At 53.2% G+C, this 971782-nt stretch overlaps 20 protein-coding genes, 6 long non-coding RNA genes, 3 other non-coding genes and 1 pseudogene across 151 annotated transcripts, besides 174 other annotated features; 13 read left to right on the plus strand and 17 right to left on the minus strand.

Moving 5' to 3' along the window:
- Window positions 7241–7950: an enhancer, noted in NCBI's record as "H3K27ac-H3K4me1 hESC enhancer chr1:5857583-5858292 (GRCh37/hg19 assembly coordinates)". NCBI's record gives its function as "activates a minimal SCP1, AML or CMV promoter by ChIP-STARR-seq in naive H9 embryonic stem cells {active_cell/tissue: H9 hESC(naive)}" and the evidence as "EXISTENCE:reporter gene assay evidence [ECO:0000049][PMID:30033119]".
- Window positions 33190–33774: an enhancer, noted in NCBI's record as "NANOG hESC enhancer chr1:5883532-5884116 (GRCh37/hg19 assembly coordinates)". NCBI's record gives its function as "activates a minimal SCP1, AML or CMV promoter by ChIP-STARR-seq in naive and primed H9 embryonic stem cells {active_cell/tissue: H9 hESC(naive and primed)}" and the evidence as "EXISTENCE:reporter gene assay evidence [ECO:0000049][PMID:30033119]".
- Window positions 35972–36472: an enhancer, noted in NCBI's record as "H3K4me1 hESC enhancer chr1:5886314-5886814 (GRCh37/hg19 assembly coordinates)". NCBI's record gives its function as "activates a minimal SCP1, AML or CMV promoter by ChIP-STARR-seq in naive H9 embryonic stem cells {active_cell/tissue: H9 hESC(naive)}" and the evidence as "EXISTENCE:reporter gene assay evidence [ECO:0000049][PMID:30033119]".
- Window positions 40467–40761: an enhancer, noted in NCBI's record as "tiled region #9093; HepG2 Activating non-DNase unmatched - State 13:Ctcf". NCBI's record gives its function as "activates a minimal TATA promoter and a strong SV40 promoter by Sharpr-MPRA in HepG2 cells {active_cell/tissue: HepG2}" and the evidence as "EXISTENCE:reporter gene assay evidence [ECO:0000049][PMID:27701403]".
- Window positions 41409–41919: an enhancer, noted in NCBI's record as "H3K27ac-H3K4me1 hESC enhancer chr1:5891751-5892261 (GRCh37/hg19 assembly coordinates)". NCBI's record gives its function as "activates a minimal SCP1, AML or CMV promoter by ChIP-STARR-seq in naive H9 embryonic stem cells {active_cell/tissue: H9 hESC(naive)}" and the evidence as "EXISTENCE:reporter gene assay evidence [ECO:0000049][PMID:30033119]".
- Window positions 46599–46751: a silencer, noted in NCBI's record as "fragment chr1:5896941-5897093 (GRCh37/hg19 assembly coordinates)". NCBI's record gives its function as "represses an EF-1alpha promoter that drives an FKBP-Casp9 reporter gene in an ReSE screen in phorbol 12-myristate 13-acetate-treated (for megakaryocytic differentiation) K562 erythroleukemia cells {active_cell/tissue: K562(+PMA)}" and the evidence as "EXISTENCE:reporter gene assay evidence [ECO:0000049][PMID:32094911]".
- Window positions 57104–57304: a silencer, noted in NCBI's record as "peak24 fragment used in MPRA reporter construct". NCBI's record gives its function as "represses an SCP1 promoter by STARR-seq MPRAs in K562 erythroleukemia cells {active_cell/tissue: K562}" and the evidence as "EXISTENCE:reporter gene assay evidence [ECO:0000049][PMID:32103011]".
- Window positions 59973–60173: a silencer, noted in NCBI's record as "peak25 fragment used in MPRA reporter construct". NCBI's record gives its function as "represses an SCP1 promoter by STARR-seq MPRAs in K562 erythroleukemia cells {active_cell/tissue: K562}" and the evidence as "EXISTENCE:reporter gene assay evidence [ECO:0000049][PMID:32103011]".
- Window positions 59973–60552: a biological region, named in NCBI's record as "H3K4me1 hESC enhancer GRCh37_chr1:5910393-5910894".
- Window positions 60051–60552: an enhancer, noted in NCBI's record as "H3K4me1 hESC enhancer chr1:5910393-5910894 (GRCh37/hg19 assembly coordinates)". NCBI's record gives its function as "activates a minimal SCP1, AML or CMV promoter by ChIP-STARR-seq in primed H9 embryonic stem cells {active_cell/tissue: H9 hESC(primed)}" and the evidence as "EXISTENCE:reporter gene assay evidence [ECO:0000049][PMID:30033119]".
- Window positions 60553–61052: an enhancer, noted in NCBI's record as "H3K4me1 hESC enhancer chr1:5910895-5911394 (GRCh37/hg19 assembly coordinates)". NCBI's record gives its function as "activates a minimal SCP1, AML or CMV promoter by ChIP-STARR-seq in primed H9 embryonic stem cells {active_cell/tissue: H9 hESC(primed)}" and the evidence as "EXISTENCE:reporter gene assay evidence [ECO:0000049][PMID:30033119]".
- Window positions 62765–63609: an enhancer, noted in NCBI's record as "H3K4me1 hESC enhancer chr1:5913107-5913951 (GRCh37/hg19 assembly coordinates)". NCBI's record gives its function as "activates a minimal SCP1, AML or CMV promoter by ChIP-STARR-seq in naive H9 embryonic stem cells {active_cell/tissue: H9 hESC(naive)}" and the evidence as "EXISTENCE:reporter gene assay evidence [ECO:0000049][PMID:30033119]".
- Window positions 67233–67985: an enhancer, noted in NCBI's record as "H3K4me1 hESC enhancer chr1:5917575-5918327 (GRCh37/hg19 assembly coordinates)". NCBI's record gives its function as "activates a minimal SCP1, AML or CMV promoter by ChIP-STARR-seq in primed H9 embryonic stem cells {active_cell/tissue: H9 hESC(primed)}" and the evidence as "EXISTENCE:reporter gene assay evidence [ECO:0000049][PMID:30033119]".
- Window positions 67986–68738: an enhancer, noted in NCBI's record as "H3K4me1 hESC enhancer chr1:5918328-5919080 (GRCh37/hg19 assembly coordinates)". NCBI's record gives its function as "activates a minimal SCP1, AML or CMV promoter by ChIP-STARR-seq in primed H9 embryonic stem cells {active_cell/tissue: H9 hESC(primed)}" and the evidence as "EXISTENCE:reporter gene assay evidence [ECO:0000049][PMID:30033119]".
- MIR4689 (microRNA 4689) lies at window positions 72390–72459 on the minus strand. The gene has a single exon (NR_039838.1). It is a non-coding gene; the product is annotated as a microRNA 4689 (primary transcript).
- On the minus strand, window positions 72529–202143 carry NPHP4 (nephrocystin 4). Of its 32 annotated transcripts, NR_111987.2 has the most exons (33): window positions 201962–202143; window positions 195873–196045; window positions 187988–188131; window positions 178805–178977; window positions 177017–177081; window positions 171512–171667; window positions 162418–162554; window positions 157788–157969; window positions 156822–156948; window positions 142865–143047; window positions 137367–137505; window positions 118870–118931; window positions 116833–116940; window positions 115350–115498; window positions 115010–115201; window positions 114335–114522; window positions 100586–100746; window positions 97004–97184; window positions 89832–89957; window positions 89064–89350; window positions 86811–87016; window positions 86104–86241; window positions 85672–85796; window positions 84592–84818; window positions 84189–84375; window positions 82970–83053; window positions 77458–77614; window positions 76748–76833; window positions 76091–76176; window positions 74820–74991; window positions 74056–74235; window positions 73608–73751; window positions 72529–73123 (listed from the first exon to the last, which is right to left on the minus strand). NR_111987.2 is itself a non-coding variant. In XM_047417585.1 (32 exons), exons 8-32 carry the CDS (start codon window positions 171654–171656, stop codon window positions 72983–72985), a joined length of 3753 nt encoding a protein of 1250 aa, XP_047273541.1. In that variant the 5' UTR covers window positions 171657–171667; window positions 177017–177081; window positions 178805–178977; window positions 187988–188131; window positions 195873–195950; window positions 196343–196409; window positions 200554–200689; window positions 201059–201642; the 3' UTR covers window positions 72529–72982. The 32 variants fall into 32 exon arrangements, 30 of the variants coding, with proteins under 30 accessions (XP_047273541.1, XP_047273493.1, XP_047273494.1 ...); XM_047417585.1 differs by lacking the exons at window positions 85672–85796; window positions 86104–86241; window positions 89064–89350; window positions 201962–202143 and adding exons at window positions 196343–196409; window positions 200554–200689; window positions 201059–201642 and having other exon boundaries at window positions 115350–115501; window positions 195873–195950; XM_047417537.1 differs by lacking the exons at window positions 85672–85796; window positions 86104–86241; window positions 89064–89350 and adding an exon at window positions 200554–200689 and having other exon boundaries at window positions 115350–115501.
- Window positions 89526–90030: an enhancer, noted in NCBI's record as "H3K4me1 hESC enhancer chr1:5939868-5940372 (GRCh37/hg19 assembly coordinates)". NCBI's record gives its function as "activates a minimal SCP1, AML or CMV promoter by ChIP-STARR-seq in naive H9 embryonic stem cells {active_cell/tissue: H9 hESC(naive)}" and the evidence as "EXISTENCE:reporter gene assay evidence [ECO:0000049][PMID:30033119]".
- Window positions 106113–106914: an enhancer, noted in NCBI's record as "OCT4-NANOG-H3K27ac-H3K4me1 hESC enhancer chr1:5956455-5957256 (GRCh37/hg19 assembly coordinates)". NCBI's record gives its function as "activates a minimal SCP1, AML or CMV promoter by ChIP-STARR-seq in naive H9 embryonic stem cells {active_cell/tissue: H9 hESC(naive)}" and the evidence as "EXISTENCE:reporter gene assay evidence [ECO:0000049][PMID:30033119]".
- Window positions 106915–107714: an enhancer, noted in NCBI's record as "OCT4-NANOG-H3K27ac-H3K4me1 hESC enhancer chr1:5957257-5958056 (GRCh37/hg19 assembly coordinates)". NCBI's record gives its function as "activates a minimal SCP1, AML or CMV promoter by ChIP-STARR-seq in naive and primed H9 embryonic stem cells {active_cell/tissue: H9 hESC(naive and primed)}" and the evidence as "EXISTENCE:reporter gene assay evidence [ECO:0000049][PMID:30033119]".
- Window positions 118431–118956: an enhancer, noted in NCBI's record as "H3K4me1 hESC enhancer chr1:5968773-5969298 (GRCh37/hg19 assembly coordinates)". NCBI's record gives its function as "activates a minimal SCP1, AML or CMV promoter by ChIP-STARR-seq in primed H9 embryonic stem cells {active_cell/tissue: H9 hESC(primed)}" and the evidence as "EXISTENCE:reporter gene assay evidence [ECO:0000049][PMID:30033119]".
- Window positions 129612–130112: an enhancer, noted in NCBI's record as "H3K4me1 hESC enhancer chr1:5979954-5980454 (GRCh37/hg19 assembly coordinates)". NCBI's record gives its function as "activates a minimal SCP1, AML or CMV promoter by ChIP-STARR-seq in naive H9 embryonic stem cells {active_cell/tissue: H9 hESC(naive)}" and the evidence as "EXISTENCE:reporter gene assay evidence [ECO:0000049][PMID:30033119]".
- Window positions 149309–149809: an enhancer, noted in NCBI's record as "H3K4me1 hESC enhancer chr1:5999651-6000151 (GRCh37/hg19 assembly coordinates)". NCBI's record gives its function as "activates a minimal SCP1, AML or CMV promoter by ChIP-STARR-seq in primed H9 embryonic stem cells {active_cell/tissue: H9 hESC(primed)}" and the evidence as "EXISTENCE:reporter gene assay evidence [ECO:0000049][PMID:30033119]".
- Window positions 153684–154184: an enhancer, noted in NCBI's record as "H3K4me1 hESC enhancer chr1:6004026-6004526 (GRCh37/hg19 assembly coordinates)". NCBI's record gives its function as "activates a minimal SCP1, AML or CMV promoter by ChIP-STARR-seq in naive H9 embryonic stem cells {active_cell/tissue: H9 hESC(naive)}" and the evidence as "EXISTENCE:reporter gene assay evidence [ECO:0000049][PMID:30033119]".
- Window positions 159162–159459: a silencer, noted in NCBI's record as "fragment chr1:6009504-6009801 (GRCh37/hg19 assembly coordinates)". NCBI's record gives its function as "represses an EF-1alpha promoter that drives an FKBP-Casp9 reporter gene in an ReSE screen in HepG2 liver carcinoma cells {active_cell/tissue: HepG2}" and the evidence as "EXISTENCE:reporter gene assay evidence [ECO:0000049][PMID:32094911]".
- Window positions 176761–177260: an enhancer, noted in NCBI's record as "H3K4me1 hESC enhancer chr1:6027103-6027602 (GRCh37/hg19 assembly coordinates)". NCBI's record gives its function as "activates a minimal SCP1, AML or CMV promoter by ChIP-STARR-seq in naive H9 embryonic stem cells {active_cell/tissue: H9 hESC(naive)}" and the evidence as "EXISTENCE:reporter gene assay evidence [ECO:0000049][PMID:30033119]".
- Window positions 181335–181834: an enhancer, noted in NCBI's record as "H3K4me1 hESC enhancer chr1:6031677-6032176 (GRCh37/hg19 assembly coordinates)". NCBI's record gives its function as "activates a minimal SCP1, AML or CMV promoter by ChIP-STARR-seq in naive H9 embryonic stem cells {active_cell/tissue: H9 hESC(naive)}" and the evidence as "EXISTENCE:reporter gene assay evidence [ECO:0000049][PMID:30033119]".
- Window positions 200712–201566: an enhancer, noted in NCBI's record as "H3K27ac-H3K4me1 hESC enhancer chr1:6051054-6051908 (GRCh37/hg19 assembly coordinates)". NCBI's record gives its function as "activates a minimal SCP1, AML or CMV promoter by ChIP-STARR-seq in naive H9 embryonic stem cells {active_cell/tissue: H9 hESC(naive)}" and the evidence as "EXISTENCE:reporter gene assay evidence [ECO:0000049][PMID:30033119]".
- Window positions 201643–201822: a silencer, noted in NCBI's record as "silent region_133". NCBI's record gives its function as "represses an Ori minimal core promoter by ATAC-STARR-seq in GM12878 lymphoblastoid cells {active_cell/tissue: GM12878}" and the evidence as "EXISTENCE:reporter gene assay evidence [ECO:0000049][PMID:35858748]".
- Window positions 201973–202142: a silencer, noted in NCBI's record as "silent region_134". NCBI's record gives its function as "represses an Ori minimal core promoter by ATAC-STARR-seq in GM12878 lymphoblastoid cells {active_cell/tissue: GM12878}" and the evidence as "EXISTENCE:reporter gene assay evidence [ECO:0000049][PMID:35858748]".
- Window positions 202183–202362: a silencer, noted in NCBI's record as "silent region_135". NCBI's record gives its function as "represses an Ori minimal core promoter by ATAC-STARR-seq in GM12878 lymphoblastoid cells {active_cell/tissue: GM12878}" and the evidence as "EXISTENCE:reporter gene assay evidence [ECO:0000049][PMID:35858748]".
- KCNAB2 (potassium voltage-gated channel subfamily A regulatory beta subunit 2) lies at window positions 202394–310898 on the plus strand. Of its 15 annotated transcripts, none has more exons than XM_047432866.1 (17): window positions 202394–202506; window positions 228353–228553; window positions 250235–250363; window positions 251549–251590; window positions 282473–282516; window positions 283451–283488; window positions 291913–291992; window positions 294922–294966; window positions 297185–297229; window positions 298726–298769; window positions 300107–300193; window positions 304118–304203; window positions 305041–305161; window positions 305248–305342; window positions 306354–306474; window positions 306987–307273; window positions 308203–310898. In XM_047432866.1, exons 3-16 carry the CDS (start codon window positions 250287–250289, stop codon window positions 307247–307249), a joined length of 1188 nt encoding a protein of 395 aa, XP_047288822.1. In that variant the 5' UTR covers window positions 202394–202506; window positions 228353–228553; window positions 250235–250286; the 3' UTR covers window positions 307250–307273; window positions 308203–310898. The 15 variants fall into 15 exon arrangements, with proteins under 15 accessions (XP_047288822.1, XP_047288826.1, XP_047288828.1 ...); XM_047432870.1 differs by having other exon boundaries at window positions 306987–307075; XM_047432872.1 differs by lacking the exon at window positions 251549–251590 and having other exon boundaries at window positions 306987–307075.
- Window positions 202443–202692: a silencer, noted in NCBI's record as "silent region_136". NCBI's record gives its function as "represses an Ori minimal core promoter by ATAC-STARR-seq in GM12878 lymphoblastoid cells {active_cell/tissue: GM12878}" and the evidence as "EXISTENCE:reporter gene assay evidence [ECO:0000049][PMID:35858748]".
- Window positions 203443–203492: an enhancer, noted in NCBI's record as "active region_70". NCBI's record gives its function as "activates an Ori minimal core promoter by ATAC-STARR-seq in GM12878 lymphoblastoid cells {active_cell/tissue: GM12878}" and the evidence as "EXISTENCE:reporter gene assay evidence [ECO:0000049][PMID:35858748]".
- Window positions 208989–209703: an enhancer, noted in NCBI's record as "H3K4me1 hESC enhancer chr1:6059331-6060045 (GRCh37/hg19 assembly coordinates)". NCBI's record gives its function as "activates a minimal SCP1, AML or CMV promoter by ChIP-STARR-seq in primed H9 embryonic stem cells {active_cell/tissue: H9 hESC(primed)}" and the evidence as "EXISTENCE:reporter gene assay evidence [ECO:0000049][PMID:30033119]".
- Window positions 209704–210418: an enhancer, noted in NCBI's record as "H3K4me1 hESC enhancer chr1:6060046-6060760 (GRCh37/hg19 assembly coordinates)". NCBI's record gives its function as "activates a minimal SCP1, AML or CMV promoter by ChIP-STARR-seq in primed H9 embryonic stem cells {active_cell/tissue: H9 hESC(primed)}" and the evidence as "EXISTENCE:reporter gene assay evidence [ECO:0000049][PMID:30033119]".
- Window positions 212562–213276: an enhancer, noted in NCBI's record as "H3K4me1 hESC enhancer chr1:6062904-6063618 (GRCh37/hg19 assembly coordinates)". NCBI's record gives its function as "activates a minimal SCP1, AML or CMV promoter by ChIP-STARR-seq in naive H9 embryonic stem cells {active_cell/tissue: H9 hESC(naive)}" and the evidence as "EXISTENCE:reporter gene assay evidence [ECO:0000049][PMID:30033119]".
- Window positions 218328–218920: an enhancer, noted in NCBI's record as "H3K4me1 hESC enhancer chr1:6068670-6069262 (GRCh37/hg19 assembly coordinates)". NCBI's record gives its function as "activates a minimal SCP1, AML or CMV promoter by ChIP-STARR-seq in naive H9 embryonic stem cells {active_cell/tissue: H9 hESC(naive)}" and the evidence as "EXISTENCE:reporter gene assay evidence [ECO:0000049][PMID:30033119]".
- Window positions 220631–221132: an enhancer, noted in NCBI's record as "H3K4me1 hESC enhancer chr1:6070973-6071474 (GRCh37/hg19 assembly coordinates)". NCBI's record gives its function as "activates a minimal SCP1, AML or CMV promoter by ChIP-STARR-seq in primed H9 embryonic stem cells {active_cell/tissue: H9 hESC(primed)}" and the evidence as "EXISTENCE:reporter gene assay evidence [ECO:0000049][PMID:30033119]".
- Window positions 222399–222900: an enhancer, noted in NCBI's record as "H3K4me1 hESC enhancer chr1:6072741-6073242 (GRCh37/hg19 assembly coordinates)". NCBI's record gives its function as "activates a minimal SCP1, AML or CMV promoter by ChIP-STARR-seq in naive H9 embryonic stem cells {active_cell/tissue: H9 hESC(naive)}" and the evidence as "EXISTENCE:reporter gene assay evidence [ECO:0000049][PMID:30033119]".
- Window positions 234512–235276: an enhancer, noted in NCBI's record as "H3K27ac-H3K4me1 hESC enhancer chr1:6084854-6085618 (GRCh37/hg19 assembly coordinates)". NCBI's record gives its function as "activates a minimal SCP1, AML or CMV promoter by ChIP-STARR-seq in naive H9 embryonic stem cells {active_cell/tissue: H9 hESC(naive)}" and the evidence as "EXISTENCE:reporter gene assay evidence [ECO:0000049][PMID:30033119]".
- Window positions 235557–235866: an enhancer, noted in NCBI's record as "active region_71". NCBI's record gives its function as "activates an Ori minimal core promoter by ATAC-STARR-seq in GM12878 lymphoblastoid cells {active_cell/tissue: GM12878}" and the evidence as "EXISTENCE:reporter gene assay evidence [ECO:0000049][PMID:35858748]".
- Window positions 236040–236803: an enhancer, noted in NCBI's record as "H3K27ac-H3K4me1 hESC enhancer chr1:6086382-6087145 (GRCh37/hg19 assembly coordinates)". NCBI's record gives its function as "activates a minimal SCP1, AML or CMV promoter by ChIP-STARR-seq in naive H9 embryonic stem cells {active_cell/tissue: H9 hESC(naive)}" and the evidence as "EXISTENCE:reporter gene assay evidence [ECO:0000049][PMID:30033119]".
- Window positions 236307–236476: an enhancer, noted in NCBI's record as "active region_72". NCBI's record gives its function as "activates an Ori minimal core promoter by ATAC-STARR-seq in GM12878 lymphoblastoid cells {active_cell/tissue: GM12878}" and the evidence as "EXISTENCE:reporter gene assay evidence [ECO:0000049][PMID:35858748]".
- Window positions 238057–238106: an enhancer, noted in NCBI's record as "active region_73". NCBI's record gives its function as "activates an Ori minimal core promoter by ATAC-STARR-seq in GM12878 lymphoblastoid cells {active_cell/tissue: GM12878}" and the evidence as "EXISTENCE:reporter gene assay evidence [ECO:0000049][PMID:35858748]".
- Window positions 238157–238226: an enhancer, noted in NCBI's record as "active region_74". NCBI's record gives its function as "activates an Ori minimal core promoter by ATAC-STARR-seq in GM12878 lymphoblastoid cells {active_cell/tissue: GM12878}" and the evidence as "EXISTENCE:reporter gene assay evidence [ECO:0000049][PMID:35858748]".
- Window positions 263153–263653: an enhancer, noted in NCBI's record as "H3K4me1 hESC enhancer chr1:6113495-6113995 (GRCh37/hg19 assembly coordinates)". NCBI's record gives its function as "activates a minimal SCP1, AML or CMV promoter by ChIP-STARR-seq in naive H9 embryonic stem cells {active_cell/tissue: H9 hESC(naive)}" and the evidence as "EXISTENCE:reporter gene assay evidence [ECO:0000049][PMID:30033119]".
- Window positions 269785–270285: an enhancer, noted in NCBI's record as "H3K4me1 hESC enhancer chr1:6120127-6120627 (GRCh37/hg19 assembly coordinates)". NCBI's record gives its function as "activates a minimal SCP1, AML or CMV promoter by ChIP-STARR-seq in primed H9 embryonic stem cells {active_cell/tissue: H9 hESC(primed)}" and the evidence as "EXISTENCE:reporter gene assay evidence [ECO:0000049][PMID:30033119]".
- Window positions 283184–284383: an enhancer, noted in NCBI's record as "CDK7 strongly-dependent group 2 enhancer chr1:6133526-6134725 (GRCh37/hg19 assembly coordinates)". NCBI's record gives its function as "activates an origin of replication core promoter dependent on BRD2, BRD4, P300/CBP, MED14 and CDK7 cofactors, with strong dependence on CDK7, by STARR-seq in HCT116 cells {active_cell/tissue: HCT116}" and the evidence as "EXISTENCE:reporter gene assay evidence [ECO:0000049][PMID:35650434]".
- Window positions 292739–293219: a silencer, noted in NCBI's record as "fragment chr1:6143081-6143561 (GRCh37/hg19 assembly coordinates)". NCBI's record gives its function as "represses an EF-1alpha promoter that drives an FKBP-Casp9 reporter gene in an ReSE screen in K562 erythroleukemia cells {active_cell/tissue: K562}" and the evidence as "EXISTENCE:reporter gene assay evidence [ECO:0000049][PMID:32094911]".
- On the plus strand, window positions 294973–296089 carry LOC124903831 (uncharacterized). The gene is made up of 2 exons (XR_007065442.1): window positions 294973–295548; window positions 295876–296089. It is a non-coding gene; the product is annotated as an uncharacterized LOC124903831 (long non-coding RNA).
- CHD5 (chromodomain helicase DNA binding protein 5) lies at window positions 311505–390039 on the minus strand. The gene is made up of 42 exons (NM_015557.3): window positions 389663–390039; window positions 377868–377995; window positions 369054–369233; window positions 365317–365435; window positions 364378–364616; window positions 362130–362254; window positions 360750–360873; window positions 358964–359130; window positions 358572–358793; window positions 356383–356589; window positions 355930–356141; window positions 353742–353873; window positions 353541–353649; window positions 352132–352323; window positions 351846–352046; window positions 346446–346583; window positions 346235–346356; window positions 344948–345121; window positions 344436–344577; window positions 343846–343977; window positions 341349–341466; window positions 339922–340046; window positions 338556–338787; window positions 338217–338327; window positions 337764–337936; window positions 336290–336464; window positions 335484–335576; window positions 335242–335330; window positions 334818–334951; window positions 334235–334379; window positions 333666–333825; window positions 331212–331291; window positions 330823–330955; window positions 322627–322716; window positions 321858–321995; window positions 321493–321601; window positions 320112–320244; window positions 319513–319708; window positions 316334–316497; window positions 316113–316227; window positions 315952–316005; window positions 311505–315145 (listed from the first exon to the last, which is right to left on the minus strand). Exons 1-41 carry the CDS (start codon window positions 389739–389741, stop codon window positions 315998–316000), a joined length of 5865 nt encoding a protein of 1954 aa, NP_056372.1. The 5' UTR covers window positions 389742–390039; the 3' UTR covers window positions 311505–315145; window positions 315952–315997.
- Window positions 311847–312348: an enhancer, noted in NCBI's record as "H3K4me1 hESC enhancer chr1:6162189-6162690 (GRCh37/hg19 assembly coordinates)". NCBI's record gives its function as "activates a minimal SCP1, AML or CMV promoter by ChIP-STARR-seq in naive H9 embryonic stem cells {active_cell/tissue: H9 hESC(naive)}" and the evidence as "EXISTENCE:reporter gene assay evidence [ECO:0000049][PMID:30033119]".
- Window positions 311847–312387: a biological region, named in NCBI's record as "H3K4me1 hESC enhancer GRCh37_chr1:6162189-6162690".
- Window positions 312218–312387: an enhancer, noted in NCBI's record as "experimental_8871 CRE fragment used in MPRA reporter constructs". NCBI's record gives its function as "activates a minimal promoter by MPRAs in K562 erythroleukemia cells, with activity observed for both the introgressed and non-introgressed 1:6162645 variant alleles {active_cell/tissue: K562}" and the evidence as "EXISTENCE:reporter gene assay evidence [ECO:0000049][PMID:34662402]".
- Window positions 312349–312848: an enhancer, noted in NCBI's record as "H3K4me1 hESC enhancer chr1:6162691-6163190 (GRCh37/hg19 assembly coordinates)". NCBI's record gives its function as "activates a minimal SCP1, AML or CMV promoter by ChIP-STARR-seq in naive H9 embryonic stem cells {active_cell/tissue: H9 hESC(naive)}" and the evidence as "EXISTENCE:reporter gene assay evidence [ECO:0000049][PMID:30033119]".
- Window positions 318674–318773: a silencer, noted in NCBI's record as "silent region_137". NCBI's record gives its function as "represses an Ori minimal core promoter by ATAC-STARR-seq in GM12878 lymphoblastoid cells {active_cell/tissue: GM12878}" and the evidence as "EXISTENCE:reporter gene assay evidence [ECO:0000049][PMID:35858748]".
- Window positions 335887–336774: an enhancer, noted in NCBI's record as "H3K4me1 hESC enhancer chr1:6186229-6187116 (GRCh37/hg19 assembly coordinates)". NCBI's record gives its function as "activates a minimal SCP1, AML or CMV promoter by ChIP-STARR-seq in primed H9 embryonic stem cells {active_cell/tissue: H9 hESC(primed)}" and the evidence as "EXISTENCE:reporter gene assay evidence [ECO:0000049][PMID:30033119]".
- Window positions 336775–337664: an enhancer, noted in NCBI's record as "H3K4me1 hESC enhancer chr1:6187117-6188006 (GRCh37/hg19 assembly coordinates)". NCBI's record gives its function as "activates a minimal SCP1, AML or CMV promoter by ChIP-STARR-seq in primed H9 embryonic stem cells {active_cell/tissue: H9 hESC(primed)}" and the evidence as "EXISTENCE:reporter gene assay evidence [ECO:0000049][PMID:30033119]".
- Window positions 336775–337721: a biological region, named in NCBI's record as "Sharpr-MPRA regulatory region 11871".
- Window positions 337427–337721: an enhancer, noted in NCBI's record as "tiled region #11871; K562 Activating DNase matched - State 1:Tss". NCBI's record gives its function as "activates a minimal TATA promoter and a strong SV40 promoter by Sharpr-MPRA in K562 cells {active_cell/tissue: K562}" and the evidence as "EXISTENCE:reporter gene assay evidence [ECO:0000049][PMID:27701403]".
- Window positions 337427–337721: a silencer, noted in NCBI's record as "tiled region #11871; HepG2 Repressive DNase unmatched - State 10:DNaseD". NCBI's record gives its function as "represses a minimal TATA promoter and a strong SV40 promoter by Sharpr-MPRA in HepG2 cells {active_cell/tissue: HepG2}" and the evidence as "EXISTENCE:reporter gene assay evidence [ECO:0000049][PMID:27701403]".
- Window positions 371424–371624: a silencer, noted in NCBI's record as "peak27 fragment used in MPRA reporter construct". NCBI's record gives its function as "represses an SCP1 promoter by STARR-seq MPRAs in K562 erythroleukemia cells {active_cell/tissue: K562}" and the evidence as "EXISTENCE:reporter gene assay evidence [ECO:0000049][PMID:32103011]".
- Window positions 375385–375885: an enhancer, noted in NCBI's record as "H3K4me1 hESC enhancer chr1:6225727-6226227 (GRCh37/hg19 assembly coordinates)". NCBI's record gives its function as "activates a minimal SCP1, AML or CMV promoter by ChIP-STARR-seq in naive H9 embryonic stem cells {active_cell/tissue: H9 hESC(naive)}" and the evidence as "EXISTENCE:reporter gene assay evidence [ECO:0000049][PMID:30033119]".
- Window positions 388295–388796: an enhancer, noted in NCBI's record as "H3K4me1 hESC enhancer chr1:6238637-6239138 (GRCh37/hg19 assembly coordinates)". NCBI's record gives its function as "activates a minimal SCP1, AML or CMV promoter by ChIP-STARR-seq in primed H9 embryonic stem cells {active_cell/tissue: H9 hESC(primed)}" and the evidence as "EXISTENCE:reporter gene assay evidence [ECO:0000049][PMID:30033119]".
- Window positions 388797–389296: an enhancer, noted in NCBI's record as "H3K4me1 hESC enhancer chr1:6239139-6239638 (GRCh37/hg19 assembly coordinates)". NCBI's record gives its function as "activates a minimal SCP1, AML or CMV promoter by ChIP-STARR-seq in naive H9 embryonic stem cells {active_cell/tissue: H9 hESC(naive)}" and the evidence as "EXISTENCE:reporter gene assay evidence [ECO:0000049][PMID:30033119]".
- Window positions 390040–394737: 4698 nt separating the features above from the next.
- Window positions 394738–409313, minus strand: RPL22 (ribosomal protein L22). Its single transcript, NM_000983.4, has 4 exons — window positions 409280–409313; window positions 407370–407474; window positions 402648–402772; window positions 394738–396534 (listed from the first exon to the last, which is right to left on the minus strand). Exons 1-4 carry the CDS (start codon window positions 409289–409291, stop codon window positions 396390–396392), a joined length of 387 nt encoding a protein of 128 aa, NP_000974.1. The 5' UTR covers window positions 409292–409313; the 3' UTR covers window positions 394738–396389.
- Window positions 409065–409204: a silencer, noted in NCBI's record as "silent region_138". NCBI's record gives its function as "represses an Ori minimal core promoter by ATAC-STARR-seq in GM12878 lymphoblastoid cells {active_cell/tissue: GM12878}" and the evidence as "EXISTENCE:reporter gene assay evidence [ECO:0000049][PMID:35858748]".
- Window positions 409314–414557: 5244 nt separating the features above from the next.
- Window positions 414558–415498, minus strand: RNF207-AS1 (RNF207 antisense RNA 1). The gene is made up of 3 exons (NR_125997.1): window positions 415472–415498; window positions 414924–415131; window positions 414558–414700 (listed from the first exon to the last, which is right to left on the minus strand). It is a non-coding gene; the product is annotated as an RNF207 antisense RNA 1 (long non-coding RNA).
- Window positions 414867–415161: a silencer, noted in NCBI's record as "tiled region #5942; K562 Repressive DNase unmatched - State 1:Tss". NCBI's record gives its function as "represses a minimal TATA promoter and a strong SV40 promoter by Sharpr-MPRA in K562 cells {active_cell/tissue: K562}" and the evidence as "EXISTENCE:reporter gene assay evidence [ECO:0000049][PMID:27701403]".
- Window positions 415213–416032: an enhancer, noted in NCBI's record as "H3K27ac-H3K4me1 hESC enhancer chr1:6265555-6266374 (GRCh37/hg19 assembly coordinates)". NCBI's record gives its function as "activates a minimal SCP1, AML or CMV promoter by ChIP-STARR-seq in naive H9 embryonic stem cells {active_cell/tissue: H9 hESC(naive)}" and the evidence as "EXISTENCE:reporter gene assay evidence [ECO:0000049][PMID:30033119]".
- Window positions 415680–415909: an enhancer, noted in NCBI's record as "active region_75". NCBI's record gives its function as "activates an Ori minimal core promoter by ATAC-STARR-seq in GM12878 lymphoblastoid cells {active_cell/tissue: GM12878}" and the evidence as "EXISTENCE:reporter gene assay evidence [ECO:0000049][PMID:35858748]".
- Window positions 415837–431017, plus strand: RNF207 (ring finger protein 207). Of its 10 annotated transcripts, NM_207396.3 has the most exons (18): window positions 415837–416020; window positions 416254–416444; window positions 417097–417229; window positions 418599–418743; window positions 418833–418914; window positions 418986–419061; window positions 419132–419257; window positions 419642–419688; window positions 419941–420013; window positions 420088–420156; window positions 420588–420656; window positions 420739–420836; window positions 421585–421771; window positions 421949–422134; window positions 422400–422451; window positions 422784–422901; window positions 428007–428087; window positions 428954–431017. In NM_207396.3, exons 2-18 carry the CDS (start codon window positions 416254–416256, stop codon window positions 429123–429125), a joined length of 1905 nt encoding a protein of 634 aa, NP_997279.2. In that variant the 5' UTR covers window positions 415837–416020; the 3' UTR covers window positions 429126–431017. The 10 variants fall into 10 exon arrangements, 6 of the variants coding, with proteins under 6 accessions (NP_997279.2, XP_047275966.1, XP_011539741.2 ...); XM_047420010.1 differs by lacking the exon at window positions 417097–417229 and having other exon boundaries at window positions 421949–422200; XM_011541439.4 differs by lacking the exon at window positions 417097–417229.
- Window positions 416110–416279: a silencer, noted in NCBI's record as "silent region_139". NCBI's record gives its function as "represses an Ori minimal core promoter by ATAC-STARR-seq in GM12878 lymphoblastoid cells {active_cell/tissue: GM12878}" and the evidence as "EXISTENCE:reporter gene assay evidence [ECO:0000049][PMID:35858748]".
- Window positions 418427–418721: a silencer, noted in NCBI's record as "tiled region #13921; HepG2 Repressive non-DNase unmatched - State 23:Low". NCBI's record gives its function as "represses a minimal TATA promoter and a strong SV40 promoter by Sharpr-MPRA in HepG2 cells {active_cell/tissue: HepG2}" and the evidence as "EXISTENCE:reporter gene assay evidence [ECO:0000049][PMID:27701403]".
- Window positions 418766–418835: a silencer, noted in NCBI's record as "silent region_140". NCBI's record gives its function as "represses an Ori minimal core promoter by ATAC-STARR-seq in GM12878 lymphoblastoid cells {active_cell/tissue: GM12878}" and the evidence as "EXISTENCE:reporter gene assay evidence [ECO:0000049][PMID:35858748]".
- Window positions 428553–428753: a silencer, noted in NCBI's record as "peak28 fragment used in MPRA reporter construct". NCBI's record gives its function as "represses an SCP1 promoter by STARR-seq MPRAs in K562 erythroleukemia cells {active_cell/tissue: K562}" and the evidence as "EXISTENCE:reporter gene assay evidence [ECO:0000049][PMID:32103011]".
- Window positions 429184–429369: a silencer, noted in NCBI's record as "fragment chr1:6279526-6279711 (GRCh37/hg19 assembly coordinates)". NCBI's record gives its function as "represses an EF-1alpha promoter that drives an FKBP-Casp9 reporter gene in an ReSE screen in K562 erythroleukemia cells {active_cell/tissue: K562}" and the evidence as "EXISTENCE:reporter gene assay evidence [ECO:0000049][PMID:32094911]".
- On the minus strand, window positions 430911–445682 carry ICMT (isoprenylcysteine carboxyl methyltransferase). 3 transcript variants are annotated; one of them, NM_012405.4, is made up of 5 exons: window positions 445435–445682; window positions 444604–444692; window positions 443192–443361; window positions 441620–441837; window positions 430911–434980 (listed from the first exon to the last, which is right to left on the minus strand). In NM_012405.4, exons 1-5 carry the CDS (start codon window positions 445627–445629, stop codon window positions 434798–434800), a joined length of 855 nt encoding a protein of 284 aa, NP_036537.1. In that variant the 5' UTR covers window positions 445630–445682; the 3' UTR covers window positions 430911–434797. The 3 variants fall into 3 exon arrangements, with proteins under 3 accessions (NP_036537.1, XP_011539442.1, XP_047272548.1); XM_011541140.3 differs by lacking the exons at window positions 444604–444692; window positions 445435–445682 and adding an exon at window positions 444123–444228; XM_047416592.1 differs by lacking the exons at window positions 430911–434980; window positions 441620–441837 and adding an exon at window positions 444123–444229 and having other exon boundaries at window positions 443260–443361.
- Window positions 445351–445410: a silencer, noted in NCBI's record as "silent region_141". NCBI's record gives its function as "represses an Ori minimal core promoter by ATAC-STARR-seq in GM12878 lymphoblastoid cells {active_cell/tissue: GM12878}" and the evidence as "EXISTENCE:reporter gene assay evidence [ECO:0000049][PMID:35858748]".
- Window positions 445621–445950: a silencer, noted in NCBI's record as "silent region_142". NCBI's record gives its function as "represses an Ori minimal core promoter by ATAC-STARR-seq in GM12878 lymphoblastoid cells {active_cell/tissue: GM12878}" and the evidence as "EXISTENCE:reporter gene assay evidence [ECO:0000049][PMID:35858748]".
- Window positions 445915–446887: an enhancer, noted in NCBI's record as "H3K27ac-H3K4me1 hESC enhancer chr1:6296257-6297229 (GRCh37/hg19 assembly coordinates)". NCBI's record gives its function as "activates a minimal SCP1, AML or CMV promoter by ChIP-STARR-seq in naive H9 embryonic stem cells {active_cell/tissue: H9 hESC(naive)}" and the evidence as "EXISTENCE:reporter gene assay evidence [ECO:0000049][PMID:30033119]".
- Window positions 445958–449162, plus strand: ICMT-DT (ICMT divergent transcript). Its single transcript, NR_103534.1, has 5 exons — window positions 445958–446054; window positions 446684–446868; window positions 446963–447063; window positions 447532–447566; window positions 447939–449162. It is a non-coding gene; the product is annotated as an ICMT divergent transcript (long non-coding RNA).
- Window positions 449531–450277: an enhancer, noted in NCBI's record as "OCT4-H3K27ac-H3K4me1 hESC enhancer chr1:6299873-6300619 (GRCh37/hg19 assembly coordinates)". NCBI's record gives its function as "activates a minimal SCP1, AML or CMV promoter by ChIP-STARR-seq in naive and primed H9 embryonic stem cells {active_cell/tissue: H9 hESC(naive and primed)}" and the evidence as "EXISTENCE:reporter gene assay evidence [ECO:0000049][PMID:30033119]".
- On the plus strand, window positions 453897–455296 carry HES3 (hes family bHLH transcription factor 3). The gene is made up of 4 exons (NM_001024598.4): window positions 453897–453959; window positions 454069–454164; window positions 454266–454347; window positions 454828–455296. The coding sequence occupies exons 2-4, from the start codon at window positions 454084–454086 to the stop codon at window positions 455223–455225; spliced, it is 561 nt and encodes a 186-aa protein (NP_001019769.1). The 5' UTR covers window positions 453897–453959; window positions 454069–454083; the 3' UTR covers window positions 455226–455296.
- Window positions 454035–454592: an enhancer, noted in NCBI's record as "H3K4me1 hESC enhancer chr1:6304377-6304934 (GRCh37/hg19 assembly coordinates)". NCBI's record gives its function as "activates a minimal SCP1, AML or CMV promoter by ChIP-STARR-seq in naive H9 embryonic stem cells {active_cell/tissue: H9 hESC(naive)}" and the evidence as "EXISTENCE:reporter gene assay evidence [ECO:0000049][PMID:30033119]".
- Window positions 454829–455180: a silencer, noted in NCBI's record as "fragment chr1:6305171-6305522 (GRCh37/hg19 assembly coordinates)". NCBI's record gives its function as "represses an EF-1alpha promoter that drives an FKBP-Casp9 reporter gene in an ReSE screen in K562 erythroleukemia cells {active_cell/tissue: K562}" and the evidence as "EXISTENCE:reporter gene assay evidence [ECO:0000049][PMID:32094911]".
- Window positions 454829–455183: a biological region, named in NCBI's record as "ReSE screen-validated silencer GRCh37_chr1:6305171-6305522".
- Window positions 455024–455183: a silencer, noted in NCBI's record as "silent region_143". NCBI's record gives its function as "represses an Ori minimal core promoter by ATAC-STARR-seq in GM12878 lymphoblastoid cells {active_cell/tissue: GM12878}" and the evidence as "EXISTENCE:reporter gene assay evidence [ECO:0000049][PMID:35858748]".
- Window positions 455334–455473: a silencer, noted in NCBI's record as "silent region_144". NCBI's record gives its function as "represses an Ori minimal core promoter by ATAC-STARR-seq in GM12878 lymphoblastoid cells {active_cell/tissue: GM12878}" and the evidence as "EXISTENCE:reporter gene assay evidence [ECO:0000049][PMID:35858748]".
- Window positions 455594–455893: a silencer, noted in NCBI's record as "silent region_145". NCBI's record gives its function as "represses an Ori minimal core promoter by ATAC-STARR-seq in GM12878 lymphoblastoid cells {active_cell/tissue: GM12878}" and the evidence as "EXISTENCE:reporter gene assay evidence [ECO:0000049][PMID:35858748]".
- On the minus strand, window positions 457071–470816 carry GPR153 (G protein-coupled receptor 153). Of its 3 annotated transcripts, none has more exons than NM_207370.4 (6): window positions 470543–470816; window positions 464268–464732; window positions 463436–463865; window positions 461056–461248; window positions 460158–460342; window positions 457071–459721 (listed from the first exon to the last, which is right to left on the minus strand). In NM_207370.4, exons 2-6 carry the CDS (start codon window positions 464621–464623, stop codon window positions 459056–459058), a joined length of 1830 nt encoding a protein of 609 aa, NP_997253.2. In that variant the 5' UTR covers window positions 464624–464732; window positions 470543–470816; the 3' UTR covers window positions 457071–459055. The 3 variants fall into 3 exon arrangements, with proteins under 3 accessions (NP_997253.2, XP_011539736.1, XP_016856739.1); XM_011541434.4 differs by having other exon boundaries at window positions 464268–464840; XM_017001250.2 differs by lacking the exon at window positions 470543–470816 and having other exon boundaries at window positions 464268–464970.
- Window positions 458990–459059: a silencer, noted in NCBI's record as "silent region_146". NCBI's record gives its function as "represses an Ori minimal core promoter by ATAC-STARR-seq in GM12878 lymphoblastoid cells {active_cell/tissue: GM12878}" and the evidence as "EXISTENCE:reporter gene assay evidence [ECO:0000049][PMID:35858748]".
- Window positions 459401–459942: an enhancer, noted in NCBI's record as "H3K27ac-H3K4me1 hESC enhancer chr1:6309743-6310284 (GRCh37/hg19 assembly coordinates)". NCBI's record gives its function as "activates a minimal SCP1, AML or CMV promoter by ChIP-STARR-seq in primed H9 embryonic stem cells {active_cell/tissue: H9 hESC(primed)}" and the evidence as "EXISTENCE:reporter gene assay evidence [ECO:0000049][PMID:30033119]".
- Window positions 469846–470035: a silencer, noted in NCBI's record as "silent region_147". NCBI's record gives its function as "represses an Ori minimal core promoter by ATAC-STARR-seq in GM12878 lymphoblastoid cells {active_cell/tissue: GM12878}" and the evidence as "EXISTENCE:reporter gene assay evidence [ECO:0000049][PMID:35858748]".
- Window positions 470206–470365: a silencer, noted in NCBI's record as "silent region_148". NCBI's record gives its function as "represses an Ori minimal core promoter by ATAC-STARR-seq in GM12878 lymphoblastoid cells {active_cell/tissue: GM12878}" and the evidence as "EXISTENCE:reporter gene assay evidence [ECO:0000049][PMID:35858748]".
- Window positions 470386–470555: a silencer, noted in NCBI's record as "silent region_149". NCBI's record gives its function as "represses an Ori minimal core promoter by ATAC-STARR-seq in GM12878 lymphoblastoid cells {active_cell/tissue: GM12878}" and the evidence as "EXISTENCE:reporter gene assay evidence [ECO:0000049][PMID:35858748]".
- Window positions 470736–471055: a silencer, noted in NCBI's record as "silent region_150". NCBI's record gives its function as "represses an Ori minimal core promoter by ATAC-STARR-seq in GM12878 lymphoblastoid cells {active_cell/tissue: GM12878}" and the evidence as "EXISTENCE:reporter gene assay evidence [ECO:0000049][PMID:35858748]".
- On the minus strand, window positions 473990–603485 carry ACOT7 (acyl-CoA thioesterase 7). 5 transcript variants are annotated; one of them, NM_007274.4, is made up of 9 exons: window positions 602975–603485; window positions 559467–559584; window positions 549151–549307; window positions 543195–543286; window positions 537017–537131; window positions 528210–528296; window positions 504582–504698; window positions 490820–491004; window positions 473990–474413 (listed from the first exon to the last, which is right to left on the minus strand). In NM_007274.4, the coding sequence occupies exons 1-9, from the start codon at window positions 603115–603117 to the stop codon at window positions 474315–474317; spliced, it is 1113 nt and encodes a 370-aa protein (NP_009205.3). In that variant the 5' UTR covers window positions 603118–603485; the 3' UTR covers window positions 473990–474314. The 5 variants fall into 5 exon arrangements, with proteins under 5 accessions (NP_009205.3, NP_863654.1, XP_047299355.1 ...); NM_181864.3 differs by lacking the exon at window positions 602975–603485 and adding an exon at window positions 595212–595486; XM_047443399.1 differs by lacking the exon at window positions 602975–603485 and adding an exon at window positions 570576–570595.
- Window positions 479397–479988: an enhancer, noted in NCBI's record as "H3K4me1 hESC enhancer chr1:6329739-6330330 (GRCh37/hg19 assembly coordinates)". NCBI's record gives its function as "activates a minimal SCP1, AML or CMV promoter by ChIP-STARR-seq in naive H9 embryonic stem cells {active_cell/tissue: H9 hESC(naive)}" and the evidence as "EXISTENCE:reporter gene assay evidence [ECO:0000049][PMID:30033119]".
- Window positions 479989–480579: an enhancer, noted in NCBI's record as "H3K4me1 hESC enhancer chr1:6330331-6330921 (GRCh37/hg19 assembly coordinates)". NCBI's record gives its function as "activates a minimal SCP1, AML or CMV promoter by ChIP-STARR-seq in naive H9 embryonic stem cells {active_cell/tissue: H9 hESC(naive)}" and the evidence as "EXISTENCE:reporter gene assay evidence [ECO:0000049][PMID:30033119]".
- Window positions 483341–483507: a silencer, noted in NCBI's record as "fragment chr1:6333683-6333849 (GRCh37/hg19 assembly coordinates)". NCBI's record gives its function as "represses an EF-1alpha promoter that drives an FKBP-Casp9 reporter gene in an ReSE screen in phorbol 12-myristate 13-acetate-treated (for megakaryocytic differentiation) K562 erythroleukemia cells {active_cell/tissue: K562(+PMA)}" and the evidence as "EXISTENCE:reporter gene assay evidence [ECO:0000049][PMID:32094911]".
- Window positions 484722–485312: an enhancer, noted in NCBI's record as "H3K27ac-H3K4me1 hESC enhancer chr1:6335064-6335654 (GRCh37/hg19 assembly coordinates)". NCBI's record gives its function as "activates a minimal SCP1, AML or CMV promoter by ChIP-STARR-seq in primed H9 embryonic stem cells {active_cell/tissue: H9 hESC(primed)}" and the evidence as "EXISTENCE:reporter gene assay evidence [ECO:0000049][PMID:30033119]".
- Window positions 489235–490100: an enhancer, noted in NCBI's record as "H3K27ac-H3K4me1 hESC enhancer chr1:6339577-6340442 (GRCh37/hg19 assembly coordinates)". NCBI's record gives its function as "activates a minimal SCP1, AML or CMV promoter by ChIP-STARR-seq in naive H9 embryonic stem cells {active_cell/tissue: H9 hESC(naive)}" and the evidence as "EXISTENCE:reporter gene assay evidence [ECO:0000049][PMID:30033119]".
- Window positions 490344–490893: an enhancer, noted in NCBI's record as "H3K27ac-H3K4me1 hESC enhancer chr1:6340686-6341235 (GRCh37/hg19 assembly coordinates)". NCBI's record gives its function as "activates a minimal SCP1, AML or CMV promoter by ChIP-STARR-seq in naive and primed H9 embryonic stem cells {active_cell/tissue: H9 hESC(naive and primed)}" and the evidence as "EXISTENCE:reporter gene assay evidence [ECO:0000049][PMID:30033119]".
- Window positions 500978–501037: an enhancer, noted in NCBI's record as "active region_76". NCBI's record gives its function as "activates an Ori minimal core promoter by ATAC-STARR-seq in GM12878 lymphoblastoid cells {active_cell/tissue: GM12878}" and the evidence as "EXISTENCE:reporter gene assay evidence [ECO:0000049][PMID:35858748]".
- Window positions 510930–512129: an enhancer, noted in NCBI's record as "P300/CBP strongly-dependent group 1 enhancer chr1:6361272-6362471 (GRCh37/hg19 assembly coordinates)". NCBI's record gives its function as "activates an origin of replication core promoter dependent on BRD2, BRD4, P300/CBP, MED14 and CDK7 cofactors, with strong dependence on P300/CBP, by STARR-seq in HCT116 cells {active_cell/tissue: HCT116}" and the evidence as "EXISTENCE:reporter gene assay evidence [ECO:0000049][PMID:35650434]".
- Window positions 545816–546550: an enhancer, noted in NCBI's record as "H3K27ac-H3K4me1 hESC enhancer chr1:6396158-6396892 (GRCh37/hg19 assembly coordinates)". NCBI's record gives its function as "activates a minimal SCP1, AML or CMV promoter by ChIP-STARR-seq in primed H9 embryonic stem cells {active_cell/tissue: H9 hESC(primed)}" and the evidence as "EXISTENCE:reporter gene assay evidence [ECO:0000049][PMID:30033119]".
- Window positions 547638–548300: an enhancer, noted in NCBI's record as "H3K4me1 hESC enhancer chr1:6397980-6398642 (GRCh37/hg19 assembly coordinates)". NCBI's record gives its function as "activates a minimal SCP1, AML or CMV promoter by ChIP-STARR-seq in naive and primed H9 embryonic stem cells {active_cell/tissue: H9 hESC(naive and primed)}" and the evidence as "EXISTENCE:reporter gene assay evidence [ECO:0000049][PMID:30033119]".
- Window positions 548301–548961: an enhancer, noted in NCBI's record as "H3K4me1 hESC enhancer chr1:6398643-6399303 (GRCh37/hg19 assembly coordinates)". NCBI's record gives its function as "activates a minimal SCP1, AML or CMV promoter by ChIP-STARR-seq in primed H9 embryonic stem cells {active_cell/tissue: H9 hESC(primed)}" and the evidence as "EXISTENCE:reporter gene assay evidence [ECO:0000049][PMID:30033119]".
- Window positions 549624–550284: an enhancer, noted in NCBI's record as "H3K4me1 hESC enhancer chr1:6399966-6400626 (GRCh37/hg19 assembly coordinates)". NCBI's record gives its function as "activates a minimal SCP1, AML or CMV promoter by ChIP-STARR-seq in primed H9 embryonic stem cells {active_cell/tissue: H9 hESC(primed)}" and the evidence as "EXISTENCE:reporter gene assay evidence [ECO:0000049][PMID:30033119]".
- Window positions 553207–553501: a silencer, noted in NCBI's record as "tiled region #5603; K562 Repressive DNase matched - State 12:CtcfO". NCBI's record gives its function as "represses a minimal TATA promoter and a strong SV40 promoter by Sharpr-MPRA in K562 cells {active_cell/tissue: K562}" and the evidence as "EXISTENCE:reporter gene assay evidence [ECO:0000049][PMID:27701403]".
- Window positions 566818–567785: an enhancer, noted in NCBI's record as "H3K4me1 hESC enhancer chr1:6417160-6418127 (GRCh37/hg19 assembly coordinates)". NCBI's record gives its function as "activates a minimal SCP1, AML or CMV promoter by ChIP-STARR-seq in primed H9 embryonic stem cells {active_cell/tissue: H9 hESC(primed)}" and the evidence as "EXISTENCE:reporter gene assay evidence [ECO:0000049][PMID:30033119]".
- Window positions 568486–568665: an enhancer, noted in NCBI's record as "active region_77". NCBI's record gives its function as "activates an Ori minimal core promoter by ATAC-STARR-seq in GM12878 lymphoblastoid cells {active_cell/tissue: GM12878}" and the evidence as "EXISTENCE:reporter gene assay evidence [ECO:0000049][PMID:35858748]".
- Window positions 568776–568825: an enhancer, noted in NCBI's record as "active region_78". NCBI's record gives its function as "activates an Ori minimal core promoter by ATAC-STARR-seq in GM12878 lymphoblastoid cells {active_cell/tissue: GM12878}" and the evidence as "EXISTENCE:reporter gene assay evidence [ECO:0000049][PMID:35858748]".
- Window positions 568846–569075: an enhancer, noted in NCBI's record as "active region_79". NCBI's record gives its function as "activates an Ori minimal core promoter by ATAC-STARR-seq in GM12878 lymphoblastoid cells {active_cell/tissue: GM12878}" and the evidence as "EXISTENCE:reporter gene assay evidence [ECO:0000049][PMID:35858748]".
- Window positions 569776–569825: an enhancer, noted in NCBI's record as "active region_80". NCBI's record gives its function as "activates an Ori minimal core promoter by ATAC-STARR-seq in GM12878 lymphoblastoid cells {active_cell/tissue: GM12878}" and the evidence as "EXISTENCE:reporter gene assay evidence [ECO:0000049][PMID:35858748]".
- Window positions 574265–574764: an enhancer, noted in NCBI's record as "H3K4me1 hESC enhancer chr1:6424607-6425106 (GRCh37/hg19 assembly coordinates)". NCBI's record gives its function as "activates a minimal SCP1, AML or CMV promoter by ChIP-STARR-seq in primed H9 embryonic stem cells {active_cell/tissue: H9 hESC(primed)}" and the evidence as "EXISTENCE:reporter gene assay evidence [ECO:0000049][PMID:30033119]".
- Window positions 577437–578217: an enhancer, noted in NCBI's record as "H3K27ac-H3K4me1 hESC enhancer chr1:6427779-6428559 (GRCh37/hg19 assembly coordinates)". NCBI's record gives its function as "activates a minimal SCP1, AML or CMV promoter by ChIP-STARR-seq in naive H9 embryonic stem cells {active_cell/tissue: H9 hESC(naive)}" and the evidence as "EXISTENCE:reporter gene assay evidence [ECO:0000049][PMID:30033119]".
- Window positions 584137–584636: an enhancer, noted in NCBI's record as "H3K4me1 hESC enhancer chr1:6434479-6434978 (GRCh37/hg19 assembly coordinates)". NCBI's record gives its function as "activates a minimal SCP1, AML or CMV promoter by ChIP-STARR-seq in naive H9 embryonic stem cells {active_cell/tissue: H9 hESC(naive)}" and the evidence as "EXISTENCE:reporter gene assay evidence [ECO:0000049][PMID:30033119]".
- Window positions 595483–596468: an enhancer, noted in NCBI's record as "H3K27ac-H3K4me1 hESC enhancer chr1:6445825-6446810 (GRCh37/hg19 assembly coordinates)". NCBI's record gives its function as "activates a minimal SCP1, AML or CMV promoter by ChIP-STARR-seq in primed H9 embryonic stem cells {active_cell/tissue: H9 hESC(primed)}" and the evidence as "EXISTENCE:reporter gene assay evidence [ECO:0000049][PMID:30033119]".
- Window positions 602796–602885: a silencer, noted in NCBI's record as "silent region_151". NCBI's record gives its function as "represses an Ori minimal core promoter by ATAC-STARR-seq in GM12878 lymphoblastoid cells {active_cell/tissue: GM12878}" and the evidence as "EXISTENCE:reporter gene assay evidence [ECO:0000049][PMID:35858748]".
- Window positions 602796–603858: a biological region, named in NCBI's record as "H3K27ac hESC enhancers GRCh37_chr1:6453176-6453687 and GRCh37_chr1:6453688-6454200".
- Window positions 602834–603345: an enhancer, noted in NCBI's record as "H3K27ac hESC enhancer chr1:6453176-6453687 (GRCh37/hg19 assembly coordinates)". NCBI's record gives its function as "activates a minimal SCP1, AML or CMV promoter by ChIP-STARR-seq in primed H9 embryonic stem cells {active_cell/tissue: H9 hESC(primed)}" and the evidence as "EXISTENCE:reporter gene assay evidence [ECO:0000049][PMID:30033119]".
- Window positions 603156–603605: a silencer, noted in NCBI's record as "silent region_152". NCBI's record gives its function as "represses an Ori minimal core promoter by ATAC-STARR-seq in GM12878 lymphoblastoid cells {active_cell/tissue: GM12878}" and the evidence as "EXISTENCE:reporter gene assay evidence [ECO:0000049][PMID:35858748]".
- Window positions 603346–603858: an enhancer, noted in NCBI's record as "H3K27ac hESC enhancer chr1:6453688-6454200 (GRCh37/hg19 assembly coordinates)". NCBI's record gives its function as "activates a minimal SCP1, AML or CMV promoter by ChIP-STARR-seq in primed H9 embryonic stem cells {active_cell/tissue: H9 hESC(primed)}" and the evidence as "EXISTENCE:reporter gene assay evidence [ECO:0000049][PMID:30033119]".
- Window positions 603859–604369: an enhancer, noted in NCBI's record as "H3K27ac hESC enhancer chr1:6454201-6454711 (GRCh37/hg19 assembly coordinates)". NCBI's record gives its function as "activates a minimal SCP1, AML or CMV promoter by ChIP-STARR-seq in primed H9 embryonic stem cells {active_cell/tissue: H9 hESC(primed)}" and the evidence as "EXISTENCE:reporter gene assay evidence [ECO:0000049][PMID:30033119]".
- Window positions 605122–605646: an enhancer, noted in NCBI's record as "H3K27ac-H3K4me1 hESC enhancer chr1:6455464-6455988 (GRCh37/hg19 assembly coordinates)". NCBI's record gives its function as "activates a minimal SCP1, AML or CMV promoter by ChIP-STARR-seq in primed H9 embryonic stem cells {active_cell/tissue: H9 hESC(primed)}" and the evidence as "EXISTENCE:reporter gene assay evidence [ECO:0000049][PMID:30033119]".
- Window positions 623811–624312: an enhancer, noted in NCBI's record as "NANOG-H3K4me1 hESC enhancer chr1:6474153-6474654 (GRCh37/hg19 assembly coordinates)". NCBI's record gives its function as "activates a minimal SCP1, AML or CMV promoter by ChIP-STARR-seq in naive and primed H9 embryonic stem cells {active_cell/tissue: H9 hESC(naive and primed)}" and the evidence as "EXISTENCE:reporter gene assay evidence [ECO:0000049][PMID:30033119]".
- Window positions 624313–624812: an enhancer, noted in NCBI's record as "NANOG-H3K4me1 hESC enhancer chr1:6474655-6475154 (GRCh37/hg19 assembly coordinates)". NCBI's record gives its function as "activates a minimal SCP1, AML or CMV promoter by ChIP-STARR-seq in naive and primed H9 embryonic stem cells {active_cell/tissue: H9 hESC(naive and primed)}" and the evidence as "EXISTENCE:reporter gene assay evidence [ECO:0000049][PMID:30033119]".
- Window positions 624337–624576: an enhancer, noted in NCBI's record as "active region_81". NCBI's record gives its function as "activates an Ori minimal core promoter by ATAC-STARR-seq in GM12878 lymphoblastoid cells {active_cell/tissue: GM12878}" and the evidence as "EXISTENCE:reporter gene assay evidence [ECO:0000049][PMID:35858748]".
- HES2 (hes family bHLH transcription factor 2) lies at window positions 624950–629637 on the minus strand. Its single transcript, NM_019089.5, has 4 exons — window positions 629494–629637; window positions 629325–629420; window positions 628959–629058; window positions 624950–628871 (listed from the first exon to the last, which is right to left on the minus strand). Exons 1-4 carry the CDS (start codon window positions 629536–629538, stop codon window positions 628591–628593), a joined length of 522 nt encoding a protein of 173 aa, NP_061962.2. The 5' UTR covers window positions 629539–629637; the 3' UTR covers window positions 624950–628590.
- Window positions 633209–633823: an enhancer, noted in NCBI's record as "H3K4me1 hESC enhancer chr1:6483551-6484165 (GRCh37/hg19 assembly coordinates)". NCBI's record gives its function as "activates a minimal SCP1, AML or CMV promoter by ChIP-STARR-seq in naive H9 embryonic stem cells {active_cell/tissue: H9 hESC(naive)}" and the evidence as "EXISTENCE:reporter gene assay evidence [ECO:0000049][PMID:30033119]".
- Window positions 633824–634437: an enhancer, noted in NCBI's record as "H3K4me1 hESC enhancer chr1:6484166-6484779 (GRCh37/hg19 assembly coordinates)". NCBI's record gives its function as "activates a minimal SCP1, AML or CMV promoter by ChIP-STARR-seq in naive H9 embryonic stem cells {active_cell/tissue: H9 hESC(naive)}" and the evidence as "EXISTENCE:reporter gene assay evidence [ECO:0000049][PMID:30033119]".
- Window positions 634434–634593: a silencer, noted in NCBI's record as "silent region_153". NCBI's record gives its function as "represses an Ori minimal core promoter by ATAC-STARR-seq in GM12878 lymphoblastoid cells {active_cell/tissue: GM12878}" and the evidence as "EXISTENCE:reporter gene assay evidence [ECO:0000049][PMID:35858748]".
- ESPN (espin) lies at window positions 634494–671088 on the plus strand. Of its 13 annotated transcripts, XM_017002433.2 has the most exons (16): window positions 634494–634967; window positions 637944–638137; window positions 649972–650158; window positions 650344–650526; window positions 650652–650783; window positions 654199–654400; window positions 655382–655653; window positions 658359–658520; window positions 658611–658809; window positions 660162–660188; window positions 661321–661466; window positions 661551–661814; window positions 666902–666981; window positions 667079–667090; window positions 669717–669828; window positions 670898–671088. In XM_017002433.2, the coding sequence occupies exons 1-16, from the start codon at window positions 634674–634676 to the stop codon at window positions 670901–670903; spliced, it is 2472 nt and encodes an 823-aa protein (XP_016857922.1). In that variant the 5' UTR covers window positions 634494–634673; the 3' UTR covers window positions 670904–671088. The 13 variants fall into 13 exon arrangements, with proteins under 13 accessions (XP_016857922.1, NP_001354403.1, NP_001354402.1 ...); NM_001367474.1 differs by lacking the exon at window positions 670898–671088 and having other exon boundaries at window positions 669717–670662; NM_001367473.1 differs by lacking the exons at window positions 660162–660188; window positions 670898–671088 and having other exon boundaries at window positions 669717–670662.
- Window positions 634624–634673: a silencer, noted in NCBI's record as "silent region_154". NCBI's record gives its function as "represses an Ori minimal core promoter by ATAC-STARR-seq in GM12878 lymphoblastoid cells {active_cell/tissue: GM12878}" and the evidence as "EXISTENCE:reporter gene assay evidence [ECO:0000049][PMID:35858748]".
- Window positions 638276–638395: an enhancer, noted in NCBI's record as "active region_82". NCBI's record gives its function as "activates an Ori minimal core promoter by ATAC-STARR-seq in GM12878 lymphoblastoid cells {active_cell/tissue: GM12878}" and the evidence as "EXISTENCE:reporter gene assay evidence [ECO:0000049][PMID:35858748]".
- MIR4252 (microRNA 4252) lies at window positions 639552–639614 on the minus strand. The gene has a single exon (NR_036218.1). It is a non-coding gene; the product is annotated as a microRNA 4252 (primary transcript).
- Window positions 649395–649908: an enhancer, noted in NCBI's record as "H3K27ac-H3K4me1 hESC enhancer chr1:6499737-6500250 (GRCh37/hg19 assembly coordinates)". NCBI's record gives its function as "activates a minimal SCP1, AML or CMV promoter by ChIP-STARR-seq in naive H9 embryonic stem cells {active_cell/tissue: H9 hESC(naive)}" and the evidence as "EXISTENCE:reporter gene assay evidence [ECO:0000049][PMID:30033119]".
- Window positions 650147–650256: a silencer, noted in NCBI's record as "silent region_155". NCBI's record gives its function as "represses an Ori minimal core promoter by ATAC-STARR-seq in GM12878 lymphoblastoid cells {active_cell/tissue: GM12878}" and the evidence as "EXISTENCE:reporter gene assay evidence [ECO:0000049][PMID:35858748]".
- Window positions 651137–651638: an enhancer, noted in NCBI's record as "H3K4me1 hESC enhancer chr1:6501479-6501980 (GRCh37/hg19 assembly coordinates)". NCBI's record gives its function as "activates a minimal SCP1, AML or CMV promoter by ChIP-STARR-seq in naive H9 embryonic stem cells {active_cell/tissue: H9 hESC(naive)}" and the evidence as "EXISTENCE:reporter gene assay evidence [ECO:0000049][PMID:30033119]".
- Window positions 651639–652138: an enhancer, noted in NCBI's record as "H3K4me1 hESC enhancer chr1:6501981-6502480 (GRCh37/hg19 assembly coordinates)". NCBI's record gives its function as "activates a minimal SCP1, AML or CMV promoter by ChIP-STARR-seq in naive H9 embryonic stem cells {active_cell/tissue: H9 hESC(naive)}" and the evidence as "EXISTENCE:reporter gene assay evidence [ECO:0000049][PMID:30033119]".
- Window positions 652999–653541: an enhancer, noted in NCBI's record as "H3K27ac-H3K4me1 hESC enhancer chr1:6503341-6503883 (GRCh37/hg19 assembly coordinates)". NCBI's record gives its function as "activates a minimal SCP1, AML or CMV promoter by ChIP-STARR-seq in naive and primed H9 embryonic stem cells {active_cell/tissue: H9 hESC(naive and primed)}" and the evidence as "EXISTENCE:reporter gene assay evidence [ECO:0000049][PMID:30033119]".
- Window positions 654922–655061: a silencer, noted in NCBI's record as "silent region_156". NCBI's record gives its function as "represses an Ori minimal core promoter by ATAC-STARR-seq in GM12878 lymphoblastoid cells {active_cell/tissue: GM12878}" and the evidence as "EXISTENCE:reporter gene assay evidence [ECO:0000049][PMID:35858748]".
- Window positions 656603–657261: an enhancer, noted in NCBI's record as "H3K4me1 hESC enhancer chr1:6506945-6507603 (GRCh37/hg19 assembly coordinates)". NCBI's record gives its function as "activates a minimal SCP1, AML or CMV promoter by ChIP-STARR-seq in naive H9 embryonic stem cells {active_cell/tissue: H9 hESC(naive)}" and the evidence as "EXISTENCE:reporter gene assay evidence [ECO:0000049][PMID:30033119]".
- Window positions 657286–658160: an enhancer, noted in NCBI's record as "H3K4me1 hESC enhancer chr1:6507628-6508502 (GRCh37/hg19 assembly coordinates)". NCBI's record gives its function as "activates a minimal SCP1, AML or CMV promoter by ChIP-STARR-seq in naive and primed H9 embryonic stem cells {active_cell/tissue: H9 hESC(naive and primed)}" and the evidence as "EXISTENCE:reporter gene assay evidence [ECO:0000049][PMID:30033119]".
- Window positions 659035–659908: an enhancer, noted in NCBI's record as "H3K4me1 hESC enhancer chr1:6509377-6510250 (GRCh37/hg19 assembly coordinates)". NCBI's record gives its function as "activates a minimal SCP1, AML or CMV promoter by ChIP-STARR-seq in naive H9 embryonic stem cells {active_cell/tissue: H9 hESC(naive)}" and the evidence as "EXISTENCE:reporter gene assay evidence [ECO:0000049][PMID:30033119]".
- Window positions 662630–663587: an enhancer, noted in NCBI's record as "H3K27ac-H3K4me1 hESC enhancer chr1:6512972-6513929 (GRCh37/hg19 assembly coordinates)". NCBI's record gives its function as "activates a minimal SCP1, AML or CMV promoter by ChIP-STARR-seq in primed H9 embryonic stem cells {active_cell/tissue: H9 hESC(primed)}" and the evidence as "EXISTENCE:reporter gene assay evidence [ECO:0000049][PMID:30033119]".
- Window positions 668558–668764: a silencer, noted in NCBI's record as "fragment chr1:6518900-6519106 (GRCh37/hg19 assembly coordinates)". NCBI's record gives its function as "represses an EF-1alpha promoter that drives an FKBP-Casp9 reporter gene in an ReSE screen in K562 erythroleukemia cells {active_cell/tissue: K562}" and the evidence as "EXISTENCE:reporter gene assay evidence [ECO:0000049][PMID:32094911]".
- Window positions 670086–670145: a silencer, noted in NCBI's record as "silent region_157". NCBI's record gives its function as "represses an Ori minimal core promoter by ATAC-STARR-seq in GM12878 lymphoblastoid cells {active_cell/tissue: GM12878}" and the evidence as "EXISTENCE:reporter gene assay evidence [ECO:0000049][PMID:35858748]".
- Window positions 670504–675891, minus strand: TNFRSF25 (TNF receptor superfamily member 25). Of its 6 annotated transcripts, none has more exons than NM_003790.3 (10): window positions 675787–675891; window positions 675158–675278; window positions 674806–674940; window positions 674270–674437; window positions 674093–674171; window positions 672790–672845; window positions 672581–672688; window positions 672347–672384; window positions 671712–671892; window positions 670504–671480 (listed from the first exon to the last, which is right to left on the minus strand). In NM_003790.3, the coding sequence occupies exons 1-10, from the start codon at window positions 675823–675825 to the stop codon at window positions 671152–671154; spliced, it is 1254 nt and encodes a 417-aa protein (NP_003781.1). In that variant the 5' UTR covers window positions 675826–675891; the 3' UTR covers window positions 670504–671151. The 6 variants fall into 6 exon arrangements, with proteins under 6 accessions (NP_003781.1, NP_683866.1, NP_683868.1 ...); NM_148965.2 differs by having other exon boundaries at window positions 672783–672865; NM_148967.2 differs by lacking the exon at window positions 674806–674940.
- Window positions 675712–676660: an enhancer, noted in NCBI's record as "H3K4me1 hESC enhancer chr1:6526054-6527002 (GRCh37/hg19 assembly coordinates)". NCBI's record gives its function as "activates a minimal SCP1, AML or CMV promoter by ChIP-STARR-seq in naive and primed H9 embryonic stem cells {active_cell/tissue: H9 hESC(naive and primed)}" and the evidence as "EXISTENCE:reporter gene assay evidence [ECO:0000049][PMID:30033119]".
- PLEKHG5 (pleckstrin homology and RhoGEF domain containing G5) lies at window positions 676840–729810 on the minus strand. Of its 8 annotated transcripts, none has more exons than NM_198681.4 (22): window positions 729163–729810; window positions 706211–706287; window positions 687247–687376; window positions 685649–685754; window positions 685180–685240; window positions 684765–684856; window positions 684169–684305; window positions 683731–683882; window positions 682969–683172; window positions 682704–682892; window positions 682245–682340; window positions 681476–681526; window positions 681206–681355; window positions 680708–680818; window positions 680453–680602; window positions 680224–680361; window positions 679954–680073; window positions 679262–679394; window positions 679053–679168; window positions 678760–678959; window positions 677543–678304; window positions 676840–677290 (listed from the first exon to the last, which is right to left on the minus strand). In NM_198681.4, the coding sequence occupies exons 3-22, from the start codon at window positions 687287–687289 to the stop codon at window positions 677281–677283; spliced, it is 3021 nt and encodes a 1006-aa protein (NP_941374.3). In that variant the 5' UTR covers window positions 687290–687376; window positions 706211–706287; window positions 729163–729810; the 3' UTR covers window positions 676840–677280. The 8 variants fall into 8 exon arrangements, with proteins under 8 accessions (NP_941374.3, NP_001036128.2, NP_001252521.2 ...); NM_001042663.3 differs by lacking the exon at window positions 729163–729810 and adding an exon at window positions 707038–707130; NM_001265592.2 differs by lacking the exon at window positions 729163–729810 and adding an exon at window positions 706677–706949.
- Window positions 684082–684603: an enhancer, noted in NCBI's record as "H3K27ac-H3K4me1 hESC enhancer chr1:6534424-6534945 (GRCh37/hg19 assembly coordinates)". NCBI's record gives its function as "activates a minimal SCP1, AML or CMV promoter by ChIP-STARR-seq in primed H9 embryonic stem cells {active_cell/tissue: H9 hESC(primed)}" and the evidence as "EXISTENCE:reporter gene assay evidence [ECO:0000049][PMID:30033119]".
- Window positions 684604–685124: an enhancer, noted in NCBI's record as "H3K27ac-H3K4me1 hESC enhancer chr1:6534946-6535466 (GRCh37/hg19 assembly coordinates)". NCBI's record gives its function as "activates a minimal SCP1, AML or CMV promoter by ChIP-STARR-seq in primed H9 embryonic stem cells {active_cell/tissue: H9 hESC(primed)}" and the evidence as "EXISTENCE:reporter gene assay evidence [ECO:0000049][PMID:30033119]".
- Window positions 686481–687680: an enhancer, noted in NCBI's record as "MED14-independent group 3 enhancer chr1:6536823-6538022 (GRCh37/hg19 assembly coordinates)". NCBI's record gives its function as "activates an origin of replication core promoter dependent on BRD2, BRD4, P300/CBP and CDK7 cofactors, and independent of MED14, by STARR-seq in HCT116 cells {active_cell/tissue: HCT116}" and the evidence as "EXISTENCE:reporter gene assay evidence [ECO:0000049][PMID:35650434]".
- Window positions 699676–700035: a silencer, noted in NCBI's record as "silent region_158". NCBI's record gives its function as "represses an Ori minimal core promoter by ATAC-STARR-seq in GM12878 lymphoblastoid cells {active_cell/tissue: GM12878}" and the evidence as "EXISTENCE:reporter gene assay evidence [ECO:0000049][PMID:35858748]".
- Window positions 700446–700535: a silencer, noted in NCBI's record as "silent region_159". NCBI's record gives its function as "represses an Ori minimal core promoter by ATAC-STARR-seq in GM12878 lymphoblastoid cells {active_cell/tissue: GM12878}" and the evidence as "EXISTENCE:reporter gene assay evidence [ECO:0000049][PMID:35858748]".
- Window positions 700596–700675: a silencer, noted in NCBI's record as "silent region_160". NCBI's record gives its function as "represses an Ori minimal core promoter by ATAC-STARR-seq in GM12878 lymphoblastoid cells {active_cell/tissue: GM12878}" and the evidence as "EXISTENCE:reporter gene assay evidence [ECO:0000049][PMID:35858748]".
- Window positions 705039–705794: an enhancer, noted in NCBI's record as "OCT4-H3K4me1 hESC enhancer chr1:6555381-6556136 (GRCh37/hg19 assembly coordinates)". NCBI's record gives its function as "activates a minimal SCP1, AML or CMV promoter by ChIP-STARR-seq in naive H9 embryonic stem cells {active_cell/tissue: H9 hESC(naive)}" and the evidence as "EXISTENCE:reporter gene assay evidence [ECO:0000049][PMID:30033119]".
- Window positions 707498–707587: a silencer, noted in NCBI's record as "silent region_161". NCBI's record gives its function as "represses an Ori minimal core promoter by ATAC-STARR-seq in GM12878 lymphoblastoid cells {active_cell/tissue: GM12878}" and the evidence as "EXISTENCE:reporter gene assay evidence [ECO:0000049][PMID:35858748]".
- Window positions 712223–712952: an enhancer, noted in NCBI's record as "H3K4me1 hESC enhancer chr1:6562565-6563294 (GRCh37/hg19 assembly coordinates)". NCBI's record gives its function as "activates a minimal SCP1, AML or CMV promoter by ChIP-STARR-seq in naive H9 embryonic stem cells {active_cell/tissue: H9 hESC(naive)}" and the evidence as "EXISTENCE:reporter gene assay evidence [ECO:0000049][PMID:30033119]".
- Window positions 716515–717015: an enhancer, noted in NCBI's record as "H3K4me1 hESC enhancer chr1:6566857-6567357 (GRCh37/hg19 assembly coordinates)". NCBI's record gives its function as "activates a minimal SCP1, AML or CMV promoter by ChIP-STARR-seq in naive H9 embryonic stem cells {active_cell/tissue: H9 hESC(naive)}" and the evidence as "EXISTENCE:reporter gene assay evidence [ECO:0000049][PMID:30033119]".
- Window positions 721278–722092: an enhancer, noted in NCBI's record as "H3K4me1 hESC enhancer chr1:6571620-6572434 (GRCh37/hg19 assembly coordinates)". NCBI's record gives its function as "activates a minimal SCP1, AML or CMV promoter by ChIP-STARR-seq in primed H9 embryonic stem cells {active_cell/tissue: H9 hESC(primed)}" and the evidence as "EXISTENCE:reporter gene assay evidence [ECO:0000049][PMID:30033119]".
- Window positions 728993–729193: a silencer, noted in NCBI's record as "peak31 fragment used in MPRA reporter construct". NCBI's record gives its function as "represses an SCP1 promoter by STARR-seq MPRAs in K562 erythroleukemia cells {active_cell/tissue: K562}" and the evidence as "EXISTENCE:reporter gene assay evidence [ECO:0000049][PMID:32103011]".
- Window positions 729647–729941: a silencer, noted in NCBI's record as "tiled region #8211; K562 Repressive non-DNase unmatched - State 8:EnhW". NCBI's record gives its function as "represses a minimal TATA promoter and a strong SV40 promoter by Sharpr-MPRA in K562 cells {active_cell/tissue: K562}" and the evidence as "EXISTENCE:reporter gene assay evidence [ECO:0000049][PMID:27701403]".
- Window positions 730007–730301: an enhancer, noted in NCBI's record as "tiled region #5048; K562 Activating DNase matched - State 8:EnhW, and HepG2 Activating non-DNase unmatched - State 23:Low". NCBI's record gives its function as "activates a minimal TATA promoter and a strong SV40 promoter by Sharpr-MPRA in K562 cells, with weaker activity in HepG2 cells {active_cell/tissue: K562 | HepG2}" and the evidence as "EXISTENCE:reporter gene assay evidence [ECO:0000049][PMID:27701403]".
- On the minus strand, window positions 731065–764231 carry NOL9 (nucleolar protein 9). 5 transcript variants are annotated; one of them, NM_024654.5, is made up of 12 exons: window positions 763825–764231; window positions 760114–760333; window positions 759289–759416; window positions 754763–754898; window positions 754544–754640; window positions 751548–751645; window positions 742998–743159; window positions 742181–742478; window positions 741686–741797; window positions 738712–738889; window positions 736414–736547; window positions 731065–735721 (listed from the first exon to the last, which is right to left on the minus strand). In NM_024654.5, the coding sequence occupies exons 1-12, from the start codon at window positions 764218–764220 to the stop codon at window positions 735572–735574; spliced, it is 2109 nt and encodes a 702-aa protein (NP_078930.4). In that variant the 5' UTR covers window positions 764221–764231; the 3' UTR covers window positions 731065–735571. The 5 variants fall into 5 exon arrangements, with proteins under 5 accessions (NP_078930.4, XP_005263550.1, XP_047286512.1 ...); XM_005263493.5 differs by lacking the exons at window positions 754763–754898; window positions 760114–760333; window positions 763825–764231 and having other exon boundaries at window positions 754544–754720; window positions 759289–759377; XM_047430556.1 differs by lacking the exons at window positions 754544–754640; window positions 754763–754898; window positions 760114–760333; window positions 763825–764231 and having other exon boundaries at window positions 759289–759309.
- Window positions 750572–750682, plus strand: RNU6-731P (RNA, U6 small nuclear 731, pseudogene; annotated as a pseudogene).
- Window positions 762042–762542: an enhancer, noted in NCBI's record as "H3K4me1 hESC enhancer chr1:6612384-6612884 (GRCh37/hg19 assembly coordinates)". NCBI's record gives its function as "activates a minimal SCP1, AML or CMV promoter by ChIP-STARR-seq in naive H9 embryonic stem cells {active_cell/tissue: H9 hESC(naive)}" and the evidence as "EXISTENCE:reporter gene assay evidence [ECO:0000049][PMID:30033119]".
- Window positions 763937–764196: a silencer, noted in NCBI's record as "silent region_162". NCBI's record gives its function as "represses an Ori minimal core promoter by ATAC-STARR-seq in GM12878 lymphoblastoid cells {active_cell/tissue: GM12878}" and the evidence as "EXISTENCE:reporter gene assay evidence [ECO:0000049][PMID:35858748]".
- TAS1R1 (taste 1 receptor member 1) lies at window positions 765025–789473 on the plus strand. Of its 4 annotated transcripts, none has more exons than NM_138697.4 (6): window positions 765025–765282; window positions 780627–780933; window positions 784349–785110; window positions 786133–786345; window positions 786668–786788; window positions 788371–789473. In NM_138697.4, the coding sequence occupies exons 1-6, from the start codon at window positions 765092–765094 to the stop codon at window positions 789300–789302; spliced, it is 2526 nt and encodes an 841-aa protein (NP_619642.2). In that variant the 5' UTR covers window positions 765025–765091; the 3' UTR covers window positions 789303–789473. The 4 variants fall into 4 exon arrangements, with proteins under 4 accessions (NP_619642.2, XP_011540508.2, NP_803884.1 ...); XM_011542206.3 differs by having other exon boundaries at window positions 789014–789473; XM_011542203.2 differs by lacking the exon at window positions 765025–765282 and adding an exon at window positions 778892–779544.
- Window positions 777266–789151, minus strand: LOC107984912 (uncharacterized). 2 transcript variants are annotated; one of them, XR_002958250.1, is made up of 3 exons: window positions 789065–789151; window positions 779573–779701; window positions 777266–777416 (listed from the first exon to the last, which is right to left on the minus strand). It is a non-coding gene; the product is annotated as an uncharacterized LOC107984912 (long non-coding RNA). The 2 variants fall into 2 exon arrangements; XR_001737881.1 differs by having other exon boundaries at window positions 777266–777495.
- Window positions 789096–789795: an enhancer, noted in NCBI's record as "H3K27ac-H3K4me1 hESC enhancer chr1:6639438-6640137 (GRCh37/hg19 assembly coordinates)". NCBI's record gives its function as "activates a minimal SCP1, AML or CMV promoter by ChIP-STARR-seq in naive and primed H9 embryonic stem cells {active_cell/tissue: H9 hESC(naive and primed)}" and the evidence as "EXISTENCE:reporter gene assay evidence [ECO:0000049][PMID:30033119]".
- Window positions 789712–798998, plus strand: ZBTB48 (zinc finger and BTB domain containing 48). 15 transcript variants are annotated; one of them, NM_005341.4, is made up of 11 exons: window positions 789712–789854; window positions 790259–791017; window positions 791776–792017; window positions 795637–795748; window positions 796413–796505; window positions 796923–797009; window positions 797196–797350; window positions 797778–797914; window positions 797996–798160; window positions 798474–798562; window positions 798634–798998. In NM_005341.4, exons 2-11 carry the CDS (start codon window positions 790328–790330, stop codon window positions 798928–798930), a joined length of 2067 nt encoding a protein of 688 aa, NP_005332.1. In that variant the 5' UTR covers window positions 789712–789854; window positions 790259–790327; the 3' UTR covers window positions 798931–798998. The 15 variants fall into 15 exon arrangements, with proteins under 15 accessions (NP_005332.1, NP_001265577.1, NP_001265576.1 ...); NM_001278648.2 differs by having other exon boundaries at window positions 789712–789788; NM_001278647.2 differs by having other exon boundaries at window positions 789712–789767.
- Window positions 789847–789976: a silencer, noted in NCBI's record as "silent region_163". NCBI's record gives its function as "represses an Ori minimal core promoter by ATAC-STARR-seq in GM12878 lymphoblastoid cells {active_cell/tissue: GM12878}" and the evidence as "EXISTENCE:reporter gene assay evidence [ECO:0000049][PMID:35858748]".
- Window positions 792256–792305: an enhancer, noted in NCBI's record as "active region_83". NCBI's record gives its function as "activates an Ori minimal core promoter by ATAC-STARR-seq in GM12878 lymphoblastoid cells {active_cell/tissue: GM12878}" and the evidence as "EXISTENCE:reporter gene assay evidence [ECO:0000049][PMID:35858748]".
- A 1443-nt stretch (window positions 798999–800441) lies between the features above and the next one.
- Window positions 800442–812587, minus strand: KLHL21 (kelch like family member 21). Of its 2 annotated transcripts, none has more exons than NM_014851.4 (4): window positions 811515–812587; window positions 808765–809170; window positions 805203–805275; window positions 800442–803376 (listed from the first exon to the last, which is right to left on the minus strand). In NM_014851.4, the coding sequence occupies exons 1-4, from the start codon at window positions 812533–812535 to the stop codon at window positions 803083–803085; spliced, it is 1794 nt and encodes a 597-aa protein (NP_055666.2). In that variant the 5' UTR covers window positions 812536–812587; the 3' UTR covers window positions 800442–803082. The 2 variants fall into 2 exon arrangements, with proteins under 2 accessions (NP_055666.2, NP_001311238.1); NM_001324309.2 differs by having other exon boundaries at window positions 800442–803828.
- Window positions 808648–809847: an enhancer, noted in NCBI's record as "CDK7 strongly-dependent group 2 enhancer chr1:6658990-6660189 (GRCh37/hg19 assembly coordinates)". NCBI's record gives its function as "activates an origin of replication core promoter dependent on BRD2, BRD4, P300/CBP, MED14 and CDK7 cofactors, with strong dependence on CDK7, by STARR-seq in HCT116 cells {active_cell/tissue: HCT116}" and the evidence as "EXISTENCE:reporter gene assay evidence [ECO:0000049][PMID:35650434]".
- Window positions 811103–811242: an enhancer, noted in NCBI's record as "active region_84". NCBI's record gives its function as "activates an Ori minimal core promoter by ATAC-STARR-seq in GM12878 lymphoblastoid cells {active_cell/tissue: GM12878}" and the evidence as "EXISTENCE:reporter gene assay evidence [ECO:0000049][PMID:35858748]".
- Window positions 811273–811322: an enhancer, noted in NCBI's record as "active region_85". NCBI's record gives its function as "activates an Ori minimal core promoter by ATAC-STARR-seq in GM12878 lymphoblastoid cells {active_cell/tissue: GM12878}" and the evidence as "EXISTENCE:reporter gene assay evidence [ECO:0000049][PMID:35858748]".
- Window positions 811583–811662: a silencer, noted in NCBI's record as "silent region_164". NCBI's record gives its function as "represses an Ori minimal core promoter by ATAC-STARR-seq in GM12878 lymphoblastoid cells {active_cell/tissue: GM12878}" and the evidence as "EXISTENCE:reporter gene assay evidence [ECO:0000049][PMID:35858748]".
- Window positions 811843–812002: a silencer, noted in NCBI's record as "silent region_165". NCBI's record gives its function as "represses an Ori minimal core promoter by ATAC-STARR-seq in GM12878 lymphoblastoid cells {active_cell/tissue: GM12878}" and the evidence as "EXISTENCE:reporter gene assay evidence [ECO:0000049][PMID:35858748]".
- Window positions 812603–812992: a silencer, noted in NCBI's record as "silent region_166". NCBI's record gives its function as "represses an Ori minimal core promoter by ATAC-STARR-seq in GM12878 lymphoblastoid cells {active_cell/tissue: GM12878}" and the evidence as "EXISTENCE:reporter gene assay evidence [ECO:0000049][PMID:35858748]".
- Window positions 813083–813172: an enhancer, noted in NCBI's record as "active region_86". NCBI's record gives its function as "activates an Ori minimal core promoter by ATAC-STARR-seq in GM12878 lymphoblastoid cells {active_cell/tissue: GM12878}" and the evidence as "EXISTENCE:reporter gene assay evidence [ECO:0000049][PMID:35858748]".
- On the minus strand, window positions 813165–823105 carry LOC107984913 (uncharacterized). Its single transcript, XR_001737882.3, has 2 exons — window positions 822410–823105; window positions 813165–814365 (listed from the first exon to the last, which is right to left on the minus strand). It is a non-coding gene; the product is annotated as an uncharacterized LOC107984913 (long non-coding RNA).
- Window positions 813193–813352: an enhancer, noted in NCBI's record as "active region_87". NCBI's record gives its function as "activates an Ori minimal core promoter by ATAC-STARR-seq in GM12878 lymphoblastoid cells {active_cell/tissue: GM12878}" and the evidence as "EXISTENCE:reporter gene assay evidence [ECO:0000049][PMID:35858748]".
- Window positions 813393–813542: an enhancer, noted in NCBI's record as "active region_88". NCBI's record gives its function as "activates an Ori minimal core promoter by ATAC-STARR-seq in GM12878 lymphoblastoid cells {active_cell/tissue: GM12878}" and the evidence as "EXISTENCE:reporter gene assay evidence [ECO:0000049][PMID:35858748]".
- Window positions 813957–814305: a silencer, noted in NCBI's record as "fragment chr1:6664299-6664647 (GRCh37/hg19 assembly coordinates)". NCBI's record gives its function as "represses an EF-1alpha promoter that drives an FKBP-Casp9 reporter gene in an ReSE screen in phorbol 12-myristate 13-acetate-treated (for megakaryocytic differentiation) K562 erythroleukemia cells {active_cell/tissue: K562(+PMA)}" and the evidence as "EXISTENCE:reporter gene assay evidence [ECO:0000049][PMID:32094911]".
- Window positions 822898–822947: a silencer, noted in NCBI's record as "silent region_167". NCBI's record gives its function as "represses an Ori minimal core promoter by ATAC-STARR-seq in GM12878 lymphoblastoid cells {active_cell/tissue: GM12878}" and the evidence as "EXISTENCE:reporter gene assay evidence [ECO:0000049][PMID:35858748]".
- Window positions 822998–823777: a silencer, noted in NCBI's record as "silent region_168". NCBI's record gives its function as "represses an Ori minimal core promoter by ATAC-STARR-seq in GM12878 lymphoblastoid cells {active_cell/tissue: GM12878}" and the evidence as "EXISTENCE:reporter gene assay evidence [ECO:0000049][PMID:35858748]".
- PHF13 (PHD finger protein 13) lies at window positions 823449–833748 on the plus strand. 2 transcript variants are annotated; one of them, NM_153812.3, is made up of 4 exons: window positions 823449–823823; window positions 826475–826576; window positions 829521–830055; window positions 831129–833748. In NM_153812.3, the coding sequence occupies exons 1-4, from the start codon at window positions 823785–823787 to the stop codon at window positions 831353–831355; spliced, it is 903 nt and encodes a 300-aa protein (NP_722519.2). In that variant the 5' UTR covers window positions 823449–823784; the 3' UTR covers window positions 831356–833748. The 2 variants fall into 2 exon arrangements, with proteins under 2 accessions (NP_722519.2, XP_011539064.1); XM_011540762.2 differs by lacking the exon at window positions 823449–823823 and adding an exon at window positions 825048–825541.
- Window positions 823948–824037: a silencer, noted in NCBI's record as "silent region_169". NCBI's record gives its function as "represses an Ori minimal core promoter by ATAC-STARR-seq in GM12878 lymphoblastoid cells {active_cell/tissue: GM12878}" and the evidence as "EXISTENCE:reporter gene assay evidence [ECO:0000049][PMID:35858748]".
- Window positions 824178–824637: a silencer, noted in NCBI's record as "silent region_170". NCBI's record gives its function as "represses an Ori minimal core promoter by ATAC-STARR-seq in GM12878 lymphoblastoid cells {active_cell/tissue: GM12878}" and the evidence as "EXISTENCE:reporter gene assay evidence [ECO:0000049][PMID:35858748]".
- An 837-nt stretch (window positions 833749–834585) lies between the features above and the next one.
- THAP3 (THAP domain containing 3) lies at window positions 834586–845313 on the plus strand. Of its 11 annotated transcripts, none has more exons than NM_001195753.2 (6): window positions 834586–834672; window positions 834868–835010; window positions 838217–838409; window positions 840006–840071; window positions 842109–842213; window positions 842514–843280. In NM_001195753.2, exons 2-6 carry the CDS (start codon window positions 834937–834939, stop codon window positions 842793–842795), a joined length of 720 nt encoding a protein of 239 aa, NP_001182682.1. In that variant the 5' UTR covers window positions 834586–834672; window positions 834868–834936; the 3' UTR covers window positions 842796–843280. The 11 variants fall into 11 exon arrangements, with proteins under 11 accessions (NP_001182682.1, XP_047289584.1, NP_001182681.1 ...); XM_047433628.1 differs by having other exon boundaries at window positions 842632–843280; NM_001195752.2 differs by having other exon boundaries at window positions 840009–840071.
- Window positions 834977–835386: a silencer, noted in NCBI's record as "silent region_171". NCBI's record gives its function as "represses an Ori minimal core promoter by ATAC-STARR-seq in GM12878 lymphoblastoid cells {active_cell/tissue: GM12878}" and the evidence as "EXISTENCE:reporter gene assay evidence [ECO:0000049][PMID:35858748]".
- On the minus strand, window positions 843888–911534 carry DNAJC11 (DnaJ heat shock protein family (Hsp40) member C11). 2 transcript variants are annotated; one of them, NM_018198.4, is made up of 16 exons: window positions 911447–911534; window positions 890626–890755; window positions 888112–888185; window positions 877427–877528; window positions 863629–863757; window positions 862547–862669; window positions 861247–861320; window positions 855507–855696; window positions 854759–854844; window positions 854276–854392; window positions 849620–849775; window positions 848013–848082; window positions 847165–847222; window positions 846916–847058; window positions 845835–845964; window positions 843888–845418 (listed from the first exon to the last, which is right to left on the minus strand). In NM_018198.4, exons 1-16 carry the CDS (start codon window positions 911516–911518, stop codon window positions 845393–845395), a joined length of 1680 nt encoding a protein of 559 aa, NP_060668.2. In that variant the 5' UTR covers window positions 911519–911534; the 3' UTR covers window positions 843888–845392. The 2 variants fall into 2 exon arrangements, with proteins under 2 accessions (NP_060668.2, XP_047280798.1); XM_047424842.1 differs by lacking the exons at window positions 888112–888185; window positions 911447–911534.
- Window positions 844441–844580: a silencer, noted in NCBI's record as "silent region_172". NCBI's record gives its function as "represses an Ori minimal core promoter by ATAC-STARR-seq in GM12878 lymphoblastoid cells {active_cell/tissue: GM12878}" and the evidence as "EXISTENCE:reporter gene assay evidence [ECO:0000049][PMID:35858748]".
- Window positions 855831–856330: an enhancer, noted in NCBI's record as "H3K27ac hESC enhancer chr1:6706173-6706672 (GRCh37/hg19 assembly coordinates)". NCBI's record gives its function as "activates a minimal SCP1, AML or CMV promoter by ChIP-STARR-seq in primed H9 embryonic stem cells {active_cell/tissue: H9 hESC(primed)}" and the evidence as "EXISTENCE:reporter gene assay evidence [ECO:0000049][PMID:30033119]".
- Window positions 904167–904461: a silencer, noted in NCBI's record as "tiled region #8512; K562 Repressive non-DNase unmatched - State 17:Gen3'". NCBI's record gives its function as "represses a minimal TATA promoter and a strong SV40 promoter by Sharpr-MPRA in K562 cells {active_cell/tissue: K562}" and the evidence as "EXISTENCE:reporter gene assay evidence [ECO:0000049][PMID:27701403]".
- Window positions 911321–911770: a silencer, noted in NCBI's record as "silent region_173". NCBI's record gives its function as "represses an Ori minimal core promoter by ATAC-STARR-seq in GM12878 lymphoblastoid cells {active_cell/tissue: GM12878}" and the evidence as "EXISTENCE:reporter gene assay evidence [ECO:0000049][PMID:35858748]".
- Window positions 924007–924828: an enhancer, noted in NCBI's record as "NANOG-H3K27ac-H3K4me1 hESC enhancer chr1:6774349-6775170 (GRCh37/hg19 assembly coordinates)". NCBI's record gives its function as "activates a minimal SCP1, AML or CMV promoter by ChIP-STARR-seq in primed H9 embryonic stem cells {active_cell/tissue: H9 hESC(primed)}" and the evidence as "EXISTENCE:reporter gene assay evidence [ECO:0000049][PMID:30033119]".
- On the plus strand, window positions 934463–939730 carry LINC01672 (long intergenic non-protein coding RNA 1672). Of its 2 annotated transcripts, none has more exons than NR_104620.1 (2): window positions 934463–934568; window positions 939438–939730. It is a non-coding gene; the product is annotated as a long intergenic non-protein coding RNA 1672 (long non-coding RNA). The 2 variants fall into 2 exon arrangements; NR_104621.1 differs by lacking the exon at window positions 934463–934568 and adding an exon at window positions 937245–937330.
- Window positions 939731–962440: 22710 nt separating this feature from the next.
- On the plus strand, window positions 962441–962539 carry LOC124904847 (small nucleolar RNA U13). The gene has a single exon (XR_007067439.1). It is a non-coding gene; the product is annotated as a small nucleolar RNA U13 (small nucleolar RNA).
- Window positions 962540–971782: the final 9243 nt, after the last annotated feature.

A 971782-nucleotide genomic window follows, 5' to 3' on the forward strand; every position in this document is an offset into this window, starting at 1 on the left:
TAAATATGATTTAATTGGTGGAATAAGCAAAAGTAATAAATACTAATATGATAAGTTTAATAAAGGAAAGTCCTTCCTTGGGATGGAATGCCTGCTAACTAATGCAGAAAGAATGCCAGAATCAGGAAACCAGATGTCCAGGCACAAGTTTGCTGCAGGGGTAGAGCCCTCACAGAAAACCTCTGCTAGGGCAGTGCAGAAGGGGAGCCCCTGCACAGAGTCCCCACTGGGGCACTGCCTAGTGGAGCTGTGAGAAGAGGGCCACCATCCTCCAGACCCCAGAATGGTAGATCCACTGACAGCTTGCACCATGTGCCTGGAAAAGCCACAGACACCCATCACCAGCCATGAAAACGGATGGAAAGGGGGCTGTACCCAGCAAAGCCACAGGAGTGGAGCTGCCCAAGGCTGTGGGAGCCCACCTCTTGCATCAGCATGACCTGGATGTGAGACATGAAGTCAAAGGAGATCATTTTGGAACTTTAAGTTTTAATGATTGTCTTATTGGATTTCAGACTTACATGAGGCCTGTAGTCCCTTTGTTTTAGTCAATTTCTCCCGTTTGGAACAGGTGTATTTGCCCAATGCCTGCACCCGCATTGTATCAAGGAAGTAACTAACTTGCTTTTGATTTTTACAGGCTCATAGGTGGAAGGGACTTGCCTTGTCTCGTTGAGACTTTGAACTTGGACTTTTGGGTTAATGCTAGAATGAGTTAAGACTCTGGGGAACCATTGGAAGGGCATGATTGTGTTTTGAAATGTGAGGACATGAGATTTGGGAGGGGTCAGGAGTGGAATGATATGGTTTGGCTGTATCCCCTCACAAATCTCATCTTGAATTGTAGCTCCCATAATCTCCACATGTCATGGGAGGGACCTGGTGGGAAATAATTTAATCACGGAGCAGTTACCCTCATGTTGTTCTCATGATAGTGAGTGAGTTCTCATGAGATCTAACGGTTTTATATGGGGCTTTTCCCCTACTTCGCTCGGCACTTCTCCTTCCTGCCACCATGTGAAGATAAATGGGCAAGACGTGTTCGCTTCCCCTTCCTCCATGATTATAAGTTTCCTGAGGCCTCCCCAGTCCTGCAGAACTGTGAGTCAGTTAAGTCTCTTTCCTTCATAAATTACTGAGTCTCAAGCACTTCTTTATAGCAGCATGAGAATGGACTAATACAGGCAGGGAGCCGGAAGGGGTATGCACAGGGCACTTTGGCCCGGCCTGGCAAGGGGCAATGGGATCACTGAGAATGCCCAGGAGTGGTGAGATCAGCAAACCTCAAAAGAGGGGGGTCTCTGACTTTTCCTCAAAATCTAAGCATGTCCTCCCATCCAACCTTCCAGTCAATAGTTACTGAGCCTTGGGATGCACTGAGTCTAGGCACAGTGGAGCTTATGGTCTAAGGGAGAGGCAGGCAATCCATGTGGAATCAAACCAGACAAAATAACTGCACCTGGCTGTATTCTGGCTTTTCCATGTGGAAGGAGCCACTCTCCACATCTTGCAGCCTCCCCCAACCAGTTCTCAGACGGAGGAAGATTCAGGAGGGCTCCATGCCCTCCCTGCTTCACACCATCACTGTGTCTTCCAGACAATACCACAAGAATTGAGTCCACTTGTCGATTCAAAACCAAGCTTTGATAGCCAGACATGAGCTAACTGCAGGGTTGGGAGGGGCTGGAGGAGGAGAGCTCTGTGCCCCCATTGGTCCACCTGACTTTGCCATCCTCTGGGGTTCACTAGTTCATCCCATCTGTGGTCTTTGTTTCCCCCGCAGGACCCTATGAACACCAGTAGAATTCCCTTCCTGTGGTGGGATTAGAAAGCACCAAGCTGGGGGTTCAGGGGACTGTCAAACTGTTCCAGAATGTTCCATCTGTAGGACGCCCACTACAGCCGCTACCCCTCCTGAGCAGCTTTAATAAACAGATGCCACCATAGGGTCTTCCTGCTCATCCTAACCTCCATGGGGTAGAAAGAAGATACCTATTTAGCCAGGGCATCTCTAATCTTTGTACCTAATACTTGGAAACCACATATTTGTGGTATCAGCTACTGCAAATACCATGGAATGGTTTCAAAGAATCACAGCAGTCTCTGTCACCTACTGAAAATCCCCATGGATTAATTACCCAATTATTAGGATCCCCATTTTAGTGGAAGCCAACTGAAGCCCAATGATGGTGAACAGGGTGGGGTCAATGACCATGTCACCTCTTCCCCTCACAGCCGCCTTCATGCAGCTCTTTTGGAGCAGGTGTGCAACTCCTGTGAGCGCTGTTTGCAGGCCTGTCCCCTCCCCTGGACTATGAGCTTCCTGGCGGCTTGGACACCCACCAAGTGCTGCACCTGCAAGGTGCTACAGGCACTGAGGGGTAAAAGAGAGGCACTGTCCTGTCCTGTCCTGTCCTTGTTTTCAGAGGGCATTATGGTCCAGTCAGGGAGATGGTTGTCCAACAAAACACGCGAATATGTTTATCATTTCAAGTTGCAATTGCAGTTCAAGCAGCCTTGGTGTTGAGAAGGAAATAAGGCAGGCTCTAGAATTCAGACTGTGGCCAGGGAGGGTTGTGCCTGGAGAAGTATCTGAGCAGGGAAGCCACACACACTGAGGACTCTGTTGGGGCTCAAGAGGGGACCAAGACATGGTATTTCCTCTCCTTGGCCAAGTCTGGACCAACTGAAAACAAGACGAAGGAGCAGGCAGGAAGGCAGAACTCTCATTGGCATTCCTAGAAAGCCTGGGCCAAAGGAAATGGCCTCAGAGTGGAGGGTTCCCAAAGCAGACACTGGTGACCTCCCCATCAAAGGCGAAGGTGGTCCCTGGGAGAACATGAGCAGGGTCTTCCCACAGGAGGCAGGGAGAAGGAAGGCTGCTCCCTCTCTGCTTCCAAACCCCAGGGTAAGTGTCACCCCACTCTTGGGCAGGGGCCCTGTGTGAACTGCCTCCCTCCCCTGGAAAGGCCACATCCAAGCAAAAGCCGTATGCCCCAACTTCCATCTCCAACAGCCTGAGGCTGGCATCCAGGGCAGAAGGGTGAGCATAGCATCCAGGGCAGAAGGAAGGAACACCACCTCCCTCCAGGTAGCGCATGGAAGGGGTGAGGGTAGGCTGGCAAGGAACAGAGGCCAGACCCAGCGGGACCAGGCAGCCCTGGGAAGGAGCTGGACTGTCATCTCCAGAGCAATGGGAGCCCCCTGCCCCCTTTAAGGCAGAGCTGTCAGGGTCCCAGGTACATCTCGCTGATGTGTAGGGAATGGGTTGGGGGAGGGGGGTGCAAACAGAAGCAGAGAGAGCATTTGGAGACCGTTCTGTGGCCCAGGACAGTGGTGGTGGTGGCCAGATGGCAGGAGGGAAGCAGGCTGGGCGTGGACCAGCCTGGCCACTTCATTCCAAGGAGGGCAGCTGTGCATCTTCCCACTGCTATCAGCAGCAGCCCAACACAGTATTTAGAGTGGGGATTAAAGGCAAGAAAGGAAATCTTCTTAATGATGTGGAGAGCATGAGCACCCCACACCCCAGGCTGGCAGGTGCACAGTGGAAGATTCCAGCAGCTCATCTCACAGGGCTTTATGCCGCTGGCCACCTTGGGAACAGACCACAAGATTTCTGTCTCACACACAGAGGCCAGAGCCCCATGCAAATCCGAACTGACACTGGAGAGAGAAATAAAAGGAAAACTGGTCTTTCTCAGTAAGTATGGCAACACCTCTCAGAGTTGCTTTGGGGAAGACTAAGGAATCTGGAGGGCATTTAGCCCTTACAGTGTAAAATATCTATTAAATTACTAAAAGGAAAGATTCAGGTTTCTTTGAACCTGAAAGATATAGTAATTACTGAACCAGAACTCACAGCAGGAGATGTTTTATGGAACCTAATTAGAGCTAAATGGAAGGAGCAAGTCATCACAACTGTGGAGAAGGATACATCACCAAGAACCAAGTGGGCAGAGCAGAAGGGGACAAGAGGTGGCCATCCAGATGCCCAACACATCCCACACAAGAGGGGCTCTGAGCAGGGCAAGACGAGGGGACAGTGCTGTTCTGGAGCCCCACGTGAGGCCAAGGCTCCCAAAAGATGCAGGGCTTATGAGTACTCTCCCCTTTGCAGCGTGTCCTCTGAGGGCAGGTCATATGCACCTGCACACGTGCACACACACACACACCTGCACATGTGGGTCACAAACACACATGCCTACATATATGCATATGCATGTGTGTGCATGCACACATGTACATACATGGGTGCAAATATGCATGCAAATACATATGCATATATGCACCTGCGCCCATACATGCATGCACGTGTATGCATGCATACACATGCACATGTACCTATACATGTGTATACACAATATACATGCCATACACGCATGCATGCTCACCTGCAAGGGCATGCACACACACAAATAGCTCCTCTCTTTTTCAAGTGGTTACAGGGAACACAGCTCTCTGTCTTTCTGAGGCAGCAACCAGAACTCTTGGGGTCCTGCTCACCACCAGCAGAAACACAGAAATGAACAGATGGTTGCCTCTGTTCCGTGGTGCCTTGAGCCCTCTGCTGTGAGCTAGACTAGGGTTTTGTATCAGCAGATCCCAGAAGAAACCAGAACAAAGCAAAACCCCCTTCACCCCAAGCCAGACAAAAATAATAGGCCTTCACCTGCATTTTCTAGCAAACCAAGCCTGAGGCAAGGATTCAAGGGCTGAGATTTTATTCATAAGGTACAAACCACAAACCCAGGCTAGCCAGGGTGAGGGAGGGAGAGGAGGGGCAAAGGTGTGTGCTGCCCCACAGGGTGCTGCACCACAACCTGCCGCCAGCCCTGCAGGTGCCCAGCACATAGCACTGCTCTGACCAAGCTACAAGGAGAAACTCAGCTCCCAGGGATTCAGTGCTAAGGAGCGAGGAGGAGGAACTTGTCAGCCCTCAGGGCTCTGAACCCCAACATCTTGTAAAGAATGTCACATCCCACGCCCTGAGGTGGTGGGTTTTGTCTCAGGTCAGAGCGGTGGAAGGATCCAGAACTCTCCCGCAAATATCTGGTCAGCCTGGTTGGTGACAGCAGCCAAAGGGGAGCCCCACTTCCAAGGCCAGTGACCAGCTGTCCCCAAAGATGGCAGCACCATCCAGAGCTGGTAAATATCACTGAGGGAATCCAAGATTTGTGTGCAATACAAATAGTCAACCCAAAACATGTATGAGCCCTCTCTGCACAGCATATCACCAGGGCTCAGTCACTACCAGGGTTTAATCACCATCAGGGCTCAGTCACCACCAGGGCTCAGTCACTACCAGGGTTCAGCCAGCACCAGGGCTCAGTCACTACCAGGGCTCAGTCAGCACCAAGGCTCAGTCACTACCAGGGCTCAGTCACCATGAGGGCTCAGTCACCACGAGGGCTCAGATGCCACCAGGGCTCAGTCACCATGAAAGCTCAGTTGCCACAAGGGCTCAGTCACCATGAGGCCTCAGTTACCACTAGGATTCAGTCAGCATCAGGTTTCAGTCAGCACCAGGGCTCAGTCACCACTAGGGTTCAGTCAGCACCAGGGCTCAGTCAACATGAAGGCTCAGTCACCACAATGGCTCAGTCACCACCAGGGCTCAGTCACCACCAGTACTCAGTCACCGCTAGGGTTCAGTCAGCACCAGGGCTCAGTCACCATGAGGGCTCAGTCACCACTAGGGATCAGTCAGCACCAGGGCCCAGTAACCACCAGGGCTCAGTTCCACAAAGGCTCAGTCACCACAAGAGCTCAGCTGCCACCAGGGCTTAGTCACAACCAGGACTCAGCCACCACCAGGGCTCAGTCATTATTAGGGCTCAGTCACCATCAGGGCTCAGTCACCACCAGGGCTTAATCACTACCAGGACCCAGTCATCAGCAGGGCTGAATCACTATGACAGCTCAGTTACCACCAGAGTTCAGTCACCACCAGGCCTCAGTTGCTACCAGGGCTCAGTCACCACGAGGGCTCAGTCACCACCAGGGCTCAGTCACCACCAGGGGTTAATCACTACCAGGACCCAATCATCACCAGGGCTGAATCACTATGACAGCTCAGTTACCACAAGAGTTCAGTCACCACCAGGCCTCAGTTGCTACCAGGGCTCAGTCACCACGAGGGCTCAGTCACCACCAGGGCTCAGTCACCACTAGGGCTCAGTCACCACCAGGGCTCAGTTATTACCAGGGCTTAGTCACTATCAGAACTCAGTCACAACGAGGACTTAGTCACCAACAGGGCTCAGTTACCACCAGAGCTCAGTCGCCACCAGGGCTCAGTTGCCACCAGGGCTCCCAATCCACACTCAGGCACTCAGGAAGGTGGTCCATGCTCTCAGGGAGCCATTGCCACGCTGGAAGCTCCCGACTCCATGCAGAGACAACAAGGTACACTCAGCCACATGTCACCACTATGGGACCTTTTCTGATGCCCCTCCTCTGTGGCCCCTCTGCAAGTCTCACTTAGGCCACCTGGCCCCTATCCTGGCTGCCCCTCCCCGACAGAGTCTGTCTTCAAGCATCTGACTATTCCTGGAGACCAGCACTTTGTAGACGCTCAGGAAAATAAGTGAGAGGAAGCGAGCAGAGGAATGACAGGTGGAGGAAGGAAGATTATTGGAGTGTAAATGATCACAGGTTTTCTAGGAGACACAAGGCAGGGAGCGGGAGACATAGCACAATGGCAGCCCTGTTCCTGGCTGAGCCTCGGAGGTTTGCCTTGTGCTGAGGTTTCAGCTAAACTGAAGCCTTTCCTCCACTAGGGCCCCGTGAACCAAAAAAATCACTTGCATTAGAAACTGCTGGGTCAATTTGCTAAATATGCAGATTCCCAGGCCCTGCAGATTCTAAATTTACTGGAGTGGCCCAGGAAGCCGTCTCTCCCAGGGGATCTTGAACTCGAAATTCTGAAAGCTCAGCCCCAGCCCCTTGCTCCCTACTCAGAGACCACAGAAAAAGAATCTAGAGTCCCGTTTCTTCCTTCAAGAGAAAAGGTTCATTAAGAGTCACAAAAGTGAAATCCATAAAGACTGGGATTGTTTTCAATAGAGAAATTAAATTAAACAAGAAAAGTCATAAGCTTGAAGTTCAGCCAGGGGTGAGGAGGAAATTGCCAGAACTTGCCTGTGGTTCATGGGGTCAGCTCGTTTGGTGAACTTGCCCCTGCTGACCGAGGCGTGGACAGGGAGGACGCTTGCCTTGCACGCAGAACACTGTGCAGGTGTGCAGGGCCGACCCTCAGACTTCACACCCGGCACCAGGCAAGGTGGGCTCCATCCAGCGAAGTCTAGAAAGTGAGGTGCTGGGGACAGCATCTATTATTTCCATAAAATAGAAACTGCCGCCTGGAAATGCAGGGAGGGGACCTGGGGACTAACCCAGGTGAGATCTGCAACACGGCGCCAGGACCAGGACAGCAAAGGAGAGCAGCCATGAGAACCAGGAATATGGCCTGCTTGAACCACATTTCAAGCCCAGGAAGGTGCAACTACAGCTGGCTTCAAGAGTCGGCTTGATGTGCTTCCCTTTCCTAACAGCTGCCTCTAATGGGTATCTGACTTGGAGAGAGAGTTTCCTCCAGGCTTTCCTGCTGAACACACGTCCTCCTAGCCCACCTGAGCTGCCAGCATCAGGCAGGGGCTTCACTTTTATTGAAAAGCTCAGTTTCCACCAGCGGTGGATTTTCAAGCCACAATTAGCAGGAAATAATCCAGTGAATGCAGAAAGGTTCCTCTCTCTGTCAGAAAATGGTAAAACTCAAACGAAAGGTTTAGGAGGTCCACTGGGAGCACAGCTGATGGGGAGAGAGGAGGTGGAGGGCTGGAGATCCTGCTGAGTCTTGGACAGGCCTCCCAGGGCTCACTTTCCCCTGCAGGGCCAGCAGTGGCCTAGGAGAGCCCGATGAGGTCAGAAGGGGCCTGATCCCTTTGCAGCTGCAGAAAAAACAGTGCCTGTGTTGGGTGGCTGCCAGTGAACCAAGGGCACGGGCATCCCGAGGGGCTCCGCCAAGTCCAGCTCTACACTCCTTTCCCAGCTGCCCAGAGCCAGGACTGACCTTCACATATAGAGGCCACGCCAGGCTCCCTTCCCAGGGAACTATGCGTAAGCCCTTTGTTCTCTGGGGCTTGAGGAATGCAGCCCTCTGCAGACACTGAGTGTCAGGCAGGGCCCTGCCAGGCAACATGGTAGGGAGGCCTCTTCTCTCCCTGCAGCCAACCGTGGCCCTGGGTGGCCGTGGCCAGTTGTCCACGGACCAGGCAGCAGTTGGAAGTCCATGGAAACAAGCACCTTCGGGCCGTGTCACCTCATAGTATATTCAAATCCTGTGTCTCCAGAGCCCAGAACCACAGATCCCCAACCTCCAGCAGGTCCCAACAATCCTCAGGCCGGCTCCCCCGGAGCCTCAGAATTCAGGGAGAAGAGCCAGGCAGCGGATGCGGGCGCCTGCCACAGGGTGGGCAGTCTCTCTGCACTTGCTACCACCGCTGATGGCAACATCCCAGGGTCTGGGTTTGCCCCACACAGCTTCTCAACAAAAAGACACAACTCGGCAAGCATGGGAAAATGGGAGTCCAGGGCTTAGGGAGGCCCCCTAAGGGTAGGGTGACCACACAATGTATCACCCAAACAGGGACCATTAAAAATCAAAGGGAAGGAAAACAGGTATTCAAATAAAACCTTGTACATGGATGCTTATAGTAGCATAAGTCACAGTAGCCAAAAGAAGGAAACGACCCGACTATCCGTCAGCGGATAAGTGGATAAGGACATGTGGCAGAGCTGTGCAAGGGAATATTACTCAGCCATGAAAAGGGAAGGGAGTTCTGACATGTGCTACCACATGGTCAACCTCGAAAACCTTATGTAAGTGAAAGCAGCCAGATGCAAAAGACCGCATATTTATATTATATATTCAGAATAGGTAAATCCAGCTGGGCGCAGTGGCTGACACCTGTAATCCCAACACTTTGGGAGGCCAAGGTGGGTGGATTATGAGGTCAGGAGATCGAGACCATCTTGGCCAACACAGTGAAACCCCGTCTCTACTAAAAATACAAAAAATTAGCCAGGCGTGGTGGCGGGCGCCTGTAGTCCCAGCTACTCGGGAGGCTGAGGCAGGAGAAGGGCATGAACCCCAGAGGCAGAGCTGGCAGTGAGCCGAGATCGTGCCACTGCACTCCAGCCTGGGCGACAGAGCAAGGCTCTGTCTCAAAAAAATAAAAAATAAAAAAGAATAGGTAAATCCATAGGGTCAGAAAGCAGACGAGTGGTTCCCAGGAGCTGGGGGTGGGAGGGCATGACAAGGAGAGACTGCCTCATAGGTCCAGGGTTTCCTTTGGAGAGGATGAAAATGTTCTGGAACTAAAGAGAATCAATGGCTGCATGGCATAGTGAATGTACTCAATACCACTGAATTGTACACTAAAATGGTTAATTGTACATTAAAATGGTTAATTTTATGTTATGTGGATTCACTTCAATTAAAGAAAAAAAAGGAATCAAAGTGGATATGCCAAAGTATGGCAGATGCTGACTAGGAGAGAACAGCAGGACAGCAGGTGTAACCCAGACCGTCCCAGCAGACACGGTGCGTGGTGACCTGACTATGAGGAGGGGTGGCCCAGGGACCCAAGTTTGTCTAGAAGCTGCATGCATCCTTGTCACAGCCCCAGGCCCCAGCCCAGCAGGTGAGGTGGGGAATGCACCCGGGGCTGCCCAGAGGCTCCACCAGACAGAGAGCAACGGACCCAGACCCCCAAGATGCTGGGAGCAGCCATTTCCAGGTGGATCCACACAGCCCCCAGGAAGAAGGGGGTGGGCCCAGTGGGATCACTAGCAGGCCTGAGGCACAAGAGCCTTTGGGAGGAAGCACAGCTGGATGGAAACTTTTTTTCACGCCTATGAAATAACAAGTAGGAGAAGAATGGAAGGCTGCTGGCCAAGGTGCCTCTTCTTGGAGCTGGTGAGAACACCCAGCCGCCAGCCCTCAGCCTTCCACGTTCAGCCAAAGCCAGCTGGGCTGACAGTGGTCAACTCTGACTTAGCAAATGAGGCTTTTTAAATGCACCTGTGTGAGAAGCCCCACTATCCCCAGCATCCCCAGGTTAGGTGAAAGGAGGTCTTGCCTGTGAGAACAAAGCCCAACTCTCCTTCCTGCCCCTCTCCTACCAGGAATCCTATCTTTGGAAAGACCCTTCTCTCCACAAAAAAAAAAAAAAAAAAAAAAGAAAGCAGCAATGTATCTGAGGGTACTTGGAATCTCCATTCACTCCCCCTCCCAGGGCTGCAACTCAAAAACATTTCCAAGAGACGCCAGGGCAGGAGGGACACTCTCTCCCTCTTAGGCCATCTGAGGCATGCTAATTGATGCTGAAATCAAGTTCCTAGAAGTAATTACAGCATGTGCTGGACAGAGACAACATGGGAACATTTTTAAATAGGAGACGTTCAATGCATCAATGTACAAGTCAGCACAGAGACGGGCCAGGGAGAGACTTCAAAGGAATGATCCCGAGAGGCCACAGGAGTGGCATGGACTAGATGGGCAAGGTCCATGTGCCAGCAACACCCATTACTTAAAAAGCAAATGTCCCCCCCACCCCCCACCACAAGGGAAGAGGAAAAAAAATCCAACACTTCTCTCTTCTGTTCTGTATCTGCTTTCCTTGTACATTCAAGAAAACCCTAGGGGAAAAAAAATTGTATTCCTTGTATTCGCCCCATGGGAGTCAATGGGAGGCTGAACAATGACACAAAAAGATATGTTCATGTCGTAACCCCAGAACCTGTGAATGTTTAGGAAACATTCACACGTTGTTTGGGGAAACCTTATTTGGGAAAAGGTCTTTGCAGATGAAGTTCGAAATGAAGGATCTTGAGGTAAGATCATCCTGGACTCTCCGAATGAACCCTAAATCCAATGACAAGTGTCTGTGTAAGAGACACACACATAGAGACATGGGGAGAAGAGGAAATGCCACATGAAGATGGAGGCAGAGATCGGATGATGTGGCCACAAGCCAAGAACACCTGGGGCCATCAGAAGCCAAAAGAGACAAGGAGGAGTCCTCCCCAGAGCCTCTGGAGGGAGCACAGCCCTGGTGGTTTCTTAATTTCCTACTTCTACTCTCCAGAAGCGTGAGAGAATAAGCTTCTGTTGCTTTAAGTCATGCAGATTGTAGTCATTTGTGATGACAGCCCTGGGGAACTAGTGCCCAGGGAGCCTGACTTTTCCAGATCCGACCCCGGCCCTCACCTGCTCGGGCACCTACAGACCAGATTCCTCAGGAGGTCTCCAGGGCTTCTGTGGCCTGGCCCCTGTGTGGCTGCAGTGAAGTTAGCTCTCCCCAGCCTCACTGCCCTCACCACTCTCCACAAGCCGGGGTGCCCGTAGAGGGGGCAGAGTCTGGGCCCCTTCAGGGAGGCTCCTGGATCTTGAGACTGTGAGGCAGGTCTCTCGTGCAAAAGGTGGATGCTGAGTTTGCAGGTGACTCTGTACTGGATGAGCTGTGGTTTTGGCCCCCCACCCTCAAGGCCTGGTCTGGCCCCATGTCTGAATAATCTGGGGTTAGGGGAGGGAGGTGGTAGCTGACAACAGCTCTGTGGCCAGTCTCAGTGGATCACAGAGTCATCCCCCTGGAATAAAGCCACCAGGGCTACAGCGACACTACCTACCCTTGGCTGACCCCATGGGCTGCACTACTGAGCCTGTGAGAGTTGGGTCTAGCCAGCAGCTTCCTGCCCACAGCAGCTTCCTGATGAGCCCAGCTCCCCACGAGCTCAGCCCATGACGCTTTTCTGCAGAATGGCAGAGGCCCAGCCACAGTGCTGATGCATATGAGGGGCAGCCCCTCCTGAGACCCTCTCTGCCCACAGCTAGCCTCCAAGTACCAGTGGCCAGAAGATTTGGGCCTCAGCTAGGTGAGGCCATGGCCATGGGCTGCCCCTTGTGTGCTGCCCTGGGGAACTCTCTTGTCTTGCCCAAGAAGTGGGCAGAGGGGAGAACATGGGAGGCAGCAGTCAGCAGTTGCTACTCATATGACTCTGAGCCCCCACACAGCCCCAAAATGCAGCCTGCCCCCATCACTGCAGCAGAACAGCGTGACGTAGTTGTGAGCAGCTCACACACCAGGTCTGAATCCTGGCTCAGCCACTTACCAGCTGTGTGACCTTGGGTAAGTTACCTGCCCTCTTTGTGCCCCAGTTTCCTCATCTATAAGTTGAGAATGAAAGTGATAATAATACGTATCTCACAGGGTTGTTGTGGCAGTGAGTTAATATTTATAAAGTACATGAGTCAGTGCCAAGCACCTAGTAAGCCACATAAATGTTTGTGAAGTTAGAAATAAATAAATAAGCTCGCTGTGAGCTCAGCTTCTCCATCTACAAAATCAGAGAATTATCCTGAGGAGCACATGAAATGAGGTATGTCAGCTATTAAGCACAATCCCTAGAACACAACCCTCAGTAAAGAGTAGCTACAATCCATCATCATCACCATCATCAACACTGTCATCATCACCATCATCATCACTGTCATCATCACCATAATCATCACCATCACCATCATCACCATTATCATCATCAGCATCATCACCATCATAGTCATCTCATTATTTATATGCAATGGGGACAGGATGTCTTTCCTTCACTGGACTGGAGGAAGGCAACTGAAATTAAAGATGCCTCAAAAATGCATTATTATTATTGTTTCTAATCCCAAAGAAAACTGAGTTAGGCTTCTTTCAACCCAAACACATTCTACTAAAAACAGATTCCAAGTTTCTGAATCATAGTTATTAGGGTATTTGCTCTTCAGATATCACTTTAAATCCGGAAATATCATACTTCCTCAATCCAACGGTTACTAATCTCTTAAGGCTTGGGGCCTATCTTTTCCCCAGGAGCCATGCAGTCCTTAGACTTCCTTAGCCTCCAACCAACCACTGTGAATACACAAACACACAAACACACACACACACACACACACACACCATTTCTTTGCCAAGGAACCCAGGAATGATCCCATGAATAATTAGGGAAATGACCTAAAACCTGCTCTTTCCCAAAACATCTTAATATCTTACCCTTTCTCTTGCCTGCCTCAACCAAATGCCACTCAGGTCTCTGGCCTCTCCCTGGCAAACCTCTCATGGGTGACATGCATTTAGACATCAACTGACTTCACATAATACTCCTAAAAATGCCAAGCCCACTGGGTCAGACATGAACAATTTAAGAGAAGCCCAGTGAGTCTCATTCAGAAGTCTCCATTCTCTGCTGGAGCCTCCAATAAGCAGAGAGAAAAAGATGTCCCTCCTGGGACAAAGGCCAGCGCTTATCAAGGTACCAGTTGTACCTCCCCCACTCCAGCAAGCTCTTGCCATGAGCAAAAGAGAAACGAAGAATGGGGCAAAATGCAGGGGCCTACAGTTCTTTGCCAGAGCCTGGGGATGTAATATTGTTACTATAGTCTACCAAAAAATTCATTTCTTCTTTCCATCCACCAACCTACCAACCTACCCACCTACTCACCCATCCACCCATCCATCCATGCATCCTTTCTCTTCTATCCACCCTTCCTTCCATCCATTCATTAATCCATCCAACCATTCATCTACCCATGCATCCTCTCCCTTCTCTCCACCATCCTTCCATTCATACACTCATCCATTCATCCATCCATCCACCCATCTATCCATGCATCATTTCCCTTCTATCCACCCATCCTTTCATTCAACCAACCATTCATCCAACCATCTACCCATTTGTTCATCCTTCCATCCATCTATCCATGCATCCTTTCTCTTCTATCCACCTTTCCTTCCTTCCATTCATTTATCCATCCAACCATCCATCATTATCTTTCATTCATCCAACCACCCACCCAACCATTCACTCATCCATTCATGCATTCTTTCCCTTCTATCCACCTATCCTTTCATTCATTCATCCATCCATCAATCCACCCATCTACATCCATCTATCCAGTCATTCACCCACCTATTCATCCATGTATCCATCGACCCATACATCATTTCTCTTCTATTCACCCATCCTTCCATCCATTCATCCATTCATCCATCCAACCATCCATGCATTCATTCATCTATCGATGCATTCTTTCCCTTCTATCCACTCAATATTCCATCCACCTACCCATCCACCCATCCATCCAACCATCCATCCACGCATTCATTCACCCATCCATCCATCCATGTATTCTTTCCCTTCTATCCACCTATCCTTCCATCCATTCATTCATCTATTCACCTATCAATCCAACCATTCACTCATGCATCCCTTCCCTTCTATCCGTCTATCCATTCAGTTCTTTGGTTCACTCAGAAGTGATTCCTTCCCAAACGGTTTTGACAGCAGACTGGAAGCTCCCACAGCACCCCAGTCCTTGTAAGAGAATCACCCCAAATGTAGACATATCAACCTGCTCTACGTACTTGGGAGGTCAAGCTACAAATGATTCCAGAGGGCATTTTTAAACAATGATAAAAATGTAAGACTAGGCCCTGTGGCCTAGTCTTTTTTTTTTTTTCTTTATTTCAGAAAATCACGGAGTGTTTTTACATATCTCAGCAATAAAATGGTTGTTTGGAGTCTATGAATTTTGTTTCTATTCAGCCCAGCTCTTAGAAGGTTATCACAGTATCTGGAAAAGCCAGGTCTTCCTGGGGGCAGATTATTAGGAAAATGCTAAGATCTGCTCACAAACCTCATCTTCTTTGACCTCATCTTCACTGGGATCCCACCAATGCCTGAACTTCAGAGGGTAACATTCCATTCCTTCAAATGGAGCCACCTCACCAGCATCCACGTGGCCTCCTCACCACTCCCAGCATAGCAGCAGACTGAATAATTCTAGGGAGTGAAGATGTTAGTCACAATTTTCCCCCAGGAATACAACAATAATTCAAGCAAATTAGGGAGGCAGGCATCAGATGTTGCTGTGTATAGACTTTTTTTTTATTATTCTGAGGTCAGGTAACCAAACTTTGCACATCTTTTAACAAAACATCAGCATAAGTATCTGTCAGGTTGCCTCTTTAGTTTGGCCAGGCTAGACTTTGCAAGAGAATATTAAAATAAGGTGGCCTCTGTGACACCCCGTTCCTGACATCACCCCAGAGAAAAGAGTAGTCCATTTTGAGAGACGATAATTAGTCAAACAAACCCACAACAAACCTCATTTTTCATGAGTACACTCTCTCCCAAATGTAGCAAAATCGACGGGCCCAAATATTTTGACTATCTTCATCTCTCTTTCTGCAACTTGGATTGACTTCAAGAGTCTTTCAGAATTGATTTGATATAATGCTGCTATTTCATCATCGATTTCAGTTCCAGTGTAAAACAAGAAGTTTATGTCCACATTTAGAACATAAATGCTACCAAGCTGTCTAAATATTGTGCCTCACTGTCATGGTGAGACAATGAAGCATAAACACAGTTTGAATTGACCTCCAGTCACTTACAGTAAATGAAATTCACAGTTAGGTGAGGACTGGGCCCTCCTTTCATTACTAATACCATGTCCTCCGGCCAGGCAAACACCGGCAAACAACCTCTCTGTATTAAAAACCAAAGATGCCACACCAGGCATGGTGGTGCTAGCCTGTAATCCCAGCACTTTGGGAGGCTGAAGCAAGGGGATTGCTTGGGCCCAGAAGTTCAAGGCTGCAGTGAACTATGATCGCAACACTGCACTCCAGCCTGGGAGACAGAGTGAGACTCCATCTCTTAAATAAATGAACATATATATACACATATGTGTGTATACACTAAAAAAGTATATATATGTGTGTGTATTTATGTGTGTATAATGCTATTATACACATACGTGTATATGTGTACCCATACACACACACACACACACACACACACACACACATACTTTTTTTAAGCAAAGACATATGGGATCCTCCTTCAACAGGAGCCACCTGTGCCACTTCACTCTGAGGACAGTGGAGGGACAGAGAACACAGTAGTGTCCCCTCCCACACTAAGGCCCTGCAGGTTGGTCTTCCTACACCTTGGAATCTGGGATATTTCTCTCTGGTAACAAACATGCTTTCAACGAGAGCCAGTCAAGGTTGTCCAGGCCCATGAAGAGCCCTGGCCTCACCATCCATCAAGTTTCCTACAGGGAGAAAAGTTTTAACTGTGTATCCATCCATTTTCTTCCAGAAAAAGAAAATTATAAGGAGTAAGTTAAGTCTGAATAAGACACTTTGTTCACATTCAATGTGAAACCATTCAGCTCCACCATGGTAACACAAAAGCAGCCACAGACAGTACGTAAGGAAGTGGGTGTGGCTGCGTCACAATAAAACTTAATTTTGAAAAGCAGGCAGATTTGGTCTGTGGGCTGTAGTTTGCTAACCCCTGTGTTCAGGTAGTAGCAAAAGTGCTGAGAAATGGGCATTGTCAAAGAGACTCGAGTTCTAGAATATCCCTGATTTTAGAAAGACAGCGATTGGACATCCAGGCCGTGACTCGACAGAGAACTTCTCTTCTTGCTTAAAAAGGGATAAGTTCATGTCCTTTTCAGGGACATGGATGAAGCTGGAAACCATCATCCTCAGCAAACTAACACCGGAACAGAAAACCAAACCCCGCTTGTTCTCACTCATCAGTGGGAGTTGAACGATGAGAATACATGGACACAGGGAGGGGAACATCACACACCGGGGCCTGTCAGTGGGTGGGGGAAAAGCGGAGGGAGAGCATTAGGACAAATACCTAATGCACGTGGCTCCTAAAACCTAGATGACAGGTTGACAGGTGCAGCAAACCGCCATGGCACATGTATACCTATGTGACAAACCCGCATGTTCAGCACATGTATCCCAGAACTTAAAGTAAAATTAAAATTTAAAAAAGAGAGAGAGATCGGCCTTGCATCTCCTGATACACAATCAGGACATATCAACAAACATTTTTTAGTTTCTCCTGCAATTTGACCTCCTAACATTTTGCTTCACAATCTCGACAGTTAGAATCAAGCACTGAAACAAGGAAGATTCCACGAAAGGTCATTCCAGGAGGCCTTCTTGGGGCCGGAGATATTTTATAAATATTTATAAATATTAACTCATCGCCGTTTCCAAGGTGAGTGGGGCAGGTTGGTGCTGCACCATCACCAGGGACACTAGTAAAGGAATCAGGGGGCTGAGTATCAACTCACCTTCTTCCCAGTGGGGAAGGAATCACTTCTGAGTGAAGCAAAGAAATAGATGGGTAGGAGGAAAAGGATGCATGGATGGATGGTTGGATGGGTAGATGAATGGACTAATGAATGGATGGAAGGATAGGTGGCCATTCTCTGAAATGGCACAGATCTAAACCCAGGCGTGAGGGAGGCAGGCTCTTTGGAGAAGACAACTGGGATAACTAAGGGAAGAGCAGACACCTGGGCTGAGACGCTTCCCCAGGAAGTCTCTCCTTGCTGGTAGATCTGAGTTTTTCTCCCATAATTAAACACCTCAGCAGCTAATTGACTTCAGCAATTTTTAAGAAAAGCCTGGATTCAATTTCCACTCCCTTAAAATGCAATCTAGACAATTTATGAAAAGAAACCGAATATACTGCAGCAGTGAATAGATTTCCTCTTGCCATCACCTTCCTTAAAAGCACTTGGAGTAGTAAAAATATTCCTAAATCAAAGGGAATGCCATACTTAATAAAATGGAAGTTGGCATAATTAATTTAGCGGCTCCTTTAGTTATCATAAAGGACAGATAAAGAGACCTGTTCTAGCTGTCAGGGCTCTTGCTAGATGAATCCACAGCCAATGCTCCCTTCAAAAACGAGGAGGGTCAAGTGTCCAGAGAGACCTTCAGCCCCTGTGCAGAGCCTCCTGCTAGGGAGAAAATGTACAGGGCCCGAGCAGAGAGCACAGATATCGAAAACAGGGAGGCTCAGAGCGACGGCCCCTGCCAGGACTGAGAGACAGCAAGAATGACCAGCGTTTATGGAATCAAGTGTGAGGCTGGGGCGGAAGTTTCTAGAAGAGAAATAAAGAGTGTGAGAGAAGATCTGTAAACTGAAGAAGCTGAAGGCACTGGGGGGAGGCAGTTTGGGGTGAGGGTCCCTCCTTGGGAATCCCCACATATATGAAGGCTTTCTTATGAATGCAAATGAGCATGCACACACACAGCACACATGCAGATACACAGACACGCATACACAGAGACACAAATACGGACACACACCCCACACAAACATACAACTACATACATATGTACACACACAGAGGCACAAACACACAGGCAAGAAAAGACAGGCACAAGACATACAAACACACACACAGACGCACAGGCAGAGACACAGACACAAATAGACACACCTCAAAAACCACATGTACACACAGAAGCACACACAGACATGGAACAGGCAGAAATACATGCATTCAAAATACACACGTGTACACACCCTTTCATGCCAACATAACACATACATGCCACTCACATGCCATCAACACACACACCACTCACTTGCCACTCACACTCATACCACTCAACACACACATGCCACTCACATGCCACTAAACACACACGCCACTTACATGCTATCAACACACATGCCACTCACTTGCCACTCAACACACCTATGCCACTCACACACACGCCACTCAAACACACATGCCACTTACATACACATATGCCACTCACTTGCCACTCCACATGTGCCACTCACACATACACGCCACTCAAACACACACACGCCATGCAAACACACACGCCACTCAAACACACACACGCCATGCAAACACACACATGCCACTCACTTGCCACTCAACACACATGTGCCACTCACACCACATGCCACTCACATGCCATCAACACACACATGCCACTCACTTGCCACTCAACACACATACGCCACTCAACACACACATGCCATTCACATGCCACTCAACACACATATGCCACTCACATGGCAATCAACACACACGCCACTCAACACACACATGCCACTCAACACACACATGCCACTCACATGGCACTCAACACACACATGCCACTCACATGGCAATCAACACACACATGCCACTCACACACATGCCACTCAACACATACACACACTCAACATACACATGCCACTCAACACACACGTGCCACTCACACACATACTCAACACAGACATGCCACTCAACACACACATGCCACTTACATGGCAATCAACACACACGCCACTCAATACACACATTCCAGTCAACACACATGCCACGCAACACACGTCATTCACATGCCACTCAACACACACATGCCACTCACGTTATTCAACACACACATGCCACTCAACACACACATTCCAGTCAACACACACATGCCACTCAACACACATATGCCACTCACATGCCACTTAACACACACATGCCACTCGCACACATGCCACTAACATGTCACTCAACACGCACATGCCAGTCAACATACACATCACTCGGCTGAAGACAAATACATATTTGCTTCCAGGCCCACATCCCTTTCATGCACTGGCTCAAAGATCTCACAGAGTCTAGCATCACCATCCTATTTTTTATAACCACTTGCCACTAATATCCCAGACTCAGCTTTTTTCCCATAGTAATAACACCTTCTGATCTATTATGTAATTCACTAATGTATTGTAAAAATCTTTGTCTTTAATGTTCACGAATGGATTCCAAGGCCTGAGAACAATGCCTGACAGATGGGAAGCAATGAGGAGCACTTGAACAGATGAATGAAGAGCAGGTGGATCGGATGCCCACTGTGTGCTGAGTGCTGTCCCAGGCCTGGGAGATCAAAAGAGCCAGAACGGCAGGGTCAGGTGCCCACCACCTCCCTTCAACCCCTCTTTCTCTGTTTCCACAACAACCTTGTGTGATAAGAGACTCAGATACTTGATTCACCCATTCTACTGGCTGGCCCAAGACTACTCAGCTCAGTAACTGGCCGAACGAGGAGTCATAGCCAGGACTCTGACTTCGGGGCGGGGGGCTTCACACTTTAAGCCACTTTAGAAATATCGAGGAGAGGCGATCCCGCCCTGGAAACGCCCGGGCGCCGCACACACATTGCTGCAGTACTGAACACTTGTGATTCTCCATCTCCGCACGGTGGGCCTGACAAGCAGGAGCTGTTTCGGACGGAAGCAAAATCAAAGGCGAGGAGCCAAAATGAGTTTAAAAGCCTAAGTAGAAACATTTAGATGAATTATTCACCTGCTCATTCTCCTCTATTTTTCATATTCACCAGAGCAAGGTACATTGTTTAAAAATTTATTATGAGCGCAGAGAAGAATAAAATCCTAAATCTAGGAAACAGAAGACACTTGTGTTTTAGTCTAAGTATGGAGAGAGTCCTAGCCTCCAAGGGGCCACTGGGAGCCTGGGAGCGTGGGAACCCCCTCCCTGCAGCACAAGGTGGGCGCTAGGAGGTGGGCTGGTGGCTCCTCCCTCCACCAAGATGGGCTGAGCTTCCCCTCTTCTTAAAGCTCTGGAGGAAATCCGCTCTATGCCCAGGAGTCTTTTACTGGAGTCTCTCCTACTTTAATGTAACCTGATGTTACCTGCATTGCTTTTGGCCCACAGAGAAGCTACCCATCCCCCATCATAACATCCCTTTCCACTGTCACCTCCATTTAAAAGCCCTGTGGCTCTGGGCAGGTCACCTAACTTCTCTGAGCCCCAGTGTATTTCCCCAGCTTTGTCCTGGGCTTCTGAAACAATCAAATGGGAACAGGTCCAGGGGGCCCTCCTCAGTCATTGCTCAACTTTCCCGACAGGCAACCGACGCCTGTGCCCTTGGCCTCTCCGTGGAGAGCCCTGGTCCAGACCTTAGGCTGCTTTTCTGGGATGGCTACTTGCTGTGGTTTCCCCTGCTGTGCACACACACGCATGCACACACTCACACTCCCATGCACACCTATGCCCACATCCAAAACTATACACGCTCACACAGGCTCACACGTTTACACACACCGTATGCACAATCTCTCTGACAGTATCTTGTGTGCTCTAAGGTTCAGGAGTTGCTGCAGACTACCCCTCCAGAATTTGTAGCATCTGCCGGCACAGCCAGCTGTGAAGGTTTGCTGCATACCCCCCACCCCCCGCCCATCAGCACCAGCACGCCTACCAGACGTTTCTGCCTAACAGGTCTTAAAACCACGACATCTGCTTTCTGATTGTACCACATTTGCAAAGGCTTTCCTCCCTCTGGAGGGTAGACTGACCCTAAGACTAATCAGCTGGATTCTTGCCCAGCAGGGACAGGGGCTGGCTAGCAATCCAGAGAATCGCAGCTGCTTCATGGCCAGGCACAGGAAGGAAGGAGGAACCCAACTCCCTCTCGGCCACTGACTCCAGAAGTACTCCTAACAGGTGTTGGGGAGCAGGTGGCCAGCCCGCGTCACAGCCTCCAGCAGGATCGGTGGACAGCGGCACAGCTGGCCCGGAGGCTCCGGACCTGTGCCATTGGCCACTTCAGAACTATTGCACTTCCCAAAATGCAAGCCCTCCTTCCGTGGGAGGCAAGTACACTCTGGAATCCTCCCTGAGTTGGAAATCTCTCATAAGCAGCAGACGGGAGGCATCTGCTACAGCAGTGATGCTCCTAGACATTTTCCACATGTATTTGCCTTCGCCCAGCCGTGCAGAACTACTCAACACCCACCTCAATAAAGAAGGATCCCCAGGGCTAGGCATGGTGGCTCACGCCTGTAATCCCAGCACTTTGGGAGGCTGAAGTAGGCAGATCATGAGGTCAGGAAATGGAGACCATCCTGGCTAACACAGTGAAACCCCATCTCTACTAAAAATACAAAAAAATTAGTGGGGTGTCATGACACACACCTGTAGTCCCAGCTACTAGGGAGGCTGAGGTGGGAGAATCACCTGAACCCGGGAGGCAGAGCTTGCAGTGAGCCGAGATTGCACCACTTTTCTCCAGCCTGGGCGACAGAGCGAGACTCCATCTCAAAAAAAAAAAAAAGAAAGAAAAAAGAAGGAGCCCCAGGAGTCCTGGCAGGATCACCAGGACCAGAACCAGCCCCCATGAGGGAATTCCAATTCCACTAGCCTCCACTGGGTCAAAGAGGGTGGGGACACCTTTTCGTAGGTTTGAGTTGGGGAAGTTATAGTCTTTAAGTGAAAGCAGCCCAAAAAGAGGTCAATCATTGCACAACTCTAAGCAGACACATCACACAACTGTGAGTCTAGCCTGCCTCCCCAATACACAACCCCCATGCCATAAAATGAGCTCATTCAGCTGGACATGCCCTCCGGAGCCATTTTCAGATTGAGGTGGTATGGGGCATCAATCAGATCCACTAAAGACCTGAAACTCTGCTTCATCAACTCTGAATGTGAAATAAGATGAAAAGGAAGCAAGGAAAGAAACCAGCTCTAAAAATGAGCTAAAATCTTCCCTGGGAAAAATTACATGTGAGATTGGCCGAGAGCAAACTCAGACTTCAGAATGGTGTTGCCCACAGGGGATTGTACGTTCTTCGTCAGTTGGGATAATCTGGTAATACTTCAGATCACCAGAGCAGATGCCAAATTGAGGAACAGTTTACCCTGAATTCTGCAGAGCCCTCTGCTCTGATGCTTTTCTCACGCCCTGGCGTAGGCACCTAGAGGATCGACCAATAGTACACATTTACTCTTTCCATCAAAATTCCTCCCTGACATGCCCATATTAAAAGGATCAATATATCTAGCGTGGTGAAGAGAAGATACGCCGTGTGGTCAGACGGAGCTGGGTTCAAAGTCCAGCCCAGCTCTCCCTACCTGTGTAAATCTTATTGAGCCCTAGTTTCCTCATCTGTAAAACAGATACTAATGCCCACACCTAGTCCGGTTGTGATGGAAATTGAACAAAGCAATGTGAGAAAGCATGTATCACAGTGCCTGACCACCTAAGTGCCAAATAAATATTAATTACTTGAATGAAGACAGCACCCCCCACAGTTCCTCCATCTTCATTAACAATGATTATTGGAGAGGGGTGTTTTCTGGCTAATGGGACCCTCTGGCTAAGTGGACATACGTGGGTAATGAACACTGGCTGCCACAAGAAACAATGCCAGGATCTCAGTGGCTGAGCATGATCACAGTTTACACTCCTCTCATGCTATAGTCAATGTGGGCCAGGGGACCTTGTGGTTCTCCTCCAGTCGGTGACTCAGAACTCCAGGCTAGTACTATTCAGCCATAAGAAAGTATGAAATCCTGTCATTTGCAACAACATGGATGGAACTGGAGGTTATTGTGTTAAGTGAAATACACCAGGCACAGAAAGAGACGGAGGAGGAGGAGGAGGAGGAAGAGGAGGAGGAGGAGGACGAGGAGGATGAGGACGAGGACGAGGAGGAGGAGGAGGAGGATGAGGAGGAGGAGGAGGAGGACAAGGACGAGGAGGAGGACGAGGAGGAGGGAGGAAGGAGGAAGGAGAACAGAGAAGGAAGGAGGAGGAAGAGAAAAGGAAAAACAAACCAAAACAAAGACTGCTCTCAGGTAAGAGCCAGCATTTGCTACAGTTAAAAAAAGTCTGTTTTATCGTCATTAAGTTTTGTTGTTTTTTTTTTTACAAGTTACCTTCTATATTTGGAAAAGAAATATTTCTGGTATCTCATTTAGGACAATAATACATGTTCCTTTTGAAATAAATGTACTTAGCTAAAAAGCTGGGTCCCTTTAAATAATGATAAGAATCACATGATACAAGCAGTAAGAGGGTGAGGCTGAAACCACGGGAGGATGAGGAAGGACTAGGGTTTGGGCACAGCTGCCCTGAGGCGGGGGCTCCCTCTCCCCTCCCCTTCACCCTCAGGTGGGGGGCGGGACCCCGGGGAGCCTCGTTCATTCACACACTTTATGCCTCTGGCCACAAACATCCCTCCGAGGAAGCCCCCGCGCTCACTCCCACTCCCAGCGACACTGGCCGGCGTGGCTTTTGTCACACTCAAGTGCTAGGATCTGAGACTCAGGGTTGGGGTTTGGGGCGAAGAGGGAGCTGTCAGCCTGCTGACCACAGCAGTGGCTTTCAATGAAGCCTGGTTCCGCTTGTCTCTGCCTCCTCCAAGCCTCTCCCCGATGGCTTTGCAGGGGGCGGGTGGCAGGCTGGGCCAAGGCAGAAGGCAGGGCCTCCGGGCTCCCTGAGCAACACGGAGTCCTAAGAGCTCCCCATCCCCTGAACTTTCACACTGCGTGACCCGCCAGGTGTTAGACGCCTTCGTGCACATCTCCATTAAACATGGCCAGATTCTCCAGAATGCGTTCAGGCGGCCTAGGCGTGCTGGGAAAGGGGCCGGTTTGGTTGGCAAGTTGACCAGGAAAGAAGAAAGTTGAACCACATACCTCCTTCCTCTGCCAAGACCTTCTCTCCCCCGAGAGGTAGCCAGCACCAGCCACTCTAACCTATCAGAACCAGGGGAGTTGTTAACTCTGCCCAGGGGTGACCGATGCAGGGTGCCCACCTACACAGAAGCCACCCTTTATATTCAGTTGATGCAAAAGTCATTGCAGTTGTTGCCATTACTTCTAATGGGAAAAAAACACAATTACTTTTTTTTTTTTTTTTTTTGAGACGGAGTCTCGCTCTGTCGCCCAGGCTGGAGTGCAGTGGTGCGATCTCAGCTCACTGCAAACTCCACCTCCTGGGTTCCCGCCATTCTCCTGCCTCAGCCTCCTAAGTAGATGGGACTACAGGCGCCGGCCACCACGCCCAGCTAATTTTTTGTATTTTTAGTAGAGACAGGGTTTCACTGTGTTAGCCAGGATGGTCTCAATCTCCTGACCTCGTGATCCGCCTGCCTTGGCCTCCCAAAGTACAGGGATTATAGACGTGAGCCACCGCGCCCGGCCACACAATTACTTCTGCACTAACCTAATAGTACCTTCTCCCTTCTCTCCTGGGTAAGAGCAAATCCAGAAGCCCCAGGGCATGGGTTCCATGTGAAGGCAGCAAAATCAGCCGTCATCTCATAGGGTGTTTCCCCTATATCTTTAAGAGGAGTAGGAACTTCCTATATACACATCAGTAATAACAAATGTATCCCAAGCCTGGGAAAGGGGAACAAGCTGATCTCTTGCTTCCCTGATGCCCTTGCTGCTGGAGCATTTCCTAATAAGCCTGCCTCAGCAGCTGACCATCGTGGGGAGTGTAGTTTGTTTCCCTTGCCAGGGAAATGCCCAGTGGCTGAGAGCCTGGCTGTGCTGCTGCCTGGAAGGTTGAGGGTTTTAACCCACAGAAACTGGTAATGGCTAATGTTTTCATAGCCCAGTGGAAAAGATGTCCCCAAAGGTTACAGTCATATTGCCCTCTGAGCCATTAACCAGTTTTGAATCTAACTTAGCAAGTTCGATTCCAGCATGCCTTTCCCAACTGACTTATAAACCCATGGACTTGCTCATCAAACCAGCTATTTTTAACTTCCTGCTGGTTCATTAATTCACTGGTTAGTGAATTAAACTTTAACGTGCTCTCGCTATTTATTTGCAGGAGACTTTTGTTTTAAGCAACATATTGATGTAAACCATTACTCCCAGGACAGTTCCCTTAACATTAGCTATAGGTTGGTGCAAAAGTAATTGCGGTTTTTGCCATTGAAAGTAATGGCAAAAACCGCAATTACTTTTGCACCAATCTAATACAAATGATAATTAATAAACAAAAATCAACATTTATTAAATGCTTATTCTGCACCAGATAATGTGCTAGAGGCTTTATAAGCATTACCTACTTTAATCCTCATAATAGTCCTGTAAAGTGTGTAATATAATTACAACCATTTTACAGAAGAAAAATTAGGCATAGAAAGGAAGTATCTTGCCCAATGCCATACGTTCAGGAGTGACAGACTAGGACTGAAAATCAGGCAACATGCTATCCTCTGCCCCTGAAGAGACTCAGATGTACTCAACCCAATGCAAGTAGCAGAATCTCATATCCCGTTGTCAAACCACAGAAGGATGCAACAGATCAGAGAAACTCCAAGAAGCAGAGGACAAATCGAGCTCCAAGCAGTAGCCACAGAGGTTGACGCCAGCCACCACTTAACCAACTCTCTCAGGATCAGCTGCAAGATATAGAGGCCAGCACTCCCCTTCTCCAACAAGGGGGAGACTAGGGGAACATGTGGGGAGTTCATGCTGCCCTTAGGACAGTGGCAGTGTCCAGAGAATTACTGGGTGTGTGGACATGGGGGATTCCTGGTGTGTGGACACAGGGCATTACTGGTGCGTGGACAGAGGGGATTACTGGTACGTGGACATGGGATTCCTGGTGTGTGGATACGGGGGATTACTGGTGTGTGGACAGAGGGGATTACTGGTGTGTGGACACAGGGGTTTACTGGCGCGTGGACAGAGGGGATTACTGGTGTGTGGACAGAGGGGATTACTGGTGTGTGGATACAGGGAATTACTGGTGCATGGACATGGGATTCCTGGTGTGTGGATACGGGGGATTACTGGTGTGTGGACACGGGATTACTGGTGCGTGGACACAGGGGATTACTGGTGTGTGGATACGGGGGATTACTGGTGTGTGGACATGGGGGATTACCGGTGTGTGGACATGGGGGATTACCAGTGTGTGGATACGGGGGATTCCTGGTGTGTGAATACGGGGGATTACTGGTGTGTGGATACGGGAGATTCCTGGTGTGTGGATACAGGGGATTACTGGTGTGTGGATACAGGGGATTACTGGTGTGTGGACACAGGGGATTACTGGTGTGTGGATACGGGGGATTCCTGGTGTGTGGATACGGGGGATTCCTGGTGTGTGGATACGGGGGATTCCTGGTGTGTGGATACGGGAGATTCCTGGTGTGTGGATACGGGGGATTCCTGGTGTGTGGATACGGGAGATTCCTGGTGTGTGGATACGGGGGATTACTGGTGTGTGGATACGGGAGATTCCTGGTGTGTGGATACAGGGGATTACTGGTGTGTGGATACAGGGGATTGCTGGTGTGTGGACAGAGGGGATTACTGGTGTGTGGACAGAGGGGATCACTGGTGTGTGGATACAGGGGATTACTGGTATGTGGATACAGGGGATTACTGGTGTGTGGACAGAGGGGATTACTGGTGTGTGGACAAAGGGGATTAGTGGGTGTGTGGATACAGGTGATTACTGGGTATGTGAATACAGGGGATTACTGGGTATCTGAATACAGAGGATTCCTGGTGTGTGGACACGGGGGATTACTGGTGTGTGGATACAGGGGATTCCTGGTGTGTGGACACAGGGGATTACTGGTGTGTGGACACAGGGGATTCCTGGGTATGTGGACACAGGGGATTACTGGTGTGTGGATACAGGGGATTACTGGCCCTCTCCATCTGCTCCACCGTCTTCATTCGAGTGTCTTCCTGGACCAGGTAAGCTGGAAATCCTAAAAGCTTCATTTCCCAGAATGTCTTGCACTGCAGTTCCACATGGGATGGGGTGTCTGTCCTCCAGCCAAGTGAACCTGTGTGGGAACTAGGCTGGGTGGCAGGTGGCGGCACTTCTGGCTCCGGGCAGCTTCCTGACCTTCACAGGTAGCAGCTCCCTCATCTGTCCAGCTCCACAGAACTGCTTTGAAAATCTTTCCTGGAAACCCAGCCTCAAGTTTGTTTCTTTGGGCCTCCCAATGACTCCTTAGGCCATGCAATACCCTACAATGAGTCCCTGTGGACTTCACTGAGAATAAATTCATTTCTAGTCCACTGAAATGTGCAGTTTCACAGAAACTGGCACCAGGGCTGCTCATGGGCAACACACTGAGGCGGTGGAGGCTGGGACTGGTTATCTGCTTGACCAGACCTGAAGGGACTACAGGCATCCAAGGATGGAACTGGGGGTTTACTCATATAGAGAGGTGAAGCAGTCACCTGGGCTTTTGTTACAGTAGGTAGCTAGCCAGACATGAGCAGGGCAGGAGATGGCTCCCCTCACCCCCCAACACCCCAGGAATATCAGGTGACCATCAGGTGATGGTCAGGCAGTTGTTAACTGTCCCTTCGAAAATAATCACTGGTCTCAGCCAACATCAGGGAAACACAATCTCCCAGTAGACAGGAAAAACCTGAAACAGGTAGCTTCCTGATAAGATCTCAGGAGTTGGGCAAGTGGGGGCTCAAGCATAAGCACTGATATGGTTTGGTTGTGTCCTCACTCAAATCTCATCTTGAATTATAACTCCCACAAGTCCCATGTGTGGTGGGAGGGACCCAGTGGGAGTTAATTGAATCATGGGGACAGGTCTTTCTCATGCTGTTCTCTGAATAGTGAATAAGTCTCATGATATCTGATGGTTTAAAAAAAAAGGAGTTCCCCTGCACAAACTCACAAACTCTCTCTCTGCCTGCTGCCAGCCATGTAAGAGGTGACTTGCTCCTCCTTGCCTTCCGCCATGATCGTGAGGCCTCCCCAGCCATGTGGAACTGTAAGTCCAAAACTCTTTCTTTTGTACATTGCCCAGTCTCAGGTATGTCTTTTTCAACAGCGTGAAAACAGACTAATACATGCACTAAGGGGCAAAATGGTGGCGTTTAACTGGTATATGACCTTCCTCTAGGAACACTCGACTGTAAGGAAAGAACGCCTCAAGCGAGCATGCGCACAACTCCAGTAAACACACTGTGCGTGCTCCCCTCCCGAGCACTGGCAGCCACTGCGCATGTGCACGGCCCACTCCAAGGAAATAGTCAGGGGAGAAGGGACACAAGACCCTGAACACCTGCTGACATAAAAAACCCCAAGTCAAAACGTCAGACCACGCACTTGATCTTTCAAGTCACCCGCTTGGCCTTCTTCCAAGTGTACGTTCCTTCCTTTCATTCCTGCTCTAAAGCTTTTTAATGAACTCTCACTCCTGCTCTAAAACTTCCTCATTCTCTCCTTCTGCCTTATCCCCCTTCAGTTGAATTCTTTCTGCTGAGGAGGCCAGAATTGTGGTTGCTGCAGACCTATACGGATTCACCACCAGGAACAATTTCAGAGCAGCAGCACCTGCCAGAGGCCAGGGGGACGGTGGCCTGGTGAGCAGCCCAGTCCAAACGCTCATCAGAATGACCAAGCTCAGGGAACTTTAGCAGCCATCAATCAGTCATGGAGCCCCTGGGCCTGAAATAGGTGGGCAGCCCTTTATGGTCCTGCTCAATGTGTACAACTTAAAAAAAAAAAAATCCTCCAGGCCTGGAGAGCAGACGCCTGGCGTGAGACACCACAGTGAAGTCCCAACTCCTCACCCAATTCCGAGATGCGAGTCAGTGTGTGAAGCCTGGGCCCTCAGAATAAACAGGTGCCGGGTTCCCTGGGTTCCCTTGGGATCCACCCTAGGATGCCACCTGTATCTGCTTGCTACTGCATGCACGCCCACATTTAGCAGCTGGAAACAACAGTCATTTATTATTGCTCACACATCTGTAGGTCAGCAGGTAGTTCTGCTCACCGGGCCAGCTCAGCCAATCCTGGCTGGCCTCTCTCACATGCTCTGGAGCCACCGCCAGGCTGTGTCTGCCCCACATGGTCCCGTCCTCCAGCAGGGCTGGCCTGGCTTGTTCTTATGGAGCAAGTGGGGATCCAGGAGAAAGAACAGGTGCAGGCAAGGCTCTTGAGGCTCAGGCTCAGAACTGGCATGATGTCACTTACACTGCATTCCTTGGATCAGATGAGTCCCCAGGCAGCCCCAGATTCAAGGGAAAACAGACTCCACCTCTTGAGGGCAGAAGCTACAAGGTCACCTTACACAAGGTGTGTGGAGACAGGGAGAAGCAGTGGCCCTTTTTGCAAACAGCCTCCTGCAGCACCGCAGGTGTGGCAGTCAGCCTTGCTCCTCGCTGTCCTCCGAGGGACCCATGGCCCCTGCTAGTGAGCTGCCCCCTGCTAGTGAGCTGCCCCCAGGGGAGGGAATGCCCAGACCTTTGGAGATTGTTAGACCCTGGCTGTGCGCTGACGCTGATCCCTGAGACTCCGGATCCACCATGGGCTTGTCAGATGGAGACTGTAGAGGCCAGATGATGTTGGAACGTGAGCCTGAGTTTCTCACAGCAAAGCCAGTGGGCTCCCGAACTCACATGGGGTCATCGCTGCAGTTCCTAAGCGCCTGGTTGTAAGACACAGGCTCCAAGACTGACAGAATCCTACACCAGCCTAACCCATGCAAGCGTCATTATGATGGAAAGGAGCAAGTAGAAGTCTCTGGAACTACCCATTCCTACCACATTGGTAAATAAAAGCAACCCAGCCTCCCCCGGGGAGATCAAGGTCTCAGTGTCACTTCAGATTTGGGAGACTAGAACTTTTCTGCCACACGAATGCAAGAGGCAGATGGGTCTTGGGGAGTGTCTGGGATCATTACAAATGGACTCAGGTGGTGGCTCCAATGGGAGCCCCTGCTGCATGTGCGGGTCTCTTGCTGGAGCACCCGGCACTCGGCGATGGAGCTGGCAGGTGCTTTTCCCCTGTCACATTTAGAGACACTTTGCTTAACCCTGACAAAGGCAGCCAGGCAATCCCATACTCGCACTCTATAGCTGTGTCAGCTCTATCTAGGAGTCCTAATTCCACCTATAGGGACCTTCATCACCCCAGCAAACCATGTGGCAGTGTGCTGCTCCACCACATGGAAGACCCCAAAGTGAGAGGATCTCAGAGCACGAAGTCTCGGGCAGACATACGGAAACCTTGGCAAGACCCAAGTGCGCCAGAGGGTGGGAAGCAAACTTGAAAATTCAGGGGCCTGCCAGGACACGCCTGTAATCCCAGCACTTTAGGAGGCCAAGGCGGGCGGATCACTTGAGGCCAGCCTGGCCAACATGGTGAAACCCCATCTCTACTAAAAATACAAAAATTAGCTGAGCATGGTGGCATGCGCCTGTAGTCCCAGCTCCTCCGGAGGCTGAGGCAGGAGAATCGCTAGGACCTGGGAAGCAGAGGCTGCAGTGAGCCGAGATGGTGCCACTGCACTCTAGCCTGGGTGACGGAGTGAAACCGTGAGAAAGAAAGAAAGGAAAGAAAGGAAAGAAAGAGAGAGAGAGAGAGAGGGAGGGAGGGAGGGAGGGAGGGAGGGAGGGAAGGAGGGAAGGAAGGAAGGAAGGAAGGAAGGAAGGAAGGAAGGAAGGAGAGAGAGAAAGAAAAGAAAGAAAGAAAGGGAGAGGGAAGGAAGGAAGGAAGGAAAGCAGGAAAGAAAATTCAGCAGCCTGATCTGGGGTATGGTAGGATGTAGGATTTACTCTCCAGAAAACAAAAATAAAAGTTGCTACATCTTGCAACTCGTCACTAAAAGAGAGGCACAGGCTCCCACCCCTTCATCAAGGAACCCCTAAGCCTGCCTACTCTGTGGGCACCCGAGCAGGAGGCTCACTGGCCAACCTGGGCTGCAGCAGATGCCGCTTGGCTTCTGGGCACTTATCCCTGACACCCCGCAGGGCTCACAGCATCTGGACAGATGGGGAAACTGCAGACAGCCTGTGACAAGTTGCAATGGAAGAATCACCGTGCAGTTCCCTTGGGTTTTGAAGCAAAGCCACAGTCTCTTCAGCAAACAACTATTTCCTTTAAAGACACAGTTCAGGAGTTGCTTCTGGACCTGATGGAGAATGTGCTACTAGTCATAGATCCCTAAGGGATACCAAGGGGCCAGGCATAAGTGGACAGGAGATGCTCTGCCAGGCCAAGCCCGGAGCTACGCCAAGCAGCAGCGCTTCCCTCCCCCAACTCCCATCTAAGATGCACGCAAGAAACCGGGTCCAAGCAGGCCCTGAAAACATAGGTAATCGCACCAGCAGGGGACTTGCACCCCAGGCACCTACTGCAGTGGCCCAGCCACCCCTCTGTCCACCCCCCGATCATCCATCTCTTGGGGTTCCCTCTGACCCACTCACTGGGGAAGAAGGAAGTTGAGCCTGGTTTGTGGGCTGTGTACAATATGCTGGCCCCAGCCATAAGCAGCTGCTGCTGTATCACAGCCCCCACCCTGGGGAGGCCTTGATTTAGACTGGAAAAGGCAAATTCTCCCAGTAGGCAGAACTTCAAATGGCACAGCTGATTTTCCACTGGGGTCTGGAAGGAGAGATGGGGACACATATGCAAACGGGAGGCTTGTCTAAAGGTCTGGCCCAGCGGTACCGCTCGGGAAGAACAGGACTGGAGGCTGGGGATGGGCCTCCCAGGACGGGCCAAGCATGTGAGGACATCTGGCCCCCCCAACAGAGGAGGCTCTTGGTAGCTGGTGGACAAGCTGACCCACTCTGAGGAGGCTGAGGAGCCTCTTTCCTTAGCCACTCCACTGAGTGCTCAGTGAGTTCATGGACACAGTGGCATGAGGCTGAGACAGAGATCATGGTGTGAGCTCAGCAACCACTCTCCCCTCCCCAGAGCAGGTCTGGCCACCACCCTGGCCACACACAGGAGAAACAGAAGCAGATCCCCCACAAGGGTGCCTGCCTGCCCTGAGAGCCGGCCTCTTTCGATCCAGGGGAGTGAGCCGACTGGCCTCATTGGAACGCACGTTGACTTTGAGTGCGGCTCTGCCCTCCGTCCTCACCATGCTTCTGCCCGTCTGCGGAACTGCAGACTGTTTTCTTCCATGGCACCTCAAACAACATTGCTCCCGGCAAAGAAATTCACTTTCCAGACAAAGAAGGGTGGCCGCGGGGTGAGGCATGGAATTCACTGGTCTTGCCATGCACTCATCACCCGGAATGGCAGAAGGACCATGAAGACTCCACTGTGGTACTGGATGGGAGCCAGTCGCACATGGAGTGGAGAACTGTGTTATTCACATGGTAGACCCTCTGAGCCACACACGCCACGCCATGCTCTTTCTCCCACAGGCAGAAACGCGGGTCAGGGGAACAAGTGATGCTGTCCCTAAGGACTGATTGCAAAATTTCTAATTCTTGCTTCCCATCCCCACAACTTTAGAGAGAAGACACAACCATGGTACTGTAAATCAAAAATAAAATTCTAGGCTGGGCGTGGTGGCTCACACCTGTAATCCCAGCACTTTGGGAGGCCGAGGTGGGTGAGTCACCTGAGGTCAGGAGTTCGAGACCAGCCTGGCCAACATGGTGAAACCCCGTCTCTACTAAAAATACAAAAATTAGCCAGGTGTTGTGGCGGGCGCCTGTGGTCCCAGCTACTTGGGAGGCTGAGACAGCAGAATCACTTGAACCCAGGAGGCAGAGGTTGCAGTGAGCCAAGATTGTGTCATTACACTCCAATCTTGGCAACAAGAGCAAAACTCCATCTCAAAAATTAACATAAAATAAAATAATTCTAAGGCCCCCAACCATCTGAATGGACCCCTCCTCTCGGCCAAGGGCACTCCAAAGTCAACTGAAAAACCAGTTTCAGGCCACGATGGGAAGGGGAGCTGGACACGCCTCATTATCACCTTCTCACTCTTGGAATTACTGAGAGAACAGACTCTTTAAGTCTGATAAGAAACACTTACAGTCTATTCTCTGTGAAGCCTGCTACCCGGAGCTTTCATCTGCATGATAAAACCTTGGCATTGGCCGGACGCAGTGGCTCACATCTGTAATCCTAGCACTTTGGGAGGCCGAGGTGGGTGGATCACCTAAGATCAGGAGTTCAAGACCAGCCTGGCCAACATGGTAAAACCGTCTCACTAAAATACAAAAATTAGCCGGGCATGATGGTGGGTGCCTATAATCCCAGCTACTCGGGAGGCTGAGATGTGAGAACCACTTGAACCCAGGAGACAGTGGCTGCAGTGAGCCAAGATCACGCCACTGCACTCCAGCCTGGGCAGCTGAGCAAGACTCTGTCTCAAAAAAAAAAAAAAAAAAAAAATCGTTGGTGTCCAAAACCCCTTATTGTAACCCAGGACATTCATTTCTATTGATAATATAATAACTCTGTCAACCAATTGCCAATCAGAAAATCTTTGAATCTGCCTACTTGGAAGGTCCCACCCCATTCCAGTTGCCCCGTCTTTCTGGACTGAACCGATGTACATCTTACATGTATTGATTGATGTCTCATGTCTCCCGAAAATGTATAAAAGCAAGCAATGACTTTCTTCACAGAATTGGAAAAAAACTACTTTAAAGTTCATATGGAACCAAAAAAGAGCCCACATCGCCAAGTCAATCCTAAGCCAAAAGAACAAAGCTGGAGGCATCACGCTACCTGACTTCAAACTATACTACAAGGCTACAGTAACCAAAACAGCATGGTACTGGTACCAAAACAGAGATATAGATCAATGGAACAGAACAGAGCCCTCAGAAATAATGCCGCTTATCTACAACTATCTGATCTTTGACAAACCTGACAAAAACAAGCAATGGGGAAAGGATTCCCTGTTTAATAAATGGTACTGGGAAAACTGGCTAGCCATATGTAGAAAGCTGAAACTGGATCCCTTCCTTACACTTTATAAAAAATTAATTCAAGATGGATTAAAGACTTAAACTTTAGACCCAAAACCATAAAAACCCTAGAAGAAAACCTAGGCATTACCATTCAGGACATAGGCATGGGCAAGGACTTCATGTCTAAAACATGAAAAGCAATGGCAACAAAAGCCAAAATTGACAAATGGGATCTAATTAAACTAAAGAGCTTCTGCACAGCAAAAGAAACTACCATCAGAGTGAACAGGCAACCTACAAAATGTGAGAAAATTTTCACAACCTACTCATCTGACAAAGGGCTAATATCCAGAATCTACAATGAACTCAAACAAATTTACAAGAAAAAAACAACCCCATCAAAAAGTGGGTGAAGGACATGAACAGACACTTCTCAAAAGAAAGCATTTATGCAGCCAAAAAACACACGAAAAAATGCTCACCATCACTGGCCATCAGAAACATGCAAATCAAAACCACAATGAGATACCATCTCACACCAGTGAGAATGGCAATCATTAAAAAGTCAGGAAACAACAGGTGCTGGAGAGGATGTGGAGAAATAGGAACACTTTTACACTGTTGGTGGGACTGTAAACTAGTTCAACCATTGTGGAAGTCAGTGTGGCGATTCCTCAGGGATCTAGAACTAGAAATACCATTTGATCCAGCCATCCCATTACTGGGTATATACCCAAAGGACTATAAATCATGCTGCTATAAAGACACATACACACGTATGTTTATTGTGGCACTATTCACAATAGCAAAGACTTGGAACCAACCCAAATGTCCAACAATGATAGACTGGATTAAGAAAATGTGGCATATATACACCATGGAATACTATGCAGCCATAAAAAATGATGAGTTCATGTCCTTTGTAGGGACATGGATGAAATTGGAAATCATCATTCTCAGTAAACTATCGCAAGAGCAAAAAACCAAACACCGCATGTTCTCACTCATAGGTGGGAATTGAACAATGAGAACACATGGACACAGGAAGGGGAACATCACACTCTGGGGACTGTTGTGGGGTGGGCGGAGGGGGAAGGGACAGCATTAGGAGATATACCTAATGCTAAATGACGAGTTAATGGGTGCAGCACACCAGCATGGCACATGTATACATATGTAACTAACCTGCACATTGTGCACATGTACCCTAAAACTTAAAGTATAATAATAATAAAATAAAATAAAATAAAAATAAATAAAAGCAAGCAATCCATGCCCCGAACACCTTGGGCACATGTCAGGCCTTCCTGAGGATGTGTCATGGGCGTGTCCTTAGCCTTGGCAAAATAAACTTTCTAAATTGATCGAGACCTGTCTCAGATACTTCTGGGTTCACAGTACCATGCTGGCTGGGTAATAGATGGTGAATATCAAGGGGAAATGGGGCTGCTGCCACTCAATGGACATGGAGGGGGTGTTCTGGGGCCCACGCAATTTTGGAGGCTGCTTCTTTTCATTGTAGTATTTTGTGTCAGTTTTGATGAAAGTCTACAGTAACCCCCCACAAGCAGGATCATGAAGAGCTCATACCCAGCAGGGGTAAAAGTGTGAGTCAATCATCTGCCAGGTTACAAACTCGGACCAGCTGAAGTGTTAACTTGAGGACAAAGATGACGGAATAATCAGTGGAAGAGAGAAAGTTCCAAACACCAGTGGATGGCCCGCTGCCAGGTAAATACATAAGGAATCTATATTGGATTTCCTTCCCGCCCCCACCTTTCCCTACTACTTTAAATCGGGTGTGCAGTAGGTGGTTGGTTTTAGAATCTGGGTCATAGTGATTGATGATATTTCGGGCCCTTCCTTTCAGGGAAGGATGAGGACAATTGTGCCTCTCTGAGGGATGGTTGTACTATATTAGGCAGGAGAGCTTGTTGCTAATGTGATTGTTTACAAGTTGAAGTCTGGGGAGGAGGGGGTGTGGGGGAAATTGACCGGCAAAGGGTGGCCTGTGAAGGGCACCCTGCCTCGGTGGGCCTGGTAACGACTCCAGCCTCCTGGGACACCATCTTACTCTGTCGAGGCTGGTGGTAAAACCGCATCTCCCAGGCGCCCCTGCAGCTCAGGCTCCAGCTGTGCTTGAGGCTTCACCGTCAACAGAATGCACCCCTGCGAGGCCCGAGGAAAGCGGGAGGAGAAGAGGGAAATCCACTTTGCTCAGAGCAGAGGCATCTGTGGTTCCAGAGCCTGCGGCTGTAGCGGGGCCTTCCCCTGTTTAACAGAAACGACTTTCTGACCATTCCTAGAAGCTCAGACTGGAGTTTGTTTCACCCTCCCAATAGTTTACAAGCCATTTAATGTCCTATCATAAACTCCTTTCTGCAAAATGTCTAGAATGAAATCTGTTCTCTGCAAGCGACCCCGACCAATCTACCGAGAACTTTCTGCAGGAACTTACAGCTTGAAAATCTAAGGGTTGAGTTCCATTCAGTGATCATAGATTTAGGGATCGTGAAAGAGGAAGCAATAAAAACAGATTTAGATAATTTAACTCCCATTTCCCTACTTAGGATTCCTTTCTTTGGGTTCTCTACGTATATTTCAATCGTAATTCATGAGTTTAAACGAAAAAAGTAATCTTCAGACTAAAAAAACTTAAAAACAAATTTAAGCTTGAGCTCTTGAGCTACAAGGTTCCTGGATATGGGATTCACAAGCCAAACCAACTTGAAATTGGGAACAACAGGCTTTCCCTGCCCTCCTCCCAACCACCCAAACTCCCCAGCACCAACTGCAGGTGCCATGGAACCTACCTGCCCTGAACCAGGCCTCACCGACACCCTGATCTCTAGGCTCCCCCTCTAACCCTGCCTAGACGGTCACCAGGCTGGGCAGGAACACCAGCCCCAGAGCAAGAACAGAAGCTGTGGAGGCCGCTTTGGAACACGAAGGGTAATTCTCTCAACATCCCAAGGCTCTTTCCTCCAAATGACAGTGATTTTATACAGGCTGGCTTAAGGACTCTTCTTAGTTGGCTGGAAACACAACCCAAACTTGCTCGAGCGTGCCAGGGGACATTTTTGGCTCGTGTAACTGACAATTCCAGGACAGGCCTAAGACAGCTGGTCCCTGGCACTCAAACGATGTCACTGGGACTCAGTTTCTCCATTGTTCCACTCTGCCCTCCCCCCACTGCTGGCTTTCTTCCCAGTCAGGCTCACCGCTCTAGACCGCCCCTGATGCTGGAGGTTGTGTTCTCACAGCTTTAGGGCCAGAACAAAGAGATTTTCTCTTCCACACAGTTCTAAGCAAAACTCCCAGGACAAGACACTCCTTAGATCAACCTGGGTCACACATTTACCTCTGATTGGCCAGGCCCAGGTGCTGGAGCGGTCACGAGGCAGGGAGGGGCTGTCCAGGCCATAAGACCCACGTGAACTGAGAGTGGAGGGGGGGTTCTCCCCACCTAAAGGAGATGAGAAAACAGAGTCGTTATTACCAGAAGGGGTATCAGACACCTGATAAAAAAACAGAGGAGCCCTCACTGGCTGTGGCGAGCAAGCCCTGCTTCCGAAGGGGCTGCCAGAAACCAGAGCTCCGCGAAGTCCAGGCAGAGCGACAAGGGGACGGCAGGAACCCTAAAAAACAAACAGGGCTGGGAGGCTGCTGGGAGCGGGGCTGCGCCGTTCACAGCCAAGCACTCCTTGGTTCGTAGTCCCAGCTCTTTAAGCAGCTGTAGAGAAATCACTCCACCATTTACAAGACCAAAGAACTCTACAGCGTTCAGCTGCTCAAAATCAGCACCACAGAGCCCACTCAGCTGTTAAAAATCTACAGATGGGCACCATGGTCCCCCAGCAGGGAGAAGAAGAAATTGCGTCATCCTTCTCAGGCAGAGATGATCTTCCTGACCTGCGGGGAGGAGGGCCGCCTTTTCGGCTTCTTTTGCCAGGAGTGGGGATGGCTGAGTGCTCAGTCATCCACATACACCCATCTATTCCATCCTGGTCATGCAGCTTAAGTGTGAGAGCCCAGAAGAAGCACCCAGCACAGGGCAGCCCACACCTCTGGGGGTCTTCTCCATGCTTGGTGTTGGAAGGTGGTGTCACCCGCTTCTCAGGAGTCCCTTGAGGGGTATCTCAGAAGTTCCCACAAGTCAGTCCCTGGGGTAAGAGAAATTGCAACGGAAATGCCTAGGTCAGGCTGCTTGCAGAAATCCTTTAGCAAGTTATCTTGTCCTGTGAGAAATCATCTTTTTGTTTTGTTTTGTTTTGAGATGGAGTCTCACTCTGTCACCCAGGCTAGAGTGCAGTGGCATGATCCTGGCTCACTGCAACCTCCACCTCCCAGGTTCAAGCAATTCTCCTACTTCAGCCTCCTGAGGAGCTGGGATTACAAGCACGCGCTACCACGCCCAGCTAATTTTGTATTTTTGGTAGAGACGGGGTTTCACCATGTTGGCCAGGCTGGTCACGAACTCCTGACCTCAGGTGATCTGCCCACTTCGGCTCCCCCAAAGTATTGGGATTACAGGCATGAGCGACCGTGCCCAGCCACACCTTATTTGTCTTTGTGGTTAGCATTTATTTTCCCAAGTGGAACCTCAGTTTATTATAAAAACCGCCATTACCAAAAAACATTGCCTTTTGTCTACTACAAAAGACTTTTATGCCATTTGAAGCTCAGAAATCCTATCAGATAGAAGGTGGCAGTGGTAGTCGTGGTGACTGATGTGTAATAGGTAGGGTTGGGAGACCAGGTAGTGACTGTGCCGAGGGTGTGGTGGTGGTAATGACTGGGGAGGTAGTGATGAGGAATGGGAATTATGGTGGTGGCAACATGGTGTCAGTGGTGGATAGTCATGGCAGTGGGAGGTGATGATGGTGCTGGTAGTGATGGGTGATGATGATGGTGGTGGCTGATGTCAGAAGTGTGGTGATGGTGGTAATTATGGTGATGGTGGTGACGGTGATAGTGGTGATGATGGTGATAGTGATGACGGTGGTGGTGGTGATGGTAGTGGTGATGATGATAGTGATGGTGGTGGTGATGATGATAGTGATGGTGGTGGTGATGGTGATAGTGATGATGGTGGTCATGATGGTGATGATTATGTTGGTGGTGGTGATGGTGGTGATGGTGATGGTGGTGATGGTGATGGTGATGGTGGTAGTGATGATGGTGATGGTGATGGTGGTAATGATGGTGATAGCGGTGATGATGGTGATGATGGTGACAGGGATGGGCTCTTAGGCCAGGAGGAGTTAGAGGGATGTAAGCCATGTAGCCCGTGAGACAAAATCAGGGAATTCAACATGGAAAACATAAAGCCAAACCCAAGGCTGAAAGGAACATCTCCCAATACCAGGATGGAAAGGAATCAAAGCTTGCTCAACTACCCCATTTCCCAGATGACAAGACCAGGTCTGAAAAGAAAAGGCCACTGTTCCAAGGTCACCAGCCTGCAGCAGAGCACAGGCCCAAAGCCTCCCAGATCCTAGTGAGGAGTAAATCACCAGTCTCAGAATCCAGGGCTGGGAGAGAACTCTCCATGAGGAGCCTGGTACCAGTCCCATGCCAGGCCAGAGGAGGGCTTCCATTCCTGTGTGCCAATGCCTGTCGACTCACAGAAAACCTTCTGTGGGCATCCTAGCAGAGATCAGAAGTCTGGGAGGACAGCAAGCGTGCAGCCAGCAGAGCACCTGGCTCAGCTCTTCCTCCAGGGAAGGCTGAAGGGTCCCCAAGGCCCCGGGAAAGTTACCCTGCAGGAGGCAAGGCAACTGGAGGATTGAGCCTTCCCAGCCAACTGCAGGTACCATTTCAGGGTAGAGCAACGGAGAGGGTCGGACTCAGACTACCCAGGTCTGGGCCAGGCCAACAGCTGGACCACAGCTATGAACCCCATGCGCCGGCCTGCCCACCCATCATGACTCCCACCCCAGCCACAGAAAGGTCCTGGGCTCTCCCACAGTGTCCGCAAAAGCAGGGCTCCAAGTGAGAAGAGAAGCCGGAGGCTGGAAGAAAAGCCAAAGCTGCTGGGTCCCCAGCCAGGCCTGCCCACTCCCTCCCTGTCCCCCAGACCTCTCCCCTGAGGGTCTCCAGGCCTCTCTAGTCCTCTTGTCATTGAGGAAGGCCAAGACCAGGGACCTCTAGGAGACTCTGCGGCAGACTTGCCTGGCCAGTGGAGCATCTGGACAAGAGAGGTCTGCTCCCCCTCCCCTCCCTCCACCCCTCCCTCGCTGGCCCAGGAGGCGGCAGAGCCTGTGCTTGCCTGGGCCCTGGCGTGAGCCAACAGCGCCACCATCAGCTGCCAGCCGGGAAGTCCTCCCACTCCACCAAGAGCCATGCGCTGAACAGAGACTGAGACGGGACAGGTGGCCCCTGCCTCTGGGAACCACAGGCCTAACAAAGGGCACCTTCTGGAGCATGCCACAGGGCTCGGCAGGAGCCTAGAAGCTTCCATCAGTCTTCTTCCTCCACAGGAGCGCTCAGGCTGAAAAGGGGGTCTGAGGCTGATGGTGCCCAGAGCAATAATTCATTCATCTAAAATCACCAGGAACCTTCAACGTGCCAGGACGCGTCCAAGCCCTGCGGATGCGCTGATGGTGAAAATAAGAAGCAGTGTCGCCAGGACTCAATGGGCTCAAAGCAGGCTCGTATGCAGTCCTCTCTGCCAGCGTCTGAGGTGGCCACTCTCTCTGTCCTTGGGTCACAGAGGAGGAAGCCAAGGCTCAGAGGTGTTCAGCATACCTGGCTCCTGGAGCTGGTGAGGCCAGACCCGGGCAGAGGGGGAGCCTGTGGGCAGCCACTGAGGGCGTCACTCCCCACCGTCACTGCCACCGTCACTGCCACATCTGGTGGCCACCGAGAGTGTCACTCCCCACCATCACTGCCACATCTGGGTGGTCACCGAGGGCGCCTGGGTTGACACCATCCCTCGGAGAGAGGGAAGATTCTGACATCTTCCCTAGCCTTGGCCTTTGGATTGCCCCCTTGCCATCCTCAAAGCTGATCAGGGCTCTGCACACCTGTCATGACTGAACTGATCTGCCGGCCCTTTTGGGTGATAACAGCGAATGAGTCAGCTTCCAGATGGCACAGCTCTCAGCTCTACCCATGCTGGCAAGAGCCCCAGGCCCTTGCAGAGGTGCTGGTACCAGGAGAATGGCACCTGGCACAGAGCCTAACACATAGAGACACCCAACACAACACAGAGAACACGGGGCCTCTCCACCCCAAGGAGGGCTGCCTGGGAGACCCTGGGAGCCACATCCAGGTCTGCCCACTGGAAGCCCAGACGGGGATGTGAATGGAAGCTCACAAGGCCACGCAGGGACGAATGCCCCAAAGTAAGCACCACAAGGATTTCACAGCCCGGGTCCAGACCTTGGGCCTGGGGGACCTGGCCACTGAAGAACAGAGGGGCCACCCTAACACGTGCTATAATGAAAACTGCACCTGGTCTTGTGTCTGGTTCCAGGCACAGAGCTCCTAAAACCGTGGGCACGTCCAAGCTCAGGAGTGGCTTTTGTCATTCACAAGCAGCCCCTTTCCCCCTTACCTGAGCTTATGCTAATGAGGCAATTCAGTAGCTCCCTAGATAGCTGTGGGCTGGGGGCTGGAGGCTGGGGGCTGGGGGCTGGGGGCTGGGAACTGAGGGCTATGGGCTGGGAGCTGGGGGCTGGAAACTGGGGGCTGGGAGCTGGGGGCTGGCTGCCAGAAGCCCAACCATGTGGTTACAGGGTGGGAACTTTCAGTCCTCTCCAAACCCCTCTGCCCCCAACCCCCTTCTCCAGGGAAGGGAGAAGGACTGGAGATTGAGTCAATCACAATAGTCAATGACATAATCAATCAGGCCAACGTAATGGGACCTCCATAAAAACCCCTAAATGACAGGGCTCAAAGAGTTTCTCTCTGGTGAACTCATGGAGGTGTGGGAGGGGGCGCGTCTGGAGGAGGCATGGGCACTCCCAGACAGCCCCGTGCCTCACCCTGTGCGTCTCTTCCAATCAGCCGAGTTGCTGCCTTTATAAGAGACTGCTTGCTGTGAGTAAAGCACTTGCCCGGTTCTGTGAGTTGTTCTAGCGAATTATCAAGCCCAGACAGGGCGTTATGGGAACCCCAGATTTATATCTGGTTGGACAGAAGAGGGAATGGCCCAGGACTTGCAACTGACATCCAAAGTGGGGACTCTCCTATGGGACTGAGCCCCAGGCCTCATCGGATCTGACACTACCCCCAGGTAGATCAGTTCAGAATTGAATTGCATTGCTGGACACCCAGCGGTGTCAGCAAATCCCACAGGTAATAACGAGTGCTTGATGCCAGGGTAGAGAAAGCTGTGCATGCCCCGACCTTCATTCCTGACCTGCAGATGGCTCCCTCTGGGTGGCCGGCCGAGAGCTCCTGAATTGGGGTGCATCTCCATGAAAGAAGAGGGGCTGGGGAGCAGCCAGCCGCCCACCTGCAGCCTCGTTTTGGGTGACACTCTCGCCACGGCCCGTGGGCTGCTCCAGGAGCCTGCCGAAGTGGAGCAAGGTCCACCCGGGTCCAATCCCCACCTTTCCACCCGGGTTCAATCCCTACCTCTCCACCCGGGTCCAATCCCCACCTCTCCACCCAGGAGCCCAAAACAGGCTTCAGGGCCCCCCAGGCTCAACTGCACACAGCAAATCAGCGAGGCACACAGGAGGCGCGACTCGAATTGGGGATGGGGGATGTCTGGGCTCCCTTCCCCTACACCCTTGCTTCTCACGTTGACCATCCCCGTGACTCTGAGTTTTCAGTTGGAACCCCAGGGGCACAGTCTGAACACAGACCCCGGACCGGCTGCTCCTGCAGGACATCTGCTGAGTCCAGAAGGAATCAGTGCACGACGCCCGCAGAGCCCCAAATGCCCTGGGAGATCAGCAGGACTTCAAAGACAAGCAGGGGCCTCGGTGGCCACCTGACTTCTCCCTAGGCGGCCTCCACTGACCTTCATCCCAGCTGCCAGCACACGCTTTCCCATGACGAGGAGGAACCACGGTGCCTGCAGCCCAGCTGGGTAAAGGCCCCAACCTGGCTAGCCTGGACACCACACTCGGGAGGTGGCAGAGCCTACTGCCACCCGCGGAGAACATCGCTCAGTCCCCTAAATTTCAGGTAATGGCGTCCCGGGCAGGCACTCCTGTCACTGCAGATTCAGAGTCGGGATGACAGCGCTCAAAATTTAGTTTCAAATGCCTTCTGCCAACGTCACTCAGGAGCGTTCCCATGGGAGTGGGACTCGAGGTTTGAGAATTTTCCTCCTGGGCCTTCCCAACATGTCCCTGCTCCGCCACTGACCACAGCAGAGGGGACACTGGGCAGAAGGAGGACCACATTCCTGAGCAAGAGGAGGCTGGCATCACACTCTGGGTCCACTCCGTGCAGCTCAACACAGGGCCTCGTCCAGCCTTACGGCCCAGTGCCCCCACCTAGTGCCCCCAACATCCGGCCCGTCCATGCCGAGGGAGTGAAGGCAGAGCCCGTGGGCGCCGCCCTCCAGCTTTGTGGCTCTGGAATAGAGGCACGGGGGGAGAAGCGCCTCCCGCACAGGGCAGTCAGGAGAGGCAGGCCACACACCCCAGCCTGGGCCCCCTGCCCCTCCCCAGTTCTACCCTGGGTATCATAAGTTCTGGGGTCACGTCAGAGTGAGCCCACAAACCTGCCCTTTGTCCCAAGTCTCACATTCTACCCAGAATCCCAGCAGACCCCTTAGAAACAAATGGGAGGGGTGGAGAGAGGAGGGGTCCCCCAAGTCCACATCCAGTCAGCAACAGGGGAGCAGCTCCAGCCACCTCCAGGTACAAAGGACAGCAAGGTTTGAACACCCCTGGGTGCAGCCTGCAGGGAGGAGGACTCTCAGAAGGCCCACAGCCTCAACTCCTGCCTGCAAAGCCGGAGTGCAGAGCCCGGCCTGCTCCTGCCCCCGCCCCTGCCGACCAGCCGGGCCACCGTCTCAGCCCCCGAGCCCTCTGTGGGCACCATCAAAGCTGCACGGCCGGCCGTGATCCACCTCGAGGGGTGGGTGCTGAGGAGGGGGTCGCAGGCGCCCACCTGGTGGGGTGGCATGGAACCCCCCAGTGACCACCCATTCTCAAACTCCCTGGGGACAGCAACCTGCCTGGTGTGTTCCTCATTAGCAGCGCCAAGGAAGCCTTCGGCCGTTCACTTGGTCAATGAACGCAGGGCACAGGCAATCACTCTGGGGAATGCGGCTTCCAAAACATTGAGGAGTGAAGTGGTCCAAGAAAAAACAGGACCCGGGCCCAGATGATGAGTGCACGTGGGTGCGATGCTGCTGCGGGAGCAGCGAGGGTCTGGAGCCGCCCAGGGTGACTCACCGCTAGGACAGGGCAGCTCGGCTTCACATCTTCCCAGAGGCCAAAAAGCCGCTCCATGCAGGGCCGCGATGGGACGGGTGGCCGTGTGAGGGAAGGAGAAGGTAGAGGGAGAGGCCCAGGGGAGTCTCATCCAGCCAGGAACCACCAGAACTTCTAGAAAACGCCACTCCAAGAGACAGATGCAGGAACCTTCCTAAAGAGAAACCCAGGGGTTTCTGCAGGTGACAGGATTCCCCAGAGAGGGAGGCAGGATCTTAGGCATTAGAGGGCTGCTGGCACTTGCTCTGCCCTAGGACTGCTCCCATGCCGTGCCTGACAGGCAGATCCCAGCCTGATGCCCTGACCCTGACTCCAGGCTGCCGGGGAGGGAGACGCTAAGGATGTCAGCCTCTCTTCCATCGGCATCCTGAGCACGACGTCTGTCAGGCTCTCTGGATAGTCACCGTCAGACTTAGGCGCCAGAGCCTCAGGAACCTCTGGGACCTGACCCAGGCCTGTGCCCAGCCTGGGGTCAAATTCTACCCTAGGCATAGTCACTCACTCCTGTTTTTTTGTGGGGCTTTTTTGTTTTCATTTTTGTTTTAGAGTCTCACTCTGTCCCCAGGCTGGAGTGCAGTGGCGCAATCACAGCTCACTGCAGCCTTGACTTCCTAGGCTCAAGCCATCCTCCTGCCTCAACCACTGGAATAGCTGGGACCACAGGCGAGTGCCACCACGTCCAGTTAAATTGTTTTCTTGTCTTATGGAGAGACAGGGTCTCATTATGTTGCCCACTCCCATTCTGTTTTTTCTTTCAGGGTCTCACTCTGGAGATACACAGTGAGCTATGATTGCAACATTGTAATACTAGAGTGCAGTATTGCAGTCATAGCTCACTGTAACTTCAAACTCCTGAGTCCAAGCTATCCTCCCACCTCAGCTGGGACCACAGGTGCACACCACCATGCCCAGATATTTTTTTTCATTTTCGGTAGAGACGGGGGTCTCACCATGTTGCCCAGGCTAGTCTTGAAATTCTGGGCTCAAGCAATCCTCCCACTTCGGCCTCCCAAAAGGCTGGGATTATAGACATGAGCCACCGCACCCGGCCCACTCCTGTTTTTTCACAACACAGTTCATCTCCTCTACTCCCAAGAGTTTGATCAAGGCTTTGGCTGAGACTGGAGAAATGAGACATGGAACAAGGGAATGGAGTCATGTGGCTGACACTGCACTGAGCTCGGGGTCCCTGTGTCTCAATCACTGTAAACACCCAGCCCACTCCTGTTTTTTCACAACACAGTTCATCTCCTCTACTCCCAAGAGTTTGATCAAGGCTTTGGCTGAGACTGGAGGAATGAGACATGGAACGAGGGAATGGAGTCATGTGGCTGACACTGCACTGAGCTCGGGGTCCCTGTGTCTCAATCACTGTAAACACCGGCTCCAGTTGGCTTCAGTATCCCCAAGTGCCTGCTTGTTCCAGCTCCCACACCTCTGACTCTTCCCGAGTGTTTTTAAGCAAAGTCTCTGCAGACTTTTTGAGACCAAGGAATCTTCCCACATGTAGCCCCAAATCCCTTTTCTGGGTTTGTACAAAGCGTCTAAGGTGTTGAAGCCCCCATGGCAGCTGCAAGGCGTGTTTTGAAGTCTCCTCCCAGGAAGCCCCTGTCCTGAAGGACGGGTTCAATTCCCTGCCTCCACCTGCTTAAGAGAGAATCTCTAAGCACCCTCTTCTCCTTCCTCCTAGGCAGCGAGAGCCCAGGAGAGTTCCTGAGACGATGCAATATTGATAAAGCCCATTGTGCTGTGAAGTTCAGACTGAGACCCCCAGCCGGCACATTTGGGGTGCTGTTCTTAGTGAAAACAGAGCTTTCAGCGCCCCACACACCCTGGCTGAGAGCGTGGCCCAGGGGTGGCGAGACTCCTCTTTGAGCTGGGCTTGATCTGACTGGCTTTTTTCCAGGGGTTGCAGCCTGCCCGGGGCCCGGAAAGCTAAGTCTAGCCCCACACCTTCCCAGCTCCAGGGCAGAAAGCCAGCTCAAACCACACGGGAAATCAATTTGCTTTCTGAACTAGAGGTGGGCGGCTCTCTGATCTTACTCCCTCCTGCAGAAGTCCTGGAAGAAACAGGGCCTCGCAGCCCCTCCCCCTCCTCCTGCCCACCGGCAGCGGAACCGGGGCTCATCCAGGTTTTGTCTACATAGGTGCCAACCGGGCAAGGGTGTGAAGGGCTGAGGGCAGTGCCAGGGCAGTGGCAGTCTCAGAGGCCAGTGCGCCTGAGGCTTTGCCACACCAGGAGCAGGAAGAGGAACCCTGATCCAGCCTCACCTCGGCCTCCATGGCTCCTAGTTCTTTCCAGAGCCTTCCAGGAACAGCGTGCCCAAACCACCAGGCTGAGGCTTAGCCCAGGGGTCCCCCTACCTGGGGGGAGCACGGGGGGCCATCATGAGCGAGGTCTCCACCAGACCCCTAGAAACAGGGTAGGAACGCTATAGAGAGCCGTTTTTCATTCAAGCAAATGTATTCGGTGAAAGCACTGTCTCGCATCCTTCCTAGGCTGGAGGGCTCAAATGTTCCTTCTATTATGAAATGATGATGCAGATGGAGTAGTTTGGGTTTGGAAGGAATTCTTTTAATGCCCTTACTTGGCCAATAAAAAGCTGGCAATTCAGGCCGGGAGCGGTGGCTCACGCCTGTAATCCCAACACTTTGGGAGGCCGAGGCGGGGGGATCACGAGGTCAGGAGATCAAGACCATCCTGGCTAACACAGTGAAACCCCGTCTCTACTAAAAAAAATACAAAAAAATTAGCCGGGCATGGTGGCGGGCACCTGTAGTCCCAGCTATTCGGGAGGCTGAGGCAGGAGAATGGCGTGAACCCAGGAGGTGGAGCTTGTAGTGAGCCGAGATCACGCCACTGCACTCCAGCCTGGGCGACAGAGCGAGACTCTGTCTCAAAAAAAAAAAAACCGCTGGCAATTCCACATTATCTGATTTTTTTTCTTTCTTTTTTTTTTAAAAATTGACCCATGAAATCCAAAAGTTACCAATGACGGTGAAATGCATCACCCCGAGAATCATCCACCAAGGAGCCCCTGAGTCGCTGAGCCCGGGTTTGCCTTGCTAACATGCTTAATCATTGGCTAACAAAATGCAAATTAGGCAAACAGCAACCAGGATCATGCAAGTCCCAAGTGGTGACACAAGAAGGTGGCTGGGAAGCCGAGGGGGACACTGATTTCCAGGAGCCGAGCCCCTCTCAGATCAATAAAACTAAACTTAGAAGAATTATCTTCAGATGCAAACAAGAGTCAAACACACGGTTATATTGTACTTTATTAGGTCTGGGCAGCTAAAGTGCCCCGTCCATGCTCCAGCTCTCCAAGGGAGGCCAGGTCCTGCCAGGGGACATTTATCAGGGGCTCCGAGCGCTACTCCCTGGCGAGGCACCGGAGGAAATTCAGCCCCCGGCCCAAGCGCTCGGCTCCATGCTTGCGTGAGCCCCGCAGACGCTCCCCTCCCACCTGTCCTGGGAGGAGGGGGCTGGATATCCCATCTGTGAATTCATTTGATCATTACCAAAACATCCTTTTCCTAGTGATATGGAGAAAATGTTAGGAGAATAAAGAGACAGGCAAGCGGGAGGCTGGGGGCAATATGAGGGTGGTGTCTTACTGGGGACAAGCTCACCAGCCCACCTGAGCAGAATAGAGATCTTGCAGCCTCCTTCCAGGACTAGGGGGAGACTGGGTCTTTCCCAGGGAGCTGCTGACCCCTGGATTCCATAGCTGGTGCATCTCCATTATCCAGCATTAACACCAGGGACGTGGAATGCTCCAAGACCCCAGAGCCACTGCCCTGGAGTCTCCCTTGCAGTTTACTCTGAGGCCACAGCCAGAGGGGGCCCAGTCAGGACCCTGTTTGGCATCTTAGACCCCGAAGCTCCGAGGGTAGATGTTACAGGGCATCTACCCACACAGCTGCCCCTCGACTGAGAGCCAGAGATGGCCTCACTCCAAGCCTCCAGTAACAGATCAGAAGACACAGCCTGCAGAGTGGAGGTGAGGCAGGAGAACAGGGAATGAGGGTAACCCAGGGTTAAGGCAGAAGCAGAAGAACAGCAGGTGCAGCCAGTTCCAGGCAGGATTGGGCAGCACACAGGCCACATCCTCACCCCTGCAATCACAAGACACAAGTCTCCACTCCAGCCTCTGATTGACCTCAGGCCGAGTCTCCACACTCCAGCCTCTGATTGGCCATGGGTCAAGTCTCCACTCCAGCCTCTGATTGACCTTGGGCCAATCCTTCATAGGGAGTAACCAACTGGAGGCCTCTAAAGGGCACCTAGGGTGCCACCAAATTCTTTTGGCTTAATAAAAACCCTAAAGAACAATGGGGCTCCTGAGCCACTTGCTTGAGCCTGCTCCCCCTCTGTGAAGTATACTTTTGCATCAATAAATCTAAGCTTTCACTGCTCTGTTCTTTTGTTGCTTTTTTATTGCTTCATCCTTTTGTTGCTTTGTTTGTGCATTTTGTTCAATTCTTTGTTCAGCGCACCAAGAACATGGACAACTTGCCATCAAGACCTTCCACGTGGTAACAGAGGGTCTCCCAGATATCCTAGGAGCCCCCTGAAGCGAAGGACTGACTTAGCACTGGATTCCCTCCTTCCTGATACATGCCCTCATTCCACACCCACCTGACTTGAATTCTGCCATTCAAGGTCACAGTGGAAATCCAGGAGAGGGCCCAGCTGAGCCTGAGCCGTCTCAGTGCATCCATCTTCCCAGCACAGCACTCCTGCCCTGCCTGATGCGAAGCTTTAATGATTGTTACAATATTGCAAAACCAACTTCCTCAGCTTCCAGCATTCTAAGATTAAAGTATTTGATATAAAGCATGCATGCACACACACATTCACACAGGCACACACGCACACACATGCACATACATGCATACAGGCACATGCCGGCCAGACACCTCCCGGCTGCCTCACAGTCCATGCAATTATATACATAGAGAATGAGAGAGAGAGAGAGACCCTGCTGGTTGGTTCTGTTTCTCTGGAGAACACTGACTAACGCACTAGTTAACCACCACTCTATTTTCTGTCCCTGTGGATTTGCCTATTCTGGACATTTCATATGGCTGAAATCACACAATATGCAGTCTTTTGGTCTGGTCAGACACAGAGCTGTGCTGGGCCTGGCAGGGGGCAGAGCTGCCCAGGAGGGAGGGAGACTTGCTGGCTGGACAGTGTTCTCCTGGCCCCAGCATCAGTGAATTCCACCAGACCAGATTTGACAGCCCACCAGCTGGGGCAGGACTGTGAGGACCTCAGAGGCAAGGCTGCCCCCACTCCCCGGCTCCCCCCGGCTGCTGTGGTGTAGGCAGCCCCCGATGCCTACCTGGGAAGGGGACTGCACAGGGCAGATGAGGTGAAGCTGGTGCTTCCCGATACGCACACGTTAATACACTTTGTATATTCAGTCAGGGCCTGTTGGGTCTCAGGCACGGGTCCCTGTCCTGGAGGAACCCAGGACTGACAGCAGACACTGATGGTGAGCATGCAGAATCAACCTTGGGGGAACTGACCCCAAGGCCAGGGCGCCATGCATCATTGACAGAATTTCCGCAGTGGTTCCAGCCCCTCCATCCCCTCCTGCATGAGGGACAGCCGAGGGGAGAGCCGCCGCCTCTCCTGTACACAGGGACTCACGGCCGGCGGCGGCTGTGAATCCAGCCTCCATCCTTTCTGTTCATAGCTGCCATGTGTGTTGATGAGAACAGATCTCTCTAATTAAAGCTGTCACATCGTTGCCTTAGGATCTCGCCCAAGCTCTGCACAACAGCAAGGGCCTTAACTGCCTGTTACGCCGGCCTAGACTTTCCCGGAAAGCCAGAGCACCCAGCCGCACCCAGCCCCCTTGGGTAACAACCCCTGCACCACCAGGATTCAGGGGACCCAGTCCCCGGGGCAACTGCCCTCCCTGCTCAAGGACAGCCCCCTGCCCATGGGCCCTGGGTCTCCAACCCCTTCTCTGGGCCTGGACATGGCTGGCTTGGCTGTGCTGGGCAGTGGGCACCCTGTGGGTGACAGGGCCTGCCGTTTCCTTCCCATGGGACCCCTGGAGCCCCACACGGTGTCCCCAGGAAGCTTGGCTGAATGAATTTGCTGGCCTGGGCTGGCTCCTTGCCTGGAATGCACTTTCCCACCCCCAACCCATTCTCACTCCGTAAAGCTCAGCACCAGCTTCTCCTCCAGGGAGACCCCAAGAGGCCAGGCCAGCAGCCCCTGCCCCCACGGTCCCCACAGCCCTCATGTTCATCCTGGGCACCTTGGTCTGATGCCAAGGGTGCGTGTCTGTGTGTGCATATCTCCCACCTGCTAGTCAAAAGCAAGTTGGAGGCTGGGCACGGTGGCTCACGACTGTGATCCCAGCACTTTGGGAGGCCAAGGTAGGCAGTTCACCTGAGGTCAGGAGGTCGAGACCAGCCTGGCCAACATGGTGAAACCCCATCTCTATTAAAAATACAAAAATTAACCAGGCATGGTGGCAGGTGCCTGTAATCCCAGCTACTCAGGAGGCTGAGGCAGGAGAATCGCTTGAGCCCGGGAGGTGGAGGTTGCAGTGAGCTGAGATCGCACCACTGCACTCCAGCCTGGGCAACAGAGCGAGAATCTGTCTGAAAAAAAAAAAAAAAAAAAAAAAGCAAGTTGGAGCAGGGGCCTGTCTCAGTCTGTCCCCTATGCCCCAAGCACAGAGCATCCCTCAAGGACATCAGAAGATTTCCGGGAATGGCCCTGGCCAAAACCAATGTTGACCAAACCAAAGACCCGGTGGTGGAGTCCTCAGCAGCCGGCAGCGGCAGCACCACACAGCCCAGAGTGCGTTCACTCACTCCCTGACCTCAGGTGCCGAGACCTTTCTAAAACATTCCAGAAACCCAAGCTTGACTCTCGTGTCGGGCTTGAAGGGGTCCACACCAAAGACCCCCTGTGACAGCTGCCCTGTCACTCCCACTCCTTCCTCCGTCTTTGTGACAGGGCTCTGCCTGCATGCCCTGTGCCCTGGGGCCTTGTAGAGCCTGCATGAGGGTCCATCTACCCCAGCAACTTCCGGCTTGGCCCGAGGAGTGTGAGTGGGTGTGGTGTGAGCTGAAGGGTTCCTGTGCCTGGCAGTTTGACTTGCCTCTTGGCGCTCCGGCCATCCTTAGGAAGAGGCCCTGGGAGGCTGTGGGTCCAGGGTGAGACTCTCGCAGAGCCAGATGGACCCTGACCTGCAGCTGGAAGCCGAGCCTCCATAGCCACACTCAGGATCGTGGGCAAAACCCAAATGCCTGTTGTAAGCCACTGAGTTTGGGGGAATGCATATTTTGGAACATGACTGCAGCACGGAGCTGCCTAATCTGCCCCTCTTTTACCCAGCAAGCTCTGAACCAATTGAGACAAAGTGATTCTAATCCCATCCCATCTCCACACACCCTTGGAGCCATCAGTCCCACCCCGACCCGGATTTAAGGTCTGTGTTCTCACTGGAAACGTCATTTGCTCTGCAGCCTAAACGAGAAAGCGGACCCACCTTTGGACATTTTTGGCTAACAGTAGCTAAGGAAAGACCAGGGCCCATCCATAATCCTTAAGAAACATTATTATTCTATGGAAATTATTCAGTTAATCTACTTTAATAACCCTGCGCAGGACCGTTAATAGACTGTGGCCTTCACAGCATCAATTTCAGAAATATGAGCTGTGACTTCCATCGGTGGCAGCAGCACCTAGCATGTGCCCTGATGGATGCTCATTCGTCAGCTTAATGTGCCGTAAGGAGCAGTGGCACTGCCCCCCTTGGGGCGTAAATCTCTCCACTCCCAGCGCAGGCTTTGGGGGTGCGGGAGGAGCCGTGCGCAGCTTCTACCCACTCCCAGGGTAGGAAGAGACACGTGCCACCCTGTCCATGATCATGGCCTCATCAGGCCCCTCCACCTGATTCGCAGGGAAGCTGGGGCTCTCCTCCGTCAGCACACTCACCCCAGGGACTGCAACTGAGGGGTGGCACAGCTGTGCTCAAGGGCCACAGAGATGGTAGCGTGTGTCTGGGACAGACAGACATTGCCCCGCACATCAGAGATGCTGCTGATGAGTGGACGATTGAACAAAGAAATAAATGAACCAACCGACACAGCCTCCTAGTAGGGCCACAGATCCCCATGTGCTGGTCTGCAGGGCCAAATGCCAGGGGTGACTTGTTGAGTGCTGGGAGAGTTGCCCCCTCCCAAAAGTCCCTTTCACCATCCCCAGGGGCTCCCAACCTTGGGCGGCCCTCACTGTAGCACCTACTGCCATGGCCACCCAGCCGAGGACCTGGTCCTATGGAGCAGGAGGGGTCAGGGAGAGGTCCTGGGGAGGCAACTCCCCCTATAGCCTCAGGGCACCTCCCTTCAGTCTGGCCTGGCTCTTGCTCAGGGCCTCGGCTCCAGATCTTGTTCAGGCCACGCTGCTTTTAGAAATAAATTGTTTCCAGCAGCCTGTTTCCAAATGTTCATTGATTTTTGTCTCTGTTTTCCCAGCTTCCTGTGACAAGGGATTATTGTGGGTGACGGATTGCACTCGCCCTGTACTAACCCACTTCTTGAAAGCTGTCCACGGCAGAACTGTGGCTCGGTGGGCCACTGAGGGCGTTGGGAGGGCCAGGGGGTGCAGGGGGCCTCTCCCTTTGTTCCTCGAGGCAAAGTGAAGGTGCCGTGCGTGGAGCTCCATGGGTTGAGAAGTGGGTCTGCCTGGCTCAGGTCCCACCACCTCCTCCCACTTGCTCTGTGACTATGAGTAAGTCACCCAAACCTCTGGCCTCAGTCACCTCCCCTGCCCAGCTCCAGGGCACTGGAGGACTAATCAGGCTCGAAGTGTAGTCTAGGGTGGCCGGGCAGCCCCTGGTGTCAGGACAGCTTCCCTGCGCCACCCTCCCCAGGGTGGCCCTCAACCTCGGGCTCCCAGATATCCTCTGCATTCATTCCAGGCTTCCAGAGGAGGAAATGGAGCATCTGGGAAACGGAGCTTATATTCTGGGTGACTAGTGACTGGCAGACCCCTCTCTCCTGCCCCCGTTCCCCCAGCAACCTGTAGCAGGGACATGCGCCCCTCACCTCCTGCCTGGCAGCCCAAGCACCTGCCATCTGCTGGCCTGAGCCCCACACCAGCACCTGCCAGGGTGCCTCAGCCCATCCCAACGGCCCCAGTGTGATGCTAACGAAATGCCAACCTCTCAGCTCTCAGCCTTCCTAGAGGTTCCCCTGTGTGCAGTGCAGTTCTCCGTAGGAGGCAGAGGGAGGGGGCCCTTCTCTTCCAAACGCCTCCAGCCTCCAACTCATCAAGGGCTGCCTCCCCTCCATCCCATGACACTGCAGTGCTGTGGTAGTCAGGGGTCTCTGGAGAAACAGAACCCGAGGATGAGGCGAGGGAGAGAGGGGTGGGGGGCAGAGAGAGAGAGAGGCGGAGCTGGTGCGTCTGAATTCTGCAGCCCAGGCGAGCAGGCTGGGACCCACAGGACTGATGCTGCAGTCTCAAGCCTGGAGGCAGAATCCTCTCCTCCTCTGGGACCTCAGCCGTTCTGCTTCAGCCCATCAACTGATTGGGTGAGGCCCACCCACACCGCAGAGACCACCCGCTTCATTCCAAGTCTCTGATTCACCCGTTAACCATGTTAAAGAACACACCTTCACAGCAACATCCAGACATGCTTGACCAAATACCTGAGCATCACGGCCCAGCTAAGGTGATACCTGAGATCAGCCGCCGAAGTGGTGGGGCTGGAGTTCCGCCTCCCCCGGGTCTCGCCTTGGGTTAAGCGTGCCCTCCTCTTGGGTCTCTTTAAAAGCCACTATCCCACGGGTCACAGAGTGAGGGCACCCTGCCCCTTGCCATGGGCACTGCTCAGAGGCTAGGCCTCCACAAGCAGAGAGCTGGCAAGATATGGAGTTGGGACCTGCGGCAAGGTCACCAAACTCGAGAAAGGGGACCTGGGTCAGATGTGGCTTTCTGTGCCTGGTTCCAACCCAGGGGCCCAGATCCCAGGGGCCACTAGAGGGATGTGTTAAGGGGAAGCTGAGCTCAGGACCCCAGGAAGGAGAGACCCCACGGTCTCAGGAACTGTGGAAAATTCCCATCTCCACCCCCGTGTTCCCAGCGGGCAGCCGGATCTCAAGATGAACCTGGTGGCCAGGCCGCCAATGGTTGAGCTGTGTGCCTGCAGGAGCGGGGAGGTAACTGGTGGCCACCTTTCACCGGGCACTTCCCCGTGTCCACTCGGCAGCAAACACTTGGCAGGCAACCTCATGAATCCTCCCAGCGCCCCATGATGTGCAGTGCTCTTATACCCATCATGCAGATGAAAAAGTCAAGGCTTCAAGAGGAGCAGAACATGCAGAGGTCACCCAGCGGCTGGGCAGCGGACCTTGAGGCAGTTGAGGCCACTTGGTGTGATGATGATGCTGTCTGGGGAGGCACCAGCATCATGTGAGCTTCCTCCCATGGCCTGTGATGTTGCTGAGCTCACCCGTGGTTACTGATGAGAAAACTAAGGCTTGGAGAGGTTGGTGAGTCACTTGGGTGGGACGTCAGTCCATTTGACAACAGCACCCAGGGCCTCCCTCCCTGCACCATGCTGGAGATGCCTGTCTCCACAGAACCTGCTGCATACAGCAGCTCTGTGGCCAGCAGGGGCAGTGGGGCCAGGTGCCCGCTGAGCTGTCACTTGCTGCCACCCAAACCATGAGCTTATGTCACCAGGCCAAAGAAGAACGGGAGATGTGCCTCTGGGAAGAGCCCAGGGGAGCCCCTCTCCTGAGATCTGATTCACAGATCCATGTTGACTAGAGAGGTCAGAGCCCTCCCCTGGCCATCAAGGGGCTCCTGGGCCACAGGTCCCAGGAAGTGGCAGTTACATTGCTCGGAGCCATCGAGCAGGGCAGAAGGGGGCTTCAAGCTGCCCCCAGCTAGAGCCTGACCACCTGCATCCGGGCCCCCAGTGAGTGTCAAATAAGGTCCTGGACCGCACGGCACCTGCCTCATGCTCGGGAAGTGACCAAACGTGATGGTAGGAGATAAAGCCAGAGACATGGGGTGACAGGTTTGAACAGGCCTGAGCTGGCGGCTGGGGGGCTGTGCTCATCTGCTGGTGAAAGAGGGGGACACACCTGCCCTCCTCATTCAGCGCCCCACTCTTCCCAGGTCCCTGGCACCACACTCTCCAGCACACCCCGCTGACAGGGAAGGGCCTAGGATATGCAGATGACCTGTCTAGGCTTCCAGCTGTGTGGCTAGGAGCCAGTCACTGAGGCTCTTTGGCCTCAGTTTCCCAACTCATTGAGCAGGGTATTAGCGGGGCTTGCCTAGTCCCAGGCTGGGTGGGAGTCCCAAAGAGAGGGTGCGGCCGGAAGCAGGGCACTGGAACCCCACCAGCTGTTCTGAGTAGAGGAGGCCTGGAGCTTGAAGAAGTGTGCTTTTGCCTACTCAGAAGGTGGCCACGAGTGGAAAGGGGATTTCTAGCCAAGCCAGATGCGGGTGGAATTCGCATGCAGGCCTTGCAGTGTCAACAGGAGGCCCACCTGCAGAACAGCCCATCATGACCATGTCATCATGGCTGGCCTAAAGGGGTCCAAGGCCAGGCAGACCTTGGCTTACCCCTTCAAATGCTGAATTCCTGAGACTTTCCCTTAACTTGGGCAAAGAAAAGACACTTCCTGCATCTGCATAGATTCCTGGGACTAGAGGCTAGGAAGTCAGGACTGCCAGGTACAGTTGTCCAGGTTGCGCACCTGCTGTAAACAGCGCCCCTGGAGTAGTGTGGGTGGGGAAGGTGCTAAGACCAAACTAATCCCGAGGTGGCCTGACATCATGGAGAGCTCCTGGGCTCCCAGCTCAGCACCTCTTAGCTGTGCCACCCCAATGCTACTTAACCTTAACAAGCTTCTGTCCTTCGCCTGAAAAATGAGCACCGAGGCACCTCCCCTGCACAGCCGCTGAAGAAAGTAGATCCACTAATATCTGAAAAGTGCCTGGGACCACGCCTAGCACAGAGCAGGAGCTTAGCAAACAACAGATCTCATCGCTGTGGTCCCGGAATCTCCAGGCCTCATTTACACACAGAGCTGCCTCAGCCCCTGCCAGAGCCCTGCAGCACGCTGGGCTTCTCTGCCAGCCTCACCCTCCACTGCTAAGCCCCAGAGTCTGGTCGAGCCGCTCCACGCCCAGCGCTGCCCACAGCACAGCCGCCACTGCCTGCATCGCCCCCTTTCCTCGTGACCCAGAATCAGCCTTGTTTAATCCAGAAACCATCTCTCCAACTCTCCGAGAACCCAGACTAGGGACAGACATCAGGACAAAGGCGACTCTCGCCTCTCACCCCCGAGCTGGTTTGCGGAGAAAGTCCTTGAGAAACAGTGCTGGGCAAGGAGCGGAGCTTCGGTGAACCGCAGAGCTCCTGATCAGCACCATGGAGAGCGTCGTCGCCTGCAGCCCGGCAGCCTCAGCGCGCACAGGAGGGTGGGTGTTTGTGTCGCCTGATGCTGCTTCTTGGGGGTCATTGGGAAATGAACTCCAAGGCCTCTCAGCCAGGTGGGGATTGCAGGGCAGAAGGGGCCTGAGGAGGCACTGGGGAGGAAACGGGTCCTCCTGTTTGGGTCCCCCCAAGATTCCTATGCTGAGACCTCATCTCCGGGGTGATGGTAGAAGGGGGAGCCTTCAGAGGTGAACAGGTCACAAGGGCTCTGCTCTCGCGAATGGGATGAGTGCCCTCATAAAAGAGGCCCCAGGCCAGGCGCGGTGGCTCAGGCCTATAATCCCAGCACCTGGGGAGGCCGAGGCAGACAGCTCGCTTGAGCTCAGGAGTTCGAGATCAGCCTGGGCAACATGGTGAAACCCCGTTTTGCAAATTTTTTTTTTTTTTAGATGGAGGCTCGCTCTGTCACCCAGGCTGGAGTGCAGTGGCGTGATCTCCGCTCACTGAAAGCTCCACCTCCCAGGTTCACGCCATTCTCCTGCCTCAGCCTCCTGAGTAGCTGGGACTACAGACACCTGCCACCACGCCCGGCTAATTTTTTGTATTTTTAGTAGAGACAGGGTTTCACCGTGTTAGCCAGGATGGTCTCGATCTCCTGACCTCATGATCCGCCTGCCTGGGCCTCCCAAAGTGCTGGGATTACAGGCGTGAGCCACCACACCCAGCCTGTAAATCTTGTATCTCTAAAAAATACAAAAATTAGCCAGGCATGGTGGTACATGCCTGTGGTCCCAGCTACTCAGGAGGCTGAGACAGAAGGATTGCTTGAGTCCAGGAGGCAGAAGCTGCAGTGACTTATGATTGCACCCACTGCACTCCAGCCTGGGCAACAGAGCAAGACTCTGTCTCTAAAGAAAAACAACAATTAAAAAATAAAGAGGCCCCAGAGAGTGCCTTGCCTATTCTGCCACATGAGAACATGGCGAGAAGCCACCAGCTGTGAGCCCTCCACTGACACCGAGTCTGCTGGCACCTTGGTTTTTGACTTCCCAGCTTCCAAACTGCGAGCAATAAATGGATGTTGTTTATAAATTACCCAGTCTAAGATATTCTGTCACAGCAGCCCAACAGACTAAGACATTGAATGAAACAACAGCCATAGAAGATGGAAGGATTTGTTCCGGCAAGAGTCCTTTGACAAATATCAATTGAGCATCTACCATGATCCAGGCCCTGGGTGCTCGGCCAGTAGCACTTTTGAGATTGCTGAGAATTGCAGAGCTGCGTGGAGTTCTGATTCACCAACCTCGTCCAAAGGCTCAGTCTCTGCTTTAATTACTCAATGTGTTTGGGAAGGAATTGGCGTGTCTGGGAAACAGCCAAGCTCAATGACGGGGGCCCCGGACTTGCCCATCAAGCCTGCCTGGCACTGCTTCCAGTCGCACACTGCATGTCAGTGGCTTGGAGGAGCTTTTGTCACTGTCACTTGTGTGAGAGAGCCGTAGCTGAGGGTGGTCTGAGTGCTGCCTCTGCAGCCCCAGAGATGGAGCCCACTAGCACGGTGGCTTGCAGGCCATGAGACGCACTGGAAGCTTCCTCCCTGGCATGGCTATCCAGGCCCCTGGCTCTCCTGCTGTAGTTGTAAGTTAAAAGGAAACAGAAAGATCACAGCACACTCCATCAGTCCCCTTTCCAAACCCCCGTGGCACCCACTGTTTCGGTCCAGGCCAGCATCCCGCCAGGGAAGCCTCCCCTCACCATCCAGGGTTCTCCAGCCTGCACGAAGGCCAGCAGCATCCAGGGAGCAGGAAGGCAGAGGACACCTCCAGGAGCAGCCAGTTATGGAGCGAGCTGGAGGATAAGACCCAGCCTCCCCGTACTCAGGGGCCCACTGCAGTGTCCACATTGCCCAGAGCTCCCATGGATGAGACAGACCCACTGCCCAGAGCAGAAGCAGCCTGAAGACGTGCCCTCCATGCACTCCCTTCCCTCCACCCCTGGTCTCTACTTATGCTTCCAACCCATCTTCCAAATAATCTGCTTCTGGGAAACCCAACCTGAAACAGATGGTTTCCTAACAGGGCAATCTTGCTTACAGGAAACTTCTAGAAGAGGCTGAGCTGCAGACACACAGGAATGGATCCAAGGAGAACTAGGGGAACTGAAACCCACCGAGAAAAGTGTGATGTCAACACACACACTCACACACATAAATGCACACTCATGCATTCTCGCACACACACTGACACACACAATACACTCACACACTCTGACACTGACACACTAACACATACACACACGTACACATTGACACACTAACACTGTCACAAGCTCACACACTGACACACATTCACACACACACACAGGCATCACATGGCAAGGGCTGAATGACCCTGAGGACAATCGTGCATGCTCACTTTCTTCACTATTTAAAAACAATCATTCTTTAAAAATAATCTCATTTCTTCCTTTTAAAAACAAAGTTGATCTAAAATAACTGATCCTCAGGCTAACTGGTGTGATGATCACTGACAGGTGACTAACTAACTGAATTCATCAGCCAGGGTAGAGGCAAGCCTAAATATTTGTTTAAATTGTTGACCTGAACTAATCCCTGCTTGGCGTGTCTGAATAAAGCAGCAACATGCTCAGAGAGGAGGGTGTGCAGTGGCGTCCCCAGTGGGTCACGCTGCCGTCGCCAACAGTGGATAACGAGGCCGGGGTGGGGGCGCAGCGCTGTCGACTCCGTGGCTCTCTCAGATCATCCACTGGTTAAAAGTAAAAGACAGCTGAACCCTCATGGGGCCATTCATACAAGTCCCTATTTAAGGAACAAGTGATTATGCTACCTTTGCACAGTCAGGGTACCGTGGACGTTAAACACATGTCACTGGGCAGGCAGGGCCTCTAATACTGACAGTGCTAGAGGTGATGTTTTCGGTAAACAGGCGGGGTAAAAATTTGCCAAGTTCCTTTTTCCATGTCTGTGGATGGCCTCGCCTCAGGAGATGAGCACCCAGGAAAGAAGTGAGCTCTGTCCCCAGCCCTGCCACAGAAGCCTGGGCTGCACAGGTCCCACCCCTTCCCGTGCATTTACTTCTGGGCCTCCCTCTTCCCAAGGCCCCCAGGTCTCTGGGCCACCAGAGGCAGGAAGCCTAGGGCCTGGAGCCAGTCATGGGCTCTGGAATCCAGCCGTGGGTGTCTGGCCCTGTGTTGACCTGCACCGATGCCACACGCCCCTCCAGAAGCCGCAAAAAAAGCACCAGCATTCCACTTCAGAGTCAGAGCCATGTACTGACTGGGGGATGATGAAAAGATCAAAACAAACACTTAGTTTAGCAAGGAACGAACATGTAAGAATCCATATTTCTAAAATTACACGTGAGCACAACGTGTCCAGCAGGAGATGACGCTCTATGGCTGGCTTGAATGAATCTCCCTGAGGGACGCCCTTGTCGCAGGAGCAGAGCTGGCCCGGCCTGGAGCGAGGCCCTGCAGGGTTGGACTCTACCTGGCCTCAGCACCTCAGGATGACGGCAGCAGCTTCCCGGGGCTCAGCAACCCCAGGCCATCCCCACGGTCACTGCTAATTACGTTTTTATCTCCATAAAAAAAAATCTGATGACCTCAGAACAGAAACATTCTAATTGTGAAAACACTTTGTATTCCACATCTAATTAGGAGAACTGCAGGAGTGCCCCCCAACCAAGGTTACTGGAAGATTCTGGGATAGAACTGAGAGTAATTTTGAATGACCCCTGCTCCTGGCCCCCTTCCGCCCTACAGGGAACTTCTGTGGGCTTCCTTGCTAGGGAGACAGTGAACATTTCTGCTCGGCTTAGAGGTTCAGGCCAGACGCCTCTGCGGGAGTCCCCGATTTCAGTTCTCCTGGCCAATGTCAAATGGCTCGAGCTGTTCGCTAGTTGAAGTTGCTGAAAGTCCAGTTTTGCTGTGGGAAGAGCACCCTAGAGAAAAGACCAAGTGTAAGCCTCAGGCCCTTCTGCTCCAGATGGCCTGAAGATGGGAGCCTGGGGACAGAGCCCCTGCCACTCCCAAAGGGCAGCGGAACCTTCAGGAAGGCATCAGTCTGGCCAGGGAGAGGCACATTCATTCATTCATGCATGCATGCATCCATTCAACTTCACACCTAGTAAGTGCTGATATGGTTTGGATCTGTGTCCCCGCCTAACTCTCGTGTGAAATTGTAATCCCCAGTGTTGGAGGAGGGACCTGGTGGGAGGTGATGGCATCATGGGGCGGATTTTCCCCCTTGCTGTCTTTGTGATAGTGAGTTCTCAGGAGATCCGGCTGTTTCAAAGTGTGTAGCACCTCTCCCTTCACCCTCTTCCTCCTGCTGCAGCCATGTAAGACGTGCCAGCGGCTTCCCCCCATCTTCCAGCATGATTGTAAGTTTCCTGAGGCCTTCCAGCCATGCTTCCTGTACAGCCTGTGGAACCGTGAGGCAATTAAACCTTTTCTTTATAAGTTACCAGTCTCCGGTAGTTCTTAATAGCAATGTGAGAACAAATGAATACAAGTACCTACTTAATAAACAGGTTGACCCATTTATTGCCACTAGAGATTAAAATATTAAATCACAAACAGAGCAAAGCCTGGTGTATTGTAAATCTTTAATAAATGTGAACTCTTATTATTTGTTTAGACGCTAGTATTGTTGAGATGCAGTGGTGACAAAGATCAAGTCCTCTTGAATCTGATATTCTAACGGGGAAGACAGATAGTAAGCAGGTAAGTGAATCAATGTAAATTGAGTTTAGAGCAATGGAAGGCAGCGTGAGCCACCTGAGGCTGGGGCAGCAGTAGCTCTTGCTGTGTCATTAACTACCCCAAACCCCAGCGGCTCACAACACTGAGACATTCATTTAGCTCATGGCTCTGTGGGTTGGCATCTGGGCTGGGCTCAGCAGGGCAGTTCTTTTGGCCCAAGACAGGATGTGGCAATGATGGCTGGACCCCTCACACATGTGTAATCTGCAGGGGCTGATACAGGCTGAGGGGATGGCCGGGTCACCTGGGACTCCAATCACATGGTCTCTCATCCCCTGGTAGGTTCTTGTGGGCTTATCCCCATGGTGCCCTCAGGGTCCTGAGAGCTCAAGAGCAGAGCAGCAGGCAGAGTGGGCCGAGCCCAGGCAGGGCACCATGCCACCCCCGCCGCATCCTAGTCATCCTAGCCCCAGGGGTAACACAGACCCCACCATGATGGGAGACTCCATAGAACACCACACCTACATTCAGGACTTATCCCAGGAAATGTCTCCCCTAGCCAGGTGCCCGGCAGCCCTCTCTAGGAGGCACCACCACAGAAGGAAGAGCCAGCCACGTGGGCGATTCCAGGCAGAGTGCAGAGAAGGCCCTCGCTCTGGCTAGGAGTGGCCTGCATGGGCTGGTGGGGGAGGCTGGTGGCAGCCAAGGCCGACGGGAGGGGATTCGTGGACTGTCAGGCAGCAGAGGACTCCAGGCAGGGGGGCAGCTGAATTGGCAACATTCAATTCTTCCAGGAATATTCTTGGAGAGCCTCTGGCAGGGAACAAAGACAAACTCCATGTGTGGCAGGCGGACAGACATGAAGGAGCTGAGAGGTGCTGTGGAGAACGGGAGTCCCAGGGAGGGTGATTTGGGGAGTGGGATGCAGGGGAGGCCTCTCAGATGAATGGGCAATCAAAGCTCCTTCCCCACTGAGGCCGGGGAGTGAGCCACGTGGCTACCTAGGAGAAGAGCATTCCAGGCAGAGGGAAAGGCATGTGAATGCCCCGAGGTGCAGCCTGCTGGACACATTTGACAAGCAAGGAAATGTGTGGCCAGAGCCACAGACCAGGGGAGGAGTCAGCAGAGGGGAGGTGGGAGCAGTGGCTCGGGCTTGGGGCCATCCCATGGACTCCAGCTGAATGATGTGGGAGCCACTGGAGGTCCTGCCTGGACTGGTGTGTTCACAGGGTGCTGTGTCTGCCATGGGGTGGGGGGATGGCAGGAGACAGTCAGGAGCCATGGCAAAACCTCCAAAGACAGCAGCAGGTGCAGACCACCAGGAGGCTGATCACCAAGGTGTATTTTTGCTGAGCATGGTGTGCAAATCTCCAGCAGGATCAAGAATGACCCAGATGAGCCCACATGGCCAGCTCTCCAGCCTGTCCAGCAACCAGGAGCATCTTCCTGAAACTGCACTTGCTTAGGCTGCACGAGGGCCCAGCTCTGAGCAGAGATGTCTCCTCTCGAAATCTCACCCTTTTGCAGGCCCTACACCTTGAGAGTCTGGGGAAAGCTACGGATCCTCCCTCCATGAAAATTCCTCTGCACACAGAATTCTGCACGTGATTTCACGGGTTTCAGAGACTCCTGACTGAAAGGGGAAAGGATGGGAGATCCCCCTGTATTAGTCCATTTTCACGCTACTGATAAAGACATACCCAAGACTGGGCAATTTACAAAAGGAAGAAGAGATTTAATGGATTTACAGTTCCACGTGGCTGGGGAGGCCTCACAAGTAGGATGGAAGGCAAGGAGGAGCAAGTCACGTCTTACATGGATGGCAGCAGGCAAAGAGAGAAAGCTTGTGCAGGGAAACTCCCATTTTTAAACCATAAGATCTCGTGAGACTCATTCCTTATCACGAGAACAGTGCAGGGAAGACCCACCCCCATAATTCAATCACCTCCCACCAGGTTCCTCCCATGACATGCAGGAATTGTGGGAGTTACAATTCAAGATGAGATTTGGGTAGGGACACAGCCAGACCATATCACCCCCTTTCCCCACAGAGGAGAGCACAGGGGAGTCTGGTGCTTCCTCAGGGCCCGTGTGCACAGGGCCCCACATCACCCAGCTCCTGACATGGCCAGCAGCATCCGGCCAGTGTGCAGGCGATGGCTGTGTGGCGAGGCTGGGATCTCCGAGCCTGTAAGTGTCCACAGGCTGTCTTTGTTCTGCCTGCATCTCACTCCATGACAGCAGTGGCCCCTCAGGGGCAGGGATAGTAAAGGAACCAATGACAGACATGGCATCTGCTCTTCTTCTGGGGGTGGAGGCAGAGAGGTGAGTCCACGAGGAGACCTCAGCCACCCTGTAGCACACGCCACCCCTTCCAAGCTCACTTCAGACCTTGGTGGGTGTGGTCTGCCCAGCATTCCCCCATTCCCCCAACCCCCTTCTTCCCTAACAGCCCCCAGGGAGCAGCCTCCCCCAGGCTCTCTAACCACTCCAACCAACCCTCCTGCTCCGGGGCTGGAAAGCCAGAGCCACAGGTTCAGGGCTGGACATATAACTTAGCCAGAGAGAGGCACAGAGTAAAGCCTGGGCCCTTCACTCCAGAAAAACATAACTAGGAGTTTGAAGCTAGCACTGTCCTTGCACTGAGGGGAGAGCCTGTCTGAGAGCAGAGCTGACACCGAAAAGGCAGAGTAAAACCATGGAGGGGCATGGGCTCCTGGCAACAGAATCTGAGCAACTGGATCCAGCCATGCCTGAAGACGGAGTTTCCCCAGAAGGTATGAGAAACCATCACAGCTGCCTTCTGGCTTATGCTGGTTTGAGCTGGGTGTCTGTCCCTTGCAAACAAAAGGCGCCCAATAGCATTGGTCCAGTGAAAGTCCAACAAATCCAGTGTGCAAACAGAGGACCAGTTCATGTGAGCTCCCAGCAAGCAGAATTAAGGTGGACATTTTAAATGATGAATCATTTAGGGGACCACTGTGGGGGGTCAGCAATGTGAACAGAAGCCTGACAGCTACCCTCGAAAATCCCAAATTTCATAGCCCACTGCACAAGGCTGACCCCTCCCCTGTCCCGAACTCCCCACAGACACGGGCCAGGACTCGCTGCACGGGGAGCTGCCCACGCGGCACCCTGACCCTGGCACTTGCTCTTGTTCCAGAGGCAGAGGGAGAGCACTGAGAGAGGACGCCACCCACCCCGGAGCCCAGAGAATCGGGGCACCTCCATGCAGGGCCCAGCCACATGGAGCCTCCCGCAGGCTGATGGCCCAACAGAGGGAGGACAGGGTCCCCCCAGGAAGGAAGGCTGGCTTGGCTGGAGAAGAGAATGCTAATTAAAGATCCCCCATTCTCAGCTCCCTGCAGAGACAGGACCCTATGGGCAGAGGGAAAAGGCCTGCTGAGGCAAGGCCGGGTCACTTCTGTCCACATCCCATCGGCCACACCCGCAAGCCGCAGGTGGACACCCCTCCCATAGCGACACTGCCAGTCAGATGGCGTTGGGCAGGAGGGGCAGCAGATGATCAGGGACAGTCCTGCAGCGCACCACAGGGGACCTGCTGCACCCAGCTCTTACCTGGTCAGCTCAATGCACCTTCATGGAGGAGACCAAGGCACAGAGAGGCTTCAGAAGCAGGAAACAGCCCAGCCCTGCGCCCTGAGCAGGGCGAGTGGTTAGAGAGGGTGGGATGGAGCCAGGAGAGGATGGGCCTGCAGGCCCCAGAGAGGATCCTTGCCTGCGTCCTACCCTCTGAAAGGTTTACGCAAAAGAGGCGACAGGATCAGGTCTGTGTTTCCTGACAGTCGCAGCAGCTGCCATGAGCACTGGATGAGAGGGCGGCGTGAGGGCAAGTGAAGCCCGGGGTGGCCCAGGAGGGTAGTGTGGACAGCACTGACCCTGGTACCAGGGCCCCACATGCCTTGGAGACCACACTCCTTCCCTCAAGCCCCTACTAGCTGTCTCAGAACCTGGGTCCGTGTTGAGTCACACACACAGGGGCTGTTGCTTCTTTCCCTTAAATGTGGGTACAGCCCCCACCTAGAGGTTCTGCCTCCAGGAGAAACTCACACTGGCGCGTGGCTATTTCAAGGTTGAATTCTTGTGATAAAGTTTACCTTGAGAACCTGGAGTCCCTACTCAATTCAGGACGGCTGACCAGCCAGGATGACGCGGCTTCTTCGTGGCCAAGGACGGCCACCCAAGGGGCTTCTCTACACGCACCAAGGGCCACCCTGTCGATGGGGTCACTCCTTAGACTTACACCAGACCTTCTCTCCCCAGCACTAGGGACCTTCATTTGCTAATTATGTGACTATTTAGGACCTCCAGGGAGCTGCAGGTCCCACGACTCCTATGTTCGCTTCCTGAGGCTGCCGTAAACAACTGCTGCAAAGTTGGTGACTCACAGCAGCAGGAAGTTATTCTCCCACAGCCCTGGGAGCCAGAAGGCTGAGATCAAGGTGAGGGCAGGGCAGGTTCCCTCTGGAGGGTCGGAGGGAGAATCTGTCCCAGGTGTCTCCAGCTTCGGTGGCTCTGGTAATCCCTGGTTTGTGGCTCTCTCTAGCCTCTGCCTCTGTCGCCACGGAACCATCTCTACGTGTCCCTTTCTGTCCCATACGGACACTCTCCCTGGGCTTAGGGTCACCCCAATCAACATGACTTCATCTCAAGCCCTCGTTTCATCTGCAAAGACCCTCTTCCCAAACAGCCGGATTCTGAGGTTCTGAGTGTATGTGAGTTTTGCAGGGACAGTATTCAACCCCTGAAGTTGGGGTGACTGTTCCTCAGTCATCCATTCTCCCACCAGCAAGGGGTTTCCCAGGACCCCCTCGGAGAGGTGAGGGGTAGTGTTGAAACCCAGGGGCCTGGCCCGAGGTGGATCTGCCCAACCTGCAGAGAAGCTCCCGGGCGCTGCACAGCCTCCTGTGGACCCGCTCAGGCGTGGTTTTGGCTTGGGGTCAGGAGAGCCAGTGGGGCCCACGTGGCATCACCAGCGGAGTGCGGCAGGTGGAGCGCCAGCGTCCTCCAGGCAGGAAGGGTCTACATTCTTCATTTCCCGTCTGTAGGGTGGCATCCTGCACAGGGCCAGAGAGACCCACTGTGCTTGGGCCGTGCGAGACAGCGACCCACCTGAATACCTCCCGTGGGCACGCCACCAGCTGCTCCTGAGCCCTCTGTCTCTTTCTCTGTCAAGGCCTCAGCGCACCTCCCGGTAAGTGCTACCCGAGGTTGCTGGGGTGAGAGCGGCAGCGCCTCCGTCCACAGGAGAAAAAGCGGTCATCAGGGAAGCAATAATGGCTGTTTCCCCACCCTCTTAGAACCTGAGGCAACAATTTTAAAAAGTGTCTTATTTCTAAATACAGACAAACATAGCATTAAATCATTATCAAACATGAGAAATACAAAGCAGCTCATCTGGCTTGCATTTGACTCCATTTAGTGAAAAGTAGCTTTCAACAGGGGCAGGAGGAGGGAGGAGCAGGCGGGAGAAATGAAATCACAGCTGAGAAATGCCCGTGATGGGAATGATAACGGCCCCTTTGAAAGGCATGCGGCTTTGCACGGAGAGAGCAGCAGCTCAGCGTGGTGCCCTCATCGGGGGAGTCCCAGGTACCCCGTCCCCATAGGCAAGCGCTGCAGGGCCCAGCTTCCACGTGGGCATCCCGGCTCTGCCCAGCTGGACCTGCGACTGGCAAGAGGGGAGTGGGGAGTGAGTGAACACGCCAGCCCACGCCTCAGGTTTCGGCACAGGACATTGTGGGCTCATAAAGGAAGAGACAAGGCTGGTGTTTTGCAACCCAGAGCACACAGCAGGCTTGACCTGGGGTTTGTGCCCAGCAGAAGAGACCCCTCCCCGAGATGCCTCTTCTCGTGGAAGGCCAGGGTACACCCAGGAACACACCCAGCTGGAGGCCAGCAGCAGAAGGCATGGGGTCCTGACCGGCTGGCCGAAGCCCTCAGGCCACCCCACCCTGGGCGGAAGGAGCCCTTTGGGGTGGGCAGCTGTGGAGGGGTCCCAAGCCTCAACCCAGCCCCACAGAGCCAGCAAGAGGCACACGCGCCACAAGCACTGAGAGTGGGGTCTGCGGGATGGGGGTGAGGCAGCCACGGCATCGCCGCCCCCCACGAGGACTGGGCTCCATGCTGACGGAGGGCCGGGATCAGGGCCGGAGAACTCACGGGACATGGCACCTGTCCACTCCAGCCCACCAGCTCCTCCCCTGGCCCACTCGACCCCCTGCCCTGGCACAGCCCTGCAGGCCCCTCGCCAGCCTCCCCTGCCCCGCTGCCCCTTTGCAGGGCCCCTGCCACTCCATTCTCTCTCAGCTGCCTCCTACGCAGAGAGGCCCGATCTCCAAACTAAAGTCCCTCTTCACACCATCCCCCTGCTCCCCTCAGACCCTCAGCGCCGCCCGACAGACCGTGACGGGTCCCCATGTGATCATCTGGGCCCCCAAGAAAGCCAGGTACTGGGCGGGCAGCATCCATCTCCCCCGGCCAGGGGGACCTCTGTCTACACTCGGGTTGAATTGAGGGCGTGAGGAGCACGTGGCAAATAGAGCTTCGCTGGCTGATGGCGTCTCTCTTGCCAAAGGCCAGGCCGCTTTCTCCTCGTGGGCTTGAGGGATGCCCCTGTGTCCTCCAGCCCACAGGCTAGCCTGGTCCCGTCCAGAAGGGCACACGCTGCCTGCTCCTCGAGCCTGGGCGGCACCTCCTGCATCTGATGCTGTGGTTCCCTCCTGTGCCGTGGGGGTGACAACGCAGACGTGAGAGCCCGGTAGGCTGGGGTGGTGGCCACGTTACCAAAGCACCTCGAACAGGCGGGAGCCCTGGAGGCTTGGCCAGCTCTCTGCTGTCGCCTTGTGGGGCATCGGAGCAGCTGAAGGGCCTGAGTCCTTGCTTTACAGACCAGACACGGGCAGGGAGCGCCGCGGGCCCCTCTGCTGTGCAAGGACCGAATGGACTCGGGGGATCCACCTCTCCAGGAAAAGCAGCTGCTTCCTGGTCTTCCAGGGGGAAAACCCACGTGACGAAGAGCAGGCCCCTCAGAGCAGGCAGCATCTCTCTGCAGGGGCCGGGGAGGCAGCCAGCTCTTGGGCGCATCTGGAAATGGAGGGGGCGGAGATGAAAGTGTCCCACACCCCTCCCCAAGGCATCTGATGAGGCCTCCAGAGCCCCCGCACCATTAGGAGGCACCCAGGGCTGCGTGAGTGCCTTCTCAGAGCTCTGCCCGTCCAGCAGGATGTTCCTGTCTAGGGTTCGCCAGCACCTCAGGTGCGGGAGCTGGGGCAAAGTCCAGGAGGCATCCTCAGCTTGGCCACAGTGGAGGAGATGAAGGCAGCCTGGGAAAGCAGAGGCGACAGTGCCCTCCCTGACAGACTGAAAATCCCAAACTCCTCCTGCAGCTTCGCAGCAGAGACGCAGGAGCTGAGGGATGTGGCCCGCGCCGAAAATGGCAGACAACAAGGTGTTGCTACCTTTAGGGAGGGGCCTCCTTTATCCCACGCATGCCCACATCTGTGGGGTGTGGAGACCTTTTAGGAACACAGAAGGACCCGTTTCCTTATCCACGATCTCGAGAAGTCACCATGGACACCTACGGCATCGACTGTCCCCACGGAGGTCTCCCTTCACTCCCACCCTACTGTCTGCCCACAGATGTGGCCGTGGGACCAATGGCTCTAAGCATATCCCTGCCTGAGGCACGTGGGGTCCCGCAATCAGAGCGCTGGGGCGGCTTCTGTAGCATGACGGGGTGCCCGGCCCAGGCCCTCGCACTGACCTGCAGCCCAATAGCCCAGAGGCCTGGGAAAGGGACCCAGCCCCAGACCCTCCTGCCTCGCCCACCTAATTCTCCAGCACCGGAGTCCTCCCTGGCTCATCTCAGGCTTGGGCCTCATGTCTGAGCAGTTGAGACCCTGCCTCCCCTGCAGTACAATGCATCTGACCGAGACTTTCTGCAAGGGAAGGATAAAATGGTCCCGGTCACCCTCCCCAGCAAGACTGTAGGAACAAATGGGACATAATAGCTTCATAATCACATCCATCAACATTACTTTAAAGGCACCTATTAGGAGAAAGTCTGAGCCTCCTGCCCGCACGACTCAGCACCCATCACAGTGGCTCATTCCCCAGACCCTTAATGAGAGTGCAGCGGCGCTGCGGAAGCAGCAGGCTAACGGGGCAGGCCTTGCCCTCGCGTGGTACGACGGGGAACAGCAGGAGCAGGGCGAGAGCCAGACGGAGTGGACAGGGATGGGTGGGCTGCCCAGGTGGTGCCTGCAGTGACAAGACCCAGTAAATCACAGCTGCACCTTCTCCACACAGAGCTGCCAGGGAAGTGACCAGGCACCTGGGTTACTCGGAGGCTCTGGCCAGGTGACGCTGTGACCAGAGGCCTGGACATCCGACTCGAAGAGACGGCTCCGTATCATGACTGCACACGTTTGAGCCAGCATAGGGTGTGGACAAGCTGGGATCCCTGGCTGTTCAGCGTTTGCCCTGAGGCAGGCGTGCAAATTCAGAGGCCGCCTTCAAGAAAAAGCAACATGGAGAATCCCAACCCAGATGACAACAGGGACAAGCCAGAGAGATATCATTACTCCGCACAGGTACATGTTGAAAAGACACAGAAACACCTTAAGTGACTCCTTCCCCCCTGGAGTCCAGCCTCCACCTCACTCCTTCAGTCTTTCCAAGCCAGCTCTGGCGTGGACAGAGGCCAACCTAGGCAACCATAGGAAACGAACACAAGGATGCAAGCAGAGAAACGGGTCCAGCTTCCGGACAGTAACTTTTCAGAAGGAGCTATGTGCCTCACCCCAGCTTCCAGCTGACTGGAATGGAGCGGTGATGGCAGCGGCTGCAGCAGCCATCTCAGGATACAAGGTGGAAGCAACGTGGTAAGAACAGCACAATGGTAAGACAGAAAAAGACGGGAGCACAGTGATGGTGGAGCTCCACGCCAGCCCTACACCAGCTACCTGGATTTTTAAATGTGAGAGAAATTAATGGCCATCTTGTTTAAGACAGTGTTATTTTGGATTTTCAATCACTCACAGCTGAACAAAATATAGCCTCTTCTGTCCATTCTCCCATCATCTCCCTCCCAACTACTGCAGCAGCCTCTCATTTGCCTACATCTGGGCCCACTCCAATTAATTCTCCACATTACTGCCCCCATCTTACCCAAATACACCCATCCTTGCATAAAACCTTTCAAAGGCTTCCTGACGCTTTTTGATACAGATAAAAGTCCTCCTCATGGCCTGAAAGGACCTTGTTTTGCATCAGGGATGGCTTCTCAGCCTGGTGGCCTTCCTTAGGACTCTGGGCACACCATGCCGCTGGCCCCGGGCCTCAGCTCCCATGGCCCTCTGCCCAGGTCTCCCCTCCCCTATTCACCCACTCAGATCGACTCGTGGGAAGCCCCCGCCAACCTCCATCCTCCTGTGGGAGGCTGCACCTCTTCCTTCCCACTCCGGGCTGGCAACAGCTGAGTGTCCCAGGTACCATGGGCCTTCCCTATGTTCCTGAGCCTCTGAGAGGGTGGAGACCACAGCAGGCATGTGGTACCAGATGAAGGAGTGAGGGAGTAAACCAACGACCGCCATGGCCTCCAATGGATGTCTCCAGCAGCCCCTAGAAGGCAGACACTCTAAAGCAGGGAGAGTGCAGCTTTACAAACGCTGAAGGGACACGTCCACAGGAGGTTTTCTAGCCCATGGATGGATCTCCTTTGCTGCTGTGGTTTCCGCTTCTGCATGGACATCCTGCAAGCACAGGCCAGGCACTTTCTTGCAGTCTGTAGGCCCACCCAGCCTGCAGGGCCCACGAGGACTCTCCACCCCACAGGGCAGGGCTGGATGGAACCCACATGTGGCTTCCTGGACTCCCCGGAGCCTCTTCCATGAGGACTGAAGGACTGGACATCTTACAATTGTTCCCTTGCCTAGGACTCAGCCTTGGGGCCTGTGAGAAAATCCAGCTCCCTCAAAAGAAAACTGTGTCAGCCAGTCCTGTCCAGCTGGAGAGTCCGTGGGAAGGGAGGGCAGACTGTCTCGTGAGAAGCAGCACCAGGATACAAACACACTGCCCGAGGAGGCATCTCCACTCTCTCTCTGCCCCTGGCACAGACGCAGGAAAAAGCCACAGCTCTGACCTTCAGGGTCCAACTACAGTGCCAGTGAAATTTCTCTCTGAAGGATGGGGACTGCGTCAGGATCAGAGCATGCAGACGCAGCAGAGACCACCCACCGAGACTGATCTCTGCAAACGAGGACCGCACCTCACTGCAAGGACCAATGGGGCCACGTGCTCTCTGCAACCACCGCTGGGTGCAGCCCACCCTCCGCTCAGGGGCACAGGACCCTCCGCCCCTCGCACTTCTACCCGACTGCTGCCGTCTCAGAGCCGGGGTCTCAGCCCCCACCCAGGGCAGGCTTGAGCGGCCTCTCCATGAGGACACATGGCATGGGCTGCCTGACCGGCCCCCACCATGTCTCCTCAAGGAGAAACCGGGCTTGTGCTGTAGACAGGAAGCCTCTGACACTGCGCCAGCAGACACTCAAGAAAACTGCCAAGGGAAGACGTGTAAAAGTTTAGTATTTTGTTCAACAATTTAAAAAACAGATATAATACCAGCATAAAATATTGCATAGCAAATAATAGATTATGTTTGTACAAAATCCAGTAAGAAAAACATAATTTTCTCATTTAGGATGATTCATAAAATACATTTTGAGCAACAGCGATAACGAGGGTCCCACATGCGTAGATGGCAGCACCAGAGCCAGACCCACCACCACGGAGTTCGCGCTCACGGAACCCAGGCCTGCTGGGTGTCAGCAGCAGCTAAGCTGGATGCAGGTACTACAAAATGACCAGCGCTCGGTCTCTGCTTCCTCAGCCAAGTGCACAGGTCAGCCAGGTGGGCACTGAAGTGAAAGGCTGCAGAGAGGCGGGGAGGACAGCCTGCAGGGCAGGAGGGGCACAGACAGGCCCCAGCTGGGTGCCGCAGGAAGGACGTCACCCTCAAGCCCTCACTGGTAGATGACCTTCACGCAAAATGCCTCTTCGTTTTTGTCCTCATGGTCATTGATGTAGATCAGGATCTCCTCCTCACCCACTCTCTGACTAGGCGCAAACTGCAAGCCGATGGTGTAGGTCTCTCCACCCCCGACCTGGAAATAAGCATCCAAATCCCAGCATCCACCCCCGGGCTGTCCCACGCTCTCACCAGCAACCTCTCTGCATGGTCGTGTTTATTTCCAAGGGGAGCTGACAAGGCAGGGGAGCCCTGCGGGTGCATCCAAGGCCTGCCTTTGACTTCAGCGCCCGGTACAAGGATGGGAACCAGTGCTCAGCCAGTGTGACGCGTTACTTGGACTCGAAGGCACACTTATTTCCGAGACTGAGCTGTCTAACATTACCATGAAAAGCCCTGGGCACAACACCCTTTCCCACACTCAGGAGAAACTTTGCTAAATCTCCAGCTACTAAAGATACAACGGGCCCACCCAACTATGGGATGGTACCTGTCACCGCCCTGGGGCTTTTGGAAGACTGCTGGTGATTTGAGGAACTCGCTCCTAAATGCAGGCTAACTGCCCTCCATTCAGGTCCCCGGGTCTTCCCCTAGGAGTCCCAGGCACAGCCCCACCACACCTGGAAGGAGTCCTCTCTGAACCGCAGCAGCTCCGGGTGGTCGCTGTGCAGGTGGAATGTCCTCCGGGAGGGGTAGGGGTTGGTGTAGGTGATCCTCTTGTTGACACCCTTCCCTTCGCCCGCAGCCAACATGATCTCAAAGGCCTGTGGAGGGAGGGGACAGGGAGACGCTGCGGCCACTCACGGGAACAGCCACTGGCCCTTCCTCCAAGTATTCCCTGAGTCTCCTGTGCACCGTGCACGGGGACCCCCACAGAGATAAGACAGACGCTCTCTGGAGCTTCCATCCGGGAGAGACACAGCACAGGAGCAAACACTCATGCACCCGGCCCTGCTGGGTCAGAACACTGTATCCAGTGGTCCGAGTCACAGGGCCGAGGTGGGGGTCCTGCAGTGCCCTGGTATTGAGCCCCCATCCCCTCAGCCTGTGCCTGCCACACATACAGACCTTGGAGATGAGCGGCTGGCGGCAGCAGAGGCACACGAGCCAGGAGGCCACCAGCTGGTGGCAATCCACGTCCACCAGGTTGAGATGGACAAAGCGGCTGCCGGCCCTAAGGGGCCTCACGCCAACATGCAGGTCCTGCACCCCACGAGGCGGCAGCACGAAGACACCTTTGGGGTCTGTCTTCAAGAGCGAGAGAGGCGGGTCAGAGCACAGCCTCTCAGGATGTGCAAGCAAGGGGCTCCTGGGCGCCTGCAGCCCAATCAGCCAGGGGAGCCCAAGGTCATGGGTGGTTCCGGGGCGGCCAAATCTGAGGCCACAACCAACCCTGACATGACTGTGGCCGCGACTTGGGTCCACACCAGGCAAGTCCCTCCTCTCACACGGCGACTATTCCCTAAGCGCTGCCTCCGCAGACAGAACTGAAGCCATCTTGGGCTTAAAACCCCGGCCAGCTGGTGGCACCAGGGGCCGCCCTCCCACCCCGTCTAACTGTGGCTTCACTAACACCAGAGCTCCTGTCACTGTTCACCTTGCCAGGAATTCTGAACACCGGCCTTTGGGGTTGGTGTGTACGTCACTCACCCCACAATGGCACATCTAACGAAAGGCAACTGCCGAGAGGCCTCTGGTAACAGCGTCTGCGCGCTGGAGGCGCTGGAAAAGCTGCTGTCAGGGCCACCCACTGTGCTCCAGCTGAATGCCCACTGCCCGTCTCCAGGCTGGGGTTGGGGAGAGGCTCAGAACAGCCCCCAGAGAGGCCGTACCTTCAGCTCCTGGGGATGAGAGGTGAAAGCTCTCACTTTCCTCACTGTCTGTGTCCCCCGAAGGACAAGGGACAGGCGGGTCAGCTGGCCTGCGACGCAGGAGACATCCACGCGCTGCAGGGAGTGGAGGTAGACCTGCCACGTCTGTGTGGGTGTCGCCAGCCAGCGATCCCTGCAGTGGGATGGGAGCCATCTGCACTTGTCCCGGAGGACTCAGCACCGGCCCACGAGAGGCCAACAAGGGCTGCCAGGAGCGTGGGCAGACAGGAGGCTGTGCAGGGAAAGCCCCAGAGGACCAGGCCACAGGAGGCAGAGCTGGGGCCACGCAGGGAAAGCCCCGGAGGACCAGGCCCCAGGAGGCAGAGCTAGGGCCTGGTGGCTCCACCCCTGGCTGCCCATCTCCCACCCACAGCAGAGGCTCTCAGGGCGCAGCAGGGCTGCTTAGGAACCACATGTCAAACAAATGACAAGGCACGCTTTGGCCAAACACACATCCTGGACAAGTGTCCACCCCCAATAGGGGTTCTGAGGCTAAGCCAAGGGCAGCGCCACGCAGGAGACAGGGTGGGGCTGGAGGTCATGCCGGCCTGAGCACGGAAGCCCCTGTTAGCATTTTAGGGCCAAGAGCCTGCTGCTTCACAGTCAAATGGGGCTGGGTGAGGCATCTTCATGGGCTCACGAGGAAGCCACTCTGAGACGTGGTCACGTGGCCCCTCTGTGGTGGGCACTGAGTGCAGGTTAGCCCCTGCCCCATCCTCAGAAGCACTGCAGGAAATCTCCGAGCTCACACCAGTTTGAAAGGATTCTCACAGGGCTTGGGGATCCGACTTAGGAGGGGAGGGGAAAGGGGCCGGGTCATTTAGCCTGGAGGAGAGAGGGATGGGCATTTCCACCACAGTCCTGCCTCTCCGCAGGAGGGACCACAGCTTCATTCATGCTGTTCAGCCTAGGGACTCAGCAAGAAAAAGGTAATGAGGGGCTTCTGGGTGGCCCTTGCCACTATCTGGGGACAGAGGCTGACTGGTGTCTCTCCTTGGTGGCAGGAGCTGCATCCCAAGTCCCTCAGGCTGCACGTGCCCCTCCAAGGTGCCTTCCCTAGACCCCTGCGGGCCCTGAACTCGCAGCAGAATCCCGCCTCACAAAGCGAAGGCCCGAAAGCTCCCCCAATTTTAGGAAGGGGCCAAGCCCACTTTCAATCCACCAGCAGCCCCAGGCCTGCCTCCTCCTCTCCTCCGCCACCGCCTCCAGGTCCCCAAAGCCTGTGCACTTACGAGTAAATGATGACAAAGAAGTCTTTGATCTCCGGGCTTGGACCACTGGCCACCTTCAGAAATATGTCCCGTGGTTCCCCGGGGCCCTGCCAACCAGATGTGCAGCACATCAGGGCACACAGTGCTCTGCCGACCCCAGCCTGGCCCCTAAATCTGTGACTAATACACGCAGCGAGTGACGGCCAGTCCCTCCCAGAACGCATCTGTTCATGTTCTATACCAATCGGAATTCACTATTCTGTTCACTGCCAAAGAGAAGATCATTAGCTTCCTGATTTTACATGGATCTCAACAATTAGATTCTACAGGAGATTTTATCCGGTTTCCTAACTGGTCATAACACAATTATTGCCTTATCCTTTACATAATGGTAATTAATAAGTGCCTTAATTACCATCCACTTTATTAACTTTGCTTCGTGCCTTTTTAAAATTTAAATTCAGATGATCAAGGAGCTGATCTGCTAGTAGAAAAAATAAAAACACACTCATAAAGCTCTCATAAGGATGTCAAAATAGCCCTTTAGTACCTTGGGAAAGAAACCACTTAGCAGAAAACCTAAAATGAAGAGGATCCCAGGATACCCGTGGGGAAGCCGACAGGGGCGCAGACTCACTGGGAAGGATCTGCCTGAGCTGGGGCCACAACACAACCTACCACATTCTGGGTCTCACAGATGACGTTCGGGTCGCTGCAGCGAACATGGACTGGGGGGTCCTCACCAAGCATTCCCACCGGAGCACCTGGAGCAGGGGAAATGTCAAAAAGAGTCTTCTCCACAGCCCCAGCCTGTGTGGAGAAGGCCCCACACATTACACACTATAGGACAGGACAGGCTCGTCACAGGTGCTCAGCAAGACACCTGCTGGGGAAACGGACGCCGCCACCTTTCCCAGGACAGCATCCAAGCACTGTGTTCCCTGCATGGACACCGCCCATCCAGCCCACTGCGGCTCGGCTGCAGCCATCTCCACAGGGAATAATCGAGGGGGCCACAAAAAAGAAAACACAGCTCCCTGGAGCAGGGAAGCCTGCACTCTGCTGTAAGGGGCACCTACCAGAAACACGCGGGCCGTCAGGTGAGGAGGTAGGTGTTCCTCCAGGCACACCTGGACCTGGGCCGCGGGAGCTGGGATTTTTTAGAAGGGCAGACTCAGCCGGCAAATGCGCACCTAGTCATCTCAGAGGTGGCAAGAGGGACACCGTTTCAAACCATAAAGGCAGGAGAGAGAATTCCCCAGGCCCCACGTGCTGCTCTGACAGCACCAGGGCATGAAGCCATGAGGCCATCTGTCACCCTCAAGAGGTATCTACTTCCAACAGGTGAGCCTGCAACATGTGGGCTGCAGGGTCAGTGCAGGACCTGCCTGGAAATGTGTGCCAGGGCGGCAGGCGGATGGCCTTCTTCAGGAAGGAGAGCTCCGGGTGATAGAAGCGGAAGACCTGGTCCACCACGTGGGGCTGCAGCTCCACAGTCAGGCAGAGCACGGCGATGGGCTTGCCACCACTCGCTCGGAACAAGACCTGTGAGGAGGCCACGCTGAGTGTTGGGATGGGCACGAGGCTTGTGAGCAGCTTCTTGTCCCTCCTTAGACAGCACACGTATCTCCACTGTTGCCAAGACCCCCTCACCCTCCACTGCCATGAGCGGGGAAGGTCGGGCATCGTCAAAGGCAGGGACTGAGTCTGCAGCAGCAGGTCTCCACCAGGAGGGGACCGCTAAGCAAGGTCTGGGCCGGCACCCACACAGGGCACCCAAGCAGCCACACTGCCATTATTCCTCGCGAGTACAGCACACTTCTTAAATGCCAGTGGAGAAGGTCTGCAGTCCCAAGTCAAAACTACTCCTGCCATGATCCCACCTCCCGACACCCTGTGTGCATGTGCGCAAGTCAGGCCAGGAGGTCCTGGAGTGGGTGGTGGCAGGGCCAAGTTCGCGGTCAAGCACGTCAGCACAAGCTCTTTGATTCCAGATGGCAAAAAGAGGCTGTGCCTAAACCAAAGGGGTTAGAAATAGAAACTTTCCTGGTTTCAAAAGAGCTACTCATTAAAAACCATATTGTCTGAAGAGGTATTAATTGGGACAACTGATAAAAAGGCTATATTTGTTTCAAGATACACACAACCACAGAGACATGCATACTCACACACACGCACCCACACACACGCATGCACTCATGCACCCACACATGCACCCATACACATACACATACATGCACACCCACATGCATGCAGGCACACGTGCACACACATGCAAACATGCACCCATGCATGCACACACGCATCCAGCCACAAATGCACACACATGCATGTACACATATACATGCACGCATGCCCCACACACACACATGCACGCCCACATGCATGCACCCACACATGTACACATATGCATGCACCCACATGCACACACGCACACAATGCACACATACATGCACACACATCCACCCACACATGCACACACGCACCCACACACGCATGCACACACATACATGCACACATGCCCCCACACGCACACATATGCACGCCCACATGCATGCACCCACACATGTACACACATGCATGCACCCACATGCACACACACACAATGCACACACACATGCACACACATCCACCCACACATGCACACACACGCACCCATACACACACACATGCACACACATACATGCACACATGCCCCCACACGCACACACATGCATGCCCACATGCATGCACCCACACATGCACACATGCATGCACCCACATGCACACACGCACAATGCACACATATCCGCCCACACATGCACACACACGCACCCACATGCACACAATGCACACATACATGCACACATATCCACCCACATGCATACACATCCACCCACATGCACACACACACACACACACATGCACACCCACATGCATGCATGCATCCATACATGTACACAGATGCACAAATACAAACATGGATGCACATACACACACACCACCCACACATGCACGCACACACACACATGCATGCACACACACATGCACACACTTCACACCTGCACACACTGAGAAGGAGAGAGTGGGGCAGGGCAAGAATGGAAACAAGATCCTTCCAAATATATCTTGCTTTATAGTTTGATTTTTGACTTACTTGTTTTTAATTTTGAAAACTAAAATAAATAGAAGTGTTAATGTATTAAAAATAAACAAATCTAAGCTTCTATCAAGTTGGTGCTGTAATTATCCAGAGAAGAATTCTTTAAGTAAATGTAAATCACAGGACACAAAGGACCTAAAGACAAATGCACCTTCAGAAATCTTGCACTGACAGATAGTGTCTAGCCCTGGTTGGTACTGATGTTTTGAAATATACACGTACATAAAGATGGCCAGTGGTATTGTAGCCAAAGGGATTTGGCCAGTGTGGTCAGCAGATTGGTTATATACAGAGGAAATTAGGCAAATAAGTAAGCCAAATGCGAGCTAGGTTTCTCATGAGCAGAAATGAGAATTACAAACATGGAAAAAAACAGGAAGAAACCCGTGATGTTAAATTGGTGTTGGAAGAACTGCTGCAAATTCATGGTCTTCAGCACACTAGAAACAGTAGTCTGTGCACATACACGCACATATCTATACATCATATATGCATGATATGCACATATTGTGTATGTATGTATCTGCACCCACAGGCATACACCTCTTAGGTCTCTGCTGAGAGGGACTTAGCAGCAGTGACATCCCAGTAGTACTGAGTACATCTAACGCTCAAATCTTGGTTTCTAAATATCATTCTCCAACCAAAGGAACCCGAGCTAAATAGCTGACACTCCTGAAATGCAAGCTGAGCCTGGGGCGTCTTGCTGTGCTGGGCAGTAAGGAAAGACTCAAAGGAGGACAGGGGTGAATCAACAGGACGCAGGAGCTGGCCTGAAGAGGCTGCCCTGGTTAGTCAGGGCACGAATATGAGCAACAAAATAAATAATGATAGTAACAAAATGAATAAAATAGAAATTCATTGTTCATAAGGATATAAAAAGTAAATAGGTGAATGGGGTGAAGGCACAGCTCTACCTTACTTAAAATACCAGTAATCAACAGAGAAGGAATGATGGAATTGGAAAATCCATGGCAGGCAAGCATCCCACTACCAACCAACTCGGGCCAGGTCATCAGTGCACACTGACACCTAGTGCGTCAAAGTCTGATGAAGAATAGGGTATTTGAACGGCCTCAGTATCTCCCAACAAGATACTTACTCATGACTTTCTAATTACTAGACATTTCCTGATATTACAGGAAAAAAGCATGGCAGATGTCATCTTAACTGAATGAAAACAGTAACATCGCCAGTAACAGGACAAAGCAACACGGTGTCCCTCACAGTATGATGTTCGTAGAGGACACGGCAAATGTCTGTGGAGGTCCTGCCCCAAGTGCATAACCTGGGTCTAACTGAAACGAACACCAGACCAGCCCCACTGGGCACGCCCTGCAGGATAACCGCCTGTGCACTTCACAACAGCTGCAGCCACGCCAGAAGGACTCCATGGGCAGCAGGCTGGTGGGGGCCACTGGACGGGCCATCTATCAAGTGCTGGGACATTTGTGAATGTGAATGGGGCCTGTGATGACAGAAGAGGAGCGTCAGTTCCCTAATTTTCATGGCTCTCCTTTGACCACAGAGGACAGTGGCCTTATTTTCAAGATAACCCAGCTCGAAGTGTCATGGAGTAAAGGGCATTACCTGATAATTTATTCTCAAATTGTTCAAGAAAAATGCACAAACAGAGAGTGGCGAGGCAAACATGGCAAAGGTTAGTGACCGGGAAGTCTGGGAAAACCCTATGTGGGGACTCTGCACTCTTCCTGTAACTCTTCCCTAAGTTCTAAATTATTTCAAAATAACTACTTGTTATTTAAAAAAGGCACAGGAGTTAACTTGAAAAGGATGGCGGTGGCCTGAGAGAGGGCAGTTCCAGCGTCTAAGAGCGGTGCCTCCATGGGATGAGAAATACAAATATAACGCCTCGGTGTCCATCATGAGACGCCGCAAACATGGACTGTCTCTGGAGGCTGCTAGGACGCAGCTCATTTATTTGAAAATTGATAAAGGGAATGATTCTAACATTCATCCTCACTTTCAAGTACAAAGTATATTTTAGGGTAACCAAACTGCTGATCGGGAAAGTCCTTGTTTGTAGAAAGATCACAGGAAGAATGACAGGACTGCAATTTCACCATTTTCCACCCTGGATGGAACACGCAGTGGGCCAGGAGCCTCAGCTGGATGCGAGTGAGGGAGACACGGGTGATGGCATCAGGCCATCAGCACCTGAGCACGGTGACAGCCAGCATGGCCTCTGTGGGTGGCCTTCATGGACAACGTGGTCTGCCCACTGAGCAACTCCAGAGGCGGAGCACCCCAGGACAGCGGGTCCTGATCCAAACGCACCAGTGGTAGAAAGGCCCGTGGTTACAGCCCCAGCAGACGATGCCGAGGTCTGCGTTGACTGGGGGCAGCAACAACAGCATGCAGTCATGATAAAAAGAAAAGTCCTTATCAGTCAGAGATACACACTGCAGTAATTATGGGTAAACTAACACAGTGTCTAGGATTTCCCTTCAAACTCCAAATTCATGTGAAGAGATCATATTTCTGACGTAAAGATTATTTTAAGGTGAAAAGAAATCTTACCTGAACTTTCCTTATCTGACTAGTGCACAGCCACCTGAAAGTGCAGCTGCCATTAAACCCCTATGTGAAAGTGTAAGTGAAAGCATCCTGCAAATTCCAGGAAGGTCACAGACTGGCCATGCTCACAGCATAAAGAGACAACAGAATGTCCCCGTCTTCCCACGGAGGCCCTGGCCCTCGCCCCCTTTGTGCTACATTGGCACAGAAACCTCGACCTCTGGGCATTTGGCAAGCTACTCACTTCCCAATGCTGCCACGGGCTCACAACGGTAAGGCCCGTCTTTGCTGCTGTCCCTCTGTCTACGGTCATCCACCTGCAGCCCTTACCATTCAGACCTGAGCTAGCAGAGGAAAACCTTCCTCCCAACGGTTTTGGCAACAGGACGCGATGGCTGGGACTTCCCACTCATGTAAGGAAAAAGCGTTAACCTAGAGCACTCAATAAAGATCAGATACATTCCTTAGATCAAGGCAAAGCTGTGGCTGCACACTTAAATAAAATAAAGCAAGTTTTCACTGGTGATGGGGCCCGGTGGACACAGAGGGCCAGGCTGCAACCACAGTGAGACCCGGGCCACGGGAACGCCACAGCCTCACAGGACTGCGCTGAACTCTGAATTCTGTCCTCCAGGCAATGTGTAAGAAAGACCAAAGCTTTTTAATTTTGTTTTTCACTTCCCAACTACTACAAAAGGCATGTTTCTACCGAATAAAAAACAACCTTCAGAAACTGCCATAAAGCAGCAGTGTCTCAAGCTCCTCCTGAGAATGTCTCAGCCAGCTGTTGAGAAGCAGGTGCCTTACTATACGGCCTTCGCTTAGCAAGGGACGTAACCAAGGACTACGTCTTATTTCCAGGAAGAACCACACCACACACTCACACACCAGGGAATGCTCTGCGTGAGGCTCAAGGAGTGGCCGCAGGCTGTGGCAGCCACCACGGGAACTGCGGCTTCACACCCGGAGAGCCCTGGGCTGTGAGAAGGCGGCCACCAAGGAGGCATTTCCGACCAGATACCATGCAGGCTGTGCCAGCGCCCAGACGGAGCTGCCCTGCCCAGCGAGGACACGGAAAAGGCCATTCCCAGGCCCACGCCACCCCTGCCCTGACCTGGCCCCAGCCCTCCCCTCCAGGAGGGGAGAGAAGGACACAAGGGTCAGGCCCTGGGAATACCCAGGAAGCCCCGAGATCAGTTTGTCCTCCGTTGCCCCTTTACCTTGGCGTGTTTAGTGGGCACTGCGCTGGACTTCCAAGGTGACACGGCGTCCATGCCCTTCTCGTTGCTCAACCCAGGAGAGGCCTGCAGGAACCGAACAGCACAAGCAGGTCAGGAAGCAACACCATTAGGCGACCAGCACCTGTGCTTAGAGACACCACTGCCACCCAGCTGGGAGCCACCAGCCTCCTCTCACACTGACTCTCCAGGCAGCAACCATCACCAACCGGCCTCACTGTGCCAGAGAAGGCTGAGGCTGCCAGGAACAAAGGGAACAGCAGATCCCAGGTGGAAACCCGGCTCTGCCTGAAGCCAAAGGCCTGAGGTCCCACCTGCAGTCCTCACAGCCCATCCCAAGAGCCAGCATGGCATCCTGTGAGTGAGCCTCTAGGGACATCTCAAGTCCACCTTAAGCGATGACCACCACCCTAGAGAGCTGACCCCAAAAGGTCAAAAGCTGAAACACACACTCCACACCCCATGCCGGCCTCACGCACCCGGGCATGACACACCCCCTGCAGGCACACCTCACACACCACCCCCTGCACACAAGTGCACACCTGCACACACACCTCACATACTCCCTGCACACACACAACTGCATGTCTGCACACACCTCACACACTCCCTGCACATCTCACAGACCCCTACACGCACAACTCCTGCACGCGTGCCTCACACACACCCTGCATACATGCCTCCTGCACACACACCTCACATATCGCCCCTGCACACACACCTCACATACATCCTGCACACATACCTCTTGCACATATACCTGCTGCACGCACGCTCCCTGCACACATGCTCCCTGCACGCATGCTCCCCGCACACATGCCTGCAAAGCTGCATCTTGCATAGAGCAGACAGTGCTGCAGTCGGAAGGGACCAAACAACATTAACTGGAAAGAAGATGCTAGAAAACGTCAATCCATTAGATTCACTGGGCTTTAAGAAGCCCTTCCAACCAACTTAGTAAAGAAAATTAGGAGGAGATGGTCCAGCTCGACACCCATCAGGCTGGAAAAGAGAAGGGGCTGGTTGCCACTTGCAGTGTACATGCCAGGGCTCTTGTTGAGCACCAAGGGGAGTGGGCGGCAGCCCCAAGGCTAGTCTGTCTGCACAGGTAAGGGAGGGACACTGGTGGAGACTGGAAGCATTCTCAATTTCCCACCGTCATCAGCCAAATGCAACTTCCCTGTGTGCCTGACACCCGCACCTGCACCATGGCCAGCTGCCCTGCAGAGAAGCTCTGGAACTTGAAGGGGACGTGGGCGGTCTCGTGGGGGCGCAGGTAGAGCTGGGGGGCCAGGCTGCCACGCAGGTGGAACATGTCCTCCTCCACCGGTGTGTGCAGGCCAGCAGCACCCTTGAAGTCCCTCCACTCCTGACTGTCCACGATGACGCTGGGGGAGGCAGTGTCCAGGCGTCAGGGCAGTTCTTCCCAGGAGGACCCACAGGAGGCTGCGGTCCCACCCACCGAGAGCGGTGCTCAGAGGAGTGGGAGAGAGAAGTCAAATCGCCCCGGCTCTCGGGCAGAATTCGAGCCAGCTCAGCAGGGGTGCCGGCTGCACCCGACACAGATCTGGGCTGGGGCAGGACGGGCACCACTGAGACCTCACCTGAGCTCGGGGTTGTCGATCTCCACAGTCACCGTGTGCTGTGTGTTGTGGGGGTTCTTAAGCACAAACTCAAAGAACTCGGCGACCCCCAGCGTGGCGTGGAGCGTGTGCTCCGTGGTGATGGCCAGGCTCAGCAGGCTGGCGATGCTCTCGGCCTTCGTGCGTTCCCGGTAGGCGGCGATGACCTGTAGGTCCCGCAAGTGCTGTGTGCGGACGCTCTGCTGCGCCTGCAGACAAGAGGACATGGGTGGACAGGGTCCCAGGCACACTCTCCTCCACAAGGGGCTATTGCTGGCTGCCCACCACCCGCGATCTCAGAAGAGGACATTTCTCCACAAGCATCGCCACCACCACCCCCTTCCTTGACCATGTGGTCTGGGTGGAACTGGCCGGCCCCGCCCAGGCATGGATCTCAGGCAGTGCTGGACAGAGATCTGCTGGCTGTGTCCCTGACACGGAGGTCCACACAGCATCCCTGCCTATTCCTGAGAGACTCTTCACAGACACGAGTCTGGCCCCCCGCACGGTGGAGAATCAGAAGTTTCAAACAAGAGAAAAGAATGGCCTCAAAACTATGGTGACAGGCCTCACCAGCCAGGTCCCCAACACAACTTTGGGAGCCCTGCCTGGGCCCAGCGTCCACAGGAGAGGACATGCCCCCGGCCTGCTGAGTCTCGGTCACACCGGGTCAGAGTCCAGGCAAGCAGCACGCTGCCTCAGCAAGGCTCAGCCACCCCCTTGCTCTGATGCCGCAGGGACTCAAGGGGCTTGGCCAGCACACATGGGTTCTACAGGTTGGAGACTGGCCTGTTTTTCCTGTGGGACTTACAAGAAAAAGTAAGGCCCACTAGAGGCTGCCTTGCAAGATCTCAGGCCTGGAAGGGGCCACCCCCATGCCGGGGAGTCAGCCAGCCTGCAGCTACTCCAAGAAGCCGCTGCGGCCGGGCGCTGGGAACCTTCTGTCTAACACAGAGGAGGCTGAGGCGTCAGAGAGATGGGCTGACTTCAGTGCTTTCAGGATTTAACTCAAAAGGTGAGGACAAAATTTGATTTCTGGCTTAAATGACTTTGGACATTCACTTTCCAACATCCAAGGCTCTGGCTGTTCCTTTGCAGGGGGATTGGAGCTGGCCTTTCACACTTGGGGCCTCCATCAGAATTTCATCCTCAGAGCTTTTCAGGAGTGGAACCTCTGACAGGCTGTGCTGGACGATGGGGCCAGACATGAGTTAGGATGAGAAACAGGGATAGGGCTGAGAGTGGCTCCTCAATTCCAAGCTTATGCTGACAGAGCTAAGGTTATCCAGGCTAGGGGCCTCCAGAGGCCACAGCTTCAAGCCCTGCCAGCTGGGAGGGAGGGAGGAAGGGAGGGAGGGAGGTGGGGTGGGTGTCCTGAGGCCTGGGAGGAGGCCCCAGTCATGCCCTGGCCCTGCCCTGGCCTCCCTCTAGTCCCTCCCTCCTCCCTGACCACTGAGCCCACCAGTCCTGTGGGATCAGGCCAGGCCTCCTCACCCCGTGTCTTCTCACCATGCCTCTTCCTCGCCCCATCAGACTGAACTGAGCCTAGGGAGGGACCGAGGCGTCTGCATCCACCTTTGAGCACCAACGCCTTGCTGGCAGGGAGGCTGAGTGGCAGCCCTGCTGAGTTTACTGTCAGGAAAAGGGCCACCTCTGTTCAGACCCCGGCCTACCTACATGCAAGGGGGAATCTCAGGAGATCTTTCTCAAGGCCCCTGTGGTTCCCGACTTCTATGAACCCAGGAGGTACAACCATTCTCACCTCCCATTTCTTAGTAGCAAAATATTAAAAGTTCTATTTAGATTTTCAGCCAAAAAGGGGAATTTTTCTAGCCAGAATGATTACATTGACAACCCAGGATATGTCAGTTGTTCACAGCTCTGGTCCCCAGACCTGGGAGAGCCTCAGAATCACCTGCAAAGCTTTCTTCAAACCCAGGCTCCAGGGGTCCTGCCCACACCAATCAGTATCAGAATCTCCAGGGGTGACGCCCAAGAACTGGCTTTTATTAAAAGCTCTCCAGATAATTCTCACTTAAAGATTTCCCCCGGTGGCTGAAAAAGTCCGATTTTCTTATATTCTGTCCCCAGGATTTGGGAGGAAGGTAAGAGAGAATCATGTGGGAGGCAGGGAAAGGATGTGCACAGTGACTCAGTCTGCATGGAGATCCCAGGACAGTGACAGCTGAACAAACCCTTACCAACACGCTCGTCCCGCGCCGGCCCAAGTCTCCCCCGGCCTCCTGCAGGCGCACAGACCTCATCCGCTCCAGCTTACGCCTGCGGGTGGCATCCGACTCGCGGCTGACGTCCTGGGGCCCCTTGCCCTGCCGGGCATGGGTCAGTAGCATGGCAGCCAGCTCACTGTCCACGTCCGCCAGCTTCTGTGCTTGCACCACGTGTTTTCCTGCGAAAGGGTCAGAGCGCGAGTCAGGTAGACGTGCAGTGTCTGCCTTCCAGGAGCAGACACCAGGGCAGGCCTCCCAGGACCACCTATATAGGGAGGGAGCTCAAGAGTGCGGCTCATGCTTTTTGCAGCTCCAATCTGCAGAGTTCTGAGATCCAGATAAAGATGATAACTTTATACCCTGGTTTCCACAGCATCCCCTCCTTTCCTCAGCCTTCAAATTAAAAGCAATTCTGACTCTGGCCCTTAGATCCAACGCTGTCAACACACCACCAGGGGGTTTTCTAGGGAAGAAGGCCACGTTCTAGAAGCCCATGCTCTCGGGATCTTAAAGGGCCCACTAATGCCTTCACCCAGGGCTGCTGGCCTCAGCCCCTCGGATCAGGAATGGGGGTAAGGGGTTGTCCCCTTGGCAGGAGGCCTTCAGTGAGTGGGGGGCAGGCGATGAAGCTCAGAGCAGGCCTGGCCCCCAAGCTCCTGCTCTCAACTCCATCCCAGCTGACCCTGGACTGCCTGGCCCCCAGGACAGCCCGCCTCCTCTGGGGTGGCCCTACTCAAACCAGGGACACACAATGACTCATTTAGCAAACCAACAGAAGCTGAACAGGGTCAAGCACTGGCAGGCAAAGGCTCAGCCACTACTGGATGGGCCAGGCCCTTCCTTCCGACACAGAGCAGGGGCTTGGGGTGTCGGGCGGGGCTGTGCTGGGTGACCAGGCCACGCCAAAGGCTGACACATGAGGCTCCCAGAAAATCGCTCAGCCCGGCACAGGCAGGGCAGCTGAGAGGCGCCCCAGCTTACCAGCTTAGGGCCTGGGTCCTTCCTCACTCTCTGGCACCAGCAGAAACTTCCCACAGGAAACCAATGCCAGCCCGAGCTCTCCCAGCCTGGTTCCACTTGTATGGGGCATGGGCACCCCCTGCAGAAGCCTCCACACAGTGGACAGCAACGTGACCCCCGCCTCCTTCTCACAAGGAAACAGTGCCACTGTCAGGTCCCTCACCACCATCCAATTTTAACGCCGGCAAACTGCTCTGCAGATGCCCCGCGTGGCTCTTACAAGTCTCCGGCACAGGCCTGGTCTGAGCTACCTGCAGCCACGGCTGTGAGTGGAGGGACCTGGGGCCTGCGCAAGTTGGGGTTTATCATGAGCTCAAGTTTTCAGATTGCATCACCCCAACAAATACCTCTCGTGGTCCCAATGAAACCAGAAAGAAAGTTACAGAGTGACCGTGAAACTGCACTTGGGGTAAGGCACGAAGCACTGAGAACCTTCTTAAAATTTCGTGCAACTTGCTAATTGCAGAGCCTTGCCTCATGGGTGAGACATGTGCTTTTAAGGGACACCTCCTGTCCTGGTCCTGAGCAAAACAGGGTCTGGAGGATCACTGACCTCAGGGCCTCTGATTGTCTCAGCAAGGCCTTCTGGGTTCCTGCTCCCTGACAGCTGAGCTCCTGACCTGCTGCGCCTGGAGGCAGGGTTTTATCAATAACCTCAGCCTGGCTCCTGGAGCTCAGGGACTTCTCTCTAAGGAGCTGGCTCTCCACCGTACTCTAGGTGGTCTGTGGGACCAGCTGAGGATGAAGGGCACTGACCCCAGGGCAGGGAATCCAGATTCTAAGCCAAGTTCACCCCTTAGCCACGGCACTGGCCAAGTCACCTGACCTCTCTTCGTCTCAGTTTCTTCAAAATTACAATGAGGAAGCTGGCCCAGAACAACAGACTCTATCTGCCTGGATCATGAATCCCTTTGAGCCCCTCATGTCTGCTCCCAGGGAGAACATACAAGTTTACCCAGAGTTTCAGGGGCCTTGTGGGATCCTGGAAGCCTTGCAGGAGGGAACCCAACGGCCCCTCCCACCTCTAACTGCCCCTCCCACCTCTAACAAGCCACAGCTCCAAGGCCCAGCAACACACAAAAGCGCACGGCAGCTGTGAATTCACACAGATGATCTGCAACCTCTGGGGAAAATGCTCCTTAAAGAGCACTTCCCACTTGTAATTCAAATGACAAGTACTTTATACTCAGGTCTGTGAGGCCTTACATTTTAAGGGGATAGAAAAACTTCAGAGCCTCCCTGCTGTGAAACACATTTTCACCAAACCCAGGTCTTCCTCTCCAAACCAGGTCTTTCTTTCCCAAGCTCCATAATTGGCTTCTTTCTTCTGTTCACAACATAGGGTACTTCAACTTGTTTTGAAAATCAGTCTATGTTCCTCCTGACCTTCTCTCCATTTCTCCTTCCCTTGCAGATGAGCAGCCAACCAGACACAAATGCCACTGGCAGGGTTCCCACTTCTCCAAACAGCACAGTCGCCTGCAGAGCCCAGCCTAGAGCACCAGGGTGTGATCAATGTGGTGGCTCGGTGGGGCCTGTGGGTCCACAGGGGCATCTAGCCAGGGCACCGAGCTGCATATGGACAGCACAGTCCTGCCCTAGATGCAGATGGGCATTAACAGCACCACGAATGGTGCGCACACACACACACACACGCAAACACACACACACACGCAAACACACACACACACGCAAACACACACAGACACGCACACAGACACGCACACACACATGCACACACAGACACGCACACGTGCACACATGCAGCCTTCCACCTCTCACACGCCATTCATGACCCACCTGCACATGGACAGCACAGTCCCGTCCTAGACGCAGAGGGGCACTGACAGCACCACGAATGGTGCACACACACACACATGCACACACGCATGCACACACACACACACGCAGTCTTCCACCTCTCACCCACCACTCACGACCCACCCACACATGGGCCCAACAGTGTAAACTCACGCCTTGAGCTTCCAGTCGTGAGGAGGCTGCCTCCAGAGAAGCGGCTGGCTCCATCGTTTGAGATGACCCGAGATCTGGACGGTGGCAATGTGCTACAACCTCTCACTTTCTGTTCACACGGGTGACCTACATGAAAAACATCCCAACATAAGACATGAACCCCAAATGAGAATCTGATGAAACAGATCAACCCACCACATAAGCGGCTGTGGCTTTCAAATGGCCTATCTACACCCTGACACGCTAAGGCCCCACCGCCTCTGTTTTGAATGTTTTGCAATTGAGAGACAGGTGGGAGCTCGTTCTGCTGCGAACTTTCAGCTAGGTCTTCATTCTCCTGCCGTGTCAGTGGCAGCCTCCGTTTCCTGGTGACGAATGAAAGCGTGTGGCACTCACAGTTCGCTGCACATGGATTCTTACTTCTGGATCTCTGGGTCGCAAGGCGGGCTGCCTCACAAACTCTAACCTCGGCCTCTCGATGGCCACATTGATCAAGGATAGGCCTGTGTGCATTTACACGTGCAAATGTCTGGCTCCACACACACCCAGGGTGAAAGAGCCCCCATAAACTGGAGCCTTCACCAGAGTTGTGTTCATAACAGAAGGCTTTGGCAAGCAAGTGGTGTGGCCTCGGGACAAGCGTGTCTCACGGCCGGTGGGTGTGGCACCCTACAAACTTGCAACTTGCAAACCTGAGTGTCCTGGGGGAAGCCGTGCTTGCCCACGGCACACTCTCCTGCAAGGATGGGACCCACAACCTCGGTGTGGCCTTTACTTCCCCAAGGGGCGAGGCAGAGCACCGCCAACGAAGCTGTGTCCCAAAATGAACCACCCAGGGTACGCACAAAATGCTTGTGCCATCAATTTCCTTAATTCCGACGAGGCAGTGTTGAGTGCCCTCGGGCCTGGGATGTCCTCACCATTTTCCCGGGAGCTGTTAAAAACGGGAACCCCTTCCCCTGGGCTTCCTGCCTCTCTGCATCCCTTCACTCCTGCCTACCCTCAGCCCTAGGGGAGGGAGGGACTTCCACACTGGCCAGGTCCCTCCTTGGCTGCAGCAGATCCACCTGCTGCGCCAGGTTCCTTCCCCTCTTGCCCGTCAGAAGCTGCTGTTTTCAAGGACGAGCCCAGTGCTGGGAGCACGCCCACGTGCAGGCACCTGTGGAGGTGAGCCATATCCTCCGTCCAACCCAGGTTCTCCTGGTGACAAAACCAGAGCTGGCTGACGGAGGTGTCTCTCTAGAATGGGTCTGAGCTGAGGCTGGAAAGGGAGTGCCCGTCCTACCAAGGGAGCCAGGCAGGTCTCCGAGCTGCTCTACCTGAGTTCAGCCCCTCTACATCCCAGGGAACAGCGCCTGGATTTTGGAAAGGACCTGAAAGCCAGATACTGAATCGCAGCTGGCGACACCAAAGACATTGGCGGGACAGCAGACCAGCCCCCAAAAAGGGCTGTTGAGGGCAAAGGCCCCGATGTGGTGGTAGAGAGAGGCTAGATTTAGAAATCACAGACTGCCTGGAATCAATCTCTAGAAAACTTCTAGAAGAGCTTCACTTCACAGACAGATGGAAAGCTGGTGACGCAGCAGCGAACAATCCCTGCTGCCCTCAAAGAACTCACATTCTCCTAATTCTTAAGTTCCTTTGGTCATCTTGAGTGCTCTCTCCGGATCTCAGTCCAAGCCAGGCTGGCCTTCCTGCCACCTCCTGCAGACGAGCTGTTCTTGGTCATCTGTCCCTGCTTCAGTCTTTGTAAGCTCTTTCAAAACTGAAGCTCCAAAAGCAACTATGGCAAAGGCACTGGCACGTTGGCCGCCTCCTACTGTCTGCGCACGAGCACAAATGCAGAATTCCCTGGCTCAGCGCCATCCCTGGAGGCAGCTTGAAAGCTCACTCTGGGCAGCTGTAGGGTCAAGCCGCCTGCTCACCTGTGCTGAGAATTCGGCCCTCAAGGCCAGGTTCTGACGGCCACGCTCACAGCCGTCACTGCGAAGGATGGGAAGGCTGGCTGCCTCCTCCCACGCCCTAGGTGGCAACCAGAAAGGCCAGTGGTGCACTTACCCAGCCATCTCTCAGTGGCGCGCTTACCCAGCCATCTCTCAGTGGCGCGCTTACCCAGCCATCTCTCAGTGGCGCGCTTACCCAGCCATCTCTCAGTGGCGCGCTTACCCAGCCATCTCTCAGTGGCGCGCTTACCCAGCCATCTCTCAGTGGCGCGCTTACCCAGCCATCTCTCAGTGACGCGCTTACCCAGCCATCTCTCAGTGGTGCGCTTACCCAGCCATCTCTTTCCAGGGGAATTAATTTCGTTCTTGCCAATGTCCCAGTAGCTGACACCCCCCGCCTCTTGTTCTTTCTCCTTGACCTCGACGTCAGCACCATGCTGTGCAGCAGGACAGCCGTGCTGACTTCCCCCTCGGCCCAGGTCCCTGCTACATCCCCATAAAGACGCAGCCTCCATGTCGCCCACATGCCCTACACTGTGCTTCTGCCTTCGGGCTACCAACCGCCTCCTGGCACCTGCAGCGTCCACTCAGTCCTCACTCCAAGCCAGCTTCCTGGGAACGAGCACCTAGAACAAGGGCTATTTCGGTCCTCTCCCTGTTGCTCTCAGACCCTCCCTCCTGTCCTGCCCGCCATGGCCACCTCTGCTCCCACATGCTTCGCAGGGGTCTCCAGCTTCCCCTCAAGTTAAAGCCTGCACCCTCCCAGTGGAGGCTGCAGAGCCTCTGCCCAAACACCCTCCTCTCGCCTGCCAGGAATCCGTTTTTGGCCCTGACAACTCGTGGTCACAGGATCAAGATCCTCGTCCCTAAGAAAGGAACCCAGATCAGCGCTCCTTCACACGAACAGATGTTCATGCCCCATGATGGGCTGTATCTTCTGAAGCCCAGGAAGAACAGGGCTCCCGGTGAGAAGGGCACTCAGGCTTCTTATCAACGCTTTCATCACTCTCTCCACCACGGCGCCAGGTTCAAGGGCAAACACCACTACAAAGAAGCCACGATCAGGGTCCTCAAAGACTTCCCAGATTCATGTGGGAAAATGGCAGACAAACAAGCAGGCTGGGGCGAGGAAGGGACGGCAGCCTGAACCAGCCCAGCCTGCCTGTGCCAGGGCCAGAGCTGCGGGCACCAGCACTGATGTTCACACTCCGGGCCACGCTGCCCTCCACATGACGAGGAGAAAATGCCACCGATGTTCACGCTCCGGGCCACGCTGCCCTCCACATGACGAGGAGAAAGTGCCACCGATGTTCACGCTCCGGGCCACGCTGCCCTCCACATGATGGGGAGAAAGTGCCACCAGCCCCAAAGCCTCAGTTTCCCACTCACAAGCTCAGAGTTGTCCCAGCTTCTTGCTGTGTGTTTCTTCCCACGGGAATTCACAGCAGGGGCAGCAGCTCACGGGCTGGCAGTCCTGGCAAGCTCTCTGTCACGTCCCGAGGACCTGCTCCAAGAAGGAGGGGCCTCCCAGGCACCCAGCACCTCCATTCACTGTGGGCTGCAGTGGGTTCATCCTCCACCCGGCACCTCCCTTCACTGTGGGCTGCAGTGGGTTCATCCTATACCCGGGGCAGCCCAGAATGCTCCATAGCTTTCTCGACCACCTTCATCTGATAGCGAATGGTTCCCTGAATCGCAGACGAGGCCTCTGGTCCACCCACATCTGACTGAAGTGGGCACTGGTCTATTTTAAGCCTGTACTATGCACCACCCTGAGAAGTACTAAGAGACCAAGGAGAGTGTGGCAAGGCCAACTGGGCCTGGGGCAGGCGACCAGCATTCTTGGAGCTCAGACTCGAAGGACACCTAATGATGACAATGGCTGCAGCGGGTGTGACCAGCAGGACACGGAACCCTGCTGGGCTTCATGACCGTTTCCTCTTACTATATTTCTACTTAGGGCACATGGGAAAATAAACCAGGTAAGCTGAATTTACACTTGCATGCTCACTCAAGAAGGGAACAAGCGGCAAAGGCACTGCATTTCATCAGGGCACAACTTGGATGTTAAATTAGTGCAGGCTTTCTTCACCTTCCATGAAACAGGTTACACCCGCACCAACACGTTTGCTGCAGGGGCAGGAATTCCCTCCAAACACACAGGGCTCCCGATGCAGCCCTGCAGCTGGACCAAAGCCCGCCACCGCCAACCGTGTGACCCCACAGCCTGGCCATCTGTCAGAACCCATCACCACCCAGTTCTCCTAGGATGTCCTGTGAGAACACAGACGCTTAGCCTGTGGGGCCATCTGTCCTGACGCCTGCCTCCCCCAGGAAAGGTCACAGAACACAAGTAACACACAAGCTCCCAGCCGAACCCCCGTCCTACTCGACAACCAAGATCACTGCCCAAGCTCCCAGCCGAGCCCCCGTCCTACTCCACAACCAAGATCACTGCCCAAGCTCCCAGCCGAGCCCCCGTCCTACTCCACAACCAAGATCACTGCCCAAGCTCCCAGCCGAGCCCCCGTCCTACTCCACAACCAAGATCACTGCCCAAGCTCCCAGCCGAGCCCCCGTCCTACTCCACAACCAAGATCACTGCCCAAGCTCCCAGCCGAGCCCCCGTCCTACTCCACAACCAAGATCACTGCCCAAGCTCCCAGCCGTCCTACTCCACAACCAAGATCACTGCCCAAGCTCCCTGCCAAACCCCCATCCTACTCCACAACCAAGATCACTGCCCAAGCTCCCAGCCAAACCCCCATCCTACTCCACAACCAAGATCACTGCCCAAGCTCCCAGCCGAGCCCCTGTCCTACTCCACGACCAAGATAACTGCCCAAGCTCCCAGCCAAACCCGTCCTACTCGACAACCAAGATCACTGCCCAAGCTCCCAGCCGAACCCGTCCTACTCCACAACCAAGATCACTGCCCAAGCTCCCAGCCGAGCCCATCCTACGCCGCAACCAAGATCACTGCCCAAGCTCCCAGCCGAGCCCCCGTCCTACTCCACAACCAAGATCAGTGCCCAAGCTCCCAGCCGAGCCCCTGTCCTACTCCACAACCAAGATCACTGCCCAAGCTCCCAGCCGAACCCCCATCCTACTCGACAACCAAGATCACTGTCCAAGCTCCCAGCTGAACCCCCGTCCTACTCGACAACCAAGATCACTGCCCAAGCTCCCAGCCAAACCCGTCCTACTCCGCAACCAAGATAAGTGCCCAAGCTCCCAGAAAAACCCCCGTCCTACTCTACAACCAAGATCACTGCCCAAGCTCCCAGCCGAGCCCATCCTACGCCGCAACCAAGATCACTGCCCAAGCTCCCAGCCGAACCCATCCTACTCCACAACCAAGATCACTGGGATCAAAGAAAGCAATCTGGTGCTTGCTGTCCCTGGACGACAAAAGCTGACCGAAAGACAGTGCAAAAGAGGCTGCCAAGGAAATCAGCTGTGTGAAGCAGCCACCAAGCATGAGGGCAGTCCTCTCCCCATCATCAGAGTCCCAGGGCCCTGGGCCCAGCTGGCAGACACCCATGTCCCCAGCCATGGCACAGGTTTCCTTGCGTGGCCTCAGACAGGAACATGCACTGTGAATGCAGCTGGCCCAGAGCAGAATCCAGGCCGAGGCCGAGGCTCAGGTTCTGTCCCGTGCGGTAACCCTGCAGGCTTCCATGGCCAGCACCCACGCTGCTAGCAGAGAGACGCCTACTGTACCACAGAATAGCCAGTTTTATGAAGAAAGAAAAGCCATAACACCTTTTTTTCCAAAAAACGCAGAACTGACGGAGGAGAGCCAGGCTCGCTGCACTGATGCGCAGAGTGCTGCGGGTGGATTCGACCTTTGTGAAAACCTCTCCCTCTCCCGTCAGCGCCGGAGTCTCCCAGGCTGGCTATCTCAGCCTCCCCTTCCTATGAGCTTATCTCTCTCTTGCAGGCAAAGTATGAAAATGACAATTGGAGATAACATATAATGGAGGCAATCTTTCTTCTGAAGATAAGATTTTAAAACCTGGAGTCACTGCACATTTGGTGGCTGGAGAATTAAATATAAAAACAACCAACTCGGTCTCAGAGCAGAACGCTTCTTGCAACTCCCTTAGTTGCATGAGCCTTTGAATAATGCCTGCTCCTCACATGTGGCTCATTTATTTCTCCAGAACCTAATTGAGTTTTGCTGTGTCCATATTGTCTATTTACCAGGCCGCCTCGGATGTACATTCGTAAACAGGCAGGCAGAGCCTCCAAGTCGACTTAACGAGCTGTGCACTTGAGCCCCTCCGCCAGGCCCCCCACCAACCTCTGCGCTGCCAGCGTCGGGTGGATGTGGCCCATGGGGCTCTGGGGTTTACAATCAGGCTGGGTTCTAAGGAGTGGAAAATTCCCTAATAAAATAGCAGACAAGTCTGAATCTCATGCAGACAGACACAGCTTCAGAAACATCACACGGCTTAGTTTTATTGTGTTTTCAATTCTGCCCTGAAAAATCCCAAACGTTCCAGAGGACCCTCGGGAGGTTCAGTGAGCTTGTCACTGGCCCTACAGGGTCCCATGTCGGTCCTCTGCCCTGAGGTGCGCACAGGCAGGCACCCAGCCTTGTGTCCCTTGACACCCCATCAGCAGCCCCTATCCCAGCATAGGCCTCAGTCGAAGCCCCTGGAACGTCCCAGGTGGGACCCTCCTGAGCCACCCAACCCACCTGTCCCACCCACCACAGTCCTGGACGTGGAGTGAAGTCCAGGGCTTTGCTCAGGCCCTCTAACGAGCAATCCCGGGGCACCATTTTCTACAAAGTCATGGTGCTGGGCCGAGAAGAAATGCGCCTCTTCACTCTCCTCCTCCCGGGCTGCAGGGAAGTTAGGAACACTTCCCTTGTCTGTCCTCCATCATGAGGCACAGGGAAGTCTCTCCTGGAACCCAGTCACTGTATTTGAGGACTGTCCCGGAGATCCTCCAGGGATAGCAACAAACAACAACATGCAGGAGAGCCCGAGATGACTGATGACCTCTAACCCCAATCAGAAATTCAGAATGCAAACAACTGGGTCCAGGACAGACTCAGCGGCCAAGGACACAGGCTCCATGGCCAAGCTGGTGAGAATTCTCCCGGTTTCCTCCTGGGCCCGTGAAGCCCATGATGTGGCCCCTGCCCGAGGGAGCCCACACTCTACCAGAGGGGTTGGGCGGCCGCTGGAGAAATGGCACAAGGCTGGGGACTCTTACCCACGTTGGCCAAAGTCAGGTGCAGCCGGCCCTTCACCACCGAGTGGACGCCGATGGGCTTGACGCGGCCAAACCCCAGCATGTCTCCACTCACCACCATGTTGTCCTGCTCGTATTCAGTTGCCACGACCTCAAGCTCGTGGGAGGCCTGCACAGCCGGCCGGCCTTGGCGGAGGAGATGCTGCAGAAGAGAAAAGCGCGTTCAGAGGCTGGAGCCGGCCCTGGGCTGCTTCCACCAGCCCTGCAGGTGGAGGCTGCTCCCCAGCCCAGCAGGAAAGCCACTGTGGGCGGGAGGGGGTGTGCGCAGGATAAGACCCTGCACCACGCTGGGGGGTGAGGGGGCGGCGAGCCAGGCGCCAACGTCTTAAAGCAGGACTCCTTATTACTGGGGTCTTTTTCACAAAGTCTTAAGTAAAGTATGACTGGATTTACCCACTGAATAAATACCACTGGGCCCTGGGAAGGCATAAGTGGGTCTGGCAGCTGCCCTGGAGGATCCTCCCCTCCACAGGAAGCAAGAGCAGGAAAGAGGGCAGCCAAGCAACGCAAAGGACTCTTAGCCAAGCGTGTCTGGGACAGCGAGGAATCCAGGACGGAAACCCCAATGGGACTCCAGGAGGAAGACAGGCCATGCACAGAGAGGGCAGGGGAGGCAGAGAAGGCCGGGGAGGCAGGCCAGGCCAAGGGCACAGGGCACAGGGTACAGGGTACAATGCCTCCCCCGTTTCCCTGGGCCAGGAAGCATGGCTGGGGTAGAGGCCCGTGGGGCCCAGGGAGGGGCCATGGGGCACGAGAGGCCCGCCGGGAGCCCTGGGCTGGGGTTTGGCCCAGTTCTGCATGCCAGGCCGAGGCTGCTCGGGGCAGGGTGGGAGCAGGAAGCCTCAGACCCAGCAGGGCCTCAGCAGGACTTTCCTGACCACGGGCTCTTCTGCTGATCAGATTCCACGGCTCAGCACTCTGCCCGAACGCCAACACTGTGAGGCATGTGGGGGATGACAACGGCCTCACGGCTGTGCCCCAGGCGTGGCTGGGACACTCTTCCCCCGTGCCCTCTCTGCTCTGGTGCTTCCTCTCACATAAGAAGCAGTGTGGGAGCAGATGAGGTTCCGGATTTTGTAATTCTCCAGTTTCTACAGCAACAAAAGTGCCTGTCTCTGGGAGTGAGACGCCAGACCTGACCCTTCCCTTGTGGGTCTGGGGGCTTCCGGTCGCCGCAGACCCTGGTCGCTTTGCCACACTCGTCTACACTGCATACGATCACTGCATAGACATCGATGATTCCGGAACCTCAGTCACTGGGAGACTGAGAAGATATGAGAAGTCTCCTTTAGGGAACAGCCAACAAATACAAGAAACCATGTCAGCTTCTCCAAGAGGCAAGGAAATGCGAATGAAAACAAGGCACCATTTTCCTCCCAAATCATTATCAAAATGGCCACTGGCGACTGGTTTAAAGGCTGACACACTGTGAAGCCAAGGACATGGGACACAGTGCCCTCTGTCTTCAGGAAGTGCAGGCCTGGCTGAGCCTTCGGGCCAAACCCCCATCTGGCTCTGCATGCCTGCGGCCCTCACGGTGGCACCATCAGAATTCTACTTCCGGGAACATGTCATTAGGGAGAAGAGGATGGTAAATAGCACAAGCCCCGGAGACAGAATTAGGCTAAGACTCTGCCCTGATGATCATCAGTGTGACCCTGGGCCTCTGTTTTCTCCACCAGAAACAAGGATAAAAACAGAACTGCCCCAGGGCTGGGCTAGGGGTCACACTGAAGGCAGCACAGGAGCCGTCCGTCCCTAGAGGAAACTCTTCTCATCGTCGTAGCAACGTGTTACGGCCAGCACCCCCAGGAAATCAACTAGAAGATGGGGGTAAAATTGAACTTCAAGAAGTCCACAGCAGTGATTAGCAGAAGGAAAAGCCACTGTAGTGACCCGCAACAGCAAGAGCTCAAACAAGATGAAAGCTGGCCCCGCCTGCAGAAAGTAAGTCCACCAAAGGCTAACCGGAGCAACCTAACTCTCCCAGGATCTGGAGTCCAGAGGATTCTCTCTGATCATCTCAGTTTTTCACGTTTTCTACCTAAGTTTTAAAGTTACAAGATTTTATTTTAGAAAAGTGAAGCTTTAAATTTAATTTATTCAAGTCTATGTCAACAAGCGTAACGGCACTTGTTTAAGGGGCTCTTCGTGTAGGGGGAGATCAAATGGCTTCCGTCTCCAGGTGGCACAGCAAAGAGGGGGCACAAGGCTCGGCTGGGCACGACAGGGGAGCCACTGCCACCCCACACATGCCCAGCGGGACCCGGCTCTGCCTCCCACACCGCCTGCCTCCTTTACGCCTCCCCACCATGCAGAGCCTGCTGGGGCTGAGGCCTGTGCTAGAGATGCTGTGGTGTCGACACACAGTCCTGCCCTGGGGACATCAAAGCCAGCATGGGAGACGGACAAGCAAGGGCCACGATGACCCTGTGGGGCCCTTGCCATGACCCCAACAGGAACAGAGGCCCAGGGTGAGGCATGAGAAGAGCAGCCAAGCCCTGCGGAGTCCCTGCCACCTGCAGACCCCACCCTGAACGTTCTGTGCACAGCCCACCACCCTGGGGGGCATCCCCCTCCTCTAGAAGTCACAGGGAGCAGGGATGGAGCCTGGATCAGTCGGTCACACGGGGAGCCAAGAGCAGACCATGCCTCAGAGGAAGAGCAGCTGGAAAAACTCCCATACCCCATCCCCCCACCCCGAGAGCACAGCGCAGCTGAAGGAGCAGAGGAGCCGTGCTTCTCAGGGGTCAGCAGCTGCTGGAGAGGACAGGAAGCCCCGGGGGTTCAGCCGTGTCAGGAATCCAGGAGGAAAGCAGCTATGCGGCACTCAAGAAAAGTGGGGAAATCTCAGAGACTCAGGGGCTGCAATAATGACGCCACATCCTCTCCCAGCTCCGTCCCGTGGCCTGAGAGAAGTCTCAGGACACCATGGTAGCGTGTGAAACTGGCCCCAGTCCTTGGCCCAAGAGTTGTCATGGGGTCCCCTTCATACAATGGAGAAGGCTTGGGAAGAATTCCAGGGAAGACGAGTGAAAGAATCCATGGATTTAGGTTTTAGTATACAAGGAGAATGGAAAAGGACAATTAGTAAAAGAGATTCTAATTTTCACCAGAATGAGAAAAGAACAACACGTCACTGACCTTAGGAATCAGGTCACACTGCACACCCCAGTCATTCGCGTATCCATTCATTCATCCTCAACCCACCTCGGATGCACCTGCCCTCACCACATTCACCACATGGGAGGAGATGAAGTGACACTGCCTGGTAGGTCAGTTTGCAGGAGAAATAGATAACTGAGTTTGATCTTAAGAGTTTCTTGAGCAAACAACTAGCATTATAGAATTCAGACAGTGAAAAATCTTTTCCTTTCAAGAAACAGAGAATGCAGCACTATTTTTAACGAGTGAACAAAGAAGGTCAAACAAGTCCTGTGCGGGATAGCGCCCGCTCCTTCCAAGCAGACAGACGCTGGAAGCGTGACTCGTCCCATGAGGGACGCAGCACCCACTGTGCCTGTCCTTCCAGAGAGCCGCTACCTTCATCTGGACGGCAGCAGATCCGATGAGCAGCAGGGAGTCTCCGTCCCAGACGTCAATCTGCAGGGTCTGCACGGCCAGGTAGCGGGCAAAGCAGCGCCGCTCACCTGGCTTCAGGAACCCAGGGCCCACCATGTACCTCAGCTGGAAGCCAGGAGACCCTGTCAAAGAGGCACCAAAGGAGGCCAAAAGTAATTGGAGTCATTCATCATCTTTACACTTGGAAGAGATTTCAGCTCTGGTCATGATTACTAATTTCTGCTTCTGTCATAGCTACAGTTAATAAACACATTAATCAAAAACATCATAAAATATTCAAATTAACAGAATGAAGAGTCATGTTCAGAAGACTACATTTCTTTCGCATAGAAACAATAAACTCCTCCCAAAATAAGATTTATGGTTTCACCAAGTCCTTGTAACAGCCTAAGATGGATGGGAACAAATGTCCTTATGAGGCTGGCTAGGGAGTTTATTATTCTGGGCGTGTAGAATTTAAGAAAAAATGTAGTCTACATCTGCTGTCAAAACTGGCATGTTCACACACACAGGCAGAGCTCAAACCGAGATCAGGCTTAGAATGATGTGTGGGACACCCAGCAGCCCCTCTCCTGGCCCTAAAGCAGGACGGCACCTGCCCCGTGGGTATCCCGGGCTCCTCCCGTGCGGTCTGCCCTGGTCATCAGGCTAAGAGATGGGAACTGGACTGCGGCCCCTGCCTTCATCTTCTTGAAGTGACATTATCATTAATTCTAAATTGACAAAAATGCCATTCAAACCATCCTTAGTTAAAATTCGAGGAACAGCAATGGTGAGAAGCATTTCAAAACAACATTATTTCTCTTTCTATCAATAATGGTGACAACATTCCCACAGCCCCCAACGAGCAGAGGAAGGAGCGAAGGTTTACTCAGCACCTCCAGTGCCAGGCCCCAAGCCAGGCTGAAATTTGGCCACAGGTCCTCTCCACCCAGGCTCCAGCCCCACAGGATGACCACAGACCACATTCCATCTGCGTTTCTCAAGACCAGAGGACAAGGAGTAAGCACAATGTGTCCGGACAGGGGACCTAGGGGGAGCGAAGAGTGCAGGGCCCAGGGTGGGCCCCAAGGGGGTGGAGCAAGGACCCACTGCTCAGGCCCGGCGCTGGCCACAGCAGGAGCTCACGGGGGCATCTTGGGGCAGAAAGGCAAATAAGGAATCTGGAGGAAGACCAAGGAGGAGCTGGTGATTAACATCACGCAAGGGCAGGCATGTCCCCAGTGTGGCACCTCAGAGGTGACCAGCCACACAGCCCCCACCCCTGCCTGGACTGTGGCATCTAGTGAGAGCTCCCAGCATGAGCGACGCAGAAGATGGGTGATTTCTGCATTTCCAACTGAGGTACCGGGATCATCCCACTGGGGCTTGTCGGACAGTGGGTGAGAGTTGGGAGGCTGGTCAGAGGAGCCTAGACCAGGATGGCCCCGTGCCTAGCATGCTCCTGCCCCCCACTCCAGGAGCTCTCAGCATGCTGTCAGCTCTGGGATCAGTGTCTCCCTGTTTTGAAACCCAGAGCTCCTTAAGGGTGGGGCCCTGCTTGTCCAGTTCTCCCAGCACTACCCTGTGCAGGGCCTCCCACATGGTGGGGGCGCAGTTATTTGTTTGCTGAGTAAGTGAATTAATGGTAGCATTGAAAGGCCCTGGCAGTGCTGGGGTATAGTGGTGACAGAATGGGGGCCGGTCCAGCGGGGCACTGGAAGGAGCTCCCCAGGAGACAAGACAGAGGGTCCCACTGGGTCGAGCTGTGTTTGGGACGCGCGTACTCTCCCCACTGCAGCCTCAGACCTCTCCCCTCCCTGTCCAGCTGAGACAAGTGGCTCCTCCGTGGCCACCCCTGAGGTCCAAGCTCCCCACAGTCCACCCTGTGTCATTTCCATCCCACTCAGAAGTCCAGGAAGCTGGCCTCCAACTGAACTAAGAAGACTCCCAGGGGCAGTGGCCCTGTCCTCCCCAAGCCCACCTCCTGCACCCCCTTCACAAACACCACGCCCCAGCCCGGCTGGAATCCTCACTGCTTCTGGGGTTGAGGAAACAGAAAACACAGTAATGGTAGAAACTAACCACTCTCCATTCAAAGGCAGATCCAGGCAACGATGAATGAGTGACAATCTAGAAGAGCAGAGTGGCCAACTCCCACGGTGGCAGGGGTGTGGGGTGCAGGGATCGACCTTAACGCAGCACCCCAGTGACAGAAAAAACAACTTTTCAAGTGTATTTGGAACATTAATAAAAACGAACCATGTATTAGGCCACTGTGGGGACCAGCCTCACAGGGTCGGTGGGTCTCTCCCCGTGTGCGGCAACGAGAGAGTGTAGAAATAAAGACACAAGACAAAGAGATAAAAGAAAAGACAGCTGGGCCCAGGGGACCACTACCACCAATGCGCAGAGACCGGTAGTGGCCCCGAATGTCTGGTTGCGCTGTTATTTATTGGATACAAAGCAAAAGGGGCAGGGTAAAGTGTGTGAGTCATCTCCAATGATAGGTAAGGTCACGCGGGTCACGTGTCCACTGGACAGGGGGACCTTTCCTGCCTGGCAGCCCAGGCAGAGAGAGAGAGGAGACAAAGAGAAAGACAGCTTACACCATTATTTCTGCATATCAGAGACTTTTAGTACTTTCACTAATTTTGCTCCTGCTATCTAGAAGGCAGAGCCAGGTGGACAGGATGGAACATGAAGGCGGACTAGGAGCGTGACCACTGAAGCACAGCATCACAGGGAGACGGTTAGGCCTCCGGATAACTGCAGGCGAGCATGACTGATGTCAGGCCCTCCACAAGAGATGGAGGAGCAGAGTCTTCTCTAAACTCCCCCGGGGAAAGAGAGACTCCCTTTCCCGGTCTGCTAAGTAGCGGGTGTTGTTCCTTGACACTTTTCGCTACCGCTAGACCATGGTCCGCCTGGCAACGGGCGTCTTCCCAGACGCTGGCATTACCTCTAGATCAAGGAGCCCTCTGGTGGCCCTGTCTGGGCATAACAGAAGGCTCACACTCTTGTCTTCTGGTCACTTCTCACTGTGTCCCCTCAGCTCCTATCTCTGTATGGCCTGGTTTTTCCTAGGTTATGACCGTAGAGCGAGGATTATTATAATATTGGAATACAGAGTAATTGCTACAAACTAATGATTAATGATACTCATATATAAACACATCTAAGATCTATATCTGGTATAACTATTCTTGTTTTATATTTTATTATACTGGAACAGCTCATGTCCTCGTTCTCTTGCCTCAGCACCTGGTTGGCTTGCCACCCACAGGCCACAAAAAACTGCACTCCATAAAGTAGAAATACTACAAATAATATTCTCTTAACATAATGCAATAAACTAGAAATTAATATGCCAGCCTGAGCAACATGGTGAAACCCTATCTCTACAAAAAACACAAAAACTGCCCAGGCATAGTGGTGCATGCCTGTAGCCCCAGCTACTCATGAGACTGAGGCCCATCACTTGAACCCAGGAGGTGCAGGTTGAAGTAAGCTGAGATCACGCCACTGCATTCCAGCCTGGGCTACAGAGCAAGACCCAGTCTCAAAAAAAAAAAAAAAGGTAAAATTTTTTAAGAAACAAATTTGCAACTTACTCATAAATAACTTTCTGTCAAAGGGAAAACACAATCAAAAAAGATTTTCTGGAAACAATAATAATAATGAAAATACTACTTATCAGTATCAACAATCTTAAGGCAGTAATCACAGGAAAATTCATAGCCTTGAATCCTGGTATATCCACACAAACAAAAGAATTAAGATAAATGAATTAAGCAGCTCAAAAAAAAAATAGGAAGATAGTAAAGAATACCAAAAATCAAGGAGAAATGAGGGGACGGTAAAGATAAACACAAAATTTAATCAATTAGAAAACAAAACAATAGCAAAACCCATATGACATAAACTTTAAAATTCTTCAGAAAGACACACAGTAGAAATGAACAGATGGAAAGGCAGCCTTGTCTTGGACCGTCATCTCCTCGCTCTTGTGGCACTGTTCACAATAGAAAAGACGTGGAACCAACCCAAATGTCCATCAATGATAGACTGGATTAAGAAGATGTGGCACATACACCCCATGGATTACTATGCAGCCATAAAAAAGGATGAGTTCATGTCCTTTGTAGGGACATGGATGAAGCTGGAAACCATCATTCTCAGCAAACTACCGCAAGGACAGAAACCAAACACCGCATGTTCTCACTCATAGGTGGGAACTGAACAAAGAGAACACATGGACACAGGAAGGGGAACATCACACACCGGGGCCTGTCGTGGGGTGGGGGAAGGGGGGAGGGATAGCATTAGGAGATATACCTAATGTTAAATGATGAGTTAATGGGTGCAGCACACCAACATGGCACATGTATACAAATGTAACAAACCTGCACGTTGGGCACGTGTACCCTAGAATTTAAAGTATAATTAAAAAAAAATACAAAAATTAGCTGGGCATGGTGGCAGGTGCCTGTAGTCCCAGCTACTCAGGAGGCTGAGGCAGGAGAATCACTTGAACCCGGGAGGTGGAGGCTGCAGTTTGCCAAGATCGCGCCACTGCACTCCAGCTTGGGCAACAGAGTAAGACTTCGTTTCAAACAGAAACAAAACAAAACACAACAAAAAAACTGCATTAAGATGGACTTCACATCTATGGGACTGTAAAAATACCACCCGTTAACGCCCCATTTTGACGGTGAGCAGGAGGAAACCAGCAGCCCCACGGATTGCCAGTGGCCCCGGGCAGCGGCACCCGAGAGAGGGTGTGGGGCAGTGTCTGTCAACACCACTGAAGCCTGTGATTCCATTATCCCCTTTCCAGAACCAGAAAGAACCAAGGTTACTAATTGCTGAGATAGCGAAATACTAGAAATGACACAAACGTCTATTAGGAGACCGGCTGAATAAAGAGCAGCATAACCACCCCACAGAGCATGATGCGGCTACCGTAGAAACGGGCACAGGCGACATCTATGCAGCCCACAGAGCATGACGCAGCTACCGTAGAGACGGGCACAGGTGACGTCTGTGCAGCCCACAGAGCATGACGCAGCTACCGTAGAGACGGGCACAGGCGACGTCTGCGCAGCCAAACTTGGGCTATGACATTAACTGAAAAAAGCAGGGAGCAGAAGAGTGTATTTGGTATGTTACCACTGAATTAGAAAACAGGGAAAATAAAATGTAAATGTTTGCTTATTTTTGAAAAAACAAATCAGTAAAAACACTGGAAGGGTCAGCCAGAAACGAAAAGTCTGGTTACTGTTGTTAGGAGGCTGGGCAGGGGGAGGAGCCCACAGGGATGAGGGGAGCAGGGAGGCCCGAGCACACACTGGGCTACGGTGTTCAACTTTCAACCATGTAAATAGTCCAAAAAAATTAAAAAGGAAAGCAAACATAAAAGTGAAAACAAATTAAAATAAATGAATCATACTGAATATCAAACTGGAGCTAAGAATTATTTTGAGGGCTTTTGGTCACACTAAACCAATTCTGAACCCTCGGTGGGACAGAGGCCAAAAGGAGCTGCGAAGAATCTGACTTCAGCAGGACACGCACTGTTGACATTAAGTCAACAATTAACATCAGCAGTGTCATTGTGAAAATGCATTCTATACGTTGTTAGGCAAGATAAATAAGTAAATACATGATGAGAAACCATGATTTTCTGTGTAAGACACATACAAATAATAGAAGGAAATTTATGAGAAAAATTCTAAATCTGACTTAGGAAGATCAACATGAACTCACATTTTACATTTTCCCAGCTCTTCCTGGTGAAAGGTTTTGAAGCAAGAAGACCCAGAATCAAAGCACCCCATATCCTGATCTCTGAAATGTCATCCCCATTCAGGCAGACCAGGCTCCTCAGAGAAACGGGCCCTGGCTGGCGGCAGGGAGAGCACAAGATGAGCCTGGAACCGGCACTGCTCCAGAAAGCAGGACGCGCTCAAAGTCCAATCAGAGCCGGTGAAAGGCCGGAAGGGCTCCCGGAATAATAATGAGTGCAACCCCATGCATCGATGAAGATGCAGGAGACCGCAGCCACGCTCCAAAGACAAAGCAAAACAGCCGGACACCTAACACTGGGATCCCACTGCTGGGCTAACTATTCCACCGACTTCTCACTCTGAAAACTGGCAATTAAAGGGAAAGAATTAAACCTTTGTCCTGTCTTTGTGGAGCATGTATATGTAGTTCATCGCTTATCGGTAGGGAAAGTTCTTTTTTAACAAAGAATGTGAGCTAATAAAGGCAGAGCAGACCAAATGATAGAATTAGACAAATTACCATTTCAAAAACACCAATTAAATAACTGACGCAAGCAAAGCTCAGCCCAGGGTGTTAAAACAAGAGGTGGAAGGTTGCTGGGGACCAGATATTTGCATGAAGCCAAAAAATGTCGCCAAGAATTCTTCAGTCAGTTCAAAGGGAAAAAACTCTCTTTCTACAGGAGAAACCTGGGGGTGGGCACCTTAACCAAGCAACCGAATCAGCGTCGTAACAATGAGATAGTCTGACATTCGCGCCTCCTGAGGTGGTGGGCTGTGAAGCACACAGCACTGACAATGAAGTGTTCATGCTGAGATCCAGAATCAAACAGCTTTCAGCCGTCGCTCCCGGCATTCAAGAACTACGGGGGATAAAGCAACAAGTTCAACAACATGAAGAAGCAACCAGGTAAGCCCGGAACACGGGACGTTCTGCAAGACAGCTCACTTGGTCTCTCCTGAAAGCCAGTGTCACTGGAAAAGAATGCAGGCGACTACGAGATTAAAGTGATAATTACAAATACAATACAGGAAACCGGGCTGGATCCCAGATCAAAAAAATACACATGGGGGACAAATGGGGAAATGGTACTATGAAATTTGTGTTATCTTAAATGTGATACTAGAATTGCACATATATAAAAGGGTACCTTATTTTTAAGAGATGCACGTTGCTTATTTAGAGGTAGAGTGTTACCATGCATGTCAACAACTTACTTTCAAATAATTCAAGATAAACAGTTAAGCAATGTTCCAAAACATGGCACGGTTTCTGCAGGTGGGGACATATGGGATTAGGGCTCTCGCAGAAGGCCCGGGAAAGAGGAGATCCACTAAGGAAGAGACGGCAAGGCTGTGCTAGGTGGCCCGGAGCAGGACTGGAGGCTGGTCTGATGGAGATGCCTCTCGGCTGGGACAGCCCAGGGAGAGGAAATGGACCGCGTTCTTTGGAAGAACAGATGCTCTTGGCTGATCCAAAATTCAATTACTTCAGCTCTCACACTGAGGAGGGCCCCCACAAGACAAAAACACCAGGAGGAACATGTTAGGAAGCAAAAGGCCAGGACAGGAGCGAAGAAAACAAAAAGGGTTGAAGGCACCAAGCCCAGGGCCAAGGAGGGAACCAACACACGCAGGGGAGACCACGCCCTCGGCAGAGCCCCCCAAAAAGTGTAGGAAGAAGAGGTGATGAGAAGAAAGGCCACTCACAGCTCCAAACACCCAAACACGGAGAAAACCACTCTCGGGAGCCCTGGGCTCCTTGGCTCCTCCAGGCTCACGGGCGTGGCTGCCGGAAGCTTCAGTTCAGTAGGACCAGCGTGCAGGGCCTTGGCACGAGCCCCCCAGCGGCTCTGCCGGGCAGACAGCCACGCCTCAGATGCCGCTCTCTGAGTGGATCTTCCTCCTGATCGGGACATGGCAAAGGCCTGGGAAGCTGGAACCAAGGCATTCTCCCATCTACGCGCATTCACTCAGACACCTGAGTCTCTGGCAATGTCAAATTTTGGATTCTGAGAACATAATTTTCCTTAGGACAACTATTCAGGGCTGGGAATTGGCTTGTCTAAATTTGGTGGGTATGGGGCCAGTGCTTTAAAATCTTACATGTCCTATTAACTCTGGTGACGGGATACGGAAAGAATGCCTATCAATTCAAACCCACACATGCACACACACACACACACAGACAACACACTAGAAAATGGGCAGGGGACCTGAACACATGCCTCATGAACGACGATACCCCTAAGGCCAGCAGGCCTGTGAAAGGCACTCGGTATCATCAAGGAAGCTCCAACCACGAGATGCCTCTACATCAGGATGGTTCAAAGAAACAAAGAAAACCAGCGATCACCACGTGACTGGCGAGGACATGGCGCTGTCTGGGCTGCCTGTCTCCTGCTGATGGATGTGGAAGCTGGCGCAGCACGAGGGAAACCTGCTTGGCAGATCCACTAAACCTAACAACAGGTGCTGCTCCACAACCCAGCCGTTCACTACCAGGCATATCTCTAACACAACGGCCGTGCGCACCAAAAGCACACTCGCAGCAGCACTATGCAGAAGAGCCAAAAACTAGAACCCATTCCAACGCCTGTTTGAATGGAGAAGCATCACAGAATCACCCGACACTGGGCTTCTCTACAGCCAGGAAAACAGAAACGCTACTGCTATAGACAGAACAGGGACCCCACAGACAAGAGGCCAGCAAAAGAAGTGGGATTCAAAACAGAACATAAAACATGATCCCACCGAAGTCCAAAAAGGGGCAAAACTGATGTACAGTGGCAGAATTCAGAAGGGTGGTTCCCTTGGGGGAGGTGAAGGACTGCGGTGAGGGAGGCCTCTGCATCCTGTTCCAGAGCCCCTTCCGGGCTGGGAGGTGGTTACGCAGGTGTGTTCACTTGGTAAAATTTATACCTTTTATAAAAATTAGCTCAAAATGGATCACAGACCTAAATGTAAACCACAAAACTATACAACTCCTAGGAGACGACACAGAACAAAATCTAGGTGACCTCAGAGATGGCTTTTCAGATACAACCCATGCACAATCCATGAGAGAAATAACTAATGACCTGGACTTCACTAAAATGAAAAACTTCACTCTGCCAAACATACTGGTAAGAGAATAAAAAGACAAGCCATAGATAGGGAAAAAACATTTGCAAAATACGTATCTGATAAAGGACTTGCATCCAAAATATAAAAAGACATCTGTTCAGGTATCTGAGCAGAAATCTCAGGGAAGAAGATACACAGACAGCAAATAAGCACATGAGAAGATGCTCCACATCATAGGTCACTAGAGAACTGCAAATTACAACAACAAGACACCACTGCACTGCCTGCTAGAGCGGCTAAAATCCAAACCACTGACAACACCAAATGCTGGTGAGGATATGGAGCAACCAGAATCCTCATTCACTGCTGGTGGGAATGCAAAATGCCCAGCCACTTTGGAAGACAGTATGGTGACTCCTAACAAAACTAAACATACTCTTACCACGTGATCCAGCAATCACACTCCTTGGTATTTACCTGTGAGTTGAAAGATTATGTACACACAACACCCTGTACACAAATGTTTCTGACAGCTTCATTCAAAATTGCCAAAAACTGTAAACAACCAAGATGCCCTTCAAGAGGTGAATGGAAAAACAGGCTGTGGCACATACGTGCAATGAAGTATCATTCAGCAATCCAATACGTGAGTGAGCGAGACACAAAAAGCCATGGAGGAACTAAATGCACAGTGCTGGGGGGAAGAAACCAGTTTTGAAAAGCTACATACTACATAATTCCAGCTGTATGACATTCTGGAAGAGGCAACATGGAAACAGTCAAAAGAACAGTAGTGCCAGGGGAGGAGGGGAGGGCTAAATAGGTGGAGCGCAGGGGAGGTGTAGGGCCATGAAGCTATTCTGTATGATCCATCATGGTGGATCCATGATGTCATGTATTTGTCAAAAATCACAGACTGTATAATGCAGAATGAACTTTAGTGTAAACTATGAGTTTAGTTCATAATAATTTTTTAATACTGGTTCATCAATTGTAACAAATGTTACATTTGTTACATGGTGGCTCACGCCTGTCATCTCAGCACTTTGGGAGGCTGAGGCAGGAGGATCACTTGAGCCAAGGAGTTCAACACCAGCCTGGGCAACAAGGCAAAACCCCATCTCTACAAAAACTACAAAAAAAATATTAGTTGGGCATGGTGGTGCATGCCTGTGGTCCCAGCTATGTGGGGGCTAAGGTGGGAGGATTGTTTGGGCCCAGGAGGTCGAGGCTGCCATGAGCCATAATTGTGCCACTGCACTCCAGCCTGGGTGACAGAGTAAGATCCTGTCTCAAATAAAACCCAAAAAAAAACAAAAAAGAATATGTCACACCAACGCAAAATGTTAGTAATAGGGGAAACTGTTGGGGTGGGGGGAGGTCCTACGGGAACTCTCTGTACCAGCTACTCAATTTTTCTGTAAACCTAAAACTGATCTAAAAAAATAAAATTACTAATTTTTAAAAATAATGGAACCATGCACTGGCAATCTGTCTTTACCGTACGCATGTTACAGTTCAACAACAACAACAAATATCTTTTAAGTGAGGCTTATGAGAGGCTCAGTCCTGAACTGATGCAACTACCAAGGCCCTAGGGAACCATGCCCGTCCAGGGAGAACCCTCCCACAAGCTGCGGCTGCTGAAGGAAGCCCAGACCTGCCCAGGCAGAGACTCAGATATGTAAGAAATTGAAATCAGTCGGGTGGGGTTTTTTTGGACTTCAACTTAAGAATTTTGGACTGTGAATTTTAATTCATAATGACAAGAAAAATTTGATTTTGGAGTTTCATTTCTTTGGACTTCAACTTGCAAGGAAATTTAATTTGGGGACTTTAATTCCTCTCTGGGAAATTCATCATGGAAAGGGGTTTATATTCAAGTCAGGAGCATCTCTAAGTGGTTGGCCTTTTTTATTGAATGGTCTCAACGCTATCATTTAACTTCGTTGCAGAGCCTCTGATGAGCTGTGCTGGATAAAATGACTGGATGGAATTTGGAATGGGAAACAGAGTGGGGAATGAGTCTTCAGCAGTGGGTACAGAGGAGCCTTGAGACAAATGCATTAGTCTGATCCATTTTACAGCCTTCTGGGGACATCAGTTGGACTGTCTACCAAAGGCCTCAGGAGGACTGAAAAAGGAAAGGTGGTTGGCTTAGTTGAAGTGATTCAGGAAGGTTGGAACCGCCCTGGTGGTGACCAGCCCCCTCCCCCAAAGACAAAGGCCACACCCCTGGTTGGCCATAAACGTAATGATGAAGGCCAGTGAGTTGAGAAAACCAAACCCTGGAAATGCTGTAGGAGCACAGCCTTCCCTGGCTTCACACCTCTATGCAAAGGAACTTCCTGTGGCCTCTCTCTGCCCAGCCCCCATGCCTCTCAGGGCAAGAGCAGCTCAACTGACTGGGGATGGGGAATAGCCTAACTGAGCTAACTAACTAACTAGGCTGCTCACTCCTCCTCCCCACTCTCTTCTTTTCAGATCTGCCCACAGGAGAGAATGCAACAGTCCGAGATGTGCTTCCAGGCATGCAGAGAGGCGAGGGCTCACCCCAGGTGCAAAGCCTGCTGCTGTCTGGCCAACCTCCACCTGCATCAAAGGCCATCCACATCAGGGGCTGGCGCCAGTGGGCACAGCTGGCTCTCAGACCAACCAAGTCCTACACCCTCTTTATCATGAATAAATGCATGATAAAGAAAGTGATATTTTCATCTCCGCCATCTGCCTCTCTTGACCGACTGTGCCCATGGACAAGAAACAAGAAGCATGCCCTGTTGTACCTGGTGACCCTGGTGCCCAACTGTTTGGTTGACCCGTTCTATTGTTTTGTCTTCTAAGCATTTACACTTATCAAATTTTTTTCCTTCTACTTTTACTGGGTTTGTTCTGTCTTTCTCCCCAAAACTTCTTAAGTTGAACAATTAAAACAATATCTTAAAGAGTACCTTTCTTCTTCACCAACATAGGCATTTAAAACTGTAAATTCCCCTGTAATTACAATTTTACTTGCATCTCCTAAGTTTTGATATGCAATATTATTTTGTCATTCAGTTTTAAATAATTACGCATTTCTATTTTGAGGTCTTCATTGACTCATGGAATAATTAGAAGCACATTTTAAAATTAAAAAAATAAAAGCAGTTCAGAGTGGTTGTAGGGGAGGGAGTGACTGACTTCTGATCTTGTGGCATTATGGCCAGAGAAAGTTATAAAATTAGATTTGATACCGATTCTCTCAGTATAGGGTGATGCCTGCTTGGTGAGCTAAAAAATATATATGAATGATGATCAGTTTTTCTAAGTTTCAAAGTATGCTTTAAAATAATGCATATTCTCTAAACGGGATGTACAGGTTTTCTCAGATCACCTTTTTAAACTGTATTTTATAATATCCTTATTAACTTGTTTCTGTTTGATCAATCTACTGAGAAGTATGTCTAGAACTCCCATGATTGTGGAGGTTTGCCAATTTCTCCTTATAAGTCCATCAAGTTCTCCTCTCTATCTTGAGGCTACGTATGTTAGAAGATCGCGGATTCAGAACTGTTTCTTTTCCTAGTGAATTACTTTCTTGGTTATTGTTTACCAGCCTCCTTGATCCCTAGCGCTGCATTTGCTTTGTGTCTCTGCTGTCAGGTGCCACTGTTAGGCTACTTCATTTGAGGTCAGCATTTTAACATCACTTTTCCCATCTGCCACTTTCTACCTCGAGAGGCGGCAGTGTTTCAGACCCCAGCTGGGTCCCTTATGAGCTGAGTCACTGACCAAGATGGGGAAACTGACCATCAATAAAAATATCAACATGTCAGGTGTGTTTCTATTCAATGTAGCTTCAATCTATTCGTTTACAATGATACCCGAAGAAAAAAAAAGTCATTAGTCCCCATCCTTGAAGGATGCCAGGGAATCATGTAATTACTTCAGAAATTGGCAAATAAAGGGAAGAATCAAGTATTATCCAGCCTTTCCTATACAAACTGCACCTCAAGGTAAGCAAAAAGTTGATGCCAGGAAGTTTCTGGTTTTGGAAGCATCCCAGCTAACAAACAAGGGAGGTGTTCTAGAAGCAGAACGTCACCTCTGCACAAATGACACAGCGGTGGGCACAATGGCTGCTGACGCAACACAAAGAGAAGCAAGCAGACGCCAAGGGCGCAGCGGAGGTGCAGGAGGTGGCGCAAACGTCACCTGCTACAAAGAACTCTTGCCAAAAACAAAAAAAAGCATCTAATCATGCATCTAGATCTAACTCCCAATTTACAGCTAAAGAGGGGACAGAACAACACCTTTATGTTACCACCAGGATACAAAAACAGAATCCAGACTGTGGGGTGGACGCTCTACAGTACAATGTGGCTTCTTCAATAAATACATAAAAAAGAAACAACAGAGACAGGTACGGTGGCAGCAACTGCAGACAGAGACTGAAGAGTCACACTGCTCCATGACCAGTATGGACCTTATTTCTGGACAAACTTAAAAAAATGTTATGAGGTTACTAGCAAAATTTTAACATTGGCTAGATATTTGATGATATTAGGAGTTATTATTTTAGATGGGCTATACCCCTTAAGTTTATGTTTTTCAAATGAGAATTCCTAATTTTTTAGATATACATAAGGAAATATTCATACATGAAATTATATAATGTCTGGGATTTGCTTCAAAATAACCCTGGCTTGGGGGAGGACGCTGGGTTGGGAGGCAGCTGAGAGCTGCTGGGGCTAAGTGTTTGCTGCACTGGTCACCGTATGATTCTAATGTTGCATATGTTTTAAACTTTTCATAGTACCACTTATTTAATAACACTGACAATTTACACACACAACTCAGTACAGAATGTCTTGCCTTTGCCATGCACATGAGTACTCACCAGCATCAAAGGTGCCATCTCTGCTCACAGGCACGAGGATGTGGGTCAGGGCGCCAGAGCTGGGCTGGCCGGCCTCATCCAGCTGGACCAGCTGCAGTCGTGGCGTCGTTGCGGGTGGGAAGCGGTAGAACTGGAAGGTGAAATACACAGTCTTTGGCCATGATGTTCCTCGGCAGTCCTGGGCCACTCTGAATCCAACAACAGCTCTGGGTTAACTGAGTATCCATGGCACAGAACCTGAGGGGTCTAATGTGTGTTTGCATAGGGGATGGTCCAGGCACCTTAGTCGCTGGGGAACAGTAAAGAGGCTGCCGTGGTCACCAATGCAACCGCTTTGCTGTGCTCTCAGCAAGCCGGCCAGACAGCAGCATTCTCGAGTGTAAGGACACTCCCGGCTAGAGAAGCTGCCTTTGGAGCTACACTAAGATCTAAGACCTGGACAACCCACCGTCCACATTTTAATGAAGGACCACAAAAGATGGGGTAAAGCAGCTTTCACAGCATTTAGCATGCTGTGGGTGGGTCCTAGCCAAGAGAAGATAAAAACAGATGGCACTCCCGAATCTACTAAGACCTCAGCACAGACAGTTCTGCCAGGTCAGAACCTCAGCGAAGTTTCTCTTCAACACAGGAAATGTGAAAGCCAGATGAGTAACAGAATATTCAAGGATTTACCTGCTAAAGGCAAGAAACTGTAGCACCATCTCGTTGCTTTGTAGACAATCTGATTCTTCCTTCTGAGGGTTAAACGTCACAGGTTCTGTAGCGCTGACAGCCTCGGCTGGCTGTTTATTGGCATCCAGAATCTCGGGAAAGCCGGAGGACTGCAGGAGCACCATGGAGGCTCTCGAGGGCTGCCCTGCAGAGCTGAGACACAGAGACTCCTCAGGTAGCCTCCCGGGAAAGGGGGGACCCATTGATGCACCTCCCTGTGGAAACCCTGGGGTTCACAAGGTCCAACAGTCTGACGGCACAGCACGTGACTGGTTCCATCCCACCCAGACCCACACCTCACCTCCTGGTCTGGGTTCCCACAACAATAGGGGCATGCAAAGGCGTGAACGGCAGCTCCTGTAACTGTTCGGCAATGGATGTTTCCAGGACCAGGGAGGTCTGGCTCAGGTCGGCTTCCAGGTGGGAGATACCGGCCTCCAACGGGAACTCCTGCTGAACAAAACGAGGGCTTCCAAGTGAGGCCACCAAGGACCCCAACCCGTAACAACCAACGGTGCTCAGATCTAAGGGGATTCATCGATTAATTGCCTCTGGAGGGTTGCCAGCTCTAGCAAATACAAAAGGTTCAATTACACTTGAATTTCAGGTAAACAACAAATGATTTTAGTATAAGTATGGTCCCTACGATATTTGGGATATACTTACACTAAAAAATTATTTGTTGTGTACCTGAGGTTCAAATTTAACTGGGCATCCTATATTTCACGTGGCAATCCAATGTGTGAGTTGAGAAGCGGTGAGGAGGGAATCCTAATTTTATGAGCAGGTCAGGACCGTGGGAGATACCTGACACCTGAGATGGTAAATTCATATCAAAGCATGTTTATAGAACAGAAAGATGAAGCTTCCTCAATACTCCAAGATAAACTGTGGCACCGAGCCCCTGGCTGGCGTGTTTGGACAGTCTCTTGTCCCCACAGCCCCTGAAACTTCTTGTCATTCACTCGTATTCCACCTCCACTCCCCTCCAAGGCCGAGGCAGGCCTCTCAGAGAGGAGCTGGCTTGGGAGTTGGGAATGTGCTCTCTCAAGCTTCATTCCCAAGCTTTCTGTTTCAGCCCAGAGGAAACCAGGTCACCCTCACACCATGTCTCATGCGCCAATAATAAAAAGCTAGGCAAGCTCTTCACAAACACATGAGCCCCAGAGATGCTTTAGATAAAGCAGCAGAGACTCATGGTGCTAGGAGTGTTTTCAAACAAGGAATTAAAAGAAACTATTTTTCCTCAACATAATTCCAGTTAAGACCAAAGATGCAGTTTGCAGGTGAACCAGCCGACTTTGGAAACCAAACTCCATAGGAATTCCCCAAGGCCAGTGGCAATGCCAGTCTTAGCCAGGAGCACACCCTGAAGCCAGGATGGCGGGCTCCACTCACCTCCTTTAGCTGCTGATAGCAAGGAGGGTCCTGGGGTGCTGGGTGCCTGTCTCAGCCTGTCTATAGATATAGCCACACCTTCCTTTTACTTTCACGTAGAGACCTAGGGGTAGCTTAACTTTGTTTTCATGGGTAGAGCACAATCTGAGTCAAGCGCTGTGGTATGAAGAACTCATGGGCCACATTCTTCTTTGGTCTCCAAGACAGAATGGTGACAACTGTCTGAGGCCTCAGAGTAAGCAATGCCCCACTCCCACCCACATCCCAGGTAACCCGCCAAGGTCTCTGCCACCTAACTAAGGACAGGCACAGTGCAAAAACCCAAAATGAGGAGCTGTGGAGCCATTCCTTGGTGGAAGGCAAGGCGGCAGGTGGGCGGCACTTACTGCCTGGGCCGGGGAGGCCTGAGAGCCATGGGGTAGCTGTGAAGTAGGCCTGGCCAAGCAGTGCTGAGTCGGGGACCGCGGGGAGGCCGCCAGCTGGGAAATTGACAACTGGAAGGAAAGAGAGCACAGGTGAGGGGCTCAGAAGCTTGCCAGTCCGTCCACAAAGCTCCCAACATGCACTGGCCACACCGGGGAACGGGGTAGCCCTGGATCCAGCCACGGAAGGGAGTGATGCCTGCAGCCTCCTGGCCAGGGCAGCTCTGGAACCTGGGACCGCTTCTCAAGTTCCTTTATTTAATGACAGAGAGGTGATTCCATGATCTCCCCCAGATCATAATATCTGAATAAGAATATTATTAACAAGGAAAACAAGCAAGAAAGGAGAAAGCATCTCAAGCTACAGGGGCGGCCTGGCCTCTGCCTCTCTGTCCCTTGCCAGCACTGGACTGAGCACCTCCAAGGCCCTGCCAGTTCTAGCCGCCTGCGTTCCTATCGAACAAACCTCCCTGTTAAGGCAATGACCATCTTGATGGCCAGCGCGGGCTCTGGAGACAGCTGTGGATAGAGTGCCCGTGCCAACGTGGCATTACCGTGGAGTGCCCGCACCAATGTGGCATTACTGTGTAGCCTCAGGCAAGTCAGCTAACCTCTTTTTGCCTCAGTCTCCTCACCTGTAAAATGGGGGTAATAATAGTACCTAAACTGCAGGACTGTTAGGAGAATTAAATGACAATCCTGGCTAGGGTTTGGCATAGTACCTGGCACACGGTGAGCCTTCTATAAATACTGCAGATATTTGGAAATGAGTGCGGCTTAAAACACTGATGCGGAGGGCTGGGGGCCCACGCACTACTGAAGACACAGATCTCAAACCCGGACTCTAACTCCAGTACACACAGCCAGCACCTGAGACATTCACTGTCAGCAATGATGGCTGGCCCACACCAGGTGCTGGCAGAGAGGCCCCAATGTATGAAGAGGCACTGAGGAATGAATGGGGGGCGGGGTGCATGAAGCATCCCCAGGGGACCCTGGCAGCATCTTCAGGGAGCAGAGGAGATCTTTGGGGCCTACCCAGCTTCCCTCAGACCCTATACGGTATCGTGACCACTCGGGGTCACGTGGAAACTGCTCCAGGGAAAATGCCAGGTTGGGCCAGCAGGGAAGCCTGGGAGGCCGTCCACAGACTTGCGCCTTTAGGTGAATCCAGTATTCTTCACTCCTGATCCAGTTTCCCACTGCAGATGACACACTAAAGCTGCTTCCTTGGAGACAGCCATGGATACTGAATTAGTCAACTTTTCTAGAAAGTCAATTTCCAGGATGATGCTGGCAGACAAAGTCATCAGCAGGAACAAGCCACATCTGACCTCACTGCAAATCACATAGCTAAGGCCAGCCTTGGAGCCACAGGTGAGCGCCACGGGTGTCTCGGGACTCCAGAACGGCAGCCAAGCAGGAGCTCAGCTCAGACCGCTGGCGGGCAACGGCCCAGCGGGAAGGCGCCTCTCCTCCCACTCAGGAAGTTCCAGCGCCACGGGGATCTGTGCGGTCGGACGTGCAACTGCCAGCAGCTTGTGGTTCTCAGCAGTGCCACTGTCTCCACCAGCATCGGCTGCTTGGCCGACAGGGCCAGGGGACACCAATAGCTGCCAGGCACCGCTACTGGTGGAGTTAGTCTGGGAGAGCAAAGAGGGTGAGGACCACACCTCGATGTCTCTCAGAAAAAGCAAAGGCCGTCCAGTCCTGAGAGTTGCCACCATGAGATGCAGCTGCCAGGGAGATGTGGAGACGCCCCATACAGCAGCATAGGGGTTGCAAGCAGCAGCCCCACTAAAAGCCCGCACTGGGAGTCAGAACATCAGGGACAGGCTGCACAGACAGGGTAGGAGGGGACAGCCCCGCCGCCGCCAGCAGGCCCTCCCCAGCCACGCAGAAGCACGCAGGGATCCACTGTGCTTAAGGGGGGACAGAGGGTTTTCTTGCAAGTAATTGACTCTGGAATTCTGAAGGAGGCCGTGGGGGGCCTGGACTTACCCCTGGTCCCACAGGTGAGTTCTGCGGGGCAGCGAGAACTCGAGGTACTGGCGCTGGCGGGCCTGGGAGGAAGCACAGTGGGGTAGGAGAGGGAATGTGTCAGCCTGTGTTGGGGGCAGTGGGCCCCTGAACCCCCACGCAGTCAGGTCTCCACAGGCCTCACCACCTTGTCTGTAACAGGGGCAGCCGCTGGTTACCGTTCAGGGGCAACAGCAGCAAGGGTGCCACCCAAAAGTGTCGCTGTCTATCTAGAGCCCTGGCATGCACCAGCAGCCAGGAGAGGGGGTACAGCTGGCCTCGTCCTCACTGTTCTTCCTGGGCCAGCAGGTCTCACAGCTTGGGGTGCTTGGAGCTCCCTAACACGCTTCTCCTCACTAGTCATCTTTGCATCTTCCCTGCCCGGAAGAGCTGGGGTCTGAGGTTGCCCCAGTCTTGCAGCTCCCTGACTCCGGCTGTTTTGTTAACCGAGAAGCTCCTGAGCAGACACTGCCAACCTGGCTTGCGGCCTCACGAACACCCACTAAGCACAAGCTGTCCGCCAGGTCCTGCTGAGGATTCTCCATGCAGGCCCGGTAACACTGGGAGGCGCACCTGGGGGAGGCAAGGCCAGCCCTTCATGGGGTCCCCCTGGAGCCAGGGACTGAGAACTGCCTTGGCCCTTTATAAGGCCACAGCTGCCTCCCAAGCATCCAGGGGCTGCCTAAAGAGCCAGCAGCCTCCTCCCAGGGCCACCTGTACCTGCCCAGCCCCGCCTCAGCCCAGCTGGCATTTGTGCTGCTTCTGCAACCCCTCCCCAGGCCACATGGACACCTCATGGCCCAGCAGACCCAGGGCTCTCAGCCCCTGCACCTCAGCAGGAGGAAGCCCCAGCATCGCTGGAGTCTCTGAAACCCACCAGGCTCCTGCCACAGCGGTGCTGGAGCGTCCATAGCCACTCGTCTCTTACGGTCATTTCACATACACTGCCATTTGCCTTTGCCCACCATGAAACCACCAAGCCAGACCCCAAGCCCATCCTGACGGGGCCACCTCTGCCCACTCAGAGGCCAGGGTGGGAGCCCTGCACACTGAGTCATCTGCCTGGCTTCCCTGAGGCCCACAGCCCAGTCTCCAGCCCATGTCCTGTCCCCACCTGGCTCATGACAGCCTCCTTCACGGTGACAGGACTCTCCACTGCAGCAGACACTACCACTCCCCATCGGACTTCCAGGATAACCCAGACCTCCGGAGAAATCAGGCTTCCCCCATGGCCCTGTCCCACCTCCCGTCACCCCCATGTGGCCCACATCTTGGGCCCAGCAGCTCGCCTTCCCTCCCTCTCCTGTGGCCTCTGCTGCCATGAAGGTTGGGCAAACGAATCTCCTATATGTCCTGGTATCCTGAATTCCTATGGCACAGAGCACAGGCCGGCACTTACGGGACCTACGGACCAAGCACACAGCACAGAGGCCTGTGACGTCAAACGCTGGGCACTCTGGATAGAGACTGCTCAGCCACTTCGTGTTCCGCTCTGAATCCCAAAAAAACAAAAACAACAAGGAAAATGCTGTCGACCAAGGAGAAACCAAATCCAGAAAGTGCCGCCCTAACACCAGAGCTGCACGACCATCGGAGCCAATCCCCGCCGTGCCTCTCCCAGCAGCTTCCAGAACCCATCCAAGGAGGTGCTTCCCCAGCTGCAGGATCTGGTGGAAACCCTGCTAAGGGCCTGTGGATGGGTGGAAGGCATTGGGGCAAGGCCAGAGGGAGCCCCCAACCCTCAGAGGATCCAACTGCCCAGCCTGGCGGGCACAGCTCCCAGTCCAACTACCTCCTGGGCAGCGCCCATTTGGCCCGCGCAGCTCCTCTGTAACCAGCCACAGTAACGTGGCTCCAAGGAGCACAAAGACTCTGGTCAGAGGAACCTGCCCTTCTATAAATGAGCTCACGTGCTCGGAGGGAGTTAGCAAATGATCTAGCAAGCTCTGCTTCCCCAGGAAAATATCATCTCACTAAAAGCAAAATGCAGATGAGGATTCTGCAGGGGCCCAGCTGTCCTCAAAGCCGATGCCTCTCCCCAGATTCCCTGAGTGCCTCTTACAGTCCATTTCAGAGCTCCGTACGGCAAACCCCTGCCCACCTCCTCCCAGAAAAAGCCTGAAAGATGACACAGCAGAGTGGTAAGTGAAGCTCCACGCCGTTCCTCCGTAAATGGGAACTCGGAAAACTCCGCAGGCTGATTTTGATAATGAGGACAAATTGCCAGAAATGGCTCCATTATCTTCAGCAGAGACAGCGGGCACTCGGGGGCCAGCCCTCCGTGCCTGTGTGCGTCCTCTTGGGGAGGAAAAGCTGGATGAAAAGTTAAACCTTCCAAGCACATCTGAACTTCTCGCATGCATTTTATTTCCCCATCGTCTCAAATTTGCATACAGTGTGGAAAGTTTTTTCAAGTAACTCTTTATATCATGACTTATGCAATTTTTTCTTCCAAGAGAGTAAACCTACCTACAAGGCCATTTAAAAAGGCCATTAAAGGTGGCCATTTAAAAAGATACCTGGTGGGAAGCCCAGACCCCCAGGGCCCAAAACTCAGATCCAACCGGTGAAGCAGAGCAGGAAGAGACACACCAAGGCCACGAAATAACTCAGTTTCGAATCTCTTTGTTTTAATGTTCGATGTGGTTATGGGTTAAGGTGCTTCCCAAACTATACTCATAGTCCTGCCCAGAGGACAGCGCGGCCGCCAGGGAGCACCCGCTGTACTCCAGGCCCCAGGAGTCTTCCAAAAACCACGGTGGAGTCTGGGAAGCCTGACTTCCGCCACATAACAGGACTTGGCTGACAAGCACCTGGGCCAGCAACTGAACCGGGAGCAGCATGCGTGTGCACAGGACACAGGTAGGAGCAGCTGCGGTGAGCAGACAGACGAGCACAAGGCTGTCTGGGGCAGCGCTGCGACAACAGCAAAACATTAGACACAATCCTGGTGCTCCTGCAAATGGAAGCTACCTCAGCAGAACCCGGCAGATCCTGCGTGGGGCAGGGGAGCAATGGGATGGGAGGAGACCAGCCGGTGTGTGCAGAACTGGGAAGGCAGCCGCGGCAAGTTAAAAAGTGACGATAGGCCGGGCACGGTGGCTCACGCCTGTAATCCCAGCACTTTGGGAGGCCGAGGCGGGTGGATCACAAGGTCAGGAGATCGAGACCATCCTGGCTAACACGGTGAAACCCCATCTCTACTAAAAATACAAAAAATTAGCCGGGTATGGTGGTGGGCACCTGTAGTCCCAGCTACTCAGGAGGCTGAGGCAGGAGAATGGCGTGAACCCGGGAGGCGGAGCTTTCGGTGAGCCGAGATCGCGCCACTGCACTCCAGCCTGGGCAACACAGTGAGACTCCGTCTCAAAAAAAAAAAAAAAAAAGAAAAAAGAAAAAAGAAAAATGAAAGAAACCCACAGTGTATACGGGTGTGCTGGCAAACTCGTGGTAACCACACCCATGAGACATGCTAGGAAACGCGTATTCCTACATTGCCCATAAAACTTAAAGTAAATTAAATGTTAGTTTAACAGTCATTATAAGACACACCTGTAGGTCCCTGATGGAGCCTGAAGTAGTAACACAGTCAGCACAGAATGGAAAGCTGAGACCTCCACGGCAAGCAGCATGACCAGGTGCCTCTCCCAACACGGAGCCCCTCCGTTCTCACCCCTGCGGCAGAGGCCTGGGCTCCCTCACTGGGAGGGGAATCAGCGTCTGGCTGAGCCACCACAGGACCCTGGTTTCAGGGAAATAACCTGGCGTTAAGAAGAAGAGCACAGAGCCTGGCCAACGTGGTGAAGCCCCGTCTCTACTAAAAATACAAAAATTAGCCAGACATGGTGGCACGCGCCTGTAATCCTAGCTACTCGGGAGGCTGAGGCAGAAGAATTGCTTGAACCCAGGAGGCGGAGGTTGCAATGAGCAGAGATCGCGCCACTGCACTCCAACCTGGGCAAAAAGAGTGAGACTCCATCTCAAAAAAAAAAAAAAAAAAAAGCACAGAGACTCAGCTCTTCCACGGCTGCTCCAAGAAGCTCGTGGCCAGCGGGGCCCTGAGATGGGGTTGCCAGCACACACCTCTGGCCCAGAGCCAGATCTGAGAAGAGCAGGAAGAGACTAAGTCACTGGTTTCCCAGGACACCAGAACCAACTGTGATCCAGAAATGGTCCACATGGATTGCTAGAGACAAAGAAAAACTTAGACTTCCCACCACGGCAGGTTTCTCCACCTCTCTGAAGATTCCTTTTCCCTGACGCTCTATCACTCTCCAATCAGTCTCCACTTGCTGAAAACCACAGTCAACAAAATCTCAAATGTCTACTTTTCTGTCAATTTAGCTTCAAGAAACTCAAAAGCCCTGCACTCAACTACAGCACAGGCCTCAGGAGGCAAGGCAGGGCCTGCACTCTGATCCCAACCCCGGGAGGCCACGCATCCCACCTGGTCACTGCCAACGTCTTCACACTGCCTCTGCACTCGCCTGGAGGGGGCCCTGCAAGAGGATGCAACCCACACACATTCCACACGCAAGAGAGACAGGCATGCCCTCAAGCCCATGGCTCTCAGCACTGTGGGTGAGTTGAACTGCAGAAGTTGTACAGTGAACAAATAATGCTCAAATATACTCACAGGGACAATATTCCCCAGAATTCCTCCTTCCTCCACCCCGAAGGAGATCATTCTATACATAACGCAGAGAACAGAAAAGAACATTGTTACCCAGAGTAATAATACCACTAACATCACAGCCCAGAACAGAGGAAGGAGCTCTCCAGCCAACCCCATGGCCGCCAGGCACGCAGCTCCCCGCAAAGTAAGTACACTGGGCTTCGCTTCTTCATCACGCACGCGGGCCAGGACATGAACAGGGATAGGGCTGGGGCAGGAGGCGGCCTCCCCACCAACAACCCTCTCTCACTTCCAGCGTCACCTCACCAGACAGATTAAAAGTACTGACTACCAGCTGGACATGGTAGCTCATGCCTATAATCCCAGCACTTTGGGAGGCCAAGGCAGGAGGACTGTTTTGAGTCCAGAAGTTCGAGATTAGCCTGGGCAACATGGCAAAATCTTATCTATACAAAAAAAAAAAAAAAAAAAAAAAAAAAAAGGCCTGGTGTGGTGGCATGCACCTGTGGTCCCAGCTACATGGGAGGCAGAAGTGGGAAGATCACTTGGGCCTGGAAGGTGGAAGCCACAGTGAGCCGTGACTACGCCATTGCACTCCAGCCTGGACAACAGAGTGAGATCTTCTCTCAAAAAAATAAAAAGTACTGACTACACAAGGGAGTCCCGGCACTGCCAGGCTGCGGTGTCCATGTCCTGACCTAGGGTTTCACTGAGCAGCTATCTGTCGCCTCAAGCCACATAACTTTTCAATATGCATGCGCATTGCCAATTAAAAAGTGAAAATAGAAGCAAGGGGAAAGGAAGGACATGTTTTCACCACCTTTACTTTCCCACGTCCATAGATTCATTTTCCAACAAACATTTTATCAGATGCCTGCGCTATGACAGGACCACAGAAAGAAATGAAGATAAGGAAACAGCTCAGTGGAGGACGGGGCTGTGGTCTTCATTGAGATGTCTTCCTAGGCTGAAGGGAGCAGGGGCCTCTCAACATCAGGACACATGCATGGAGGCCAACGTGTCCTTTCTGGAAATGTGAACGGGGTCGTGAATGCGGTCCCCACAGCACCAGTCCCCTGTGGCCCGACTGCCCCAGCAGGTGCCAGGTAGACCTCCCCCCCGCACCCTGAAACGCACCTGTCCTCCTGGGCCTAGCTGTGCTGCCAGCCTGCCACTGAGCAAACAGGGGTCAGCAGAGGGCTGGATGAGGGGTCCTAACAGAGGAAAATGCTCATTTCGCTGAGCAACTGCCCAGCTGAGCAAAGCTGCCTGCATTTACCTATGGGGTCAGCAATTCCGTGGGAGAGAGAAGTCCTGAGGGAGGAGGGAGAGGGGGCAGCACGCAGAGGCTGTTGCTTAGCAACTCATGGCAGCTGGTGGAAGGCAGGGACGGGCCAGGCCTTGGGCCTTGGGCCTTGGGCCTTGGGGGTAGACTGTGGCCCTGTTACAAACAGGGGTAAACAGATGGCCCCAAAAGGCAGGGGAAAGGAAGGACCATCGCTAGTAAAGATGCAGTCTCTGGGGTTTGAAGAAGGGTTGCAAAAAGTAGCTTCCTTTCATCAGGCCGTGAAAATAAAGGATGAGTCAGTATCTAGTGGTACTCTAGACACTAAGAATTCACATGGCAAACCCACTTGAAAGGCCTTTATTCCTAACTATTTGTAGGTAAAAAGTCATTGTTCCTAAGAGTTTGAAAACAGGAATGGGAAAATGAACAAAACCTAAGCAGAGATCAAGGGGCAACTGGATGATGAGTGAGCACAGGACTCTGTGCTGCAGGAGTCCAGATCCCAGGCAGCCCAGGACTGCAGGAGTCCAGATCGCAGGCAGCCCAGAACAGGAGCTGGTTCAGCAGGCCCAAGCCGAGTGGGGAGTTCCGTGACTTGCCAGAGCCCTGAGCTGGGGTCACCTCCAGGGTCAGTTTCAGAAGTGTCACCTCCCTTGTCAAAGCCTTGCTCTGACCCACTGTCCCACTAATTCTCCAGCAAAATGCACCCTTACCACCTGCACACGAACTTCCATTCCGTGGTTGGAGGGTGGCCAAAAAGCTGCTCCATGGCCTTAGACTCTCCCCCACCACCATGTGATTGACTGAACCACCCTCACCCAGGACAAGGGAGCTGCTGTCTGTCGGAGAGGATGTTCCAGACCAGCTAGCAGCACAGCAGGCACCACGGGGCAGGAATCTAACTCCACGTGTCCTGGGAAACACCACAATTACATGTTTGCAATGACCCCTTCTACATGGCTGTTTTCAAATCTATTAAGCAAACAAACCAAAATTCTGACACCACCAGAGGAACATTCAAAAGCAAAATATAGGTCAGGGAAATTCCAAGTTACAAAAAAATAAAGACTGAGTGCCCTCTAGCGGCTCAATGCACACTCTTCTGTGGTAAGTGATGAATGAAACTTTGCTCCCTTGCAATGTTACAGAGAAAATAAAAAGGATTATTCATAACCGAGAGCCAAAGTACCTCACTTAAAGTGACAGCCGCATATCATTAAGATCTCCAAAGGAACCATATAAGTTGGTGAAATACTGAAGTATGAAAAGTTTCCATCATAAGTTAAACACTAGTGGGTATTTAAAAGTCTCTTACATTGGGTTTTGAGAGGCAATGTCTTCCAATGCTTGGAACCTGGGCTGAAGGTAATCATTTAATGTGACATGAATGCAGCCATAAATCCAAATTAAATAAACTCAGTGAAATCAGGGTCCATCCATGTAGATTTGCTGGTCCCCAAACAGTGACTGAGAAGTAGATTATGCTGCTACAGCTCATTTGCACCACCGTTCAACTCCTGGTCCTTCCAGTAACCAAGGCACACTCCTCTCTGCCAAGGATATGACAGTAAATCTTCTGGTGAGGAACTCAAAGCATGGTTCCCCACAGCTCTGCATCTTAAGAAGTCAAGCTAGGCCGGGTGCAGTGGCTCATGCCTGTAATCCCAGCATTCTGGGGCCAAGGTGGGCGGATCACCTGAGGTCAGGAGTTCAAGAGCAGCCTGGCCAACATGGCGAAACCCCATCTCTACTAAAAGCACAGCAGGCTTCTAGAAGGAGGACAGGCTGCTTCTTACCTGTCTTCGTCCTTCTCAAACAAAAGAAAGAGTCACAGGAACTACTCAAGTCTATGCATTCACTGACGGCAAAATGCAAGAATAGCTGGGCAAAGCTGGAATGCAAGAGTGCAGCCAAAGCGGCAGTGGCAGGGAAAGACCCTGGACTGGGATCGGGAGACCAGGAGCCCCAACCCAGAGGCAGCCACTATCTGTCAACTTCACCGACCCTGAATCCGTACTCTCTTCTGGTGGTTTTCCTTTAGGGAATCACCCTCCCAGCCCTTAACCATACAGTCAGGGGTGGCCCCAACCCCCACACCAAGAAGGGTGTGTGACCAAGGCCAACTGTCCCCACCCCCATCCCCATCAGGTGTTACACAGTAAAGACAGGAGGACTCCCACTGGAACAACTGAGTCAATCAGGGCCTTTCTGTTGGGATTCCTAAGCCCAGGATTACCTGGGAGCTCCTGGGCTCACCATGTGGAGAAACTCTACCCGGAAAGAAGCCAACACTGAAGAAAGGAGAGCTTAAAGGGGAGGGGAGGGGGTAGGGGCATGAGGGAGAGAGACGAACAGATGGAGTCTTAATGGCATCCTTTGAGTGCCGGGATCCAGCCATGCCTAACATCAGCTCTACCTCTAGGCTTTTCTGACACATGAGCCAATACATTCTCTCTTGTTGAAGCTATTTTGAGTCAGGTTTCTATCCCTTGTATACAAAAGGGTTTTGATTAATTCATTCACTCTACAAATATGTACTGAATGTTTTACTGTGGGCCAGGACTCATCAGGCAATGTACAGATGAATGAAACAGTCCCCACCGTGAGCTGCTTCAATGATAAGACTCTTCAGTGTGGAGCAAATAAATGCACCAACTATCTGCACCTCTTTACCTTCCAGGCATACGATGAGTCAGTCCCCAGTCCCCTTGTGACTTGGGAGGCCACGTGGCTACTTCTAACCCGGGAGGGGGAGAAGTGACGTGTGCCATTTCTGGGCCAGAGCCGTAACTGATGGTACAAGATCCTCCCCAAGGCCTCCCCTTCCTACTGGCGCAACCCAGCAATATTCAAGATGGCGAACACCCTCTGGGACCAGGACGAGCAGAGCCACCACCAACTGCAATGCGCACGCAGCGAGAGTGAGAAATAAACCTTTTTATTTTAAGCTACCGAGATCTGGAGATTATTTGTTACCATAGCAAATTCGACTAATACCCTCTAAGAACAGTAGCAGGGAAGGAAGGAATCAGACAACACACAAGGATATAAAATAAAAGGTGGTGTCTGCAAAGGGCTGTGGGATGCTGAAAACAAAGCTCTGCCATGGACAAGACCCTTAGGCAGGGCTTTACAGATAAGTACAGGTTTCCATAAGAGAGGGCAAGGAAAGTTTAATATATGCCTTTTTAAATGTGGGAATATTTAAAGACATTTTCAAGTTGTAGGTAAAAAGGAAATAAAAATGGAACTCAACAATGTAGGAAATAACATTCCAAATCAAAACCTATGAAATGGGGTAAAAGATGTACTTGGAAGAAAATTGCAGAATCTTAAATGATTTTATTATTAAACACGATGAGCAAATAAGCTAAGAATTCTGCTTTTCAAAGAGGATGAATAAAGATAAAATATAGAATTAAATTAAGATTAAAGAAAAAATTAATAACTTAAAAACAAGAGAACCAGTAAGTAAAAGTAACAGCTGATTCTTTGAAGAGACTAATGAAATATACAAACCTCTCATAAGCCTGACCGAAAAAGGAAGAGTCCTCCCAAGATAGAAAGCGAAGGAAGGAATCTAATCACAGGCGCATACTGAATGTTTAAATTAGTTACAAACTTTATCACAGCATCCTTGTAAACTAGAGGAAATTGGCCATTTTTTTTAGAGGATGTGTATCCCAAAAGTTAACACAAGATGAAGTGGAAAACATAAATAGACCAATAACCATGAAAAGAAATGTAATTGGTTGTCAAAAATCCCTTCAGTGGTTTCACAGAGAAGTTTTATCAGACCTTCAAGAAACAGGTCTTGCCTTTTGTTTAAACTATTTTAAAGCCCAGAAAAAAATGGGCAGCTTCCTCTGGATTATGACATAAGAGAAAGCTGCAGATCAGGGGTCTGCAAACTATGGTCCACAGGTCGATTCAGCTAACAATCTGTGCGTATCAACAAAGTCTCATTAGAACACAGCCACGTCCATTCATTAACGTATCGCCTATATATACCAGCGGAGATGAGTAGCTGTGACAGAGACCATCTTGCCCACAAATCCTAAAATACTTACTATTTGGCCTTTACAGAAAAAGTTTGCTGACCTCTTCTATAATTGGGCCTCAATTGTAGAAACAGAAATCCCAAATACAAGTTAATCACATCAAGATGGACATAACTGTAAAACTCCCCACAAGTCATTCTCTCTTTTTTAATACTTTTTTTGAACAGTTTTTTAGGTTCTCAGCAGTACTGAGCAGAAGGTACAGGGTGTTCCCACAGTGCCCTGTCCCCACATGCAGCTACCCTCACTAACATCCCAGAGCAGATGGCACGTGATTCTTCTTGCTACCTCACGTATTTGGTAGTTTGTTTATTGTCTGTTTTTAAAGCTCCACTGGGACAGGAGCCTAACCAAGTGCCTGGCACATCACAGACTCTCCGCAAGTCTTTGCTGAATGGAGAGTGGGTAGGAGAAAAGGAGGACCACCTGAACAAGCCCCATCTGAGTCAGCATGCCCTAAAGTGTTTGCAGAATGGCTAAGATAAAATGGTAGAGGCATAGCCAACACTGAGCTTTCTGGGCCCACCCGGAACCTACTTTCGTGGATGCAGTCAGGGCCAGCTGTGTTTGTTTGTTTGTGGGTTTTTTTTGTTTTTTTTTTTAGAGGCAAAGTCTGGCTCTGATGCCCAGGCTAGAGTACAGTGACGTGATCATAGTTCACTGCAGCCTCGAATTCCTGGGTTCAAGCAATTCTCCTGCCTCAGCCTCCCAAGTAGCTGAGACTACAGGCACATGCTACCACACCCAGCTACTGCATGCATTTATTTACTTATCTATCTATCTACCTATCTATCTAGAGACAGAGTCTCACTCTATCGTCCAGGCTGGAGTGCAGTGGTGCAATCTCGGCTCACTGCAACCTCTGACTCCCAGGTTCAAGAGATCTCTTGCCCCAGCCTCCCGAGTAGCTGGGACTACAGGCGCGTGCCACCACGCCAGCTGATTTTTTGTATTTTTAGTAGAGATAGGGTTTCACCATGTTAGCCAGGATGGTCTCAATCTCCTGAACCTCATGATATGCCCGCCTGAACCTCCCAAAGTGCTGGGATTACAGGCATGAGCCACCGCGCCCGGCCTTAAGTTTTTTGTAGAGTCAGGGCCTTGCTATGTTACCCAGGCTGATCTCGAACTCTTGGCTTCAAGCCATCCTCCCACCTCAGCCTCCCAACATGCTGGGATTATAGGCATGAGCCACTGCGCCCAGCCGGGGTTAGCTGTTTTCACCCATCAAAGACTCTGGGGTCCAGAGGAGCTCCGTAGAGATGTGCTCCAGCTGCTCCTGCCCTGGCGGCCCCGTGTTAATTGAACCAGTAGTTGAAGGGGTACGTACATGTGGTCGCTTCCCTCAACGCTGCCAACCAGAAGAACCACAATGGCAGTGGCATGGGGACAACGTTAATGATCGCCCGACAATCGCTGGGCATCTGCTCCACGCCAGGCAGCCCCGAGCACCTGGACATATCTTTACTCATTTCATCCTCCCCCCAATCCTTGGCTATCCTTTGCCCATTTTTCTTTTCTGTTGTTTATCTGCTTCTTATTGATTTGGAGGAGGTCTTTCTGTAATCCTTCTTTCTAATCTTCTCATCTTACTTCCTTCATTAATTTTTAATGGTCATATGTATTGCAAATATCTTTCAGCCTGAGGTCTGTCTTCTAACTTTGTTTACAGAGTCTTTTCTCACACAGAAGTTTTATATTTTAATATAATCTTATTTCTCAATCGTCTCTTTGGTTTATGCTTTGTCTATCTTGCTTAAGAAGGCCTTCCTAACCCAAAGGCCATAAAAATATTCTCCAATGTCTTTTTCTAAGATTTCTCAAGTTTGTTTTTCATACTTTAAGTATTTAATCCATCCCATTTTACAGCTGAGGAAACAGGGACACAGACATTAAGTAACTGCTCTAATATTCAATAAGTATGCATTCATAAGCAATACATGCAATTGTTTTGAAAGTTACTTAAATGCTACCACATTGTTCATTTCCTTTCAGAACTTGTGTTCATTCAACATGCCTTTGTGAAGGTTTATCCACCTGATACGCATAGATCTATTTCATTCATTTAACCGACACACAGCATTTCACTGTCCAAGTAAGTCAGTTTATCCATTCCCTGACTGGGAAACCAGCAGCTGCTGTGATGCTGAGCCCGCCCATGTCTCCTTATACACATGAACCGGTTGTTCTCTCTAACAGTCGTCTGGAAATGGCACTTCTGAGTTGTAGGATATTAACTAAATATTACAAAATCACTCTTCAAAGCGGCTGCACACATCCCATTCTTCCCACGGTGGTAAGAGTTCTGCTTTATCCACATCCTCAGGAACTTTTGCACTATTAGACATCTGGATTCCTCCAATATGAGGGGAATAAAACGGTTTGTCATTTTATTTTCATTTCTCTGATTACCAGTAATACTGAGCATGTTTTCATTTGTTTATGGTTATTGGTTATTCTGGTTTCTTCTCTATAAATTCCCTCTTCATATGACGACAGCGTTAGCGATCGCCCAGCAACTGCTGAGCACTGTCCATTTTTCTTTCCTGCTGTCTATTTCTTATTGATTTGGAGGACTTCTTTCTATAATCTTTCCTCTTTCTGATCTTCTAATTCTAACATTTCTGAAGTTTTGGTTTTTAGGCCATCTGGAATTTATTATTGTACATGACATGAAGCTAGGACTGAATTTTATATTTTCCATGTGGGCAAGGGATCACGCCACACCATTTACTGACTGCTACTCCTTGCGGTAAGCGGAGTAACTGCTGCCACCCCAGAGATACCCACGTCCTAACCCCAGAACCTATACATATGTTCAATGCCAAGGGACTAAGGTGCTCATCAGCTGACCCTGAGATGGGGGGATGACCCTGGATTATCCAGGTGGGCCCAATGTACTCACAATAGTCTTTGTAAGTGAAAGGCAGGGAGGCAGGAGGGTCAGAGTTCAGTGACAACTGGAAAGTGCTACATGGCTGCCTTTGAAGATGGAAGAAGGAGCCAAGGGACGCAGGTGGCCTCTAGCAGCTGGAAAAGGAGAGGAAATGGATTTTCCCCTGGAGCCTCCAGAAGGAGCACAGCCCCGCTGAGCCCTCGATTTAAGACTATAGGACCCACTTTGGACTTCTGACCTCCAGAATTTTAGGATAATAAGCTCCTGTTGCAACGTCACTAATTTGTTGTAACAGCAACCAGAAACTAATATATTCCTTCTCTTCAAGTTGTCACATATCACACTTTATATTTTGTCCCATTATCTATTTATCTCTCTCTGTATCAATGCTATACTTGTTCTAGAAATTAGAACATTACAGTAAGTCTGAAAACTAAGAAAGGTGAAGCCTCCCTCCTTCTTCAAAATTGCCTTGGCTATTCTTGACTATGGTTTTTTTTTTTAATTAAAAAATAACCCCAGCATTTTGGGAGGCCAAGGTGGGAGGACCACTTGAGGCCAGGAGTTCAAGAGCAGCCTGTACAACACAGCAAGACCATATCTCTACAAAACAAAAAACTTAGCCAGGCACGGTGGCACTGTCTGCAGTCCTGGCTTAGCCGGGCACGGTGGCACTGCCTGCAGTCCTGGCTTAGCCGGGCACGGTGGCACTGCCTGCAGTCCTGGCTTAGCCGGGCACGGTGGCACTGCCTGCAGTCCTGGCTTAGCCGGGCACGGTGGCACTGCCTGCAGTCCTGGCTTAGCCGGGCACGGTGGCACTCCCTGTAGTCCTGGCTACTCAGGAGGCTGAGGCGGGTGGATTGCTTGAGCTCAGGAGTTCAAGGCTACAGTGAGCTGTGATTATGGCACGCACTCCAGCCAGAGCAACGAAGTGAGAATTTATCTCTAAAAGCAAAACAAAACAAAAACCCTGGAATATATCCTAAAAGAAAATAAATGCAGCGTATGGGAGAAAGACACACCAGGCGGAGAGCATGAGCCAAGACTCAAAAGTCCGGAAAACACGCAGCATGGTGAGTGAATCACAAGTAGCACACACAGCTAGAAGACGCTTTCAAACCCCGGGATGATCGGCCCCGGTGGGGATGATTTCAGCAGCCAAGAGACTATTAACAGGACTTCTACTTCTGGCCAAGAAGAGTAACAGTGATCAGATTGACCCTCCCATCTAAAATACATTTTCTTTTAAACACAAAATATGTAGAACAGTGGTTTTCAAGACAGTGGACTTCAGGCAACAAAGGAGAGTGATCCCAAGGGCTGGGAAACAGAAGAGGGAAGGCCTACCCTGACCCCAGCTTACTGTGTTCAGTGAGTTTGCACCAGACAGGATGAGCAGCACAGAGAGAGAATGCCAGCCATTTACAGAGGGTCCCACCCTAGCATTCAGTAGAGCGCGGATCAGGAAACTTCCTAAGGCCAAAAGAGAAAGAACCACCAGAGAGGATTACAGGGAATAGGGCCTGGTCTTCACAGGGCAGGCAGACATAGCGCTGTTCCCTCCAGCCACCTGGTAATCCTCATTCTTCATGGGACACCGGGCAGAGCCCTCTGGGGGCACCTGTCATCTCAGTGAGGAATAATCAGCCCTAGATGAAATGCTGATCTGATCTCACCTAACCAATCTTAAGAGCAAGACCCAAAAGGATCTAACAATTTTCAAAGCTTAAGAATATTTATCAGATACAAAAACATTCAGTATCCAGTAAGAGAAAATTCTCAGTATCTGGAGCCCATCAAAAGTTATCAGACATCCAAAGAGGCAGGAAAACAGAACCCAATCAGGACAAAAATCTATCAATCAAAACTGATCCTGAACTGACAAAGATATTAGAATTAGCAAGCCAGGATATTAAAGTAGTTATAACTGTATTTCTTAAGTTCAAAAAGCCAGAGGAAACACTGAACATGTTAAGTCAAGACACGGAAGAATAAAACAAGCCCAGACGAACTTCTAGAGATGAAAACTATAATATCTGAGATGAAAAGTATACTGAAAAGGATAAATGGCAGATCAGACACTCCAGAAGAAAAGAACTTGAAGTGAACTTGAAGACAGAAACTATCTAAAATGAAACACACAGCAAAAGGAGGTTATGAATAAAAGTGAACAGAGTATCAGCGAGCTGTGAGGCAATTTCTGGCAGCCTGATAAACACGTAACTGGGGCCTCTGAATGAGAGGATGAGAGAGAAAGACAGAAGAAATATGTGAAGAAATAATGACCACAATTTTTCCAAATGTGATGAAAACTATAAATCTAGAGATCTAAGAAGCTCAAGGAACCCTGGCAAAAAAATCAGTTAAAGAATCATTCTGGGCAAGCAGAGGCAGTGGCAGACTGGTTTTAAAATCTCCTCCAAACGCCTCATGAAAACAGGGCAGCCAGGGAAGTAAAACCAAAGCCCACAGATGGCATCCACAAATTGATCCAGCCCAAAAGCCCGACAGCAGGATCAGCCCATCAGAGTTTATAGTTAATTTGATTAGAAGGTCTTCAAAACATAACTAGCTGCTCTTTTCCAGTGCCATAACTATATCTTTATTTACTTATTTATTTTTGAGACAAGGTCTCACTCTTTTGCCCAGGCTGGAGTGCACTGGCGTAATCACGGCTCACTGCAGCCTCCATCTCCCGGGCTCAACCAATCCTCTTGCCTTGGCCTCCTGAGTAGCGGGGACTAAAGGTGCACACCACCGCGCATAGCTAATTTGTTTTATTTTTAGTAGAAATGGGGTCTTGCTATGTTGCCCAGGCTGGTCTTGAACTCCTGAGCTCAAGTGATCCTCCTGCCTCAGCCTTCTAAAGTGCTAGGATTACATGCATGAGCCACCATGCCTGGCCTGTATCATAATTTAAACACATGAAAATTTCTTTCCAGAGAAGGTAGTCATATTTTTCCTGAAAGCTAGCTATACAGGTTCATTCTCTGTTCAGGCATTTCTACAGACATGGGCAAACTATGTTTATTATGTATTACTACTGTACTTCTAAGTAACTTAATCAAAAATCAGAGTACAGAGTGGATCCATGGGTTCTGCATCCATGAATTCAACCAGCCTTGGATTGAAAATATTTTTTAAAAAATGGATGGTTGTATCTGCACTGAACACGTACAGACTCTTTTTTTCTTGTCATTATTCCCTAAACAGTACAATGATTTACATAGCATTTGCACTGTATTAGGTATTGTAAGTAGCCTAAAGATGATTTAAAGTACAGAGGAGGATGTGCGTAGATTACAGGCAAATACCACACCATTTTATATAAGGGACTTGAGCATGTGGAACCAGTCCCCCACGGATACCGAGGGATAACTCTAATCATGTTTGTATTTAATTACAAAATATACCCAATTTATAATCTAAGGTCCTCCGTTTTTCATAATTATGTTTCTCAAAGGTTGATAGGTATTTTATTTTTAAAATATAACTATATGTCAAAGAGTGTATGTCAAAGAAGGAAAGATATCAGATGTAAGCAGGGAATGGGTTTTTTTTTGTTTGTTTTGTTTTGTTTTTTGAGACAGAGTCTTGCTCTGTCGCCCAGGCTGGAGTGCAGTGGCACAATCTCGGCTCACTGCAAGCTCTGCCTCCTGGGTTCACGCCGTTCTCCTGCCTCAGCCTCCCAAGTAACTGGGACTACAGGCGCCCGCCACCACATCCAGCTAATTTTTTGTATTTTTAGTAGAGACGGGGTTTCACCGTGTTAGCCAGAACGGTCTCGATCTCCTGACCTTGTGATCCACCTGCCTCGGCCTCCCAAAGTGCTGGGATTACAGGCGTGAGCCACCGTGCCTGGCCAGGAATGGGTTGTTTTAAATGATCCTTTATTATGACCCTTTGTTTAGTTTTTTGAAATTATGTGTCCTATGCCTTGAATGCATTCAATTTTATCAAATGAAATTGGAAATTCATTCTAAACCGACTCTGACAGGAAATGCATGCATGCCTACCACCCACCACCACAAGGGATTCTAGTACAAGGGGGACTGTACATTTCAGTGCCGTTTATAAAGATGGGATTATTAATGTACACACTGGTGGTAAACAGAAATCTTGAGAACAAGCTGTTAGGCACAAAATTCAAACACTGAAAAAACAAAACAATTAAAACCATCAAATGCATCACCTCTATGAAAAGAAGGAAAATACTTAATGATGTAGTTTGTCCCAAAGAAATCAACTATTAAGTTTTGGTACCGGAATATTCTTAGATAGCTCAGAGAATCCTGAAAGACCATGTTTATTATGTATTACTATTGTACTTTTAAGTAACTTAATCAAAAATCAGAGTACAGAGTAGGTCCATGGTTTCTGCATCCATGAATTCAACCAGACTTGGGCTGAAAATATTTTTTTTTAAATGTGTCTGCACTGAACACGTACAGACTCTTTTTTTCTTGTCATTACTCCCTAAACAGTACAATTTACATAGCATTTGCACTGTATTAGGTATCTCAGAAAATCATCAACTTCATCAAATTCATCAACTTAGAAATGCATGTGCTGCTTCCACCAACTGTAAAATCAAATTCAACAAGACCAGTTCCCATAAATTAGAATCTCAATCCATGAAGAAAACCCCTCCTGAGTGATGGAAGCACCAGCAGCTTTGTAGCAGGACTTGGGGCCATAGCCGAGCACAGAAAGCAACTCCTCCCTCGACACCCGGGCATCACCAGCTGGAGCCCAGAGGAACACAAAGCTCCCTCCCGGGCTTGCACGTTTGCTCATTCCCTATCTTGCCATCTGGAACAGGCAGAAAGAAGGAAGTCATCACCTGCGACTAGGGATCCTAGAACCTTCAGTGGTGAGAGCTCCAGACGCCTAGAGCCAAGGCCCCATACTCATTCAGGTGGACTACTCCAACACTCCCTCGTACCTTCCGCCCCTCACTTCAGTATAGGTGGAATTCTCAACCAGGACATGGGTCTAAACCAAGAGGCTCTGAGCACAGGGTACTGCCTCAGCAGAAGCAGCTAGGCTGACGGCCAATAAGAACTCTTTAACCTCCTAACCATGTGGACTTGCTGCCACCCACAGGGCCAGGACTCTACCTCTGCTGGCAGCCCTTGCTGCTTGTAGCCAATTGTGACTCCTTTTCTTAAAGCCACAGACTCAGATCACACACTCCTAACTTTCGGGCAGGGCTTCAAGGTGAGTAGACAGACGGCTACTTCAACAGTGCAAACGCAAGGTGGCGGTCCTCGGCTCTCGACCACCCTCTAACTCTCGGGTCCCACATTTGCAGGGCATCCATGTGACGTGTCCTTTTAAATGCTTAGTTGGGGAGCTGTCAAGTAACTGAGCTGACTCTGGGCTGAAGCACAAGCTTCTGGGCCACACTTCATCACTGTCCAATTCTACACCTTGGTATTAAGCAAAAACCCAACTAACAGATTCCATTAATGCAATCTACGACGATTATCTTACAAATGTGGTGATTACCGTACTAGACTAAGTACCTTTCCCCGGGAAGAGATGGAAGTGCTGCCTGCCATGTGCCTGGCCAGTCAGCTCTCTGGAAACACTTACTCGAAGGGGACGTGGGTGGTTTCCTGGAAGGCCGCCGCTCCACTTTGGGGCCACTGACAGGCTCCGTGGGTGCATCCAGGTGTTCTTCTGAGCCCAGCGAGAACTGGAACCGGAGTGTACCCGACTCCACCTGCTTCACCTGCAATGGACCAGAAGAGCAGTGATGGCCACTCCCTTCATCAGCACGCCTATCAGAACGATCCAACCAGGAACAGCAGGCTCTGCCCTAAAACAAAGTCTACGTGAAATCAGAGGCTTCTTGATGCCACATGTTCTCAGATTATAATCAAGTAGTTTGAGCAAAAAGCAATTGGTGTGGCATTAAAAGCCCTGCAGACCATATGATCATGGAATGACCCTTACCCAAGCAGAAATCGCAATCTCTCTCGAGTTGTGAATGTTGTCATTGACCTATGTGAAACTGACATCTTTATTCTGGGTATGGCTCTGTGGGTTTTGGCACATGCACAGATTCACATAACCAGCACCACACCCAGGGTGCAGGCCAGCCCCATCCCCCCAGGGTGCTCCCTTGCCCTGCCCTGCCCCTCTGCAGCCACACCCAGCCCATGCCTAACCCGGGCAATCTATGACTGCTTCCCCAGCACTGTCATTTCGTCTTTTTGAGAATGTCAAAAAAATGTCCAACACATGGAATCACATAATGTATAACTTTTGAGACCAGCTTCTTTCATTTAGCATAAGACTGAGGAGATTCATCCAAGTTGTTACATACACATCAAACTGTTTCTTTTTTTATTACTGAGTGATATTCTATTGTACGGATGTACCAGTTTATTTATCCATTCACTCACAAACATTTGGGTAGTTTCTGGTTTGGGTGATTATAAACAGACCTGCTACAAACACATATGTTTGTGTGAATACAGGTTTCATTTCTCCAAGAGTAGGACTGCTGGGTCATATGGCATATTTAATTTCATAAGGCACTTCCAAACTTTATTTCTGGACTCTCTAGTCTGTTCCATTAACTGAATTCCTTGATACTAATTATATTAATCAGTGTAGCTGTACAGTAAGTGTTTAAACTGTGTAGTATGATTCCTCCAACTTTACTGTTCTTTTTTCAAAACTATTTTGACTCTTCTAATTCCTTTAGCTTTCCATATAAATTTCAGAATCAGCTTGTCTATATCGCCAAAAAAATCCTGCTGAGATTTTGACTGAAACTGCATAAAATCTCTAGATCAATCTTGGGCAGAACTGACAGCTTTACTATGTTGAGTTTCCCAAGACATAAACATGTTACGTCTCTCCAATTATTTAGGTCTTCTTTGATTTCACCTAAGAATAACCACAATGACAACTAGCAAAAGGACAGTTTTATTGTTTTCAGCATACAGATCCCCTAACTATTTTGTTAGATTTAGTTCATGGAGGGCAGGCTTTGTAAACAATACTGTTTCTGTATTTTGCTTTCAATTTTTCAGTGCTAGTATACAGAAATAGGATTGATTTTTCATGTTGACTTCCTGTGTTATCCTGCAACCTCACTAAACCCACTTACTCATTCTAAAAGGACTTTTTTGTAGACTCCTCAGAATCTTTGGCATAGACAATCACGTTTTCTGCAAATAAGGACAGTTTTGTTTCTTCCTTCTAATGTGTAGGTCTTTTGTTTTCTTGACTTACAGCACTGACTACAACTTCCAGTGCAATACTGAACATGACGTTGAATGCTAACAGTGGACATCCTTTACTTGTTCCTAATCTTAGGGGGAAAGCAATCAGTCTTTCACCATTAAGTATGATGTTAACTAAAGAGTTTTTGTAAACATCACTGATTATGCTAAGGAAGTTTTCTTTTATTGCTAGTTTGCTCAGTTTTTAATCATAAACTGATGCTGAATATCGTCAAATGTTTTTTCAGTATCAATTGCCAGGATCATATGGTTTTCCTTCTTTAGGCTGTTACTATAATGAATTACATTTATTGATTTCCAAATAGAAAACAGACTTGCATTCTCTGGATAAAGCTCCACTTGGCTATAGTGTATTATTCTTTTTGCGTATTGCTGGACTCAATCTGCTAATATTTTGTTGAGTATTTTGCACCTATGTTTATGAAGGATACGGGTCCACAGTTCTGTTTTCTTGTTATTATTAATATTATTTTTCTGGTTTTGATATCAGGGTAATGCTGGCTTCATTTCATGAGTTGGGAATTGCTCCCATCTTTTCTGTTTTCTGAAATAGATTATATAAAAGTGGCATTATTTCTTCTTCACATGTCTAATAGAATTCATAGTGAATAGGCCTGAATATTTCTTTTTCAAAAGTTTTTAAACTATGAATTCAACTTACATATTAGTTATAGGACTACTCAGGTCATCTACTTCATCTTGGCTGAGTTTTGGCAATGTGGAGTTTCATATTCATTCATCCATTTCACCTAAATTGTCAAATTTATGTGCAGAGAATTGTTTGTAGTATTCCCTTATTATCCTTTTAATACCCGTGAGGTCTGTACTGATATTCCTTCTTTCATTCCTAATATTAGTCATTTGTGTCCTCCCTTCTTTTTCAGTCTTGCTAGAAGTTCATCAGTTTTACTGATATTTTCAAACAGGTTCTTGTTTCACTGGGTTTTTGCTATTTTTTAATTTTTAATCTATTGTTTTTGTTTTCAATTTCATTGGTTTCTGCTGTTATTGACTTCTGAATAGCTTTGGGTTTATTTTACTCTTCTTTTTCTAGTTTCTGAAGACAAAGATCAGATCACTGAATTAAGATCTTTTTTCTGTTCTAATATAAGCACCTAACGCTAAGCATATTTGAGCTGCATCCTACGAACTTTGACATGTTGTATTTCCATATCTGTTAAGTTCACAATATCTTCTATTTTCCCTTGAGATTTACTCTTTACTTTATGGATTTTTACATATTGTTTAATTTCCAAGTGGTTGAAAATTTTTATTATCTTTGTTATTGATTTCTAGTTCAATTCCATTATAATCTGAGAATACATCCTGTATAATCTCAACTCTCTTAAAACTGAAGTTTGTTTTATGACCAAGGATATTGTCTATCTTGATGAATGTTCCATGTGCACTTGTAAACAACGTGTATCCTGCTGTTGTTGGGGAGAGTGCTCTATAAATATCATTCCGATCCAGTTGGTCGATGGCGATGTTCAGTCCTTCTGTATCATTGCTGATGGAATAGCTAGTTGTTCTTTGTTTACTTAGAGAGGATGCTGAAGTCTCCAACTCTAATTGTGGATTTGTCCATTTCTCCTTTCAGTTCAATCAGTTTTTGCTTCATGTATTTTGAAGCTCTATGTTAGATGCAAGCAATTTTAGGATTGTTATGTCTTGGCAACTGACCCTTTTATCATGTGTACTATCTCTCTTAATTCCTGGAAATTTCCTGTATTCTGAAGTCTAGTTTGTCTGATAGTGTCAATAGTAATATACCCACTCCAGTTTTCTTTTAGTGTTTGAAAAGAATATTTTCCATTCTTTTAATTTACGTTATATTTATTTAAAGTATACTTCTTATAGACAGTATATAGTTGGGCTTTGTCTTTCATTAAGCCTGACAATATCTTTTAAACTGGTGTGTTTACACTATTTACACGTAATGTAATTATAGGCATACCTCAAAGATACTACAGGTTCAGTTCCAAACCACTACAATAAAGCAAGTCACTGAATTTTTTGGTTTCCCAGTGCATTTAAAAGTTGTATTTATACTATACTGTAGTCAATAGGTGTGTAATAGCATATGTCTAAAAAAAAAAAAAAAAAAGTACTGTACCTACCTTAATTTAAAAATACTTTATTGCTGGCCGGGTGCAGTGACTCACATCTGCAATCCCAGCACTTTGAGAGGCACACAGATCACCTAAGGTCAGGAGTTCAAGACCAGCCTGGCCAACATGATGAAACCCCATCTCTACTAAAAATATAAAAATTAGCCAGGCATGGTGGTGGGCACCTATAATCCCAGCTACTTGGGAGGCTGAGCCAGAAGAATCGCGTGAACCTGGGAGATGGAGGTTGCAGTGAGCTGAGACTGCGCCACTGCACTCCAGCCTGGGTTACAGAGCAGGACTTCATCTCAAAAAAAAAAAAAAAAAAAAAAAAACTTTCTTGCTAAAAAAATGCTAACCATTGTGCCATTATAGGTATGGTGACTCACGCCTATAATCCCAACACTCTGGGAGGCCAAGGTAGGAGGATCCCTTGAACCCAGGAGCTCAAGATGATCCCAGGAAACACAGCAAGACCTCAACTCTACAAAAATTAAAAAATTACCCAGGCATGGTGGCACATGCCTGTAGTCCTAGCTACTCAGGACACTGAGGTGTGAGGATTGCTGGAGCATAGGAGTTCAAGGCTGCAGTGAACTATGATCGTGCCACGCACTCCAGCCAGGGCAACAGAGTAAGACCCTGTCTCAAAAAAAAAAAAATGCTAAGGATCATCTAAGCCTTCCAGAACATTGTAATCTTTTTGCTAGTGGAGGGTTGTGCCTTGATATTGATGGCTGCTGCCTAATCAGAGTAGTGGTTGCTGAAGGTTGGGATGCCTGCAGAGCTTTCATAAAACAAGACCACAATGCAAGTTTGCTCCATCAATTGACTTTTCATGTCATAAAAGAGTACCATGCAATGCTATTTGACAGTATTTTACCATAGGCAGAACTTTCAAAATCATAGTCAATCTTCTCAAACCTTGCCATTGCTTTATCAACTAAGTTTAGGTAATATTCTAAATATTACATCTATATACCTTTAAAATCTCACCAAACACTGCAGCCGAGCAGAAACTCTGCCACACCTCGGAGAGCCCAACGGACTCTAGCCATCTGCCAGAGCAGGGTTTCGCACTGTCTGTGGTGCCCTGGGTCACCGCTAACCATCCTCCAACACCGCCAATGGGGCCAAGGAGGCTGGGGATGAGACCCTCATACACACTTCAACCCACTTCGCTCTACTTGTTTTTGCCGTCTTAATTGGGGTGCAGAGAACATTTCATTTCAGAATTAAAAAAAAAAAAAAAACCTGAGAATCTCTGCTGTGGTCCTACCCCTTGGTACACACCCAAGGTCCAACAAGCATTAGTGATAAGTCACAAAGATAAGCCAGGGCTAGAAACCAGAACCGGCTCCCACCTCAGCACTCATCCACCAAAAAACCTACTGGTAAAGGCCACATGAGGCCCAAGCTCCAATGCTCCAAACGTGCACGCCACACAGGTGAATCTTGCTGCAAAGTGTGTACACATCAGCTGGAGGTTCACCAAGTCATCCCAGGAAATCAGTATGTGAACAGCAATAAAACCCATGATAAAACTGGTCTTATCAGGTTTACATAAAAACATCATACTAATCTTTCTAAAGGCATACCCATGACATGAAAAAAATTCTGTAAATGAAACATCTGCAAACATATTTGTGAACTTTTGCTTTTGAAAATGAATGAACTTGCTAGAAGCTCACCGGAGATGCATAAGAAATACCTAATAATTTACCTCTTCAGAGCTCATGCTGGCTGAGGGTACCTTGTAGACCAGACAGTGCGAGGGGTTGGGCTGGATCCCACCCTGCAGAGGCAGGGTCACCCTTCCAGAATCAGCTTCCAGCAAGGGGTTCCAAACAGCCCAGCGGACCATGTGCATGCATGCCAGGTTGGACAGAGAGGTGACCGAAGCTGCCTAGAATTAAAACAAAGCACATCGGTGTATGAGTTATCACAGAAGTCACCTGGAGAGGGGAAATCAACAGTGCTTTCATGTGTAAAATTCAACGAGAGCTCAGTGTAGCAAGGGGCAGGGATCATCAGTTGCATTTTATAAAAGGAACTAGGGCAGGAGGAGGACATGGCATCCACAGTGCAGACAGTAGGGCACAGATAGTCTTCAGTTACATGACCCCACCGACCCAGTCAGGACCCCTGCCCACCCATGAGTCTCCTTTTCTGGCCCAAGGTAGTGATGGCTTCCCCCTTAGAGACCAGCACTGTTTTATGAACCCCTGTTCCCATAAGGATCTTTCCATAGGTTTGTAAACACTCTGCACCTTGCCAACACCAACTCAAATCCGTCAGGAAAATACTAGGAACAGCACTTTGAATTCCTAATCAGAAATTTGGTAAAATAACGAAGAATGCACATGTATATTCAACTCAGCATTATTAGCACACATTTTCTCCACAAAGCTCCAGCTTACAATAGCACATTTCGTATCTGTAGCTTTCAGGAAATTGGGAAATCGATCGGGTCAAATTCCAGGCATTGTTCCTTCTTTCTGCTTCTCTCTGGCTGGCCAAATGGAAGGAATGAGGACACTGTGAAAACCAATCCCTTGGGTTACAACCACATTAAAGTCATTGTCACAAACACGGTTTCACGGCTTGACTGAGTAAAGAGTTTTAAAATTACCAACTTTCATCCATTTACTTAAAAAGAAGTAGGACTAAAGCTAAACCCCGGTCTTTTTTGGACCCCAAAGTCCAGCAGAGCCACCTTGTTGAAGAGGACTCCAGAGGTGATCAGCTCTGAACCAAGGCCCTGCCTGCAGATCCTGCAGGCTCCCCTGGTGGGTGGAGCACACTTAAGTCACCAGGAAGCCGATTAGCCAGAGGCCCATGGGGTACAGGCAACAGCGGGTCCGACCAGGAGCCCCAGTTAGAGCTCTTTCCACTCCTAAGATCACAGCTGCACTGATCAGTAAGTGCTGCGGAGCGCTGCCTAGACCAGAGCCACCGGAACAGCCCAGAGGAAGGAGGAGCAGCTGTCCACTTCCACCTGGGACTTCCAGCCTCTGTGTCCCATGCGCAGGAGAAACAACCCCCAAGCAGGAGGTGGTGACTGGACCATGAGCACAGTGCTCCACTTCCTACAGTGCTCCACTTGCTACGGCTTCCCCCCAGCCCTGGCTAACAGAGACAGCTGCACCCTTCAGGGGTGACAAAAGTAAAATGGGGTGGCTCCCCACTGCTCCCAGTCCCGGGCTTGGCTAAGGCAGCCAAGGGCATCCCTCTTAACACTGCTGCCTGAGGGCATGAACCCAGGCAGCATCGCAAGCGCAGCCATGGTCACAGCGAGGAGGTGGCCCGGAAGGAGGACGCGTCCCACTCTTGGTGACGAATGGACGCCCATGCCCTGCCTAGGATGGGTGGAGCACAGCATCCACCAGGAACAGAGACACCCAGAGGATCCAGGAATTTGCGCTGCCCTGGGAGCGAAGGAGGAGGCAAGACTCCAGTGGTGGTGGCCAGGGGTCCTAAGGGACTTTGCTTATTTGGCTGGACATGCCAGTGGGGAACAGCCACACCAGTGTCACTGCCCAGACTGCACTCAGGTCCCACACAGATCCCCGCATGCATGCGTGCTCTCAAGGCCTCTAAAATCCGGACACAGATGGCCCCATGGTCTCTACTGGGCTAAACCACAGCCAACTTCATATACAAGCAGATGTGAATACAGAAAAGAAAACAGTTCTTGTTTCTTCCAAGTTAGCCTCTTCCAGACTGTTCCTGCCAGATGATATCCCATCCTGTTATATCCTAATAAAAATTTAGAATCGGCATCTTGTTTCACATTAATCTCTTTTCCCATCACAATCGGACTTCAAACCATCCACTTCTGCAGAGCCCTTTGCTGCAGCTAAATTCCAGATCATGGGCCAGGTTACTGCCACATTCACGCCCCCGTCACAGGGTGAGCGGGGATTTGGGTGGTCCCTGGCAATTCAATGAGAAAACACCCACACCATGGAAGGACATAGAATCAGAAAAGTAAGAAATGGAAGCATATGACTCTAAGCCACACTTTCAACATTTGCCAAATACAAAAACAATGTCTTCCTGTTCCCCATCCAGTTAGCTGACAACAGATTATAAAACAGTGCTGAGCAACTATAGCATACCAACGACATGGTGATTATAACTCCACTGCTTTTTAAAAATCAAATTACAGCCAGGCACGGTGGCTCACGCCTGTAATCCCAGCACTTTGGGAGGTCGAGGCGGGTGGATCACCTGAGGTCAGGAGTTCAAGACCACCCTGGCTGACATGGTGAAACCCCATCTTTAGTAAAAATACAAAAATCAGCTGGGCATGGTTGTAGGCACCTGTAATCCCAGCTACTCGGGAGGCTGAGGCAGGAGAATCGCTTGAACCTAGAAGGTGGAGGTTGCAGGGAGCCAAGATCACACCACTGCACTCCAGCCTGGGCGACAGAGTGAGACTCCATCTCAACAACAAAAAAATCAAATTACTATAAATGTATTAGGAAAACTTGTCACTATAAGGATTCAACAATGTCTAGACTACTTTTGTAAACAGTTATCATTATAAAATACAGAAGTGTATTATTACAGGATCAAAAACAAAATAAAGTAAAATATGTATCTACGTTTTCATGCTATCTATACAACTTCTAATTTTCCACTTAGGGGATTCCAATATCTAATTTTCCAATTTCACAGTTCTTTTTGGTTCTCCATCAGTAGATGATCTCCTCTGTGCAAAGTATCTGTCAGTTACATAAACATGCATTTTTCCTCACTTTTCTGTTTAACAGCTTTAATAACAACAACAAAAAATCTGTGTAGCCAATTATTGATCATTCTTTCTGAGACCTCAACAGGCGAATGGGGGCCTGGTGGGAAGCCAGTCGCCATGTATTTGCCCACACTTGCTCACTGCCAGCCCACAGAGGGACCGGCAGACAGGAACTGCCCGAAAACCACCTGGCTCTGCAGAGAAGGCCAAGCACAAGCAGAGTCACAGTGAGTCTAACACGCTCCTACAGCCAGTGGATCCTAGTGCTTGAGATGACATCCACTACTTCATCATTCCTTTTCCTGCCCAACTTGGGTTTGAATTCACACAAACTGAAAAGAAAAAAAAAGCCCCAAATACACCGAATTGCTCCCATTTAGACTTTTTAAGTATAACAGCACCAAATACACAAGTACAAATACACAAAAGACAAAATACACAATACACAAAAGACAAATGAGGAATACACTTGGATTATGAGTCAGGTTTTGTTGTGGAACAGAAGTGCCACACTTGCATTTACCACGCAAAGCCGCTCACAGAAAACAGGCCCTTGGCCTCTGGAAATGCTACAAACCAGAGTCCCTGTGGCGGGCTCAATGTGTCCTCCAAAAAGATGCTCTCAGCCTAATCCCCGGAACCTGTGGCTGTGGCTTTGTTGGAAACAAGGGTCTCTGTGGATGTGATTAGTTACAGTGTTGTGGGATGAGATAATCCTTCATTATCTAGACTGGCCCTAACTCCAATGGCAAGCATCCCTGTAGGAGCAGGGGAGAGAGAGACAGACACAGAGGGAGACACAGAGAAGAGGCCACATGACGAGGGGGCGGAGAACGGAGTGATATGGCCACAGGCCAAGGACAGCTAGGAGCCCCAAAACCCACAAGAGGCAGGGAGGCCCCATCCCACAGAACCTCCGGAGGAACTCAGTCCTGCCACACCTGGGGTTTCCTCGGAAGGAGCTCGGCCCGCCACACCTGAGCTTTGCCTGAGGAGGATCTCGGCTCTGTCACACCAGGGGTTTCCTGGGGAGGAGCTGGGCCCCACCACACCTGGGGTTTCCTGGGGAGAAACTTAGCCCTACCACACCTGGGGTTTGCCAGCAGAGCAGATTGTGGACCTGTGGCCTCAGAGCTGTGAGAGCACACATTTCCGCTGCTTTGAGCTGTGGAGGGTGTGACACTTTGTTACAGAAGCCACTGGAAAGTCATACAGGCCCTTGATGGCTTCTGTCCTCAGATCAACCTGAACTTACTTAGACGAAGGTGAAAACATCACATTACTTCACGAGCTTCATTTTGTTTAGATTTTCAGTGAGACCTTTTCACTCTTGCCTAGGCACCCAGCCTCTGGCCCTGGGCCCAGTTCTGCTGGGACCTCCAGCCCCAGGAACTGGGAATGCACAGTGAAGGGGATGGCGGCCGTTCTCTGGGTAATGACAGGGTGGGGTCCCCGCCAAGCAGCGCACTCACGCTCCACTGTCTCAAGGCCTTATCCAGATAGAGAGCTGGGCCCAGGGGAACTGCCACCTCGATGGAGGTGACATGTGGCACTTGGCTGAGGACAAATTTTAAAAAGACAAACTACTGCGTCAAAACATCTCTGAATGTTCCTAGTATCACACAAATCACAGAGGACATAAAGAAAAAAGAGAGAGAAATGTAGGTCTATAATTATGCAGACGAAGGAGACAGGGAGGCCTAAGATAAGTGTGAGGAAAGCAGCTCAGGCCCTGGGCTGGGAACACGCGCAGTCACACTCACGTGGTGTGAGAGCCACAGCAGGGACAGGGCTGACCCCTCGCAGGCACCATCCACCCTGTGCACCAGCTCCCACCCTGTGAAATGACCACCATACAGGCGCAGGAAACAGAGCAACCAGCCGCACACGGCGGGTGGCACAGACCCAGGAGCATCCTTGGAGGTGGAGCCTGGTGTCCCCCAGCAGCATGACAGGTGGGGCACACAAGCGGCGGGTGGCTCCGGAACTCAGAGCTCAGGGCACGGGCTGAGGGCAAGTCCTTCCCGATGGCTCGCTCGCTGGCCGGCATTCTCCCTGAAGGACACGGAGCTCTTGGCCCTTGAGGCGAACTTCACAAGGCCAGAGAGACTGAGCCCCACCAGGTGAAGAGCTGGGGGTGGCAGGCAGCCAGGCTGGCGTTGGTGCCTCTACCTCCTGGCTGAGCAGCAGGAAGAACCAGGAGCCCAGAGGTCACAACAGCAGCACAGCCACTGCCAGCAACAGCGGAGGTTCACAAGCCAGATGCCATCAACCAGAAGCTACTCAGTCCTCAAATCGGATCCAGTACATGCAGAACTGAGTCCAAACGAGACGGACAGCAAACCCGGCAGTGGCTCCCAGACATTCCTGGGGGAAAGGAATCCTAACCACAGGCAGTTAAAGTCATCTCCTCCAACCCTCTATGACACAGGCTGTGCGCTGTCATTTAAAAGCTGAGTGAAATTTAACCCTTTTCCCATTTAGAAAAACAAAGCGCAGCTGGCTGCCAGCACTCATTTAATTTTACATAAACGTGCTCTTTGAGGCTGAAGCAAATCTGACTGATTTTCAATGTGAAAATAAAATGTAAAAACTGTTCTTGGAATTATTTCTAAACAGAACATCAGAATCGTCTGAATCATCAGAATCGGCTATTTTGGAAAAATCGGATTCATCAAACGAATCTTCGGCCAACAACTGTTAGAGAACGATGTTAACACCACGCATAGGAATGTTACATTTTCTAGAATTTGACATTTTCATTGACGGAAAATTACTGTATCTTGTATATGGAAATACCACTACTAAAAACATAATGCTATAAATAGAATGATGTCTTTTGTTTCCAAAGTCAATATACTCGAGCAATGCAAAAATAATAATAAAAGTGAGATACTTCATGGCAAAGCTGCCGCAGGATAAACATTGCAGCCACAAGTGCCCCCAGTATTCTCGGGGCAAACTGGAAAAGGGCTAACAGGCAACATTTTCATGTTATTCTACTGAGTGCAGTAATTATTTTTAAAAATATACATGAATAATGAAAAAACTGTGGTATGGTTTTAAAGAAATTTCCATAACCTGGTGAAACTCTTCACACAGGGTAATAGGTTCATAAAGCCTTGGTCCTCTGCAAAACAAGCATCAACTTGACAATGACTAAAAGAAGCAACAGCAAAACTGTCACGCATTTGGAGCCATGGCCTGGGTTGGGCCGGTGTAAAGCTCTCCGCCCTCTGGAGCAAGTCTGGGCCCCAGCGGCTGGCATGTGGGCACTGCAGGGCCTGGGTTGGGCAGGTGTGCAGCTCTCCGTCATCTGAGCCTAGTCTGAGGCCTGGTGGCTGGCACGTGGGCCCTGCAGGGCCTCTACTTCTCACCCCAGCTCCACTTCCCTCCCTGCCCTCACTGGGTCTCACAGAGCCAATGAACACTGGGGTCAGATTCAGGGCCCAGCATCCACTGCAGTGGGCACTGCCCTTCCACAAGGCCTGGCTCCAGGAAGCAACCCCCACCTCAGCCACACAGTAGGGCAACAGGAAATCCCATTCCCCCATGCCAGTGACTACACCAGGGAAGGGGCTCACGTGAGGCTGGCCCCAGGCCTGCTGTGAGACCGCGTTGTCTATGAGCTTGGATTTAAGGAACTTGGGAGCAAGAAGCTTTCTTTCATTACGGGCCACCAGCAGGGAAAAAAGTTAGCCCAACGCAGTTGACAGTCACACCCCCACCAGGACCCCAGGGCACAGAAGGAGGGAAGAGGACAACAGAGGATGAGGTGGGGCCAGCAGAGGGACAGAGAAGAGCTGCCTGCCCTGGAACAGGCAGAAAGCATCCCACGTGCAAGAAAAAGTAGGCCAGCTAGACTTAAAATCAGAACTACCGCTCATCAAAAGATAGTGTAACATTTGGGGTGCTATAATTTTAACATGTCCCCCAAAAGGCATGTGTTGGAAATTTAATCCCCAACAAACCAGGGCTGGGAGGTGGAGCCTCATGAGAGGTGGTGAGGCCATGAGGGTGGAGTGAATGGATGAATGCCATTGTCTCGGGAATGGGCCTCTTCTACAAGGACGAGTTCAGCCCCCCTTTCTCTTGCTCACCCTCTCTTTGCCCTTTCGCTAGGGAGTGACGTAACAAGAAGGCCCTCACAAGATGCTGGCACCTTGATCTTGGACTCCCCATCCTCCAGAACCATGCATGAGCCAATAAATTCTATTCACTATAAATGACCCAGTCTGTGGTATTCAGTTACAGCAGCAGAAAACAGACTCAGACAGGAGCAACCAGGGAAAGGGGACACAAATCTCCCCGCTTTACTCTTCATAACTGCAATATGAATCTACAATTACCTCAAAATACAAAGCTTAATTTTAAAGACAGCATGCGGTATATAATAAGAGCTACATAAAATGCTAGTAAAATTGCTTAAATAATAATGACTGTCTACAAAAACAAAATAAAAACACAGTGCTAATTCAGACAATATAATGAAAGAAAACATCCCATTTACAACAGCAGCACAAAAAATTAAATACCCATGAAAAAATTTAATAAGAATTGTTAAAAATCTACATTTTAAAACCATTTTTAAAATCATTCCTGAAAGACACAAAAATAGACTTGAACAAATGGAAAGACATCCTGTTCTTGGTTAGGGCAACTAAACATCCTTGAGATGTAAAATTCTCTCTAAATTCAATCATAAATTTACTGCAATCCCAATTTTTAAAATGCCAATCAGCATTTTTTGGAGCTAGACCTCTTGATACAAAAGTTAATCCAGAAAATAAACATGCAAGAAAAGCTAGAAAAGCAAGGAAAAGAAGAACCATAAAGCTGAACTTGCCTTACCAAATGCTAAAACACACAACAGAGCCTCCAAAATTAAAACAGTATGGCCATGGTACATTAACAGACAGGGCAGCCCATGAGAGTAAAAGTCCAAAAACAGATGCACTATCCATAAAGACAGAGTATGTGATAAAGACAGCACATTAAGTCACCATGGCAAAGGGGGACTTCTGAGTAAGTGGTAGTGGGACCAGATGGCCACTGGGAAAAGATAAAATCAGATCCATCCCTCACACCACAAACAAGAGATCTAGACAAAAAAAAAAAAAAAAAAAAAAAAAGGGCAGGAGAAACATTGCACGAGGAGAAAATATGGGTGAATTCCTCTATGACTGGGGAACGAAGAAAGGCTTTTTCCCTGACTCAAAATCCAGATACAATAAAAGAAAGAACTTATATATCTGACTACATTAAAAGATGTTTTAATGTTTACACAGCCAGGAAAAAAAATAAAAAGATAAATGACAAAATGAGGAGAAAATATCTGCACTATTTATCACAGATAAAGAGCAAATATCCTTAACATACAAAGAACTTTTAATATTTGATGAAAAATGCAAAAACTACAGAAAAATGGGCAAAATAAGTAGAGATGAAGATGAGCCTGAAGCATCTTCTGAAGCCAGAAAGTACTCAAACACAAAACAGGACGAAGGATGCCATAGGACACAGGGGCCAGCCTCAAGGACTCCATCCGGCCAAATCTGGGACAATTTGTACCAAAATAATCAGAAGCAGTGACTTTGAAAACAGGGATCCCTGAGTCCAGACCCATGTGCGCTTGATGGACAAGTCAACCATCTACCCACCAGTGAGGAGACAGGGGGCCCTGGGGACAGGAGGTGCCATGCCAGCTGCAGGTCTGTGGGAAAGCTGGGCTGGGGCTCCTCCTCCTGCAGGAAGCATAAACGACGCCAACCCAAGGGGGACAATCGGATGAGGAGCAGATACCCACGTGGTCTCAGAGTCTCCCCACAGATCACTTATTAGCTGCATGGAGGAAAAAAGGTAACTCTACAGTGGAGATATCAGCAAAGATCACCACAACCAACCTCGCCCAGGATGAACACATGCACGTCTGGATGTGGGACCCAAGGACTGCCCCTTGCTCACACGGACCACTACCAGGAAGGCACAACCTGACTCCAACTATGAGGAAGCATCAGATGAACCCAAGCAACATACGCATTAAAAATTTTTTAAAGAAGGGAGACTAGGCCATGCACAGTGGCTCATGCCTGTAATCCCAGCACTTTGGAAGGCCAAGGCGGGTGGATCACAAGGTCAGGATATCGAGACCATCCTGGCTAACATGGTAAAACCCCATCTCTACTAAAAATACAAAAAATTAGCCGGGCGTGGTGGCAGGCACCTGTAGTCCCAGCTACTCAGGAGGCTGAGGCAGGAGAATCGCTTGAACTCAGGAGGCGGAGGTTGCAGTGAGCCGAGGTCGCGCCACTGCACTCCAGCCTGGGCAACAGAGCGAGACTCCATCTCAAAAAAAAAAAAAAAAAAAAAGGAGACTAAAATATTAAAAATAAAATCATAAATGACAAAAAAAAAAAAAAAAAGCTGAGGAACTGTTCCAGAATTAAGGAGGTCAAAGAGACACAGAAACCAGACACAAGACATGATCCTGAACTGGACACGGTACTGGAGGAAAGGCCATCAGGGACACACATGGATCAGTTCAACAGACCCTGGAACATGGGCCATTGATTTTGTTCCAAGAATATGAGTTAATACATAAACAATAAATCAGGCAAATCTTCACCCCTTAGAGATTTGGGGAGAGGGTTATTTTGTCATGTGACCCACAGAAAAGGACTGTATTCACCCCCAGAGGCTCAGGAGGATGCCCGCTTATTCAGACATGAAACGCAGCCAAGACACCGGATCTGGTGATTTTTGCAGGTTTGCCCCTGTTGCATTTCATGCTCATGTTACAGGGAGTTTGCTCCATCACTCATTCAGTCAGCAAACATTTCTGGAGCCCACACTTGCATGCATAAGACATTTCAAAAGAGGCAGTGCTGTGGCAGTCAAATGAGGTTGCACTGTCCCCAGGATCCTGGGAAGAAAGTGGTCTGGACAGGAGGGACTACTTCTTTGGTAGTTTCTTTAGCTTCTTCACAGCTAACCCAAACATAAATTACAGGAAAAAGGTTTTAGATGCTTTGGTTAACTAAAAAATGCAAAAAAATTAACAGCAGATTAAAGTCAGTGAGTGTGTCTTGGCAAAACTTTTGTTCCTAGTTTGTTTCCAATGACTACAAAATACTCAGGACCCAAAGAATACATGCAGACTCCAGTGCCTGGGTGTGCCCTGAACACAGTATTTGTTCCATGTTCTCATCAGCCCAGGTAGCCTCCTCGTCTGTGCATACCATTTACAGATGAATCCTTCCACAAAGGGCCCCTAGACACCATAGCTTTTGCCTCCTGATCTGATGCATGAGGCCAAGTGAAGCAGCTGCCAAAAGCCTGGTGCATTTTGGCTCTCCCAGCATTACGAATGTGTGATGAAGGCAGCAGGGCCACAGGGAGAGCAGATCCTCCAGTCAAAGGCAACATGAGGAAGCCACTGCCAGGGAACAACAGACAGGCCGCCCAGCTCATGCAGGAAGACGGCTGTCACAAGTCACTTTCCAGGGAAAAGCACATTGCTGGGGTTTGTCCGTTTCTTATTAAGTAAAATACTTAAAAAATGTACACCCAGGCTGACTGGATGTTTGATGATACTAAGAAATGCAGTCAAGGTTAGGTGTGATGATGGTGTTCACAGTGACACTCCAGAGCCCTGTCTTTTGGAGAGACATGGTGAGCCATCTGTAGATGAAAGGATGCAATGTCTAGGATGCGGTCTCCAATAGCCCAGGTGGAACGGGACGGGAGAAAGAGATGAGACATGAGCGATAAATTGGGGGTTGGAGGTGGGTGCAGGGAGCGCACCACATGCTTCTCCACTGTTAGCTTTGAAATTTCCCAAAATAAAAAAGTTTTTAAAAAAAAAAGAAATGTTCATGCCAAAAGGTTTACAGATGAAATAAAATGATGCCTGGAATTTGTTTCAGAATAATTCAAAACGGGTTGTGGGAGAGGACATAGAAGAAGCAGATTGTCCAGGAAGCTGGCAGCCGGGGAAGCTCCGTGGGGCCCATCGCACCAGCCAGCCTGTTTTCAGCTGTGCTTACAGCTTCCACCACGCAGGGTCCTCACCAAAGACAAGGAGGAGGACGCTGCAGCCGGAAGGCACAACCACACCCAGCTGAAAAAATCCCCACCCAGCTGAAGAAGGCTGCTCTGGGAGACACTGCTGCAGACGGGGTGGCTGAGGTGGGAGGGCCCTGCCACAGCCCGCCCTGGGCCTTCCAAGGAGCGCGCTGGGCTCCTCTACCACAGCCACCGTCACAGACGGCCCCGCCATTGTGCCTTTCTCCTCTCACGTCCCGCTCAATTCCAGTTTCACCCGGTGGATGCTTAACCCACTTCCAATGGTTCCGCACAGGAAGCAATTTTTGTGTGGAAGGTCATTTCACACACTGCAACATTTCCATTCCAGATTTCACCCAGGAAAGCGCACTTGATGACAGTAAAGTGGAATCCAGTATTCCCAGTTACAATCGACCAGCACATCGGAAAGTACCAATGACTGGCCGGGCGCGGTGGTTCACGTCTGGAACCTGAGCACTTTGGGAGGCCAAGGAGGGCAGATCACTTGAGGTCAGAAGTCTGAGACCTGCCTGGCCAACGTGGGAAAACCCCGTCTCTATTAAAAATACAAAAATTAGCTGGGCATGGTGGCCCGTGCCTATAGTCCCAGCTACTCAGGAGACTGAGGCAGGAGAGTCACTTGAACCCAGGAGGCGGAGGTTGCAGTGAGCCGAGATCGCGCCACTGAGGGGCGACAGAGTGAGACTCTGTCTCGAAAAGAGAAGAGAAGAGAAATCAGTGACTCCATAGCCTCACCCGCACCCGCACCCCAGACGCCCATGAAGCGGCCACCATCGAAACCACCTGTTGTCAGGAATTTCAGATGAGGGTTAAAAAAGAATAAAGTATCGCTAAGACATCTTGGTTTCAGCATACAGATGTCATAATCACAAGTAAATTACAATTAATATTCTCTAGAAGACACTGAGAGTGAGGCGCCAGCCCTCCTGCTCCTCCCCACCTCCCCCCACAGCCCCTGGGAACCACACATCAGCCATCAGGCGCTGCCAGGACACCCTGAGGCCATTTCTCCTCCGCTCACTCCCCAGCCTGGGCAGCCCCATCCCTCCCCATGAGCCACACCCACCCCAGAAGACCCCTCCCACCCAAGGGTATTCACAAACAGCTGTATTTTAGCTGAAATTTCTGGTCATAAGTAAAGAAAAGCAGAACTGGAACAGTTTCATTAAATGACTGTGACTGTGTCAGTCCACAGAACGCTTGGCACTTCTGGATTTCTGCACCTAATTAGGACTCGGAATCATAGGGACCGGAGGCATGGACACTGGCAAGGTCAACTCGCCGCTACCAGAAGAGATTAGAAACACCAAATGGCAGCTACACCCCGACACCCTGCTCTCCGGCCTGAGGCACACCCTAAGACCGTCCTCAGCACCTCATGCTCCTTCACAGGCTGTTCCTGAGAGAGCGGCCCAGTCGCGATGGCAGGCCAGATCGCCATGGAAGATGTCTTGTCAACCGTTTTTTGGTTTCTGATTTACTTGTTAAAATGATACAGAAGTACCCCGATCTGCAGTTTCAGTGACCCTCAGTCAACCTTGGTCTGAAAATATTAAACAGAAAACTCCAGAAGAAAACAATCCCTAAGTCCTAAATTGCGTGCCACTCTGAGCAGTGTGATTAGATCTGGCATTGTCCCCCCCCAGGGCGTGAATCATCCCTCCGTCCCGCATATCCACACTGTAGACACCACCCACCCATTGCAGTTGAGAGGTAGAGAGAGAGAGACTACGTTCACTTTTATTACTGTATATTATAATTGTTCTATTTTATTGTTATTGTTGTTAAATATCTTACCGTACCTAATTTATAAACTGTGTCATAGGTATGTATATGCAGGACAAAACCTAGTATGTACCGTGTAGGGGTCAGTACTACAGAGGTTTCAGGCCCCCACTGGGGTCTTGGAACAAACGCCCCATGGAAAAGGCGGAACTGCATTATTGACTTTTTCAAACAGAAAACTAAATCTTAAGAACAGCAGGATTTGGGTTTCTCAAAGAATCTACATTAATATAAATGATGTCCACATATTTTATTTCTTTCAACTGAACCTATAAATTCTTACTCTTAGTGTTCTATAGGTATATATAAAGTTCCCTATGAGAAACCATCTCTCATTTGTGCAAACTCAAGCTTTACCACACTACTGTCATATAAAAATACATTAAAATGGCCTCATTTTTCAAAATAATTAGCGATTCAATAATCATGAATTAACGCTATTATGATACATGAAACTTACTGACCTATGCATTACTCCCAGCCAGCAGAATGCACCTGTGATTTGTGAAATATGTATTTGATCTTCGTCCAGTTTCCTGGTATACAACTCCTGAAACCCCCGGAATCTCCGAAGTGCTATCTTTTGTGTGCTAATGAGATGACTGTGGCTGGTAGCCCCTAGGTGGCTTCAGGATGGGGCTGCTCACAGAAAGACCAAGGCAGGGGGAGGAGAGTGACTGAAGGTTACATTGATCATCAATGGCCAATGTTTAATCAATTATGCCTACGTAATAAAGTTTTCATCAAAACCCAAAAGGACTGACTTCAGAGAGCTCTGGACAGCTGAACCCATGGAAGTGCCCAGAGGGCGGTGCCCAGGAGGGCATGGGAGCTCCAAGTCCTTCCCACATTCTTTGCCCTCTCCATCTCATCTGTATCCTTTGTAACATTCCTTACAATCAGCTGATAAATGTCAGTAAAGTGATTTTTACTTATTATTTATAATAATCATGCCTGTTTTTAATGGAAAAAGCATTCATGCCCACTACATTTATCCTCACACACAGAGTTCACCACCAGAGGAAACCGAGTGCAAAAGGGCTGTTCTTACATTGCCGTCCACTCCTGCAGGGCTGCTGAACACGTACTCCAGCTGGAAGATGACCGCAAATGCAGGGTGGCCGACCATCTCTGGGAGGCGGAGGCGGCTTCTCAAAACCAGAGCTTGGCTCCCGGAGCTGGGTCAGAAACACAAACCAGGGACACATTAGAGCTCGAGCTCCCATCCTTCCCGCATCCACGTCGACCACTGTCAGAACAGTCAAGGGGACACCCTGGGGGACACAGGGGTGCTGCTGCAACAGCAAGTCCACCATGTAACACTGCACGCTCTCCCAAATGATTCAGAAATTCCCCAAAACGCTGCTTTTTAAGAGATGGGGGTCTCACTAGGCTGCCATGACTGGTCTCAAACTCCTGAGCTCAAGCAATCCTCCCGCCTCAGCCTCTCATTGCTCTTTCAACGCATTTCCAAATTACCAAAGCTTGCCTGCAGGCCTGATACGGCCAAGTTACCAGGAAATGCCACAGAGGATGGAGGCTCCTTCCTCAAGGCTGGCCTACGGCAGAGGACACCTGGCCTCTGCCTGGCACCATGAGAGAGGAAAGGCATGACGCCCTGCAGTGATGTCTGTGACACCTGATTTGGGAAGCACTGGATTAAACAGAGCAGCAGGTCTTGCTGCCCCCTGACTCTCCGTCCTATGAGAAACTAATCACAGGGCACGCCTAGAAGGCAGCATGCAAGGCCTCCGTAGACCCTCAGCAGCCGCAGCTGGAAGCATCCATAATGCTAACCCCCAAATTGTCAGAGCACAAAAGGAAAAAAAAAGGGGGGGGCTTTTTCCAAACTTCCAACTCCAAAGTTTGTTCCTAATGGGCACAACTTCCAAGAGGAAAGAAACACAAGGAAGAACTCCCACGTGGGTGAGTCAACACCTGACATGCACAAATGACCTCATTTCATCGTGATCCCTTGCACATCCCCACCCATCCCTGGGGACCCAAGAGACAATACCTGGTCTTGGAAGAGGAGACCACTTTCCTGCTGAAGCTAGCTGAGCGCGTCAAGGCCACATCCATCTCAGGCACCAGTACAACGACCTGCGGCCTCTGCACGAAGCCCAGACCATTGTGCACGCCCACACGCAGGCGCCGCTCCAGGATCTCCAGGGCACCACCGTCCAGTGGGCCACATCCCTGGAAGAGGCACAGAAGGAATGAGCCCCGGCACAGACGGAAAGAGGGAGCTCGCCAGAAGTCCCTGGGGGAGGCGAGCAGAGAGAAGAAACTGGAGCAGAAGTTGCAGATAACTGCAGATCAGATGATGCTTAGTCAAGATGAGTGCAAGCAAATGACAGATACAGCACCCAATCCCAGCCACTGGCCTTGGGGCACTGCCCGGGCAGTTTTGGCATTTCCAACACAGCATGATCCTCTCAGCAACGCACACCCTCAGATGCCTCGATCCCCAAAACCCGACACTAGCTTTCCAAGGCTGGGCTGACCATTCTCAAGATGCAGCAAACTCGTACTTGGCTCCTTCAAGACTCCTCCAAGGTCCCACAGCCCACTCCCCCAGAGCCCCCCTTTCCCAGAGGCTGCTTCCCCAGAGCCCCCTTCCCTGGGGCCCAATTCCCTGGACGACGATGGAGAGGTGCTCAGAGGCAGAGCTCATCACATTTCAACTCTGTCTACCCAGAGACCTGAGACTGGGTGTACAAAGGGAAACATGTTTAGGCACTAAGTCATAAACCAATAAAAACAGAACCAGCCCCAAAGTGGTCACTCGATATTAAAGTGTTTCATCTTAACAAAAATGTACAGGCGCTATAACAAATGAACAAGGATATTCCCCTGGCTATTAGTGTTTATTAAATTATGTGATCTTTGCAAAATGATCCTCAAATTTTCAAGTTTTCTTTACTGTCCATTAATCAAGCTGAACAGACCTAAATTCAGCCTATTAGTCTTTGGATAACGAAAATAAAACTATGCAGATAACTGAGTATCTGCCAGTTGGATTGGAACAAAAATACAAAGATAGTAAAAATACACAATAAAGTGATTTTTATGGGACTGTATAAAATTCAACAATGATATTCCTAAAACAACTCTACCCTCACACAATCCGCCCTGACAAACAAGAAAACAGCAGGAACTACACCAAGGAAACGGATGTTGGTGTTTCAATCCTATTCTCTGCTTTGTGTTTACATAAGACCATATTATGTAGAACTGCATTTTCAAGAACGGGTAGGGAGCAAACAAGTCCAGCTCATTCACATACATACACACACACACACACACACACACACAACTTGCTAACTTCATAGACTACTAGGATGAGCACCTGAATCATTCATTCTCACAACTAAATAGTACAGCCCTCCTATGTGCCAAACACCGTTCATGCACATCACGTGTCATTGTAAACAAAACAAAGTCCCTGTCCTGGTGACACTCACCACAGGAGACCGACAATAACAGATAAGAAGGCCAGCTGCTCCCAGGAAGGGCTGAGCACCCGGGAGGAACGCGGGGTGACAGCTGGAGACACGGTGGCAAGGGCGGGGAACAGCACCCCCGCAGGACAGTCAGAGGACCCCGTCCAGACCTGAAGCCTGAGGGGAAACAAGCAGAGATGTGCAGGAAGAACATTCAGGAAAGTCAGCTACATGCTCCAGGACCCATGCAGGGACAAGCATGAGTCCGAGGCCACCTAGGCAGAGGCATGCCTGAATCCGGGACCACAAAACAGGCCCAGGAAGCAGCACACAGTGAAGTAGGGAAACCAGCAAAGACCAAACCATGACCAGGAGGCAGCACATAGTGAGGCAGGGGAAACCGGCAAAGACCAAACCACGTGCATCTTGGAGGACCAGGAGCCTAGGTGTCAGTCCAAGGGCAATGAGAAGCCAGCAGCAGGTTTTAAACACAGAAGAAAAATGGCTGAATTTATGTGGCCTCTCCTGTGGCAGCCAGTCTGGGCTTGCTCTCATGGAGGCAGATGTTTAAGAGAGGAGTTTAAGAGAGGGTCCCTAAAAGTCCAATTACACTTCATCTTACCCAAAAGGCCGAGAAGCAATGAATTTATGTTTTTAAAAGACCTCTTTGACTACTGAGTGAAAAAAATGTTCTCTGGGACTTTCAAGTGAACATGAGGGACACTTCCTCAGAGAATTTCCTTCCCCCAATACCTAAGGAGCAAAATATGCCACCAATCAAGGATGGCAGCATAACAGACCGCACCAGCCTTCAGGACCTGGCACCAAGGCAGGACCCAAGCCTTGAAGCTCAAAGGGAGGAGGGCAGGCACCATGCCCAACTCCGCCTCCACCCCCAGGAGCTATGGCCGAGTTGGCAAAATCCTGGGAATTCCACCAAACCCTCATGGTAAAGGATTCATCTGCAGCTCCAGGTAAGGGATCTTTAAAGCCATACCCTTTGTCCTGTAACCTGGAGTCCCCTACCTCTCTGACTCTGGACTTGGCCAGTGACCTGCTTTGGCCAGTGGGAGAGTAACAAATTTAATCCAAAAAGAGGTTTGAAAATGTCTGCACATTTCCAACTCCTCTCTTAAACATCTGCCTCCACGAGAGCAAGCCCAGACTGGCTGCCACAGGAGAGGCCACAGGAGCCACGCCACCCCAACCAAAGTCATCCTAGACCAGCAGCCCCCAGCGGACCAGCCAACTCATTGCAGGCCCATGAAGATTTTCCAAAAAAGTCCCTTTTACTTCCTGCTCGAGATTCTACTAAAAGTCAGGATACACATGGAAGAATGCTCAGCCCCAACCTGAAAATAGCCCAAAAGTCCATCAACAGTAGAATGGATTTATAAATCCTGGTGCCCTCACACGGACGACCATCCAGCAAAAAAAGTGAGCAAATGGAGCCACAGCCACTGCAGACAGCCTCCCACGGGAGCATGGTCTTGAGCAAAAGCAGCAAAACAAAACAGAAGAAAAAAGTACGACTTCATTTAAAGATAGGTCAAAAGCAGGCAAGCCTATACTGTTTAGAGATGCATCGATAGGCGGTAGAACCAGAACAGAAAGCCAAGATGTGATTAGCACAAAGGCCCGAGGGAATGGGCGGGGAGGAAGGTGCAGCCGGAGGAGACCCGCGAGGCTCTGAGGGTGCCTCTGTGGGTGCCGGGCCCAAGGCCTCCCTCTGCCGTCCTTCCTCGTGTCGCGCAGTCACACAATTGCATTCTGTGCGCTTCTGCGGGACTCATCACGAAAAGGGTGTGACGTGAAGAGGACTCGACGCAACAGCAAGATGTTACCCACACCAGTCTCTTGGCTCTCTGCAATTAAAGTTTCTTTCTCTTTGTTTCTGAAGTTGAAAGTGAAGACTCTCTCATTCTAGGAGGGGGAACAAGGAGTGGTTTGCCCACAACCCAGGTCTGAGGGCCCCTCCTTCCAGAGTTGAGAGCAGCCAGGGCTGACCCCTCTTCTCCCTACTCCATCTGGTGATCATCAGCAAAGGCGCAGGCAAGGGGGCTGAGCCCAGGGCTCCAGCAGAACCAGGCAATCTCCGTCCCACATGCCTGTTCCCCCTGCTGCTGGCGACAGAAGAGCCAGGGCGGACAGACCTCATTCCAACACTATTTGTGACAGTTCATCAGGCCCAATTTTTCTAGACCAAGGACAGATTATCGCCTAGAAAACATAAGCAGTCCCCAAACCTGCAAAGGCTTTTCCAAGTCTTGTCTGGCATACAAACAAGCTTCTACACAGAAAATCCAAGACAACTTTTGCTGTCAGAGGTGACAGGAGCTCTAGAAACAACCTCCCTGGCCCTGGTGTTTTACAGCTCGCAAGCCAGAGCATCGCTGGGACGGAGCCGGAGAGGAAACCCCAGCGCATGCTGCGTACTAGGCAGGCTGAGCTCCACGCACCTGCACGACGCAGACATCCCTCCCAGGGGCCACAGGCAAACAGGCTCAAAAGCCTCTGCCTAACAGATGGACAAGCCCTCCAGACGCCCTGCCTGGGCACCTGGACAAACCCATACACTGAAAAGCAACAGACAGGAACAGCAGGGAGTGTGAACAGGCTCTCAGTGACCAGAACACAATGACCTGTGACACGGGCAGGCCGAGGGGACAGTGAGTCTGGGGGCGCCTTCCCAGGGGCCCAAGGTGGGTGAGATGACCGAGGCTTCCAGCCACCTCCGGAAACGAGCCCCATGTCCCCGCCGACGTCCTCTGAACATGGGAAGGGTTCTATGGGTTTCCCTATGCTCATCTGGTGATTTAGTTTACTTTAAATGAGGACTATTTCATGATCTACCAGAATTAACTTTAGTTAACATCTCAGGCCAACAGCACCTTCATCACTGTTGAAGTTAAAACAACTGGAGGCTCTGTGGGGGCCTTGGCTGTGGAGGAAAGGGGTCCCTAAAGATCCAATTCACCTCCAGAAAGAGGGGAAAAGACAGAACTACATCCTTAGGGCCACAGGGCCCTCCTCAGCAGCATCAGATGCGGGGTCTCCCCTGCCCCACCCACCCCTACCCTGCCCCACCCACCCCTACCCTGCCCCACCCACCCCTACCCTGCCCCACCTCCTCCCTGCCCTACCCGGGTCCCACCCCTGCCTGGCCCCACCCTGCCCCCCATCACGCTTCTGACTCCACACCTCCTGGAAGTGGTCCTGGACGTGGAGCTCCAGCAGCTCTTCCTCAAACTTCTCCAGGGAGGGGTACAGGGTGAAGAATAAGTCATCCAAGTGCCCCGTGATGGGCTTCTGGAGGCGAGGCTTTCGGAGAGCGTCGCCTGAAACAGTGAGGGTGCGAAAAGGGTCATCCTTGGGAATAAAACACCCACTGGCAGCCACCGAGGGTCCCTACCCACCCCAGCCTCAGCCGGGGCCTGCAGCAACGAAGGGTGCTCGGGACTCCCAGACAGAGCACAAGGCCCAAGCCAAGCCTCCACAACAATTAAGCAAATACAGATTTCATTGGCAGTCCAAAATCTACCCCAAACCTCCTCCAGGAACAGTTTTTCTGTTGTTTTGTTTTTCATTTTTTTGTTTTTCTGCTTGTTTGTTTGTTTGTTTGCTTTGAGACGGAGTCTCGTTCTGTCGCCCAGGCTGGAGTGCAGTGGTGTGATCTCAGCTCACTGCAACCTCCGCCTCCAGGTTCAAGCCATTCTTCTGCCTCAGCCTCCCAAGTAGCTGCGATTACAGGTGACTACCATGACGCCCAGCTAATTTTTGTATTTTTAGTAGAGGCGGGGTTTCACCATATTGGCCGGGCTGGTCTCGAACTCCTAACCTTGTGATCCGCCTACCTCGGCCTCCCAAAGTGCTGAGATTACAGGCGTGAGCCACCACACCTGGCCCAGGAACAGTTTTTATAATTCGACAACTCAAAGAACACAGATTGGAGAAGGCAAAGTGACACGTGCGGCCCTGCAGCCTGCTGCCCGGCATGGCTTCCTTCCTCTCTCCAGCAGGAACACGGCCAGCCACGCCGCTCCTTACTTTACTGTGTTACCTTGAACCATCTGCAAACACACTGAGCAGGCATGAGCCTGTCAAGGCAACCAGCAAAATACAGCCTGAACGGCACCACGAGAAAAGGGTCCCATCCAGAGGACAGTGGCCCCAGGGACCCAGCTCACGGTCTCGTGCAAAGCAGGCCCATGAAAAACCTTGGCTGAGAGAGGGAAGGACCCTGGGCTGCCTGGGGAGCCTTCTCCACTTGCTCTAGAGCAAAGGCTCATCCAGGAGGAGGAAGGATGAGCCAACCGTTTCCCAACCTACACACACCTGTGGACTCTGCCCCTTCTTTCTCCACCATCGTCATCTTCTTCTGGTCCTAGCTCCATCTCTTCCTATATTTTAATGATCTTTTACTTATGTAGATATGTAGATTTTTAAAAGCTAATTTCAAAGTTGAAAAAAAAGAAAACACTGAGGTAACACTCCATGCTGATGAAACTGCCGTCAAAAGAGCACTCTACTATCCTGCTGAAGATTATGAGTCAGTATCGCCTTTGCCTTTGAGTATGTCAAAAGCTTTAAAATATCACTTTCTGCCCCAGTAATTCCACTTTTTGAACCTATTCAGTGAAAATAATCAAAGACAGAAGCAAAGATTTATGTGCAAGAATATTCATTGAAACTTTATTATAATAGAGAAAAATCGAAGCAACCAAATGTTCAATAGGGGAATGTTCACTAAACTATTATTCATCCTGCTGAATAAGAACAAAAAAAATCATACTGTCAAAGATTTAATAAATTGAGAAATAATCGTAATATTGTAAGTGAAAAGAATAGTAACATATGAAACTATTACGATTCCATCTGATAGCGATGGTATTTAAAAGCATGTGCACTTACATGTATACATGTGGATCTGCAGGCAGGAACTGTAGATTATTTTCTTCTTTATAGTTTTCTATATTGTCCCCATCACAAACTCACATTAGGTTTGCCCAATGGAACAGAATAGAGATTCCAGAAATAAATTCATGCCACCTACAGCTGACTGATTTTTAAAGAGGTGCCAAGAACACGCACTGGGGAAAAGGCAGTCTCTTCAATAAATGGTGCTGGACAAACTGGACACCCACATGCAGAAGAATGAGATGAGACGCCCTACCTCTCTCCATATATAAAAGTCAACTCAAAATAGATTGAAGACTTAAATGTAAAACCTGAAACTATGAAACTACTAGAAGAAAACGGAAGAAGTGCTTCGTAACACTGGGCTGAGTAAGGATTTTTTTAAGTAACATTGGGCTGTGAAAGGATTTTTTTAAATAAAACCGTAAAAGCACAGGCAACAAAAGCAAAAAGAAACAAATGGATTATATCAAAATAAAAAGGTCTTACACAATAAAGTAAACAATTAACCGAGTGAAGAGATAACCTGCACAATGGGAGAAAATATTTGTAAACTATATATCTAACAAGGGGTTAATATCCAGAATACATAAGGAATTTAAGCAACTCAACAGAAAAAAAAAAAAACTAGTAGCTTGATTTTAAAATGGGCAAAAGGCCTTAACAGACATTTCTCAAAAGAAGACGTTCGAATACCTGTAGGCACAGGAAACGATGCTCAGCCTCACTAGTCATCAGGGAAGTGAAAATTAAAACCACAATGAGATACCACCTCACTTCAGTGAGAATGGCCACCATCAAAAAGATAAAAGAAAATAAGCATTGGTGAGGACGTGGAGAAAAGGGAACACCTATACAATACGGGTGGGACTGCAAATTACAACAGCCACTATGGAAAACTAGACAGAGGTTCCTCAAAAAGTTGAAAATAGAATTCCCATATAATTCAGCAATCCTACTACTGAGTATATAATATCCAAAGGAAATGAAATCAGTATGTCAAAGAGATATCGCCACTCCCATGTTTATTGCAGCACTATTCACAACAGTGGAGACACAGAATCAACCTAGGTGTTCATCAATGGATGAATGCATAAAGAAAAGTAGTGTATCTACACAATGGAGTACTTACGCAACCACGATCAAAGAATGAAGTCCTGTCGCTTGCGACAACACAACATGAATGGACCTAGCAGACATCAAGGTTAAGTGGAATAAGCCAAGCACAGAAAGACAAATACCACATGATCTTACTCATATGTGGGATCTCAAAAAGAAGAGTTGGTACCATAGAAGCGGAGCACAGAACAGTGGTTATCAGAGACTGAGGAGGGGAGGGAGAGGTTGTCAAGGGGTCATGGTACAAGTTACAGTCTAAATTCTGCTGTTCCTGCACAGCAGGGTAATGACGGTTACCAGTAAGTTCCCGTAAAATACAAAAGAGCTAGAAGAGCAGCTAGAAGAGCGGCTTCTGAATGTCCTGACCACACAGAAATGATGAGTGTGGGAGATTACAGTCACGCTAGTACTCTCATTTGATCTACTCTACAACACATACGTGTACTGAAACATCACACTGTTCCCCATAAATATATACAATTACAGTAAGCCAAGAAACATTTTAACAGAATGTTTCAAAAAGCTGGGGGGGGGGGGTGCAGGGAGGGATGACATAAACTAAAATAACGGAGGACAAAGGCCATTTCCCAGACCGACTTCCTTTAGGAAAGATCACTTGTGTGCCATGGGTGCCCCATCTCAAGAGGCAGCAACTCAGTGGAGGGATCAGGGTCACCAGGCATCTGGGAGGGGGCAGAAGTCAGTGCTCCTGGAAGTGGCCCAGGCTGGGAAGGAAAGAGGTTCTGTGTGGCCACCTCATGACCAGGGTGCACACGCACCCCCAGGAGCAAAAGCCATTCCAATAGTTGTGACCCTGGTCTGCACAGAGAGCTGAAGATGCAAGTCCCACGCACAGGAAGTCATCAAGGGAGGAAAGATGGGTTCCCACCAGGACAGCCAGACTGAGGAGCTACATCTGCAGTGAGTAGAAACTTCCAGATCCTGGAGGGCCCAGGGAAGCCAGAGAAGCCTGGGTATCCTCATTCAGCCGGCTTGGCAGGCCACATCTTGCAAGCATCATGGGCTCTGGAGTAAAGCACCTGAGCCCAAGCCTGGCTCAGCCACCAAGTTACTCTGTGACCTTCGAGAGGCCAGGCCTGGACAAAAACACAGCTGGGCCCGGTGCTGAGTGTTGCCTTCGCACATCTGAAGGGCTAGCTAGCAAAGGGCAAACAGATCAGACCTCCCAGGACGCTCTACTGTAGGAGGCTTGGATCTGGGCTGAATTTAAGACACAACTTTCATGATGAAGACGCTAGTGCTTTACCAATCCATCTCATTTTCTCCCCAAATACATCTTTATGAGCAGGCCCTATTATTGTCCCCAATTTATAAAGGAAAAACAAAAGCAAAGACTTGGAGAGGCTGGGAAACCTGCCCCCAGCTCACATCGTGGCTAGACGTGGAGCAGACAACCGCCACAGGTCTGTCAGCCTCCAGCATAACCCAACAAGCATCCTTTTACTACCTGAAATCATTCACTCTTTCACTCACTCATTCAACTAACCAACCAACAGCAGCAACCACGGCAGACATGAACCCCACCGTGGCAGAAGTGACCCCCACTGCAGCAGAGGCGTTCTGCCCTTCATGCTCTGTAGCTTGGCCTACCTTTAATTTATCTGTTGCCAAGTCTCTGGCTAGGAAAGGAATTCCCAATAACAGCATTGCTCCTATGGAAAAACACACCCCACTCTACAACAATCCATTTTATTCTGGGACCCCCATAAGCACACTACAGAGAAAACAGGGATTGCCAGCAAACCCTTCACAAGCAAGAACCCCCTTCCCACTGACATACAGTGGAGAGCCCCTGAGATTCCCCTAGGCCCTAACGGGCTCCCACAGCCCACAGCCTCTTGGGGACACAGCTCTTCTGCTAGGGATATTTAATTCAGCAGAATGCACCTCAGAAACAAGACCACTGCAACAGTGGGATATTTAATTCAGCAAAATGCACCTCAAAAACAAGACCGCTGCAACAGTGGGATATTTAATTCAGCAGAATGCACCTCAAAAACAAGACCGCTGCAACAGTGGGATATTTAATTCAGCAGAATGCACCTCAAAAACAAGACCGCTGCAACAGTGGGATATTTAATTCAGCAGAATGCACCTCAAAAACAAGACTGCTGCAACAGTGGGATATTTAATTCAGCAGAATGCACCTCAAAAACAAGACCGCTGCAACAGTGGGATATTTAATTCACCAGAATGCACCTCAAAAACAAGAACGCTGCAACAGCGACAGCAGAATGAAAACTACATTTAGGAATGATTTAAGCAGGAATGAAAATGACTTTGAGCTAGTCCAGGTTTATTCTAAAACACCTATTGCCTTTGGTGACTGTGGTTAGATTTGAGGTCTGCCCTTACCAAAATCCATTCAAGAGAGACCTATGACCTCCCTCCTAAGAGTGCAATGTGACATCCTCAGCACCCAGCCCAGGGCCTGCTTCACAGTGTCTACTCAATAAATATTTGTTGAATAAATCAGTGAATAAATGAATGAATTAGTGAATACGTAAAAAGTATACACCAAACTATGATCAGTGGTTTTCTCCACGGAGTTAGACTAGAAGGGAAGACTTTCAGTTTTCACTAAATGTACTGAACACACATGAACTTCGTGGTTTTAAAACGCTCTTTAGCATATTGTATAAAAGGGGCAAACAACTGACAAGCTGCATTGGCACTGGCCAGGAACAGCCGTCAGAAAGCAGCCTCAAGGCCAGGCACAGTGGCGCATGTCTGTAATCCCAGCACTTTGGGAGGCCAAGGCAGGTGCATTCCTTGATGCTGGAGCTCAGGAGTTTGAGACCAGCCTGGGCAACACGGAGAAACCCTGTCTCTACAAAACATACAAAAATTAGCTGGAGGCCAGGCGCCATGGCTCACACCTGTAATCCCAGCATTTTGGGAGGCCGAGGTAGGTGGATCACCTGAGGTCAGGAGTTCGAGACCTGCCTGGCCAACGTGGTGAAACCCCGTCTCAACTGAAAATACAAAAATTAGCTGGGCATGGTCGTGAACACTTGTAATCCCAGCTACTCGGGAGGCTGAGGGAGGAGGATCACTTGAACCCGGAAGGCGGAGGTTGTAGTGAGCCGAGATTGTGCCACTTCACTCTTGCCTGGGCGACAGAGCAAGACTGTCTCAAAAAAAAAAAAAAAAATTAGCCAGGCATGGTGGCACATGCCTATAGTCCTTACTACTCAGGAGGCTGAGGTGGGAGATTGACTTGAGCATGGGAGGCAGAGTTTGCAGTGAGCCAAGATTGTGCCACTACACTCCAGCCTGAAGAAGAGCCAGACCCTGTCTCAAAAAAAAAAAAAAAAAGAATTAGAGAAGAATCTGGCTGTCATTACATACATAATTTAAAAAGTTTAAAAAGTAAAATAAAAAGAAAGTAACCTCAGGGCCCACACGGCACTGGCACCCCAAACACAACAGAAAGGCTGGGCAAATTGTGTTTCTCTCCCAAAACAACTCTGAGAGTGGGGGCGGGGGGCGGGGGGGCGGCAGGTGTTGCTGAGATACCTATCCTTTCTCTCCGAAAGGCGCATACGACCCTTACCTGGTGGAGTCAGTCAGTCCCCCTCCCTCCCTCCGGACACCATGGCGTGTGCTCACCCTGCCCTCAGATCCCCTGCTCACTCGATTTTCAACACCAGCAGCATAAAACGTCATTAATTTTGCAATGTTCTAGGCACTGCCAGCATTCGTTTGGCACCTTGGTGACGGGCCGGCTGCTCCACACCTGGAAGGCCGACTTGAGGCCAACGGGCCAGACCTCTTCCGAAGCATGGCTTTTAAGAATGAGGAGCAGGAATCATGCACCCCAGGCTCAAGCTCTTTAATCCAAAACTCTGTCTCCCATCTTGTGGTCCCCTTGGCCCCAGCTTGACACAAGACACTAGGAACAAAACCAGGCCTGTCCTCTTGGGGCACCACGGCTTCTCATTTGCAGTCCTAGTCATGAGGCTGAGCCAGTCCAGTGACCTGCAGGTAATTCTGTTGGTCTGCAGTTCTACTGACACCCACGGGCAAGTCACAAAGTGATGACTACCCCTCCGGCTCCAAGACTCCCAGGTAGTAAGACTGACACAGCTGACTTGAAAGCAGCACACAGCTAGTCCCAAGATCAGTATCCACCAGGCGACATCTCACAGCTAGTCCCAAGATCAGTATCCACCAGGTGACATCTCACAGCTAGTCCCAAGATCAGTATCCACCAGGTGACATCTCACAGCTAGTCCTGAAGATCAGTATCTAACAGGCAACATCTCACAGCTAGTCCCAAGATTAGTATCAACCGGGTGACATCTGAAAGCTAGTTCTGAAGATCAGTATCAACTAGGCAGCAGCACACAGCTAGTTCCAAGATCAATATCAACCAGGCGGCAACTCACAGTTAGTCCTGATGATCAGTATCAAGCAGGCGACATCTCACAGCGGCGCCTACAGGGCCCTCCCTGGCCAGCAGAACAGGGGCCAGAAGGACAAGCCACGGACCAGGTCTCAGAGCCAGACACAGGTTTTCATGTTCTCTTTGCTCAACTCAACAGCAGTGACAATGAGGCCTTCCCTCTGTCTCCTTCTTCCTTTCAGAGGATTGCAGGCAGATTACAGGGTAAGACACCCCGAAGTGGGCGTGGAGAGCACTTATAGCTCAGTGAGCAGGACAGACCCAGACTGCGACCCCACGCTTGCTCTTGTTCAGAGTTCATTCCTCCCTTCTCATTTCTCACCCTCTCCTCCCTGGAATGCTGGAAAAACAGTGACTTCACAATGATGATGTCCACCATAGACCTATCCAAGAAATTAATTAACTCAGATAATAACATCTACACCCCAGCACCAACCAGAATGCCTGTACGATGCACAGGGCTGTCATTGCCAACAACCAGGGACCTGCGCCGGAGCCGAGCTGCATCCTTTTCTTCAGGGTCCAGAATGAGCCAAACTCTCAGCACAGCACTGCTCTCGGTCCCCGCCCCTCACACACAAGGTCAAATCCTGCTCTTCCTGGAACCCAGCAGGGAGTCAGTCACCCAAGACACCCGAGGTTCTGGTGGTGCCAGGACATCTCCATCACATGACAGGTAGAAGGAGGCTGGTGTGTCCCTTCTCCTGGAGTCCTCAAGAAAGCCACACAAAAGTCTCCAGAAGTGCCTGGAAGAAGCATGCAGCCCAGGCCATGAGGACCACCCAGAAGATTCCTACAGCAGAGCACACCCCCAACACTCCCATGGCTGCTGGGGTCGACCCAATTCCACCACCAGAGAATCAACTTCTGAAAACCACACCAAGACAGAGCCCTTGTCCTTTAACACGAATTTCAGTTTCCAAAAATCCTCAGGTCACTGCACACCCATGTTCACAGCAGCCAGAAGGCGGAAGGCTCAAGTGTTAACTGATGAAACAATCAGCAGAACATGGTCCATCCATAGACTGGAATATCATCCAGCCTTAAGATGAAAAGGAAGGAAACTGGGACACACACTATAACATGGATGAACCTCGAAAACACTCCACTCAGAACTTTGAAGACATTTCACTCTTAGGATGAACTAACAGAGCAATTCCCCTCTCTTCCTAAAGAATGCCGGCCACTGAAGGACAAGGACTGCATGATCCCAGTCCTATGAGGTCCCTAGAGTCACTGAAACCATGAAGACAGAAAGCGGAAGGGTGGCTGCCAGGGGCTGGGGGAGTAGGGAATAGGGAGTCAGTGTGGAAGGGGACGGAGCTTCAGCCGGGGAAGAGGAAAGAGCTCAGGGATGGATGGTGCTGCTGGCTGCACTACAATGTGAATGTACTTATTGCCACTGAACTGTACATTTTAAAAGGGCTAAGACGGTCAATTTTATGTTATCCTTATTTTACCTTAATTTAAAAATCATCATCATGATCATCAGGTCACTGATATGATGCCACATGGCTGAGATCCAGCCAGTGGTCTTCCTAGCTATGGTCACAGAGACTTGAACTCTGTCTCTCACGAAAGCATTTTCCCAACCAAAGCAGCCAGAAATGACTCGAAGGATGTGAGACACTATTTAGGAGGGAAACGGAAACTAGACTGCCATTCCATCCTCCTCCACTGTCCCCCACAACCCCCGCCAGGCCGTGCTGCTGAGCTGCAGAGGGGCGCTCGGCCCACGCTGCCCCCAGAAGAGCCCAGTGCCTTCAAGGTTTCACTGTGAACTAGGACAGACTCACCTCACCAAGTGGAGAGAATCAAAGACGCCCTTACCGGATTCTCCATGAGCTGGAAGCAGGCCAGGTATCTGCTGCAGACCAGACACCAGAAGGTTCTCAGGAAGAAGGTGGAACGCAGGCTCCAGGGCCGGGTGTGGCTTCAGCGTGTACTGCAGGCTGCAGTTCTCAATGAGGGTCATGTGTCTGTTTTCTGGTGAAGAAAACACAATGTGATCAACTGATAGCTGAAAGCAAAGGTGCTTCCAGTCAAACCAGCCAATTAACAGAGAATGTTAGAAACACCACAAACAGGAAAAGGACTTTTCTAGGGAGAGTGAAGTGGTGCTCTGTTCCGCCTCAAGTGAAAGGCATTGATCTTTAATAACCTTCTCTGGTAAAGTTACAATTTAAAAAATGTTTTAATTTTTCTTTTTTGTTTGTTTGTTTGTTTGTTTTTAGAGACAGGGTGCCACTCTGTTTGCCCAGGCTGGAGAGCAGTGGTGTAATCATAGCTTCCTGAAGCCTCAAACTCCAGGGCTCAAGTGATCCTCCCACCTTGGCCTCCCAAAGTGCTGGGATTACAGGCATGAGACACCATGCCCGGCCTGGAGGTGCAGTTTTTAATCCAACATAAAATCTCTCCCACCCACTAATTCCCTCAGTCTCCTGAGAGCACAGACAGGCACAGACTGTGCAGTTTCCCCAGGTCTCGCTGGTCCCTGCCATCAGAGGGGCCTGGAGGACACCCTGGCCCGAGGCCTGCCTGCCTGCCTTTGTGTGTCAGCACTTGTATCCACCAAGCCCCAAACGGAGGAGGGCAGCACTGGAGGGAGGCCAGCAGCATCAGAGACAGAGCCCTGTCCTCAGGGAGGAGCCACTTTCCTGGAGTGATGGCTAAGACCAAACACGTGGATACCCATAACGCACGGGAGAACTGGATCCGAACCACGGGACAGATGTGGGTAAAGCACGAGGGGGAACGTGAGGAGGAAAAAGGGCATGAAGGAAAGACTCTGGAGAAATGACACCCGGGAGGAGTGCGGCTACACCGCAGGGCGGGCAGGCCCTGAAGGTAGAAGGAACAGCATTCCCAGAAACGGGAGTGCGGGGAGAGGCACACCCCCGAAACACAGGGCCTGGGCTGCCCTCTTCACATTCCCACCAAACGGCCAATCTTGCTCGGGCCTGATTTTCTCCAGTGACAGGAAGTCCACCACATCCCGAGGCACAGGGCATGCACGTGGTCTCAGGCGGCTCAAGTCCCAGCTGTGGCCGGGCCAGGGACAGCTGCTGAGAGTCACAAGTTCAGCTCATTCATGTTCTGATTTCATAAAGAAAGAGCTAAATATGAACTACTGTATTATCAGAAAAAGAAATTTGTGAAAAACTAGGTCCGCCATGGGGGCTCACGCCCATAATTCCAGCACAGGTGGATCACCTGAGGCCAGGAGTTTGAGACCAGCCTGATCAACATGGTGAGACCCCATCTCTACTAAAAATACAAAAATTACCCAGGCGTGGTGGTGCATGCCTGTAATCCCAGTGACTTGGGACGCTGAGGCAGGAGAATCGCTTGAACCCGGGAGGCAGAGGTTGCAGTGAGCCGAGATTGCACCACTGCAATCCAGCCTGGGTGACGGAGATTCCATCTCAAAATAAAAAAAAAAAGAAATTGGTGAAACACTGTATTTTTTTTAGTACCTAACCACTTCAAACATGGAATCTGCTTACTTTAAAATTTAAAATACTGCTAAAGGTATTTGACCTGAGTGGCTAGTCAGGAGTCACAACCTCTCTGGGGGCGGGGCACACAGGAGAAATAGGAAAAGACTCCAAATGCTCAGACCTCAGACCCAGCCACCAGCTTCAGGATTTTGCCCTAAGAATTCACGCACATGCTCAGGGGAAGGGCGGACGCCCACTGCAACGGGGTTTCCAACCTTTTCTTTTCTTTTTTTTTTTTTTTTTTGAGACAGAATCTTGCTGTCACCCAGGCTGCAGTGCAGTGGCATGATCTCGGCTCACTGCAACCTCCGCCTCCCGAGTTCAAGCAATTCTCCTGCCTCAGCCTCCCCAGTTGCTAGGATTACAGGCACCTGCCCTCACACCTGGCTAATTTTTGTGTTTTTAGTAGAGACAGGGTTTCACCATGTTGACCAGGCTGGTCTCGAACTCCTGATCTCAGGTGATCTGCCTGCCTTGGCCTCCCAAAGTGCTGGGATTACAGGCGTGAACCACCGCTCCTGGCCCAACCTCTTCTTACAGAAACCCCTAAGGGTCGGTATGCAGGTCTATTCAATCAATCATGAAACATCAATTCCACGAAACACCACAGAGCTGTAAAAAGAGTGAGTGCTTTCTGTGTACTGATAGGAAACATTCTTCTAGACAAATTGTAAGGGAAGAAAGCAAGGTGTGGAACAGTGAGTAAGAAGAGGTCAAGAATCAGATGCAATACTGGACAAGCGCATTAGCTTCTGTGTCCGTAAAACGACCCCGGAAGGGTCTGTTACCAGGGCAGCCCTGATGAAATAACAGCAAAAGTTCCTTTTTCTCACTGTTTTCCTTCAGTCCCTTTATCTATGGGTACAGCTGCTTTAAAGGAACCAGATGGCAGGGATGCCACCAGAGCTTCTTGACCCCTGACCAAATACCAGAGAGAGATGGAGCCCCACGAAACTGCTGCAAACTAGAACAGGTGAGCCCCAGTTGCCTTTAGACCATTAGCATATCATTATAATGCTAAAGACCATTCTCCAAGAGAAGACCACCGCGTGTTCTGTACAAGCCATGCCTGGAGAAGCATGTTATGATCTGCGTCAATGTGCCTGGAGTCCCACCCTCCCGGCCTGTACCCAGTCCTTCATCTCCATGCCTCCCACTGTCCAGGGAGAAGGTGCCTTTAAAGTGAGGGCTCCCTTCTCCACTCCCTGGCCAGTGAGTAAAACCTGACTACCTTTTCCAATTGGATATTCTTTCTTTGCAGCCGACACAAAGTGGGAAAAGAACTCGGTTCTCCAGTGACAGATCCACAAGAACCCAAAGAGAGAGGTTACCTGGTAGCAGGTGAGGGGATGGGGAAAGGAGACCTCACTCTCAACTTTTTATATGTATATATTTTATATATATATAACACACATATAAATATACTATATATAAAATATATAATACATATATATTATATATATATATATATATATATATTTTTTTTTTTTGAGGCAGGGTCTCACCGTCGCCCAGGCTGGAGTGCAGTGGTGCAATCATGGCTCACTGCAGCCTAAAACTCCTGGGCTCAGCAATCCTCCCACCTCAGCCTCCCAAGTAGCTATGACCACAGGGGCGCACCGCCATACCCAGTTAATGTTTGTATTTTTTGTAGAGATGGGGTCTCACTATGTTGCCCACGATGGTCTCAAACTCCTGGCCTTAAGCAATCTGCCCACCTCAGCCTCTCAAAGTGTTGGGATTACAGGTGTGAGCCACTGCACCCGGCACTTTTTTATACTTTTGGATTCTGAATCATGTGAGTGTATTGCCATTACCAGCAAATTTTGGGAAAAGCCCACTGCAAGGATGAGTGAAGGGCCCCGCAGCAGGTTCCTCCTCACAGCCTCCACTCAGGGCCAACAGCTTCCACACAGACGCATGGACATGTGGACTGTGGACGTGGAGCGAATGTGGTGGCTGTCTACTTTGTTCTCAGGATACTTCTGGACAGAAAATCCCAGCATATGACTAATTAGATTCAGTTGAAAAATAACCTAAAAGCCAATCTTCAGCAACGAAATGAAGTTCCTGACTGGTTGTTCTCAGTAAACTAAAAATAAAATCCTGAGCCCCCAGTGGACTGAAGGGACCTCCTCTTGGCCTAGAGGACTCCAGAGCAGCCTTGAAAACTGAGTTCCAGGAGTGACAGGAGGGGACCAGACAGGCCTCCACATGCCCCGGCCCATGCTAACCACCGTTAGCCTTTCTTCCCTCAGGACTGGAACCAGCCCTTCTAGAGACTCCATCGCTGCTGCTGCCCAGCGATCACCCACCGCTCTCCCTCTTCTGGATAGTCTACGGAGGGCATGCAGGGAGGGCTTTCGTGTCCCCTGCTTCACCTTTTGACATCAGAGGCCGAGAACTTCCCCTCGGGTCCTGCCAGTGCCACCACGTTTTGAACACTGTGTCCCATGAAGCGGCATGGGACTCAGCTGCGCACGTGCACGCTTCTCTCATAAACACGCAGGACTCCTCCTGGGCTTATTAAAATAAGCAGGCTCAGCCCCCACTCAGCAGAAATTCCTCTTCCCTCTGCCCCTCTCTCGAAGGGTCTGTTTCTGGCTTCTGGCTGGAGGCTACACTTCCCAGCCTGTCAGAAAGGCCACCTGCAGGCTGCAGCCCTTTATGAGAAATGAATCTCTCCTTTCCAGTCTCAGGAACCTCATCACTCTTCAGCTGACATCTCCTATCACGAGATTGTCACCAAGACCAGTGAGGGGCAAAGGGAGTGGGTTTGACGTTTTGTTTTGTTTTGTTTGAGACAGGGTCTCACTGTGTCACCCAGGCTGGAGTGCAGTGGTGCAATCTCACCACACTGTAATCTCTGCCTCCTGGGGTGAAGTGATTCTCCCACCTCAGCCTCCTGAGTAGCTGGAACTACAGGCACACACCACTACACCTGGCTAAATTTTTGTATTTTTTATAGAGACAGGTCTTACTATGTTGCCCAGGCTGGTTTCGAACTCCTGAGAGCTCAAGTGATCCACCTGCCTCAGCCACCAAAGTGCTGAGATTACAAGCCTGAGCCACCGTGTCTGGCCAGGTTTGACTTTTAACACAAGCCACGAGGCACACATGACATCCCCTTCGAGGAATCTGGGCAGCATCTCACCTCGAAGAGACAGAAAAGTCACCCTCCCCAACAGATCCACCTCCGGCCACTCTTCCCCACCCACACTCCCCCAACTGCTAGGCAAGCACAGCCTCTGTGCTCTGAGCCTCCCTGATGTCCTTCTAGCCCACTCCCACCCCTCCCACCACACGCCCTTCCTGTCATCCTCCAGGCAGGCAGCAGCAGAGCAGACCGTCATCCCCATCCTTCCCAAATGGCTCCCTCTGGCTGCCTGGGAACGGCTGGTCACTGAGGAACAGCAGGAAGCTCCCCGCCGACCCCTGCTCTGCTCTAAGGCGGCCTCTCAGCCATGGGGCCTTGCCATGCTGGAGATAACCGACGGCTGTGCGGTCAGAGGTTTGAGACAGCCGGTGGCTGGTGACAGAGAGCTACTACTTCATCTGGTGAGCAGAGCTGTTCCCCTCCCTCCAGGTGGCTCTCACAGGCGCTCCCGTGCTCATCCCCACAAACCAATGCCCTCCCTCAGGGCTGGTGTGTTTCAGTTCTTTACTTTCTGCCAAAAGTCCAAGGCCACGAAACATCTGCCAAAACCTCTTAGATAAATTAGCTAAGCAGATAGCAGTTTACACTGAGAAAGATCCCATTCAGAGCTAAAGGTGGGGAACACTCAGGGAAGGCACGAGAGCAGTGAGTGCTGCCAAGGCCAGGTCTGGCTCTTACGCTCTGCGGGGTCCTGGAGAAGCGGGTGCAGGAGGGCTCTGGGGGTGCCATGGTACAGCCGCAACCTGGAAGACAGGACCCAGAGAACAGTCGTCAGCCACGTGCGCACTTCTCAGAAGGAAAGCACATGGAGGCCTCAGCCACCACCACGCCCACTAGAGCTTTCTAAACTCCACCAGTCCCATCCTCTGCGGAAGGCAGAGGCAGCTGAGGCCAGCAGCAGCTCCCCAAGCCGTTGGTGCTTGTGGCCAAGCATGTCTGGCACACACGCAGCCCCAACCAAGGCAGCCTGAGAATTGAGGAGCTTTCCTGGAAAACACCATGGAAATTTACAAAACTCTGAAATGTCTCAAGACAACATCTGAGGAATTTCCACAGCTGTATATCTGGAGCAGTGGTTCTCAACCAGCGATGATTCTGCTCCCTAAGGCACATTTGGCAATGTCTGGAGACATTTTTTTTCGTTTGTCACAACAGGGCCAGGGAGCAGGGAGGCAGTGCCCTGGCATCTAGTGCGTTGCCAGGGATGCTGATAAACATCCTACAGCACAGACGACAGCCCCGCGACAGCAAACAATTATCCATTCGCAAGTCAGTGGTGTCAAGCTTGAGAAACCCTGACTTGGAGTAAACATGTAGGCTTTAACCCTAGCTGAAAGGATGATGCGCCAGCCTATCCACCCGTATGCCCGGCTCCTACACAGAGCCTGGCACGCGACAGACACTCAGCCAGCGTGTGCTGAATGAACACCTACTGCCTGCCAGGCACCTGTGAAAAACACATCGCTCAATATTCAAGCAGAACTTACGAGATATGCATTATCATTACTCCTCATATACAGATGAATAAATTCAGGGTCCAAGAGCTCAAATCACTTACCTGAAGTCCCACAGAGAATCAGTGCTAGAGTACAACTTTGGCCCATATCCATACTACCTCAAATCCATCACTGGTGGTCAAAGCCAGCCCTTACTCCGGCCTAAAGAACAATTCCTTAAGTCACTTAGAAATGGCAAACCCAGCCGGACACAGCGGCTCACGTCTGTAATCCCAACACTTTGGGTGGCTGAGGCGAGCAGATCTCTTGAGCCCAGGAGTTCAAGACCAGCCTGGGCAACATAGGGAGATCCCGTCTCTACTAAAAACACAAAAATTAGCCAGGCATGGTGGCACAGACCTGTAATCCCAGCTACGTGGGAGGATGACACACAGGAATCGCTTGAGGCTGGAGGCGGAGGTGGCAGTGAGCCAATGTTGCACCACTGCACTACAGCCTGGGTGACAGAGCAAGACCCTGTCTCGAAGAAAAAAAAAAAGGCAAACCCCCAAGCAAGACACATCCCACACTATGCTATTATGGACACACAACTTTAGATGACAAATGTACAGCCTTCTACTGCCACCATAAGACGAGCAGTTAAACCACCATAGAAAGATGCTGGAATCTGGCCAGGCGCAAAACCCCATCTCTACTAAAAATACAAAAATTAGCCAGACATGGTAGCAGGTGCATCACTTGAGGTCAGGAGTTCGAGACTAGCCTGGCCAACATGGCAAAACCCCGTCTCTACTAAAAATACAAAAATCAGCTGGGCGTGGCACCTGTAATCCCACCTACTTGGGAGGCTGAGGCACGAGAATCGCTCGAACCCAGGAAGCGGAGGTTGCAGTGAGCCGACATTACACCACTGCACTCTAGCCTGGTTGACAGAGTGAGAATCTGTCTCAAAAAAAAAAAAAAAGACAGACGCTGGAAAACCCCAGGGTTGTAGAAACAAGGCAGGTACCTTTTGTCCTGGGAAGCAGAGATAGGAGAGTCCGGCTGGTTGCTGAAGATCCGAAGAATTCCAAACCCACAGGACAATGTCTGGAGGCTCCCATCCCGTTTCTTGCCCTCAGCGACCACTTCCACCACAGCCACGATATGAGGGTGGTTTAGGGATGTGTGAAAATACAAGGGCTGCAGAACAGAAGCCAGAGGATGGTCTGAGTGTTCAGGACACACACAAAGAGGACATGGGCGCTGTCCCCACCCCCGAGACCGCCTTCCTACACGTGCCACAGCATCCGGAACCCTCTACCATGCCCTCATGTGGTGTACCACATCTCTGCAGGATGCCAGGGAAGCAGGCACACTGAGGTAACTCCCTCAGACTGAAATGTTGGTGTCGGAGCTCTTTATTCCAGAGCACCCAACAACCAGGGCATCAGATGTCTGCTTCCGCTCCAGGAACTTTCCATTCCCTAGGAATTCCACCACAAGAAACACCAACAGATCCCAGGCCCACTAGAGCAGAATGGGGCTAGAGCAGCTATGCACCCAACCCTGCAGGGGGACACACCAGGTAGGACCATGGTTAGATCAGCCCAAGACGTAACACATCCACCACTAAAAAGACACGCACGTGCTGATCAATTCATGCTCCTAGTATCGCCTGACACTCAACACAGACAACTTCGATCACACCTTCCCAGTGCTGCTTCGTGCGTAACCATTTTGAGTTCCATCTGAACTGTATTTAAACTATTAACAAGAAGAATCCTTGAATTTCTTTAGGTGCTAAGTAATTATCCCCGGTTCAGAGCCCAAAAGACTAAAGTCTTTTTATGCCGAAAATCACCTTGAGATCATTTTATTAAAAGATTTCTCAAGATGTAAGCCAAGTAGATGATATTCAAATTGATCTTAAAAGGTTTTCCACTCACACCTTCCCATTCCCAACATGCAAATGGCCAGCCTCTGCCTCCGCCTTCCTGCCAGGCCCAGGGAGAGGAGGCCTGGGAAGACAGCACAGGAGACTCAAACCCCTCTCTGCATCTCATACGGGCGCTCCCACTTGGGAATGAAAGCACCTTCACTCTGCTGCTGCTTTTCTATTGCGTTAAATTCAATGCAGTTGTTTTTATTTAAAATAATTAAGGGGCCTGGGGTGGTGGCTCGCACCTGTAATCCCAGCACTTTTGGGAGGTCAAGGCAGGAGGATCACTTGAGCTCAGGAGTTCAAGATCACCTGGCAACATAGCCAAACACCATCCCTATGAAAAATACAAAAATTAGCCAGGCATGGTGGTGCACACCTGTGGTCCCAGCTACTTAGGAGGCTGAGACAGGAGGATCACTTGAGCCTGGGAAGCAGAGGTTGCAGTAAGCCGAGATCACGCCACCGCACTCCAGCCTGGGCAGCAGAGTGCAACTTTGTCTAATAAAAAGAAAGAAAGAAGGAATGCCGTAGCACAGTAGACAGAGATGAAGACACTGACTGAGTTTGCTAATCAACAGGGAATGCGCATCCCCAGGCATCAGGAGTGGTGCTGAGCCCATACCCCAACACCCCAGCTGGGGGGCAAAGCACAGGTCACCAGCTGAGCACAGAGACCGCCCCCATAAGGCACAAAGAGGTAAGGAGAGCCGAGGCTGGTCTTCCGCTCTATGACTTAAACTTGGAATAATCCTCCTATTAACGAGTCATTACCATGGTGTCACCGAGAAAACGTTTACTGTAATCACAGACTGTCAGCCCAGGATAACAGAGAGATGCATTAAAACATCAGCCATGAGATATAAATCGTTATTCTATTATCTTTTATTGCAATATGATGAAATAATGACCACTTACAGCTGACAGGTGGTTGGACTAAGAGAGAATTATGTTTGTTTCCAAGACTCCAGAACCGCTTTTAAAAAGCCCCACTGCAAAGTCGAGTTGGTCATTAACTCACCTTTTCTATTTATACCTGTGCTTATCAGTCTTACGAACACTACTCACTTTTTCTATTGGCAATAAACATTTTCAACTCTGATACCCAGCAACAACAATCTGCCAGCCTAGAGGTCACCCTGAAATTACTCTACCTGAACCGGGTGGAACCTGCCGCTACGGGCATGTCCCAAATACAAGTTTATGGCTATGCCTCTCCCTTCTGTTTACCACTAAAAATAATCACTCTGAGGCCAAAAACAACAACAACAGCAACAGAGCCCCAGAGCTGCTTGTCTCAGCTGATCCAACCTTAGAATCTAAAGAATCCATCTTTAATCAGAAGAGTCAGCCGCTCCAAGTGCAGCATGTTTGAAAAGTTCAGATGGTTGTACCAGTACAATTACTGATTGATAAGGACATATGTTCTTTTCCAAAAATCATTTATTGACCCTCCAGTGTGGGAACAGCCCCAAGCTAAAGAATTTATAACGAACCTGGAAAACACAAGTCAGCTTTCAAGAAGCTCGAGCCTCGAAGGCTTCATAAACGACAGATGAGGCAGGCACAAAACTGCGAGCAACAGAGCCACATGGCTGCACCCCTCGGGTCACCCCAGCAAAGTCATATTCGACCAGGTCACCGGTGCCTGACCACCCAATTCCCGCCTCACTCAGCCAGGCAGCACCCAGCTGAGGAATACCTGTACACACATCCTTCAGTCTAGGGAAACTTAACGAGCGCCACTGCCATACATTTGGAAAGGAACATTCTCTACATCAACTGAAACTGCACTATTAAAAGGTTAAGTCAAGCCCATCAAATCGCCTGCAGGGCAAGGTCACTGGAGACAGAGGGAGACGGGCTCTCTGTCACCCCTGCCTCGCAGCTCACTTATCTGCACTGGTCAAGTTTCCTCCTTGACAGCATAAACAGATTAATAAATCATTTAAATGCTCCTGTCTTAATGCCTTCATCTTCAAAAACACGGACACCATTTTGCCTCGGGGCCCAGTTTCCATTTTTCACCCGCAGTGATGGAAGTGGAATTGGGCCTCTGCCGATGTGCCTGGATGAAGAGGCCGCAGCCGGGCACCCCCCATGGCACGGCCACATGACCTGGCACCTGCATGACATGGGCTCCTCAGACAACGCTGGGCAGCAAGGCCAGAGAGGAGCTGAGCAGGAACAGAATGAGTCCCTTCCAAAGAACTGTTTTAATAAGCCTTTAACAGGATATCTTCAGCCAGGCAAACAATGCAGAGACTTCATGCAGTTCCTACCCTCTGGCTCAGACTCACACTGCGGGTTCGGAGGGCTTCCCAGACACTACCCCTCAAAGACAGCAGGGATCGGGGGAGCCCAGATTTCCACAGCAAAGCATCATGACAGGGACAGGGACAGCCCCCTGCCCCACGAATTATCCAGCCCACAATGTCAGCAGTGCCAAGGTTGAGAAACTCTCATTTGGAGTAAAAATGTAAACTTTAATCCTGGCTGAAAGGATAATACAACATCTTATCCATCTCTGCACTTCCAGCTCCTAAACACAGCCTGGCACACAGAAGACCCTTAACCAACATTTCTTGAATAAAAACTACTGCCCACTGGGTCCCTGCTTATGGAAAAGCACATGACTAAATACTCCAGCAGCACTTAGGGGATGCACACTCTTTATCTCTCATGAGCAAATGAATCAAGTCAGGAGGAGCTTATTTTTTTCTTGCAAATTAATTTAATTTCTTTCTTTCTTTTTTTTCATAGGTTTTTGGGGAACAGGTGGTATTTGGTTACATGAGGAAGCTCTTTAGTGGTGATCTGTGAGATTACGGTGCACCCATCACCCGAGCAGTATCCACTGAACCTAATTTGTAGGGTTTTTTTTTGTTTGGTTTTTCTTTTTTTTGACAGAGTCTTGCTCTATCACCCAGGCTGGAGTGCAGTGGCGTGAATCTCAGCTCACTGCAACCTCCACCCGCCGAGCTCAGGTGATTCTCTAGCCTCAGCCTCCCAAGTAGCTGGGATTACGCGTGTGTGCCACCACGCCCAGCTAATCTTTAAATTTTTAGTAGAGACAGGGTTTCACCATGTTGGCCAGGCTGGTCTCAAATTCCTGATCTCAAGTGATCCATCCACCTGGGCCTCCCAAAGTGCTGGGATTACAGGCATGAGCCACTGCACCCGGCCTCAATTTGTAGTCTTTTATCCCTCACCCTCTAGGATCAAGGAGTTTAAAGCACTTGTCTGAAGTCCCACTGGGATCAGTGATGGAGTAGGACACTAGCCCATCCTACCTCAACTCCGACGCCCATGGCGAAAGCCAGTTCTCCCTCTGGCCTAAAGAGCAACTCCTTGGCTTACTTAGAAAAGTAAGTGAGCAGACATGATTATAACCCAAAGCAAGAAATATCTAACCCCAGCTCTACCAAAATAAAAACATTTAGCTGGGTCTGGTGATGCATGCCTGTAGTCCCAGCTACTTGGGAGGCTGAGGAGGGAGGATCACTTGAGCCCAGGAGTCCAAGGCTGCAATGAGCTATGATCGCACCATTGCACTCCAGCCTGGGCAACATAGTGAGACCCCATCTCTTAGAAAAGAAAGATCCCACACTATGCTGCTGTGAACACACAACAACAAAATTGACAAACTTACAGCTTTCCATTGTCCCCAGATGACTGACAGTTCAATCACTGTACAATTAAACACTGGAAACGTCACAGAGACCAATCATTTCTCCTTCTGAAAACCATTTTCTTTCATCCTCTCATTTCAGGTTCCAAGACTACGGCAGTGGTTTCCATTGTGCCAGAGAGGAAATCAGCCCTCCCCAGCTGCAAACAGACAGGCACACAGGGCCCGAGTTGGCCTCCTAGAGCCATAGAGCCTCCCTCTGTGGAAGCAGCTCGCTGGGACACGAAGCCAGCTTCTTGCTTTTGTTGTGATGATGTTCAGGACATGCCTGCCCTCTGCCGAGCAACAGCAAGAGCACAGGAGCAGCCATCGGGCTCTGCAGCCAGGGCTTCCTGCAAGCTCCAGAGCCAGGCCCAAGAATCCAGGCCCTGGAAGGGCTCGCAGGAGTTTCACGTGGGTTATGCTGATACTCCTTGACAGCATCCACTTTTCAATGGGAAATTATAGCACGCTCATTGCTCTGACGAGTAAGAGCCGCTCAAGAGGGGCTTTCTCATGGCTGTGATGACGGGAAGAGACACAACCCAATCACCTGCATCCCTCTACCAGGGCAGGTGACTGCCCCGCTGCTTTGGCGACACTGGGGCTGGTGCGCTCTGGGAGGAAAGATTCCCTTGATGGGGGTTTAAGCTGTTGCTGGAGAATCACGAGGATTCCTGCCCAGTAACTCCCCCCAAATAAATAAAGGAGGGAAAAGAAGCCAGTCACACTACACCGGCCACACACAGTCATTAAGGAAAGAATCCAAGGGAAAAGTATGTCCACCTCAAAAAGAAAACTGAGAAACTGCACAGGACCGTGGCCTCCAGCATTATTTTTTAAAAGACACTTTTTTAGAAGTTGAATGAATGATTCGCTGGCTCAGAGGAAGTGGAGGCAATTCCTCCCCACCAGGAAAGGTCTCAGAGAACACAGAATTCTGAGCTCAGAGCTGAGACGTGTCTGGGGACTGCTCTCCTGCATATGGGCCCAGTGCAAATAATTCATCATTTGCAGAAAAAAAAAAAAAAAACCACCCAGCTCTGGATCAAGACAAGCCTTCTGTGTTCCAAGTCTCTTTCAGGACATCGTTGTTTGCAAAATCATGCCACAGCCCCCTCTCTCGGGGTCATGTGTGACATGGGCACTCCACAAAACCTGAGCATGCAGGGTCCATGCGCTACCACGTGGGGGCTGGACAGCCACGGGCGCTCCAAATGCGGTCCCCTGCTACCGGCAGCTCACCAACCCCAAAGCAGATCCCCCCAAACCAATGCTGATAGGCAAAGACCAGAAAAACACAGGCAATTAGTAAAGCCAGAGAAAGATCTCTGCCAAGTCTCAGAATCACCCCTAAAAAGGGCAAAGGGTGTTTTACGAACCTCTATTTCCACAGGGGTGTAGACAGAGCAATTAGCAGACAGGGTGCGAACATGCTGCCACACCCTCATGCCTAAGAATGCCCACTCCTGGGAGCACTCGGTGCTTCATCCACACTTGGGAGCACATACATGTGTACATGGATGTGCACACATGTTTGCACACACAGTTAAATAACTAGTTAACTAAGCTGGAACAAAACCTTTGCTCTGTATGAGAATGCCAAGCACATGGAGGAAACTGCCTGGTACAGAACACGCTGCTCAACAGCTTGGCAGGAGGGATTCATTCCTGGGGCACCACTGGCCTCTGCTGCCCACACGGGGCATAGCAGCTGCAGACAGCAGGCTCCATGAATAGCACGGGGGCTTCAGCATCACCCTCACAGCTGAAAGTGCCCTGGCCACACCACACTGTCCTTGCTGCATTCCCTTCTTCAGCGATTCCAAGTCCAAGGGTGCAGATTTTTCCAGAGGTTTTAAGGACTATGTTCCACTAGTCCCCCGGGCCCATCCCCAGCCTCAACAGGAGACGCACCCAGATGACAGGCCAAGGCTGAGCCACGTGGCTCCCACAGTCGGCTGCCCTTGGAGCCACCAGCACAGGTATTCCAGACTCCGAAAAGCCACCAGCTCCTAGTCTCCCTAACACATCTGAATTGTGAACTGCACAGGCAGCATGACACGCAGCTGCCAGGATGTGGTGAAATGCAAGTGCTGCCCAACTTCCGCCGCAACGGAAGCCCTCGGAGTGCATGAACATAATCCCGAGAAGGGCAGAGAGAGGCATCCATTCCAAAGATCGTCCTACCATGTGACTGGAATTCTACAGGGATCAGGATTCTACAGCCCAGAGAGTAGGGAGATGGAAGCCCCCGCTTCTGGCCTGCGCAGCACGGATCCTTAGGAAGGTCCGAAGCCTCTCTAAAGGGAGAGCTGAAGTCAGAGGGGTTGAGGGAGGAGGAGGGAACTGGCCCCAGCACCTCGGTGACTGCAAGGCATCCCTGGTTTCAGAGCATACTCCATCCCTCAGCATTCTACAGAACACTTCAGAACAAAATGCAGGGCTCCTCAGAAGCAGGAGGTCACGGAGGCCACAGCAGGTGGAGCCGTCAGATGCACAGGGCCGTCGCTCCCACCCCCACCCGCCACATGGGAATAAGCTGGTGGAGTTATTCCATCTCCATGCACCTCAGTGTCCTCCTCTTTAAAATGGGTACACAGGATACTGACCTCCACAGGAGGATGACAGGCATGAAATGACGGCATGCTTCTGAGCCGATGCCTGGCCACGGGAAGCGCCTCCCGGTGAAGGATGGCTAACTTCACCACCCGCCGCATGGCTGTCACAACACCAGGTTTCGGGGGGCTCACTGTGCACATCTGAGAAAGCTAAAGCTAAACAGCTCTATCCCCAGCAGTTGGTCTGGCATTGCCAGCACCGGGAACTCATGGCGAGCCTCCTGCCACAGCGCAGGCCCGAGGGGACCCCCTGCCCGCGCTGAAACAGCACTCTAAGGGTTCATCCGCAGTCACACTCATGAAACCTTTCCTGACACGGCTGGCCAGAGAGACCTCTGAGAGGTATTTGCATTAGCTGTTTGACAACCTTAATGTCAGACACATCCTTAGCTGTCCAGACATACACTCTAGCAAGGCTTTTTATTGAAGCTTCGTGACCTCTGGGGTCATTCTCTCCCTCTACTACCCATGGGAGGAAGGGCAAGAGTCAGGACCCATCCATGTCAAGACACACATAATCCAAGCGCTGGGTGATGGTGGGGTACGGAGAGCAACGAGCTCGTGGCCCTAGGTGGGGGTGCTGACTGGCCAGAGCAGGCCCCCATGGGAAAGGCACACCTGGGCAGTGGTTACCTAGAGTAACGTCTCAAAGGACGGCCACTGTCACCGCCACTGTTACTCATCATACAAACTGTCCCAATACCAGGCCTCTTGGGGCCTCCTTCTATATACCTAAGATCAAACCAAGACAGCTGAGACCCTCTCATCACCTCTGTTGCCTCCACACTGTCCCTGCTGCACACCCGTCGTGCTCAGACACCATCCCTCTCAAACTCCCCCCACTCGAGTTCAGCTGTGAAGCAGCAGCCAGGCATGGGAAAGGCCTCCATGACATCGCCGGCTGTTAAGAGTCAAACGTCAGCGTCCCTAAGAAGACCCTGTAGGACCCAGCCAGAAGGCACGACGGGGCCACCCTGCCAACCCCACCCGTCAGCAAACCTGGGCTCTCCTCTCGTCCTAACACCCCTGGGTCTCCCTGCTCTGCTTGAAGCAGCCTCGTCCCTGCTTGTCACGGAGTCAGTTTCTTTCTCATCCTGTAAGTCCCAGCTTAATCAGCAGCTTCGCAGAGAGGCCTCCCTCGTCACCCACCTAAAGCAGGTCTCCACGTTCTCCTATTGGTCTCCACGTTCTCCTATCGGTCTCCTCCTGAGAATTTAACACAACTTGCAATTACTCTGTTACCTGCTCAGTGCGTCTCCGAAACAGTCTGCAGTTCTGTTAGGTGAGCGCCATCATCACCCTGAGCCTAGCATGATGCCCTGCAGAGAGCAGGTGCTGAATGGAATGTATGCTGTGCAGTGAACCACAGAGACAGAGCATGCCGGCCCGCAGGGTGGCCAGCCGCAAGACCACCTGAGTGAAAACACGCTGCTCAACCAGTGCCCATCCACCTGCCGGTCTCAAGACAGAAGGCACAGGTGTGAGTCCAGGCTCTGATACCTGCTACCTGGGCAAGTCACTTTACTAAATCTTAGTTTGTCTATACAGGAGGGAGGGAAGAAAGGAAGGAAGGGGACGGTGAAAGGGAAAGGGAGGGGGAGGGGAGGGGGAAGGAGAGGGGAGGGGAGAGGAGGAGAGGGAGCAGTAGTGGCAGCAGCCATAGATGAGGTCAATCATTTCCCAACTTATTCCCAAGAACTCCAAGATTCCTTGAAGGTGACAAGACCCCCATTCCCCTGACCCTTCAACCAGAGCAGAGCAGAGCTCTCTCATCTGTTTAAGACAACTGGCTTCCACATAAGATTTTGTTTGGTAACAAAGCGCTTGCCGCTAGACTAAGCTCTGTGCTGCCTGGACCCACAAGTCTGAGACGCGCTGTGAGGTCTCGGCAAGGCCCCAGTCTCTGGGCTGCCACCCAGGACCACCCGCACACACACCCTCCGCCTTGGAGCAGCCCCTGCCACCATCACCAGGGCCCACCTCATTAAAGACGATCCTGGACGGCGGTCTCTTCGTCGGCTTCACTGTGGTTTTCCACGTCCTCCCAAAGAAGTGCCGGTAGGTGACATCAAAGAAAGACACTCGCAGATGGCATTCAACCTCTGACAGTACCTCCAGCACGCCCTAGGAGACAACGGGGAATTGACCCTCAAGAGTCTGAGCACCATGAGCCAGGAGGTCACTGGCAGGCCATGTGGGTGCATATGGGGCCACCTCGCTCAGATATCAGCACGCTGGTTTCCTTATTGGGAGGCTACCTCTCTCCCACAGCTACTGGTCTTGGTGGGGTTATAAACCAAAGCATTTGGCCCTCCCCTGGCCAACGAAAGACTGCAGTCCCTTGGAACAGACACAGGCTTCTGACTCAGCCAGAGCCCAGGACGCACAAGAGGACATGACCACAGGAGACACATGCGCCTGCCAGGATGAGGCCCAGGGCTCCCAGCAGCCAACAGGTGAGAGAGAACAAGTCCAGGGGACATCACCTGAGACCTCGCTCAAGCCACACCTGAAGCTTATGCTGGCTGTGGATTTGCTGTGAGTCAACAAATCGCCTCTCACGTAAATCATTTTGGATGGGTTTGTTAATCATTTCCAACCAAATGAGCCCTTCCTGATATAACCAGAAACTAAATCCTCAACTTCCCAGATTTTGGGGTGACATTGGCAAAGCAAAAAGCAGATCTTTGAGAATTGAGAAATCATGGCTACAAATACAGAACAAAGCAGCCAGAGTGTAGACAGGCAGGACCCTGCCCAGAGCGGCAGCCAGAGTGTAGACAGGCAGGACCCTGCCCCGGAGCTTTACCACTTACAGCAAGTATTGCTTTAGCCTTTTCTCTTCTGTGACAGGTTCTTACCTGAGACAAGAGTCCTCCACCTTTCTTTCACCTATTCACTTAGTAAACGTTACTTACACATCTATTCTGCGCATTGACTCTCTGCCAGGCACATTTCCAGGCACTAGGGAAACAACAAGGAACAGACAAAATCTCTGCCCTTACAGGGCTTACATGGTGAAGAACGGGGAGAGAGGTGGGTGGGGCGGGGCAGGGCAGGGCAGGGCAGGCTCTCTGAGATGATCCTTGAGCTGAGAACAAGGGGGGCATGAGAAGAACCACAGGGAGTTTGGGGAGAGGGAGCCAGGCAGGAGGAGCAGCAAACTCAAAGGTCCTGAGAGGAAGAGAGCACACGTGCTCCAGGAGCCAGCGAGAAGTGCAGGAACTATATTTAGCTATAGTACCTGTGTTTTGTTTTTGTTTTTAAGAAAAGGGTCTCGTCTGTCACCCAGGCTGGAGGTCTGGCCACTGCAGCCTCCACCTCCCAGGCTCAAGCAATCCTCCTGCCTCATCCTGTCAAGTAGCTGGGACCACAGGTGCACTCCACCACACCCGGCTAATTTTTGTACTTTTTGTAGAGAGTGGGTTTTGCCAGGCTGGTCTTGATCTCCTGTCCTCAAGTGACCCGCCCGTCTCGGCCTCCCAAAGTGCTGGGGTTACAGGGGTAAGCCACCATGCCCGGCCTGTATTTTCTAATTTTCTGTATTACTGATGCTCTGGCATCTGGGGCCTCAGTGACGAGATAAGACTGTCCCCCAGAGCCGGTTAATTCCTAGGGTGGCAAATGGCAGGCCTATCAGAATGTGTCTGACATGAAAACCAACCCGTCCAGAGACCACATGCCCCACTACCTCTGTCTGGCTCACACACCCCAGGAGTCCCACCCTCTGCCATGGTCTCTCAGGGTCAGTGACCAGACACCTCGGGCCATCCCTGCACCTCAGAGACCACGACATGACTCTCCTTGGCCAACGCAAGCCCGTCCAGCTGCCCACCCTCCCTGGCCCAGTCCTCCCACAAAACCATAATCAAGTCTCTGCCCATGCCTCCCTTCCACCCTCCTGCCTCCTGACCAACCCTGCGCTTCCCCAGGTGGCCTGTGGGACATGGCCTACCCCTCGTCTTGGGAGCCCTGAGTAACAGACAGGGTCTCAGCTGAGTTGTCTCCTGATCCGCTGGCCTCACCACCCCTAAATGGAAACCAGTCCCAGGTACATTCTAAGCAGAAAGCCCACCGGACTGCAGCAGGCTGGGCCAGGGAGGAGAGAAGGAATGAGCGCCAGGCGCAAGAGCGTTCAGGCAGGCCTCACGGCGCGAGGAGAAGCTGGGTTCTCACTCCAATCATGCAGGGAGGCCAGGGAGAGATTCTAAGCAGAAATGACACAATCTGGTTCGGGATTTAAGAAAATTCCCGCAGCTGCCATGTGGGGGCGGGAGTGGAAGCAGGGGCCAATTAGGAGGAGGCGAGACAGGGAGGGGCAGGGAGGGTGACAGGAAGCAGGCACCGCTGGGCTCTGCTGCTTTGCAGGAGTGGCTGCGTGGTCATGAAGGGAGAAAAGTGGGAAGGGCCAGCTGCCTAGGTCGGCCCAGCCCTCCCAGGCCCAGTACTGAATCTCGCATCTCAAGTGAAGCAACGTGGAGGGAGGTGGTGTTATCCATGAGGACAGGGAAGGTGGGCAGAGCAGGTCTGAAGACTCCAAGCCCAGCTCCCATCACCACGCACCGGGGCCTGGCCCCCAGCTCCCATTACCACGCTACCTCCCTGTCCTCCTCCCTCTTCCCCTCAGTCTCTCTTCCTCCTCAGCTCCTCCCGCATCCAGACCTGCCCTCTGAGCCTGCCTCATCTCTCCCCAGAGCAACCCCCTGGCTTTTCCATGTTGACTGTCTGCTGCCCCCATCTACAACGTGAGCTCTCTGAGGACACAAGCCTGAAATAGTCTGTTCCCTGCTCTGTCCCTGGGGCCTAGGCAAAGCTTCTGCACGTGCCCCTCCTCACCCGGGACTGCCTGGGTTCCCCCAGCACCGCCACCTCCTCCTCCTCCTCTCCTGCACTCTCAGGAGGCCATTCTCAGGCAGGATCCCGTGGCTCCCAGAACCGTCGCTGGCTTGGGCTTCTTTCCAGAATGCCAGATCCTAACCACCCTCCCACCACCTCTATGCTACTTCACATCCAGTCTATTCAAATAAGAATCCACTGAGAGCTTCCTGAAGACACAGTATAGGGCAGAGTCAACTCTGTGTCATCTGCACGGTTCCTAACATATCGTGGTGCCCAATACATATCAAGCTGAACTGAAATACTCATCCCAAAATAAAGAAATATAAGCAATGATCATGGTAAAATTAAACAAAAAAAGTAAATGGGACAGTAAAAGAAATATACTAAAATCATTAATAAAGTGCCCTGAATTCAAAACAAGCATGTAATATTCTTCAGCCAACACCTTTCACAGGGAAGCAAGCTTTGGCCATTATCTAAAGCTATCAATTCTCAAAACAACTAAAATTATACAAACTTATAAGACTATCTATACCAAACCATCATCTATTTCCAAACTCTATTTATAGAATTTATATGAATTCTATTTATCTTCTTTTAAATACTGTATTTTGATTGATCTTTGTAAATAAAACAACGTTGCATTCCTGCAGTAAGCCCCACTTGATCCTAATACCCCATCTTTTATACATATTGCTGGCTTTGCTGTCTTAATATTTTCAGGGCTGCTGTGTTAATATTCATGAGGGATACAAGTCTGTACTTTTTTTTGTAGTGCCCTTGACTGGGTATCAGAATTATGGTGGCCTCAAAAAATGAGCTGGGAAGTGTTCCCTCCTCCTCTATTTTCTGAGTTTGTCTAGAATTCGTCTTATTTCTTCCTTTAGTATCTGATAAAATTCAACATTGTATTTTTAACCTCTGTAGCGTACGTTATCATGATGCTTCTTTCATTTTAATACTGGTAGTCTGTGTTTTCTTTTTTTTTTGTCTTGATCAATTTTATCAATCTTTTCAGAGAATCAACTTCTGGCTTTGCTGATTTTCTCTATTATTTGTCCTTTATTGATTTCTGCTCATATACAGTCATGTGTAACATAATGACATTTCGATCAGCAACAGACTGTATATATGACTGGCCCCTTAAGATTGTAATATTATATTTTTACTGTTTTTTCTATGTTTGATATACCGTTGTGTTACAATTGCCAATGGTATTCAGTACAGTAATGTGCCATACAGGTTTGTAGCCTAGAAGCAACAGGCTATACCATGGAGCCTAGGTGTGAGGCAGGCTCTACCCTCTAGGTTTACGTAAGTACATCCTATGATGTTTGCACAATGACAAAATCACCTAACACCATTTCTCAGAATGTGTCGGCACTGTCAAGGAACCATGCATAACTGTATTTACCATTTCCTTCCTTCTAGTTACTTTGTATCTAATTTGTTCCTTTATTTAGGTTTGTATCTAATTTGTTCCTTTATTTAGGTTGTTAAGGAGGAAACAGACGTCACTGATTTTATACCTTCTTCTTTTCTAATATAGTCATGTAAAGCTATACATTTCCCTCAAAGAACTGTATTAGTTATATCCTATAAATCTGTATATTTTCTTCCATTACTCAGTTCAAATTATTTTCTAATTTCCCTATTAATTCTTCTTTGATCCAGTATGTTAATTTCCTATTTGAGGATTTTCTAGATCTCATATTATTTATTTCTAACTTAAAAGCACAGTAGTCGATAAACATACTCTATAATTTGGGTCCTTTGAAGCTTATTGGGACATTTTAATGGCCCAGCATACGGTCTATCTTGGTGACTGTTCCATATGAACTTGGGAAGAACGTGTTCTCTAGCTTTGTTGGGAGTGGTGTTTAAGAGATGACAGGGTGATTGATGGTACACTTGGGAAGAATGTGTACTCTAGCTTTCTTGGGAGTAGCGTTAAGAGATGACAAGGTGATTGACGGTATTCTTCAGAGCTTCCAAATCCCTATGAGTGTTCTGATCTATCTGTTTTTTCAATAATTGAGAGAAGAAGAGTTAAAAGTCTCCAACCATGATTATGAATCTGAATATAGTTCCCTTTAGTTCTGTCCAATTTTGCTCTTTTGTACAAAAGAGTTATCAGAACAGACCTTACTGTTATGCTTTGAAAGACCAGCTTAGAAGTCTGCCCTTTTGCTGGAGTCTGGGAACTTAGATTTCAAGAGAGTTCCTACCACCTAACTGGTAAGAGGAGCTCACTGTGCCTAAACTGTTTATGTACTGTGGCTTATGCTAAACACGTGTTTCCCTTCTGAGAGTCTGGAATTTTGGACATGCTACACAACATTTCACGTGTGTTGTTACAATTCATTGCTGGAGGAATCAAACGCATCCTGTGTGACTCAACTGAGAGAGGACTCTTGGAAGCTTGTACCCTCTTCCCTCAGACATCCCCCATATGCCTCCTCCCTTTGCTGATCTTGCTCTGTATCCTTCTGCTGGATCAACCTTAGCTGAGAGTATGACTACATGCTGAGTCATGTGAGTCCTCTTAGAGACTCTTCAAACCTGGGAGGTGGTCTTGGAGGCCCCTAACACAAGTGCATACACATTTAGAGATTGTTACGTTTCCTTGATGATCACTGTCTTTATGAGGTGCCCCTTTATTTCTGGGAATACTCTTCACCTTGAAATCTACTTTTTCTGATACTAGTATAGATGCAAAGCTTTCTTTGCTTAGTATGTACATGGTTTATATTTTTCCACCCTTCTACCTGCAACCTGTTTACGTCTTTATGCTTAGAGTGCACTTTTTTGTAAACAACATGTAATTGGGTTTTAAATAACTTTTAACATACGACTTTGGATCAGGAATTCCACTTCTAGGAATTATTCTACAGACATATCTGTACATGAAAAAAATGAGGTTATTCACTGTAGCAGTGCCTATAATAGCAAATGACTGGGAAAAGTCTAAATGTTCATCAATCACGGCCTCACTCAATAAATGATGGCTCATTCATATAAAGAAACACCTTGCGGTCTTAAGAACAATAAAATTTTCTTCATGTAATAACATGAATGATCGATAAGACATACTGCCTGAATTTTTTTGAAAAGCAAGGTACAGTGCCGGGCATGTGGCTACACCTGTAATCCCAGCACTTTGGGAGGTAGAGGCGGGCAGATCACCTGAGCTCAGGAGTTTGAAACCAGCCTGGCCAACATGGTGAAACCCCGACTCTACCAAAAATACAAAAACTTAGCCGGGCATGGTGGCGCACATCTGTGGTCCCAGCTACTTGGGAGGCTGAGGAAGGAGGATCACTTGAGCTCAGGGGGAGGAGGTTTACAGTGAGCTGAGATCACACCACTGCACTACAGCCTGGGTGACAGAGTGAGACTTCATCTCAAAAAAAAAGAAAGAATGGTACAGAACGGAATACAGGAAGTACCATTTGCATTTTAAAAAGGAAAAATAAATGTAGGTATATTTACTTGTATTTGCTTAGAATTTAAGAAAGTTGTACGAAAACACACTGTATCTAGGGTGATACACCAGGTGCCTGGGGATGCCATGGGATGATTCACTTTTCCTCTGCATCCTTGTCAACTTTGAACTACGTGCATTACCTTTTCACAAATAAAAATAAAATGAAATGGGGAAATAAAATTTCCTTTGCAAAACTCCTAGGAAAGAGGGAAGGGCTATCAACTATCCTGTGAGCTTCTGGAAGGCGGCTGAGCCAGACCAGGAGGGTGGCATCCCAGCTAAAGCCGTCGCCCTGGGCAGCTGGCTTCACTCTTAATTAGCAGGTGCTGCTGCTCGTCTATAAAACGGGAGTAAGGTGGTGGCAGCCTCATAGAGCTGCTCTGAGGATTAAGTGAATGAACACAGTGAAGTGCTAGAAGTAAAGCTACAAAAGCAGCAGCCACCACAGTACCTACCACAGTGGCAAAGACACAGCAGGTGCTCAATCCAAGGGCTTGGAATTGAACGATATAGAACATCAGTGATTTAATAATAGTAAATTAGTCACAGACCCGGGGCTCCAACAACTGAATATATGTGAATATCACTCTCCCAGCTGCAGAGGAAAACGGCCTTGCCAAGCCAAATCCTGTAAAAAGGGTTGACAATGGCAAGACTGATCCTTCTCACGCATTCCCACCGGCCACTGGGCCTCACGAGGACAATCCAATCGTGTGGGTGTCCCGTGGGCAGCAGCACAGAAGCACCAGCTTGTCCAGCAGGTTCCCCGCCAGCTGAAGGGCACAGATGGATGTGCCGCCATCAGGGCCTGGGCCTGAGTGTGCCCAAGGCCGTGGTACATCCAGCCACGCACAGAGCTGCCAGAATGCCCGTAGCTCAGCCCCTGCAGTCCTCACTGCCAGGCTGAAAGCGGGCCATGCTGAGCCATGCACAAGGCCACCTGGCTCACAAATAACCCAGGAAATCAGAGTACTTGGGTTTTTAAATTGCTCCACTGTGGGCAGAAAGAAACCCTACCCAGAGTCAAAAGTGCTGACCATGTCATTGAATCATAGATTCTCTTTGCTGATGGGCCACTTTGCATCCGAATACTGCCAAGGCCCAAGGTAATGGGTATGGTGGTATAAGACTCAAACGAGTAAGTGAAAATCAATACAGATGCTCTTTGACCTATGATGGGACTCTATCCTGTTTAAGTTGAAAATGTCATAAGTTCAAATGCATTTAATACCCTTAACCTACTGTACATCAGAGCTTAGCGTGGCCCAGCTTCAACATGGTCAGAACACTTGCATGTTCCTACAACTGGGCAAAGTCATCTAACACAAATCCTATTTTTAAATAAAATGTTGGGTATCTCCTGTAATATATTGAAAACAGCACTGAAAGTGAAAAACAGAATGGCTATATGGGTACCACCATAAAGTAGCAAAATCAAAAATCAAAGCATCGTAAGCCAGGGACCATCCATCTGTTAACTGGAAGCCTCATGTCAGCTAAGAGCAATAACACGCATTTGCTAACAGCACATTTTGTTACCTGCCTAATTACCGGTCCGTCCAGCCACTTGAGGACACACTGGAATGCCGTGGATTCCTTCCAAGGCTGGCGCGCTCTCTGTGGGTGGGGAGGGACAAGCACGTTTTGGGTGAAGATCCTGTGCCAGTCGTTCATCCTGCCCGCCTGAGGGTCCCGTGGGCTTCCCGGATGATCTGTGCCAGTCGTATTCAAATAAAGAGAAGAGCTGTGAGGGCTACAGTGGTCACAGCAATCCTGAAGGCTTCTGCCTCCCACTAAATCCCAGAGGAACCTCCATCCCCCAAACCCACACTCTGCAAACCCCAGAAGAGTGGACTTTGTTGCTGGCTGGCACCCATGCTGCCTCCTCTAGGAAGTACCATTTGCATTTCAAAAAGGAAAAATAAACGTAGATATATTTATTTGTATTTGCTTAGAATTTATGAAAGCTGTACAATAACACACTGTATCTAGGGTGATACACCAGGTACCTGGGGTCAACATGGGATGATTCACTTTTCCTGTGTATCCTTGTCAACTTTGAACTATGCGAATTACCTTTTCAGAAATAAAAATAAAATGGAGAAATAAAATCTACCTCCAGAGAACCCTCCGCCCCACCCCTACCCCCGTGGGCCAGACTCAGGGCACGACTCTCCTGACCTCTGTGGCTGGTTCCGGATGGGGACATGAAGGGATGTTTTATTCAGCTGTGTAAGTTGGATACCACACAAGGACACCAGGGGTGGGTGGCTGCTGAAATACAGTCCTAGCGTTAAGACTGTCTTGTAGGGGACCCAGGGAGCATGAGAGAGGGAATACAGCCCTTGGGCCAAGAGGTGGTCAGCCTGAAACTGCCCGGGGCCACCTTAGGACACACATAAAAACAAGCAGAGAGGAAAAGGTAGGAGTGAGGGCCACTGGGTCCCCATGTCATTATTAGAGACCTCAGTTGGTCACCCCACGACACTTCAGCTACATGAACAAAGTCTCTTGTTGCTAAAGCCATTTGGGGACAGGTTTCAGGTGTTACCAGCTTCTTGGTGGGTCTTGGCCCGTTTTGAGTGTTATCTGATCCTGTCCAGCCAGACCGGGATCTAAATCTTCTCTAGCCAACACAGAATCCAAAGATCTGAACCTCAAGAAGAGGTTGAATTCCGTAAACTAAAATGGCGAGTAAGGAGAAAAAGAAGTGGGTTTGGCCTTCTAAGACAGCAGCTCTCTAAGTACATTCCCCAAACCCAAGGTTCAACAGGATCCTGTCAGGGGCTCTACAAGGTCAAAACTATTTTCATGACACCCAGGTGTTATCTCTTTCACCATGGTGGCATGGTGGGGCAGAGGCAGCAGCAGGGAAAGCCACTGGGGCCTCACTCAACCCAAGGCTGGTTGGGTTGAGTGAGGTCCTCCCAACCTCTCACAGAAAAGAACAAGGCAGCTTCAAGTAAGAACATCCTTGGTGAAGCCGGAAAAACTATTAATCTTATTACTTCTTGACCTTTGAGTACACACGTTCTTAATTTTGTGAGACGAAATGGAAAATACACAACAAGCATTTCTGCTGCAAACTGAAAGGCAACAGTCATCCCCGGGGAAGCCTGGCTGTGACTGGGCTGCATGCTGAACACACCGCTTTTATTATTCAACACCATTTTCACTAAGAAGAATGACTGAGAGACAAACATGGGTACTTGGCAGACATCTTCTCAAACGTGAACAAAGTTAGCATGTCACTTCCGGGAAAACAACTGCAACAAAAATGGAGTTTCCAAGCAAAAATGAGAATTAAGAACATTTGTATCCTCTACCATGAGCCTACTAGCTTCACACTTCTTCAAGACTTTCCTGATGAGAGGGGCAGTGATATAACGTGATCTTCTAAGGTTACACCATTAAATGTGTCAATAGTTGGAAGGTCTGCATGACTCCGTGAACCAATATTTTCTGAACAATGCGTAATGGTACAAAATCCTGCAAGAAGAAAACATCCACCCAAAGTGCAAGACAGACCAAAGGAGTTTAATGTCAGAGCACGAAGAGTTCATTCACATGGTGGAGACTCTGCTTTAGAACAAATCCTTAAGAAACTTCTGCTCGTAGGGTTTCAATGCAGCAGCAAAGAATATCCACAATGACCCAAGAGACTCCTCCCTAACTAGATCGGGATGGATTTCCTTCACATACTTCAACCAAGGCAACACAAGGCAACAGACTGAGTACAGAAGCAAACAGGAGCCTTCAGCTGTCCTCTCTTAAGGAGACTGTAAAGATATTTGCAAGAATGCAAAAGAATCCCACTCTTCTAAATTTTTTTTTGTTTTGGATAATATAGTTGGTTTTTGTAAAAAATGTTTTTATGTTAACATGTCACAGCCTTATTTTTAAATAAATTAATATTTTTAACATTTCTCAGTTTTAACTTCTATGGCAGTAAACATTGGTAGATATAACTCACATAAACAAAAGTTCTTTGGGGTCCTCAATAATCTTTTAAAGGGTAAAGGGATCTGAGACCAAAAAGTTTGAGAAGGGTTGTGCTAATGGTTCACCCCCTGCATGCTCCCGGCATGTGTGGGAACCGAGAGGACATGACCAGGCAGCCTGAGAGGGGCCTTGGCCCAGGGTCCCGCCTCCACCCACAGTGCACCCAGACGCTGCATCCTTGGCCCAGGGTCCCGCCTCCACCCACAGTGCACCCAGACGCTGCATCCTTGGCCCAGCGTCCCGCCTCCACCCACAGTGCACGCAGATGCTGCATGTGGGCCAGGTATTCCTGAGGACCAGACTCAGTCTGGTCCTGTGTGAATCCAGCAGGCACACATGCTGGTTTGTTCCTTTTTGTTCTCTGTGGGCTATTTTTGTCGCTCAACTTCCCTTGTTTTGTGGAGGACCCTGACCCAATTCCATGTATGGGGAGAGCTGCTCCCCGATTCCAGCCAGAGACTGCAGTGATTGCTTCAAGGAGGAACACATGGCCCACACTGAGCCATCAGTCTTCCCCGGGAGACTTGAGCCCAGGATGTCTCTCCTCCAATGCCCACAACTGCCCACACCATGCCAGCCCAGAGCCCCAGGAGCCACCACAGGGAGAGCCGACTTTGGACTTCTGACCGGCCTAACTGGAAAAGAACAAATTTGTGCTACTTTTAAGCAACCAAGTCTGTGGGACTTTCTTACAGGAGCCACAGGAAATCATACAGCTGTCCACGACTTATAAGCAGAAGACACCTGACCAATACCAGCTCAAGGGCCATCTCCCCCAGGAGGGCTTCCCAGGTGCTCCCAGGGTCCAGGCCCCAGGCTCACATGGCCCCTGTGCTTCCCTTGGTCACATCATTCGTCACCTATCTTGTGTTGAATTGCTCGCTGGCCAAGTTCTTGAAGAAAGAAGCCTCATTCCTCCTGTGTTCTTGGTACCGTCACAACTCAGTAAATGGTCACGGAACCAAACAGAAGCTTTAGCAAAGCTACCCTCAAGCTTTTCTTTCCCACTGATGTTTTATAACATTCAGAAATGTATTCACACACAATGCAGGCCGTGATGGCCCCAGGTGGGGATTTCAGAGAGGAAGTCTCTCCTGACGCAGATGCCCATGCTCCTCACCTGCCCCAGATTTCTGACCCGGTGCCTCCTGCCCTCTCCCTGGGTGTCTGCAGGACTCAGTGCCACACTTGGCCCAAGGACACTGCTGAAGGACGTGCATACGCCAGTCGACCCTCACAGGGAGCATGAAGCATGCCGGCCCCCTGCTGTACTAGGAGGGCAGACACTAGGCGGAAGGGCATCCATTCCGAAAGCACCTGCCACCCACACGGAAGTCCTGAGGCTCGGGATGTGGAGGCAGGGCAGTCCTAGTCTGAGGGGCCACGGAGGCCGAGGTGACACCTGAGACTCTGCAGGTGGGAGCCCAAGCGCCCGCAGCAGCTCTCACTGCCATCCCAGCACCTCACAAACCTCTCCGGGTGCCCTTCCACCTGCTCCTTGCTCCTTTCCACCTCTGCTCTGGCCTCTAGGAGTCAAACCAAATGCTCCCTCCTCAGAGCGAGAGCCCCATCCCCCACCTCCGGCTGCTCCCACACAGGGCAGGTGACAGAAGAGCCACCACGCTTCACCAGGGCTGTGCTGTAGTCCTGCGAGACTGTGAGCTCCATGACACCAGGCTGGGTCTTCAGCAAAAGTCTTTTAAGGATGAAATACAAATGCCCTGGAGGAAGTGCAGAGGGGCCTTTGGGGCCAAATCAACAATAAAAGAGAAAATCGAGAAGGCTCCAGGTCTTGAACCCAAGAAAAGGGTACAGTGGGCTCTCCAGGGGAAAAAAAAAAAGAAGAAGAAGAAAATACACCCACTTTTAATGAGCCCCTGATGCAAGACAGGAACTCACATTCTATGGTTACTATTCCAACAACTCTGCCAAATGAGAATCATCATTATCGCCATCTTACAGATGAGAACACTGAGACTCAGAAAGGATAAACAGCCAATCCAAGGTCACACAGCTAGCTATTATAACTAGCTATTATAATAGTATTATAGATATAATACTGTAAGCTATTATAACTACCTCCCACTACCTCAATCAAGGAGGCCAGGAGAGGCCAAGGGAGAAGAGAGGCCCAGAGGGAAAAAGTAAGAGCACCAAAGGAACCCAGGGCTAATGCTGTCTCCTCTTTAACTTCAGGACAGATTCGCAGCCTCCCCACCTGTTTCCAACCTCCAAAATGAGAGCTGTGAAATCTCCTTGAGATCTCTGCTTCTGCTGATCTATTCAGCAACTATTTCCCGAGCACTTGTGTTCCAGTGCATAAGAAGGCTGTCAAATGTGCTGTCTTCAAGCATCTAGAAAGCCAGTGGGGGAGAAAGACAAGAAAGTGACTGTGAGCAGCAACAGGCCCCCGGGAGGGTGCAGAGGTGAGCAGGGCTGAAGGAAGATGCAGGGGGTGGGAGGCGCTGTCAGGGTCCGGGAAGCCTCCTTCCCGGAATGGAAAATGTGTAATGCCTGAGACCCAGATGCCTTGGGGAGCTTTTGGGGAAGCAGAGGTCTGATTAAGCACTGCCTGGAATTCCCTCATTCATGAGCATTCTTTCAGCACCTACCCTGCGCCCGGGAGAAACGGTCTTGAACACAGCAGACAAGCTCGCTACCCCCATAGAATGTAAAGAAACGGGGCACAAATTAGCATACAAAAAGACACAAGTGTGACCTACGGAAACTGCACAGAGGAGGTGCAACGAACGGAGCCCTGGGTTAGGACCGGGAGGCGCTGCCCACCATCAACAGAAATACTCCTCCTTTTGCCAACTACACACGCGAGAGGCTGGATTTCCTTCACAGACGTCCACCAAAGCCACACATCGCGACACACGGAGGCAGAAAGCAGCGGTCTCCTAAGAAGTTAGACACGAGGAATCTCGGGCAGCGAGGTGCCTGCAAGCCCGGGGGCGGGCGGGAGCAGCCTGCACGCGTGGGGAAGGGCACGCGGGAGCGGGTGGCGCCTTCCGGGCCGGGTCGGCCGGGAGGTTCCAAGGCAGGAAAGGGGCGCAGAAGGCCGGGACGGCGCCGGGTACAAAGCCTCGCAGGGACGCCCGAAGGCCGCAGAGCCACCGCGGGGAACTGACAGCCGGAGCCGGAGCTGGAGCCGGGGGGCGGGGAGGAGGGGCGGAGGGGCGCGGCCAGGCGGGGTCCGCGGACTCCGGCCTGGGAAGGATGCGCGCGGACTAGGGCGCGGGGAGCCAAGGCCCAGAACATCGGTACCGCGCTCCCTTCAGCCGAGGGGCTGCAGAGAGGCCAGGGGGCAGGGGGCAGGGGGCAGGGGGCAGGGGGCAAAGGGCAAGGGCAGAAAGGAACCCACGTAGCCAAACGGCACCCAGCGGCCCCGACCCCAAGTGTCCCGACGAGGGGGGACGCCTGCGACTAACGCGGGGACAGCCCCCGCCGCGCGCCACCGCCGCACCCCAGGCACCGGGCCCCCACGCAGGGACGGCGTGGACCACCCTACCCCCGAACCCCGAGGCTCTGGCCAACACTGAGGCCCCCTGTGCCTCGAGGCCGCGTCCAACCTCCCCCGCGGCGCCGGCCCACATGGTTCCGCCCGCCGCGGGCCGCGTTACCTAGGAGACCGACCCGCCGCGGCCGCGCCGGAGGCCACGGAGCCCACGCTTTTCAGAGAGTCTCCACTCGACGGACCCAGAGGCCCGGCGGCCGGTGCTCAACGGAGCCACAAGCCTGAGGACCGAGGACTGGCCGAGGGGCGCGCCCCGTCCGCTGCCACCCGCGGGAGGAGCCTCGGAAGGCGGCGCACCGCGCCGCACACTCAGTCCAAGAACCCGCCTCGCGTCACTGTCGCCGTCAGGGCCGCGGAGCCAATCAGAGCCCAAGTCGAGGGCTGCGCTTTGCGAGCGCCAGCCAATCGGTGCGGCGGCGGGCCCATCCTGATTTGCATGTCCGACGACCCCTCAACCAATGGTAATGTGACTGGCGTGAACAATAGCCAATCAGAAGCTGGAAGAGGCGTGGCCCCGGGCGTCCCACGAGGTGAAGATGCTGCTGGCGGAACCTGCAGGAGCTAGCGGGATTCGGGGGCGCTAAAGTCGCAGGGGCAGGGCGGGAAGGAAGATCCGGCGCGGGGCACAGGATCCGGAGCTGGAGCCCCCAGGTGAGTACCGGGGAGACCCCGGCGGGGCGCGCTTTCCACCAAGCTGCTCCGGGACGGCGGCGGCGGGTATCCGCGAGGCCCGCGCTGCGGCAGGCGCCGCGGTCCCGTCTCCATCTCTTCTTCCCCGGCCCTGCGTCCCTGCCTCCGCCGCTGTCTCACCTCCTCTCCAGCCTCCTCACCTCCTTCTCCATCGTCTCCCTTCCCCCATCCCTTTCTGTCTTTCCTTCCCTGTCCTCCCGCCCGCCCGACCCTTCAGCTCGCATCCCTGACCCCTGCCCCTGCCGCCGTCCCTCTTCCCGGTGCACCTCTTCCCCATCTCTGCCCGCTCCGGTCCTAGCAGCCTCGCCCTCCCCTTTCCTCCATCCTCCTCTCATCCCCTCTCCCGGCCTCTGCGCAGCCCCACCGGGGCGCTGCTGTTCCCGGTCCTCCCCATCTCTCCTCCTGATCGCTTCTCAAGGCTCATCCGTCGTTCTCGCTGCCTGTCCCTGTGTCGCTCCGGTCCCTTTCCCCACCCTCCCATTCTGCCCCCAGCCCCTCCGACCTCTCCCCGCGGGCACGCTCTCACCACCTTACCCTGCTCCCCAAGACTGTGACCCTGCTTCCTGCACCAGTTCCTCGGGCTGTTTACAGCACACACACCGCCACTTCTGACCCTGAGCCCCTACTCCTATCTTAAGCTTCTCCCTCCTGCCAGGCCTTGGCACAAAGCACTTCCGCACCTCCCTACCTGCTGCTGCTCCCAGGATGCAAAGACCCCACTGCTGCACCGCGTCCTGCGGCATTAGCAGCAGCCGGGGTACCTGCCCACCTTCCCACCCCGCCAACCAGCCGCATCCTGGTGTCCCTCCTCCTGGCATTTGTCCTGGGGGCTCTTACAGGGACTGTGCTTTGCCCGCAGCATCCCGGGGTGCTCCAGGTGGAAAGCCCCTTAGCACCTTTCCTCCCTGGCCACCGTCTCCTTCCCTCCCCACCCCCACTTTCCTGCTCAGCCTCACTTTGTGATTCAGCATTTTTGGGGTTGGTAACTTTCTTGCTTCCTGTCGTGATAGGGACCTGGCTACGGAGCTGAAGGCAGGGGTCTTGACCCTGCGGTTAGCAGGGCCACCTTAGGAACCAGACCTGAGCTGCCTGGTTGGGAGGGGGCTGAGGAGCTGGGGACCGCCACTGGGGGTTGTCTTTTCCTCCCTTTCATTTGTCTGCCCTGTGTTGAACTGTGTCCAAGGGGAGATGACATAAGTAATAGCTCTTGGGGAAGTGGGCTATTAGCATTTATGGAAATTAATACATCCACATCCGAGGAGCAAGAACACCAAGTTCAGGCCACAGCTGTCCCACTGTCTGTCGTTTCAGGATTTTTTCTTTCTCTGCAACTTCTCCTCCCCGACAAAAACCCCAGCCTCACCCCTCCCCTTTCCCCCAGTGCCAAGAGTAAGCTCCTGCTCTGCTAAGGAAGCCGCATTCAGGCCCCGCGTTGCAGGTTGCAGGGTTTGGGGACCTACGTGTGGAGAGTCACATCTGCCCACCTGATTCTCGCCTGGCGGCCGTGTCTGCTGCAGAGCCCTGTGCAGCTCCTGGCCCTGTGCTCTCGCAGTGTGGGGCCCTAAGAGTGCACTTGGTCCTCCAGGTCCTGTCATTGTCTCCACGGCCACACTCGGCCTCAGTGGCACTGACAGTGTTCGGGCCGCAGCACATCCCTCGAGAGCAGCATGGTAGGGGCTTCCCTGTTGACACCCAGGGCCATTTTTTTTTTCCCTGCGCCAGTCAGCAAATGCTTTGTAGGTGCTAGTCAACACCTGGGGGCTGAGCCAGGCACTGGAGTTGGGGGGTGTCGTGAAAAAGTGTGAAACCCTTTTCGTGTGTTTCTTGGTTGAGAACCGTCTTGGGTCTGGATTTGGAGCCTGGATGGGAAGCAGTGTGCACAGAAGCCATTGCACCCGGGAGGTGGGACGTGGGCCATGGCGCTAGAGAGCTGGAAAGGCCGAGGGTGCCATGGGCTGGCCAGCTAGAGAAGGCTTCCTCGCTTTCATTTTTCAGTCATCTTCTAAGACCCAAATGGTTCAGGAGGAAGCGAGTGCCACACAGTTTTGATTTGGCAGTTTCCGGCCTGGGCTTGGAGGGAGGGGCCTCCCCTAGACCTTCCTGTGTGTTGGTGCTCTGCCGTGGTAACTGGGAACACATCATCTGTGTGGAAGGAGAGCCTGCTCCCTCGCGAGAACCAGGGGACCGTGCTTCTGTTTCCAGGGACTCTGGCCAGGTGCGGTATGTGTCTGGTCCTCGGCTAAGTTCTCAGTGATATTCACGCCGCCAGAGGTCCCAGAGTGAATGTTTTCCTGGCGTCCCTGAATAAGGAGGCAGGACAGTGGGCAGCTCGGGGCGGCAATTCGAGAAGGATTGATGCCAGAGGTGTCTAGGGCCATAGACCCCATGTTCCCGCCAGTCCCCCTCCCACCACCAGGAGGACTTGGGTCTTGGCACCCAGCAGCCGGTCATCCTTGCTCTCAGAGGACTAAACGGAAGGACAGGCTTCTCCAGGGTCAACAGAGGCAGTGACGGAGCTGGGTTGGACCCCCTACTTCCTACTTATTTGAGCCCAGTTCATGCCTTGGCTGTCCGAGCTGGGGGAAGCCAGCACCCCGAGGACATGACCGGCTGTCCCTTCAGAAGGCCACTTGGAGGCATTGCTGACATTCATGGGCGCAGCCAGTGCCCTTGGGTGTGTCCAGGTCACTGGAGGGGCTTTTGGGACTGGGAGGTGCCACTACCATGGAGATTTCTCAGCGACTCAGTCCTGCCTGGCATGCAGGCCCTGGTGCAAGGGTACTGTTGTTCGTGGCCTTCAAAGAGATGGCCCCATAGTTAGAGAAGAGTGAGGGCACCAGGTCCGTGGTGGGATGAAGGAAAGGAGGGACCCTCCCCACACTGGAACTACACTCATGACCTCAGTTCGCCTCCGGCACTTGTAAACAACCCTGTGAGGGAGGCTGGATAGGGAAACTGAGGCACAGAGCAGCAGTGAAACTGATCCTGGCCTCCCAGCTAGTGAGGAAACCTTGATTCTGTTCCTGCCCTGCCAGAACTCTGTGAGAGGTGCCCCCTCCGCCATCACCTGAGCTCCATCGAATGCCTGAAATCCTCACCTCTGCAGGAGTGAGTCTCCCAAGAGGCCCTGGAGGCCCAGGCCCAGACCCTGGGGGATATGGAAGCACTCCTTTGTCGTGGCGTGGGAAGCCCCACACTGCTCTTTCCTTGGTGACGGGTGACCCGCCATGTTCAGGCCCCTCCTGGTCTATCTTCGGGTGAGTCTATTAAGGGATACACCATCTCCGCTCAGCCAGTCCCGAGGAGGCAAAGGGAACAGGACCCTCTTCCCCAGGAGAGAGCACACTGGGGGAGATGGGGTGGCACACCTGGGCTTCGTCCTGTCACTGCCCACTGGCTCGAGGCTTTCCTGCCTGCCTGGGCTTGGCAGATGCGTGAGACTCCCTGTCTCATGGGCCTGAGCAGATGCTGGGCCCTCTTGTCCTCTGCCACATCCTGGGGAACTCAGATGAAGGCCAGCCTCCCTCTTCCTGCACACCCACCATGGGATGAGCCCTGGGCTCAGGCCCCTCCCTGCCTGAGGGTGCCCTGCCACTGCCACACCCAGGTTTCCACTCAGACCCCTGCTGGCCAGCGTCTCAGGAGGCTACTCCCTGCTCTGCGCAGTGACCACATGGTTAGCCCCAGAGACCCAGGTTCTGCGTGTCTTCAGTGACAGAGCAACCCCATGCCCACCCTGCCGGCTTCCCCGGCACCTGTCTCCTTGCAGGCAGCCTCCTCCACTTCTCCAGCACACAGGTACCCACAGAGCTAACTGCTTTGACGCCATGCTGGTTGTAGACAAAACAGGATTGGGAAAAGGGGAAAAGTGGAGAAATGGTGGGGACCACCTTCCTGGCCGTCCGCCTTTACCTGGACCCAGTGAGAAGGCTTTCCTGGCTGTGATCTTGAGCCCTGACTGCCGAGCAGCCGAGATCTATCATCCAACTCCATGGCTGGGAGCTGGGCACAGGTTTCTTCTCAGACCCCGCACCAGATTCAACCCATTCCACGTGGGCCAGTTTTCTGGAGCAACTTCCTGGGTCCTGTAGACCCCTGAGGTCTGGTCCGCAGGGGTCCTGAGTCACCAGCCTGGGCTGTTTCCCTGCCAGAGACTTAGCTCTCTGAGTCTCTGGCTCTCTGGCCTGCTAAGCCACACGGATCATTCGTGTCTCCCTCTATCTGAATGGGTGAACTGGTGCCTCAATGGTAGGAGCCTGGGGCTTCCCTGGCACACAGTGGGTGCTGGATAACTGTCAGTTCCCCCTCTTCCAGTCGGACGAGGCGCCCCAGCCACCATCCTGCCTGGAGCTCAGGTGGTTCCTGGGCAGCCCAACGGAGCCCCCAGGAAAACCGGAGCAGAGGAACCTGGCTTTCCTTCTGCGTGGTTTCCTGGGACCTCTTGGCAGTCTCTCAGCTGGAGAGCCCTGCTGAGTGATTTCACAGTGGAGAAGGATGGAGGGAAGGAAGGGGAAGAGAGGGCAGGAGGGGAGAGCCCGTTGCCCTGGTCTGCAGGGAATAGCCTCCCTCTGAGGGAGGGACACTCCTTGCCCTATTCTCCCTGACCTTGGGCCTCGTGGAGGGCCTGCAAGCCTGCCAGACCCCCACTGCACACCTGCCCACCTGTCTGTCTGATTCCAGCAGCCCCTGGGCACCGAGTGGGTTGCAGAGCCATGCTCTGAGCATGCTCCCCCTCCTTCACCATGAATGTGTTTTCATTTTCCACCCCCGGGCAGCTTCATGATCTTTCATTGCAATCTCAGGCCCTGGTATCCACAGGCTCTCAATGCAGCCTAGGACAGAAGACTCTAGAATTCTGCCTCGGAGCCCTGTGATCCCAAACACTCAGCCGTGGCAGGGGCTCTCTGAAAGTGATATTCTTGCCACCCCTCCCAGATGCAGGAGGGTAAGGAATAACTAGAATGCATGGGCAAGGAGATTCAGCTCGATCTATTCATTATAAAACAAATTTAAATTTAAAACATTGCTTAAAACCTATACATGCCAGTGAAGGGCGAAGGTCTTAGCAGCAGACATTTGAAGGACCAAGAATGAGCAAGACCCACCTCCCTCCTCTAGGGCTGAGACCCAGGAAAGGGATGCAGTGACCACATGCCTGGAATGGTCAGAGAAAACCCTGCTGATAGGGAAGGAGAGACGGGGGCAGTGGGGACATTTGACCTGGACCTTGAAAGACAGGCAGGTTGTGATAGGCAGAGCTAGGAAAGGATGGTCTGGAAAAGGGCTCTGCATGGGCAAGGTCACAGAGGGAGGACCAGGCAGGCTGGATGATGGCCAGAGGCCCAGTGCGGTCACAGGCTAGGGCATGAATATGGGTGAATAGGATAACTAGGGGAGGGCATCAGGGCCAAGGCCACCATGGGCTGGACAGTGATGGGGAGGGAGGGAAGAGGAGAGCCCTGGAGCCCCCCAAGCTTTTCTGGCTGGGTCCACCTGGGCTGCACAGACTGAAAGAGGCAGAGCCAGAATCGGGGCCTCTGGATGGGGAGGACTGGGCTCGGTTGACCTTGGGTTTCGAGGTCTGTGTCTTGGACAGCAGTGCCCACTGACATTGAGAAGGTAGGGCTGGGGTTCACAGGAGAGGTGGGACCTGGAGGTGACTGCCACCTACCTACTGGTCACAGCCCTGACAGTGTCACCTGGGGGTAGTGCCAAGGGTCGCCAAGGGTACGGGTTTGAGAGGGAAGATGAAGGTCAAGACAGACAGTAGGGAACCCTGGATTCTTCCAGAGCCCGGGGAGGAGAGGAAAATAGAGGATGAGGCAGGTATCTGCTGCATCCGGTGGGCCAGCTGCTGCCAAGGAGGCAGCCTCTGTTGAGAGGGGAAGCAGAGCTGGGCTCCCAGGAGCAGCGAGGGGGCGCAGGACCCCAGATTCAGCACCACCAGCTTCCAAGCACTCGCCAACCAACTTATACCCATCTGACTGAGGCAGAAACACTGAAAGTCAAAGTGGCTTCCCTAAGGCCTCCAAGCTACTAGGCGCAGGAGCCAGGACCCCAAGCCAGAGTCCCACCCTGGTGACCTTTGGACTTTGCCGCCAATGGCTCTGGAGAGATTTGACCGTGAAAGGAGGAAAAGGAAGGTGAGGGCACAGGGTGGCTCCGGGGCTGGCGGGCGTAGACGAAGCCGCTTTGCTGCTTAACCGCAACTGCCAGCAGCACCCTCTTTCGTCCGCCCCTTTAGAGACGATTTCAACGGCGCATTCTTCCATTTCCTGCCTTAATGGGGGGCATTTCTGGGGACACCCGTGAACTGCGGGCTGGGGCTTAGCCTTGTTGGTTGCCCTGCATAGGTTGGCTGCGTAGTGCTTTACGTTCTGTGTAAGAATTGTGGAGTCTTGGGGCCTGGGTGGGCCGAGGGTCCTGAGATATCGGTGTGCCCAGCAGGCTTGTAGGGTGTGGCACCTGCCCAGCCCTCAGGGGTCCTGGTGCAGCTTAGCAAGCTCCTTGGCCACCAGTCCCTGGTGACTCAGATCAGGGGTTCCAAGAACATGCTTTGAGAAACACTCCCTAGCCCTAGCCGTTTCAGTCTGTCAGTGAACCTGCCCACCTCTACTTCTTAAGGAAGCACACGAGGAAGCTGTTTGTGATGGTTGAAAGCTCCGGCGAGAAGGGCTTTGCGGGGGTTTCTGTAATTCTTGGGAACATGTGAAGCCCACATTCTACTGGAATGACCTGCTGCACTTTTGTGAGCTTCAAATCTGAGATGTGCTTTCATCCTCCCGTGTGTGGCAGGGCGCCTTGTTAGTGTCCAGGCCTCTTGGAATGTGGTTTGGTTCAGGGGTACTGATGGCCCGAGTGCTTGCCCACGGCAGAGGAGGCCAGGGGTCAGTACAGGAGCCAGTCCTCGCCACCCTGTTCCTGACCATACAGAGTCTGTCACCTGCCTGTGCCCTGATTGTACCCCATCTGCACCGTGTCTGCACCCTGCCTGCGCCCTGTCTGTACCCCATGTGCGCCCCATCCGTACCCTGCCTGCGCCATCTGCGCCCTCTCCGCACCCTGTCTGTGTCGTCTGTGCCCTGTCTGTGCCCCGTCCGCATCCCGCCTGCGCCCTGTCTGTGCCCCGTCCGCACCCTGCCTGCACCCCATCCATATCCTGCTCTGCTGTCTGCACCCTCTCTGCACCCTGTCTGCGCCGTCCGTGCCCCGTCTGCACCTTGTCTGTGCCCCGTCCACACCCTGCCTGCACTCTGTCTGTGCCCCATCTGGGCCCTCTGCACGCCCTACCTGTGCCCTGTCTGTCTAGATAGATCCTGCAGCGCCTCCCGCCTCTGCTCAGCCAGCCCCCCGCACCCCCTAGAGGGTATTGCCTTTCCATGGAAATGAGTAGCAGGTATTTTTAGTCACCCAGACCAGGAGGTATTCAGGTGTCACAGACACAAGGCCCGGAGCCATGTTGTCCCTTTGCTCCTACAAAGGAAACAGGATGCCCAAAACAGGACTTGTAAATCCCAACTCAAAACCTCCCCGTTCCGCAGGGACACAGGGTGCTTTGCTCCTTGAAGGAGTAGTGGATGCCTCCTTATTTACATCCTTCGTGCTTACAAGGCAGTGGGGGTGTCCAGGGGACATCAGCCACCCTGTGCTGGGGCACTTCAGAGGCTCCGGGGAGCTGCCATGCTCTCTCTCCATCCCAAAAGATGGGTCTGGGGAGGCCACTGGGGCAGGCGAGCCCGCTCCTGTGAGGAGTGAACCCCACCCCCCGCCGCTCTGCTGGTGTGAGTGACAGTTATCAACAGACCCTGAATGGGGGCTTCCCAGAAAAGAAAAAAAAAAAAAAGAAAACAGTGATATCCCTGGGAGAAAGGGGCCTGTTTACATGAAGCCTATAGGCCGTTGGAATCTGAAGTAGCACCTGGGGGTCCTGGTGACGCCAGCACAGACAGCCCTCTCCAGGGCAGTGCTACAGTGAGACCAGGGTCTGGGGAATGTCACTTGCTCCTCATTAACTCATGAATCGGGAGCCAGGATAAGGTCGCTGCCCTCAGGGCCAACATCAGAGCGGGAGGAGGTGTATGGTCCAGGGCACCAAGGCGTCACTCAGGCCACCACCAAAGCATCACACCAAAGCATTGACAGCGTCCATCTCACATCGTCAGGAAAGGGGGAAGCACTGGATGGCTGTGGCCTCACAGGCAGGGAGAGTGGGGTCCAAAGGCGCAGAGACAGCATGGGGTGTCAGGGCACTGCAGGGAGAGGGACAAGGGCAGGTAAGGAGGGACCTTGGAGGCCGGAACATCTTTCACGGAGGCCTCCTGCTTCCTCTGTGCTGCTGAGCTGGGCCATTCATCTGGCCTGGGTGGAGGGAAGCTGAACAGGGTCCCTCTGCGACCTGGAGGCCCCAGGCCCTACCCTGAGCCCTTGGTGCTCTTGGAGCCCTGAGCTGCTCCAGCTGCATGTGATCACCACACACACACACACACACACACACACACACACACTCTCCCAACACACACACAGACACACAGAGCCTGTGCCACCAGCCCTCATTCTCTGCCTCACCCAGGGCCGGAAGGTTCTGGCTAAGCCTCCGGGGGTGCCACTGGGAGGGATGCCTAGGAGAGGGTCTCCCCAACCCTCTAGCAACCTGATAATCATGATCACCGGTTGTTGGAGTGGCCTGGCCACCTGCTGGGCTGTATGGGTGCTGAGGGCCTGGCTGAGCCCCGTGATACACCCATGGGGGTGGGTCTCTGAAGAGCAGTCTGTGTGAGCAGCAGGAGAGGTGGCACCTCAGGTCAGGGGACGCTTCCCCCCAGGCTCTGGAGGGGACAGGATAACACCTGTCCCCAGGCTTGGCGGAATTCCTGGTCTCTAACGCAGCCCGGAACACACAGAGAAATGATCCAGTGTGGGGCAGTGTTGCTCACATGGTGGTAGGACTGGGTCCTAGGCTCCTGGAGCCAGCGGCCTCAGAAAGCCCCTCTAGGTTCTCTGAGTCTTTGACACTGTGCAGCCCAGACTCCTCATTTTATAGACAGGGAAACTGAGGCCAGATGACTCATCCTTGACAGAGCCGGGATCATGGTGCAGCTCTCTGACTGAGCCCCCTCGATGTCCTGTAGTCTCTCCAAGCATGCCCTGCAGTGGTCATGACTGCTGACATCTGTCCCTGCCTAGACTGTGGGCCTCGTGAGGACAGAACATGCCTGCTGTCCCCATCACCTCTGTCCCCCAGCTCAGCCTGACTGGTAATGCCCCGGCCATGTCATGAGGCCTTGGAACCAAGCCTAAGCTTCCTACAGGCCAGCAAACATCGTCCCCAGCACTGGCTCCCTGATTTCATCTCCCCTGGCCGTGGCAGGCAGAGAGAAGCCTTCAGAACCAGGGAGGACCAGAGGGCTCCTGGCCCAACGGAGGCCAACTGTGACACCAAGGGATCCTCCCCAAGGGGTCTTCCCCGCCAGATACAATCCTGCTCTGAGCACCCTGAACAACAGGCAGTGCCCAAGGGAGGCCAGAGACAGCCGTGGCCTCTGGGGCCTGGCACTCAGCCAGAGCTGGCAGGAGGCGGGGATGCACCTCCTGCAGCTGAGGTTGAGACAAAGCCAGGTGCCTGCCACGGCAGCTGTGGCCTGAGCTGGCATCGGTGGCTGATGGCCACAGACTCCCTGATGCCTGTCATCTGTACTGAGGGCTCTGTCCCAGCCCCTGAACCGTACGTGATGCCCACACCACCGATGAGGACACAGCTTGTGTTTTTACAAACGAGGCACTTAATTATGTGGAGGTAAATCCTTTGAACTGCAGAAACCATCCCAGCACGTCCCCATCAGGTGTTCCCAGGTGGCAGGCAGAGAAGGCCAAGGTCCCTTGAGTGGATTTCCAGGGGAGCTGAAGGGCTACGGCCCTGCCAGGACTGGGAGGTACTGGGAGGGGCTGGACAGCTGAGAGCGGCTGCCCCCCTGCAGGAAGAGGAGGCAGGCGCTTCACCCGACTCTGGACGACGCTGACAGCAGTGTCAAGGACTCTGCCGTCACTGTTGTCCTTTGAGTTGGCAGCTGCCCTGTGTTGCAGATTTGCTCTGGCTCTGGCCCCCTGCTTCGTCCCCTCCACACATTTGTTCTTAGTCCTCAGCTCCTCCCGTCTCTGTGTCCCGGGTGAGAACAGGTCCTAGACCTTGTCTCAGGTCACACAGCTACCAGAGGACAGAGCTAGAACATGACCGCAGCAGACGCCTGATCCTGCGCCCCAGGCGACCCGTTCACGGGGCGGGCGCTCGCCCTTGGCCTCGCTCCTGAGCCACAGTCACCAGGGTGCCAGGTAAAGGGAAACCACATGGGGGCGAGGCCAGCGCACAGCCCCAGCAGCCTGGCCCCTGCTGGCTGCAGGGGCTCCAGAGCCTGTGCTACAAGCCCGGGTGGCCGGAGCCTCCTGCGGGATTCCCCATCCCACCCCTGGAACTTGCTTTCCCTGCTTCCCACACACAGATCCTCCCCACCAGAGCAGGGTCATGGGGTCAGAGGCAGGGTCCGTGTGGTGTGGAGCAGGGGTTCCTCCCCACTCGCTCGCTCGGCTGCCTTCAGCCCCTGCAGACACGCAGGCACCGTCCACCTTCTCCACTCTTAGCGCGAGCCCTGCCCCAGCCAGGAGCACTCACTGAGTGGCCACATTATACCCTCCCGTTTGTCTATAGTTCACTTAAACATTATTTCCTGGGAGATCCGGCAGCTCTTCACTCTTCCGAATCAGGCTGTGGGAAACGTTTGTGTGCATCTCGCTTTATTTCCTCTCTTGAACTATTAGGATAAAGTCACAGAGGTAGGATTCCTGGACCCCAAGCTCTGGACCTCTACTACCCAATTTCAAAAAGGTCGTAGTATATAGCTCATGTCCCAGAACCAGCCACGTCTCCTCGTCGTCGTTTCACCGCAACCTCGCCAGCAATGAGTATTTTCATTTAAAAATGTTTTTGTCTGCTGGCTATGTGATTGCAGAGGCATGGCTGGCCCCAGCTTGCAGCGGTCGCTTCTGCATCTCTTTTTATTCAGCGGGGCCTTTAATGGATGTGGTGGAGTAAAGCTGCCTTTCAAATTGCTGCCGCAGCGCTGCCTGGCAAGATGTTAATCGTTCATGCCCTGTCACGTGGTCATGGGACGGTAATCCTCTTTGAAGCCATTTGTTATTTATTCTTACAGTCCCCCGGAGAGCAGGGAGGAGCCCCCAGTGCCTGGATCACAAACGCAAATACAGAGAGGGCTGCAGACATTTCAGCCTCGAGGTTGGAGCAGAAGCAGGGCTGGGGCCCACCAGGGTCCAGACCCCTAGTAAAGAGGTCACTTCCCACAAAAGAAGGTTGTTTGTCTGCTTCTCATAGAACCTGCTCTGGTTAGAGGGTTTTTTTTTTTTTTTAAGAGACACGATCTTGCTGTGTTACCGAGTCTGGTCTGAAACTCCTGGGCTCAAGTGATCCTCCCGCCTTGGCCTCCCAAGTAGCTGGGACTGCAGATGGGCATTGCTGCACCCAGCTTGGTTAGAGGGTTTTTAAGCCTAGGGGGTGCATTTGTTTCCTAGTACCACAAGCAGGGTGGCTTGAAACAGCATTATTTATTCTCTCATGGATCAGGAAGCCAGAAGGCAAGGTGTGGGCAGGGTTGGTTCCCTCTGGAGACCGAGGTAGCATGTGTTCCAGGCCTCGCTCCTGGTTCCTGGTGGCTGCCCGTAGTGTTCCTTGGCTTGTAGAAACACCCCCCCGAGATTCTGCCCCCATCGCCACATGGCCTTTTCTGTGTCTGTCTCCTCTTTTTATATGGACACTTGTCATTGGATTTAGGGCCCATCCTAATCCAGGATGGCCTCATCGCAGGATTTCCACCTTAATTACATCTGCAAAAACCCTTTTGCCAAATAATTCCACATCGACAGGTAACTGGGATTATGACTTGGGTGGATCTTTCAGGGAACACAGTCCACCCCACACAATAGGTTTCTACCCCCGAGTCCCACCTCCAGCCCCGTCTCCCTCCAGAGTCTGGCTGCTTCTTCCTCATCAGACAGTTCCTTCCCTCTGTAGGGATTGCATACAAGTGTTGCTGGCTGAGGGGTGAGGGTGGAGTGGGGGGATGTGGGAGCTGAGCTGAGGGATGAGGGTGCAGGCAGAGATCTGGGAGCTGAGCTAAGGGGTGAGGGTGGAGTAGGGGGACGCGGGGGCTGAGCTGAGGGGTGAGGGTAGAGTGGGGGACATGGAAGCTGAGCTGAGGGGTGAGGGTAGAGTGGGGGGATGTGGGAGCTGAGCTGAGGGGTGAGGGTGCAGTGGGGGGACGTGGGAGCTGAGCTGAGGGGTGAGGGTAGAGTGGGGGGATGTGGGAGCTGAGCTGAGGGGTGAGGGTGGAGTAGGGGGACGTGTGAGCTGAGCTGAGGGGTGGGGGTGGAGTTGGGGGATGTGGGATCTGAGCTGAGGGGTGAGGGTAGAGTGGGGGACATGGAAGCTGAGCTGAGGGGTGAGGGTAGAGTGGGGGGATGTGGGAGCTGAGCTGAGGAGTGAGGGTGAACTGGGGGATGTGGGAGCTGAGCTGAGGGGTGGGGGTGGAGTTGTGGGTTGTGTGAGCTGAGCTGAGGGGTGAGGGTGGAGGCGGGGACGTGGCAGCCCAGCTGAGGGCCTTGGAGCACACCTGGTAGGAAGCCAGCCTGTGGACCTGGAGCCGACTGAGGGTCCCCCCTACCCCCCATGAGTAGGAGTGGGATCCAACCTGGGTCCCCTCTCTCCCCTCCTGCTGGTGTATTTGTAGTTGGAAGGCAGCACACCCTCCTGGCTCAGAGAGATGGGTTTAGTGGCCCGGGGAGGCACGGAAGCCCAGGTCTGTCTTTTCCCAGCGGTCACTGTGAGGATGCAGGGCCCCCACGTGGGGAGACAGGGCACAGCCTCCCATTGGGGCAGATGGGGGTCTCCCTGCCCAGGATGCCGGCCGGAGTTTCCCCTGGCAGGGACCACGGGTGCTGTGACTGGAGGGAGGTCCCAGGGCTGGCACCCTGGGGCTCTGTTCTGATGTTCTGATCCATTCCACCCTCACCCCTCAGCTCAGCTCCCACATCCCCCCACTCCACCCTCACCCCTCAGCTCAGCTCCTACATTTCCCACTCCACCCTCACCCCTCAGCTCAGCTCCTACATTTCCCACTCCACCCTCACCCCTCAGCTCAGCTCCCACATCCCCCCACTCCACCCTCACCCCTCAGCTCAGCTCCTACATTTCCCACTCCACCCTCACCCCTCAGCTCAGCTCCCACGTCCCCCCACTCCACCCTCACCCCTCAGCTCAGCTCCCACATCCCCCCACTCCACCCTCACCCCTCAGCTCAGCTCCTACATTTCCCACTCCACCCTCACCCCTCAGCTCAGCTCCTACATTTCCCACTCCACCCTCACCCCTCAGCTCAGCTCCCACATCCCCCCACTCCACCCTCACCCCTCAGCTCAGCTCCTACATTTCCCACTCCACCCTCACCCCTCAGCTCAGCTCCCACGTCCCCCCACTCCACCCCCACCCCTCAGCTCAGCTCCCACATCCCCCCACTCCACCCTCACCCCTCAATTCAGCTCCTACATTTCCCACTCCACCCTCACCCCTCAGCTCAGCTCCCACGTCCCCCCACTGCACCCTCACCCCTCAGCCCCACTCCACTCCCACCCCTCAGCTCAGCTCCCACATCACCCACTCCTCCCCTACCCCTCAGCTCAGCTCCCACATCCCCCCACTTCACCCTCACCCCTCAGCTCAGCTCCCACATCCCCCCACTCCACCCTCACCCCTCAGCTCAGGTCCCACATCCCCCACTTCACCCTCCACCCCTCAGCTCAGCTCCCACATCCCCCACTTCACCCTCACTCCTCAGCTCAGCTCCCACATTCCCCTACTCCACCCTCACCCCTCAGTGCTCTGTCAGAAGCGCTACCTGACCACATCCCTCCTCTGGGCTCTGAGTTCCCCTGTGCAAGTGGAACCAATCTTTCCCCTCAACTTCTTCCAAGGGCCGTGATTGAAACCCACCTAAAATACAATGATAAGAGCTGTTGTCGAGGGATCAGACAGCAGCCTGTGTAAGATGAGCACTGGGTTCTGGGGAAGGACGGTAAACAGTTCGCCTTATTCTGTGCTGGGCACTGTGCTTAAGCCCAGCAGCGGGCCCTGGCTGGACTCAGTGTCCAGAGTGTCTCTGCTCAGGGCTGGCCGAGAGTCAGCGCTTTCTGTCCCTGTGGCGGACAGTCCGACCTCTCCGAGGCTGCCATAGAGACTCATATCAGCCAGGCGAGCTGGGAGCGCCACCACTCCCCAGATAGTTACTGCCCGGGCCTCCCTGCCCAGTCACTGCATGGGGGGGGCTCAGCTCCTGGGTGTGAGTTTGTGCCAGGCTCCAGAGAGGTGGGGACCCCAGCCACACCCAGGGACAGGGCCAAGTGGCCAAGAGACCACTTAAATGCCAGCGTGGCCACCCCATGTAAAGCAATGATCTCTCTGAAATTGCTCATCTGGTATACACCAGGACACTGGCCTCTTCTTCCTTCTCCCATCCTGGGATTTAAGAAGTTAAAACCCACCCCCTCTGCCCAGGAAGCCGAGGCAGCAGCTTGGAGCCAGAGCCGGAGGCAGAGCGGCTCCATCCGTGGGGAGCCGCGCCACCTCTGCGCCTCCTCCGCGCCTCCTCTGCGCCCCGCGCCGTGCTGAGTCAGGCTCTGAAACGCAGTCATCATCCGGAAGTGGTTCTTGCTGTGGCCCCATCCCCCTGTGTGATTTTCCTACCTTGGCTCACTTAAAATTTCAATCTGGCTCTGAGAGGAGACTCAGCATTTCCTTTATCTCCTTTTACTGTGGATGCTTGGAAAGGAGTGGGAGAAGCTGGGCGCCGCAGTGTGTGCGCGTCACTGTTGCCCTTACCCCCGAAGGAGGGGATGGCCAAGAGAACCTGGAACCTCCCCTCCCGTCCCTGTGCCCGCCGCTTCCCTTGGCCCTCACTGATGAGCCCAACAGATGCAGAGGCTCCTTCTCTCCCTGGCACTGCAGCCAGGTAGAGGCAGCTGCAGCCGCAGCCCTGAGAGGGGCTGGAGACGCTGAGGCAGGGGCAGTGGTGGGGTCTGGCTCCCCTCAGTTCAAAGTGGCCTGCAGATGCTGCCTGGAGCTGTCTGGTTTGACATGGCTCCCTCTGAGGGAGCTGATGAGTGAGGGCCAGGAGCACTACTTCATCAGGCATCCCCTCACCTGCACCAATGGGGAGGCGAACCTGGAGCTGGGCCATTAAGACCCACAGATTGTTTTCTCCATGTTGCGAAGGGCAGGGCTTGGATTTCACGAGGCAGATGGTGAGCCAAGTCCGGTTCCGCTGCGCTGGGTCCCCCATGGCAGAAAGGACCCGCCCCCCCATCACCCTGACAGTGGCTTGCATGCCCAAGAGCAGCCAGCATCCAGGACAGGCTTCCCTCGTTCCTCTGTTCATCCTCTTTAAGAATCACTCAGAGCCAGGCACGGTGGTTCACGCCTGTAATCCCAGCACTTTGGTAGGCCAAGGTGGGCGGATCACCTGAGGTCAGGAGTTCGAGACCAGCCTGGCCAACACGGTGAAACCCCGTCTCTACTAAAAATACAAAAATTACCCAGGCATGATGGCGTGCACCTGTAATCCCAGCTACTCGGGAGGCTGAAGCAAGAGAATTGCTTGAACCCGGGTGGCGTGGTGGAAGTTGCAATGAACCAAGATTGCACCGCTGCACTCCAGCCTGGAGACGGAGCGAGACTGTCTCAAAAAAAAAAAAAAAGGATCACTCAGGACACCAACATGGGCTGAGAAATGCTCCTGGTATCAACAGAACTGCAGCAGATGATGAAAACAAGGCTGTGATCAGGGAAGTGGCTGAGGGAGTGAGGCCCCCGAACCACCACCCCAGAGCTCTGTCCCAGGCCCCTGGGGTCTCATGCTGTGACCTCCTGCGCCACATGGGGAGAGGTCACCTGGGGGACTTGTTTCCGTGGGAACCTCAGGCCTTGGGCCTGAGTGAGGAGATGTCTGAAGCCTCTGGCCTGGGCGGAGAGTGAGACCCCAGAGCAGCCCTGCCCATTCCTCTGGGAGCAGCCTCAGTGAAAGCTGTAAAGCAGGGAAATTGGACACGTCCAGGCCAGAAAGAGCAAAGCAAAAGTGCCCCTGGGTGCACTGCACCCCACAGTCCAACCCTTCTCCCCCAGGAGCTGCAGGCCACGCTCTGAGCCTCTGTTTGAAGTGGTCCCTGACTGGACATTCTCATCTCGGGACATGAGCTAGGGTCACCCAGCACCACTATGCAGCTCTCCAAGTCCCCCTGGCCACCCCGCCCTCTGTAGGGGTGCTGGGCCTTGCTCTGCACCTATCCCTTGGAGTATCTGCTTTCCAGAGCGGCAGGAGGCCCGCCTGGTATGCCCATGGGGGCATCCACCTGTGCAGAGTGTGGCCTCTCCCCAGCAGATCGCTGGGTACATGAGCAGGCAGCAGACCATAAGCAGGCTGGCTAACGGGTGGAGGGGGCCCGGTGGTGTCCGTGTGCGTGTATGTGTGCACACGTGTGCATATGTGTATGCACACACCTGCACACACACCTTCAGATGCACGTCCCCTGTCTAGACCCCATCAAAGCCTCTTGCCAGGACTGGCCTGGAACACACTGTCCAGCCTGATTCTGTTCTCTCCCTGGCTTCTCTTGATCAACTTCCTGTAATGGGAGGAACTCTGACACACTTCACAAAAGGGTGTCAAATTAGTTTTAAAGGGAAAAAGAACTGCAGCATGATCTGGAATTCGCTTTCTGCCCTGCGGTTCCACTGTGAAGGCAACACGCCTTCGAGGAGTTGGGGGATGAGGCAGTGGGGCCCTGTGAGGCCCTGCGGTTTCTATCGGAGTGCTCTCTGACCCCCGGTGTTCCCTCTCTGTCTCTCTATGTCTTTAGCAGGTGTTTCCCACACTTTAGTCATTGGCCTTTCATCTCATGATTTGGGTCATCTGTGCTATTTCTTTTCTTTTTTTCTTTTTTTTTTTTTTTCCGACAGGGTCTCACTCTGCCGCCCAGGCTGGAATGCAGTGGCGCAATCTTATCTCACTGCAACCTCCAACTCCCAGGCTCAGGCGATTCTCCTGCCTCGGCCTCTGGTGTAGCTGGGATTACAGGCACACATCACCACACCCAGCTAATTTTTGTATTTTTAGTAGAGAAGGGGTTTCGGTTTCACCACGTTGGCCAGGCTGGTCTCAAACTCCTGGCCCCAAGTGATCCACCCGCCTCAGCCTCCCAAAGTGCTGGCATTACAGGTGTGAGCCACCGTGTCCAGTCATATGTGCCATTTCTTAGCTTGCATTTCCTTTTTAGTTAGTTAAACTTATTTCTTAAATAAGCTTATTTTAAACTGAAACTTGATGTCCCTGCAATAAAGAACCAGCATTACTTGTCATCAATAAAAGGTAACTGGAGGCAGGCATGGTGGCTCACACCTGTAGTCCCATCTGCTTTCGAGGCTGAGGCAGGAGGATCTCTTGAACCCGAGAGTTCAAGTTCAACCTGGGCAACATAGCAAGACCTCCGGCCCTTAAAAAAATAAAAAGTAACTGGAAAAATAAGTGGATCAATATTAACTTCAAGGCCTGTCTCAAGTGTGGCCAAGGCTGTCTCAAGGCAGCACAGGCCTTGCTCTGAACAGCCCTGGATGAGCCACAGCTGTGTCTGGGGATTGAAGAGAGTGCCCCTGGCCCCTCCCTGCTCCGGTCACCCCCAGTTCCTTTAGTTCACAGCCCTCCATGTTGTCAAGGGCTGAGGAGTCCCTCCTCGTCCCTGCTCAGGTGAACACAGGAAATGGGGAAGCCCAGGGTGGGGTGGGCCGCCCCATCTTCCCCTTAGCTGATGGGCAGGCTGGATGGGCAGGGAGGGTCTTTCCTGGGAAGGTAGTGGCCCGGGAGCTGGGCTGGCCCTCGAGTGTTGAAGATTTAACTTGAAAGCCATGAGGGCGCTCTTCCCCAGAAATCATCGTGGAAGCGGCGAATGAGTGGCAGGAGGTGCATGGACAGTCCTGGCTCTGCAGGCGAGCAGCCTGCCCCAGCTCTTTCCTCCTTAGAATTGTGTGACTTTAGCCACATCATTTAGAAGACACAGATGATAGAGGTGGTAGAAATGGAAAGTGCAACTCTCTACCTGCTGTTGCCCACCACCAGGACGACCACTGCAAATAGTGTGGGTGACCCGTTCAGACCTGGGACTCAGCCACACATTGGCCCCTGAGGCAGATGAAGTCCCCAGCAGATGGGGAGATGCAGCATTGCTCTGAGGGAGCAGCAGGAGTGAGGACAGGAGCTGCCACGTGCACAGGAGCAGGAGGGAAACAGGCAGGCAGCTGTGCCCAGGGCCAAGTGTGCAGGAGGCGAGGCAGGCAGCTGTGCCCAGGGCCAGGTGTGCGGGAGACAGGCAGGCGGCTGTGCCCAGGGCCAAGTGTGCGGGAGACAGGCAGGCGGCTGTGCCCAGGGCCAGGTGTGCGGGAGGCGAGGCAGGCAGCTGTGCCCAGGGCCAGGTGTGCGGGAGGCGAGGCAGGCAGCTGTGCCCAGGGCCAGGTGTGTGGGAGAGAGGCAGGCACGTGTGCCCAGGGCCAGGTGTGCAGGAGGAGAGGCAGGCAGATGTGCAGGGGCAGAGGGGGTTGAAGGATGGAAAGGTAGACAGGAGAGGCTGTGAATGGCTCTGGATGCCGAGCTGAGGCACTTGGACGTCATGCTGACAGCCCTGGACCTCCACGAAGGGCTTTTGAGAAAAGCATGGCATGAAAAGATCTGCTGTTGAGAAATAGAAACGGGGCTCTGGTGGCAGGTTGACAACCATGGTCCAGGCAGGAGCTTCCAAGGCAAGTGGTGGAGGTGGGCGAGAGGGAGAGTTCCAGGGATATCCGCGTGGATGGAGCCAACACCTGGAGCCCAGGGCAGGGGGGTGGGCTGAAGGGGCACCTGTGGGGCCCTTGCCTGTGGAGGTGAGAACTGCAGCTTGGAGAGCAGCAGAATTGCCCCCCGGAAGGTTGCTAGGGGAAGATTCCCAGAGAAGCTGAAAGCAGTAGTGCTCAGAGGACAATGAGCTGGCCTAGGATGGTGGAGGTGGAGGTGATGAAGGCAGAGGGGGCAGAGGCCATGGTGGTGGTAGAGGTGGAGGTGATGGAGGTGAAAGTGGAGGTGGTGGGTGGAGGTGATGAAGGTGGAGGTGATGAAGGTGGAGGTGATGAAAGTAGAGATGATGGGTGGAGGTGATGAAGGTGGAGGTGACGGGTGGAAGTGGAGGTGATGAAGGTGGAGGTGGTGGGTGGAGGTGGAGATGGAGGTAATGGTGGAGGTGATGAAGGCGGAGGTGATGGGTGGAGGTGGAGGTGATGAAGGCGGAGGTGGTGGGTGGAGGTGGAGATGGAGGCAGTGGTGGAGGTGATGAAGGCAGAGGTGGTGGGTGGAGGTGGAGATGGAGGTAGTGGTGGAGGTGATGAAGGCGGAGGTGGGTGGAGGTGGAGATGGAGGTAGTGGTGGAGGTGATGAAGGCGGAGGTGGAGGTGATGAAGGCGGAGGTGGTGGGTGGAGGTGGAGATGGAGGTAGTGGTGGAGGTGATGAAGGCGGAGGTGGAGGTGATGAAGGCGGAGGTGGGTGGAGGTGGAGATGGAGGTAGTGGTGGAGGTGATGAAGGCGGAGGTGGTGGGTGGAGGTGGAGATGGAGGCAGTGGTGGAGGTGATGAAGGCGGAGGTGGAGGTGATGAAGGCGGAGGTGGTGGGTGGAGGTGGAGATGGAGGTTGTGGTGGAGGTGATGAAGGTGGAGGTGGAGATGGAGGTAGTGGTGGAGGTGATGAAGGTGGAGAGGGTAGAGGTCATGGTGGAGGTGATGGGGGAGGAGGAGGTGATGGTGACAGAGATAGAGATGATTGAGATGGAGGGGCAGAGATCATGGTAGAGGTGGAGGTGACAGCAGTGGTGGTCGTGAGCTGTGTGTGTGTTTCTGTGCAGGTGCTCACCCATGCACGCATGCCCATGAGATGCCTGGCTCTCCACACACGCCCTGTGAGCCAGGCATCCTCTCGGTCAGGGATATAAGCCTGGGCCTGTGCAGGCTGCCCTCTCCCACTGTGGATCCCCTTGGAGGAGACTGCTGCAGCTGCAGGGCACCCTCTGTCGCCCTAAGAGGAGCAGCAGAACATGACCTCCCATCGCTCCACTTCCCACTGCTCTGCTTGGCTTCAGCCTCATGCTGGCATCTGTGTTATCTATAAGCAGAAAGCTGCTTGTTCAGAGCGGGCTGAGACACCTTCGTGCGTTCATCAAAAGCGTGCTGGGCACCAATGAGGTGTCAGTTCCTGTTCCGGGCATGAGGGATTCAGCAGGAAACGAGACAGACCCACCCCCTGCCCTCAGTGTCCCGCTGGGGCCAGTCAGGTGAACAGTCACACAGGCTGGGGTAGGCGCTTGGCAGAAGACACACTTGTGACGCTCAGAGCTCTCTGGAGCAGCCTCTCCGAAGAGATGAAATTTGAGCAGGAACCCCAAGGAACAGCATCCCAGGTAGAGGGATCTGAGTCTGCAAAGGCCCTGGGCACAAAAGAAACAACCACGCAATCCAGGGCTGGGGAGGAGCCCTGTCAGAGGACAGCACCAGCCTCCCCACGTGGATGCCCGACCAGCATCTGAGGTCAGACACAGCCGCCACTGGCTCCAGGGCTCCCCCACACCACTGCACCCACAACTCCCCTGTTTCAGAAACTGACCACTCACCTCTGGAAACCCAGGAGCCACCTGCACCCCTGTCTTCCCCCTACACCCCGCATCTGTCCGAAGACCCTGCGGTCTCAGCCTCTTGGATTGCCAGCCACTGGTCACCTCTGTCTCCCCGCCCTTGCCCAGGTGGCCCCAGCTCACACCTGCATTGCCTCGGAGACTCCTGACGACACCCACCCCCTGCTGCTGCCCGGGCCCCCCCAGCAGTCGGTTCTCAGTGATCTTGAGAAGCACCACTCAGCTCACCCTACGAGGAGGCCTTTGGCTGTTCCCGTATTTGTCTCTGGACTTCTCTGCTGGCCATAGAACAAGACTGTGCTTTAGAGGGTGGACTCCCAGAACTGCCACTCACCAGGTGACCAAGGCAGGCCAGCTTTACCTCTCCAAGCCTCAGTTTTCTCAGCTGTCATTTGTGCCTAAAACATAGTACTAACCTCATAGGATTATGGGGCAAAAATTACGCTGAATGAACGCACGGGAAAGCCCTTATCCCGAGGCCTCATTCAGACTGCACTGGGTCGCCAGCAGCTCTGACATCGCTGCCCACACATTAATACAGCCCAGGGCTGCTGCTCAGATGGGTGTCCTTCTCCTGCACCCACTGTACTGGGAGGGCACTTCCTGGATGTCCCTGGACCCCCGCCATCCAATGTCCAGCTTCAGCGTAGGACTTGGTGTCCGCAAGAATGAGGCCCACATCCAGGAGCAGGCCAGTTTCACGTGAAGCCCAGGGCTGAAGCCAGAGGCCACGCAGCACCACGTCGGACAGTGTTTATCTGTGCTAATCATGAAGTAACACAAGTGAGGTTTAAAAATACTACGCTTATTTCATTTCAGTGCAGGAGGGAGAAAGAACACACAGTCTGTATGAGCAACTCAAATCAAAAATAAATGAGGCAAAAGAGTCACCAAAAATAGTGTGGCATTAGAGACAGCAGCCTGCGTGGCTCGGCCAGCTGTCCTCGGCTCTCTGCCGGCAAGCAGCACCACAGAGAGGGCTGCGAGGATGCCTTGATGGTGTTTACTCCAGAGAAGATGAACCTGATGCCTGCGATCTGATGAGAAGTCACAGTTACCAGCAGGGAAGGTAGCACTGAGGGGACACACAGGGCACCCAAAGGTCTCTGGCATCCTCTCCTCCTCCCGTCACCCTCGCCAGGCAGTGAGGTCAGAGGCTAGGCTCGCAGGCAGCATGGGAACCACTTGGCCAGAAGTTTCCTCTTTGACCTGAAGGAGTTCCCCCTTCCAGACTCAGAGTGTCCCCACAGAAGGGCAGGGCTGTGGCTTGGACCCATGTGGGGCTCCAGCCCCCAGAGGAGCAGGACAGCATGTGCTGTACACAGCAAGAGGATTTGCACTTTTGCCTTAATTTTATTACAGACGGGGTCACCTTCCTTTTTTTTTTTTTTTTTTTTTTTTTTGTTTTTTGAGATGGAGTCTCACTCTGTCACCCAGGCTGGAGTGCAGTGGCGGGATCTCAGCTCACCACAACTTCCACCTCCCAGGTTCAAGTGATTCTCCTGCCTCAGCCTACCAAGTAGCCAGGACTACAGGTGCCCGCCACCATGCCCAGCTACTTTTTGTATTTTTAGTAGAGACGGTTTCATCATGTTGGCCAGGCTGATTTCGAACTCTTGACCTCCGGTGATCCACCCACCTCGGCCTCCCAAAGTGCTCAGATTACAGGCGTGAGCCCCTGTGCCTGGCCTCACCTTCCTTTTTTAATGTGTCAGAGGTCTGCAAATTATGGCCCAGGGGCCAGATCAGGCCCACCGTTTGTTTTTGTAAATAAGGTTTTATTGGAACACAGCCACGCCCTTCATTTACATATTTGCTGCTTTTGCACCCAGAGTTGAGTAATCGTAATCGAGATGGACTGGCCCGAAATGCCTAAAATATTTACTGTCTGTCCCATTGCTGCAAAAGTTTGCCCTTCCCTGCCATAGCTGCGTAAGCACCCTGGGGAAGCGTCCTGTCCGCTGAAGACAGCTCCAGTGTCGATGGGGCTTGGGTCAGTGTTGGGTTTGCTATGCTAATATTGATTTGGAGCTTTAGAGATTTTTGGTTGATTGGTTGGTTGGTTGGTTTTTGGGGGTTTTTTGAGACAGGATCTCGATCTGTCACCCAGGTTGGAGTGCAGTGTCGCAGTCATGGCCCAGTGCAGCCTCCACCTCCCCGGGCTCAAGTGATCCTCCCACTCAGCCTCCCAAGTAGCTGGGACCACAGGCATGCGCCACCACGCCTGGCTAATTTTTGTATTTTTTTGTAGAGACGGGGTTTTACCATGTTGCCCAGACTGGTCTGGAACTCCTGGGCTCAATCTGCCCACCTCGGCCTCCCAAAGTGTTAGGATTACAGGTGTGAGCCATCACACCCAGCCCCTAGAGATGTTTTTATTTAAAAAAGAAAGGAGATTCTGCAATAATGAGGTTTCTCTGATGCAAGGAACATCTTTTGTCCAGAGACATTTAGTCACTCGATGGGCCTCAAACCCCACCGTAAAGGAAGCACTACATTCCAGCCACCAGCACCCACCTGCTGCCTGCTGCCTGCTGACAGCTTCAGCTTTCAGAGCGAAGGAGGCTTCCCACGGACTCCCAGGGGCCAAGCAGGGTCCCCCAGACCACCCTGCTGGGCCACCCTCCAACATCTCCGAGTGAGGGGTGGGTGGGACTCCACAGGCCAGGGCTCAGGGAGGACCTCGCTCCTGGCGGGTCCTTTCCTGGGATGCACTGACGTCCCTTGGCTCTTCCCCAGCTTCCATGAGTCACAATGGAGCTATTTAAACCTGGGGCTGTGAGAACATGTCAATGTGTCCACCCCCTTGAGACCACAGGGCTTTCAAGACAGAGCATCCTTTCAATAGACCGTGGAGCCAAGTACTGAATTTGATGAGGCGTTTTCACGAGGCCTGTGTGAAACACTTAAAAATTGTGCATAACATGTGACTGGACAGGCGTCTACCAGAAAACAGTGCAAGGAGCTTTTAAGCCATGAGGTTTGCATCTGTAGGAAGGCTTTGGGGTGCTGCTCACACGCGGTGTGACTCGGGCGGGGCAGGCAGTAGACGGCAGCGGTGACACTGCAGTGACGCTATGGAGCATGGACACTAATACGTCCCACTGGACTTCTGCGTGGGCCCCAGACAGGAGCTTGACCAGCGTCAACTGGACCTGCTGCATCTGATCCTCTCCCAGAGTGAGGTTTTGAACAGAGATGGGCAGAACACCACTAATCACACCGCTGCTGAAATAGGTCTGCCTTCTGGGTACCGGTTATGAAAGCGGATTTGTGTGTCACATCCCCAGGAGAGGAGGTTATGGTCTCACAAGAGGAAAACCCAGCAGAATCCCAGAGTTGGCTGGAAAGTCAACAAACCACCTAAAACTCACCCACAAAATACCGTGACCAGGAGTATGCATGGAGACAGTGCCGAGCTCCGTACAGGCCGTCTGACTTCAGTGAGACCCCCTCCCCACCAAGACAGAGGAAAAGTCCTAGACTCAGGCCCACAAGGATGGGCAAATAGGGCTGGGGACGCAGGGTGCGTAGAGCAGAGGTGTAGATTCTGCAAGGGTGTGTGCAAAGCAGATAGGGGAGCACAGGTGTCTGCAGGGGAAGCATGGCCTTCTTATTGAGCTTTTTTTGAGATGAGGTCTCACACTGTCACCCAGGATGGAGTGCAGTGGCACGATCTTAGCTCACTGCAACCTGAGGCTCAGGCCATCCTCCCATCTCGGCCTCCCAGGTTGCTGGGACCACAGGTGCACATCACCATACCTGGCTGTGTGTGTGTGTGTGTGTGTGTGTGTGTGTGTATTTTTAGTAGAGATGGGTTTTCAGTATGTTGCTGGGCTGGTCTAGAATTCCAGGGCTCAAGAGATTTACCCACCAGGCATGGGTGGCTCACATCTGTAATCCCAGCACTTTGGGAGGCCGAGGCAGGCAGATCACTTGAGGTCAGGAGTTCGAGACCATCTTGGCCAACATAGTGAAACCCCATTGTAAAAAATACAAAAATTAGCCGGGCATGGTGGCAGGTGCCTGCAATCCCAGCTACTCGAGAGGCTGAGGCAGGAGAATTGCTTGAACCTGGGAGGCGGAGGTTGCAGTGAGCCAAGATAGCGCCTCTGCACTGCAGCCTGGGCGTCAGAGCAAGACTGTCTCAAAAAAAAAAAAAAACTTGGCCTCCCAAAGTGCTGGGATTACAGGCATAAGCCACCACACCCAGCCAGGCGTGGCCTAAAAGGCTGTGTTCCTGGAGGAGATGTTGTCCTGGAACAGGGTTCAGCAAAAAAAAATTTTTTTTTAGACAAGATCTCACTCAGTTGCCTAGGCGGGAATGCAATAGTGTGATCATAGGCGACTGCAGCCTTGACCTGCCAGGCTCAAGCAGTCTTCCCACCTGAGCCTTGCAAGTAGTTGGTACTACAGGCACACACCTGTAATCCCATAGCTGTAAACCACACCCAACTAATTTTTTTTGTAATTTTGTAGAAAAGGTGTCTCACTGTGTTGCCCAGGCTGGTTTTGAACTCAGCTCAAGCAATCCTCCCACCACAGCCTCCCAATCCCAAAGTGCTGGGATTACAAGCATGAGCCACTGCGCCCAGCCAGGCAAATGTTTTCATAGAGGACCAGATAGTCGATGTTTTCAGCTTGCAGGAAATTCAGTCTCTATTGCAACTACTCAGGTCTGCCATAGTAGCGTGAAAGCAGCCCCGGGCAATATGTAAATAGGTGCTGTGTACTGAATGTTTCTGTCCCCCAAGATTGATAGCCCTAATCCTCAATGTGATGGTATTAAGAGGTGGGGCTCTGGGGGTGATAAGGTTTAGATAAGCTCAGGTCTTGCTCTGTTGCCCAGGCTGGAGTGCAGTGGAGTGATCATGGCTCACTGCAGCCTGGGCCTCCTGGGATCGCTCAAGCGATCCTCCAACCTCAGCATCCCAAGTAGCTGGGACCACAGGTATGCACCACGACGCCCAGCTAATTTTTTTTATTTTGGGATAGAGGCCTCACGACAGGACTAGTGCCTTGGTAAGAAGAGGAAAAGGCCAGAGCTCCCTCCCTACCCTGTGTGGACCCAGCAGGAAGGAATTCTGTCTGCAAGAGAGAGCCCTCACCTGGAACCAAATCAGCCAGGACCCTGATGTTGGATTTACCAGCCTCCAGCACCGTGAGACAGAAACGTCTGCTGTTTCAGCCACCCAGGTTGTGGTATTTCATTATGGCATTCCCAAGCTCACTAAGATAACAAGATAGCTTGGCTACCTGGCAATAAAACTTTATTTATGGATGCTGAGATTGGGAACTTTATATAAATTTTGTGTGTTATGAAATGTTATTCTTCTTTTGGTTTTCTTTCGTTTAAAACTGTAAAAATTGGACTGGGCACAGTGGTTCACACCTGTAAGCCCAGCACTATGGGAGGCTGAGGCAAGAGGACAGTGTAAGGCCAAGAGTCTGAGACCAGCCTGGGCAACATAACAAGATTCTGTCTCTATAAAAAATTATAAAATTAGCCGGGGGTGGTGGCACACACATGTAGTTCCAGCTACTTGGGAGGCTGAGGCAGACGGATCACTTGAGCCCAGGAGTTCAAGGCTGCAGTGAGCTGTGATCATGCCACTGTACTCCAGCCTGGGCAACAGAGTAAGTTCCCTTCTCCTAAAAAAAATTAAATGAAATAAATAAAACTGTAAAAACTGTTCTTAGCTCGAGGGCTGCACAAACACAGGTGACAGGCTGGCGCAGCAGTTTTCCAACCCCTGTCCTACAGCAAGGAGGGAAGCCGTCACACTGCACTCTCTGCTGGCCAGCCGGTGTGCAGTGTTGCTCAGGTTCTGGGTGCCTCTGTCATTTAGGAAGGAATCAGCACCATTAAAAGAGAGTGGCAGGGTGCTGATGTTCCAGAGAGAAACTGTGCCGAATGATGGCTAATTAAGGCTCTGGAGTTGGGCACTGGAGCACCGGACTCCCTGCTCTCCAAAGCCCAGCTTGCCAGCCTCGACCTGAGCGTCTTCACTGATACAGCACCAACCCGAGGCTGGCCTGTAAGGTTTGGCGAGGGTCCAGTGTCACAGCCCACGTGCAGCACGTGCTGCACAGTGTCGGCCAAAATTATATTCATGGCTTAAGTCAGAAACCTTGTGTGGAAGGAGGGAAAGAAGCAAGGTTTGCTCTCAAGAACAAAGGGCCCGGTTGTAGATGGGGTGAGCTATGGCAGGTGTCCTCAGATGCTCCAGGGATTGTCCTAGACAGAGGGACTCACTTCGTTGTCAATCTCCGGAGGGCGGAGCAGGCCCAGCAGGTGAAAGTTATGAGGAAGCTGGTTTCCAATCAGCATGCAAAGGACCATGTTGTCATTTCAGTTGTCCCCAGTGGGATGATCTGCCTAGAGTTTCCCACAGGTGGAGGTCTTGCGGAGGGGGGTCATGCATCCCCCGGAGCCCTGTACCTGGGGTCCCGTCTCTGCATGCTCGGAGGCTTCACGACATGTAAACCTAGTTATCTTGGTAACACTTGGGGGATGTGCCCCCTCCCCACAGTCCTGGCCCAGAGGAATGAAGTTACATCAAAGCAAATTGATTCGGTCGTTGATCCTTATGTTGTAGAAATAGCTAGAAGCTATAAGGAGAACCACTGTGAGGTCCCCATTAAAGGAGAAGAATTTTGGTGGTCCCCAGACAGGGCTGGCTCGGGATCTCGTTCTGTGGTCAGGACCACCTGCTGCAGTACAGCCTCCCACCTCAGCCTCTCAGACTGCCACCTTCTGCCCCCAATCCAGCCTGAGATGCCCCCAGCACCACCCCTGCTGAAAACAGAAGCAGAACCTGATACTCAGCCTCTTCCATGACAAGAACACACCAGGATCGCGTCCCTTTCCAAGCAGAATTTTCCCGAAGCCCCACCCTCCTGGACTCGGGTTATGGACCGCCACAGGCCACCCCAGCTGGAAGAAAATTCAGGAAATATAGGGGTCATGGGTGACAGGTGGGCCAGCCAGCAACCGTATCTACCACATTTTTAAAATTTCTATTTTTATTATTTATTTATTTTTGAGACGGAGTCTCGCTCTGTCACCCAGGCTGGAGTGCAATAGTGCGATCTCGGCTCGCTGCAACCTCTGCCTCCTGGATTCAAGTGATTCTCTTGCTTCAGCCTCCTGAGTAGCTGGGATTACAAGTGCCCACCACCATGCCTGGCTAATTTTTGTGTAGAGATGGGGTTTCACCATGTTGGCCAGGCTGGTCTCGAACTCCTGACCTCAGGTGATCTGCCCGCCTCGGCCTCCCAAAGTGTTGGGATTACAGGCATGTAATCCCACCTGTAAACCTGTAAGGCCACCACACCCAGCCTAAAATTTTTATTTTCATATATATTTTTTGAGACAAAGTTTTGTTCTGTCACCCAGCTGAAGTACAGTGGCACAATCACAGCTCACTGCAGCCTCGACCTTCCAGGCTCAAGCCATCCTCCTGCCTCAGCCTCCCAAGTAGCCTGGACTGCAGGTGCACATCACCATGCCCAGCTAATTTTTTTATTTTATTTTTTGTAGAGACAGGGTTTCTCCATGTTGCCCAGGCTGGTCTTAAGTTCCTGGGCTCAAGCGATCCACCCACCACGGGCTCCCAAAGTGCTGAGATTACAGAGATTTCAGGCACGAGCCACCATGTGCCATGTTTATTGAGCCAGCTTAAATATTTGGCTTAAACACATACACCCAAATGTGGAGCTGCTGTTGACTCCATGATGCAGAAGTTTCTTTTTCTTTTTCTTTTTTCCCAGTTTTTTCTATTGTGGTAAAGGTACATATAAAATGTGCCATCTTAACCACTTTTAAGTGTACAGTTTAGTGGTATTAAGTATAAAATTCAATAGTATTAAGTGTATAGTTCAGTGGTATTAAGTGTACAGTTCAGTGGTATTGAGTATACAGTTCAGTGGTATTGAGGGTAAAGTGCAGTGGTATTGAGGGTATGGTTCAGTGGTATTGAGTATACAGTTCAGTGGTATTGAGTATACAGTTCAGTGGTATTGAGGGTAAAGTGCAGTGGTATTGAGGGTATGGTTCAGTGGTACTGAGTGTGTAGTTCAGTGGTATGAGTGTGTAGTTCGGTGGTATTGAGTGTACAGTTCAATGGTATTGAGTGTACAGTTCAGTGGTATTGAGTGTACAGTTCAGTGGTATTGAGGGTAAAGTGCAGTGGTATTGAGGGTAAAGTGCAGTGGTATTGAGGGTATGGTTCAGTGGTATTGAGTGTACAGTTCAGTGGTATTGAGGGTAAAGTGCAGTGGTATTGAGGGTAAAGTGCAGTAGCATTGAGGGTATGGTTCAGTGGTACTGAGTGTGTAGTTCAGTGGTACGAGTGTATAGTTCGGTGGTATTGAGTGTACAGTTCAGTGGTATTGAGGGCACAGTTCAGTGGTATTGAGTGTGTCATTCAGTGGCATTGAGTGTACAGTTCAGTGGTATTAGGTGTATAGTTCAGTGGTATCGAGTGTGTAGTTCAGTGGTATTGAGTGTACAGTTCAGTGGTATTGAGTGTCTAGTTCAGTGGTATTGAGTGCGTAAATTCAGTGGTATTGAGTGTACAGTTCAGTGGTATCCAGTGGGTAGTTCAGTGGTATTGAGTGTATAGTTCAGTGGTATTGAGTGTACAGTTCAGTGGTACTGAGTGTATGGCTCAGTGGTATTGAGTGTACAGTTCATTGGTATTGAGTGTACAGTTCGGTGGTATTAAGGATACAGCTAGTTGGTATTGAGGGTACAGCTCAGTGGTATTGAGTGTATAATTCAGTGGTATCGAGTGTGTAATTCAGTGGCATTGAGTGTACAGTTCAGTGGTATTGAGTGTGTAGTTCAGTGGTATTGAGTGTACAGTTCAGTGGTATTGAGTGTACAGTTCAGCGGTATTAAGTACATTCATAATATATGCACTACCATCACCACCATCCATCTCCAGAACCTTTTTATTCTCCCAAACTGAAATTCTGTCCCCATTAAACTGGAACTTCCCATTCCCCCTCCCCTGCCCCTGAGGGCCACCATTCTGCTTTCTGTCTCTAGGCACGTGACTACTCTAGGGACCTCAGATCATTGGAATTGTACAGTATTTGTCATTTTGTGACTGGCTTATTTCACCTAGCAGAATGTTCTCGAGACTCATCCGTGTTGTACCATATGTCAGCATTTCCTTCCTTTGTATGACTGAGGGATGTTCCCTTGCATGTGTGTGCCACATTTTGCTTATCTTTTTTTTTTTTTTTTTTTTTTTGAGACAGGGTCTCGCTGTCACCCAGGCTGGAGGGCAGTGGCGCGATCTTGGCTCACTGCAACCCCTGCCTCCTGGGTTCAAGTGATTCTCATGCCTCAGCCTCCTGAGCAGCTGGGATTACAGGTGCCTGCCATGACACCCAGCTAATTTTGTATTTTTAGTAGAGACGGGGTTTCGCCATGTTGGCCAGGCTGGTCTTGAACTCCTGACCTCAAGTGATCTGCCTGCCTTGGCCTCCCAAAGTGCTGGGATTACAGACATGAGCCACCATGTTCAGCCTTTGCGTATCTTTTTATCCATCAGTGAACCTGGGTTGTTTCCATGTTTTAGCTATTGCAAATCATGCTACTGTGAACACACGGGTACAAATATCCCTTTGAGACCCTGTTTGCAATTATTTAGGGTATATCCCCAGAAGTGGAATTGCTAGATCATATAGTAATTCGACTTTTAGTTTTCAAAGAACCACCATACTGTTTTCCATAGTGGCTGTACCATTTTACATTCCCACCAACAGTGCACAGGGTCCCCATTTCTCCACATCTTGCCAACCCTTATTATTCTGGGCTTTTTTATAGCGGCCATCCTAATGGCTGCGAGGTAGTATCTCACTGTGGTTTTGATTTGCATTTCCCTAATGGTTACTGACGTTGAGCACCTTTTAATGTGTTTATTAGCCATTTGTGTCTTGTCTTTGGAGAAGTATCTATTCAAGTCCTTTGCCGTTTTTGTAATTGGGCTGTTTGGTTTTCTGTTGAATTTTAGTTCTCTATGTATTCTGGATATTAATTCCTTATCAGATATGGGATTTGCAAGTATTTTCACTCACTCTGGGTTGCCTTATTACTGTTGATAGTGCCTTCTATTTTTCTTTACCTATTTATTTATAGAGGTGGGTCTTCTTATGTTGCCCAGGCTGGAGTCCAGTGGCATGATCATAACTCACTGTAGCCTCAAACTCCTGGGTTCAAGGGATCCTCCCACCTCAGCCTCCTAAATAGCTGGGACCACTGGCATGCACCACCATGAATGACTAATTTTTTTTTTTTTTTTCGAGATGGAAAGTTTCACTCTTGTCTCCCAGGCTGGAGTGCAATGGCACAATCTAGGCTCACTGCGACCTCCGCCTCCTGGGTTCAAGCAATTCTCCTGCCTCAGCCTTCCGAGTAGCTGGGATTACAGGCGCCCACCACCATGTCCAGCTAATTTTTGTATTTTTAGTAGAGACGGGGTTTCACCATGTTGGTCAGGCTGGTCTCGAACTCCTGACCTCAGGTGATCCACCCATCTCGGCCTCCCAAAGTTCTGGGATTACAGGCGTGAGACACCATGCCCAGCTGCCAGGCTAATTTTTAAATTTTTTGTTAGAGATTGGGTCTCACTATGTTGCCCAGACTGGTCTCGAACTCCTGGCCTCAAGCAATCCTCCCACCCTGGCCTCCAAAGTGCTGGGTTACAGGTGTGAGCCACCGCACCCAGCCAGTAGTGTCTTTTAAATGAAGTATCTCTAATTTTGCCACTCAGCATTTACCAGTCACCTGCCTTCCTGGTCCAAAGAAACTTTTTAAAAAAAGAGTTGGCAAATATCTGAAAATACAATTTATTTTTAAGAGCCAGGAATGAAGCTGAGGTTTGAGGGCTGGTTCAGTGTGTCTGAAACTGCGAAGCAGCCAGTGAGGTTACTTTCGCATCCCCTAGCTTTTACCTCTGCTCGTGAGATTCAGCATCTGCAGCTGTGGTCTGTGATAGCCGTGAATACAGTCTGTGTTTGGAGACCCACAGAGTCAGGGCAACATCTCCGTGCTGGGGGCCAAGAGGATAACGGCTGTTCTCTGGCTCTGGGAGGCAGCAGAGGTCACCTGTCCAGAGCCAGAGTTCCATGGGGGGCTCCAGGGCAGGAGGTCAAGGTATGTGTGAGGAAAGAACCCCAATTTCGAGCTGGACACACCTAGGCTCTGGTTCCAGCTTTGCCACTAATTTCACCAAGCGACCTTGGATGTTATTTAATATTCTTGGGCCTCAATTTCCCCATCTGTAAAAAGCATGTCATAGTCAGGGTTGGGAGCAAGGCCCAGAGCTGGCTCAACATGGGTTGCTGTCCCCCAGCTCTCCGTCATGGCGCCTCGCTCTTTCTTTTTCATTTTCCCATTCGTTCGCCTTCCTCCTTCTCCCTTCTCCCTCCTGTTTGTCTCTCGACACCTCTACTTTCCTAGTGAGCACCCAGACTATTTTATTTTCCCTTCCTTTTCCTCTTTCTACCTCCCCTAACCACTGTCTTTATCTTTATCCTGCCGGGAACACACAGCAGCACCCCTGGTGTAGGCTTCAGAGCTGTGTACCTATGCCAGGAGAGGGGGTGCCAGCCTCCCTCCTGGAATCACACACACGGGTGTGGCCTGGGACCAGGGACTCAACACGGTGCAGGTGGCTGGCACCATGGGAGATGGAATGTTCCACCCGAGTCCTCCCTTTGCCTGGTACCCCAAAGAGCTTGGGCTGTGCCCAGAGTGAGTCACCAGAGAGCCTGGCCCCAGGCTCAGCAGCTGGCGTAGGAGGGAGGAGGGGCCTCCCCAAGAAGGAATGAGGGGCCTCCCCAAGAAGGAATGGCAGAGCAGGGAGAGGCCGCGGGGAGGGAGAAAAACCCCGCAGAGGGTGCTCTTACCTCTGGCCCGTCCTCCCCAGGGCCACCTGTCCCCTCAAGGCGGCTGCCCCCTCTGTGTCCTGGCACAAAGTTGGGAGATGGAGTGGCAGAGCCTGCCCTGGGCTTCTCAGCAGTGCACAGCTCAGAGCACACTTTAGAGTCAGCCAGCCCTGAGTCCAGGGCTCTCTGACCCTTCGTGTTGTCACCTGTAGCATGGGGGGGCAGCAGTACCCCTTCCCAGGGCAGCAGGGAAGATAAGATGAGGGAGCGCAGGTAAAAGGTGGGCAGCCCACCCCAGCACACAGCCGATCCCGGCACACAGCCGATCCCGGCACACAGCCGATCCCGGCACACAGCCGATCCCGGCACACAGCCGATCCCGGCACACAGCCGATCCCGGCACACAGCCGATCCCGGCACACAGCCGATCCCGGCACACTGCTGGCAGCAGTGAGGGGAGCTCTTCAACATCACCAGAACCCTCTGCCCTGAGAAAGGGGCTCCTGGGCCGACAGGGAAGGTCTGCCTCCTACTCTGGAGGGGCCGCTTGGGGACAGGCCCGGGCTGTCTCCTCACAGCCACCTGCTTCCTGTCCTCTGCCTGTCTCCTGCCCCATCTGGCCGCTGCTCATCCAGGAAGGTCGGAGATGTCGGGCCCTCCCACCTGGGTCACGCGCTAGGCATGCCTGAGAGCAAAGGCCACGCCCCGACACCCCACGGGGCCCTGGCGCGCCAGGCTTCTCAGCCCTGCGGCGGCAGTGCATAGCTCTGGCACGCGCTGCACCAACTTCCTGTTGGGTGCTGTGGTCCCAAGGCGCGTGCTTTGCAGCAGATGTGTGACCTGGCGTTCCCCTGAGTGCTCGGAAAATGGCCTTGTCTCCGGTCGTTCCCGTTCAGGAGCAGGTACCTGGGGTGCTCCGGGGATCCCGTTGTCTAGGATGGGTTTTCTGTCTGACGGGTGGGCAGCCTCAGCTCCCTGAGCAGGGCTTAGGTCCCCCGTAATGTCCAGGGTTAATTGTGCCAGCCTGAACCCCTGAGCCCCGCATGCCCGCCTAGGGATTGGCCTCAGCCTGGGGTGAGCTGACCCCAAAGACACCCTGCCCAACGCAGCCCGGCCCTTCACTGCTTCCTGTTGCTGCTGCTGGACAGAGTGGGCCTGGCACCCAGCAGAGATGTCTGACGGCCGCACATTCTCCCCTGGCTTCTGCCTTCATCCCTGGGATGATGTTGAGGGAGACGCCGGAAGATGGAGAGCCATGTGGGGCCACCTCTGTCCCTCTGCAGGGGGCAGGGCTGGCAGCTCCTGGGGAGAGCCCTGCCCATCTTGTCTGCTGTCTCTCGGGAGGCCCTGGCCTGGGGATTCCCATCTCTGAGTGGAAGGCGCGAAGGCCCCTGCCTTGAACATGGATGGCGTGGGTCCCCAGTCCCTCCTCTCTCCCCTCCCCCTTGGGGCTGAGCACAGGGCAGTGGTGGGGGATAAAGACCCCTCAGAACACTTCCCCACCCTGCAACCCCTTGCACAGCCCTGAGTCACTGTCCCAGAGGGGAGGGCAAGGGGCTCCCTGGTGATGGCTTCCTGCGTCCCCTCTCACTTGCCTCCTCCATTTCCCCTGGGCAGGATATGGGTGCAGGGTGTGGTCTTGGAGGGAGGAGGCTGTAAGCCTCCTGGGGGACACAGTGTGTGTGTGTGTGTGTGTGTGTGTGTGTGTGTGTGTGTGTGTGTGTGTGTGTGGACGGCTGAAGGGAGGAGGCCGGGGGCCTGGGTGTGCGGCTATGGGGACTGAACTGTCGAGGGCTCCTGCTGCCTCTGCAGGGGACAGGCCCTGCCAGCTACTGAGTGAGCAGCCTGCGGCAGCCCTGACTCACTGCGGGTCGTGCCGTCTGTGCAGCACTGGGGTACCCACCACCCAGTGCCAGGTGAGCGGCCCTGCACGGCACCGTAGTTTCCACCTGTGGTCACTGAGAGGCAGGATGGAGCTAGGGCAGGCATGGGAATTTTTTGGCTGTGGTCTATTTTTTGTTCATTGCAGCATTGATTACATGTGAATGTGGACTGTTCTTGCAAAAGTCTAGACCTGTCGTATTTGTAATCAGGGAACAGGCATTGAACGTTGCTTTGAAGAGATTGAAATTTCTAGCTTGTGATCTTCTTGAAAATTGTTAATGAGGCGTTGATGTGATGTACCATCAAATGCTCCGTTCGGCAGTCATGACCTTGGGCACCGTGGTTAGGTCCCAATGCTTCTGCTGTTGACTGAACCATGTGACATCTGTCGCCGTGCCACTGGTCCCCTCGGCTCAGGCCTCAGGAGATTGGAGGAGAGACTGAGGTTTCTCTGTGACAAACACAGGGAATCCTGACTGGGATCTCCAATCTCTAGTAAGGTTTGCACAGTTCTTCTCCTCGCATTTCTTTGGCTGCATCTGAGCCAAAGTCTGGATGGAGCTGTCGGGGAACTGGGTTATGTTGACCTCCCAACCCCTGCCCACCCTCTGGGGTGTCCTTCTGACAAATGGGCCTTTCTTCCAGATCCCCATCATGACCCACCAGGCCAACGGCCCCCTAGGGTCTTGACCCCAGTGCACTCAGAGTCAGCACCTGCCTTCGTTGCAGCATTGACCCTCTGCCATCAGATCCCACCCAGGGAAGGAATGGGCTCCTGTGTGGGCTCCTGGCTTCTGGGTGAGAGGGGAAGTGTGTGTTGTGTAAGTGCCCTTCTGTGTCATGCGGTTTTGAGCAGTTATACCTCTTCCTGTCTCCGCTGGAAGCACAGTCACTGCCATGGCTCCTCTAGGCTCTGGCACGCAGAACAAGCAGACCATGGTTTTGTGTTATACAGTAGTCACGGCAGATACTTCGGGGGCTTGGCAGGGGGGACCTCCGGGGTTCCAGAAGCAACATGCAAAATAACATCAGTTCAACAAGCAGGTGCTGGAGTCCTCGCCCCGAGGCCTTCCGGAAGACACCCAGGACGTCACACCTAGCCCAGAACAGCCCCCCTCTCTCCATCCCTTCTGCGATGTTCACTAGGCATTACCACATGCTGGTGGCCGCTCTGGGTGCGGGGGTACATCCGTGAAGGAAAGAGATGAAGCTCCCTGCCCAGAGGAGCTGACCTCCCAGCAGTCTTACAGGATATGGTTACAGAGGTGAATCTGGGGGAGAGTCCATCGTTGGTGTTGCTCCACTGACCTCCAGGATGGCCTCCAGGGACCCCGCCTCCTGGTGGCCACTGTCCCCATCGTATTAGAGTTGGCCTTTTGAAAGCTGTGAGTCCAAGTTGCCTGGCAAATAGATAAGGAATACAAGGTGATCATTCTTAAGACCTCGGGGATCTGCAAACCAGCCTTCTGGAACCTTTGAGCTTCCAGGATGATTCGGAATTTGGATGCAGCCACAGAAAGCCTAAGCGCCACAAGTCCCGCCATGACGCCCTGAGGCGTGGGTTCACACTTGGGTGTGGCTGGTCACGTCTATAAAAATGAGCCTTCACTTTGGGAGGCCCAGGCGAGTGGATCACAAGGTCAGGAGATCAAGACCATCCTGGCCAACATGGTGAAACCCTGTCTCTACTAAAAAATACAAAAAAATTAGCCAGGCATGGCAGCGTGTGCCTGTAGTCCCAGCTACTCAGAAGGCTGAGGCAGGAGACTTGCTTGAACCCAGGAGGCAGAGGCTGCAGTGAGCCGAGATCGCGCCATTGCACTCCAGCCCGGGCGACTGAAGAGACTCCATCTCAAAAAAAAAAAAAAAAAAAAGATGAGCCTTTTCTGGGAAAGTGGAAAAGACAGAGAAGCCTCCTGACAGCCAAGGAGACCAGCAGCCAGTAGAGCAGGTGTTGTAACAAGGCCGAGGACCCTCAGACACCAATTTTGCTGGTAAGACCGCTGCCCAGGATGCACCGTACAAGAGCAGCTTCACCTGCCTTCATGCAGATGGCACAGATGTCCAGGAAGCAGCTGTGGTCAGTGACTCCCCAGGAGTCACACCCAGACCTGGGGCCAGAGCCATCCCTGCACCTCTGCCTGATGTGACACCAGGGCGGGGCACAGGCTAGTCCCAGCTCCTGCAGCCCCCGCTGCACACCCCTACCTGTTAGCACACTGAGTCCTCCCTCATTATCATCCCATTTTACAGATGGAGAAACTGACACAGGGAAGGCTGAGAGAATTGCCCAAGGTCATAGACCAGCACATGGCAGAGCCAGTGCCAACTCCAAAGCCCAGATCCGAACCACTGAGTGGGCCTAACCTCCTTCCCAGGAACCCAGACTGATCGCCTCAGGTCACCCAAAGGGGATGGAATAGTGTCATCAACCAGCTCCCAAAGAAGATCAGAGCATGTGCAGTCAGCACTGGCAAGATTTCAGCTTAGAGAGAGATCCTCTCCAGCCTCAAAGTACCGACTTTGGATCAAGACTTCTCACTAAAGGAAGGTTCCGGCCAGCTCAAATTTTTTGTACTCCAGAATCTGCAATAAAGAGACAGATAATGTCTTTTGCAGAAACTGGAAGTAGGTTTCCAGGTACCCACTGGACTTATAATTCAATGTTTATAAGTATGACCCTGGAGATTAAATCAAAGCAGAACTTGCTCCCTGGAGCCCTGGGGTTAAGCGCTAAGATGAATTCTGTATAATGATGCTGCTGGTAGCTACAGCGAGCATTTATTTATCATGCACTCATGGAGCAGCTGGTTCCATGTCACAGAGAAGCTGGGGTTGCCTGGTCCAGGTGGGGTGGCTCTTGCATATGTAGCAGGGTGGACTGGGGCGTGCCTGTCCCATGATCATGGCAGAGGTTCAGGGGCAAGTCTCCTGTGACTGAGACATCTGATCACCTTCCGGTGGCCAAAGCAAGTCACATGGTTGCACAGGAGCGCAAGGCTAGGAATTCACCCCTCCAACGTGTGTGTGTGTGTGTGTGTATGTGCATATGTACGTGTGTCTGTGCATTGTGTATATGTGTTATGTATGTATGTGTGTATGTGTGTGTACATATGTGTGTATGTGTGTATGTCTATGTGTGTATGTGTGTAGGTATGTTTGTATGTGTATGTATCTGTATGTGTGTAGGTATGTGTGTATGTGTGTGTAGGTATGTGTATATGTATGTACGTGTATGGGGTGTGTGTATGTGTGTTTGTGTGTATGTGTGTGTGTATGTGTGTAGGTATGTGTATGTTTATGTGTGTTTATGTGTGTATATGTGTGTATGTGTACGTGTGTGTAGATATGTGTGTGTATGTGTGTAGGTGTGTAGGTGTGTGTGTATATGTGTGTATGTGTAAGTATATGTGTGTAGGTATGTGTGTGTATGTATGTGTAGGTGTGTGTATGTATGTGTAGGTGTGTGTATGTGAATAGGTATGTTTGTATGTGTAGGGGTGTGTGTGTGTGTGTGTGTTGGGAGAGGCAGCAAAGTCACACAGCAAAGGACATGGATGCTGGGAGAAGTGAGGCATTGGGTGTCAGTAACTCCACCTCCCATACCCTTATGCCCTCCCTATGCAAATCAGGTGCCAGCTCCATCAACCAGAACATGTGGGTAACCATAACAGGTTGTCCCCACACCAGGTCAAATCAGAAAGTGTCTTCTATTATTTTGTGTCTCTGTCCTTGACTCCTGGGCTCAGTCCTGACCTTTCCTTGTGGTTTCTTGGCTTAAGCCATTCATTTATTTCCTTCTCTCACCTGGGTGCACTGACTTCTTCCCATCTCATGCAAGCAGCTCAGGTGGCTCCGACAGGGTACAGATTCCCTTTGATGCTGAGGTTGAAGGAATCAGAGACAGTGCCCCCAAAGCTCCTACTCAGACCTCCCAGGGCACATTTGCGCCCAATATAATAGTCATTTACCATTAACTCCAACAGAGAAATTGTGGTCCCAGGCCCCCCATTCTGCAGATGAGAAAACTGAGGCTCCAAGAGAGGCCCTCGCCTTGGTTGGCTGTGCCCCCGGGAGTTTTGCTCCATTTATCCATTTAGTCTGGGGCTGCTCTTCCTTGTGTGTCCTTGCCTAGAATTATGTATGGGTCCACCTTTTCCAAAAATCTGCCAGCCCTGGCCGGGTGCAGTGGCTCACGCCTGTAATCCCAACCCTTTGGGAGACTGAGGCAGGAGGATGGCTTGAGCCCAGGAGTTTGAGACCAGCCTGGGCTGCAGAGTAAGGCCTCATCTCTATTAAAAAAAAAAAAAAAATAGCCAGGCTGGGTGGCACACATCTCTGATCCCAGCTAATTGGGAGGCTGAGGTGGAAGGATCCCTTGAGCCCCATAGGTCAGGGCTGCAGTGAGCCGTGATCATGCCACTGCACTCCAGCCTGGGGAACAAAGCAAGACCCTGTCTCAAAAAAAGAAAGAAAGAGAGAGGGGCATGGGGCAGCGTGGAGAGGAAACTGCCAGCCCTAAATCTCATGACTTAGGCTTGCCCCAGGAGCCAGAGTCCCATAAAGGGGCACTATGGGCCTTCCATCAGTCCCTGAAAGAGTCTCACCAGCAATGCCTTCCTGGGGCTATGGCTTTGATGACAGTTCAAGACCCCCAGGATCCCTTTCTGTGTTTAAACAAACTTGGCTTCCTGTCCTCTCACCAACTCTTGCATTCAGAGCTCAAACTGGCAACATACTTGGCCTTTCTAGAAAAACTGCAGTTGAGAAAACACCTCCACTGAGGGGTCATAGGGGAACCGAATATTCACACAGCCTTCAAGAACCTCCCCTGTGATTCCTGGTTAATCATGAAAAAAAGAAAGAGCAGTGGCCGGTTGCGGTGGCTCACACCTGTAATCCCAGCACTTTGGGAGGCCAAGGCAGGCAGATCACAAGGTCAAGAGATTGAGACCATCCTGGCCAACATGGTGAAACCATGTCTACTAAAAATACAAGAATTAGCTGGGCATGGTGGCACGCGCCTGTAGTCCCAGCTACTTGGGAGGCTGAGGCAGGAGAATCACTTGAACCCAGGAGGCAGAGGTTGCAGTGAGCCAAGATCATGCCACTGCAGTCCAGCCTGGCAACAGACTGAGACTCTGTTAAAAAAAAAAAAGAGAGAGAGAGAGAAAGCAAGCAAGAAAGAAAGAGAAAGAAAGAAAAGGAAGGAAAGAAGGAAGGAAAAAGAAAAGAAAAGAAAGAGCTATGCCCTGGCAGACACCACCTTAACCAAATGGCCAGACCTGGTCTTGCCCTCGATGGGCAAACTTGCTTGTTCGCCCCTGCCTGGACGCATGAAAAGGAAAAGACCTCCCCAAAAAGGTTCAGCTAAATTGAATCCTGAAGCTACAATCAGACAAATCCAAAGCAAGGGACTGTCAGCAGGACAGATGACCTAAACGTTTCAAAAAAGGTCAATGTCATAAAAAACAAAAATGAAAAATATGGGGGGTTGCTTCTAGATTGAGAGAGATGAGAGAGAAATAACCAATGCCATTTGTGAGCCTTGAATGGATCCCAGATTTTTGTAAAGCTGTAGGAGTTATTTTTGGAATAATTGGGAACACCTAATAGAGGATCAGGCGATATTGAACTAAGTATCTTAGGTACAATGCTGGTGCTGTGGTTAAGACAAAATTCTCAGATGAGTGCTGAGGTATTGAGGGGTGGAGCTCAGGGGATTGCTACGCACTTTCAAACAGTTCAGAGAAAAGTGTGTGTGTGCATGTGCGTGTGTGTGCATGTGGGTGTGTGCGCATGTGTGCATGTGGGTGTGCGTGTATGTGTGTGTGTGCCTGTGTGCATGTGCGTGTGTGGGCATGTGGGTGTGCATATGTGTGTGTGCATTGCATGTGTGCCTGTATTGTGCATGTGTGTGTGTGCGTGTGGGTGTGTGTGCATATGTGTGCGTGTATGTGTGCATTGCATGTGTGCCTGTATGTGTGCATGTCTGTGCATGTGGATGTGGTGTGCGTGTGTGTGCCTGTGCATATGTAGGTGTGTGCCTGTGCATGTATGCATGTGTATGTGTGTACATATGTGTGTGGAGAGAGGAAAAGGGGAAGAGAGGAGCGGGAATGCATACAAGTGAGACAAGAGGTAAACAATTGGTGTATGATTGCGATCAAGAGTATATGGGTATTTATTGCTATTCTAATTATTTCCACTTTTATGAGGTTTGAAAGTTTTCAAAGTAGTGAGTTGGTAGGAAGAAAGAAAATGCCCAAAGAGGGAGCCTACCGACCTTCCTGGGTCCCCTGTCCTTGTCAGCCAACCACGTAAAGGGAAAGAGCTAGGATTTAATGACCGGATTCCTTCCTGGGCTCCAAGCATTTTCACATCTTGCTTCTCATTGCTCCGTGAGAAGTTGGGCAGGCCTTTCTAAATGCTCCATGCTTCAGTTTCTCCAAATCTAAATCCGGAAGATTTGCTCCAGGTCACACGCAGACCAAGTGGAAGTGGAGCTGATGGGAGGGACCTAGCCTGTGGGCTCCCTGCTTGGACCCTGGGCCCTGCACCCCGTCAGCTGCTAGGCTCCCCTCTTGGGTCTGGTGTGTTGGTTTCTGAAGCCTGTTCTCCCAAGTCCCGGAGGTGTCAGGGATCCCAGGGCCACCCAGCTTAGCTGTGCCTGCCTCCCTCTGCGCTAAAGGAGCCACTGTGCCAGCCTGGAACTCACGGCATCCCCTTTAGGATGTTGGCTCCACAGGGATTGGCTCCTTGGCAGATGCAGTCGCTCCTGATTGGACAGTGGTGTCTGCAGCTCGACAAGGTGGACTCTGGGCCAGTCGGCTCTGCCTGTGTGTCTTGCGTCCTGAAATGCAAAGCAGGGGCTGTGGGGAAATCTCACCAACCCCTCCTCCCCTGGGAGGTGGCAAAGGTGGTGGACTGGGCTGCTGGGACCCTGGGGAGGAATGAAACAGAGGCTGTGTTGATGGCCTGCAGTTCCTTGTAATGTGGTCATCAAACGGTGTACAGTTCCCGTCTGTGGCTGCAGGCTGGAGAGCTGACTGCTGGCACAGATACAGCCTGACCTCGGGTCAACACTTCTCGGAGTCCAGAGGGGTTGGGAGTGGGACAGGTGGCCTCCCAGGGACGCCTCCCTGAGTGGCCAGTGGTGCCGCTTGTCCCTGCACCTGTAGCTGCCCTGAGCACCCCCACTGGACACAGTGGGCATTGCACCCTCCGGAGAAAGCTGCCCTTGTTCCACGTGCGAGCCCTGTCCCCAGCGCCATGGGCTGTGCTACCTGCAGTAACGCAGACTGCGAGCCCCGGCTGCCTCTCCAGTGCTCTCTCTCCTCTGGCCTTCAGCAGGCTGGGTCACAGAGGTATCCATCCACTCATTCATTCACTCAACAAATATCTGTTCCATGTCTACTAGGTGCCAGGCACAGCTGGGAACCAGCAGACAAAACTCCCTGCTTTCCCGGAGCCGGCATCTTGGTGGGCAGACAGCATAAGCGAGACGAGTAGGTGGAGGAGAAGGCGTGTGAGCAGGTGACAGGCGCTGGGGAGAAACAGCCCAGGGGAGGGACCAGGGAGTGTGGGGGAGACGGGGACTGCGATGAAAGGGAGGCGTCCAGGGAAGACCTCCATGAGAAGGTGACCTTGGCATAAAGAGGCAAACGTGGGAGCATGCTCAGGCAGACCACGGTGGTCAGAAGTTGAATTCGGGCCGGAGGAGGAGGAGTGCATGAAGCCCTGAGGTGGGAGTGAGTCTGTCTGCTGGGTTCACAGACCCCCAGGGAGCCAGTGTGGCAGGGGCCAGTGTGTGAGGGGCTCAGCGGGGGATGTGGCTAGAAAGGTTGTGGACCCACTGTTGAGATTGGACTTTGGCTCTGAATGGAATGGAAGCCATTGGAAGGTTTGGAGTGAAGCAGTGACATAATCTGACTTATGTTCTGGGAGGATCACCCTGGCCGCGTAGAGTCTGCCGGCGGGGGTGGAGGTGGGCGCAGGGAATGCTGTGAGGAGCAGCATGAGAGCCGGTGGCAGCTGGGCAGGAGAGGAGACAGGGAGAGGCACGGGGCCCCTGGCCCAGGGATGGATTGGATGTGGGAGGCGGGACGTGGGAGGAAGGGAGGAGTCGGGGTGACTCCCGGGAGTGGGACTGACACCTGGGAGGGTGGGGAGCTCGTTACTCATCTGGGGCCACCCTGGGAAGAACTGGGCTGGGGGTGAGGGCAGTCGGGAGCTCAGTGTCTGACCCAGGAATCCGAGGCACACGTTCCCCACCCTCATAGCTGAGCCACACAGGCAGGAAATAAACAGCTCTGGGGTTCAGGGGAGTGGTAGAGGGGGTGGGGTCTGCAGCATGGGGACGGGGTTCAGAGCCACGAGATGGGTGGAAATCTGAGGGGCTTTGTGGGGATGGAAAAGAATATATTCAAGAGCTGAGCAAGGGCAGCCACTGGAGGACAGCGATGAGCAGGAAGAAGCCCAGGAGACTGAGAAGGAGTGGCTGGAGGGATGAGAGGGGAGCGTGGAGTCCTGGGAGCTGGGGAAGCCGCAGGCAGCACCTCTGTCACCCCGATACGATGGGCACCGCTGGACCTAGCAACGAAGAGGTCACCGCAACCTTGGCAAGTGCAGTTTCCACGGAGTGGTGAGGGCAGAGGCTGATTGGAGTTGGTTTATAAGCCGGAAGAAGAAGAGGAATCGCAGATAAGTGAAGGAAAACTTTTTGAGGAATTTTCTCAAATGGAAGGCAAGAAACAGTGGAGAAGAAAGTGGGTCTAAGAAACTGCTTTTTTAGGCCGAGTGAGGTGGCTCACATCTGTAATCCCAGCATTTAGGGAGGCCGAGGCGGGCGGATCACTTGAGGCCGGGAGTTGGAGACCAGCCTGGCCAACATGGTGAAACTCCGTCTCTACTAAAAATACAAAACTTAGCCAGGCATGGTGGTGCACGTCTGTAATCCCAGCTATTTGGGAGGCTGGGGCATGAGAATCGCTTGAACCCAGGAGGCGGAGGTTGCAGTGAGCTGAGATTGTGCCACTGTACTCCAGCCTGGGTGACAGAGTGAGACTCTGTCTCAAAAAAAGAAAAAAGAAACTGTGTTTTTTGTTTTCTTTGGAGATGAGAGAAATAATAACTTATTGGGTGCAGCTGGCAGTGCGTCCTGAAGAAGGAGGAATGGGCTTGGGATGCCCTTGAGTGGGTGTGGGGCTGGGGACAGCCATGTGACCATGGACACTGTGGGGCCGGTTCACTGGGTAGCCACAGGAGGGAAGGCAGGTGGCTTTGAGCACAGATCGTGTCGCTGTGTGTGGAAGGTGGCTTCTGATTGCTTGTGTTTTCTCAGGGGTCTGGGAAGCAGCAGTGGCAGCTGAGGGTGGGGTGGGAAGGGAGGAGCAGCGAGGTGTCCCCTGAACCTGGGAGAGAGGATGCCGTAGAGCAGGTGCCCATAGACTCTTTCTGTAAAGGACCAGATAGTAAATAATTTAGGCTTTGCCAGCCAGCCAGTCTCTGTTGCAGCTCCTCAGCCCTGCCCTTGGAGCCCAGAAGCAGCCTGAGAGGATTCGTAAACAGGCATGGAGGTGTTCTAATGAAACTTTATTTACAAAAATAGGCAGCAGGCTGGCTCTGGCCTGCTTAGACTCCTGGCCCTCAACCTCGCCTCTAGGCCAGGGGTCTTCAAAGCATGGTCCCTGGGCCTGCAGCATCAGCGTTACCTGGAACTTGTGGGAAATGCAGATTCTTGGACCCCCACCCTATGTTCATGGAGCCAGTGACTCAGTCCCTGCACTGTTTTCCAACCCAAGTTGAGTTTGTGATTCCGGAATTCTGGAAGTTAGCTCAGCACCTAGACCCAAGAGAGAGTGAAGTGTGGGGTGGGCTACATGCCCTGTTAAAGGCACAGGCATCCCAGCCCCCATCCCCTTCTGCAAGGCTGTGTGAGGACATCCTGCCTCCCGTGGGCCGTGTTTGCTTATGCAGCATCCATGGGAGGGCTCCCTGGGGACGGGCTGTGGTGATGACTCTGCTCTCAGCAGAACCCTCCACTCTGAAGCCCTGGTTTCCTGTCCACGTCCCTCAGCTACTCAGGGGAGCCTGGGGGCAGGAACTCCATTGCTTGTAGGGGAGCCTCCCACAGCAGCAGGGCTCAGCCAGTGTTCCATGCAAGAAGAAATGCACTGTCCTCCGATCGAAAGCACAGCATCTTTAGGAGTTTAACGACAGTTTTTTAACGACTTTAGTGAGATGATTTGATTTCCTGCCTCTGAGTCATCTAAGAGCAAAATGCGTGAGCTGCTAATGGGCTCAAAGAGAGGCTGCCTTTGAGGCCCCTCCAGCCCCCCAGTGCTGCAGGGATTCAATCACCCCAAAGCCAGGTAACCAGCCTTGGCCTCCCAAAGTTCTGGGATTACAGGCATGATCCATCGTGCCTGGCCTGAATGAGGGTCTTTTTTTTTTTTTTTTTTTTGAGGCGGGGTCTCGCTCTGTCACCCAGGCTGGAGTGCAGTGGCGCGAACTCGGCTCACTGCAAGCTCCGTCTCCCGGGTTCACGCCATTCTCCTGCCTCACCCTCCCAAGTAGCTGGGACTACAGGCGCCCGCCATCACACCCAGCTAATTTTTTTTGTATTTTTTAGTAGAGACGGGGTTTCACTGTGTTAGCCAGGATGGTCTCGATCTCCTGACCTCGTGATCCACCCACCTCAGCCTCCCAAAGTTCTGGGATTACAGGTGTGATCCACCATGCCTGGCCCAAATGAGGGTCTTTAAGAATAAAACTCCAGGGGATCGTCACCAAGCCCCACCACTTCCTCTGAGGTTAGCATAGTGCTGGATCTTCTCTGCATCTTCTGTCCTTGTTTTTGGTTTTCATTTTGGTTTACTTGAAACAGGATCTTGCTCCATCACCCAGGCTGGAGTGCAGTGACACGATCATAGCACTCTGCAGCCTCAATCTCCCAGGCTCAAGCAATCCTCCCACCTCAGCCTCCCGAGTAGCTGGGATTACAGACATGCATCACCACGCCCAGCTAATTTTTTTATTTTTTAATTTTTTTGTAGAGACTGGGTCTCTACAAAACAAATGTCTCTGTGTTGCCCAGGCTGGTCTCAAACTCCTGTGCTCAAGCAATCCTCCTGCCTCGGCCTCCCGAAGTGCTGGTATTCCAGGCTGGTCCCATTTTACCAGCAGGTCTACACATGTGCTCACATCGCTCACTCAGAGGAGACCTCCGTTATTAGGGGGACCTAGACCTGTGCTGCCTTGACCCCAGGGACAGAGGTTGTTTGGGAATCCCCTCCCTTACTTTGATTTCTTCCGAGGAAGCCGGCTTCCTGGTGACGGGAGGTCACTGTTCTGGGGAAAAAGAGTGGGAAAAACAAAGCCAATCAGCCACTTGGCTAAGTGTCAGGTTTCCCAACAACTTCATGGGTTGCTGTGGATGGGCGGGGCTGTTTTGAGCCCAGACCATCCCTTTGCCTGTGGGTGTGGGACCACGTGATTTTGGATCAGGGGTCATTTGTCCTTCCAGAAGCCAAGCCCTGTTCCAGGCATGGGGGTGCAGCAGTGAGTGAGACCCACAGAACCACTGCCCTCCTGGAACACACCCCCCCCAGAGAGGGAACTGGGGCACCACAGACCCGTGTGCAGGCAGCAAGGGCGTGGTGTCGGCCGGGGAGCAGCAGGGACCCCTGAGCCCCACAGTCGGGGCTCATGGCGCTGAGAAGCACTGCAGCAAGGGCGCAGCCAGTAGGAGAGGAGCCGCAAGCGCAAGCATCCGCAGACAGTGTGAGCTCAGCGTGCTGGGAAGGCGGGGGCCTGGGTCAAGGGCCAGGCGGCAGAGCATAGGGGCCTGAGGGGGCAGTGCCTAGGAGTGGGAGGAAAGAGCATGGGACCAGATTCACTTTGGAAATAGAAGCCCCCAACCAGCAGCCAGCCAGGTGGAGGAAGGCGTGCAGAGCTGAGAGGGTTCAGGAGGCGGTGGGGGGAGCCACTGGGAGGGGACCCAGGGGTTCAGGTGAAAGACAGCAGTGGCTCAGCCCAAGGGTGGCAGCCAGAGATGTGGGTGGACGGCTGGATATTGGCAGCCATACTCATTATCAATGCTGCTGTAACAGCTCATCACAAACCCTGCAGCTTCCAACTGCCCAGAGTGAGATCTCCTGGTTCTTGTGGGTCAGGCATTGGGGCAGAGCAGGGCTGGGTCTGCTGTTTTGGGACCCCTGAGCTGCAGTCGAGGTTCTTGCCGGGACTGGGCTCACCTTGGAAACCTCTGGTAGGAAAGGATCCACTTCCAGGCTCCCTCGTTCGTTTGAAGGACTCCTTTCTTTGGGCTGTTGGGCTGAGGGCTCAGCTTCTCGCCAGCTGTCGGCCCGAGGCTGCCCTCAGTTCCTGCCCCAAGGGCCTCTCCAACACCACAGCTTGCTTCATCAGAGCCAGGAGGGACAGTCTCTAGCAAGACAGAAGTGACAGTCTTGCCATTACCTTTGCCGTGTTCTGCTGGTTAGAAGCGACTTGCTAGGTGCAGCCCACACTCCAGGACAGGGGCTGCCCAAGGGCAGGAATCCCAGGAGCTGCGGACATCAGTGGCATCTGAGAAGCTGCCTGACTTAGGAGCTCAATGGCAGCACCAGGAAGCTGCACTGGGCTGGAGTCAGGGCAAGGGACAGTGTCAGCGATGACCCTGGGGGACAGCAGTGCAGTCAGGAGCTCAGAAAGTACACAGATGCCCCCTGGGCGGTCTCTTCTGCACCATGTGGGCAGCAGAAACTACACCTACGGTTTCAGAACAACAGTTGGGGTGGTGTGGAAGGACCTCCACGACATATAAGGTGGGAGTGTGGAGTGATGGAGTGTGGAAACCCTTCTCACAGTTGTCACCTGCTCTCCAGCCCCTCCTGAGCCCGTGGACCTGCCTGCCTGCCGTGTGTCTGTCTGTCGTCTGTCTGTCTGTCTCTCTGCTGAGGGGCTCCCCGATGCCCTGAACCCAGACAGCCTCCTCAGCCTTTGTGATCCCAGAGTCTCCCGGCCAAACCTGGTTGATCTTTTTTAACCACCACCCTCTTCCCCTCCCTTATTTTGCTTTTCTTCCAGAATTTTCCCACTGTAAAAAACCGAGCAAGTCTGGATAAGTGAGGCTGGCTCCATGTATCCAGAATCAACGACGGGCTCCCCGGCTCGGCTCTCGCTGCGGCAGACGGGCTCCCCCGGGATGATCTACAGGTGACCCCCTGCCCCCTCACCCAGGCCCCCTCCCAGGGTCAGTCCTGCTTCGAGGACGGGTTCCCAAGGCCACTGTCCTCCCCTCTGGAGGTGGAAGGGCCCAAGCAGGGCCCACAGGCTTCTGCCTTCCACGGGGTTTTGAGGTGCACGCTGGTGAGCGTTTTCTCCAAGAAAGGAGCAGGGGCTTTAAAAACCCAAGTGGGAAAGAAAAACCAAAACTTTTCCAGGGCGTTTGAGCCAGAGTAGACTCCTTTCTTGTCCCTGACCCTTCCGAAATATCTCGTTTGAGGTTAACAGAGCGGCCGGACAGTGAGTGCACGGCCAACCCCGGCATCCTGTTCCTCCCACTTTATACATCGCAGCCCCTGTGGCCCTGCCAGTTTCTCCTGAGCGAGGATGACGACCTTGCAGGCCTTTGGGGAACCACGTCTGCCGGTTTCCCAACACTGGAGGGAGTGGGGGCGGCCAAATGCTCCTGGGGCATCCTGACCCCCTCCTTGTGGAACTCACTTCCGCTTGCAGCCCTGGGTGTTTCTGTCTGCACCATAAACAGCGCTGAACATCAGCGACAGCTGCGGAGGGCGTTCAGTGAGAGCTGAGCCTCTGGGGACAGAGCATAGAACCCACGAAAGACGCAGGCACAGGCAGTACCCCAGCAGCCCATCAGTCTTGGGAAGCCAGACCTTTCCGGATAATCACTGGGGCCTGAGCCAGAGCCCGTGTCTGTGACAGCCACAGGGAAAGGCAGTGTCTGTCCTAAGAAGAGCCAGGCGGGCAGGTGCGGGTTTGCCAGCACGCGGGTGCTCTGCACGTCTGGGTTGGAGGGTTTTCAGCCATTGCCCACAAGCATATTGCAAAGCAAGTCCTGAAGCACATTCAATCCAAACCAACCCTCACTCGGAGGTTCACCACGGAAAACAGGGCCTGGCATGGAAGGAGCCCTTGGTGTCCAGGAAACTGGCTCCGGGTCTCTGCCCCGTGGCCACCGGGTGGCGCTGCTGCAGAGCACTTGGCACCGGCTGCGCTTCCTCAGAGACTGCCCTGAGCAGGCGACTGGTGGGGGCCCGGGGGCATGGGACATTGGTGGTTCTTTCTGACCTGCACCTGCTGGGGTTGATGCCAACTGTGGACTCTCTCTCTTCTCTCCCTTTCTCCTTTTTCTCTTTTCTCCATTGCTGTCCGAAGTACTCGGTATGGGAGTCCCAAAAGACAGCTCCAGTTTTACAGGTAATGAGTCTTCATTCTCCCTAAAACCCAGCGAGCCGAAGGCCAGGGAGCGGGTGGGAGGACTGCACCCTTGCCGAGCAGGGTGTGCTGGTGTATTCTCTGAAGCCAAAGCCCCCGAGACCCCCAGGCTCTGCTCATCACCCTCTGTGCCTACCCACAGGATGCTGTGCAATGTCCTGATGGAAAATGTGAAGTCAGGTTAATTGTATGTGTTGGTCTGCCAGAAGTTTGCTTTGATTTGAGCAAATGGGCTTTTGATGACTGCCAAGCTCTCAGCCAAATCTACCGTTAAAGCTTCACTCATCAGGCAGTGAGGGAGATGTCTTCCTGTGGTCACCAGCTTGCCCTGCTTCCATTATCAGAGTACAGGACGTGGCGAGCCCATCCGTTCCCCCTTTGCCTGTGGGTTTGACCTGATCTGGAACTCACAGAGCTCCTCAGGCTCATTGAAGGTTAATGCCTGCTTGGGGGTGTGCAGTACTGATACGACGTGGATCAGTGACATCTTTCTGATATGTTTTTCTGTTGGTGAATTAACAAACCGGGCACCTGGCGAGAGACTGTGCCCCAGCAGGATGTGACATCAAGATGCCAGGCTTAGGGCCCTGCAGGGTGCTCTTGGGGAGACCCGTTCCTCTCTCTGGGCTGCCTCTCCCTCACCTGTAAGGCAGGGGATGCATGTTCTTGGTGCAGCCTCCAACCCTAGGAAGTAAAATGTCAGGGCTGCCTGGAGCCCATGGGCAGCAGCCTCCCCATGCCTTGGGACTGTTTGGGGAATTGGCACGGCTTCTGGCAGCAGGTCCCTGGTATGCATTGCTGCATCTTGGCGGTCAGGCCGGGAGGTCTCTCTATTCGGACCCGGACATCTGGTAACAGTGCTTTGGGGATCGTTGCCAATGTGCCAGGCAGTGGTCATGGAGGTGGCAATGTATTTCCATGTAGCTTTTCTCTCCCCGCGCCCCCACTCCCCACCCCCCCCCCCGTTTGCCAGCCATAGCACCTCTGATGGGGACCGTGGACCTAGATGCTCAGAGTGATCTGTGCCACGCCTTCAGTGCCTCCTCGGAGGTCCTGCTCCTTACAGGGAGCTCTGAAGACATGGCCAACTCTTAGATCCTACTGAAATTTTGGTAGATAAGATTTTGCTTAAGATAGTTAAATCTGAACTCCGGCTTGCAAATGCTTTCCCTGGATGAAATGTTTGTATTGTGATGTATGTACACATGGTATAACAGATCCTAACAAACATATGCCGCTCATCCCAGGGGATTTCATCAGTGAAACAAAACATGTACCTGAACTGCATCCTCAGAGAGCCGGGAGCAGCCTCAGTCCTCAGAAGGGAAGGGGTGAGGTCTGATGAGCAGGCAGGAAAATCCCAGGTGCAGACCTGCCAGCTCAAAAGGGCTGCCCACAGGTACAGACCATCCAGCTCCAAGGGCCTGCCCCTAGGAGGGGCCAAGTAAATTATCCAGTGACCAAGTGAGAGCCTTCCAGCCCACTCAAGGCCCTCAAAACCCCACAGGCTCAACATGTTGTCCCCCCCGCCGGGATCCCTGTGCTTAAGAACCTTCATTTCCAGGTGGCCTTCCTGGCCCCAAGGGAAGCTCTGAAGCTTACCCTCTAGGCTCTCAGCCCCAATTCTGGTGCCCACAGGCTCTGGCCATCCTACCCGTTGGATCTCCAGGGGGTCACTTGGGTGTCTCTTGTGGGGGCTCTGGAGATGACCTCTAAGGGCTAGGGTCTTTGTTTGTTAACAGGCTGGGGGCCACTCCTAGTAGGGCACCCTCATCACACCAAGCATACCACTAAACATGGCTATTGGATGGTTCTTTCAGTTACTTAGGCCTGGCCCTCTCACAGGGCAGAGGCGTTCAAGGCATGTGCCCTGCCCCCATGCAGCTCCCAGGCAAGGAATTGGCATAGGACACTGTGCCAATCAGCTGTCCACCAAGTGCTGCATAACAAACAACTCCAAAACTCAGTGCCACGCAGCAATCAGCATCTCTTCCTTGCTCCCGTGTCTGCGGGTTGACCAGGCAGCTCGTCTAAGCTGGCTTGGCTGGGTTTGTCTCCAAGCTGCAAGTTGGATCCCCATGTCCTCCATCTTCCCATGCTTAACTGGGGCCTACCCCAGGCATGTCCTTCCCATGGCAAAAGTACCAGAGGAAAAGCAGAAACATGCAGGGTCTCTTACGGCCTATGGTTGGGGTCAGAGCGCTGTCACCTCTGCTCACGTGCTTTTGGCCAAAGTAAGTCTCAGGAACCAGCCCACAGTCAAGGGGCTGGAAATATATTGCCCCCACCAGTGGGAGGAGCTATAAAGTCACATGGCAAAGGGCATGGGTACAGAGAGGGGTGAAGGATTGGGAGCAATACTTCCATGTACCCCAGGTCTCAAATAGCCCTGATGATCTCCAGAAGGCAGAGCACGTCACAGGAGAAGCCCAAAGAGCATTTGGGGTCCAAGGAAGGAGGGGCCACAGCCAGCTGAGAGCCAAGAAGACTTCACGGAGAAGGCAGCAGGGGCTTGGATCTGGTCCTTGAAGGCTGGGCAGGATTCAACGCAGAGGCTGGGAAGCATATTCCAGTAGATACAACAGCCTGAGCCACAGCTCAGAGGTGTGCACAGAGAACAGGAAGTGACAGTTACCCAGCCTGGGCCATCAGGGACATGATGGAGAATAAAGAGAGGCTGGCTGTAGAGGTGGATGTTGGTGGGGGGCCTCGAATGCCTAGCGATGGGGCACAGATGCACTCAGAGGGCACTGGGGAGCCATCTATGGTGTTTGAGCAGGGCAGGGGTCAGAGATCTGCTCTAGGAAGGAAGCCTGGTAGCAGGGAGTAAGACAGGGAAGAGAGAGGCTAATGCAAGGAGACCAGACAGTGCCCAGGAAAGGTGCAGGACGGCTGAGCTCCAGGAACTGCACAGAGAGAGAATGAAGGGGTGCAGGGCCTGAAAAAAGGACGTCAGAAGCCACGTCCACAGGGCTTGGCCACTGATGGGCAGGTGCTGAGACAGAAAGGGACAGAGAGGAGCAGTGGACCCAGGGAAGGAGAGGGCCTCATTCGGAGCATGTTAGGCTGCAGCTACCACCCAGTAGTGAGGCGCAGGCCCCCCGACCAGGGCGACATGTGGGGATCTGACAGAGTGGGCTTGGGCCTTTGGGGACAAACCATTTCAATTGCCAAGGCCTTCGCAGCTAGTCACCCGCAGCCAGGCACCTCCAGACTCTACGTGCTCTCCCAGCCTCCCACTTCATTTACCTTCCACACTGCGACTGGGGCACTGATTTCCTGTCCCCCACCTTCCCCCATGGCAGCTACCACTGTTTGCTCATTCATCATGGGGGGACGGTTCTGCCTCCATTCAAAATCCCACATTCACTGGCGCGCTTTCTCAGCCGGAAGATGATGTCACGCTGGGACTTTGCTGGCATCCTGTGACACGCAGTGACCCTGGGGGTCATGACCCTGGGGTTGGGGCTCAGCACTTAGCCTCATCCCAGAGCTCAGCCTTGTTTGGCCTAGTCTCAAAGCATTTCCCAAACCCCAGGTCAGGACATGTGCCGTGGAGAAGGGCTCCTGTGTCCCTGCCTGGAGTGAGTGGCAGTGTGGAGTCCAAATAGCAGGTTCTGGGGCCTTCCTGCCATTTATAGCTACCGGTAGTATCAGATATACCCATCTCGGGTGTATCCCCAGAGGACAGGAGGAGCATGCGCGTGTGCTGAGCAGAGGCCTCTCCAGACCCCCTTGGCTGTGGGTGGTGGCCCCATACGACGGGGCCCCCAGCTCCCCTGCTGCAGACACAGTTCAGAGTTGAGTGGTATGCGGAAGCCACAGGCTCTGTGTCCCGCACTCAGATACCAAAGAGCAAGGCCTGCCCCTTTCGACCTGTGGGTCCAAAGGTTTGTGTTTCTGGCACGCGGGGATGGTGGAGGCAGCAAGGGTAGGCCTGAGGGACGGGCAGGACCTCCCCCTCACCTTGGGCTGCACCCCAACCCCACGCACCGGGAGTCAGCCTTGCCAGGTTGCAGCACGGAACTGCACTTCCCGAGCTTTTAGGGGAAGAGGCACTCGTGAATAATTCAGCCTCTTTCACTGAGATGAAAACGCCCTAATAGAACTAATGGACTCGCTGCCTCAAAACTCGACTCTGGTGGGACTCATCTCATTCACCAATTGCTTCTGACGTCCTGCAGTGACACTCCCTAATGAAAAAGCCGCTGTGCCAGATCCTTAGAGTGTCTGGTGATCCCTAATAAACCAGACTGTGGCCTTTTTAACGAGCAGACGCCCCCACGAAGGCAGGTGAGTCCTCCCTTCAGCCGCTACCTTCCTAGTGGAGATGCCGCTTGGGGGCACGCATCCGCGGGAATGAAAAATAACAGAGGAGACCATATTTTGGGGTGGTTTTGTCTGATCCGGAATTAGACCCTCCGTGTTTTTGCAAAGCAGAAGACCTTAAAAAAGAGCCAGCCTGAGGTAAACTTGGAATGACCGTGATGGATGGGGTGGTGGGCGGCAGGTTTCAGCCGGGCAGCACCTCTCGCTTGAGTCTGCTCACAGCCCAGACCTGCCCAAGGCTGACTGTTTTCCCATCTGCCGGAGACACGGGCGTCTAGCTCGTACCTCGCTGTGTTCACCATTGATTAAGATTCAGCATTTTCCAGTTTTGCCCAGAGCGCTGTCAGGGAGGTTTGGTCTTGTCTGAAATGTCTGTGCAGGAAGCACGTGCTGAGGGAGCCAGGGGCTGCTTGTTTGGGCCTCAGTTTGCTGATTGTCCTTGAGCGAAAATCATTCTGTGTTTGCACTGAAGCAATGCCGTGTCTTGTAGAGCCGCACCCCGGAATGGTAGCAGCTCCCCTTCCATTTCCGCTTTGGAGAACTCTGGCTGGGCTCTCTGCTCTCTGGACAGGTGTCACCATTCAGAAGAGATGCTCAGGGTTCCTTCTCAATCTCAGGTTGTATGCTTTGTTGGCTTTCAGTAAACAGAACAATTCAGAAATTCCAGGTAGAGGAGTCTGGGGTGAGGTAGTGATTCCTACTGACTTAATGAGGTTAACATCTTCCTTGCATTTTTCCATGTCACGGTGTTAATTCACGTGAATTCCCCTGGGCCCCTGATCTACAGGAATAGATTTGCACCAGGCAGGCCCAGCCCAGGAAAGAACTTGTGGGTTCCACGTAATTAGCAATGGCTATTGAGGAGGGGCTCGTTTTTCTTGGTACCAGGGTGGTGAGGGAGTGTCAGGGCTCAGAGACCCTCACTCTGGAAAGCGGCCGGGATTTGGGATATTTTGAATTGGAAGTCAGGGGTCACTGTGCTCTTGAGCACAGGAGAAGTGGGGACCCTGAGGCAGGAGCCCGGCAGTGGGGCCACTCTCTCCTCCCTGCAGTGTCTTACCGGGGGGCCCTTCGTCCAAGGACCTGACGCTGCTAGAGTCTCGGCAAAAGCCCAGAATAGAGCCCCAGTGTGAGGGAGTCCAGAGGTGTCCTCTGTCCCCAGGCACCGCTGGTAACGGGCAGAGCCTCTTTGCCTTCTGCCTGTACCTATCCTTCTTCCCCTGGGGCAGCCCTCCCAGAGTCATGAGCCTTCAGGACCACAGGGAGCCCCCGCTGTACAGAGTCCTGGCATGGGAGTCCCCCCCACACAAGAGAGGGTGACCTGCAAAGAGCTGCTGGGTCTGAGGTAGGAAGCCAGCCCCGCCCCCACCAACAGCTGCCTGGCACTGCCAGGAAATGCCCAGGTATAGCCCTGGTTGGCCTTTTGGAGCCTGGGCCTTGGTTACTGTTCTACAAATATCTGAGCCCCTCCTCTGTGCACGGGACACTCCCGTGGGCACTGGTCAGGGGGCAGTGGCAGCAGGCAGAAGAGTCCTTGCCCTCCTGGACCCAACCTTCAGGGGAGTCCAGCGGCCATGGGCTCCTCATGGCACCAGCCCTGCTCCTCACCCCACCACCCCATGCCAAAGGCTGCCATTTCTGTGCCCGCAAGTTCCCTGGCCCAAGCCCTGCCCTGGCACCATGGGGACAAGCTCGTAGCAAGAGGCTCTGGGCTCCCTCCGTGCCGCAGGGCTCCCACCTGCAGGTCTGCTCCCAGGGCTGCAACATGAGCTCTAAGGAAAGATTGCAAGCGGGCCCCCACAGGGAGGGACGCCCTCTAAATCCTGGCCACAAAACCCATTCTGTCCTGCCCTCTCTCCCCTCTCCCACTCACATCCCCAAACTCAGCCTTCCACCATCTTGTTGTGAAGGGGGCGATTATTCACATCTGTGTTCTCTTCCCTTAAGCATTTTCTAGGGAGATTTGGTGTCTGTGTGGCTCACTCCTCTCACTCAAACCTGTGGTCACAAGTTCCTTCCCGCCCTGCCTGCTGGCCCCTGGTGGTGGATTTTTCTTTCCACAGCATTTATCATAATTGGTGTCTTATCCCACGCCCCCCAACAGACTGTCTTCTGGCTGCGTCACCAACTCCCACCCAGTTGTCCAAAGCCTCATCTCATGCAGCCCACAGCAGCCTGGTACAACAGGCCTCTGCCCAGCCTACCTCACAGATGTGGAGGCTGAGGCCGGGAGCGGTCAAGGTGCCTGCCTGGGCCACACCATGAGCAGGTGACAAGCAGAGCTGCCCCTGTCCAGAAGCTGGGCACTCAGCCACCCCGTCCTCCAGCCCCGGGGCCTTGGCTATATTTCTAGAGCCAAACCAGACCCGGATTGCTTTTTGTGAGTAATGTCTTGAAAGCTAATGGCTATTGATCTCAGCCTGGTCGGGCCAGGCAGGGAACTTGCGTGTCTGAGGCTGGTCCTGCCTTTCAGAAAGAGCCCTGGGGCTACAGCCTGCCCAGCTGGCCTTCTTTCTAAACACAGACCTCAGGGAAGTGAGGGTTGGCCCCCATTTGCCCCACACCGGACTGGCAGCTAGCCACATGGCCACCTCAGAAGCAGCTGCCTGCCACGCGCATGGAGGGAAGGGAGTGGCCGGCCAGTAGGCAGGGAAGGGAAGCTGGTGCTGCTGTCTGTGGGTGCCAAGGGCCTCATTTCCTAAGGTGAACCTCTCCTGGAGTCCGGGCCTCTCTGCCCTCCAGAGCGATTCTCCTGGAAGGCAGACGGCTTTCCATGCCAGGGTACCCGCCTGCTTTAGCGTCCAGAGGTCCAGCAGCCACCACCCCTCCCAGCATAGAAATGAGCAGTGGTGAATGCAACTCCTGGCATGGGAACCCCCCAGCAAGAGAGGACGACCTGCAAAGAGCCACTGGGCCTGAGGCAGGAAGCCAGCCCCGCCCCCACCAACAGCTGCCTGGCACTGCCAGGAAATGCCCAGGTATAGCCCTGGTTGGCCTTTTGGAGCCTGGGCCTTGGTTGCTGTTCTACAAGTATCTGAGTCCCTCCTCTGTACACGAGGGGCACTCCCATGGGCACTGAGCAGGGGGCAGTGGCAGTGGCAGGAGGCAGAAGGGTCCCTGCCCTCCTGGACTCAACCTTCAGGGGAGTGAATTCAGCACACAGGACAGCTAGAAAGGAATCAGCAAGGTGGATGATGGCGAGCGCCATGGAGACAGATCACAGCAGGAAAGAGGCACATGGTGTGGTTTGTGTGGGACAGAGGGTAGGATGGGAAACGCAGCCCCCCCACCCCCGGGAGCCATGCCCATCAGACAGAGGTGCAGAGGTGCAGACAGCACAGCAGGCTCCCCAAGGACGACTGGTTGCTCGCCTTTAGGGAGGGGGCCATCCAGCCCTGACCAGGGTGGTGGGGCCAAGGCCTGTGTGGACACTGCTACCCAGCTCCCTGTAGGGGCTCCTCGGGGGCTCCTTGCCTGCTGGTCTCTCTTTAGCTCTTCTCTGAGCCCACCTTCCCTACCTCAATTGCATGTTCATGCAACAGGCATTTGTAGGCTCTGCTCTGAGCTAGGCCTCATGCTGGGCACAACAGGGCAGACATGAATGAAGGTCCCTGCAAATAAGATACAGACGAATACTTGCAGGGAAACCCCCATGAAAGAGGCAGCTGTGGGGCTCCTGGAGGTGGCCCCCCTCTCTGGGTGCACATATAGGCAGAGCAGTGAAAGGTCAGCAGGCTGGTCACCCATTCTGGAAGGACCCCAGCACATGGGGCTCATCACAAACTCCTGCCCCTTGTGGGTCTTTCCTTTGGCCCCTGGAGCTCACCCCAGGAAAGGCCCAGCCTGGGGCAACTCCAGGACATCTCAACCCCCTTCAAGGACCGTGCTAAAGCCTCTGTAGCTGCCTCAGCTCCCAGGATAGCCCTCCCAGCTCCTTCCCAGGGATAATCGAACTTTTCCTCTCTTGGGGCAGAAGGTGGGGACAGTGCTGGTTCCTTTCCAGCTCCCAGGCCAGGTTCCAGGATCCCACTGTGCAGCTGACCCAGCTGAAATGGTGACTTCCCCTCTGCACCTTCTCTCTCTGGTGATGATGCAGAGCTGCAGTGCAGGCCACCTGGGCCATGGCCGAGGCTGCAGTCAGGTGGGGTGAGGGTCACTGGACTGGGGACCTCCTTTGTGTTGAGCCTGCCTCCATGTCCTCATTGCGCTGTCACAGACTCTGCAGGGTGAGGACTCAGCCCCGAGGCTGCCCTCACTGGTCCACTCACTGTTGTGCACATGAATTAACACCAGTGGTTGCGTTCTGGACACACGCTTTCTCCCTTGGCCTTTTAATTGTCCACTATCTCTCAGGGCTCACTCACTCACTATGTTGAGATGCCTCATTCTTGACAGCAGCACAAATTCCCACTATGTGGATGGACTGTCACTTAGGTAACCAGTTTCCCTACTGATGGACATTTACATTGCTTTTAGTTTCCAAGAATGTGCATTCATCATTTCAGCTATATTTCAGTGGTTCTTCACATAGAAACTTTGAAACTCCCCTGTCCCAACTAAGCCTATTTCCCCAGGCCACTCTCCTCCGCAACCTGCTTAAATGCATTCTGCTCAGTTTTTCTTTTGCAAAAAGCATGAAGCCCAAAGATCTCTGCGGTGCAATGATGCGTTCAACAAGCAGGGAATGTGTTGTATAGATAGCATTTCCCTTTACAAGGCTAAGAGCAAATAGGACCTTCCCATGTTGGGGCCACCTGGCATGCGGGGGTGAGGTGCCTCCCTGGCATAATTACAGGAGAGTTTACTTCAGCAACAGGTGTGCCCTGCGCTGCTTTCCCAGGGACAGCTTTTGACCCAGTTTTACCCTGGGAACCACCTCAAGAGACCACCATGACATGGTACCGCAGTCACCACGGAACAGCAACCCTGGTCTTCAGCATTTGGGGGGCTCAGGCTCTGCATGCTCTCTGTGCTCCCGTTTTCATTTGGACACTTGGGGTGCAGCTGTCCTGCCTGGAATGCAGCTTTGCCTGTGCTTGTCTCACAGATGCAGGGGACAGAAAAGGGCAGCTTAGCCAGAGTTCCTGGCAAGCACTGCTTTGCGGACTGAGAATCTCATGCCAAGAGGTGTTTACATCCAGGGGCCGGGTCCCACTCCTAGACACCAAGACCTGGTGGTGGCACTAGTTAAAGGATGTTTCGCTGCAGCTGCCCCCTGCCCCAGGGCCAGCCATCCAGCCTGGGGCACGTGGGGCATTGGCACACTGTCTAACTCATCACCGTCTGGACAGTGGCAGCTCCCAAGCCAGGCGGCACCATGCTGTCCATGACGTACAGCGAGAGTCTGCGGAGCGTGAGCAGCAGGTGCCACTCTGAATGGGCCCTGCACCCCGTCCGCCAGACGGACACGCTGGAACTGCAGCGGCTGCGGGAGGTGCGGGCGGCTGCCCAGGCCAGGAACATGGAGAGCTTCCTCCGCATGCACGGCCTTTCCCTGGACGGCTGCACCGCCCAGCGCACAGGCATGAAGTATCGGTAAGGGCCGGGCAGGGGGGCGGTGGGGTGGGAAGTCTGATTTCAGCCATATAAATATGTATAAAAGGGCTGGGCACGGTGGTTCACACCTGTAATCCCAGCACTTGGGGAGGCAGAGGCGGGTGGATCACCTGAGATCAGGAGCTCGAGACCAGCCTGGCCAACCTGGTGAAACACCACCTACTAAAAATACAAAAAATAGCCAGGCATAGTGGGGCGCACCTGTAGTCCCAACTACTCAGGAGGCTGAGGCAGAAGAATTGCTTGAACTCAGGAGGCAGAGATTGCAGTGATCCAAGATCATACCACTGCACTCCAGCCTGGGCGACAAGAGTGAGACACTGTCTCAACAACAACAACAAAAATGTATAAAGGAAGAAAATGAGGCCAGGCACGGTGGCTCATGCCTGTAATACCAGCACTTTGGGAGGCCGAGGTGGGTGGATTGCTTGAGCCCAGAAGTCTGAGACCAGCCTAGGCAACATGGCAAAACCCCATCTCTACCCCAAAATACAAAGAAATTAGGTAGGCATGGTGCCATGCACCTGTAGTCCCAGCTACTTGGGAGGCTGAGGTGGGAGGATTACCTGAGCCCAAAGAATCTGATGCTGCAGTGAGCCGTGATCGCACCACTGCACTCCAGGCTGGGTGACAGAGCGAGACTCCATTGCGCAAAAAAAAAAAAAAAGTTTAGTAAATTCTCCATGGGGTAAAAATGTGTGGGTGTGTTTCTCCATGGGGAAAAATGTGTTTCTGGGTGTTGGAGACCCCTGCTCTTAATGATAGGCACGTAGGTCTGAATTTTCTTGGAACCTCCAAAGGACATTCTTTTTAGTGCGCTTGTCTTTGAATTCAGCACCTCGGACAGCGCTCTGCTAGCCACCGTTCTCTGGCTGGTGTAAATCCCTCTCAATTGCAAATTGACAGCTTTATCTTCTGTGCCTCTCAGGAACATGCCCTTGTGAGAGCCATTCAGCCAAAGAGGACCCTCCCCACCCAGTCCTTGTAGAGTTGCCAGTTAAATTTGAAGTTCAGATAAACGCGTAACTTTTTAGCATAAATACGTTCCATGCAATATTTGGGTCATACTTATACTAAAAAGTTCCTCATTGTTTATCTGAACTTCAAATTTAACTGGGCGTCCTGTGTTTTATCTGGCAACACTAAATATCTGGCTTCCGTCTGAGACAGACCCTAGGGATCATCTGCGTGCTCTGTGCAGAGTGGAGTGCAGGCCAGGACCGCTCCTTTAACGTTTTCTCCTGTGGACGGCGTGTTTGGTCCTTCAGCCCATTGTTTGAATATGTGGTTGTAATTTAGAAACAAAACACTTCTCCTGTGAGTCCATTAGATGGCAGTGTTTTTCAGGCTTTGTATCCTAAATCCAGCTGTAAAGGAAGGACAAAGGGTCCGCTAGTTTGGCCACAGCTGACCTCCTTGTTCTGCTGGAAATTTCTCAAGAAGGAGACGCTGGGCATTCATGAGGGGCTGGTCATTGATTCCTTTTGTTTATTCAGTAAATGTTTATTGAGAGTCTGCTTGGCACCAGGCGCTGAGCCAGATCCTGGAGCTGCTGCATGAACAAGAGCAACCAGGTCCCCAACCTCACGGCAGCCATGGCCTGGGGGTGTGGGGGGCAGAGAAGCAGCGAGCTTGCACGGAGACAAGTTCCAACAGCGACCACTGGCCGAGGCAGCAAAGCAGGACAATGCAATGAAGAAAGACCAGGGAGGCCGAGGGGGAACCCTCTGAGAGAGGGATCATCTGAAGATGTGGAGAACATTCCAGCCCAAGAGGAGAGGGGTCTGGAATGGATGCCTCTCTCAGCTGGAGGAGCGAAGAGAAGGCCCAGGCGGCTAGGCTGGAGGGAGGAAGGTGGAGGACACAAGGCGATGATGCAGGAGGGGCCAGACCCCATCCTCCAAACTCAGGGAAACCTCAGCTCTCTCCTATGTGGACAGGATTTGTGATGGAGGATAGTTTAGTGGGTTAAATCAAGACCCCCCAAAATTCACATTCATCCTAAACCTCAGAATATGACGTTAGGCTGGGTGTGGTGGCTCACGCCCGTAGTCTCAGCACTTTAGGAGGCAGCCTGGGTAACATGGCGAAACCCCATCTCTAAATACAATCAAAAAATTAGCCAGGCATGGTGACACATGCCTGTGGTCCCAGCTACACAGGCGGCTGATGCAGGAGGATCACTTGAACCCAGGATTTCAACGCTGCAGTGAGCCCTATTTGTGCCACTGCACTCCAGCCTGGGCGGCAGAGTGAGACCCTGTCTTAAAAAAAAAAAAAAAAGAAGAAGAAGAAGAATGTGACATTATTTGGAAATAGGGTCATTGCAGATATCATTAAGATGGGGCAATGGGGCCATACAAGACTAGAATGGACCCTAATTCCTACGACTGGTGTCCTTATAAGAAGGCCATGTGGTGATAGAGAGTGGAGTGACGGGTCCACAACCCAAGGGACTCTGAGGAGTCTCGGTGTTACCGGTGGAGGGTGTGCAGCCAGGTTCCTGGCATCTTGAACAAAGAATTGGACAAAACGCACATACAAAGCAAGGAAAGAATGAAGCAACAAAAGCAGCCGGGTGAGGTGGCTCACGCCTGTAATCCCAACAGTTTGGGAGGCCAAGACGGGTGGGTTACATGAGGCCAGGAGTTCGAGAGCAGCCTGGGCAACATGGCAAAAGCCTGTCTCTACTAAAAATACAAAAATTAACCAGTCGTGGTGGCGGGCACCTGTAGTCCCAGCTATTCGGGAGGCTGAGGCAGGAGAATCACTTGAACCTGGGAGGCGGAGGTTGCAGTGAGCCAAGATGGAACAAAAGTACACTCCACAGGATGGGAGTGGGCAAGCGGCTCAAGAACCTGGATACAGAATTTTCTGGGGTTTAAATACCTTCTAGAGGTTTCCCATTGGTTACCTGGTGTACATCTTATGTAAATGAAGTAGTGGCCTGTGATCATTCTGATTGGTTGCAGAAAGTGACCAATTAGAGGCTGAAATGAAGTTACAAAGTTACACTTCTATGCAAATGAAGACTTGGCCCACAGCCAGCCTGATTGGTTGCGGGAGGGGACAAATCAGAGGTATTTTCCATTTTTCGTCTGCCACACAGAAAAGGGGGCGCCATGCAAAGAGAGTAGCCTCTGGTTCTTTTGTTACTTGGGCGTGGAAAGTTGGGGTTTTCCTTTTGACTTAGTTATAGGAAATCAGCGGGAATTGGCCTTCAGTTCCCTGCCTCCAGACCCTGGTCTCCTGCCCCAACAGGAGCCACGAGATGCTGGAAGGGACAGGAAAGGACACCTCATGAGGGTGTTTGGAGGGAACACTGCCCACACCTGGACTTCAGACTCCAGAAGTGGGAGAGAAGACATTCCTGTTGTTGTAAGTCCTCTAATTTGGGGATCTTTGTAATGGCAGCCGCAGGGAACTAACACAGGTGGAGAGAACATATCTTTTATTTGCCTGAAGCCCCGAGGAAAATGCCTGAGCAGCCTCGGAGACACTGCAGGTCCCACTGTGGGGCTGAAACGCCCTTGGGGATCTCGCTTCTCAGGGAGTGGAGGAGACCAGAAGACAAACGCTTTTTTTTTTTTTTTTTTTTGAGTTGGAGTTTCGCTGTATCGCCCAGGCTACAGTGCAGTGGCACAGTCTCGGCTCACTACAACCTCTGCCTCCCAGGTTCAAGCGATTCTCCTGCCTCAGCCTCCCAAGTAGCTGGGACTGCAGGGATGCACCACCATGCCTGACTAATTTTTGTATTTTTGGTAGAGACAGAGTTTTGTCATGTTGACCACGCTGGTCTCAAACTCCTGACCTCAGGTGATCTGCCCACCTTGGCATCCCAAAGTGCTGGGATTACAGGCATGAGCCATCTCACCCCACCAACAAAGTCCCTTTAGCAGTTGATGGGCCAGAGGTTGTTGTTACACCCAGGTCAGGGTGAAGGTGGGGCGGGGAGGGTGGTGGCCTCACTCTATCTGGTGAATTTCATTTTGCTGCACCAGGGTTGACGGGGTGGGTGGGATGCTCCGTGACTCAGACCACCAGTTATTAAAGATCCCAGATAAATTTATTCTGTGCTTACCTCTTCTCCGTCAGCGACTGGGCTGGGTCACCATTAAACTTGGTCTTAAATATGAATATAGAAAAGATGATACCTGGGGATAGGCACTGCCCGGTGCCGCAAGAAACCAGCTGTGCCCCTGGCCTGGGCATTTCATCAGCTGAACTGAGCTGTAGCTGATGGAGGTGGACGGCAGCATGCCTGTTACACTTCCCCAGTTTTTTTTTGAGACAGAGTCTCACTCTGTCACCCAGGCTGGAGTGCAGTGGTGCAATCTCAGCTCACTGCAACCTCTGCCTCCTGGGTTCAAGCGATTCTCCTGCCTCAGCCTCCCGAGTAGCTGGGACTACAGGCGCGAGCCACCATGCCCGGCTATTTTTTGTATTTTTAGTAGAAACGGGGTTTCACCACGTTGGCCAGGCTGATCTCAAACTCCTGACCTCAAGTGACCCACTCGCCTCGGCCTCCCAAAGTGCTGGGATTACAGGCGTGAGCCACCGCGCCCGGCCTACACTTCCCCATTGTTTAAACTGTCCTCAATTATTGCTGTTAAAAAGAATTTTAAGATGAATTTTTAAATCCACACAGCCCCTGTGTAAGCATGAGGGAGCAGGGTGAGGGCAGCTGGCCTAGCACACACTTCCCCTCCCCTGTGGACGTTAGGGTTCAGAGATGTGGCCTCAGAATGGCAGGCCAGAAGCTGTGGCCGGGCCCACACTGTGCTGACTGGACACCAGCCCTCAGTTCAGCTGTGTTTTCCTCTGCTCCCCATGGTGCTGGGAGTGAACCCAAACTCCCCGCAAGGCTCTACGTGGCCCTAGCCTGCCTCCTTGGTTTCAACTCGGACCCCTCTCCCTCCCGCTCAGGAGGCTCTGGACGCCGCCCCTTCCTTCTGTATCCCCAAAGGGGAACTCATTCCATCCACAGGGTCATCGCACTTTCTGTTCCCTCTTCCTGGAGGCTGCCTCCCCAGACGTGGCCTGGTTCCTTCCCATTGTCACATCTAAGCTTGGTCCCCAAAGAGACTGTCCCAAGCACCCACTCTAAACAAGCACCTATGAAGTCATCAGAAGCCCCTCTCCTGAGTGAGTGTCTTCCTCACCCCTCCTCCATCTCGGTTGCCTTGCTCTTTGCCCATCTGCACTGCTTTGAGATCAGAGCTTTGTCTGTCCCTGGCACCCGGAACACCCCCAGCCTCTGTGAGTTTAGGTCGGAAGGCGCTGCGTGGTCTTGGTCTTAATCTACTTTCCAAAGCACATGTCTCGTTCGGGCTGCATCCTAGATGGTGGGAAGACAGGACTGACTGGAAGCTGGTCTGAGGCTCTCTCTGCAGTCCAGATGTGGATGGCAGGGAGCCTCTGCGGTCCTTGGGCACTGACCCTTGGTCATGAACTCCTGGCAGGGCAGGAGTCCTGATTTCCTGTGCTTTCTGACTCTAGATCCCAGGCTCTTACCACAAGCTCAGGTTCACCAGGAAGTACTTGGTTGGTTGCCAGGTTCATTGAGCAGACTGTAGTTGCTCAGTTAACCATAGGCCATCACTTCCAGCTGGGAAGAGCTGGGAATCCAGGTGTGTCTTAAAGGACAGGCGGGAAGGAGGGCACTGAGGGCAGGAGGAGGGGAAGGAGAAAAACAGCAGAGACCAGGGGGGATGGCAAGTTAACCTGTCTACAAGGCCAAGTGCATCCTGGGAAAGAGGGGTCCCCAAGGAACGGGGTCCATCTTGGGAAAGATCCTGTTTTACTTTCCTGAGGCTGCTGTAACAAGCTGGGTGGTTTACAACAGAAGCTTTTTCTTTCCCAGTTCTGGGAGGTGAAAGTCCAACGGCCAGGTGCAGCCGGGCCATACTTCCTCCGAAGGCCCCAGGGAGGGTCCTTTTTGCCTCCCCCAGTTTCTGGTGGTGCCGGCAGGCCTGGGCATTCCTCAGCTTGTGGCCACATCGCTCCAACCTCTGCCTCTGCCGTCCCATGGCCATTTTCTCTCTGTGGGCCTCTGTCTCCAAATCTCTCTCTCCTTATAAGAACACCAGTCATGGCCAGGCACAGTGGCTCATGCTTATAATCCCAGCATCTTGGGAGGCTGAGGCAAGTGGATCACTTGAGTCCAGGGGTTCAAGACCAGCCTGAGCAATGTGGCAAAACTCTGTCTCTACAAAAAATGCAAAAAATGGCCAGGCATGGTGGCAAGTGCCTATGATCCCAGCTATTCCTGAGGCTGAAGTGAGGATCACTGAGCCCAGGAGGCAGAGTCTGCAGTGAGCCGAGATCGAACCACTGGCACTCCAGCCTGGGTGACAGAACAAGACCCTGCCTCAAAAACAAAAAGCAAAAAACAAAAACCCAGTCATTGGATTGAAGGCTGACCCTAATCCAGGACCATCGCATCTTAACTTGATTACATTTGCAAAGACCTTGTTTCCAAATAAAGTCACACTCACAGGTATCAGGAATTAGGATCTCAACTGTCTTTTGGGGACACATTTCGACCTGCCACAGGCCCCAAGGATTGACTCAACACCTTGAGCCTGCGGGGACATCCCTGAGTGTCCTGGGAGGAACCCGGGCTCCCACCGGCTACCTGTGTGACCTCAGACAAGTCCCCTGGCCTCTCCATGACTCGATTTCCTTACCCGGAAAGTGGAGACCGGGGTCACTACAGCAGAATTGTCCTGAGGACTAAATAAGCTCCAGGTGACATAACTCAAAGCTCCAGGCTTGGCTCATTGTGGGAGAGAAATGCAGGCCCTTCCCGTCCCTGGAAAAGGGACCTTCCCACACAGCAGTCGCTGTCCAGGCACCTGGACTGTCCCCTGTCTATCCATCTTGGGGTCTCACTCGTGCACCTAGTCTCACTTAGAGATGTAGTTCAGTGCCGCGCAGACAAGGGGCGGAGGCATCAGGAAGGAACAGGAGGAGGGAGGGAGGCGAGCAGCCAGTCATTCCGGAAGAGCTGCCGGGCCAGACGCAGGGGCTGGGAGAAAGCCAGCTGGCAGGCCCAGTGCTCTCCTTGAGGGCCTGCCCAGGACCACGGCTGGCAGCTGTGTGGGGCTTGGGTCGGGGCTGGGAGGGCTTCTGCTGGCAGCGGGCACCACATTGGAGCCTCGGTGGTCATGGTCATCCCAGGCCTGGAAACAGCATCCGTCTGCAGCCCCAGCCTCTCCAGCCCCAGCTTCCCTAAAGGGACAGAACAGCCCTTCCCTCCCCCACAGGGCTGCTGCAGGAGAGGTGGGAGGAAAGGCAGAGAGACCCAGACTCCTGCACTGGGTGGTTGCCTTGTAACCGACTGATGATGTGCTAGGTGTTTCTGGAGCTGACCTGGCCACAGGAATCACGGGCCATACCTGTTTTTCCTGTTTTTTGTTGTTTTTTGTGTTGAGACAGCGCCTTGCTCTGTCGCCCAGGCTGGAGTGCAGTGGTGCAATCATAGCTCACTGCAGCCTCAGCCTCCTGGGCTCAAGTAATCCTCCAGCCTCAGCCTCCCTAGTAGCTGGGACCACAGGTGCGCACCACCACACCTGGCTAATTTTTGTGCTTTTTGTAGAGATGAGTCTCACTAGGTTCCCCAGGCTAGCTGGGAACCCCTGGGCTCAAGCGATCCACCCACCTTGGCCTCCCAAAGTGCTGAGATTATAGGCATGAGCCACTGTGCCCAGCCACACCTGTTACACTACCGATCCCCAGGCCCCTTCCTGGAGGTTTGGGGCATCTTCCCCTGGAGGCTCTTCGGACAAGCAAGGAGAGGGAGCACCACCCATGTGCTGGCGCCGTGGTCATTGTTGTTGGTCTTGTTACGTCTCAAAGGGTGCTTCTGAGGACAGAAGGAGGAAGAGAAAGAGAGGTGCTCGCTTGGGGCTGGAGAGTTGCATGGGAAACAGCAGCAACTCAGAGCAGAGCCGGCCATCTCACAGCCGCGGGCCTCTCTCCCCTTTCTGGGCTCCTAGAGTTGGAAGTGAGTGGGGCCATGAGGTCCTGGTGAGCAAGAGGAAGGAGGAGGAACTGGCTTTGCAGACCGTGCAAAGCCGGTTCCCGGGAAGCACACACATGGCCTGCAGGAGGCCTTGTCCTAGCATCACCTGCAGCTTCAAGCACAGTCCACTCAGCCCAACCACAGAATGGGCCCCGCCAGTGGGATGTGCGCTCTGGGCAAGGCTCACATGTCCTGTCATCGGTCCTGTGGCCTCCTCCTTCCCTCGGCCTCCCACTGTCCCTCCGTGTCAAGTCTCCCACCATCTGATGCGCCCTCTGGCAAGGCCAGTGAGTCACCCTACTCCAGACACAGAACCTGCTGCTGCCTCACAGGCTCCCGCCATCTGCCCTCCTGCCTCTGCTCTCAGGAGAAGGACACTCCTGGAATTCCACATGGATCCCACCTTCTCCCTGGAGCCCTGCCATACTCCTGGGCACCGCTGATGCGCTCTCCTGCTGGCTGACTTGGCCTTGAACACGGGTGGCTCAGGCCTTTCCCAGGGACCCTTGCTTCATGCCCCAGCTGGAGGAAGCCACACTCACAGCACTTAGCCCCTATGGGGTCTTCAGCTCTTACTCTCCTGGTGGACTCCTCCTCCAGGAAGGCCACCGGCCCTGCCTCCCTTTGTTCTTAGAAACTGCTCCTTTGGGGCAGCCCCTCAACTGTTCAACATCCTCTGCCCTTCCTTGGGCAAGAAGCCACCTTTGGGTGTAAACCACACTCCGTTCAGCACGGACAAGGCGGTCTCTGCAGGATGCAGACCCTCAGTCTCACTCTCGGAGGAGCTGCTGGAGGCTGTGCTTTTAAAAGCCATGTCAGGCCAAGCGTGGTGGCTCACGCCTGCAATCCCATTACTTTGGGAGGCCCAGGCAGGTGGCGGATCACAAGGTCAAGAGATCGAGACCATCCTAGCCAACATGCTGAAACCCCGTCTCTACTAAAAATACAAAAATTAGCTGGGCATGGTGGCACGTGCCTGTAGTCTCAGCTACTCAGGTGGCTGAGGCAGGAGAATTGCTTGAACCCAGGAGGTGGAGGTTGCAGTGAGCCAAGGTCGCACCACTGCACTCCAGCCTGGCAACAGAGCAAGACTCCGTCTCAAAAAAAAAAAAAAAAAAAAAGCCATATCTAAAACCTTCTCCAGACCTTGAGCCCTCCACAGGCCTCGTTCTGTGCATGAGAGGGCATCCGCCCCCTTCCACTGCGAGCCTGTTGCCATTGTAGGGGAGGAGCTGGCCGGCCCCAGCTTTCCAGCCTCTCCAGGCCCAAGGGGGAGGAGTGGACCCCAGGCACTGAGCCGGAAGCCTCCGCTACAGCAGGGATGCTGTCTGTGGTGCACTCCAGGGACACAGAGCAGAGCTTTTAATGGGGGTGGCTGCTCTCCAGTGAATCACAGCAAGAGCTAGCTGCTTCATCTTATCAACAGCAGGTACCGGAGAGACAGAAAAAGAACCAGAAATGGGTTGTAGGTTGAAGTCAACCAGCCACGCTCCATGCCTCTGACCAAAGCCTACCAGCACTGGGCCGGGCGGTGGCTCACGCCTGTAACCCCAGCACCGGGCCGGGCGGGGGCTCACGCCTGTCATCCCAGCACCGGGCCGGGCGTGTCCCCACACATGAATGTTCCAGGCTTCCCTTGTCTGGACGATGTGATCAGGGAGACACCATCCCAGATTCTGGCTGGTAACAGAGCAGGCCTCCTCAACCCTGGCACCATTGACACTTGGGCTGGACAATTCTCTGTCATGGGGCAGCATCCGTGGCCTCTGCCTACTGCCAGTAGCACCTCCTGCCCAGTTGGGACAACCAAAAATGCCTCCCTATGCTGCCCAGTGTTCCCTGGGGAACAAAACCCCTCCCAGGTAACATGCACTGATACAGAGTAATCATCTCTGCCACCAATTTTCACAGATTATAACGGAATATAATGTGCATAATGCAAAAATTATATTGAATTCTTTTTAAAATTACCCTCCACCCCACCTTATTCCAAAAAGGATTGTAGGTGACGTTGTTAAATTAATCTGCTACCATGAAATTTTTAAAATAAATAATAGCAAATATGGGGAAAATGGAAAATAAGGGTAGGTCAGTAAAATAAGTCGGTGGTAAAAATAAAATACCAAATTCACCCACTAGATGACCAGGCAGTGACTGGTGAGGGCTGTGTGTTTTATACAGACTTTCCGGCAAAGAATAAACCCACTGATTGCTTAGAAGTCCAGTGTCAGCCAAGCGCGGTGGCTCACGCCTGTAATCCCAGCATTTTAGAAGCCCAAGGCAGGCGGATCGCCTGAGGTCGGGAGTTCAAGACCAGCCTGACCAACATGGAGAAACTCTGTCTCTACTAAAAATACAAAAAATTAGCCGAGCGCGGTGGCACATGCCTGTAATCCCAGCTACTCGGGAGGCTGAGGTAGGAGAATCACTTGAACCCGGGAGGTGGAGGTTGCAGTGAGCCAAGATTGCACCATTGCTCTCCAGCCTGGGCAACAAGAAAAAAAAAAAGAAGTCCAAAAAAAAAAAGTCCAGTGTCTCTAAAATTTCTACCTTGGGTTCTCAAAAAAGAACACAATGTGAGCTAGGAAACGCCATTCCCCCAGTAAGTGGGCATTTGTCTAGCAGCTGTTTGTGTCCCTTAGTATCATATCATAAGGAACATAAATTAGTCTTTCCTGGGTCCATTGATCCAATATTTATTGAAGGCTTTTGGGCACGTGACATGGTGCTGGACGGTGGAGACACCAAGATGACCACATGCAAACTGCTCCCCACCCCCTGGTGTCCCTGGGAAGAACATGGTCAGTGGCGCTCGGAGAAGGGAGGGGTTACTTGTGCTGGGGGCCTAGCTTCATAGCGCACACACACTGTCTGAGCTGATGTCACAAGTGACTCCGAGTTCAAAGGCAGAGAAACAGGAAAGGCACTTCCACAGGGAACAGCAGGAATAGAAGCCCAGAGGGTTTTCAGGCAGGTGACTTTTTTGGGGGAGATGGGAACAGCTTTATTGAAATATAATTCACGTGCCATACAATTCATTTAATGCAATTATATGGAATTAAGTGCAATTCAGCAGTTTTCATGTATTCAGAGCTGTGCAAACATTGCCACAATTTTAGGATATGTTCATCAACCCCAGAAAGAAGCCCCATACCCTTCAACTCTCACTCCCCATTCCCACCCCCTGCAACCACCAAGCTTTCTGTCTCTACGGATTCGCCTATTTGGATTTTTTTTTTTTTTTTGAGACGGAATCTCACTGTCGCCCAGGCTAGAGTGCAGTAGCGCAACCTCGGCTTACTGCAGCCTCCAGGTGCAAGCGATTCTCCTGCCTCAGCCTCCCGAGTAGCTGGGATTACAGGCGCCCACCACCACACCTGGCTAATTTTTTATTTTTATTTTTAATAGAGACGGGGTTTCGCCATGTTGGCCAGGCTGGTCTCAAACTCCTGACCTCACGATCCACCTGCCTCAGCCTCCCAAAGTTCTGGGATTACAAGTGTGAGCCACCGTGGATATTTCATATGAATGGAATCATACGTGTTCTTTCATGACCGTCTTTAACTTAGCATCATGTTTTCAAGGTTCATCTGTGCCTGTGCCAGTAATTTTTTTTTTTTTTTTTTGAGACAGAGTCTTGCCCTGTCACCCAGGCTGGAGTGCAGTGGCATGATCTCAGCTCACTGCAACCTCCACCTCCCGAGTTCAAGCAATTCTCCTGCCTCAGCCTCCCGAGTAGCTGGCATTACAGGTGTGTGCCACCACAGCCAGCTAATTTTTTGTATTTTTAGTAGAAATGGGGTTTCACCATGTTAGCCAGGCTGGTCTCAAATTCCTGACCTCAGGTGATCCACCCACCTCAGCCTCCCACAGTGCTGGGATTACAGGCATGAGCCACCACACTGGACACTTCCTTCTTTTTATGGCTGAATAACACTTCATTTTCTGGAGAGGGCTACATCCTGTTTCTCCATTTGTCGGTTGATGGGTGTTTGGGTTGTTTCCAGTTTGGGGCTATTGTGAATAAGGCTGCTGTGGACATTTGTGTTGAAGTTTTTGTGTGGGCGTATGTTTTCAGTTATTTGAGGACATAGCTAGCGGGGGGATTGCCTGGTCATGTGGTGAGGCCGATGACATTTTACACTTGGTGACTGAAAGTCTCGTGAGTCTCCCTGAACTCTGTGCTGCTTAACGTGCACCACTGGGGTAAGAACACCCCTGGGGAAGAGTAAGATGCCAGCCATTGTGGGATCCGATGTTGCCAGCCTTTGTGGGATCCGACGGTTTACCAGAGTGCAGAGAATGCGTAAGGAAGAGGTAGAGGATTTCTGCGTCTCACTAGGCCAGCATGCGTAGCACCACTTGAAGCTCTTGGTAGAAACGCCGCCTTCCGGGCTGAACACCGCCTTCTGGGCTGGGCCTCAGAGCCACTGATTCCGTAGGTCAGGGGGATGCCCAGGACCCTGCCTTTGTAATAAGTTCCCCTGACATGATCAGATGTTGAACAGCCCTGTCCTAGACGGTGAGCGCCATGAGAGCAGGTGCCTTGTGATACACAGTAGGCACCCAGAGGCTCTTTGAACAAATCAATGTGATCCTTTTTATAAATAGGGAAGGGGGCTGTTGAAAAATTCTGTTAGATAGTCTGAGCAAATTCCATCTTGGCCCTGGCTTTGCACATTTAGGGGAAGTAGGGATGCTAAGATTTGCTGCTGGTCACACCCTATAAAGAGCCTCCAAGTAGGGAGAAGGGTAGGGGGCAAAAGACTTAACCTGAGCCCTAGGTAGGGGCCAAAGGTGGAATGGTTGCCATCTGTGCCTCTTCAGCAGCCCATGAGCTCCCGGGAGGCCAGGGCTGTGGCCTTTGAATCCTGGGGTCCAGCCTCAAGGAGGGGTGGGCTGTGCATAGGGTTGCCTATCCCCCGTCACCCCACCACCTTCCAGTGCCCTTAGTACCTCCTGGCAGGACAAGAGGGGGCCCAGAAGGCAGCTCTGACCAGGGTCCACCTGCAGGGTGTGAGGGGGACACTTGGGATCAGAGGGCAGAGCCAGCCCCTCCGGATGCTGAAGAGGATGAAGTAAAGTAGGGCAGGGGCTTCATTCAGCCATTCACTCACTGATTGCAGAGTATGTATTGAGCGTCTGCTGTAACCTAAGTTTTACTGGGAGTGTTGGAATCTCTCTGTCCCTTTGACCCCCGCGTTTCCTTCCTTGGGCCATCTGTGTCATAACCATCAAGACGCAGTGGCTTCTTCACATTTCTGGTGATGTTGCTTCTCCATGTGCCAATCCCCCAGCGGATACCCCACTCTCCGGAGGGAGAACCCCAAGCAGGTGCCGCTGGGCATGCGCCAGGGAGGCTGTGACCGGAGCAAGCACTGCCTTGCTTGGAGCTGGCTGCCTACAAGCTCAGACATCCAGCCCGCAGAGTCCACCCTGGCTGCAGCGCCTGCCCAGGCCTCAGGCCAGTCCTGGCTCAGCAGCTGTCAGCCCGGAGCAGCCAGCGATGGCCTCAGGGGACCAGCCAAGGCAGGCGGCTTGTGCATCCTGCTTCATTAATAATGAATGGCCAGACGCTGCCCGCGCCTCTCCCTGGTCGCCTCATTGACATGGTGGGAGCCTCAGCCGCCCACAGCGCGCAGAGCCAGGAGCTGGATCCCAGGCCCCCTCAGAAAGACTCAAGAAGCCCCGAGAAGCAGCTGCTCCCCAAGACCCCCTGAGCTGCTGCCCCAGAAGAGCAGTCACAGCGGCCCTGCGCAGCCCCCCAGGCCATCACCTCCGGCTCCACAAGTGACACCAGAGAGAGCCCTCCCTTCTCCAGTCCAAGGAAGGCGGGTGTGCTCATCACCCGTCACTCATCATCAGGAGTAACTCACAGCCCAGCCCTGCCCAACACTTTTGGAGACTGTTGGGCTGAGGACTTGGGCAGCCAGGGCTGGTTGAGGGTGGGGACAGAGGAAGGACCTGCAGAGACGAGAGATGTGAGGGGAGGAGAAAATGCGCACCCCCCAACCTCCAGCCGCGCTTCCAGCAGGTCTTCTGTACCTCGGGCCTGGAAATGTGACTCCCTCCCTCAGAGCTGTGCAGCCTTCTTCCCCACCGTTGCCTTCGGAAATCCTCACTCCTCAAGGAATGCCTGCAGCTTCCTTGGCTTCTGGATAAAGTCTCGTCCTGGTCGGGGGAGAAGAGTTTCTTGGGGACAGATGGCTCCTGAGCCCAAGGGGACAGGGGACGCAGCCAGGATCTGAGCACCCGGCCTCAGCATGCAGGTGTCCTTCGTTTGCTCGGAGCACAGCCTCAAGGGCCGGGGCCCTGAGGATCGGCTGGGCCGACCGGCGGCCAGCAGTCCCAGCCTGGGCTCCCGAGGCCGCTTCCGCGCCGTGGCCATGGTGGCCCGGAGCCTGGGACAGCTGTCGGTGCAGAGCCTCCCGTGTGCCGGTGACACCAGCGTGAAGCAGCAAAGGATGAAATATAGGTACGGGGGCACACAGCTTTGCAGGGTGGGGGCTGACCTCCCGGCCTCCCCAACTCCCCACCTCCTCACTTTCGAGAGCGCATAAAATCTGCAAATCCCCATTTGTCAGACTTGGGCAGTTTGTGCTGAGGGCCGGGAGGGGCTGTGCTTAGTGCTTGGTAGATGATGAGAAACAGCGTGGAGAATCCGGTCAGTGCTAAGTTTCTTTCTTCCCAGTTTCAGGGGGAGATGGTGAGGGCGCCGTCTTCCTTCCTTCTGCCTCTGTTTTCTTTCTGAGGGTCGTTTACAATAGCCAAGCCACCAATGCTCCCTTTTCCTGGGGAACCCTGAGGCATGGGCCACAGGGCCCCCCCAACATCCTCCTGCCCTCCCCTGGGCACACAGGCTCCACAAGATGCCCTGGGGGTGGTCTGATATCTTTCCAGCCAGGCCACCATGACAAACATCCGTTTGATAGTGAGGGACTGTGGGGTGAACCCTGTGATGGAATGAATCTTCCCTCCTCCACCTGAGCCAGGCCCAGGGCCCAATTCCTCTAGCAGGCGGGACTCTTGCTCCAGCAGGCACAGGCAGCCAGGCCGCATCTGGAGTTTCCCGATGGTCAGCCCAGGCACCTTGCTTCCCTCCACCCGGGCTCAGCCCCCATCTGGCTCCCGGTGCTGTGACTTGTATGTGGGGAGGATGCCGACCACTCATGTCAGGAGCAGGGCCTCCCTCCTCTTCCCTGCCGGGGCCTTTCTCCAAGGCTGGGTGAATGTGCCCAGGATGGAAAAGGGAGGGTCCCAGCTTTGTACAAAGGGTCCCGGGAGCAGGGTTCTGGGGCACCCTTCTGGGGGCCGGCCTTCCTCACTCCCCATGTAAGTCTCTGAGTCCAGAGCCTTGATTGCGTCCAGAACCATCCTCCAGGCATAAAGGAAGTCTCCACAACACGTGGTCTACAGAAGCTGGAAAAGCTAAATTAGGTCTCTGGTTCCCAGGTTTCCTGGGAAAGTTTTCCCAAAACAGGAACCGAACTGGGGACAACTCTGCTTTTCAGTGACCTGAAACTGGAGTGCAGGCCACCAGCCTCAGAAACAGCCACAAACTGTTCTCATTGCATTTGGGAATCTTCTGGGTTTATAGCTGGTATGGGTGCCAACCTGAAAAGCATTGTGAGTCCATCCTGATGCCTGAGCTGTGTGGCTTAAACCTCTACAAAACCAATGCCTGAGAGTTGGGCCTCGTGTGAAAACCGTGTCATCTAAGCCAACCCTTGCTGGAGGTGAATTCTGGGATGACTCTGGGGGTCCTGCATCCACATTCGTGTCTCTTCCTTCCCTGCGTCCTGGGAGGGTGAGACATGCTTTAATGAACCTCTGGGCTGAAAGTGTCCAATCCTCTAAGCTTAATGACAGTCCAGAATGGAATTCTCTGTTCTAGAAGCTCTGGGGTTTACATCTTTTGTTAAGTAGGGATCAAAAGCTAAAATTAGAGCCAGGAGAGGTGGCTCATGCCTGTGATCCCAGCACTTTGGGAGACTGAGGAGGGTGGATCACTTGAGCTCAGGAGATCAAGACCAGCCTGGCCAACATAATGAAACCCTGTCTCTACCAAAAAATACAAAAATTAGCTGGGCATGGTGGTGTGCACCTGTAGTCCCAACTACTTGGGAGGCTGAGGTGGGAGAATTACTTGAACTCAGGAGGCAGAGGTTGCAGTGAACCAAGATCACGCCACAGCACTCCAGCCTGGGTGACAGAATGAGAGCCTGTCTCAAAAAAAATAAAGCTAGGAGTAAACCGAACATGTATATGTATATTTTTTGGTTCAGATACCTATTGCCTTCTGCAACTTTTATGTCAGTCCTAGGATCTCAAAGGAGTTAAAAGCGGGACTATTTCTAAACATAAGGCACTATGTAATTGGAAAGTGTGGCTGTTAACACTGTTTCCCTCCTAAAACTCATTGAGGAGTGGCTCTCAGAGGGTGAATGCTCACCACGCCCATGTGTGTGCTTATGTGTGCATGCACACACGTGCGTGCTGGAGGCAGGGAGGGCAAGACAGGGCAGTGAAGGGGGGTGTTCATCAGGCTGGCAGGTTTGCAGTCTGTGGACCAGAGTTCAAATCCCAGCCCTGGCACTCTCTGACTGAGGGCGGGTTTGCAGTCTGCAGACCAGAGTTCAAATCCCAGCCCTAGCACTCTCTGACTGAGGGACCCCCATCTCTCCAGTGGAGTTGCAAACACCGCCTTATACCTGGCCAGGCCTGGGAGCTTTCCTTGCTGCTGTCACGGCGGGAGGGTAGGTTCATAGCCCTGTAGGATGAGGTGCAGTTTCACAGGGGCTGAGATGGGCCTTAGAATCCAAAGCCTGTGCCATCGGGCACCCCCGCCCCGGGCCTCTCCCATCCCACTCATGCGGTACCTGCGTCATGAGTTGCTGCACAGGGACTGTCCCAGGGCCACAGCCAGGGTGCAAGAGGGGGGCAGCAGGGACTGAGGGGGAGCCTGATCCCAGCCTCCCTGTGACTCTGGCCTCCTCCCTGGGAAGCTGGCCCTTCCCAGTGGTGTGCTCCAGGCACAGCTGTCCAGTGACACGCACAGTCCACAGGTACTAGGAAACTAAAGGTGCATGGCCAGTACCAGGCGCCACATTCTTGCCCAAGGGCCTAAGGCGTGCTCAGTGTAGGATGGCGGGAGGCCAAGCCTGATAAGTAAGGGAGGGGCCAGCACTTGGTCCCGAGAGTCTGACCCCAGGGCCTGGGCTTCTCACCCCTGAATTACTACCCAACATCGTCCCAAACAAGCACTCCCTGGGACCCTGCCACTGCCAGCTCCAATTAGAAGACAAAGACTGGAAGCCCAGCCTGTCCTTAGGGAGCCTGGAATCTCGGAGCAGGGCAGGCGTGCAAACATCATCACTGCACGGAGCAGACAGGCGAGCAGGGCACTAACAGGAGCCACCCCATGTGCCTTCCTCCGCAACCAGCTAGCCAAGGCCACGGTGCTTGCCCTTCACCTGATCACAGTTTTGTCCTCTGCCCAGGTGGCTCCAATGAAAGGCCCCAAACTCCTCTTTGTAAAATGACCTGTCATTTCCCGGAGCCTTCCAGCTCCGGCCCTTCCCAAGTCTGAAGTGCAGTTTTTAGGGGTGTGCAGCAGCCGGGGGCTCCACGATGGGCATCAGTGCTCCCCTCCGGCAGAGGTTATGTCTGTGAGTCCTCACTCCAGGAGTCCAGACCCCAGGAGAGACATGAGGCAAATTAATGAAGACCGACAGTATTTGGGTTTCGAGATGTTGACCACCTGCTTCATTAGGATGTCAGGTTTCAACGATGGGGAAGAAATCGGTAGAAAATGATCTCTGTGTCTGGGAAGTTTCAAGTACAGCAGGGAGCAGCCCCATCCAGACCCGGCTGAGACGTGTGCTCCCCACCCCACACGCAGCAGCCATGCTTACAAAGCGTTCAGCCTGGAGGCGCCCTGTCCCTTCGCATCCCTTCTCCCGAGGCCTGGCAGCGGATGGCAGAACCAATACCATCATTTTCACAGGGAAACAAGTTGAGCAGGGTAATTGCGGCATCACGTGGTGCCCTAGTTTTGTTAAATTAGTCCTGTGGGTGGTGGGTGGAAGAGCGGCTGAACCCAGAGCCCACTCGGGGAAGTGGGCCCATTTCCCAACACTCAGACCAGGAACAGATATGGAATCAGGGGCAGGGGCACCTTTTGCCAGCCCTCCCCAAACTGGTGACCAAGGGGTGCCTCTTCTCTTCAGCCCTGACCTGGCCTTCAGCAGAGCCTTTTCAAGCAACTGTTCCCCACAGTCACTCGTGGAGGTGGTTTTGCAGAGGTGGGGGCCAGGCCTCCCTTCTCGATGCCCAGACATATCTAGACCAGTGGGGTCCAGGGCTCTGTGAACACCCAGACATTGCAAGCAAGGTTCGTTCTGAGGGCATTCGTATCTAGGCATATTTCCAGGCTTTATCTGTTTTTGCAAAGGGGTTATGACCCCAAAGCAGCTGAGAGGCACTGATCAGAACCTCCAGCCCTTTGCTTCATTATTGGACTCCTACTAAGCATTTATAATTTCTTACCACAGTTACTTTCTAGCCAGCATGGGGGAAATTACCTAAACTTCTAAACTGACCAGGCTTATGTGGAATGTATTAGTGGTACAGTTGGGCTGTTCTCCCCAGCAGCCACAGACACGAGTTATTCTGGGTTGGAACATGCCAGCAATTCAGAGGGTACTATCAAGAGTATTTCACTGATGTATAAGGAGGAAAAAGGAAACTTCAGTTCCTTTTTAACATGGTAATAGTTAAAGCTTATTTGATTTGTCCATTGTTTTTGAATAAAGAAAAGGTTACCCTCCTGCTCTCTTTGGGAAATGAGACACATGTGAGTCAGTGTCCTGTGGCCTTCTATCCTCATGGATCTTCTTCTGTCCTCGTGGCAGCCACCGTGAGAAAGGCAGCCTCGTGAGCCCATTCTGCAGATGAGAACACTGAGGCATCGGGCCACTCCATAAAATGCCCGGTGTCCTCCAGCCAGGAAAGTTGTACCAGGATTTGGGCTCTGGCTTCAGAGCCTCAGCCCATAGCCGCCACCCGGTGCGCCCCTTTCCTGAAAGAAAACTCAGCTTTTCTTATGTTCTCCTTTAGGGAAAATCCCAGCTCTGCCTACAGGAGCAATATTGCTGGCAGCTGGAGTGGTTTTAATAGGAAATTGAAAAATAAACCTAGGCAATTTTAAAGTACCTTCAGTTTGGTGACACGTTCAACTGTTTTCAAGCTGCTTACAAATATTATATCCACTCATGAGTTAGGAGTCCAGGAGCCTTATAACCAGGGAAACCGAGGCTGAGAGGGACAGAGTGGGCTCGTGTCAGAAGTCGGGGGTTCAGAATGAGGCTTGAGCCCCATGCCGCCTTCCCAGGGGCCAGGCTTGGACAGGAAAGAGGATAAACTGAGGACATCGCATCCTCCGAAGTTGGAAGTGTCATGGCCCCAGGGAAATGCAGGGCCCTTGGGCCAGGAGGCTGGGCCTCACCCGCTGGTAACTCATGGCTCTCACTCCCCACCGCCTAGAACCAGCTGCCCCTTGACCAGATGCTGGCAGCTGGATTCCACAAGGGAAGTGGAATCTGACCCCAGATGGGTCAAGGCCTGGCTGCAGCTGTGAGATCCACCCGGCCACTTGTCAACCTCACCATCTGGGCAGATCACGCCCTGCTTAACAGGCTGGGGTGTGGGATGCATGCCACCATGGTGGGGAACGTGAGCTGGCAGCCAACTGCCTGGGTGGGATCCAGCTCCTCCGCGTGCTGGGCAGGTATCGTAACGTGGGAATCGATGTCACGACAAGCAAGGCGCCTGCTGCGTAGGGCACCTGCCGCTTAGGACTCCTGCCACCGCGTAGGGCTCTGCTGCGTAGGACTCCTGCCGCCGCATAGGGCTCTGCTGCGTAGGACTCCTGCGGCGAGGGCTCCCTCCTGCCGCGTGGGCTCCTCCTGCCGCGTGGGCTCCTCCTGCCACATAGGGCACCTCCTGCCGCGAGGGCACCTCCTGCCGCATAGGGCACCTCCTGCCGCGAGGGCACCTCCTGCCGCGTGGGCTCCTCCTGCCGCGTAGGGCTCCTCCTGCCGCGTAGGGCTCCCGGGAGGATCCGGGGACAGGATGCCTGGGGACTGCCTGGCCTGCTGCAACCCTGCAGGCTCCTAGGCAACCTGTGCCAGGACATACGGGCATGCCGGTCCTCAGCAGAGGGCTGCCACCCTCCTTCACCTCCTAAGGACAGTCATGATGGCCCAAGGCCTGTTCCTGTGGACCCTGGGATGCACCACAGTGGGCAGGTGCCTCAGTGGCCCCGGGAAGGAGCCCGGGCAGCTGTGCTTGGTTAGGAGGCCTACGCTGCCAGGCTCTGCCGCTGCTGTTGGGCCTGGCTGTGGCTGTAACAAAGGAAGGGCTGGCCTTGCTTGAGAACTGGCAGCCCTACCATGGAGCTCCCCGCACCCCGAGGGACAGATGCACAGGCCATGTGGTCCAGTGAAGTGGGACGATCTCCTGCCCCAGTCGCTGGAGACAGGAAGAAGAGACACAAAATCACAAATGCAGCCTTAGAGAGGAAGGAAGAAGGGGCTTCTCTGCAAGGGGCGCCGCATGGATGGTGCCATGGGGGTGAGACCAGTCCAGTTTCGCCATAAAACAGACAGCGTCCCTGTGCATTTCCATCTGTCCTTGAGACCACTCTGCAGACCCCCACTGGGCACCAGCAGGGCCCGTGCCAGCAGCATGGTGTGGGCCGGGGGCAGTTGGCACTTTACCCCCGGGGTGGGTGAGCAGAGGCACCTCTCTGAAGGTCCCCGGTGCCTTTCGGAGCCTCCAAACACACATTGACTGTTGGGGGAGTGGGTGGGGGGCTGGCCCTGGCGGGAACTGAGCCTGGCTGGCAGGGTCCTGCCTGGGTGCTGAGAACTCACGTGGCGTTTGTTTTTCAGGAACCTGGGCAAGTCTGGCCTGCGGGTCTCCTGCCTGGGACTTGGTGAGTGTGGGGGTCCCCTCCGTCCCACCAGGGAAACAGGCTGTGGGGAGGCCGGGCATGGACTGAACTGGACACCCCTTGGGAGGCAGGGTGGCCCAAACCTTGGCACTCCCCAGGGAGTAGCTGCACCCAGAGCCCAGGATTCAGGGGGGCTCGGTTGCCATGGCAACAAAGAGGCAGGTGGGAGGGGGGCTGGGATAGAGGGAGAGAGACACAGTCTCAGCAGAGGAGGTGAGGCGGATACTAGGGGCCCCTCCACACATGGTCCCCACCCCACACCACAAAATCAGAGGCCCTTAGGGCCCCGGGAGTGCAACGAAGACACCTTACCTTCCAAGGCAGGCTCAGCTCGTGAGTCCCTCCTGGAGCGCCATTGGATTTGGCCCTTTTTCCTCTCCTGTCAGATACAAGGCCTGTTTCCAGAATGTGCAGTCCCCACCTCCCCTCTGCATGCAGTACACACACCCCCACACACACACCGCCCACTGCAGTACACACACCCCGCCCCCCACCAGCACCCACTGCCCTGACACCGCCCTCCCCGCTCTGTCCCAGCAGGAGCACGCAGACGCGGCTGTCAGACCTGGTGTGTTTTCAGAGAGGCATCCCTTGTGCCATTTCTTGCGGCATGTCCTTGGAACTAGAGCTGCCTCAGTACAGCTCTGACCAGCATTTCAAAAGCCCCAGACCTCCTGGACCCATAGCCAGCAGCCCGCTCTAGAGACTTTTGTCCCCTCAGTTTATTGACCCCAGGAGAGCAGGACTTTCTCTGAAGGCCAGCTGTCCACACACACTAAGGACACCCTGGCCACAGAGCAGCACAGAGGGACACCTGTGGCTGCCCCCTGTGCCCTACAGCCTGAGGTCTGAGCACCGACGGGATAATCTGGCTTCCTGCCAGGTTCCTAACTTGAGCCCCTGTGTCTCCTTCCAGGAACATGGGTGACCTTCGGAGGCCAGATCACCGATGAGGTAAGATGGGGCTCTCCCAGCACCCCAGAACCCAGCACGGGCTCGCCAGAGCACATGGTTAAGTCTGCCGCGTGGACCAGTGAGCACGTGCTCCCGGGAGCCAGCGCAGCAGCCTCCCTCCCTCTTTCTGTTTTGTGAGGGCGCCCTGCCCCAGGGGAGAGTAGAAAGGTGAGCCAGGTGGCCATGGCCAGAGGGGATGCCGAGTCTGGTGCCATCACCCAGCAGTGGATGCCTCGGGCCTCAGCATGTCCCTTAAGCTCCCCAGGACTCAGATTTCCCACACGCGTGACCCCCATTCCACAGTTAACGAGGAGAATTCAGGGTGCACACGCTTCCCAAATTCTGAAGCCGGATGCAGGTCCTAGCTGCCCCCATGGAGGCTCCAGTAACTGTCTGTCTTGGTCATTGGGAATGCAGCCCCTGCAGTGTCACAAGCTGAAGAACCTGAGATCTGCATTTCACCCAACATCCACTGTCCATTTCCCAGCTGCCGCGAACCGTGCGGATCGCAGTCAGATGTATTTGCTGGGGCTCATGTCCCCACAATTGGAACAAGAAAGTGAACACTAACAAAAAGCCAGCTTGTATGCCGCCAGCGCCTCTGGGTCTCTCGGAAGGACAGGGACGGCACACGCCCAGACATGTGTGCTTCTGGACAGTGAGGCAGCATCTCAGAAATGAGAGCAGTGGCATTTGCTCAGACAGCTCTGGGCATCTGCACAAGAAGCAGTTTTCACATTTATCCTACTTAGCACTAGAAAGGTTGCGTTTAAAAATTGATCAGCGAATTGATGTGAGACCTTGTTAGCTGCGATTGCTCAGTTTCCAAGGGAAAGCTTTGCTTCTATCAAAATTTAAATGCGTACAGTTTGTGTTTGAGGTCACTTTTATCTTTAAGACACTAGCTGGCCGGGCGCGGTGACTCACACCTGTAACCCCAGCACTTTGGAAGGCTGGGGCGGGCGGATCACCTGAGGTCAGGAGTTCCAGCCTGGCCAACATGGTGAAACCCCATGTCTACTAAAAATACAAAAATTAGCTGGGCGTGGTAGGGGCGCCTGTAATCCCAGCTACTCAGGAGGCTGAGGCAGGAGAATTGCTTGAACCCAGAAGGGGGAGGTTGCAGTGAGCCGAGATCATATCACTGCACTCCAGCCTAGGCCGTAGAGTAAGACTCTGTCTCGAAAAAAAAAAAAAAAGACAATAGCTGGTTATAGAATGATTTGCCCCTTGCTTTGAAGTTGCTGGATAGGCGCTATCTCAGGGTGAAGTCTGGAGTTATTAAGGCAAAAGGAATTGCCTTACCTCAGCCCACCAGATTGGTTCAGTTGGAGCCCTGGGGCCCATATGGTTCAATCTGAATCAGCCTTGCCTGACTTGGCCTCGTTTCCCTTTCGATGTGGTTTCTAAACCAGGATGGGAGAATTCTGTAGAACGGCATAACTTCATTTCCAAACAATATTAGCTGGGTGGCCTGTATGTCCTTGTGGGAAAGATAAAAACAAGCAGACAGACTAGACCCATCCAATGAGATGACGTTTTCACCAGCAAACCAGGCATACCCTTAGAGCATTAATGAATGGCCCAGTGGCAGCCCCGCTGGCCCAGGCCTCTGCAGTGTCTCCATCAGGAACACAGTGATGGACATGTGTGAAGATATTGGAGGTCATTTCTAGATGACACCAAGCTGGAAGGACAGAGAATAAAATAGATGGCAGTGTCAGGGTTCTGAATGGTTGTGGCAGGTGAAAATGGCTTAGCAAAGGAGCAAGACAAATTTTTGTATTAATCCTATAGTTAGTGTCAAAAAAGAAATCAATACATCTAGAAGGGGGGGCCCGCCTGGCTGCGGTTCAGATGAAAAGGGTTTGTGCACTTCAGGTGCTGCGGCTCAGTCCGAGCCAGCAGGGAAGCAAGGACCGTCCTGGACTGCTTTTTTTGTTTTTCAGTTTTTTATTACATATATGAAACATAAAATTTGCCATTTTAACCATTTTTAAGTCTACAGTTCAGTGGCATTAAGTACATTCACATACTGTGCCACCCTTACCAATATCTGTTTCCAAAATATTTCATCACCCCAAACAGGAGCTCTGCACCCTTAAACAACAACTCCCCATCCCCTGGTCACCTCTAGTCTACTTCCTGTCTCTATGAACTCTGCACACTGTTTGTATAAATAAAGTTTTATTAGGACATAGCCACGCCCATCATTTACACATAGTGGCTGCTTTCACTCCACAAGGGCAGAGCTGAGTAATTGCAACAGAGACTCTCTGGCCCACAGTGCCTGAAGCATTTACTATGTGGCCCTTTACAGAAAAGACTTGACGTCTCCTGTTCTTTGGGCCGCAGCAGCTGTACCCTGCACTATCTGCAGGGCTGCTGTGTGAACTGCTCAGCCCAGTTCTATGCCATGCCAGGGACAAAATGAAAGCTTGCCCAGGGGTGGAACAAACCACCTGGTGAGGCAGGAATGACAGCCACCCTCACATGGCACAGGGCAGAGTCCACAGTTTGTAGGACACCATCACACTCTCAGCCAGTGCTCACAGGAGCCCATGAAGGGATCAAACTATGCTAGGAACCCTAAAATGACGTAATGCCTGTCGGAGCCACCACGGTGGTTTCAGGTCTCCAGCCCTCCCATTGTTAGGTGCCCTTTCTGTGGCCTCACACTCCCCATTAGAAGCATGTGTTCAAGACAAGCTGGACAATAAAAATTTAATAGATGTAATGGTTGAGAACCTAACACTTATTATCTCACCTAATCCTCTATCAACCCAGGGAGGCAGGTGCTATTCCCAGTTCAGGGAAGCTGAGCCTCTGGCTATAAACAGGTGCAGGGGCCTCACCTGGCCTCTGGCCACAGGGGGTTCCACCTGGTGCTCTTTGCCTCAACGCTTGCGGCCAGTGCTCAGCTGTGGGGTAACCGTACTGGGGTAGGGACAGATTCCTTGTCCCCCCAGATGAGGGTGACAGGGAGGTGGCCTGTATGTCTCCTGAGCTTCCTTCTGACTTCAGTGTCTGGGACCCAGATACTGGAAGGAACCAAAAAGTCACAACATAAAGGCTGCGTAAACTGAACCAGGATGCAGCCACAGAGCGGAGGGCTTTAGAAGTCATGTTTTAGGTCTAGGGGCGGTGGCTCATGCCCGTAATCCCAGCACTTTGGGAGATTGAGGCGGGTGGATCACAAGGATAGGAGTTCGAGACCAGCCTGGCCAATATGGTGAAACCCCATCTCTACTAAAAATACAAAAAAATTAGCGGGGCGTGGTGGCAGGCACCTGTAATCCCAGCTACTCAGGAGGCTGAGGCAGGAGAATTGCTTGAATCTGGGAGGCGGAGGTTGCAGTGAGCCATGATCGCACCACTGCACTCCAGCCTGGATGACAGAGCGACACTCCATCTCAAAAAAAAAAGAAAAGCATGTTTTGAAGAACAGCATGGGAAAGGCCCGTGACAGCCAATGGAAAATGCAGCCAGCATAGACAGCAGTCTGTGGAGTAGAGCTGCAGTTTTCTAGGGAAAGGGCAGAAAAACCTGGAAGAGAAAGTACAGCAAAATCAGAGCCGTCAAAACATAAATAAATAAAATAGTGAGAAAGCAGAGCCCCACAGTGCCGTGAGTCGCTCCCTCTCTTTCCTGCCTCTGGTCCTGCCAATCCCAGGCGCCACCCTGGATGTAGCTGGAATTGTATGGTGGCTTCGTTTTTGCTGAGGGACAGGTGAGGTTAGGGTTGGTGTCTGCAGTGCCGGACCCTGCTGATCCGGCTGTCTGCACGCCTTCGGGGGTCTGTGATGACCACAGGTTTCTGTGATTGGCCGGGCTTTCCTCCCAGGAGGGAGCCAGGTGTGTTCAGGGCCACCGTGCTCCGGAGCGGAGAGCGCCGAGCCCTTTGTTCTTAGTCTATGAGCAGGAGTGGGAGGCCTCCCGGTGGGCAGAGCAGAGCCAGGAGCATCCGGGGCCCCGCCTCAGGCTTGCGGAGCCCCTGCCTAGCGCCAGCTCCCTGCCTGCTTCCAGCCTCTTCCCAGTCACTGTCTTTCTAGAGAGGGCGACAGGGTAAAGAGGCAGGCAAGACACCGTCTCCAGTGGTCGAACAGCATGCTGTGGAGAGGGTGCGAGCTGCCTGTGGCTGCTGTAACAAATAGCCACCAATGCGCGGCTGAAAACAGCAGCAACGTATTCTCTCACAGCTCTGGGGTCCAGAGATCCAAACTCGGTACCCCTGAGCCTAAGTCCAGGAGTCAGCCGGGCCGGGCTTCCTTCTCCCGGCCAGGACCTTTCCCGGCCTAAGTCCAGGAGTCAGCCGGGCCGGGCTCCCTTCTCCAGGCCAGGACCCTTCCCAGCCTCTTCAGCGTCTGGCGCTGCTGGCCTTCCTTGGCCTGTGCCCGCATCCCCCAGTCTCTGCCCCTGTGGATACTCTCCGTCCTCCTCTTCTGTCAGTCAAGTCTCCGTCTGTCTCGTCCTCATAAGGTCACCTGTGATGGCACTGAGGGCCCACTTAGCTAAGCCAGGACATTCTCCCCACTGCAGAGTACTCACGTTAATCCCATCTGCAAAGTCCCTCTTTCTACCTAAGGTCACATTCCCAGGTTCCAGGGACGTGATACCTTTGGAGAACCATTATTTAGTTGACTGCAGAGAAGAAAGTAGAAAAAGGAGGGCAGGGGGGCGGGGGTCCTGACGACAGGGTGGTCAGGAAGCAGAAGCGAGCAAGGACGCCACGTGGTGGTCCAGAGAAAGAGCCTTCGGGGGCCAAGGGGACAACCAAGGCACAGCCCTAAGGCCGAGTGTTGGGGAGAAGGGGATGCAGGGGATAGAGCTGGGGGTCAGGGTGCAGATCTGGTGGAGACTTTGGCTTTGACCCTCTGCGAGATGGAAGCCCCTGGAGGGCTTTTGCATGGAGGAAATTTGACCTGATTTAAAAGGTCTGCCAAGGCTCGCCCTGGCTGCTGCACTGGGAATGGCGAGTCATGAGGATGTCCCAGAGTTCAGCGTGTGCACGATCCCATGTACTCGGAAGGCACATCCTGATGTGGCAGGGCTGTCGTGGAGCCTGGGAGGCCGCATTTCTGATCTCATGCTGATGCTGGCCCATGGACCACGCTTTGCCTGGGGAAGGTGCAGGGAGAGAGGATGGAAGCAGAGAGCTAGGAGGCTATTGTGAGAAACCACCCAAGAGCCGCTGGAGGCTCAGAGCAGGGTGGGCACCGTGGAGGTGGGGAGACGGGTCAGATTCTGGACTAATTTGCAGGGGAAGCCGCGGCAGGGGCTGAACTTCAGGCTCCAGTGATGGGAGGATTAGTCAAGGAGGGCTCCCCAGGGTTTGACCGGAGCACAGGTGAGCGAGACCTCCCGGGAGCTGATGCTGCCGCAGGCTGCCCTCCCTGGCCCACACCAGCCCCAGGGCCTAGAGTGCCCCTCCCCCACCCACTCTCTCCTTGCCTGCCTGACAAACTCCTAAACACCCTTCAAAACCCAGTCTTTGTCGGCCGCACTTTGGGAGGCTGAGGCGGGCAGATCACTTGAGGTCAGGAGTTCGAGACCAGCCTGGCCAACATGGTGAAACCTCATCTCTACTAAAAATAGAAAAATCAGCTGGGCTTGGTGGCATGCACCTGTAGTCCAGCTACTCAGGAGACTGAAGCAGGAGAATCTCCTGAAGCCAGGAGGCAAAGGTTGCAGCGAGCCAAGATTGTGCCACTGCACTCCCGCCTGGGCAACAGAATGAGACTCCATCTCCCAAAAAAAAAAAATAACCCCAGTCTTGGATATTCTGGACATGTGATACCCCTTGGATGAACCTTGAACCTTGAGGACATTACACTCACTGAAACAAGCCACAAAAAGGACACACGGTGTGACTGCATTTGTCTAAGGTGCCTAGAGTAGTTAAATTCATAAATACCAGAGAATGATGGGTGCTGGGGCTGGAGGCAGGGAGCGGGGAAGGGGAGTTACTGTTCAATGGGTACAGTTTCAGTTTAGGAATATGACAGGGAGATGGATGGTGGTGATGGTTACACAACTATGCGAATGTACTTACTGCCATTGAACTATGCTTGAAAAAGGTTAAAATAGTAAATTTCATCATATATATTTTACCACAACTTAAAGTCTCTTTGATAAATGCAGTAATGTTTTAATTAAACAAAAAGAATGAAAGGGATCTTCATGAGCAGGTGTGGATTGGTTTTTAGGATGTATTGTGAGTGAAAAAATCAAAGTGCAGAAACATATGGGTAGTGTGCCACCCCTCCTGGAAGAAAGATGGGGGATAAGAAAATACATGTGTCTGAAATATAAAAACAGAAAACGGAGCCCTGGGTCCCCTCCTCTGAGAAGCCCTGCCAGGAGCGTGAGTGCCCTAACCACAGACTTAGCCCCTTCGGGGCCCAGCGCACCGTGCCCTCCTGGGCTCTCTCCTCCTGGGCCTGGATGTGGGAGGCATCTGGGAAAAGTCAGGAGGAAGACGAGGAGGAAGCAGTGAGCAGGTGAACAAGCCACCCGTCTGTCCGTGCTGGAGCCCTGGTGCTGGGAAGGAAAGTGCTAGAGGTGGGGAGAGATTCCTGGGCTCTCCCTGGGTGGGCACATCCGGGAGGAGGAGGCTGGGGGGGCAGCAGCAGGTCCCTCGGGCGGCGGATGCATTTGATGCATGGATGCATTTGATACCTCAGGGCAGTTGAGCTGCAGCAGGAAGACAACAACAGAGCCCCGGCAGGTGGATCCTGAAAACCGACGGCCTCCACCCCCGGGCTTCCTGACTCAAATCACAGCCGCTCACTAACCGGGGCTCAGCTTCAGCTGTGCTGTATTTCAGTGTCTGAGATGTTTGGGGATGAGTGCCAGTGTCGCCAGGCTGCCGGCCAGATTTCCATACACCCCCCACCCACAAACATGCTGCCTTTCTGGCTTCTCTTGAGAGGTTGGCAGATCTCTAGCACCAGGTCCGCCTTCCCACGTGCAGCATTTGGGCATGGGCCTTCTCCCATGGGTGCCCCCCAGTGGTGGCTACTCCGTCCTCACTCTCCATACCTCCTGGCCACAAGGGCTTCTGAGTTCAGAAAGGAGAGACGCAGCCCTGTGAAGCCACCCCTGGCTGGTTTTCTGTCCTATGGTTTTTGAGGGTTATTAAGAATTATTCACCCCACGCTGGGCTTGTTGCTGGTGAGGCCCAGTGCTCTGAGCCGCACCTGGGGAAGCGTGACACTCAGAGGGAAGCAGCCCTGTCCGAGAGCCAGAAGCTCAGGGGCACCTTTCTCTCCGGCCTCTTGGAGGGAGCTGTCACTTGCAGAGGGGCTCCCCTCGCTCCATGAGTCCCACCCCACGACCAGTTCTTTGCTCATGGAGCACAATCGCGTCCTGACAGCAGCCATGGAGCAAAGTCTGATGCACAGCGCATTTAGCTCGGGCAGTCATTCATCCATCTTGCCCATGAGGCAGCCACCACCACAGCAGTGCCGCTCAGGGCCGGGAGTATGTGCCGTTGGAGAAACACTGGACAAGAGGCCAGAATGGATGTCACCCACCATGCACCAGCTGTGGGATGTCAGTTGCTCCATCTACAAAAATAACAATTCAGTCCTCATGTGCAGGTGCTGGGAAAGATTCAATGAGGTACAACTGAATACACCGCCCTGGCTTTAAGGACATAGACTCATCCCAGCAACATCCACAGAGCCCCTGCTGGGGACTGCCTTGGTTTCCTAGGACTGCTGTAACAAAGTAACATAACCTGGGGGCCTGAAACAACAGACACCGTTCTGTCACCTTCTGGAGGCCAGAGGTCTGATACCAAGGTGTTGGCAGGGCAAGGTTCCCTGTAAAGGCTCGGGGGAGGGTCCGCCCCATGCCTCTTTCAGCTCCTGGGGGTTGCCAACAGTCCTTGGCTTGTAGACGTGTCACTCTGGTCTCTGCCTTCGTAGTCTCATGGACTTCTGTGTCTGCATTTTCTCTCCTTGTAAATCACCAGTCACATAGGGTGTAGGACCCACCCTAACACAGTACGACCTCATCTTCGCTAATTACATTGAAGAAGGCCCTATTCCCAAATGAGGTCACCTCTAAGCTTCTAAGTAGACATGAATTCTGTGGGGATACTGTTCGACCCAGTACAGGTGCTAAGCCCTGTGATGACCCCAACTGATGGGGTCCCTGCTCTCAAGAAATTCACAGTCCTTGGCAGTTTCTTCATTCCTTTTGCCTTCTTTATTCTTCTCAATGGGTTTGTTACTGAGAGCTGCCTCCATCCCTGTCCTGTGGCAGGAGAGGGCAAGGAGACAGCCCACAGGGGAGCCTGTCGGGCCCGGGAGGGCAGGGCCTGGACACGGGGAGGCCTCCCAGGCCGAGAGGGTGGTGCTCCAGAGCCTCTGGGCCCCACCCCCGGCTGGCAGGACAGTGTCGGTTTTCTCGTTTCAGATGGCAGAGCAGCTCATGACCTTGGCCTATGATAATGGCATCAACCTCTTCGATACAGCAGAAGTCTACGCAGCCGGCAAGTACGTGTCTTTTCACACGGGAAAAAGTGGTTCAGAATGCCTGGGCAGAGCCGGAGCTACAGGGATTCCTGCCGCTCGCGTTCCCAAGAGTGCTCACAAATGCACCTTGCACCCTGCTTTCATTTTTAAACTCTGAATGGCTTTAGGAGGTGCTATTTTCATGGGGCTGGAATTGCAGAACACTTGGACACTGATCACTTGCTGAACTCCCCGTGGAGCCACCAGGGGGACCACAGTCCCTCTGGTGCCAAAGATGCTGTGCTGGGTGAGAGGCGCGATGGAGCTGCTGTCCTGGGCTCTCCTGATGTGCCTGACATTTTGACATTTCATGTCTCACTTGTGCAACTAGGGCTGCAGGGCCTCAGAGCTGGGGAGGGCAGGCTCCGGCCAAGTGCTGTGGGGAGCACTTCCCATCTTGGCGGTGAACTTTCCTGCTCAATTATGTAAAAGCTCAGCCTTCTTCAGCCAGGCTGTTGGCTTCAATTTTAAAGACTGGCTGTAATCAAATCATCCACTCTCCTGCATCGGGTTTCCAGAAGTCAGCTTTTGTTTGTGAAATCATTTGTTGGCCCTCTCTTCATCCTCCTTCTGCCCCCCTCCTGCCTGGGGCCAGCCAAGTTCCCGTCAGCCGGGCAGGCTGCAGGCCTGGGCTGCTGTGCACCATAGCTGCTTGGCCCGCAGCTGCTTCGTGGGCCCTGGGTGGTTACCTGCAACTGCAGCGGGGCCCAGAGCACCCGGCGGCAGGGAACCCAACTGGGCCCTGCTCAAGTTCCCACCCAGAGCCTGGGGAGCGCACAGCCCTGGGGGCTGCCGCTGGGACCCTCAAACCGCCTCCAGCCCCCATCTGCAGCCCTTTTGGCCCTCCGGATGGCACAGCCCCCTCCCACTCCCTCCATACTGGCAGCAGCTTCCCATCAAAGTGAACTGCTTTCCAGACAGATGAGCCCAGCGGAGGGGTCTGAGGTCAAAAAGCCCAGTGCAGATGCCAAGCCGAGAGGCACCTCCCGTCCCGAGCCCCCCACCTCTTCGCTGCCTGCTTTGGCCTGGGTTATGCTGCCCTGAAGAATGTGTGGGAGGCAGCTCCGTGCAGCCTCCGTGGATGAGGCCGGGCACACCCCATGTCACAGCAGCCACACTCCGTCCTCTGTCACTCGCAGTTTCCATGTTCCCCTGTTTAACTGGACACCCAGAGCTGGTGAGCTGGGCAAGTTCCCTGGGTCTCCGGCAGCCTCGGGCCTCTCGGAAGCCGCTTGCCAGAAGACCGGGGAGTCAGGGAGCAGCTTCCCCTCAGGTCGCCGTTTCTGTGGAATCCCCTGCCCTCTGCTCCTGGGCCGGCCACTGCGGTCCCTCTGTCCAGCTCAGAGCTGAGCCCCCGGTGGACGCCCATCAGTGCCCTCACAGGGGAGCTGGGCGCTGCGTGCCGGGGATAGGCAGGGAGAAACTGCTTTGGGGAGTTTGGGGGAGGCTGAGAGGCAGCTTGCAGGGGGCCAAACCCGTATCTTCCCGAGGCCCCTTGCTTCTCCTGCTGACACTAATTTGCACGCTTCTCAGAGAGCTGCAGGATTTCTGTGTCCCGCGAACAGATGTGAGTCCTACCAAATCACAGCCAGAGCCACAAGCCACAGGCTTAGATAACTCACTGTCTGCTGCTCCTCTGCCCCAGAGATCGCTGCTAGCTTTTCTCTCTTCCTCCTCCTTTCCTGATCCCCAAATCAGGGACCAAGGAATAAAAGGAAGAGGCCTAGGGCTGAGTGAATTTTCTGTGTGTCTTGACCATAAATGAGGAGCATTCAGAGCGCATGCTAAACAGCTTGCAAATCAGAGCCCATTATTTCTGAGTGGATGACTCAGGCGCTTTTATAATTGGAATGTAGCACAGAGTATGGATCATTCTCCGTCTGTTGTTTTGCTCAGAAACATTTTGCTACAAGCAGAAAGTTCTTCAAAGTTAATCCAGTGCTGCAGTGCCAGGCAAGGCTGGGACGGCCGCCCATGCCCCCAGCTGGCCTGGGTTTGGTGCAGGACCCAGTGATGCCAAACAGGACAGACAGTGGTCCGCCTAGCATCTGACTCTGCCGTTCAGTGCAGGAAATGAGAGGGACACGTGCACCCACACACATGCACACATGTATACACACACATATACACAAGCATGCACAGATCTGCTGGAAATCCAGCCCTTGACCCTGAGTACATGTTGATTGTCTCTCAAAACAGAGCGTGACTTGATGAATAATTTACCTTTGAAAAAAGATACTTGTCCCGGCGCGGTGGCTCACGCCTGGAATCCCAGCACTTTGGGAGGCCACAGTGGGCGGATCACTCGAGATGAGGAGTTCGAGACCAGCCTGGCCAACATAGTGAAACCCCGTCTCTACTAAAAATACAAAAATTAGCCGGGCGTGGTGGCAGGTGCCTGTAGTCCCAGCTACTTGGGAGGCTGAGGCAGGAGAACTGCTTGAACCCAGGAGGCAGAGGTTGCAGAGAGCCGAGATCTCGCCACTACATTCCATTGATAGAGCGAGACTCCATTTCAAAAAAAAAAAAACAAGATACTTCTCTGGAAATTTTGCCCACCTAATGTTGCCAGGCATTTTCCCTGGTGAATTTTCAGCTGACTAGGAAATGGGATGCTCGACAGCAGCTCCTTCCTTCTGTGTGAGAGCTGGGGCCGCCACTGCTTAGACACGTGTCTGCAGGGGAACATGCCACAGCCATCCTAGTGGGGGGCAATAACACAGCTGCTCCCACTCCCTCGGGCCAACCCTGTCTGTGGAATGAGCTACTGAGCCAAGGCGGGTGTTAACAGCCTGGCTCTCTGGCCCCAGTGACATTTTCACAGAGGGAACCAAGTGGCCAGTGGCCACAGTGGGTCTGGGTTTGATTTTTCTGTTTGGCTGTGATGAGAGCTCGGTGTCTTGTTTTGCAGGGCTGAAGTGGTACTGGGAAACATCATTAAGAAGAAAGGATGGAGGTAACGGCCCTGCTCTCTGCGGCCTGTCCCTGGGGTGGGTGCGGGCGAACTATCCCAGGGTCAGCCTCGTCGGCCTGTCGTGCAGTGTCGTAAGGCCCGCAAGTCCCCACATCTTTCTTGCTGGGAAGTGGAGAGGAAAATTCAGTTCTCCAAGAGTAGGAGGTGACTCTGCTTGAGAAAGAAGTTGAAGGGAGGCCGAATACACTGTCCACCCCCACCCTAGCCTGCCCACTCCGCCTCTGTCCCAACTCATCCACAGAGACCCAGAGCACCAGGGTCCCTGCTTGCAAAGTGTCAGGCCAAAAAGAGCTTGGCGTGAGAACGGGCCTGGGTACAGCAAAGGCGTGCTGCTACAGAAGATGTGGGTGCAAAGCACTTCCACTTCTTTGGCTGGAGCACTTAGGGTCAGGGGAGCCAGGGGGCCAGAGAAGGGAGTGGCTCAGAGAGCTTGGGGGCCTGGGGTTGGATCCCACCCTGCACCTTGTCCACAGGATCTTCGCGGCGTCTCAGCCTCTCCGGAGCTCACTGTTCCCATCTGTAAGAGGGTGTGTGTGGGACCGTTCCGGCAGGGCTATCCTGAGGGTCAGTGGCCCCAAGTCTGTAAATCACCCACCCAGCTCAGGGCGGGACGTGTCACACTCCTCTGGGAAGTGGTCCCCTCCAGCACAGACCGGGGAGCGGTCCCCGGGTGTGATGGAGCCCAAAGGTCGCAGATCGGGGGCCATCCACCCTTCTCTCCCAGGAGCCTATGGGCCCTTCCCAGGCCAAGGTCCTCACCCACCTTGGGACCAACTGGGCTGAGCACTTGCCTACATTTTGAGGCTCCCCAGACCCCTGGACACAGCTTTATCTCAAGGTGCTGACAAGCCCCGGGGCCCTGTTCCTTAATAAATGCGTCTTTATTTTCAGAAACATCAGAAGCAGTTATAAAGTTGGGCCTCCCTCCTCCCTCCCCTCGAAATGCCACTCAGAATCCCAGTGCCAAGGGGAGCCCCCGCCCCCTCCCCCATGGATTCCTGACACCCCTTCCTCTTGTCCCATCAAATTTGTTTTTTGGCAACTCTGATCCCAAAACAAATTCCTCCTCACCCTGTAATTAAACGAAATTGCACGTATTAGCAAATCCCCTGATCACGTCTTTGGCGAATGTGCATGGAGGTGGTGTGGGGTGATCCCCCTTCCTGGAGGTGACGCTGCCTCTGCCAGAGCTCTGTGGCCGATGCTTCGGGGCAGAGGAGGCCTCCTACTCCAGCCTCGTGAGCTGCTTCCCTGAGCAGCCCGGGACCCGGGTGGGAAAGAAGCTCAGCCATGGGGCACCAGGAGGTCATTGTCACCCCCTGGGTGGGAAGTACTCCCTCCTCTGGGAGGGGTCAAGGTCAAACGTGGCTGGGAGGGGCCATCATTATCCCCCATCCCACCAGGACAAAGCCACTGGTATGGGCATTTGTCTCGTGTGGACTTAGAGCAGAAGAACGAATTACTTCCCTTTGCGCTGCTCAAGCCCAAATCCTCAGAATTCTCTGCCTCAGCTACTCAAACCCAGAACCCCACTGGCCTGGCCACACTTGGGCTCCCTATGCCTCCCCTCCCTCCTTTGGTGCCCCCCAAGTTACCCCGACCAGGCCGTCCTTATGCCTCCCCTCCCTCCCTTGGTGCCCCTCAAGTTACCCCGACCAGGCCGTCCCACACAGATTTTCTGCAACACGTGTCACATTCTGTAGGGAACGTTGCAGAGAGCTTCCCTGCCTGCCTCCCACCTACATCTTTCCATCCTCAACTCCTGCCAGATCCCCCCAGAGCCCGCCCCTGCCCCCTGGCCCACACCCGGCCTCCTCCAGCCTTGGCTCTTGCCACTTCCTCTACCTGGATCAAATCCATGCACCCCTCATAGTCCCTGAGCCAGGCCCCCCTCCCACATCCTGGGCGGAAGGCATCTCCTCCGGACTCCGGTCACACTAGGCCCCCCACTGTCCAACTCCCACTGCCTGACTCACAGTTACTGCCTCGGTGGCTGCCTCCTGGCTCCATGAGGAGCCCACGCACCCCGGCTGGGCACGTGGTACACATCATATGATGGAGAAGTGCCCATTTCATGCCCCAGGCTCCTGGGTGGGAGGGCTTTCAGGACCTCTGTGTGAGAGATGAGGACGTCGGGGATGAAGGAGGACCCCCCAGGGGCCGGGCTTATCACACCCCTTCTTTCTCTTCTGTTCCACAGGCGGTCCAGCCTCGTCATCACCACCAAGATCTTCTGGGGCGGAAAGTAGGTGCAACAGCTGGCGATGCTTCCAGCCCCGGCCCAGCAGCCACGGCCCCGTGCTCCCCAGAGACCCCTGACCTAGAAGGCTCCTGGGGTGGCGGGAGGACAGTCCTCCTTGAGAAGGGAGAGTGGTCGGGGTCTGTCCTGGACAGGCCCCGGCCCAGTGCCATTTCCTGTCCCCAGCAGGGGCAGAGCTGGTGTTTCTGCAGCCATCAGCTATGCCTGGTGCCTGTCCCTGTTAAGGGACGTCAAATCCAGAAAAGAAGCTGTGGCCGAGTTTGCCTTTTACAAAAACCTCGCTTAACTTTCCTTTTTACTCACATGGATTATTTTTTCCTGGTCACTATGGTAACATCATAAAAATTATAGAGAAAACAGAAAATTTGTGAACTGCCCAAACCCCCAAAGCACTCCAAATTCCCTGGGCCGCCTGTCACCCCTGCAGGTCTCCAAGTGTCTAGCTCCATAGTTTCTGGGCTGGACACACTTGGGCTCATAGGAATTATAACTACGATTCATTCATTCATTCTTTTTTTTATTTTTATTTTGTTTTTATTTTTTATTTTTTTGAGACAGGGTCTCGCTTTGTAATCCAGGTTGGAGCGCAGTGCCACAATCACAGCTCACTGTAGCTTCAAACTCCTGGGCTCGAGCGAGCCTCCCACCTCAGCCTACAGGGATGAGCCACCATGCCTGACTAATTTGTCCTTTTTCTCTCTCTCTCTTTTTTTTTTTTTTTTTGAGACAGGGTCTCACTTTGTCACCCAGGCTGGAGTACAGTGGCGTAGTCCCAGCTCACTGCAGCCTCAACCTCCTGGGTTCAAGTGACCTTCCTGCCTCAAGTAGCTGGTTCTACAGGCACATGCCACCATGCCCAGCTAATTTTTTTATTTTTATTTATATTTTTATTTTTGTATTTTGTAGAGATGGGGTTTCATCATGTTGTCCAGCCTGGTCTCAAACTCCTGAGTTCAAGTAATCTGCCCACCTCAGCTTCCCAAAGCACTAGGATTGCAGGCGTGAGCCACCACGCCTGGCATTAATTTGTCCTTTTTTAAGATATGGGGTCTCACTATGTTGCCCAGGCTGGTCTTGAACTCCTGGGCTCAAGTGATCCTCCTGCCTTAGCCTCCCAAAGTGCTGGGATTACAGGCGTGAGCCACTGTGCCCAGCCTGATGTGTTCTTAATTTAAAAAATAATAATAATAATAATAATAATAATAAGTCCAAATCAAACAGACGGGTTAGGTTGAAAATCAAAGCCCCCCACCCCCTGCTGCTGCCCCCCTCCCCTCTGAGCCCTGTGACCAGGCCTCTCCCTGGGCCTCTGGGAGTTCAGCCCTGTAGCCTCGGGTCCCTACCCCCAAAGTGGAATCCGACTCCACACGGCATTTGCTGACCCTGTTTTTGCGTCTAACATTGCATCGTAAACGTTTTTTGGGAGGGGCCAGGGTGCCAAAACCGCTGGTGACATCACACGCGGTCGGCCTGTTTTCCAGGGCGGAGACGGAGCGGGGCCTGTCCAGGAAGCACATAATCGAAGGTGAGGACGCGCTCGGGCACCTCAGGGCCCCCATACCTGTGGGATCATCCTCGGAGGCCAAAGTGATGGCAGCACAGGGCCCGACCCCCCCAGTTAACCCACTGAGGGCCCAATCCCGGGGCACCCGGTGCTCTGGCCTGACCTTCTCCTTCCACCCAGGTAGCACAGCGGGACGCTGCAGAGAACGAGGGCAGCCCGGTGGCTGAGCACAGACCACAGACCAGCCTGGGTTTCAATCCAGGTTTGGCCCCACACTGGCTGAGTGGGTCTTCAGCAGGGGCACCCTGCCCCATGCCTCTGCCACAGTATCTGTGCAATAGGGACAGTAAGAGCGCACCCGGCGAGGGTGGCTGGGATGCCTGCAGCGCCCAGGAGAAGGTGCCACACAGCCCGGGGCTCAGCACTCGCAGGCACCGGAGCAAGGCACCGGGGTGTCTGGCTCTTGCTGTATCTTTATTGTCTTCATGCCTTTCCTGTCCGTGTTCATTTTCTTCGAGGTAATAGATCATTCCATTGAAAATCACCTGGCGGGGCAAGCCACCCACTCCCATCCTCCCCACCCCAACCCAGCGTTTCACTCTGCCGGCTGTGTGTCCTGAGCTGCTCTAAGCACCAGCGGGTGGCTTGGGCGTTTTAGACACTATTGCCATTGTTTTTGTTTTTGAGATGGAGTTTTGCTCTTGTTGCCCAGGCTGGAGTGCAGCGGCACGATCTTGGCTCACTGCAACCCCCACCTCCTGGGTTCAAGCAATTCTCCTGCCTCAGCCTCCTGAGTAGCTGGGATTACAGGTGCCCACCACCACATCTGGTTAATTTTTTTTGTATTTTTAGTAGACACAGGGTTTCACTATGTTGGCCAGGCTGGTCTCAAACTCCTGGCCCTCAAGTGATGCGCCCGCCTTGGCCCCCCAGAGTGCTGGGATTACAGGCATGGGCCACCACGCCCGACCATAGACACTATTGCCTTTGATGGGACGGGCAGCAGGTGTAGCCCTCCCTCCACATGTGATAGATAAAGTCATCTCCCTGTTGTAATACACAGTGGCCTCAGAGGAGGGTATATTGTCTGAGGGAGGAGGGGCTTCCCCTTCATTTAGTCAAGGACACGTGGCCTGTGGTCCCCCGATGTCCTCCTGAAGGGAAGATCCCCCCACTCCCTGTGGGATGTGCCCCCACCTCTGCCGTGGCATTTCACGACCTCCATCAGCTTCTGGAAGCTTCCAGATGCCAGAGGCCTCTTCTCCATCTCTTGTTCCCTGAGCCGGGCATGGATGGGCCCAGGTGCCTGTGGAGATGGAGCCACAGCAGTGACGCCCCCCCACCTGGTCCTCCCCCAGGTCTGAAAGCTTCCCTGGAGCGACTGCAGCTGGAGTACGTGGATGTGGTGTTTGCCAACCGCCCGGACCCCAACACCCCGATGGAAGGTAGGTGGTCTGCGGCGGCGCCACCGGTTAGGCCTGGGCGGGGTCTGAAGGGTCTGAACCTGGGGTTGTAGAGGCCGCCAGCATGGGCCCTGCTGGGCACCCGGGTGAGCCGTGAGAGGAGGCCGGGTCCAGGGTGGGGGGCGAGGGGGCAGGCCTCCCCTCAGTAGGGGGTGAACTCAGCCTCTGGCTGCAGACCCCTCGCCAGGTGCACCTGGCACCTCCAGGCTGAGTCCCTGTCCTGGCTTTGGACCCAGGCCGATCCGCCCTCCGAGTCAGAGCCGCAGTGGAACTGTCCCCTCCCCTCTGCGGCTGCTATTTTGCAGCTAAGTGAAGTCGCAGTGTGGGGACTCCAACTGCGGTGTTCTCTCCAATCACCATCCATTGGGAAGCTTGGGGGGACTTTTTTGCTCTGGGGGATAAATTACTACATAGAGGAGAAGAAGCGTTCAGCGCTTTGAAAATCGGTTTTGGTTACTTTGGCGTTTTTTATTCTTTCTACTCCTGCGATCTCAGCCCCCTCCGCTCCCCCATCCTCCTGCTACAGGCGTCTTTCCATGTGTGCTTTGCTGCTGCAGGGACTTGAAAGTTAAATTGTGTTCCAGTTATTGTTTTTTATTTGTTCATATACAGCACGCACGTGCGTGTGTTGATATATTTTTTTCCTTTTTAACTAAACGCGTGTTCTGCACGGTGATTTGTGCCTCCCCGCTGTGCCTTCGTCGTGCCACGCCTCTCAGTGCTCCCAGCTATCAACTCTGGTCTCTTTAAATCTTTCTTCTATCACCAGGGGACCCATTTAGTTCCTCCAAGTCAAGGACATTCATCATAGAAGGTACACAGTGCCCCCAGCCTGACTATTGACTTCTGTGTCCAAGCTGCATTTTATGAGACAGTATTTTTATTTACATGATTCTTTTACCCCATGAGAAACTTCTCCATAAAATGCATAAAGAGGGGAAAGAGCACCCTATGAGAACACCTTGCAAGTGAAGGAAAAGCAAAGTGGTGTTGGAGCCCCTCGCCCCCAGCCCCCCATCCCCTCGTTCCTCCTTCCTCCCGTGCATGGCCCCCACCCCTGGGCTTGCACTGCTGAGCTCCGCGGCGGCCGGGGGTCCTCTTGATCTGAGGATGCTGTGATCCCCACCTGGAGCCTTGACCCTGGATGGTGCCATGGGAAGGGTTGGGGAAGACCAGGTTTCCACAAGGAGCAAAGCCATCAGGGACCCCAAAACACGCGGCCCCCCACCGAGTCTTAGCTCCTCCATGGTTTATGTTTGCTAAGCTCCTGTCTCTCCTGGAGGCAGAGATCACCTGGCTTGTCACGCTGCCCCGTCCACAGCACGCTGCTCCTCGGACGGCATGCTGGCTGCGTGTCCCCTCTCACCAGGTTGCCAAAGCGCTCCATCAACGTGGAATCATTTTCCTCCTGAAAGAATAACCACAGGAGCCGGCAGCCTTCTGAAACCAGGGGGTGGCCTCTGGCCACGCACAGTCTCTCTGCCCTCCCCACAGCTAACGGCCCCAGGACCCCACCCCAAGGGCAGGTGTCGATCTCCCTGGGCCTGGGCCCCTGTCTGCCAACTGGTGCTGCCACCTGAACCCCCATGTATTATTTGTGATGCGGCAGGAGATGCTGTGAGTTTTGGCAGCAGCTAGAAGGATTCAGTCTTCCTACTTCCGTTCAACCCCATTAAATATTGAGGTGAAGGACAGTTGTCCCTAATTGTCCCTGGGTCTGGGGCCACTGATATCACACTTGGGCACAAGTGCAGGGTGCTCCCTCATGTGGGCTCCCTGTCCAGCCTGCTTCTGCCCAGATCCTCCAGGGAGCCCAGGGGCCTTTGCCTAGGACTCCCCACCTCAGGACAGCCAGAGGCTCCTGCCCCGTCAGCCCCGTCTCTCCATCACTGCATGGAAGGGGCGCCGCAGGGCAGCATGCGGTTTCACTGGCTGGGACCTTGGAGACCTGAGACAGCTGCCGGGGAGGGAGAGTGAGGGAACGGGGCTGGCCTTGGGGGCCTTGGCTTCCCTCTGTCTGGCATGTGGACCTAAGCCTTGGCTGAGAAGAATCGGGAACTGATGCTGCATGCTCACAGGTGCCCCGAGAGTGTTTCTAAAAAACCACAAGGCCGGGCAGGCCAGGAGCCCGGACCTGGGCAGGATGTAGTCAGAGATTCTCCTGGGACCCTCTAGGTTCTCCTCAAACTTTCCCAACCAGGCACTTCCTGAGGGTCTATCGGAGTTGGCAGTTAAAGCAGGTGGCCCAGGGAGGTGGCCCAGAGAGTTCAGACTCCCTCCCAGATCTCCACCCCCAGGAGGGGACAGAGAGGATTCCCAGGAGCTACAACCTCTGACCTTGGAAGTAAGCAGAGAGCAGGGCTGGGCCTGCAAGCGTGGAAGCCAAGGGTGGTTTGCCAGGGGTCCTGGGTGAGTCTGCCGAGACCACCACTCCAGAAACCCCAGTGGCCTCAGCTCTAGCCTTTAGGAGGCCCCAGGTTCTGCTCAGGGTGGACCTCAGTAAAGGGGCACTCAGGGAGCGACCCCCAAAACAGAAGTGGACGGGAAGCCAGCACTGCCACTTTGTGGCCTCGTTGCCATTCCAGGGGGGAGCCTGCAGAACAAACCCAGCATCTTCCATCCTTCCTTCCTTCCCATCAGCCCCACTCCCAGCATTTTCAGGACCTCAGCTTCCACGCAGCATGGGCAAAGGACAAGCAGGCACTGAGGGAGAGCCAGGGCTTTTCCAGGGTCAACGTTGTTGCTGTCTTTAGAAACACTTGCACTCCCACTCACTCCCACACTGCCTTTGGCGGTCGAACTTGCAAGCACTGTATCCGACCCGTGAGAAGCCTAGCGCCATAGTCCCTCGCCCTGCAAAGCTCAGAGGCTTCTGAAATTTGAAATTTCGACGCCAAGTTCTGTTTTTAAAATCACAATATCCCCATGAGGCTGAGAGGGAGCTATAACCAGCAGATTGCTGTGTCTCAAAGCCATGTTTGAATATTGGGAAGAATCCACTGTGTCGCTGGGGCGAGGGTCCCTCCTCTCTTCTTTAAAAGGCCAGCGTGAAGTCTCCGCGATTTCATCCTCAGGGCCTTAGGAGTCTCCGCCGTCCACGATTCAGGTTGTTCCCAGGGCTCATGGAGCCTCAAAACTGTCCTACTCCAGGCCCTGGCCCCTCACAGGAGGAGCACCCAGACCCCTGTGGCCCTGGGACCACCCCTTGCCAGGGGACAGGCGGGTTGGGACTCTGGCCTGGTGCTGGGCTGGTTTGAGAACCTGGGCCATGGTCTTACAAGGCTTTCCACGCCCACTTCTCAGTCTCCTGGACATGACAGGAAACATGAGCTCAGCCCCGAAGCCCTATTCTCCGGGACCATATGGCGCCCCAGGTCCTGCCACATCTCCTTATCCAGCCCACTCTCTGTTCCAATTAGACTTTGGAATAGCCCGAAGTAGGAGACCAGAAACGCAAAAACACATGTCCCTCCTGCCGCCAATCTGACTGTAACGTTCATGCATTCACCTGGTCCTTCCTGAGTGATCGGGGCCCTCGAATCTTCCCCAGACCAGAGAACCTCCAGTTCTAGAGTCCAGAGCCACATTCTTTGATTGTCCCCTCTAATCTACCATAGAAACATCACGGTCCATCCATAACCCATTTTTCAACATTTCCATAGGCCTGTAACCAGTCGGGGAAATTGTTTTCACGACCAACTTCTAGGATTGTGGTTCACTTTTCTCTTTCATCCCAAAAAACCCCTCCCACACCCAACTTCAGAGCCAGGAAGTACACTGCTTGCAAGACATCTTCGCAGCCCCTGTCCCTCCTCCCAGCGTCCTGCCTGTATTTGCAGAATGTCCCGAGGCTGGCCCTGAGCCCTGGCTGCCCCCCACCTGCGGTTTCCCTTTCTCTCACGACAGAGACCGTCCGCGCCATGACCCACGTCATCAACCAGGGGATGGCCATGTACTGGGGCACGTCACGCTGGAGCTCCATGGAGATCATGGTACGGTGGCCGCGCAGCATGTGTGTGTCCAGGCACAGACTCCCGGCACCGGCTGCGTATGGAGACCCCAAAGCTCTGGCGGGGTCTGTGCCTTTGGTCCCAACTGCACCGATGCCTGGGTGCTAAGGGAGGGACAGGATGGTGGAGTGTGGTGGTTATGTCTGTAGGCCTTGCAGACGGGGATTCTGCATGGATCCCAGCGCTGTGTGGCCCTGGACAAATGGCTTAACGTCTCTGAGCTTGTTTCCCCACCTGTAGAACACATCTGCTAGGTGAGCCCCCATGGGGCCATTCTAAGGAGTCCCTGAGAGAGCCAGTGTGAAGCTCTTAGCAGATGCCCTGGAGCTCAGCAAGCACTCTGGGGTGACAACACCGTCAGCTGTTTCCACTGGGCTCCTGAGACGTGCCCGGTGCTGTTAGGGTCAAGGGTTCCACAGGGACCCTCTCACATGCAATCCTCACCGGTGCCTTTACCAGGTGAGTGCCGCAGGCAGCCCATTTTTCAGATGTGGACACTGTGGCACAGAGAGGTTCAGTAACATGCCAAGGTCACACAGCTTGGGCCAAGATTAACATCCAGGCTGTGTGGTTCAGAGCCTGGGCTGCTCATAACTGGACCCTCCGGCCTGGGGGTCCCACCACCCACCTCCTTTTCCCAGCTCACCAGGGCCTGCCTGGCTCCCAGGGAAGCTATGAGTGTGAGCAGTGGGGAGCCCGGGCTGCAGCTGCTGGGCCAGCCTGCTCCGGGGACACCTTGGTGCCCTCTCCATGGCTGCCCCGGCAGCCTCCCGCCTGCTCACAGGCAAGGGCCCTCGGGGTCCCTTTCTGCCTTCACAGGAGGCCTACTCCGTGGCCCGGCAGTTCAACCTGACCCCGCCCATCTGCGAGCAGGCTGAGTACCACATGTTCCAGCGTGAGAAAGTGGAGGTGCAGCTGCCGGAGCTGTTCCACAAGATAGGTGGGCACCCTCGGGCCCCTCGCCCCGCCCCACCCCACCCCTGCTCTCGGGCCCAGGGCTTGACTCCACCTGCTTTTCCTCTTCAGGAGTGGGCGCCATGACCTGGTCCCCTCTGGCCTGTGGCATTGTTTCTGGCAAGTACGACAGTGGCATCCCACCCTACTCAAGAGCCTCCTTGAAGGTGAAGGAACAGCCTGGTGGGGAGGGACGGGCAGGGGATAGGCATTTTGGACGGGTGGGACCTTTGGGCCGACTGCTTTGGTGCTGGGCAGGGGTTCCGGGAGCTGCAGCTGTTCCCACCTCGGTCTGCTGGGGGCGGGCTCCTTGGCGTGAGAACATGGAGCCCCTCCTGGCCTGATCCCATGTGTAGAGGGGCTGCCCAGCCTGTGGCACAGGCCCAAGTGGAGAGGCCCTTTCACATCCCCCCCCCTGCCCCCACCACATCCCCCCATCTCTACCCCCTACCACATCCCCCACCTCTGCCCCCCACCACAGCCCAGCATTCAGAACTCTGAGACCCCTGGGCCTGGGCTCCGAGATGGGGGCTGCAAAGCCACATGGAGGTGACCCTGGGAGAGGCGCCCCTCCCCACCACACAACCTCTGAGTGGGGACTCAGGAGGGTCCCCAGACTGCAGGATCTGGAGAACAAGGAGCAGGCCAAGAAAGTCTGCCCAGCCAGCAGTCTCAGCACTGGGGCCCACAGCCCTGGGTTCCAGGGCAACGTGGCCTGGCCCCCGACTCCTCCCATCCCATGGCAAGGTCAGGGCCCCCCTCCAGGAGGCCCTGCAATCCTCTGGGGGGGATGGCCAGGGGAGAGAGCACTCCCCTAGGGCCAGGAGGTTCTTCTGGGCCACGGGTGGCAGCCGAGACCCCAGGCTGCCAAGTTTCCTAAGAGAAGGAAGGCCAGCACCTCGCCTCCTTGTCCTGACTTGGGGTTGGGCCAGCACCACAGTCTTTGCACTTCAGAGCCTGGACAGGCCCCGCTCATCCACCAGCCCGTGCCCGGCCCACTGCCCACTCTCCCCTACTTGAGAGGCCTGGGGCAGGGGCACTGCCCTGGCTTCAAGATGAGAAGAGCCCCTATGAGGGAGAAGGGTCCAGAAGGAATGAGCCCATCGGCCCCCTGCACGTGGGGGTCCAGGTGACCTGCTCTCATCTGTAGCTGTGCTGCTCCCCTCCCCCGCAACCAGGGCTACCAGTGGCTGAAGGACAAGATCCTCAGTGAGGAGGGCCGGCGCCAGCAAGCCAAGCTGAAGGAGCTGCAGGCCATCGCCGAGCGCCTGGGCTGCACCCTGCCCCAGCTGGCCATAGGTAACGGTGGGGTCGCCATGGGGCCAGTGCCCCTGGGGAGAACCTGCCCCAGCTGGCCGTAGGTAACAGGGTGGGGTTGCCATGGGGCCAGTGTCTCCGGGGAGAGAGGGAAGGGATCCCTGGACATCATCCCCCAGCCAGCCTCGGGTAATCGGGCTCTAAGGGGCATGGTTGGGACCCCATGCCTCTAGGGGGATGTCAGGAGTCCCTGAGGACCTGGGCCACCCCCTCCATCTGCCAGCCATAGGTAATGGGGCTCCCGCTTTCATGGGAAGAGGATGGGGAGCGCTAAGCACTTGGGCCACCTCTCCATCAGGGAGCAGCGGGCTCCCCCATGCCTCCTCCAGCCACCTCTTAGACAAAGCCCGTGCCCAGCACTGCAGGGCTTCCTAGACCCCCTCAGACCCCCAGACCAAGATGCTGGGTCTCTCGGCCCAGTCAGAGGCAAGGCAGACCCATCAGGGGCCCCTGTGGTGGGTGTTTCTCCCTCACCTTGGGTCTCGCCGCCACAGCCTGGTGCCTGAGGAATGAGGGAGTCAGCTCCGTGCTCCTGGGGGCCTCCAATGCGGACCAGCTCATGGAGAACATTGGGGCAATACAGGTAAGAGTGAGAGGCCCTGCTGGGCAGAGGGCCCATCCCAGCCCGAGCCCCGTCCAGTGCATCCTCCCAGGCTCGTCCTGCGTGCCAGGCTCTGTTCTAGGCACTCAGGATGCGCCCGTGAACCATCAGAGTTGTGCTCCTGGAGAGCTTGCTTTCCAGCAGGAACAGACATGAACACTAACTGCACGAAACAAGGAGGTTAGAATGTGTGTCAGGGTGGACGAGCGCTGTAGGAGAGAAGCCAGAGATAAAGGGAGGGAGCTGGGGCCAGGGACGGTGGCGCTGCAGACTCAGGTTCAAGGGGGCCTGTCAGGTGGGCTTGTTGAGAAGGTGGTGCTTGAGCAGTCTTGAGAGATGCGGAGTAAGTCACGCAAATGCCTGCGGGAAGAACCTTCCACCAGCAGGAAGAGTTGATGCAAAGGCCCAAAAAGGCCTGGAGCAGAGGGGCAGATCCTGAGAGGCACGAAACACCTCCAGGGACTTCTGAGTGAGACGGGAGCCGTGGCAAAATTGTGGGCAGAGGAGGGCGAGCTGCAGCTCAGCCTGGAAAGGGAGGCTGCTCTCCGGCTGCTCCATCGGGGAGGCTTTGGGAAGCAAAAGTCGAAGCAGAGAGCCCTGGTGGGAAGTGGCAGCTGCGGGTCCGAGACGGGAGTGGTGGTTGGATCCTGGATGTTTGGGAAGGTGGGGCCCCCGGGACTGGCTGACAAACTGGATGTGGGGGTGAGAAGGCGAGGTGGAAGTCGGTCCCCGGGTGTGTCACCCGGAAGGGTGGCGGTGCTGTATGCTGAGGCAGGCGCAGCTGGAAAAAGCAGTCACGGACATGGAAGTCCAGCATTTGGCCTGGAGTTTCCATTTTATGTCACTGCTGCCACCACCCTTCAGGAAGGTTCTAGGGCACCTTGACATTTGAGAGGGAGTGCACAGACCCAGGCATGCTTCCTCTCTGCCCCAAACCTTCTGAAACACAAAAGCAGCGTGGCCTCCATCTGCCTCAGATGGAGCCCAGATGTGATGGGGCAACCCGGGCCTGGCCAGCCGACCATCTGGAAGAGCCTGGCCCCACCTCCTCCCCAGGCCAGGCCCGTCTTGTTGGTGGGATTCTGATTTGTTGTTGTTCTTGCACGCAGGTCCTTCCGAAACTGTCATCTTCCATTATCCACGAGATTGATAGTATTTTGGGCAATAAACCCTACAGCAAAAAGGACTACAGATCCTAAGCCGCCCCCGCCCGCCTGCTCGGACAGTTTCCGTTCCCTCCTAGTCTCTGTTCGCTCGCTTAAGCTGTTTTGAAGCCAAGTGAAGAGTGTGGTTTGCATCCAAGAGAAAACACCACACTGTGATGTCATCGGGAAATGATCTCCCAAGTCGCTGCCAGACACCACCCACTGCTTCGCCGGACAATGTCGAAGTCCAGTCTGTGCCGGGGAAGGCACTGGTTAGGAAGGATGTTCAAACGGTCCCACCCAAGCCTGTCACCTCTGCTCATCCTCCAAGACCACCCAGCTTTCTCCCAGCCACAGCCAAGATTCCCAAAGTCAAGGCCCAAAGATTTCCAAGGTTCCCAAAGTCAAGGCCAGGCCAAGGCCTGGTTGGGTCCTTGGGGCGGGCAGGGCCAGCCTCTCCTCTGCTGAGAATCCCCACTTGGTGTAGGGGGAGAGGGGAAAGGGGTCTGGCCCATCGAGGGGCCCCTTCTGCCAGGGCCTTGGTTGCTGGGGCAGGGCCTCCCCACTGGGGGTCTTCCTCCACCTCCCACTTTCCAAGGGCTCCAGGAATCTGGGGCCTGACCACAGATTCCTCTCCCATCCTTTTCTGCTCCAACCTGCCCCACTGGGTCCCGGCAGGGGCCATGCCTACCAAGCTCGAGCTGGCCCTTGACCCCCACCCACCCCCACCCTTGCTGGCAGGGGCAGGGACCCCAGGGGGATTGACTCTGCAGTTTGGGAGCCACAAAAAGCGTAGCGGTGTGATTTCTAGCTCAGCCTCCCACCGTCTTCCTCCTACACACCAATGATGAGCCTCATGCCAGTGAGGCCCGGAGCGCTTGGGAGGGGTCCCAGTGGGGCAGGCCCCTCTGTCTGGCCACCCCTCTGTCCTGGCCCCGGAAGGCCCTGTGGTCATGTGCTCCTAGCTGCACGGTGGCTGCTGGCCACACCACGGCAAGTGGCAGCAGGGGCCGGCCCTGTGCACAAGGATGCACTCCTCTCGGCCCCTGTAGACTTTCTCTAAAGCCGCCCGCCAGCCCAGGCCGCTGCTCTGCACCGAGCTGGTGGGCTTGGGTTTTGTGGAGCGCATGCTTGGACCCTTTCAGTAAGGAAGGGTCTTTGGGGTTTTCTGTGCCCATGACTTGGGGGCTGCACCCCCACAGCACCCCCACAATGTAGGAAAAGACCTCAGGGAACCTCTCCCTGGAAAGACGGGCAGGGCTGGTTAGCCCCTCCCACTGCCTGACACCTGGGACAGGCTGGGCAGAGGGGAGAGAGGGCAGGACAGGCCAGAGTGACGCCCCCGTGCAGCTTGGGCCGGAGGGCAAGGGATGCCAGTAAGTCTGCAGGTGCGGGGTGCCACCTACAGGCCCAGGCCTGTGTCCCAAGCAGTACCCAGGCTTTGCAGACCACGCGGGGCAGGGCTCCACTGAAGCCACCCCCACCCCTCGCCAGCTAGCTCCATAGGGAAGCCTGTGTCTCCTGCCCCCAGGGCGCACCCTCAGTGCAGGCACCTCTGTTCCCGCTTTGCCCCTGGAGGAGCCACTATTCCAGAAGGCTCCACCCTGCCGTCCTGCGGGAGCCTGCTGTCCAGTCCTGGCCGGGCCAAGGCCTGGGAAACTGTGAAAGTCAGAAAGGCCAGCGGGGAGAGGCTGGGGCGAGGGGAGGAGGGGGATCAGCTTCTGCTATTACCGACCCCCCTTCATGCTGCCCCTGGCGCCTAGAACCCTTGCCCCTCCTCATAGACCAAGTCCCGGGGGTCTCCACTCAGTCCTGCTGCCTGCTTCACCAGAAGCAGCCCTGTGAGTGTGGGGTGGGGAAGTCCCTTCCCAACGGAGGTCCCAGCCTATGGCCCTGGGCCCAGGTGGGGGTCGCCTGCTTCCTTCCCGGACAGGGTCCTGCAGTGGCCAATGGTGCCAGAGGGCAGGTGGCCCACCCTCGCCATCAGGGAGGGTGGCTGGCCCCATCCCCACTGCCACCCAGCCCCACCCACTGTTGGAAGAGGGACCAGCGCGAGGTGGTGCCCAGGGTGGGCACTGCTGCTTAATGCGAGGCACACCTGGGGCAGCTGAGCCCCCAAAGGCTGCGGGTTTGCCAAACACAGAGAGGCCAGGCCCCAGTGTCAGGATGCAGTCAGCCTCTGGCGCAGCTCTTTCCACGACCTGGTTCCTGGATGTCCTGCTTGCTCCACACCCATCTACAGGGAGGATGTGAGGGGGCTCTGCCTCCTAGGGCCAGGTCCCCCCTCTCGGGAGGAGGTATTGGGTAGGACCATCCAAGAAAGGGCAGAAGACCAAGGGCAGTCGGGGTCTAGAAAGGAGGGCGCTGGCCCTGCTGGACGCTTCGGAGCCCCCACTGTTTCCCACTCAGCTTTGTGCTCAGATCCCAGGTCCCAAGGAGTGACAGGGGCTTCCTCCCACCTTCTGTCCTTGTCCAGTCATGTAAATAATGTGCTTTTTCTCTCCCCGAGTCTTTTTTTTTAAACCTACCGTGGTTCCTCAGCTAACTGCATTCCCTACCCAGGCAGAGACTGTCCTATGCCTCGAGCTTCCAAACGAGACTCAGACCGCGACACAGCCACCGTATTTATGGAATGACAAAATAAATAAAGCCCAAACCCATCGGTCTCTGTGACTTTTTGCTCCTCTCATTTCCTCAGGGTCAGGGCTGGGCCAGGGTGACACGGGAGGGGAGGAAAAGGCTGCCAGCAGCAGGGCCTGGGGCATCCCCCAAACCGGAGCCTGCAGCCAAGGGCAGGTGGGTTGGAAAGGGCCCGTGGAGAGAGAGCGGGGACAGAGAATGGGGACAGGGTGGTCAGAAGACCTGTCCCCCATCTCTCCCAAGCGATTCAGCCAAGGGAGGGTGCGTGCCTCCCCTGCCGCCCCCAACACACACATTCTCTTTCACCAACTCTGAGGGCCCAAAGCTGCTTGCTGGGAGGCTGCTGTCCCTCTGGGGACCTGGCTGGCTGCTGTTCTCATAAGGACAGAGGTCCAGGCCTGGGGAAGCTCTCATGGTATGTGTTTGGGGTACAGGTGAGAGGGGCCTCACCCCAGCACACCCCTGTTTCGGGCTCCCCTCCTTCCCAGTGAGCCCCTGCACCCGTGAAATGACCATCCCAGGCAAGAGAAGGCTTCCGGACACGCCCCCACCCCCCACCACTCCTCCCTGGCCCCAGCCCCCACCCCCATTCTAAATCTTGAATCTTAAAAAGAAAAAGCCTCTGATTAAATCCTTTCCCAAAGGATTTATTAAAACACAGAAAACCAAAACATACACACAGAGTACAAAGTAAAGGTGATTGTGTTGGCTACAGCCTCTGTCCAGCCTCCCGTGGGCGAAGACCAGACAAGCCACGGCTCACAGGGGAGCCTGGCTTCCAAAGCTGGACCCGCCCCCGCCGGGGCCACCCTGGCTGGGACTCCTGGCGCGCCTTGCACCCAGCCCAGGGCCCTCCCTTTGCCAGCCTGGGGCTGTGCCTGGGGAAAGGGGTCGGCCCCCTCTTAGCTGGGCCTGGGCCGGTGGAGTCTGCTCCCTCCACACCCCTGAACTCAGACCCCACGGGCCAGTGGGGACCCTCCCTTCCTCTCCAGGGGTGCTTGGGCTCCAATCGCTGCTTGAGGAGTTCAGGACACACACACACACCCAACGGGCCCTTTCTGGGTTATCGCACCTAAAAAAATACTTTGTTTAAAAAAAAAATCTGAAAATTAAAGAAAAAAAAAACACAACGCCAGTGAGTTTGGGCTGATGCACCACAACCTGTAAACTTTCAGACACAGAAAACAGGACAGGAACCAGCTGCCGAGGCCGAGGCGGGCCTTGCACAGAAGAGACTTGGGGGAGGGGCCGAGGCCAGGTCACCAAGACGGTGAGGGCAGAGGGGCGTGCCAGCCTCGGCCCCCACCCACGCCCTGTCCCCTGCCCACAGACCCTGACGCACACTGGAGGCTCCAAGTGACCGACACTTGACCAAGTCCATCTGGCTTCTGGCTCCCATGTACCCGAGCCCACTCTCCACTCCACCTCCTTGGGCCTCAAGTGTCCTGGGATGACAGGAGTGAGGGCTGCAGGTGTCACCGGGCCAAGGCTTGGTCAGCTCCTGACCTCGGCAGGGGAGCACCCGGGGGACTCTGGGAAGGCAGCCCCCAAAAGCAGGAGGACTTCAATCATAGGGGGCAGGGAAAGTCCAGCCTGCCCCTGGGGGAAGCCAAGTTTGCAAAAAACGCAGGAGCTTCGGAAGGTGGCTTTCACGGGGGACGCTGCTTCTGCCTCAGGCGTGTATGAGAGGGCCCTGCAGACGTGCTCACTCCACCCCGAGTCACCTGAGCCCATGGGGCAATGCCTTCCAAGACCTTGGCTCAAACATGGCTCTGCAGAAGCCCTACTCAGCACTGGCTTAAAGTGGCTGGAAATTTCCAATCGCAGACTGGCACTTTGGGCTCGCGTTCATGCCCGAGGACCCTGATTCTACCAGCAGCAAAAACCAAACCCAGCCCAAAGACGCCAAACATACGGACACCACCATCACCACTTTTGGCAGAGATGACTGACAAACCAAGAAGGACATTCTCAGATCTTTTCTCCTCTCCCAAACTGGTCAGCCCCAAACCCGCTCTGACTCTAGTAGCCCACCCCTCCCGGGCCCCGGGGTGCTGGCCACGGACAGCACCACCCCTTCTGGACCAGGCAGTGCAGGGGGCCCAGGCCCAAAGGAGCCCTGGCCAGGCTTTCCTGGGTGCCCGAGTCTAACCAGGCAGAGGAGAAGGGAGCCCTGGCGAGGCCTGGGAGGGAAGCAGAGAGGAAGGGACAGAGCAAGCCTGCCTGAGAGGAAGGCGCACAGGGGAGGGACCATCAGCCCTTGGGGTGGAGACACAGACCCCTGCCCTGACCGCCACAGGCCTCCAGTCCTGCTGCTCGGGACCTATCTGCTGTGGGCCAAGGAAGGTGGGCACTGCTCCCAACGAGGGCCAACCCCAGTGCTTGCCACTGCTTGTTTGGGGACGAGGGCACGGGAGTGAGCTTCTGACCCGAGCCAGGACCCTTTGCCAGGAGGCACCGCAGAGCACACAACACGCATGTGGATGAACCATAACATGTGAGCCCGCTGACAATCATCTCCACTCCAGGGTGCTCCCCACTACGCCCACGTGCAGTGTCAGGGTCGGGCTGGCCTTGCAGACCTGGATCCAGACTGGAGTGTGGGAATGCGCCAAGAGGAAGGACTTGTAGGTCCCGCCCTCCGGGGTTCAGAGACAGCCTCATTATGAGTGAGGCATATAGGGCTTAGGGAGGGCCAGGCAATCGCTCCAGTGTCTGCAACACAAGCTGGTGAATCCTGACCCAGCCCTGGCCCCCTCAGTCCCAGGCAGGCCCTCTCCAAGGAGCTGAGCCCCAGCCCGTGTGCACCTCCACCCCAGGCCCAGCTGGGTTTTTCACGCAGCCCTTTCCTAACATTCCCAGGATTCTGCACCCCAAGGCACCTTCCCTGGGAAGGTCCCAGTACAAGACTCAGAAACGCCTTCCAGGTCGACCTGGGGCCAGGAGAAGGATCACACACAAACAGGCCTAGGGAGGGCCTGACCTGCTCCCCATCTCCGTCCCCAACTTGGAGGGGCAGGGTCCGGGGGAGTGGGTGGGATTCCAACAACCCACATGTGGGAAGATGGTTTTGGGATGTCAGGGCGCTCCTGGCAGGAAACAAGGCAGCAAGCCCTTGGTGCTGCGGCTGGGAGGGGTCTGCAGAGGGCACTGGGTCCAGTCCCCCTCCAGGCAGAACTCTCCCCACGCCTTCCAAGAGTGCAGCCTCAGGCAAAAAGCCCCCGGGAAGGCCTTTCCAGGGACAGGGGAATGGGACAAGTCCAGGCCCCCAGGGGCAGCCCGGTTCCACCTCCGGAGGTGGGCAGGGTAGGCATCCCAGGGCACAGGGCAGGGCCAGGGTCTCCTGGGCCAGCTCAGGGCCCATGACCCTCCTTGCTGGGGCGCAGCTATCACTGCCCTTAACCACACCTCTGGCAGAAGGCAAACCCAACGCAGCAGTGGCTCCGAGGCAAGTGCTGCCCCCCCCCCAGCCCACCCTCCCTGGGATCATACGCTTCTGCCTGCTGTGAAGAGCCGGGGCCACAGGCCCCCCACTGGTAACAGAGTCCAGGGCCTTCAAGATGCGCTGGGCCGGGGACAGACACCTGCTGGCAGAGGATCCACCTCCCCACAAGGAGAGAGCAAACACCTGGCGGCCTCCAGCCTTGGCAGGAAGGAGGGGAAATGTCAGCCAGGGTCTCACCATAGGGCTGGACAGCGGCTCCCCAAACCTGCCCTGTCTGGTGCTGGGAGGCTCCAAGCGGGCAGGGGGCCAAATCAGAAGGGGCTGTCACACAGGTGCAGACAGGTCAGGTAGGGGACACTGAGGGCTCCTAGGGCACCGGGCGCCATGTCCTCCCCAGCTGGGCTGAGTCCACAGGGCAGTGCCAGGACTACCTTGGGTCTGGAACCCATCGGTAAAGAGACATCAGTGCTGCAGGTTCGAATCTTCCATACGTCATCCAACTTTTATCAAGACAAACGTGTTCAAGTCTTCAATAGGAAAGTGCAAAAGATGTACAAATAAATGAAATCTCTTCTAAGAAGTCGTCTGGAAAAGGTGGCGAGGGGGCACGTCCGGCGTGGTTGTGGGGGCAACGCTGTGTGGAAGAACACTTGAATTATGATGAGGTGGCACTTCTGGGCTCTGGCCCAGCTGAGCTGGGCCTCGTCCTCCATGTGATGGCATTACTAGGTTTCCCTTTTTGTCCCAAGGTGGCGCTGGCTCCTAAAAAGGTGGCAGCTTTTCTCTCCCATGTGGGTCGGGCAGGTGGCCCGGCAGGCGTGGCTGCAAAACGCAAATCAGTGGGTTAAGCAGGTGGGCAGTTATAGGGGGCATCAGGGTGGCACCCAACAGCCTGTAGCTGCTTCTCCACCTATCACAACCAACTATGATCGGGGTGCCCCCCAGCCATGACCTCCCAGCCACAGGCTGCCGGGCCAGGCCATGAGCTACACCCAGAGTGCCGAGAGCACCCAGGAAGCAGCAGTGGGCAGGGGCAGCCAGCCAGGAAGCCCCTCTGGAGCCTCCTCCAGCAAGACACGGTTCCCACAGGGACAGACACAGCGTAGTGGAGGCTGGTGGCCCCAGAGAAGACCAGAATGAACTGGCAGTTTCTCTGAAATAAGCCCCCTCTCCTGGCCAATAGCCCCCACAAAACCCTCAGCCACCCTCCTGGTCCTGGGCAGGAAGTGAGGGTGTAAGACAAGATGTGATGTCTGCCACCAGCAGGACAGCAGGGGCAGGACAGGGCTCCAGGCGGGGGCAGCAGTCTCTGACTTCCGCTGGGAACATGTGTGCAAATGAGAACACATGTGCACACACAGGAGCTCACCCAAGTCCACCGACCCCTTCATGTCCTGCCACCCCAGCCTCCCAGTGGACAGACACGCTGGCCACAAGGTGGTCCCAGGGCCAAGGGGGCAAGGTAGAGGGGCTCCAGGCAGGTGGGTGGCTCTCAAAGCCGCCGGAGGCAGTAAAAGCTCCAGGACTTAGGGACGGGAGTCAAGTGCAGGGGCAGGGCTGACTGTGGCCAGGCCTGGTTTGCCAGCAATGGGGTGGCGGGGAGGAACACAGCACCCAGCAGCCCTCACCTCAGCTGGAAATGAGCGCTGCAACACAGGGAAGTCTCGAGGACGGCTAGATATCTGTCAAAAAAAGAGGAGAGCCGGGCTTGCCTGACGTTGGCAGCAGCAGGCAGGCCGGGCCCGGCGGGCACCCGTGTGCATGCTGCCCGGAGCGGACGGGCACCTACCGGTCACATAGGGCCCCAGGGGCATCTGGTTGTAGTTGACAATCCCTCCCGGTCCAGGGCCCCGGAAGTTGGGCCCAAAGTTGTTGCTGTACATCTGGGAGGAGCCGAAAGCGCCCTGGAGGCAAGGACTCAGCTTCACAGGTGGTCTCAGGCCCCCCACCCAGCCTCCACCCAGGGGCACGCCAGGGGGCTCGGGCCGGGGCACACAGGCCGAGCCTGACCTGCTGGATGGTGGGGTCCCCGGCGCGGTTGGTCAGGCGGCTCAGGATGCTGCGCTCCGACATCTGCAGCCGGGCGGCCACCGGGGGGATGCGGGACAGCATGGATGGCAGCCGGGTCACGTCGGCCTTCATGTCGCTCAGCAGCTCCTCCAGCTGGTTCAGGACTGTGGTGGGAGGCGGAGGGATGGTAGGATGCAGGGATGGAGGGGTGGAGGGATGGAGGAGTGGAAGGATGGAGGGATGGAGGGGTGGAGGGGTGGAGGGGTGGAGCAGTGGAAGGATGGAGGGATGGAAGGATGGAGGGATGGAGGGGTGGAGGGGTGGAGGGATGGAGGAGAGGAGGGGTGGAGGGGTGGAAGGATGGAGGGGTGGAAGGATGGAGGGATGATGGAGGGATGATGGAGGGATAATGGAGGGAAGATGGAGGGATGGAGGAATGATGGAGCGATGGAAGGATGATGGAGGGGTGGAAGGACGGACGAATGGAGGGGTGGAAGGACGGAGGGATGGAGGGATAATGTAGGGATAATGGAGCGAAGATGGAGGGATGGAGGGAAGGTGGAGGGATGGGGGAAGATGGAGGGATGGAGGGATGATGGAGGGATGGAGGGATGATGGAGGGATGGAGGGATAATGAAGGGATGATGGAGAGATGGAGGGATGATGGTGGGATGGCGGAGTGGAGAGATGGAGGGATGATGAAAGGATGATGGTTGGATGTTGGAGGGATGGAGGGATAATGAAGGAATGATGGAGAGATGGAGGGATGATGGAGGAATGGAGGGGTGGAGAAATGGAGGGATGGAGGGATGATGGAGGAATGAAGGGATGAGGGAGGGATAATGGAGGGATGGAGGGATGATGAAGGGATGATGGATAGATGGAGGGACGATGGAGGGATGGAGCGGTGGAGAGATGGAGGGATGGAGGGATAATGAAGGGATGATGGAGAGATAAAGGGATGTAGGGATGATGAAGGGATGATGGATAGATAAAGGGATATAGGGATGAAGCGATGATGGAGGGATGAAGGGATGATGGAAAAATGAAGGGATGATGGAGGGATAATATAGGGATGGAGGGATGATGGAGAGATGGAGGGATGATGGAGGGATGAGGGATGATGGATGATGGAGAGATGGAGGGATGATGGAGGGATGGAGGGATGATGGAAGAATGAAGGGATGATGGAGGAATAATGGAGGGATGGAGGGATGATGAAGGATAATGGAGAGATGGAGGGATGGAGGGATGATGGAGGGATGGAGGGGTGGAAGGATGGAGAGATGGAGGGATAATGGAAGATGGAAGGATGGAAGGAAGGTGGAGGGACGGGATGATGGAGGGATGGAAGGATGGAGGGATGATGGAGAGATGGGGGATGGAGGGATGAAGGGACGGTGGAGGGATGGGTGATGGAGGGGTGAAGGGATGGAGGGATGGAGGGATGGAGGGATGATGGAGAGATGGAGGGATGATGGAGGGATGGTGGAGACATGGAGGCATAGAGGGATGATGGAGGGATGGAGGAATGATGGAGGGGTGGAAAGATGGAGGGATGATGGAGGGTTGGAGGGGTGGAGAGATGGAGGGATGATGGAGAGATGGACGGGTGGAAGGATGGAGGGATGGAGAGATGACGGAAGGATGATAGAGGGATGGAGTGATGATGGAGAGATGATAGAGGGAAGATGGAGAGACGGAGGGATGAAGGGATGAAGGTATGATGAAGGGATAATGGAGGGATGGAGGAATGGAAGGACGAAGGGATGATGGAGGGATGGACGGGTAGAGAGATGGAGAGATGGAAGGATGGAGAGATGATGGAGAGATGGGGGATGGGGGTGGAAGGATGGAGGGAGAATGGAAGGATGATGGAGGGATGAAGCAATGATGGAGATGATGAAGGGATGACGGAGAGATGGAAGGATGAAGGGATGGAGGTATGATGAAGGGATAATGGAGGGATGGAGGGGTGGAAGGATGGAGGGATGAAGGATGACAGAGGGATGAGGGATGGAGTGGAAGGACAGAGGCATGGAGGGATAATGGAAGGATGGAAGGATGGAGGGGTGGAAGGATGGAGGAATGGAGGGATGATGAAGGGAAGGAGGGATGATGGAGAGACAGAGGGATGGAGGGTTGGAGGCATGGAAGAATTATGGAGGGATGGAAGGATGGAGGTGTGGAAGGATGGAGGGATAAGGGATGAGGGATTGAGGGGTGAAAGAATAGAGGGATGGAGGGGTGGAAGGACGGAGGCATGGAGGGATGATGGAGGGGTGGAAGGATGGAGGCATGGAGGGATGGAGGGATGAAGGGCTGTGCCAGGGGAGGTAGCCCGAGAGCTGGGGCTTATTTGCAAGGGTGTATGACTGCACTTGCCCAGAACCGGGCACCAGGGGGTGCCCTGCACCAGGCCCTCCCAAGCTGCAGGCAGCACTGCCAAGTGGGGACACAGCAGGAGCTTCCAAAGAACTCCTCCCAGGAGCCCCTCTGGGCTGGGCAAGGGCCCACGGGCTGCAGACGAGCCAGCCAGAAGCGCTGCCTGACGCTGGGCTTCCCTCCTAAGAGTTCTCAGGGAGACCTGCAGCCCCAGGCCCTACTGGGCACAGGATCAGAGTACACCAGGGAGGGCTGCAGGGCACAGGGAGGGGTCCAGCAACTCTCACCACAGGGCCACCCCTCCCCCAACCAGCCGGGAGCCCCGAGGGCAGAAGTGTGCCCTGTGACCACAGGCAGAGATGTGCAGCCAGCACCAAAGCTCTGAATCCTGGGAGATCTTGGGCAAACTACTTCCCTTCCCACACGGGGCCAAGGAGAAGGCTCCAGGCTGATGGGTATTGCCCGGGCTAAAGACACAGTGCATTTAAGTCACGCTGTCAGGACTCAGAAGCCTTTACAGTTTCGTGGTTTTCTGTGTCACTAGCCCGGGCCGGGGCCCGCACAGAGCAGGCTTGAGAAACAGGCTGGAGAAGCAAGCAGCCTCAGTTTCCCTGCAGGGGAGATAAGGGGTCTGATGACAGGACTGTTCCATCTTGGCCCAGAAGTCCACCGCCCTCTGGGCTGACATCTGTCCCCAGCCCCTACCCCATCAGTGCCCTCATCTACAGCCAAGAGCGCTCGCTGGGCAGGAGGAAGGGCGGGGGGCTGCACCGTGGGGGGCAGGACTTGCTCACCCTTGTGCAGGACGGCATTGGCAGGCTTGTTCCCAGCAAGGGACTCCTTGGACAGGTGCTGGTGGCTCTCGGCGAGGCACTCCACTTCAGCCAGGCGGGCGTTGAGGGCCATGGCGGGGTGGTTGGGGTCCTGCGTCATGTTCAGGTACGCGGCCCTCCGGAGCTGCTCCTCAATGACCAACGCCTGCTCCAGCAGCTGGGGGCGGGGCGCAGCGTCGGCCCGGCCCCTCCCGCTGAATGGCTACCCTCCGTGCTCCACCAGCGCCCACCCCAGGCCAAGGCTCCCGGCAGAAAGGAGGGAAAGAGGACGTACTGCCATCTGCTGCCCACCCTGGCCTGGTGGTGGCCAACCCTTGGAGCTGTCACCAAGCTGGGTTCTCTGTACCCCAACACCCCAAGGCGGCAGATACTTCCCAGTGGGGCCAGGGCCAGAGCAAGGATCCACCACTGTTAGTTGATGGACATACTGCTGCTTCGTGGCAGCGTGACCCAGGTACACGGGGAGGGGTTGCTGCTCTCTAATTCCTTTGCCTTTGCGAGGGTCCTCCTGACACCGTCCCTCCCTGCCCCGTGCAGCCCTGGCCCTTCAGAAGACAGACCTTAAACCTGCGGGCCAGGAACTTGTTCTTCATCTCCAGGTAGTTGCCCTTGTGGACCTCAGACTTGAAGGGCTCGTTGAGGATCATGTACCGTGGGTCATTCTGGATGTCCTGCCAGCGGGCGTAGCCGTGCCTGGGTGGGGCACCATTAAGGGCAAACCTGGCCGTTAGAAGTGGTGGGGCCGTAGGGGGAGGCAGCTCAGGGAGGGGGAGGGGCCAGCCCGGGGGTCGGCATTCTGGCTGTACGCTCTCAGGCAAGTCCTTAAGCCCAGCTGCACGAGGAACATATTGATGACACAACAGTGACAGTATCAGCAGACACTGACAGGTGCCCTGGGTGCACCAGACACAGCCCCGGGGCTTCAGAGGGTTAACTCTTCACCCCAACAACCTGGGGTGCATACGTTTAAGTCTTGCCCCCAGTGCCTGTGAATGGGAACCTTTTTCGGAAATAGAGTATTTGCAGATGTAATGAAGTTAAGAAAGGGTCATGCTGGACTAGGGTGGGCCCTAAACTCAATGACTGGGATGCTTGTAAGAAGAGGAAAATTTGGGGCCAGGCATGGTGGCTCGCGCCTGTAATCCCAGCATTTTGGGAGGCCAAGGTGGGCAGATCACTTGAGGCCAGGAGCTCGAGACCAGCCTGGCCAACAAGGCGAAACCCCGTCTCTACTAAAATTACAAAAACTAGCTGGGAGTGGTGGTGCATGCCTGTAGTCCCAGCTACTCAGGAGGCTGAGGCAGAAGAATCACTTGAACCCAGGAGGCAGAGGTTGCAGTGAGCTGAGATCGCACCACTGCACTTCAGCCTAGGCCACAGAGCGAGACTCCATCTCAAAAAAAAAAGAAAAAGAAAAAGGCCGGGTGTGGTGGCTGACGCCTGTAATCTCAGCACTTTGGGAGGCCAAGGTGGGTGGATCACTTGAGGTCAGGAGTTCGAGACCAGCCTAGCCAACATGGTGAAACCCCGTCTCTACTAAAAATACAAAAATTAGCCAGGTGTGGTGGGGCACACCTGTAATCCCAGCTACTCAGGAGGCTGAGGCAGGAGAATCGCTTGAACCCGGGAGGCAGCAGTTGCAGTGAGCCGAGATCAAGCTGCTACACTCCAGCCTGGGTGACAGAGTGAAACTCTATCTCAAAAAAAAAAAAAAAAAGAGAGAGCAATGTGGACCCAGACAGAGACACATAAGGAAGAAGCCGGGATGACAGCGGCGGGGAGCGGGCGACACAGCAATGCCGAGGATTTCTAGCCACCGCCAGAAGTGAGGAAGATTGAGGAAGAACGAGGAAGGCTTCCCCCGGAGCTCTCAGAGGGCTCTCCCCGAGGTCCACGGAGGAACGGGCAAGTCCCTGCCCAGCCCGGCCTGGCCAAGGATACGTCACGATGCCCGCCAGCAGCCAGTAGTCATGGCGCCGGTGCCAGATGTCGTAGATTTTCCCAGAGGATACAGCAGCCCGCTCCTCGTTCTGCCACAGCGTGTGCAACTCTGGGAAACAAGCCAAGGTGAGCAGGGTGAGAAGTGCCCCAGCTCTCACGCACAGGCAGGCTTGGAGAGCCGCTCCCTCCCTACTTGCCACTGCCTCCACCCCCAGAGGTCCAGTGTTCCAGGGTGGCTAAGAAAGGTTATACGATGGACTTCCATCAACCAGTCACACTCTAGTATAAAGTTAACCACTGGTCTAGACTCCTGGGACCCACAGTCAGGAAGCCTCAGCTCTCTGCCCAACCCCCAACCCCAATACCCGTGAAGCCCCCGTCCGCGATGTTGAACATGAACTTGAATTTCCCCTTCTTGTCCTCCTTCTTCCCCTCGTCATCTTCCTCTTTGTCACCATTTTGCTGTGTTTCAATGGGCTCCTTCTCCTCAGCCTTGGTGTCATCTGCCGGGGACAGATCACATTCATTCATCCATCCATCCAAAAAGCAGTGCCCAGCGGCCTCTCTCTGCCAAGCACGGGGGACCCAGGAGGCAAGTAGAAAACATCCTCTTGTCCTCAGGGGACTCGCTGCCCAGAAGGGTCTTAAACAAGCCAACGGCCTCTCTCTCTGTCCTGGGCAGGGAGGCTTAGCTCCAGGTCCTAGTGCTCCTCCCCGACCACATCAGGACCACCCAGGAGTAGGACAGGAGAGCGCTGTGAAAAGTACAGTTCAAGTTCAAAGACAGAGCTGCCTGAGGGGGCTGATCTGAGGACAACTGTTCCAGAACATTCCAGGGCCTAGAGGTATGCAAAGCTTCCAGCTGAGCCCCAAATCCCCCAGGCCAGGCTCTATGACCAGCTCTCCTCTCTCTTAGCGGCAAGGGCACAGCAGGGCTCAGGAGAGAGTAGGGGAGAGGCTGTCCCCGGCATTGGCTGTGAGGGGCTGGTGAATCCAGGCTCCCACCTGCCAGCTCCAATCAGGCCTGGGGCCAAGGGGACGGCGCCTGGGAGACTGTGGGAGGCTGAACAGGGTCCAGAGGGCACCCTCAAGGGACCATGGGGCACAGGTAGAGAACACAGAAGAGCCCCAGACCTGGCCTGAGTTCGGAACTGTCCCCTCTGCTGTGGATCAAGCTCAGCTCCAGCTTGTCCAGGATCTTCTCCTTCTCAGGAAGCACCTCCTCTGCAAGAAAAAGAGGGTTCGCGGCATGGGGTGGGGTCCCAGAAAACACAGAGGACTCTGGGCTCGTGGCTTTCCACCCATGGAACCCTATCCATCAATATGTTCCGCAGAGTCCAACAGGTGCCACCAAAAAGAGCTCTCCTCGGCCAGGTGCAGTGGCCCATGCTGTAATCCCAGTATTTTGGGAGGCCGAGGCAGGAGGATCACTTCAGACCAGGAGTTCAAGACCAGCCTGGCAACATAGTGAAATCTCATCTCTACAAAAAATACAACAACTTAGCTGGGCTTGGCGCCATGCGCCTGTGGTCCCACCTGTTCAGGAAGCTGAGGTGGGAGGGTCGCTTGAGCCGAGGAGATAAAGGCTCCCATGAGCCGAGATGGCGCCACTGCACTCCAGCCTGAGTGACAGAGCAAGACGCTGTTTCAAAAAAAAACAGCACACAGAAGATGAGTTCCCAAGAAGAGAAGGAAATCACCGGGTGCCAGGAAGGAAGGGGAAACTGAAGGTGAGGAAGCAGGAGCTGGTGTCCAGGGGCCCCAGGTTGGGGTGATGAGACACCAGGAAGAAGCCTGGAGAGCTTGGAACTTGGAGCTGTGTCTCAGCACCCAGGCAGGACAGGGGAGGCCTCAAGCCCAAAAGATGCAGAGAACTGGAATGATGCCAACACGGTCCAACACCGTGGTCTCTGAAGGAAAGTTCTCACCACTGGCCACGGGAGTGAGATGGCCTGTCTCCACCACAGGATCAAGGAAAAGAAGGTCTCCAGTGAGGAACCCACACCCAACGCCTTGTCCTCGTGGGTGTGGGATATGAACTGGACCACCCAAGGCAGAGACAGCATCATAAAGCTGCTCCCAGAGGGACACCGCCCATGAAACCTCCCGGCCTGAGCCTCCAGAAACAAAAGGGGAGGGATGCTCCCACTCCCCAGAGGACACGGAGCTCCTGCAGATAAAAACCACAATCCAGGCCGGGCGCGGTGGCTCACGCCTGTAATCCTAGCACTTTGGGAGGCCGAGGCCGGAGGATCACAAGGTCAGGAGTTCGAGACCAGCCTGACCAATATGGTGAAACCCCGTCTCTACCAAAAATATTTTTTAAAAATTAGCCAGGTGTGGTGGCACGTGCCTGTAATCCTAGCTACTCGGGAGGTTGAGGCAGGAGAATCGCTTGAACCCGGGAGGCAGAGGTTGCAGTGAGCCGAGATCACGCCACTGCACTCCAGCCTGGGTGACAGAGTGAGACTCCGTCTCAAAAAAAAAAAAAATCACAATTCCTGATGAGGATGCACCCAATCTAAACCCAGAAAACAATGATCCCCCACCAGCCGACGCACAGGAAGCAGACAAGCGCCTGGGGCTAACAGGACAATGTCAGAGACTCTCAAACAGAGGTGTCCAATCTTTCGGCTTCCCTGGGCCACACTGGAAGAAGAACCGTCTTGGGCCACACATAAAATACACTAAACACTGATGACAGCTGATGAGCTTATATATATATACACATAAACACACACACACACATTTTTTTGTGATATATATATATATCACAAAAAAAATCTCATAATGTTTTAAGAAAGTTTATGAATTCGTGTTGGGCCACATTCAAAGCCATCCTGGGCCACATTTGTCCCACGGACCACACAGGTTGAAAAAGCTTGCTCTAAAATAAATATGTCTAGGGTGACCAAAGACAGAGAAAAAAGAAAAAGAAGGAAGAGAATCCACAGGGAAAGAATAAGACTCCCTCAAAACTAGAAAAAAAACATAAAATTTCTAGAAATGTGGGTGGATCACTTGAGGTCAGGAGTTTGAGACCAGCCTGACCAACATGGTGAAATCCTGTCTCTACTAAAAATACAAAAATTAGGCAGGTGTGGTGGCAGGCACCTGTAATCCCAGCTACTCAGGAGGCTGAGGCAGGAGAATCACTTGAACCCGGGAAGCAGAGGCTACAGTGAGCCGAGATTGCACCACTGCACTCCAGCCTGGGCGACAGAGCGAGACTCCATCTCAAAAAAAAAAAAGGGGGGGGCAGGCGCGGTGGCTCACGCCTGTAATCCCAGCACTTTGGGAGGCCGAGGCGGGCAGATCACGAGATCAGGAGATCGAGACCATCCTGGCTAACACAGTGAAACCCTGTCTCTACTAAAAATACAAAAAATTAGCCAGACTTCGTTAGCCGGGCGTGGTGGCGGGTGCCTGTAGTCCCAGCTACTTGGGAGGCTGAGGTGGGAGAGAGACTCTGTCTCAAAAAAAAAAAAAAGAAAGGAAACACACAATCATTAACATTTTAATTGCAGAATTTAATTGCAGAATTCCAACATGGGCTCCAAGACTTCCGGCCCTTGGTGTCCACGCCCTGCAAGATCCCCTGGAAGGTGAAGAGGACAAACTCGACTCCCCAGAGCAGGTTCCGTTTTGCGGCACGGGTGACCTTAAAACAGGGAGATGACCTGAGTAGGCCTAACCTGACCACACGAGCCCTTTTCTCTGGCTGGTCACAGAAAAGGAAGTCAAGGATGCGAAGCACGGGAGGGTTTCTGTTCACCACTGCTGGCTTGAAGACACACGAGGCTACATGGCAGGAATGTGGTGGCTTCCAGGTGCTGAAAACGGACCCAGCTGACAGCCAGCAAGGAAATGGGACCTCAGTCCTCCAGCCTCAAGGAACTGAATTCTGCCAACAACAAGGAGTGAGCATGGATGTGGACTTTTCCCCAGGGCCTCCAGATGAGAACTCAACCCACTCGATACTTTGATGTCCTGAACCTTGTGATATCCTGAGCAGAACACCCAGCTACACCACGCCAGGCATCAGACCCACACAACTGTGAGCTCATGGTGAGTGCTGTTTTAAGCCACTAAGTTTGCAGTAATTTGTGACACAGCCATGCAAAATAATACAACTGGGAAGGTTTTAAAAAACAGCTGTGCAAAGAAAATATACATGGAAGCTGGATCTGAAGATTACTCAAAAAGCCTGGCAGAGAAATAGATAACAAAAAAGAAGCAAAAGATATGAAAACTTATCAGCCCCCATCTTTTGCTAACCTTGTACTCTGCTTTCTTCTTTAGAGCATTTGGAGTCTGTGGTTGAACAACACGTATTTCTGTTTATTGTGGATTGCCTGTGTTCCCCAGTGGAATACAAACTCCACGGAATGAAGCTTTCAGCTGTTTTGGTTCATTGCTTGTGTCCTCAGTGCCTGGGACAGCATCTGACACTCAGCAGGCTCAAAATATATATATATATGCATGTGTGTATATATATGTTTGTTGGATGAATGAACCAATCAATGAGTAATAGGAATTCCAGAAGGACAAAATAAACATAATGAGGGCAAAGAAAATATTCAAAGAGAGAATGACTGAGAATTTTCCCACAATTGATGCAGGACATAAATATTCAGCTTTAAGAATCACAGTGAGTCACACACAAGATAAACAAAAACTTCACTCTAAAAACAAAACAAAAAATACCCTCCATTGTAGTGAAGCTACATATCACCAAAGACAAAGAGAATGTCTTCAAAGCAGTCTTTCAATGTGAGAAAAGATAGAAATGACAAACTTCCTAGACAGGAGCAGCAATTACACCAACAGCAGCCTTCTCAGCTTCTCAGCAGCCTTCTCAGCATAATGAATGCCAAATAAAAAAAGGAAGAATATCTGCAAAGTGCTGAGGGAAGATCCCTATCCCATCTTCAATTGTACTAACTATTCAAGAGTAAAAGAAAAATAACAATGAGAGAATTTACCATTCCCAAAAAAATTGCTGAAAGCACCATTAAAGGTGTACTTTAGGAAGGACTTTGAATGAAGCAATGATGAACAAATAGGCAAACACAAACTGGTAAGAATGTGAGAAGATCTAAAAAAGGATTAAAAATTTAGAAATAAGCATAACAACAAATTTGGGAAAGTAAAAACAAACTGAAACTAAAATACTGGGCAACAGCATCGTGGCAGATGAAAGGGAAGTGAGTTAGAGCTAAAGCTATCTAAAGTCCTCATATTACTCAGGGGTATACATGTTAAAAATGTTAAGAGTACAGAATGAAATTGACTATAAACCTTCCAAATGAGTTGAGGGGGAAAAGAGGAGATATAAAGAAAATTTGATCAATCCAAGAGATGGCAGGAAAAGAGAAAAAAGGAGAAAAGAGAAGGGTAATATATAAAGTACAAAATAAGATAACAGAATTCCATCCACATATCTAGTTATTACAACAAATGTAAAGAGATTAAACTTGCCAGCTAAAAGATAGGGACCCTATAATTAGATTTTAAATGATGAATCCCCTATACACCGTCTACAAAAGATAGACCTAAAACATTACAAAGAGATTAAAAGTGAAGAAATGAAAGAAAATATTTGTAAATCATATATCTGATGAGGAACATGCATCTATATAAAGAACTCATACAAGCCAGGCACAGTGGTACACGCCTGTGATCCTAGCTACTCAAAAGTCTAATACTAGAGAATTACTTGGGCCCAGGACTTCAAAGCCCTCCTGGACAACATAGTAAGGCCCTGTCTCTAAAAGTATTGATTAATTAATTTAAAAAGAACTCTTACAATTCAATAATTTAAAAAAATCCAATTTTAAAGTAGACAAAGGATCTGAAAGGACATTTCTTCAACAAATTATACACAAATAAGCCATAATCACATGAAAAAATATTCAACATCTTTATGCACAAAGTAAACTCAAATCAAAATGACAATGAGATACCACTTCTCACCCACTAGGGTGACTATAATCAAAAAGACAGATAATAACAGGTATTGGCAAGTATGTGAAGAAACTGGAACCCTCACACATGCTGGTAAGAATGTGAACTGATGCAATACACATGGAAAACAATTCAGCAGTTTCTCAAAATGGTACAGAGAATTACCATATGATCCAGCAGTTCTACTCCTAGATATATACCCAAAAGAACTGAAAACCTAGACTCACACAAAAAAATGTGTACACAAATGTGTACAGTAGCCAAAAAGTGGAAACAACTCAAATGTGTATCACTATGAATGGATAAACAAAACAAAACATAGTAGATCCATACAATGGAATATTATTTGGGCATAAAAAGAAATGAAGTACTGCCTGTAATCCCAGCACTTTGGGAGGTCAAGGTGGGAGGATTGCTTGAGTCCAGGGGTTCAAGACCAGCCTGGGCAACATGGCAAAACCCCGTCTCTACAAAGAATACAAAAATTAGCCGGGCGTGTTAGCATGTGCACCTGTAGTCCCAGCTACTTGGGAGGCTGAGGTGGAAAGATCGCTTGCACCCAGGGGGTCAAGGCTGTAGTTAAGCCAAGATCATGCCACTGCACTCCAGCCTGGGTGATAGAGCAAGACCCTGTCTCAAAAAAAAAAAAAAAAAAAAAGGAATGAAGTACTAATATATTCCACAACATAGATGAACTTTAAAAACACTATGCTAAGTGAAAGAAGACACACAAAGGGCCAAAGTACTGCATTATTCCATTGGTATGAAATGTTCAGAATAGGCCAGTCCATAGGACAGAAGTGATTGCCAGGGGCTGGGAGGAAGAGGAAGAAATGGGGAGTGATTACCAATGGGTAAGAAGAATTTATTTTTGAAGTGATTAAATGTTCTGGAATTAGATAATGGTGATGGTTGCACAACTCTGGATGTACTAAAAATAACAAATGGTATACTTCATTACTTTTTTTTTTTTGAGACAGAATTTCGATCTTGTTGCCCAGGCTGGAGTGCAGTGGTGCCATCTCGGCTCACTGCGACCTCTGCCTCCTAGGTTCAAGTGATTCTCCTGCCTCAGCCTCCTGAGTAGCTGGGATTACAGGTGCCCACCACCACGCCCAGCTGATTTTTGTATTTTTAGTAGAGACAGGGTTTCACCATGTCGGCCAGGCTGGTCTCAAACTCCTGACCTCAGGTGATCCACCCACCTCAGCCTCCCAGAGTTCTGGGATTACAGGTGTGAGCTACCATGCCCGACCTGAATGGTATACTTTAAATGGCTCAACTGTATGATATGTTAACTATATCACCATAAAGCTGTTATCTTAAAAAAAAAAAAAGGAATAGAAAAAGGCGTAACAAATATATACTAAACAAAAGAAAGAGCAACCCAAATCAGCAAAAATAAACTTTTTTTTTCTTTTTTGAGACGGAATCTCGCTCTGTCACCCAGGCTGGAGTGCAGTGGTGCGACCTCAGCCTCCCAAGTAGCTGGGACTACTGGCGCTCGCCACCATGCCCGGCTAACTTTTTTGTATTTTTAGTAGAGACGGGTTTCACCATGTTCGACAGGATAGTCTTGAACTCCTGACCTTGTGATCTGCCCACCTCGGCCTCCCAAAGTGCTGGGATTACTGGCATGAGCCACCGCACCTGGCCCAAAAATAAACTTTTAAGCAAAAACTTTAAAGAGGGATAAGAGGGTTATTACACAATAATTAGAAGCACACTTCACAAGAAAAATATTAAAAACCTGAACAAATATGCACCTGACAACCCAGTCTCAAATGATATGAAGCAAAATCTGGCATTATAAGAAAGAGATTAATCCATAATCATAATGAGAGATTTTAACACAAGTCTCTCAGAAACTGACTGATCAAAGCAAACCAAATACTAGTAAAGATATTAAAAACTTGAACAATATAATTAGCATGCATTATCTACTGACCTAATGCGCATATATATATACGTGTGTGTATATATACGTACATATATAGGTACATATGTACGTACATACGTGCGTACATACGTACATATGTGCGTATATACGTACGTATGTACGTACATATATACGTATATATATACGTGTATATGTATATATGTGTGTATTATATATATATATATTTTTTTTTTTTCTGAGATTGAGTCCCTCTCTGTTGCCCAGGCTGGAGTGCAGTGACACGATCTCCACTCACTGCAACCTCTGCCTCCCAGGTTCAAGCAATTCTCCTGCCTCAGTCTCCTGAGTAGCTGGGACTACAGGTGCATGCCACCACACCCAACTAATTTTTGTATTTTTAATAGAGACTGGGTTTCGCCATGTTGGCCAGGCTGGCCTTGAACTCCTGACCTCAGGTAATTCACCTGCCTCAGCCTCCCAAAGTGCTGGGATTACAGGTGTGAGCCACCATGCCCAGCCCTAATGCATATAGTTAGAACCTTAAACCCAGCAATTAGGGAACAGACATTTTCTTCAAGCACACATACATCATTTACAAAATCTGACCGTATCAGGCCAGAGAGCAGGTTTCAACAACCTCATATAGACTCATGTTTTCAGACCACAATGCAATTGAGTCAGAAATCACTAATAAAAAAGTAGCCCAATCACCCCCAATCTCTGTATGGTAAGAAAAGTTAAAGACCAACGGGCAAGGTGGCTCATGCCTGCAATCCCAACACTGTGGGAGGCCGAGGTGGGTGGATCACTTGAGGTCAGGAGGTCGAGACCAGCCCAGCCAACAGTCTCTACTAAAAATTAAAAAAAAAAAAAAAAAAATGGCCGGGCGCAGTGGCTCACACCTGTAATCCCAGCACTTTGGGAGGCCGAGGCAGGCGGATCACGAGGTCAAGAGATCGAGACCAGCCTGGCCAACATGGCAAAACCCAGTCTCTATTAAAAATACAAAAATTAGTTGGGTGTGGTGGTATGCACCTATAGTCCCAGCTACAAGAGATCGAGACCATCCTGACCAACATGATGAAATCTCGTCTCTACTAAAAATACAAAAATTAGCTGGGTGTGGTGGTACACGCCTGTAGTCCCAGCTACTAGGGAGACTGAGGCACAAGAATCACTTGAACCCGGGAGGCGGATGTTGCAGTGATCCGAGATGGTACCACTGCATTCCAGCCTGGGTGACAGAGCGAAACCCTTTCTCCAAAAAAAAAAAAAGTCCATTAAGTCCATGTATAGAGGCCTGAGCTCCTGGCCTCCCCTCACCAGGGGGCCTGCAGAGGGTTGGAGTCTACCTCTCTGCCAGGGAGAAATGAGCGGAAGTACAGCCACCTGCCCTTCTCTGAACCCAGGCCTGCTGAGGCCAGACATGGCACTGGGGTGGGTGGCCTGCAAGAAGCCCCAACCTCTCGGCAGCTGCTCCGGGGAGGGCGGGGCCTTCTCCGTCTCCTCTGGCCGCTCCTCTCGGGCTCTCTCCTTGCTGGCTGGGCTCTCGTGCTTGTCCTCACTCTCCACTCTATCCAAGGCGGCTGGAAGGGCCTGCAGAGGAAAAGCCAGGAGAACTACAAGGCCTGGGGCCTCACCAGGAACGGAGGGCGGGGAACGTGCGCTGGGCTGGGAACCCAGTCTCCTGGCTCCCGTCGCTTGCTCCTAGCCTGCTCCCCGCCGATTCAGAGCCCCGAAAAGGGAGCCAGGAGGCCTGGGTTCCACCTCGCTGTACAGGGCCTGAGAAGGTCCCCAGACCCAACCTCCACCCCACACACACCACAGGCCCAGACGCCAGCAAGTTCCACACCTGGACTTCCAGGGGCTGCCTTGGCTTCTGTGCCCCGGGGTCTTTCTCATCCATGTAGCCCAGCTGGGCTTCCATTTTGTCTGAAAGATCAAGGGAAAGAGCTGAGACAGGTGGGCTCAGACGGGAAGGAGTAGGGCAGGGAGTGGGGTGGCAGAGAGGAGAGATGGGGGCTTGGCCTTCGGGAGGCTCCACTGCAGCCAAGCACCTCCAGGAGAGACAAGCAGGATCCCCGGCTAAGTCAGAGAGGCCAGGCCAGGCCTTTGACTCAGGAGTGCTTGGAGGACCTTGAACCCAGTAAGACCAAAGTGAGGGGCTGTCAGGACGGGGCCGCACACAGCCGTGGCTGCTCATCTGGAGGCAGGGAAGTGAGGCAGATGGAGGCCCAGATTGGGAGCCACGACACCCGCTCTGGTCCCAGCTTTCGGGCGGGCTGGCTGGTGTGTGCCTCTGGACAGGGGGTGAATTTCCTCCCTGCCAAGCCAGCCGCCAACACACTGCAAAGTGCTGGTCACTTACACAGCTCTGAGAAGCCCCGGGAGGTGGGCACAGCCGGGAAAGCGGAGGCCCACAGAGGTTAGGTGACTTGCCCAAGGTTAGACAGAGTTCAGGCCAAAGCCAAGAAGCAAACCAAGATGTGTCCACCTCCAAGGGCTCCCTTGTGCTTGGAGGTGCAGCTTCTCAGGGCCTGGCCTCACCCATCACCATGGGATAGCTATGTCCGCCCCAGGCCTGTGAGGCCCAACCGACGGACCAAGTACTTAACAGGTATTTGCTTCACCCAAATAAATACCTAGATCACCAAAGTGACACGGGCACAAATGACCCAATTAAGTGTGCAAAGAATCTGAAAAGACATTTCTACAAGTCTACAAACAGCCAATACGCACACCGAACAACATTCAGCGTCCTTGGCATCAGGGAAATGCCAATCAGAACCACAGTGAGACACCACCTCATGCTCCCAGGACAGCTAGAACCATGAAGGCAGAGAACAATTACTGCTGAAGACGTGGAGAACCTGGGACTCCCGCACAATACTAGCAGGAATGTAAAATGGTACAGCTGCTTTGGAAAACAGTCTAGTAGTTTCTCAAAAGGGAAAACAGGGTTATCACACGGCCCAGCAATTCCATTCCTAGATATCTGCCCAAAAGAACTCAAAACGTATGTCCACGCAAAAACATAAAACACAGCAGCATTATTCACAGCAGCCAAAAAGTAGAAACAATCCAAAATCTATCGACAGCGCAATGGATAAGCAAAATGCAGTAAATTCATACAAGAAAACGTTATCGGCCAGGCGCGGTGGCTCACGCCTATAATCCCAGCACGTTGGGAGGCCGAGGAGGGTGGATCACCTGAGGTCAGGAATTCAAGACCAGCCTGGCCAACATGGCGAAACCCCGTCTCTACTAAAAATACAAAAATCAGCCAGGTGTGGTGGCGGGCACCTGTAATCCCAGCTACTCGGGAAGCTGAGGCAGGATCGCTTGAACCTGGGAGGCGGAGGTTGCAGTGAGCCGAGATCACTCCATCGCACTCCAGCCTGGGCAACAAGAGCGAAACTCCATCTCAAAAAAAAAAAAAGGAAGAAAGAAAGAAAAAGAAAACATTATCAGCCATAAGGCAGAATGACAGAATGACTGAAGCACTGATGCACGCTGCAATGTGGATGAACCTGGAACCCCCAGGCTGAGTGACAGAAGCCAGACAGAAAGGCCCACGCACTGTGCAGTGCCATATACACGAACCATCCAGCATTGCGAAATCCAGAAACAGGAAGCAGGTTAGTGGCTGCCCAGGCCTGGGGTGGGGGGATAAGGAGTGGCTGCTAATGGGTACAGGGTTTCTTTTTCAGGGGGAATGAAAATATTCCGGCCTTAGGCAGTGGCGATGGTTGTACACCCTACGAATATACTAGAAATCACTGAATAGTACTTTTTTTTTTTTGAGATGGAGTCTTGCTTTGTCCCCCCAGGCTGGAGTGCAGTGGTGTGATCTTGGCTCACTGCAACCTCCGCTTCCCAGGTTCAAGCGATTCTCCTGCCTCAGCCTCCCGAGCAGCCGGGATTACAGGCACGTGCCACCATGCCCGGCTAATCTTTTGTATTTTTAGTAGAGACGGGGTTTCACCATGTTGGCCAGGTTGGTCTCAAACTCCTGAGCTCAGGTGATCCTGCCGCCTCAGCCTCCTAAAGTGCTGTGATTAACAGGTGTGAGCCACCGCGCCCAGCCAGTTTTTTAAAAGAGTGAATTTTGCAGTATGTATATAAATTATATCTCGTAACTGTCATTAAAATGGAAAACTCTCTGTAGAGTGACATTTCAGCAAACAGAGGCTTTGGGGGAAGGAGAGGCCGTCTTCTGTGGGATTGTGGGTTAGACTAGGGGTTTCTGTGACCTTGCCACTTTCCATGACCCCAGTGCCCTCCCCGGCCCGCCCAGCCCACAGACCTGGCAGGCCCAGCGGGGCTGGCAGGAGGTGGGCAGGGCTGGCGGGCACTGGTGTGTTGGGGTCCGAGGAGATCACCTCGCCCGACTTCTTCCCCTCGGGCCCCTCAGGGATCAAGTCTGGGGTGCTGTACTTCCCGTTGACATGCTCAAACTCCTGAACCTGGGGTGGTGGGAGGGAAGGTGGAAGGGAAAGAGGGAGGGCAGTGGTGGCAACTCAGCCCTAAGGGCCTCAGGGCAGCCAGGGGGGCTGAAAGTGTCACAGGCTTGGGGTAGCTGCTACCTCCGCCCAAGGCTGGCCAAGCCAGGCCCCTCCTGACCACAAGCTCCCCTGCCCACCCTCCCACCCTCTGTGTGTCCTCCAACTGTATGTAACCCACCATCCTGGCCTCCACCCCACAGGCCCCTCACCCAGAAAGGCTTTCCAGGTCAGTCCCTCTGGAGTGACTCGGACCCTGGGCAGCTGTGTGGCCTGAACCAGGCACTTGTTCTCTGACCACTGACCCACAAGGGACAGCACCAGGAGCCCAGGCAGCCACCAGGAAGGGCCCTACAGAGAGTTACTCACCCACCTTCTTCCTAACTAGTGACATGACCCCGATGCGGGTCAGCACGTGCTGCCTGGAGAGGCCCTCCCGGGGCACGCCGTCTGCGAAGGTCTCTGCACCATCCGCCCCCGGCTCACACAGGTGCCGCATGAAGAGGGACACATAGGCTCTGGGGTGGGGGGGGGGGACTGGGGCTCAGGGAGTGGGGGGCCGGCAAGAACCCTCTGAGAGGGCTGGCAGGACCCCAGGGGAACTCCTGGCTGATCTTCAACCATCGCCCACCTCCTAGTCAGGCCTGGGCCAGGCCCGGGAAAGGACAGAGAGGGCCTCCCTGGCGAGGGGACCTCCTAGGACAGCCCTGGGTGACCGGGATCTTCCTCGCTGCCATAACACCAGCTGGTTTGGGCAGGGGCGGATGGTCAGTGTTTGCAAATCAGCCCTGCCCGGCACCAGGACTCTAGCCACCCAAAGTCCAAGTGGCAGTGAACTTTCCAGACGGCCTCATCCTGGCGGAAGCAAATGCTGCCCTCTGTGGGGCTCACCCGCAGGACCCTGCCCTACTCAGGGGCAGGTGGTCACACCCTGGGCCACCACCTAGCCCCTTTACCTAAACTCCTTCTCGCTCTTCCCTCGAAGGTCCCGCACCAGCCAGTGGGAGTTGAAGGCGTCCTGCGGGGGCATGCCCCAGCGCATGATGGCGTTCAGAAAGGCCTTCCGCTGTCGGGCATTGAAGCCCAGCACCTGGGCGAGTGGAGCGTGGGAGTATGAGCCCAGGACAGAGAGGGGTGGGGGTGGAGGATTCTGGGATGGGGGAAGAAAAGCATGGGAGGAGGAGAAGGTAGGAAGGGGGCACAGAGAAGGCAGGGGCCTCCACCTGGGGCAGGACCCTGACGGCGAAGACCAGACCAAGTTCTGTCCAAGCTCCGCCTCTACCTGGCATGAGACCCGGGGCAGTCCCCCAGCCCTCCTCCATACCCCAGGGGCAGCAGGAAGCAGGGGCAGAAAGAGATGCGGGAACAGACAGGCCCCACCTCGATGTTGCCACCAACTCGGGCGAGAAGCGGGGGCAGGGGCTTGTCCCTGTCACTCTTCAGCTGCCTCCGGGATTGTCGTCGTCCACCTGGGGAGCAGCCCGCCACAGTTCCTCAGGTGGGAGCCCAGAGATTCCTGATCCCCAAGGACAGCGGGACCCCAGACCAGCCCCGCTCCTGCTGCCATCAGCTCCCCTGACATGGCCTCAGCAGTAGCCCAGACCACTAACACTGAGACTCACTCTGCCCTTCCGGCCTCTCTTCAAAGTCCTCATCCTCATCCTCAGAGCCAATGGAATATTCTGACTGGTTATCAGAGAGCTCATCCTGCCACTCTGCAGGGGGCCAGACAGAGGGGCACGGAGTGAGCTGTACAAGCAAAGCCCACCCTCAAGTTCAAGCATGCCCAGGGCCACGCCGAGCCCCTGCACCCCAGCTCCATAAAAAAGCAGTGACAATGGCCCACATACTTCCTGTGGGCTCATTTAGTAATCCCAACACCACCACGTTATACACTAAGGGTACCATGTGTACCCACACATTACACATACTGTGTGCAAGGGACGTGCCCAAGGCCACGTCACGAGCAGTGGTGAAGTCACTGAACTGAGCCACACCTTGTTCCCCCAAACACCCAGCACCTCTGCACCTGCCCCCAGTCCCCTTTCCTCCAAAAAGCTGCCTCCCAGCTCCAACCAGCGCCGCCCAGCGTTCCTGGCCCCCACCTCCCGGGGGGGTCCTGCACAGGGATGCCCCAACAGAATCCTGCCCCACCCTCCACCTCTGGGTATGGGACACCCATCCCTCCTGGCACACTCGCCCAGCTCTCCCGGCCCGCACCTCCCGGGGGTTCTGCACAGGGATGCCCTGACAGAATCCTGCCCCACCCTCCGCCTCTGGGTATGGGACACCCATCCCTCCTGGCACACTCGCCCAGCTCTCCCGGCCCGCACCTCCCGGGGGTTCTGCACAGGGATGCCCTGACAGAATCCTGCCCCACCCTCCGCCTCTGGGTGAGGGGCACCAGTCCCTCCCTCCCGGCACGCACCCTGGTCCTCCTGGGAGGCATCGTTGTAGTTGACCTGCTTGCGGATGCGCTTGCCCTTGCCCAGGTTGCGGGCCAGGTCCTCCTGCTGCTGCTCATAGTGGTGCCGCAGCAGCTTCTCCCAGTAGTCGGGGTCCACGTTCTCCTCCTGCTTGATGATTTCCCGCTCCACCTCCTCCTGGGGACGCAGCACCACGGGTTCCATGGGTGGAGCCATCTCTGCCCTCCCGGAAGCCTCAGGCTGCCTCCACCTGACCTGCCCTTTGCCCCCTCAGGGCTCAAGGATTAATGGGATGGCCTGCCTACTCCAGGAAGCCTTCTCTGATCACCCCGGCCCTAGCTAGCTTTTCTCTCCCTGCCCCTATCCAGTCAATCATTTACTTATTCATCCATCCATTCACAAAGCAAGTATTTCCTCGCCTCCTGTCAAGCACTGAGGTACTGAGTTGAATAAGCTCCCCCTTGCCTGCCCTCAGGAGGCTCCTGGTTTCAAAGGAAAAGGTCATGGGCTCACCAGGTCTGCACGGAGGGTGGGGAGCAGAGGAGGAAACGGAAAGGCCTCCAGGAGAGACCCACAAGGAGCTCTTCGGGGACAGCTGGGGTTTGCCCGGTAGAGAAGGGAGAAAAGTGTGGGGTGGACCAGGCGTGGTGGCTCATTCCTTAACCCCAGAACTTTGGGAGGCCGAAGCAGGTAGATCACCTGAGGTCAGGAGTTCAAAACCAGCCTGGCCAACATGGCAAAGTCCCATCTCTACTAAAAATACAAAGATTAGACAGGCGTGGTGGTGCATGCCAGTAATCCCAGCTACTTGGGAGCTGAGGCACGAGAATCACTTAAACCTGGGAGGCGTTGGTTGCAGTGAGCTGATACTGCGCCACTGCACTCCAGCCGGGGCGACAGAGCGAGACTCCATTTCAAGAAAAAAAAAAAAAGAAAATTGTGGGCCGTCCTGGAACGTTGGCGGTCCAGGTGCAGGGCCGAGATGCAGGCCCTGAGGAAGGGGCGGGAGGGTGCAGCTGGGTAGGGACTGAAACCAGACCCCGGGGACAGGGCTCTGTGCAACGGGGTGGCAGATCAGCTTGCACTTCAGAGAGTGGGGAAGCTGGACTGGAGCCGGGATGACGCCACGGAGCAGGCGGCTGATGTGTGCAAGGGCAGTGGCCGGCCCATGTGGCTGTACTGCCCTCAGCGCTGCCTCCGTCCCTTCCCTCACTGTTGTGTCTCTAGTCCTGAGCCCGCGGGTGGAGCGACAGGGCCGCCCTGCAGAGGCCGGAGCACGTGGTTGGAGGGCGGAGCACACGCTGGAGTGCGGGGCACAGCAGGGAGGGCGGGGCTGCGGCTGGAGGGCGGGGTCACAGCTTGGAGGGCTGGCTGCGGCGGGAGGGCGGGGTCACAGTGGAAGGCGTGGACACAGTGGGGGGCGGGGCTGCGGATGGAGGGCGGGGCTGCGGATGGAGGGCGGGCCGGGGACCTTACCACGCCGTCCTCCTCGCGCACCACGTACTGCGCCACCTTGAAGGAGCTCAGGTACTCGTTCATGTTCTGTAGCTCCGTGTCATCTGTAGCGTCCTGGTTCCGGTCCAGCAGCTTGGAGATGGCCGCATCGTCATAGTGGATCACACTGCTGTCCTCCACGTCCTTGTTGTCACCTGGGGAGCAGGCAAATGCAGTGTGAGGACAAAGACTGCCCTGGTCCAGCCCCGGGGTCCCAGGAACAGACTCCCAACAATGGCCCTTCCCATCCCCAGCAGGGGCTGCAGCTGAGAGGCATGGTGACCAGACAGAGGAAACTGCGCTGTAACAGCCCCACTCGCCGCCCACCTGGCAGTCCCAGGACGCCCAAGTGAGGGCAGGTCAGGGAACCCCTCCTCTGCAGGAGCAGCCACCTGGTCGGAGGAGGAGCTGAGGCTGGGCTGGGTTGGCCCCTACCTGGCGGGGTGCTACCGTGCTTCTTCTTTGCACTGGCGGCCAAGTTCCCCCCTTTGGAGGACTGGACATCAGGGATGGGTGTGACCGGCCTCTGGCCCTGAGACATCATGCCTGTCAGACAGAGAAGGAAAGCACTGGTGCAGGACCACAGAGGGCTGCAGGGTTGGCGGGCAGTGCCCAGAGACACCACCCTGGGCTGTCCTAGCCAGGAGATACAGGTGGGGGGTGCAGAAGAGAGGCTGTGTGTTGGAGCGGGCAGGGACCCAAGCAAGCCCTGGATGGGTGTCTCAGCCGGGCCACCCCAGTCCCCTGCCACGCTCCCTCGGAACAGAGGCCCACCCTCCACGTCGTCCTTGAAGAGTTCCTCCGTGCCGAACTTGAGGATGTCGTCCAGCTCCTGCTTGGTCATGGACCCCGACTTGGAGCCGAGGCCGGGCCGCACCACCAGGTGGGTGAGCATCATCTTGCGCTTGGCCACCTGCGTGATGCGCTCCTCCACCGAGGCCCGAGTCACGAAGCGGTAGATCATCACCTTCTTGTTCTGGCCGATGCGGTGGGCGCGGCTGAAGGCCTGGGGAGACCTGCACCTCAGCACCCGTGGCTCACCCAGGGCTCCAGGCAATGGAGGAGATCACACCCATGAGCTCAAGAGCATGGAATGGGCTGCATGACTGTGTAGGGAAAGGCGTGTGGTGCGTCCAGGTGTGTGGAGCCCACCACTGCAGCTGGGCTCCCTCCCTGACTGCGGAGCCTCCCACAAGCCTGGGTGCCAGGCTGGGTTTGGAGTGGAAAAGCTTCTAGCCATTGGAAGCAGGCAGGACTGCAGGTGTGCAAGAGTGTGTGAGGGATGATACGGCCAGTGTGCTGGGTGTAACTGAAGCCACACAGAGCTTCGTGGGGGCCACGGGGAGGTAGGAGGCTGCATTTCCCTGTGAGCGAACCACTAATGGGACCACAAGACCATGTGCTGGAGACACGCAGCCACCTTCTGAGGGCAGCAAGGAGCTGAATCTGCCCAGTATAATACAAGGAAGTGCCTGAGACTCTGTGCAGCCCTACATGAGGTGACCTGGGTGTGGCCGTGTATATCTGTGTATGTGCATGGGCGCACACACATGTGAATGAGACATCAATTTGTATGTGTTCCCCTACATTTGTAAGCATTCAATGTGTGTGTCCCAGCGCCCGAGAGGGGTGGCCAGGTACACTAGGGTGGCTCTATTCCCATACCCCTCCCCCCACAGCCCTTCCATCCTTCCTTACAGCCCCATCTGCCCCTTGCACTATCTTATCCTCCCCTCCACCTCCAACAGGCCCCACTCTCTGCTCCCCACCCCCTTCAAAATGGGTGCCCCTCTGGGTCCCAGGGCTCCCTCTTCCTGCCTCCCTCCACGGCCTTGGTCCTGAGGATGATGGGAAAGACCAGATCAGTGGCCACTAGGAACTGCTGTGCGCCCTGGGACACTTCCCCTGCCCTCTCCAAGCCTGCTTCCTCCTCTGGACAAGGACAGAGCTGGAGGGATGGGGGCCAAGCTTCCACTCACTCCCAGAGCCCCTCTTGGGGCCGAGACTCCACGGGGGAGGGAGGCCCACAGCACCAGGATAGGTGAGGGGGTGATGGCAAGAAGGGCATGAAGGACAGAACCTGCCTGAGGCCCGGGATGAGAGGCCCCCTGGGAGGGTGGTGGGCGGCAGCAGCACAGACCTGGATGTCATTGTGCGGGTTCCAGTCCGAGTCGTAGATGATGACAGTGTCCGCCGTGGCCAGGTTGATGCCCAGACCACCTGCCCGGGTTGAGAGGAGGAAGCAGAACTGCTGGGCCCCGGGGGCTGAAAAAGAGAGGCCAGCAGATGGGAGTGTTTGGGGGGGTACACCTTGGGTGGGCAGAAAGGATGGGGGAGAGAACAGAGAGAAGGAACTGCAGCAACAGATCCCTGGCAGAGAAGGACAAAGCCGGAGACCCCATCAGAGACGGGTGGCCACAGCTGCACTCAGGGGAGCCAGAGGAGGCCTGCCCAAGCCCACTTAGCCCCCAGCGAGCTCTGAGCCCTAGTGCAGTGGGAGGGCACTGGAACGAGGAGGTCAATTTTCAAACCCCAGATGAGCAAAAAACAAAGTGCAAGCCGCCAGCAAGTACAAGCAGAGCCCTAGAGAGCTCAGAGTCCTTCATGTCCCCGCAGCTTCCCACCCCTGGCTTCCCTTAGCCCACCGATGCTGCCAGGGCAGCCCGGGAAAACTCAGGGGCGCAGCTCCGGGACCTGGGGTCCCACCCCACTGGGCAACCCTGTCACAGGATGGCTGGTTCTCAGCCTCTCAGGGCCCTTCAGTGACCTGGGACTGACCACAGCCCCCACTGGAGCTGCAAACAGGCCCCTGGCACACCCAGGGCTTCAGCCACTCCTGCTTCCACATGTGGCTGGGCCACGTCTAGACCCTGAAACTCTGAACTTGCTATTCCTCCTGGCTCTCTGGCACAAGTGTTTGAGAGGAATCACTGCTTTGGGCGTTTGGAGAGCGTGGCCCCAGCCCCTAAGGGCTGACGCCCCAGGGAAACAAAGCTTGTTACTATTTGCTGCAAACTTGCTACTGAAGCTTACAGCCGACTGCTTCCCACTCCAGAAGTTTCTTTTGCTACAGGAGGAACTCCACCGGCAAGACCCTCCTGACCTCCACCCTCGCCTCTCCTTCCCAGGCAGGGAAGACCAAGCATGGGTGACTCTGGGGAAAGAGCCTGATCATGTGTGGCCCAGCCCTTTCACTCTCTCCTGCCTCTGGAAGTGGCCCCAGGTAGCACGTGCATCTCTGTACCTTCTGCCACCATTCACCATACGGCAGGCTCTGTCCAACACCACTTGTAACTGGGGCTCACCTGGCGTCAATATTAGAGGCCCCGTCTGCGTTTCTCATTGTCTAACTCCATTCCCAACAGGTGTTATCTACTGGGCCCCTCAGAACTCCGATTCCATGGGAGGAATCCTTTTAACATTGGAAACTCGGACTGGCCTGCTGTCTTTAGCTGTTTGTGAGGCTGCTCAACACAACACCAGCTGGGTGACCTGGCTAAGAACCAGGCCTGGGAGAAGAGGCCAAAAAGGAGTCTCAATCAGAACCCTTGGGCAGGATGGGGGTACCATTGAATCTGTCGATTGCCTCCTGCCGGAGGCCCCCGGTGATGCCACCATCAATCCGCTCATACTTGTAGCCTTCGTACTCCAGGAAGTCCTCCAGGAGGTCCAGCATCTTGGTCATCTGCAGGGGAGACGGGCACGTGAGGAACTGCCAAGGAGCAAGGGGCCCCATGGGCCATGGGCGGGGACCCCGCCACAGGCAGGGGAGGAGAGAGCTGCCTGCTAGGTGGGGAGACAGCTGGGACCCAGGCAGGCCCAATGCAGGACTCTGGGGAAGAACAAAGCTTCCAACCTCACCCCTTGGAGCCAATCCATCCTCCTGCCTAGCCCCACAGCCACTTACCTAAATCAGGGCTCTGACATGAGCCTCCCCTGCTCCCACCACACAGAATTAAGTTCCATCTCACTGCCCTGTATTCAAGGCGCTGCAGGACGAGTGCTCCTTCACAGCCCCCAGCCATTCCAAACTACCTGACTCTCTTCCTGGAATGCCCACCCCCTTACTGCCTAGGGAACATAAACATCACCTCTGTGATGTCTTCCCTGATTTCACTCCTCCCCATAAGAAAAGAAAGGCAGTCCCTTCTGAGCTCCCATGACCCCGTATAATTCCCTTTATTCTCGAGAGAGAGTTTAGCTGGATATAAAACTATCAGCACACATTTTCCCTCAGTGCACCGGAGATTTTGCCATGGTCTCTGCCACCTGTTGTTGTTAAGAAGTCTGAGAACGATCTGGCTGCCCTTATTTTGTAGGTACTAGGTCTAAAGTACCTAGAGGTTCTAACGTGTCTACGGGTTCATTTATTTATATTTATCTTGCTTGCTATTCCAGAATGCACTCCAGATCTGAGACCTCACATTTCTCTCCAGGTCTGCAAACTCTCAACAAATCCAACTTCTTCACCATTTTTTCTGTTTCTTCTGCAACTCCAATTGGATGATTGTTGGAGCATCTCAAGGTGTCTTCCATGTTCTCCCTGTTTTATCTTTGTCTCTGTACATTGCATTCTGGGAAAATGCCTCAGCACCAGGTTCCAATTTATCAATGTTCTCTTCAACAGTGTTCAGAGTCTGTCCAGTCTGTTGAAATGTTTTATCTCAATTTCATGCATGTTTCTATCCAATTGTTCCTATTTCAGTTCTTCCTGCTTTTGCTTAATTTCTTCTTTATTTTAGGGTGTCAATTACTCCATCATTTTTGAGGATCCTAAACACATCTATGTAAAGTCTTTTCAGGCTATCCTATTCTTTTCTCTCTCTCTCTCTCTCTCTCTCTCTCTCAAGAGACAGGGTCTTGCTCTGTCACTCAGACTGGAGTGAAGTGACAAGATCACAGCTCACTGCAACCCTGAACTCCTGGGCTCAAGCAATCCTCCTGCCTCAACCTCCCAAGTCGCTGAGATTACAGGGTGAGCCACTGCGCCCAGCCCCTATTTTCTTATTTGGATTCTATTTATTGTTTTGGGGGATGTCTCAGCATTCACTTTTGTATGGGTTTGGAATTGGGGTTCATAGGCTCATTTTGGGCAGGAGGGCCCCGTCTCTGTCGCTTGCCCTGTGTGCACATTTCTGGAAGCTGTGTGGTTCCCATTACTTGGTATCTCAAGGCCTCTGATCAGACTTGCGTCTCGTGTTGGTACCGAGGTACTGGGGGGATGTGGGTCCATCTCCACTCCAGCCCACTCCTTGGCTCAGCCCCTGGTCTCAAACTTGCCCTGCTTTCCAGTATTCTTCGGGCTGAAGCAGCCCAGCAGGGTGACCTGGGGCTGCAGGCGGCGGACGCTGCTTTCAGTTGATGTTTGTGCACAAGGAGCCATAGCCCAGACTCTGGGTTTGAGCAAGGGGCCTGGCTCAGTGGGCCCACGAGAGGAGCATTTTTAGCCCCATGACCCTGTAGGATCATCACTGTGGCCTCCAACACAGAGCTGACCACAGGGTCGGGTACCTGTCCCTTGAGCTGTCTCCCACAGTAGACTGAGCAGCTTGAGGACAGGGACTAGATCACTGGTCCCTGCACCCATGTGCCAGCACAGAGCCTGACTATGACAGACGCAAACAAAGGGATGGAGGAAGAAATGAACACACCTGAGCCGGCGGCCCTGCCTCCAAGCCAAAAAGCCAGGTGCCAGTGGCCCCTCAGGGCCTATTGGAGAGAGGGGCTCCTCCCAACCACACCCCAGGGCCCTACCTTAATGAGAAGCCAGGCTGCGGGGGAGAGGGCCAGGGCAGGGGAGGAGGGGCTGTCCTACCAGCCTGGACATGCAGACCAGAAGGGCAGGTGTGGGGAGATGTTGCTCTTTATGGCAAATGTGTTCTGAGCTCCTCAGCCGCATTATGCCAGGGCACGGGGGAGTGACCCCTGACACACAGTCACATGACCCACATGGGAACGGCACTGGGCCCTGAGGGGTGCCAGCAAGTTTGCGCCCCCAAGCATCAGGGCAGGATGCTCTCTGTGGGGTGTGGAGCCGGGGCGGGGGTGGGCAGGGGCAGCGCACCTGGGAGAAGATGAGCACACGGTGCCCCTCATCCCGCAGTTTCTTCAGCATCTTCTGTAGCAGCATGAGCTTCCCTGAAGACTTGACCAGGGAGCTTCCATCGTAGGAGCCATTGGGCAAGACAGGGGCCTCCTGCAGACACAGCAGGAGGTGGGGCATTGGTGGGCTCCCCTCTCCTCTCTGACTCTGCACCAAAGGGGCCGCAGGGAACAGACAAGTGCTGAGCAATGGGGTGATGGCCTGTCTGCCCACTGAACATGAGACCCACACCCGAGCCAGGCCAGGCCCCACAGTGCGGGGTAGACCGTGGGTCCCACGGCCCTGGCTCCAGGCCCCCCGTTCCCAGGCAGGGCTCACAGCCGCACCAGCCCTACCACAGCAGCGGGTTCCACGGTAAGTTCCCCAGCACCTACCAGAGTGGCCACAGGCAACCTTCCATGATGGCCAGGGAAACCTACCATGACAGCCACAGAAATCGCCACAATGGCCAGGAGAACCTATCACAGCGGCCACAGGGACCTACCATGGCGGCCACAGGCACCTACCATGGCGGTCATGGAGAAGCTGCCATGATGGCCGGGGAAACCTACCACGGCAGCCACAGGGAAGAGGTAGGGGTGGTTGCAGCACTTTTTCAGGTCCATCATGATGTTGAGCAGCGATACTTGGTTCCCGCCCCCCTTGGAGTTCAGTGCCTCAAAGTTCCGTGTGAGGATGAACTTGTAGTACTTCCTGCAGCAGGGCACGAGGAAAGGCAGGCTGGGTCAGACCCGCCTCCATGAGGGCTCTCTCTGCTCTGCAGTGGGGCTGGAAGCTGGTGGCCAAGCACCCATTTACAGAGAGACCCAAGGGACCCCCAAGAGGTGAAGCCACCGGCCTGGAGTCCCCCTGCAAGTGACTGGGGGACACTGCCAGCACTCAAGCGACCCAAACTCTGGTCACTAAAACCTGAGAAGAGGCCCCACGAAGAAAGTGTATGCAAAGCATTAGCCGAGACCTCAGTGAGGCTGAAGAGCCCTCCGCCCACCTGGGAATCGACCCAGGAGACCAGCCCAGGGGAAAGGGCGAGCACAGGCTGCTCCGGGGTCAGCCCATCACTCACTTCTGCATCTGGCTCAGCTCCACCCGGACAATGAGCTCGGTCTTGGCCGGCATGTTCTTGAACACGTCAGCCTTGAGCCGCCTGAGCATGTGCGGCCCCAGCAGGTCATGCAGCTTCTTGATCTGGTCTTCCTTGGAGATGTCAGCAAACTCCTCCAGGAAGCCCTCCAGGTTGCTGCAACAAAAAGCTGGGATAACAGCCAGGAGCAGAGGACCGGGGCAGGGGAGGCAGGGTGCAGAGCGCCTAGCCCATGTAGGCCGGCTAGCTGGTGAACCAGGGAGCCCTGGCATTGCCCTGGATATCGTCTCAATTTCTGTCTAAGCCTGTGTCACCTCCACACATCACAGCCCTCTTTTCCTCAGCCACACTGGACACCTTTCCATCCTCAAAACCGTCCTGGACAGGAGCTCTCTATTACCCAGATAACAGATGAGGAAACTGACTCTGATGAGTGCCCGAGTTGATACAGTCCAGCTGTGCCAAAACCGGCCCTCAAATCTACATCTCCTGGTGGCTCATGCCTGTAATCCCAACACTTTGGGAGGCCGAGACGGGCAGATCACCCGTCGGGAGTTCAAGACCAGCCTGGCCAATATGATGAAACCCCAACTCTACTAAAGATATACAAAAATTAGCCGGGCGTGGTGACACATGCCTGTAATCCCAGCTACTCAGGAGGCTGAGGCAGGAGAATCACTTGAACCCAGGAGGCGGAGGTTGCAGTGAACTGAGATCAAGCCACTGCACTCTGGCCTGGGTGACAGAGTGAGACTCTTTCTTTTAATAAAAAAAAACAACAAAAAAAAAAAACACTGCATCTCCTGATTCCAAAATCGACACTGTGCACCCTGAACCCCCCATTCTGAGCAGGCAAGTGGAGGTAGGTGAAGATGAGGGGGATGGGGCGGTGGGCTCCGGCCACCGGGGAGCTTGCCTCTGCCTCCACCACGGTTGCCTATGTGAGTCACTTGGGTCTCAGTGGAGGGAAAGGAACCTGCCAGGGGAGGCAGTCCAGGAGGAACCCCGGGTGGTCTAGGGCAGAGCTAAGGAAAAGTCGTGGTATTAGCAGCAGTTGATATTTACCAAACATTCCCATGTGCCCACGCCACCCACCCCAACACCCTGCTCCTGCAGGAGGTCAAAGCGGGGACATTGCTAATGCTCCCATTTTACTGATGAGGAAGCAACGGCCGAGCAGGTCTCACAGCCAGGATGGGCTATTGATCCGTCTTCACTGGGGCCACCCAGCCCCACCACCACCTCCCTAGCCAGATCCAGGTGACTCACTTGAACCTCTCTGGAGTCAGGAAGTTGAGGAGATGGAACAGCTCCTCCAGGTTGTTCTGAAGGGGGGTCCCTGTCAGCAGCAGCTTGTAATCAATCTTGTAGCTGTTTAAGACCCTAAAAAACTGAGGGGAGGAGAGTGGGGCCTGTCAGGGGGCTCTGGGCGGCCCCTCGCCCCGGGAAGCTCTGGGGTCTGGCGGCCAGCGCCACCTACCTTGGACTGGTTGTTCTTGAGGCGGTGGGCCTCATCTACCACCAGGCAGGCCCACTCGATGGAGCCCAGGATGGCCTGGTCAATGGTGATGAGCTCATAGGAGGTGAGCAGCACGTGGAATTTGATCTGCACTTCTTTCTGGAGAAAAGAGGGGCATTGGGGATGAGACGGCTGGGAGCAGAGCGGATCACAGTCCCAGGAGACAAAGAGCCAAGAAGGAGGTGTGCACAGGAACCCACAAAGGCTCCACGGAGCCCTGGGCCGGCCAGCCTAGGACCAGAGGGGCAGATGCTGACCACCAAGCAGAGGGGCATCCACTGAGGCTCAGAACACAGCCCTGAGAGAGGGTGGTGTGGAGGAGGAGAAGAAACGGCCTCGGCTTGTAACAGCTCCAGTGAGACAGTGTCTTACTCCCACCCCCCAGCGTGGAGTACAGTGGCACGATCACCACTCACTTGCAGCCTCCACCTCCCAGGCTCAAGCAATCCTCCCATCTCAGCCTCCCGAGTAGCTGGGACTACAGGCATGCCTTACCACACCCAGCTAATTTTTGTATTTTTGTAGAGACAGGGTTTCACCATGTTGCTGAAGCTGGTCTCAAACTTCTGAACTCAAGTGAACCGCCCACCTCGACCTCCCATAGTGTTGGGATTACAGGCGTGAGCCACCACGACCAGCCCTGGCTCTGGGCTTATTACTTTGTTTCCACTCTCACCTCATCCTAACAAAACATACAAGCTCAATTGTGTCCTTTATCCCCCACTCCCCCCAGGGTTATGTTTGTCTTTTGGAGAGAGATCTCTCTATGTTAACTAGGCTGGCTTCAAACTCCCGGCCTCAAGCAATCCTCCTGCCTCAGTCTCCCAATGTACTGGGAATACAGGCGTGAGCTACCGCACCTGGCCTTTTATCCCCATTTAAAGCTCAGGGGGCCTCAGGCTGGAGCACTCTCCCAGGTACCCATAGCTAACAAATGGCATAGCCAGGATATGAACAGAGAAAGGGACCCTGCACTTGGGGTTTAATGCCCTGAGGTTGCTGATGTGAAATTATTAATCATTTTGTTGTTTATTGTTGAATTTGTGTTTTGTAACAAATATCCCAGGGGACAATGGAGTGTGTGCTGGGGGCGTGGAGCCTCCCTGGGACAGGTTCTCATTCCCTGCTCCCCTGCCCCTGCCTGGTGACCACTGTCCCCCTACTCCCCCTGGTGGGGGCCTGGACCTGGGTGCTGGTTGGGGAGGGGGAGCCAGGCACCCGGTCTATGCACCAAGTTCCAGGACAGGGCCTGGTGCCTGTGAGGGTCTGCACTCTCCCGGTGAGGATCCCCACACCTGAAGGAACACGACTTTAAAAAGCAAATTTAGGCCAGGCACAGTGGCTCCCGCCTATAATCCCTGCACTTTGGGAGGCTAAGGTGGAAGGATCACTTGAGGCTAGGAGTTGGAGACCAGCCTGGCCAACATAGCCAAACCCCATCTCTACTAAAAAATACAAAAATCAGCCAGGCGTGTTGGTGGACATCTGTAGTCCCAGCTACTCAGGAGGCTGAGGCGGGAGAATCACTTGAACCCAAAAGGCAGAGGTTGCAGTGAGCCGAGATCACACCATTGCACTCCAGCCTGGGTGACAGAGTGAGTCTCTGTCTCCAAAAAAAAAAAAGCAAGCAAATTTAAAACACCTTGGCATGTTGACAGAGACCACAGAAGAAAGGAAAAAGCTGTTTTCCTGCGAGCCCTGCATTTTCATTTTGCACCGGTCTCCCCCAGTGATGTAGGCCTGTCCTGTGCTGCACCAAGCCTGCCTCTCCCAGCAGCCCACATGCCTGTGAGAGAGCAGAGAGGGCCGAGGATGCCGTGCAGCATAGGCTTTGCCTGCACGTGGCACCTGGGTTTGCACACAATCTTTTAGCCGAGCATCGGTCTCCTCGCCTATCTAGGTGAAGAATGCTATGAGATCTCAAAGAGCTAAGTCTGTTTCTCAAAAAATCAGAAATAGAATTACCATATGATCCGGCAGTTCCACTTCTGGGTGTATACCCAAAAGACAGGAAAGCAGGGACACAAAGGGATATGTGCACACCCATAATCCTTCCCATCAGCGTTACTGACGACCACTAAAAGCCAGAAGCAGCCCAAGTGCTCAACAACAGATGAACAGATAAACAAAATGTGGTCTATCCCTGTGATGGGGGTTCTCCAGCCTTGGAAGGAAATTCTGACCCGTGCCACAACATGCATGAACCTCAAGGACATTCTGCTCAGTGAAATGAGCCAGTGACAAAAAGATAGATGTTTCCCGATTCTACTCATATGAAGTACCCAGAGTAGTCAACCTCGTGGAGACAGACAGTAGATGGGTGGCTGCCAGGGGCTCGAGGTGGTGGGGATGTTCATGTTTAATGGGGACAGTTTCCACTTTGCAAGATGAAAAGAGTTCTGCAGACTGGTTGCATACCAATGTGAATGTACTTAACACTACTAAACTGTTCTGTTGTTGTTTTGTTGTTGTTGTTGTTGTTGTTTTGGTTTTTCTGAGACAGAGTTTAGCTCTTGTTGCCCAGGCTGGAGTGCAATGGTGCTCACTGCAGCCTCCGCCTCCCAGGTTCAAGCGATTCTCCTGCCTCAGCCTCCTGAATAGCTGGGATTACAGGCACCCACCACCACGCCTGGCTAATTTTTGTATTTTTAGCAGAGATAGGGTTTCACCGTGTTGGCCAGGCTGGTCTCAAACTCCTGACTTCAGGTGACCCACCCGCCTCGGCCTCCCAAAGTGCTGGGATCACAGGGGTGAGCCACCGTGCCCGGCTGATTTTTTTTTTTTTTTTAAAGAGACAGAGTCTCATTATGTTGCCCAGGCAAGAGTACAACAGCTATTCACAGACACAATCATGGCGCACTACAGCCTCGAACTCCTGGGCTCAGGCAATCCTCCTGCCTCAGCCTCCCAAGTAGCTAGGACTACAGGTGCACACCACTGTGCCCAGCTGAACTGTACTTTTAAAAACGGTTAAGATGGTAAGTTTTACATTATGTGTATTTTACCACAACTCTTAACAATAAAATAGAAGAGCCAAATCAGCAAAGTGCTTGGCACACGGCAGGGTCCCAGTGTGGCTCAGGGGAGGTTCTTTTGCGTCTGATGATCCAGGGGCTCATCCATCTACAAAGTCACCTGTGGGATCATCGATTCATTCACTCATTCAACAGTTTCCGAGCATCTCTAAGAGCCACAGCTGCTAGGAGGCAGTGGAGGAGGCCGACCTGAGGGACTCGGAGGGCCTGTGCGAGGATCCACCAGCCCCCAAGGCTGTAGCACTGACATCTTCTAGGGGCCAATGGCTACAAGTCCTCATTCCTCAATGTGGAGAGGGTTTAGAAATGCAGAGGCTCAGGCCAGGTGCGGTGGCTCAAGCCTGTAATCCCAGCACCTTAAGAGGCCGAGGTGGGCGGATCATGAGGTCAAGAGATCGAGACCATCCTGGCCAACATGTGAAACCCAGTCTCTGCTAAACATACAAAAAGCGGCTGAGTGTGGTAGCACGCGCCTGTAGTCCCAGCTACTTGGGAGGCTGAGGCAGGAGAATCGCTTGAACCTGGGAGGCAGAGGTTGCAGTGAGCCCAGATCGCACCACTGCACTCCAGCCTGGCGACAGAGTGAGACTCCATCTCAAAAAAAAAAAAGAAAAGAAAAAGAAAAAGAAATGCAGAGGCTCGGGCCCCACCCCAGCACTGCTGGGTCAGAGACTGTGCTTTAACAAGACCTTGCAGGGTTCACAGCACCATGAGACCTCATGCTTATTAACTCACTTGACTCTGTGGGGTGTGTCTGTTAACTCCATTTTGCTGAGAAAACACTGAGACCCAGTGAGGCCACGTGACTTGCCAGAAGTCACACAGCTGGTGCACTGCATTGAATAGTGTCCCCCCAACATTCATGTCCACCCAGAAGCTCTTTTGGAAATAGGGTCTTTGCAGACATAATTAGTTGTCTGGGCATGGTGGCTCAATGCCTATAATCCCCATGCTTTGGGAGGCTGAGGCAGGAGGATCACTTGAGCCCAGAAGTACAAGACCAGCCTGAGCAACATACGGAGAATCCATCTCTACAAAAAATTTAGAACTTAGCTGAGTGTGGTGGTGTGTACCTGTAGTCCCAGCTCCCGGGAGGTCAAGGCTGCAGTGAGCTATGATCAATCACTGCACTCTAGCCTGGGTGACAGAGCGAGACCCTGTCTCAAAATAATAATAATAATAATAATAATAATAATAATAGGCTGAGCGTGGTGGCTCACACCTGGAATCCCAACACTTTGGGAGGCCAAGGCAGGCAGATCGCCTGAACTTAGGAGTTCGAGACCAGCCTGGGCAACATGGTAAAACCCTGTCTCTACCAAAATACAAAAAATTCGCTGGGCATTGCGGCATGTGCCTGTAATCCCGGCGACTCTGGAGGCTGAGGCATGGGAATTGCTTGAACCGGGAGGCAGAGGTTGCAGTGAGCTGAGATCGTGCCATACTGCACTCCAGCCTGGGCGACAGAGTGAGACTCCGTCTCAAAAAAATAATAATAATAATTAATAATAATAATAATAATAATTAGTTGGGGCCAGGCACAGTGGCTCACTCCTGCAATCCCAGCACTTTGGGAGGCTGAGAAGGGCAGATCACTTGAGGTCACAAGCTCAAGACCAGCCTGGCCAACATGGTGAAACCTGTCTCTACCAAAAAATACAAAATTAGCCGGCCATGATGGCGCACTCCTGGAGTCCCAGCTACTCACGAGGCTGAGGTGGGAGAACCACTTGAGCCCAGGACGGGGAGGTTGCAGTGAGTCGAGATCGCCCCACTGCACTCCAGCCTGGGCGATACAGTGTCTCAAAAAAATAAATAAATAAATAAATAAAATAAGTAGCTAAGATGAGATCATACTGGATTAGGGTAGGCCCTACATCCAGTATGAATGATGTGTTTATAGGATGAGAAACAGACACAAACGGGAAAACCCCATGTGCTAACAGAGGCAGAAACTGACGCGACAGCTGTAGGCCAGTGAACCCCTGCCGCCACCAGGAGGCTGGAAGGAGGAAGGAAGGGTTCTCCCCTAGGGCTTTCAGAGGCACGTGGCCCTGCCCTCACCTTGATTTCCAACCTCCAGCCTCCAGAACTGTGACCGAATACATTTCTGCTGTTTGAAGCCACTCCATTTGTGACACTTTGTTACAGGAGCCCCAGAAAACTGACATGGCTGTAACTCAGCCTCTAGGACAAGCCCCTCAGAGCCTGCCGGCCTCGGTAGCCCTCCCAGGCTGAGGGACCCCAAAGGAGTGCACGGCACCCGTGGTCCCTGAACTAGACCGGGGGCCTTCCTACCGTCCTTCCAAGGATAGCGAGCCCTCACCTTCATACGGAATACCTTCTTCCCACTCCGAATGGCGTTGTCCTCAAAGGAAAACTCGTTCTCCCGAATCACCGAGCGGCTCTCCTTGTCCCCCGTGTAGGTGACCACGTAGAAGTCGGGCGCCCACATCTCAAACTCGCGTTCCCAGTTGATGATGGTGGAGAGGGGCGCGCTAACCAGGTAGGGCCCTTTGGAGTGGCCCTGGAGAGAGAGGCCGATGCCGTGAGACCACCTGCCCTTGGCCAGGACCAGCCACCCCTCCTGGCCGCCTGCCCCGCCTGCCCACCTCCTTGTAGAGGGAGTAAAGGAACACGATGGTCTGCACCGTCTTGCCCAGACCCATCTCATCGGCCAGGATGGTGTCAGTGCCCTGGGCCCAAGAGAAGCGCAGCCAGTTGAGGCCCTCCAGCTGGTACGGGTGCAGTGTGCCGCCTGTGGAGTCGATGTACCATGGCTGCTTGTCGAACTTGACCGTGGGCTGCAGGGGAGGCAGCGGTTCAGACACGCCCCAGATCCTGGGCCACCAGAGTCCACACTACAGGCCTTTGCACATGCAATTCCTTCTGCCTGGAACACTCTTCCCACTCCTGTCTGTCTTCCTAACTCTTCTCCAGTTCTTGGATGGAACACCTCTTCCTCTAGGAAGCCCTCCCTGACTCCCAGCCTGGCTGAAGTGCTCCCACAGTGTCCTCCCATGGCAGCCCTGTACTTCTCCTATCAGGGAAATTTCCCGACTGTTGAATTCTCTGACTCTGAGCCCAGGTTGTCATCACCACCTTGGTCCTGTTCACTGCCTCCTCTTGAGTACCACACAGTGCCTGGGACATGTGGTCACTTACTCACCATTTTTTGGATGAACAACAAAACGAACATCCATCTGGGGCATTCGCAACGCCCCCAGTAACAGGCTCCTCCACTGGATCCAGACATTTACTTTTTTTTTTTTTGAGACAGAGTCTTTGTTGCCCAGGCTGGAGTGCAGTGGCACAATCATGGCTCACTGCAGCCTCAATTTCCTGGGCTCAAGGGATTCTCCTACCTCAGCCTCCCTAGTAGCTGGGACCACAGGCACACCACCGTGCCTGGCTAATTTTTTGTAGAGGTGGGATCTCACTACGTTGCCTCAAACTTCTGGGTTCAAGCGGTCCTCCCACCCCGGCCTCCCACAGTGCTGGGATTACAGGCATGAGCCACCATGCCCGGCCCATTTGTCTCTTGATCCTGCTCCAGGTCACTGGCCCCATGCAGTCCTCCCAATGGACCAGGCCCATCTGCCTTTCCCCAGCATCTGACAGGCGCCTGATAGTCCCAGGCCAGGCCCTCCGTGTTCTGTGGATACCCACCAAGGGCCCCTAGAAGACAGTGTGTCTTCTGAAACAGCTACCCAGGGCTCACTGGCCCTCGTCTCCTCAGGGCCAACCCAGGGCCAGGCGCTAGTGGACACCCAGGGAGCTCTGCTGAGTGAGTCATCCTGGGTCTCCTCCCAGGTGAGAGTGGTGTGTAAGTAGCATGTCAGCTGCAGTGTTATGAGGGGCCTTCCAGCTGTCCTAGCCTACATGGGCATGACACTGTCTGCATAAGCCATGAGGGCCCAAGGAAACATCCTTTTGAGAACACACACCCCCTGCACATTCAAGTCTGAGGTGGGCAGGCCCTGGCAACCCCACCCACTGCTGCCCCACCCTCCCCACTCACGTCCACAATGGGCGTGTCCGGCGGCTTCTCCTGCTTGTCGTCCCTCAGCTTCTTGCCCTTCTTGAGCAGCCTCTTGGGCAGCCTGGTGTCTTCTCCCAGCATCAGCTCCCTGGGAAACGGCATTGGAGGCAGGTGAGCAAGGCTCAGCCCAGGAGCAGGTCCCGGCAGCCTGTGCCTAGCAGCCGGATCCCTGCGACCCACCTGTGGCCCCAGTAGGCCTGCTTGAGGTTGTCGTAGTAGGGGATGTCGATGTCATCGATCTCCCAGGTGCACTGGTCGTAGGGCAGGTCTTTCCACTTGATCAGGTAGTGCACATCCCCCTTCTTGTCAAAGCTGCAACACGGTGAACAGATGTGGGTCGCTCAGAGCAGTGGCCACAGCACAGGTTTGATGAAGGGCACCTCCCAGGATGCAGAGCCATTCACACCCAGGGTCCCCTCGGATGCTGGGCCCAGCCAGGAGGAGGAGACGAGGGCAGAAGCTCCAGGGAGGTGCAGCGGCTTGCCTGGGGCCACACAGCGAATGAGAGGGGGATGTGGCAGAGCTGGAGAGGGACACGGAGGCCAGCTAACAGAGGAGCAATGAGCCAGCCTCCCACATCCTTTGCAGCCTCTGTGGCAGGGATGAATCCCATTTGTCACAGGGTCTGGATTTTCACAGGAGTTCTGGATTTCTAAGTTGGAAAGTTCTCCTTCCTGCCAATGGACTCAGTTTTCTAACTTAAAATACGCAAAGGACTTGTGCAGTGCCCACGTAGGGTGAGGAGTCATCTCTGCAAAGTAGATAAGGATGCAATTCCTGCGTGTGAGGTGGTCTCTTCTGGGGACACAAAGACCCAGTGACCAAGCCCAGCAGCACACAGCTTGATTCTGGCCACTGGGAGGGTCTTTAGGGCCTCCCACCCACCCAGGCTAAGGCAACCAGGCCAGAGGAGTGCTGGAGGGCCGGGCTGGGGCTTGACTACCCCACACAGCAGTGCCGAGGAGGCACACAGACCCGGTGAGCAGCGGCTGCTGCGGGCCTGGGAACATTAAGAGAAAAACCGATCCCGTTACCACGGCAACCGATGTTTGTTTGTTTTCCCATACATAATTGATTGTTTTGCAGATTGGGGGAACAAATCTGGGGGAGATTCACCTGCCCCACTTTGGGGCAGAGAGAAAAACTACCATGTATATTTTTAGCATGTAATTTAGTAAAGGTAGAAAACCATGGGCCAATTCATTGCCGGGCTCAGGTTCCCACAGGAACTGACCCTTGAAGGTCATTCTCAGGGAGGCCTGGGGAGGAAAAGGGGGGTGTCCCATAGTTGAAGGGGGGCAGTTTTTCAAATTCCGCGACCCTCGTACTGAAGACCACCCACAGCCAGCCTCTGGCAAGCTCCTGTCACCCGTGCAGCAGCCTGTTCCCTAAAAGGGCCTCAAAGCTCAGCAGATGGGAACCGGGATTGAAATCTGAACATCTGGCTCAGGCTTTTAACCTCTGCTCTACCCAACAGCTGCCTGAAGCCAGAAGCACTGAGTGTCAGAGGCCACCGATCCTAAGCCCCTCAAAAACAGAGGCCACAGGGTAGCTGGGATGGGGAGCACAAGCTCCAAGCTGCCACCAGGCAGCAGGTACTCTGGGCCCCACCCCAAGGCCCATCTGTCAGCCACCACCAGTTCTCAAGCACCTCAACTCAAGAATCAGCAGGCATTCCCACCACCCACCAAATCAAAACCAAAGCCCACGGGCCTCCTGCCTCTGGCTCTTTGTGCCAGCCTCCTGCAGCCTCTGATTGCTAAGGCATCCCAGGGAACTGCCAGACTGCTCCAGGAAGAGCTGCTGCTGGGGCACTGGGGGGTGCAACAGTAGCTAAGAAAGCAGGTCCTGCAGTCAGAAAGCATGGGGTTCAAATCCCAGCTCCACCCCGTGGCTGTGTGATTCTGGCGACTTAACCTTGCTGTGCCTATTCTCACATCAGTAAAACAGAGGTGAAAGTAAGACGCCTCCCTCCCAGGGTAGGCAGTGCTCAGTACAGCCAGCTGCTGTTACAAACGCGGGGGAAATGTGGACATACTCCCACACCTCGGGCGTCCCTCGTCCTCAGAACCCTCTTGCTGGTATCAAGCACTAACCCAGCATGAGGGTCCCGACGCCCCAGGGGTGTGAACACGTATGCATGAGTGTGCCGGCATGCATGGGACGGCCCCTCTAGCAGGTCAGGCAGATCTCCAGCACTGGGAACCCTGGGCCCTTCCTTGTGCCCCTGCTGTGCCCACATGTGGTTCTGCACGGCAGCCCCAAAGCAAGGGCCCTGGCACCCTGCGCTGCACCCATTTTACAGGGCAAAGAAGCTGACGTGGCCCGGCCCCAGCGATGGGCAGGGTGGCCGCCTGCAGGCACACACCTATGGTTCAGGATTCGGTGAATCATCATCCACTCTGGCTTGATGCCATAGCGGTAGAAGCGCTCCTCCATCTTGGCATAGAGGGGGTCCTTGTTCTTCCTCTTCTCGCTCTTGCCGTCTTCATCCCCAGAGCCGTAGTCAAAGGGGGGCGGCTCATCCATGTCGTTCTTTCTTTGGTAGTTGCGATACATCACCGTGTGGTACAGCTCCAGCTGCTCATGGAGCGGCACAAAGTCACAGAAGGGAGATGGGCCATGGTCCCCTGCATCTCCCTACCCAGCTCCTCTAGCCCCAGCCCAGGTCCCAGGCAGGACAATCCTCCCGCTCAGCACCACCCCAACTCCCAACAGCACCCCTCAGTCAGAGGCGCTTCAGCCCCTTCCCGCCAGCCCAGGAGGGTCCAGGGCTCACCAGGTCCCGGGCCTTAGCACAGCCACCCTCCCGGGCACTCACCTGTAGCTCCTTCACCCAGGAGCAATGCCAGTAGGACAGCCCTGCCCACTTGACAAAGAACTCTCTCTCAGGGATGCCCTCCAGGGGCTTAGGTGGAGGGAGGCTGGGCTCCACGTCAGGCCCCGGCAGCCCCACCATGAAGGGGGCAGGGGGCTCCGTCCACCTCCAGTGTAGAATCCGCTGGACTTTGCCCTTCAGTGGGGGGCACTGTGGACAGAGAAGGGTCCCCAAGGTGGGGCTCAGCTGCAGGGCCCCACCCTGAGGCTCCCATGACAGCAGGCTGCCATGCAGGCTCCCTCCCATCAGTGCCACTGCCCCCAAGTCAGAACAGTACCACGGTGACGCCATGACATCCACCCCGTCCCCAGGAGCCGCATGGGTCATGCACACAGGAGATGGGCAGTGGGGGTCTGTGAGACCACGTGGCCCTTTCACTCAATGGTGAACTTATCGGCACCCAGAATATCTGAGCCAGCGTAGGTGAGACTGCCATGTGCATAGGACAGAGGGGGAAACTGAGGCCCACTCGGCAAGGGACAGCAGAGCAGGGAGCAGAACATGAGATTCTGGACTTCCCCTACCTTAGGTCTTCCCATTGCCCCCTGAAAAGAGGTCACATCACTGTGTGATCCCCAAGCACTCAGGGAGCATGAGCCCTGTGCTGGAGCCCAGGGACACGGCAGCCCCATCCACCATCCCTCACCCGGGGCAGGGCTGCACCCAGGCACCGTGCGTCTAGGCTGGGACAATGAGGCCCCATCTCTGGCAGCCCACAGACACACTGCAGGGGCCCTGACAGATGCTAGGGTGACAGTGAGCTGCTGGCTGGCAAAGGCAAGAAATACAACAGCCACAAACCACACCACTCGGGCCCTGAGATGGGTGGGAGCAGCCTTGGCCCTCCAAGGAGGCGGTGCTGTCTGACTGGACAGGGTCGGGGGTGACTGATTCAGGGAGACAGCTCTGGTGGGGATAGCAGGTCCCAGCTTTGCTACTACCTGTCCTCGGAAACTCATCCAAGCCTCCAGAGCCTGCTTTCCCATCTGTAAAATGGCCCACCCCTTCCTCCACCTACCAGATCTGTGGTGCCACATCACACCTGAAGGCATTCTGGAGGTGCAAGGTACACCACACAGCCAGCCTTCCTTTGGCCTTGGTGACAGCAAAGGCCGAGAGGCAGAGGAGGAGGAGGAGGACATGGGAGGCAGGAAAGGCTCCTCCACTGGCTCTTGGGGGAGTGGAAGAGGGGACCCTTCCTACCCAGGCCATGGACCCTCCTACCCCCATCCCAGCCCCTCAGGGAAGAAGCTGAGAGGAACCCCACTCCTGCCCCCCTCCCATCCCCAGGGCCTTCCATCAATCCTAGGAAAGCACAGAAGGCTGCACCCCTCAAAAGGGTCCTCCCCTGGCCCCTACACAGACACAGACAAGTATGCGCACGGATGCACGCACACACATACACACGCACAATGCACACAGGACGGCCCAGGGCTAAAGGAGGCACAGCCCAGGACCTGAGGGGTGGAGGATCTGGCACCACAGGGGGCAGGACAGACAGCTCAGAGCAAGGGGCCTTCCGATGTCTACTGTGACTGGGGGGTGACGGATGGGGGGTGCCCCTCTTCCTGTAGAAACTGAGGCTCCCGCCCTAGGAGCCTCCTGCCCTAGAAGCCTCCTGCCCTCTCCCTATCCCCAGCCTTGGAACAGGAGCCAGGTCTGGGGTGGCTCCAGGAACCTGAATTTGAGTGGATAGTTCTGCCCTTGTGTGGCCTTAGGCAGGTCACTCTGCTTCCCTGAGCATCAGTTTTCTCATCTAAAAAGGGAGTAACATGCCTGGTGCCAGAATACTCAGTAATGTTAAAGGACACTATGATGGATGTGGAGCCCTTGCAGAGCACGTGGTCACTGAACAGTGGTCGCGGTGTTGGCATGATCACCACACCTGTCTGCCTTTCCCTAACACTCATGCCTCCCGTCTCTAGGGGAGTCAGACGCGGAGAAGGGCGCGAGGAAGCTATTGTGGACGGGGTCTCGAGCAGCGCGGGCGAAGCTTTGCGGGATCGGCTACCGAGGCGGGGCAGGAGCCGGCAGGGGCGGGGCCTTTTGAGGAGGGCAGGCCTTCCCCTGGGGGCGGGGCCTGTTCCTGGGGTGGGGCGGGGCGTCCGGCGCGGGGCGGGCGGAACACTCACAGTACAGCGCGGGCAGAGCCATTCACCGTTTGGGATCTCGGGCAGCGGCGGGTTGAGGCAATGCAGGTGGTAGGAGGAGGGGCAGGCGTCGCAGCAGAGCAGCTCGCCCCCGTCCTTGCACACGCGGCAGAACTCCATGTGGTCGTCCTCCTCCTCCTCGCAGCCGCCCTCCTCCTCTTCATCGTCGTCGTCCTTCGGCTCCCACTGGATCCCCTCCTTCTCCTGGGGGAGGAGGCCAGGTGGAGGCACCCTGGGCGGGGTCCCCGCTCCACCAGGCCCGACTCCCTCCCTCCCCTACAGCATCTCCCCGCATTCTGCCCCCAAATGAGGGCACAGGGGTGGGGGAGCCAGGCGTGGCCCCGCCCCCAGCCCGGGGCTCTGCCAAGGCTTACACAGTGGGGGCAGCTCCACTTGCCCTCGGGAGCCTTCTCCAGCTCTGGGTCCAGGCATACGAGATGGTAGGCCCTCGGGCAGGTGTCGCACAGGATGATCTCCCCACCCTGCTGGCACACCTCACAGTAATCCTGGTGGTCTGTCTCATAGCCGTCACCATCATCAACTAGGGTAGGGGAGAGGCAGTCATGGAAGTCCTCATCCACACTCCCAGCACACAACCAACTGCATCGCCCCAGGCCAGACAGGCACAGAGTAGATGTCTAATAGAGGGTGGATGGAAAGGTGGGTGGGTGAATAGACTGATGGTTGAGGTGGTAAAAGGGTGAGGAGATAGAAGATGGATAAAAGGAAAGAAGGAAGGAAGGAAGGGTAGGAGAGTGGGTGGATGGGTAGAAAGATGAATGGATAAATGGATGATGGATGGATAGACAAATGGATGGATAGATGAATGGATGGACAAATGGATGGATGGATGGATGATGAATGGACAAATGGATGGACAAATGGAAATGGGTGGACTGATGGATGGATGGATGGATGGACAAATGGATGGATGGATAGGTGGATGGAAGGATGGATGGATGATGAATGGACAAATGGACGGATGATGGATGGATGGATGGATGGACAAGTGGATGGATAGATGGATGTATAGATGGATGAATGGACAAAAGAATGGATGGATATATGGATAAACCAAATGGATGGATGAATGGATGGGCAAATGAATGGATGATGGATGGATGGACAAATGGATGGATGGATGGATGGATGGATGGATGGGCAAATGGATGAGTAATGGATGGACAAATGGAAGGATGGATGCATAGATGGACAAATGGATGGATAGATGGACAAAAGGATGGATAGATGAATGAACAAATGGATGGATGGGTGGACAAATGGATGATGGATGGACAAATGGATGATGGATGGACAGAGTGGTAGATGGATGGATGAACCAATGAATGGATAATGGATGGACAAATGAATGGATAACGGATGGACAATGGATGGATGGATGATGGATGGATGGACAAATGGATGATGGATGAATGGACAAGTGGATGGATGGATGGGATGGATGAATGGATGGACAGATGGATGGATGGACAAAAGGATGGATGGATGGATGGATGGATGGATGGATGGATGGATGGACAAGTGGATGGATGGATGATAGGATGGATGGATGGATGGATGGATGGATGGATGGACGGACGGACGGACGGACGGATGGACAAAAGGATGGATGAATGGATGGATGGATGGATGGTGGATGGATAGCTGACGGATGGATGGACAAATGGATTGATGATGGATGATGGATGAATGGCTGGATGGATGAAGGATGGATGGATAAAAAGAAGGGACTGAGGGAAGGAGGGAGAAGGAGGGATGGGAAGGAAGGTGAGGTAAAGATGGGTGTTAAGTGGGTGGGGGGTGACTGAAGGGAGGATGGCGATGAGATGAAGCACTTCCCTCTCCAGTCACCACACTGCTAATGCAAATGCCCTGGGGTAGCTCCCACCATAGGTTCCTTGTTCTTTCCTTACTGGGACAGGATGCCCCTCCCCAGACAGTAGAAACCAGGGCCGTGTGGGAAACACAGGGGCCCCACCTGGCTGAGACATGAGGATGCCCTCCCCCTGCTTCCCACGGGGAGGTTCCATGCCCCGCACATCCACCCGGCAGGCCGAGAACCGTCCAGATGGGGAGTCCTACTCGTGCCCCACTACATCCACCCAGCAGGCCAAGAACTCTCTGGAAGGGGAGTCATACTCCTCTTCTTCTTGCGCCTCCTCTTGCTCTTCTTGCCCAGGGCTGCAGAGCATTCGGAGCGCACGGAGGCACTGTGGATGCTGGCGCTGTCGAAGTCCGACTCCTCCCTCTCATCTTCTTCACTCTGCAGGGGAAGACAGGGTCCTGTGATCCCAGGGCTTCACCCAGAAGGCTTCGCTGGCCCAGGCAGTGTGGGGTGGGACAAAGCACGGAAGAGGCTCTGGAGACACAGTGCTCTCTGTGATTCATCTCAGCCCCCAACACAGCTGAAAACCTCACATTACAGCCTGCCTGTCCAGCCTGATGTCCCACCGCCTACCCAGAGCCCTGCTCTCCAGCCTCAGACACTTCCCACAATTTCCACCTCTGAACAGCTTCCCAGGCCTTGCCCTCCATCCTGCCAAACTCCTAAACATCCTTCAAGGGGCAGCCCTAGGGACACCTCCTCCAAGAAGTCTTCCCAGATCTCTCCTTTACTGGACCTACTGTGGCTGCGTGTGTGCCAGGTCTGGCCTGTCCTGTCTGACTGGTACATCACGGGCTCTCCACCAGCAAACATGCCTGCCAGGTGACGAGTGCTACAGGACCACGGCCCACTGTGGCTGAGCAGCGGGCCTGGTACACAGTATGTGCTCAACAAATATCTGCTAAGCTGAACTGGACCGTCAGCTCCAGGGCGGGCCACACCTTCTCTCCATGCTCCCCTCCAGACCTAACACTGGCTCCTGCCATGGTGCAGGGAAAGAGCTTCCAACTCCACCCACCGCAGGGCTGGGGTGAGGTGAGGGAGGCAGCTACCTGTGGGGGTGAGGAGGGCGAATGCCCCTCACACTCACAGAGAAAGGGGGGCCCCAAGGCTGAGTAAGACCTGGGCTTAGTGTCTGAGCCTGGGCCCAGAGCTGGCCCTGAGGACAGGAGGAGGTAACTGGGGCTCCAGCCAGCCTGATCCTACCCACATACCACTTCTCTAGGGTCCAGCCCCCACCCAACTACTCCCCCCGAGAGCAGACCTGGGTGCTGGGCGGCCAGGCCCCACCAGGACAGATCCCTCCACCTCCTGCCCAAATGGAGTTGCAGCTGTGGACAGCAGGAGCCAGGACTGAGCTCCCACTCAGGAGGGTGAGCCAGGGGAGCACTCCCTGCCCAGAGTCCAGGCTAGAAGGGCCCTTGGAAGGATTCAATCTAAACTCCTCATCACACAAATGGAGAAACTGAGGCCCAGCACACCTGCATGTAGGATGGAAGGAGAATAGTGGAGGGGTGCGACCTGCCCCAGCTAGTTTGTAATGAACTGAAGGCCCTCGCCTGGCCCTTGCGTGCTCATGTGCAGACACACATGCATGCAAATGCACACACACGCGCACACACGCACACACTCACCGAGGAGCCTTTCTTCCTCTTGTTGCTGATCCCCCCGAAGCGGAACTTGAGCCCGGCCGTCTTTTTCCCTTTGCCCTTTTTCTTCCCATCTTTGGAGCCTTTGATCTTCTTCCTCACTCCAGGCCCTGAAAAACAGCAGTGATGATAGCCAACCACTGCCACCACTGACGGCCTGCTTCCTGCCATCATCTCACTGAGCTCTCGGTTACCCAATAAGGAAAGGGTCATTTCTACCATCACCCCGTTTCAGATGAGATGCCTGAGGCTTGGAGAGGTAAACCCCTTGCTTAAAATCACACAGCAAGTGAGGCAAAAACCAGATGACGGCTCTGACTGGAGGCTGCCCTGACCGCCTTGCTGCCCCTTGTCCATGACCCACAGAAATGTGGCCCTTTTGGGAGGATCCCCTATACCGTCTCCAACCACTGAAAGGAGGCACTAGCCATCCCCCACAGCCAGCAGGGCCACTGAAGGCACAGCCGCCCACCTGTGGTCCATGCCTGAGCCCCCAAAGGATGTCTTGGAGCCAAAAGGCCTTTTCCCACCTGCCAGCCAGGCAATGCTGGTCCCACCCAAGACTGCCCCACCTCTGCCAGTCAACCCCAGCAAGGGCCAGCAGGGCTGAGGCTGTTTTTATGGAGCTGGCCACAGGGCAATTAGCTACCTGGGGAGTAATGACCCAAGAAGGAAGGGGGGCCTGGAGGCAGGGATGCACACCCCACAGAGGCAGCCTCTCCCCAGGCCGTCCTCTGGCCACACCACACACACGGACATGGAGCTAGGAGCCCAGCTGCACCCTCCATGGCGCCGCGGAAAATCTATTTCAATTTTCCAAGCTCTGAATAAGCAGCTCATGGAATCGATAGCTCAGCAGCTGGAGCGCGAGAGGAAATGAGAAAACAAGGCAGGCTGGGCAGACAGGGGCGGGCCAGGAGCCCCTCCCGAGATCCTGATGGCCCAGACAGATGGAGCAGGACAGGGAACAGACTCTGACCCTTGTCACTTCACCCACCAGGCTCCCTTCAGAGACTTGGCATGGTGATGCCAGACACAGAACCCCAGAAACTAAAGCTCCTTGGGGCTGAAAGAAGGGATCCCCGGAGCCCCCTCAGCCCCTTCCATCAAAACCCAAATCAGCCAGACGCGGTGGCTCACACCTGCAATCCCAGCACTTTGGGAGGCCGAGGTGGGCAGATCACCTGAGGTCAGGAGTTCTGAGACCAGCCTGGCCAACACGGTGAAACCCCGTCTCTACTAAAAATACAAAAAATTAGCCAGGTGTGGTGATGCACTCCTGTAATCCCAGCTACTCAGGAGGCTGAGGCAGGAGAATTGCTTGAACCCAGGAGGCGGAGGTTGCAGTGTGCAGAGATCGTGCCACTGCACTCCAGCCTGGGAGACAGAGTGAGAGTCTGTCAAAACAAAACAAAACAAAACAAAACAAATCAGGGCACCCAGGAAAGCTGAGCTGCAGGTGACTGACAGCCCTGGGGAGATCAACATCCCCAGCCTCCAAAAGGCCAGAAACCTGCACCCAGAAAGCTCCCTCCCCAGGGCCTTCAAGTCACAGGGGGCCTCTGCTGCCTGCATCCTCCCCACCCAGACGCCCTGCCACTGAGGCAGAATTTGGATCTCGATCTCCTTCCAGGCCTGTCCCAGAACAGCCTCCCTGGGAAGCGAGACCTGGCCGTGCCCAGTCCCTCCAACTCCTGCCTGCTTCCCGGATCCTAAAGCTGGAGGGGCAGGGCCTCCATGCTCCACATTGGCCGAGGGCCTGGAGAACAACCCTGCACACAGTGGGTATGCAGACAAGAAGAAGAGACGGGCTCGACTGGGGCCTCCTCCTCCTCCCCAGAAACGGCACAGGCTCAAACCCAAGAGCCTGCCAACTCCCAGAAACCCAGGCTGGAGCGGCTCCACTCTGCGTACCTCTGGTCCCGCCCTCCCTCCAGGCCCACGTCGGGGGCACCTCCTGGCTGGCCAGGCTCAAACCTCCCAGACCTCTGCCCACATCATCGCCTCTGCTTCTCCACCAACCCCAAAAGGGAGTCAGGCACAAAAGAGGCGACGATGCTGCCTCACTGCTGAGAAAGGACCGGGCAATCCAAGGTCACACAGGCACAGAGCCCTCCATTAGGAGCACCCCAGCTGCCCCTCCCTGCCCGCGTCTGCCCCGTGGCTTCTCCTATAGGGTCTGAAAGGGACCTCTTCCCAGCGGGACTAGGTGCCCACCCAACCCCAGCCTTACCTTTGCCCTCCTTGGTCTTGGCCTTGCGGATAGGCACAGGCTGGGGCACCTGCGGGGGGCTGACGGCTAGCGGAGGGGAGATGGTGACCGTCTCTACAGCCGCAGCCACCGCCGCCGCCGCTGCTGCCGCGGAGCTGCCCTTGAAGGGGTTGTTGGCGCTGAACTCCCGCCACTTGGCACCCAGGACGGTCATCATTTTGGACATGGGGATCTTCGGGTTCTTCTTGGCAATGAGTGGCCTGTAGGGGGAGAGGCAGGAGGGTGAGGGCAAGGCCAGGTGAGATGAGAGGCCCACCCGACCCCCGGCAGGGCCCACCCCTCTGCCACATGTGCGATCTATGGCAGCAGCCCCAGGTTCCTGATTAGAGAGATTAGGCGGGAAACCCACTGACCACAGCCCACCCCCAAAACGCCCCAGCTTCCTGTCCACACCCACAGCCCACCCCCAAAACACCCAGCTTCCTGTCCACACCCACAGCCCACCCCCAAAACACCCAGCTTCCTGTCCACACCCACAGCCCACCCCCAAAACACCCCAGCTTCCTGTCCACACAGTTGGTGATTTTCTCATTGGGTTTTCAGGCCCTGCAAGACTTGTGGGGCCACAGGTGGGCTACAGTGGGCCTTGGGGTCTCCGTCCCACCTCTACCAGAGCTGAGAGGCCATGGTGGTGAAAGACCCCCCAGGAAAGACTGGAACCACCTTCCCCAAGGGGAAGAGACTCAAGGGCTGAGGGGCAGGGCCCACAAGGGAAGGCCTGGTGGTCTGTTAACATGAAGGGGTCCTGCCCCCTCCCTCCAGCTCCCCCAGGTTGCTCAGTCGGTCTGACAGAGCCCACCCCTACCCCAGGTGCCGGGGCTTCACTCCTCTGCCTCCCTCCCGACTTGGTACCACCAGAGGATGTGCGGGCCTGGAGAACAGCCCTAGTGCCCCGCCCACCTGAGGAACTGGCTGAAGGCCTTGTAGTTGGTCAGCGTGTGGTAATCCTCCTCCGAGAACAGGTAGTCCACGTCGTCCAGGCCCCACTCGGCCATGAGCTGCCCCGAGGACTTGGGCTCCTACAGAGACCCAGGCCAGAGGTAGAGTTGTTGAGGGGCCTTCTGACCTGCACCCCCATCCCCAGGGTCTCTGCCTAGGAGGCTTTGGCACAGGGGAAAGAGGAGGGGTTGTGTCTGCAATGTAACCAGACCATTCTCACCCACCCTAGGAAACATTCAAGCCCTGCAGCCCCGCAGCCCCGCAGCCCCCAATCTGTGCCACGTCTCAGATGCCAGCCCACGAAGTGCAGGCCAAGTGTTCGACGTCAGGGTTTGGGGAGAGGCCATGTGTGTGCCCTGAACTTCCAGAAAGGGAAATCAGCCAGGTGTGGGCAAGGAGACTGGATGCCTGAGACCAGGCCCCCATCCTGAGATAGGGCTGCCCGACCAGCCTCGGGACACCAGGGCAGGACAACAGAACTTGCCCTCTGTGGGGACTGCATTCTGGGGATTTGGACAGCAGGACAGCACAGTGGCCTGAAGACGGGAAGATGTCCCTGATGAGGCCGCAGGGCTCCAGGGCTGCCTAAGCCACTTTAGAAAGACATGAGGCCTCCAGGCCAGGGGTGGTGGCTCACGCCCGTAATCCCAACACTTTGGGAGGCCAAGGCAGACAGATCATTTGAGGTCAGGAGTTAGAGACCAGCCGGGCCAACATGCTGAAACCCTGTCTCTACTAAAATACAAAAATTAGTTGGGTGTGTTGGTGTGTGCCTGTAATCTCAGCTATTTGTGAGCCTGAGGCAGGAGAATCACTTGAACTCGGGAGACGGAGGTTGCAGTGAGCCGAGATGGCGCCACTGCACTCCAGCCTGGGTGACAGAGCAAGATTCTGTCTCAAAAAAAAAAAAAAAAAAAAAGACATGAGGCCTCCCCAGGATGCCAGGTATAGCTACGTCAGCCCTTGTGAAGGACAGGCCACTGCCAGTTTCCAGTGAAAGGAAAGTGCACTCTGCTGGGGCAGGGGCATGGGACAATGGGCCAGCTGGGGGCACAGCCCAGAGAGGATCCAACTACTGCTGAGGCCTGGGGTGGAGGGACATCCTGGGGGCACAGCCCTGAGAGGATCCAACTACTGCTGAGGCCTGGGGTGGGGGGACATCCCAGGGGCACAGTGAGTTCTCAAGAGAGCTAGCCCAGGGGTCAGGTGACCAGATGACCAGGCCCGGGCTGGCGGGGCTCAGAAAGGGAGGTGCCGGATGTGGGCATGGGCTGGTTCTGATCCTGGCTCTGCCACATACCGGTGGTAAGAAGTGGATAAGTTACTTAACTTTCCTGCCTCGGTTTCCCCATCTGTAAAATGGAGATAATGGCACACTGCCTTGCAGAACAGAATGACTTAGTGCAGGTGCTTGGAACAGGGTGTGTCAAAATGCGTTAGCAATTGTTAGCACCCAACCCACCCTTCTTCTTCCTTCCCTGACACCCCACTTCTTCCAAGCAGCCCTGAGCTGCCCCCACCCAACCTGATACATTAAGCCAATCAGTACACACCACTCCTAGGCCAAAGTCTGGTCAGGCCAGTCATGTCTTAAGCCAGTCCAATCAGAGGGAATGCTGGTCTCCTGCCTGCATACCTGGACATGGGAGGCCTGCTCTCCCTCCTGCTGGAGGGGCCAAGAAGCCCCGAGCTGCTGCTGCCCTCATTCTCAGCCACAAGAATGCTCAGCCATGAGGGTGCCTGGCCTGAGCCCAACACTGCCACAGCAGAGGCAGAGTGAATGATGCAAAGAGACAGCCTCTGATAACACCACTGGGTCCCACAACCCCGAAGCCCCTTGCCTCTTAGTTCTCAGGGCCCTGATCCCACACATCCCTCTACTGCCTAGGCCCCGGAGCTGGGCTTCTGCTCCTGCAACAGGAGGCTGCCCTGAGCGTCTCCCAGCACTGAGAACCAGTCTGCCCATCCAGGCTGCGGGAGGCCTCCAGAGCCCATTCTTGCCTCCTGTTCTGTGACAGCTCAGAGAATTCCTCACATGGGGCCCCCTCTGTGGCTGACCTGCCCCCGTGGACACACATGGCCATTCCTGATGGCACACGGACCCCTTGGTCCCCACCCAGGACAGCAGAGCAGCAGGTGAGCGAGGGGATGATACTGTTACAGGGTGATCCTGAATCACTCTCTTAAGTGAAGCTTTCAGAACTGTCAGCCCCGCAGCGACGATCCGTCTCCGGTGACTCACAACACTCCACTGACTCATGAAATCACCCCAGGTGTCAGGACACCGCCAGGAAGAATCGCTCCTCCTCCCACACCTCCCAACTTCAGTTATTCACATTCATGATTTCTGCCTCACCCAACAGCAACTGTACTAATATTTACAGAGCGTTTATCTTTAAATCTGTGACCAGCCCAAACCGAGCCTTGGTGTCTCTTAAAAGAACAAAGGGAGCACAGTGTTCCTGAATGGCACTGTCACTCACCCACTGCCTGTCCACCAACCTCACCCCTGGCCTCTCCATCTCCCCAAGGAGCCCCAGGGTGCAGCCTCTGAGACTCCGGAGCACCTCAGCATGACCATAAAGGCCTGGCTTCCTTCACATCATTTCCCATGTTCCTGGGGACGCTGGGCCCAGGGGAGAGCTGGCCCATCTCTGTAGCCGCTCTGCCCCACGTGCAGTAGGAGACTCCGGGAATGCCTGCTTGGGCAGGATTTCAGAACACAAGTTCCCTTTCTACCATAAACAAAGCTGTCCAGCACTTCTTGTGGCAAAGACTCCATTTGTTGTTTTATTTTCCCGAATTGCTCCAAGCAAGAGGTTCCTGACACTAAACTTGAGCTCACACTATCTATCACTCTCCCCTAGAAATAGCTGCTCACTCAAAAATTAGCTGTGCGTGGTGATGCGTGCCTGTAGTACCAGCTACTCAGAAGGCTAAGGCAGGAGCCACTGCACTCCAGCCTGGACAACAGAGCAAAACTCCTTCTAAAAAAGAAAAAAAGAACAGGCTGGGCGCAGTGGCTCACGCCTGTAATCCCAGCACTTTGGGAGGCCAAGGCAGGCAGATCGCGAGGTCAAGAGATGGAGGCCGGGCGCGGTGGCTCACACCTGTAATCCCAGCACTTTGGGAGGCCGAGGCGGGCGGATCACGAGGTCAGGAGATCGAGACCATCCCGGCTAAAACGGTGAAACCCCATCTCTACTAAAAATACAAAAAATTAGCCGGGCGTAGTGGCGGGCGCCTGTAGTCCCAGCTACTTGGGAGGCTGAGGCAGGAGAATGGCGTGAACCCGGGAGGCGAAGCTTGCAGTGAGCCGAGATCCCGCCACTGCACTCCAGCCTGGGCGACAGAGCGAGACTCCGTCTCAAAAAAAAAAAAAAAAAAAAGAGATGGGGACCATCCTGGCCAACATGGTAAAATCCTGTCTCTACTAAAAATACAAAAATTAGCCAGGCGTGGTGGCACGCACCTGTAGTCCCAGCTACTCGGGAGGCTGAGGCAGGAGAATTGCTTGAACCTGGGAGGCGGTTGCAGTGAGCCGAGGTCACGCCACTGCACTCCAGCCTGGCAACAGAGTGAGACTCCATCACACACACACACACACACACACACACACACAGAACATACAGGCAAGAGGCTCAGCCCCCTTAAAGGGGGATGTCGCTCTGTCCCCCCAGCCAGGCCTCCACAGTTACCTTTAAGCATCCATCATCATTATCATCCTCATCCTCATCCTTCTTTTTTCGCTTGGCTTTTTTCTCCTTCTTGTCCTTGAGTTTCTTCTTCTTCTTTTTATTCGGGGAGTAGTCACTGCCTTCACTCTCCGACTTCTCTTCCAGATCCTCTTCATTCTCTGATAGCTCATCATTGCTCCCCTGGAAAAGAAGGGGGACAGTGAGGGCAACAGAGGCCCCAGGAACATCCAGAGTCCTGGGTGGCAGGACGGCCCTGAGAGCTACCTCCTGGCCCACGCTGGGGATCGACCGATCCCCATCACTCCACTCATCATCAGAGGCCACTGCTCACAGCTCAGCCCCAAAGCCCAGCCAAAGGGGCAACCCCAAGCCAGCCTGAGCCAAGTCTTGTCCCCAGGGTCTACGCCACAGGAAGCAGTAGAACCTGCAGGTGAGGCGAGGTGAGGCTCTCGTGAGAGCAGGCTTCTCCATCTGCAAGCTCGGCTCAGCCCACTCCAGCAGCCCTGCGGGTGAACTCAGGCTCCGCTTCAGTCATCATTGGGCTTCTATGGACTTTGGGGGCTGAATTAGTTTTACATGATGAGGCATGGACCCAGGAGCTGGCGGTGGAGGATGTGGTCCCAGAGTCAAAAAGCAAAGTGCACAGGAAGAGCCCCAGCCAGGGAAGGGCCCCAGCCAGAGAAGAAAAGCCCCAGCCAGGGAAGGGCCTCAGCCAGAGAAGAAGAGCCACAGCCAGGGAAGGGCCCCAGCCAGAGAAGAAGAACCCCAGCCAGGGAAGGGCCCCAGCCAGGGAAGGGCCCCAGCCAGGGAAGGGCCCCAGCAAGGGAAGAGCCCCAGCCAGGGAAGGGCCCCAGCCAGAGAAGAAGAGCCCTAGCCAGGGAAGGGCCCCAGCCAGAGAAGGGCCCCAGCCAGAGAAGGAGAGCCCCAGCCAGGGAAGGGCCCCAGCCAGAGAAGAAGAACCCCAGCCAGGGAAGGGCCCCAGCCAGGGAAGGGCCCCAGCAAGGGAAGAGCCCCAGCCAGGGAAGGGCCCCAGCCAGAGAAGAAGAGCCCTAGCCAGGGAAGGGCCCCAGCCAGAGAAGGGCCCCAGCCAGAGAAGGAGAGCCCCAGCCAGGGAAGGGCCCCAGCCAGAGAAGGAGAGCCCCAGCCAGGGAAGGGCCCCAGCCAGAGAAGGAGAGCCCCAGCCAGGGAAGGGCCGCTGCATCTCAGGCCCCAGCGCCACAGCTCTCTGCTTAAGTTCACATCCCATGGAACTGCGTTCGTCAGGTGAAACCTGTAATTAATGCAGCAGGCACATCACAGTTTTCTCCATGTGCGGACTCTGCAGACACTGCTATGGATGGCACAAGCCCACCTTCCCCCTCTCCCACCCCATCCTGGCCGCTTCCTCTCCATATGAGACAAGGTAATTTAGGCAGCTCTTAAGCTTGGCTTCCTTGATTTAGTTTCCTGTCTGTACAGGCAGAAAATGGCCCATTTATATGGAGATAAGGGCGTTTACAACCAGAGCACCCCACCAGAGAGGTGCTGCCCCTCGGAGAAAGTGGTTTACTTGTGGCCTTTAGAGACACAAGTCAACTGGCGAAGCCCTCCACAGCCCCTTCCCAGGGAGGGGCCGGGCAGCACTGCCATGATCCCCGGGGCATGCGGGGCTTGCCATGCGCAGGACTGCTGTTAACTGTTTTCGGGGTGAGCAAGGAGAGGCATGGGATGAGATTAAGACAGAACCGGAGAGATAAAAAATGAGCTCAGGAAACAGCAGTGGCCAGGAGGGAGGATGAAGGAAAGAGGGAGGGAGGGAGAAGGAAAGGAAAGGGTGGCAGAAGGAAAGAGAATGAGGAGGCAGCAAAGGCGGGGGGCCTCCCTGGATAGTCTTGGGAGGCCCCCAGCCCAACTCTGCCCTTTCAGGCCACACTGTCAAGAGGGGATGACCTGCCTTTTCCCAGGAGAGTGGCTCCAAACAGTCACATCCAACAGTTCGTGGAGGGGGAGACGGTCACTGACAGGGGAGGTGGGGGCCCCCTCTGACATCCAGCTGGGAAGCACCCCTTCCAACAGGCTGCCTGCACTTCCCTCCTCTCCTGGAAGCCCCGCTCCCTCTCCCCTGCCCACCAGCCTCCCTGCTCCCAAACCTCTTAGCCCATTAAGCCTCCAGAGTCAGCGGCGCTGCCAGCTGCCAGGCAGCAGGGCCTCTGTGCTCTTTGCTTTTCCGGAACCCGGGTGTTTCCGGGAATACTGACACAGCCACTGGCTGGGAGCCTGCTCTCAAGGCTGGAGGAGATGCTGGGCCCTGGAGCCACGGCTCCCAAGCTCGGCCTCGGTCCTTTGGGGAGGTGGAGATGAGACAGTGATGTCCACGTCCCGTTGAGGGTGTCAGAGTTTGGCCAGCTTCAAGAGACCGCCCTTCAGGAGATCTGAGAGACACGCTCTCCCTGAGCCCTCACCCCAGCAAAGGTAAGGACAAGAGAGGCCGCCATGAACTTCAGCACCACGGACAGAGGCTGGGGCTGGCCGGAGGAAGGGGCCCTGGGTGGCCTTCAGCTGCTAGAGAGCAAACCCCACAAACCTACCGAGGATGAAGTTGAGGGACCCACGGTTAATCCTACGTGGCCTGCCAGTGAGTCCCGGGCTCCCCAGGGAGGCTCTGCCCCTTGCAAGCCTGAGACTTGGCCAAGTCACTGTAGCGAGCTAAACCTCAGCTTCATCGTCTGTGAACTGGGAATGCCAGAAAGGATAGAACCAGGGAGACTGTAAGAAAATGCCTTGAGGCTGGGCGCGGTGACTCACGCTTGAAATCCCAGCACTTTGGGAGGCCGAGGCGGGCAGATCACCTAAGGTTGGGAGCTCAAGACTAGCCTGACCAACTTGGAGAAACACTTTCTCTACTGAAAAAAAAATACAAAATTAGCTGGGCATGGTGGTACATGCCTGCAATCCCAGCTACTCAGGAGGCTGAGGCAGGAGAATCGCTTGAACCTGGGAGGCGGAGGTTGCAGTGAGCCGAGATCGCACCATTGTACTCCAGCCTGGGTAATAAGAGCCAAACTCCATCTCAAAAAAAAAAAGAAAAGAAAAGAAAGAAAAGAAAATGCCTTGAACATCTGTGACCCGGGAGAAACCTAAGCACAGAGAAGCAGGGCTCTGAGCCAGGGTGGAGGGGAGGGATGGGACGTGCACCCAGGTCTCCAGGGCTGGGCCGCCTTGCTGTGTCCTGGGCAGGGGACTCGGCCAAGCCAGAGCAGGCTGCAGTCAGAATGACCCTTTCCCCCTGACACCACCACGACCACATGTAGACACCAGAGGCCGCTGGGATTCTGATAATGCCCAGAAAATGCCCAAACAACCCATGATGACCCCAGCTCTGCATGGAAGCCAAAGATACAGCCAGGACGACAAGCTGGAGGGGACACACCAAGCTCACCCCCACATTTTTGCTGTCGGGATTGGGCTCCAGCCAACTGCACAGAGGCTGCCAGCAGCTGGGGCGAGACGCGGTACAGAGGGAGCAGGACCTGGACAAGAAGGGGCTGCTGTGGCAACATCTACGGGGAGCCAACCCAGCATCTGATGGCAAGCAGTCCCCTCGGCGACCTGCAGGGGAGACCAGGAGTGGCGGCCCAGGGAGAGCCGGAAGGAGGGAGGGATAGGGAGGGGAAGGCACCTCCAGCAGCCTCCACTGTCTGGCAGGAGCAGCAGCGCATGCCACCTTGGGAGAGTAGGGCTGGCAGAAGGCCATGAGCCCAGCACTGACAGGGCTCGCCCAGCGTCCGCTCAGGGTTAAGTGGCAGAGCAGGAGGGCACAGACCCTCAGCACAGAATGGGCTCAGACAACGTCAGGCATGTCTGTTGCCCATCTGTGGCCCCTTCCCTGCTGTCACCCACTGGGGCTCAGGCAAGCCAGCAAAGCCCTCATTTCTTGGAAGCAGGTGCACTTCTCTCCCTCCTCCATCCACCTGCACTGGGGAAAGCCCAGTCGATGAGAAGGGTCTGACGCCCAAGTCCCCACCTGCCTCCCCTGCCCTGAGCCTCTGCCCTGCCTCCACCACATGGAGCCCGCACAGCTGGGCCTCCCACCTGCACCAGATATCACCTGAACCCTCCTCCCCTACCAGGGGCTGGCCGAGGGTGGGGGTGCAGGGCAGAACCCTGCATCCAGCTGTTTTGACATTCTAGAACTAGGCCTCCTTTTTGTGGTGTTTTTCCAAAATCTCTCCTTGCAGAGAAAGCTGCAAATAGTTCTGAAAACACCTAGCAGAGCAGTGGCCCATGAGCAGGACCTGGAGGGACGGAGCATCATCCAGCGGCAAGAAGGAAAGAAACGATCAAGAACCAGAGGCAGATTCACAGTTCAGTATCTCAAAACATACTGAGAGGCTCGTAGACCAAGCCACGTGCAGGGGAGGAGACAGAGACGCAGACCAATAAGTCCCTAACTAAGCCCCCGAACCAACCCAACCCTAAGGTTTGAGGGCCATCAAACCACACTGCAGGCATGAAGATACAGATGACAGTTGGCCTTCGACCTTGGCACTGACCTTTCGGCTGCAGCAGCCTTAGGCGTGACTACAGGGGACGCCCTACCAGCTAGCAGAAGAATCTTAGTGGATGTGGAGTCCCCACATGAACTCCACCTGCAAAGCTGCCTTGAATGTTATGCCCAGCCTATGTGTGCCAGGAGGCAGGGGCAGGCAGGAGGGGTCTCTGCTCTGAGCCCCCACCCTGCTGAGGGCACAGCATGTGGTCGCAGCCCTGGGGATCCCAATGGACAGTCCCGCCACCCTTCCTCCTTCCCAGCTCCGCAGATGTTTCTTGGCAGAGGCCTCCCACCTCCATCTCCCTTCCCTCTAGGCCCGATGCTCCGCACACGCACCGCATCTCCTAAAAACGGAGACATTTAAACTCATAAGGAAGGGTGCGGAGAGTGGGTCATTCTCCATTTGGGGTCCTTCAAGATTGAGAGGGAAAAGGGAAGAATGAAATAGGAGCCTTCCCATTCACGAGTGTTATAAACAGTTATAATTTAGCACTGAATAATTGGTTGCTATGGTAACCGCTGCAGTACAGGTTGAAATCATTTCTCCCTCCTGCGCTCGCTAGGGTCTGACAGGGAGCTTCATCTACATATGCTCAGGTTCCGGCTGCAGCCCGGTTATTTTATGTAAATCAGAATCCACGACTTGCTGCCGGCCTCCCCCCACTAACAAACTGCTGCTTGCGGCCCACCTGCCCTGGCCCCTTCACCCCGTCATCTTGGAGCCACCTGGTTGGAGGCAGAGAGGGGCAGAGGGGTGAAATTCCCTTGTCTTTATCCTGGGGCTCCTAGTCTGCCAGGCAGGTGGGCAAAGGGGCACCCGGCAGCTGGGCCACAGTGTGCTCCAGACCCCTTAAGATCTGACAGCTGGCCCGAGCCAGGCTCTCAAATGCAGGGGAGGGGGCACCTCTGGAGGCCTCTTGTCCATCCCAGCCCCCTTCCCCTTCCAAGAACCAGAGCTGCATCTCAGTAGAGAGAAGGAGAGAGGGTGAGGAAGGGGTGGAGCAAATCAAAGAGAGGGAGAGAAATGAGGGTACAGGGGGAAGAGAGAAAAGACGGCAAAGGAGAGAGAGGAGATGCCGAGAGGTTACCAAGGTGGACACCAAGCACAGGCCAGAGGGAATGACCAAGTCTGAGACCCAGAGAGAGACAGACAGACAAGAGCCAGAGAGAGATAAGGACCTGGACAAAAACAAAAACATATTGTCAGAGAAAGAAGCGGGAGGGAAGACCTGGGCCAGTTGGAAAAGGGAAGGCTCAGCGTGATCATGGCCCTGGGAATGAGAGCGTCGGAGAACCAGCCCTCCCAGGTCTCAAAGACCCCCTGGCCCCCAGCCCCCAGGCCTCGCCCCTGTCCAGGCGCTGCCCACCTCCCAAGCCTCCCTAGCCAGGGCTGGTGCTGTACCCTGAGCCCAGGAGACGGGAGGGGAGCCAGCCCTATCTGGGGAGGATGGGGGCTCCCACAGGGCTCCCACAGGTCTCTGCTGCACCCCACTGGGTCCTTCTTCTGCATTTGGAAGTCAGGCCCACCCAGCCCAGTGGCCTGAGACCCAGGCCCAGGTGACACTGCCCCTCTTGGCCTAGACTCCCACCCAGCTTCTAAGTCAGAGGAGGTGGGCAGTGGGTGCACAGGTAGGAGTCCCTGCCATGGACCACGAGGCCTCGGGGTCCTAAAATCCACATCACCCCGAGCCCATGGAGCCCAGGTCTGAGGAGTGAGGGCGGGGATGGCAGCAGAGCAAGATTTTACAGCCTCCACCAGACAGTCTCGGTGTCTTCATCCCAGGGCCTTGCAGCTCCAGAGCCATCTACCCCATGCCCAGCACAAAGACCGACCTCTGGGGCCAGGGGACAGCGGCCACAGCAGCAGAAGAGGAGGGCGGGGCTGCAGCAGGGAATTCAGGGAGCCCCTCCCAAAGGAGCTGGCTCACAGCCTCTCCTTCCCTGGGGGAGCCTCCAGGCACGCACTCCCCGCTTCCCCTGTCCTATCTCCACTTCCCCATCAAATAACAGGGACAGGGAGCTTCACCCTCTTTGAGACCCCGGGGAAGATGCAAGAGCCGCAGAGTGCAGGCCTGGGAGTCTCTGGGGCATGATGGGCCAGGCAGGAGCCTCCACACCCAGCTCCACAGACCCGGGTTCCCCCTTCACCTCACAAATCCTCCCCATGCAGCCCCCATGCTGGCCCAGTGGTAAGGGGGGGTTCCCGGGAAGGGACAGACACACATCCATCCCGGACACTGTGTCAGACGGGGCACAGAGCTGAGGGACAACAGAGAAGGCAAGCAGAATTGGGCAGAGGGGCCAGGGTCTCTCTAGGGGAAGACAGGGTGGTACACACACAGTCACATGCACACACGTGTGTGCACGGAGGACCAGAAGGGCCTGGATTGGCTGCAAAGCAGGTGGGGGTCGGGGGCAGGGGCTTGGAGTGGCAGCAGTGGGGGTGCTGCACAGGCTCTGGACCAGGGGGCCGTGGGGCACAGTCAGAGCACACTCAGGAAGCTCTCCCAGGAGAGCCCAGGGCTGCAGAAGCCCCACAAGGCAGGGGCTGGGAGAGAAGGGCCGGTAGGAGGTGGGTGAGAGGTGCTGACTGCCGCCCCCAGCAAAGAGCACCGGGGCGGTACACACCTGGGGCAACTCTGGCCAGAGGGTTGGGGCTAACACCTCCCAGCCCCATCCTTTCCCCAGCAGTCCCTGAACTCCGTGGGGACCAAGGACACAGTCCAGGGCGGGCTCTGCCCTCCCAACATCCCCAGGCTGACACCCAGACCAGAAAAGGAACCACAGGCTGCAGGTAGAGTTCAGAGCCCCCCAAAATGCCTCCAAGTACCCGAACAAGCCGGGGAAGTGGAAATGGGGCACAGACCCGAGGCCCAGAGGCGAAGGCAGGGACCCTCGCCCCCCACCACCACCATCTCTCCCACCCCAGGGCCGCCAGGGGAGCCTGCCAGGATGTCATGTCATAGCAGTCCCTCCTCTGCTCGAAGCCTTCCAGTGATCTCACCTTGTTCACGGGACAAGAGGCCCATGGTGCACCACCCGCAACAGGCCCTCCCGAAACCCTCACAGCACGGAGTGTCTCCAGCCTGGGACAAGCTCCCCAAACCCACCCCTAAGCTCTTCTGGCAGCCACCTCCCCACCTCACTCTGCAGGGAGGCCTAGATCCGGGCCCAGCGCTGCCAAGGGCACCCCCTTAGCATTAGCACCTCACCTCACCACCACTGCGCCTCACCAGCTACCTCCCTGGGCCTCTCACTTGCAAGGTGGGGCCAGGCCAGTCCCCTCTAGGCGGGGGAAAGAAAGGTGGAGAGCTGGCCTCAGGTCCCCCCGGGGCAGGTGGGAGGGGAGAAACACTCCTGGCAGCGGTGGCTGGTGGAGCTGACAGCCCTGGATTCAGATCTCAGCACCACCACTGTGTCACTGTGTGACCTTGGGCCAGGGCACCTCTGAGCCCCCGCTCTCATCTGTGAAGTGAGGTGCTTGCCATTGCTCTCAACATAGGGTCGCTTGGAGGATCAGAGGAGACGCCCAGAAGGAAGCAGACAGCATATGGTGAGGAAATGGCAGACCTCAGTGTCCTAGACCAAGTAGGAAGGACTTTAAGCTGCAAACCCACCTCAGTTTCCCCATCTGCCAACCAGCGATCATCCCTCCCATGCCACCAATTTCCAGGGCTGATCATGAGGATCAAGTGAGCCCGCGTGAAGCACAGAGAAGCACACTCGGAATGTGTCAGCAGCGTGGGAAGACAAGGGACGTGTTCACACCATCACACCCTGCCAACCCAAGGCAGCGGAGCATGCGGCAGCCTCGCCCATCCAGAACCAGCCGAGAACCAGGGACAAAGTGACGGGAATCCAGAGGTCACCTGCAGGTGACTGTCCCTAAATGGGGCCTTGCTTCTCTTCTCCAACTCACTTCATCAGGTTTCAGTTTAGAGGGACGGAGTCAGCTACAGAGCAGGGAGTGGGGCAGGGAGGTAGGGAGGCACCGTGGCGACGGAATCCAGCCCTGTCCCTCGCACAGGATAGGACAACGGGAGGAAGGAAAAATGACGCTCCGACATCCTGCTCCGGAAACAGGACAGCTCAGCAACGTCTTAAAAAGGCTTCCGTGCACAACGCTTCATACGAGAAACTGGTTATGGTGTTTTTCATCAAACTCAGCTCTCAGAAACCCTCAAACTCCAAGGTCCAGGGACCCCAGCCCTCCTCTGCGGCCGGGCAGATGCAGCCACAACCCCACCCGCCCCAAGCTCGCCGGCGCAGGTGCTGCCCCTCACCTCTTTCTTCTTCCGCTTCCCTTTACACTTGTTTTCCTTGAGCTTCTTGGGTTTCTTCTTCTTAGGAAGGCTCACGGGCTCCACAGGGAAAAAGTCATCGAAGGCTTCAAGACCACCATCTTCTTCTTCTGGAAAAATCAGAAGGTGGCAGCAGTTACTCCTGAGCTTCCTCCAGGAGAGCCCTGGAGACACAGAGCCAGCCCTGGGGAAGCTGGGACCCCCAGACACCCAACTGTGCCAGGTCACAGCTGCCCTGCCCTCCCCAAACCCAGTGAAGTGAGAGAACACAGGACAGGAGCCCCAGCTCTAGGGACTGTGTGACATCACCTCACCTCCAGGCCTTTCCTTCCCTCCTCTGTAAATGGGACAATAACCACCTGCCCCTGATAAGACAGTGTTCAGAAAACTGAACCTCCATGAACAACAAACAGAATTGCCTTGTTGCCATCACTGCCGGAGAAACGGAGCATCTCTACCAGGAAGGAGTTGGGGCTGATAGAGCAGAGTACAGACCTCAGTGAGGCCCATCTCTCCCTCCAGAGAGAGGACCACAGTGTGGCCAGGAGGTGGCTCGAGAATGCTGGACCTGCCAGGCACAGTGGCTCACGCCTGTAATCCCAACACTTTGGGAGGCTGAGGCGAGCAGATAACCAGAGGCCAGGAGTCTGAGACCAGCCTGGCCAACACGATGAAACCCCGTCTCTACTAAAAATACAAAAATTAGCTGGGCGTGGTGGTGGGCGCCTGTAATTCCAACTATTCGGGAGGCTGAGGCTGGAGAATCGCTCAAACCCAGGAGGTGGAGGTTGCAGTGAGCTGGGATCGCACAACTGCCCTCCAGCCTGGGCAACAGAGTGAGACTCCATCAAAAAAAAAAAAAAAAAAGAGAGAGAGAGAATTGTGGAGCACAGGGACACTCAAGCCCCAAACCTGAGGACCCCAGGGGTTTGCAGGACAAACTCAGCAAGGAAGATGCCAGGATACCCCATGGGTTTGAGAGGATGCCACCTTAATGGAGAATCCAAGACCATATCGTATCTCCTCGTGGATCCCGCACCTGTGCACACACAGGCACACAGGTCCGCACTCCCCCACCTCCAACACACTCACAACGGGAAGCCAAGCGCATTCCAGCTGGGCACTAGAAAGCTGTGACAGTCCACAGAGAGACGCCGTGCCCAGCACACGTGGGTGTTCAGGACTCACCTCACCTGCACTGACTCGAAAGGCCGAGGGGGCCCTGGCCGGGCAGGCTCGGGAAGGGAGTATGTTTGACGACACTGGCCACAGTCCCAGGTCTGCCTCCCTCAACCTCCAACCCAGAGGAAGGGCTGCCACATGTCCTGGGGGGTGTGACGTGAGACCCCTGCTGGGACGGCAGTAGCCTGGGGTCTGACGCTCATCTGGGAAATCAGGATAGAGAAAAGGAGTTCCCACGCACCAGATATGAGCTGTGGAGGGGCTGTGGGGAGGGTCCTCTTGGCAGGCACAGCAGCAAGAATCAAACCATCCAAAGTAGAGACACTTCTGCCCGTGGGGGCAAAGGAGGCTTCCAGAAGGGAAGAACCTCCAAGAGTCCTCTAGAAGGGCCCACGAGAGAGCCGGCCCTTCATGCCAGCCTGCGGCCCCAGCGCCCCAGCCAGCTTGTCCTACTCGCTCTCCACCATCCCCTGTGCACTCAGGAGCACTCAGGGGAAGCTGAGGGGCAAAGAGAGGCCCCTCAGCCTCAGACCCTCTGCCATGGACACCCCAGGCCTGACCTTCTGTGACAGTGGAGACACAACAGGGAGTGTCACTCAGAGCCTGAGGGTTGCCTCCAGTGGGACCCCGCGGAGGACGAGAGGTCCTGGGGCCACCAGGAGGCTTTCACCCAGGAAGGGGGCAGAGTGTCCCTGCTGGATCAAGTTTAGAGACAGAGAGCCCCTTCCCCCGAGGAAGTTTTTGATCATAACCACCTACAGCTGGCAGTGTTGGAGCCAGGTTCGAACCCAGGCAGTCTGGTGACCCTGGTGACCCCTGGGTCACCAAAAGGGCTTCGAGGCGACCCCCAGTGTGGCCCACACGCTCAGACACACTCGCCACATGCAGACGCACAGACATGCATGTGCACCCAACACTCACCTGTCACCCTCCACACAGGCCCCCACCGCCCGGCCTGGGACCCCCAGAGAGTCCTAAGCGGGGAAAGGGGGACAGGAGGGCTCCTACCCTGGGTCTCTGGGGCTCCCATGGCCCACACTATGGGTGCAGCTTTAGCCCCACTGTCCCCACTCCTCGGGGGCACCGGGGCTCTGGTGGCTGAGCGGACGCCCCTCCCACCCTTGCATCCCACGGGGCCAATGTGCACCAGTGGAAGGTGTTTGCACCAGTGGAAGGTGGGGGCTGCACCACTGTCTTGGTGCCTCTCTGCACCAGGGCCTCCCTCAAGGGTGGCCAGGTGCTTGGGGCTCCCACACAGGGAGGGCACCCTGTGGAGGGCTAGGGCACACAGGGGAGCCAGCAGCAAGGGCCGCCCCAGGTGGGTTTATGTGGGTGAGGCCCCAAGCAGCCAGGGGCAGGGGCTGGGCTGCTCCGGCTGACCCCACCCCATTCCTCTGATCACTAGTGTGGAAAGGCGGGGATTTTTCAAACCAGCTGAAAACGTGCACGGGGACCCCCTCGGAGTCGTCCTGCAGAGCAGGTGTCGGTGGGGCAGTGGCAGGGCTGGCGGGGAGCTGTCTGTGGTGGGGCAGCCGATGGGATGCCAGTCCACAACTGCCCGCTCTGCCACCGGGCCTCCGCCTCCCCCGCCACCGCAGGAGACCGCCTGGGCAGAGCCACCCCCACACCCTGGCGGTGCCCAGCACTGCTTATGTAACGGGCTCTGGCTGATGCAATCTCGAGGGGGGGCCTCTCCCTCCTGCTTCCTCCCAGCTGTCCCCTTCCGGCAGGGTGGTCCCAGACTTAGGAAACCCAGCCCAGCACATGGTCACTGACTGGTGGCCTGACCAACAGAACGGATGAGGGTATGCACAGGTGGCTGCCAGAAGTTCTGGAAGGAAGTCTGGGATCTGCCCGTGGGTAAGGGGAGGACAAAGGGGGACCCCTGCTCTGGCCCTAACCCACGCCCAGAACAGGCCTTCGAGGACAAGGCCCCAGACCCTCTGCCCATGGACAGACCCCAGCTCCGTTCCCAGAAGACCTCACAGCCCAGGGCCTCTGCCTGGTGAAACCCACCTCTGAGAAGGCTCTGGAACTGGCACACGGAGACGGGGACTCAGCCCTGCCTAACCCTGTCTCTGATGGGCCCTTCCTCTCCCCAGATGGCTTCTGGTGGGTGGCCCTGAGGTCACCACACGCCTGATTCTCTATGACACTGCCCCCCCCAACACCTCACACGCTCCCGTCTTCAGCCAAGCCCCAGCCCCTTTCTGCCCTTGGACACTCTCTGCTCCCGCAGCAGGTCCTGAGCTTTCTAAAACCAGATCTGGGGGTCACCATACAAGCAACTGCACGGTCAGCCTTTCCCCAAGCCCAGCCTGTGCCCTTGAGCCCACCAGTCCCTCCTCCCTATGGCTCCATCTGGTGGGGACAGAGCAGAGGCCCAGAGGGTTCCAAGACGCAGAGCATGCAGCCAGTGTTAAGGTGGCATCCTGCCCGTCCCGGGTGAGGGGCTCCAGGGAGGAGCAACCTCACCTCAGAACTCCTTGTCCTGCCAGCTCCTGGCCCCTCGTGGCTGCCCCACCACCCTCCTGGCCCACCTGGCAGTGCCCTCATGCACCAGCCCTAACCCTCCAGGGCCTGAGGCTCCACGGATCCAAGCCTGCTCTAATTAAGACCCATTACCCTGTGATCACCCACCTCCTGGGGGTGGAGGCGGGGTGGGGCTCAAGTCGACCAGAGGAAGGAGAGGCACCTTCTGCTGCTTTCTCCAGAGCTCCCTCAGCCCCTCTCTAGCTCCCAGTATGCGCCAGCTCAGCCCTGTGGGACCCCCAGGCTGGCCTAGGCTGAGCCACTGCAGGCTGCGGCCAGGCCGATGAGGTGGGCCCTTCTCAGGGTAGCGCATTGCAATAGCAGCAGTCGTGATAACTGCATACCACCTGCCAGGCTCGTGCCAGGCCCAAAGTACCTAGGACTGATTAATTTGTATCAGTTCAACACAGCAACTCAGAGAGGGGTACTATTCTTTCTGGTTTGGGGCTTTATTTATTTATTTATTTATTTTAGAGACAGAGTCGCTGGCTGGAGTGCAGTGTTATGATCATGGCTCACTGCAGGCCTCGACCTCCTGGGCTCGAGCGACCCTCCCACCTCAGCCTCCTGAGCAGCTGGGACAACACGCACAACCACCACACCTGGCTCAGGGTTCTATTCTTATCCCCATCTGCAGATTGGGAAACTGAGGCTCAAAGGACCTCATTATTTACCTACATCTCAGTCCTACAGCTGGCAGTGGTGAAGCTGCCACTGTTTGAACACAGGCAGTGGGCGCCCACCCCCTTGCGAAGTCTCTCCCCCAGCACCCTCCCACTGAAACAGCCCACGCTGTGTAAACCGGCTCGGTGGATGCCCTGGGGACACTGAGGTGACTCAGGCTGGTCTGTGGTCTGGCAGGTCACAGGTCCCTCAAGGGGGTCAAGGCTGGTTCACCACACTAGTCCCCCTGCACACAGCCCCACAGCTCTGCCAGACCCAGGCTCCAGCCCCTCACTCCTCTGGGGAGGGGCAGCAGCAGAGCAAGGACGCAGCCGCCAGGGCACTTGGCAAACACAAGGTGATCAAAACAAGGGGAAGGCGCGTGACTGTGGAGCGAAAGTTAGGTCATCTGATTCTGGGTGGTTGAAGGATTTGCAGGGGCCAAGCCAGGAGCTGGGACGAGAACACCATCACCAGGTTGCAAAGGCCGGCAAACCTGCCAAGGACAGGGACCCCACTCAATGTCCACCACTCTCTCCAGGACCTGGGGAGAGGCGTTATTTCTTTTTTTTTTTTTTTAGACGGACTCTCGCTCTGTCACCCAGGCTGGAGTGCAGTGGCGCGATCTCGGCTCACTGCAAGCTCCGCCTCCCAGGTTCACGCCATTCTCCTGCCTCAGCCTCCCAAGTAGCTGGGACTACAGGTGTCCGCCACCACACCCGGCTAATTTTTTGTATTTTTAGTAGAGCCAGGGTTTCACCATGTTAGCCAGGATGGTCTCGATCTCCTGACCTCGTGATCCACCCGCCTCGGCCTCCCAAAGTGCTGGGATTACAGGCATGAGCCACCGCGCCCGGCCGAGAGGGGCTATTTCTGTTCCCCACCTGGACTCCCCAACCAGCAACAAGCAGAGAACAAGGCCACCAGGAGGTCAGGAGGAGGGAGCAACAGGGGCAGCAGAGGCTTCAAGCTACCCCTCCTGGAGGTGATACCAGCAAGTCCCCTCCCCACTGAGCCTCTCTCTTCATCTGTGAAATGGGCCTAATGTGGCAGCCTTTCCCCCAGGGCTATGGGGAGAAGTAAAAACTGTGAATGCAAAGGACCCACACGATGCCTGCAGGGGCTCAGCAATGGCAGGCAGAGCCCAGCGAGACCCAGGAGGGTCAGGGCGGCAGTGGTGAAGGGCAGAGGGCAGCGGTCTCTAGTTTGGCCACTGCTGGGCCAGAGGTTCTCAGGGCCACCCTAGACGCTGGCCAAGGAGTTCTCAGGCTGCCGTTAGTCCTCGAACCTCCCCCCATGAGACAGGGCTTATGCTGGCAAAGGGGGGCAGTACACCGCCCAAGAGAGGATTCATAATTTATTTATGACATTTAACAAAACCCAGACATCACCTCATTGGTGTCACATCAAAAGAAAGCATCAGTCCTGAGTGGGGAGTGGAGGGAAGAGACGGGGATAGATGAGGCATTTACCCCAAGTGACTGGGGCCTGGGGGGAGTCACCCTGGGGGTGCAGGGAAAGCAGGGAGAGGCCCAGGGCATGGGTGGGGAGGAGGAGGACAGAATGGTGAGAGGGGAAGTCAACCTGGGGGGACAGGGAGGGACAAAAGAGAGAAAAACGGCCAGACAGAAAGGGAGAGGCAGGGGCATGACCTCAGGGGAGACGAAAACTGACAGATATGGGGACAGAGGGAGAGAGAGAGACAGGGAAGGAGAGTGAAATAAGGACAGAGCCACAGAGATAAGCAAAAGCCCAGAAAGTTAGACAACACACATTGTGTTCAGTACCCAGCTCAGAGAAGATATTCCAGAAGTCTCTGATGGGTGGACGGATAATTGTATAGTGAATGGATGGATGGTGGATAGGTGGATGGATGAATGCATGGTGGATGGATGGTGAATAGATTGATGGATGATGAATTGATGGATAGATGGTGGGTAGATGGATGGATAGATGGATGGATGGTGGGTGGATGGATGGATGGATGGATGGATGGCAGATGGATGGACACTGGACGGATGGTGGATGGGTGGATAGTGGATGGATGGTGGATGGGTGGATGGACGAATGGATGGTGGATAGATGGTGAATAGATGGATGGATGATGAATTGATGGATAGACGGTGGGTGGAAGGATGGATGGTGGATGGGTGGATGGATGAATGGATGGTGGATGGATGGTGAATAAGTGGATAGATGGTGAATTGATGGATGGATGATGAATTGATGGATAGATGGTGGGTGGATGGATGAATGGTGGATGGAAGATGGAGGATGGACGGATGGATAAATGGATGAATGGATGAATGACGGATGGATGGATGAAAGATGAATGGATAGATGGATGGATAGATGGTGGGTGGGTGGATGGATGGATGGTGGATGAAGGATGGATGGTGGGTGGGTGGATGGATGGATGGTGGATGAAGGATGGATGGATGGATGGATGGATGGCAGATGGATGGCTGAATGGATAATGGATGGATGATGGATGGATGGTGGGTGGATGAATGGTGGATGAATGGATGAGTGGATGGTGGATGGATGCATGGATGGATGGTGGATTGATGAATAGATGGACAATAGGTGGATGGATGGATGGCAGATGGATGGATGGTGGGCGGATGGTGGGTGGATGAATGAGTGGTGGATGAATGGATGAGTGGATGGTGGTTGGATGCGTGGTTGGATTGTGGATTGATGGATGGATGGTGGGTGGATGGATGGATGGATGCATGGATGGATGGTGGATGGATGAATGAATGGATGGTGGATGGATGAATGGATGGTGGATGAATGGATGAGTGGATGGTGGATGGATGCATGGATGGATGGTGGATGGATGCATGGATGGATGGTGGATAGATGAATGGATGGATGACGGGTGGATAGATGGATGAATGGTGGGTACAGGAATGGATGGATGGTGGGTGGTGGATGAATGGATGGAAGCATGAATGGTGGATGGGCAGATGGATGGATGGTGGATGGGCAGATGGATGGATGGTGGATGGGTGGATGGTGGATGGACAGATGAATGAATGGTGGATGGATGGATTGGAGGATGGATGAATGAATGGTGGGAAGCATGGACAGATAGTGCATGGATGAATAGTGGATAAGAAGAACAAGAACAAATGGATGGATGGATGGATGGATGGATGGACGGACGGACGGATGGATATACATATGGATAGATAGGTGGATGGTGAATGGTTACTTGGTTGGTTTTGTGGGTCGACGGGTAGATGTGGGAGAGCAGGTAGATACATGGATACATGGATGCATGGATGGATGGATGGATGGTGGGAAGCATGGACGAATAGTGCATGGATGAATAGTGGATAGGAAGAACAGATGGATGGATGGATATGGTATGGATATGGATTGATAGGCGGATGGTGAACGGTTACTTGGTTGGTTTTGTAGGTGGATGGGTAGATGTGGGTGGGTAGGTAGATGGATGGATGGATGATGGGTGAGCGACTGAATGAACTGATAAAATGATAGATGGATCCTATTACCTGATCAACTTGGAATGACAATGAATAACCCACTGGCCAAGCCACTGGGCAAAGTGTGCTGGTCATTTTGTCTCCCTCCTCCCAGAAAAGAATGTTAAATACAATCAGGCTCCCTGGGACCCCCCTACCAAACCATGCTTCCACAGGGGTAGGGGTGCAGGCTAAAATGTCATGGCCTTTTGGGAATCATGACTGTCACTCTCTCCTGGCCCCTGGACCTGAGGAAGCAAGCCTAAGATACTTACACATCTAGGGCCAATTGTCACTGGGGCCAGAGAGGTAACGGTGCCTAGTCCAGACATTGCCCATTCTGGGCTCACTAGCTTTGTCTGTGATTGAGGAAAAGCTGGGCCAATGAGGCAGGGAATTTGCCAGCCCAGCAGTGGCCCTAAGAGGGCTGAGAGCCACATTTTCTGAAGCCCTCTCCTGCTTCCTGCCACCCCTACCTTGGGCTTCACAGCCCTCCTCCCACCCAGGCTCCTACTCCCCTGAGCTTACTGGCTAAGGATGCAAGTATCAGAAGCATTTCCTTGGAGAAGGCAGGACAGCTGCCCTCCTTGGCTGGTGCTAACTACACCAGCCACAGTTTATTGAGCACCTATCATGTGCTGGGCACTGTGGCCTAATGTTCCACATGCACTGTCTCACTGTTCCTCATAATAACCCTCTATGAGGTAGCCAGTGCTATGTCCCCATACTACAAGTGGGCACACCGAGGAGAGGGCTGCCTGGCTTGTCCAAGACCACTCAGCTAATGCTCAGAGCTAGAAGCCAAGGCCTCATCCCACCAGCTCTTGACCCCTGGCTTCAACCAGCCACCCCAACTCCCAGGAGAATCTGGCAACTGCTGGTCCCCCAACCAGAAGAGGCACCCGCCCTGCCTTCCTCCTAGAAGCTGGCTCAGACACCTGCCTCAATGCCAGAGCTGGCCAGGGCAAACCTCCCCCTCCCCACCATCACTGCACGGGAAACAATAATTCACTGCTGAGAGTGAGCAACTCCCAGGGGGAGGTGGGAGATGAGCAGAGTCAAAGAAAAAAGATCGGACAAGTCATGAGTTTAATAGCCGTAGACTGAAAAATCATCATGACAGCTTCCAAAACACTAGCTCCTCCAGCCACAAACTTCCATCTTTTGGAACCAGCTGGTTCTGGTCTTTGGGGGTCACCGCCACTGAGCTTGGACTCAGGGCTGCATAGGGGCTATGAGGAAGAGCTCAGGGTGAGTGGGGGGCCAGCAGTGCGACTTGACAGGAGGCCTGGCTAGGGCTGTCTTCACAGCCAGAAGCTGGGGTGACCTAGAGAGTCCCAGCCCTCAGACACTGAAACCACAACCATCTCTCAGGAACGCATGGTTTCAGGTGCTGGGCATGGCAGGTTATCGAGAGTTACATTCGAAGGGGAACCCACAGATCCAGGAGGAAACTGATGACAACGTTTCGAGTATGTGAGGTGTGGTGACACAAGCATGTAGTCCCAGCTACTAGGGAGGTTGAGGCAGGAGGATCGCTTGAGCACAGGAGTTCAAATCCAGCTTGGGCAACACAGCAAGACCCCATCTCTTCCAAAGAAAGCATGACAATGTGTCTCAGAGTGACTGGAAGGCCCTTAGCAAGGGTGTCCCTCCCCATCATAACATTCGAGCTGGGACCTAAATGACCAGGAGGCAGCGGTGAGCAGAGGAAAGAGCAGGTCAGGCAGAGGTCACAGCCAGGGCCCCATGGCAGGATGGAGCGTGGAGCGTGGAGTGTTCCAGAAGCAGCAAGGAGGCCAGCGTGGCTGCTGTGAACAAAGGGGTACAGGAGTGGACCCGGGACAAGGGTTTCAGAGGCGACTGGAGCCATGCGGGTCGGGATCTGACTTGGGTTCACGAGGTGACCCCAGCTGCTGTGCAGTGGGTGGTCAGAAGGAGTGGGTAGAAGGCCCTGGAGGGGACCGGCAGGAGGGGACAGAGGCTTGGACCCAGAACATGGAGAGAAGCCAGGAGCCTGGAAAGGCTCTGGAGGTGGAGCAGCTGGCCTTGCTGATGGATGGGGACAGAATCCCCAGGCCAGAGGTGCCAGAGCAGGGCGTCTCTTCTGCAGGGCTCTGGGGGCACTCCTGGAGGCTCTGGGGCCAACCCACCGAGGGGGAGCACGGGTGGTGGGCAGGATGACCAGAGCCCCGCCTCTCTGGCCCAAGCAGTGAGTCGGGTGCCTACTAGACTGGGGGCACCTTCCCTGGCCTCTTCCCCTCCCCAACCTCTAAGTCCCCACATAGTCAGAGAGAGCCGGAGTGTAAGATGGGAAAGACAGCCAGGGGACTCCACCAGCGGGTCGGTGCAACCCCAGAAATGCCACTGATCCCACAAAAGGGCCACACCCCAAACACCATAACAAACAACTTGCTGAGAAAACCAGTAAACTGGCTTACTGGGGAGCCAGCCTCCTAGGTGGAAAATGGCCACTGATTTTTTTTTGTGCCTGTGCGGGGCCTCAGAGTTCCCCTCCGGAGAATGGGTCTAATTCCAAGGACCCAGGATATGACAGTCAACTATTGTCCAGGCAACTCCACCCCAAGAGAGGACTCCCCTATTCCCCGTCCCCAGCACGCTCGCTGCCAACTTGGCCTGTCTAACAGGCGAGGTGAGTGCCGGGCTCCTGTAGGAGCTCAGTGACAGCATTAAAGCCACCAACTAACCAAGCAAGCAAACAGAAGGGGGCAGGGGGTGTGGCCACCTGGTGGGAATACCCTCCCCAGAAGACGCTGGCTGCTTCCTCCAACAGGAGCTGGAGGTGTCCATTTGTGGAGTCTTCTCACCCCTGGAAGTCAGAAGGGGCCAGATGCACGTTCCTGGGCCCGGGAGGGCCTCCAGCCTCCCACAAGTCTCTCCGAAGTCCAGAGAGGCCACAGACTTGGCGCAGGGAAGCCGAGAAGTAAGAGTCTCCCAGAAAGGAGGGAGGGTGGCTGACAGGGTGGGGCCCTACCCAGCTGTGCCAGGAGGGAAAACGTCCCAAACAAATGGTGAGCAGTTAACTAAAGAACTGTCCCGCAAGGCAACCCCTGGCGCACAGCCCTGTGTATACTAAATTCTGAGAGAGATAAAAGGAGAGAGATGGTAGGGGCAGGGGCGGTGGCCCTGGGGCGTCAGGCCCGTAGCCAAGGCAGGGTGGGCTGGGAACGGCCACCACCCTGGGCGATGGTGAGGCTGGAGACAGCGGCGGGCGCTAGGTCGCGCCAGAAGGACGCCGGCGGCCCGGGTAAAGTGCTTGGGAGCGGCGGTCACAGCGCACAGAGGCCAGGAAAGAGGAGCAGGGGTCCGAGCCCGTGCGTCCCAGAGCGGAGTCCTCCTGGGCCGGGAGGGAAGCCGCCCCATCCTGGGCGCTCAACGCGTCCCCAAGCACCGCCGGTCCTCGCCCCTCTCTGGGCCCCACCCAGCCCGCCCCGCGGCCGACATGGGCCAGGGGCCGGGTCCCGCCTGCCCGCAGCGAGGCCAGAGGCGCACGGCGGCGGGACGCGAGCGCGGGGTGCGCCGCTCCGGGAGCTAGCGCGATTCCCGCCCCCTTCAAGGGCACGCGGGCTGACCCTGACAGCGCCGCGCCCCCCAGCGCAGGCCCCGGCCCGCGGTCCTCTGGCCCGCCTGGCCCGCGTCGCCGCCCGGGGGGCCCGGATCGCACCCCGCCCTTAGCCGCCCTCACGCCGGCCCGGGCGCTCACCCAGCCTTCGCCCTTGGCCGCGCGGCGCCAGCAGGGCGGGAGCGCAGCCCCGCAACCCGGGTGCCCCTCCTGCGAGGCGCCAGCCCGGCCGCGCCGCCCCCGCCGCCCGCGCTCCGCCCTGGGCCCGGCCCGTCTCGGCGCCCCCGCCGCTCTGGCCCCAGGCGCACCCGCGCCCCGCTCACCTGACATCTCGTCCTCATTCTCCATCTCCTCGGCGAACAGCCGCGGCAGCTCCTCCTCGGTGCCCACTGGGCCCCGCATGCCCGGCGCGGGGAGGAGGGGAGGTGGGCGCCCCCCCTCCCGCCGGGCGCGGTGCCAGCCTTAACCCGTGCGCTGCCGGACCGGCGCGCGCGGCGGGCGAGGCGGCCTCGGCGAGAAGATGGCGGCCGCCTGCCCCCCCACCCCCCCAAACCTCCACCCCCCCGTCTCGACCCCCCTTTCTCTCGGCCGCCTTAGCCTGCTCCCCGCAAAGCCCGGGCGCTCCTCCCACCGCGCCCCGCAGCCCGAGTCCCGCAGCCGGCCGAGGGTGGCGGCGGCAGCGCCAGAGGCACGGCGGCACGGCGGGGGGGCGGCACACATGCCCGGATTGTGACGTCCAGTCTGGTTGCTGTGGCAACCCCATCCCATCGTTCCGGCAGCGCGACTAGTTAACAGCAGAGAACAAGTTGGGGGACTAGTCCTGAGCCGCCGGGTGAGGGTGGGGACCGGGGGGCGCCCCGGCAGGGGGAGCCGTCGAGGCGTCCGCGCGCCCGCGGACCCGACGGCCGAGCGGGCAGTCGGGGCTTGGCGAGCCCGGGCGCAGGGGGAGGCGAGGAAACACCGCCCCCGCGCACCCCGGGCAGAGCCAGCCGCCGCCGCTCGCCTGCGAAGGCGCTGGGCCCCGAGCCCCCAAGGGCGCGGAGGCAGGGTCTTCAGGGCAGCGCGCGGCCCGCTCCCCCACTCGGTTCACAGGCGCCGGGACCCACCCCGCTCCCGGCTCCGGCCTCGGCACGTTCCTAACCCCCTCTCCAAAGAGGATTAGAAGAAAAATGTGTTCCACACTTGGGGAAAAGACGCTCTGGAGACTGTGGGTCTGATTTACAGCAGAAAAATCCGCGCAGGCGGGCTCCCCTCACCTGCTTCCCCGCTCCCACCGCCCACGTGCCCCCTTCCAAAAAGCCCCTCCAGGCTGGGTGCAGCTGAAACCCATGCAGACCCCTAGGGGTGGTGCGGATCTGCGATGTCTGTGCCCAAAACTCCCGCTCAGAAGCGACACCTGTCGCAGAGCAGGAAGGAGCCGCCGCCACCAGCCCTCGGTCGTTAAAGGTGAAGATGGAGGCCAAAGCCCTCGGGAGCAAGACTGGAATTTTAAATGAGCGCCTCCAGTCTCCGCGGCGGCAAGTCTTAAAGCTACCTTAAGAACGCAAAAGTTCCAGGGGCTGGCCGACCGCCAGCTCTCTAACCCCAGAAGGCCCGTGAAGGGAGGGCCCCCTCTCACTGCCTCGCAGGGGCACTGGGGGAACCCACCTGAGACACGCAGGATCGGCAGCAGTTTCCCTTCTTCCCGTTCAATTTTATTGCCAGCAAACCCCAAACAAAAGACCCTCTGCATTCATCCCTGGGCAAGGAGAGGTCGGTCCAGCCTTCTGGAACCAAAGACTGGGGTGTTGGGAACCCCTCCATCTCCCAGATCCGCTTTAACTACGCTGTAGATAGAGAAGCCGGGTCAGCCCAGTGCTGGCCGCCTGCAAGGGGAAAGGAACACTCTTCAGGGAAGCAGGCCAGGAAACCAAAGGGCCTCCCCTCCCAAGGCCGTGTTTCCCCACAGAGCAGCTAGCCAGGGGGAGCCCCAGATCACCGAGGCTTGAACCAAACCTGCCTCTTCCTCGTTCTTTCCAGACCAACTGCCTCCATGAATGGTGACCAACAAGGGAAGAAAGCCCTAAGCTGACACGCCCACCCCTCAGTTACCAGCCCCCCAACACCTCTCTAATCCCTTTCAAAGGTCCCCTGCCCTTCGGTAGAAAAACTCTGATTTACAATACTTCTCATCACCAGAAAGCCGCCCCCATCATTAACCCTGGCTCCAATTCCCAAGGCGAGGCTGAAAGTCAAGATATCGTTCAAGAAAGAACAGTTCTAACTGCTTAATCTGGCAACAAATTAGAGCCGAGATGCTCATCAGTCATAATCCTCTCCCCATCCTGTTCTTCCCGATGACTGCAACTAGGTAATATTATTTAATGTCCAAAAGCAAAATGAAACAAAAACTGGAATGCTAGAAACAAATGGATTTTTTTACTACAAATCTCCAGGTTTTTTGGGTTTTTTTTTTCAAGGGGGGGAGTTGAGATGGTGTCTGTCGTCAGGCTGGGGTGCAGTGGCGCAATCTCAGCTCACTGCAAATCTCCGCCTCCCGGGTTCAAGCGATTCCCCTGCCTCAGCCTCCCCAGTAGCAGCTGGGACTACAGGCGCGCACCACCACACCTGGCTAATTTTTTGTATTTTGGTAGAGACAGAGTTTCACCCTGTTGGCCAGGATGATCTCAATCTCCTGACCTCGTGATCCGCCTGCCTCGGCCTCCCAAAGTGCTGGGATTACAGGCGTGAGCCACCATGCCCGGCTCTCCAGTCATTTTTAAAGGTGAGCCCTTATTATTGTTAAACTATTAAATGGGTATTTTAATGACAACGGACCAAAAATGCATGACGTTAAAAGCAATCCCTGAAACTTGCAACTCTGCGTTGCAAGAACAAGCCTATCATTAAGGTTACTGTTTTAGGAGACAAGATTCTCATGTTTGCTGATCATAGAGCTCATAATTACACCTCAGTGACAATTCCAAAATCAAAATATTTTTTAATATACCGGTTACAAAAGCATCAAGGAAAAAACTTTTTTCGGCTGGGTGCAGTGGCTCACACTTGTAATCCCAGAACTTTGGGATGCCGAGGCGGGCAGTCATGGATCACCTGAGGTCAGGAGTTCGAGACCAGCCTGGCCAACATGGAGAAACCCCATCTCTACTAAAAATACAAAAATTAGCCGGGCATGGTGGCGGGCGCCTGTAATCCCAGCTGCTCGGGCGAGTGAGGCAGGAGATTCGCTTCAACCCAGGAGGCAGAGGTTGCAGTGAGCCAAGATTGCGCCACTGCACTCCAGCCTGGGTGACAGAGCGAGACTGTCTCAAAAATAGAAAAAAAAAAAACTTTTTCCAAGAACAGAGTGGAAAAAGCTCATCGTCTTCTGCACATACCATACTCAATTTCCATTCCAGGACTAAATGAACTCCTCATCCAGGAACCCCCAAGGCCTGCCTGAGGCCATTTCGTTCAACAATGCATATCCACGCTGTGGCCACCTGGCACCACCAGCTTCTCAAGGGCAATGAAGTGCTTGTACATACACCACCTCACAGCGAGTCACATAGATCAAAACTCTGCCCCACACCTCCTCCTCGGCAGGGGTGAAACGGCGTCACTCAGGACCGCAGTGTCCTCTGCAATGAAGGCTCAGTGCCCACCTGCTGCACCAAGACTTTCGTTGCACTTGAAGGCTTTTTCCGAAAGTGTGGACCCTGCACCACCTGAATTCAAATCAGTTGGGGTTGCAGGGGAGGAAGGAGCTTCTCAAAAAGGCAGCCCTGGGCCATGGCCCTGAACCTGAGAAAATCCTTGTGTAAGCCTGAGAACGTTTTATGGGTGTTCTCTGGGTTCTAGCTATGGTGGCAGCTAACTCACTCCGCTGGTCAGCACAGCCTTTACAGACTGTTTTAGCTGGGCCCAAAATAGCCTGGGGGAAAAAAAAGAATGTGTATTCTCAAATCCATCCCAAAGACAAGAAAATGGCTGGATGAGAAATTCAGTTTCCTGTTCCTAGAGATAAGCACTATGATTGCACCGTTTAACAGGCAGTCCTCACCTCCTTCCTGTAGGTGGAGGGCTACCTCCTTGCAGGGATGGCAAATCCCCACACCAAGCCTCTCTTCTACCCTCTTCTCCCTCAAAGAGAATCAACCCCACAGTTTATTCCACTAAATACAGGCCCATCACCACGACTCAGCGAACAACCTGGGCAGGTGCCAACCCAGGCTCTCCTTCAGGGACCTGGCCCATCTCTCACCGCCGTGGTGCCCCTACCCTGCAGCTTCTGACTCGTCACCCCAGTATTCTGTCCAAGGGTTACTGGGGAGATGGTCTGTCCCCTGGAACTGCCAGATCTGTAACTGTCCCACATCCTAGGTCCCCCTCTCCTGTGGGAGGTCTTGGTTTACAATACTTGACAAGTTTAAGGGTCTGAGTCCCATGTACAAATGGAAAGTGAAATCAGGTGTCAACACCAAATTCCAGGCTCCCCTGACATCAATGACTTCAACAGCCGGACCATTATTCCCCATCACCAGGGTCCTTATCACCCTCCAGGAAATCAAGTGTCCCCTAAAAAGGCTGAGCTCTAGATAGCCCCAGATATCAACTGTCTTAAGACACTTGGTATTATCCAACTTCCTCACTTTCCCCGTGTTTCTGACCACCTCTGTGCTACACACCATTCATGAGCAAAGTTAGGACCCACGTATTTCAACACCTGGCTGCTCCTGAAAATGTATGAGGACAACAGTCCTCAAAACCCAAACACTTCACCACTGGAAGTGCCATGGGAAAAGGGGGATCAGAGGCTTTTTGGAGGGAAAACATGAAGCCTTTAGAAGTGACTAGTTCGTAGCACTTAGTGACATCAACAAACCTCATTTCCTCAGCTGTACCAGCACACTCGAGGGAAGGGCGTGAAGGTGTTGTGTAACTGGCATTGGCTGAGACGAGACCAACCTCCTGTTTCCGGACTCTTATGAACTTAAATCACGGCTTGAAACTCTCCACGACCCCAGTCAGCCCCTGTGCCTCAACTATTTTCGATCAGGCAAGTGAGGTGTGAGTCAAAACAAAGGAAACTGGTCTACAGTGTGCTTTGGGCGCAGCTGGTGTCATGGTTGTGATGGAATTCAAGTTGACACTACCTATTCCCCATCAGAAAACGGCATTTGCTGGCAAAGTTGATCCCCAGACTCTGGATCTGGAGAAATTCTACACAGAGTTCAGTGACAGCCAACCCCTGAATCTCACTGCGGCAAAACAGCACAACTAAGGGAAGAAAAGTGGAAATAAAGGACATCTTTTCTTCTAAGCCTAATAAAGACCAACGTAACTGTTGGTACAGCAACTAATTCGTGAGGACAAAGCTTTTCTTCACATGCCAGTCCTTAAAAAAAACAAAGCCTCGTACAGTAAGAGTAGCCAGGTGTTAGCCACTTTAATAGAAAATATGATCAAAACTCGATTACAAGAGTTCAAAAAGACATAGAAAACCAGTGAGTTTCAATTTTATTACAAGTTTTCAAATCTGGGACTAGTTTCTTTTTTTCTTTTAACTGAAATGCCAACTTCAGCCCAGGGTTTTTTCACAACCAAACTAAAAATGACTTACTACATGGGAACATCAATGCAACAAGTAGAATTTGTAAACTCAAGCCACAAACTTAGTTAATAATCATGGTTAAGGGACATTGCCAAAGAGCAACTGATGCCTCAGTGAAGTTTGAAAGAAACTCTGCTTTCTGTGACGGCAGAGAAGAAATATGCAAGCAATTCTGCTTCAAAGAAATTTGCATAGAAATGGAAAAATGCCAGAGCCTTTAACACAAGTGAAATTGCAAAGCCTCAACACGTTCAACTCAATCCACAGAGCACCAAATGTTTAATGGGAGCCAAGGTAGGACTGAGCATTGAACTTCCAGCTATGCAACTCGCAGGGCACAATTTCAAGTGTGGAAACCATCTGTAGGCAAGCTCTTTTAAAAACATGAATTTTAGACACCGTAAATTCTAATGCAGACACTTTTGCATTACTGTTTGAATTTCAGAAGGGCACCACAAGGCACCAGAGTCTTTCAAAGTCACTCACAGCAACAATTGCATTTTTTTCCCAGCCTTGGTAGCCCCTTTCAGTTGTCTAGCCTCTGCACTGTGGCACACCACTGACATTAAATCCAGTCATGGCCTAAGTGGCATGAGGCAGCTATTTCCAGGGCACCTCCCACCTCCTTGGCATGGGAGGCTTCCCAGTCACTCCTCCTTCGTGTCCCCTCTTTCAAGAACCTCCAGAGCTCTTGGCATCAGGGGCCCCCATTGCTGGGCCCCACACGGGAGACCACATCTGGAAGCACTATTCCTACAGCTCCCTCTGCTGGAGACGAAAGTGACAGTTTGTTGCAAAGACCTGTAGAAACATTACTTACACGTTCATTTCTGTACACATTTAGTTAATTTAGAACCTGGGACTTTTACAATCGATTCCCCAAACCCCTTTATGGCAGCAACACTGAAGGAGCACAGTTTCTCTCTCTAGGAAGAAGAGGATTAGCAGACATAATTGTGTGCGTCAAGAGAAATTTGTAATCAAAAAATGAAAGTAAGACGAATGGCCCAGAAACCCGCATTTTATTGACAGTCATTTTCCCACAGAGAATCTTAGAAAGATGTCGCGTTTTCTTTTAATGAATGAGAGAAGCCCATTTGTATCCCTGAATCATTGAGAAAAGCAACAGATACAACTGACAGTCACACTTTTTAAAATCAAACAGTCACTACCTTCAGCCCACACCTCCACACCCGCATCTGCCTCCCCAATGGCTGTCAGTTCGGTAAAGTCACCCTCTCCTTCTACTCTGGTATTACCACGAGAATTGAAATTTTTAAGCAGAAAAAAAAAGAAGTCAAGTTACAAATAAATGAGTGGCGAACCAAGGGAAGCCCTTTGACTATGATTTCCAATTTTCTGTTCAATCCACACTGCAGAGATACAAGGATAAACCACCATTTTGGTTCCCAAGTTTTATTCAAGAACTCATACAAAATTTTCCAGATAAATGAAATTTAATCCTCGTCTTCCTCCTCTTCTTCGTCCTGGTTAATCTGGAAGTAACGTAATTCGTAACTCTCTTTGCTGTTAGCAACTACGCGCAACCAGTCACGTAGATTATTCTTCTTCAAATATTTTTTGGTGAGATATTTCAAATACCTGCAGAGAAAGGACACAAGAACTCCACTAGACAGTTGGTGCTTGCATTCTAAAACATTTTAACATTTATAAAACCCAGCACTCAAAATCATTACAATTCAAGGTGTTTTCCCAAGCCTCAAAAATGGCAAAGGTAAGGCAAATACACCCAGCCAAGGCTCTGAGTTATCAGCCACGTACCATCGACATCGGCAGTAACAATTAGAATAGCCTCAGCATGGTGGCTCAGGCCTGTAATCCCAGCGCTTTGGGAGGCCAAGGCAGGCAGATCACTTGAGGTCAGGAGTTCGAGACCAGCCTGAACAACATGGTGAAACCCCATCTCTACTAAAAATAAAAAAATTAGCTGGGCGTGGTGGTGCACGCCTGTAATCCCAGCTACTCGGGAGGCTGAGGCATGAGGATCCCTTGAATCCAGGAGGCGGAGGGTGTAGTGAGCTAAGATTGTACCACTGTATTCCAGCCTGGGTGACAGAGCAAGACTGCCTCCAAAAAAAGAAAAAAGAAAAAAAACTAGGCCAGGGGCACTGGCTCACACCTGTAATCCCAGCATTTTGGAGGGCTGAGGCAGGCGGATCATGAGGTCAGGAAACGGAGACCATCCTGGCTAACACGATGCAACCCTATCTCTACTAAAAATACAAAAAATTAGCCAGACGTCGTGCTGGGCGCCTGTAGTCCCAGCTAGTCAGGAGGCTGAGGTAAGAGAATCGCTTGAACCCGGGAGGCAGAGGCTGCAGTGAGCCGAGATGGCGCCATTGCACTCCAGCCTGGGCGACAGAGCAAGACTCCATCTCAAAAAAAAAAAAACAAAAAAAAAAAACAAGAGCAGATAAGTAGATAAGTAGATGTACCAGTTGTCCATGAAAATGCAGCAAACACCTATAACATGGTTTTTAGTGACCACTGGAGAAAGATAACATGATAGAAATTTACAGTTAAGTACGCAACCTCAATACCTTTTATGCAGAAAATAGTGGGTTTCCAAAGAGCTGTAAGCGCTGCGCACACATCACCTCACGGAGTCAAACCCCCTTTTGAGGTTGTCTGGATGATGAGGACTGCTTCTTAGGGGTGTGCACACACTCGCTCCTGCTCACCACCCAACACACAGGGACAGAATGCCACCCTGCCACTGCGCTCACGCCCAGAGAGCACAAAGCCTTTCAGTCAGCCTGCCCAATTGCTGCTTTAGCCAGGTGAGAGCTAAACACTCACCACAACAGGGATCATTTAAAAACTCTTTTATTTATTTTTTTAGACAGAATCTCCTTCTGTGGCCCAGGCTCACTGCAACCTCTGCCTCCAGGATTCAAGCAATTCTCATGCCTCAGTCTCCCATGTAGCTGGGATTACAGGTGTATAACACCATGTCCAGCTAATTTTTGTAATTTCAGTAGAGATGGGGGTTTTGCCATATTGGCCAGTCTGGTCTCGAACTCCTGGCCTCAAGTGTCTGCCCACCTCAGCCTCCCGAAGTGCTGGGATTATAGCTGTGAGCCACTGCGACCAGCCAAAACACTCATTCTTTATGGAAAGGCAAAAACTGGCTTTTGTGCCCAACACCCTAACTACATAAAGATGACCTAAGGGCTGGGCACAGTGGCTCACGCCTGTAATCCCAACACTTTGTGAGGCCAAGGTGAGAGGATCCCTTGAATCTAGGAGTTCGAGACCAGCCTAGGCAACATAGCAAGACCCTGTCTCTACACAACATTTTTTTTTTTAATTAAAAAAAAAAAAGATGAAGTGCACCACAGTCTTGGCAGCTCTCTCACCGGCTTGCTTCCGTGGCCCTGAGGCTATTCCGAATCTTCCCAAGCCATAAAGAGGGAATTTCACAACACACAAACCCACAGCAGAGCCAATTCATCTACCCAAGCTGTTTCTCCCACAGTGAAAGGGGATCCCTGCTACTAACCATCTCTTCAGACCATAGCAAGGATTACATGAGATGCTCAGAGAGATCCCTGGCATTTTTTTTTTTTTTGAGACGGAGTTTCGCTCTTGTTGCCCAGGCTGGAATGGCACGATCTCCGGCTCACCTCAACCTCCGTCTCCCGGGTTCAAGCAATTCTCCTGCCTCAGCCTCCCGAGTAGCTGGGATTACAGGCATGTGCCACCACGCCCAGCTAATTTTGTATTTTTAGTAAGAGACGGGGTTTCTCCATGTTGGTCAGGCTGGTCTGGAACTCCCGACCTCAGGTCATCCACCCGTCTGGGCCTCCCAAAGTGCTGGGATTACAGGCGTGAGCCACCGCGCTCAGCATGGATCCCTGGCATATTCACAGGACCCAAATGTCATGAACCAACAGACTCACCATCTCCAAAAAAGGAGCACTGTGACAGTGCTCCACACCAACAAAGCAATCTCCACACCAACAAAGCAATCTCCACACCAACAAAGCAATCTCCACACCAACAAAGCAATCGCCACAAAGTGTGAAGATCTCAATTCAACTGTCCACTTTTTGCTAAGCAAAGATAAATCAATTTGGTCATTCCATCTAAAAAGTATACTTTTGTCAATTATTTCCACCATATTGTATTCAGATGAGGTTAATTCAAAATTTCAGGTGGTTGAAATGTTCCCTGACATAGCCGGACATGGTGGGGCACTCGTGTAGTCCCAGCTATTTGGGAGGCTGAGGTAGGACTGTTTGAGCCAGGAGATGGAGGCTAGAGTGAGCTATGATCACCCCACTGCTCTCCAGCCTTGGTGACAGAGTAAGACCCTATCTAAAAAAAAGGAAAAAAAAAAATCCCTAATAGTACACTGGGGAAAAAAATCAGGTTAAAAAAAAAAAAAAAACCCTGTACAGGCCAGGCAGGGTGCCTCATGCCTGTAATCCCAGCACTTTGGGAGGCCGAGGCGGGTGGATCACCTGAGGTCAGGAGTTCCAGACCAGCCTGGCCAACATGATGAAACCCCCTCTCTACTAAAAATACAAAAAATTAACCGGGCGTGGTGGCAGGCGCCTGTAATCCCAGCTACTCAGGAGGCTGAGGCAGGAGAATTGCTTGAACCTGGGAGGCGGAGGTTTCAGTGAGCTGAAATCGCGCCATTGCACTCCAGCCTAGACAAGAAGATCAAAACTCGTTTTCAAAAATATAAATAAATAAAAACCCTGTACAAATTCAGAGACAGAAAAAGTTCTAGATTCGGGACACCTTGAACCTTTCAGGAAAATTAACTATTATCATCAAGAAAGGAAAGCTGTAATAGATGATTAAGGCACCTTCCCTACTCCACTGGATAAAGAACAGAAAGTTTGTGAAAACGCAAGTGACGCATGTCAGGAGATACCCTCACCCTGGTAAACAGGTCACAGAAAGGTAGCAGAATCTTCCCCAAGGGCTCTGCTACAGCCCAGCAGGCCGGACGCTTTGTACCCCCACCAGAAGCCCCATTCTCACTGCTTCCCAGGCAGACTGTGAGGACTTCACTTAAGCTTCAAAGTCTCTTCTTCACGGACATAGCTAAACATAAAAGCATTAACTACAACCAATTTGTACTAACATACCTTAAAATTTCCCACCACTTGATTTAGTATGTTGGTTTTCTTTTGTTTGTTTTTTTTGAGACAGAGTTTCGCTCTTGTTGCCCAGGCTGGAGTGCAATGGTGCTATCTTGGCTCACCGCAACCTCCGCCTCCCTGGTTCAAGCAATTCTCCTGCCTCAGCCTACCCAGTAGCTGGGATTACAGGCATGCACCACCACACCCAGCTAATTTTGTATTTTTAGTAGAAACGGAGTTTCTCCATGTTGGTCAGCTGGTCTAGAACTCCTGACCTCAGGTGATCCTCTGACCTCGGCCTCCCAAAGTGCTGGGATTTAGTATGATTAAAAGCTCCTAACAGGCCACAGCCCCAGGCTAGGAGCTGAGTATATGCATATCCAATTCTTCAGCAACTGGTAAAGTATTTTAACCTCATCCTCAAAAACCAACACATAACAGAGGAGGGAACTAGCAAATTAATGTCTCCATTTTGAAATGAAAGAAAATGGGCCCCCAGGAATTAACTAGAGTGGACTCTGTCTAAACTGAGGTCTTCAGATTCCTTGTTCAGTGCCAAAGTAGCACTTACAAGGGAAACAACTGGAATTCAAAAGGAAAGCTCTTGGTCAGACACAGTGGTTCATGCCTGTAATCCCAGCACTTTTGGGAGGCCAAGGCAGGTGGATCACCTGAGGTCAGGAGTTCAAGACCAGTCTGGCCAACACGGCGAAACCCCGTATCTACTAAAAATACAATAATTAGGCCGGGCGCGGTGGCTCACGCCTGTAATCCCAGCACTTTGGGAGGCCAAAGTGGGTGGATTACGAGGTCAGGAGATCGAGACCAGCCTGGCCAACATGGTGAAACCCTGTCTCTACTAAAAAACAAAAAAAATTAGCCACGAGTGGTGGCAGACACCTGTAATCCCAGCTACTCAGGAGGCTGAGGTAGGAGAATCGCTTGAACCCAGAAGCCGGAGGTTGCAGTGAGCCAAGATCACGCCACTGCACTCCAGCCTGGGTGACAGAGTGAGACTCCGTCTCAAAAAAAAAAAAAAAAAAAAAAAAGAGGCCGGGCGCAGTGGCTCACGCCTGTAATCCCAGCACTCTGGGAGGCCGAGGCGGGCGGATCACGAGGTCAGGAGATCGAGACCATCCTGGCTAACACGGTGAAACCCCGTCTCTACTAAAAATACAAAAAAAAAAAAAATTAGCCAGGCGCAGTGGCAGGCGCCTGTAGTCCCAGCTACTCGGGAGGCTGAGGCAGGAGAATGGCGTGAACCCGGGAGGCAGAGCTTGCAGTGAGCCGAGATCTCGCCACTGCACTCCAGCCTGGGCAACAAAGCGAGACTCTGTCTCCAAAAAAAAAAAAAAAGAAATACAAGAATTAGCTGGGTGTGGGCCAGGCGCAGTGGCTCATGCCTATAATCCTTGTACTTTGGGAGGCTGAGGCAGACGAATCACCTGAAGTTAAGAGTTCGAGACCAGCCTGGCCAACATGGCAAAACTCTGTCTCTACTAAAAATACGAAAAATTAGCCAGGCGTGGTGGCACATGCCTGCAATTCCAAAAACTCGGGAAGCTGAGGCAGGAGAATCGCTTGAACCTGGGAGGCAGAGGTTGCAGTGAGCCAAGATGGCGCCACTGCACTCCAGCCTGGGCAACAGAGCAAGACTCGGTTTCAAAAAAAAAAAAAAAAAGTAAGCTCTTACTGTGATCTAGAGACAGGAGGCAATTTTTTTTTTTTTAATTGAGATAGGGTCTCACTGTGTCACCCAGGCTGGCCTGCAGTGGCACAATCACAGCTCATTACAACCCTAACCTGCTGGGCTCAAGCCATCCTCCCACTTCAGCTCCCCAAGTGGCTGGACTACAGGCACATGTCACCATGCCCAGCTAATTTTAACTCTTGTAGAGATGGGGGTCTCACTATGTTGCCCAGGCTGGTCTCAAACTCCTGGGCTCAAGCAATACTCCTGTATCACCCTCCCAAAGTGCTGGGATTACAAGCATAAGCCACTGTGCCCAGCCAAGAATATTTTTGAGAAAACAGTCTTGAAAGCAAGTCTGAGTACCTTACTGTTTAAAATACTTTAGCCTGGCCGGGCATGGTGGCTCAGGCCTATAATCCCAGCACTTTGGGAAGCCAAGGCGGGTGGATCACTTGAGGGGAGGAATTTGAGAGCAGCCTGGCCAACATGGTGAAACCCCCGTTTCTACTAAAAATACAAAAATTATCCGGGCATGGTGGCAGGTGCCTGTAGTCTCAGCTACTCAGGAGGCTGAGGCAGGACAACTGCTTGAACCCAGGAGGCGGAGGCTGCAGTGAGCCGAGATCGCGCCATTGCACAACAGCCTGGGCGATGGAGTGAGACTCCAGCTCAAAAAAAAATAAAACACTTTAGCCTGTGAAAGACAAAATTTTAAAACCACCAAAAGTTGACTATTGTTAACAACCATAATAGCATTCATCCACTGCCTCCTGCACTGAGCATAGTTCCAGAAATTAACAGATGCAAACCAATCACTCTGCGGGTGCCCCCACTCCCATGCAGGGAAAAGGCGGGCTGGGCACTGGGTGCACGCAGGCCACACACACACTTCCCTCCTGTACCTTTTGGAGAAAGGCACCTCGGATGTCACGGTGATCTTGCTCTTGCTCCTTTCGATGGTCACCACCCCTCCACCAAGGTTCCCAGCTTTTCCGTTCACTTTGATCCTTTCTTGCAAAAACTGCTCCTGTAGAAATCATTAAATTGACCAATGAAGTGACAAGTTCATCTGTCTCAACAGAATATTTTATCTGTCTCCCAACACTGAACTAATATCATTTTTTGTTTTGGTTTTGGAGACAGAGTCTCACCAGCGCAATCACAGCTCACTGCAGTCTCAACCTCCCAAGCTCAAGTCTCGACCTCCCAGACTCAAGTGATCCTCCCACCTCAGCCTCTCAAAGTGCTAGGATTACGGGCATGAGCCATCCCACCTGGCCCCAGCTGACTTTACAATTTTTTTTTTTTTTTTTTGAGATGGAGTTTAGCTCTTGTTGCCCAGGCTGGAGTGCAATGGCGCGATCTCGGCTCACTGCAACCTCCGCCTCCCAGGTTCAAGTGATTCTCCTGCTCCGCCTCCCAAGTAGCTGGGATTACAGGCATTCGCCACCAGGCCCAGCTAATTTTGTATTTTTAGTAGAGACGGGGTTTCTCCACGTTGGTCATGCTGGTCTCCAACTCCCGACTTCAGGTGATTCGTCCACCTCTGCCTCCCAAAGTGCTGGGATTACAGGCGTGAGCCACTGCGCCTGGCTTAACATTTTTAAGAGAAGGGGTCTCTCTATGTTGGCTAGATTGGTCTCAAATTCCTGGGCTCAAGTGATCCTCCCACCTCAGCCTCCCAAAGCGTGGGGATTACAGGTGTGAGCCAGCATACCTGGCCCTAATATCGGTTTCTTAAATGTTCAGTCTTTTTTAAAAATGGTAACAAATCCCATTTACATACATACTATGAGACAACATCCCAGTGTAAACGTACTTGACTACTTCCACACAAGGCCGACTGGGCCTCGCCACGAAAGGCTTAGAAGGACAACACTAGACAGGAAACCCAAGGCCAGACTTTTACAAGATACGCCTGTAATCCCAGCACTTTGAGAGGCTGAGGTGGGTGGATCTCCTGAGCTCAGGAATTTGAGACCAGGCTAGGCAACATGGCGAAACCCTCTCTCTACAAAAAATACAAATATTAGCCGGGTGTGGTGGCATGTGCCTGTAGTCCCAGCTACTCAGGAGGCTGAGACAGGAGAATCCCTTGAGCCCAGGAGGCGGAGGTTGCAGTGAGCCGAGATCACACCACTGCACTCCAGCCTGGGGGACAGAGAGACCCTGTCTCAAAAAATAAATAAATAAAACAAACTTTTACAAGGTACATGCAACCAAAGCTAAAAGCAACTTCTGAATCTAAGGAGTATAAAACACTGTTCACAGCACTATCAGAAAATAAGCCTTCAACCTAGTAGAAAGAGCAAAGACATAGGGACTGAAACAATTCTAGACCTGGTCCAGGGCCATGTGTGGTACAGCAGAAGCAGCAGCCACTCAGGAGCCTGAGATATTCTCTGCAAACTACTGTGTGGGCCTCAGCAAGACATTCACCTCCTTGTGCTTCAGAAAGCTTTGCCCAAAAAGGACCTTTTTAGTTGTTTTCTTGCTATGGCAATGACATGAAGTCCCTTTCAGCTCAAAATTCCTATAATTTTCTGTTTAAAAACTCCAATACAAAATATGTTAACTGGCTGGGTGCAGTAGCTCACACCTGTAATCCCGGCACTTTGGGAAGCCAAGGCAGGAAGATTGCTCAAGCCCAGGAGTTCAAGACGAGCCTGGGCAACTTAGGAAGACCCTTCCTCTACAAAAAAATTTAAAAATTAGCTAGGTATGGTGGTGCATGCCTGTGGTGCCAGCTATTCCAGAGGCTGAGGTGGGAGGATCACTTGGGCCTATGAGGTTGAGGCTGCAGTGAGCCAGGATCATGCTACTGCCCTCCAGCCTGGACAACAGACCCTTTCTCAAAAAATAAAAATTTGGGAGACTGAGGTGGGCAGATCACGAGGTCAGGAGATCGAGACCATCCTGGCTAACATGGTGAAACCCTGTTTCTACTAAAAATACAGAAAATTAGCCAGGCGTGGTGGCGGGCGCCTGTTTCCCAGCTACTTGGGAGGCTGAGGCAGGAGAATGGCATGAACACGGTAGGCGGAGCTTACAGTGAGCCAAGATCGTGCCACTGCATTCCAGCCTGGGCAACAGAGCAAGACTCCGTCTCAAAATAAATAAATAAATAAAAATTTGGGGCCAGGCGCGGTGGCTCACGCCTGTAATCCCAACACTTTGGGAGCCCGAGGCAGGCGGATCACAAAGGCAGGAGATTGAGACCATCCTGGCTAACACGGTGAAACTCTGTCTCTACTAAAAATACAAAAAATTAGCCGGGCATAGTGACAGACACCTGTAGTCCCAGCTATTCGGGAGGCTGAGGCAGGAGAATGGCATGAACATGGGAGGCGGAGCTTGCAGTGAGCCGAGATCACACCACTGCACTCCAGCCTGGGTGACAAAGAGCAAGACTCCGTCTCAAAAAAAAAAAAAAAAAATTTGGCTGGGCACAGCGGTTCATGCTTGTAATCCCGATACTTTGGGAGGCCGAGGCTGGCAAATCACCTGAGGTCAGGAGTTCAAGACCAACCTGGCCAACATGGTGAAGCGCCGTCTCTACCACAAAAATACACAAATTAGGTGGGCATGGTGGCACACGCCTGTAATCTCAGCTACTCGGGAGGCTGAGAAAGAGAATCACTTAAACCTGGAAGGTGGAGGTTGCAGTGAGCCAAGATCACACCATTGCACTCCAGCCTGGGTGACAGAGTGAGATTCCACCTCAAAAATAAATAAATAAAAATAAAATAAAATGGCCAGGCGCAGTGGCTCATGCCTGTAATCCCAGCACTTTGGGAGGCCGAGGTGGGTGGATCACCTAAAGTCAGGGGTTCGAGACCAGCCTGACCAACATGGAGGAACCCCATCTCTACTAATAATACAAAAATTAGCCAGGCGTGGTGGCAGGCGCCTATAATCCCAGCTACTCGGGAGGCTGAGACACCAGAATGGCTTGAACCAGGGAAACGGAGATTGTGGTGAGCCGAGACTGCACCATTGCACTCCAGCCTGGGCAACAAGAGCAAAACTTGGTCTCAAAAAACAAAGTAAATAAAATAAAATAAACAAAAAGTATACATTAACCATAGATGGGGCACAGAGTGATTAGGTCAGAAATCTTGAATTCTGCATCTCAAGATTCATAAATGACTTAAGTTTTCTATCCTAAGGAGGCTTCCAGAAGGAAAGACAATCACACAAACAGATGAGTGGGCTGAGGGAATGGCTCAGAGGGAGGGAGGCAGGAATAATGCCAGAACAGGGCCACCATGTGAATACCAAACTGGAAGACACCAAAGTTGAAAAAGAGGAGGCCACAGAAAAGCCAGAAGTCACTGGATAGAGAAAGAACTAAGGAAATAGGGGATTTCTTGAAGGACACAGATGCAAACAGCATCTACATAAAGGCAATAAACTATAAGAGGTTACCTAAATTCCATTCTGGATAATTCGTGACCATAATTATTTTGTGTTTAAAAATTATTTTTGTTGTAATGATACTGATCCTGGCAATAGTTCAACCTTCTGGAGAATTTAGAGCAAATGCAAATTTAGGAGACTTCTACACACAAATACGAAGTCTGAATCCCCCAAACATGGCTATTAGAGGAAAAAGAATAAAATGTCAAAACCAAACTGCTGAGTCAAAATGTGGCGGAAGGATTATTTAATATTTCTAGATTGCAATAGGATAGAGGAATATTGGGGAATGGGCCAAATACAGGGGCAAAAAATCAGCACAGAGCAAGATCTGAAGAAAAAAAAAAAAGCTCCAATTACAATTCAGCAAGCAGGGTACTTTAAACACTGAAGCTCAGATGCTTCATAATATAGAAAAGCTTCGGGAACTGCTGCCACCTGTCCAAAGCTCCACATCAAAGCAGTGAGACCCAGGACAGAGGCAGCCCATAGTCAGGATCAGGGTCCCTCACTTATGCTTAAACACACCAAACAGCAAGGGGGATGCCATGGACCCAGTGAAATTTGTCTGTTTCTCAGTAACTTTTTTTGTTTTGTTTTTGAGACGGAGTCTCGCACTATCTCCCAGGATGGAGTGCAATGGTGCGATCTCTGCTCACTGCCACCTCCGCCTCCCGTGTTCACGCGATTCTTCTACTGCAGCCTCCCGAGTAGCTGGGATTACAGGTGCACACCACCACACCCAGCTAATTTTTTTGTATTTTTAGTGGAGACGGGGTTTCACTATGTTGGCCAGACTGGTCTCGAACTCCTGACCTCATGATCTGCCCGCCTCAGCCTCCTAAAGTGTTGGGATTACGGGCGTGAGCCACCGTGCCTGGCTTGTTTCTGGGTAACTTTTAAGTAAAATCATTTGTGGAAACTAAAGGAGAAAAACAAGATAGTCCTCTAACACCTCTGTGCTAGAGCCCTTCTTGCTTATTCTAAGCCCATCTCCTTTTACTCCTCACAACTGTTGCACACACAAGAAGAAACAAGACTTGGAAACAAACAAGTAATCTGCCCACATTCCCAGGGTGAGATGATACAGCCAGACCTGTGAAGCTGCCTATAAGCCTGAAAACAGAAATGTACCCCAGTAGGTTTTCTCAACAGTATCTCAAAATGTTCGTGACCACCCGAGTGGCAATAAGGATGTAACTTACAAAATTGGCAGCATCCATGATTCCATCTTCTACAGGGTGGGTGCAATCAAGAGTGAACTTCAGAACTTGCTTCTTTTTTTTGCCCCCCTTCACCACAAGCTTTTTCTAAGAAAATACACAAATGATAACAGAGATGAAGTTTCAGTCAGTCGGAAAAACAAGATTAACAGAACCAGAAACGTCATAGGTATAAAAGTCCATACAAATACAAAACTAACGGAAGTGTGCTCCCTTTGCCAGAGGGCCAAGAGGCATCACTGCCTGAGTGCCAGAGGTATAATGGGGCAGATGCTGCTGTACAAGCTTGGGGCCTGGGGTCATGCCCTTTTGATGGGGAAATCATTCTAGCACTCTTGACTCACTCAAACTTTCCAGTCTCCCCAATCTCTACAGGCATGAAGGTCTCTTAGTTTATGAACCACAATAAAATGAACACTTCCTTTTGTTTGCCCTAACATTCCCAATTTCAAAAAAATACTATTTTTCCAAAATTAGAGTGCAGGCATACAAAATGCCTTGCATACCCACAATTTTCATATGAAATCAATCCTTGTCCTACATGTTCAGAGTAGGGTCCTGATCCGTCTTAGCTCATCTCCCTTAATCCTGTCTCATCCACCTTCTCATGAAGGGAGTTGCAAAGTATTCTAGGTGCCTGTCCACTCCAGCTTGGACAAGGTTAAGGCTAAAACCTAGAATCTTATTACAACACTACCGTCAAGAACTTCTGACATTTTGATTCGCTTCATCTATGCATTAGTACTTCCAAACCACCCGGCAAAGCACATCCTACAAGGTTCCAGTTTCTTCACTCTTACGAAGAAGCTTGTGTTAATCTTATCTCTCTACAAACTTGACACCATTAATGCACTTGTGCATCGTACCAACCTGTACTTTCACGTTTAAAAGCTCTGCAGAACTAAATAGACTTTTCCAAAAACACATCTTACCTCCCTTCATGTTTAAAAGAACTTCATCTAAAACTTGTGTTAACTGGATCAACTTTTCAAACATTTGGCCACTACAAAAATCACTGATTTATTTTTTACAACGTCTCTTCGCAGTAATAATCTAAGAGGGGTACTTTAAGATCTATTCCGAACACACACAATCAATCAAGAGACCTACCCACAACGGGCTTGATACTTCTCCATCAAGGTTTTAAACCAAAAGGCATTCAAAAGCCCAACCAGACAGAAAGAGCAGAAGAACCGGAAATGTTAACCAGGGAGTCCCAACAAAAGAGGAAAAGTAGGATCTTGGGACGAAGAACACGGAAAAACAACTTTCTCAAATAACCTAGGAGGAGGGCGCCGCACAGCCCAGTCCCAGCATAGCTAAAGGAGAATGCAATGAGAGCCTTCTCCCTACACCACTGCAACACCCGTTTGGGTCTGTACAGTGCGCCCTGATAAACTAATTTCCTCTGGGGACGCTAAAAAGCTCCTCAAACCCAGGCCTCCTCTCCGAAAGCACGCCGACCAAGCCGCCCTTCCGCGGATTCGTCCCCGAGTCTTGGCCGTGGACTTCCGAATGCGCGGCTCCCCAGGGTAGCAGGTCCCGTTCTTCTTCCCCGCCCTCCACCCAGGTAATCAGGCCCCCGGCCGGGGTCCGAGGACCAGTGGCCGGCCCAGACCGCAGTCTCCAGGCTCCAGCTCCCCGCTAGCCCCTAGCTGGGGCCCCGGGCCTCCGAGACCTCCCGGATCTCCCTCACGAGCCTCGGGCCGCGGCCTCCTCCGCCTACAACGTGCTGGGATCGGCAGGGGCTCTGGCCCGCTCCGGCCGACCTGCCAGCCCACCCCAGCAGGACGCTGCAGGGCGCCGTCCCCAGCGAGCCTGGGTAGATGCCGGGCTCGGCGAGGCCCACGTGCCTCCCCTGGAGCCGAGGCCTCACGCGGAGCCATACTAACCACAGGAGCCATGGCGGCAGCGGAGTTAGAAAGGGAGGTGAGCGAACTACGCAGACGCAAAGAGCCCGCAGCGCGCAAGGCACGCAGGGTCCAGGCCGCACTAATCACTTTGCCACGCCCCTCGTCCGCCACCTTTTCTCTTGGTTATGTACGATAGGGGAGCGATTGGTTTTTCCTGAATGCAAAACGCGTCCTCTCCCAGGCCTGGAGGGTTTCTGGGGAAGGAAGGAGGCCCGGCGGGCTGTCCCACTGCGAACGATCGGAGGGGGGAAGCCAGACTGGACGAGCCCAAAGATAAATAAAGGGGTTGGCTTTACTTTTTGAAAGTCTTGGGAAGAAAAAAGAAATAAGGAAATTCACTATACTGTAAATTACCAGCTAGTGGGATGGAAATCGAATCTACTAATTTGGGGAAGTGGGAAAATTCCTTGTAGCCACCGGGAAATTTCGTTCAGAGGTCCCAATGCCAGACCACTATGGCTTCCTCAAAAAGCCCCAGCTTGGAAGCTCATGCCCAGGGGCTGTCTCCCAGTGCCTGTCCTTTTTGCTGTAGCCAGGCCGCCCCCTCGCTGATCACCACTCCCTAGTTTCCCAGCCCAAGCCTTCTAGTTTCCCATCCCAAACCAGTAAGTAGTTGAGGACCACCAGGAGATCTGGAAAATGCAGATTCCAATTCCAGCGGTCTCAGTGGCCTGAAATTCTGCATTTCTCACAAGCTCTCAGACGATGCTGATGCTGCGAGTCCATGGACCGCATGTGGAGAAGCAAAGGTCCTCATCCCCAGGCCCACAGGTCCCTTGAACTGGGCTACTTTGCACCCAGTCACCCGCTGCGTCCTCACGGAATTATATTCCAGGATCCTGAATTGTAAATCACTCAGTGGCACACACACTCTCCACTCCCTTTACCTGGCTTCAGTGTACTCACCTAGCAAAAGTCCAATCACCAGAAGAGACTGTGCTGATGGGTCTAGCTTTCAACTCAGGCCTCAAGCCGGTTGACCAAGCTCCAAAGCCAGCTGCTGTTCTTGGCTCTATAATGATCAGGCTGGGCCTCTGCAAACACTTCTGCTTTCCAGCTGATCCCGGTTTGGCTCTATCAATAGGGGGCTTTGCTTCCTGCTTGCTCCTGTCCTGTCTGGTGTCATCCACTCTTGCTTCTTTATCCTGGAGGTGGCAGTTGGAACATTCTGGAAGCAGCAGTGGAATCCAGTCTGCACTTATTCCAACATTTGCAGAACCAGCCTCGTTTTCTCCTCAGAGACACCAGCCCTAGCAGAGCAGCACCCTCTCCTCAGATGTCTGAGTTTCACCTCCCTGTGCCCCTCCTCAAGCATCTACATTTTAATAATACCACCTACCAGTGGTAGCTACTTCCTGCAGTTGCTACTGTTAGTATTATACCCCGACAGTTACCTAAACACATCTTTATACCTAGTTAACAATCCTTTATATTAAATTCTCTCAGTTAAAAACTATAATGTGTTGTCTTTTGACTGGACCCTGGCTGATAACGGACCCTAAGCGAGCCCTCAGGGCTACTGACAATCCTAAATCTCTCCCCCAAGGGACTATTTCCCTTTCTTGTTGTTTTTAATAGAGACAGGGTCTTGCTCTGTCACCAAGGCTGGAGTGCAGTGGTGTGATCATAGCTTACTGCAGCCTCAAACTCCTGGGCTCAAGTGATCCTCCCACCTTGGCCTCCCAAATTGCTGGGATTACAGGCATAAGGCACTGCACCTGGCCCAAAAGACTATTTCACACCTCAGTCATAATGCCAGCCCCTTCTTCCTAAACCTCCCTCTCAGCAGTTGACTTTTATTGTTCTTTCCTTTTTCTTTCTTTTTTTTTTTTTTTTTTCTGAGACAGGCTCTCGCTCTGTTGCCCAGGCTGGAGTGCAGTGGTGCGAATACGGCTCACTGAAGCCTTGACATCCTAGGCTCCAGCAATCCTCCCACCTCAGCCTCCTGAGTAGCTAGGACCACAGGTGTGCACCACCATGCCCAGCTGCATGTTTTTTTGTTTTGTTTTGTTTTGCTGTTGTAGAGAGTTGGTGTCTCACTATGGCTATGTTGCCCAGGCTGATCTAGAACTCCTGGGCTAAAGCAATCTTCCTGCCTCAGCCTCCCAAAGTGCTAGGATTACAGGCGGGAGCCATCACACCCAGCCTCCTCCCGTCCTTATCTACACTTGATCTTTAGACAAGACCCACATGCTCTTCCCTTTAAATATGACTCCCCAGGCCAATGTGTGCAGCCTCTACCCCTCCCTGGACTCCCCACAGGTACAGCCAGTGGCATCCTTGGCATCTCTAGACTAGTGTCCCGTAGATCACCCTGACCCTCATGAGCCCATTCTCACCTCTTCACCCTCACCCCCACCTCCCCACACTCAAACCCTCATCCCTCACCCCACACCCCCTGCCCCGCCCCCACCTCTCCAGCCTCACCCCCATCCTCCATCCTCACTCCCATGCCATGTTCAGCCCTACTCCCCACCCTGAGCTCCTTCATCTCCAGCCACATTGATCTGCTAGTCTCTAAATGTCTTCCCATTTCTGGGGCTTTGCACTTGCTCTTGCCTCTGCTTGGAACTTTTCCCAGCTTTTCTATTTTTGTTTTTCTTTCGAGACAGGGTCTTACTCTATCACCCAGGTGGGACTGCAGAGGTGCAGTCACAGCTCACTGCAGCCTCAACCTCCTGGCTCAAGCAATCCTTCCACCTCAGCCTCTCAAGTAGCTGGGACTACAAGCACGAGCCACCATGCCCAGCTAAGTTTTAGTATTTTTTATAGAGGGGGGAGTCTTGCTATGTTGCCCAAGCTGGTCTTGAACTCCTGGGCTCAAGAGATTCACCCACGCTGGCCTCCCAAAGTGCTGGGATTACGGGTGTGGGCCACTGCGCCCAGCCTTCCTGGCTTTTCTTAATTTCTTATCCTCTGGGGGTCTCAAGCTCAGTTCCCCCTCTCTGCTCATGGTTACCTAGTGTGGTCCTCAGCTCGAGCCCCTCCCAACTGCCCTCCATCTCATCATCCTTATTTATTTATTTAATTTTTTAGGCGGAATCTCACTCTGTCACCCAAGCCGGAGTGCAGTGGCGCCATCTCGATTCTCCTGCCTCAGCCTCGCAAGAGTAGCTGGGATTACAGGCATGCACCACTACACCCAGCTAATTTTTCCTTTTTTTCCTTTTTTTTTTTTTTTTTTTTTTTTTTTGAGACAGAGGTCTCACTCTGTCACTCAGGCTGGAGTGCAATGGCGCAATCTCGGCTCACTGCAACCTCCACCTGCCAGGTTCAAGCAATTTTCCTGCCTCAGCCTCCGAAGTAGCTGGGACTCCAGGTGCGTGCCACCATGCCTGGCTAATTTTTTGTACTTTTAGTAGAGACAGGGTTTCACCATGCTGGCCAGGCTGGTCTCGAACTCCTGACCTCGTGATCCACCCGCCTCGGCCTCCCAAAGTGCTGGGATAACAGGCATGATCCATCGTGCCCAGCTAATTTTTGTATTTTTAGTAGAGACGGGTTTTCACTATGTTGGCCAGGTTGGTCTCGAACTCCTGACTTCAGGTGATCCGCCCACCTCAGCCTCCCAAAGTGCTGAGATTACAGGTGTGAGCCACGGCACCCGGCCTATCATCCTTATGATTTTCTTCCAAGCAGTTAATGCAGCCTGTCATTATTTGTTAATCTGTGTACTTGACTAACCTTGGCTGGTGTGTTCCCTTCTATGTGCCCATGGTAGATGCTCTGTAAATACTAGTTGAACAGATGCAGACATGAATGAATGGATGAATGAAGCACTCACCTCCTACCGGGAAACTAATGCATCATTCCTTAACAAAGCACCTACGCGGTTTTGTATACCAGCTCCACCACTTTCTGGGGTAATATTTTCTACTTTTTAAGAGTGTTCTCCAGATTAAATGAGTTAATATAAGTTAAACAGCTTAGAATAAAATATTGGCCCATATCTCCCCACCCTCCCTCCCCTTGTACAAAAAAAAAAAAAAAAGGCCCGGTGTGGTGGCTCACGCCTGTAATCCCAGCACTTTGGGAGGCAGAGGCGGGCAGGTCACCTGAGGTCGGGAGTTCGAGACCAGCCTGACCAACATGGAGAAACCCCGTCTCTACTAAAAATACAAAATCAGCCAGGCGCGGTGGCACATGCCTATAATCCCAGCTACTCGGGAGGCTGAGGCAGGAGAATCGCTTGAACCCGGGAGGCGGAGGTTGTGGTGAGCTGAGATGGCGCCATTGCACTCCAGCCTGGGCAACAAGAGCAAAACTCCATCTCAAAAAAAAAAAAAAAAAAAGAATCTTGGCCCATAAAAGAATGTTGGCCTATAAACACATAAACATTAGCCATTGCTACTACTGTCATTATGATTTGGTCCACAAATAGAACCAGGGCTAGGGACCGGGCATGGTGGCTCACGCCTGTAATCCCAGCACTTTGGGAGGCCAAGGTGGGGCGGATCACGAGGTCAGGAGATCGAGACCATCCTGTGAATGGTGAAACCCTGTCTCTACTAAAAATACAAAAAATTAGCCGGCCGTGGTGGCGGGCACCTGTAGTCCCAGCTACTCGGGAGGCTGAGGCAGGAGAATGGCGTGAACCCAGGAGGCGGAGCTTGCAGTGAGCCGAGATTGCGCCACTGCACTCCAGCCTGGGTGACAGAATGAGACTCAGTCTCAAAAAAAAAAAAAAGAACCAGGGCTAGGGACAGTCCTCAAAAGAACAGCTAGTTTCTCTCTAGAATTCACTTCCTTCTCCTAGCAAACTCCTACTCCTACGCATCCTTCAAAACCCAGCTCAAGGCCAGGCAAGGCGGCTCACGTCTGTAATCCCAGCAACTTTGGAAGGCCAAGGCAGGCAGAATGCTTGAGCCCAGGAGTTGGAGACCAGCCTGGGTAACACAGCAAAACCCCCGATGTGTGCAGCACATTGTACTTTTTATTTTTCTACTAAAAATACAAAAAAAAAAAAAAAAAAAAGGCTGGGTTCAGTGGCTCACACCTGTAATCCCAGCACTTTGGGAGGCCAAGGTGGGTGGATCACCTGAGGTCAGGAGTTCGAGACCAGCCTGGTCAACATGGTGAAACCCCGTCTCTACTAAAAATACAAAAAATTAGCCGGGCATGGTGGTGCGTGGTTGTAGTCCCAGCTACTTGGGAGGCTGAGGTGGAAGGAAGCCAAGGCTGCAGTTAGATATGATCACGCGGCGACAGAGTGAGATCCTGTCTTAAACAAAACAAAACGAAAACAGCTCAAATATCTCCGAGCTTTTTCTAAGCCTTTATTGAGCACTACTGTGGGTCAGGCTCTGGGCTTGACTTTGTAATCGCAAGAGGGGCAGAAACGGGCTGCTCTCAGGACACTCAGGAGAACACGGGCGGAGAAAGCTCACTGATCACGTCGACCTAGCAAGCGAGCGCACGCTGGAGAAAACGCTGGGATCAACACGCATCTGCCAGGCCCAGACGGCAGAGGGGGCACTGCTGGAAAGGCCGGGAACCTCCCCTCTCAACCTCCCACCCAAACCCATCCCTCTTTTGGGAACTTGGCAGGCAATGAGGATAGGGCCTTAATTAAGTGGACGCCCAGTATGTGTATTTCACGTGCGTTATTCCACTGGGGCCTCACCCATTATCAGGACACCAGTTCTATTTTAACCCAGCGCTGAGGCTCTGAGAGGTCAGTAACATGGCCAAGAGCTCACAACCAGCGAAAGGCAGGGCTGGGATTACAGGGCGTCTCACTCCGCCTCCCAAGCGCTGGAAAGTCGGTGGAGGGGCGTCCGCTGCTCTCTGGCGCCCCCAATTGGCCGCCGAGGAAATGAGGCGGCGATGACCTGTTCAGACCCAAATGGGATGGAAGAGTGGGGATTAGCGGGGGTAGGGGGTGGGGTTTGGACTCTTTTTTTTTTTTAAGACAGTCTGGCTCTGTAGCCCAGGCTGGAGTGCAGTGGCGCGATCTCGGCTCACTGCAACCTCCGCCTCCCGGGTTCAAGCAGTTCTGCCTCAGCCTCCCGAAGGGCGCCACCATGCCTGGCTAATTTTTGCATTTTTAGTAGAGACAGGGTTTCGCCATGTTGGCCAGGCTGGTCTCGAACTCCTGACCTCAAGCTATCTGCCCGCCTCGGCCTCCCAGAGTGCCGAGATTACAGGCGTGAGCCACCGCGCCCGGCCTACCCTTGAAGACCCCGCAGCCAAGGTCCTCCGGCCCCGCTCTGCGCGGCGCTCTGGTCTTGGGGCTCCGGACTCTGTCATGCCGGGCAGGGGCCAGTCCGATCCTTGCACCCTTGCCTGGCACCGTCCCTGGAGCCTTGGCGTCCTGGCCTCTCCTCCCCGCGGGCTGGAGGTGGAGTGGCCGGGCCGGAACCAGTGCGCAAAGCAGATGGCGAGCGCGGAGGTCGGTTCGGCCCCGCCGCGCCTCAAGGCAGCAGCCACCCTGGGGAAGGTGGATGCCGGAAGAGGCGTCGCCTGCGGGTCACCCAGAGGACACCCGGCGGGGAATTCCGAGGGTGGGAGTGAGGAGAGGTAGGAGAGGCCACGGCAGAGGGAGGCCCCGCGCAGAGTGGGAACCATCGCCCGGTGCGGGCCTGAACTTCCAGGGCCGGCTACTCCTCGGCAGAGCGACCGCGCGGTGTCTCAGAGCGCGGCCCGGAGCCGCACTAAGAGCGCTGGACGGCGGGAGAGAGGCTCGGAGGACCGGTAGCTCCCAGCAAAGCGGCCCAGCGGGTAGGTACAAGGCCCCGCCCCTCGCCAGTCCTCACTGCCTGTTCTCCCTGCGCCGGGGAGCTCCAGGCCCCAGCCCTAACCTGGGCCCTAGCGGCTCCCCACTCCATGACCTCTGGACGCCCAGTCGGGTCCAGGCGCGATAGGGAGGGCGCGGGCGCCCGGGCAGAGGGGCCGCGGGAGCTCAAGCGGGGCTCCGTGCGTGCCCCAGCCGCCCGCTTGCGCTGTCGCTGCAGATGTCGGGAGCTATCTTCGGGCCCCTGGAGGGCCCGAGCTCCCTGGATGCCCCGAGCATCCACCCGCTGGTGTGCCCGCTGTGCCACGTGCAGTACGAGCGCCCGTGTCTTCTGGACTGTTTCCACGACTTCTGTGCCGGCTGCCTGCGTGGCCGCGCGACCGACGGCCGCCTCACCTGCCCGCTGTGCCAGTAAGTGTCCCAAAGTTCCCCAAAACCCCCCAGACCCCATCCCCCGGGCCCAAGGTTGGCTCTGCCCGAGCTGGGACCCAGGTGCCAGGAGAGTAAGGCTCCAACTTCAGGCAGAACGACTGGGAGATACTGCACCCGGTCCTTAGCTCTCCCCGCCAGAAGTTGCAGGCTTCGGTCCATTTTATAGATCAGCTTAACTGAAGCCTGGAGATTGCAGTTACTGGCCCAAGACCTCCCATCAAAAGTCAGAGGGTAAGGGCGGGGCTCCAGCACTGGTCAGGACGCTCCCGGTTACTCGCTTGGGGGTCCTAGAAGTCTTAGGTCCACAAAACCACAGTTTCAGTTATGTGGGCTCAAGGAACCCAGGAGTGGCTCTGATTTGCCCAATGCCGTGAGAAGATGTCGAGGAGCAGCTTCTGCTTTTGATACTAGGGGACCAACCCCACTGTCTGCAGGAGTGCCCAGGACTGGGCAAGGGTAGGGACCAGGGCAGGGTGAGTGCTGGCTGTGATATTTATAGCAGACCCCAGAGCTGTGGTGCACCCCACCTCCCAACACAGCTATTTTTAGCTCCAGCCTGGAATGTGAGGGGTGGGGGTGGGGAGCCCTGGGGAAGGGGTATCAGAATCTCGGGGCCTGGGCTTCTCTGCAGACACCAGACGGTGCTGAAGGGTCCCAGCGGGCTCCCGCCGGTGGACCGGCTGCTGCAGTTCCTGGTGGACAGCTCAGGGGATGGCGTGGAGGCGGTGCGCTGTGCCAACTGTGACCTGGAGTGCAGCGAGCAGGCAGGGGCGGCAGGGCGGGTGGGTGAGGAGCAGAGGGTACCCGGTTGCACAGTCCCCAATGCTTGCACATGCACTCAGCATGTCTTCAGAGGACGACCTGGCAGTGGATTCTCCAGCACCTCCCTAGGGCACCTTGGCCCCAAATGTGAACCCCATTATACCGGTGGGGAGACTGAGGTCCAGAACAAGGGACTTGAGCCAGTGTCCAGACAGTGGCAGAGGCTAAGGCCATTCGATCTGGGGAGAGCTCACTGGTCCCCAATTCAGGGTGGAGTTGTGGACCTGCACAGGAGGGGCAGTCCAGTTTGCAGGCCTGGGCCGACCCTGAAGGGCCTCTGCTACCCAAGTGGCATAGAAGCAGCTACAGCCCAGGGGAGGTGGGGACAGCATGCTGTTCCCTCTGGGCTGTAAAAGGCACAGGGGACTCTGGCCTGCGGAGGCCAGAAAATGTATCGGGAATCCCAGGAGGACGGCCCGACTGGGGCAAAAGCTCCAGCGTTCTGGACAAGTGCTGAGCAATGTGTGACCCAGACGTACAGAGAGGATTAGCAGGAGGTAGGGACTGCAGGTAGGGCCTGTTATGTCCATCATTGCATGCGTCCATACCAGGGCTGCAGGCCAAGCCCTGGAATCCCAGCCCTGGGTCTGGCTTGGGGAGGAGAACCTTAAAGCCCTCACTGCTCTTCCCCTCCCCCCGCCCCCAAGTGTGACTCCAGATGGCCAGGGTGTACACCACCTTTCGGCCACTATTGAGTGTGCCAAGGGGGCCGTGAGAGGCCCTCACACCCTTTTGTTGCAGGTAAAAAAAAAAAAATTTTTTTTTTTGAGACGGATTCTTGCTTTATCGCCCAGGCTGGAGTGCAGTGGCGCCAACTTGACTCACAGCAACCTCTGCCTCCCGAGTTCAAGTGATTCTTCTGCCTCGGCCTCCCGAGGAGCTGGGACTCCAGGCGCCCGCCACCATGCCCAGCTAATTTTTGTATTTTTATTAGAGACAGGGTTTCGCCATGTTGGCCAGCTCCTGACCTCAGGTGATCCGCCCGCCTCGGCCTCCCAAATTGTTGGGATTACAGGCGTGAGCCACCGCGCCCGGCCTCGGTAAAATGTTTTATAAAGGCAGTTTCTGCCCTCTCCCCGCGTCCCCCACCCCCCTCCACGGACCTACTTACCCAGCCTCTGAGCCGCAGTGCCCTCCTCTGTAAAGTGGGTATATCAGAGCGCCAAGTGCCTGGATTACAGGAAAGGGCTGCGTTTAGCTGCGCACCCGGCCACGGCTGGGACAAACACGCGCAGTGACACGCGGCGGCTGCGGTTCCCGCGCTGGCCGCGGTCGGGCTCTGGCGCTCCTGAGCCCGCGCTCGGCCCGCAGGACGTGGAGACCACGTACTTCTGCAACACGTGCGGACAGCCCCTATGCGCGCGCTGCCGCGACGAGACGCACCGAGCACGCATGTTCGCGCGCCACGACATCGTGGCCCTGGGTCAGCGAAGCCGCGACGTGCCCCAGAAGTGCAGTGAGTGAGGCTTGCGGGGCCGGGGACTTGGGGGTGGGGGCGGGGCGGGCACTGACCGGAGCCCTCACCACCGCCCGCCGCCCCCGCAGCGCTGCACGCAGAGCCCTACCTCTTGTTCTCCACCGACAAGAAGTTGCTGTTGTGCATCCGCTGCTTCCGCGACATGCAGAAGTGCGTACAGGGGACGCGAGGGGAGGGGGCTGGGGGCCGCTGGAGCGGGCCTCACCCGCCGCCTTCTGCAGGGAGAGCCGGGCACACTGCGTGGACCTGGAATCGGCTTACGTGCAGGGCTGCGAGCGGCTGGAGCAGGCGGTGCTGGTGAGCGCAGGGGCCTGGCGCGCGGGGCCGCGCGGCGGCGATCGCGAGCCTGACCACGCCCTGTCCCCAGGCCGTGAAGGCCCTGCAGACGGCCACGCGGGAGGCCATCGCGCTGCTGCAGGCCATGGTGGAGGAGGTGCGGCACAGCGCCGCCGAGGAGGAGGACGCTATCCACGCCCTCTTCGGCAGCATGCAGGTGAGGGGTGGGGGTTGGGGGATAAACGACCCAGCCGGGACCTGGTGACACAGGGCTGGTCCCTTGCCCTTGTGGATTTCCAGTGTAGTGGGGCAGCAGGCCTTGCACCAAGCACTTTCCTGGAGTTGCTAGGAGAGCTGGGAGGGGAAACCAGGGCCTGCCGCAGGCTGGTGGTGGGGGTGTGAGGTGGTCAGGAAAGACTTCCCTGGGGAGGTGACATTTAAGGTGACGGGACCCAAGCCCTCACCAGGCAGCAGATGCAGGGCTGGTAGGTTGGAGAGATACCTAGTGTAACCAGCAGGTGGCTGGGGTCCGGGGGGTAGGCATGGTGGGAGGTGGCAGGGCTGGGGCGCAAATCAAGAGCATGCTCGCCATCTCTCCCAGGACAGGCTGGCAGAGAGGAAAGCGCTGCTGCTGCAGGCTGTGCAGAGGTGAGTTGGGGGGAGCGGGGCTTGCTTCCCTTACCCCTTGGCCTCCATGGCCTCAGCTCAGAGCCTGGGCAGGCCCTGCCCCACCCTGAGGAGCAAGACATCCGAATGTCCTCCCAGCTAAGGAGGGCAGCATGGCTCAGGGTGCAGAGAAGGGGTTCAGGGACGGACATGCGAAGCTGGAGGCGGGTGGGGGATGGAACTGCCCGGCCCTGCTCCTGGCCCCCTGGAAACCAGGCAGCCCCCCTCCCCCAGCCAATACGAAGAGAAGGACAAGGCCTTCAAGGAGCAGCTCTCTCACTTGGCCACCTTGCTGCCCACCCTGCAGGTACAGGGAGCTCGGGGTGCGGGTGGGTCCCTCCTCCTCCCCGGCCAGGCACTGAGCAGCATCCCCTCCCCCAGGTCCACCTGGTCATCTGCTCCTCCTTCCTCAGCTTGGCCAACAAGGCTGAGTTCCTGGACCTGGGCTATGTGAGTCTCCTCTGCTCCTGCAGATGCCCCCTCCCCACCAGGAGCCCACCCTGCAGACCAAAGCCACCAACTCAGGGGTGGGCAGCCTGTCACCTGGAGCCTGGACCAGGGATCTCGGGGCTGACCCCCTCCCAACTCCATCATCTGCAAACCTGTTAGGGTCACTGTTACAAGGACAGTGAAGCCAGGAAGGGGGCATGAGCCTACAGTCCCCCGTGGGGCGGAGTGACCACTGGAGTCCAGCCGCCCCCTCTCCTGTGGATTTGGGGATGGGATGGGGGTTTGTCCGGGTGAGTCCCAGAAGAGGGCTGGCGCTGCTAAGGGACACCAAGTCAAGTGCCAAAGACAGACGTGCTCCGCCTCCATCTCCCCTCTTCCTGCCCCCTGGCTGCCACACCTCCACCGGCCTGAGGCCCTCCTCACTGCCACAGGAGCTGATGGAGAGGCTGCAGGGCATCGTCACGCGGCCGCACCACCTAAGGCCTATTCAGAGCAGCAAGGTGTGCAGTGGCCTGGGTGGGCCAGGGTCGGGGGCCCTGCAGGGCAGTGGAGGCCACCTCATGACCCCATCCCGCTGCCCAGATTGCCAGTGACCACCGAGCTGAATTCGCGCGCTGTCTGGAGCCACTGCTGCTGCTGGGGCCACGTCGGGTGGCAGCTGCTGCAAGTGGTGCTAACACGTGAGCAGCAACCGGGGAGGCCAGGCACAAGGTCCCCAACACTGGGGTGTGGGGGAGGGTGGGCGCTGAGGGGCCAGATCGCCAGCAAGAAGCCAGGTGCCACCATTCCTTCCTCCGTCCTTAGCTCGCCACCCTCCCAGCAGGGTGTCTGGGCACAGGGGATGGCCAGGGCGAGTCCACTAAGTAGGGGAACAGGAAGCCCTGGACCTGAAGTCCATGGCAGACCGGGCTCGGAGCTTGGCTAAAGGAGGAGGGGAGGACTCAGGCCCCCAACTACCACTGCAGCCTCCCCTGGGGTGGGGCGCCTGGGGCTGGGCTGACCGCCACCTAGGTGGCCTGAGGTCATAGGGGGCCTGATTCCTGGACTCATCTGGAGAGGAGTTAGAAGAGATGCTGAAATGGCATGTGTGTGTCCAGGGGCCCCAAGACCAAGAGAGACTGGGCCCACACTTCCTCTGTCCAGCATAGAAGTGAACACACCACTCACTCGGTCCTGGCCCCGGCAGCATTCCGACGGACTTGCTCTTGGCCCCACATCCTGGAACCCACTCCAGGGACTTTAAAAAATAGATGTGGATGTCCGGGTGAGGCCTTGCCTCAGCCTTTTCAAATCTCCTGGTGGCTCTGCTGTGCTCCAGGTGGTGGAGAGGGCTGTGAGATCCCGGAGCAGTCCAGGGGGCTGCCCTGGGAGGCTGGGGGAGGGGCAGACTTCCCCACCCCCCTGCATCCACACTGGCTCTCTCCCCAGGCTGGCAGGGGGCTTAGGCCCCAAGGCGCTGACGGGGCCCCACTGCCCCTCCCCAGTAGGAAAGATGTCGGGGTCACCCGTCCAAAAGCCCACGCTGCACCGGTCCATCAGCACCAAGGTGCTGCTGGCGGAGGGCGAGAACACGCCCTTCGCAGAGCACTGCCGCCACTATGAGGACTCCTACCGGGTGAGGGGGCAGGGATCTGCCGGAGGGGGGAGATGTCCTAACCCACTCCTCACCAAGGTACGCTCAGGGAAATCGAGTTCTCCCAGCTGCTGAAGCTGGGAGCCATTCCTCCACCAAGTCCATGGCAGTAAAAACAGCCTAGGGTGACCCACGCTCTCACACAGCCTCTCTGTGCAGCACCTGCAGGCAGAGATGCAGAGCCTAAAGGACCAGGTACAGGAGCTGCACCGAGACCTCACCAAGCACCACTCGCTCATCAAGGCGGAGATCATGGGAGACGTCCTGCACAAGTCCCTGCAACTGGACGTGCAGATCGCCTCGGAGCACGCCTCCTTAGAGGGCATGAGGGTCGTCTTCCAGGAGGTAGCCCTCCCAAGGACTCTAACTCCAGCCCCACCTGTCAGGGGATACCTGGGCTACCCTAAGACAGTAAGCGGGGAAAGAGGACCTGGCCTGTACCCCACGGGACCCTCATGTGGCAGGGTCTGGAAACTGGGAGTCTTTGCTGCTTGGAACCACGTGGACCTGGCTGGGGGGTGCTTTGTAGATCTGAGTAGCTAGAGATAGCAATGCCGCCACCGTAAATTCAGCTCACTGCCACATCCAATGTCCAGCTTTTCTCTTTCAGATTTGGGAGGAAGCCTATCAGCGAGTGGCTAATGAGCAGGAGATTTATGAAGGTTCCAGACAGTTGGCTGCCGAGTGAACCCTCTGTCCCTGAGCTAACCCACATACTAGCAGAGGAGGAAGTCAGAGTCGGCCACTAACCAGATGCAAATCCCCACACTCTTCCCCTTAGCGCTTGACCGTGCCTCCCAGCTGCTAACTGGCCTCAAATGATGCATGTGAGGTCAGGATTCATTGAGTAGAATGCCCCCACCAAGTGCCTCCCTCTTTAATTAGAGGTCATCATGGAAATGGTCGGGATATTTACGTGGTGCCTGGCTTGAGTAAAAATCTGAAGCCAGATGCTTCAGGATTAAGACCCCATGCTCTGGCCTTGGCCCCACAGCCCAGCTCCATGACCTTCTCCAGCTGAGGCAGGAGAATGCCTACCTGACCACCATCACCAAGCAGATCACGCCCTACGTCCGCTCCATTGCCAAGGTGAAGGAGCGGCTGGAGCCCAGGTGAGGCCAAGGGGGTGTTCCCAGGGCCACTGAGACTCTTCAGAATGTGCATGGGGGCTGGGTGCGGTGGCTCACGCCTGTAATCCTAACACTTCGGGAGGCTGAGGTGGGCGGATAACCTGAGGTCAGCAGTTCGAGACCAGCCTGGCCAACATGGTGGAACCCCATCTCTACTAAAAATACAAAAATCAGCCATGCATGGTGGCTCATGCCTGTAATCCCAGCTACTGGGGAGGCTGAGGCACGACAATCTACAGCCTGGGTGACACAGTGAGACCTTGTCTTAAAAAAAAAAAAAAAAAAAAACTGCATGGGAAAGGTGCCACACCCACAGGACCCTGTTCAGGGAAGTCAGCTGGCCAGGTCATTAGGGTTCCTTTGGGGTATCTGGGCGGACAAGGTGCCGGACATTTGCAAAAGCATGGTCACAGTGAGTGGGCTGCTCTGAGTTTCTGCTTTTAGGCTCAGAGTTGGTCCCTCCAACCCTCAGGAGTAGGTCAAAGCAGAAGGCACTTTCTAAGGGTGTCACGAGGGTCCTGCTGGGCTGATCCAGGCAGCAGGACATGGAGGAGAGGGCAGGAACTTCATCAATGTAAGACAAGCCAAGTCTGTGCAGAGTCCTGACCAGGCTGTCTCAGCACTGTGCTCAGGTTCCAGTGGCAGAGGGATCTTGGTGGCAAGTCTTCGCTGTTCCTGTCTCTGAGTCACTGGGCCCCAGGATAGACTGGTTGCCCTGTAGGTCTAGGGAATGGCTGGAGCCTGGGCTCTCCCTTCACCACCCTTGTGGTGAAGTGCCTGTCAGGTTTTAGGGGGGCCCACCTCCTGGTAACTTCTTGAGAAAGAGTGTGAAGGAGGTGCATGTTTGGGATGGCAGGGTCTGACAATGTCTCCATTCTAGCTTCATACTTGACAGTTTCACTGGGTATCAAATTCTAGATGGGAAATTCTAGATTGGGAAGGATTCTCCTTCAAAGGCATCGCTCTCTCGCTTTCTTATTTTCTAGCTTCCATGGTTGTTGTTCATGAAGTCTGAAGGCACTCAGACTCCTAACCCTTGTAATGCGACCTACTAATTCTCTGTGGAAGCTTGTAGAATCTTCTCTTTGCTCCCAGTGTTCTGAGATTTCACTTTGGTGAGAGTCTATTTCCATCCATTAGGTTGGATACTGGCAGGCTCTTTCAATCTGAAAATTCATGGTCTTCAGTTTTGGCATATTTCTTTTTTTTTTTTCTTTTTGAGATGGAGTCTTGCTCTGTTGCCGAGGCTGGAGTGCAGTGGCGCGATCTTGGCTCACTGCAGCCTCCGCCTCCTGGGTTCAACTGATTCTCCTGCCTCAGCCTCCCAAGTAGCTGGGATTACAGGTGCGTGCCAACACGCCTGGCTAATTTTTGTATTTTTAGTAGAGATGGAGTTTTGCCAAGTTGGCCAGGCTGGAATATTTCTTTCTTTTTTTTTTTTTTTTTTTTTTTGAGACAGAGTCTCACTCTGTTACCAGGCTGGAGTGCAGTGGCATGATCTCAGCTCACTGCAACTTCCGCCCCCTGGGTTCAAGCCATTCTCCTGCCTCAGCCTCCCAAGTAGCTGGGACTACAGATGTGCACCACCACGCCTGGCTAATTTTTTGTATTTTTAGTAGAGACGGGGGTTTCACCATGTTGGCCAGGATCGTCTTGATCACCTGACCTCGTCATCTACCCGCCTCGCCCTCCCAAAGTGCTGGGCATGAGCCACCACGCCCAGCCTCTTTTTCAATTTGTTGATTTCTTCACTTTTTCTTTTTGGAATTCCTATTGTTGGATATTGGCTCCCCTGGGCTGGCCCTCTAATGTACCTTTTCTGTCCTATTTCCCTTTTTTTTTTTTGGATGGAGTTTCACTCTTGTTGCCCAGGCTGGAGTGCAATGATGTGATCTTGGCTAACCACAACCTCCGCCTACTTGGTTCAAGCCATTCTCCAGCCTCAGCCTCCCGAGTAGCTGGGATTACAGGCATGCGCCACCACGCCCGGCTAATTTTGTATTTTTAGTAGAGACAGGGTTTCTCCATGTTGGTCAGGTTGGTCTTGAACTCCCGACCTCAGGTGATCTGCCTGCCTCAGCTTCCCAAAGTGCTGGGATTACAGGCGTGAGCCACTGCACCCGGCCCCCCTTTTTTTTTTTTTTTTTTGAGATGGGGTCTTGCCATGTTGCCCAAGCTGGTTTTGAAATTCCCGGGCTCAAGTGATCCTCCCGCCTCATCCTCCCAAAATGCTGGGATTACAGGTGTTAGCCACCGTGCCAAGCCTCTTTATCTTCCATTAAGTAGTTCATTTCTGCTATCTTGTTTTGCATGTCCAACAGCTCTTTCTGTACCCCGTTTCTTTTGATGGCATCCTGTTGTTTCAGGGACACAATATCTTACACCTCTGAGGCTAATAGTTTATTTTTTCCTTTTGGAATTTTCTCCCTGAAGTGTTTCCTCCCAATTGCTTTTTGCTTGTGAAGGTCTTTGTTTGTTTGAGACAGTCTCGCTCTGCCGCCCAGGCTGGAGTGCAATGGCGCCATCTCAGCTCTCACTGCAGCCTCCACCTCCCAGGTTCAATCGATTCTCCTGCCTCAGCCTCCAGAGTAGCTGGGATTACAGGTGTGTGCCACCACGCCCTCTAAGCTTGTGTAGGTTTCTATCTTCCAGGCTGAAGGTTTTTCTCAGATGTCAGGTCACCCTTGAGTATCTGCTCATATTAGGAGTGGGGCAGGGCTGGAGCCATGAGGCAGATCGGAAGCTCTGAGCACAAGGGTGGTACTTCCTTGGAGGAGATCAGGGTGGGTGGGCTCTTGCTTTTATGGAATGCCCCGAGGTCAGTTTTAGATCCCTTTCCAGTCCTTCCTGGGAAGCCTGTCTGTGGAGCATCTGTATGCACACTGGGTTTTCTGGTTTCAGTACATTTCTTGTCTGTGTGTGGTGACCTCTCAGAACCCCTCAGACTTCGGCTGCAGTGGGAGAGGACCAGTTGCTGAGTGGCAGGGATCTTGGCAGTCACCTGGAAGACTGGAAGGGGACATGAAGGGGGCTTCTGGGTGGGGACAACGTCCTGGGTGCTACCCACACAGACTTGTTCACACCATGAATGTATCAAGCCATACTCTACCTCTGCAGAAATAAATTGAGGCTGGAGCCTAGCTCCTGGAGGTTTCGGGCAAGGTGGGGCCGGCTCTGCTCCTCTTCAGAGCAGCCACTTTGTGGATGTCTGCAGTTGCTCCCTCAACCCACTTCACTCCAGGTCTGCGAGTCCACTCATCCACTGAGTCTGCTCTTGCTCCAGTCGCAGCGAGCCCTCCCGTAGGTCCAGGCCTCCTCCCTTGGCCTCTCAGCAGCACTCGTGAGCATCGCCATATTCATCTTTTTTTTTTTTTTTTGAGACCGAGTCTCGCTCTGTCGCCCAAACTGGAGTGCAGTGGCGTGATCTCGGCTCACTGCAACCTCCGCCTCCCGGGTTCAAGCGATTCTCCTGTCTCGCCCTCACGAGTAGCTGGGACTACAGGCGTGTGCCACCACACCCGGCTGATTTTTTTTTTTTTTTAATTTTTAGTAGAGACGGGGTTTCACCATGTTAGCCAGGATGGTCTCGATCTCCTGACCTCGTGATCCGCCAGCCTCGGCCTCCCAAAGTGCTGGGATTACAGGCGTGAGCCACTGCGCCGGGCTTTTTTTGTTCGTTTGTTTTAAAGACAGGGTCTTTCCCTGTTGTCCAGGCTGGAGTGCAGTGGCTCAATCACAGCTCACTGCAGCCGCGATCTCCCAGGCTCAATCAATCCTCCCACCTCAGCCTCCTGGGTAGCTGTGACTACAGGCATGTGCCACCATGCCCGGCTAATTTTTATAGTTTTGGTAGAGATGGGGTTGTGCTATGTTGCCAAAGATGGTCTCCAACTCCTGGGCTAAGTGATCCTCCCACCTCAGCCTTCCAAAATGCTGGGATTATAGACGTGACCGTGCCTAGCCATGTTAGTCTTCAGTACACCTTCTCTTTGCTGACAGCCCCGCGCTCCCATGCTCCTGCCAGCCTCTCCAGCCGTTCCTTCCTGGTCTCTGGCTGGCTCTGCCTCCTCAGCTCAGTGCCCAGATATGTTTTTCCCCAGGGCTCAGCCTTAGGCATTCTCCACAGCCTACGCTCACTCCTTGGGCGACCTCATTCAGTCCCTGGCTTTAAGACCCCATCATGACGCAGACCCCCAGCTCCCGCTCCAGCACAGTGCTTACCAGAGCTCCAGACTCATCTCCCACTGCCCCCTTCCTGGGCAGCCCTACCTGGATGTCTACAGGCACCGCGAGTTCAGCAGTGGCCAGAATGCTTGACGTCCTCCCGCAGACATGCTATTCCCATCTCCCCATCTCAGTGAATAGCACCACATTCACTCAGGTGAAAAGCCTGGGAGAAAGCCTGGATTCCTTTCACCCACTTCATTTCCAACCCACCCCCAAGTCCTGCTGGCTCTACTGTTCCTGCCTCAATCCACCCGCTTTGGTCTCTATTGCTCCCCTGAATCCAGATCATCATGGCCAACCCTCCTACCCCTCCAGCCGCCATGAAGCCAGGAGTCCTTTAGAAGTCTATGATTCCCATCACCGCGGGGCTGGACAGCTCTCTTGGGGACCTTCCCTGTGCACCTGTGACCGTGTCTGCCCCTCATAACACCCTAGTCACAATGCCCTTTCAGTTCCCCAAAAAAGCTAGACTGGTCCCACTTCTGGGCCTCTGCCTGGAGTATTCACAGACCCTCAGTCGGGCCCCAGCTTGGATGAGTGTCAGCAGAGGCCCTCCCCACTCCACCTGGATTAAAGCAGGTCTGCCTGGCGCCCTGCACCACACACCCTTCCCTCCCTCAGCGTGTCTGGCCCGACCAGCACGCAGCTTCCATGATGGCAGGGCCTGGCCTCTCCTGCACGCCATGCAGGCCTGGCCCTTGCCAACCACTGGACCTTAGTAAATATTTGAGGAGCAAAAGAATGAAACGCTAGGTGGGTGCATGAGTGGTGGCAGAGTCTGGTTCTGAGGTTTCTGAGCTTAAGGCCGTGCAGCAGCTGGCTCTGCTCCCTTGAGATTCTGGTGCCCACTCCCTTGCCAGGTTTCAGGCACCCGTGGATGAGCAGTCAGAGAGTCTACAGAACACGCACGACGACAGCAGGAACAACGCGGCCTCAGCCAGGTAAAGCAAGTCTCTCCACTGGAGAGTGTGCACGCGATGTGGCTTCTGAGGCCAACAGGACGACAAAGGAAACTCCAGGCTTTTCCCCTTTGGCGCCAGCTCTGGGGCCCTGGCTGGGCCTCTTTGTAAAACAAGGGGTCAGAGAGGCTCTCAGCCCAGATGAGTAACTTATAAGTGACCTCATAGATAAAACAGGTGTTCCTTTGATAGACAGAACCCCATTTTACCATTATAAACAGCCATGGCTGCTGCCTGCATCCACTTTCACCACTGGGAGCTGCACGTGCTTATGCTAGGGGACTCGGGTCACTGAAATGAGAAAGTGACCGAGGACTGTTCCCCAGAGCCAGCGCATGCGCCCCAGTACCTGCCAGAGGAAGACGGCTGTGCATTAACACCTACGACACAGTCACAGGCTGATCTTTGTGTATTTTGCTTTCAGGAAAACATAGTCACAGGGCAGAGGACAGCACTGTAGAATGAGAACCAGAAGAGCCTAGGGGTGTGCAGAGGGTTGCTGAAGTGGCCAGAGTCACAGCGCGGCTGGTGACAGAGCAGAGTCTGGCCCCAGCCTCCCCTGCACAGCCGCCATTTATTAGCTCAGATGCTTCCAAATTCAAAATGCAGTGTCACCAGAAACCGCTGACACAGGCTGATGGTTCAGCAACTCACAGCCATCCCCTGGGGATGGGCTCCTACTCAGAAGTAGACAAGGTCCTTTTGGAGACAGAGCCTTCCTGGTTCTCACTCACTGAGGCCTTCCAGGAAGACGTTCCATTCTGAGTGCTTTGGCCCAAGTGGATTTTAGTGCAGGGATATGGTGAAATGGGGGAGCGGGCTGGGCTTACATGAGGCTGTCCCTTTAGGAATAATCCAGGAAGTGTCCCGGAAAAGAGAGAGAAGACATCAGAGCCTAAAGGAAACAGCTGGGCTCCGAACGGCCTCTCAGAAGAGCCTCTACTGAAAAATATGGATCATCACAGATCCAAACAGAAAAATGGGGGCGATGTCCCCACATGGAGGGAACACCCGACTTAGCAAATGGGACCGGTCCCCAGGGTCAGGCTCTTAGAGCAGGCACAAGACTGGGACACTGGACAGAAGGTTGTTCCCATGATGGTTTTTTTTATTTTTTATTTTTGAGATGGAGTTTCGCTCTGTTGCCCAGGCTGGAGTGTAATGGTGCAATCTCGGCTCACTGCAACCTCTGCCTCCTGGGTTCAAGCGATTCTCCTGCCTCAGCCTCCCGAGTAGCTGGGATTACAGGCGCCTGACACCACGCCCCGCTAATTTTTTGTATTTTTAGTAGAGATGGGGTTTCACCATGTTGGCCAGGCTGGTCTCAAACGCCAGACCTCAGGTGATCCACCTGCCTCAGCCTCCCAAAGTGCTGAGATTACAGGGGTGAGTCACCGCGCCTGGCCAATGTTGTTGTTGTTTTTAAGACAGAATTTCACTCTTTGTTGCCCAGGCTGGAGTGCAATGGCGCAATCTCTGGCTCACCGCAACCTCCGCCTCCCAGGTTCAAGCGATTCTCCTACCTCAGCCCCCAGAGTAGCTGGGATTACAGGCATGTACCATCACACCCGGCTAATTTTTTGTATTTTAAGTAGAGAGGGGGTTTCTCCATGTTGGTCAGGCTGGCCTCGAACTCCCAACCTCAGGTGATCCGCCCACCTCGGCCTCCCAAAATGCTGGGATTACAGGGGTAAGCCACTGTGCCCGGCCGGTTATTTCTTTAAAAGGTAATCATTTGTCAAGAGTAAAACCCAGAAGCTCTGACAGGCCATAATTTCAGATCCTTTGGCTTGGGCAGTTTTGATTTTCCCCGTGTTTGCATGGCATGAAGTCTTCGTCCTTGTCACAGTAGCTTGGGATGACTCCCAGTCCACATGGAAAACATCAGGGAGTGACAATCCAGCAAGAAATCCCTCGCTAGTTCCACACCTACGCACCGAGCGTCGGTGTGCCAGGCCCTGTGCTGGGCAGAGTGTGGTATGTCAGGGTGTGCCGGTTTTAGGTAACAAGACTCCACCACTGAGTGGCACCTGCCCTATTGCAAAGGAATCCAGTTCCTCCGGAATAACAGTCCCACTGTTAACCTGGTGCTACTGGGAAGTTCCACACAGTAATCTGAGCAGTGACTCATGGAAGGATGAGGAACGTTTGCTCCAGCTTCTCTCCCTTTCCAGCAAGGGCAGAGCTCCTAAAGCCAGGGGTTAGCACCTGGCCAGCTTATGTGGCAGATGGTCTCAGTTACAACTTCGCTGCTTTCCCAAACTCCTGCAGCCCTCCTGAGTCCGACTTCCGTTGATAGCAAGGCACTGGGTGGCAGCAACCTTTTTTCTAGTAGTTTTTTCCCAGCAGTTTTCCATTTCTCCACAGTATCCTTTTCATTTAGAGGAGCTTAATAAATGCTTTTTAAAAAGTAACCCACGTGACGTAAAATTTTACAAGTTTTTGTGGCAAAATGATGCCCAGATAGTCACATTTAAGCAAATATTCAGCTTGATTCAGTGATTAACAGCAAATGGGTCTACGTGCTAACATGGCAGCACATTCAACACATAACACATCACTCACATTGACGTCCACTGTCCCTGCACCTGCTACTTCAGGGGCACTGAGGCTCCTGTTCCAAGGCCTTACAAACCTATGTGGTGGCCTGCAGGGCAAAAGGAATTATCATTACAACTGGTTAGAGGTAGGAATTCAGAAAGAAATTGAGGAGGCCAAACACACGTCGTTTGAGGCTAAAGGCTTAAGACGCTTCTTACCCAAGAGTGACCTCAGAGTTTCACATCCCAGACAATCACACTGTGGTTGAGTGAAATCAAGTGCAGTTTTATTTAAGAACTGGAAAGAATAATCAGTATCTGTGAAAGAAAATCCAATTTAGAATATTTAAATAAACATTTATGTAAAAAGAAGAGTAGAATAATTACTCCGTTCAGTTCCTCTCCTTGCAATGGGATAGGCTGCCTCTGCTGCAGATGGCTGGGTCTTCCAAACCCATGACAAGTGCCACGGCCTCTGCAGCAGTGGCCCAGAGAGTAGGCACTTCCCAGCATGACAGAGAGGCCGAGGCCTTCTAACCTTGCCAAACCACTACAAAAGCAAACTAGGGTGGGCAAGCCCAACTACCTAAGGCAGGAAGAAAGTGCAGTGAAGGGACAGTGGTGTGCTGTGCGTATCGTGGGGGTACTCCTAAGCAGCTAGCTGTTGGCGAGATCTTACAAAGCCTGATCGGCTAACGCAGCTTCCTGGTTTAGGAACATTTTCCCCGGTCGTATCAATCCCCCAGGTTGGTAAATGAACAGAAGGGATGAATAAAGCCTACTTTTTAGGCTCAAGGAGCAGCTCGTGAAGGGGTGGCAGGTGCGCTGCTGCCTTGTTTTCTGTCCTGCTAAGAGGCTCACCCCGCGACCTCTTCTGTAAACTGCCACTCAGCAGCGGCCTGCAAGCCCTCACGAAAGGCTTCACTCTATGCTGTTTCCAGGTAGCTTTGTTCTGACAGTACCTATTTTCCACTTCAGAATCTCCACTTTAAAACCTGCAATGGAAAAATAAATCTCTTGACAGTTTTTTAAATCGAGAAAATTGGTGATGTGGCCTTGGCAGCAAATACCCAGAAAGCCTTTACCTCATTAACCTGATTCTCCACGGGCCCTGCCACTGCTAAATTTATAAAGCTAAAAATAATCTCAAGATCATGGAACTAAAAAGAAGTCAATCACTTACCAAATCCTGTCCTTAAGGAGTTCATCTTGGCTGGGCGTGGTGGCTCACGCCTGTAATCCCAGCACTTTGGGAGGCCGAGGCGCGTGGATCACTTGAGGTCAGGAGTTCGAGACCAGCCTGGCCATCATGGTGAAACCCCGTCTCTACTAAAAATACAAAAAAATTAGCTGGGCATGGTGGCCCAAGCCTGTAATCCCAGCTACTCAGGAGGCTGAGGCAGGAGAATCGCTTGAACCCGGGAGGCAGAGGTTGCGGTGAGCCGAAATGGTGCCACTGCACTCCAGCCTCCAGCCTGGGCCACAGAGCAAGACTGTCTTAAGAAAATAAAAAAAATGGAGTTCATCTTTTATCCCTAAGTAATTGCTGACTTCTGCTCTGGGATTATAAACAGGGTGGGAATGTTCTCCCACCATCCCTACCCCTGGAATTCCTCTCCAAAGCAGAGTACGTCAAGTTTTCCCTGGTGTCAGACAGCATTTCACCATGAAACCCTAAGACCTGCCTCCTGGGCTCCTTCCAGCTGGTGGGCCTGGTGTGAAGGTGGGCTTCCTGGGCCTCTGGCAGATGGAGGATGGCATTAAATGCCAACACAGTCAGCTTACCATCCACAAGGCCAGCAGCTGCCAACAGCTGCCCTAGACCTATCAACAAGACAACTTCATGGCTCCCAATGGGAATGGAGGCTGGGCCCGCCCTACTTAGAGCAGGGGAAAGAACTTTTCCCTCAAAGAGCCGGGGCAGGATGCCAGAATCTAACTACATCCTCTCCCGGTTTGCAGTTCTAGGAAGTGGAATTTGCTGCCCTAGGCGTGGTCTAAAGGACAAGTTTAGAAATGATTCAACTCAAGTTCCTAAACAGAGTAAGTGCCAGTTGATGTCCCACCGTGGATCCTTTACTCCAGAAAAATTGTAATGATGGCTCGGCCACCGCCTTGGCTAGAGTCCCACTGCACGCGTGTCGTGAGGGCCGATGGGCAAGTCCGTCCGGTTTTTTTTGTTGTTGTTGTTGTTTTTTGAGATGGAGTCTCGCCCTGTTGCCCAGACTGAAGTGCAAAGGCCCGATCTCAACTCACTGCAACCTCCGCCTCCTGGGTTCAAAGGATTCTCCTGTCTCAGCCTCCTGAGTAGCTGGGATTACAGGCACCCGCCAGCACGCCCAGCTATTTTTTTGTATTTTTAGTAGAGACGGGGTTTTATCATGTTGGCCAGGCTGGTCTCGAACGCCTGACCTCATGATCCACCCGCCTTGGCCTCCCAAATTGCTGGGATTACAGGCGTGAGCCACCGCGCCCGGCCGTCTGTCTGGTTTTCAAACCAATCAATGAACCCGTAAGCCTCTTTGGTATATATAACAATGAAAAAATTCATTAAGCCATGAAATCTAGAAATAAGTCATATTTCTGAGTTGATAAAATGCTTTTCTGAACATACATTTTAGGTATCTGGCACAATTAACCAAATGTCTGCCCATTTTTGTGTAGCTTTCATACAGTACAGATTTCATTGATGTCGCTCCCACATCTGAGTATTAAAAACATTTGACATTGTTCTTCTCAGTCCTCACAACACCCCTGTGAGGTAGGTGGTATTGACCCCATTCCACAGATGGGGAGGTCTAGGCACGGAAAGGTTTAGTGGCTCCTCACAGGCCGCGTGGTGGGGCAGCAGAGTGGTGCTCTGGCCCCGCGCCGACGCCGCCTTCACATTCACACTTCTTCAGTGCCACCGCAACACTGCATGGCAGGATCTCACGCTGAGGCCAAGTTCCTGTCTAGTCCAGAATGAAGCCAGCGTCTCACCTCTTAAAGCTTCGATGTGTGACTCAAAGCCAACTTACTCTCCCAAACTTGCAAAACAAACATACTGACTGAATCTTAGTTGGGACTATTTGCAGTATTTAAGATTATTTTTGAGAGTCAATCTGCTTGGATTTGTAGTTGTATATGCTCAAATCCCTTTGGAAAACAGTTTGAAATGACATGAGGGACAATGTAATTTTGAGAACAGAACACAGAAAACAAGAGTTCTGAGACTGGCATTGAAATTGAGAATATAAGCTATGGTAAAATGAGAATCAAATCCCAAATAAACGGAGAGCAGCACTTCTCAATGTTTAAGGCCACGCACAGGGCAGGCATTCAGTAAGCACTTCTTGGATCAAAAGAAACTGATGCTCCTTTGAGCCGCCTATCACTGACAACAGGAGCTGAGACCCCCGGGAAAGCCAGCCAGGGCCATGATCCCCTTGGCCTGGGGCCACGGTCACACAAAGCCACTCAGCCAAATCGTGTAGAGTTATCTAGGCTTACTTGCTGCAGGATAAAAGTTGAACTAGAACACCAAGCATTGAGCTAGGAATACCCCTTTGAATGTGTACTGCTACTTATAAAAAATAGGTATGTAGCTATGATTAAATAGATGAAGGGCCAAAGCATCCTATGAGGAAGTATTTTTAAAATTGTATAGATGTTCATGCAGTGGGGGACAGAAATAAAGAGGTTAAAGCGGTCTGTGTTTTTCGGTTAAATGAAAGGTTGTAAATGCATTTTTACCGCTGATAAGAAGGGGTACCTGCTACCCCTTTCTGCTGTGGAGTGTTGCTGAGGACAGAGTCCATCTCTCCCAGCGAGTCCTGGTTATCCTTTACTTACACTCTGGCCTCGGGGGCAGTGGCGTGTGGCCTCGGTCCTCCCCAGGTAACTCTGGAGGGCGCTGTGGAATATTGCTGTGATTTGCCCCTTACTCGTCTTTCACCCATGTTCCGCCTTGATTCGGCATAAGGACAGACTGCTCCAGTGGGGCCTTGGGTCCTCAGGCCTTCTGACCGCTTGGTCTTGAGTGACATTCCAGAAGAGTGACTAATGACATAAAACGATTAAGAAAATCCATGTGGCAGCGGCCAACCGGAAACAGTTTTGTCCCAGGCTGCACAGGGTCGGAGGCCCCAAGGTCACCGGGGCCACTGCCCGTCACAGGTCCACCTTGACCCCCTTTATGAAAGGCAGGCCCGTGGGCACCCTCTTCTTATACTCCAGGTACTCCTCTCCAAAAAAGTGAATTAGTGAGATTTCTTCTTCTTCTGTTCGATCGCGGAAGAATCGCCACACTGTCAGGGCATAGCTGACGCCGCAGATGGGGTTACACAGCATCACCTAACAGAGGGAGACACCAGGCTCATCAGGGTGACCGTGGGATGACGCCCTGTGCTTTGGTAGGCGTCTGTCTCTAATACCCAGAGGATTTCTGTGCCCATGCCCTGCTGAGACCGTCAGGGTCTCTGGGAGCAGTACTGTCACCTTAGCCCTGAGCACTCAGTGCTGCAGGCCTTTCTCACGTGCTTTCCTGTTGCTCCTCTTACATGAGAGAGATCTGTAAATCACAAGATCAACCTCTTGGATTTCAACCCTCAGCTTGGGGTGACAGCAATGCCCCCCACCTCCAGGTGTGAGCTCCCCAACATGAGGTCCCATGCACGCTGCCTTCCTGCCCAGGACCCTCCCACCACAAATGCATTCGCTTACACCACAGCTGCCTGGGCCTCTGCCTCCTAAACCCACAGCCTCTGCTTCAGCACGAGATACAGTGCCACAAAACTCAGCTTCCGAAATGCCCCTTCCAGCAGATTACCTCCACGCTCAGAGAGCTCCAGAGACTGAACCCCACCCCCTGAGTCTGGGTTTCCAACCCCAGAAGAGCAGCACTTCGCCCACTTCCCCAGTCTCCTGCCCTCCCCACGCTGTGCCCACTTTGCCTCTTTTTTTTCCCCCGAGACAGATTGTCACTCTGTCACGTGGAGTGCAGTGGCGTGATCATGGCTCACTGCAGCCTTAACTGCTTGGGCTCAAGTGATTCTCCCACCTCAGCCTCCCAAGTAGCTGGGACTAAGGGCACATGCCACCACACCCAGCTAATTTTTGTATTTTTTGTAGAGATGGGGTTTCACAATGTTGCCCAAGCTGGTCTCGAACTCCTGGCCCTTTCTTCCACCTTTAAGAACATCCTGGCCAGGTACGGTGGCTCATGTCTGTTAATTGCAGTACTTTGGGAGGCCAAGGAGGGCAGATCACCTGAGGTCAGGAGCTTGAGACAAGCTTGGCCAACATGGCGAATCCCCGTCTCTACCAAAAATAGAAAAATTAGCTGGGCGTAGTGGTGGGAGCCTGTAATCCCAGCTACTTGGGAGGCTGAGGCAGGAGAATTGCTTGAACCCAGGAGGCAGAGGTTGCAGTGAGCTGAGATCGCCACTGCATACCAGCCTGGGCGACAGAGCGAAACTCCCTCTCAAAAAAAACAAAGAACATCCTTCCCACTGATCTCCAGCCAAACAGTCCTTCAAGGCCAAAAGCATTCCCCAGCTCCTCAGGGAACCACTCACCTACACCTGCCCACTGGTCCCCTGTGGATGTGCATCTTCCCCAACATACATTTTCTGTATGTTTTCTGAATATATATTTTAGGCTCCAATACAGCCACCCGGAGAGCCAGGCTCATGTCCTGACCTCTCACACCTTCTCTTATTGAGCACTTACTATGTTCCCAGCGCCATGCTAAGCCCTTTACAATCATTACCCTGTTCAACTCTCATGGCAAACCTTTGAGGGCACGCTACTATCCCCACTTTGTTTTTTTTAAAATTTTATTATTTTTTAAAGACAGGGTCTCACTATATTGCCCAGGCTGGACTTGAACTCTTGGCCTCAAGCCATCCTCCTGCCTCAGCTTCCAGAGTAGGGGGAACTACAGGCATGTGCCACTATGTCTAGCTGCCCCCACTTTAACATGAGAGGAGAAGGAGGCCAAGCAGTGAATGTCAGAATCAGGACTGGCCCAGTCAGTGACTCCGGGGCCTGTACCCTCACATCTGGCATAGCTTGCTGGGGATACCCTACAGTGGGAGTTCTCTATAGCAGGCTGCAGCCTGTTACTAAGCCATGAAATCATTTAGTACATTATGAACAGTATTGAAATAATAAGATAGAAAACAGGATTTTGTAAACAGTAAGTGTAAGTATTATATCAGGAAAGACATGTTCCTTTCATACACACACAAGTGCTGGAGCACAATGTAAAAAAAATCTATGGGCAAAAAGGTATGGAAAACCCTTTGGTTCTAGTGCACACACATATACAGGAAGCAAGCATTTATGGCAAATTACATTATTCAGTCATAACTAATTTGTTCCCAGGGAAGGTGATTGTTAATGTGGCGGTTTTACATGTTTCAGAAACAAAAATTGTAAATGCTATGTGATCATTTGCCCCACCTATACCGTTAGGGGTCACCAGAGTCACCAAGGACCATGCATTGCTGATGGGATGCCTGAGAGATCTCTGGATTTGCCCAAAGACTTGGAGACTTTTCCCAAACACTTCGTGAATTTTCCAAGATCTATTCACATTCTTTGGCCAAGTTTTTCTAGGACCAAGAGTAAAGAATCAAGAAACAGTTTCAAGAAATAAGGCGGCCAGGCGCGATGGCTCACGCCTGTAATCCCAGCACTTTGGGAGACTGAGGCAAGTGGATCATGAGGTCAGGAGATTGAGATCATCCTGGCTAACACAGTGAAACCCCGTCTCTACTAAAAATACAAAAAATTTAGCCAGGCATGGTGGCGGGCGCCTGTAGTCCCAGCTACTCAGGAGGCTGAGGCAGGAGAATGGCGTGAACCCAGGAGGCGGAGCTTGCAGTGAGCCGAGATTGCGCCACTGCACTCCAGCCTGGGCGACAGAGCGAGACTCTGTCTCAAAAAGAAAAAAAAAAGAAATAAGGCTTTGGGTTGGGCATGGTGGATCATGCCTGTAATCCCAGCATTTTGAGAGGCTGCAGTGAGAGGACTGCTTGAGCCCAGGAGTTCAAAATCTGCCTGGGCAACACTAAGACCCCATCTCTACAAAAAACAAAAAGTTAGCTGGGCATGGTGGTGCACACTTATAGTCCCAGCTACTCAGGAGACAAAAGCAGAAGGTCTGCTGGAACCCAGGAGTTTGAGACTAGCTTGGGCAACACAGCGAGATCTCATCTTTAATACACAAATAAATAATTTTGTTTTCTGTTTTTAAGACAGGGTCTCACTCTGTTGCCCAGACTGGAGTACAGCAGCAATCAAAGCGATCCTCCTGCCTCAGCCTCCTGAGTAGCTGGGACTACAGGTGCACACTACAACTTCCAGATATATTTTTAGTTTTTTCCTCTGGAGAGAAGGGTTCTCACTATGTTGGCCAAGCTGGTTTCTTTTTCTTTTTTTTTTTTGAGATGGAGTCTCGCTCTGTCGCCCAGGCTGGAGTACGGTGGCGCGATCTCGGCTCACTGCAAGCTCCGCCTCCCGGGTTCACGCCATTCTCCTGCCTCAGCCTCCCAAGTAGCTGGGACTACAGATGCGTGCCACCACACCAGGCTAATTGTTTGTATTTTTAGTAGAGATGAGGCTTCACTGTGTTAGCCAGGATGGTCTTGATCTCCTGACCTCATGATCTGCCTGCCTCAGCCTCCCAAAGTGCTGGGATTACAGGCATGAGCCACCATGCCCGGCCAGCCAAGCTGGTTTCTAATTCCTGGCCTCAAGCAATCCTCCTGCTCTGGTCTCCCAAAGCCACTGTGCCTAGCCAAATAGTAATTTTAAAAAAGAAATATGCGGGTTGGATGCAGTGGCTCACGCCTGTAATCCCAGCACTTTGGGAGGCTGAAGCGGGTGGATCATCTGAGGTCAGGAGTTTGAGAACCGCCTGGCCAACACAGTGAAACCCCTACTAAACCTACTAAAAATACAAAAAATTAGCTGGGCGAGGTAGTGCACAACTGTAATCCCAGCTACTCGCGGGGGCTGAGGCAGGAGACTCACTTGAACCCGGGAGGTGGAGGTTGCAGTGAGCCAAGATCGCACCACTGCACTCCAGCCTGGGCGACAAAGTGAGACTCTGTCTCAAAAAAAAAAAAGAAAGAAAAAGAAATACATGTGGTGGCTCACGCCTGTAATCCCAGCACTTTGAGAGGCCGAGGCGGGTAGATCACTCAACCGCAGGAGTTCGAGGCCAGCCTAGGCAACATGGAAAAACCCCGTCTCTACAAAAATACAAAAATTAGCCAGGGGCTGGGCATGGTGGCTCATGTCTGTAATCCCAACGCTTTGGGAGGCCAAGGCAGGCAGATCACCTGAGGTTGGGAGTTCGAGAACAGCCTGACCAACATGGAGAAACCCCGTCTCTACTAAAAATACAAAATTAGCCGGGTATGGTGGCGCATGCCTGTAATCCCAGCTACTCAGGAGGCTGAGGCAGGAGAATCGCTTGAACCCGGGAGGCAGAGGTTGCAGTGAGCTGAGATCACATGATTGCACTCCAGCCTGGGCAACAAGAGTGAAACTCCATCTCAAAAAAATAAATTAATTAAAAAATACAAAAATTAGCCAGGTGTGATGACACACATCTGTAGTTTCAGCTACTTAGAAGGCTGAGGCAGGAGAATCACTCAAACCCGGGAGGCGGAGGTTGCAATGAGCCGAGATTGTGACACCGCACTCCAGCCTGGGCAGATACTTAGGAGACTAAGGTGGGAGGATCACTTGAGCCCAAGAGGTAGAGGCTGCAGTAAACCATGATCATGCCAATGCACTATAGCCTGGGTGAGAGACCCTGCCTCAAAACAAAACAAAAAACCATACATAAATAAAAAAAATACACACACACACACACACACACACACACACACACACACACATAGAGCAGGTGCAGTGGCTCACACCTATAATCCTTACACTTCTTTTTCTTTTTTTCTTTTTGAGACAGATTCTTGCTGTGTCACCCTGGCTGGAGTGCAGTGGCGTGATCTCAGCTCACTGCAACCTCTGCCTCCCAGGTTCAAGCAAATATTGTGCCTCAGTCTCTCGACTAGCTGGAATTATAAGTAAGAACCACCATGCCTGGCCTAATCCCAGCACTTTAGAAGGCCAAGGTAGGAGGATGGCTTGAGCCCAGGAGTTCAAGACCAGCATGGGCAACAAAGGAGGAACCATCTCTTTTTTTTTTGAGACAGAGTCTCACTCCATCACCCAGGCTGGAGTGCAGTGGCACAATCTCAGCTCACTGCAACCTCCACCTCCCAGGTTCAAGCGGTTCTCAGGTCTCAGCCTCCCGAGTAGCTGAGACTATAGGCATGTGCCACCAGGCCCAACTAATTTTTGTATTTTTAATAGAGATGGGGTTTTGCCATGTTGGCTAGGCTTGTCTCAAACTCCTGATGTCAAGTGACCCACCCACTTCAGCCTCTCAAAGTGCTGGGATTACAGGCAACCGTCCAGGAGAACCACCTCTACAAAAAATTTAAAAATTAGCCGGACGTGGTGGCAACACCTGTAATGTATTCCAGCTACTTGGGAGGCTGAGGTAGGAGGATCACTTGAGCTCAGGAGGTCAAGGCTGCAGTGAGCCATGATCAGAACACTGCACTCCAGGCTGGGCAACACAGCAAGATCCTGTCTTTAAAAAAAAAAAAAAAAAAAAAAGCTGGGCACGGTGGCTCATGCCTATAATCCCAGCACTTTGGGAGGCCGAGGCGGGCAGATCATGAGGTCAGGAGATCAAGACCATCCTGGCTAACACAGTCAAACCTCATCTCTACTAAAAATACAAACAATTAGCCGGGTGTGGTGGCGGGCGCCTGTAGTCCCAGCTACTCAGGAGGCTGAAGCAAGAGAATCGCTTGAACCTGGGAGGCAGAGGTTGCAGTGACCTGAGATCATGCCACTGCACTCCAGCCTGGGCAACAGGGCAACAGAGTGAGACTCCATCTCAAAAAGGAAAAAAAAAAAAAAAAGGCCAGGCACTGTAGCTCAAGCCTGTAATCCCAGCACTTTGAGAGGCCCAGGAAGGCAGACTGCTTGAGCTCAGTAGTTCAAGATGGCTCTGGGCAACTCGAGAAACCCTGTCTCTACAAAAAAAATACGAAAAGTAGTCAGGCATGGTGGTTCGTGCCTACAGTTCCAGCTACTTGGGAGGCAGAGGTTGCAGTGAACCAAGATCGCACCACTGCACTCTGGCCTGGTCAACAGAGCAAGACTAGGTCTCAAAAAAAAAAAAGAAAGAAAGAAAAGAAAAGAAACGAAACAAGGCCTTTTCTTCAGCCTGAGACAGAACAAACCTCCATGGCTCACACAGCTCACTAACACATGGCCTCGGCCCCATTAATACCTATTTCTGATGAAAACTAGCCAAGCTGCCACATGAGTGACAGAGGGCACTCCCTTCCCTAAGCCCCATCTCTGTCCTCACCCCCTCTGGGGTGCTTCAGATCTATTAATAGGTTGAAGGGGCAGAGAAAGGGAGAGGCACAATGGCTCATGCCTATAATGCTAGCACTTTGCGAGGCTGAGGTGGGAGGATCACTTAAGGCCAAGAGTTTGAGACCTGCCCAGGCAACACAGTAAGACCCTGTCTCTACCAAAAAAAAAAAAAGAAAAAAGAAAACAAACAAACAGAGGCAGAAACAGGATGAAGGGATACAGCAGGTAGCTAACAGCACCAAGAATCACCAAGGACTTACGCACCCAGGTTCTGGGCACATAGTGAAAAGCATTAAGGACTACATTAGTTCTCTTGACTTTTATTAAATTATCACTTGAAACGCGCCAAGAAGAACATGTACCTATTATTTAAAGGAGACCAACAACCTCATGAATACACTGAAAACCACTAATTGTATATTTTGAAATGGTGACTTTTATGCTACGTGAATATCACGTTTAAAATGTTACTTAAAAAAAAAAAAAAGAAAAGCAGTGTCATATTTAATATTATACCTGAGTTCCAATACTCCAGTAAAACCACCCGACGTAAGAAGGATGCCGAAACCAAGCGTACACTCCACTGGTCACCAGAGTATGTGTATCTGATTTTTCATTCTGTACCACGTGGTTGAAATTGGAGCCAGCTGTAAACATGGCCGCCTTCCTCAGACATTCTCCGAAGACCACCATCAGCAGCCCTGTGACACTGAGCCAGGTAATCTGCTTCAGTTCTGTGGGAGAGAGACATCAACGACACACGGGGAGTGAAAACACTGGCCTGAGCTCCCCTTCGCACTGCTTAAAATTAACCTATTTTCCCGAAGACAGAAACAGAAAATGTGCTGCTGGGCAATCAGCATTTGTCATCACATTAAAATTTCATAAGAAAACACATTCCCCTAAGTTATGCTGTTCATCAATTTACTTTAAAACACCAATAAGCACAATGAAAGCATCATGGTAAAGAGATGCTCTCCTGCTACAGCTGATGGGCTCTCTGGTTCACGACCCCCGGCCACATGCTCAGTCCTTCATCTGGGGACAAGTATAGCTAAGAGAAGCAAAAAAGGGTCCAAGGTTTCCACCCTGAATCCCAGGAGCCACATGTATTTCATTTCATTGGCTGTGAGACATTCAATTTCAGAGTGCATTCCACATACGGAGGCTTTTATTTTTTGAGACGGAGTTTCACTCTCATTGCCCAGGCTGGAGTGCAATGGCACAATCTCAGCTCACTGCAACCTCCATCTCCTGGGTTCAAGCAATTCTCCTGCCTCAGCCTCCCAAGTAGCTAGAATTACAGGCATGCACTACCAGGCCCGGCTAATTTTGTATTTTTCGTAGAGACGGGGTTTTACCATGCTGGTCAGGCTGGTTTCAAACTCCTGACCTCATGTGATCCACCCACCTCGGCCTCCCAAAGTGCTGGGATTAAAGGCGTGAGCCACTGCACCCGACCTTGTTAGTAAACTCTTTTTTTTTTTTTGAGATGGGAGTCTCGCTCTGTCACCCAGGCTGGAGTGCAGTGGCGCGATCACGGCTCACTGCAACCTCCGCCTCCCGGATTCAAGCAGTTCTCCTGCCTCAGCCTCCCGAGTAGCTGGGATTACAGGCATGTGCCACTACGCCTGGCTTTTTTGTATTTTTAGTAGAGACGGGGTTTCACCATATTGGCCAGGCTGGTCTCGAACTCCTGACCTTGTGATCCACCCGCCTCGACCTCCCAAAGTGCTGGGATTACAGGCGTTCGCCACCGTGCCCGGCCAGTAAACTCTTACATGAAACGTCTAAATATCATCTGATTATAAAATTAGAATCACAACTACTCAAGGTTGGGGCTTCAAATTAGATGGTGCACTATGTGATGCAAACTTTAAAGCAAAAGGTCAGCACGTCCTCGAGTCAATATCCAGAGGCAGAATTCATGAGCGGAGCTCATCCTTTATAAATAGCTTAGTGAGGATAGAGGTCTGCGGAAAATCGCTTGGGGGAGATTAGACCTGAAAGGTGAATCAATGTCACTGTCCTCAGCCTGAATGGGAGCCACCCTTTTCCCCTCCAGAGGGGGACATAAGGCACACGAACCTGGCCAAAAGATATTTTCAAGTGTGAACTCTAACCAAGAAGAAAGAGCAGCTACTGTATACTCCAGGCTGTGATTCAGGAGAAAGGAATCCAAGGACAGACTTTTGGGATTATTGACTGCTGTCACCAAGTATTCAGAATAGTGGAACAATGACAGGGAGCACATGTACCTATTTAAAGACAAAAAGAGAGTTAAGTTGGGACAAGAGAACCAAGTTAACCATAAGTGCACATCTGGGTCTCCTGAGCTGTCCCTAAGTCTATGAGGCCCTGTTCTCACCTGTCTGAGAGTGGACACAGGTACCCATCTGCAGCATCTACTACCTCAGGTTTGCAAAAAGTGGAGTTTTTAAGGGGCTGTTTTTGTTTCTGGTGTTTTGTTTTGTTTTGTTTGAGACAGAGTCTCGCTGTGTCGCCCAGGCTGGAATGCAACTGCGTGATCTCAGCTCACTGCAACCTCCGCCTCCCAGGTTCAAGCGATTCTCCTGCCTCAGCCTCTCAAGTAGCTCAGACTACAGGTGCCCACCACCACGCCCAGTTCATTTTTGTATTTTTAGTAGAGACAGGGTTTCGCTATGTTGGCAAGGCTGGTCTCGAACTCCTGGCTTGGCCAGGCTGGTCTTGAACTCCTGACCTCGTGATCTGCCCACCTCGGCCTCCTAAAGTGCTGGGATTACAGGCGTGAGCCACCGCGCCCGGCAAGGGACTGTTTTTGAATGTCACAGGCAAAACAAACCCATAGGTCACAGAGGCATTATGGGCCCTTCTGTCCGTTAAAAATGACACTACACACAATAAAACATGAAAGAGGGAGATAACAACATAAAGGAGTGATGTATGTCGGATACAAAATTTAACAAAACTGAAATAATTCCGGCAAAGAAGGATTAGATGGCTCAAAATATTGATAAGAGGAGATAAAACTTTTTACCTTGAAGCCACTGGTTCATATCCAGGTCAGACTAGAAGGCTCAAGGGACTGAAATCATAGTGTAGGGAAAAATCCTACAGTGGCTGTGGGGATGCACTAGATGTGACCTAATAGAAATTAGAGATGAAAAAGGCCCATGAAGACAAGCCAGAGCCCTGCCCCTGCCCGCCACCGAGGACCTGCACCCCTTCCGGGAAGGGCTGCTCAAGTTACGGAATGCTGTCACCACAGCTGCGGATGACAGCACCTTTGGGGGTGCCAGGGAGATCTGTTTCTGCCTGATTCACAATCAACCCACAGGCACGAAATCACAAGGGCTGAAATGTGAGCAACTAGGGGGAAGCCAGGAGACTTCGTTTCCAGAGAACCCTGAACAGCCTTCTGCCGGTCACAGATGAGACAGGGATGAGGAAATGCCGCTACAGACCCTCTGATCTGTCCACCCTCGCCTGAAAACCAGTATTTCCGAAGGAATTCTTACCAGCCAAAGTGACTCCAAGAAGACTGGCTAAAACTTAGCAGCGTGCCGCAGCCGAACACAAACCCCAGGAAACAAGCTCGGATGGCTATCTGAAAGGAACCCAAGAGAAGCTCAGTCATTCACAGTCCTCAGAGTACAGATCTGGGCTGCTGACCTTCCCGGAATAGGCAACCCACAGGCAAGCAGATAGAGCCGATTTGCTGAGGTTGAAAGGGAGAAGTGGGCGACCTGGGTTCAAATTCTGCACCCACCGCTCTCTGGCTGTGTGGCCTCCCAAATTATTTAACCTCTCTGAGCTTGCTTCCCCATCTACAGCCAGGGGATAACAGTACCTACCTTTTAGGACTGCAGTAAGGATTACCCACGTAAAACACTTAAGACTAACTGCTACCTACATTTTAGCTGTCATTATTATTATTATTCGTGATTACTATTCAGGGCTGTAGGAAAACTGCTTAAGCCTAGTTTATGAGGTCAGGGCACCCGGGCCTGTGCGCCCAGCCCCACCCACGTCACTGCGGGGCCTTTGACCTGAGACAGGGCAGCAGGTAGGTCTCTGCACCTTAAGTTACATAAAAGCACTCGCGGGCTCGCTCACTCCACCCCACGCGCACCTGCTGAGCTGCACAAGCTGCAATTTAACAACCCACTCCTCGGGTGCAGGGCGCCCGAGCCCGGAGAGAGAGGGTCCCCTCCTGCGACCTGAACTCGCGGATGAAGAGCGCGCGCGTGGGAGGCCACTGCGGGCCCGGGGAGAAAGGTGCCCACGCGCCGCGCCAAGCGGACCGCCGCCCGCCCCGCCGGCCCCCGCCGGCCCCCGCCGGCCTGCACCTGGTAGCGAGGCGGCCGATAGAGCAGCAGCAGCAGCGCGTTGAGCCCGGCCACGTAGAGCGCCAGCCCGGTGCGGCCCTGCAGGCCGGCGCGCGTGAGCAGCGGCAGCGCGAGCACCGAGGCGCCCAGCAGGAAGGTGGCGAGGCTGAGACGCGCCTCAGAGCCCGGCGGAGCCCGCGCCGCGCAGCCCGCCATGGCGCCGGGCGGCGGACTAGCGGGCGGCGGCGCCGGCTGTAGCCCGGAGAAACGCGCCGGCTGCGCCTGCGCACTGTGCCGCCGATGCCGGCCCGGGAAGGGCAGCTGCCCGCAGCTGCGCGCCGCCTGCCAGTTCTCGCGAGAACTCCGGCCCGCCCTGTTGCTGTCCGGAATTTGGCGGGAGCGCCCCGCCCGCCCGCCCCTCCCCGCCCCTCGGGGACATCCGGGCTCTGAGCCAGACTCTGTGCCGGGCGGGGGCCGGGAAGTGGTGGGAGAAGTCGCCGCCCGCGTCTGTCCAAACTTAGTCCCAAACTCAGGAGGTTCCTGTCCCAAGAAGCAATGTAAAGTTTGAAACGAGCCGAGCGCGGTGGCTCACGCCTGTAATCCCAGCACTTTGGGAGGCCGAGGCTGGCGAATCATTTGAGGTCAGGAGTTCGAGACCAACCTGGGCAACATGGGGAAACGCCGTCTATACTAAAAATACAAAAATTAGCTGGGCGTGGTGGCGCACGCCTTTAACCCCAGCTACTTGGTGAGGCTGAGGCAGGAGAATCGCTTGATCCGGGGAGACGGAGGTTGCAGTGAGCCGAGATTGTGTCACTGCACTCCAGCCTGGGTGACAGAGTGACACTCCATCTCAAAAAAAAAAATTTTGAAACGGCCGCACCCTCGCCGGCCCTGCGTCGTCCCCGAAAACCAGACGCCCTGGGGCGCGGGGCCAAGTGCGGCGACCTCCTGCCCTCCCTCTGCGGCTCCCTGGAAACCGGCCTGGACAACGGCACCTGGGCATCCATGCAACGGGACCACCGCCCGCTTAAATTCCTGTTGTGGAACAAGGCTGGACGGTGATGGGAATGCTCAGGATATGTTAGGTTTTCTTTTTTTTTTGAGACGGAGTCTCGCTCTGTCGCCCAGGCTGGAGTGCAGTGGTGCGATCTCGGCTCACTGCAAGCTCCGCCTCCCGGGTTCACGCCATTCTCCTGTCTCAGCCTCCCGAGTAGCTGGGACTACAGGCGCCCGCCACTGCGCCCGTCTTATTTTTTTGTATTTTTAGTAGAGACGGGGTTTCACCGTGTTAGCCGGGATCCATCTCCTGACTTCGTGATCCGCCCGCTTCGGCCTCCCAAAGTGCTGAGATTACAGACGTGAGCCACCGCGCCCTGCCTATATTAGGTTTTTAAATAGCAGGAGGCAAAGCTTTTCGGTGTGATCCTGACTTCACTTGGGGAAAAAGGGCAGGTATCTGAGCCTGGGAAAATGATCAAGCTATCAGCCAAAATGGTATAACGCCGACTATATATGTACCTTTTTTTTTTCTTTTTTTCTTTTTTAGACACAGGGTCTCACTGTGTTGGCCAGGCTGGAGTGCGGCAGTCTGGAACTCCTGGGCCCAAGTGATCCTCCAATCAGCCTCACAAAGCACTGGAATTACAGGTATGAGCCACCACCCCTGGCCTATCTTTAGGTAGTGGCACTCTTGGTGATTTTTATTGTCTTTATCTGTTTTTGCAGTTTCCATACTGCCTACAATGAACACAGGATACTTTTTTTTTTTCAGATGGAGTTTTGCTCTTGTTGCCCAGGCTGGAGTACAATGGCGCAATCTCGGCTCACTGCAACCTCCGCCTCCGGGTTCAAGTGATTCTCCTGCCTCAGCCTCCTGAGTAGCTGGGATTACAGGAGCCTACTACCACGGCCAGCTAATTTTTTTGTATTTTTAGTAGAGACGGGGCTTTACCATGTTGGCCAGGCTGGTTTCAAACTCCTGACCTCAGGTGATCCACCCGCCTCGGCCTCCCAAACTGCTGGGATTATAGGCATGAGCCACCGTGCCCGGCCCATAGATTACTTTTATAATCAAGTTTTTCTTTACTTTTTAAAGAGTAAATTCTCTCACCTCAGGTAGCTCAGAGAGCTGCGCTGGAGGAGAAAAGCCAGTAAGTGAACAACTGGAATAAACTCTGCAGGGGTGGCAGTGGGGGCAGAAGGAGAGCAAGGATGGGGAGCAAAGAGGGACCCCAGGGGAGGCCCTCAGCTTGGAGGGCGGCAGGGCGAGGAGGCTGCGAGGAACAGACGCCAGAGCTAGGCCTTGGGGCCCTTGGGGATGGACAGCCTGCCCTCCATTGGAAATGAGATCAAGGAGGGAGTGAGGGCTTGGCGTTTGAAAGGCACAGAGGCGGGAGGGAGAAAGGCTGAGAAGGGATGGGGACAGGCCCTCGGGGAGGCTGGCATCAAGTGGTGGGTCAGCGAGAGAGGCAGGCGGTCTGTGAGCCCTGCATCTGAGCCCCTCTCCACTCTTGTCCCTGCAGGTCCTGGCAGGAGCTCTGGTACCTGGGAAGCTGGATGGAGAGCCTGGGCCAGAATCCCGGACCCCTCACCTCTGCGGCCTAGCTTTGTGACCTTGGCAAATCCATTCTATGCACCTCCATTTCCTGTACAGTGGGGATCCTTATTTCTCTGGCACAGATTGGTATTTGTTCTGTAAAGCCCAGTACCACTTTATTTTATTTTAGTTATTGATTTTTTTGAGACAGGGCCTCACTCTGTTGCCAAGGCTGGAATGCAGTGGCGAGATCATAGCTCACTGCAGCCTCAAACTCCTGGGCTCAGGCCATCCTCCTGCCTCGGCCTCCTGAGTAGCTGGGACGACAGGCGTGCACCACTGCGCCTAGCTCCAGTACCATGTTTAAACGGTGCTCAGAAAACGTGCTAAACTTGGTGGATGGGAATTGAAAAGAGATTTAATGTTTTAAAAATCAAAGTCACTCAGCTGCAGTGCCACATGGGAAGGAGGCCTGGATGTGAATGTTCCTGGGAGCTGAGAGCTCCTGTGACTGTCGCCAGTTTCCTGTGGTCTCCCACAGACTCAGGACATCTCCCTCTGCTCCAGGACACCTCAGGACCACCAGAGGGCACTCATCGCACCTTCACCCCTGGAAGGGAGCTGGTCCTGGGGCCAAAACCCACTGTGCCTGGGAAGCCCTTCCTGGCTTCTGCTCTCCTCAATGTATGACAGCCCTGATTTACCCCCAGGGACTGTTGCCACTCGGGGTTGTAGAGTAATATGTAACCAGACTGGAGAACCACAGCAATGCTCTCTCCTCTGCCCATCACCTCCCCTTGGCCCCTCCCTCTTCATCAGCCCCATTTTGGAGAAGGGAGAAAGAAGGGAGAGGCAGCAGTCTCCTCCCAGGTGGGGCCGGACTCCAGGGAAGGAGAATTTTCAGAAGTTGCTGGAGTTGCCGAATCTGTCAGGGCCCAGGGTTCACAGAGCAGTGATGGAGGAGAAAGGAGAGGAAGCAGATCTAAGCACACATGGGCATCAAACCAGAGGAACAAAGTCACATGCAGAGGGCTGCACATAGACACAGGGAAACACACACACGGAGATGCACAGAAACACGCAGACCCCATGCAGGGACCTGCTTTCCCGCCACAGAGGAAAGCAATCTGATCAAACAGACCCACTGTGCACCCAGCCCTCCATGCTTGGGGACAACACACCTACAAAAATATAAGAAAAAAAAGGAAAACTGCTCTGCCTGGGATGCCTTGCTTGACTTTTCTTGTAAATAAGCATTTGAATGTGTTTTGTTCTAGGAGCTTTCGAGGCAGGCACAAAGGGAGCCCTTTCTCATGCAGGAAGGTCCCTCTGCAACCTCCCCCTTCCCTCCCCTTCCTGCCATCCGCCTACAGGCTGAGGTGGCTTTATTTCTGGGACCCGAGTGTGGATACCTCCTGTTTTAGAGAACCCTGAGAACCACTGTGCTATTTCCAAGTTAAACTCCAGGCCGAGATGAAATTAGGCTTCTTTTTCTTTCTCTTTTTTTTTTTTTTTTTTGAGATGGAGTCTCACTCTGTTGCCCAGGCTGGAATGCAGTGGCACGATCCCAGCTCACTGCAACCTCTGCCTCCTGGGTTCAAGCGATTCTCCTGCCTCACCCTCCCGAGTAGTTGGGATTACAGGCACCTGCCACCACACCCAGCTAATTTTTGTATTTTTAGTAGAGACGGGGTTTCACCATGTTGGCCAGGCTGGTCTCGAACACCTGACCGCGTGATCCGCTGGCCTCGGCCTCCCAAAGTGCTGAGATTACAGGAGTGAGCCACCATGCCTGGCCAGATTGGTGATTTTTTTTAATCACCTGCAGCTCCCAGTCATTCACAGGCCTCTGCCCCATCCCCTGTCCATATGGAAGCTGAGAGGGCCGCAGGGAGGGGCCTGTCCAGTGTGGCCGCAGCTCTTCCCAGGAGGGAATCCCTGTCATCCAAAAGTTTTCTTTCCCCTCCTCTGGCCATTCCAGGCTAAAGGAATGAAAGCTCCCTCTCTCTAGGCTGGAAAACAGGTAAACGATATGTAATTTATGAGCACCATCAGCCCAAAGTGCACAAGTCATATATGCACAAAGGGGCCGGGTAAATATTTAAAGATTAGAGCCAGCTGGGGAGAAACACAAAAGGCCAGGGCAATGGGGGTCTTTCTGAATTCACTCTCCCCGAGCTGGGCCAGGTCAGCATTGATGCACTCGCTGGAGTCCCGGCCTTTGTCCTCTGAAGGGCCCTTGTCTGCTGGGCTATTGGGAGCCCCAACACAGCTAAAGAGAGTTAAACAATCGCAGCCTCTCCAACCGCATCTGGAGACAATTGGCTGAGTCATTTCAGAGCTTTTGCTGTGTGTCCCAATAGTTAATTACATGGAGCAATCACTTCATTTCACTTTGAAATGCATCTGCAGAGGGGGACAACAGATTTCTCCCTCGTCACCTGCATCCACAGTAGCCTGTGCGGCACTCACCAGTTAGCACTGGTTGAAACCTCTGGAAGTACAGAAGGGAAGGGGCTGCCACACGGAGCCACACGGCTGTCCTCTGGGATGGGCCGCAGGTAGGGCTCTTGTCCTGGGGCCCGAAAACCTCTCCCTACTCTTGGTTCCAGACCTGACATAATGTTCTTTTTTTTTTTTTTTTTTTTTTTTTTTTGTCAAACTCAAGAAAACCAAATGAGGGGGGAAGGGGTGGCACAGACACTTGTCACTTTCTGCATTAAATTCCCCAACATGAGACAGGAGGGGGCCCTGAGCAGCCTTGGAGGCTCTAAGAGCCCTCAGAAGTTAGAGAAGGAAGTTTTTTTCCTTGAATGAGCATAGGGGGGCCTGGGTCTCCCCACTTCTCCTCCTGGACCTGTGCTCCTTTCCAGGCCGCCTTGGGGACCCCAGATGCTAAAGATGGAAAGGGAATTGGTGGCCTACATCCCAGCTTGCGTAAGCCCCGCTTCTAAGTTGGTCCATGCCCTTCCTGGCAGCCCGAGAGCACTTTGTCCTGCTTGCCCTCAGAGGATAGGGTGAACCCACTGCCATTCCCCCTCCAGCTCTGAAAATACCTCCTGGTCTCTGTGAGCCCCTTTGGAGCCAGGCCTGCCTGAGGCTGTGCGAGGATGCCCAGACTCAGGGCTTGTAATCAGCGTGACAGGCTGGGGTGGAGGGTGGACCCCGAGTCTTCAGCCTGGGTTTCCGGGAAGGGTCCCTGTAGAGACTAGTCTGCTGTCTTTCCCAATGACCTTGTCAGATGCAAAGCACAATGACTTTAACTTAGTAGGGGAAGTGGCTGCCCAGAGATAGGAGCAAGAAGTGAGGGTAAAGTGGCGATGGTGGGGAGAAACTCGGCTCAGAGCTCGGGAAAGGGGAGGGTGGAAATCGCACCAAGATCTCTCCCCACCTTGATCCTGCGCGACCCTCGGCCAGTGTAAGGCGAGTAGCGGGCCAAGGAGGCTGTTTGTGATGGAGGAGCCACGGGTGGGGGCGTCAGAAAGTAGGGGGATCATTCCAGGTGGGGAGACCACTGACCGAAAACGGGCCACAGGACAGGGGGCGCGGCGGGCAGTGTCGGGGTTGGGGTCGGGGGGCAACGGAGGCGGAAGTCCATTCAGTGGACCAGGGCGGAGCGACGCCTGAGAATTCCGCCCAGGCCTTGAGGCGGGCCTCGCCTCCCGCAGCCAAAGCAGAACATTGCGAATTAGAGCATTTTGCGGTCAATTTTCCACTGCTTAAGAAACACTAAGCTATCCACGTGAGCGTCCCCCCGCCCCCGGCCCGATGCGCCTGGAATCCCAGGGGACGGGCTTGGGAGGGGTGGTGGCCCTGGGAACGGCGGGTGTCGGGGTTCGGGCGGGGGCAGCCTCGTGGCCCCTTTATGGCGGCCCGGACTCAGGAGAGGGGGCGGGCCCGGCACCCAGCGGCGGGCCGCGAGAGCTGCGCGGAGGGCCATTGGTTTGCTAATGCCCTCGAGTTGAAAGGCGCGGGCGGCGGTTTATAGGGAAGGATTGTAATTAGAGGACAAATTGCCCCGCTGCCCCGCAGCTCGAGAACGCGGGGAGGGGGAGGCCCGCCGGGGCGCGACGCGCGCCAGGCCTCTGTGCAGATGTGCAGCAGCTGGAAGTCCGCGCCTGGCGGGGCGCCCGGAGTTTGGCCCCGAGGGGGCGGGGGCGGGCGCGGGCGCCGCTTTGTGGGGCCCGCACAATGCCCTTAACACTCGGCTGCCCCTTTTGTGCCCGGCCGCGCCGCCCGCCCGCCCCGCGGTGCCTTTATACCGCGCCGCCACCGCCCCAAGCTCGGAGCGAGTCGCATGGAGGACGCCCCGGCCCGGCCGGTCCTGGCGCTTCAAAGCTGCCCGGCGCGTGCCAGCGCCCGCCGCCTGGTCTCGGCCCCCGCCGCCCTCCCAGGCCCGGGTCGGCCCGGATCTGGCCCGCGGGCCCTGCGGTCCGGGCTGGACAGAGCCCCAGAGCTGCTGTTGCCGCTGCCTCGGCCTGAAAGGGGGAGGGCGTGGCGCGATTCTCCACGCTGCTTGGCGCCTGGGAACGCCGCTATCCTGGGAAGGGTAGGCGGGGGCGGGCTGGGGGGAGATGCCCTGGCTTGATAGAGCTGGGGGGCGCACCCCACCCTGAGTCCCTACACAGAAGCCGGTTTGTTCATTCCTCTGCCACAGGGCTCAGCTGCAGAATTTTTGCGACTTCCCTGTCACCCTCAGAAGCAATGGGGGCTGCATTGTTCAGAATATAATTTTACAAGCCCCAAAAACTAAAGCCATGAGGGCCCATGGGAGGTGTCTAGGTTTGAACCCAGGGACTTCCTGGAGGTCAGCCTTCCTGTCCATCACAGCAGCTACAGTTCAGCCTCCTGGAGTCCAACCAGGGGGATGGCCCCAGAGCCTTGCTGTAGGCCTAGCCCATCCTGGGGCAAGTGCTCCAGGCGCCTCCTCCACTGGGTCCGCCGTAGTCTGAATCATAGATTGGGGTGCGGGCCCTGGATCTCTCGAAGTGTGGCCTGGAGCTCTTCCCAGAATGTCAGTGGTCTCCTGCCACCACCACCTGTGCGTGGAGCTGAGAGCAGGCTCATGGGAGTAGACTTCTAGTGCTTCTCCATGGGGACAGGGTCTACCACCAAAGCCACCCAGCCTGGAAGCCCAGGGCTGTAAGGAAGGGAGAGGCAGCCGTGTTCACCCCACCTGCCTCCTGTGGGAAGTCCGCGTTGGATCCTAGCAGTGTCAGAGAACACAGGACCCAGGCTGCACCCTCACCAGGACCCCTCCCAATCCCAAGGCCCCAGCAAGGATGAGGCTGGCTGTGGCCCCGCGGGTGGGCTGCATGCTTTAATGGGACACAGGCTGCTGCATGGCCCCCGCGGGCTCAGCTTGTGCCTGGCTTTGAGCAGCCACAGGCAGAAAATTGCTGCATTGTCCCGACATTAGGGCAACTAATGCGGCGTTGCGGGTATAACCAGAGCATGAAGTGCATAAAGAGGCGTCGCCTTGGCATCTTCATCAGTCCCGAGGGAGCCCAGAGCCCTGTCATAGTCAGTGAGGCAGCCTGTGGCCAGCTGGCCCATGTACCTCCCCAGTAGGTGACCCCTGGAATGCTTGCACTCCAGGGTATCAAGGACTTGGCAAGTGGGACTGGAGAACTTACGGGGATTGGGACAGGATGGGCATGGAGGGGGTGGGCATGGCAGGGGTCCTCAGACTGGGGAAGTGGTGGAGGCCAGAGAGATAAGGAAAAGACAGATAAAGGGGAGGGGGGGGTCCCTCGGGAGACAGGGGGGGTCCTGAAGGTGAGAGGAAGCCTAGGCTATGGGAGGGGGCTGAGGGAAGGAGGTGGGGAGCTTCCCAGTGCGTCCTCCCTCGGTCCCCTCCTCCTCAAGGTTTCTAGAGTCCAGAGGGCCTCATTGACATGTAAACGAGGGTCCCTATAAAGGCGGCGCTGCCTCGCACTGGTGCATGGACTGCAACATGGGCACGGAGCCTGCTGCCCGGGGCAGCCTCCCCGGCAACTTCCGAAAGGTCTGGGGTCTTGAGGGACTAGGGGCAGGCACCCTTCCCCGGGAGGTGTGGGGGGGTGCCGAGGGCAGGAGGGTGGCAGTCCTGCACTCTAAAGGCTGTTCATCTGCAGATTTCCAAGCCGCTGATGGAGAAAAAGCGCCGGGCACGCATCAATGTGTCACTGGAGCAGCTCAAGTCGCTGCTGGAGAAACACTACTCGCACCAGGTGAGACTCAGGCGGGGTGGGGGTGGGTGGGTGATACGATCCCAACCTCCCTCTCTCCACCTCGGGAGGCCGGTCTAATAGACCTTTCCATGGTCGGGTAGATCCGGAAGCGCAAATTGGAGAAGGCCGACATCCTGGAGTTGAGCGTGAAGTACATGAGAAGCCTTCAGAACTCCTTGCAAGGTATAGGGGAGGGCTGGAGGGAGGAGGGGGAGGCTTGTGGGATCAGAGCCAGGGATGCACAAGGCCAAATAAAGAGGGATACCTCAAGGACCGCTTGACCCCGGGCTTTTGAGACCAGCCTGGGCAACATGGCAAGACAGCAAATATAAAGAGGACAACTCGGAGGCAGGTGCAGTTGGTGAGGAGGGGGCCCCAGCTCGCTAGGGGGCGAGGGAGGAGCAGTAAAGCCCGGGCTGGCTGTGCGATTGCAATCTGGGTGGTAGGTCTGGACCCCGGGGGAGACGTTCGGGTCGTCTGACCTCCGCCCTCCTCTTCCCTTCCTCAACACGCTTCCTCCCTCCTTTCCCCTCCACCTCCACTCCCCTCTCCTCCCTCCCTTCCTCCCCTCCCCTCCCTCCCCCTTCCCCTCCTCTCCCTCCCCCTCCCCTTCCCCTTCCCTCTCTTCCCCTCCCTGTTTCTCGCGTCCGCTCTTCCCCACAGGGCTCTGGCCTGTGCCCAGGGGAGCCGAGCAACCGTCGGGCTTCCGCAGCTGCCTGCCCGGCGTGAGCCAGCTCCTTCGGCGCGGAGATGAGGTCGGCAGCGGCCTGCGCTGCCCCCTGGTGCCCGAGAGCGCCGCCGGCAGCACCATGGACAGCGCCGGGTTGGGCCAGGAGGCGCCCGCGCTGTTCCGCCCTTGCACCCCTGCCGTCTGGGCTCCTGCTCCGGCCGCCGGCGGCCCGCGGTCCCCACCACCCCTGCTCCTCCTCCCCGAAAGTCTCCCTGGCTCGTCCGCCAGCGTCCCCCCGCCGCAGCCAGCGTCGAGTCGCTGCGCCGAGAGTCCCGGGCTGGGCCTGCGCGTGTGGCGGCCCTGGGGAAGCCCCGGGGATGACCTGAACTGAAGGCGCTCCCTATTTGGTCTCGCGACACAGGGACTATTTTCAGCACGCCCACAGTGACTGCCAGGACCCCCCAGTCGTCCGTTCTGGTCGTGGGGCGGGGGTGGCTTGGAGAGGGCCGCGCACCCCGCAAGCGCAGGGAAATACCCCCAGCCCTGCCGGACTGGGTCTGCGCGTCTGGGCATAATCCACCCCCACTCTAGCTCCACCTACACACGCCGGACCGCTCGCTCTCCGCCCATCCTCCGGAGGGGCTGGGAGGGGGTGTCCTGGGCTGCGCCCCTTTCCCAGGGACCCCTGGCGGGCAACCCGCCCGCCCCCACCCCCGCCCGGTTGCCGCGCAGCGGTGGGAATGTCGCAGTTGGCAACAGCGCAGAGCTGACCCCTCGCAGCGAGGAGAATCGCTGCCCCGCCCCGGACCATTCAGCGGACCGCGGGCGCCCGGTTCCCACCGGCACAAAGCGCGCCTGGCCCCGCCCCGCCGGCAAGGGGCCCCCAGCCTCCCCCAACCCGGGATCCTCTTGACTTCCAAGGACCTCCTTCGCAAGCGGTGCTGCCCACCGGGCTGGCGCATTCCCCGAGGCCCACCCTTCTCAGAAGCCCCGCCCCTAAGATGCACCGCCCCAACCGGACGCCCCGCCCACGCGGTTCCTGGAAGGGACCCATTGCTTGGTGGCACCAGCTTGAAGGCTGCAAAAGTGAACCCGGTGCCTCTCGTGGGAGAGGGGAACGCCTTCCGCTCGACAAAGACCCTGGCCCACATTCCAAGCCCGGACCCCGTAGACCCCGCAGCTCCAGATCCCTAGGGCTGCCGGAGAATCCAATCCCTGGACGGCTCTCGGAGCGCGCTGCGCCACTTTATTGGTCCATAATGAGGTCACTGCTGCGCACGGACTTCGGTGGTGGGAGGCTCTCAAGTCAGATTTTCTTCCCCTGGGCTTCTGGCCCAGGAGTCCGGGCCAGCGAGGGGCAGCTTGGGTTGTGGGGTCAGAGATCCTGGCACCCTCTCCCGACACCTTGTAATTCAGAATAAAGCCAGCGCGAATCTGCGAAGTCGGTATCAAGAGGACACCAGAGGTCTAATGTCTCCCACCCCTGCGATGCCTAGTTAGGTGCATCTTTTGTAACCACAAATACCAACTTTCTACAGAAGCTCTTCTCTTTTTGGGCGGCCCTGACCTGCAGGGCACTAAACCCGTCCTGGTCCAAACGCGTGGAGAAGGACCCACGGTCCTTCAAAAACCCAGCTCCACTGTCGCACCTAATGGGCTCGCTGGAGCTGGGGCGAGGGTGGGAGTCCCGGCTGTCGCCGTCCAGGGTGGCCTCTCCGGTCTGCTTCCCGCGGTGTGGGGTGGGGTAGAGGCCAGGACAAATCCCTCTGCAGTCCACCAGGTGGCGGTGTTGCACTGCAGACCCAAAGGTCCTTCCTCCAAACTCCAGGGCGGGCGCGCGGGGGGACAGGGGCTCGACAAGTCCCAAGCAGCTTAGGCCCAGCTCCTATTGCCCTGCCCTGTTCTGTCTCTTCAGTCAAGCTCACGGTGACTAGCAGCCCCAGGTGCCAACCCTGGGGCAGGGGTTGCCACCTGGGCTAATAGGGCCTTTCCTCCACTGGTGGGCTGTGGAGCCCACCCCACTGCTTCATCCTGTTGCTACTCCAGGACCATCTCACTCCTCACTCGCTGGTGGGACCTGAGCATTTGTCTGAAGACAGAGAGCAAGTCCAACCCCCCAAAAATGTCACACTACCAGAAGAACTCAGGTTCCAGAGGAAGACATTAAGGGCAGCTGGCCAGCCCTGCTGTGGGGTTGTAGAAGGGTTTTCTACGAAACCAGCCTTGGAATGCCAGGTGCAAATCATAAGGAAGTTTTTATTGGGTCCTGTACAGAAGAGAAATGCTCCGTTGTCAAAAAACTACAAAGGGATCCCTGGCTCTGGGTGTGCTATGAAGACAACTCCCTCCCCAGTGAGCCCAGGGAACAGGCTGGATGCTGGACAAAGTTTGGGAGGGAGCTCCAGGCCCAGGGTCCTCCACTTGGGGTCTCCCCCTTTATGTTTGTAAAAACCGCAGGATTGGAGTATTTAGAGGACTCTGTCCCCCTGCAAGTATTGCCGTTGGATATGAAACACACAGAGCAAAACCCCAAGGTGACAAATGAGTGAAAACCTAAGGTGACAAGTGGACAGACGCCCCCCAGATGGAGGAGACACTGGCTAGCTGGCGACCTCTGCCCCTACGTAACTTGTCAGTCCTTGAAGGCACAGCAGCATTGGCCAGAGATGGCCCCTCCCGCGGCCAGGGCTGGATTGCAGTTCCCTGCCTTGCTCACCTGTGGCCACAGCTCATACCCCCAGTTACCCCACAGCCAGGGACTGGAGGGGCCTCTGAAGCACAGACAGGCTTAGGCAGCCTCCCACCCCCACCCCAGCAGCTTCTTCTGGGAGTGGGACCCTATCTGAAGGATGAAGAGATGGGCTTGGCCACCTGAGGGCCAGAAGGAACTGGGCACAGGCAGGCTCTATGCTCACCTTGGAATTACCCCAGGTCTTCATATTGTGGGGCCACTGTGTAGGGGTAGGGGTCTGGAGGAGACAGCCTTCTCATCTACCCTATTTCACTAGCTCAAGGTTATAGCTGTTCCTGGTTCTCCTTAGCCTGGGAAGACCCAGGGCCCATGGCAATGCCCAGGCCTGTAAGGGGTCTGCCCAGGATGGAAGGCAAAGAAATACATTGCTCCCAGGGGTTGGACGCCTGCCCGGGACCAGGCCTTGAGCTGAGAACCTGGAAGCCCCTGCCAGGATCCCTTCCTGGCCAGGCCTGCACGGGTGGGGAGTGAGGCTGGGGATGACGCAGGGACACGGAAGGCCAGGCCCTGCTGCCCTCGTGCTCTCCGCTTGCACCTGCCAGCGTCATGGTGGGAGCCATGGAGGGAGATGATGTGGTGGGGACAGGCAACGACGGCAGAGTAATGAGGGTGGGGACACTAATGGTGGTCAAGGTGGCTCAGGTGCCATTGGTGGTGGTCCACAGTGTTGTGCTTAGCTGGGGTGGAGTGTGGGTTCCCAAGGGGGCAGGGGGCACTGAGAGTGGGAGGCCTCAGGCCTAGGGAGCCACACCAGGCCACATGCTGAAAACGGACCTCCACAAAGGCCGCAGAGGGCTCTAGACTACCTCTCACACCTGGGCCACTCAGTGGCGAGGGCCTACAACCAAGAGACTTCAAACAGCCCTGAGAGTTAACGTGGTCACCTGCTCATCACAGATGGGGAAACTGAGGCAGGACAGGTCGGAAGCAGGGAAACCTGATCAAAGCTTGTTCGGGCTCTGAACACCCCTGTGCTTAGAGACCCTCTGTACCCTCCCCCCCCCCGAAGGGTGTGGCGGTTATGGTGCAGTGTGGGTGGAAAGCCCCTGGGGAGGCCAATGGCTCCAGCTCAGCCTCTCCAAAGCGGGGCTTTGTCCGATCCCGCAGTGGCCCTGTCTCAGGTTCCCTGCTCCCGACGTCCTGTTGCGCAGGGCTGGTGATGGCGCAGCTGGACGTGTGCACATGTCACTCACTACCCAAGCCCAAGCTTGGGATGTCACTCAGCTCCCCAGGCCCGACCTCACTCGGCCCGGGACATGCGGTGCCCAGCGCAGTCGTCCGGGGCAGCCGTCGCCCCTGGGACAAGGCCAGCTGGGAGGAGCCGGAAGACAAACGCTGAGGCCAACGCCCCCTCACCCCTGGGAGGGGTGGCGCATGTCTGCGCGCGGGGCGGAGGCGGGCGTCTTTGGTGCTGCGGCCCCGGAGAGCGGCCTGGCCTGCCTGGCGTCCGTGGGGAGGCGCCGGCGGTCCTAGGACGCGGAGCCCAGCGAGTCCGAGTGCAGCGTGGCGTAGCCCGAGGACTCGGAGGGGGAACTCAGGAAGCTGCTGGTGCTGCCGCCGCCGCCCGCCGCGCGCAGCCCCCCGGGCTCGCCCCACGACGCGCTCAGGCCGGGGCGCAGAGAGCCGGCGTGCGAGTGCGCAGAGGGGCGTGGCCCTGGGCTCCGCTGGGCGCTGCTTGGGGGCGTCGGGGCCTCTCCGGGATCTGCGCCGTCGGGGGCGGCGGGCGCAGCGGGGAAGGGCCCGGGCGGGCGGCGCAGGGCCTGTGGCTCGCACTCGAAGGCGGTCAGGGCGAAGGCGTCGGGCAGCAGCGAGGCCGAGGCGGAGCGGGGGCCGGGCCCGGGGCGGCGGCGCGGGCTGCCGGGGGGCGAGTCGCGGGCTCCCCGCGGGCCGCTATCCAGGGCCGAGGGCCGCAGCGACAGCAGGCTCTCGGCCGAGCGGCGGCGCGCGCGGGACGGTGGTGCGTCCTCCGCGAAGGCCAGGAGGCTGGCGCGGCGCCGCTCGGGCCCGGCAGGCAGCACCAGGTGCGCCAGGGCGGCCAGGTCCTCGCCGGAGCCCCAGCGCGGCAGGAAGGCGGGCAGCGGGACGGCGGCCCACACGTCCGCATCGTCGTGGGAGAAGCGCCGCGTGGGCGGGACCTGTCAGGACGCGGCTGGCTTTTACCCCGAGCTGCCCTCCTGGGAAACGGGGACAAACCCTTCTCCACCCTGGGGAAAGGCCTTCCGTGGGTCAGGGACCAGGCTGCGCGCTGGGGCAGTCTGGCTGGGAGCTGTGAGGTTTGGTGCAGTCTCTTCGAGCCGCAGGGCTGTGTCAGACAGCTGGGGTCGGTTGGGGAGGGCGCTCGTTGAGGATACTGAGCCGGCAGGAGATAACTCATGTGACAGGGACCATGGGGGTGGCGGTTGGGGCCCACCCACACAAGCTGTGTGACCTTTGGACAGCCCGTCCTCGGATGGTGACAGCCACCCCTGCGACTGCAGAAGGCGTGAGATGGGCTCCGAGTGGAGAGGCCTCGGGGAGCTCAGGACACCCTGTCACCCGCAGGTGCGGCCTCTCCCCCAGCCCTGCGCTCACCTGCAGGTATTGCATCTTGTCCTCCTGCAAGGGCCGCAGTGGGTAGAGCTGGGGCAGGCCCCCCTCCAGGGCGGAGATCTCATACTTGGCCATCCTATCTAGGGCCACAAAATCACCTCCATAGCCATAGTCCAGGGAGCGCTCCAACACCAGGTCCGGGGAGATGCCACCTTCCAGGCTGGTCTCTGTAGGGTGGGGGGTGGGTGGGGGGGCAGAGCCTTAGGGTCATGGAAACTTGGGGGCATCTGGGAGGGAATCCCAGGGATCCCCCTGAGATCCCCCAACAGACATATACAAGGTAGGGGGCTGGTTAGCTGAAAAGGGAATGGGAGGGGTTCTGGGTTCAAATCCCAAATATGCCACCCTTTAGCTGTGAGACTGGGCAGGGAGGTCACTCACTGAGACAATTTCCTTATCTAGGACATGGGGTGGGACCAGAGGTGACCTCGGGAGGACTAAATAACACACGCAAGGGGCTGGCAGTGCCTGGACAGAGCACGGGCTGGGCTGAGGGTAATGGGATTGCTGGTAACGGTATCCAGACAGGACCTCGGTCTGCAGGAGCCCCCAGGGCAGCTTGCTGGGGATCCCTGAGGTTGGGGGGTGAGCCCAGGAGCTCCGCTGGAGCACTTGCAGACATGTCTACCCTGCTCTCTGTTAACCAGAACATCCCATTACTTGGAACCTGGGGCAGCCAAGCCAGATAGGAGAGTGCCCTGTGGGAACCTGGCTTAGGTCCCTTGGACATTCAAGTACATTTGGGGGTGACACGGGGTGTCTGGTGGTTGAGAATGAAGTCACCTCCTTAGTGGCGTTGCCTGACAGCCGTTTTCCTGCCAACCCCAATGACCTAACCTAGACGCCACTCTCCCTGGGGCCACTCTCAGGCCATCCTCACCATCGTCTGACTCCTCGTCGTTGGCCATGAGGGCCATGCACTTCTCCCGGACAGCTTTGAGGTCAGCCCGGTAGCGGTCGCAGGCCCAGAGGAACACAGGCAGCAGCAGGGCCTGGGCCACGGAGCACCACAGCACGCAGAGTGCCATCCAGGGCGCTGAGGCGTCGGCCCGCAGGCTGCTGAAGCTCACCACCTGTGGGCACAGGGCTCGGCCTGGCACCTGCAGGACCCCCCACCATCACACAAGCTCCCCCTGAGTCTCGGTCTCCCCATGTGTACGGCAGGTCTGACAGGTGGGTATCTGCCAAGGAGAAGGGGCCCTTGGGGAGAAAAGAGCTGGAGCGTGGCAGTGGGAGGCCCCGCCTTCCGGGAGCTACCTGGCTACTGGGCAGCACTGGGTGGCCTTGCTCTGTCTTCCTCCTGGCTGCCCATGGAGAGAAGTGGGGCATGGATTACCACCTCCTCCCCGCTTTGTTTTGAGACAGTCTCATTCTGTCACCCAGGCTGGAGTGCAGTGGCTCAATCATGGCTCACTGCAGCCTCCATCTCCTGGGCTTAAGAGATCCTCCTGCCTCGGCCTCCCAAAGTGCTGGGATTACGGGTATGAATCACTGTGCCCGGCTGCCATCCCCTTTTTGAGATGAGGAAACTGAGGCTTAGAGAACCAGGTCTCAAGCCTGTTCAAGATTCTACCACCCCCTTCCCGGCCAGTGGCCTCCTCAGCCCTACCCCTGCTTTTGGGTCCCTGCATTCCTCCTCTCCCAGGATAGCCCTCGTTGCTCTGTCCCAAAGAGTGATGCTTAAGTGACTGCCACAAAAGAGTGAAAGTGTGGAGGATGTGGGTATGTTGATTCTGCCGTTTGTGGGCCACGTGACCCTCAGAAAGCTGCTAAACCCCTTTGGGGCTCAGTTTCTTCATCTGGAAAATGGGCTAAGAACAGGCCATGCTCTAGAGGGTGAAGACTCCGGACGCTTTATAACAGCAGCATGGAGTGGCCCCACAAGCTGTACCCTCTTCCCCGTCCGTAAGAGACGCAGGGGTGGTTCTGACTCCCTCCCAGCCCCGCCTCTCCCCACCACTGCCCCCACTCTGCTCCCGAGGTGCCTTGTGGGTCTCTGCTGTTTCATGAAGCCCCTGCCCTCCATCTGCACAGGGACCGGGCTGCCAGCCCCCACTGTACACATGAGGACCCTTAGCTGGGGAGAACCAGGCCTGCTGGGGGTGGGGCAGTGGGGGCTGCCTCCTGAGCAAGGCCCTGACTCTGAAGCTGCCACCCCCCGAGTCACCATTCTGGAGCTCATGTCCTCATGTCCTGCAATGGCTCAGGGAAGGCAGTCTTGCCTGCTGCTTGGATGAAACCCCTCAGGCTGGTCTTTGCCCCAGTCCTCTCCCTGTCTCACTGCAGACCTTTCGGGGATGGGCGTAGAGTCCTGCAGGGGGCAGGGGTTGGCTACTGAGTCCAGACTTCATTCTTGGGCCAAGCTGGTCCCAGCTTCACCAAGAGGACCCCAGGCAGCCCCTCTGGACCTCAGACCTTTGTCGGCAAGGCCTTTCTCACAGCAGCCCTCACCTTGGCCTTCCCCAGCCGTTAGTATCAAGTGCAACTCCCCAACAGACATTTGAGGCCCGCCCTGGCCTTGCTCTGTCTCCTGATCCTGCGCCCCTACCTACCTACCTACGGCACCAAAGCTCCCTCTGTCCATCCTGGGACCTGGACCCACCAGGAAACCCATGGGTATGCTATCCTACCTCTGCATCAAACGGCCCTTGAGGCCAGATGCAGTGGTTCACGCTTGTAATCCTAGCAGTTTGGGAGGCTGAGATGGGCAGATCACCTGAGGTCAGGAGTTCGAGACCAGCCTGACTAACATGGTGAAAACCTGTCTGTACTAAAAATACAAAAAAAAAATTAGCCAGGCGTGGCAGCGGGCACCTGTAATCCCAGCTACTTGGAGGCTGAGGCAGGAGACTCGCTTGAACCCAGGAGGCAGAGGTTGCAGTGAGCTGAGATTGTGCCATTGCACATCCAGCCTGGGCAACAAGAGCAAAACTCTGTCTCAAAAATAAATAAATAAATAAAGTAAAACAAAAACAAAAAAATGGGCCTTGGGCAAGGGGAGTAAACTCTTCTGCACTGTAGCAGCTAGGCCCTGGGCCCTGCAGTTGCCGGATGTGGGTTCAAGTCCCACCAGGCTGCCCTGACTCTAGGCAGGTCTTTACACCTCTCTGAACCTCGGTTTCCAAATCTGGAAAATGGGGACGATGATCAAGCCCATCTCAAAGGATTGGGTCTGAGGACTCAACCACCTGATGCCTGGAGTATGAGCAGCCCCAGGGCTGTCCCAGAGACAGGCCCCTCTACCCGACGCCGTCACCCACCAGCACAGGGAAGCCCATGAGGCAGTCGTAGATGAAGACTATGGTGGTCACGAGGCCCGTGGTCTGCAGAGAGGTTTTGGCGGGCTCCGAGCCATCGATGGAGGAGCGCCGCTTGCCCTGCGCGTCCTCCACCACGATGGTGGGCACGGTGAAGGCGCGGCGGTCGGCCTGGCGCCCCACCTGCACGGCCAGCGTCTGGAAGAGGGCGATGGCTGTGCAGATCACGCCCATGGCCACGCTGCCGCCCACCAGCAGCAGGAAGCAGACGCCAAAGCCCAGGCCGATCTCAGCCACGATGAAGCGGCAGCCATGGGTGTAGAAGCGCTCGCTGGTGTCGTGCCAGCCAACGGCAGGCAGGGCCGACAGGATGAAGGACACCATCCAGATACCCATGACTGTGTGCACCGCCTGCTTCTTGGCATTGCTCAGCCTGGCATGAGGCAGGGTGGAACAGAGGGATCTGGCGTCACCCACAGGGCCTCCCCAGGCCTCTGGGGACCTGTAGGGGATCCGCACCACCCAGGCACCCCACACCCCCAGTATATCATAGTCATGGCACAGCCAGTGTGGCAGGGCCTTGTTCCTTGCATAGGAGATACTGTGAACATTGTCACACGTCCCTCTTCCAAGCATTCTGTATTGGCTGCTTGTGTCTACCCATGCAAAGCTACGTGTATGCCCCCAGCAGCTTACAGCAGCCCCTCCTGAGCCTGCCTGCCCTCCCAGCATGCCACAGGTGTGGCCACTCCTGTGTGCGCATGGGCACACCAGATATGTCTTTGTTTTCACGCCTGCTTAGAACCCCAAGAACCCCAGAACTTCACATGCTCACCGGTAGTTGACAGGCCAGCAGACCATCCACATGCGGTGGTAGGAGAGGGAGGTGACAGAGAAACAGGTGGCCAGGGTGAGGGTGTAGAAGGTGGACACGAAGACCTTGCAGAGACCCTCATTCCACTCGAAGTCGGGGCGCTGCCGCCGCAGCTGCACCACGGAGTAGGTGGCGATGGGCACGGCCACATTTAGCATGTGGGTGGCCGCGAGTGTACACAGCAGGAACTCCAAGGGCTTCCACTTCTTCTGCTTGGCGCCAACGCTGAGGATGCCCCAGGCATTGGCCAGCAGGGAGAGGCCCCCACATACCAGCCAGCCCACTGCACTGCCAGGCAGCCGCCGCTCATCACTCATGGTGCAGACCGGAGCTGGCAGGCGGCTGTGGCATCCTCCTTGGAGCCAGGTCTCAGGGAGCAGCAGCCCTCACTCCTGGTGGCTCAAGGATGCTGGGGACCACGAGCATCTGTGGGGGGGTGGCAGTGGGCACTCAGTGACTTCCTCTCTGGCGACAGCGTTGTAGCCCTTAGGTACTTGGGATGGGAGATGGCGAGCGCTACACTTTGAATGTCCCCTGCAAAACTCATGTTGAAATTTAATTAAAACGTGTTGAGATTTAATTGCCATTCTAATACTATTAAGAGGTAAGACTATTTTTTTTTTTTTTGGAGACAGAGTCTCGCTCCGTAGCCCAGGCTGGAGTGCAGTGGCGCAATCTCAGCTCACTGCAAGCTCCGCTTCCCGGGTTCATGCCATTCTCCCACCTCAGCCTCCTGAGTAGCTGGGACTACAGGCGCCTGCCACCACACCCGGCTAATTTTTGTATTTTTAGTAGAGACGGGGTTTCACCATGTTGGCCAGGCTGGTCTCGATCTCCTGACCTCGTAATCTGCCCGCCTCGGCCTCCCAAAGTGCTGGGATTACAAGATAACACTATTTTTTTAGAAATGGGGTCTTGATCTATCACCCAGGCTGGAGTGCAGTGGTGAGATCATAGCTCACTGTGGCATGGAACTCCTGGGCTCAAGGGATCCTCCCCACTCAGCCTTCCAAGTAGCTGGGACTACAGGCCTGCACCACTATGCCTGGCTACGTTTTTTTTTTTTTTTTTTTTTTTTTTTTGAGATAGAATCTTGCTCTGTCACCCAGGCTGGAGTGCAATGGCATGATCTTGGCTCACTATAACCTTCACCTCCTGCGTTCAAGCAATTCTCCGGCCTCAGCCTCCTGAGTAGCTAGGATTACAGGCACGCACCACCACGCCTGGCTAATTTTTTGTGTTTTTAGTAGAGATGGGGTTTCACCATGTTGGTCAGGCTGGTCTTGAACTCCTGACCTTGTGATCCACCCGCCTCGGCCTCCCAAAGTGCTGGGATTATAGGTGTGAGCCCCATGCCCTGCCCTGCCTGGCTAATTTTAATTTTATTATAGAGAAGGGGTCTTGCAGTGTTGCCCAGGTTGGTCTCAAACTCCTGGCCTCAAGCAGTCTTCCCGCCTTGGTCTCCCAAAGTGTTGGGATTACAGGCGTGAGCCATAGTGCCTGGCCATGAAACATTTAAGAGGTGATTAGGCCATGGGTGGGTTTAATGTCTTTACAAAAGGGCTTCCAGGAGTGAGTTCTCTCTCAAGGAGCTTTCCCTCTTCTGCCATGTGAGCAACAGTGCTGTTCCCCTCCAGAGGACGCAGCATTCAAGGCACCATCTTTGAAGCACAGACCAGGCCTTGCCAGACACCAAACCTGCCAGCACCTTGATTTTGGATTTCTCAGCTTTTCTTTTTTGAAAAAAAAAATTTATATATGTGTGTATTTTTTAAATCTTTCTTTTCTTTTTTTTTTTTTTAGACAGAGTCTTGCTCTGTCGCCCAGGCTGGAGTGCAGTGGCACCACCTCAGCTCCTGCAACCTCCACCTCCCGGGTTCAAGCCATTCTTGTGCCTCAGCCCCGAGTGGCTGGGACTACATGCATACACCACCATGCTCGGCTAATTTTTTTGTATTTTTAGTAGTAACAGGGTTTAACCATGTTGGCCAGGCTGGTCCTAAACTCCTGACCTCAAGTGACCTGCCCACTTCAGCCTCCCAAAGTGCTGGGATTACAGGCATGAGCCGCCGTGCCTGGCCTTATTTTTATATTTTAGAGACAGAGTCTCACTATGTTGCCTGGGCTGGTCTCGAACTCCTGAGCTCAAGTGATCCTCCCATCTAAACCTCCTGAGTAGCTGGGATTACAGGGCAAGTGCTCCCACACCCGGCGAGACATAAATCTGTTCTTCATGAGTTACTGCGTCTTAAGTACTGTGTTACAACAGCACAAATGCCCTAAGGCGGGGAAGGCCCTGGCGCACCATGACCTATCTGGCCCTGGCTTACATCAGGCTGCACTCTCCTCTCCACGCCCCGGGAGGACCCTCCTGCCCATGTCCCTGACACCCAGGGGCTGTATACGGGGTGCCCAATAAGTGCGTATTCCCTCACTTCCGTCCACTCCTGGTCAAAGCTCAATATCTGGGCTCCCTTCCAGGTTACCTGCATCCTCAGGGAACCATCCAAGGTGGGCCCAGATGGGCACTCTTGCCCCGTGCATGACCTGGCACCATCCCAGAACAAGTCCTCTTGCCATCAAATGTTCCAGAATCCTCACACAGCCCATGCCAGAGCCCCCCACAGTGGACATCTCTGACGTACTTGCCTTAATTTATTTTACTTCATCAGGCCACGTAAGGACATGTCCCGGAAGACCACACCCCCTGAACCTCCATTTCCCTCTCCTGTTCCCCAAGTGACCTGTTGGGGAACGGAGATGGTCACCACCTTCCTGACCACCCTGAGAGGGGGCAGGCAGTCTGCTATGTCAGCCCCCAGCTGGTCTTCCAGAGCCAGGACCCCGCGCTGAGGTTAAAGCCCCCACACAGCAGCGGTGTGGCTGGGGCAAGGTCCCTGCACCTTCTCCTCTAAGAGACTGCCATGCTTCTTCCGCGGGGAGGCTGAGGTGGACAGGAGCCACATCTCTATAGCCCTGGGCCCAGGTCTGGCACACACTGGGTGCTCTGGGGTAGTGGCCAGTCTCATGCTCTGGTTGGCTTGGGCAGCAAGGGCCTGGAGACGGCCAGTAGACCAGACCAGAGCTTGACTCTGAAGTCAGAGGAAGTGCCGATGGCCTTTCCATGTGAGTCAGGGACATAGGATGCTGGGCAGCAGGCATGTGGCGGGGAGCGGGGAAGCACCCATCCTGCCAGAGGGCTGGGCAGCGAGTCCTTCCCTCACCCTTCCCAGCCTGGCAGCCCTCTGGCTGCAGCCCAGGCAGGCAGTGTGGGAGAAGCCCAGTACCAAGTGAAGGCCTACTTGTGCTCTGCTCACACTTAACTGGCCCTTCTTACCCAGGGGCCATTTAGCCTCATTTGCTCTCTTTCTCATGCCCCGGTCCTTATGGGCATCTATAGTACCAGATACGCCCCATGTCCCCCAGAGAGGAAGTATCTCCAGCTCAAGGTGGGGGGCCACTGCCGCCTTAGCCAAGGCCCCTGGCTCTCGGGCAGGGAAGGCAGCGATGCCCCAGCCAGCAGCTGGCAAGCCTCCTGCTTGTCTTGTCCAGAGTTCTTTCTTTTTTTTTGAGATGGAGTTTTACTCTTATTACCCAGGGTGGATCTCGGCTCACTGCAACCTCCGCCTCCTGGGTTCAAACAATTCTCCTGCCTCAGCCTCCCAAGTAGCTGGGATTACAGGTGCCCGCCACCACGCCCAGCTATTTTTTTGTATTTTTAGTAGAGACGAGGTTTCATCATGTTGGCCAGGCTGGTCTCGAACTCCTGACCTCAGGTGATCCACCCGCTTCGGCCTCCCGAAGTGCTGGGATTACAGGCATGAGCCACCGCGCCCAGCCTTGTGCTGTCTCTTATGGGCCAAGACACTGAGCTTGGAGGTGCCGGGGAGCCTCAGACCTGTGGGCAGATACATATTCACTGGGACCAGGACCTGGGGCAGAGTAGCCTCAGGAGTGAGGGGAGCACTGGGCCACCTCCAGCCTTTGGGGTGCCTGGCAGCCTTTTGGGGGTTCAGAGCAGACAGAGTGTGAGTAAGCGCTGTGAGCAAGAGGGCTGCAGACACCAGTGGTCTTTACGCTCTCAAATAGGAAAGTGGACTCAGCATGCACCTAGCAGGTCAGCATCTATTTCTACCTGCCCAAGGCAGCCTCGGCTGTGAGACTGGGAGGCCTTCCCTCAGATGCCCAACAAGCTCTGTCTAGCCCCGTGAACAAGCTCTGTCTAGCCCCGTGACCTTGGCCCCGCCCACCCTGTCCATGTGTTGATTACTGGTGCAGGGTGGTAAGGAAAGAGCCACAGGCTGCAACCAGCCCAGCCCTTCGCGGTGCCAGTTCTTCCTCTCGTCTAGCCTAATGCTGCATTACTGCTGGGAAAGGCTTTAGGTCTGAAGGCAGGGTGCAGTGGCTCATGCCTGTAATCCTAGCACTCGGGGAGGCCAAGGTGAGTGGATGGCTTGAGCCCGGGAGTTCGAGACCAGCTTGGGCAACATGGGGAAAACCCATCTGTACAACAAATAAAAAAATTGGCCAGGCGTAGTGGTGTGAGCCTATAGTCCCAGCTACTTGGAAGGCTGAGGTGTGAGGATCACCTGAGCCTGGGGAGGTCAAGGATACAGTGAGCCATGATTGTGCCACTGCACTCTAGCCTGAGCAACAGAGTGAGACCCTGTCTTAAAAAGAAAAAGGCTCTAGGTCTGTGGGCAGGGGCACGTGCATCCTCTTGCACACGGGCATGCTCCTCCAGTGAGTGCCCCCACAATTCATCCCCATTGTAAAGTTTGTCCAGCAGAAGCAGGGAGAGGTAAAGCTGTTTGCCCGGCCAGCACTTGCCTGAGCCAGGATCCAAACTCCACTTGCCTGACACCAAAGTCCTGGCCTCTCAAACCCTAAAATGTTGGGGAAAAGGGCATTTTTTTTTTTTTTGTCCCTAGAGCTGAGGTCTTTCTGAGCCTCAGGTCTGCAGGGCAGGTCTCACCGTCCCCACACTGCAGATGGGAACACTTCAGGCAGAAGCTCAGGGCAACACGGAGAGAATAGTGTCAGGGCTGGGTTTGGGGCCAGGCACTCCTGGGCACTGTAGTCTTGGCATGGGAGAGGAACGTCCTGGGGGACAGGGCGTGGACACCGGGTTCCAAGTGCAGAGTGACAGAGGACTGGTTGTGTGGGAACAAAGTGTCCCTCTGGCTCTGGGTCAGTGACCACAGATCCACGGATTGCACCCTTTCTGTTCATTCTTCATAGAATGGAGCGGCCACTAGGGCCAGACCCCAGGCTGGGCTCCCCACAGTGCCGACGGGACCCAGTCTCCTGCTGGGAAGTGTCTCCTGCAGGGCACTTAAAGCCCTGTCTTCTGCTGGGAAGTTTCTCCTGCAGGGCACTTAAAGCATTCCGCAGCATCTCAGGACCCGGCTTCCCACTTCCCCGCCCACTGCAGGGCCAACTGCAGGTGCAACTAGCCTGGGACCCACCCGGGCCATGAGGCCTCCCTCCGCAAGACATGCGGGCGGGGCCGGGGCGTGACGTCACAGCTCCGGGCCAATGAGGCCGCGCGGCCCCGAGGCCCCATTGCGCAACAAAGAGAACCCAGAACTTGAAAGGATTCCCCGGGCTCTGGCTGCGCCCCGGCTTCCGCCCCCACGCCGGTCTCCGCCCGCGCTGCAGCCGATGTGTTCCACGGGGCCCGGCCTGGCCGTCGCCCAGGGAGGGACGCGCAGCGCGAGGCCTGGACATCTCCGGCACGCCCCCCCCAGCCCCCGCCCCTACAGTCCCAACCCCCTGGGGCTCCGATCCCCCCCCCCCCCCGCAATCCCCGCTCCGACTCGCGTGCTCTCGCCTGCTGGTCCCCAGTGGGTGCCCCGAGTCCTGCCCCACCCCGAGGGCGCGTCCGAGCGACAGGCTGGGAAACCTGGCGGGACTGCGGCCCCCGGACCCCTCTGGGTTGCGCCGAGCAGGGGCGGGCTCAGGATCCCCAGACCGCGCCCCGCCCCCGTCCCCTGAGAAGCCCAGGGGGCGGCGCTGCTAGGCCCCGATGCAGGGGGACGGAGGGAGGGGCTGGCCCCAGGGAAGTTACCCCGAAGGTCCCCAAGTTGGGGGGGTGCCAGCGCTAAGCGCCGCTCGTGGGCCCTCGGACGGACCCCGCGACCGATAGGGCGCGGAAAGCCCCCTCCCTTCCCGCCGAGTCCTCCCGCCGGGGTCCTCCCGTCCGTCCGCCCTCGGGCCAGGGCGGCGACGCTCACCCTGCATTCGAGCGCCCGGGGCTCCGGCTCGCTGCTCCCGCCTCCGGCTCCGGCTGCGGTTCCCGCGCCCCCGGGCCGAGCGCAGGCCGCCGAGGGCCGCGGGGGTGGCTGGCGGCGGAGCGGCCCGCGGGCCGGGGCATGCTGGCGGCGGCCACCGGCGGCCGGCGCGCTCCGCTAGGTGGGCTCGGCCCCGCCGCCCCTCCCTCCCCTAGGCGCCGCCGCCGCCGCCGCGCTTCGCTCAGCTCCCGCCGCTCCGCTGCTGCGCCGGGCGGCCGGGGGCGGGGGGCGGAGCAGGGCGCATGTCTCCGCCGGGGCCTCCGCACCGCCCCTCGGCCCGCCCCGCCCCCGCCCGCTCAGAGGCGCGGCCGTCTGTCGGTCTGTCAGCCCGTCCGTCCTTCCGTCAGTCCGTCCGTACGCAGCCCACCCGTGTCCCCGCGTCCGCCCGCGGCCGGCCCGAGCCTCCCTGGGCTGGTGGCGCCTCCTGACAGCGCCGCGCCCCTGGCTCCCAGCTCGGCTCGGTGCACACTCCGGACGCCGCCTTCGGACGCCGGGGCAAGACCCAGGCCCGGAGCTCTGGGGGCCCGGGGGCCAGAGGGAGCTGGGGCAGGAATGGACACTGAGAACCTGGGGCCAGGGCTGGGGCTCAGGGAGACCTTCCTGGAGGAAGCCGCATCTAAGATGAACAATCGGGGCGGGGCGTGGAGAGGACAAGGGACGCATGGCCAGCGGCTTCTAGGAACCGGGAATCCAGTCTGAAGCAGGGGCAGCGAGGGGCAAGGTTGGGCCAGTTACGGATTCACGCTGCTCCCCGGGCCTGGGGGGTCCACTGAGGGAATAAAGTGCACGGGCCACCGGGCTGCCGAGTGGTCCCCGCCACCCCCACAGGCTCAGAAATTGTTCTCTCTGAAACTCTGAGCACCACCGCCCAGCCGGGAGAGGCCAGGGTCTGCAGCCCAGCGCCTGAAGCCTTCTCCTACTCCCCTCCTCCCCTCCTCCCATTCTTCCCGCCCCTCCGCCCCTCCCTCCCAAGCCCTCATGCTATCACCACTCCTCATAGAGCACAGGCTGTCACCCACAGACTGACAGCCTCAGCTGGCCCCATGCAGGCGGAAAGCCTCCTGCTTCTTGATGGGGGCCCTGGAGAGGACGCCTCCTGAGGATCGTGCCTGTCTTTTCTAGAAAGCACCTGACCACACACACAATGGGCACAAGGCCTCTGGGGCTGCCTGGCATAGTGTCCTTCCGTGCCTCTGGGACACATCCATGACTAGGCACCCCTGTGTCTGGAGGAAACTAGGCACCCGACCAGGAGGAGACCCAAACCAATTGCAGCCAAAACGGATGCTTGGAGCTTGCCCAGTCCGGGCAGGGCTGCTCCACAGCCTGCACCTGCCTAAACCGTCCCCACACCCCAGGTCCCTGAGCAGCTTTTAGGGGGCCCAGGATGGGTCTTAGGGTCCGTCCCATGAGACAAAAAGAGGAGTGTCTGTAGAGAAAGGCCCCGCAATAACGTGTGGGGCTGAGCAAGGGGGAATCTGGGGCCATGCACACCTATACTCCCTGTGGTTTCTCGGGCAGCCAGGGCCCTCAGTGTCCCCAGTGAGCCCTCTGTGGACAGGTTGGCTCCCCCTCCAGGTGGTCCTGGTTATAAATAGGCCACCAGCAGTGGGAGGCTGGCACAGGGCAGCTGTAATCAAGGGTGGTGTTTCTAAGTGTCTCGCCTGTGACTCGGGGTGAAACGGTAGAAACGCCACACTTAATTACATGGCCACCGAGAGCCATGCCGCTTAGAAACACCACGGTTAAGATTGCACACACAGCCATGGAGAGCCATGCCTCTGTCTGGGCCTGGCTCCCCTCTGCCAGCCCAGCTGACCCACTGCCTGGACCAGTGCCTCTGCCCGGCCTCAGCTGGCTCTAGGGCAGGTGGGAGATGGCCTCTGATGGCCGCCCCGGGGCCCTGGCTTATTTCGTGCTGTGCTGGGTTCTGCTGCAAAGTGCCCGGTGCCCCTGGGAGGCGGTTTTCAGGTGCCTGGTTTGCCCAAAGCCACACGGATGAGTGGCTGAGCCAGGACTGAACTAGGGAGTCTGATGCGGGGCCCAACTTCAAGTGAAGGGTGTGGGTGCTTTGGGGAACTGGTCCCCTCAGTGAGCCCCTGGGCTCAGGCACTGCTGTGGCCAGCCCTGGGCCTTCTGCTAGCTGGGAAGGGTGGCCTCCTCATTGCTCTGAACCCAGGGCACCATTCTGGCATGGGTCATGGGTGGAGCTGGGGGCCGAGGCTGGCTGAGGCCAGCCCCGGGGGGCCAAGGGGCATGGTGGCGTGGCAGAAGCTTCATGTGGCTGAGCTTGTCCCTCCCACCTCCAACCCCCTCCCAGACAGGAAATAACCCCGTCAGCCGTGACTGGGGCCCGGGACAGATTCCCAAGCTCTTGGCTGGTGTTTCTGCACATCTGGAGCCGAGTCCTCGCTCTCCAGGGGCCAGAGGGAGCCTTGTGCGAGGCCGCAGCTGTTGACGGGCCAGTCTTCTCCAGGCGGCAGGACAGATGTTGGGGCTTCAGGGACAGACTGAATTGGGAACATTCTCCCAGATGCCACTTCTGGGTGTGCTTGATTGGAGGGCCTCCTTTTCAGCCATGGATGCAGGTGGGGTCCTGGTCCCTGTAGTGGCCTTGGCTGGGCCAGATGCACAGATCAACCCTGCTACACCGATACCCTCACCACACACGTGCTCACAGATATGCAGACAGATGCACACGCACATGCACAGATATGTCAGTGACACGTATGCCCACAGCTTCACACCAACGGCACTGACACACATTCGTGCTGTCCCTCAGACCCCTGCCCTATAAGCCATCCCAGCAGACTCCTGCCTGAGTGGCTGGGGGAGTTTCCACGTCAGGCACAGAGTCCTGGCGCCAGCTGGGGGGCTCCTTCAGACAGGATTTTGGGGTGTCTAGGCAGTTTCTAGCAAGAGGCTGGGTCAGGGTGGGGCTCCCACACGCTGAGCCAGGCCACATTTGGCTCTTCCCACACCATCACCTCGCTGAGTCTTTCCCAGCAGCCCCACCCTGTTCATAGGAAAGCCACACAGGCTCAGAGCCGGCATCCTCTGCAAGCCAGACAGGGGGGTTGTGGGGTGCTGGCACTCCCACCAGGCAGCGTGGCCCTGAGCCCACATCCTCCCAGCATCTGGGCTGCCTATGAGGTCCAGGGAGCCAGGGTGTCTGGGGCCAGGACACCAAACCAGGGACCCACGGGAAATGGGCATTCATAGCCAGCAAGTCACCAGCCGGACACCAATCGGTGTGGCTGTGCCTGAGGTTCTAGGGTACATGCAGGTGCTGGTGCTGGGAGGGCTGAGACTGTCCACGGGAGCCCCAATGTCCCACACCCCCTGGGAAAGCAGCCCCCCCAAGACAAATGACCACCCAGGACACGTGGGTCCAGCCAAGCAGCAGCTTTATTAGTGGTGCTGGGTTCTTCCCATACCCTACAGCGTGCTCGGAAGCATTCCCGAGGGTTTCTGCCCAACGCCTCCCGGCGCTCGGGACAACACTGTGTAGCATTGATACTGGAATGATATAAATAAAGCTTTGGTGTGTAGGTTTGCAGGAGAGAGTACAGGTTAACACTGTGATACGAAAACTTCAGACAACACCAGCTCTCAATGTGAATTGGGTTTTTGGCCAAGGGGGGAACTTCTAAGTGACTGGACACTGGGCCCGTTGCCATGGCTACTCGAGGCACCAGTGGCAGGAGGAGGGAGTCTAGGGCTGAGGCTCCGCGTGGCCCTGTCGCTTCGCCTTCATCTGCAGGTACCGCCCTTTGCCTTCCTCAAAGCGCTTCTTCTCGTCCTCGGTCTCGGGCTGTGGACCACACACAGAGACAGGCAGGTTAGGGTCACTGCAGAACCAGTGCCGTGGCCTTGTGACCTGGCCTGGGGCCCTGCCCCCCACCCGTGGGATCTGCCCCACCCCTGGTGCATGCTGAGTACCACGCCTCGGCCCCGCTGGCCTCCTGGGACTGCCGGGTAGCCCAGGCATGGGGCTCATGTCCCACCTCGCTGATGGGCCTATTGACTGGGCTGGGTATGTTCAGCCAAGATGCTTTGAGGGGCCGCAGGAGCCACAGGTGGCAGAGCTCCATAGAGGAGACACTAAGGGCATGGCGGGTCAGAAGCAGTCAGTGAAGTGCCGAGCCCTGTGACATCCTCTCACCACCTTTCACAGCAGGTGACCTCCAAGCCCAGGGCCTGTTTGCTACTGGACTTCGGTGGAAAATGCACTTGATAATGAAACATGGGAGCTGAACGGAAGTGGAAAGGAAGAGGGACCCTGCATTCGCTGCACTCCCAGGAAAGCTGCACACAGTCACCACCCCGCAGAGAAGTGGGGAAAGCCAGCTGCACACGGTCACTGCCCCAGAGAGACGTGGGGAAAGCCAGCTGCACACGGTCACCGCCCCGGAGAGAAGTGGGGAAAGCCAGCTGCACACGGCCATTGCCCCAGCGAGAAGTGGGCAGATGCTGTGCTGCCTATGGCCTTGAGAAGGCCCCGCCCCGTACTGGGAGCAATAGGCCTGCTTTGTTGGGAGGGAGCCCTGTCACCACGCTCTGGACCGTACACTCAGGAGGCGGCACCTTGGACCCCAGGGACCCCATCTCATTGGTCTGGGGGCAGAGCCAACTGAACAGGTGGGATTTGGCCCAAGACGGGGTTCTGCCCAGGACGGTCCTGGTTCATGCCTGTCGACGGGCTGCGATTATGAACGGCACCCCCTTTCACTCTGTCTTGTGGCCCCTGGGCAGGTGCCACCCCTGGAGTATTAGGTGGTCACTTCTGATGTCCCATCTGTCCCAACGCCATGTTCTGACTGGCCCCACCCTGGCTGGGAATTCAGGTTTAATGAGCTGTGCTAATTCCTCTGGGACATTTCATCGCAACATTTTGAGGGTGTCTGAAAGCCAAAGAGATGGGGCAGTTGCCCTTCATTTCATCCACAATGACACCAAACTGTACAGCTATTTTTGGGCCTAAGTGTTTCATAGACAAATGGTATATTGGCAAGAGAGAGCGCAGTCAGCCAGAGGATGTAATGTCAAGTTATACCAAATGCCTCCTCCCCTCAGCTCTCTCCAAAATCAGTCTCTAAATGTCACCAGGTGTAAACTGTCAAAACCTCGCCGGCCTGGAGCCAATGGAATCTTCGGGTATTTAAAGAAATAGGTGGCGCTCCTTGCAGCGGTCCTGGTCCCCCTTTGAAGAGTCTTCGGTGTACACAGGAAAACTGCTTTTCCAAGACACTTTATTGAAGAAGTCCCTCCCGCTGCTACGGTTTGATCTCTGGCTGACTTTTAAAAATAAAATTTGAGGCTATGCAATTTGACCTGAAACAGTCCAGGGAAAATGAAATGTTCTTTCTCAGTTCCAGCAGCACTTCTCAGTGGGCAAGACCCCTGAGCTTCCTGGGCTTGGAGGGCACAGAGCGCAGCCCCTGCAGATGACAAGCTCCCCTGAAGACATACATGGCTACATCCTGCTGGGCACAGCTGAAGACCTCTGTGCACACTGAGGCAGAATGTGCTAGATCAGGGCTTCTTGAACTTTTAAGTGCATCTGAGTCATCTGCCAGTCTTGTAAATGCAGATTCTGATCCAGTGGGTCTGGGAGCTGAGACTCACTTCTAACAGGATCCCAGGTGACACAACGCTGTGGCCCGCGGACCACATCTGTGTAGCAGGGCCCTGCCCCCTTTCCATCTGCCGCTGCCCCAAATGGGGCACATCTGAAGTGGCCAAGAATGCAAGGTCAAAGCCACCAGGATGGGATATAGGGGCCTTGTCCTCCCCTTCCCCTGTGGAATTGCTTGGTGATGTGGAGGGAAGCTGCAGCTTCTTGTCTGCCTGCAGCGGCAAGGCCGAGGCTCAGCAGAGGAGCGGCCGCCCACAGCCTGGCTTCCTGCCTACCTTGAAGACCCTGTAGCAGGCAGAGCAAGAGCTGTAGGGTGGGCATGGGGTCCCAGAGCTGGGCGACAAGGCAACAGGACCTGGTGGGGTTGGTACTGGGTTCTGCTGGCTTTGGAGTGGCTGTGGCAGCCCTGGGAGACATCGGGTTGGGAGCAGGAGAGCTGGGGACGGGCAGGCTGGATCGCACTCAGGCGCCTCCCAGTCTGAAAGCCTGGCCCCTCGGCTCGGGTCCTCCCTCTAGCTGGTGGAGTATCTGCCCTCCACAGAGAGGAAAGACGGCAAGGAGCTTGGAAAGAAAAAGAATCCTTGAAAGCAGGAGAGAGCGAGCCTGGCCCAGGAAAGGCAGCTGGAGTGAGAAGGGACACAGCTGAAGCCCCCACCCAGCCCACAGGAGCCAGGTCCGGCCTGAGGAGAGGCAACTTCCTGGGAATGTGCAGATGTGGGAGACTGGCGAGAAACTTGGTCCCCAAGTGCCTGAGTCCCCAGCCACATGCTCTCAGGTACCAGAGGACCAGGAGGGGCCAAGAGAGGTGGCAAATGGCTCTGCGGAGCCAACGCCACCAGCTTAGGAGCTGTTACCATGGGTGTCCTGGGGGGCTGGTGGGAATGGCCCGTCCAAGGCCAGGGCCCTGGAGAGGGGCTGAGGAAGGGCTGCCAGGTCAGGAGATGCCTGCCTGCCTGCCTGCCTGCCTGTCTGTGTCTGCAGATCCTCTGGGCTCCCTCCCCAACTCCACTGGGAGATGATGCCTCTCTGATGGTCTGTACCAGGCAGGTTTGGGGATCTATGCACTAAATGGCCTCTTACAATAAACAATGCACACTGGGATGAAGGTTCTGAAACGTCTCAAATCTGTTTAACTTTCGCCTTTCTCAAACTGAGCTGGCCAGGGATCCCTTTCATAAGGAACCAAGCTCTGCCCCGCCTCTGGGATGGGCTGCTTCAGGCAGAGGCTTGCCCACCTTGGGACCCAACCATGCTGTGTGCCCTTCCTGGGATGGTCTCTTCATTCCGCCTGGAAACCAGCCCAGCATCTTCAACCCTGGAGCCGGGTGTGAATCCTGATTCACCACTGACTCACATCGACTCCTCTTTTGTAAAATGGGCCAATGTCCACCTCACAGCAGAGTTGCGGGGACCAAATTTCTCCCTGCAGCCCATGTTCAACCAGGCATTAAAAACAACACAGTGAAAGAAGCCGGTCACAGGGTCTGCCTATCACCCATTTACACGAGATGTCCAGGAGAGACATATACACAGAGGCAGAAAGTGGATTGGCGGTTGCCTGGGGCTGGGGGACCAGTGGTGGCTAAGGGGTGGTGCTTCTTTTTGGTGAGATAAAAGGTTTTGAAATAGACTGTGGCGGGGGATGTCCACCTCTGTGAATAGAAGAAAACCTGCTGAATCGTATCCTGGAAGTGGGTGAACAGAACGGCATGTAATTACATCTCAGTAAAGCTGTTAAAAGAGAAAACCTCCACAGTTGAGAGCTCTCTGTGGTGGGGGAGTAGTCAGGGCTGTCAACGCATAAGACTGGCCCTGAGCTAATAACTACACAGGAATTCTTTCTTCTCTTTACTTTTGCGTATATTTGACCTTTTCTATAATTAAAAAGCTAGAAAAGCAAAAAACTAACTAGACCTAGATCTAGGAAAACCAGCCCCTCCTTTCTTCCCTAGGCACCAATGATCTCCAGGCCCCAAAGAGACGGGGACTTGGCTTTACAAGCGGTGGGCTGCGGGCAGAGCTGAGGGAGCCGTCTGGGCTGTGCACAGGCGCGATTTTCCCCACTCCCCGCCAAGAGGCGCTAAGAGCTAACTCAGGACCATGCTCCTTCTGGTCCAGTTCATAGGTGTGTGATGGGCCCCAGGCCCCACGCACGCGGCACGGCCCGAACGGCAGGGAGATCTCCGCCCAAGAGCGAGAAAACCTCCAGGGCTTCATACAGCCCGGTCCTCACCTCTGCCAGCCACACGCAGCAGTGGAGCGGAGCCCTCGAGTCCCCTAACGATCTGGCCTCCATGACCACCTGGGAGTGGAATAGGAGTAACTTCCTACAGCTCTCGGCATCTTTACCAGAGATGTGACCACAGCCCTCCAGCCGCCGAGGGCGTGGGAGGACCACCCAACTCTGGGTCTGCAGAAGGCACTGCAGACGAGAGCCCTCCCACCCCTTTGCCCCCACATGGGCTGTGCACGTGGGGCAGGGACTACAGCGATAAGGGGATATTCCCTGCGCAACCCATGCTTAGGGCGCGGCAGGCTGTGCACATCAGGGTCTTCCCAACAACCCCACCAAGCAGCACAGAAATGATTGTCCACTTTTACCAATGAGGAAGTGAAGCACAGACAGGCTGAGTAACTTGCCCAAAGTGACACAGCGGGTAAGGGGAGAGCCTCCATTTAAACCTGGGCATGGGGGCTGCCCTCCAGGTCGTCCTATGCCGAGGGACTTTTAGGGGTGGGACTCGTCCATGGGAAGTGAGGAAGGCGATGGACCTGCAGCGTGTCCACGATGAACCAGGGTCAGGGGCTTCCCTGCCTCCCCTCACCTCACCCCGGCCCTCGGCACAGCCTAGGAGCACTTGCTGAGCTTGGCCTCCCCCAGGCGGGGGCCCTGCCCTGCCCTCAGCCATATTATCCCAAACCACTACAGCTGCTCCCACCCCAGCGGCCACCAGGCCATCGAGCATTCCCAATGCCACAGGCCGAGGGCTGTGACTGCTTCTCTCGAGGTCAGTTAATACACAGCCTGAGGCGGGCACGAGCCCAGGTGCAGGTCATTCTCAGGGTCGGCTCCAGGCTGAGGGAGAATCTGGTGCCCAGCAACGGGCCCCAAGGCGGCTCTGATGTGGCCCTGCTCTTTAATATTTGCAGCAAACTCATCAGCCAGGCTCTGCCCTCAGACAAAGCAAATGCTGTCTGATGATGGATGGATGTGTGGGAGCCTGAGAGCCTGTGAGGGCCCCACTGCTCTTCCCGTCTCCCGGGATGGTAGTATCTGCTGGATGTTCCAGGCTCTGAGACAGAGTCCAGACCAGCCCAGGAGCCTCAACGTCACTGCGTGGAGTGCCCGCCCATAAGCGCTGCCCTCCCAAGGTGCGGGCGGCCTTCCTCCCTGAGTGCCCAGGGGCGCCCTTCCAGGGTGAAGGTTTATGAAGATGGCAGTCAAGGGCAGGGATGTCCCAGGTGCCTGAGGACCCAGGCTCACCACCCAGGGGGAGGTGGAACAAAGGGCCGCGGGGCGGTGTCTGTCCCATGGTAGGTTACGGGCTCACTGCTGGTGGGCAGCCAGCCTCCCCAGGTCATGGCTTTGCTAAATAGTTCTCCTACCCAAGTGACAAAGGGGCCACCCTGTCCCGCTGGGTGAGAAGCTGACAGAGCAAGACAGATGTCTCCAGCACAAGGCCCCACCCACGGCCCGGCTGCTGCCTCCTCGCAGCCATCTCCCTCCACCCAGCAAAGTAAATAAATGCATACGCTGTTGGCTGTTGCTGTTTTTAATGGAGGGTTGGGGGTGGGTGGAGGACGAAAGAACGCTCTGCGGGAAGACAGATGTCTCTCTCAAGTCCCCGAGGCTGCTGGTGGGGGAAGGACTGGAGCCTCTGGGGCACTGGCCAGTGGTGCCAGCTGCCGGGCACCCACCTGTGGCCTCAGGCAGGCTCCTCCGAGCCTCTGGGGCTCCCCAAGAATATGCCAGAGAGAAAGGATGAGGTGGCAAAGGGCAGCTCAGGGCACATGACCCCCATGTATCCCGGGCACCTGCCTGATGGAAGGGATGGGGCAGCATGGCCAGGAGCAGGACTCTGAGTCCCACGGGCCCAGCTGTGTGGCCCAGGGCCAGGTTTGTTCACCTGGAAACAGGAACTCAACAAAGTGACATGGCAAAGTGCTTCCTATGGTGCCGGTGCACGTGAGCTCCTACGTGTGTGTGCACATGTGTCTGCGGTCCCTGGTGCATGTGTGTGTGTCTGTGTGGTGGTCCTGCTGTCCTCAGAAATACCTGAGGCCAAGTGCAGCCTGGGAACTGCTCCAAGGACTGTCCTGCTGGTGTGTGGCTGCCCCAAAGGAGGGCCAGATGGCCCGGGGTCACCTTAACGCAGCGGGCCCTTTAGGATGTCACACCCACACATGGGGACGCAGGGGTGGGGAGGGTCCCAAGGTAGCAGGTTGACAGTACGCTCCCTCCCTGGTGCTCAGGGAGCACCGCCTGGCACTCAGCACCAAGCCCCTGGCTCCCCTGCAGCCTAGTGGCTGCCTGGGCCTGGGGTCTGCATCTTTTTCCTCCCTCCACTTAGTGCTTCCTGCCACTGCTGTCTTCTGGGCTCTCTTCCACTGGAGGGGAAGCCTGTGGCTTTCAGAGCCAAGTGCTGCAAACCAAATGTTTTCCACTTTGCATTTTCTGTGCTTGGAGAACACACATTTGGAACATGGTATGGAGGACGAGTGACTAAGTTCCACCCTCGGTAAAATCAATAGCTTGTCCTTTTTGTAATTAATGAATGGCGTAAAAAGGGTTTCCAGTGGTGATATAACAACTTCCTGTAAGCCTGAGGGACACAGACCTTCTTAATTAGGAAGCCACGTAGCATGCCCTCTCCCTGTTATAACAGGAGACAAGAGGGGTCTTGGGATAATCACAAAAGCAATGAAAACATCTCATTATTGAGGACACTCAGCACGGCCGGGCGAGGGGCCTTGTGCATGGAGAAGCCAGCAATGATGAGCTTAGCACCAGGACCACCAGCCTCACAAGCACCTGTGCCCCCAGGGTCTTGCTCCACCTGAGGACCTTGCCTTAGCGGAGCCTGTCCGCCATCCGCTGTGGCCTCTCCGCCATCCGCTGTGGCCTCTCCCAGCAGCTGCAGGCCTGGGTTAATTACCTCCTCCTCCACACCCACCCAGGACTGCACCAGCCTCCAGCAGAAAGCAGCCGGAAGTCTCAAATAATGAGATCATTGTGGAGAGTCATAAACACCCTCACCAGGGGCTCCCCTCACCCAGCAGCACCGGCTCAGACTCCGAAAGAACTGCCCCCAAGTGGGGCCAAGAAAGGAGGCGTAAAGGCCAACGGGAGGCTGCTGGCGGAGGCAGGGAGATCGTCACCACAAAGGGGAGAAAAGGCATTGGGACTTGGGCCTGGGTGGTGGCCTCTCAGGAGCCCCTCCTGCAGGCACGGAGTGCCGTGGTCCCGGGACGCTCGGCTCACAGCTCTTGTGCCGGAGTGTGGACATGGCGGTCCCCACCCTACAACACCAATAATGATCATAGCTGTCACCTGCTGAGTGCCCACTGTGGGCTAGGCCTGGGCCAGAAGCCGCGTGCTCATGGCACACCTCTGCTGTGCGTGTGCCCACTCTGTGCTATGCCCTGTGGAGCCCTTCCTGTCCTGCTGGAGGCCAGCACCATGCCTGGACATAGCAGGGGCACAGGAGGTGTTTGCTGGATGGATGAATGAATGAATGAATGAATGATCAAACAAATGAAGATCAAAAAGGCTTAATTCTAAATAGGGATGGTCTTTATGTTAACAATTCAAAACCAGTACTTCTGCTCAATGAACACTGGCATCATCTGTCCCCAATCAATTCCAGGGGGCTCAGACCATGGAGGGTCTGAACAGGAGCCTGCAACAGTGACAAAGATGAGATGAGAGTGTCCAGCACACCTAGGCTTGGCCATCCCCCTGGAGATGGGCCAGCTCTGTGGCCATGCTGGGGACTTGCTTCTGATCCTGCACACACAGGTGGGGAGGGCTCTGCATCCTTTCTACCACCGTGTGGGGCACAGGGCCTGTTTCTTCCTGCACCTTTGCTTGCAGGGCTCAAGATGTGTGTCTGGCCGCAAAGAGCCTTTGCCAGGACACTCCACACCCCTTGCTGAGAGCGCCGAGCCAAGTGGGCGGCCTCCAGCCCCAGGATACTCCAGGCATGAACTCGCCCTGCTGAAAAACTCCAAGTCCCATGGCCAGGACCTCACATGGGCCCAACAACCTTTCCAGGCCTCCCTGACAGATCTCTCGCTCACCTTCCGCAGCACCCTGGGTCTAGCCGGGATGCTCCCTCGGTTCACTGAATCCTCTGGAAATCCCACCCACGGGCCTCTCCTGGTACAGCCCCCCTCCTGGCAGTGCTCACTCTGTCCGTGTCACAAATCTGACAGCAGTGGGGACAGAGAGGCCCCAAGGCTCCATCCCACACTCTGTTGTATGCCCCCCAGGCCTGGCTCTGAGCAGAGCCTTCTGTAAACCTCCAGGGGGAGAACATGAGCAGCTCACTGTGCCCAGGTGGGTTTTTAACCCCCCGCAGCCGGTTAGGCCACAGTGGCATCAGAAGAGCTACCTACCAGTGCCGCTCAGAAGGGCCAGTGTGTGGCTGTCTGGACACAGTGGATCTTTCAGAGATATATGCAGAGCAGAAACATGAAAGGTGGCTGGAGAAAGAGTCTGGGCTCAGGCAGAGGGAAGGCGAGAGCCAGGCTGGAGGGGAGGGCTACATGCTCTCATCTGCGCCAACCTCCTTCTCAGCACCCATGCTCGGGTTCTAGGCACATGGGACTCACTGGCCACCGGATGTTCCTAAGCGCTAACCAATGAGGCGACAGGGGCAGCTTCAGGATGCAGGTATTTTCCCATCACAAGACTGACTCCCGCTAAATGCAGGCAAAAGGAACAGAGAGCACGACACTGGATTCTGAGCCTCATGAATATTCCAGTCCATGACTCACGCCTGTGGGCTGGCAGCAAGGTGGGGGCAGGAGGGGGGCAGGGCTTCCCTCACTAATGGCCAAACGCGGCAGGCGGTTCACCAAGCCCTTCCAGGAACACACCGTCAACCTTCTGCACTCCAGTAACAGCTGAATTTCCTAAATTAGTCAACAATTAAAAAATTATTCCAAAAGTCCAATCTTGGCCAAACAAACAAAGGAAGCCAGTGTAAGAGCCCGCACACGGGCGCAGCGGTGCCCATCCCAGGGCGAGTGCAGAGGCTGCGCGCGGCCACCACACAGTGCTTCCGCCCACTCTTTTGCTAGTGAAATTCTCTGGGAGTAGGTGCGGCCCCTCCCTGCCAGCAGGAGCCTGTGGCAACGGGGTGTCTAGGATGTCGAGGCAGCAGAGACCCTAGGGCCCTGCCCCGTGACAAAGGCCCCACGTGGGGACCTCTTTCTCTGTCCTACATCCTGGGACCGGACCTCTCTTCTTGTCCTGGTCCGGCCTGGACACGGTCAGGAATGGCCACCTCTGCTCCTGAGGCTTCTTCGAGAGGAACGGGGCCCATGCGAGGACCCCAGGCCCCTCTGCACACCGTGCCTGGGGGTCAGGCAGGTCCTGGGGGTGGGGAGCAGCAGGCACCATCATGGAAAGCTTGCCCCATGCTTCCTCCTAAGTGCAAAGGGGCGAGGGACCTTCCAATTACAGCATCACTGAGAAGGCACGGAGAGGGAACTTGGGGTAACAGCCTGGCGACGGCTCAAGACAGCCACAGCCAAGAGGCATCTCCAGCCTGCTCTGTCTGCAGCCCCCACATCAGTGCGTCACAAAGCTGTGGCCCTCAGCACTGCATGGCAGACAACTTCCAGAAGGCTGCAGAGGGCCTTTCAGCTGACTTAAGCCCTGGGGCCCATCCCGCCCCTCCAGCTGAACAGCAGGTCAAACAGTGCCCTCCTTCCGGACGCTCCAGCCCATGCCACGCTGTCCTCTCGGCTGGCGCGGGGCTTACCCGGCCCCTGCACTCATGCAGGTGAACCAGCTGAGGCCAGGAGAAGGAGGTCATAGGGCAGCAGCAGAAGCGAGGTGGGCACCATGTTCCAGAGCCTTCTGAAAGTTGTGTGGGTCTGTGCTGAGGCCACGCCTCACATAAGGCCCCAGCAGAGGCAAAAGAATCAAACTGGAGTGGAAAACTTTCCACTAAAATGTGCCCCAACCCCCACACTCCACAGTGGCCTGTGGAGGTTCAGTCACCTGCCCAGCACTGGTCCTGAGATCATCTGGGGCTGAAGCAAAGGCCCTGGGCTGAGCGCGGTGTGGGTGGGCGGCGCAGTGCAGGTGGGCAGCGCGTTGGGACTCCCAGGGTTTAGGTTCTTGCACAGAAGGGTTCTCAGGCAGGGCTCCTCCCAGGACCCCACAGTAGGGCCTGGCTGGGAGAAAGCACAGTGGCATCGATGACAGCAGTGAGCGGCCCCCTTTCCCAGTCAGTGAAGTCACAGATGGGCCTGCTGGCCGTGCGACCCCTGGCGAGTGACTCCCTGCCTGGTGCCCGCCTCCTGTCTGGGGATGGGAAGCATCTGTGAGCAGACACACCAGCTCGCAGAGGGGTTGGCGTTCCCTGAAGCCTCCGGCTTCAATGACCTGTACCCAGGCACCACCCAAGAGGAAGCCTCCCCTGCCCCTCCAGTCCCTTGCCCACCCAGGAGACAGGCAGCAGCCTCTGCATCCAGCTGCCCTGGCTTCCTAACCAGAAAACAAACCTGCTGAGAATGGCCCCCGGCCTGGTAGGGCTCCCTCAACCTGAAGGAGCCCAAGGGTCTCAGGGCCTCTTCTAGGTCGGGGCACGTCAGAGCGGACAAAGCTCAACAGGGTGCGTTTTCCCTGAGTTCTTGGAACTCCCCTGGCTATGCATGAGGCAGCTCTGAAAGGCAAGGTAAAGATGGCCACAGCTAGGCCAGGCGCGGTAGCTCACGCCTGTAATCCTAGCACTTTGGGAGGCCGAGGCAGGTGGATCACGAGACCAGCCTGGCCAACATGGTGAAACCCCATTTCTACTAAAAATACAAAAATTAATAAGGAATGGTGGCATGCGCCTGTAATCCCAGCTACTCGGGAGGCTGAGGCAGGAGAATCGTTTGAACCCGGGAGGCAGCGGTTGCAGTGAGCCGAGATCCAGCCATTGCACTCCAGGTTGGGCGACAGAGTGAGGCTCCGTCTCAAAAAAAAAAAAAAAAAAAAAAAAAGATGGCCGCACCTGCCTTCATTACTGCCTCCCACTTCCATCCAGAAAACATTTCGGTGGCTAAAGACTGAAGCTCGGAGTCCTGGGCTGGCCACCTCGGGAGATGTGTGTTCATGAGCACCAGAGAGACCCTCTGGGATGGGCTCCCTCCAGTTTGGAAGCCTGCTTTGCAAAGACCCTGCCCTGCATAATGTGGTTGCACAGTTGGAGCCTCGGCTAATCTGGGGACACATCCCCTCCCCAGTGTGCCCAGGAAGCAGTGGGGTCACGGCGCTCACTCAGCCCTGACAGCCATGGAACAGGCTACAGGCTTCTCCCTGGTCAGGGGCCTCAGCGAGCCCCTCACCCCGCCCTGTCTACACCTCCTCCTCAGGCCCAGGCTGGGACCCACAAGTTCTCAGCCCCAACTCCCTGGGCCTGTAGAGGCTACAATGCCCACGCCTGCAAGAATCAGAGGCAAGTACAGCCCCCACCTGAGGTGCCAGGGACGTCCTCCGCTTCAGCAGACACACGGCTCTGACCCTCCTGCAGGCTGAAAAGCCTTCCCACATCTGTCTGCTGCCGCCTGCGTCCTGCTGTCCCTCCCCACAAGCCACTTCTCCAGCCCCCTTCGGCCCAAGGTCAGAGGGCACTGCCACGGGGAGGCCTGCCTCTACGCGCTGAGTTGGCCTCTTCTAATACGAGACCGAGACCGGGAAGTGCTGGCAGCTGCCCGGAGCGGGTGCGGCAGCCCCCAGCATAAAATATTCATGGAGACGCAACTCCAAGCAGAGAGGCTGCATCCGTGTCAGCCAGGCCCTGGGGAAGGGAGCTAAAAATAGACAGGAGGCTGAAGAAAGCTGACGTGGGGATGAGGGAGGCGACTGGGAGTAGGAGGAGGGGCCGCCAGGGCACATCTGGAGGGACGGAACGCACATGCAGGTTCACCGCACGGAGCACACACGTGCTCCCAGCCCAGAACTCGTGCTCATGTGGGCAGTCCCCAAGTGAGAGCTGAAAATCCCTCTCCGGGCAGCCTGCCCCGCCAGTGGCTATTTCTATCAACATCAACATTGACATCCATGGGCCCCAGGACACCTCAGTGAAGAATCAAAGACCATCTTTAATGAGTGAGAAATAACAGCGTAGATCAACATGACGCGGCCACACCCAGGGGATGGGCTGCCATTCCCTCCATTCAAGCTGGCGCCCTTCCCTGCCCCTCTGCAGCCCCTTCCCCCAGGGCTGGCCCTCCTCCTGCACTCTGACCACCCCCCCCCAGGGTATGGAGTTCTGGAAGGGGCGGCCCCAGGACTGCTCCCCAGCTGGCTCTGGGAAGGTCACAGGCGCGGCCCCAAAAGCCTCCGTGACCGCAGGCTGCTATCCACACAAGGGTGGACCCCCTCAGGTTGGACTCTATAGGGAGTGGGGAACGTGAGGCACAGAGGTCCCCTCCCTGAGAGCCCATGGATCGCTGGCCCCTCGTGGTCACTGCACTGGTCTCCCTGAACCAGCTGAGTGCTGGGGTAGGTGCAGTGGTCCTGACCCCACAACCAGTGTGCACAGCCCAGCTGGGGGCAGCCGGGAGAGGGAACCGTCATTGGTGGGCAAACACCAACCACGCCTGCAGCCGCTGCCAACCTGGGAGGATGCCCCCCACTATCAGCTTTGAAGGGCTGCTATTGGGAGATGCCCCAGGGCACCCCATCAACCTGCACTGAAGCCTGTTCAAAGCACAGGTCACCCAGATCCTCCTCTACTTTACGCCCATATGCGTGAGCCCCATAGACTCCCACCAGCCCTCTCTCCCCAGCCCTGCCCCGTCCTAGCCGGGTGGCCTCGGGTGTGTCACTGTCCCCAAGCTCCCCCGTTACAGACAGTGGCTCTGCGCCTTTGGCCCTCGCCGTTCCCTTCACCTGAATGGTCCCCACAAGACAGCTCCTGCCCTTCCTCCCTGACTCCAGGCCTCCGCTGAGGCTTTCCTTGGGAAGGAACATATTTAAAATTGTACCTGTCCCCCGGCACACTCCGATCCCCTCATTCCCTGCTGTCTTCTTCGTGACCCTGGACACCATTCAACTTCCTCTATCTTCACTGTTTGTTTACTCCTCCCTCTGAGAGGGTGTGAGGCCCCAGGGAGAGCAGGTGAACAGCAGCAGATGATGAAGGCCCCCCATCTTCACCCACCCCACATGGTGGGCACCGTGTCCATCACCACCGTACAGATGAGGAAACCGAGGCACATAGAAAGTGCGTGCCTAAGGCCACACAGCTAGTAAGTTTAGAGCTCTGGCTGACCCGGGCAGCCAGGCGCCTGCTCCTGGATATGTGAGCCTGACAGTCCACGCAGCGTCTGCAGTGGCGGGGGGTGGTTGGGAGGGGGTCTGGGGTGGCGGAGGCGACGCTTCTCTAGAGCGGTTGTGGGTGCCCTTCTAAGGAAAAAACGTCTGAGAAGTGCTGTAGCTCCAGGAGGCTCTGGGGAGGGTGGTCCAGATGGGAGCAGCAGGTGCACAGGCGCCGGGCAGGAGTGAGCTTGCTGCACCCACACCCAGGGCATGGAGGAGCCACCGTGCATTTCGGTGGGAGAGGGAGCAACTCGGATTTTGATGACCAGTTTCCTGGGCTGCAGGGAAGGGTCACATTGAGAGCACCAGGAACAGAGGAAGGAGCAGCTGAGGACTGAGCAGGGGCCCCATGGGGACGGGGCAGTAAGAGCTGTTCGGGAGAGGAGTGGAGCGGCACTGGGTGGGCGTGGGCATGGGGGGAGTAGGGAGGAGCCAGCTGGGTTCCCAGACTTCCAGAGCAGCACAGAGGCGGAGAGGGATTTTTTTGCGGGTGTGATAATGAGTTCCATTCAGGACAAACTGTATTTGTGATGCTTTTGGGAACCCTGTTGAGGGGCAGCACTGGCCAAGTCAATTTGGGAGTCAATACAACACACAGGCGATGCTCGAGGCACAGACCATGGATCTGACCACCCCAGGAGAGAAGGGCCACAGGTTAGGACATGTCAAAGCCAAGGGTTCGGGGACCGTGTGGTGGCCGGGGAGGCTGGAGTATCCCTACAGACACTACAGGGTCCCCCATCCAGGGAGCGCAGGCTTCACTGAGGGCCTGGTCAGCTGTGCTACAGACAGGGAGCGGACAGCAGACAGGGCGTGTCCTTGCGTCTGTCCATGCTGCCCGCAGAGGGAAGACAGAACTGGGAAAGTTTGTCCAGGAGGCAGGAAGAGGTAGGGGGCGGGGAAGGAGAGAGCTTCGGAAATGTGCCTGGGTCAGGTGGGGGATTCAGCATCAGGACAGACAGCAGCCACGCTGAAAAGCGTCATGGGAGGGGCGTCGGGTCCATGGGGAGAGACCAGAGCGGGCCCAGGTGGGAGTGGAGCCCATACTTCATGGCCGAGAAAAGCAGGCAAGTTTGGAGAAGGCGTGTCCAAGGTGAAAGGAGAACCAGACACAGGGCTGAAGGTCAAGGACAGAGGAGGCTGGAGCCTCATAGCAGGGTCAGGGGCTGAGGAACGACTGCGGACCAGCCCAGGCGACGTGGAGGGAGGACACCATCCTGCCAAGGGCCGATGGGTGGCACGGTGGGCCAGGGCAAGGCGGGTAGGCTTACAAGTAAATGGGGAGGGGTGGGGGCAGATGAGGGAGGAAGGAGCAGGCAGCAGAGCCAGCCCTGATGGGGCAGGAGGGTGGCAGCCTAGGGTACTTTGCCACAGAAGAGGCTGTGGGGCTGAAGGCATGGAGCAGTCCTCGCACCAGAAGGGGAGCATGCCTCGTAAGCCCCAAGTCAAAGAGGGGCCTGGTCACGAGAGTCATGCAAGGGTGGGTCACAGGCATTGTGTTAGTGCCGTGCTGGGGGCACCCACCACTCACTTTCCTTCCTTTCAGCCTGGCCGAGTCCTCCTCATCCATCAAGTCCAGGTTCACCATCAGCTCCTCTACTCAGCCCACCCGACCTGGGAGAGGCCGGCACCCAACTCCAGCGAAGAGCTGGCCTGGAGTTGGCAGCGGAGGGTACTCGCTGGGCCTGACAGCTCACACACCACACCTGGCGCTACCACCACGGGCCCTGGTGAGGCATGAGCTCCTCCACTCCAGGAAGGGGCAGGGCTGGGAGAGGGGCTTGGAGGGGCCTCAGCCTCGACTGGGAAACAAAGCAGCTGGGGCGACTCGGCGGCCCTCCTCAGCCATGTGGGGAAGCGACAGGCCGTGCTCCAGGCTCTGAGAGGAATGGGTTTTCAGTGCATGTTCGCCCCAGAGATTTCAGTGCACGCTCCTCTCCGGGAGGCTGAGCAGCAAATGCTTGCGGATCTGCGTGGGGAGCAGACGCCGCGGGGGCAGGGGCCTCGAGAACCTCTGGAATCAGGGGTCAGCCTCGCAGGGCCGTGGTGCCTGCCTGGCCACTTCCATGAGAACGCCAGCTCCCAAGAGGCCTGCGGGCACCCGCCTGCTCCCAGCTGCTCTGTTCCCGCATCCTCGCTCCCCGGAGGGGCAGGAAGCTCCTACAGCTCTGCTTTCCTCTTGCTCCCCTCAGTGACAGACACAAGAGCTGGTTCAAAGAGAAATCAGGACCACCCCAAAGGCTGCAGAGCCCCTGGGGTCAGCCAGGATGGGGAACCTCTGTTCTTATGACAGAGACAGGGAAGCTGCCTCTTTGGGCCGCGCGAACCCTGTCGATGTCTGTGACCCTACAGAGTCCATGCCAGGCGGAGAACCACCAGCTCTCAAACGTGGCAGAGCTCAGGGGATGTGGACACCTGGGGGCAGCAGCCCCTGTGAACGAGTGCGTGTGGCCTGCACACGCCCACCCCACCTGCCCTGCATGAGGAGGAGAAAGGCCAAGGGGCTGGGACCCTCAGCCCAGAGCCCACCAGCCTGGCTTGGTCTCATCAGGCAGGACCTGCAGGCCAGGACCACCTGGAGGGAGCCCACCCCTCCAGCTTCCCAGCAGGCCCTTCAGCAGAGGATGGGGGACCCAGGGCACGGTCCTCATCCCCCTCCAGCATTCTTACACAATGCCAGGGAACACCAAGGCGCCACACTCAGAGGCGACCTGGACGCCCAGGCAGCAGCCATGCTAAGGCGCTCTTAAAGGGGTCTGTCTCTCTTGTCCTGTCTGCCCAGCCCCACCCCACGGGCCCTGGGAGTACAGCCCAAAGGCCTACCCGCTGGTTATGAAGCGTTCCTTCTCAAGGCCTCACCGGATCAGCCCCGCAGCCCGAGGTCACCGGTCACGGCAGTGGCCAGGCCCAGCCCTACTCTGACCCCTACTGACAGGACAGGACTCATGCAGGCACAGATTCCCCCTGGAGGCCCAAACACAGGGACCCTAGGGCTGCCTGGCAGGGAGGGGCCGCCGTTCCAAGGATGCGCACTCACCACCAGCTGGGGCACAGGCAGCGACCTGCCTTCCTGGCTCAGCGACACGTAGGTGAAGAAGGCACTGGCGGCCCGGTAGCGCTTCTGAGAGCTGTCCACAACAGGGTCGGCGTCCACCAACACCTCGATCTCCATGGACTTATTGCTCGTGAAGGTCATGCGTCCCGAGATGGTGATGACGCAGCCTGTGGAGAAGGGAGGGCGGGGGTCAGGGCGGCCTCCACCCCACGGCTGGGCGGGGGACACTGGCGTTTCTGTGGTCAGCAGGCAGACACTTGGTTAGGGGAAGCAGTGGCTTGGCTGACTACCAGATGTTCAAATAACAGAATATTAGAATGTGTCGTTAGTTGCCCATGAATGTTTATCTTTCTAGTGAGCAGGTTTATCTACGCTAAAATTCAGCACTGAAGGATTTTGGTGGCCATGAGTTCAAGCCCCCGCCCAGGCGGGCTCTCTCCTGGCCGGGAGTGGCAGCACCTGCTGAAAGGCTTCAGAGCCACTGTGCCCCCACGGGGGAGGCCGCAGACTGCCTTCCAGGAGCTGTGGGTGTCGGCTGGCTCTGCCCTTCCTTAGGTCAGGGCCAAATCTGCAAACTGCACTGTCCATTCATTGGCCTTGCTGGTGCCCACCGGAGCCACAGCTGCCCCACTACACTGCTCCAAGCACCAAGACAGAACCTTGTATCACCTTCCACAGCCATTCCCACCCTCAGGGGCTCCAGTGACACAGGGCAGCTGCCCGTGCCCCTTGGTGGGATTGAATCTTATGTGACTGCATGCCAAGCCTCCCTTCTGGCCCCACTGGTCTCGCCCACGGGACCAAAGCTTCCTCCTCTGGGCTGCTGGATGCCACACCCCTTGGCCAGAGTCCTCCATGCTCAAAGCACCAGCCCCATTTCTCTGTGAATCATGACAAAGTCCAAAGTCACCAGTTCCCATACATTGTTCCCATGTCCCTCTCTCCCCCTCAACCCTAACCAACCTCTCTGTACGCCCCACGCTCCCCAGGGCACGACAGTCCATCCTGGCAGAAGCTTCCTGACCCAGAGCTGCTCTTCTGCCCCCACCACCCTCCCCGGCCTGGGCTCCATCCTCCTACCTGGCCTCAACATAATCCCTTAATCTCAGGGAGCTCAGCTCTTCCCTATAGGCAGGCATGAGACACCCTGCCTGGGGGATAGCTACGGGATGGAAGGACTCAAGCCAAGAGCTGACCTGGGGCCCCGGGAAGGTGTCACCATCGATGTCACTGGCCACCAGGCTGCAGAAACCCCCGGGGACTTCCGGGGCAAGTGCTGCCCTGCGGTCAGAATGCCCTCCCAGGCGGCCCAGCGTGGCCTCTATTCTGGGCCAGGCTCAAGGATATCCCTGCCCGACTCTGGCTGCTGGGACTTGCTCCCCAGGAAATATATCTGGCTTCGGGGACTTTTTAATGTGGCCTCTGGAACCCCCAGTGTCCTAGCTGCACCGAGACCAGCCTCACAAGGCAGGTTTAGAGACCCAGAGTGAGAAAGCGGCCAGGTGGTGGCTGTTGGAGGGCGGTTAGCAGGCCAGAGGCAAGAGCGGTTATTCCATGTTAAAAAGTATCAGAACGATCCATGCTACATTCAACTTCATACTTACAGGGAGCACTTCGTGCCAGTGCTGGGAGAGGAGGAAGGAGCTGTGTGGTCAGCGCCAGCAGGCATTACGTGAGCTGTAAGGTACAGAGTCCCATGCAAAGCGCCCGCAGTCACAAGACGCACCCCGGGAGGAGGGCAGGCCATGGGTCAGGCCCCAGCTAAGGAGCTAGAAGTTTCAACAGGTCAGACCTGAGGGTCTCCCAGCATCTCTGCCTCCTTCCTCACAATGCCCAGCCCACATCCCTCACCAACAATTGTGTATAACACTTGGGAGTCACAGGCCAAAAAGCAGGAACAAGCCCTTTCCATGAGCAGAAACCAACAAGAACTTCCCTGTGGCCACGGTGTCACACACGGGGGCCACCCATGAGCGTGGTGCCTGGAGGAGGGCAGGTTCCAGGGGTCTTTGAACACTGGCTCTTAGTTTTGAGGAGCAACAGAAAACGTGTTTTTGTTTTTGAGATGGAGTCTCGCTCTATTGCCCAGGCTGGAGGGCAGTGGTGCCATCATGGCTCACTGCAACCTCTGTCTCCCAGGTTTAAGCGACTGTCACACCTGTCACTTAAATAGCTGGGATTACAGGCGTGCACCACCATGCACGGCTGATTTTTGTATCTTTTGTAGAGATGAGGTTTTGTCTTGTTGACCAGGCTGGTCTAGAACTCCTGGCCTCAAGTGATCCAACTGCCTCGGCCTCCCAAATTGCTGGGATTATAATTAGGTGTGAGCCACTCCGCCCAGGCTCCAAAAACATGCTCTTGGTGTTGCCCATGAAGGCCCACCTTGGCCACTGCTGCCACGGCCAGATCCTGGCTGCTCATGGCTTAATTGCTGTGTTAGAAATCTGAAGAAACTCCTAACAGCAATCAACAATGACTTTAAACAACTAAGTAGGTTGATTATAAAAGCATTAGACGTAACAACAAAAAGAAGAGAATGCTGTCTGGGAGAGCCTCTTGTGGTCCATAATACAATTAACACTTCATAAATGTCAGGAAAATTTTCAATTACAACCAAAATCTGAGAATTTTCACCCTTCAGAGAGCAACATCATTATTCTAAACAAGACACAGGCTATAAGGTTGGCTAGCAGGACAAAGTGAAATACTTTAAAACTGGAAACCTAACTGGATATAGTGGCACACGCCTGTGGTCCCAGCTACTCGGGAGGCTCAGGCGGGAGCATCGTTTGAGCCCAGGAGGTCGAGGTTGCAGTCAGCTGAGATCGCACCACTGCACTCTAGCCTGGGTGACAGAGCAAGACCCTGTCTCAGAAAAAAAGAAAAAAACTGGAAATCTGATGTGGTCACTGGCTGGGACTTAATTTGAAACCTAGGGTTGACAGACGAATCACAAGTCCCAGTCACCAAGAGAGAGCCCAGTTTCCAGGGGCCCTGGTTTAGGGTATCCCATCTCCTAGACCCTGGGCTCAGAAGGCACATCCCACACATGACACCAAGGTCTCACAGGCAGCCTCTGGGAAGGGACTGTCCCAGGGGACCTCGGGGGGACCAGCTCCCACCCCCAGGGCTCTGTTCCTGCTCTAGCCCTTCCTGAAGAATTCCAGCTACAGACCGGGCGCAGTGGCTCATACCTGTAATCCCAGCACTCTGGGAGGCCGAGGCGGGCTCATCACTTGAGGTCAGGAATTTGAGACCAGCCTGACCAACATGGTGAAACCCTGTCTCTATTAAAAATACAAAATTAGCCGGGCATGGTGGCACATGCCTGTAATCCCAGCTACTTGGGAGGCTGAGGCAACAGAATCGCCTGAACCCGGGAGGCGCAGGTTGCAGTGAGCTGAGATCATGCCATTGCACTCCAGCCTGGGCAACAAGAGCGAAACTCCATCTCAAAAAAAAAAAAAAAAAAAAAAAGAATTCCAGCATTCCAGCTACAGGCACTTTGTCAACCCCAGGATGGCGGCTGAGGCGCACACCAAATCCTCTCCGCCTCCTCCAGGTCACATAGAGGCCCCCCTGCAGCATCGAGGCCTCCCTGGGGACGGAGGTCCATCCAGGTGGGGTTGGGGTGATGAGCGACTGGCCTCAGCCTCTACAAGGGCCCCTAGCCTGCCCCCTGCTTTCCACACCCCACCAGAGTGGCCTTCTGTGAGCTCCCTGAAGCTCCTGGCCCCCGTGGTCTCTCCCTAGAAAAGCCCTCCTCTTACAGCTATCTGGTTCATCTTCTGAACCTCGGCTCAAGCATCCCTTCTCCAGAGAGCTGCCCAGGGCGGCTCAGCCCCCTCCACCACACCCCCTCTAGAACTGTCCTCCACTCCTGCAGAGCCAACGACCCCATTTGCATTGGCACACTTGTTGGCTTGTCTATTTCACTGTTGTCTGTCTGTCCCCATCTAGCCTGGAAGTCCCACGAGGGCAGGGCTGGGCCCAGGGGGCCCAAAGCAGGTATCCAGTTGACAGGCTGGACCCCTCTGGGGACCCACGAGGGCTGGGGTGTGGGTCACATGTGGACACCAGGTCACCACAGACTCAAGCTGGCCAGAGCCCCATTAGAGCCCCAGGTTTGCATCCTCCTGAAGTGGATGCTGAGCAGCCCAGAATCAGGAGTGCCCAGGAGCATGGCCAGCAGCCCCTTCCAAGCCCTGCTGGCCGGTACTTCCTTCCAGTCTCAACTTCAGTGCCACTCCTGGAAGCAGCCTGCCCTGGAGCCCCACACCTGTCCACCTCCCTTCCTCCCTGCAAAAGGGTGGAGAGCCTGGGGGCAGTCACGTGCTGGCCGTCACCTGCCCACGGGGCAGCACAGACTGATTCCGCCCTTCCTGCTAATTCCTCCATGGCGCAGCCATGTGCTGTCATTCCTCCCACTGGGTCAGAGCCTGGACCATCCAGGCTGCCGGCCAAATCATGACCATGCCCACAGGTCCCTCCACCAAATGTGGAGGCGGGTGAGGCTGGTCATGCATCAGAGAGCTGAAGACAGCGTGTCCAGGTGGCTCTCGGGAGCCCTGAACCTGACAGGAAAGGCAGAGGCAGGGCCCGACAAGCACTGCCTGCAGACCTGGCGTGTCACACGGAGGTCAGGATGCTTCAGGGTCTCCCAGCAATGAGGGGAGCTCAGGCCTCCTTCCCACAAAGTCTGCCTTGATTCAGCCCTCCCGCCAGGCATGAGAAGGGCAGGAAGGGGGGTCCGCACCTGCCTTGTATACCAGTAGTGTCTGTCTGTATCCTGTGGCGAACCTGGCACTAGGCAAAGTTGGGACATTGCGGGGCCCATCCGAGGAAGGGGAGAGAGCCTCAAATCCACTTCCACGCACCTGTCTCAGAAACCAAAGCAAACACAACCCCAAGCAGTGCCAGTACCTGCCATAACAAGGCAGCCAAGACTCGGAGGGCTCTGTGGGGTCAAAAAGACCTCTTGGTCCTGACAATCAGCCCACGAGCGGAGGTGCTGCCTTGGGATGGCTCCACCACATCACCCGTCCAAATGCACCTGCAGTCAAGGTGGCTGGGGTTTATTTAAAAGATGGGTGGGACCAGCTTGAGGTGAAAAATGGATTAACCAAGAACAGCATCTCCCACTGAGCGGGCGGATCAGTGCCCACCTAGGAGAGGTGTGGATGCTTGTTTAGTTCTGGGGAAGGCGGCCAGAAGGGGAGCGCCTGGTCCTCTCTGAGCCTCTGTAGCAGGTACAGCAGCCAGGGCCCTGATGAAGCCAGATATTCATGACAAAGTGTCTCATCAGGAAAGGCAGGGCTCTTCGAGGCCCTGGAGCAAATACCTGTCAAGGCCAGTCTCCGGAGGCTACGAAGCCATGCGGGAGGAGCCCTGAGTTCCATGGCTTTGGAGTCAGATGGGCCTGGATTTAAATCCAGGCTTGGCCACTGAGCAGGGACAAGCCAGGAGACTGCACTGTGCCTCAGTTTCCTCATCTGCAAATGCTTTCCCCATGCACCCAGCTTCAGAGAATGCAGGGGAGCAGCAGACCCAGCCACGACCCACTCACAGTGGCTCTCCTTCATCAGGGGCTCCACAGGCCACCTGGGCATTTTGGGGGTAACTTCCTCCACATTTTTAAAGGAGACACAGTCAACCCATGTGGTTCTATCCTTGCTCTGAGGCTATACTGATGTCAACTGCCCGCATTCATTATGTCACATGACAGGCCCAGGACAGTAATTTGGGGTGGGGCCTGAGTGTGCCCCAGGGGCACCGCTGGAGAGGCTTGCAGGGGGTAAAAGGAATCATACCACAAAGTAACAAGAAGCTAATTTTTTGTATTTTTAGTAGAGATGGGGTTTCAGCATGTTAGCCAGGATGGTCTCGATCTCCTGACCTCGTGATCTGCCTGCCTCGGCCTCCCAAAGTGCTGGGATAACAGGCATGAGCCACCGCGCCCAGCTTAACGATGCATTTTCAAGCTGCCTGAGAGCCAGGAGTTCCGGCACAAGTGCACGGGGACCAGGTGCAGTCACTCCGCAGTCCAGGGCAGGCCTCAAAGGTGGCTGTAGCCGCATGTAATCAATGAGGGTCAAGCTTCATCACTCACACTCGAGGCCCTGACGGGGCGGATGCCAGGTGGGGTTTAGGCCAGGTCGCTGGGGACACCAAAGCATGGGCTCAGAGCTCTGGTCCCAGAGACCAGCTGCTGGGCCTGCCCTCCCAGTCCCACCTGGAACCAGCTCCATGGCTGTGAACAGCTTCCTTAACCCCTCGGAATTGCAGCTTCCAAATGGGAAAAACAAACAGAGATAGCGACAGTCCCTGTCTCACTGGGCTGTGTGAGAAGTAAATGGTATGAAGCAGGTGGCACAATGCCTGGCATCAAGTGTGTCATATTAGGTACAGTTAAACGTATCGGTGCCTGTAGTGGGCTGAATTGTGAATTACAGCCGCTTTCTGTTTTGAAGTAGTTGTTGAGCCTGCCTGGAGTGGCACAGCCCGTGAGCGCTGGCAGGTACCCCAGCCTGACTCCCCCAGCAGACGGGCGTCTCTCCAGGGGCGGCAGCAGCCAGATTTCAGCAGTATGCCAGGGATTTGGAAAAGAAAACAAAATAAAAAAAAAATAGCTGTTAGCAAGACTGAGAGGTTGCCAAGTGTTTCAGAGTTTAGGAAAAGCTCAGCATTTATGCTCCAAAAAGAGCTGTGGCTGTTAACTTTCGTAAGAAAAGCCTGGAAACAGTGAACTGACTTAGTATTTCTTACATAACACACCCCAAGGCCTTTTCTAGAAGACTCCTTATTTTTCACCCTAATAGTGGAGATCGTTTCTCCCCAAGAAAACGTCAACTTTAGGTTTTCTCACCAAGTGCTTCCAAAACTATTACACTGAAGGCAACGATATAACTTTTTCACACCAGCTACCTCTGGACATTTTAATGTCTCAACTGAAAAAAAAAAATCCACACAGCAAGTGACCCCACAGCTCCCATTAGGGGCTCCACTGCTTGCCTGGGGGGCGGAGGCTCTCCCACTCTGTGGGTGCTACCGGGCTCCACGTGCCTTCCCCTGTGCTGGTCCCCTGGGTGCGGGCTCCAGCCTGTCGTGGCCCTCGCGTCCCCAGCACCAACTCCGTTGCTGGCCTGGGAACTCCACGCGCCTTTGGTGGGTGGGCACTTCCCATTTCCCATGAGATCCAGTCGCACAGATGAAGCGGTCCTTCCTTCACCCCAACTGCCTGGTGAGAGTTTAACTTGCCACACACCTGCTAAGGACCCCGTAGGTGCTTGGCCGGGCTAGTTGGCGCAAAGGTGTAAGGGGACAGCTATGACAAGTGGCAGCCTGTCCTAGCAGACCTGAAGTGCCAGCTGGAGGGGCTCAAGCTGAATGTGGCATGTCACGGGGAGCCACGGAGGCTGTGAGCAGAGGAATAGCAGGTCCCTAGCGTCAAAAGGCTGTGACAATGGAGGTGGCACTGGGTTGGGCTGGTGAGGGGTGAGGGTAACAGAGGTGGCCCTCTGTGGTCTAGGCAAGTGTGGGGCATCCTGGAAGAGTCTGGTTCATAAATGCCAAATTTGCAGCCAACAGAGCTGGGCCCACGGCAGGGTGGCAGTGGCCTCCATGGCCGCGGGTGAGGCCTCTCCCAGCCACGACAAGTGCCCCAAGTTCGTAAGTTCCTCCTAGGCACACACCCTTCGTGGCTGAAACTCAAAGTTATCTTCTGAACCCCTGGGCCAATGTCTGGATGAAGCAAAGCTGTCCGTGTAACTTCCTGACAGACACCCCACCCAAGCGAGGGCAAGCCACAGCCACAGGGCCTGGCACTTGGTCAATATCGCATAAAAGGTCACTCTCCCAAGGAGGCAGTTTTACGGGAGGCTGAAGGAGAGAAAGCAAAGCACTTCCTGCCTTAAATCTGGAGAAGCCACCCCACAGGTCTGGCGTCTCCATTCCGCATTCCCACTGTTTTCTGGTTATTTTATTTTATTTTTTTTTGAGACGGAGTCTCGCTCTGTCGCCCCGGCTGGAGTGCAGTGACACGATCTCGGCTCACTGCAACATCTGCCTCTCAGGTTCAAGCGATTCTCCTACCTCAGCCCCCCGAGTAGCTGGGATTACAGGCGCCTGCCCCCACGCCCGGCTAATTTTTGTATTTTTAGTAGAGACGGGGTTTCACCATGTTGGCCAGGCTGGTCTCGAACTCCTGACCTCAGGTGATCAGACTGCCTCGGCCTCCCAAAGTGCTGGGATTACAGGAGTGAGCCACCACGCCCAGCCTGTTTTTGTTTTTTAAATTGAGACAAGGTCTCACTCTGTCACCCAGGCTGAGTGCGGCGGCACAATCACGGCTCACACTGCAGCCTCTGCCTCCTGGGCTCATGTGATCCTCCTCCCTTAGCTTCCTGAGTAGCCCAGATAATTTTTAAATTTTTGTAGAGATGGGGCCTCACCATGTTGCCCAGGCTGGTCTCAAACTCCAGGGCTCAAGTGATCTTCCTGCCTCAGCCTCACAAAGTGTTGGAATTACAAGCGTGAGCCACTGTGACCAGCCTGCTTTTTTTGTGTGTGTTTTGTTTTGTTTTGTTTTTAAAGAAACAGGGGTCTCACTGTGTTGCCCAGGCTGGTCTCGAACCCCTGGCTTAAGCAATCCTCCTACTTTAGCATCCTAAGTAGCCAAAACTACAGGCTTGAGCCATCGTGCCCAGGCCCAGCTATTTTTCTAATAAAATATGCTGAAATGGGCACATCAGAAAACCCCCTTCCACCTGCTAAGACAGAATAATGTGCTCCCAAAAGATGCCCACACCCAAATCCACTGAACCTGTGACCTCACGTGGCAAAGGGGACTCTGCAGACATTGACTAAGTGACAGCCCTGGAGATGGGAAGATTGTTCTGGGGTACCCGGGTGGGCCTGATAGAATCACAGGGGTCCTGTGAGAGGGAGGCAGGAGTGTCAGCACGAGGGGGGGAATGGGATGCTGTTAGGAGAGGCTGGAGGATGGCCGGGACCATGAGCCGAGGAATGTGGGTGGCCTCAGACGCTGGGAAAGGCGAGACATGGATTCTTCCCTCCAGCTCCTGGTAGGATGCAGCCTGCAGACCTGCCTTAGACTTCTGACCTCCAAAATTACAGGAGAGTGAGTGCAGGCTATTTTAAGCTACTGTGTATGGAAATGTTACAGCAGCCCCAGGAAACTCATGGAGGCCACATGACTGGCAACGGGTCTCAACTCCTGGGCTTTTCCCCACTGTGGCAGATCAGCCTGTGGGAGGTAGGGGGTTTCCTCCCAGGGGGACCAGTGGCCTCTCAGGGCTGCTCACATGAGGGGCACGGGCTGTGACCGGCTGCCATGGCCCTGCTGTGCCCTCAGGCTCCAACCGCCTGGATGTGCCCAGTCTACCTGCAGGCACCTTTTCCATAAACGTATGATTTTAAAAGTAATCCTTATGTGGATTAAATTTATACTTGACTTAAGGTTAATACTAATACAACACCCCAACACAAAGAACTGCAACCCTCGGTCTATGCGACTATTTCTTGTTATTACAAAACCGCTGCCTTCTGGGGCTTATGGAGGAGACGTCACATCCGTTCTCACTTCTGACACTGACCCTGACTCCCTGCCATTTAGAGGAAAGGCCCTGGTCCTTCATCAGTAGCCCCTAGGCCTGCTAACTGTAGAGACTCTCATTTGGCTCTAGTGAGGCTGCTCTCTGAAGTCAGGGTCCGGAGCTAGCCCCTTGCCAGCTGTATGACTGCTCTTCTCAAAAGTGGGGGGCCCCTGGGGGACTGCTGGGGTCACTCTCCCTGCATTCCTTAGAGTGGCCCCTTCTCCAGGCTGACGTCAATTTCACTGCTGGCTCTCACAAGGGCAGGTCCCACATCCACAGAGACAGAGGCAGCTTGGGGCTGGTGAATCCCAGAGGGGATTTTATCAAGTTCATGATTTTATAAAAGTGGAAGTGAGCTAGTATCTACATGAGTTGAGCTTTAAGGAGACAAAGCATTTCTAGTGGGTTCCCAAATGATACATCTACTCACAACTTCAGAGTGGGGCCTTATTGGAATAAAGGTCTTAGCAGGTATAATTAAGCAAAAGGTCTTGAGATGAGATCACCCCGGATTCTCCAGGTGTGTCCTAAATCCTATGACAAGTGTCCTTATAAGAGACAGAAGAGGAGAGACACACAGAGGAAGAGGCCTTGTGACCACAGAGACAGACCAGAGTGACGCAGCCACAAGCCAAGAAACGTCAAGGAACAGCTGCTGCTCCCAGAAGCTGGAAGGGGCAGGGACGGATCCTCCCCTGACTTCAGAGGGACCTTGGCCCTGCTGACGCCTTGATTTCAGAATTCTGGCCTCTAGAACTGGGGGCGAACAGATGTCTGTTGTTCTGAGCCCACCAGAAAGCAATGCCCATTCTCTACAGTACAAAGCTCTGCCAGGCACCACGTGCAACCCGAGGTGAGGTTTCTGTGCCTGCCAGTAGCTCCCTGGGCTCTTGACACCGACTGGGATAGTCCACAATAATGTGTGCCCCCACCCGGCAGGGCAGCAGGGTCTGGCCCTCGAGACCTCCTTCATGGTATGGTCGAAGTGAGAGGCAGGTGTGGGGCTCGAGGGTGTACAGCGGCCCCAGCAGAGTCCATGAGAAAGTCACGCTGGAACTGTGAGGCCAGCCCCCCGCGGTTTCTCACACACCCACCCAGTGTCACCCAGAACCCAGAGCCAGCAGGGGCCGTGCCTCCCCGCACAGCCTCGCTCTGTTTCCCTACCAAGGGGCAAGCGTGGGAGGCAGCGAGCTGATCTAAGGTGCAGTATCCTAGGAGCAAGCATGATGACCCTGCTCTGACAACCCTGGCCCCACTCGGCCAGCACAGCCCTCGCCTCCCTGCAAAGGACCTGGCAGGTGTGACAATCCTCTGGAAAACAACACACGAGTGTGACAGCATTCAACGGCCCCTGGATGTGACAGAGTCTAGTGGGCCCTGGAGGATACTGGCATAGAAACAGGCCAGACTCCATGGCTGCTATTTCAGTTTGGTCCAAATTCCTCTATACACAAAACAAGATGTCATCTAAGAAAACAACAGTCTTTCTGTTTCTGGTAAGGGGCCCAGTGTTTTACCCAGGAGGCCCCGGCCACAGCCGAGACGAGGTGGGGGCCTGGGCGGCCCACTGTCAGGCCCTGGGTGTGGCTTGGGACAGCGGGAATCAGGCGAGCCCACCCAACCTGCCCTCACTGCGTGAAGGAAGCCAATCCAAGTGAATGTCCTGCCAGAAATTGTGGCTTCTGAAAATTAAGTCCCCCCGTTAGCCTTGTGGAAAGCCTTTGGCAAAGCAGCTCCTCGTCCGAGTTGCCCCAGATGTCTTCTAGGTTGCTAAGTTAATTCCTGGAAAAAGCATTCGACCCAGACTGCAGTTCCTGGTTTTCCCTCAAAATTAATGATTCCTATTGACCAAGAACCACAACACACCTCCTAGCACTCTCCCTTAAAAGTTAATTCTGGTTGTACAAGGAGTTAAGGGTGGGGACTTTGTTTTTTTTTTGTTTTTTTGTGTTTTTTTTTTTTTGCGACAGATTCTTGCTCTGTTGCCCAGGCTGGAGTGTGGTGGTATAATCTTGGCTCGCTGCAACCTCCACCTCCTGGCTTCAAGCGATTCTCATGCCTCATCCTCCCAAGTAGCTGGGTTTACAGGTGCCTGCCACCAGCCTGGCTAATTTTTGTGTTTTGTGCTTCGCTGGAAAGTCTATTTCTTTTTCTTTTTTTTTTTTTTTTTTGAGACGGAGTCTCACTCTGTCGCCCAGCCTGGAGTGCAGTGGCGCGATCTCGGCTCACTGCAAGCTCCACCTCCCAGGTTCACGCCATTCTCCTACCTCAGCCTCCCGAGTAGCTGGGACTACAGGCACCCGCCACCACGCCTGGCTAATTTTTTGTATTTTTAGTAGAGACAGGTTTTCACCATGTTAACCAGGATGATCTCGCTCTCCTGACCTCATGATCCGCCCGCCTCGGCCTCCCAAAGTGCTGGCATTACAGGCGTGAGCCACAGCGCTCAGCCAGAAAGTCTATTTCTTTCCTGATGGTTCTCCAAGGACACTCAGGGACAACTGAGCACGGCAAGTCCTATGGAATGCACGTTTCCCACTATGGGCTGTGCATCCGTCTTTCACAAGGTCACCCTAATCGTGATTTACCCAGGCAGGAGTCCTAGAAAAAATAGCATGGAATATGATGCCACAGATTCTCCTGCAGAGTCACGCACCACACAGGCCTGTGGGGGACGAGCTAAAACACAGAGGACCCACTTGTTTTGGGCAGATTCTAAAATGACATTGTGGTCTATGTTTGTGGCAAACATCTATTGGTCAAGAAAAGATTCTGAGTGAGCCGCTGTCTCTACAAAAAATACAAAATACAAAAATTAGCTGGTTGTGGTGGTGCATGTCTGTAGTCCTGGCTACCTGGGAGGCTGAGGTGAGAGGATCACTTGAGCACGGAAGTGCAAGGCTACAGTGAGCAGGGATTGCACCACTGTACTCCGGCCTGGGTGACAGAATAAGATCGTGTTGTGGAAAAAAGAAAAGGATTCTGCAAAGTGGAAGAAAGCAACGCCAGAGACCTTCCTTCTCCTTACCACAAAGCATCCAAAATCCAGCATGTGTGAGCCTAGCCTTCTCTCAGTAATTCCAGGGAGGGAGGCAGCCCTCCACCATTCCAATCTTAGGTGCTTCTGCCCTAGTCCAGGGTCTCCCATTGCCAGGTGTGTTCTGCAGTAGCAGCTGCCGGAGACAGCACCAAGGCTGGGCTACCCGGGGCCTGGGAGTCTGCCCCTGCTCAGGCTCTGGTGGGCAGGAGCTGTGGCAAGGAGAGCCAAGCTTGCACTTCTTCCACTCTCGCTTCCCACGACAAGGGGCTGGTCTCAGCCAACAGCTCCTCCAACAAGCCGCTTTAATGAGGTGGTGTCCTCAGAATCAGCACCAGGCCCTGACGATGCTGACACCACCCTCGGTCTGTGAGGCAGTGCTGCTGCAGGGGGTGCACGGCCTCATCTCAGCAGACGTCACACTGACAAAAATCACCACGTGTCAGGTGCACTTCACTGTACTTCTGCAGAGAGCAGTCACATAAGACAAGCATGGTGACCTCTGCTCATACAAACTGCAGAGGCCTGGCCTGTCAAGCTGGCACACATACCCCAGGGACAGCTGACACCATTTCCAGGCAGGGGCCAGGTGGCTGGGGTTGGATTTTTGTGGTGGAGAAAAACCACCCAATGCCAGTGCTGCCCTGGGTGGCGTGGGCAGGGCTGGCCGAGGAGGGGCTCCTGCGGGCTTTTCTGTACTGACCCTGCCACTGCCTAAATCATGAATCATTAATTCCGCTCCCAAAATGAAATGTGCTGCCATGAGGTTTGGTGTCCAGGGTCGTGGCAGCTGCAGGCACAGGACCTTCCCAGAGCTCTGTCTGTGGAGCGTTTTCAGAGGGTGAGTTTAGGCAGGTCTTTAGGAGGATAATGGCCCCGTCATATCTGAGTCAAGGATTTTACCAGATTGAAACATCAAGTCAATAAACAGCAAGGACAAAGAAAGAAACCTCAGCTTCCTGTTCCCTGTGGCAGATGGGCACACACCAAGGCCCACATGACCCTGGGTGTGAACAGAAAACAAACTGGTGCAGGGACCCAAGCAGCCGAGGGCCACTGCCTCCCTCGTCTTTGCCAGAAGAGTGGTTACCTTTTCTGATCTTGTCATGAAAATTAATGGCGTCCACGGAAGCTGTGACGATGTTGGTCTTGCAGTGGCGTGCAGCCACGATCCCGGCGACCTCATCCATGAGCTTCATGGTCACACCTGCGGAGAAAGGGACATGCGGCAGATGAGACACGGAGGCAGAGGAGATTATTTCACACCCTGGAAACAAGTTACAACTCGAGCCCTCCCCTCCCACTAGCCACCAGCAAGGGCCGCAGCCAGCAGGGGTGCAGGGTGCTCGGCCGCACGTGCTGTGGCTCACGCGCTACATGGGGCTTCCTCAGGAGATTTTGAAAAAAACGACCATGGCTGATATGCCAAGCCACTAACAAAACAGCCCTTTTCCTGTCCTCTACAGATATCTCACCCTGCTGGGCAAGTTTTGTTACAATATCAACTGGGATGGCTGCAATCCTGAAGTCACAGAACAGCACGTGCTGGCGAGGATGTGGGGGAAACTGGAACCCTCCTCCACTGCCAGTGGGAGCCAAAGGTGCAGGTACTTTGGAAACAGTTTGAAGTTTCGCAAGAGGATAAACACAGAGGGACCGTATAACCTAGCAATTCCACTCCTAGGCAGATACCCAGAAGAAATACATGTTCAACAGAAACTTGTACAGAGCTTTCACAGCAGCATGTACGCATAGCAGCCAAAAAGTGGAAACAACTCAAAGGTCCATACATGATGAATGGAGAAAAAAAATGTGGCCTGTCCATACAACGGAACAATAGACGCTGCACTAGGAATGAAGCTTGAAAACGCTATGCAAGCAAAAGGAGCCAGACACCAAAGACCACACACTGTATGCTGCCATTGACAGGAAAAACCCAGAAGAGGCAAGTCCATGGGGACAGAGGGTAGATTAGGGGTTCCCTAGGGATAAGGGATTAGGGGGATATGGGAATGACCACTAATGGGTACAGGGTCTCTTTGTAGGAGTAATGACAATGGTCTCAAATTGACGGCAATAGTAGTTGCACAACTCTGTGCAAATACAAAAAAAAAAAATCAACAACTTGTACACTTTATTTTTGTTTTTGAGACAGGGTCTCACTTTGTCACCCAGGCTGGAGTACAGTGATGTGATCTCAGCTCATCGCAGCCTCAACCTCCCCAGGCTCAGGTGATCCTCCTACTTCAGCCTCCAAAGTAGCTGGGATGACAGGCACATGTTACCACACCTGGCTAATATTGTTGTAGATGGGGTCTTGCTATGTTGCCCAGGCTGGCCTCGAACTCCTGGACTGAAACGATCTGCCCACCTCACCTCCCAAAGTGCTGGGATTACAGTCGTGCTACTGAGCCAGGCCAGTACACTTTAAATAGGTGAAATGTGTGGTATGTGGATCATCGTCAGTACAGCTGTTATATCAAACAAACAAACAAAGACTCACTGAAAGAATACTGGAGAATACTCGGGCTGCAGATGTCCGCTTTTACTCAGTCTCTCTTATTTGATGGACCACCACTGTGCACATGCTGGTCCCCCACCCCCAGTTCTCATCCCTGGTACAACACATATATTACAATTATTTCAATTTTTAATTTTTTTTTTTTTTGAGACGGAGTCTCGCACTGTCGCCCAGGCTGGAGTGCACTGGCGCGATCTCCGCTCACCGCAACCTCTGCCTCCCAGGTTCAAGCAATTCTCCTGCCTCAGCCTCCCGAGTAGCTGGAACTACAGGCACGTGCCACTATGCCCAGCTAATTTTTTGTATTTTTAGTAGAGACGGGGTTTCACTATGTTGTCCAGACTGGTCTTGAACTCCTGACCTCATGATCCGCCCACTTCAGCCTCCCAAAATGCTGGGATTACAGGCATGAGCCACCGCACCTGGCCATAACTTTTTAATTTATTTTTTATTTTCTTGCAGAGATGGGGTCTTGCTATATTGCCCAGGCTGGTATCAAACTCCTGAGCTCAAGTGATCCTCCTGCTTCAGCCTCCCAAAGTGTGGGGATTACAGGAGTAAAGTAGGCCACCGCTCCTGACTCTTATTTCACTTAAAAATTTAAAATGTACCTTTACTTAGGTTGAACTACATGAAATTGCCAATAGTCAACAATATTTGACTTACAAAAGCAGCAAAGTGATATTAACCAACTTAATACCTATTAGAAATTTTAGAAAGTTATGTACATTCACCCTAGGACACAGAATGATTTTTTTTTTTGACGCGGAGTCTCGCTCTGTCACCAAGATTGGAGTGCAGTGGCACAATCTCAGCTCCCTGCAACCTCTGCCTCCCAGGTTCAAGCTATTCTCCTGCCTCCGCCTCCTAGTAGCTGGGATTACAGATGTGTACCACCACACCCAACTAATTTTTGTATTTTTAGTAGAGACAGGGTTTTGCCATGTTGTCCAGGCTGGTCCCAAACTCCTGACCTCAGGTTATCTGCCTGCCTCGGCCTCCCAAAGTGCTGGGATTACAGGTGTGAGCCACTGCACCCAGCCAAGGACACAGAATGATTCCTAATAAACCCAGAGAGAGGCAGAAAACCAGACTCCATCCCACAAGCGAAAACCAGACTTGTACAGTCACGTTTAGGGTGGGAATCAAATGCCCACAGCATCCAGCAGGTGAAGCTGGAAAGAGCAGAATTAGTGGGGGCCCCGAGCAGAGGCCAGCCAGGGCCCCCTGCTGCTCAGCTCCTACCTAGCGCCCCCCATGGGGACCCCATTCTTCAAGAAACACATCCACCTAATGAGAGGCACGCATCTTGTGGGCATCTGGACTCTACCAACTAGAGAAAAAGATGAGCACCTGGCGAGATGTGAACAGTGATTGGGTATTCGACGATACTAAGGACTTATAAGTGTGTTTGGGAGGATGTGATAGCGCTATTGTGGGTGTTCAAGGTAGGAAGTTATCTTTTAGATACAATATCTGGGATCTGCTTCGAAATACCGCAGTGGGAAAGAGGTGAGGCAGGAACGGGCAGGTGTTGCCCATTGCTGGTGCTGGGAGACGAATACCCAGGGGCTTGGGATGCTCTACACTCTGCTTTTGTGTATATCTGAGCATTCCCAGAATAAAAAGCTAAAACAGAGACATGGGTGTTATTGATTAAAGCATTATGTTTTTATTACCATGACTTTTCCCACAGAAGCTATAAGAAGATGCTGCTAAATGAGGTAGGACAGGTGAGGGGAGGAGGGGCCAGGTTCACGCTCGCTGCACTTTCGCCTGTCCTTTCAAACACCTGGGGCATCTGTTCGGCTCAACCTGTGCTGGGGGCATCAGCATCCCCGTCTTTCTTTTTCTTTTTGAGAAAGAGTCTCTCTCTGTCACCCAGGCTGGAGTGCAGTGGTGCAACCTTGGCTCACTGCAACCTCTGCCTCCCGGGTTCAAGCGATTCTCCTGTGTCAGCCTCCTAAGTAGCTGGGATTACAGGAGCCCGTCACCATGCCCAGCTAATTTTTGTATTGTTAGTGGAGTCGGGGTTTCACCATGTTGACCAGGCTGGTCTCAAACTCCTGACTTCAAGTGATCCACCTGCCTTGGTCTCCCAAAGTGCTGGGATTACAGGTGTGAGCTACTGCGCCCAGGTGCATCTCCATTTTTCAATCAGCATCCCCATTTTCAAATGAACAACGGAGGCCCTAAGTCACATGGAGGTCCGATTCTGAAGAAAGAGTGCAGGTGAAATACCGGGAAAATAGCTGTTTGGCAAGGGAAAGAATCCTAGGCAGCGGATTTTCTCCCCCAGGCAAATAAGATGCCGCTCCGGGTGCCAGGCAGGGCAGGGCACCTCTGGGCTTCAGGTGGCTTGGCTCTCACAGTTCTGCAAGGTGGTTTTATGTTGTTATTGGAAATAGAAGGTGCAGGTTGGCTAAGCCACCACCAGGCTCTCCTGGTCTCTCTCCCATGGCAAGGGGCCTCCATAAAGGCCCAGCAAGCCCAGCCCTCACAGGGTAGAGGACGGTTGGGCCAGGTCCCTAGCCCAGGACGGCAAGGAAGTGAAAACACAAAACAGAATAGGATCATCCGTGTGTCAATATCGAGGGCTTCCTTGGAGGGGGCAGCCTCAGCTTCTGAATTAACCACACCCACCTGTGAGTGGGCCCCTACCACAGTGTGGTTCAGGAGCAGAGTCTGGAATGAGGCCTGGTGCGAATCCCCCTGCCCCATCGCCCATGCCTGGAGGGGCTTGAGTCCCTCTGTCCCCGTCTAGAGTGTGAGAGTCACTGCCATAGCCTGGCTGGGAGTGAGTCCCCATCACCTCCGCCACTGCCGGCTGGGTGACCTTGGGCAGGCAGGTTGCCCTCCCTGAGCCGTGGGCTCAGTGTCTGTCAGGCAGAGGAGGTGACGGCGCCCACAGGCAAGGTGACTGAGGAGCAAATGGGATGACCATGTGGCTGCCAGCAATGGCAGCTGCTATCATGGGATGTGGGGATTTGGTGGACATCTGTTGAGCTGAACACTAATTTAATTTAGGGCTTTGGGGACAGATCTGAGGTTTGGAGGCTGAACAGAAAAGGAAAGAAAAATGAAATAACTCAGAACACCAGGTAACATGCTGGCTGAGAACCCCACACACTTGGCTCAGGTGGGCAAAGGAGGGATCCAGAGGACAGTTGGCCTCCCCTTACCAGGCACCACACACAGAGGGCATAGAGGACAGTCGGCCTCCCCTTACCAGGCACCACACACAGAGGGCACAGAGGACAGTCGGCCTCCCCTTACCGGACGCCACACACAGAGGGCAGAGAGGCCCACCCGGCCACCTCCTGACTAGGTACTAGGTCATGGCTTCAGAGAGAGAGAGAGAGAGAGCGCAAGTGTGTGTGTGTGTGTGTGTGTGTGTAGGGCACGTGTGTGCGTGTGTTTAAGGGGCTTAGTAGCGGCAGAGCTGCAGCCCACAGACTGAGTTCTTCTAGGTTGATCTGCCTCATAAAGAAACTGACTTGTGACCACAACAGCTGGACTAGTGGTCCCACTCACACACACAGCCAGCACAGGTGTGCCACGGAATTCCACGGCATTTCCCACAGACCAACTCTAAATACTGCCCTGGGCAGCCAACAGAAGCTCTGTCAGCCTCCAATGGGGGCCAGGACCAGCTGCATTTGCCATGAAACGCTGACCATTTATATTCAGAAAATGGCAACCTGGTGATGAAGTGACAACAGCTGAGCACAGGAATGACGATGAGCCAGCAGGATTCCAGCAGGACCGTGTGTGCTGGGGAGACACATTGTTAACTGGAGTATGTGAGAAGTTTATCACCAAATGTGCACTATATGTGGCCTTCCTCAGGGGGAGATACGTCGCCATCCAGCAGCTAGTCAGGGTCCTCCTAGGAACAAATGAGCCAGGGACAAGCAGGAGTTTTAAGGAAGGGACACCAAAGCCTAGCATCAGGAGCCAGGACAGCACATGGACACAGGGTCCTGATGCTGCTGGGGGCCGTGAGCTGGATGCTGAGGGCAGCGGCTGGCATTGCCGGGGAAGCTGGTGCCAGGCATGGCCCAGCATGTCACATAGAGGAACTCGGCTGCAAAGTCAGTGCCATGAGCCGTGAACTTTGTCTGTTCACTGAGGCAGCCTGAGTCCATGACTCACAGCTGGCCCCTCCCCTCTCCACAAACACGGAATCTCACCGGACCCCACCCGATCCTGTGATGCACAAGGCCGGCCCTCTCCACAAACACAGAATCTCACCGGACCCCACCCGATCCTGATGCGCGGCCGGCCCTCTCCACAAACACGGAATCTCACCGGACCCCACCCGATCCTGACGCGTGGCCGGCCTCTCTCCACAAACACAGAATCTCACCGGACCCCACCCGATCCTGATGCGCAGCCAGCCCCTCCCCTCTCCACAAACACGGAATCTCACCAGACAGCACCCTATCCTGATGTGTGGCCGGCCCCTCCCCTCTCCACAAACACGGAATCTCACCGGACAGCACCCTATCCTGATGCGCGGCCGGTCCCTCTCCACAAACACAGAATGACCAACACCGGGTCTCACTGGACAACACCCGATGAGGCAGCAGCCTCCCTGTCTCCATTCTACAAGTCAGGAACCAGACACATGGAGAGTCACGCTTCCAAAGTCACACCACTAGGGGTAGGATGGGACCGGACCTGACCTTGGGCCACCAGAGGCAATGCCATGTTGCCTCCCCATCCTGTCCTGTGACATCGAGTCCAGAGTGGAATTCTTCCCAAGATGATTGCAGGAAGGAGCGTTCAAAGTCACAGACCCAGAGTGTCCAGTGCTGGCCACCAGCTGGTGTCATCAACTCAGGGTGGTTTAGCTGTGGGGGAAGGAGGAGGGAAAGGAAGGGTTCGTGTTGGATTTAATGTTCAGAACTTAGGAAGTGCCTACAATTAACCCCTTGTTCTTCCATCCTGAAAAGCAGAATGAGAGAATAAATGGAAGGAGTTGTAATCAGCTCCTTCAAACCGGGGTTTGCCCCATTTATCCAAAAGGCTACCTTGTTGGTATGAGACTCCACAAGGGACCTCATGTTACTGAAAACCGCTCAGGATCCAAAGCACGTGACAGTCAACCCCGAGGGGAAGATGTGAGCGGCTATTGAGTGCCTGGTGTGCGAATACCCTCTTCACCACCCCCATGCTCCTGCAGGCTCCACACGGCACCCCCAGACCACACTGCATGATGTGACATGGACGCCTGCACTGGGTGAGGACCTGCCTCGTTGTCCCTGTGTCCCTGACCCAACACAGAGCTGGCATCTGGTGCTCAGGAAATGGTTGCTGAATGAATGAATTAATCAATGAATGAATGCAGGTTGACTAACAGGTCACAACCAGCCCAAGCAAGCTGCCCCAGCCACAAAGTATGTGGCTCCTTCAGGCAACAATTTGCGTCAAGAATTAGTCACAGATGAGGGCAGGAAAAGCTCATCCGGTCCCAGAAACCCCAAAGCCAGGTGAGCTTGATGACCGGCCAAAAAACCAAGCCCACACTCAAAATGATCTTGCTGTGTGAGCTGGACGGTGACATTTACAGGGACAGCCTCCTCCAGCCCCAGCAGCCAGCACACACGCACCGGCCTGGGAAACCACGCAGAGTTTAGATCAGCGGCAGACCTGCTATGAAACAACAACTTTATACTAACGATGGAAAAGGCCAAGACTGGTGGATGGAGTCAGTGCTATTCTGGGGCCCAGGCCAGGGGGGCTGTCGTAATCCCACCATGTGTGTCTATTATCAGATTATACCCCACACCTGGAGTTTTATTCTAAGGACCCGGAACAGTGACTCACGAGCGGTGGGAAATCAGGACGGTGTAGCATCCTGACTCTGGCAGACAAGGAGGTCTTTCAAGACCTGGGCTGGCCTCATGGACACTGGCCAGGGCAGCAGGCAGGAGGGCTCTGAGCTCCCAAAGGATCTCATCTGGAAGGATCTTTGTCCACTTCAGGTCATCTGCACCTCCCAGAGAAGTCATAGTAGGATCCTGGGCCAACTCAAGGCCAACTTTACGACTCAGGAGATAACCTTTCTCGGGGAAACACTTAGAACGGTCCAAAAACCAAGCGTTTGGCCTTGCGACAGCGAAGGCTCCCAGTCCCTGCAGGTGTTGAGGCAGCAGGATCAGAGGCGGGAGCAGAAACCCACCCGAGAAGACGGACCTGGCGAAAAACCAGTGCCTCAGCCTCCACCCACCCCAGTCTGTGTTTTCACAAATGCACTTTTTAGTGTCGATCCAGTGGGCTTGAGAAAAACATAGAAAAACCATGGTCTGTGTGTCAGCTGAACTCTGCTGGCTACTTAGAGGGAAGGAAAGTGATCTCATAAAAACTGAGATTTTAATCAACCACTGTTGATCACAAGCCCTCTCCTACCGGCGAGACACAACCCTGGGCATCCTGTTGTAGGGCCTCGTGCCAAGCCTGCTGGTTACCTGCCACCGAGAGAGAGCAATGAGGTCAGATGGTCCCTGCAGAAGTGAGATCATTAGAAAGCCACGTGCCCATCGTGTCCTGCGTGTAAAGACTGCTACCACACAATGCCTGTGTCTATGACAGCACACACAAGACACTACAATCAATGTGTTAACTGAGAAAACTAAATTTTAAGAAAACAACCCAGAAAAACATAGTGCCTTCCTCACAACTGCCTTTCTTGCCACCACTGTCCACCTGGGCCCCTGCCTTGCCAGAGGGAGCCACCCCGCTTCTGACGCTGGAAGCCACTGTCTCCCTTTCACTTTCTTCCGCTGTATTTAAAATATCGAGTGCCTAAGTTTTTTCCAAGATGCTTCTTTCCAGGTTCCTACTGAAAAGCCTCATCAATTTCCCCCACCGCAGGCACAACGGGTGCTGCCAACGTTGGAAAATAACTTTGGCACATTACAGTCCACCGCAGGCAGTCCTCATCTCCCAAGATCTGTAATTTAAAAGATGACAACAAAATTGTAGGACCCGCCGTCCTTGGAGCTGCATTTATTTCAAGAATTACGGGGAAAAAAAAAAGACTTTCTTGGCCACTAATGTATACACGTTAGGTACCAAAGGTATTTTTAATTGTAACATTTAACTGCTTATAGGTTTTTGTTTTGTGTTTTTTTGTTTTTAAGTATTGATCTGTCAACTGGCTTAAAAATAAGGCTTCATTTTCTTCTCCCAAGGCCTTGCTCGTGACTGGGTCAGGCTTGCCTGCAAACCCAAGGCGGCAGTTCACAGCTCGGAGCCCGTGTGCCGCTGTCTGTTCTGTGGGCGGCAATCTGAGATGCCCCCATTTCTATATTTAATCCCAACTGACGGAGCGTGGGCGCCGGCCTCCTATATTAAGAAAATGATAGTAACTTCATCTTGTTTTAAATACCCCACCCGTTAGTAATTACAAGAGTTCTGAAAAGATCCAGTTGAGTGAGAACCTGCGAGACAGCCCTGGCCTCTCCCTCCCAGGTTCTGTGGCTGGGACCATGGACAGAGGAATATTCACTAAGTGGTTCCCGGACGTCTGGGAGCATCATAGACCCAGGGAGAAGGGCCAAGAGCTGCCCACGCCCATTGATTCCTTACATTCTATAGAGTCTGAAGCAGGGAAGGGGGGAGGTCTTGACTGCTTCCTGATGTTTGAGTATCCATGCTTCACTTTCAAAATAAGGAAGCAGAGAAAGGGTAGATGGATTTTGCATCCCAACTGCCATGGAGGCCCCAGCAAGAGGAGGCTGCAGCTACACACGAGCCCCCAGGCCCACCCCTAAGAAGGACAGGCCAGTGAGAGGCTGCGGCCTCAGCCTGGAGGCTACCAAAGCAAGGTCGCTTCCTGGAAGGCCCAGAAATTTTGGTGGGGTGTCAGTTTCCTTCCAAGAGTCCAGGGGACGCTCCTTTTGAAGGGTTTGTGTTCATCACTTGGAACAGGGAAATGTTGTCAGTGGGTATCTGCCACGCATGCCCCTGGCGACCACAGCTAAAGAGAGAAGCACAGGCTGGACAATGTGGCACCAAAAAAAAAAAAAAAAGAAAGAAAAGAAAAGAAAAACACCCCCATCCGACCCGTACACAGGTAGAAAAGTACGTTCTTTTTTTTTTTTTTTTTTTAATTGATAATTCTTGGGTGTTTCTCGCAGAGGGGGATTTGGCAGGGTCACAGGACAATAGTGGAGGGAAGGTCAGCAGATAAACAAGTGAACAAAGGTCTCTGGTTTTCCTAGGCAGAGGACCCTGCGGCCTTCCGCAGTGTTTGTGTCCCTGGGTACTTGAGATTAGGGAGTGGTGATGACTCTTAACGAGCATGCTGCCTTCAAGCATCTGTTTAACAAAGCACATCTTGCACCGCCCTTAATCCATTTAACCCTGAGTGGACACAGCACATGTTTCAGAGAGCACAGGGTTGGGGGTAAGGTCACAGATCAACAGGATCCCAAGGCAGAAGAATTTTTCTTAGTACAGAACAAAATGAAAAGTCTCCCATGTCTACCTCTTTCTACACAGACACGGCAACCATCCGATTTCTCAATCTTTTCCCCACCTTTCCCCCCTTTCTATTCCACAAAACTGCCATTGTCATCATGGCCCGTTCTCAATGAGCTGTTGGGTACACCTCCCAGACAGGGTGGTGGCCGGGCAGAGGGGCTCCTCACTTCCCAGTAGGGGCGGCCGGGCAGAGGCGCCCCTCACCTCCCGGACGGGGCGGCTGGCCGGGCGGGGCGCTGACCCCCCCGCCTCCCTCCCAGATGGGGCGGCTGGCCGGGCGGGGGGCTGACCCCCCCACATCCCTCCCGGATGGGGCGGCTGGCCGGGCAGAGGGGCTCCTCTCTTCCCAGTAGGGGCGGCCGGGCAGAGGCGCCCCTCACCTCCCGGATGAGGCGGCTGGCCGGGCGGGGGGCTGTCCCCCCCACATCCTTCCCGGACGGGGCGGCGGGCCGGGCGGGGGGCTGACCCCCCCACCTCCCTCCCGGACGGGGCGGCTGTCCGGGCAGAGGGGCTCCTCACTTCCCAGTAGGGGCGGCCGGGCAGAGGCGCCCCTCACCTCCCGGAAGGGGCGGCTGGCCGGGCGGGGGGCTGACCCCCCCACCTCCCTCCCAGACGGGGCGGCTGACCCCCACCTCCCTCCCGGACGGGGTGGCTGCCGGGTGGAGACGCTCCTCACTTCCCAGACGGGGTGGCTGCCGGGCGGAGGGGCTTCTCACTTCTCAGACGGGGCGGTTGCCAGGCAGAGGGTCTCCTCACTTCTCAGACGGGGCGGCCGGGCAGAGACGCTCCTCACATCCCAGACGGGGCGGCAGGGCAGAGGCGCTCCCCACATCTCAGATGATGGGCGGCCGGGCAGAGACGCTCCTCACTTCCTAGATGGGATGGCGGCCGGGCAGAGACGCTCCTCACTTTCCAGACTGGGCAGCCAGGCAGAGAGGCTCCTCACATCCCAGACGACGGGCGGCCAGGCAGAGACGCTCCTCACTTCCCAGACGGGGTGGTGGCCGGGCAGAGGCTGCAATCTCGGCACTTTGGGGGGCCAAGGCAGGCAGCTGGGAGGTGGAGGTTGTAGCGAGCCGAGATCACGCCACTGCACTCCAGCCTGGGCACCATTGAGCACTGAGTGAACGAGACTCCGTCTGCAATCCCGGCACCTCGGGAGGCCGAGGCTGGCGGATCACTCGCGGTTAGGAGCTGGAGACCAGCCCGGCCAACACAGCGAAACCCCGTCTCCACCAAAAAAATACGAAAACCAGTCAGGCGTGGCGGCGCGCGCCTGCAATCGCAGGCACTCGGCAGGCTGAGGCAGGAGAATCAGGCAGGGAGGTTGCAGTGAGCCAAGATGGCAGCAGCACAGTCCAGCTTCGGCTCGGCATCAGAGGGAGACCGTGGCAAGAGAGGGAGAGGGAGACCGTGGGGAGAGGGGGAGGGGGAGGGGGAGAGGGAGAGGACGTTCTTACGGTTCATGGCAAGACCTCAACCAAATACTCCATATTTCTGGAAAGGGGTCAGTGCCCCATGATTTGAGAGGGATGACGTGCTGGCCACCAGGGACCCGGCTGAGAGGAGGACCCAGTGTGGGCAGGACAAAGTGAGTTCCTGGGACAGGTGCCTATAGGATGCTTGGACTGGAGTGATATGAACCCCACGCCCAGGCTTTCAGGGTTGACACCATCTCGGGGTTCAAGGTTCAAGTTCACCAGTCCCCACGTCCCGCTCCCCCGCTGAAGCATCAGGATGGACGTGAAGCTGTTCTTCAGAACAGAAGAACCTGGAGAACGATGTTTTCAAACACCAAGATCCTAGAAGGCGAGTACTAGAAGGAATTTAACTGCAGCCTGTGCCACTCAGCTTCACGAGGAAGAAAGCGGCGTCCCAAAGCATTTGTTTGTTCACCTCTTGATCCCCCTAGACCAGAAGTTCCTCAAGAGTAGGGAACAGCTCTTCGTCCACCTTTTTCCTTCCTTGCCCCAACACTGAGGGTCTGGTGTGTTGTGTCCCACGTAGCAGTGGGGGCTCCGGCCAAACAAGGTCACGGAATTGGAAAAGAGTAACTGTGCCCTCTTTTGCATTTTTCAGTGAAAGTCAACTCCTCCTGCAGGTGCAAAAGATTGTTTTTTCACAACTGCCCCAAGAAGACCAAGTGAACAAGAGCGTCTTGGTGGAGGCCTCACTTGCGTCCCCTCCCATGTTTTCTCTGCCTTCCCTTTCCTCTGCCTCCTCCTATAGTCTCAGGCTAAGCTGTGCTGTCCCCTGGCCTCAAGACCCCCAGCAGCGTTGTTTGGCTCCCCAGCAGCTAGACACCTGCATGGATGTTTGTCGCAGAAGGTTTGACTCCCAACCAGCCAGCAGGGCTGTGTCTTCTTCACAGTGTCCCTGGTGGAGCACGGCGGGGCTCGGCACACAGGAGGTGCCTGGTCACTGGTTCTCGAGTTAGAGAGCGGTCATTACGTGTTTCTCACGTGCAGCGCACGTGCAGCCTGGCACAATCCTCTGGGTGGGGCTGACTGCGCGGCACCAGCACAGTCCGCAGTCCTTCCCACGCAGGACCTTCATTTTTCCCAGTCCAGTCATTCAGCTACTGAGTGCTGACTCCATGCCAGGCCCTGCGCTAAGTGGGAATGCAGGAGTGAACAGACAGACAGAGGTCACAGGAAAGTGTGTCAGGAGTGATGGTGCCTTGGAATAAAAAGTAAGCTGAGGCAGTCTAATTTATACAGAGTGCTCATGAGAGGTCTCTTTCCTTTTCTTCAGAGACCTGGAGAAAAACACAGGCAGCCTTACAGTTGTCTGGGTAACCCAGGTAGAGAGAAAGAACCAAGACCCTGGCAGAGGGAACAGCAACAGGCGGAGGGAAGAGCAACCAGGCAGAGGGAACAGTAACAGGAGGAGGGGACAGCAACAGACAGAGGGAACCACAACAGGCGGAGGGAACCACGACCAGGCGGGGGAACTGCAACAGGCGGAGGGAACTGCAACCAGGCAGAGGGAACCGCAGCAGGCAGAAGGAACAGCCACAGGTGGAGGGAACTGTGACCGGGCAGAGGGAACTACAACTGGGCAGAGGGAACCACAAACAGGCAGAGGGAACCACAACCAGACAGAGGGAACTACAACTGGGCAGAGGGAACCACAAACAGGCAGAGGGAACCACAACAGGCAGAAGGAACAGCAACAGGTGGAGGAAACTGCAACCAGGCAGAGGGAACCACAACCAGGCAGAGGGAACTACAACCAGGCAGAGGGAACCGCAACAGGCAGAAGGAACAGCCACAGGCAGAGGGAACAGTGACCAAAGGGAACTACAACCAGGCAGAGGGAACCACAACAGGCAGAAGGAACAGCCACAGGCAGGGGGAACAGCGACCAGAGGGAACTACAACCGGGCAGAGGGAACCACAACAGGCAGAAGGAACAGCAACAGGCAGAGGGAACCACGACCAGGCAGAGGGAACTACAACCAGGCAGAGGGAACCGCAACAGGCAGAAGGAACAGCCACAGGCAGAGGGAACAGTGACCAGAGGGAACTACAACCGGGCAGAGGGAACCACAACAGGCAGAAGGAACAGCCACAGGCAGGGGGAACAGCGACCAGAGAGAACTACAACCGGGCAGAGGGAACCACAACAGGCAGAAGGAACAGCAACAGGCAGAGGGAACCACGACCAGGTGGAGAGAACTGCAACAGGCAGAGGGAACCACAACCAGGCAGAGGGAACTACAACCGGGCAGAGGGAACCACAACAGGCAGAAGGAACAGCCACAGGCGGAGGGAACAGCAACCAGAGGGAACTACAACTGGGCAGAGGGAACTACAACCGGGCAGAGGGAACCACAACAGGCAGAAGGAACAGCAACAGGCAGAAGGAACAGCAACAGGCAGAGGGAACCACGACCAGGCAGAGGGAACAGCCACAGGCAGAGGGAACCGCAACCAGGCAGAGAGAACCATGACCAGGTGGAGAGAACTGCAACCACGTGAAGGGAACAGTGACTGGATGGAAGGAAAAGCGACTGGGCGGAGGGAAAAGCGACTGGGCGGAGGGAACAGCGACCGGACAGAGGGCTCCCAGCACAGCCAGTACATCTCCCCAGACCCTCCTAGACTGTCATAGCTGGCGCAGTCAGTGGCTCTTTACTGATAAACTTATTTGTAGACTGAAGATAGCACAGAATAGAAAACCACTACGTCCTGGCCACTATTTTCTGCCATGACAGCACTCACCGCCAAGGCCGATCAACAGTCATGTTCGCCCTGTCGGCTTTCATTTACTCCCTTGACCCAGGTGTGCACACTGTGACTTGGGGCTGGCAGAGCAGGCAAAACAGACGTGGTCTCCAGCCTCGGCAGCAGAGGCCGAGTCATCCCAGTTAAGGGGCTCAGTCATGACCTCACACCCACATTCTGCAAACCAGGTGCCAGGGCAGTGCCCAGTAGGCTGCAACTAGAGGGTGCTTGGACTTGGACGGGACAGCGGAACAAGCTCTGATGGCCCAAACTTTACAGGTTCTGTGTTGGTAAAGACTTGGATTTGGGGGATTGCAGTAGGGGGCTGGGAGGACAGCTCCAAGATATGGGGAGAGGAGGGACCCAGAGACCCAGACAGAGACATAAAGTCGGCCTGCTCCTGCCCTGAGTCTTTCCGCCTCCTTCCTGTGGGTGGATTTTGTTATTTTTTTTTTCCAGTTCCAACACTTAGGTATTTTTTATTTTTCCTTTTAAGTAATAAGCTCAAAGTTTGTCACTTTTACTCCGAAAACATCTTTAGCTATCTCCCCGATTTTGATAGGAAGTATTCAGTTTTCATTATCTTCTACATAATCATAAGTCCAGACGTTACTTTTTCTTTGGCCGGCAGTTATTTGCAGGAGTGTTCCATTTCCAGGGGCTATGTTCTCGTTAAGGAGGCTTAGGCTTAATGGGTCTCACTTTAGGGAACTTATAATTAAAACGCTCTTTGTGGTCAAGTGCATGATCCTATTTTGTAAACGCTCCCCTGGATATGAGAAAAAAGCTTGAGTTCCCCATGGAGCAGAACATTCTCTATGTCTGTAATAATAAAACTAATAAAGTAAATGTAATAAAAGTTATGAAAGTAACTGATCTTTCTTAAATGCCTCCCATGTGCTGCCTTCCCTGTGTTATCTCGTCTGTTTGTAATCCCTGCATTATCTCACTGGTGGGGAGGAGAGAAAGGCCCAGAGAGTTTAGGTTAGGTGAGGGCTGCCACAGGTCACAGCCTCAGGGCACCGTTCACACGTCACCTTCAGAAGTTAGGACAAGGACAGCAAGTGGGGAATCCAGAGGAAGAGCAGGTCCAAGGTGAAGCTGCCACAGGCTGCCAGAGCTTGGGAGTAACAACTGAGCTGGATATTAGAAAATCTGTCAGTTGCCACTTGGAGGCGGGAGCTGAGGCCGTGGGGTCAGGTGAGCTCACGGGAGAAAAGGTGGGAAGAGGGTGAGGGCAGACCTCAGGGGCACACCCACACTCAGGGGCAGGTGAAAGAGGAGGAGGCAGAGCCTCCAGAGAGCCCCAGGGTCCTCCCCCTGATGTGCGCAGAACCACTCGGGGTGCGATCAACATTCAGACACCCAGGCCCATTCCCCAGCCACCCTGGCGCCCACCAGCGTGGGAGGATGAAGGCCTTGGAAAGCATAATGGCCTGAAATCCTGTGAGGGGACCTCAGGGTGGCCAGGTCAGTGGTGTCCAATGCTCTGGAGAGGTCCAGGGACATGGGTGGGAGATTGCTGGACATAGGGACACGGTTGCTGGATCCATTGAGACAAACCTACACTCTAGCTGTGGGTTTCTGAGGCCCCTGAATCATCAGAGCCACCCAGGGCACTTGTTGCTAAAAATACAGGTTTCTGGGCCCCAGCCCAGCCCTGCTGCAGCAAAACCTCCAGGAGAAGGGCTGGGGAATCTGTTTGTTTGTTTTGTTGTTGTTGTTGTTGCTTTTTGAGACAGAGTCTTGTTCTGTCACCCAGGCTGGATGGAGTGCAGTGGTATGATCTTGGCTCACTGTAACCTCCACCTCCCAGGTTCAAGTGATTATCCTGCCTCAGCCTCCCAAGTAGCTGGGATTACAGGTACCTGCCACTACACCTGGCTAATTTTTGTATTTTTAGTAGAGACGAGATTTCATCATGATGGCCAGGCTGGTCTTGAACTCCTGACCTCAAGTTATCCACCTGCCTTGGCCTCCCAAAGTGCTGGGATTACAGGTGTGAGCCACCACGTTCAGCCGGAATCTGCACTTTTAACAAGCACAAAGATGGTTTCTAAGGCTCAGATGAGTTTAGGAAACTCTATTGTGGCCCCTCTTCCCTGCCACATGCTCCATCCTGTGCTTCCCAGTACCATGGGAGCTGAGCAAGCTCTCCCGATGAGGATACCCACCTTGACTTCTGTTTCAGAGCAGAGTTAGTTTTTACTCAGAGCCGATGTGATCAGTAAACGTTGAGGTTCTTTTCTAAGCCAGAGAACAACCCATGCCCTCCCTCCATTCCCCTCACGCTCTAAAGACCCTGATACAGGAACCGGAGAAGCAACCAGAACAACCCGGATCATCCCATGGACGAGGGCCCCATGAGGGCCACATCTAGGCTGAAATGAGAGAGACAGGCTGATGTACCACAAAGGTGCGGTGTTGGGGGTGCCAGCCGGGTCAGTTCCCCCAACAAAACCGGTCCAGGGCAGGGCTGGAGCTGCCGCTGTCCGCAAGGTTCAATCTGCCCCTCAAGGTATCTCAACTCCCTCCGTCCCCAGCTATTGGGGTCTCTTGTGGTATAATTCAGGGAGGATCACAGTAACTAACTGTAGGAATGAGGTTCTTCTTCCGGCTTCTCAAAATAGCTCAAAATGGGTACTAGGCTGCTCACTTAAGGGTACCCAGGAAGATGACAAGAAGGATTTCAGAACTGGGAAACTTGCTGAGAAGAAGGGAAACACACTCATGGACACACGAGTCCAGGAGCGCCCCTTTCTCACAGCCGTTTCTCTTTCCCAGGGTAGGACGTTTACCGCGGCAGTGCTGCCCCAGCCTGTCCCCGAGAATTCCCTGGGGAGCTTGGGACACTACAGCTCCTGGACACCCCTCACCCCGACTCCCAGGGTCTGGGTCACCTGTCGGGTGGGGTCTGGGTGTCTGTGGTTTTAAGAGTTCCCCAAGTGACCTTAATAGGCAGCAGAGACGAGGTCACAGATCCAACCTCTCAGGGGAGGCGCCAACATCACCTCAAGTGGAGGAGACATACAGACCGGATCTGACGGAGAAGTGAGAAGAGGGCAGGATGGAGAGGAAGGGCTGGCTCTAAGCAAAAGGAGGCTGCGTCTCCCTCGGTAGAGCTGGTGGCCGGGGAAGGAGCCTGAGATAGAGGGAAAGGCTCCAAAGCTAACCACAGGATGGGCGGTTAGCAGGGGCCAGGGGAGATGGTTAAGGGGTATTACAAAATTGAAAGAATGAATAAGCCCTACTATTCGACAGCACAACAGGGTGACCACAGTCAATAATAACGTAATTGTACATTTCAAAATAACTAAAAGAGTGTAAGTGGATTGTTTGTAACACAAAAGATAAATGCTTGAGGAAATGGATACCTCATTCCCCATGATGTGCTTTCTTTCTTTCCCTCCCTCCCTCCCTCCCCCTCTCTCTATCTCTCCCTTTCTTTCTTTATTTCTTTATTTCGAGGCAGAGTCTCGCTCTGTCACCCAGGCTGGCTGGATTGGAGTGGCATGATCTTGGCTCACTGTAACCCCTCCCTCCTGGGCACAAGTGATTCTCCTGCCTCTGCCTCCCAAGCAGCTGGGATTACAGGCACCCGCCATCATACCCAACTAATTTTTGTATTTTTAGTAGAGACAGGGTTTTACCATGTTGGCCAGGCTGGTCTCAAACTCCTGACCTCAAGTGATCTGCCCACCTTGGCCTCCCAAAGTGCTGGGACTACAGGCGTGAGCCACCGCACCTGGCCGATGTACTAATTTCATATTGTGTGCCTGTATCAAACCATCTCATGTACCCCATAAATATATATACCTACTATGTACCCAAAAAATTTTTTAAAAAGCTGTCCACAGATGAAATTAAAACTTTTTAATTACATGAGGTGAGCCCACCTGCCAAAACTGCCTGGGAAGGGTGGCCTAGAGCGCAGAGATTGAGAGAGACATGACACGGCCCAGTGGGGACTCCAGACCAGTAGCCTCAGCATCGCAAGGAGCAAGGGGGCAGTGCAAGTTCTTGGGCCCCTTCCTACCTACCAAACACCTGGGGTGACCCCAGTGAGCCAGAACCATGGCTCTCAATGTGAGTGCACAGCATAATCGCCTGCGGCTGCTAAGCTGGTGGTGTCTGGGGGACAGGGGTGGAGAAGGATGTCACTTCACTTGGAAGAAACACCCAGAAACTGCAAACTACGTGATTTGCTATCCAGATAAATGGGTTAGTAATAAAAAGTCCCTGGAAGATCAAGGATAGGCCAAGGGCTGAAGGCTGGAATGGGGAGGGAAGATCAGGCCAGCAGACAGGCAGAGGTTGCGGCCAGAAAGTGGAGGGAAAATCTACAGTCCCTGAATTTCCCAGCAAAAACCTCAGAAGCCAGAAGACATGGAACAAACGCTTCCAAGCCCTGTAAGGAACACTTCCCCACACCCTGCTCAGCCACAAGTCTTTTCAGACGCGCAAAGCTTGGGAAGATGACCCTCTAGGCCCCATGACAGAGACTATCTCTTCCTTCATCAGTCACTCCAATGTCTAACAGACACGTCTGACCAGCGGCACTCACCCACCCACAGATGTGGCCACATGAGGACATTGTGGCCAAAAGGGGAGGCTGCAATTTTCAATATGCCCTCCACCCCTTTGGGGCTGGACGCTGATGAAGAGATAGGCAACATGTGGCTCACCAAGAGGGCACTCCCAGGCTGGCGGAGCCACAGGGCAGCAGAAGCCTGGGTCCCCAGCACCACGGGGCTGCCTATCGGCTGTGGATCGCTCACAGCTGCATTGTTAGTTCAAAAAAAAAAAAGAAAAAGTCCTCTCTCTTGTTGAAGCCAAGCTGTCTGGGTGGCAGCTGAGCCTTTATTCCAGTTAATATATTGCCTTTCTTGGGGAGCCACTGGAGGACATGTTCCACCAAAACCAGCAAAGAGAAAAATTGAAGATCCATGAATCCTGGCATCCAACCCAGGCGAGTGCAAAGGCCGTCCCAGGAGAGCAGTTTAGAGCAGGCACAGAATGAGCAACGTGGAGGAGGACTGAAGGCGGACCCCTCTAGGGAACATGGCAGGGAACAGTTCCGTGGCAGGCAGACTGTACTGAGAGCATCTTACAGAGCTGCTGGAGGGCACAGAACAACCATTGGCTTTCGTAGTAACACCGTTTCGAGGGAAAGTAATCACAGTACCCCACCTGATGAACAGTGATGGGGCTCATGCATCTGAAACTTACGCATCAAGGGACAGCAACAGAGCCTCATGCTTAGGAAGCAGAGTCCTGAATCAGAAACAGGAGCTACCCCTGCAGGAGCGATGGGAGGAAGAGAGACCCACAAGCCCTCTGGATTGTTTCCACATAATACTTAAGTATAAAATAATTAATTTAAAAATAAAAAATAAAGTACAAGGAAAAAACTAAGATGGCCAAAAGTTGAGAAGTGAAGAATGCATGCTCAAGACTCCTCTAAGGTCTGCCTTGAACAGGGCTACCGGCTGACCCCCAAGAACTTCCCTCTCCCAAGGTCTGGACCCCCACAGGTATCTGCTAGGTCACCCCTTCAGTCTGTACAAGCAAACGTGGGGGTAGTGGAGGGGAGAACAGGGGGTAACTGGTCTTTTCTGGGCCGATCCTGAGCACTCTATGCAGGAGGGTGGGGGACCATGGAGTGACTCACTCAGGACTCAAGGGAAGACAGAAACCAAAAGCCCAGTTTGCCCTCTTCACATGCCCTTCAACCCAGAACTGCACGCACACCACCAACCCTCCTCCCGCATGGGATGATGACGGTCCTCCACACCCTCCACGAGCCATTCAACCCAGAACGGCAGAGACCCCGCCAACCCTCCTCCCTCATGGGACGATGACGGTCCTCCACACCCTCCACGAGCCCTTCAACCCACAACTGCACACACACCATCATCAACCCTCCTCCCGCACGGGACAATGACCCTCCACACCCTCGGGCTCACTCCCCAGATCTCTACTATTCCCCTAACTAAAGACAGGAGGTTCTGTCCATGCAACCAGGAAAGCAGCAGTGAGCTAGTGTCTGGTGGGAGCACTGCGTTCTCCCTGTGATTCCAGGCAGAAGAGCTCCTCCCTTTCCAAGACACCCTTCATGAGTTTATCACCACCCAGACCTGTGTGGAAAGTCCTCAAGACCAAGGCTAGCCAGTGTGTGGAACTCACAGAAAACGGGACTCGGGCGCAGCTTTGCGCAGTCTAGAATTACAGAATAAAGGCTAAATTGGCATCCACTTCACCATTTTCTTCTGCAACTGGCATCTAGTGAATTACAGTTTAGTGAAGATTTTGATTCAAATGATTTTAGATGCCATTCTTGCCAACAGTACTTTACAGGAAAATACGATAAAATCACAGTTCGTGTTTTCAATGTGGTGTTTATTTTATTCATTCACTCGTGGTGAGTTACCAGGCCCTATAAGAGAAGGTTAAGGCTGGGCACGGTGGCTCATGCCTGTAATCCCAGCACTTTGGGAGGCCGAGGCGGGCAGATCACGGGGTCAGGAGATCGAGACCATCCTGGCTAACATGCTGAAAACCCGTCTCTACTAAAAATACAAAAAATTATCTGGGCGTGGTGGCGGGCACCTGTAGTCCCAGCTACTTGGGAGGCTGAGGCAGGAGAATGGTGTGAACCCGGGAGGCAGAGCTTGCAGTGAGCCGAGATCACGCCACTACACTCCAGCCTGGGTGGGCGACAGAGTGAGACTCTGTCTAAAAAAAAAAAAAAAAAAAAAAAAAAGAGAGAAGGTTAAGCTTGGTAAAATTATTAGATTTTTTTACAAATTGTGGGCAGAAAATCCCTACTAAAATAGGCATTATTGTAAAGCCATTATTCCTAATACACATCTTAACATGTGCCTGTATCAGTGAAGCAGCTTAGACACCGTAAATGAACATGACATGCTGCGGACTTCCAAGGGGCTTCTCCAGTGACTTCTCCCACTCCTGGCATCTCACTGATGCCTTTCAGCACATAAAGAAAGAAAGACTGGGCTTAAGGGTGTGGACTTTTCAGCACGTAGACAGCGACGACGGAAATGCCCCATTTAGTGAAGAACGTCTAACATGTCGACAAAGTAAGCAGAACTCATAGCCCAGAGTTTCACAAATTCCAGGCAGAATGGAGCTGTATGAGTCTCAAACACAATACTCGGAAGTGGCAGAAGCCTGGGCTTGGGATGGCCAGGCTCGGAAGAGGGAGCTGAGCCCACCCTGGAATTCGAGGGAGGACAGAGACATGGGGGCAGTAAGGAAGGGGAAACAGGGAATGCCTCTGAGGCAACAGCTGTTCTGCGGGCAGCAAGACACTCAGATTGTCATAGTGCTCGTGGGCCTGGAAGTGCTGTTATAAAGCACAGCTTCCCTTGGCAAGACCATAGTTAATCAGATTTACGAGCAGTGCAGCCACCACTGAGTGGGAAGACGAAAACAATCATGAAGTAGGAAAAAGAAAAAGAAACAAACTTTGGAAACATATCTCACATCAGGGCCGGGCGCGGTGGCTCACGCCTGTGATCCCAGCACTTTGGGAGGCCAAGGTGGGCAGATCACTTGAGGTCAGGAGTTTGAGACCAGCCTGGCCAACATAGTAAAACCCCATCTCTACTTAAAATGCAAAAATTAGCCGAGTGTGGTGGCACGTGCCTGTAATCCCAGCTACTTGGGAAGCTGAAGCGGGAGAATCTCTTGAACCCAGGAGGCGGAGGATACAGTGAGACAAGATCAGATCATGCCACTGCACTCTAGCCTGGGCAACAGAGTGAGACTCCATCTCATAGGCCCAGAGCCAATGTCCCAAACCTGAAAGTGATTGGTGCCTCTCACTCATGGAGTAAGTATCTGCAAGGTGCCCCTTTGACTCTCTGTGGGTGCTGGAGCCAACACAAAGAATATGATCCAATCCCTGCTCCTGAGGTGTCCCTGGTAGAAATATAAATGTAAGCCAGCACAGAGTGGTGTCGTTTGAGCTGGGTTTTGAAGGATAAATAGGAGTTTTCTGAGTGGAGAAGAAAACAGAACTTGGTGTTCCAGGCAGTTAGAAATGACAGCATTGTGCAAAAGTGCCTGTTATGCCTGGGACAGATGAATAGCTCAGTACACCAAGAACAGCTGCACCCAGCCTTCATTAACCACACAGCACCTTCACAACTTCTGCTCTCACTGATACCACTTCACTATGATCTTATCTCCTTGACGTTTTTCTTCAACCAACTTGTTTTTAAAAGCTTACTTTGGTCTTCTTCAAAATTACAGTAGCCATGAAATTACAGGTTTGATATGCTATCTACATTTTCTTTAAATCATGAAAAATAATTACACATTATTAAAGTAAAAAGTGTCCATCTGTGAACCTAGAGCTAAATCCTCTTGCGTTCCAGCTGTTTCCCAAACTCTGGGAAGCCAAGCTACGAACTTTAAGGCCTGTGTTGTTTGAGAAGAGATCTGTACTTACTGGGAAAAAATAAATGCAAACATTAGAGGAAAAACATTATTAACGAGTCACTGCCGGTGAGTCACGATGCTAGTCTTTGGGGCCATCGGTGCCCTGCAAGGCCCTGCCCTGACCCTCAGCAGGCATTAAACATCTCACAGCTATCAGATCCCGGGGCTGCATGTGAGCCTCCCCAGGGACGCAGTCATCCGTTTAATTTTTATCACCAATTTGAAAAATGGGTGCCAGAGTCTTTCTTTTTTTTTTTTTTTTTTCTTGAGACGGAGTCTCACTCTGTCGCCCAGGCTGGAGTGCAGTGGCACGATCTCAGCTCACTGCAACCTCCGCCTCCCAGGTTCAAGTGATTCTCTTGCCTCAGCCTCCCGAGTAGCTGGGACTACAGGCGCCTGCCACCACACCTGGCTAATTTTTGTATTTCTAGTAAAGATGGGGTTTTGCCATGTTGGCCAGGCCGGTCTTGAACTCCTGACCTCAGGTGATCCAGCCACCTCGGCCTCCCAAAGTGCTGGGATTACAGGCGTGACCTATGGCGCCCAGCCTGCCAGCATATTTCTGTGATTTATTGTTCAACCTTTTCTTTTGAGATAGGGTCTCGTTCTGTTGCCCAGGCTGAAGTGCAGTGGCACGATCATGGCTCACTGCAACTTCGACCTCCTGGGCTCAAGCGATCCTCCCACCTCAGCCTCCCAGTAGCTGGGATCACAGGTGCAGGCCACCATGCCCGGCTTATTATTTATTTTTTTGTAGAGACAGGGGTCTCCCTATGTCGCCCAGGCTGGTCTTGAACTCCTAAGCTCAGGCAATCCTCCCGCCTCCATCTCCCAAAGTGCTGGGATTACAGGCATGTGCCACTGCACCTGGCCTATTGTACAACTTCTTGGAAGTTTGTACTTCACCAAACACAAGAGCCTCAAGTGTGTCAGACAGCAGCACGGCTGCCAGAGAAGCAACAATGAGCCAAGGGACAGGAATGGAGTGGCCAGGGCGCTTCCTTCTTACCTCCGTGCACAAAGCCGTGCAGGGTGCAGTCTGAAGGCCCCACCAGGTGGATCAAGCTGGACTGGCTGTAGCTGACAGTGTTCGGCTCTGGAATTGCAAAAGAGAGAGATTAGTTATGGGGTAGGCTGATTCCCACAGCTGAATGGTCTGGCAATGCCGAAACCACCCTCAGGTCTACACAGTCAACGAAGGCGTCCAAAGCCGGGTTCAGCTATGATTTCTCTAAGGAAAACTATGGTCTCCAAACAGGCTACAGTTGGTGAAGGAGAGGTTTTCAAGGATTCATGACCCATTCTGTTAGTGGGCCATGACGAGACTCTCTGGGGCCATCAGTGCCCTGCAAGGCCCTGCCCAGGGGTAGCCATGAAACACCTCAAAGCTGTGAGTCCCGGGGCTGCGTGTGACCCTCCACCAGGCTCTAGTTAACCATCTGACTTGCATTTCCAATTTTACAAGAAGTGCCACAGTGTTTCTGTAATTTACTCCACAGCCTGAGAATGTACAGCTCCACAGGGAGCAAGCTGTTCCCTCTGGCCAGCCCCCAACCCCATTCACTGCTCTATCACCTCACTCTTGCAAGAGCCCCAAATATCTTGGAGGAGCTTCAGTCACCCAACACTGCACTGCTCCTGAAATATCTTTAAGAGGCCGCACTTAAGAAAAAAAGCCGATGACATATAACGTCCAGTCTCTAGAAGGTAGACCTTTCTTTTTTTCTTGAGACAAAGCCTCGCTCTATTGCCCAGGCTGAAGTGCAGTGGCACAATCTCAGCTCACTGTAGCCTCCGCCTCCTGGGTCCAAGCAATTCTTGTGCCTCAGCCTCCCAAGTAGCTGGGATTACAGGCATCTGCCAGCACACCTGGCTAATTTTTGTGTTTTTAGTAGAGACAGGGTTTCACCATATTGGCCAGGCTGGTCTTGAACTCCTGACCTCAAGTGATCCACCCGCCTCAGCCTCCCAAAGTGTTAGGATTACAGGCGTGAACCACCTTGCCCAGCCCAATATATAATTTTTGAAAAGTCAGTTATCCTTATTGTTTTCTCTGTCTGACAAAAGAAAATGGAATTACCATGAGCTCTTCGGATTCATAGCTGTCAGCTGTCCAGCTTTGACCATGTAGGGACTATGTGGCCACATGGCTGTCCATTTTTAGGGTTTATGACAAAATTAGCCCTGCCTCAGACAAGTTCAAGTGCCTGCCTCATCCCTGGCGCTTGCGTTGAAAACAGTGTTCACTTCCAAGCCTGGTCCAGCCCTTCCAGAGCAGATGGGGTCCTGGCAGGTCACCTAGCCCCGGCTCCTGGGTTGGGATCCGCCTTTCTGGGGTCAGGCAGTGCTCTGGCCAAGCCCCAGGAAGATCCGCCCTGAGCCATCCACGAGGGTGCGAGGGCTGGTGAACATGGTCAGGCCAGGGGCTTGGCCCTGGGTCTGAAACGCCTCCCACTTGATGTCTCTGGCCCTCTGGCCAGGCCCATAGTCCTGCTCCCGTAAGCAGTAGTTTGGAGGCTGAGGGCATGGGGGAAGCAAGAGAGGATAGGGGAGGAAGGGAGGTTCTGGAGTTGGACTGCCTGGGTTTGAATCCCAGCTCTGCTGCCTTCATGGGAACTTAACCTCCCTTTGCCTCAGTTTCCTCAGCTGGAACCAGAGATGGTGAAAGCAAAACTATCGGGTTATGAAGATGATGTAAACACCTAGCACACACGAAGCCCTGTAAATAGCTTGTCACATAGGACGGGATCCGAAAAGGAGAGTTTTGTGTTTATGGCTGTGTAAACCTCGCCCACTGCTATCCTGGGGGCCTGGTTCAGGCTCCTCACATCATTTTGAAACTGCAGGTTCACAGATTAGGCACTGTGTCAGTCAAGATCATAGTCACTGCTGCAGCAGATAAACCCTGAAACCCTAGTGGGTCACACAGTGAGGTTGATTTCCTGCTAGGTAAAGTCCAAATCAGGCTTTCCTAGTGGGGTAGATTTCCTCCAAATGTTGGAGATGCGGGGATTCAGGCCCCTTTGGTCCCGTAGCTCCATTACTTTTAATGGGTAGCTTTGAAGGTTACCTTGGAAAGGGACAGAGTCGGGGGAGGCTCACACACCTGAGGTTTTGATGGGTCAGGCCTGGAAGCAGCATTTCACTCTGCTCACACTCTAGACATGGTATTTTCACACCCGCTGCAGGGCAGGCAGGGCAGTGTGGCCCTGCTATGTGTGGAGACAGGCTTGGTCATCTCTGTCTGGTTCTACCCCTCCAGTCACCAGATCCCTGTTGTATTCTTTGCACACGTGGAGCACCTCACCCTCAAGGACGACCACCTGAAACCCTATCCGGCCTCTGCGCTGACCTCAGAGCGCAGCAGCTGGTCACATGCATGCAGTCTTCTCCATCGTGTTTACACGCAATTCTTCATGTTCCTGCAGCCAATGAACTAAGAAGATGAGTTACCTACACTTGCACCCTTTATACAGCAGCGGAAGAGGGAACAGAAGAGCACACTCATTCAGGAAAGGAAAGAACACAGGAGCTACCCAGGAGCCCCTGGCCCAAGCAGAGATGACTCCCGCCAGGGTCTGAGCTATGGCCATGGGGAAGGGTCTTTAGTTAGACTCTGATTCCACTCTTGGGGAGGAACTACATGGTCCTTTGCTCAGCCTCCTGGAAGGTTCTTCCCTGTTGGTTATCCACCATGGCCTCATCCAAGCGGGCACTGGGAAATAGGGGCCCACGGCCCACCTCCTGCTTGTCTAGGTTTGGGGAGGTTACTTTAAAGTTTGAACAGTCAAAAGCTTTTTTTCAGTCCAGGCAAATTCAGTTTCCTCGTAAACTTAGTAGGCATCTGATCTGTCTGCCTCCAGTCAGTTCCATGTGACAGGAACCACACCCAACGTTCTTTCCAAGTGTCACGCTCAAGCCTGGTGTATTTTTTTTACTTTTCCATCCCACTCCACTCCACTCCCTTTCTCACTCTCTCAAGACACATGTGGGTGTGTAAACCACACTTTAATCTGATTTTTGACACAAGGCTGAGTCTTTTTCTTTTTTGAGACGGAGTCTCGCTCTGTCACCCAGGATGGAGTGCAGTGATGTGATCTCGGCTCACTGCAAGCTCTGCGTCCCGGGTTCACGCCATTCTCCTGCCTCAGCCTCCTGAGTAGCTGTGACTACAGGCGCCCGCCACTGCGCCCGGCTAATTTTTTGTATTTTTAGTAGAGACGGGGTTTCACCGTGGTCTGAATCTCCTGACCTCGTGATCCACCCACCTCAGCCTCCCAAAGTGCTGGGATGACAGGCGTAAGCCACCGGGCCCAGCCAAGGCTGAGTCTTAATGGGCTTTTGATTTCAGTCTCCTTCCGTTCCCAGGTCAATAAACAATAGGCTTTTCCAATCTTTTCATGCCGCCAATTTCTGGCCTTCTCTCAGAGCCCCACTCCTCGTGGTATTGTGGGTTTCAGGGTGTACTAAATTCCCCTGAGGCCCAAGGTGCCCTCGGCAATTGCAGGCTGATTCTGGACACCCCTAGACCCTGGCAGGCCCACGCTGAAGCAGCAGGTGGGAGAGCAGGCATCCCCTCCCTTGGGCCAAGCCACAGGTCGTGCGAACTGGCTGCAATGCAGGATGTCGGGGCCCCCAGGGGCTCCTTCCCAAAAGCCTTGGCACTTGGAGGGGTCTGTTGGTTGGCTTTGAGATCGCGACCCTGCACGCCAGCTCCCAGAGGGGCCCAGATGCAAGGACCTCTTGACGCATATTCAGGAGGGTGGGCTGGGTGGGGAGGCCCCCAGAATGTGGCTTTTTGGGAGGAGCTCCTCTACTCTGCTTCTGACTCCATGACATGCTACTTCTCCCACACACCCTGGCATGAGGGCAAGCCCAGGGCAGGAATGAGGAAACTCACATGGCAGCTAACAGTGACCAGGAGAGAAGGGAGGGGAGGCGGTTTGAAATTCTGTGTGTGGAGTGTACCCGTGTGCTGGGGCCGCTGTAACAAGAGTGCCCACCAAAGGCTGGCGCCTTAAGCGGCAGAAATTCGTCTCACAGCCCTGGAGGCTGGAAGTCCCAGGTCAAGGTATCAGCAGCTGGCTCTTCCTGAGGCCTCTCTGCTGGGCTTGTAGATGCCGCCTTCCCCCGTGTCCTCACAGGGTTGTTCCTCTGTGTGTGTCTGTCCTAACCTCCTCTTCTTGTAAAGACACCAGCCCACCCTAATGACCTCATTTTAACTTAATTACCTCTTTAAAGACTCTTTCTTTACATTCAGTGACATTCTGAGGGACTCAGGGTCAGGACCTCAACATATGATTTGTGGTGACACAATTTAGCAACCATGACCCAGAGGCACATCAAAGCCTCGGAAATGACACTGGGGCCGGGCGCAGTGGCTCATGCCTGTAATCCTAGCACTTTGGGAGGCTGAGGCAGGTGGATCACCTGAGGTCAGGAGTTCGAGACCAACCTGGCCAACATGGTGAAACCCCTCTCTATTAAAAATACAAAAATTAGCCAGGCATGGTGGCGGGTGCCTGTAATCTCAGCTACTTGGGAGGCTAAGGCAGGAGAATCACTTGAACCAGGGAGGCGAAGTTTGCAGTGAGCTGAGATCATGCTGTTGCACTCCAACCTGGGCAACAAGAGCAAAACGCCGTCTCAAAAAAAAAAGAAAAACAAAGCAATGAAATCGGACACTTAGGAGACCTCAGGTATCAACTTCTGGGTCAGGACCACCCTTCATCCCACCAGCTTTTTCGGCTACTGAGAAACATTACTTGCCTAAGGCCAGACCTAGAAAGGACCTGTCTTCACCTGAAATGAGTCCCAGTCATTTCGTGGCCCAGTGGGCTGGCGTGTTCAACAGCTTGGGGCTTGTCAGTTAGGAATGAGCTACCCTTTCTGAGTGCCAGCTGTCCTGGGCAGGGAACAGATGAGGTCTAGTCCCTGACCAGGTCTGCCTTCTGGCCAGGTATGGTGGCTCACGCCTGTAATCCCAACACTTTGGGAGGCTGAGGCGGGCGGATCGCCTGAGGTCAGGAGTTCGAGACCAGCTTGGCCAACATGGCGAAACCCTGTCTCTACAAAAAATACAAAAATTAGCTGGGTGTGGTGGCACATGCCTGTAATCCCAGCTACTCAGGAGGCTGAGGCACCAGAATCGCTTGAACCCAGGAGGTGGAGGTTGCAGTGAGCCGAGATCGCACCATTGCACTCCAGCCTGGTCAACAGAGTGAGACTTGTCTCAAAAAAAAAAAAAAAAAAAAAATATATATATATATATATATATATATATATATAGACAAATTATAGCTGTATATATTGGACAAAGGACTTTTAAGGAACTCTCAGACTCTGAGGTACCTGAAAGACGAGGCCACCCCTGTGGAGGTTGCTAGGCAACAGTCTGAACTCTTGCTCTAGGATGAGGTCTGGGATGTGGGATGGACAGGGGCTGGGAGCAGGCAAGTCAAAGGCCAAGATGGCCTCTCCAGGGCAGAGACGGAGGGTCCTCCCACGGGATGGGATAGCACGTGTCACACCTGTTAGAAAGACCCCAGTGCCAAGCACATACGCACACTCTTCTCCCAGAGCTGCTGTTCCCCATTGACCCGGACGCCCCTGCCAAACCCAACTCAGGCTAAGCCACCATACAGGAGACCAGGCTGGTCTCAGATGAGCCCACCCCTGGGCTCCCGAGGGTACCGGGAAGCCATGCCACTGAGATACCGGCTCTACCAGGAAACTGGAGTCAAAGATGCAGATGTTCAGAAATGCTCAAGAAAGAATGGACATGGGACTTCCTAAGAAATATTTAAAAGCCGAGTCTCTAATCCAATCATCTGAGGAAGATACATTTTTATAAAACAAAAAAGTAAAAATAAAAGCACATACAATCAGGAAATCGAGATTCAGGAGGCCAACTCTGACTGACAGTGAATAACACATTCTGAAAAATATCACGTGTAGATTTACAGTCAATCGGAGGCTGGCAAACAGAAGAGAATCCCACGAGTAAAGGAATTTAAACTGATTGAAAACCTTGAGTAATTTTAGTGTCCCTGAGGATCAGTTAAAGGCAGAAGCTAGGATCTAATCCATGCTTCTCAAAGCCAGAGTCAGCCCAGCAGTGCTGCCCACACCCCCCGGGGTCTGGCACCTACCCCAAGCTCTCTCCAGAAACCGCTCACAAAAAGGTAGGTCCAGGCAGCCCCCATGTTCCATCCAACCCTCTCCTCCAGGACCCCTTTGTGTTAGGCTAGACATAGCCTCTTCTTGTCTCTTGCAAGGGCACTGATCACTGGATTTGGGGCCCACCTGCATAACCCAGATGATCTCAAGATCCTTAATTTAACCACATCTGCAAAGACCCATTTTCCATATAAGGTCCCATTCACAGGCTCTAGGGATTTGAATGTGGACATATTGTCTGGCCCTGAGCGCTGTGTTGGTGCCTTTCCTAAGACACCTCCCGTTGCTCCCATCCCATCCCATTCCTTACAGCCGGTGTCTGACCTGACTGCTGGGCTGCCCTCCCAAAAGCACGGCCTGGGCACTGCCTGCCCCAGCACGTGCCTCCAGGCCTGTCTGGTGTATTGCTGTGTTGATAAACTGGCTGTTTAAATTTTATTTTTAAAAGATATCTCAGCCGGGCGCAGTGGCTCACGTCTGTAATCCCAGCTCTTTGGGAGGCCGAGGTGGGCGGATCACGAGGTCAGGAGATCGAGACCATCCTGGCTAATACGGTGAAACCCCATCTCTACTAAAAATACAAAAAATAAGTGGGGCATGGTGGCGGGCGCCTGTAGTCCCAGCTACTGGGGAGGCTGAGGCAGGAGAATGGCGTGAACCCGGGAGGCAGAGCTTGCAGTGAGCTGAGATCGCGCCACTGCACTCCAGCCAGGAGGATAGAGCGAGATTCTGCCTCAAATTAAAAAAAAAAAAAGATATCTCTTTACTGGGGTTTCATCAAAGCAGCACCATTCTTTCTATTAATACTGACACATTAATTTTCTTTCTTTCTTTTTTTGGTGTTTGTTAAAAAGCAGACATGAAAAGAGAGGAAACCTACAGTGGTTTCCCCAACAGTAAAGAAACCGACCTACCCAGTCCCACTGGCCTAAGGTGACAACCAGTCCGCTTTTGGCAAGTTGAGGCTGGAGCACAGACTGAGTCAGAGACACACATGTGAGACCAAATACACACAAACTCCTGTTCAAGCCTCAAGTTGACCCGCCCAGAAAACAAGCACACTCCTGCTGCATGCCAGCAGCCAAGCCCAGAAAGCCATGCTCTCATCTGTGCGCCCACTGGGTTTTCACCAGTCCCCTTTGGTGCTTATGTGGACTAAGCAAGGGAGGTGAGCGGCCATAACAATGCCCCGAGTCCAGGTTAGCAGGGGCCAGGGCGCCTCTCGGCAGGGCTAGGAGCAGGTGGACCCCAGAGTGGAGCCCACATCACAGGCACATCCAAGGGGGAAAGGGATTACTTGAGGCAGGTCCTCCACCACTGCTGAGGGTGGAGGCAAAACAGAGAAAGCTGAGTAAGAAACTCAAACACCCACCATGACCAGGGTCTCCCAAGGCATGGTGGGGGGCAGCAAACCCTCCTCAGGCTGCCATCCCGCATGAGGTACCCTGTGGAACCCAGCACAGAGCACGAATGTGCCACGAGCCCAGGCCATCGCAGGGAGGCAGAGAAGCACACAGTGCGTCCTGGAGGGAGTTCTCCTGCCACTACGACAACATGACCACCATGTGTGCAGTAGGGAGAGGGGTAATGCTCGTTGCCTGCCCCCGAGGGCTCACCCTTTTCCTAGGGGGACAGATGCTCCCCAGGGCCCCCTGCCCTGAATTGTTTCTAGGAACGCGGGGAGTTCTCTGGGTAGAAAGTCCTTGCTTGAGGCAAAACATCTCATCGTGCCTTCGTTTAGATTTTGAGTGAACATTTTGTTAAAGCCAGAGCACCCTGACATGAGAGCAAGAGGATGGATGGCAGAAGGGACCAACACCACAGGGAAACTGGGCATGCCACAGAGCCCAGTGCCTACTGGCAGAGCCCCTCCTCCAATCAATGTCTGAACAGTGGGGCCGGGAAGAAGTGGCGCTTGAACAGCTGCTGCCGTTTTTTTCTTTTTTGGATGAGTTGGAAATCCCATCAAGAACAAGCCACTTGGCCAGGTGTGGTGGTTCACACATGTAATCTCAGCACTTTGGGAGGCCAAGGCAGGCTCATCACTTGAGGTCAGGAGTTAGAGACCAGCCTGGCCAATATGGTGAAACCCCATCTCTACTAAAAATACAAAAATTAGCCGGGCATGGTGGCACATGCCTGTAATTGTAATACCAGCTACTCGGGAGGCTGAGGCAGGAGAATCACTTGAACCCAGGAGGCAGAGGCTGCAGTGAGCCAAGATTGTGCCAGTGCACTCCAGCTTGTGTGACATAGCAAGACTCCAACTCAAAAAAAAAAAAAAAAGAAAAGAACAAGCCACTGAGCGAACACAAGGAAAAGATACAACAAAAACAAATTCCTTGTGAACAGGTGCACACCACCTGCCTGGCAATGGAGGCCCCACGCACAGTGCCCTCTGGGACTCCCTGAGTCACGCAGGTCGCCTTCCAGGTGTGTGACTGGAGGGGTCTACATGGCTCAGGGCGGGGCTGGGGGACAGCCCTCCCTGGGGACCCCAGAGAAACTGGTTCCCGGAGAGCATGCTCAGCACCTGGGGAACCTCAAGCATGAGGCTCACGTAGGCCCGGCCTGCTCCTGCCTCCTATGCGTCCCCGGTGAGGAGTGGCACCTGCTGCTGGTGTCCGCGGCTCTTACCTGGGTTGAGGACTGGCTGGACGATGTCCCCGTTCCTCCACTTGGTCTCCATGCGCTCCAGCTTCTGGGCTTCATACCGCTTCCGGCCCTCCTCCTCCTGCTCCTGCCGGGAATACTGCGAGAAACCAAAGACAGGTCAGGCCCAGGCAGGACACGGCCTCCTCCCCTCGCTGGGCGGCCATGATCCCAGGCCCTTATAGCCTTGTGTAACTGGGACTATTTTTTCTTCTGTTCATGTGTGTTTTAATATAAGTAATAAGAATACAGAAACAGTGAAATCCCATGTGGCTCCACTCCCCAGAGAGACAACCTGGGTCAAGTGTTTGGTTTAGATCCTTCCTGGAATTGCTTTAATGCCTACAAATATATAAAAAGCTCTATGGTGCTGTATGTGGAGCTTAAAAGCAACCGTGTATCTATTTAACGTAATTTTTGTAACTATGTGGGCACTTAGCTTGTTCCCAATTTTTCTTTACTTTTCTTTTCTTTGTTTTTGAGATGGAGTCTCGCTCTGTCCCAGGCTGAAGTGCAGTGGCGTGATCTCAGCTCACTGCAACCTCTGCCTCCCGGGTTCAAGTGATTCTCCTGCCTCAGCCTCCCCGGTACCTGGGACGACAGGTGCCCGCCACCATGCCCGGCTAATTTTTGTATTTTTAGTAGAGATGGGGTTTCACGATGTTGGCCAGGCTCATCTTGATCTCTTGACCTTGCGATCTGCCCGCCTCAGCCTCCCAAAGTGCTGGGATTACAGGCGTGAGCCACCGTGCCCGGCCCCCGCTTTTTCACTATTAAAACCATACTGATCCTAGGTTACTTAAAATCATTTTGCACTGTCCCATTGCTTCCTAGGATTCATTACAGAATAAAGGGATCCTCAAAAAGGCCCCACCCACTCTCCAAAGTCCATGACAGAGCAGGAACCCTGTGTGTCCCTGCTGACCCTTGGCCAATCAAACAGGTTATATATTGGTAGAGAATGGGCAGTAAAAGATGGAACTGTCCTCCCACGGCTCTCCAAATGAATCACAGGGGTTTTGACTCCAGAAGTTAAAAATAAATGTGACTATAAGACTCAGCACAGGCCGGGCATGGTGGCTCGTGCCTGTAATCCCAGCAATTTGGGAGGCTGAGGCGGGTGGATCACTTGAGGTCAGGAGTTCGAGACTAGCCTGGCCAACATGGTGAAACCCCTGGCCAACATGGTGAAACCCCGCCTCTACTAAAAATACCAAAATTAGCCAGGGGTGGTGGTGGGCACCTGTAGTCTTAGCCACTCGGGAGGCTGAGGCAAGGGAATCGCTTGAATCCGGGAGATGGAGGTTGCAGTGAGCCGAGATTGCGCCACTGCACTCCAGCCTGGGCGACAGAGCGAGACTCCGTCTAAAAAAATAAATAAATAAATAAAAAACACCAACAACTCAGCACAAAAGCCAAAGCTCCTGAGTCCCGGGACACAGCAGGGGGATACTGCATTTCTTGGACGTAACAGACGGTTCACTCACTGCCCTGCTGTGCACACTGGAGGGGATGCACCACACTCGGATGGGACCCTCGGAGGGGCCCTCGGGGCCTGTGTGCTGGCCGCAGGCTGGTTCCAGACCCTCTGCCTGCTCCATCCCCCACGACCTTCTCCCTCCCCCTTGGCCTGGCCAGGGGCCGACTACCACCTGGCTGTTCTGATTAGCCTCCACTTCTGCTCTCACATTCACTCAACCAACCATTCCAGCTGAGCTTGTGGGGAAGCCACGGAACTCAGGGCCCCTCTGGGCCCCTCGGCCGCCTGTTGAAGCCCCTCTGACCTAAGCAAGTTCACTTCAGACGGCTGTGTTAGGCCTTCTTTCAAAAGCCAGTTTTAAACATCTCGATAATTCCTGCTCATGGCTCAGCTCCAAAATTGTGCAGGGTCTCAGCACCATTCACCGTTCCTCGGCGTAACTACCCATCATCTTCAGTTGAGAACCCATCTTCAAAAGAGGCTGAGAAGGGAGCTGAAGCGTTTGTTCAAAAGAAGCAAACTGTGGGGAGTGTTTTAAGTTGCAGTGGATAATTCAACCTTTTCCTCCATAAATAAACCACGTCCTAATGTTCCACCGGCCAAGTAACGACTGTGAGAAGAGAGTCTGTGCTGTGTATCTACCTAGGAACATTGGTGGGTGAACTTCAGCATCCTCAAGAGATGCCTTTTAAAGGGATTTTTTTTTTTAAAGGAGCCAGCCCCCGGTCTAATAAATCCTCATGGTATCCAGTACATTTGTCTGGGCTTGGCAGGCGCACAGGGAAATGATGGGGCCCAGTCCTGGACACAAGCCATGAGGAGAAGCCCAGCCTCCTCCCCAATGCTGCCTTTCCATCTGGGAACAAAACCGCTGGAACATTTTAATGATGGCTGGCACCTAACTCTCACCCCCGAGAGCTCATCAAACCCAACTGATCTGAAGCAGCAGACAGCGTGGCCCAAATATCTGAGAGACAGGCTGTGAACCTCTTCGCTAGAGCACATATTCAGACATTTGAAAAAAACCAAAGCATCCACCCCCGACAGCCACTCAGCCTGTCCAGGGCTGCGGCTGCCCCTCTGGTCATCCTGGGGCCCCTCGGGCCCATCACAGGCCCACCGAGGTTCCCTGCTCACTGGGAAAGCTGCAGGCAGGCTGGGGAGGAAGGTGGAGCAAAGAAAAGACATCCTGCGCTAGACGACTGTGCGCATGGCCGGCAGCTGGGTTCCTCCAGGGAGACGCACACATCCAGGAAACCAGTGTGTGTGTGTGGTGTGTGTGTGTGTGTGCGTGTTCAAGATATCTACATGCATACGTATGTGACATCTCTATTTGTATGTGTATATATAATATATATCTGTATATCTATACATACAGGGACGTACATTTTCCTAAATCGGGGATGGCTGTCTGTAGAAAGGTCAGCGGGAGCATGCTCATGCAATATAAGACAGCCCTGTGGCCAGGCCACCAGCAGATGGGCATAAATGCCCATCGGAGCCAGGGAAGGAAGCTGTACTTTCTGGGATTCCTAAGCAGGCCTCTGGCCGGGCCCACCAGTGAAAAACAGGAGACCTAGATTCCAAATCAGTGGGAGGTTTATACTACGTGGGCCTAGCGTGTGTTGGGGGGAAGATGGTGCAAAGAGCTCTGAACAACAGCTGCAGCTGAGAACCGTGCAGCCTCTCCCATCTGCGGCTCCGGCTGCCTCGGAGCCATGGAATGGTTTCAACAACTCCTCGACAAGGCCAAGTTGGTATTTATGTCTCATCAAACCCACTCTACAAAGGAAATGAAAAAGCAACTGGGAGCTCCTCCAGGATGTGGGAGGGAGGGAGCTAATTACTGGGCAAGGAGAGGCGAGGCTAACAGGGGCCACGCTGAAAGCACCCTGTCCCTGCAGCGAGGGGATGGGAGCCAGGGGAGTCAGAAGCTACCCGTCCCCTCCACTGGCCAAAAACCCAACAGCTCTTGGCGCATCGATCCTAAGCGACAAGGCAGCAAAAGTGACTGTGTTCAGGTCCAGGCCCGCCCCTCGGTATCACCCGCCTGAGATGCACCATCAGATGCTGAAGCCAGGCATGGGGCCTGGGAGAGATTTCAGAACTGGGTAGCATCTGAAAATTAAATCCGTTAAATGCTATGTCTCAATATTTACATGTGATGTGGCTCACTGAACGCCAAGGGCTTAGAGAAAAGAATGAACGTGGGGTGGGTGTGCTTGCAATTCTGCGGAGAACAGCCAGGAGCCCCCATCTGACCCCTGCTCCTTAGGTCTTCAATCACCCCCAAGTTAGCACTGCTGAAAATGACCACAACTTCCATCTCAGCCAAGAAGCAGGGAGAGAACAGCCCCACAAGAACAAGAGACGGGAGAGGTTGTTGAACCGAGGGCTGGTGCAGTGGGTTGAACAGCATCCCTCAAAATGTATATCCACCTGAAACCTCAAAATGCAAATGCTCCAAAAACCAGGTCTTTGTAGTTGTAAACAGTTAGAATGAGGTCACAGCAGAATGGGACGGGCCCTGAGCCCAGTGACCCGTACTCCGGTAAGCAGGCCGTGCGAAGATGGAGGCAGAAGCTTCAGTGACGCAGCCTCAGCCAAGGGACGCCTGGAGCCACCCGGCGCTGGAGACGCCAGGAGGGATCCTCGCCTGGGGCCAATGGAGGGCGCAGGGCCTTGCCCATACCTTTGCACTTCTGGCCTCCAGAACTGTGACAGAATCAACTTCTATTGTTTGAGAGCTACCCAGTCAGTGGCACTTTGTCACAGCAGCCCCGGGACACTGTCAGGTGGGAATATGAGACCTCGGACTCCACACCCCGACCCTGAGCCCCCGCCCACTGGCCAGATTCTGGCATGCTGCCATCCTGCTCTCATAAAACCAAAGGTGCAGCCACCAGCCTGCCCTTCCCATTAAATATGGACAGGGCTCCCCTGTCACCAAGATTAAAAAAAAACAAAACCTAGGCCAAACAGCAGCTGGACCCGGCAGCCAGCCACACCCACCTGGGGAGACACCCCACCCAGACCTTCACTGCCCTCTGAGGAGACCCTGGCAGGGTGCCTGGTCAGACACGGAGCTGGGGACAGAAGAGACGGCAGGAAGCAGGTCTCAAGGAGCACCTCCCCAGTCTCACATGGGCAGTGGCAGCAGGGACCGAGGCCCCATCAGCCCTGGTGACCGGGGGGCCACGGGAAGATGGAGAGCCAGGCCTCCTACAGGCGGGAAGTGGCCTGCACCCGGCAAACGCTGGGGAGGGAACCAAGGCTGCCGGCAGCGGCAAGAGCACCCAGCGTCTCTATTGGGTCTGGAAGCAAAAAGAGCAGGCACCAATTCCTGACAATCTGGTTCTCAGTTTTATTATTTCTAAAAATGTATTCTATATATATATCTCAGCCGGAGGAAAAGCTCCCTGCCGGGGCCCACACTGCAGAGACTCAGAATCCTGGTTCCTTCCCTCTAAGAAGAGCTCTTCCTGGGGGCTGTGGCCTGTGGACCGCAGGGTCAGGCTGCGGGAGGAGCTGGTCACATCTGTCCTTGGACTTGCCAATGAACTTGGGGCACAGGAGAAGGAGGCGAGGGAGTACTTTTAGGCAACGAATTAAATTTCTTTATTCCCAACGTCTCCCCTCCAGGAGTCTGTATGTGTGGCTTCCACAGGCTTCGCCCACAGGCCCGCCCATGGCAGGACCCCTCTGACAACATAATGAACTGGTATTATGAAAGGTGCTTCTGCCGGGCGCAGTGGTTCACACCTGTAATCCCAGCACTTTGGGAGGCCGAGGTGGGTGGATCATGAGGTCAGGAGATCAAGACCATCCTGGCTAACATGGAGAAATCCCGTCTCTACTAAAAAATATATATAAAATAATTAGCTGGGTGTGGTGGCGGGCGCCTGTAGTCCCAGCTACTCAGGAGGCTGAGGCAGGAGAATGGCGTGAACGTGGGAGGCGGAGCTTGCAGTGAGCCGAGATCGCGCCACTGCACTCCAGCCTGGGCAACAGAGCAAGATTCCGTCTCAAAAAAACAAAAAAAAACAAAAAAAACAAAAAGAAAGAAAGAAAGAAAGATGCTTCCAACCACAGCGAAGCCAGAAATGAGAGAAACACAGAGAAGGAGACAGACCCCAGCAGGGGACAAGAAGGGAGAAAGACAAAAGCTCATATGACAACTGTTTCCACAGCCACTGCGTCAGAAGCAGAGATCAGAACCAGCTTGCAGGGGCCACGGGGGAACAGCTGGCCCGGCCCCCGCAGCCTGGTGGTCCTGGCTCCCGAAAGGACATGTCACTATCACGATCCTGTCACCGTCTTTTCTCTGGTTAGGGAGTGTGACAAAAAGGTCCCTAGGTTGGAGGGATGTTTATGTCCACGGGTTCTGGGCCAGCTTGCGCTCACATTCCCAGCATGAATTAAACATACATTAGAAGATCCCACACAGACATGTCTCCTCCCCACCCGTGTTTCCTCGGAGGCAGGACAGAAACTCCTGTGGAGCCAGGGATGCCCTGCCCAGCCCAGAGGGGACACTGCCTGCTGGCGGACCTGGCCCCCTGTGCCCTAGCTCTGGCCTGTTGCTCCCTTGAGACCCTTAGCTGAACGAGCCTCCCAACATCAGGTGAGGTGACCTGATCTCTGCCATCTGCCCCCAAGAGAGAAGTAGAAAGGGCACCTTACCACAACAGGAGGCACCTCGAGGACCTTGTCCACATTCTTCAGCGACAGGGGCACATACCACAGGGTGGCCTTATTGGTCAGCTTTTTGGCACCTTAAGAGAAGAAAATCACATTAAGTGACGCCCGGGAGACGGGGTGGGAATGTGAGCGTCCAGGCACGTGGCAGGTGCTGCTCCAGCGCCCGGTCCCAGTACCTGAAACACACCACAGTGTGCACCACCTCTCTGGCCCCCAACCCCCAAGCCCCCAAGCCCCCAAGGCCTTTTCAGCATCCTGGCTGGGGAGTGCTGCCATCATGTGAGTGTGGACAAACAGAACAAGAGACCCCAGAGCCCATGGAGAGAGGCTGCGTGGGGCCCACCCCCATCACAAGGCATGCCCCCCCAAAACTGGCTTGAGCTCAGGACCCCAGCCCCTCCCAACGCACCCACTCTGGGGCAGTTCTCCCTTTCCAGGGGCTGCTGAGAAGACTTCAGACCACGTGGTTTAAGCCTGGATGGTCCGGAGCTGGTCAGCCACAACACCCAACAGGGATCACCCTGGAGGGCACCAACTGCAGGCAACCTCCTCTTCCTGGTGTTTTGACAGAAAGGGAGCTTGATTATGAAAACACATCAGAGGCTCCCAACGAGCCTCCCAGACAGAGGGGAAGGACTGATTGGCTGCAGGCAGACGCCCTTCGTTCTGCCCGGGGACACGAGGCTGAGCCCGCTTCACCTGCTGGCTCAAGTCTCCAGCAACTGATCGCTGCTGACATCGAACGTCAAAATCAAAAGTGCCTTGCTGGGGAACTTGACGTCCTGATGCTCAGACACGCAACGTCTTCTGCAGATCCCATCCACCTGTCTAAGCACTGCCAAGAACTCCCGCCAAACGGGGAAGCCCAGAAAGACACTTGGCCCATACAGACGTGCAGGCTGCAGAGGCTCAGGAGGATGTGGAGGCTGTGCCCAGGCAGAGCAGCCCAGGGGAGGGGCAGGGGGGACGGCCAGGGCCCCCACAGCCCAAAGCACAGAGCAGCGGAGCCAGCTCATCAAGCTCCATTTTTGCCACCCCAGGAACTTCCTTTCCTTCACACCAGACACTCGGGTGTGCTGCCAGCCCATCCAAAGCTCCACCAGAAGCTTCCAGGTGCCAAGAGACGGGCTATAGGCTGCTGACTCCTTGGGGCACTGAGCCCACCCACAGAGCAAAGTGGGGCTGCAGGACAGGGAAGGCTGTCCGTGCTGAGAAACAGAGGCTCGTGGCCTGCTGGGGCTAAAGGAGCCTAGAGATCCCTGGTGTACACCCCTCACTTGTACAGAAGGAGTCTGAGGCCCAGAGACGTCTAGGGGTTTACCCAGGGTCACACAGCAACTTGGTGCCATACTCCCATGTCCCAGTCATTTCAGAGAAGTATCTGCAAGGATGCCTTTAAAAAGTGGCTTTGTCAGGCACGGTGGCTCACACCTGTAATCCCAGCACTCTGGGAGGCTGAGGTGGGTGGATCACTTGAGCTCAGGAGTTCCAGACCAGCCTGGGTAACATGGCGAAACCCCGTCTCTACCAAAAATACAAAAAATTAGCTGGGTTGGCTGGGCACGGTGGCTCACACCTGTAATCCCAGCACTTTGGGAGGCCGAGGCAGGCGGATCACCTGAGGTCAGGAGTTTGAGGCCAGCCTGACCAACATGGAGAAACCCCGTCTCTACTAAAAATACAAAAATTAGCCGGGCGTGGTGGTGCCTGTAATCCCAGCTACTCGGGAGGCTGAGGCAGGAGAACAGCTTGAACCCAGGAGGCAGAGGTTGCGGTGAGCCGAGATGGCGCCATTGCACTCTAGGCTGGGCAACGAGAGCAAAACTCTGCCTCAAAAAAAAAAAAAAAAAAAAAAAAATTAGCTGGGCATGGCGGTGCACACATGTGGTCCCAAAGGCTGAGATAGGAGGATCGCTTGAGCCCGGAAGGCAGAGATTACAGTGAGCCTAGATTGCACCACTGCACTCCAGCCTGGGCGACAGAGCGAGGCCCTGTCTTAAAAAAATAAATAAAAGTGGCTTCTTCAATGTGGAAGATCCTCACTATAAAGCAGAAGAGCAAACTGCAGGAAGTAATGGAGGAAAGGGAGACAGGAGCAGCCCCAGGGCCCTGCCCAAAACCCCCAGAGGAGCTCACTTCCCACCAGTTACCTGAACCTGCCTCCCCAAGGCAAAGCGCTTTTCCTCCTCAATAAACACAGCCCCAGGCTCCAAATCAAGCCCCAGGGGGCCCATTAAGAAAAGGCCTGTGCCTGCCCCTCCTCCCCGCACAGAACACACCTTGGGAACGTGGGGCTCCCAGTGCTTGGGAACCACAGGCAAATAATATGGGAAAATATTTCCACCGCACTTTGACTGAGAGTGAATCTGACAACCTGCTTTTGGGAATAAAGATTTCCTGTTGGATTCAGCTAGAGCCAGCCTGACAAGCCGGTTTCCATGACAACTCGAGTGGCCCTCTGGACCTAAATGAACACCATGGAGCAAATGAGGCAAACATGCTAATTGTATTTTCTCCATCATTTAATGAAAGCATCAAAAGACAACGGCAGTATTAGAAAATTATCTCTCGGCCAGCTGCGGTGGCTTACGCCTGTAATCCCAGCACTCTGGCAGGCCGAGGCAGGCGGATCACGAGCTCAGAATCGAGACCATGCTGGCTAACAGGTCTCTACTAAAAATACAAAAAAATTAGCCAGGCATGGTGACACGTGCCTGTAATCCCAGCTACTCGGGAGGCTGAGGCAGGAGAATCACTTGAACCTGAGAGGCGGAGGTTGTAGTGAGCCGAGATTGCGCCACTGCACTCTAGCCTGCACGACAGAGCAAGACTCGGTCTCAAAAAAAAAAAAAAAAAAAAAAAAATCTCTTAAAATCTTAAGAGCTCCCAGCTATTTTTCTGGAGCAATTCACAGCAATCACATCCCAGTTAGCTTAATATTTTGACAGTTGCTGGAGATAAATGAGCTGCCTCAAAGGCAAGGTTTGCGGGTCGTCTGCCTGGGCCTGTGCTCGCTCAGCGGCCTCGTGACAGGCAGCACAGCCCAGGTAAAGGGGACACACAGAACAGGGGACCCCTGTCTCCTGGGGTGGAGACAGCACACAGATGTCACGCACACAGCTTATGACTCAGCCTGCTCCGGGCCAGGGTCCCCGCGCGCATCCTCTGCCCCCACCTGCAATACCCCTATCTTTCAGAGGTCACCACCCATTCAGCCAGTGCTCCCCGTGTGCCCACAGTGTGCCAGGCACTGTTCTTGCTGTTGGGGCCTTCGAGTTCAATTTCCAGGGGACACATGGGCAGAGACAGAGAAGGGCCTCAAGAGAACAATAGAGACTGCAGAGAGAGATGGCAGAGAAGCAGAAGCACAGACGAGGAGATGAGCGAGACAGAGGGGGAGATGAGACTCGCAGTCACAGAGTGAGACAACAGCGGGCTCCGGGGCCTGACCAAGATATGGAGAAAAGCTACAGCCTTGGGGCTCCAAGGCCTCCCTGCCCAGCCCCTGCTACAGGGAAAAGGCTGAAGCTGGGAAGAAGAACCTGGGGCACCGCCCAGCCCCACTGGGAAAAGCCTTCATGTGCTGGCAAGCGTATCCTGCCTTCTCCAAGCCTCACGCGCACGACAGCGCAATGCCAGCCCTGATGTCCCCAGGGAGGAGGGGTGGGCATCTCTGTCCCTCTCTGAGCCCATCCTTCGGAGGAGGAGGAGAAGGCCGAGGGCTGTGGTGGCCAGGACACAGCTGGGAGGCCGAGAAGCTCCCAGCACCTTCTGGGTGAGCTGGTGGGGGCTGCTCTCTCATGCTCACGCCTGCCTTGGCTCTGCACAGGAGCCTCTCCCCCTCTCAGCCCCTAAAGAGCGAGGGATCCTCACGAATATGTCAGATTGTGTCGTCCTCATCAAAACCCCATCAGCCAGCATGTCTCAGCACTGATGCCCAGTTCTTCCTGGTCGCCTCTGCTCATTCACTTATTCATTCATTCATTTGCTCATCCACTATCGGTTCCATATCTATTATGGGCCAGCAGAAGCGGCCAGGAAAGGGAAGTTCAGGATCTAGGGAGTTCCTCAAGCTCAGTACCCCTGACCTTTGGCCTGCATCACTCTCTGCTGTGGGGACAGCGGGTCCCAGCCATGCTGAAAGCCTGAGAACGCCTTTCTGTCTCCCTGCCTCTCTCCCCATCATCCCAAACTGCTCGGCTGGGCTCGGTGGCTCATGCCTGTAATCCCAGCACTTTGGGAGGCCGAGGCAGCTGGATCACCTGAGGTCAGGAGTTTCAGACCACCCTGGCCATCATGGCGAAACCCTGTCTTTACTAAAAATACAAAAATTAGCCAGGTATGGTGGCTCATGCCTGTAATCCCAGCTACTCAGGAGGCTGAAGCAGGAGAATAGCTTGAACCTGGGAGGCAGGAGAATAGCTCGAACCTGGGAGGCAGAGGTTGCGATGAGCCAAGATCACACCACTGCACTCCAGACTGGGCAACAGAGTGAGACACCATCTCAAAAAAAAAAAAAAAAAAAAAAAGAAACCTGCTCTTCAGGGCTTCCTCTGAGGCTATGGCCTCTGATGGACCACAAAGGGGGCTTTCATGGCAGAAAATCTGCAAAGCAGATCCCTTCCTGGCATTTTTGAAGCCACCAACTCCTGCAATGACAAAGGGCACTGCTGACTGGGCCCTCACAAGCAGGAAGGTCCTAGGAAGCAGGAGAGCGCGGCAGGCCATCCCTCCTCTCCAGGAAGGGGCCAAGGCTCCACCCCCAGCACAGTCGGAGAAGAGCTGCGATCTCACAGGAGATGGCAGGGAACCCCCAAGGCCCCTAAAGTGGGGAACCCACCCAGCCCTGAGCCTCTCCCGAGTCGTGGGCGCTGCTCCTGTTGTGGGAGGTGCCCATACACCCCTTCCTGGGCCACATCCTGAGACCAGCATCCAGGGTCCCTCTGATGTCAGAGGTGCCTGCTGAGGGAGCAGCAGGCAATGGGAACGCAGACCACCTTCCACCCCAGGCCCTTGCTCAGCTCCATCTGCCCACCTGCCGGAGCTGGGCTGACACAGCCATTCTAATCAACCCTGCTGAGGTCCTCAGAATGTTCTAGATGCATAATCGTGCTTGCTACCGGCCCGTCATGAGGAAGAGGACTCAAGCCCCTCAAATGGCTGTGAGCTGGCACTCCACGGGGCAGCCACTGCTGAGGAACAGGCATGGGGAAGAGGAGGAAACCGGCCCAGCCTCTCTGCATGGGAGGACTGGTGACCTGGGAGGTGGCAGGGAGAGGACCAGGGGCAGGGGAAGAGGCCCGCCTTCCCCCTCACCTCCCGTCCCCAGCCTGGGTATAAAAAGAAGCGTGAGCTGGTGAACACTGGAGCCGCCCCCTCCTGCAGCGCCCAGTGGGAAGGGGAAGGGGGTTTCCATGGTTACCATGGCCAAGGAGGAGAATATTCAGATGAAAGCAGAGGCAAAGGTTCACCCAGTGAGCTTCCATCTGAGCCTGGTTTCTGGGGCTCCCAGGAGCAAGCACTGTCCTCTCTGGAGCCAACACCTCCCTACGCTTGAGGAGGGCAAGCAGGGCAGGGAGACCTGCAGAGGGGTGGATGGTGCGTACCGGCCTCACAGCCCGCGCCCAGCCCCTGCCATGGATGAGCTGGCCACGGGCAGCAGGACAGGCAGCATGATGTGCTCAGGCCGGACCCAGACAGCAGGGTTGAGTCCTGCTCTGGGTAACTGAACTCGTTTCCTAACCCCTCTGTGCCCCTTTCCTGTCTGCAAAATCAGGGCAATGGACATAGCTGCTCCCAGGGCCATGGTGGGAGGTGAGAGAGGTCTCATTGGTGGAAAAGGGGCCAGGCCCTGGAGCGTCCTCTGCCCTCAGGAGGGAAGCAGCTGTGTAGCCACGGCCCTTACTGCTCCAGTCAACACTGTCGCTCCCAGAAGTACCTGTGAGGATGTTTTCGGACATCACGTTGACCTGCACCTCCACAGAGTGCTTGGAGGTGTAGGTGATCTCCGCGCTGACATGCGCCACCTCACCGATGCACATGGGAGACAGGAAGTCGGTGCGCTCGACACGAGCCAGGGCGGCCACACAGCGCTCCTGTGGAGACAGAGGCAGTTGTCAGCCCAGGTCAGCCAGCCCAGCCCCGAGAGCCCCACCCAGGACATGCCCCCTGGAAACGGTCTTTGCCTTTGCTTTCATTCCCCACTGTGAAAGCAACCAATGTATCACCATTTATTGGCACCGCGGTTTTTTTTTTTTTTTTTTGAGATGGAGTCTCGCTCTGTCACCCAGGCTGGAGTGCAGTGGCAAGATCTCAGCTCACTGCAAGCTCAGCCTCCCGGGTTCACGACATTCTCCTGCCTCAGCCTCCCGAGTAGCTAGGACTACAGGCGCCCGCTGGGACTACAGCGGGCCTTCCGAGTAGCTGGGACTACAGCCACCACGCCCAGCTAATTTTTTGTTTTTTTGTTTTGTTTTGTTTTTTGTTTTTGAGATGGAGTCTCGCTCTGTCACCCAGGCTGGAGTGCAGTGGTGCGATCTCCCCTCACTGCAAGCGCCGCCTCCCAGATTCACGCCATTCTCCTGCCTCAGCCTCCCGAGTAGCTGGGACTACAGGCGCCCGCCACCATGCCCGGCTAATTTTTTTGTATTTTTAGTAGAGACGGGGTTTCTCCATGTTAGCCAGAATGGTCTCAATCTCCTGACCTCGTGATCCGCCCGCCTCGGCCTCCCAAAGTGCTGGGATTACAGGCATGAGCCACCGCGCCCGGCCTAGCACCGCGCATTCCTAAACACAAAAGCACAGGGATGTAGAGGAGCCCTGCAGAGTCCAGCCCAAAGCAACTGCTGCAGGCGATTCCCCAAGTGATGGGATCACCAGCTGCTTCTTCCTTTCTTCTGATTTTCTCACAATAGGCATGCATTATTTGCTTAATATAAAGTGAACAAATGCATACATACCCATTATGGAAAATTTGGGAAATACAGAAAAGTAGAAAGAAGGGGAACGTCACTCCTCCCATTCAAAGATAACCATGGTTACTATTTTGGGATCTGTCTTTCCAGGCTTTTTTCCCAAGAATCGGGGTGGGTTTTGTTGTCTCACTTGTTCGTCTGCCTGGCTCGTTTCACAGTTTTAGTCTAATATAGCTGTGCAAAAACTAAGTATACACCCTCACCTTCTGATTCTTTTTCATTCAACGTAGGAAAAATAATCTGCCTGTGTTGTGACACATTCTTTGCAATCACTATTCTTCTTTAGGCCGGGCGCGGTGGCTCATGACTATAATTCCAGAACTTTGGGAGGCCGAGGTGGGCGGATCACATGAGGCCAGGAGTTCGAGACCAGCCTGGCCAACATGGTGAAACTCCATCTCTACTAAAAATACAAAAGTTACCCGGGCGTGGCGGTGCACATCTGTAATCCCAGCTACTCAGGAGACTGAGGTATGAGAATCAGGTGAACTCGGGACGGGGAGGTTGCAGTGAGCTGAGATTGCGCCACTGCACTCCAGCCTGGGTGACAGAGCAAGACTCCATCTCAAAAACAACAACAACAACAAAACACTAAATACACTCTCACCTTGATTCTTTTTCATTCAGTATGGGAAAAATAATCTGCCCGTGTTGTGACATGGCTCTTTGCAATCACTATTCTTTTTTTTTTGAGATGGAGTCTCACTCTGTTGCCCAGACTGGAATGCAGTGGTGCAATCTCGGTTCACTGCAACCTCCGCCTCCAGGATTCAGGCAATTCTCCTGCCTCAGCCTCCTGAGTAGCTGGGATTACAGATGTGCACCACCACGCCTGGCTAATTTCTGTATTTTTAGTAAAGACGGGGTTTTACCATGTTGGCCTCAAACTCTTGACTTCAGATGATCCGCCTGCCTCATCCTCCCAAAGTGCTGGGATTACAGGCGTGAGCCACCGTGCCCGGCCCAACTATTCTTTTTAAAAATTTAAAAGTGGCCAGGTGTGGTGGCTCACGCCTGTAATCCCAGCACTTCGGGAGGCCAAGGCGGGTGGATCACACGGTCAGGAGATCGAGACCATCCTGGCTAACATGGTGAAACCCCGTCTCTACTAAAAATACAAAAAATTAGCCGGGTGTGGTGGTGGGTGCCTGTAGTCCCAGTTACTCGGGAGGCTGAGGCAGGAGAATGGCGTGAACCCGGGAGGCGGAGCTTGCAGTGAGCCAAGATCGCACCACTGCGCTCCAGCCTGGGCGACAGAGCGAGACTCCGTCTCAAAAAAAAAAATTTTTTTCAATGTTATTTATCCTTCAAATAGGCGACCCATTCTCATGATTCAAAATGTAAAAGGAACAAAAAAGCCTATGGTGCTGGGTCTACCTCTGGCCACCTCGTCTCCTGTCACACAGGACCCCTTGGCAGCTGGGTCCCATGTGTCAGATCGGACTCCGCATCTACAACCACATGGTGGGGCTCCCAGATGGTGGACATGGACAGGTGGTGCTGCACCCTGCTTTTCTCTCTTCATCTACCCTGGGGATCATCCTCTGTAGCTTTGGGTCTTAGTTCGTTGGGCTGCCAGAACAAAATGCCATAGCCTGGGCAGCTTAGACACAACAGAAATTTATTTCTCACAGTCCTGGAGGGGGGAAGTCTCCAGGGACTTGGGTCATTCCAAGATCAGGGACGGGCAGATTCCATGCCTGGTAAGGGCCGGCTTCCTGGTTCACAGACAGTGCTTCTCGTGTGTCCTCACGTGGTGGCCGGGGCAAATGAGCTCCCTCGGGACCCTTTCATGAAGACATTGATCTCATTCATGAAGCCCCACCCCCATACCCTCGTCACCTCCCAAAGGCCCCACCCCCTAATACCATCACCCTGGGGGTGAGAATTTCAACACATGAGAGACACGAACACTCAGACGGTGGCTGTGTCTGAAAGACTTCCTTATCCTTTCCAGTGACTTCCTTTTCATAGCACTCCAATGTAAAATTATTATCATTTATAGAGACAGGACCTTGCTGTGTTGCCCAGGCAGGAATGCAATGGCTATTCACAGGCACAATCATGCTCACTGCAGCCTCAAACTCCTCCTGGGCTCAAGCGATCCTCCAGCCTCAGCCTCCTGAGTAGCTGCGACTACAGGCACATGCAACCACACCTAACTTTTTTTTAGAAAATTACTTTCAATTGCTAGCCAGGTGGAATTGAACATTCTTCTTCTGTTAGAGATGTGGGGCACCCCCAGTTGATTCTCATTACAAACAATGCTGTGATGGGCACCCTTTCACTTAAACCGTTTTCTGCATTTGGGATTATTTTCTGGGCCCAAGGACAAATACTTTTATATATGGTCCTAAGTGTTTCTCGGAACAGCAGTGACTGGCCTGGCCTTTGCCACCTCACGGCATCCTGACCAACACTCAGAATTGACTTATTTCTCATCTTTGCTGAATAAATGACACAAAAGATGACCTTGTGTTTGAGCCATGGGGAATGTGAGTCTCCATTTCCCAGAGGACTGCCATGACTTTCTACTGCAACAATCACTTCCTTAGGACATTGACAGCATGACACTGAGGAGCCCTCAGGCTTCCCAGGGCGGGCAGGGAGCAGGTGAGGGAGGGGCCTGGGCCAGCTCCGACATCACTGGCCCAGGTGATCTTCACAGCACCCCGACAAGGGGTGCCACATTAGGCAAGCGTCCCAGAGCACACAGAGTATGTGGCAGTCACTTCAAGCCCTGGTGTGTGCGTCTGTGCTCTCCCACCTACCGCCTGCCGCCCCCAAAGCACCGACATGCAGCTCACCCACCTACATGAGGACTCACTGAGGTGGGGTTAACATGCAAGCTCCGGGGCCCACCCCAAACCCAGCACCTGCTTCTTTGGAGGTAGGCTGGGAGCCTCTGTCTGAGCCCTTTCCCAGGTGACTCTCCTGCACACAGGCGCAGGGACTCTGTGACTGCATCTGGGGCTGGGCAAGAAAAGTTCTAGAGCTGGCAAGGGTGGCCCGATGCTTCCCCATTCTGGTTTGCACGGGCTTGTCCCCCAGCAAACCCTGCCCTACTCACAACAGGTCACAGTAAAGCGATGCCTGGAACTGTCTCTTTCACCCCCAAGTCAATGTATGTGGCTATGGCGCCACCCATTGGCCAAAGGCTGTTAGGGCAGGGCTGCACAGAGCCAGGCAAGAATTAGGCACCGCCTCTGGGCAGGGCAATGCCCATCTTGGAAGGAGCCAAGCACTGTCTGCAAGACCTAAAAGTGGAATGAAGCCAAGTGTGTGTTGTTTGAGGGTGATTAAGTACATTACGGTATGCTATGCTGACACAGATCAAACAGACCTATGGGCGCATGCTTTTCCGGGGCAGAGGCCTTCCACCTCCCTGCTCTGCAGCTGGTTTCTGGCAGCATCTGTGGGGCCTCTCAGTGCTGGGTGTACAGAGGGGTGTGGGTCAGAGAAGCCTGGGTTCTAGCTGGGGGGACGGACGAGAAGTAAATGGGGCCACGCCACGATGGGGACAGCCCAACGATGTTAAGGCAGGGTGTGACTTCAGATGAGAGGCATCTGAGCTGAGGCCTAAAAGACCAGGTGTTAGGCAGGAGGAGGTAGGGGGAGCGTTGGTACCACAGGGAGAGGAAAGAGCAGCAGGAGTGGGGAGGTGGTGGGGAGCCACCAGAACACAGGGACGCAGTGGGAGACATGGACAAAGGTCCAAAGAGGCAGGCTGCCAGGCCTTGCAGGCCAGGATGTGAGGGGCAGGTCCAAGGGTCGCTCAGAGGAGGCACAAAAGCAGGTTCACTCAAAGAGTGACTTGAGGCAGGAGGAAGGCAGAGCGCACCTCTCTGTGCTGTCCCTCGGGACACCCCTCACACAGAACCATCCAGTAGCCTTCCCCACAGTGCCACGGGGACACCTGGTGATGGCTTCAAGCCTGTCCTTCATAGGGCAGAAGGCCACTGATGACCCTTGAGCTTGGTTCTCTCCCAGCTTAACATACTAAAGAAAAAAGTAGGGCCGGGCGCAGTGGCTCACGCCTGTAATCCCAGCACTTTAGGAGGCCGAGGCAGGTGGATCACAAGGTCAGGAGTTCGAGGCCAGCGTGGCCAACAGAGTGAAACCCTGTCTCTACTAAAAATACAAAAACTAGCCGGGTGTGGTGGCACATGCCTGTAGTCACAGCTACTCGGGAGGCTGAGGCAGGAGAATCACTTGAACCCAGGAGGCAGAGGTTGCAGTGAGCTGAGACCGCACCATTGCACCCCAGCCTGGGCGACAGAGCAAGACTCTGTCTCAAAAAAAAAAAAAAAAAAAAAAAAAAAGAAAAGAAGAAGAAAAGTAATGTCTCCCAGGCATCCACACAGGAGTCTTGCCACGGTCCCATTTCACTATCAGGAGACCCTGTGGGAGGATTTTGTTTTACTATCTGGCAGCCTGGGAGGCTGCAGAGGTGGCTCTGTGTGTCTGATGGGTACAGATGGCAGGAGCCGGGACCCAGGACGGCTCTGATTTGCTGGTGGGCGGCTGCTTCCCAGGAGCGGGCAGGGCTCTGGACCAGGCCCAGGGAGTCCCTGAAGGCCAGTGTGATCCAAAACTTCAATACATGGACTGACAAGTATTTGCGTTCCATGGGAAGATCTCCCAGCAGCCAGTGCCTCGGATGAGCCCCACACCTCCTGCTTCCAGGACTGCAGGAGCAGGAAAAGCCCCACCCTGCCCTGGGACAGAGACACGAGCTCCTGATCAGCACCTGCCCGGAAGTGCCCTCTGCCACGCTCTCAAAAGCAACTGGTATCACACGGCCCGTGAGGCACAGGCATCCCAGCAAACCACAGGCACTGGGTTCCTCATGGCCACAGGGCTTCCAGCCAGGACAGCAGCTGCAGAGGCAGAGCCTAAAAGAACAGCTCTGGGCCCTGGGTTCAAATCCTAGCTCTACTGCTTACTAGCTCTGTGACCTTGTGCAGCGACACAACCTCTCCACGTCTCAGTCTCTGTAAACACAGATAATAAATGGTCCCAACAGGCTGCTGCAGAGATTCGAGGGGATAACGAATGGGAAGAACTCGGTGCTTAGGAAACGCCCAGGAGAGGCAGGGATAGCTGTCTCTCTCTGACATGCGGGGATAAGGCAATTGACAAACGTCAAGTGCGTGGACCATGCCCGGCATCCAGTGAGGGCCCAGAGAGGGTGCGGTCTCATCACCATGCCCAGCCCCGGCCGTCTTCTGGCTGACGGCAGCTCTGAGGATGCAGCTGTCTGGAAAGCCACCTAACTGTTCTAGGCCTCAGTTTCCCCACTTGTAAAACAGGGTTAAGAACAGTGCCTGTCTCAGCAGGTGGCTGGGAAGACTACACAGGGAGAGGAAGGGTGAGCCCCAGCGTGGCCGCGGGCTCATCGTAAGCGCTTACTCGGTGGACGCTCTCCATGACGGTTGACGGTGCCAGGCCCGAGCTCCCAGCATTCATCAGATGATGCCTAAGCACGCTCTATGCTCAGTCTGGAGAAACCAAGGGCAGAAGTCCTGCCTGCCCTCGTGGGGCTACCACTCTGTACAAGCACAGCAGGTCAGGAGTGGAGCAGCAGCTGGAAGCAGAGAGGGAGCCAGGCCATCAGGGGCATGGCCGGACGCTGTGTTTTGTTTTTGTAGAAACAGGGTCTCACTCTGTCATCCAGGCTGGAGAGCAGTGATGTGATCTCAACTCACTGCAGCCTCAACCTTCCTGGGCTCAGGTGATCCTGCTGCCTCAGCCTCCCAAGAAGCTGAGACTACAGGCACAGGCCACCACACCTGGCTAATTTTTGTAGTTTTTGTAGAGACAAAGTTTCATCATGTTGCCCAGGCTGGCCTCAAACTCCTGAGCTCAAGTGACCTGTCCATCTTAGCTTCCCAAAGTGCTGGGATTCCAACATTTTTATGTAGAGCCTAGAAGAGGAGAGGGCAGGGCCCTGTGGATATCTGGGGAAAGCCAGTGCAAAGGCCCAAGGCAGGAATGCACCCAGCAAGTCCGAGAAGAAGCAGAAAAGCCAATGTGGCCAGAGGGAGAGTTGAGAAAGAGATGTAGGAGGTGAGGTCCCCGAGCCGCGCTAGGCAGAGACAGGGACTCGTGCGGACGTGCCTTTGGCTTTGGGCGAAACAGGAGATCTGGAGGGCTCTGAGCAGGCAGCACTGTGCCCTGACTCCACATCTCCCTGGCTACTGCTGGAGAACAAACCAGGCAGCAGGGACCAGCAGGGTGACCTGCCAGGAGGCTGCTGCAGTGATCAGGTGATCGGGTGATCGGAAGAGCAGCACCATTGGACCCAAAGTGGGGGTGGGCCTGGGGGTTGTGCTCAGATCTGGACTTCCTGGAAGGTAGAGCAGTGGGATCTGCTCCCAGAGCCTCATGAGTTTGGGAGGGAGAGAGGCTGACAGAGGCTCCAGGCTTTGAGCCTGAGCACCGGGGTGCTGCAGAGACCATTTACTGAGGGGAGGGAGGCTGGGAGAAGCAAGCCTGGGGCAAGGACAGGAGTGTCGTTTTTTTGCACATCAAGGCCAAGCAGGCCAAGTAGGCATCCAGATGGGCTGGCCAAGAGGCCCCAGCCAGAGACAGAACCTTGGGACTTCCAGCCACAGACTGGAAGGCACCACCAGGGGAGTGTGGATGCGGGGGTCCCCTGCCCCACCTAGGGCCCCAGCAAAGCCCTTCTAGGCACTGGGACTGTTCTCACCCCCACGCCCTGGGGCTGCCTGGAACTCAGAGACCCCCTCCTAAGCCTAGAATTTCTGGATCACCATCCTGGGGACCAGCCTCCCAGAGGCTTCTCCAAGCCAATGTGTCAAAACTGTCCCTCCAGCAGCCCCAGATCCGGAGAAGGAGCAAGGAGGGGCAAGTGTTCAAAGCACAGGTTCGAGGTATAGTCACAGCCCAGACCTACCATCTGCCTCCCCAGGTGGCCTCAAGCAAGTGTTCAATCTCTCTGTACCTCAGTTTCCTTATCTATGCAACTGGGATAATAAAAATAACAACAGCAGCTGGGCGCAGTGGCTCACGCCTGTAATCCCAGCACTTTGTGAGGCCGACGTGGGCAGATCACTTGAAGTCAGGAGTTCGAGATCAGCCTGGCCAACACGGTGAAACCCCATCTCTACTAAAAATACAAAAAAATTAGCCAGGTGTGGTTGTACACACCTGTAATCCCAGCTGCTCGGGAAGCTGAGGCAGGAGAATCGCTTGAACCTGGGAGGCAGACATTGCAGTGAGCCGGGATCGCACCATTGTACTCTAGCCTGGGTGACAGAGTGAGACTCTGTCTCAGAAAAAAAAAAACAAGACAAGAACAGCTGCCTCTCCGGGGTGTTGTGAGGATTCCATGAGCTAAACTTTAGCTCCTGAAGCATTCTGGAGCTTTGCAGAATGTCAAGTGCTGACCAAATGGCAGCAAAATAATTCCACGATTCTGAGTGACAGCATCACCCTCTGGCCTCCCAAGCCCCTCCTTCATCTTTCCTCCCCATCTTGGGGACTTTTCCTTCCCTGTGTCCATGCTCTCCTGCCAGGGACCCTCACTGTCTCTCTCTGGAAGGGTGCAACAGGAACTTGGGACTTGGCCCTCACCCCTGCCCCAGGCTCTCAGGCTCAGGCCCACCCTCCCCACAGCCACCAGAGGGTGCTCTCTGAACGTGACTGAGCTGCACCGGAGCCTCGGGTCCAAAGAATCAATCTACCCCCAGCCCAGCCAGCGAGCCCCTCCTAAACCAGGCACTGCCAGCAAACCCACTCCTGAACCTGTACCACACGACATCCCCCACATCCACGTCCAACCATCCGCACTTACTGTGGCTTGGTTCATTCTACATATGCACACACACATGCATACGCAGATACACACACACACACACGCACACACACACAGCTTCCACTCCTCCACTGAAACACACCCTACCCACTGTTCCAGGCTGAATGCATGTGCCATGCTCTGCATGGCTGTCCCCACCTCCCAAAATCCCTGTGTTGAAATCCTAACCCCCAAGGGAATGGTAGTAGAAGGCAGGGTCTTTGGGAGGTGATGAGAGAATGGGGACAGAGCCCTCACAAATGGGATTAGTGTCCTTATAAAAGGGCCTGAGAGAGCCACTCCTACCAAGCGAGGACACACAGGAAGTGATGTGACATCTATGAACCAGGAAACAAATGGGCCCTCAACAGACACGAAATCTGCCGGCGCCCTGATCCTGGACTTCCAGCCTCCAGGACTGTGAGAAATGCATTTCCATTGTTCACAAGCCAGCAGGCTGTGGTCTTAGTTCCGGCAGCCCAGGCTGACAGAGCCAGCAGCCACTTCCTGCATCTCAACAGTGTGGCTCAGAGCTCACAGTGCCTCCGCTGGTCCCTGGTCTCTGACGTGGCTTCCACTTGGCCTCTTGATAGAGTGGCATTATGCCCGTGCCCATGGTGGGGACCTGCACCTCACACTCCCACTCTCCAAGCTGGGGCTGAGTCTTCCTCTTCTCTGCCTCCCTGGAGGCCACAGAAGGTGTGCTGACCGAGCCCCATAGTGCAGAGGCTGCAGCTGCGGCACCAAGGCAGACGCCCTGTCCTCAGCACCCAAGGGCTGGCTTCCCCCCAACAGCCGCCCTTCAGAGAAAATGTCCCCTCCCCAGGGCTGGGGATGGCTGAATGTCCTACAGCAGCCCTGAGGTTGACACTAGACACCGTGCCCCTTGTCCCCAGCTTTAGGGTCACAGGGCCCTCCCGAGCTACACAATTTTGGGGCAGGTGGAGAGCTGCTCCCATTGTGGGCACAGTGGTACCAGGCCTGTGAGCTTCAAAGCCAGGAAGTGGCCAAGTCACAGAGAGCCACGGCACTTGCTATGGTGCCATGGCCACCAGGGTTGGTCAGGGCAGAGGTGGGACCTCTCCTACATCTGCTGTCTGGCCTCTTATGTCTCAGCTGTTGGCCATCACAATAAACTCCACCCCACGGAGGCGGGGCATGCTTCTGATCAGGGCCAGGTTGGCGGGGGACTCGGCATGGCGGGGAGTGGTGGAGGGAGGGCCTGTCAGCTTGCTTGACGCTTCATCTCTGGTGGGTTCCTACACCTCCTGGCTGAGGCCAAAACCAAGCATAGCTCTGAGGGTCCGGTGCAGAAATACTTGGGCCACTTCTCCCACAGTTCCCAAGGCCCAGTGCACAAGGGGAGGGAAGGCTGCAGGCCTGGCTCCCCGGGGAACTCCTGTCCTGAACTCACACTGGTGCGGCCTCCAGGGCCCAGAGGTATGGGGCCCAGACCCTTACCCCGTTCTGGCTGTTGCAATGCCGGGTGCTGATGATGGCGCCTGCCTCCTCGATCATCTTCAGGATGGTCCCCCCGTGGACATTGCCGGCCACGTTGGCATCATCTGGCCGCATGATCCTAGGGCAGAGGAGAAGCAGGATGAGGCCTCTGGAGAGGATGCCATTTGTGCAACAGTGACAATCCAAGGAGGGGAGAAGGTCCCCAAAGGGCTCAATGGCTCCCGGAGGAAAGAGAACCTTCCCAATGTTTGGGCTCTTCCTAGGTGGTGTGTTCGTCAGGGTGGGGTGCCACCTGCTAGGCCACGGAAGGGGCCCTGAGATGCTGTTTCCATGAGAGAGAAGGAGGGCAGAGGGGCACTTTCTCCCCCTGAAGCCACATGTCCCTGGACTGCCCTGGCAGGGAAGGGCTGATGGTGAAGACCTTTAAGCAAAGCCACAGGGCAGGGAGGTGGTGATCAGCCCTTGGGGTTCCCAGTGACCAACACACAGACTGTGACCCTAGGAGCAAATTCCCGGGACCACCACCACCCCCGTCAGGAGTCCCAGAGAAGCCAGGTAGCCACGGCTGTTCTGAGAACTAAACATGAGTCGCAGCTTCAAGACCCCAGGCCCTGTCAGCAGGTGAGCGCCTGCCCACTGCGCGCTAAGCTCCTCTGTGGGTCCCGGGGGCAGTGTGGAATCAGGCCCTGGATTGAAGGCAAGGAGCCTCCCAGGTCAGAAGGAATGGAAACGCCACCTCACTTCCCCAAAGAGGAACAACTTCATCCTTGCCGTGAGCAGCCGGTAGTGTGGGAGCTCCACGAAATCTCTGGAATCCCAACAAGCCAGCTTGGCAGTCCTGCCAGGGCAAGTTGCCTGGCACCTTCCCAGACAGCACCCAGCTGATGAAAGCCGCCTTCACAGGCCGAGGCCTGGAGACGAGTGACAGGCAGCGGGCACAGGTCCAGGGTCCAGCATCCACCTGCAGCTTGTGTAGCCTGCCCAGCCTTGCTGGACAGTGTGGGGGCCCCAGGAGCAGCGTCTCCCCAGGTCTGCATCTCCTCTCTGCTTCTCTAGCAGCTCCAAGGCTGAGCAAGTCACTCTCCAAGAGCGTTCCTGGCTCTGGCTCTTACTTGCTAGGTAACCTGGGCAAGCTGTCAGAACCCTCAATCCTCCATGTGCTCATCTGTACAATGGGTAGAATGACAACACTGCCTCGCCTAACTGGGAGATCACGCAGATCGCACACTCACTCCACAACAGCGCTGGCAGACACATGGTACACAGTAGATAGTCCACACGTTAACTAGGAGAATTTTTCCCTTTTTGGTAAGTATTTAGCCAACTTGGTTGGAAGCTCCAAGAAACCCACCATCTGGCCACAGGATGCCACTTCTAGAGCAAATGACCACAGATGTCCCCCAGCAACCCATAGCTGCCCATCCCCAGTGTCACCCCTCCACCCTGGGTGAGAGTCTATTATGCAAACCAGGGCCCACTTAGGCCAACTGGCTTCTGGCTCTGAGGTCAGGCAGGGCCCAAGGTTCCGTGGGAGGCTCAGGGACAGTTGCCTGTGGAGCGGCCGGCACGGCGTGACACAGTGGCCGGGGGATCCCCAGAGCACACAAGAAACCTCATTTGGCTTCTCAAGTGTTCATTTTAAAATACCTTTGTTTTTAAAAATTGAACTTACTCTATGAAAGGTTTTTGGGCTTTTTTTGTCTGAGTTATGAGGTAGCCAATTATAAGTCACAAAATGATTCTATCAGCCTCTTCCCTTTGTTTTCCACTTAGTAGGAAGGGCCTTCCCCGCACCAGCTGCAGCGGGCAGAGGGTCACTTTCCACACAGGCCTGTCCTGGGGGCACTAGCCAAGGCTGTGGGTGGGTGCGGAGAGCAGGGCCCAGCTCCTGGTTCTAGAGCAGTGAGGAAACATCAGCCCAGCATTTCCCAGGAGCAGCAGAGCCAGCCTCCAGAGCAGCCTGAATGACTGCTGCAGGCCTCACTTTGCCTGTCTGTGAAGTGGAGCCACACACAGCAGGCTGGCCCCCAGGAATGACACAAGGCCAGGGAGAGAAGACGCGGGCCAAGGGCTGCAGAGCAGCGGAGGAAGTGCTTTCATGCGGTGGGCACTGAAGACAGGACAGATATGTGGGTAGCCTTTAAGACAGAAGACCAGGGACAGTGCCTGAGGCCCCGAGGAAGAGCCTGGAGCCACCTGGCAACAAAGTGAGGACTCGGCACTTGGCGCTGTGCCATCAGGAGTACATGCCAGGAACTGCAGACCGCACGCCAGCTGGCTACCACGGGCCTGGCCGCCTTTCTTCGGCACCTTGGGTCCTGCACCAAGGACCATCCTAACTCCCCAACTGACCACCCAGGAAGCCAGCCCCTGCCCTCAAGGTCAGACACAACCCTCTCCCCTACAGGACCTGACTCCTGCCTGGGGACTGTGCTGTCACCTCCAATGCACAAGGCTCAAAGCCCAACTCACTTACCCCTTCTCCCTTTCCCCAAATCAGACACCTTCCCTCCAAGCCAGGGCAGCCAGTGAGTCCCAGCCTCAGCTGGGATTCCTTCCCATCCTGCATACCACCACCAGCTGCTCCACACCTGGCCCCTCCCTCTTCCCCTCCCCACCTCCCTCATTCCTTCCAAACAGCTCAGGAACCGCTGGATCCAGCCAGCCTCCAGGACCCATAAACAGCTCTGTCACTCTCTCAGGCCCCGCCCCATGGCCTGGCCAAGGCCAACCGTGTCCATCCCAGGACAGGGTCATGACTGCCTCTGTCTAAAGGCAGGCAGGGGTGAGAGCCAGGGAGCCAGGGAAGCTGCTGCGTCTCACTGGAGACTTCGTTTTCCCATTTCTTTTTTTTTTTTTTTGAGACGGCGTCTCGCTCTGTCTCCCAGGCTGGAGTGCAGTGGCACGATCTTGGCTCACCGCAAGCTCCGCCTCCTGGGTTCTCCTGCCTCAGCCTCCCGAGTAGCTGGCACTACAGGCGCCCGCCACCACGCCCGGCTAATTTTTTGCATTTTTTAGTAGAGAAGGGGTTTCACCGTATTAGCCAGGATGGTCTTGATCTCCTGACCTCGTTCGTGATCCCATTTCTAATAAAGACACGGGTACCGAAAGCACTTCATGTTCCTCTTTACTATTTTGTTTGTTTTTTGAGACAGCGTCTCATTCTGTCACCCAGGCTGGAGTACAGTGGCATGATCTTGGCTCACTGCAAACTCCGTCTCCTGGGTTCAAGCGATTCCCCTGCCTCAGCCTTCCGAGTAAGTGGGATTACAAGCATGCACCACCACGCCTGGCTAAATTTTGTATTTTTACTAGAGACAGGGTTTTGCCATGTTGCCCAGGCTGTCTCAAATTCCTGACCTCAGGTGATCCTAAAGTGCTGGGATTACAGGTGTGAGCCACCGCACCCGGCCCCTCTTTACTATTAAAAAACTGAAATACAGGCTGGGCGCAGTGGCTACTAGGGAGGCTGAGGTAGGAGGATCACTTGAGCCTGGGAAGAGTACGTTGCAGTGAGCCACAATTGCACCACTGCACTCAAGCCTGGGCAACAGAGTGAGATGCTGTCTCAAAAGAAAAAAAAAATTGAAATATATTTGGCTGCTGGGCGCGGTGGCTCACACCTGTAATCCCAGCACTTACAGAGGCCGAGGCGGGGGCGGATCACTTGAGGTCAGGAATTCAGGACTTGCCTGGCCAAAATGGCAAAACCCCATCTCTACTAAAAATACAAAAATTAGCGGGGCGTGGTGGTACACACCTGCAATCCTAGCTAGTCAGGAGGCTGAGGCAGGAGAATTGCTCGAACCTGAAAGGCAGAGGTTGCAGTGGGCTGAGATCATGCCACTGCACTCCAGCCTGGGTGACAGAGTGAGACTTCGTCTCAAAAGAAAAAAGAAAAGAAAGAAATACATTTGTCTATCTCTAGGATTCCTGGGGTTAAAAATTATCTAAAAATAAAGAAAGACACAGGCCAGCTCGGGCAACGGCACAGGCCTGGCCCAGTTCTGGAGGACTGTTTACTGCTGAGTCTGACATGTTATTCCTCCCCCAGCCCCCAACACGCTAATCCTGCACTTCTTCCCCCTCCTCTGACCCCAGAAACTTCAAGGAAAGAAAGCAAGCTGCCCAGGGTGGGGCCTTTCCTACGTGGCTGCCTTCTTTCTCTGGGCCTGGCCCCAAACATCCCCCGCTCTATCTTCTGCCTGCCGGGTCCTGGCAGCCAGTGACCCGGGCTGACTGCAGGTCTGGAATGTCACCCGGGCCCACAGCCCCACCCTTTTTCTGTTCCAGCTGCTCCTGTCCCAGATCAGAACCATGTCTGTCCAGTCCTTGTAGCATGAGTGGCAGGTGCTGGGGCCCAAGGCTAATGGACGCAGATGCTGCCAACCCACTCTCAGCCACCCCACTCCCGGCCGGTGTCCCCTCTGGAGGTGGCATCCAGCTGATGACAAGGGCTCTGAGGAAGCTGAGCACACATGGGTCAAGGAGCCACTCCCAGAAGGGCGCCACCCCACCTAATCTCTGGGAAAGCTTCCCAGAGGAAGTGACACCTTGGCCAAGTCCTGAAGGGTGAGCCAGGAGCAGAGGTCCGAGAAGGCTACGAGGAGAGGGAATGTTCGGGGCCCAAGGCCAGGAGTGCCCAGCGAGCTCCAGAAACAGAAAGCAACCCCACAAAGCTGGCGCATGGCCCAAAAGGGGGTGAAGAAGCGATGTCCTGAGACAGGGACGCAGCTGTCATGCAGGGCCTCAGGGCTGAGACAAAGTCTGGATCCATCCTGAAAGGAGGGGAGGCTGGGGAGGCTGAAGTCCAGGAACCACACAATCAGACACTGTTTGGGGAGGTCACCTCCCATGGCCTCTGCACTGGCCTCTCACTCCCCATGGCCTCTGCACTGGCCTCTCACCCCCCGTGGCCGCTGCACTGGCCTCTAGCCCCCCCATGGCCTCTACACTGGCCTCTAGCCCCCCCATGGCCTCTACACTGGCCTCTAGCCCCCCCATGGCCTCTACACTGGCCTCTAGCCCCCCCATGGCCTCTACACTGGCCTCTAGCCCTCCCATGGCCTCTACACTGGCCTCTTGTTCCCCCCATGGCCTCTGCACTGCCCCTCACCCCCCATGGCCTCTGCACTTGCCTCTTGCCTTGGCTGAGATCCTAACTGGCCCCGACTGCACAGCCCCAGGACCAAGTCACTCCCTTATCCATACCTTCCAGGGCCTTTCCCATCTACAGAATAAAGACTCAATCTCCTAGTAAGGCATCTGGAGCTCTCAGGGATTGGGAACTTTTCCGCCTCAACTCTCACTGCCCTGCGGGGCTCCGACCTGCACCTGCCAGAGCACTGCTGCTTAGCAGGCACGCCTGGCCCTTCCCACCGTTCTACCTGTCCCAGCAACGCCTGACCCACCCTTTGTGAAGGACAGGGAACCATTCACAAATAGGGGAGTGTAAGCGAATACCCACTCACAGAGGGCACCCGGCACCACCCACCCAAACCCCAGATGCACAGGGACACCCTGACCCAGGATTCCACTCGCAGAAATTTACCCCACAGCTGTTTCCACACACGGTTAAACGAAGCACTGCAAGGGTACTCACTGCACAGCCGTGTATAACGCAGGACATGGGCCAGCGCCGAGATGTCCACATAAGGACATAAAAGCAACAGCCACACATTGGAATATTGCTCAGCCTTGCACGAGGAGGAGGAACCTTCTCAGAGACCAGCTGTCAGGTGAAAAACAGCAAGGCACAGAGCCATGGGAGCAAGGTGACCACCTGGGGCGCAGGGACGACCATTCCAGGAAGGAGGTGTGACAAACCAGAGGCCTCCATGGCCCCCAGAGGAAGAAACTAGCTACTGGGCAGGGACCTCGGTGAGATGCCTGTGTCTTTTGGATGCCTTTAAACCATCTCAACCCTTTCAAATTAATAAGTGTTCTTTGAAAACGCTTCAAGGCACAGCTCAAAACTCAGATCTCATCACACCAGAGGCCGGCCAGCACTCATCCCAAGAGCGCCTACAGCAGCGGCCCTGGGGTCCAGCCCACATCCTCGCAGGACAGCCCGAGCCTGTTCCGCAGCGGGAGTGAGGCGCCTGGAACAATTGAGGGGAGCCTGGCAGGGAGGGGAGCCGCTCCTGCCCCCTGGCCTCACCTTGAGGGCTGGCCATGCCTCCTGTGCCCTGGGGTCCTCTCAAGGTGGAGTCCCACCTAAGCCACATGGAGCCTGAGTACTGGGTTGAATTGTGTCCCCCAAAAGATGTGTTTGAGAACGAACCCCCAGAAACTATGAATGTCACCTTACTTGAAAAGAGTTCTTTGCATCCAGATACAATCAAGATGAGGTCGCCGTGCCTTAGGAAGGGCCCTAACCCAATGACTGGTGTCCTTATAGGAACAGGGAAGTCTCGACATGAGACACAGGAGGTCCAGGTGAAGATGAAGGCAGAGACGGGAGCAGCCTCCCGTCAAACCTTCGGGAGCATGGCCCTGCCCACCGCTGGTCTCCAGCCTGAGGAAACTGCTTCCGGTTGTCACCTGCCACCTGGTTTGTGGCCATGCCCGGAGGTCTCTGATGCTCCCAAAGAAAGCAGCACTGAGTGGCACAGGGGAGCCCCGAGGCAGCAGCGGCAGCACCCTCAGCACCCTCAGCCCTGCCCAGCACCCTCAGCCCAGCTCAGCACCCTCAGCCCCGCTCAGCACCCTCAGCCCAGCTCAGCACCTGCCACCCACACCTGGCCAGCCCTGGACAGGCCCCTGTGCGGTGACCTTGGCAGCAGCCCTGCAGGGCACTGAACCCTGCCTGCCCCTTCCACAGCCCAGCACACGACCAGCTGGGAGTGTCACCAGTGTCTCTGACTCTGACACAAAAATGTCAGTGCTGGCCAAGCGCAGTGGCTCACACCTGTAATCCCAGCACTTTGGGAGGCCGAGGCGGGCGGATCATGAGGTCAGGAGTTTGAGACCAGGCTGGCCAACATGGTGAAACCCCGTCTCTATTAAAAATAGAAAAAAAATAGCTGGGCGTGGTGGCAGGCTCCTATAATCCCAGCTACTTGGGAGGCTGAGGCAGGAGAATTGTTTGAACCCAGGAGGCGGAGGTTGCAGTGAGCCAAGATCATGCCATTGCACTCCAGCCTGGGCCACAGGGTGAGACTGTGTCTCAAAAAAAAAAAAAAGGACGACGACGACTACACTTTTGTGGCTGGACGCAGTGGCTCACGCCTGTAATCCCAGCACTTTAGGAGCTGAGGCAGGTGGATCACCTGAGGTCAGGAGTTTGAGACCAACCTGACCAACATGGAGAAACCCTGTCTCTACTAAAAATACAAAATTAGCCAACCATGGTGGCACATGCCTGTAATCCCAGCTACCTGGGAGGCTGAGGCAGGAGAATCGCTTAAACCCAAGAAGCGAAGTTTGTGGTGAGCCAAGATCGCGCCATTGCACTCCAGCCTGGGCAACAAGAGCGAAACTCCGCCTCAAAAAAAAAAAAAGTCAGTGCTAAAATGAAAACATTACTACGTGAAACCCAGGGTAACCAGGGGTAGGTGAGCCTTGCTTCCTTTACTCCATGGTGGAAGCTAAAGTGCCCACCTGAAGGTGCACAGCCAGGTAAGGGTCTGGGGTATAGGCAGGTCAGGCCCACACGGGGCCTGCAGGGCAGGCGGCTCATTACTGCCCCCTTCTGACAAAGGCCTCAAACCAGAGGTCAAGCACCAGGTGCGTGTGCTCCACCCTCACCTCAGCTGGAAAGCTGGGTGGGACAGAGGTGTCTGGGCAGACTGTCCCCAGTCATAGGGCTGCAGATGCCACTCATGGCTGGGGGCCACCACCTGGGGCCTGCAGACACTCGGAGCTTCCTTCAGGAGCTCAGCAGAGGCTGCCTTGGCCAGGAGTAGACAAGGGACAGGGGTTGCCCTTCCCGGAAGGAAAGGAGAAGCGGGTCTCCTTATGGCATGGGGGGCGGGGGCCTCACACCAGGCAGCCTTGAGGGACAAAACAGGCACGTGGATGGGTGTGGGGCCTCAAAGTCCAGGCACAAGCACACATAAATGCCTCCTCTTTCCATGGGGGACTCTGCCAAACAGAAGCTCAAGCAGCCCTGCTTCTCCTCTTTTTTTTTTTTTTGAGAGGGAGTCTCGCTCTGTCACCCAGGCTGGAATGCAGTGGCGTGATCTTGGCTCTCTGCAACCTCCACCTCCCGGGTTCAAGTGATTCTCCTACCTCAGCCTCCCAAGTAGCTGGGATTACAGGTGCGTGCCACCATGCCTGGCTAATTTTTGTATTTTTTAGTAGAGACGGGGGTTTCACCATGTTGGCCAGGCTGGTCTCAAACTCCTGACCTCAGTTGATCCACCTGCCTCGGCCTCCCAAAGTGCTGAGATTACAGGCGTGAGTCACAGAGTCTGGCCCCTGCTTCTCCTCTTTGACTTGCTGCCTAAGGCAGTTCCGGCGAAGTCCCTTCAACCCACAGACACGCCACTGCATCTCCAGAAGAGGGAAGGGTGGGAGGAAGGGCTGTGCCAAGGAAAGTTCCAGCAGCACTTGCAGGCCCCCAAGCAGGACGGGGGAAGAGGCCAACAATGGCCCTGAGCTCCCAGCCTCCATTTTGGCCAGGGGCAGGGGACTGACCCAGGAGGCTCCTTGTGCAGCCCACAGACCCCCCCTCCACCGCAGGTAGGAAGCTCAGCAGCGCTGGGAAACCGCAGTGAACCCAGCCCAGCTGAAGGGAGCAGAGGGAAGCCACAGGAGCAAGGCTGGAAAGAAAACCAGGTGCCTTCCTCCCTGGGGACTAGAGCAGGCAGGGGAGTGCCCTGGTCCGTCAGGGGACCCCAGCTCACGCAGGCCTGCACTTCCTATCCCAGCTTCGGCTGACCACCTAATCTTGGGGGTCAGTAAGAGCCAGGCCAGGTGGGTGCCCTACTGCCCTTCCTGGCTGCATGACACCAGCCAGCCTGCTGGGCACAGGGGCCGAGTCCCCTCTACCCACCCTTCCCTTCCAAATGTCCCTAAACAATCCACCCACAGTGGCCCCTGCACGGCCTAGACATGCCCATGACTGGCAGTACCTGCTCAGCTGGAAAGCCATGGTGGCTAGGACATCCCAGGATCAGATGCAGAGAAAGGCGAGGGAGCAGGGAAGCATCACAGAGTCCTTGCCTGACCCAGGACTGTCCCAGCTCCCTGCCACACCGGGCTTGGTGGGGAGCACCCCCCACCCCCAGCTTCCTGAGCTGCCCAATCTGGCCAGGAAGAGGCTGCCTCGCCAATCCAGAGCGTCTACCAGAAACCGGTCGTCATGGAAACCTTGCTTTATAAATAATTACAGAAGAAGTAATTCTGTGAGCTCTTCTGGCTGCCATGCCAGGAGATCAGGAAGGCAGAGGGGCCGCTGCTGAGCGGCCTCAGGGAAGCGGCTATGAGGCTCTGCCTTCTCTGACAGGGCACAAGACCCCCTAGTCTTTCTCCAGGGTCTCAGCCAAAGCCAGGTCTGGCCCCACTGCCGCCTTCTAGAGCTCCCTGAAATGTAGACAGGGGAGGAAGGTCACAGGCCAGCAAGGACTCCAGCAGGTCCAAGCCTGCATCCTGCTGATGGAGCTGGCATCTAAAGCCTGTCCCAAGGGCCAGCTCCCTGGCTGAAGCAAAGTGGACAGGCGGTCCAGCCTCCCCTCTCCTCAGGCCACACCCCTGTCCTTCCCCACTCCCCCTCTTCCTTCCCCCAACCCCTGCTTCAGAGGATGCCATGCCTGTCTTGGGGCTCAGCAACTCCACTACCCTTCCTCCACTCCCGCGGGCTCTTAGGCTGCCGGCTGCCACCTGTGGGCCCTGTGCCCCCCAACCCGTACTCTCTTCACTCCGCCTCCCCTTCTACTGGGTGTCAGGAAGAAAGAAAGAGGCCAAACAATCACAGCGGCCAGGGTGCAGGCTACAGGAGGCCCAGTGCAGGAGGCGGGATGTGTTATCACCACAACCTCCCCCAATGCTGCCCCCACCAGGGCTGCTTTCCCAGGAATCCTGTGACCAGCAAGGGAAATGGAAAGTCCCCAGCCAGAGTGCAGGCCGCACAGCCTCAACCAGGCTGCACCCGCCGGCCTCTGGGCAAGTTTCACATGTTTAGTTGTGAAAGAGAAAGTTAGGGCAGAGAGGGCTGATTAGGCCACTCCCACTGGAACAGCCGGCCCTTATCAAGGCCCTTATCAAACTGCCAGAGCCTGGGCTTATTCTATCTAACCAGCTGGCAGGCACTGAGCCTGGGAAGTCACTCTGGTAAAAGTTAAATAGGTAAATTATTACTAAAAGGATGTCCTTTCACCTATGTGCAAAAATAACAAGTCCTAAAAGGACAAGTCCTCTCACCTATGTGCAAAAAGAAAGAAAAAGTCATTTTCAGCTTACAAACCCCACACGCACTGGGTCCCACAGGGAGGCTGGTGCTGCCCCCGCCCAGGGATGCTTAATGTCTAGAAGCCAGCAGAGGAGAGGATTCTAAAGGGATCCCACCGACCCAAAATGTCTGCCCGGAGGGGAGGTCAGAGGGCTGAGTCTGGCCCAAGCCTGGCAGCTAACCCTGGCTGAAAATGCCCCCTGAGCCCTCCCCACCCAGGCAGCCTGCCGGGGCCCAGGCCCGGGCCATCAGCCTCCTCAGCCCCCTGGCTGCCCATCTCGGCCCATCTTCCTGAGTAGCCGGCATCCCAGGGCCAGGGTCTTGAAGCCACAGCGTCTCCCACCCTGGCACACAGGACAGGTCCTCCCAAACACACTTCCCTCCCCTGACCCCAAATAGCCCATAGTTCCTCTCAGCTCCCAACTCACTGTTTGGCCTTCTCCCCAAAACAGGCCCTGTCGACTTCCTTTCTGAGGACGTTTAGTGACAAGCTTCTCCGAAGCAGGAGCATCGTCTCCCCACGTCTCCTGTCGGCTCCCTCCAGAAGCTGCAGCCAAATGGAACTCAAGGAATGAGCCTGGGCCCCAATACTGTGCCCTTTGGACTTGGCCTCATCCCTCCAGGCGGGCATTGCTGCCTCCCTAAGCAACCCTTCCAGCTGGTCCCAGTCCAGGTGTGCTAGGCCCACCACCCACCCCAAATCAGTGAGGACCTACCAGGCTTCCACAGCAACACAGATTCAAGCCACAACCAGATGGTCCCGCAAAGAGGAAGCACTTCTCAGATAGCTTAGCCTTATGAGTAAATAATCTCAAAGTTAAACAACTACAAGGTGCTATTTCCCATCTAGTAAATTAAAAATCATTTTAATTGACAAAACGAGATGTCTAGAAATGTTCATAGCAGCATTATTCACAACCACCCAAGGATGGAAACAACCCGGTGTCCACCACGGATGGGTAGGTAAACAAAATACGATAAATCCATACAATGAGATATTATCTGACCATAAAAAATGAAGACCTACAGATCCACAGTAATGCACGGACCAGCCTTGAAACCACCCTGGGTGAAAGAAGTCAATCACAAAAGGTCACACGCCATCTGATTCCATGTATATTAAATGTCCACAACAGGCAGATCTACAGAAACAGAAAGTCAGCTGGTGGGGGGCAGGGGCTGGAGGAGGGGAAATGGGAGTGACTGCTAATGCGTGCAGGTTAATTCCGGGGGTGATGAAAATGTTCTGGAATTAAATCGTGCTGGTGGCTGCACAGCCTTGTGAATCCATTAAGGTTCACGCAGAATTGTACAATCAAAAAGGGTAGACTCAATAGAGTTATAGCTCAGGAAAGCTGTTATAAACTACAAACAAGGCAGGGTGGAGTAGTTCACGCCTGTAATCCCAGCCCCTTGGGAGGCCGAGGCAGGCGGATCATCTGAGGTGAGGAGTTTTGACACCAGCCTGGCCAACACGGTGGAACCCCACCACTAGTGAAAAGAAAGTTAACCAGGCATGGTGGTGTGCTCCTGCAATCCCAGCTACCAGGGAAGGTGAGGCAGGAGAATCACCTGAACCCAGGAGGCGGAGGTTGCAGTGAGCCAAGATCACGTCACTGCGTTACTGCATTCCAGCCTGGGCAACAGAGCGGGACTCTGTAAAAATAAATAAATAAATAAACTACTAACAACTGGATGCCAGAAGCTGTGGCCCCTCCCTACATAAGCACTGGCCATGTGGGTGACACATGGCAGGAGCCCTCGAAACGCTCTTACCTTTGCCACAGAAAGGCACTCCCAAAATCTAAAGAAAAACACACACAGCTTGGCAGAGATCTGCAGATGTGGCATCCATCTCTAACCCAAAACAAAGTAGAACTGGCTCAGTAGGCTGTGAGCATCCCTAAAAACATGCTCGAGGTTGTGTCTGGTTTCTACTTTTCTGGGGAAAAGACCCAGTTTTCTGCAGCTTTCAAAGGCATCTGGAAGCTAAAAAGTCAAGAGGTGGGCTGGGCATGGTGGCTCACGCCTGTAATCCCAGCACTTTGGGAGGCCAAGGCGGGCGGATCACCTGAGGTCAGGAGTCTGAGACCAGCCTGGCCAACATGGCAAAACTCTGTCTCTACTAAAACTACAAAAATTAGCCGGGCATGGTGGTGGGCGCCTGTAATGCCAGCTACTTGGGAGGCTAAGGCAAGAGAATCGCTTGAACCCAGGAGGCAGAGGTTGCAGTGGGCCAAGATTGTGCCATTGCACTCCAGCCTGTGTGACAGAGTGAAACTCCGTCTCAAAAAAAAAAAAGAAAAAAAAAAGTCAAGAGATGGCAGCACCTCTTCCCCCATCCCTCCCATACCTACCCAGGCAGCCAAGCATATAGAAAGAAGGTAGGAAATGAGACAGGCACCTAGAACTCAAAAGCACACTGAGCCCAGCTCATCAGAGGGCACTCGGAAGAGAGAATTCAAGGAGAACTCCGCAACGACATGCCCTAGAATGGGAGGCCACATCCCTCTCCCCAACCGAAACTCACTGCCTCATGCTAGAGGAAGCTGGTAGGGTCAGAAACTTACATCCAGGCTCCAGAAAGATCTCTCAGAGCTCAATGTGAAAAAAACAAATGACCTTTGGCTAGGCGCGGTCGTGCACGCCTGTAATCCCAGCACTTTGGGAGGCTGAGGTGGGCAGATGGCTAGAGCTCAGGAGCTGGAGACTCTTCTAGGCAACATGGTGAGACCCCATCTCTACCAAAAATCCAAAAAAATTAGCCGAGCATGGTGGTGAGCACTGCGGGTGGCAAGCCATCCAGGTGCCGAGGCAAGAGACCAAGGGCATGAGCTTTTCCAGTATAATAAAATATATAAAACAGTAAGAATTATACTAGATCTAGATCATAGACGTGATTATATATGAATATCATTAATCATTAATTTGTAGCAATTACTCTTTATTCCAATATTATAATAATCCTCGCTCTATAATCATAACCTAGGAAAAACCAGGCTATACAGAGATGGGAGCTGAGGGGACATGGTGAGAAGTGACCAGAAGACAAGTGCGAGCCTTCTGTTATGCCCGGACAGGGCCACCAGAGGGCTCCTTGGTCTAGCGGTAACGCCAGCGTCTGGGAAGACGCCCGTTGCCAGGCAGACCGTGGTTCCAGCAGTAGCGTCAGTGCCAAAGAAAAACACCCGCCACTTAGCAGACCAGGAAAGGGAGTCTCCCTTTCCCCCGGGGAGTTTAGAGAAGACTACTCCTCCACCTCTTGTGGAGGGCCTGACATCAGTCAGGCCTGCCCGCAGTTATCCGGAGGCCTGTCTCCCTGTGATGCTGTGCTTCAGTGGTCACGCTCCTAGTCCACTTTCATGTTCCATCCTGCACACCTGGCTCTGCCTTTTAGATAACAGTAGCAAATTAGTGAAAGTACTAAAAGTCCCTGATATGCAGAAATAATGGCGTAAGCTGTCTCTCTCTCTCTCCCTCTCTCTCTGCCTTGGCTGCCAGGCAGGGAAGGGCCCCCTGTCCAGTGCACATGTGACCCACGTGACCTTACCTATCATTGGAGATGATTCACACTCTTTACCCCTCCCCTTTTGCCTTGTATCCAATAAATAACAGCACAGCCAGGCATTCGGGGACACTACCGGTCTCTGCATCTTGGTGGTAGTTGTCCCCCGGGCCCAGCTGTCTTTTATCTCTTTGTCTTGTGTCTTTATTTCTACAATCTCTCATCTCCCCACATGGGGAGAAAAGCCACCGACCCTGTGGGTTTTCTGTGGTCCCAGCTACTCAGGGGGTCCCAGCTGCACCTGTGGTCCCAGCTACTCAGGGGGCTGAGGTGGTAGGATCACTTGAGCTGGGAGGTCAAGGCTGCAGTGGGCCAAGATTGAATTCCAGCCTGGATGACAGAGCGAGACCTTGTCTCAAAAAAGGCTAGATGCAGTGACTCACACCTGTAATCCCACCACTTTGGGAGGCTGAGGCAGGAGGATCACTTGAGCCCAGGAATTCCAGGCCGGCCTGGGCAACAAGACGAGACTCCACCTCTAGAAAAAAAGAAAAGATATTCAACATCATTAGACATTAGGAAAATACAAAAGTAACATCTAAAAGCAATTATCGGCGAGGTGTGGTGGCTCACACCTGTAATCCCAGCACTTTGGGAGGCCAAGGCAGGTGGATCACCTGAGGTCGGGCGTTCAAGACCAGCCTGACCAACATGGAAAAACCCCATCTCTACTAAAAATACAAAATTAGCTGGGCGTGATGGTGCATGCATGTAATCCCAGCTACTCGGGAGGCTGAGGCAGGAGAATCCCTTGAAGCCGGGAGGCAGAAGTTGCAGTGAGCCAAGATCATGCCATTGCACTCCAGCCAGGGTGACAGAGCAAGAGACTCTGTCTCAAAAAAAAAAAAAAGCCCAGCATTTGGCCTGGCGCAGTGGCTCACGCCTGTAATCCCAGCACTTTGGGAGGCCGAGGTGGGCAGATCACGAGGTCAAGAAATCGAGACTATCCTGGCCAACATGGTGAAACCTCATCCCTACTAAAAATACAAAAATTAGTTGGGCGTGGTTGCGCTCACCTGTAGTCCCAGCTACTCGGGAGGCTGAGGCAGGAGAATCACTTGAACCCGGGAGGCGGAGGTTGCAGTGAGCCAAGATCACGCCACTGCACTCCGGCCTGGGGACAGAGCGAGACTCCATCTCAAAAAAAAAAAAAAAAAAAAAAAAAAATTAGCCAGGCATGGTGGTGGGAGCCTGTAATCCCAGGTACTCAGGAGGCTGAGGAAGCAGAATCGCTTAAACCCGGGAGGCAGAGGTTGCAGTGAGCTGAGATCGCCCCACTGCACTCCAGCCTGAGCAACAAGAGTGAGACTCCGTCTCAAAAAAAAAAAGGAAAGGAATGAATAACTGATACATGCAACCATGTGGATGAATCTCCAAGTAATCGTGCTGAGCAAGGGAGGCTGGACAAAAAGAGAACTGTGCAAGTCCATGTTTATAAACTTGGAGGAAACACAAACTATAGTGACAGAAAGCAGATCAGAGGTTGCCTGGGGGCAGGGAGGGACCAGAGAAGCAGAGGGCCTCAGCAGGGTGACAGGTCTGTTCACAGTCTCGGTCTTGATTGTGGTGAAGGCTTCACAGGCTCACACAGGCATACCTCAGAGATATTACGGGTTTGGTTCCAGATCACCGCAACAAAGCACACATTGCACTTTATAATAAGTCACATGATTTTTTTGGTTTCCCAGTGCACGTAAAAGTTACACTGTAGTCTATTAAGTGTATAATAGCATTATGCCTTAAAAAAAAGTATATACCTTCATTTAAAAACACTTTATTGCAATCGGGCATGGTGGCTCACACCTGTAATCCCAGCACTTTGGGAGGCCAAGGTGGGTGGATCACAAGGTCAGGAGATCGAGACCATCCTGGCTAACACGGTGAAACCCCATCTCTACTAAAAAACAAAAAATTAGCCCGGCATGGTAGTGGGCGCCTGTAGTCCCAGCTACTCGGGAGGCTGAGGCAGAAGAATGGCGTAAACCCGGGAGGCGGAGCTTGCAGTGAGCCGAGATCGCACCACTGCACTCCAGCCTGGGCAACAGAGCAAGACCCCATCTCAAAAAAAAAAAAAAAATTTATTGCTAAAAAATGCTAACAATCATCTGAGCCTTCAGTGAGTGGTATTCTTTTTGCTGGCAGAGTCTTGCCTCGATGTTGATGGCTGCAGACTGATTCATATTGTTTTGGGGTTTATTTTTTTTTTTTGAGACAGTCTCATTCTATAGCCCAGGCTGGAATGCAGTGGCACGATCTTGGCTCACTGCAACCTCTGCCTCCCGGGTTCAAGTGGTTCTCCTACCTCAGCCTCCCAAGTAGCTAGGATTACAGGCACGCGTCACCACGCCCAGCTAATTTTTTGTATTTTTAGTAGAGACAGGGTCTCACTATGTTGGCCATGCTGGTCTTGAACTCCTGACCTCAGGTGATCCGCCCACCTCAGCCTCCCAAAGTGCTGGGATTACCGCCCGGCCTGCAGACTGATTAGGATGGCGACTGCTGAAGGCTGGGATGGCTGTGGCAGTTCCTTAAAATAAGACAACAATGACATTGACCACATCAATTGACCCTTCTTTCCACAAAATATTTCTCTGGGCCAGGCACGGTGGCTCATGTCTGTAATCCCAGCACTTTGGGACCCCGAGGTGGGAGAATCGCTTGTGCCCAGGAGTTCCAGACCAGCCTGGGCAATATAAGGAGATGCTGTCTCTAAAAATAAAAATTAAAAAATTAGCTACTCATGGTGGCACTTGCCTGTGGTCCCAGTTACTTGAGAGGCTAAGGGTGGGAGGATCCCTTCAGCTCAAGAGGTCAAAGCTGCAGTGAGCTGTGATTGCACCACTGCACTCCAGCCCGGGTGACAGAGTGGGAGCCTATCTCAAATAAAAAAAAAAAAAAAGATTTCTCTGTAGCATGCAATGTTTGATAGCATTTTACCCACAGTAGAACTTACTTTTTTTTTTTTTTGAGACAGAGTCTCACTCTGTCAGCCAGGCTGGAGTACAGTGGCATGATCTCGGCTCACTGCAACCTCCGTCTCCCGAGTTCAAGTGATTCCCCTGGCTCAGCCTCCTGAGTAGCTGGGACTACAGGTGTGCACCACCACACCAGGCTAATTTTTTGTATTTTAGTAGAGATGGGGAGAACATGTCAGCCAAGATGGTCTCGATCTCCTAGACCAGCCCAGTAGAACTTTCAAAAGTGGAGTCAGGCCGGGCGCGGTGGCTCATGCCTGTAATCCCAGCACTTTGGGAGGCCGAGGCAGGCGGATCACGAGGTCAGGAGATGGAGACCATGATGGCTAACATGGTGAAACCCCTTCTCTACTAAAAATATAAAAAAATTAGCTGGGCATGGTGGCAGGCACCTGTAGTCCCAGCTACTCGGGAGGCTGAGGCAAGAGAATTGCGTGAACCCAGAAGGCAGAGCTTGCAGTGAGCTGAGATCGCACCACTGCACTCCAGCCTGGGCGACAGAGCGAGACTCCATTTCAAAAAAAAAAAAAAAAGTGGAGTCAGTCCTCTTAAAACCTATGTTGTTTTATCAACTAAGTTTATGGAATATTCTAAATCCTTTTGTTATGGGATCTTTGGGGTATCCCTTTTCTGGCCAGAAACCTCTGTGTCTTGTGGCACCTTTGCCTAAGTTTTGCTGGGGCCCACTGGGCTTATTCCACCCACTCAGCCTGGCAGGCTGCGCTTGGCTCATGCTACCAGCCTGGAGCTCCCATGCCTGCCAAGGACAAGCCTGGTGTGGAGCAGCGAGCAGTGTGTGAGTGAGCATGGAGTACGGCCACTGCACAGTCAGACATGCCAGCTGCTGCTGCAGGGCAGGCAGCTCCAGATGCTGGCACAGGTGCTGGTTCTCTGCAAGGCTGCACCTGGACCAAGCGCACCTCAAGCAGCTTGCCTGGTTGGCACACGGGAATGCTGTGGTGCCTGGAAGCTTGGTGACGCCAGGAACTGCAGGGCCCCAAAGAGGGAGTCACAACCCTGACTCAGGGAGCTCCCAGGTCTGGACTCCCCAAAGGGCCACAGCTCTTCTTTCCTTCCCTTCACTGGCAACGTGGCAAGAAGGGGCATGTTTCAGCCCTGTTTGTGTTACAGTTCTTTCAGCCTCACCATTTGGCAGGTCCCGAGTTCTTGCCCTGTGACCAGGAAGAATGAGGTACGCAGAAAAATGGAGAGTGAGCAAGACAAAGAGGAGCTTTATTGAGTCACAGCCAGGTCATCCCAGTGAGTGTTCAGCTCTCAGCAGAGAGGGTAGCTCTTCTTTGCAGCTGGTCATCCTGTCATCTTTCTGTCCTCTGCTCTAGTCTGGCTGAGTCCGGGGTTTTTATGGGCCTCAGAGTGGAGGAAGTGTGTGTTGACTGGTCCATGGGTGGGCCAGCAAAAAGCACCACAAGCTTCCCCTCTGGTCCTCGGGACTGGCCAGCCAACCCCCAGGCTTCAGGCCCTCCCCAGTTTGAAGGTGAGGCTTCACTGGGGACCAGACCCCTTCTACCCAGGAGCCTGTCTGTCTCTCGCCACTGTTCATGGCATCCAGGCTGTTTGTGCCAGCCTATCCTCAGCCCCCACTTGGCCTCCCTCCCATGCCTGTTGGTGCCCAAAGTCTGAAGGGCACCATCAGCAGGGTGGGTGCGGTGGCTGCACCGCAGTCCAGGTCCCCAAAGTGAATGCCGCTCCCACTTCCCGCCCCAGGGCCCTGAAGCATAACCCAAGCTCTGCATCCCAGGCCCAGCCCCCACACTCCATATGCAGGTGCAGCATCACCCCAGGCCCAGCTCCACCTTGGGGCCCCTCTCTGCCCGCACCTCCATGCCCAATCATGCTGCTTCCCCACCAGCAGGCAACTCAGCCTGGCCCCGTTGTGGTGGCTCCCAGGGCAGTGGGCTCTGGGAGACTCCCAGGGGTAGACTCCAGGGACTGACTATTTCCTCTGCACACCCCTCCCCACAGTGAGAGCGGGTAAGAGCTCTGACACTGAGCCAGGGTCTGGAGCGGCAAGGCTCCAGGCCTGGGAGCAGGTCCTGCCTGGCTGTGCAAGGATGGGGGCGGTGCAGTCAGCTGCCCGGGGAATGCAGGGCACAGGGGACCCACTGCTGCCACTGCTGCTGCCACTGCTGCTCCCACAGCTGCTCCTGCCACCACTGCTTGCACCACCCCACTGCACCTGGCGTGAGGGCAGGGGTTGCTCCAGATGGCCCACCATTGCCATTACTTTCTTGTCATTTCAGCAATGTTCATGGCATCTTCCCCAAGACTACATTCCATCTTAAGAAACCACTTTCTTTTTTTTTCTTTTTTGCTCTGTTGCCCAGGCTGGAGTGCAATGGCACAATCTTGGCTCACTGCAACCTCTCCACTTCCTAGGTTAAAGCAATTCTTGTGACTCAGCCTCCTGAGTAGCTGGGATTACACACACATGCCACCACATCTAGCTACGTTTTGTATTAGTAGAGACGAGGTTTCACCATGTTGGCCAGGCTGGTCTCGAACACCTGACCTCAGGTGATCCACCCACTTTGACCTCCCAAAGTGTTGGGATTACAGGCGTGAGCCACCTCGCCTGGTCTATAAATATTCTTAATGGCTTCTAGAATAGTGAATGCTTTCCAATGTAAATTTTTCAATTTACATTGCCCAGATCAGAAGAACCACTATGGCAGCCAGAGCCCCACAAAATGCATTTCTTTTTTTTTTTTTTTTTTTTTTTGTAGAGAAGGAGGCTCACTCTGTCGCCCAGGCTGGAGTGCAATGGCACAATCTCAGCTCACTGCAACCTCCACCTCCTGGGTTCAAGCAATTCTCCTGCCTCAGCCTCCTGAGTAGCTGGGACTACATGCACATGTTGCCATGTCCAGCTAATTTCTTTTTTTTCTTTTTTTTTGGAGATGGAGTCTCGCTGTATCGCCCAGGCTGGAGTGCAGTGGCACGATCTCAGCTCACTGCAAGCTCCGCCTTCCAGGTTCATGCCATTCTCCTGCCTCAGCCTCCCAAGTATCTTGGACTACAGGCGCCCACCACCACGCCCGGCTAATTTTTTGTATTTTTTGTAGAGACAGGATTTCAACATGTTGCCCAGGCTAGTCTCAAACTCCTGAACAAAGGCAATCCACCTGCCTCAGCCTCCCAAAGTGTTAGGATTACAGGCCCAAAATGCATTTCTTAAACAATACAACTTGAAAGTCAAGATTACTCCTTGATCCATAGGTTGCAGAATGGATGTTGAGTTAATAGGTGCTATTATCCACTATGGTTTGGATATGAGGATCCCTAACCTCATGTTGAAATTCAATCCCAATGTTGGAGGCAGGACCTAATAGGAAGTGTTTGGGTCACAGGATGGATCCCTCTGGAAGGGCATGGTGCCATCCTCGTGGTCATGAGTGAGTTCTCACTTTATTAGCCTCTGGGAGAACTAATAGTTAAAAGGAGCCTGGCACCTCCCTTCTCTCTCACTTCTCTGGCCATGTGACCTGCACACACCAGCTTCCCTTCCCCTTCTGCTGTAAGTAGAAGTGGCCTGAGTCCCTCGCCAGAAGAAGATGCTGGTGCCATGCTTCCTGTACAGCTTGCAGAACCATGAGCCAAATAAAGCTCTTTCCTTCATAAATTACCCAGCTTCGGGCATTCCTTTACAGCCACACAAATGGACTAAAGCCAGCAGGCACGAAAACAAAATTAATCTCCTTGTGCATCTCCATCAGAGCTCTTGGTTTATCAGGTCTATTGTCAATGAGCAGTGTTAGTATTATTATTATTATTATTATTATTATTATTATTATTATTATTATTATTTGAAATGGAGTCTCGTTCTGTCACCTGGCCTGGAGTGCAGTGGTGCGATCTCAGCTCACTGCAGCCTCCGCCTCCCTGGTTCAAGTGATTCTCCTGCCTCAGCCTCCCAAGTAGCTGGGATTACAGGCATGCACCACCATGCCCAACTAATTTTTGTATATTTTTTAGTAGAGATGGGGTTTCACCATGTTGGCCAGGCTGGTCTCGAGCTCCTGACCTCAGGTAATCCAACCACCTTGGCCTCCCACAGTGCTGGGATTACAGGCATGAGTCACCACGCACAGCCAATGATTAGTATTATTTTGATTTTTTTTTTTCTTTTGAGACAGAGTCTCACTCTATTGCCCAGGCTGGAGTGCAGTGGTGCGATCTCGGCTCACTGCAACCTCTGCCACCTGAGTTCAAGTGATTCTCCTACCTCAGCCTCCTGAGTAGCTGGGATTATAGGCGCCTGCCACTGCGCCTGGCTAATTTTTATATTTTTAGTAGAGACAGGGTTTCGCCATCTTGGCCAGGCTGGTCTTGAACTCCTGACCTCGTGATCCACTTGCCTCAGCCTCCCAAAGTGCTGGGATTACAGGCGTGAGCCACCGCACCCGGCCTGATCAGTATTATTTTGAAAGAAATCTTTTTTCTGAGCAGTAGGTCTCAACGGCAGGCTTAAAAATATTCAGAAAACTATGCTATAAACAGATGTGCTGACATCCAGGATTTGTTGTTCCATTTATAGAACACAGGCAGAGTAAATTTAGCATAATTCATAAGGGCCCTAGGATTTTCAGAATAGTAAATGAGCATTGGCTTCAACTTAAAGTCACCAGCTGTATAAGCCCCTAACAAGAGAGTCAGCCTGTCCTTTTTTTTTTTTTTGAGACAGAATCTCACTCTGTCACCCAGGCTGGAGTGCTGTGGCAGGTGCAATCTTGGCTCACTGCAACCTCTACTTCCTGGGCTCAAGCGATTCTCCTGCCTCAGCCTCCTGAGTAGCTGGGACTACAGGCAAGTGCCACCACACTCAGCTAATTTTTGTATTTTTAGTAGAGACAGGGTTTTGCCATGTTGGCCAGGCTGGTCTCAAACTCCTGACCTCAAGTGATCCACCCGCCTCAGCCTCCCAAAGTGCTGGGATTACAGCGTGAGTCACCAGACCTAGCCTGTCCTTGGAAGCCAGGCATTGACTTTTCCTCCCTAGCTATGAAAGTCCTAGATGTTATCTTCTTTCAACAGAAAGCTGTTTCACCCACACTGAAAACCTAGGCAGGGCATAGGGGCTCACGCCTGTAATCTCAGCATTTTGGGAGGCTGAGACAGGCAGATCATTTGAGGTCAGGAGTTCGAGACCAGCCTGGCCAACATAGTGAAATCCTGTCTCTTCTAAAAATAAAAAAATTAGCCAGGTGTGGTAACGTGCACCTGTAGACCCAGCTACTCGGGAGGCTGTGGCAGAAGAATCTCTTGAACCTGAGAGGTGGAGGTTGCAGTGAGCCGAGATTGCACCACTGCACTCCACCCTGGGCGACAGAGCAAAACTCTGTGTCAAAAAAAAAAAAAAGAAAAAACCTATTGTGTAGCCACCCTCACCGGTGATCTCAGCCAGATTCGGATAACCTGCTGCAGCTTCTCCAGCAGCACCTGCTGCTCTACCTTGTACTTTCATGTTATGGAGGTGGCTTCTTTCCTTCAACCTCATGAACCAACCTCTGTTAGCTTCACGCTTTTCCTCTGCAGCTTCCTCACCTCTCTCAGCCTTCATAGAATTGAAGAGAGTTACGGCCTTGCTCTGGATTAGGCTTTGGCTTAAGGGAATGTTGTGGCTGATTTCATCTTCTCTCCAAATCACTAAAATTCTTCTTCTCCGTTATCAGCAAGAAGGCTGTTTTGCTTTCTTATCATTCATGTGTTCACTGGAGCAGCACTTGTAATTTCCTTCGAAGGACTTTTCCTTTGCATTCACAACTTGGCTAACTGTTTGGCACACGAGGCCTAGCTTTCAGCCTATCTCAGCTTTCAACATGCCTTCCTAAGTTTAATCATGTCTAACTTTTGGCTTTTTTTTTTTTTTTTTTGAGAGTCTCGCTCTGTCGCCCAGGTTGGAGTGCAGTGGCACGATCTTGACTCACTGCAACCTCCACCTCTGGGTTCAAGAGGTTCTTCTGCCTCATCCTCTGAGTAGCTGAGACTACAGGCGTATGTCAACACACCTGGCTAGTTTTTTGTATTTTTAGTAGAGATGGCGTTTCACTATGTTGGCCAGGCTGGTCTCGAACTCCTGGCCTCAAGTGATCCAACCGCCTCAGCCTCCCAAAGTGCTGGAATTATAGGCATGTGCCACCGTGCCTGGCCTCCGGCTTTTGGCTTAAAGTGAGAGATGTGTGACTCTCTCCTTCACTGGAACACTAGAGGTAGGGTATTAATTGGTCTAATTTCAAAATTGTTGTGTCTCAGGGAATGAGGGAGCTCACGAAAAGGGAGAGAGATGGGGAAATAGCCGGTCAGTGGGGCAGTCAGAACACATACAACATTTATCAATTTCATTTGCTGTCTTACATGGACGTGGTTCGTGATGTCTCAAAACAATTACACTAGTAACACCAAAAATTACTGGTCATAGATCACCATAACAAAAATGATAACGAAAAAGTTTGAAATATTGCAAGAATTACCAAAATATGATATAGACACACTACATGAGCACAGGCTGGCCGAAAAATGGTGCCAATAGACTTGCTCAATGCAGGGTTGCCACAAACTTTTTTTTTTTTGAGAAGGAGTCTCGCTCTGTTGCCCAGGCTAGAGTGTAGTGGCATGATCCCAGCTCACTGCAACCTCTGCCTCCCAGGTTCAAGTGATTCTCCTGCCTCAGCTTCCCATGTAGCTGTGACTACGGCACATGCCACCACACCCAGCTAATTTTTTATATTTTTAGTAGAGATGGGGTTTCGCCATGTTGGCCAGGCTGGTCTCGAACTCCTGACCTCAGGTGATCCGCCTGCCTCGGCCTCCCAAAGTGCTGAGATTACAGGCCTGAGCCACCACGCCTGCCCCAAACTTTCAATTTGTAAAGAAGGCAGGACCTGGCTGGGAGCAGTGGCTCACGCCTATAATCCCAGCACTTTGAGAGGCCAAGGTGGGTGGATCACCTGAGGCCAGGAGTTTGAGACCAGCCTGACCAACATGGTGAAACCCCGTCTCTACTAAAAATACAAAAATTAGCTGGGCACAGTGGCAGGCGCCTGTAATCCCAGCCCTTCAGGAGGCTGAGGCAGGAGAATCGCTTGAATCCAGGAGGGAGAGGTTGCAGTGAGCCGAGATCGTGCCATTGCACTCCAGCCTGGGCAACAAAAGCTAAACTCCATCTTAAAAAAAAAAAAAAAAATGCAGGACCTGCAAAGTGCAATGAAAGGAAGTCTGTCTGTACCTAGGTCAAAACTGATCAAACTGAATACTTTCCATATGTGCAGTTATAGAAATTATTCCTGTATAACTCTGTTTAAATAAGTATCTCTTTCACCTCCCACCTCTGCCTTTTAGAGAATTAAATATCCATGGCAAATGCATTGGGCTTGTTTCTACTTGAGGCACTTACTCTGGGCAAGTTTCCTGGAATTCTGCCAATTTCTGCAAGGGAAGGTGGCAGCAGGTGCGATGAAGTCACCTGAGGACAGAGGCCTGGTCCCCATGCTGGCAGCTGCGCCCACGTCCCTCAGCCCAAACAGAGGCGGGAGGGAGGTGGCCAAATGGCCCTGGGAGCTCCAGTTAGGGAGTCACTAAGACTAAGAGCCCTGCCCAGCCAGGCACTGGTTAAAGCCCTCCCACAGGCCCATGGGGACTGAAGGCATGTCCCTCAGTGGGCAGACCAGCAGGCCCTAAGTACTTCCAGAGTATGGGGCCAGTGGGTCAGTACGGCCACCCTGAGTCTCACTCTCCAAATGTCAAGGAGGATGCCCTGAACACACAGGCTTGGGGCCTGTGGGGAGAAGCTGAGCTCCACAGCGTGGGGGCCAAGGACTCTGCCTTGCCCAACATCCTGGAGATCAAGCACCACAACCTGCCACGCACCACCTGCAGGCCACATGGTGGATGAGGGGCAGGTGGAAATGGCCAAGGAGGTGAGGTCTGCACTCTACTGGGGTCCCTGCCCCACCTGCCACACACCCCTAGGTCACTGCGCCTGGAGGGCCTCAGTGTCTTCACCTGTAAATGGAGGGTAAACTGCCAAGCTGAGAGTTCTCCGTGGCTGGGACACCCTACACTATTCCACAGACTCCCCGTCTAACCTAGGACAAACCCCGGCATCAGTGAGCCCCTAGGTCTCGGCCAGTTGAAGGGAACAACCACGTCAAGAGTCAGAGGAGAAAAACCAAGTTTGGCATCTGCTGAAAACGATGGCTTCCCCTGTTCATCCTGATCAGTTACATGGCTGAAGTTCCCACTTTATTGATTTAAAGATTTCAGCTCTGAGAAAGACACTGTTAAGATAATGGAGACAGGCCGGGCGCGGTGGCTCACACCTGTAATCCCAGCACTTTGGGAGGCCGAGGCGGGCGGATCACAAGATCAGGAGATAGAGACCATCCTGGCTAACACTGTGAAGCCCCGTCTCTACTAAAAATACAAAAAATTAGCCGGGCGTGGTGGCGGGCGCCTGTAGGAGGCTGAGGCAGGAGAATGGCGGGAACCCAGGAGGCGGAGCTTGCAGTGAGCCAAGATCGCGCCACTGCACTCCAGCCTGGGCGACAGAGCGAGACTCCTCTCAAAAAAAAAAAAAAAAAGATAATGGAGACAAGCCACAGACTGAGGAAAATGTTTACAAAACATATATCCGATAAACAACTTGTATCTAAAATATACAAAGAAATCTTAAAACTCAACAATAAGAGGCCAGGCGCGGTGACTCATGCCTATAATCCCAGCACTTTGGGAGGTAGACGCGGGCGGATCACTTGAGGCCAGGAGTTAGAGACCAGTCTGGCCAACGTAGAGAAACCCCAAAAATTAGCTGGGTGTGGTGGCACATGCCTGCAATCCCTGCTTGGAGATTAATTCCAGCCCTTTGGGAGGCTAAGCCAGAAGGATCGCTTGAACCCAGGAGTTCAAGATCAGCTTGGGCAACATAGGGAGACCCTGTCTCTACAAAAAAACTTTTTAGGCCGGGCGCAGTGGCTCACGCCTGTAATCCCAGCACTTTGGGAGGCCAAGGCGGGTGGATCACGAGGTCAGGAGATCAAGACCATCCTGGTTAACACGGTGAAACCCCGTCTCTACTAAAAATACAAAAAAAATTAGCCGGGCGTGGTGGCGGGCACCTGTAGTCCCAGCTGCTCGGGAGGCCGAGACAGAAGAATGGCATGAACCCGGGAGGTGGAGCTTGCAGTGAGCCGAGATTGTGCCACTGCACTCCAGCATGGGCAACAGAGCGAGACTCCACCTCAAAAAAAAAAAAAAAATTTTTTTAAATTAGCCAGGTGCTGGGCGCAGTGGCTCACGCCTGTAATCCCAGCATTTTGGGAGGCCAAGGCAGGCGGATCACTTGAGTTCAGAAGTTCGAGACCAGCCTGGCCAACATGGTGAAACCCTGTCTCTATTAAAAGTACAAAAATTAGCCATGCGTGGTGGCAGGCGCCTTTAATCCCAGGTACTCAGGAGGCTGAGGCAGGAGAATCACTTGAACCTGGGAGTCAGGAGGTTGCAGTGAGCTGAGATGGCGCCAGTGCACTCCAGCCTGAGGAAAAACAGCAAGAAACTTGGTCTAAAACAAAAACAAACCAACAAAAAAATTAGCCAGGCACAGTAGGGTGCACCTGTAGTCAAGGCTACTAGGGAGGCTGAGGTAGGAAGATCACCTGAGCCCAGGAGGTTGAAGCTACAGTGAGCCGTGATTGTACCACCGCTTTCCAGCCTCGGTGACAGAGCAAGACTCTTTAAAAATAAGGTGGGAGGGGCCAGGCGCGGTGGCTCATGCATGTAATCCCAGCACTTTGGGAGGCTGAGGCGGGTGGATCACGAGGTCAGGAGATCGAGACCAGCCTAGCCAACATGGCAAAATCCCATCTCTACAAAAAATACAAAAATTAGCATGGCGTGGTGCCATGTGCCTATAATCCCAGCTACTTGGGAGGCTGAGGCAGGAGAATAGCTTGAACCTGGGAGGCGGAGGTTGCAGTGAGCCGAGATGGCACTATTGCACTCCAGCCTGGGCAACAAGAGTAAAACTCCATCCCAAAAAAAAAAAAAAAAAAATTAGCTGGGCGTGGTGGTGGGCACCTGTAGTCCCAGCTACTCGGGAGGCTGAGGCAGGAGAATGGCGTGAACCTGGGAGGCAGAGCGAACATGGCGACAGAGTGAGACTCTGTCTAAAAAATAAAAAATAAAAATAAATAATAATAAGGTGGGAGGGTGGCGGCAGAGGGCCAAAGACCCGAACAGATGCCTGATATAAGAGGATATACAGACAGCAAATACGCACATGAAAAGATGCTCAACACCTTATGTCATTTGGAAACTGCAAATTAAAACAACACTGAGACACCACTACATGCCTGTCAGAATGGCCTAAACCCAAAGTACTGACAACATCAAATGCTGGTGAGGATGTGGAGCACAGGAGCCCTCATTCACTGTTGGTGAGAATGCAAAATGGCACAGCCACTTTGGAAGACAGTTTGGCAGTTTTGTACAAAGCTAAATGTACTCTTCAATTAAATCAATCCTATATTCCATTAAAGACATTAAAAAAATACATGTAAAGGCCAAGTGTGGTAGCTCACGCTTATAATCCTAGCACTTTGGGAGGCTGAGGCGGGAAGATCACTTGAGCCCAAGAGTTCGAGACCAGCCTGGACAACATAGCGAGACTCCATCTCTATTTAAATAATAAAAAAATACATTATGTAAAAACTTAGTAGGTACATGGAAGCAATTAAATGCAAAATCAAGTAAAAATTCAAGCTGGATATGGGTGAATTAAGAATCTTAGTAGAATCTTAATAGGTGTCAGATAACATGGGTCAATTCAGCAACTTCAGGCTGGTTTATGAGTGTCACCACTTCTAAGAGCCTGGCTTTTATAAGGTACAAGACAAGGTGAGATTTGCCTGTCATTAAAGGAAGCACAGAGTATCAATCATGCAGGATGTAGTTTCCTGAGACACCAAAGTGTAGTATCAAAAGCAATTCCATTGTAAAAGCTGAGTTCTAAATACAAGCGACACCTGAGTGAACACAGCAACAAAACAGCAAAGAAACACACAAACATCAAAGTTTGGCACTTACTGTAAACAATGGCCAGGTGCGGTGGCTCACGCCTGTAATCCCAGCACTTTGGTAAGCCTAGGCGGACGGATCACAAGGTCAGGAGATCAAGACAATCCTGGCTAAAATGGTGAAACCCCGTCTCTACTAAAAATACAAAAAATTAGCCAGGTGTGGTGGCAGGCGCCTGTAGTCCCAGCTACTCGGGAGGCTGAGGCAGGTGAATGGCGTGAACCTGGGAGGTGGAGCTTGCAGTGAGCCCAGATCGCACCACTGCACTCCAGCCTGGGCGACAGAGCAAGACTCGTCAAAACAAACAAACAAACAAACAAACAAACAACGGCACCAGTTACAAGGCCAAAGCATCCACTCGCTACAATGCCACCACTGTTCAAATTAATTCCACCAGAGCAGCCCTGGGTGCCCGAGAGGTAGTGGCTCAAGGTAAGACTGGAACTGGTGGCCTGGAGATTGTCGGGAGGGGAGGGAGGGAGGGGCAGTGTCTATGATCAGCATGCCCTCTGCTGGTGGCCGGGGTGCTCCTCGATAGCGCCAGACTGCGGCAGATGGTCCAGTCCCCCAGTGATACATTTTACAGCAAAGCACACAGACCACGGGCCTTCCCAGGTCCCAGCCAACAAGTCCCATGGGGGCAGGTACCGTTGGGCCTTCTCCCAGTCCCGGGCTCATGGGCACACAGCCAGCAAGAGGAATGCTCTGGCCCTCCTGAATCAGGGACTTGGTTTCCTTTACTCTCCCAAGGCTCAGAGAAGCTCCCAGCCTCACACAGCTCAGCTGCCAGCCCCTGACCTGCCATAGCTGAACCTCCAGCCCTGAGGCCAAAGGATTCAAGGCAGGGCACAGAGACATCTGAGCTGTCTGGCATGGCCCTGGTAAGGTCTCCTGTGGGGACCTACCCCCAGGGAGGCCCAGACAGCGAGAGCCTATCATGTGCCATGGGACAGGCAAAAGCCACAGATGAACATTTAGGGGGAGGAGGAGGGAAGGAGGACAGAAAGGCTGGCGAGGGCAGGGGCTGGTGTTCAGCAAGGGGAGGGAAACAGATGTGGACAGGTGCACGGCGTGGCCTGCCCCTGAGAAGTAATGTCCCTAGAGTCCTAGTTTTATTATTGCTCAAGGACTTTTTTTTTTCTTTGAGACGGAGTCTTGCTCTGTTGCCCAGGCTGGAGTGCAGTGGCGCAATCTCGGCTCACTGCAAGCTCCGCCTCCCGGGTTCACACCATTCTCCTGCCTCAGCCTCCCAAGTAGCTGGGACTACAGGCGCCCGCCATCACGCCTGGCTAATATTTTGTATTTTTAGTAGAGAGGGGTTTCACCGTGTTAGCCAGGATGGTCCCGATCTCCTGACTTCATGATCCGCCCACCTCGGTCTCCCAAAGAGCTGGGATTACAGGCGTGAGCCACTGCGCTCAGCCTGCTCAAGGGCTTTCTGTTTCTGTCCTCCAGGTCAGAGATAAATGACCCTCAGGTATAAGAGTTCAAAGAAAGGATGCAGCGGCTGTCTTTGGCCTCCACTTGCCAGCTGTGACGGCAAGCAAGTAGCTCCACCTCTAATGCCTGCTCCCCAGCCTATAAAGAGGTGTGTCCACACGTGCAAATGGAGCTGGACCCCTACCGCACATCACACATAACAATTAACTCAAGATAGGTCAAACACCTAAATGGTAAGAGCTAAAGCTATGTAACTTTTTTTTTTTGAGACAGGGTCTCACTCCGTCACCCAGGCCCCAGTGCAGTGCTGTGGTCTCTAACTCACTTCACTGCAGCCTTGACTTCCCAGGCTCAAGCAATCCTCTCACCTCAGCCTCCCAAGTAGCTGGTACTACAGGCATGCACCACCACACCTGGCTAACTTTTTTAATTTGTAGAGATGGGGTCTTCCTATGTTGCTCAGGCTGGTCTTGAACTCCTGAGCTCAAGCAGTCTTCCCACTTCGACCTCCCAAAGTGCTGGGATTACAGATGTGAGCCACAGCATCTATCCTATAAAACTCTTTAAAGAAAATAGGCCAGGTGTGGTGGCCTATAATCCCAGCAATTTGAGAGACTGAGGTGGGCATATCACTTGAGGTCAGGAGTTCAAGACTAGCCTGGCCAACGTGTTGAAACTCTGTCTCTGCTGGAAAAAAAATACAAAAATTAGCCAGGTGTGGTGGTGCACACCTGTAGTCCTAGCTCCTTGGGAAGTTGAGGCAGGGGAATCACTTGAACCCAGGAGGCGGAGGTTGCAGTGAACTGAGATCATGCCACTGCACTCTAGCCTGGGCATCACAGCAAAGAAAAAGTAAAAAGACAACCCAGTGAGTGGAAAAAAATATTTGCAAATCACATCGGAAATAGCCAAACAATCATGAAAAAGAACAAAGCTGGAAGATTCACACTTTCTGATTTCAAAACTTACCACAAAGCTACAATAATCAAAACAGTATGGCATTAGCATAAAGACAGATATAAGAATCAATAGAACAGAGAGCCCAGAAATAAACTCAAATGATATATATGGTCAAATGATCTATGTGACAAGGGTATAAACACCTTTCGGCCGGGTGTGGTGGCTCGCCCCTGTAATCCCAGCATGTTGGGAGGCTGAGGTGGGAGGATCACGAGGTCAGGAGTTCAAGACCAGCCTGACCGACATGGTGAAACCCCCCGTCTCTACTAAAAATACAAAAATTAGCCAGGCATGGTGGCATGTGCCTGTAATCCCAGCTACTCAGGAGGCTGAGGCTTGAACCCAGGAGGCGAAGGTTGTAATGAGCTGAGATCACGCCACTGCACTCCAGCCTGGGCAACAGAGCAAGACCGTCTCAAAAAAAAAAAAAAAACAAGAAGACGACCTCTCAATGGGGAAAGACAATCTTTTCAACAAATGGTGCTAAGGAACTGGATATTTACACACAAAAGAATGAGTTGCACCTTTACCTAATAGCATATACAAAAAAAAAAAAAAACTCAAAATGGATCATAAGCCGAAAAGTAAAACCTAAAACTATAAAACTCTTAGAAGAAAACATAAGGCTAAAGCTTTACAACATTGGATTTGGTGATGATTTCTTGGCTATGACATCAAAGGCACAAGGAACAAAAGAAAACAGACAAATTGTATGTCATAAGAACTTTAAAATGTGTGCATCAACAGACAATATCAACAGAGTATAAACACATCCCACAGAATGGGAGAAATTATTTGCAAATCATATATCTGATGAGGGATTAGTGTCCAGAATATATAGAGAACTCCTAAAACGCAACAATAAAAAAACCAACCATACACATTGCATTCATGTATCAAAATACCACACTATACCCATAAATATGTACAATTATTATGTGTCAAAAACAATAGAAGCAAAAATGGACACGGACTTTCTCAAACACCAAAAGCTATAGTCTTCAGTTTCAGAATACTGATGAAAATTTGAAAAATATATACATGGATACTTATATAGATACACAAGGATATGTATATAACATGCACATAATATATACACCTATACATGTCTATGTTCAAGTATATGAATAAATATACAAACAGTTTAGCAATATATTTAATTTTCAGTTTTAAAAAAAACCTGATTCAAAAATCAGCAAACAACTTGAGTAGACATTTCTACAAAGAAAAAATACAGTTGACAAATAAACACATGAAAAGACATTCAACATCACTAAACATTAGGGAAATGCAAAGCAAAACCACAATGAAACACCACTTCACACCCATTAGGATGGCAACTATCAAAAAAAAACAGAAAATAACAAGTATTGACAAGGATGCCCAGAAACCAGAACCCATGTACACTGTCGGTGGAAATGTAAAATGGCATAGCCGCTGTGGAAAACAGTATGGTCGTTTCTTTAAAGATTTAAAATAGAATTGCCATATGATCCAGCAATTCCACTTCTGGGAATATATCCTAAAGAACTAAAAACGGGGTCTCTGCTGTGTTCATAGCAGCATTATTCACAAGCTAAAATGTGGGATTAACCCAAGTGTCCATCCACAGATGATGGAATAAGCAAAATGTGGTCCATCCATGAAATGGAACATGATTCAGTCTTTAAAAGGAAGGGAATGAGCCGGGCGCGGTGGCTCACGCCTGTAATCCCAGCACTTTGGGAGGCCGAGGCAGGTGGATCATGAGGTCAGGAGATCGAGACCATCCTGGCTAACACGGTGAAACCCCATCTCTACTAAAAATACAAAAAAAAAATTAGCTGGGCGTGATGGTGGGCGCCTGTAGTCCCAGCTACTCAGGAGGCTGAGGCAGGAGAATGGCATGAACCCGGGAGGCGGAGCTTGCAGTGAGCCAAGATTGCGCCACTGCACTCCAGCCTGGGCGAAAGTGCAAGACTTGGCCGGGCGCGGTGGCTCACGCGTGTAATCCCAACACTTTGGGAGGCCGAGGCAGGCGGATCACGAGGTCAAGACCATTCTAGCCAACATGGGGAAACCCCGTCTCTACTAAAAATACAAAAATTAGCTGGGCGTGGTGGCGGGCACCTGTAGTCCCAGCTACGCGGGGGGCTGAGGCAGAAGAATCGCTTGAATCCGGGAGGCGGAGCTTGCAGTGAGCCGAGATTGTGCCACCGCACTCCAGCCTGGGCGACAGAGCGAGACTCTGTCTCAAAAACAAAAAACAAAACAAAAAAACTGAGCTGGACATTTAAAAATGATTAAAATGAGCCTGGGAAACATAGTGAGACGTAGTGGGTGACAGAGCAAGAAAATATGGCTACAAATACGTATATGGTAGCCAGGCGCTGTGACTCACACCTGTAATCCCAGCACTTTAGGAGGCAGACGGAGATGGGCAGATCCCTTGAGCTCAGGAGTTTGGGACCAGCCTGGCCAACATGGCGAAATCCTGTCTCTACAAAAACTACAAAAATTACCCAGGTATGGTAGCACATGCCTGTGGTCCCAGCTACTCGGGTGGCTGAGGCAGGAGGATCACTTGAGGTAGAGGCTCAGTGACCGAGACTGCACCACCACATGCGCCCCAGAAGACAGAGTAACACCCTGTCTCAATTTAAAAAACAAAACAAAACCTGCCATCTTAACCATATACATATACACATATCATTAAGATGGCAGTTTTTTTGTTTTTTTTTTGTTTTTGGACAGAGTTTCGCTCTTGTCACCCAGGTTGGAGTGCAATGTCACGATCTTGGATCACTGCAACCTCCGCCTCCCAGGTTCAAGTGATTCTCCTGCCTCAGTTTCCCAAGTAGCTGGGACTACAGGCGTGGGCTACCACGCCCAGCTATTTTTCGTATTTGTAGTAGAGACGGGGTTTCACCATGTTGGCCAGGCTGGTCTCCAACTCCTGACCTCAGGTGATCCACCCAGCTTGGCCTCCCAAAGTGGTGGGAATACAGGTGTGAGCCACCATGCCCGGCTAAGATGGCAGATTTTTTTTTTTTTTTTGAGACGGAGTCTTGCTCTGTTGCCCAGGCTGGAGTGTAGTGGCGCAATCTCAGCTCACTGCAAGCTCCGCCTCCCGGGTTCATGCCATTCTCCTGCCTCAGCCTCCCAAGTAGCTGAGACTACAGGCGCCCACCATGACGCCTGGCTAATTTTTTGTATTTTTAGTAGAGACGGGGTTTCACCTTGTTAGCCAGGATGGTCTCGATCTCCTGACCTCGTGATCCATCCGCCTCAGCCTCCCAAAGTTCTGGGATTACAGGCGTGAGTCACCGCGCCCGGCCTGATGGCAGATTTTTTTAACGGTAAATTATATATTATGTGTATTTTAACACAGTTTTTTTTTTTTTGAGAGACAAGAGTCTTGATCTGTTGTCCAGGCTGGATTGCAGTGGTGCAATAAGCTCACTACAGCCTCAACTTCCTGGGTTCAAGCAATCTTCCTGCCTCAATCTCCTGAGTGGTTGAGACTACAGGCACACCCCACCTACCCTGCATCTGGCTAATTTTTTTTTCTTTTGAGACGGAGTCTTGCTCCGTGGCCCAGGCTGGAGTGCAGTGGCACGATCTTGGCTCACTGTAAGCTCCGCCTCCCGGGTTCAAGCCATTCTCCTGCCTCAGCATCCCAAGTAGCTGGGACTACAGGCGCCCGCCACCACACTCGGCTAATTTTTTGTATTTTTGGTAAAGATGGGGTTTCCCTGTGTTAGCTAGAATGGTCTCGATCCCCTGACCTCGTGATCCGCCCGCCTCGGCCTCCCAAAGTGCTGGGATTACAGGTGTGAGCCACCACGCCCAGCCAACATCTGGCTAATTTTTTAATCTTTAATAGAGATCAGATCTTGCTATGTTGCCCAGGCTGACAACTTTTTTGAATTGGAAAATTTTCTTAATTAAAAAATTTTATCTGAGAAGGGACTTGCATCTAGAATATATAAAGAGCTCTCATCACTCAACAACAAAAAGACAATTACACCAATTGGAAAATACAGGAAAGACCTGACTAGACAGCTCTCTAAAAATACACAGTGGTCAATAAGCACATGAGAAGATGCTCAGTATCATCTTCTCTCATTAGGGAAATGTAGATCAAAGCCACAGTGAGATACCACTGCACATCTACTAGCATGGCTAGAATTCAAAAGATGGATAATAACAAGTGCTGACAAGGATATGGGGAAATTGAATCCTTTTTACACTGCTGGTGGGAATGTGAAATGGTGCAGCCACTTTGGAAACAGTCTGGTAATTCCTCAAGAGAATAACCACAAAATTACCATATGACCCAAAAATTATATTCCTAGGCGAGCTGTTTTTACTCATGCTTTTAATAACAAACATGGGTGTCTCTTTCAACCCCACTTCTCCAACTCTCCGACACTAGGTGGGTGTCCTACAATTCAAGTAAAGTCTGGCACTACCTTCTGCGGTATAGGAAGGTAAGGTTGAAAGCGCTAACCCGCTAATCCTCCCTTGGCCTTTCTGGAGACCAGCTCCCATCCTGAAGCTATATCTAGGGCCCCCAGCCACCAGTTCTCTCATTAGCATACTAGACACTCTTAGGACTACAAAGGTCCCAAGGGCTTGGGGAGCTCCATGTCAGGAGAACAAAAAATCCTCCTACCACCCCTTTCAAAATTGATGGAGGTCATGATCCCACAGCTCTGTGAACATAAAACTGAAATCTACTAGCTTGTACACATTAGTGAATGAATTGTATGGCATGTGAACTATAACCCAATAAAGCTGGCACAAAGGGGGAGGTATGTATGCCCACTCAACAGAGTTTCTGTAAAGTTTAGGAGAAATAAAGTATGCAAAAGCCATCTGTAAGCAGCTCAACACTGCACTGTTAGGATCAGCCAATCGTGCAGGAACAGCTCCCTCTGGCCCTGCACCAACCTTCTGGTCTAAAATCACAGCTCAACATCCAGCCTAGGGACAAAGCAGGGCACGGATGCCAGCTGCCAGCTGTGAGCCAGCACAGCTGCTGGCTTGCAGGAGCCTTGATCTGCAGAGGCCCAGATTCCCACAGCCCAGGGTTGCCAGGTCACCTCCTCCAACAAAGCCCGGGTGTTCCGCTCGTCCCTAGGGGAAGAACATGCCAGGTCTCCACTGAGGGTGGCCACTTAAGTGGGCACTTTCAATCCAGCAAAACACACAGCTCATCCAACACCCGACCCTACTACCCTCCCCAAAACTCCTCCAAGTTATGCGGCCCAAGGCCCTGGCTGCCCAGTCGGCGTCGCAAGTGAGACACCATGGGCACAAAATATTCCCAGTCATCCTACCTTCCAGTAATGCAGGCTCCACAGGGTGGGAGATCAGCCCTGGGCCCAACCACCTGGACGGGAGCGCAGCACCCTCGCCGGGGCCCCACACATCCCTGGCCAGCCACCAGCCTCCTGGAAGATGCCTGCCTCCCAAACTCACAGAGCCGGAGAGCCCTGGCAAGCAGCTTCATCCTGCGGTAAGTGGGCAAACTGTTTACCCAGTGACAAGTATGATGCCCAGCAGAGCCCAAGCCTGTGTCTGCCTGGCCGGCTCAGCAGTGAGCCGGTGTGATCCCTCCCTGATAGAAAGCACCAGGCTCCTGCTCCTCCTAGGACCGCCCCTCCCCCACCAGCCCCCGGCAAGCCGCCTCCTCGGCTTCCGGAACTGGATCACAGGATGTTCTCTACAAAAGACCAGTGATGCAAGGAATCCATGACTCGGCCTGAACTCACAGACAGGGAAACAGGACAGGGCCACCACCCCTCTGCGGGAGAGGATGAACTGGGTGGGGCCACAAGCAACACTCATAAGGGTTCCCACCTCCAGGACCTTAAACCTCGCACCACTCAGGCTGGCCCTCAGGCAAGTAGAAGAATGAGTTCCACCTGGGCGGAGTTCCACCTGGGCAGAGAGGTCTTGGCTCACAGGCACCGGGAGAGCTGGAAGGCTGCGGGGAAGCCGAGGAAGGCCAACACACCGCACAACACGGCAGGTGCCTGGCCCTCCTCTGACAGTGGCCCTCAAGCTCCAGGAGGGCCGAGGAAAATGCAGATTCCTGGGCCTACCCCTCCCTGACCTTCCCCGCCCCTGGAGTTAGAGGCAGTAGCTCTGGGGTGGAGGCTCAGGAGCCTGGTTTTCTTTTTATTCTTCATTGTGGTAAACATCAAATGCTTACAAGAGTAGAGGGAGGAGGGAGTGAACCCCTATGTCCCCATCAAGCAGCCCCAAAACAGTCAGCTCAGGGCACCTCTGGTCTCTGCTCCCACCTGCTCCCCATGCCAGGTTATTCTGCAGCAAATCCCGGATTTCCCAGTACGACATCGTAAATATGTCTGCATTTCCTCTCAAAGATAAAAGCTCCTTGTGAAAAACCTAAAGGAGGGGTATGGTGACTCATGCCCACAATTCCAGCACTTTGGGAGGCCGAGGTGGGAAGATCACTTGAGCCCAGGAGTTCAAGACCTGCCTCGGCAACAAAGTGAGATCATGTCTCTACAAAAAATCTTTTTAACATTAGCCAGGCACAGAGGCGTGCACTCGTAGTCCCAGCTACTCGAGAGGCTGAGGTGGGAGAATCCCTTGAGCCCAGAAGGTTGGGGCTGCAGAGAACCATGATTGCACCACTGCACCACTTAGTTGCCTGGCCAACTAAGCGAGACCCTGTCTCAAATAAAAATAAAAACCACAAAACAAAGATCTCATCTAAAATATCATCCAAATTCCTAATATCATTAAATAGCAAGTGACTTCACGTTTCTGTCCTAAATGAATTGAAATCTGCATTTGTGAACTTCATTCACAAGATCCCAAGTCTCTGTGGCCTGGTGAAGAGAAACTGCAGTGTGCAGGGAACAGGGTAATACAGGGCTACGGGGACACAGGAGCGAGGCCCAGCACTGAGCTCGATCCGGTTCCATCGACACGAAATTCTAGAAGAGGCACAGCGAGTGAGTGAAAGCAGATCTTTTTGCCAGGGGCCAACAGTAGGGGAATTTTGGGAGTTTGGAAATATTCGACATCACAACTGGGCCCGCCACTACTCAGTGTGCACACTCATCAAAACTCAGCAAACTGTACGTTTCAAATATTCTTGTGTATGCATTCTAAATCTATCTCAATAAAGCTGGTTTAAAAAAGCAAACTACAAAACAATTATCCTACCTTAAAAAAAAAAGCAGTGATTCCTTAAAATCATTATCAAGGGACTATTCAAGTTTCCCCATTATCTCCTCAATCTTCATCTTGTTGACTCTCTGCTGAAGTACTGTTCACATGCAGAAAACCCATATTTGTAACAGACTTCCCCAGTTATTCCCATGCAGGGGTCCAAGGATGGGGAGGCACATCCTTGATCCCCCTCCCCAGGAGGGCTCTGAGAGTGAGAGGCCAAGGGGTGGGATGGCAAGACAGCCTATGGGGTCACCCCCTGGTGCAGGCTACACAGGCCAGGTGGGTCACACAGGAGAAAGCCACTTCTGGTCTGACCAGAACTGGGGAGCCAGCTAGCTGCAGGTGCCAATTCCAGGGCAATGCCAGGCTAAGTGGCCCACTTACAGCGTGAGGTTGGACAGTGGGTAGACAAAGGCCTCCCCACGCACAGGCTCTCTGGGTTACAAAGACTGCATCTTCACCCAGGGTCCACACATCCCAGCAGCAAGAGAGCCAGCACTGTAAATCATTTTGCGGAATGCTCCAGAATACAAGCTCTGAGTGTGGCTTCTGTAAATCAGGTTCTTTGTTTTTTTTTTTTTCTTTTTTTTTGAGACGGAGTTTTGCTCTTGTTGCTCAGGCTGGAGTGCAATGGCACAATCTCGGCTCACTGCAACCTCCGCCTCCCAGGTTCAAGCGATTCTCCTGCCTCAGCTTCCCAAGTAACTGGGATTACAGGCACCCGCCACTACGCCCAGCTAACTTTTTTTTCTTTTTTTTTGAGACCAAGTCTCACTCTGTCGCCCAGGCTGGAGTGCAGTGGCGGGATCTCAGCTCACTGCAAGCTCCGCCTCCCGGGTTCATGCCACTCTCCTGCCTGCAGCCTCCCCAGCAGCTGGGACTACAGGCGCACACCGCCACGCCCGCCTAATTTTTTGTATTTTTAGTAGAGATGGGGTTTCACTGTGTTAGCCAGAATGGTCTCCATCTCCTGACCTCGTGATCCGCCCACCTGGGCCTCCCAAAGTGCTGGGATTACAGGCGTGAGCCACAGCGCCTGGCCAGGTTCTTTCTTTTCATTAATTCCATTATAAAACCAAAGACAGAGCCCGGCCTGGTGCAGTGGCTCACACCTGTAATTCCAGCACTTTGGGAGGCCGAGGCGGGCAGATCACTTAAGGTCAGGAGTTCGAGACCAGCCTGGCAAACACAGTGAAACCCCGTCTCTACTAAAAATACAAAAATTAGCCGAGTGTGGTGGTGGGTGCCTGTAGTCCCAGCTACTCGGGAAGCTGAGGAGAGGAGAATTGCTTGAACTGGGGAGGCAGAGGCTGCAGTGAGCCAAGATCCTGTCACTGCACTCCAGCCTGGGTGACAGAGTGAGACTCTCTTAAAAAAAAAAAAAAAAAAAGGCCGGGTGCGGTGGCTCACGCCCGTAATCCCAGCACTTTGGGAGGCCAAGGTGGGAGGACCACAGGGTCAGGAGATCGAGACCATCCTGGCTAACACAGTGAAACCCCATCTCTAATAAAAATACAAAAAAAAATTAGCCGGGTGTGGTGGCGGATGCCTGTAGTCCCAGCTACTCAGGAGGCTGAGGCAGGAGAATGGCGTGAACCCGGGAGGCGGAGCTTGCAGTGAGCCGAGATCGCGCCACTGCACTCCAGCCTGGGCAACAGAGTGAGACTCCGTCTCAAGAAAAAAAAAAAAAAAAGACAAAGGTAGAGCCCCTCTTTGTCTTTTCCCTTGGGGGAAATAATTCTAACCCCATAACATACTGAAACTCATAGCCACTCAGCTGCTGTTTATTGACCTGTCAACTAGACCTCAGACACTATTCTAGGCATTCATGGTACCACATGGTACAACACAATTCCTGATCTCAGGAAACTTCCTGGTAGATCTGCATCTAAGAGCATGGCAAGCAAAGAAAACACAAAAAAACCTTGTAGATTTCACACATCTACCTATAAATAAAGCATGCCAAGTTATCTGCCTGCTGGGTGGTGTCCATGCCAAGGTCCCCCTCCATCAGCATGGTTATTCCAGAGCTGGCTACAGTCCCCAGAAAGCCTTGGAGCTTCCTTTAGGAACACCCTGCCCCCCACAGACCTACTAGTAAATTGATGTTTAAATTTCTCTACATATTGCACTCCCCAAAAGATAGCCACCAGCCACAGGTGGCTACCCACCTGAATTTAAATTGATGCAATTAAAAATTCTGTTCCCTTCGTGACCAGCCTGACCAACATGGTGAAACTCCATCTCTACTAAAAAAATACAAAAAAATTAGCTGGGCGTGGTGGCGGGCGTGTGTAATCCCAACTACTCAGGAGGCTGAGGCAGGAGAATCAGTAGAACCTCGAAGGCAGAGGTTGCAGTGAGCCGAGATGGCATCTAGCCTGGGGGACAGGGCAAGACTCCCTCTCAAAAAAAAAAAAAAAAGAAAGAAAAAAAAGCCCCTATCCCTTCAACAATGTCTGAACTGAGAACATGTGACCATTGTGTCTAAGATGGTGGGAATTTGGACGTTCTCACCCCTGCTAGACTGTGACCCCTTAAGGCAGGGGCCACATTTTCCACACGTTTCCCTCCTGGTGCTATGCTTCTTGGCAGTGTCCAGTAAAGCATTGTTAAATTCATGGGCTTGGCTGTGCTAGGCCAGGAGGCTCCTCTTTCAACTTGGGGTGTCAGCTCAGATGTCCTTAAAGGGCTCCCCATCCTAGTACAGTCACTCTCCAGTGTCCTGCGGTTTCTCTGAGTCAAGCCGATGGAACCACAGCCTTCTCTTCACAGGCCTACCCCTACCACCACTCCCGCCTACTCCTTTGGCAGTCACGCTCTGCACCTGAGGCTCACCTGCTCACTCATGAGCAGGGGCAGCCAAGCATCCTCCTCACCAGTCGTCTGGCCAAGGCAGCCACTTAGAAACAATATGCAATTGGCCAGGCACGGTGGCTCATGCCTGTAATTCTCAGCACTTTGGGAGGCCGAGGCGGGCAGATCATCTAAGGTCAGGAGTTCGAGACTAGCCTGGCCAACATGGTGAAACCCCATCTCTACTAAAAATACAAAAATTAGCTGGGCACGGTGGTGCACGCCTGTAGTCCCAGCTACTCGGGAGGCTGAGACAGGAGAATCACTTGAACAAAGGAGGCAGAGGTTGCAGTTAGCCGAGAGTGTGTCACCGCACTCCAGCCTGGGTGACAGAGTGAGACTCCATCTCCAAAAAATAAAGAAACAATATGCAATTGTGAACCTGAGATAGCAGACTTGGTTTACAGTGGGTAAGAAAAAGCACACACACGGGCCAGGCGCAGTGGCTCACGCCTGTAATCCCAGCACTTTGGGAGGCCGAGGCGGGCAGATCACCTGAGGTCAGGAGTTCAAGACCAGCCTGGCCAACATGGTGAAACCCCGTCTCTACTAAAAATACAAAAATTAGCCAGACATGATGGCGGGTACCTATAATCCCAGCAACTCAGGAGGCTGAGGTGGAAGAATCGCTTGAACCCAGGAGGCAGAGGTTGCAGTGAGCTGAGATCGTGCCATTGCATTCCAGTCTGGGTGACAGAGCGAGACTGTCTCAAAAACAAACAAACAAACAAACAAAAAGCACACACTTACTGTATGGAAGTGTCTAAAGCTATACAAAAATCTAGTAACTAGGCTAGGAGCAGTGGCTCACGCCTGTAATCCCAGCACTTTGAGAGGCTGAGGCGGGAGGATCACCTGAGGTCAGGAGTTCAAGACCAGCCTGGCCAACATGATGAAACCCCATCTCTACTAAAAATACAAAAATTAGCTGGGCGTGGTGGCGCACGCCTGTAGTCCCAGCTACTCAGGAGGCTGAGGCACAAGAACTTTTTCCAGCTGGGTGCGGTGGTTCACACCTGTAATCCCAGCACTTTGGGAGGCCGAGGAGGGCAGATCACAGATCACCTGAGGTCAGGAGTTCGAGACCAGCCTGGCCAACATGGAGAAACCCCATCTCTACTAAAAACACAAAAATTAGCCAGGCGTGGTGGCGCACTCTTGTAGTCCCAGCTACTCGGGAGGCTGAGGCCCAAGAATCACTTGAGCCCAGGAGGCAGGGGTTGCAGTGAGCTGAGATCGGGCCACTGCACTCCAGCCCGGGTGACAGAGTGAGACTCTGTCTCAAAAAACAAAAAATCTAGTAACTGTTAGAAGCTGGGTGAAAAAAGACAACATGTATAAATTGGCTATTCACCACCCTGAAGAAGTAAATAAAAGGCCAGCCTTCCACGGGAAGATTTAAATCAAGGTTTCCTTTATTCAGGAGAGGGGTGGGAAGAATACTGGATCTGGAGTCAGAAGACTTGGGCAGGGGCTGTCCCTGGATCTCCTGGAGCAGGATGACCTTACACAGTTACTCAACTCCCAAAACTGCCATTTCCTCCTCCACACAGGTAAGGGTGGCACTACCGACCATCAACCTCCCAGGGAATTGGGCAAACCAAGTGGGATGAGACAGGTATAAGCTCTTTGCAAACCATGGAGCCCAAGTTTCCCAGCCAATACTCAGCAGAGCTGATTCAGGAACCTGATGCAGGCTGTCTGTCTCCAGTTATTTCCTTTTTTTTTTTTGCCCCGCTTTCCCCACCTCCAGAGTCGATGGGACCAGAACAGCCACAGAGCCAAAGTCAAAGGGGCAGGGCTCCCCCAAAGACGTTCCCCCTCTGGAAAAGTCAAAACCGACCTTGAGGTAAGGAGAGGCCCTCGACCAGGCCAGAAGATGAGACTGAGAGTCAAGAATCGCCATAGACCCAGGACTTGCTATATGCCCAGCCTTCCTGGAGATGTCAACATCTACAGGAAAGTAACTTGCTTCTATTGGACTTGGCTTGAGCCCAAGGTCAGTCTGTGATGCCCAACCCCCAAATGTGAGGAACCCACTACCAAAACAGAAAGCAGCTCTCACTCCTGGTAGTTCATCAAGCAGGATAGGACCGGTCGCAGGCCACAGAGCCTGTGTGCAGTGGCTGAAAACCTAGACTCCTTGTCCTCACTTAGCTCATGCACAAATGCCAGCCTGCTGCTTCCGATTCTGCCGAAGAGAACTGCAGAGTAACCTTCAGGCTGCCCTCCCCACCTCCTATGGGAAATGAGCTTGTTCATGATCTCCAGCCTCCAGCTTCCTCTGGGGGCCTGCATCTATCTACTCAGTACCTGGTGGAAGAAGAGGGGGTGCTCTAGAAGGACAACCCTTTGCCTCTATTGTGTAAGATGCTTTCAGGCCCAACAGACCACTGATTCCCTTTTCTTCATAGTAAACTGTTAGAGGTAGACAGTATTATCTGTTCTTCCTTTCAACACCTGCCCTCCCCCAAACCGAAGCAGTGCACTGAAGACGGTAGCTCTGCAACCTCCTCCCACAGGGGCACCCACCGAGGGGCTCGCGCGGCTCTGGGCACCTCCCCTCCACCTCTGGGGGCTTTGGTTAGCGCAGCACAACCGCCGAGGTAATGATCCCGAATCCTCGAGGAGGCTAAGCAGGACCACGGGGCTGAGGCTCCGGGATGCTCGGGCGAGGCCCGAGGCGGGGCGGCCCACGGGCGCCGGTCGCCGGGCTCTGGAGCTGTGCATTGACCTCCGCCCGCCCCGTCCCTGCCTGGCTTTCTCGCCCAAACGGCCCGTGGCGCGGCCGCCGCCCTGGAGATGCGGCCAGGAGGAGCCGGCTGGAGGCGGGCGGGGGCCGCCCGGCTTGTGCGGCATCGCGAGTCGCATCCCGGCCGGGCGGGCGTCCGGGGCGGCGGCGCGGAAGGCCGTGCGGGGAATCGGCGGGCGGGGGCGGCCTCGGCGGGTGGGGACCACAGAGCCAAGCGGGGCAGGCCTGGGGCGGTGACCGGCGCGCCTGGCCGCTGCAGGCTGCGCGCGGGCCCTCTCTTACCGGCAGATCTGGATGGCGGACGGCGTCTCGACGTCTGGGCCCGACATGCTGGGGGCTGCGGCGGCGGATGCGGCGGGCGGCTGCAGAAGGGCGCAGGTGTCTGGCAGGCCCGGCGCGGAATGAATGAGCCCGGGCCGCGCCATAAAGGGGGAGGGCAGAGGTGGAGCGATGGGGCTGGTGAGGCGGGGCCTGCGCGCCGGGGGCAATCGAACGCGGCCTCCCCGCGCCGACCCCGCCCCCGCGCCGGCCCCACCCCGAGCCCCGCCTCCCAGGCCGCCAAGGCTGCAGAGAGCTCGCGCGGGCGTACGATTCTGGCGGCGTGGGGGCCCAGGCAGCCGCCGCTTCCAGAAGGTTCGGTGGCGGTTGGGCCGCGCCGGTGCGGGGAAGGCCCGCTAGCCGCGGCAGCCGCGCCCGACCCGGTGGCAGCCCCGAGGGAAGCGTCTGGGGCGGCCTAAGTGGCGGAGCAGGGCGGACTTGGGCCCTCACTCTCCGCGCGGCGGTAAATATTTGTGCTGGGCGTTCCCGGCCGCCCGCGCCGCCGATTCGCTGCCGCGCCCAGTGCCTGGGCGGCCGGATGAGGTCAGAGCGGAAGGCGCGGCCCGGGCTCCTGGCAGTGGGGCCTGATTCCCACCCCCGCCCCCAACCCACCCCGGCACCAGTCGCCCGCATCGCGGCTCTCGCTAAGATCGGCCCTAAGAGAGAATGGAAGGCTGTTTCCTAGAAAGGAGCATTGGTGGCGGCTGCTGGGAAGACACGGGGAATGGAACGGGCCTTTGCTTCCGCAGCACAAAGCGTCACGAGGTGGGGAGGAGGAAAGGCCGGCGACTATCTACACCGCCGCCTGCAGCTTTTACTGGGAGCGCTGAGCGCCAGCCTGGAGGTGCACGTGTTGCAGTGAGGAGCCCTGAAACATGCGTGTTTTACTGCACAAGATGTGCCCTTGAATGGAGTCTAGGCCAGTCGGGGTCACCAAAAAAAATCCACCAAAAAACACCCAAGAAGGGAGAAGCGGTCACCCCCCACGTGCTGGAATGACAGCTTTTTACTTGCTAGGCAGTTGGACCTTTTCCGAATTTTCTACAATGCACATAGATTTGTACTTACATCTTTAAATTAAAACCCACGCAACTCCGGCTCCCTAGTGCAATTTGAACAACCCATTTACACTCAGCTAGGTAGCTCTGAAGGAACTGTGCCTCACCCCGGTCACCCTTGAGTTACCAGACCGTGGAGGCAGCCCACAGCATGATCTGTAGCTCCCAGAAGCAGGGGCAGTCAAAGTCAGAACTCTGTGATTTCAAGACTTTTATACTAAGAATTTTGTTTTTCTGTTTTCTTTTTTTTTTTTTTTTTTTGAGACGGAGTCTTGCTCTGTTGCCCAGGCTGGAGTGCAGTGGTGCAATCTCAGCTCACTGCAAGCTCCGCCTCCCAGGTTCACGCCATTCTCCTGCCTCAGCCTCCCAAGTAGCTGGGACTACAGGCGCCTGCCACCACGCCCGGCTAATTTTTTGTATTTTTAGTAGAGACGGGGTTTCACTGTGTTAGCCAGGATGGTCTTGATCTCCTGACCTTGTGATCTGCCCGCCTCTGCCTCCCAAAGTGGTGGGATTACAGGCGTGAGCCACCACGCCTGGCCTGTTTTCTTTTTTTGATATAGAGTCTCGTTCTGTCGCCCAGGCTGGAATGCAGTGGTGTGATAGCTCACTGTAACCTCTGCCATCCAGTTTCAAGCAATTCTCCTGCCTCAACCACACTGAGTAGCTGGGACCATAGGCATGCACCACCACGTTTGGCTTATTTTTGTATTTTTAGTACAGATGTGTCCAGAATTGGTGGGTTCTTGGTCTCACCGACTTCAAGAATGAAGCCGCGGACCCTCGTGGTGAGTGTTACAGCTCTTAAGGTGGCGCATCTGGAGTTTCTTCCTTCTGGTGGGTTCGTGGTCTCCCTGGCTCAGGAGTGAAGCTGCAGACCTTCACAGTGAATGTTAACGGCTCATAAAGGCAGTGTGGACCCAAAGAGCGAAAGAACAACACTCCTACAGCGTGGAAGGGGACCAGAGTGGGTTGCCACTGCTGGCTCGGGCAGCCTGCTTTTATTCTCTCATCTAGCCCTACCCACATCCTGCTGATTGGTAGAGCAGAGTGGTCTGTTTTGACAGGGTGCTGATTGGTGTGTTTACAATCCCTGAGCTAGACACAAAGGTTCTCCATGTCCCCACCAGATTAGCTAGATAGAGTGTCGACACAAAGGTTCTCCAAGTCCCCACCAGCGTAGTTAGATACAGAGTGTTGATTGGTGCATTCACAAACCCTGAGCTAGACACAGGGTGCTGATTGGTGTGTTTACAAACCTTGAGCTAGATACAGAGTGCCGATTGGTGTATTTACAATCCCTTAGCTAGACATAAAGGTTCTCCATGTCCCCACCAGACTCAGGAGCCCAGCTGGCTTCACCCAGTGGGTCCCGCACTGGGGCTGCAGGTGGAGCTGCCTGCTAGTCCCGCACTGTGTGCCCACACTCCTCAGCCCTTGGGTGGTCGATGGCACTGGGTGCCGTGGAGCAGGGGGCGGTGCTCATTGGGGAGGCTCGGGCCGCACAGGAGCCCATGGAGTGGGGGGAGGCTCAGGCATGGCGGGCTGCGGGTCCCGAGCCCTGCCCCGGGGGAAGGCAGCTAAGGCCCTGCGAGAAATTGAGCACAGCAGCTGCTGACCCAGGTGCTAAGCCCCTCACTGCCCGGGGCCGGCGGGGACGGCCGCGGCTCCGAGTGCGAGGCCCGCCGAGCCCACGCCCACCTGGAACTCGCCCTGGCCCGCAAGCACCGCTCGCAGCTCCGGTTCCGCCCACGACTCTCCCTCCACACCACACCGCAAGCTGAGGGAGCCGGGTCCGGCCTTGGCCAGCCCAGAAAGGGGCTCCCACAGTGCAGCGGCAGGCTGAAGGGCTCCTCAAGTGCCGCCAAAGTGGGAGCCCAGGCAGAGGAGGCGCTGAGAGCGAGCGAGAGCTGTGAGGACTGCCAGCATGCTGTCACCTCTCACAGATAGGGTTTCACCATGTTGGCCAAGCTGGTCTTGAACTCCTGACCTCAGGTGATCCACCCACCCCAGCCTCCCAAAGTGCTGGGATTACAGGCCTGAGCCACCTCGTCCGGACGCAGACTTTTGTTTTTTAGTGAGAATTAAGTTGATGCAAGCATCAAGGGCCCCCAAGCCTGTTCAAACACCACCTCTTCCCAATTGAATCCTGAAATGGTTGGAAGCAGTAACTAGATTTAGAGCCTCAGGCAAGGTAGTTTCCTTTTTTTTTTTTTTTTTTTTTTTAAATCTTTTGAGACAGAGTCTTGGCTCTGTCACCCAGGCTGGAGTACAGTGGCACAATCCCTGCTCACTGCAGCTTCTGCCTCCAGAGCTCAAGCAGCCCTCCCACCTCAGCCTCCTGAGTAGCTGGAGCCACAGGCATGTGCCACCATGCTCAGCTAATTTTTGTACTTTTCTGTATAGAAGGAGCCTCACCACATTGCCCAAGCTGGTCTTGAACTCCTGGGCTCAAGTGATCCACCTGCCTTAGCCTCTCAAAGTGCTATGATTACAGGTGTGCATCACTGTTCCCAGCCTGGCAGTTTCTTTACCTATGATATGGGGGTGATAAATACTTTCCTGACCGTTGTGAGGACTACTTGGCAGGCTGAGGTAGGGCCTTTCTTCCTCTTCCCTCCTCAAACCTTCTGTTTCTCTATACTGCTCTTCCCCCAGCTATGAGTGCAGCAAGAATTTACTAAGACCCCATGCTCCCTGTATAGGTGTGCTTGCTCCTCTGAGCATTACAGACACTTCATTGTTCAAAATCTTCTAAATCTGCCTGGCATGGGGGCTTGCACCCATAATCCCAGGAGGCTGAGGCAAGAGGATCCCCTGAACCTAGGAGTTTGAGGCTGCAGTGCCCTCTGATGGCTCCTGTAAACAGCCACTGCACTCCAGCCTGGGCAACATAGACTCTGTCTCTTAAAAAAAAAAAAAGTTCAAATGCTGCTTGGGACACAAATCAGGGACACAAAAAGCCAGATTCCAGCCACACACTGAACCAGAGGGAATCTTAGACAAGGATGGGCCAAGTGGTTTAGAATGAAATAGCCTGGGCCCTCCAGAGTGAGGCCAAAAAGTGATCTGGAACAGTTCCTATACTTTTGGGAAAGGGTGTGGCTACCCTTCCACCTGAGACAGCATCTGTCCCTCCTGCTCACATCACTACCCCGAAGGTGGTAGAGGGACCCAGAAAAGATAACAGCTCAGCCCAGAGATTATCATGTACCCATTCTGCACTGTAGAAAGAAAATAGTGCTCCAGATTACTACTTATGATGTTGCCCTGTTTTTAAGGATGGCAATGGGGGCGCCCAATTCCTCAGCAAAAACCTTGTGAATGATTTTGGCCATAGTGCTAATGGATTTACACTGATTTTGCACCTTCCACAGTCTCACCTTCTCGTGTTAGGCTATTTTCTACTTGCTCCTCAAGCTATGGGCCATTTCTATCCCTGCTTTCAGCAAAACATCTCAAAAGAGCTGCTTACACACACACCCTCTCCCCTCACCTCCCATCCTCCTTTGAACCTGTTCCAGTTTGGTTTTTGATTCTACCAGTCAATCTATCAAGGTCACTAATTCCTTCCAAGTTGCTAAATCCGATAATCTGTTGTCAGAAGTCATTTTCCTTGACCTCTCAACGGCATTGAGCAGATGTGACCTCCCTATCCTGGAAGCGCTCCTCCCTCACGTCCGTCTTCCTCCCTCGCTGGCCACTGCTCAGCCTGCTCTGCTGGCACTGCCTCCCTGCCTCCTGTCAGAACTTTAGACAAGCCCCAAGCAGTGCTTGAACTCTTGAGGTCTCATTCTGTCTCATCACTTTTTTTTTTTTTTCCTTCAGACAGGGTTTCATTCTGTCACCCAGGCTGGAGCACAGTGGTGCAATCACAACTCACTGCAGCCTCGACCTCCTGGGCTCACATGATCCTCCCACATCAGCCTCCTGAGTAGCTGAGACCACAGGCACACACCACCATGCCCGGCTATTTTTTGTATTTCTTTATAGAGTCTGGTCAGGCTGGTCTCGAACTCCTGGGCTCAAGCGATCCACCCATCCTGGCCTCCCAAACCAAAGTGCTGGGATTACAGGCATGAGCCACCATGCCTGGCTGTCTCATCACTCTAAATTTATTGTTATTTTTATTTTTTTGAGACAAAGTCTCGCTCTGCTGCCCAGGCTGGAGTGCAGTGGCGCGATCTCGGCTCACTGCAACCTCTGCCACCCGGGTTCAAGAGATTGTCGTGCTCCAGCCTCCAGAGTAGCTGGAATTACAGGCCCCCACCACCACACTCAGCTAATTTTTTTATTTTTAGTAGAGACAGGGTTTCACCATGTTGGCCAGGCTGGTCTTGAACTCGCGATCTCAGGTGATCTGTCCGCCTTGGCCTCCCAAAGTCCTGGGATTACAGGCATGAGCCACTGCACCCAGCCTGTCTCATCACTTTAAGTCCCATCTGTATAATACATATCTCTGGCCAGCTCAGAGCTCTCCCCTAAATTCCAGATCCATGTATCCCTTGTCTGCACCAAATCTCACTTTGGTTGCATGGCAGGTACCCGACACTCACCTTGTCCTGATGCCCCTCAGAAATGGCCATCCCAGGAAATTGCAGTCCCGTCCCTCCAGTTGGTCAAGCCAAGACCCAAGGAGTCACCCGTGACTCTCTCTCTCCCTCACACCCCTCATCCAAACCATCAGCACATCCTGCAAGCTCTGCCTTCACAATGAATCTGGGATCTGAACAGTCCTCACTGTGGCATTCAGGGTTCTGCCCCACAGCCACATCCACGCTTCTGACCTCATGAGCTCTCTCCCCTGGCTCACTTAGCTCCAGCCACCCTGAGCTCCCGGACAGTCTTCGAATGTGCCGGACATATCTCAGAGGCTTCACGCTTGCTCCTTCCTCTGCCTGGGCCACCCTTTACTCAGGCAAACATCACCTTCTAAATAAGGCCTTCCCCAGCCATTCTCTATTAGGCCCATTGCAGTCCCCCCACTCTTCTCCAGTACTCCCAGTTTTCCTCCCTGGTTTATTTTTCTCGTTAGCACCTAACACCATTTAATACGTATTGCACCCATATGTTTATTGCCTCTCCCCCAACTAGAAGGTATAGAGCAGGAATTTTTTACTGTTTTATTCACTGCTGTATCCCAAGCTCCAAGAAGAGTGCCTAGCACATAGTAGGTACTCAATAAATATTTTATGAATGACTTCATAGAGATAATTATTATATCAACAGCAGATATTAATTCATTATATTTAGCTTATACTCTTTAAAAATATTGACAAACTGTCACTTTAAACAATCTTTAAATATTTTAAACTATCTTTAAATATATGGTTTAGGCCGGGCGCAGTGGCTCATGCCTGTAATCCCAGCACTTTGGGAGGCCGAGGTGGGCAGATCACAAGGTCAGGAGATCAAGACCATACTGGCTAACACGGTGAAACCCCATCTCTACTAAAAATACAAAAAATTAGCCGGGCGTGATGGCGGGCGCCTGTAGTCCCAGCTACTCAGGAGGCTGAGGCAGGAGAATGGCTTGAACCTGGGAGGCGGAGCTTACGGTAAGCCGAGATCCCACCACTGCACTCCAGCCTGGGCCGCAGAGCAAGACTTTGTCTCAAAAAAAAAAAAAGAAAAAATATGTATATATCTATATATGGTTTAAATAGGGCTGGGCGTGGTGGCTCACGCCTGTAATCCCAGTACTTTAAGAGGCCGAGGCAGGCAGATCACGAGGTCAGGAGTTCAAGATCATCCTGGCCAAGATGGTGAAACCCCATCTCTACTAAAAATACAAAAATTAGCTGGGCACGGCAGCGCGCACCTGTAGTCCCAGCTACTCGGGAGGCTGAGGCAGGAGAATCACTTGAACCCAGAGGGCGGAGGCTGCAGTGACTCAAGGTCGCGCCACTGCACTCCAGCCTGGGCATGAAGTGAGACCCCATCTCAAAAAAAAGACTCACTGCTGCCTGTACCTCACTGGCTTCAGCGGTCCTCCCACCTCGGCATCTCAAGTAGCTGAAACCCCAGGCACACGCCACTGGCTGTTTTTCTATTTTTTGTAGAAATGGGGTTCTCACCATGTTGCCCAGGCTGGTCTTGAACTCCTGGGCTCAAGCAGTCTCCCCACTTTGGCCTCCCAGAACGCTGGGATTTCAGGTGTGAGCCACCATGCCTGGCCAGGAATCATAATATTGAGGAAAAGGAGGAAGATATAAAAGAATCCCTGGCCGGGCACGGTGGCTCACGCCTGTAATCCCAGCACTTTGGCGGGCCAAGGTGGGCAGATCACGAGGTCAGGAATTCAAGACCAGTCTGGCTAACATAGTGAAACCCCGTCTCTACTAAAAATACAAAAAATTAGCTGGGCGTGGTGGTGGGCACCTGTAGTCCCAGCTACTCGGGAGGCTGAGGCAGGAGAATGGCATGAACCTGGGAGGCGGAGCTTGCAGTGAGCCGAGATCCCGCCATTGCACTCCAGCCTGGGCAACAGAGCGAGACTCCGTCTCAGAAAAAAAAAAAAAAAAAAAGACCGATCTGGCCAACAAGATGAAACCCCTTCTCGGCCGGGCGCGGTGGCTCATGCCTGTGAGCTTGCAGTGAGCCAAGATCATGCCACTGTACTCCAGCCTGGGCGACTGAGTGAGACTCCGTCTCAAAAAAAAAAAAAAACCCTTCTCTACTCGGGAGACTGAGGCAGGAGAATCGCTTGAACCCAGGAGGCAGAGGTTGCAGTGAGCCAAGATCACGCCTTTGCACTCCAGCCCAGTTGACAATGCAAGACTCCGTCTCAAAAACAACAACAACAAAAAAAAAAAAAAACAAAAGAAAAAAACCAACGAATACCTATAGTATCATGCCACACACGCAATGATCTAAAACTCTGTTAGGAGAACATAAGTAGGTGGTAAAGCTATAAAGAACAAGGAAATTATTATCACAAAACTCAGGATAGCGGGTACCTCTCAACGGAAGCGAGAGGATTGCGCTGGGGGATCACCTGGGGGTCGGGAGTGTTCATGTTTTCTTGACCTGGGGAATAGTGTACATGCTTACAATAAATGTTTTACATTGTGCATATGTTTTATGCATTTTTATGTTTATGTTCCAATTTTTTTAAATTAATGGGAATATCTGGGATGTGAGGTTGTGGACAATTTTCTTTCTTTAAATTTTTTTTTTTTTTTTGAAACAGAGTCTCACTCTGTTGCCCAGGCTGTCGCTGGCACAATCTCAGCTCACTGCAAACCTCCGCCTCCTGGGTTCAAGGGATTCTCCTGCCTCAGCCTCCCGAGTAGCTGGAACTACAGGCATGTGCCACCACACCCGGCTAATTTTTTGTATTTTTAGTAAAGACAGCATTTCACCGTGTGAGCCAGGATGGTCTCCATCTCCTGACCTTGTGTTCCGCCTGCCTTGACCTCCCAAAGTGCTGGGATTACATGCGTAAGCCACCAAGGCCGGCCTCTTTCTTTATATTTTTAAGGAAGTAGTGAGCCTGCCTCGTGGTTAAGGGTGTGGACCATCCAGTCAAAATTCTGTATCATAGCTTTACTTCCTACCCAGGCAGGTCACCTACCCACTCACTGGGCAGGTTGCTTCATCAGTAATGTGATCATAGTGCTGTGAGAACTGAACAAGTAAGGGAAGACATGCAATTAAGCATTCTAAAATATTAACTATTAGTGTATTTGACTCCATTAAACATAATAAATGTCAGTTTTTGAACTGAAGATTTATATAACTCAGAGCTCTAAAATAGAAGAGGACCAGGCTCAGTGGCTGACTCCTGGAATCCCAGCACTTTGGGAGGCCAAGGCAGGAGGATCACTTGAGGCCAGGGGTTCAAGACCAGCCTGGGCAACATACAGAGACCCCACCTCCACAAAAAATTAAAAAATTAGCCGAGTGTGCAGTGACTCACGCCTGTAATCCCAGTACTTTGGGAGGCTGAGGCAGGTGGATCACGAGGTCAGGAGATTGAGACCATCCTGGCTAACACAGTGAAACCCCGCCTCTACTAAAAATACAAAAAAAAAAAAAAAATTAGCCGGGCGTGGTGGCGGGCACCTGTAGTCCTAGCTACTCGGGAGGCTGAGGCTAGAGAATGGCATGAACCAGGGAGGCAGAGCTTGCAGTGAGCCGAGATCACACCATTGCACTCCAGCCTGGGCGACAGAGCGAGACTCCGTCTGAAAAAAAAGAAAAAAAATTAGCCGGTTGTGGTGGCACACACCTGCAGTCCCAGCTACTCTGGAGGCTGAGGTGGGAGGATTGATTGAACCCAGGAAGCAGAAATTGCAGTGAGCCAAGATCACACCAATGCACTCCAGCCTGGGTAACAGAGCGAGACTCCGTCTCAAAAAAAAAAAAAAAAGAAAAAAAGAAAGGTGTGTGGAACAGGGCCTGGCATAGAGGAAGGGCTGTGTACAGCTTTGTGAATCAGCTTGAGAAGCCAAGCAGCCCTGGGGTCCTGGGGGCTGCAGGAATGGATGCGTTTGACCAGATGGGAGGGATTCAGATCACCTTGGCCCAAGGAGAAGACCCTAACTGGTTCAAGCTGGGATTCACACAAGAGGAGGACACTGCAGGATTCTCCAGGGTCTGCCATCACAGCCTCCCAGGAATCATACAGGATGCAGCCGGAGAGCCGCTCTGTTCACACAGCCACTGTGTTTCTTTCATGTTAATGAATTTAGCTCTTGTGTTTATCCTCTGCAGAGATGATAGACACTTCATGATTATTCCTCTTGTCCATGGAATTGAATAGACAAGACCCTAAGTCTGTTGCCAGCAGGAAATGTGAGTAAATGCTGAAGCATACACATAGTCTTCTGTTCCCAAAGGGCCGACACATCTAAAAGACAAACAGAAGAGGCTACTTAGAGGGGCACGATGGCTCTCCTCTGTAATCCCAGCACTTGGGGAGGCTGAGGCAGGTGGATCACTTGAGCCTAGGAGTTCCAGACCAGCCTGGGCAACATGGCAAAACCCCGTCTCAAAAAAAAAAAAAAATTAGCCGGGCATGGTGGTGTGCACCTGTGGTACCAGCTACATGGGAGGCTGAGGCGGGAGGATCTCCTGAGCCTGGGGAGATCATCTGGACATCAGAGTAAGACCATCTCAAAAAAAAAAAAAAAAAAGGAACAGCCTCTCCTCCTAACTGAACCTTTTTTTTTTTTGAGACGGAATTTTGCTCTTGTGGCCTAGGCTGGAGTGCAATGGTGCCATCTCAGCTCACCACAGACTCCGCCTCTCGGGTTCAAGAGATTCTCCTGCCTCAGCCTCCCAAGCAGCTGGGATTACAGGCATGCCATGTGCCACCATGCCTGGCTAATTTTCTATTTTTAGTAGAGACAGGGTTTCTCCATGTTGGTCAGGCTGGTCTCGAACTCCTGACCTCAGGTGATCCACCCACCTCGGCCTCCCAAAGTGCTGGGATTACAGGGGTGAGCCACCGCACCCGGCCTTTTTTTTTTTTTCTTTGAGACAATGTCTTGCTCTGTCCCCCAGGCTGGAGTACAGTGGCATGATCACAGCTCACTGCAGCCTCAACCTCCTGGACTAAAGAGGTTCTCCCACCTGAGCCTCCTGAGTAGCTGGGACTACAGGTGTGCACCACCAACCATGGCCAGCTAATTCTTTTGATTTTTATAGAGACGGGGTCTCAGTATGTTTCCCAGGCTGGTCTCGAAGTCCTGGACTCAAGTGATCCTCCTGCCTTGGCCTCCCGAAGTGCTGGGATTACAGGCATGAGTCACTGTGCCTGGCCTAACCTGATCTTTAAAGTCAAGTGCTCTGACCCCAGAATGAACCACTCCAAAGAGACCTAAAACTCATAAACGACCCATTTGAAAGCGGGACCCATAATCCAAGAGGGAAGGTCAAAAATAAATGGGTCATTTCCCGGAGAAGAAAAACACCTCTATGTTTGGAGTAGACATACATTCATTTCCCAAAAGCAGCATTTGGAGATCATCTCTTTAAGTAGGTCAAACTTTATAACTAGAATTATAGCCGTGCCCCGGTGCCTGCAAATTAACGGGGTTAGTGGGAGGAGATCTAAGTGACATGACCTGGCCGGGCGCGGTGGCTCACGCCTGTAATCACAGCACTTTGGGAGGCCGAGGCGGGCGGATCACGAGGTCAGGAGATCGAGACCATCTTGGCTAACACGGTGAAACCCCGTCTCTACTAATAATACAAAAAAATTAGCCGGGCGTGGTGGCAGGCCCCTGTAGTCCCAGCTACTGGGGAGGCTGAGGCAGGAGAATGGCGTGAACCCGGGAGGCGGAGCTTGCAGTGAGCCGAGATCGCGCCACTGCACTCCAGCCTGGGCGACAGAGCGAGACTCCGTCTCAAATAAATAAATAAATAAATAAATAAATAAATAAATAAATAAATAAATAAAAGTGACATGACCTGTGAAATTCTCCGCGTTGCTTCCCGTAAGCCGCAAGGCGCTCCGTCTCTCGGTCTGTGGCCCTCTGGCTCCACCTAGGGGCCGAGCAAATTCCCAAGCGCTGGGTCCCGCGCCCCACCCGGGATCCCACCTGGGCGTCATCTCTTGGGGCGGTCTTGCTACAAATCACAATAAACGTTCCCCCACTCAAATTTTTAACAAGAACTCCGTGATTATGACAAAAGACACACAGTCAAGGGTAATTCTATTTTTCCTCATGATAATAAAAAGCTGAGGTATAATTGTATGTTTCTCAAGGGCCTTAAAGAAAAACGATGTTGGTTTTATGCATCAAGTAATTGCTGTGTGAAGAGCTAAAGGGCCCTCATGTGCAGGAGATAATCAGCGGGAGCTCTGCACCAGTGTGACTGTGGCCAACACACTGGAGGCGACTGCTCCCAGCCCGCAGCCCCACCCAGCAGAGGCCGGAGCCCAAGACGGTGCCCGAGTCGCTTCCTCACCGTTGGTGAGCAGGCTCCCAGAGAAAGAACTGCCTTCCAACCAAACGCCCACCAGATGAGGGAGATTTGGGCGAAACGGCCACACATTCATCTTGACACCTAGGATCACTCAGAGAGCAGAACTACCTTCTGTCCTCAGCAGGACAATAACTCAAGTTAGATTCAGCATCAGCGGGAATGACCTGGAGGGGCTTCCTAACTGGTGATGAGGCGGCTAACTAGTTGAGTAAAAATGTTATAAACCAAAGGGTCCGGAGTCTTACAGTCCAAACCCACCTCCATGCACCTCCTAGCTGTGTGGCCTTAGGTAAGTTCCTTGGCCCCTCTGCACTTCAGTTTTCTCATCTGAAAATGGGGCAATAATAGTATCTACCTTGTCAAGTTTGTATAAAGATTAGGTGAGTTACCAGGCACACATCAGAGCAGGGCCTGGTGCAGAGGGAGAGCCTGGTAGATAGCACCATTATACCTAATTCATAGTGAGCATTCTCAAGGGCCAAACAGGCATTTATTGAGCATCTTATATATACCAGGCCCTGTGCTGGGCGCTAGTATCTTACCTATGATACCACATGGTACAGAAACCATCTGGGTATTCATAAAGGGCAGTTGCAGAAAAAATGCACAAATCGTAATTGTACGGCTTAATGCATGATCATAAAGGAATGCACCCATTAACCCGTCCCCAGATCAAGGAAGACATCACCAGCACCCCAGAAGTGCTTCTCTTGCTTTCTGCCAAATATGGGGACCTCTTCTCCCTAAAGGGAATAACCATCCACAACATCAGTGCTGTAGTGGGTAGCAGGAATTTGTGCATGCTTGTTGCTGTATAATGTTGCATTGCATGAATAATGAATATAAGGATCTTTGCATTTCTTTTTTTTTTTTTTTTTTTTTTTTGAGATGGAGTCTCACTATGTCGCCCAGGCTGGAATGCAGTGGCGCAATCTCAGCTCACTGCAAGCTCCGCCTCCTGAGTTCACGTCATTCTTCTGCCTTAGCCTCCTGAGGAGCTGGGACTACAGGCACCCGCCATCATGCCCAGCTAATTTTTTGTACTTTTTGTAGAGATGGGGTTTCACCATGTTAGCTAGGATGGTCTCGATCTCCTGACCTCGTGATCCACCCTCAGCCTCCCAAAGTGCTGGGCTTACAGGCATGAGCCACTGCACCTGGCCTGCACTTCTTTCTTTTCTTTTTTGGAGACAGAGTCTCACTCAGTGGCCCAGGCTGGAGTGCAGTGGCACAATCTTGGCTCACTGCAACCTCCACCTCCCAGGTTCAAATGATTCTCCTGCCTCAGCCTCCCGAGTAGCTGGGATTACAGGCACCCGCAATCATGCCTGGCTAATTTTTGTATTTTTTGTATTTTGTTGTTGAACATGGGGTTTCACCATGTTGGCCAGGGTGGTCTCGAACCCCTGACCTCAAGTGATCTGCTTGCCTCAACCTCCCAAAGTGCTGGGTTACAGGCATGAGCCACCATACCCTGCCAAATTATGATTCATTTAATGTCTGTGGCATCTATAGTGACTCCCCTCTTTCATCCCCAATATTAATAACTTGCAACATTTCTTTTTTCTTTAGTAGTCAAGCTTAGTTTATCAATTTTATTGATGATTTAAATAAATCAGCTTTTGGTTTCAAGTATTTCATCTATTTTCTGTTTTCTAGATTTCTGTTCTTTTTATTTCCTTCCTTTGACACATTTTGGATTTAATTGGCTCATCTTTTTCTAGCTTCTTAAGCTGGAAGTTTAGATAATTGCTTTTTTTATTTTCATTTTTTTGAGACAGAGTCTCACTCTGTCACCCAGGCTGGAGTGCAGTGGGGCAATCTCAGCTCACCGCAACCTCTGCTTCCTGGGTTCAAGTGATTCTCCTGCCTCAGCCTCCTGAGTAACTTGGATTACAGGGGTTTCGTCATGTTGTCCAAGTTGGTCTCGAACTCCTGACCTCAAGTGATCTGCCCACCTTGCCCTCCCAAAGTGCTGGGGTTACAGACATGAGCCACCATGCCTGGCCAGATAATTGCTTTTCTTTTCTTTTGTTTTGTTTTATTTGTTTGTTTGTTTGTTTTGAGACAGTCTCGCTCTGTCACCCAGGCTGGAGTGCATTGGTGCAATCACCTGGCCAATAATCGCTTTTAGATGTTACTTTTCTCTTTTCTTTTTTCTTTTTTTTTTTTTGAGACGGAGTTTCGCTCTTGTTGCCCAGGCTGGAGTGCAATGACACGATCTTGGCTCACCACAACGTCTGCCTCCTGGGTTCAAGTAAGTCTCCTGCCTCAGCCTCCCAAGTAGCTGGGATTAGAGGCATGTGCCACCACGCCTGGCTAATTTCGTATTTTTAGTAGAGACGGGTTTCTCCATGTTGGTCAGGCTGGTCTGGAATTCCCAACCTCAGGTGATCCGCCCGCCTTGGCCTCCCAAAGTGCTAGGATTACAGGCGTGAGCCAATGCACCCTAGGTGTTACTTTTCTAGCATAATCCTTTAAAACTCTGAATGTACCCGCAGGCCAGCATGGTGGCTCACGCCTGTAATCCTAGCATTTTGGGAGGCCGAGACGGGCGGATTGCCTGAGCTCAGGAGTTCGAGACCAGCCTGGGCAACATGGTGAAACCCTGTCTCTACTAAAATGCAAAAAATTAGCTGGGCGTAGCGGCATGCACCTGTAGTCCCAGCTACTCTGGAGGCTGAGGCAGGACAATCACTTGAACCTGGGAGGCGGAAGTTGCAGTGAGCCGAGATCGTGCCACTGCACTCCAGCCTGGGTAACAGAGTGAGACTCTATCTCCAAAAAAAAAAAAAAACTCTAAATGTACCCACAAGCATTGTTTTAGCTATATCTCATAAATCTTGCTATGTTGTTGTATTTTCATTTCCATTTAGTTCTTAACATTCTCGAGTTTACCTTGTGATTTCATCTTTGACTCATTAGTTATTTATAAGTCATTGTTAATTTCGGGCCAGGCAGGGTGGCTCATGCCTGTAATCCCAGCACTCTGGGAGGCTGAGGAGGGCAGATTGCTTGAGGTCATGAGTTCGAGACCAGCCAGACCAACATGGCGAAACCCCCATCTCTACTAAAAATACAAAATTAGCCGAGTGTGGTGGTGCACACCTGTAATCCCAGACACTCTGGAGGCTGAGGCAGGAGAATCGCTTGAACCCAGGAGGCAGAAGTTGCAGTGAGCCAAGATGGTGCCATTGCACTCCATCCTGGGCAACAAGAGCGAAACTTTGTCTCAAAAAAAAAAAAAAATTGTTTAATTTCCAAGAATCTGAGGAGTTTCTGGCTCTCTCTCCCTTTTTTCTCTCTTTCTTTTCTTTCTTTTTTTTTTTTTTTTTTTTTGATGGAGTTTTGTTCTTGTTGCCCAGCTTGGAGTGCAGTGGTGCGATCTCGGCTCACTGCAACCTCCACCTCCTGGGTTAAAGCAATTCTTTTGCCTCAGCCTCCAGAGTAGCTGGGATAGCAGGCATGTGCCATCACACCCAGCTAATTTTTTTTAATGTATTTATTTTTAAATGTATTTATTTATTATTTTTTATTTTTTTGAGACAGAGTTTCACTCTTGTCACCCAGGCTGGAGTGCAATGGCGTGATCTTGGCTCACTGCAACCTCTGCCTACTGGGTTCAAGCAATTCTCCTGCCTCAACCTCCCGTGCAGCTGGGATTCCAGGCACCTGCTACCATGCCCGGCTAATTTCTGTATTTTTTAGTAGAAACCCAGTTTCACCATGTTGAAATTTTTGTATTTTTAGTAGAAACCCAGTTTCGCCAGACTGGTCTCAAATTCCTGACCTCAAGTGATCCACCCGCTGAGGCTTCCCAAAGTGTTGGGATTACGGCCATGCCCCGCCAGTTTCTGGCTATCTTTCTGTTGTTGGTTTTTAATTTAATATTGTGTGGTCAAAGAACATACACTGTATAATTTCAGTTCCTGTAAGTCTATTGAGACTTCTTTTATGGCCCAGCAGATGGCCTACCTTTGGTGACTGTTCTACAAGCCCTTCAGAATGTGAATAGAATAGCTGATGTTGGGTGTAAGATTCAAGAATGGTCAATTAGACTGAGTTTATTGATAAGGTTGTTCAAGTCTTCTATACCTTTACTGGCTTTCTCTATACCTGTTTTATCAATTACTCTGAGAAGAGTGTTGAAATCCCCAACTATAATTGTGAATTTGAGTATTTCTTTCAGTTACCAGTTTTTACTTCTTATATTTTGAAGCCCTGTTACTAAGTGCATACACAGTTGGATTTTTTTTTTTTTTTTTTTGAGAAGGGACCTTGCCCAGGCTGGAGGGCAGTGGCTTGATCGTGGCTCACTGCAGCCCCAACTTCCTGGGCTCAAGCCATCCTGTCACCTTAGCCTTCTGAGTAGCTGGGACCATAGGTGTGTGGCACCACGCCCAGTTAACTTTTTTATTTTTTGTAGAAATAGGGTTTCGCCATGTTGCCCAGGCTGGTCTCAAACTCTTGGGCTGAAGTGATCCTCTTGGCTCAGCCTCTCAAAGTGCTGGGATTACAGGCAACTGCCACCTGCCTGGCCCACATTTGGAATTTTTAAAATTGTAATGTATCCAACACAAAGAAAGGACAGGTGTCAAAATATCAATAAAAAATATATTCATTCCTATAATCCCAACACTTTGGGAGGCTGAGGATTGTTTGAGGCCAGATGTTCAAGGCCAGCCTGGCCAGCATAGTGAGACCCTGTCTCCACAAATTTTTTTTTTTTTTTTTTTTTTTTTTTTTTGTGATGGAGTCTCGCTCTGTCGCCCGGGCTGGAGTGCAGTGGTGCGATCTCAGTTCACTGCAAGCTCTGCTTCCCGGGTCCACGCCATTCTCCTGCCTCAGCCTCCTGAGTAGCTGGGACTACAGGCGCCCGCCACCATGCCCGGCTAGTTTTTTGTATTTTTAGTAGAGACGGGGTTTCACCATGTTAGCCAGGATGGTCTCCATCTCCTGACCTCGTGATCCACCCGCCTCGGCTACCCAAAGTACTGGGATTACAGGCGTGAGCCACTGCGCCCGGCCAAAATTTTTTTAAAAAGTTTTCCCAGCATGGTGGCACGTACCTGTAGTCCTAGCTATTTGGGAGGGAGAGGCAGGAGAGTCCCTTGAGCCCAGGAGCTGGAGATTACAGTGAGCTGTGATTGCATCACTGCACTCCAGCCTGGCTGACACAACCAGACCCTGTTTCTAAAATAAGTAAATAAACACACAGACAAACACACACACACACATTTCCAAATAGCCAGAAGAGAAGAATTGTAATGTTCCCAACACAAAGAAACGGCAGGTATCAAAATATCCATAAAAATATATTTCAAAATAGAAATGTCTTTATCTTCTTGATGAAATGACCCTTTTATCATTATGCTTGTTTGTTTTTTGTTTTTGAGATGGAGTCTCGCTCTGTCACCCAGGCTGGAATGTAGTGGCGCAATCTTGCCTCACTGCAACCTGTGCCTCATGGGTACAAGCGATTCTCCTGCCTCAGTGTCCCAAGTAGCTGGGATTACAGGCGCAAGTCACTGTACCCGGCTAATTTTTTTTTTGTACTTTTAGTAGAGACAGGTTTCACCTTGTTGGCCAGGCTGGTCTCAAACTCCTGACCTCAAGTGATCCGCCTGCCTCAGCTTCCCAAAGTTCTGGGATTACAGGCACGAGCCACCACGCATGGCCCCCTGCAGCTTTGAAGTCCCGGGCTGGAGTGGCCAGCAAGGGCACTCTATGGACTGGACAATTAAAGTGGACAAAGGATGGTCAGGAGACTGTGGCAATGGCCCAAATAAAAAGTAATGATCCTCCCATACCTGAAACAGTTTTCAGACCGGGAAGGAAGGCTGGGTCCCCAGGAGAAGGACCCAGCAAAATACACAGGAATGACTTACCTGGCTATCCCCAAAGAAGCCTACAGCATTTATCGGGTTATTGTACCATAGGGAGGGTGGAATACACACCCATTTCTAGGACCATTGGACATAGTGTTGAAGCTCACATTGATCCTGAGATCCAAGGTCATCATCTGTCCCTCTCAGAGTGGTGACATGGTGGTGGCCAGATTGAAAGGAATCCTGGCCTTGTCTGGCTTGCAATGGGTCCACTGGGCGAGTGGCCACTGTGGCCATTTCTCTGGTCCTCGAATGTGTAATTGGAATATAGAGACTTGACACTTGGCACAGCCCCCACATTAACTCTTTGGCCTGTGGTGAGAGCTATCACAGAGGGGAAGGTCACGTATAAATTCAACACTGCTCCCTGCCCCCAAGACAGTAAATCAGAGCAATCTGGAATCCCAGAGGATGCCAAAAATGGATGTCACTCCTAAAGACGTAAAGGTTCCATCACATCTTCATTGCATTAGTTAGTTTAGATCCTACAAAAACCACATGGACCCTAAAGGACTAGAGCAAACTCAGCCAAGTAGTAGCCCCATTGCAGATATAGTGTCTTTTGGGGTTTGGTTTTTTATTTTGATAGTAAAATACACATAACATAAAATTAACCATCTTGGTCGGGCATGGTACCTCAGACCTGTAATCCCAGCACTTTGGGAGGCTGAGGTGGGTGGATCACCTGAGGTCAGGAGTTTGAGACCAGCCTGGCCAATATGGTGAAACCCCAACTCTAATAAAAATACAAAAATTAGCCGGGTGTGATAGTGGGTGCCTGTAATCCCAGCTACTCAGGAGGCTGAGGCAGGAGAATCTCTTGAACCCAGGAGGTGGAGGTTGCAGTGAGTGGAGATCATGCCATTGTACTCCAGCCTGGGTGACAAGAGCGAAATTCCATCTCAAAAGATAAAAAATAAAATTAACCATCTTAACCTTTATTTTTTTGAGATAGGGTCTTGCTCTGTGGTCCAGGCTGGAGTGCAGTGGTGTCATTATGGCTCACTGCAGCCTTGATTTACCAGGCTCAAGCAATCCTCCCACCTCAGCCACCTGAGTAGCTGGGACTATAGGCACACGCCACCATGCCTGGCTAATTTTTTTGATTTTTAGTAAAGATGAGGTCTCACTGTGTTGCATAGGCTAGTCTCAAACTCCTGGGCTCAAGCAATCCTCCTGTCTTGTCCTCCCAAAGTGCTGGGATTACAGGTGTGAGCTACCACGTCTGGCCATCTTAACCATTTTTTTTTTTTTTTTTTTTTTGAGACGGAGTCTCGCTCTGTCGCCCAGCCTGGAGTGCAGTGGCGTGATCTCGGCTCACTGCAAGCTCCACCTCCCAGGTTCATGCCATTCTCCTGCCTCAGCCTCCCGAGTAGCTGGGACCACAGGTGCCCGCCCCCACGCCCGGCTAATTTTTTGTATTTATAGTAGAGATGGGGTTTCACCGTGTTAGCCAAGATGGTCTCGATCTCCTGACCTCGTGATCTGCCCGCCTCGGCCTCCCAAAGTGCTGGGATTACAGGCGTGAGCCACCGCGCCCGGCCCATCTTAACCATATTTAAGCATCATGCACATTCACATTGCGGTGTAGCCATCAGCAGCATCCATCTCCAGAGCTCTTTTCCTCTTGCAAAACTGAATCTCTGTACCCATGAAGCACCAACTCCCCATTCTTCCCACCCCCCAGCCCCTGCCAACCACCATTCTTAGATGTGATATCTTTGTTAGAGCAGATTAACTTGCTCTCAGGTGTATGGTCTGCGGCCATTGACTCAAGCACAGGGAATGAGAACTTCTGGAAGTGGGCCTGGACATCTGAATTGCACAGGCTTCCCAGATAGGTACGAAGGAACAAGAAACAAAACAAACATTACCGCAAATGAAACACTGTGTAAATATGTGGATTACATCCTGTAAGTACGAAGAGAATGGAAGGCATTTATCTTGTTATTGTCACTGGGGCAGATCCGGAGTCAGCTCTGGGCGGAGATGGATTTACCCTGGAGCTGCTGAAGCTTAAGCTGGGGGCTGCTCAGGAGCCTGGATGTAGAGTAGGAAGCAGTTCTGAGCATGGAGGGGAAGCCAGGTGTGCCAGCCAGAAGCATCCTATGAAAAGAGAGGCCAAAAGGATGAGATGTGAATCTCCAAGCACCACTAGTTAATATGACTTATTTTCATTCTGAATATTCATTTTCATACTTAGAAGTCTATATTCGTAATTTTAGATTAGTTCTCCTACAAAGGGCCTCAAAATTTAGTTCCTACAATACCTGGATCTGCCTCTGATTTTTTTTTGTGTGTGAGACAGAGTCTCACTCTGTTGCCCAGGCGGGAGTGTAGTGGCGTGATCTTGGCTCACTGCAACCTCTACCTCTGGGTTCAAGCGATTCTCCTGCCTCAGCCTCCCAAATAGCTGGGACTACAGACACCCACCACCATGTCCAGCTAATTTTTGTATTTTTGGTACAGCTGGGATTTCGCCATGTTGACCAGGCTGGCCTCAAACTCCTGGCCTCAAGTGATCTGGCTGTCTCGACCTCCCAAAGTGCTGGGATTACAGGTGTGAGCCACCATGCGCCACCACCCACCCCCCACATTGCCCAGCTAATTTTTGTATTTTTAGTAGAGATGGGATTTCACCATGTTGACCAGGCTGGTCTCAAATTCCTGACCTCAAGTGATCCACCTCTCTCGGCCTCCCAAAGTTCTGGGATTACAGGCATGAGCCACCGCGCCCAGAATGCCTCTGATTTTTGAGGTCTACAAAGGTTCGTGTTTTGTTTTGTTTTGTTTTGTTTTGTTTTGAGACAGAGTCTTGCTCTGTCACCCAGGCTGGAGTGCAGTGGCATAATCTCAGCTCACTGCAACCTCTGCCTCCTGGGTTCAAGCGATTCTCCTGTCTCAGCCTCCCGAGCAGCTGAGACTACAGGCGCGCACCACCACGCCCAGCTAATTTTTGTATTTTTAGTAGAGATGGGGTTTCACCATATTGGCCAGGCTGGGCTCAAACTCCTGACCTCGTGATCCACCCACCTCAGTCTCCCGAAGTGCTGGGATTACAGGCGTGAGCTGCCACGCCCAGCCTGGTTCATTCTTCTTTAACATTGTCCTGTGCTGCCTGAGGTTCGTGAAAAATCCTAACATAACGAACACCAAGATGTGGGGCTCTCTGGTTCCCCCTCCACGACAGAACCAGCGGTGGACACGTATTCAGCCTGGAATCTTCTTCCTTCAGGCCTCACCCCCAGGACAGGGAACCCCTCATTCCTGCGCCTGGTCCTGGACCAGCTGCCGAGCCCCTGCTCCCTGCTGCCCCCCAATGGACCTCGGGTAACAAGACACCACGTGTGTGGGGCGTGTTCTCTAGATCCGTTCTCACGATCCTGAAACCATTATTGAGCCTTACAGCTGCTTTAAGCGCCCGGGGCTTCATCAGAGCCTTTGAAAACCCCAGGTGAAACTAGTTACTCACTGGGAAGCCTCGGTGTGTGGCTGCCTTCTCCCTGATACTGCATGCCCGGGCAGCTCTCTGAAGGGCAGCCACAGCCACACGGTTACACAGGGACACACAAACACACGCACATGCACACCTACACACACGCAGGCACTCCCACTCAGCCCCCAGAGATCCATCCACACTCGAAGGAGGCTCAGACAAGAAGTTAAGCTAGCAGAAACAACATCATTGGCTGGGTTAGCTCCTCTCTACAATGGCTTTAGAAACCTGGAATTTTTTTTTAAAGTACAGGCAGGCTGGGCGAGGTGGCTCATACCTGTAATTCCAGCATTTTAGGAGGCTGAAGTGGGGGAGGATCGCTTGAGCCCAGGAGTTCAAGACCAGCATGGGCAATGTAGCAAGACCTCAGGGCATCTCTACAAAAAATAAAAAAATTAGCCGGGCGTGGCAGCGTGCGCCTGTAGTCCCAGCTAGTCAGGAGGCTGAGGTGGGAGGACGGCTTGAGCCCAGGAACTCAAGGCTGTAGTGAGCCATTATTGCACCACTACACTCCAGACAGAGCAAGACCCTGTCTCAAAACAAGTACAGGCACACCCCATTTTATTGCAGTTCACTTTATTGCACGTCAAGATATTGCCTTTTTTTTTTTTTAAACAAATTGAAGGTTCGGGGTAACTCCAGAGTCAAGCAAGTCTATTGGCAACATTTTCCCACGAGCATGTGCCCACTTTGTATCTGTGTGTCACACTTTCGCAATTCTTGCAATATTTCAAACTTCTTCCTTATTATATCTGTTGTGAAGCTGGTTCTCCCAGACGTTCCCTGCAGGCTGTTTATGCAGCGCCCATCCGAGATGAACCCACAGGACACTCAGGATCCCAGACTGCAGGAGTCGTCTGGGATCACAGGCGGGGCAGAGCAATTTGTCAATGTTTATGAGGAGTCCTCCTTGGCAGCCCAGTCTTTATCCTCACTCACGTGGAAATGAGATTCGACCTCTCCTAATCACCTGGTGCCCGAGGAGCAGGTAGGCGCCTGTCCCAAGCCTGAGTTTCCTGGGAAATCTACATTTCAGCACAGATGGGTTCCCAGCAGCTTAGTGCTCTGGCTGTCCTTAGGTCACTGAATCATTTCACCCGCTAGTTTTTTGTTTGTTTGTTTTTGAGATGGAGTCTTGCTCTGTCACCCAGGCTGGAGTGCAGTGGCGCGATCTCGGCTCACTGCAACCTCCACCTCCTGGGTTCAACTGATTATCCCTCCTCAGCCTCCCAAGTAGCTGGGGTTACAGGCACCCGCCGTCATGCCCAGCTAATTTCCATATTTTTGTAGAGACGGGGTTTCACCATGTTGGTCAGGCTGGTCTTGAACTCCTGACCTCAGGTGATCCGCCCACCTTGGTCTCCCGAAGTGCTGGCATTACAGACGTGAGCCACTGCGCCCGGCCTTGCCCACTGGTTTTATGAGAAAGAGACATGGGAGCCTTTTCCCCAGCTGGGGCAATCATCAGACAGTCACATGGAGTCACAGAACCATCTTGCAACAGCATCCCAAGACCTGGCCATTGGGCAGGATGTGGGACTTGTGAAAGGTCATAAATGACCCTTTGAATCAGTCTCCCTCTGCACAGGAAAAGCCCACCGCCCTGCGTTCACCTTTGCCCATCAGATAGGGCTTGGGGGGCACCTGAGGAGGAGGTGCCTGCCACTGCCTGTGGAGGAGGATGTTGGCGTTCCTATTTCACAAGCCCGGCTTGGAGAGCCAGCGGAGACCTTCTGCGCAGCTAGCTCTTGCACACACCCCTGCGGAGAAACTCTGCCTTCTTGCCTGGGGCCCAGAACCTTACCCACCCAGGCTTGCCCCCTCCCTTCCAGGGCCCACTGACCTCCTGACTCAGGCTCCCCCGAGTGCCTGACCCTGTGAGTCACTGGCCCATCTACAATCCTTCTCCCCGTGACTGCTTGAGTTGTAGCTTGATTGGAGCCAGGTCAATGCAAGTCACAGAACTGCGAACTGAGATGGACTCTCAGAAGCAAGAGGTGGCAAGCATGGCGGAGAGGAAGCGAGGGTCCTCCTGGCTGGTTAGATCTTACAGAGTTTAAGCTGTACTGAGAGTTTTTATGAGGACAAGGGGCCAGTCCTGTGCCTGCCTGATGTGGAGTCCTAGGCGGGCTTGGGCCGCAGGTTACCTGCTCCCGGAGGCTCACAAAGGCAGTGCCAACAGGCGCTCATTCTCAGCAATGGGTGAAAGTAAGAGGAACCTGCCCTCCCTCCTCTCCACACCTCCCCAGTATTTGTCCTCATGGAGTAAATATCCAACAGTGATCCCAGGGCATGGGAGTGGGAGTTAAGGCAAATGCCAGACTGTCCAAGGCTCATTACAGGGTAGTCCTCTCATCCTCTGCTCACTAGTCCACTATATTCAGTGAGCACCCACTGTGCACCCTGTGCCTTGGGGACGTGGAGGCACGCTCAGCCCCAGCCTCGCCCTCCGGGAGCTTACAGTCTAACCCTCTGGGCACAGGGAGGTGGGAAGATGGCACGGCCTTGCTGGGAGCCTCACCCTGTTGGCTGAACAATGATTTTTTCAATAATGCCTACAGCTTCCTTCATATCCTGCCACCCAAACCAGTGCCAAGGTCATCATGGGCTTGTGTGGCACAGTCAGATTTAGTGACCATCCCCACTCCCACATTGGTTCTGTCTTCTTGCCCCCGGTGCTCTGGTCCCTAGCACAGGCTGCTGATTTGGGGACTCGGGGGAGAATCCTCCACCTTCTGCAAATGCTTAGCCATGAAATGACGGGTGTTTGCCTGACTATGATTTCATGAATCCCCCATGAAATGATGGGTGTTTGCCTGATTATGGGCCAACAGTGCCCCCCACTCCTCGTGGGCACTCCTGGGATCAGCAGCCCCTTCCTAGCCTTCACAGGGACTCTAGGCCTCCATGGAAAAGAAAGAAATAAAAAATTTTTTTTGAGACAGAGTCTTGCTGTGTCACCCAGGCTGGAGAGCAATGGCTCAATCTTGGCTCACTGCAACTTCAGCCTCCGAGGTTCAAGTGATTCTCTTGCCTCAGCCTCCCGAGTAGCTGGCACATGCCACCACACCCGGCTAATTTTTGTATTTTTAGTAGAGACGGGGTTTCACCATATTGGCTAAGCTGGTCTCGAACTCCTGACCTCAGGTGATCCACCCGCCTTGGCCTCCCAAAGTGCTGGGATTACAGGCGTGAGCCACCGCGCCCGCCCAGAAAGAAAAATCTTAACAAGTTGCTTCCAGTAACCAGTCTCAATGAGTAGCAGGGAGTAGTTTGCAAGAAAAAAAAACAAGTGAAGATGTTTCCCATTCTTTAACCTGCTCCATCCCTCAAATTCCTGCTGCTCCATGGCAGGGGCCCTGCTCACCCCACATTGGCACAGACTCTGCTGGAGTCAGATCCTCCAAAGCCACAAGCTTCCTTGAGGCCACGGGGCCGCCTCATTCTTGTTCTGCCCCTTCCTCACACTGAAAGACTGCATAGCCTGGGGTGCAATGCCCAGGTGTGAAATTGATGCTCGGGAAAACAAATCCTTCCCAAAGTCACTTAAGGAATCCCCCAGCCCCACCGCACAGACCCCTGGATGTATACTGCCCCTATAATTCTGCTCTAGGCAGAAAAGCCTAGGAGTGGAGGTGACAGCTCCCAGCATATGCACCCTTTTGCTCTGCTCTGCTGCCCTGTAGAGCCCTGGAAGTGACCAGAGCCCTTAGGCTACTGCTGCTGCATGCCCAGAGGGTCCCAAGCAGAGCTGGGCAGGAGGTAGGCCCAGGCAGGGCTGGGAGAGCAGTGACCAGGCAGGGTGCACGGCTGCACTTTGCCCAGGTCCTGGCTCTGGCTCTGGTCTGGTGCCAGTGCTGGGGTGGGTGTGTCGGCTGCCCACGCAGCTGCGGGGTCCAGTTCCAGAACTATCTCCACCAGCTGGGATGGGGGGCTTCTTCTTCACCCTGCTGCCTCTTGTCCTTTCTTCTCCAGCCAAGTTGGGGGTGAAGCAGGGACGCTCCTTTTATTCCCTGAGCCGAGCCCCAGCCCCAGGGCTTTCAGTCTGCCACGCCAGTCACAAACAGCCGGCTTCCGGCCTGGGTGTGGGTACTGGGCTGGCCCCTAATGATGGGAACAGCAGCCGCCACCAAGAGCTTCAACCTGTCCAGTGCCCCAAGGTCCCAAGCAGTCGGCAGGGTCTGTGGATCGGCCGAGGGGCTACCACGGCCGCCAGAGGCCAGGGCCGCAGGGAGGCGAGGGCGGCGAGGGCACCGGAGCGGATGCGGGCTCTGGGGCAGACGCGGGCGCTGGGGCGGGGGCAGACGGGCCACTGGAATCCCCAGCGCGCCCGCCGTCCAGGGTGGCGCTGGCCGCTCTCCGCCACAGGTGCTCCAGCAGGCGCGCGCTCACGGCGGGCTCCAGGACACGGCAGGCGGGCAGCACGCGGGCCAGGCGCGCCACACAGGCGCTGTAGCCCTCGCGGTAGCTGTCGCAAGGCACTGCGGGCGGAGAGCCGCGTGAGGCGCGGGGTAGGGTGCCGGGTGCGGGGTGCAGAGCGCGCGGCAGGGCAGGGAGGGCTCACTCACGGGGCGCTGCCGTGGGCCATGAGGACGCAGGCAGCTCCTGCAGGAAGCGCACGGTCATTTCCAGGACGTCTGCCTTCTCTAGCTTCGAGCAGTTGGAGTTCTGCGCCCGGCCACGAGGAAGAGCGACAGAGAACCACCAAGACAGAACTTTGGCCGGCTACCGTGCGCACCCTCGCTCTAGTCGGGAGCTGGGTGTGGGGCGCGCCGTGGCCTGCTGGGGGTCCGCTCCGACGCGCCCACCCCACCCAGGCTCCGCCTCGGGCGCCGCGCGGAACCCCCTGGTGGGTTCCTCCCGCAGGAGCACCCCGTCCCCCTGCCCCCGCTCCGCGCCCCAGGACCCTCTGCCCTCCGCCCGGGCGCGCTCACCTCCCGGCCCAGCAGCGGCAGGATGAGCCCCTTAAGCTGGCTCAGGCTCTGGTTGATGCGCGCGCGCCGGCGCTTCTCCAGCAGCGGCTTCAGGCTCTGCGGACGGGCGGCGCGGTGGTTAGACGGGTCCCCGGAGTCCCCAGCCCCGCCCCCAGTCCCCGGTACCCACCTTGCGCAGCTCCGCCGCGTCCCCTGCCCGGCGAGGCAGCCCCATGCTCCGCGGGGAAGCGGTGGCAGCTGCGAGCCCCACGCAAAGGGAAACCGAGGTCCGAAATGAGGTCCCGGGCGCGGCCCGGGCTGGTGCCAGACGAGTGCGCGCCCCGCCCGCGGCCGAGCTTTAAGGGAGCGGCTCGCCCGCCCCGCCCCGCCCCGCGGAGTCCGGCCGCCCGCTGGTCCCACCTCCTGCCTTTGTTCCTGCGCAGGGTGGAGCCGGGAGGGGAGACCGCGACGCCCCCGGGGATCCCGCTCCCCGCCTTTGCGTCCTGTCTACCGCGGGGTGGCGGCCCCCAGTTTTCCCCGAGCACCTGCGGGAGAGTGGTAAAGGCGCCATCGGGGGCCTTCGCTGCGTGACCCCGAGGGCAGGAGGGCCAGGTGGGGCCAGGCCTTGCCTGACTGGAGCTACGGTCCCTCCTCTCCAATGCTGCCCTTCATTCATTCCCCAGGCTCGGGTTCAGCGTCTTCTCTGAGCCCCGCCCTGGGCCGCAGCAGGGGACCCAGCGGTTACGGGAGCTCCCATGAGGGACAGCAGCGGGAGGGACTTGCACCCCCAGCTGCTTTATCGGGTGAAGGGCTGAGCTGGACGGGAAATCCGAGTTCCGGAGAAAGGTCGTGACTTGCTCCAGTCCTCGACGCTGGGAACAGGCCGAGCCTGGACAAGGGCCCCAGTCGCTGGACGCCCGGCTCTAAGGAGCCCGTAGAACCCTTCGGCGGCTTGCCTAGTTAAGAGTCTTTTGGTTACCCCACTCCAGGCTTTGGGTGGGGAAACGGAATCCTAGAGAAGCAGAGGCAGCCCTGGAGCCCTCGGAGCTCGTTTTCATTCCCACCGGCTAGGGGTCCGGGTTCTCGCCCGCAAGACAGTCAGGGCTCATGTGACGCGCGGGCAGGACAGTTTTGGGTGCGGGCCCCAGTGGCCCGCCCAGGACCGCCTTCGCGCCGCGTGGCCGTTGCTGCGGCAAACTGGCTGGCGTCCCCCGCCCATCTGCTCCGGGCTCCCCTCCCCCGACCGGCTGGCGGGGCAACGGCCACGCCCGCGAACCACACTGCGAACTGCCGGGCAGAGAGATGACTGGAGGGATCCACAGAGCCAGCCAGGAGGAGTTCCCCTATGGGGCGGGGCCAAGGAGGGCTCTGTCCAGGGTGTTGGATGAACCCCCTGTCCCCCGAACCCCACTTCCGAGCTCCACCCCTGCCGCTAGCCCCACGTCTCCCTCCTTCAGGGTTCTCGCCGCAGGGTGGAAGAAGGCCAGCGAACACACTGAGGGGCCCGGAGAAGCCTGGGCCAGGGGAGCCCAGGCCACCCATACCTATCTGTGGCATGGGAAGGAATGTAGGCCACCTTTCATGGACACTTACTGTGTGCCAAGCTCAGGGCTTAACGCTTTAAGGCTCGCTAACCTGCATTAACCCTCATAAAAGACCTAACAAGTAAGAATAAATCCTTCAACAGATTTGGCCCAGCAGGGCTTGGAGGAACCTGAGACCTTGTTCTCCGTGGTTGAGGCCAGTTTGACTCCATAGGCCTCCCCTAAGACAATTAATTGTTCTTTAAGAGCTCAAAAAACTCTGTGGATCTTTTCCCTCTCATCCCCAGGCCAAGCGACTTAGCTTGGCTGACTCAGGTCTGCACCCACAAGTCCGCCTGCAGCATCTGCATCTTGGGGAGGGACTGACCCTAGCTCCTGGGAGAAAAAGGCTGAAGGAGGAGGCTCCCCTTAGAACATCCCCCTCCAGGTTTGCGGACCACCATTTGAAGACTGAATGGCAGGGGAGCAAACACCATTTCCATTGCCAGTTACCCCCAGTTAAAAATATTTCTTCCTCTACTCTCCCATTGGGTAAAGGACTTTAACCAAGTAACCCACAGTTCTCTTCAACTCAAGGATTTTCAGGTTTTGCTGGTTACTTGGAAGGAGTGGTCTGGAATCAGAGGAACGTTAAAGACAGCTAGGTGGGCAAATGTCGGGTGCAGGCTTTAGGGGAACTGGGACCACCTAGGATACAGTAAGGATACACTCCACCCCTGGTCCCTATTCTTGGGAAGTGCCCTGGCCCTTGGGTTGAGGAGAAACCTGGGGTGGGCTGGGGTGAGCCCAGCAGAGGGGTGAGAGAAGCCCTCCTGGGGAGAGAATCCCTAAGCTGATAGCTGGAGGGTGGGAGACTCTAGGGGTGCTGTGGGCAGAAGGAACCTTGGGTGGAGAGGAAAGAAGAGCCCAGAAGGCTCAGCCAGGGAGTGAAAGCTTTGCCACTTCCCATCTGTGTCATCTCAGGCAAAATGCTTTAAAAAAACAAAACAAGGCTGGGCGTGGTGGCTCATGCCTGTAATCTCAGCACTTTGAGAGACCAAGGTGGGCAGATTACTTGAGGTCAGGAATTCGAGACCAGCCTGGCCAACATGATGAAACCCCATCTCTACTAAAAATACAAAAAATAAAAAAATTAGCTAGGCATGGTGGCGGGCAGACACCTGTAATCTCAGCTACTTGGGAGGCTGAGGCAAGAGAATCACTTGAACCTGGGAGGCAGAAGTTGCAGTGAGCCTAGATTATGCCATTGCAATCCAGCCTGGGTGACAAGAGTGAAACTCCATCTCAAAAAACAAACAAACAGGCCGGGCACAGTGGCTCACGCCTGTAATCCTAGCACTTCGGGAGGCCAAGGTGGGCAGATCACGAGGTCAGGAGATCGAGACCATCCTGGCTAACACAATGAAACCCCGTCTCTACTAAAAATACAAAAAATTAGCTGGGCGTGGTGGCAGGCACCTGTAGTCCCAGCTACTCGGGAGGCTGAGGCAGAAAAATGGCGTGAGCCTGGGAGGCGGAGCTTGCAGTGAGCTGAGATTGTGCCACTGCACTCCAGCCTGGGCGACAGAGCAAGACTTGTCTCAAAAAAAAAAAAAAGAAAAAAAGAAAAAAAACCCTCCCTATCTCTCCATGCCTCATTATCCCCGACTGTGAACTGGGAACAATAGTTGTACCTCTCTCATAGCACCTCTGGATTAAATATCCATGTGAAGCATGGTGAGCACTTGGTGGGTGGTACAGATTTCATAAAAGTGCTACTGCTGCCGTGAGCTCCCTAGGGCTGCTGGGGAGGACCCAATTGGCCCGGTGGACATGGGAGAGCCCGGAGAGGACAGAAGCCTGGCAGGAAGGGCCTGGCTCACAGCCTGAGTTTGAGTCATGTCCCGAAAGGAGTCTGAGAGGTTGGTCAGCAGGGGTGGGTGCTCACATGTGGCACTAATGGAGATGTCATTAACAACAGTGGCAGGGGCTCAGGGGCATCTGCTCAGCCCACTGGAATAGCAATAAAGCATCACCTAGCCCTGGCCCACAAAATCACAAAACCATGTGCTAGATGAGCTCGTCCATGACCAAGGTGGCCACCTTAGGAGTGGAGAACACAAATTGCAGGGCCTTTTGGAATGGAGGAGGCCCAGGGGAGGGGTGCCCAAGACAAGCCATTTTAGCACCTCCTCCCAACAGTACCCCTGCCACTTGCTGGCCTCACGGCACACCTGCCTCTGGGCACCCAGAGGAGGGCAGCGCCAGCCGCAGTGAGCCTGTTGCTTTGGCCACCAGCTCCAGCAGCGAGGCTGCGAGGAAATGACTCCTCCTTCCTTTTGTCTGCAAACCACTGGGCAAGCGTCCCAGATTCCAGCGGCCACAGGTCCCATGGAGAGAGTGAGGGCGATCTGGCCTGGTGGAAGTCGTTGGAAACCCACCTGGCTAGGCACAGCCCAGCAGCTCCAGTTACCTGGGCACCTGGGAGCGCGGGAGGCCATCACGCAGGTCGCCACTAGGTGGCAGGCCCAGGGAAAGGACCGGAGGCAGCTGCCGAGTTTAGCACTATGAGTTTAGCACTATGACTCCCACTGTTCCTGGAAGGGGCTTCCTTCATTCTACAGCATTTCCAGTGCTGACTGTGCCAGGCTGGGGCTGGGGCGGAGTGAAACCTTCAGCCCGGGGTGGGGCCAAGCCCCCACGGGACTCCAGAGGGGGTGGGTGTTGGGACAGGAAGGGCACAGGGTGCTTCAAGATCGCTGATAGGCCGCCTGCACTCCCACAGCCATGTAGCTCCCACCTTCTGTCAGCTTTTCCTCGCGTCCTTTGGGCACTAGCCGCTCCCACGGCTGGTGTTCAGTGGAGCCTGCAGGGTGGCTTGGCACACATTCGCTCTCCTGCCCGCGCCCTCTGGCACTTTCCTGAGCCCCTGCAGGGGTCTCAGCCCCCTCTCTCTGGATGCCGGCGCTCCCGCGTCTCCCCACAAGCCCTAACCTCCCACCCATCCCTGCCTTCTGTGTGGCTGGAAGCCCCTCCACACCGACAGCGGCTGCGGGCGGCCTGAGGCCATGGCGTTCCCAGCGCACTAGTGGTTCCCGTCCTGCCTTCCTGCCCTCCCCGCTGGAACCTCTGGGGGCAGTTCTCGGATCTGGAGGGACCCTGGAAGGCAGGGCTCTTTGCAATCTCCGGGGATTTCGACCCAGAGCCCTTCAGGGACGTGGCAGGGCTGCTCCTGCCTCAGGGCCGTTGTCCTCGTGCTCCTCACCCCGCCTGGAATACCCTTCTCGCCGCTCAAACCCAGCCCCACGGCACCTCCTCAGAGACCTTTCCCTGTCCGCCCACGCGGTCCCGACAATCACTCCCCATCACCTCTGGAATTGCGTCGCCGGCGCCTGGAACCGCAGTTAGCGGGCACTGGGCAGATGAATGAATTTGTCTGTGCCTGGACGGCTCTCCAATTCGAACCCAGTTTTGCTGCCCTCTGGGGTCTCAACTGTTACGTGAGGCAAATTAGGAGAGAAGCCCCTGGGCACCTTGCCCCAGTCGCACGAGTGTCCCCGCGTCGCGGCGGGGGCGGGCGGGGAACTCGGGCGGAGGCTGCGGGGCGGGGCGGGGCGGGGTGGGGGCGGGCCCGAGTCTTAAGCCGGCGTCCGCGGGCTCCGGCCCCAGAGCGCGGCGGAGCGGAGCGCCAGGCAGCGCGGAGCGGAGGCCAGGCCCACAGCCGCTCCGCCTCCCGGCCCGCAGATCCCCGACGGCCGCACCGCGGGCTCCTCTGGCCCGCAAGAACACGTGCATGGCGTCCTGGGGAAGGCGCTGAGTGCGGAGTCGCGGCGCCGCACGCGGCACCATGGCCCTGGAGCAGGCGCTGCAGGCGGCGCGGCAGGGCGAGCTGGACGTGCTGAGGTCGCTGCACGCCGCAGGCCTCCTGGGGCCCTCGCTGCGCGACCCGCTGGACGCGCTGCCCGTGCACCACGCGGCCCGCGCTGGGAAGCTGCACTGTCTGCGCTTCCTGGTGGAGGAAGCCGCCCTCCCCGCCGCGGCCCGCGCCCGCAACGGCGCCACACCGGCCCACGACGCCTCCGCCACCGGCCACCTCGCCTGCCTGCAGTGGCTGCTGTCGCAGGGCGGCTGCAGAGTGCAGGTGGGTCCGCGCGGTTCGCCAGGGGCACTGAGGCTTCCTCCTCAGGACAGAGTCCTGGCCCAGAGTCCCCCGGGGCTCAAGGATGGGTGGGGTTTGGCACCTCCTGGCCCAGCTGAACCCTGCACGGAGCTCCTTCCAGAGGCCCTCAAGTGAATGGGCTCCCTGGCTTGCCAGTACTGGGGCAGATGCCCTGGCGAGCCTGGGTGCTCCCTGGAAGCGCACCTGGGTGATGGGAGCCAGAAGGGAGGGGCCTCCGTGGGGCTTGTGGTTACTAGTGTGTACCGGGAGAAGCAAAGCACTGATCCTGTAGTCCTGGAAGTGGGTGGGACGTGAGGCCTGGGCAGCAGAGTCAGACGCCCGTGTCCTCCAGGACCGGATCTGAAAGGAGGCTGGGCAAAGTCCCACAGCCCACCCGAGGCTGAGATTCAGGTGTCCCAGCCAGGGTGTGGGGGAAGGGTGATGAGCCGTGGTAAATGGGGGTCTCCCCATAACCCAGGCTGACCCCAGGACATCAGTGCTGTCAAGCTGTCAGCTGCTTCTCCAACCCAGGCTGATTCTTGCTGCCTCCAGACCCCACCTGGTCACTCTGAGCAGTGACCTCCAAGGGGAGTCCTGGCTGCTGAGAAGCAGGTAGCCAGGCAGCGGTGGGACAGTTCCAGGCACAGGGAACAAGAAGTGCAGAGCCCTGAGGCATGCACGCTCTTGTCCTGTCGGAGGGCCAGCCTCAGGCATCATGTTCAGAGTGGGTGAGGAAGGGAAAAGCTGCCAGGGCCAGGCCAGAGAGTATCATAGGCCGAGGTTAGGGATTTGGATGAAATTCTGGGTGTGGGGGCAGCCATGGGAGGGAGGAACCACAACCGATTTCCACTTAGACCACTGGGTGACCTGGAGATGGAAGGGGAGGAGTCAGGGTAACTCTAAACTGGCTTACTATGCCCCAAAGATGGCCAGGCCAACCCCACCTTCTGCCTTCAGATAGCAAGCCCCTCTTCCCACCCTTCCTGGGAGATGGCCCACCTGCTATCTCTCAGTGGGCCCTGTTACCAGGGCTTCCTGGCCAAGTGGCCCATGCCCACTCTTTTGGGCGGTGGCATGCCTCCCAGATCCAGTGTCCAGCCCTGGCCAGAAGCCTCTCTGGCCAGTGCAGAGGAGCTGGGAGAAGCAGGTGGCCTTGGGCCCAGCTTATCGTCTCCTGCCCTCTGGGCTGGGCAGGCTTGGGTGTGGGGGGAGAAAGTGTGGGGGGGATGACCTGGATCCTTGGGCTTGCCCAGCCCAGAGAGATAAGCTGCTTTAGGGTGTGGTCCACCACGCACGAGGCTCCTGGGGCCTGGACACCTGGACAGCCTGGACAGGCACAGGCCAGAGCCCACAGGCCTGTGGCCCTCTCCTTACAGTTTCCACCACTTAGAGGCCCAGAGCCAGTGGGACCCCTGGAGCTTCAGACCCACAGTCCCCAAGGCCAATAGGAAGGGAGCGCCTTTCTCAGGAGCTGGGGCTTAGGTCACATTTCACCATGGTTCTGCCTGGGTGCCCGCTAGCCAGCCCCGACCTTTGGGCTCGGAGGGGACAGACTGAACCAGTCTCTGGCCCCCCCACTCCCAGCTTTCTAGCACACAGGAGGGGCCTCGGTGTTGTCCTCAGCTTCCTATGGGCCATCACATTCTCTGCCCCATCTTCCTCCCTGCCTCCTTAGCAGGACAGCCAGACAATTGCCCCCACCCCGCAGGCTGCCTGAAGACCCTACTAGTGGCCCCGGCGCCCCCAGCTCCCTCCGTGCCCTCTTTTCCTTGCATTTCTCACGGGAGCCTCAGAGGTTCTCTTCCCACCGTGATTTGACTTCCTGAGGCCTGGGGTCTCTTGCCAGCTCCTGCCGCCTCTGCCAGTCTGTAACCACAGTGCCCTCTCTCTGGGCAAGGCGGGGCAGAGAGGCTTTACTCCCTGATCCTAGTGAAGTGTGTCCACTGCATCCTGCACCCAGAACCCTGCCCACCCCTCTGTCATCCTATGTGCTTGGTGCTGGGAGGTGGTTCTGTTCCCGAACCAGTACCCACTCTGCCAAGTGCGGCAGCCTCTGTGTCTAGATGTTCCCGGGAATTCTCCTCCCAGCACAGGTCCTGTAAGCACTCCCCTCCAGCCCCTTTCTCAGCAGACACACACAATGGGGTGTGCACTGATGACACATTCAGCAGTTCTGGGCCCAGACCTCTGGCCCCACCTGCTCTGAGGTCCCCGGGGGGAGTTTTGTCCAAGCCCTCCCAGAGGCCACCACTAGCCTGCACCTAGCACCCCTGGCTGACTGCCCCGGACCCGCCCACCAGTACCCAGCAACTTCCACCTCCACAGGGGCGAGAACACAGGCTGCTCCTGTGGCTGGGCACTGGCGAGTCTGCTGGGGGAGGGGCCGGTTTTCTGCACTGAGGTTGGGTTCCTGGAGGCGTACCAAGGTGGAGGTCTCTGTTCCCACGTGACACCGAGGAAGGGTGGAGAGATCGGGGGCAAGTGTTGGATGCAGGGGGTGACCCCCAATCCTGATGCTAGCTTGGTACAGCCCCACAGCCCCCCTTCCTGGCCCTGCTCAGCCCAGTAACCCTGTGTCACTCCTTCAGGCATTCCCTGAGTCCCTGGGAGTCAGGGCTGTGGCCCTGGGCCTGGTGCCAGTCTCCTGCCGTGACAACCAGGTGCCTGTCGTGTAGGCAGCTCGCAGTCAGGACCTGCAGCCTCTGAAAACCCTGCACGGTGCTGCCTATTGGCTACGGTTCAGAGAGGGCCAGTTAGTTGCCCAAGGACAGAAGCAGGACTCAAACCCAGGATCCGCTTGACCCAAAAAAAACATTGCTGAATGAGGCCTGGCCAATCCCTCCAGGGAAGACAGAGAGCACAGAGCTACCTTCCAGGCCTGTGGGAGTCTGGGAGTGGCCCAAGCCAGGGGCGGGGCAGCAACAGGCTTTAGGACTTGAACCAGCTCTCCTCCCACAGGACAAAGACAATTCTGGTGCCACAGTCTTGCATCTGGCTGCCCGCTTCGGCCACCCCGAGGTGGTGAACTGGCTCTTGCATCATGGCGGTGGGGACCCCACCGCGGCCACAGACATGGGCGCCCTGCCTATCCACTACGCTGCCGCCAAAGGAGACTTCCCCTCCCTGAGGCTTCTCGTCGAGCACTACCCTGAGTAAGATCACCCCTCTTAAGGGGTCCTCTGGGTGGGCTGGGCCAGGGCTTTGGGGGATGCCTGGGATTTTCCACGCCTCTCTGGCACTCCAGGGCAATGATCCCTCCAGTGGCCATCCTGGGGCCAGAGGGCCAGGCCAGAGAAATGGCTCCCACTCAACATGAAATTTTCCCCTCCTGGAAAACCCCTTCTGGGGCTGCCCCCAGAGCCCTGCAAGCAGGTGCTCCCAGCATCCTCAGCTGCCCGGCCGCACACAGCTGGACCTGGGAGGCTGGGCACACAGGCCAAGGTCACCTGTTCCCCTTGGGCTGCTTCTGCCGCAGGGGCTCTCTCTGGCTCAGGCTGTGCTCATTTGCAAGACTGTTCAGGATGGAGTCGGGGGCAGCAAGGGCAGGAGCGCCTCCTAGGCCCTAGTCAAACAGGCAGAAAGGGAACCCCATCAGTTACCAAGCAGTTAAGGGAGAAAGGCCCCTCCCAGACCCCCACCCCACCTCCTGGCCCCAGAGCCCCTGGCTGGAGGCCATCCAGAGAGCATCTTGTTATCTCCTGTGGCCCCTCAGCCCGTTCCTACTATCAAGGGAAGCATGGGGATCCCAAACCTCCTGGGGAGTGGGCTGGGAGCTCCCCTGGGTGGGGTGGGGGGTCACACAGAGCAGGGGGCATGTGTGAGTCTTGGGGAGGGAGGGAGGGAGGGAGGGACTCAGGTGTTAGGTGCGCCTGGGGAGGCAGGGATCCTGGGGAAAGCTGCCCAGGGCCTGTCTGAGAGGGTAGGGTGCCAGATGCCACAGGGGTCTGAGCGGGGAGTGGGGTGCTCTGATGGGTGACCCTCATTAGTCTAAGTGGGAGCCTGAGATGTAAATGTGAATGTGGACCCAGCCTCAGGACGAGAGCAGCTTTGGTATGAATTCACTGCTTCCAAACAAACTAGGATTTGGATCATGTCAAAGTCAGTGGGATTTAGACTAGGAGGGCCCCAGGGACCCTTGAGTAGAGGGTTCCAACTGGCTCCTGTCAGCACCTCTTGGAGGCTGTCCCAGATTCCTGAGTTAGACTCTCCAGGTTGGGGCGTGGGAGCCACACCTGGGACATGTCCCCACCCTCACGGCGGTGATTCTGATGCACCTGTCCCACCCCCTCACTTCAAGCAGAGGAGAAGGACAGGTCTTGAGAGGGGCAGGTGCCCCTGATGGCGGGACCAATATGGCCCAAGTGTGAACTGGAGGACGCTGAGCCCACCTTCTGCAAGTGCTGGTGGGGACCGCCAGCCCCTGAGCCTTCCTCACTGAGAAGCCGTGATCCCTCCGTGGGCTGGATCCCAGGTGTTAGGAAGACTGGCTGTGCTGTGGAACGCCCTCCAGGGCTCCGGGGCTGGGGGACCCTGACCCCCTCCCAGGCCATGCCAGGTGCTGTGTGTGATTGGGCGCTGGTGCTGACTCAGTGGCCAGATGGCCTGGACTGATGAGCTGCCAGCCCCCCAGGAGTCACCATGAATCTCAGGGAGGTGGACAGAGGGCTTGGGCTCCGTTCCCCACAGCAGCATGTGACTCGACTGATAAGAAGGTGTCTTTGTGTGGTTGCCAGGCTGGGCTCACGCAGGAGGGGCAGCTGGGAATTGGGGTTGGGGGCTGGGGTACCCACTTAACCTCCTACCTTGGGGGTAGGGATTCCTGCTCATCAAGGCTGTGGATATGAGGGCTGGGAGCTGGGGAGGGCAGAGGCTTGAGCTGCCCCAGGACACAGGGCCCCATCAGGGGACCCAGGTGGCCCAGCTTCATGCTCTTGTGAGCCTCTGGGGCCTGCTGTGAATCGTTGTGAATTATTCACAAGGCTCAGCTCTCTCGCTGGCGCGTGGGTGAGCACTGAGGGAGGAAGGGCTCCCGGACCTGCTGGTGGGAAACTCGATCCTGCCAGGGAGGCTGTGGGTGGCCACGGGACGAGGAAGTGACACGCTGCAGAGGAGCTGGAAGGCTGGACAGCCTCGGGGAAGCTCAGCTAATTCCAGGTCTATACCTTGGGGTGTTATAACAGAAAGCGCTTGAGATTGCAGGAATGTCCTGCACGTCCCCCACACCTCCCCGTCTGTCCCGTTCATGGGGCCAAGTCTTCCCAGAAGCAGAGGACTTGTCACACTGACCTCAGGGGCTGCTGCCACGCGGGACCCTCCCTCTGAGCCCTTGTAGAAAAGAGATCTCTCATACAAAATTAGCCAGGCGTGGTGGCGCATGCCTGTAATCCCAGCTACTCAGGAGGCTGAGGCAGGAGAATCGCTTGAACCCGGCAGACGGAGGTTGCGGTGAGCCAAGATTGAGCCATTGCACTCCAGCCTGGGCAACAAGAGTGAAACTCTGTCTCAAGGGGGAAAAAAAAAGAAAAAAAAAAGGCATCTCTCAGTTGGGAGGCATGGGGCTGGCAGGAGCCGGGCTGGGCAAGTCCCAGGCTCTGGGTCTCAGGGAGATTGAGTTGGGAGGATTGGCCCTCCCGGCAGGAGCTCCAGTGGCTGATGGAGGGGAACAAGGGGTCCAGATCCCTAATCAGGGCAGAGTGAGGAGGGGCAAAGAGCAGGTGGCCCCAAGGCCGGTGGCCATCCTCCCAGGAGGGTCCTGGAGCCCAGGAGCTCACTCTGTCCCCCTCACACCTGCTTCTGGCTGCCCCAGGGCCTGAGCAGCTGGGCAGGGCTGTGGGGGTCAGGGAGCTGGGGATCAGTTGGGACCCTGAGGCTTAAGCTTCCAGGCTGGGGAGTGAGGAGGCTCCAGGCTCTTCCCCTGGGCTCGTGGGTGCTGCCAGTCACAGCAAGCTGGAAAACCAGTTAGCCCAGAGATTTTATCAACTTCAGCAGGTGCCTCCTTCCCCGAAAGCCTCCCCTACCCCCGACCAGACTAGACTGGAATGGGATTGGAAAGTACCTGGGGCTGGGTACGGTGGCTCATGCCTGTAATCCCAGCACTTTGGGAGGCCGAGGCAGGTGGATCACCTGAGGTCAAGAGTTCAAAACCAGCCTGACCAACATGGTGAAACCCCGTCTCTACCAAAAATACAAAAATTAGCTGGGCATGTGGCCGGGCTATGCCTGTACAGGTGGCCCATGCCTGTAATCCCAGCTACTTGGGAGGCTGAGGCAGGAGAATCACTTGAACCAGGGAGGCGGAGGTTGCAGTGAGCCCAGATCATGCTATTGCATTCCAGCCTGAGCAACAGAGCAAGATTCTGTCAAAAAAAAAAAAAAAAAAAAAAAAAGGAACGAACGAAAGAAAGGAAGAAAGGAAGGAAAGAAAAGAAAGAAAAGAAAAAGAACCTGGTGCTGAGTATCTTCTAGGGGTCTGGCACCACCCAGTGTCATCTGAGCCACACAACCACCCCGAGCAGTAGCTATGTAATCAGCCCATTTTACAGATGGACTCATTCAACTAATGTTTATTGAGCATCTTCTATGTGCCAGGCAATATTCTAAATGCCAGTGATATGCTGGTGAACCAGACAAGCTTCCCTGCCTCGTGGAGCTGACAGGTACAGAAATGGTGTTTTAGAGAGGCTGATTCACCAGCTGTGGTCACCACTGGCTTGCTGTGTGGCCTTGAGCAGGCTGTACCTCCTCTCTGGGTCTCTCTCCCACTCCTGGTCCAGGTCCTAATCACTCAGGGCCTTTCAAGTCCACCGGAGACTTCCCCTTTTCCCTTCCTTTGTGCAAGGCTTCATGGAGCCTGGCTGCTCCCACGGCCCAGGGGTTCAGGCAGCCCCCACCTGGGACAGAAAGGGAGTTTCTTGGGAAGCACCAGCAGCTCTCAGCTTAGAGAGCCCCAGGGCCCAGGGCTCAACTCTCCCCCTTAGAAGGCTGGAGGCTGTGCCTGGGGTGGTCCCTTTCCCCACTAAGCCCCTGATTCTGCCACAGGCCGTGGGGGCTCATTCCTTTTTGATCACCAGCTCCAGGTCTACCCTTGGTGTCTGTCAGTTCACCTGGCAGCAGGGCGTGGGGGCAGGGCCTGTGTCCGCACTGAGGAGGTGGCTGCTGTCCTTGACCCCCTGACCTACGTGGAGGCTCTGGGAAAGGAAGGGCCTGGTGGAGTCCGGAGCAGCCCCTCACAGCAGGAGACCATCTCATGTCTCCACCAGCAGCTCCTGGTCCCAGCTGTCGTCTAACCGGGGCTAGTGCCCCTGCCCTACCCTTCTAAGGGGGAGAGCTGAGCCTTGGACCCTGGGGCTCTGTAAGCAGCACACTGCTGGGGCATCCTAGGGCTTCTGAGAAACCCCCTTTCTGCCTCACGTGGGGGCTACCTGAACCCCTTGGGCTCAGCTGGGCCATGGGAGCAGCCAGGCTCTGTGAGGCTGTGCACTACAGAACGGAAAAGGGGAAGTCCCCAGTAAGCCTGAAAGGCCCTGGCCTTCACCCGTCCATGTCCACCCGCAGCCTTTGAAAACACAAGTCCTGCTGGGTGCGGTGGCTCACACCTGTAATCCCAGCACTTTGGGAGGCTGAGGCGGGTGGAACACGAGGTCAGGAGTTCAAGACCAGCCTGGCCAACATGAAGAAACCCCGTCTCTACTAAAAAATACAGAAATTAGCTGGGTGTGGTGGCACGTGCCTGTAGTCCCAGCTACTCGGGAGGCTGAGGCAGGAGAATTGCTGGAACCAGGGAAGCGGAGGTTGCAGTGAGCCAAGATCGCACCACTGCACTCCAGCCTGGGCAACAGAGTGAGACTCCATCTCAAAAAAAAAGAAAAAAGAAAAGAAAAGACAGTGCAAGTCCTGGTCTGGTGCAGTGGCTCATGCCTGTAATCCCAGCACTTTGGGAAGCTGAGGCGGGCGGATCACGAGGTCAGGAATTTGAGGCCAGCCCGGCCGATACGGTGAAACCCCATCTCTACTAAAAAATACAAAAATTAGCCGGGCATGGTGGTGGGTGTCTGTAATCCCAGCTACTTAGGAGGCTGAGGCAGGAGAATTGCTTGAACCTGGAAGGCGGAGGTTGCAGTGAACTAAGATCGTGCTGCTGCACTCCAGCCTGGGCGACAGAGCAAGACTCCATCTCAGGAGGAAAAAAAGTTAGCCGGGTGTGGTGGTTCCTGCCTGTAGTCCCAGCTACTTGGGAGGCTGAGGCATGAGAATCACTTGAACGCAGGAGGCAGCGGTTGCAGTGAGCTAAGATTGTGCCACTGCATTCCAGCCTGGGCAACAGAGCAAGAATCCATTTCAAAAAAAAAAAAAAGAACAAGTCCCATCACAGGCTTCTGACCACTGACAGGGAAGGCTGCTCACTTCCTTACAATGGCCCAGAGGCCATCCCTCCTCCGGGCTGTGGTCCCATCCAACAGGCCAGCGCCCCTGCCTTCACAGAGGCTGATCCCTCTGCAGGGATCAGAGATACCCGCCTGCACCCTGCCTTCCTCCAAGTCTTTGCCCAGACCTCACCTCAGCAAGGCCAACCCTGAGCCTTGCTGAAATTGTCAACCGCACCCATGATGCCCACTCACTCTCCCACTGGCCTTGTTCCCTGCTGCCCTTTTTCTTTGAGACTTGAGTCTCGCTCTATCGCCCAGGCTGGAGTGCAGTGGCACGGCTCACTGCAACCTCCACCTCCCAGGTTCAGGTGATTCTCCTGCCTTAGCCTACCGAGTAGCTGGGATTATAGGTGCATATGGCACCACACCCGGCTAATTTTTGTATTATTAGTAGAAATGGGGTTTCACCATGTTGGCCAGGCTGGTCTCCAACTCCTGAACTCAGGTGATCCGCCCGCCTCGGCCTCCCAAAGTGCTGGGATTACAGGCATGAGCCACTGCACCTGGCCTCCCAGCTGCCCTATGGTTGCCTGGCTTTGCGTTCTGTGTGCATCCTGCGTGACAACCAAAAGCTAACCCCTAGGAGAAACCCCTGAGACACATTCCATCTCTTCACTCCCTGCATGCCCGAATTTCCAGCCAGGCCCTTCATCACACAGACAGATGTGTGTTTTCATCCCATCTGTCCCTGACTAATGAGGCCAGGGGCTTTGTCTTCCCGGCTCTGTATGCCCAGAGCCTGACTCCAGTAAACGTCTGCTGAATGAGTGGGGTATGGAATCCCAGGGACTTGTCCACTCTGCCTATAGCTCATTGCATGTGACCCTAGACAAAACTCCCCTCTGAGCATTCCCAAGCCTGTCTGGCAAGTGGACCTAACCTGCCCTACCAGCCTGAGGCCATGAGTGAAGAGAGATCCCCTACTCCTGGCCTGGATGTCCCTTCTCATATTTATTCATTCAACAAAAAGCAACTGGGTGCACCCAACTGCCCGGCCCGTCATCACGTCAGCCATACATTCTTCTATCCATGTGTGTATGGGTCTGAGGAATAGGAGAACAAGATAATTCAGGAGTGACAAGTGCTGTGTAGTGAAATGAGCAGTTTGGTAGGAAGCGATGGGGATGGTTCTTGAAATTGAGGGGTCAGGGAAGCCAGGTGTCTTTGAGGAGAGGAGAGCTGAGACCCTAATGAAAAGAGGGTGGGCCTCGCAGCCCTGCCTTGATGGAACTGGCAGTGATGCGGGGAGGTGTAGAGGCCTCAGGTGGGGTCAAATGTGGCCTAATTAGGGGCCAGGAGGAAGACCTGGGAGGCTGGGAGAGTTGCAGGCAACTGTAGGCTTCTGGAACTATTCCATGCTAGCTGACGGCCTGGGGTGTAGAACCTTTCTCAAATCAGGGCTGCATTTCTTCCCTGGGCCAGGCCTACTCGGGAATCTTTTAACATAGGCCGGGAAGTTTGACTGGAGGACACCGAGAGCCATAGAGCCACCATAGGCTCGGTGAATTTCAATTCAAAGCAGTCACAGGCCGCAGCTGGACTGATCCTCGGATGGAGAGCCTCTTCCTGGCCTCCCTCTGGGGAGGCATGACTGGCAGTGGGGAGGGCTGCGGGAATCATTCTTCAGCCCGGGTCTGGCCCCATGGGCAGCTCACTCCCTGCGGCGGCGCTGGCAGTCAGCTGGCACCAGTCTCCGCCGGAGATTCCCACAGCCCACACGGGCGACCCATGTTTCTTTTGTGTAATCAGAGGTGACTTGATGAATAGTTACAGTTCATCCATAGCATCTTTGTTCCCAGGAGAAAGAAAACAAATCATGATTTATATGATCATCGCCAGGGCGCCTCTGACCTACAAAGAGGGTTTGGGTCAAAGCCGGGGCAAAGGGCAAGGGCTTGGTCTGGGAGCACTTTTCTGCAGCTGTCACTGTGGTCGGGGCTAGAGCTGGCAGGGGTCTGGGAGTCAGAGGTCTCCCCAAAGACCCATCCTCTCCCCTCTAGGTAGTGTTCCCCACAACAGAAATGGTGCCCAGCCTGGCCCATACTTGGCAGGACCTGGACACTCCAGGCCAGCCATAGACCCTCCTGGTGGCTGGTCCTCCCAGGTACAGGGAAGGATCCTAAAGTTCAGCAATGGCTGTGCACCAGGCACCAGGCCTGTGCTCAGGGCTCTGCCAGCACTTCTCAGGCACTCCGCATGAGGTCAGGATGACAACTGTTGTCCCCATTTCATGGATGGGTTTGGGAAGACAAAGAGACAAGAAGCAAGACTGTGGCACAGCTCAAAGGCACGGGACTTGAGCCAGGTCCTCCTTATAGCGAAGCCGGGGCCCTCCCTGCAGGTCCTCCTGCCGGGGCTGTGCCCCAGCAGCTGGCAAAGAGTGTTCCTGAGTTCCCAGCAGTGAGGTCTGCGGGAGAAGGGCAGTGGTCTGTGCGGTGGGAGGGAGGGAGGCAGAGGGACAGACCAACCAAGAGCAGAAGGGGTGTAGACGTGGCACATTTGGAGTCAGAAGCAGGCTCTGCATGAGACGCAGCCTCAAATTGGGGCTCTGCCTCTTTCTCACAGAGTGATCTTAGCTCTCTGTGCCTCAGTTTCCTCATCTGTACCAGGAGAACAATGCTAACACCTGTCCTGTGGGGTTACAAGGACCAGCTGAGAGAACGTGTGTGTTGTACTCATCACAGTGCTTGAGACAGAGTAATCATTCAGTAAATGGTGGCTGCTATCACTATTATTATTTACTATTATTACTTTTATTAATTCCTCTCTCCAGTGATGGGAATTTTTTCTTATTTATTTATTTATTTATTTATTTATTTATTTATTTTAGAGGCAGGATCTTGCTCTGACACCCGGGCTGGAGTACAGTGGTATGATCATAGTTCCCTGCAGCCTCAACTTCCTGGACTCAAGTGATCCTACCTCCTCAGCCTCCTGAGCGGCTGGGACTACAGGTGTGCACCAACACACCTGGCTCATTTTTGTATTGTTTGTAGAGAATGGCGGTCTCTCTATGTTGCCCAGGCTGGTCTCGAACTCCTAGGCTCAGGCAGTCCTCCTGCTTTGGCCTCCGAAGGTGCTTGGATTCCAGGTGTGTGATGAGAATTTCATTTTGGTCCTTATGCTCATCCATATCTTTGTAATACTCCCCAGTGACTGTGAGAGTGCCCATTGTTCTTCTTGTCCTCAGGCCAAGGTGGAGGGGGATGTTGAGCCGGGATCCCCTCCCCCGCAGCCCAACAGCATATCTGCCCCATGTTCTGGGGTATTCCAAGGGGATGTTGAGCCAGGATCCCCTCCCCCTCAGCCCATCAGCATATCTGTCCCATGTTCTGGGGTATTCCAAGCTGGAGGCTCTGACTCCATAATGGGGCGTGTGAGTGCAGATGGTGGAATACTAACGAGAATGGTGATGAGCTCCAGCACTTACTGAGGGCTCATTCCGTGCCAGGAACTTGGGCTGGGAATGCCAGCCAGCGGCCCTGCAGGAGGCTGTGGGTACCACTGCCCCCTGCTGCTCAGATCCTGCTTGGTGCCAGCTTCTCAGACCTTCTCCGGCTGGCTGGGCACCCCTGGGTCATGGATCTCTGCCAAGTGGGGGGTGCTGGGAGAGCAGAGCTCACCGCAGGTCTGGCCCCCCCACCAGCTGTGCAGACCGCCGTGGGCCTCTACAGATAGAACCCAGTGGGCCCCCACCAGCCCCTGATCCCCAAGACCCCGGCACTCACTGTGCCTTGGTTACGGGGTGAATAATTTAGGCCGCTGAGTGTCAGTCATGAAATATTCAACAGCCTGTTCCTGACGCAGCAGCATGTGAGTGTGCGTGGGGGTGACGCTGGCGCTGGGGTGTGGAGGCTGGCAGCCACGAGCCAGCATGTTTCTGAAGATAGATACGTAGCTGTGTCTTCTGTCTCCCTCATCTATGTCGACGGGACCCCCTCTGGATCACCAGGCATGGTGCCTGCTCCCCGCACCATCGTGAAGTGCCGGGCTCAGCATCAGCCCCAGCAAATGGCAGCCCTGTGTCTAGGGAGTGGGGAGGGAGGAGAAATCAGTGAGTGGAGGTCCATGGGGGCTGCAGACAGCCTTGGGGTCTCAGGAGTCAGGGAAGTAGACAGAGAACCAGGGCTTTAGGGACAGGGAGATGCCAGCTGGGAGGGTCTCAGGATGTGTGTGAGAGGGAGGGAGAGGGCACACGTGACAGGGGTCAGAAGAGGGGCTAAGTCGTGTTGGGAACAAGAGGGTGGGTGGGCAAAGGGGGGTAGCCTGGTGCCCATTGATGGGCAGGCAACAAGCGGATGGGCAGTTGGATGGGTGAGCGAGGGATGAATGCGGGGTGGAGCATGTGGTTGATCTAGGGGGTGAAACACTGGGGGAGGTAGATGGGCAGGATGTGAAGTCCTGTGAAGAATTGGCCTCCTAAGCACAAAAGGTGAATTGGAACCCAATAGGTCGCGGCCCCCAACCTGGAGCTTCTCCTGGGTCTGGGGATAGATTGTGGCTCCACCTAGTGTCCTTCGGTGGTAACTGCACCCTGGCTGTTCACCTGGACACACCAGGCCAGCCATAGACCCTCCTGGTGGCTGGTCCTCCCAGGCACAAGGAAGGATCCTAAAGTTCAGCAATGGCTGTGCGCCAGGCACCAGGCCTGTGCTCAGGGCTCTGCAAGCACTTCTCAGGCACTCTGCACAAGGTCAGGATGACAACTGTTGTCCCCATTTCATGGATGGGTTTGGGAAGACAAAGAGACAAGAAGCAAGACTGTGGCACAGCTCAAAGGCCCCCCTCTGGGCTGGGAGAGCAAGGATAAGGGACAGTGACAGCCGAAAGCTAGGCCCTAGGAGAAGCCCCTGAGACACATTCCAGCTCTTCAGTCCCTGCATGCCCATATTGCCGGCCAGGCCCTGCATGCACAGACAGATGGGTGTTCAAATGCCACTTACCAGCTGTGTGACCGAGGAGAGAGCTGAGTCTGTGCCTCTGTTGTGGGACTATGGGTGATGGCACAGAGTCCCAGCCCCACCTGTGAGCCTCCTCAGCTGCAGCTGCACCATTGACTGAATTCTGATTCTGGCAGGTCCCCTGCTAGGTGCCTTACCGGTGTAATCTCAGTTGATGGTCATAGTAATAGTTGATGGCCGGGTGCGGTGGCTCACACCTGTAATCCCAGCACTTTGGGAAGCTGAAACAGGCGGATCACTTGAGCTCAGGAGTCCGAGACTAGCCTGGCCAAGATGGCAAAACTGGGTTTCTACTAAAAATACAAAAATTAGCCAGGCGTGGTGGCACATGCCTGTAGTCCCAGCTGCTTGGGAGGCTGAGGCAGGAGAATGGCTTGAACCCAGGAGGCAGAGGTTGCAGTGAGCTGAGATTGCGCCATTGCATTCCAGCCTGGATGACAGAGCAAGACTCCGTCTCAAAAATAAAAATAAAAAAGAAGAACCTGCTTGCTAGTGCCGTAGCCCAGAGCTAGCACAGCAGAAGCATTCAGTACATAGTGGACATCCTGAGGGCTGCCAGATTAACAAAAACAGCAACAACCAAACCCAGGACGTTTGACTAGCTTTGAATCTCAGATAAACAAGCTGTACTTTAGTATAAGTATGTCCCATGCAATATTTGGGATATAGAATACTAAAGCATTATCCGTTTATCAGAAATTCAGATTGAATTGTGTGAACTGCCTTTTGTCTGGCAACCCTTACCACCCTGCCCTCTGGGAACTCAGTCTTCTGGGGGAGGCAAAGGTCAAAATCAGTTATGGTCAACCAAGCATGACAGGTCATGCTCAAGTGGCCCTGGGCAGTGTGGGGCGGAGGCCAGCAAGGGGGAAATAAATCAGGGTGGCCCTCATGGAGGAGGGATGGGTACTGAGTCTTCAAGAGGGAGGAGAAGGACATTCCAGATGGAGGGGGCACACAATGAAAGGGATAGAGGTCAGACACAGCAGGTGTGGGGATTCATGGTGACAGTGGGTGAGAGGGGAGAAGAGGCCAGCTCACCACATCTTTGTAGACCTCGGTTAAAAAGTGGGACTGAGCCTGGGTGCGGTGGCTCTGTAATCCCAGCACTTTGGGAGGCTGAGATGGGCGGATCACGAGGTCAGGAGTTCGAGACCAGCCTGGTCAACATGGTGAAACCCTGTCCCTACTAAAAATACAAAAAATTAGCGGGGCGTGGTGGCACATGCCTGTAATCCCAGCTACTCAGGAGGCTGAGGCAGAAGAATCGCTTGAACCCGGGAGGCAGAGGTTGCAGTGAGCCAAGATCGAGCCACTGCACTCCAGCCTGGGCGACAGAGCTAGACTTCTTCTCAAAAAAAAAAGTAGGACTGAGGGCAGGGCAGTGCTGGGTGGGACGCCCTCAGGGACCTCTGAGGGAGGGTGGCTCAGGACTCAGTCCAGGGGGAGCCCCCCGGGCAGCAGCGGGCCGGTGACAGGGCCCTTTCCCACCCACTCTCCCTGCCGTCCAGGGCTCCCCGGGACGGGATGGGGGCGGGTAAGAAGGCCTCGGAGGGGGTGAGGCGCTGAAAGCCCACGGTGGGCGCTGTGTCTCCGCAGGGGAGTGAATGCCCAAACCAAGAACGGTGCCACGCCCCTGTACCTGGCGTGCCAGGAGGGCCACCTGGAGGTGACCCAGTACCTGGTGCAGGAATGCGGCGCAGACCCGCACGCGCGCGCCCACGACGGCATGACCCCGCTGCACGCCGCGGCGCAGATGGGCCACAGCCCAGTCATCGTGTGGTTGGTGAGCTCCGGGCCCGGGCGGGGAGCAGGGGAGGCGGGGCGGAGCCGGCAGGGCGGGGAGTGGAGGGAGCGGGGCCATCAGGGGTGGGGCGGGGGGGCGGGGGCGGGCCACGGAGGTACAGGGGGCGGGCCTACAGGGGCCTGGCGCCCAGCCCCCGCCCCCCTCTCCCCGCCCGTCCCGCCCAGGTGAGCTGCACCGACGTGAGCCTGTCCGAGCAGGACAAAGACGGCGCCACCGCCATGCACTTCGCGGCGAGCCGCGGCCACACCAAGGTGCTCAGCTGGCTGCTGCTGCACGGCGGGGAGATCTCGGCTGACCTGTGGGGCGGGACCCCGCTGCACGACGCCGCCGAGAACGGGGAGCTAGAGGTCAGCGCGGGCCCGGGGTGGGGGCGCGCGCCCTCTGCTGGCACCGCGCTTTCAGCACGGCCCTGCCCGGGCGCGGGGGTCCCAGCTCGCGGCCGCGGCCGGGTCCTCACTGCGTGCCCCCGCAGTGCTGCCAGATCCTGGTAGTGAACGGCGCGGAGCTGGACGTCCGCGACCGCGACGGGTACACGGCCGCCGACCTGTCGGACTTCAACGGCCACAGCCACTGCACCCGCTACCTGCGCACGGTGGAGAACCTGGTACGATCCCTGAGCTGCTCCTGTCGCATTCTTTCTTCTCGCCCCTCCACCCCAGTGGTGGGTGTCGTCACCCCTTTTACCAAGGAGGAAGCTGAGGTTCAGGGACGTGAAGCCCGCTACCCCACACGACCTCTCAGCCCAGAACCACTGCCTACTGGGGACTGAGGGAGTAGAGGCACAAAGGTCAACGGAAAGAGGACAGGGAAGACCAGAGTCACCCCAAGGGGTAAGGCTGGAGAAATCACAAGACAGGACCCACTGGGAATAGGCAGGCTCATTCACCTACCCATAGACATTAGCTTGGGTATAACTCACAGCCACCCTCTGCAGAAAAGAGTGTTTAAGTGTCCCGTTCCACATATGGATAAAGTGAGTCTGCGGGGCACCAAGATGGCATCACCAGTAACTGTTAGAGTGGAGAACCTACCTTGATGGCCTGGCCAGGAGGCACCTCTCAGCCCCTGCACCATACATTTGCTGACTTCATGGCTGGGTCATAACTGGAAACCCACGCTACTCTTTTTAAATTATGTTATTATGGTGAGACAGCCATGAAGTGACCCAATGGGACTTGAACTCAGCTGTGGATGTCTCCAAGTGCAGGGCTCTGCACCATCTGGTACAATGCCTGCTATGAGGCAATAGGCAGGGAAGAGAGTGGGCCTCGCAGTCAACCCGAAAAGGATGCGGACCAACTCCATGGGGCAGCCTGGCCATGGAGGGGCTGTGCAATGAGGCCCGGAGGGAAGAAGGCAGATGGTCTGTGCCCTGAGCACCGTCTGTCCATCTGCCCTCCCCCCCCCAGCACAGGGGGATGGTCCTGGCTCTGGGGGCTGCAGAACACAGCAAGGCCCAGAGGCCAGAGGCTGCAGGGGGGCCTGAGGATGAACTTCCCCCCGCGAAAGAGTCTCTGGAAGAGAATGAATGGCCCAGCAGGTAGTGAGCACTCTGTCACTAGGGTATATAAGCTGGGATGGACACTGGGAAGGGCATTTCTGCATCAATGGTGGGTCCCCTTCAGTTAAGAGTGTCTGTGACTCTGTTGAGGGACCGTGGGGGGTGGCACCAGAGCCCAGGGCACCTGAGGGCCTCTCTGGATGCAGCTGCTAGCGGTCATAGGACAGCAAACACTATTCATTGGATTCTGACTTAGGCAGGCACCCTGCCGAGTGCCTTAAAGGTGTAATCTCCGTTACTCTTCACAGTACATTAAAAAAATAGTTGGCCGGGTGCAGTGGCTCATGCCTGTAATCCCAGCACTTTGGGAGGCAAAGGCAGGCAGATCACGAGGTCAGTAGATCGAGACCATCCTGGCCAACATGGTGAAATCCCATCTCTACTAAAAATACAAAAAAAAATTTAGCCAGGTATGGTAGCACACGCCTGTAGTCCCAGCTACTCGGGAGGCTGAGGCAGGAAAATCGCTTGAACCCAGGAGACGGAGGTTGCAGTAAGCCAAGATCGCGCCACTGCACTCCAGCCTGGTGACAGAGCAAGACTCCTTCTAAAAAAAAAAAAAAAAGGCTGGGCACGGTGGCTCACGCCTGTAATCCTAGCACTTTGGGAGGCTGAGGCGGGCAGATCACAAGGTCAAGAGATCGAGACCATTCTGGCCAACATGGTGAAACCCCGTTTCTATTAAAAATATAAAAATTAGCTGGGCATGGTGGTGGGTGCCTGTTGTCCCAGCTACTTGGGAGGCTGAGGCAGGAGAATCGCTTGAACCCGGGAGGCGGAGGTTGCAGTGAGCCGAGATCACGCCACTGCACTCCAGCCTGGGTGACAGAGCAAGACGCTGTCTCAAAAAAAAAAAAAAAAAAAAAGGTTGAGAGGCCATGTGGGGTGGCTCATGCCTGCACTTTGGGAAGCTGAGGCGGCGGGTGGATCACCTGAAGTCAGGGTTCGAGACCAGCCTGGTCAACATGATGAAACCCCATCTCTACTAAAAATACAAAAATTAGCTGAGTGTGGTGGCGGGCGCCTGTAATTCCAACTACTTGGGAGGCTGAGGCAGGAGAATTGCTCGAACCCGGGAGATGGAGGCTGCAGTGAGCCAAGACCACGCCACTGCACTCCAGCCTGGGCGACAAGAATGAAACTCTGTCTAAAAAAAAAAAAAAAAAGTTGACAATATGGCATTTACTGGGTGCCATGTCCTGGAGCTCAGCAGAGCAAGTAGTGCTGTTATCCCCATTTGCAGATAAAGAAAGTTAGGCACAAAAAGCATAGGTGACTCTCCCGAAATAGCTAGTAAGTCAGGGAGGGGAAGTCTGAAGCCACTGTCCCAGACTGCAGAGCTGGGTGGCTCAGGCCAGGTGCAGTACACCTGCTGTGGCCCAGCCTCTTATCTGCTGCCTACAGGGGTCAGGGCTTGGTGCCCTCAGCACCCACTGCTGTTGGCCAGGTAAAGAGCACCTTCGGGTGCTGCCCACGCCACCTCCTATGGCTCCCCTGATTCCTGCGGTAGGCAGCAGGGCCTGGTCCCCTGGAATGGGTGGAGTATGTGTGCCCTGGTTCCCTCACCCAAGCAGGCCCAGCTGCGGCAGGGACAGATCCAAGCCACAGAAGACGCTGGCCCAGAAAAGGCAAACACTCCCACAGAGCCCCTAATTACGGGGCCAATGAGCGCGGCCGCTGAGCCGTTACCTGGTGCCAGGCCTGCCTCTCTCTCCCAGGGGGCCTGTGACACTTCTTAGGCAGGGAGGGGGCATGGGGCAAGGAGGAGCAGGCCTGGGCAGGAGGCAGCGGAGCAAGCGGGCTTGCCGGCAGCAGGGGCAGCATGGCAATGTAAGCAGGGCCCCCACCACAGCCCCGTCTGCACCGGGAGGGGACAGGCCTGTGGTCAGACGCACAGACCGGGCAGGGCGAGGGGATGGCAGGCCTGGCAGCCTGAGTTCTGGCTGCCCATCACTGCAGCTGGCCATCCAGGCCCCACCCTTACCCCGAGGGCCCCATCAGGAGACAGGCCGGGCTGGTGTTGGGAGTCTGCCCCAGGCCCCAGGTCCAGCAAGGAGAGCCGGCTTGCCAGCCAGGTAACTAGGGATGGGCCTGTGCTGTGCGCCTCCCCATGGAGCCTCTGCCGATCCGTGAGGGAGAAGGCCGATCTCCTGGCATTTCTCCCCTTGGGGTGCAGCTCAAGGGCCCCCTCCTTGTCGATCTCTCCACCCTCCTAATCAGGGAGGAGCCAGGGGAGGGAGTTTCCCAGGAACCTGGGTCCTGCTGCCTGGCGGGGCTGGGCTTGAATCTTAACCTGGAGGAACCTGAGAGACCGTCTAGTGATGGGGAAGAGACCCCAGAGAGCGGTGTGGCTTGGCCAAGATCCCACAGCGAAGGCATGACTGAGTAGGACCCTGGCCTGGAGAGCAACGCATCTTGGGGTATGGTTGTCTTCATGGCCTCCCTGCCTCCCCTTCAGAGCGTGGAGCACCGCGTGCTTTCCCGGGATCCATCCGCAGAGCTGGAGGCTAAGCAGCCGGATTCAGGCATGTCCTCACCCAATACCACGGTGTCGGTCCAGCCGCTGAACTTTGACCTCAGCTCGCCTACCAGCACCCTCTCCAACTACGACTCCTGCTCCTCCAGCCACTCCAGCATCAAGGGCCAGCACCCTCCATGTGGTGAGTGTGCCCAGGAGGAAGACGGGGAGGGAGAGCAGACTGAAGCCAGACTGCTGGGCTGTGAGGATTGGCCTTGGGCCGCCCTGCCACAGCCAATATCGGACACTACCCTCATCACTTGCTCTTAAACATGGGGAGGCGACACCCCTTCTGGTGAGAGACAGATGTCACTCATACTTGTGTGTGCTTATCACAAACATACATGTACATCCACATGTACTCTCCCCACCCACAAAGTCCACGTGTGTCGCCCACCATTCATTATTCTTAGCTACTCACATACAAAAGCACACACTTGTACATGTGTACATACAGCATACAGATATGAACACACAGAGCCATGCGAATATCTGCACACACCCACCCTACACACAAGCAAGCACACAGTGCTCTATTTCCATACTACAGATATGCACGCACACACACACACATACACACCATGTCCACAGAGCAATGCACACACATTCATCAGTACAAAGAAGCATGTGCACAAATGCGTACCCCCTCAAACATACACAAATGCACGATCGCCTCGGCAGACTGCAGGCTTGTGTGTACACACACCCTGACCGTGCCCTGAGCATGGGCGTCCGTCCACTTGCAATGCCTGCTTCACGCCGCCAGATGGTGGCCTCCAGACCTGGCAGGGGTGCCCTGCAAAGATTGGATGTGGCCATCCGTACTCCCAAGGAGTAGACCCTCCCCTTCCAGGTGACCCTGCCCTCTAGACACACCAAAGCCTCCAGTGCTTCCCCTCCAAACCGGAGTGCCTGGTCTTCCCCCAGTAAGTGCTGGGCTGGGGCAGGGTAGGGCCAGGGAGGGGAAGCCCAGCACCGCCAGGGGCCACAGCAGGTGTACCAAGTGGTGCCCGGAGCCCACCTTGCCCCTCGGCAAGTTGTTTCCAGGTGGTGGAGAGTCTCAGTCTTGGGGGACAGCCTGTCTGCATGCTCCCAAATCTGGCCCTTCCTTCTGCCTCCCCAGGGCTTTCCAGCGCTAGAGCTGCAGACATACAGAGCTACATGGACATGCTGAACCCGGAGCTGGGCCTGCCTCGGGGCACGATTGGGAAGCCCACACCCCCACCACCCCCACCCAGCTTCCCCCCGCCACCCCCGCCCCCAGGCACCCAACTGCCCCCACCCCCACCTGGCTACCCAGCTCCCAAGCCTCCTGTAGGACCACAGGCAGCTGACATCTACATGCAGACCAAGAACAAACTCCGCCACGTGGAGACAGAGGCCCTCAAGAAGGAGGTAGTGAGCCCTCACCCCCTGCCTGCCTCCCAGCAGGGGGACTGGGCTGATGGGGGCCAGTGAGGCCAAAGGCCTGGCCTCACTAGTGGGCATAGGGTGGGGATCCCTGGGTCCATGGCATGTTCAAGAGTCAAAGCTCCTGGCGAGTCCCACAAGGGGTCAGGGCTGGACACTGGACTGGGAGGAGAGTAAGAGCAGGTCATTGCCCTCCATGGGAGCTGGGGGGTGAAGGACGCAGGTCCAGACAGCTGTGCCTCACCAGGAACTGGGCCTGTGCCACCTCTTGCACAGAGTGGCCGGGTTGTCATGGAGTTGACAGAGAATGCATGGAGACTGCCCCTCCCCAAGCATGCCCCCCCACCCCCACAGCCCCAGGCTCAGTCGGAGAGTGTCACCCAAGGGAGGTGGCTGCCAGGTGGAAGGTGCCAGTGGCATGGCTGTGGAGGTGAGGGCTGGAAGGAGGGTGGGGGGAAGGTGAGCAGGCACTAGCAGGGCTGGGTGGAAGTGAAGCTGTGGCTGGTTCCAGTTTAGGGCTTGAGCTCCTGGGGGAAAGGGCCAGGCCTGAGCTGGGAGCCCTGGAAGGAAGCGAGCCTGTGTGGAGAGGATGAGGCCAGGGTGGGCAGGTGGAGTGTGAGGTGCCTAGGGATGTCTGGGGCCTGCAGGCCCCTGGCTGAGGCTCTGGAGCAGGGGTTGGGGCAGAGGTCTGGTCTGAGCAATTCCGGGTATCCCGGGCAGGGTGCCCTGGGGAACACTGGCGTTCTGGCCATAGGAACAGAGCAAGGATGGTCTAAGAGGTGAGGGGACAGCCTGAGGTCACAGGTGGCCAGATGTGGTGTGGCAGCCCCCTGGGGTCCTGCTGGAGCCTGGGACCTTGCAGTTCTCAAGCCCAAGGCAAAGCCACCCCAGGGCCAATTCATAAAAGGTGACTCGGGTCACAAGGCCACTGGGCAAGGGAGGCATGGGAGGGACACCGAACCTGCAGGCCAGCTCCAGTAGCTGCCCTCTTCATGCCACCTTAGACCAAGCTCCCACAGTGGCTTCCCCTTTCATCTCTGGGAGGCAGAGGGGGCCCTGGAATCGCTGAGTTCCCAACGCAGACTGTTGGCCCCGCCCAAATCCACAGGACAGGTGGCCCAGCCAGTGCCCCGTCTCCACCGTTGAGCCCAAGTGCCAGGTCTGCGTGGTCCCCTCCTGGCTGTGTGAGCCCCCTCCCGGCTGTGTGCGTCCCTCCGGGCTGTGTGCGCCCCTCCCGGCTGTGTGCGCCCCTCCCCACTGTGTGCGCCCCTCCCGGCTATGTGCGTCCATCTCGGCCGTGTGCGTGCTGGGCCGCAGGCGCCAGGGCCGGGGCCCGGACGCTCCACAAAGGGCTCTTTGTGTCGCCGCGGCGCCCCCCGCGCGGGTGCCTGACCGGGGGCGGGAGCAGGGTCGTGGCGTCCGAACCTCCGGGCTGCAGGGGGCGCGGAGCGGGCGGGCTGGCCCAGAAAACAAATCCTGCGGTGTCGCATTTCCTGCAACGTGAGCCAGGTCGGGCGGGGTGAAGGGTCTGAGGCCACCGCAGGGACGCATGGGCTGGAGAGTGGGGCAGAGGACAGCCCCCACCCGGTCACTCAGTCTTTGGCCCGGCCGCCTCACTCTCCCTCACTGAGCTGGGCCTAGTTGGGGGCAGCTGCGATGGGGTGGGAAGCCACGCTGTCACCCGACCCCGCCTTACGGCCCCTGAAATCCGAGGCTTGAGCGCGGGTGTCGGTGTCGCTTTCGTGGATGGCGATGGTTTCCAGATGCAGGAGGGGAAGGGTGGGGACGCGACCCGGAGCCGGGGGCCAAATATGAGAGGCCTCCTCTGCCCACAGTCAGCCCTCTCCCCTCTCGGGCGGGGATGAAGGTGGGGGCTCAGCTCCCAGCTTAGGGAGAGGCGCAGGGGGCGGGGTCACATCTGGCCGGGGACGGGTGCAGAGCCGCGGCCAGGTGTGGCAAAGTAGTTGGCGCCCCCTGTGGCATCCGCGACGGCTGGGGGGGTTCAGCCTGGGATTGGCGGGCCCCGGGTGATGTCAGGCCGTCGGAGCCCATAGGCTGGCTGTGCGCGGGTGGCTGTAACCTGAGAGGAAGTATCAGGTAACGCAGGTGTCGGGTCCTGCCGCCCCCACAGCCAGGTGCACAGCGGGGGCCACCAGCACCGTGGCAGGTAGGAGCAGCCCCCGGACGGGCAACCGGGGTCCGTGGCAAGCCGGAGCCTCCGAGAGCACAGGCTCTGGAGGGGGCTCCCTCCGGCCCCGGACCCCCGAAAGACAGGGCTCCGCGGAGCCCTGGGGACCCGCAGTCCTTCTGACAGCCGAGAGCGGAGTGCGGCCGAGGGCCTAGTGAGGGCTAAGCTGGGAGGTGCCCCTTCGCCAGCTCCCCCTGGCGTCGGGGCTGGGCCACCCCGCCCCTGGGCCCGCCTCTTCTGGCCTCAGTGGGGGCCCCTGTGCCCCTTGGCCGGTGCCCAGAACCCCTCCCTGTAAGGCGGGCGGAGCCTGCCCTTCCACCGAGGCCCCCATGACCCTCGCCCGCTGCCCACTGTGAGAACCAGGGGGTCTAGGAAGTCAGCTGCTGCACCCCTCGACGGCCGCTGGCCGCGAGTCCCCAGGAGGTGAAGAGCTGGGTGGGGAGGCGTGGGGGGCGCCTACCGGGCAGGTGCCCGAGCCCCACCGGTCACTGTCTTCCCGCAGCTGAGCTCCTGTGACGGCCACGACGGGCTGCGGAGGCAGGACTCCAGCCGCAAGCCCCGCGCCTTCAGCAAGCAGCCCAGCACGGGGGACTACTACCGGCAGCTGGGCCGCTGCCCCGGCGAGACGCTGGCCGCACGCCCGGGCATGGCGCACAGCGAGGAGGTGCGTGCCCGCCAGCCCGCGCGCGCCGGCTGCCCGCGCCTCGGCCCTGCCGCCCGCGGCTCACTCGAAGGCCCCTCCGCTCCCCCGCAGGCGGCGCTGCTTCCTGGGAACCATGTTCCTAACGGCTGCGCCGCGGACCCCAAGGCGTCCAGGGAGCTGCCACCGCCGCCCCCACCGCCGCCGCCGCCCCTGCCGGAGGCCGCGAGTTCGCCACCGCCGGCCCCGCCTCTGCCCCTCGAGAGCGCTGGCCCTGGCTGCGGGCAGCGCCGCTCCTCCTCGTCCACCGGCAGTGAGTAGGGGCAGGTTGAGGGGCGTGGGGCGGCGCTAGCCCTGAAAGGGGAGGGAAATCTAGACACCGCCCCCTCCCCAGCTGTCACTGCCCGGGTCCTTCCTCTTCTACATGGTCTTCCGGCCACCCCTACCCCATTGAGTACTTGACCCTAAGAGAGGGCTCTGGGTTGCTTGAGGTCCTGCCAAAGCACGACCGGGCTGCACGGCCTGGGGCAAGTCCCTTCCCCAATCTGGGCCTGCCTCCCACCCCCTAGCTGTGTGGCCTGGGCAAGTCCCCTCCCCTCTCTGGGCCTCCTCCCACCAGCTAGAAAGGGCCTCCCAGCTCTGGCGCTGGTGTTTCCCATGAGCTGGTGCTGGTGTTTCTGATGAGCTGGTACTGGAGGGACACTCGAAGTAGAACCAGCTTCAGAGAGGCCCCGCAGCTAGCCACCCTTCCCCCTGCCCGTCTATCCTGAGCCTCTCTTCCTCTCTCCACGTCTTTCTCTTGTCCTTCCAAGCAGCACAGACCTGAAGTCTTCTTAGATATGCCAGGAACTCTTCCTAGCCAGTTTCTGCCAGGGGCCCTGGGCCAGCCAAGGCGTGGCTATGGGGGCAAAGCTGTGACCCACCGTGTTTCCCCCTCCCTCCCCGGTGACTTCCCTAGGCAACCTTTTTTAAGAGCTAGACTGGTGCAGGATTCCTGGGCTGCTTTTCTGTAGGGTGGGACAGTGTCCCCCTGCCAGGACACCTAGAAGGCCCAGGACAGAGTGCCTAGATGTGGTGCTCCCATCCCAGCCTGGCTGGGGTGTCTTCCTCACCCAGCCACTCAGGGCAGAGATCATGCTTAGTGGCACCCCTCAAAGCTTCATCTCCCTGACTAGAAGTGCAGAGCAGAGCTAGTCCCCCTACGGTTCCTATGGAGCCCCAGCCCCTGCAGACCAGAGCCCATGTAAGCAAGTCCAGCACCTGCCGAACCTCCTTCTTCCCTCCACAGCCTGCAGCAGGGCTGAAGCTAAGGGCAGAGAAAAACATACTCTGGGCTTCCCGAGACACCCTCACCCAGCACAGCCAGGGCTGGGTGCCCTACCCCAACCCAGTGCCAAGGTGGAGGCCCTTGCTAGGGGCTAGAGCCAGTGGTGGCCCTGCCCAGCCCTCAGGGGCACCAGCCAAGCCAGGAACTCGATGGACCACCCTCATGGGGCCCCAGAGCAGCCTGAGCCAGGGTCAGATGGGCAGAAAAGCTCCTCCTCTCTTCTCCACTTCCCCCCCGCCCGCTCTCCCTGGCCCGCTCCCTGTCCCCTGCTGTCCCAGTCTCATCCTGCCCCCCCTCCCTCCTAACTCCGCTGTCACTTCTCTCCTCTTGGTCCCTAGAAGTGAGAGTCCTGAGGCACAGGAAGAGTGAGTAGCTGCGTGCGCGGCTCCTGGCTGAGGCTGAGGCGCGGGGTGGGGGGAAGAGGCAGGAAAAGCAAGGCAGAAGGGGCCCAGACTTGAGGAAAGGGCAGGGGCAGGGGCTGGCAGGCGAGAGAACCTCGAAGAATGGGTGGGGCCTTGCACCTCATACCTACCCTCATACCCACATATGCACCCAAGCATTCTGCACCTGGCTGATGGTTTTGCCTAAATAAATGAGCCAGCCACACCGATTTTCCCTTTCTCCTACTCTTCTCCCCCACCACCCCCACCCGCTGTGACTGCATTCTGGGATCCCCAGCCTGGGAATCCAAGAGCTGTCGGCCCATTTTATTCCTCCCTCCCAGACCTGACCCCTTCATCGGGGCTCAAGAGACCTCTCTCTCCAAATCTCCATTTGCCTCCTCTGGCTAAGCTGGAAAATGCACACTCTGCCCTGGGTGTTTCCATATTATCCGCCTGCCCTTCCTCCTGGGTGCCTCCCGTAGCCTTAGTAAGGGCTCTGCTTTCCTGGGCCCCTAGAGCTGAGCCATGCTTTGCCATAAAGGTGCTCCCGGCTTGCAACCAATGTGTCTGCTTGTGCATCTGTCTGTGGGTGTGGTGGGGAGGGAGGGGACCAGGTGGGTACTGGCACTCTGGGGTCCGGACTTTATGTCCATGGAGGCCCCAATTGACTCAGTTCAAGGGTCACTGAGGCTTTGCTGATGTAGGGAGAGGGCCAGAGGGAGGCTCCACCCCAGCCGGGCTGAGCCAGGGAACCTGGGACAAAGGTCAGGTGGCTGATTCCAGGTAGTGTTTTGGAGCTGGGCAGTCAGTGGCTGGGCGGGGACATATGCCCAAGAGCCACCATGAACTCCCAGGGGCCTCCAGGCAGGGGCCCTCCATCCCGTGAGTAGGGTGGGGAAGATGGTGGGGTTGCCACAGTCAGGGAACCAAGGGCCCGCCTCTGGGGGCCCTGAAACCTGCCTGCAGGACCTGGGATCTGGAGAGCTGCCCGCTGGCCCGGAGGATGGGCACCCATCCAATCTTGGCTTAGGAAAGGGGCTGCAGAGGGGCGGGTGAGGGGTGGCGGGGATGCAGCCCCACCCTGGCCAGTGCCTCATCTCCTGCCTCCGCATAGGCACCAAGTCTTTCAACATGATGTCCCCGACGGGCGACAACTCGGAGCTACTGGCTGAGATTAAGGCAGGCAAGAGCCTGAAGCCGACGCCCCAGAGCAAGGGGCTGACCACAGTGTTCTCAGGCATCGGGCAGCCGGCCTTCCAGGTAGGCGGGCCCAGCAGGAGCCTGCGACCCGGCTTCCCTGGCCCTAGGCCACCGGGCGCTCAGCCCCACCGCTTCTCCCTGCAGCCCGATTCGCCGCTGCCTTCTGTGTCACCTGCACTGTCACCAGTCCGGAGCCCCACACCGCCAGCTGCGGGGTTTCAGCCGCTGCTCAATGGAAGCTTGGTTCCCGTGCCGCCCACTACTCCTGCGCCGGGAGTGCAGCTGGACGTGGAGGCTCTCATCCCCACGCACGATGAGCAGGGCCGGCCCATCCCCGAGTGGAAGCGCCAGGTGATGGTGCGCAAGATGCAGCTGAAGATGCAGGAGGAGGAGGAGCAGAGGCGGAAGGTGGGTGGGGCGGGGTGCCCAGGGAGCCCTGGGGTCTGCATCTGGATGCACAGCCCATCCCCCACGCCACCCCCAACCCCAACCTCGGGACCTCCCATTTTCTTTCTTTTTTTTTTTTCTTTTCTTGAGACAGAGTCTTGCTCTGTCGCCCAGGCTGGAGTGCAGTGGTGCGATCTCGACTCACTGCAACCTTCGCCTCCCAGGTTCAAATGATTCTCCTGCCTCAGCCTCCCAGGTAGCTGGGATTACAGGCGCCTGCCACCACGCCCAGCTAATTTTTTTGTATTTTTATTAGAGACGGGGTTTCACTATGTTGGCCAGAGCTGGGATTACAGGCATGAACCACCGTGCCCGGCCATTTTCTTTAGGGAAAGCAGGGTGGTACAACCCTGTTTGGGGCTTGTCCCAGTCTCCACACACACCCCCACCAGCTTGTCCTTGGAAGTGAGACAGCAGCCTTTCTCAGACTCTCCTTCACCGGCCCAGCACCTGGGATCTGGTTAAAAGGCCTGTTCGGATTTAGGAGGTCTGGGCGGGGCTGAGGCTCGCATTTCTAGCCAGCTCCTGGGTGAGGCTGCTGATGCTGCTGGTCCAAGGACCACACTGAGTAGCCAAGAGGGCTTTGGTCTCAGTCTTAGGGACCTGGGCTCCATTGCTGTGCTGCCGCCTTCCAGCTGCCGATACTGAGCCTCATCCAGCCTCAGTTTCCTTCTCTGTAAGGTGGGCTGATCAGCACCAGCTGGCAGGATGAGTTGCCTTTTATTCATCCAACAACTATTCCCCAAATGCCATTTATTTTTATTTTTTATTTTTTGAGACAGGGTCTCACTCTGTTACTGAGGCTGGAGTACAGTGGTGCGATCTCGACTCACTGCAACCTCCACCTCCTGGGTTCAAGCGATTCTCCCGCCTCAGCCTCCCGAGTAGCTGGGACTACAAATGCCCGCCAACAATGCCCTGCTAATTTTTGTATTCTTAGTAGAGATGGGGTTTCACCATGTTGGCCAGGCCGGTCTCGAACTCCTGGCCTCAAGTGATCCGCCTGCCTCGGCCTCCCAAAGTGCTGGGATTACAGGCGTGAGCCACCACGCCTGGCCCCCGAGTGCCATTTATGTGCCCCACACACTGTTGTAGCCTCTGGAGATTCATGGTGAACATATCAAGGCCTGCTCTAAGGTGGCTGCGGACATGTGTGCGAGTCACCAAGCACACAAAATGGGGCAGTGTGAGAGAGTGGGTGGCAGTGGAGAGAAGTACCTGGGCTGATGCAACACAGCCAGCTGCAATGGGGAACGCAGGGGACTGGGGCAGCCCTAACCGGCCACCTTATACGTGGGCTGGGGGGCGTGTTAGGGAAGGAGGAGGTGATGTCTAAGGTGACACTTGGAAGACGAGTGAGGGGTGGCCAGGAGGAGAGTGGGCTGAAGAGCCGCAGGTGAGACAGAGCAGTCTGGAAGTGAGAGTGGATGTGGCCCTGACTGTCCTGGAGGAAGGGGGTCGCTGAGCTGGAGAGACCTCAGTGGGGGCCAGGTTACCAAGACCTGGCCAGAGGCCCAGAAGAGAACGGACTTTCTCCTGGAGCACTGGGGAGCCGGGTGCGGGGAGTGTTAAGCAGGGAAGAGGCTGCTTCCTATTTGTATGTGGGGAGTGGATCGCATAGGGTCAAGATGAATCAGGGACCTCTGTGGAGGCGATGGCAGGCCCAGGGGGAAAACTGGACATCAGAGGTGGAGAAAAGTGAGCAAATGAGAATATTACGGTGCCCAGCTGTCCAGCAGGACGAAGGGAGGGGAAGGGTGGGCAGCTCAGTGGAAGCTGCAGCTGCAGCCTCTTTAAGAGCGGAGTGGCCTCTGATTCTGCACAGAAAACATTGAGCACAGGGAGCGGGAAGGCTTGGGCCACAGGGGAGCTGGAGAAGGGGTCATGAGTCTGGGAGGAGAGGCCTCAATAGCCGCCCTCGGATGGGTTGGGGAGGGCCACCGCGCCTCTCAGCTTCAACGCCTTTCGCAAGTTCCTTGGGTGGTGTAATGAGCGAACAAGCCAGGCATGGAGACCCCGTCTGCTGGCCTGTTCTTGCCGCCGCAGCAGCGACCAGCGACCGGCCGTGCCCCACGCCACCGACCAAAGTGGACACTGCCCAGAGCCTGGAGCGGCGGCTCAGGCCGAAGCCTCACCCCAGCGTCACCCCCCGCCGGCCAGACGCGGTCCCTCCCTGCAGACGCAGCCCCGCGGAGCCATTACACCACCCGGGACATGCAAAAGGCTCCCGGCGCCACGGCGGGAGCTAGGCCAGAGGGAGACGCGCCTCCCTCCCCTCTCTTGTCTTCCCCGCCTTAGCTGACGGCCGCCAGCTCGTGCTGCTACCCCCGCGAGGGCTGGAGGTACTCCCGCGAGCACAACGCCATCCTCGGGCCCTTTGGCGAGCTTATGACCGAAGCCGACATCCTCCGCATCGAGCAGCAAATCGAGAACCTGCAGGTGCTGCACAAGGCGCAGAAGCTGGAGGCGCGCCTCGAGCAACTGGAGCTGGAGCTGGAGCAGCTGCTGCCCATCTCGGCCGCCCTGTCGGCGCCGCGCTTCACCGTCGATCCGCGCCGAATGCATGGCCGCGCCGCCAGCCTGCCCGCCTGGTGCAGCAAGATCTCCACGTTGCTCAAGAACATGGCCACGCTGCTGGCTGCGCTGGGCGGCCGGCCTGCGCACCTGGCGGAGCTGCTGACCGCTGACACGGGCCAGCCGCTGGCGCCGCTGCCCGACGCGCCCTGGCTGCCCGGGCCGCTCTGCCTGGGTCGCTCGCACTCGCTCAGCTGGTGCCGCGAGGCTGTGGCGCGCGAGATCCTCGAGTGCGGCGTCTCCGTGCAGCATCTCCGCGCCACCTACGAGCTGCGCGCACGGGGCGCGGCGCCCGCGCGCTGTCCGCGCCGCAAGCCCCCGCAGTCCGCTGGCGCCCCGGGCCGGGAGCCCATCTTGGAGGAGGACTACGTGGCGGCCCGCTCTGGCCAGCCCAGCGCCGCCGCCGCCCACGGCCCGCTGGTCGACTGGGAGCCCCTGGGCACCCTGGGCCCGCCCGAGGTACAGGATCGCCAGGCGGCGCTGCCTGAGCCCGAGCAGCTGGCGCGCCGGCCGCCCCTCTGCACGAAGCTGCGCGGCGTCCAGGACTACCTCGACCTGCGCAAGGAGCGCATCGTTTACCTCTTCCTGGAGCACTGGCGCCGCTGGGCCTGCCGCGGACCAGGCCGCCGCGCCCAGGCGCGCCTACGCGGACTGCTGCCCCGCGTGGCGGCTGCCGGTGCTGGCCCGGGGCTGGAGGCCACGGACGCCCCCCGGCTGCCGGCGAGCAACAGCGAGGCCCACAGCCCCGACGAACGGCTGCGGCAGCTGCTGAGGCAGCGGCAGGCGGTGGGCAAGCTGCTGGGCCACTGGCGGAGCCTGCTGCGTCGCGTGCCGGCAAGCCCGGGCCTGGCGCACGGCCTGTATTGGCCCCAGCACTTCCTGCCGCCCCTGGACGGCGGCGCACCCCCGCACTACGACAGCCTCACGCTCGACCTCTTCATGCTCGGCTACTTCCAGCTACTCGAGATGGGCCTGAGCCGCGAGGAGCGCAAGTTCCGCCACCTACTGTGCTACGAGATGTTCGACCGACTGGGCAGCCACCCGTGGGAGCGCATCCGCCTCTTCCACCGCGTGGTGCTGGAGGAGGTGGAGGCCGGCCGGCGCGGCTGGAGCGACGGCTTCGAGGACCTCAGGCACCGGTTCTTCGGAAACGGCCTGGAGGCTGAGCCGGCCCCCGAAGAACAGGCGAAGGAAAAGGAAGAGGAGGGGAAAGAACAGGAGCGGACCGAAGAGGCTGCTCCATTTCAGACGGGGGACCCGCCTGAGGGGCAGCCCGAGGCCCTGGCCCCTGCGCCGCAGCCGCCGCCGCCGCCCCCGCCCGCCGCGCCTCCCCCGACCTCAGACTCTCCTGGTTCCGAAGCCCCCGCCGAAGACCCCTTGGAACTGGTGTCTGAGATGGGCGAGTTCAGCAACGAGGACATCTGCCGCTACATCGACCGCAGCTTCTCCTTCTGGAAAGAGAAGGAGGCAGAGCTGTTTGACATCTGAGCAGCGGAATTCGGAATTCTCAGTTCACCCTCGAGCGTCTTAACGTGGGCCTGGACGCCTGTCTGACGCCCTCCAGAGGCTGGAAGCAGCAGGAAGAGCCCAGGACTGTGGCCTTGAGCAGCCCGGAGGGCCCAGGACCAGGCTGCCTCAGCCTCTGAGGTCCCATCGTGGCGGGCTGTGGGGCGTTGGTCGGATAGGCAGGGCAGGCACAGAACAGACCAGGTGTCCGCCTCTGGCCCCGTGGCCTTGCTGAGCTCTGTGTGGAGCCAGGCAGCAGAAGAAGCCCCTCTGAGTGAGGGGCTGCGGCTCCTCCTTGCGGCAGTGTGGCCTGCTCTTTGGTTTTCCACTGGAGTTCACAGCTACCTCCTTGGCTGAGGTCAAGGGTGCCACGTGTGCAGTGTTCTGTGTGAAGTGTGCCGTGTACAGACCCGTTCTCCTCTGTAACATTCAGGAAATAAAACTCTTTGCTGTAAACTGCCTGCGTTGGACACCACACCTGCCCCTGATGTCATTGTAGCCCCACGATTGTAGTGCCCGTATCCACTCTATTGGGAAGATGGCAACCATGGGGTGAAGGTCCTTCACAGGGGAGCCAGGGGCAGCCTGAGTCTCCCTGAGCCAAGAGGCTGGGTGGGGGCTGGCTGGCATCTGCGTCTGCCCAGAGGTCTTGGGCCTGTGGCCATTGGCCACCTGCCTCTGCGGGGAATCAGGCTCAGGACCTCTGGGTCCCAGCTACTTGTTCTCTGCTTCTGTCCCATTCAGCTCTGATCTCTCTGGTGCCTCCTGTAGGACATGAGGGTCTGGGTTACTAGGGGAAAGGAGGCCAGCTCTGAGGGGGTGTGACCAGGCACCTCCATCCACTTGTCACACAGATGTGCATCAAAAGGATGTCTTCCTGTGACCCTGACTCCTTCAGGTCCCGAGGTTGAGGGTGCCCCCTATCTCCCAGCCCCTGCAGGCCCTGAAGCTTTGTGGTTGTGTTTCAGGAGGAGGAGGAGGAGGCCCGGCTGGCCAGCATGCCCGCCTGGAGGCGGGACCTCCTGCGGAAGAAGCTGGAAGAAGAGAGGTGAGCTGGGGGTCAGGCAGAGGCTGGCCTGGCAGGGTGTCTTGACTGCGTCCCTGAGGTGGAGGTACCAAGTGACACTGTCTCTTTTTCCTTCCAGGGAGCAGAAGCGGTGAGTGCAGGGCTGGCCCCAACCTGCCACCCTTATCCCCACCCAAGTCGCAGAGGGTCGTCCCTTCATCCAGGCCAATTTGAGTACATCCTCCTGTCTCTTGGCCCTTGTAGCACAGCCTCCTTCCTCCCTATAATACCCCAGAATCTCTCTCTCATGCTCTAATAACTTTGTTCCCGGTTACTCAGTCCCTGCCTCCTATTAACCTGGCCTTTTCTACCCTTCAGTTAACCTAACCCCACTATCAATCACCTTGATTGTCTGGCCCTCAGAATGTACTTTCTGCCCCTAGTCATCTCACCCAGCCCAGTGCTGGCCAATAGAAATGTAATGAGAGCCACAGATGTAATTTAAAATTTTCTAGTAGCCACAGTGAAAATGTAGAAGGATATAGGTGAGCTTCATTTTAGTACTGTTTTATTTGGCACAAAATATCAAAAATATTATTTCAACACATAATCAATTATGAAAATTATTAATGAGATGTTTTATACTCCTCTTGTAAAAGTAAGTCTTTGGCCAGGCATGGTGGTTTACACATGTAATCCCAGCACTTTGAGAGGCCAAGGCAGGGGGACCACTTGAGCCCAGAAGTCTGAGACCAGCCTGGGCAATGCAGTGAGACCTCATTCTGCGAAAAAAAAAAAAAAAAAAAAATTTTTTTTTGAGATGGGGTTTCACTCTTGTCACCCAATCTGGAGTGCAGTGGCGATCTGGGCTCATGCAACCTCTGCCTCCTGGGTTCAAGTGATTCTCCTGCCTCAGCCTCCCAAGTAGCTGGGATTACAAGCGTGTGCCACCACACCCAGCTAATTTTGTATTTTTAGTAGAGATGGGGTTTCACCATGTTGGCCAAGCTGGTCTCAAACTCCTGACCTGAAGCGATCCACCCGCCTCGGCCTCCCAAAGTGCTGGGATTATAGGCATGAGCCACCAAGTCTGGCTTTTTTCTTTTTTTTTGAGACAGAGTTTTGCTCTTGTTGTCCAGGCTGGAGTACAGTGGCACAATCTTGGCTCACTGCAACCTCTACCTCCTGGGTTCAAGTGATTCTCCTGCCTCAGCCTCCCTGGTAGTTGGGATTACAGGCGCCCGCCACCACGCCCGGCTAATTTTTGTATTTTTAGTAGAGGCCGGGTTTTGCCATGTTGGTCAGGCTGGTCTCGAACTCCTGACCTCAGGTGATCCACCCGCCTCAGCCTCCCAAAGTGCTGGGATCACAGGCGTAAGCCTTCGCACCAGGCCTGCAAAAAAAATTTTTTTTAATTAGCTGCAGGGGGCTGGGCGCAGTGGCTCATACCTGTAATCCCAGCACTTTGGGAGGCTGAAGCGGGTGGATCACCTGAGGTCAGGAGTTCAAGACCAGCCTGGCCAACATGGTGAAACCCTGTCTCTACTAAAAATATAAAAATTAGGTGGTCGTGATGGCGCATGCCTGTAATCCCAGCTACTCGGGAGGCTGAGGCAGCAGAATCACTTGAATCTGGAAGGCGGAGGTTGCAGTGAGCCAGGATCACGCCGTTTTGTACTCTAGCCTGGGCAACAGAGTGAGACTCCATTTCAAAAAAAAAAAAAAATTAGCTGGGCGGGCTGGGCTCGGTGGCTCACGCCTGTAATCCCAGCACTTTGGGAGGCGGAGGCAGAATGATCACCTGAGGTCAGGAGTTCAAGACCAGCCTGACCAACATGGTGAAACCCCGTCTCTACTAAAAATACAAAAATTAGCTGGGCATGGTGGCACGCTCCTGTAATCCCAGCTACTCAGAAGGCTGAGGCAGGAAAATCACTTGAAACTGGGAGGTGGAGGTTGCAGTGAGCCGAGATCGTGCCACTGCACTCCAGCCTGGGTGACAGAGCGAGACTCTGTCTCAATTAAAAAAAAAAAAAATAGCTGGGCGTAGTGGCACACATCTGTGGTTCCAGCTACTTGGGAGGCTGAGGTGGGAGGATTACGTGAGCCCAGGAGGTCGAGGCTGCAGTGAGCCATGATCTCACCACTGCGCTCCACCCTGGCAACAGAGCGAGACCCTGACTCAAATAATAATAAAACTTAGTCTTTGAAATATCATGCACATTTTACACCTGCAATCCATCACAATTTAGACCAGCCACATTTCAAATGTTCAGCAGCCACATGTGCTTAGTGACTACTCTGTCAACAGGCAGATCTACCCTCTATGTTCTAATAACTTGTCTCTAATTCTCAGTCCCTCTCTCAATTATATGGTCTCTCTGCTCCCCAGCAGCCCCACCCCAGTCCTCAATACTTCATATTGACAGCTCCCCCACAACTCAAGTCCTGGTCCCAGTAATCTTGCTGCTGCACCCAGCAATACCACCTCCTCACATGGTGCCACACAGTGACCCAGCACCTCTGTTTCCAGTAAAACCCCAGCCCACAATAATCCAGCCTTAACCTCCCACTCACCCAGCTCCCCTGTGCTCCAGTAACCCCATTCTGCCCCCAATCTAGCCCCTCTGTCTTCAGCAACCGAGCCCCAGCCCTCAGTAACCCACCCCTTGCATGGGTGACCTGGCCTCTGCCTGGTGCCTGGCCCCACCCTTTCTGCCAGCCTGGGTATCTGGCCCCAGACTTCACCGGGTCTGCCCCCCTCCCCACTGCCTCAGGAAAGAGGAGGAGCGACAGAAGCAGGAGGAGCTGCGGCGGGAGAAGGAACAGTCAGAGAAGCTGCGGACGCTGGGCTACGATGAGAGCAAGCTGGCGCCCTGGCAGCGACAGGTCATCCTGAAGAAGGGGGACATCGCTAAGTACTAGAGGCCGCAGACTCCTGTCCGCAGCCTCGCAGCTCCGTGGGGCCCTCCGCCCCAGCCCCAGCCAGCCAGGCCCTGGTGGAAAGGCTGGGAGCCGCACAGCCCTCCCCTCCTGCGCTGGAAACCCTCCCTGACCCCCACCCTGGCCCCCCGTATCCCCAGCCCTTGGCAACACTGGAGTGCACACGCCGCCACGGTTGCCCAGAAAAAGTGCCCAAGCTGCTGACGCAAACAACAACAAATGCTGCTTATTTGCATGCCGACTTACATATATTTGCATGTTCGTTGACTATCAAAGAGTGCAGAGCTCTCCCCAGCCCCGTGGGTGGTGACTTTGTTTTCCTGCGGGGCTCAGCCCCCTCCAGGATGCAGCCCCCTCCCCCGCACCCCGGAACCGGCGTCGCTGGCGCATCCTGGGTGGAGGCAGGCCCCGAGCTCGGGGAAGGGGTTTTCCCTTCCTCTCTGACCCAGATCTGCGCGCGGCCTAGCCCGGGCCTCATTTCTTATCCCCGCCAAGGGTTTCCTCTCAGTCATTTGTTTACCAGAAACATGAAAACTGCCTGTCTGGCCGGGCCGCACTTGTGGCCCCCGGGACCCCACCTCTGGCCCCACCTCCCTCAAGTCTGCGCCCCGTCCCCAGCCAGACCCACTCGCTGCCGGGACCCTTTCACTGCCCCGGTGGAGTGAATAGAGGATGAGGGGCCCTGACCCTGTGTCTCCAACTGCTGCACCCCATCCCGACCCTGTCTCCGCCACCTCGCAGCCCCATTAAAGCGCTCTCATCTGGGCTCCGGTTCACTCACTCGCTGTGGCCGCGACTTGCTCTCTCCTTCTCGGGGTAATTGAGCCAGAGTGGACTCGGGAGGGGCAGGCTTGGGAGCTAAGGCCACACTGGACTCCACCATGGGTGCCAGATCCCGGGGTGACAAGATTCCCGTCCCCTTCGAATCCCTCGAGAAAAGTCCAGTCCACTTAACACCCCAGCCCCGCAGAAACGCCAAGAAGCCGTTTTTGTTTTGTTTTGTTTTCTTTCACAGATTTAATACCGCGATCTCAGCCAAACTCCGGCCGAGAAGTTGAGAAATGTCTTCACCCCCTCTCGACATTCGTTCGTGCTTCTTCGCCTTGGCTGGAGCGATAGGGGCGAGCAGGGGTGGGGCCGGCTGGTGCTGCTACGCAGGGCCGTGCCAGCGGCTTAATAAGTGACATAAAATGTCTACACGCATAAGTAACCGTACTTAGGGCTTCTGCAAGGGCCACCAGAGCGCCTAGGTGGCAAGTGGGCGCCGTGTCACGGGCCGCGCTGCAGGCGGCTGCGCAAGTCTTCCACGCAGCCGTCCAGCCCCATGCGCTCCAGGGCCGCGTAAACGGCTCCGAGGCCCGCGGGCTGCTGCTGGCGCCAGCGCTTGAGCATCTCGTACTGCTGGTCTCGGAAGCGGCCGATCTCCACCTCCACGGCTTCGATCTCTGCCTCGCGCAGCCCCAGCGTGCGCACGAACTCCTTCCAGCGCCGCGCTGGGACCGCGTCCATCACGTCGTAGAGCTGCGGGCCCGGCTGCAGCATCATGGCTGGCGAGCCGGCTGGGGACTCTGGCGAGAGTGTGGGCGCAGCAGCGGGGCCTGGGGCAGGGCCAGAGAGAGCCAATTGGGGTACGTGGGCCGCGGTCGGGAGGCAGAGTCAGGGGCGTTCGTGCGGGTACCCCAGGGCTGAAGCCCGCTGGATCCGGTGGGTCAGGGCATAGGGCGGACTCCGTCAGTTAGGGGGCAGAAAGGGAACACGTTGTGAAACCACAACTTCCCACCGCAGACAGGAGAATGGGGTCAAGGCCTCAGGCCACTGATGTCCCTTACCAAGAGCTCTGCTGGGCAACTGGTCCCAGGACCATGTCACCTGCGGGCAGAGCGCCTCCTGGGTCTCGGGGTAGCCAGGGGTCCAGCTGTTACCCACCAACTGGACGGTGCAGATCTTCTCACTGCTGTCAGGAGGTGCTAGAAGGGTGTGGGCGCTGTCCAAGGGTGACAGATGGGTGGCCTGGAAGCCAAGAGGGGCCCCAGGTCAGCCCTGCTTGCCAAGTAAGGCCCCTTACCCGCAGTGCCTCTCCAGGAGGGGACAGTCCCTGGTTCAGTCAGCAGACACCCCCGCAATGACACCTCCCACAGTTGGCCCTGCTCTCACTGTAGCCCAGCAGAACTCTTGCTTCTGCCTTGAGTCCCCTGCCCCCGCCTCCTTCCTCTTGTCCCCCAGCACCATGGGGCTCTCCTTCCATTGAACTGTTAGCTCCTGTGTACGAATCTGAACTCCAGCTGACTGAGCACCCCTTGAGGGCAGGCACTGTGCTGGTCTCATCCACTGATGACTCTGCTCCCAACACCTCTGTCCACTAGGGCTACCCGGTGCTGGCCGCGTGCCAAGCTCCAGGGATCATAGTAAGGCTTGATCTTCCAGCTCCAGAAGGCAGCCCAGAATCACACAGTGAGGTTCTTACCGGTGGTGGGGTCAGAGCCTCCATCCCAGCTTCATCTGCTGACAGACACAGAGAGATTGCGGTCAGCCACCAGGCAAGCCTCCTGGACCTGGGTGCTGGTACAGCTCCTCTAGGGTTCCTCTGCACCCCACACTCCCTGCCTCAGTTTCCCCTTCTGTATCAGGGTTGAGTAGACTCTGGGCTACCCATCCTGACCCCAGGCTTCTGGGTGCGTGTGTGGGTGTGTGTACTTACCAGTAACCAGGGGCTTGTGAGGCCAGCAGTGGCGGTATGTGTAGGTCAGGGTGGCCCCAAGCAGGAGGGGGACCACAAGGCCAGCCAGGAGCACCTGGACCCAGAACACTGAAAGCAGCTGGTGGGTGTTGGGTGGTTGCCCCCCTCCTCACCCGCCTCCCCTCGGTCCATCCCAGTTCTCCCACTCGCATTCCCAGCACACCACCTACTCTGCCTCCAGCCACAGACAGCGGCACAGCGCTCTGGACAGCTCCCCAGGGTGCTCCTGCAAGGGACGGGGGTGGCCTGAGGGATGAGGGGGTGCATGCCAGGAGGGGCTCCCTAAGACTGCCCAGCATCTGCTCCATCCTAGAGACCCTTCCCTCCCCAGGCCTCTCACTCTACCCAAGAATGTTCCTGTCATTGTGTCCCTGGTAACAACCACAGACACTATTCACTGAGCTTCTTCTAGACTACATGAAGAGTCACTAGAATGTCAACCCCAAAAGGACAGGGATTTTGCCTATTTTGTCCCCTGTTGCATCCCCAGCACCTAGAACAGTGTGTAGAACATAGCAGATATTCAATAAAGACTTGAATGGAGGCCGGGCGCGGTGGCTCATGCCTGTAATCCCAGCACTTTGGGAGGCCAAGGCGGGTGGATCACGAGGTCAGGTGATCAAGACCATCTTGGCTAACACGGTGAAACCCCGTCTCTACTAAAAATACAAAAAATTAGCCGGGGGTGGTGGTGGGCTCCTGTAGTCCCAGCTACTTGGGAGGCTGAGGCAGGAGAATCACTTGAACCCAGGCAGCAGAGGTTGTAGTGAGCCAAGATCGTGCCACTGCACTCCAGCCTGGGTGACAGAGCAAGTCTCCATCTCAAAAAAAAAAAAAAAAAAAAAAAAAAAAGACTTGAATAGCTACAGAAAGTCCCTTACCTCTGATCAAAGGCCTGTGAATTAGCTGCTAACATCCCATGTTGAGAAAGGGACACCACACATCAGAGACGCGAATTCTCTGCACTTGCCCAAGATCCCCTAGAGAACTAGCAGCACAGTCCTGACTCTCAGCCCTTTGTATTTATTTATTTAATAGATTTAATATTTAATATTTAATAGATTTAATATTTATTTATTTATTTAATAGGTCTCGCTCTGTTGCCCAGGCTGAAGTGCAGTGGCACGATCATAGCTCACTGCAGCCTCAACCTCCTTCAGCCCAAGTTTTAAAGCTATATCAATGTGACTCTCTGTGTAAGTGACAAATCATCTGTAATATCTGGCTAGGATCGCTGGGGGGAATGCTGGCTGAAAGTGAAGGCAAATACCCTTATGTATCTGGCTAAGGCGGATCCAGATTGCTCTTTTGCCATCTAAGTTTGCCTGAAGTGGGGCCCACCCATCACAGGGCCAAGGCTCCCTCCTCCCTATCCCCTCTTCCTATTCCTGAACCAGCAGCACCTGCCCCACCCCAGGCCCCTGCTCTGCTCCCAGCCGCCCTTCCCTCCATCCCACGACAGCTAGGAATTACGTGGGGCAGGACACGCAGCCATCGCCATGTTCATAGAAGCCAGGCAGGCAGGTCCCACAGTCAGTATCTCTGCGGGAACCTGCAATCCAGGAGAGGCATGCGTCACCATGGGACAGGAGTGGGTCAGGCAGGGAGAAGGGGGTCTGGGAGTAGAGAGCCCTGGGTGGGGGTACTCACAGAGTAGCCGTGTGTGGCGGTGCAGGGCCCCGCAGTCTAGGCATGGTTGGCAGTAGAAGGGTGAACTGCTGACACATTGGCTGACCTGGCACTCCACAAACCAGCCTGGCTTACAGCCACAGCGGGTGTCGGCCACTGCTGAACAGTTCTCCAGCGCCACCTGGGAGGCTGGTGGGGGTGCAGGGAGATGGGGAGTGGAGAGTTAGTCAGGGCCAAAGGCTCCCATGGAGAGGCAGAGGCATTATCCCAAGATAATGGAGACAGAAATAGGCGAAAGACAGACAGGTACAGGGCTACCCTAAAAAAGAGAGAAGCTCAGAGATTAAGGCCGACCAGAGGCCAAGGCACATGGAGAGATGGGAAGGTCACCAGGAAGAGAGAAGGGGCAAGGGCACCCTGAAGGAGGATCAGGGTGGAGGGTTCTGGCAAGGGTGGGTGCAGGACCCTCACACCCCAAGTTTGGGCCCGAGCCAGCCACTTCCTTCAGAAAGGCCTGTCCTTAGGAACTCCCTGCCAAGCACTGAGAAGCCCCTCACCCTGCTCATCACAGGCCTGGCAGCGGGCACATTCAGAATTATGGTGGTTCTCCCAGGCCAAGAAGGTGTCTTGGGGACACACAAGGCAGGTGGAGTTGCCGCAGGGCTCCGTGCAAGGGGCCTTCAGGTAGTGCCCTGTGGAACCAGGCAGGGGTCAGGCAGGCAGAGGGGCTGCCCAGCAACCCCCGACCTGCTTCCCACCCTGCCCTCCCTCCCTCTTTCTCTCCAGCTCCCTACTTCTCTGTCAGCCTACCCCTACCTCCCCTGCCAGCCTCCTCTTACCTCCCGGGCCTGCCCGCCACCTCTCCAGCCCTGCCTGCCCCATGCCTCTCCCACCCCTGTGGCCACTTACCCGCTGGGCAGCCTCTGCAACAAAACAGACCAATCTTCTTGTGGAAGTCACCGGCACAGTCACACCTGGGGCTACGAGTGCCGCCCTGGGCCCGGGCCCCCAGCAGCACCAGGAGGAGCGCCTGGGGGACAGGTGCTGCTGACTCTCAGCGCAGCTGCCCACGTGGGGCCTCTCCCTGCTGCGTCTCCTCCATTTCAGAGGCCCCAGCATTTGCCCACAGAGCAGCCCACTTCCCAGGCCCCGGGCAGAAGGGGTGCCCATGGGTGGAGAGGAAACTAACTTCCTTCCCCCCGCGCACACACCAGGCTTCGGAGGGGGCGCTTACCAGCCCCTCACAAGTTTCCCCTCCACCAGAGCAGGAATCCAGCAGCGCCCCCACCCCCACCCATGCTTTCTGTTGGGGGAGGGACACTGATAATGCTCTGCCTGGGGCCCCCAGACCCTCCTGGGAGGGGTTTCCTCTCAGTGGAAGGGCTACGCCCTGGAGGAGCCTTTAACGAGATCGGAAAGGGCGGCCAACCCAGCCCCCAGTGAGGCTTGGAGTGGAGACGCGCCCGGGGCCCCTTCCTTCACCGAGGCTCTTGGGACAGGGCTCAAAGCTGCCCCTAGCCTCCTGCGTCTCAACTCACCGCCGCCACCGCCGCGCAGCCCCGCGGCCGCTGCTCCATAGCCCTCCGACGGGCGCCCAGGGGCTTCCCGGCTCCGTGCTCTCTGCCCGTCGTGGTTCCGCCTTCAGCCCCGCGCCCGCAGGGCCCGCCCCGCGCCGTCGAGAAGGGCCCGCCTGGCGGGCGGGGGGAGGCGGGGCCGCCCGAGCCCAACCGAGTCCGACCAGGTGCCCCCTCTGCTCGGCCTAGACCTGAGCTCATTAGGCGGCAGCGGACAGGCCAAGTAGAACACGCGAAGCGCTGGGCTGCCTGCTGCGACCAGGGGCACAGGATAGAGCTGCATCTCGGTCCCCACCCCGACTCTCGCCCCAACCCTGAGAACCACTTCAAGGTAGAGCCAGGGCAAGTGACTTCTCTCTCGGCCTCCGCGTCCCCAGCCATGGAGGAGGTTGGGCCAAAAGTACCGCAAGGGGCCAAGCGCAGTAGCTCAGGCCTGTAATTCTAGCACTATGGGAGGCAGAGGCGGGCGGAACACTTGGGGTCAGGAGTTCGAGACCAGCCTGACCAATATGGTGAAATGCCGTCTCTACTTAAAATACAAAAACTAGCCCGGCGTGGTGGTGCACACCTGCAGTTCCAGCTACTAGAGTGGCTGGGGCAGGAGAATCGTTTGAACCCGGGAGGCAGAGGTTGCAGTGAGCCGACATCACACCACTGCACTCCAACCTAGGTGACAGAGTGAGACTCTGTATTAAAAAAAAAAAAAAAGTTCCTGAAGGGACCCCCATGGAGGACCCACCTTCCCAAGAGGGCTGGCCTGAGTGTGGGAACTGGGCAGATTCAGCCCTGAATCCCCGGGGGGCACCTGGGGAGAGGCTCTGATGGTGGCTGAAGGTGGGGAAGTCTGGGGGTGTTGGTCTGGTGGCACCCCACACCCCATTACTTCCCAGTGCTTCCCATGGCAAGCTCCATCCGTGGCCCATCCGTGGCAAGTGGAGGAGCACAGGAACACAAGGAGGCCGCCCTGAACTCAAGTGCCCCGAGTCACTGGGCCCCAAAGCAAAGGACTCTTCCCAGTGGAGTCTAGACAAGTCTTTATAAAAGAACCAAAAGCTCAATAAATACGTAACTTCACAGAACCCAGCCCAAGCCAGGGGTGGCCTGTGGGACTGGGAAGGTGGGGGCAGGGCAGGAGTGAATCCCACTGGAGGCCAGTGAGGGTAGAAGTAGGATGGGCAGCCTAGGAGCCCAGCCCTGAAGACTCGAGCTGAGCTGGTAACTTCGGGGAGTAGGTGACGAGGGGCTGCCTGGGCAGGTGGGGTGGTACTGTGGCCTGGGCCTCCTCCACTCCATCCAGTCCGGCAAAGCGCAAATCGGGCCCGGGCGTAGGCAGGGATCCTGCCCAGCATCCGGCTCATGCATACAGGAGGCAGTAGCTGAAGCAGGTGCCGGCACGCCCCAGGAGGCAGGCTGTCTGCTGTCTCTTGGTCAATGGCACTCTTGGGGGCCTCCCTCTGCTCAGACCTCCCTACAGGGTGGGGAGGGGACAGAGTCCTTCTTTGGCTGACGCCATTCAGAGTGGCTCTGGTCACCCTCTCTTCCCCACGGCACTCCTCAGGCCCCTTCACTGCTGCCCACCACAGCCCCCTGCGCCCAGACACTGGGCAGGGTTCAGGCTCCCTCCGCCATGACCCTCCCCAAATGCGATGCTCCCAGGCATGAGTGGGCCCCCATGCCAGTGCCCTGAGCCACCTGCCCTACCCCAGTCCAGGCCACTCACGAGGCAGTGAGCGTGGAGTTAAGCAGCAGGGTGGTCCTGATTCGGTAGAGCTGGGCCAGGGTCAGCTTCCTGTGCTGGGCAGAGACCCCTGGTGGGGGCTCAGGCTGGACCCTGGGAGAGGCCCCCGAGGGCAGGTCTCCACACCTCTTCCTGTGGGAGCCTGCAGGTTCCCCGGCCAGGCAGCCGACTAGCCCAGGACCGCTGCCAGGGCTAGGGGCCCCTCGGCAATCCCAGCTGGGCCCAGCTTCCTGAGGGGAGCCCTGAGTCCTAATACCTGGGGCTGGAACAGCCAGGCAGAGCTCTGACAGGCTGCGGCTGGGGGCAGAGGGTGTCCCATGGGTGCCAGCCCCTGCCAGCAGCTGGAGGAGGCTGGCCTCGGACTTAGACTTGAGCAGGTGGGGCGGGCAGCTCAACAGCTGGACAGGGGTGCGGCGGCGGAGACGGGGCGAGGGTGGAGGGGAAGGAACTCGTGGGGACTCTGGGGCCCGAGGCACTAGCTCTGCCATTGGGCCTGGGGCCACAAAGTCTTGTAAGGAGGTTGGGGAGAGGGTGCCGTAGGCAGAGTCCATGGAGCAGGAGCGGCCGTCCACCGGACCCAGGGGCAGCAGCTCACTGGTGGGCGTGGCAGATGAGGCAGTGGTGCTGAGAGAGGTCTCATCAGACTGGGAGCTGAAAGGACCGCTGTCGAACTCGGGGGAGGACAGCGTGTCCCCAGGCTCTACCACAACCATGGCCAGGGTCTCCGTGGAGCCATCTGAGGCACTGTGGGGCCAGGAGCAGAGTCAGCCCAGGCCATGAAACCTAGATGGCCTGAGGCAGCCCCAGGCTGGGCAATGCACGGTGGTTTATACCCTCTGCCCTCCTGGGGCTGGAGGCTCAGAGATGGCAGCATGTGGCAGGTGTGGCAGATCTTCCAGCTCCAGTGCCCACAACAGACCTCAGTAGCGAGCCCAGCACTCTTCCCTGCCAAGGCTGGATCTGCCCTAAGGATCCTCAGCACAGCACCCCAGGCAGCTACCACGAATGGATCAGGGCTGGCAGCACATGGAAAGGTGTCTGCCCTCCCCACCCGGACTCTGGGGGAGACAGAGCCCCGCTCCCACAGTGTTCATGACAAGAGGCCATTGGGAGGAAGGGAGCGTGGCTGGGCCTTCAGGAGTCCTGGGCTAGAGTACTTGTCCTGGTTTGACCTGCTGGGTGGTCATGAGCAGACGTACCAGTGCTGAGAGTCGGGGCTGCCGCTGCTTTTCCGCATGATGGTAGGGGAGCTGGCAGCTGAAGTGCCACTGTCCTCGCCTTCCTCCTCCTCCTCCTCCTCCTCCTCTTCCTCCTCCTGCTCATCCTCCTCCTCTTCCAGGCTCTGCAGGGGCTGCTGACTGCCTGGGGGCTCCTGTGCACGCAGCTGTTGCAGCTGGTTCTGCAGGCAAGGTTGGGGTACATGGGACAGAATGGGTTGTGACCAGCATCTCCCTAATCTGCCTTGCCCACCCACTCACTACTCTGCACTCACCTGGGCATTGTAAATGGTGTCCACCCAGCCACGGCACAAGGCCTGGCCACTGGCCTGGAACGTGTAGGCCCCTACAGCACTGTGAAACTCATTCAGGTAGATAAGGAGGAAGGACCCTGGTTAGGGAAGGCCCAAGTCAGTGTCAGCAGAGACGATGGCCCCCACCCATCACAGCCCCTGACCAGGAACAGGGGACCAGGGCTCCTTACCAGGGTCCCGTAGCTCCCGGCACACAATCTTGTCCACGAGCAGGGGTGGCCTGATGACCCTGGTCCTCTCTGCCTTCTTCACTGCTTTGGTCACCAACAGCAGATCCGTGAAGAGGAAGCAGTACACATCCATCTGCAGTGGCAGGAGGGGGGGTGGCCAGAGAGGCCAGCAGGGTCAGGGCCAGGGACTGTGGCACCAGCCTCCCCTGGGAGCACTCGGTTTTTGTCAAACACTCCTCCCACCATGAACCTTCAAGTAAAATTAAAATGAAGAGGAAGATGATTCTCTTTCACTGAGATGTACGTTGATGACTTATCTCAATACAAGTTTACATTAAAAAGAAGACTGGTGACTTTGAAGTCACCGTGTGCAAGCTCTCAGCCTGCCCCATGCCTGAAGGGGCCATGGCACAGTAGCAAGGCTCTGGGGTTCCTGGCCCACTTGTGGAATATGGCTGCCCTCCCACCAGGAACCCATGTGGCACCAACAAATGGGCACAACTGGTGCCTTCAAGGGCTAGGACCCTACTGCTGGATTTGTGAATGGCAGGCAGAGAACTGTCATTCACTATGACAAGGTCACTGGTTCTTGAGTAACCACCGAAGGGACTGCAGAGCTGAGAACCAGTGACTGGGGCCCAGGAGGTCCCTAGGAAGGGCAGGGCACAGGGGTGGGGTGGCCCTGGAATCACCTTGCTGTCCTTCCCCTCCTTCATCCTCAGGCTCCCCTCCAGCAGCAGCTGCCGCGTCTCCTCCGGGGAGGCGCCAGGGATGGGCGCTGTCAAGTCCAGGTGCAGAAATTCCTTCAGGAGCTGGGGACGGATGGCGTGAACGTAGGGGAGGCCAGAGACTGACTCCCATCTCAGCTAGGCATCCTCAGTGAGATGCCCAGCACAGCCCCTGCCTGCCAGCTGGGCCTTCCTCTCTCCCAGCCGGCAACCCCCGCAGACACACACGCCCACCTTGTCCACTTCGTCGCTGCTGCTTTCCACCACCTCGTAGGCGTCGATGCGGCTCACCACGGCCGCCAGCCGCTGCCGCTCCTGCCGCTGCCGCATGCACGCGTTCACGTGGTGGATGAAGCGCTCCACGGAGCCGATCTAGGGGCAGGTGAGGGAGCTTCAGGTCCAGGGTCATGACGGAGCAGAGAGCCGCGCAGGGGGGACGGCTCCCGCTGGCCATCAGGGTTACCATGGCGACGACGGCCTCCTTGGCGCGCGGCTCCTCGGTCTTCCTCAGCACCGACTTGAGCAGCAGCGGGTACTTGGTGAGCCGCTGGTGGGGTTTGGCCAGCATGTCGCTCAGCTTCAGCCTCTGGCACTGTGGGTGCTTCTCCGCCCACTGCGGTGGGGGAGTGGGGGCGGGCTCAGGGCAGGCCCCGCCCCACCCGGCCCCGTCCAGGGTCCCGTCCTCCTGCGCCCCCGCCCACGGCACGCGCGCCCTCACCGTGATGTAGGCCCGGAAGAGGTCGTTGTCGCGCAGCAGGCCGCGCATGTACTCCATGCAGCCCTCCTCCTCCATGCAGTAGCGGATGTAGGGCTTGAAGAGCGAGCCGAACTGGCCCGGGGCAGAACAACCACGGCGCCGGTTACCGCGCGCTCCCTGCGGGCCGGCCCGCGCCAGGCGCTGCGCAAGCGCTTCCTTACTGCACTTGGGCGACCACCCCAAGGGGGCAGCAAGCTTATGATCCCTGTTTCCTGATGAGGAAACTGAGCCTCAGCCAAAGTGACCACCCGTGGCCAGGGATCAGGGGTAGATGGTCAGGTGGAGGCTCAAACCCGGGCGACCGCCTCGTAATTCCTCACCCTTGGCCACAAGGGGTCAAGTGCGGTTACGGGCCTGGGGGAGGTTGGGGATGCTGGGCAGACCGGATCGGGCCGTGGAGGCTTTTCGGCGCCCCAGCCCTGCCTCAGTGCCCCCGCCTGCGCCCGGCCCCGCCCGTACCATCTTGAAGCCTTTGAGGAAGTCCCCGGGCTGTAGCAGCGCTCGCGTGCGCCGCGCCTTCTCCAGCACCGGCGCCATCACGCTAGCCCACAGCCTGCGGTGCAGCTGCGCGATCTCCGGGATGTTGCTGAACAGGCGCTCCGCCTCCACCTGGGCGCGGCGGGAGGTGCGGTTGGCCACGCCCCTCCGCCAGGTTAGCCCCGCCCCAGGTCCAGGTCCCGCCCTCCTTCCTGGTACCTCACCCGCCGCCGCCCCCGAATCCCAGCGCACCTCACACAGCAGCCCTGACTCTTGCAGGTTCAGGAGGCAGCACAGGAACAGCTGTGGGATCAGGGGATGGTGTGACTGGGGTCGGGAGGCTGTCTCAGCCCTAGGGCCCCACCCAGCCTCAGGCTCCCCTGCCACTCCTTCCCCTTCCCCGTTCCAGGAGGCCCCACAGCAGCCACGGATAAGAAGGCTGTACCCTTTGGCCTTCGCACCTGGGTAGTCCAGACCCTGAGGAAAGACCCAGTCCTCATAGCCCTCCCGAGGTCACACTGCCCTGGTCCCTCCTGGAGGGAAGCTCGGGGGAGACTGGCTTTGAAGCCATGCCTGGAATTCCCTTCTCCACCTCTGCCCTGGCTTAGCCTCCAGATTTCACCTCTGAGGGTGCTTCCTCCCTCCAGGAAGCTCCAAGCCCAGGGTAGGTGCTCCCCTCCCTGAGCCGAAATCCCTACACTGCCAGCTCACTCTGTCCCGTCCAGGGCGTGGCCTGCTGGGCACCCAGCACACAGCAAGTGTTGGGAAACAGCCACTGAACGAAAGTGAAAGAATGAGGCCTCACCTGTGCTAATTCAGCTGAACCTGACAAACCTGCCCGAAGCCCCCTCCCAGGTTCCTCTAGGAGGCACCTCCTCCCTGGGCGCAGCCCTTGTCTGACTTTCCTGCCCCCACCTCATTGCCAGGCACCTGCTCCTTCTGCAAAGGCTCAGACTCAGCTGAGGGCTGTCAGAAAGAGGGGGGCAGGGTGGCCACGGGGACCAGCGCAGCCCCTACTCACGTTGATGATCACCCGCAGTTTCCTGATGTAGGAGGCCTCCGTGTGCAGCAGCTCCCACACCGCCTCCTGCTGGTGGCACTGCCGCCGGGTCAGCTTCTAGAGGGAGGGCAGGATGGGTCATTCACGAGGCCTGGAGCACCTTAGGGTGGCCGGGGAGGATAAGCAACCTGCATGCAACTCTCATTTTCCCAATGGGGACATGGAGGTCCCAAGAGGAGCAGGGTCACCCTTGACACCACATGAGTAATCACAGTTAAGACACCCAAGATCTGGGCCCTCCTCTGCCATTAAAACAGCCAAGCAGCACACCATTTTCATCTAGCCTCAGTGTCTCCAAAGTGGGCTAATGGTAACAGTGGCCTCTTTGGGGCGTCCCATGGAACATCTGATCACTGGGTCCTCCCGAGGGCTGTCCTCCTTTCGGGACAAGGAGGGAGCAGCACTGTGGCCCGCACTCACCTCATGCCCATCAATGAGCTCCCGCCAGCTGTCCTCCAGCCTCAGGCAGGCATTGTCCTCATCCTCGTCTTCATCGTACTCCTCCTCCCAGGAGTCATGGTCGAAGCGCAGCCCCCGGGGCAGCCTGGGCAGCCCGAAGAGGCTGTAGGTGTGCAGCTTGCCCTCCAGCTGCTCCATCTTGTCTACCTCCTGGAAAGATACCCTGGTCAGGGTCAGGGGTCATGGCCAGCCAGCTGCCTGACCCTGGGCAGATGGGGCCACATACCCGGCCAAAGGCGCTGGTGCTGGGGCCGGAGCTGAAAAAGCCGCTGAAGCGACTGGCCGCCCGGTTCTTCCAGCTGTCGCCAGTGTTGGTGCTGCCACTGCTGCCGCTGGGCAGAGAGCAGCTGGAGGGCGTGGGGGGCTCCTGCCCGGGGATGCTCGCCTCCCCCAGGAACTCCGACATGTTCTTGCGGCGGCGGCCAGGGGCCTGGTCAGGGAAGGGTGGTCAGGGCCGGGACCCCCTGCCAGCCCCCATGGCCCCACCCCAGGGCGGGTTTCCAGGGCCTCAGGCCAGCCTGGGATGGAGGAGGGTCTCTGCATCTCTACCCTGGGGTGTCCCCTCTCCTGGGACCCAGACATATCTGGAGACTGGAAGGTCCAGACACAGATACGCCCAGACTATCATCCCCCAGTCCCCCAGCTTCAAGCATGAAGCACAGAGTTACACACTCAGATGCACTCTGGAACACAGCTCTGGGTGGTCTGTAGCCCCAGGTACAAGTGCTCTCACACACACATGCACACACAGGTTCCCTGACCCCTGGCACTAGAAGAGTCTCAGATACAAGCCCTCACCTTGGGCTATGGCTAGATCCAGAGAGAGAGGGTCCCCTACTCTCCCAGCCAACCCCATTTTCCAGAAGGGACAATTAAAACCCCAAGATGGGGCAGTGAGAGACCCAGGGTGACTGCCTCTGAGGAGGGGCTGTGGGCCCAGCCTGGGCCCCTTCCCACCCCCTCCCCTGACACACCCCCTCCTCCTCACCAAGATGTCCAGGCTCTCCCGGCGGCTCTGGGCGTCCACACGCTCCAGGGCGGGGGGCCCGGTCCCAGCTGGCCGCAGAATCGGCAAACTCAGGGACTTGGAGTCCTTCATGCCCTGCTCCACCTTGCCCTCATCTCCAGGCTTGGCTGGGGCTGCATGTGGGGGCCACGAGAGATCCTCAGTACCCTGGTCTGGTGGAGGAGGGGGTCCCCGGTCCTCTCTCCCCGGAGGATCCACACCAAGGCCTGCCTGCCCTCCCCCGACAGCCCCGCCCTGCCAGCACCCTCCCCTCCCCCAGCAGCATCCAGCAGAGACACCTGTATGGTAATGAGGCTGCTCAGGCCCACGACCAATGGGAACCTGAGCCTGGGAAGGGCGCCCATCTCCAGGAGGCTCCGCCAGTCCCAGCGGCCCCATTTGGCCCAGGCTGCTTCTCACCTTTGACACGAAGGTAGTGTCCCCCGAACCTGTAGGCCTCGAAGGTGAGGGACAGGGGTGTGTTGGACTGGTCCAGGTAGATGTCCACTTTGCCCAGCGCAATGCCCTTCCTTTCAAATACAGGCAGCAGCACCTCCCTGCCCCCAGGACAGGAGGCATGTGTGTTAGAACCAGGCGGCCAGTCGCTTCAGCTTGGGCCCCGCCCCCACGAGCCCCCGCCCCACCCACAGCCCCAGCTGCCCCCACCTTCCCAACGGAAAAGGGAAGCCCGCATGGGATCACACGCAGGTCCACAGACACCTGCCCGCAGAGGTGCTCACACAGGCGCATCTGCATACCACGGCAGACCTGTCACACGCCTGCCCACACGCAGGCCTGGCTCCTGCATACATGATTAAAATGCACAAGTACACAGACCCCACCGCACTCCCTCACACTGGCGTGCACACCAGCACGGGTCTGCCCACGCAGGGATGCGCTCGCTCACGGGCCACCACACAGACACACACGTCACACCTGCAGAGACCCGGAGCCTGCAACATGGGGCCACCCCTACTCCCAGTCCCACTTCCACCCTGAGCCCCATCAAGCCCTACCCCAGTGACTTCTTCTTCATGGCTGGGACGATCTCTGTCTCAATGTCCACATTCAGGTCAAATTTCAGAGTGAAGCATTCCTTGCTTGGGTCCTGGGAGGATGGTGGGGGTGGGGGCTGTGAGCTTCTCCTCACCGCCCTCATTCCCGCCCTCCTCCCCACCCTCCTTCCCACCCTCCTTCCCAACCCTCCTCCCCACCCTCCTTCCCACCCTCCTTCCCAACCCTCCTCCCCACCCTCCCCACCCTCCGGTCTCGGATGGGAACCCCAGCAAGAAAGGGAACCCCAGCGATCTCCCAGACCTCTGCACCCTGGGATGCAGACCTCCCCACCCCCATCCCGGAGGAAGGCCCAGGCTCGGGGAAGGGCGCAGGCTGTAGGGAACCCGCATCTGCCGGCTCTGGGGGGCTCCTCACATCCGTGTGTCTCCTCCTTGCTTTCTTCTTGGAGAGTTTCAGGCCTGTGCTCTTCCGGTCCCTGCAGGGAAGCGAGGAGGGCAGAGGCTGGAGGTGTGGGTGGCCCTCGCCAGCGTGGGCGGCGAGTGGGCCTGTGGCCTCCCCGCCCTTGGCTCACCCCAGGTGACAGGTAACCCGCGTGGATTCAACCCGGCCAGGCCCGCATAGGGCTGTGCGCCCTCTGGTGGCCAACACGGGAGTCACATCGAACGGTACCTGGTCTGGTGTGGGCTAGGATCCCAAGCACCCTGGAGGCTGGCCCAGGCTGGGTGGCCTCTTCCCGGAGTCAGGACAGCCACAGGCGTGGGAAGAGGTCTGCCCATCAGCCTTACTTGAGGAAGGCGCCAGAGCATCTGGTCCTGAATGTCTGATCTGAGACCCAGCCGTGGGGCCCTCCAGGTATCTCTCTGCCCACTCATCCCTCACCTACCCTTTGCCATCCACAGAGCTCTCCTCCTCCTCCTCCTCCAAGTCCACTGCGGGGCTGGTGCGCGGCGGGCATGACCGGGTGGACACGTTCCGGGCCAGCACAGAGCCTTGGGAGAAAGCAGGAGAGGGTTGTGCCTCCCCCGCCCCTCCTTAGCCTGCAGCATGGCTGCCTCCAGAGGGACCACAGCCTGTTACCCTGGAACCCCCAGATTAAAGGTAGCAAGGGCCCTTCAGTTCTGTGAGGAGAGGGGCTCAGTCATTGTTTTTTGTTTTTGTTTTGAGATAGGGTCTCACTCTGTCACCCAGGCTGGAGTGCAGTGGCATGATCTCGGCTCACTGCAACCTCCACCTCCTGGGTTCAAGCAATTCTCATGCTTCAGCCTCTTGAGTAGCTGGGATTGCAGGCGTGTGCCACCACACCCGGCTCATTTTTTTGTATTTTTAGTAATGACAGGGTTTCAACATGTTGGCCAGGCTGTTCTCAAACTCCTGACCTGAAGTGATCCACCCACCTCAGCCTCCCAAAGGGCTGGGATTACAGGTGTGAGCCACCTTGCCTGGCCTTAGTCATTGCTGTCTATCCCCACAGACCCAAAAGGACACAAAGGCCCTGGGATGACACCCATGGTGAAGCTCCACCCCAAAAACAAACTCACCTGTGGCCTCAGTTTACCCTTCTATAAAATAAGGATAAGGAAGCCTTGCCTCTGAGGTTATTACAGGAAGGGACCAAAGTCCATGGCTCTTTCTTCCAGGCCTCCCCTCCCCCATGCTGTGACCACACCTGAATTCCCAAGGGGCCCTGGCAGTGGGAGAGAGTCTTTTGTTTGTTTATTGTTTTTTAAGACAGGGTCTTGCTCTGTCGCTCAGGCTGGAGTGCAGTGGCACGATCAGGGCTCACTGGAGCCTCCATTGTCGGGGTTCAAGCGATCCTTCCACCTCAGCCTCCGAGCAGCTGGGACCACAAGTGTGTGCCACCACACCTGGCTAATTTTTGTATTTTTTGTATTCCAGACATGAGCCACCGTGCCCAACCAGAAGAATCCTTTTGTTCCTCTGATCAGCTGGGAAAGGACTCGGGGGTTGGCATTTCTCACCAGGCCTGGGTGCCTGCGAGCCACTCCTCCATAGGCAGTTGATGGTGGGCCTGAGCTGGGTCCCTGCTCAGCAAGAGGAATTTCTTATTTCCTGCTCCAAGTGCCTCCTGACCTGGCCACCCCCACTCCACACTGCCTCTGCTAGGCCCACAGCCTGGCTTGCAGGACTTGTCCAGAAGTCCCCTGCCCTGAGGATAGGCAGAACTAGAAAGAAAGGGGCCTTCTCTGTGTGGGCCACAGGCCAGGGGCAAAAGCAGCTGGGGGAGGTGAGAACCAGTGAGAGCACAGCACCAGATAGAGAAAGGCCTGCCTCTGGAAGGGGCACGCTCATGGACTTTCTCTCTTGCTAAAAAACATTTGGAACAAAAGGAACCGTAACATACTCGGGTTTCATTATTTACAGTCGACTTGTCCTTATGACGCCCTAGCACGTTTCCGACAGTTACTGAAACACTGACACAGGAGCTCTGGGGGCCGAGCTGCGGCTCCCGCCTGTGCTCACCTTGTGGGGGAAGGTCGAAGCGGACATGCCCATCATAATGCATGGTGCTGTGGAACTTGCTGTCACAGGCCTCGCAGAGGTTGAGGGGCCCCCGGCGGTGCAGCTGCTGGCAGTCGGCGTGGTGACATACCTGGGGTGGGGACAGAAGCCTTCAGGAGGTCCACGAGATCCACCACATCCCTCGACCCCGGCCCAGCGCTGCAGGGACTTAGAATGAACTGCCCTCCATCTCTCGATCCAGGGTGAGGAGACGCCCCCCAGCAGTCCCCCCTCTCCCACATCATCAAGTTTCCCCTCTGCTGGATCATTTCCCCCACTGCCACACCAACACGTGGTTATTTCTCCATCTTTTTCTTTTTTTTCTTTTTCTGAGACAGAGTCTCATTCTGTCACCCAGACTGGAGTGCAATGGCTTGATCTCGGCTCACTGCAACCTCCGCCTCCTGGTTTCACGCAATTCTCCTGCCTCAGCCTCCCCAGTAGCTGGGATTACAGGCGCACACCACCATGCCCAGCTAATTTTTTTTTTGTATTTTTAGTAGAGACAGGGTTTCACTGTGTTGGCCAGACTGGTCTCGAATTCCTGACCTCGTGAACAGCCCGCCTGGGCCTCCCAAAGTGCTGGGATTACAGGCGTGAGCCACCGCGCCCGGCTTCTCCATCTTTTTTTTTCTTTCTTTCTTTGAGACAGGGAGTGCAGTGGCACAATCATGGCTCACTGCAGCCTTGACCTCCCAGACTCACGTGATCCTCGAGCCTCAGCCTCCCGAGTAGCTTGGACTAGAAGCACACACCACCATAGGCGAGTGTTTGTATTTTTTGTAGAGACGGGGTTTCACCATGTTGCCCAGGCTGGTCTCAAACTCCTGGCCTCAAGTGATCCGCCCACCTTGGTCTCCCAAAATGCTGGCATTACAGGCATGAGCTGCCACGCCCAGCCTTATTTCTCCATTTTACAGAGGCCTCACCTCACCCTCCAGCTACGGCTGACTTTCTTTCTTTCCCTTCACAGCTAAACTCTGTAAACAGGTATCAGTATTCACGACTTCCTAGTTCTCTCCTCCCACTCTCTTTATTTTTCCCAAGTTTTGTTTTAAAATATTTCTTTTCTTTTTATTTTTTTAAATTTTTCTGAGAAGGGGTCTCGCTCTGTTGCCCAGGCTGGAGTGCAATGGCACGATCTCAGCTCACTGCATCCTCCGCCTCCCGGGTTCAAGTGATTCTCCTGCCTCAGCCTCCCAAGTAGCTGAGATTACAGGCACAATCCACCACGCCCGACTAATTTTTGTATTTTTAGTAGAGACGGAGTTTCACCATGTTGGCCAGGTTGGTATTGAACTCCTGGTCTCAGGTGATCCGCCTGCCTCGGCCTCCCAAAGTGCTGGGATTACAGGCGTGAGCCACCGCGCCCAGACTTGTTTTAAAATATTTCAAACCTACCAAAAATTATAAGAATAGCACATGACATCCACATGCCCTCTGGACTCCCCAAGTTGATATCTACCACATCTGCTTCTCTCCCATTCTCTTCTCGGCACCCCCCTCCCCTGGGGCAGAAATCATGCTGCTGCCTAAGAACAAAGACAGTTTTCCTACAAAACCCCATAGAATTGTCGCACTTGGGAAACTGAACCTTGATATATAGTCTATATTGACATTTTCCCAAGTGTCTAAATAACGTTCTTACAGATATACTTCCTCATATAGGAACTAATCAAGTTTCACACGTGGCATTTGGTTATGTCTGTTTATCCTTTTTTTTTTTTTTTTTTTTTTGAGACGGAGTCTCGCTCTGTCGCCCAGGCTGGAGTGCAGTGGCGCGATCTCGACTCACTGCAAGCTCCGCCTCCTCGGTTCACACCATTCTCCTGCCTCAGCCTCCTGAGTAGCTGGGACTACAGGCGCCCGCCACCACGCCCGGCTAATTTTTTGTATTTTTGGTAGAGATGGGGTTTCACCGTGTTAGCCAGGATGGTCTCGATCTCCTGACCTCGTGATCCGCCCACCTCGGCCTCCCAAAGTGCTGGGATTACACGCGTGAGCCACCGTGCCCAGCCTTGTTTTTTGTGGTCTTTTATTACATTGACTTTTTTTTTTTCTTCAAGACAGGGTCTCGCTCTGTAGCCCAGGCTGGAGTAGTATGGCATGATCAGCTCACTGCAACCTCAACCTCCCGGACTCAAGTAATCCTCCTGCCTTAGCCTCCTTAGTAGCTGGGAATACTAGGTGCATGCCACTACGCCCAACTAACTTTTTTATTTTTAGTAGTGACAGATCTCACTATGTTGCCCAGGCTAGTCTTGAACTCCTGGGCTCAAGCAATCTGCCCGCCTTGACCTCCCAAAGAGCTGGGATTATAGGCATGAGCCACTGTGCCTGGCTGACCTTGACATTTTGGAAGTCTTCGAGCCAGCAGCCTCGCACAGAGCTCCTCAATGTGGATCTCCCTGGTGGTCCTCAGAAAGTTTCAAACTGAGCGTTCAGGCGGGGACACCACAGAGCTGTGTGTTCTTGCTATTTGCCTGTAATGCTGGATCCTCTGGGGACCTCTGTACCTTGTAGAGTCCCTTTTTCCCCTATAATTAATAAGTAATCTGTGGCATGGCACTTTGAGATGTCTTGTTCCCCAGTAATCTCACTCAATCAGTTGAGGTCAGGAGTTCAAGACCAGCCTGGCCAACATGACAAAACCCCATCTCTACTAAAAATATAAAAAATTGCCAGGCACGGTGGCTCATGCCTGTAATCCTAGCACTTTGGGAGGCCGAGGCGGGTGGATTGCCTGAGCTCAGGAGTTCGATAGCAGCCTGGGCAACACGGTGAAACCCCGTCTCTACTAAAATACAAAAAAATTAGCCAGTCGTGGCAGCGTACGCCTGTAGTCCCAGCTACTCAGGAGGCTGAGGCAGGAGAATTGCTTGAACCGGGGGCAGAGGTTGCAGTGAGCCGAGATCACACCACTGCACTCCAGCCTGAGTGACAGAGCGAGACTTTGTCTCCAAAAAAAAAAAAATTAGCCAGGCATGGTGATGTGAGCTTGCGGTCCTAAGAGCTTTAGCATACATAGATGATTTTAACCTAAATCAATTATTTGATTCTTCTGATGGCTGCAAGGTGGGGGATTTCCTTTTTTTTTTTGAGACAGGGTCTCACTCTGTCACCCAATCTGGAGTGCAGTGCCGCAATCTCGGCTCACTGCAACCTCTACCTCCTGGGTTCAAGTGATTCTCCTGCCTCACCGTCCCAAGTAGCTGGGACTACAGGCATGTACCACCATACCCAGCTAATTTTTAGTAGAGATAGGATTTCGCCATGTTGCACAGCCTGGTCTCGAACTCCTGGGCTCAACTGATCCGCCCGCCTCAGCCTCCCAAAGTGCTGGAATTAGTGCTGGGATTACAGGTGTGAGCCACCATATCAGCTTGGGGTCACTCTTGACATTCTCTGTTATGCCCCCATCTGGTCAGCCCGAAAATCCCGCTGGCTCCACCTTTAGTATCTGTGGCCTCAACCCAGCCACAGCTCATAAGCGTGCCACTGCCCAGCCACCTTTTAGCTAGATGACAACAATGGCCTCAAAACTGGCCTCACTGCTACCCCCATCCCCCACAATATGTTGTCCATGTGCAGCTAGAGTGGGCCCTGTTCAAAGAGGAGTCCCACTGTATCTACTCAAAACCCTCCAAGGGTTCCCATCTCACTCTGAATAAAAGCCAAAAGGGGCCAGGAGCAGTGGCTATGCCTGTAATCCCAGCACTTTGGGAGGCCGAGGCGGGCGGGTCACCTGAGGTTGGGAGTTCGAGACCAGCCTGACCAACATGGAAGAAACCCTGTCTCTACTAAAAATACAAAATTAGCTGGGCATGGTGGCGCATGCCTGTAATCCCAGCTACGCGGGAGGCTGAAGCAGGAGAATCGCTTGAATACGGGAGGCAGAGGTTGCAGTGAGCCGAGATTGTGCCATCGCACTCCAGCCTGGGGCAAAACTCCGTCTCAAAATAAATAAATAAATAAATAAATAAATAAATAAATAAATATATAAGTAAATAAAAAGGCCAGGCGCGGTGGCTCATGCCTGTAATCCCCAGCACTTTGGGAGGCTGAGGCAGGCGGATCACAAGGTCAGGAGATCAAGACCATCCTGGCTAACATGGTGAAACCCCGTCTCTACTAAAAACACAAAAACTTAGCCGGGCATGGTGGCACACGCCTGTAGTCCCAGCTACTCAGGAGGCTGAGGCAGGAGAATTGTTTGAACTCAGGAGGCAGAGGTTGCAGTGAGCTGAGATTGCGCCACTGCACTCCAGCCTGGGCTACAGGGAAGACATTATCTTAAAAAAAAAAAAAAGCCAAAAGGGTTAAGGTTAGGGTTTTCAGTCTTTTATGACATTGACTTTTTTTTTTTTTAGGGTTAAGGCCACCCCATTCAGGGACCTCCTGTCCTGCTCTTCCATCCTGGCTCACTCCCCTCACCCACTGGCCTCCTGGTCGTTCCGGGACACACTCCCTCAGGGCAGCTCCCACCTCTGAGCTGTGACATCTGCCAGTCCCTGGACTGAGATGCTTTTCCCCAGATATTGAAATGCATGGCTCCCTGCCTTCCCTCCCCTCCTGCTAGCTTCCCCCCAAGTCACCTTCTCATCCTCCTCATTCGCCCTCCACGCTCCTTTCCTGTCCTCAGCACTTTCCAGCACCTGACAGGTCACATATTCCACCCTGCTGCCTCCACACCTGGTCACATTCGCAAGGACAGAAATGTTACTCTGTCTGATTCAGCGCCTGACCTCCGGTCCCAGCTGCTCCATAAATCCTTGTTTCATTTATGAATTAAGGCAGGAGAGAGGCGCTGAAGAGTTTCTGGCTGGTGAAAGCCCGATGAGAGATTTCCGAGATAGGCGTGGTGAGGATAGCAGAGAAAGTGACAGGAGGGAGGAGGAGGCCGGGAAGAATCTGAGTGTGTTTTTAATGTGGTCGTCATGTGTCTGGAGCCACACTGGGGGCATTACATGTGTATCTCATCCCATAAGATAAGGGCTGTTATTGTCCCTGTTTCACACAAGAGGAAAGTAAAACTCAGAGAGGTGAAATGACTTGTCTAAGGTCACACAGCCAGTGGATCTAGGACTTGAAGCCACTGTGTGTGGGGCTCTGGATCCCAGATTATTATTTATTTATTTATGTATTTATTTATGTTTTTTGCGATAGAGTCTCGCTCTGTTGCCCAGGCTGGAGAGCAGTGGCATGATCTTGGCTCACTGCAACCTCCGCCTCCTGGGTTCAGACAATTCTCCTGTTTCAGCCTCCCAAGTAACTGGGACTACAAGCACACGCCACCACACCCAGGTAATTTTTGGATTTTGAGTAGAGACGGGGTTTCACCTTGTTGGTCAGGCTGGTCTTGAACACCTGCCCTCAGGTGATCCACCCACATCGGCCTCACCAAGTGCTGGGATTACAGGCGTGAGCCACGGCACCCAGACTGGATCCCAGATTTTAACCCACATTCACGCCCTCTCATGGGTGTCTTAGGAGCGAGAGGCTGGCCTCAGGTCAGCCGGGATTACGGGGACAGGAGGAAATCTATCTCAGTTTGATGCAAGCCCTGTTGGTTCTTGTGTCCCTCCGTGTCTCCATCTGACAGGAAAGGGAACAGGGCACAGGACTGGCAGTCGGCAGGTGGCACTCCAAGCAGGCCCACGTGCTCAGGGAGGGGCTGATCTGCATGGAGCTGGGCCCCAGGCAGGTGGCTGGGGACAGGATGACCCAGATTCCTGAAGGCAGCCTTGAGCACCAGGTGCCCCCACTTCTACACCCTTCAGGAGTGATCTTCAACTGTGCTTGTGGGGCTTGAAGTGAGGGTGATGGGATTGATCCCTCAACCCCTGCAGCTCTTTCTGGTTTCTGTCTTAATCTATCGTAAAACAAAGTGCAAAAACTCCAGCCCGGGCCACACAGTGAGATCCTGCCTCTACAAAAAACAAACAAAATTAGCCGGGTGTGGTGGCGCTCTCTTGTAGTCCCAGCTACTTGGGAGGCTGAGGTGGGAAGATTGCTGGAGCCCAGGAGGTTGAGGCTGCAGTGAGCCATGATCACATTGCTGCACTCCAGCCTGGGCGACACAGTGAGACCCCGTCTCAGAAAAAAATTTAAAAACTACAGAGACCACTAAGCTGTCCTCAGCCAGGGCTCTACCCACACCCTCACCCTGAATCCACAGCGCACTGCTGAGAGAAACATCAGGCTTTGCAGCTTCTGGGAGCCCAAGCTTCAGGTGTCTCCTCATGAGAATGATCTGGGGAAGGGCCCTGCCCCACCTTGTCCCCTCTTCCTGGGAGCCCCCCGTCTGCGGGCTCCGCAGCCCTCTGGCCCTCTGTGAACCCAGCCAGCATGGCAGAGGCTCCCAGCTCCAATCCCTTCCAGGCCTCCTGAGATTTCCTAGTGCCAGCTGGGGCGGCAGACCTGCCCATGACCCAAGCCCTGGTCTCACCGCAGGTAGGGGGTGACAAGGAAGGAGCCGTGCTAGGTCGGAGGAGTTCTGGGAGGGTCTCTGGGACCCTTCCAGTCCAAGTCTGACTCTGTGCCACCATCTTGTTTTTAAATCAATCCAATATACAGACAGCAGATTTGATACCCTGATTCGCTCCTTACGGAAGAGTCAGTATTCAACAAATACGGACTGAGCCCTATGACGCACCCCACCCTGGATCCCTTGAAAGCCTCGAGATCAGTTTCCCTGCTGTGATGGTCTGGGTGGCCACTACCATCACTGAGGCTGCTCGACTCCTCCAGCTGCTGCCAGGGGCTGGTGCCCAGGCCCGGCTGACCTCATCTGCTTCCCTCCTCTCAGCAGTCCCCAGGCTCAGGGGCACTGGGGGCACAGTGAGGCTCAGCCCCAGGATCTGAACCAGGTGGTTTCCGACTTCGTCGAGCAGATCTGGTTGACGATGAAGTTCTGGAAGCCCCCCGGGAGAACCATGAGCCCAACTGAGAAGCTGGGGTGGGCAGAGCTCCCTGGTGCAGTTTCTGCTCCCCGTTCTGCCTCACGTCCCACCCCCAAACCCCAGAGTCTCCCCAGCTCCCTCCAGAGGCAGGACTCCCCCAGCACTAGGGCGGAATGGCCCCTTCTTGAAGCCAGACTCCAGCCCCTTCTCTCAGACCCAACTGCCCCTCCCTCACCTGCCTGCCTGCCCACCATGTCCTGCCTCTGTCCTGCAGGAGGGACACCAGGGTCCGGGGGGGAATGTTCCCAGGTCTCAACCCAAGGGAGGAGAGAGCCCACCCATGGGAACAGCCAGCTCCCACCCCCTCTAACGCCAGGCAGCCAAAATAACAGAGGGGGGCCCTTTGGGGAATACACGCATGTGAGGATGGGGACAGAGAACCAGGCGTCCACCCTCACACAAGGGCTGGGGCCAGAGGCACAAGGAGAAACAGAGGCCTCTGGGGTAGGAGGAGGCTGTGGGCAGGGCCAGGGCAGAGGAAGGAAAGGAGAGGGGCGGCCCAGCATAGGGCCCGGGACCCACAGGTGTGTCCGGAGCTGGCCCCAGACACAAAGCGCCAAGAATTGGCGGGGACATCTCAGCCGGCGGGGACACACCCCGGAGTCCGAGGTCCCCGTCACCAGGGTGCAGCTGCCCAGGTAGGGGGCTCGGCCGCCATGGGCCGCATCCTTCCCCTGGGGGCCGCGGGGCCCATAGTCACGGGCACCCCCTCCCTGGCCTCCCGCACAGGACTGGGCGGCTGCAGGCGAGAACTGGGCACCCAGCCCCGTTCCCGCCCCGTCCCGGCCCCGTACCTGGCTATCACCGTCGCGGGCACGACCCCCGGCCCAGGAGGGCTCCGAGTCCCGGAGGGGCAGCCCCGGGCCCGGCCTGGAGGCTGCTAGGCGTCCGGAGACACCGGGTCCTGTCCCCATGGCGGCCGGAGGAAGCCGCGGTCTGCGCCGCCCGCCGGACAAAGCGCGGAGCCCCGCTTCCTGCCATTGTGCGGCCGCGCCCGCCCCCGCCGAGCGCGGGGACCCCGGGGAGGGCCGGGCCCGGAACAGCCCCCAGCCCCCCAGGAAGGCGGACACCTCCCTCCCGCCCGGGCCCTCGCCACCCAGCCCCGGGGATCCCCGCCTCCCCGCCCGGGAACCCCTACACCCCCGCCTCCGCCTGCCCGGGCGACCCCCCGCCTCCCCGCCTCTGCCCAGACCCGGGGACTCCACACCCCTACCTCTGCCCGGCCGGGGGACCCCCACAGCCCCGCCTCCGCCCAGTCCCCGGGACCCCCACCTTCCCACCTCTGCCTGGCCCGGGGTACCCCCACCTCTGCGCCTCTGCGCGGCCCCGGGCCCCTCTCTTCTCTGACTCCCTCCTCAACACCAATGCCGGGCTCAGAGGGCTCCTCAGAACTTGCTCTTTCTCCTGGGGAGCTCCTTGAATGCTGGAGGCAGGGGGCGCTGGTGACACCCCCCCCCACCTTGGAGACTGTGGAGCCCCTCCCCTGGGTGACTCGATCCCCGCCCAGCCCTGGGGGTGCCCACTCTGCTGTGGTCCCCACCTCACCCTCAGCGCCAACACGCACGGTCCCTCCCAGCCAGAAGGGTACCTTCCCTCCTCCCTTCCTCCTGGAGACCCCCACCCCCGCCTCGGAGCCTCAGCCCAGGGGACCCCTTCTTACTCCCAGCAAGGGAGCTCTTAGAATACAGGCACCAGAAGGGGGAGGCCAGGATGGGGCACACTCCCCTCAGGGTCCTTGGTCCGGCTCTCCATCTAGCCCCAGGGACACCCCTCTCTGCTCCAACACCAGCTTTGAGCCCCAGTCACACACCCACCCCAACCTCACAACCAGCTCTCATCTCAGCCCCTCCCATCAACCTGGAGACCCCTGCCCGAGAGCCTGAGCCCCAGGGACACCCCCTCACACCGACTGCTCACTGCCCAGGTACGGCAGAGGCCGAGAGCCAAAGGCCGGTGGCCTCTGGAAAGGGCCGTGGGCAGAAGGCGGGCTGCTCTGAGAGGCTATCCTTGGCAGCCCCCAGGAGCTGGGTGAGGTGGAGGCATCAGGAAACCCTGGCGACCCACATGGCACAGCAGCCCAGGTCCCTGCAGTTCTAGGCCAGGTCCCCACCGCCAGGGGGCACTCAGCAAAGCCTGAGAGGACGCAAACGCCCAGACTCTGGTGCTGGAGTCACCACTACACGGCTGTCAAAGCGCTTTTACACTGATTCCCAGGAAGGCAGGGCAGGCACCATTAGCCCCATTCACGGCGTGGGGGATAAAGTGACATAAAGAGACAAAAGTCTACAGGCAAGACTGAAACTCAGACTGTGGCTCTGGGATTCTGGGATGGCCTCCTTGGGACACTCCTCAGAACCCATGGGGGTGAGGTGGCCATGCTGTCTGTCATCAGCCCACCCACCCCTAATTGCTCCTCCTCCACCTGGTTCCATGGGGAAAGAGGGTGGGAAGGGGGCCAGGGTCCGTGAGATGGCTTTGGGAGGGCAGCAGCGTTTTATTAGAGGCTGGGAGACTTCCAGGGCTGTCTCCACTCCCAAAGCCCAGGTCACCCACTGTCTACACCACAGGCAGAGTTGTGTTTTTGTTTTTTGTTTGTTTGTTTTTGAGACGGAATCTTGCTCTGTCACTCACGTTGGAGTGCAGTGGCATGATCCCAGCTCACTACGACCTCCACCTCCCAGGTTCAAGTGATTCTTCTGCCTCAGCCTCCCCAGTAGCTGGGATTACAGGCGCCCGCCACTACACCCAGCTACTTTTTGTATTTTAGTAGAGATGGGGTTTCGCCATGTTGACCAGGCTGGTCACTAACTCCTGATCTCAAGTGATCCACCCCCACCTTGGCCTCCCAAAGTGCTGAGATTACAGGCATGAGCCACCACACCCGGCCAACAGGCAGAGTTTTGAAAACTAAAACTTCCCATCTTGCTTATAGTGAAATCCCACCATGGCCGGGCTCCCGCCTCCCTCCCAGCTGGTCCGCACAGGGTCCACCTGCCGGTCTTCCTTCTCTCCCTACAGCTCGCCAAGCTCAGGGCCTTCTCCTCTGTATTTTCTGTCTGGAATTCCACGCACCCTATCTTGAAACAGCTGACACCGGGCCCCAACTTAAATGTTACCTCTAAGACGTCCTTTTCCCTCATCTTAAAATAAACCACCCTTACCCTCCCACTCTCAATTCCTTTAAGTTAAATTATTTCCTTCTTAGTGTTTATTACTACCTGTAATTCATTTCTTTGTTCACTTTTTTATCATCATTCTTCCCTACCAGACTGTCCTCTCCAGAAGCCAGCGCCTTGGCCGTCTGCATCTCACTGTGTCCTCGGCACTTAGAACAGTCCTGGTGCACAGTAGGTGCGCTTGGTGGGGATGAGATCAGTGAACAGATGAAGGCAGAAGGGCCTTCATGCCACAGAAGGACATGGGGACAGGAAAGGGCTCGGCCAGGATATCCCTTCCTGTGGCCGACAGTCAACAGAGCCTTCCCCACTGCCAGACCGAAGGTCTCTTCCTCCTCCTAGTATCCATGACCTTGGGCCTGCTGGCCCTGGGCAGGTGAGTTCCTACTTCAAATCGGGTGGTCTTGCCCCAGACCTCCACCCCCATACTGTCCTGTAGGCAGATAACTGCATTTCACTGAGCATTCCATGTGCCACCCCATCGTGGGAGTTCCAGGCAGTGAATCCCATTCGCTCTTCTCAAAGACTCTTAGGAGGAGATACTGTTACAATCCCCATTTAACAGATAGAGAAACTAAGGCCTGTGTCAACTGACTTGCCCCAAAGTCACCAGCTGCTGCTACGTAGGGAAATGGGTGCCTCAGGCACAGGGCAGGCGTGGGGCCTGAAGACAGCTGAATGTTGGTTTGGGCAACAGGGCCCTGGAGATTGCCTTCCTGAAGACACGGCAGATCCCAAAGCCAGCTTGTGGGGAGCCCACCGGTGTGGGGTAACCAGGTTGCATCAAGTGGAGACCACCAGGGCTGGGTCAGGGCGGATCACCAGAGGTCACCTGAGTGCCTGGGCCCTGGCCATCCCTGAGTGAGGCTGCTGCCTGGGTACTCAGCAAGGGTGGGGGACTGTTCCTTAGGGGCAAGAGTGCAGAGCAGAAAGGAGCCCCCAGCCCCTGTACCAGGGCAGTGGGGTGGGCCTGGGCAGGCTCCTGCATTCCCACCTCCTCTCCACAGCAGGGAGCTGAAACAGCTCAGGGGCAGGCCCAAGAAGTCCTGGCCCCCAACTCCCTGGGGAGGGAGCCCCTCCCCAGCCCAGCCCCAGCTCCAGGCTTGTGAGTCAGGGCCGGCTTGTTGAAACTGATACCCAGAAACCAGATGCGGAGGCTGATGAATAATGGAGTCTCCAAGGCAGGACCCCCGCACCCGGCTGTTCTCCCTCAGTATCACCTCCCCCAGCCCCAGAAAAGCAGATGGGAAACCAGGGATCCCCCAGGCATCCCTGCCCCACAACGAGCTGGGGCCCCAGCCTGGTCTGGGTGGGAGAGGGACTTCCCTGTCCAGGAAAGGACGCAGGTCTGGGGCCAGCTCCAGGCTCTGCCGACAGCAGACGGGCCTGGAACCAGGAGTCCGAGCTCTCTGGCTGGAGGGATGTCCTTGCCAGGAATTCCCACCAAGGCTAAGCTCCCCTGGGAGCCTGCTAGTCCCAAGGCCCCACCCAACACCTTAGAAATCCAGGGGTGGAGACTGCATGCATGGGCAGGCCAGCCAGGGCGGGGTGGCTTTGCCAGGCGGCTCTCTACGCTCCACCCGGCCTACCCACCCTCCTTTCCCCTAGGCCCAGGCCTCACCCATCACCCCTTGGGTTCTGAGGCTCACCTGGAGTCAGAGCCTGACCTAAGGCCCTGCCCTGTGCCGGGCAGATGGCAGGGACACAGAAAACCTCTCCCCAGGCTAAGCCCACCGCACGGGCCCTGGAAGCCAGGAAGGCCCCTTCCTCCCCAGGGAGCGGTCCTGGCTAGTATGCCCAAGGCTGGGACCCAGTGCTAGAGAAAGAGGGAGGGGCTGCAGTCTGTGAACATCCCCTCCTGCCCAGCCTCTGCAGTTCCCAGCCCCAGACCCCAGCGTGTGTCTTCGGAGCACCTGGACTAGCAAGCCCTTCCCCGGTGCAACTTAGAAGCCTCCTTGGTAGGGAGCGGGGGAAAGAGGGCACCTGCCTGGGCTTCAGAAGACCTGGTCTGGAGCCTACGTTCCCCCACCCTTCCCCTACTGGGCCTCAATTTGCCCACCTGTGCCAAGAGGGCATAGAATTCAGTATCTGGGGATGGCTGCCAGGTCCTAGTGTGTGCCCGGACCCCGGCTAAAGGGCAGGAGAATGGTAAAATACCCCCGAGCTCCCTCAACTTGAGGAGTTACTAAGGAATCTGCAGGGGACCTCTTGGCCTCCATTTCCCAGACTTCCACCAAGGCAGGCCAGGGCCTCCCCGGATTCACGGGTCTCCCGCATCCCCCACCCCTAAGTGGGTGCCTGGGTCTGCTCAGACTGCCCGAGGCGCAGCCTCTGGCGCCCCCTGCCGGCCTCGAGAGGGCTTTTCCGCCTGGGACCGACTCCGGGACTGGCCAGATGGGGAGGATCGGCTGAGCCTCCCAGCCACGCCGCGCGCCCGGGCCCCTCCAGGATCCCCCTGCCCCGCCAATACCCCCCATACCGGGGCCAGGGTCCCATAGACTCCTCACGGCCCTATCTCCGAGCCGACCCACCCTAGAGACACTGTGATGGGGGCGGGAGCTTGAACCCATTCCACCCTCACGTAAATGGAGATACAGCTGGTGAGGACCCTGTACCCACCCACAGGCCTGGCACTACGTGGGAATCTCGAATCCGGGTTCTGTCCATCGGTTTAGGGGGGTCCTGGCGCCTAGTCCCACCCCCCGTCCGGAGCGCAGCTCCCACTTCCCCGCGACTCACCTAGGAACAGGACCAGGGTCTCCTCCCCGGTGTCTAAGGCTCTAAGGCTCGGGCCGAGACTGCCAAAGCCTCATGGGGCGCGCGGGGAGAGGGGGACGGGAGCCGCGGGACGGGCTCAGTCGACTCAGCGCAAACTGGGGCGCGGGACGTAGGGGAATTACGGTAGCCGCGCGGGCGCTACCACCTGGACCGGCCGGGATGTACCAACGGCGCCGCCCGGCTGGGACCGGGGAGAGGAGGGGTCCCAGGAAGGGCCCCGCGCCGGAGCCAGGGAGGTGGCTGGAGGCCGGGCGGTGGCTTGGGGTAATCCAGGATCCGGGCTCAGGGGAGGGGGTGGGGGGCGTCACTGTCCCCGAGGGGCCAGCCCTTTGCAGATCTCCAAAAAGTTCAAAGTCCCTGGTCATTAACTTGGGCTTGAAGACGGGAGCTCGCCCATCCCGGAAGGGGGCTAGGGGGGACCAGGGCCCGCGACAGGAAGCCTCCGCGCGACAGAAAAGCCCCGGGGGACCAGGCAGAGAGACCCGCAGGCCTAGCCCGCCCCGGAATCGCCCTGAGCCAGGTTCGCTTCCGCTCTATTGTAAAAAGCTGGATTCTGATCTGCGGCCTCCGCGGTGCCCCAGAAACAGCCCGCTTTTCTCTGGGCCCCCTCTTTTTTTTTTTTCTGGCCCAGGTGATATGGCCGGAAAAGGGTGCTGTTCTGCCATTTAGTGGTTCCCAGTTCCCCTCTCCCAGCAGCGGGAGTTTAGAATAACTCTGGGCTCAGGACTGGGAAGGGTGTGGATACAGGGGGCCCACTCGAGGAGGTGGAGTTCAGGTCCACCAACCTGTTCCGCACTTTCAAGCTTTTTATACAGCCTTCCCCCGACCCCTTCCCAGGCCAAAACCTCCAGACTGCCCCACACAACCCTTGGGGCTGGGCCTATACTAGGGCAGCTCCTGGCTGGGCCAGGGATCCCCACGTCTTCACCTGCTCCCCCAAAACTACTTAGCCAAAACCCAGGAGTCCCCTTGCATTGTTTCTCTGGCCCTGCCCGTTTCTTCAGCTGCAGATAGCCCCACCACCTCTCTCCGGGGACCAGTCACTTCCAGAGATGGCCCAAACCTGGCCATTCCCTGGGGCATCCTGGTCTGCCGCTGCTCACCCCCAAAGCATTGCCCAGGAGAATAGGTGATTGCCTCTCCCATTACTCACATCCTGCCCGTCCCTTCTCCATGGGGGCCTCAGGTCCACCCTTTCCTCTCCCTGGTCTTCATCTCACCACCCCTCCCTCCACACACGCATACCCTGACTCATCCCTGCCACCTCACAGGCCATTGTTAAGCTGCAAGGGAACTCTGAAGTCCTCCCATCCAACCTCCACTCCACACTGCAATCCCCTCTACGCTTCCCTTTCTGTCTCTTCTTGCATATGTCTAGTGATGGGGTGCTCACTACCTCCACTTCGGGGATAGCTCCAGCTGCTGGAAACTCTTTCCTGTAGTGTGCTGAACCCCACCTCCCTGTCAAGGCCTTTGGGAGCTGTGCAGAAAAATTCACCTCCCTTTCCTCCTGAGAGTTCTGAGGAAATGGGAGGCTCTGACAGAGAGGCCTGGTTTGAGTCCTGATCTTGCCTTGCTTGGCAAGTCATTTTACCTCGCCACTCTGCAGGGCCCTCTCTAGGAAACGGAGATGGGGTAGGCCCCACCGCAGCGGGGGAGGCGGCCAGATGAGGTTTCTGTGCCAGGCGCTAAGGCAGGGCCTGGCATACAGTACGTGCTGGATCAATGGCGGCTGCTGGAATCACTACCTCCTCCATGATAAACACCCTCACATGTGGTGCCCAATGTCCCCTGTGGCCCAGGGCCACAAGTGTCCTCCTCCATGCCCCCTTGTGACCTGGGACGCCCTGACTAGACCTCGAACAGTGCCCAGTGGAGCCCAGCAAGGAGCTGGGGAGTCCACACACTGTCCCGTGGCCACCTCACAGGAGGGCAGGGGGAACCCACAATATCATTAGTCTGCCTTGATCTCCCGGCCTTTCTCCATCTCCCCAAACTCACAGCTCCACCTGTGTGCAAGAAGCTGGGATGGAGCCTGGGGAGGTCTCAGATCCCAGGGCAGGTACGGAGGGCACACCCAAAGTCTAGAGGTGACTTTGTTACCCCCACTCCCAGGACACCTTGCACACCTACGCTGTGCTAGGCTCTATGCTAAGCATGTTATATATGGGCCTCTTTTAATCCTCGCTGCCGGGTTATTTTCCAGATGAGGAACCTGGGGTTCAGAGAAGTGTAGTGACTTCCCCAGGGTCGCACAGCTGGAAAAAAGTAGGTTTGATCCTGGAGCTCAGAGGTGTGGACTGCTCTACATATCTTCATCCTGGGGAGGGGCCATTTCTCTCCTGGGGTCTCCATGACACACAGTCCAGACCCCTCATCTGGACATGCAGGTGCTCCTAGTGCAGCCTGCCTCCCCCTCCTCCCGTCCCCTTCTCCCTGTGCCCCCTGGCCTCGCTTGCCCCTTATAGCCCCCAATGTCCCCCCCTGCTCACTCAGCTGTCCTCCATCTCAGTACCTCTTTAATCCTCAGGACTCCAGTTGCCTCCAGGAAGCCCATCCTGGTTAGCCCTCCTCCCAGTGGGAACTCCAGGGGCAGGAGGTAGGGGACAGATGGCAAATTCATCTCAGAAGCTCCAGCACCCAGGAGAGCCTCAAATAAAACATCAAGGGTGGGCCCAGAAGCCGAAGGGTCCAGCCCTGCCTGAAATTGGTCCTTTGCCAGGGCAGCCTGGGGGGAAGTTTGGCCAGCCAGGGTCACTTCCCTTCCTTCCTCCCAGCACAGCTAGAATGTCACCTCCAGGAGGGCATCCCCTTTGTTCTCTGGAGATCTCCTGGGCCTAGAACTGGGCCTGGCACCGACAGATGCTCAGAGCTGGTCTGGTAAATGAATAAATGAAGTCATCTCCTTCAAAACGCTAGTCACATCCTGGAGAGTAAGAATAGGGCTCTTGATCAGACAAGCCTCACGCAGGCCAGGCTCTGACGATCATGCTGTGTGATGTGGGCAAGTTCCTCTACCTCTCTGGGCCTCCGTTTCCTTACAAGTCATGTGGTCATAAGAATAACGCTGTTCTCCTGAGGGTCTCAAGAAGCTTCACTGAGACAAGCAGGAGGGCCTAACGCCCCGCCTGGCATGTAAACATGTTCGGTCAGCAATAATTGTTATTATTATTATTATTGGGTGTTTTTTGAGACAGAGTCTCGCTCTGTTGCCCAGGCTGGAGTGCAATTGCGTGATCTCAGCTCACTGCAACCTCCTTCTCCAGGGTCCAAGCGATTCTTCTGCCTCAGCCTCCTAAGTAGCTGGGATTACAGGTGTGTGCCACCATGTCCGGCTAATTATTTTTTATATTTTTGGTAGAGATGGGGTTTCACCATGTTGCCCAGACTAGTCTCGAACTCCTGACCTCAAGTGATCTGCCCACCTTGGCCTCCCAAAGTGCTGGGATTACAGGCATGAGCCCCTGCGCCTGGCCTGTTATTTTTGAGACAGGGTCTTGCTCTGTTGCCCAGGCTGCAGTGCAGTGGCACAATCACGGCTCACTGCAGCCTCAATGTCCCAGGCTCAAATGATCCTCCCACCTCACCCTCCCCAGTAGCTGGAATTACAGGTACCCACCACCACACCTGGCTAATTTTTTTTTTTTTTTTTTTTTTTTTTTTTTAGACGGAGTCTTGCTCTTGTTGCCCAGGCTGGAGTGCAATGGCATGATCTCAGTTCACTGCAACCTCTGCCTCCCAGGTTCAGGCAATTCTCCTGCCTCAGCCTCCCGAGTAGCTGGAATTACAGGCACCCACCACCATGCCCAGCTAATTTTTATATTTATAGTAGAGATGGGGTTTCGCCATGTTGGCCAGGCTGGTCTCGAACTCCTGAGCTCAGGCAATCTGCCCGCCTTGGCCTCCCAAAGTGCTGGGGTTACAGGTGTGAGCCACCACGCCAGGCCTTTTTTTTAATTTTAGTAGAGAGAGGTCTCCCTATATTGCCCAGGTTGGCCTCAAACTCCTGGGCTAAAGCAGTCCTCCTGCCTCAGCCTCTCACAGTGCTGGGATCGCAGGTATGAGCAACCACACCCAGCCAGTAGTGGTTATTATTATCATCATCGACAATGTTATTCTTTGTTTCTCTTACCAAATCTGAGTGCCCCGCACCTCCTCTCCACCACTGCCTCTCCCTTCCTGGACTGCCCTTGCCTCTGTTCTGTCTATCCATGTTTTCACATCCATTAAAGGCCCCCTCCTCCAGGATGCCCTCCCTGACTGGCTCTCTATGCCTCTGATAATTCAGGCATTTCTGCCCCTACAGTGAGTCTGTGCCATTTGTCCCAAAGGGCGTCCCAGTAGTGACAGGGCCCAGACTCTCCCCGTGCACGCTGGGTGACCCTCATCAGCTGATGCCAATGTCAGCTGTGCCAAGTTCCAGGCAGGCCAGGGCTGGAGGTGAGGTCTGGAGGCTGCAGAGGGACCATACCCACTCTGAGACCAGCTCTCTTCTCCCAGGCCTCACCTCTATGAAGGCTGGGCCATCCCACCCCTGCCCCTGCCTGAGCAGCTTGAGGACCCCCCCTGAGAGCAGCTGCCCAGAGGAGGGGCTGGGACAGTGTGCCTTATTGCCCCAGCCGCCCCTTCAGGTCAGGCAAAAGCCTCGGGGCTCCGCAGGCCTCTGGCAGGATGTATATTGGGGGGAGCTGAGGCCAATTTGTTGCCAGGAGCCCCCATCTGGGAAAGAGGCAACCAGCCAACACCAGAGCCCAATGCCAGGCACCATCCGTGCCAGCAGATTGTATCTGACATCACACCGCCCCCCTGCCTGGTGACCACGGCAACTGGAGGCCGCCCCCTCCCCGCCCCGCCCCATAGCAGTTCTCCCTGTTCCCTCACCACGGCCCTCCTGTGCAGAACGAGTGTGTGTGTGTCTGGGTGGAGGTGCGGGAGGGGAGCGGGGGGTGGGGGGTGGCATTTTACATTTCCTGCAGCTGGCAGTGCTGAGACACATGATGGAAGACAACACGGGCCCTGGTATGACACAGACCTGGGTACTGGGTTCAAATCCCAGCTCTCCCACTTCCTAGCAGTCTGTCCCTGAGTGAGCCTCAGTTTCCCCATCTGTAAATGAGAATAAGGACAGGACCATCTCAGAAGGCCGGAGGAGGAGTCAGTGAGTCCTGGTGCCTGCGCCAGATGCTAAGTTGCGCAGTTGTCACTATTGTCATGTAAATGCATGCTGGGAGGGGCAAAACCTGGCTCCAAACCCCGGCTCCATCTCTCATGAGCTGTGGGCCTTGGCCAAGTCACTGGACCTCTCTGAACCTTGGTGTCTTCATCTGGAAAACGGGGTGACGATGCCTTCCCTGCAGAGCTGCCGCAATCAGTGCATATGGCACAGAAAGCGGGTGGCACTAAGCCCAGCACATCACAGGCAGAAGCGCCCAGCCAGTACTATTATCCTCCTTCCTGCCCCCTTTATCCCTGATTTATACTTCGCCCCACTCCCAGCTCCCAAGCCCTGGCACTCCAGGATCAACTGGCCCCTTCCTCCTTTTGTCATCCCCAGGGCCATGGTCACACTCGCCAAGTCCCAAAGCATCTCAGACCCATGCCCAGGCCTGAAGAGTGGCTGAGTTCAACAGGAAGGGTGCCATCTGGGCACTGGACCAGCACCGTGGGAGACCACTTCCCCTGGCTAAGCCTCAGTTTCCTCATCCGTGACATAAGGCTACAGCTCCTGTCACCTCAGAATGGCTGCTAGGACCACAGTGCAGCAAAGGGCTTTGGGGTACTCCACCCCCCTGTTCTTGTAGAAGTCCCCCGACTCCACTGTTCCTGAGCTGGGGGCAGGCCCTCTGCCTCCTAAACCAGACACACTGTGGCCCCACCTACACTTGAACCCAGCCCAGCCAGCCGCGCCCGTGCCAGGGCTCTGTGGATAGCTGGTGCTGGGATAGAAAGGGCAGTTAGAGCCCTGGCCCCTCTGCCCCCGAGGGTCCCCAGGCTCTCCAGCCTCCCTACCTTGGCCGCCCGCCCCTTGTCCATGCAGGCGGGGTTCTGACAGCGCAGTCCCTTCTTTTCAGCGGGGCTCTGGTCGTCTGCAGGGGAGGAGCAGAGGGCATCAGTCAGCGGGGCACCCAGGCTCCCCTGGGCCCCACTGGCCTCCCAACCGGAGGAGGGGTGGGGTGATCTCCTCAGTCCTCCCTTCAAAAGAGGTCAGCGTCCCTTTCTCTTTTAAATGCCAACTTATCTGCACGGGAATCCGTTTGCAGAGCCCTTTTCTCCTGCAGTCCTCAGGGAAATTATCCAGATTCCACGGGGAGAAAACATCTTTGGAAATACGCTGCTCTCTCCCTCTGTCCCTCTAGTCTGGGGGACAAGTGGGGGAGCGCTCAGTGACCTTTTGGGGCCCCAGACTTCCCAGGGGGTCCCGGCAGGGCTGCTGGGGGGAAGGGGCTCCAAGATCCCAGATCCCTGAGAACCTTACGCCCTGCATCGCTCCCTTTAGAGACAGAGGAGCCCCCGAAGGTCTGGGGCGACCCCCGTTCCCCAAGACTCATCTTTGACCCTGAATTTGGCCCCCTCCAAGCTGCCTCTCTTCCTGGGGGCTGGAGTGCACCGCGGTGGGGGCAGAGCGGCGCAACCAGCGAGAGGCGGGGGGAGGGAGGAGAAGCGGGGTGCTGCCGAGGCAGGCCCCGACTTGGGGGCCGAGTTTGGGTACGAGCGGCCCGAAGCCCGGTCGGCGCCCACCCCCTTGCCTGGAGCGGGCCCTCCCCGGAGGAGGTTAGGAGCCGGCCCGGCCCCCCAGGACCCCGCCCCGCGTCCGCCGGGTCCCCGCCTGCACTCACCCATGGAGCAGGCCCCGTGCCGCGCGGGGGGCGGGCGGCGGGCGGGGGCGCCGGGGACGCCGGGGACTGGGAGGCCGCAGAGCCGCCGCCGCCGGACCCTCGCACGGGAGGCGGGCGGGGCAGGTGGGCGGGGAGGAGCCGCGGCGGCCCCGCCTCGGGGGCGGGGGGCGGGGGGACAGGAGCGCGGCCGGGCCTCGGCGCCGACGGTGTCACCCCTCCCTCCCCGGCTCCCCGGCCCCTGCGCGCTGCGGTCCGGAGGCTGCCTCCACCTCCCGGAGGGCGGGCACCGGGGCGGCTCAGGAAGCGCGCACGGCTCTGTCCTGGAGGGTGCCATCCACGCGGAGGGTGCCTGTCCGCAGGAATGCAGGCCGGGAGCCACGCAGAGCCCCCACCCCAGCCCGGAATCGCTGTCTCCGAGGTCAGTTTCCATGGCAACACGGAGGCTGCCCCGCGCAGGGTGAGGGCTGTCACCGGGAGAGACTCGCCTGCCACGGCTCTTGCTGCATGTCCTCTGCTGGTTCAGTTTTAAACTTTATTGAAGTGCAAACGCGGACAGAGAAGTGCACCTGTCCTGTGAGCACAGCTCAACACATTTTCAGGAAACTTTCACAAAATAACCTGTGCCCAGACCGAGCTGCAGAGCGTCCCCACCCAGTCCCCAGCCCCCGCCACCTCCCTCGTGCCAACCGGTCCCCCCAAGGGCACCGCCGCCCTGACTTCCAACACATCGATTCGTCTGCCCGGTCCTGTAGTTTATGTAAATGGCATCAGGAGATAGCAAACCCTTTGCCCTACAGAAACAGCCTCGCAGAGGTGGCCAAGAGTCTGCGGGGGCTCAGTGCTCCTGAGCCTGCCTCTGGACCCCCAGCCCACCCTGCACACTGGCACCAGGAGGCATTGCGCCGACAAGACCTAGGTATAGAAGATGCAGCTTCCAGCAGGGCCGGGTCCCTCTCCCAAAGGCTAAGGGTGGACTTCCCTGACCCCTTCACTGGAAGGCCTCTCAGCTGGAGCCTCCCTGCATGGACTCCTTACATGGGCTGGGTCCGGCCCTGGGACTCACAGGTGACCAGAAACTGGTGCCTGCCCCAAGGACTCCTGGCACAGCAAAGTAGCACGGATCCCGGGTCTCCTGAGCTCTCTGGATTCATTCAGCAAACACACTAAAGATCCTCTGAGGATCCCCATGAGCCAAGCTCTAAGCTGGGTGCTGGGGACTCACTGGTGACCCTGACAAGACTTGGGGAGCTCACAGGGGGCCTGGTGGGCAGGGTAGCCCTTTGGGGGGCAGCACATCTGCATGACCCTGGGGAGGGGGCTCTCGAGGAGGGGCTGCCACAGGCACCCCGGGGGCCTCCAGGCTGAGAGGGAAGCAGCTGCCCGGGGCCCTGGGCCTCCTCAGTGCACAGCCTACGGGAACTCTCAGGATCCTCAGGCCCAGCCCAGCCTCACCCCCACACTGTGCTCATTTCCCTCTCCGAGTCTCTGCTCTCAGCCATCCAAGGGGCCAGCGATGCCTGTCCTGCCTCTAGGCTGGAGGTGGAGGCAGCCGAGGCAAGAGACGGCCCTGTGAGGACTGTGGCGAGGTCCCTGCCTGCTGGGAGGAAGCTGACTTGAGGGTGGAGTGGGGTTCGGGGCTTTTGTCTGCCATGACTCCAGCAGGCCCTCCTCTGCCATCTGTGTTTCCACGGGGACCTGGAGCCCTCAGCCAGCTTTGTGGGAGTTTCCCATGCGTCCAGCCTGGGACTTCTCCAGCTGAGCAGGACAACATCTGCTGTCCGCCCAGAAAGTTTCCAGGCCCCTGCGTTCTCAAAACTCTGAGCCTGGGGTTGGATTCTCACACCCTTTGCCCCAGGGCCTCTGGATTGTAGCCCCGTATTCTGAAGGCTCCGGGCCATGTCTTCTGCCACTGGGTCTGCCTCACCAGCTCCCTAGATCCCCCCATGACTGCTCAGGTCACAGCCACCATCGGGCCTGACTATCCTGTGGCCTCTATGCCACTTGGGTTCTGGAATTCCTTGTCCTTTGCCTGGTACTTCCTGGCACTGGGGTCTACCTGCCTGAACTCTCCGGCCTCTGACCCCTGGTCTCAGCAGGCTCCAGGTGCTCACCCTGCCTTCTAGACCCTACACTCCTGATCCCCTGGTCCTGGCTCCCCTGGGAGGTAGCTCCCTCTGGGCTCTGCTCTAAAGCTGCAACTTCCTGCATTGCGTAGGCGAGCTCCTCTCTCCTGGAGACTGCAGACACGAAGAAAAATCCATCAGGACCCTGGTAGCTCTCAGGGCCCAGAGTGGGGCCTGTGGGGCTTGGGGGTGAGGTCAGGACAAGCAGTCCCCACCATAGGCCTGTCATGAGCTCTCCTGCAGGTGACCTATCCCCATCTACAGCCTTCGAGGAAAGGGTGGGCCTGGTAAGGGGGACATACTGTATCAGGTGATAGCGTACCCTGGACATAGCTGGGTTTTTCTTAATTTAATTTAATTTAAAATTTATTTTTTGAGACAGGGTCTTGCTCTGTTACCCAGGCTGGAGTGCAGTGTTGTGATCAGGGCTCACTGCAGCCTCGACCTCCTGGGCACAAGTGATCTTCCCACGTCAGCCTACCGAGTAGCTGGGACCACCGGTGCACACCACCATACCTGGCTAACTTTTTAATTTTTTTATAGCAACGGAGGTCTCACTATGTTTCCCAGGCTGGTCTCGAACTCCTGGCTTCAAGGGATCCTCCTGCCTTGGCCTCCTAAAGTGCTGAGATTATAGTTGTTGAGCCATCTACATAGCCTGGCTCAGCCAGTCAGATTTGCTCTCCTGAGACTATGAATTGAGACAGGCCTGGGAAGGAAACATGATTCCGATCCCCTTCCTGATAGGAGCCCACAGGCAGGACTACTACTGGGCCCTGGAGACTTGAGTCCACTGAGAGTCAGTCCAAATAGGTACGATGCCCCAAGATTGTTGGGGAGCAGGAAAAAGGGGAGCAGCCCCTCAGTGGAAATCACCCCAGAGCAGACAGGGCAGGAGAAGGCAGCTTTGTGAGAGTGGGCAGCTCTCGGGGTGGCAGGGGGGCGGCCTCCTCTGCCTGCCCCGGGCTTCCCTTGGGAGCCCTGCCTCTTCGTAGCAACCCCTCTTATGTGGACCAGCCTAAGCGGTGTCTGCTCCCCGACCTCAGCCCGACCCTAAGCAGACCTGGAACCCTGAACTCCCCCCTCCGCTAAGCAAACCTGGAACCCTGAACCTCCCCTCCAGGCAGACCTGGAATCTTGAACTCCCCCCTCCCCTAAGCAGACCTAGAACCCTGAACTACCCCCTCCGCTAAGCAAACCTGGAACCCTGAACTCCCCCCACCCCTAGCCAGACCTGGAACCATGAACTACCCCCCTTGAGGCAGACCTGGAACCCTGCACTCCACTCGTCCCTAGGCGGACCTGGAACCCTGAGCTCCCGCCACTGCATGCCAGACACTGCCTCCCCACGTGCGCAACAGCCCAGCTGCCCTCCTGGCTCCCCCACCTCCCGTCGCAGGGAGACCAGGGCCCTTGGCCAGGCAGAGGAGCCTACTCGCCAGTTCTCCCCCGACCCTGTCTCAGTCGCAGGAGGCCACTTGGGCTTTGTCCTGAACATGATCTCTACCAGAACTGGGCCTCGGGGCGCGGGCAGAACGGCCGGCAGACATGTTTTGTTTGGCTGAGAACAGGGTTTCGGAAGAATTTAAATTGGTTGCCAACTTTGAAAAGTCAGGAGATTTCACATAAAAGTCCATATTTCTGGCTTCTCTTGACAAACCAGAGGAGCCCGGCAGCTCTGGACCCATGTTCTGGACGGCTCCAGCTCCCGAGCTGTGTCTGCCTCGGATCAGCACAAATGCTTCCAGCCCCCACAGTCCACGCCACTCCGTCGCCCCACCGCAGGCCCCTCACTCCGCTACTTGCCGGACACAACTGAGCTTCTGACCCCAGCCCAGCCCTTCTTGGTGCTATTCCTTTGCCCTCCCCCAGCATCCTCCCATCGCTGTCTGCTGCCATCCTGCCCACTCTTCAAGGCCCAGATTGAAGGCTGCTGCCTTCAGGAAGGCCTCCCTATTGTCACATATCCCAGTTCCAGGTGAACGTGTCCTTGCTGGACTCCCACTGTCTTGAACCTTTGAACCAACACCGACCTGTCTTCCCCATCAGACGGCTTCAGGAACGACACACAATGACCACAGCTCTCACTTGCCAACCACCTGCTGGGAACTCTGCTGTCCATAGATGGTGTCGTTTCACCATCTAACTCTGTGTAGAGGAATGATCATTGTCCCCATTTTACAGATGAGGAAACTGAGGCGTGGAGGGTAGAGAGATTTGCCCAAGGTCACACAAGTAATGAGAGTAACGAGGCTGTGAGTGTGTAAGCCTCCAAGCCTGTGCTCCTAACCGCCAGGCTACAGTGCTCCCATGGGGCCTGACACAATTAGCTGTCTGGAAAACGTGAATTGGTCCCCCCATCATGACATGAGTGTCCCCTTTCCCCACTGGTCCCAGGCTGACACAAGTGCATGGAAAACCACCTCGTTCTCATTTTCTCCAGGGTAGCCCCTCACCTGTGAACCCTCCACTCCGATGAACCCTTCTGTCTCAAGAAAACAGGCCCTCCCTGCCCACGACCTCCCAACCACAGGCCTGGCCATGCAAAGGCTGCCCCTCTCAGGAAGCAGCTGTGGCCTTGAATGTCCCCTCCCGCGTGAGCCCCACCCTCCTGGGCGCCGGTCCATGCCTGGGCAGCTGCTGCAGGCCATGCTGGGGCTGGACCTCTTAGCCGCAGCAGCCTGGGGAAGGGCAAGATTTGTCCCAAACCTGGCCAAACGCCAGAGGGGCATGTCCTGGGTAAATGGCTGCTGGTCCCAGGACATCCGCCACTCCCTATGCAGGACACTGGTTGGAGCGTCACTGGAGGCCTGGGAAGGAAATGTGTTTCTGATCCCCTTCCCAAAGCGCCATGGGGCACCTTGGGGCAGGTCAGTGAAGTAGGGACCCAGCTGCAGGGAGGGGCATGGACCTTGGCCAGGACACTGCTTCTGCCTACAGCCCAGAACCACCGCTGGCGTAGTCCCCGGGGACCGGAGAGCTGAACACAGCCCTACCCACCCACACTGCTCGAGCTCAGTAAGAAGAGGTGGGAGGACACATTCAGGATTCCTTCCTGGGGCCCAAGAAACTGTCCACACAGCTCTGCACACAGGCCTGGGGCCAGCCGGCCACTTCCTCCGGCTGAGGCTACTGCGGGCGCCTGCCCATCTGCCCCCCGTGGGCTTCCTCCAGAGGTTCCTCAGAGGAACCGAGAGTGACCAAGGGCGGAACAGGAGCGGGGCTGCAGAAATAGCTATGAGATCCCAATTCCCGACAGTCACACTCCAAGCGCCAGTCCCACCCCCATCACAGGCAGGGCTGGCATCGGCCCACCCTGCATGGGCCCCGGCCAGGGTCTGGCTGGCACAGAGGACAGAGCCCACACAGACAGCCGTGTGCCCAGGCTCACCCACCCGACCGCCTCAGCTCATGCATGAGACCTGTTCACGTGCTGTGACCCAGCCGCTGTGTGCAGCCCCCCGGCGCCTCTCTGCCGGCCCCGGGGAGAGCTGGGGCAGGCACACACGGGTGAACAGGTCTCAGTTCTGGTGCTCAGGCTGAGGGTGTGCATGGTGCATCTGGGTGCCACCACTTGGGATCTCAAAGGCCTCGCCACACCTCACCAGGATAAAGGGGATTCCAAGAATGGCCTTGACTCAGAGAGTGGGCATGGATATTCCAGGAGCCTAGTTTTAAAGAGCTTTGAGGCTGGACATGGTGGCTTATACCCATAATCCCAACACTTTGGGAAGCCAAGGAGGCAGAAGGATCATTTTAGTCCAGATGCTCAAGACCAGCCTGGGCAACATAGAGAGACTCCATCTCTACAAAAACATTAAAAAACCAGCAGGGCCTGGTGGTGTGCACCTGCAGTCCCAGCTGCTTGGGAGGCTGAGGCAGGAGTGCTGCTTCAGGTCAGATGCAGTGAGCTGTGATCTCGCCACTGCACTCCAGCCTGGGTAACAGAGCAAGACAACCCTGTCTTTTTTTTTTTTTTTTTTCAGATGGAGTTTTGCTCTTGTCACCCAGGATGGAGTGCAATGGTATGATCTCGGCTCACTGAACCTCTGCCTCCCGGGTTCAAGTGATTCTCCTGCCTCAGCCTCCCAAGTAGCTGGGATTACAGGTGCCTGCCACCATGCCTGGCTAATTTTTTGTATTTTTTAGTAGACACATGGTTTCACCATGCTGGCCAGGTTGGTCTTGAAGTCCTGACCTTAGGTGATCCACCCGCCTCGGCCTAGCAAAGTGCTGGGATTACAGGCATAAGCCACCGTGCCCGGCCTACCCTGTCTTAAAGAGAAAAATAAAGAGCACTTGGCACTGGGTATGCCCTCTCTACGTTAGCTCTGTGGCCAGTGTGATCAAGGGGCCCCAGAGCTGTGAAACCCCAGAAGCAGGAGCCGCCTGCCCCAGAGGCAGGAGAGACAGGCAGCTTCATAGATGTGATTCCTGCATCTGAGCCGTGAGGGCATCCCAAGGGGAGGGACCAGCAGGATGACTGAGATGTACAGAACAACTAAGAGAGCCCAGGGAGGGCCTGCCTCTGCAGACGGCGAGCAGCCCCACTTTGCCCCACCCTGCCAAGGGGAGCACAGTCTGAGTGGGGGCGAGAGGTGGGACACAGGCTCCCATTGGCTGGCCCTGCTGGCTTGGGGCTGGGTGGCTAAACGACCTGGGTCAAGTCTCTGGCTCTGTTGGGTCCTGTAGCACCGTACCTGCCTCAGGTAGGCAGGAAGCTGCCGGGTGAAGAAATAGAGCAGCCTGCCCCCGATCCCACCCTCCGACTCCAGGACAGTGCCCGGCTGAGGGTGGAGGGGAGATTTGCCCCCCCAACATCAGCTGCCACACTCCTCCTCACCCCACCCCCACATCCCGTGCTGCCTCCCGCATCCCCACTGCCTCCACCAGCTGGGCAGCTGGGCCGCCCCTCTCATGTCCTGCCCTCCCTGCCTTCTGCGCACGTCCCGATGGGGCCTGGAGTTGCTGGGGCCTGTGGGACACTGTACCTGCCTCTCCTGACAAGCAGCCACATTCCCCCTCCTCCACAGTGGGGGGCTGGTCACAGGCAGGGACGCCTGGCCTTCATGCCCACCCGGCATCGTCCTCTCTCCTGGGAGCAGCACTTCCCTTCTCTCTTTTTTTTTCTTTTTTTTTTTTTTTGAGATGGAGTCTCGCTCTGTCACCCATGCTGGAGTGCAGTGGCACAATCTTGGCTCACTGCAAACTACACCTCCCGGGTTCACGCCATTCTCCTGCCTCAGCCTCCGGAGTAACTGGGACTACAGGCGCCCGCCACCACGCCCAGCTAATTTTTTGTGTTTTTAGTAGAGACGGGGTTTCACCGTGTTAGTCAGGCTGGTCTCGATTCCCTGACCTCGTGATCCGCCTGCCTCGGCCTCCCAAAGTGCTGGGATTACAGGCATGAGCCACCGTGCCCAGCCTACACCTCCCTTTTCAAAACCCTTCGCTGTATGGTCTGCGGGCTCCCTCTTGCCTCCCAATGTGGACCGCAGGCTGAACCGTCACTCTCCCTGCCTCTGGCCTCACGGATGGGCTCAGGGAAGGACCACGCCAGCCTGGGGAGACTCATCCAGGACAGGCTCCTGCTCCCTGGGCTTGTGGCCTGGGGGAGGCCAGCTCCTGGGCCCGAGGATGAGGCTAATGGAGAAGAGAACCCAGGCCCAGGCCCCGGCCCCAGACAGTTCCACAGTGCTGGGAGCTGGAGATCAGCGCTCCGGTAGCTTCTGCGGACCGGACTCAAGTTTCTGTCACTGCACCAAAGCTCCCTGACAGAGCTAGGTCCCCAGCCCACAGTGCCGGTCAGCCCACTGTGCCGACCAGCCTACAGTACCGACCAGCCCACGATGCCGACCAGCCTACGGTGCCGACCAGCTGAGCTGAGCGGACAGAATGGGCATCCGACAGCCAGCACAGGTGCGCCCTGCCTCTGCCACCGCTGTTTGAAGCTCCCTGTGTGTCATCCCCATTAGTGCTCTCAGCCTCCCAGTGACCCCCAAGGCATCATTATTCCCATTCACAGCTCCCCAACCTCTCACCCCCAGGAGCAGTCCAACGTCCCACCCCTCTAAACACAAGCCACGGGGCTCAGCGTCCCCGAGAGCTCATCCTGCCTCTTCAGGGGCTTAAACTCCCTGTACCTCTGTTTCCTCATCTGTAAAATGGGGACAAAAGGAGAAATGACCCACGTCCTGGGACCTGGAACGTGAATGTTCCAGAACATCTCATTACACCACCCAGCCCTGAGAAAACACCATGGCCTGATCTTGCGGGCGGGGTGAGAGCAGAGGCAGAGGCCAGGCCTGAAGCCCAGTGCAGGGCCCACGCTGCCCAGCCAGGCCAGCCCTGGAGGAAGGACAGCCTCCTCAGCTGCTTGCCTGCCCTCTGGCCCCCAGGGTCCTCATTTCCGGGTCCTCTCCTGCACCAGCGGCAGCTCTCAGGAGTGGCTCTGGCCCCCACACCACCGTGGAGCAAGTGACTGTCAGCAGCATGTGTGTGTGAATGGGCTACAGGCCCTGGCTGGGCAGGCCCGGTGCCAGAGCCTGCTGAAAGTCCTCCCGGGAGGTGGGTTCGCACCTACCCCCGAGGTCCTCGATGATGTCCAGGGTGGAGCTCCACGAGAAACGCTCCACCGTCCCCAGCTCCAGCTCGGCCAGGTCGCCGGGCAGGGCCTCCAGCTCGTAGGTGCCCCGCTTCCTCCAGTAGAGAAACATGCTGAGGCCAGGGGAGGCCGCCCCGCCTGGCCCGCGCCCTCGGAGGCTGGGTGGCCTGGGGACGGGACGCAGGGAGTGCAGGGGCGCAGGGGGTTTCAGGGACCACTGGGGCTGGCCTCGGCTGGCAGGCGCTCCCTCCTCTGGAAGGGGAGCATTCTGGGAGCGGCTGGGGGCCTCAGAGCTGACCAATGGCCAGGGCCCCGGCCCCACACAAAGCGCCTTTCTTCCCCTCCTACAGACATTTTACAAATTTCGCCTTCCCGGCCCCCTCGGAGCCCCCACCGAGGAGACGGGCTGGCCGTCTGGGGACGACAGAGGCCCGGAAAAGAGTGCGATTGTTTCGTGGTCTCTTTGCTAAGATAGGTTTCCAGAGAAGAAAAATGTGCTGCCCGAGGAGCAATTCCGGCTCCCCACCCCTGACCTGTGACCCCGCTCCCAGCCCCAGTGGAACCCTGCAGGATTTCTCAGTGAGGAACAGAAGCACCTGTGGGGACGCCGTGGGCTGCCCCTAGAGATGATTCCAGCTCCTGCCTGGACCCTCCCCAGGAAGCTCAAGGCATGTCCCTCACCTCCACTGAGCCGAGGCCCCCAGAGGCCCCCCAGCAGGGCAGGAGCTGTGGGCCAGGCCTCACCCTCAGCCTGCCTGTGAGGTCTGGGCTCTGCTCTCTGGGCTCCCTTTCGGGGCTGGCCACACTTCACCAGGCTGCCTCCTCCTTCAGATCATGTCGCCTACACCAATGGCAGCGCAGGCATAGAGCCCTAGGCAGCCGAACCTCTGGCATCCTCAGGGGAGCCTCATTGCTCCCGAGCGGCGGGTGGAGCTGGAGGAAGTCAGAGGGCTGGGGGTGCAGACCCTTCACAGAAAGAACCATGAGAAGAAGAAAAAGCGAGCGGACAGGCGGGGAAATGAAAAGCCACTGGTCAGTTGATTCCAGAGTGTTGTCCAAACTGCAAAATGTTCAAGCTAGAAAATAGCAACTCAAAGCCTATGGCAGCCCTCCTGTGGAGAGACCTCTGCCACGGTATCCACGTGACCTGTGCCCCAGCAGGGTCATTGTGGCTTTCCCTGCGTGTGTGGGCACTTCCTTCATGGCACAGATGAGGAAGCTGAGGCTCAGCTTACAAGGAATAGAACTTGTATTTGACCCCAAGACTGTCTAGCTTCAAAGCCAACTTGGGGACCTGAACAAGCAGCTGGGGGAGAAGGTGGGGGTGATCAGAGGGCCATGGGGCAGCCCTTCAGAAATCCAGACTTGAACGGGGCCAAGGGCAGCTTGCACTGGGCTCCCCAGCCAGGCTTTGCTGAGCCTCCTCTGTCTTACCCCACCTGTGCCCCCCCAGCCTGCCAGGTCTGAAGGAGCAGAGCCAGGGCAGAGCTGGCTCTCCTAACAGACCAGATGCCTGGCAACAGAGACCCAAGGCCCAGGCAGAGGGAGCTGGCAGCAGAAGGCTCTGTTTCCGGGGGGCGGGGGGATGGAGGGGTCACCCCAGGGCTGTGGCAGGGGGTGCTGGAGTGGCCATCCAGGCAGCCTGCACGCCCCCAGCTGAGGGCTAAGGTGCCAAGAGGTGGCTTGAATAATTCGAACCATATGCCTGCCTGGCCGGCCCCTCCCGCGCCGGCACGGGGCCAGGGAGGACAAACGCAGGCCCTTGGCCTTCATCACTGGCACCCACACGACCTGGGCCTGAGCCCACAGGAGCTGGGGGTGTCCCTGGCTCGTGTTCATGTGGCAAGTGGCCTGCCTGGGGGTGTCAGACTGAGGCTTAGGGAATAGGACCATCCATGGCCTGGCCAGCCATCTCTGTCTCAGACCCACCATAGCAGAGGCCAGGGCCAGTGGGGTGGGTCCTAGAGCCTTTACCCAGCCTCGGCCCCTCTTTGTCTGGGCTTGGTGGGAGCCACACCTGGTTATTATTTTAGGACAGCCAACCCCAGAACATCCCCGCCTGGGTGCAGCAGAGACTCCTTCCTACCCTCAACTGTGGGCTGAGCACAAGGGGACGCCCCTGCTGCAGCGGTCACCTGGGGCCCCACTCCCAGGCATCCATTTCGGGCTCGGAGGCTGAACCCTCCTGAGGGGCTGCAGCCCTGGATGCCAAGAGGAGGAGGCCGGGCTCCACCCTCCATCCTGACCACACGGAGCATCATCTTCTGTGTTCCCTCTGCCTCCAAATGTGCCTCCTGCCTCCCACCTCCCACCTTCGCTTGTGCTGTTCCTGCTGCCCGGCTGTCCTCCTCTGTCTCCCACGCTCCTTCCATACAAGGCTAGAGGGTCCCCCACCCAGCCTCCCGATGCAGGAAGGCAGAGGCAGCCCCAGTGGGTCAGGGGAGGCCCCCCCAGGCCAGTGAAGCGGACCCCCACAGTGCTCGAGGGTGCAGCGCCAGCCCCTCTCTCTGAGGCAGCAGCTGTCCAAGGCAGGTAGACACACCTGGGCCTTTTCCTCGGGTCTGGGGAAAACCAGGAAACAAGACTGACGAGCGATGCCGCTGACAAACACGGGGGTTGCTCTTGGTGCCTTCAGGGACAGCTGTCTGTCTTGCATTCTGTTGTGTGCCCAGCCTCAGGCAGGCTCTCCACTTACCATGGCCCAATGCCATACTGAGCAAGCACTATTCACACATCATCTCCAATCCACACTTCATCCCCAATAGCAGGTGCTACTGTCCCCACCACAGAGATGGAGAAGCTGAGGCCATGACAGGCAACTTGCCCAGGGCCACACAGAGCTAGGAAGAGGGAGAGCCAGGGCTGAGCCCCAGAGCGGTACACACACTGCTGGCCGCACTGCCCACCCCGCTCTAGGCCTGGCCCTCCTCACCCACCTGTAGCGCCTCTCGAAGTCACTGCTGGGTACAGACAGGGAGCTAGAGGCCCGAGAGAGGCAGGCGGGCCCTCAGCTGGAGGGCTGCTCTCCCACAGCCCCAGACCTATCTCGGGGGACTCAGTCCCCTGGAAGCCTCACGGCCTCTGGACAGGAAGATCCCAGGGGAGCAGAGACAATTGGTTTGTGCCCTCACGCGGGCTGCCCCTGGGGCTGGGAGCTGTGGCCCTGGGCCCGGAGACCCTAAGATTTGCCTCTCGTCCCACCTCTGGTTCCTTCTGTGCTCCAGTGAGCATCCCCTGGCCTGGGGCTGGAACCAGGACAGGCAGAGGGACAGGGGCTAAAGACAAGGGCCCGCTTCATCCCGTTCCTGGCAATGGCCTTGGACATGGGGAGGGGGCGAGTCCTCTGCAAACTACAGCTGTTTCCTTGAGAGCGGAAGTGCCAAGTGAGGGAGGACCCAAGCAGGGTCCACCCCCGCAAGGTCTCGCTGAGTAAGGGGCCAAAAGAGGAAGAGAAACAGGTGGCAGGACCCGGCCATCGACCCCCACGCCAGGAAGCCACGGCCACTCGGGAGACGTAGGCTCTGGGGCACTTTTCCTGCCTAAGCTCACAGGCTGGGGGCTCCACGGGCCCCTGAACATCCTTTCTCCCCTCAACCACCCTGGATGACCCCTTCCCACTGCAGGGGTTTTCTGAGGGCAGCCCCCGGCAGGGGAGGGCTTGGTTCAGGGTTAGGCTTCTGCCTCCCAAGCTGGGCAGCCTCGGCCGTGACACTTCCCGATTCCACATCTGTAAAATGGGTTAAGGAGAGAGCCCCCCAGGGTGTCATCTCCACAAGACCCTGCACGCACAGGGCTTAGCAGGGAGCCTGGCGCAGGGTGAGTGCTCACCCCAAAGGGATAGACTTGGTGGGGAGTCCCTGTACCCAACAAGAGCCCCGTTCCTCCCCGTCCCCAGGCAAGGCCCACTGTGGCCTCTTGTGGACCCCAGGGCCCCAGGTGCAGGTAACCACATTCCTCCCTTCCTCTCCCGGTGTCTGAGGAGGCCTGTCTGGACCCCCAGGGCAGCCGGGGAGAGCCAGCTGCGTGCATGCGGGGCCGCCATGCCCAGTTCTAGCTACCCGGCTCTCATGAGAAGCACCCAGGCAGCCATGCTGTGGGTGAGTGTTTCTGCACAGGCCAGGCTGCAGAGCCCCATTATGTAATCTGGAGAGAGTGGGCGCTAGCCACTCCCCCTGCCCTCTGGCTCTCCTGTCTCTGTTCTTCTGGCCAGGCCCTCCCCAAACGCTCCACCAGGCCAAGTAAAAAGAAGAATCTGCCTCTGCCCGGCCGGGCACAGTGGCTCACGCCTGTAATCCCAGCACTTTGGGAGGCCAAGGCAGGTGGATCACGAGGTCAGGAGTTCAAGACCAGCCTGGCCAAGATGATGAAACCCCGTCTCTACTAAAAATACAAAAATTAGCCAGGAGGGGTGGCAGGCACCTGTAATCCCAACTACTTGGGAGGCTGAGGCAGAGAATTGCTTTAACCTGGGATGCAGAGGTTGCAGTGAGCTGAGATCATGCCACTGCAATCTAGCCTGGGTGACAGAATGAGACTCTGTCTCCAAAAAAGAAAAGAATCTGCCTCTGCCCTCTGGAGGCACAGGCTGAGAACCCTACAGGGCCAATACCTGATAGTGACCCTGGGGGCGGGGGCCAGGTGGGGCGGAGGCCAACCCACCAGCCAGCAAGCAGTGGGCCCAGTGTCAGCACCTGTGGGAGGGGTGAACAGGGCGTGGTGCGGGCAGCACAGACCCTTCCTCCAAATTAAACAATTCTGGGCTGGGCACAGTGGCTCATGCCTACAATCCCAGCACTTTGGGAGGCCAAGGCGGGTGGGGATCACTTTAGGTCAGGAGTTCGAGACTAGCCTGGCCAACATGATGACATCCCGTCTCTACTAAAAATACAAAAATTAGCCAAGTGTGGTGGCAGGTGCCCGTAATCTCAGCTACTCAGGAGGCTGAGGCAGGAGAGTCGCTTGAACCTGGGAGGCAGAAGTTGTAGTGAGCCGAGATCGCGCCACTACACTCCAGCCTCAGCGACCGAGTGAAACTGTGTCAAAAAAAAAAAAAAGTTAAACAATTCTGAAGGCCAGATGCGTGGGTCCAGTGCCCCAGCCCATCTGCCAGTCCATTTGTTTGGAAGATGCTGGTGGAAACCTGGGCCACAACCACCTGGCCCCTGGCCAGCCCGTCCTTGAGCTTCAACCAGGCCTCAGCCTTAGCCCCCAACACCCTCCCCTCCCCACAGTCTCTGATGGGCCCTGTGCCAGCCCTGGGTGCTGCTGGGGTGGGGGATGGACCAAAGAGGACAGGCACCACCAACAAGGACGGTCACTGACTCCTCCAGCCTGGGTTTCCTCCTCTGTAAAATGGAGACAATCCTAAGCCCCGACTAGGGTGATTAAATGAGGCTGCCTGTATGAAAGGACCCCGCTTGGAGCCTGGCAAGCCCGAGAGAAACGTCTGAAGGGGGCTGGCGGTCACCCAGCAGCTGCCGATGCCCACCGCCCCCAAGACAGGAGGGATCCGAGAGGGGTCCCACACACTCCTGTGCTGCCCAGACAGGCCTTTCTCCAATCCTCAGGGCCCCCAGGCGCTGGGACTGAGGCATGTGAGATGGGGGACTGAGGCAGCAGGGCCACGACAGGGCTCACAGAGCGAGGACTGGGCCGGCAGAGCCATGCAGTGGCTTCACCTCCAGGCCTGGAGTGGGCACTGCAGGCTGCCTGACTGCAGCCCCCCCAGAGAGGCTGCCCCCAGCACTGCAGAGAGTGAGTGTGTGACTGCCACTATGGCCTGAATAGAGGAAGGGGGAGAGGGTTCTGCTGGCAGGAAGCCCAGGGCCGGGCAGGGGAGAGGCCCTTGGAAGCCGGGGAGCCCGTGCTACTCTCTTCCCTGTGCTCAGGAACAGACTCCTGCTGGGCCAGGGACCCTCTCAGCCCCCTTTCCCTGGCTGTCCTTACAGCAGGGACACTAACATCTGCCGGTGTCCTATGTATTATACCAGGACTCTGGACCAAGGGCCTTCAAGGTGGCATCTCCTTTAATCTACCCAGTGGCCCTGTGATTGGATCACCATCACCCCGTTTTACAGAGGAGGAAGCGGAGGCTCGGGACGCCTGGAGACCTGCCCATGTCGCTCGGAAGGGGTTGGGTGCTGCCGCAGGGTCTGTCCACCACCCTCCATACCATTGGCTCCTCCTTCACAGCCGAGATATTTGAGCTCCACATGCTGTGGGGTCATCCCAGGCCGAGCGAGTTGTCCTTCCTGCTCAGCACTGTTCAAGCCCTGAGGCCACGTGAGCTCAAGTGGGCTTCTCCCAGCCCCAGATGTGCCCCCTGACTTGGACTCTGGGAGCCATTCAGGCCTGGACAAACCTCCCTGACCTTCGAGCCCACTGGCATGGGCCCCTCCCCGGGCTACCGAGTGTGTGGGGGGCAGGGAAGCCAGACAGTGGGGCCCTCAGGCCCACTCGGCTCACCAGCAGGGTGGGAGGCCCAGTCACTGCCCAGCATCTGGCCGGACCATCATCACCCACCCAACCACCAGCTGCAGCCTCGGGACAACTGCAGCCTGGGGCGGGCCGACCACAAACCAGCTCCCACACTGTTCTAAGCTCTGTCTCCAGGATGTCTTTCAGTGCCATCAGCCCTGCCCTGCGCTGGCACAGCCTCAGGCCACCACCGCCCTGCCTCAGTCCCTCCCCGTCTCACATTTACCCCCTCCAACACAGCCTCCAGAACCAGCCGGGCTCCCCGGGTTCAAATCCCAGCTCCAGCTCCTGCCGGCTGTGCCATCTCGAACAAGTTGGGCCTCAGTTTCCTCATTTATACAGCGTAGGCCTCACAGGCCTCACAGGGTGGCCATGGGGGGGTGAATAAATTAATCCAGGAGAGTCCCCTCCAAACTCAGAGACAGTGGCCAACAGTCACAGCAGAAGAACAGAACGCAAGTCTGCAAATGTCACTGTCTTGATTAAAAGCCTGCCCCCGGCATGGCCACTTAGACCCTGGGGCCCCGCCCACCCACTGTTCCTGGTGGAATCGGTAGCTCCTCTCACTGACGCCTGGATCCCGCTGTGGAGCTCCCCTCGCTCCATCTAGCCTGGGAGCCCTTAGAATCTAGACTCTATCGGGGATGCAGGGCCCAGGCCCAGCCTGGCCCAGGGCAGGTGCCAGGGAAATGCTTATTGATTTGAACTAGAATCAATTTGCAATCAACCATCTCTCACCAGGGCTGACTTCCAAATACCCCAAGGCTTGGTCCAGCTGGGCTCCACCTCACCCTGTGTGTCAAGGTGGCAGGGCTCCCTGGCATCCAAGTAGGACCATGCCCAGAGGGCAGCCCACATGCCTGGATGCCCGCCTGGGGTCAAACCTGGTCCCCTTGGAGAAGCTGAGACTCAGACTAAGACCCAGCAGCTGCCACCTGCCGGGGATTTTTCAGCCTGAGGTGAGGGGAAGAGGCGGAAATGAAGGCTGTTCCTCGGGGCTGTCTGCGGCCAAGCCAGCACAGCTACATTCCAGCCTGACTGCCAGCTGCTGGCCACTGCAGACTTTTAAACCTGGCCAGACAAACTGAGAGACTGGGGCCCTCTCGAGGGCCAAGTCTGTCCAAGGAACAAAGGCTCCTGGGCCGGGCTCCCAACCACGGAAAAGACAGGCTGGACTTCCAGAACAGCTAGGATTTCAAACCATCTACCCCATTGTCGAAACACTGGTCCTGTTGGTTGGAAACTGTCACTACTGTCACTGTGGACATGCCCAGCAGAGACCCAGGCTGCCTCGGATGGGCCTTGTCTGACTGTTGGCCCACAGAAGTCAAGGGCCCTTCCCCGCTAAGCCCAGGACACAGGCCCAGCCTCCAGAGGCAGTTTCTGTGCAGGGCAGCTATGGGGTCTCAACCCATCTTGGCATTACAGAGGAGGCTGTTTCCTGAGAGCCTCCCATATGGGCCTGGAGGGGTTCTGCCTGGATCCTGTTCATTTACATCTCGAGAAGCATAAAGCAGGGACAGGTATGGAGGTTCACGTCTACAGTCTCAGCACTTTGGGAAGCTGAGGCAGGAGGACTCCTTGACCCTAGAGTTCAAGACCAGACTGGACAACATGGCTGAGACCTTGTCTCTACAAAAAAAATTAAAAATTAGCCAGGCATGGTGGCACTCAGCTGTGGTCCCAGCTGCTCAGGAGGCTGGGGTGGGTCTCTGGAACCTGGGAGGTTGAGACCAGGCTGGGCAACATAGTGAGACCGTGTCTCTACAAAAAGTTTAAAAATTAGCTGGGCATGGTGGTATGCGCCTGTGGTCCCAGCTACTCAGGAGGCTACGGAAGAGGATGACTTGAGCCCAGAAGGTCAAGGCTGCAGTGAGTTGTGATTGTGCCACTGCACTCCAGCCTTGGTGACAGAGCAAGACCCTGCCTCAAAAAAAAAAAGAAAAAGAAAGAAAATGGCCGGGTGTGGTGGCTCACGCCTATAATCCCAGCACTTTCGGAGGCTGAGGCAGGCAGATCACGAGGTCAGGAGTTCCAGATCAGCCTGGCCAACATGGTGAAACCTTGTCTCTACTAAAAATACAAAAATTAGCTGGGCATGGTGGCAGGTGCCTGTAATCCCAGGTACTCGGGAGGCTGAGGCATGAGAATTGCTTGAACCCGGGAGGCGGAGGTTGCAGCGAGCCGAGATCATGCCACTGCACTCCAGCCTGGGTGACAGAGCAAGACTCCATCTTGAAGGAAAAAAAAAAAAAGAAAATTGGCCAGCCGCGGTGGCTCAAGCCTGTAATCCCAGCACTTGGAGAGGCTGAGGCAGGTAGATCACCTTAGGTCAGGAGTTTAAGACCAGCCTGGCCAACATAGTGAAACCCCAACTCTATTAAAAATACAAAAAATTAGCCAGGCATTAATCCCAGTTATTCAGGAGGCTGAGACAGGGGAACTGCTTGAACCTGGGAGGCAGAGGTTGCAGTGAACCAAGATGGTACCACTGTACTCCAGCCTGGCGAGAGAGCAAGACTCCATCAAAAAATAAAAAAATAAAATAAAAAGAAAGAAAGAAAATCATACCGAATTTTGGATATAACAACAGCTACAAATAGACAATGTGCTAAATGCTTTGAACATTTAGAGCCTTCAGTAGGAACTCTGCTTCCAACAGTGACGGAGTCAATAAATCAGACCCACCTTCCCATTTGGGACAACTAAAAAAGCTGGATGAGGCCGGGTGTGGTGGCTCACGCCTGTAATCCCAGCACTTTGGGAGGCTGAGGCAGGCAGATCACGAGGTCGAGAGATTGAGACCATCCTGGCTAACACGGTGAAACCCCGTCTCTACTACAAATACCAAAAATTAGCCGGGTGTGGTGGCGGGCGCCTGTAGTCCCAGCTATTGGGGAGGCTGAGACAGGAGAATCACTTGAACCCAGGAGGTGGGGGTTGTAGTGAGCCAAGATTTTGCCACTGCACTCCAGCCTGGGTAACAGAGTGAGACACTGTCTCAAAAAAAAAAATGTATGAGGTTGGGCATGGTTGTTCACACCTATAATCCCAGCACTTGGGAAGGCTGAGGTGGGAGAATCATTTGAGGCCAGGAGTTGAAACCAGCCTGGACAACAGAGCAAGACTCTGTCTCAGCAAAAAATTAAATTAAAAAAAAAAAGACTATGTAAGAGGGTCTTTAGAAGTGGGAAATCTAACCAGAAAGATAAGCAAATTTAATATAGTGTATCCTCTGGACACCACCCTCGGAAGTTCTGGAGGCATGACCCCAGAGTCCCCTACCGCTGCCCCTGCTCCTCTGCCAAGAGCCATGGCATTTCAGCAATGTGAGTGGACAAGAGGGAAATGCCTGGTGACCACATAAGGAGTCACCTGACTAGTCATGCCCCTCATATCTCAGGGACATGGACATGGAAGACGGTGACCACTTACTCTGCTGGTGGGAGAATAAGTGGCTGTCTGGATGACAATCTGGAAATGTCAGAATGAAATTGCTCACAGCCTTCCACACAGAAATTCCACTGTCCTAGGAATTCCCTCTACAGATGCTCTTTCACAAGTGCACACAGACACAGACACAAGAATGTCCACTATGGCACCATTTGCAAGAATGAAAAACTGGGCTGGGCTTCGTGGCACACACCCAGCTATTCAGGAGGCTGAGGCAGGAGGATTGCTTGAGCCCAGGACTTTCAGAGACCAGCCTAAGCGATATAGCAAGACCTTGTCTCAAAAGAAAAAACAAATAGGTGAAATATTGGAAACAATCCAAAAGTTTGCTATTAGAGGCCTGGTTTAAAATTTCAGGCATATCCATGTATATCGTGAAGCCATTAAAAAGGATGAGGAGGCCAGGCGCAGTGACTCATGCCTGCAATCCCAACACTTTGGAGGCCGAGGAGGGTGGATCACCTGAGGTCAGGAGTTCCAGACTAGCCTGGCCAACATGGTGAAACCCCATCTCTACTAAAAATACAAAAATTAGCTGGACGTGGTGGCGGGCATCTGTAATCCCAGCTACTGGGGAGGCTGAGGCAGGAGAACTGCTTGAACCCGGGAGGTGGGGGTTGCAGTGAGCCGAGATCACACCACTGCACTCCAGCCTGGGCAACACAGTGAGACTCTGTCTCAAAAAAATATAAAATAAAAGATGAGGAATGTTTTTATGTATTGGCAAGTTTTTTGTACTGGCATATATATATATGTGTGTATATATATGTGTGTGTGTATATATATATGTGTATATATATGTGTGTGTGTTATATATATGTGTATATATATGTGTGTATATATATGTGTATATATGTGTGTGTATATATATATGTGTGTGTATATATGTGTATATATATATATATATATACACATATATATATATATATACACACACACACACACACACATGTACACTTTTGTTCTGCTTATAAAAGTAATACCTCTGTGGCTGGGCAAGGTGGCTCACACCTATAATCTCAGCACTCTGGGAAGCCAAGACGGGTGGATCACTTGAGGTCAGGAGTTTGAGACCAGCCTGGCCAACATGGTGAAACCCCATCTCCACTAAAAATACAAAAAAAAAGGCCAGGCGCGGTAGCTCACGCCTGAGACCCCATCTCTACTAAAAATACAAAAAATTAGCCAGGTGTGGTGGTGGGCACCTGTGGTCCCAGCTACTTGGGAGGCTGAGGCAGAAGAATGGCATGAACCTGAGAGGCGGAGGTTACAGTGAGCCGAGATCGCGCCACTGCACTCCAGCCTGGGTGACAGAGTGAGACTCCATCTCAAAAAAAAAAAAAAAAAAAGATACAACCAAGCATATGCTGAGAATAGGTGACCATTCTCTGCTGTTCATGGGGTAGGTATGATACAGGGGACACTCCAAAAGGTCTGTAACCCCCAGTGTCACCCACACCTGGACGCAATCTCCCTTCAGTAAATAAGCAGGGCCAGGCTTATTTAATTAAGTGGCCATTTTACTATGTGAGTGCTAGGGGCTCACATGTCAACATGCTGTCGCTGTCACTGTGGCTCACATAACTCTATATTCCCTGAATACTAGCAGGGGATGAGCTTGTGGGGGTGAGCAAAGGAAGAAAAAGTCAGCAGCTCAGATTCCTTGCTGGGGAGGGGATGGCCCTGGGAGGAATTCTCCATGACTCGCTGTCAGCTTCATAAATCTGTCGGGCCAGCCATCAGGGAGACAGAGATAAAGGTTGGAACAGGCTCAGATCTGACGACAAACAGAAGGGTCCATGGCCCAAATGCCCCGAGGCCAGGCCAGGCCAGGCTATCCCGCTGGGGCCGGGATGTTTCCCAGACCAGGCTCCAACTCGGGTAGGAGAATGTTACTGGATTTCATGAACGCTATTCCTGACCCCCGACTCCCAAAATGCGTCATGGCGGATATATATATACATATATTTTTTTGAGACAGAGTCTCGCTCTGTCGCCCAGGCTGGAGTGCAGTGGCTCCATCTTGGCTCACTGCAAGCTCCGCCTCCCAGGTTCACACCATTCTCCTGCCTCAGCCTCCCGAGTAGCTGGGACTACAGGCGCCTGCCACCACGCCCAGCTGATTTTTTGTATTTTTAGTAGAGACGGGGTTTCACCATGTTAGCCAGGATGGTCTTGATCTCCTGACCTTGTGATCCGCCCGCCTCAGCCTCCCAAAGTGCTGGGATTACAGGTGTGAGCCACTGCGCCCGGCCGTGTCATGGCGGATATTAAAAGTAAACTTGAAAATATGGATGTGCAGGGCCAGACGCGGTGGCTCACGCCTGTAATCCCAGCACTTTGGGAGGCCGAGGCAGGCAGATCACCTGAGGTTGGGAGTTCAAGACCAGCCCAACCAACATGGAGAAACCCCGTCTCTACTAAAACCACAAAATGAGCCGGGCTTGATGGCGCATGCCTGTAATCCCAGCTACTCGGGAGGCTGAGGCAGGAGAATCACTTGAACCCAGGAGGCGGAGCTTGTGGTGAGCCATATCGCACCATTGCACTCCAGCCTGGGCAACAAAAGTGAAACTCCATCCCAAAAAAAAAAAAAAAAGAAAAAGAAAAAAGAAAAGAAAATATGGATGTGCAGGAGGAATTTCCTGGCCCTTCCCGAGAGCTACAAAGACAAGGTTGGGAACGGTTCCAGACCATCCTTGCCAGGGGCGTGCAACTTGAAGGCACAAAATGGGACAGTCTGAAGGGCCTTGGGGCATCTTTCTTGCCCCACTTTCTATGTCACAGAGGAGGAAACAGGTAACCCTCCTCTAACACGAGAGCCACAGCAGCAAAGCCAACCTGCCACCAGAGCAACCCTTTGGCATATGTTTTTGTTTTTGTTTGAGACGGAGTCTTGCTCTGTTGCCCAGGCTGGACTGCAGTGGCACGATTTCTGCTCACTGCAAGCTCCGCTTCCCGGGTTCACGCCATTCTCCTGCCTTAGCCTCCCGAGAGCTGGGACTACAGGTGCGTGCCACCACGCCCAGCTAATTTTTTGTATTTTTAGTAGAGACGGGGTTTCACCGTGTTAACCAGGATGGTCTCGATCTCCTAACCTTGTGATCCGCCTGCCTCGGCCTCCCAAAGTGCTGGGATTACAGGCGTGAGCCACTGCGCCCAGCAACCCTTCGGCATATGGAGTCTAGGTCTTTCTTCTGTCAGGAGTTAGATGGCTGAGCAGCAAGTCCCCCTCCTCTGCCCTCAAATCAGAGCTGATGGCTCAAACTGCAGGGCTTGGAGGGCTTAACTCACTGATTAATGGAAGAATGAGACCAAATGGATCCAGCCTGCAAGTGGCTCTTAAACCGTCCGGACTAATTCAGTGAGTGTGAGTCCTTGGAGCCCTCCAAGACCTGCAAAGCCCCTCCTTTCACTCTGTGTCCTCAAACCTCCTTTCTAGACAAAAGAGATAGAAAACATACTCACCGGTTCCTGAACAAAGGCTGAGCCAGCTTCGAGGTGGAGACCCATGTTTTGTCAGGACTGAATTCATGCTTGACCTCTGCGGTGGTGGCACCCTGCCTGGACCTCCAGCCACATGCCAATGCCACAGGCCTCTCTAATCAGACACACAGGTCTCCGTCCTGCTTTGCCCAGTTGCCATCTCAACATGGAAGGCTTCTCCCCGACTCAGCCCCAGTCTTAATTTCTGCAGCTGGACCTGTCTGCACAGAAAACCAAGGCGCTCTCAGCCCTGCCAATTTGCTCCCCGTCCAACACAGGTCCCCTGGGCGCTGTATATTTGAAGGCACAGACTTCGCAGCCGCCGCTCACACTGCATTTCCTTGTTGGTGGTTGGTTCCTTCTTGGATTTTCCATTCCTGAGTGCCCATTTGCGCCCTGGAATGGGCTCCCACACTGCTGGCTGCCCTGGAGGTGCCGTCCCTCCTTTCCAGGAAAGCAACACCACAGAGACCCCGGCCTCTGCAATCCCAGCAGCCAGCAGCAGCCCCTCTGCTGGGCTCCTTGGCTACCAGGAAGGCCTTAGTTTGGTGGCTTTCCCCTGCCAGGCAGAGAGGGGCTGGTCACAGCGGGAGATCAAGTGAGCCTCAAAACATTAGAAAAACCCAAGCCAGTCTGCAGAGCACCGCAGCCGCCTCAGGGCCGGTTACCATAGCTACCCTTGGCTTCCCAGCCCAGCACATGTCTGCCCAGCTGAACTCTGCTGATTCGCAAGACTTTGCTTGCTCAGCTCCTGGCACTGCAGACTGGACCTGCTGCCCCCAACTCGGCGGCTACCGCTCTTCCTGGCAAAGCCTTGGGAATACTTAACTTAGCAAGGTCTTTCTGAAAAGGCCCTGAACATCACGTAGGCTTCCCCACTTACTGCATAGATGGCCCCCATATTTACTTTAGCCACTGTTCAGGCTGGGCTTGTCAGCCAATCTCTCTCTGCTAGGCCCAACCCTATGAGGTGTGGGAAGACAAGGGCTGAGTCCTCGCTGCCGAGAGGCAGTTTTATCGGCACAGCACTAGGTGGGGGTTTGTTTCAGTTTTTTTTTTGTTTTTCTTTTAAGTAGATGGTGTCTCACTATGTTGACCAGGCTGATCTCAAACTCTTGGCCTCAAGTGATCCTCCTGCCTCAGCCTTCCAAGGTGCTGGGATTACAGGCATGAGTCATTTTAGTTTTTTAAAACTTGAACTCTTCCAGGAGCAAAGCCCTGTTTCCTTCTAATACACTCCCAAAGACAGTCCAGAAAGAATGCAACATCCCCTCTTTACTTACATATGAACCAAGACAGGAAAATTAAACTCCCACTTGAGCTTCAAGTCAGTGACAAATAAAAATTAAAAATACTGAAAAAATAAACTCCCACTGCACTCAATACTTCAATGGTTAAAAACAACAACAACAAAACAGGCCAGGCACAGTGGCTCATGCCTGTAATCCCAGCACTTTGGGAGGCCGAGGCGGGTGGAACACCTGAGGTCAGTTTAAGACCAGCCTGGCCAATATGGTGAAACCCCCTCTCTAGTAAAAATACAAAAGTGAGCTGGGTGTGGTGGTGCCTGCCTGTCGTCCCAGCTACTGGGGAAGCTGAGGCAGGAGAATTGCTTGAATCTGGGAGGTGGAAATTGCAGTGAGCCGAGATTGCACCATCGCACTCCAGCCTGGGCAAAAGAGACTCTGTCTCAAAAAGAAAAAAAAGGGCACAACAAAACAAACAAACAAACACATCACAAGCATTTGCTGGAGTCTCCACACTTCATTAACCGCCTTTCAACATTTTTTTTCCTCCCAGTGTTTTTTCACTATAGTTTCTTCTAAGCATTTAAGTGATTACCTGGAATAAAATGACCTATCTACATAAAATTACACAACTAAATTCATGTTTTCAAAAATATTTAATGATACAAAAGTTCATCTGTTAACTGAAAAGAGCTGAACAGAAACCATACATATTTTGTAAAATACACACACACACAGCAGAACCCCAGCTGAGACACCTCACAGTGTCAGTGATTACTATGTGGTGGTGGGCTGGAGGATCATTTTCTACATGTGTAAGCTGCTTATAAAATTTTAAAAGCAACAAGTGGGGGTTTATGAAAAACTTTCAGGAATGGGTTATCTATGGTGGCCGTGGAGCTTGCTTCCTCAAGGGCTCTTTGACCACAGGAAGCTTGGTAGCAACAATTTTAAGGTGAACCTGCCAGAGGCAAGATGAGTAAGTAGCTGTGGATTCATTTAGTTTCTGCATCCCTCCAGCATGACCGTGAGTAGCACAGCCGTGGTGCCAGCCTCCTGAGTTTACCATCTCATCAGAGGCTAGCTACACACTAGGAGTTACTGACCGTTTCTACATGCCGGAGACTGTGCTACATCTCTTATAGACATGACTTCACTTACTCCTCACCCAGGAACACTGAAGGAAGGACAATTACCCAATCTTCAAAACATAAAACAGGCTCAGGCTAAGCATCTTCCTCCAAGTTACACCACTGACAAGTGGTAGAGCCAGGATTTGAACTCAGAGCTCTATAATCAAAGCCTGCTGTCTTATCCATGATCTTGCCATCCAAACCCAAAAACAAATGACCTAGGCCGGGCGCGGTGGCTCACGCCTGTAATCCCAGCACTTTGGGAGGCCAAGGTGGACGGATCACGAGGTCAGGAGCTCGAGACCAGCCTAGCCAACATAGTAAAACCCCATCTCTACTAAAAATACAAAAAAAATTAGCTAGTGTAGTGGCGGGCGCCTGTAATCCCGGATACTTTGAAAATTACATACAAAAATTACTAAGAGGCCCAGGCACAGTGTCTTATGCCTGTAATCCCAACACCTTGGGAGGCCAAGGCAGGCGGATCCCCTGAGGTTGGAAGTTCGAGACCAGCCTGACCAATAAAGTGAAACGCCATCTCTACTAAAAATACAAAAATTAGCTGGGTGTGGTGGCAGGCGCCTGTAATCCCAGCTACTTGGGAGGCTGAAGCAGGAGAATCGCTTGAACCCAGGAGGCAGAGGTTGCAGTGACCTGAGATCAGGCCACTGCACTCCAGCCTTGGCGACAGAGAGTCCGTCGCAAAAGAAAAAAACAAACAAACAAACAAAAACTAAGAGCTTTTGTAAAGAATAGCTTCAGGCCAGGCGCAGTGGCTCACGCCTGTAATCCCAGCACTTTCGGAGGCCAAGGCGGGCGGATCACGAGGTCAGGAGTTCGAGACCAGCCTGACCAACATGGTGAAACCCTGTCTCTACTAAAAATACAAAAATTAGCTGGGCGTGGTGGCATACGCCTGTAATCCCAGCTACTCAGGAGGCTGAGGCAGGAGAATCGCTTAAACCTGGGAGGCGGAAGTTGCAGTGAGCCGAGATCACTCCACTGCACCCCAGCCTGGGCGACAGAGCTAGACTCTGTCTCAAAAAAAAAAAAAAAAAAGAAATTGCTTCAGCACTTTGGGAGGCCGAGGCAAGCGGATCACAAGGTCAGGAGATCGAGACCAGCCTAGCCAATACGGTGAAACCCTATCTCTACTAAAAATATAAAAATTAGCCAGGCATGGTGGCGCTCACCTGTAATCCCAGCTACTTGGGAGGCTGGGGCAGAAGAATCACTTGAACCCGGGAGGGGAGAGGCTGTAGTGAGCCAAGGTCGTGCCACTGCACCCCAGCCTGGGTGACAGAGCGAGACTCTGTCTCAAAAAAAAAGAAAAAAAAAAAAGAATAGCTCCAATGGAGAACTCCTTACTACCTAATCTGACCCATAACAGACTGTGGAAATGATAAAAAGTCCAATCTTGTCCTTCTTCTAAATGCCCTTAAAGCCACTGCCACCAGCCGGGTGCGGTGGCTCATGCCTGTAATCCCAACACTTTGGGAGGCCAAGGCAGGTGGATCACCTGAGGACAGGAGTTCAAAACCAGCCTGGCCAACATGGTGAAACCCCTTCTCTACTAAAAATAGAAAATCAGCCAGGCATGGTGGCGCATGCCTGTAATCCCAGCTACTCGGGAGGTTGAGGCAAGAGAATCACTTGAACCCGGGAGGCGGAGGTGGCAGTGAGCCCAGATTGCGCCACTGCACTCCAGCCTGGGCAACAAGAGCGAAACTCCATCTCAAAAAAAAAAAAAAAAAAAAAAAAGGATAAAAAGGCCACTGCCATCAATAATGGGATGAATTGTCATCCTGGAGAATGGTGCTGCTGCAGGTCTGACCGGCACAAGCTAGACCTGACAGAGGCCTTGGCTCCCTGTCTCCGAACCTCCTTCCCTAAACCCTGTACAGCTTCCTGGGCCAACTCTAGCCCCAGTACGGCCACCTGACCCACAGCTGATAGCTCCCTCTAGAGGCAACGATTTTTCTTTACTGATAGGGACTGAAGAAAAAGACTTGACCTTCATACAGGCCGCATTTAAAGCCTGAAGGCAAACCTAGATTGAATGCAAATGCAATTACAGGGCACCAGTTTCATTCTTCCAGAGCCTTGCTGCAAATGACCTCCAGTGAGTATAACTGTAAGATACACGAAAGTGGAGAAAGGCAAAACATTGATGGTGATGGATTGTCTTAAAATTCTTTACAAGGCCAGCACAGTAAAACATCATATGAATGAGCCAGATTTCAACATAAATAAGGGGCAACTAAGAAGCTAGACTCAATTGTCTCAAAGGTATCAAAACTAATCACCATAGCAAGGTTTCCTGTGCTTATTTTAAGTCCTTTGCTGTTGGGTCTAAGAGGTGCTGAGGGGCCACTGTAAAATACTAAAGACAATGATAACCAACAGTTGTATAAGTGTATATAAGTGTTAAAACCCACACATCCTAATAGTCTTACAATGTGATCATGCTGGGAAGATGGAATTCTGTCAAAGCGGTGGTCACAATACCAGTTTGAACCTCAGCCCCAGGAAGTATCCTGCTGTCTTAAATGCAGAAATGATGTGACCTGGTCCCATCACCCGTTTACACAAACCACTTCCAACCTAGAGGACAGAGTCGGAAGCACCAGGGAGAACGTGGAGAATGGCAGTCTGGTCACCAGCCGCCGGCACCCCCAGGAAAAAGCTCTAAATGGCAGGGTTGTTCATAGGTGCAAGTTCAGGTCCAGCCTCCCACAGGCAATAATGGAGCTTTCCCAAGAGCTGGTCTGCCAGTCCTTCTTCCTTCAAAACAGCCCAGTCTCCAGCTCTGCCCTGTGGTTGTCTCTGGCCTCAGATCAGAAGTCAATTTGGACAAATCTACTTTTATAAGAGCCCCCAGAAGAGGTTTTCCAGATTATTATTTTTTTTTTTTGAGATGGAGTCTTGCTCTTGTTGCCCAGGCTGGAGTGCAGTGGCGTGACCTCGGCTCACTGCAAGCTCCGCCTCCTGGGTTCATGCCATTCTCCTGCCTCAGCCTCCTGAGTAGCTGGGACTATAGGCGCCCACCACCACGCCCAGCTAGTTTTTTGTATTTTTAGTAGAGACGGAGTTTCACTGTGTTAGCCAGGATGGTCTCAATCTCCTGACCTCGTGAACCGCCTGCCTTGGCCTCCCAAAGTGCTGGAATTACAGGCGTGAGCCACTGCGCCTGGCCCCGAGGTTTTCCAGATTTGAAAGAAATTTCCTCAGCATAAAACCTCAGGATTAAAAAAAAGGAAGGGCTCTTGGGTCCAAATTTATATCTATCAAACCCGTTTAAATTTTTCTTTTCTTTTTTAAAAGATAAGGTCTTACTCTGTCGCTCAGGCTGGAGTAGTTGGTGTACTCCAGCCTGGAACTCCGAGGCTCAAGCAATCCTCCCGCCTCAGCCTCCCAAAGTGCTAGGATTACAGGTGTGCATGAGCCACCATGCCCAGCCCTATCTATTAAACCTTGATTGAATATAACAGACCAAGTACAACTGCACCAAATGGATGGGCTGTAACCATCCACACTGGCTCCAAGGAAGCAGACCGCTGGACCCCAGCTCTGCACATGGCTCAGGCAAGGCCCGTGGCGAGCCCTTGTATCCATTATGCTTGAGATCCTGCAGGTCGGCCTTCTTCCTTCCTTCTCGGTACATTGTAATGGCCCCAGTTTCCTTATTTTTATCCTGATTCTAATAACCAGGTCCCTGAAGAACTTTCTGAGGAATCTCTGTTTTAATGGCACACAAACTGTTCTCTGCTGTTTTACTCCCTCTGGACAGCAAGTATGAGTATCACACAGAAGACTAGAACAAATTCTAGCTCATGCAGCTTTAAAAGAGAAACTTAAGACTACTATATGACATTCACGAATTACACAAAAAACACTGTTGCTAATAAGGGCACCATTCATGGCCATGAAACTCCATCATGTCTCTTGTGGTCAGGCTTGAGACAAAGCTTTCTGGTAGGAAAGTTTCTTCCCTTATTAAAAACGCGAGCATCACTTCATTTTTCGACAGAACTTAGGTCTTCGGTATGGTTTCTCTTTATGTGCCTCCTCAGGTTCTCTTGCTCCAATTTTCTCTGATGCTCCAGGAAGTTTAAAATTGTAATCCGTTGTGACATAAGGTACTGTCCCTTCGATCCCACGCTGAAACGGAAACACAGAGAATGCATGGAAACACTCCAGGTCCAGCCCAGAGGGGTTTACAGTGCTCTCTCACACCTAGAAGGCAGTGTCATGGTGATGGTCTGGGTGGGGACTTCTCACTTTTAAGGCATTTGATCCCTTCCTTCAGAGCCCCCTTTAATCAACTGGCTCGGTAACAAACGTGCCAAGGCCTCCCTTCTGTCCCATTCCATCAACACAGCAAACAGCGTGAGGCAGAGTGGGGGTGCAGTGTGCGTCCCTTTCAAATGAGGGACACTGGAGGATGAGAATGGTAGGAATATCCCCCGTTCCCAGAGCCCACTCGCAGTCCCTGTGGCTGGCTCTGGGGCACACAGACGCCTTGACCTGGTCCCGTGATGCCTCTGAAGACTGTCCTCAGGAGGGCAAACCTGGGAGGGCCTCTGCTTGCTCCAACACAACCTACTCCTATGTAAAGGCTCCACCACGGGTTGCAGTGAGCCCAGATCGCGACACTGACACCACGAGGGACAGTGATTCATAGTCTCAGGCCTTGGAGGCGGCCCTGACACCGTCTCGGCTCACTCAGGATCTACAACAAAGTATAGGTTTCCCAGATCACCCATTCCCATGACCCCTGACCCTACTTCAGCTCCTCACTTCTGTGGACCTGAGTAGGCTCCTTCCAGGGCTGTGCCCGGGGGAAGGCTCACCTGGCACTTAAGGACACAATGTGGAATGGCAATAGCTCCAACGAGCAGACAATTCACGGTCCTTAGCTCTTCCGGGGGCACAGGGGTGAGGATGTGGTACAGCCGCTTCTCCATGTCAATGCCTCTACAGATGCCTTCAAGACACGCGCACAACACAAAAATCACCCTTTTGGAAAACATCAAACTTCTCCATCGTTAGAAACTGCAGAATGGTTTTGAACATAAGTCTTTATATCAACTCTGTTTTGTTTTGAAAATACAAAGAGCTGGCCAGGTGCAGTGGCTCACGCCTGTAATCCCAGCACTCTGGGAGGCCGAGGCGGGTGGACTACCTGAGATCAGGAGTTCGAGACCAGCTTGGGCAACACAGTGAAACCCTGTCTCTACTAACAATACAAAAAATTAGCCGGGCGTAGTGGTGGGCGCCTGTAGTCCCAGCTACTCGGGAGGCCGAGACAGGAGAATAGCTTGAACCCGGGAGGTGGAGCTTGCAGTGAGCCGAGATGGCGCCACTGTACTCCAGCCTGGGTGACAGAGTGAGACTGTCTCAAAAAAAAAAAAAAAATACAAAGAGTCAAGAGATGGAGTCCTTGAACACTGGGGCAGTTCGTACCTTCCCTGTGTTCAGCCACGAGGAACAAAAATGGTCTACATGCAAAAGTCCTAGATTGGGCCAGCTGCGGTGGCTATGCCTGTAATCCCAGCACTGTGGAGGCTGAGGCGGGTACATCGAATGAGGTCAGGAGTTTGCGACCAGCCTGGCCAACATGGTGAAACCCCATCTCTACTAAAATCACAAAAATCAGCTGGGCATGGTGGCGCGCACCTGTAATCCCAGCTACTCGGGAGTCTGAGACACAAGAATCACTTGAACTCGGGAGGCAGAGGTTGCAGTGAGCCCAAATAGAGAGAGACTTTGTCTCAAAAACAAAACAAAACAAAACAAAAAAAAAACAGCCTGGGCACAGTGGCTAATGCCTGTAATCTCAGCACTCTGGGAGGCCGAGGTGGGCAGATCACGAGGTCAGGAGTTCAAGACCAGGCTGACCAACGTGGTGAAACCCCATCTGTACTAAAAATACAAAATTAGCTGGGCGTGGTGGCACATGCCTGTAATCCCAGCTACTCAGGAGGCTGAGACAGAAGAATCGTTTGAACCTGGGAGGTGGAGGTTGCAGTGAACGGAGATCACACCATTGCACTCCAGCCTGGGCGACAGAGCAAGACTCCGTCTCGGAAAAAAAAACAAAACAAAAAAGTCCTTGATTGTTGGTGAGTACAGGCCAGGGGGAAAATCCACCACTAAGGAATATACAGAAGACAACCTGATATCACTGTTCCTCCTTTATGGTCTGTGAAAATGCTTTTGAGAAATACAGTGTTGTCCAAATCTGAAATGTGCATTTGAGGACTTTGCTAATTTGGGACTACTTAGCTCCAGCACCCTTCCAAAACTCCAAATTTATTGACCTCAGGAAACCAGGGCAGGTCAAGGAAGTGGGGACCCAATCCCGCTGGGCACTTTGAGCCCTGGTCCAGACCCTGGATCTGAGTGACGGGAAGTGCCAGGCTGTGGCACAATTGCGCCTGGGTTCAGGTCATTCCTGGCTGTAGGGATGAATTTTAAGAGAGGAAGTGGAGAGTTCAGTTAAGAAACTTTTCAGTAGATGCCGGTGGCTGACTAGCATGCTGAGAAGAGGTGGAAGAAGCTGACATATTTTGAAGAGAGAAGCCACCAGACCATCTAATGGGCTGAAAGTACCAAATGAAGGCTAGGGGATGCCAAGGAGGGGCCAGGGTCTGACCTGGATGTCAGAGTGAATCTTCCAATGGACCAAGTACGAGCCTGGGGCAAGGAGGAGAGGGTGAGGGCAGGAGGGTCCTGGGGATCCCAGGTCTGCATGCCAGTCAGGCACTCAAGTGAAGATGCACACTGACAAGATGGGTTTGGAACGCAGACGAACAGCTGTGTTGGAGGACACTGCAAAAAGGCAACGCCTAAAATGGATTTAGAACCCAGCAGTGACTGAGACAGCCTAGGGGAGAAGTGTCGAGCAAGAAGAGGAGGGCCAAGCCCAGGCCCTTGGGAAGCCTACATTTACAGGAGCTGGCAGACGAAGCAGAGAAATAGCTGCTTCCTTCCTGGCCTCCAGCCCCTAAGGCGTGCTATATAGATGAGTGGGGGTTCTCTGACCTCTGTAGCTTAGACACAGCTACAAGGTCAAGACCAGTCATCTACAGTTGAAGCAGTGGATCCTTTTCAGTAGGTTTATGGATATGTTTTACTCTCAGACTCACCAAAGCCCAAGCAGTCACAGATTGGAGTCTGGGCAAGCAGGATGGGCCCATTCGTGTATCCTCTGACGTCATCCTGGATCTTGCAAAGACCAACCCAGCTGGCGTTTACAGCATATAGTATATGGGTAGGGGCGACATCAGAGTGGGTAATCCGGAGTGCGACTGCATTGAAAGGGACCTGGAAAATGAATTTGCATCTCACTCTATTCATGGCTACTTTGAAAGACCACTTAATTTCTACAACTAGATTAACCAGCTATCTAAAGATAGGTCTGCCAAAGTGCCTACTCAAAAGTATCTCTAAAGAATAAAAACAGCCAGGCACAGTGGCTCACGCATGTAATCCCAGCACTTTGGGAGGCCGACGCGGGTGGATCACGAGGTCAGGAGTTCAAGACCAGCCTGACCAACGTGGTGAAACCTTGTCTCTACAAAAAACACAAAATTAGCCAGGCATGGTGGCAGGCGCCTGTAATCCCAGCTACTCGGGAGGCTAAGGCAGAAGAATCGCTTGAACCTGGGAGGCGGAGGTTGCAGTGAGCAGAGATCCTGCCACCGCACTCCAGCCTGGGTGATAGAGCAAGACTCGGTCTCAAAAAAAAATTAATAAATAAAAAATAAAAATAAAAAATAAAATAAAAAATTCTTTAGGCTGGGCGCAGTGGCTCACGCCTGTAATCTCAACCCATTGGGAGGCCAAGGTGGGTTGATCACTTGAGGTCAGGAATTTGAGACCAGCCTGGCCAACATGGCGAAACCCTGTCTCTACTAAAAATACAAAAATTAGCCAGGGATGGTGGTGCGTGCCTGTAGTCCCAGCTACTTGGGAGGCTGAGGCACAAGACTCACTTGAACCCAGGAGGCGGAGGTTGCAGTGAACTGAGATCGTGCCACTGCACTCCAGCTTGAATGACAGACCAAGACTCCATCTCAAAAACAAAAATTAAAAATAAATAAATAAATAAAATACAAAAATTTAGCCAAGTGTGGTGGCGCATGCCTTTAGTCTTAGCTACTTGGGAGGCTGAGGTACTAGAATTGAGAATCACTTGAACCCACAAAGTGGAGATTACAGTGAGCCAAAATTGTGCCACTGCACTTCAACCTAGGTGAAAGAGAGAGACTCTGTCTCCAAAAAAAAAGAAACAAAAAACACTTAAATTTAAAAAATAAATGTGGGCCGGGTGCAGAGGACACGCCTGTAATCCCAGCACTTTGGGAGGCTGAGGCGGGTGGATCATCTGAGGTCAGGAGTTCGAGACCAGCCTGGCTAACATGGTGAAACCCCGTTTCTACTAAAAATACAAAAGATTAGCTGGGCGTGGTGGCACGTGCCTGTAATCCCAGCTACTCGGGAGGCTGACGCAGGAGAATCGCTTGAACCCGGGAGGCGGAGGTTGCAGTGAGCCAAGCACGTGGCATTGCACTCTGGCATGGGCAACAAGAGTGAAATTCCATCTCAAAAAGATAAATAAATAAATAAATGTGAAGTAATACAAGACAGATTTAAGTATTGGCAGATAAATCTCACATTCACTTAAAGAGCATCTCCAGATGAATAAATGACCCATAAACTAAAACCCCATTAGCAAAGTGACTTAGACTCTCCAGGGGAGATAACTCAGAGGCCTGGAGCCCACACCACCATCGGGCCCAAGAAACATATCCTTGCTGCCCAGGTCTGCCGCTTCAGCCTATGTGACCTAAGGCAAATGCTTCCACCTGACAATGCCCAATGCTCAAAGCTGTAAATGAAGCACGTCTTAGCCTTTCTCTCACAGGGTGGCCATGAAGTCACTGAGCCCCTCCATGCTTCGCAGAGTGCCTGGCACAGAGCAAGCGCTCAAAACCGGACATGCTGTGCGGCAGAGCACAGACCTGGGCTCAGAGTCGGGCGTCCTGCGGCTTCAGTCCTAGCCTCAACTTTGACTACACCATTTTGGGCAAGCTGACTCCCAGTCCCTGGCCTTGCTTTTACCATCTGTAAAATGGGGATAATAACAGGACCACGGTAAGTAGTGGAGTTACACAGGCTTAGAACAGAGTACTGCACAGAGTAAGCATTTCAGAAGTGCTACCTGCCGCTAGTTTTGTTTTTTCATCATCCCGAATCCTAACACTATCATGCTTTCCTCCCAAAACAATTATTAGCAGCCTGGATTCCAAGTTGCAAATACTCTGGTGGTGGAATCTACTTTTGATGACAGTAATGTGAAGTACTTCTTTTTTTTTTCTTTTAAGTCGGCATCTCGCTCTGTCACCCAGGCTGGAGTGCAGTGTCATGATCTCAGATCACTGCAACCTCCGCCTCCTGGGTTCAAGCGATTCTCCTGCCTCAGCCTCCTGAGTAGCTGGGACTATAGGCACGTGCCACCATGCCTGGCTAATTTTTTGTATTTTTAATAGAGAGGGGGTTTCACTGTGTTAGCCAGGATGGTCTCGATCTCCTGACCTCGTGATCTGCCCGCCTTGGCCTCCCAAAGTGCTGGGATTACAGGTGTGAGCCACCACGCCCGGCTAATGTGAAGTACTTTAAGAGTGTTCTCTGGGTGCCAGGTTCCACTGTGAACGCTCCCTGAATCCACACGTTCACTCTCTGAGGCCCAGTAGCACCCCTGCTCTACAGCGGAAAAGTGGAAGTGCTGGAGCAGCCCCTGCGACCAGATGGGACATTCAAACCCAGCACGGACCCACACTTATCCTCAGTACAGAACCATGGCTAAGAGCAGTCACTGGAGCTGAACTGCCTGGGCCTGCATGCCAGCCCAGCCCCTAGTGCTGAGTCCCTCAGCCTCTCTACACCTCAGGTTCCCCATCTGTAAAGTGGGAATAACGACACAAGCTGTGTCACTGGGATGTTCTGAGGATTAAATGAGCGAGGAGTTATGTAGTGGTTAGGAGAGCGCCCAGCACACAGAAAACCACACAAGTGTGTAACAAAATGAAGACAATTTCTCCTGTAAGTTCAGATTACCTGATAGGGTGTCAGGCTATGTAAAGGAGAAAGTGGTTTGGGCATCGGGGGCTGCAGCTGGCTAAGGTAACTCAAGATGGACAGATCTCGAAGAATTTTGTTATGTGACTCTCTGAAAGGCAAATCACAACAAGGTAAGTAGACATTTAACCCTCAACGGCCACCTCCCACACCTGTCATCACAGAGGTCACATTTTCACAGAGTACTGGGCTTTCCAACACTGCCCCCCCTTGACGGACCCCAACTGGAAAAACAGGAAGTGTAAAGACTCTCCTTTAAGTCAAAGTTGCTGGCAGCCAGAGGTAGGGGACACTTCTGGATATTTCCACTGGGAACATAACAGTTCAGAAAACAACTGGTTCGTCTTTGTGCATGCACAGCTGTGACAGGGACCTGAAGATCTTAGAGGACTCAGGCCTTTAGAGGAATTGAGAATGGCAGGTCTTTTTCGACGGAAGGAAAAATAATTCTTCAGCCAAATGAGGGTTAGTTACCTATTTCTTGGAGTTATTCTGAATGCAAAGTCTGTATAAACACCTATCAGTTTATGTCCAGTGAACTCAACTGGACTCTCTTTTTCTTCATCAGCAAATTCCAAAGCATCTGCAAATGCTGCGAGTCTGAAACGTCGATTTCTCATCTTGGTCTTGCTTTTTGTGTACAAGCCATCCATGTCATCTACATACTGCGGGGTAAGGTCTGGCATATATTTACTGTGGTCAGAGCGGAACTGAACCACGTGGCTGGGAGACAGCAATCGGATCAGATCAATGAGAAGCAGGAGCCCCTGGTCTGTGGGGAAGAGACATTAGCACAGCTGATACACTCAAGAACAGTGACGCGCTCAAGAACAGTGACATGCTCCTACGACAAATGGATGCATTTGTTCTAAGACAAAGAAACCATCAATACGTTGGACTTCGGCTGGGCACAGTGGCTCATGTTTGTAATCCCAGCATGCCTTGACAGGCCAAGGTGGGCGGATCACTTGAGGCCAGAAGTTCAAGATCAGCATGGCCAACATGGCAAAACCCCATCTTTACTAAAACTACAAAAATTAGCTGGGCAGAGTGGCACACGCCTGTGGTCCCAGCTACTCTGGAAGCTGAGGTGGGAGGATTGTTTGAGCCTGGGAGGCAGAGGATGCAGTGAGCCGAGATCACGCCATTGCACTCCAGCCTGGGCGACAGAGTGAGACCCTGCCTCAATTAAAAACAAAAAACAAAACACTGGGCTTTAACGTGAATGTCTGAAACCAACAGTACTCACACTGCCTGTCCTTCCCTTGCAGATGTGCACATGCAGGCTTACCTGAAACCCATCCCATAGTGTTGACGATGAGAGGGGACTCTCTCTTGTAAGCGCTGAACACATATTTCACTATGTCAATATAATTCTCATAGTTGTTTTTACAAGAAGGTTTCCCATAATATACCATCTTCTGTGGAGTCCTCAGGTGAGTGAAAGGTGGTCCTAAAAAGATAAAGATGAGTAATCAGATGAGTAAGGTGAGTGATCAATCCTGGCTACTTAAAAGGTGGTGAGGGTTTTGTTTCAGCCGTTATCACTGACAAAGAACCTTAGGAAATCTGAGACCATCCTACCTACAGGAACACTCTAATTCCATTTTTTGGAAATCTAAGCTTTCAACTTAACACAAAGACATGCTCACTTTCACATAAATGGCTAATGCCAATTATGTCCTAACATGGCCATTCATTCAGCGAACACACAAATCTGCTAACTGCTGGGCTTGTTCCAGTGATTTGGGACATATCTGTAAACAAAACAGACAAACATCCCCACCCTCACAGGGCTTCTATCCCAATGAAAGGGCAATGAATAGCCATGTGTGTCTTATAGCAATACAGCAATGACTCTGTTCTAAGAGGCCCTTCACATATAGCCTCTAATTTTCTTTCTTTTTTTTTTTTTTTAGACAGAGTTTCACTCTTGTTGCCCAGGCTGGACTGCAATGGTGCGATCTTGGCTCACAGCAACCTCCGCCTGCCAGGTTCAAGCGATTCTCCTGCCTCAGCCTCTCAAGTAGCTGGGATTACAGGCATGTGCCACCATGCCCGGCTTATTTTGTATTTTTAGTAGAGACGGGGTTTCTCCATGTTGGTCAGGCTGGTCTTGAACTCCCAACCTCAGGTGATCCACCCACCTCAGCCTCCCAAAGTGCTGGGATTACAGGCGTGAGCCACCATGCCCAGCCAAGAGCCTCTAATTTTCATAACCCTGTGGCAGGTAGTAGTATCCTCATTTTTACAGATGAGGAAATTGGGAAAGAGATCAACTTGAACAAGGTCAGCCAGTCAGTAAACAGCAAGCTGGTTTAAACCCAGAGGGGCCGGCTCCTGCGTTCACACTCCTAATCATGACATATCTCCTCTGGCCAGGGACAGGGAGCTGAGCAGTTCAATGAGGGCAGGGTCTGCACAGTCAGCAGGCCAGTGACCAGGACTGTGTGTGACAGGGTCAGAAGGGAGATGGCCTGGGTCAGTGTGATTGCAGCAAGGCCACTCAACCGTCAGAGTGGCCACTATGATGGGAGCTGCGAATTCAGCCAGCGAGGCTCCTTTCAAGGTTGGGGCCAGTAAGGGCAGGGATGTGGGGTAGCCAGCAGCAGAGGGAGTGGCCTGTATAGTTCAGAGAAGACTGAGCAAATATGCAAATATATTGTAAATAATCATAGGCAGGTTTCTTCCCACCAGAGAACCAACTTACAAATATGAAAGTGAAGAAGGCTAACGAGAGTGACCCCTGGGGTGTTAAGCCAGAATCGGATGAGTCGGAAACTCATGGCTCTCTGTCTCTCTCTCTTTCTCTCTTTTTTCTTTTTATTTTTTTGAGACAGAGTCTCACTCTGTCATCCAGGCTGGAGTGCAGTGGCGCAATCTCAGCTCACTGCAACCTCCACCTCCCGAGTTCAGGTGATTCTCCTGCCTCAGCCTCCCAAGTAGCTGGGATTACAGGCACTCGCCACCACACCTGGCTAATTTTTGGACTTTTTTAGTAGAGATGAGGTTTTGTTATGTTGGCCAAGTAAGTTGGTCTCAAACTCCTGACCTCAAGTGATCCGCCTGCCTCGGCCTGCCACAGTGCTAGGATTACAGGCATGAAGCACCGTGCCTGGTTTTAATGAGACAGATAGAAAAGGTATCTACAGAAGTACAGATCTATATGCATACATACACATATACATATGTATGTTTGGGTTTAAATATGCAATATATGCTAGCTCTGTGCACTGAGGGGATCTAGAAACAATAACACACCAGAGGCAACAAGCGTGCACAGTACTGAAACTCTGGTTTCAATCTCTCTCCATGAAAAGGAGCCAGGGCTCTCTGGAAAAATAGCTCATTCCAAGGCTATGGAAGAGAAAGTGAAAGATGACCCCAGAACTTCCTGTTTTTCCTGAAAGTTAAGACAGTGCTCAAAAAAGGATGGAGCCATGGAGTAGCCAGGGTCAGTACAGCTGGAGAGCCCAGGCCAAGGGTGCAGTCAGGACCTAGGACGTAAGAGGAGCTCAGTAGACAGACAGGTCCTAGGAGGTGGCCGGCAGGGCAGAGCGGCTGCTTATACATAGGGATATTGTACACATAAATTAATGTGTTCAGAATAATGAGAGCCAAGTTTTCTTGTTTTTGTTTATTTTTAAGACAGGGTCAGCTGGGCATGGTGGCTTACACCTATAATTCTAGCACTTTGGGAGGCCAAGGCAGGTGGATCACCTGAGGTCGGGAGTTCGAGACCAGCCTGGCCAACATGGTGAAACCCCACCTCTACTAAAAATACAAAAAATTAGCCAGGCATGGTGGCGGGTGCCTGTAATCCCAGCTACTTGGGAGGCTGAGGCAGGTGAATTGCTTGAACCCAGGAGGCACAGGTTGCAGTGAGCCGAGATCGTGCTATTGCACTCCAGCCTGGGCAGCAAGAGCGAAACTCCATCTCAAAAAAAAAAAAAAAGTTGGAGGTATCACATTCTCTGACTTCAAAAGCAGTTATAATTAAAAGAGCATGGTCCAGACCGGGCTACAAAGTGAGACACTGCCTCTACAAATAATTGTTCAAAAATTAGCCAGGTGTGGGCCGGGTGCGGTAGCTCACGCCTGTAATCCTAGCACTTTAGGAGGCTGAGGCGGATGGATCACCAGGTCAGGAGATCGAGACCATCCTGGCTAAAGTGGTGAAACCCCATCTCTACTAAAAATGCAAAAAATTAGCCGGGCGTGGTGGCAGGCACCTGTGGTCCCAGCTACTCGGGAGGCTGAGGCAGGAGAATGGCGTGAACCCAGGAGGCGGAGCTTGCAGTGAGCCGAGATCACGCCACTGCACTCCTGCCTGGGTGACAGAGCGAGACTCCGTCTCAAATAAAATAAAATAAAATAAAATAAAAAAATAAAAGTTAGACAGGTGTGGTGGCTAATAATAGCTGTCATCCTACCTACTCAAAGTGAGGTAGGAGGATCCCTTCAGCCCAGAAGCTTGAGGTTGCAGTAAGCTATGATCACACCACTGTACTCCAGCCTCAGTGACAGACTGAGATCCTGTCTCAAAGGAAAAAATAAGGCCAGGTGCAGTGGCTCACACTTGTAATCTCAGGACTGTGGGAGGCTTAGGTGGGAGGATCACTTGAGCTCCGGAGTTTGAGAGCAGCTTGGGCAACATAGGGAGACCCTGTTTCTACAAAGTCTAAAAAAAATGGAGTTAGGCTTGGTGGTGCATACCTGTTTTCCCAGCTACCTGCAAGGCTAGCCTGAGCTCAGAAGGTGGAGGATGCAGTGAGCTGTGATTACGCCACTGTACTCCAGCCTGTGTGACAGAGCAAGACCCGGTCTCAATAAATAAATAAATATTTTTAAATTAATTTTTAAGTAAAACAGCATGGCAGGATCAGGCATGGTGGCTCTGCCATCTCCGTGCTTTGGGAAGCTAAGGCAGATCACCTGATTCCAGGAATCCAAGGCTGCGGTGAGCTATGATTGTGCTAATTAATGCACTCCAGCCTGGGTGACAGAGTGAGACACTGTCTCTCTCAAAAACCAAGCACGGTAATGGCATAAAAAAAGACATATCACCCAATGGAACAGCATAGAAAGCCTGGAAATAAACACTGCATTTACAGCCAATTGACTTCTGACAAAGGTGCTAATAACAAAACAAGGGGGAAGGACAGTCTTCAATAAATAAGGCCGGGAAATCTGGTTATCCACGGGGAGAAGAAGGATACTAGATATCCTTATCAAACACCATATACAAAAATCAACTCAAAATGGAATAAAGACTTAAGTATTAAGACCTGAAACTGTAAACCTACTAGAGGAAAAGCTTCATGACACTGGTCTAGGTAACAATTTTTTGGATATGACCCCGAAAACAAAGGTTAACAACAGACAAATGAGATGGCATCAAACTAAAAAGCTTCTGCATAACAAAGGAAAAAATTCCAAAGAGACAACCCTCAGAATGGGAGAAAACATCTGTAAATCATCCATCTGATAAAGAGTTAATATCCAAAATATGTAAGGAACACAAGAAACTCAACAGCAAGAAAACAAATAACCCAACTGAAAAATGGGTAAGGCACTTGTACTGACTTCAAAACTTACCGAAAAGCTATAGTAATTAAAACAATATGATACTGGGTCAAGGACAGACATGTACACTGATGAAACAGAAACGGAACCAGGAAATAAGCCCATACATATAAGATCAAACAATCTTCAAGATAGTCTTTTCAACAAATGGTGGTGGAAAATCTCAATATCTATATTCAAAAGAAAGAAGCTGGACCAATTCCTTACACTATATGAAAATATTAATTCAAAATGGATCAAAAACCTAAACTTAAGAGTAAAAACTGGGCTGGGTGCGGTGGCTCACACCTGTAATCCCAGCACTTTGGAGAGGCCGAGGCAGGTGGATCATGAGGTCAGGAGATTGAGACCATCCTGGCTAACACGGTGAAACCCCGTCTGCACTCCAGCCTGGGCGACAAAGCAAGACTCCATCTCAAAAAAAAAAAAAAAAAAAAAAAAGAGTAAAAACTGAACAAACAAATTCAGGCTGAAAAATTTAAAAATAAAAAAATTTAAAAAGTTAAAAACTATAAAGCTCTTACAAGAAAACATTAGAGACAATCATGATGACATTGGATTTAGTAATGATTTCAAGGATGTAACACCAAAAGCATAGGCAACAAGTGAAAAAATAGATACACTGAACTTCATCAAAATTAAGAACTGTGCATCAAAGGTTATTGTCAAGAAAGCAAAAAAACAACCTACAGAACAGGAGAAAACATTTGCAGATTGTACATCTCATAAAGGATTAATATAAAGAACTACTATTAATACGAAGAACTACTAAACTCAACAAAAAGTAACAATCCAATTCAAAAACATGCAGGCTGGGACCGGATGCCGTGGCTCACGCCTGTAATCCAGGCACTTTAGGAGGCCAAGCAGGTGGATCACCTGAGGTCAGGAGTTCGAGACCAGCCTGGCCAACATGGTGAAACCCCATCTCTACTAAAAATACAAAAATTAGCTGGGCATGGTGGCGGGCATCTATAATCCCAGCTACTCGGGAGGCTGAGGCAGGAGAATCACTTGAACCCAGGAAGCGGAGGTTGCAGTGAACTGAGATCACACTACTTCACTCCAGCCTCGGCACTCCGTCTCAAAAAGGAAAACAAACAGACAAAAAACAAAAAAACAAGCAGGCTGGGTGTGGTGGCTCATGCCTGTAATCCCAGCATTTTGGGATGCTGAGGCAGGTGGATCGCCTGAGGCCAGGAGTTCGAGACCAGCCTGGCCAATGTGGTGAAACCCTATCTCTACTAAAAATACAAAAATTAGCCAGGCGTGGTGTAGTTCCAGCTACTTGGGAGGCTGAGGCAGGAGAACTGCTTGAACCCGGGAGGTGGAGGCTGTAGTGAGCTGAGATCACGCCACTGCACCTCAGCCTGGGCGAAAGAGCAAGACTCTGTCTCAGAAACAAACGAACAAAAAAAACACACAAGCAATATTCAAGGACTGGAACAGACATTTTTCCAAAGAAGATATACAAATGGCCAATAAGTACATGCTCAACATCATTAGTCATTTAAGGGAATGTAAATGAAAACCAACATGAGACATTACTTCACACAAACTCAGACAGCTATAATCAAAATAAGCATTGGTGAGGATACGGAGAAATCAGAACTCTTGTGCATTGCTGCTGGGAATGTAAAATGCAGCTACTGTGAAAAACAGTTTGGCAGTTCTCAAAACATTAAACACAGAACTACCATAAGACCCAGCAATTCCACTCCTCGGTATACACCTGAAAGAACTGAAAGCAGGATATGGAGGAGATATTTGAATACCCATGTTCATAGCAGGATTATTCACGAAAGCCAAAATGTGGAAAGAAGCCAAGTGTCCCTTAACAGCTGAATGGATAAACTAAATGTGATATACACATACAATTGAATAACATCCAGCCATCAAAAAGAATTATTATTATTATTATTTATTGAGGCAGAATCTCACTGTTTGTCACCCAGGCTGGAGTGTAATGGTGCAATTTCAGCTCACTGCAGCCTCTACCTCCCAGGTTCAAGTGATCCTCCTGCCTCAGACTCCCAAATATCTGGGACTATAGGCATGGACCACCAAGCCCAGCTAACTTTTGTATTTTTTTTAATAGGGACTGGGTTTCACCATGCTACCCTGGTCTCAAACTCCCAGGCTCAAGCAATCTGCCGGCCTTGGCCTCCCAAAGTGCTGGGATTACAGGTGTGAGCCATGGCACCTGGCCAGGAATTAAATTTTGATACATGCTACAACATGGATGGATTTTGACAATACTATGCTGAGTGAAATAAGCCAGACAAAGGATAAGTATTGTGTGACTCCACTTACATGAGAATAGCCAAATTCATAGGGACAAAAAGTAGAACAGAGGTGAAGTCTCTAGGGGCTAGGAAAGAGGACAAGAGGAGGACAAGAGGGAGTTAAGGGAGTTACTCTTTTTTTTGAGACAGAGTTTTGCTCTTGCTGCCCAGACTGGAGTGCAGTGGTGAGATCTCGGCTCACCGCAACCTCTCCCTCCCGGGTTCAAGCGATTCTCCTGCCTCAGCCTCCCAAGGAGAGTTATTCTTTTTTTTTTTTTTTTGAGACAGAGTCTTGCTCTGTCGCCCAGGCTGGAGTGCAGTGGTGAGAGCTCAGCTCACTGCAAGCTCCGCCTCCTGGGTTCATGCCATTCTCCTGCCTCAGCCTCCCAAGTAGCTGGGACTACAGGCGCCCGCCACTACGCCTGGCTAATTTTTTGTATTTTTAGTAGAGACGGGGTTTCACCATGTTAGCCAGGATGGTCTCGATCTCCTAACCTCGTGATCCACCCGCCTTGGTCTCCCAAAGTGCTGGGATTACAGGCATGAGCCACCAAGCCCAGCCGAGAGTTATTCTTTAATGAGTACAGTTTTCATTTTGGGATGACAAAAAACCACACCCGACTAATTTTTAAATTTTTTGTAGAGACAGGGTCTCACCACGTTGCAAACACAACAAAAAAGTTGTGGCCAGGCACAGTGGCTCATGCCTACAATCCCAGAACTTGGGAGTCAGAGGTGAGTAGATGACCTGAGGTCAGGAGTTCGAGACCAGCCTGGCCAACATGGTGAAACGCTGTCTCTACTAAAAATACAAAAATTAGCTGGGCATGGTGGCGTGCGCCTGCAGTCACAGCTACTCAGGAGGCTGATACAGGAGAATAGCTCGAACTCAGGAGGCGGGGGTTACAGTGAGCACAGATCACACCACTGCACTCTAGCCTGCCTAGGTGACAGAGCAAGACTCCATCTTAAAAAAAAAAAAGCAAGCAAGGTGGTACTTACTCCAGCAGCACATATACTAAAAAACTGGAATGATACAGAGAAGACTGGCAATGGGCCCCGCACAAGGATAACATATTATTTTTTTTAAGTGATGTAGAACTGTGGATAACTGGTGAATTTTCAATAAAATCTGTAGACTGGTTAACAGCGTTTTTTTTTTTTTTTTTTTTTTTGAGATAGAATCTCACTCTGTTGCCCAGGTTGGAGTGCAGTGGAATGATCTTGGCTCACTGCAACCTCCACCCCTGGGTTCATGCGATTCTCCTGCCTCGGCGTCCCAAGTAGCTGGGACTATAGGCACGTGCCACCAAACCCAGCTAATTTTTGTTTTTTTGGGTTTTGAGATGGAGACTTGCTCTGCCGCCCAGGCTGGAGTCAGTGGCTTGACCTCAGCTCATTGCAACTTCCGTCTCCCGGTCAAGCAATTCTCCTGCTTCAGCCTCCCGAGGAGCTGGGACTACAGGCGTGCACCACCATGCCCAGCTAATTTTTGTATTTGTAGTAGAGATGGGGTTTCCCCATGTTGGCCAGGCTTGTCTCGAACTCCCTACCTCAGGTGATGCACCAGCCTCAGCCTCCCCAAGTGCTGGGATTACAAGTGTGAGCCACCACAGGCAGCCTGATTAACAGTATTGATTCAGTATTAATTTCTTAGTCTCGATAGTTGTACATAAGATGTTGAAATTAGGGAAACATGTGTTTCTAATTTACATAAAACAAAATAATTTTTGCCACCATACCCAACTAATTTCATAAAACAAAATGAGTAGCAGTTCCATTTCCTAAAATGAGAAAGCACCATAGTTTGTTTTTTGGAGGTTAGAGGAACAAGTTATGGAAAGACCATGAGTTTGGTAGGCGCATGTTCCCTTTTAATATTTTATACTCTTCGATTTCTGAGTTTTTGTTAGCATCATCACATATGAATTTCATAAAACCAAGACATTTGAGAAATATGTAATACATACCCAGAACTGGTTCTGTAATATTAAGCAAAGAAATGCAACCAGGAGGGGTAAATTCTGTCTGTCCCAGATCACATTCCAAATAGTCAACGCAGGGAAGACTGCAAATTTTTAAAAAAGAAAAAAGAAAGAAAATCCTAACTAGCTTTACTCAGTAGAAAGGATAATCACACAGTAAAGATTTCATGTGACACGCAGGCATAATCCACCACACACAGCACTTTAGAAGTGAAGCCTCAAGATGACAATCGCTGTTTAAAAACGAGTCCAGAGAAACGCAGTGCAGGCATGGTCACAATGTCCATTTGTAACACGGATAACAACTTGCTCTTTCAGATTTTTTTTTTTTTTTTACGATGGAGTCTCACGCTGTTGCCCAGGCTGGGCTGCAGTGCACAATCTCGGCTCACTGCAAGCTCCACCTCCTGGGTTCATGCCATTCTCCTGCCTCAGCCTCCGGAGTAGCTGGGACTACAGGCACCCACCACCATGCCCGGCTAATTTTTGTATTTTTAGTAGAGACAGGGTTTCACCATGTTAGCCAGGATGGTCTCGATCTCCTGATCTCGTTCGTGATCTGCCCACCTCGGTCCCCCAAAGTGCTGGGATTATAGGCCTGAGGCACTGAGCCCAGCTGAATTTTTTTTTTGAGATGGAGTCCTGCTCTGTCGCCCAGGTTGGAGTGCAGTGGCGCGATCTTGGCTCACTATAACCTCCGTCTCCCGGGCTTGAGCAATTCTCCTGCCTCAGCCTCCCAAGTAGCTGGGATTACAGGCATGTGCCACCACGCCCGGCTAATTTTTTCTATTTTTAGTAGAGACGGGGTTTCACAGTGTTAGCCAGGATGGTCTCGATCTCCTGACCTTGGGATCCGCCTGCCTCAGCCTCCCAAAGTGCTGGGATTACAGGCATGAGCCACCGTGCCCAGCTAATTTTTGTATTTTTAGCAGAGACAGGGTTTCACCATGTTGGCCAGGCTGGTCTTGAACTCCTGAACTCAAGTGATCCACCTGCCTCGGCCTCCCAAAGTGCTGGGATTACAGGCATGAGCTAACACTCAGCCATTTTTCATATAAGTTTATTTTTTCTTGAGACAGGGTGTCACCGAGTCACCCAGGCTGGAGTGCAGTGATCAGAACTCACTGCAGCCTCGACCTCCTGGGCTCAAGCAATACTCCCTCCTTAGCCTCCCAAGTAGCTGGGACCACAGGCACATGCCACCATGCCTGACTAATTTCTAAATTTTTTGTAGAGACAGGGTCTCATTACGTTGCCCAGGCTGGTCCGAAACTCCTGGGCTCACGCAATCCTCCTACCTCAGCTTCCCAAAGTGCTGGGATTACAGGCAGAAGCCACGGTGCCCAGCCTTTTTTTCTTTTTTTTTTTTGAGACAGAGTCTTGCTCTGTCGCCCACGCTGGAGTGCAGCGGCACCATCTCGGCTCACTGCAAGCTCCTCCTCCCAGGTTCACGCCATTCTCCTGCCTCAGCCTCCCGAATAGCTGGGACTACAGGTGCCTGCCACCACGCCCAGCTAATGTTTTGTATTTTTAGTAGAGACGGGGTTTCCCCGTGTTAGCCAGGATGGTCTCGATCTCCTGACCTCGTGATCTGCCCGCCTCAGCATCCCAAAGGCTTGGGATTACAGGCGTGAGCCACTGCGCCCAGGCTTTATTTATTTATTTATTTATTTAGAGACACAGTGTCACTCTGTTGCCCAGGCTGGAGTGCAATGGTGTGACATAGCTCACTGTAGACTCGAACTCCTTGGCTCAAGCCAGCCTCCCACTTTTGCCTCCCAAAGTGCTGCGACTGCAGATGTAAGCCACCATAACCCACCTCTGTTGTTGTTGTAAAGGTAAAATTTCAGATCTGGCATGGTGGCTTATATCTGTAATCCCAGCACTTTGTGAGGCCAAGGTAGGAGGATTGCTTGAGCCCAGGAGTTCAAGACCAGCCTGGGCAACATGGCAAGATCCTCTGTCTACAAAAGCAAAACAAACAAAAAAATTAGCCAGAGGCCGGGCATGGTGGCTCACGCCTGTAATCCTAGCACTTTGGGAGGCTAAGGCGGGCAGATAACCTGAGGTCAGGATTTCGAGATCAGCCTAACCAACATGGTGGAACCTTGTCTCTACTAAAAATACAAAAATTAGCCGGGTATGGTGGCGCACGCCTGTAATCCCAGCTACTCGGGAGGCTGAGGTAGGAGAATCACTTGAACCTGGGAGGCGGAGGTTGCAGTGAGCAGAGAACATGCCATTGCACTCCAGCCTGGGTGAGTGAAACTCTGTCTCAAAAACAAACAACTAGCCAGGTGTGGTGGTGCGCTAGTGTGGTCCCTGCTACGTGGGAGGCTGAAGTGGGAGGACTGCTTGAACCCAGGACGTCAAGGCTGCAGCAAGCCCTGTTTGTGCCACTACACTTTTTGCTGGGCAACACAGTCAGACCCGGTCTCAAAAAAAAAAAAATTAAGCGAAAATTCCCAGGAGTTTGAGACCAGACTGGGCAACATAGCAAGACCTCATCTCTACAAAAATAAAAAAATTAGCCAGGCATGGTGGCCCATGGCTGTAGTCTCAGCTGCTCAGGAGGCTGAGGCAGGAGGATCACTTGAGCCCAGGAGTTCAAGACTATGAGGTATGACTGTGCCACTGCACTCCAGCCTGAGGGAAACCCTGTCTGAAAACACACACACACACACGCACGCACACACGCACCCCCCCCCCGCCCCCCACCCCAGAACTTATAAATACAGACTCTGAGACCAAGTGTCTCCTCTTGGAAGTCTGCCTGCAGGTAAGGCAAAGTCAGCCTACGCTAGAGCATTGTCACATACTGCAAAGCAGACGGCAGTGAGGACCAGATGCTTCAGCTGGGCAGCTTTAGACCTGTATGTAATCTCTAGCTAGAAGCCAAGAAGCATTCCCTCCAAATCAAAAATCCCACTTCATGACAAAAACCTAGCAATGTGTCAAAGCCATAAGAAAAGCACTCTTACCTATTTAACAAATGGTTAATCAGGTATCTATTAAATGTTGACTTTCCAACATCCTGGGATCCACAAACTAGAATGACAGGGCAGCCATCTACTTCTTCTGAATGGGAAACAAACATTGATCGCTAGAATTAGCCGTCTTCCTTGGACTCGAATTATGACTAATCTTCCTCTGGGGGTCTGGTGGACAGACATTCAGGGTGATCAATGTGTATTACTCACCACAGGAAACATTGACTAACTCTTCCAGGGCTGAAAGGGTACTCTCAGTTAACTGAAGGCCTTTCCTTTTTTTCTCTCTTCTGATGCCAACAGACCTCAAGGCTAAATATTCAGGTTTAATCTGGGGAGTTGGACTCTGAAATCAACAATTTAAACTTTAAGGTGAAAAAATGCATATTTTTTTCTTCAGTACTAAATTAATCAAGCCTCACACAGTTGTGAGCCAGAGAAGATAAATTGTTTCCTCCCTTTGTCTCCTGCCCCAAAATCCAACCCATCAACAAGTGTTGCCAACTGTATTCCTGAAGTTATCCACGTCTATTTTCAGTTTCTGCTTTCTCTCGAGCCTTCACTGCCTCCGCAGGAGACTCCAGAGAAAAAGAAAATGCCTGGTAAGACATGACTGCACAGGAAACATTCAGCAGGAGGCCCTGGCTCTAGACCAGGTGAGTGATGTAGAATCAAGTCAAGGCAACCTCTGAAAACATAAAGCAAAAACACACGGACAGAACATATGCAAACAGAGTTGAAAGGAGGGAGAAGACAGGTCTGTGAAGTCCAGGACTGGGAAAGCAACCCAAGGAAAGGAAGAGCAGGCCCTTGCTGAGGCAGGTAAGGCTCAGTTGGAACCAGCTCACCACAGAAGAGGATGAAGGAAGGGCCCCGTCCTCTTGCAATTCATCAACACTGAAAATAAAGATACCATAAAGAAATGTGAAGCAGGCTGGGCGCAGTGGTGCACGCCTGTAATCCCAGCTACTTGGGAGGCTGAAGCACAAGAATCGCTTGAACCCAGGAGGTGGAGGTTGCAGTGAGTCAAGACTGTGGCACTGCACTCCAACCTGGGCGACAGAGGGAGACTGTGTCTGTGTCTCAAAAAAAAAAAAAAAAAAAAAAAAGAGAAGCAGCCTAGTGTGAGGCTTCCTATCGGCAATGCTGGATCTTAGAAAACAACAGAACAAGGCCTTCAACAATTTGAGAAAAAAGTCTGTTGAACCAACCATTCTACACTGTGTGCAATTATCAATCACTGAGGGCAAATCAAGAATATCTAACAAAATTAGATAATCAAGTTTACTATCTCCCTTATGTGAAAAAACAACTCCAGAATCTACTGACACATCCAGAGGGTGGGATAGGGAGGGAAGTATCCAAGAAAGAGCATAAGAAATATGAACAGTGGTGGTGAAGTCCCAGAAAAACAGATAAAGCTGAAAATAAATGAAAAAAGAATGTGGCTGCCCCATAGCATCTGGAACATTCACTTTCAGTAACCAAGGCTTGAGAACAGGCAATTCCATCTCCTCCTCTGCAGTCCTGGTCCAGCTACTGGACTCTGCAAAAGACTAAAAGGCAATCACAACAGTCCGTTCGCTGTCCCACTCTCATTTCTTCTCTCCTTTCACTTCAAATTCCCCACACCCACCTCGTATCTATCTGCTTCCCACACAGTGACGACCTTGATTTCATTTCCCAGTGCAGCAGGAAATAATCAGAGGACAACTTCTACTTCCTCTGGCCCTCTCCAAGGGACTTCCTCTAGCCACTATGAATGACCTGGCTATGCTCCTAAGGCCACATGATGCCAGAACCGGACCCATCCCTGGTAGCCAACTTACATAGTTCCAGCAGCCTCTCCTCTCTCTGCTGCATGGTTACCTCCCCCTTCCTCTGGATCATTCCCATCTGCCATGTTCCAGCATGTTTTTTTCATCCATCTTAACAAAATTACAAAACTCTCCTGATCATACTTATCCCTGCAACTAGTGCTTCATTTCTTTTCTTCCCTTTACAGCTAACTTCTACCAAAGCAAAATACTTTACTACTAAGCCTGTGAGTCCCTCTCCGCCCAGGCTCTTGACCCCATTCCAATCAGGCTACTTCCCGGCCTCTACAGCCAGCGCTTTCTCAGGTCTCACCTGACCACCAGCAGCTTTCGCCACCGCTGTTCAGTTAACTCTCGTTTAAAGACTTCCTGACCTACAGGACATCACACACTGGGTTTTCCACCAAAACCGATGACTATCTGCTGCTCCCTCATCTTTGCCTGGACCTCTTCTTGGAGTGCCCCAGGGCTCAGAGCTGGAACCATCTTGTTTCTATCTATTCAACTCCATCAGCATTATTATCGCATCTGGTGGCCTGGGTATCCTCTCTGCTGAAGGCTCCCATATTTACACCTCCAAACTCTTCCCTGAACTCCAGGCCCACATATTCAACTGCCCACTTGACATGTCCAGCTGATGTCTACCAGGCATCTCAAGGTTAACAAATGGAAACCCACTCCTCCTGCAGTGACCCCATCCCAGTTAATGGCAACTACATGCACCCCAGTCGTTAAGCCAAAAACCTGCTGTGATTCCTTGATTCTTCCTCACCCCTCACATATCCAGTCTGTCTGCCAATCCTGGAGATTAGACTCCACCTACTGGCCCATGGGAGACAATTATAGTAATAGTACTTAAGGAAATGGAAAAAAAAAAAAAAGAACTTAAGGAAATGAATAATACGGTCAGCAAAAATTTAGAGGTGAGGCCAGACACGGTGGCTCACACCTGTAATCTCAGCACTTTTGGAGGCAGGTGGATTGCTGGAGTCCAAGAGTTCGTGACCAGCCTGGGCAACATGGCAAAATCCTATCTCTACAAAAACTACAAAAATTAGCCGGGAGTCATGGCGTGTACCTGTAACCCCAGCTACTGAGAGGCCCCGGTGGGAGGGTCACCTGAGCCCGGAAAGGTTGAGGCTGCAGTGAGCTGAGCTCCTGCCACTGCACTACAGCCTGGGCAACAGAGACTTTATCTCAAAAATAAAAATAAAAGCTCTCTTCTTGGGACGTTGTCTACACGAAGTGAGAATGGTCCAGCATTTGACACACCGTCATAGGCTTTCCTACAATACATCATCATAGGCTTCCTACAATACACCGTCATAGGCTTCCTACAATACAGGCTCTAACAAAACTAGGCTGTCCCGAACCCCTGGTAATAAAATTGTTTGTCTCTGTACCAAGAAGGTTGGGAAAACACCAAAATTTGCATTGGCGTGGCCCAGGCAGGCTTCGAGGGGTCCGTGCCATGAGACTTAAAGTTCTTTTTTTTTTTTTTTTTTTTTTTTTGAGACGGATTCTCACTCTGTCTCCCAGGCTGGAGTGTGCAGTGGCGCAATCTCAGCTCACTGCAACCTGCGCCTCCCAGGTTCCATCGATTCTCCCGCCTCACCTCTGGAGTAACTGGGATTACAGGTGCATGCCCCATGCCCTGCTAATTTTGTGTATATTTAGTAGAGATGGGGTTTTGCCATGTTGGCCAGGCTGGTCTTGAACTCCTAACCTGAAGTGATCTGCCCACCTCAGCTTCCCAAAGTGCTGGGATTACAGGCGTGAGCCACCACGCCCCGCCAAGACCTAAAGTTCTTAAGAGATTGTCCAAAACAAAAACCATGTCAGCAGAGCCTACGGTGGTTCCATGCGTGCTAAACGTGTTCAGGACAGGATCAAGCGTGCTTTCCTTCTCGAGGAGGAGAACATCATTGTAAAAGTGCTGAAGGCACAAGCACAGAGTCAGAAAGCTAAATAAAAAATGAAGCCTTTTTGACTAATAAAAATTAAGACTCGTTAAAAATTAGAGGTAAGGAAAGAGATAAAAGAAAATATAAGTTCATTTAAACTACTCATTCATAGTTTAGAGACAATTTATATTATCTCAAATTAATAAACTGAAATATAAAGACAACCATTAAAAACCCCAAAAAAGGCCAGGCATGGTGGCTCACACCTGTAATCCCAGCACTTTGGGAGGCAGAGGTGGGCAGATCACCTGAGGTCAGGAGTTTGAGACCAACCTGGCCAACATGGTGAAACCCCGTCTGTACTAAAAACAAAAAAATTAGCTGGGCATGGTGGCATGCACCTGTGGTCCTAGCTACTTGGGAGGCTGAGGCAGAAGAATCACTTCATCCCGGGAGGCAGAGGGTGCAGTGAGCCGAGAGATCACACCACTGCACTCTAGCCTGGCAACAGAGAGAGAGTCCATCTCAAAACAAAGAACAAAAAAACAAAAATTAGCCGGGCATGGTGGCAGGCGCCTGTAATCCCAGCTACTCGGGAGGCTGAGGCAGGAGAATTGCTTGACCCTGGGAGGCGGGGTTGCAGTGAGGTTGAGGTCGCACCACTGCACTCCAGCCTGAGTGACAGAGTGAGACTCCGTCTCAAAAAAACGAACCAACCAACCAACCAACCAACCAAAAAAGCAGGGCTGGAGCATGGTGTTAATAAAAACCCAAAAAGCACTTAACCAACTACGATATAAAATGGTGGCTCAGGTATGAAACTAAGGAGGGGAGGATGAACATTTTTCACGATACACCTTTCTATAATAGTTTCCGTATACACGTATTACATTCTGTAGGACTGAGAGCACTAGATAGACCAACTGTTCTTCCAAGACAACATCCTACATAGTCATTTGAAATCACTGTTTTGGTGCAAGTAATTAGCAAAACTCTGAATGAAAACGGGTTCTACCTCTTGCACAAAAATGTAGGATGAACCCGGATAGCTGGTTATGAAGTTTACAGTGGCAGTTTTCAGATGTTCTAGCAACACAATGGAACACTGAGGAGAAAAATTCTGCATCGACCAACGCCTGTCATCTGTAAAGAGAAAAATAAACCACCTTAGAAGCAGTAACTTCATTACATTCCACGCCCTTTAGGACTGCCATCTCCTCGGCTAAACTATAAACATTAGGAGAGTAGGAATTACGGTTGAGAGCCTTTTTCAGGGGGCCGTACTACATACTAAGAACACATCTGGGAGGAGAAGTCAATCGAGGTTTGCCACATAATAATTCTGTGGCCTTGAACAATTTTTCTTGTCAGTAAAATGGTGATAACAATAGTACTTTCACTCTCAGGACCCTCGTAAGGGTTTATATAGATACCACAACGTCCTTAGCACACTGCCTAGACCATAGTAAGCATCTAAAATAATTTTTTTTTTTTGAGATGGGGTCTCGCTCTGTTGCCCAGGCTGGAGTGCAGTGGCGTGATCTCGGCCTACTGCAAGCTCCGCCTCCCGGGTTCAAGCGATTCTCCTGTCTCGGCCTCCCGAGTAGCTGGGACTACAGGCGCCTGCCACCACGCTTGGCTAATTTTTTGCATTTTTAGTAGAGACAGGGTTTCACCATCTTAGCCAGGATGGTCTCGATCTCCTGACCTCATGATCCGCCCGCCTTGGCCTCCCAAAGTGCTGGGATTATAGGCGTGAGCCACCGCGCCTGGCCCTAAAAATTATGAATTAGCCTTATTACAGTAGGCCCTCAGTAAATTACCCAGTTCTTTTCATTACCAAGGTTAAGATGAGATTTGAGCAAATTCCGGGCTTCCCTTTTCAGTTCCTTCTTGCTTTTCTCAGGCTGTGAGTAGTGAAGTGCATGGATACTCAAGCAAGAGTGGGTATACACAGAGAAGATGTCTTGGGCAGGCTGGCCTTGGCTGATGGTAAAACCAAATACCTGCACCTGGCCATAGAGGCAAGTCACACGACAGATCCCACTAAAAGTAAAACCCTAGCAGGGAGAGAAAACAGAAAAAACATTATAGATCATGTCACTAATGACTGAAACATTCTAAAATCTTTTTTTTTTTTTTTTTGAGATGGAGTTTTGCTCTTGTTGCCCAGGCTGGAGTACAATGGCACAATCTCGGCTCACCGCAACCTCCACCTCCCAGGTTCAAGCAATTCTCCTGCCTCACCCTCCCTAGTAGCTGGGATTACAGGTAAGTGTCACCACGCCCGGCTAATTTTGTACTTTTAATAAAGACAGGGTTTCTCCATGTTGGTCAGGCTGGTCTTGAACTCCCGACCTCAGGTGATCCATCCACCTCGGCCTCCCAAAGTGCTGGGATTACAGGCGTGCGCCACCGCACCTGGCCAAATTCTAAAATCTTAACTTGCTATTCACACATCAAAAGGCAGGTAAGGCCAGGCACAGTGGCTCATGCTTGTGATCCCAACACTTTGGGAAGCTGAGACAGGAGGATCACTTGAGCCCAGAAGTTCAAGATCAGCCTAGGCAACAGAGTGAGACTTCTCCTTACAAAACATTTAAAAATTAGCAGGGTGCAGTGGCATGCCTCTGTGGTCCTAGCTACTTGGGAGGCTGAGGTGGGTAGACTGCTTGAGTCTCGGAGGTAGAGGCTGCTGTGAACCGTAATTACACCACTCCACTCCATCAGTAATAAGTATTGGGCCAGGCACGGTGGCTCACGCCAGTAATCCCAGAACTCTGGGAGAAGGAGGTGGGGGGATCACTTGAGTGAGGCCAGGAGTTTGAGACCAGCCTGGATAACATGGCAAACCCCCCTGCACCCCACCCCCGCCACCACCATCTCTACTAAAATTACAAAAATTAGCTGGGCATGTGCCTGTAATCCCAGCTACTCCAGAGGCTGAGGCATGAGAATCGCTTGAATCCAGAGGCAAAGGCTGCAGTGAGCTGAGATCATGCCAGTACACTGCAGCCTGGGCGACAGTGATACTGTCCCAAAAATAAATAAATAAATAAAAATTAAATAAAATTAAAAAATTTAAAAGGCTGCAGCCATAAAAAGGGATGAGATCATGTCCTTTGCAGGGACTTGGATGGAGCTGGAAGCCGTTATCTTCAGCAAACTAATTCAGGTACAGAAAATCAAATATCGGCCGGGTGTGGTGGCTCACGCCTGTAATCCCAGCACTTTGGGAGGCCGAGGCGGGTGGATCACAAGGTCAGGAGATCAAGACCATCCAGGCTAACACGGTGAAACCCCGTCTCTACTAAAAAAAATACAAAAAACTTAGCCAGGTGTGGTGGCGGGCACCTGTAGTCCCAACTACTCGGGAGGCTGAGGCAGGAGAATGGCGTGAACCCGGGAGGCGGAGCTTGCAGTGAGCCCAGATTGCGCCACTGCACTCCAGCCTGGGCAACAGAGCGAGACTCCATCTCAAAAAAAAAGAAAGAAAATCAAAATATGGTATGTTCTCACTTATCAGTGGGATTTGAACCATGAGAACACATGGATACATGGTGGGTAACAACATACACTGGAGCCTGTGGGGGTCTGGGGAAGGGCGTCAGGAAGAATGGATGCTGGGCTTAATACATAGGTGATGTGTTGATCTGTGCAGCAAACCACCAAGGCACCCATTTAACTACGTAATAAATCTGCACACCCTGCGTATGTACCCTGGAACTTAAAAGTGCTGGGATTACAGGCGTGAGCCACCACACCCGGCCGATATTTGATTTTCTGTACCTGAATTAGTTTGCTGAAGATAACGGCTTCCAGCTCCATCCAAGTCCCTGCAAAGGACATGATCTCATCCCTTTTTATGGCTGCAGCCTTTTAAATTTTTTAATTTTATTTAATTTTTATTTATTTATTTATTTTTGGGACAGTATCAGCTTACCACAACCTCCACCTCCCAGGTTAAAGCAATTCTCCTGCCTCTGCCTCCAGAGTAGCTGGGATTACAGGCGTGTGCCACCACATCTCAAACTCCTGACCTCAGGTGATCCGCCCACCTAGGCCTCCAAAAGTGCTGGGATTACAGGCGTGAGCCACTAGACAGGGTTTCGCCATATTGGCCAGGCTGGTCTCGAACTCGCTACCTCAGGTGATCCACCCACCTCAGCCTCCAAAAGTGCTGGGATTACAGGCGTGAGCCACTGTGCCCAGCTCTCTCTTTTCCTTTTCCTTTCTTTCTTTTCCCCTCCCTCCTTCCTTTCTTCCTTTCTTTCGAGACGGAGTCTCACTCTGTCGCCCAGGCTGGAGTGCAATGGCGTGATCTTGGCTCACTGCAACCTCCAGCTCCCGGGTTCAAGCAAGTCTCCTGCCTTAGCCTCCTGAGTAGCTGGGATTACAGGCGTGTGCTACCATGCCCAGCTAATTTTTGTATTTTTAGTAGAGATGAGGTTTCACCATGTTGGTCAGGCTGGTCTCAAACTCCTGACCTCAGATGATCTGCCAGCTTCGGCTTCCCAAAGTGCCGGGACTACAGGCCTGAGCCACCGCGCCTGGCCCATACTTTATATTTTTAAACTAAGATCATACCCCATGGCAGCTACAGAGAAAGCATGGTGACCGTGAACTCGGCTCTGTGCTCCTGGTTCAGACAGACTCTACCACTCTGTCCTTTTAAAGACCCACAGCTTGCCAAGTCTCTTCCAGAACTTCCTGGGTTTTGCCTTCCCTCCTGCATTAGACAGGGAATCTCCAGGAATGGCATCCACGTTAAGAATCAGGCTGCCTGAGTTCGACTCCTAGCTCTCCCTCTACTGTGTAAGTTACCCAACCTCAGTCTCCTCGTCTGTAAACACTTAGAGAGAGGGACAACTACTCCGTAAGAGAGCTGGATGTTTAAATGGGTTCAAAGCCTAAAACACTTTTGGAACCCTTAAATCCTGGAATTTCTGAGCTCTCAGTAATTGCAACCTTTTTTTTTTTTAACTATTAAAATCCCTTTCAGAGTTCCAGGTGCGGTGGTTCACACCTGTAATCCCAGCACTTTGAGAGGCCGAGGCGGGTGGATCACAAGGTCAGGAGATCGAGACTATCCTGGCTAACATGGCGAAACCCCGTTTCTACTAAAAATACAAAAAATATAGCCGGGCGAGGTGGCACGCGCCTGTAGTCCCAACTACTCCGGAGGCTGAGGCAGGGGAATCGCTTCAACCCGGGATGCGGAGGTTGCAGTGAGCCGAGATTGTGCCACTGCACTCCAGCCTGGGGGACAGAGTGAGACTCTGTCTCAAAAAGAAAAAGAAAGAAAGAAAACAAAACAAAATAAAGTCCCTTTAGCTCGTAAGGCCTAGGGACCCCTTAGCAGGGTACCTGTTACCCTGCTGCTCAGGGGAGCCTAGTTGCCACCAACCATCAAGAGGATGGACTTGAATCCGACTGGCAGCCAGAGAACAGGCCCGGGGGACCACGGTCCTCTCCTACCCTGCAGCTCTCCCGGGGCTGCCTCTCCAGCCCTCCCTGCCCTCGGGGACTACTACCGGCGCCCCCCACCTACCTGCTCGACCGGCAGCAGCAGCAACGCGCGGCCGGGGCCCACGGGCCGCACCGGTGGGATGAGGAGAGGCCGGTGGCAACTCGAGGCGGATTCGAGTTCGGGTTCGGACTCGGGTTCGGAGGCCGGGGTCGGGCTAGGGATCGGGCTGGGGGTCGCGGTGTTGGGTCTCCGGGCCGCCGCCGCGCGCGACACCTGGCGGGCTCCCTCCCTCCAGTCCACGCCGGACGCCTGGGCTTGCAGTAACCGCCACCGTAGGCGCCGCCGACCGCACCAGCGCAGGCTCCCGAGCCGGCGGCGGGGCCGGCGGCTGAGGATGAGCTGGGGCCGGGCCTTGCGGACCCGCAGCCAAGTGGAACGGCAGGAACCCCGCTTTAGCAGCAGTCCCGAGTCCGCCATGCTGGGTCCTCAGGGCCTACCGCGCGAGAATCTCGCGAGATCCCGTCGGTCCGCCCCGCTGCCCTCCCAGCTGCCGAAAAGAGGGGCCTCCGAGCCGCCGGCGCCCTCTGCCGGCAACCTCCGGAAGCACACTAGGAGGTTCCAGCCGATCTGGTCGAGGGGCTCCACGGAGGACTCCATTTACGTTACGCAAATTCCCTACCCCAGCCGGCCGGAGAGAGAAAGCCAGAAACCTCGCGACCAGCCATGGGCCACCTCTCCGGAAAAACACCGGGATATTTTTTTTCTCCTGCAGAAAAAGCTTTAGGATTGGCAGTTTAAACAAAACATGTCTATTTGCATACCTTCGGTTTGCATGCATTTGTTTCGAAGTGAGCAACCCTGGGTAACAAGGCGAAAGTATATGACAATTTGCTCAGAATCTTAATGTCAGAAAACTGGAGACTGGGGCAGGGGGGTGTCGACTCAAAGCTGTGTCTCATTTAGTAAACTGAGGCCCAGGTAAAAAGTTCTGAAACCTCGCAACACCCGGAGAAATTGTGTTCCAGCCTCCCACCTCGCCCCAAAATGCCAGAGCTCCTTTTCTAAGCCAGGTGAAGTCACAGAGCGTGGACAGAACCCACAACCGTCCAGAGGAAGGGTCACTGGGTGCCACCTGGTTTGCATCTGTGCCTTCGTCCTGCCCAGTTCCTGAGTGGGACCGCAGGCCCGGAATGTCAAGGCAAACAGTCCTGCTTCAGCCACTGGGCTCCAGTCCCACCCCTTTTGGGGGCCTGAAGTTAGGAAGCATCCGGCAGCTGCCTTCTATTTAAGCAACTGGCCTCCTTAGAGGCCACTCCTTGGCCATGCCAGGCGCGGGCATCTGGCCAGCATGCTGCTCTGCACGGCTCGCCTGGTCGGCCTGCAGCTTCTCATTTCCTGCTGCTGGGCCTTTGCCTGCCATAGCACGGAGTCTTCTCCTGACTTCACCCTCCCCGGAGATTACCTCCTGGCAGGCCTGTTCCCTCTCCATTCTGGCTGTCTGCAGGTGAGGCACAGACCCGAGGTGACCCTGTGTGACAGGTGAGTGAGGGGCCAGCAGAGCCACACTTAGTGGGACCCCTGGCTATAGGGCCCCTCTGGCTGCCATCCTCCAAACAGGACCTTGCCTCTGCCTTTGCCCCTTGAACTGTCCCCAGGCCTTGTTCATCAATCCACTTGCCACCTAAGTGCTGGCTAGACCTTCCTAGACACTTCGGCCAGTTTCCAATTATTTCACCCTTGCTGTTAGAATGTGTTGTATTGTAACTTCATTGAAATTGGTTCTTGGCTTTGTACCATACCTAGGTGGCCAGGCCTAAGCAAGGGCAGCTTTTTCCCTCTTCTTTTTTTTTTTTTTTTTTTTTTTGAGACGGAGTCTCGCTCTTTCACCCAGGTGGGACTGCAGTGGCGCGATCTCAGCTCACTGCAAGCTCCGCCTTCCGGGTTCACGCCATTCTCCTGCCTCAGCCTCCCGAGTAGCTGGGACTACAGGCACCCGCCACTGCGCCCAGCTAATGTTTTGTATTTTTAGTAGAGACGGGGTTTCACCGTGTTAGCCAGAATGGTCTCGATCTCCTGACCTCGTGATCTGCCCACCTCGGCCTCCCAAAGTGCTGGGATTACAGGCGTGAGCCACCGCGCCCAGCCGCTTTTTCCCTCTTCTATCTTCTCTCCACTCCTACCCATGTTCAAAGTTCCCTAGAGTCCCAGATGACAAGTAGGATTCTCCATGGTTCTTCATGGGGTGGGAAGGGAAGACACATCCCATTAGATGCTTTAGGAGCTTGACAAATATAAATTAGGTTGGTGCCATCATGAAGTCAACAATCTAGGTAGAGGGAAACTACTGCTTTTCTTTTATTTCTATCTATCTATCTATCTATCTATATTTTTTTGAGATGGAGACTCAGTCTGTCATCCAGGCTGGAGTGCAGTGGCATAATCTTGACTCACTGCAACCTCCTCCTCCTGGGCTCAAGTGATTCTCATGCCTTAGCCTCGGGAGTAGCTGGAATTATAGGCATGTGTCACCATACCCAGCTAATTTTTGTATTTTTCGTAGAGACAGGGGTTTCACCATGTTGGTCAGGCTGGTCTCGAACTCCCGACCTCAGGTGATCCGCCCACCTCGGCCTCCCAAAGTGCTAGGATTATAGGCTTGAGCCACCGCGCCCGGCCTGCTTTTCTTTTAAAGAAGACAGTTGCAGCCGAGCACAGTGGCTCACGCCTGTAATCCCAGCACTTTGGGAGGCTGAGACAGGCGGATCACGAGGTCAGGAGTTCAAGATCAGTCTGGCCAACATAGTGAAACCCTGTCTCTACATAAAATACAACACATTAGCCGGGTGTGGTGGTGTGCACCTGTAATCCCAGCTACTCAGGAGCCTGAGGCAGGAGAATCGCATGAACCCGGAGGTGGAGGTTGCAGTGAGCCAAGATCACACCATTGCATTCCAACCCGGGCGACAGAGCGAGGCTCCATCTCAAAAAAAAAAAAAAAAAAAAAGACGAAGACAGTTGCTTGCAGACTGTGGAAGTCACAGACCCAGAGGCCCAAGAATGCTGCCGAGGCTTGGCTGCAGGATGTCCTACCCATGAAGCACACGAGATGGTTGGCTCAGGAAGAAGTTTCTGGAAATCTAGTGTATGACGACCTACTCGAAGGGCTACAGCTAGAAACCTGGATAAAGAGATAAAGAGAATGGGCTGGGAAGAGAGATTGGGTAGAGCAGGAGGAGGGAAGACATGAAAACCGGCTTCAGATACCTGAAGAATTGTCTCAGGCAGGAGGCACGAACCCTCCGTTGAGAGACTCGGGACAGAAGTGGTAGAAACCATGGAAGACCTTCTAACAAGCAAGAGGCTGGAAAATGGAACAGGCTAGCACACTTTATGTATTTGTTTGTTTATTTGTTTATTTATAGAGATGAGGTCTTGCTCTTTCCCCCAGGCTGGAGTGTAGTGGTGCAATCATAGCTCACTGCAGCCTTACTTGGGCCTCATTGAAGCTCAAGTGATTCTCCTGCCCCAGCCTCCCAAGTAGCTGGGACTACAGGCATGCACCACCACTCCTGGCTAATTTTTTAATTTTTTGTTGAGAAGGTGGTCTCACTGTGTTGCTCAGGCTGGTCTCAAACTCCTGGTCTCAAGTGATTCTCCTGCCTGGGCCTCCCACAGCATTGGGATTCTAGGTGAGCCACTGGGCCAGCCATTACAAAAAAGTTTTTTTGAGCTGGGATCTCACTATGTTGTCCAGGCTAGTCTCCACCTCCTGGGATCAAGCAATCCTCCATCCTCAGCCTCCTGAGTAGCTAGGACTACAGGCATGGGCCACTGCACCTGGCTTAGCCTGCTCTTTAAACGGGGCTGAATCCTGTCCCTGGCTCATTCCTGGTGGGCTCCAGACAGGAGTTGCTGAAGTAGGGGTGATAAGGCATATAGGCCCTCAACACATTCATAAGTGTCCTGGTGAGAAGCACTAATTAAACAAGGTTAAGCAGGTGTAGTGGTTAGTTTTTGTTTTTGTTTTTGTTTTTTTTCTGAGACAGGGTCTTCCTCTTTTGCTCATACTGGAGTCCAGTGGTACAATCATAGCTCACTGCAGCTTTGCTTGGGCCTCAGTGAGGCCCTAGCCTCCTTACTAGCTGGAACTACAGGCATATGCCACCACTTACCGCTAATTTTTTAAATTTTTTATAGAGACAGGGTCTCACTACATTGCCCAAGCTGGTCTCAAATTCTTGAGCTCAAGCAGTCCTCTCACAGTGCTAGGCCTCCCAGAGTGCTAAGATTATAGGTGTGAGCCGTGGTGGTGAATTTTGCGTGTCAGATTGTCTAGGCTATAGTGCCTAGAGTTGTGTAGTCAAACATCAGTCCAGCTGTTGCCATGAAGGTATTTTTAATTTATTTATTTTGGCCGAACGTGGTGGTTCATGCCTGTCATCCCAGCACTTTGGGAGGCCAAGGGAGGCAGATCACTTGAGGTTGGGAGTTCCAGACCAGCCTGGCCAACATGGTGAAACCCCGCCTCTACTAAAAATACAAAAATTAGCCAGGCTTAGTGGCTGGTGCCTGTAATCCTGGCTACTTGGGAGGCTGAGGCACAAGAATCACTTGAACCGGGGTGGCAGAGGTTGCAGTGAGCCGAGATCGTGCACTCCAGCCTGGGTTAGAGTCTCCAGCGAGACTCAGTCTAAAAAAAAATATATATATTTTGAGACAGTCTCCCTCCGTCATCCAGCCTGGAGCCAACTGCTGCGATCTTGGCTCACTGCAACCTCTGCCTCCCAGATTCAGGCGATCCTCCTGCCTCAGCCTCCCAAGTAGCTGGGATCACAGACATGTGCCAGCATGCCCGGCTAATTTTTGTACTTTTTTTTTTTTTTTGAGATGGAGTCTCGCTCTGTCGCCCAGGCTGGAGTGCAGTGGCGCGATCTCGGCTCACTGCAAGCTCCGCCTCCTGGTTTCACATCATTCTCCTGCCTCAGCCTCCGGAATACCTGGGACTACAGGCGCCCGCCACCACGCCCAGCTAATTCTTTGTATTTTTTTAGCAGAGACGGGGTTTCACCATGTTAGCCAGGATGGTCTCAATCTCCTGACCTCGTGATCCACCCGCCTCGGCCTCCCAAAGTGCTGGGATTACAGGCGTGAGCCGCCACGCCCGGCCCCAATTTTTGTACTTTTAATAAAGACAGGGTTTCACTATGTTGGCCAGGCTGCTCTCGAACTTCTGGCCTCAAGTGATCCACCCACCTCAGCCTCCCAAAGTGCTGGGATTACAGGCATGAGCCGCCGTGCCTAGCCTGAAGCTATTTTTTAGATGTAGTAAACATTTAAATCAACAGACCTGAGCTGGGCATAGTGACTCACGCCTGTAATCCAAGCACTTTGGGAGGCTGAGGTGGGTGGATTGCCTGAGCTCAGCAGTTCAAGACCAGCCTGGGCAACACAGTGAAACCCTGTCTCTACTAAAATACAAAAAAATTAGCTGGGCGTGGTGGTAGGCGCCTGTAATCCCGGTTACTTGGGAGGCTGAGGAAGGATAATTGCTTGAACCTTGGAGGTGGAGGTTGCAGTGAGCAGAGATCACACCATTGCACTCCAGCCTGGGCGACAGAGCGAGACTCCCTCTCAAAAAAAAAAAAAAAGCCTGAGGTTTTGGCCGGGCGAGGTGGTTCACGCCTGTAATCCTAGTACTTTGGGAGGCTGAAGCAGGTGGATCACCTGGGCCGAAGCGGATGGATCACCTGAGGTCAGGAGTTCAAGACCAGCCTGGTCAACGTGTGAAACCCCGTCTCTACTAAAAGTACGAAAATGAGCTGGACGTGTGGGTGCACCCCTGCAATCCCAGGTACTCTGGAGGCTGAGGCAGGAGAATCACTTGAACCTGGTGGGTGGAGGTTGCAATGAGCCGAGATCCTGCCATTACACTCCAGCCTGGACAACAAGGCAACAAGAGTGAAACTCTGTCTCAAAAAAAAAAAAAAAAAAAGCCGGGTGCTAATGGCTCACTGTAATCCCAGCACTTTGGGAGGCCAAGGCGGGCAGATCACCTGAGTTCAGGAGTTCAAGACCAGCCTGACCAACATGGAGAAACCCCCCTCTCTACTAAATATACAAAATTAGCCAGGCATGGTGGTGTATGCCTGTAATCCCAGCTACTTGGGAGGCTGAGGCAGGAGAATCGCTTGAACCCAGGAGGCAGAGGTTGCCGTAAGCCGAGATCATGCTGTTGTACTCCAGCCTGGGCAACAAGAGCGAAACTCCATCTTGTAAGGTTAGCCGAGAGAAAGAACAAGCAGACCCAAAGTCAGGCAAGCGTTTAGTAACCTGCTGGGCTGCTCCACAGCAATCAGAGGAGGCAACAGCCCAGGCTTACAGACTAGGGGGTATAAGTGTATTTTAGGGAGGGAGCAGGGGCGCCTAGGGGCTGTTTCTGGGTAAACCCACTTCCTGGTCGATGGGCAAAACAACAGCTGGGGAACATCTGCCTTGGCGGAGGGCCTGCAGATGGTGAAAAAAAGAGGGGACAGAGAAAAACAAGGGGTGGGGAAAACATCCGCCTTGGCGGTGGGCCTTTGCCGGGTTGGGTCCCTAACATTCCATCCTTTAATAGGTAATAGAGAGGGGGTGTCATTGCCTTCTGACTGCTTCTAGCTAAAGAGGGGCAATGTTGGCCGGGCGTGGTGGCTCACGCCTGTAATCCCAGCACTTTGGGAGGCTGAGGTGGGCAGATCACGAGGTCAGGAGATCGAGACCATCCTGGCTAACACGGTGAAACCCCGTCTCTACAAAAAATACAAAAAAAATTAGCTGGGCGTGGTGATGGGCGCCTGTAGTCCCAGCTACTCGGGAGGCTGAGGCAGGAGAATGGCGTGAACCCAGGAGGCAGAGCTTGCAGTGAGCCGAGATCATGCCACTGCACTCCAGCTTGGGCGACAGAGTCGGAAGACTCTGTCTCAAAAAAAAAAAAAAAAAAAGAGGGGCGATGTTTATGGAGAAAGGCTGTGGGGTTGGGATGGTTGTTCTTGAAGTAGCATCATGTCTTGTACTGTCCCATGGGTGAAGGCTCTAATATGGTCCTGTAAAAACTGGGTAAGGAGATGTAGGAGGCAAGGGCCAAATGCTAAAAGGAGAAAATGGGTTATGGCAGGGCCTAGGAGGGGCATTAGCCAGGGTGCCTAGGGGTTACAAAACTACTGGGGCCAGGAGTCTGAAAGGCGCTGCCTGATTTCAGAAGCCCTTTCATTTAACCGTTGGGCAGCATCTCGTACTAGTCCTGACTGGTTAGTATAGAAACAGCACTCTTCTCCTAAGAAGATGCGCAGTCCACCTTTTTCGGCAGTGAGGAGATCTAAACCTCAACAGTTTTGAAGTGACGCTACTGCTAAAGAGTCTATCTGGGGCCGGGCACGGTAGCTCATGCCTGTGATCCCAGCACTTTGGGAGGCAGAGGCGGGCTGATCATGAGGTCAGGAGATCAAGACCATCCTGGCTAATATGGTGAAGCCCCATGTCTACTAAAAATACAAAAAAATTAGCTGGACATGGTGGTGGGCGGTGCCTGTGGTCCCAGCTACTTGGGAGGCTGAGGCAGGAGAATAGCCTGAATCTGGGAGGCGGAGCTTGCAGGGAGCCCAGCTCGCGCCACCGCACTCCAGCTTGGGCAACAGAACGAGTTTCCGTCTCAAAAAAAAAAAAAAAGTCTATTTGGGATTGGAGAGTAAGGATGGATTCAGCTGTCTTACAGGCTGTCCAAGAGATCTTTTGAGAGACCGTGATAGTAGGACAGAGAGGTGGACAAGGGTTGGGGTGATCAGGCCCAACACCAGGCCGTGGGGGCTACGAGGTCCAGTGGAGTTGAAGGAATAAGAAAAGACAAAAGAGAAAGTGGGACCAGGGGGCCAACTGTAGTATGGAGGCTGTGAAGGCCCCCAGCTCTGGGAGCCCACATTATTTATTGGTGATCAAACAAAGAAACAGGTGGTGAGGATGTGGGGGTTGAAAGGAAGCACTGTATCAAGTGACTGAGCTGCAGCTGTGCCGGTTTAGCATTTTCTTTGAAACATATGGCTACTTGAGATAATGGGAGTGCTAGAAGCAAGGAGCCAGCAAGTCTAGACACACTCCAAAGGCCAGGAGGGTTTTTTTGTTTGTTTTTGAGACGGAGTCTCACTCTGTTGCCCAGGCTAGAGTGTAATGCCGAGATCCCGGCTCACTGCAAGCTCTGCCTCCCAGGTTCACATCATTCTCCTGCCTCAGCCTCCCAAGTAGCTGGGACTACAGGCGACCGCCACCACGCCAGGCTAATTTTTTGTATTTTTAGTAGAGATGGGGTTTCACCATGTTAGCCAGGATGGTCTCAATCTCCCAACCTAGTGATCCACTCGCCTCGGCCTCCCAAAGTGCTGGGATTACAGGCATGAGCCACCGCGCCTGCCCAGGCCACGGGGGTTTTAGACCCTGGACCCTGGGCATGTTCCAAGACTCTTTTACATTATGTCAGACATGCAAACCCTGCCTCAGCTCCTCTCCCAACACTCAGCTTTTCTCCCAACAGACAAGCCTGCTATCCTTGTTCCTGTTGCGGTGGTAATTCCTAGTCCTATAAGCAGGGGTGTTAGCTGTACGGCTCTGCGTTGACGGACTTGAGCTTTAATAGGGATTGGTAAACTCTGATTTCCAGGGGCAATGTCAATTTTGGGGCTTAAGAAGACTAGGGTGCAGGTGCCAGTCCAATTGGTAGGGAAGCAGACATAGGTTGAGGTTCCACACAAGAAAAATGTACCTTGGCTGGGCAGAGAGAACTGGTTATGTATATTGAAAAAGCACGTGAGTTTATTGTTTTCATCCTCCCACCTGCCTAGGGTGCTTGCTAAGGCGGCTCCAGTGAGTGGCTGAAAAGGAGTTGCAGGGATAATTGGAGAGGCTCCTCGTGTTTTATTCTCCCACTGGAGCAAGAATCGTTTTGTGTCTACCAGGAGCCATTTGGAAGAGTAATTGAAAGAGGGTATAAGGAGGCATTTGGCAGGGAGGGGAGCTGTGCTGCAAGAGGCCCATGGGTGAATGGCCATACAGCCTGTATGTCTGCCATTACAAAATCTTGATTGTTTAGTAAAGAGCTGGTGGTGACTTTTAGGGGTCCTGAAAAGTGGATGAGTTGTTTAAATTGGGCCGTTTGGGTGACCTTAAAATTTTGGTGGTCATTTGGGGCTTGAAGCTGTAAGGTATGGTTACATTGATGGGACAGTAGGTGACCTAAAGTCAGACCTGAGGGCAGGTTGCATTGGATACACACAGGGGCTTGGAAAGTCAGACCGGTGCCGGCGGCCACAGGGCCGTGAATGGGCTTGTCATTACTTGTATATTGGGTAAGGCTGGAGATATAGGAGCGTAAAAGTTGTACTATGCGCCGTGTCAGAGTGTTTTCTGTCGTATCTATGATAGAAAATTTAGCCAATGACTGCATGTCTAAAAGTTGTAAGGGGCTTTTTCCTTCATAACGGGGGTGACAGTTTAACTTAGTAAGAACTCAGTCTTTTGAGGGAATGGGGGTGGCAACATAGGTGGTAGTTGATAGGGAGATAAAGAGCCAGCAGTCTTCTGCTAGGATGGGGTTGGGCTGGTTTAGTGGGGAGGGAGTTAAGCTAAGGGTCTTGTAGAGGTAGCTGGGTACTATTGGAAAGGGGAGGTGTGGCTACGTGGGGCAGCCAAGGGATTAGGAGCGGTAGATAGGCAAAGAGTAAGTAGGAAAGTAAATAAGTGTGTTTCATCTGGGGAAAAGTCACACAGGGTGCCTTGAAAGGGGAGGTCATCTATCCACTCTAAAAGAGAGTCGAGAGTGGGAATTTGGGGCTGAAACCAGGAGATGTCTTGGCAAACGGAGAGGATGAAGAGGGTGAAGTGGCAAGGTAGGCAGGAACAGGGCATTTGAGAGAAATCAGGAATGTACTTGGGATTGTCAGGAGGAGAAGGAGGAGTCTGGGTATTGTTTAAGGGTCTCCTTTAGGGACGGGCATGAGGCAGAGTTTAGTTGGGCCAAGGAGGGAACTGGAGAATCGGCGGAAGGCGGCGGGTGGGTCACTTGTAGGCAGACTAGTCGTAGGAGCCCTTTTTAATCTAGAAAGTTGGTACCAAGAAGCATGTCCTGAGAGTTTGGCTGCGGTGGGGATTGTGAGGATGACTTGGAAAGGGCCTTCCCACTTAGACCTGGGGCTGGTTGGGTTAAGAGTTTTTAAGAAGACATGTTCTCCTAGAAGGAGAGTCTGGTCGTGGAGGCTTCATGGGGTTTTGGGAGGGCCTGGTCGGCTTGTTCGTGGAGAAGATGGTGGATGAGAGAGAGTGTTGGGAGGTATTCTCCTAGCTGAGAGTTAGAAGGGGGCCTGTTTTGTAAGAGGAAAGGGCGTCCATACGTTAACTCAAATGGACTGAGGAAGGAGGGTGCTTTTGGGCTGGCTCTGGTGCGGGCTAGGGCTATGGGCAGAAGGGAGGTCCAGGGTTTCTGGACTTCAAGAGTGAGTTTGGTTAACTGAGTTTTAAGGATGCCATTTGCCCTTTCAACTTTTCCTGATGACTGGGTTCAGTATGGGATATGGAGGCGCCACTGGACGCTGAGGGACTGATAAACCTGTTGGGTGATTTGGGAGATGAAGCTAGGGCCATTGTCTGATTGTATGGAGCAAGGGAGATCAAATCTAGGGATGATATCTGCTATAAGAATTTGGGCGACTACTGCGGCCTTTTCTGAAGAGGTCAGAAATGCTTCTACCCGCTCAGAGAAGGTGTCTATAAGAGTAAGAAGAAATTTTGTCCTCTTGACGGGAGGCAAGTGGGTGAAGTCTACCTGCCAGTCCTCCCCTGGGAGTGTTCCTCTGAGCTGATGTGTAGGGATGGGGGGAGCGGAGCGCCGCTTGGGAGGAAGTAACAGAATATACGACAGTTGGAGGTTATGTCTCTTAGTGCGGTGAATAGGTGGGGGGAGGAGAAATAAGGGTGAAGGAGTAGGTACAGGGGGCACGCACCGATATGGAAGGATTAGTGAGGAGATGTTAGAATTTCTATGAATAACTTCAGGATTGAGGAGAGGTTCATGGGAGATATTAGGGAAATTAGACTGCAGGTGATTAAGCATCTCAGTACGGGAGTGGGTGGGAGGAGAGGAAGATACTGCAATTAGAGATGCAGGGTTAAGGGGAGCACTTTTGGAGAGACAGAACTCAGGGTTTTCAAGAAAGAGAGCATGAAGTGGTTGGATGCGGGATGGAGAAAGGGCACTTAGTGCTCGGGAGGAAAGAAGATCTTATAGATTATGTGGGCTGTCGGTGGTGTCTTGACCGAATGTTGGGTTTTTGCTTTCTAAGGCTAGGGTGGCCGCTGCTGCTAGAGCTCTGAGGCAAGTTGGCCATCCTCGAGTGGTATTGTATAGTTGTTTAGAAAGGTAAGCTACAGGAGCAAAAGAAGGAGGGCTTCCTTTTTGTTGGCCAAGGACACCAAGGGCTATTCCATGGTTCTCAGCTGTGTAGAGAGTGAAGGACTGAGAAATGCCAGGCAAAGATAGAGCAGGAGCGGTTACAAGGGCGTTTTTTGTTTGTTTGTTTTCTTTTTGGAGACGGAGTCTCGCTCTGTTGCCCAGGCTGGAGTGCAGTGGCGCCACCTCAGCTCACTGCAACCTCCGACTCCTGGGTTCAGGCAATTCACAAGGGCGGTTTTAAGTTTGTGGAAGCTGGGGATTATGTTGTGAGAAGAATTTAGAGGCCCATTTAGAGAGCCTTTGGCTGCTTCATAGAGGGGGCTGGCTAGGAGGGCAAAGTTGGGGATCCATATTCTGAAGAAGCCTGCATTCCTAAGAAAGAGAGAATTTCACTCTTAGAGGAGGGTGGGGGTAGGCTGTCTATTAAGGCTACCCATGCCAGGGTCATGGCTTGGGCCCCGGGGGAGAGTTGGACTCCTAAGTATGTTACTGTTGGGGTGGAGAGTTGTGCTTTGGAGGGGGAGACCCCATATGCTTTGTTAGCAAGAAAGTTTAGAAGGGTAATAGTGTGAGTCTGAGAGTCTTCTAGGGAAGGACTACAGAGGAGGAGGTCATCCACATATTGAAGAAGACGGCTGGGGGAAAGGTCTAAGGAGGTGAGGTCTTGGGCTATGACTTGCCCAAAGAAATGAGGACCATTCCTGAAGCCTTGGAGAAGGACAGTCCCTATGAGTTGCTGTGATTGGAGGGTGTCAGGGTCAGTCCAGGTGAAGGCAAAGAGGTTTTGGGAATCAGGATGTAGGGAAATAGTAAAGAAGTCATCTTTTAGGTCAATAGCAGTGTAGTGGGTGGTACTGGAGGGGATCAGAGAGAGAAGTGTATAGAGGTTAGGGACTACAGGGTGAATAGGAGGACTGCCTGATTAATGGCTTGGAGGTCTTGAACGAGTCAATATGAGCCATCTGATTTTTTAATGGGGAGGATGGGGGTGTTACAAGGAGAGTGTGTTGGTCAAAGAAGACCACGTGAGCAGAGCTTGTTTACGATGGGCTGTAGACCCTTTTGGTGGGTTAGAGAAATGGGGTATTGGGGGATGTTGGGGAATTTGGAGGGGTCTTGAGATGGAGTCTCGCTCTGTTGCCCAGGCCAGACTGCAGTGGCGCTATCTCGGCTCACTGCAAGCTCCACCTCCCAGGTTCGCACCATTCTCCTGCCTCAGCTTCCCAAGTAGCTGGGACTACAGGTGCCCGCCACTGCGCCTGGCTAATTTTTTGTATGTTTAGTAGAGACGGGGTTTCACCGTGTTAGCCAGGATGGTCTTGATCTCCTGACCTCGTGATCTGCCCGCCTCGGCCTCCCAAAGTGCTGGGATTACAGGCGTGAGCCACGCGCCTGGCCTTTTAGCTGGATTTTGATGGGGTCATGATGAGCAGTTAGGGAAGGGATGGTGGTATCCTACACTATTGGGTTAACAAGAGAGGTGGGAAGTGGGTGCTGGGGAGAGGGGTCAGGGACTGGACTGGCAGAGAGGAGTAGGAGGGACTCAGGTTGGGGGAGGCAAGAAAAGGTGATACAAGCCTTGAATTTGGCTAAAAGGTCTCAGCCTAGAATGGGGATGGGTCAATGAAGCATGATAGAAAGACTATGAGAAAATGGTATTGAATAGGGAACAAGTAAGAGGTCTGGTGGCACATGGACGCGAGATGAATCTGTCAATCCCCACAACTGAGACTGAGGCAAGGCCGAGTAGGTGGCCCTGGTATTGATTAAAAAGGAGATCGGCAGCTGGGCGCAGTGGCTCACGCCTGTAATCCCAGCACTTTGGGAGGCTGAGACGGGCGGATCATGAGGTCAGGAGATCGAGACCATCCTGGCTAACACGGTGAAACCCCGTCTCTACTAAAAATACAAAAAATTAGCCAGGCGTGGTGGTGTGCGCCTGTAGTCCCAGCTACTTGGGAGGCTGAGGCAGGAGAATGGTGTGAACCCGGGAGGCGGAGCTTGCAGTGAGCCGAGATTGCGCCACTGCACTCCAGCCTGGGCGACAGAGTGAGACTCCGTCTCAAAGAAAAAAAAAAAAAAGAGGAGATCGGCTTACCTGATACTAGCAGAGTTACCCTGGGCTCTGCTGCATTGATGGCAGTTTGGCAGTTGGGGCCTGGGGCCCTGGGCCTCGTTCATCTTCAGCGGCTAGGTCAAGGAGCTGCGGGAGTGTAAGCAATTCTTCACCTTCTGTCTCACTCAAGGGGAGGTGATTCTGAGGTGCAGGCTTTTCTGTCCAACTGTTGAGACAACAGTCAGACTTCCAGTGGCCTGTCTGCTGGCAGACTGGGCAAGTGCTCTTCATCACTCGTGGATTAGGACTTCTTTGCCCAGTAGCCTTCTTTGCCGCACTTAAAGCAGGGCCCGGGAGGATTACTGCTATCGGGTCTTTTGTGCCCTTGTGTACTATGGCTAGATTGACGGATAGCCACAGCTAGAAGTTGGTATTTAGCGCGATCTCTTTAGGCTCTATCTAATTTACTTTGCTCATCCTTATTATTGAAGACTTTGAAAGCCAGGTTAAGGAGGTCTTGTTGTGGGGTTTGAGGGCCATCTTCAGCCTTTTTAAGTTTACACCAGGTGTTGGGGGCAGATTGGGAGATAAAATAGGTATTGAGAACAATAGTTCCAGCCGGGCGCGGTGGTTCACGCCTGTAATCCCAACACTTTGGGAGGCTGAGGTGGGCGGATCACAAGGTCAGGATATTGAGACCATCCTGGCTAACATGGTGAAACCCCATCTCTACTAAAAAAAAATACAAAAAAAATTAGCCGGGCGTGGCGGCGGGTGCCTGTAGTCCCAGCTACTCCGGAGGCTGAGACAGGAGAATGGCGTGAACCCGGGAGGCGGAGCTTGCAGTGAGCCGAGATTGCGCCACTGCACTCCAGCCTGGGCAAGAGTGTGAGACTCCGTCTCAAAAAAGAAAAAAAAAAAAAAAGAACAATAGTTCCTTCTTGGGAGGCAGTGTCGATGCAGGTATATTTTTGGAGAGACTCTGTAAGGCGGGAAAGGAATTGGGCAGGATTTTCGTCTGCCTTTTGGGAAGTTTCTTTAAGTTTTTCAAAATTTACAGGCTTATGGGCAGCTTTGTTAAGGCCTGCAATGAGGCAGGTAATCATGTGGTTATGGGATGCCCGGCTGGGGTCTGTGGGTTGGTACTCCCAGGAAGGCTCTTACTGGGGAACAGCAGCAGCTCCTACGGGCTTAGTAGGATCTTGCTGATGAAGATTGGCGGCATGTGCCTGTGCTGCAAGCCACACTCTTTCCTTCTCTTCTGGAAGGAGGGTGGAAGAGAGGATAATGTAGAGATCATGCCAAGTGAGTTCATAAGATTGGGTAAGATATTTAAATTCTTTGATATAAGTATCGGGATCAGATGAGAAGGACCCGAGATGTTTTTCAATTTGGTAGAGGTTGGAGAGGGAGAAAGGGACGTGGACACGGACGATCTCCTCAGCTCTTGCCACCTCCCGGAGCGGAAGTGAGGAGGCTGGTTGAGGGGCATGTTGGGCCCGAGAATGGGTAAGGGGTAGAGACGGTGAAAATTCGGAGTCAGAGGCAGGGTGGTTGGAGAGAGGGGGAGAAGGGGGCAGAACAGGAACGGGGACGTAAGGTGGGGGATTGGGGTGGTTTAATGGAGGACCATGATGGTGGCGAGGATGGGGAAAATTGGCGAGGTTAAAAGAAGAGGAGTCATCGACTGGGGCTGTAGGAAGAGTGACAGAGGGTGAGTTGGGTTTGGAGCGGGCAAGGAGGATTTGGAAAGTAGAACAGGACTGGCAGAGAGAAGGGTGGCTATGGAGAGTGAAGAAAGCCTGAACATAAGGAATCTCGGACCACTTCCCATTGCAGTGGCAAAAGTTGTCTAAGTCTTTAAGGACATTGAAATCGAAAGTGCCATTTTCGGGCCATTGGGAGCTATTGTCTAACCTGTATTGAGGCCAGACAGTATTACAGTAGAAAAGCAGCTTCTTAGGACAGACCTCTGAATGGAGGCCGAGGGCATTGAGGTTGCATAGAAGACACCCAAGGGGGGTGGTCTTAGGAAGCGTAGAATGAGAAGCTCCTATGGTGAATGGAGTGGGGCAGGCAGTGGAAGGAGAGACTGCCGGTCAACAAGGATGGTGGGAGAGGGCGTCCTGTGTCCCGCAAGCCCTGTCTGGAATAGAGGAGGTAGCCACTGAGACAGGCGTCCCTGAAATGGAGGAACCGGAGGCCTGGAGGCCAGAGGAAGCCCTTGGCCCAGCGCTGGGTCTTTCGGGAATTCAGAGACGGTCAAGGATTCTGGGTAAATGGCAGGAGTCTCTTTTACTCACCCTCGCAGAAGCTCTAATGATGAATGAGGTTGCCAATAATGGGAGAGTCTGAGAAATCCTCTGGGTCTTTGGCAGGTTCTGGAAGGGGAGGGTGGCCAGGAGAGAGGTGGGATGAGAGGGGGAAAGGCTCTAGCACACAGCCAGGGAGGAGAGAGGGAGGGAGGGAGGGGGAGAGAGAGAGAGAGAGAGAGAGAGAGTGAGTCCTCTGGGGATGCCCGGCCAGAGCCTACCCATTCCTGGGTTTCAGCACCAAAATGTAAGGTTAGCCAAGAGAAAGAACGAGTAGACCCAAAGTCAGGCAAGCAAGTTTATTAACCTGCTGGGCTGCTCCACAGCAATCAGAGGAGGCAGCAGCCCAGGCTTACAGACTAGGGGGTGTAAGTATATTTTAGGGAGTGGGGGCTGTTTCTGGGTAGAGCCACATCCTGGTTGATGGGCAGATGTTAGGGGAAAAAACAACAGCTGGGGAACATCTGCCTTGGCAGAGGGCCTGCAGGTGGTGAGAAAAGGAGGGGATGGAGAAAAACAAAGCGAGGGGAACATCTGCCTTGGCGGAGGGCCTTTGCTGGGTTGGGTCCCTAACACATCTCAAAAAAAAAAAAAAAAAGCCTGAAGTTTCTGCACAAGGAGGGAATTGAGGGAATTCTGCCTCCAGACCGCCTTAGGACTGAAGAGCATAGTAACATCAATTCTTTATAGAATGTCCAGCCTGCTGGCCTGTCCTGTAAAATTTGAACTTGCCAGCCCTCACAATGTGAACCAATTCCTTAAACTAAATTTCTCACTTTCTCTCTCTCTCTGGAAAACACTGACTAATGTAGCAGGTTTCTCTGCTCCAGGACTTCAGGACCTTTTCGATGCTAATAAGTTTCTCCATCAGGGCCAGCTTGTTCCTCCTACTGAGCTTGAGAGCCCTTGTTGAAGTTGTGGTTTGGGGGACTGGACCGATGACCTCAAAGGTTCCCTTTGCTCCCAAGCCTCAGAGTCTAGGAGGCCAGAGGGTCTCAGCAGGCCTTTGTCCTTCTCAGCTGTCTCTTACTGGCTTTCTCCACAGGTCTTGTAGCTTCAATGAGCATGGCTACCACCTCTTCCAGGCTATGCGGCTTGGGGTTGAGGAGATAAACAACTCCACGGCCCTGCTGCCCAACATCACCCTGGGGTACCAGCTGTATGATGTGTGTTCTGACTCTGCCAATGTGTATGCCACGCTGAGAGTGCTCTCCCTGCCAGGGCAACACCACATAGAGCTCCAAGGAGACCTTCTCCACTATTCCCCTACGGTGCTGGCAGTGATTGGGCCTGACAGCACCAACCGTGCTGCCACCACAGCCGCCCTGCTGAGCCCTTTCCTGGTGCCCATGGTAAGCTGGAGCCTCAGACCTTTGCCCATCTCCCTTCAGGCAAGTCTGGGCTGGGGCATGTGGGCAAGAGCTGCTGTCCCCCCCAAGGCTGCCTGCCCCCTGGATCTCTTGGGTGGTCACTGCTCTTTAGTCACAAGTCAGGGGTCCCTGCCCAGCGTGGTTCCTGCCCCAGCCTTCCTCTCTTTCCAGAGCTGCTTCCAGATCCCTGCCTCCACTCTCATGGGAAAACCCATTCTCCTTGGGAACTACTGCCACTCAGCTGTACCCCTGCTGCCCTCCACTTCCCTCCTCCCTCCAGAGGTTCCGTTGCCTTTGTTAGGAATGGACATCCTGGACGGGCGCTGTGGCTCATGCCTGTAATCCCTTGGGGAGGCTGGGCAGATCTCTTGAGGCCAGGAGTTCGAGACCAGCCTGGCCAGTATGGCGAAACCCCATCTCTACTAAAAATACAAAAGTTAGCTGAGAGTGGTGGTGTGTGCCTGTAATCCCAGCTACTTGGGAGGCTGAGACAGGAGAATTGCTGGAATCTGGGAGGTGGAGGTTGCAGTGAGCTGAGATTGCACCACTGCATTCCAGCCTGGGTGACAGAGTGATACCTTGTCCCCTCCATCCTCCCCCCAAAAAAGGACACCCTTTGCTTCCCACCCCATAGACTGCTCCACATCATCCCAGTCTCTCCTGCCTGCCTTTCCTTCTTCCCTCCTGGCTCAGAGGTGCTGACATGCCTCACCTTGCTGATGTCAGTCCTGTCTCTGTGCTTATTCTTGCCCTGTACCTTGGACCACAGCCCCTCCTTGGCTTATGGATCCTTCCCCATGGGTTCCTGCCTGGCCTGTGGTTGCCCTCATTCCTCTCCCTCTTCCAGGCCCTCTACCCTGAGCACTGACTCCCTGCCCCTTCCCATGGGAGTTTCCTGCTGGCCTCTCCCTGCCCTCATTGACCCTCAGCCCGATTCTGTCCCCACCACTCTTGCTTTCGCTGTGAGCTGGGGCACCTTCTAGGTATCCAAATCCTACTTTGCAGTCCTTCTTTATCTTAGGTGACTTGTGATTTTTTTTTTTTTTTTTTTTTGAGACACAGTCTCACTCTGACACTCAGGCTGGAGTGCAGTGGTGCAATGTTGTCTCACTGTCTCCCAGGCTCAAGCAATCCTCCCACCTCATACTCCTAAGTAGCTGGGTCCACAGGCATGTGCCACCATGCCTGGCTAATTTTTGTATTTTTTGTAGAGATAGAGGTCTCACTATGTTGCCTAGACTGGCCTTGAACTCCTGGGCTCAAGCAATCCACCTGCCTTGGCCTCCCAAAGTGGTGAGATTACAGGCATGAGGCACCGTGCCCTTTGTGACATTTTTGACCAGTCCTCCTATGAGAGTCTTTCCTTGGAATTTATGCCCCCCTCAGCCCCCTGCCCCCACCTGGCTTTCACTTGCAGCTCTTCTCTCCTTTTGCCCCACTTCCTCTGAAAAGGTAGGTGATTCCCCGGAGCAGGCTTCGCCCTCCTCTCCTCCCCTTTTCCAGTTCCCAGGCAGGCTGTGGGCTCGTGGTTTAACCTCCCATTCTCAGTCCCCTCCCCTCTGATCTGAGCCCCTGATGCTGGCCCAACATTGCCACATCATGGACCCAGCAAGGCCCAGATTGACCTTACCTCCCTACACAACAAAAGCCTCTTTTCTTCCTGTATTAGCCCCAATCCTCTGGTGGAGGGTAGTGAGGGAGTGGCCATCACCCTGGAGTCCTGCCCACTGCTGCTCCTCCTTGCCCTGCTCCCCACCTTTCATCCTTTCTGGCCTCCTTTTCCACTGCCACAGCCACAGCTGGAATTCACACCAGCATCACCCCTCAGCTAGATTCTCCCATCAGTGTCCTAAGGCTTCCCCCTGATTTTAGTCTTAAATTTCTTCTAACTCATTCCTCACTGAAGTCAGAGATACGCTCATGAAATGCAAGTCCCGGCCGGGCACCGGGCGCGGGGGCTCACGCCTGTAATCCCAGCACTTTGGGAGGCTAAGGTGGGCAGCTCATGAGGTCAGGAGTTGGAAACCAGCCTGGCCAACGTGGTGAAACCCTGTCTCTGCTAAAAATGCAAAAATTAGCCAGGCGTGGTGGCAGGCACCTGTAATCCCAGCTACTCAGGAGGCTGAGGCAGGAGAATTTCTTGAACCCAGGAGGCAGGGGTTGCAGTGAGCCAAGATCACGCCACCGCACTCCATCCTGGGCGACAGAGCAAGACTCTGTCTCAGAAAGAAAAGAAAAAATGCAAGTCCGAACATAGCACTTCTCTGCGGACATCCTTAGGGACTCCCTGTGGCTTACAGCAGTGGCCCCCAACCTTTTCGGCATCAGGGACTGGTTTCGTGGAAGACAATTTTTCTAAGGACGGGTGTGTGAGGGGTTGGTTTCAGGATGATTCAAGTGCATTACATTTATTTATTTATTTATTTTTATTTTTATTTTTATTTTTTGAGACGGAGTTTCGCTCTGTCGCCCAGGCTGGAGTGCAGTGGCGCGATCTCGACTCACTGCAAGCTCCGCCTCCCGGGTTCACGCCATTCTCCTGCCTCAGCCTCCCGTGTAGCTGGGACTACAGGCGCGCGCCACCATGCCCGGCTAATTTTTTTGTATTTTTAGTAGAGACGGGGTTTCACCGTGTTAGCCAGGCTGGTCGCAAACTCCTAACCTCGTGATCCACCCACCTCGGCCTCCCAATGTGCTGGGATTACAGGTGTGAGCCACTGCACCCGGCCATAATGTATTAATATAATAAAATAATTATACAACTCACCATAATGTAGAATCAGTGGGAGCCCTGAGCTTGTTTTCCTACAACTAGATGGTCCCATCTGGGGGTGATGGGAGACAGTGACAGATCATCAGACATTAGATTCTCATAAGTAGCGTGCAACCCAGATCCCTCGCATGTGCAGTTCACAGTAGGGTTCAAGCTCCTACAAGAATCTGATGCTGCTGCTGATCTGACAGGAGGGGAGCAGCTGTAAATACAGATGAAGCTTCGCTTACTCACCAGCTGCTCACCTCCTCCTGTGAGGCCCGGTTCCTAACAGGCCACTGACCTAACTTCTGCCCTGACCTACACATGCTTCTCTTCTTCCTTGCAAACTGCCTCCAGTGGAAGTCCCTGAAGGTCCCCAAACACACGGGACTATTTCACTCCTATGCAGGTTTTGTCTCCTTTGCTTGGAATGCATCCCCTCACCCCTTGTCCCCAGGCAGATTCCCACCCCTCCCCCAGAACCTGCCCCAGTGGAGCCTTCGCAGGTGATTTGTCAGTTTCACAGGCTGAGGGGTGCTCTCCTGGTCTCCCCGGCTCCCTGTATCCCCACACCCAGCACAGGGCCAGGCACTGGGGGGGCCTTCAGTGGAGACTGAAATGGCTGAACGGGACCTCCCATAGATTAGCTATGCGGCCAGCAGCGAGACGCTCAGCGTGAAGCGGCAGTATCCCTCTTTCCTGCGCACCATCCCCAATGACAAGTACCAGGTGGAGACCATGGTGCTGCTGCTGCAGAAGTTCGGGTGGACCTGGATCTCTCTGGTTGGCAGCAGTGACGACTATGGGCAGCTAGGGGTGCAGGCACTGGAGAACCAGGCCACTGGTCAGGGGATCTGCATTGCTTTCAAGGACATCATGCCCTTCTCTGCCCAGGTGGGCGATGAGAGGATGCAGTGCCTCATGCGCCACCTGGCCCAGGCCGGGGCCACCGTCGTGGTTGTTTTTTCCAGCCGGCAGTTGGCCAGGGTGTTTTTCGAGTCCGTGGTGCTGACCAACCTGACTGGCAAGGTGTGGGTCGCCTCAGAAGCCTGGGCCCTCTCCAGGCACATCACTGGGGTGCCCGGGATCCAGCGCATTGGGATGGTGCTGGGCGTGGCCATCCAGAAGAGGGCTGTCCCTGGCCTGAAGGCGTTTGAAGAAGCCTATGCCCGGGCAGACAAGAAGGCCCCTAGGCCTTGCCACAAGGGCTCCTGGTGCAGCAGCAATCAGCTCTGCAGAGAATGCCAAGCTTTCATGGCACACACGATGCCCAAGCTCAAAGCCTTCTCCATGAGTTCTGCCTACAACGCATACCGGGCTGTGTATGCGGTGGCCCATGGCCTCCACCAGCTCCTGGGCTGTGCCTCTGGAGCTTGTTCCAGGGGCCGAGTCTACCCCTGGCAGGTAAGAGAGCCCACCCCAGCACCTCCTGTCAGGGAGAACAGCCAATCCTGAGATGAGCAGAGTGGGCACTCTCCGGTCACTCTAAATGCCAAGGGGGATAAATGCCACTAACTTGAGGTTTTTTGTTTTGTTTTGTTTTGTTTTTTGAGACAGTCTGGCTCTGTCACCCAGGCTGCAGTGTAGTGATGCGATCTCGGCTCTCTGCAACTTCCACCTCCTGGGTTCAAGTGATTCTCTTGCCTCGGCCTCCTGAGTAGCTGGGATTACAGGCACCCACCACCATGCCTGGATAATTTTTCTTTTCTTTTTTTTTTTTTTGAGATAGAGTCTCGCTCTGTTGCCCAGGCTGGAATGCAGTGGTGCGATCTTGGCTCACTGTGAGCTCCGCCTCCCAGGTTCACTCCATTCCCCTGCCTCAGCCTCCCAAGTAGGTGGGACTACGGGCGCCCGCCACCACGCCCAGCTAATTTTTTTTGTATTTTGAGTAGAGACGGGGTTTCACCATGTTAGCCAGGATGGTCTCAATCTCCTGACCTTGTCATCCGCCCACCTCGTCCTCCCAAAGTGCTGGGATTACAGGCGTGAGCCACCGCACCCGGCCTAATTTTTGTATTTTTAGTAGAGATGGGGTTTCACCATGTTGGCCAGGCTGGTCTCGAACTCCTGGCATCAAGTGATCCTCCTGCTTCGGCCTCCCAAAGTGCTGGGATTACAGGCATTAGCTCTCTTCTCTTAGACAGATCTTTCTCTCTGATCCTTGCCTTCTCTCACCCACTGTGTCTTGGAAGTGTCAAGTGATAAGATCCAGGGCTAAAACTGTCTGTAAAGGAGTGTTTGTTAGAGGCCTCCTCTCAGGAGGTTGGTGGGGAAGATTGAGGGGCTTCCTAAGAAGGAAGGGACGAGACCTTCCTGATGGGCTGAAACCACCAGGACGGAAACCCAGGAAGGCCCCAGGCCCTTGCTTCTGGGACCATGTGGGTCTGTGCTGTCTGTGGTGGCTTCATGATACGCGTTTCTTTCAGCTTTTGGAGCAGATCCACAAGGTGCATTTCCTTCTACACAAGGACACTGTGGCGTTTAATGACAACAGAGATCCCCTCAGTAGCTATAACATAATTGCCTGGGACTGGAATGGACCCAAGTGGACCTTCACGGTCCTCGGTTCCTCCACATGGTCTCCAGTTCAGCTAAACATAAATGAGACCAAAATCCAGTGGCACGGAAAGGACAACCAGGTAATGGGGATGTGGCTACTCACCATGTAACTGGCTTATGGGCAACCTAGAGCCTGGGGGTGATGCTGACACAGTGTACAGGGAGCAGGAGGGGGGCCCCAGGGGTCCAGCTGCCACCACTCTACCCATCCTGGCCAGGGAAGCAGGGAAGACACTCCGTAGGCGAGTGTGCAGATGCCCTGGGGCGGAAGTTCACACGACCAGGGGCCCTGCCCTGGGAGTGAGCCCTGAGGGCAGATGCACAGAGATTCTGTTTTCTGTTCCACATGTGAGCTGTCCTTTGACTTGGGCCCCTACGTGTGGCCCCTCTGGCTTCTTACAGGTGCCTAAGTCTGTGTGTTCCAGCGACTGTCTTGAAGGGCACCAGCGAGTGGTTACGGGTTTCCATCACTGCTGCTTTGAGTGTGTGCCCTGTGGGGCTGGGACCTTCCTCAACAAGAGTGGTGAGTGGGCAATGGAGCAGGCGAGCTACCCAGCACTCCCGGGGGCTGCACGGTGGAGGGAGGGCCTCCCTTGGGCCCCATGTGCCCTGCCCCAGAACCAAGGCCCAGTCACTGGGCTGCCAGTTAGCTTCAGGTTGGAGGACACCTGCTACCAGACAGAATTCTGATCAAGAGAATCAGCCACTGGGTGCGGTGGCTCATGCCTGTAATCCCAGCACTTTGGGAGGCTGAGGCGGGTGGATCACTTGAGGTCGGGAGTTCGAGACCAGCCTGGCCAACATGGTGAAACCCCATCTCTACCAAAAATATAAAAAATTAGCTGGGTGTGGTGGCGCGTGCCTGTAATCCCAGCTACTCGGGAGGCTGAGGCAGGAGAATCACTTGAACCCAGGAGGCGGAGGTTGCAGTGAGCCAAGATGCATTCCAGCCTGGACCACAAAGCGAGAATTCGTCCCCCCAAAAAAAGAAAGGAGGCCGGGCGCGGTGGCTCACACCTGTAATCCCAGCACTTTGGGAGGCCGAGGTGGGTGGATCACCTGAGGTCAGGAGTTCGAGACCAGCCTGACCAACATGGTGAAACCCCATCTCTACTAAAAATACAAAAAAAGTTAGCCGGGCGTTGTGGCGTGTGCCTGTAATTCCAGCTACTCGGGAGGCTGAGGCAGGAGAATTGCTTGAACCCGGGAGGCGGAGGTTGCAGTGAGCCAAGATTGCACCATTGCACTCCAGCCTGGGCGACAAGAGAAAAACTCTGTCTCAAAAAAAAAGAAAGAAAGAAAGAATTAGCCAACTGAAAGCCTTAGACTGAGGTGTGTCCTCTGTTAGAGAGCTGTCATCACAACTCCTACAAAAGCAGTCGTATCCTGAATTCAACCTCTTTCTCTAAATGAATATAGCTATTGTTCCCTTTGTGCCCTCTTGTCCTACTGTCCCTTCTGTTGCCCATGCCAAAGACAGCTAGCTCCTTGAACAGCTTGGCCTGAATACAGATACTAGCGTGTCTGCAGCAGAGAAAAAAACAGCATTCCCCATCCAGAAATGCAAGGTCAAGAACAGAGAGCAAATTAGGTAGCTAAGGACTCAGGTCCTTAGTTGGTGTCCAGGGGCCACATTCTTTCCTTTCACCATCTCTGTAGGGACAGGAATACTTCCCTTCTGTCCTCAGAGGGTCAGGACTCAGAGAAACCACAGAGCAGCAGCTCAGGAAAGTGGTTCATGGAAATGCTGGCAAGAGAGAGGGGTTACAATGCCCTCCCTTGGGAGCAGGCTGCTCCCATCAGATCGTAACCTCTCTGGTATGTGGGCAGAGCTACCAGGTTAAGGTCCTCCCTAGGGTTTGCAAAACCCTCATGGGATCATGAGCCATACAGAACCGACCTGTGTGTCTCCAGAGTCTGTAATTAACACAGGCATTTTGAGGAAATGCGTGGCCTCAGGCCCCACTCCCGGCTACCCCCATCCCACTATGCCTAGTATAGTCTAGCTGCCCTGGTACAATTCTCCCAGTATCTTGCAGGCCCCTATTTCCTATTCCTACTCTGCTCATCTGGCTCTCAGGAACCTTCTTGGCCTTCCCTTTCAGACCTCTACAGATGCCAGCCTTGTGGGAAAGAAGAGTGGGCACCTGAGGGAAGCCAGACCTGCTTCCCGCGCACTGTGGTGTTTTTGGCTTTGCGTGAGCACACCTCTTGGGTGCTGCTGGCAGCTAACACGCTGCTGCTGCTGCTGCTGCTTGGGACTGCTGGCCTGTTTGCCTGGCACCTAGACACCCCTGTGGTGAGGTCAGCAGGGGGCCGCCTGTGCTTTCTTATGCTGGGCTCCCTGGCAGCAGGTAGTGGCAGCCTCTATGGCTTCTTTGGGGAACCCACAAGGCCTGCGTGCTTGCTACGCCAGGCCCTCTTTGCCCTTGGTTTCACCATCTTCCTGTCCTGCCTGACAGTTCGCTCATTCCAACTAATCATCATCTTCAAGTTTTCCACCAAGGTACCTACATTCTACCACGCCTGGGTCCAAAACCACGGTGCTGGCCTGTTTGTGATGATCAGCTCAGCGGCCCAGCTGCTTATCTGTCTAACTTGGCTGGTGGTGTGGACCCCACTGCCTGCTAGGGAATACCAGCGCTTCCCCCATCTGGTGATGCTTGAGTGCACAGAGACCAACTCCCTGGGCTTCATACTGGCCTTCCTCTACAATGGCCTCCTCTCCATCAGTGCCTTTGCCTGCAGCTACCTGGGTAAGGACTTGCCAGAGAACTACAACGAGGCCAAATGTGTCACCTTCAGCCTGCTCTTCAACTTCGTGTCCTGGATCGCCTTCTTCACCACGGCCAGCGTCTACGACGGCAAGTACCTGCCTGCGGCCAACATGATGGCTGGGCTGAGCAGCCTGAGCAGCGGCTTCGGTGGGTATTTTCTGCCTAAGTGCTACGTGATCCTCTGCCGCCCAGACCTCAACAGCACAGAGCACTTCCAGGCCTCCATTCAGGACTACACGAGGCGCTGCGGCTCCACCTGACCAGTGGGTCAGCAGGCACGGCTGGCAGCCTTCTCTGCCCTGAGGGTCGAAGGTCGAGCAGGCCGGGGGTGTCCGGGAGGTCTTTGGGCATCGCGGTCTGGGGTTGGGACGTGTAAGCGCCTGGGAGAGCCTAGACCAGGCTCCGGGCTGCCAATAAAGAAGTGAAATGCGTATCTGGTCTCCTGTCGTGGGAGAGTGTGAGGTGTAACGGATTCAAGTCTGAACCCAGAGCCTGGAAAAGGCTGACCGCCCAGATTGACGTTGCTAGGCAACTCCGGAGGCGGGCCCAGCGCCAAAAGAACAGGGCGAGGCGTCGTCCCCGCATCCCATTGGCCGTTCTCTGCGGGGCCCCGCCCTCGGGGGCCGGAGCTAGAAGCTCTACGCTTCCGAGGCGCACCTCCTGGCCTGCACGCTTTGACGTCACGTCCGGCGCGGAGACGGTGGAGTCTCCGCACTGTCGGCGGGGTACGCATAGCCGGGCACTAGGTTCGTGGGCTGTGGAGGCGACGGAGCAGGGGGCCAGTGGGGCCAGCTCAGGGAGGACCTGCCTGGGTGAGGAGGGCGCGGGGTGAGGGAGGGAGGGGCTGCGGGCCGCCGTGGCTGCCTTCCGCTCGGCCGCTCGGGACCTGTGGGCGCGGCGTGGGCTTCGCTCACCTGTCCCCGGCTGCCGCCCTCCGCCGTCCGGGATCCTCTCACTGTGCCGGGCCAGTCCGTTCGCTCTCATCCCATGTCTCCTTTCCCCAAACTTGGATTTTTCTCACCAGGCCCTTCTTCACGACCCTGGCCCCCCATCCAGCATCCCCCCTGGCCAATCCAATATGGCCCCCGGCCCCCGGGAGGCTGTCAGTGTGTTCCAGCCCTCCGCGTGCACCCCTCACCCTGACCCAAGCCCTCGTGCTGATAAATATGATTATTTGAGTAGAGGCCAACTTCCCGTTTCTCTCTCTTGACTCCAGGAGCTTTCTCTTGCATACCCTCGCTTAGGCTGGCCGGGGTGTCACTTCTGCCTCCCTGCCCTCCAGACCATGGACGGCTCCTTCGTCCAGCACAGTGTGAGGGTTCTGCAGGAGCTCAACAAGCAGCGGGAGAAGGGCCAGTACTGCGACGCCACTCTGGACGTGGGGGGCCTGGTGTTTAAGGCACACTGGAGTGTCCTTGCCTGCTGCAGTCACTTTTTCCAGAGCCTCTACGGGGATGGCTCAGGGGGCAGTGTCGTCCTCCCTGCTGGCTTCGCTGAGATCTTTGGCCTCTTGTTGGACTTTTTCTACACTGGTCACCTCGCTCTCACCTCAGGGAACCGGGATCAGGTGCTCCTGGCAGCCAGGGAGTTGCGAGTGCCAGAGGCCGTAGAGCTGTGCCAGAGCTTCAAGCCCAAAACTTCAGTGGGACAGGCAGCAGGTGGCCAGAGTGGGCTGGGGCCCCCTGCCTCCCAGAATGTGAACAGCCACGTCAAGGAGCCGGCAGGCTTGGAAGAAGAGGAAGTTTCGAGGACTCTGGGTCTAGTCCCCAGGGATCAGGAGCCCAGAGGCAGTCATAGTCCTCAGAGGCCCCAGCTCCATTCCCCAGCTCAGAGTGAGGGCCCCTCCTCCCTCTGTGGGAAACTGAAGCAGGCCTTGAAGCCTTGTCCCCTTGAGGACAAGAAACCCGAGGACTGCAAAGTGCCCCCAAGGCCCTTAGAGGCTGAAGGTGCCCAGCTGCAGGGCGGCAGTAATGAGGTACTGTGCCCAGGGTGTTGGGACTGGGGAGACAAATAGAGGGAATAGACACTTTTTTGGTATAATAGGGACCCTGGGCTGGGTGTGATGGCTCACTCACGCCTGTAATCCTAGCACTTTGGGAGGCCAAGGGGGGTGGATCACTTTAGCTTGGGAGTTCGAGACCAGCCTGGGCAACATGGCGAGGCCTCATTTGTACAAAGACTATACAAAAATTAGCCGGGTGTGGTGGCACACACCTGTAGTCCTAGCTACTCAGGAGGGTGAGGTGGGAGGATCACTTGAGCCCAGGAAGTGGAGGTTGCAGTGAGCTGAGATGGTGCCACTACCCTCCAGCCTAGGCGACAGAGCAAGATCCTGTCTCAAAAAAAAAAAAAAAATATGTGGACCTTAAGACAATCTCTGTTAATGTGGGTTTGGAACAGGCTTTCTCCAAAGGAAGCTGGTGACCTCAGGCTGACCTTTCTGCAAGCCCCAGCTGTTCACGGTTGCCACCTTCCTGAGAGGAGTGGGCAGCATCAGGGTTACAGGTGTTTCCCCAGGGCAGTGTTTCCAGCTGAGCTTCCAGTTCCCCACAAACACAGCCACTTTCCTCTGAATCCAAGATTCAGATGCTCTGCCTTGGGCCCCTGAAGGAACTTGTCTGATGAAGGGACTTGTCAGGGTTGGGGCTTGGGATGGAACTGGAGCTGGGTCCCTACAACTCCTGCTGATTCATTTGGTGACGCCACCCCCTCCTGCTGCCTATTGTGCTCTAGTGGGAAGTGGTGGTTCAAGTGGAGGATGATGGGGATGGCGATTACATGTCTGAGCCTGAGGCTGTGCTGACCAGGAGGAAGTCAAATGTAATCCGAAAGCCCTGTGCAGCTGAGCCAGCCCTGAGCGCGGGCTCCCTAGCAGCTGAGCCTGCTGAGAACAGAAAAGGTACAGCGGTGCCGGTCGAATGCCCCACATGTCATAAAAAGTTCCTCAGCAAATATTATCTAAAAGTCCACAACAGGTAAACGTTCTGTTTTTCTATTTTCTTTTCCTGTCTGCCATTCCCACGTTGGGGGAGGGGTCCTGCACTTCCCACTTCTGGGTGAGGTAGGGGCTGGGGGATCCATCTCAGACCCACATAGTGTCTGGCCTTGGTACACCTCTGATAATCAGGAAGTGAGAGCCTGCTTTGGGTTGGATTCTTCTTCCTTGCTGTCCTGTGAGTACTCTGGTTGGAGATGGGTTTGTGTACATCTTGTCAACAGGTTCCACCCACTGTGGACCTTGACCTCCAGCTGGTCTCTGCTAACAGAATGAGAAACCTGTGGCCCCTGTGCTAGAGCTGGGGCCCAACCTTAGGTGTTTCTGAAGCCTGGCAGTGTGGGCTTGAAGCCTGGCAGTGTGGGCTTTGGGCCACAGTGCCAAGCCTTGGTTCAGTGCTACCTGCGTTTCCAGGGAAGTGTTCACTCTGGGGTGTCAGTGGGGCATTCAAGTCTATTTGTCTAAACCTTCAGCGTCCAATAAAGTAACCAGGAACTCCAGGAGCTATTACAATTTTTATTTTTACATTTAATGGAGACAAGGTTTTGCTCTGTTGCCCAGGCTGGTCTCAAACTCCTGGGCTCAATCGATCCACCCACCCTGGCCTCCCAAAGTGCTGGAATTATAGGTGTGAGCCACCATGCCCAGCCCCCAGGGGCTATTTTATGTTTTTTGTTTGTTTTTGTTTTTGAGTTGGAGTCTTGCTCTGTCACCAGGCTAGAGTGCAGTAGCGTGATCTCAGCTCAGTGCAACCTCTGCCTCCTGGGTTCAAGTGATTCCTCTGCTTCAGCCTCCCAAATAGCTGGGATTACAGGCACATGCCACCACACCCGGCTAATTTTTTGTATTTTAGTAGAGACGGGGTTTCACCATGATGGCCATGATGGTCTCAATCTCCTGACCTTGTGATCCACCCGCCTTGGCCTCCCAAAGTGCTGGGATTACAGGTGTGAGCCACCATGCTCAGCCTATGTTGTTTTTCATTTTATTTTATTTTTTTGAGACGGAGTCTCACTCTGTTGCCAGGCTGGAGTGCAGTGGCATGAGATCGGCTCACTGCAACCTCCGCCTCCTGGGTTCAAGCGATTCTCCTGTCTCAGCCTCCCGAGTAGCTGGGATTACAGGTGCCTGCCACCACGCCTGGCTAATATTTGTATTTTTAGTAGAGATGGGGCTTCACTATCTTGGCCAGGCTGGTCTTGAACTCCTGACCTTGTGATCCACCTGCCTCGGCCTCCCAAAGTGCTGGGACTACAGGCATGAGCCACTGCGCCCAGCCTGTTATTTTTTTTTTTTTTTTTGAGACAGTCTCACTGTGTCGCCCAGGTTGGAGTGCAGTGGCATGATCTTGGCTCACTGCAACTTCTGTCTCCCAGGTTTAAGCGATTCTCCTGCCTCAGCCTCCTCAGTAGCTGGGACTACAGGTGCGCACCACTACGCCCAGCTAATTGTTTTACTTTTTTTTTTTTTTTTTTTTGAGATGGAGTCTCCCCTCTGTCGCCCAGGCTGGAGTGTGGTGGCTCCGTCTAAGCTCACTACAACCTCTGCCTCCCAGGTTCAAGCGATTCTCCTGCCTCAGCCTCCTGAGTAGCTGGGATTACAGGCACGCGCCACCACACCTGGCTAATTTTTTTGTGTGTGTTTAGTAGAGACAGGGTTTCAGCATGTTGGTCAGGCTGGTTTCGAACTCCTGACCTTGTGATCCACCTGCCTCAGCCTCCCAAAGTGCTGGGATTACAGGCGTGAGCCACCGTGCCCAGCCATTTTTTTACTTTTTAGTAGTGATGGGTTTCACCATATTGGCCAGGCTGATCTCAAACTCCTGACCTTGCGATCCACCTGCCTTAGCTTCCCAAAGTGCTGGGATTACAGGCGAGAGCCACCGTGCCCAGCCCCCAGGGACTATTTTAACTTAAAATTTAAAATTAAATAAAAATTCAGTTCCTCAGATACGTTAGCCAAATCTGAAGTGGTGAGGAACCACGTGTCTCCTGGTGGCTGAATCGGGCAGTGCTGACATAGCACATTTCCATCATCGTGGAGAATCCCCTTGGGCGGCACTGCTTTGGAGTCCCTGCAAGGCCTGTGGGGATGGCGGCCCAGTGGCATGCCTTCCAGTCCTGCCACTCCCAGCCAAGACATCACTAGTCTATCATGGTGTGTTTTCTTGCCATGCCAGGTTGGGCGGCACACTAGTAATCACCTAGAATGGGAGCCAGGGGGAAACCCGTTCGCTGTCCCTGTGCACCGTGTTCAGGGCAGCTGCTGCCAGTGGAATGCTGGGATAACCCCAGTGTCGGGGGTCCTGGGGCAGCCTGTGTACTGCTGGATGCTTGCTTTCAAGTACTCTGCTGGGGTAAGACTCTGGGGCAGTTTCCATCCCTTCCTTGGGCTTCAGCTTGCTGGACTGGCCCTGAGAACTGGGAGGGGATGGCTTCATGAAGTCATTTTGATGGGGGATGAAGATAGTTGCTGTAGAGGAAGAGGATGAGAGAGCTGCTTGGCCTCTGGAAGGTGGGAGGAGCTGTCGCAGGCTGCACAGGGGCTCTGAGGTCGAGTTCGTTTAGTTCATTGATTAAGCAGTCTACCAGGTGGCCAGCAAGGCTTTGTGGGTGCTTGGGATGCATTTAAGGGAACTAAACAAAGGTGCTTGTGCAGCCGACCTGCTTGCCAGGCAATGCAGATAACAGATAAGTCCATCTGCCTGCAGTAGACGGTGAGGAAGTGCTGCCGAAGAAGAAAAAGCAGAGGCGGGCCAAGGGGTTGGGGAGTTGTGAGTGGGGTTCGATTGCGATTTTAAGTAGCCAGGGTCTCTAGAGTCTTACTGAGAAGGTGAGATTTAAGCAAAGACTCAAAGGAGGTGAGGAAGTTGACCAAGTGGGTGACTGGGGAGCATCTGGGCAGAGAGAAGAGCCAGGGCGCTGGGGTAGGAGGATCCTGGGGGCGTGACAGGCAGCAAGGAGGCACATGCCTGATCCAGGTGGCCAGACGACACCCTGGGAGAGAAGCAGGCAAGGGGAGGGCTGCCTGCGCCTTGATAGGCCTCCCGGGCCCTTTCTCTGAATGGGGAAGCACTGGGGATACGTGAGCCAAGAGGTACTGAGGTCTGACTTAAAGGTCCTTCTGGCTCCTGAACTGAAACCTGTGGGGGAGGCAGTCACGGAGCGGGGAGACCAGATGGGCAGCTCCCCTGGCTACCTGGGAGAAGCTGTTGCCAGCCTTGGTGGGCCAGTGGAGTCAGGTGAGGATCTGGCCATGGGTTTGAAGCTCTGGGAAGACTGAGTTGCTTCTCCAATAGTCAGGACCCAAGATCTGTTTCTGCCTTCAGACAGAATGCGGTCAGCTGGGCCTCCCTGTCGGCCTCTGTGCTGGCCAGATCCATGGCAGCCTCTTAGGACCTGTGTGAGCTTCTTGCCACTGCACTCTCCCTTGCAGAGTCTCCATGCTGGGGGAGGCTTCTGGGCTTGTCCCTGCACCTTAACCAGCCGGTGTCACCTGAGAACACTTGTTCCCCTTAGAAGGGACCCAGAGGGGGCCCTGGGTGAGGGAGAGATGGGAAACCCTCTCAGCCCCCCCACCCCTGTGGCTTCTCCTGGCAGGAAACATACTGGGGAGAAACCCTTTGAGTGTCCCAAATGTGGGAAGTGTTACTTTCGGAAGGAGAACCTCCTGGAGCATGAAGCCCGGAATTGCATGAACCGCTCGGAACAGGTACTTGGGAGCTGGCCCAGGTACTTGTGGGCAGGGCACACTGGCCTCTCTGTCTTCGTGCCATCCGGGAAGGGCCCCAGGAGACTGTCTGAGAGGGGTACTGTAAACTCAGGAAAGCTGTGGGGTCCTTGGATGTCATGAGGTCCATGCCCTGGTACAGGTGGGGACACAGGTCCTGAGGGCGGAAGGGACAGGCATAGGAGGGACTCTGTGGGAGGCATTTGGGGTTGGCTTTCCTAGGCCCCTGGCCCACCTCCACCTTGGCTTTGGAGAAGGGGAGCCGCTACAGGGGATGGCAGCTGGGAAAGGCCCCCTGGCCACCCCCAGCAACCCCACTGCTGGCTTCTGTGTCAGGGCCCGCCGAAACCCAGGCCCACTCTTCCTAGAGGCCTGTCAGCAGCCACTAGGGCCAGGGACTGTGGGTGAGGCCACTCGGACCCTGCCCCCAGTCTGTCTGGGCCTGAGAAGGGCCTGGTGTGCGGTGGGCTTGCAGCACTCAGTGATGGTCAGGCCAGGCAGGTTATGTGTTGCCCTCTCCCACCCTAGCGTCCCCACCCTCCCCAGGCAGACTCTTCCCAGCAGCAAGCGGAAGCCCGGGCAGAGGCTGCTGTCATAGGCAGAGGCCCCCGCTGATGCCGGCCCTGCTTGCCCCTCACACTGCCAGGTCTTCACGTGCTCTGTGTGCCAGGAGACATTCCGCCGAAGGATGGAGCTGCGGGTGCACATGGTGTCTCACACAGGGGAGATGCCCTACAAGGTCAGGCTTGGCCTGTCTCCAGGGCCAGGGTTGGGTGGCCCCAGGATCCTTCCTGCTGAGCCCTTTACGTGGGGTGCTGTCAGGCACCTCCCTCACAGTAGCTGTCAGGGAGCCTGCCTTCCCTGCCTTCCCTGCCTTTCCAGTGCCCCCTTATCTAGGCAGGGCTACTGTCTGCAGCCTCACCTCCAAGGTCCTTATTAGGCCCTTGTTTCTTTCCATGGAGGACAGGCTTGGCATCCTCTGGGCAGCTGAGCCCTGAGGGCCCTCCTTTGCACCATCCTTCACACCAGATCAGGGGTCCTCCCAGAATCATCTCACCGGGGCCTCCCTCTAGTTCCTGCCCTATAGCCCAAGGGTGGGTGGCAGGGTTTCATGGGTGCAGGCCGCCCTGGAGGTGACTGTGGGCCTCTTTTTCAGTGTTCCTCCTGCTCCCAGCAGTTCATGCAGAAGAAGGACTTGCAGAGCCACATGATCAAACTTCATGGAGCCCCCAAGCCCCATGCAGTAAGTGACAGGGAGGGCTGGGCATGCTTTGATGCTGGCATGAGCAAGAGTGAGCTGTGCCCAGAGTGGGCAGCCGGCCATGTACTTTCTGTTGTTCGGGGGGGTGCTTGTGGGTCTCCCAGGCAGCCCTTCCCTGCTCTCACCCTGGCCCTGGTCCCTCCCTCTGCCTGCCTGGTCTGCCTGCAGTGCCCCACCTGTGCCAAGTGCTTCCTGTCTCGGACAGAGCTGCAGCTGCATGAAGCTTTCAAGCACCGTGGTGAGAAGCTGTTTGTGTGTGAGGAGTGTGGGCACCGGGCCTCGAGCCGGAATGGCCTGCAGATGCACATCAAGGCCAAGCACAGGTGCGTGTCGCCCGTTCTCTCTTGGGGCCCAGTCCTGCTGCCAGCCCAGGCTTGCACCGGCAGGGAAGACAGAGTTTGCTGACTTTTACACAGATGAGTGTGCCCTTGGCCTCCACCCTGAATCTAGTGCCTACAGCCTCTCTGGGATAGTGGGACCTGAGGGGCAAGCAGCTATGCCAGGCAGAGAGGCTGGGGGCAGATGTTTCAGGCTCAGACAAGCCTCTGTGCCCCCGGGGCAGATTCTGAGCTTCCTTAGTTTCCTGTGACTCCTGCTCATAGATTGTCCTTCTGCTCTCGGGGTGGAGGTGGTGCCCCTTTCCTAGCACTGCCCAAGCCCTCTTTCCACCAGGCATGCTCCTAGCTGTAGCAGAGCAAGGGGGTCACTTCCCTTGGTGATGGCCTCTGCCCCATGTCCCCACCTTAACAGGAATGAGAGGCCACACGTATGTGAGTTCTGCAGCCACGCCTTCACCCAAAAGGCCAATCTCAACATGCACCTGCGCACACACACGGGTGAGAAGCCCTTCCAGTGCCACCTCTGTGGCAAGACCTTCCGAACCCAAGGTGAGGTACGCCCTGCCCCTCCCCTCGCCTCCCCATCCTGAGGCCAAGGCCACAGGCTGAGCTCTTGCCTTGTGCCTGCAGCCAGCCTGGACAAGCACAACCGCACCCACACCGGGGAAAGGCCCTTCAGTTGCGAGTTCTGTGAACAGCGCTTCACTGAGAAGGGGCCCCTCCTGAGGCACGTGGCCAGCCGCCATCAGGAGGGCCGGCCCCACTTCTGCCAGATATGCGGCAAGACCTTCAAAGGTACCTGGGCGGCCCTGGGAGAGCCATTTCCTGCTCATCCGAGTTGGAGGGTCTCTGAGGAGGAAACGCTCCTTTCTTGCCTGTGAACCTCTTTTGTGCCCCACATGGTTAGAGTTGAGAGTGGACCTGCTTTGAAGGCAGGGGTGTCCTGTGCAGTAGTGACCCTGGGTGGCACTGGAGAGCCTGGCAGGGCCTGTGCAGCACTTGTAAACCACTGGTCCCCTCCCTTGCTGCCTGTCCCAACCTCCTGCTGGGTTTCCTCGAGGGTCCCGGGGCTCCTGCATGATCCCCCACGGTGTTCTCCCTCTTGCAGCCGTGGAGCAACTGCGTGTGCACGTCAGACGGCACAAGGGGGTGAGGAAGTTTGAGTGCACCGAGTGTGGCTACAAGTTTACCCGACAGGTAGGCCAGGGCCTGGGCCCCTTCCCCTACCCTAGGATCCCCCAAAGTTCTGAGCTCACCCTCCCCGCCAGGCCCACCTGCGGAGGCACATGGAGATCCACGACCGGGTAGAGAACTACAACCCGCGGCAGCGCAAGCTCCGCAACCTGATCATCGAGGACGAGAAGATGGTGGTGGTGGCGCTGCAGCCGCCTGCAGAGCTGGAGGTGGGCTCGGCGGAGGTCATTGTGGAGTCCCTGGCCCAGGGCGGCCTGGCCTCCCAGCTCCCCGGCCAGAGACTGTGTGCAGAGGAGAGCTTCACCGGCCCAGGTGTCCTGGAGCCCTCCCTCATCATCACAGCTGCTGTCCCCGAGGACTGTGACACATAGCCCATTCTGGCCACCAGAGCCCACTTGGCCCCACCCCTCAATAAACCGTGTGGCTTTGGACTCTCGTATTTCAGCCTGACAGTCTGTTCCCGTGTCCTGGAGTTGGGGAAGTGCTGCCTTCCCACCCACGCCTTCAGGAGAGAGTAGTGCCCTGCCCGGTCCTATGTGGGCCTCAGCTCAGCTGGCAGCTTCCCCTCCTGTCAGGAAACCTCAGCTGAGCGAGGCTTGGATGGGGTTCCTTTGGGGGCCAAACCTCTGGCCTTGGCTGCTCTCCACATCTGTATTCTGTTCCTCATTACTGCAGGATTTTAGAGTGGGGAACGCTGGCCAGTTAGAGCACCAGTATTCCTATTTTAGAGCTGAGGTGATACCGGCTTCTGGAGATAGAATTCATTACTAAGCTTCTGGAGTTCAGTAGAGTGATCAGGGCCCACGGGGCTGGCCTTGTTGGGCAGAATCAAGGATTGGGCCCAGTTAGTGTAGCTGAGCACGCCTGGGGGTCTGAGGAGGGTGGGGCCCTTCCTTCAAGCAGCCTGGTCTGTGTCCAGGAGGCTTTGGTCCCCACGTTCTATAGCTGTGGGGTACTGTGTGGCAAGGAGCAAATGCACGTGGGCCTTAGAGCAGATTGCTGTTGTTTAAATTTCTTCCCAACTAAGTTGGCCCTGGGTAAGTTACTGACAGCTTCATTTCTCTACTGAAAATACAAAATTGCTGGGTGTGGTGGTGCATCAGGAGGCTGAGGCACGAGAATCCCTTGAACCCAGGAGGCGAAGGATGTAGGGAGCCGAGATTGCACCACTGCATTCCAACCTAGGCAACAGAATGAGACCTTGTCTTTAAAAAACAACAACAAAAAAAAGAGGCCCACTGTGGTCTCAACACTGCTCTCCTTCCCAGCCGAGACACTGGCCTCTCCCTCAGGTTCAGATGGACTCTGCAGATAGGAAAAACATCTTGAGCCAGACGGCTTGTGTGGATTCACAGCCTGGTTTGGGACTGTATTTGAAGGGCTCCACCTCCCCAGGTCCAAGGGCCATCTCATCGCAGATGGGAGTCTCATCACCACCTGTATGTACCGCAATCTCAAGAAGGGCTGTGGGAGCCGGGCCCGGGCAGAGGACCAACAGGCAAAGACCAGCTTTGGAGCAGGCAGGTTTCCTGGGCATCATCTGTTCCACAGCATTTACTTCTCAGGCCTCTCTCTTTAAATGGAGACAAGGTCTTCCCGTATTGCTCAGGGTGGTCTTGAACCCCTGGGCTCAAGTGATCCTCCCTCTTCAGCCTCCCAAAGCACTGGGATTGCAGGTGTGAGCCACCACACCCAGCCTCTGGGGCATGTCTTTTCCAACGCTTCATCACTTGCTACAATCTGAGATGAGAAAGGGCCTGGAAGGCTGTTTAAGACCCTCAGTGTGAACCCTGGGCTCCATGCTGCCTGTTCCCCTGACATCTGTCCTCAGCCCAAGAGTCCCAGAAGACAGTAGCAGGAGGACAAAGGCAATGACTCCAAATGGATAGGAAATACTTTTATTGCAAAAAGTACTGAAGGTACCCTAAAACCTTAAGCAGGATTCTGGACATGGAAGCCTACAGAATAGACAAAAATAAATATGTCAACCTGCCCGACCCTCTGGGGTGAACTGGATGTGGACACTGGAGGGAGGGCGTCCTTTATTACATACGCGTCTCTGAAGTCATATAAATATAGAATACCTTATAGTAGATCAGCATTAAATACCAGTCACTGTGTTTATATAACTTAATTTGTGCTGTAGACAAAGTTCTGTACATGTAACATGTGGCCATGCCCAGGCATCCCAGCATCTATCCTGAAGTCAGTGTAAAGACATCCTTAAGTGGTGGAGACATGACAGCCCAGAACCCACAGCAGAGGGAAACTGGGGAGAGGAGGGGGCCTGACCCTGGATCCCCCAGCTGGTGTCCACAGGCTAGAGGGACCCATTGCTGCAGAGGCTGGTGCCTGGTTTTCCCCATACTTGGTCTTCTAAACCCAAAGACAGGGTCCTGATGGTGGAGACCTGGGTAGGTCCGGAGGACAGACACAGGAGAGGGCACAATCCCAAGCGCAGCTCTCCTGCACTGGCTCGCACCACAGCCCTCATCTGAGTGGCCGACACAAGCCTGGAGTACGGCAGCTGCCAACCACAGCAAAGCCGCAAAAAAGACTGAGAAAACAGGAACCCAGAGTTCCACAGGGGCAAGGCCTCGCAGACCAGCCAAGCCCGAGATGCCCTGTGCTGGCAGTCATCACAGTCTGGACAGCATGTCCTTCCGTGGGTGCCCAGCTCAGTGCCTGGAACGGTCAGGGATTGAGGGCGTAGCCAACCTTGTATGGCCAAACCCAGCCCTTACGCCCCTGCTGACAAGGGAGACAAGCTGCCCCGCTGAACTCCAACAACCTCTGGGTGGGCTCAGCAGCCCCTAGGAAGTTAAGCGAGAGCTACAGGGCAGGGGGGCTCCCTGAGGGAGTTTGCACAGACCAGGAGGGGCCAAGGGGTAGCCCCAAGGGAGCAGAGGAAGGAGAAGGGCAGGAAAAGGTCCAGGGCACAGGGCAAGCAACAGTGCCAGAGGGTGCCTGGTCACAGGAAGCCCAGCTGCATGTTCCATGCTGCCCACAGGACTCCCAGCCAGGCCCCAGCAGGCCTGGACAGTGCTGGGCCCCCATCCTCGGCCTTCCCAGCACAGCAGGTGCTGGAAGATGACCATGACCCAAGCGAGAAGAGCCGCCATGAACTGTGGTCATACCAGCCAGGGCGTTCTAGGACAAGACTTCCTAACCCGACAGCAATGACATCCACAGTGTATGGACTGGGCTCTTGAGGAGCACGAGGGAGAGGCCAGGCAGCCCTGTCAGGGGTCCTGGGACATATTAAGGCAACCAGCCACGCCATCTGGCCAGCACAAGGGACTTAAGTGCAATCTGCTAAGTGACAGTGCTAAGACTGTCTTCCTGCTGAGAACATCTCTACGAGTTAGTTCACTAGAAAAGGCAATAAACATTTGCTTTAACCTTCTTTAACCAGGAAAATGCAGTCTAAATGCCCTCTTCTCTAAAAAGGAGGCAAGGACAAAAACTCAAGCCAAGGCTACTTTGGGTACTTTGAGGGGAAACTGACCATTTCCAAGAGAAACCCAGGGGCTGCCAAGCTGCGGCATTCACCCTCCTGCAGAAAGCTTTGGCAATGGGACTTCTTAGACTGGACAAATCAAACAAAGCTGACCCTGTAGAGCTCCTTCTTCTTCCCACTTCTTCTAAGGTCAAACTGCAAGCATTTTCAACTTTGGAACCAACCACCAAAGCCACCTCCTGCCCAGGACTTCCTTTAGAAGCAGTGGGACTCCTCACGCGCAGGCCCAGCAAGGGCTTGGGCACCCGCAGCTGTCTGCTTGGCTGGGTGTCAATGATCACCTCCCAGGGCCTCCCGGGAAGGAGAGGGTGAGAGGTGAGGACGCAAGAGCCAGTCAGGGGGTAGGAGCAGGGGGCTATGGCTGAGGAGGCCCAGCATCTGATAGGACCACATCCTCTTCACCCTCCAAGCCCACACCCCTGCTCATGTCCCACTGTTCTGGGTGCAGCCTCTGGAGGGCAGCCCTCTGAGGTGTTTTGATGTAAGCCCCTGGCAGGGGCCAGGAGCTAGGGAGGCAGGCTCCCCACACCTCTGGACATGGAATTTGGGACCCCACTTCAGCCCGTCTGCCTGGTCCGCTGCTCCAGGTTCAGGCCATCCTCAGCCTCATGGGAGGACCCCTTCTCCCTTCACGCGTCCCTCCCAAGTCATCGTCCTCTCCCAAGGTGGGAACAAGTAGGTGCAGATGACAACGGCAGGAGGGGTGTGCGCCGCGTGGGTGAGCTGTGATCCGCGGGGTGGGGGTGACCTCCAAGACCCAGAAACATGTGCTGGCAGGAAAGTGGCTCTTCCTCAACTGCAGGGAGGGCGTTCCCGACGGCCTCTGATTCAGGCTCTCAAGGTACAGAAACCTTCCAGGTAATGGATCCTGGGCTGGCTTCGCCACCCAAGAGCCTGTGCTCCTCCTGTGAGCCCAACGTGTCCTTGTGCACAAAGGAGTGGGGCACTGCCCCGCAGAGGTGCCAGTTACCTGCACCGAGGCCCGTGCCGGGCCAGACTGGGGCTAGTGCAGCTCATCGGGGTCCCGCGGCGGCCGGGGTCGGCCTGGGTCCATGTCATCGCTGCCACTGTCCAACTCGAAGCCACGCCCACCCGAGAAGGTCTGGGGCATGAACTGGCGGAAGATGCTGACACTGCCATGCCAGAAGGTGGGTTCTGGGAGCCGCCCCACCACGCTCCACGCGCGAGTCTCTGGGTCATAGGCCTCTACCACGTCCGAGAGTTCAAATGTATTGTCGTATCCCCCAGAGACGTACAGCTTCCCCCCAAGGACGGCCAGGCTGCCCCCCACATGTACCTGTGGGCCAAAGGGATGAGTGAGTGGAGGTCAGAGGAGAGGGTAGGGCAGGGCCCCACCTGGGGAACCACTGGAGACAAGGCATGCCCTGTCAGTACCCCAGAGGGGTGGCCTTGGCTCTCCCAGAAAGCAGCAGAGAGGCCAACCCCTTTCCAACACCCTGCCTAGGAGAACGGGCCTCCCCGGAGGCAGCTGGGCCTTCCCTATGGTGATGAGGGTGCCCGCTGCAGCGCCAGGCCTCCCCGTGTGCAGGTCGTGCCGAGCAGCGCTTCCTACGTTCTCTCTCAGAATCTCTGCAGTGGCCCTCTGGGCTGAGCAGTGCTGTTCTCCCCATGTTACAGATGGGAAAACTGAGGCTTGCATGGCTGACAGTGGCAGAGCTGGGCTCTGAACCGCGAGGCTGGATGATTCCTTCCATCTTTCCCAAATTCGCTATGACTATGTGCAGCTTACTGCGGGGAAAACAGAACGCTGGGTCTCTTAAATGCCAGGACATTAAGCTGTGATGTAAGCTGTGAGGCTGGATGTCACGGAGTGTAGGTTTGGAAATGTTAACAGACACACAGGAAAGAAGGCTGTAGGCAATATGATGTGTACCTCAGACTAACACTGCTCACATGGCCAAATGGCACTGAAGCCTCCCTGTCCCATCACTGTCAGGCTGGGCACCCCTCTTCTCAACAAGCCCAGAGAGAAGGGGTGGACCCTGGTTGTCCTATTCAGAACACACAGCAAGTGCTCAACACAAGTATTCCCACAGTGGGCTGGGCATGGTGGCTCATGCCTGTAATCCCAGCACTTTGGGAGGCTGAGCCAGGCAGATCACAAGGTCAGGAGATCCAGACCATCCTGGCTAACACAGTGAAATCCCGTCTCTACTAAAAATACACAAACAAAATTAGCTGGGCGTGGTGGTGGGTACCTGTAGTCCCAGCTACTCGGGAGGTTGAGGCGGGAGAATGGCGTGAACCTGGGAGATGGAGCTTGCAGTGAGCCGAGATCGTGCCACTGCACTCCAGCCTGGGTGACAGAGCGAGACTCCGTATAAAAAAAAAAAAAGTATTCCCACACTGACTTCCTCAGGAACCAGCTGGGCGTGGTGGTTCACGCCTATAATCCTAGCACTTTGGGAGGCTGAGACAGGAGGGTCACTTGAGGCCAGGAGTGTGAGACCAGCCTGGGTAACACAGCAAGACCCTGTCTCTATAAAAATTTTAAGAATATCCTTTTGTATCTACATATGAGAAAAAAAATTACTGGGTGTGGTGGCACACGCCTGTAGTCTCAGCTATTCAGGAAGGTGCGGTGGGAGGACTGCGAGTCAAGGAGGTGGAGGCTGCAGTGAGCCATGATTGTACCACTGCACTCCAGCCTGGGTGACAGAGCAAGACCCTGTCTCAAAAATAAAAAAGGTAGGTCACAGACCTCATGCTGACTCTGCTCCGGCCACATGGGCTGCTGGTGTATCTAAGAACACGCCAGGGTGCCCTGCTGCAGGGCCTCTGTACCTGCTGTCCCTCTCTGGAACAGGTGTCCCCAGATGACTGTATGCCTTGCTCCCTCACTTCCTTCTGCTCTCTGGCTCACAGCAGATACTCAATAAACACTGCTCAAATGTGTACTAAGCTGTGTAATCATAGGGTATTACTTAACATCTGTGTCTCAGTGAGCCTTAAGTGCAAAATAAGGGTAAGAGCAGCCTTCTATTAATTGAGATGAGACCCACCCATCATGGCTGTGGATCCCAAACACTCATCACGATGACACTTGGGTTGCAAAATCAGGACCAGCCTGTGCTTCCAATGCTGGCCCGCCTGAAAATTTACCTGATTCATGGACGGGATCTTGTCCCATTCGTTCCTCGTCGGGTTGTACACGTCCACCTCAGCGGAGTCATCCCTGTGGAGGGGGCAGCAGGAGGACAACTGCTCAGAGCGAGGAGGAAGTGCACACATGCAGGGCTGGAGCAGAGTCCTCCCCTGGGTCACTGACTCCTCCAGTGACCTGGATCTTTCTGATGCCATCCAGCAGCACCCTTGCCAGGTAGGCTCCATCCCCAGCTCTTAGGAGCCAATTTCAGCCCCCTGTGCCCACTCAGCCAGGGCTCCAGGGCCAGAACTCTCACTCCCAAACCTGAAGATCAGGCTTTTGAGTACTTGAAGCCCATTCAGTGCCTCCCCATCACCCAGTACCAAGGTGGCTGTCCCCCACCCCCCAAGCCTACAGTAGCTCCCTTGAGATCTTAAAGAAGCCTCCTTGCTCCACTGTGCATCCCCACAGGCCCTGGAACACTCCTTGCCACTGTCCCCAATATCACTATGAGCCCCCAACCCTGTCCTGTTCACTACTATGTTGAAGTACCCCTCACTTTGGGGTCAAGACCCTTCAACTTCATCTGACACCCTTTATATCCCCACAGTAAAAGGCTCAAAGGCACAGCCTTGAAAAGCAAAGATGCAGGCCAGGCACTGTGGCTCACGCCTGTAATGCAGCACTTTGGGAGGCCGAGGCTGGTGGAGTGCCTGAGGTCAGGAGTTCGAGACCAGTCTGGCCAACACGATGAAACCCCGTCTCTAGTGAAAATACAAAAATTAGCCAGGTGTGGTGGCATGTGCCTGTAATACCAGCTGCTCAGGAGGCTGAGGTAGGAAAATCGCTTGAACCCGGGTGGCTGAGGCAGGAGAATCTCTTGAACCCGGGAGGCGGAGATTACAGTGAGCCAAGAGCGTGCTATTGCACTCCAGCCTGGGAGGCATAGTGAGTGAGACTTCGTCTCAAAAACAAAAAAAAGAAACAAAGATACTACAAGACAAACAACAGTAGTTGTGAACCTGACACGGCAGCACAAAACCAGCCACAGACAATGCATAGACACGAGCCTGGCTGTGTGCCAAGAAAACTATCCATGGACAGACATTTACATCTCGTCTAACTTGAAATGTTATTCCTGATTTTTTGCCCCCAATCATTTCAAAATGTCAAAGTCACCCTCAGTTTGTGGGCCCTGTGGTGGTGGTGATGATGATGATGATTACACCCTGGAACCTGCTAGGCTGCCCTGTCTTTCCCCAGCAGAGACTTGCAAACCACAGCCCAGAGGCTGGACAGAGCTCGCCGGCATTCCCAGAGGGGGCTACTGCACCCCAGCCAAGGAGGCATTTTGTACCAGAACCAAGGGGAGGGAGGCCCAGGTCATTTGTGGGTCACATGGACAACGGCTGAGGCTGTGGCCTCCCTGAGAATGGCACGTCCTAGGCACAAGCTGCCCAAAGACAGGTGGTGTTCTGGGCAGAGGGTTATGTGGCTCTTGAAGAGCCAAAGTGCGCAGACAAAGTGACACCGGGACAAATAGCCCAGGGGGACCAGCCCCAAGCAGGGCCCCTGCATGCTTAGCCTTCTCTTTAGGGCTCAAGCAGCTTCCACTCAGGCTGAGCCTGGGCGCCCCTCCTCTGTGCTCCGGCACAGGTCACACTGGTAAGATGAACGCATGCAGCCTTTCCAGAGCACTGCCTCCTCCCACACGTGCAAGTGGCTTAGGAAACCCCTGGAAAGGTCAGCAGTGGGTGGGGGTGGCGGGGCAGACCCTCATGCTTCCCTATGGGAAGGTTAACCCAGCAGGCAGACCTCCCTGGCGCACATCTTCACATCTTGCTCTAGGACAGATGGGGGAGGGGAGGAGGACTCTCAAAGACACTGGGCCTGGAACCACTGCCTAGGGGCCGAAAGGAAGGTTCTGGCCCTCTGATAAGTTGTATTTATAGCCATCTCCACCCCCTCTTTGAAGACACCTTCACAACTTGGGGGAGGGAGAGCCGGGCAAAGGGTCAGATGATGTTTTATAATGGGACCAGAGCTGGCTGAGATTCCAGGGCTTTCTCAGAGCAAGACCATTGGTTCTGGGCATGTGGTGGTGCCCAGCTACTTGCGTGACAAGCAACGCCACCCCTGTTCTTCTTGGTGCTCACTCCAAAAGCCTGGTAAGGAGCCTCCTGTCTGGGGGGATGGTGGGGCAGATGCCAAGGCCAGGGCAGCTCTGGCAGTGCGAGGCAGGGGGCCAAGGAGCAGGGAGCTCACATCCCCCAAGCTCCCCATTCAAAGCCCCAGCACGAAAGGGCACAGTGGGGACTGTCATTCAGTTCTTCCCCTTCCCTCCTGGACCCAGAGCTTCAGGCAGGCTCTAGGCTGGGAGGGAGCAGCAGGATTATGTGAACAAGCAGCGGAGTACAGCAGGGAGGGGCTGCCCCGTGCCATCATTGATGCCCAGAAACCAGCCGGAGGCAGCATTTGGCTGTGACCAGACAGGTCATCAAGGCCAGCAGACATATGATGACCCGCAGGCTGCCTGTCTCTGCTCCGTGCTGCTCAGCCTACAGCCTACTCTTGCTGGAAGAGCTCAACTCCACCACCTGTGAAATCGCTTAAGAAAGCCTGGGGTTTTCCTTAAACCCAAAGGAATGGAACAAGCACTGTGGGCTCCGAAAGACCAGGCCTGGCTGGGTGTGGGGGCTCACACCTACAATCCCAGCACTCTGGGAGGCAGGAAATGTGAGACGATTGTTTGAAGCTAGGAATTTGAGACCAGCCGGGGCAATACAGCGAGACCCTGTCTCTACAAAAAGTTAAAAAATGAGCCAGGTGTGGTGGCTTGTGCCTATAATCCCAGCACTTTGGGAGGCTGAGGCAGCTGGATCACATGAGGTCAGGAGTTCTAGACCAGCCTGACCAACATGGAGAAACCCTGTCTCTACTAAAAATATAAAAATCAGCCAGGCATGGTGGCACATGCCTGTAATCCCAGCTACTTGGCAGGCTGAGGCAGGAGAATGGCTTGAACTTGGGAGGCAGAGGTTGCAGTGAGCCAAGATCGCGCCACTGTACTCCAGCTTGGGCAACAAAAGCGAAACTCTTCTTTTAAAAAAACAAAACAAAACAAAAAAAAACAGACCGGGTGCAGTGGCTCACGCCCGTAATCCCAGCACTTTGGGAGGCCAAGGCGGACCGATCATGAGGTCAGGAGATCAAGACCATCCTGGCTAACACGGTGAAACCCCGTCTCTACAAAAAATACAAAAAAATTAGCCAGGCATGGTGGTGGGCGCCTGTAGTCCCAGCTACTCTGGAGGCTGAGGCAGGAGAATGGCGTGAACCCGGAAGGTGGAGCTTGCAGTGAGCTGAGATTGCGCCACAGCACTCCAGCCTGGGCGACAGAGCGAGACTCCGTCTCAAAAACAAAACAAAACAAAAACAAAGAGACAGACCCAGCCTCCAACCCCAGCTAGGCCTCAGTTTCTCATCTGTGGAAAAGGGAGAACAGCCATGATGTGTGCTTAAGACAGGGCCTGGTAAGAGACACCAAACACACAGTGGGGCTCGGCACCTGGAACTCACCTGACAAAGTACATGAGTCCGTTTAGAGTCGCAGTCTTGGGGGCGAAGGACCAGGGCGGGAGCTGGCCGCAGTCCACCAGCGACCACAGGTCGGTGTCCGGGTCGTAGCACTGCATCACCATGGTCTCCTTGCCAGCCAGGGAGCCGATGGCATAGAGCCGGCCACGGCACGCAGTGGTGGAGCAGTTGTCCATGGGGTAGGTCATGGGCTGCAGGGCCTCCCAGGAGTCAGTGGTGTGGTCATAGCGCTCGGTGCTGTCGGCGGCCACCACGTACAGCAGTCCGTCCAGCACAGAGGAGCTGTGGTACTCGCGGGCCTTCAGCATGGGCGCCACCTCCGCCCACTCATTCACGCTTGAGTTGTACCTCCACACGCAGTCATAGAGCCGGGAGCCATCGGACCCACCTGCCAGGACGCATGACAGGCAGAAGATCAGCCCACTCAGGTGAGTCACCCACCTGCACCCTCCCGAACTTCCGCAAGGGCCTCTGCCTTGGGAGGAATTAACATCACTGGGCTTCACCCCAGACGCACACCCTCTCCCCAAAAGCCCAGGCCACATGTTGTGGCTAAGGCAAAGCACACGCTGACCACTGTCCAGCGAGATGACTGCTGCCAAGCCTCTACCAAACAAAGGTCCTGAGTGCAATGCTGGAAGAATCCAGCAGCCTCCTCTGGACACCGCCCCCCAGCCATACATACACCTCAGCAGACCAGAGCCCTGGGCCTTGGGACAGTTCTCCTGGGGAGCCACAGAGCTTGTCAGCAGGGCACACAGGGACTTGCTCACTAACTCCTAGGCTTCCTGGGCACCCTCCAAGCAAGGTTCTGCCAGGACAAGATGAGCGGAAACCCACTTCCTGCTTTAAGCAAGAGACCTAACGCTACACTGCGAGGCCACTTCTCGATTCTGGTGCAGGTTACAAAGCTGTGTTTGGTTTAGAAAAATCCACGAAGCTGTGTAAGTATAATATATATATATATATTCTTCTGCCTGTATTATTATTATTATTTTTGAGACAGAGTCTTGCTCTGTCACCCAGACTGGAGTGCAGCGGCATGATCTCAGCTTACTGCAACCTCCACCTCCTGGGCTCAAGCAATCCTCCCACCTCAGCCTCCTGAGTGGCTGGGACAACAGGCACATGCCGCCACACCCAGCTAATTTTTGTATTTTTTGTACAGACGGGGTTTCGCCATGTTGTCCAGGCTGGTCTCGAACTCCTGAGCTGAAGTGATCCACCCACCTTGATATCCCAAAGTGCTGGGATTACAAAGAGCCACTGCACCCGGCCCGTATTTTCAATTTCAATAAAAAGCTAAGAATAAAAAGTGGTACTGGCTGTAATCGTAAATTACACCAGGTCTATTAGAAACCCCAGGACATGAAGGGACCCCAAGCATCCTGGGGGCTGTACCCCTTGGCCTCCCAGGCTGGCGCCACAGGACAGAGCGGACAAGACATTCTGTTTCACAGCCCTGAGCTCTAAAGGGAGAAAAGCAAGTTCTTGTTCTTAGGAAGTGAGCTCTGCCGGCCTCCTCCCTTCCATGGAGCTGTGTGAAAGGCAGCTGAAAGGAATGAACCAGCCACCTGCCTAAACCCAAGGGATTAACTGCTCTGCTGGGACATTTATGGAAGGGTGTGCAGAAAGCTGGGGCCAGTGTGGCCAGTTCTGGGAAGAAATTATCTGCTCAAAGCCACTGGTCAGACTTTCAGAAGAGGGGAGGGACACGGTCCCCAATCAACTTGGGGACAACCTTGGATTGGAAAGAGGCACAGATTCTGGCAGAACCCAGCAGAGGCTGGACTCAGAGCAGCAGGCTAAGGAAGCTGTGGCAACAGAATCCAGCAACTGTCCCACCTGACACCTCAGAGCCCCACTGGAACTCGGAGCACGTCCCAGAGTGGGCTCTCTCGCGAACATGCAAGGCTGGGCACAGCAGCTGTGACATCCCAGTCCCCACCTCCTTGCCTGATAACCGCCTCACACGCCTGCCTGGTGGGTTCTTTCCTTATATAGCAGTCACAGAGACCGCCCTTCCTCACCCCGACAAAGGAGGTAGCCTCGTGTTTGAACTGGGATTTATCTTTAATAAAAACCGTAGAAGCCCAAACTCAGGCGGACTGGGACCCGCCTACCATGACTCGGCAGTGTTTTGGGGTTTGGGCCAAGTAACTGGAAGAAAACCTCTTAACATGTGACCATGTTTACAGGCTCCGGGGAGTTCAGCCTAAACACCATGTGACCAGAGCACAGAGCCTAGGTGCAAGCCCAAGGGAACCTTGTCACCGGGTGACAAAGAGTGAGTCAGGGGGCCCGGTGTGGCTCAGCAGGGAGGGAGAAATTCCCCGGCTTGTGGGGAACAGATGCCTCACCGGGCGTCGGCCTCCTGCCCGTCCCTGGATTCCTTAAGGAGAAAAAGAAAGCACCCATTGTGCGGGGTGAATGCCCCAGTATCTTCCAACCAAGTGGGGAGGCACCTCCTGGGCACGGAGTTGGCTCAGCCTGGCAGCCCCGGCCGCACGGGGCACAGAGACCCACAAGCAGCTACTTGTCCCGGCTCACACAAGGGGCCCTTCTTCAAGGTTAAAAGTATCGCCCAGAGACATGTAGTCACCAGAGCCCCAGCTTGGACTCAGGTGCGCCCCTAGGATTCCAGGCTCTGTGCGCTTCCCCCGCGAATAGCTGGGCTCCCGTACCGGCGAGGTTCAACCCCAGAGAGCCTGCCCAGCCCCTGGCCCACTCACCCGTCACGTAGATGTCATTGCCCAGCGCCACGATGCTGTAGCCTCCGCCCAGGTGGTCTGGGAACTCGGCCAGGTAGCGCCACTGACCCGTCTGCGGGTTGTAGCAGTCGACAGTGACCAGCTCGTCACAGTCCTGGTCGCAGCCGCCCACGAGCACGAGGATCTCGGCGAGACCGGTGGACGGGCGAGGACGCATTCGGGGACAGGGCCCGCGGTCGTGGCGGTCGTAGCGCGCCGCCTGGAAGTCGCGCGCCTCGCGCAGCAGGCGCAGGCAGGGTGGGCAGCGCGCCACCAGCGGCTCGGCCTCGACGTGCGCCAACAGGTAGAAGCGGCGCACGAAGGGCAGGCGCACGGCCTCCAGCAGCTGCGGCCAGTGCGCGGCGCGGCGCGGCGGGTCAGCGCGGACCCAGCGCAGCGCCAGCTGGTAGGCGGCCTCCTCCTTGGGCACACACAGCCCGTCGTCCCGCAGGTAGCGCAGCAGGCGCGCCAGTGGCAGCCGCTCCAGCTGCTCGGCGCCCAGCTCGCCCACGTGGCGCAGAATGAACCGCTGCGCCGCGCTCGCCAGTCCCGAGCAGCTGAAGGCCTCAGCGAAGTCCTGCATGTCCAGGCAGTTGGCCAGGTCGAGCTGCTGCTGCAGGAAGGCCCCGCACGCCTCCTTCACGGCCGGGAACTGCAGCAGGTCGGCGGCGCGCAGCAGCGGCTCAGCGTTGTCGCCGCTTACCGCCACGCGGCCCGTGTAGCTGAAGTCCAGCAGCAGCTGCAGCATGTCGGGAGGCACTCCGTGCAGGCGCACCCGCTCGGCGCGGCTCTCGCGCAGCTGCCCCGCGAACATGGCGCGGAAGTAGGGGCTGGCGGCGGCCAGCACCGCACGGTGCGCCGGGAAGTCGCGCCCGCCCGCCGCCTCCAGGGTCACGTCCAGGAACTTGCGCTCGGCGCGCAGCTGGCTCAGGCCGCGCAGCAGGCTCAGGGCGTGCGCGGGGTCCGAGAAGGGAAGCACGGCCAGGGGCGCCGGTCGCTCCATGGCGCCTTCGATAGGTTGTCGAGGACGCCGCGGCCGGGGCCTGCGGAGAGACGCGGCGCGCTAGGCACCGCTGCTATAAATAGGGCGGGGCGCCGCGGCTCTCGAGGGGCGGGATGGGCGGGGAGACGTCTGCACCGCCCCCTTAACCCCTCTGTGCCGGGCGCCACCGCCCCCCGCGAGCGCGGGCTCGCCTGTCCCCCGCGCGGCGCCCGCCCCCGGCTCCGCAGGCTGAGTCACCGCTGTCCGCGGCCGGCTCCCTCCCTCCGCCCTTCTGCGTCTCCCCGCTGACGCCCGGGCCGGGGACAGCGAGTGACAAGTGCCAGGTCCGAGGGCGGCCTCGCCGCGCGCCGGGACCGGGGGCCTCCCGGGGTTGCCCACGACCCACCCGGCCCGGCTGCTGAACCCAACCCGGGAGAGGCGAGCTCGGCCCTGAAACCAAAGCCACCCCTCCTTTCACGCCAGACTTCCCAAGGGCGCCGGCCCAGGTCCCGGGGCGGCTGGGTACAATGGCTTTTTGTTTTGCTTTTGAGTTCCACTAGTTTCAAGGGTTGCTAGTTAACCCCATCACGGGACACACTCAAAGGATAGGCTTTTTACCATTCTGGACCAAAGCAAGAACGCGTATAAAGTTTTTCGGTGACGTTTTTTTCTTGGCGCATTTATAAGCGACCCGGGGCCGGATTCCAGGAGTCGGCCCCACTCCTGTGTTCCTGAAGGAGCTTCTGACTCAATCACACAGGCGTTAACTTTAGTCGGCTTCACGCGCAGTTGTAGTTTCCGAGTCTGCGTCGCAGCTGCAGGCTCCGGGGCTGCCCGCCCTAGGGGCTCCCGGGCCTCCCTGAAGCAGCTGCTCGGACTCCACGAGAGGGTAACTGGGTATAAAGAGCGAGGGCTCAAAGTCAGATAGGAGACCGCCTTGAAACTAGATGACGCCACTAAGCACAGTCCCGCCGTCACTTGTACTGCGGTGGGGAATGGTGAAAGAAGGAATCGCCCTTATTTTAGTTCCGATAGACACAGCACCACTTTGAATGTCACTTGTAGGGGAAAAAGAGCCCTCCCTTGGAGGCCATTTTTTCCTCAGTGGAAGGTAGGCTTTGCTCAGTTTTAGAAAAGACCCCTATTTCACCACCAGGACTGCTGCTTTGCAGAGAACACTTGGGTTTGTGCTGTTTTCCAGCCCCCCTACACCGGTGGGCCTTTGAGAACGCATTCCTGAGGAAGGCGCCCGCCCACGTGGGTCCCAGAGCAGGCCACGCGCATGGGAGCTGGCTATCATTTCCTGGTTCCAGCGAGGTCTAGGGCCGCGTAGCGTTTCCAGAAGACATTTTGTTTTTATTCCACCTCTGAAATGAGAACCGCAGGCTTTCTCTTCTACTTAAGAGTTTCACGTCATTTTGCCATAAGAATGCATCTGGTCTGAATTTCAGGGTGAGCATGGGCAGCACAGGCCCAAATCAGAAAACATTCAGGTACCCAGGCGGGCCGCCTGTTGCCCATAGAAGGACTGTTCACACAGCTATTCAAGGCAGCGGCAGCATTCCTGGGCCCAGGAGCAGGGCCAATAGCTTCCTTGCACAGGCTTTGTGACAAGAAAGGCTGAGTAGCCAGGAAGTGGAATGTTTGTAGGGAAAAGAACTCCCGTCCCCTGGGTCAGCTTACCCATCTTGCGTAAGTCCAGTGATTAAATCAATAATGTTTCCATAGTTGAGGATTGAGTACGGTTTTTCTGTATTCCCAATAACAGGGATTTTTAAACATCATATTTCAGTCTTACTATGTAGCCTTGAAGAATAATGATGTATTTATTGAAATGGAAAGATGTTTGAGCTATAAAGCGAAAAATCAGATTACTCATTGTATGACCCAAATTGATTTATATGTATTCATATGCCTAAAAAAATTTATTAAGTTAACATTTTCGGCCAGGCGCCGTGGCTCACGCCTGTAATCCCAGCACTTTGGGAGGCCGAGGTGGGTGGATCACCTGAGGTAGCGAGTTCGAGACCAGCCTGGCCAATATGGCGAAACCCTGTCTCTACTAAAAATAAAACAATTATAATTAGCTGGGTGCTGTGGCGCACGCCTGTAATCCCAGCTACGCGGAGGCTGAGGCTGGGGCAAGATTTCTTGAGGCCAGGAGTTTGAGACCAGCCTGGGCAACATAGTGGGACCCAATATTTTGTCTCAACAAAAAGTTTTCAAATTGGCCAGGCGTGGTGGCATGCACCTTTAGTCTCAGCTACTTGGGAGGCTGAAGTGGGAAGATCACATAAGCCCAGATGACAGTGAGCTGTCATTGTTCCACTGCTCCCACTCTGCCTGCCCCACCCCTGAAAAAAAGAAAGAGCTAAATAGCATGCCTGGGTTAGTAGGTTATTCAAAATTCCTAACACAGCTGATAGGTCTAAATCGGTTCCTTTCTTTTCTCACCACATTCCTTTGTTGAATTATCTATATATATACATGGTTTCACATGCCTGGTAGGCCCCGGTTATCAATGAAATACTTCTTTTCTCAAGATATGAATTCTTAATTTTACTTTGAACTTAAATTAACATTAACAGATAATGTACGTGTAGTACAGAAAGAGAATGCAGGCAAGCAAAAACAAAATGAACATAACCACCTAGATGACATGTTGTTTGTTTTTTGAGACGGAGTCTCACTCTGTAGTGCACTGGCACGATCTGAGCTCACTGCAACCTCTGCCTCCAGGTTCAAACACTTCAAGCTTGAACCCGGGAGGAGGAGGTTACAATGAGCTGAGATCACGCTACTGCACTCCAGCCTGGGCGACAGAGTGAGACTTCATCTCAAAAAAAAAAAAATTAAAATTACAAAAATGGCCATTGCCTAAGCAATTTAAGATAATGTGATTTACCTGAACATTCTGAGGCTACAAATTAAAAAGTGATTTAATGTGTGATGTGATTTAACAAATAGTTATTATTTTAAAAAACAACTTAATTTTGGTATTTAAATTCTAATTTAAGGCAGACAGAGCAAGAGGTGACTAAAATTACGTTACCTTTTTTTTCTTGAGACAGAGTCTCGCTGTGTCACCCAGGCTGCAGTGCAGTGGCGCGATCTCGGCTCACCGCAACCTCTGCCTCCCGGGTTAAAGCAATTCTCCTGCCTCAGCCTTCCTGAGTGGCTGGGATTACAGGCATGCACCACCACTCTTGGCTAATTTTGTATTTTTAGTAAAGATGGGGTTTCTCCATGTTGGTCAGGCTGGTCTCAAACTCCTGACCTCAGATGATCCACCCGCCTCGGCCTCCCAAAGTGCTGGGATTACAGGCATGAGCCACCTGGTCTGGCCATGTTACCTTTTTTATTGAGACAGGATCTCCCTCTGTTGCCCAGGCTGGAGTGCAGTGGCACAATCTCAGCTAACTGCAACCTCTGCCTCCCAGGCTCAGGTGATCCTCCTACCTCAGCCTCCCCAGGAGCTGGGACTACAGGCGTGAGCCAACACGCTTGGTTAATTTTTTAAATTTTTTGTAGAGACGGGGTTTCGCTGTGTTACCCAGGTTGGTCTTAAACTCCTGGACTCAAGCAATCCTCCAGTCTTGGTGCTGAGCCAAAGTGCTGAGATTACAGGCATCAGCCACCATGCCAGACCCTAAGGTCATTTTAAAAGTGGCTGTTTACAGCCTGGCCAACGTGGTGAAACTCCATCTCTACTAAAAATACAAAAATTAGCCAAGCGCGGTGGTGCACATCTATAATCCCAGCTACTCCAGAGGCTGAGGCAGGAGAATCGCTTTAACCCAGGAGGCGGAGGTCACAATGAGCTGAGATCATGGGACTCAAGCATGGAGGACAGAGCAAGACTCCGTCTCAAAAAAAAAAAAAAAAGAGCAGCTGTTATTCTTTTTTTTTCTTTAAGAATATTTAGGAACACACTCCTTAGCCTTGATTACGTCCACAGCTATTGTGCCTTTTCTTGTATCATATCATACACTCTGATTTTTTCAGATTCCAGGTTTTCTAAGGTATAATGCACTTACCATATATAACTCCTTTTTTTTTTTCTTTTGAGACGAAGTCTCCCTGTGTCGCCTAGGTTGGAGTACAGTGGCGCAACCTCAGCTCACTGCAACCTCCGCCTCCTGAGTTCCAGTGATTCTCCTGCCTCAGCCTCTCGAGTAGCTAGGATCACAGGCACGCACCACAACACCTGGCTAATTTTTCTATTTTTTGTAGAGATGGCATTTCACCATGTTGGCCAGGCTGGTCTTGAACTCCTGACCTCAGGTGATCTGCCTACCTCAGCTTCCGCTGGGATTACAGGCATGAGCCATTGTGCCCAATCTAAACATTTTTTCTTTAAGGAATGTTGCGCTATTCTCTATTTATTAAATGCATTTACATATGTAAATGAGATAGGGTAAGTAAAAACATTTAAACAGTGTTTGACATATAGTATTAGTTATTATCTTTTTTTTTTGAAACAGAGTCTTGCTCTATTCCCCAGACTGGAGTGCAGTAGCATGATCTCGGCTCACTGCAACCTCCACCTCCCGTGTTCAAGCCATTCTCCTGCCTCAGGAGAGTAGGTGGGATTACAGGCACCTGTCACCATGCCTGGCTAATTTTTGTATTTTTTTGGTAGAGATGTGGTTTTGCCATGTTGGCCACGCTAGTCTCCAACTCCTGACCTCAAATGATCCATCTCCCTTGGCCTCCCAGTGTTCTGTGATTACAGGCGTGAGCCACAGCACCCCAGCCTTTAGCTATTAACTTTCTTTTTTCTTTTTTGGAGACAGAGTCTTGCTCTGTTGCCCAGGCTGGAGTGCAGTGGCGCAATTTCGGCTCACCACAACCTCTGCCTCCCAGGTTCAAGCGATTCTTCTACCTCAGCCTCCCAAGTAGCTGGGACTACAGGTGTGCGCCACCATGCCCAGCTAATTTTTATATTTAGTAGAGACGATGTGTCACTGTGTTGGCAAGGCTGGTCTCTAACTCCTGACCTCGTGATCCACCTGCCTCGACCTCCCAAAGTGCTGGGGTTACAGGTGTAAGCCACCATGTCCAGCTTAGCTATTACCTTTGTATTCTACCAGTATGAACTCAAGAAACTCATTTGATTCTTCTATCTGTAGGTCAGATTCACTGTGTGAAACACTGACAATATATGGTCTATAAATTATTAATGATTTCAAATGATTCACACACATATTCATACAGTTTTCAAGTTACTAAAAGCTGAAAAGAAGATTTTGTGGAATTTTCACTTTTTTCCCATCTCCTGGAAACGGAAGTGAGCAAGGCAGAAAACAGAGGGTAAAAAGAATTCCTAAGAATATACTGGGCTGGGCGTGGTGGCTCATGCCCATAATCCCAGCACTCTGGGAGGCCGAGGTGGGGAGATCGTTTGAGACCAGGAGTTCAAGATCAGCCTGGGCCATGTGGTGAAATCCCTTCTCTACAAAAAATACAAAAACAACCAGCACTTTGGGAGGCCGAGGAGGGCAGATCACGAGGTCAGGAGATCAAGACCATCCTGGCTAACGCAGTGAAACCCCATCTTTCTAAAAAAATAAAAAATTAGCCGGGCGTGGTGGCGGGCGCCTGTGGTCCCAGCTAGTCGGGAGGCTGAGGCAGGACAATGGCATGAACCCAGAAGGCGGAGCTTGCAGTGAGCCGAGATCGTGCCACTGCACTCCAGCCTGGGCGACACAGCAAGACTCCGCCTCAAAAAAACAAAAAACAAAAACAAAAAACAAAATAAGCTGGATATGCTGGTGCATGCCTGTAGTCCCAGCTACTAGGAAGGCTGAGGCAGGGGGATCACCTGAGCCCAGGAGGCCTAGGGTGCAGTGACTATAGTGAGCCGTGTTCGAACCACTGCACTCCGGGCTAAAAAAAAAAAAAAAAAAAAAGGCTGGGCGCAGTGGCTCAGGCCTGTAATCCCAGCACTTTGGGAGGCCGAGGCAGTCAGATCACCTGAGGTCAGGAGTTTGAGACTAGCCTGGCCAACATGGTGAAACTCTGTCTCTACTAAAAATATAAAAAATTAGGCTGGGTGCCGTGGCTCACACCTGTAATCCCAGCACTTTGGGAGGCCAAAATGGGCAGATCACAAGGTCAGAAGATGGAGACCATCTTGGCCAACATGGTGAAACCCTGTCTCTACTAAAATACAAAAAATTAGTTGGGCGTGGTGGCGTGCGCCTCTAGTCCCAGCTACTCGGGAGGCTGAGACAGCGGAATTGATTGAACGGGGGTGGCAGAGGTTGCAGTGAGCCGAGATCACCCTACTGCACTCCAGCCTGGCGACAGAGCAAGACTCCGTCTCAAAAAAAAAAAAAAAATTAAAAAATAAATAAATAAATAAATAAAAAATAAATAAATAAAAATTTACCGGGCGCGGTGGCACGCGCCTGTAATCCCAGCTACTTGGGAGGCTGAGGCAGGAGAATCTCTAGAACCCGGGAAGCAGAGGTTTCAGTGAGCCCAGATCGCGCCACTGCACTCAAGCCTGGGTGACAGAGCAAGACTCCGTCTCAGAAAAACAAAAACAAAAACTATTAAGCTGAACAAAAAGCTGAAACATTTGAAAAGCAAACCTTTGGTTATGCTCACACCTGCACTAAAGCACAGAGCTAAAATGGGAGACAGAAAGCTTTCTTGTATGTTCCCTCAAGTGGATGCAGTGTAGCTGCTGAGATTTAGGAAGGTGAAGCTATATTTGGTAACTCAATTAAAATAACCACATTCTCAAGTTACTTACCGGGAAACCATGGTATTCTTAGTATTTTTAACTTGTTGCAACCTGTGCTAACGTTGGCTTTTTTCCTCCTCTCCTAAGTAACTATAATCATCTGAGAATTAGTATTCAGCAGTTGGTATAATTAGTTTGTTTTTTGTTTTTAGCAGAAAACAAAGAATCATAGACTCCAAGGATCTGGCTACTGTGGTGAATGTTCTTGAACTAATCAAGGAATTTCAGATTCGCCCCCTGCAGCCCAGGAGTAGTACAATACACCTATGAAAAAAACGGGAGATACTGAACAAACCTAATCCTGTCACAGAAAATCAACTGTGTTTTTTGAGACGGAGTCTGACTCTGTCGCCAGGCTGCAGTGCAGTGGCATGATCTCCGCTCACTGCAACCTCTGCCTTCCGGGTTCACGCCATTCTCCTGCCTCAGCCTCCGGAGTAGCTGGGACTACAGATGCGTGCCACCACACCCAGATAATTTTTGTATTTTTAGTACAGACAGGGTTTCAACATGTTGGACAGGATGGTCTTGATCTCTTGACCTCGTGATTCGCCCGCCTCGGCCTCCCAAAGTGCTGGGATTACAGGCGTGAGAAAATCAACTTTATTACTCCACAGCTACATATTATGAGATCGTTTGGGTCAACTACAAGTGGTATAGTCCTTTTTCTGAATTTAGGGAAAGGATGCTAAACATTAATGTCTAAATTTCCTCCAAAGGGCTGTATTTCTAAGGGAAATGGAAAGACAAAAGAGGTCCTTTTTCTTGAAGTTTTCTCTTTCACTGGAGTAGCAGGAAGGTACAGGTCATATCTATGTACTAAAAATTACTGTTTACTAAAAACATATTCAATAAATATCTGGGTGCGGTGGCTTATGCCTGTAATCCCAGCACTTTGGGAGGCTGAGACAGGCAGATCACATGAGGCCAAGAGTTCAAGACCAGCCTGTCCAACATGGTGAAACCCCGTCTCTACTAAAAATACAAAAAATTAGCCGGGTGTTGTGGCGCATGCCTGTAATCCCAGCTCTCAGGAGGCTGAGGCAGGAGAATCGCTTGAACCCGGGAGATAGAGGTTGTGGTGAACCAGGATCACACCACTGTACTCCAGCAGGGGCAACAAGAGTGAAACTGTCTCAAAAAAGAAAGAAGAATAAACTCTCAAATTGGAAATGAAGGACCTACTCAGAATAATGGACTTGTTGACAAAACTGAGCTTAGAATTCACAGGCCTATATTGGACTACTTGGTTACATCAAGGAAGGAAAATCCCAAACATGGATTGAGTCAGGGGACAGATTTTCAGACTCAAGTGATAACTTTTGCTCAGAGTGGGTATTCACTCCAGGCAGGCAAGATAGCTCAGGACTGTAAACTCTACAATTTGGGAGGCCTGGGTGGGAGGATCCCTTGAGCCCAGGAGTTCCAGAACAGCCTTGGCAACATACGGAGACCCTGTCTTAAAAAAAAAAAAATTAGGCCTGGCATGGTGGCTCACGCCTGTTAATCCCAGCACTTTGGGGGAGGCTGAGGCGGGTGGCCATTCTTTCTTTTTTTGAGATGGAGTTTCGCTCTTGTTGCCCAGGCTGGAGTGCAATGGCGTGATCTCGGCTCACTGCAACCTCCACCTCCCTGACCCATGTCGGTCAGGCTGGTCTCGAACTCCTGACCTCAGGTGATCTGCCTGCCTCGGCCTCCCAAAGTGCTAGGATTACAGGTGTGAGCCACCGTGCCTGGCCCGATAATTTCTTAATATGTGTGTGTGTGGGAAAGGATTTAATGTTTATTATGTGACACATTTACCACAGGGGATAATAATGAGGTGTAAAAAAAAAAATCCCTCTTCTTTCACTTGGGTTTCACCTCTAATAATTATTCTTGGCCAGGCGCGGTGGCTCACGCCTGTAATCCCTGCACTTTGGGAGGCCTAGGTGTGCGGATCACGAGGTCAAGAGATCAAGACCATCTGGCCAACATGGTGAAACCCTGTCTGTACTAAAAATACAAAAACTAGCTGGGCGTGGTGGTGGGCGCTGGTAGTCCAGGCTACTTGGGAGGCTGAGGCAGGAGAATCGCTTGAACCCGGGAGGTGGAGGTTGCAGTGAGCTGAGATGGCGCCACTGTACTCCAGCCTGGCGACAGAGGGAGATTCTGTCTCCAAAAAAAAAAAGAATTATTCTTTTTGGTATTTACATTTTTAAACTACCAACGGGATCAACACCTTAGCAGTGTTTCTTATTCTGGCAAAACGAGTTGCTCCTTGTGAATATGACCTTGGGCAATACAGGCTAACTTCGGGGCATCTGCTTTGGTCACAGTAACCAGGTAACATTCCAAATCTGGCTAAATCATCTGTGCAATTGTATAAGAAGTTGTTAATCAAGTCTCGATGGGCCAAGTCCAATGTCTCTGTTTTAATCAGTAATTTCATGTTTTATCTTGTAAAGTACCTCAATTTATCACCTTTGGGAAGCCCTCCAATGGGCTACAATATTGCAGAAATAATAAAACAACAACAACAACAACAACAGTAAGCTACCATTTATTTAGCCAGGCACTACGCTAAAATTTAACAGCTTAGGAAACTGAGGCTCAGAGAAGTATTTTTTTTTTTTTTTTTGAGACAGAGTCTCGCTCTGTCGCCCAGGCTGGAGTGCAGTGGCACGATCTCGGCTCACTGCAAGCTCCGCCTCCCGGGTTCAAGCAATTCTCCCGCCTCAGCCTCCCGAGTAGCTGGGATTACAGGTGTCCGCCACCACGCCCATCTAATTTTTGTATTTTTAGTAAAGACGGGGTTTCACCATGTTGGTCAGGCTGGTTTCGAACTCCTGACCTCGTGATCCACCCGCCTCGGCCTCCCAAAGTGCTGGGAATACAGGCGCGAGCCACCGCGCCCGGCCGCTCAGAGAAGTATTTCTAAGATTAACACCATCTCCTAACTATTAAATATCTTCATCAGAATGATCATAACCCTTGAAATAGCAACAGCCAGCTTGATGGAGCATTCGGCGCCTGTCAAATATCTTACTAGTATCTCCAAGAGTTCGTTTTCTAATTTGAATTTTCAATTTTGTGTCACTCCCCTTTAACTTCTTCGAAGCTACCAAACAGGTTACTGAATCATCTGCGTTTTGTACTTACCTTTTTCCCCCACTTTCGAATATTAAAAATGTTCCCGTCAGACCGCCTTTTGGTCACCGCATAGGGGCAGTCCCCACCGTGTCCGGCCAGCCTTCCACACGTACAGCTGTCGGATACTCTGCGGTCCAGCGTTTACACACTGCCCATCCCAGTTAAACACCACTAAACAAGTACCAGTCGATGCCAGCGCCAAACACCGCGTCTCCGCCTCGCCCTGCGGGCCGGAGGATATTCAGGAGAGTGGGAAAACGGCCGGTCCCAAGGTTAGGCTTAGGCGGCAACAGAAAGCAAACTGAACGCACACCTCTTTAGAACACTGACAACGCTGGCCCGGTGTTTTTAATGCACGAACCCGGCCACCTCGAGTGAATCCCGCAGATGCCTAGAGAAGAGCCCGGTCCAGTCCCGGCCCCGCGGGCCCGGAGCAGGGAGCCGCACGAAGCCCGCAGCCGCGAAAACAACTTCGCTGAGCCCGGCCTGGAGCGGGGGCCGGGCGGCGACTCCGCCCTCAGCGGGGAGCGGGGAGCGGGGAGCGATGCCCGGGGCGGCCGCGACGTCAGCGTCCCCGCCCCTGCCGCCCCTACTCCCGGCCAGGCCTCGGGGACCCCCGCCCCACAAAGGGGCGCGAACCCCAAGTAGGAGACGAGGAAGGGTAGGTGCCAGCCGCCGCCGCCCTTCGCAACCCGGGCCGTCAGCCCCGCCCCCACCGCCGCAGCGACTCCCGCCCCCGCGCCCGCCGAGACCAAGGCGCTACCGCTCACACTGCCCCTCCCCCCGCGGCCGAGCCGGCGCGGGCCCCCGCACCTCCCCCGCTCGCGCGGCCTCGAGTCCAGAAGACCCGCCTCCACACACCGGGGCCGCCGCCGCGGAGCCTCATGGGGGTTGGAGTCCCCAAGGTTTCCTTTGTGCGCAGTATTGGCGGGGCCTTGGACTACCACTCCCACAAGGCACCGCGCCCGCCTCCCGCGCCACGCCCCCTCGCCGCTGGCTTCCAGTCGCCACCCAGACTACATTTCCCGACAGGCCTCCCGGCTCTCCCGCCCTCCCTCCCGAGACACGAGCCGAACTGGGCGTCAGGTCGGGGAGCCGGTCGGGTTCCCGCTCACCGCCGCCGCCGCCGCCCCCTGCAGCCACTCTCCCGCCTCTACCGCCGCGGGAGCTGCATCGTCCACTCCGGTCGGCGGTGGAACCGCCAGTCCGGGGTCACAGAGCTTGAGAAGCGACGCGCTGAGCCCCCCATCACCTCCAGCCCGGGCGACCCCTCCCGGGTCCGCCCTCGCCCTGCGCAGCCGCCCGAGCCCCCAGCCCCGGGCGGCCCCGCTCCAGCATCCCAGCTCCTGCACTCTCGCAGCCGCCGCCGCCCCCCGCCCGGAACATGGACTCTGACTCTTGCGCCGCCGCCTTCCACCCGGAGGTGAGTGAAGCTGTGCGTCCGAATCGCCCCCGACCACCCCCTCCGCGATCCTGCCGTCCTCAGGCAGCCAGACCCCCGGTCGCCCGGAGCGCCGCCCTCCCCTTCCCCCGCTTTCCCCTCGTCGGCCCCCCCGGGAGCCCAACCCCCGCCCCCTGCTCGGGCCCGCGCTCGGTCCTCTCCGCCGGGCCTCGCCTCCGCGTCCCCTCCGCGGACCTCCGCGTCCTCCCCGCGCCCTTTCCCCAGGGCCGTTGCGCCTATTTCTCTCCCCCGGGCCGCCCCTCTCCGGCCTCGCGTCGACCTGGGACCTGTCGGCGCCCCCAGCCCCTCCCCGCCGGCCTGCTTACTCTTTCCCCGCCCCCGGGGACGCGGTCCGAGCCGCCGCCCGCCCCTGGCTCCGGTTGCTCTCGAGGAGTTTTAGGCCCCCCTCGGACCGGGGTCGGCTCCCGAGGCCCCCGGCTGCTCCCCCGATCCCCCGGGCCCGGTGGCCCGCGCCCCGCCCCCTGACTCCGCGCGGGGCCCAGTCGGCCCCCGCCCCCTACGGCTCTCGGGGGCCGCGTCCTCCGGGGGCCCCACCCGCTCTGGGGACCCGAGTCCTGCCCCCACCCACCGCCCCCCGGCGCGCTGGCCTCTCTCTTCGGGCCCCCGCCCCCCGCCCGCGGGCTTTGCTGGCTCCGCCCCGGCTCACTCCCCCTCCTTCCGGGGATCGGCCCTCGGGGCTCCCGGCCTCCCCCCCGCGCGGTCCCCTCCCCCCAGCCGAGGCTCGTTGGGGTCGGGGGTGCGGGTCCGGCGACCGCGGGCGGGTGGGGGAGGGGAGGCGGCGCCGGAGCCCGCCGGTCTCGCTGCCGCCCCCGGGGGTTCGCAGGGCCTCCCCAGGCCTGGGACCCCGGAATCCTGCCTGGCGCACCCCCCTCACACATACTCGCGGGATGGGCCCCGCACCTTCGGGGGCCGAGTGTCGCGGGGGGCGGCTGCCGCGGGAGGGCGGGTGGGGGCCGCTCCGCCATCTGCTTTCCGAGGAGGCGGCCGGGGGGGCGGGCGGCGTGGGCCGTGTGGGGGCGGCGTGGAACCCCCAGTCCCCGCGCCGGTGCCTCCCGCGCGCCCCCGGCCCGAGGCCGTCGCCGCCCTCCACTTGGCATTCGGGTTTTTGACCCACTTCTGCTGGTTCCCCGCCGAAAGAAAAGTTCTTCGCGGGAGTTGGAGGCCCGGGTGGCGGCCCGCGGTTCCCGTGGCTGGGCAGGCTCGCCAGTGCGGGGAGCGCGGTCAACGCGGGCCTTCGCCTCCGCTCCGTGGGCGGCCCTGGGGTCCAAGGGGGTGGGAGAGGAGAAGGTTTGCTTGAACCAGGTTGAGAAAATAATTTTCTAAGGGCACCGACTTTCTCGAAAGAAAACCCGCGGGCCGCACGCCTGCTCCTCGCGGCGGGAGGGGCGGCCCGAGACCCCTGCCCCCCATTTCCCCACCGGCTCTCCCCCAGCAGAGTGGCGGCCGGGTAACAGCACCTCGGGAAGGATGGGGGTGGGTCGGACAAGGCACTGAAAGGAACCTCAGGGAACGTGCCGGGCGAATAAACAGCAATACGGCACACTTGTTTTGCTTAGGAGCAAATAAGAGCTCCATCTCTCCGTGCTTCTCTCAGGAGAAAATATCTTTTTGTGATGGGTGTTTCTAGATGGAATGGGGCTGGGACCCGCGAGCAAAAACCTCCACTATTCCGTTTAAATGTAAGACTAAGCTTCGCAGTAAGGTTCTTGGTTTATTGTGAGTTGAGATAGTTGGGTGCCTGGCATCCCGACTGGCTGGGACAGTGGAGGGGACCCTCTGAGCACGAGAGAGGGGTCCTCAGGTGGCGCTAGCTTGGCAGGGTCAGCCAGGAGTGAACTCCAGGGTCCAGGTCTCCGAGAGCTCTGGAGAATGAGTGGTTGATTTTTTTTTTTTTTTTTTTTTGAGTTGGAATCTTAGCTCTGTCTACCGGGCTGGAGTGCAGTGGCGCGATCTTGGCTCACTGTAACCTCCGCCTCCGGGTTCACGCGATTCTCCTGCCTCAGCCTCCTGAGTAGTTGGGACTACAGGTGCACGCCACCACGCCCGGCTAATTTTTGTATTTTTAGTAGAGACGGGGTTTCACCATGTTGGTCAGGCTGGTCTCGAACTCCTGACCTCGTGATCCGCCCGCCTCGGCCTCCCAAAGTGCTGGGATTACAGACGAGAGCCACCGCGCCCGGCGAGTGGTTGATTTTTGAAATCACTTAACATACATCAGTTCCAGCTGCTGCTGCAGCAGTTCATACTCAGAATGGAAAATCTGTAGCAAAAAAGTAGTTATTAGAGCTTCGCCTGATAGGCCTGTGGAAACTAATAGATAAAGTCAGAAAATGCCACATGAGCACTAAGAAATAGACTTTTGTAGAAGTTTTTATCTCCCAGCTGATTTCCCAGCATTCTTGGCATAAAGTCTTAATACTCCTCTTTCTGCTCTCTGAAAATAGTGTTATTTCTTGACCTGAACTTACCGTATCTTGTTTGTGGACTGTGTAAATCTAACGGTATTTTTTGAGTGATTGACTACAAAAGTTCCAGCTTACTTCCTTTTGTTTCTGTGATTCCGCCTGGAAGCCTCTCCTTCAAACACATTCCCTTTTCTCTCCCCTTAATAGGAATACTCCCCCAGTTGCAAGAGGCGCAGGACCGTGGAAGACTTCAACAAATTCTGCACCTTTGTCTTGGCCTATGCTGGCTACATCCCTTATCCGAAGGAGGTAATCTTCTGAGTTTCTGAGACCTTTCTTGATGAGTAGTCAAACCCAGTGCCTCCACCGCAAGTTCGTGGGCTTCTGACTGGTCAGAGGGTCAGTAGGTTTGGAAGGGGCTGCTTGTGGTGACCCCAGTCACTAGTCTGGCAGAAATCTGTTTCTTGAGAGTTTGAATTAGCTGGGGAAATGGTTCTAAAACTCTGGTAAAAACTCTGGTAGAAAATGCAGGCTTGTCTAGAAAATGATTTAGTAAACTTTCTTTTTTTTTGGAATGGAAACTTGCTCTGTCGCCCAGGCTGGAGTGCAGTGTCGTAAAACTCCACCCCCGGGTTCAAGGGATTCTCCTGCCTCAACCTCCTCAGTAGTTGGGATGACAGGCGTGCGCCACCACGCTAATTCTTTTTTGTATTTTTGGTAGAGACAGGGTTTTACCTTGTTGGCCAGACTGGTCTCGAACTCCTGACCTCAGGTGATTCACCTGCCTCGGCCTCCCAGAGTGCTGGGATTACAGGCGTGAGCTACCGCCCAGCCGATTTAGTAAACTTTCAGTTTATTTACAAATAAAATATGTGATATTTGCTTGCTCTTTTTGTTTGTTTGTTTGAAATGGAGTCTGGCTCTGTCGCCCAGGCTGGAGTGCCGTGGTGCAATTGTGGCTCACTGCAACCTCTGCCTCCTGGGTTCAAGCGATTCTCCTGTCTCAGCCTCATGAGTAGCTGGGCGCGCCACCACACCCAGCTAGTTTTTTGTATTTTTACTAGAGACGGGGTTTCACCGTGTTGTCGAGGCTGGTCTCGAACTCCTGACCTCATGATCCACCCGCCTCGGCCTCCCAAAAGTGCTGGGATTACAAGCGTTGAGCCACTGCACCTGGCTGTCTGCTTGCTTTTAATAAGGGTCTGTAGTTACTGACTGTTGACCATAGCTGGACACTATTCTTGGCCTATGTAATGCTATGAGGTAGGTGCTATTTTTTATCTCCAGTTTATAAGCTGAGGAAACTAAGGCATAGAGAGGGAAAACTTTGTCTTAGGTCACCCACTGATTAGTGGTGGAGCTTGGGGTTCAACCAGATGGCTGGACTCAGTGCACACGCTGCCTCTGTCTCAGCTCCCTGGCTGCCCGAAATGCGTATGATTGTCTTCAGGGACTCATGGCTGCAACTTGATGTAGATGAAGGAGGTTTTTTCACTTGCTGAGAACAGGGCAGGACTGGAGGAGAGCGGCTGTGGTGCTCAGACTTCAGGCCTCTTTCGTATTCGATTAAGCTCAAAATTGAACAATCCAGCTTTTTTTTTTTTGCGACAGGTCTTGCTCTGTTGCCCAGGCTGGAGTGCAGTGGCACAGTCTTGGCTCACTGCAGCCTCTTTCTCCTGTGCTGAAGTGATCCTCCCACCTCAGCCTTCCAAGTAGCTGGGACTACAGGCCCACCACCACACCCACCTAATTTTTGTATTTTTAGTAGATACAAGGTTTCGCCATGTTGCCCAGGTTGGTGTCAAACTCCTGGCCTCAAGTGACCCACCTGCCTTGGCTTCCCAAAGTGCTAGGATTACAGGCGTGAGCCACTGCGTTTGGCCGTAATTTTATTTTTTGTAGAGACAAGGTCTCACTGTGTTGCTGAGGCTGGTCTCGAGGTAGTGATGCTCCTGCCTTGGTCTCCCAGAGTGCTGGGTTTACAGGCACGAGCCACTGTGCCCAGCTGCATTCAGTATATTTCTAGCAGGCAAACTGCCAGCATTGGTTTATTTCCATCTGCTACATAGGTGGCTAATGCCTGCTTTCTTTTCTTTCTTTTTTTCTTTTTTTGAGACGGAGTCTTGCTCTGTGGCTCAGGCTGGAGTGTGGTGGTGCGATCTCAGCTCACTGCAACTTCTGCCTCCTGGGTTCAAGCAATTCTCCCTGCTTCAGCCTCCCAAGTAGCTGGGATTACAGGTGTCAGCCATCATGCACAGCTAATTTTTTTGTATTTTTGGTAGAGAGGGGGTTTCACCATGTTGGCCAGGCTGGTGTCGAACTCCTGAGCTCAGGTGATCTACCCGCCTCAGCCTCCCAAAGTGCTGGGATTACAGGTGTGAGCCCCCGCACCCAGCCTAATGCCTGTTTTCTAGCAAGACAAGGAGGACGTTGCCACTGTTTGCAAATGATATGCTTGTGATCTGAATGAACCATAGAGTTTACTTCACTGCTTTGGGGCAGTAATTACCTACTTGGATTCTGCAATATTTTGGAATGTCTAGTTTTTTAAGAGTGTCAGGAAATTCTCAAAACTAATTTAAATTCACTTAAAACAATATATCTCTTGGGAGGGCAAATGGAAGGAGAGGTTTTACAATCAGGGAACAATGAGCAGATAGGAGTGGGTGTCCACAGCACTCCTTCCCACAGACACCTGTTGCACACTGATGAATTTTCTGTCTCTAAGATGGGGCTGAGGGTTCAGCAGGGAGTTTCTCTCTTCGTGGCATCACATTAAACTCATGGCACTGATGGCACTGGGTTTTTTTTTTTTTGAGACACAGAATCTCCCTCCCGTTACCAAGGCTGGAGTGCAGTGGCTCACTGCAACATTTGCCTCCCGGGTTCAAGCGATTCTCCTGCCTCAGCCTCCCAAGTAGCTGGGACTACAGGCACCACCACCACGCCCAGCTAATTTTTGTATTTTTAGTAGAGATGGGGTTTCACCATGTTGGCCAGGTTGGTCTTGAACTCCTGGTCTCAGGTGATCCGCCTGCCTTGGCGTCCCAGAGTGCTGGGATTACAGGTGTGAGCCACCACGCCCAGCCAGAACTCATGTTACTGTTGCTTCAAGTGTGATGCTGATGGGCAGAGAAGCTCAAAGTTGTGCAGATGTCTCTGGAGGTCTGACATGGCTGGGTGGCTGGGGATGCTCTGCTCTGGGCTGGATCTTGTCACCAGTAACTGGAATCTGCCACCTTTGTCTTTTTAGGAACTCCCTTTAAGGAGCAGCCCCAGCCCTGCTAACAGCACTGCTGGTACCATTGACAGCGACGGCTGGGACGCGGGTTTCTCAGACATCGCGTCCTCAGTGCCCTTGCCAGTCTCTGACCGCTGCTTTAGCCACCTGCAGCCTACTCTCTTGCAGCGAGCCAAGCCCAGTAACTTCCTGCTGGACAGAAAGAAAACGGACAAGCTGAAGAAGAAGAAGAAGAGGAAGCGCAGGGACAGTGATGCGCCTGGGAAAGAGGGGTACAGGGGGGGCTTGCTGAAGCTGGAAGCCGCTGACCCCTACGTGGAGACCCCCACGAGTCCCACCTTGCAGGATATCCCCCAGGCTCCCAGCGACCCCTGCTCGGGCTGGGACTCCGATACTCCCTCGAGTGGATCTTGTGCCACTGTGTCACCTGATCAGGTCAAAGAAATAAAAACTGAAGGCAAACGGACTATCGTCCGGCAGGGAAAGCAGGTGGTGTTCCGAGATGAGGACAGCACTGGCAATGATGAGGACATCATGGTGGACTCAGGTGAGTGGTCCCTGAAGGATGATGACCCTTGTTGGCTTGTGGTTAGAAGAGAGGTTATTTTATTAAGTGGTCATCTCTCTGGGGCACAGGGTCTGGTGCCTTCCGTAGAGTGTGACAGCCCCACTGTCCAAGGAGGAGAAAAGCTGCAGGAATGTGGATATCGAGATGTTTAGGAAGGGGTTGATTGCCACTAGAGACAGCTGAGATTCTAAGACCTTAGAACATAAAAAGGGTATAGTTCTAAGTAAGCATCCAGGTAAGCATCCAGGCCGGGCACGGTGGCTCCACCAGTAATCCCGGCACTTTGGGAGGCCAAGGCAGGTGGATTGCTTGAGCTCAGGAGTTGGAGACCAGCCTGGGCAGCATGGCAAAGCCCTGTCACTGCAAAAATACAAAAAAAGGCTGGGCGCAGTGGCTCATGCCTGTAATCCCAGCACTTTGGGAGGCCGAGGCAGGCAGATCACGAGGTCAGGAGTTCGAGACCAGCCTGACCAACATGGTGAAACCCCGACTCTACTAAAGATACAAAAAAAAAAAAGAAAAAATTAGCTGGGCGTGGTGGTGCGCGCCTGCAATTCCAGCTACTCAGGAGGCTGAGGTAGGAGAATTACTTAAACCCAGGAGGTGGAGGTTGCAGTGAGCCAAGATCGCGCCATTGCACTCCAGCCTGGGCGACAGCAAAACTCCGTCTCAAGAAAAAAAAAAAAAACAATAGTCGAGTGTGGTGGTGTGTGCCTGTAGTCCCAGCTATTTGGGAGGCTGAGGTGGGAGGATGGCTTGACTGCAGGAGTTTGAGGCTGCAGTGAGGTATGATTGCACCACTGCACTCCAGCCAGGGTGACAGAGTGAGACCCTGTCTTAGGGAAAAAAAAAAAAAAGTAAGCATCTCCTGGGTAATACCTGGTTCCCACACATTTTGGAGCCCCTCGTGCCTTTTCAGAGAGAAGTGTCAGCTTCGAGTGGCAGTTGGAAGTGTTCTCGTCAGTAGAGTTAATGGGTTTCATGGAAGCCCAGCTGATGGCGAGGAATGATGGGAATTTCTCTTCCCTCCTTGAGAGTATCTTTCCTTCCAGATGACGATTCCTGGGACCTCGTGACCTGCTTCTGCATGAAGCCATTTGCCGGCCGCCCCATGATCGAGTGTAATGAGTGCCACACCTGGATTCACCTGTCCTGTGCGAAAATCCGGAAATCCAATGTTCCAGAAGTGTTTGTCTGCCAAAAGTGCCGGGACTCCAAGTTTGACATCCGCCGTTCCAACCGCTCGCGGACGGGCTCCCGGAAGCTGTTCCTGGACTGACTGCTGGCTGGCGAGGAGGCTGCGAGCGTGGAATCGGAAGCGACCGCGGGCTTTTTTGCCCTTCTCTTAGTTGAGCACAGAACCCTCAGCTCTGGTGCGGGCAGATCCCTGCCATTTAGGTGCCTAAGCAAAAGGACAGGCTGTCCAAGGTAGAAACTGTACATAGCCGGTGACCGAATGCGACCTTTGCCAGCCAGAGCTGCTGCCAGAGCTGCGTTCCCTGCAGTGGAGGTGGACTGGACACCCACGTGCAGCGGGTTTGGCTCATTTGAAAATGAGGGTCCGTGGTAGCTGTGCGTTTTGCTATCATTGCTAAGAGATTCCCGCTGATTGGGCTCAGTGCCAGCTGTTATTCTGCTTCCACTGTGTTGGGGAGAGGTGTTCGGTTTCCCCAGCCTGTTAATGAACAGCCATACGTGTAAGCTTTTTCTTGAGTGTTAAGTCTTTTACCAAAAGTGTCTGTACAGCAGCCATCCAAGTTGCCCCTACTTAGTGGCTTGCCCTCTGCCTGCCTCAGCTGCTGCCTGACCGGCTGGGGGAGGCACTGGCGGGAGGCCTCGGGCTCCCCTGGAAGGGCGCTGGGCTGGCGGGTCAGCTGGTGGTTCTTAGGTTTCCTTCTGTTTGTTAAAAGGGACAATGTGGCCACTTCTCTGTGGAAAGGGAGTTGGTTGGGGGGTTGAGATGGCCCGTGTTCATAACTCAGTTTCCTGTTTTGCACGATGTAAAAACCCTGTCTTTTTGCACGATACAGCCAAAAGTATTGGCTGATTTCTTGCTGAGTGCCCTCTTAGTTGGTGTGTGAGGTCTTGGTGGGCTCAGGCCAGCTGTTTGCGAGTGTGGGAACTCATAGGTTCTGTCTTTGTCTCTTCCTTTCACCTCATTCTGGTAGCAGCATAAAGGTTAGGCAATCACTGGGACCCGCATGGTGTTCCTCCAAAGAATAGGGTAAAGGAGAGCTGGGAGGGAGCCCTCTCCGTTGGGTGACTCTTGTGTGCCCTTTAGACAGGCTGGCCTGCCGGTTCCACAGGGTACAGTTAGGACTTGAGTCTTTCTTTTTCTGTTTTGAGTTGGTGAGTGAGTGATAGGGTAACATGGGCCTTCAGGATGACCCCTTGGAACTGTGCCGAGTTCCTTAAATCTCAGCTGGGATCCTGGACCTGGGAGGCCCCTGTGAGGGCCAGCTCTGGAAAAACCTGGGAGTTGATGCCGGAGGCTGTGGAAGAACTCTGCTCGAGGGCAGGGTGCCCTGGAACACTGGTAGTTCTGGGGCTGGGAGGGAGAGGGGCTCCGGCTTTCTCTGAAATGAACACTGCTCTTCAGCAGTTCAAGTACTTGTTCTCAAAACATTTTCTAATTGATTGGTAGGTTTTCATAAGCATTGTTTCTTTAAGGCATGGAAAGGGAAGAATGCTCAAGCAAGTCATGTTTGTTTTCAGTGGGATGGGCCCGCGTTCTCACTGCTGGGGGCTTCCCCTTCATGTGGCACCTTTGTGCCAGGCCACCAGGCAGACTCTTCCCACCTTCTCCCACTGAAGCACCAAGGGGCTTGAACCGTAATTTGGCTAATCAGAGGCATTTTTTTTGTCCTAGTATCTTTCACACTTGTCCAACCGTCTTATTTTTTTAAAAGTTCTGTTGCTTGTATTAACACGAAACTAGAGAGAAATAGTTTCTGAAGCCAGTTTATTGTGAAGATCCCCAAGGGGGAGGTTCGGTAGAGAAAAATAGTAAGCTGGTTTAGAAACTGACGAGGGCAAACAGCCAGGACGCATTGGAGAGGAATTTGCCAAAGATCTACCCTGAGATAACGCCTGTCCAGTGTCTTCACCACGTGAATAACCAGCGCTCCAAAGTGTTTTTCTGCTTTGAAAAAAAAAAATTCCACAAGCTTTTAAAGGTGCATTTAAGAATCCATGTGACTTTAGAATGGAACTGCCGGCCCTGGCAACTGTCACGTGTGCTAGAAGGTTCGATGCCTCTGGAATGCATGTGATACTCATCTCCATTTTGTTTCCTTGATTGCATTTTTGTTCTTTTAGCAGATCTGTCCCTGTGGGTGGTGTCTAAGAAGTCGGACACCTTGGTTTTTGTGTTAGATTGAGCTGGGCAGCTGCAATCAGCTTCTTTATATGCAAATTAGGCACGACCCATCTGTGGTTCCTGGTTGGTGGCTAATGAAGTGAGGGGAGGGAGGGATGTCACCCCAAAAGTAGGCCCTCCCATTGGCTTTGGCCAGGCCAGACACTTCACATCGTTTACATGGTTCTGTGTAATTTTAAAGTTTATGTGTATAAAGCGAAGCTGTTTCTGTGAAACTGTATATTTTGTAAATAAATATATTGCTACTTTGAGGTTCATGATTCAAGGTTCAGGCGATTGCGTTCTGTGCTGAAGGACAATTGTGTTTCTTTTCTCCTTGCTACCTCCCCAAAGCATGATTACATCAAGTCTCTGGGAAGGCAGCGTCTCAGTGTGCACTTAGCAGGATGGAAAATGCCCACGGTGTTAAGGTACCTTGCTGGTGAATTCCTTAGAAACAAACCACAGGACGAGTAGATGTGAATGGTTTTTGCAGTTTCTTCATCAGATTGAGGATTAGCTCAAGCCCCAGTGAGTGGTTAGCCTACTTTTGATTTTTTTTTTGTTTTTGAGACTTGAGTTTCGTTCTTGTCACCTAGGCTGTGAAGTGCTGTGATGAGATTTTGGCTCATTGTAACTTCCACCTCCCGGGTTCAAGAGATTCTCCTGCTTCAGCCTTCCGAGTAGCTGGAATTACAGGTGCCCGCCACCATGTGCGGCTAATTTTTGTATTTTTAGTAGAGATGGGGTTTCACCATGTCGGTCAGGCTGGCCTTGAACTCCTGATCTCAGGTGATCCGCCTGCCTCGGCCTCCCAAAGTGCTGGGATTACAGGCGTGAGCCACTGCGCCTGGCCGATTTTTTTTTTTTTCTTCTTACAAGATGACGCCTTCCCTATAGGCTGCTTTGAGAAAGCTGCAGCCTCGGAGTTTCTGCAAGGCCTGAACTGGAATCTCCCTCCCCTTCAGTTGCCCTTTTTGCCTCTTCACGTTTGGGGGTTCCCTGTGACCAAACTTAAGGGCAGTGAGCTGTCTGGCCTCTGAACTGACACCACCAGTGGCCAACTAGTACCACCTCCAGTGACGTCAGAGGAGTCCAGACCTATTCACAATTCAAAGCCCTAAAAACACTGAGGGGTTGGCCGTTGGTTTCCAGTTGTCCAAGCCTGTGAGTGGCTATGCGTCCTGGTTGGGTGCTCAAAGCAAGGAGGTGAAAGGCGACCAGCATTGGCGAATGGGGTAAGACTTGCACAGGCCCAAGGCTAGGAGTTGGGGTTTCGGGCCTGAATTGGGGCCCGGAGCACCCCTTTACGTGGCGCCCCGGGTCCCGTCCGACCCTGGGGAGACGCGGGTGGCTGGGATGGCAGGATGAGCGCGCCCTGGAGGCGAGCCAGGCCCGTCACCACCTCCCAGCGGCCCCGCCCCTCCCCGCAGGTCCCTCCCCTCTCCGCAGGCCCCGCCGCCGCCGCCATCTTTGTTGGGGGCAGCCAGGCCTGGCTCGAGATGCCGAAGTCGTGCGCGGCCCGGCAGTGCTGCAACCGCTACAGCAGCCGCAGGAAGCAGCTCACCTTCCACCGGTAAGAGGCGGGGACCCGGGGGCGCGGGAGGCCCAGACCCGGGGCCCGCGGACCGACTCCGAGGCCTTGGCGCGCCGGGCGGGAGGCCCAAAGGCGTGCGGCCGCTGGGCCCGGGGACAGGCCGAGGTCCTGGGCCCAGAGGGGCTGGCGCCGCCGCGCCCGCCGCGGGGATGCGGGGAGTGGCGGACGGAGGGGCAGCGGCGCACCTGGCGGGGCCAGGGCCGGGACGTGCAGGGAGCGGAGCAGGTGTTTGCTGAACAGACTAGCGGGCCGCGGCCGGGGTTTGCTGTGTCCCTGGTCGCTGCAGCCCCCGCCGCGCGCGGTCCTGAAGGGAGCCCGGCACCTGGGCAGTGCAGTGGAGGAGTGGAACCCCCAGGGGCGTCCTGGCAGTGGGAAGGGACTCTGCAGGGTCGCGGGAGGACGCTGGAGACTTTGGAGTCTGCTCCAGCACTCGCCCGGCCCGGCCCGGCCCGGCCCAGGAGCAATCGTCATTAGTCACAGTTGCGCTTTCTCCAAGGTCCAGTCACGGCACCATTTCTCTACCCACTTTTGGGCACATTCCGAAGGGGGGCTTGTGCTCATCGTTCCCATTCCCTCTGCTCCCATTGTTCTGTTTTGTGATAAATGCTTTGCTTGAAGTATACGTAATGTACATGCAGAAAAATGCACGAATCATAAGTATACAGCCCAGCGAGTTTTCCCCAAGTGAACGTCACTGAACTGAAACGTTACCAGCTGGGCGCGGTGGCTCAAGCCTGTCATCCCAGCACTTTGGGAGGCCGAGGCGGGAGGATCGCTTGAGCCTGGGAGTTCGAGACCTGCCTGGGCAACAGAAGGAGACCCTACCTCTACAAATAATTTAAAAAAATTAGCCAGGCAAGGTGGTGTGCCCCTGTAGTCCCAGCTGCTCGGGAGACTGAAGTAGGAGGATCGCTTGAACCCAGCTTCGAGGCTGCAGTGAGCTATAATCTTGCCACTGCACTCCAGCCTGGGTGACAGAGCGATACCTCATCTCAAAATAAGAAATAAAACATCACTACCCCCGAGAAGAACCCCTACCTGGACCCCCTCCCAGGCCCTCCTCCTCTCTCCTGCCCAAAGGGAACCCTATCCTGCCCGCTATCAGAGTGGATTGCAGTTCATTCGCTTTCGTTGCCACATAATATTCCATTGAATGCAAGTGCCAGAATTTACTGATTTGTTCTACAATTGAAGGGCATTTGGGTGGCCCCATTTTTTGGATGACAAATACATGGTTCTGGAGGCTGGGCGTGGTGGCTCACGCCTGTAATCCCAGCACTTTGGGAGGCCGAGCTGGGTGGATCACCTGAGGTCAGGAGTTGGAGACCAGCCTGACCAACATGGTGAAACCCCGTCTCTACTTCTCTACTACAAATACAAAAATTACCCGGGCGTGGTAGCGCGCACCTGAAATCCCAGCTACTCAGGAGGCTAAGGCAGGAGAATCACTTGACCCTGGGAGGCAGAGCTTGCAGTGAACCGAGATCGCACCACTACACTCCATCTTGGGCAACAGAGCGAGACTCCGTCTCAAAAAACAAAACAAAACAAACATTGTTTTGGCCAGTTTTGGTGGGACTTGTGTTGCAGTGCATCTATCTGTTTTGCCTCTGTCAGGTATGTACTTGGGGATGGAGTTGCTGCGCCTTCTCTCTTGAAGTCGTTTCCTCCACTCCCACGAGAGCTCTGTCACATCACTAGTGAGCCTTGTGACACTGATCGATTGCATAGCATTTCACACAACTGACCCCTGAGCCTGGGTCACTTTTCCCGCATGGCGTCTGGTACACTTCTTGGCCACAGGTGTCTCTTCTCAGTCTCCTTTGCTGGATCCTCCTTATTTCCAGCACTAAGTGTTGGAGCCCTGGGGTGTGGGCCATGGCCCAGGGGTGGCTTCTAGCCACACTTGCTCCCCAGGGGCCCATCTCACCCAGGCTTATCGGTTCCGCAGGGTTGGCCGCCACACTGACATCTCCAGATGCGTGTGGCCGCCTGTCACCCCAGCACATGGAGAGCCTAAAAAGCACCTCAAATTTAACTCCTGACATAAAAAACAAACTTCTTTTTTTGGAGACAGACTCTCACTCTGTTGCCCAGGTGGAGTGCAGTGGCGCAGTCTCGGCTCACTGCAGCCTCTGCCTCCCTGGTTCAGGTGATTCTTGTGCCTCAGCCTCCCAAGTAGCTGGGATCACAGGAGTGCGCCACCACGCTGGGCTAATTTTTGCATCTTTAGTAGAGATGGGGTTTCACCATGTTGGCCAGGCTGGTCTTGAACTCCTGAGTTGAGGCAGTCTGTCTGCCTTGGCCTCCCAAAGTGCTGGGATTACAGGCGTGAGCCACCATGCTCAGCTGCTACAAAACAAACTTCTGATCCCCTTAACCTGCCGTCCTGTAACTTAATTTTATCTCCAACATGAAACTCCTTCCTTCTCAATTTTACCATCTACAGGCAAACCTTACTGCATGGCTTTCAAAATACATCCAAGTCTGCCCTCTCATTACCACTTCCTGCCAATGCCTGGTCCCACAGCAGCCAGGGTGGACCCAGGTTCCATCTCACCTCTGTCTAGAGCCTCCAGGGACTCCCCAGCTGCTCAGGGCCCTGCGTCATGCAGTCCCCACTCCCTCTCGCTGTCTCAGCTGGACCTGCGTGAGTGGCCGTTCCTGCTGTCCCTTCTGAAGCCTGCGTCGCTTGTGCTGCCACTTCCTGCGGTCTGTGCTCAAACATCACCCCTTCAGCTGCCTCTCCTCACCACCCCAGGGCTTCCCTCTGTCTGTTCTCTGGAGCAGCTGTCATCCCCAGAAGACACCGTCCACATCTGTGTGGCTCATCACTGTGCCCCCGCTCCAGAATATCAGCTCTTGGGGGCCAGGACTGTCTCATTACCCCCCATCCCTAGCACGAAGAACAGGGCCCGGCTCCTGGTAGGCTCCTGGCAAATGTAGCATCGGAAGCAGCTCACTTGGGCTCTCTGGCCATGCTCGTGGTCTCGGGTTTCCTATTAAGAGTGCTTTAACAGCTGTGACAGAAGCTTCCAGAAATTAGATGTGATTTAATAAACCGAGAGGACTGAATGTCCACAGCTGTCCAGGGAAGTACTCTGTAGTGATGTGAAAATTCCGAATGACTCTGAGGCGCTGGGTCCAGCCTTGCTGGGCCTCACACCCCGTGCCTCTGCCCTTAGGTTTCCGTTCAGCCGCCCGGAGCTGCTGAAGGAATGGGTGCTGAACATCGGCCGGGGCAACTTCAAGCCCAAGCAGCACACGGTCATCTGCTCCGAGCACTTCCGGCCAGAGTGCTTCAGCGCCTTTGGAAACCGCAAGAACCTAAAGCACAATGCCGTGCCCACGGTGTTCGCCTTTCAGGACCCCACACAGGTAGGAGGGCACTGCACCTTCCGTCTGGTCACATCCAGCCTGCGTTGTTTACCAGCAGCTGGGGGCAGTGGGGGTGGCGGCATGTGTGGGAAAAGCCAAGGCCAAGAACTCCAGTGACAACAGCACTGTCACGCCTCTGGGGTCCACAGCCCTGTGGCCCTGCTGGCCATGACCTCGGCTTTAAGAGAAGTCATAAATTAAAGGCATTTTAAAAATGAATTATTCTATGGCTGGGTGCGGTGGCTCACGTCTGTAATCCCAGCACTTTGGGAGGCAGAGGTGGGTGGATCACCTGAGGTCAGGAATTCGATACCAGCCCAGCCAACATGTTGAAACCCCATTTCTACTAAAAATACAAAAATCAGCTGGGTGTGTTGGTGGGCACCTGTAATCCCAGCTACTTGGGAGGCTGAAGCAGGAGAATCTCTTGAACCGGGAGGCAGAGGTTGCAGTGAGCCAAGCTTGCCTTGGTGGAGGTGGGATGTGTGGGCCTGGCTCAGGAGAGGGCTCACAAAGAGTTGGATGCTGAAGCCTTGAGATCGCATGATAGGCCACAGGGGCACCCACGTGGAGTGGGCAGGCAGGGCAGTGGCGGGACAAGCCACAGGCCAGCAGCTCCCTGCATTGGTGGATTTATGGGGAGAGGAAAGGGATCCGTGAGTGGAGAGTGGAGCCGATGGGAAGAACAAAGCGGCCACGTAGCAAACACGCCCAGAGCGGCCGCCTGGGAGCCCCTGCCCCATCTGTCCTCCCCAGCACCCTTCCCAGATAGCCTCATGCAGTCTGCCTGAACCTCTTCAGGTTGGCAGTCCCTTCCTTCAGGAAGCCCTTCTGGACCCTCAAACCCCCTCTTGCCTCCGACCCCTTCCTGCCCCTCAGTCTTCCTGGCCCCTGTGGCCCCTGCTGTCCTTCCTGTTTCCCTCATTGGTTTTGTCTTCTCCCCTGGAACAGAATCTCCATGAGGGCAGGGGCTGCCTTCCCTGCTTCAGGCCCCACACCCAGGACGCTGCCTGGCACAGCCCAGGTGCTCGGGGTATGTGTCCATAGATGAACACTTTAATCACCTTCACGTATTTGTGATAACGTTTGTCCTGGAAAGATGACACTTGAGCCACTGGGAGTGGGGACGTTTGTCACTGTAGCCCTCGGTGCTTCCAGTGCCTGGTTGGTGGGGAGAAGCTGGGTACGGCCTCTGCCAGCTCTGCTTTGTGGGCCCCACCCCAGTGTGGCCCAGGGGCTGCAGGTTCTGGGTCAGTGGCACCTCGAGTGGTGAGCTGCGCTTCTGCTGCTTGCTGGCGGTCATGGGGCCAGGTGCCAGGCCCTGGGGTGACACATAGGAAGTAGATGGGTCCCTAGCTCTACAGGGACCTATTCAGGGCACTCTGACCATGATTTGAGGACATCTTTGGAGAAAGAGAAGCGCACCAAGCGGGCAGTGTGAGTTGGGCTGAGCTTCAGGTCAGTTTCATTTAGCAGCTGTTCGTTGACTGGGGCATGCAGTGGGCCGAGCAGCGGGGACAAGCATGATGCCCGAGGCCTGCCCCGAGCTCTGAGGGTTCTTGGGGTCTGCATCCACTCTGTGTGTGTCTCTTGTAGCAGGTGAGGGAGAACACAGACCCTGCCAGTGAGAGAGGAAATGCCAGCTCTTCTCAGAAAGAAAAGGTGAGTGCACCGGGCCAGGTACTTGAATGTTTAAATTATGCTGTGGGTTGAGACAGGGAGGTGGGATTTTCCCAGCAAGGCCGGCCCGCAGGGCTGTCGCCTTTCCTCATATGCCAGTTTGGATTCCCGGTTTTTCTGGAGGGAAGGCCCAAGCCTCTCAGCTTCCTTCTTTTCAATATCAAAGAATCTCAGTTGCTAGTAGGGATCGTGCCTGATTCCCTTTTTCTTTTCTTTTTTTTGAGACTGAGTCTCGCTCTGTCACCCAGTCTGGAGTGCAGTGGCATGATCTCGGCGCACTGCAACCTCTTCCAGGTTCAAGTGATTCTCTTGCCTCAGCCTCCCGAGTAGCTGGGATTACAGATGCCCGCTACCACGCCCGGCTAATTTTTGTGTTTTGAAATAGAGACGGGGTTTTACCACGTTGGCCAGGCTGGTCTCGAACTCCTGACCTCAGGTGATCCACCCACCTCTGCCTCACAAAGTGCTGGGATTATAGGTGTGAGCCACCGCGCCTGGGCCCCCACTTTTTTTTTTTTGTAGAGATAGCATCTTGCTATTTTACTCAGGCTGGTCTCAAACTACCGGGCTCAAGCCATCCTCCCACCTCAGTCTCCCAAAGTGCTGGGAGTATAGATGTGAGTCACTGCACCCAACCTTTTTCTTTGTTTTTGAGACAGGGTCTCACTCTGTTGCTCAGGCTCTGTACAGTGGTGCAGTCATGGCTCGCAGCAGCCTCAACCTCCCAGGATCAAGCCATCCTCCCACCTGAGCCTCCCAAGTGGCTGGGACCACAAGCATGTGCTACCATGCCCAGCTAATTAAAAATTTTTTTTTTTTTTTTTTTTAGAAATGGGGGTCTTGCTATCTTGCCCAGTCTGGTCTCAAACTCTTGGATTCAGGGGATTCTCCTGCCTTGGCCCCACAAAGTGCTGGAATTATAGGCGGGAGCCACCGCACCTGGCCGTGCCTGATTTCTTAAAGTTCAGTTCCAGGGCCGGGCGAGGTGGCTCACGCTTATAATCCCAGCAGTTTGGGAGGCTGAGGCGGGTGGATGTCTTGAGGCTAGGAGTTTGAGACCAGCCTGGCCAACATAGTAAAAACCCCATCTCTACTAAAAATATAAAAATTAGCCGGGCTGGGCGCAGTGGCTTGCGTCTGTATTCCCAGCACTTTGGGAGGCCGAGGCAGGCGGATCACCTGAGGTTAGGAGTTCGAAACCAGCCTGGCCAACATGGTGAAACTCCATCTCTACTAAAAATACAAAAATTCGGCTGGGCCTGGTGGCTCACACCTGTAATCCTAGCACTTTGGCAGGCTGCGGCAGGTGGATTGCCTGAGGTCAGGAGTTCGAGACCAGCCTGGCGAAACCCCGTCTCTACTAAAAATACAAAAATTTAGCTGGGCATGGTGGTGGATGCCTATAATCCCAGCTACTCTGGAGGAGAATCACTTGAACCCAGGGGGCGGAGGTTGCAGTGAGCTGAGATCGCACCACTTCACTCCAGCCTGGGTGAAAGAGTGAAACTCCATCTCAAGAAAAAAAAAAATTAGCCAGGTGTAGTGGCATGTGCCTGTAGTCCCAGCTACTCAGGAGGCTGAGGCAGAATTGGTTGAACCCGGGAGGCAGAGGTTGCAGTGAGCCGAGATCATGCCACTGCACTCCAGCCTGGGTGACAGAGTTAGATTCCGTCTCAAAAAAAAAAAAAAAAAAATTTAGCCAGGCGTGGTGGCACATGCTTGTAATTCTAGCTACTCAGGAGGCTGAGGCACGAGAATCACCTGAACCCTGGGGGTGGAGGTTGCAGTGAGCCGAGATTGCACCACTGCACTCCAGCCTAAGTGACAGAGCGAGACTGTCTCAAAAAAAAAAAAAAGTTCAGTTCCAGGGTGTGTGCTAGGGAGAAGCTGGCTGTGGAGGGGCACAGACCCTGGAGCTGGTCCCTGGCTGTTGCCACTCCCCTAGAGGGACAAGTAGCAGCTGCAGGAGGGCCCTGCATGTGCAGGGCTGTAGTGCAGACTTCACCCTGCCGTTCCCAGGTCCTCCCTGAGGCGGGGGCCGGAGAGGACAGTCCTGGGAGAAACATGGACACTGCACTTGAAGAGCTTCAGTTGCCCCCAAATGCCGAAGGCCACGTAAAACAGGTAAGACTGAGTGCAAAGGTGGTCTGTGGTTGGACACAAGATGACTTGCTCCAAACAAAATGGAAACCAGTGAGCACCCACCATGAGACCTGTGTGGCCGAGGCAGGGTGTGCAGCCTGGGTTTCAGAGCTCCCCAGTCAAATTCTCCACCATGGTGTGGGCACATCTGGATTTTGGGGGAGCAGCCCGGAGTGTCTAGCTGCCCTGGGGTTGTGCTGTGTGCGTGTCTGGTGGCCTGCTCACCATGGCCCGCCTTCCTGCTGGTGATGCAGCTCTAGGCTCTCACTCCCCTGTCCTCAGGTCTCGCCACGGAGGCCGCAAGCAACAGAGGCTGTTGGCCGGCCGACTGGCCCTGCAGGCCTGAGAAGGACCCCCAACAAGCAGCCATCTGATCACAGCTATGCCCTTTTGGACTTAGATTCCCTGAAGAAAAAACTCTTCCTCACTCTGAAGGAAAATGAAAAGCTCCGGAAGCGCTTGCAGGCCCAGAGGCTGGTGATGCGAAGGATGTCCAGCCGCCTCCGTGCTTGCAAAGGGCACCAGGGACTCCAGGCCAGACTTGGGCCAGAGCAGCAGAGCTGAGCCCCACAGGCTCCGGACGCAGAGGTGGCAGTGGCACCAGGGCCGGCAGAGCTTTGGAGCTCTGGCTGTGGACATTTTTGTCTGCTGTGGACACTGAGAAAGTTGGCCATGAGGCCTGCTTGGCCGGGGATCGAGACAGTAGCCAAGCTCCCCGGCGAGAGCCCCAATGCCGTCTGGGGGACGTTTAGAGGCGTGGCACTAGGAGTGCACATCTGTGAGCATGACAAGCTTATCCTCCCATGGTAACAGAAGTCCAGGCTGAGGCTGATTCTGGACGCTGTCCTTTCAGCACACGCAGAGCAAAGATCGTTGGAAGCCCCAGTGTGGGAGATGCTCCTCAGGGAGGAAGCCATGTGAGGGGGCTGGCTCTGTGGCGGGTGAGTGGTCCCCTCCTCCATCAGCCTGGACAGCCGCTCGGGGTTCTAAGGAGTGACTCCTGTCCCGGCCTGGTGTGAGTGGGCAGTGTAATAAAGTGTCTTTCTATACGGTGTCGCTCCCATCATCATTTTCTCTAGTGCCGTGATTCCTTCTAAGAAGACTGACTTCCGTGGCCGGGCGCAGTGGCTCATGCCTGTAATCCCAGCACTTTGAGAGGCCGAGGTGGGGAGATCACTTGAGGTCAGGAGTTCAAGACCAGCCTGGCCAACATGGTGAAATCCCATGTCTACTAAAAAAGACACAAATTAGCCAGGCGTGGTGGCACACACCTGTAGTCCCAGCTACCTGGGAGGCTGAGACAGGAGGATCAGCTGAACCCGGGAGGTGGAGGTTGCAGTGAGCCGAGATCACACCACTGCCCTCTAGTATTGTCACTGGGTGACAGAGCGAGACTCAGTCTGAAAAAAAAAACTGACTTCCTATTTTGTCTAATTTATAGCTTTAGTGAATTAAAGAAAAAAGTTCTAGCCTGATTTCCTAACTTGGGGTCTATTTATTTCTCAGGCAATGTTGTTTAATGTAGAAAATGGAACCCCAGCTTCACGTGAAGCCTTGTGGTTGAGTGAGGAGTGAAGGATGGGGAGGAGGCCTCTGGGGAAGGGGTTCCCTCCCTCCTGAAGATGAACACACAATACACGGAAGAGCGCCAGCCTCTGCTTTCAGGAAAGGTTTATTGTGGTGAGTGCCTTCTGTACAGTCGACTGCAAATGAAACGCAGAGGATGGGTGCCCAGAAGCACCTGCGGCAGAGGCGCACGGGAAGCCCGGGGCCCAGGCTCATGCAACACGACGCTCACCGCGGCTCGGGCCGTGGGGCCGTCAGAGAAACCTTTTTAAAAAATGGAGATGAATGTTACAGAATTGGACAACCCGAACTGCTTTTCAAAACCAGAGGAAGGAGGTTCTTAGCCGTTACTCAGATACCAGTGCTGGGGAGGGAGGCCTGACTTCAGCAACAGCTGTGGGTGGGCTGGAGGCCGGCGCAGCTTGGGGCCCCCCGCGCCAGCTGTCTCAGCCACCACCTGTGCGGCGCTTGCTCCGAGGGGTCAGCAAGAGCAACTGATGGCTGCCACTTCCAGGCCCCGAGAGACAGGCCTCACGTAACTTTACTGCAGCCGAGGTCCAGGCCGTGGAGGGGGTCCTAGCTCCGCTGCATTCTGCATCCCAAGTGGGCACGTGGAGGAAGGGTCTGAAGGAAGGCTCCGGAGCACAGGCCCTGGTGTTCCTGTGAGGACGCTGGACCTGCAGGAGCGGGGAGCTGCAGTGCCACCTGCTGGGTACCACGGGCCGGGCCTGGGGTCCACGCCTTTGGGTTGGGTGTGTCTGATGTCTTGCCAAGCGCCTGGTCCTGTCCTCTTGAGCTGCCCTTGCCCAGCACTGCACTCTGGAGGTGGGTGGTGCAGGCGGTGGAGGGACACAGGCCAGCTCAAGCCCGCTGGTGGCAGGGCGTTTTCCCACCGGGATACGGGAAGCCACCTGTGTCAGGGCTAGGCCCTGGGATCGGGAGTTACACTACCCTGTCCCAAGCCGAGGGGGCCGGTGGAATGACTTGAGCAGCTCTGGGAGTGGGGAAAAAAGACGACTAATTTCCAAACCCGTTTGTTCTCAGATAAAAAGCAGTTTTATAAACCCGCAATCTGCTCCAGATTCAAGCAGTAATATTTCAGCAAGAGGAGGTGGTCATGGGAAGCCAGCACAGCAGAGGCTCCCTGACCGGGAGGCCTGCCTGCTTTTCAGGTTGTTTCCCATGTTCAGCGTGGACTGCAGAAGTGGCTCACGCTCCTGTGGTGAGGGCAGGGTGCTCCACAGACACCTCCAGACCCAGCCAAGAACTACAGGGCGGCGGGCTGCGGTCAGCACGTGTGCTCGGGACACAGCGGAGTCAGGGCCAGAGCCCTTCCCTCCAGGAACTGATCCTTGGGAAAACAGCCATGGGCCAGGCTGCAGTCTGGTTCCCAGTGGGGCTGCCTCAGTCCTACCCCCAGCACCCTCAAAAGCTGGGGTGTCTGCATGTCCCTTCACATAATTGATAATGGTACCACCTTCTATAATAATAATATAAAATAAAAACATCTGATGTCTGGGTTTTTTCATTTCCAAATTTGTAGACTCCCAGGAAAAGATTTTTTGCGGCCTTTTAAAAATCTGGTTCTTGGCAGTTTATCCATCTGTATCGATCCTGTGGGCTGTAAAGGAAAAGACAGACGCAGGTGATCAGAAGGTGGCCATTCCCATGCACCTTTCTACTGATGGGGCTCAGCAGTCACCCGGACCAGCAGCTGGCTGGGCCCAGGCGAGGCAGAGCACCCGCTGCTGAAAATCAACTGCTGCTGGAACGTAGAGGTCTGCTTTCATCCCCCGCCACTCAAGCCGCAGTTTCCAACGCGCTCACTCTAATTCTACCTGTGAAAGGGCCCCAGCCCCCCTTTTAGGGCACAAATCATGGGCTCTGAGTGAATCATGGGTCAAGGGCTAGTTGGCGTCTCTGCTCCCAGGTGGGCAGCTGAGGAAGGTGGAAGGTGGCTGGCAGCCCACACACTGAGCAGCCGCTTCGAGGTCCCCGCCCCCGTTAGCTGGTGACTGCGAAGGGACGGCTACTCACACTGCTTTGGTATCCGGAGGGCCTCACTGTCCAGCACCATCACCTGATGCAGGACGCCCCGGAACTGATAGAGCACTTTCAGGTTCTTCTCTTCCCCCACACACGGGTCATAAAAGCCAGGCAGCCCAGCCTGTAACAAACAAATTGCTACTCTCAATACTCCAGACGGTCTAAGACCAGCACTCCTCCTCACTACCACCGGAGGGGCAGTGTGCACAGGCTCTGACATTCCCTGGGGAGATGCAAACTTTGGGGCATGAAGAAAAAGAAACAAGAATTTGAAAAAGTTGCCAAGACTCGCTTCTTAATAAAGGCCCTATCCTCACACTAAGACAGGGCCACCAGATGACTTCTAGGGTGCCAGGAACTCTCTGGCCTGAGCTAACCTGCATTTTCATCCTTCTGTATGGTCCATGCCCCAGGCCCCAGAGGCAAGACTCACACATGTTACAAGTGACCTCATGATCTTTCTGGAATGAGGCAAAAATAAACAGAATCAAATGCCATGAAGGCAGGCGTGTGTTCTGTTTGCTGGTGTGACTGGCACACACCAGGGGCTCAGTAAATCCTTACTGAGTGGTGAAAGAAATGACTGAATGAAGAGAATAGCTCCAACGTGGGTACTACTCAGGAGCTGGGCAGCATCCCACACAGTAGATGCTGATGACGGCAAAGATCCCACTTTAAGGGGCCAGGCTGTCCTTGTCAGACTGAACCTATTCTTCACACCACTGTTTGTTTGTTTGTTTTGAGACAGGGTCTTGCTCTGTCACCCAGGCTGGAGTGCAGTGGCACAATCACAGCTCACTGTAGCCTCAACCTCCTGGGCTCAACCAATCCTTCCGCTTCAGCCTCCCGAACAGCTGGGACAACAGGTGTGTGTCACCATGCCCAGCTGATTTTTTCTCTTTTTTGTAGAGATAGGGTTTTGCCATGTTGCCTAGGCTGATCTTGAACTCCTGGGCTCAAGCAATCCGCCCACCTTGGCCTTCCAAAGTGCTAGGATTATAGGCCTGAGTCACCGCGCCCAGCCTGTTCAAATCTGTGAGCACATAGCATGTGGTGGCTGGTGCTGCTGTACCTTGGAGGCCTCCGTGAGGATGAGCTTCGAGTCCTTCACCAGGCACTGCAGGGGCACAGTCACGTCAATCACCTTCACCTTCTCGCTCTTCCTGCTCTTGTCATTGACAAACTTCCCGTACCAGGCATTGACGATGATGAGGCCTAAGGACAGACTCCGAGTAGAGGAAGGCCTCCTCCAGGCACCTCCTTGTGTGGCTTAGAGACCCCCAGCGCCCACCCTGGACCAAGAGAGGACACATGTTCTCACCCATTCTGGACTCTTCTGCCTCAATTATCCTTCGGACAGATTCCTGCATCAGCCGGACCTGCCAGAGAACAAGGATGACACAGTCAGGGCCCTGCCAGGCCTGTTCCACCTCTGGTGAGAGGGCCACAGGCAGGCAGTCTTGTCCACGTCAACATACTTGCTCAGGGCCTGGAAAGGAAGGGAGTGGGCACCCTGACAGCTCTGCTACCCGAGTGGCTCACTCTGAAACTCCTAGACCTAGGGCAGGCAGCTCTGGGTCAGAAGGTGAGAAGCACCTGAAACGGCATGACCCTCCGGTGGCCACCGGTGGGAGCTCCCTTTCTAGGGATCATTAATGCGTGGGTGGGATTTGTTGACCCAATAAAAAAACAATGCGTTGTCAGCTTTAAAAATAAAGAGATTTCACAGGAGAAGCTGGAATCCCAGCTCCTCTTGAGAAAGGACCTGTGTTCTCCTGTGGTGCCATTCTGCTGGGCATAGCTGTGCCGCCCCCTCAGACAGGCATGTGCTCGCCAGGCCGCGCACACGGCCCATGGCCACCTGGCAGTATGCTCGCCACATACCCAGGAAGCCTGCTCCCTCCTGCTCAGTAAAAGGCAGAACACTCAGAGGGAAGAAAAAGAGGCCAATACTCACCACTTTAAAAAAGCCCTTGTTAGGCCTTTGGAGGGTAATTATCTTCAGGGCAGGGACTGCAGAGCCCAGTGTCGCATCCCACAATAAAGACTAAGTGGAGAGCCAAGTTGTTGGAGAAGAGAAGTCTGACCTCTAAGGCCCTGAGACCAACATGTGGGGTGTGGAGTGTGTCCCCTACAGCCCTCGCTTGGGAACGGTGGGGCAGCACTCACAGCGGACTCCGCCTCTTGCTTCTTCTGCAGCACATCGGTGGCGGCGCTTTCCCTCTGCTTCTCCAATTCCCTTACGCGAGAGGAACACAAGCCCCACGTTAGCGCGGCGCTGCCCAGCTTCCAGCCAACACAGCCCCTCCCGTGCTGGACCCGAGCCCAGCAAACAGTCTGTGATCTTACTGGAGTTCAGTTGTAGAACTTTAAAAAATATTCCCACGACAGTCTCAGGCAAGTCTGTTAGTCACAGGCTGGCAGCTTTCATTTTATCCTTAGATGGCTCTGCCCCACCTCCTCACCAAGCTGACGGGACACCGACTGTCAGTCTCTTTGGAAAGAAGACCCCACCACAGGAGAATTTCAGGAGATCCCACCAACCTTGTGGGATTATTATTTTTTTAATTTTAATTTTAAGATAGAGATGGGGGTCTCACTATATTGCCCAGGCTAGTCTCGAACTCCTGGGCTCAAGTGATCCTACTGTCTCGGCCTCCCGAAGTGCTAGGGTTACAGGCGTGAGTTGTTAAATAACACTTTTGGTAGGAACAACTAATACCACTTTAGACACACAGATCCGCTTTCCTGTAACAAAGTATGGGCCTTGGGGTCAGCATATGCCTGTCCTCCCTTCTGAGAGAAGGCTGGGCCAGCACATGTCTTGTTCTAAGCCTCAAGCCTCCTAGGGAATTAGGATTCTGAGTCCAAAGGCCAGACGGGCCCAGAAGAGGAGATTCATTCCTTTATCTGAGATTCTCTAAGTGCAATGCTTTACTAAATGAGATATTATAAAGTAACAAATCTATACCAGCTCTCAGTTTTCTGTAGAGATGCTTGCACTAATAATTTAGGTTTCACGGCATGCCCCAATGGATTATCTAAGAAACTGCAAAAACGTTGTGTTTCTGTGACTTTCAAGACTCTAGTTAACGCAGGCCCCTCACATACGGATCCAGAACGCATTCCTCTTAAACTCAGCGCTGGGAAAGGAGAAAGGAAAACTTCTTCTTTCTTGAGGCCATGGTTTAGAGGATCAACACTTTTTTTTTTTTTTTTTTTGAGACCGAGTCTTGCTCTGTCACCCAGGCTGGAGTGCAATGGCGCAATCTAGGCTCACTGCAACATCCACCTCCCAGGTTCAAGCAATTCTCCTGTCTCAGCCTCCCAGGTAGCTGGGATTACAGGCACGTGCCACCACGCCCGGCTAATTTTTCTATTTTTTTAGTAGAGACAGGGTTTCACCATGTTGGCCAGACTGGTCCTGAACGCCTCACCTCGGGTAATCCACCTGCCTCAGCCTTCCAAAGTGCTGGGAATACAGGCGTGAGCCACCACGCCCAGCCGAGGCCCAACACTTCTATAAACTCCAGTCCTTTCTGAGAGTAAGATTTACAAACGAAGAGATAACAGCAGTCCAACTACGGACAATGAGGAGAAATAGTTAACATTTACCAATCGTGACCCAGACATCAGCCTAAGTGCTTTACATGCATTACTTAATTCAGGTTTCCTCATCACCCGACGCAGGAGGCTCTGTTATCCTCTCCATTTTAAGGGTGAGGAAACTGAGGCACAGGGCTGGCTAGTGACATGCCCATGACGTGTCAACTCACTTCTCTTTCTGAGCCCTGAGGTATGGTTTGATGATCAGACGGTGCATGGCAAAGTAGACCACTAGAGGCCCCACGGTGGCATAGAACATGGCGCTGGGCAGAAGCTGGTCCGTCAAGTGAATAGGGAAGAAGTATGTCTGACTGGCCCTGTTGAGCCTGGGGAAAAATACAAAAAAAAAAAAAAAAAAGCCAAGATGAATCAGGTTTTCCAGGGAAGGGCAATGGGGTGTCAGGCACAGGAAGAGAACTTGTGCTGCGTGCAGCTGCGAGTTAAAGGAGCCTGCAGTCTGCTCCTTTCACAGTCCACCACCTTCTGGCCTCCCGTTCCAAAGTCTGGCTGATGGATCTGACACTGTGACAGAAGAAAGATCCCAGTGTCTGCTGACCTCAAGCCAAAGCAACAAGAGGAACACTTCACGGGGTCAACGTCCCCTACAGGTGCATTCAGTCATAGGCTGGAGAGGACAGGAATGGGCTCCTCCAGATGTCACTGGAGAGTCACATCTCAGTTCTTAACTGAGGTTTCCAAAGAAGTTAGTGAAGACTTCAAAAGTTAGTCAGTTAAGGAGGTTCTGCTTCCAGTGGTGGCTGAGTAAAGTAGCTCCTATTGGACCAATGTGTAAACTCTGGACCACATATAAAAAATTTGGCCAGGCGTGGTGGCTCACGCCTGTAATCCCAGTACTTTGGGAGGCTGAGGTGGGCGAATCACCTGAGGTCAGGAATTTGAGACCAGCCTGGCCAACATGGTGAAACTTCATCTCTACCAAAAATACAAAAATTAGCCGGGCGTGGTGGTACCTGTCTGTAGTCCCAGCTACTCGGGAGGCTGAGTGAGGCGGGAGAACGCTTCAACCCAGGAGGCAGATTGTACCACAGCACTCCAGCCTGGTCAACAAGAGGAAAAGGACTGAGGATGCATGGACAGAATCTCAGAAACCCGTGGAAGAGTGTTAAGTTTAATATATTGGTAATTAGAGCCCCAGTGAGGAAAAGGAAATTTACAGATGCAAGAAGTTTAGGAAACCCCAAGCATCATAAATACAACAACAGCCTTATCTATGTACATCACAAACTGCTGAAAAGCCAGAAAAAGAAAACATGCTGAGTAGCCACTGACAATACCTGATCACACTCTTCCAGAATAAAAGCTCTTCCAGAATAAAAGCAATTCCAGAATTGATAAAGAACACTCAAAACTTGGCCAGGCTCAGTGGCTCACGCCTGTAATCCTAGCATTTTGGGAGGCTGAGGCAGGAGGATCGCTTGAGGTCAGGAGTTTGAGACCAGCCTGGCCAACATGGTGAAACCCTGTCTCTACTTAAAATACAAAAATTAGCTGGGTGTGGTGGTGGGCGCCTGTAATCCCAGCTACTCAGGAGGCTGAGGTAGGAGAATTGCTTGAACCTGGGAGGTGGAGGTTGCAGTGAGCCAAATGCACTCCAGTCTGGGGTGCAAGAGCGAAACTCCGTCTCCAAAAAAAAAAAAAATATATATATATATATACACACACACACACACACACACACACAAACAGAGACAGGTTAAATGTGAATGGGTAAAAAAAATAAATAGTAAGCATAAGAAGACTAAAAAAGCTATATAGTAACAGATAAGGTAGACTTCAAGACAAAAATTTTTTTTTTTTTTTGAAGTGACAGGGTCTCACTCTGTCATCTAGGCTGAGGGGCACAATCACAGCTCACTACCACCTTGAGCTCCTGGGCTCAAGTGATCTTCCTGTCTTGGCCTCCCAAAGTGTGCGCGCCACTGTACTGAGCCTTCAAATATTATCTGAGGAGAGATGGCTGACGCCAGCTCTAATCTAGGTAAGTGATTTGGCTTTGTTTCCAAAACTGAGCTGTGATCCACTTTGATTCACTCACTGAGTTCCTCTCAAGTACCACGATGGGTTTTAGGTTCTAGAAGTGCGGGTGAGAATAAAATGGACCAAGTCCAAGAGCTTATGTCTGATGAGGAGTGCAGGAGATGGCCCTTCAGATGGAGACTGGCTCGTTGGAGATTGAACATGGCAAACATGGTGGGGGGGATCACCTGGGGCAAGGGGAAGGGCTACTATGTTATACAAGGTGAATTAGGGGACATTTGAGCAGACAGCAGATACTTACAGGGAGTGAAGGAAATGGCCACGTATTTATCTGCAGACTGAGAAATAGCAAAGGCCACCTCATAAGCAGGAGGGGGCCTGGTGTGTGCCAGGAATAGCTCCAGGGGGTCAGGATGGCTGGGGTTGGGGTAGAGAGGAGTACTACATCACGGAGGGCATTGTAGGCTCCAAAGTCTCTGAAGGGCTTTGGCCTCCGACTGGAATTGAGGGAACCTCTGAGGTTTTAGGCAGAAGACAGACGTGAACTGCCTTCAATTTTAAAAAGGACTCTCCTACGGAAAGCAGACACACAAGGAGGGAGACAGGTTCCGTGGGGAGGGTGCTGTGTAACTAAGACAAAGATGCTGGCCGCAGTGAGGTTGAGAAATGGCGAGACTGGGGATACAATTTTGGAGTACATGTTCAGGAGATGATTTTGAGATATGTATGATTTGGAGTGTGGGAGAGAAAGAGATCGAGGCTGACTCCAAGGTTTTTGGACAGAGCAAGTAGAAGGCCAGAGCTCTCATTTACTGAGATAGGAAAGGAGGCTGGGCGCTGTGGCTCACACCTGTAATCCTAACACTTTAGGAGGCCGAAGCGGGAGAACTACTTGAAGCCAGGAGTTCAAAACCAACCTGGGCAACCAAGTGAGACCCTGTCTCTATAAAAATAAAATAAAAAAAGAGAGAGAGATGGGAAAGACTTCGGGCAGAGCAGGTTCTGAAGGTTCTTCGTTTCTGGGGGCACAGGGAGGGATCGAGTTCTGTTTGGATACGTGACATCTGAGATGCTGTTAGGTATCCAAGTAGAGATTAGGAAGAGAAAGCTGGACAAATATATGAGCTGGAGATTGAGGGGGTGGTCCAAGCTGGCACTTGCAACGTGAGTCCTCAGGGCATGAGAGCCATGAGGCTGGACATGACTGCTTGGGAGTGAGTCGAGAGAGAAGGGCTGTGCCCTGCAGTGGTGCCTCCATTTAGGGGTTTGGGAGACAGCAGCCATCTGGTACGGAAAGCCAGAGCAGGGCGTGGTATCCTGGAAACTCAGGGCAGAGAGGCTGTAAGGGCAGGAGGGAACGGCCACCGCGACAGCAGGTGCAGAGACCAAATGAGATGAAGAAGAATCACCCTCTGATCTGCCACAGGAGGGAGGGTGCCCCACTGATGAGGTGAGAAAGGCTGATTCTGGAGAGGGCTGGTTTTGCTGGAGAGGCCTGACTGGAGCACGTTTAGAAAGAAAGAAGACGGATGCAAGCGAAAACAGACATTTTTTTTTTTTTTTTTGAGTGGAGTCTCGCTCTGATGCCCAGGCTGGAGTGCAGTGGCGCCATCTCGACTCACTGCAAGCTCTGCCTCCCGGGTTCACACCATTCTCCTGCCTCAGCCTCCCAAGTAGCAGAGACTACAGGCGCCCGCCACCACGCCCGGTTAATTTTTTGTATTTTTAGTAGAGACGGGGTTTCACCGTGTTAGCCAGGATGGTCTCAATCTCCTGACCTCGTGATCTGCCCGCCTTGGCCTCCCAAAGTGCTGGGATTACAGGTGTGAGCCACAGTGCCCGGCCAAAACCAGACAACTCTTTTGAGGAACTAAGGAGAGGACAGTGACTAGACTCAGGTGGAGCAAGGGTATGTGTGCCAATGGAAACCCCTGGTGAGAGGGATGAACCGATATGGCAGCTGCTACTGGAGATGCTGTGCCCGGGGGATAGCTGCCAGGCCAGTGACTCCAGGAGGACTGGGCTGCTAGGATGCATCCTGTGACATCAGGCGAGGCTGCTGGAGCTCAGACGTACACCTCACTCACTCGGTGTTGGAACTATGCACTGCTTGACATTTGCTTACTCAGCAAAGACACAAGCAACTGTATTTTTTTTTTGAGATGGAGTCTCACTCTGTCACCCGGGCTGGAGTGCAATGGAGCGATCCTGGCTCACTGCAAGCTCCGCCTCCTGGGTTCAAGCGATTCTCCTGCCTCAGCCTCCCGAGTACCTGGGACTACAGGCACCCGCCACCACCCCTGGCTAATTTTTTGTATTTTTAGTAGAGATGGGGTTTCACCATGTTAGCCAGGATGGTCTCGATCTCCTGACCTCGTGATCCACGGCACCTGGCTGAATTTTTTTTTTTATATTTTTTGAGACGGAGTCTCACTGTCCTCCAGGCTGGAGTGCAGTGGCACGATCTCCATCTCAGCTCACTGCAACCTCCGCCTTCGGGTTCAAGCAATTCTCCTGCCTCGGCCTCCCAAATAGCTGGGATTATAGGCGTGTGCCACCACGTCTGGCTAATTTTTGTATTTTCAGTAGAGATGGGGTTTCACCACGTTGGCCAGGCTGGTCTCAAACTCCTGACCTCAGGCGATCCGGCCGCCTTGGCCTCCTAAAGTGCTGGGATTACAGGCATAAGCCACTGCACCTAGCCAAGCAACTGTGTCTTTAAGAACAAAATTACAATGCAAAGGCTATTTCAGCCTTAACTTGGGTAAAGCCTGGTTGAGTGAAGGTGACAGGCATTCCTTGACCCGAAAGGCCTAAGTTCAACTTACTTGACTTTGAGAGAAACACCCTGTGGAACTCCAACGCTGACAGCTGCACCCAAAACGCTGTGCCTGGAGATCTTCCTCTCAGCTCCGTACTCCACCACCGTCCCAAAGAAGCCTGCTCTGCAGGGAGAGAACGCGGTCTGTGCCTGTGCCCCTCATTCATCACTTCAGGGGCAGCTGTCATTTGAGAAGAGGCCAGGTACCTTCCCTTCCCTCCCTCCAGCCTCCTCGACCCCCAGGGAGCAGATTCATGACAGAAGAAAGTTGGGACACCCATGGTCTAGTTCTTCCACAACACTCTCTAAGCTCCTCAAGGGCTGGGACTGTAGTGTTAAATCCCCCACAGCCTCAAAATAGGAAGCTCTCCAAAAATGTCACACACACGTAGATATTCACACGAGCAAGGTGTCTTACACCAACTGGTTCCACTGTGAAGACCCGCATGCAGTACCAGTGTGCTTCCATTTTAGCCAGGCCAGGACTTACTTGAGGGATCCTTTCACACGAGTCTGATCGTCATCTTGGAATTTGTGCTGATAGCTGATCAGTGCAAAGGAGTGAGGGATTCCCAGCTGGGGAGACAGAGGGTGCAAGGATGCGTGGCTAGGGCGTGTGACTCTGTGGGGAGATGGGTATCTGCCCTCCCACTAGCTCTGGGCATCTGCTGCACACAGGCCTTTAAGGCAGGGGTCACGGTCTGGCAGCCGCAGTGAGTGCACCATGATTTATTAGCAGCCAGTAATTAAAAAGTGGGAGACTTCACTGAAAACCCAGTTTTCTAGCTTCTCACAAGAAATAAAAAACTCTGGTGACACTGAGCCTATGCTCCTAGGTGGCAGCGGCTGGTGAGAGCCAAGGAGCAGTGGCCCGTGTGGGGCTTCTCATGTACCAGCCCTGGTGTGGCCACAGGGGCGTCCGAGGGCATGATTCTGCTATGGGGCTTCATCTGCCCGCCCCCAATTCCGTGGGTGGCTCCCACCAGACATTAAGATGTTGTTCTGCTTTAAGATGATCCAACAAAGCTGCCCCAGGCGCCTGAAGGCAACTGCATTTCATACTCGAAGGTTCCACCAGGTCACTCGAGTGTGAGCACCGAGAGCCTGCCCCTCAGGGCCCTGTATGGGCTTAGACTTAGTGGTGATCAGGACGCAGGATTTAAGGGGAGCACTGAGTGCTTGGGAGGAGGGGTCCTCCCAGAGCTCTGTCTGCAGGAGATGATGGCTGCTCGGCTCACCTGCAGGGCCACAGTGAAGTGGCTGGTTTTAGTGTCTCGGACGATGCTAGTGTTCATGGCTGACTGGATACCCCATCGCCACTGCAGGTAGCCCACGGTGTTCTTGTCTAGGTTCCGAGCTAGGACAGTGGTCAGGCCGGGTCGGATTCCACGGGATGAAAACTGCAGAGCACAGTTTGTTGTCACAAAGCTGGAGAGACACAGAGACAGAATAGGTCCTGGATAGCACCTGCTCTCAGCTGTTCTGTTACTTCCTCTCTGCCTGGCTAAGACCTCACTTACTGTCACGTCTATGCATCCCTGGGCCAGCTCCCAGTAAAAAAAAAAGCAGGAGGTCAGGCCTCTATCCACACAGAGGGGGAGGGTCCTAGCCAGAATCTTCCTAGTAACCTCCCGACTCCCCTCAGCCGCCCTAACTTTAGCTACAACCAAATAGGCACCTGACTGTCTGCATTCCTATGCCAGCAGATGCAACCCCACTCAAGTTAGAATGGATGGGGGCCGAGGAGTGCAAGTCAGAATCACCAACGGAGGGTCTCATATTAAGCAGTCCAAGACAGTGGTGCTCATACTGCACGCTGGAATCACCTGGCTCATCCACAAATCACGGCTGGTGGCTTCTTCGCCGGCATGCTGATTCCTTCAGTGTGGGCTTGGAGTGCTAAGTGTCCCAATGATTCCAATGTGCAGTAGAGTTTGAGAATCACTTACCTAGAGGACACCCCAGACCTATGGAACCAGAATTTCTGGGTGGAGGCATCAGTATATTTTTGGAGCTGCTGTGTGATTTCTGATGTACTAGTGACCACAGCTGGGTACTAGTGACAGAAACTACAGGCAAAGCGAGCACAGGAAACCGGTTCCCGAAAAGAGCCTCTGCAGTTTCTTTCCAAGGGAGTCCAGCCCCATCTTCTGGTTGAAAAGAGGTATTTCATTTTACTAACAGAAATTCACACTTCATTCAAGGTGCTGAAGGGTAAACTAACAGCTGGTTTCTTTAATAAAGAGCTCCACATCAATTGCCTAAGTTTCTTTCTCTCCTTTCTAAGCTCTGGAGGTGATGTTTATGCCATTAAAATAACAGTAGGCAGGCTCATTGGCTCACACCTGTAACCCCAGCACTTTGGGAGGCTGAGGAGGCAAATTGCTTCACCCCAGGAGTTCAAGGACAGCCTGGACAACATGACAAAACCCCCATCTCTACAAAAAAGACACAAAATTAGCCAGGTGTAGCGGCACGCCCTGTAGTCTCAGCGACTGAGGAGGAAGGAGCACTTGAGCCTGGACAGGTCTTTTTTTTTTTTTTTTTTTTTTGACGGAGTTTCGCTCGTCCAGGCTGGAGTGCAGTAGCGTGATCTTCTCAGCTCACTGCAACCTCCGCCTCCTGGATTCAAGTGATTCTCCTGCCTCAGCTTCCTGGGTAGCTGGGACTACAGGCGCCCACCACCATGTCCGGTTAATATTTTGTATTTTTAGTAGAGATGGGGTTTCACCATGTTGGCCAGACTGGTCTCGAATTCCTGCCCCCAGGTGATCCACCTGCCTCAGCCTCCCAAAGTGCTGGGATTATAGGCACGAGCCACTGTGCCCAGCCAACAGGTCGATATTTTTGATTTAAGATGGCTTATTCGGCCGTAACTCCATCGTAAATCAAGGAACATCTGCAACTTGATCCAAGGATTAGAGGACCGTGGTTAGCAGACATCCATAACTAACCTGGCCACTATATATTAAGAAACTGGGCTAGTAGGCCGGGCGCGGTGGCTCACGCCTGTAATCCCAGCACTTTGGGAAGCCGAGGTGGGTGGATCACAAGGTCAAGTGATTGAGACCATCCTGGCCAACATGGTGAAACCCCGTCTCTAGTAAAAATACAAAAATTAGCTAGGCGTGGTGGCATGTGCCTGTAGTTCCAGTTACTTGGGAGGCTGAGGCAGAATAGCTTGAACCTGGGAGGTGGAGGTTGCAGTGAGCCAAGACTGCGCCACTGCACTCCAGCCTGGTGACAGAGCAAGACTCCGTCTCAAACACAAAACAAAACAAACAAAAAAAAGAAGCTGGCATCCTTGGTCACACATCACCCCCTTGTTTATAAATCAGTTGTCCTTCCGTTTAAATCTGCTCAAGTCTAATAAGCTCTGAGTAGTAAAACTAAATTCAATTTCCAAACCTGTAAATGCTGATGATCAGTCCACCCCAAACTCTTGGTGACCACTCAATGAATAGACACTGAGGCTCAACCAGAACAAAACGGCCAAAAGATTTTGCTTAATGAAGTGTCTCCCAAGCTTGTGTGACCTTAAGAATCACCTGGGGCGCTTGAAACACCTAGATTCCCAGTCCCCTCCCTCATAAGACCCAAAGCAGCTTTTTTTCTTTTTTTTGAGACAGAGTCTCGGCTCTGTCGCCCAGGCTGGAGTGCAGTGGCACGATCTTGGCTCACTGCAACCTCTGCCTCCCGGGTTCAGGCAATTCTCCTGCCTCAGCCTCCCAAGTAGCTGGAATTACAGGTGCCCACCACCACGCCTGGCTAATTTTTGTATTTTTAGTAGAGACAGGGTTTCACCATGTTGGCCAGGCTTGTCTTGAACTCCTGACCTCAGGCGACCCGCCTGCCTTGGCCTCCCAAAGTGTTGGGATTACAGGCATGAGCCACCGCACCTGACCAGCATTTCTTTTTTCTTTTGAGAGAGGGTCTTGCTCTGTCACCTAGGCTGAAGTGCAGTGGTGTCATCATGGCTCACTGCAGCCTCGACCTCCTGGCCTCAAGCGATCCTCCCACCTCAGCATCCCAAGTAGCTGGGATTACAGGTGTGTGCTACCACACCTGGTTAATTTTTATATTTTTTGTAGAGTCAAGGTTTTGCCATGTTGCCTAGGCTGGTCTCAAACTCCTGAGCTCAAGTGATCGTCTCACCTGGCCTCCTAAAGTGCTGGGATTACAAGCATGAGCCACCACACCCTGCCCCCGAGGCGGCTTTTAACCAGCATCTGGGGTGACCAATCTAAGTAGACAGGGTCAGGACAACACTGATGTGTATACAGATGCTGTTTCCCTGCTGTTCTCTTCTAAGTATGAATCCCGGTCCCCTTTGCAGACCCAGTAGGTGAATCCAATTACGTAGAGCAGGGGACTGTGGAGCTGTGTTGTGAGCAGCACCCAGGTGATGCCCCATGGCAGCATGTCCCACATTCCTTCCATCTTTTAAAAAAAATTTTTCTCGGTGGCAGTCTTGCTCTGTCGCCTAGGCTGGGGTACAGTGGTGCAATCTCAGCTCATTGCAGCCTCAACCTCCCGGGTTCAAGCAATCCTCCCACCTTGGCCTCCCAAAGCCCTGGGATTGCAGGTGTGAGTCACATCGGCTCCTTTTCCTCTTCTTGTGTCTGGAAGCACTGCTTTTTTTTTTTTGAGACAGAGTCGCCCAGGCTGGAGTGCAGTGGCGCGATCTCGGCTCACTGCAAGCTCCGCCTCCTGGGTTCACGCCATTCTCCTGCCTCAGCCTCCCGAGTAGCTGGGACTAAAGGCGCCCGCCACCGCTCCCGGCTAATTCTTTGCATTTTTAGTAGAGACAGAGTTTCACCGTGTTAGCCAGGATGGTCTCGATCTCCTGATCTCGTGATCCACCCGCCTCGGCCTCCTAAAGTGCTGGGATTAGAGGCATGAGCCACCGTGCTCAGCCAGGAAGCACTGCTTTGGTGCCTAAGCGGCCTCCGCCTGCCCCACAGGCCACGTCCTCCTGTTTCGCAGGCTCTCTCCCAACTTCTCCTGCTCTCCCTACAACAGGCTGACCTGCAAGCCTGCCTGTGTTCTCTGCCCCATGCCCCACAGACAAACGACCAGACTAGTGGGCAGGGATTAGGTCAACCCCTGCAGAGCGTGGCAGGCACACAGATACATGTCTCATTGGAAGTGTAATAACTAACTTTTTTTTTTTTTTTGAGACAGTCTTGCTCTGCTGCTTAGGCTGGAGTACAGTGGTGTGATCTTGGATCATTGCAACCTCCGCCTCCTGGGTTCAAGAGATCCTCCCACCTCAGCCTCCCAAGTAGCTGGGACTACAGGCAAGCGCCACCATGCCTGGTTAATTTTTATATTTTTAGTAGAGGGGGTTTCGCCATGTTGGCCAGGCTGGTCTCGAACTCCTGTACATGTTTGTACATGTTTGTACAGCCTACAATACATGTTTGATAAGAAAGTTATTCATGCCACTGTGCCTGGGCACAGTGGCTCACACCTGTAATGCCAGCACTTTGGGAGGCCAAGGTGGGAGGATCACCTGAGGTCAGGAGTTAAGAGACCAGCCTGGCCAACAAGGAGAAACCCCAACTCTACAAAAATTAGTCAGGCATGGTGGTGCACACCTGTAGTCCCAGCTACTCAGGAGGGTCACCTGAGCCTGGGAGGTTGAGGGTGCAGTGAGCCAAGATTGCATCACTATTCTCCAGCCGGGGTGACAAAGTGAGACCTGTCTCAAAACAAAAAACATATACTCCAGGCTTGCTGAAGTGGCTCATGCTTCTAATCTCAGTGCTTTGGGAGGCCAAGGTGGGAGGACTGCTTGAATCCAGGAGCTTGAGACCAGCCTAGGCAACATAGAGATAACTTATCCCTAAAAAAAACTAAACAATGAGCCAGGCATGTTGGCACACGCCTGTAGTCCTAGTTTTTCGGGAGGCTGAGGGAGGAGGACTGCTTGACCCCAGGAGTTCAAGGCTGCAGTGGACTATGATCGGACTATTGCACTCTAGCCTAGGCAACAGAACAAAACCTCGTCTCTAACAAAAATAAAGTAAAATAAAATAGGCCAGGCGTGGTGGCTCACGCCTGTAATCTCACCACTTTGGGAGGCCGAGGCAGGTGGATCACCTGAGGTCAGGAGTTCGAGACCAGCCTGACCAACATGGTGAAACCCCATCTCTATTAAAAATACAAAAATAGCTGGGTGTGGTGGCACACGCCTGTAGTCCCAGCTACTCGGAAGGTTGAGACAGGAGAATAGCTTGAACCCAGGAGGCAGAGGCTGCAGTGAGCCGAGATCACACCACCGCACTCCAGGCTGGGCAAGACAGAGCAAGACCCTGTCTCCAAAATAAATAAATAAATAAAATAAACTCCATGTGCTCCATTCTAGGACTCCTTCAGCTATATCTTCCTCTGGAAGAAAGAGGTATTATTTACCCTCCACCAATTCTTTTATCTGAGCTCACACAGACATCACTGCACCCACCATATAGGAAATGAAGACACTGCTGTCGTTCTAGAAGGGACAGGGATATACAGTTCTAGGAGTGTGACATGGCAGCAGCAGAGACGACAGGAAGCAGAGGCTGGCTGGGGACTACATCTCTGGCATATGTCAATCAACCCGATGATGAGGCAGTCTGTCATTCTCTGGGACAATGGAACGATCCATAAGTCTGTAAGTGTTTCGGTCCACTGACCAACTCTCCCTGAAGGCACTCTTTCTCCGTGGCCTTGTGGCATAGGTAAGGGAGGTGCGAGACCTGGATGGTGCAGCCTGGCCAGGGCTGGGACAAGGGTCCGGCCCCCTCAATCCTGCCTCTTCCCACCTGCACACTGCCTGGGCTTCACGCCAGTGCTATACCTGCCCTTGATGTACGCAGTGACCTTGTAGGACAGACAAGATAGTGCCAACCACTGTGATAAAAAGAACACACAGTTCTAGTCTCCTAAGCCAACAAAGACCACCAAAGAGGAGCTGCTGTCTCTCATATTTACCATCTTGGTGTGAGATTACGGAACAGCTTGAGACCGAACAAAGGCCCCTGTAGGTCTCCAGCTCCAAATTCCAACTGTTTGAAAAGGAAAAAGAGAAGGCATTAATGGTGTTTTATCTCATAGCAGCAACCCAGGCTCAGGTATGTACCTCTAGGTATAATTCCTTCATTCAATTCACTGGTCTTGCCAGGGCTCTAAAAGAAGGGGGTGGAAGATTGTTAATGTCTCATCTTAACCTTTGCCAAATGGAGCTGTCTGCTGCCACAGATCCAAAGGAGACCCAGGCTTCAAAGGCACATGTTTCATTGGTGTCCCTCCAAAGAAAAAACTGCTCCCCTCTGTTCCTTGCCTCCCAGGCTGAGGTCAGGAGACCAGCTGGCTCCCCCTACCCCTCCCGGCGCAGCCCCCCGCCACCTGCAGAGCACCGACTGCGGTCCGGTGTGCCCCCCACCCCCGCATGCACTGCCGACTCCTTTTCATTTTCATCCTGCGCCAAATGTCTCCCAGGTCACTGGGGCGGTCCTCAGGAGCCTGATGTTAAAGCCCAGCCGCGGTTCCACACCCGCACAGCCTTGGAAGTCACAGCTGAGCCTGGCTGCCGTGTTTACTAGTCTGGGTGACTTTCAAGCAACTCTTCAATGTTAATTTGATGCAGCTCAATTTGCTCGGCAGAACTGGCTGTTAAATGGCCACCAATCAGTGAACCATCACGCGGAAGAGAGCACCTGCCTTCTGAATTGTGCAGGAAAAAGAGCCCACAGGCTTTTTGCTCAAAGGGAACAAACACACGGAGTTTCAGAGGCTGGATTTCTAGAAGTTGGCATCTCATAGGAAACCTTGTTTTTCTATGCCAATTTTAAACTGTGAGGAAGACTGACAGGACTTCTCAGATATGAGACCTATTTATTTATTTATTTTTGAGACGGAATTTTGCTCTTGTCCCCCAGACTGGAGTGCAACGGCGCGATCTTGACTCGCTGCAACCTCTGCCTCCTGGGTTCATGTGATTCTCGTGATTCTCCTGCCTCAGCCTCCCAAGTAGCTGGGATTACAGGCAGGTGCCACCATGCCCAGCTAAGTTTTGTATTTTTAGTAGAGACGGGGTTTCACCATGTTGGCCAGGCTCATGAGACCTATTTTTCTTTTAGGACCAGTCAACTTATGGAAGCTTGACACTTGGTACCGTTCTTACACAACAACGGGGCCCCCAGGGTGAGTTTGAGGGTGAGCTTTGAGAGTGTAAATGTTCAGAAATAAGGCTTTGCACAGACAACACAACTCAGCCAATAGACATTCTTACCTCTCCCCATCCCTTTGCCGAAGTTACTCGTCTGAGCGCAAAGTTAATGGAACCTCCTCCATTTCCATTCTGGGTTGAGAGGCTTCCAGAGAGGATGGCTGTGTCTGTCGCTGTCAAGGGTGCCTAAAAATGGTATTTGCTGGTAATGAATGAATCAAAACAACAGGAAGTGCCAATGGCAGCAGCCTAAAGAACGCACTGTGAGCCCAAGGCCAAAGGTGCAGACGATTCCTCTGTTCAGAAGCACACATGGATGCAGAACTGCCGCAACAGCTTCACTTTTCTTCCGCTTTGTTATTTGGTCTGCATGTGACCACGAGGGTAATATGCTTTGCAAAAGCTTTAATGGGCACATTTCACAACACCAGGGGAAACATGGGGCTGCATGTCCCAATGGTATCAGATAGCACAGTGACTTCACTGTGTGCCTTCCCTCTGTGGTTTGCCATCAGGGTTCCAGGGGGACTGAAGACCTTCCCATGGCTGTATTCTGTATCAACTGACTCAGGGAGCTCCAAGAGGGGGCAAATTTCCCCAAGTTAGGACTCCACGTTGTTGGCTGATGCAATGGAGAATAAATTAATGAGCTGAGGAGACAAAGACCTACTATAAACGCTCAGGAGAATGACCTGACCTCGTCACATCCAAATAGTGGGCAGAATGGTGACATTTTCGCGTGCCCAGGGCTCAGGATGAGAGCTGCTATAGCCTTGCGGCACCTAGCAGAATTTGCCTTAAAACTAAAACTGGTTGTTAGAATGATCCATGGAGGTCTGCTTTCTCTCCCAGAACCCCATGACCTTGGGCCTCTACTTCTCCCAGACCATTAACACCCTCTGCTGGAAAGGCCCAAGACCTTGGGAGCCAAGTGCCCCAGCCCACACTCCTGCTGGCTCACATGCCAGCACAGCGGTAACACACGGCTGGGAATGAAGCGCTTTCTTTTTTAAGTGGCTAATTGCATCCTTTCATAAATAAAGATGAGAAAAACCCTGGGCAGACTCTCATTCCAGCTGCTTGGTGTGCTGTGCCTCATTAACTCGAGCCCTTGCTGTACTCGGAGAGGTGGTTGTGTGCTTTACCTCAATGGACTGGGATATGTGCATTTTATTAATTTCAATCTGCGGAAAGCTACTGCCGGACACATCTTCATACTCCTCATCATAGCGATCAAAAAGGTCGGTGGCATCTACTCCAACGCTGATCGTTCCCTGGGGCAGAAAAACAAGCCGTCAGCAGAACGGGTGGTATTTGTGGAATGAAAGACAATGCTACACTTCAACAGCCAGCTCGCTTTAATTGAACAAGTCATTTGACTTCAGGGTTCACTGGGTTTAGGTAGGACACTCCACCAGGAAGCCCACAAAGCATGAATGTCACAGTCCGAACCAAACTGCAGAGCACCACAGACGTCCAGAGCTAGAAAACATCATTTGACCAGGAGAGCCGGTCCGCATGTCTGCAGAGCAATGACACGCCAAAGACAAAAGTGTTAGTCAAAGGAGTAAGAGCTAGACAGTTTGATTTTCAGAGACCAAACAGGACCCAAGAATGCACAAAACCACCTAGAAATGAGCTACATGGATTAAACATTTTTTGGTAAACAACCTTATACCACAAAACTACCCTAAAACTCTTTAAATAAAAATACCTTCAAAGATAAAGCAGCACAAATTATGAACAAATGGGAGACTTTAAAATTAATCCACCTTCTCAAATTAATGAGAATTAAGTTTGAGAAACAGAACACTGTATTTGCTCAAGGAATTCTAAGCTAAAATTTTGCTGATAAAAATGCTTGTTACTCAGAAAATCAATGTTTATTATTCTTTGATAGTCACAACTTTAAAAACGGACATTATCTTAATCCAGTATATAAAACCATGGCCACACACATTTTTTTAACTAAACTTTTTGCAGCCCATTGAAACAATGTTTTTTTGCTAGCTTTTCTTTTTTTTTTTTTTTTGAGATGGAGTCTCGCTCTGTCACCAGGCAACATTAGCCATTAGTCCAGTGCAGTGCAGTGGCACGATCTTGGCTCACTGCAACCTCCGCCTCCTGGGTTCAAGCGATTCTCCTGCCTTAGTCTCCCGAGTAGCTGGGACTACAGGCGCACGCCACCATGCCCAGTTAATTTTTGTATTTTTAGTAGAGACAGGGTTTCACCATGTTGACCAGGATGGTCTCGATCTCTTGACCTCATGATCCACTCGCCTCGGCCTCCCAAAGTGCTGAGATTACAGGTGTGAGCCACCGCGCCCAGCTGGTGCTAGCTTTCTATCAGATGCTTCAATCTGAAAATGCATTAACCCTAATAATTACTTGATTTCTGTTGAGGGTGAAACACCTGACATTATGAATGCTACTATAAACTCAATCAAAAAGTTCCACATTAAAGGTAAACGTGTTTGTTTTTGCGGTGATATTCAAATACCAACTTGGAGGCAGTATAGTGTTATGGTAAAAAATTTTCTTATTAAATCAAGAAACCCATGGACTAGAAACATCCTTAGAATTAGTTGTAGTGATACGCATAATGCATAATTGTGTCAAAACAAGCTGTGGTATTCTACCCATGGAAAATGAAGTTGTAGTTGCCAAAATTTACAAATTTTTTATATTCACAGAGTAACAGCATGAACACATCTCTGTCATGATGATGATTCTGAATAATCAACAAAACTGCATGGCAGTATATGAACAATCTGTGGCCAGGTGTGGTGGCTAATACCCGTAATCCCAACACTTTGGGAGGCTGAGGGAGTGGGATCACCTGAGGTCAGGAGTTCGAGACCAGCCTGGCCAACGTGGTAGAAACCCTGTTGCTACTAAAAATACAAAAATTAGCCAGGTACACGTCCCAGCTACTCTAGAGGCTGAGGCAGGAGAACTGCTTGAACCTGAAAGGTGGAGGTTTCAGTGAGCCAAGATTGCGCCACTGCACTCCAGCATGGGTGACAGAGCAAGACTCTGTCTCAAAAACAAGAACAGGCCGGGTGTGGTGGCTCATGCCTGTAATCCCAGCACTTTGGGAGGCCGAGGCAGGCGGCTCACGAAGTCAGGAGTTTGAGACCAACATGACCAACATGGTGAAACCCCATCTCTACTAAAAATACAAAAATTAGCCGGGCGTGGTGGTGCGCACCTATAATCCCAGCTCCTCAGGAGGCTGAGGCAGGAGAATTGCTTCAACTTGTGAGGCAGAGGTTGCAGTGAGCCAAGATTGTGCCACTGCACTCCAGCCTGGGCAACAGAACAAGACTCCGTCTAAAAAAAAAAAAAAAAAAAAAATTACAATCACTGAAAATAAAGCTTGTAATGAAAAATAATCTGAAGCTGATCTTTTTAGGGGGAAAAAAACCATACAAAATAAATAAGAGTTTATGAGATATAATGAGATACAATTTTGAAATTCCATAACGGCATTTTGGAGTATCTTTATTTTGTGTAGGAATCTTGGTGGAGCTGTCATGTTTAATTAGGTAAATTTATATTCTGTTCAAGAATGAAATGGAATTGAAAAGGTCTACAGTTTTATAGCATCTAAATTTGATAAAACATTCAAAAGATCATAAATAAAGATGATTTAGAAAAATGTGTCAAAGAAAACTGTTGTGAATAAAGTTAAAAAGACAATACCTGTCAAAATACTTGGGCCAAGATATTTTTATGTTCTAATATGAAGAAATTTAGAATTGAGAGAATATTTTCTAAATTAAAAATATGATATACAGAGATGAATCAATTAAATGTGTCAAAAATTTCAGCTGAGTGCTGTGGCTCACTCCTGCAATCCCAGTACTTTGGGAGGCTGAGGTGGAGGGATTGCTTGAGCCCAGGAGTTCGAGACCAGCCTAGGCAACATGTTGAGACTCTGTCTCCACAAAAAAAACTAAAACCAAAAAAAAAAAAAAAAAGTTTAGCTGGGAGTGGTGGTATCCGCCTGTGGTCCCAGTCACCTAGGAGACTGGGAGGATTCCACTGGGAGGTGGGAGGATTCCTTGAGCCCAGGAGGCCAAGGCTGCAGTGAGCTGTGACTGTATCACTGCACTCTAGCCTGGGTGATAGTATGAGACCCTATCTCAAAGTAAAATATAACTTGCTAAATATAAATGCAACTTTCATAAAGATGGTAGGCAATGTTATAAAAGAAAAAGACACAGGAAATACACTCTTCAAAAAATAGTGTGACACACTGTGGAAGTCAGATCAAAGGCCTCCTAAGGAACCATGCCTGCGGGTACTCACACCCTTGTACAGAGCCCTCTCCTTGATCCTGAACCTCTCAGGTTCACAAAAGCAACTCTCAGACTTGCTTTTGTCCAACAGAATGCGTGGATGTGATGGTGCTGACTTCAAGACCAGCTCACGAGAAGCCTTGCAGCTTGGCCCAGGTCTCTAAAATGCACTATCTGGGGGACACTAGCTAATACGTATTAAGTCCAACTACCCAGAGACTGCTGTTGGCAAGGAAGCCTGAGCTGGCCCGGGGAGAGGTTGCCTAGAGAGACAGCGATGCCAGCCACCTCCGCTGAGGTGTGTGAGACATGAATGCAGAAGCCACTGCTGACATGCAGACCAGCCAGCCTTCTGAGGATGAGACCCAGCTGCCATCTGACTGCAACCCCTGTGAGCACCATCCCATCACAGTCAAGTCCCAGCCAATCCACAGAACTGTGAGACAGTATGGAATTATTGTTGGAAGCCACCAAGTTTGGAAATGGTTATACAGCAGCACATAATCAGACCACTGATACTGGAGATAGACAGGGTTGGTGAACAGACTAAAGTCTGTAGATACATGCCCCAAATAATGATTCCTACTCTTTTTGAGATGGAGTCTTGCTCTGTCGCCTGGGCTGGAGTGCAGTGGCACGATCTCGGCTCGCTGCAAGCTCTGCCTCCTGGGTTCACGCCATTCTCCTGCCTCAGCCTCCCGAGTAGCTGGGACTACAGGCGCCTGCCACCACGCCCGGCTAATTTTTTTGTATTTTTAGTAGAGACGGGGTTTCACCGTGTTAGCCAGGATGGTCTCGATCTCCTGACCTCGTGATCTGCCCACCTTGGCCTCCCAAAGTGCTGGGATTACAGGCGTGAGCCCCCATGCCCAGCCAGACTCTGGGATTTAAAGATAACCAAGTGAAAATAGGTTTATCAGCTAACTTATGTTTCAAATCCTGTGTTGTCATTTCAACAGTGATCACAGAATCTTCACCAGGACTAGGTTCCATCTCAAGAAACCACCATTTCTGTGCATCGATACTCCTCATCTGCTCCAGCTTGATCGTGAGATTGCAGCAATGGAGTGACACCTTCAGACGGGATCTGGGGACTGAGGGCTCCGGGATGCCACTGAGATCAGAATGAGTGACACAATACCTGAAGCGTCTAATGAAACTGGGAGGAACGTTTCAGCTCTGACAAGAGAGTCTGGAGATGACTTTGTGACAGATTTACAGAAAACTAATCAAAGGAAACGAATGAGACAATTACTAATAACACAGAGGAAAAAGTGTTAAGAAAGGCTAGGTAATCCTGGTATATGATCTGGGTCAACTGAGTAATTATATGGTCACCGCAATGTATATAGTGAATATTAATGTAATCCAATTATAATTACACTGGGTAGACTGAAAACTGAAGAAACTGAGAGAACCATGTAAACATGACAGAAGAAACAGCTCCAAGAGCTGGGAGTGGCTGCCTTAAGGGAACAGGAGTCAGGAGTAGAAAGCGGGGAGCGGCAGGGCTTTTCTTTATAAGTCTAGTAAATACCTGACTTTTGAACCTTGTACACATATTACTCTGACAAAAAAAATTGAAAAAAAAAATTCCCCATATCTTAAGGACTTCCAAACAAAAAGCTATCTAAAAACTTACTTTATAGAGAAATTCTTTATAGGCCTATTTTTAAATTAGTAGAGTTCTTGTGTCCGTAAACCTCAGCTGCTTCTCCCTTGGGAGGAACCAACATAACCATATGACATCAATACTCACAGGCCAACTGCTGCCCCCCTGGCCAGCAGATGTCATCAATGGCCCCTATAATTCCTGATCCAAGTTAATACAGCCCAGATAGGAGCAATGCCTGCCGGCCCTGGGTCTAGTCCTGCACTGGCTCTGCAAATAGTCTGTAAGACTTAGTTTTTATTTAAATTACATACACATCCCACCCACTGCTACCTGTTGGAAGACAGAGGTCCTCATCACATTGTGTTCATGACTAGACAGTGGATCAAAGCAGTTTCCATGAGTCCCCAGCAGCCCAACTTGCTCAATGTTCCTTATATTAACCCCAAATCATCTCCCAGTAACACTGACTTGTTGCTATTGGTTCTTGTCTCTTGAACCATCACACATTAAGCCTGGTCCCTATTTCACATTGGGGAAATGGAATGTCTTCAACTCCTACTAATGTCTTCAACTCCTACTAATGTCTTCTCTCATCGTTCCAGACACACTGGCCTCTTTGCTGTTCCTTGAACATACCAGATTCACCTCTCCATTTTGGCCTCTGCGTTGGCTCTGCCCTCTATCTGCAACACTCTTCACCAGATGGCCACGTGGCTAACTTTGTCATCTGCTTCCCATCCTTCCTCCAGTGGCACCTTTTCAGTGAAGCCTGACTACTCTAATTAAAACTGCAGGCTGGGCATGGTGGCTCACACCTGTAATCACAGCGCTCTGGGAGGCCGCGGCGGGTGGATCACCTGAGGTCAGGAGTTTGAGACCAGCCTGGCCAATATAGTAAAACCTCGTCTCTACTAAAAACACAAAAACATGAGCCGGGCATGGTGGCATGCACCTGTAGTCCCAGCTACTCGGAGGCTGAGGCAGAAGAATTGCTTGAATCCAGGAGGTGGAGGTTACACTGAGCCAGGACAGTGCCACTGCACTCCAGCCAGGGCAACAAGAGTGAAACTCTGTCTCAAAAACAATACCAAGGCCGGGCACGGTGGCTCACGCCTGTAATCCCAGCACTTTGGGAGGCTGAGGCGGGCAGATCACGAGGTCAGGAGATCGAAACCATCCTGGCTAACAAGGTGAAACCCCGCCTCTACTAAAAATACAAAAATTAGCTGGGCGTGGTGGCAGGCGCCTGGAGTTCCAGCTACTCGGGAGGCTGAGGCAGGAGAATGGCATGAACCCGGGAGGCGGAGCTTGCAGTGAGCCGAGATTGCGCCACTGCACTCCAGCCTGGGCAACAGAGCAAGACTCTGTCTCAAAAACAAAAAAAAAAACCAAAATCAAAACAAAAAAACTGCAGCCTTCCCCACTTCCTTCGCTTTATGTACCCCCCACATCATTTCTCTCTCCTTCTAATATATAATTTTTTTTTTTTTGAGACAGAATCTCACTCTGTTGCCCAGGCTGGAGTGCAGTGGCGAGATCTCAGCTCACTGCAACCTCTGCCTCCCAGGTTCAAGTGATTCTCCTGCCTTAGCCTCCCAAATAGCTGTGACTACAGGAGCACGTCACCAAGCCCGGCTAATTTTTGTATTTTTAGTAGAGACGCGGTTTTGCCATGTTGGCCAGGCTGGTCTTGAACTCCTGACCTAGATGATCTGCCTGCCTCGGCCTGCCCAAGTGCTGGGATTACAGGCATGAGCCACCACGCCCAGTCTTAATATATAATTTATATATTGCATTTACTGCAGCTTCTCTGTCCCTCAACTAGATTATTCAGCTTCATGGCAGGATTAGGTTGTCTGTTTTATTCTCTGCGGAATGTTCACATTCCTAAAGTGTCTGGCACATTACAGGCACCCAAATTAAATTACTTTGCGAATAAATCAACCATTTTTACCCACCTCCAACCCACAAAATTGCTAATATTAAACCAAGTCAACGAAAGATGACCATTTTCCCTGATTCCCCCCTTTCGTAGCTAGCACATTTCTCCCTGTTAAATGTTATTTTGCAGTTTAATCCCTTCATTCTTGTTCACTGGGCTCTTTTAGAACCTTCTGCCTTGGGTCAACTGTGAATGTGATAAACACGTCTTCACTGACATCACTCAGAAATTCTGAGCCTGAGTTACAGCCTTTCTCCCACAATGAGAAACTTCTTACCAGGTAGGAAATGATGTATTTGTACTCGTTGAGTAGAATCAGTTGTTTATTCAGCCAGGAATGTACCATTCTAAATTCTTTATTTTTTGGTTTCAAATCTTCTTAAAAACATGTAAAACATTTAACTGACAAATAGAGACTGCACACGTGCCAGGTGTACAGTGTGCTGATTTGATCCACGCAGACACTGTGTAGTGATGGTCACAATCACGTTAACACATTCACCACCACCCAGGTGGAATGATTTTCATGTTTATATTTATCTGGCCATGAGGGTAACATAAGAAATTTCTGTCAACTGCAATCTCAAAAGGAACTCTTTACTAACTGAAAATTCCACCAAAAGAGGTGATACGAGGCAATGTGAAATTCACCTGTTTTATAACTGGTGAACCCAGCATGGCACTCATGACGCTTCCCACAGAATCACTTTATCTCAAATGGAAGTCAGAGCCTGTCCTCCCCGTATAAACAGTAGTCTTTAATTCTGAAACCTTGTTTGTGAGCGATTATGCTGACATGAGGGGGTGAAAACAGCCCTCCGACGGATACTCATTTCAAGACAAACAGCTGTTTTACCTTTGAATCCCTCTATGCCTTCTATCCCGATTGCCAAGACCACTCTTCTTCTCCAGGGTTTCAGTTTCATTATCACAGTGCTTTCCCAGACCTGATTAACCAGGCTCTGGTCCCTTTTCTCCTTACAAGACAACTTCTCACGTTCTCCAATTGCAACAGCAGCCCATTTCTGCAGACGGTAAATTGCCCCTTCCTGCCACTACGCACAACAAACATATGGCTTAAACAACCCTTCTTCTGCCCCATCATCCTCTCAGCCAAGTCCAGGCAGTTTCATGACATCAGAATCACTTCTGCAGAACAGACTGAAGTCATAACCATGGGCGACTTTGCTGGCTACGGTTATTAGCCAGGGCAACCCCAACATCCTTTAAAAATAATCAAGTGATGCACGCTTACATCTTTATGAAAACATTTTGGCATTTAAAAATATTTTTATGGTTACATGCCTTCCTTGATACGTTATTCAGATGGGGTCTCTCTCTGTCACCCAGGCTGGAGTACATCTTGAAGGCTGGAGCCAGGCTGGCACGATCCTGGCTTACTGCAACCTCCACCTCCAGGGCTCAAGCATTCCTCCTGCCTCAGCCTCCCGAGTAGCTGGGACTACAGGAGCACGCCACCATGCCCAGTTAATTGTTTTTTGTTTTTTGTTTTTTTTTTTTGTAGAGATAGGATTTCACCATGTTGCCCAGGCTCTTGCTACATTATTTTTATTTATTTATTTAGAAACGGAGTCTTGAGCTTGTTGCTCAGGCTGGAGTGCAGTGGCGCGATCTCGGCTCACTGCAACCCCCGCCTCCCAGGTTCAAGTGATTCTCCTGCTTCAGCCTCCCAAGCAGCTTGGATTACAGGCGCCTGCCACCACGCCTGGCTAATTTTTGTATTTTTAGTAGAGATGGGGTTTCACCATGTTGGTCAGGCTGGTCTCAAACTCCTGACCTCAGATGATCCACCCACCTCAGCCTCCCAAAGTGTTGGTGAGAGGTGAAGCCAGCTGGACTTCCTGGGTCAGGTGGGGACTTGGAGAACTTTTCTGTCTTACAAATGTTACCAATCAGCACTCTGTAAAAACGCACCAATCAGCGCTCTGTCGCTAGAGGGTTGTAAATGTACCAATCAGCACTCTGTAAAAACGCACCAATCAGTGCTCTGTGGCTAGCTAGAGGATTGTAAATGCACCAATCAGCTCGCTGTAAAAAGCACCAATTAGTGCTCTGTGGCTAGCTAGAGTATTGTAAGTGCACTAATCAGCACTCTGTAAATGGACCAACCGGCACTCTGTAAAATGGACCAATCAGCAGGACATAGGCAGGGACAAATAAGGGAATAAAAGCTGGCCACCCCAGCCAGCAACAACCTGCTCGGGTCCCCTTCCACACTGTGGAAGCTTTGTTATTTTGCTCTCCACAATAAATCTTGCTGCTGCTCACTCTGGGTCCGCACCACCTTTAAGGTAACACTCACCGCGAAGGTCCATGGCTTCATTGTTGAAGTCAGTGAGACCATGAACCCACCAAAAGGAATGAACTCTGGACATATTGGGATTACAGGTGTGAGCCCCCATGCCTGGCCGATACATCATTTACATTTTTTTCTAATAAAGCTGAATTGTGTCTCTCAGCTATTACACAAACCATGCTGATGATGGAGTTTTCTAGATCAGAGAGGTCTTGCCAAAGAGTGTATATCAACCTCTGTAATAGCAAAAATGGCCAGGAAATAATGTAAATCTCCATCAAACTATTTTGTCATAGGGTCAAAAAAACTAAAGCAATATATGCCCGCAGAGACAGTCAAACTCCTTTGCCCCCACACCCCCAAACAAACCTAACTTAATCATCTGCTCCACACAGGATCTAAACAAGATCACGAAGGAGGCAGCAATGAAGTCGGACAAGCTGCCTGGGATCAAGTTGCCTTCTAAATATGCTCAAAGTGGCTGCCCTCCACAGAGGGAGAAGATTTATGGGTATTAAGGAAAAAAGGAATTAAAATAATCAATACGAAGTGAATACAACACAGAACGACACTGTTACATGATCTTAAGTCCTTAAAATGCAAGAAATGCGGATGGATTATGCAAATAAAACAGAAATCCGAAGATGGCAGGAGGATGCCCAGGGTGGTCCAGTCAGGTCTAGTTTCGCATACTGCTCTCAGGTATGAACCCACGTCCTGCCCAGCCACCAATTCTCTCCCTGACGCCAGTTCAATGTGGAGGGCCCTAAAGACACTGGGACCCCAGCAACCCAAGGGTGGCTTTTTCCAGCAGGACATACAGACAGGAATTTACTCCCACAGGGCAAAGCAAAGGCAGAAAACAGGTGATTAGAGCTAAGGACTGTGGGGTCCAAAGACTCAACCCAGAAAGCGGGCCTCCCATTTCATGGAGGCAGAAACTGGACTAAGAATGCAGAAGGGACTTGATCAAGGGCACAGACAGGAAGGTGGAATCTGAGTCTGGACGCAGGGCCCTGGACACCAAGTCCAAGGCTCTCCCATGCTGCCTCCCATGGATGTGCCTGTGTTCCTGCATGTGTGTGTGTGTGTGCATGCACGTGTTTCATCAGCTGGAGCCAGCAGGCAAAGTGGACACACGCCGGGGCTGGGGATTTTACACGTTCCTTCCTGGGCACCATGGTGCCTGGTAAGGCACATTCCACACTAGTCCATATCACAGTCAGCCATACTGCAAACAGCACCGGGCCTGGCCCCAGGCAAAGGCTGCAAGAATGGTTCGAAGGCCATTTTCTTTCTTTTTTTTTTTTTTTTGAGACAGAGTCTCACTCTGTGGCCCAGGCTGGAGTGCAGTGGTGCGATCTCAGCTCACTGCAAGCTCTGCCTCCTGGGTTCACGCCATTCTCCTACTTCAGCCTCCTGAGTAGCTGGGACTACAGGCGCCTGCCACCACACCCGGCTAATTTTTGTATTTTTAGTAGAGACAGGGTTTCACCGTGTTAGCCAGGATGGTCTCGATCTCCTGACCTCGTAATCCACCTGCCTCGGCCTCCCAAAGTGCTGGGATTACAAGCGTGAGCCACTGCGCCCGGCCTCAAGGGCCATTTACAAATCCCAACTCACAGGTCCCACCATTCCTGACCAAGCCAAGAATTTCCTCCTCAGTGTTGAATGAAACACCACCACCACATTTAGTTCTGAACGTCATTTTGGTACCAGTACCACTTTGCATTTATATAGCAAGATTATCTTTCCCTAATAAATTAACATCTATTTCATGTGTTTTCAGTCTTTTCACAACTTGGCACAGTAGTCAGGACAGACGTCCTCATTTTACAGAAGAGAAAAGGGAGCACTGTCAAACGGCTCACTCTGTGTCCTGCCTCCTGCTGGCAGCTGTACCTTCTAACCTGGGCTTTTCCTCACTAGGCCTTTTTGCTTGGTAGATACATCAATCTACTGGAAATCCCTACCTAATCTGCTCTTATTGACGAAAACAGAGAGAAATATGCACCCGCGTTTCAGGCGGCAATATCACGCACGGGATACAGCCTGCAAACCCCTCTGAGCTGAGGTCCTCTGTGGGGGGTCCAGCTGACAGGTTGACCTCTAAGTCATCAAAAGTGTCCTTCTGTTTTTGTTTAAGACAGGACCTTGCTCTGTTGCCCAGCTGGAGTGCAGTGGTGCAATCACGGCTCACTGCAACCTTGAACTCCTGGGCTCGGGCAACCCTCCTTCGTCTGCCTCCCAAGTAGCCTGGACTACAGGTATGTGCCACTGTGCTCAGCTAATTTGTAAATATTTTGTAGAGATGGGGGTCTTGTTATATTGCACAGGCTGGTCTCAAACTCCTGAACTCAAGCAATCCTCCTGCCTTGGCCTCCCAAAGTGCTGGGATTACAGGCATGCACCACCACGCCCATCCTCCATGGTCTCCTTAAAGCAGAGATCACCCCTTTCTTCTCAGGACAAGGATGTTTGCTCATCTTGAAAGGCAAAAAAACCCCTCAGAAATGGAAAGAAAGATATACCTCAAATCCTCTCCTTAAAATGCTGGACAGCCAACATCTGGTTATCACTCAATATTTCTGATTAGAAAATGTTTTATGTATTTGGAAGCAGTTTTATGGAAGTAGCAAAGTATAGGACATTTTAAAAATCACTTGCATGCCTGTGTGAGATGGTCACAGCTGTGCTCCCTCATTCCACAGAAACATGGCCTGCAGACACATTTGCATAGAGTCCCAATAAGCAACTGCCACACACCCCCAGATGGCCGATTTGATCATGGGACACGGATGCAGGATGATAGTGAGGTTCTCTTTCCCTTTCACTGCTCCTAACACAGCAAACCTCCAGCCAGAACATCAAAAACACCAAAGGAACAGCCTGCTCTTGCCAGGCACCCCCACCTCCCCCATCCCACCTCCATCTGCCAATACCGACCTTCCAAGCCAGACCTCCCTCCGGGCACCTGGCTGGGAGATCCAAGCAGGAACCATGAGCACAGCTCAGGGCACCTCGGAGATTTTCAACTCTCCCAATTATCCTAAACTCCCTGGCTCGGTTCACCCAGGGTTTTGATTCTCTACCTCCATCTGACCAAAAGGTAACCCTGCACTTCTGTTGAGGGGGAGAGTGAGTAGATGGGAGCAGAGGTGTTACCATTTTCAAATATACACTTTTTTCCCAAGAGAATTAAATCATTTATTGATTACACATGATAATGAGTGATACACAAGCTTCATTCCCATCCATAATTTTATCTGGTCAGATATACTTTGAAATGTGGGATTCAAAGAGATGGACATGTTCTGGATATATGGTCCTTTAAATGCTGTATGGGTCTTAAATAAACTGCTTTCCGGAATGTATTTCATCAGAGGTTTATCTTACTGTGCATCCCAGTTTAAGCCAGCATTTGTTTTTTTTCTTTCTTTTCTTTTTTTTTTTTTTTTTTTGAGATGGAGTCTCACTCTGTTGTCCAGGCTGGAATGCAGTGGCATGATCTTGGCTCACCACAACCTCCACCTCCCTGGTTCAAGCTATTCTCCTGTCTCAGCCTCCCAAGTAGCTGAAATTACTCGGGAGGCTGGTGGCCATGCACCACCATGCCTGGCTAATTTTTTTGTATTTTTAGTAGAGATGGGGTTTCACCATATTGCCCAGGCTGGTCTCGAACTCCTGACCTCAGGTGATCTGCCCGCCTCTGCCTCCCAAAGTGCTGGGATTATAGGAGTGAGCCACCGCACCCGGCCTATTCTATTCCTTTACAAGGTTTAAAGAAAATAATAATGCTACTTATAACTTTGTATGGCTTCTGCTCTCCTTCCAACAACGTTGATGATTTGACACAGATCATGGGAGAAGAGGCTGATGGAAGACCGGGGAGCTCCCAGCTCCTTATCATGACAGATACAGGCTCTCTGCCAGGCCATCCTGGCCACAGTGATAGGGTCTGGCCATTGAGCCCTCTTTTTAAACACAGCTGAACAGTACACCGGGCCATGTTTCATTAGCCATTCAGTGCAACTGGAATCTCAAAGTGACCAAGCTATCCTACTTGCCACAGAGCTGGGGCACACGTGCAGAACAACCTCCCCAGCAAACTGAAAGGAAAAAGAGAGCACACTTAGCATTGAAAAGTAACTCTGACTCAGTATTTAAAGGACTTAAACTCCATCGGTGATCTGGGACACCGATGCTGCTCAAACAACCCAGTGACCGGTGGTCACGGCACCAATGCCCTGGGGTGATGTGAGCAGGGACTTCTGCTCAAGGCCATGTGGACATGCCCTGAGCCCTCTGCATTATTTGGCTCTCCGTATCCTAACGGGTAAGCAAGGACTTCTGCTGCCTCAATGCTTAGGTGGTTAGGTGGCTGTCCTCTGCCCTGCCTGCCTCTGTCCTCTGATTTCCAGTGTCAAGGACTTGGGCAGCACAGTTGGAGGAAACAGCCTTCAGTGACTAGCCTGTATATCTGCTTGGCGAAACTCCCAGACTTCTGGAAAAAACAGGGGACTGGTTTTGTCTTCCCTCCACATGGTACAAAACCTCCTGGAGATGAGCAGCAGTGTGGCTGATGGCTACCAGGGAGGTGTTTTCCAGAAAGATACAACTTTGACATAATATAAGCTAAATTTTGTCCCACCAGCTTGTATGTTTTTACTTTAACAATCCACCAGCACCTCATTATTTCAGACCTGGCTTCTAGTTATGAGGCCTTTTCATGAAGTGTCCTCATGAAACGTGGCCCCTGGCTTACCTTGGGATTGGTTCGCTGCTGCAATCTCCTCTCTTCTCTCTCTCTCTGCAGCCGCTCAAACTCCTCTCGAATTTCAGCAGGGGTTCTCCTCCTTTCCACAACCTATGCACAGAATCAAGATGGGAAGACAGTTGAGGACCCAGGAGGTAAGGGAAACGTACACAAAGAGCTGCAGCCATTGATTTTGGTGTGTGCATGCTGCCTGGGGTCCGGCCACAGCCTTTCCTCAGGAAGGACCCCAAACCATGAGTTCCACCATCCGATGGCTCAGGCCTGGGTGAGGGAGAGCTCACTGCCCTCCTGGCCCTTCCCAAGGTTGAAATGAGTTTTCACTCAGCTCTCCAGAGTGACTTAAACATTCTTTATTTTAGCAACTTATCTCTGAGGCTGCAGAAATCTTACAAGGAAAATGTCACCTTATGAATTTCTTTCTTTTTTTTCTTTTTTGAGACGGAGTCTCGCTCTGTCGCCCAAGCTGAAGTGCCGTGCATTATCTCAGCTCACTGCAAGCTCCGCCTCCTGGGTTAACACCATTCTCCTGCCTCAGCCTCCTGAGTAGCTGGGACTACAGGCGCCCGCCACCACCCCTGGCTAATTTTTTTTTGTATTTTTAGTAGAGACAGGGTTTCACCATGTTACCCAGGATGGTCTCAATCTCCTGACCTCGTGATCCACCCACCTCGGCCTCCGGAAGTGCTGGGATTACAGGCTTGAGCCACTGCGCCGGCCTACCTTAAATTTCATAGTGTAAATTTCCTAATGAATCTCAGATAACAAATGTTAAATATCAAGACGAAGGCAAGCTGGCTCTCCCTAGTGGTCTGAGACAATCGCTAGAGACTCCTTTTGAGCTTCTTGGACCAAGGATCTCGAGCTGTCGGGTCTAGGTGTTTTTATTCTGTTGTTGTAGAAACGGGGTCTTGCTATATTGCCCAGGTTGGCCTCAAACTCTTGGCCTCAAAGGATCCTCCCACATCAGCCTCCCAAAGTGCTGGGATTGCAGGCACGAGCCACCATGTCTGGTGGGTCTGAGTGTTTTCAGAATCATGGGACTCTTCTTCTTATAACAGTATATGAACCTTAGAATGTGGGCTGTCAGTTATAGGCTGGCGTAACAATACTCAGGTACCACACAGCAGACCTCATTAAACTCGGGGACGCAGAGTAATGTCGAGTCTGAGAAAATAAGGTATTCCGGCCTGGCGCGGTGGCTCACGCCTGTAATCCCAGCACTTTGGGAGGCAGAGGTGAGGGGATCACCTCAGGTCAGGAGTTCAAGACCAACCTGGCCAACATGGCGAAACACCATCTCTACTAAAAATACAAAAATTAGTCAGATGTGGTGGCAGGTGCCTGTAATCCCAGCTACTTGGGAGGCTGAGGCAGGAAAATTGCTTGAACCCAGGAGGTGAAGGTTGCAGTGAGCTGAGATCATGCCACTGCACTCCAACCTGGGTAACAGAGCAAGACTCTCTCTTAAAAAAAAAAAGAAAAAGAAAAAGGAAAATAAGGTATTCGAGGCCTAGCGCAGTGACTCACACCTGTAATCCCAGCACTTTGGGAGGCCGAGGCGGGTGGATCACCTGAGGTCAGGAGTTTGAGATCAGCCTGGCCAACATGGTGAAACCCTGTCTCTACTAAAAATACAAAACATTAGCTGGGCGTGGTGGCAGGTGCCTGTAATCCCAGCTACTTGGGAGGTTGAGGCAGAAGAATCACTTGAACCCGGCAGGCGGAGTTTGCAGTGAGCCAAGATCACGCCATTGCACTCCAGCCTGGGCAACATGAGCAAGAAACTCTGTCTTAGAAAAGAAAAGAAAAGAAAAGAAAAGAAAAGAAAAGAAAAGAAAAGAAAAGAAAAGAAAAGAAGGCATTTCAATTCCAGTTCAGCCCTTCTTAGCTCGTCATGAAAGGAAGACCATCTAGTTGACATTTCAAAGAAGTGGAAAGGCCACCGTGAAAGAGGCAACCGCACTGCACGATTTCTAAGGGTCCTGTTTATGGTGTGAAATTGTGTGCACCGGTGAGAAACACACAGTGTGGGAACAGGACAGAAACAGTGGTTACTCTTTTTCTATCACGACCAAAGTTATCAGATGGATGGGGGAGGGGGCAGGGGTATACGAAAGCAGATTCTGCCCATCCATGGGAGAAACACAGGGGAGTCTTGAGTTGCTGCTCACAGACTATCTAAAAAGGTGTGATGTGAGAAAAAGTTTCCTTGGAAATTTCACGTTTCAAAAAATAATTTTTTTTTTTTTTTGAGACGGAGTCTTGCTTTGTCGCCCAGGCTGGAGTGCGGTGGTGCGATCTCAGCTCACTGCAAGCTCCGCCTCCCTGGTTCACACCATTCTCCTGCTTCAGCCTCCCAAGTAGCTGGGACAACAGGTGTGCGGCACCACGCCTGGTTAATTTTTTTTTTGTATTTTTTAGTAGAGACGGGGTTTCACCATGTTAGCCAGGATGGTCTTGCTCTCCTGACCTCGTGATCCGCCCGCCCAGATTATTTTTTAAAATACAAGCTTATAGCAAAAAATCAATAGAACAGAAGGATAGGAAATAAAAAGTATGCGATTCCCCTTACCCATATTCCCTCTTCTCATGGGCTCACACTCATCTCACAGGCTCACACTCAATTTTTTTTGTATCTCTTCCTAAAAATTCTCTATGCATGCTTATGTACCTACGTATGTGCGCATATGCACGTGCACACACACATACACACATTCAATATAAATAAGATATTACAGGCTTTGTGCAACTTGATTTTATTTTTCAACAAATAAAAAAAAATACAAAAACGCATCCAAAAAATCCTAGGAACTCGTCCACTACTTTAAACATTAAAAATATTGAAAACATTTTCTTCTCTAATAACCCAATATAAATCAATAATTACTAAAAAGGGGGAAGTGGTTCTTTTTAAGGAAGCTTTAAAATAAAAAGATTGTTAAAATCATCCAAGAACAAACTAAAGGTCCTAAGTGGCATGACAGTGATTGCTCTGTGACCTCGCAAGGGCATTCTGGGTTCTATTTCGTGAACAAGATGCGTTCCCGCTGCCCAGGCTTAAAATCATCGAGGGTGCGTCACCTATCTACAGCACTCTCACTTGCCAATACCACCCATCCTGACATAGACAAAAGCAAGGTACAATTTTTCAAAGTTTCCATTATCTTCTCAATCTCATGTCAGCCCCTCCCTGCATCGAAAGAAAATAAAAATGAAAGAGCTTCAGGGAAATGTAGGTAATCAACTATTCCATTAAGTTTGAAGATCCAGAAAATATGCTTTAAAATACTTTAAAAATTATTCATGACTTTACAGCCCAATTCAGTGGACCTGACTGTGGAGCCACAGTTTCTCTGGACTCAGTGGATGGTGACCATCCCAAGGACAAGGAGGTCTAAGTGTGAGGCTGTCTGAATGCAGACAGTTCCTCTACATAGCTCAGAGGATGCAGGATGTTCCAATCTGGATAAAGAGATTTGATTTGACTTGATTTGATTTATTTATTTATTTGAGACAGAGTCTTGCTCAATTTATTTATTTGAGACAGAGTCTCGCTCTGTTGCCCAGGCTGGAGTGTAGTGGTGCGATCTCGGCTCACTGCAAGCTCCGCCTCCCGGGTTCACACCATTCTCCTGCCTTAGCCTCCTGAGTAGCTGGGACTACAGGCATCTGCCACCACGCCCGGCTAATTTTTTTTAGTAGAGACGGGGTTTCACCGTATTAGCCAGGATGGTCTTGATCTCCTGACCTCATGATCCGCCTGCCTTGGCCTCCCAAAGTGCTGGAATTAGAGGCGTGAGCCACTGCGCCTGGCCATTTTTTTTTTTTTGAGATGGAGTCTCACTCTGTCATCCAGGCTGGAGTGCAATGGTGCAATCTCAGCTCACTGCAAGCTCCGCCTCATGGGTTCATGCCATTCTTCTGCCTCAGTCTCCCGAGTAGCTGGGACTACAGGCATCCGCCACCACGCCCGGCTAATTTTTTTGTATTTTTAGTACAGACTGGGTTTCACAGTATTAGCCAGGATGGTCTTGTTCTCCTGACCTCGTGATCTGCCTGTCTTGGCCTCCCAAAGTGGCGTGAGCCACTGCGCCCAGCGATATTTTATTTTATTTTAATATTTTATTTTTTTGAGACAGAGTCTTGCTTTGTCACCTAGACTGGAGTGCAGCGATGCGATCTCAGCTCACTGCAACTTCCGCTTCCAGGGTTCAAGCAATTCTCCTGCCTCAGCCTCCCGAGTAGCTGGGATTACAGGCTTGTGCCACCATACCCAGCCAGTTTTTTTATCTTTAGTAGAGATGACATTTCACCATGTTGGCCAGGCTGGTCTTGAACTCCTGACCTCAAGTGATCCACCTGCCTTGACTTCCCAAAGTGTTGGGATTACAGGTGTGAGCCACTGCACCCGGCCTGGATAGAAATTTTATAATTGAGTGTTCTATTCAACAGGATATTAGTTTTAAAAAATGCAGATTTTAATGAAAGTTTGATTCGCCATAACTTTAATCAGTGACATAAGCAGGCCCATGAATATGCCCATACACTACTATTTTTTTCAGAAACAGGTTTGCTAGCTGCTGAGAATTAAAATCCTGGACTCAAACCCTGTAGGAGAAAAAAGAAAACAAAGCCTGGAAAGTGTGAAGCTTCACAAAGGCTGCAGCAGGAAAAGATTCATTTTCAGGAATTTTAGCTGTTTCATCTTTGAAGACTGAACTAACAGCTGAAAATTACTTTCTCTCTGTTACATTCTGTGATGAATTACGAACGCAAATAATCCAAAGGTGGCAGATCATTCCATTTTTAGTCATATTTTACACAAATTTTGCAAATAGTTGGTACATAATCAGAGCTAACAGCAAAGCCAAAATGGCCAGCCTTTCTGGAGCGGTGAAGACACTTAGCAGGGCAGGGCACTTCATTCTCAGCTCCCACAGGCCTCTGCCAGCCTTGATTATTTATATCTTCCTTTAAACAGAATACATGATGCCAGAGAGGGGAACAGGACTAAGCCAGCTGTGAGCCGCTCTTCTCCTTATCAGCAACCCTTACAGACAGAGGCATCTGGGAACACAGCATCCAAAGCTGCATGACAGTTGATAAATACCAGACATTTTCAATGTTTCTCATGGACAGAGTGTATCACATGCAGCTCATGAATCCATACAACTGCTGTTCACTGGAGCATTCACCAACTAGGTCTATCCCTATGCTAACCAGAAAACTGACTGAGCGGCCAGGTGCAGGGGCTCACCTGAGGTCAGGTGTTTGAGACCAGCCTGGCCAACATGGCAAAACCCTGTCTCTACTAAAAATACAAAATTTTGCTGGGCATGGTGGCGGGCGCCCATAATTCCAGCTACTCGGGAGGCTGAGGCAGGAGAATTGCTTGAACCTAGGAGGCAGAGGTTGCCGTGAACGGAGATCGTGCCACTTCACTCCAGCCTGGGTGAAAGAGCGAAACTCCATCTCAAAAAAAAAAAAAAAAAAAAAAAAGGAAAAGAAAACCGACTCAGCCCAGGAGTTCCAGACCAACCCGGGCAACATAGTGAGACCCCATCTCTACAACAAAAAAACAACCACCAAGAAGACTGACTTTATTGATGAAAGGAATGAGGAGATATCCAAAAGCTAGGTGGCATAATGGAAGGAGGACAGACAGGACCTCAAACCTCCTGGGAGACCTCAGGCAAGTCACCTTTCTAAGCTTCAGTTTCCCTGCTATAAAATGAGGAGGGTTAAGCGACATCATTTGAAAAGTGTCATCTGGTTCTAGCTAGTAAACTTTTTCTTCTGGGATAATTTTAGAAAATGATTTGGAAACGCTACAACAACAGTACAGAAATTTCTAGTATAGCCTGCACCCAGGTTCCCCCAATGTTAGCACCTTTTATAACCATGGAAGAGCTCTCAAATCTCAGAAACCAACATTAATACATTTCTACTAATTAAACCTAGGGTTCAGATTTCACTAGATTTTCTACGAACATCCTTTTTCTGTTCCAGGATCCAATCCAAGATTCCACGTTGCATTTAGACACGAGGTGTCCTTAGTCTTCTCTGCTCTGTGACAGTTCTAAACCTTTGCTAGTTTTTCATGATCTTGACCATATTACTGCTTTTAATACAGGCTGACTTTCTCATATACTATAAAACCGATGTCAGAGACAGGGAAAAGTAAAATATAAATAATGTAAAGGACTGCAGACAAAAACCAAACTGCAGATGATCTGGGCCGAAGGATGCAACTCTGGGTGTAATCTAACATCTGAAAGTGACACCTGCAGGAGATGAGTTACGTGGTTTCCATGGCAGTTGCCAGCCATTACCAGAATCAACCCTGTCAAAGTATTCACAGTTCAAGGTTAGATTTTTGCCATTCTGAAAAAATGACCAATTTCATTTTCAATGTGGATATCTGCACAAACATCACTAACCAACCTCAAGAAGTAAACAGTATGGCTGGTTTTATAAGTTGGGAATGGTTACATCTCATTCCTTGGGAATCCTCCCAAAGAATAACAGTCTCTAGAAGCCTTAAAAAAAAAGTGGGGGGGCTGGGCACGGTGGCTCACATTTGTAATCCCAGCACTTTGGAAGGCCAAGGCAGGAGGATCATCTGAGGTCAGGAGTTCGAGACCAGCTTGGCCAACATGGTGAAACTCTGTCTCTACCAAAAATACAAAAATTAGCCAGGCATAGTGGTGCGCACCTGTAATTCCAGCTACTCGGGAGGCTGAGGCAGGAGAATCACTTGAACCCCGGAAGCAGAGGTTGCAGTGAGCCAAGATCACGCCACTACACTCAGCCTGGGCAACAGAGCAAGACTCCGTCTCAAAAAATAAAAATAAAAAAATTAGCAGGGCGTGGTGATGCATGCCTGTAGTCTCAGCTACTTGAGAGGCTGAGGTGGGAGGATGGCCTGAGCTGGGAGATCGAGACTGCAGTAAGCCACGATCGTGCCACTACACTCTAGCCTGGGTGACAAAGTGAGACTCTGTCTCAAAAAAAAAAAAGTCTGAAAATTTACCTAATGACTGACAACTGGGCCAGTATTTTGTACATTCTAAAGAAGCTCCAGGGTTGGGGAGTGATTTCTAGTTGGTGGAGTACTTTGAGATCTTTGGATTAAAGGCGTCTCAGACACTCAGGATACCAACAGTCAATGCCCTTCACCCTTCACTGACTACCCATATGGTAGCCTAATAAATATGTGGTAAATGGATACCCTTCAGCAACTGAAGAGTTTAACAGTCTAAAAATACCAGCAACAGCATGAAGGGAATACAGCTTCCTCCCTGGAGTGAAAGCTATTATTGCAGTGAGAGAATCCTCATATGGAACAATCCATCCAGCTGTAGGAATTCCTTGAAGGAATGTTGATGCCAGCTTCATAGAATGTGCTTGAGTTCAATGAGACTTTCTGTGTATTATGAATAATGGGCTCAATTTTCCTATTGGATGTTAAGCACTAATACATATCCGAGTAAATATCTGGGGAGGTGTCTTCATTTAGTTTTCTTTGAAAGCATTTTTATCTTGCAGCAAAAGCTTAGTATCCACATGAAAAAAAAAAAAAAGCCAATTCTGATCTATGAGAACCTGACTTCCTTAGTTTACTAAAAAAATACGAAAATAATGTTTAACCACTTGCCACCCACGACTGTGCACTTATTTTTATTTTCATTTATTTATTTCATTTTTTATTTTTTGAGACACAGTCTCACTGTCACTCAGGCTGGAGTGCAGTGGTGTGATCATGGCTCACTGAAACCTCGACCTCCTTAGGCTCAAGCGATCCTCCCACCTCAGCCTCCCAAGAAGTAGGATTACAGGCACTCACCACCATGCCTGGTTAATTTTTTCATTTTTTATCGCTTGTAGAGATGCGATCTCACTGTGTTGCTCCAGCTGGTCTCGAACTCCTGAGCTCAAGTGATTCTCCTGTGTCAGCCTTTGAAACTGCTGGAATTACAGGTGTGAGCCACTGCACCCAGCCCTATATATTTGTATAACCACCATTTTGCGTGTGGATTTGCTTTGTTTCTAATGGGAAGATAATCTGGTCTGATGAGAGGAAGCCATACAATATTCTACCAGCAGACCCCAGTGCTCCACTGATTGGGATAATGCTGCTGGGGACTAAAAACCTAGTCTTTGAAGAGGGAATATGTAATGGGGTCCTACAGCTTTTCAGTGACTCCAATTGCTGACTTGAAAAATTGTAGCCAACCCACATCTTAAAAAAACAAAGAAGCTTTAAGGAGTGTATAAAGAGTGACGGGGAAATTGAATAAATACAACAGAATTCTACTTTCCTTTTTGGATGAGAAAATGCTAAGTTATTTGGCTTAATACCTAGCTGCAATGAACCAATGTGACAGGAAGCACTGCTATTCCCATCAAGCCAGAGGCCAAATACCAACTGCCCACTGGAGCCAGGAGGACATGCAGATGAGAAGAGCCAGACATAACGCAAGGGGGAGTGGTGGGGACTGGGACAAATTGGACAGCCCAGCCCCATCTGAAGGGCAAGGGCTCCTCAGATCCACTGTTACCAGATCTTCAGATGTTTCAAGAAAAGACAGAAGACTGAATTATCATGCAGAACCTCCCAGGGTTGAAATGTTAGCAACTAGAATTCACTGTGTGAGGCAATCAAAAAATGGCAACAGGCTGGGTGCGGTGGCTCACACCTGTAATCCCGGCGCTTTGGGAGGCTGAGGGGGGAGGGTAGCTTCAGGCTAGGAGTTTGAGACCAGCCTGGGCAACATAGAAAGACCCCATCTCTACAAAAAATTTAAAAATTAGCTAGGCATGGTGGTGTGTGCCTGTAGTCGCAGCTACTTGGGAGGCTGAGGTAGGAGACTCACTTGAGCCTGGGAGGTCGAGGGTGCAGTGAGCCATGATGGCACCAACACACTGCAGCCTGGGCGACAGAGCACGCGCGCACTCTCTCTCACAAACACACACACACACCAAAAAAGGCTATTAGTGGAATATGGCCCATGAGCCACCAATATGAAGCAGTAGTGGAAAGGCAGGAAAGGAAATAGGATCCTCTTTTGCTTTTCTTCCACTCCTCATCTGAAGGCCTTTACAAGGCTTTGATGCCAGAACTGGAAGAGACAGGCACGCATGCTTGAGACTAAACATTGAATGAACTTTGGCCAGGTGTGGTGGCTCATGCCTGTAATCCCAGCACTTTGGGAGGCCGAGGTGGGTGGATCGTCTGAGGTCAGGAGTTCGAGACCAGCCTGACCAACATGGAGAAACCCTGTCTCTACTACAAATACAAAATTAGCTGGGTGTAGTGGCGCATGCCTTGTAATCCCAGCTACTCAGGAAGGCTGAGGCAGGAGAATCACTTGTTGCAGTGAGCCAAGATTGCGCCACTGCACTCCAGCCTGGGCAACAAGAGCAAAACTTGGTCTCAAAAAAAAAAAAAAAACAAAAAAAACGAAGGAACTTCAAGGGTAATCTTACATGATGGTGAAAATATAACTCAACGAGGGTCAATTCAATGTTATTAAACAGACTAGCAAAATTTATTGGGCATCAGAACCAAGTTTCTTTCTTTTTTTTGTGAGACAGGGTCTTGCTCTGTTGCCCACGTTAGAGTGTAGTGGCGTGATCATAGCTCACTGCAGCCTCAACCTCCTGTGCTCAAGTGATTCTCCCATCTCAGCCTCCTGAATAGCTGGGAATACAGGTGTGCGCCACCAAGCCCGACTAATTTTTAAAAAAATGTTTTGTAGAGACAGGGTCTTGCTATGTTTCTCAGGCTGGTCTCGAACTCCTGGCCTCATGTGATCCTCCCAGCCTGGCTCCCCAGAGTGTTAGGATTACAGGTGTGAGCCACTTTGCCTGGGTCAGAACAAAGTTTCTTTAATGATACCTATATATCCCTGTAGCAACTTAAGGGTTTCACAACTAATCTTCATATTCATTTTTCAGATAGTAACATGGAAGCACTAGTAGCCCAATGACTTGCCCAAGACTCTACTGCTAGTCAGTGGCAGTGTGAAAGCAAACAAATTGTCTGGATTTTAGTGACTGCTCTCCCACAGCATGGCTGCCCAGGGCGACACATTTGCTATATATTTTGTTTCACTCATCACATTTGACAAAGCTTGAATATTATAATACATGAGAATTGAAAGGGTCATTACAGGCAATGCAACCCCAGCAACTCTGCTTCCATTTTGCTCACGTGCATAACATACTCCCATCTGAAATATTTCCTCACAGCAATTATTCAGAACTGAGGTGGAGAGAGAGGCACAGAACTGTGGAGGGTGGAAGGGAGTGTATATGGAGACAGAACTGCACCCTTGAAGAAATCGTCTCCCATCAACCCCCTGCTCCGCTTGCTCCCGCCCCACACCTGGGTTAAAAATTACTGGTTCGGTCCATCCCTCTTCCGTTTTACTTGACAGGTTAGGGAACGAAGGACAAGTCAGATGAGTGGCTGGCCCAAGTTCAGAGTTACAAAGTGGCAAAGCCAAGTCCAAAACTCAACCTCTAAAACAAAAATACAGGGCAAGGAAGGGGGCTCTAATGGTTTCAAATATTCCCAAAGACAATATTACAGATTGCAGGGTTTTGGGGAGATGTTCTGTAACTGTTTAATGACTTTTCTGGAACACCAGACGCACAGTTTCTCTTACCTCCCATCCTTCCATTTCCAGTCCTCTCTTCCCATATATATCATAGATGGCCCTGGTTTGGGGGTCACTAAGCACTGCAAATTAAAAATTAAACATGTTTATAAAATACAAAATTCACCTTCAGTCCTTCCTGAGAATACTGACATCATTAGGTAAGCCCATCTCCTGTTCTCCCTGTCTGATCACAATCTTCCTAGAGACCCCTTTCATTTTCTACACATCTTTCCTCCCAACTGCTTTTTCGATTCAACCTAGGATTTGTTTATTGACTTATTGACTGACAGGGTCCTTCTCTGTTGTCCTGGCTGGAGTGCAATGGTAAGATCATAGCTCACTGCAGCCTTGAATTCCTGGGCTTAACTAATCCTCCTGCTCTAGCTTCCCAAGCAGCTGGGATTACAGGTGTGTGCCACCATGCCCAGCTAATTTATTTTTTGTAGAGATGGGGTCTCACTATGTTGCCTAGGCTGATCTCGAATTCCTGGCCTTAAATGATTCTCTTGCCTTGGCCTTGCAAAGTGTTGGGATTACAGGTGTGAGCCACTGCACCCAGCTAATGTAGGATATGTTTAAAGGCGGCTACAAATGAGAAAAGTCAGATTTTCCAGTGTCCAAGTTACTCTTGATTGGAAGGTACAGCTACAAGGTGTACAAGGTGCACCATGCAGGAAGTGGCACGGGCTCCTGCATTGGGAAAGGACATGAACGTTGTTTTTAAGATAATTTGGTAAATTTCTGCCACGGTGTATAAAAGTACACTGACTTGAAAGAGTGGGTTCCAGTTTCTAAAGAAGCTTGCTATAAAAGTAGAAACAGGCTCAGATACTAGAAAAAGCTGATTTGTTATTTACTCTATAGAGTTCTGTTAACTCCAAAGACAGGCTACATTTCTTTTGTGCACTTCTCCTCTCTATTTGTAAATAATTTTAAAAGACAAAAACATCTCTTATCATGTTGTTGGCCACATCACCCAAAATACATCAGAAAAGGATTTCTCAGCTAACGGTGAGGGCTGTTCAAACGATATCCCAACTGAACGATATCCCAACTGAACTCAAATGTCAGCAAGGCCAATGGTTGTTCTCTTCCCCCTCTGCTTCACCAATTTCTGCCAAGACCTTTGGGTCTCTTCTCCCCTGACAGTTCCCATATATTTGTAGGCCTAATTTAAAAACCACATAAATGATACTATGCATAATCAAATCTAACGGGAAAGGAAGAAATGCTGGCCCCTGGAAAACACAGGAGCCAAACTTGTGTTCCTCTCCAGCATTTAATAAGGAATTATTCATTCACTATTTTACCTGAGTCTCCCTTTAAGCTAAACATGAGGCCAGGTCTGCTGTTGTGGCACTTTCACTAGCACTGGTAGGGTTTTTCTTTAACTCTTCCCCAGGTCTCCAACACAATACAAGCAAACTATGTGGCTAATTTAGACAACAGTAAAATTAATGCACCCATTTAGATAACAGAATACAATAAAAAGAACAGGCTACTCTTCACAACCGCCATGCAAATGATCTGAATACAGTTAAATTTGGTAATGACACTACACCGACTGTACACATTTATCACACACTGCAGCCTGATTTTCACTGGCCATTAAAATCTAACTTTTTGGTAAAACTATAAAGTGAAAAACACTACAAGCTATTATGTATACAGTGAGATGACTTTATGATTTTATAAAGAAACATATTATCTAATTTTTGGTCTAAGGAGCAAATCACCAGATGGTTCTGGAACAAATAACTTATTGTAGTTGATGTATATAACAGTGATTTAACATTTTTTTTAATTTAAATTTTAAAAATGGTGGTAAAATATACATATAATATTTACCATTTTAACCATTTTAAAGTATACAATTCAATAGCATGAAGTACATTTACAATGTTGTGTAACCATCATCACTCTCTATTTCCAGAACTTTTTGCCATCCCAGACAGAAGCTCTGTATCTGGTAGTGACTTTAATATTTTATAAACAAATATATCACAGAATGTTCTTTCTGACATACATAAGACATAAGTATAAAAATGTGAATCACTTGGTTCTATTTCCTATAAGCCTTCTTAACATCATTTTCTTTCTTTTATTACAACCGATAACTGCTTCAGAACCAATAAAATCACTTTTGGATGAAAAAATGTCCTTGTATCTTCTAACAAAAAAGAGAACAAAGAAACCTTCCCTGTAACGATCAGCCTTTTACCTATAAGAGTTCCCTTTAGAAGAAAACTGGTAAACGATTTAAAACTTGAGTATTCCCTTGCAATTGAGACTCTGTCTATTACCTCGCCCGGTCTCTCATTTTCTACTTACTGGACACGTATTGATTTCCAAAGCAAAATACTATTCTTTCAAAGGACCCTGTCAGTGAAAAGTACTAAACTAACCACCTGTTTTATATACCTCTAAGGACTCTCTTTTTCTATCCTCTACAAATCGCACCTCCTAAAAATCGAATATCTGTTACCAGGATGTTTCTACAAAGTCCGGCCCTCCACTGACCTTCATAAGCCTGGTGAACAAGGTTAAACAGTCGTTCCGCCTGTGACTTGAGCTCTGGGTCTCTGTGCTTGTCTGGATGGTAGAGCATACAGAGCCTCCGGTAGGCAGCTTTCAGCTCTTCAGAAGAGGCCTAAAGAAAGAAAAATTCAATTAGAGAACAATCAATGCTACTTAAACATTATCATCATCAGAATCAGCCTTGAAATGGGAACCCATCAGCCACGTCCCAATGTGTTTGCTCTCGACATACAGGATGTAATGAAGTTCGGTTTATCACCTCAACAAGGCTTCTTTTTGCCAGTTAATAAAGTGATCAATTACATACATCAATAGGGACTGGGTTTTGCTGGGAAGTGCTGCTATCCAATGAATGAACGTTTGGGTCTCTGGAATGGCTCAGTGTGCTCTGAGCTGAAACAAAAATGTCACAGAGACGTGCTAACTCTTTAACTTATTTGAAGTAAATCATGCCAAGGCACTCTAAACAGAACAGGTTCAGGCAAAGAAAAGCTATATACCATTAGACAGAAATGACATCAATTTAATGACATAACGAACATGAATCCTTGAAATTCAAAGACAAACTTGTAAGGCCCACGTGCACTCGAATGCAACCTCTAATTCCAGAAGGCAGCACATTCAGTGGCAGAAATGCTTCCCTAACCTGTAGTAACCAACCCTCCCCAAAACCCCCAGACCCCCTAAAAACCAAAAGGCATCAACTCTCCAATTCTCCTACGCAGGACATCTGAAGGTGTGGCACAAGGCAGACGGGCTCTGGTGTGCTTTAACCACAGTGGGGGGGGCGGGTGCCAATGAGGCAAACCCACATTCACTGTGGCCTGCCTCACAGCCACCAAGAGGGTCTCTAGACAGGGCCCCTCAGAGGCCTTGGGACACTGAGCGGGCTATGTGGCTGGCCCCGCAGGTCTGCTTTTGGGAAGTGTTATGTTTGATTCTAGAGGCTATTTTGGCCTATCAGGGGTGGTACTGGATGGGCAGTTCTACCCTTTGGTATATCAGTTAAAGAACATTTGATTTGAGGACGTATCCCCACCATTTTGACAACTGAAGCACATTTCTGGGTCACTGACATGCTAGAGGGGCCCCAAAAATCTGCCAACTGAACAGAAGAATAGGCCCAGGTCCCAGGAGGCGATGTGAGGATTGACAGTCCTCTAGGATGAGGGCCTGGAACACAGATCCTCAAAGAAAGAGGTCACAGAGACATAAGTTAGTCCTGGGACCATAATTACAAAAAAAAAAAAAAAAAAAAGATGACTGTATTCTCTGTTACTTCCACAATTTTTCAACATCTTTCAGTCCCAGGACTAATGAGCTTCTTCACCAGCAAAAAAAATACAATTTTACTGTACTTTAGTAATAATTTTTGGCCCAGAATCTAAATATTTTCTACAGGATTAAGTTATTCAGATGCTAGAAAGCCAGGGTATTTGTGCGAGTTTATCAGGGGTTCTAAACAAGGAATTCTGAAGGACTCCAAGAGGAAGACAATAAACGTGACTGGAAAGACGTGCAGAGGACATTGGCCCATCGGTCCCACATGCCTGAGGGGGCAGCGGTGCTGGGGCCCGGGTTCTGCTCCCTCAAGCCCATCTCCTCAGCCCTAGACCAGGCTCAGGCCAGCTTCATCTGAGGAGTAGGTGATGGCGTGGGTGACCTCCAGGAGCCTTCTGGCTCTAACTTTACTCGATTCTGCTATTCAGAAAAGAAACAAGGCTGGACGCAATGGTTGACACGTGTAGACCTAGCACTTTGGGAGGCAGAGGTGGGCAGATTGCTTGAGCCCACAGGTTCAAGACTAGACTGGGTAACATGGCGAAACCCCATATCTACCCAAAATACAAAAATTACCTGGGCGTGGAGGCGCTTGCCTGTGGTCCTACCTGGAAGGCTGAGGTGGGAGGATCACCTAAGCCTGGGGAGGCTGAGGTTGCAGTGAGCTATGACTGCACCACTGCACTCCAGCCTGGGTGACAGAGGGGGAAAAAAAACTAGCTAGACCCAAGCCATTCAGCTTGCCCTTTAAAGCAGGCCACAGAGAGCTTCCCGCTGGTTTGGAGAGAGGCAACTCTGCTGCATGCCATTTTAAAGTAGGAGCTCCTTGAAGGTTCCATGAACTACTCTGTCAGAATAGGGTCAAGGATCTTGCTGAATGAGCAGCTCCTGGCCTCTGAGAATTGGTGAGACCCCACTCCGCGGCAAATCTCTTTCTCCCATCTTCCCTTTGGTGCAGACTTCAGGGACGGCACTGCCAAACAGGGGCTGGCTGCCTGTCTTCCAGCCATGCTCATGTGGTTCGCTCTGGGGCAACACAGCCTTCCATTCTGCTAGTAGAGAATGCAGGTGTGGCAGTCAACGGCCCATGTTTGGATGCAGGATCTGTCACTTCCAAGCTTTGTGACCATGGCAAGTGAGATTTCTGGCATTTAGTCTTCTCCTCCATAAAAGGGGATGACAACCCTTGCAAGGACAGTGTGAGAATGAAACCAGACAGAGACTATGAAGTGCTTCACACAGTGCCCAACACACAGCAAAAACTTAGGAATTATAGCTCCTTTAAGCCCCTTTCTGTTTCATCACCTGCAAACTGTGGACAATAGTGCTTCTTTCTGAGTCTTTGTGAGGCGTAATTGAGATAATACAAGCATGAGTGCCTAACAATGTCCAGCTCATACTAGGACCATAACCACTTTTGTTATTACCATCATCACAATTCAGTTGTGGTATCTTTTTGGCAACAGGAGTACTGAAACTGGAACAATTCAGAGGGCACCGCCCTGGTGCATGGATAACGGAAACATTCATTCATGAAGCAGTCCTGCTTGTGAAAATTCATTGTGCTGTATACTCAGGAGATGACCACTTTTCTGCATGTATATTCTATTTCTATAAAAATACAAGGTTCTCTAGAAGAGGTGGGCCTCCATATTTCCATCTCTGCATTTTCTCCTTTTTCTTCTTGCTGTAGTGTTTTGTTTTCCTCCCAACTTTAAATGCATTTCTTGCTACACTTATCAATATACCACCTATACCAAACCCTGGTGTTTCAAACATAAATCATGGGAAAATAATCTTTTCCAGGTAGGTTTACTTATGTGATGATGTAAAAGGGACTTATTTTTTTTCCCACACGGCCATTACAAATCATTTTCTTTTTTTTTTTTTTTGAGATGGAGTTTCACTCTGCCACCCAGGCTGGAGTGCAGTGCTGTGATCTCAGCTCACTGCAGCCTCTGCCTCCTGGGTTCAAGTAATTGTCCTGCCTCAGCCTCCCAAGTAGCTGGGACTACAGGCGCACGCCACCATGCCCAGCTAATTGTTTGAATTTTTAATAGAGATGGGATTTCATCGTGTTGGCCAGGCTGGTCTTGAACTCCTGACCTCAGGTGATCCGCCCGCCTCGGCCTCCCAAAGTGCTGGGATTACAGGCGTGAGCCACTGCACCCAGTCACAAATCATTTTCTTTCTGCAAATTTTAATTGTCCTTTTTTGTGTCTCATAAAGTTACAAGTACTGGATTAGACAGATTGACTGACTCTCAGTTAGACTGCTATTTCCTGGTTATTAAAATTAAACTAGATGACAAGAGAGTAGAATATCTACTCTGCAAGACATTCTTTAATCTTATTAATAAATGGCTTAATATGCTATTAAGTAATGTAAATAAGATGTTTCATTTTTAATAAATATCACATTCAATAAAAGGTTAGATTGGTCCTTTCATTAAAACTGAATAGCTAAGGTCACTGGTTCGATATTTCATAAATGAGAACCTCTTTCACTCTTACAGAAATACTGTTATTTCAAAATGCAATGAGATTATCATTAAGAATGACACCTAAAGGTACATTCTTATCCTAAAATTCTGTAACAAAAATTAAGAAATGTATCATACTTTAAGTCTATAATCTTTCATCATCTCAATCACCTGGTTATATTTTCTGGATAGACTATATGTTAGGCCCCAAATTAAGTCCCAATAGACTTTAAAGACTGACATCATACAAAATATCTTCTCCTACCACAAGAGGATGAAGTCAGAAGTCAATAACAGGGCTGGGTGCAATGGCTCACACCAGTACAGTAATCCCAGCACTTTGGTATCCCAAGGTGGGAGGATCGCTTGAGGCCAGGAGTTCAAGACCAGTTTGAGCAACATAGCGAGATCCTGACTCTACAAAAAAATTTAAAAAAATTATCCAGGTGTACTTCCAGCACCTCAGGAGGCTAAGGCAAAATAAGCTAAAACATGTCTGGATAATATGTCTGTACCACGATTGCATTTGGTTAGGCTAGGCTAGATCAGTGGTTCTCAAAGTGTGGTCTGGGGCATCCCAGGAATCTCTGAGACCCCTTCAGGGATCCACAAAGTCAAAACTATTTTTCTAATAACACGAAGCTGTTATTTGCCTTTTTCACTCTCATCCTTTCTTCAGTGTACAGTGGAATCTTAAGGTTACAGGATGTGTGATGATCTTGGGAACAAACGTGAGCCTAAAAGAGGCAATCCTTCAAGATGGATCCTGACATACCTAAATTTAAAATAGTCAGGTGGCCTTTTGCTGACTAGAGGTCGCACAGAGTTTTCCAAAATCCACATCTTTTTATCTTTGGAGCTCACCCACCTCAATCAATCCGAGCTCCTCTGCCCCAGCCAATCAGGACTCACCTGTATCAACCAATCAGAACTAAGCAAGTTTCTATCCTTCATTTACATAAATGGACCTGACTGGGAACCCAGGCAGGAACTTTGGCTATAAAACCTGAGTTTTCCTTTTGTTCTCTGGAACCCACCTTTGTTTTATACTGGAGGCTGGGTTTCCCCGGTTTGCAAAGTATTCATTGGAGTAAAATCTCTTTTTTCCAAATTATCTTTCAGAGAACTTTTAGTTACAATATCATTGTTCTGATGTTTAATGGAATGTGTGTACATGTCTTATGTTTTCTAGAAATTTCTAAGGTTGGTATAAATACAAGAGTTTAAATAAATACAAGAGTTTTGAGATTAACTCAATTAGCTCTCAGTTCCTTGACTGTGCTATCGTTGGTTCTATTTGCGGTGATGTCTGTGTATCTATAACCTCATTATTGTCCAATACAGTCATTTTAAATCCTTAAACGTTTTCCTTGTGCTTCTACTGAAATACATTTGTATTTGTGTCTTATTTTACAACAATATTTTAGCAATTACTCAGTTTTAATTTCTGACTAAATATCGATAGCTATAATTCACATAAACAAAAGCTCTTTGGGATCCTCAATAACTTAATAACTTAAGAATGTAAAGGATAACATTAAGAATGTAAAGGAATAACTTAAGAATAACTTAAGAATGTAATAACTTAAGAATGTAAAGGAATCCTAACACCAAATAACTTAAGAATGTAAGGAATAACTTAAGAATGTAAAGGAATCCTAACACCAAAAAGCTTGATAACTGCTGGGCTAGATGATACTGCAGTAACAAACAATCCAAAAATTTCAATGGCTTATTTCTCTCTCACTTTACATGTCCATCTGAGGCCAGCTAGTACAGTTTGGCAATGTCTTCAGGTCCCAGGATGACACAGCAGTCATCCTGTGCCAATCACCAAGGCAGAGGGGACAGCAGGCTCCCTGGCTCACACTGGCATTTCAATGCTTGGACCTAGAAGTGACACACCTCACTTCCACTGACATCACCAGCTAGAACTAGTCCCAAGGTCTCACTTGACCACAAGGACACTAACTAGCAAGTGCAGTCCTACCATGTGCTGGGCAAGCAAAGAACCAACCACATTGGGTGAACGGTACTTATACCTACCATGATGATGATATTTAATTTGATACTTTGAAGACTGAATAGAGCATGCAAATAACAACTTAATAACACCTCATATTTATATTCACTTTGGGAATATTAAAGCCACCAGGTTTTTTGTTGCTTTAGCCTGTATTTTCAAACTCGAACTTCCAGGCGATGTATCTGTATTACTAAATTTCACCAATGAAGGCTCCACAAACTATATTCTACTGGATTTTGGGAAGTTTGCCTGATTACCACAATTGAAGATTCATTACTGTCCATATGTTCCCCAATAATCTGATGGAAAGAAACTGCATCAGCTCATAAAAACCTGCAGTGTTTATTATGATAGTTGGTGCTTACGCACTTTAAAAGAAAAAGCAGATTTCAGAGCTAATTAACACCAAGACAGCATGGGTGCTTTGTGCTGAGTAAGAGCTGTTCTACGGAGAGAAAGGGTGTCACATATTATTTGGTGTCATTTAGTAGATACTGATTATACTAAGAGACCAAGCCACTTACTTATCAGGCATTAAAAAGCAACCACTTAACTGGACTTGGTAAAAAAAAAAAAATTCCCTATTTCATTTTGTAAAGGTTCCAACCATATAGCCTGAGGCTTTACACAATACAGTCCCTTTTTTTTTTTTTTTTTTTTGAGACAGAGTCTCGCTCTGTCGCCCAGGCTGGAGTGCAGTGGCATGATCTCGGCTCACTGCAAGCTCCGCCTCCCGGGTTCATGCCATTCTCCTGCCTCAGCCTCTTGAGTAGTTGGGACTACAGGTGCCCGCCACCATGCCCGGCTAAATTTTTGTATTTGTTAGTAGAGACGGGGTTTCACCGTGTTAGCCAGGATGGTCTCAATCTCCTGACCTCGTGATCCGCCCACCTCGGCCTCCCAAAGTGCTAGGATTACACGCGTGAGCCACTGTGCCCGGCCACAGTTCCTCTTATTCCCAGCTCCGCCATATCCTGATGGCATTTTTCCTGCTCAACGCCCCCCTTCTCTCATTTTCATTCACATGTAGAATATCTTTGGAAAGTCTGGAAATATGGGATTCATCGTCAAACAGAAATAAACCCCAATGATGTATTTGGAATCATACAACAACATCAAGCACTGTGTAGACTGGAGTAACTCATTCTGTCTGACTGATCTCCACAGGAACAATGCAAGTAGAACAGGATTTAACGTGAGACTAACCTGTATCTACGGTACAAATGCAGCTCCATTTAATTGACAAAAACAAAACAAAACAAAAAAATAACCAAATACCATACAAAAAAATATATCTGATCCATCTGAAACTTGTTTTCTTTTACAAATGTCATTAGTGGTGCTAGTGCAAAAGGTGATAAAGTAACCTTTTCCCACCACAATAAGAAACATAAGAGGAAGATAATCAATATCTGCCAGATGAAAAGGACAAGCCCAGCGAAAGGGAAAAGCCATTGTTTCATCTTTTGGCATGCTCTTCAGTCCTGGACTGAGTCTCCATAAGCCCTGACTCACTCTGGAGCCTGAGGATAAAGGCATATGTTTGAATTTGCTTTCTTCCTCTTGTACCTGACTTAGATTTACCAAATTAACAACAAATAAATTCCTTCCAATAATAAGTTCCTCTAGAATTTGATTGCTAAAATTGCAATGTATTCCTCAAGAATACCAGTAGACAAGGTGAGTATGTCATTAGCAAATACTTATCCCTTCAATCAGTAAGTTTACTGAATGTCAACCGGCTTTAGAAACCACTAGGGGCACAAAAGAAATATAATATGGTCCGTAGCTCAAAGAAATTACACATAGATCCCTATCTATTTCCTATTCCCCACCCCCCAAAAAAACTCCATGCAAACATTGATTTAACTGAACAATATAAAACAGGAATGCTAACATTAATGAGGCAGAAAGAAGTTCACAGAAGTCAGAATGCAAAGAAAACTTCATGGAGGTGGTGAGACCCCAATGAGAACACAAAGGTGGACTCTGATCTGCTTTGGGTGTCCAAGATGGGCTGCAGCATTTCAGGGGAAAATAATAACAGGCCGGTGTTGGGGACAGAAACACAGAACACTGACCAAACCAGCAGGCGTAAAGGGGCATAAGAAGGCAGGAAGTAGGTAAGAAACTAATTTGGACACCCATCTGTCTGCTCAATGTATTCAGCAAACATTTGTTAAGTACCATTATGTGCCTGGCACTGTGCAGGGGATATAATGGTGACTCAGACAGCCACGGCCCCTGACCACACGGTGCTTCCTCTGCGGTGGAAGAGGGCAGAACATCACCACAAAGTAGCCAGAAAATACACAAAACATCTAATTTATACAGGGCTTTAAAAATGGAGCCAAGGAGTTTGACCCTGACCCAAGAAATAAGAGGAAGTCATACAAGGTTTCTGGGTAGAGAAATAATGTCACCAGTATTATTTGTTAAGATTAATTTGGTACAGCTTGACTGAAACAGACAACAAACAAACAAAAAACAAAACCAGAGAGAGCTAAAGGAAACAGCAGCAGAAATTCAAGGCTGAGGTTGTGCGGCCAGCAGCCTGGAAGCTGAAAGGAAATGAAGGATCAGAGTCTGCTGAAGTCCTAGAGGATTCACGGATCTACGGGACAGTTACTGAGTATGAAATGGAAAAGAATCAATGAGCATTCCAGGGTTTTGGCTCGAATATGGGTTAGGGAGAAATTGGGAGGTAGTCAGGCTTGGGGCAGAGGTGAATTTGAACACCTAGGTGGCGTGATGTCCAGAAGGCAGATAGAGATGAAGGGTTGAAGCAAGAGACTTAAAAAGGGGGCTCACGCCTGTAATCCCAGCACTTTGGGATGCTGAGGCGAGCAGATCACCTGAGGTTGGGAGTTCCAGACCAGCTTGACCAACATGGAGAAACCCTGTCTCTGGTAAAGATACAAAAAAACAGCCAGGCATGGTGGCGCATGCTACTCAGGAGGCTGAGGCAGGAGAATTGCTTGAACCCAGGAGGCGGAGGTTGTGGTGAGCTGAGATTGCACCATTGTACTCCAGCCTGGGCAACAAGAGCGAAACTCCGTCAAAAAAAAAAAAAAATCCAAGGAGGTGAGGACTGAACTGGAGAAAGGGCTATGTAAGGAGGACAGGGAATGTGCAACTGGCAAAGTGAAAAGGAAGGACCGAGACGCATCACAGAGCTTTAAAGGCTTGTCAATGGTGTCACAAATGCATTTACACAGATTTACAGCTAACAAAATAATTCCACTATTTCCTCACTTAATACTTTTAATACTCAAAACGCCTTGAGGTTGGTATCAGACTCCCATTTTACAGATAAAAATCCCGAGGATCGGAAAGATCAAGTGACTTATTGAAGATGGAGGAGGAGTTTATTTGGTTATGGACCCCTAACCCGAAAGATTGTTAGAAACTAATAATGTGTAGCCTAACTCAAACCAAACTTAGTTCATGAAAGTGAAAGGCAACATAGAAGGAAGAGGCGTTTACAATATATATATATACCAGATCAACGATTCATCCAAATTATATAAGTAACCAATAAAAGCCTTCCTTATTAATGGCTATGCTCATGACACTAATAGAAATACACGGCATTCATTTGACAGTCGCATATCCACTGCTATGTCAAGCATTTCCATGCACTCCCACTTCATTCCCACAAAAGCTCTACGACAGTAAAACTGTCTGGATTTTCTGGATGAACGGGCTCAGACAGGTTAGGTAATTTGCCCCCCACAAAACCTGCTAGAAACTCAAACTTGGATCTGACTCCTGCGGCTGTGCTCTCTATCTTCACAATGACCCCTTTTGAAGCTCCACCACTGTCCCAGGACATTCAAATCATCACCAATGAATGCTCCTTGATGCTTAAACACGCAAGGGGTGGGCTAGGTGATTTCAGTTGTCCTTCACTTAAAACCCCTGAATTGCCTGGGCGTGGTGGCTCACGCCTGTAATCCCAGCACTTTGGGAGGCTGAGGTGGGCGGATCACGAGGTCAGGAGATCGAGACCATCCTGGCTAACAGAGTGAAACCCCGTCTCTACCAAAAATACAAAAAATTAGCTGGGCGTGGTGGCGGGCGCCTGTAGTCCCAGCTACTCGGGAGGCTGAGGCAGGAGAATGGTGCAAACAAACAAAAACCCTGAATTCTATCACATCTTTGTTGAGGACAGAGGTCAGGCTGACCTACACTGATTTTGGAAGTTTGGCTCCTACAGCCATTTTAGGTTTCACTTTGGAAAGAGCTTAGCAGAGAAATAATCAAATCACAAATGAGTCAGAAAAGCTGAACAAAGAAACAGATAAAACAATTCTAAAAAGTTTCTACAAATAGGAACAATTTTTGAAACTTAAGTGAGTTCTACTTAACACAGAGTTAAGGAAAAAACTTACAAAACACAATACCTCCAAGATGGCAATATAAATTTGAAAAAAAGATTACACAATTAGTAACAACAGAATCCCAAAGACTGAAAAAAAAAAAAAAAAGCAGGAAGCACATCACCTGTAAGGTTTACGGGGCAGAGAAGGAATCAGGTCTTGCAGCACACATCTCGGCTACAATCACAGAATTCAAGAACAAATGGGCCCAAGGTGCAAAAATCCTGACTCCCAATCAGAGGTCATTGCAAGGGCTCAGGAAATCTTCTGCTACCATTGTACAACTTGGTTTTCATTACTCTTCCTGGTCATGTTCATATATATATTTGTTGCCCTTGAGACTAATAGAAAATCAAAAGGCCCCAGTCTCTAGAAACAAGCTCCAGAGTTGCACCAAAATTGATGGCTCAGATCCTATCTTCACAGTAAGAAATCGGCTTATTTCTCCCTAAAAGCCTGACCTTATACCTTCTGTCATTCGTGTTCATCCGTTATACCCTGCCTACTCATGCAGACTTCTTGTGGTTGATCTCTATTGGCTTGGCATTTTACTGCTGAAGAATTTTCTGGCTCCTGTCAACTAGGGAGGGTAGGCTGCACACTCAAAACATGCAGAAGTGGTTCCAACAGTCCATGAGCCAAACAGGAATCCAGCTGTCAGATTTTCATCTCGAAGGAGGTTCCACTCCAAGCTGCAAGCTCCTTCCAGGGACTGCAATCTGTACCAGGCATATGCTGTAACAGTGGTAATAATGCAGCAATGTTCTCAATTGTCTTCTTTTTAAGAAATGTGTGACTCCTTTAAAAAATATATGCTATTTTATTTTTTCATCTGTTGTCTTACATCCTTTCTTAAACAAAGGTGTAAGTAAGTAAAATTAAAATGAAAGGTTAATAAAAAGCAGACAATAAAATTCTACAGCCAAGCAAAGCATGTTGCTCTCATGTCCCGTTTTCCATTGTTTTATTACTAAATTCACAGCAAATACAAAAGTTTTCCATTGAATTCTCTTTAAGAAAGAAAATAAAAGAGGTGTTTTGGTAGATAATGCAAAATTAGAGCATTAACATTTCAAGAAGCAATTGTTTGAAATGCCCAAAGCAGAAAATAACTGGCTTATAGATCATTAAAGAAACACATTGTGAAATGTAACCTCACGTTTGCCAATCACATTATGAGATGACATTGGAAGTGGTGGGGCATCCTCAACAGCCCCCTCCCTGCACACAGGCAGCTTCTCTAAACTCCACTTCCCGGGCACCCTCTTGGGCCCACCCCTGCCCCCAGCTCTGCCTCCTCTCTGCTTGGCTCACAACTATCCTATCTTTACCCCAAACACCCAAAAAATGTTATCCTTGAGCCTGCACCCTACTCCCATACTTAGCCCCAACTTCCAGGAAAGCTCCCTATCCCCATGTCAACTTTCCAGGAAGCACAAGTTCAGAGAGATCACTGTCTTTTAAAAAGAACAAACTCAGTGTTTTGAACAGAAAGTAAAAAATGCTTCAGGAATTTTTTTTTTTTTTTTTTGAGATGGAGTTTTGCTCTTGTTGCCCAAGATGGAGTGCAATGGCACGATCTTGGCTCACTGCAGCCTCTGCCTCCCGGGTTCAAGTGAATCTCCTGCCTCAGCCTCCCATGTAGCTGAGATTACAGGCATTTGCCACCACGCCTGGCTAATTTTTGTATTTTTAGTAGAGATGGGGTTTCTCCATGTTGGTCACGCTGGTCTCAAACTCCCGACTTCAGGTGATCTGCCCGCCTCAGCCTCCCAAAGTGCTGGGATTACAGGCATGAGCCACTGCGCCCAGCCTCTTTTTTTTTCTTTGACAGAGTCTTGCTCTGTTGCCCAGGCTGGAGTCCAGTGGCACAATCTTGGCTCACTGCAACCTCCGCCTCCTGGGTTTGAGCAATTCTCCTGTCTCAACCTCCCAAGTAGCTGGGATTACAGGCGAGCATCACCACACCCGGCTAATTTTTTTTTTTCGTATTTTTAGTACAGACAGGGTTTCGCCATGTTAATAAGGCTGGTCTCAAACTCCTGACCTCAGGTGATCTGCCCGCCTCCGCCTCCCAAAGCGTTGGGACTGTAAGGCGTGAGCCACCACACCCAACCTCAGGAATTTCATAAACTAATGCTTAGCATACATTCTAGCACTATGATTTTTAGTAATATTACAAGTGGATAGCAAAGTTCATCCTTAGCCAGGATGAAGCATACCAAGTATGTCTTTCACATTTTTAAATTTATTTATGTACATGTATGTCTTTCACATTTTTATTTATTGTTATATTATCGTTTAGATGGATTCTTGCTCTGTCGCTCAGGCTGGAGTGCAGTGGTGGTGCGATCTTGCTTCACTGCAAACTCCATCTCCCGGGTTCAACCAATTCTCTTGCCTCAGCCTCCCGAGTAGCTGGGATTACAGACGCCCACCACCACACCCAGCTAGTTTTTGTATTTTTAGTAGAGACAGGGTTTCACCATGTTGGCCAGGCTGATCTCGAACTCCTGACCTCGTGATTCACCCGCCTCAGCCTCCCAAAGTGCTGGGATTACAGGCATGAGCCACCACGCCCAGCCTTTTATTTATTATTATTTTTATAGACGGAGTCTCGCTTTTTATAGACAAAGTCTCGCTCTGTCGCCCAGCCTAGAGTGTGGTGGTGTGACTGCAGCTCACTGCAGCCCCAAACTTCTAGGTTCAAGCAATCCTCCTGTAACCAAGTACCCCCATTTTTTTTTTTTTTTTTTTTTTGGAGACAGAGTCTCGCTCTGTTGCCCAGGCTGGAGCACAGTGGTGCGATCTCTGCTCACGGCAACCTCCACCTCCCAGCAGAGATTCTCCTGCTTCAGCCTTATGAGTAGCTGGGATTACAGGCGCCCGCCATCAAGTCTGGCTAAGTTTTGTATTTTTAGTAGAGATGGGGTTTCACCATGCTGGCCAGGTGGGTCTTGAACTCCTGACCTCAAGTGATCCGCTGGCCTCAGCCTCCCAAAGTGCTGGGATTCACAGGCATGAGCTACCATGCCCAGCCCCATTTTTTCTAAGAGATAGTTTAATTATTTTCTCCTCTCCCCCTTTCCCCGGTACCCTGCTTCCTACTTAGCCCTTTAGAAATGCAAATATAACCTTTCCCCTCCCCCTCACCAGACATCTTCTATGGGGCAAGTTCAGCTAACTACGTGCTCCAAGACGGATCTCTTGACAGTGGATTTGCAGACCAAATCATGTCCCCATGGCCACTTTTACTTCTTTCTGCCCAGGAAGATGCCAACTCAATTGCCAGTTAGATAAAGTACCCAGATAGCAGGGGGACCCCTGCCCTTGCTCATTTCCTCCTATACCTTATAAAAGTGCCTGCTTTCTGCTCTAAAAGTGAAGCGGTACAGCAGGACATCGTGCCCCTTCCCCAAGCTGACTTCAGAGTAAATTCACTGGCTTTGTATGCGCCTCACTCTTGTTAACTGGACTCTGCATGCGGTAAACAACTGACCTGCTTTTCGGCTGCACCTCCACCTTAGGCTGGACTACAGGTTACAGCTCATGCCACCATGCCCAGCTAATTAAAAAAAATTTTTTTTGGCTGGGCGCGGTGGCTCACACCTATAATCGCAGCACTTTGGGAGGCTGAGGCGGGCGGATCACAAGGTCAGGAGATCGAGACCATCCTGGCTAACACGGTGAAACCCCGTCTCTACTAAAAATACAAAAAAAAAAAAAAAATTATCCAGGCATGGTGGTGGGGGCCTGTAGCCCCAGCTACTCAGGAGGCTGAGGCAGGAGAATGGCGTGAACCCGGGAGGCGGAGCTTGCAATAAGCCGAGATCGCACCACTGCACTCCAGCCTGGGCAACAAAGCGAGACTCCGAATCAAAAAAAAAAAAAAAAAAAAAATCAGCTGGGCGTGGTGGCAGGTGCCTGTAGTCCCGGCTACTCGGGAGGCTGAGGCAGGAGAATGGCGTGAACCCAGATGGCAGAGCTTGCAATGAGCCGAGATTGTGCCACTGCGCTCCAGCCTGGGTGACAGAGCGAGACTCTCTCAAAAAAAAAAAAAAAAAAATTTTTTTTTTTAATTAAAGATGGAGTCTTGCTACGTTATGCCAACCCAGGCTGGTCTCAAACTCCTGGACTTAAGTTATCCTCCTGCCTTAGCCTCCTAAGGTGCTGGAATTACAGGTGTGAGCCACCCCCCAATCCTTATGTCTTTTTTTAAAGTAAGCAAAACTTCAAACTTATCAAAATCCAAGAAATAACAATATATATTAACTAAATACCTACTTATGACAGGCAATTTATATACATTCTCAGCACCTAGCAACGCACATACCACACAGGTCATCCTGGCCTACAGTAAGTGCTTAAGCCATTATTACCTGTTACCTACATTCTAACATTAAAGAAACTGATGGCCAGGTGCAGTGGCTCATGCCTGTAATCCCAGCACTTTGGGAGGCCGAGGCGGATGGATCACGACGTCAGGAGTTTGAGACCAGTCTGGCCAACATAGTGAAACCCTATCTCTACTAAAAAAAAAAAAAAAAAAAAAAAAAAAAAAATTAGCCGGGTGTACTGGTGTGTGCCTGTAATCCCAGCTACTTGGGAGGCTGAGGCAGGAGAATTGCATGAACCTAGGAGGTGGAGGTTGCAGTGAGCTGAGATTGCGCCATTGCACTCCAGCCAGGGTGACAGTGTGAGACTCCATCTCAAAAAAAAAAAAAGAAATTGAGAAACAGAAAGGTTAAATTACTAGCGTTGAAGCATAGAACTTCCAGAAGAGTAAAATGGGATTTGAATACTGGACTCCAGCTGCAAAGCCCTACATAGTGGCCTCCCTCTATCCCATTGTTAACTAAGAAGTACTGGTGCCTCCATTCTGCAGGTAAGTAGAGGCTGAGGTTAAATGACTCGTTGAAGGTCACACAAGAGGCAGGCAGCATGGGCTGAAATTCTTGCTTCTCAGCCTCTTGGCTTACAGAACACCCTATGGAATGCAGACATCTGAATAAGTTGTTTTTGGACAACCGAGGCTTAATTCTATGTGCCTGAGGCACACATTTAACTGGAGTCATTATAAATATCAAACTTTAACATAATGTAGTAGATGGAAAATGAAGGAACTGACCTTTTCAGAGCCATCTTTATTTTTTATTAAGACAAAATTAACTGCCCATCATGAAGTTTGATAAGAAAGCAATAAATGTGTAAACACACACCACCTCACTGCTTTAGGTATTTGAGTCGCTCAAATTGGCACAGTTGAGCCTTTTACATGTCAATTTCTGCAGATGGCTGAGTCAGTGGTCCTGATTGGAGGGTCTGCTGTCTCCTTCTTTGTGGGTGACTTTGACCCTAGGACAATCTTGCCAGTGACCAGGGGACCTTCCTCTACTCTTCTAGCCCTTCCTTTCCATCTGCAGCTCAAACTCAACTGTTGGGCCTCACTCTGTGGCTGTAACCTGCAGCTAAGGAAACCCCAACAACACACAATTGTGAAAATAATGATCTACCCTGTACCAGAGAAGGAATGAAAATGCAGGGACTTGGGGTAAACTTTTTACTGGTAGGTGATACTTTTGTACTTCTAGTTTCATGGCTGTTCTGGAAGGATGAAGATCTCAGAACACTGACCTCCATATATGGACTGCAAGAAAAAAACTATTTATTAACAACTTCATTTTTTACTTAACTGTGTTTTTCCAAAAGTGTTTAAAAGTTGAAAAGGAGGATGGCTCCTTAAGGTTAAAACAATTGGGACCAGAGGTCTTCAAACAGGTTACAAACACTGCAAAAATGAAATTCTTTCAAAGACAATGATAAAGTTAGAACTGTAGCCATTTGTCTTGGGAATAAATTAGGTTTGAAATGTGTCAATTAAATTTCCTAATTAATGGATCAGGTAAATTTAACTCTGATTTATAGTTAAGGAATCCTTTCTCCAAATAAATTTTGGAAAATCATCCTGGAAATCTCAGAGGAGTGAGATTTTAGGAACCAGATGATGCATCTAACACTAAACCAGAAAACCTGTCTGGCTTTGGTGTGCCCAGTGAGTGATAAAGTACTCCCTCCTCTCAGTGTGAGGCAGGCACGACAGATGATGGCCCTGCTCTGTAAACAGGAAATCTAGAAGGAGAATCATTAAAGATCATGTGTCTTGTCATAGGAGAACGGGGGGTCCTTTCCAGCTGCCTGCTTCACTCTCTCCAACGGCGGCAACAATGGGGTCTCCAACCTTTTAGCACCACGGACTGGTTTCATGGAAGATAATTTTTCCACAGACTAGTGGGAGTGGAATGAAACTGTTCCACCTGGGATCATCAGGCATTAGTCAAATTCTCATAAAGAGGACCTAACCTAGATCCCTTGCATGTGCAGTTCCCAATAGGGTTCATGCTCCTATGAGAAGCTAATGCCACCACCAATCTGACAGGCAGAGCTCAGGCGGTGATGCTTGCTTGCCCGATGCTAACCGCTTGCTTGCCCGACGCTAACCGCTTGCTTGCCCACCACTCACCTCCTGCTGTGCGGCCCAATTCCTAACAAGCCACAGACCAGTACTGGTCCATGGCCAGGGGGTTGAGGACCCCTGCTCTAGAATACAAATTTAAGGGGATATTTTAAAGTTTAAATCCTGGAGAGGGAGATTCTTCAGCTGATTGTTGACATTTCTATATTAATCCAATTATATACCTCTATTATGCTTATAATTTTTTTTTTTTTGAGACAGAGTCTTGCTCTGTCACCCAGGCTGGAGTGCAGTGGCGCAATCTCGGCTCACTGCAAGCTCCGCCTCCTGGGTTCACACCATTCTCCTGCCTCAGCCTCCTACAGGCGCCCGCCACCACGCCCGGCTAATTTTTTGTATTTTTAGTACAGACGGGGTTTCACCGTGTTAGTCAGGATGGTCTCCATCTCCTGACCTCGTGATCCGCCCGTCTTGGCCTCCCAAAGTGCTGGGATTACAGGCTTGAGCCACGCGCCCAGCCTATGCTTATAATTTTAAAGTAGGATTCCCTGGTTTTGTCTAGAATTGTTTCCATTTGAGATTTCTAAAGAAAACTCTCTGAACTCTACTGAACATTGAGAGTTTTGAGGACACTCTTTTGAAGGTACTTTGAAGTATCAGTGGGAACAGGGCCTTGCCTCTCACAGCTATACTTAAATGGCAACTACTCTAGAACTGACAGCAAACACACAAACAGGTATTAAGATATTCTTCCAACCACACATTAAGATTTAAGATTACTCTGACTTTTTTCCAACTAAATCACGTTATTTCAACTTCACGTTTGATTTCACACAAAAAATTCCAGCAAATATCAAGTTCAGACATCACCTTCAGAGCTTCTAATGGAATCCCGGGATGGAAAACCAGCACACCACACCTGAGTATGACATTTAACACCGAGTTTGCTGACGAAGACAACAGAAAGTGACTTCTGCAAGGGAGCATGTTTCATATGGATTTAACCTATAGCCATATAGCCATAAATATGGAAAGTGCCTTCACTCATTGGGAGAAGTAAAAAAAAAAAAAAAATTTAAGAAATATTTTTTGGCTGGGTGCAGTGGCTCATGCCTGTAATCCCAGCACTTTGGGAGGCTGAGATGGGTGGACTGCTTGAGCTCAGGAGTTTGAGACCAGCCTGGGCAACACAGTGAGACCCTGTCTCTACAAAAACTACAAAAATCAGCCAGCTGTGGTGGTGTGTGCCTGTAATACCAGCTACTCTGGTGGCTGAGGTGGGAGGATCACCTGAGCCGGGGAAGGTCGAGGCTGCTATGAGCCACGACTGCACCACTGCACTCCAGCCTGGGTGAAGTCTAATTATATATATAAATATATATATTTATATATAAATATTTATATCTATGTTTTTATATATACTTCATCCTTAAGTCTAATAACAGTGACAGGCCTGGCCAGGCATGGTGGTTCATGCCTGTAATCCCGGCACTTTGGGAGGCAGAGGTGGGAGGATCGCTTGAGCTCAGGAGACCAACCTGGGCAACACAGAGAGACCCTGTCTCTACAAAAGATACAAAAATTAGCTGGGTATGGTGGCATGTGCCTGTGGTCCTAGCTACTAGCGAGTCTGAGGTGGGAGCACCTGAGCCCGGGGAAGTCAAGGTTGCAGTGCACCATGATCCACCTCTGCACTTCAGCCTGGGCAACAGAGTGAGACCCTGTCTCTAAACAAACAAACAAAATTTCTTTGGCTCCCATCCGTAAGTCCAAAAACAATGACAGGCTCTACAGTTTCAGCAGTTTCAAGGTATACCTTTGACAAAATCTTCACCTAGGACTCTGGCTAAAACTATTACTCTAGACCTGCTTGATCATCTGCAGCAGCTGCCTACGGTTCAGTACGCCTGATAAATGGCTGCTCAATTACTGACAACCCAGACTAAGTACGAATGATTTCAGAAAGGCTGGCTTCATTTATTGCTTGACTTCTAAAAACTGGAAAAAAAGTATAACTAGCCAGACATCTTCATTTAAAGGGAAAGAGACTTAAGGCTAAATAAGTGATTAGCCCATTAAAACCTAGATGATGGGTTGATGGGTGCAGCAAACCACCATGGCTCATGTTTACCTATGTAACAAACCTGCACGTTCTGCACATGTATCCTGGAACTTAAAGTATAATTTAAAAAAAAAAGGAAAAAAAGGAGTGATTAGCCCGAAGTGTTGATTAATGAGAACAAGAACCCCCAGGTGCCCTATGGCAGCCTAACAAAATCTGCAATTCCCAAAGATATTTCACTGGACATTCTCATAGTACAGTGGCCCATACATTCGAGGGATTCTTTCATGAGGTGCTCAGTATCAAGCCTCTGAGCCCAAGCTAAGCCATCATATCCCCTATGACCTGCACATATACATCCAGATGGCCTGAAGCAACTGAAGATCCACAAAAGAAGTGAAAATAGCCAGGTCCTGCCTTAACTGAAGATATTCCACCATGGTGATTTACTCCTGCCCCACCCTAACTGGTCAATTGGCCTTATGACAATACACGCTCCCCGCCCTTGTGATAATGTACTTTGTGATATTCCGCCCTTAAGAAGGTACTTTGTAATATTCTCCCCACTCTTGAGAATGTACTTTGTGAGATCCACCCCCTGCCCACAAAAAATTGCTCCTAACTCCACCGCCTATCCCAAACCTATAAGAACTAATGATAATCCCACCACCCTTTGCTGACTCTCTTTTCGGACTCAGCCCATACGCACCCAGGTGATTAAAAAGGTTTATTGCTCACACAAAGCCTGTTTGGTGGTCTCTTCACACGGACGCGCGTGACACTCAAGGATACAGTACCAGAACTAGCAGCTTTGTAGTCCAAGGACTGGTAAGGTAAGGTGACAGACTAGCATGGAGCTCACAAGCTGGGCTCCAGAGTCAGACTGCCTGGGTTGAGTTCAGGCTCTTGCACTTTCTAGTAGTGTGACTTTAGACACACTACTTAATCTCTCTATGCCTTGGTTTCCTCAAGTGTAAATCAAGGGCTATCATAATACTTACCTTAAGAGCTATCCTCAGAATTAAATGAGATAACAGTACAAAGTTCATTCAGCATAGTGGTCCCACACAAGATAAGTTTGTATTATTAACATCACATAGACTAATATTTACTGACAACACACACTGAACCCGCTTTGGTTAGCATAGCCAAACTTGGCTAGCTTTCATTACCACTGGAAAACCTGAGAGATGGAATTAGGAATTCTCTGGCAGGGCTGAAAAGTCTGGACCCATCGGCTTAAAGAAACTGATCCACCTCATGACCTGACCCTGGAAGCCTTCTCGCCCTTCACACCTATCTCAACTCCAGACTAGTCAAGAACAAAGGAGTGTAGTGGGGCCCTACTACTGCCAGGCTATGTGAGACTCTCTCATGTTATCTTTTATTCGTTGAGGAGACAGGGTACAAGTGCTTGGTGTGAATGTTGAAGCTGTTGTTAGGGCACCACTTTTCTGGCCTAGGGCTTCTTCCTAATCTGCAGCCTCCGAGCCGAGGGTCTGTGTCCCGGAGGCTCTGCCTGCAATTTCTGGACATCGGGTCCAGGGGAATGAAAGAGGGCATGAGACGCATGCCTCTGAGGCTGGACCCACTTCAGAGGCAGAGCGTCCCCACGAAAGACTCGGGAACCGGAAAAAGCCCTAAGGACGTTCCCTAGTGGCCTTGACCTTGGTGGGTGAGACTCAGTTCGCCATCCTGCTGGCGGCGGGCGATGACACAGCCCCTCAGCCAGGACGAGTATGTGGGCTGAGCGCGAGACGGGGTCTCGGAGGACTGCTAACCCCACTACGGTGGCCTCCTCGGGGCCCCCGTTTCCTCTTGAGCGTGCGGGGGCCTCTGGCCCTACCCGGACACAGTGCACGCGGCGCACTGGCCTTCAGGAGCTGGGGCGGAGGCTGGCCCCGGAACCCCCGGCGGGAGGGTCTGGGCGGTGGGGACGCCTCCATCGGGCGGCTGGCGTGCACGTCGCCGGGGTCACGCGGCCTCCCCGACGGACCCGAGCCTCCCGTGGCGGGGGTGGGGCGGCCACCGCCAGCCCGGCCCTCCCGAACGACCGGGCTCGGCCTCAGCCCCCAGAGCGTCCAGCCGCTGGCCTCACCTCCCTGCGCACGTTCAGCAACGAGTAATAGTCTTCATTGTCCAGCTCCTCCTCGCTCAAGGCCGTCGCCATCTTCGCAACCTTTCACCCCGCCAAACCGGCAAGGCCGTGCTCAAGAGGGGCCAGTGATCCGCGTCAGGGACAGCGCGGGCCAGCCCGGCTGCGCCACAGCGGCCCCTGGCGGCCCGGAGCCGTCCGCGCCCGGCGGGAGTGCGCCTGCGCTTTGCGCCCCCGCGCGGCCTAGGGCGGGACGCGGCGCCTAGGCAGCCCTGGCGGGGTGACCACGCGGGTGTCTCTTCGTGCTCCCAATGGACGCGTGGCACGCGGCGTGGCTGCGTCCTCGGGGGCCTGAGATCCAGCCAGGACTCCCTAGGGCTTTTCCTGTACTAGAAAGGGAAACTTTGCTTTTTTTTTTTTTTTTTGAGACGGAGTCATACTCTGTCGCCCAGCCTGGTGTGTGTGCAGTGGCGCAATCCCGGCTCACTGAAGCCTCCACCTCCCGGGTTCAAGCGATTCTCCTGCCTCAGCCTCCCGAGTAGCTGGGACTCCAGGCGCGCGCCACCACGCCCAGTTAATTTTTTTGTATTTTTGGTAGAGACACGGTTTCACCATGTTGGCCAGGCTGGTCTGAGGCTCCTGAACTCAGGAGATCCTCGGCCTCCCAAAGTGCTGGGATTACAGGCATGAGCCACCGCGTCCTGCCTAGAAAGGGAAACTTTGAAGTCACCTCCAGGAGATTGTCATCCTCTGGGAGACAAACCCCTGTGATACCACCTGTTACCCCACTGGCCCCAAACTCCTGGAAGAAGCGCGAGGTGCCCCCAGTGCAGGGTGCATCCGGATCCTAGATATCCCCCAAATGACATTTGTTCCTACCTCCATTGTCTTTTCTCTTGGCCACCCAGAAGCCTTCCTGCCCAGAACAGGCCTCCTCATTTTAGTTATTTGTTATTGCTCTAATTTAGGAGCACCTGGCCATCTTTTCTGCTGCTTAAATGACAAAGCAATAACTATTTGGTTCCTGATATAATTGTCTCTGGCAGGCATGTGTACCTGCAGTCCCTACCCCAGAGCCATTCTCCTGTAAATTTCTCCCTTATAATTTATCGGTGGAGTCTAATTGATTTCAACCTGGTGCCTGCTGTTTGGTGCATTATTAAAGATGTCTTGGTTACAACAATCTAAATAATTTAAAGGTCTTCGAAATGACGCCATTGTCAAGGGAAGGTGGACAGCAGCCCACTCTTGCCACCTGTTTGGTTCCCGCTGACCTGCGCAAGTCTCAGAAACCTTTGTTGTTCCTTCACTAACCACCAGTCCATAGCCATCCCCGTTGCCCTTCATAAGCAGGTCTCCTGGGAAGCCCCGAACACCTGTCTGTGGATTTGAGAGGCTGATTTCTTTCTCTTTCTAATTTTTGGCCAGATGTGCACCATCTGGGCCTGTGTCTCATCCCTTCCAAGTTGCCCAGCCCTCTTAGGATCTTTTGGCATGAGACACTTCGGTGTGCTGAGACAGATTGTTCGGGTGGGTTGAGTCAGCCTGAAACAAACTGTCAGCCCAGGTTGTAAATTAAGGGCTATTTCTTTAGTTGTGTGAAGCTTCTCCACAACAGCTTCCATGGTCCATCAGCTCTTCCAGCAATGTTATGGGCTTTGCCTTTTTCTCCTTTGCAGAGAAAAGAGCTGTGGTTAGGGCCAAACTGCATGCTGACATTTGACAGTCTTTAAGAATTTCTTTCTTTTTTTTTTTTTTTGTTTGAGACAGAGTCTCACTCGGTCGCCCAGGCTGGAGTGCAGTGCCACGATCTTGGCTCACTGCAACCTCCGCCTCCCGGGTTCAAGCGATTCTCCTGCCTCAGCCTCCCAAGCAGCTGGGACTACAGGCGTGCGCCATCACGCCCAGCTAATTTTTGTATTTTTAGTAGAGACGGGGTTTCACCATATTGGCCAGGCTGGTCTCGAACTCCTGACCTCGTGATCCACCTGCCTCGGCCTCCCAAAGTGCTGGGATTACAGGCGTGAGCCACCGCACCCGGCCAAGAATTTCATACAGAGAGACTGGGGGTAAAAACAACAATGTGGAGACATTCCTTTTTCCCTTAGGTTTTTTTTTCTTTTTTCTTTTTTCTTTTTTTTTTGAGATGGAGTCTCGCTCTGTCGCCCAGGCTGGAGTGCAGTGGCACGATCTCGGCTCACTGCAAGCTCCACCTCCCGGGTTCATGCCATTCTCCTGCCTCAGCCTACTGAGTAGCTGGGACTACAGGCGCCTGCCACCACGCCTGGCTAATTTTTTTTTTTTGTATTTTTAATAGAGATGGGGTTTCACCATGTTAGCCAGGATGGTCTTGGTCTCCTGACCTAGTAATCCACCTGCCTCGGCCTCCCAAAGTGCTGGGATTACAGGCGTGAGCCACCGCGCCCGGCCTCCTTAGGTTTGTAGACATTAATTGGGCCATAATGCTTACTTGGGTAGAGAAGTTCTTTGCCATCCCTCCTCTGCTTTGGAAAACACAGCCTCTAGGAATTATATAAATGGAACATAACATATGTTTCACTACGCCCAGGTCTGTGTTTCTATGATTGAGAATGACCTGGTTTTTATCACCACTCAAACAAGATAAATAGTGACTCAGGAATGCTCTGTGGCTGTCCTCTCTTGGGCCCACGAGATTTTGTGTTATGGTTACTTGGAAAGTGGTGGTGATAAATAGAAAGCTAACTTAGATGCTCCACAGGCTTGAGGAATGTATCTGTTTCTGAGGCTGGCTCTCTCGTTTCTCTCCTCCAAAACCCTAATCTTCAACGGGCAAAATAATGGAAACCAAAGGCAGTACAAATTTATAAGTTAAAAACGCACATCCAACAAACTACTTACGCCGAGCAACTGACAAAACCCAGCTGCTTTAACTCATGCCTTGCACTTTGTTTTCTTTTTCTTTTCTCTTTCTTTTTTTTTTTTTTGAGACGGGGTCTCCCTCTGTCACCCAGGCTGCAGTACAGTGGTGCAATCATGGCTTGCTGCAGCCTCCACCTCTTCAAGCTTAGGTAATTCTCCCACCTCAGCCTCCATAGTAGCTAGGACTACAGGTGCCCGCCACCATACCTGGTTAAGCTTTGTATTTTTTGTAGAGACAGGGTCTTGCTACATTGCAGGGCTGGTCTGGAACTCCCGTCTCAAGTGATCTGCCCGCCTCAGCCTCTCAAAGTGCTGAGATGACAGGTGTGAGCCACCGTGCCTGGCCTTTTGGTTTCTTTTTGTTGGGTGAAACCACAAAACAGTCTGTAACATAGCTGTAAAGCAAAACTTAATAGGTGACATTTAAATATAAACTGATGTAATATATTTATGTAACTATACATACATGGGCATATGTATTTTATATTTACGCAAATATTATATGAGATATACGCATTTATGCAACTGCTAACAAATTCTCTCATCTTTATTTTATTTATTCTTTTGAGACAGAGTCTCACTCTGTTGCCCAGGCTGGAGTGCAGTGACATGATCTCTGCTCACCACAACCTCCACCTCCTGGGTTCAAGTGATTCTCATACCTCAGCCTCCCGAGTAGATGGGATTACAGGCATGTGCCACCACGCCCAGCTAATTTTTGTATTTTTAGTAAAGACAGGGTTTTGCCATGTTGGACAGGCTGGTCTTGAACTCCTGACCTCAAGTGATCTGATCACCTTGGCCACCCAAAGTGCTGGGATTACAGGTGTGAGCCACTGCACCCAGCCAATTTTTTTTTTTTAAGGTGGAGTCTCACTCTGTCTCTCAGGCTGGAGTGCAGTGGCACAGTCTTGGCTCACTGCAACCTTGGCTTCCTGGGTTCAAGCGATTCTCCTGCCTCTACCTCCCAAGTAGCTGGGATTACAGGCGCCTGCCACCATGCCCAGCTAATTTTTGTATTTTTAGTAGAGATGGGGGTTTCGCCATGTTAGCCAGGCTGGTCTCAAACCCCTGACCTCAGGTGATCCGCCTGCCTCGGCCTCCCAAAGTGCTGGGATTACAGGCTTGAGCTAGCATACCCGGCCCCATCTTTAAATAGTAAACATAAGAATATTTACCTCCACCATGATTCATATGCAGAATGACCCCAAAACATTTTGGCTTCCAGCACAGCTACTCTGTGTAGCCGCTCAGGAAGGTTTCTCTGTTAATGGCTCAGTCCAGTTCTGGGACCCTCCCTATAGCACTGGAGGTAGGTTGCCAGATGAAATACACTATGCTCAGCTATATTTGCATTTTAGATGAACAATGAAGAATTTTTTAGTATAAGTATACCAAGGACTGGGTGCAGTGGCTCATGCCTGTAATCACATCACTTTGGGAGGCCAAGGTGGTCAGATCTCTTGAGCCCAGGAGTTCAAGACAAGCCTGGGCCACATGGTGAAACCCCCAACTCTACACAAAATGCAAAAATTAGCCAGGCATGGTAGCACATGCTTTTGGTCCCAGCCACTTGGGAGGCTGAGATGGGAGGATCACCAGAGCCCGGGGAGGTCGAGGCTGCAGTGAGCTGTGATAATGCCACTGCACTCCAGCCTGGGTGACAGATTGAGACCCTGTCTCAAAAAAAAAACAAAACATATATATATATATACATACACACACACACACACACACACATCACATTGTATGGGGATGTATACATATACTAAATAACTACTTTTCTGGGAATCCTGCTTTATTTTTTTATTTTATTTTATTTTTTTGAGATGGAGTCTTGCTCTGTTGCCCTGTCTGGAGTGCAGCGGCATGATCTTGGCTCACTGCAACCTCCGCCTCCTAGGTTTAAGCAATTCTGGTGATCAGCCCACCTTGGCCTCCCAAAGTGCTGGGATTACAGGCGTGAGCCACCATACTGGCCAGAATCCTGTATTTTGATTTGTAACCCCAGCTGGAGGCCTTGCAGCCCTTCCCCCTTTTCCTGAGTAACGCTCCTGAGAGCAGAGGTGGGCAGCCTGCCCCACCCCTTCTATAGCCAGGCTGAATCCACACCCTCTCTATAATTCAGGAGGAAAAATTACCTATAATCTTTTTATTACTCCTTTGTCACTGAGTCCAGACTGGGATTTACTGCATGCTTGCCATTCATAGCCTGCCCGTCCTCTCCCTCATGAGCTCTGACAACCCTGCTAAAGGAGATAGGGAAAAAAGATCCTTTGCTTAAGGAAAGAAGGGGAACTTTGCCAGCATTCAATAATTAAATTTTCTTGATGTTATCTTCTTTCTGAGTATTCACTGACTAGTCTTTAGCCAAGATGATCATTACAGAAGGGTCGGGATACCCCGGGGGAAGAGCCACACCTGCCTCTTTGGAGATAGCCGCCCAGAGAGGCTGAGAATCTAACGCCACTCAGCATTTTACCTGCAATGTCATTCTTCCGTTGTGCCTGTGGGACTGGTTTTCACTGCTTGGGACTTTAGGTCCTTAGTCTCTATGTATTGATCTATCAAAATCCATCAGATCTCTTAGGGGTACCCCATTCCAGTCTGCTTTCTTGGCCGTTTCAGTGATACAGTCCTTTGTCCTTTGGCTCTGCCCAAAATTTATGTTGTCTCTGTTGTCAACCTTTCTATTCTCACCCAGGCTGTCAAGAGTAGGTGGAGAAAGTCTTGGAAAATACAGAGTTCGTGCTATCTAACTTCAACTGTACTGCAGTGTTACCTGGCAATCTTTTCATTTTCATCTCATATTAATAGCCTATACATTCCCCCCACCCTAGTGTCTATTCCTCTTATCCTTAAGTCTGAAGACAGAGTCCTGAAATGGGCACTAGAGTCTCAGCAATTCACAAGAGAGAAATGGGTGCTGTGCTAGTGAAAGTAACACTCAAGGCCGGGCGCCACATGAACACTCAGCGTGGCACGGGGCAGGTGCAGAAAAGAAACAAATTAGTGAATACACAAGATAATTTGAGATGATCAGTGTGTAAGTAAAATACAACATAGTGATGTAATGGTGGAACATCTCCGGTGCAGGAAAGGTACTCCACATTGGTTGGTCTGGGAAGATCTATCCCAGGAGGTGATTTTGAACTGAATGATGGGAAGGACCCAGCTTTGCAAGACCCAGCTTTGCAAGGGGGAAGAATCTCCAGGGCAAAGCCTTTGAGGCAGGAACAGGTTTGGTGTGCAGGACCAGGGAGAGAGCAGGTGAGCGCAGAGCTGACGAAGGTGGGAGAGTGATAGGAAAGGAGGTTAGAGAAGCCACACCAGGGCGGTATCACCAGGGGCCTTAAACATGGTGCTCAGCAATTGAAATTTCATTCTGGCCACAATGGGGAACCACTGAAGGATTCTAAGCAGGGAAATGACATGGTCTGATTTTTGTCCTACCTGAATGATCTCTCCAGGGAGATTGGATTCAAAGGAGCAAGAATGGAGGCATCCCCTCACCCCTACCCCATCAGAGGCTATTGCAGTGTTCCAAGGAACAGATGACGGTGGCCTTGGACTTAGACTCAGTCAGGAGCAATGGGAATGGTCACACATGGACCACACATTGGATTGGAGGCAACAGGAATTACTGATTGATTGGGCTTGGGGAATAAAGAAAAGAGAAGAATTGGTGGTTACTTCTATATTTTGGCTTGAGTTACTAGGTAGTAAGGCTGTTTGTGGAGCTGAGGAAGACTGGGGAAGAGGCAGGCTGGGGAGGGGAGTGACCAAGGGTCCTATTTTGTAGAAGTAGAGTTTGGTCTTTGTTGGACTTCTAAGTGGAAGCACCTACTGCTTCTCCTTCCTTTACCACTCACTCTTGGTGTTTTTTTTTTTTTTTTGAGACAGAGTCTTGCTCTGTCGCCCAGGCTGGAGTGCAGTGGTGCAATCTTGGCTCACTGTAACCTCCGACTCCTGGGTTCAAGCGATTCTCCTGCCTCAGCCTCCCACCATAACTAGATAATTTTTGTATTTTTAGTAGAGATGGGGTTTTACCATGTTGGCCAGGCTATTCTCGAATTCCTGACCTCAGGTGATCCCCCCGCCTCAGCCTCCCAAAGTGCTGGGATTACAGACGTGAGCCACCATGCCTGGCCACCACTCATTCTTGAATTCTTTGCTCATCCCATCATTTCATGAATATCACCTTCTCAAAGTTTCCTATTACTTCTTGAACCCAGTGGCCTTGTTTTCTTGCCATCTGCCTGGATTAGGCATTATTTAACAATATCACCTGACTTCTCTTCATTGTAACCTCTCTGTCCTTGGCTGGTGAGCTTTCTCTCTCTCTCTCTCTCTCTCTCTCTCTCTCTCTCTCTCTTTTTTAAGGAGATGGGGTCTCATTCTGTCACCCAGGCTGGAGTGCAGTGGTGTCATAATAACTCACTGTAGCCTTAAACTTCTGGGTTGACGTGATCTTCCCGCCTCAGCCTCTCCAGTTGCTGGGATTATAAGCATAAACCACCATGCTTGGCCTCTCTTAACTTTAATATTTCTCCAGATATGCTCCCCTTTCTTCTTCCTCCTGCCTGGGATTTAGGACCCTTGTTGATCTCGGTTCACATATTTTCAGCCTTATACCCTCCGGCTTTCCTTTATAGATCTTTGGTTCTAGTCAGAAAAATATATCGCTTATTCTCTGAACACTCCTTGAACGTCTTAGTTCTTCATTCTTTGCTGCGTCTCTGAGCTTCCATGTGGAGGTCATTGATCTTCAGCCCAAAAAACACCCTATGGAATTTCTCTGAGTTGGGGGGGCCTGCTCTTGGAGAACTCTCTCAGCTTCCGCTAATCTGAAAATGTCTTTTTCTTATTTTCATTAATAAAGGATACTTTCTCTGGGTAGAAAATTTGTTTTAGCAGTTATTTTGTCTTCCAGCACTTTGGTGATATCATTTCTCTTCCTTTAGGTTCTGTTAGAGCTATTGAATTCTTTCTTCTCATTTTGGGACTCCAAAAAAACACGGTAGACCTTTCAAGCATGTCATATCTGCTTTTTATTATTTCTTCTGTATCTTGCTTCTTTTTATTTCTATGGCTTCTTTGTGGATAGTTACCTCTGACCAATCTTCCACTTCACCAATTCGCTTGTTTTCCTAATTTTTTTTTTTTTTTTTTTTACTGCTTTATTGGTATAAAATGTGTCAACCGCCGGGTGCAGTGGCTCACGCCTGTAATCCCAGCATTTTGGGGGGCCGAGGCAGGTGGATCACTTGAGGTCAGGAGTTTGAGACCAGCCTGGCCAACATGGCGAAACCCCGTCTCTACTAAAAATACAAAAATTAGCTGGGCATGGTGGGGGGTGTTTGTAATCCCAGCTACTCGGGAGGCTGAGGGATGAGAATCACTTGAACCCAGGAGGCGGAGGTTGCAGTGAGCTGACATCATGCCACCGCACTCTAGCCTTGGTGATGGAGTGAGACTCTGTCTCAAAAAAAGAAAAAGAAAAACAAAAGTGTCAACCTAAAAAACAAAGAGAGAGAAGTTCTCCGAAAGAAAAAGGTATTGTTTGGGAATAGAGCATTGCAGTGGAAATATGCATGCCATGGTAAACTATGTGCATATTCAGACAGGAAGACACATTGTTTACAGGAAAAAATAAGGAAGAGATGGGGTGCAGTGGCTCACGCCTGTAATCCCAGCACTTTGGGAGGCCGAGGTGGGCGGATCTCCTGAGGTCAAGAGTTTGAGACCAGCCTAGCTAACATGGTGAAACCTTGTCTCTACTGAAAATTCAAAAAAAATTAGCTGGGTGTGGTGGTGTGCACCTGTAGTCCCAGCTACTTGGGGAGGCTGAGGCAGGAGAATCACTTTAACCCAGGAGGTGGAGTTTGCAGTGAGCCAAGATCGTGCCACTGCACTCCAGCCTGGTGACAGAGGGAGACTCCATCTCAAAAAAAAAAAAAAAAAAAAAAAGAGAAAGATTACATAATTGTTTTGAAATAATTATCCTTGCTACAAAGATCAGTAACAAGGGTGGCACCAGTCTGAGGTTGGACAGGCAATTGCCGAGCAGATGTCCTTGCAGAAGTATTTTTTGTGTAAGGTTGGGATGGCTGTTGCACTAGGTTGTGTTTTTTGCAACATTTGTGATAGTGTTTTATGAGGCATACAAGCATGAGAACCCTCTCTTCAGGACCTTCTCTGACTCATTTATCAGGGTTGGCCTTTTATTGTTGTTTTTTATTTTTTATTGATTCTGACAACTTGATTCTGATTTAAGGTGCAATAAAATGCATATATTTAAAGTGAACAATTTTATGAGTTTTGACACATGTACACCCATGAATCCATTAATATAATTAAAATAATGGACATTTCCAGCACACTCAAAAGTTTCCTCATGCTCCCTTATAATCTATTCCTCCCTTCACCCCCATGTCCAGGCAACCACTGGTCTACTATCTATTATTATAGACTAGTTGCATTTTCTAGAATTTTATATATGGAATCATATGGCTTGCTCCAATCCTGTATCTTCTCTATACCATCATTGTAGGATAACCCTTTTTCTCTCTCCAGTATTGGCATCCCTGTTTCCTGAATGCTCTGTTTCCTATTCTTTTGTCTGTTTTATTCCATTGTTTTGATCAACCAAGTCTTCTCACAATTTTTTGAGAACTTGGATATTTTTATTCCACCTGTATATTTGATAGTTTGATAGGTAGATTGTGTGGCTGGGTATAAAAGTCTAGATTGCAAAAATGTTTCCACAGACTTTTGAAGACATTATTATACCACCTTCAATTTCCCAGTATTGTTAGCACTAAGACTGATTCTGTCCTAGGCTTTGTAACTGTAATTTTCTTTCTTTGGAAGCATTGCTTTCATTCTTGGTGTTCTGAAATTCCATGTGATGTACTTTGGATGGGCGTTTTCTTGTTGTTGTTGTTGTTGTTGTTTTTGAGGCAGAGTCTCTCTCTGTCACCCAGGCTGGAGTGCAGTGGTGCGATCTTGGCTCACTGTAACCTCTACCTCCTGATTCAAGCGATTCTCCTGCATCAGCCTCCCGAGTAGCTGGGATTACAGGCGTCTGCCACCATGCCAGCCTAATTTTTGTAGTTTTAGTAGAGACGGGGTTTCACCACATTGGCCAGGCTGGTGTTGAACTCCTTACCTCTGGTGATCTGCCTGCCTTGGCCTCCCAAATTGCTGGGATTACAGGTGTGAGCCACTGCGCCCAGCCATGTTTTGGTCTTTTTTTGCGGGGCGGACTTCCCTCAGAGCTCTAGTAGTCTTTGGCTGTCTATTCATCGCAGCTCCATGTGCATGTTTGAAGCTATTCTTCTGGTGAGTGTCATGAAGAGTCATTAGGTCAGGTCCCCAGATGTTAGATCTGTAGATTTTCTTCCCCCTTGGGTGGATCAGTTTTATTTATTTATTATTATTATTTTTTGAGATGGAGTCTCGCTCTGTCACCCAGGCTGGAGTGCAGTGGCGCAATCTCGGCTCACTGCAAGCTCTGCCTCCCGAGTTCACGCCATTCTCCTGCCTCAGCCTCCCAGTAGCTGGGACCACAGGCGCCCACCACCATGCCCGGCTAATTTTTCATATTTTTAGTAGAGGCAGGGTTTCACCGTGTTAGCAAGGATGGTCTCGAGCTCCTGACCTCATGATCCACCCGCCTTGATCTCCCAAAGTGCTGGGATTACAGGCGTGAGCCACCGCGCCCGGCCGATGGATCAGTTTTCCCAGAGAGTTTTCCTCCTTTCTCCTGCCTGGGGAAGGTAAAAGCCCTGCAGGGGAAGGATCTGGGAATAGCATCTCAGTACCCAAATGTTCACAAAATTCCCTTTTTTGGAACAATATCTGGTGTCTAGCTATGTTTTGATATTGAGGCTCCAAAGTCTTCCTTTGGAGTTAATAAACTTCCCTTAGTGGTGGAGGTGGTGTAGTTGCATGGCTGCGTGGGCTGGGAAAGGAGATCTGGGGTTCTTATCTATTCTTTTTAAAGACTATCATCAACACTGCTGCTCAGCCTCCGATTCCTGACCACTCCTGGGTCCCGCAGCACAAACCAGCTTACTTTCCAGGTGGCACGGGCCCCTCCATTTTACATCTTCCAAAATTTCATTGATGTCTTTTGTCTGATATCATCTTCTCTTCCATTCCTTTTGTCCATAAGCATTTATAAATGTTTCTTTTTTTTAAAATTTTACTGAGATTTCTGGAGGGAACAAATGTAAGCTCTGGCATGAGTTTTCATCAGGAATAATGAAAGTCCCTTTGTACAACATAATATTATGCCACTTGTCCATTTGTACAACTTATATTTCATTTCCAAATTTCCTTCATTTAGAAATTTATTGGCCGGGCGCGGTAGCTCATGCCTGTATTCCCAGCACTCTGGGAGGCCGAGGCGGGCGGATCACTAGGTCAGGAGATCGAGACCATCCTGGCTAAAATGGTGAAACCCTGTCTCTACTAAAAATACAAAAAAATTAGCCGGGCGTGGTGGCGGGCGCCTGTAGTCCCAGCTACTCGGGAGGCTGAGGCAGGAGAATGGCGTGAACCCGGGAGGAGGAGCTTGCAGTGAGCTGAGATTGTGCCACTGCACTCCAGCCTGGGCAACAGAGCGAGACTCCGTCTCAAAAAAAAAAAAAGAAATTTATTTCTGGACCGGGCGTGGTGGCTCACACCTGTAATCCCAGCACTTTGGAAGGCTAAGGTGGTGGATCACCTGAGGTCAGGAGTTTGTGACCAGCCTGGCCAACATGGCGAAACCCCATCTCTACTAAAAATACAAAAATTACCCAGGCATGTTGGCGGGCGCCTGTAATCCCAGCTACTTGGGAGGCTGAGGCAGGAGAATTCCTTGAACCTGGGAGGCAGAGGCTGCAGTGAGCTGAGATTGTGCCACTGTACTCCAGCCAGAGACAAAGTGAGAACTTGTCTCAAAAAAACAAAAACAAAAACAAACAAAAAACTAAATTTAATTTCTCATTAGTCTGTAAACACCTTGAGAAAAGTGGTTGAAATATTTCTATTTCCAGCAGCATTGTGTGCCTAGCATACAATCAGTTCTTCGCGCATGTACCTGAAGGAATGTATTTAATGTACATAGTTCCCCCTCATCCACAGTTTCACCCTCTCAGGTTTCGGTTACCCATGATCAACTGCAGTTTGAAAACATTAAATGAGCCAAGCATGGTGGCTCATGCCTGTAATTCCAGCACTTTGGAAGGTTGAGGTAAGTGGATCCCTTGAGTCCAAGAGTTCAAGAGTGGCCTGGGTAACATGGCAAAACCTCGTCTCTGCAAAAAATACGAAAATTAGCCGGGTGTGGTGGCATGCGCTTGTCATCTCAGCTGCTTGGGGGGCTTAGGTGGGAGGATGGCTTATGCCCAGGAGATGGAGGCTGCAGTGAGCTCTGATGGTACCACTGCCCTCCAGCCTGGGCAATGGAGTGAGACCTCGTCTTAAAGAAAAGAAAAGAAATATATATTAAATGTGAAATTCTAGAAATAATCCATGAGTCTTTTGTTTTGTTTTGTTTTGAGACGGAGTCTTGCTGTGTCGCCCAGGCTGGAGTGTAGTGGCACGATCTCAGCTCACTGCAAGCTCCGCCTCCCGGGTTCACACCATTCTCCTGCCTCAGCCTCCTGAGTAGCTGGGACTACAGATGCCTGCCACCATGCCTGGCTAATTTTTTGTATTTTTAGTAGAGACGGGGTTTCACCATGTTAGCCAGGATGGTCGCAATCTCCTGACCTTGTGATCCGCCCACCTCGGCCTCCCAAAGTGCTGGGATTACAGGCGTGAGCCACCGCGCCCGGCCGAAATAATCCATGAGTTTTTTTTTTTAATTTAATTTAATTTTATTATTATTATTATTATTTTTTTTTTATTGATCATTCTTGGGTGTTTCTCGCAGAAGGGGATTTGGCAGGGTCACAGGACAATAGTGGAGGGAAGGTCAGCAGATAAACAAGTGAACAAAGGTCTCTGGTTTTCCTAGGCAGAGGACCCTGCGGCCTTCCGCAGTGTTTGTGTCCCTGGGTACTTGAGATTAGGGAGTGGTGATGACTCTTAAGGAGCATGCTGCCTTCAAGCATCTGTTTAACAAAGCACATCTTGCACCACCCTTAATCCATTCAACCCTGAGTGGATACAGCACATGTTTCAGAGAGCACAGGGTTGGGGGTAAGGTCACCGATCAACAGGATCCCAAGGCAGAAGAATTTTTCTCAGTACAGAACAAAATGAAAAGTCTCCCACGTCTACCTCTTTCTACACAGACACGGCAACCATCCGATTTCTCAATCTTTTCCCCACCTTTCCCCTCTTTCTATTCTACAAAACCGCCATTGTCATCATGGCCTGTTCTCAATGAGCTGTTGGGTACACCTCCCAGACGGGGTGGTGGCCGGGCAGAGGGCTCCTCACTTCCCAGTAGGCGCGGCCGGGCAGAGGCGCCCCTCACCTCCCGACGGGGCGGCTGGCCGGACGGGGGCTGACCCCCCCCACCTCCCTCCTGGACGGGGTGGCTGGCCGGGCAGAGGGGCTCCTCACTTCCCAGTAGGGGCGGCCGGGCAGAGGCGCCCCTCACCTCCCGGACAGGGCAGCTGGCCGGGCGGGGGGCTGACCCCCCCACCTCCCTCCCTCCCAGACAGGGCGGTTGGCCGGGCGAGGGGCTGACCCCCCCACCTCCCTCCCGGACGGGGCGGCTGGCCGGGTGGGGGGCTGACCCCCTCACCTCCCTCCCGGACGGAGCGGCTGGCCGGGCAGAGGGGCTCCTCAGTTCCCAGTAGGGGCGGCCGGGCAGAGGCGCCCCTCACCTGCCGGACGGGGCGGCTGGCCGGGCGGGGGGCTGACCCCCCCCACCTCCCTCCTGGACGAGGTGGCTGCCAGGCGGAGACGCTCCTCACTTCTCAGACGGGGCGGCTGCCGGGCGGAGGGACTCCTCACTTCTCAGACGGGGCATCCGGGCAGAGATGCTCCTCACATCCCGGACGGGGCGGCAGGGCAGAGGTGCTCCCCACATCTCAGACGATGGGCGGCCGGGCAGAGACGCTCCTCACTTCCCAGATGTGATGGCGGCCGGGAAGAGGCGCTCCTCACTTCCTAGATGGGATGGCCGCCGGGCAGAGACGCTCCTCACTTTCCAGACTGGGCAGCCAGGCAGAGGGGCTCCTCACATCCCAGACAATGGGCGGCCAGGCGGAGACGCTCCTCACTTCCCAGACGGGGTGGGGGCCGGGCAGAGGCTGCAATCTCGGCACTTTGGGAGGCCAAGGCAGGCTGCTGGGAGGTGGAGGTTGTAGCGGGCCGAGATCACGCCACTGCACTCCAGCCTGGGCACCATTGAGCATTGAGTGAACGAGACTCCGTCTGCAATCCTGGCACCTCGGGAGGCCGAGGCTGGCGGATCACTCGCGGTTAGGAGCTGGAGACCAGCCCGGCCAACACAGCGAATCCCCGTCACCACCAAAAAAATACGAAAACCAGTCAGGCGTGGCGGCGCGTGCCTGCAATCACAGGCACTCCGCAAGCTGAGGCAGGAGAATCAGGCAGGGAGGTTGCAGTGAGCCGAGATGGCAGCAGTACCATCCAGCTTCGGCTCAGCATCAGAGGGAGACCGTGGAAAGAGAGGGAGAGGGAGACCGTGGGGAGAGGGAGAGGGAGAGGGAGACCGTGGGGAGAGGGAGAGGGGATAATCCATGAGTTTTAAGCTGTGCACCATTCTGGGCAGCGTGATGAGATCTCTCGCTGTAAGCTTGATCCCGTCTGCAACGTGAATCCTCCCTTTGTCCAGCGCATCCAGGCTCTACCTGCTGGTTAGTCACTTAGCCATCTTGGTTGTCAGAGCTACTGTCATGGTATCACCGTGTTTGTGTTCAAGAAACCCTTGTAGTACTTAACATTGGCCCCAACTTGCAAGAGTAGTGATGCTGGCACATTGTTATAATTGTCCTATTTATTATTACTTATTGTTAATTGCTTACTGTGCCTAATATATAAATTAAACTTTATCATAGGCATGTAGTCTGTAGGAAAAAACAATATACATAGGGATGGGTACTATCTGAGGCTTCAGGCATCCGCTGGGGATCTTGGAACATATCCCCTGTGAATAAGAGGGGACTACTGTATGCTAAAACGGGGAGGAGAGAAAGAGCTGGAAACAAAAAAATGATGGAAGTGGAGAAGCCAGGAGATGTTTTCATTCACTGATAGGCAGAGGAACAGAGTTCAGATTTGAGTACCAAGGACCCCCCAGGAGCAGAACATTGCCAAGGAAAGCCCTAAGTCCCTCTTCCTGAACTGGGGTAGATCAGCCTTCTCCTCAGCATCGCTGATCTCGGGAAGCACATGGCTCTGCCATTTGGTAAGCTTCGTGTCTTAGTCCGTTTGGGCTGCCATAACCAAAGACTATAGATTGGGTGGCTTCAACAACAGACATTTATTCCTCACAGTTCTGGAGGCTGGACAACTCCAAGACCATGGCGCTGGCAGATGTGGTGTCTGGTGAGGGCTGGCTTTTTGGTTTACGTCTGTCTTCTGTTTCCTCATATGGCAGAAGGGCTGAGGTACCTCTCCAGGGCCCCTTTTATTTATTTATTTTTTAATTTTTATTTTTAGTGACTGGGTCTTGCTCTGTCACCCAGGCTGGAGTGCAGTGGCATGATCATAGCTAACTGCAGCCTCCAAATCCTGGGCTCAAGCAATCCTCCCACCTCAGCCTCTCAAGTAGCTGGGACTACAGGCGTGCACTACCATGCCCAGATAATTTTAAAAAATATTTTGTGGCTGGGCGTGGTGGCTCACGCCTGTAATCCCAGCACTTTGGGAGGCCGAGGTGGGCGGAATACATGAGGTCAGGAGTTCGAGACCAGCCTGGCCAACATAGTGAAACCTCGCCTCTACTAAAAATATGAAAATTAGCCGGCCATGGTGGCGGGCACCTGTAATCCCAGCTACTCAGGAAGCTTGAGCCCAGGAATTTGAGACCAGCCTGAGTAACATAGTGAGACCCCATCTCTACAAAAAATGTTTAAAAATTAGCCGGGTGTGGTGGCACATGCCTGTAGTCCCAGCTACTTGGGAGGCTGAGGTGAGACGATCGCTTGAGTCCTGGAGGTTGAGGCTACAGTGGGCTGTGGTGGCACCATTGCACTCCAGCCTGGGTGACAAAACAAGACTCTGTCTCAAAAAAAAAAAAACAAACAAACAAAAAACCTTCTGGGTTTTTGTTGGTCGGTTTGTGTTTTGTTTTGTTTCAATTTGTTTTTCTGTGAGTATTTTATCTTATGAAAATATTGAGAGTCCTTGGGGTGGAAAATGGAGGTGTTCTTGTCTAATGGGTATAGGGTTTCAGTTTTGCAAGATGAGAGTTCTGGATATTGATTTCACAACAATGTGAATGTACTTAGTGTTACTGAACTGTACACTTAAAAATGGTTAAGATGGTAAGTTTTATGTGTATTATGATTAAAAAATATATATATATATGGAGCCTTGACCCCTTGACTTTGGGTGGCTTTTTAATCCAGATACTTTGCTTCTATTTTTATTGTCATCTGGAAAGCCAAGCTGTAAGCAGAAATGCTACTGGTTAGTAAGAGATAGAAAGTTCTGGAACTCAGCAGAGTCACCATTGCTTAGTGCCATACCTGTTCACAGTGCTCACAGCTGGCATTACTAAATGAGTTTTCAACTTTAGAGAAGCACAGCTTTGATTGTATACAGTGGCTGGCCAAGGACTCAGGTCTTCAGTGTTAAAGCTGAAGACGCTTCTCGTGAGGCCGGGAGAGGGTTCCCAATCTCAGCACTATTGACATTTTGGGCTGGATAAGTCCTTGTTGTAGGAACTGATCTATGCATTGAAGGCTATTTAGCAGCATGCCTGGCTTCTACTCATCAGATTCTAGCAGCACCAGTCCCCGGGTGTGGCAGCCAAAAAATGTCTCCAGACATTGCCAAAACCCCCTGGGCACACAAAATTGCCCCTGGTTGAGGACCACAGGTGATGAAGCTGTCGGTCTCAATACACACTTCTCTTCTCCAACACTGGCTTTTCCTACTGCGCCACTGTGAGCAAAGATTTCTAGCTTCTAGAATAAAATGAATTGAAAGAGAAAAATATTTAAGCTAACATTTAAAGCAAGCTTGTCCAACCCGTGGCCCGTGGGTTGCATGCAGCCCAGGACGATTTTGAATGTGGTCCAACACAAATTTGTAAACTTTCTTAAAACATTATGAGATGTCTTTGCTTTTTTTTTGACGGAATCTCACTCTGTTGCCCAGGCTGGAGTGCAGTGGCATGATCTTGGCTCACTGCAATCTCTGCCTCCTGGGTTCAAGTGATGCTCCTGCCTTAGCCTCCTGAATAGCTGGGACTACAGGCATGTGCCACCACGCCCGGCTAATTTTTGTATTTTTAGTAGAGATGGGGTTTCACCATCTTGGCCAGGCTGGTCTTGAACTCCTGACCTCAGGTAATCTGCCTGCCTCGGCCTCCCAAAGTGCTGGGATTACAGCTGTAAATTACGGTGCCTGGCCTTTTTTTTTTTTTTGCTGAAGCACATCAGCTATTGTTAGTGTTTAGTATATTTTATGTGTGGCCCAAGACAATCCTAACAATGTGGCCCAGGGAAGCCAAAAGACGGGACACCCCTGATTTAAAGAATGCTTACAATGTGCCAGATACTGCACTGTGCTACCTGATTAATGATCTCATTTAATCTTTTCAACAATTATCTGATGTAATTATAGACAGCCTCATTTTACAGTTGAGGAAACTGGGGTTTAGAGAAGTTGAATAACAGTGCGAAGTGGCTTATGCCTGTAATCCCAGCACTTTCGGAGGCTGAGATGGACAGATCGCTCAAGCCCAGGAGTTTGAGACAAGTCTGGGAAACATGGCAAAACCCCGTCTCTACAAAAAATACAAACTTAGCCAGGCGTGGTGGTGCTTGTGTGTAGTCTCAGCTACTTGGGAGGCTGAGATGGGAGGATCCCTTGAGCTCAGGAGGCGGAGGTTGCAGTAAGCTGAGATCGCCCCACTGCACTCCAGCCTAGGAAGCAGAGTTCAGACCGTGTCTCAAAAAAAAAAAAAAAAAAAAAAAAAAAAGAGGTTGAGTACTCGTTCCAGCTCACGGAGCTAGTAAATAGAAAGACCAGGATTCAGACTCAGGTTTGTATCTTTCAATGACTGTTTTTATGTTTCCTTGGTTTATTTATGTTTTCTCTTTGAGATTAACTTATATGATGATGTTTCAGAGGACTTTTAGCCATAGGTGTGATAACACCAGCTTGATTTTAGAATTCCCTGGGATATGCGGCGTGTAGATGTTATCTGTGACCCATGAAGGTAGAGAATGTTTTATCGGCCACTCAACAGCTCTGACTCTTAAGATAAAGTCTCTATGAGTTAGGAGGTAAGTACATTACTGCCTACATCACTGCCCCTCTGGGAAAAATGTCGGTTAAGGGGCCACAGCACTGGTCCCCTTCCCAGTTGTAATAATGCTTGCATGTCCCTTAACCAGCAGAGGGCAGACTTGTGGTCCCAATGAACAGAAGCGTACAAAGAGACTGCACTTGAAGGTTTAGAATAGGAAGGGGGATGTTTCAGGAAAATGGCGCCCCCATCACCTGCTTGTGCAGAAGCAGGGCTGTTTTGTGGACAATGTGTTTGATTCTCTGGTTCTTTTCTCTTTTTCTTTTCATTTTTTTTTTTTTTTTTTTTTGAGACAGAATTTTGCTTTTGTTGCCCAAGCTAGAGTGCAATGGCGCAATCTTGGCTCACTGCAACCTCCGCCTCCCGGGTTCAAGCAATTCTCCAGCCTCAGCCTCCCTAGTCGCTGGGATTACAGGCGTGCACCACCGCGTCTGGCTAATTTTTTTTTGAGACAGAGTCTCACACTGTCATCCGGGCTGGAGTGCAATGGCGTGATCTTGGCTCGCTGCAACCTCTGCCTCCCGGGTTCAAGCGATTCTTCTGCCTCAGCCTCTCGAGTAGCTGGGATCACAGGTGCCCGCCACCACGCCTGGCTAATTTTATGTATTTTCAGTAGAGACGGGGTTTCACTATGTTGGCCAGGCTGGTCTTGAACTCCTGACCTTGTGATCCACCTGCTTCAGCCTCCCAAAGTACTGGGATTACAGGCGTGAGCCACCGTGCCCGGCCCTGGCTATGTTTTTTGTATTTTTTTTTTTAAAGTAGAAACAGGGTTTCACCATGTTAGCCAGGCTGGTCTTGAACTCCTGACCTCAGGTGATCTGTCCGCCTCAGCCTCCCAAAGTGCTGGGATTACAGGCATGAGCCACCACGCCTGGCCTCTCTGGTTCTTTTCAAAAGTGCACGACCTCCTTCCAGAAGGCTCACAATAAGTGGGCATACCACCTTAGTTCTGTTTTCCCAGTCCTGGTTTATCTTTTTGTATTTTTTTATTTTGAGACAGTGTCTCTGTCACTCTGTCAGGCTGGAGTGCAATGGTGTGATCTTGGCTCACTGTAGCCTCCACCTCCTGGGCTCAAGCAATCCTCCCATCTCAGCCTCCTGAGTAGCTGGGACTACAGGCACATGCCTCCACGCCTGGCTAATTTTTGCATTTTGTGTGGAGACAAGGTCTTGCTATGTTGGCCAGGCTGGTCTCAAACTCCTAGGCTCAAGCCATCCGCCTGCCTTGGCCACCCAAATTGCTGGGATTACAGGCATGGGCCACCACGCCCGGGCCTAGTCTTGGTTTTTCATTGTGAAGATGATCCTGGGCCTGAAAGTATTCCAGGAGCAAAGCCTGTTTCTGCCATGCGGGACACCATCAAGGAGAGGGTTTTCCTCTGCACCCTCCTTTTTGGTAGGTTCTCAGGGGTTCAGTGCCATGACTGCGAAGTCAGACCATGTGTTCAGGCCCCAGCATGCTACAGGAGGCCCCAGCACGCTACTGGAAGCAGGATGCTGGATCTAGAAGGTGATGGATGTATTAACATGAGGAAAGTCACTCACGTTTTTACCTCATGTAAAAGGAAATTACCAAGAGAATCTGCAGCCAAAATCCTGTCCAGACTGAAACTCTGATGAACTTACCCAAATCTTCCCTTTCCCAGGCTTTCCTGCATGACAGTTCCAGGAAGATTCAACAAAAGCCACGGCTTCTCTGAGTTTGTTGTTTCCTGGAGAAACAAGCTTTCACCTGCCACCTGGCCCTCTGTAGCTGCTTATAAATACAGATGTGGGTGGCAGAGTCATGCCAATCATGATAAGCTGTTCATACAGAGGCTTTTCACTCACTGTCCGTGTTACCAACAGTATCTTAGTAGAGTCAAGAGTTTTGTTTTTAAATTTTTTAATTTTTAAATAAAGATGAGGTCTCACTAGGTTGCTGCAGCTGGTCTTGAACTCCTGGCCTTAAGTGATCCTCTCCCACCTCGGGCCTCCCATGTTACTGGGATTACAGGTGTGAGCCACCACACCCAGCCTCAAGCATTTTCTTTCTTTTTTAAAATTTATTTTTATTATTTATTTATTTATTTTTTGAGACGGAGTCTCGCTCTGTGGCCCAGGCTGGAGTGCAGTGGCACGATCTTGGCTCACTGCAACCTCTGCCTCCTGGGTTCAAGCAATTCTCCTGCCTCAGTCTCCTGTGTAGCTGGGATTACAGGCACACACCACAACACCCAGATAATTTTTGTATTTTTAATAGAGATGGGGTTTTGTCATGTTGGCCAGGCTGGTTTCGAACTCCTGACCTCAGGTGATCCACCTGCCTTGGCCTCCCGAAGTGCTGGGATTACAGGCTTGAGCCACAGTGCCCGGCCTCTTTTTTTTTTTTAATTATAGAGACGGGTTCTCACCATGTTGTCCAGGCTGACCTCGAACTTCTGAGCTCAAGTAATCCACCTGCCTCAGCCTCTATAAATGCTGGGACTTATAGGCATGAGCCATTGTGCCTGGCCTCCTTCAAGCATTTTCAAAATTTCTTCTGAATAGGAGTGGTGGAGGGCTGTGTTGGAGCATTTCTCTTCTACCTCGTCTGTCCTCCTCACTCTCAGGTATGTCTGATTATATTGAAAGTTTAAGGTTGTTGCTAAGCCTAGTATGGTGGTCATTGGGGAGAATCCCAAGAACGTCACAGGTGCTGTTTCTTCAATGAAGGCAGAGGGGAGTTCTCACTCCAAGCAATGAGCTTACTCTAGAAACAGCCTATCTGTTGGATTCCTGCATTTCATATGAGGTTTGAGTAACTAGTTCCTTGCAAACAATATGAAAAGACAAAAGTTTCAAGGTTTAGAATCACCATGGCAACGCCCCAGATTCCCTGCCGTGCCCAGGTCTTGGAGTGGTAGGAACTGCTCATGCAATTTTTCCGAAATTGGCCAAAGCTTCAAGACCTACGGGGTTTCCCATTTGGTGCTCAGAATGTGAATTTTTTTTTTTTTTTTTTTTTTTTTGAGACAGAATCTTGCTCTGTCGCCCAGGCTGGAGTGCAGTGGCACGATCTTGGCTCACTGCAACCTCCGCCTCCTGGGTTCAAGCAATTCTCCTGCCTCAGCCTCCTGAGTAGCTGGGATTACAGGCGTGTGCCACCACGCCCGGCTAATTTTTTTTGTATTTTTAGTAGAGACAGGGTTTCACCGTGTTAGCCAGGAAGGTCTCCTGACCTCGTGATCTGCCACCTCAGCCTCCCAAAATGGAATGTGAATTTTTATAGTTGCCACGGCAAAGTCTCCTGTTATATGGGTATAGTGGGTTGAATCGTGGCTCCCAAAAGTGATGTCCAAGTCCTAACCCCCAGAACATGAGAAAGGGACCGTATTTCGAGAATGGGTCTTTGCAGATGTAATGAAGGATCTTGATATCATTCTGGATTGAGGATGGACTCTAGCTCCACTGACAGGTGTCCTTATGAGAAAAAGGTAGAGGCAGATTTGAGACACAGACACAGGGGAGACGGCCATGAGAAGACAGAGGCAGAGATTGGAGTGAAGCAACCACAGGCCAACAAGTCACCGATACCAGAAGAAGCAAGGAAGGAGTCTGTCCTACAGTCTTCAAAGGGAGCGTGGATCTACTGACACCCAGATTTTGGACTTCTGACCTCCAGAGCGGTAAGAAAATAAATTTCTATTGTTTTAGGCTACCAAGTTTATTACAGCAGGCTCAGGAAACTAATACTCTAGGTGACGTCTGCTCCTCCACCCCATGCCTCTGCATGCTTGGGTTACAACAGAGAGTGCTTTCCCCTTGGTTGAACAACACTTTTTTTCTTGAGAAAAGAAAACATAAGGGTAAAGCAGTTTTTGGAAGGGTTACTCAGCCAGCTAGATCGTCAGAATCAACTCTGGTAGGAGTGGGCCACAAACATCCATCCTAGGGCATCCGGAGAGAGTCATTCTCCCTAACAATAGCTCTGGGCATGGCTCTGTATTCGTCTGTTCTTGCATTGCTATAAAGAACTACCTGAGACTGGGTCATTTATAAAGAAAAGAGGTTAAATTGGCTCACGGTTCCACAGGCTGTACAGGAAGCATGGTTGGGAGGCCTCAGGAAACTTACAATCATGGCGGAAGGTGGAGGGCAAGCAGACACGTCCCACGTGACTGGAGCAGGAGGAAAAGAGAGCGAAGGGGGAGGTGCTGCACACTTTCAAACAACCAGATCTCACGAGAACTCACTCACTATCACGAGAACAGCAAGGGGGAAGTTTGCCCCCATGATCCAATCACCTCCCGCCAGGCCCATCTTCCAACATTGGGGATTATAATTTGACATGAGATTCGGGCAGGGCCACAAATCCAAACCGTATCAGGCTCCACATTTTGTTTCTTTGTTTTTTTTTTTCCCTGTCCTTCCCTCTACCTGAAGCTCATTTGAAAGCAAGTTTCCATTGCTGCTATTCCTTCCTTACTTTGGTCAGAATCCTCTTTTTGTGGTATCATAAATGGTTTCCATGGAAACAAAAGGTTAGGATAGAACAGTGCCAATGTGCATGTAAACTTCAGAATTAAACAAGGGCTGTTGTTTTTGCCTGTCATGGAGTTCCGTTCATTCTGAACATGTCACCGGGGACTTTGGAATGTGTATCCATAACTCCCTGATTTTCAACCACATTCCAGCCTGCCTGACTCATGAAGCGTGGAGCGACCCAGGAACATCCCAGCTCCTCATGTCCCACATTCTTCAGGCTTTCTCTTAGTTTTGGCATGTGCATGTAAATGTCAACAGGTGAGGTGAGATTTGCTGTAAAGAAGCAGATGGTCCCACAGGGTAGGCTGTGGGAGAGATGGAAGTTCTAGCAGGAGATATCACAGCCAAAGACTAGCAATCTAGGCTTATCATTTGTTTAGTGCGTCAGAACCAGTGAGTCGAGGAGGAAAGGAGACCCAAGGCTATGTGGTTGCCCTCACGACTGGGAGTTTACATTTGCTTCCTGCCAGAACCAAGGACATAGCGACCGATGTGCACAGACTTCTCCAAGGTTGTTTAGTCATTGGCAAAAACAGGCCTTCACCCATCCTTGAACTGGGTCCAAGTAACTGAGATGTGCCTGTAGTGGAGGAGCGCAGGTGGAGGTTCTGAGTCCCTGAAGCTCTGCATCTTTACTTTACAAGAGATGCTGCCTGGGAGTTCTTACTTCAGAGTAAGAGGGGTGGCCATGTTATCACCCAGACTAGAACACTTTCCAGAGTGAGAAGAGCCGCTATTAATTATAGGGCAATGGCTAGAATCTGGTCTGTCCCTGGAGAAGAGGGACATCTGACAACCCTATCTTTATTTTATTTTTTTAGATGGAGTCTCGCTCTGTCACGCAGGCTGGAGCACAGTGGTGTGATCTTGGCTCACTGCAACCTCTGTCTCCTGGGTTGAACTGATTCTCCCGCCTCAGCCTCTCAAGTAGCTGGGACTACAGGCGCCCGCCACCAGGCCTGGCTAATATTTGTATTTTTGTAGAGATGGGGGTTTCACCATGTTAGCCAGGCTGGTCTCGAACTCCTGACCTCAGGTGATCTACCCGCCTCGGCCCCTCAAAGTGCTGGGATTACAGGCGTGAGCCATCACGCCCAGCTGGCTATAACCCTATCTTTAGGCCAACTTGTACCCGGCTCCACTATGGAACTCAGTGTCGAAGTGCCCGGGCTTCCTGCCCTGGTTCTGGAGATGGGTGGTGGCAATGGCTGCACAACAGTGTGAAGGTAGTAATGGCCACAGAACTGTGCCCTTCACAGTGGCTAAAAGAGCACATTTTATGTTATGTCTGTTGCACCCCAATGAAAACAAATAGCAAACGTTCTGATATTCCCTCCAAACCAGCTGCTTCTGCTGACTCCTCGTCTCAATTAATCGCGGCTCTGTCTTCCGTTTGCTGAAGCCGAAGACCTCCCCGCTCTCTCAGAGCCCATGTCTGGCACATCAGCGAATCTCGTTGGCACTGCCGTCAAACACATCCATCTAGGATCTCCCCGCACTTCACGCCACCCACCGCGCTAGTCTGTGGATCCCTGTTTCTCTCTTGGATGTAGTAATAGTCACATAGCTGGACTTCTGCCCTGGCACTTCTTCAGCCCCTTGTTAGAGGAATCCTGCTAAATGTTGGATGATTTACCCCCCACCTCCCGCACCCCCCGCCACACACACATAGGAGCTCCACTGGCTCCTCATAACTCTCAGGGTGCCAGCCTGTCTCTGCCATGACCCGAAAGCTCTCCGTCATCTGTCTCCCGCCCCTCCCTCACTGACTCTATCTGCCACCCTCTCCCTGTTGTCCACGCTGCCCCAGCCCCACAGGCCTCCTCCTGTTCCTCAGACTCCCCAGGGATACTCCTGCCTCAGGGCCTTTGCCCTGGCTATTCCCTCCAGCTACAATGCTCTTCCTGAATCTGCATGATTCGATGCCCACTCCCCCATTCTCAGCCTGTCCCCACATCTCAGTGAGCCCTGCCCGGGCCACCCTGGAAAATCTCAGCATCCCAGGCTGGGCGTGGTGGCTCATGCCTGTAATCTCAGCACCTTGGGAGGCCAAGGCAGGCAGATTGCTTGAGCTCAGGAGTTTGAGACCAGCCTGGCCAACATGGCGAAACCCCATCTCTCCTAAAAATACAAAAATTAGCTGAGTGTGGTGGTGCGTGCCTGTAATCACAGCTACTTGGGAGGCTGAGGCAGCAGAATCGATTGAACCTGGGAGGCAGAGGTTTCAGTGAGCCGAGATCATGCCACTGCACTCCAGCCTGGGCGACAGAGCGAGACTCCATCTAACACACACAAAAAAAGCACTTTTTTTTCATCCTCCCAGCACTTCTTGTCCTCCTTGCTTCCCTTGTTTTTTTTTTTTTTCACATTCACACATATGATGATCCAGCATTCTACATATTTTATTTATCTTATTTATTTTCAGTCTTCTCCACTCAAATGTATGATATTTAAGGCAGGGGTTTTAAAATGTCTTGTTCTTGGCCAGGCATGGTGGCTCACACGTGTAATTCTAGCACTTTGGGAGGCCGAGGCAGGTGGAGCACCTGAGGTCAGGAGTTCAAGACCAGCCTGGTCAACATGGCGAAACCCCGTCTCTACTAAAAATACGAAATTAGCCAGGCGTGGTGGCGGACGCCTGTAATCCCAGCTATAATCCCAGCTACTCAGGAGGCTGAAGCAGGAGAATCGCTTGAACCTGGGAGGCAGAGCTTGCAGTGAGCCGAGATCACGCCACTACACTGCAGCCTGGGTGACAGAGTGAGACTCCATCTCAAAAAACAACAACAAAATAAATAAATAAATAAAAATAAAATGTCTTGTTCTCTTTTTTCCTCCAGTGCCCAGATCAGCGCCTGATATATACTTGGCACACAATAACCACTCTTGAAATTCATGAAGGAATCTGGACATTTAGGGGGTTCACAGAATCCGCCGCTTTTAGGGAAGATTCTCTGCCTGATGTGTGAGCGCTCTAACCTCTTCATCTGTGTTCAGTCCCCTTGCAATGCTTCTCTAAGGTCGGCCTACATTTCACTTAATTCAGTGGCTCTCCACTGGGGGCGCTCTTCCCCTTGCAGGGGACATTTGGCAATAAATGAATAAATGGGGACATTTTTGGTTCTTACAAGGGAGGGGAGAGGTGCTACTGGCATCTAGCGGGTAGAGGCCTGAGATCCTGCTATTAATAAATACCCTATGTCATGCTCTGGAAAGCTTCCCATAACAAAAAATTGCCTGGACAGATGTCAACTGTGCCGAGGCTGAGAACCCCGATCTACACTGATCATATTAGGAATGATCTGGTCTGCATTTAATATGAGGGAAGTCTTTTGAGGGCTGTTATGGGTTGAATTGGGTCCCCCAGTTCTTATGTTGAAGGCAAGTCCTATGCCCAGGACCTCAGAATGTGCCTGTATTTGGAGATAGGGCCTTTGAAATAATTTAATTGAAATCATTAGGTTGGGCACGGTGGCTCATGCCTGTAGTCCCAGCTACTCAGGAGGCTGAGGCAGGAGAATCACTTAAACCTGGGAGGTAGAGGTTGCAGTGAGCCAAGATCGCACCACTGCACTCCGGCCTGGGCCACAAGAATGAAATGTTGTCTCAAAAAAAAAAAAAAAAAAAAAAAGAAATCATTAGGGTGGGTCCTAATCCAATACGACTGGTGTCTTTTTTTTTTCTTTTGAGATAGAGTCTCGCTCTGTGGCCAGGCTGGAGTGCAGTGGCGTGATCTCGGCTCACTGCAACCTCTGCCTCCCGGGTTCAAGCGTTTTTCCTGCCTCAGCCTCCCAAGTAGCTGGGACTACAGGCACCCGTCAACACGCCCAGCTAATTTTTGTATTTTTAGTAGAGATGGGGTTTCACCATGTTGGCCAGGATGGTCTTGATCTCTTGACCTCATGATGCTCCCGCCTTGGCCTCCTAAAGTGCTGGGATTACAGGCGTGAGCCACCGTGCCCGGCCTTGGTGTCCTTTTAAAGAGGGGAAATTCGGACACAGGTGCACACAGAGGGAAGATGATATGAAGACACAGGGAGGAGACGGCCACCTTTTGGGCGTGATGATGCGTCTGCAAGTCGAGGGATGTCGAGGCAACCTCTGCAAGCTGCAAAGACAAGGAAGGATCCTCCCTTACAGCCACCAGGGAAAGCATGGCCTTGGGGATGCCTGGGTTTAGATTTCAAGCCTCCAGAACCACGAGAGAATATATATATGTTCTGTCATATATATATATATATGTGTGTGTGTATATATATGAGATGTATATATATGTCTGTGTATATATACATATATACGTATATATACACACATATATACGTGTATATATACATATATATGTATATATATACACACATATATACGTGTATATATACGTATATACGTATATATATACACACATATATACGTGTATATATATACACACATATATACGTGTATATATATACACATATATATCATATATATATATATATGTATATATCAGTCTCTGTCACCCAGGCTGGAGTAGAGTGGCATGATCCTGGCTCATTGCAGCCTTGACCTCCTGGGCTCAAGCAATGCTCCCACCTCAGCCTCCCAAGTAGCAGGGACTACAGGCACATATGCTATGCCTGTAATTTTTTTCGTGTGTATTTTTTTTTGTATTTTTCTTGGAGATGGGGGTTTCACTATGTTGCCCGGACTCAAACTCCTAGCCTCAAGTGATCCTCCCGCCTTGGCCTCCCAAAGTGCTGGGATTACAGGCATGAACCAATGTGCCCCACTGAGATTTCTGTTGTTTTAAGCCACACAGACTTTGGTACTTGGTTAGGGCAGCTGGAGCAAACTAATGCCAGGGCAGAGCCAGTGCTAAATCCAAACTTGATACTAACGGGCTCTATACCCTGTGATGATTAAGGTGTCTTGGAAAAAGAAAGGGTCTTACCAGGACAGTGGTTAGATACTCCCGTGGCAGGAGAGGCCAGAATGTGTAGTCTGTCGGCCATCATGAGGCTCATGACCTAGAGCTGGCCAAGAACACTTGTATAATAAATGTTCAAAGCCACCAGTCACCAAAGCCTTTCATGGGTAAATGACCCCAGCACAAAGTGTTTTTTGCTGATATTAACTTTGGTTCTATTTCAGATCAATAAAGGCAAAAACCAGGAGATCCCATAAATCCCGCTGAGCCTGTCATAGCTATCAAATTATACCCAGATAAAGCTTCTGGTGGCTAATGACATGGCCATCACCCAGCGTGGACGTGGGCAGGAGGGGCTCTCCGGGAGCATCTGGTCTGCTGTGGAGACACTTGTCATCTGGAGGCTCTGTGGCTCTAATGGAGGGTGATGCTTTGAACGCGACTATCTCCCCCATAAAAAAATAAATAAATAATAAGTATAATTTAAAAATAAACAAAGATCTGGATTTGCAGGCTACTTACTGTCGCAGGACCAAGATTAATGGCCAGTGGTAAGTTTTCGTGAAGATCTTCTGTAGCCCGATTAGCCGTGCTGGGAATCCGGAGAGATAATGTCTTTTCACATATAAAAGATCCTATTGATTTCCTGTTAGTATCATCCTGAAAATGTGCAGTGTATATCTATGAAGCAGAGACAATCTTCCATCACTTGTTTTATGGGAAGAGAATGGTTATTGTATCTCTTCCCATAAAATATAATCTCTTTTTCTCTTCCAAAATCTACTCGTCCCTCTGGGAATTTCCACTTGTAATCTGTGGAAGTGAATTGATTTTTTTATTTTGTTTTATTTTTTGCATGTGCCGGTATTTTTATATTTGGCTTCTCTACATTTTCTCATTGTTCTCTGGAGTCTGGCTTTTCTAGATTGTTATTTGAGGTTGTCTAAAAATAAGTAAAAAAAAAAAAAAATCAGTCCCATTGAAACACGCACAGCCATGTGCCCGACAGTGGGTGTCAGGTTCCTGTGACTGCTCCCACTGCGGTGCCCCACCTTTCTCCCCCGTCGGGGCCTGGCGTTTGTAAGTTCCTCAGAGGGCTTCGGAGGCAGTAAGAGGTTGCCTGGTGGGTTCCAATAGGATGCCGATGCAAAATACCAAGTTACTGAATGAAGGAAGTGCTCTTCCTGCTGACTGGGGTTCTCAGCGTTATGTCTGGGCATTGCTTCAGGATCAATTAAGACGCAAGGGCAGAGTCCTACATATTTAAATACTGTGCCCTGAGCAGCGGCTTCCTAAGCTAATGAGTTTGGCTGAGAAGACCCCAGCAATGCAGTCCTGTCCAGACCTTAAATAGAGAGCTTTGCAAACTGGAGCTCCAGCTATGAAGCCAATCCTCATGGTTCTGCCTGCACCTCTTTATTAAGGTAGCTCCCCCTTAATTCTCCTACCTACAACCGCCCCATGCTTTGAGGTCCAACCCCTCTACAAGCCTCTTCCACACTTTCTGCCCACCGCCGATTTCTCTCCCTTCCCCGAGCTCCTGTGGTAGTTAGGGATTGCACCATCCTGGCCAGCATTTAATTACTACCACCTTTTATTGCTCTCCGCTTATTGCACCTGTGCTATTTTACAGTGCTATGTGCTGCATCTTCCAGATTCACCTTGTTTTCACTCCTTCCACTTCCACACTATGCCTGGGGCCTATCAAATTTATTTTGCACGATTGACAGATGATTTTTAAATATATATATAATAGTTATATTGTATAGCATAAATATATATTATAAATTATAACATAAGTATATTATATTAACATATGTAGTATATATTTTAACATGAATATATAAGGTAAACGTAAATCTTGATGCTATGGTTCCCCAAATTCATATGAATTCATATGAATTGTAACCCCTAGTACCTCAGATTGTGACTCTATTTGGAGATAGGGTCTTTCAAGAGGTAATTAAGTTAAAAGGAGGTCATTAGGGTGGGCTGTAATCCCACATGACTGCTGTCTTCATAAGAAGAGATTAGGGCTGGGCAAGGTGGTTCACGCCTGTAATCCCAACATTTGGGAGGCCGAGGTGGGAGGATAACCCGAGGCCTGGAGTTCGAGAACAACCTGGACAACATGAAGAAACCCCATCTATACCAAAAATACAAAAATTAGCTGGGTGTGGTGGTGTGCGTCTGTAGTCCCAGCTGCTCGGGAGGCTGAGGCAGGGGAAACACTGGAATCCAGAGGTGGAGGCTGAAGTGAGCTGAGATCACACCACTGCACTCCAGCCTGGGGGACAGAGTGAGACCCTGTCTCAAAATAACAACAACAAAAAACAAAAACAATAAAAAGGGGCTCTGTGGGGGTAGCAACGAGGCTGGAGAACACTGAAGTTCTATCCCAGATGTAATGACAACAAAAAGTCCAAAAAAGTCACACAAAGCTAATGGTCCTTGCTCAGGAAACACTTAAGCCAACAGAACCCATAACGCTTTTATCTAGACTTCCTAGAACTGTACTCATTGCTAGGGATAAACTCAATTATCAAAACTCATTGACTCTGAAATGTAACTTGCATATACTGCTGCCCATTCCAATTCATCAGATAGGCAGCTGTTCCATGGTTAATGTAATCACTCCCTGCCACGTTATTAAACTGTTTTCTAAGTATGAAAGGATGACAGTGTGGGTTCTCTGATGCAGATGTGGACATTTGCCAGGTCACATCTGGCCAGGGGTTTGTCACACCATGACTTCATGAAGAAATCAATTCCCGTTTCCTTCAGCTGACCTTAGGGCCATCTTCACAGGCTTGATTTTCTCGATTGTAATATAAAAATTAAATTTCAGCCCATATGATTTATGTAGTGTTATTTCTTTTCTTTTCTTTCTTTCTTTCTTTCTTTCTTTCTTTCTTTCTTTCTTTCTTTCTTTCTTTCTTTCTTTCTTTCTTTTTTAGACGGAGTCTCACTCTGTTGCCCAGGCTGGAGCGCAGTGGCGCGATCTTGGCTCACTGCAAGCTCCGCCTCCCGGGTTTAGGCCATTCTCCTGCCTCAGCCTCCCGAGTAGCTGGGACTACAGGCGCCCGCCACCATGCCCGGCTAATGTTTTGTATTTTTTAGTAGAGATGGGGTTTCACCGTGTTAGCCAGGATGGTCTCGATCTCCTGATCTCGTGATCCACCCGCCTCGGCCTCCCAAAGTGCTGGGATTACAGACGTGAGCCACTGCGCCCGGCCGCCTATGTGCTATTTCTTTCAGAAGTGAACAGCACATAGTGCATGTTCACAAGGTCCCCACAAAGCAAGAAGGGGAAGGTCCATAATTCTGTCCAGCTTTTGTGTATAGAGACATTCATAGAAAGAGGAAGAGCTGGGCATAAAGTCCTATCCATCCATGCCTAGGGTTGCAGGTTACTCTCCAAGCCACATTAGCAGAAATGCCACTGGGCCAGGGCTAATTGCCAAGCAATCACACCCCAGGCCTTTGCTGGGGTCTTGTGCATGGCATATGTCTCTCCTAAGTCTGTGAGAATTAAGCTAAAGTCCTGGTGGGCACAGTGGTGCATGTCTGTAGTCCCAGCTACTCGGGAGGCTGAAGCGGAAGGATTGCTTGAGCTCGGGAGATGGAGGCTGTGGTGAGCTATGATTGCACCACTGCATTCCAGCCTGGATGACAGAGCGAAATGCTGTCACTGTCACACACACACACACACACACACACACACAAAGCTAAAGTCCTTCTGCAAAGTTTGGCACAAATTTCCTTGGACCCTTTCTGCTTCAGAGGCCTGGGCAGAGGGTTCCCCAAACACAGGACTTTACCGCTTTCTTAAAATGTGCCTTTCAATATTCAACATCAATCTGTGAATCCTCAGTAGATTTTTAAAAATTTTGGTTTTGGCCGGGCACGGTGGCTCATGCCTGTAATCTCCACACTTTGGGAGGCTGAGGCAGGCAGATCATGAGGTCAGAAGTTTGAGACCAGCCTGACCAACATGGTGAAACCTCGTCTCTACTAAAAATACCAAAATTAGCCAGGCACGGTGGCATGCGCCTGTAATCCCAGCTACTCAGGAGGCTGAGGCAGGAAAATCGCTTGAACCTGTTTTTTTTTTTTTTTTTTTTTTTTTTTTTGCGAGGGAGTCTCACTCTGTTGCCCAGGCTGCAGTGGAGTGGTGCAATCTCGGCTCACTGCAACCTCCACCTTCCGGGTTCAAGTGATTCTCCTGCCTCAGGCTCTGAGTAGCTGGGATTACAGGCGCACGCCACCACGCTAATTTTTTTGTATTTTTAGTAGAGATAGGGTTTCACCATGTTGGCCAGGCTGGTCTCGAACTCCTGACCTCAGAGGATCCGCCTGTCTCGGCCTCCCAAAGTGCTGGGATTATAGGAATGAGACACCTTGCCTGGCCTTAAAAAAATTTCTTTTTTTGAAACAGGGTCTCGCTCTGTCACCCAGACTGGAGTGCTGGGGTGCGATCATAGCTCACTGCAGCCTTGAACTCCCAACCTCAAACAATCCTCCCACCTTGGCATCCCAAGTAGCTGTTACTACAGGCGCGCCACCATACCTGTAAAATTTCTTTGTAGGCCAGACATGGTGGCTCATGCCTGTAATCCCAGCACTTTGGGAGGCCGAGGCGGGCAGACCACCTGAGGTCAGGAGTTCAAGTCCAGCCTGGCCAACATGGTGACACCTCGTCTCTACTAAAAATACAAAAATTAGCTGGGAGTCATAGTGCATGCCTGTAGTCCCAGCTACTCAGGAGGCTGAGGCAGGAAAAACGCTTGAACTTGGGAGGGGGAGGTTGGGTGACAGTGAGACCCTGTCTCAAAAAAAACAAGATTTTTTTTTGAGACTGCTGATCTCAAGCAGTCTTCCCACTTCGGCCTCCCAAAGTGTTGGGATTACACGCATGGGCCAGTGGATATATTAAATGCCCATGAGATAAGTGAATCAAGAAAGTGAGGCTAAATTTTCCCCATCAGAATATGCAAGCTCTTCCTCATTACATGCCTCCTGCCCGTCCCCCAACTTGCCAACACACACTGAGATTTTGGGTCTCAGTTCCCTATCTATTTTCGGAGAAAAAGGTGATTCCCTTGGAGTCCCTGATGCAGATGGATACTGTGTTGAGATGTGGGTCTCCTGCTTCTCTGAAGGTACAATTATTTTTCTTGTAAGGTTCCATAACTAGATTAATGAGTCAGTATCATCTAGTCGGATTATCTGTTTCATCAGAGATTCGTCATAGATTTCCTATGTTTCTGATCAGTTACCATGGATACCGCTTTTGTTATCACAGTTCTTTGTAACCAAAGGCTGCACTTTTGTGGGCTTCACCCACTGTAAAAATTAATCTGTGCAAAGCTCTCAGGATACACCTTGTTTGTTTGTTTGTTTTAAATTCTTTTTAATAGAGATGGAAGGATTGCAGGTCCGGGGTAGTGGTAAGGAGGGGAGCTGAAATAAATTTCCCATATGCCTGTTCATTATCAAACATTTGCATCTCATCTTCAACTCCAAGCATACATTTCCAGTGTGGTTTATGCTTTGGAGACATTTGACTCTGAGGATGCTGGGGTTTGGAGACAATCATTTCCTTCCTCCTCCTCTCATGCTCATCTCATCGCAGTAGAATTACTTGCTTAGCTGTCTGTCTTCTTTCTTCCCTTTATAATACTGTGGATTCAAGTTATCATTGTCTCCCCAAAGTGGCTCAGGGCACAGAGAGTTCTCAACATGTGTTCAGCGAATGAATGGCTCTTTTCTTGTATTTCTCTCCTCTTACTCAGCTGAAAAGTGCAATTACATCTAAGATCCCTGTTTAAGAAAGGACTCTTCTGGTCGTAAGAAAAAAAACAGGCCGGGCGCGGTGGCTCATGCCTGTAATCCCAGCACTTTGGGAGGCCAAGACGGGCGGATCACGAGGTCAGGAGATCGAGACCATCCTGGCTAACACGGTGAAACCCCGTCTCTACTAAAAATACAAAAAATTAGCCGGCCTGGTGGCGGGCGCGCCTGTAGTCCCAGCTACTCGGAAGGCTGAGGCAGGAGAGTGGCGTGAACCCGGGAGGCGGAGCTTGCAGTGAGCCGAGATCGCGCGCCAGTGCCCTCCAGCCTGGGTGACAGAGCGAGACTCCGTCTCAAAAAAAAAAAAAAAAAAAAAAAAAAAGAAAAGAAAAGAAAAAACCAAAAGACACTCAAGGAATGAGAGCCTGGTGGGTGATGAAGGAGATATCCAGGCACAGGAGCCCGGGAAAAGCCGGACAGGCGAATTGAAGTCTTGGAGCTGCAAAAGGACACTTCTGGATTTAGGGCTGCCCCAGGGGCCGCGGGAGCAGGAGTGTGTGGGTTTCACTCGGGTATTCTGCCCTTGACACAGTCATGGGCTCCTCCAGGCCTCCTGTTCCCTGCTCTCTCCTGCTGTGTCTCGCCTGTCAGTCTACATCTACTTTATACATTCATCCGATCCACATTTCTTCTCCTTCATAACTTCAGTTGCACAGGGCCCACAATGGCCTCTCTGGCTTCTTTCTGTGTTATAATGTTTAAAGGTCAACTTTTTTTCCTCCAAGTTTTATTTTAGATTTGGAGGTACCTGTGCAGGTTGTTACATGGGAATATTGTGTGATGCTGAGGTTTGGGGTACAATGGAACCCATCACCCAGGGAGTGAGCATAGTACCCAAGAGTCAGTTTTTCAACCTTGTCCCCCTCCTTCTCCTCTCCACTCCTCTCTAGGACTCCCCAGTGTCTCTTTTCTTTTTTTTTCTTTTCCTTTTCTTTCTTTTTTTTTTTTTTTTTTTTTAAGACAGGCTCACTCTGTTGCCAGGCTGGAGTGCAGTGGCACTCTGGTGAACTTCCCAGGCTCAAGTGATCCTCCCACCTCAGCCTCCCTAGTAGCTGGGACCACAGGCGTGCACCATCATGCCTGGCTAATTTTTTTTTTTTTAAATTTTTAGTCGAGATGAGGTCTTGCTATGTTGCCTAGGCTGGTCTTGGTCTCCTCAGGTCAAGCAATCCTCCTGCCTCCACTTCCCAAAGGTCTGGGACTACAGATGTGAGCCAACATGCCCGGCCCCCCAGGGTATATTGCTGGCATCTTTATGTCCATGAGTACCCAAATTTTAGCTCTCACTTATAAGTAAGAACATGTGATATTTGGTTTTCTGTTCCTTCATTAATTTGCTTAGGATGATGGCCTCCAGCTGCATCCCCATTGCTGCAAAATATATGATTTTGGAAGATGGAACACTTGAGGCCAGGAGTTCGAGACCAGCCTGGTCAACATGATGAAACCCCATCTCTACCAACAATACAAAAAATTAGCTAGGTGTGGTCGTGCGCACCTATAATCCCAGCTACTCGGGAGGCTGAGGCAGGAGAATCACTTGAACCCAGGAGGTGGAGGCTGCAGTGAGCCGAGATCATGCCACTGTACTCCAGCCAGGTGACAGAGTGAGACAAAAAACAAAACAAAACATGATTTTGTTCTTTTTCATGGCTGCAAATATCAACTTTTAACATTAACTGCCCCATTCTCTCAAGCTTACGGTTTCTTCCTTCAAATGCCCCAGGCAAGAATCTGATTGGTCCAGCTCATTTTTTTTCTTTTTCTTTTTTTTTTTTTTTTGAGACGGAGTCTCACTCTATTGCCCAGGCTGGAGGGCAGTGGCACCATCTCGGCTCACTGCAACTTTCTCCACCTCCCGGGTTCAAGTGATTCTCTTGCCTCACCCTCCTGAGTAGCTGGGACCACAGGTGTGTGCCACCACGTCTGGCTAATTTTTGTATTTTTAGTAGGGACGGGTTTCACCATGTTGGCCAGGCTGGTCTTGAACACCTGACCTGAAATGATCTGCCCTCCTCAGCCTCCCAAAGTGCTGGGATTACAGGCATGAGCCACTGGGCCTGGCTACCTCATCTTTCTAAACCAGGATGATGCGCAGTCCCTGGATTGGCTGTTCTAGGTCAGGAGACCCACAGTCCTATCAAATGTGGCTAAGGGTCAATGTCATATGCTACAAAACATGGCTGCCCATAGACAGTTTTCACCAAAGGATAAGGCGGGTCATGGGGACTGTCATTTAGAGTGGTGGGCAACACTCTCTCCATTGTGCAGCAGTGATGTGGTGCAGTGGTTTGACACCAGGTGGGCGGGGAGGGGGGCTGCTGAAGCCAATCAAGCTAATTCCACTCCTTCCCCTTGCCTATTCTTAGTCAAAGAATCCGAGGTTGGGCCAGCAAGTGGCATTCCTCTGTGACAGGGAGAGGTTCAGGGATGGGTCTGCAGATCAGTTTGATGTTTTCTCAAGGACATTGTTGGGAAGGAAATGTCCTTGTTTTTAAGGAACGGCCATAGGGAGAAGTGGTCTCTCTTCCTTTGGACATTGCTGTGCACAAATAAATGGGAGAGCCCCAAGCTGCGGCAGCCATTCTTACTTCTGCTCCAAGGATGACATCACCAGCTCAAGAGGGCAGGACTCAGAGCATGGCAGGGAAACTGAGGCAGAGCCAGTGGAATAGCTAGGTCCCAAAGCCCACCCTTTCTCTTGGCCTCCAGTCATTTGATCCAATAAATGTCCTTATTGTTTAAGCCAGTTTTGGGCTTTTGTAATTTGCAGCTAAAAGCATGGCTGGGAGTAGGGGGTGGGCTGGGTAGGGGGTGCCTGTGGGCCTGGTGGGGAATGCATAGGGTGTGATTTCTGAATATTATGCAGGGGGCGGGCCAGTTCCACAAGCAGACAGCCGAGAAGTCACAGAGGACCCTGTACTTGGCTTAATGATTTGCTGTCTTAAAATTCCTATTAAAATTTTTTTTAAATTTTATTTTAGAGATGGGCTCCAGCTCTGTTGCCCTGGCTGGAGAGCAGTGGTGCGATCATAGCTCACTACAGCCTCAAACTCCTGGGCTCAAGCAATCCTCTTGCCTCTGCCTCCCAAGTAGCTGGGACTACAGGCATGCACAATCATAGATGGCTAATTTATTTATTTTGCAGAGATCGGGTCTCAGTATGTTGCACTGGCTTCTCTTGAACTCCTAGGCTCCAGTGATCCTCTGACCTTGGCCTCCCAAAGTGCTGGGATTACAGGTGTGAGCCACTATATCCAGTTATACATTTTTAACAAGGGGCCTGCATTTTCATTTTGCACCAGGTCCTACGAGTCATGTAGACAGTCCCAGGCAGGTGACAGAACATTTAGAAAAGGAGTGTGTAGACTGTAAAGCACTATACAAAAGCATCCTGTCCTTCTCCCCAGGGACAAAAGACACTATGTGAGCCTCCTATGCCTAGTTTCATGGGTCTTCCTGCCAGCAAACCTCCCATCCATACGCTCCAACTGTCTGCTGCCCGACCCCTGATAGCCTGCACAGACAGCGGGTCAACTCCGACCTACTGTGTTCCCATAGGAACGTGGAGAGATAGGTAGAGAATTCATTATCCATTGAAGTTTGTTTTCCGTTTTTGGAAGTTTTGGGAAGTATAAGACCAAAGTTAAACTATTTAATTAACAGCTAAACAAATGAGTAAAGCGCACACACACACACACGCACACACACACGCGCGCACACACACACGCGCACAAACACGCGCACGCACACACACGCACACACACACACGCACGCACACACACACACACGCACACACTCACACGCACACACGCACGCACACGCACGCACACACACACAAACTACTATGTTTGCTGGGCCTGAATTAAAATCTACTGGTCTGGGCTGGCCATGGTGACTCATGCCTGTAATCCTAGCACTGTGGGAGGCCGAGGTGGGCTGATCACCTGAGGTTAAGAGTTCAAGACCAGCCTGGCCAACTTGATGAAACACCAACTCTATTAAAATACAAAAATTAGCTGGGCGTGGTGACTCGTGCCTGTAGTTCCAGCTACTCGGGAGGCTGAGGCATGAGAATCGCTTGAACCCGAGATGCAGAGGTTGAGGTGAGCCGAGATTGCGCCACTACACTCCAGCCTGGGACTCTGTCTCAAAAATCTATTTCTCTGTTCAGAATCTTCCTCTGCCTTTTAGGGACCTACTTTAGACTCACGGGCCCGACTATCCTACCTTTATCTTTGTGTGTGTGTGTGTGTGTTTCCCACTGAACGTGGGCTCATATGTCACAGGTGAAAAGAATGGCTGTCTGATTCAGCCTGTCCCTTCATCCTGCTCATGTAGTTCCAGCGAGTGAGTGTTACTTCGGAGATAATGAATGCATCCCATTTAGTGCAAAAATATACCTTGTCACCGGTCACATGGCAAATGTAGCCATAAAAAGTTAAAAATGCTATTATTTAAAATTTATTTTCTCATAAAAAATGGTTCCTGAAATGATCATAATTTGAAGAACTTACTTCATAGTTATGATACATTATGCCCGGGCCCAGGCCTAAGGCTGGTAATCCCAGAGCCAAGGGGGAGACCTCGGTCTTGGTTAGGACTAGGCAGCCTCGGTCCCTACCACCCCTTCCTTTACGGAGCCTCCACTCTATGTCTGTTTCATTTACATCAACCCAAAATTGTGACTGCAGATGAGCCCATTTTACACTATTGCCTCCCCATTCCCAAAATGGCTTTTTTGTTTTTTTTTGAGACAGGGTCTCACTGTCGCTCAAGCTGAAGTGCAGTGCTGCGATCTCAGCTCACTGCAACCTCTGTCTCCCAGGCTTAAGCGATCCTCACACCTCAGCCTCCCGAGTAGCTGGGACTACAGATAGGCATGCATCATTATGCGTGGCTCTTTTTTTTTTTTTTTTTGAGAGGGGGTTTCGTTAAGTTGGCCAGGCTGACCTCAAACTCCTGGGCTCAAGCAATCCTCTTGTCTTTGTGTCCTGAGTAGCTGAGACTGCAGGTGCACACCACCATGCCTGGCTAATGTTATTTTATCTAATTTTTTTGTAGAGACAAGGTCTTGCCACATCATTGCCCAGGCTGGTCTTGAACTCTGAGGCTCAAGTGATTTTCTTGCCTCGGCCTTCTAAAGTGCTGGGATTGCAGGTGTGAGCCACGATGTCTGGCCTCAAATGGCATTGTGTGTGTGTGTGTGTGTGTGTGTGTGTGTGTGTGTGTGTGTGAAGTTTGCAGGTTTAGAGACTTTTCTCCCAGTGGACTTTAATTCTCTTAGGTAAAGGAAAGGGCATGATGCTGGCTGGAATCCTCAGGATGAATGTCCCCTTTGTGCTTCATCAGGGGTTCCTGATCTTACTTTGGGGACCCCTCCTTCCCCCACTCCAATGATTGTCCGACCTGAGAGTCATCGAAGTGTGTGGATTCAGGAGGTTTGTGGTCACCATTTAGTGATCAGCCATGGTATGAGAAATCTCCACTGCTTCTGGTGCAGGCGACGGTGGGGGGCACCCCTGATAGAGCAGCACCTATGTTCCTGACAGTAATAAACATGTTTGTCCCTGCTATGCATGACATGGCACAAGCCTGCTAACAACTGCAGCTTAAGGAGAGCAGGGTTCTGTGCTGGGAACCCTACAGATGCATAATTTCTTTTCTCTTTTTGACCCTGTGCTCCAAGATGCATAATTTCATTATTATTATTTTTATTATTTTGAGACAGAGCCGAGGCTGGATGCAGTGGTACCATCTCAACTCATTGCAACCTCTGCCTCCTGGGTTCAAGTGATTCTCCTGCCTCAGCCTTCTGAGTAGCTGGGATTATAGGTGCCCGCCAACAAGTCTGGCTGATTTTTGTATTTTTAGTAGAGATGGGGTTTCCCTATGTTGGCCCAGGCTGGTCTTGAACTCCTGGCCTCAAGTGATCCACCCGCCTCGACCTCCCAAAGTGCTGGGATTACAGGTGTGAGCCACTGCCCGCTGCCAATTTCATTAATCTTTGTAACTATCCTGTGGGAAAATATATGCGTTTCCTACTCCTGTTGTAACCAATGATCACAAACATAGTGCCCTAAAACAACACATCCATTTATTATCTTACAGTTATGGAGGAAATGGGTCTTACTGGACCAAAATGAAGGCATTGGCCGAGCTGTGTTCCTGCTCTAGGCTCTGCAGGAGAATCCCTTTCCTTGCCTTTTCCAGCTCCCTCAGGCTGCCCACATCCCTTGGTTTGTGGTCCCCTCCTCCTCCTCTTCAAAGCCAGCAGTGCTGCCTCTTCACATCTCGCTCTGACCTTGGCGGTTGTGATCCCATCTCCTTCTCAGACTCTGACTCTCATGCCTCCCTCTTCTAAGGACTCTTGTGATCCCACTGGGTCCACTTGGATGATGCAGGAGAGTCCCCATAACTCACTCAACATCTTTCCATTTCATCACATCTGTAAAGACCCTTTGTGGACCGGGCGAGGTGGCTCTCGCCTATAATCCCAGTGCTTTGAGAGGCCGAGGCAGGTGGATCACTTGGAGTCAGGAGTTTGAGACCAGCCTGGCCAACATGGTGAAACCCCGTCTCTACTAAAAATACAAAAATTAGCCGGGTGTGGTGGTGCATGCCTGTAATCCAAGCTGCTTGGGAGGCTAAGGCAGGAGAATCACTTGAACCCGGAGGTGGAGGTTGCAGTGAGCTGAGATCATACCACTGCACTTCAGCCTGGGTGACAGAGTGAGATTCAGTCTCACCAAAAAAAAAAAAAATAAAATAAAAAAAGACCCTTTGTGATATGATGTCACACATTCACAGGCTCGGAGGGTTAGGAAATGTATTCATACATGGTTGTGGGCCATTATTCTATCGGTCACAGAAAGGTGATAGATAAATAAACAAACTGAGGCTCAGAATGACCTGCCCAAGGGCACATGGCTGATGTGGAACAACTGGGATTTAAATCCAGGTGTGTCAGACACTGAGGCTTACTCATTTGGGTCAGCGTGTGCCCTTTCTGCAATGACACTCTTTCCCCCAGTGGTTAGTGGGTGCCTGTACTCCCCAAACCCACTTGGCAGCACCCAAACTGAGTAACATTTTTTCACACCTGTATTAGGGTTCTCTAGAGGGACAGAGCTCATGGAATATATATATATATATAAATATATATATAAACTTAATACTTAATAAACTCCCCTTTATATATTTATATATTATAATTATATAATATATAATTATACATATTAAATTATAAATTTTATATAAATATAATTATAATTATATATTAATATATTTATATTTACATAAATATATTTATAATTAATTATAAATATATTTATATATTATATATTTATATATTTATTTATATATAATATGTATTTATATAAATATATATATTTGTATATATCATATATTATATGATATATATATAAAGGGGAGTTTATTAAGTATTAACTCACACCATCACAAGGTCCCACAACAGGCCATCTGCAGGCTGAGGAGCAAGAAGAGCCAGTCCGAGTTCCAAAATTGAGGAACTTGGGAGTCTGATGTTTCGAGGGCAGGAAGCATCCAGCACAGGAGAAAGACGAAGGCTGGGAGGTAAGCCAGTCTCTCTTTCCACATTTTTCTGCCTGCTTACTTTCTAGCCGAGCTGGCAGCTGATTAGATGGTGCCCACCCAGATTAAGGGTGGGTCTGCCTTTCCCAGCCCACTGACTCAAACGTTAATCTCCTTTGGCAACACCCTCACGGACACACCCAGGATCCATACTCTGTATCCTTCAATCAAGTTGACACTCAGTCTCAACCATCACAACACCTGATGCAAAGTCACAGGCCGTTGGCTTTCATGCCCACCTGTATGGTAAGGCCAGGATTCAGAAAATGTTCCTCAGTCCCCAAACCAGGACCTCACCACACCCGAGTCACCACTGCCAACCCCCAACTCCCATCCCTATTTGCCCTCTGTGCCTGGCGGGGGGTTGGGGGAGTTTGTTTTGTTCCTCAAAATGTGGTCCATGGGCCAGCTGCGTCGGCATACCTGGGCACTTGTTGGAAAGGCGGGATCTCGGCCCCACCCTAGATCAGCTTAATCAGAATCTGCATTGTAACCAGAGCCCCCTCAGTGAGTCACGTGCACAGTGGAGTTTAAGAAGCTCCTCCCTCCAGGACCCTGCTCCACCTGGGCTGTCTTCTCACACCTATTTCTCCTCTTCTTCTGCCACCTCCGCAGGTGTCTCGGCTTGGATTCCTGCAGCTCGGGAGGACACATTAGGGAAATGTCTATGATGCTCTTTCTGCCTTAGCTTGTTAGAGTTGGCAGCAGAAGAGGCCCCTCCTGGTAGCGCTCGGCTGGGCCCTGCAGCTGGCTGGGGGAGGCCTCTCTGTGGCCACACGCCTGAGGTCTGGGCTGGTTCCCCTTGCTGCTGCCTCTCTCCTGGGTGGACAGTGGTCTAGAGCTGTGCTGGGGGCCCCGTCCTTCCTCCTATGCACCAGGCTCAGCGAGAGGCAAAGGCGAAGGTGTGAAATGACTTTGACCTTGGTGTTTAGGCAGATCCCTCTCACTCTGAAAGTGCTTCAACATGTTGGCCTGGTACGTTCCGAGCACTGTGGAGTTTTGGCAGAGTGGCCGATAAGTATTTTTAGTTCCTTCCTCCTTAATGTTTGCCAGAAAACCACAGTCATTACTCATGAGGAGGAGAAGTTTCCTCCCTCCCAGGCTCCAGAAGAGTCCGGGCTTGCCCTCAGATGCCCACTGAGCTGCCCCTGCCTGGGCTTCTAAGCTGTCTTTGAAATCAACATAATGCTAACACCTACAATAAAGCAGGATACCATATATTTTTTAATAGACTAAGACCTGAGCTTTTTTTTGTTAATTAATTTGGTGTTTTTTTTTTTTTTTTTTTTTTGAGATGGAGTCTTGCTCTGTTACCAGGCTGGAGTGCAGTGATGCGATCTCAGCTCACTGCAACCTCCACCTCCTGGGTTTAAGCAATTCTCCTGCCTCAGCTTCCCGAGTAGCTGGGACTACAGACGCGAACCACCATGCCCAGCTAATTTTTTGTATTTTTAGTAGAGATGGGGTTTCACCATGTTGGCCAAGCTGGTCTTGAACTCCTGACCTCAGGTGATCTGCCCACCTCGGCCTCTCAAAGTGCTAGGATTACAGGCATGAGCCACCGCACCCGGCCTTTTTTTTTTTTTTTTTTTTTGAGATGGGGTCTCACTCTGTCACCCGGGCTGGAATGCAGTGGCACCATCTCAGCTCATTACAACCTCTACTTCCCAGGCTTAAGTGATCCTCCCACCTCAGCCTCCTAAGTAACTGGGACCACAGTCATGCGCCACCACGCCTGGCTAATTTTTGCGTATTTTGTAGAGATGGGGTTTCATTACGTTGTCCAGGCTGATCTTGGACTCCTGAGCTCAAGTGATCCTCCCTCCGTGGCCTCCCAAAGTGTTGGGATTACAGGTGTGAGCCAGCTTGCCTGGCCCAATTTATTTGTTAAAATTCTAGTAAAATATACCTATCATAAAATGTAATATTTTAATATTTTAACCACTTTTTTTTTTTGAGACGGAGTTTTGCTCTTGTCGCCCAGGCTGGAGTGCAATGGCGCAATCTTGGCTCACTGCAACCTCCACCTCCCGGGTTCAAGCCATTCTCCTGCCTCAGCCTCCCGAGTAGTTGGGATTATAGGCATGTGCCACCACGCGCGGCTAATTTTGTATTTTTAGTAGAGACGGGTTTTCTCCATGTTAGTCTGGCGGGTGTCCAACTCCCAACCTCAGGTGATCCGCCCACCTGGGCCTCCCAAAGTATTGGAATTACAGGTGTGAGCCACCGCTCCAGTCCTATTTTAACCACTTCTAAGTATACCATTCAGTGGCATAAGTATATTCACAGTTGTGCAACTATCACCACCATTCATTTCCAGAGCTCTTCATCTTGTGAAACTGAAACTCTGTACCCATTAGACAAGAGCTCCCCATTCCCCCGCCACCCCCTTATCCTCTGGAAACCACCATTCTACTTTCTATGAATTCCATGACTCTAGGTCTCTCATAGGAGTGTAATCATACAATATTTGTCCTCTTGTGACTGGTTTATTTCACTTAGCATAATGTTTTCAAGTTTCACCCATGATGTAGTGGCCTGAGCTTCTTAAAAAAAAAGAAAAGCCCGGGCGCGGTGGCTCACATCAGTAATCTCAGCACTGTGGGAGGCCGAGGCGGGTAGATCACCTGAGGCCAGGAGTTCAAGGCCAGCCTAGCTAACATGGCGAAACCCTGTCTCTACTAAAAATAAAAATTAGCCGGGTGTGGTGGCGGGCGCTTGTAATCCCAGCTACTCGGGAGGCTGAGGCAGGAGAATCACTCGAACCCGGGAGATGGAGGTTGCAGTGAGTCGAGATCACGCAACTGCACTCCAGCCTGGGCTACAGAGTGAGACTCCGTCTCAAAAAAAAAAAAATCACCCATTTAATTGATAGAGGAGGCTGGGCACAGTGACTCACGCCTGTAATCTCAACACTTTGGGAGGCAGAGGTGGGAGGATTGCTTGAGCCCAGGAGTCTGAGATCAGCTTGGGTAATATAGCTAGGTCCCATCTCTCCAAAAAATAAATAAATGAGACAGGCATGATGGCGTGTGTCTGTAGTCTCAGCTACTCGGTGGGAGGCTGAGGTGGGGGGAGGATCACTTGAGCCCAGTAAGTCGAGGCTGCAGTGAGCTATGATCACGCAACTGGGCTCCAGCCTAGGTGACAAAGCGAGACCTGGTCTCAAAATCAAAAACAAAAGCAAAAATCCATGATTGCATTTTTTTATTTTAGGCAACCAGTTTCTGGTTAGTCCTAGCATATCTGCTAAGGTAGGGCAGCATTTGCTTTCAAAAAAGGGATGGCCAACCAGAAGCACGCCAAAGGCAGCTCCCTACCACTTCTGCTCCTTGGGAATGGTCTGGGGAAAGCCAGCTGGGCACACCTCCCCTCTGCTCAGGAGAGTGAAGAAATCCACAGGGTTAGGGCTTAGACAGCTTTGCACAAACTTAGGGACCCCCAATTCCCTCTGCCAAGGGCAAAGTTCCTGCACCTTCAGCATCTTCAATCATAGTTCCCTGTGTGGATCTTAGTTTTAATGGCAGTACCTTCTAGACCACAAGGGACGCGGCTCCCTCAGAAAAATCTCACCATTGGTGGAGGGATAATAGCCTTAAGGATCTAGTTCAGTAAACACAGGATTCTTTTGTGATGTGCTTTCCAAACGAGGCACACACTTTGGGATTAATTAAACTATTTTCTAGCTGCTTGCCAGGGTAACCTTTCTTTTATGCTTCTTAGGGGGGCACACAACGTAAAAAGTCAGATCTATTATGTTCATGACTCGGAGGGAAAGATCTGGGACAAAATTACCTTACACACCATTTTTTTTTTTTTGGATGTTTTTTCTTTTCTTAAATTTCCTGATTACTGGATCAGATGGAGAGCTGTCTGAGCTGTGTGCTAGCTAAGAAACAGAGTCAACCCAGGAGAGGAGCAGTTTGGAATTAAAGGGATAGAAGCTCAGGGTGGGCGGGGGGGGGGTGACACTGATGACAGCATGAACCCCCAATTTCTTGGCACGCTCTTGGGGGGACAATAAAGAGGTACATGGGAGTTAAGTGCTGACTGTTGAAGCCTTGGCCCATGTTCTTATTCCAGGCTTGCTGTGTTTTTGAGTGCATGACATTTAATTAATTTTACAGTTCATTCTTTTCACCGTTCTGTTTTTGACAGTGTCACCCTCCGATCTCTCAGCTGGTTGGGAAAAATCTGTATCAGTCATTACCCTTGCTCAAGCCCAGACTGGGTCATCTGGCCACAGCAGGAGATGCAGCGGGCAACAGCAGCAGGAGATGCAGCGGGGAACAGCAGCAGGCATGGAGCTGAGACAAGATTTCACTGTGAAGACAGTTTCCGGGGAGAGGCTGGGTCCGAAGCTGCATCTCCATGTCCCAGGAGTACCTTTCAAAGCTTCCCCTGTCCTGGCCTCAAGCTCTAGGAGCTTTGAAAAAATGCTTGCATTTTGGGCCGGGCCTGGTGGCTCATGCCTGTAATCCCTGCACTTTGGGAGGCTGAGGCGGACAGATCGCTTGAGGTCAGGAGTTTGAGACCAGCCTAGCCAATATGGCGAAACCCTATCTCTGCTAAAAATACAAAAATTAGCTGGGTGGTGGTGGGTCAGCACCTGTAATCCCAGCTACTTGGGAGGCTGAGGCAGGAGAATCACTTGAGCCTGGGAGGCAGAGGTTGCAGTGAGCTGAGATCACGCCACTGGACTCCAGCGTGGGTGACAGAGTGATACGCTGTCTCAAAAAAAAAAAAAAAGCCTGGAAAATATGCTTGCATTTTGAATATCTATCTATCTATCTATATATTTTGTATCTGTAAAAGAAAAAATATTCAGGACTCTCTAAATGTATTATGCCATGTGGGGAGTTAAGCCCTGGAAACTCCCATAGCATGTATGCAACTTCTGCTCTTAGGTGATAGTTTAACTCTCTTCCTCATTGCTCTTGTTCTGTAAATGACTGGGAGAGACCAGAGACCAAACCTCCTCCCCTTCCAATCACTGATCTTTGTTGTAGATGAACTGCCTTCTTTATTGTCCCGTGCCTAACCTAGACCAGATGGGACAAAAGACCCCATGTCTATTACATCTTTAGTGTGGAAGGTTAAATATACCTTTCCCAAAAAGAAAGACTACCTCAACCAACCAGATATTGTAATTATGCATTAAACCTTATATAGAAAGACGTTGAGATTCTGTTCCGCTTCCCCAAGCTTTGTCTATATAAACAGTTGCAAACTTCTACACTTTGGAGCACTGACTTCCATTCTTTGGAATCTGTGCTTCCCAGGCAGCTCATCTTCAAACTTTGTGCCTGAATAAACTCCCTTTAAACCAGACTCTGACCATTTTGATTATTTTAAGTTGACATATCAAAATAGTATACATACAATAACAAGTAAAAAAAAGCAGAAAGATAATAATATTGAAAAGCGGCAATCTCACCCCAGTCCCCAAAGCGATTTTAACTGTTTCTTTCTTTAATTCTTCTGGAATTTCCTCTGCTGCTCTATGATCATACCTCTTGATGTGGTTTGGTTCTGTGTCCCCACCCAAATCTCATCTTGAATTGTAATTCCCACATGTGGAGGGAGGGACCCGTGATCCCCACGTGTCAGGGGAGGGAGGTGATAGGGTCATGGGGACAGTTTTGCTCATGCTTCTTTTGAGATAGGGTCTCACCCTGTTGCCCAGGCTGAAGTGCAGTGGTACTTCTCCTCTTCTCCTCCTTCTTCCCCTCCTCCTCCTCCTCCTCCTCCTTCTTCTCCTTCTCCTTCTTTCTTCTTTCTTTTTCTTCTTCTTTTGAGATAGGGTCTCACCCTGTTGCCCAGGCTGAAGTGATAATGAGTGAGTTCTCACGAGACCTGATGGTTTTATAAGGGGCTCTTCCTGCTTCACTTTCTCTCTCTCTCCTGCTGCCATGTAAGACATGCCTGCTTCCCCTTCCGCCACGATGGTAAGTTTCCTGAGGCCTCCCAGTCACGCAGAACTGTGAGCCAATTAAACCTCTTTCCTTTATAAATTACCCACTCTTGGGTAGTATCTTTATAGCAGTGTGAAAACAGACTAATACACCTCTCTGATTTGATTTATCAGTTTTGGACAATACCTTCCAACTCCTAAATAGGAAGATGAAAATTTAGCTCAAAAACATTCTACCTCTTCCCTCTCTGCCCTTTTCTCTCTTTTTATTTTTCGTCACTGCTTTAACGGATATATAATTCACAGGTCATAAAATTCACTCTGTTAAAGTGTACCATTCATTGGTTTTTAGTACACAGATCCACAAAGTTGTGCAACCATCTCTAAATCCACTGTGCACCATTCTCTAAAACCAGAACGTTTTTGTCCCTGCAAAAAAGAAGCCCCTATCTTCATTAGCAAGGACTCTTATTATTCATTCTTCTCAACCCCTGGCATCCTCACCAATGCTTGTTATTTTTCTGTCTGTCCTTCTCCTCCTTTTCTCCTTCTCCTCTTCTCGTTCTTCCCCTCCTCCTCCTTCTTCTCCTTCTTGTTCTTTCTTCTTCTTCTTCTTTTGAGATGGAGTCTCACCCTGTTGCCCAGGCTGAAGTGCAGTGTCATGATCACAGCTCACTGCCCTCAACTTCTTGGACTTCTTCTTCTTTTGAGATAGGGTCTCACTCTGTTGCCCAGGCTGAAGTGCAGTGGCATGATCACGGCTCACTGTCCTCAGCCTCTTGGGCCTCTTCTTCTTTTGAGATAGGGTCTCACCCTATTGCCCAGGCTGAAGTGCAGTGGCATGATCACAGCTAACTGTCCTCAACCTCTTGAGCCTCTTCTTTTGAGATAGGGTCTCACCCTATTGCCCAGGCTGAAGTGCAATGGCATGATCACAGCTAACTGTCCTCAACCTCTTGAGCCTCTTCTTCTTTTGAGAGAGGGTCTCATTCTGTTGCCCAGGCTGAAGTGCAATGGCATGATCATAGCTCACTGCCTTCAACATCTTGGGCCCAAGCCATCCTCCCACCTCAACCTTCCTCCTGAGTAGCTGGGACCACAGATGCACACCACCATGCCCGATTATTTTTTTAAAAAATATTTGTAGAGATGAGGTTTCGCTATGTTGCCCAGGCTTGTCTAAACTCTTGGGCTCAAGTGGTCCTCCTGCCTTGGCCTCCCAGAGTGCTGAGATTACAGGCATGAGTTACCTCACCTGGCTGTCTTTCTTCTTATAGCCATCATGATGGATGTAAAGTGGTGTCTAATTGTGGTTTTGATTTGCATATATCCCTAATTATTTTGAGCTTGTTTTTTCACGAGCTTATTGGTCATTTATATATTTTCTTTGGAGAAATGTCTATACAAACCTTTCAGTCATTTTTAAATTGGATTGCCTGTTTATTGTTAAGTTGTAACAATTGTTTACATATTCTGGATACTAGACCCTTACAGATATATGATTGCATATATTTTCTCTCATTCTATGGGTTGTCCTTTTTATTTTCTTGAATGGTGTCCTTTACATGACCAAAGTTTAAATTTTTAATGAAGTTCAATTTATTTTTTCTTTTGTCACTTGCACTTTTCGAGATGTTTCTAAGAAATTATTGCCTAATCCAAGGTCGTGAAGATTTTTTACTCCTGTGTTTTCTTCTACGATTTGTATAGTCTTCGCTCTTACATTCAGAGCTGATTGTGCCATGTGGGGAGTTAAGCCCTGGAAACTGTCACATAGCATGCTTGCAACTGCTGCTTCTTAGGTTATAGTTTAACTGTCTTCCTCATTGCTCTGATAGGGATTGTGCTCAATCTGTGGACTAATATGGGAGTTGGCATCTTAACAGTATTGTCTTCCAATCTGTGAACATAGATTCCATTTATCTAGAATGTTAATTTCTTTCTTTCTTGATTTCTTTTTTTTTTTTTTTCATAGAGGGGCTTGCTGTCTCCTCCAGGCTGGAGTGCAGTGGCACAATCATAGCTCACTGCAGTCTCCAATTCCTGTGATCAAGCAACCCTCCTGCCTCAGCCTTCTGAGTAGCTGGGACTGCAGGCATGTGCCACCACACCCCACTAATTAATTTTTTTTTTTTTGCGTAGAGATAGAGTCTTGCTATGTTGCCCAGGCTGGTCTTGAACTCCTGGCCTCAAGCGATCTTTCTATGTCAGCCTCCCAAAGTGTTGGGATTACAGGCATGAGCCACCATGCCCCACTATAATCTTTTTTATTTTATTTATTTATTTTTTTTTTGAGATGGAGTCTTGCTCTGTCGCCCAGGCTGGTGTGCAATGGTGCGATCTTGGCTCACTGCAGCTTCTGCCTTCCGGGTTCAAGCCATTCTCTTGCCTCAGCCTCCCAAGTAGCTGGGATTACAGGCATTCACCATCCTGCCCAGCTAATTTTTGTATTTTCAGTAGCGACGGGGTTCCACCATGTTGACCAGGCTGGTCTCAAACTCCTGACCTCACGTGATACGCCCGCCTCGGCCTCCCAAAGTGCTGGGATTACAGGCGTGAGCCGCCGCGCCTGGCCTATAATCTTTTTTATATGGATTCAATTTGCTAGTATTTGATTTGCTAGTATTTGCTGGATTCAGTTTGCTAGTTTGTAGAGCTTTTTGTGTATCTTCATAAGGTCTATTGGTATGTGATTTTCTTGTGATGCCTTTGTGTAGTTTTGGTACTAGGGAATACTGGTCTTAGAGAATAGGTTGAGAAGTATTCCCTCCTGCTTTATTTTTTGGGAGAGCTTGCTAAGGATTGTTGTTAATTCTTCTTTAAACATTTGGTAGAATTCACCAGTGAATTCCAGGCCTGGGCTCTGTGTGTGTGTGTGTGTGTGTGTGTGTGTGTGTGTGTGTGTCTGTGTAGAGGAAGGTTTTTGATTACTAATTCAATTTACTTACTCTTTATAGGTATCCCCCTCCCCTTCCACTTCCCCTCCCCCTCCTCCTCCTCCTCCTACTCCTTTCTTCTTCTTTTTTTGAAACAGAGTTTTGCACTGTCACCCAGGCTGGAGTGCAGTGGTGCAATCTCGGCTCACTGCAACCTCCACCTCCCGGGTTCAAGAAATTCTCTTGGCCTCGCACGGTGGCTCACATCTGTAATCCCAGCATTTTGGGAGGCTGAGGAGGGTGGATCACCTAAGGTGGGGAGTTCGAGACCAGCCTGACCAACATGGCGAAACCCCGTCTCTACTAAAAATACAAAAAATTAGCTTGTTGTGGTAGCAGGTGCCTGTAATCCCAGCTACTTGGGAGGCTGAGGCAGGAGAATTGCTTGAACCTGGGAGGAAGAGGTTGCAGTGAGACAAGATTCTGCCATTGCACTCCAGCCTGGGCAACAAGAGGGAAACTCCATCTCAAAAATAAATACATAAATAGTCCATCTTCACGGTATGATAAATCTGAGTGCTGGCAGCCAGCCTGCGGGTGTAACAAACCCGAGGGCCCACGCACCTAGAAGGTCACGATAAGTGAACAGAATGTAGAGGAAGGGTCAGCCCATAAAAGGGGAGAAAGTTTCATTATTGGGAAATCGAAACTTTAGCAGGGAAGGGGACCTGGGTCTGACCTTAAAGGGGGATAATGAAACTTAGGTGACGTCCAGGAAGACTGTAACCCCATCGTACTAGACCAATGAGCAACTGGGGGAGGGACTGTGTGCTAGGAGATCAATTACCTGCTGTAGCTGCCCTGGCTGTGCCTGCCTACCAGACACCCCATCTTACAAGACTTCCATTAAAAGTCTCACTTCCGCTGTTCTTCGTGTCTCCGAGTCTATTCTTTGGGTTTGAAGGAGTGAATATGTGTTTCTCACGCATGATAATTAGGTTTTCACGAGCATGTGTGACAGTGCCTCCCTCAAAACGAGTTACGACATCAGGACGTTACCCATCTGATATGAAATAAAGAAAAATAGAATAAAATAAGAAATCAAAATATAAGCCTATTAAAAGTTAGAAAGGTGATGGATAGAATAATTTAAGTACTGTAATAATATAAACATCAACCATTAAGAGAAGGGGAAAAACTCAAGAAAGGATTCAAGAAGAACTAGAAAATCTGGCTGGGCACGGAGGCTCAAGCCTGTAATCCCAGCACTTTGGGAGGCTGAGGCGGGCAGATCACTGGACGCCTCCCGAAGTGCTGAGATTACAGGCATTAGCCACCGCACCCGACCAAAAATGGACCATTTAAAACGTTTTCTCACATTATGCTAATGAACTGCAAAAGGATCTATTTTGATTTCTTGTATATCCACTTTCCACAATTTCATTTGATCCTCCACTTTGTCAGACAAGGATATTTACACCCGATTTTTCCTCCTCTCCATGTCACAACATCTATCAGTTTCACTTTTTAACTTTTTCACGTGTTAGTGCTTGTTAACATTTGTGTTCTGTCTTGCCAACACAACCAAGTCTTGGGTGAGATGTCTGCAGCTTGACTTTAAAAGTCAGAAACCCATGAACGGCTTCCCATTATGATACCATTCTCAGGTTTGTTGCCTGGTCCAGTAGTGAGCTGTACACCATTCTTCCAAACGTGAAAAAAAATCTGTCATGTTCCACTGATTGCTTAACGTTATGACACATTTCATTTGCTTCATTTGCGGGCCATTATTTCTTGTATACGCTTGTTTTTCCTAGAGTGTCTAATTGCCTTTCTTTTCCTTTTTTTCTTGCATGACTTGTGTTAATCCTTTTCTTAATTATTTTTTAAGCTCTCAATTATTCCATCTATTCTATTAAATCTCCTTTTTTCACCAGAGATCTTTCTCTGAGCACGCTCTGCCTTCCTGATCTAAACTGGACAGATGGTTGCTCACTGGCTTTTTTTTTTTTTGCGACAGGGCCTTGCTCTGTCTCCCAGGCTGGAATGCAATGGTATAGTCACTGCTTACCACAGCCTCAACCTCCTTGGACTCAAGCAATCCTTCTGACTCAGCCTCCTGTGTAACTGGGACTACAGGCTTGCACCACTGCCCGTGGCTAATTTTCATATTTTTATTTTAAGTAGAGACAAGGTCTGGCTATGTTGCCCAGGCTGGTCTCAAATTCCTGAGCTCAAGCGATCCTCCCGCCTTAGCTTCCAAAAGTTCTGGGATTACAGGCATGAGCCACCACACCTAGCTGCCAGCAGCTTTTTGAAAGCAATTTTCCCTCTGTCTTATCCCCAGTCCTTACTCTGTCCTCAGGCAGGTCATCTCAGCTCCTCTGAACTCTGGTTTTTCCCTCCTTCCTGGTTAGTCTCTACCTGAATCATTTCTTCTTCTGATTATTACTCCTGTCATTATGGAATTTTGCTTAACCTCAGTTTGCCCATCTCTAAAAGTAGCCTAGATCTTTCCAGAATATAACTTCAGCAGAATTTGGAAGAAGGTGATGGGCTCATATTGAAAATGTGCCTCAGAATTCCCAGAATGTGACATAAAATGAAGGGATTGATTTCATTGTTAATTTATTCTGACTTTTCCCTGGTTTTGACTAATTATCCATCCTGCGGGCAAGGTTAATTTTTGAATTTGATATCATTGTATAGGGTTCAATCAGAAAAAAAGATAATCAAGGTTAAATTGCTATACAATTAAGTTGTAGTTTTCTTTCCCTACCTAAAGTGGAAACATTAAGGATTTAATTCTTTAACATTAAAATTAATCCAAATATTGATAAATCTATCAACAAGTTTTTAAGGGAGATAATTTAATGCATAATCCCTGCTGGGTGCTTATTAAACATGAGGCTGCATATTCCAGGGGACAGAATTTGTGTTTGAATCAGGTGCTTCGTTGGAAAGATTTTGGCTTAATTCAACACATTTTTTAAAAAGGAAAAACAAATTGGATGTGCAAATCTTCTTTGTAAGAAAAGGGAAAAAATCATTTTATTATGAGCAGTAAATCAAGAAATCAAGTTCTTACATCTATGAGTCCTTAGGGGCAGACTGAAAAATCTCACGGTATCTCACTTCATGTCATGAAGCAAATGGTGGTGGGTTAAGTTCTAAATTTGCATGAAAAATTCAGGGCAGAAATAAATTAGGGTAAATTGAGGGATGTCAAAATCATATAAAAATTAAGATGAGGCCAGGCGCGGTGGCTCACGCCTGTAATCCCAGCACTTTGGGAGGCTGAGGCGGGTGGATCACAAGGTCAGGAGTTCGAGACCAGCCTGGCCAACATGGTGAAACCCCGTCTCTACTAAAAATACAAAAAATTCGCCAGTCAGGGTGGTGTGTGCCTGTAATCCCAGCTACTCGGGAGGCTGGGGCAGGAGAATTGCTTGAACCTGGGATGTGGAGGTTGCAGTGAGCCAAGATCGCACCACTGCACTCCAGCAGCCTGGGCAACAAGAGCAAAACCCAATCTCAAAAAAAAAAAAAACAAAAATTAAGATGTTTGGCAACTTTCAAGGTTTTTTTTTTTGTGTTTTGGAGACAAAGTCTCACTCTGTTGCCCAGGCTTGATCTTGGCTCACTACAACCTCTGCCTCCTAGGTTCAAGCCATTCTCCTGCCTCAGCCTCCCAGATAGCTGGGATTACAGGTATGCGCAGCCACACCCGCTAATTTTTGTATTTTTAGCAGAGATGAGGGTTTTGCTATGTTGCCGGAATGGTGTTGAACTCCTGACCTCAGGTGATCCACCCACCTCGGCCTCCCAAAGTGCTAGGATTACAGGTGTGAGCCACTGAACCCAGCCTGGACTTTTAATATCTTTAAGAAGTATTTTTGCCTTCATCAACACAAACCTTTGGACATATGTGCAAGTAACTACAAGAAAAATTACCAGTTCATCAAATGTTTGACTTGCCTGCCATTCTGTCACGTGGTAAATAAGGAAGAAATCCTCTCTCTTACCACCTTCCCAGATGAAATAGTTCATAGTTCTAGGCAAGTCGGCTAGGAGCTGTTTGTAAAGCAGAGCTAGGTACAGACAGATGCCATCCCAACGATAATGCTTATCACCTAGAACTTGAAATTGACAGCCGGGTGTGGTGGCTCACGCCTGTAATCCCAGCACTTTGGGAGAACGAGGAGGGTGGATCACCTGATGTCAGGAGTTTGAGACCAACCTGACCAATATGGTGAAACCCCGTCTCTACTAAAAATACAAAAATTAGCCGGACATGTTGGCGTGCGCCTGTAGTGCCAGCTACTCGGGAGGCTGAGACAGGAGAATTGCTTGAACCTGGGAGGTGGAGGTTGCAGTGAGCCTAGATCGTGCCATTGCACTCCAGCCTGGGTGACAGAGCGAGACTCCGTCCCAAAAAAAAAAAAAAAAAAGAACTTGAAATTGACACATCATGGGCTCCCCCCCTTAATTTATAGTGCAATAAAAGCAGTAATAAATGTAGGTGCACTTCACCTTTGCAAAGAGTTACCATTTTTACGATTTTGACAAGTTCACACTCCTGGTTTTACCTTCACACTATCCCAGGCTCAAGTATTTAATATTTAACAATCTGTATTCTATAAATAATAGATGTGCCTGTCCTCACAACTGAAGATCAGCAGCAGATTTTATTGTTGACAAGAGTGATAATGTTCTCTCACCTGCTTAACTTTTTATGTTACTATTAATTTCCCCTTTGTGGCCGAGGGTCCAGGGAGGGGTTTGGGTCATTCTGGAGACAAATGGGCTGTAATAAGGCACCTGGAACCAAGCATTTGGAGAAGCATGGATAACTCTATGATCATTTCAGCAGTCTGAGGTCACAGACTCATGCAAATGGTGGAGCTGGGTGGAGTCATCCTCTCACTTCCTATGACAGTGAGGCAGCTGCAGGTCTCCATCCAACAAACACTGGGCTAATGCCTACTAAGTGCAAAGAAGACCCTGTGGGACAGTTGTCTGTGAAGGGATTTGGCCAAGGTCAGACAGCTAATTCTTGGAAGAGTGAGTGAAATTCAATTCAGTTCAATAAATGGTTGGAAAACATTAAGAAAGAGAGTCCTGGCTGGGCACGGTGGCTCACACCTACAATCCCAGCACTTTGGGCAGCTGAGGCAGGAAGGTTGCTTGAGCCCAGGAGTTCAGGACCATCTTGGGCAATATAGATAGACCTCATCTCTACCAAGATTTTTTTTTTTAATTAGCTGAGCATGTGGCACACACCTGTAATCACAGCTTCTCAGAAGGCTGAGGTGGGAGGATTGTTTGAGCCCGGGAGGTTGAGACTGCAGTGAACCAGATCATGCTACTGTACTCCAGCCTGGGCAACAGAGGAAGAGCCTATCTCAACAAACAAAAAAAATAAATAAATAAAAAAGAAAGAAAGAAACAAAAGAAAAAGAAACACAGTCCTGGCTCTCAAAAAGCTTAGATCATATGAGTTCTCTGCTGAAAATTTCTACAAATGGATTTCTGCTACATTTATAATAAAACCCAAACTCCTCATCAGGGCCAAGTCCCCTTGAGTTCTGACTTCTTCTTTTTTTTTTTTTTTTTTTTGACATGGAGTTTTGCTCTCTTGCCCAGGCTGCAGTGCAGTGGTGCAATCTTGGCTCATTGCAACCTCCACCTCCCAGGTTCAAGCGATTCTCCTGCCTCAACCTCCTGAGTAGCTGGGATTACAGGCACGCATCACCACGCACAGGTAATTTTTTCTTTCTTTTTTTTTTTAGTAGAGATGGGGTTTCACCATGTTGGTCAGGCTGGTCTCGAACTCCTGACCTCATGATCTGCCTGCCTTGGCCTCCCAAAGTGCTAGGATTACAGGCGTGAGCCACCGCACCCGGCCTTATGTACATTTTTATATAAGGAAAACAAAGCTCGTAGAAGCCACGACTTGCCCAACGCCACCGTGTACCATTGGCAGTGGCAGGACCAGAGAGAGCCTAGCCCCGGCCATTCGTCCAGCGCCTTCCTTAGGATGTTCCCAAATTGGAAAGTAAGGCTGGAAACAAGAACGAAGGAAGCCAAGGAGTTTCTGCTGATACCATGATACTGACGGCCAAATAGGAATTTGGAAACAAACTCTAATTCCCTCGCCTATTTCCTTTTCCCTCTTGCATAGTTTACTGCTGACTATGCAATGGTTGGAAGAATTAGGCTCGATACTGGCTTCAGCCCGTCATCATCCTTACGGCTCTGAGGATCCCAGATCTTGTTAAATAATCCTCTGTAGCGTTTAATTGTGTCTTTGGGGAGGCTTGGATGAGGGGAGGCAAGCGAGGTGCTTCCAGTGCAGACTGTAAGGGGGTGCTCACTCTCCTGCTGTGCACACGCAGGGTGGGCACCCTCGAGTGGAAACCTCTGGAGACGCTGTACCTGGCTTCCTGGCTTCCTGGCTTGCCTCCCCCAGTCCTGGCTCTGGCCTTGGGTGCCCACCAAGCCTGCTGCTGGGGACGTGCTAGGTGCAGGGAGAGTGGTGTAGAGCTGAGTATTCCCACCTTAGGCTCGCCGTCATTGCGCCTCCATGTGGGCACAGTCTCGTTTCTTTTTTTTTCTTTTTTCTTTTTTTGAGACGGAGTCTGGCTCTGTCGCCAGGCTGGAGTGCAGTGGCGCGATCTCGGCTCACTGCAAGCTCCGCCTTCCGGGTTCACGCCATTCTCCTGCCTCAGCCTCCCGAGTAGCTGGGACTACAGGCGCACGCCGCCCCGTCTGGCCAATTTTTTTGTATTTTAGTAGAGACGGGGTTTCACCGTGTTGCCCAGGCTGGTAGCAGACTCCTGAGCTCAGGCAATCCTCCCGCCTCGGCCTCCCAAAGTGCTGGGATTACAGGCTTGAGCCACCGCTTCCGGCCCACAGTGTCTTTTCTCTTTACATTCGAGCCTCCCCTCCCCTCCCTGTGTCCAGCAGCAGACTCGGTTTATCCCTAGAAGACAGAGAGTTCCCACAGAGGAATTCTCTTCCCCTTCCCAGGGCCTGTCATTGCAACTCAGGGGGGCATTTTCACCCAGAGAAAGGGGCCTCAGGGGAGTAGTACAGAAAATGAGGGAATTCTCTCCCTGCTCTCGCCACAGCCTCTGCATGTTCACTGGGGCAAGTGGCTCCTCTTTCCCATCCAGGATTTCTGGCATTGGAAATTGGAAAACAGTCAGGTGACGTGTCTCATCAGGCCTGTAAGAAAATATTATCTGCTGCCAGGCATGGTGGCTTACAACTATCTCAGCACTTTAAGAGACCAGTGTGGGAGGATTGCTTGTGGTCAGGAGTTCCAGACCAGCCTGGACAACATAGGGAGACCCTGTATCCACCAAAAAATTTAAAAATTATCCAGGTGGTGCAGTCCTGTAGTCCTAGCTACTTGAGAGGCTGAGGTGGGAGGATCGCCTGAGCCCAGGAGTTTGAGACCAGCCTGGACAATACAAGGAGACCTGGAGTCTCTACAAATAATTTAAAAATTAAGGCCGGGCACGGTGGCTCACGCCTGCAATCCCAGCACTTTGGGAGGTCGAGGCAGGCGGATCACGAGGTCAGGAGATCGAGACCATCCTGGCTAACACGGTGAAACCCCGTCTCTACTAAAAATACAAAAAATTAGCCGGGCGTGGTGGCGGGCGCCTGTAGTCCCAGCTACTCAGGAGGCTGAGGCAGGAGAATGGCGTGAACCCAGGAGGTGGAGCTTGCAGTGAGCCGAGATTGCACCACTGCACTCCAGCCTGGGCAACAGAGCGAGACTCCGTCTCAAAAAAAAAAAAAAAAAAAATTAGCTGGGCATGGTGGCGCGTGCCTGTGATCTCAGCTACTTGGGAGGCTGAGGTGGGAGGATCACCTGAGCCCAGGAGGTCGAGGCTACAGTGAGCCATGATTGTTTCATTGCATTCCAACCTGGACTACAGAGTGAGACCTTGTATCTAAAACATAAATAAAATATGATATACTAAGTTAATGCTAACTCAGCACCCATTGCTCATAGGAAATTCCTGGCCATTGCCATTTTCCTTCAAATTGCAAGAACAGGCTGGGCGTGGTGGCTCAGCCTGTAATCTCAGAACTTTGGGAGGCTGAGGTGGGCGGATTACCTGAGGTCAGGAGTTCGAGACCAGCCTGGCCAACATGGTGAAACCCTGTCTCTACCAAAAACACAAAAATTAGCCAGGTGTGATGGTGGGCGTCTGTAATCCCAGCTACTTGGGAGGCTGAAGCAGGAGAATTGCTTGAACCTGGGAGGTGGAGGTTGCAGTGATCTGAGATGGCTCCACTGCACTCTAGCCTGGGCGACAGAGCAAGACTCCATCTCAAAAAAAAAAAAAAAAATTGCAAGAACATATCAACGAATGGCAAGATAATCATGTTAGATGGATGGGCCACCAGACTGTAGGAGTGGAAGAAGGGGCTCCTCCATGTGGTTCTGAACGCACATTTGGTAAACTTGGCAATGTCTCACTAAGCATACAGCTGGATTGCTGTACAGACTCAAACTATTATTACAAAAAAGGAAAAAAGACTGGGCATGGTGGCTCACGCCTATAATACCAATGCTTTGGGAGGCTGAGGCAGCAGGATTGCTTGAGCCCAGGAGTTTGGGACCAGTCTGGGCAACATGGCAAAACTCTGTCTCTAGAAACAATACAAAAATTAGGCCACTCACGCTGGCTCACCCCTGTAATCCCAGCACTTTGAGAGGCCAAGGCAGCCAGATCACTTGAGGTCAGGAGTTGGAAACCAGCCTGGCCAACACAGTGAAACTCCATCTCTACCAAAAAATTAAAAAATTAGCCAGGTGTGGTGATGCGTGCCTGTAGTCCCAGCTACTCAGGAGGCTGAGGCGGGAGAATTGCTTGTACCTGGGAGGCGGAGGTTGCAGTAAGCTGAGATCGCCCCACTGAACTCTAGTCTGGGCAACAGAGTGAGACCCTGTCTCACAAAAAGAAAAGAAAAGAAAAGAAAAAAAAATTAGCTGAGTGTGGTGGTGCGTGCCCGTAGTCCTAGCTACTCAGGAGGCTGAGGTGGGAGGAACACTTGTGCCCAGGAGGTCAAGGCTGCAGTGAGCCATGACGGTGCCACTGCACTCCAGCCTGGAGTGCAGACTGAGTGAGACTGTCTCAAGAAAAGGAAAAAGGGGCCGGGCGCGGTGGCTCACGCCTATAATCCCAGCACTTTGGGAGGCCGAGGCGGGCAGATCACCTGAGGTTGGGAGTTCGAGACCAGCCTGACCAACATGGAGAAACCTCATATTTACTAAAAATACAAAATTAGCCGGGTGTGGTGGTGCATGCTTGTAATCCCAGCTACTCAGGAGGCTGAGGCAGGAGAATCGCTTGAACCTGGGAGGCGGAGGTTGCAGTGAGCTGAGATGGCACCATTGCACTCCAGCCTGGGCAACAAGTGCAAAACTCCGTCTCAAAAAAAGAAAAAAAAAGAAAGAAAAGGAAGAGGACCAAGTTTTTATGCATTTGAAGCTTTAAGGTAGGCTACCATTTAGAAGGGTTTTCCCTGCACTGTAGTTAGAAAGAATCACTGATACATTAAAAGATGCCACGCCAAAAGAACAGTTGGTTTGATCTCACTCACGCAAACATTGGAAAAGCGAGCCTCGTGTTTGACTAGTGTTTAAAAACAACAACACTTGGCATCTTCGCCACTATTTTCCTCTGCAGAGAAACTTTGTACAAGAGGAGAAGGGTTTCAATATTGATGTTCTAACCGTTAGAAATTGTGTAAATCATCTGGTTGTGTTATGCTTGCCAGAGCAACTGCACATGTGTGCATGGAACTGGTGGAATACCTGTGATGAAACGCTTGGATGTGATCCTCGCTGTTTGTATGTGTGCATAATAAATAAACATAGACAGTTTTTTTTTTCTTTTTGTAGATATGGGGTTTCACTATATTACCCAGGCTGGTCTTAAGCTCCTAGGCTCAAATGATCTCTCACCTCAGCCTCCCAAAGTGCTGGGATTACAGGTTTGAGCCACCGTGCCCATCCTTATAGCCAATTTTTTTTTTTTTTTTTGAGACAGAGTCTTGCTCTGTTGCCCAGGCTGGAGTGCAGTGGTGCGATCTCAGCTCACTGCGACCTTTGCTTCCTGGGTTCAAGCAATTCTCCCTGCCTCAGCCTCCCAAGTAGCTGGGACTACAGGTGCACACCACCATGCCCAGCTAATTTTTGTATTTTTAGTAGAGACGGGGTTTCACCACGTTGGCCAGGCTGGTTTCGAACTCCTGACCTCAGGTGATCCACCCACCCCCCCTTCCA

This window comes from Homo sapiens, chromosome 1, assembly GCF_000001405.40.
Source record: "Homo sapiens chromosome 1, GRCh38.p14 Primary Assembly".
Lineage (NCBI taxonomy): Eukaryota > Metazoa > Chordata > Mammalia > Primates > Hominidae > Homo > Homo sapiens.

Excerpts from the sequence above, each read along its gene's own strand:
- NPHP4 (XM_006710563.4), bottom strand. The coding sequence starts at position 196,007 with ATGAACGACTGGCACAGGATCTTCACCCAAAACGTGCTTGTCCCTCCC. Across the intron at positions 115,502-116,832 it reads AGGCCTCCCCGGCCCAGGCA|CAGGAGTTCCCGTTGGAGGC; the intron begins GTAAGTGCCGCC and ends CGTTTTGTTCAG. Across the intron at positions 76,177-76,747 it reads TCTGTGAGACCCAGAATGTG|GGCCCCGGGGAACCACGGGA; the intron begins GTAGGTTGTGTT and ends TCTGGTTGGCAG.
- KCNAB2 (NM_001199862.2), top strand. The coding sequence starts at position 261,255 with ATGCTGTCCATGACGTACAGCGAGAGTCTGCGGAGCGTGAGCAGCAGG. Across the intron at positions 282,517-283,450 it reads GGTCTCCTGCCTGGGACTTG|GAACATGGGTGACCTTCGGA; the intron begins GTGAGTGTGGGG and ends GTCTCCTTCCAG. Across the intron at positions 305,343-306,353 it reads ACTCAAGAGCCTCCTTGAAG|GGCTACCAGTGGCTGAAGGA; the intron begins GTGAAGGAACAG and ends CCCCGCAACCAG.
- CHD5 (NM_015557.3), bottom strand. The coding sequence starts at position 389,741 with ATGCGGGGCCCAGTGGGCACCGAGGAGGAGCTGCCGCGGCTGTTCGCC. Across the intron at positions 353,874-355,929 it reads CACCGAATCCTGAACCATAG|CTTTGACAAGAAGGGGGATG; the intron begins GTGTGTGCCTGC and ends ACCGTGTTGCAG. Across the intron at positions 334,380-334,817 it reads AAGAGCGAGAAGGAGTTTAG|AGCCTATGTGTCCCTCTTCA; the intron begins GTAAAGGGGCTA and ends CCCCCACCCCAG.
- RPL22 (NM_000983.4), bottom strand. Across the intron at positions 402,773-407,369 it reads TCATGGATGCTGCCAATTTT|GAGCAGTTTTTGCAAGAAAG; the intron begins GTAAGTTACATC and ends TGATTTCTACAG. Across the intron at positions 396,535-402,647 it reads GAGGTGCCTTTCTCCAAAAG|GTATTTGAAATATCTCACCA; the intron begins GTACAGGAGGGA and ends CTTTCTCTGCAG.
- RNF207 (XM_047420021.1), top strand. The coding sequence starts at position 416,254 with ATGTCGGGAGCTATCTTCGGGCCCCTGGAGGGCCCGAGCTCCCTGGAT. Across the intron at positions 416,445-417,096 it reads CTCACCTGCCCGCTGTGCCA|ACACCAGACGGTGCTGAAGG; the intron begins GTAAGTGTCCCA and ends GCTTCTCTGCAG. Across the intron at positions 420,157-420,587 it reads AGTTCCTGGACCTGGGCTAT|GAGCTGATGGAGAGGCTGCA; the intron begins GTGAGTCTCCTC and ends TCACTGCCACAG.
- ICMT (NM_012405.4), bottom strand. The coding sequence starts at position 445,629 with ATGGCGGGCTGCGCGGCGCGGGCTCCGCCGGGCTCTGAGGCGCGTCTC. Across the intron at positions 444,693-445,434 it reads ATCGGCCGCCTCGCTACCAG|ATAGCCATCCGAGCTTGTTT; the intron begins GTGCAGGCCGGC and ends GGTTCCTTTCAG. Across the intron at positions 434,981-441,619 it reads ACTGGAGTATTGGAACTCAG|GTGATGCTGTGTAACCCCAT; the intron begins GTATAATATTAA and ends TCCCTCTGTTAG.
- HES3 (NM_001024598.4), top strand. The coding sequence starts at position 454,084 with ATGGAGAAAAAGCGCCGGGCACGCATCAATGTGTCACTGGAGCAGCTC. Across the intron at positions 454,165-454,265 it reads AGAAACACTACTCGCACCAG|ATCCGGAAGCGCAAATTGGA; the intron begins GTGAGACTCAGG and ends ATGGTCGGGTAG. Across the intron at positions 454,348-454,827 it reads CCTTCAGAACTCCTTGCAAG|GGCTCTGGCCTGTGCCCAGG; the intron begins GTATAGGGGAGG and ends TCTTCCCCACAG.
- GPR153 (NM_207370.4), bottom strand. The coding sequence starts at position 464,623 with ATGAGTGATGAGCGGCGGCTGCCTGGCAGTGCAGTGGGCTGGCTGGTA. Across the intron at positions 460,343-461,055 it reads CGACGAGGAGTCAGACGATG|AGACCAGCCTGGAAGGTGGC; the intron begins GTGAGGATGGCC and ends CCCACCCTACAG. Across the intron at positions 459,722-460,157 it reads ACAAGATGCAATACCTGCAG|GTCCCGCCCACGCGGCGCTT; the intron begins GTGAGCGCAGGG and ends GCGTCCTGACAG.
- ACOT7 (NM_181864.3), bottom strand. The coding sequence starts at position 595,384 with ATGAAGCTGCTTGCCAGGGCTCTCCGGCTCTGTGAGTTTGGGAGGCAG. Across the intron at positions 559,585-595,211 it reads GGAGCCTGCATTACTGGAAG|GATCATGCGGCCAGATGATG; the intron begins GTAGGATGACTG and ends CCTCTGCCCTAG. Across the intron at positions 528,297-537,016 it reads CCAGCCAGTCCTCAACCCAG|AGCCGAACACTGTCAGCTAC; the intron begins GTAAGAGCCGCG and ends TTGCAATTCCAG.
- HES2 (NM_019089.5), bottom strand. The coding sequence starts at position 629,538 with ATGGGGCTGCCTCGCCGGGCAGGGGACGCGGCGGAGCTGCGCAAG. Across the intron at positions 629,059-629,324 it reads TGCCGCTGCTGGGCCGGGAG|AACTCCAACTGCTCGAAGCT; the intron begins GTGAGCGCGCCC and ends GGCCGGGCGCAG. Across the intron at positions 628,872-628,958 it reads ATGGCCCACGGCAGCGCCCC|TGCCTTGCGACAGCTACCGC; the intron begins GTGAGTGAGCCC and ends CTCCGCCCGCAG.
- ESPN (XM_011542231.1), top strand. The coding sequence starts at position 634,674 with ATGGCCCTGGAGCAGGCGCTGCAGGCGGCGCGGCAGGGCGAGCTGGAC. Across the intron at positions 638,138-649,971 it reads CTCGTCGAGCACTACCCTGA|GGGAGTGAATGCCCAAACCA; the intron begins GTAAGATCACCC and ends GTGTCTCCGCAG. Across the intron at positions 654,401-655,381 it reads GGGCCAGCACCCTCCATGTG|GGCTTTCCAGCGCTAGAGCT; the intron begins GTGAGTGTGCCC and ends CTGCCTCCCCAG.
- TNFRSF25 (NM_148965.2), bottom strand. The coding sequence starts at position 675,825 with ATGGAGCAGCGGCCGCGGGGCTGCGCGGCGGTGGCGGCG. Across the intron at positions 675,279-675,786 it reads GCTGCGCGGCGGTGGCGGCG|GCGCTCCTCCTGGTGCTGCT; the intron begins GTGAGTTGAGAC and ends CCTGTCCCCCAG. Across the intron at positions 674,941-675,157 it reads TTGCAGAGGCTGCCCAGCGG|GGCACTACCTGAAGGCCCCT; the intron begins GTAAGTGGCCAC and ends CTGGTTCCACAG.
- PLEKHG5 (NM_001265593.2), bottom strand. The coding sequence starts at position 695,161 with ATGGGGACAGGACCCGGTGTCTCCGGACGCCTAGCAGCCTCCAGGCCG. Across the intron at positions 685,755-687,246 it reads CTTCGACCTTCCCCCACAAG|GCTCTGTGCTGGCCCGGAAC; the intron begins GTGAGCACAGGC and ends CTTTCTCCCAAG. Across the intron at positions 682,341-682,703 it reads AGCTCATTGATGGGCATGAG|AAGCTGACCCGGCGGCAGTG; the intron begins GTGAGTGCGGGC and ends CCCTCCCTCTAG.
- NOL9 (NM_024654.5), bottom strand. The coding sequence starts at position 764,220 with ATGGCGGACTCGGGACTGCTGCTAAAGCGGGGTTCCTGCCGTTCCACT. Across the intron at positions 760,334-763,824 it reads TGCTGCTGCCGGTCGAGCAG|GGTTTTACTTTTAGTGGGAT; the intron begins GTAGGTGGGGGG and ends TCTCCCTGCTAG. Across the intron at positions 754,641-754,762 it reads GTTAGTCAATGTTTCCTGTG|AAGAAGTAGATGGCTGCCCT; the intron begins GTGAGTAATACA and ends TTTCCCATTCAG.
- TAS1R1 (NM_138697.4), top strand. The coding sequence starts at position 765,092 with ATGCTGCTCTGCACGGCTCGCCTGGTCGGCCTGCAGCTTCTCATTTCC. Across the intron at positions 765,283-780,626 it reads GAGGTGACCCTGTGTGACAG|GTCTTGTAGCTTCAATGAGC; the intron begins GTGAGTGAGGGG and ends CTTTCTCCACAG. Across the intron at positions 780,934-784,348 it reads GCCCTTTCCTGGTGCCCATG|ATTAGCTATGCGGCCAGCAG; the intron begins GTAAGCTGGAGC and ends GACCTCCCATAG.
- ZBTB48 (XM_047418864.1), top strand. The coding sequence starts at position 790,328 with ATGGACGGCTCCTTCGTCCAGCACAGTGTGAGGGTTCTGCAGGAGCTC. Across the intron at positions 795,749-796,412 it reads GCATGAACCGCTCGGAACAG|GTCTTCACGTGCTCTGTGTG; the intron begins GTACTTGGGAGC and ends TCACACTGCCAG. Across the intron at positions 798,161-798,473 it reads ATGCGGCAAGACCTTCAAAG|CCGTGGAGCAACTGCGTGTG; the intron begins GTACCTGGGCGG and ends TCCCTCTTGCAG.
- KLHL21 (NM_014851.4), bottom strand. The coding sequence starts at position 812,535 with ATGGAGCGACCGGCGCCCCTGGCCGTGCTTCCCTTCTCGGACCCCGCG. Across the intron at positions 809,171-811,514 it reads CAATGACATCTACGTGACGG|GTGGGTCCGATGGCTCCCGG; the intron begins GTGAGTGGGCCA and ends GCGTCCTGGCAG. Across the intron at positions 805,276-808,764 it reads GGACTCATGTACTTTGTCAG|GGATGACTCCGCTGAGGTGG; the intron begins GTGAGTTCCAGG and ends CCCCCTCCACAG.
- PHF13 (XM_011540762.2), top strand. The coding sequence starts at position 825,476 with ATGGGTGTTTCTAGATGGAATGGGGCTGGGACCCGCGAGCAAAAACCT. Across the intron at positions 826,577-829,520 it reads ACATCCCTTATCCGAAGGAG|GAACTCCCTTTAAGGAGCAG; the intron begins GTAATCTTCTGA and ends TTGTCTTTTTAG. Across the intron at positions 830,056-831,128 it reads GGACATCATGGTGGACTCAG|ATGACGATTCCTGGGACCTC; the intron begins GTGAGTGGTCCC and ends CTTTCCTTCCAG.
- THAP3 (NM_001394496.1), top strand. The coding sequence starts at position 834,937 with ATGCCGAAGTCGTGCGCGGCCCGGCAGTGCTGCAACCGCTACAGCAGC. Across the intron at positions 835,011-838,216 it reads AAGCAGCTCACCTTCCACCG|GTTTCCGTTCAGCCGCCCGG; the intron begins GTAAGAGGCGGG and ends CTCTGCCCTTAG. Across the intron at positions 838,410-840,005 it reads CCTTTCAGGACCCCACACAG|CAGGTGAGGGAGAACACAGA; the intron begins GTAGGAGGGCAC and ends TGTCTCTTGTAG.
- DNAJC11 (NM_018198.4), bottom strand. The coding sequence starts at position 911,518 with ATGGCGACGGCCTTGAGCGAGGAGGAGCTGGACAATGAAGACTATTAC. Across the intron at positions 861,321-862,546 it reads CGGCAAAGGGATGGGGAGAG|TTGGAATTTGGAGCTGGAGA; the intron begins GTAAGAATGTCT and ends CTTTTCAAACAG. Across the intron at positions 847,059-847,164 it reads GGCAGAAGAGTCCAGAATGG|GCCTCATCATCGTCAATGCC; the intron begins GTGAGAACATGT and ends GTCTGTCCTTAG.